This window comes from Podarcis pityusensis, assembly GCF_964106645.2.
Source record: "Podarcis pityusensis genome assembly, chromosome: 9".
NCBI classification, from domain to species: domain Eukaryota; kingdom Metazoa; phylum Chordata; class Lepidosauria; order Squamata; family Lacertidae; genus Podarcis; species Podarcis pityusensis.
Window position 1 is genome coordinate 60629117 of NC_138034.1, and position 1127693 is coordinate 61756809.

The 1127693-nt window shown below is 43.2% G+C and overlaps 4 protein-coding genes and 4 long non-coding RNA genes across 15 annotated transcripts in view; 5 read left to right on the top strand and 3 right to left on the bottom strand.

Moving 5' to 3' along the window:
• Positions 1 to 34429: 34429 nt before the first annotated feature.
• Positions 34430 to 735789, bottom strand: CCSER1 (coiled-coil serine rich protein 1). Of its 6 annotated transcripts, none has more exons than XM_081020752.1 (11): positions 734604 to 735789; positions 732674 to 732803; positions 603935 to 605327; positions 601349 to 601536; positions 554898 to 554991; positions 529036 to 529156; positions 446914 to 447124; positions 391990 to 392067; positions 364764 to 364847; positions 323561 to 323638; positions 34430 to 41091 (listed from the first exon to the last, which is right to left on the bottom strand). In XM_081020752.1, exons 3-11 carry the CDS (start codon positions 605283 to 605285, stop codon positions 40606 to 40608), a joined length of 2691 nt encoding a protein of 896 aa, XP_080876878.1. In that variant the 5' UTR covers positions 605286 to 605327; positions 732674 to 732803; positions 734604 to 735789; the 3' UTR covers positions 34430 to 40605. The 6 variants fall into 6 exon arrangements, with proteins under 6 accessions (XP_080876878.1, XP_080876877.1, XP_080876879.1 ...); XM_081020753.1 differs by lacking the exons at positions 732674 to 732803; positions 734604 to 735789 and adding exons at positions 191056 to 191101; positions 732040 to 732416 and having other exon boundaries at positions 40866 to 41091; XM_081020756.1 differs by lacking the exons at positions 34430 to 41091; positions 732674 to 732803; positions 734604 to 735789 and adding exons at positions 64242 to 64258; positions 191056 to 191101; positions 732040 to 732416.
• LOC308485608 lies at positions 543144 to 551053 on the top strand. The gene is made up of 2 exons (XR_013990651.1): positions 543144 to 543417; positions 550011 to 551053. It is a non-coding gene; the product is annotated as an uncharacterized lncRNA (long non-coding RNA).
• On the top strand, positions 732526 to 738503 carry LOC308485462. Its single transcript, XR_013990529.1, has 2 exons — positions 732526 to 732708; positions 735802 to 738503. It is a non-coding gene; the product is annotated as an uncharacterized lncRNA (long non-coding RNA).
• An 18307-nt stretch (positions 738504 to 756810) lies between these two features.
• Positions 756811 to 758586, bottom strand: LOC308485573. The gene is made up of 2 exons (XR_013990622.1): positions 758508 to 758586; positions 756811 to 756896 (listed from the first exon to the last, which is right to left on the bottom strand). It is a non-coding gene; the product is annotated as an uncharacterized lncRNA (long non-coding RNA).
• Positions 758587 to 848475: 89889 nt separating this feature from the next.
• Positions 848476 to 920512, bottom strand: MMRN1 (multimerin 1). 2 transcript variants are annotated; one of them, XM_081020702.1, is made up of 8 exons: positions 919877 to 920512; positions 900611 to 900730; positions 891415 to 891521; positions 879201 to 879311; positions 876745 to 876915; positions 865950 to 867899; positions 853861 to 854010; positions 848476 to 849738 (listed from the first exon to the last, which is right to left on the bottom strand). In XM_081020702.1, the coding sequence occupies exons 1-8, from the start codon at positions 920413 to 920415 to the stop codon at positions 849317 to 849319; spliced, it is 3570 nt and encodes a 1189-aa protein (XP_080876828.1). In that variant the 5' UTR covers positions 920416 to 920512; the 3' UTR covers positions 848476 to 849316. The 2 variants fall into 2 exon arrangements, with proteins under 2 accessions (XP_080876828.1, XP_080876827.1); XM_081020701.1 differs by having other exon boundaries at positions 876745 to 876918.
• A 35803-nt stretch (positions 920513 to 956315) lies between these two features.
• On the top strand, positions 956316 to 1014822 carry SNCA (synuclein alpha). The gene is made up of 6 exons (XM_081021290.1): positions 956316 to 956732; positions 960666 to 960811; positions 979178 to 979219; positions 980489 to 980634; positions 1011699 to 1011788; positions 1014183 to 1014822. The coding sequence occupies exons 2-6, from the start codon at positions 960691 to 960693 to the stop codon at positions 1014213 to 1014215; spliced, it is 432 nt and encodes a 143-aa protein (XP_080877416.1). The 5' UTR covers positions 956316 to 956732; positions 960666 to 960690; the 3' UTR covers positions 1014216 to 1014822.
• LOC308485186 lies at positions 986131 to 987468 on the top strand. Its single transcript, XR_013990459.1, has 2 exons — positions 986131 to 986587; positions 987257 to 987468. It is a non-coding gene; the product is annotated as an uncharacterized lncRNA (long non-coding RNA).
• A 97113-nt stretch (positions 1014823 to 1111935) lies between the features above and the next one.
• Positions 1111936 to 1127693, top strand: part of GPRIN3 (GPRIN family member 3) — a 55863-nt gene continuing 40105 nt past the window's right edge. For both annotated transcript variants that reach the window (XR_013990464.1, XM_081020791.1), the window contains exon 1: positions 1111936 to 1112458. The gene's annotated coding sequence lies outside the window, so the exon portion shown is untranslated. The remainder of the gene's footprint in view (positions 1112459 to 1127693) is intronic.

Genomic DNA, 1127693 nt, shown 5'->3' on the forward strand with positions numbered 1-1127693 from the left:
CCAGAGTAGGCCTTGTCTCCACAAACATGGGCTCTGAAGTGTAGAGAGTAGCAGGTGGGGTGCTCTAGGAGGCTAAGGCAGGCACGGGCCCACAGCCCCAGCTTACTAGCTGGCCAGGTGGGGCTCGCTAGCTCTGGAAGGAGATGTGTGATTCCTCAGCAGGAGTAGGCTTGGAGCAGGTGAAGGTCACATGCCTCATCAAGCCCAGGTGCTCAATCAGCATGCAAAGTATAAAAGGGCAGCAGAGCTGAGGGTGCTGTGTCATCTCAGTGGATCTCAGTGTTCCAAGATCTCTGCAGGACTGCTTTCCTTTGGACATGTGGATTGACCCTGGACTGGGGACTTGAAATACTGTTTTGCTGCCAGGTAGGACAATGGGCTTCTCAGAAACAAGTAATGCCAGACAAATCTCATTTCTTTATAGCGACAAGTTTGGTGGATCAGAGGAATGCTTAGGATGTAATGTATCTTGATTTCAGTAAGGCTTTTGACAAAGTCCCCCATGATATTCTTGCAGAAAAGCTGGTAAAATGTGGACTAGGCAAGGTAACTGTTAGGTGGCTTTGTAGCTGGTTGACTGACCACACTATTGTTTCCTCACACGCCTGGGAAAAAGGGACAAGTGGGGTGCTGCGGGGTTCTGTCCTGGGCCTGTTGTTGTTTAACATTTTTGTAAACAATGTTACCTGCACTGTTACTTGCCTGAATAAACATCCTTTTCTTATCCATGTAAGAGACCCTACTTGAGTGTTTTGGGGTGGGAGCCAGGGTAGTTAAGTGATCACTTCAGCTTACTTTTACACTGAGAAACTGTAATAGTAGCTAGTCTTCAGTGGAGGTTAAAGTAGCATTTTTCATGATCTATAACAGACAGTTTTTGAATATTGGAAAATTGACTTGTCTCTTTGCTGGTTACATTAAAAATAAAAGATCACCCCTTGGCTCTGGGAAGCAGAGCAGGCCAACATTTCAAGCCCTCTACACTAGTATGATGTTTGGCTGTGATCCTAAACACATTTTCTTGTAAGCATGCTTGAAAAATGATTTATTTATGAATAAATCCCATTGTGGTAAATAGGCTTTACAAGAACATTCCATTTCAATCCTAAAGGCATGAATGCTACAGAACTGCACCCCTTAAGCTGTGACTGAGACACTTCAGAATAAACAGTCTGTGGATCATATGATAGCTCCCTTATAACATTTGGGTTTGTGTATAGTCTATGAGGGAAAATATCCAAATTCTCTCCACTATTGAAGCACTGGTTCTACAGCCTGAATAAAACATGCTATATATGCAGAATTTTTGCTAGACATATATGTGGGAAGACACTAAAACCCACAGTCCTAATAGACTTGTGAGATTTTAATGAGACACTGCTTAGTTTTTTTCAGATGCAGGGGGCTAGAAACTTTCTTATAAAATATGAGATTTTAGAATCATAGGATGTTCCACTTTTGCACTGCAGTTGCAGAAGATTGAACATATGTACTGCTGATTGCAGCCAGCCTGGTCCATAAACCACATAATTTTCCTGATTTTGGTTGATTGGCTATCATGAAATGGGTAACTTAATCCTAAACACATTCATGGCTGCCAATGTGTTCCAATGTTCTTCCAACAGGAGGTAGGCTGGGATGTTCCCACCTGTCAACTGTTAATATCCATATTCTGTATTCTTCTTTTACTTTTTTATTGTATGTTTTAGAAATTGTTGTAAGCTATAATCTTCTATTTCATAATTATGGAATAAAATTCACCCGCAAAATAACACCTGAAGAGACAGTGCCTAAGAGTGGGAAGCTGTGATGAGTACCAGCGGTATGCAGGGAAAACACATCATACCTGTTCTTTCACAGCAGATTGCCCACACTTGCAAAATGTTTTGCACTGGGCTCTGCTAGTGGCACTAATCGGCAAGCAAACCCTGTTTAGCCCAGCCATTTCTTTTACTGCCCCACATGCCTATGACAAGCCTGAAAACAGGACCTGAACATTCTCCCCTTGTTAGAAAGGTAAAGGGACCCCTGACCATTAGGTCCAGTCGTGACCGACTCTGGGGTTGCGGCACTCATCTCGCTTTATTGGCCTAGGGAGCTGGCGTACAGCTTCCGGGTCATGTGGCCAGCATGACTAAGCCGCTTCTGGAGAACCAGAGCAGCGCATGGAAACGCCGTTTACCTTCCCACCGGAGCGGTACCTATTTATCTACTTGCACTTTGACGTGCTTTCGAACTGCTAGGTTGGCAGGAGCAGGGACCCAGCAACATTCATTTATTCATTAAATTTCTATACTGCCCTTCATTTGAGGATCACAGAGTGCTAAAGGATATAAAAACGCCAACATACCTAATAAGTATTTGTTAAAAACGCCCACTCCCAAAAAAGTTTAAAAGCCCATAGCTGCTTTAATTAGTCAGAGGCCTGGGAGGAGAGGAATGCTTTTGCCTGGCCCCTAAAAGTATGTAAGGAAGGTGCCAGGCAAGCCTCCCTGGGGAGAGCACTCTATAAGCTGGGAGCCACTGCAGAACATTCCCAGCAACTGGAAATTGCTTTGATATGATTAAATTTATGGACTGGTTTCCAGCAGCCGGCCTTTAAGCAGCATAATGCCTCTGACAGTAGAGCTAGAACATAGACACAAGGGTTAGTAGCTACAGATAACCTTATCTAATTTGTATCATCCTGTCTTAAATCTATCTGAGTTGGTGGCCATTGCTACATCTTGGGGAAACAAATCCATACCCGCCTCTAAGTCTCCCATTTTAAGTGGGACATTCTGGATCACCCAAGCCAATCCTGGCTTCTGTTTGGATCCTTGAATCTCCTGTTTTTTGTTCCGGTGCACTAGCATGAGTCCTTGTGCCAGACCAGAAAGCGCTCTGCCGCAATCCTGCTGAGCACCAGAATGCCTTCCAGTCTGGTGCTCCTTCTCAGTGTTAGAATTCCTGATCCATGATTGCAGTCATGGGATTGTTGTCTGTCACATGATGGCATATGTTTTGACTCCACACAGTGGGAAGTGACGGAGACAGGATGTTTGTGTTACTGTGTTCCGTGAAGTGGGACTATTGTCCTTTTTTTTCCCCTCTTTGCTGTCTGATGCTAGAAAAAGAGGGAGCCATGTTGCAGTGCTCCATGTGTGTTTATATGTAAATAAAGTAGATTAGCCAAAATGCTGAGTTGCTGAGGTCTGTCACGCGCCAGTTGCGAAGACTTTGCGGATCCCTAAGTGTGCCGGTGTCGGTTGGCATCGGTCGCTGTGATGTTCGGGCAGAAGAAAGCTTATGATTGACCAGGAGGGAGGGAACATGCCAGTCGGCCATGTGTCTCTGCCAGGGTCCTACTCGAGTGTAGGCTGAACTCTTGACACTCAGTAGGGGTTCCCCAAAGTGTCTTCTCATCCAGCACTCTGGAGTGACCCTGCTGACAATCACCAGAGCACTGGATCGGACATCCCGATTTGGGGGGCAAAAACATTGGAAGGTATGGGCGAATCTTTAACTATGTGTTGTGACATTAGATGTAGGCTAAGTGGGCCTGGCTTGGTCAAAACAGCCTCACAGGCCAAAAGGAGATGCCAGACATGCCTAATGTGGCCCACAGACCGCATCCCCCCCCCCAGCATACATGTACGCAGAGAATCCCCTTAAACTTTATTCCCTGTGAATTCAGTAGCACAGCTGTCGGGGGCATTTTGGCTCAGCACATTACAAAACTCCAAGTACGAACTCATTTGCCAGTCAGGAGTTGTAAATTTTGTCTGTCATAACTATACTAATGATTATTGCCTTCGGCTTGAAACATGCTTTCTATTTTCACCACTGGCGGTAGCCTTTCTTCAGCTAATCAGCTCTTTGGCATTTACTGCCAGTTTCTTTTGATTACTTAAGTAAAATTGTGCCTCTGCTTTCTTCCTTGCCAGGTCAAATGGTAAAAGATATAGTAGGAAAACATCTTACTTTCTAAATACTGCATGACTAAACTCATTAATCAAAGTTCTACTGAGAATCAACTCATGTCAGTCCTGCAAACATGAAAATCCTCTTAAAAGATTATCTTGGAAAAATAAAAGAACGACTATTAAATTTAAAAATGTACTGTCGGATGAAAAAGACAATGATAAACAATGCCACTAATTTATCTGGGGGAATAAAAGAATCCCTGCAGGATGCACACTGCAAAGGGCGGCGGTTGGTTGGGTGGAGAATGAAACAGTCATTCCAACACAGGAAATGTTCATGCTAAACACAGGGCCAGATTTAGGTGTTTTGAAGCCTCAAGTATTTCAAATTCAATTCAGTCACTTAGCTAGGGTGGGCAGTAATGGTGCCAACCTGCACATAGGGTCACTTCAGGATTTGGTGGCCCTTAGAAGGTTGACATATGGGACCCCTCCTGTGTGGACATCTGTGCAAGCAAGGAGCCATGGTTGGATGTTACTATTTTATTTTCCTGGAATATGACATGCCAGAAGTTTCCATTTTGGCACACTGGGTGTTAAAGAAAATGGCTGGTAATCCTGGAGAGTCACTGCCAGTCAGTGCAGACAATGCTGAGCTAGATGGGTCAACAATGGTGCAAGGTCGCTATGTTTGATACTGTTTATAAGAAACCCGATTAATGCTTGTTTTGTTGGGATTCCACCCACTTCCCATAGTCTGCTGAGCTCCTCCCCTTCCATGTCATGGACTGGTTGGTTACAGAGGAATGGTGGGAGCAACCAGCTGGGGAACCCCTAAGGAAAGAAGGCAGAGCCTGAAGAGTGGTGGTGGGACAATGATGAGTGGTCAGAGGGAGGAGAGAGAGGAGACTGGGAAGTGGAGATGTCAGAAGCTGAAAAGGTAACATGGATTAGTGAGCTGGGAAGTTCAGAATCAGAAGCTGAAGTGGAGGAGGGAGGCCAAGTGCCAGAGAAGTCAGGCTGGTGAAGAGTCATGGTTTCCCCCCTCTTGCTGCGACAAGCTCCCCTCCCACCTTGTCTCCCAGAACCAGAAGAGGCATGAAAAGGGCAGAAGAGAGGTTGGTTGCACACAGACACAATCTCTGATTGCTTGGGAAAAGCCCTGGAGAGGAGGGCACTTAGACTGCTTTGAGGAGGTGGGGACTTTCAGTCTTGACAGCTGATTTTCATGGAGTAAGACCACTGGGAATGAGCTGCTCTGCTCAATAGGCTTGACACTCAACCAAATCCATAGAGATCATGTTTTTGCTAATAGTTAACTTCAACTTAGAACAGTGTGATTTACTGCTGGCTTTGAGAACCACCCTAATAATATTATAATAATTTATTATTTCTAGCCCGCCCATCTGGCTGGGTTTCCCCAGCCACTCTGAGTGGCCCCCAACAGAATATTAAAAACACAATAAAACTTCAAACATTAAAAACTTCCCTAAACAGGGCTGCCTTCAGATGTCTTCTAAAAAGTCAGGTAGTTATTTCCTTGACCTCTGGTGGGAGGGCGTTGCACAGGTTGGGGACCACCACCAAGAAGGCCCTCTGCCTGGTTCCCTGTAACCTCACTTCTCACAGTGAGGGAACTGCCGGAAGGTCCTCAGCGCTGGACCTCAGTGTCCGGGTTGCACACTGGGGGTGGAGACGCTCCTTCAGGTATAATAATAAATCATGAAATACTCGTTCGAAATATTTGCTGCTGTAGGTGAAAGATAAGATGGCACCCCCTGTATCAATGTATATGGAACTAAGCAAAAGGGTGGCAGGGCTGTGGTGGAGACAAGGGGGCAGAGTCTGACCCAGGAGAGGGGGCCAGGGATTTATGGAGTTTGGTGCTACCCGTGAGGCAGGACCCAAGGCAAAGGGAAGAGGAAGAGTCAGAATAGTCAGACAAGGAGCAAGCCAGTCAAATCCTCACCATCTCTTGCCCCACTGTCTCCAAGCCCATCCTGGTACTAGAAGAGAGAAGAGCAGAGACGACTTCCATGCAGAAGTCTCAGGCTGCATGAGCACTGAGAGAGCAAGAGGGTCAGGGAGAGTTAGGAATTAAAGAAAGCTTGTTTAAATAAAGATATTTGTTTTATAATACTCCTACCTGATCCTTAATAATAATTAACACCACTTGAAACATCCCCCACTCCACATATGAAACTCAACTGGACTAGAAGTTGAATCGTAGTTCAACACTGGCAATGGGTCAGCATCCCTCACCACACCTGAAGGCAGCAAGCTAGCTTAGACGGCACAGGGCAGGCCTTGGAGCACATACAGTTCCTTCCACACCTTGCTGCTGGCTCACATCTCCAGCATCACTATCAGCTGCTTGGGATGGCTGCCTCACTCTGGCCCTAAATATTGAAGATGGCATTATTAAATAATTTGGCACAGTTCACTGAGGTGTGTATTATTTGTACCCTATATGGTGCAAGGACAGGAGTCAGACACATTCTTTCTTTTTGTCCCATTTATTTCAAAGTTGAATTCTGGCCTAGTAAACCAGATGTATAGTTTATAGGCTAAACTGTTTAGAATTCAGCATCTATCGCCTTTGCTATCACATCTTAACAGGAGTAAAATGCTCTCCACTCCACTGAAATGGCTTCTTCACCCGTCAGGATTATTCAGCTTCCTACAGATCTGCTAACATCAGTCCGCAAAGTCTTACACATTCACAGATAGATTACTGCCTGCAGTATAGGCTTTTGTTTTCATTCTGCTTGTCTTGCTGGAAAGCTAGGTTCTGTGCAAAGGTTCCTCCAAGGAAGGGAGCATATTGCAACCCCACCCATTCAGGACAGAGCAAATAGGTTTGCCAAGGTGATGAAAATCTACTAGCAAGATGAAAAGGCTTACAGCGTCTGATGATGCTGGTAGCAGAATGGCCTGGTTTATTTAAATATTTTGCATGAGAGAAACTCCAGCAATCATTCCCACCTTTCAAATGTTGTAGCTTTAATATATGGTATCACACACACCTACACAACAACTGAGGCGTGAACAACTGAAGAGTGTATTGTACCCACTATCGCTTTTACCTACGGCACAATAACCAATGTGTGAAAGATTTGTTATGTTACTCCTACAAAAGCATAATCATTAAGCGTCCTTTTTGAAAAATCATTTGCTCTCAGTTTTCATATAGGCTCTGTGTTCAGAATAGCTGAATGCAGCGATCTATTGATTATGTAGAACGATACAGCGCCAATGAAGAGGTTCCCATGGAAATCAACTTGAAGAGTCTGTAGGGAACCGGGTCCAGATCTGTGGATGTTCTTGGGAAGTTCTGATGTTACAGTGGTATTTCCCCCACTCCTCTATATATCACACCATGTAGTGGAAAAAAGACAGAAGCAAGTCAGTTCCCTCTCCACTAATTCAGTAGCATTTCTCAGAGCGCTCATAGGAACTTACAATTCATACTATTGGTACATCAACATCAATATTGCCTACACTGACTGGCAGCTGCTCTCCAGGGTTTCAGGCAGGAATCTTTCTCAGCCCTACTGGGAGATCCCAGGGATCAAACCTAGGGCCTTTTGTATATACAGCATGTGCTCCACCACTGAACTACATCCCTCCCCTGAGTAGCAGGCTGCTGGAGTTGTCTATGAGCCATTATTATTATGAATCTCCCTCAATACTATGACATAGAATATCTGCAGTATGATTAAGACAATAGACTTAGTTATGCTGGGCTTAGCTATGTCCACTTCCCTTACCTTGATAAGAAATGGGTAATCAGGCCTGTGATTTCTCCAGTCTACCTGAGGAGCTGTGTGTGAAGAGGTTTGAGCTTAGGGTTGCCATATGTCTGGATATAGCGGGGATTCGACCATTGGAAACAGTGTCTGGGTGAAAATCACTGAAATGTCCCGGAAAATCTGGGCATAGGACAACCCATGTTGGAAGTGTAGAGTTTGGTGAATTTCCTGAAAAATTGCTCCAAAAACTTCTGAGATCTTGCAAAAAAAAAAAAAAAAAGCTCAACTGAGCAAAACTAAAAAAAGCTTTTAACAACTTTGTCAAAAATAGCTCTTGAAACATGGCAATCAGTGCTCTCACAAGTCACTCTCGAGCCCTTGTAGCAAAGGGTTTCAACCATTTAGAGCCAATGGCTCCCTTGATCAATCACATTCTTTTTATAGCTCCCCTGAGGGATACAGAGGAATCCCCACTTACACGGGAGTTCCATTCCGGGGCACTGCGTGCATCACTGGGATGCCCCCCCTTTACTTGGATTTGAAGGTTGCTGAGGACCTCCATCTTGCTTTGTTCTAACCCCCAACTGGCTTCACTGGAAATCAATGACAGTCAGTCATGACTATCAATTTCAATGGGCCCACACTGAGTCAGATTAACACTGGTTTACAACCTAATATAAGCAGGTTTTTCATACTCTGGGAAGACTCATTAGAGGCCAGTGACCCCCCAAGTCAGCCACAGCCCTCAATTTCAATAGGTCTCCTCTTGGATATTCATTTACCTTTACCCATTACAGTGGTACCTCGGGTTAAGTACTTAATTCGTTCTGGAGGTCCGTACTTAAACTGAAACTGTTCTTAACCTGAAGTACCACTTTAGCTAATGGGGCCTCCCACTGCCACTGCACTGCTGCTGCACGATTTCTGTTCTCATCCTGAAGCAAAGTTCTGAACCTGAAGCAATATTTCTGGGTTTGCGGAGTCCATAACCTGAAGCGTATGTAACTTGAAGCGTATGTAACCCAAGGTACCACTGTATTATTATTATTACTATTACCATTCATTGTCCATCTATTACCCACCTATTTCAATGGGTTTCCTCTCGAGCAGGACTCAACACTGCCTACAACCCAATAATGATGAGGATGGGCTTTACCCAGCAAAGTCCTACTCAAGAGTCAAGTGCTAAGTACACTGACCGCAGCCCTGGCAGGAAGAAGTTGTCTTGCTGACACAGTTGCTTGGAATCTTCTAGCTGAACTGGGATTCTTTTTTTAAGAGAATATTGGGTGGTCTCCAAATACACTGGAGCATACCCACTCGGTATGATTCACTCAGATACCATCCATAGTTACTGGTGATTTAGTTTTGTTTATATTTGCGCAGATTTTCTACTTGCAAAATTTTCCTTGTGGCATTAATGCAATCTCCGTCTTTTCTGGAGGCTCGTTTTGATGGCAAGCAGACTTTTACAAATGTCAAACTCAATAGAGTCACTTCCTCAGCCATGACTATATCTACTCCGGTGGATGGAGCAAAAATGACAAGTCGGCTGCTGCTCTTGGTGCCAAGATTTCCCGGTACTTTCTCACTGTCAAAAGTTATATGAGGCAACAGTAACAATTCATGTTGGGCCACTAGCCTGTGACTCGGAGCTTGACCTTGACACGCTAGCCCTCCAAGGAATACTGTCACTGATTGAAAAAGTGTCGCGTTTAATCAGGAGTCAGCACACTGGCCTGTCGCATTTGATAGACATGTTTAATTTGTGCTAAGCAAAAAGTGGATTCAGCACCTGAAAAATTATAGCACATTTTTAACAAAACGGGGGTTATAACTTTTTTTAAAAAAGCATTTCTTTCCTCATTTTCTTTTATTTTCATAATACGTTTCAGAAATACTAAGCAGGTCCACAGAAGTACAAAACTGAATAGTAATACAGATTTTTCATAGTACGCTAAAATACAATTTGAGAATCTAACATATTCTTTTCATTACAATATTAGAGGCTTCCTGCTCTCATAAAAATGATGCTTTTGGAGGAATTACAGAATCTTAGGGTTGGAATGGACCCTAAGGGTCATTTATTTCAACACCCTGCAATGCTGGAATCTCAACTAAAGCATCCATGACAGATGAACCTTCAATAAAAGAGTCCACCACCTCCCGAGGGAGTCCATTCCATTGTCAAACAGCTCTTATCAGAATGTTCCTCCTCATGTTTAGTTTGAATCTCTTTTCTTGTAACTTGGAGCCAACAAGCTTGCTCCATCTTCCGTGTTACAGCCCTTTTGATATCTGAAGATGGCAATCATATTTCCTGTGAGGCTAAAAGTATTCAAGTCCCTTGACCGTTCTTCATATGGCTTGGTTTCTAGACCCTTGATCATATTGGTTACCCTCCTCTGCACATGTTCCAGCTTGTCAATATCTGTCGGCTCCGGGTCCCTTTTAAGGCCTGGGAGCGGAGCGGAGTGAAGCCTTAGCAGGCACAGTCAGCTCCTGAAGCTCTGTCCCCTGTCCCGACGATGGTTGGCCAGTTCAAAAACTGGCCTCTGAGGGAAGCCAGCAGCCCCTGCATCATCCCAGGGGGCAGAGTAACAGCAAACCGACGCAGCATGGCCTCAGGGAGATGGTGGTGCTGAATGCTGGGCCGCAAACCCTTCCCACTGCTTGGAACCTGGTGAGTGGCAGGGGTGGCAGAAGAGGGTGCGGTGGGTGTGGGCCACCCCCGGGTGTCTGCCCAAACGGTCTTTCCACTGCCTCCCCCCAGCTGTAGGACAGCTAAGTGGGAGGAGGCAGGCAGACTCCAGAGGCTCCCACGGTGCGGGTGACATGCCCCGCCCCTGGGCACACCGCCCCAGGCGCCCGAGCGGCTTCCTCCGCTGCTGGTGGGTGGGCAGTTTTTCTGCTGCATCACACTGTTGACTCATGTTAAGCTTATGTTAAACTACCAACACCCCTAGATCAAATATACTACTGGGGAATAGTCTCATTTTTTTGCGGTATACATTTTATTCATTTGAACTACTGTCCAGATTTTGGTGATCTATTGATGTTGCTGATTTACTATTTTATAGATGGCCTCTGTTAATTTACAGACTTTGTGTACCTTCCAGCGGGAAGGTAAACAAGGTTTCCATGTGCTCTGGCACTCATTATGGTGTCCTGTTGTGCCAGAAGTGGTTTAGTTATGCTGGTCACATGACCCGGAAAGCTGTGGACAAACACTGGCTCCCTCGGCCTCAAGTGAGATGAGCACTGCACCCCATAATCAAGTTTGACTGGACTTAACCATCCCCATCTCTGGCATAATGCAGAGTCTGCCAGCATGATCTTGCTTCCCTACCATACATCTCCCAAACGCATGAAGCTGAAGGTGAGAATAGCCAATAATACAAATAAGAAATAAGAAGGTGGTTACTTTGACCACCACAGCTATCGCCTATTGCTGCACTGGAGATATATCTTGAAGTTACAAGGCTTAATTCAAAAGTATTTTGTTTGCTGAGCCCCTGGTTGATTATTGTGGATAGCTCTGATTTCCCAGCTGGTTTGGTACATACTCGGTTTATGTTGGAGGCATTTTTCTGATTCTCACTGAAAGCTGACCTTATGCTCCTTCAACAGCTATTTGCTCATTTTAACCTCCCTACAAAAGATTTTTTTCTTCTCTCTTCAGGTTGAGGCATTTCCCAAAATCTTTCTGGTATTAAATTACATCCTCCATTCTCTTTTCTAGCAATATTGGTAAGAGAAAGAAATTGTAGTTAAAAGGATTTCAGTATGGGTCAGCTTAAAAAAAAAAAAAAAAAGCCTTAATAAAACGGTGCCACCACTGTGTATGAATTGGATCTTGATTTATTTTTAAGGGCTGTCAGATTTCATTTTGAGTCATATTCCACGTACAACTGGGAGTTTCAAAAATAACTTAAATAAATGACGTAGGAGAACATGACAGCAGTAATTTCTATGGGCTTTGAAAAGGCTGTCATGCCACCAAAGAGTGAGTGGGCCAAGTGGTAAATTCTAACCATGAAATAATCCTCTACCTCTGTCTAGTTCCTGTGGGTTCTTAATGATTGGGACTGTACCTCCTCAGAATGTACACTTTGAATATACTTGAATCCTTCACACATGCTCAGCAAAATCTGGACACGCAAAGCATCTCAACATGCAAGCCACATTTTACGAGCAGAGAAGGGAGAATCAGAAGGGGACTCTGCTTTCTGTCTTTGATAACCAATTAAAATTGACTTAACAAGAGTACCCCTTGTGTCTCACAACCTGAGGGTTATTCCCCCAAACTGACTGCAAATACAACCTGTTTTTGCCTTTCACACACTTGATACATGAAATTCTTATGCACACTACGCAATCTATATTTTGTCAATAATTTGAATGCCTCTTAATGGGATTATTCATGACAGCCCCCCGCTTAAATCTCCCATATGTGCACCTTGTGATACGAATTGAATGGTTCTTTAATGCTATAAATGTCACTCTTAGATATGTTGCATTGGCTCAAGTTGACTTTAAATTGGATTAGTGGCTTAACTCCCTTGCTAGAATATTTGTAACTTAAATTGACAGCAAGTCTTTTCCTTATAAAATGTATACTGTAGTCCCTTTTGTATTTCAATATGCAGTGCAATATGCTAATGCGGCAGAAGACAGACTTGGGATTCAAGATGACTTTAACAAATTGGAGAAGTGAGCCAAAACTAATGAAATGAATTTCAATAGGAACAAATGCAAGGTTCTGCACTTAGGCAGGAAAAACCAGCTGCATCAGTATAAGATGGGAAACACCTGGCTTGCCAGTAGTACATGTGAAAAGGATCTAGGGGTCCAAAACCACAAACTTAACATGAGCCTCTCTCATTCTGAAACCTTTATTGGCATATAGCTTCACATGAGTCAACAGTGTAATGCAGCAGCTTAAAAAAGCTAATGCTATTCTAGGCTGCATCAACAGTTTAGTATCCTGATCAATGGATGTTATAGTCCAAAGATGAAATGTGCATTGCAACACATATATTTGTGAAAATAACATAAGGAAAATTTGTGAAAAATGAGAATACTAGGTAGGGGCGCCAAAAAACCAAACTGTTGAGCATCTTTTGCAAAATATTGAACTATTTTTAAGGAAATTCACCCAAATCTAGACTTCTGACAGAGGTGGCCATACATCATTTTATCGATTTCTGTCTGGACACTGTTTCTGACTACAGTATTCCAGGAAATTCCAGATGTATGGCAACACATCTAATGTTCACTTAATGAGAAATTCGTACTAAAATGCAGTTGAGTTTTCATGAGGACTTTAAAAAAAACAGTTCCACAAACAGATGAGGAAATGTGAAGAACTGAATTTAAGATTGGCAAAAACAAGAAGCTGGGAGGAACTCAGATTGACAGATTTGCCCATCTAACCACCACCATTAAATAACTTAAGTATTTACGCTAAGGTTACCAGATTTTTTTCAATGAATCCAGGCACACTTTTCAGCTTCAATGGATTTTGTATGGGGACTGATGTGTAAATCCAGGGATTGTCCCCGGGAAACGGGGACGTCTGATAACCTTAATTTATACTCAAATTATAATGTTAGTCATACTCAGAGTCGCCCCATCGAAATAAATGGACTTAATAAGTAACTCAAGTTCGTTGATCTATTTTGAGAATGACATAGTTGGATGTCAGTCCCTGTGTTTGTGCTGTGCCAATTTTCTACAGACGGCTGTTTGACATTGGTGGTTAAAACCCATTAATTGGTGCTTGCCACAAAAACCCTTGTATTGTCTTTCCAATTTTACTGCTTGTTTTCTTTAGCCATTCGAAATGTCATGTGAAGTTAAAAACAAATGACAGGATGGGTAAGGGAAATGCAATTTAAACGACTTTTCTTAGATCACTCCGGTTGCAGCAGTGCATTAATTTTCTTTAGTTTCCATTTCTTTCCAGTTCTCTTCACTCTTTAATCCTTCCCTGTATTCTGCAATGTAACTCGCTGTCTCTAATGAGGAGGAATGAAATCAGGGTGGGTTGTTTTTTTGCTAATGGGAACCTGGTAAATGTATGCCAAACTGCCTTAGTGTAGATTCCGAAGAAATACTTTTAAAAAGAGGCCATTTCTCAGTGAGTTTAATGAAGAAAGAATAGAGGGCTAATAAGGTTTTGATTTCTTTTTTTTTACAATAGTGCTGTGTAGTCGCGGCTTTAGGTTTCAGAAGCCATTAGCAAGCATCTCCCACATATAAATACAGAAAAAGCACCCTCTGTGTTGCCAGTCTGCTACACTGGTAGTCCAAATAATGCTTTATTGAAAGGACTACCAATTTCTTTTAACAAGAGCTTAATTCCACAGGCTTACTTTCTCATTAATTGTGTCTTCTATTCAGGAGAGGCATAGGGACATCCTATTCAATAATAATAATAATTGTTACAGATAGGTAGCCGTGTTGGTCTGCCATAGTCAAAATAAAAAAAATCCTTCCAGTAGCACCTTTAAGACCAACTAAGTTAGTTCTTGGTATGAGCTTTTCGTGTGCAAGGTATCTGAAGAAGTGTGCTTGCACACGAAAGCTCATACCAAGAACTAACTTAGTTGGTCTTAAAGGTGCTACTGGAAGGATTTTTTTTATTAATAATAATTGTTGTTGTTTTACTATTTATACCCCACCCATCTGGCTGGGTTGCCCCAGCCACTCTGGGCGGCTTCCAATATGCATATAAGCATAATAAAACATTAAACATAAAAAACCCCTTCCCTATACAGGGCTGCCTTCAGATGGCTTAGGGGTCAGATAACTCCATACCTGCCAACATTTCTCCAATGATGATAGGGACTTCCTTAGGAAAAGCAAGACATTCTAGGGTCAAAATGGAAACCAGAATGGCTTCTGTAAATCCAGGCTATCCCTGGAAAATAGGAATACTTGGAGGGTCTGGCATTGCATCCTGGAGTTTACTCTGCCTCCTCAAGATGTACTCAAGGACCACAGTTTCCATAACTCTCACCCTGCCCTGCACCATCCACATTACGTCAACCAAGCCTGTGATGTTGGAAGGCTGACAGTTCAGTCATGTGCATTGTCTACTCACAAGTCCCAATGAGCTCACTGGGCCTTACTCCCAGGAAAGCAAGTATAAATTTGCCGCCTCAGTGTATTTTCCCTGAACCTTTCTGAGCATTGCAGACCAAGTGTGGGTGGGTGGGTGTTTCAAGGGGAGAATTAGAGGTTTGTCTCTTGGAGTTTTAAATTTATTCAAAAGAGGGCTAAGAAGCTGCCTTAAAGGTAAAGAGGACCCCTGACCATTAGGTCCAGTCGTGGCCGACTCTGGGGTTGCGGCACTCATCTCGCTTTATTGGCAGAGGGAGCCGGCGTACAGCTTCCGGGTCATGTGGCCAGCATGACTAAGCCGCTTCTGGCGAACCAGAGCAGCGCACGGAAACGTCGTTTACCTTCCCGCCGGAGCAGTACCTATTTATCTACTTGCACTTTGACATGCTTTCGAACTGCTAGGTTGGCAGGATCAGGGACCGAGCAACAGGAGCTCACCCCATCGCTGGGATTCTAACCGCCGACGTTCTGATCAGCAAGTCCTAGGCTCTGTGGTTTAACCCACAGTGCCACCCGCATCCCAAGAAGCTGCCTTACAACCAAATCTGATACACCTTTCTAAGAAGAGAAAAACATGTCTGCATGGCATAAACACAGAGCCCAGGAAGCTGTACTAGACTAAGTCAGACCATTGGTGAATTGAACTCAGTATTGTTAGATTTCCTGCTCCGTGATTGCAGTCATGGGATTGTTGTCTTTCACATGATCGTGTATGTTTTGACTCCATAAAGTAGGAAGTAACATATTGTCTACCAGTGGTGTAGGGTGGGTTGCCAGTGACTGGGCCTGCACAGAGGGGGTTGGGAGGGAAACAGGTGGAATATGCATGTGCATTCAACTGCCTAATGGTTTCTGCATCACCGAGGCAATTGCAGCCGCAGAGATAAGAAAAGGAGTCATTCTGTTGTCTGGAAAGGTCACTTCCTGTTTCATATGGAGAAGCCATTTTTAACGGAGCCCAGCAACAGAAGCACACAGCTGCATTGATGCAGCACTGGGTGTTGAAATTTTGTGCCGCTAACAATTTTGGACCCAGGGCAACCTCCCCTGCTGCCCCCTTTGGCATGCCACTGTTGTCTACACAGATTGGCTGAGGCTCTTCAGGGTTTCAGATGGGAGTTTCTCATAGATGTACATGGAGATGCGAGGAACTGAACCCGGGACTTTTGCCATGTAAAGCAGCTATGGAAAAAAATAGCCCGGACAAGTGGCATATCATAGAATCACAGAACTGTAGAGTTGAAAGGGATCTCGAGGGTCATCTAGTCCAACCCCTTGCAATGCTGGAATCCTGTCCACAGGCGTCCTTGGGCGGACTTGAACCACCAGCCATCTGGTTAATAGTGTGATACTCTGACCCATTGCACCTCTGAAGAGAACTGAAAGTGTGTGTTCTAGCTCAGAGTGACACCCAGTTCCCTACATTCACTGAAGACATGAAACTGAAATAAAGAGCTAACACATTTGTACAGATAAACTACATATTGTTTAGGAAGTGCAATAGAGCCTTTATCATGCAAGTCACAAGAGGACTGAACACACCGCAGTGGAATCCGTAGGCTGCGGTTGCTGACAGAAGGCCCTTCTGAATGATAGATGGCCGGGTTTCCCAGCTTTGCCTGCTGGGTCCAAGGAAAGCATTTTCTTATTAAATGGTCAGAATTAGGCTATCAAAGGCTTTCAGTCAGGAATCCCCACAAAGCACAACTTAAACACAAAAGTTGAAAAGGGCGAGTTTGGTGCTGTTCTGCCAAAGCTTTCTCAGGCTTGCCAAAGGGTTAGTGAAGATGAGGTGTCAGTTCTATTCTGTCTGAATTTGTGTGGAATTGGCCATGATAGAGGAAGGGAAAGATGGGCGTATATATTGTGCCACTCTAAAGGTATGAGCCCTGCTGGATAAAACTGTGGCTTCAAAGCAAATATGTCTTGTCAATAGAGATGGACAAATCTATGTGCTTCTGGTTTGCTTTTCTTTCACATATTTTCCCCAATAATTCTATTGCATTAATATCTGGGGATATATAATCATATATATATATAAACATACACACACATGCATGCACACAGGCGCACACATAAATATGTACGCAAGTACACATTAAAATGTGCATTTTCTCAGTTGGATTCAGATGTTTACTTTCCCTCTCACACAATATGTATTTAAATGTGCCCTTTTCCAAAACGTATGTTTATGGATTGTATGATATATTCTAAGCTGTGATGCACCATTTAAAGGACAGCAAAACTGGATCAATAAGTTGCAATCCAATAGTAATAATAATGATAATAATACCCCGTCCATCTGGCTGGGTTGCCCCAGCCACTCTGGGCAGCTTTCAACACATATAAAAACATAACAAAACATCAAACATTAAAAACATGAATTTGACAAGTGCAAATCAGGTCATTTCAAACTGGAATTTGCAAATATCAAATTTTCCAAACATTTCCAATTGTTGTATATAAATTTCATTTACCTTGCATTTAAAAAAAAAGAAAGTCTGCAATAGAAATGAGGTCATTTTCTAATTCTAAGTATACTGAAATTAGTTCCACCCCCTCCGCCAGTTTCCCATAATAATTCTAATTTTTTATTTTATTTTTTAAAAATGACAAAATAAATCAAAGCCTGGTCACTGTGGAAACACAGTTCTTATAAAAGCTGATTTCTTAGATGCAAATGGCATATCAAACAAATTGTGTGGAGTTCCATCACCATCATTTTCTTTGTATGCTGCCTTCCCATAGTTAAAACCATGCTCAAGGCAGCTTACACCATGACAAGATTTACACAATTATGAACATAACAAAAGTCATAAACAATAAATAAAACACATTAAAGTGTACACAACCAAATTGACATAATATCCACATAATCATTATAAGATCTAACATCAGCAATACAAAAATTAATAAAAACAGCAGCAACAAACCCCAATGAAAACCTCTGAACAATAATCCAGCTTAAGAGTTTCTTCAGCAGTTTTTGTAGCTGGAATCGATCAGGGCCCCACTCTCCCAGGCCTGATGCAGGTTGGGGAGACCTGCAAGGCAGAGAGCAAGGGTGGATTTGCACATAGGAAAGAACACTATAAATAAGTCAGAAATCAAATCGCTATAACGAAAGAAAAGAAAAGCGCGATGTAAAAATCGAACATATATTTTTTTGCTCTCTGGCACCATCTGGTGTTGCATGTTTATAATGAATTCAAAACGTTGGGGTTTTTTTTATGTTTTTGGTTCTTTTTACAAATGTAACTGAGTCCCAGGTCTTCCTGAACTCACAGCCAAGATTGTCTCTGGCTTCTTCAGCAGCCTCAGCTTTTGTAGCTGGAGTTAGCTTATTTCTCATTTGATATAAGCTTGAAAAGGTGGAACACGTTTAGCAAGAGCTGCATTCTACTTGCAGCTTTATTAATGTGATGCTGTTGTTACCCTTTCCATCACAAGTACTCTCCAAGTAATATACATATGGTAGACCCCTGAGGTTGCTGCAATAGAGCGGGCCATGATTGCAGTGCTAAGGTTTAATTCTGTACCAGGGTGCCTACCTCACCAAGCAACCCAAGGCTTTGTCAAAATAAAGATACATGTGACAGTGACAATATCAGCTGCAAAGCCCATAAAATACATTTAAAAGCAGCAATAAAAGCCTGTGTGCTGTGTAGTGGTCAATTAGACCGAACTATGACCTGGGAGATGCGATTTCAAATCCCAACTTGGCCAAGGCCATGAAGTTCACTGGGTCACCTTGGTGAATCACTGCCTCTCACCCTAGCCTACCTTTCAGGGTTGTTGTAGGGATTAAATGAGGAAGAGGAGAACCATGTATTCCACCTTGAGCTCCTTGAACAAAAAAGTGGGATATAGATGCAATAAAATAATAAAAGAATAGAGATGTAAATAAAAATGCAAATGGACACTACAGGATGAGAATTATCTAAATGCGATCTCCAAAAGCTTGGGAGAGCAAGTTTCCATGTGATGGAAACTCATTACTGTTGTAGATATCCATGCCACCCCATGGCCGTGGGTGGCACTGTGGTCTAAACCACCGAGCCTCTTGGGCTCACCGATTAGAAGGTCGGCGGTTCAAATCCCAGTGGTGGGGTGAGCTCCCGTTGCTCTGTCCCAGCTCCTGCCAACCTAGCAGTTTGAAAGCATATCAATTCAAGTAGATAAATAGGTACTGCTGTGGTGGGAATGTAAATGGCGTTTCCATGCACTCTTGCTTCCATCACTGTGTTCCATTGCACCAGAAGCAGTTTAGTCCTGCTGGCCACATGACCCAGAAAGCTGTCTGTGGACAAACGCTGGCTCCCTCGGCCTGAAAGCAAGATGAGCGCTGCAACCTCATAGTTGCCTTTGACTAGAGTTAACTGTCCAGGGGTCCTTTACCTTTTACCTATTCCAAGTCTTCATGCAATGAGACTTGGTAGGAACAAAAGCAGGTTGCCAAACGATGAGTTCGAAATCTTTAACATTTCCCTCAAATACATAGGGGGAAGACCCCAGACTAAGCCTTTTCTATTTCCTAAAATTAATACAAGGAAGTGCCTGCACTCTCGCACACCTAGTTTTTGTGATGCCCGAAATAGTAACAGACTTTCTTTGAGGCTGCAGATTCAGTATTCTCCCGGGTATGCCCTAACAGGAGGGTCCATGACTGCTATGCCAAGGTTCAAGTCTCTATTACGGTGCTACTAATTCACCAAGGAATCTAAGGCTTATGTTAAGAGAAAGATGAAAGCTCGGAAGAATTGCTGGTGCTTCTGGAAACTAACTGTAGTAATTCTCTGAAAGATGATAGCCCTTTCTCCTCATGCCATTACGAAAAGCCATTACACAACTAAACTAAGCCCAGAGACATACGTGTCTGCCAGGGCTTCTGTTACACATTTAGAATACGTTCCCGGTTCGCAGGCTTTCTTGAAAGAAATGTGTCTAATAGCGACCCTCAGGCCATCTCTCCCTGGGACTGCCGAATCCTGTTAGTGCTTTAATGTCTTAGAGAAATTGCTGAAGTTTTCTAATCTGTCCCAAACCATCTTTCACTAGCAATAATGATGACACTGATTTAGAGTGTTTGACAGGCAGTACTTGTGAAGATTTTTATTTTTTAAAAAAATTATGACGTTAGTATTGGAGAGTCGAGTTTGGATAACATGCCTTTTGTTTCCCCTTGGCCCAATAAGAAACATAAATGAAGTATTAAGTCCTAATGTCCTTTCTTCTTGGGGGATGGGGTGTGTTTGGAAATTGTAGTGGAATTTTAGTCTTCGTAATCACAACTTGAAGAGATCATTCTCCTTTATGAATCAAAACATGAATACTGGTGGCTATTTGAAAAAAGCTGATAGGTTTTGTAGTGTGTGGGGGTTGTTTTTTGCTTCCATCAAAGAATGAAATATAAATAGCATATGTGGAAACTGACATTTGCATACTGTCCAACGTCTACAGACAAGCGTGGGTGCTATCCCCACTTATATTGCTCCGTATTTATTTAGCATTCAGCAGAGAGCTGATTTCTGAAGCAGGCATGTGAATAAAACAGCCACTGCAAGATTCCATTTCTAAAACTTGAGGATGGTGTAACTTTATAAAAGGATCTGATTGTATTTAGCTGCAACTCGACTGTGGAATGAAAGTGGCAAAGAGATCTGAGTGTCAAACTAGGACTGGGGAGATCCATGTTCAAATCTTGACTGGGTCATCATTTTATTTGGAGGGGAGGGAAAAAAACCTCAGTTTCAAAGAAGTACCTGTATCATTGGCAAGATTTCTCTTGGCTAGCTAAGCTAATAGGTAAAGGTAAAGGGACCCCTGACCTTTAGGTCCACTTGCGGACGACTTTGGGGTTGTGGCGCTCATCTCCCTTTATTGGTCGAGGGAGCCGGCGTACAGCTTCCGGGTCATGTGGCCAGCATGACTAAGCTGCTTCTGGCAAACCAGAGCAGAGCACGGATATGCCATTTACCTTCCATCTGGAGTGGTACTTATTTATCTACTTGCACTGCGTGCTTTTGAACTGCTAGGTTGGCAATTGAGCTAATTAGCTCAGTTGAGCTAATATAAAATAAATGAATGAAATTGATAAGTTTTACGCAGATACTGTGTGAAAAGCACCTGAATTAGTCACGATGCCGACAATGCAGGTATATTGACTGGTGTCATTAACTGAATAATCACACTTCATATAGTTGACTTTTATATGTGAAATGTCACTTGGAAATGCCATGTTTCTAGTTTGGGAGATGGATGCAGATCATGCATTTGCTTGTCATTTTCATGTTGAAAAGCTAGCTTTGCAGAACACCTTACTTATTTTAAAAAAGGACAACGGAGGCAAGCTTAGGTATGTAAGGTGGGCAAACAAGGACAGGGCTCCTGCACATTCAGTCATTGTGTAGCAGGAGATGTAGGGATTTCAGTAGGTTAGCAGGTCTTGCAATCTGCACCTGCAGAAATTTCCTTCTCTGCTGCTACACAGCTATTCAAGGTGTAGAAGCTTGTTCTCATTTTCATTTGGCTTTGTCTTAACAGCAGTGATTTTAAATACAACACTTGTACAAGATTGTGCTGTTAAATCCCATCGAGTTCAGGTAGGTAAATAGGCATAGGACTGCAGCCTTACCTGGAAACAAAGTTTACTTCCAAGTAAAGGTGTTTCGTTTGGGGGGTTTTATTCTTATTTTTACTACAATTTGCTGTCCTGAGCATCATATTGCCTTGAGCTTTCGCTGATCTTATGAAACACTAGGGGGGTCCTTTAGAGAAAATGATTTGAGGAAAGCATACATTTCCTTTCCCCTCTTGATCTTTGGGCAGCAGTCAAGGCTGCATACTTTTCTGAGAATGTTCTCGCATCTTGTTTTGTTTTAGGACAATGGAAAAGCATCCAGACAGATGCAAATTGTGTTAACATCTGTGTCCCTCCAGATGTTGCAGGACTGCAGCATCCATCATCCCTGACCATTGGCCCTGCTGGCTAGGGCTGATGGGAGCTGGGAGTACATCAACCTATGGAGAGAGCCACAGGTTCCTCACTCATGAGATTTGTAGATCTGCTGATGTTTCTGGAGGATGGCATCCCTGGTGAGGGACTCTCTGGTCCTGAATGGGGTAACTGTGCCCCTGAAGGACCAGGTGCGCAGCCTGGGAGTCATTTTGGACTCACAGCTGTCCATGGAGGCGCAGGTTATTTCTGTGTCCAGGGCTGCTGTCTACCAGCTCCATCTGGTACGCAGGTTGAGACCCTACCTGCCTGCGGACTGTCTTGCCAGAGTGGTGCATGCTCTAGTTTTCTCCCGCTTGGATTACTGCAATGCGCTCTACGTGGGGCTACCTTTGAAGGTGACCCAGAAACTGCAATTAATCTAGAATGCGGCAGCTAGACTGGTGACTGGGAGTGGCCGTCGGGACCACATAACACCGGTCCTGAGAGATCTGCATTGGCTCCTAGTACGTTTCCGAGCGCAATTCACAGTGTTGGTGCTGACCTTTAAAGCCCTAAACGGCCTCGGTCCTGTATACCTGAAGGAGCATCTCCACCCCCATCATTCAGCCCAGACACTGAGATCCAGCACCGAGAGCCTTCTGGTGGTTCCCTCATTGCAAGAAGTGAGGTTACAGGGAACCAGACAGAGGGCCTACTCGGTAGTGGCGCCCGCCCTGTGGAACTCCCTCCCTTCAGATGTGAAGAAATAAGCAGCTATCTTATCTTTAAAAGACATCTGAAGGCAGCCCTGTTTAGGGAAGTTTTAAATATTTAATGCGGTATAGTTTTTAACACTTGATTGGAAGCTGCCCAGAGTGGCGGGGGGAACTCAGCCAGATGGGCGGGGTATAAATAATAAATTATTATTATTATTATTATTATTATTATTATTATTATTATTATACTTTGTTAACTGGTACAGGATCAGTGGACAGCAGGAAGCCTTTTTAGAAAGTTACCTTTCACTGCAAAAAAAGCAAAAAAAAAAAGCAGCTAGTGCATGGGGAAGAAGACAAACTGTCCTACAGTTGCTAAAAGAAGCCTTCAAAAAAGGAAGGTGATTATAGAGCCTTCTAGAAAAGACGCCCACTTGCTGAAGCAGTTTGAGGAGAGTAATATTAAATTTTACATCTATTGTTAAAATGACATTACCATGCGTGACTGTAAGATGCACGACTTGGGAAAAGAGGTAACTAACTTTAAAACAGATGTGTCTGTGTGGAGGAGGGGTGGGCTGGGAAGAGTTATATATTCCTCCGTGTCCCCAGCTTGCTAACTTTCTCTCCTGACGATGCTGTAATTTGTAATTCATGCGAGGAAGTAAGATGCTGGACTATGCAGATGAAATCAACAGCACTGACAAAATTACCAGTACTGAGAAAACTGTGTGGCATGAACATTATAGAACAGACGAAGCTTCTGACTAATAGCATCAGGCCATTTGTCCAGCTCTGGTCAGTGTGGTTTGGAAGCAGCTCTCCAGGATTCCCAGACCTACCTGGAGATGCCAGGGATGCTTTACCACTGAGCTACACCTCTTCCCCTCTGAGGGCATGTGCTCCACGGATGGCAGGTTGGAGGGAATGGCTGAATCTTTAGCTGCAGTTTTGGTTGTCAGGTTGTAACCTGGAGACTGGTGTCATACTGTGGTCTTCCCACTGAAGCAGGAGTTTCAGTACTACAGATCTTCCCGCTGGTTTCCCCAAAACTCCCCCAGGAGTGATTGGCTCCTAGGTGGGAGGCTGAAGCATGAGAGAGAAAGAGAGTGTTAAACTGGTTTCCAAGTGAGAGGTGGAATTCTAGGAAGCTGCATCTGTGTTGAGATTATGAATGCAGCTCACGAGCCTACGTCCAATCTGATTGGCAGGTATTTCATGATTTTGCTATTTTGTGTTGGGTTGATTGACGTTGCATTTGTTATATTTTTATTTTATCTTCCATTCACATGCTCTTCGCTGCTTTGAAGGGGCAGATGGGGCTCGTCAACCTTCTAGGAGAAGGAAAACTCTGAGCCTAAACCCCCACTGCCCTGCAGGAAAATAAAAGGCTAAGGAGTAAACCCTACACAAATCTGGAGCCAGATACCCTAAGATGGTTGGATGCCATCTTGTATGCCTCCTTCCAGCAACTCCTGCAGCCAGGTTGGTGCCAAATGTATTGCTCTGCTTTCCTTTGGATCTCATCAGTGAGTCCATGATGGGGTTGTTTCATCCAGGCAACCCAGAAGCTCCATACACACTGCCCAGGCTTGTGCCCTGGGGAGATCACTTTGGTGCTGCTAACATAGTGGTTTGACTTCATCCCTGGAAGTGAAGTCCTATTTCTCTTGAGACACACGGATGCAAAAAACAGCAGCTTTGGAGGCCTTTCGGCGCTTAACCCTTCTCCCGTCTACCAATTTCCCTTTGCCAATTCTTCTCCAAGGCTACTTTACCTCCACCAACAGTCCTTCGTCCAGGACTTCAGGGTAGTGGTCCATTGCCCCCATCCAGCAAATAGCCACCAAACCTCACAGGGCTGGATTGCCACATTTTAGGCCTTCTCGGTAGTGGCGCCCGCCCTGTGGAAATCCCTCCCATCAGATGTCAAGGAAATAAGCTGCTATCTTATCTTTAAAAGACATCTGAAGGTACCCCTGTTTAGGGAAGTTTTTAATAATTAATGCTGTATTGTTTTTAACACTTGATTGGGAGCCGCCCAGAGTGGCTGGGGAACTCAGCCAGATGGGCGGGGTATAAATAATAAATTATATTTATTTATTTATTTATTTATTTATTTATTTATTTATTTATTTTTCTCTGGAACTCTCCAGGTCACCATGACACTTCCAGGGAAGGAGGAGCTTAACTCTCCTTTAAAAAAGAACCCCATACTTTTTACTGATCCTGGTTTTCGATGGTCCTTGTACTGCTCAATGAAGCTGGACACTGTGCATGATACACAATGCTGCTTGGAATGTAGACACATGAGGGGAGGACTCTGCTGTATAAAGATAAGAGCCACATCCATTGCTCTCCCTGCTTTTGCTTCTCACCCTATGCAGAAATTTAGCACTTGGGGGTGAAAAATGTTTTCCCGCCTCTAGCTTAAACAATATTCACAAGTGAGACCAAATGATTTATGTGCTTCCAGCAACACAACCATTTCAAATGAGCACAATGTAACTGGGAACTAAATTAGAAACCAGAACAATAGGTTAGAGGCCTTATTTTCTGAGTGGGCTCTGATTTTCACACTTAAATTGCAGGTTCATTTTGCAGCACTCTATTGAGTACTTAGACATGGGAAGTGCTTGTAAATGAACCCATAGTTATTTATAGTGGAGAATAAAAGAGAATTGGGGGGGGGGGGCAGACCAATTAACATTCTTATAAACTTAGCCAATGTTTCCTAACCTTACTATGAAGATTAACACAAACAAGTGAGGAAAATAAGCCAACCCAAATCCCTTTGTATTAAAAGTATGGTTCCCCAAAGTTCCCTTAAATATAGCAATTAATTGAAATCAAATGTCACTTTACTAGACAGCTGCCTACCAGCTGTAGAATGTGAAGATTAATATCTAGCCTGGATATTTGCTTTATTAAAAAGGACTGGTGGATTATTTAAGGTGCTGTCCTTGAGAACCATAAAAACAAATCAATATCCCAGCCATTTTTATATGCTTCAGTGTTCTGAAGGAGGAAGACCAGGGTGGAATTTAGAGACATATAAAAACCGCTTTGAAAAAGTTTTTTTTAAAAAAATATATTTAAAAATACATTGAATTTTCCATAAGGCTCACCATCGCCATCTAGTGTCACATTGTATATTGCACTTAAAACACACTTAAAATGTTTTATTTGCAGCTGTATAGCTGAGTCCTAGGACAGCTTCTGCTCACATAGAGCTCTTTGCTTAGTAGAGCTCCATACATGCACCATTGGGATAGATCAGTGTTTCCCAACCTTGGGTCTTCAACTGTTTTTGGACTACAACTCCCATCATCCCTAGCTAGCAAGACCAGTGGTCAGGGATGATGGGAATTGTAGTCCGAAAACAGCTGGAGACCCAAGGTTGGGAAACACTGGGATAGATCATCTCTCAGGGGTAATCAATACCGTGCCTTCCAGATGTTGTTGGATGGCAGTTCCCATCATTTCCAACAACTGATCATGCAAGCTGGGGCTGATGTGAGTTGAGGCACAGCAACATCTGAATGGCACCACATTGGCTACCCCTACTATATCTCAAGTCTGGCAAGCCTGTTGAATTAGGTTGGGTTGACACCTGCAGATTCATGACTGCTTTATGAGATGGTGGCTTACGTGTGGTCTTGTCATCACTGGCACCCATCTATCTCTAATGGAGTGCACCTCCTGGGGTGGTCAAACTGCTGGAGAATCGCACCAGATGCCGTGGCTGCAGAGACCAGTAACACATAACTGCTGTCACCCACGTTGTTTTTTGCTGCATTAGCGGCACCGAAGTGACTTCTCCAAAGCACAAGTCTGGGCTGTGTGTATGGAGGCCCTGCACTGCCCATATGACAAGACCCCACTCTTGGCCTTGCTGATGTGATCTGAAGGAAAGCAGAGCAATATGTGGGACACCAGCTTGGCTGCAGGAGTGGTGGTGTACAAGGTACCATCCAACCGTCTTGGGGGCTCAACTCCAGATTTGTGTAGGGTTCAATTATTAGCCTTTTCTTCTTCCAAAGATGTCCTGCAAGGCAGCAGGCACAAATTTTTCCTCAGCTTTTACTCCCAAAGCCTTTCTCATGGATGAGTATAGCCACAAGGCACTGGAGATTTAGGATCAGAGTTTTCCTTCTCTAAAATGAGGAGGAATTAAAGAACCTTTGAATGAGGGTGAAAGATGAGAGCGCAAAATATGGTCTTAAGCTCAACATCAAAAAAACTAAGATCATGGCCACTGGTCCCATCACCTCCTGGCAAATAGAAGGGGAAGAAATGGAGGCAGTGAGATATTTTACTTTCTTGGGCTGCATGATCACTGCAGATGGTGACAGCAGTCACGAAATTAAAAGACGCCTGCTTCTTGGGAGAAAAGCAATGACAAACTTAGACAGCATCTTAAAAAGCAGAGACATCACCTTGCCAACAAAGGTCCATATAGTTAAAGCTATGGTTTTCCCAGTAGTGATGTATGGAAGTGAGAGCTGGACCATAAAGAAGGCTGATCGCTGAATAATTGGTGCTTTTGAATTATGGTGCTGGAGGAGACTCTTGAGAGCCCCATGGACTGCAAGAAGATCAAACCTATCCATCCTGAAGGAAATCAGCTCACTGGAAGGACAGTTAGTGAAGCTGAGGCTCCAATACTTTGGCCACCTCATGAGAAGAGAAGACTCCCTGGCAAAGACCCTGATGTTGGGAAACATTGAGGGCATAAGTAGAAAGGGACGGCAGAGGACGAGATGGTTGGACAGTGTTCTCAAAGCTACCAACATGAGTTTGACCAAACTGAGGAAGGCAGTGGAAGACAGGAGTGCCTGGCGTGATCTGGTCCATGGGGTCACGAAGAGTCAGACACGACTAAACGACTAAACAACAATGTGTAAAGTTCTTGCATAGAACTTTCATATGCCTGTTATCAAGGCGTCAGATAACACATTCAGATGTGAGTAATTACATTTCAAAGAGAGAGACGTATCACTTTGATTATACTTAGGATGTAATCCTATACCCGCTTGCCTAGAACCGAGCCTCATTGAACTAAGTGGGACTCCTGAGTAGACATGGATAAGATTGTGCTGTTGATGATTCTTTTGTATGTTCCATCTATGATGTTTCATGAATTTGTCTGGGGGGCAACTGGCTGGACAGCCTCATTTAGAGTGGCACACTTTGGGATCATCTATGGTGTCCCTTGTTCGTCTTCCTTCATTAATTATTGCTGAAAGTTAAAACCAAACATCACACAATGCCTCTCATCTTAACTCATTGAATCTATGCTTCTGCAATCACAATTATTTGAAAGAGAAAAAGGAGAGCAATACAAAAGTAGTACAGAATTTTTATTAAACAGTTTTCATTTTGAGATAAAAGAAAAAATAACTAAATAAAAGCCATTTAGAACAGAAAAATGACAACAACCACCCTGTAATACATGAATGCCAGAGTTCTGCTTGACAATCAGGTATTATCATAACAGAAACTTTGTTTTTGAACATCCAGAAATAGCATCTTTGTTTTCTCCCCTCAAACCTACCATGAATAGACTATAATTGACAGATAATCATTTACTTACAAGTTCATACCAACTGTTAATAATAATAATAACTAAATGATCCATAAAATAATGCCAGGGAAAGAAATCCATGATTAGAGTTTTATCCTTTCACTAAAAGTTTAAAACAACTCATTTAATTCTGTTTCTTCAGATGCGGAAGAATTCAATATGATGCTTTTTTTTTTACGTATAATTGTGCCAGGCCAGACCCCTTTCTGTGCTCTTGGAGCTTCTATACAAATGGCTGTTCCCATTCTCTTCACCAGAGGGGGCAGGTACGCTTACACGCAGAAGGTGCTTTTCCAATGAAGTGAATGGAGAGCCATTGATGTCCGTGGAACTCTGCATACACACAAGCTCCCATTCCTTCATAGAACAACCAGGGTGAAGTTGCTTCATTCAGCCTATGGCCATCTAAAATCAGTGTTAAAACTTCCACCGATTTTAACTTCTCTAGTTTTACTGTCCATATTTTAAGTCACTGCATCTCAGCTGCATCTTAAACAATCAAGTCATACAGCATATCAGTTGCTACAAGGCCTTTCCCTTCTATTTGCATTTTTTATTTTGAAATGTTGGTTTTAAAACAGATTTAAAAGGGCAAAAGTTATCATACTGATAATGCTAGGATGCAACAATTCAGAGATCCGGAAGACATCTGAAAGTCAACTTTAGCTTCACTTCATATATTAATAGTACACTCAGTTCAAGATTTGACCCATTCATAATTTTGAGGGAATATTAGATTCTTTTACAGACCTAAACACAGCTATCCTTTGAAATTTGTGCTTCTCAGAACTTGGTGATGCAGTTCTCCAGCCAGCTAATATGTATCAAAATGGATGTATTAGGGGGGTAGGGGCATTAAATGCATGTGATTGGGAAAATAATATGATGCGGCATTCTAAAGGGAAAAATGCTTGCAGAAAAAGTCAATATTAAGCAAAATTTCATACAAAAATGTTACAAGGAGCAATGCACACCAGAGTGTCAATGAATTTACATATGGACTTAAAAAACAACAACAAACTAATGTGGAGAACTGAACTAAATATTAGAAAAATGTGAAACTGAAGGTGGTGGATTAGTGTATCTGTACTACAGTTATCTGCAGATGGGTACATGATACCCATTTGAGACAGGTCCTCCTATTTAAGCATCCATGCACAGCTACATAATGAAGAGCAGCTTGTGTCAAACAGGAAGGAGAGAAGTGGAATGAATGATGGAAAATTTAAGAATCTCTTAAATTTTAGTGGGTCTCGAGACCTTATAAAATGCAATGTTGGCCTTTGGTCTTTGATTAAAGTCCCACGTCTGCCATGGGTCCTTAAGCAATTTGCACTACTTCCTTTTTATAGATTTATTTATTTGGTTTTCAGATTAAAGTTTTAGAATCACATATCCAACATAAAACATAGACAAGATTCCAACGAATCTCCTGGAATTCCCTCCTCCCCTTTGTGGGCCCTATTGCTAATAATTTCCTCCTGCATCTTTTATGAGAATCCAAATCTTTTACATCTCCATTATGTCCAAAAATCACCTTTAAACTACAAGTGTTATTCCGATCCTACTAACATTTTTCGCTGTTTACAATGGTTTTTAAGATAAATTATAAAATTTCCCCATTCCTTATTGAAATTTTAGCCTTCCTGATTTCTGATTCTTCCGGTCATTTTTGCCATTTTGCCACAATCCATCAATTTAATTTTCCATTCTTCACTGGAAGGGACTTTATCTTCTTTCCATCTCTGGGCAATTTGCACTATCTGTGCCATAGTCATTTGTTTATTTCATGAAATCTATATACCACTTGATTGTAGGGGGGAAACGTCAAAGAGGTTTACAAAAAACCAAACCCTGAATAGTCCTTTCTGGGTTTTGTCCCCTAATAGAACTGAAATCATGTAAGGTTGAAGGACAAGGCTGAACTTTCTGTCCCCTCTGTCACACCCTTGTTTCTCAGTCTGTGGAATAACCACAACTAGAATTATCTAGCATATATCTGAAGTGGGTCATTGTCTAGCAATTCAAATCCTTAGTGTACTTTAGAGTTCTCAAAAAGTCATATATTTTCATTGTGTATTTGCAGAGTATTATCCTGAAGGTCTTAGATTTCTGGCTACCCCTGAACAGTAAGTTGAGAGTCCATTGCTGTGTGTAGTGCTCAAACGCAGTTAAATCAATAGAACAGCCATGCTGAAAATGAAAACAGTCTGGCTGAGTATTAGCCCACTGCAGAACTGAATAGACCATGCAGGAACATGCTATCTAAAAGTCAATAGAATGAGTAGCTCCTAATTTTTATATAGCATTCAGCTAAGAACTAAGTTTTAAAATGGAATGAGAGGACAAAGACATGCCGTGCTGATAAGTTAGGGCTGCAATCCTATGCACACTTTCCTGAGAATCCAAGCATAGTTTTACATGACTGGTATAGCAAGTGTGATGTTAATCAAGAAAAGCAAAACCACTTTAAAAAAGTAAAACCATTTTGGGTAGCCAATTTTAAGCAATTTATCTTTACTGTACTGTAGATGCTTGCTGTTGTTTCAAAAACAGCAACACTGCAGTCCACAGATAACTTCTGTGGAAGTGGTTCTAATGAAACATGTTGGAAAACCCTTAGACCTTTTATTTTAAAAATCTCTAAAGAAAATAAATATGAAGTAATATTGTCAAATCAAAGTGTTCAGAAGAAATCTATACTGTTCACACCATTCTGTGATGCGGCTTAAGAAATCTGTTTGACCTTCTGCTCCCCTCCTTTAAAATGTCTTGTAATATACCCAAGTGACCACACAGAACACCCATATATCACTGTTATCTGTTTATATGTACCCTGTATGAAAGTTTAAGTGATCAGATGCAAAGAAAGGCACTGCTTTTTCAGTAGTGCAGGAGGTAGAACTTTGGCAGGCAGAAAATGCTTTTAACAAAACGGGGTTAACACATAATTCATCTGACAAAGTCCAGTCCATAAATGTTTATGCCAATTTTTTTGCCATAATAAATTCATTAGTCTCAGTGAAGCCAAGGGGCTGTATTCTGGGTACACATGTATAGGATTGTGCTGTGTGTTTTATGGAAGGTAAGGAATCAATGGCTATTAGCTACCCAGAGGACACTTCCCTTTGTCCCACAATTAGTTCCATTAGTCGTGATTTCTAGGCACAGGTTCAGGAGGTTTTTCTTTTGTCCCACTACTTTCCCCAGGAAAACCTGTGGCTTACTATTAAATCGGAACAAACATCAACCCGCAGAAAACCCAACTAATGTAGGTTCCATTTCAGCAGTAAATTGTGTGTTTTCCCATGGAAAGTCATGGGACAAAAGAAAAACCTATTGGACCCTTGCCTAGAAATCATGGGACAAAGATGTGCATGAGCCCATAGATAGCTACATTCGCAGGTGGCACTGTGGTCTAAACCACTGAGCCTCTTGGGCTTGATGATCAGAAGGTTGGCAGTTCGAGTCTACGTGATGGGTTGAGCTCCCATTGCTTTGTCCCAGCTCCTGCCAACCTAGCAGTTTGAAAGCACACCAGCGGGAGGAGATAAATAGGTACTGCTGCAGCGGGAAGGTAAACGAGGTTTCCATGTGCTCTGGCACTCATTATAGTGTCCTGTTGTGCCAGAAGTGGTTTAGTCATACTGGCCACATGACCCAGAAAGCTGTCTGTGGACAAACGCTGGCTCCCTTGGCCTGAAAGCAAGATGAGCGCCGCAACCCCTAGTTGCCTCTGGCTGCTGCCTGTTTGTCATTGATCTGTGACAGGGCATTCCCAGTGATGGCTCTCCATTTGTGGAATGCTGCCCCTGGTGAAGTGTGTCTGTTTTCCTTGCTACTGACTCCCAGGAGAGATTTAGACATTTCTGTTTTACCCCAGGCATTTGATGGCTATGGCAACCTTGAAATTAGGAACTGGGAGGGTATGTGATTGCTTTTACATGTTTTGAGATGTTCTAAGAATCTTTAGTTTATATTCAGATGGTTTAAAATTGTTTTCAAAGTGAGTTAAATATGTTTTTGTTTATTTTAAATTGTACGGCTTTGACTTTGAAGTTTGCCACCCTGGACTCCTTTAGGAAGAAGGGCAGGATACAAATTTAATATGAATAAATTAAGTCAAAGAAAGGGTCTGGTGGAGAAGATTCTAATCCCCTCCCCCAATGCAACTTCCCTTTACCCAATGTACTCTATCCTCAGATGCTTTGATCTCAAATAAAGTGAAAAGGTAATCCTGTTCTCAGCGAGTTGGTTCCTGAAGGAAACTTTGCAAAAACACTAGATTCAGTAGGGAGAGGAGATTAATACTACAGCTTTGGCTGTAGTAACTCCCTTCCCACCCTAAAGCTAAATTATCATTAGTGTCCGTTTGAAGATCGCTTTTCTTGCTCTCAGATAGGAGTAAGGTTGGGTGACAACAAATTGCTCATGCATCCCTATTACAGATAACCGCCCACCTTAAGTCATAGCATTCTTTTGCTTCTTTTAATTTACTAGAACATGATGTCTCATAAGCTCCGCTTGATTGCATATGACTGAGAACAATGCTGTGCTGCTACCGTCAGAAGGGAGAACAAACTACCAATCTGTCATTCTTATCCCTTCCATCAGGCTTCTGCAAAACATCTGTTGCTCACTTATTTCGAGCTCAATGTTTTGTCTTGTTTCTTGGTTTAATGACACTGGAAATATCAGTAGTTACCCACTTGTATTTATTCTTCCTTTTTTTTTTCTTTTTTTGCAACCTGGAGAATATTATGGGTAAGAGGATGGGGAAAACTGTGTCAAGGTATAGCATTGCTATTATAATAGGATAATAAGCATGAAAAAAAGTGTAGGGGATTATTTAAGGAAACGGAGTGGAAAACAAAACCTGACAATTTAGCAAGACAAGTGTAAGGGGGGGCCAGCTGCGTGTTTATTGCCCACCAGCTCTTTCTGCCTCCTTTTGTGTACATATTGACAGATTTTTTTGGGGGGGGGGAATCGTTAAAAGACCCTCTGAAGGGCCCAATCATATAGCCAGCTGCAGAAGACAAAAGCAAAATGGCATCCAGTGCTGAGGCTAATGTACTGAGGATGTGGGTGGTGCTGTGGTGTAAACCACTGGGCCTCTTGGGCTTGCCGATCGGAAAGTTGGTGGTTCAAATCCCCGCGGCAGAGTGAGCTCCCATTGCTCTGTCCCAGCTCCTACCAAACTAGCACTTCGAAAGCATACCAATGCAAGTAGTTAAATAGGTACCACTGTTGTGGGAGGGTAAACGGCGTCTCTGTTCACTCTGGCTTCTGTCACAGTGTTCTGTTGTGCCAGAAGTGGTTTAGTCATGCTGGCCACATGACCTGGAAAGCTGTCTGTGGACAAACGCCAGCTCTCTTGGCCTGAAAGCGAGATGAGTGCTGCAACCCCATAGTTGCCTTTGACTGGACTCAACCATCCAGGGGTCCTATACTTTTACCTTTACTGAGGAGAAACTGTGATGGAGACACATGTTGTTGCACCTGTACAGCAAAGCATCACCCAAGCCATTTTTAGTACTATTAGAAAGGAAGATTGTGAAGGGTGGTGGTGACCAAGCCATTTTAAATCCTCAAAGGGTAAAACAATCACATTATGAAGCTGTCCAAATCAATTAGTATGTTTAGTTTGTATAATAGGAAATGCTGCTATAATGTCTGGTGGGTCTCTGTTGTTGCCTGGTACCCTACATGAAATCCAATTTTCATTAGGGAAGTCTAAATCTGAATGGCAAACGTCTCTTAGGCTCTTTGCTTGGCTGGAGACCTTCCATGGTACACATGCCACCACAGTGATGGTGGGGAGCATTCGTGAGCTCTAAAGTGCCAGCCACGATAGTTAAACACTCACCCACCCAATGTGTGTAATAATTAAGAAATCATCTGTCCAATTATGAGCTGCAGCACTCAGTGTGAGGTGGCCGGTCATGATGCTGCGATACCAAAACAACCATTATACTTCAGTCTAAGAATTTATCTGCAAGATGGCTCATGCAATTAGGCCACACAGGATTCTTTTTTATCTATAACCTTCCCTGGGTGGCTGGGAGCACTGGCGAGTGGTAAAGCACATGCCTTGCATTCAGATTGTCTCTGAGTAAGTCCTTAGCATCTCCCAGTTAAAAGAAGTAGGTATAACGTGATTAAAAAGAGCTCTGTTTGAGATTTTGGAGTGCCATGGCAAGTCTGCATAAACAGGGGCTGGGGAAACCTTGCAGATGTTTGTGATGATGGGTGCTGTAATCCAGCGACATTAAAAGGGCCTCTGCACCCCTATAAAAGACAATACTGGACAAATAGTCTGACCCGGGTATAAATCTATTTTCTTTCTATATGTATGAAAATGCAGGTAATGCTTGAACAAACTTTGAAACAATCAGTCCCCCTCAGTGGCTCCACATTAGCATCATTTAATATTTATGCACAACCATCAATCTACATTGCACTTCACAGGGTAACATAAGCAAAAATAAAATAAAAAATAGTCCCTGCCCTCGAGGAGCTTACAGTCTCTTTATTTTGACAGTGGAGGAAGGCAACAGAGCACGTGAGAAAAGGGAATCCTAAAGGTAATAAGAAATGAATACGAGTATATGCAGTATTGCATACTGAAACTTGGTTTCGTTTTCTGGATGCGGACTGGGGAATTAGGCAGAAGGCTTTTCGGGAAAGATAGATGGGTTGAAATAAAGGAGATCATATGAGGCTTGTACATCACTGTAATGGTTCTAGGGGTTGCTCGTGCGTAAGCCGGTGCAAACACCTGGCTGGATTGCCTGAGTGAACCTTTTCTGTCCGGACAGCCACTCACCCGTGGCTGTCTCAATCGCTGGCAGAATCTGTCAGTGGGCGTTTCTTAAACTTCTTCCAGCAAAGAAGCTCTTTGATGCCTAGTCTCCTCCTACTCTCTCTGCGCGAAAGCCTTCTGCGCAAGGAGGGCGTAGGCAGCGGAGGACCTCTACTCTCCCCGCTGGTCCCCGGCAAGGAGTCATGGGACCGCCTCGCCGCTTCCCCCATCTGCCCCCCTTCTCCACTGGTGCTACGCTGATTCTCTTCCCCCAGAAGATGGGCTGCCTCTCCCAATCCCGGGACGCTCTCCGGAATCCCTCTGGATTTTGCTCTCTCCCTCCGGCACTGATGGCAGTTCCTTGACAATCACCTAAGAACAACATGCCTTATTTTATTTTTTGCTTTGGAAACATTATCTGGAATTCTTGGAAAGTGATGTTTAATGGGCTTGAAACCTGGGAAATAGTTGCTCATTGCTAATGTTGAAAAAAGAGGCCTATCTATTATGATCCATCGTTTCTCCTGCAGGTGAAGAATCGGGCAAAGTGCATACTAATTGTACAATTTGCATGCAGGGTTTGTGTGTGTGGGTTTTTGTGTGTGCTTTCCTTTGCATAGCAAATGAGGACCGAAGGAATTGATGATTGAGCAAAGCTGACATGACATGAAAAGGACCTAGCTTGATCTATCCATTGCTATGCATATCCTAGTTGTAGTAGCTAGAATAAATTCACCTGTACGCCAGTGCACTGCTTGGCAAGCTAAATATGAATGAACTATTTTTGACTCTCTGCTTACACATATACTTCAGTGGGCAGGCTCTAGCAGAAGTCACTCAGTGGGATGTAAGTAGGTCATGACTAAGGTCTTCTCAGTCAGACATGGTCAGGATAAACTCTTACTTTTCTAGTAAGGATGTATGCTGCCCTAGAAGCCATTATAACATAGCATACATTACTGGTAGCACCATAGAGTTTACTGAATAACTCCTATTATTATTATTATTATTATTATTATTATTATTATTGTGGTGGTGGTGGTGATACGCTTCTAATTTATAAAGATTGTTTAGAATCTGCACCGGACCTTTTCTTGCTTTTAGAAAGGGGGGAAATGCAGGGTGTTTGACTGAAATGAAACCCATTTCTCTCTCCCTGAAGGATTCCCTTCTCCTTAAAATATCAATTACATTGCCATTGTGATCTGGAAGTCACACTCGTTGATAGCAGCTCTGGAAGAAGCAATTTGCCTTAGAGGTTTTACAAGACTTAAGCTTTTGTTTTATAGACATATTCCAAAAAAAGAAAAAAAGAGAGAGAGACATTTCTGCCAAAAAATAAGAAGTCCTTTTCCCTTGCGTGATGTCAGAAGGTTGGATATGTACAGCCTTGGAAAGATGTATAAATCATTTTTATACAGAGAACTGTCTTAGAAAACTAGAGATTTCAGTACAAAGGAATCCATTCATTGAAAGAATGCCTCCACAAGGTTGTCTTATGAGTTACAATATACACAAGAGGATGTTGCAAAAGCACCTTTGCTTTTTAGGTACCGTTACACTGTACACAGCTGCCACCCTTGTGGGAGGGAAAACAGCCTGTTTGTATTACAAGAAGTCCTATAACAATGCTAAAAATATTGATACAAAACAGCTACAAGTGGATAAAAGCCTAGCAGCTATCCCTTGCTTTAATTGTTCACCAATAATTTTTAGCTTAAAAAAAAATTCCGTCAAGAAAATAGCAGCATTTTGAAATTTCCTTTTCATAGCTTTAGACAGCTATCCCCCCCCCCCCGCTTACAAAACGTAATCCAAACAGTGCCTAGCCGAGAAATAAACAAGCATTATATATGTATAAAATGGAAGATGCAGCTTTATTTTTTATTTTTGTAGAATAGTGCATTTGAATCCTGGAAAGAATTGCTTTGATTATGGAATGATAATAAAAAAATGGGCAGAATTGAAATAGGGCAACTCTTACGACAACTGAGACTGAAATCCGTAATGAACAGTAGGCCAATATATTTTTCAGTCTACTTGTTTCATTAACAGAAGAGGAAAACATGAAACTGAACACTGAAATCATGCTATACACTTCACTGATTTTTATGCTGCCTTGTGGAGCAGAGTGGCGTCATGACAGGTATGGACCAGGCCACGCTTTCTGATCTAGATGGGTGAATCTAAATCATAATCACTTTGTCTGCTTAAACTGCATTTGCATTTTTGCAGTCCTCTATTTTGTAGAATGTGTTATTTGTTTATAACGAATGCCACAATTTATCCCACAGCAACCCTGCAAAGGTTGCATTGGTTGAGAATGCATGACTGGCCGAAGGCTAGTAAGTGAGCCTCATATGAGTAGAGGTCCTAATTCTGGCACCACACAGCCAGTGTGGTGTAGTGGTTAAGAGTGGTAGCCTCGTAATCTGGGGAACCGGGTTCGCGTCTCCGCTCCTCCACATGCAGCTGCTGGGTGACCTTGGGCTAGCCACATTTCTTTGAAGTCTCTCAGCCCCACTCACCTCACAGAGTGTTTGTTGTGGGGGAGGAAGGGAAAGGAGAATGTTGGCCGCTTTGAGACTCTTTCGGGTAGTGATAAGGTGGGATATCAAATCCAAATTCTTCTTCTTGGTCCAGGTTCAACACTCTAAGCACTACGCCACTCTGACTCCAAAAATACTCTCAAGTGAACATGTGGTAGCCACACCGTAACACACCATCTGATCGAGAAGGAATGATTTTTTTTGCAATATTTGAACCATTCTCTTTCACCTCATCTCTGAAAACCCAAAGGGAGTTCATATTCTCACAGCGCCATTTTAATGTATATAACTCAGAAATTATTCTCAAGAAGTGCAGTGGCATTCATTCCCTAGTAAGTTGGCGGTCCAAAAGCAGCAGTCCCACATACACTTACTAGGGGAATAACCTCCATTCAATAAAATGGGACTTGCATCCTTGTAAATACAATAGAGTTGTATTTAACAATCGTAGCCAGAATGTGACCAAGAGAAATACATTATGTAAGAAGTTTATCAATACTTATTTAAATTATTCTGCTGCACAGCAATTGCCAGATTTTCTACAATGAATGTTTCCCATCAAGTTGATAAAACAGTATGTAACTTGAATTGTCATCAAGTATTTTCAATATTCTCACACCGATCCTACACAGACTCACAGACTTAGTCTAAGCGTCACTTTTTTTTTGTATGGGACTCATTCCAAGGCACAGCCTTGCAGCCTTGGAACATTAATTTCAGCATTATTCATATTGTTTCATTTCATAAAATTTGCTTTTTAGAATTAGAAACATCTTGCCAATCTGTTCGTATGATTCTTGATTCCAGCAAACATTTCCAATTTGAGCTCTTAAGTTGTGTTGGTATATCAAAGCTCATTGATCCCAATTTCTACATCCCCAGACTGAGGATAGCACATGATGCTCTGTTTAAGTGTTCATGCATTCACTCCAAATACATAAAGTGGGAAGCAGGCATGAGTACAAAGTCCGCCCCCAGTGGCCCAACTCTTGCTGACTCTACTGCACATCTTCCTGTGTTCTGATACTTGGCATACTGAATAATGAAGAGTCCCCGGGGACAAGGAAACCTCCAAGCACAGTTAGCTAAACACTGTTAGAATCTCCCTCCGCCTCTTCATGCACAATATGCGAAGTTCAGAAGATGAGCCAGCATGTGCAGAGCCATGGAGGGAGCAGATGTGTGTGCGTTTTCCTACCCCCTTTAAGCTCCCCCCCCCCATTCATCCAAACACATGAATAGAACTGTGGTGTATAAGGAGCTCCACATGAAATATACAAGAAACATACTCAACGGGAGCAGGTTTATTAGCACCAATCACCTAGCCAGGAGTGGTGTTGGTGTTGGTGAAAGGATGAACTGGATCCCATTTCCATTCTCAGTTGGTGACTGTTGACAAAACTGAATATTCTGACCCATGGTTAAAAGGTACAAAGAACGATTCAATGCAGCACAGGTCATGTCAGCTGGAAAACAGGTTCTAGATGTATGTGTGTGTGTGTGTTTTTAAATTCCACATAATGCTTTTTTGCTCACAATTCAAAATACGCAAGGGGATCTGAATATGCACACCTGCTTCTCAACACAGAATATAGAACAGTTGGGGTGAGAATCTAATGCAATGTTTTCAACAAAGCTTAACATTCCTTATTGCCACCTTTGGCCACCTTAACTAAGTAGCCTGATAAAGACATTGACAAAGACCTTGTATGCTATTGTGGAATCATTTCTGGTTCTTTTAAAAATGAAGATGTTTTTTGTTAAAAACAAAGATGTATGCCATTATGATGATATGATGCTAAAAAGACAATTATGTGGCCCCTTGCAAAGCACTCTTCTCTTACAGCATTTTGGTTTATCAATGGCAAATGCAGCTTTCGAAATCCACTGTTTTGTTAAATTTGGTGGCATCCAATACCCCCGTTTCTCTTTACTGACATACTGATTTAGCCAAACAAGTGTAACTAAAGAGATAATGAAAAAGCCTGGCAAACTAACTCTAGAACTTGGCCTCAAATACTGAAGTAGTATCCCACTACAGATATTATATCAATCCCTGAATAATGAGTGATATCCAACTAAGCCATACTCAGAATTTTCCCACTGAAATTTATGTACTTGTCCATTGATTTCAATGGGACTGCTTTGAGTAAGACATTGTATATTACTCACCATCATGGCATACGGTATTGTCCATGACAAAGTGGTCAGCTTCCACTTGGACACACATTGTCTGGTGTGGGAAATCCACTCATCACCCTGGTAAAGTAATTTCCACAAGCAAGACCTGAGTGCTATAGGACTCTCCCTTCTTGTGATTCCCAGCAACTCTCTTTCCAACAGTGGAAAGAGACCATAGCCAACATGACTAGCAGCCATTGATAACCTTGCTTTACTTTGTCTAATCCTCTTTTAAAACCATTCTAGTAGGCAGCCACTGCTCCATCTCATGTAAGGGAATAAGCTGTGCAAAGGATCGGGACATTCTGTCACACTTTCTGCCAGCTGCATTAGGTTTTTTCAAAAGGTTTCTAAGTGTGGGGAGGAGGCTCATCACCTCATTCAAGTATCCCAATAAACTGTTATGCTTCTTGCCCAAGATGGAAAGGGCAACCAGGCTGTGTCTGATGATGAGTGAGAAAAGCTTCACTGTACAAAATGAAACCAAAATACAACCAAACCTCCTCGACTGAATTTGTACCATTGGGGGAGTTTCTTTTTCTTCCCTTTTACTAAATTCTCTATTCATTCCTCACATCTACTTTCACAGTAACATTATTAAAAGAACAGAATGTTATATTTGACATAGCGTTCAGAAATCTTAGGTATGCAAGTGATTGACGGTAGGGAAACACACACACACAAACGTTGGGCGTCTTTTGGACGTTCCATCAAGATGGTCCCATCCATTCACTATGAAGCCAGTAGAGCTTTTGTCACCAACTTCCTTAAATCCAGGATTTCACACTCGGGTGAATTCCGCAAGACATTCAACTACTCATTTAAGTCATGCTAGCCTCCCCCGCCCCCACCCAGCCTCCCACCTCCCCACTCCCAGTCCTTACTTTACAGGGATCGCCTAGATTTCATAGACAACAATATTTAATTTCAAAACAGTATGTAGGTAGCAGCTGATGAGAAATTAAAAAGTCAGTTTTAAATTAGCATCGTGGCCCCTTAAGCCAAATGTAGGACTCTGTCTTCAATAAATACTTGCCAACTCTGTTTACCCATCTTGCTGGCCCAAAGTCTGAAGCTCAGATGTGTGAAGGTTGTGGTGAAGAAAAACGTTTTTCCTGCTGTACATGTGTAAGGAGATTGGTCCTCTCGGAGGCTGTCCCAGCCTCCCTATGAAAGTGGAATGTTGCCGAGGGACAGGAGATTGATCTTTCAGAGCCCCGGGAAAAGCAGGGAGATTCTCGGCCTTGGCTGTCGGCTTCAAGCCACTTTGCGCTTCTCCTTCTAAGCCGTTCTGGCTGACCTCTGAAGTCAGGGCTTCATAAGTCTCTCTTGTGTGCTTGAGAACCTCCACAATTTCTTTTTCTTTCAGGAGGCTGCTGAGGCACACACTTGACAGCTGGCAGCTTTTGCTTTCGTGGGAGGTTACTTGGTTGCCCGGCAAATATCTAAAATGGTCCTCGGTGGGTGTATGTGCTGACTTTCTGTCCTTTGTGTTGAGAGTTTGGCTCACCATTTTGTTTAGATATGTAGCCTGGGGCAAAGAAAACAGAAAAAGGGAGGAGATGAAATATTAGTAACAGAACGTATTAACAGCAAGGCAGCTTGGAGGATGCAAAATGTTCCCTGTAATGTCTGCAGCTTTGCAACAGACTAGGCATTTTCACCGATGGCTGATTTAGACAAATATCAAAAGCTGTCAGAAATCCTTAGGCATACTAAGCAAAGGATGGAGGACTTTTGCAGTCACTGTGAAAGTTCAGTGGTAGAGAGCATGCTATAACTCCAGGATCAGGTAACATGTGAAATATCTCCCTCTCAGACCCAGGGGACCTTTTGGTAAGTCTTAGGAGCACAGGAAACTGCCTTATGCTGAATCAGACTGTTGGTCCATCTAGCTCAGCATTGTCTACACTGAATGGCAGTGGCACTGCAACATTTCAAACAGATGCTCTCCTGGTTCTCCCTAGAGGATTTAACCTGGTACATTCTGCATGCAAAACAGATGCTCTTCCACTGAACTATGCCTCTTCCCAAAGTTTGTGTCACAGAAATAATACAGGCTCGGTGACAAAAAAAAATCTCACTTGCTATAAGGCAGCTTCCTATATGGAATTTCTAAGGAAAGTAATTAGGTAGGCCAGGCTACTTCTCACACCAATGTTGCTCTTCCCCCAGGTATTAGTGACATTATTAGAGAAAGTACTCTCAGCAGTCATCCTACCCTCATGATGGCATGATTATCACTCTGATAAATTCTTGAACAGGAGTAAAATTGAGCCACAGCGAAGTGGGAGCCCACCCTCCTCCTTGTAAAATAAAACAGGTCCAAAGCTGAGATCAGAGTACCAACCATGTTCTCCAGGGAAAACCCTCACTTGCACACAAAGCTGACCCATATTAAATTATAAAGAAGCACCAGGATGCAATCTCCGTCCCACCCCTGCAGTTATGTTTCTCCCCCAAGAGAAGACACATTAAAAACCTTCCTTTTAGAAAGAAAACTCATCTGCTGAAAGGTAAAATTCAACCAGCAAAGCTTCTCTTCTGTTGTAAAGACACAGCACAATGCACAATGTCAGGTTCTCATACACGCAACTCGAAAATCTATTCATGCTAATCTCTTAAACTATGCATGCATGAAAGGCTGAGAGAAAAAAGAAGTGACAGAGAGAAGCCTAAATATGCTTCGTTCCCCAGATGCAGACCATGCAAACTTTCAAGGGAGTTCTTTAAAAGGTATGTCATAACTCGCACCGCAATTAGCACATTTCAGTTTGTCTCCTTTCAGTAGCTAGAGTAACGTTACCATTTTAAAGCTCCAGTTCATGTGTGAGAACTAGCTGTAACAGGAGTCCATTGTACTCTGTCCTTTAAGTTATTAGGCACTATAATTAGACGTTTGTTCTATCCTTTCCCAATTTGTTTACTACTTCAATCTGGCATTTACATATACTTCAAAAACCCAACTAATATTAGCCTAGATTCAGTGCAAACCGGCACAGTGGATGTCTTTGGCGTGTTCATTTCTGCTTCTTTTAAGAACCCAGATACGGCCACTTGAAACTAAATCTAAGGAAGCCACAAAAGCTGCTTTGATCTGCGGTGCTTGAAGTTCAGAGTTCCCCAAAGCTGCATGCTTTGTAAGTTTTCTATTTCTATTGTTTCTTAGCTTTTATTAACAGCTATTTATTTTGGAAGCACTGGGCAAGTGAAGGGCACACACTCATTGCAGAGCTGGGTATGTTTTAGTGGAGCAGTCACTTCTAAGGAGCTGCAGTAGACATTTTTGGTGCAATTTGGTAAAACTATCAAGAATGTTCATCCAAGCACATAGGAAATATTCCTCATGTCAAGTCAGGCCATTGGACCATCTAGCTCCATATTAACCACAACACCCTTCCCCAACTTAGTGCCCTAAAGATATGTTGAACTACACCCATTATCAATTGACCACCCTGGATGGGAGATGATAGGAGTTGCAGCCCGAAACAAGTGCTGGTCACAGGCCTAGAGAAGGTTGGTCTAAAATGACTGGCAGTAGCTCTCCAGGATTTCAGACAGGAGTTTTCTCCAGTCTTACCTGGAGATGTCCGGGATTGAACTTTGGACCTTCCAGAAGCAAAGCATGTGGTCTGCCACTGAACAATAGCCTTTCCCCAAACCAGCCCTTTCAAGCCTTGCTATATTTTGCCTAACATAAAAATTTGAGACTTATTTTGAAGATGCTCACTGTCAGAAAAAGCTGAGCAATTTCAAGGGAAGGAAAAAAGAGTTTCAATTAGTCTAGTGGTGTAATGAACTAGCTGGATGTAGGGGAGAAGTGGGAGGCACCAGCTGGATAACCCCCAAGGAAGCCAAGAGATTGGTGGTGGGACAATGATGAGTGGTCAGAGGGAACAGAAGCTAATGAAGCAACAGGGTTTAGTGAGTTGGGAAAGGCTGGGGCAGAGAGCAATCCAGAATCACAAGGCAGAAGCAGAGGCTGGAGAAGAGGGGGGCCAAGAGGCAGAGGAGAAGCAGGCTGCTTAAGAAGCCAGGGAGTCTCTCTTCCACCCACCCCCCAGACTCACAAAACACAAAGAGGAATGAAAAGGGTGGAGCAAAGAGAGACAAGGAAAAGGAGCCACAGGTTGTTGGGGGAGGAGTCTTAGAGAGAAGTAGGAAGGCAGGGACCTTCAATCCTTGCAACTGCCTCATTGAGAGAAGACTTACTGGACAGTGATCCCGAGGCCTGAGCTGTTTTGACTTCTTTGAATAATGAGTTAACTTCACTGATGCCAGGTGTTTTATTGCTGACCTGTTCCTGACAACTGGATGGGCCTACTTCTAGCCTGTTGAATGTGGATAAATGCTAGCTAATCATATCTCTACTCCAGATATTTTCTCCATGTAAATTGGCATATTCTGCACTTCATTGGAATTAACCTAGTGGGATAGATATGTGTAAAGGGTGTGTGGAAATATCCCATACCGAGAAGTGTTCTTCTACACATACTGTAAAATAAGCCTGCTCTATGAGAAGACCAGCAGGAGGGCAGTTGAATCCTAGGCAGATGACCCAATTGGGAGCTGCAGTGCCTCTTTTTTGCTTTTGCAAACATTACCACAAATGTATGAGCAGCAGCAAAGGTGCAAGAGGAGGCAAATGGGGACAACCACATCAAAAGAAAATGAAAAGTACTGCAATAGACAGGTCCTGCTGGTTGAGATAACATGTTGATGACAACAAAATGGATCAAACATTTGCAATAAGCATCCAGGGGGAAAAACCCAGAAGACAACTGTGTAGTGGAGGAAAATTGTATATCTTTTATTGTTAACATTTTGGGAGAGTAGCAGACAATTTCAGTCCTCAACCCAGAGTGGTCTTCAAAAGTGAACTCCTTTCAACTGTTTTGGGTTATTTACAGTTTTCTTTCTGCAAAATGAAGGGCTGTTTTCATGTGCAGAAGGAACTGAGATCCAGCAGAAGCTTCTGCTGGAGAAAGTCCTACACTTCATCTTAGCCAAAAGGCTGAAAAGCAATACTGCTGGAGGAAGTCCTGAGAGTTCTCCCTGCAGCCTCCCATACCACCTCCAACATAAGTCTTAAGCCTATGGAGCAACTTTGGGGGGGGGTCTGCAGGCAGGAAGAAGAACCAGCACAAATGGCTTCTTTCAAGCAGGAGTAGCCCATGATCAGAGTTCCACTCCTGGGGACTCTGGATCTCATCCTGTGAGAAACTAAAATCATGCCTAAAATGATGTTGAGAACTCTACATTTTTAAAGGGTTATTGTGATTTTCCTTTTACTGCTATCTCCTTTTCTTCCTTAAGACATTAAGCCTAATGCTTAATATGCGGAACAGGACTGGGGAAACCTCAGCACAGGGGACAAAGTCTTCCAGGTCAGTCTGTCTGGACCATGGAGTTCTCCCTCTACTCTCCCAGGGGAAACACACACACCACTGGCCCTGCCTCTCACCCTGAGTGCTTTTGCCTGACTGGAATGTAGCCTAGCGCTCTGATAATGCCTCTTGCTTGTCTGGATGGGGGATAGAGTCTGTAGAAACTAGTCTACTATACAAAGGTAAAACATTTAGTGTGTCACCCATTGCTGCCTCTAACTCTGCCAACCACTGACATGTGACCCTCATAAGGTTCCCCCAAAGAATCACCAAAGTACATTCAATCATACCTTTCCAAGTTCACACATTTTGACTTACTTCTTGAATCTGAAAAATCGCCAGAACAGCATGCCACTTAGGAAGGCAAAGTATCTAACATGTTTCCAAGAAGGGAGACAAAACTGAAACCATTCAACACTTTCCCATACTTATATGATTTCAAGCAGCTTTTGTGGCCCTGGCAGTTTATGTAACTGCTGTTCTAATTTACCAATCAGTAAAATCAGCTCCTTGGTCTATATTCCATCTCTTACTATGTCAACTGCTTGATTTCTGCACCATCTTGGTTTTATGCTCACCAGCTCCCAGTGCTGCGAACGATCCAACACAGAATGTGATTTAGCTGGAGTGGGTAATGGTTCTTCATTTTAGTTTATTAAGAACCACTCTTCTTTATTGATTTTAGGATGCACCTATACCGTCACTGCATTTTTTTACAACCACCTGAATTCTGCTCCTATTGATCAGCTAACACTGCCTTCCATCAATACCCTCCATGCTTGGTAAAAAAAATATAGTACATCAAAATCACATATGGTGAAGCACTGGAAGTATGCCAGGAGATGGCAGATTCACCACCTAACAAAACTTACCAGGCACAAAGTGGGTTACAGGAATTGTATTTCAGCCCCAGGACCCACTTAAGACATTGGGAGAGCCATTTCTTAATCTTTTATTGTATATTTGCATGGTGGTAGTGCTTCTGCAGCAACCCACCTTGGATCAAGCTATGACCCACTAGAACTGCAGACTAGTAGGTTAGAACACAGATGAGTTACTTACTCTTTGGTAGTTCCCATGCCTTTTGAGTTGGCTTGAAATCTAATACAGAACACAGCTCTGAATGCGATTCTGCCTTAAAGGTAAAGGTACCCCTGCCCGTACGGGCCAGTCGTGTCCGACTCTAGGGTTGTGCGCCCATCTCACTTAAGAGGCCGGGGGCCAGCGCTGTCCGGAGACACTTCCGGGTTACGTGGCCAGCGTGACGAAGCTGCTCTGGCGAGCCAGCACCAGCGCAGCACACGGAAACACCGTTTACCTTCCCGCTATAAAGCGGTACCTATTTTTCTACTTGCACCCTAAATGATTCTGCCTTACATAATGCATTTGTATATGAAAATCTCACAGATATATGCATTTTTATGCTCACTATATGCAAGTATAGGTATTTTGGCACATGGAGCCATGGAGTCAGTTTTGTCCAAGCAACCACGCAGAAAATTCATCCGTACCAGTAGGAGCTGGTAATATGGGTCTCAATCACTGCCCATCATAGTCTGGTCAACTAAACATGGCCCCAGGTGCACAGGAACCTCTCCTAGATAAGCAGGTCTCATGCAACCGGTTCAAAGGTCCCCTGCTTCTACCCTAACAAATACCAAGAGAAACAACAAGGACTTTAAAGGATTAACGCTGAAAGCTCTAATATATTTCCTCTTAAAAATGCACTGCTATTTGTATTTTCACTAATATACGTTGACTTCTTCGAGGCACCTGGAGATCTTTCCAACTATTTTCACCGTTTGAAGCAAATGGGGAAATTTTGTGGGATGTTATTGCTGCTATTTGTCATCACATTTCAAATTAACTTTCTCATAACTCGTCACACTGCAAATCCCCAAACTCTGTCGGATCCCAGCATTCAAAGAAAGATTAGAATATTTTTATGTCTTGCACTAGGATTTAAAAGGCAAGCAAGAGAAGCAGTAATAATATTTTTTACAAAATCCACCAGCAGTCAGAGGCATGATCAGAATGTTGTGAGAGTGATGCACACATCTGCCACTTTTCTCAAAAATAGCCCAACGTAACTCATTGATATCATCATCACTGACATAAACTCTAATGCCCTGTTTATCAATTTGACCTCCTTGCATTGCATCACATTTAAGCGGGAGGGTGAGTGCTTCTGCATGCAGAAAGTCCCTGGGCATGTCCCTGGTATCAACAGATAGTAGACCACAACTACCTGGGAAAGACATTTTGCCCGAGACCTTGGTGAGTCAGAGGCTATATGAACAAATGCTTGTACATGTACAAACATCCAAAGGACATGTGCAAATATTCTGACTTAGTAGACGGCATCTTCAGATATTCTCTCCTAACCAAACCGCATTAAGAGCTACACTCTGGATTTAAACATATCAGCTGGACATTTGTAGGTGGTCTTAAACAATTGACTCAGCCCCATATGTATGGGTATGAGTGTAACCCACCCAAAGTTAAAGCAGTTGCAAGTCTCCTTTATGTGAGATTAACAAGATCAATAATGACCTAAAAATAAGGTGGATCATGCCCTTTGTTTTTGCCGTTATAATTTAAAAGCACTTCAAGAAAAATGATAATAACCAAATGCACTTATTCATATATTATTAACCTACTTTCAAGGACTGTATCCCCAAAATCAAATTCCTAGTAACAGTTCAAAGAATGACCTTTGGAAAGAAAGCTACTGATTATTGTAAAAGGGAGTGGGGGGAGGTTAGAAGAAACAGATTTGCTCGAAATACTCACCCCTGCATAGTATAGTGTTTTGTGTGTGTGTGTTTTTAAATAAAACATCCTTCTCCCCCTTCACCCTTCTAAACATGGTTTGATGGACTGCTGATGTTCATGCTTCTCATCCCAGACAGAGAACAACTGTTGGGATCCAGATAAAGGAATACGCTGGCAAAGACCTGTTCATTAGCTGTCATGTTAATGAGTGGAACTATCCCTCAGCTCAAATGTTCAATTCCACAACCGTAAAATCAGAAGACCTACAAAAAGGGCAAGTTGTGTGCTTATGACAAGAAAGGGGAAAATAACACCCCCTAATTATCTTTTAATTGATTTGGCTCTTAATTTTTATGACAAAATGACTGAGAGCAAGACATCCCTGAAGAAAGAATGAAAACAATCTGGCCATTTAATCATCCTCCGGCAAATGCTTTATGAGCAAAGTTTAACCAAGTAACATGAATTTCCCAAGCTAAAGCAAGGCTTCAGGTTTCAGAATTCCTATTACTGGACTAAAGCTATCTCACAATGACTTACAATGAGCCTAACAGAGTTAGGCTATTTAGACACAAATGAAACCAGAACTGGGAGAAATATTCAAAAATATTTTAAATTTACTGAAATTTCCCAATTCACAACCGAAATTTTGAACACAATATTTTATTTTATTTTTAAAAAATCAGATTTACACGTTGAATGTGAAAACTTATTTTAGCATGCAAGTACTTTAGATTTTTTGGCATCTGTTGGGGAAAGGTTCTTAAGGAAGCACAGTTGTCAATCCCCATGTAGGGCTGGAAAAAGCTCCTATCTGGAAACTCTGGAAAGCCACTGCCAAGTCAGTGTGGAGAATGCTGAGACAGAAAGGCCAGCGGTCTGAACTGGTATAAGGCATAGACATCCCTCCTGCATATTGGCATAAAATATGTACACTCATCTAATGTCAAAATAATAATACTGGCATTATGACTTGCCTTCTTTCAGATATCAATGATTAATCAGCAGCCAACACACACACACACACACACACACACACACACACCCCAAATACCACCTATCAAAACAAACAAACAATTGGTTGTACTTGACAAGGTTGTACTCGGAATAGACCAACTGACATGAATGGACCAAAGTTAGTCATGTAAATTACTTTCAGTGGGTCTTTCCTGAGTATGACTAACATCAAATATTCCCAGGGGGCATGGTCCCTAAGATGCTTCTGCAGTAGCATTTAGCACAATGGAAGGCCCTTTCCAACTGTCCCATCACTGCTGGTGCCGAGTATATCTGAGTGGCAAGGGAAGAGGTGAAAACTAAGGTCAAGGGTTTGAGGATTCCAAATCAGAAACATTCATTTCCACACCCTTCCCCCCCCATTCAAAAATCAACCCCATTACTACTTCTAGTCATCAAAATCCATTGGACATGCATCTTCAGTGATTTGTGGAAATGCCAGCTGGCCATTCACTAGCAATACAAAAGATTATAATCTCAGTTGACACCACCTCGTAGGATAGGGGTGGGGAGCCTCTGCCTGTGGGGCACATTTAACCTGTTCTGCCTCTCCATTTTGCCTACAAGGCCATTTCCCCCAAATTAGACACAGACTTTGGTTTTTCAAATTTCAGCAGTGCACTGTGTGAGGCGAAAATCCCCACCTCTTGCCTTCTGTTCCGCTCAATTCACTATTGTTATAGTTGCAGTTCCCTGCAGCAGCACCCAGGCTCAGCACCCAGTGTGGTAGAACCAGACATGCTGCCCCAAATCTGCCTTTGCCCAGATAATGCCCATCTGCTGCACACCTGACATCATTAGGTGTCTGTGGGTAAGCAGAGATGAAGGTGGGTGGCTGCTTATACAGCCAATCCCCAGAGAAAACAGATTTGAACTCCCCATATATCAACTGATGGGTGGGGAGTTCAGTCATGGTTGGTTCAGCTGCACAAGTGAGTTTCCCGTGGGGAGATCACTGGTGCAGCCAATCTCTGCAAAAATCAAGACTGAATTTAGATTGCTCATCAGCTGACAAGAAGGGAGTTCGATTCTGCTTTCTACAGGCTCTGGCCATTGTAAGGATGTCCCTTAAAAAGAGAGAAAGAGAGAGAGATATTTTACTGGTCTGTCTCCCAGTCATACATTTCTCTGAAAGAGAAATGGCTTAATTGAAAAATAACCTCCATTTAACACCTTTCATTTGGAAATGGAAGAACACAGTTTTGAAGCTTTAATACTGGATTTAGCAAAATGTATGTCAGGCGCCCAAGTCAGACAGCCGGTAGAATCAGAAAGTAGTGCAAAGCTGTCTCATTACAAAGTCTTATTAATAAGTCAATGTCCTCAAATCTTGGATAGAATATTCTTTTCAATTTACCTTATAATATCCATTAAGCTTTAAACCTAACTGCTTTTAAATCTCTGGATATATTTTCACCAGAAAGCAAGAGGGGGCGCACTGAGAGTAGAATGTACCTGATGAAAAAATAACAAATCCTGAAATTATATTTGACAGACACCTACATTATGAGGTCACAGTCATGGCCCTATTGTTAAAGGTCAGTCACATTCTGCCAGACATTATAATGAGATATCAGGGAAGAGGAAGTTATACAGCAGACAGTTAGGATTTTACTTCAGTTGGCTCCACATGCTGCTCACTAGGCCCCAGCCACTGACATGCTAAATCGTGTCTTCCCTTAAAGAGGGCACATGTTGCGGTGAGACCTGGAGACCAACCTTCTGTGTTGTGGGTGGGTAAGATTCGACAGCCACAACACCCGATTGGTAGGTCCCTCGATGTTGGGTTCAATCTGGCCAATGGGGCGCAGTCCAAACAGATCGAGGGACCTATATATACCCATGCACGTGATCCAGAGCTTCCTCTTTCGGCTCGTGCATTCGGAACACCCGCCCACCTCTCCCTACTTTTAGGGCATTTTGTGATTGACCTTGCTATGCTGTGGTGTGTGTTCTGTCATTGGGACAGGGGCACGGCAGGAATTTCCCCCACTTGGCTGATTGGCTGTTGCCATTTGGGTTTCGCTTATGGTGTAGTAAATCGTCACAACTTGTAAGGTTGCGGATAGGCACTGGTTCAGGTGATAGGGATGGGAGAACGCTCTCGCCATCCCTATGTGAAGGGTAAGGAATCCAGGGACTCAAATGGTTTGGTCAACCCCTGAGGGGGGGTTGTGCCCATGCCTGAGTCCCGGGGGGCATCTGGGTGGTGAACATAGTCTGTTCCCGTCCCAGCTTTTCGTCTGCCCAGGTGTTCACCCTTGGGTGACCTACGCTGGTGCCCTGGGTCAGCGCTGCCTGCAAGGGTGAAGGGAGCTAGTCGAACCAGAGCCTATACAACGACTCACCTTCTGTAATCAATAAAGTTGTGGCCTAAATTCTGCCAAAAACCAAAACTAAAATTTGAATCAAGTGTGTCTTTATTTAGGGGGGAGGTCTCTGGGTCTGAACACACAAAACCAGCCAACCCTTCATCATGCTAGACTCACCAGGATTAGCCTCTCCCAGGTGAGTCAACAGCCTCTCTTATCTCCTACATCTTTCCTTCCATTTCACCATCCAACTTGCCAGTCCCTGCACCTCCCCTGTGAAGAAAATCCTTATCTTGAGAAAGAGAGAGGGGCTTTGTCCAGGCATTAAGAAATGGGAGTGGGCGAGTGTGGAGGGAACATGGGGCAGCATGTGCCAGCCTCTCCCGCAACCGCAACCCCTATTGGTTCCACACCTGACTTCCTTCATTGAGTGGGAAGACTGGTAAAGGAGTTCATAATAATTTCCTCATATTTTTGTTTGCATTGCTCTTATTTCCATGGTGTATCCTCACCTGTCTGGTAAAAAGAAATAGTCTGTTCATTTAGCATCACATTAGTAATGAACATTTCATACTGACATCAATTTATTTGGATGGGTGTTTCGGTGGGTGGGAGCATTTTATTCTGTTTTATTGCCTTTTTGTGCATGCAGCACCTGAGGGGAAAACTAGGATTGGTTTTGCTCTGAGATTAAACTGCTTGGGCTCCTTCTATCTGCTCGGAAGCAGATAAGAGAACATGGCACAGTAGCCCTTTCTTTTAAATCAACATTGAGCTCTTCTATTTCCTGTGCTGAGACACTGCATGTTAATAATTGCCAGTGCCTACGATCATAAAAAAGGAATACATAAAATATGAATTGTATTCAGCTCAAGATACGCAGTGCTTTCGTAAATACTGTAATGAAAACCTGGCTGACAATGATTGATGCAAAATGCTTCTTGTACTATGGGATGTGTCACTGTGCAAGGATAATGTCATTAATATACATGCAGCACAGTAGTTCAATCAGCACCGAGACTTTTCTCTTTTTTGTCCTCCCCCCCACCAATGCCTTTTATTTGAAATTGGCTTAATATTTCTTCCTCTCTACCAGCTCCTTTTCTCTCAGTAATCAAATGACCAACAACCGTCAATACCTTCACAATATCTAAATGAAGCAGGCAAGCATTCATCGGTAGCAGCCAATGAATTGGCTACTAGGATATAAGACAACACTGAGAGAGGGGAAATTGCATAACCTCACAGGCGAGTGTCAGGAGGTCTTGGTGGAATCTGCTAAAGAACCCTGTGTTGGAATGGACCAATATGGACCAGTGTGGTACCCTCCAAATATAGTCAGACTGCAATTCCCATCATCCCTAATCATTGGCCACACTGGCTAGGCCTGCTGGGAGTTGGAGTCTACAAATACCCAGAAGGCCCCATGCTGACTCCATGTGCACGTTGGCCTACATATTGCCAAAAAAAGAAAGAAAGAGGAAATACTTCACCAAAAAAAGAGGACAGAGATCTGGGTAACATTTGTATGTGTTACTTTATATGTATAGATGCAAATTTAGAAATAATCACTAAAATTGGAATATAACTACATCTCCGCAAAATAGGAAAGACTGCGACCAGGTGTCTTTATCATTCTGCTAGACAGGTACTAACTGCTTCAAAGGACTCTGCTCTCAATTGAGATGGTTCTTCTTTAAACCAAGCTTGACCCAAGTAACAAAAAAAGGACTACTTTAATCAGATCAGGGTGGGAAGCCTGAGGCCTTCCGGATGTTGTTGGACTATAACTTCCATCATCTCTGACTGTTGGCCTCACTGGCTGAGGCTGTTAAACCACATCTGCAGGGCCCCATGGCCATCTTCTCTGAATTAGAGGAGTTTCCTCTTGCAGTTGTTCATACAGACATCCCAATACTTTGTAAAATAAGGCACACAACCACCTACATACACTAATGCCACACAACGTAGATGATGATGCCAGCAGTCTAGGTGCGGCTAGAATTCAAATAATAATGCAATATAAGAAATAAAAGAAGCAACAGAAATACAACTGAAAATCACTATGAATATCCAATGTGATGGGTGTGCAATCTCCCCTATTCAGACAAAAAACACTCACAAATATGACATGGGACACCTAAATGAAGTTCGCAGACCACTGGTGGCCCACAGACCAAAGTTTGGGAACCTCTGCTCTGCAATATTTACTTGAGGTAAATGACATTTTAGGTATTTATACTGCTGAGTATTAAGATCTGTGGAATATATGTTAAATGAAGCCTGGATTGCCACATGTAATCTCCCCCCATCCTTTTTTTTGACACCTAAAGCATCCTCTGACGTTGAAGAGCACTAGGGAGCCCCTGCATGTACAGAGCTTCATGGCTGATTAGAACCATTGCACTGCGAAAAAGAAAAAAGAAAAGAAAGAAAAAGCACTATATGAGAAAAGCTGTGAACCTCCTTTCACAACAAAGCTCCCACCTTAGCTCTTCTGAAAATTCACAGCCAAGTCTTTTGATTTTTTATTAGTTGAATTTATCAATTTCATGAGGCAGGACAGCAGGAGAGATTCCCACTGACATTATTATATAAAATGATTATGTAAAACAATTATTCTTACTGGAAAGGGTTAGTTTGTGCATTAAGAAAAGTGTGGTTTTAATGTTCAGGGCCAACCCTTACGAAAAATTCTGAAAGAATTACAAATGCCTCGGTATAATTTCAATCAGATTCTGAATTAATTCTAATTAACTTTTTTGTAAAGGGAGTACAGTCACCATATCCCTTGGCAAAAAAATGAAAAAAGAGAGTTTTTTTACTTCAAAAAAGCAAGGAAGGCAACATTGTAATGCACTTCATTTTAGCAATTAGTGCCTATGCAGTTATTTTTTCAAAAGGTGTATTCATGTTTAATGAAAGACCTCAATTAATTTGTTACAAAGAAGCATTTTCTTTTCTGAAATATATTCTAACTTTGCAGACTAAGGGCATTTGGCACTTTTGTGTTTAGAGAGCAGGACAGAATTACACACACCTGCAGATTTGTGTGTGTGAGAGAGGCGTTACTTAGACAGCTACCTGTAAGTTCCATTCAACTCAGTGGGGCCTACTCCTGAGTAGAGTATTGGTTTGCACTGTTACTAGCAAGCACATATCCACCATAATGAGATGTATACTCCATATCTCATTTTAGCAGATTGCTCTAATAATAATTATTTATTATTTATTATTTATACCCTGCCCATCTGGCTGGGTTTCCCCAGCCACTCTGGGTGGCTTCCAACTGAATATTAAAAACAATACAGCATCAAGCATTAAAAACTTCCCTATTGTTTTCTGGACAATAATTTAAAGGGAATCCAAAGATGAATTGTTTAGTTATTTTCCCTATAGTCAAGCCATTATGGCCGACATATTGTAATTATTACTTCTAATCAATATTTCCTAATAACCTTTTCCAGGAAAGCTTGCAGCAAGGAGATGTCCCTGTTGCCTTATTCGGTGTAATGGTCAATTTTCCATGATACAAGCTGTGATGAAAAGCTCTCTCGATTACACTTTTCATACACTCGTTCTCTCTATATTAAAGTTGACCTCAAGAGGACCTGAGAGCCTGCTGACCTAATCACCTCCCAGGAAACATGGTGCCTTAGGGAGCTGTTACATGCCTCTTCTTTCCCAGGAAACCACAAAGCATTTCCCCTTCAAGCAGCAGAAAAAATTAAATCCATAGAAGTTGGTGGTGATTAAGCCCACCACCTCTCGAGTTTTCAGATAATCTCTGTCTTCAGTAATTCTATCTCAAGACTTGGCAGGCAGAGTCCAACTTCAGAGCTCTGCCTTCCCATTAAAAGTCCCATTTAAAAGTGACTTGTCAACTCCTGGCTCATCAGGACATGAGTTCCAATGGGGAAAAGGGATGGGTGGATCGGTCTGTTTAAAGTTGACATGAAATGGAACCAGACCAACCCAACTGTCTTTCCCCCCTATAAAGCCATTCATGAAGCCAGTGTCCATAACCTAGTCCCATCCATTTCTGTAACACCAGTCATAAGACAATCCCATCCCATTTCTGTACCAGTCTGCTATTGCTTGTTTATTGCTAGGTTTTTGCAGCATTCTGCCGATAAAAATGAGAATCAAAATGTCCCTCAAAACTTGCAGGTTGTGAAGTCAGGAGGCATTTCAGTAATTCTGGAGGTGTGACCAGGGGCAAAGTGTTTGCTTGACTTGCCACTGACAGGGTTTGTGTCACCGTGATGTTTGTGCTATTCTTGGACACACCAAAATAGCTAGGCTTTGGGTTCATATAGTCTGGACTCTGCCCCTTTCCTGCCCAGTTGTCAGAAGCTTTTATTTCAAGAGCTGGCAACTGTACAGTTGTACAGTGGTACCTTGAGTTAAGAACTTAATTCGTTCCGGAGGTTTGTTCTTAACCTGAAACTGTTCTTAACCTGAAGCACCACTTTAGCTGCGCGATTTCTGTTCTCATCCTGAAGCAAAGTTCTTAACCCGAGGTACTATTTCTGGGTTAGCGGAGTCTGTAACCTGAAGCATCTGTAACCTGAGGTACCACTGTAAATGGAATCATACCGGGAACTGGGACACTTAGGATGGCCATGTGATCAATTTATTTTATTTGTATTTATTAAGAAAGGTTTATAGGCCATTTAATCATGAGACGCAGTAAAACTATCTGTAAAATGCAGCTAAAAGCTTCCAAACTGTAAAAAAAGTGTACTTTAATTATCAATGAAACACTGATAAAATTAGCAAAACATTAAAAAACTAAACTATATGCAGGATAGACTTGCTGAAATAAAAACAGGTGTCTAAAACAAGATAGTGAAGGTGCATTACTAACGGCCACTGGAAGAGAGCTCTGAAGTGTAGGCACAGCAACATTAAAATATCAGCCCTTCAATAGTTATAAAATCAGAATATGACTGGTGATGACAGTGTTAAATATTACATCTCAGTCATGGCACCAAGTAGGTGATAATGGACCAAAAGCTAATAAGACATTTTGAGTGACAGTTAGAGGGTACAGGAGCCATAAACAATCTGGTGTCCTTCAGATATTATGGACTGACTAGAGCTCCCATTAGCTCCATTCCAGTATGGGCAATGGTAATGGATGATGGGAATTATAGTCAAAAACATGGTCATGGATTATGGGAATTGTAGTCCAAGTAATATAATGAGCAGCACGTTGGGGGAGGCTGCGGTGTAGTGATAGTGTATGTAGATCAGTAAGCACAGTCCCAATTCCTCCTCCCCTGCCACATGCACTCACAAGTACACCTGCAGGCATACAGGCTTATCTTCGCAAGTCTCTGGACTTTGTGAAGCACCTCAACTACACTCACAATTAGGAGTACAACTTTCCCAGCACTGAAGGGATTGGCAAAAGAGAAGTGGAGAAATACTAACAGTTTTGTCAGCTAACATAACAAAGAACAGGAAACCTGCATTTCTATTCTCAGAGTGAATAGTGGTGTAGCATGCATTTTGCATAATAAAGTCTAGTCCTTGCTTTTTACACTTTCAGGAGGACCGAAGGCTGAGGCATGTAATGATTCAGCCGGGGTTGGCAGTGGATGCCACTCTTTGTTCTGCAGGTTCGTCGCCTTCTAAACATAACATACTTCAGAGACTTTGTTTTGCCTTTGCTAATCTGTCAAAGACTTACAGTGTTCAGCCGATATGAAAATGTCTCATAATGGAGAGGAAGAGCTCTTGGGATATCAAAGTGCTGCAGGGAAGAGATGTCACAGAAATGCAGAAGGTAAATAAATTCCCCCTCTCTCCCCATCGTGAGTTCTAGTAAATATCTACAACCTGCTCTGTCAATACCAATGTTCAGAACATTTATCAAAAGATGTGATGTAACTGGGAATACATATTGAGAATATATATTGAAAGGGCAAGGGGACAGGGTTGAACTTGTTCCATATTGCAGGGAGGTTATGCAGGGAGGAAACTATTCTAATGAACAAAATAGCTGATTTGATGTGTACTTGGGCACAGCAATCTAAGCTACCCCTCACTTCGGAAAATGGATCAGTTTTCTTTCTGAAGCAATAACAAAGTTTTCCCACACTCATGATGATGTTCTGATGATAGACATTCAGTGCCCTTGATCTCTAAGCCTTAAGATACTATCTGCACCATACAGTTAAAGCAATATCATACCACTGTAAACAGTCACGGCTTCCCCCAAAGACAGCTTGTTAAGGGTGCTGAGAGTTCTTAGGAGACCCCTATTCCCCTTACAAAACTACAGTTCCTACAGTTCCCTGGGAAGAGACATTGACTGTTAAAGCACTCTGGAAACTAAAGATCTGTAAGGCGAATGGTGATCTCTTAACAATTCTCCGCACCCTTAACAAACTACAATTCCCAGGTATGATACTGCTTAAAATGCATAGTGCAGATGGGGTATTCGTCACTTTAATGATGGAATGTATTTCCTAGACAATGAGAGTGACTGTAGGGGGTGGAGTGGCCTTCTTCAATCTCTCAATTTTCCATATAAAACCTGTCTAGTCTTCCTACACCTCTTGAATGTCTGGCTCTTGTTCCTTTTTCAGTCTTTATAAAAGGTGCTTGACACTGACATTTTGCCAAAATTGAAATGTGATGTGAATTTAGGGTAGGGTTACCAGACATCCCCGTTTCCCGGGGGCAGTCCCCGGATTTGTGAATAAGTCCCCGGACAAATTCCATCCCCAGAATTTCATCTAATGTCCCCAGGAAACGCAGCAGTGGCAGTCTCAGCAGCCCAGAGCAGTTGGCTCTGGCTGGCTTCAGGAGCTGCTCAGAAGTCCCCATATGATGGTGGTGCAGGGGCTCTCAGATGCAGCTTCCGGGCTGCCTCCACCTTCCCTGACCCCAGCAACTAAGCTGTGAAGGGAGGCTTCATGCTGCCTATCGGAGCAGCCTCCCAACTCCTACTTGCGTGCAAGCAGGAGCAGGGCAGTGATCCCTCAGCTGTGAAGGGAGGCTTCACGCTGCCTATCAGAGCTTGCGTGCAAGCAGGAGGGGGCAGGGATCTCTCAGTTAGGCAACTGGAAGCCTCCCTTCCCTGCTGAGGGATCCCTGCCCCCTCCTGCTTGCATGCAAGTAGGAGTGGGATTGGGGCTGTTTCGGTGGGAAGGGAGGCATCACACCATGCCTGACCCACCGCACACCACTTCCTCACCACCACCACTGAAGAACCAACAACTCAGGGGCTGCCCAGGCTCATGGAGAAAGGAGATAGAAGCATCGGAGGAAGGGGAAACGTGGCAGTTGAGGTCAAGGCAGCGGCCGCCCCTCTGCCACCACCATCAACATCCCGAACGTGTTGTAAGTATGTATGTATGTATTTAAAGTGTCCCCGGATTCATTGAAAAAAATCTGGTAACCTTAATTTAGGAGTTCTCCATCAGGTGAATCACTTGGGGAATTTTGTGGGAAGCCTAAAGAATTTGAATAAGGCCAGTAAAAATTCCTCTGGGCAGTTCTGTTGCACACACCTAATTTGATCCCATGTTTCCACCAAAGTGGAATTCAAAGAGTATTAAAGGTATTTTGATTATTATTGTTTTTAGTTGAGAACTGCGCTGGGATATTTGTGGAGTGCAAAAGTTGGTGGATAATTAAGTTCTGGTCCACACATTAGTCCAAGAGGTGCAGATCAGGTCCATTTGCATTGGCATTTCAAAGACTGACTTCTTCAAACATCCCTAATGCAGCAAATACATATTTTTAGCTGGCAAGCAACTCCAAAAAGGCACCTTGGGAACATATACACTGTGGATAGAGTTCTTAAGCAAGTTTCCATTTGCTTTTCATGACTCATTTTGTGGCCCTCATACACGGTTATTAGTATATTTTTAGTAGGGCTAAATATATTAAGCAAATTGATCTGGTCCATTTGTAGCATACACCCAAGTGTCAAAGCTTGCCCTTTAATGTCATTTTGAGCTTTGGTTGATGCTGTATGGTGTTTCCTACAATAGCAAAGTCAGCCTTTAATGTACTGTTAACATTGAAACTTTGATGCTTAGAGCCAAAGGGTTTGGGAAAGATATTACAACCACAACAATTTCCTGTATTTATATTCATTACAATTGAGCGTACTGCATGTACATAAAATCTTCCATGTTTATAGGGAACTCTCACATGTTGCCTACCTGCCTAACTGCTTTGCAGCCCTGCAGAAGCCATTGACTAATCTACTGTGATGTCCTGGAACATTCATAAACATTCTAATTTCTGGAAGTTGATTCTTCAGTCATAAAGTGTTCACTCAGGGGAATTAACAGTAGAGCTGCGCACCAGTTCTGATCAAATCCCAGATCACAAACTGAATAGGGCTGATTTGGGTCAATCCAGGGGTTGCTGTGTATGGTTCAATGCAGCCCAGGATTTCCCCAGTCCACTTGGATGGTTCCAGGGCTGTCAAACATAGGTGCTAGTCACACAAAGTTTAATTTGGGTTTGCAACTCTAAATAAACATCTGCTAAGCAACAAGGGACGTGGGTGGCGCTGTGGGTTAAACCACAGAGCCTAGGACTTGCTGATCAGAAGGTCGGCGGTTCGAATCCCCGCGACAGGGTGAGCTCCCATTGCTCAGTCCCTGCTCCTGCCAACCTAGCAGTTTGAAAGCCTGTCAAAGTGCAAGTAGATAAATAGGTACCGCTCCAGCGGGAAGGTAAACAGCATTTCCGTGCGCTGCTCTGGTTCGCCAGAAGCAGCTTAGTCATGCTGGCCACATGACCCGGAAGCTGTACGCCGGCTGCCTCGGCCAATAAAGGGAGATGCGCGCCGCAACCCTAGAGTTGTCCGCGACTGGACCTAATGGTCAGGGGTCCCTTTACCTTAAGCAACAAGGAGAAGTGAAAAGGAGTTGCAGGCAGAAACTCTTACCTCCTTCTTAAGTAAGTGTTATAGCAGGGATGGGGAACCTGTGGTCCTCCAAATGTTGTTGGGCTATAGCTCCCTTCATTTCTGACCATCAGCTATGATGATGGAATTCAATAACAGCTGGAAGGCTACAGATTCCCTCTCTCTGTGATATAGCATGGGAGGTGTTCCATATGATGTTTACCAGAACACTGGAAGCAACATTGTGGAAGAAGTGAATTCTGGTTTAATGATGTACTTCTCAGCAACAAATGTCGGATGCGGAGCCCTAATGAGTGGCATCTCCAGGGGTTTGTGACAGAGTTTGCCAGCTCTTTGAAACATATATTGGAGGCCATGGTGTGCCTAGAGACACATTTTAGGTCCTATTATTGTACCTTTTCAAGAATTGTTTGAGTCAGAAAATGGAGCAGAATCCATTGCTATGAGGACAGCAGTGCTTTAGGTTTAGAAAGAACTTTGCAGCACTTGTTTGCAGCCTCTCCATTTTGTCTGTCCGTCCACATTTGCTTTTTTTTTTAAAGCTAAACCACTTTTCATAGCAGAACATTCTTGAAATTGCAAATCAGTTAGTTGTGACTTAACTCTCCAGCAAAACCTAGCTTAATACATGGGCTGAAAACATGCTACCATTAATGTAATGAATACATTAAATGCATTTTAAACGGTCTACTGCAAGTTGTTGTTGTTGTGTTAAAGACCATTTGTCTAGTCTGTGTGCTTAAGAGCATACAGCTTTGACAATGGCAATTGTATCAAGCTAGTAAAGAGCCATCATTTGTGTTGAAATGCTTCTGCTAAGCAAAACTGCTTTCACCTTCAAGGGCATAGTGGAATATTGCCATAGAGACCATCTATTTTTAGAAGTACCGTAACTACTGAAGAGCCCCCTTGTGCTTTGTACTTCCTATTTTGTATTTATTATGGATAAATATCACCTTAATTTTTGTGGACGTATACAGTTTGGGCCATAGGAGCTGTGCAAAGTGGGGTCATATCCTGTTCACTGCTTTACATTAATGAACTGGGAGATCCATCAGGTGACAGTTGTACCCAAACCTGAGGTTTCCTGGCTCAGAGTCTACAACATCTTACGTTGAGACACAGAAATACTGCAACATCAGTTATATTATTTGGTCTTAGAGATGATATGACTATATTGCTCAAATCTGGGCAGCCATCAAGTGCTGAATGCAGAGATACACTCTACAGCAGTGGTGTCCAAACTTTTTTCAAAGAGGGCCAGATTTGATGAAGTGAAGGGCCGTGAGGGCCGACCAAAGAGCTTTTTTTAGGGTTGAAGTTTTTCAGGTTTTTTAGGGTTGAAGTTGTTGAGGGTTTTTTTAAAGGATTTTACCCCCGGAAATGAACTGCCACAGGGGCCGGATTAAACTGACCGGTGGACTGGATTAGACCCCTGAAACGGACTTTGGATATGGTTGTAGGCTGTCCTGATAAATGGCTAGGGCACTGGATCTTTGCCAAACCAGCAACTTCCAATTTCCAAGTGGAACAGTTGGATTTGAACAGTTCTGGTTCATCTTCTCCAAGTTTGGCCTGATGGTGCTCAAAGAGAACTTGATTTTTGTCAAAGCTCTATGACAGGGGTCAGCAATTTTTCCCCCAGCAGGGGGCTGGTCCACTATCCCTCAGACCTTGTGGGGAGGAGGCGGACTATATTTTGGAAAGGGAAAAAATGAACAAATTCCTATGCCCCACAAATAACCCTGAGATGCATTTTAAATAAAAGGACACATTCTACTCATGTAAAAACACACTGAATCCTGGACCGTCTGCGGGCCGGATTTAGAAGGCAGTTGTGCCAGATCTGGCCCCCCAGGCCTTAGTTTGCCTACCCATGCTCTATGATTTGCCAGGAAGATCAGTCAGGCCTCAAAGTACTAAATGGGTGCCTATCCCTCTGACCTGGCACATTGTAAGCTGGTGTTCTGGGGAGCTAAGGGGTGGCAAGAGACAGCCGGCACAGAGAGCCCTCAGTGAAGCTGTTTCCTAGTGTTCATAGCCAAAACCTTCACCTGGACCCACTGGCAATTTCTGAAAGGCAACTCCTCCAATTTATCCTTTGTTCATGTGTAATCGAAGTCACGTGGCTCACTTCTTGTATGAATGAACTGGATCAGGCATCAGAGCTCATTCTCTGAATAGTCCCACATCCTCATTTATGGAAAGCACACCCAAGAGAAGGTCACCAGGCACTTTCATTGCTGAGTTTTGGGCACTAGGATTAAGGCTGTTTTTTTTATTTTTCAAGGCATTTTCATGAATAATTTGTTGAAGTATTGGACTCTGAAACATGTTGTTTAATCATTAGTTATATGCAGTTTTGCTTGTTGTTGCTATATATTATTTAAGAGGTGTATTTATTTGAAATTTATGGCTGCTCACATTTTTGTTTTAGCATTTTATGTTGTTTTTAACAACCTGCTTCTGTAGTTCTAGATTTATTTTATTGTTGCATTTTATTTTTATTTTGCTTGTGTAATTGTTCATTGCTTTTATAAGGTTTAAGTTTAAAAGCAGGATGCACATTCCCTAAACAAGTATAGTTATGCACACATATGGTGCAGTAGATGTCAGAAATTTGGACAGCGCTGAAAATACCAGACGACTTTTGTGAATGTTCAAAAACTCATAGAGATGCATTCCTGAATGATGACACCTACCTAAGTATTGTTGCTGGCATTCCACAGCATACGCCTGGAACGTGAGGAATACATATCTATTAAGACATTCCTCAAAGTTATTGGGGATTGGAAGCACTTACATGTGAATGTCTACATTCATCAACTTGTGTACGTTCTCTGCAAGACACACACACACTGCTGAAACTAGCATCTTTTTTTATCAGACTCCTAAGTTAGATGCAGTCCCAAGACATTTCTTTCCTTCCTTCCTTCCTTCCTTCCTTCCTTCCTTCCTTCCTTCCTTCCTTATTAGGCAACACTTGGAGTCCTTTCAGCTTCTTTATTTGGGCTTCAGTCCATGTTGCTGCTGTTATTTATTGGATGTATTAGTCTCTCTCGCTCTCGTTTTACGAAAAGTAAACTTAAAGCAACTTAAAGACCAATGCAAAGCTAAAACAAAATAAAAGCTAAAAACATTGATATGCAAAAGCAGCATAACATATCCCAGCCACTGAAAGAGGCATATTCCACTTACTCCCAAGTCCATCCAACTGACTTCAACAGGAGGACACTTGGGTGAATCAAGTTCTCACCTTGTGTTCAGCGTTGATTAGAACATTCTACCTGAAACTGATTTCTGAAGTTAGAAGGCTGCACATGCACAAGGAGACTGCTTTTGTTCCTAATTTATGGTCCATTCAGCTTGCATAATTGTTATGTGTTGTTTCATGGTGGCTGGCGAAGCTCTCCGCAATCTACACAATAAAATGTAATGATCTACTCTTTCCACTGCCTGTTTCTCCACCAAGCCAAGAGTACCAAGGGAGCCAATAATAAATGATCCACACGAACTGAAATGTTAGGGAAGAGCTCAGAAAAGTTATTTTCACATTTTGTTCACCAAATAGAGCTATGACTTGTGTTAAATGCCAGCTGTGAGGTATGATTGGTCTGAATACCAAGAGAGCATAAGAGATTCATGCGCTAATGAATCAAATCCTCCCATTATAATATAATGTGTTTTCCCCCTTTTTCTTTTTAACATGCTTCTCTTCAGCATTTTCCTCTTTTAATCATCTATAGCTCTTCCCTGCTCACATCTCACTCTCAGTCGAGACAAATATCTTCAAAGAATAGGCAATTTTCATAGCCATTAGCAACACCCAGAGTACAACTGCTGTAGCTGTTATTTTTCTATTATTGTAAAAGGGATTTAGATTAGTTACACCTTGAAATGTGTGCCCTCACTTACGTTCCAGGAAACAAGATTTGCAACTTATTTTTCTACTGATATCAAACCTTATTCTTGGTCAGTTGATATATGTATTATATCCTCTGCTTTCGGATGCTGAGATCCTCCTTGACTTTGACTGAAATTGGGCAATATTTATACAGATGATTTTGTTTTTGTTTTTTAGAGAGATGAGTTTATGGTTAATACTAGTGTTCTTGCAGTGTAGAATCATATAGTGATTCTTTCCCCCTAAATAGGCCTGAATGAAAAGAAAGCCATACACATAGGATTAAGGCTGTAATGCCATACACACTTACCCCCTGAACTCAGTGACACTCACATCTTTGGGATGGAGATGGAATTCAATTCAGTTTGTATTTAAAGATGAGCACAGCTAATTCATACTTTCTGAAACAATAATCAAACCACAGCACTAGCATCCTTAAAAATTAACGTTTCTCCAAATTTGCAGTGCAGTGTTCCACAAAAATCCACATATTTAGGGCAAGGTGTACATATAAATGCACATGTTAGTGAAAATAACCTGCAAATTCATCATATTAGGGGAAATTGCTTGCAAAAATGTGTATGTTTGTCAAAACTGCAATATGTGATTATTAGGATAGATTCACACTAGAATGCTGCTGAGTTTTCAAGAGGATTTTTTTAATGGCAAATTGCTGCAAAAATGTGAAGAACTGAGTTTAAGACTGCAGAAACAAAAAAATGGGAGAACCAAAATGGACAGGTTCTTCCATCCAGTGATCTGAGTAGACGTTCATATGACTGCAGTGTAAATCATTTGCCGGCTCAGTTCAGAAAGCATCAAGCCTCACTTAGTAGGAGAGATCAGTTCAATTTAATCAACTTTTTAACATAATAGATGTCGTTAATAACTTTTGCCTTTACAAATCATGCCACTTGCCTTGTGAACAGCTTCAGCATTTGGGATACTGAGCTTAACTGAGCTGTCCAGAAGACTTTAAGCCTTAGCATCTCGCCATGATGCTAATTTGTAAGTTGCCATCCGCATGAGTGTAAATGTGATTTACATAGTAACAACTAAAAATAAGCTTCTGAAACAGTCAAAAAAAGGACAACTAGAGATACGTTTGAAAACAATAAGCACCTAAGGCAGAGAGACCTTTTAACCCAGCTGGGAAAGCTTGTTGAATCAGAAATATTTCTGGAAAGTACAAACAGAGAGCACATGTCATATCTCAACAGGGATCCTGTTCCACAGAACAGGGGCAGATACACTGAAAGACTTTTACACTGGTAAAATCATAGAACGATTTGTTGGCAGGGATAGTACTTTCAGCAGTAACTTGTGCTCACCGTTGAGGCAGGAATCTTTGTTGGTGTCACTGAGCAGTTCTGATCAGAGGGACACCTACACCCATACAAACGTCCCTTGTTGGGCAAAAGATTCCTGCATTGCAGGGGGTTGGACTAGATGATCCTTGTGGTCCCTTCCAACTCTTATGATTCTATGAACAACAACCCCCCTCAGATCTGCTGGTTGGGGGTTTGGATTTCTCTGCCTGACATCATTTGGATTAAATAATCAAGTTTATTCAAACTATTTCCAAACTGAACTTAGTTTGCCCATCAAAATGGCAATGTTGTGCTGGCATATATACAGGTGGGTGGGACAATGTCAGTGCAATGATAGGAGAGTTTGTGATAAATAGTGACAAATGTGTTGTTGTTTTTAAAAAGTCTTCCTTCCTCCTTCCCCAAGCTGGGCAAGTGCTAATCAGGCATTGGGAAGGAGGTAGGAGAGCTCTAGGACCCTGTCAGACCCCTGAAGCCACTTTCCCAATGCCCGTCTTTGGCGCTGCAAGGTCTGATGGGAAGGTGTCAAATGACCTCATACAGGGTGGTATATGACCAAGTTCCACTCCTGTCAGTGAGGAGGCAGATTAGCAAGACCAGAGGGCTCCAAGGATTGGCTATGGGCCCCTATTTGGGTGTAAAAAAGGTAAGGTAAAGAACCCTTGGACTAAGTCCAGTCAAAGGTGACTATGGGGTTGTGGCGCTCCTCTCGCTTTCAGGCCAAGGGAGCCGGCGTTTGTCCACAGACAGCTTTCCAGGTCATGTGGCCAGCAGGACTAAACCGCTTCTGGCACAATGGACCACCATTGACAGAAACCAGAGAGCACAGAATCACTGTTTAGCTTCCCGCCACAGCAGTACCTATTTATCTACTTGCACTGGCATGCTTTTGAACTGCTAGGTTGGCAGGAGCTGGGACAGAGCAACGGGAGCTCACCCTGTCGTGGGGATTCGAACTACCGACCTTCTGATCAGCAAGCCCAAGAGGCTCAGTGGTTTAGACCACAGCACCACCTACGTGTGGATGTGGGTGTGGGAATTGGCAGGTGCCCCACAATACTGATCCCCTGACACTCACTCTTAGTGTGTCAGTTGTTCATACTAAACATTAGTCACAATATTTAATCTTGAAATATAACATAAACAATGGATAAATGAGCCCATAAATAAGAGAATGACCGCAAGGAGAGTCCATGTGGTGTAGTGGTTAGAGTGCTGGATTAGGACGTAGCAGGCCTGGGTTCAAATCCTCACTCACCCATGTAGCTCACTGAGTGACCTTGGGACAGTCAGGATCTCTTAGCCTAACCTATATCACAAAGTTGTTTTGATGATTAAAGGACAGGATAGAAGCATAATAATAAATAACATTAAAATATGGGAGTTGGGAGGGGGAAGGTTTTGTAAACTATCATTGATCAGCTTTAAAAACCACAATCCATATATTCCGAAGGAAGTATATTCATCTGATGAATATACCTGCTGTAACAACAACCAGAAGGCAAATGATATCAAAGTCTACAGATAAATGTGCTGATTGACTGCTTCAAAACTAAGGAGTTGGGGGAATGACAAATTCTATCATCTACCCAAAATATATCTATAAAAACCTCTTTTGCTGTTTACTTAAAACACACAAATGCTCACTCACACACATCCTTCTGCTTAAGGGGAGAATAGGAAAGCAATACTCAGTCAGCGCTGACAGCAGAGACTCTAACAAATGGCAGTGGTCTTTCTTGTCAACACAGATCTCGCTTGCAACAGGGAGATAAAGTTCTGCTCAGAAACCCGAAGCACCAGCTGCAAAAGAGATATAAGCTGCCTGGCTGTGTCTCGACAGAGGGCGGAGGGAGGAAATTGAATCCGCTGTACTTTGTGACAAACAAGCGCACCACCATTAACTAATGACATGGCAGATAAAATAAATGGAGGTGCTAACTGTAATGTGTTTGGGATCTGAAAATAAGCTGTTAGGATTAGGGAGGGGAGGTGTCAGGACTTGACTCTGAAATAGGTCTTGAGTGAGTTTCCTGAAGGATGTTGTGGACGCAGGTCACATCCACCCCATTCGTTTAAAGCACTCCTACGCCCCTTTAACAGTCATGGAGAATCCAGGGGACTGTAGTGTGTTAAGGAGGCTGGGAACTGTAGCTCTGTGATACTGGCACCTTTAGCAAACTACAATTCTCAGGACTCTTTGGGGGAAGTAATGACTGTTAAAATGATATAAGAGTGCTTTAAATGGATGGTGTGGTTGTGGAAAATGTCAATCATTTTTCCTACCTGAGCAGTTATGGTGTAGTGTAGTGGTTAAGAGCGGTAGTCTCGTAATCTGGGGAACCGGGTTCGCGTCTCCGCTCCTCCACATGCAGCTGCTGGGTGACCTTGGGCCAGTCACACTTCTTTGAAGTCTCTCAGCCCCACTCACCCCACAGAGTGTTTGTTGTGGGGGAGGAAGGGAAAGGAGAATGTTAGCCGCTTTGAGACTCCTTAAAGGGAGTGAAAGGCGGGATATCAAATCCAAACTCTTCTTCTTCTTCTTCTTCTTATCTTTCCACATGGGCCGACACTGATGCCGAAATCCAGCATTGCCTGAGCTCTGTGAGTGCGGCTTTCTCCTGATTGAAGTGCAGAGTGTTTGAGGACTGGGACATTCGCAGGGAAACCAAAATGCTTGTTTACAAAGCTATTGTACTACCAACCTTACTGTATGCTTGTGAAACATGGACCCACTTATAAATGCCATCTCCAACTCCTCGAAAGATTCCATCAACGATGTCTCCAAAAATTTTTACACATCACTTGGGAAGACAGGCAAACTAATGCCAGTGTACTGGAAGAAGCAAAGATCACCAGTGTTGAAGTGATGATTCTTCAACATCAACTTCGATGGACTGGTCATGTTGTGCGGATGCCCAATTATCGGCTTCCAAAGCAACTACTCTATTCTGAACTTAAAAATAGAAAGCATCATGCTGGTGGTCAACAAAAGAGGTTTAAAGACTGTCTCAAGTCAAATCTAAAAAAAAATAGTATAAATACCAACAACTGGGAAACACTGGCCTGAGAGCTTCAACTGGAGAACAGCCTTTCCCAAAGGTGTCATGGACTTTGAAGACACTCGAACTTAGGACGAAAGGGAGAAACTTGCTAAGAGGAAGGCAGGTTTGGCAAACCCTCACCATGATCAACTCCTGCCCGGAAACCTATGTCCCCACTGTGGAAGGACATGTGGATCCAGAAGTGGCCTCCACAGTCACTTACGGACTACTGTTAAAACTGGGTTTATGGAAGACAATCTTACTTGGCTACGAGTGATCACTGAAGAAGAAGAGGAGGAGGAGGAGAAGGAGGAGGAGGAGGAAGAAAAGAGTGCTTTAAATGGATGGTGTGGTTGTGAGCATAGAAAGCCAACTTGTACCAGTTCAGAATGAATGTCCATTTAGCTCAATATTGTCTGCTCTGTCCAGCAGCAGCTCTCTAGGGTCACAGGCATAAAGGATGAGTTCCCACGACTTGATGGTTTGAGCTGGAGAGTCTAAGGATCAAATCTGGGATCTACTGCATGGGACGTTCTGCAGTGAGATGTTGCTCATCAATCTTGGGAAGAGGACCAAGAAGAAAGGCACCCAGAGTATGGGATGCTATCATCAAGCTAGTCCTGTTGCCACTAGCCACCATCCTCTCCTCCAGAGACAGGAGAACAAGAAGAAGGTCTTCTGAACAGAGACAAGGCAATGCAAGTTGTTTTGGCTCAGGCCTCTGGAAGATTTCTATCACTGCTGAGGTTTTAGGATTTAACCCGCTGCACCAAGGCAGAGCATCCGACCCCTAAAGCATCCTTGCATAAGAAAAGACCACCCTCAGACAGCACGGCCCCTGGCTGAACTGCTGTTGAATCTTGAATATAAGAAGCCCTTAAGACGCCAAATGACATAAAAGAAGCAGTTGCTTTTGGCTATGCAGATCAACACATTAAGTTTTAATTGGTTTAATTTAGTGAACTGCTAAAATTACTGTAAACATGCCTTGTGCTTTCTTGTCTTCTATCAAGATGTCAATTCCTTCATTACAAGCGAATGTAATATTCAGTTGACAGATACAGTGATTTGCATAGTATTAAATAAGAGCTGGTTCCAGCCATAAGGTTCCCTGTTCTCCTTCTAAAATATCCGCTTTCTCTCTTCTTTCTTTTTGTCCCAGAATGCCAGTCAGACTTTCTCCTGCGCTTTCCTCCTCCCTCCACCACCACTGCCATAGATCAGTAGAAGATTCATCATACTCTTGAGTTCTATGAAGAAAGGAGGATGCTCTTTGTGAGCTAATATATTTTACTGGTTGAGCACTGAAGATGGTACAGGCAGGCCATTAAAGTTACCCGGGGGCTTCTTAAGGGGAGATAATAGCCAGCTACTCTTATCTCAGGCTGACAGAAACATGGCACACCAAGGAATGGCACAATTCATACAAGTCTGTTTGTGCAGGGGGGTTGCATGAACACACAAAAGATGATGGGGGAGAGAGAGAGAAAGCTAAACTAAAGAAGACTGATTCTCAAGTTTTTCCTTTCTGTACAACTTCAAAGATTATTCCTTCCAGGATTCTCTGTAAGTCCTGGAGTGGACTTCATTCTCCTTAGCCCAGAGCATTCTGAAATCCTGGTCTAGATCAAGGAATGGACCTGCAATAGACACTGAACTTGGGGCATTTGTCATAGGAAAAGTTGCTCCAGTTCTGCAAAATACGAATGATCTGTAATGCCTGCTTTCTCTGGAAGAAAGCAATGGCTGATTTGGCAAGGCTGTTGTGAGAAGATTGTGTGTGTGTTGCTAATCATTATATAAATGCTCTGACATGTGGCCAAACATAGGAGCCAGCTCCTAGGGGCTGAGGTCCCTTCGGCCTCCACAATAAAATATTTGCTGCCTCCCAAAGAGCAGAGGAAAGATAAGTGTGGATAAGTCCAAAATTGAGACACCATGTCAAAATGTTTCTGTCTAGATCCCCATTTATCATTGCATTCTCCTCTTTAGGGAAAATTCTTTAGCTTTCCCTCCTGCTTTAATATTGTGCTACTGATATTTTAAACTGATTGCATTTTTTTTCATTTTATGATACACCTGACAGTTAGTTGCCCTGAGGGTCCCATTAAGATGGAAAGTGCAGGATAAAAACGTGTTTTGTTTTGTTTTATAAATAAGATAGGTAGATAGAAAGGTACTTACTTTCATGCTCACTTCAGCCCCTGATTAGTTCCTGGATACTATCTGCCATCAGCATCTCAATACCACCAAGGGAACGTTATATCATTATAAATGGTTAGGAAGCTCAGTCTATATTGAAATGAATGGGGATTCTGCAAGAGCAGCTATTTGCAAACTGGAGCCTAGTTATTTTAGAGAATTGATATAAACTATGGGCATCGATTTCCTTATTTATTTTCTTCTTTTCCTCCAGCACTGATAAGCTTCTATTATTTCACCACTTTGGCAGTTTTAGTAGTTTGAAAAAAAAGTTCATTTTTAAATTTGGGTATGTTTGCCCATTGTATTTATTCTTTTGCTACTTTATGTTTATCCCTGCAGATTTTTATGTTAGACTATATATGTGCTAACATAAAAACGAGAAGACGAAAACATAAAACTGCCCCAAGAATTAACTGTAATGGGTTCAGGAGAATTCCTGAAGGAAGAGGACGAGTGGATTTTCCCCACGTTTCTTTTCTAAATAATAATTTGAAACTTTAAAACACAATTAACTGTGCAATAAGGGATATTTAGAGTACTGGATGGTTCAAGTAGAGGAATAGGCGTGCTAATACACAGTGTGTATAGTGATTACAACAACATTAAAAAGAAACACACAGCATAAACCTGGTTCAATATTTAGGTCACATCTGCACTTAGAACAGTATCATTCCACTTTAAATAGCCATGGGTTCCCTCAAAGCATACTGGGAACTGTAATTTCTTTCAAAGGTTCTGAGGGTTGTTCAAAGACTGCTAGTTCTTCCCACAGAGCTACAATTCCCAGAGTTCCCAGTTGTTAAACCAGTTGCAAACCAATTACAATCAGAACTACAGTGGTTCCTAAAAGTATGTATGATAGGCCAGGGTACCTCTTCAGCATGTGATGAAAGTTCGATGATTACGGGGCCACACACACCTCTGCGGGGAGGGAATTCAACAGCCAACAGCACCCCAAGCTTCTAAAGATGGAGGAACGACCAAGAGCTGCCCAGTGATGATCTTAACACCTGGAAAGGTCTACATGGAAGGAGTCGGTCTTTCAGACATTTGGGGCCTACGTTGCTTAAGGGCTTAAAATACTACCTTGAGCAACTTCAGTTGGGCCCAGAAACAAACTAGTAACAATCAAATGTGTTACTTTATTACATGCAGAGAGGGTTTTTTACATTAGAGAAATTAGAAAATACTCTACCCTCGCTACCATCTGAAGTGGTACCAGAACCAACAGCAGTGTAGTGTGTAAGTTAAACCAAGGAGGCCTGAGTTCAAATCCTCACTGAGCCACAAAGCTTGTTAGAAGAAGAAGAAGAAGTTTGGATTTGATATCCTGCTTTATCACTACCCGAAGGAGTCTCAAAGCGGCTAACATTCTCCTTTCCCTTCCTCCCCCACAACAAACACTCTGTAAGGTGAGTGGGGCTGAGAGACTTCAAAGAAGTGTGACTGACCCAAGGTCACCCAGCAGCTGCATGTGGAGGAGCGGAGACACGAACCCGGTTCACCAGATTACGAGTCTACCGCTCTTAACCACTACACCATACTGGCTCTCACCACACTTAGGTGACCTTGAACCAATCACATTTCCATTGTGAGGATTAATGGGGGAAACAGAACCATGCAAACAGCCCTGAGTTCCATAGAGGCTAAATAACTGTGTGATTCATAATACATAAATCCTATCTCCCATCCTGAGTAAATATTAGACACCTCGGGGGGTGGGGCAGGCAGGGACAGAATCCCACTGGCAAATGCTTTTAGGGCACAGATAGCACACGGATATGTAGAAAACGTACAGTACCTAGTAGACAGTTTTTACCACTGTTCTCCCAAGCTATTTCACCAAACAAATTCTCCTTCACTTCAAATTGTGCCTGTGAGTGGTTGGGGTGAGGGAAACACTTGTAAATTCTCTGCACAGCAATATTCTCTCTCTCTTTCTCTCTCATATGTCAGTGTATGTACCTGCTCTAAGTGTGGCAAACAAGGTCAACTGGATTGCCTTCTGGAAATGAACCTCAAGATCCTCCATCTCCAGTTCAAGCTAGAAATTAGTAGTTTATTCAAGACAGAAAAATGTGGCATTTTCTGCTCCAGGAGAAATCTTCCTCACTTTCCGTACTCAACGAGGTCAAACCATCTACTGCAACACAGTAACCTTTCAAATAACATATGCACTAGCTTGCTTGACTGGACCGCCCACCTTTCTCAAGTATAGAAAAAAGACCAGAGAAAAGGTCAGTGTGTCATAAACGTATCATGGAAAGTGCAAGAGTTTGACAACTAAATAAGACACACCACCTTTATAAGAATACAGGTTCATATTGCACAATACTCAGAGTCAGGACACTTGATAACATGGAACAGGTTTGTGGGCTTCAGTTTTATGCAGAGTGGCTGGGGCAAGCCAGCCTGATGGGCAGGGTATAATAAAAATAATGTCCTACAACAACAAGGTAGGAGTTAATCCACACATTATTATGCAAATAGAATGGATTCATGGGTACAGAGGTGCAAAAGTGCCATGGACCAGTAAATGATGGTTTGTCCTCTCAAGTTTGAACCAGGAATTAGATCTTCAGGGTTAAGGAACATAGGAATGTGCCTTATACTCAGTGAGACCATTGGTCCCTCTAGTTCATTGTGGCAGCAGATCTCCAGAGTTCCAGATGGATATTTCCTGTCCTGACTTCAAGACATGAGGGACTGACCCTGGGACATTCTGCAATGCACTGAGCCCCAGCCCTTCCACTATTCCCTATGACAGTTGCTACCAGGTATCTTCCTTGTTTCTTCTACTATTAGGAGAACATTCTAACGTCAAGGCCAGAAAATGCAGCTTTAATCTTTCTGTTTACTACAGTAGTGACTGTTAATCTACTTCTGCTGACGGCTGCTCAGGTATCTCCTACCCTGCTGTTGAGGGGATCTGTGGCCCAGGCAAAATGCAGTTCCTGGCACACGATTTTGGTCTTTAGGCCAGTTGTTGTGCAGATAGATGTCCAAATAGGTACTTGCCTCACCCTGCCATTGACATTCAGGCTGAAGACTAAAGAGTGTGACAGGAAGCGAGGATGGTTGGGCGTTCAACTAAAAAATGTAGTACATAAGAGAACGGGTGTGCTTCCTTAACTGCATTAGCCTGATGAGTTGGAAAAGGGTCCAGATGCACTTTGACAGATGTACATATAAATTACTCATGGCCATATCAGCACAGAATGCTTTCCAAAACAGAATTTGAACTTTGGTTGTTTGATGGATGGGGGAAAGGTACCATTATGGGACAATAAAACCATAATCAGTTTCTACTACTAGAAGTACACATACACTTAAAGTCTGTTCATATTCTATGAGTCTCCTATGGAAGTTTATGGGAAGAATAAGTATTTCATGTTGTAAAATATAACGCAAATGCAGGTTTCAATGTGTACCTAGGAGGAATATGCTGTATCTGGAACATGTAGTAAAAAACCCCTGTAAATGGTGAATGAGAAGTCTAGCAGTGAGCTAGTGGTATGTCAAGCCAACCTCTATGGGCATCTGCCATCCTCTTGTTTATCAGTTGACAACTTGTTAAGATAATTAGCTCATACTAATCACCCACCTGTGGAACACAGAAGCTGAACCTGGCCTATCCCATTTGAACAATTTTGCTTTGTGTATCATTAGAAAGAGCACACAAGCTGTTGGGTAGCATACTTCAGTGCAGAAGAGGTACAAGCAAACACCTCTTTCAATAATGAAACCAAGTAAACACAATTTACGACCCCATAGAAACAGCCAATGCATTCCTGACTCATTTTATCGCATTATCTATGTACCTGACTGAAATCTTCATCTTTACAATGATCTGGCCCATCTTACAACCTTTGCAGAAGGATTAGTTTGTCAAAGTTAATGAACATGGGGAAATATGAAATAGAGGTGCTTGTCTCCTTTGAAGAAACAAATAGGTCATTAAGCCATTAAATATGGGAACACCACCTGGAGAGGGTGGATTAATGGTGGAGTTTTACAGCTTACCCTCTGATCACGTTCCACGGCGTTTCTGACGGTGTAAAAGAAAACACAACAGTCACCCAGCTCTCAGCCTAATAAGCTAAACCACAGGACCCCTTTTCGAAAACATTGGTGTGTTGCAACCTTTCTGAAGGATGGAGCATCTAACAGATGCAGATCATAGAGAAATTGACAAGTGATGCTTTTTGCCCCAGCATGGAGATGTCGCTGTGGGGAAAGCTTTGCAGCTGTTGGTTTCTGCCTGTTAAAGACATCGATCAAAGAGAGGAAAGCACTGGCACGTGAGCCAGATGTGGCCCATGAGGCCTCCCCATCTGGATTATATGCATCCCCTCCTCCCTGAATGGTAATTACCGTAGACTGGAAATCTTTCCTTTGGAGCCATGGGTCTAAGAGCAGTTGAGCTATGTAAAGAAAGGAGACAGAAAAACTAAGCAAAGTTTATAATACAGTGGTACCTCGGGTTACATACGCTTCAGGTTACATACACTTTAGGTTACAGACTCCGCTAACCCAGAAATAGTACTTCGGGTTAAGAACTTTGCTTCAGGATGAGAACAGAAATTGTGCTCTGGGGGCGTGGCGGCAGCAGGAGGCCTCATTAGCTAAAGTGGTGCTTCAGGTTAAGAACAGTTTCACATTAAGAACGGACCTCCGGAACGAATTAAGTACTTAACCCGAGGTACCACTGTACTTGGGAATAGAGTTGCCATAATATACAGTGTGTCCTAAAGCTAATTTTGGTTTGAATTTGGGGTTCTTCTTTAGGACAAACTTATGAGGAATTTCCAGGAATCCAAAAAGATTGACAGTAAGCACTCAGGCTGTTGGAAGGAAGCAGGCAGTGTGATTAGAGGACAGGATCAGAGTGGATGTGGCTACATTCAAGATCTCCACAATAATCAGCCAGATCTTGCAAATCTATAGAAAAAGCAGATTCTACATGACTTCACCCTTAGCATTTCACATTCCATCTCTCAGCACTGATAGGGACTCTGTGGCCTTCCTAATGCTGATTGACTCATCATCATTTCTATACCGCTTTATATTTTAAAGAACAAATTTCAAAACAGTTTACAATACATTAAAACATCAACTAAAACAATTGAGAATAAAATAAATCCCTGACCACTGGCCATTCAAGCTGATGATTATGGGTGTTGAAGTCCAACATCTAGAGGGCCACAGGTTCCCATCCTTGATTTACAGCTTTCCTGGAGGTTACATGGGAATTACAGCTTTTGTTATTCAGTAGCAGACATTCAGAAATGCAGCAAAGGAACTACAATATTATGCCTTCCATTTCCTCTGGCAGTATTTAAAATATCTCATCCTTTTAAATATCTCATCCTTGGTAAGAATCTTCTGCATTACAGCCATGAAAAGAGACAGCTGTGAAAAAGGCTCCAAGAAAGTGAAGCAGGGGCAGAAATGTGACCTCTCTCACACACACACACTAATAGCCCAAAGACATGACCCATAACCCTCTTAAGTTGAGGGATGCGCATTAAAGGCAATATTCCTGTTGAGATTTCTAACAGTGGTGCATGATGGACTGCAACCTTAAACTCCCAAACATCAGCCCAAATGCTTTTCTTTAAACCCACTTAGTCCCATTTAGGTCAGTGTGTTGTGGATCATGTTGCTAGTACATCATCAGAGTTGTGTTTGGGAGCTGCTGATGCTACAGAAAGCACACCTGTACTGCAGACTTCAAGGGGATGGCTGTTCAACATTTCTCATTAAGTCAGAGAAATAGTTGTGCACAAAATTCTGATCCATTACTGCAAAGGACAAATTACTGCAATACACCGAAAAACATTTTAAAAAATGAAGAACTTTGCTGGATCAGGCCAGTGACCCATCCGGACTATGTCCTGATTTTACGGTGGCCAACTAGATGCCCTCAAGCAGAAACTGAGTGCAACAAAACTCTCCCCACTTGCAATCCGCAGCAACTGGTATTCAGAGTCATATTTGACAGCAGACGGAGCACATAGCAACTGAGGCTTATGGACACTGAGAGCCCTATCCACCACAAATAAGCTTCAGTTTCAATTTATTCATTAGCATTAGCAATGAGTGAAATTTCTCCATCTTGATTTGTAATCTGCATAGCCTTCCCAGGGTTTCCTGGAGAATTCTCAGAGAAAACATGAGTTCTTCCCTTACCTCAGGTTTTCTATGCTCAGCCTTTTTGCCACACCAATCCTCTGCTGCCAGAGATACCATCTTTTCCACACTTTCTCAAACTTACTAAGTCCAAATGCGAGGGGAGAGAAACCAGAAGCACTAAAGACCAGTGACAGTAGGGGGCTCGCCCTATAATCTCATGGCTCCCCCATACAATGAAGGCTCCTGGGAATATTCAGAGCCTCCACTGCACATGGGAACCAGAGTTTCTCTATTCTATATAGTTCTGAGGAAGACATGAAAAATGTTCAATCTATAGATGCCTTCAGAAGTTACCATCAATTTGGTGCACTCCAGATGTTGCTAAATGCCAACTCTGATTCACTAACCATCAGGGCTTATGGGAACTGTCTGAGGTAATGATGCTATGGACTTGTGCAAACAAAATCACATAGGGCAAGGATAGCCAACATGGTGCCATCAGACAACAGCTGGAGGGCACAGTATTGGCCACTGTAATTTTGTTTAGATAAATCCATGACATTATTGCATCAGACAAGCATTGTTGTGACATCATAGACAAAATAATGTGAGTTCCTGCCACCAAAATGGCAGTGTGAGTAAGAGGAGGATGAAGATTTGCCCAGAGAGGAGTAGAATTGAAAAGTGCCCCAGTAAGCGCTGATAATCACATAAAATGAGAGATGTCAGAAAGAGAATGCAAAATTAAGGAAAGTAGGTTTGGCTCAGCATTATTTTTAGTTTCTGGATCATCAATTTCTTTCAACATCATGAATTCTGCAGAACACTGGCTTTTATGTCGTAGTGGTGCAAAACATTCCACATTATAGTTTCTTTTCTTTTCTTTTAATTTCAGAGAGAAATATGAATACTTATTTCTATTCCAAAAAGAAAGAACAAAAGAAAGAGCCAAATGAGTCAAAATATTTATGAAACCATTGCCTGGCACTCCAATTCGCGGAATGGAAATGGCAACTACTATTTTCCCAAATGAAAAGGTTTATGGCTGTCTTAATGTGATGAAAGCTCAAGGGCTCTGCCGTTATTTCTTCTCTAGCCTCCCTATAGTGTTTCCTTGAATGATGGCATGAGTCTTTTTCATGAGCCAAGTTTTTGTGAAGAAAGTCCTCAAAACACATTATTAAATATCATAAATGTACAATTGTGTGGTTGATGTCAAGGAGAGTTACCAGTGGTCAATGTGCCTAAAACCATATAAAAAGTTAAAATTATAAATCAGCTAACTGTTCTGGAAATATGTGTACTTAATTGCCTGCATAAGCCTGATGCGTTAGAGGAGTTTTCAGTAAGCATTTAAAAGTTGAATCGCTATTGGCAGAGTATTCCACAATATTGGCCTCGTGGCGCTAAAGATTCAGTTTCTTGTTGTGGTCTAATGAGCCTTACCAACTTGGGGAACAACCATTGACTCTCCTGCAGATTATCTCACTGACCAAGCTAAGACAGGTAGTCCCTGAGGTACCTTGTAGCTATGCTGTTCAGAGCTTTGTAAATGAATACAAGATCTACAACTTTCACCAGCCCCAACCAGCATGGCTGATGGTCAGGAATGATGTGAGTTGTAGTCCAACATCATATGGAGGTTGAGGAAGTCTGCTCTAAACTCATGTGTGGACAATCAGGAGGATGGGCATTGCTGAGACACCAAACAACCCCATGGTATCAGCTTCAATTTTTTTGTGGAGAAGTCCGTTTCAAAACACTAAAGAAGCACCAGCAAGTTAATATGAAGTGGGAACATCAACTCTAGATGAATTACCTGCAGGTTAAGGCAGCATTTGCATTTGTAACAAAAGACAAGTTCTTTACTGTGCAGATAATTTTATCTATTTTGAGGATAGGATTCCACTGTGCAAGGATGTTTTGACAACTCAAACTGCTTGCAAAGGGGTAGTAATTGCAGCACTGCTTCAGGTATACTTAAAGGGTAGCTAGGATGCATGAAGGCATTTCAATAAGATAAAGGAGATTTGAAAAAAACAAATAAGCAGTCCTTGTCCCCTCATTTCTCAATGGCAAATTATTTGAAAGAGCAGGAAGCAAGGAAATATCTTTCTGGGGTCTCAAAAGGCCAGAAAATAAAAGCAGGGGTAAATGTATTTATTACATTCAGGAGACACAAACGCAGGAGGCCAAATAGACATTAAATGATTCTCAAACATTTATTCAAAGCATAAATATGCCACAATTTTGGGATGCAATTTCTCTCCCAATATTTCAGAGATTTCCCTGAGCCTGCCAAAATATCATTTTGTCCTCTAAAAGTAGTCCAGAATCATATCTCTTAGTGGCAGTGAAATAGGAGGAATAACAGAGAGCCCAAGAAATTCTTATTGGTTTACTATCATTTACTTTTCTCCTTTCTTCCCTAGTATCAATTCTCATTGCCTACAACAAAATTGAGATAACTGATAGGCTTCAATCTTTGCTGCTGAAAATAGTCTTTCAAAGCCTCCTTTCAATGTCTTTTCTTCACTGGTGTTAATTGATCTGCATAATTGTGACATCCTCAGCAGTGCCTTGTGCAGGTCCAGTTTGGTTATCTCAGTCCAGACAAATGTGAACCCACTCAAAAGTGGCCCCCTACTTAATTGCCGGACCTGGGGGCCACCCACCCACAAAACCTTGGTCTTGTTGAGATTCAGTTTTAGATTTCCAGCCCTTTTCCAGTGTAACCACGTTCAGCATTTGAATTAATGAGCTGCGTGATTGTAGCAGCTCGTTGCACCTGACATGCCGACTCTGCGCATGCACACCATGTCTCAATGGCAGCCACAAAGAAAGGGCGAGGTCTTTATGATCCTTTTTGGTCTGCATTCCACCCTGATCTTAGTTGTCCTAACCCTTTTTCTTCCTTTTCAGCAGCTACAAAGGGATTATTGGTGTAGATACAGGGCATAGGACCTTGTGATTGTACAAAAAGGAGGAGGACTGTGGTCCTCTGCATAATTTTGTATTTATCCCACGAACAGGCATTCATGGGCCCAATAATGGGCCAAAATGGAAGGCATATTTCTTTTCTCCATGCTTCTGAGTTTGAGGGGTTCTTTTTTGAAGTTGCTACTTATTAATACAACTTCTGAGAATCTCCCTCATACTCTCGTTAGAGGCTTATTAAACCTCTGTCCTGACTGCCTCTGGCAATGGCCCTATGATACATCAAACTTTGGCGGCCAAGAAAGGTAGGAAACACCTATGAGAAATGCAAACTAAGGTGTTCCAGATTGAGTGTCTAAATGTTGTTTCAGTTCTTCCTTTTGGGAAGAAGGGCTTTTAATGACAGCTAACAGGGGAGAGCTTAGGGATGCCAAGACGCCATGCCAGACAGTATTTTGGAACCTTACTGCTGCTGCAGCTTACATTGGATGGCAAATGTATTGGTTAAAACAGATATATAATTATAACTGAGGAGGTGCATTTTGGAAGCCGCAGCCAGGAGCTGGCAGCTAAAAACAGTCCTGCCTACTTGTTAACAATGTTTTCTCACTGTAATTCTATCCAAAACCAATGAACGCATTGGAAAGAAGCTCACAAGCTTCAGCAGGGTTGGGCGGGACTTTTCAGCCACTATATACTCTCTTTAGCAACACAATAAAGTGTTGATTAAAGGGCCTGTCTGCAGCCATTCAAATCAACTGGAGCTGTGCCGTGACATTAATTAGATATGTGGACGGCAGCCCAAGTCTACGGCATTTTAGGAATATTGTTTTTCAAAAAATAAAATCATGTAATGCAAACTGGTAGAAAAACAGGACCAAAAAAAAGTTTATAGGTAATATTTTTATCACATATTATTCACCGGAGGTAGTGGGCTCAAGGAATCTGTAAGGGCATGAGAGCAGGAATTGGCCTTCTTTTCAATGGCAAGCGAGCCTTTCACATATGACATTTCAGAAGGCTGGGTTGCAATTATGGAGGTTATTTGGCATTCTTTAAAGCAGGCAGAGGTGGATTTAGGGGAGCAAGACCAACTTGATTGCACTGAGTGCAGAGCCTTGGGGGCACTGCTGGGGGCGCCACAACTATGACACAGATTAGAAGGCGAGGCGGAGGGGGTTTCCCGCATTTTGGTGTTGCACAGGGTGCCACTGAAAATTGAGACCCCAAAGTCTGCTGCTGAAGCAGGTGTGGGTAACCTTTGCTTTTTCAGATGTTGCTGAACCATAATTCCCATCAGCTCTAGCAAGCATGGCCAATATCCAGAGATTATGGGAGTTGTAGATCAGCGACATCTGGAAGGCCAAAGGTTCCCTACAGCTGCTTTAAAGGGACAAGGCACCATATCTAGGTGCAGTTCCATTTTGCAAAGGACATTCCCCACCCCCACCCTGTTGGGAGAGGACTTTTGTACAGATGGGGAAAACAAACATGGTCCCCTTCATATGACAAAGTTCTGCAAGTATTGATTTGGGGCCACAACTGTACATCTTTTGAAGCAACTGCCCGTTGCTGTCACGCCCACCTGTAGCAAAATAGGCACACTATTGAAATGATTCAAAATCATCCTAAACAATAGTAAACACACACCAAAGTGGGGGAGGGGGGACATCAGCTCGAGGGGCAGTATGTGGCCCCCCAGGCCTCTCCCCAGGTCACATTCCCTCTCAAGCCACACCCTTCACCTCCTCACTTTGTACACTCCTTGAGTGTTTTTGTTTTTTTTTTTTTAAATCATATTTATTAAAGTTTCCAAAAATATAGAAATACAAAGAAAAAAGAAGAAGAAAAAAAGATATTTAAAAACCTTACTTTCATTGCCTACTTTCTGGGACTCCCCCCCTCCCCCCCCCGACTGTATTCCCCTTTCCTTAATTTGGTTCTACAAGCTCTCACTCCCAATTTGAAGCTTAATTTGTTTAACCCACTATCCAAATTGAATTGTACAAATCTTACCACCGTCCCACATCATTAACAAGAAAAGAAAAAAGATTTTCCCCAAGATCCACCCCAGTTCCTTCCACGAATTCCCTTTTTTTAAACACGTCCAATCAAAATAAAATGACATGCGTAAGTTATGTAAAGAACTAGAAAATAAGAGATATAGAAAAATTCAAAAGATGGTTACACAGCCTTTGGATTCCAAATCTCCCCCCCCCCTTCCCCGGTTTGAATTCCCCATGTCCATCAGTCTATACATTATCAGCTTGGAAGTCTCAATTCATAACCAGATTTCTCCCCGATTCCATCTTGCCGGTTTTCTTTTAATTTATTAATTTTAATAATATTTAACTTCAAGCGTCCAATCTAACAAAGGCCTTTAATTTCCTTGATCTTTACCACTCCTCCCGTTGTTCTTTCCGTGTCGTAATCAGTCCTTTGTTCTTCTTATTCCTCACTTTCTCAGGTTTCTTGTCCTGTTCAGCTGCTAAAACTTTCTAATTCAGAAATCTGGTATCTCTACAGAGGTTTGTTATTCAGGAACAAAAACTTACGTCCAGTCCCTTCCTTTCTTCAATAGAAAATTCTATTGTCTCCTTTAATGTAAATACCTCTGTAGACAAAATACTATTTCAGTTTTGCAGCTTTCCCAGAAGATAACAAGTCCTGTGCGAATCCCAGAGTATTTTTCCACTTACGACCGTTCTTGTAATGTCCCGAAACCCCTCTAGGGGGATTGTAATAACTTTGTATCCTCTAATCCAAAAGTCAAATTGTTGCTTATTTTCCAACAGTTTATATCCATATTATAGCAAATTGTAACAAAATTAACCAGCAAAGTCCTCATAACAAAGTCCTCTTTATATTCTCCAGCTTTGACAGCTACTTTGACAGCTGTCAAAGTCTCCGTCTCTCTTCACCAGGCTCCGCGAATCGCCCCGGTTCCCGGGGGGGGGGGTTGCATTTTTCTTCTCACCCTCCACTCTTCTCCTCCAGCACAGTTCTTATAATTTCCCATCGTGAAATTAATGATTTTTATCAGGAGTATACTTCCCTTTGGACCTTGGTTACCCAGTCCTTGTTTTGGAATGCTTACAGTAGGGGGGGGGGATTGACTTCCTTTTTAAATCGCCCCCGCTCGTGCCAAATCCGAAATTTTGAACCCGGTTTCCCAATTACTCACGGGTTGTTGTTAATAGTCCAAATTTTCAATGGAAGAAGTCAGCGCTCTCCGTCGAATGGCATGCGGCTGCGCTCGGCAGGGAAAGCAGAAGACTCAAAGCACCACGCCGCTCCCCGGCACCCGATCCGAAGCCTTTAAAAAGGCTCCTTCACGAGTCGGGAGGGCGCTAATGGTGCAAGCCGAGTCATCCATGTCCACGGACTCCGTGCCCGTGGTTTTTAAGGGTCCCCGCGTCGCCGGCACGGTAGGACCCAGCCCCTGCCGAGCAGACTCCCTCCGGAGCTCGGAGGGAGTCCGCCATTCGGCGATGGCGCCAACCCGGAAGTCCCACTCCTTGAGTGTTTTTGTTTGGTTGGAATGTGACCTTGAACTTCTTGCTTGGAGGACAGAAAAGCACCCCACCACTAGCATCAAATGTGATCCTTGGGCCTTATCCCTGCACTAAGGGATACAAAGCTCCCCCCTCTCTCATTATAATAATTTATGCTGGCTGCACAACTTCAAAAGGAAGCAATACTCCTGTATCTTTAATTTTTCTTCCATTGTTGTTCTTGAGTAATCAACAGCTACACAATTGCCTCAAAGAGATGAGCAGTAAAAAAAAACAGCACAAAAAAGCAGCTAAAAACACAAAGAAACAGCCAGTGCATTTAAAACAGAACAAAACAATACAAAATAGATACTCATGGCAAAGAGTATCCACCCACATATTCCAGTGCAGGGGAAAATGTTGTTGGACTCAAATTCCCATCAGGCCTAGCTATAATGGCCAGTGTCCAGGAATGATGGCAGCTGTAGTTCGGCAACATCTAGAGAACACCACATTGGCTACTGTTGTTTAAATGTCTATCAATGTACATCTTTGGGACCGAACAAAAATTACAAGATGTTTATAATAGGAAGGGTACATTTAAAAGCCAGAAGGCTGGTTCTTTCATGGACTCATCTCTGCTTGCTATGTTTGCCATTTCCACCAACAAAGGTGTGCGGAAACACAAAGTTATCTTCTTAAGCTTGATAATGTGATCTGGATGGCTAGGAGTGAGCAAGAGAGAGATGGAGACTCTTGTCAAAAGGGCCTGTAAGTACATTTATCATGGCAGTCTGATTCATGCCAAAGCTAGACCATTTTGTCGAGCAGATTTCTTCATTTCGGATGGATCTGGGACATTGGATACAGTTCTTAAAGTTTTTTTCCCCTCTAAAGCATTTAGTAACCTTGGAGCCACTTATTTTTTTCTTCTGAGAAATAAAAAATAAGTACTCCTTTTACACAAGCAACACACCTTACAACACAATCCTATAAAAGTCTACTCAGAAGTAAATACCATTCAGTTCAGTGGGACTATATGTTGGCCTACAGTTTCAAAGTCCTATTTCAAAAGCCCAAGCAATATCATGTTAACCATGGGATTACAAACAATGAATTACTGGTGTGCAGAGAAACGTATCAGCTGAATACTGCCATTTTGTGAAAAAAGAATTACACATTATTTTATGTTCAATATTCCTGCTGTTCATGCCTCTTCTGCTTTATCAGACAGTGATTTGATGCTGTTGCATGAATTGATTCTCCAGATGTCTACTAACATTTTCTTCCACCTTTAAGGGCATTTCTTTAAAAAAAAACCAACAGCAGCAACCCATGCATAGCATTCTTTGAATTATTATTTTTTAAGCTGATGTACACACACACACACACACACACACACACACTACTTTTCACTTATACACCACAAGGCAGCATAGGGCACAATGTAAAAAGCACAATAAGACTGTTTTAATTTAACTTTTTTTGTGGCTCAGCCTTACCTATTTTGGAAACTGGTTTCATCAACCCATGCTATATACCATTCTCCTTAGCCTAATGATACTATCTGAAAAATCTGAAAGTTATATTGGAGAGTCACATATCAGTTTAGCAGGGGCTGTTGCCATATGAGTCAGGCATAGTTAAAATGTCATATTGCATTGGGAAACTGGCAGCCACTGATTTTACTACAATCCTCCTCCTGCAAAAAAACACACCAAACACCATTAAATTAAGACAGAGCTTTCCTGCAGCATACACATACTTTCGTGAGCCTAAGGATATATCTTCAAAGCAAATGGAAATTTTTATCACTGGTATCAAGGTAATTGGCTCCCTGTAAATGCCTAAGATTACTAGGAAGATAAATGACAGGTTTGGAAAGGCATCTTGTTCTTGGGACAGAGCCAATTCAAATCACAAATATAACAGAAATAGGCTTGCAAAATTTTAGAAAAGATCCCCCCCCCCCCCGAACTGCAAAATGACAGTCAGTTATAACTGCTTCTGGGCTGAACCTTTTCACCAATCTAACAACACTTCAGCCATTCAAATGAGGGTGGGAGTGAAGAAAAAACTCCCCCCCCCCATAACCTTTTCAGATAAATTTCATGGAGCAGGGAGGGGCTGCACCTAAAGCATTAACTGAACAAGGTAGCGAAGGGCTTTTTACTGTCCTTAATTGTTTTCTTAAAATCTCTGTAAATGCTCACAGTGCCATTGTTGCATAGTCTCCAGGGTGTTCAAAGAAGAAGTGTAATGTTGGAAGCCTGTTTGCAAAGAGCCCTCAGCCATGCAGGGCTTTAAAAACTGTGTTAAGGGCAATAAGGACACATCAACCACCTCACACGGTTAATAAGTGCAAAAATAAAATCAAAATCAAAACTACAGTGGTACCTCAGGTTACAGACGCTTCAGGTTACATACACTTCAGGTTACAGACTCCGCTAACCCAGAAATATTACCTCGGGTTAAGAACTTTGCTTCAGGATGAGAACAGAAATCGTGTGGCGGCGGCAGGAGGCCCAATTAGCTAAAGTGGTACCTCAGGTTAAGAACAGTTTCAGGTTAAGAATGGACCTCCAGAACGAATTAAGTTCTTAACCTGAGGTACCACTGTATTCTGAATGCTCAAGGAGCCCTCTTGATTTCGCAGTAGATGTAAACACCCACACATTTAGTTAACAATATTCACTGCACCCAGTGCTATTTTTCTAGAAAAAGAGGTGCTGGAGCTCACCATGAACATCTCCCTTGTTCTCCTGTAATGGCAATGGCGCCCACCTGAGCAGTGCAGGAACTGAGTTGTGGGGAGTTCCTTTTTTAAAAATAAAAACCCTGACTACACCTGTAACCAAAACACACTGCCATTTCAACATGACACAGCTGATAGCAGCTCACATGATTGTGTGATATGTTTTCAGCATCACAGCAAGGGGACAGCTACTCTCCGATAGCAACCCCTGATTGCAGCGAGTTCTTATCCATCACTAAATGCCTCCATTCAAGCCAGAGCAACTATATTTCAGCCAAGATTTACTACCCAAACTGCAGAATACATCACTAGGATGTAGGGCTACACTGACCTATTTATAAAAGCCCCTTTCAGGTAAGGACAATATGAGGAGGGGAAGGCAGCAAGAAGGCTTCCCCGGTTGCAAGAGGTGCCACTGCAGCGCCAGTGGGTGCCAGCATGCCCAACAGTACCTCCTATGGTGCCCGCGAAAAACTTCAGTAAATATCCACTCCAAAGATGCACAGTAACAAGAGACCATTGGCTCCTTCAGCTCAGTTCTTGTCTGCACTGACTCCACCCCTCCTACATGGATGCTGCTTTCACATGCCCCCACAGCGGCCATTTTGCGTTATGCCACATTCCCATGGCAGCCAATTAGTGACTGGTGCCCATGGCTAGGGTGCATATTTTTAAAGTGAAAATCCAGACACAAAGGTTGTAGAGTTTTGTTGTTGTTTTTGGCAAAAATGCAAAAAAAAATTTGAAGTTTTTGAGATATTTTTAAGGGAAATCACCAAAAATGACACTGCCGACAGGGATTTTCCCAGACATTTTAGCAAATTCTGCCAGGACACTGCTTCCGACTGCAGTATTCTAGCTATGTCCGGGAAATTCCAGATGTATGGCAACGCTGTCCATGATACTTTCTTAAAATTTCAAATCAGCTCACTGACCCAAAATGGTTGACAGCCCCTGCCTTATTATTATTATTATTATTATTATTATTATTATTATTATTATTACAATGTATTACCCACCCCTTACCCCAAGGTCTCAGGGTAGGTTATAAAAATTAAAATAATTTAGCACTTGAGAGTGTCTGTAGGAAAGGGGTGGTATTTGAAGCATGAGTCATTTAAGGTTTTAAACACCAATGTGAACACCTTGAATTAGGCCTGCAGCTGTTTTAAAACAGTGGCTATATGAGATCTGAAGATAACCCCAGCCAGTGTTTGGCCACTGTACTACACTGAGAAAGAGACACTCTCATTCTCTTCAACTGCCCTGCTTTGAGCTGGACATCTCAGAATTACAGAAGCCATCTTGGCTTCTGATTGGATGCCAGGTGTCCTGTTTTGGCTTCTGCAGAACTGTGGCCACAAAAGACACATGATTTGGGGAGTCATGCTCTTGTGTGAGTCACTCGGCTTCCATGAGAGCACAGCCCCCAAAATACACATGTCCCTATTTTCCTCAGCAGCATGTTGGAGGGTATGCATCCATGCTTACAGGTGTGCAGGGAATAGATGCTCTCTGGGACCTTCTGTGCATGCATTGTTTCATGCATAGCTCAGGAGACATGCCTTTCACTACAATGCCACCTCTCCCTTGCATGTCCGTTCTCATATTTTGAATGCCTGGAAAAGGAGTACAGTCTCAGGTTCATTTTTTACATGGAACTACGTGTCACTGCCAATTTCAGGCAAGATTGTGCAAAATGTGGGTAATGTCTTGCTCAAAATGGACAGATCTTGTCCCAAAGTGCCCCAACACTGGTGGAGGCAGCGGGACAGGCAGGGCACTCATGGGCGTACCACCTGGGGAGCTTCTGCCACCTGAGGCAGCGTCCTCACCCTGCCTAATGGCTGGACTGACTCTGGTTTAGTGAGTATCCTTGGGTGGCGCTGTGGGTTAAACCACAGAGCCTAGGACTTGCCGATCAGAAGGTTGGCGGTTCGAATCCCCATGACGGGGTGAACTCCCGTTGCTCAGTCCCTGCTCCTGCCAACCTAGCAGTTTGAAAGCATGTCAAAATGCAAGTAGATAAATAGGTACCGCTCCTGCGGGAAGGTAAATGGCATTTCCGTGCACTGTTCTGGTTCGCCAGAAGCGGCTTAGTCATGCTGGCCACATGACCTGGAAGCTGTACGCCGGCTCCCTTGGCCAATAAAGTGAGATGGGCGCCGCAACTCCAGAGCCGCTCATGACTGGACCTAATGATCAGGGGTCCCTTTACCTTTTACCTTGGGTCAGTCACTGTCTCTTAGCCTAACCTACCACACAGGGTTGTTTTAAGGATAATATGGGGATTGGGGGAAACCATGCACATACATAAGCTTGAGCTCCAAGGATGAAAGGTGGGATATCAGTGTAATGACAAACAAAGAGTGGGCCTCAGATGCTGACTAGAGGTCTGCCTCAATTTAACACCGAGGCACCCAGAACCTCTTGCCAAGTTTCTAGTCAATCATCAGCTTCTTTGGATATAGCAACAAGACTGCATTGTAGATGCTAAGTACAGAGGAATAGTCCAAATGAGCAATCCTTTACCACAGAAAGCTAGATTAATTGTGATCTGGCATATGTATTATAGTCTTTGCAAAAACTGAGCAGGGTAAGCTGACTTTGAGTTACTGCAAATGAAACATAATTTCCTTTTACCATTCCCTTACAATTGTGTAAGACATACACGCCAAATCCATTCCCTTTAAATGATGGCTTACTGCAGCCCGATAATTTTTCTTCCCTTAACTCATTTAGGTGATATCTTTCTTCTCTCCTGGCACCAGCTCACTGTCTTGTACGCACATACCATCATTTGTTCCAAAACACACTTGGAATTTCAATGCGTTCCATTTCTTTTTAGAATACAGCGTTTCTGCGATTAACTTCTACAAGCAACACACTATTTTAACTTTACTTTGTGTCAGATCACCAGGAAACCTGAACTGGAATGCCAGGTTTGCAATTAACGGTGCTACAATAAAGAACTTCATCCGCACACAATGACATAGACAGTTTTCACAATGTTAATTCTGTAATGTGCTGAGTTAATGCCGTTTGCTAAATTCAGAATGCTTTCCCCCCTTGTGCCCCTTCAATTATAAGGTGAGTTATTGAGATGTAAGCTAATATGTTTAGTCAAAGTTGTTCAAGGATAGCTAAAGCTCAGGAATGAAAGGAAGGAGGATAATAATCTTAAACACATTTATTTAGAAGTAAGCTACCTTGAAATCAATACAGACTTATTTCCAAGGGTTTAGGTGTTTTAACAAAATGAGAGAGGTTATCAAGGGTATAATTATATTAAAATTCATACTATTCACAGACTGAAAACTGTGACGATTTCAATTGCACTTGAATCACATGACACACTGACTTATACAAATGGGTTCCCACCCACTGTTGACTATAATAACCTCTTTGATTTTTTTTAAAAAAGAAACCTCTCATTTACTAATTGTTCTATACTTTTTTTGGTTAGGGGAAAAACTTTTTATTTTATATTTAGAAACATGACATGAGCTTTTAAACAGTGGGTTTTCGCCAAGCAAACCTACATCAGACATCACTGAATAGTTAGCCACACAGACCTGATGCATGTATTTCCCCCCTGTTCTCTTGAGATGCTCTTTGGCGTTTCAGAAAAAGATAAGCGCAAGGCCACAACCTCAGACCCAGAGATTAACAGAATAATTTACATTCTTCTGATTCAGGCCAAAGACCCATCTAGCCCATGATTCTCAGCTAAAGCAACCATGACAGATGACCATCCAATCTCTGCTTAAAAGCCTCTGTTGAAGCCTCCCACATTCTGAGAGAGTCTGTGCTGCTGTTGAACAGCTTTTAGTATCAGGAAGAACTTCCACGAATGCTTTAACTGATAGTCCTGCATAACAGGGGGTTGGACTAAAAGGTATCTTCAGGGAAGCCCACATAGGATATGACTAAAACAGTGCTCTCCAGGTTTATATAATTCCTAGAAACTGATATTCAGAGGCATACTGCCTCCTACAGTGAGAAACCTCCTCCATGGTGGTTTTTTGTTGTTGTTGTTTTAAGCCATACAAAGTGGCAGATTGAAATAGATCCCAGGTTACAGGTGAAGTCTTGAGGGGGGTTCTTGGTCCTCAGATTCTTCACACCTATCTTGAATTTGAAAGCTCACTCATCTTGAACTTTTGCTACATCTACAATAAAAACCATGGCTGATGTGCTCAGGGCCACTCATTCGGCTTGGTTCTTATACCCAAGGACAAAATACATCACCATGTTATGCTGGAAAGGTCATATGCATGGAATAATCACAGAAATGAGGAACTTGATGCCACCCAGATACTGATGGACTACAACTCCTATTATGAGTGATCATGGACCATGCTGGCTAGGGCTGGTGAGAGTTGAGAAACATCTGGAGGGGCACAAGTTCCCCACCTCGTATCTATGGGGTGCTCCTTCAACTGTAAGGAAAGCTGAAAAGTTACACTTTCTTCCAAATTATTTGCATAAGGGGAAGAATAAAGTCAGCATCATTTTACGGATGAGTGGAGACTGTTAGTCCTGGAACCTTCTGCATGAAAAGTGGGTGAGCTGCAGCCCCCTCCTCTCACTGCCATCCCAGAAATACCCAGGAAGTAAGATATGAGCACAGGGAACCTTCCACTTTATTAGTGCAAATTTTATGTGATAAATTATAAAGGCCGATGAGTTTTTAAAGAACCGTATCTGCATGAATGAACTCAGCAAAACACAGTGCTATGGAAAAGGCGAGCAGAAATGCCATTTCAAAAAGTTGACCCCCATCACTCTCTGAGCAGCTAAATGTTCAAGCAGCTCTTAGTAGGTGTTTCAGCAAATACCAGAATTTAATTACTATTTTTCTTTGTCCTTTGCAGGTCATGGACTTCTCACTCAGATACCTCAGAATTTAATGTGATGGTAAGATGAATAACACTTCTGTACCTGAAAAATCTGTAATGGAAAAATGGTACGTTAGGAAATGGTGGCTACAATATTGTCCTATAAAAAGTAAGGCTGCTTTTATATTTGCTTTCTTGCTATTCTTGTAGTCTGAGTGATGCTGGTGAAAACAGTCATTCCCGACTCACAGCTAGGAATAAGAAAAATACTCCCATGTTAAACAGATGTCTTTCTTCCACATTTTCCTCTATGATCTCATGGCCACAGGCAAGGGTAAGTCTAAGATGATCTCTTGCTTTAGGCTACACTTGACAAGGCAATCTAAGTTTGTAATCTATAACTCTTTTGGAGTCTATTCTATGCCCCCTACAGTCTTGTATCATACCTCAAAGTCTATCCAGTGCTATTTCAACATGAAGAAGTTTTATCTCACCCTCACAAATAGTGTGTGTAAATATATAACACTATATCTTATTCAGCGTATTATTTAAAAAACCTTATAAATAACAAAACCCAATAGAGTAGAAAACCTATGCTAAATTATTACTATTTGATTGATATATCTTGTGCAGCTCAAGTGAGGAAGGTGAAATAGGAACCTATTTCACACCACTATTAGAATCCCTCCTTTCCGCATCATAGAATCATCATTGTTATTATACTTTGTATTACTGTGATTCTTTCATGCAATTACCCATAAAACCCCATGGGGCTTTGTTTTAACTTTAAAATCAGTTAAAACAATTTATAATCAGAATAATTGGGTAGTTATATATGAGTTGGGTGCCAAAGGCCAGGGTGAAGGGGTGTGCCTTCAGCATATGACGAAAGCTACACTGATACAATGAACATGCTATACACACTTCTTTAGGGAGGGGATTCCACAGTGTGGGGGCTGCATGTGTCCCTCTTGGTGCTTTGAAGTCATCATCTCAAACGCTTCTTTGAGTACCCTTGCATGGCACATGCAGTAGTGCTTGGTGGGATGGGGTTCGGGTGCTTACCTGACCTACCATCACTTGCACTCCATATGCTTACTGAGAGACAGAGATAGATAGGCAGGGTGTCATGCAAATGCATCAGTGGCAGCACCAGATTGGCTCCACCTAACCACCACCTCTCCTCCTCTGCCTCCTAGAGCAGCAGCGATGCTGGTGACAGGAGGTCAGGTGACCAGCTTCACTCTGCCCACTGCTACTGGGCACATGGCCCTACATGCAAGGGCCTTTTCAGCACTGCCCCCACCTCACCTGTGGGATTCCCTCTCCAAAGAGCCTGGCAAATCCCTTTAGGTCTTTCCAGCAAAGATTCGAACTTCCCCATTTAATGCAGGTATCCCCAACCTCAGCCCTCCAGCTGTTTTGGGACTACAATTCCCATCATCCCTGACCATCCCTGGTCCTGTTAGCTAGAGATGAGGGAGTTATAGTCCCAAAATAGCGGGAGGTCTGAGTTTGGGGATGCTTGCATTAAATAGGGAGGTTTGCTCTACGGCTTTTTATTCCTCTGCTTTCCATTTTTAATTTACTTAATGCTCTGTGTGAGAGTGTGTGTGTGTGTGTGTGTGCGTGCGCGCGTGCGCTGCTTCTCTCTGTTTTAAAAGTGGTCCTTTTAAAGTTGTGTTTTCTTTGCTCCACTGTGTTGCATTTTTATCTCAAATTGTAACTGATTATTTTAGATGGTTTCTGGTTTTATACGGTAAGCATGCCCAGTGAACCTCTGTTACAGGATGGTCAAATAGTATGTATAAATAAATAAATAGATGAGCAGGCAATGGTTCTTTGGATAAACACCAGGAAAAAAATGTTTAATCTTATTCTGGTTTATCATTGCGATGGGCCTTGTTTGGATTTTTTGCATTAGGACCCAAAATGCCTTGGGCTATCTGTTCTTATCAGATTAAATAATAAATATATTTGTATCCACTGGAAGTTCAGACAGGTAGACATTACCACTGGCAGAAGTGCGGAACTTGTGATCATCCTGATGTTGGTGCACTACAACTCTCATAATACCTGATCACTGGCCATGCTGTCTGGGAGATGGAATGCAACCACACTGGAGAGACCATCCATTCCCCACTCCTGCGTTAATGTATTTAAAAGTGCAGACTTGCACTCGGCTTCTAAGGAGATAAGAGGCACACATATACAGAGACTCTGATTCCCAGCAGAAACCAGTGGTCAGAAAATATTGCATTGATTGGAGAAAGCATTCCCTTCTCCCCACCCTTTATTTCTCTTTTCTGCAAGATTTGTCCTCGGTATACATACTGAGCTTTAGTTGTGAGCTTCTGGGAAATAAGTCTATCCTTCCCCTTGGAATGTGACTTGATTTGGAGGCCAGACTTCAAAATGAAACATTTGTCATGCACTACACATAGGTAACTGGAATTAAGCCACCACACAGGAGCAGATGAGAGGCCACACTGCTCAGGAAGTCCCTGTCTTTGTTAAGGAGAATTTAGAAGTCCTTGAAAAAGGGACACAGGGTAAAAAAAATAAAAAAGTAAAACAGAATAAAATCATCATCTAGAGAAACTCAATATGCTCAGGATAAGAAGTTAGGTATCGGGACAGATTGCAGGATTCTTCTACTGCGGAAAGAACAACTGGACTATGAAATGGTTTTGCTAATAAAGCAGCCTTTAAAAAGGCTAGAGTGTGAGTAATGTACAATTTAAATTATCCAGATAGATAAAAGCTAGATTACCTCGATTGGAAGCAATAAGACCAGGGGGTACAATGTGCCAGCAACTGATACGTGACCCAATTCAGAATAACGATCAAATAACAAGAAAGGAAACAATATGAGAACTGCTATCTGGAAACAGAGATGGAGGATTTTGAGGCACAGAGAGAGTCACAAAACTGAGCAATGTGGCAATGTGCAGCCGATTTCTTTCGCAGGAAGTAGTAAATGGATATAGCGATGGAGCCATTTGCCCAGTTCAGGCTCAGAACTGATCTTAGATAATTCAAGGTGAGATATAGAATTCAGAGCCCAATTCTTCAATGTCCCAAATGATGATGCCACAAGGGGCATGACAATGTCTGCTTACTTCCCCAACTTTCTCCAGGAATCCGCCTGAAACAACCCTTTCCCACTGAAACAACCCTTTCCCACCTGCTTACTTGGCTTGTTGCTCTACCAGCAGGCATGCCAAGCTGCAAAGAGGCAGAGGGAAATTTAGGGGAGCCTTGGGGGTGCTGCAGGGGGCTCCGCAACTATGAGGTAGAAAGGAAGGCGTCGCAGAGGGTGCCACTGAAATTTGAGACCCCCAAGGTCTGCCACTGACAGGGGAGAAAGAGACCCCCTTCCCTCCTCCTTTAACCAGAGTTGGAAGTACAAGGAAGTTAGTTAGTGAAGGGGTGGGGAAACAGGGTGAGGGGCTTTGGAGGTGGGTGGATGGGACAAAACTTCTCCAACTCAGCCTATAATCTGTGCCTGAGAAACACTTTAGTGGCTACAATGCTTTGCAAGCAGATCACATAAGCCTTCAAAAATACATCACAAAGACTTTTAAGGTACATTCAAGGGATAAAAGTGTAGACAAGGAAAATCCCCATATTGGGGTGGGGGTGGGACTCCTCTGAAATCTCAGCATCTTAAATGCAAACATTGGAAAGGGGCTTCTAAGCTGTATGAGCTTGGAAGCCTCTATGTCAAAGGAGGGAAGCTTTTCCATCCTGAGGGCTACATTCCCTTCCAAGAGCTACATGTACAGGGCCAGAGACAAAACGATGTGAGAAACCAGTGCAGATTTTGCCTTTATACAGTAGCCTAGTTTATGCGCACATGCACACTCTCTCTCTCACACACACACTCTCACTCTCTCTTCCATCCAGAGAAGCAAGACACACCATCAGATTTCAAGGACACGTTCCAGCCAGCAAACCCCTCTAAAATACACAGGGTGCAAAGCAGGTCCAGGGAGCAGTGTGGTTGGAGAGAGCTCCATGGGTTAGGTAGAGAAGCCTGGAAGGTCACATTTAGCCCTGAGGCTGAGATTCCCAATCCTTGTTTACGCTGTCAGGAATCCTAGTAAAGACGGGTTCCTGATTGTTTTGGAGGCTTCTAAGAGTGTTCAGTTCAATGCACGTGGAAGTCCATTTCAGAACTTTATGCTCCACGTGTGAAGAGCTGAGAGGAGCCATGTTCACAGAGGCACTGGGGATGGGGCTTGAATACATACCCTGCCCTCCATTTACCCCTTGCATGTTCAGGCAAATGTCTGTACATGGGTCTTTGGCAGTCTTGTTTCCTGCAATCTACACAACCATTTACACTACCTCCTCCATTTTAGAAGGTACAGGGAGTGTTACTCCTTATTGATATGTTTGTCATTCCAATGATCTATTTTCAATACTTTAAACAGCCTCCTACTCAAAACAAAAACGGTGCATACAAACAGTACATTGAGTACACTAAAAACCTCATGAATAACATTCTTCCAGAATCTAGTTAACCCTTTGCATAACTGCCACAAAGCTGATGGTTTCTGCAGACTTCTCTTGGTACATTTTGAGATAAGCCATAATCTGCCTACAGGCTTTAGGTATTTTTTGCAACCCATGTTTCAGGATGGCATACATGGGATTATCTCATTTTTATCCTTGAAGTAGGTTAGGAAGCATCAAGACTGTGCCTTGTTAAGTTGAAAGTAAAGCCAGAGTTAGGGCTAGAGTTGCAAAGTCAAAGAGTTGAAAGCAGAGGACAATGGAGACTGAAGCCTCAACAGAATTTCGCCTCAGCAAGCAAGCCTCATCTGGAAGCCTTTATAGTAAATAGGGAATATTATGCTACCTGCTCTAGTCAATTAGTGCAGGGAAGCTTCCTTGGCCAATGTAGCTGGTCTCCTTTCAATTGCCATATTGGCAACTGGTAGTATACAAGCCAAATCACTTTCCTGAGTACATATGGGGTGCCAGTCCAAGATCTGCCGCAGGCTCAATTCTGAATGAAAAACAGGCAATGAACTACATGGTTAAGTAGGCATTTGGACTGAGTCTTCAGACTCCACACTCCAGCTATGCAAAATACACATGTGCAAATGTTTTTACATGTACTCGCAAGGCCTTTTTTTAATAGGGGGGAACGATGAACATTTGCAAGGGAGGGAGTGTTGTAGTACTTATAGCAGTCTGAAGGCAGGGTCCTTTTTTCATTAATTTTAATATAGATTTGTGACATGGAGGCAGAGTGCTTAGCAGCGCAAATGTCACACACTTGGGAAATGAGGCAACTAATTCTCCAGGAAGATAGCTATTTGATGAAACATTATCATTACCAGGGGCTCTGTAAGGAAAAAGATGGCCAGCCACATATCCCCTTACAGCAGCCCAGGTAACAATGTCACATCATCATGTGGTAACATCCTAAGGAGTTACAGATAGGTAGCCATGTTGGTCTGCCATAGTCAAAATAAAAAAATCCTTCCAGTAGCACCTTTAAGACCAACTAAGTTAGTTCTTGGTATGAGCTTTCGTGTGCAAGCACACTTCTTCAGATACACTGAAACAGAAGTTGCCAGATCCTTCTATATAGTGAGAAGGTGGGGAGGGGTATTACTCAGAAGGGTGGTGGGAATGGGAGATTGGCAGATAGCTGAGATGAGCCTGCTGACGACTCTTAACGACTGTAATAGGTCTTACAGGAAAAGGCAAGGGGTGAGAAGGTGAGAAATGGCTTAGTCATGTATAATGGGATAAGAATCCAATGTCTTTGTTCAAACCAGGTCTCTCCATGGTTTTAAGTTTGGTAATGAGTTGCAATTCAGCAGCTTCTCTTTCCAGTCTATTTCTGAAATTCCTTTGTAGTAAAACAGCTACTTTGAGATCTTGTATAAAATGTCCTGGGAGATTGAAGTGTTCTCCTACTGGTTTCTCTGTTTTGTGATTCTTGATGTCAGATTTATGTCCATTTATTCTTTGGCGTAAGGTTTGGCCTGTTTGTCCAATATAGAGAGCTGAAGGACACTGTTGGCATTTGATGCCATACACAATGTTAGATGATGAGCAATTGAATAGTCCCGAGGTGGTATGTGTGATGTTGTTGGGGCCAGTAATGGTGTTGTCCGGGTGTATGTGGCAGCAAAGTTGGCATCTGGGTTTATTGCAGGCTCTGGTGCCAGTGTCCGTGTTAAGTCTGGTTGTAGTATTATTGTGGGTTAGGAGTTGTTTAAGATTGGGTGGCTGTCTGTAGGCAATGAAAGGTCTTCCTCCCAGAGCTTGAGAAAGAGAACTGTCATTGTCCAGGAGAGGTTGTAGATCTCTGATGATGCGTTGTACTGTTTTAACTTGGGAGCTGTATGTGATGACTAGAGGTGTTCTGATATCATCTGGACACATGGTCAACAGACCCTGGACACCTTTCACCAGAAATTTAATGATTTTCACCCCACAATCAACCTTACAATGAATCAATCTATGGAAGAAATACATTTTTTGGACACTACTATAAAAATACAGGATGGGCGCATAGACACCACCTTATACCGTAAACCAACTGACCGACAAACATATCTACATGCCTCTAGCTACCATCCCAAACATACCAAACAGTCCATTGTATATAGCCAGGCACTACGTTACAGCCGCATCTGTTCCAATTCTACAGACAGAGACTCTCACCTAAGAGATCTACAGCAAACCTTTTCAGAACTAAAATACCTAGCAGATGAAGTTAGACAACAGATCAACAGAGCCAGACTTATACCCAGAGAGAACTTGCTGCAAGACAGACCCAAAAAAGAAAATAACAGAACACCTCTAGTCATCACATACAGCTCCCAAGTTAAAACAGTACAACGCATCATCAGAGATCTACAACCTCTCCTGGACAATGACAGTTCTCTTTCTCAAGCTCTGGGAGGAAGACCTTTCATTGCCTACAGACAGCCACCCAATCTTAAACAACTCCTAACCCACAATAATACTACAACCAGACTTAACACGGACACTGGCACCAGAGCCTGCAATAAACCCAGATGCCAACTTTGCTGCCACATACACCCGGACAACACCATTACTGGCCCCAACAACATCACACATACCACCTCGGGACTATTCAATTGCTCATCATCTAACATTGTGTATGGCATCAAATGCCAACAGTGTCCTTCAGCTCTCTATATTGGACAAACAGGCCAAACCTTACGCCAAAGAATAAATGGACATAAATCTGACATCAAGAATCACAAAACAGAGAAACCAGTAGGAGAACACTTCAATCTCCCAGGACATTTTATACAAGATCTCAAAGTAGCTGTTTTACTACAAAGGAATTTCAGAAATAGACTGGAAAGAGAAGCTGCTGAATTGCAACTCATTACCAAACTTAAAACCATGGAGAGACCTGGTTTGAACAAAGACATTGGATTCTTATCCCATTATACATGACTAAGCCATTTCTCACCTTCTCACCCCTTGCCTTTTCCTGTAAGACCTATTACAGTCGTTAAGAGTCGTCAGCAGGCTCATCTCAGCTATCTGCCAATCTCCCATTCCCACCACCCTTCTGAGTAATACCCCTCCCCACCTTCTCACTATATAGAAGGATCTGGCAACTTCTGTTTCAGTGTATCTGAAGAAGTGTGCTTGCACATGAAAGCTCATACCAAGAACTAACTTAGTTGGTCTTAAAGGTGCTACTGGAAGGATTTTTTTATTTATCCTAAGGAGTGTTAGTAATCCCATTCCATATATGCACAGCAGCAGCTCTGCTGGGTATGCTGTGACTAGGCTGAGCCTTATAAAGGGGGAACATAAAGTAAGATATGTTTTTCTCATTTCTCTAATCTTAAATTCAGTTCTGCAGTTTGCCACATTAGTTTGCATGGTTGTTTTTTTAAAAAAAATCCTCATGAAAATTCACTGCATTTTATTGTGAATTTCTCTTAATATTTGTATGCAATTTTGCACAATATGCCAATTTCTGCAAAGCTTGTCCCCTAAAATAGTGTATTTTTGTGTACTACTTTCACCAATCTATGCATTTATGTGGACGCTTTACCGTTGAATATGTGTTTGCGTATTTGGCTGGAGAACTGCATTGCAAAATGCCGAGAAGTGTATATATTGAAGGACGTGTGTGTTTTGGTTCTCAAAGTGTGAATTAGGTAGGCTCACCTTGGAATGTGAACTGAATTGAATTTATCCCCATCCCTAAAGTAAAGTATCCAGGCCTCACACCATAACATAGCTGTCAACTTTCAGATTTGAAAATAAGGGATCAGCAGCCTCAAAAATAAGGGATCAGCAGCCTCACCTGTCCCAGGGACAGTCTACGGGATAGCTAACAATCCAGGATAGCAGTGGGAAACAGCACTGGAAAAAGGGAATTTCCCGCAAAAAAGGGAAGGTTGACAGCTATGCACCATAAAACAGTAAGCAATACAACCCAGTCCTATGTACACAAAAAATTGGAGCAGCAGTACCCATCTCTTCCAAACATCCACAAATTTCTCCCCACTCCTGTTTCTGAAGGAAAGTCTGAAAAGATGGAGGATTTCATGCTGCCCACACATTACCCAGCTTTGTGCTCTATGGCTCTCTCTCTCTATCTCTCTTTAGGGTGGAGGGATTAGGAGTATAAAATATTAATAAGTTCACAGTGCCGGAAGGGTGAGTGAGTCAGTACAGCTTCATGAAAGGAGGAACAGGCTTGTCTGACAAATCTGAATTCATTTCAGGGCATTACTGAACTGGAGGAAAGAGGCGAAGTAGTGGATACACTCTGACCAAAGGGGAAAGGGGTAGAAATATACACACACAAAGGCTTACTCCTGGGAGCTGGCACATTGCATTCTTTTAATTGCAAATGTCATGCAATGCGATATGAGAGAATTATGAATCAGGGGCCTTACGCAGAGAGAGAAAAGGGAAGCCTCCATTATTAGCAGTATCCAAGAGAGATAACAAGCTGAGTTGGCTAATGCTGCCTTGCTTCGCTTTTAGGCTAACTCTGTATTCCTCCACATACAAATGACCTGGAAGAAAGGTGTAATTTCCAGATACACTGGAGCAAAGAAATCACTTCTTGAAATGAACACGGTAATTTTCCTCAGCCGGCAGAGTTAACAGATGGATACAAAGGTTCTCCTTGACTGTCATAATGTGCAGTACATTGGAATCCGTTTGGAGGGGGTGCGGGGAGTACAGCTAGCTGAAAAATTACAAATATGTAAAGGATTAGAAGAGCAAAGCTGAGAAATGGAGCAAGAAATGTTGAAGCTCACAATGAAGTTGGTGGTGGGGAACTGGGGGGGGGGGGGGAAGGGATCAGGCTATTCATGCACAAAAATCCGCAACTGATTTATTATTTCATTAATTTGTTTAGGAACTTATACCCTGCTTTTCAAACAAAAAAATACAACAAATGTTCAATATTGCAAGTAATTTTAGTATACCATGGAAAGTCATCCATGCCTGTCTAATTTCATGGGGAAGCCTGTTCCACAGTGCAGATGCTGCTGTGCTAAATAATAGTTTATGGTAAGCGGCATAGTAACTGGAAACAATATTGTAAAACAGTGTTACCATTTAAACTGCTACTAGGATCTAGGAACGCCATCAAAGGAAAGGAAAGACGTTCCCAGTCCCTGTTTGTTCTCTGAATTCCCCTATGCCAATCTGTCACAAAGAAATCAGAAAGCCTCATTCACTTTTAAGGAATGTCCCTGGTGCTCTGGCAGATGATATAATCACTCTTGCTCCAGAATAAATAATAAAATAAAATCCTGGAGCCATCCTCCCCTGCAATCACCTTTCATCACGAAGTGACTTAGAATATTATATATATATATATATATATATATATATAGTCATGAGTTTGTGGGTGTTAAAATCTAATCAAGCTTTTTGATCCCTGGATCCAGCAAGTTTTAAAATATAAGTCAGGCTAACTTCCTGTGTTGAGGTCATCACCTGGGTGATGGGCCATTAAGAGAACAAAGGAAAGGGGGATTATTGAAAGACACAAAATGGGTTAGGCCCCTCCTCAAACTCTTGGATAGTTAGAAGAACAAAGCCTGAGTGAGAGGGCAGAGTTTGCTGTGATGTGACCTAGAGGAAAAAAGTGGTGGGCTGAAAAGGCAAAGCGAGAGCCACGGCTGGCTTCTACTTCAGGCTTCTGCTATGGAAGAAGCAAGACCCTTTTTAGGTGTCAATGCTGTGAACCCCTCCATATATATATTCTGTAAATAGCTAACAAACTTGAACATCATTGTTAGCTTCAATGCAAGCCCAGTATTATTAATGACTGGATTCCACAGGAAGAAACAGTAAACTTAAGACATAAACTTAGTCTCCTCCTTTGCCTCAACAACCTTAGGGGGAAAAATATTTTCTGGATTATCACCCCATTAGAAAATGAGCAGTGGAATAAAATCTAAAGCTATGTAGATTTATAAAATATAAGTTTTCATAGAAGAACGGTCATTAAAATTTTGAAGGCCTACTGCAAAAGCCATCATTTCATTATAAAGGGAAAAGAAAGTAACAAATGTATCGAGATGCTCTGATCAATTCTACTCATAAAGCTGTCATCAGCCCATGACACATATAAATCCCATAAATATGACTTTGGTGGCTTTAGCAAGACTACAATTAAGCTTAATAATTCAAACACTAAGGATGAAATATGACTGCAGTGGAGGAAAAGCATTAAGGTTGCGCTAAGTTCACACTGCACCGTCACTACTCAAATGGCTTCTAATTTGCAATCACTATGGGGCTTATACAAAACCAAGAAAGTGTTAATTGTTTTTGGAATGAATATGGTACTAAAATGTGATTAGGCTGCAGGATCCATGGTATTATTTCAAGCAACTAATAAAGTACATGGCATCAAGCGATAAGCGAGATTTTACTTAAATAATACAAGTGGGGCTCACAACAAAGTGTGGTGTGCTGCTGTTCAGTATTCCAGCCATTCTGTTTCCTTTCCTCCCTGGCTGTTTCATTCCACAACATTTGTTCAACATTCCATGACCACTGGGGCTGTTAGAAGGAACTGTTTCCTGTTCCACCCTATATTCACTTGCATGGAGCAGCGTTTCTCCTGCACTGCAGTTCGCCTTCCATGAGGCATCCAAACGTCGCCTCTTTCTCTGAAATGATTCTACCCTTTCCCATTTATGCCTGGAACAGCCTCCTGGAAGCGAATTGTGCAACCACCTCACTTATTTTTTTTAAAACTCCATTCTCAAATCTCACCTTTTATGGGAAGCCTTTATATTGTCACCCTAATTATACTAAGCCAAAGAACTTGGCTTAGTTGTAGCCAAATGGTGGCCCCTGGTGCTTTAATAAAGTCTCAGTAAATATCCCCTCAAAAATCATAATACATGAGCAACTGTTGCCTCTCCTCCTCCCCTCCCCTCCTACTGATGGAGGTCATGCCCATAGCATTTTGAATTCGTGTCTCTTTTCTTGCTCTTTCTTAGTTGTGGCAGCCATTTTGTATTATGCCATACAGCTTATAACATCCATCTTGTGAGTGGTGCTTGTGACACTTTCTCAAAATTCCTAATGTGTCCACCGGTACCAAAAACTGGTAACCCCTTCCATGCCATTACTAAGTCAAAGTACATGTAATTGTCACATATTCTTCCCATGTTGACCCATGCCTTCATTTCCTTTCCCCTTTTCTCTGTTGTAAGGTGTTTGGGGCAACAACCCACCTTACCTATGTAAAACATCATGTAGAAAAATGGGCTTCTCTCTCTCTTTCTCTTTCTCTCTCTCTGTGTGTGAAATCACTTTTTGAAGGACTGAATATAATATTTCAGCCTTACATATTATCGTTTTATATAAATGGGTTGTGCTGTTGGAATTTCTTCCCATCTGTTTCCTAGTAACTTCTTTCTAACACTTTATCGGCATGTGACCATTCCATGATCTGTGCATTCTGTAATTATTTTTGAAGTAGCACCTTGGTGACATTCTCTAAGTATTTATATACATTTCTCCCTGTGGCAGCAGACCTCCTTAGATTATGATATCTTGTCTTGGTATCATCATCCAATCCTTCAGAAAGATACCGAGCCTAGTTAGAGAGTGTCAGACTGAAGTATTTTACTCGATGACAATACTTTACGGCTTAAATACTTCACCACAATTCCATCTTTGTAAATGGTGAACTAAGTATATTAAAAACAAACCACCTGACATTGCAGTCCATGGTCTTGTTGAGGACTGAGTACTTGGCTGCAAACCAATTTACCACATACTGAGTTGTAGAATGGTGGAGAGTTTTGAAAATGCAGAGCAAGAGAATCCCATTGGGTGACAGGGGGACACAAATTTCTGCAGAAGCTCCAGAGCTGTGGACACTGTTTCCATGGCAGTGAAGCGTTGAGACACAGAAATGAGGGGAGATGGCAAAAAAAACCCTTGTTTGTGTAGTTTCAAAGACAGCTCTGAATCCTACTAAATGAAAGACTTATTTGATGAACAGATGAGAAGGGACAGTATTTTGGCCTTATGCCTTGATAACAACTGTGTGAACAAGTATTACCTCAGCGCTGCATTTGAACTGAGACACTTTTATCTTTTTTATGTTCTAAGTGGAGTGTAAGAACAGAAGAAAAGCCCAGCTAGATCAATGCAAGGTAGGGATGGATGGAGCAGGCCATTTCCAGTCCCTGTCGATTTTGCACATGTTCATGATTAAGTCCAAGGTCTCCTGTTTCTGCATTAATCAAAAATAAATCCCTACCAAGATTTGTATATCTATATCTATCTATCTATCTATCTATCTATCTATCTATCTATCTATCTATGAGTTGCTCTTGGCCATCATGAGGCTCAGTCTAGCAACCATTTGCATTTCCCGCAATGCTCTTGACATAGTGTGCTCTGGGGGCGCTTTAGGAAATATAACTAGCAGCCAGAGGCAGATGCCCTATGCTGCTGCTGCCGCCGCTGCTGCCCTCCACCACTATCAGGCAGGCTCATGAGGACCCATCAAAAGAAGAGAGGAGCCACCAAAGGGTCTGACCCCCTAAAAAACTGGAGCCAGCCCTGAGTTCTCCTCAGCCTAGCAAAACGCCCAGGATTGTTGTGAAGATAAAATGGAGTGGGGAGGATCATGAACTCCTTGGGGGAAAGAACTAAATAGAATAAACACTGACTAAACATGAAACCTACGTAACTACCTCATTTCAATGTTATGTCGTCGGCAGCTAATATCAAAAAGCATTTTCTGGCCAACGTACAGTGACATTCTTCATTTTGAATTTTGTTTTTTACTTTTTTTTTAAGATTTCTTGGTTTACAAAAGTATGTGCAATGTCTATTTTTCAAGTTACATTTTCTACAGATCAGTTTCATTTGTTGAGACATTAGTGTTACATCAGGCAGAAAAGGGGGAAAGAGGGGGAGGCGGGCATTGTGAGTGGGGGTGGGGTCAGGTAGCAATGCTTCTATTCTATTTAGTGTATGTGTGGGGTTTTGTGTCAGTGCCGCTTGTGCAGGTTCTCTTTACTATTCACTTGTATGCCTTTGGTGGTGAGAGAGTTTGGGGTTGGCCTAGGGTGTGGTTGTTTGTTTGTGATTGGCTGTGGTGAACTTTGTTTTCATATGTGAGTGGTGTGTGTGTGTTTTTTTGAATCAGGTTAGCCATATTGATTCGTATGCTGTTGGCGGATTCTTGTTGTCGTCTTGTTGGGCTGTGTATGTGATAAAGGGGTGCCATACCGGGGTGAAGTCATCTTCTTCTATTTGTCCCCGTGTCAGTTTCAGTTTATTGGTTAGTTGTTCTAGTAAGGCTGTTTCCCATACTATTTGATACCATTGGTCCATGCTTACTTTTGAAAATGTTTTGATAGTTGGCAGCTTTTTAGATTTCATATTTTGACATTAGCTCAAAAAGTAAAAACAACAACAACAGAGATATTGCCTTGAGCACTGAAGCTGGGAAGACAGAGGCTCATGTCCAGAAGATAGACCAGCTTGGATCTAATTTGCAAAGTAGAGGCCCAAGTAGCTTTGGTGGTGAGGTGCTCATTTCACCAGCTTTGACTGTTATGCCACCAATGGTCATTTCTAGATCAGGATATCTTGGCCACTGTAGTCCATGCATTGGTAACATGAAGACTGGATTACTGCAGTGCACTCTATGTGGGGCCTGTGCTTGGGCCTGGTCTGGAAGGTCTAGCTGGTGCAGCAGCTAGTTAATGGGGGCAGACAGACAACAACATGTGACATCTCTGCTAAAACATCTGCACTCACTACCTACCAGGTATCCTACCAGGCTAGTTACAAGATTCTTGCATTGATATATAAAGCTCTGAACAATTTGGTATACAAAGCCCTGAACAACTTGGATACCTTAAGGACTGTCTGAGCCTTTATATCCCAACCAAATCACTAAGACCATCCACTGTTAATAATCACCAGAAGTCCAACTGACCTCAACTAGAAGTTGGGAACTTGGTGTCTCCATTCTTGTGCAGAGATTCAGCAGGCATTCTCACTTTTTACATTTTTGAAGGCATGTCTTAAAGACTATCACAGCTAATTGTGCTTGATATGGCTTTCCATTAATGTGTCAAGCTGATGACCATGACTCAGTCCTCTGTGGGAAGGAGCTGGGCAGCCAGAGAGCAAAGGACACCTGATGATGGAAGTATAGAATGTGTGTTCTGAAGAAGAATGGTTGAGGGAATTGGGTATGCTTAGCCTGGAGAAGTGAAGACTGAGAGATGATTGATAGCCATCTTCAACTATTTGAAGGGCTGTCATATGGAATGTAGCAGCTGCAGAGAGTAGGACCCAAACCAATGAATTAAAAGCACAAGAAGGGAGATACTGAATAAACACTAGGAAGAACTTTCTGAAGGTAAGAGCTATTTGACTAACCATGTCGGAAGATGGTGGAATGTCCTTCCCTGGAGGTTTTTAAATAGAGATTGGATGGCCATCTGTCAGGCATTGTTTAACTGTGGTTCCTGCATTACAGGAGGCTGGACTAGATGTCACTTGGGGTCCCTTCCAACTCTACAATTCCATGAATCTGTGAACTGTGCTCTATCAGAATTCCCAGTCATGGAGAGAGCTTTAGTCTTGCTCATTAGAACGTCTGAAAAGGACTAATACTACAAATGCATCATTCACACAGCAAGGTGCTGGAAAGTGATGGCAGAATAAATTGTGCAGTTAGTGCCACAGAAGTTTGAGATGGGAACAGACTGCTGGCTAAATTTCTAATAAATGATGATGACGATGATGATCCACTGCTATATCACTATCCATCAGCTTTCCTCTGAGGCTCTTCAGATTCATTACAAAAGATAACGTACACAACTATTCTTCAACAGAAATTTTGCCCAGTTAGAACGCCCAACTGCACAGTCATTTAATGAGAATATGAACTTCTGTGATGATGCCTAGAAAAATGCTATGAACTGAACCTTGGTTTTATTGATATGTCTGCACAGCTTTGTAATTAGGTGATAACTAATAAGTTGAGGAGTATACTCATTTAAGATCCTTTTTTACTTGGTGCCAGAGGGCAGAAAGCATCTGTACTAGAGAGGAAAGGAGATTTGAGGGGTTTCTTTACTAGTCCATTTTCATAATTGGAACATAAATGCAGTATATAAACAAACAAAAATATAGAACAAAGCTCTATTTGGCTGGCTCCCTTTCAGTGCAGAGCAGCATGACAAAATAAAACGCAGCACATTTAAACCAAACACAAATCAGCATGAAGCAACAATATACAATCTCAAGTACAAAAGAGGTAATATAAAAACGGAAAAAATACATTGTGATGGATCACAGTTAGCGGCTTCCTCTTTTTGTGAGCTTCCGCTCAGGAGCAAAGCTGCAGACAAAACAAAGGTTTACGATTCCAGGTTTGAACATGGAATGTGTTACATTAAACAGACATAGAAAGACATTGGAAATTATGTCAGTGCAAGTGTAAAACACAACAGCTCCTCTCTAACTTCCGTTGCTAATCTAATCTGACTGCGCAGCAGCCAGAACTGTGTGTGGCCAGATAATCACTGAGTACAGGCCAGCTGTTTGGGTGGAGCCAGAGAAGTTCAGCCATTTTCAGAAGTGCCTTTTCCTGCCAACTGAATACTCTTTATCAGCACCAGAATATCTCAATATCTAACCAAAATTTGAGAGCTAGGGTTTTAACATGATTTGTTCATTTATTGATGTTGTCAGTCACCTCACACAAGGCAGTCTCCAGGTGACTTACAATCAAGTTTAGAAACATAGAAAATTATTTTAAATGACAATGAAAATGTTATAAATCTGTGCCTAAAGCATGAAAACACCAGCCTCCATGGGGTGCGGTCTTAAGAAGTCACAACCACACTCTTCATGGGGAAATTTCCCCCTTTAAAGCAATGGATCTCCTGAAACACTCATCAATGTCTACTATCTAGATTAGCTGTTACAAGAAGTGAGTGGGGTAGAATACAAGCCACTTCTCTCTCTTTTAAAAATAAAAAATCCCCAGATAGGGGTATTGATTTAACATGGGCAAGTATTGGACAATAGGGGTTGGTCCTAATTACTAGGGATGGTTGTGTACGGATAACTTGATGTATGGAATCATGATTTACTTTAAGCGATTACACAAGACGCAAGGGATATAATCCTATCTCAACTTTCCTGGAAGCAAGCTCCACTGAATTCAATAGGCCTTACTTCTGAGTGGACAAGTTTAGGATTGTGCTATTGGTCACTGTGATGTTTGCCTACCGGGTAAATTGCTGAGTGTGCTTCACTAGAAGTAAGCTGCAGCCTTATCTATGTAGGGAAGGGCAATAGCTCAGAGGAAGGTCAATCCTTTGTATCTCTGGGTAAGGCCTTGAAAGACTCCCTGTCTGAAATCCTGGAAAGCTGCTACCAGTCAGTCTAGGCATTACTGATCTAGCTGGACCAAGTGTAAGGCAGCTGCCTACGGTCCTATCTTCCATTTCAGTGCATGCATATGGTCTGTTCTTAGTATAATGTGATGGACAGGTGACAAATATCTCAGGGTAATTGTGGTAGCAAGGTTAATGCATCCCATGCCATAACCACACTATTCTTTCAACTTAAATCCTACGTTATAAGTGCCAGTTCAGTGCCATTGGCTTTCATGGACACGAGCTTTCAAAATCACATTATTCCCACTTCAATGCCTGACAACTTGCACCCACAACCAGACAGTAGTTATTTCACTCACTGGAAGAATAGAATAATTGCAGCGTGGTGAGAAATGGCTTTTTATATGCCCTTCCTAATGATACATATAGTCACTTATACAAGGGCTTAATAGTATCAACATTTCCGCATTTAAAAAATCACCTAACTGCACAAATTGGTAATCATTTGTGAAACTGTGCATGAATGGAAGACACATGAGGCAAAGGACAAAGAACCAAGAGAAGCAAGTTGGTGTGACAATTTTCCAAAGGCCTTGGTTTATTTTCACATACCTGCTTTGGATTGCAAAGTAGCAATAGCTATAAAAAGCCCTAAATAAATAAATTGGGTTAAAGAAGGTGTTTGGTTTCTAAAAGTCAACAAGAACACCCAAGGGACTGGTCAGGCTGGGTTTTTTGCTTGCTTTATTACCTAGCAGATGGAGTGGCAAATGTGCGACATACGGCAAAAGCTATCTTATATGCCAGTTTGTTTAAACAGATTGCCTTCATCATTTGACCACTGCTAGAAAGGCAATTGAAAACCACAGGCTTCAGGCATTTACATAATGAATATTTTAAAAATGTAAATATGGAGCATTTCTCACCCTTCAAATGCACTGTCAAAACTTACCTTTGAACAGAAGTGCACATACAAACACACAAGCAAAACACAGTTGACAACGCAAGCTGGAACTCTTTAAAAGATGTGCGTTGTCAAACAGCCAATATCTGAGCTTATGACCCACTTTTGCACCTTGTACTGCCCGTGCTTTTTATTCTTGAACTGAACGCTGATCAAATCAGCACGGAAAAGCAGCACGTAACCCCTAACACATGCCCATGCCTAATAGCTACCAAAGCAGTTTTCAGTTTCCAGTACCGTGTAGTGTTGTTGGAAACATGTTTAATTGGGTTTTTGACCAATTGTTGCATTGCAATTTTCTTTGTGGGACAAGTACAAATAGACCTTTGCTGTTGCCTATGGTAAAACTATATCAGAGGCTCTTTTGTGGCCTGGTGCGTACTCGGAATTTGCATGCATAGCTGCCATAGCAGAGACACTGAGACAACATGCAGCTGCTCAAATATTTGGAGAATCTGGCTGCAAACAACCACATTATGCCAAGCTGTGAGAAGGAATGTGCAATTACTGTGTACTAATATGGCTAATAACATCGAGAGGAGGATATTATTAATGTAATTGGTACTGCCTTGCAATCTGACCACTTCTCATTTGCCTTCCCTCATCTCATTTGTGCTTTTCATTCCCACCACCCCACATGCAAATCTTTTCACACAGAAAACAGGTAGGCTGAGCACATAGAGGAGGAAGGAAAAATCACACTGGCTTTGCCTTCTCCTAGTCTCAGGGTGCTCATCATTCACACAGTCTACATGCCTACAGACTGTATATTGCCTCTGAATACCAGTTGCTTGGAATTGCAAAAGGGAAGAGCACTGTTGCATTCATGCTCTGTTTCTGGGCTTCCCATAGGAATCTGGTTGGCCACTATGAGAACATAATGTTGGGTTCCATCTGCACTGTACATTTAAAGCAGTATCATATCATTTTAAACAGTTGTGGCTTCCTCCAAAAAATCATGGGAACTATAGTTTGGTAAAGGTGCTGGAGACACCTATTCCCTTCCCAGAGCGAAATTTCCAAAGTTCCCTTGGAAGAGGGCTTGGTTGGTTAATGCAACACAAGGCAACTTATCAGCACCCTGGAGAGCTCACAGCGGACAATGCTAGCTGCTTCAGCGGTGTGTTGGTACCTTCTGAAGGCTGGCTACCCTCAACCTCCTATTAGCCCCTTCAAATGAGTGATCTTCTTTTAAAGGGCAATTACACTATTCTGTAATTACAGTGGTGCCTCACAAGACGAAATTAATCCGTTCCGTGAGTCTCTTCGTCTTGCGGTTTTTTCATCTTGCGAAGCATGGCTATTAGCGGCTTAGCGGCTATTAACGGCTTAGCGGCTTTAAGAAAAAGGAAACAAACTCGCAAGGACTCGCAAGACGTTTCGTCTTGCAAAGCAAGCCCATAGGGAAATTCGTCTTGTGGAACGACTCAAAAAACGGAAAACTCTTTCGTCTTGCGCGTTTTTCGTCTTGCGAGGCATTCGTCTTGCGAGGTACCACTGTACTGGCCTGTATGGCAGGAAGGGATGAATTGGAAAGGTGTCCTCTGAACTGGGAGAGTCTGGTCTCAACTGTCCAGGAGCTGAATACGGTGGGGGGAGCAATGGCTTCCCAGAAGATGCCACCTTTCTCCTCTGAACTGGCCAGAGAACATGACAGTTGTGTTGCATATTGTAAGAGACTTTTAGGCCACAGCTATAATATATATTCCCAAACGGATAGTGATTGATGGGGTTAAGGAGAAGCTATTAATAAGCTCTGTGGGGAGCTTTTAACTGCTGCAGCCTAATGCCCTGCACTTGTAGAGTTTGACAGGAGGAAAGATTCAGCTTTACTAGAGGCCTATAGTAATTCTCCTTTGATGCACATCTTTTAGTGATGTTAACAGCAGTTATACATTTGCATCAAGGAAGTAGCATATTCAGAAGCCTTAGGGACTTTCAAAGGTTAGCGAGGCTCTAAGCTATGTAGAATTCTCACTGAGATTATTTTCAGCTACGCACAATACCGTCTTGTGACAGTCAGATGTGTTTTAATTTTACTGGACTGAAGAAAGGTACTTGTATAATTTCTCCAAAGCACCATTAAGCCATGAATGCAGCCAATTAAGATACTTACGACTTACGGAAGCATGGTGTGTAATTTTCTTTTGCATTTTCTGTTTCAGGGTTATAGGATTACAACTGGGATGCTTCATTTAATGTGACTCCAATCAATCCTTTCTACTAATGTTCCAAAAGTAGAATTTAATGCCATCTTCATGTTCTAGGAAGCATAATGTGCAAAGTTGGAAGCGGCAAGAACTCACTTCTGAAGCAATTTTTTTAACCTTGCAATATGTCTTGGTTAAACACACCTTCAGAAATGTGGTTTGAAGAGAAATACTGGTAAGCATCTACACAAACCACAGGGGTAAGCATTCTTCATGAATCTATAGCCAATTTCTCATTGAAGTAGTAAACCTGAGTCTGGGCTCTCAAAGGACAATGCTAGAGTAGAAACCTGCCTGACAAGATAGTTTTCTGTGTGAATGGATTTCACAGAATCATAGAACTGTAGAGTTAGAAGGGGTACCAAAGGTTCAACCCCCTGCAATGCAGGAGTCTCAATTAATGCATACATGATGTATGGCTATCCTATGTTCTGCTTAAAAACCTCCAACGAAGGAGAGTTCACCATCTCTGCAGAGAATAAGGTTTGGAGGAGCTTCTGCCTGTAGCTTGAGACAGTCTAGACCAGACAAAGGTTTAACACATGCATGAGAACTAGGCCTAGGTCACACTAGGAAGCTGTAAATAGAGGTGTCTCAGAGAATGGAAGACAGCTCTGTCTAAAGATCTCTGGCTTTGCCCCGTATCAATAGAAGGTTTAAAAGAGGTAATTCCTGTGACTGATGCTACTCAGCATCTTCATTTATGAACCAGCTAACAGGATGCCTTCAGATGTGTATATGCTATGCACCAGGGAGGAACTGCAAAATCCTTGGGGGTGTAGCTTAAGGCAGCCTTCCCCAGCTGGGTGCCCTCCAAAGGTTGTGGATTACAACTTCTGTAAGAACATCCAATGGACAGGGATGGTGGGATTTGTAGTCTGACAACTATGTTTTTTTATGTTGTGTGCTACCCTGAGATCTATAGGTATAGAGTGATGTACAAATTAAATTAACAGCAACAACAACATCTGTAGGTCAACAGCCTGGGATTGGCTGACTTAGCTATTCAAAGTGATCCTAATTTAAAATGTATACTCTGACAGCCAATGCAATTTAAGATGTCAAGTTTAAAATGCAAATTTAATTATAATTTTTCATGCAGATTTTGTTTTTAAAAAGATCCTAATTAATGCAGAAACAGGATGGGATGGACTTACACATGGAAAAGTGACACAGACTGGAAATAAACTAGACATAGACTAATTTGCCCTTCCCTAACTTGAAAGCAGAGTAAACTGAAGAGATTTGGAAACCTTATCTGCAAACATCACATTTTCTTGCATCCTGGATACATTCAGATATTGATTTTCCATCTATGTACATTTTTCAGTCTATATTTTTTCCCCTAAATTACATTTCAGAATGTCAAATCTCACCACATTGACCTGGTTCGCAAATAACCTTAAGCCATGGTTAACCTTGGTCATAGTTAATTAAGGTTAACCATAGTTAAATATGAAGCATCTGGAAATAGATCACTTCACATCTTGGTATATTACATCTCCCCTTAAAGGAGACACAAGCCAGGAAGAACTGCTCTTCACTTATGTCTGTAGTATTTGGGTAGTGAAGACTCCTTAAGGAAGAGACCCAGTTTGCACCAAATGCTAAGCTATAGTTAACATTAAGGTTTATAAACTATCTACAGTGTTACCTCAGGTTAAGAACTTAATTCGTTCTAGAGGTCTATTCTTAACCTGAAACTGTTCTTAACCTGAGGTACCACTTTCGCTAATGGGGCCTCCCGCTGCCGACTTGAAGCGTCTGTAACCTGAGGTACCACTGTACAAACATTTATTAACAAGCAACCTTTAATTATAATTAATAAATTCTAGTTAAACTGCTGTGCTGGGTTCACACATAACCATAGTTTAATAAACCATGTTTTGGGGTTATGTATGAACCAGGCCATTGCATAAGCACAAGATCAGAGATGCTGATTGTCTGCCATCCCACTTAATATAGTTATATAGCATTTCCAGTATACAATATGGAATTTGAATGTAATACCAAATGATACAAATAGTGTATGATACATAAGCAGCCAAGTCTCCTCTATGACATTCATTACATAAGGAAGGGAGATGTTATACAACGCTTGATAGGTTCATGAAAATGGAAATGCCTAAATGTGGTAGCACTGGTCAGGAGTAGTAGTGGCCCCTACCTCTAGACCCTCGTGCTGCATTGGTTTAATTAAAGAGGTGAACAATTTAGCAGTGTTACTTCCCCCCCTCTCCTTCTTTCTTCTCCCTTGGGTTATATGTATCAAGCATCTATGTTGTTGGTACAGGACAGGGGTAGGGAGCCAGTAGTCCTCCAGATGTTGTTGGGCTACAGATACCATGATCCCTGTCCACTGGCCATCCTGGATTGGCTGATGAGAGTTGGAATCCAGCAACATCTTGAAGTCCACAATATCTCCACCCCCTGGTGTAGGGATCGGTACATTTGTATATGTGCACCTGTCCTGGACTTTACATGTACACATCTCTAGTTCCTGCACTTCCAAGCTCTTTAGGAGCAACAACTTCACACCAGCACAGCGTTCTATTACAAAAGAGGATTTGGCAAGTAGTTTCCTGCCGTATGGATGGGCTATTGTTTCAGAGCTGGGATTCTGTCATGGATTAAATAGACAGTGACTACCTCTAAGCCTTTATTTACTTAATAACAATGAAATCCAGTAAGAGATTGATCTGGAAGATGAAGGAAAAGTTATCATAATAGCATGAAAAGCTCCAGTGTGCTAAGTAGTGCATTTCTTCAAGTGTGTGAGAGTACAATGACCTGCCGTGGCAGAGCTATCACTACAAAAGAAGCTATTATGGTGACTCGGCAATCTATATTGTCCATAGGAACAATGTTAGCAGTAATGATACTAATTCTGAAACATGCTGTTTTGTATCATTAGCTTCGGAATGCTGTTTATTTCACTAGACCCAGTGTAGCATAGAACATGATTTTTTCTAAGTACCTTTCCCTAGCTTTCTGTGACAGATATATTTGTTCTGGCCAACAACACTGAGGATAGCCGGCATTATTGGAGGGGGGGGGGAGGTTCTTCCACCTTACAGAGAAAACAATAGGTTAAACGGAAGCTTCTCATGGGAAATAAATAAAAAAATGGATTGCTCATATCCTTCCAATGTTATGTTAGAGTATTTCAAACTTTGGAATGCTATGAGTCCTGTTTGTATGCATAATAATTTAAGCAGAAATCACAAATCCTTTTTATTGAAAAGAAAAAAGGGGGTATGATAGAAATAATAAATCTTAGAAAAACATTTATAATATCCAGTGGTTCTGCTCGGGCCAGAATACCAGGCACAGGGCCCAATAATACTGAATGACAGCATCATAAGGAGCAGGCGATACATCTGATTTTCTTTGTAAGAATGTGTTGCTGCACTTGGAACAGTCATACCCACGTGGTTCCAGAGGCACTTTGAGAACTAAAGAGACAGGCACAACTGTTTGGACCATTGCTTGATGCATTTTTCTTTTTATTTTAAGAAAGATGCTGCAATAGAGACGGCCAATATTTGGTAAGGAGGAGGGGAAGAGAAGGGAGAGATGGAGGATAAGGAATGGCCCGACCAGGCAGGCAGCAGAGAAAGGACCCTTCTATTTTTATAATCTTTCTTAATAACATTTTATATGGGTTTGGGGGAGTGCTGGAGACCTCGTGCCAACAACCTCTGTATTGGGTTTCAAAGAAAGGTCAGAAAAAATGGGAAGGGTCTCTTCCTCTTAGGGTTGGGGGAGAAATTCAATTCATTTTGCATTTAAAGATGACTCCACCTAATTCCACCTGAAACACAGTCATCCTTCAAAAGCTGCACATGTGCACAGCTGGAGAACTGCATTGCAAAATGTGGACATGTGCAAATTTTGCAGGATAACAGTGGTTTTGACCTATAAAGCTTTAAATGGCTCAGGACCACAATACCTGAAGGACCGCCTCTCCCCATATAAACCATGCTGGACTTTGACCCTTCTTTGTGTGCCTCCTCCATGTGAGGTCTGGAGGGTGGCAACACGAGAACGGACCTTCTCTGTAGTGGCTCCCCATTTGTAGAATGCTCCAGCAGCTTCATTATATAGTGGACCCTCCGGATAGGAATTAAATTAAAGATAAACAGTGGGGGGGGGGGTGTCCGTCTCCAACCTGAAAAGTCCATAGGCAGAGGTGCCACTTCTGCACACGTGACTGCGGCAAAACCCGGGAGTATACATTTCTGGGTTTGCCGCATTCGTAACCCAAAAGTTACGTATCCAGAGCAGTACGTAACTAGAGGGTCTCTTCTTCAGCCAGGCCTTTGACTCACTGATATTCTACAGCCTTTTAATATGTGTCTGTGGGAAGGGAAGGGGTTATTGCTTTGTTGTTTTGTTTTACTTATTTACTAGTTTTTATCCTGTATTTTATTCTGTGAAATGCCCTGAGATCTTATGATGAAGGGCTGTATATAAATCTAATAAAAAAAATAAAAAATAACACCAGATAGCTCTTAACATAGGAGCCAACTCCTAAGGATAACGGGGGCTTCGGCCCCCCACAATAAAATATTTGAGGGGGCTGGGCCCCCCAAAGTTGATGGGCATTGTCATTCAAATGGTGTGTGTGCGCCCCCCCCATATGTTATTCAAGTTGTCACCCCTGGCTCTTAAACTATACTGGTTTTAGAATGTGAGAATCTTGTTCTCATCTCTCATTAAAAAGGCATTCCTGGTTAAGCTGCTTTTCGTAGAATGACCTAATTTGAAGTCTTTCTTCATTGGGAAAGAATCGTTGAAGTTCTTTAGAGGGGGACGGGACTCCTTCTTCTTTCCAAAGATTAATATGTAAGAGAGGTACTTTATCAAAGCAAGTTCTGAGTACTTCCTGTTTGTTTTCCATTTTTAAAAAATATCAATTCCCATTCCTCCAAAACACTGGCATTTTTTGAACGGGCTTACTGTCTTTCCCCTTGAGTAACTCCAGTTTTAAAAGATTTGCCTGACAAGTCTGTTAGTGCTTTGGGAGGGAGTGAATGTTTCTGTGTAAAACTCCCGCAGATCTGAGACTTCTGCAAAGGACAAACCCTGCTGTTCATTTATTACTCCAATGAAACAAAAATTAATAAAGGGAGGAAAAGTAATTTAGAGTTATGATGGGTCAATTTTATTCCCTAGTATATTAACTTGTTAAGACTTGTTAGGCCTTACTGAAGATAGGCAAGAACTTTGATTTAAATGATGAAGGAGCAGAGTTATTGCTTGTCCATTGTGCCAAAAATCATAGTGCCATATGGATTCTCATTAAGAGTGCTATGTCAAAAGTAAATTCTAGAAGTAAAGCAAATTCCACAGAGATATTTATGAAGTAGACCTGATTGCAGACCAATCTGTAATCGAGATCTGACAATGATAAGGCATATGATATCACTAAGGGTAAGGAAGAAATGTGATTTAGTTTCCATTTTAATGAGAAATTTTCAAATTCACACTTCTCAACCTAAGGTGCAAATGAAAACAGAGGTGCATTCCAAAATTTGTTCCAGAAATCAAGAGACTGGTATTTGTGGCAAGAAGAGGACCAGGAAAAAGGGAAAGAGGAAAGACTTCAATTCTCTATTATCGACAACTACCTGCTCTCTGTGTACATGGGTGGTGCTGTCGGTTAAACCACAGAGCCTAGGACTTGCCAATCAGAAGGTCGGCGGTTCGAATCCCTGTGACAGGGTGAGCTCCCATTGCTCGGTCCCTGCTCCTGCCAACCTAGCAGTTCGAAAGCACGAAGTTCAAGTAGATAAATAGGTAATGCTCCGGCAGGAAGGTAAATGGTGTTTCCGTGCGCTGCTCTGGTTCACCAGAAGCGGCTTAGTCATGCTGGCCACATGACCCGGAAGCTGTACGCCGGCTCCCTCAGCCAGTAAAGCGAGATGAGCGCCGCAACCCCAGAGTCATCCGCGACTGGACCTAACAATCAGGGGTCCCTTTACCTTTACCTGCTCTCTCCTACTACCCTTGCAGCTGCTGAGTTGCTCACCACAATGCAAGTCAGCTCCAGCAGCTGAGAGCAGCCACAGTCTTATGATCTCTGCCCCTGCTACATCTCTTGGCTGCAGCACCAGCTACAAAGCAGAGACAGCTGCTGCTACAAATGGTTTTAACCGCCTTAACCCTACCCTCCAACATTCCTCAGATGAGAATAGGGACATCTCTCACTCCCCACAACTGACCCTTCTTGACCCCCCTTCCCCCCTGCTGAGCATTTCCTATCAGAAGGAGGGTGGATGCTGCCACTACCACACCAATGGGACACAGCACACGTGTCCCCCCACAACACCGTCCAGAGAAAACTCCTAAATCCCAATTTTATTTTATTAGTCTTTGGTAGATTTACAGAAAGAAAAACACAAGCCAATAAATAAATGTTAGAAAGGGGCAAAATTAGACGCAGATGCACAAAGCATTTTTTTAAAAAGCAAAAAAAACCCCTTAAGACTCATTGCTCTCCACTCTGCTCCCCCTTTCTTTCTGCCCAGGGCAGCCCTGCCCTCTGCCTGCCCCTCAGAGCCAGTGCTGGGCCTTGGTAGTGGCAGCCTCTCCTCCTTGTATACAACACCTTCCACAGATAAATAGAATGAAATAGAATTTTAGCTGTAAGCTGCCTTGAGTCTCTGTCAGGGGAAAAGGTGGGCTATACTGAGAGCCAGCGTGCTGGAGTGGTTAGGAGCGGTGGACTCGTAATCTGGTGAACTGGGTTCGCTTCCCCGCTCCTCCACATGCAGCTGCTGGGTGACCTTAGGCTAGGCACACTTCTCTGAAGTCTATCAGCCTCACTCACCTCACAGAATATTTGTTGTGGGGAAGGAAGGGAGAGAAGATTTCTTTCTTTGAGACTCCTTAGGGTAGTGATAAAGCGGGATATCAAATCCAAACTCTCTTCTACTAATACTAATACTAATACTAATACTAATACTAATACTAATAGAAACTGTGAGAATGCTTCTGAGTAAAAATGCTTTGAATTGCAGTATAAGGCTGCCCAGTCTTTACCTAGTTACCTGGGAGTAAGCTCCACTGAATACAGTGGGACTTACTTCTGAGCAGACAGTGTAAGTCTTCATTTACAACAAAGGAATCAACACGCCCTGTGTTTCCTAAGAAATGGCTGCTGAAGCATTGCAATTAAAGAATTAAAGTGGATTCGTGACCTTTTCCTACAAAATTATAGGGAGGGCTTTGTATGCAGGTGTCATCATTTGCTTCTTATGGTGCATGCATTTTTTTCCCAGGTTAAACAAGACTCCATTTTTGCACACACACACACACACACCACTTTTAATTGTTCTCCGAGACATGGAGGGGAGGAAAAAGGAAAAGCGGGACATTTCCGGGATCAAATCAGAAACCGGGACAGTTTCTGTAATTAAGGGACTGTCCCTGGAAAATAGAGACACTTGTATGGTATGGGAACTGAATCCTATTAAGTTCAGTAGCACCTACTCCCAAGCATGTTTTGACTGGATTCCAGCTTAAATGCACATGTGAGTTAAGTGAAAAAGGGGTTTTAGCCAGCCATGTTCTGCTGATTTCTTTCCCTTTCCCTCACGGTTTGATTCCTGCCACTTTGGTGAAGGAGGGCTGTAAAGAGTTAGGCAAGTGGTTACTTAACACAATTTGTGTACCCATTCTATTTATTTCATTTATTTATTTTTCCCTATTATGTAGTTAGGAAAGGCCAAGCATGAAATTGGAGCCGCAAAGCGAGTCAGAATTTATTGATATGAATCTGCGGCTGAGGGCTCAATAGGTGTGCAGCAAAGCAGGAAGGGTAAAGGGGCTGAATAATTCATTGAACCTTTAAGCATCAACAAATACCACTTACAGTGAGGAATACCTACTTCACAACAGTGGATGTGAAGTGTGCACATAAAAGAGGATCGATGTTTCATGGACATGTTAGAGCAGAACATTACAATAAACACGGCCCTGGTGGTTTTCTGGTAATTCTTGAAGGAAAACACAATACGCAAGTTATTTACCGAAAGGAATGGGGATTTCGCTTTTATTTAGCATTTAGTATTCTGTCTCCAAAGCCACAGATCTAACATGGCAAAATCTAAAGGGAACTTGCAAGTCTGATGAAAAAATAATGTGATAAAAAAGAGGGGGGGGGGGGAGTCCGTGGAATCAAATAGCTGCAGTAAGGCAGTAGTAATATGAATAGGAATTTATATTTGGTTACACAATCTTGCAAGCTGATGTGTATTGTAGCTGGAGAACACAGCAGAGAGTCAATCTCCCTTCAGAGCACAGATGCTAAATTTCAAAAGCAAACTCCTTTGGGGCAGAAATTTGTCATGCTTTCTGCTCGTCTTAAAAGGTGTTTTGTAAAGCAATATGTGAAGTTTAAGTGAAATTGGTACAGTTCTTACTGAGTTGTTCCAAAAGTGTGATAAAAATATACTTTAAAAGTCTTTTATTTTACACATGTCTCATGAGGAGCTGGGAATGCTGGCGGGGGGGGGGGATCAGTGCAGGTTTGAAAGGTTTAGTGTGGCATCTTGATTCAAAATTGTGTCCAGTTCTATCTGAAAATAAGAATATCTGCTCCTTGAACTCAGGAACAATTGTCCAAAATTTTATTATGATATATTAAGAGGAGTCCAAATGCACAGATAATGAACAAGCATACAAAATATATAGTGGGTTACTTTAGGGGTTTATTATTATTAAGCAGTGGGTAGATCTTTGTACATAAAATAGATAGCAAGCAGGAATAGAATTCTTGTGTTAGGTTCTCCCTGAATGATCTACCAGCTTCTGAACGGGCAGAGATTTCCCTGTAGAAATGTTATTTGGAAGAAGAGCATTAAAATGCCGAAGAACCATAGCAGTGGCAAAGTCCCTGACGAAGAAAGGAACAATGAATTTTCAAAGAATGCCTGATATGTTTCAAAAAAATGATATTCTGCCGGGTGTGTGTGTGTGTGTATGTGTGGAGAGGCGAATATTAATGCTTTTTATTCTGATAGCAACAGCTTGAACTTTTCACTTGGAGGATGCTCTGTCAATTTCACGTTACCTAACACAATGTAGTGAGGACAGAAAAGAAGTGCCTGGAGTTCATTCTGGCTCCACTGTTTTAGATATGCCTGCTCAAATCCCATTATTAGTTAAGCTCACACCTTAATTTTAATGTCCTCTTTCCACTGTGTGTTTTGAATGCCAACAAGGGTGTTACTCAAAACAATCTGTTGAATCTGAAGCATTTAAAATTGCTTTGCATTTTGGATACTTCTACATAACTCCTAGAAACCTCAAATCTTCAACACCTATTCTCTCGCATTAACTGCAGTTTTCCTTTGAGACTTAATTTGGGGCAAGCTTTCCTGCTCAGACACCACCTGTGCCTTCCTTTAATGAGTCACTGAAACTTTCTTTTACTGCGTTTCTTCAGGGAATGTAACAGTATACAGTGGTGCCTCGCAAGACGAAATTAATGCGTTCTGCGAGTTTTGTCGTCTTGTGATTTTTTCGTCTTGCGAAGCACGGTGTCGGGAAAGTTTTGGAAAAGCTTCAAAAATCACCAAAGTCTTTAAAAACCTCAAAAAAGGCTACCACACCGCGTTCTATGAGTTGCTCCTCGAAGTCAAGTCGCAACTGTATTAACGGTGTTAAGAAAAAGGAAACAAACTTGCAAGACGTTTCCGTCTTGCGAAGCAAGCCCATAGCGAAAATCGTCTTGCGAAGCAGCTCAAAAAACAAAAAACCCTTTCGTCTAGCGAGTTTTTTGTCTTGCAAGGCATTCGTCTTGCGAGGTACCACTGTAGTTCTCTTCTAGGTGTCAAGTAAGAGAGATGATAAAAAAAAAAAGACCACAGAAAGGTAGGTTCTCAACAGAAGAATTATACGGAACAAAATTGCATAAGTTGATGCTGAATATTGAAAAGTCAGGAGTTTAGCTGGTTTTAGTTGTATGTCTAAGCCATGTAGGCATCCTTGCACAATAAGAACTATCAGCACACATAGGGGAACCCTTGAGAAAGAAGCTTTCTTCCAAAAAACAGCATGCCCAGTGGGCTCAAAATACTAGCTGATGCTTTTTGAGGGAAACATAAAACAGGGGAACAGGGGATGGAATAGAATGTTTAAAGTCCTGAACAGGGTGCAATCCGCACGACAACATTTTTTTACCAATCCAAATAATGGTGTGCAACTTGTACTAAAAGAGGGGGAAAAAATTATTTGGCAAGGTAGCTGGCACTCAACACCAAGAAAAGCTTGATATAATATTTGCATAATTTATTCTGTTGCTAGCGGCTTTGGGAAGTGACAGCTTTGGATTCTGGAAATGTTATTTAACCACCCCCTTTATTTCTGCTTCTGTGGTCTGTCTTTGCAACCACAAGGGCTACAAGCTTTTCTTTCTTTCTTTTCTTTTTTTAAAAAAGAATTAAAGCTGAAATTCCAAGCAAACTAATTGCATCTACTTGTTTGCCCTTTTAACTCATGTAACTATCAAGAAGGGTTCACCCATAATTTGGAATGGTCAGAGACCAGGGACCAAATTTTGCACCAATGTCCTAGATTGGTGGGGGGACTCCAGTCATTCATCTCAGCAGGATTTTGCCACTCATCTACCATGGATCCACCATGATGATCCAAAACCTTCATCTAAGTGAAGAGCATAAGGACCAGCTTTCTACTGGAATAAAATGTATAACTGAAGCCTGAGTAATCTAACTTGTAGCACCTCCACAGGAAGAATCCTTCTCAACTGGTCATAGCCCTCTTTAGGATGTATTTTCTGGTGTCAATTGAACAAGTAGGGTGGACTGCAGGGACAAGGACACAAGCTCTGCCCCCATCCCCTGTCACACGGGGTTTCAAAAGATCCCCTGTGATGGACAGTCATCATCCAAAAGCTGCAAGGCAATTGAAATAGCATCAGAGAAGGGCAGAGCTAGTATCCTTGCACCACTGTCCCCATTCAGGTGTGGATTAACACCTGAAGGCGGCTACAGCCACAGTCCTTTCCCAAATTGAAATATAGCCCATATTACATTGGATATGCCTTATACTTGCGCGCGCGCACACACACACACACACGGAAAAGCCAATGACATACACAATGTCAAGATTTCCAGCCCGTCTATTCTCGCCACACATCATCAACACCAGCTGTAGCCCAATTAAGCTCACCAGTGCACATCTGTTCACAGGAATGACTAACAAAAGTACAGTTCCCTTTAGGGCTTTCAAAAAAATATGAGAGGATTTCCCCCCCCACACACACCTTTGAACATACAGGCTAAACAATGTAACTGTAGAAAAAGAATTTAGATCCAGTCATTGCGGGGGGTGGGGGAGATAGACAATCAACACAAGTGGGAGCCTAATTAAACGGAACAGGTTTCAGGCATGTATTGTGCAGAATGCAGGGCAGAATCATATAATTGGAGAGCTGGAAGAATGCTTGCATGTTACATGCATAAATTAAAGTATCTGAAAGGGCACTGGATGGTAAGACCTGATTGTCTCTCACACTCTCTTTTTCTGACAGCTCTTTTATAAAAACCACATCATAAAAATTTAGCAAAGTAGATCTGCAGTAAGACTACGATTACCAAACTCATTCCAATGTAGATTGCAAAAATCACGAAGAGCACTACAGTGGTACCTCGGGTTACATACGCTTCAGGTTACAGACGCTTCAGGTTACAGACTCCACTAACCCAGAAATAGTACCTCAGGTTAAGAACTTTGCTTCCGGATGAAAACAGAAATTGTGCTCCGGCGACATGGCAGCAGCGGGAGGCCCTATTAGCTAATGTGGTGCTTCAGGTTAAGAACAGTTTCAGGTTAAAAACGGACCTCCAGAATGAATTAAGTACTTAACCTGAGGTACCACTGTATTCTGAAATTGTGCTTTGATTTAAAATGCAGCTGATTTGATGTTTCACAAGGCGCAATACTGAACAGAAGATTCATCAGAATCTGCCAGGGCTATGCTATTGCCCACTTATAGAAAACATGCACAGGTGCTTCCCAGGCCACTGCAATCTAGAAAGAAGTGGACATTCAGATGCAAAACCCTACTCCAGGGATGAGGAACCTGTGACAGTCTTGATGCTATTAGATTCCATGTGCCGCCAGTTCCAGATAGCAGAGCCATTAGCAGTGGCAATAGCACAGGTTCTCCCACTCCAAACCCAACCACGATTTCATTGTTGCTGCTGCTCCAGAAGCAGCAACTCCTTGGGAAGCCTGGTCACTATTTTTCATCCTCCACAACACATGGGCACAAAGCATCATTCTAGGGCACTGTGTGTGTCAAATTGCAGGCACATTTTTTAAAAATGTGGAACGTTATGAGAAAATTCTATAAAGTGGCCTTTTTCTGATAGGTGAGCGAGAAGAAAAAGCTCAAAAATGTTCACAGGAAAACGTCTCTGAGAAATGTTTAGCTCAGTGGTACAGTGAATAGTGGAAAATATACAATTTGTACGCGTGTTGGGTCATAGGTGCTGCTGCTGCAATAAGTAAATTAATTGTCTTCCCCAGCCTCATAAACCAGCTCATTGAGTTTTCTTCCAAGCTTGGGTAGGAGGAAAAATGATCCCCTTTGGGACTAAGCTTTGACAAACGTGGAACTAAACTTTGAAAAACATGTGACTAAATTCCAAAGGGAATGGTTGAGAACAGCCCCCCCCCCCCCGTTTCTGCCGTGCTGTCATTCTCACTGTTCAGCAATGCAACTTTCTGAAAGATCTACAGATGTATTTTAATATGGAGGAATAAATGTAAGCAGAGATGAAAGAAAGTTTGGGGGAATCAACTATCAGAGGGGAAATGGCAAAGTACTATTTATCAGCACCAGTGACTCGCCGCATGGGTCAACGCTAAAGAGAACTTCTCTAAAAAGCCATCTGAATGGTGCCTTGTGCCTGACAAAAAGATAAGCAAAATTTCTAAAAATTGAGGTGTGGTAAGAAAAATCTGGTTTTAAATACAGCCGGCCAGCCATGACTTATTCCAGGCTACTCCATCCCATTTTCCTTCTACCTGGTTTTCAATTTTTATTTTCTAATTCACATGCTTTTCTACTATGCAATGGCTACTATTTTATTTATTAAAAATATAAAGTAATTATAAGTCATCATTTTGGGCATAGTACTGCATGCCTATTTTATTGACATCTAGGCCCCATCTTAAATTTCACCTGGTCCCTCTGTGTTGATGTATTTGTGATGTACTTGTTTAATGAACATAATATTACTGTTGTTCACTGCCATTATATTTCCCCTCTTAATATTAGTGATATATATTTGCAAATAAAAATAATCCACCCAGAGTGGCTCACAACAGCATTAAACAATATATAATCTAACGTATTAGAATTGTGGTGATATTAACAAGCCTTTAAATATCTAGACTCATTAAAACCATTAACAAACATCTATATAAATTATCACCCAATTGTATTATAATACAGAACCACTTTTGTTGAAACAAACATTTCTGAAAGAACAGTCTTAAGAGACATGTTTTTAAGACCTACTTAATCACTGGCAAGGAGGAGGCCATGGTGAGGCTCAGTGAGGAAGGAGTTTCACAATCTGGGGGACACCACAAAACTGGTTGACCATGCCCACCAAAGAAATGACAACAACAACAGCCATGCTTTGAAATTCACATTTTTCTCTGAATTTTGCAACACAGTTCTCCAGCCAAGCATTGTGTACAAAAACACATGTGCAGTTGTACCTTGGTTGTCAAACACCCTGGAACTTGGACGTTTTGGCTCCTGAACTCTGCAAACCTGGAAGTGATTGTTCCGGTTTCCAAACGTACTTTTGGAACCCAAACATCCAACGGGGCTTCTGCGGCTTCCAATTGGCTGCAGGAGCCACAATTTGGTTTTCAAACATTTTGGAAGTTCAATGGCCTTCCAGAATGGATTCCGTTTGACTTCCAAGATACGACTATATTACGACAAAGTCTCCATAAAAAGGCATATATTAGTGAAAATTCCATACACAAATGCATTGCTTGGGGAAATGTGTGTATTAGGCAAAATTAAAATATGTGTTTGTTGTAAGAAACCCACCCTAAAATGTTGATGAATTTTCATGAGGATGTTTTTATTTTAATCAAAAACAGTGATGTGGAAATGTGCAGAACTTTGCTTAAGACTGAAAAACTGAGAAAAAGCACAAGTGACAGATTTACTCTTCCCTAATGAAGAGTCTTTGTTAACTTGAAAGCTTGCTCACGTCTTTATGACTCTTGTTGAGCCTAAAAAAGATATTGTCCTACTGTTAACTTTTGATATAAAATTGTTACACACGAAGGCTTGGGGGCTGATGCAAGGCTCTGTTTATTTGCATCCTGCGGTGATTCAGTCATTGCTGCAGATAGAAATCGAAGGAGTTCTAAGGTTTGCTTTCTGAAGCCATTATCTGTTTACTGCTAATGGATAGCTTTTTCAAAGAAAGCTTTTACATAGGGAGGAGAAGTTGGTTTAAAATGCAAGAAAGAATGGGATTAATTTTGTTGCTCATTGATCTCTTCCTCTCCACTCCCTTCTTGGTAGCATATTAACCTAATGAATTTATCTCTGAACATTATGTGGAGCCAATACACCCTCCACGAACAAAAGTAAATTCTCTCACTTAAGTAGTTTTCTGCTCTCTCTCCTGATTTATCAAATCTTGACAGCATGACTGAAAACAATATGAGCGTTGGTAGATGTTAGATGGGGAAAATGTGCATGGGCCACTGAGAATTTGTTGTAAGCATAATTTTTAACAGATGCAAACATTGGGCTATATAAATATTGAAGACCTGAAGAGAGATGGATGATAGGCATATCCCAACAAGCTCTTGCAGATCAGAAAACAAAAAAATCAGCTTAAAAGTAGCAAAGAAAACACTTAAAGGGCAATTTTTCACAATGTATTTTCTTATACATGTGAGCAATTACCACCATCCACGTGAATACTTCTGCATTGTTGGTGTTTGCAAATGATGTAGCCTTGGCAGGGCACTCCAAGAAAGCTCTACAGAGTCTCATCAACCATTTTGTCTAAGGCTAATGGTGAGTTTGGCCTCACCATTAGCCTGGTGAATACCAACAACTTGGGTCAGGATGTGCCAGCACTCCACACATCAGCATTGGTGAGCACACAATTGAGGTGGTAGACAATGTTGTTCACCTGGGCTCCACCATAACCAGCAACTTTCCCATTGATGCTGAGCTGGACAACCTCATAGGCTTGCCTCTCCAAAAGGGTATGGGGGAATGTGATACTAATGACCAATACCAAGATGAAGGCCTGGCATGCTGAGCGCAATGCTTTATGGAAATGAATCATGGGCAACTTAAACCCACCAAGAGTGATGCCTCAATGTCTTCCATATGCGCAGTGTCAGGAAGATTTTGGGCATCACATGGCAGAATAGAGTCTCAAACAAAGCTGTGCTCTCCCAAGCTCACATTCCCAGCATGTTCACAATTCTGTCTCTGTGATATCTACATTGGCAACAGTATGGAAGATGGCAGAATCCCCAAGGATGTGCTTTACAGGGAGCTGGCTTCAGGCACCACTTTGTGTTATAAGGATGTCTGCAAATGTGACATCACAATATTAACTCCACTGTGTGGTAACCCCTTGCAGAGGACAGCAGATCCTGGAGACAGGTAGTATGGTCATGTATCCACAGCAGTGACCAGAGGAGAAATGACTGCTGGGAAGAGTGCAGAGAGACAAAATGCCATGGTGCACCTGCAACACTGAAACCAGACATCTTCATCTGCCCTAAAATGTGTTTCTCACGTATTGGTCTCTACAGTCAACATCAAGCTCTGTTAACTCTCCAACGATTTGACTTTACCCCTAGTGGTGCACTCTTCCATTGTCTCTCGGTACAGACAGATGCCAACAAGAGCTATGCCAAAGTTCAGACATAACAATAAACCATGGTGTATTTTTAAAAGACAGAGCTGCAAAGATACAAAGGAGTCAAGAGCTTCTGTGGTCATCACTTACACATGCATTAATAATAAATATGGGTAGAATGAATATTGGCAGCAATCATCCTGCACGCAAGGCCCAACCACAAATTTCAAACTGAATTATACTGCATTAACCCTCAGGCCAGGTTAACTGGTGTTGTGCACACACACACACACACACACACACCCCAAACATACACCCTTTAAAGAAGTTCTCATAAACACTCTGGCAAAGGATGCATCCAAGTCAGCATAAATTGCACCTGAGCCCATTTTTCACACAAGTTTGTAGATTGATCCTGCCGTGCTGATCATGAAATGTTGCCTCCCCAAAATTGTTCAGTCCAAAATTGTTTAGCAAGAAGATAGTGCACATGAATCTAATGTGATCCAAAGTGTGTGAGAAAGGAAATTAAGCAAGTATGAATTATTCAGGGTGGAATATAGCTGCAACCAAATATCATCGGAAATATGGAGGGTGTGTTTTGTTTTGCTTAAATAAAGACAACTCGTTTTCCCTATGGAATGCATGGGGATGGTGAAGAATGACTCCCCCCTGAGAAATCTCACAAGGCTAACAATTATCTTAACTGCTGCTTTCTTTGGGGAAAGCTTTTGCTGGAACACTTCCTAGCACTTAACACATGTGTCTCTGTGGGTGAACGCAAGTTCGCCAGAGAGCCGTCTTCTTCCGCTGTCCTTTTCCATGCTTACGCAGGAGGACTCCCTAACGGGGCCACCCATTTTGGCAGCGTGATAAATCAAGACTTCCATTTTAATCTACTGCCAAATCAAAAAGCAGTTCACAGTTAACTGCATTAAAAACACTTTACTCTCTACAAAGCCATCTCTCTGCTGCACCTGCAACTCATGAACTGTAGCTTTAGATCAATACAAAACCCAGCATTATTTAGTCGGGGAGGAACAGCAGCCTGCAATAATAATGCCAACAAAAGGCATCCCTCTGAGAAGTGTGAAAAGGAATGACACTGTTTTCAGGCTGGGCTGGGTTCTCTCAATTTTTCAAGGCTGTAGCAAGGCTGAGAGCAGCCTTTTGACAAAGGAGCTTGAAGAGGCAAAGCAGCAAAAGGTTTAAAAATTCATATCCAGCACCTAGGATTTTCTCCCCGAAAACTATTGTGTTGCTGCCTGTCAAAAAAGCAGGTCACCGTGGCAGTAGGGAAAAGATAGGATTATGGGGCTAAAAACATTCGAAGCAAGTTTCACTTTTCCATTGGCGAATCACATCTACACTGACAAATCGAGCAAACAAGCAAACATGAAACCCAAAATAAAAAGATTCCTTCCAGTAGCACCTTAGAGACCAACTAACTTTGTTATTGACATGAGCTTTCGTGTGCATGCACACTTCTTTTGTTTCGACTACAGCAGACCAACATGGCTACCTAACTGTAAATGCAACCCAAAGGTATTGTTCAATGAGAATCCAGATTCAAGAGGATGCTTTGTTGGCACCATCTAATGCTAGAAGTACATGGTAGAGGAGACACTTGGCTGCAACAGGGAAGAGCATCCATGTGCTGTGTCTTCACTTCTCACAAGAGCGTAACTCCTTATCCTCTGCCTCAAACACGGCAATCCTTTGATGGGGAACTTCTTGAGGTTCTCCACACCCTGAGGTTCAGCCAGCCTTTACTGGGGAGCAAGCCTTTGGCAGGACAGGCTCTTCCCAGTAGAACTGCCTGCCATTTAAGCATCAGCAGGGATCACTCCTGCCTTATTTTATTATATCCTAAGCAAAGAAATTCACATTGCAAAGGCCTGTCTGAATAACAGGCAGGTCTTTGTGATGTGAATTTCTTTTTACCAACCAGCATTACGGTATGCTATATACTGCCTTGATGTATTTTTATGGAAGTGCAGCCTATAATTATTCCAATAAATAAATAGCCCTGCTGGATCAGGTCGGTAGCTGGTCTAGTCCAGCACCCTATTCTCACAGTGGCCAACCAGATGCCTATGGGAAACCTGCAAGGTGGACCCGAGTGCAAAATCACCCTCCCCACCTGCAATTCCCAGCAAATGGTATTCAGAGGCATATTGCCTCCGACAGTGAAGGTGAGGCACAGCTACTATGGCTACTAGTAGCCAATGATAGCCTTATCCTCCAGGAATTTGTCTAATCCTCTTTAAAGTCATCCAGGTTACTGACCAGGTTACTGTAGAATATTATAGTATTGCAGCACAGAATGGTACTTTAGCTGGTTCAGGTGCAGGTCGGCACTCAAGACGCTGAGATGAGCAGAAAAGTTAGCTCTTTTTTTTTTTTTTAATAATATTTATTGAGAATTTTAAGATTACAAAGAAACAAAGAAAAAAAAGAAGGAAAAGGCAAGTAACATTTAAACAATACGAATCAATAAAAAAAAAACAAGATCAAAAAGAGAAAAAAACAAAACACATAATACATCAAAATCAAAAAACAAAAATAGACAAAAAATTTAAAAACAAATCCAATATTCCCAAATCATTAACTGTCATTACCTTGTTTCATCGACCTCCTCATACCTCCCTTTTTTGTATTCTAGTTGTTAATTATCTCAGCAAATCCTTTCCATCTTTCATAATATTCTGTCATTAAATTACCTTAATCTATTTTAACCTTATCTTACCATAAAAGGCCCTAAAACTTAAAACTTAAATCTTATTTATACCAAATTCTCTTAACCGGCATATTCTTACATAATTCTTTTTAACATTTCTGCTAAAGCCAAATAATTTCATTCCAACATTTTTCTAATACTCTTTACTTTTACAAAATTTTCCTAAATAAATTGTTTAAAACTTTCTTCCAATCTTCATCCAACGTTTCTTTCTCCTGGTCTCGGGTATTGTCAGTCCTTTCTATCCCATCCATCTAGTCCATCAGCCTGGTAACCTTATATCCGAGGCCCTTGGATCCCTTCCATGTCCCATCCGCAGATCTTCTTCATATTTATACCTGTACTTTACTTTGTCTTCTGCTCCTTTCACTCGGGGAGACTCCAGCTTGACAATGTTTTTGTCCCTTCTCGACAGATCAGCCCCTTTTCCAAAGTCAACACTGAATTCCATATGGTATTTAAAAGCATGTTTCAAAGTCCCTCCAAAGTTAAGGGCCCGCACAACCCCGGACGCCTCCCGGCCCAAAGCCAGACTTGAAAGGTCAAAACATCCCTGCATAGGGGGGTCTATCCAGCCCCCCACCTCCAAACCAAACAGAACTCTGTCTCTCCAAATCTGGCTTTCTCCAGGTTCATTCATCAAGTCCAACAACTCATGTTCCTGCTGGGCCACAGTTCCCTCCATCTCTGCCTCACTAGGTCCAGCAACAACCTCCTCCCTCATCTGATCTGTCAAAGCACACTCCTGAGTTAACTCCTGAGTGGGTTCTATATAAGTACCCACTGCCTGTCCAAACTTTCCGATCCCAACAGTCATTAAATCCATCTTCTCATGTAACTGTTCCAATAAAGCACTTGTCTTACAAAAGGCCAACACCAGAGCCTCCGAATACATTGTTGTTGAAGGTCAGAGTCTGTTCCCACGATCTTAATCTATTGCAGCTGCAAAGCTCCCCAGTTCGAATTTAATAACAGTTTCACAAGCTCCCTCTAGGGGAAAAAGCTTCTATTTGTATCCATCTCTCTCCTTTTTTTTTTTTTAAAGCAAATCTAACAACAAAGTTTCCTTTTTCAGATATTTTGTCAATATTTTGTTCCTTTTAGATGCGAAGGGGAATGGAATCAGTATGTTTCTCTTCTTTTAACTATCTGTCAAAAACATTTGTCTATAGTCAATGAACTTCCCGAAGACGTCTGTCCTGACACCCCGCTCCCAGGTTCAGGACGGTGGAGAATTGCTTTTCTTTACTTGTCTTCTGCAAGTTTAATCAGTCCAGAAAAAGTTCCCCCCTCTTCTCCTGCTTCCAAGGGGGGTTCAGTAATTTTAAATGATGAAAATTGATCCTTTACAGACGATTTTCTAAGCTCTAGCTTGCCGTGTCTTTGCTTCAATCTATTTACAAAAAGCGGAAGGCAGACTTCCTGTTTAGACCTTCCCGCTTCAGTGCCAAATTAAAAGAAATTTCTTATTCGAATTTTCCGTTCTACTCACGGACAGTTATTTAAGCTCCAATTGTCCACAGGAAAAAGTCAGCGCTCTCCGGCAACAGCAATGCGGCTTCACTCCGTGAAAGAAGCAGTCGATTCAAGGCACCGCGCCACTCACCCCACGTCGCTCCGGAACCCCGAAATCGGGTTTCCCCGCGAGTAGGGGGGGCGCAAAGGTGCCGGCCGAATCCCACGTCCACAGGCTTCTCCCGCCTGTGGTTTTTGATGGGTCTCCGCCTCGCCGTGGCGGTTCAGACCCTGTTTTCCAAGGAGCGGATTCCTCCCGATCGGAGGAAATCCGCCATTGCCAGAGGCGCCAACCCGGAAGTTGAAAAGTTAGCTCTTTATTCCAGGAAGCAGCATACAAGGCAGCAATGCCTCTGAATAGGACTGGTCCCTATGAAACAGTTGCCAGGGCTGATGATCCACACCTCCTACTTCCCCCTAAGTCTCCTCCCCCTCAGCCAGATGTTTCCCAAGCAGCCTTAAGCTATGTTAGGGAGTGGCCACCTGTGCTCTTTGTTCTGCTACTCGTAAAGCTCTCTGTGTCCTTGGAGACAAGGGGGAAGGGGAGCTTCCTACAGTAGGAATGACAAGATCCATGGGTGCTTCTGCAGCCTCTGTCTCTTTTTGCTCTTATGCCCATTGCTCTTCTTGCTCGCTAACACTTGTTGCCTCTTCAGCCTCCAACCACTCCTCCTCCTCTGACCTGTCCTCAGTGTCCCACCACCATTCCCCAGGCTCTGAGCCTTCCTCCTGTGGGTCTTCTCTAGGAGGTTCCCTGGCTAGAGCCTGCCAACATTCCTCATCATCCAGCCAGTCCCTGACACCCAGAGGGAGAACTCAACACAGGGTTTCAAATTTTTTGTTGCAGGCTGGCATCTTCAAAAACTTATAGTCACACCCAAAGCCCTCAAAATTGCATCACGTTAAGTTGAAAATCTCGAAAAGCACACTGAACGGATCTTTCCAATTAGCCCATCATCATCAACTTGATTGCCTGAGTCTATAGTCACACATCAGTTCGCATGGTTCATTTTGTCTCTTATTAAGACAGACAATTATCTAATAATGGGAGAAAACAAATTGAAGGTGTGAATTCACCCTTAAAGCACAGTCCTTTACATGATCAAAAAACACATTCTGATCGTAATTAGCTGGTATACAACTTTCGTATTTCTAGTAATGGCACATAATATCTACAAAGGAGGTTAGGATGTCCTTTCAAGTAGGACATGTCCATGAGACTAATCTTCAAATACACAAGATGTTAAGTGTCTTCCTTGTTTCAGTAGTTCCAAGTCATGTTTAACCTTAATCTGCCCCAATGAAAAGCATTTCCAAAGTTCACCCAAACCACACTGCCTTTGTAACCATTAAAGACATCAGATCAAAGCTCTTCTCCCCCCGCCCCCCCACATCAGAAAAAAAATAATAAGAAAGGATTATTCAAACTTGAAAGAGCATGGCTTATCAGGATGAGAAAATACTTGCCAGCAGTGAGCCCAATATCATCTGACAGGAAGACTTTGTTGCCTTAAAACAAACTGGACATAGAGATTTGTAGATTGCTGAGCCTTGGAAGTCACTAGAGAGTGTAGTTCAGTTGCTTTTCATTTGGCCACAGTCAAGTTCTGCGTGGGAGGCTAAGAGATGTTCAAGCAGCCTCTGGAGAAACCTTCATCAATGACAACCTCTGTGCCACTTTATTGTTTAAAGCTGCATTCAATAAACACTATGCGGTTGTGCTTAGGTTTCATATTCATGGCCCAAATAGAATTTGCCAGTTGACCTAGGATTGCAGAGTAGGAGGACACATTGGGCTTGTTCATCAGTCAGAGGACTACAGGTCACTGTGATGTTGCACTTCCCCCATGCCTCCTAGGAAGATCATCACAGCCTGGACCCAGCCAACAGCCAGAGAAGAAGCAGATGCAGGAAGCTACTTTTCCATCTCTCTGCCAGAAAGAAAAAACTGCCTTAACTGCTAATTGCCCTCGCATTGCAGAAGCACACCTGGTCATATCTATTAGCCAGAAAGCTAAGCCCATTGTGGGGTGTGTATGTGTGTAGGAAGTGGTTTGCTTGTTTTGTTTTTATATGATCCACAATAGCTATGTTCCATTAAGTATAATTTATTTAATTCACACAGAAATGAAAAAATGTATAGGTAGTAACGAAGGCTTAAAATGGAAAATGGCTAAATCTGTATTGCTGAAGAGTTGCTAACATCGGGGTTTTTCCCATGTTGTTTCTAAAGAACTCTAAGTTCTTGCTGAGTTAATGATTAACTGATTGTCGTTTTTCTGGCAGCTAAAAGTGAGTGCTGTAACCTTAGATCATGTGATGAAGGTATTAGGTTGCAAATCTCCATTTTGAAGAGCATTGCCTTTGAGTCTTTGTTTCCCAAACTCCATGGAGTAAGGATGTAAATGAAGCTGTCTTAAAGGGAGAATAAACAGCCTAAGATGGCAAACGGGCTGGAATGCAGGCTGTGGAGAGGGAGAGAGAAATCTTTGGTTATAGGTCTGTTTGGATTATTTCATATTTTCCAAGATGCTGAGCCTGTTCTGGACAGCATAAGACATTGTATGGATATTTTTGGATGTATCATTGATGCTTATGTTTTGTTTTTAAAGAGTTCTGCCAGTAAAAGTTTGACTAATATTTTTACAGGCCTGGACAATGATTTATTTCCAAAAGGAATCAGTTCTTATGCTTCCAGTCTGTTCAAATTGTGCAATATTAATATCTGCAACATGTTCTATCTTCTAATGGCGGATGCCAGAAACTGCAGTTGGAGACCATGGCCTGTTCCAGCAGACTCTTCTTATGTGATTATGTTCATCTGGAGGGTCATTCAATTAAAAGCCAGGATATACATCTTTAAAATAAGAAATAGGATACTCTATATGCAAATTAATCACTGAATGTTATATAGCGAACTTGGCATGTGTTGGCTAGCAGTGAGGAGTGTAAACCAGGATTCTCCTGTTCAAATGTTGACCTGTCACAAGCTGAACTAGTTTTCTGTCCCCCAAATCTGAGCCTCAAGCCCTATCTGCCTAAGGAGATAATACTGAATAACCTAACAGCATCATTACAATAATTACCGACAATGTATGCACTGTCCTTTAAATGGACAAAAACTGCTGTATAAATGTTAAGTGAAAATATCAGGACTAGATGAGGTTGAGTGATAAAGAGGCCAATCAGGTGCTAGTGGCATGTCCCATAGTTGTGAATTGCCACCCACTTTCTCAGCCTGAGTACCAAATTGCAGCAAGGCTATAATCCATTGCCGGGGTTGTCAGAGGTTGGGGACTTTGGTAAGGGCACTTCAGAGAGTTATTAGCACTTTTCTTCTATGCCTCCAGTATTCACCTCTTGCACAGTATCTCCAATTAGTCTGATGAACTGCAGCTTGCTATCATTTTTAAGCAATGAAGCTCTGATTTCATCAAGGAGGCAATGCCGTGAAGCCCTTGGCTTCAGTAAAGTAAGCCCAAGTGCCTCAAAAGAGAAGAAGATAAAGAGGCCATGTCCACAGCCAGCCAGAGAGATGGAGCCTGCCTTAAAACTGTTAACACATTTCAGATATTCTAGCTTTGGATTCCTGGTTTTATAATTTTGCAGCACTATAAGTCACCCGTTTCAAGACAGAAAGGGAACATAGTGACTTCTGGAACATCTGAATGGCTCATGCCTTTGAAACAATCACTCCTAGGCGCAGTCTCCTGCTCACAAAGCCCATTTGGCTCCCTGCTGTAATCCTTAGGGCCAGGATACAAACTGGGAGAAAACTTGAATGCGAGTATAGGGAAACTCCAGTCGAATGCAATTGAACACTGGTGAAGGCTCATCACTGAATCTACCTAGAGTAAGTAAAGGCAACAAAGAGGGCATTCTTTGCTGCCTCCGTTGCATCCTCATAATGCATAGCTGTCAACTTTTCCCTTTTCTTGTGAGGAATCCTATTTGGAATAAGGGAATTTCCCTTAAAAAAGGGGAAATGCTGACAGCTATGTCATAATGTCACCTGGAGTGGGGCTTTTTACAGGCTGGCCTGAAGGCAGTGACAGAACCAACAACAGCTTGCTGTGACTTGTTTGCAAAGCATTTAGAGGATTAAATTGCTTGCATCTGCCAGGACCTTGACTCCACTGTTAGAGCTGATTAATATTAAGAGGTGTCCAGAGCCCTGCCTAGTCCTGTTATGTTGGATGTGTTTCAGTTAGTAAGGCGCAAGGATGTGGAAAAGGTGCTTAGATCTGTCAATGTGTCCACTTGTGCTCTGGACCCTTGTCCCTCTTGTGAGATTGAAAAATTTAAGCAGCCTTTGGGTCACCTCATAACAGTGAATATTACTTCTGTTTTGAGGAGGCCACAATTTCCTGTATATTTCTTTTTGTAACATTCACAAATTATTGCAGAAATGTGATGAACAGACTCAAGATCGAAAAGTTATTCCACAAACTAAAATTAGACTGATCCCACCCACCCCTACTTGTTCAAGTCTGACATTATAGTCCAATATACAAATAGTCTTATATTACCTCCAGAAGAAAATAGGTTTGTACAGTGTATACAGTTTATATTAAGTCACAAGGGGTTTCTGGGATGACAGTGGCCTTCTAAAATTCAGTGCCACAAATGTCTTGTTACATTGACTTAATGACAGAATCTATTCTATTGATTGTCTTTAAACTTCCTTTGGTGGCTCAGCAAATTTTGCCTCCAGCTGCAATAAAATGTAAATCTGGCTTTTAGTTTCCAGACCTCTCGCCGTCCTTTAAAGAACTGCACACACTTTCTTAAGATTCTGGTTGACTGCACAGTTAAAAAGGCTGCTGAGTATCTGAAATAACTAGCTAACGGCCATCAATACTGCTGAGTTGTTCTGAGACTTTTCCATAAACCTCCACTTTTCACTTTACATTTCCACAGTTCAGTAAGCCTTATGAATTGAACCAATATCTTTTTGCAGACTTTCTGCAAAACCTTGCTCACAAAAGATCCCACTGCTGTGACAGGTTGAGAACCACAGAGCTAGGATCTCACGCTGCTGTGGCTTAGCCATTTTGATGTGTTGGCATTCCATCCCTGTCTCAATGTTATTTGAAACATCTGATCTTGGGTTCTGAGCTGAAGTTAGAGGTTCTTAGACTTGGATGCCTTTTTGCGAAGGCTACAGGAACAAACCAGAAAAAGTTAGGTGCGTTTGGATCAATGGGGCATTAGCATCCTGTTAAGTTCTTAAATCACATTGATTTTAGTGAAGCTTAATTACACTTTAGTTTCTCTGAATTGTGCTCAAACAGCAGCAACTGCAGAAAATTAGGCTCAAGTATTTGTGCCTGTGATGGCTTAGGTAAGTCAGCGTTCTTGTTCCATTGTATAACTTGGGAAGGCAATGTAAATGCCCTCCCATCAGATGTCAAGGCAGCCTTGTTTAGGGAAGTTTTTAATGTTTGATGTTTTGCTGTGGTTTTATAACCCGGTGTGGCTGCAGCAACCCAGTCAGATGGGAGGCATATTTAAATAAAGTTGTTGTTGTTGTTCATTCTGCATGCTTGCAGTGCTGAAGTCTCTTGTCCTGGCTCAGCCACAGATACACTGGCCTGAGATCGAGCAACCCAGCTGGTGAAAAGGGTTGTGTAAATCAAAATTATTGTTTCCCTGTATCAGGCTCTGGCTTCTCACCTGTCGGTAGCCTAGTTCCAAAACAGAGTTTGGAATAGAAGCAGGTTACTCCACCATAATTTATCCCACTGCGAATTATGTTGGCTTCCTATACTTTGGATTGCTCTGCTCATGTCATTGGGGTAATTCTGGACCAAAATTAGGTTCCTTGACAGACTCCAGGACCTTGATGAAAGGGAAGGAATCCCAGCCTCAGGGAAATGGAGAAAATAACAGCAATCTTCTGCAGCTGAAGACAAACCCATTAGCTGAATTGATGCATTGTAATGATGTAACCCTCACCTAATGATAAATTATGGTGAACTTTTATGTGGCTTGCCAGACTTTGGATGTGTGTGATTGAAAGGGACCTCTTCACTTTTTGCTGCTACTATTTGACTGTCTAGTTGTTTCATTTCTATTATGTACCTCTGCATAAGAAAACATGTTGTATAAGAAAATGTGTTGTTGTGATTGATGTTCGTCTACAATAATGAACACACAAGTTAGTAAAATAGGATTTCTGGTGCAGAAAGATCAGACAATGAAATTCAGGCAGTAGGCATTATTCTAGTGAATGGCATGACGAACTTAGTTGTTGTTGTTGTTGTTGTTGTTATTTGTACTGCATACTTTTAGTACGTTATTACAGTTCTTTTTTTTTTAACCACTATGACCCCTTGCCTCGTTTCATTTTATGAAGCTGTATCATTTATAATACCTACAAACCTACAAAAGTGCAAGGTGTATATGGGCAGATGGAGGCAGTTTGGCCATTTCTGTCATCATTTTCTAATGATACCCAACAAACCGTCTTTGAAAAATGGCTAAATTCTTTGCTACCGCATCTTCCTTGTCGCAGGCAGTTCCATAGCTCAGCTTTCTTTAAGCTGAGTACAGACTTTTGCTCTGGAGGTCCTGTGACATATTCCCTATTTTAGGCAGAATGTGCTGATCCAGAGATTTTAAATAGGGAAGCCTTTTTCTTTCATATCTTCCTTCCCCTCCTCTACATGCCTCTCAAATACATTTTCCTCATTTCCTGAAATTTCGTCTGCTGTTATCCTTTCACATTTAATTTGTACCATATTCCACCACCACCCAGACAGCCACTGTCTTTCTTCCCTCCTCCCTTGTCCACTTACATTCACTTCCTCCTTAAAACAACTTTGCTCTCTTACCCCCCTTCCTTTCTCTAAGTTTATTAAAAACAACAGTAAACATTTTATCTCGCTTTTTAATTTCCTTTAACATCTACTCTGGCTTTTCCCCTTAGAGGAGGGAGATCTTCCTTCCTTTCCCTCTCCCCCTCTGAACTTCTGGGCCACTTTTACCCAGAATGCAATGAGTTTCTGGGGTTGGTCAAAAAGGCTATAGCAGTGTGAGAAGGCAGTACAGGACACCCTTGGCAGGCTGTGGCACTAAGGCCCAGCTAAAATTGGCCCACTGTGGGGCCGAAGCTCACTGTTTGAGAAACATAGACCCAAACAAGAGAAACAGCCAACTAATTGCTTATATTTCCCCCCCTTGTGTATAGAATATTGCTATTTATGGAATTTCTGGAAGTATTGAATACTTTCTCCCCATTGTGCCAGAAGGACTTATTTTCGAAGCGTCTTTTTTCCCTTTGAATATTCATGGTCCCACATGGCACACATCTTTTACATTTTAAGACCTAATTGTATCAAAACTGCCTACACCTTTATCCTCATTACCCCACTGCTTTCTGGTTACCAAGGCATTTCTCTCTGGAGAATTGCTATTCATAGCTACAGTAGGGATTTCATTTACAATGCCTACTGTGTCCTAATCCCCATGACAAGAATGCAGCTCCAACGCAAGAGATTTTTTGAGGAAACAGAGCTGAATCAATTAAACTTGGCAAACCTGTCATGTACAGATTTATTAGGAAATGATATTGATGGGTCCCAGACATACAAGAACAGCCTTGCTTTTCTCACACCAAAGGTTCATCTAGTTCCCATTGGCCAACCAGGTAATAATTGGAAACCCATGGCAGTAGCTCTCTTTCCTTTGTGAATCCCAGCTACATATCCTCCAATGAAAATAGGAATGACCTATATTATTATTATTATTATTATATTATTTTATTTATACTATGCCCATCTGACTGGGTTGCTCTAGCCACCCTGGGAAGCTTCCAACATATATAAAAACATAATAAAACATTTTTTTAAAACTTCCCAATGCTGCCTGCCTTCGAAAGGTTGTATAGCTACATATCTCCTTGGCACAAGGGTCGCATAACTCCACATATCTCTGATGAAAATAGGGATGTCCAAAGGAAAAGCAGAACATTCCAGGATCAAATCAGAAACCAGGATGGCTGGGACTGTCCCTGGAATGCTGTCTCTGAACCTCGAAGTAGTATGCAGCCATCATACTTTTGTCTAATCCCTCTGTAAGGTAAAGGTAAAGAGACCCCTGACCATTAGGTCCAGTCGTGACCGATTCTGGGGTTGTGGCGCTCATCTCGCTTTATTGGCCGAGGGAGCCAGCGTATAGCTTCCGGGTCATGTGGCCAGCATGACTAAGCTGCTTCTGGCGAACCAGAGCAGCGCATGGAAACGCCATTTACCTTCCCACTGGAGCAGTACCTATTTATCTACTTGCACTTTGACATGCTTTCGAACTGCTAAGTTGGCAGGAGCAGGGACCGAGCAATGGGAGCTCACCCCATCGTGGGGATTCAAACCGCCAACCTTCTGATCGGCAAGTCCTAGGCTCTGTGGTTTAACCCACAGCTCCACCCGCGTCCCTCTAATCCCTCTGTAAAACCAGCCAAAATGGTGGCTGTCACTGCTTCATGTAGTTGTGCTGTGTGAATTAATACTTCCTGGTTCAGAAAAGTCTTGTGCCTCAGTTAATGTGACTCTTTCCTCCTCTACCACTTTGTGACAAGGTGGTGGGGAACCTGTAACCCTTTGCATGTTGTTGGACTCCAAGCCGCCTTAGATCCAGCCACCACAGGCAATAGACAAGGATGATGGGTGTTCATTTTAGTTCAGCAACATCTGGGGAACCACCCAGATGTGATACAAGCAGCTAAGCCCTAACAATTCAGGAAAGTGAGACAACCAGAGTATCTGCATTATAAACATTTGTCAGGTTTTATCTAACAAAGTTTCCACCCAAAGAATCCTGGAAATTGTAGTTTGGTAAGATGCTGAGAGAGATCCACAGTCCCACCTCTGGAACCTCAGTTCCCATGGTTCATTGGGAAGAAGGAAGTATTATTAAACCTCTCTAAATATGCAGCATAAACATGTCCACAGTCAGATATGATAGCACCTCTGTCAGTATATCTGTTTTTCACTGGTCAGTATTGGTTTTGCATTGACAAGATTTAAATCAATTAATCAATCAATCACAGCCAGGAATGGGGAAGTGTTGTTAATAACTCACAAATAGTGGGAAGTTTGATATTGTATTGCAAGGAGAAACACGAAGCTTCAGTGAGTTCCATTTTTAATCCCTCTATGCATAGCGAAATCCTCTTAAATAGCACAAGCAAGCAGAAATGGGGGAAAGTAATTGTTCCAATTATCAAAAGCTCATAGGAATACATTGATCTGGGAGAAACTCACTTTGATTTAATAAACTGCTTAAAAATTAGCATTGAAAAAGCACGAAGGCAGGCAAAAGCAATAGCTTTGACTTAACTCCAATAACGCAGAGACAAATAATTATATGAACCCAATTCCAGCAAAGAAAAAATATGTGTATGAATACTAACATAATAACTTCAGCTCACTTTTTAATTTAATGGGTCCATTAATATAATGGGTCCATTCTGGACACAACCTGTGGTCACTAACAACCAAACTTTTAATATTAAATAAAAGGTTTCTCGAAACTATCAAGTTAATAATCTCTGTTTCCCCACCCCCACAGCTCCAGTTATTTTCAGACAGTATAATTATATCCTGAAAAAAGGCATAACTAATTAGCTCTATGCCCATCACTGGTATGACAAAATTCTGAAAGAACAATGATACAGAGATAATACTCATAAGTGGCATTTCAGTTACTGCAGTTAGTTCAGAAAGATGTAGGGACAGAACAACAATATAATAATAATGATTCTTCTTTGTCCTTTAAGCAATCAATAATAATACTTATTTCCCTACTGGGAAAAATGGCTAAAAATACATTTTGAGGAACAAAAAACATTGAAGCACAACTAGAAACATAATGTTAAGATCTCCAGAAAATGAAATAAACAAAACTCATGATGAATTTAAGCAAAGATGTTGGACATTTATGGTGGTAGGATTCTGAACTAAGAAGAAATGCCTGGCTGGATGAGGCCAGAGGTCCAACTCAGCTGAATGGTGCCACCTGAATCAGGTTACTTCACCCTGTCTATATTGATACTGAATGGAGTAAACAGTTCCTCATAAATTTGAGGCAACTTTAATTTATTCAGTGGTGTAAACCACTGAGCCTTGGGCTTGCCGATCGGAATGTTGGTGGTTTGAATCCACACGACATAGTGAGTTCCCGTTGTTCGGTCCCAGCTCCTGCCAACCTAGCATTTTGAAAGCACGTCAAAGTAGATAAATAGGTACTGCTCTGGCGTTTCCGTGCGCTGCTTTGGTTTCGCCAGAAACGGCTTAGCCATGCTCGCCACATGACCTGGAAAAACTGTCTGTGGACAAACGCCGGCTCCCTCGGCCAGTAAAGCGAGATGAGCGCTGCAACCCCAGAGTCGTTCACGACTGGACTTAACTGTCAGGGGTCCTTTACCTTTACCTTCAATTTATTAAGGAAAAGCTCTAGCTCACTGCAAGAAGTAAAGGCCACATTTAATAGTCTTTCCAGCAATGCAAAATATACCCTATTAACACCTATGCCGAAATTGCTTCAGAAATGAACTAGTGCCAAGAGTATATACAATTTAACTTGTATTGGATGCAACCTAAAGAAAACTCTTTAGAAATGAACAAATCGCATCAGTACCTTGGAAGATCCAGATTTAAAGGATGCATTGACATTGATTTCTACTAAGAACTGTCAACTCCAGTTTATCTGTGGTTCATATTGCTAGGAGGAAAGGCATATTAATTTCAGCCTGAAAAGCAAACTATCTGTTAGCTTTGTAAACAAACTACCTTTAAATATCATTTTAAAAATCAAAGACAGATGAGAAGACAGCTGATATGTCAATGTGACCTCCAAAGTCATAAACCACTCAGTTTCATTTAACCAATATATTGAGGGCCGAATTTTAGTCAACAGTTGAAGCACAATGTCCGCCAGATGTTTTGAGCCACAGCTCCCATCAGGCCCAGCCAGCTTTCTCAACAGTCAGAGATTATGGGGTTTGTAGTTCAAAATATCTGGAGAGCACCATATTGCTATTCCTGCATTAAAGCTTTGTTTGATTAATCTGCCTATTATTACATGGGTAGTAAACTGGACACCCCACTGACACCCTAAGTGAAGGTGCATTATACCTAAGACTTGTTGGGTTTCTGTTCCTCTCACTGTGCAGATATTATGTAGGATTGGTTCATCACATGTCTGTGTTAGGCATTCCAGCACCAGGGGAGTAGATGTTTACGGTACTCTGTTTAGTTTGTTTTTGCTTTCACTTCTGAATTCTCTCCGAGGAAGACGAGAAAGAGGAGACGTGTTTTCTTTGGTTCTGCCTTATGCTTAATAAAGTACCGTATTTCTCGCCCCATAGGAAACACTTTTCCCCCTCCAAAAATGAAGGGGAAATGTGTGTGCGTCTTATGGGGCGAATGCAGGCTTTCGCTGAAGCCTGGAGAGCAAGAGGCGTCGGTGCACACCGACCCCTCTCGCTCTCCAGGCTTCAGGAAGCTATCCGCAAGTCTCGCGCGCCCGGCGGGAGGTCCCACCAGGCGCGCAAGGCTTGCGGGCGGCAGCCCGCAGCACGGGGCGCGCTGCGGAGCATGCCCCGTGCTTCGGGCAGGTGTCCGCAAGCCTCGCGCAACCGGCGGGAGGTCCCGCCGGGCGCGCAAGGCTTGGGGCGGCAGCCTGCAGCCCAAAGCACGGGCGCACTGCGGAGCACGCTCCGTGCTTCGGGCAGATGTCCGCAAGCCTTGCGCGCCCGGCGGGAGGTCCCGCCGGGCTCGCAAGGCTTGCAGGCAGCAGCCTGTTCTGGGGGCTGGGGTCGGGGGAAGCTCGGGCTTCCCCCGTGCCAGCCCCGCGCCTGGGGGGGAAATAAATTTTTTTTCTTTATTCCCCCCCCCAAAAAAATCTAGGTGCGTCCTATGGGGCGGTGCGTCCTATGGGGCGAAAAATACGGTAGCTTTAGTGCTTACAACCTCAGCCTAGCTCTGACAGCGTTTATCTCTGCTGGACTCTGAATATGTGTTCAGTGTCTCCAAGACATAAGTCATTATAAATCGTTGGGTAAGGTGGTTCGGAACTCCCTAGAGCTGCACGCTGATGGGAGAGACAGGCTGGAATTGTTCCTGTCATATGCCTGAGGGTTGTCCTAGCCCCCAGCCAACCCAACAAGACTGGCTGAGTTATTTTGACACCTGAAGCAGATAATGCTACAAACATCTCCCCATGGGGGTAAAAAAACCAAGCATGATCAATTAAATAAACAACCCATTTACTACTCTTTCATAATACCCAAAATCAGCAGTTCTGTTGCAGCAGGCAATATTCATGGCTGGATAGCCATTTTTAGTCAGAATGGATCGAGTAAAATGAAATCACCATCATCATCACTTAGTAGGCTTAGTCTATCATAGTTATTCAAACCATGCTTGGAAATTCCACCCAAGCCTTGCCTGAAATTTGGATTTGAGATGATATCAGTAAAAAAGAAAGAAAGAAAGAAAGAAAGAAAGAAAGAAAGAAAGAAAGAAAGAAAGAAAGTAAGTTATGGGTTCTGCCATCTAAATTCCCTTCTTCGGAACTATTTTGGGAGAGGGAGGGGGAAATTTCCTCCACCCTTTCTGCTGCACCAATTCATGTACACAAAAACCGGCAATATGGATGGGAATTTTTGCAAGGTTTAAATCAAAGCTTTTCAAATTCTAGTGCAGGGGTCGGCAAGGCTTACTGGCCATGGGCTGGATCACTCCCACGGAGATCGTCTGTTGGTTGGGCCGGTGCAGCACAAAGCTGGAAAACACGTCTGCGCATTTCTGCGGCGCCGGAAATTGCTTCTGCGCATGCCAAGATGACAAAAGTTGTGCCTGCACAGAAGCGATTTTCGGTGTCTGGGCATGCGCAAAAATGATTTCCGGTGCCACTCGGTGAGTCGCCGCACAGATTTAGTGCAACACGTGGGAGACTCGCCAAGCGGGCGTCTCGGTTCAGGGGCAGCTCGTGGGCCAGTAAAACGGTCTTCGTGGGTCGCATCTGGCCCATGGACCACACGTTGCTGACCCCTGTTCTAGTGCAATACCTAACAGGCAAATTGATATAGGCTATACCATGAAGCAGTTTGAGAAGCCATTCATGACTGGCCCAAATAAGCATTCATCCATTTCATACCTGAACTCCACGATTTAGACGGTAGAAACGATTACACAAACTGTAGCCACGATTGCATAACAAGACATAATAGATGAGGGAATGAGAAACAAAGGGAGAGGAATTGGAAAATAGTATAAATTGCACAGGAAATTCAAATGAACAAAATGGCAACAAAATTTCAAATAGAAACATCACAGACAGAGTTGGAATTAGCTATATAGAAAAATGTCTTATTAGTCAGCTCCAGGAGGATTAAGTGCAATTTTTGAAAAAGGCTGTAGATACCAGTTCTTTCCATTTATTCTTTTCTCCATTGTTAATATTTTGTGCCATGTGGAAACAAAGGTTTTAGATCAGGCCTTCAAAATCTGTGAGCTACCAACCTGCCTGTTTTAATGAATTGAATGTTTTATTTCCTTTAGTAATAATTTCATCATTTGGTGGTGTGTGTTTTTTGTGTAAACTGCTTTTAGGGTTTTTTTTTTTTATGATCAAGCGGTATATAAAATTTATGAAATGAATAAAATAAATAAACCTGAGCACAGCCCACCAGCCATGAATTGTATCCTGCCATGTGGCTTCACAATTTCCCCGTTGTGTCATATCAGGCAGACAGAGAGAAATAAGGATAGTTGAATCTGCTCCAACAATTTACCAGGAGCAACCCCACTGTCTGGCTCCTTTCCCATGTCAACCCATTGTGCATGGATGGTGCCAGGGGAGACAAGAACCACCACCACCATCCTGCGCAAACAAGGCAGAAGGTGGATAAGACACTTGTATAATATATAACTATAGGGTAGAGCAAGCGTGAGGAACCTTTGGCACTCCAGCTGATGCTAGACTACAATTCCCATCAGCCCCAGTAAGCATGGCCAATGGCCATGGTTGATGGGAGCTTGTAGTTCACCAACATCTGGAAGGCCAAATATTCTCCACATCTGGGGTAGGGCACTCAGAGGGTGATTTATAATGTTAGGATAGGAATTCTCACAGAAATAAGTTTCTGAAATGCTGGGTGCTTATGAAGCCCATGGTGGGCCCAATCATGTGTTGTTTGTAGACAGCTGTTCGTTGGTGGGCCACAATTTGTGCAGGCCTGATTAGATCAGACAGAGTAAATTTTTAATCCCCTGTTCTTACACCAGCTGTAGAATCATGTGTAGGATTTTATCTTAGGTTGATCTCAAATAACAAAAAGATGGACCACCCTTTTTAATTCAAAGTGTGCTTTTATTTCTTTATTTCTTTATTTTTCATCTGAGATCATTTAATTCAAATAGTGCTGCATCTTACCATATTATTTGAAGATTAGAACAGAAGTCAAATAATACCAAAACACATAATTTCTAGTTAATATACTGCAAAGCTTTGATATATGAGAATCTGACAGGAAATTTCTCTGTTTACCTTTCCGCATTACGAATGACCACCAATTAGTTCTTTGTGTTGGGGAATCACACCTGGGTTATGTCTTTCATGCTTTGTAATCTACACAAATGTATATATTTGTTATATATCTGAATAAGCATTAAAGCAATTGATGAAATTGTTTTCCAACTTTTTAAAAAATAAACATGTTGCTTGCATCACAGCTTCACCGTGGAGGCACCATGATGTGGTCGCATAAACAAATTATTTGTGCCAACTCTTGTTTACATTTCATATGTACTAGTTCTTAACACTGTTCTGCAGAATGCTTAAAATTCCAAACATTCTGTCAATAAGCCTCTTACCACTACAAACCTACATTCCCTGGGTGGGCACCCCAGGGAGTAATGGGTGTATTGGATCTCCGTATCCAACACTGGAGAGGGTGATCTGATGTTGGATCACTCCTCCTCCAAACCATGGAAACCTCAGATGCTCTGTTCTAACTCACCACCAGATTTAGGGCAGTACAGTCGTTCCCTTGCACAGGGTGCTGAGCCGAGGCTGCACAGAATGGGAGGCAAGAGAGAGGAGGGGATAAAAATAAGAAATATGTAGAGGGGTTCATCCTTGCTCAGGATGGCATATTACCGAAGTCCACCCTTGGTCCAACTGATGTCAGGGTTCCAACACTATGCCATGAAGGGATCATCTTGGGGGCTGTCATGGGACAGACAGGGAACGCCCTTGGGGCAAGGGAAGGGGGAGTATCAGAGCAAGAAGAATCAGAAGAGAAATACAGGGAACTGATGGAAGGTACTGGGAAGGGGGAGGCAGAAAGCAGTGAAGTGACATCAGGGCTCTTTGATGCTGAAAAGCCCTGTCACCAACCAGGAAGTTCAGGAACAGAAGGAGAGAGTTCAGCACAGGCAAGGAGAGAGTTAAAACGCAGGGATCAAAGATGTCTCCTAAGATTCCCACACCTGCTGTGTTGGAGAAGAAACCAAAAGAAGCCACTCCCCGAATCTGACTCCTCAGATTCAGATGCATGATTTGGAACTGTAGCTGTTTGTACATATGTTAATAAAGAACTGTAAATATCTCTGAGTGAGCAGAGGGTGTTTATTGCAAAGAGCACACATCGCCTTGACAGGGGCAGATCAAGGGTGTGTTCCGAAACCACTTTTTTCCAGTAATATGTAAGAATTTACACTTTTGTCATTTACTAATTATTAAATTATTCACTCATCATTATGAGCAATACATTTATGAGTTCTAAAGTAAATAGAATGGCATTATATGTCTCTTTTTAAAAAAACATACCATATTTTTCATGTATAAGTCGAAGTTTTTTGCTAAAAAAAAAACCAGTAAAAAATTGGGAGTTGTCTTCTACACGGAACATGGGCACCCAGTGGATTTTTAAAAATATTTAAGCATATTTCCAGGATTTTGGCTTGGGCGGGCTGAGGCAGTCCCTCCTGCTGCCGTCCCCCCTTTCTCCTCCTCCTCCGGGCTGCATGCTGGCGCCTGGCTCGCCTCCTGAAGCCCCCGCTGGCTCGACCACTGGATCGAGAGCAACTGCCACCACCACCGCTGAGAGCTGCCTCAGCTACCTCTCCTTGCCCTGCTTTCCTTCTTTGCCTCTTCCCCTCTCAAACTCCCACCCTGCCGCCAGCACGCTCACCCCCTTCCTCAGCTCAGTTTTGTGCTGGGTAACCCAAGCAACACAGTCCAGGTCCGGTCCAGAATCTGTAGGTTCCACAAGGAGTCAGTCCGACAGGGTCAAGGCAGGACACAAGGCAGGAAACCAGGCAAGGACAGGTACAGGATCTCAGGCAGGGTCTGGCATACAGTGATGTAGCTCCTGCAACCTGCTGCAGGGTCCGGCAACCTTTTATCTTTGTCGGGGTAACGGCCAGTCCTGATCCCCCGGCAACTCACCTCCCTGTTTTGCCCGAAGGCAAGCACTCCTTCTGCGACTACTCAGGTCTCTCCTTCTCTCAGACCTTAGTCTCTGAAGCTCGGGGGACGTTGGTGGGTTACTAGACCCAGGGGCCGCCTCAGCCTCTCCTGACCAAACCGGTAGTGGAGCAGCTGTATGCGATGGCCCAGCTGAAGGCAACGAGGTAATCCCCGCATCTGGAGCCAGGGCAGGCTCAGGCCCCTGACTCGGCCCAGCTGGTATTTGTTGCAGGGGAACCTGTGCAGGCTGGGACTCTTCAGGAACAGGCCCCAGACTTGGTTCAGATGATGCCTGAGGCAAAGGATCTGGTGCAGATTGAGACTCCTCTGGTTCCGAGTCCGAGCCTGAGTCCCAGGCCATCACAAGTTTGCTCGACGGCATGGCCCAGCACAGAGTGGGCGCTGCCTTCCCCTGGATCCTGCTTGGGATCCTCCTTCCTCTCGCTTCCCCACAACAGCAGCTGCCACTGAGGGAGAGCATGTGGTGCCCCAACCGCTGCCTTTGCTTCTGCACCATGGTGCACTGCATGCAGCTCATGCTGGAAACTTTGAAGGCGATTGCCCTCCAAAATATAAACTTGCCACTGCAGATCATTCAGATTTTCACTTCTATTTTAGGGTTTTGTATTCTTAATTTTGGGTTCAAAAATAAAAGGGTAGTCTTATACATGGGGGCATCTTATACATGGAAAAATACGGTATTTTCCTCTCCTCGACTGTGTCAACCTCAGGCAGGCTTCCTGCAAAATTTCCATATGACATTTATCTTGCTCTGATATTCATTTCAAGCCTGTGGCTTCTATGTGACAATTGTCGGCACTCTGCATTTTATTACAGGTCTGTAGTGAATTCTTCCCTTGTTATTTTGTGTTTGCTCGATGTAGCTACAGTACACAGGACTAATGCTGTGATTTGCCAAGATGTACCACAGGTTATTTTCAGAGTATACTTGATATGATCGCACTAAGTACACAGCAAGGAAAACGTATTGCTCCAGCTGAGCCTAGAATCAATTGCCAAGTCCAAATGTCAGCAAAGTGAAAGCTTGTTCAAAATTCATTATGGGATGTGATTGATATAGCAGAGTCAAAAGGAAATCATAATGGAATTGCAAATCTAAATTCGGTCTTTAAAATGAGTATATGCATTGAAGGTGGCGGGGGTGGGGGTGGGAGAGGGAATCAACCATCTCCCATTAAGCACAGATGGAAAGTTTCATACACACACCTGAAAAGTGCACTCAATTCAAAGCAATCTAAGGAAATGATAGTGCTAGAGTATCTATCCATCTGTCTATAAAAAGCTGGTTGTCAGCATTCCATCACAATTCTGAACTGAGGATGAGATTGTGCTGAAAAACAGGTTGTACATTGTCATCTGGGAGAAGGTACCCCAACGGTACCCCAAAGTATACACTTTTATTTCCTTCCAGTGTGTGTGGACATTGTTGCTAGTGAAATATAAAAGTCTGAGTTTGAAGTCGGTATCTGTTCCTATGATGGTACAGAGCAAATAAATTGTTTTAATTCTCCAGTCTTCCAAATTATGAGTTTTTCAGTTCTAATTCTGCTATTAATTCAGTTCCATACTTCTCCCTCTGCAATTGCAGGTATTTGCTTTATTTCAGATCAGTAATTGCATATAAAAGAAAGGTTAGTACCATTTCTTTCGCAGCTTCACCAACTCATTAGACAAAACAGATAGATTAAGGTCTTGCACAAGGGAATTGGTGGTGACTCAGATAAGGGAGTTGAATTAATATCGAAAGAAAAAGTGCAATCTACGGAATGGTTCACACATGCTTGTACATCAATGGATTCTGTTGCCCGTAGTTATTGTACATTTGATGACTTGAAGCTGAACGTGTGAAGAGATTCCACTGAACAGCCTTGTTGTATTTGATGTGGTGCTAGATGACATTAAAGTTCTACCTGTGATATTACAGCTGCAGTTCCTCATTCACACGTGCAAGTGGTTAGTCACTTTTTCAGTCAGTGTACATCACTGTACAGCCATCAAGTGATAACAATACATGTGTGTGTGCATCAAGAGTAAGAGATACACTATGGAGTACTTCCTTTGAAGGCATGACCACAATCTATATATAAGATAGCAAGTTGTTTGGAATGGTTTTTAATATTGTGCTTTAATTGTTGTAGCCCACCTTGGGACCTTGGGGTGAAGGGCAGGTAATAGATATTATAAATATGTATTCCCTCTGCTCATGGCTAGGGGTGAAGGAGAAATTTGGTTCAGTTTACATTTTAATGCTATCCTTCAAAATCTACCCTTAGATTTTATCTTATAATGCAGTTCTCCAACCAAAAAAAATGTGTGAAGAAATGCATATGTCACTGAAAACAATAGCAGCAATATATATGATATTGGGAAAAATTGCTTGCAAACAATATGTATATCACACAATGCTGCATACAGAAATGTGTATAACAGAACTGTGCGCTAACATGCTGAGTCCTTTTGAGAGGGTTTTGTGTGTTTTTTGAAAAAAAGAAATTACAAACAGATGCAGAAATGTAGGAAGCTGCACAGTTAAGTCAGACAGATGAAACTTCACTTCATCATGTTAAAAATTTGAATGTTCTTAAATACTAGTAAAATCCAGATGATTTGCCCATTGGCATGCATATGCTAAGTGATGTAAGCTGGCCAAATTTCACACAGATCTATTGAGAAATGGCCTAGATAAAATAATCATTTTTTATTTCTGCATTCTGCTCCTTTGTAGTTATTATTTGCCAGGCATAACATACTAGCATTGTGTGTGTGTCTTTCTTCACTTATCACTGTATCATAAAATTCAAGGAAATGGGAAAAGTCTTGCCCTTCCTGCAGGAGGAGAGGATTGAGGGTGAAAGACCAAGGACAAGTGTGGTGAACAGAATCTAAGTTGGAAGCAATCATAGTATGTGAGACTCTAGAACAAGACTGGGGAGTCTGTGGTCTTCAGATGTTGTTGGACTCCCTTCAGACCCATCTAGCATGGCCAGCGGTCAGGATGATGGGAGCTGGAGTTCGACTGCTCAAGGTTCCTCACCTACAGAATACAATTGCTGCTCACATGACATGGAATAGAAGCCGAAGTGCTTTAACTTGCAATTCCCATATTTTCTTTTCTTTTAGTGAAAGTGAGTTTGTAAGTGATTTACCTCTTCTGTTAAGATGAAGCAGATCTATCTATCTATCTATCTATCTATCTATCTATCATCTATCTATCATCTATCTATCTATCTATCTATCTATCTATCTATCTATCTATCATCATCATCTGAATGTTGCTCTAACTTAGGTCTAGTTGTCTTAAATGGCATCAGAAAGAATAAACATTCCTTGGACAGTACCACTCCAGTCTACAGATGGGAGTTCATATGAATGAATGCTCCTCCATACAAATAATCTTCTCGCCACTTGGAAAAGTAGCATGTTAGTTTTCTGCATGTAGGAACACTTTAATTTATTTTTTGTGATGAAGCATTCCATAACATGGCCCTTCAACTGGACTCTGAAATAGTACTGTCCCCTCCAGTCACAGGTTTCCCTTGAGCTGTTCATGAGAACTAGGCTTAATTCTTCAACAGTATCATGACTAAGCTTCTGGATCTACTGCATTGTGTATATGTGTGTACACTAGGCTCTGAAAAGCCATATCTTTGTGTGTAAGTACGTTCTCAGAAGATTATAGGCTTATAGTCATAAATGATTGCTGTGGATTATAGAGTGTTAACTTCATGATGATCAGAGGTTTTGGATTTAGGATATGGAATCCTCTATTTTTTCCCTACTGATTCATAGTCCATGTGAGTACCTGAATGAGTCTGTATTTATTTGTGTTTTTTCTCAATAAATTGCACTTTTGCTGTCACTGTAATTTAAAATAATTGATACCCACCCATATTAGTTCAACATTCACTTTAGGAGTTCCATTATTCCATTACATACGTTGCAGAAACACAACCACATAAACAACAACAACAACAACAACAATAATAATAATAATAAATTTTATTTATATCCCGCCCTCCCCAGCTGAAGCCGGGCTCAGGGCGGCTAACAACAATAAAACAGTACAAAAGTACAGCACAAACAACACTCTAAAATCATTCATTATAAAATTAATTAAATACCACACTATAGAGGTGTTCCCATTAGATTTTCAGGAAGTTTTAGTCACGCTCCATTCCCCCCGCACCACAATCCTGTCAGGAGCATCAAGGCACTGCCTGACTTTCGGGTGAGACTATAGAGCCTACAAAAAGAAGACAACTGGCTGAAGAATCCGCTTGGGCTCCAGCATAGTTTCCAGCTCATTGTGTCTTCTTAGCATGGCCAAAGTCAGCCCAATATATTTTTCTACCTCAAGAAAAATACAAAATGGCACCTTGCCTCACTTCCATATTCAGAAACCGATTGTGTTGGCGGACAAATCATAGCTTAGCTCAACAGGGACTTCCACCACACCAGAGGGCAGCAAGCTAGCACTACATTCAAAATCTTCAAGCCGTCAATAAGTGCTCAGAAGACCCAATTTTTTCCACCGCCTGCTATTCTATCCCCGTCCCTAATATGAAAAGACTCACTAGAGGATCCAGGACCAGACAGCAGATGACACCAGGCCTCTCTTCAGTCTCCTGACTGTTTGTGGAGTGAAGATGCTTCCAGAATAGAGATGATAGCAGCATCTTTTTCTGTTGGGATCATGGGAGATTAAATACAATCGCCATGATCCTCAAGGGAGAATGAAATTGGCATTCAATTTATAAGTAGTTAGGGGAAGGATGAAGAAGGCAAAATACGCAGCAGCTTTGAATTCAGGCACATCCAACAAAACAGACATTTCTGGCACTCTTCAAATGTTATAAGTAGGCATATACTTTTGGGTGAGGAGAAGTAAAAAGTGAGGTGTGTTTAATCACATCCATTGCTGTGGCTACATTTGCCTCTTGCCCTTTCCATTATTGCCACATGGACCCCAGAAGGTGGCCCAGGAGAGAATGTGAACCTCAGGATGAAAATGGTTCCCCACCCCTGAGTTTAAATTAAGAGGGATAAGGGATGAGAACAACTCTCCTGTCAGAGAAATACAACAGCTGCTACCAACCAGAGTGAACTATACTATACTAGATGGACTTAAGGCACATTCCTATATTCCTCGGTCCCTTTTCCTTGCACAACCCCAGGCAAATGCTCAATTGCACAGGAAAAGCATGGCTATGCGATTCTGTTTCCTGAACATTTCTTAATAATCTTGCCTGCTGTTTTGGACTAGCTTTGTAGAATGCCATTGTGCTTTTTATTGTAGTGTGTGTTTCTCTGTTTCACATAGAATTTGTTAAAGGATGTTCTCATTGACCTGGAAGACCTGGTACTGGAGAGATTGCATGCTCTCTCTTTCTCTTTTGCTGTTCAAAATGTCCAGTTTAAGCAAGATTAAATCGTATTAGAGAGGTACAACATTGGCTAACTGGAGAACCCCATAGGCTGATGTTGTGCAAAGGGGTCTGAACATAAAGCTTGCAGCATTTATTTAATCACCTGTAAAAGAGAAGAATATCATTTTTAAATCTGTGTGTTAATGGAGTGTATAAATGTAAATACAAAGCTATTACTCACCTATACAACTCCTTTCTCATGTGTCTCAAATTGTATTGATTGCGTTAAGAAAATGAATGGTTGTTCCTTACAAGCACATCTATTCATGTCTGCTAGAGTTGAGTTTCAGTCTTAAATTGCTACTTTCTCTCTGCAACTTGTACCCAGATTTATTTGTCCCTTACCAAGAAGATGCCCTCCCAGGGAGGTCTCAGAGTGGACATTGATATACCTATAAAATTTCGTGTAACTGAATCATTTGCAAAGCTTGAATTCCAAGCTGTAAAGATGCATTAGCAGCTTTTGCATAATTGCTAAGGGGAACTGGTTTTAAATTTTGTGCTGATATTGTTTAAACTTTTTGACTATGTTTGTGAGCTTTCCTTCTCATTCGTGGTTTGTCCTGCGTTTTCATTTTTGCCTTTTCTGAATGCGGTGCTATAGTTCTTGGAACATATAACAACATACATGTTTAACACTATTTTGAGAGAAAATATGCATCAAAATGCAAATATTCTTATAAAAGAAATAATTTGATTTGGTTATGGTAATTTATTCTGGATGTTCTGATTTTATAGCTTTATTATTTTATATTTATGTTTTAATTACTCTACTTTACATCACCTTTATATTTTTTAATGAATAGGCAAACTTATAAATAATGTCTGCGGCATTAGCTACCCCTTCTAGTTTGGCATAATCTGCAAAGTTGATGGACATCCCTTCAATTCCTTCATCCAAGTAATTTATAAAGACACTGAACAACAACAGACCCAGGAGAGAACTCCGTGGCATCCCACTTGTCACTTTTCCCAGGATGATGAGGAACCATTAATGAGTACACTTTGGATTCAGTCAGTCAACTATCTACAAATCCACCTAACAGTTACCTGGTTCAACCCACATTGTACCAGCTTCTCCACAGTAATATCATGGGGGACTTGGTCAAAAGCCTTACTGAAATCAAGATACACTACACCCACAGGATTCTCCTGAGCCACCAAGATTGTAACTCTATCAAAAAAAGAAATGAGGTAAGTCTGGCATGACTTGTTTTTGAGAAACCCGTCTTAGCGATCACAACACTTTTCTAAGTGTTCACAGACCAACCATTTAATTATCTGTTCTAGCACCTTTTTCTGGTATTGATGTCAAGCTGACCGGTTGGTAGTTACGGTACTTGCTTCTTTTCCCCCACCTCACATTTTGAAGAAGGGGACAACATTTGCCCACCTCCAGTCTGCAGGGACCTAACTTGTTCTCCAAGAAAGATCACAGGCAGAGGCTCATTTTGAATTCAAATCGCATGTTCTACCATTGAGCTCTTATCCACCAGAGGAAAGAATCAACGACTTTTCCAAGTGAGAGTCCCACAATGAACCTTTCTTGCAGTTACATCCCCCACCCAATCAACTGTAACATATTTCAGCATGTCAGGAAGAACAATCCACAGATAACCTTATTCAAACTATTTATTTAAATATAAATATGTCCACATGGGGACATATTGAGTGTAGGTCATACTAAAGAAGTGACGATCTAAATATGGGAGCAATAAGCAGTGTTTGGCTGTCAGTGGGCTTCAGCTACAGATCTAGCTCTTATTTGAAGAAAGATTTGCAGGGTTAGAAGTGGCTTAATGAAATCTTTAAACTGCTCAGTTCAGAATCCTCAGCAGTTAATGAGACACACACACTTGAATTCCAAGTGAATCCTGAGGGAGCCTAAGCAGCTACCATATATTTATTTTCATAGAGCAATTTGTGTAAGGTATAAAGGTTTTCGTAAGGTCAAAAATGAAATAATACATGGCAACCTTCATCAACCTGGTATCCTACAGCTATTTTGGACTACAAATCCCATCAGCTCCAGCCAACACTGCCACTTCCAAGGAAGCCCCTTTTAAATTCCAACACAGTACATAATGGAGCTGATAGATCCAAAATGGACTCCAACAAGCTTATCCTGCCCTCTCTCCCATAGAAAAGCTATCTCCTTCCACCTGCTTTTGCTACTTGTTTTATCTGCAGTGATGGTGCACCTCATCCTTTTATTAAAGGAGAGGAGAGGAGGAGGAGGAGGAGGAGGAGGAGGAGGAGGAGGAGGAGAAGAAGAAGAGGAGGAGGAGGAGGAGTTTGGATTTGATATCCCGCTTTATCACTACCCGAAGGAATCTCAAAACGGCTAACATTCTCCTTTCCTTCTGTGAAGTGAGTGGGGCTGAGAGACTTCAGAGAAGTGTGACTAGCCCAAGGTCACCCAGCAGCTGCATGTGGAGGAGAGGAGACGCGAACCTGGTTCACCAGATTACGAGTCTACCGCTCTTAACCACTACACCACACTAGAAGGCTAGCTTTACAATGGCAAGATAATCTCCCCCACTACGCCATGGCGATCATGCAGCCTTCCATTACATGTGTGTTTGCATGTTTGCAGACGTCGACTGGCAATATTAACTTAGCAAGAACTTAGCATGTATACAATACTGTATAATATTTTAAATGATTCATACAGTTACATGCTACCCCAATTTCCAAGTGGTGAGAGGCTCCGGAGGTTCCAGCGCTTACCAAGTTTCCTTGGAATGGAAGGTAAGTGGAGACTGTGGAGCCTTTAGGGTATTAAATTTTATTTACACACACATAGAGCATATAACCTGAGCATATGATGGAGGGGCTCACAGCATTAACACCCCCAAAAGATCTTGCTTTCCCATCAGTCTCAGCTTTGGACCCAGTACAGAGCAAGCATGTCTCTGTGTCTCCAGCTTCCAGACTGTTTCTAGCTAAGTCCTCACACACTACTCTGGCTATTGTTCTCCGACCTACATAGTAGCTGGGTGGAATGGGTGGAGGAAAGGCGCATCCATTAGCCTGATGGAGGGCACCATCACTTAGTCTTGTAACCTAGCTCATTCTTTTGGGATGCCATGAGGGTACTAAAGCAACCAGCTAAGGTCACTGTCTTACAAAGAAACTTGTCTGGCCAGTTTAGCAACTTTCTCTAACCCTCACTGAGTACAGGAACTCAAGAACTGGAAGGTACAGTCATACCTTGGGTTGAAGTAGCTTCGGGATATATATTTTCGGGTTGCACTCTGCAGTGACCCAGAAGTAACAGAGCGTGTTACTTCCGGGTTTCGTCACTCGCGCATGCACAGATGCTCAAAATGACGTCACGCACATGCACGGAAACAGCGAATCGCGACCCATGCATGCGCATGGAGCGTTCGCTTCAGGATGTGAACGGGGCTCCGGAACGGATCTCGTTCGCATCCAGAGGTACCACTGTATCAGCCAGAATGACCCCTCCTCCCCAAAAAATCATAACAATATACACTGCAGCAAACCTTTCAAGACCTTCTGGAAGGTAAATCAGTACTATTGTCCCCTTTAAAGTGATGGTGGGTCTGAGAATCAAGGATGACAGTTTGCCTACGGTTGCCTAATGAGCTTATGGTATTTCTGGGCTTATAGCAGTGTGAACAGAAGAAGAGCTCTGCTGGATCAGGCCAAAGGCCCATCTAGTCCAGCTGTTCTCACAGTGGTCAACCAGATGCCTATGGACAGTCCACAAACAGGAGCTGGGCACAACAGCAATTATTAATTCCAGTCAGTCAGGATCCAGAAGCATATTGTCTCCAGCACAAAGGCTTCTAGCCATCGATAACTATCCCCCATGGTTCCCTGACCCCCAAATCCTCTTTTAAGGCTACCCAGGTTGGTAGCCAACAATATCAAGTTGGAACAAATTCCATAGTTTAACTATGCACTGTGTGAAGATTTGCTTTCTTTCATCTGTTCTGAAGCTTCCAGGACTCAGCTTCATTTCGATGTCCCTGGGTCCTAGTAATATGAGAGAAGGAAGAAAACTTTCCAGTGCACTACTGGTGCTGCATCTGAGCGTGCAGGAATGTAGTGCTAATAAAAGCACTTTTATCATCTTGAATGACTCTCCAGGTATCATGTTAGCAGCCTCCACTTTAAAAGAAAATAAGATTAGATTAATCTCCTATCCTTTAAGGAGGAAAACATTTTATCTCTAAAACAGAGAAGACTAAAGAGAGAGGTTGTGCATTTCATTTGTCTTGGAAAGTAAATTATGCCCAAGCTTTTTAATAGGCCTTGTGGATAACTATATTAACAACTGGTAAGAAATAAATTATGAATAAAAATGCAATTACATGTTACATTTCTGCTTGAATAAGGGACAATAAAAAAGGCTAGTGAAGAAGCAAGTGACATTAAGAATAAACAAAGCAGTCCAGCCCGACGCTTTTGTAACCCATAAGTCTGTTCCTACATTCATCTGCATTATATAAATATGACTGCACAAAAGTTACAATTCTCAGAGGATAATAGTATTTTGAATTACATACCTACAATATGGAATTTGACAATAGGACAAGGTAAATGGATTCTTTATGCCCTTACTATGACCCAAAGACTGATATTGCTGCACTGGAAAGATAAATGTGCCCCTTCATTTGATCTATGGATTGAAGACATTACTACACTTGCCACTTATGAGCAGATTGCTTATAAATGTGGACTTTACACGGACACGTGTGTGTGTGTGTGTGTGTGTGTGTGTGTATTTGGATAATAACAGCAACTATATATTAGATAAGTACACTGATAGCTCAGGTGGTTAGAGGTTCTGATAATGCCAAGGTTGCAGGTTCGATCCCCATATGGAACAGCTGTGTATTCCTTCATTGCAGGGGGTTGGACTAGATGATCCTCACGGTCCCTTCCAGCTCTACAATTCTATGATTCTATGGAATTGTAATGGTTCATGCTTATAGGGATATAGTATACCTTTCTTTTCTTTTTTCACATTTTTACTTTTAATTTTTATTCCATGAAGTGTTGCTTTAAAAATACTATTATTATTTTTTAAATGTGGGCTCACTATATATGCCTACTTAACTAGTTGGACTTGCAGAACTGCAATTGTTACAGGTGCCACATGATACTCGGTCAATACATGTAAGAAATGGATCATTAATGTACCTACACCCATTGCAACTCTGCCTAGTGACATCAGAAAGATGCCTTCATGGTACTGTTTTCAGTGCCTGCTTATAACATTTTTCTTTCAGCAAGCCCATCCAGGCATGCAGATGTTTCATGTGTTTCAATCTCTTTTTGCTTACTGTTGATTAACTTTTGAATGTTTTTAAATACCTGTTTTTAAGTTTCCTTTGTGGATTTGTGTGTGTGTATAAACTGCTTAGAAGTTTTATCGCAATCAAGCAGTGTACAAATGCTGTGAAATAATAATCACAATGATTATTATTATTATTAAAATCCTCATAAAATGCAATTAAATGCAACTTTTTAAAGCATATTTTCCTCAAGATGTGCATTTTGTAACATGTTGATACGTTTTCTGCACCAAGAACTGCAAAAGCCAGACAATAACTAAAATCCAATCCACCCATTTGTCTAAAAGAGGTGCAGGTCAACTCACTTCCACTTGGAATTCGCAAAAAAACCCGAATCTGTCTCGAGCATCCCTGAGCAACATAACCCTTGCTGCAGAAATGGTTTCCAAAGCGCATTTCTTATTAAATGTCTGAGTACACTCAATATACTCTAAGCTGTTTCCACTAGCTGGGTTGATTTGAAAGAGAGAGAGAAATATATCCCAAGATGTAACTATAACAACAAAGCATATTTTAATTTCGATGCTATTATGAAGAACAAGCATTTGTCTGATCAGCAGTGACAGCTGAAGAAAACATTATGTTACAGTGAAGAAATATTTTTCCAGGCCATCAACTGGAGCATAATGTTAAATTCCTTTTTTAAGAGAAAAAGTGCACACACTAAGGGTTTTTCCTTTTGTAGCCACCTTGGACATAACATTTATAACTGTTTAGTAAATACGTTCATTTTTGGAACCCCCTCCCATCAGATGTCAAGGAAATAAACAACTACCTGACTTTTAGAAAACATCTGAATGCAGCCCTGTTTAGGGAAGTTTTTAATGTTTGATGTTTTATAGTCTCTTTAATATTCTAATGGGAGCCGCCCAGATGGGTGGGTATAAATATTATTATCATTATTATCAACAAGGCTGTACAAAACCCTCTTTCCACTTTTTTGGGGGGGCACACATGGAAGGTGGGAGAGAAATCCTGGGAGATTCTGGGGTCGGGGGGACAGATGTTCTCTAGCTTGAGGCAACCGCATTATTTACTAACTGCTCTGGTTACTAATTGGTCCAAGGCCTGGTGTCTTCCCTGCTTCATTTTTTAGCTCCCCCACACCAAAAGCTTTGTACTCAGATTTTTATTTTATTTTTTGTACACAGGATGTATAAGCCTATACAAATTCAGAAAAGTAGCAAAGAAAAAGCAGTAATACAGGCCCATTTTGTGTGGGGGTTCCATTCCTGGCCCCCCAGTGTGTCGGCAGAGAGCACCTAATCCCGCTCCATCCCATTACACCCTGCCTTCATTATGCCCTGTTATGCCTCTGTTATGCCCTCTTTCGGGTCTAAAAGAACGCAAGCATCAGTGGTCACGCATCAATTGGGAACACACAAGAAGGCCGCCGCCTGTACTTCAAATGAAGGTGCAGCTCAGGGCAGAGGACTTGGCATTGTGGGTGCCACACACTAGGATAATAGGTCTGCTAAAGCCCCTGGATATGTAGTTACATGTTATTGTACTAGTGTTCCTAGGGAATGGGGGCCACCATTTTCTTCCCATACCTAGCGATAGGTCACCAGGTAGCAAAACTCTGAAGGGTTGTGGGCCCATTTCTCAGGGGAGAAATGCCTTCAGCTGCCAAGAAACCACTTAAAATTTGAGAAGAAGAAGAAGAAGAAGAAGAAGAAGAAGAAGAAGAAGAAGAGAGCAAAAAGTATACTAGCCCTTGGTCCAACTTGTATTATTTATTAATTCAGTTTCTTTCCCACTCGGAAGGAACAAAGTTGCAAAACAGTTAGCAAGTAATGCAATCACCTTAACTGTAACCCCCAAACTAATGTCCATTTCTTCCTCCTGATGTCTTCCCTACCAAACATCCTGAAGATTTCTGAAAAATGTTTACAGACAAATGGTTTCACAATTAAAAACTCCTGAGCAGAAAGCATAAAGGTGGAAATTTAGTTAATTAGTTACTGGCCAAGTTCATATCATTTGAACCATGCAAGGGAAACTTTTATGAACTTTTTATTTAAGTCAAAGTGAGATTTAATATGCACAAATAATTCCTGGCAATAGATTTAAAATGGTAAGGCCCATTCCTCTGGGAAGTTCTGCAAGGCAACTTTCACTGAAATGAATGATTTTCCTTTCATTGCAGCAGAGAGGACTTCCCAGAAGATTGTGTCTTAAAATTGCAACTAACTTCCATTGACACATAATTTTAGACTTAAAAAAAAAATGCTGACAAGGAATAAACTCTGTTCATTTCATTCTGAAAATCCCCTTTTCATCTCTCCTGCCCCCCCCCCTTCCTTGACTCTTTCCTTTGTAATGTCTGCATAAAACAGAACACAAAGGAAAAGTCATCAGGACAAAAGTAACTGTACTGCATTTTCATGTTCCACAAGCCTGTTTTATGTAATTATGCTCTAGTTTAAGACATTATTTATCACTTAAATTCAATTGCAAATACCCTAAGAGAAATTCACATGGAATTTATGTATTTTCCTCATTCAGTAGGAATGAGCAAAACCTGTAAATTGCATCCAACCGAATCGTTTTCCCTCAAACACATGAAGCACAATCAAACTTCCCCACTCTCCTCGCCCCCTAAATCTGTTCTGGGTAGGAACCCAATCCTCCAAAACAGATTTACAAGGTGTGCAGCAGCGCAAAGAGAAAGGTATGGATAGCTCCGTCAGTAGAGTATAAGGCTCTACAGATATCCCTGTATCTCTGTGACACTTAGTGATGTTTACTACCATACCTTACTGCTATGTATCATAACATGCCAATGCCCTTACATTTCAGTTTGAAAGATGGGGGCCCAAAACTGAAAACTGGTGACTAGAATACTATGAGTCAATGGCAAAGGAGGAACTTGAATAAAGGTGTCCCAAATTGACTACACCAGTCATGAATTCAAGGCTGTAGTCAAACCTGATTCTCTTTAGATGTTTCTGGACTGCAGGTCCCATCATTCATAGCCAACAGTCAAGCTGCCTGGGTCTGATGGGTGCTGTAGTCCAAAACATCAGGATGGCACCAGATATAAAATCATAAAGGCTGTACAATGGTGCCCCAGGTTAAGAACTTAATTCATTCTGGAGGTCCGTTCTTAACCTGAAACTGTTCTTAACCTACTACTTTAGCTAATGGGGCCTCCCGCTCCTGCTGTGCCGCTGCCATGCGATTTCTGTTCTCATCCTGAAGCAAAGTTCTTAACCTGAGGTACTATTTATGGGTTAGCAGAGTCTGTAACCTGAAGCGTCTGTAACCCGAGGTACCACTGTACTGTGCCAGATTGCCTCTAATACACCCACAGAGAGAGAGACACCCACAGCTTGAGGTGATAGAAAGCTGGACTAGGTAAAGGTGAAGGGACCCCTGACCATTAGGTCCAGTCGTGACCGACTGGGGTTGCAGCGCTCATCTCGCTTTATTGGCCGAGGGAGCCGGCATACAGCTTCCGGGTCATGTGGCCAGCATGACTAAGCCGCTTCTGACGAACCAGAGCAGTGCACGGAAACGCCGTTTACCTTCCCACTATTTATGTACTTGCACTTTGATGTGCTTTCAAACTGCTAGGTTGGCAGGAGCAGGGGCTGAGCAACGGGAGCTCACCCCGTCACGGGGATTCGAACCGCCAACCTTCTGATCGGCAAGTCCTAGGCTCTGTGGTTTAACCCACAGCGCCACCCGCGTCCCTTAGAGAGCTGGACTACCTCTCCCCTTTTTCTGAAAGTAGATCAGGTTGATTGCTTTCCAAGCAGGGTTGGGCCATTATATTTTTCACCATGGAGGCCCATGCCAGAAATAATCCTGGCCCTGAAGGCCACATATTTTAAGTGCATGCAATTAAAATAATTTGTATTTTTTTAATTATAGCTCATCCAAATTATCTCGTAATGAGTGTGCTGCATTATTTCCACAATACTCTTAATTCTGAAACTGTTAGGCTTGATACAGAAATGCTGAAACCATTATCCCGCTCCCGTAAGGTTGACTGGCATACAAAAATGTGATGTGAACATCATTTCCAGCACTGGATCTGTGCACCCAGCTGCAAACATTGCTCAAAAACTGGTTGTGGCGCCCAAGAGACAATCACTGAATCAACTTGCCTGAGATGGGTGTGAACGTGTGGCAGTGGATCCAGCCCTTGTACCCCACCCAAAGGAAGACGGGTGTCAACCACTGAACTCCGCAGCTAGTTGCCCACACAATGCACAACATGCCTGTTTCTGAACTGATAACATTGTTGTTTAGTCATTATTGAAGACTTCCTCCTAAATCCATCATTTCTATTGTAGAACCTCTTTAGAACGGCTACATTTGCATATGGGACTTTGGCTCACAAAAGACAGATGTCGCCAGCAGTTTGGTTACACAAAACTCTGGGAATCCATGTGGAAGCGAGAATAGTAGTGGAATAGGTAGATGACACAATGGGATGCCTCAATGAGCCCAAGGAAGGTTGTTTCATCTGGAGGAAGCGAGGCTAGAATGCCATAACACTTCAGCGGCTTCATGAGGGAAAAGCCAGTAATGTTCTGAAGTGCAATAATTGCCAATTAAGGTACTCAAGTGTTTGCCTAGAATACTACAACAGGTTCGCTGCATATTCCATGCCTGAAGCCTACAGAGGCTCACTGTGCAAATGTACACCTTCCTCTTTTTTCATGCTCTATGAACATGGAGCTAATTTTAAAAATGTAGGTGCTACCAGCAGCTACCCTGTATTATGCATGTTTGATTTAAGGGGGCACTACTTCTCAGCAGCATGCCAATGACCAGTAATTGCTATTTCCTCTCAAACACATGAAGTGCACAGTGGCTTTTTGGCAATGCATAATCAAAGAAGTTCAGCAGTTCTTTCGGAATATCACACTGTTAATAGCTAAGGGCTGCATGTTCTCAGAAGCTAGTACTTTCTTGTGCTAACCACATCACATCTTATTTATGGATGAACCTAAGTAAGCCACTGATGTGTTTATATACACCAGTAAAATCAAATCATTTCTCAAGTCTGAATGGCATTTTTAAAAAGCCGACGTAGCTGCTGTGAAAGTAATAATGTGTATTATTTTAAGCTCTCCTTTTGCCTGCTGCATTTACCATGCTTATAGCACAAACTTCACACTGCATTTAATGTGCAATTTATTTGCAAGAGCAGGCTCATATTAAGGAACACCTCATTTGCAGAAGCCATGCCATGGGTGTAGAAGGGAAGTTACTATTATGGCTGTTTAATATTCAAGCAGTGTCAGAAATGTCCTAGACATGCAACAGCCAGAAAATCTGCAGGAGTCCTTGTTTAAAAAATCCCGAAGCTTAGGTCACTCTTTGTTCCACATTTTAAAAATCAAACCTTACATTTATTTCAATACTCTTTCATTCTACTTTCTATCCAAACCAGGTCCAGCAGTATTGTTGCTGATTGGCTATAGTTGGGAACCGGACAGAAGGAAGTTAATTGTGGTCAGGGCTCAGTTATGGATAACGACAGAACAGGCCCTCTGACCTAGAGGTTGAAACAGGATATGGGATGCAAACTCCCCTATTTGTCGGGTTTGAAGGTCCTTGAACAAATGCTGTGGCTGGAAGTTCAAGACGTGACAATGAGCACCTCTTGACTGCCACTATTTTTGTGGGAAGGAATCAAATGCTTGCCAGAAATTTAGGTTTGTATAACTAAAGTGGATTAAATTGCCATGGCACCCTAGCATAACAAACCCATTTTTAATTAAAAGAAAAGCTGGGAATAAAAACACTGTTGTAGTTAAGAAAGTACGGAGGAAACACACTGAAAAGTGTGGGGTGAACAAATGGGAAGATGTATAAACACCACACAAGAAAAATCAGGATGAATGCTTGTTTTATAGCCTCCCTGCAAAGAAATTGGGGTTGGATGCTCATTTAAGACTGGGTACATTTCACTGAATTTTTGGAGCTGATTTTTATGTGTAATGTTAATTTGGATACTAAAAAGGATGATCTATTTAGTTGTTAATTGTGTTTTACAGAATGTAAAAAATTATTTGGTTTTTTTCCTTGCTGTTTATTCTAACTTAGATTGAAAACTTGAGAGTTTTGTTTAAATAGGAGCAGTATATAAATCTTCAGCAGCAGCATCTAAACACTGCATAAACTTTATGTAAGCGAATCAAGATAAAGGATCAATAAACAGGTCATCTGGAGGAGCACTTTTCAGCTGCTGCAGCTAACAGCATTGATAAACGTCCCACCACAAGACCAGAGTTATGCTTCTGGTAAAAGGCCATATGCATTGCATGAGCCAAACCAAGCCAGAAGTTGGGGTTGCGTGACTTCCCATGTTTCATAGGCTAAGGAAATTGTGCAGAATAAGGAAATGGAGGAGTTGGAATGCATGATCTGGAAAGAAGGGCAAAAGTCCTTCCAGCAGAAACCGGAGACATAGAGGTTGATGACGGAATTTGTACACCAGCCCCGGAGATCTGCCACAGTATGGATATTATTGCTATGCTGCTTTCATTGTTTCCTTATTGTCCGTATTTGGAGAAGAACCGGAGCTCAGTGTTAAAGTAGAAGCCAGTGTGGCATAATGGTTAGAGTGTTGGACTAGGCCCTGGGAGAACAGGGTTTGAATCCCCACCTGTCAGGGAACTGACATTGGAGCCAGAGGCGGAGGCTAGGCTCTCAAGCGATACTGGAGAAGGGCCCAGCAGGGGAAGAGGCAGCTCACCAGCTGGGGAAGGAAATCAGCGTAACACCAGGGATAAAGGGGGGCAGATGGGGGAATGGGCGAGGGGGCTCCAGGACTCCTCGCTGGAGACCAGCGAGGAGAGCACGGGTCCTCCGCTACCCACACCCTCCCTGCGCAGAAGACTTCCGCGCAGGGAGAGTAGGAGGAGACTTGGGGTCAAACAGCTTTTATGCTGGAAAAGGTTTAAGAAACGCCCACTGACGGATTCTGCTAGCGACTGAACAGCCACGAAGTGAAGGGCTGTCCAGACAGAAAAGGTTTAACAAGGCAACCTAGCCAGGAGTGGCACCAACTTACGCACGAGCAACCCCTACATTTATGACACCACCCAGCTGTGAAGCTCACTGGGTGCCCCCATTGCTTGGCATCTCTGGTTAAAAGAATCATGTAGCAGAAGGAGCATGGGAATATTTATTATACTAAATCACACCACTGGTCCACTTAGCTCTGTATTTTCTATAGTGGCTCTCCAGAATTTCAGGCAGGGTTGTCTCCCAGTCCTAATTGGAGATGATGGGGATTGGACCTGGGGCCTTCTGCATGCAAAGCAGTGGTATAGCTAGCTGCCCTGTACCCGGGGCAGCCTTGCTGCCGCCTCAGCTGTAGGGTGACTGAGGGTGGGGCAGTGGGCAGATGCAAGCCCCACACTGCTGTTTTGGGCAGCACAGAGCCTGCAGGTGCCCGAACCACCACGTCATTCCCAGGAGAGACATATAGCTCAGGTGCACTGCAGGACCTGTGGTAAGTACTACCTCCCCCCCCCCCCGAGTGGTGCCTAGTGCCCCTGTCCCCCTAGCTCCACCTCTGGTGCACAGCAGAAGCTCTGCTACTGAGCTACAGTCCTGGAGTGATGCTGTAGGGGGCAAAGAGTCTGTATAAGGCAATATAAGGCAACTTTCTACGGTCCATACTTTAGAAGCTTACATAGCCAAGTGTAAGGTGAGCCCCACCCATGATGTGATCAGGAATTGCTGCAGACAATTTTAAAGGGACTCATTCTGGAGAAAAAGATCAGGGAACTTAATTGCAGGCATGATTCCAGTTTGACTAGTCCTGGTTATTATCCTAAGCTTAAGATGCTTTGGCTTATTATAAAGAAGGAAACTCATAGATTACCATTTACATACAGTGGTGCCTCGCAAGACGAAATTAATTCGTTCCACGAGTTTTTTCGTCTTGCGAAGCATGGTGTCGGAAAAGCTTTGGAAAAGCTTCAAAAATCACCAAAGTCTTCAAAAACCTCAAAAAAGGCTACCACACCGCGTGCTATGAGTTGCTCCTCGAAGTCAAGTCGCAACTGTATTAACGGTTTTAAGAAAAAGGAAACAAACTTGCAAGACGTTTCCGTCTTGCGAAGCAAGCCCATAGGGAAAATTGTCTTGCGAAGCAACTCAAAAAACCAAAAAACCTTTCGTTTTGCGAGTTTTCCGTCTTGCGAGGCATTCGACTTGCGAGGTACCACTGTATCAGAACTAAGGCAGCAGAAATGTCAAGCAGCAGATGCCTTGAGTTTCTTCCGAAATGTATAGCCTATAGACTCTTCCAAAGCAACAGAAAAATCAGCCACTTCTCAATTAGCAAGGCCACCAAAATAATTTACTTTTAGTAAAAAGCTATCTTTTTTTCCTTTCTTTAATTTTACTTCTGTATGGTATAAAGGATATTTCCCCCTATATGGCATAATTATAGCAAACACTTTCAGGGATCTATACCTTAACAGCACATACTTGGTAATACTGTATATTAAGCAACTATTGACTTGTGTTTTGAGTCAATTTCAAGAAGGAAATATTGTCTGTGGAGAAAAAAGGAAAATCAATATCTACCTTGAGGGTTATGCAGTCTTGATACTGACTTACTGCAGACATCAATCAATGCCTGCTACACTGTATCTGTTTTAAAGCTTTTGTCCTTAAAACAACAAAACTTCAGTAATGCCTACAAAGATTATCTTCATCAGATGCTTAAATCCACCAAGACACAAGTCCAGGTCTGTAATGCCCTGAATCTCATGTTATGTATAAATACCAGCCAAGTACTACCTCAGTGCCCCACAGGGTCCAATGCCAACCCAAGGTGAGTTGGGTAGATCAGGGTAGGGCAACTACTATTGCCATTAGAATGCGCAGTGTGCTGGCTGCCATTATTCTGAGGGTGGGATTCAATCACATACCAAAAATATGAATTGGCACTCTTACCAGTGGAGGCTGGTCCATTAGGATGAATGGGGCATTGCCCCAACAACCTCCTGCATTCCTGTCTTCAGCACAACTAGTCCAAGGCACTGACTGTCAGCTTCCTCCTCCTCAGGCTCAGTAGAACTCAGCAGGGAGGATGGAGACAAGGCTAGAATTAGTGAGCTCCTCCTGCCATTGGCTTTGGCGCCACCTGCTCTTGGTCTCCCTGCCTTCTGCTCTACCAGTCCCAATGGACACTAGTCATCACTGCTTTCCCACAGAATCAAACTTCTGACTAGAAAATTCACTGGAAAGTGTGAAACAATAGCTTGACCTGATGTCACATAGCTTTGAAATCCACACCCTTCCAAATTTTGTAGTGCAGTTCTCCAATCAAGTTGCCAAATGCATTTAGTTGGTAAAGTATATGCATCGGTGAAAATAACGCACAGAATGCATTTTACTGAGGAAAATTACATGCCAAAATGTGTATATTGGGAGACATTCACTAAAATACTGCTGGATTTTCATGAGCCCCCACTCCCCCCTTAAAAAAAGTGGAGAACTGAACTTAAGAGTGAAAAACAACAACAAACAGGGTGAAAGAATTGACAGATTCACCTGTCCCTAAACTTGGCTTACACATTCTCCTCTGTTTCACCTCTGTCTGGCCCCATATAGGAGGAAAGTATCTTAGAAGCTAACTAATGGCACTGAAAAGTACACTGCTGCTGTTTTCTTTTTTTATGCTTTTACATTTCTTTACAGAAACTCACCTTCGAAAACCCTGGAGGCACAGAGCAGGGAAAAAGCTCACAACTGCAATCTCTGACAGTAAAATAATGTGAGAATTTACGATAAGTCTGAAAAATGATGACTCTGTCATTCCCAATACCATTCAGTGTGCAGGAGTCATCATTTTTCATTGAAGACTTCAAGCCAGCAGGTGTGAAACTTAGCGGGGAGAAACTTAGCATGTGGCATACTGCGATCATCTCCATGTTGGCGGTGGGAGGTGGGGGAAAGACATGGGCAATGTCACTTGTTGGAGGGTACAATTACATGGACTGGACAGCTGGTGCAAGCATTTACTGCCCAACCCATTTGCTCTTGGCAAATTAAACCTTTGCACTGCATTTTGCATATGACACGGAGACTCACTTGCAGTAGGACCACATTCAAACCATAGTTCAAACCAGAGTTTTAAGGAGATCCCTATTCCTCACCCAGAGCTGCAGTTCAGTGTGGTTTAACAAACAATCCCTCTCCACAGGGATTCCAGCTCTGTGAGGGAATTAGGACAGAGTAGGGCTGTTGAGGCTGCGGCCTTGGAAAATGGGATGTGCTCTGTGCACTGTCCTGAGGGCCAGACTTAGAGACCTGGAGCACTTTAGTTAGCCTGAACGCTGCAGGGTGGAGCTTTCTCGCATTGCACACCAACGTTCTCATCTGCCACAATATCCCTCTTGCATTCAACCCATAGAAGAGGCCTGATGAACTCCACAAGCTGTCCCTTTAATGTCAACTCTTGTCACAAACACAGAATGGAAATTTTTGATTTCATCCTTGTAAACTCTTTAGAAGCCATTTTGTAAACAAACATTGGATCAGGCCAATGGCCCATCTAGTCCAGCATCCTGTTCTCACTGATGCGCATGGAAAGTTTGCAACCTGAGTGCAAGAGCCCTCTCCGCTCCTGTGTTTTCCAGCAACTGGTACCCAGAAGGGTTAAAGCCTCAGACTGCAGAGCATAGCCATAGATAGCCTTACCCTCCACGAATAGATCCAATCCTCTTTTAAAGAATACCCTCCAACATTCCTCCGATGAAAATAGGGACATCCCATTCCATAATGATAATTTAACTATTTATAACCCCCCCCCCACACACACACCTTATTTCGTTGCCCCAGTTCTCTGGGCAGGTTCCAACATACATAAAAACACAATAGAACTTTAAACATTTTTTAAAAAAAAAAACCTTCCCTATACAGGATTGCCTTTGGGTGGCTCCAGGGGTTGGATAACTCCATAGCCTTGAATGAAAATAAGGACATCCTAAGGAAAAGTGGGACATTCTGGGATCAAATCAGAAACTGGGACGGCTTCTCAAAATCAGAGACATCCCTGGAAAACAGGGACACTTGGAGGGTCTGTTACTGCTTTCTCTGGGAGTTTAACTCTAAGCTGCATGAAGAAGTTCAGTCATAGCTTGGTTTTTGAACGCCTTGGTACACATACGTTTTGGCTCCTGAACACTGAAAACCCAGAAGTAAGTGTTGTGGTTTTTTAACGTTCTTTGTAAGCCAAACGTCCAATGTGGCTTCCACAGCTTCCAATTGAGTGCAGGAAGCTCCTGCAGCCAATCGAAAGCTGTACCTTTGTTTTTGAATGGTTCCGGGAGTCAAACAGACTCCTGAAACGGATTAAATTCGACAGCCAAGGTACCACTGTACTTGCTTTTCTGTGTCCTGAATCTTTCAACATAAATTAATAGATTAATGATAAAAAATGATAAATATAAATTAACCACCACACCACCTAAAAGGCCATCTTTTTCTAAAGAGATTTTGCCCTCTTGGCTTCTCTAAAATGAATTGAGTGAGGAGTGATGGAAAGTAACCGAGAGCACCATGAAGGCTTTTTGCATCAGCACAGCCGTTTTCTTTCCGCTTTCCTTTCTCTTTCCCATTTAGAAAGAGATAGAAATTTCCTTGCCTGATTTTCTGTTAAACTGCTTCAGTAATAGGACTGGGATGAATTTTAATATAGACTTAGTCCCAGTATTCTCTCTCTCTCTCAATTTTTAAATTTTTTTTTTAAAGAAGTAGCTGAGATGGGGAATGGCTGTTTTGCAATAGCTGAGAACTATTGCATTTTAGCTGAGGGAATTTAGAGTTAGAAATTTGAAATGAAGTGTTTTAGTGCCACGGTTAAAATTCAGTAAGCACTCAATAAAACACGGAGCAGCTCCATTTTATTTTACATTTTATGGAAAGCTCTTTTCAATATATGTGGAAATATGAGTTGCATTTATACCAGTAATGGACAAATATTGCTTTCTAAAAAACAAACAAACAAAACTCCCTATGCATTTCATATTTCTGATCTTCTTTACCCCTTTTGGGAGGGGTAGGATTATTCATCTTTAGGGCACCAACTCAGTTAAAACATCACGCCAGTGTAGCAATTACAATGACCATGATACAGCAATAATCTCCCATTTCTACAACCCAAAGATACATCATCTTGCTCATCAGAAGCCAAGGCAATAGCACAGAATATGGAGCAGTTATGGAACTGCTTTTGTGAATGATTTGGTACTTGTTGCCCATGACAAGATCCAGCCAGCTACAAAACTTTATGGATTATCCATAAAATTCTATGATGACAAACTCATTAAAACACACACACACTCTCTCTAAAAACTAAAGTGCACCACATCTTTATTAAAGAACTGATATCTGCGGAGGATACCATATCTATCACTCAGAGACAGGCATAAGTGGATCTGTAAATTTCAGCTTCTCATTTTCCAGCCCTCAGTTTTTCCCCACTCTTTATTTAATTAATTTATCTGCTGCCCTCGCTCTGAGGATCATAGGGCAGCTTACATTATACATTCCTGCATCAGCTTGCAATTGTTGAAAAGGCCTTTAACTATCCATGGCCTTTCAGAAGTGGGTGGGATGCTTTAACGTTTTATTAGTATGCTGTCTATTATTATGCTCTGTATTATGTGGTTTTTTTGCGCTCCATAAAATACGTTCTTAATGTCATCCACAACCCTGAGATCTCTTGATCAAGGGTGGTATATAACAAACAGACAAACAAAATATTATTTTTTCCTCTTGGTATGTATGTATTGTGGGGCTGAATTGTGTGTCTGTATGTTTGGTTGAAATAGGGTTGCCATATGTCTGGGAAATCCTGGGCATGTCCTCTTTTGGGGGGCCTATATTCCCATCCGGGGGGGATTTTTGCAGTTTATAGTAAATACCTAGGTTTTGGGGGGTTTAACTGTACCCCAGAACCGGAAGCAGTCGCTTTGGCTGGAGGTGAAGCCCACATGCTACCAGCGTTGCTGCCAGACCTGTGCATGTCTTTCCTGGCTCAGGCTGGCAGCGGACACTAAGGAAGCTGCTGCTGCTGCTGCTGCTTCCTGTTCTTGCTCTGTTCCGGGGTTCGAGAGTCTGAAGTCTGTGAGTAGCGGTGGGGCTGGGGGCACTAGAGGAGGTGGTTGGTGGGGCTCCTGACGAGAGACCCAGGCGGCATTCAGGAGCTCTTCCCTGTTGTGTGATCAGTGTGACGATGGTGGGACCAGTGCAATCGGCGGCTGCGCCCAGCGGGGGGTGGGGGGAGAGAGGTAAGCAGGTGATTGCACCCCCCCAAAGGTCAACAACTCATGGCAATCGCCCGAAAAAAGCTCAACAACTTTTGTCAAGCCGCCGATCGTGACAACTCTAGTTGTAAGTCATTTAAGGTTGCCCTGGGCAAGATAAAGTGATTTATACATTTAATAAGTATAAATACATAATTTACAGGGCCTTTAACAACTTGGGTCCAGGATACGCCATGGACCGCCTGATCCCTTATATTCCCTGCTCACTGAGAGTTTCCAGGGAGTCACTGTTAGTGGTTCCCCCACAGTGGTTCCCCCACAGTTCAGTTGCTTGCTTGATTCATACCTACCATGTGTCACATGTTCAGTATTGTGTGCTCAATTATATGGAACTCCCACTTGAGATCAGCCTCAGTCCTGTATACCTAAAGGAGCATCTCCACCCCCATTCTGGTGGTTCCCTCATTGCGAGAAGTGAGGTTACAGGGAACCAGACAGAGGGCCTTCTCGGTAGTGGTGCCCACCCTGTGGAACGCCCTCCCTTCAGATGTGAAGGAAACAAGCAGCTATCTTATCTTTAAAAGACACCTGAAGGCAATCCTGTTTAGGGAAGATTTTTTAATATTTAATGCTGTATTGTTTTTAACACTCGATTGGGAGCCGCCCAGAGTGGCTGGGGAAACTCAGCCAGATGGGTGGGGTATAAATAATAAATTATTATTATATTGTTATTATTATCAGACTGGCCCTCTTGCTGCAGAATGTCCAGCACTTACTGAAGACTTTTATCCCAGCAGGCTTCTTGAATTGAACTCTGTTTTTATGGTTCTAACTCATTTTTAGTTTCACTGCATTGAGACGACAATCACCACTTAGAGACAAGTGTAATTAAGTGCTCTATAAATTGACAAAGTTAGTAAAAAGATTTTTTTAAAGAATGAATTGAGTATTTATCACTGTATGCTCACATGTTCACTTGCAAGATCAGCACTTAACAAAACTATAATCATGGTGCAAGCCTATAATAACAATCTCTTTCTAGGTTCTTAATCCATTCTGCCCTCTCTAATCCATAGTAACTGAAGAGTCTGCTTTTTAAATTGAGAGAGCAACCACCCCACTTTGGCAGGTTCGTGCAGGATGCCCAGAGTAAAGTCAAACCAAGCGCAGAGATGAAAATGCTGATCTATCAGATCTCCTTTTCAATATCCTGCCTAAGATATGAGCCACTTCCAGCTGACAAAAGAAGAAATCCAGCAGTTTCCACTTTATGCCACTTCCTTGTTATTTCCTAGCAGGATAAGATCATTAAGGCAAAGATCTTTCCCAAGGCTGAGGCACCAAGCATCCCGTCAATTCTCAAAAAGAGATGGCAATACTGGCCTTGGTATATGCACACAATGCAAGATATATTCACACCAAAGAGACATGCTTTTTCATGAGATATGATCCAAAGTTCATCCACAAGATATCCAAAGTTCCACTTTAAGGCTGTTTGTAAGCATGCTTCAACAAGTGGGAAGCTTTGGCAAGTAAGCTGAATTTGCTGACTGTGTCGGCGGCCCCTTGAATTATTATGAGAAAGGGGTTTATACAGCTCTAGGATAGGAAAGAGCATTAAGAAACAGATCATACCAAATTGCATACCAAATCATTCCAGTTTATCATTCAGCAACCCTAGACCTTAAAAACACAATCAAGCAACTGGCCGGACAACAGAGTGGTTTAGAGAAGTTGGCATAGACATGTAATTCTGCAGCCACAGAAGTGAAGCAAATGAAGGACAATGACCTTAAATGGGAAGAGGGTCATTTTCAGCCCAAGGGCACATTCTTGGTAGAAAACTTTCTGCGGCCATATGCCAGTGCTTAGCAGGTCAATCGGCAAAAGTTGATTTGACCAGAGAGAAACACTGACCAGTACAATGGAGATGTCACTTAGCAGTAAGCTATATTCTAGCCCACTTCCATACACATCTCTCCATTCAGGCAAAGAAGGGGCATTATCACAATTCAAATACACACCTTAGCCAGACAAAAACACTCAAGGAGGATACGGTTCTGAGCTCATGAAGAGTGTGGCCTGGGAGTGAGGGTGTGGCCTTCAGAGAATCATGAGGACTAGTCAGAAAGGTCTGGATGACTGCGTTTGTCAGCCTGGCCCAAGATTCATCATCCTGCTCTTCAAGGTACAGAAGCTAGAACTCACCGGAACTCAGTTCCGACACCTTTCAGGTGGGCACCATTGCCATTATAACAGAACAAGTGAGGCGTTCATGGTGAATTCTGGCACCTCTTTTTCTAGAAAAATAGCACTGACCTGGAGCTGTGTTCAGTTAAAAAGAGGTCTCTCCTTACATGGATTCCATATGGCACTGTCATTTCTGAATGCTCACATTCTTTGCTCAAAGGCAATAAAAAGACAATATGTGTCCAAGATAAATTAAGAAATTTAAGCTTCTTTTGTCTCCTAGCCTTAGCATTCCAGTCATAAAACAAATATCCATTGTCAGCAAGGGCTCCAGAGCCATCATTTCTACCTACTGCACAATTCCTTAATGAGGCAGGTTGTTAAACCATATATCCCATACTTGATAGAGTGTAACAGCTCTGAGGAGTCCATTCTGTTTTACTCAATAAATATGCAATTAAGCTTTCTCTTCCCCCCACCCTTTTTTTTGAAAAACCATCTATTATTCTTCCATGACCTTCCAGTCCATTAGGCAACAATATCATTAGCCTAATTTCCCCTTTCCCCCCAACTACTGCCTACTAATGTGAAATCGTACATCCAAAATCTGTGAAGTGTTACAGGAAGAGATGACCAGACAGTATTTCAGAAAAGCAAATGAGTATGAGAAGCAGAGGTAGACCTAGAACTTTTGTTCTCGACCAGATGCTAACAGTCCACAAGGTTCAGGTGGAATTATGAAAAGAAACCTTACATTTTTGTCATGCATTTTGCCATAGGAGGAAAAGTAATACAGTATGCCAAATTTTGCTCCTGCATAAATTCCATTTATAAACACAATTTAAAGTAATTGTGGCTATGTGCCATAATATCATTTTTTAAAAAATAAACAAACTTCTTTCTCTCTTTATATATATTTTAAAAAATTAAAATTAATATGCATCTAAATGTGTCCGGGTTTCTCAAAATAAGGATTCAAATGCATATTTCAATATGCATAAATTGCATCACAATGTTTGGAGAAGTATGGCATTTAGAAGATAGCTCCAATCTGCACAGTGCCGGTCAGGTCATTTTGTATATGATTCATGGAGACTGGATTCCTCAGTCAACCATGGAGCACAAAATAGTCTGCAGATGGTTTCAGGTCTGTCCAAAGTGAGTTAAGAGGAAAGTTGGTTGTGATTAACTTAGAATCTGATGCTTCTTGCCAAATTTTGGTCAAGCATGACTTTGAAGCTTCCCCTATGAAGAGAGCATGATGGTTAGACCAACTCTAAAATAAATCCACTGACTGACATTGGGCAAGCCATAAAATAACTTTGTCCTTCTTTGGATGGCCAGTATATAGAAGGGTTCTACAAGCACATAATTTCTCCATGTGAGCTTGGGCCCTGGCTTAAGCAGGTTCTTCACTTCCATTAGGATTGCCATACAGTGGTACCTCGCGTTAAGAACTTAATTCGTTCTGGAGATCCGTTTTTAACCTGAAACTGTTCTTAACCTGAGATACCACTTTAGCTAATGGGGCCTCCCGCTGCAGCTGCACGATTTCTGTTCTCATCCTGAAGCAAAGTTCTTAACCTGAGGTACTATTTCTGGGTTAGCGGAGTCTGTAACCTGAAGCGTCTGTAACCTGAAGCGTCTGTAACCCGAGGTACCACTGTATTTCAAAAAGTAAAAACCAAGAAAACCTGAAAGATCTAGGACAAAGCGCTGCCTTTCAGAAGTTCCCCCCAGATCTCAATTCCACCTTTGAAATCCCGGGAACATCTGGGAAAATCTGAATGTATGCCAGCCTTAACTTCCATGTGCATCTGTACATTGGCACTGGTAGCAGCCCCTTAACCTCTCTCACACTGGATTTATTTATCTACTTATTGCTTTCTAGCATGTCTCCTGTGCCTTATCATACTAAAAAATCAGCAGGCAACGCTTTTCATATCACTTCATGCCAGGATCATTTATATGGATCCAGAGAGTTGGGGGGGGGGGGGAGTTGGTAACTCTATTACCAGCATAGCTGTCAATGTTCCCTTTTTTTGCAGGAAATTCCCTTATTCCAGCGCCATTTCCCGCTGCTATCCCGGATTGTTATATATCCCGTAGACTGTCCCCAGGACAGGTGCGGCTGCTGATCCCTTATTTTCAAATCTGAAAGTTGACAGCTGTGATTAGCAGTTTGGTTTACTGCCCAGCAGAAAGGCTCTACATCAACAGAGAAAGCAGAGAAAACCAATCAACGCCTCCCGCTGTCAGCTGGTGCAGGTACACCACTGCATCTGAAGCCCTGCCCCTTGCACTGACTGGCCTATATGAAAAGCGGGGATAGTTTTCCCTACAGCTCATAACTGAGAGGCCTGGAATGGGTCCCTCCCATGGGGATGTAACAGTTGTGGATCTAGTGACCGTAGCCAGTTCTGCTCTGCCCCATCCCACCAGTCATAAAGCACCGTTTCATGGCCCCATGCTTCCAACTGCTGGCATTAATAGCACCAGCTGTATCATTCTAATTACTCCATTTTCTGCATGCGCCATGGGGTCTCTGCAGTGGTAACCCCCCCCCCCCGCACCAGCAAAGGCTAGTGAAAATCAGCAGCCAGTCATTTCTGCCATAGCCTAACTTCCTCCATCAGTAAATACCAGGGGGTTAGGATTGCCCTGCTAATCTTTATTGCTATGGCACTGACACACCTCTCAGTATGGAAAACATTTCTCCTTCTAGATTTCCATCTTTCCCCCCACTTTCCTGCTAAATTCCTTAAAAGCACCAAACAACTTATTCATTTCCCAAGTGCTTTCAAGAGTTCTACAACCGATCCCCTGTACTTCCCTTTCACCACCATTTTTAAAGCAAATTATAATTGTTTTAAGTGTGCAGAACTGAACTGGTTGGGACCAGCTGGACAAACATGGGGTGAGTGCACTTGAAAGATACAAAAAGGCTAACAGGGAATTTCATCAGTGCACATCAGCAGGGATTTAAAATTATTTTAATGTGCAGCAGTGCCCAGCTTTAAAAGAGTGTCTTAATGTGCATTAGCATTAGCATGCACATTAATTCACAGCAAAAGGTATTAAATTTTATTTTAATGTGTTCTAGCATGTGTGTCAGCACACAGCAATGGCTTAGGAAAAAAAATGTATAAGGCATGAGCAACGTCCTTTCAAGTTTGAGAAAGGGGGGAAAGTGCCAAGGGAGTAGATGATTTTAGGAATAATGGCTGCAAAAAGTCACAAAGCACGTTGTTAGAGAGTGGATCTTATGGACTTTTTTTTTCAGAGCCATAATCTCGCACAGGTCACATGACTCGTCCAGGAGTGCAGCCTGGAAGATGTGCTTCCAGGTTTTGGGTCAGAATATGTTGGAGGGTATGCATATAGTACAGCATCCTACACTCACAGTGGCCAACCTGTGGAAAGCTCACAATTGTACCCAGGCACAAGAGCACTTACCTCTCTTGCAGTTTCCAACAACTGGTATTCAGAAAGGTACAGGTTTGTTTTTTGTTTTTTTTTTGCAATAATTTTATTAAATTTTTAAACAAACAAAAAAAAGAAAAACAACACACACATAAAAACACAATACAAAACTTAACAATAAAAACACAAAACATAACAATTAAAAACAAACTCTCTTTTCCATTTCCAATTTTAAATTACTTATTTTCTGGACTTCCTCATACCTCCCTCTTTTGTATTCCAATCTACATTGTTTGTCCAGCAATTTCTTTTCCACTTTTTTAATCCCAATCTTTAATTTAATAAAGCGTTAAGATATATAACTTCAACTTTTTTAAACCTAATCCTTGATCTTAATGTCATACAACTTTAAATTTTTCCCTTTTGTTATCAAATTTCCATTTCTTTAAACATCTTTAATCTTGATCTTTAATCTTAATCTATCCTTAACTTTAACCTGTACAGCTGGAAACCACTTGTTTTTAGTCCAACATCACTCTAACATTCCTTAATTTTGCAGTGTTTCTGAAGATAGTCTTTGAATTTCTTCCAGTCTTCCTCCATCAACTCTTCTCCCTGGTCACGGATTCTACAGAAAGGTACAGGTTTGGAGGGTATGCATATAGTACAGCATCCTACTCTTACAGCGGCCAACCTGTGGAAAGCCCACAAATGGTACCCAAGCACAAGAGCACCTGCCTCTTTTGCAGTTTCCAGCAACTGGTATTCAGAAGGGTACTGCCTCTGACCGTGGACGCACAGTATGGCCATCCCGGGCCTGAGTGTGAATGCTGGCACCCACAAGCAGACATGCACTTGCAGATATCTTCCTTGGTACCCAACAGGTTTATCCGCTGAAATTCACTTGAAACAAGTCTTTTATTGCAGACAACACAAGGCTTTTTCCAAACCGAATTGCTGGTGAGGGGGAAGTTTGAGCATATGTGTGTGCAAGGTTGAGACATAGGCATAGCTGTGGCATGCACAGGAAGCCCAGCACAGTTTCTCCAGTTTGGAAATGTCCCCATGGTCCCTAAAAAGTTGGCCATCTCAGGTCCATCTGCACTGCATTGTGCAGGACTGGATGAACATGTCAAGGACAATTCCAAAAGTGTATCTCCAATAGGAATAAGGAAGATATTTGGTTTGCAGTTCCTGAAGGATCATTCAAACAGAAACACAGCTAGCTTTCAAATTTCATACTTCCCTGAATTCTGTGATGCAGTTTTACAACTTGCCCCCTCCACAAAAACATATAAAATTGCCTTAAATGTGTGCATCAAAATGTTAATCTATGAGTGAAACATTCAAAATGCATTATATTAGAGAAAGTTGCTTTGAGAAATGTAGTTTAAGGAAAATTGAATTAAAAATGTGGTGTATTGGGATAAATGCATACAAAAAGGCTGACTGTTTTTCATGAAAACTCTTTTTAAATGCAATGTGGAAATGTTGGCAAACTGAACTTAAATGAGAAAAGCTTAACTTTTCAGATACTTCCATCCCTAGTCTCCATCTACATTTGTGTGTGTGTGTGCCTTTTCCCACAGAAACACCCTTTAAAATAATGACTGGAGCTAGACCCAGGACCATTGTCTAAAAGACAGAGTTCCATTAATCTTAACTACTAGAATTCAAAACAGTGCTGGTGGCAACAAGTGTGGTTTCATTTCCAGGCCAAGGGTCAAGACCTACTGATAAAGGATGGAACAAAAGCAAAAGGCCATTGGCTGGCTCTTTATTAAAATGCCCAGACAACCACTGTCTTACAATACAGATGGCTGTCCTGATCTAAACTCCTTTGTCTCAAGTCCAGAAAGAGAAGAAAATAAACATGCCTCTCAGGGTTCTATATGCATTTCATTACATGCTGAGAAAAGGATATCCTTCACAATATGCTGCAATTCAGGAGCATGAAGGGCAATTTTTTTAAAAAAAATAATAATCGGGGGGGGGGGAACAGATTTGCAATTGGGCTTTCTTTATATTACCACTGACAGCATGGGCTCGCTTTATACACCATTGCTGTTCATGTCAAAGACACACAGCTAGTTTATTGCTTATTTTATTGCTGTTTTATTGTAGACAATAAGAGGCAGCTGAACCAGCATGAAGGGCAGAAATAGCATTGGAATTTCACTCTCTTATATTGACAGGACATTCACTTTACACAGATTTGCTATTCCCTCACGTCAAAGACTGTTGCACATTTGATTGCATAGTAATGCACTTTTGAATGCTCTGTGATATCTGGTACTGGTCATAAACATTTATCCATCTCTGTAGTGCATGCATATTTAAATATATCTATCTTACATCTTTATGCAATTGTGCCTACTAGAGATAGTAATATTTATAAAACAGGAAAACTGATGTAATATATAATACTCCCAGGTTGGATCAAACAGAGTTCTAATGTTTGCATTTGCTTGCCTTGCTTAGAAAAAGGTAAGGTTCAAGAAGGTTCAGGACCCATTTAACAGTCTATGAACTTCAACCCAGCTCGCTTGAGACAGTGGTTTCTGCTCTATTTTCTTCACTGTGTTTAAGACATTACAAAAGGAAACAAGAAATTGACTGCAAAATTGTGCATCATATATATTTTCCTGATCTGTGCTGAAATTTTGTCACTTTTTAATAAGAAAATAAATGAGAAGAAGCTCATGCATTACAACCAAAAATACACACATCTGTCACCCTAAAATCTAAATGTCATATAGATTGAGATGAATACCAGCTGCCTAACCTACGGGGCATACTTGTCAGTAACTACCCACTGCCAGTTCACAATGCAAGTTTTACTATTCAGCTGCTGTCCTTCACTGGAGTGAAGTGGATGTCGTTCATTATCTCACAGGGGAAAGAACAACGTGTTCAGCAAACATTGGTGTTGGTGGGTTGAGCTGAGTCCAGGAGGAAGGGCCATGGCTCAGTGGTAGAACGACTGATTTGCATCAGAAGGTCCCATATTCAATCCATGGCCTTGGTCCGGTATACCTGAAGGAGCGTCTCCACCTCCATCATTCTGCCCGGACACTGAGGTCCAGCGCCGAGGGCCTTCTGGTGGTTCCCTCGCTGCAAGAAGCCAAGTTACAGGGAACCAAGCAGAGGGCCTTCTGGGTAGTGGCACCCGCCCTGTGTAACGCCCTCCCACCAGATGTCAAAGAGAAAAATAGCTACCAAACTTTTAGAAGACATCTGAAGGCAGCCCTGTTTAGGGAAGCTTTTAATGTTTAATAGGTTATGGCATTTTAGTGTTTTGTTGGATGCCGCCCAGAGTGGCTGGGGAAACCCAGCCAGATGGGCGGGGTATAAATAATTTATTATTATTATTATTATTATTATTATTATTATTATTATTATTACAGACCCCTGTATGAAACCCTGGTGAGCCAATATGGACAGTACTGAACTAGAGGGGCCAATGGCAGGTTCCTATGTCAGGGGTTGTTTTTGCTGGGAGTTCTTTGGTTGAGAAAGAGGTTTTGCCTCTTGCCCACTAGCCCCAGTGCCTACACCCTGTGCCATAGAATTATATGGGATCCGGTGTGATTCATATTCAACGCCTATCTACACAGCTTCACTGCTTCATTTGAACGACCCACCTCTGGGGTTGCATTTCTTGATCATGTTAGATTAGGGCTGAAAACCTGAGATATATGAAGTAAAATGCAACTCATGCATGGTGGGCACCCAAGGGCTTCAAAAACCTAAGAAAATTATGCACACACATGAAGACACACGCACAGCGACACACACACTTTTCTTATCTTGTTTTCCCTTTCTTTGCTCATAGCTGCTGCATTTCTCCCCACTGCTACTGTACCTAACATTAGCTTTAATTTAAAGCTAATGTTTAAAAGCTGCATTTTAAACAGTATTCTAATTTATATTTTAATCAACTGTTTGTTTGTTTTGTTTTTAATGTTTTTACTGTATTTATATTCGGTGTTACCCACCCTGAGCCCGGCCTTGGCTGGGGAGGGTGGGCTATAAATAAAAATTTATTACAGTGGTACCTCAGGTTACATACGCTTCAGGTTACAGATTCCGCTAACCCAGAAGGTTAAGGTTAAGAACTTTGCTTCAGGATGAGAACAGAAACCGTGCTCCGGCGGCACGGCAGCAGCAGGAGGCCCCATTAGCTAAAGTGGTGCTTCAGGTTAAGAACAGTTTCAGGTTAAGAACGGACCTCCGGAATGAATTAAGTACTTAACCCGAGGCACCACTGTATTATTATTAATTTCCTGAGCTGCATACTGCAAGCTGCTGAACAAGAGCAGGAATCACAGCTCTCATTTGGCTTTTAGATGCAACCCCACAGCAATACTTGATTGGCTATGTGATGGTGACATAAATCCAAATAAGAGTGAGGCAATGTTTTCTTTTGTTGCTCTGAACTGGCTTTGTCACTCTGCCACATGGCCATATCTGTTTGGCCTCTTGGCACTGTTACGAAGCAGAATTAGAGAGCAGCTACACGTTGCTTGCTGCACTCCCTATGGCATGGTGCAGCTGGTGGGGGGAGGTCATCGTCACAACATTTTCCACACCACCTATACCATTAAATTGGGCCCTGTTCTCAATTTTCTCTACAAATAAGGGAGACCCTTTCACAGCCCTTGAATAAAGCTGCAGACTTGCACTGGGAGAGATTTTGGGCTCAGCTCTGAAGTATTTTTCACTGAAAGTACAGATAGCTTCAATCACAATCCACACAGTCCCTCTAGTCTCATAGAAACTTTATCACAGCGGGAACAAGCTAATGCTTCATTTTCCCTGATTGAATTTCATAAAGTTTCACAACTGGAGGTTTCTCCTTGTATCTGTGTTAGGATTTTCCCCCTATAATTTTTTCTCAATGACGGAAGAGCACCAGCAGCTTTTTCCCAATGACAGTACACAGGGTTCCAGGTGCCTTCTGGTGTTCTAAACACGACTTCCATCCTCGTCCTAAAAGGGCTACATTGAAATTCACATACTTTGCTGCTTATATAGGCTGATCGTTACGCAAACTATATGTACTCCTGCCTGAATCAAAGGAAAGTTGTCTGCAAAGCACCAGCTATTTACATGATTAAACATCATTTCTAAGGTGCCCCAATACAGCATCCTTTGCTTTATCCAACACATCTCACCTTCGTTTTCAATGGAGCCCCAAGATGACTTATGAAACAAAAAGGGAAAACAAAATAATATTGGAGAATCACAGTTAAAAATAAATAAATCAGCAGCTATCATAGTTATTTAAAAAATGCCTTTGCCAACCTGGCACCTTCCAGATGTTTTAGATCACAACCCCCAACAGCTCCAGACAGTACACTGGGGCTGTTGAAAATTGCAGTCTTAAGCAACTGGAAGGTACAAGATTGGCAAGGACTGGTGGGGAATGTGTATCTCTGACACATGACCAAGGAAATGAAAACATTTTAAACTTTCCATCTGAAGAATAAATGAGATGGTCCTTCGCTTGCTCAAATATCACCCTATCAGAACATCACACTATTATGCATGAGGTTGTTTTGGAATAACCACTGGGCATTTCATCTACTGGCTATATTTCGGTTTGAGTTGAGTTTTAGCAAGGCAATATGTTTGTCCACAGATCCTCCTTACAAGGACTACAAGCCCTTCAAGGTTGCTTTGGAGAGGAGTCAGTGAAGTTACTGTCTTGTGAATCTATGTGAAAACAACATAAAAAATACTCCCCACGAAGTAGACAATTTCACATATTCCTTCATGCTCCCATATACACAAGCTCCAGGAATGCAAAAGCTCCAAGGATAATTCCAGTCACTTCTCTCTATTTTGCCTGACACCCAGAAACATTTTCAAAACGAAGATTTCGATCAAGCCATGTATTATTAGACTTGCAGTAAATGTGCGCAATTTTGCACGATGAGATATTAAGATTTCCAAAGAAGGCAGGCAATGAACATTAGGGGCACAATCCAGGCAAAGCTAGGTATTAAGTCATATTGATTTTGTGCCGCTTAGGTACACCTCCCGTGTTATTCAAAAACAGCTGCTTTTAGATTACTCCCTAGCTGACATTTCTTTGTGTATAATATTAAGGAATCCCAGAAATTGACTAGAAAGTACCTCCTCTGTTTCTGCACTGTAGTTAACAATTTTACTTACTTAGAAAAAACTTGACTGATGGGGGGAATGCACACAAGGGGAATTCCTTAGCTAGTTTCACAGAAGTATGGATTTAATTTACTGCAGACCTGCCCATACAGTACAACAGCCTTTGCCAACCTTGTTCCTTCCAGATGTTTTGGGCTGCAAATCCCATCAGCCATGCTAGCTGAGACTGATGCAAGCTGTAATCCAAACAACTGGAGGCTACAGACTGGTGATGACTGCAGTGGAGCATGTTGGTAAAGGAACTGCATTAGCTTGTGTTTACACAATAATGATCTAATTCAATTTGAAAATATTTGGTGAAAATATTTGTGTCCAGCAAAAGCACTTTAAAAAGTGCCTTTTGCAGGACGCTTTGGGAACGGAGGATGCAAAGACAAAGTGGGGATGCTGGAAGCAGAAAGGGAGAAGTTGTTTTCTTAAAAGTCTGCTGGGAAAAAGGAAAAGGAAGTAGGCAGAATTCCATGCGGCTCTGGCAGCACCAAGACTGGCTGCCGCTTTGGGCCCAAGCTTGCTGAAGCTGTGAGAGAAGCAATGAGAGACCCTCCTGAGATATAATGTTCTGCACCCCCTCCACTGAAGGCTTCAGGGATAAATATGTGTAAAATAAACCATGCTTCTTGGTGCCTTGATTTCCAAATGGAAACACAACCCTGGTTAAATGCAGAGACCCATGGAATCTCTTGCAACCTCTTGGCACATACCGGGCTGGCCATGAATTTGAGTCAGTATAGTAGTGTCTCCTGAAGGTGGACAGGCCTGAGAAACACTGATTTATTCATGAGACGTAATGAAACACATATTTGCATTTTAATAAACATCACAGTTTCAACTAACAAGTGAATTCCCACTGGAAAGGGACCAATCTTTGTAAGCTAAGATCCATTGAGGCCCATGTAGGCCCATGCACAAATCAAGTTTGGCATACAGATGAAGTGGTGTGTTATTGTTATTTCTGACACCGGTTCCTTGTACCTCGTGGGATTCTGCAACAGAATTCCTCCGTACACTGAGGAGGCTTTTCAGGGGGTAAAGGAAAGCTGCCACAGAGAGAGGGAGCCTGAAAAGCTGTGGTTTGTTTATGGAACACAGCACATGGCGCTTTGAATTCTGGTCTACGTTCTTCATAATACTAAAGATGATGGTTCAGAAATTTTAGAAGGAAGTGAATGTAATGACTGGGTTGAAGTGACTGGGTTTGTGCTCTTCTATCAAAGTCTAGAGGACATTTGTTTCACCCTCCTCAAATTGTTTAGGACTCCTTCATGAGGGTTACTTCATTTTCACCCAGGCAATATCTGTCTCCATGGAAACAGAAAGAGCAGTGAGAATGCAGAACTCGGCTGGCAGATTCTAAACCCTATTCCTACTTCCGTTTCGATTGACAGAGAAACTTGTTCAACAATTACCAGGAAGGGGCAGGGAAGAAGAATCTGATACTGCACGGGTTAACGAATATTGTCTCTTCCCTTCATACGAATCATTGATTTTTCTGGGGAAATTTAATTTTAAGAAGCATGAAGCGCTAAATGAAAATCTGTTTGATGAATACAACACAATTGTATTTTTAAATTGGCCTGCCTCTAGGACTAATAAGAGGGATTTAAAAACCAAAGCAATAAGATAATGAACAAAACCAAATATACACGCCAAAGATCCGACAGAAGGTACATGGCATGACTTTTTACAAATGAGCTCTAAGTCAGTTTCAGGTACTCTCTCACGTATGTTTCCAGTGTTTTAGAATGAATGCTGTTTTTAAAACTTTCATTCTGCTAATAGCAGTTTCCATGGAAACAAGAAAGAACACCACAACCACTGGGAGAAGAATTAGAGGCATCTATATATTTAGCCCACTATAAGGAAGATAAGAGGCCATGCTCCAAATTAATGGCAAAATATCCTTTGATTTCTGTGGGAGCATGGAAGAACAAAAACACTTGGAAATTAATTTTTTCAGCTTGGAGACATAGCCAATCCTTATCCTAATTAAAAGCTTCCCACATTTCCCAAGTTTAGGAATGGACAATTAAAAACGCCATTGAGGTTGCAACCCTATACAGGCGTCTCACCCCCAGTTGTGTGTGATTGACTCACGTGCAACCGCTTATATGCAGGGAAATATATAAATAATTCCATTCAAACCTGGAAATGGCGGGAAAGAACTGGAGAGTCCTTGTGGCTCACGAGGAGGTCCTCCCCGGAGCCTGAAGAGGACATCAGTAAGGGCAGAAGAAGCGCTGAAGAGATGGGAGGCACAGGGGGGCTTTCTTTAGGCTGCTCAGCCTCCCCATCTTAACAGCTGATGCATGCAATATTGCAGCAGCAGCCACTTCTCCATGTGTCCTCCATCCAGCCCTCAAGTTTCTATTCTAGTTGTGGATATTTGAGGGTACAGAATCTTTGGACTGGCTTGGAGAAACAGTGGCAGAGGGTTTTACAGAGTGTTTTGAGGGTACTCCCAAATTAGAAGATTTTCATTTGTGGGGGCAGAATGTAACCCCCGTGTAAGTGGGGGGGGGCACCTGTACTGACATAACTGGAAGTCAGTCCTAGTGAGACTTATTTCCTAGTAGACATGCGTAGAACCACATTTCTGGCTCTCTAGCATAAACCCACAATCTATCCCCCCATGCAAATTCTAAAGGAAAAATTAAACTCCAAAAGGTTCTACAAAAAAATATCTTCTAATGGATTTGAGGAACAGATAATGCTGGAATTCAAACTTTCCAAATTATGGTTCTTGCTGAAATCTATTTACTCCCCTTTTGAGGATCTGAACATGGAACCACCAGATCTGAGGTTAAGACATAGTCTATTGACCTACCATGATAGGAAAAAACAGGGGGTACAGCTTTGCCCTCGGTGATTAGAAGGCAGTAAGAAGCCTTTGGATGGAACAGTCAGCTCATTATGCATATAAGGAACCTGGACTTCTGCTCCCAGCAGCCTAGAACCTTCTTCCTGAGTCCTGCTGAATTCCAGAGCCTAGCTTTTCCAAATTACTCCAGGTACCCTGGACTAAAGTAAGCACCCTCCGGGTCAACATTTGAGCAAGGTCTATCCTTGGAATCTGCATCGCAACCTGAAAAGGGTTCAGAATTGACTGCTGGGTGTCAGTGTATCACATTACACGACACCCCCCCAAAAAAAACTTTTAAAAAAGCACCCACCCATTGTAGAAGTTTTCAGAAAAAATGATTCTGTCAAAAATCAATTGTATTATAGAAATCCCATCCACCCTTTATATGAAAAGGCATATAATTCTTCATATGCTCTTTCTATTCTTTCTCCGTGTTCAGTTTGTTCTTAAGTACATTAGAACATTAAGACAAGCCTGCTGGATCAGGCCAGTGGTCCATCTAGTTGAGCCTTCTGTCACAGTGGACAGCCAGATGCAGATGGGAACCATGGGAGGAGGACCTGAATACAAAAGCACTCTCTCCACCTGCAGTTTCCAGGAACTGGTATTCCAAAACATCTTATTTCTGGCAGTTGAGATGGAACACAGCCATCAAGGTTAGCAGCTACAGTTAGCCTCGTTCTCCACGAATCTGTCTAATCCTCCTTTTAAGCCACCCAAGTTGGTTGTCATTAGTATTTCTTGTGGGAGCAAATTCCATCGTTTAACTGTGTATTTTCTTAGTCCGTCACACGCATGCATTATGCACCAACCAACTTTTAAAAGGAATAAGATGGAGGCCCCTCTCCCGCTCCCTTACCCTCAGATCCTGAGTCCTGGATTACTTAATATGTACAGAAAACATTTGCTCAGGTATATCTGTCTCCAAATGTAAGTTTTTTAAAAGTCCTCTAAAACACCTCATACAACCATCCTTTTAAGGCTGAATGAGAGACTGAAAGACTACTCTGTTTCGTTAATAAATTCTGATCTAGACATCTGCACTTACCGGGGTGAAAGTTTACAATGTGTCATGTGAGCTTTTGTGTTAAACAGAAGTCTTTCCTCTGGCTGAATGTAATTAAAAACAGGGAAATAGATGTTTCTGGCTGGGAGAGGGCAGAGTTTAGCCCTGCCTGCAGTCTGTTCAGTCTTAAGGTGACAGCAGAAAAAGTTCCTGCAAACCAAAATTTAAAAGCGTGCCTCATTTATTTACAACATTTCTGCACGGGGTTTTTTGTCCTGACAGTTCTCTAAAGTGGTTTACATAAAATATCAAGCATGGTGGACTAAAGGAACAGGTCAGAAGCATGATAATGTGAACATTCTTATGCACATCTATTCAAAAGTAAGTCTCATTAATTTTAGTTTATTCCCAGGTTAAGTGTTTTCTGGAGCAGTTACTAAATTCTGTCTGGCATCAGTGCTGAAGGACAAAATTTGACTCAAGGACCAGAGCTCAGCAGGTCTTAGTACCAGAACCTATTTTGAATGCCATATCTCAGTCAAAGGAATATGACCTCTGAGTCTGTATCCACCAGCAGGTTTCAAACATAAAGAGCCTCCATATTTTGAGGATCAGAGCAAAGAGCTTGGGAAGTGCAAGGATAAGACCCACAATAAAATGAGGAAAGACATCATCATTTGTCCCGGGGGGAAATCATTAGGGCAGCGAACTACAGAAGCTCCTTTTGCTATACCATTTACAAACAAGTTCAGGTAATTAAAACCACCAGCAAGTACTCATAATTCCAGGAACACTCCTTCTGACATATCCAAAGACATCTGTCCCAGTGACAGACAACAAGCTCAGTAAAAATTTGCCAAATGTCTTTTGTGTAACTGAGCATGTACATGCCTCCTTTTTTTTACTCAAAGCACATAGGAGGCAAGTACCGGTAAATAAACAACACAAGAGATTTCCTGGAGGGGTTTGGGGCTTCTTCCTCACACTTGTCCAGTGGCAGCAGTGCAGGACTTCCTCTAAAGATCATAGCAGCTAGGCGATGTTTCGGTGAGCTAGGGCTGAGAGAGAATAGAACTTGTGGAAGTGTCAAACTGCCTATATGAGTCAAGAGTCTTGTTCTCTGACCCCCTCTGCAAATTCTCATCATCTCATCCCCTTCTGCAAGCAAGCCTCCCCAGACTGGAATGAACCATACAGTTTCCTTTTGGACATGTCACCCATCCTTTCACCTCTTCTCAAAACCCCTACCACAGCCACTCTATAAACAGGAGTGTGAAATCTTCTGCTACACAGTAGGGTGAATCTACCCTTCTAGGATCTACCAGGAGTATCAGTTCAATGCCAGTTTGCTCATAGCCTCCATTATAATAACTTTTTGGGCCACAATTCTTCAATTTTACAGTGGTACCTCGGGTTACAGATGCTTCAGGTTACAGATGCTTCAGGTTACAGACTCAGTTAACCCAGAAATAGTACCTTGGGTTAAGAACTTTGCTTCAGGATGAGAACAGAAATCGTGCGGCGGCAGTGGGAGGCCCCATTAGCTAAAGTGGTGCTTCAGGTTAACAACAGTTTCAGGTTAAGAACGGACCTCTGGAATGAATTAAGTTCTTAACCAGAGGTACCACTGTATTTCTTTTGCATGTTTAAGTGACCTAGAGATTGAGTCAGTGCCCCTCAGCCTGCAATTTCTGCATCCCTACAAGTACTGGCTTTTTCATTGTGTTCACTAATGATCATAGGATCCACAAGATCATAGGAAGCAGGATGAGCCAGACTCCACCCCCATCGTTCTACCCGGACACTGAGGTCCAGCACCAAGGGCCTTCTGGCGGTTCCCTCACTGTGAGAAGCCAAGTTACAGGGAACCAGGCAGAGGGCCTTCTCGGTAGTGGCGCCTTCCCTGTGGAACACCCTCCCACCAGATGTCAAAGAGAACAACAACTACCAGGCTTTTAGAAGACATCTGAAGGCAGCCCTGTTTAGGGAAGCTTTTAATGTTTGATATATTTAAATATTCTTTTGGAAGCCGCCCAGAGTGGCTGGGGAAGCCCAGCCAGATGGGCGGGGTATAAATAATAAATTATTATTATTATTATTATTACTCCTTCTAGTTCAGAATTTTACCTACACCAGGTGCCCTCCAGATGTCTTGGACTGTAACTCTCATCAGCCCCAGCCAGCATGGCCAGTAGACAAGGCTGATGGAAAGGATATTTGTTCATTTAGAAATATCGATACAGACCATTTAATCATTGGACTCTCTAAGCAGTATATGTGATAAAATTATTGATAGAGCCCAGCTAAAAGCCACAAAATTATTATCAATAATAGTAGTCTAAAACAGGCTGGGGAAGGTTGGTTGGAGCTGACTTGCAGCATCTTTCAAGAGCTTTGCTCTGAGCTACTGCCATTCATTGTATAATCTTCTCAGGACCAAGGAGGTTGCATGTCTACCAGAGGTAAAGATACAATAGTGGCATCATTCCACTAGAGGAAATATCAGGTGAAGGGAAATCTCACAGATGCATCTACCAATAATTTTGAAGACCATGAAATCCTGTGTCAAGATCTAGACAGGCGTGTTTGCTTTGGATGAAAAGCGTGTCGACATCTCAAAATCCAGCTCTTATTAAATTCCTCCATCTCCACCTTGAGGACATCTTGTTCCCATCAACCGCCTCACGGAAAGCTCCTCTCCTTTAATTAATCCAGGCATTCAGAAAAGCAGAGTCTTAACGAGGAGTAATTCCTCATCTCCTTCTACCTTCATTAATAATAGCACAGTTAATCCTTCCATCCTTTCTCAGGAGCCGTAATTCCATCTAGCAAAGTCAAACTCTTCCCATAGTGTCACAAGGGAGAGACTGTCATCACACAGATTACATTCTTTCTGTTTTCACAAGACCCGTATCAGCAGACAAATGTTATTAAGACTTTTTTTACCCCAATTGATCCATATTATCAGCCTCGGTGAATGTGATGCAAGCAACAAGACTGGCAACAATGAAACAGAAGCATTGTTTCAACTGGACTGCGCTTGGTGAAGAAGCCAGCAATGTCATGTGATGATGAATTGGAAAATTGGCATTCATCGCTGTGATGCATTGTGCGATAACCATAATTGATGCAGTGCACTGCTGTAGCATATTATGTGCATGTGGAACAGAATGGATGCCCTGCAAATGGACACGCTAATGGGGAAAGGCAAAGAGAGAGGGGGGGGGCGGGAGGAAGGGAGGAAGAAGTGGGATTTGGAAAAAGAAAAAAGAAAAAGTTCTAAAAGTCAGACTACCTTTGGAGGTTCTGCATGTTTAACCTACACTGATCTCATTTGTAACACACTGATCTTAAGACAAGCAGGTTGTTTGGCAGGTAACTCACTCTGCACTGCCATTAGAACTGAAAAACTAATTCTGTGGTCTTGCAAAATTCTACCTTTTCGTACGGAGTAGGTAGCTTATTATTGCAACTTCCTGAGATTTCTCAGGTGCTCTCTGCAGGTTAATCGGAAGCAACGGCCCCACAGCAGCCAAGGTGGCGTAGCCTTGACTGGAAGCTGCTTAAAACTGCATTTTAAAATAATAATAAAAAAAGACCTAACAAGTTGTTTTAGATTTTGCTTGCCTGACTGAGGGTAATTGGACAGGAAAATTTAACAAGAAGCTAGAAACAAGGTCCTTAACTAGCCTCAGTTTCGTACGGTGCTAGAGACCGAGGCATGCACCAGTTTCAACAGAATGCATGACGGCTCAAGCCGAACAAGCATCTTTCTTCAGACTTTGAGTCATCGTGGAGTTTTTCCAACTTTCATCACAGCTCTATGGAGCACAGGGATTGCCCTCAATGACAGCTGCGCTGGACGAAGGACAGACCAAATAAGGAAAGAAGGGTGTGTTGTTAGCTACAAACACGTTACAGGCAATATGCAACACTGCTGGTTGCATATTGACCTTGGGGGTGTGTCATCTCTATCAGCATGCCATGCTATACAGCACATGAACACATATAGTCATCTTTACAACACAGAGCAGAATTTAAGAGACTCACATAATTGCCTGCGAGAAGGAACAGGAGCACTTCCATAAGCTGTGCCCTGTAAATAAAACACATTTTTTTTGGAGCAAGGGGTGTCAGCATTTAATAGTCACAGCAAATTAAAAATGGCGAGGAAATGATGGCACTAAAAGAGAGGAAGAGAGAGACTTCCGACAAATAACGCACCTTGTTTACCGGAGAGGGAAAGAAATTACAGCATATGACAGGCACTTTCAAACTTGTCAGAAATCAGGCTGAGTGAAAAGGAGTGTGCATGGATTACATATTAATGTGGCCTCCTTCAGAGAACAAGTTCCTTTACCCAAGATGCTTAACTGAAGTTGTTGATCACTGTTTGTTTCCAGGTTCTCTAATGGTTCACAGTGCGTATCTAAAACAACAATCAGGTTCCCACAGTCTCCAACAGTTTACGGCGAATGTGTTACATGAATGCCTTAAATTTTGTGACCATCAACCATTTCACAAGAATTCAGTTTCTGTGAATGTTTGAAATGTCGGGGATGGTTGAGTGGATGTTGACAGCTATCTAAGTAGTCATTTGTGCATGTGTAAAAAGCAGGACATGTAGAGTTAGCATAGATGCAGGCTGCATTCACATGCCAGTTTGTTCTGTTTCCCTGGCGTCTACCTAACCTTTAATTCCTGCATTATATTTAAGCTTTCACACAATATAAAAGCCACTTCCAGAAATATAACAGAATATAGTCCATCTTTGGTGCCTATTTCCTGTTATGTTCTTCTGGGGTGGGGTGGAGAGCACACTGGCAAATAACATGGAAATGAATGCTAAACTTGCACTATATTCTGCTTTATTTCATGCCATGTGACAGCTCATGTATAATGGGGAAATGAGCAGTTAAGGGAACATTGGGGAAATGGAATAAACTGCTGTGTGAATGCAGCCACAAATAGGCAATCATACAACTCACGTGTGGTTATCAGCAGTCACATGTTAACATTGACAGTGACCATATTTTGAACATTCACTAAAGAAGGAGTTGCCAAGCCAAATTCCACCTTGTTTTATAACAAGGTTTCTTTCCTCTTTCTTTCCCCCCTATCTTGTGGGAAAAAACCCACACATATCTGAATCCTGTCCAGTTCAGTTCGGGGCTTGCTCTGATCACAGGAAGGGTCATGGCTTTTTCAGGCCAGGCCAGTTGAGGAGAGTACACCACAGTGCAAGAAGGAGGTTGACGAGAATAATGCCAGAGGAGATACAAAAGATCAGAAAATGTCTAGAAGGTGAATTTTTTTGTTACAGTAAAATAGGACAGATAAAAGGACTGCTTATGATTTGCCCAGAGAAAAGAAGATGGGTTGGTACAGTGGAGAAGAAGAATCCTAGCACATAGGAAATGTTGAAAAGATACAGAAAGAATAGGCAGTGTTCATTGTCCTCAAGAGTAGATTAATAATAAATATTATTATTTTATTATTTATGTGCCACCCATCTTACTGGGTTGCCCCAGCTACTCTTGGCAACTCCCAACATAATATTAAAAACACAATAAAACATCAATGTGGCGTCCGCCATACGGCGTCCGCCGTACAATTTCCCGCAGTCCCAGCCAGCATGACCAATGGTCATGCAAGATGGGCATTGCAGTCCACAAGATACGGAGGGTACCACATTGGCTACCCTTGTGGTAACCACTCAAATGAAGACTATGGTTTTAAACTACTGTTAAACTTAATTGAAGTTCCTAAGCATGAAGACTGGAAGACGCCTTACAACATACTCTATCTACTTCAACACCTGGGCATTCATTGCTGACTGATCAGCTGATACCAAGAATATTTCCCGAAGGCATATAGTTTGAAAACTGCTGCAAAAGATGATTCACTGGGCCCCATCTCACTCTATGATCTTGTGATATCTGAACATGGGTTAGCTAACTATCTTAGTTAGTTGTGCGACTCATTTTTATCACAGGTGCATGGCTTGGTATCGCAATGACTTGTGCACATACTGGATAGTCCCTCCGCTTGGGTAACATAGCAAGAGACATAGCAAGTTTGCTACAGAAAGACACTTCCAGAAATATAGCAGAATATAGTCCATCTTTGGTGCCTATATATGGTTAAAACTTAATATGCTTCAGATAATAGAAAAGTACTAGGAGGAGAACGGCTAGAAGAATATAGAGATGAATCCTGGAGGAAATAAATGTACCCTGGGGTAAAAAATTCCAAAAGAAACATCATAAGTTCACAAGTTCAGAAGATGCAAATTCTGCAAAAAAATCAGAAACCTGGATTTCTTTCAACTGTCCCTTCATCTGTGCTCCATACATTGCCTGGTCACAGTTGAAAACTAGTCAAGCTATAAACACTGATGTAAATAATTATGGAATTGATACCATTTAAAAGTTCATTAGATACTTCTTATTCAGTGTCTTGAAGCTACAGTAATTAACTTCTAATAAGCAAACAGTAAGATGTCTCTTCAGTGACCAATAAAACTTGGATGTGTAACCACCAGGCTGGTTAAACAAAGTACAGCGAATGCTTTAGGCTAAAGTTTAGAGAAAGTTTTTTTCATTACAGAAAGGCTGTGTTGACCACATTGAACTTTGCATCATTACAAATCTATTTGTGTTGTTGCAAACGATTTGAAACTGAAACAAGTTTTACAGACAAGGCGAGTGCCCCTAACTTACTGAGGACCACTCACGCAGAGCAATATATTGTGTGATTTGGTGTTACAAGAATATAACCACAAGCAGCCATTTCTGCAATTATAGCAGCAGGATTTTTCAGGCACAAAAACCACTGCTGTCTGCATCTATGCATCACCAATTCACATTTCTGGCTTGCCCCGAGGAATATCCCAGTGGTCAGTGTCCCACATTGTTTTTAAAGGCATTGTGGTGGGTATGATTTGAACGTCACAAGCTGGTCCGGTCTCCAAATGAGTGAGTCCAGAGTAATTGCCTAGATATGGTGTCATGTAAATCAGCCTCTTAAGCTCAATATGCTCCGTTGTGACAGATGGAGACGGCAAAAGTGAATTGTAATACTATGCTAGTTTTTCTACAGTATGTGCCGGTGTTAGCCTTCTGTGGAGTACAAGCATTAAGCAAGTGAAATCAACAACTTTAGTCTATTTGCACACAGCAGAAGATTTATTGATGCAGTAATATGTACTGAAGTGCCAGAACCTGAGTTGGTGCTCTTCGTTAGCTGATCAATTGTCCTTTTCGATAAAGACTGCTATGGAGCAACAGTCTAAGATAGTGGCAGATCTGCTATTAAAATCTCTGTCTGCTGTGCTTTGGCTGCTGACAACCATTGTACAATCTCACTCAAACTCACTTGCTTTGCCAAAGTTGTCTATGCATTTTGCCGCAGGGGAAATGCATATTGCACAGTCCTTCATCAAACCCTGATTTAAGCTTTGAACTTAATTAACAGCTGCTTAAACTTGAAGTTCAACAAAACAGTTGTGGATATGTTGCTGGAAGGCAGCAGAGGGCCTCTATTTTGTGTTTTCCCCACATTTGAATTACTATAGCTCAAAATTTATTCGTTTTGTGAGGAATGGTTAGCTTGCAAAATCTGTTGAGTCAGGACTCAGGACACAAACGTTTCTCCTTGAAAATATTTGTTGCAATGAACAAGGGAGTGCCCCCATCTTAGAATCATAACTGTACAGTTGGATGAGACCCAGAGGATCATCTGTCATGGCATTTTCTGAAATTGTGAATGCCTGGTTCCTAATCTTAGTTCTATTTGGGGATTCAGTGCATATGGTTAACCAGCGCTGGCTGGTTCTTTCACCAATGTTGGACCCCATGCTTGACCCCTCTCCTGTGCTCTCTGCAACCTTGAATTATTCTTTGTCACAACAAAGGTGTGATTGGACACCATTTATTTTGTACAAAATCAGTACAGAACAGATTAATTAGTGACTCTGAGTACATTAAGTGTGGACTAACCTGTGGGTTAAACCACAGAGCCTAGGACTTGCTGATCAGAAGGTCGGCGGTTCGAATCCCTGCGACACGGTGAGCTCCCGTTGCTCGGTCCCTGCTCCTGCCAACCTAGCAGTTCAGAAGCACGTCAAAGTGCAAGTAGATAAATAGGTACCACTCCAGCGGGAAGGTAAATGGCATTTCCGTGCGCTGCTCTGGTTCGCCAGAAACGGCTTAGTCATGCTGGCCACATGACCCGGAAGCTGTACGCCGGCTCCCTCAGCCAATAAAGCGAGATGAGCGCCGCAACCCCAGAGTCGGTCACGACTGGACCTAATGGTCAGGGGTCCCTTCACCTTTACCTTTAACCATTTGTGAATAAGGCACTGTAAGTAAATGTAAGTCACATATATAGGTATAACAAAGGTGTGAATCTAGAGAGATGAGGAAACCTGTCAATTTCAGTTTCTCTGGGTTTCTAATTTTTGCAACCTTATGTTCAGTTTTCTACTTTTCCAGATCAGTTTGTGATAATAATAATAATAATAATAATAATAATAATAATAGAACTCAATCTCCAATAACCATGTATGAGATTGAATGAATGTCCGTTAACATTTCCTCTCCAACAGGAACTAAATGGCTGTGTTTATTAAAGGCCCTCTAAGCATTACAAGTGTCTGTCTGCATGCACACTCTCCTTCACTCTGAGCTTAATTATGCTGAACCAACTGTACTTCCTCTCCATGTAGCAGACACTTGATATTAAAGCAAGTATGTTTGATTGCCCAAGACATGCCAGACTGAATGAGGATTTCATACACCAAAGCAGCAGGTTATGTTGTTTCTCTCTCCAGCTTCATTCATCCAGTCAGTCATTTGTTACTTAAAAAAAAATAAAGCAGTTGGCATAAGACAAACTTCAGATCATCTTCTTGAAAACAGTATCAATTTTTAATCCATGTCAAACCAAAGCATGGCATTATTTTATATTCACATATCTGAAGATAGAATGCTTAATGCTTCAGACAAACTGTCAAGAGAGCCAACACTATTTCACCAAGTTATTTCAAGCTTTCTTCTTTCATCCAAATAGGTTGCTTTTTTGTACAAGTGATTTAATAAGCTTAGGCTATGGAGATTCTTGCTCTTCTGGGGGAGGAAACAATATAAATATGTTTTGTTTTTTAAAGATGGATCATCGTATATTGCTTTTTGGTGACTGTCAGCAAAATATTGTGGCATGTGTGTAAGCTCCTCTATATTTCAAAAATTACGATTCTATAGGTTATAAACTTGTGTGTGTGTGTGTGTGTGTGTGTGTGTGTGAGAGAGAGAGAGAGAGAGAGAGAGAGAGAGAGAGAGACTGTACCAAAGTGAGAAGGACCCATTCTCATCCATTTCACCCACATCAAAGCTACCAAATTTTTCGCTCTATAAGACGCACCAGACCATAAGATGCAACTAGTTTTTGGAGTATGAAAACAAGAAAAAAAATAACCTGAATCTCAGAAGCCAGAACAACAAGAGGGATCGCTGTGCAGCGAAAGCAGCGATCCCTCTTGCTGTTCTGGCTTCTGGGATAGCTGCGCAGCCTGCATTCGCTCCATAAGATGCACACACATTTCCCCTTACTTTTTAGGAGGGAAAAGGTGAGTCTTATAGAGCAAAAAATACGGTAGTTATTTTGCTTCAGTTATTTTTTAGGCTTGAGGCAAAACAGGAGGGGGGGAGAAATCAGAGTGTCCTCCCCGCCAAAATCAGAGCCCGCCCCCCGGTGGGAAGAAAGGGGAAGCGGAGCAGAGCAGAGCAGAGCAGAGCACAAGGAGTCTTGATTTTTTTGTTTTATTTTGTGCATCCATGTCTAATCTTGCCCCCCTCTAAAATTTATTGGTGTCTGTTTTTCTTTTTGTAAATCTACCAAAGAATTAAATTAACTAAATTGGGAACATGACCATGAAGGACATGGGTGCTGCGTCCCATTGGTGTAGCGGTGGTGGCACTCAGCAGTTTTCTGAAAGGAAATGCTCTGCGGGGATGGAACAAAAATGGGGTGTCGAGGAGGGTCAGTTGGGGTAGGTAGAGAGAAATGCCCCTATTTTCAACTGAGGAAGGTGGGAGGGTATGGTAGAGTGTTCAATACCCCTGCAATGAAAAGGCAATGATTGGAGCATTACTAAAAATACAAAGCCACAGTGTGACATTCCATGTAACCCAAATTTTAAATGTGAAATTCTAGGAAACTGCTGGCTGAGGCTAATGGAGTTGCAGTTCAAAACATCTGGACTGCACCAGGTTAGCAATGGCTACTCTACACCATGCATACAATATATCCTTGGGACTCTTCAAACTATTAGCACAGCAAAATAAAAAGCCATTAAACCAACAGTTCTAAATCGACACACTCCAATGGAATAGTATTGATACAAATGGTGGTGGGTTGGCAAAAATACATTTATTGACATGAGACAAAACAGGCCTTTGAGGAAATGATAAAGGCCTCACTCTTAACCCTTTTGCTTATAACAAAAGATACATAAATAAATGTTCGCATATCCTTATATAACAAGATGCTTCTTCCCACACAATGAGAAGGATATCCAGTAAAGGGGGGGGGGGGGAGAGAATCAAAGGCAACAGATTGCTTTCTTAAAATATTATTGAAATGAACATCCATTACAAGGAATGTTTTGTAAAATATAGATTTGAAAACAGGAAGGAGATGATTAACTGGAAATGCTCCAAGATCAGGAGCAATGAAACTCAGCTTCGGAGAACTGATCGCCTACACTGGTCAGAAAATGGCTCTCTGAGGAAATTAATGTTATGAGGCATAAATGATAATGTAATGCAACTGAGACCTAGAGGAAGACAATAATATCAGGAAGAGGGAGCCTGTAGCCCTCTAGATATTGTTGGACATCGTGGCCAATGGTCAGGAACAGGAGTCACAATCCACTTTCCCTAATTGTCAAGGGCCTCTCCAGACTGGTGAATGGGTTTTTTGGGGGGGTGGGGGTGGGGCAGGTTGTATTCTGCAAGATGTCATTGATGCAATAATGCTGCATTAAGGTAAAGGGACCCCTGACCATTAGGTCCAGTTGTGACCGACTCTGGGGTTGCGGCGCTCATCTCGCTTTATTGGCCGAGGGAGCCAGCGTACAGCTTCCGGGTCATGTGGCCAGCATGACTAAGCCACTTCTGGTGAACCAGAGCAGCACACGGAAGCACCGTTTACCTTCCCGCCGGAGTGGTACCTATTTATCTACTTGCACTTTGACGTGCTTTCGAACTGCTAGGTTGGCAGGAGCAGGGACCGAGCAACGGGAGCTCACCTGTCGCGGGGATTCGAACCGCCAACCTTCTGATCAGCAAGTCCTAGGCTCTGTGGTTTAACCCACAGCACCACCCATGTCCCAATGCTGCATTAGTGGTATATTTATACAGGACCACCTACACTGAACATTTTTTTTACTTAAAGATTTTATTGATTTTTCCATTTTCAAAACAAATACAGTCATACCTCAGGTTACAGACGCTTCAGGTTGTGCGTTTTCGGGTTGCGCACAGTGCCGAACCTGGAAGTACCGGAATGGTTACTTCCGGGTTTCAGTGTTCGCGCATGCGCAGAAGTGCTAAATCGCGCTTTGCGCATGCGCAGAAGCACCGAATCGCAACCCGTGTGTGCACAGACGCGGCGCTGTGGGTTGCGAATGCTGCGGGTTGCAAACGTGCTTCCCGCACGGATCACGTTCGCAACCCGAGCACCCACTGTATCCAATATCAATACTAAACGTTAGTTTTTCATTCCTCCCTCCCTGTTGACGTCCCTCAGCTTCCATTTCTTGTTTATTACATCAAATGATACGTTCTGCTGTTTATACCTACACTGAACATTTAAAGCAGTAGCATATCGCTTTAAACAGTCATGCCTTCCCTTACAAAATCTTGGAGACCGTAGTTTGTAGAAGGTGCTAAGAATAAATCACGGAGCTGCGATTTTTAGGGTGGTTTAAAAATCAATACCTTTTCCCAGGGAAATTGCAGCTGTTTGAGAGGAATGGGGGACACCTGGCAATTCTCAGCACCCTTAACAAACTACAGTTCCCAGGATTCTTTGGCTGAATTGTTTAAAGTGGTATGATACTGCTTCAAATGTATAGCGCAGATGTGGCTAACATTAGGTGCACAAATGATGATGATTGAAGAATAAAAAAGCACATCTGGAGGGTCCTGATTCTCCTCTACAACCTCTCCTCAAAGTCACACACCTCTTCTTTCCCCCTCATGGTTCCAAGACTGGAAGTTAGGCTGGCTGGGGGTTTGGGGGTAGATTCTGGGAGCCAGATTGCACAGGAGTTTTTAAATATTTCTCCCATAATCTCTCCCCTGGAAATGCTACCCAACCACTTTCAATAACTGCCATATAGATATAGATATCTTCCCAGGTGATATCTTTAGAAAAACATTAAACTGCAGCCCATATATAGTGCCTGAAATACTGTACCCTATATGTTTGAATTACACAGTTTGTAATAAATAACTCAAAATAAATAACGTCCATATGTCACAGCACATAATAAAAGGGCACAATATAGAAGTGACAGATAGATAGCTGCTCTTCTTTCCCTCATTTTTTTTAAAAAAAGAATTACACTTTTGAATAAAAATTAATACAAAATAGCCCCTGGAGAATGTACAGCAAAAGCAGCTTGACATTTGTACTAAAATAAATCTGTTCCTTCTACAAATCTATTTCAAAGCAAAGTTACAGCTCAATAAGGAAGGCATATTTCCATCTTAAAGTTAGCTGTAAATATTTTACTAGCAGTCTCTTGGCATGTTTTCAGAAAAATTTGCATCGGTTTTCAGCAATCTGCTAGCAAAGTTGAGGTGAAAGCAGTGGCGTAGCGTGGGGGGTGCAGGGGGTGCCGGCCGCACCGGGCACAACATCGGGGGGGCGCTCGCACTCGCAGCTCTCTGCCCCTACCTGGCTCACTCACTCTCTCTCACTGCAGTGCTGGCTGTGCGAATCCGATCCGAGCCGCTGGGTCGCCGCCCACTGTGGAGGGGGTGGGTGCCAGGCATGCGGTGCGGAGAGAGAGCGAGGGACTATCTGGGGGAGGGACAGTGCAGCGGCTGCCCAGCGCAGCGCTGAGCGCGGGAGAGAACCACACCAGACCAGACCAGGCAGCAGCAAGAAGCTGGCAGCGGCGGCAGGTTAGGGGTTAGGGGGCGCAAATTACTTGCCTTGCACCGGGTGCTGACAACCCACGCTATGCAGCTGGGTGAAAGATCCTAAAAATATACTTTGATTGCACGTCTGAGTTTAAGAACCTTCCACGATGCCCATACAGTGACTGCTTCTGTGTGCCTGATCCACAGGGGTTAGGATTTTAACATTTGCTGGGGTTTCATTTGCATGAATGGAGATTAGGGCTGGGCAATATGTGGTTTTCAACATCACAATGTATCACCAGCTAAATATCGTGACAGCTGTTACCAGTCGGTGTTGACATTACTGAACTAGGTGGACCAATGGCTTGAATTGACATAAAGTAGCTTCTTGTGTGTTCCCTTGGCAATACAAGTCCTACTTCTTGATTGATATCCACAGATTGTACCTAGAACTGACAGCTTTTAAGCATTTACCATGTCATTAGCAGTTGTCTGAATCTGCTCTTAATACATTCCTTTCAACCCTTGCTTGATTACTGAAGACTGATTTTTCTCTCAGAATCATTATCTTTCCTCCAGTGTTTTGAATATGATCTTTCAGACAACGGGCTGTCCACCCTCCTACAGAAATGCCCTTAGGCAAACAGTTTAAGTCACACATTCGCTGTGGCAAGAGGTCACCACAAAACACAGAACAGAAAGCAAAAACAAACCAGAAATCACACCCGCACGAGAATAATACTCCTATATGGTGGTGAGGGGTGTTATTCCATCAAGTAAGATATTGAGAGCTGCTGCCCAAAAACTTCTACTGGCACTTTATTCTGTGCTATCTCACTGGTGAAGCTTTCGTTTTGCTTCAGGGCATACTATTCCTGTCCTCCTTATTGCCACCCGTTTCCTAGAATTCAACCAAAAACAACCACAGGGATTTCTTGCCCCATTCCATCTCATGCTCCCCACTGCTGAATGGGAGACAAGTACAATGGGAATACTCCTTAGCTTTGCTTTTTTTTTGTCACTAGTCGTCTTGCTGCTGACCTTTAAAGACTCTGACAACTTTCTAAAAATAGGGTGAGATAAATTCATGGAGGATCAGGGTTTCAATGGTCACTTGTCAAGATGACTGTGTACTACCTTGAAATACCAGTTGTTGGGGAACACAAGCAGAGAGGGCTTTTGCATCGTCCAACTATCTGATCCTTTTGACTGGCGATCTTATGGATCAAACCTACTATGTTATGAAGATAAAGCATGTGCTGTACTACACTAGCTCACACTGGCAAGAAAGAGACAGAGAGGTAATTTTTTTTCTGTTCCACTGCAACTCTCTGTATCTATAGGATCAGAGATTTAAAGTGCAAATGATTTTAATCACTATTGTCTTTATTTATGGCTTTAGGTTGAAAACTTAACAGGGCAGACAGAGATTAATTAGTGCTTTATTCTAAGGTGACATCAATGAAGATGAGTGGCTGCAAATAATCTTTTCTTAAGGAAATGGTGGAACTAATCAATTATGGTTTCTGAGAAGTGTTGTGGAATGGAGAGAATCAGAGTGATAAATGAAGAGTCCACAAAAATAATAAGTGTCTCTCAGCAAAAAAACCAAAAACTGTTGTGTTAAAAGAGAAGTTCAGGTTGGACATCAGCTATTGTCATTTAGAGAGAGATCTGACCCTTGAGAGGTTATAAAGGCAAAGGAAGATGCAATGAGGACTAGGTGACACTGCAGAGTGGAGGTGGCCCCAAAGGTTAGCAGTGACTCTGTGGTCCTGAAACTGAACCATGCTGCATTTGTAGCCGTTTGTTGGCTGGAGATAAGGGCATAGTGTGCACATCTTCTTAATGGATCTACAATAGTGTGCCAACTCACCCCTAGACATTGCATTTTGTGCAAACATTTCCAGAGCAATCCTACCAGTGTGTAAGCACATATGTGCATCGGGGCAGAGTGAGATACAGGGCAAAATTACTACCATTGCCTAAGCTCTGCTGGTTCATGCCAGCCAGTGCAAAACAGAGGGGGGCAGTTCCCCCTGCCACCGCCGCCACTGCTTCCAAAGAGATGGAATTTACCAGTCCTCAGGCTGGTGTAGTTTCTAACTCTGGGGATATGTCCAGGTTATAATGGAGCCCAAATACCTGCACATCTTTGGCCCACCCTGACCCCCCTGCCACAAACCACCCTATCTGTGTCCCCTATGCTGGACTTTCAGCAATCTTTCCACCACTGCCATTTCTATCAGTGAAGCTACCTTGATAATATCTCATGGGCTTCAGGATGCTCAACATGTGTTTTATCTCTTCTTAGCTACTGTTGGTTTTAATCATCTTTTGAATGTTTCTGCATAGCTGCTTTAACTATTTCTTTAATCAAAAAATGTAAGTCTCTTATAGTTTTTCTCACAATCAAGTGGCATATACATTTTGCTCAATAAAAATTAAAATAAAACAAATAGGATTGCTCTCTACATAAGCTTTATTTGAATGATTTCATTTTTATCTACATAAGCAGTAGCTTAAAAATACCACAATCAATGGAGTGGATAAAAAAGAGAGATGATGCTAAAGCAACAGGTATTTATCCTTGTAACAGAAATTACTGTCATAAAAATATACATAATTTAGACTCATCTTTACAAATGATTTGATTGAGCAAAGCTAAGGAGGGTGATATATGACAAATAGAAAAAAAAAAGTTAATACTTTAAAAGGGAACCAAATAATATTCTCTCTGTTTCTGAAACTGGGAGGATATTTAAATATCCCATCATAACTGGTGTGTATGTGTGTGAGAAAGAGGCAGAGACAGAGAGAAAGTAGGAGATAGGAAATGAACAGAAGAAAAGTAAAAAAGCATACTGGTAGCTTCAATCTGTGCATAGCAATTTGTGCTCCTTTACCATACAAGTTATGGCTCTTGAAGAGGGCTGCTATCATTTCATTATGGAGAAAACACAGAGGACAGAGGACGGAAGCTAATTTTAAACGTAGTCAGCACCTCGTCTGTGCCAGAGAATGGAAAATGTCCTGCCCTTAAGGAGAAACAAACAGGTGCTGGTGTAATTAAAAAGGTAAGTTGATTGAATCATTGGTGTCAAAAAGGCAAATGGGGCTGTTCCAAATGAGGAAGTCATTCCAGATTGTTGCAATTGACTTTCAACATGCACACACACACACACACCTGCAAACTCCCATGTTCCACTGACTTATAGATAAATTAATCATTTCTTATACCAACAGTCTTATCTCACAGCCTGAACTTATGAGTCAGCGTAAGGACCCAGCCATACTTTCGCTTTCTGCACCTTTTGATTCTCCATGTCTGAGAGCTATTCACGTAGTTCCATGGCTTTTTTTTTGGCGAAAATCTGGTCTTGCCAGATGCATGGAAAATCCAAAGGGACATTTGGCCTGCTTAATGAACTGATTTTGGAAGGGCTCGTGAACAGCATTCTTCAAAGTTTCCATGAATTCTGAAGCAAGAGGCAATCTCCTCTCACCTCCTCCCCTTCTTTCCATGCTACTTCCATGGCCAGTTTTTCATTAGAGTTTTCAACTGCTGAGCTGCACACTTCCAGTTATTGCCTGGCTGGGAACCCAACTTTTCCAAATGACCCTGTTATTTTTTTAAAAAAGAAAAAAGCCCACCAAAAAAACAGCCATCACCCAACACCTCTCATACCTCTGTTCTGATTTCATTACATCTCTGAATAATCACAAATTCTGCCCTTTAAAAATTAAAGGGACCTGGTGTCTCCGATAATGGAGAGGGAAGGAAAAAGAAGGAAGGACCAATGAGTCCAGAAGCCCAGAGTACCCTTTGCAACCCTTCTTGACAACAGGGAGGGAGGACGGAACAGTCAAGAGCAACATCTCTTAGCAACAGTCTTCACTCCTCCTCTCCAAAATGGCAGAAAACTAAAAACAATAAAATTGGCACTATAGCACAGCATGGGAAAAGCTGTCACATTGCCCAAGGATTCTGTACTACAACTCATTTCTGCTATGACTGTGATGCCTACGAAGAAGCCATGGAGGGAGTGATTTAAAAGGCACAGTTGAGCTTCTTTGGAGGTAGGGATAGGGAATATTTCACAATTCACATCCCCCCCCCAAACATTTCACTCCATTCAGAATTATTTATTCTCCACTGGTGTCCACATAATATGGGGTGCAACAACTGAGTCATCACCCAGTTTATAATCTAATACGTAATACATTAAATGTCAAAGAGCAGTAGATGAAGATAAACTCAATTTGCACTTTAAATTATGTACACTGGTCATTAAATTGAAGGTATAAACTAATTAAGCCATCTTTGGGGAGCAAGAGGAACATTTATTTCTCCCTTTTTAGACCTGAAAAGGGATACAGTGATCTTTACTGGTGAGGGAAAAGGAGTCATTCACCTTACAAATCACTTTCCCAGGAAGGAAATATTGGCCAGTATAATACATTCAAGGCTGAGCAGCTCTCCCGCCCTAAAAAAAATCTATAATGGAAATTTAATAGTGTATTTTTGTAAATGGCCTAATTAACATTTTGCAAAAATGTGCTTTAAAATTAGATATTAGTGTTTTGTGCTCAAGAGACTCAGTAATGTGTTCCCTTGGATAATTTTTACAAATAACAAACCTTGCCAAGATATTGCTTGTGAAATCCAAGGGGACTCCTTTGTACAAGGGAACTGGTTTAAAAATTAAAAATTCATTAAGAATTTCACTTTCACTTCACCTTTGGAAGGTGGTGTTTATCTGACATATCTGGGGTGAAAAAGGAAACACAGTATGTTGCTAATGGCTAAGACTGCCAGCAGGCAAGCAAGGCACTTGGAAAGAGGCATGAAGATGTACGAACACATTTTCTGCATGGATTAAAAACATTAGGGGCCAGTAAAGACTTCATTTGATGTAGGCCTAGTTTGCACAACACAGTAAACCAAACCTTAGTGGCGTAGTGAGACCATGTGAACGTATGAACTTCTGGAGAGGAGCTTACAGCTGCTTTGCTCCTCTTGATCCTTTTTGTAGCTGCACCATGCTATGCTAAGGCTAAGTCAAGGTTTAGGTAAAACTGGTTGAGGTCTCTCAAGCTGTCACCAAGGTTCTTTCTCACCTACAGCTCATGTTGGGTGAGGAGAGAGCATAACCACCACAAGTCCCAGTTTTGACAACATGCCAAACCAAATCTTGACTTAGCTTAGTGCAGTTTGGCAATAAAGAGGACTAGTAAAGGTAAAGGGACCCCTGACCATTAGGTCCAGTCGTGGCCGAAATAGGTACCAATGTTCTGTTGCGCCAGAAGCTGTTTAGTCATGCTAGCCACATGAACCAGAAAGCTGTCTGTGGAGAAACCCCAGCTCCCTTGGCCTGAAGTGAGATGAGCACCGCACCCCATAGTCCCCTTTGACTGGACTTAACCGTCCAGGGGTTGGTTATTTACCTTTACCTTTATAAGTGCAAGCAGATATAACAGGGTTTGTGTTTATCTGAGAACACGTTGCTCTTCAAAATACATGTCTATTAAATAAAAATAAAAATGAAAGTACAAAATATTCCAGGATAATGCCAAGAAAGCCTGTCAAGGGTATTCATGATTAGGTGAATTCCTAACGATATTGAGGGTATCCAGTGAATGACATCAGCATGGTGCATTCCCTGTCCTCTCTTGCTTTCTGCAAGAGAAGTTTACGAAAGGCTTTCCAGGAGGCATGTTTAGTAAATGATTTCTGGGGGGGGGTTGTGGGGGGTTACTAGAACATTAAAGTGTTTCCCAGGATGGCAAATAGCATGCATTGATTATTATAGATCATTGTTTAAGAAATGAAGTGGCTATTCAAAAAGACGGTTTTTACCGGTTACCATGGAAAGTGGCACATCTTGCTATCACCAACATGATGATGATTGTAAAGAAAATTGATAATAATAATTTCCCCCCTAAACTGGGAATTTCATTTTGAAGACACTCCAGTTATAGAAATTTTTTTTTGAAGTATATGATTCTGTATCAGTCTCAGCTTGAGTGAGGATAAAGCACTTCCTGGCTGTCAGGCCAAGCAGCAGCTGAAAATAACGTAGGAGGAGAAATTCAGTTCAATTTGCATTTAAAAGTGAATCCACCCAACTTGTACTTCCAAAACAATATGTGAACCAAAACACAGCCATACTTTGAATTTTGCATATCTTTGAATTTTGCAATGCCTTTCTCCAACCAAGTAAAGTATTGAAGAATGCGTATGCTGGGCCAAAATATGAATAAAAATGCACCTACAAAAATGCATTACACCAGGGGAAGTTGCTCTGGGGGAAAAAACATGTATATTAGGCAAAATTGCATACAGATGCACGTAGTGTGCTAAAATGCCGATAGATTTCAGGCCAAAGTCCTTCCCAATCCTAACTGTAGGTGCCAGGGGAGCATGTGCTCTACCACCAAGCTACAACCCTTTCCAGTAGGGAAGAGGTGAGCCTAGTGGTTAGAGTGTCAGACTAGGGCTGGAGAGACCTGCCTTCAAATCCTCATTCAGCCATGAAGTTCACTGAGAGTCCTTGGGCCAGTCTCTGTGCCTTAATGTAGCCTACCTCTTAGGACTGTTGTGAAATTCAAATGGAGGGGTAGAAGCATTTCTGGGACCCTAAGATTCTTTGAGGAAAGATGATATAAGTGTAACATAGTTGTTTTTTAAATGGATTCTCCTCCACATAGCAGAGAGACTGTCAGAAGCAAGGCCTTTCCTGTGTGGTTTGTGACGAGATGCCCTGACATAGTTCCTTGGTAGTCTTGACAATTCTTAACAATGCACATGTCTTCATAAATGTTGTTTTGAAAAATCATCATGAGTGCAACTCTGAGTCTTAGCAGCACCAAGACAAGTCATAATGATATCCTGACATGACTTCAAATTGAAACAAAAGGCGATTGCACTGTCAGATGCTTGAAGCCTTTTGGATGATGCCTTGCACACACCCCTTGCCACACACTCTTTCTTCCTCTTTACACTTCTTTGCATCCATGACATGCCAGATTTCTTTTTTATTTAACTTTTCACTCAGTGAAAGATGAAGGAAATTGGCACTAAAATGTCAGTAGTAGAATAAGTTTTTGGTTTTTTTAAAAAAGTATTTGGAGGCCTTAACCCTGAACCTTACCATACTGACTGACTGCTCAGATCATAACCTACATATAGTTGGAGGGTTCTACCTGCCCTGGAGGATGACAAGTCAGGGCTGGTTCCAGAGGGCAAGAATGTGGGGTAGTTTCCAGCAGCAGCCAGTGGAGTGGGGCAGAGCTATGAAGCCACCCTTCTGTCACTGGCATGGAGAGAACTGGGGCAATGCAGGATGCAGACATTTTGGAGGGGCCAGATGGACACACCAGCAGGAAGAATTCTCAAATGCAAATGACTGGGCTTCAATATAACAGAATGGCAGAAAGACCTGGGGAACACAAAAAGCAGAGATTAGAATTCTAACTATTCGTGTTTCACCTCTCCCTCCAAAGTAAGGTTAAGAGGGAATTGGTTTCCTCAGTTCCACTTTGAACTGCAAGTAAGTGGCATTGGAAATGTATGAATTCCTGGTAGCAGTTTAATTGATTGTGTGCTTGCTCCTGCACAGGACATAGAGTAAGCCTGCAAGCTTCCTCCAATTCCTGAAAGCGATACAGCAAACTCAGACAAGGCAGTCCTGGAGCCAAAATAAAACTACCATCCCATATTCCTTCAAACCTTACTAATAGGATTTATTTATTTGGGGTGTCCCACAAGGGGTAATACCTCTGGTGGGGGACACGTTGTGCTCCTTCTGGGGTAGTTTGTCCTCCTTTGGTCCCCATCCTGCACTCAGCTCTCACCTGTGGTTCCTAGAAGCTGTTGGCAGGTGACAGTGGCCACACCCCGGTAAAGCTTCAACTGGCTGGCTAAACCAGGTGAAGGTAGCTGATGGGTCTCAATCCCTTAGTGAGCTAGGGACTTTCCCTGCTCTGGTAGACTGAGCAGACAGATGGGACTAATAGTGGGTGCAGCAGTCAAGAAGGTGGTTTTCCCCCTGTGCTATGGAGGAAAATGAGGGGCAGATGGGGCTCATCAGCCTGGGAAGGTGGTCCATTTAGGAGAAGGAAAACTCTGATCATAAACCTCCACTGCCTTGCAGGATATCTTCAGAAGAAAAGGTTAAGGTGTAAACCCTACACAAATCCGCAGTGGAGTCCCTAAAATGGTTGGATGTCACCTTGTACACCTCCTTCCATGAACTCCTGAAGCCAAGCTGGTGCCAAATGTATTGCTCTCTGGGCAGCCCAGGACCTCTTCCACCAGTAATTAGATTGTGTTTCAGTTTGCATTACCATGAAAAGTGCCTACTACCTTTCCCCAAGAGGGACACCTGAATCACCTGGTTTTGGTGCTGCTAACACTCCAGATTGACTTCACCCGTAGAGGCGCACTCCATTGTCTCTCAAGACAGATGGAAGCCCAATCATCTCACTGAGTTTCTACATACAATCTCTGCATGGCTTTTGGCCAATGTATCTTTGAAATATTTCAGAGCTTGCCATTTTGCATATCTAAGAAACATATCTGTAGTCCTATCTTATACATACATGATATTATAAGGGTTTTTAAAAATGGAAAACAAAGAAGTTCTATCATTGTTAATCTGGAGAGGGGAATTAAATGACATAAAATCAACATCTGCTTACCATAGTTAGATACTCAAAGGAAAATGCTTGCATGCCAAAAAGTCTCCTTAATTATTGTTTTGAATGCATTTTTGTTGACTGTAAAAGAATAACTAGGAAACAGGTTTCACAAACTATTATCCAAAGAGCAGAATACTCTTTTTTTTCAAAAGACATTTTGGCAGAAGGACTTAAAGCTATTTTTTTGGTGGGGGGAAGAGAGAGGGAGAGACCTTTAGAGATTAGTTTATTTCATGCATTAAGCCATTGCCTATAACTAGCTGTTCAAAAATCTGTAATGATATACATTAATTCCCTATTATACATGAAGAACAGTGCCAGATGGCAGCATAAATGTGGGGTAATAATAGTCAGAGAAATGCAAGGCATTAAACATAATATTAGTGAGATAAAGGAACACGATGTGTATGATATAAAAAAATTCTTCGATAGTAGTAACAGATAGTATGAATCTTGTTTTTTAAGCCCACATACAGTCAAAGGTGTAAAGAATGTCACATGGCCCAAATCTAAAATGTTTGAGGTACATTGTCCCTGTCTGGGGAAAATTATTATTAATAATAATAATAAATAAAGGGGAAATCCCTGCTCTAGCCCTCATGAATCCCCCACCAGAGAACTTAACTTCCCATCAGCTATGATGTGTCTGTGTGAAACCAGCATATAAATAAAACAGATGAATGATGGGAGTTGTAGTCCAACAAAATCTGGAGATCCAAGGGTCTCCCATTCCTACTACATCATAATGCTACCAATTTCCATTCTCTATCATTCTCTTTCATTCCTTAATACTTGCAAGCTGTATTGAATACTAACACAGGTAAGCCACTAGGCAAAACATGAACACTCAGCCAGAGTCTTTGAAATTTCATTATCAAAGAGATGAGTATGATTTGGTTTTAAATCATAGAATCAAGCACAAAACTAGGTGGATCATATATTAGAAATTAGGCGAAGTGGAATAGTGTTCTTGTGGTCTCTGCAAGGTTGGCAAGATACATGACCAACAGTTAACCCACAGATCCAATGGCAGCCAGAGTCTATGGAACTCCCCTCCACTAATTCTGCTGGCAGTTCCACTTCCAATTTAGCACAGCCCAGATGTCTGAAGATTGTTTGACCATGGAGATGTTGACCTCCTGCCTCCCACCAAGCCAGAGAAGTTGGTGGTTGCTGAACTAGGAGATGACAGAACAGAGACATATTTTAGCCAGGCAACCCATTAGTCTACCATGTTTAAACTGGATGAATATTTATTAAATTTCAGAACTACATTTGATGGTAGATACTGATTTACAGAAAGATACTGATGTGCAAAAAGCAAAGAGGGAATCCAGTTTCCTCTTGTGGCTGCAGTATGCTGATTAATATGCAAAACATGTGCTTTGAGGGGTGAAAAGAAAAGAAAAAGAGCTTATAGCAGCAAACAAAAACCACCAATACTTCCCTGCTACTTAACATCTGGCTCTGGTCATGGTTTAGTTGCAGATGCTCGTATATGCAAAGGCTGTTATGAACAGATGACTAGGCATGTATCCTCTAAGAGTTCAACTCAGAATCTTTTGGGATGAAAACAATTTAAACTCTGCTCAGTTTTGTAGTTCTCCTTAAAAGTGGTGGTTCCATGGTTTAATAAGCTGCCAACACACTGGTGGCCTGATACCAGGCTTATTGCCTTATTGTCCAAATCCAACCCAAGAATTAGTAAGAGCTTGCTTTTGGCCTCACCCCTCGCTGTGGTATCGGTGCCATCACCAGTGGCAGTGGATGGAATTAGTCTTATGACTCTTCTCCCCGCAGACACATATTCGGTTCTCTCCCATTTTGGAACTTCTGGGGTGGAGTGGGATGAGAGCAATATATGCTTTCTCCTACACCCTGTCGCCCTGCAGTCATCTTTCTTTCTATAGAAGTCACAGAGAGTGGGAATTATTCATAGGCTTCATGAGAAGGGGGAAGCTTCCCAGAGAGAAAGGGAACATCCTCAAAGGCAAGCTGTAGATGGAACAAAGAAACCACCTTATACTGAGTCAGAACTTTGGTCCATCTAGCTCAGTATTGTCCAAGCTAGTTGGCATCAGCTCTCCAAGGTTTCAGGCAGGGGACATTCTAAGCCCGACCTGGAGATGCCAGGGATTCAATCTGGAACTTTCTGCATGCAAAGCAGATACCCTACTCCTGAGCTACAGCCTTTCCTCTCAAATGGCTAAAGGCAACACTGAGATTTCACTGTAATACATTCCCAACAGAAGCGGGCAGCTGCATGAGGATTCTCCATGCAATTCAGACTTTGTGCTTATCATAACATCTTCGTGATAAATACCTCTCTGCATTGCACACATGTTCATGTGGAGTCTCTGCCAGGTGGAAGTGAATTTTTCAAGCGGTTTGCAGTAAAGCATCCATCAACCCCAACAGTGGGTTGTGGCAAGGACACTATATGGAACCCAGAGTTCTAAAGATAGTGTCTAAAATTTGCTAAAGATAGTGTTACTATATCCAGATGAACCATAGAATCATAGAACTGTAGAGTTGGAAGGGACCATGAGGGTCATCTAGCCCAACCCACTGGAATACAGGGATCTCAACTAAACCATCAATGAAAAGAAATAACTTCTGCTTTCATTCTATTGTTTTCCACAAGCAGCATTCTACAAAGTTCTGCTACTGGAAGCAAGCATTATACTTTCATACAGCATCAGCAATTATGGCTGCAGATGTTTCATATCTAGTCAAACAAACAATTCCTCTTTGTTTCTCCTCCCACAATACAGTTTGACAGAAATATCCTCTTCAGTCACTCAAGAAAATCAGAATGAGTTAATCTGAGCATTGGCACTTCCATAAAAGTGGCTGGTGTGTTGCAAGACCATTAAAAAAACAACCTGCAGTCACAATTCATCATCTTTCCATGGAAGTAGAATCGTTTTCTGCTCTGATTTGTGAAATCCCAGTTCAGTCGCTGTTCTCTCGTATTAACAATATATTGGCATCTGCTTTGGGGAGTCACATGCTAGCCTCTTGCTCTCCTTTAAAAACTCTCTGATACACTCTACAGGTCACACTGTGTCATATCATCATGGTGGATTCTCCATAAAAGGGAAGAAACAGAAGGATGACCTATTTCTTACACCCACCCACCCCACACTCTTAAACTTAAACTTACAAAATCTGCAACTAAAAGGAGTAAAATACCCAGCACACCCAAACTAAACATCACTAACGAGTGCTATTTTGTGACGGAAACATAAAAGCTGCCACAATAGTGGGACTGTCTACTGTGTATGTGAGGTCTGTCAGCTCTGTACAGGGAATCTGCGCCCCTATCCATTGTAGCGGTTACATGAGGTGGCAAACTTAATAGTAGGGAGGGCCACATGATGCCCAGAGTGTCAGGGCTGCAGGTTTGATACAAATCAACAGGTCAGCAGACCGTCCTACAGTGGACAATCCGAGAGGTCAGGCTGTGCCTGAGTGTCAAATTGATCAGACATAAGATGGATCAGACCAAAGGCCCATCTAGTCTAGCATCTAGTTCTCACATAGGGCAACCAGATACCCATGGGAAGCCTGAAAGCAGGTCATGAGCACTAACCAAGAGATGACCAGCAACTTCATGGGACAAGGTGGAGCTGGATGGTCCCTTGTTGTGCCACCTGACCCTTGCTGAGCAGCTAGCTGCAAAACCACCCTCTGTCCACTTGCAGCGGTGGAGCAGGAGGGCAGCAGAGGGATGGACAACAGTTCTCTCCTCTGGAAAGCTATCATGGTGGTAAACAGAGCCGGCTCTGACATTAGACAAACTGAGGCAACTAGCTCAGGTAGCACAAGCCCCCAAGGTGGCAACCCGGCGAGTGCCCTGCTGCCTCTGGCACTGGCATGCCACTGGTATCAACACTGATTTCAGTTGAAATAATACACAAGCACACAAGATCTCATGAGAAATTCGCCCAAAATTGCGGAAGGGGCAGGGCGTGAAGAGAAGCAGTGCTGGTGGCAACAGGTATGGCGGCGGTGGTGGGAGCAGCAGGATACAGAAAGGCACTACTTCCTGTTTTGCCTCAAGTGGCGAAGCAGGACACACTGCCCCTGGTGGCAACAAAAGCAAGGTGCAGTGCTCACTCCGGCTGGTGGAGAGTCAACCATTCACATAGGGAGAAGCATTTCAACCAATGGCAGGGGGAATTCAGGGAGGCAATGCTACAGAACAGAGGCTTTGAGAATAAAAATAAAATGAAGGCTGCCAACTGCCAGTAGCTGGGAGAGGAGCTCCAAGAAGGATGCACTCCCATGAATTTCTGACACATTCATAGATGCTAGTATTTGTCAGATTTTGAGTGGCCCTCTTGCTGCTGCAGCCGGCACCATTAAACACTACCGCCCAAATTCATGCTGAAAGTTCTCAGATACATGAGACACACAGACAGGGGGGATCCATTTCTCAAGTTCTTGCATTGCCAATAACTTCAACAAACTCTCTATACAGTCATCCCACTGAGAGGAACATGTTCATTCTTAAGCTAACACACAATGAAATTGCGATGGGGGGGGGGGGAGACAATGCTGGCCACCTGATACAGATTTGTTTGTTCAGTGCTTGGATTAATATTTTATGTTTTTAATTCTCTCACTTTTCCAGTGGGGACACATGTCAGGAAACCTACTGCACAGACTGCAACATGAGCAACACGAACACTCCAGAGAGCCAAGGCATGTGTAGTGACAAGCTCATCACACACAGGAGATGCTGTCAGAAAGAGTAATGGCAGAAAGGGGGAGGATTACAGTTTGTCTGTAAAGCAGCCTCCAATAAACTAGGGGACAAGCACCAACTTCACTGGTTTGAGCAACACAGAAAATCTTGCCCAACTTTTATCAGCATATCTTGCACAACATTTCCAACTTTTAAGGATTTTCAGCATTGTGCCTTTCACTGTATTCCTTCCATTCATTCAAGCATTTCAATCCGAAAGACATCAACTATTTTACTGATTTTTCCACCCGCTCCTGCTTTTAAAAAAATATATATTTTTAGAGCCATCCATGAAAAAAGAGCTTAGGGACCGTGCAAAATTCTTTTGAGAAAGCACACTAGACTTATCTAGACTCTTTTGGATTCCCTCAATGTTTCTTCTTGGGGGGTGTTTCACCTGAGGACAGGGAATCACAGAATTGTAAGAGTTGAAAGGATCATCTAGTCCAAACCCCTGCAATGTAGAAATGTGCAGCCATCCCACATGGGGTTGGAACCTGCAACTTTGGCCTTCTCAGCACCATGCTGTAACCCAGTGAGCTGTCCAGGGCGGGGCAACTTCCACAGGAGAACCATGTGCGTTGCTGCTCTGAGCTCCTTGAAGGAAAGGTGAGATATAAATTAAATAAACAAATAAATAAATACAGCAACAACTTTGCTACCAGTTGCAGCTGGCTCTCAAGAAGGAAGCCTGTCTATTGGAAGGCTGCATTGATTGTAGGTCACTGCTGGCAGGCCAGCCCCAGTTGGATGGCCCAGGAGTGGAAGACACTAGAAGGAAGATACTCTTTTGGGGTGTGATAAGACCAAGGGCATTCCCTGTGGACAACTGGTTGGGGGTTGGCTTGATCCTAGGTGGGAAATTCGACTAGCTGAGGGGGGTGGAATTCTCAGGAGCCGTGTCTGTGATGATAAGCATGAATGCAACTCACGAACGCACATGTGGTGTGACTGGAATCTATTTTTGTGATCTTGCTCTTGTTTGGGGAGTTTCCTTTTACAATCAAGCAGTATATAAATTTTATGAAATAAATAAATAAATATAGTTTTGATTTATTGATTGTACGTTTATTGTATCTTCTTTCGTATTAATACGATTTTCACCATCCATCAGGGTTCTAGATTCCTGTATACACAAAAGTCCCTCCCTCCTTTCGAAAGTTTTAATTCTCACTTTCATATTGGTGTTCATGCCCAAAATACAGCTTTGTGCTATTTTGGAATGTAATCACATTGTGGTTTCTATACCACTACTATGGAAAGCTGACGGGCAACAATGGATACAATGCTCAGGACTAGCTCCTCCACAAAGTGCCCTCTGGAGGACCTCCTCCCACATCCTGTATCAGTGATCCCTGGCAAGCTTATCTGTGGTGGTGGCAGCGGCAGCAGCAGGGACACTCTAATTGGCATCAGGTGGCACATAATCCTATGGTGTAGCTTCACTCTGGGAAATTAAATTGGCAGCTGCCCAGACCTATTTTTGCTGACAGCACACCCAAAGAGCCTGCTTCTTCGGGGGGGGGGGTCGTAAGAGGGATGCAGCTCACAATAAGGTAGGCAAGGGATGCAGAAAGTACAAGAATTGGCTCCGAGTAGAGAAAGATGGCATGTCTAGGTCCAGAAGACAGAGGAGAGGACATGAGAAGAGCCCTGCTAGATCAGGCCAAAGGTCCACCTCGCCCAACATCCTGCTCTCACAATAGCCAGCCAGATGCCTGTGCAAAGCCCTCAAGCAGAACCTGAGGACAACAGCGCTCTCCACACTTGTTTATTCTCAGCAACTGATATTTGTAGGCATACTGTCTCTGGCAGTGGAAGTAGCACATAGCCTTAGCGTGCCTGAAATTGTCTAATCCTCTTGTGATGCAACCCAAGTTGGTGGCTTCCATGGTATCATGTCAGGGCAAACTGTAGTTTAACTAGGCACTGTGTGGGGCAAACAATCTTTCGTCTGTCCTAAATTCAGCTTCATTGGGCTTCAATATTAGGAGTTGAGAAAAAACACCTCTCTGCCTACTTTCTCCACACCATGAAGATTATTATGGTCTGTTCTTCTAATCTAAAAAGTCCCCAATGCTGTAACCTTTCCTCATTGTGGAGGAGGATGCAGAGGAAGGGGAAGAGAAGAGGAGTTTACCCTGTCTGGTCTACTGAATAGAACAGTCACCCTTCCATAATCTGTCTGGCTGTGCATGCACACAAACATCTAGGTCAGTGCAGGCCTTGGAGATAGGCGAGATTACCTGCAAATTTCCCGTACATTTGCCCAGACCACTGCTTCTTTTTAATCATGTTGTCTCTTATCGCTCATCTCATTACATTGCCAGAGCTGAACTTCTTGTCCCTTGCAGCTGCATTACACATCAATAACTAAGCTGTCATGAGATAACCCGGTATCACCAATGTAAATTATCTTTGTCACTGCAAGGCTCACGGTTAACCCAAGCCAATGCAAACGGAAATCGTTTGAGATTCCCACATCCGATAGACATTTCCAAGCAAGTCATTTTCTTAAGCCTATTCCAGTATGCCTATATCAATAAGTTCCCCCCACCCCTCTGGCCATTCATTTGTGCAGTTAAAAAAGTTAAAATTCATAGGATTGAGATGTTTGGTTTATTTCGTGTAATGCTTAGGTCTGCTTGCCTGTCACTTTGGAAAGACTTGGGATCACAGCCTCACAGCATCTTTGAAGGCATTGAATATGAACATTTGCATATGCATCTATTACAAAAGAATGTGCAAAATTCTGTAAGCACAGAAGAAAGCACTTTGGTTTTCTTCCTAGAACGCCTGGGATATTTGTTCTGACATTATATTTGCACAACATAATGGATGCCACAAGACAAGGAATAGGTAAATCAATCCATTTCCAGTCTGTGCTACATCTGCTCATGTCTATCCCATTTCCACATTCACCTGCACGTTTAAAAAAAGTACAAAAATTGGTATTTACAGACTTATGTAAATGTTTATATTTAATCATATTTTCTGTCAAAATACACATTTCTAAGCATATTTTCTTAATACACATTTTACATTCATTTGCTCTATGGATTTATGTATATACGACATATTTTATCTTTCAGCTTTAATCAAATGCAGCTGTGGAATTTAGCACTCGTGTGTGATATCACATTCATGCTTGGTAAATGAATATTTCTTCATAATTCATATTTCTTGCTAGAGTGTGTCAAATAACCTTATATCTCCTAAAGCGCATTTTCAAAACGAAGCAATCCTTCACACAAAAAGGCAGCGCAGTCCAAAGGATAAAACAGAGAAAGGGAGAGGGAAAACTGAATAAAGTGTTCCTATTGTAAATTAAACAAACCCATGGTCATTTGCAGTGTGGTGTAGTGGTTAAGAGCGATAGTCTTGTAATCTGGGGAAACAGGTTCGAGTCTCCGCTCCTCCACATGCAGCTGCTGGGTGACCTTGGGCCAGTTACACTTCTTTGAAGTTTCTCAGCCCCACTCACCTCACAGAGTGTTTGTTGTGGGGGAGGAAGGGAAAGGAGAATGTTAGCCACTTTGAGACTCCTGAAGGGGAGTGAAAGGCGGGATATCAAATCCAAACTCCTCCTCCTCCTCCTCCTCCTCCTCCTCCTCTTCTTCTTCTTCTTCTTCTTCTTCTTCTTCTTCTTCTTCTTCTTCTAGCATTCACCCAGAATACAGAAAGCCAGACAGACAATCACCTGAGGCAACAGGAGACCAGCTGGTTCAGGAAAACAACTAACTTGATCCCAGGGGAGAAAACACAGAAAGCTACAGATCCCATGAGGGGTAGCAGAATGAAGCAAAGCTCCTGATATCCCTAAATAAACATCTGGTGGGAAAGATAAGGGGAGCTGCTCTGATAATTTTGCAGGTGGAAAGGTGTCAGTAGTGGACACTAGTGAAGATGAGCAGAATAATACACACCTTGAAATTGTTCTGTTCTCTATATACCCTAGAGATGCAAGGTGGTTTTGTTTTTTATTCCACCATGTTTTTGCCACACGCAGCACTGTTTCTCTTCCCTTGCAATTAGACTTCAGCCAAAAACTATGTTATTCATCTTGTTGCCACTGTTGCAAAATTATGTAACTGATGCAATTAATTATGTACGTTATTTTGTCTTTACGTTGTCACAGCCCATTAATTCAACGCAAAGGAACGGAAACTGAATGCAAATGGAGGGTGGTGTGTGATCAATTACGTATCATTTGCAGACCGAAAGCAAGAATAACAACAGTGAATTCTGACTGTATTTGCTGCATTGGGTTCCATTTTGAACATGGGAAGAATAATATACCCATTATATTCTATGGGATCTTGAAGGCAGCCCTGTCTAATCTACTATTTATTTACATATTATGTACAGACAAAAGCATAATGGCGTCCATTCTCTCCACCTCCGAGAGAACAAACAGACAGAAATAAAAGCAAAAGTACATTGTAATAGTACCCACAGCAGAAGAGATAAGACCGTCTTCCTTTTCTCACACTCTTCTCAGACAGGCATGTGATTTACAACAATCTCATCTGCAGCATCAGAGGCATGAAATACTAACACTGGATGGGCGGGGTATAAATAAATTATTGTTATTACTGATATGGCCATTTAGTTATTTATTAATAAAGTAATAAAGCAATACAATTTATGATGAGGGATAATACGAACTTCACAGCAGAAAAATGAGAAAGCGAAAGAAACCAGAATTGATAGCTTCCCTCATCCTCGCTTTAGAACAAAGTGTCACGCATGGCCAACCCTGTTGATTTCAATGGGCTTAGGCACACCAACTCTGTATAGGTACATGGAGCCTATGCCAGGGGTTTCCAAAGTGTGGTCTGTGGATGGTCCAGTGGCCCATGAGATTCCTTCAAGTCTACAGCAGTGACTGTGTGGAAAACAGCTACGTTTGAGAGAACAAGAGCGGGCACAGCAGATGCTCCCATCATTCTTAGAAACCAACAATCCATCTGGAAGTTCAGCAGAACAGACCGGAAGCGATGCGGGGGGGCGGGGGGAGAGACTCTGCCTTCCTCAGAGGAATATAATCACAGGTGGCAGCGAGACAGGGAAATTCCCAAGTGAAGAAAAGAGGTTGCCTTTGTACTTGAAAGGAGTGGATAGTGAATGCATCACCTTACTACAGTGGTACCTCGGGTTAAGTACTTAATTGGTTCCAGAGGTCCATTCTTAACCTGAAACTGTTCTTAACCTGAAGCACCACTTTAGCTAATGGGGCCTCCCACTGCCACCGCACCGCTGCTGTGTGATTTCTGTTCTCATCCTGAAGCAAAGTTCTTAACCCAAGGTACTATTTCTGGGGTGGCGGAGTCTGTAACCTGAAGCATATGTAACCTGAAGCGTATGTAACCCGAGGTACCATTGTATTACTAAATAACATGCAGGAAAATCATTGTGATCTGCCAAGACCCTCAGCAATTTTAAGTGGTCCAGGAAGGAGAATTTTGGGGGAAATACTGGTGTATGCACTGATGTAAACAAAAGAGAGAGTGAGAGAGAGAGTCACACTAAAATGGATATAAATTTTCATGAGGTTTTTAAAGAAAAAAAATACCCCACAAACTTATGTGGAAATGTGGAGAAGTGAACTTAACAGCGGAAAAATGAGAAAGCGAGAGAAACCAAAATTGACAGCTTCACTCATCCTCAATGTAATATAAAGTGATGTAGTGTCACTCCCAAGCTACTCCAAAAGTTTCAAAGGCAAGGAAAAATGGGAAATGCTTGGCCACCCCATAAAGCTTTTGAAAGGTAAGCTGCATGCACACCACTAATTTGGGGGTAAATTTCTTTCTACTCACCCCAGGCGATCTTTTTTGCTTAGGGAGTGGAATCTTCCTTTCACTTGTACCCAACCAACAAAAGGTCAAAAAGGGGCTGGCTGAGATTTTGGCTCAACTCTGAACAACTGAGATAAAACAAGATAAATCTTGCAGACAGTTGCTGATAAATACCAGTGGACCACACAGCAAACCCGGCATTCCTTTTTGATGATGATGACGAAGAAGAACATTTTAAGGTGCTGAAATGCTTTGGACCTTGTAGGTGAAGTAAAATATGTACTAATGTATGAGAAAAGTATGGCACAGCACAGTATGCACACCAGCCTTACAATTACTTGGCACATTGGATTTTCCTTGCCTAAGGTGGAAGTTATTATGCACCTTATTCCTCGCTAAAGATAAATGTAAAAAAATACCATTAATCTTTCTACAATATACCAAGAGTAAACAGTTCCTCAATTGATCTGTGCCTCTGAATAGTGCTTCAAAAGAATGGGCAAATAACACAATAATGCAGTGTAATACAAGTTGCAAGGCATGTGTTTTAAATTAAATAATCCACTTGCTTACAGAGGTGAAGACTGGAATGTGCTCCCTACTCTATTGCTGATTTTATGCTGTTCAGCACCATATATATATATATTTCTTAACAGTGGTGGTATAGAAAGTTTTGCAAATAAATAAAGTAAGATGGAACTGTTGATACTATCAGCTCAGGAATGAAAAATCTGGTGCAAAATCTACAAATTCTGCAACTGACTTATGGGTTGTAGATGTCCTTTGCATAGTCAAGTCTGGGAAAACAAGGGATTCCAGAGAGATTCAGCTGCTCTTTGGTGACTGTTGTGGACTACTTCTTCTTTGGTGATCACTCGTAGCTAAGTAAGATTGTCCTGTGTCACTATGACTTGGATCATACACATAGGAAGGCTAAAGGAGCTGCCTTATACCAGATCAGACTTTTTATCCCATATAGTCTGTTCTAACAGGCAATAATTCTCCATCTCCCCACCATTCGCTTCATGGTATTTTAAACTGGAGATTCCAGGAATTGAATTTAGGACCTTCTGCATGCATATTCCATATTGGCTGTTCCATAGGTAGCCCATATGCTCTCACATTCCCGTGAGTTGTTCCTTATCTTTGGACATCAGTAAAGCCTTGTGTGATGAGACACATCCTATTCTCCTGCGCGTGCTTATGGTAATTCTCTGTTGCCGGCAGGCCCATGCAGCGGGTACACTTGCCTCGGGCCTTGGAGGGTAAGCTATCTCGGGGGCTCCACCAGGGACAGGCTGATTTTTAACTGAGTTTATAACTTTATTCTAACAAGACTCCCACCCTGGTACTCAGGCAAGCTCTGCACAGGCCTCATTTCACGAGTAACCAATGTGGTACTCTCCAGATGTTGTTCAGCTACAAGTTCCATTATCTCTTGACCATTGGCCCTGTGGGCTGGGGCTGATTGCAGTTGAAATCCAATTTGGAGAGTGAACAGGGAAGGCTACCACTCACATAGGACTCCACATGTGAATGTTAGAGCCCATGGATCAAAAATGAGATCCTTCTGCTTCATTGTTTTCGTTCGTGATTTTGCTAAGGTCCCAAAATACGTTTGAAAATGCAACAAATGGCTTTTGATTTGCCCCCACCCCCACCAATTATTATTATTTTTACACTTAGCCCTATTGTCCTTCTTTGTATTTAAAAAGTGGATTTCTAAACTGCAATGTGCAAACAGAAATGCATCTCTCAGCAGATATTGACTTCCCAAGTGGAGTCATCAAGATTTATTGATATAAGAGGTGGCCATTGAGTTTACCTTTATTGGTACATCCACTAAAGTACAAACTAAACCTGTTTATGAAATGTGCAATTACTTCTAATATCGTATGGCTGAGCAGGGTTGCTGTCTCTGCAAGAAATAACTGAATACAAGCTGGCAAATGTTGCTTGTGTTCATTGATTTGAGCAATAAAACCAGTAGCCAAATTGGAGAGAGAGGTCAAGGGTGTACTAGTGCATCTGATAGGTATGCTGAAAATGGAAAGAATTTTAATGCAAGCAAGTTTAGAAATTAACTAATGTACTCACTTGGAAGTCAAAAAGCTGTACCATAAGGTCAACAGGGCAAATAATGCCCTGCAATACTATATGTAACAAGAATTTCACTTTTTACTCTATCTTGAAAAATTTAATACTATTTCAAAAAAATAAAATGAAACGAATTAAGCATACAATGAAAGTGTTGTGACTTTAACTTCCTAAAAGTGGGCATTCCCATATCCTTTCTGTCTCATTTGTTGCCTGCTTCAACCACATAAGAAAGTAATATTAGTTAGAAGGGAAAATGAGTGGTTATGTGCTGTATATGTGCGATTTCAATAGAGCCTTAATAGTTCTGATATTGAGAAATCACTTAGAATAGATGCAGCTGTATTGAGGACACTCAATTTCCCCCCAGAGACTTTTGTTTAATGAACATGGGATAACCGAGAAGAGTGTCAAGCACCACATCTATGAATTATGATGGGCACCACCCTCCTTCTTCCAAAATCCTCCAAAAGCCTCTCCTTCCTTGAAGCCTTTGGGTTGGCCTCCTGGGCTTTACGCACAATGGAAACGTAGCCCACTCAAGTGCATTGGCTATATTTAAACTTCTCCCTCTCACTTCCTCTTCTCACATTTCCTCTGATGACATCAAGATTAGATTTTAAGATCTCTTAAAATCAAGACAGGGAATCTATATTCTTCTGTTGATGTTTCTTTACAAACTGTCATGTACACTGATGGTGCTATCAAAGGTCAGCAGCTTTGAGGACCCTCTCCTCCCCTGGTGTCCCTGAAGTCTCTGAGCACCGCCCCCACTGTCCACCCTCCATTGCCTGCTTGGCCTTGAAGTAGCGAGGGTGCTTAACTTTTGTCACTTGTGAGGTACATAAAGCTCTAGGAGGAAGTTGGAAAAGTGACCCTCTTTCCACTTTCCAATTTCAGCAAAGTGTGCTTTTCAAGGCTCAGATTTATTCTACTGGATCTGACTTTCAACTAGATCACTTGGAAAAGTGGCGTGTGTTTGTTTGCCTTCTCTTTCTGCGTTTCTGATGTGGGTCTGATCTGGGAGGAGACAGAAGTGACCAGAGGACATGGCAGTCATGGCAGTTGCTCAAGAACCCAAATATGCCCCCAACCTAAAAAGGCTGGTGATCCCTATGCTATATAAATAATATTAATAGTATTTATATAGCATAGCTTGTCTGTGGACAAACGCTGGCTCCCTCATCCTGAAATGAGATGACCACCGCACCCCATAGTCGCCTTTGACTGGACTTAACTGTCCAGGGGTCCTTTACCTTTATCTTTTTACCAAAATTAATAGAGATTTTCAAAATAATTTCTGCAATTTCCATTATTTATTTTAACCATATTTTTAAAAGTATTTATATTCCATTCTTTTGCAAAAACAACAGGCTAGTGTAGAGCAGCATTAATTATTATTATTTAAACAGTACTGAACAATCCTTAAAATGAGTGGTTATTTCCATGAGGCAAATGCTATGCACATTCGATCCTGGAGTGTGAGTCATTTGAATTGTCCTGTTTTGCAGATGGGAAAATTAATTAGTTTTTTCCTAATTGGTGCTGGCTAAAAACTGAATAAAAAAAAAGTCTCTCTCTCTCTCTGAGCAGAGGACTTCCTCCGCCAAAACTGTCAATAAGAGCCCATGCTGAGTGCTCAAAGGAGCAGAAACTTAAATGCTAGTGTACTGTAATCAATACAAAATCAAACCCCATAAAATGTGTTAGCTTTCGATCTTATGCTTTGTAAAACATTTGTATGAAGTGCACTGAAGCTCAGTGCTTGTGAGAGATGCAATGGAAGGCTCTGTGTGATAGGAAATAAATGTATTTAATACTGGGAATCCTAGTTTGGTTTACTTGCCAACTAACTGTACCTATAAAACCTGGTATGGCTTCTTTTGTGTCTGCTGCTGAATTAGTTTTATTGGTTTTGATGCAACTTGTTGAATGTAACCTTTTGGGAACCTTCAGGATGAAGGACAGTCTAAATGAGTGGATGACTGAATCATGGGCAGATTAACTGCCTTTCTTACCCTGACCCAGGACTTCCTAGAATGTATAGGGGCTCCCTGACCCACCAAAAGCACCATATAAAGAGGTGCATGCACAGAGATATCCCTTCAATTGAAATATGCTGTTTGGAATATGCAAGGTCCTTTGTGGACCAGGGAGCTTCATGGATGCAAAGAAGCATGTCCCAGGTTCTGGAGTGGAGTGATTTGTAAAGAAATCTACATGGGAATGAAAGCATGGAAGAATCTTGCTAAAGATGGAATCTGGGGAAAGTACCCTCACCCCCAAAATGGAAGCTTTGTGTCTCCTAAGTAACAGCAACAATAATCTTTCATATTTCAAAAAGTAAAAACCAGGACACCCCAAAGTTGGTGAGGTGTGTTTTTTTTACAAAAACACAAAAAACCTGCAAAAAACCCCAACAGCAGTGATTTTTTGATTGACTTCCTAAGATACAGTACAAAGCGCCGTCTTTCGGAAATTTCCCCAGGACTCCAATTCCGCCTTTGAAATCCGGAACGTATGGCAGCCCTAAATAATCATCATCATGATAAATCCATAAACCCACTTGCTGCTTCAGTGATGTTTGCAAAGTACTCCCAGAACAGAGCTGTTTGGAATATGCTTTGAGCTGGATGGACCTACAGTTCACACAGTCTCCCAAGATCCTGCCGAAAACCCCAGAAAGCTCTGTGCAAATCAAAATCCTGCAATCAAAACATAATATGCAAATCAAGCTTACATGCAAAATAAATAAGTTTTCTTAATTTTGCCTAAATTATCCTCCCTCACCCATACAGACATTTTTCTTTAACTTTTTAAGGAAAATGAAGACCTGGCAGGAACTGAAGCTAAGAACCATAATACAAACGCCACTGAGGTACCGGAAGAAAGAGGAAAATAACTAGAGTTCCAGTGATCAAAAAGACAGATTTAAATAACAATGTTCTATTAAAATGCAATTTCTAGTTGCAATCCCATTCCTTCTCCTTTCATGAAAACTTTATGAGGCTTAGGTTGAAAATAATTAGATGTATCAGAAAGCTTAAAAAAAAATATGGAGTATCCAATACTCATCAAAATATCTCTTTTTAAGATTAGTGACTTTCTTCTTCTTCTATAGAACAGAAGAGGCTGTTTATTTGTAGGAAGGGGGCTTCATATGGAATTGGATCCGTCATTGGAAGGAATTTCCACCGTAGATGAGGGATCTCTATATCCCAGTGAGTCGTACTAGTACTATATTATTATTCGGCAGATGGGGAAATGGAGTTTAAAGACAGATACAAGACCAAGGCCACTCAAGGAAGCCATGGTAAGATTCAATGTGGTGTGTTGGGCTGGATATGGGCCAGGAAGTCCTTTTCAAATCCCTGCAATACTGTGATACTTATTCACTGCTAATGTAGAGAAACTGCTGGGGTTAAAGTTTGGGGGCCCTGGAGAGAATTCATTATAGCTCACCTAAACCTGCACAACAAAGTTGCTCTGAAAATAAAATTAAAAAATAACTCAATGTAAACCATCCCTGTAGGGATAATCGCGGAGTGGGCAGTGGGGTCCAGAGGGAGCACACTCCCCACCAGCAGGCAGTCAAAATCTGCCTGCACGCATGACCCTGGGGTGCGTAGCACATCCCCCCCGCAGACAAGCCACAGCTGTCTGAACATCGTTCCCTCTGTCTGACCTTTTGCAGTCTCAGCAGTCTGCGGTGTCCTGTCTGTAACCTTTGTCCCTGAGACCTTTTGTCTCCTTTGTCATACACTGTGCAAGGGGAAAATGACGCGGTGGAAACAGGTGCCAAAATAACTTTGTACCACCCCACGATCTCAGGACTGAAGATGTGTAAAGGTCACAGCCCAAAATGTATCTGCCTGGTTTGCATATTTGTCTCAATAAAAGGAGGCTCCACAGGGCTAGCCAGCAGCTTGCATGCAGCTCACCTGTGCACAGCTCACCTGATGATCAACCCCCATTCTTGTGCCTTCACTTCAATCCTGAACACTTTGGAGGGAGAGTAGTCTAAAAAAGAGTGGCTTAGGGCCACTCAATCATGCAACCCATTCCACACACGTAAAGGACTCAACTAGACTGGTCAAGAAAAAGTGATTTACATGCGTTGTATATGCGATATAACATTGTGCCACCAGGTGGCGATGTGGCATCCCGTTTTTCTCTACCTGTTTTCACTGTTTAAATTTACAGTGCTTTAAACTGAAATGCTGCTTTCTAGAGATCCAGCCCTATTTCTGAAATAGCAGAGCTCTTCATCCTCAGCATACATGTGCAACAGAGGGGAGATTCACAAGCAGTTTGTGGTTTAGAGAGGGTAAGACTGCAATTCAATGGAGAAACGCAATACCATTTTACAGGTTTTTCTGCATCCCTAGAAAAGCTCTTTCCATCCCAACCCTTCTAAATAAATTACACACTAAAACAGAGGCAGCCAGCACCATGCCCTGCAGGTCTTATTGGACTATAACTCCTGCCTTCCACAGCCATCATTACCAATGATCAGAGAAGGCACCAGGCACCAGGTTTCACAAACACATGCATAAAAGGAAATATAAAAAATCGAGGAAAGCAAGTCTCAAACTTTAGAGGAAGCTTAAGCAGGATGTTTCTCAAGAGGGAACTAAATATGAACATTAGCCTTGAGTTCAATGCATCCATTGTTGACCTACTAGTAAATAAATGAAGGTTCATGCAGGATCAGAGCTGGGTGAATTGTTTGGTTTTAAAACCATCTAAAATATATTAGTTTCTTAACTTATTAAAAAATATTTTACACTTGAAATAAAATTGTCATTGCAAACAGTAATAAAAGACAGACAGCTCTTGACAAAAGTTATTCAAGTTGTGTCTATTTTCCTCCTCTCATATATGAGTTGTATGCTTTATTAGTTTATCTGACAATAATCTAAATAGTGGGGCTTAAAATTTATCTGACAATCCTCCAACTAGTGAGGCTTAATACTTCAGCAATTTCACCCCACTAATTTAAAAAAAAAAAAAAAAGTAAAATAGGTTTTGTGTGGCACTCACTGGGCATTTCCTTGTTAATCTGCACTGACTACACATTAGAAGCTTTCTAAGATTCAGCCAACAGCTGGCTGCAGCGAGTGTCTGCAGAGCAATTATTTATACTACACAATTAGCACTGATTGTGTAAACAACATTTCACACTTCTAACTTCTTAAACAGAATGAGGCAGGGGGGGGGGGAGAGAAGACCTGGCACAATGCTCTAATTACCCATTGCCCAAAGTAATGTGGCAATTTAACTCAAATTCCTCCAAATCACCAACCTTGCGCATAATTTTTATTTATTTATTAAATTTGTATAGTGTCCCTCATCCAAACCTCATAAGGCAGCTCACAACATAAAAATACAAAATGAGAACACAAAATACATAATAGAACAAAAACAAAACAATAGCCCCTTTTCACAAACACATTTAAAAAGCCATAGAATGCTAGAATGTCAGTCAAAGGCCTGGCTGAAAAGAAATGTTTTAACCTGGTGCCTAAAGATTTCTAATGAAGGCGCCTAGCGAGCCTTCATGTGGAGAGCATTCCACAAGAGGGGAACCACCACAGAAAAGACCCGTTCTCGTGTTGCCACTCTCAGACCCTCCAAGTGCCCCTGTTTTCCAGGGACAGTCCTGGATTTACAGATGCCGTTCCGGTTTCTGGTTTGATCTCAAAAAGCTCCCGCTTTTCCTTAGGACATCCTTATTTTCATCAAAGAAATGTTGGAAGGTATGGAGTTATGCAACCCCCAAGCAAAGAAGATGAGTAACTATACAACCTTTAGAAGACATCTGAAGGCAGCCCTGTAAAGGGAAGTTTGGATTGGCATCCACTGCGGTTGGGCCAGGATCTGTGCAATATGCACAAACCATCTTGTCCCGCTGAGCAACCTGACTGCCAACTTCTGCACCAGCTGAAATTTCTGAACCGTCTTCAGAGGCAGCTCTACATGTAATGTGTTGCCATAATCTAACCTAGATTAGATTAGAAGAAGACAGTGAAGTTCACGGTGAAGGCGAGGGCCTGGAAGGCTTGTTAGAAAAGGATACAGCTGCCCATTTTGAGTTGGGGCAGAACTAAAGGTCAGAGGAAGGGAATGACTGGGCTGCTTAATTAGAACCTGCAGCTCAGTACTTAACATGCATTTCATTTTCATGTTCAATGAACAATAGATACTGACAGAAATTATTATTTAGATCCATTCCTATCACATGAGCTGAGACTTGGCTGAAGGCAGTGTGCGAATGTTTCTTCCTCAGAGCTGATGCAGCTGGGGTGGCAGATCTGCTGCCCACTAGGAGTGCAAATGCTTCTTCCTTCCAGCTATACTTCATGTGCGTATTTATAAGAAAATCAAACAATACAAAAATGCCTTAAGTCTCTAGTGCTTTCATTTCCCAGGAAGCCAAACCTGGGTAATTCTGACCCTGGCATTGCTCACCCTTTTAGGGAACATTGCAGTAACATGATAATTAACACCTGAGGACCTGAAAACCTGAGCCACCATGTGGTGACTTGTCATGGATCACTACCATCTTATAGGCCTGGTCAGCCAAAATTGTTTTGGGGTCATACCTCTGCAGACATCAGACAGGAAGATTGCATGGCTAAACGACCCACCATATAAAAAAACTGATTAACATAAAAATGAATAGTGGAGAGAGGGGGGGGGGACCAGAAGGAGGGGCAGCAAGGGGAATAATATGAGCAACTGCTGCTACACATACTTAATGAGCTAGAACTTCACACTTTATAGCTCATGTTTTTAATTGCTACGTGACACCCAACACCACTTAATATTAAACAAGTGACAACGTGATCCAATGAGGTGTGCACAGAGCAACTGGGCTGCACAAACAAAACCCTTGGAAAACAAAGCAAGCAGTATCGCCCCTCTTAAAACAACCATGGCTTCCCCCAAAGAATTCTGGGAAATGTTATTTGTTAAGGCTGCGTAGAGTTGTTAGGAGACCCCTATTGCCCCTCACAGAAGTACAATTCCCAGTGTTTCCCTGGGCGGGGGGAGGGCGGAGAGTGATCGTTAAACCACTCTGGGGATTCTGTGCTGAGGTCCTCCAACCAGAAAATGCGTACAGAAATGAGCATATCAGAGAAAGGTGCGCATAAAAATACATATATCTGTGATATATTGATGCAGAAATGTCACAGGCTGTAGGGAAAATGAGAAACGGAATCCCTAGTTTTAAGAGCATATTTACACTTTGCTACCACCTACATTTTGATCACAATGACACTTTTAGGACATAAGTACCTGTGTGCATTATGGCAAGTGGGGGCAGGAGTACAGCTTCTTTAACAAATGCTGGAAATAGTACCATTGCATATTCTAATTGCCTGGGACAGCTGAAACAGTGAGACATCTGGCATGCTTCTCCACAGAGACTAAACAAATCATTTCCTATCACTCTCCACTGAATCAGACTCTGGGAAAGAGCCAATGCTAATTTGTAATTTTGCTGCACTCTTTATCATTGCGCAACGATACTTTGCAAGTAAAATATTTCCATTTAATAAGGCGTGGAAACGATGACTTAAGGCTGATTCACACATGTGTGAACATCAACTCATGCCTTACCTCTTGACCATTCCACCTGTGATGTGTGAAATGTACTGTACAGGCGGGCTGACCCGAGAGTTGGTGATATGAAAGCTCTGCCATATGATGCAGGAAACAGCCTTACACCAAGCGAGGCCATCTTGTTCAACCCTGTTGATCTGGAACTGCTGAATATTGAATTTGGGATCTTCTGCATGCAGATCATACTCTCTACCACTGAGCTGTCTGTGGTGTTTGATATATGCACACTAAACTTGGCATCACTGGCAAATTGCAATCCTGTCATGCAGGTCTTCAGAGGAGGTTTGTCCTTCTGTGCCCAAGACAGAAAGCCCCATAGGTTGTTGGGAGTCCAAATGCGATCAGTCCCAACCAGTAGGGCAAAGGGTCAGGGATGATGGGAGTTGTCGTTTTCCTTTGTCCACAACCTGAAAGCTATTCAGCAGCAGCTGTGTTCTGCTCAATGGCTCTATGCAACCAGTGACCTAGGGGTCAAGCCCTATAATAGACTTAAGTGTCAACCATACTTTAAATCTACTCTAGCAACACTATTACTGGAGCCCATGGCATCAGCCAGCCATCAAGAGCTTTTTCACCTGAGCATCCTCCAATATCATCCTTCAATATCAACTGTCAACAATATCCTTTTTTGTTTATACCGGACAAACAGGATGGTTATCACAGAAGAGGATTAGAGGGCACTGAAAATGGCTGCATGTAGCAAAGGCATATAAATGTTTTAGCATTCCTCCTGTGAAGTCTGTGCATTTTTCAGATTCTCTGAATCAAGAATAAACAGACCTTCAGCTACACAGTTTTGAGTGTCTGGAGGAAGAAATGGATTGTTTCCATTCCACTGTGTTCCCCATGCAGCGTTACAGAATATTGAACTAGAGAGAGCCAAATTCATTCTTTATGGAACTCCAATTCCTTATCTAAGTCACGCTGAAGATTATTCTGCTCTATCCAGCAAGCTCACTTTATTATCTTCCTGAAATAAGGTACAGGAATAATGGAAAAGTTAGGCTTACCTTTTAAGAAAATTACAAGCAGGTTTTAATCTTAGAGTGATAGGAATACTCATCTCAAAGAGCAAAAAATTACCTGAGTTGGACAATGACCCAAGGCTAGGATCCGTACCATGCCCCATCTGACTTGACATTTCATTTGCACTAAATGTTACATATGCTGAAAAAGACCAGCCTAATTCAAAGGGGACTTGGCTCTCATGAGGTGCTAAGTATGGCTTGTGACATTACCATATAAATTGAGATATAAATATAAATGAACCACCACACACCTGTTGAATGAAATCCTATTTGATGTTTAGACAATTTGGGAGCTTAAGTAGATTGCATTTCAAAGTACAGTAAGTCTATTTGGAAATCCGTGCTTGCTAGATGACCTTTTGGATATTAAAGTATTGGCTGAAATATGACATGATGGAGGCAATGATCACAACAAATAGACGTTTGGCTCTGAAAATGTGTCTCTCTTTTACATGTGCAATAGTGAGAGATAATTAAATCAAAATACTTCAGGTTTCTTCAAAGAGCAGACGTATCGACCAAAGCAGTTAAATATCTTTTTACCCAATATTTAATTTAAGAGCTAATGCTATAATTGTTTTGATTTTTCTGTTTCCTGTGCTACATGGTGAATATGACAAGTAAAGCTTCTACATAGGAACAAATGCATGCTGGAGCAACATTAAAATGTATTTAGAAAGAGCTTTGCATCAAAATTTAAGTGAACTGTGTTCAGGATCTAAGTGTCTGAAATTTAAGCAGTTAAGGATTTAAGGAAGATAAACCTGTTAAATTTGGATTAAGTTCCAAGAAAATACACTTAATATTATGTTGCAAAATTCTCCTTCCATTTCCAGCAGGGAAGGCTGCCTTTCATCTTATAATGCCTATTCCTACAAGAAAGTGAAAATGCATTTATATATTTTTTGTTATATCTGTATGCCACTATTCCACTAATTGGGGTTCAAGGCACCTAGCAGTAGAAATATGATAAAATGTAACAAAATATGATTCATCTTAGGTGACTTTTCTTTTGAATGTCTCAAGAACACCTGAACCATCAAAATCAATGGTAACAGGATGTCCAGGCGGGTGGATATATCTCTCCTTTATACATCTAATATCATTGGATAAAATGCTGAACCATGGTCATGCTTAGGCAAAAAGATGGCCAAACATTATTTTAAGCTAGAAAACGTTCTAGTCCTGGTGTTAGGTATTAAGTATAATTCCTTTAATTGACACTGAAATGGAAATGGCTATACAGTGGTACCTCGGGTTAAGAACTTAATTTGTTCTAGAGGTCCGTTCTTAACCTGAAAGTGTTCTTATGCTTATTTGCCATCTTGGAAGGATGGTGGCTAGTTTCTTTGTTCTAAAACTCTGTGAAAGTGAGGGTGTAAACGAAGAGGGCTGCTGTAAGAGGGAAAAGGTTGCTGCTTCCACAACGTCCAGGCATCTATAGTTCAACTGGCTAGAGGGGTGCTGATAACGCCAAGGTTGCAGGTTCAATCCTTGTTTGGGCCAACTGCATATTCCTGCATTGCAGGGGGTTGGACTAGATGGTCCTCAGGGTTCCTTCCAATTCTACAGTTCTATGATTCTATAAATTCTTATTCAGTCTATTCATATACAGCTGGTTGTTTAAGAGCAAGGCACCTACTTCAAGGACTAGGACTCTTTTTTTTTTAAATAAATTTTATTCAAAATTATAACAAAACATATTTCCCCAAAACATATCCTTATTTTCCCCCCATTTTTCCTCCCCCCATAAAACCCATCCCCCCACCCCACCCCCGACTTCCCTCAGTTCCAGTCTTTGGTTTCTCCAATAATGCTATTTTCTGCATGTTACAGAGTTGTATAGATCCTCCAACTGTTTAGCTTATTATTATCAGTAAAAAAATTGTGAATGTTTATTCAAAACCTGCCAAGGAGTCCAGTTCGCTTTGTTGCATCTTCAAATACTTTGTGAAAGGTTCTCATTCATCCTTAAAGTCACAGTTATCCTTATTTCATAGTTTATGTGTCAGTTTTGCCAGTTCTGCATAGTCCATCAATTTTTCTTGCCATGATTCTTTAGTTGGGATTTCTTCAGTCTTCCATCCTTGTGCTACCAGAACTCTCGCGGCCGTTGTCGCATACATGAAGATGTTTTTCAACTTTTTTGGCAGGTCTTTCCCTACAATCCCCAACAAAAATGCCTCGGGTTTTTAAACAAATGTTAAATGGAAAATTTTCTTCAATTCATTGTATATCATTTCCCAAAATTTTGTAATTACTTTACAATCCCACCACATATGATAAAATGTTCCCTCCTTTTCCTTACACTTCCAACATCTATTTGAACTAGTTTTGTACATTTTCCCTAACTGCACTGGTGTTGTGTACCATCTGTACATCATCTTCATGTAATTCTCCTTCAATAGGGAACAATCTGTAAATTTTAAGTCAGTTTTCCATAATTTAACCCAATCTTCCATCATAATGTTATGACCTACATCTTGTGCCCATTTAATCATAACTGATTTTACCTCTTCATCTTTCGTCTCCCATTCTAATAGTATGCTATATGCGGCCTTCCGTAGTTTCACTTTCCCTTCAATCACTTCCGTTTGAAATCTAGATCTAGTATAACTAAATCCTTTCTTACAGTCTTCTTTATATGTTTCATGTAGTTGTCGATAATGCAACCAACTCTGAAAGTGGTCTTTGATCTCATCATAATCTCTTAATTTCCATTTTCCATCATGGTCCTTTAATAAATCAACATATGTGAGCCATTTTCCTTTCTTTCCAAGTGGTTTGAGCAGTAATGCTTCATGTGGTGAAAGCCACCACAGAGTCTTTTATTCCAATAAGTCTTTATATCTCTCCCATACTCTCATTAATGATTTCCTGATTATATGGTTGTAAAAGCTTCTATGAATCTTCCCTTTCCCGTACCATAAATATGCATGCCAACCAAATCTGTTGTCATGTCCTTCTAGTTCTAATGCCTCTTGCTTGTCCAATCTCATCGAGTCCCTGATCCATACCAAACAAGCAGATTCGTAATACAATTTAAGGTCTGGGAGGGCAAACTCGCCTCTATCTTTTACATCTGTAAGTATTTTATGCTTTATCCTAGGCCTCTTGCCCCCTCCCCCCCCCAGATAAATCTTAAAATCTCTTTCTGCCATTTTTTAAAGCATTCATCTTTCAGGATGACTGGTATTGATTGAAAAAGAAATAGCATTTTTGGCAACACATTCATTTTAATCGCTGATATTTTTCCTAACATTGAGAGATTCATTCTGCTTCATATTTCTAAATTTCTTTTTACCTCAAGCCAAATTTTTTCATAGTTATTTTTAAATAGGTTTATATTTCTTGATGTTAACCAAATCCCTAAATATTTAACCTTTTTATGGACTTCAATCTCAATGTTTTGTTCTAATTCAGTTCTTTCTTCTTCCTTCATGTTTTTAACTAATAATTTAGTTTTATTCCTATTTAGCTTAAATCCTGCCACTTTCCCAAAATTCTGAATTTTTTCTATTACTTTAGGGAGTGAAGTTTTAGGTTCTTCCACTGTTATCACTAGATCATCTGAATACACTTTTAACTTGAATTCGCTTTTCCCAGTTTTTACACCTGTAATCTCTTTATTTGCTCTTATGTTTTTGGCAAGTACTTCCAAGACCAGAATAAACAATAATGGTGATAATGGGCATCCTTGTCTTGTTCCTTTTTGGGTCTTACAATCATCCGTTATCACCTGATTTATAATTAATTTAGCTTTTTGTTCTGAATAGATTGCTGCTATTGCTTTTAAAAGCTTGGGACCACTTCTGATTTGTTCTAACAACTTTATCATGAACTTCCAAGAGACATTATCGAAGGCTTTTTCAGCGTCTATAAACATCATTGCCACTTTCTTTTCATTTTTAGCCTCCAAATATTCTATTATATTCAAAATATTCCTTATATTCTCCTTCATTTGTCTTCCTGGTAGGAACCCAGCTTGATCTTGATGTATAAGACTAGGACTCTTTATTCCAACAACCTCTTTCACTGATAAGGATGCTATTATTACTCCCCTTCCATAAAGGTTCAGGAGCCTGAAAGTAATCAACATGGGTTTGGTCTTGTGTCCTGGGTCATGAAACAGGCTGTAGAAATTCACTGATGTCATATACTAGGGTCAACCAGCTACCATCACAACATAAGGTACACCTAGAAATTGTATCTAGAGGAGACATCTTCTGGATTTCTATATAATGCCCTTCTTCCATCACAGAATCAAAGGCAGTGTACATGTTATCCTCAGGTAGTGACCAATCCGGACCTGACCACCCCCAGATGTGCTTAACTTCAGTAAGGTGGTGTCCTCATGTGCCTCATCAGGCTACAGCAGAAGAAATACCAACATGACAACAACAGGTTACAGACAAGGGATTATCCAGAGCACAGAAAAAAAATCTCTAATAGATAATGTTAACGTGTTCCTAATGTTAACATTCGGAGGAACTTTCTGATGGTATGAGCTGTTGGACAGTGGAACAGACTATCTTGAAAGTTTTTTAACTGGAGGTTTTTAAACTGAGGTTGGATGGCCATCTGTCAGAGATACATTAGCTGTGATTCCTGAACTGGACTAGTTTGGACTAGATGATCCAATTCTACAATTCTATGATTTTATGAGTCTGTCAATACCATGAAGGAATGGAAAATGTGAGTGAAAGATATCTTCCAAAGACTCTTCCAACATTATTTATTTATATATCGTTATCTAGCCTATTTGTAGATCAAGGAACTTCCTCCAAGGAACTCAGGATGGCAAAATAAGAATGACCTCACAAGAACCCTAAGAGGTAGGTTATGCAGGGAGAGAACGACTGGCCCAAGTTCGCTTAAGTGATATTCATGGCAGAACTGAAGTTTGAACCCATGTCATCCTGGCCTTCATCCAACGTTTTAAATAATATGCTGCACTGTCTCTGTTCTGCCGCCACTGTAACTACTGTTTTCTCTGTGTGTCATCTTCTACCTTCTGGGGAAATATTTGATATTTCTTTGGCAACACCAAGTATCCCTAAGGACAAAGCATGTCAAAACAGCAATGCAATGCCAACACAGCCAAATGCAGCGGATGACTCACCAACACACATGGTTTCAAAAGAACTCATCAAAAAGCATTCCTTTATGAAGTATAACAACAAATTTCACTCTGCTTGAAGGAACCCACCCTTACTGCCAAGTTCAAGACTACAACACGAAGCCTTTTTGGGGAAGGGGGTATTGCTGCTTGTTAACTTTTTCCTGTGATGTGGTGCAGCTAAGAAACATTGAAATGCCTCTTCACTTAAAAGCCTAGTTCTGTGAAGAACAGCATTAAACCTCTTGACAAAAGAGGCATTTTACACAATGAATGCGTTAAAGCTCTCAAACCGCACACCTCTACTATTTTTTCTTCAGCCTGTTTTGTGAAGGATTGAAACAGGCTGCAGGTATTAATCAGTTTACACAGAAAATCTGTGACTGCCTTGCTCAGTAGTAGGGATGAACTAATTATTTCTCATTCTTTTCCATCTTAAATTCATTTCTCCACATTTCCACGGCAGTGTGTGTGTGTGTGTGTGTGTGTGTGTTGTATATAATATCCCCATGAAAATTTGTCAGCATTTCTGCACAAATTTCCCTTAATAAAATGCATTTTTGGCACATCAGTTTCACTAAAATGTGCAAACGCGTGGGAATGTTTAGGAAGTGTGAGAATTGCTGGATAACCATGTTCTGACCCACACATTGGTCAAGCAAGATTTGGTCACTTTGGACAAGATTATGGAAATATCCAATTCTTCCAACATCCCTAGTGGGGGGAAATAGCCAGAAAACAGCGTTTATTGGTATCGGCGGCATCACATACTGGTACATAGTGTTTGTGGACTTCATGAAAACGTAAAAATGTATTTTTAAAAACTTGGTTTCCTTTTTGTGTGGTTTCCTAGACTTTCATATAGTGGGGAGGGTCTCTGAAGATAATATGCAGGCCCTCCTCCAAATTTTCACCAGTCTGGCAGTTAAATGTTACTATTTCTCTATGTATAGACTCCACTTTCATAAAAATATAGCAAGGTGGTATACAAAATTCAACATTACAATGAGATCAATCCTGCCAATGGGACAATGTCCTCTCATCACCACCAGCAGCAGGTTAGCTTAGGGGACTCAGGGCAGGTAATGTGAAACCCACAGTTCTGCCCTTCTGTCTCTGCCACTGCCTGCTCCCCAACATCAGCTGCCTGAGGCAGATGCCTCACTCCACCTAATAGTAGGGTCATCCCTGAATCTGAAGAATATTTAGCAATGCTCTATAGCTGAGGACCATATTTTATTATTCTCTGCACTATAATTATTCTCCTCTCTGCTACCATAGTCACTCTCCTTGCTACATGCCACATTTTAAAAATAAAATTACAAACATTAAAAATCATGAATAGCAAACTGGAGATGTTCAGATACATGTGGAATTTCCAAGGGAAGGAGGGAGGGAGGGATCCTGACTAGCTGCTTTGAAACCTTACCATCTGCTGGCAGCGTGATAACATTAATAGAATGTGAGCTTTCACTCCAGCAACAATTTGAAGCAGCTGCAAAAATAAACGCTTCGGCCTCACCTCAGCCTTTGGCTGACAGTACTGGAAAGCAAAACCAGCACCAGGATTTGCCTTTCATTAGCACCGCTCCTTAATGACTTGCACAAATTTACCAATGTCAACGCCTATCGTGCTCTGAGAGGGAACTTACAAATATGATAATCTGGAATGCACACATACAACCATTCATGCCTTCTGTCACACATGGAAGTTTTAACTGGGGACATAAATATATGCACTGCACTTAAAGGACTTCTTGGAGAACTGCAATTTGAAAATGTCACACCCAGAAAACGCTGGATGCCTTGGATCGCTTGCAAGTCTTGTGACATTATAGTCACATCTGCCTCCTGCTTCTGTTCCCTCATCCATGCCAGACTAAATTTCCAAGTACAGAGATTTGTTTTTACAGCAGAATCCCAGCATACGTTTTCCTAGAAGACACTCCCGGAACTTTTCACTTGTAACTACCGTTGTGGTTTATTTACGAGGCCATCCTTGCAAGCATTTTACTAATGCACAGCAATATGGAGGTGTAATGGGGCTGTCTGAGCCCATTTCATCACGATAAGCTGGATCAGCTCAAGACAGTTATTACAGGTTAAAGAAAATATTATGGCATGTTGTACCAGAGTGCAATGCTCGGCTTTGACCTCCCTGAAAGACATTTCAGTCTAGTGGTTTATGTAATGCTAAGAGTGGGAAGATAAAGATGTTTTGATTCAAATGTTTGCTAAAAGAAGAACAGGGGCACTTGAACAATCAGATGCCAAGTGTTCATCCTGTATTATTTAGTACGAGAGTATTACAGGCTAGAAATAGAGGCATGCAAAGAGAACTGCAAGTACATTTTTGTTTATTCTGCTGAGTTACTTCCGACTGTTAGTGCTGATGTCGTAAACCCAGGGGAAGGCAAACATCTGAATATTGCACTTCATCATGTCAACTCTTAAAAGTGACATTCCCCAGTGCAAACACCAGTTCAGCCAACTATAGGTTAGTTTTGTAGACAATGTTTCTTCAGAACTATATCATGATTTATTCCTGTTACCAGCTTTGTGGTATGGGGTTGACCGTACCTGCCCACCAATGCACTCATCACAGAAGGACACAGTTTCTTCTCAGGTCATCTTGTCCTCCCCTCTAGTTGCTTCGCTTACTGTCTCTTACATTAGGCAGCAAAATGCCATACACATTGATGGCACAATATAAATAATGGTAGTCACTGTTAGTTATGTAGCACAATCTTAACGATGCATATTAAATTATTTCAGGTGCAATCTTCTTTTGGGCGGTTGACAGTGATATCAACACTAACCCACAGTATACATGCTTGAATAACAATATTTTTTCCCCCCAGTTGGATCATCACAGCTAGATCTATACACATACACAAGTGGGACCTACAACAGAATGTTACAGGATGCTTTCATTCCTAACAAGAAAGGATTGCACCCATTCAGAATTCCAGCCGTTCTCTTCAAGCAAGGATCTCCATTATTTTCCCCCATCCCAGTTTCCTTTTCCCTTTCCACCTGAGGCTAGACATTCTGAGGCTACAGCACATGCTCATCCCTCACTGGGTTGAGGCCTGAGGTGTATTTAGGTTCCCTTGTGCCCTTGGCAAGGAACTGTGGGCACGCCTTGTCATTGCCTTCCGTGCTTCATCAGATTCCTCCGCTGAGGCACCCAGAGGAGCCTGCTCACCTTGCCTGGCTGCCCAGAGCAGAAGAGGAGACACCTGGAGGACCTCCCGGGCCTACACCTTTTATGGTGGACAACCTGACCAACCCATGGTTGAGGGGATTGCCCCTTTCTTGTTTCTAAACTTTTGTGTATAACTTCAAATCTTGGGGTCCTTCTGAGCATGCTTCACACTCTCCTGTCTCTAAGAACTCACTACCTGAGTTCACTGTTAAAGATATTATACCATCTATCTCAGAGGTAATAGTGGTAATAGTAGTAATAGGGTAGAGGTAGTAGTAATTTTATTATTTATACCCTGCCATCAGGCTGGGCTGCCCCAGCCATGCTAGGCAGCTTCCAAAACATATAAAAACATAAGAAAACATCAAACATTAAAAATTTCGCATTACAGGGCCTTCATATGTCTTCTAAAAGTTTATAGTTATTATCTCATTGACATCTCATTGATGGGAGGGCGTTCCAGATATTGTGGACCACTATTCCCATCATCCCTTGCTATTGGCCATGTTGGCTGAGGGTGATAGGAGCAGCAGCCCACAATATCTGGAGAGCACGACATTGGCTACCTTTGCTCTATAGACACACATGCATAAGTAGTGAGCAATAATGAGGACAGGAGGACACCTGATGCTTGTGAGATACGTTGCATGTGTGTACATGAGCACAGGTGAGCTAATGAAAAGGCACGTCCAAGCCTACTGTTCTCCTCTTCAACTTATAACTTCCAGATATAGATATATTTGTTTAGGGATACCAGATTTCTAGGCTGGATCTTCCTGGAGAGGAGAAATATGGCCTATAGTTTTTCTAATGCCTTTTTCTTCACCCCTGTGAGCAAAGCGATAACTTCTTTCCACTCACCCTGTCCACGATAGGTGACCCAACATCCCACTGCTTTCTTTCTGCTCCTTTCCTCCTTTCTTAATTTCTTACTTCTCCTATTACTTGACCCATGAAGTGCCTTAGCACAATTGCCTGAAATTCTCACCAGATAATTGATGAAAAGCTGTCTCAAGTAATTTTCAGTAGCATAACCTTCCCTCTACCTTGGTATTCCCGCCACCCAAGCAGTTATCATCAAGCTTTCAAGGGGAATGTATGTTAATATTCACCACTGACCTGCTAGGCATAAATGGTGTGCCCCCCCCCTCTTTTTGTCACAGCTATTATCTTGCCCTTGTGTTTTAACTGTTTTACTTTTCAAAAGAAAAGTGAACTATACCAAAGACTCATGCATGAGCGCAATGCAAGCGAAACTCTGATCACCCCCACCCCACTATTTTACCCAAACTATTATTTCATTTTAAATACACTTCTATTTCATAGGAGCTCATTACAAAGTTAACTTGTATATCAGTTTCTAATCACAGACTGAAGTGAGCTATTAAATACAAGCCATCTTTGGCGGTGGAGGGAATCAAACCTTTAGTTGTAGAGGGTATATAACAATACGGCTCTGTAAAATTAGTAATGTAGAACTTCTATACTCTCTCAGTGGGTTTTGAGGATAAATCAAATGGAGATTCAAACACAACAAAGACGAGAGTGAAGATCCTTGTTGAAGATTAGCATAGCTTGATGCAAAAGAGATCAGAGCTCCTGGCACATTTAACAGTTGCGCAGATGGACAAATTTCAGCAAGTATAACTCTCTTCCTTCTTAAAGGTAAAGGGACCCCTGACCATTAGGTCCAGTCATGACTGACTCTGGGGTTGCGGTGCTCATCTCACTTTATTGGCCGATGGAGCCGGCGTACAGCTTCCGGGTCATGTGGCCAGCATGACTAAGCTGCTTCTGGCGAACCAGAGCAGCGCACGGAAACACCGTTTACCTTCCCGCTGGAGCGGTACCTATTTATCTACTTGCACTTTGACGTGCTTTCGAACTGCTAGGTTGGCAGGAGCAGGGACCGAGCAACGGGAGCTCACCCCATTGCGGGGATTCGAACCGCTGACCTTCTGATTGGCAAGTCCTAGGCTCTGTGGTTTAACCTACTGAAATTATCTCTTCTACTCAACAATTAAGAACATCATAAGAGCCTGCTAGATCAGGACAATGGCCCGTCTAGTCCAGCATCCTCTTCTCACAGAGCCTTTGGGAGACCTGCAAGCAGGTATCGAACACAAGAGCTCTCTCCCATCCTCTGATCTGCAGCAAGTGGTATTCAGAAGCATTACTTCCTCCATCTGTGGAGGCAGACCACATCCATCATGGCTAGTAGTCACTCTATCACCTTGATCATTGGCATTTGGGCACCTGATATGAGACAGCTTCCTTGCTAGGTGGGCCCATTTGGTGAGCTTCCACAGCATGGTGATGTGAACTTTGGCACCAAAGTTGTGGAAGTTTGGTAAACTACCTCTTTGGTCACCCTTAGGGGATCTCCCAATGTATTTCAATTCCATCTTGTTCAGTTACCCTGCTGGACAATGTTTTCTTCCTATTCCCTTTGACAGTGAGCTCGCTATGCAATGTGGTTTTTGCCAACTGGTTTGTGTTATTGTTTGTGTTGGTTTTCCTTTGTTCATCTTTAATAATTTGAACCACTTTATTGGGCGATGCTTCAGGGGACACTCAAACAAGCGGAAAGTGAGACGAATACAGATTTTCTGATAAATAAGTAAATAAATGCTTGCAGACAATGTGAAATATCTTTTAGTCTGCTAGATGGCTTTGGACCTGAACATGGAAGTGCTAAATGCCAAGGCGGTGTCAGTGGGAACGGGAGAGGAAAACTGTCAGAATCAAAACGGCTTTCCTTTTACAAAGTAAACTCTGGGTGAACTTTGAGAGGACAGCATTTGCTTTCTTTGAAACATGGGGCGCTCTCCTGCTTGGCTCATGTTTATCGAGCAGAGGCTGCAAATGCCCCACAGAGTATAGCTCTTGCCCACTGGGTTGCTGCCATGCAAATAAGGATGGAAGATAATTTCATTCATTTTGCAATCTGTCAGTCAGCAAACCAACCTAATTTTCTGGTCTCATATTTATATGCACCTGATTTGCACTTTTTTGAAGTTTACTAGGCAGCTTCAGGGTTTTTTTTAAAAAAAGAAAAATGTACACAGAAATGTGTACAGTGGTACCTCAGGTTACATACGCTTCAGGTTACAGACTCCGCTAACCCAGAAATAGTGCTTCAGGTTAAGAACTTTGCTTCAGGATGAGAACAGAAATCGGGCTCCGGCGGCGCAGCAGCAGCAGGAGGCCCCATTAGCTAAAGTGATGCTTCAGGTTAAGAACAGTTTCAGGTTAAGTACGGACCTCCGGAACGAATTAAGTACTTAACCCGAGGTACCACTGTATTTCAAAGGGGGAAAGATCTGAATGCCAGCCTTCCCCAATCTGATGTCCTTGATATGTTTAGACTACAATACCCATTAGCTGAACATGGCCAATGGTGGATAGGATTATAGTGATATACTGGATAGGATTATAGTGCCATATACTGATTCAGACCACTGGTCCATCTAGCTCAGTGCTGCCCACAATGACTGGTAGTAGCTTTCCAGGGTTTCAGGTAGGGAATCTTTCCCAGTCCTACCTGGAGATGCTATTGATTGAACCTGGGACCTTCTGCATGCCAAGCAGAGGCTCAGCCACTGGACTACAGCCTTTCCCCATTGTGGTACAAAACATCTGGAGGGCACCAAGTTGGGGAAGGTTGGTTTTGAAACCAACATTGTTATTGTAGTCAGATTTATAATGAAGGAGAACTCTCAAGCCCCAAAGTCCACATTTTCTTCCTTTATGATTTACTTTTCCTCTAATAACCCGACTTTCACAGTGAAGCTGAGTCGGCAAGAAAACAACCAAGAGAATTCAGATGGCAGGAACTTAATTTGTGAAAAGATTTAAGTCTGCATTTGTCAGTTTACACATTGTCAAGTTCATTATGAGACAGGCAGTTCTGAGTCAGGGAAATCTACTGGCAGAGAGAAAAGAAGCCACACAGTTTGAAATATTACAACAATGAAATACTGTATGAATTTTTCTAATGGTGAATCAAACTTAATATATGGGCATTCCAAACTTTTTTTTTTTAAGGATTTGCATTAGCAGGATTTGTGCTTCACTTCTGAAATGCATGCACTGGAAATAGAATAGAAATGTCATTCAAAGCATCTTCAGTGCAGAATTTGTACCCTGTAATGACAAGTTCTGTCACTTTCTCTAAGCTTTGTGTTAGTCTTATTTACCCAAAGTAAGCAGACAAGATGTGATTCAGAAGTCAATGTATTTTCTGGACTGCTAAATCATTTAGAGACACGCTTCCTCAAACACTTTCTTTATGACTAGGAACTGTTCAAAGATCTGCTTAAGGCCTGAATCATGCATATAGGTACATCAATTAGTGTCTTATCACTCAGTGACTTGCAGCTGAATGTATGAACTTCTTCCACTGAAAAACTACTATATCTGAGGTGATATGGAGACACAGTCTAAGGTGGTTGATGTGAGACTGCTGTGTTCACACAGAAAAATCATCACTTGATGCTGCAATCACGGAGTGGCGAGCTCATCATTTTGAGCATGAATTTGCCCTTTAAGGATGAATCAATCTATTTCTGGTCCAGGACTCTTTTGCATGCATCTGCTCATTAGTGCAGTCCCCCCTGCTTCTGTATTAATTTGAACATTTTTTACTTAATATACATTTCTAACAGGGAAAAATCACGGTGGAGGGGAATGGACTGAAAGCAGCTGAACCACCATGGCAGGTTCTTACTGGCAGGGCAGAAATGAAGGCAAAGGAGGCACAGTTGTATTTCCCCATCCTTTCCCTTTGTTTTACAATTTCACTCCCCTGAGAGCAATGGTAGGGGAGGAAACTAGGCCACCTCATGATTTGTTGTAGTTTCCCCATTTGTTTGGGGGCATGTCAGGGGGCTGGAAAGGATCCTTAGACCCAAGTCATCCCACACCCCCAGTCCAGCCCAGCATGACCCCTTCTCAGCCATAGCAATGCTGAAGCTCTGACCTTGGTAGGCATGTAAAGCTGACACTGGATCTCTGTCTCCAAGGTTGGAGCTCTCTCTTTACTCTCCAATGCTTCTTATTGCTTCTGTGATACCCTCTCAGAGATCGCAAAACATATGTATTTTCTAATAGAAAATGCATTTTTTAAAAAATGTGTTGCAACATGTGGAGAAGTGCAAAATTGGATGGACAGCTATCTTCTGATAGGTCCTGGCATTAGTCCAGGAGTTAAGTATCATAATCCACAAAGATCAAATTCTTCAATCATCCCTATTGCCCCAAGATAAATATGTATGGCTTAGAGTAACTTCGTGGCATCAGAGAAGCTGGAGCAGTTTGGGAAACACTTATTTAAAAGACTCATTGGCTATTGCATCAGATAGCTTACTGTACTTAGACCAACTTCTATTTTATTTTCAGAACTCAACTTCATAATTTTTTTTTGGGGGGGGCACTCTACCAAAAGGCACAGGTTTCTTTTTGTTCCAGACTTTGGCAGATTTATTTTTATTTAAGATGGCATGGGAAAGCACTTCTCTAACTTGGAAGAATGCTACAGAGAGTACCTTGACCTGGTTAAGAGTTCTCTCTCTCTCACTCCACACACACACACACTCCATTTCTAGTACAGAACATTTTCTGTCTGATTTCTGGGAACTTATATCTAAGTGTACTAAATGCATTAGCATGTATCACCCATCTTCATTCCCCCCCCCCCCAATTCCTGAGTGAGTTCCAAATTTATTCATTTCAAAGTGCTTACAGATTTCCTGTTGCAGAAAAAGAAGAAGTGGAAAATGGACTGAGGATTGTCGCTGGCCAATGCAGATTCCCTCTTTACCATATAAAAGAAGGCATATGGAAGTGCACTGAATTTTACCTACACTGGTACAATTTTTAAAGCATTTTTTCCCTATCGCTGCACACAAATTGCTTTGTACAAAAGCTGGTCATTGGATTTTATGCTAACTCAAATACCCACAATCAATAACAATGTAAGAGCCACATTCTTCCATTTTAAAATCTTGTCTCTCAAGTGTGTCTATTTTAGGATGCCAGAGCGTTTGGAAGGGGTATTTCTTTTTTCTCTTTCTTTCTCTGCTTGCCACAACTCAAGGCTACCTCTGCATTTAAATGTTTCCACTGGGATTATTTTAAAGGGCATTTAAACTCTCATCCTGCATAGAGCACCGAATGTTTCTGGTGAGCAGCTGATCACTTCTCAACACCTAGATGTAGTCAACAAGAACTGAAGTGTTCTCCCTGTCTCTCAAGAGCTACTTAGCATCTTCCTGTGTTTACTTGATGCTTCCCCATATTTCAGTGCACTAAAAGCCCAATGGGTTTCCCTTAAGAAAAGGAAAGAAACTTGGCATGTTTCACCCGGATGTTTTAAATAACACACATTTGCACCAGATTATGAATGCAGCATCAGTTGATGCCAGCACTTTGGTCATAATCTTTTTCAGCCTCTCATATCTCATGCCTAATGACTTTAATCATTATACACAGGTGTGTGTTAAAAAAAAAATCCACTGAAAAATAAGTCATGAAATAATAATAATTTATTATTTATACCCTGCCCATCTGTCTGGGTTTCCCCAACCACTCCCAACAGAATATTAAAAACATAATAAAGCATCAAAGATTAAAAACTTCCCCAATCAGGGCTGCCTTCAGATGTCTTCTAAAAGTCAGATAGTTGTTTATTTCCTTGACATCTGATGGGAGGGAGTTCCACATGGCGGGTGCTACTACCGAGAAGGCCCTCTGCCTGGTTCCCTGTAGCCTCACTTCTCACAGTGAGGGAACTGCCAGAAGGCCCTCGGAGCTGGATCATTGTTCTGTGTCCGGGCAGAATAATGGAGCTGGAGACGCTCCTTCAGGTATACTGATGTCAGGGTCCTTGAAGTGTGATAGGTAGTTGCAAGGACATTGGCTTCCACACTGCTTAGTACTCATTATGGGGTGGCAATGGTGGAAAGGAGCACCAGTGGCAGCCTGTGCAGATATGCTTCTGACACTGTTATCCCTGGATGGGACTGGGTGGTGTTGAGTAGGGATGGAAGAGAAAGTCACTCCAGATTGCATTTGAGAGGCACTGGCAACCCTAATCGAAGAAGCTTGGTCTACTTAAGTTTTGTAGTTCTCTCTCTCTCTCTTTTTTTTTACCCTGCCTTTCCTTTAAATGGTAGTTCAAGGCAGCTTGTCTAAGAATAAAGCCAATGTAAAACACAGCGCACCCGGGTACTAAGGCAAAACAGCAGCAGACTGAAAGTCAGCAACCATTCACAATTAAAGTCTACAAAAAGTTTTAGTACATGAAACAGATTTCACCAGGATTTAAAAAGAAATCTATGCACAGATTGAATAGTTTGGAGGGTATCATTACCCAGTGATCCGGAGATAGGTGTGCTAGGAATGTATTTCTTTGCATGCCCAATGTGTTAGGAGACCATATTCCCCTCACAGAGTTCTCTGGGAAGAAGGGCTTGTTTTTACCACTCTGAGAATTGTAGCTCTGGGGGACTTCTAGAACAATAGCACTATAGAGTTTGAAGGGACCCCCAGCATCCCTGACAGATGATCATCTAAGATCTGTTTAAAAGCCTCCAATGAAGGTGAGTTAATCACCTTCTGAGGTAGTCCATTCCACTGTTGATCAGAATGTTCTTCCTAATGTTTATTCAGAATCTCCTTTCTTGTAACTTGAATCCATTGCTTCAGGTACTACCCTCTGGAGCAGAAGAATCTTGCTCCATCTTCCATGTGACAGCCCTTCAGATATTTGAAGATGCCTATCATATCACCTCTCAACCTTGTCTTCTCCAGTCTAAACATACCCAACTTCATAAGACCCTTTGTCATCTTGGTCACCCTCTTCTGCACATGTTCCAGCTTGCCAGTATCAACTCCAGCTTGGAGAGGACCATGGATTTCTGGATCATAGTTGGCCCTGTATCTTCATTGTCCATGGTCCCTTTGGGGTCCTTTTGTATGCTGAAATAGCTTTCCAGCAACTTTTTTTCGCCCCAGACAAAGCAGTGATCATTCTGCACCAAATACAACAGGGAGATGGATGTTATCTTGAATTTCCATTGCTTTTAGAAGGGGTAGTTGAGGGTCAGAGCAATACCCACCAACTTCCCTGATGATATAAACCCCCCCCCCCCAAATATGCATGTTTTAGTTGGCGAACTGCATAGCAAAATCTGGATGTGGGAATTTCAAACGATCGCTCTGTTTTGGCTGGCAATTTATTTAGAAAAGTGCAAATTTGAAAGGTTTGGCTTCAAATGAGACCTGAATCACTTAACTTAACTTAAATGACTTGTTAAGATGCACTATAATAATTATGCTGGGTTTGAACAAGGCATAGTAAGCCAGAACTGTTTTAAAACAGCCTTATAATAAATCCAATGTATTTTAGCATTCCAGTGAACCTCTGCCTCCACCTTCCAGGTGGTATTTGATTTTCCCTCTCCCCTTTCTATTCAAACAACAAAGAACAGAATCGTAAACACAGTACAGGTGACAGGAATAACAAATGAAGAGGAACATATTCTTAGTTCTTTAAATACTGAAGGGGAATTGATCCCCTTCCTTTTTAAAGCTGTTTTGATGTAATCCTACAAGTACACAGAGGAAATAAATGGGAAAAGAATGCTTTGTAATTTTCTCTCCTGACTTTTCTCTTACGGTTTGCTGGTACATTACGTTCATCTTTGTGAACTACCATACGTTACTTATTTCTGGAAGCACATAAATTAGCACGTGAAAGGCCACTCCAAGGAGGAAAATCTGTCTGAGACAATGAGACATCTGGCCCATATCAATGTTAGAGACAGAAACAAAGAGCAGGAATGGTTTCGTGGTTCCACTTCTTCTTGCACATCTTTCAGCCTGGACACTGAGGTCCAGCTCTGAGGGCCTTCTGGTGGTTCTCTCACTGTGAGAAGTGAGGTTATAGGGAGCCAGGCAGAGGGCCTTCTTGGTAGTGGCACCCGCCCTGTGGAACGCCCTCCCATCAGATGTCAAGGAAATAAACAACTACCTGACTTTTAGAAGACATCTGAAGGCAACCCGGTTTAGGGAAGTTTTTAATGACTGATGTTTTATCATGTTTTTAATATTCTGTTAGGAGCTGCCCAAAGTGGCTGGGGAAACCCAGCAAGATGGGTGGGGTATAAATAATAAATTATTATTATTATTCTGTGATGATTATTATTATTAATTTTAAAAAATCACTTCTGACCTATTATTCCATAAATATATATTTTAAAATATAGCTTTTTCTAAAAAATTAATTGGAATTATTAGTTGTTTCTGCTACATTTTTTTTTTTTTTTTAATTGAAGACATTAAGACCATTGCCTGATCGCTTGGGTATCTTTACTTTAGTTAGTGGTCAGGTCTTTTTCTTCCCACCAATACAGTATTTTATCTATAGTCACACTACCCCTTAGAATTGTTGCAACACAAGGGGGTGATGAAGAGATGCGTCAAAAGTAAATATCAAAAACCACTGGGAAAATCTGTTCTTCTTGGCAAAAGCAAAATTCTCATCAACGGTAACCATGAACACAGCTGCACGAGTATGCAATGTTTCATTAAAGAGCAGCTTCCATACATGAGTTATTCAAGATACACTACCAGGGGTAGGCAAACTAAGGTCCGTGGCCAGATGCGGCCCAATCGCCTTCTCAATTAGGCTCGCGGGTGGTCCGGGAATCAGCATGTTTTTACATGAGTAGAATGTGTGCTTTTATTTAAAATGCATCTCTGGGTTATTTGTGGGGCATAGGAATTCGTTCATTCCCCCCCCCCAATATAGTCCAGCCCACCACATGGTCTGAGGGACGGTGGACCAGCCCACGGCTGAAAAAGGTTGCTGACCCCTGCACTATACTATATACTGTCACTATACCGCCAGTAAAGCGAGATGAGTGCCGCAACCCCAGAGTCATTTGCGACTGGACTTAACGGTCAGGGGTCCATTCCCTTTATTTGTATTGTTTTATAAAATGTTCTTTAGTTTATGCTGTTAAGTTAGGTTAGCTCGCTCGTAACTATTTTACACAATGTTGCATGGATTTATATATTTTTTGTACTTATTTAGATTTGTTTTGAATATTAATGGTTATGCTGAGCGAGCCACTTAGGATGCATTCTGGAGGGCACCACGTTGAGTACCCCAGGTGTAGGTTAATGAGGAGGATTTCATCAGCAAACCAATTAGCCATGAAAGGGTTACCCGAGTGTCGAAATCCACTGGCACAAATCCTTCCTAAAGACTAAGGTCTTTTGCATTTCCACTCTGTAATAGGCATTCTAAACACATTGTGCACAAATTGGATGACCTACATTTTTTAAGGGCTTATTGGACTGGGAAGTTGATGCCGATGATAAGACATGGTTATGCCTTCTACAGCTTGCAGACGCTGGGGTGCCGAAGTCTCACCGGCCACACTTTCATTCATATAGCGAAAATGAATTAGGTTTCCTTCCCCTCTCAAACGCAGGGGACTGCTGCAATTTGAGAATGGCGCCAGCTCCCCATTTTACATTCTATGGCATGCTTTCCTTACTAAAAAATGAAAATGTGATGTCTTATGGAGGGGCTGCAATTTGAAAATAAATTAAAGTGTGTTCGGTTTTGGTGCACATAAAACTGATATCCCCCCCCTCCATCCAGAAGAACAGTAACCTCAGGATGGGTAGGTGTCACACACATTGGCTCTTGCACATACTTACTGTCCTGAATTCATTTACAATAGCAGGATTTTGATGTCGTTTTATGTACACTGGGTTTATTTTAGATGCAAAACACACACACCTCTCCCAGATATAATACAGGAGAGAGAGAGCTAGTTCTAGATGAAATGGGAAATGGAGATCCAGGGGCACAAATTAGGACTTGAACATTTCTATTTATTTATATAGTACAGATATTATATGCTCCCCGACACCCCCCTCCTCAGGCAGCCTTTAGTAGACAATGTTGTACTGCAACCTGTAAAAATTGAAACGGAGATCCCAGCCATGCATGCTGAAACATCTTAGCATCTAAATCACTGTTAAGGACCCCACCCTCAGAAATGGGTGTATCACACTTGGCATCAATCCAAATGCACTTTTAAATTATTAATAAAATGATATCTTGCCCTTCCTCCCAAAGGAGCCAAAGTACACAGAATGAAAACACTGGACAGAGAACTGCCGTCAAGTCTAGCTCCCTGGTGCACAGACATGTGTGCGTGCGCGCGTGCACACACACACAAAATATCACACACACACTGTTGAAAAGGATAGGCTGTACTGGACCATCAAGCAGTCAAGGTTTTCCACCTGCCCTGCTCCCCACCCAAGACTATTATACAGAAAAGCTGCTGCCTATGGATTTGCTCCTGCTCTCTCTGCCATTTTTTTTGGAAATGCCCTTATGCGTTTTGGCAGGACCATGGATCTATTTGGCTTTTAACCTTTAAAAAAAATGTAGGGACTTGTTGCCTGACTTTTTTATAAGTTCAATTTTCTCCCTTATTACTTGAATTTTGTATTTGTATGAGAACTTTGGGGGCCCTTTTGGCTGAAAGGTGGCATAGAAATAACAATATTTGCAAAAATAAGTTTGTTGTTTTTATCCTTTGCACCACAGCCTGACATTGTGTTGGTCATTTCAGATCAATTCATTGCTAGCTACGTGAGCTCTTTGTCCATTTCTTTCCATTTTCTTTCTCATCTTGGACTGTTCTTTCTTAACTTTCTTATCTTTCACTCGCACATTTGTCACTCCTGGACCTTTGTTTTATATGCTTTCCGCTCGCTTCCTTTCTCCTGCCTTCCAGCCACCTGGCTCTTGCTTTTACATTCTTTAGAAGGACCCATAAACCCTTGAGAGAGATTCTTGGGGGAACGGAGATGACTGCAGGGGAGAAAGTTCTGTAAACTTCCTTAAGTCAACTCAAGACCCAAGTCAAATAAAGATAATATGACTTTTTTCATTTTAAAGAAATAAAATTACTTTCTCTAAACAAACTAAAATTTCTGCCCCACCAAATGGAAACTTCCTTCCTTATAGATGGGCCAACTGCTTGTTAAGTGTTCAATTCAGCCTTAAGCTGTGAATCAAGTACTTAATGTGTAGAGTACCTCTTCTAAACAGTGTGCAGGTCTATAACCTGCAGCATTTAATTGCAAAACTCAAGTGAGTGGCAACCAGGTCAAGATTTGCATCCCGCTCAGATGTTATTTTGCAGAGAGCGATGCCAGGGCAGTGTACTGAATTCTGTGGCCAGTTGCTAAACTTTGCAGGTCAGCAGCCTTGGGGAACAAGATTTGATTTCTTCAGAGATAGTGTCTGATGTCAGAGTTTAGGCAGGGTCATAAGATGAGCTCCTGAAAACAGTCAATGAATTAATTGGGCACAATGTTCCGCAGATGGTTGGGGCAGCATGGGTGAAGGATCTAGTGGCCCTTGGAGAGAGATCACCTGGCAGGGAAGAGAGCTACTGGAAGGCAAATGTGAGCCTGATGTCCATAACCCAGGCTGTAACAGTCATTAAATGAAAGGGAAATTAGTAATGAAGGACCAGGAGTGAGGGTGGCACAACACCTGGGCTTTTGGATCTGATATTACAGCTGCTTTACACGCAGGACAGGATGGATGTTTTCCAGTTCTATTTCCGCAGGCCCAAAGCAGCCGGTGTCTTTTTTAAAAGTCCATTGCCAGATTCAGATTTCAACCAGTTCCTATTTGCTATTCCATTCTTTCTGTACTCCTTAATGATTCATTATAATCCAAGACCCATTTTCTTTTCTGCATTTTTTTTGCTCAGAGTCCAATATATCCTTGATTTCACTGCTGTAATGCTGCATCTGCATATTTAATTTCAGCTTTTATGAAATGTATATCCTGCTAGGGTGTATCATTTTAGCGGGTGAAAAGTAATTTTGGCAAATTTATTCAGTGAGGAGTCTTCAATTTTTTTTGGGGGGGGGGAGTGAGGAATTCAAATCTGCTATTATTATTTTTCAAAACTTCTATTTATGCAATTTTAATCCTCAAACTAACATAGGTGTGCAATTCTGAATACTTAAGAGAGCTATCAGTGAGTTAAGTCCCTTTGGACAGAATATGGCTCACTTCTGAGTAAATGTGCATAGCATTGTGCTGACAGTGTACTGATTTGTTGGTATTTAGGGGAAAGTTTCAGAAAAGAGCTGAAAGCAGTCTTGTCATCTCAACCAAAATGTGTGATTGTATAACACATTAATACACATGGGGGAACATCTGTGCCAAAATGGGGCACTCCTTAGTTGCTATTCTGTTAATGTTAATACAGTGGTACCTCGGGTTACATATGCTTCAGGTTACAGACTCCGCTAATCCAGAAATAGTACCTTGGGTTAAGAACTTTGCTTCAGGATGAGAACAGAAATCGTGCGGCGGCGGCGCGGCAGCAGCGGGAGGCCCCATTAGCTAAAGTGGTACCTCAGGTTAAGAACAGTTTCAGGTTAAGAACGGACCTCCGGAATGAATTAAGTACGTAACCAGAAGTACCACTGTATTGCTTTATAAGCAGTGGCTTTATGACCATGAAAAACAGTGTTTGTCTCCTCACACTCCGAGACCGTGTTCTCCAGAGGCCTTAGGCATAACTACTTCTTAAGGATTTTGTGCCAATTACCTAAAAGACCTACTACTTCCTTCCCAACAAAGAGCTTTTATGGTCACAAGACTAAATGCTTTCCCCTCCATAGTGGCCACAGGTAGATATTCGCAAATTCCTTATCAAGCCCACCTGTGTGCCTGCAATCAGGAAGTACCAGACTCACTGGACCATGTTCTCTTGGACTGCCCTTTGCACAGCAGACTCTGCAAACAGATGCTAAGCAACATGCAACCCATGGCTCCGAGAGAAACCCAAATACGGTTCCTCCTAGCGGAGAGGGACAAGGACGTTACTGCCTTGGTGGCTTCTTTTTTAATCTCCATCTTACCCAAAAGGGTTCTTAATGAATCATCCCTCTAGGGAACAGGCAGCAGAACAATTGAGTGCCTTGTGACCCTCGACAGCCTCACTCTTGTCCCTTTTAAACTTATCCCAGTGATTTGAAATGTCTTAACTTGTAATGCCAATAAAGGTATTTGTATTGTATACTATTGCTTTATAGATTATACATGCAGTATTGATTTGTTAATCAAATAATATGACTTTTGCTGTAATTGTGATGTTTAGCCCATTTTTAGTTGCTGTTTTTTAAGTGTTTTATAGATTACAATAGTTTTATTGATGATTTATCAATTATTTTAAATGATTGTAAATGTTCTATTACACTTTATTATGTTTTTGCTATTTATTGTTTGTAAGCTGCTTTGAGATTCTTTAGAATGAAAAGTGTCATAGAAATGCAATCAGACATTTTAATATACTGTCACACATGGCTTAGCTGCAATTGACACTGTTGACTTGGTTTCCATTTTTATCACGTAAGAATGCTATTAAAACCCTATTTACATAATAGGTCTTGCAAACTTCCCAATGAAGACTGCTAATGGCTAATTAATATATTTTCAAGGATGGTTGGTCTAGATGTTGACCCATCCTGCCCTTTTCAAGAACCTGCACACCCCTTGCCTTCACCCTAGCCTACATTTTTGGGTAGTTAAGCTTTCTCATCACTTAGGCACCCTAACAAAATGGCATGAATGCTTAATGACCAAGTGAGTGCAAACACCAGAGGAGAACTAACACTGAAGTGATTATTGCCACTTTACCAAGTGACAGGTGAGATAGATTATGCACCTAACATGTTGACACACTCTCCTCAGTCAACAAGAGAAATCTGTATAGCTAAGAATAGCACAAGGGGCTGGTATAAGGACCCAATAAGGCAACGTGCAGTTTCTGAAGACCAAAAAGACCTGCGTGGGTGTTCACCCTTGTGCGATCCCAGTTGTGCGAGAGGAAAAGTGAAGCCACACCTCCTCAGTCATGTTCCTCTATCAATGTATGCCCCCAAAAGAAAGAGCACTTTCTCTCCCCAGAGATCCACAGAGGGGACTCCTTTGATAGTTCCACCACCCTCAGAAGTTTGGGAGGGTATTAATTCAGGAGAGGGTATTCCTCTGTGGCAAACCCCTAAGGATATTGTCAGGGAACTGCCATCAGTGCCGGAGGGAGAGAGCAAAATCCAGAGGGATTCCAGAGAGCGTCCCGGGATTGGGAGAGGCAGCCCATCTTCTGGGGAAGAGAATCAGCGTAGCACCAGTGGAGAAGGGGGGCAGATGGGGGAAGCGGCGAGGCGGTCCCATGACTCCTTGCCGGGGACCAGCGGGGAGAGTAGAGGTCCTCCGCTGCCTACGCCCTCCTTGCACAGAAGGCTTTCGCGCAGAGAGAGTAGGAGGAGACTAGGCGTCAAAGAGCTTCTTTGCTGGAAGAAGTTTAAGAAACGCCCACTGACGGAGTCTGCCAGCGATTGAGAGGCTGTCCGGACAGAAAAGGTTCACTCAGGCAACCCAGCCAGGTGTTTGCACCGGCTTACGCACGAGCAACCCCTAGAACCACTACAGATATGGATTTTCCTCCCCACAGAGATGCATCTGGTTCCTTCATTGTACAGCTTTTGTCATATGCTGAAGACACACCCTGGGCCTTTGGACACCTCAGATGCAGGTTCCTGGGAAGAATCCAGGACTGACAGATAAACGACTCTGGAAACTGCAGCTCTGTGAGAGGAATAGGGGTGTCCTAACTCAGCACCCTGAACAAGCTACAGTTCCCAGAATTCTTTGGAAGAAACCATGACTATTTGAAGTGGAATAATACGGCTTTCAGTATAAGGTGCAGATGTGGCCTGTGTTCCATTAGGAACTAAATAAATGCTTAAATTTAATCTGTTTCTCCTCACAATATAATTTCACACATCAATACATGTACACGATATGGCTTTCCATCTCATCGCCACCACCCTTTCTATTCCATCCTATCACCTTTTATTCCTAGTGGCTTGTTTTTTGTTTTGTTTTGTGTTTTTTTTTTTGCTTGTTTCTTCATTGTTTTTATTGGTTTTATGATTTCTGTGCAACTCGAAGGATAAAGGTGTATTTTAAAAACCATTGTTAACGGTTTGTAAACTGTTTCTCGCAAGATAAACAACAACACTTCCTCGCCTGGTCCTAATTAACAGCTGCCGCTGGCCACAGCTCACCAGTATTCCCTGAAAGAAACCACATCGAAAAAGCAAGAAGTCAGAGCAATTAGTCACAGGCTGACAATACCAGAAGAACGATTTGCTCCAAGAAATTTCTTGTCTGAAGAAATATGAGTAGGAAAGAGTTGCTCAAAGGGATCTTGTTAAAATGTAATCCGCATGCCCCACGCCGCACTAGTGAAATTATTCACCTGCTATAATAAAGTAGGAAAGGAGAGTGATGCACCTAGAGCTCTCCTGCAACACCTGTTGCTGAATCTGTTGGGCTGTGGTCCATCCAGAAATGCCCCTCTGCAAATGGTTTCCACGCACAACCCAGTGCTGCCAGTTAGTGGGGATCCCATTTGCTCTTTTACAGCCAAGTAGTACTGGATTTTTATCTTAAATTACTCCAACAAAAGAAATTGGCCCTCCAGGCATTTGACAATTAGAGAGTAACCTAAGCCTAGGAAACCAGAAAGAGTTGAAGGCAATAAAAAGCCTCCCATTGTCTTCAATAAGCTTTTAAAACCAGGCAATAGATCATTCTTTCATGCATGATGAATGACTACTCTCTTTCGGGGGCTCGCATTTCTGGAGGTCCCGGTGCAGAGTGAAACAATCCAGCGAGAAAGTGGCAGCAGTTGCCAAGGTCCGTTTATTGCCTTATCTGCAGAAGCACGATGAATCAAAACGCCCTATTGGAATTCACAAGGGTAATGAGCATTTTTCACCTGAACTTTCGCCCCCTTTGAGAGGTAGCGTCTGCGCGAAGATCTGCCCCACCGCTGACCCTCACGGCACTTCGCCAAAATGCTCCTTGACTTCCTTTGACCGCAGCTCACTGGGGACACGGCTGAAAAGTGTATGATTCAGGTTTTTCAGCAGGCAGGGACCACACTCTCAGGCCTCCCACAGTACTGATGAAAGGGAGAATCGCTGCCTTGTGTTGAAAGCTTCAGTTGACTGAATTTCAAGCACTAACCTATTTCTGACACTTTCCTTTTTTTATTAAAGATGTCAGGGCATTACCATGGCATCAATATCTAAGGCAGGGTCAGAGAAGAGCTTTTATCAAATCACTAAATATCATGGCCATGGGCACCATGACATATGTCCCAGCAGTGATGTTGAACATTAATTACTGAAAAGATACTAGTGCCAGTCAGATTAAAGAATTTCTTCCCCCGTTTCATTTAAGAACATTGTTAATTTCCAGCTTCAAAAAATAGAATCAGAGAAGTAGAATCATAGAATTGTAGAGTTGGAAGGGACCCTGAGGATCATCTACTCCAACCTCCTGCAATGCAGGAATATGCAGTTGTCCCATACGGGGATCGAACCTGAAACATTGGCATTATCAGCACCATGCCCTAACCAACTGAGCTATCTAGAGCCATGCTTTATGGGGCCCTCTAGATGCTTTGAGAACACCTGATTCTATGGAATGGCTGAACCTAAGGAGGTATGGACCTGATAAGAATGTGGATGGATGGCCTCTGGGAGCCCCTTACATCAGGAGTGGCCAGTGTGGTGTCATCCAAACGTTATTGGACTACAACTCCCATTAGACCCAGTTAGCCTGGCCACCAGTTAAGGGTGACAGGATTTGTAATTCAGCAACACCCGAGAGGCTCCAGGTTGGCCAACCCTGCCTTAATGTGACGCATATAATATTTTCCAAAAGAATGCTAAATTCATTAGATTACTGAATATGCTGGTATACACATATTTCTTCATTACCCAGTAGCCTGCATTGGAAAGATCTATACTTTTCGTGATTCCAGGCAAACACATAAAAACCTATTATGTGTGCATTTTGCCTCATCTTGGATGTGCATCATTTCCATTATTAGTACATTTTTTTACTCAAGTGCATGAAGATTTAGGACTAATTTTTGGGAACTAAATCTGAAAATATGATGCTTACCTCCAGACATCACACCCATGCAATTGACAACAGCTATGTCTCCTTAAAGGAGAACTATTAGCCGTTTGTGGACTGCAGAAGACATTATTTGTCCATATGGTCATTCTTTGCTGTTTTTTCCTTTACAGAGAGTGTGATTTCCTTTAACCTCGGAACCACTCTGTGTCGTGCAGAGTGACACGCCCATACCTTTCAATTCTATCAGAAATAGAATAGATTTTTAATTCTTCAAAATACACCAATAGGAAATCTGTTTACACATCAACTTTTTCTCATGCTAACATCAAGTGAAGTGTCTCCCTTGCCATGCATCAGGGATGGGGGTGGGGAAATAAAATAACACACAATCATTTGATTGATTGTGAGATATGAGAAGTTGTAAGTGAAATTTCCTCAGTCTGCATTTATAGTGGAGGGAGACTAAAAAATCCTGAGTTTCTCACTCTGCTAATGAGAGTAGATGAAGAAGATGGAATACATGTTCCCTTGGCTAATCCACTAAGCAGAGTCGATTCTTCTTAATGATATGTAAGACGAAAAGGAAAGAGACCTTTGGAAAATTTAATGAGAAATGGGGTTCTTTATGGACAGAAAATGGAGTAGTTTGGAAACACAAGTTTTAGACTGAGGTTCAGTTGCCTTCAGAATAATTAGGGCTAGACACTGCCATGCTTAGAGTAGACCCACTGAAATCAACAGGATAAGTTAATGTCTAACTTTAGATTCACTGATTTCAGGTCACCCACTCTAAACAAAACTAAGCTCTTCCACACATCCATTTGCTCCCCGGGAAAACCATTCCATATGCTCCCTGCTAAACCATCATTCATCATGGTTTAGCACTGAATTAGAACCAACAGAAATCAAGTTTTCCACAATTTGTTCTGATTTAGTACTAAAGAGAGGATTTTCTGGGGGAAAGAGGCAGGGCTCAGATCCATGCCTAGAAAACATGTGACAAACAGAAAATGGCTTGGACCCATGCTTTCTTGGTATGAGACAAGCAGAAGTACTGACAAGCCCTAAGTCTGGATATAACCACTAAAAATCAATTAAATGAATTTGACCTTCATTTCTTATACCCAGGGATTCATCATGTAAAAACCAACCAAGCAACCAACCAAACAAACAAGAACTCTAAGGCAGAGGACCCTTTTTTGCATTTCTGTATGAGTTCTTGAGATTTTTTTTTAAAAAACCCATCCTATTCCCAAAGGCTCAGGGTCGATAACTATCTACACACACACATTAATTTATAATATTATAACTGTATATAAAAAATAACCACTACCTTATTAATGCAATGCATTTATTTTTTTTAACAGCAGGATGCAAGAAGAAGAAAGCATCGCTTTGAATACTAACCTGTGGTTTTGAGGGTTGGCCTACATATCTCTTAGCAATCGAACCAAGAATCATTGTCCTAAACACAGGCTATTTCTGGCAATTCACTATTGGGTGGAGGAAACCAGGGCTACAAAGGTGTCTTCACTGATTATAAGCTGAAATTGAGCCAACAATGTAAAACAGCAGTTACAATAAAAAATAAAAATGCAGCTTTAGCCTGCATAAACAGGAGCATGGCTTCCGGATCATGAGAAGCAATAGTTCCACACTCTTCTGCTGTAGTCAGACTACACATGGATCACCATGTCTATTTCTAGGCACCCCATATTAAGAATAACATTGCCCAACTGGAGCATATATAGAAGAGGGCAAAAAGGATAGAGTTTGGAAACCAAGTCTTGTGATGAACTGCTGGAAGAATGGGGTACATTTAGCAAGGAGAAGAGACCATTGAGGCGGGGGGTGGGGTGGAGAGACATGTTAGCAGTCTTCAAATACCTGAAGGCCAGAAGATGGAGCAGACTGATTCTCTGCCACTCCAATGGGCATAACTAGAGCCAATTACACTGATAAACATTCCTAACTCCCTGTATGAACTGAACCAAACCCTGCAATTCTCATCCGAGGCTCTTATTTGTGTGCCTAGTCCACTAGAGGTCAGGAGGGTGGTAACACAAAAGCACACCTTTTCTGTGGAGCCTCTCCATTTGTGGAACGCTCTCCCCAGGGAGGCTGACCTGGTACTTCATTACTTCTTCTTTTTTAATGAAACAGCTAAGAGGTAATGTTATAGTCAAGTGTATATAACAGAGGGTGATTCCAGGCAATTGTTTGTTGTGGGATTGATGCTGCTCATACATGCCAGCCTGTATTTTCCCACATTTCATTTGAACATACCCTTTTTATAGAAAATCCAATAGCAACGTAAACCTGTTGCTACTGTCCTATTTGGAACATCTGAATGGCCACCTTGCAATAATTGAAAGCAATTTCACTCCTCTATTACCACAGCTCAGTGGTAGAGCCTCTGCATTGCGTGCAAAAGGTACCAGGTTCAAATTCCGACATCTCCAGTTAGGGCTGGGGAATGACATCCTGCTGACACCCTGGGGAGCTGCTGTCAGTCAGTCTGGACAATATCGGTCTAGATGGTACTGGGACAATACTGGTCTGACTCTGTATAAAGCTGCTTCTTTTGGTCCTCCTAATGCCATTTTTTAAAAAATAAAAAATAAAATATTATGTCTAATTAAGACTAATTAAGATAGCAGGAAGGGGAGCTTGACCCTTTCCCAGCCATTTCTCAATTCCAAATCATCCACTGGTGGTCTAGCCTCACCAAGTATCAAACACACTTTACTCAACTTTTGATTGAAAATCTTCAAGGGAAGAAAAAGAATCTGATTTTTAAACTCTACAATACCGTTCCCCCCCCTTTTTTTTTTACATAAGATTGCCCAGGCAATGGCTTAAACAACCTTAGGGAGCCTTCTTCTATTCCATAATCACTGAGTTTTTATACTGAACTGTGAGACTAGTCAAACAACTTGCCAGAATCCAATTGCATTCCTCTGGTTAAGCATGCATGTTAACACTATCAAGAAAAAAGGAAACTAGGTTGGTCTGGCATGATTTGTCTTTATAAAGCTATACTGACTGCTATCAATCATTCCATTTCCCTCCAGGTACTTACAAATGAGTTGGCTTTTGATGGTTGTATTCCTAAAGGAAACATATATATCTCATTTATAGCATTGACTCTGGAGGGCCTTTTGTAACTCAAATCCTTTTCTTCAGCATGTGCTTGATCAAATAAACATGCAGCTTCCTTGTAGAATCCATAGAAGAAACAAGGAGTAAGTATGAGCAACTTGCACCTCCTCTCCTCCACTTTTGGTTGCCCCCCACTTTTCAATGGTCCCTTCTGGAGAGACAAGTATTTTGTCCCTGCACTGGAAAAATATGCATATTCCGCTTTCTATGGGACCCAGAAATGAAGGGGGAAAGACACATGAGTAACTTCTGGGGAATATGCAAAGTGGCTTATAGAATCTGGTAATCACTTCTCCCCTTTGTCTTGAAAAAAATATCACCTTATTATTAGGTTTGGGTTGTTTTCCTTTCCATTTAAAGCTAAGGATAAGTTTTACTCAAAAGCTTGATTTCCACATCCATGAAGTAATCCTATGCACCTCTAATCAGAAATAAGCCTCACTGAATTTAATGGGACTTACTCCCAGGTAGAGTGTGCATAGAACTGTATTGTTACTTCCTGTTAGGAATAGGCTCTCTCATCCAATAGACTGGCCTCCCCCAACCTGCGCTTTCTAGGTGTTGTTGACCTGCAAGTGCCACCATCCCTGAGCACTGGAGATGTTCTCTGGCTCTGATGAGAAATGGAGTCCAAAACATTTAGATGGGTAGTATCTGCCCACTCAATGTTTCCCACTCAAAAAGTCAGAAGTAGAATGGTAGGATATAGAACACTATCTAATTCAATGGCAGCTTGTGTCTTTCTACCTAGCCTATTGAGATTGCTACTGAAATTCAACTCCCACATGGTAACACTTTTAGGAGAGCAGGGTAATTGGTTTAATAACTATTTTTATGACATCCCCAACTCCTCCACAACTCACTCATTCTCTCTATCCCTCTGGCATTCATCAGAAATACTTCTAATTTCCTAAGTGGTTCTTGAGGTCTGAATTTCCTCGGAGGGTTTTCAATGAATCAGATATTTGAACTTTAAAAAGTCCTTGGTGTACTTATTCACATTTTTATGAAACACCTTTTCAGGTCAGTTCTTCAGGAATCAGTGCCTAAAACTGGTCAAACTTCTAAAATATATAAATAGAATATTTAAACCAAAATGACACACTTAGAAAGTCAAAGAGCACCGTGTATTTCAGAACAGATGACACATAGTGGGGAATGTCAGAAATAGTGTGAGGTTCAGGGGAGAACAGACTTTTGGCTTGCAGAATCTATTCTGTTTTCCTAGAACCTCTCAGTATAGAGCAAATGGAACCAGGTCAATAAGGAATATGGTGCCTTTGAGCAGCTGCTGAGTGCAAGAATTGGTTTCAAAAAAGCAGATGAAGCTATTATTATTCATTGGATTTATACCCCAGACTTTTGTCCAAGCAGCCCAGGATGGCAATTCACAGTCTTGGCCACACAAAAATCTATTCATGGTTACTGCCGTCTCCTTGCACTTGACCGACACAATAGTGGGGTTGTGCTATGTAGCTACACATCCCAGTGTCACACACATGCACTGCCTAGCCCCAACTCTTTGAGCCTAAGAGTACAGCATGAATGTCACGAATGTCTGCAGGGATGGAGCCTTCGCACAGATTGTGCAGGAAATCTGGAGCTCTGTACAATCGGGACTCCAGAACATGTGGAAGTCTTTGTCCTCATGAAGGCTCCCTCTCCACAGATGTTCTTGGGTGTATCATGCAGGGTAGGGCTAGTCAGCATGCATAACATCAGGGGCATGACTACTTAGTTCAGCCCTGCTCGCACATTAGTCTAACGCGTGACTAAATCTTCTGAATAGGACTTCAGAAAGCATGAGACCATATTGTGAATAGATGGGGGAGACTTCCTGGTCTCATTTTAAACTGGGACACCAGAGCAATCCATTGCACAGTACAGTCTATTTAGCAACTAAAGTTCCAAAGATCAAGTATTTCCAAATACCTCTCTTACCCTTTTTCTAAATGTCCAAAAGAACATTCCCCTTTTAAATTATCCTCCTGTGATTACAGTGAGATATGCAAAGTAACTTCCAGAACTGGCCATGCAGAATCCCCCACTGATTTAGCTAAAGGCAAACTTTGCTCTTGTTCACCTGGCAGAGGTATGGGAAGGACAAGGCCTCAGGAGGATTCCGGTTGTAAATTGTACAGCAGCAGCAGCAGCATGCCCATCTCACACACAATCTGGCACACTGAACAGTTCCTAGAAGTTAACTCCAAAGTGTCGGGATTGTAAGCACTGGAAGTTGCTAACAGTTTCTACCCGAAATCTTCCCTTTAAAAAAAAAGAAGAAAAACCATTTTACCAATATTGAAATATCAAGCAAAAATATTTCCCTGTTGTGTACCCTCCAGCTTTTGGCAGAAGAAGATAGACATGCAAGGCAGATTAAAAAGCAATACTTGCTAGCAAGGCACTATCAGCTTGGGACGTTTGAAGAATTTCAGATACTTTGAACTGACCTGACCCACACCTCTCAGATGATTTCGGGTAGAAACTGTTAGCAACTTCCAGTGCTTACAATCCCGACACTTTGGAGTTAACTTCTAGGAACTGTTCAGTGTGCCAGATTGTGTGTGAGATGGGCATGCTGCTGCTGCTGTACAATTTAAAACCGGAATCCTCCTGAGGCCTTGTCCTTCCCATACCTCTGCCAGGTGAACAATTGGTCCCACCCACATAGACTGGAAACTGGGCCATCCAAGACAGAAGGAACTGTACTATATTGTTTCTGCATTTGGAAGAGATGCCTCATTAGCAAGCACAGATCCTGTACACGTCACCAACTGGTGATCAGTAAGAACAGAACTCTTGCATCTGAGAGAGAATAAAAGTGGAAGCACTTGGAGAGGGAAGTTCCTGTAGAAGTAAGCAGCAAGAGGAAGCTAGGATGTACCTGGAGGCTAAGGAGGGCTCCCTGTCTATTCTCCTTAAATAAAGGTGTTCATGCCCGAGTTTGCCTGAACTGTTTCTAAGAAAGGCAGCCCTGCTGGGCAACAACACAGTTTTATTCATTTTAAGAACTGCATATTATAGAACCTGCCCTAGAACCTTATGGTGAAGGGTGTACAACACACACACACACACACACACACACACACACACACACACAGCAGTAGTATGCCTTAAACTTCAGGAACATGCAAAGCTGCCTTATGTCTTCACACTGTTGACCCATCAGACTAAGGACTGCCCATAATGTCCGGCAGCCATTCTCCAGGGAATAAACCTGGGACGTTCTCTGGACTATGCTTTTCCACTGAGATATACAACTCTTCGTTGTTGTTGTTTACAGTGGTACCTCAGGTTACATACGCTTCAGGTTACAGACTCCGCTAACCCAGAAACAGTACCTCGGGTTAAGAACTTTACTTCAGGATGAGAACAGAAATCGTGCTCTGTCGGCACGGCGGCAGCAGGAGGCCCCATTAGCTAAAGTGGTGCTTCAGGTTAAGAACAGTTTCAGGTTAAGAACAGACCTCCAAAACGAATTAAATACTTAACCCGAGGTACCACTGTATAGGTAAAGGACTCCTGGACAGTTACATCCAGTCAAAGGCGACTATGGTGTTGTGGTGCTCATCTTGCTTTCAGGCCAAGGGAGCTGGCGTTTGTCCACAGACAGCTTTCCAGATCATGTGCCCAGCATGACTAAACCACTTCTAGTGCAATGGAACATGGTGACGGAAACCAGAGTGCACATTTACTGCCCTATACCCAGAGGTCTCAGGGCAGTACACAGGGTGGTTCAGTCACCAATATAAAAGTTGAGGGAGAGAGAAAAGTGAAGAATAACATGAATGCAATAAACAGCAAGTTGTGGTTTGTCACAGGTAGGTTTGCTTTAAAAGAAAACAATGAAGACCTCTAGGTATTAATAAGCCTTTCCACAAAGTTAAAGGAAACTTGATTCAGTAAGCACCCTATATTTTAAGGTACTCCAGACTATGGTCAACGTCTGCATAACAGTTCCTGAAATTCAGTGACACCTTACGCAATGACAAACTTACGATTATTCTGTATATGGCGTTAAACAAATGTAATTTGATTTTATTTAAAATGAATATTAAGGACCCAACCTCTGGTCCTTTTTAAAGAAAACAAATTATATTTTAATCTTTTCTTCATTTATTTTGCATGCAATATTCAAAGTTTGTCACCCAACCCAAGCAATTATTTTTTTCTGATAGAATTTACTAGTTTGCTAAATGCCCTATAGCTGCCAACCAACTCCAGACATTGTCATTACCTCCAGTAATTAAATGGCATATATGTGTGGTTTTTTCCCTTGACACAGGGCACTGCTTTATCATCAACATTCAATAATAAACACTAAAGAACATCCATAGAGATGTCCAATGGGAAATATCCCGTTTGAAGTGCAGCAAATGAGTCCATTATAACAAGCAATCACTACAACTAAACTCTGCGTATTCAGACTTCATCACATTCTAAGACATTAGCCTTGGCTTGAGGACTGGAAATAATTTTGAGAATAAAGTAGTTTGGGTAGTACATGAGCATTTTAAAAGTACAAAAAGGACCAACTTTTAAATTGGATACTGTAGTTATAAAGGACAGCCTCACCATTAGGCAGAATAAATTAAATAAATAATAAATAAGAGCCTGGCGGATCAGGACGAAGACATATGTAATGCGGCAGCCTGTTCTCACAGTGGCCAGATACCTATGGGAAGGTCACAAGCAGGACTTGAGTGCAATAGGAGTCTACCTGCTTATGATTCCCAGCCACTGTATTCAGTAGCATATTGTCACCGCCAGTAGAACATAGCCACCATGGCTAGAACAAGATGGCTGACTCGGGCAATGGATTCTGATTGGACATTGTGAGAAACACAATGCTGGACTGGACTAAGTGTGTGTGTGGGGGGGGAACAGTTAAATTTTTCTATGTTCAGTCATAACACTAACTGAATGAGGTAGGGCTTACTCTATCAGTTCCAAACAGTATCTCAAAATATTAGCAGCTAATAGGTTGGCTGACTTGCTTGTTTTGGCCCAAACCTGGAAAAGGGCCTATATTTTGACTCCCCCCCTCCATTTTCCAGTGGAATCATACCTGGTATGCTAATTAGCCACCAACCAAGCATTTGTGCTGGTAAAGAATATTCTAGTTATGCAAGTAGGCTGTCAACAAAGTCATTTCTGTGAAGATCCCTATCACTTTCAGTCCTTCTGCTCTACACCTGATGGATAGATATGGAACACTGTCACTCCTGCTGTACAAATTAGGTGAAAAACACCTCTTGAAGTGCGTCAATTGGAAAGACATGCTCTCCTCATTACCACCAGCCTCCGTAAAAAATGAAATAATTGTAAAGAAAAATACAAGCAAAGTTCATGAAAACAGGCTTTTAATGTGCCAGTTCAAGTATGAGCAAAACTTGAAGAGGGAAAGAACTTCCTTTGAATCCATGCAAATAAATCAAAATCAGTGTCAAGTCATCCAAAAGTTAACAATGTGATGCTACAGTGGACAAGCACACATGCTCAAAGTCACTGCTTTGTTAACAGACAATTGTTTGTAATACAGGAGTGGATTAAATTCAATGGAAGGGTGAAGTCCTAACCACTGATGGGTCTAACAGAGCAGCAGAATCATTATTGCACCTAAAGTTCCAGTTGTCACATCCGACGAGGGCAGAATTAAGAGGGCTGGAAAAGGCTGGTTGTTTGTTGCTGCAGCTCAGGTTAACACAACAAACTGGTCTGGATTGGGCAACTTAATATTTAGGATCCAGTAGATCCTTGGCTGGCTTATCTCACAGCTCTATCTCTTCTGCCAGCACAGATATAGCTGGTAACAACTTCCACCTGCCCATACTTCCAATGGGTGGAGCAGAGACCTCTGAAATAGTAGAGTCTCCCCACACAGCCAGGTGGTGCGTCTATCTCATTCAACAAACACATGCCTTCAAGCATGTGGAGTACCCAGGTATTTAATAACAAGAAAAGCCCTGTTGGATCTATAAATGGGTTCTAGTTGCCCCCCCCCCCATCTACAGAGTGTAACAGTTTGGACCAAAGGTCTATCTAATTGACCACACTACTGATCAGCCAACTGATCAGGGTATCAACCTTCCCAATCGGGGGAGGGGGGAGTACGTCCATATACCGTACTGATTAGACCAGTATAAAACCTTTGCCCTCAAACACCTTTTCAGGCCAGAAAAAAAATGCTTTCAAGGAATGAAAAAAACTCCTCTCAAAAGATATTATCACAGCCCCCACCCCACCCCCAAATCTGTTGCTCAGTCAGCTTCCAAACTATGTTGTCATCCCCTGGGCATCAGTAGATAGAGAAAGGCTACATTTCTCAGAGTAACTGAAAAGCTAGCATAGGTGTACATGAAAAGCTAGGATATGTTGGAGAGGAAACAGACTCCCTTTGGTCAGGTGGGAAGGACTCACTTGTAACAAAGAAGAAGAAGAAATCTATGTTGCTTAACAATGTAAATGAATTACATTGCCCCTGGGGGTGTCTGTGGAGAGTTGTTGTTGTTACAGAAGTTTCTTTTAGGGAGACAGGGCAGTCTGAATAATATCTGTGTGTCCCTTTCAAATCCCTGATTCTCTATCTGTAAGGTTAGAATCTAGAAGAATAAACCTGCTGAACCAGACAAACCAGTTTGTTTGCTTAGGTAATGGCCTTAGCTGTCCAGTTAGGTACAGCCATTTACATATCCAAAGAGGTCACCCTGTTGCCATAGAGAAAAATTAGAATAACCATCCTCACCTAGTTGGAAACAATATCACCTCATAAAGTAGAAGGACAATAGTCAGAATGTGAGTTCTTGGCTGAAATTGAAAAACAGATAGGCTTGTCTTGCCTTGCTCAGTGCATGACCCAAATCTAAGATTTGAGGAGCTCCCTGGAAACCTAATGGATGCTGTGAGCCCCTCCATCTTATGCTCAGGTTGTATACATATGTAGAAATAAATTCATATATCCCAAAGACACCACAGTCTCCACTGACCTTTGTTCCAAGGAAACAGAGCCCTGAGTAACCACTGGAAGCCCTGGAGCGCTTATAAATGTCGGTGGGGCCCTCAAATTCCAGTGGCACCCTATGCGATACCAAAATTCTGTATGTCCCCCCCCCCCTTGTGCTCCATTCTAAATAATAGTTGTGGCATCCCTGAGGATCTGTGCCAAGTGCGACCGAACCAACCACACTCCTCTAAATGTAATAATTAAAACAATCTCTGCAAATGTATTAACTAAAACAATCTCATTCACATGATGATAGCTGCCACATGAAGCAGTTTTAAGCAGCCTTTCCTTTAGCACGTTTTGGGGAAGGGTTACAGCTTGACGATAGAGCACATGTTATGACTGTAATCTTCTGCTTGCTAAACATATCAAGTTAAAGCAGAGATAGGGAGCTTGTGGCCCTCCATCTATTGCTAGACTAGAGCCATGTCCAGCATGCCCAATGGTCAAGGATGATGGAGAGTTGTAGTCCAGCGTCATATGGAGGACTGCAAGTTGTCCATCCCTGAGTTAAATGATTTCAGGAAGCAGAACTGGGAGATTAACAGGATAGCAAAGCATGTGCAATGGCCCATAGATACAATGTAATTGCACACTGAATATAAACCAGCCTTATATATTGAAGAATTGCTCACTGAATATAAAACAGCATTATATATTGAAGAATTCAGAATATCTAATTCAGTGGTCTGAATTCAATGAATTCTCTCTCCCTTTTCTGTTTATCGATACTACGATTACATGCTTTACATCCGCACAGTTTTGACTGTTATTCTTTTATTGCTTAATAGACTGATTTAGCAGATTTCTCGGGTGTATAATTTTTTTTACACCTGAAAAACTAATATCTACACCTTTGAGAAACAGCTCAATCTTTAGTGCAAATTGGGGGAACTCAGCAATATCTCAGAAGCACTTAGCAGGTCTAATTTTATCAACTCCCCACTGAAGCCTATCTGGAATAATCCTTTAATCTCATTTAAATTACCTACTGACATAAAATAAAAGGCTCAAGTTCTCTAAGGTATAGAAATAGAAAAGAGATTCTATAACACAGTAACAAAATATATTCTTTTCTTTCATGTCAGCTTTGTTACCATAGCATACCTGCTCTTGTTATAGGATCTGTCTTTCCCTTTACATAAAAGCTTTCCTCGGTAATCAAAGGTTATTACTTCCACTATCTTAAACATACTTGGTATATTCCAATTAAACACATAGTCTTAAGCATGCTTAGTCATCATGAGGTCCCATGGTGATCAATAGAATTTCACCATGCTGAGTGTTCAGGAGCTTTAGATTCAAATGCAGCCAGTGTGAAAATAAGCTTAGCAGATTCTCTGTATAAGAGACTTAATTCAGTAGAACCTGGTTTAAGGCCCATTGGGTTTTTTCACCTGGTGGCACTTCTTGATTGTCCATGAACTGTGATGGTTTCAAATAGTGGCCAGTGGGAGAGCCATGGAGCCAGCCTCTCAACAGCTATGTCACTGCTTTCTGATAAAAGGTAAGGTGGATGCAAGGTCAGGGTAGCACAGGTGCACTGGAAAGAGCACAGGATTGACTCTACTGGTGCACCTGTGCTGCCCTGATCTGGCCACCTACCTCTCCAGCCCTGACCTGATAAGCACTGCTGTTGGGAGATTGCCTCTCTGGAGCCGCCCCACCTGATCACCTCTGTCCCTTGTGTCCTGCATGCAACCACTATGGAAAATCCAGAACCAAGACCTTCTGCCAACAAGTGAAAGCAGAGATGGGAATTTTTCACTTTAGGTGCGAAGCCTTTCGTTAAGTCACACAAGTAGCTGTTGGCTATTTGCAGTTTAGTAGCGCTGCAGATAACTTGCTGGGGAGACCATGCATTAAAAAGGGACTCAAACATAATTTAAGCAAGATTTTAATAACAATAACAAAAACTCCATTTACACTAAATACATCAACAACAAACCATGACCCAACCACCAACCCATCCCCCAGGGTAATGGGAGAGCTAGGTGCTGCTCCGTATATACTACACCCAATTGCTGACACAGCTTAATCAATACAACTCGGCAGCACCTGCTATGTTTCACAGCTGTAAAGCTGGGTCTCGTTATCTTGCTCTGGCCCTTGCTCTGGCCCCTTAAAGACATACAAATCGGGTGGAACAATGATGAACCTTTACATTTAAAGAAACCATTCAACAGTAGCTGTGGTGGAACGACAAGTTCTTGTAGTAGGATGTTTTTGCTTTTAAATAATTTCGAATCATTGGGTGTCTTATTATCTAAATGGCAGCATAATCAGCAGTTCTCCAGAGTGTTCACGTGGGAGTCTTTCTGACCCCTACTGTGAGATGCCGGGAGCACTGATGCAGCCAATGCGCAGCTCCAGCTGCTGAGCCCACACAGCCCTGATCTTGCCACCATGCTGCTCTGGATGTGTACACAGCAATGATGCTACGAGACCCACCCCACTGGTCACTGCTGCTTCTGTTTGAAAAATACGAGCTCTTTCACTGAACTACAGCTACTCCCTAAATGGAATATCCTTTCAGTAGATTCTATAAGGAACCAAGGGTGTTAAAATATGGAAGTACAGGGAGTCCTGCTGTATCTGTAATCCAGAGCAAGTTCATAAATAACCTGTCAAAGACTTGCAATGTGCGAATTGACTTCTGTTTATGAGGACACACTGACAAACGCCGAATTTTAATGTAAGCTGCATCTCCTTCTCTCACTTCGGAAACTCATGTCACTATGGAAAAAAGAATCTAATAATGCAAGGTGAAAATGGCTGTTGGAACTGCACCAGCTGTACCTGCATACCTGCTGCCTATGGCCCTCGTGGCTTGGCAGATGAATCACAAAAAGATTCCCATTTGCTTGTATTCCATAGATCTGTAACAGGCAATGAGTCAAAAGCACTACCTCTGAGAAGCTCTAACTTTGACTGTTACTGAGCAAAGGCGCACTAATGTAGATGTAACTGATTGGAAAGAACAGAGCACTTCCTAATGCTAGCCTTGTAACATGTGGTTTTTTTGTTTTTTTAAGCCAAAACAGAAGCCTTGTCACCTGATGAACCATGGCATGAACATTAACAGCCTTCTCTTTGCGTAAGTCTCCCAACCACTCTTTCTTCTACAAGTAATATGAAAAATTCAACATGTCAGCCATGAACAGATTTTGCTACTTGAAAATTTCTCTCTCTCTCTCTCTCTCTCTCTCTCTCACACACACACACACACAGAGAGAGAGAGAGAATGGATGAGTGTGTGTGTGTGTGTGTGTGTGTGTGTGTGGAGACTGACTTCCAGTGACAGTTTTGCTAGAGCATTCAGGTAGCAAGCATCAATGTGGATAATGGATGAACTCAGCAAGGAAATATGGAGAGTTTGTAACGGCTATAGAGCTGGAGGAGGGTTGCGAAACAACGGCGAATAAAAAATTACTGTAAAAGCTTTTTTAAAAGGTAAAAATGAGCCGAGGAAAAGAACCTGATCAGAATATGGAAGAATATACATTTAGGGTTCCATTAGAGCTGCACGTTAATGTAACACAAGTGCATTTCATTTAATAATGGCTATGTGTGTATTTAAGGAAGGAAGAAAAGGAGGAAAGTCATTAATGGGAACTCTTTCCCATTCTAACAGAAAAAGGATTATTATATTTTTGGTATCCTTCAATGTCTCCATGCTTACTGAGCACTGACTAGTATCTTAAAACCATTGTAGAAATGCATATATCACAAAAAGCTATACTGTATACAGAAAAACTTTAGCATCCTTTGGTCAACTTTAGCATCCTTTGGTTGCAGCAGTTCAACAGAGATGAAATGTAAGGGGAGTGAGGAACCTCCAGCCCATCTGAGGGAATTAGTTCTGCCAGGGCTCCCCAAGGCCATTTCAACCAAGTCACACCCCACTTGCCCTAAAACCTGTCCCAGCCAAAATGATTTTTGTGGGTGCCTGCAAAGCCACTTTCAAAGGCCTAGAGGCCTGGAGGGCTGCATTGGGCTCCCAGGCCTGAGGTTCTCCACCCATGAACTAGATGGACATCTGATCTAGTAGGACTCTTTTTATGTAGGAATGACAAAACCTCCCTCCTGTGAAGAAAACTGGACATGTTGCATAGGGCAATGGGTGCAAATGACAACAAAGTCTTCAAACAATTTTCACAGGTTTCCTCTGGAAACAACTAAGCTCTTCCTTAGGAGATTCTAACCCACCTATAGAATACCATATCCAGCAGCAGAGGTTAGCATGGAGGGCAGAAGAGCAGGGAAAGGCCAGGTGATTGCTTTCTATTTGCAGTGTTAAGAGCTTGCTAATTCCTTGGTAAACAGCTTTATACAGCAAACACTGCTGTGAAATGCTTGCCAAATAGACCTTTCTCCGCTGCTAGCTGTTGCTGTGGCAACCTGTGTTCAAAAGGAGCACAGCTGAGCTGTCTGAGGTGTATGCAGCAATTACCACAGCCGTCGAGGTAAAACACCCTGCACAGAATCACAGAAAGATACCTTTCAGGAAGGAAAGCGCTCTGTTGAGGCCCACAATTACTACCATGCTGTTTCTGCTCCATTAGCATCTAGATGGGCCAGCAAAAAACCAAAAAAACACCCTACCATTTATACCTCTAGGGGTGGGCGAATCTGTCAGTTTCACTATCTCTCAGTTTCCCCTTTTTCCAGTCTTAAGTTCAGCCTTCCACATTTTCACACCAGTTTGTGATTTTTTTAAAAGTCCTCGTTAAAATTCATCAACGTTTCAGTGTGATTTTCTCCTAATTTGCAGTTTTTCATATGCAATTTTGCCCAAGACCCCTTTTGCAAAGCAATTCCCTCTAATATGGTGCATTTTGCACGTTACTTTCATGAACTTGTGCGTTTTTAAATACACTTCAGTGTACTGTATGCATTTTTGTACATGCTACTTGGCTGGAGAACTACACTGCAACATTCAGAGAAGTACAAATTTCAAATTTCAAAAGATGGCTATGTTTTGGTTGCCATATTGTTTGGAAAGTGTAGATTTGTGGGTTTCACTTTTTTGATGGGAACTACCCACCAGCCAATGTAGAGCAGCATGAAGTAATGAGAACATGGACCTTGTAAATTAAGATGACAAAATTATATATATATATATATATATATATATATAGTACTTAAACGTCTAGTAGAAAGGAAGGAGCTATGTAGTTTCAAGAGAGTTAATAACAGACCTAGATTTACTGGCATCTGCCTTCCATCTGAATCAAGCAAGACTCAAAGAACACAGGTGAGCACCCCCTATCGCAGACTACACTTCCCATAATTATTTGGGGAAAGCCATGACTGTTTAAAGTAGTATCTTGCTTTAAATCTATAGTACAGATGCACCCTAAACCTGAAATATGTGTCTAGGCCATTCAGGATATCCGAAAGGAGAGCTTTTTCCTTATGCCATCTGCCTTGACATGATAAAGAGTGACACAGTTAGGCAAGTTATTCTCTTTAGTTTGCCCTCCACACTTCACCAACTTTAGGTCCTTTAGTTGTTATCTGACATTCAGGGAATAAACCTGGCTGGCAAAAAGAGGGCAGGCAAACCCCTGCAGGCCCTGTGTGCTCTCTTTTTAATTTATATACTTGGTCGCTAACTGTGAGACCATTTGGCTGTTGCAATCTACTCAGACTTTCAAATAATTAGTTTCTTGCTAAGATATGTGAGAATTTTAGGGAGACACAAAGGAGAGTCATCACATTATGCAACTCCACAGCCTGTCACACATGCTGGAGGACCCCTCCTTGGGAGTTGTGCTATATTGAAAAGTCTGCACACCACAGAAGATGCTGGCAACTTTGCCTGTCACACAAAGTGCTCCCCCTGATCTGCTTAAATACTCTAAACAGGGCATCAGTATAGATAGACAACACACCAAAATAAAAAAATGAAGCCTTCTCACAATTTAAACCAGGTGTGGGGAATCTTTGGCCTTCCAAACTTTGCTGGCCTGTAATTCCCACAGCTGGACCATAAAGAAGGCGGATCGCCAAAGAATTGATGCTTTTGAATTATGGTGCTGGAGGAGACTCTTGAGAGTCCCATGGACTGCAAGAAGATCAAACCTATCCATTCTGAAGGAAATCAGCCCTGAGTGCTCACTGGAAGGACAGATCCTGAAGCTGAGGCTCCAATACTTTGGCCACCTCATGAGAAGAGAAGACTCCCTGGAAAAGACTCTGGTGTTGGGAAAGATTGAGGGCACAAGGAGAAGAGGACAAGATGGTTGGACAGTGTTCTCAAAGCTACCAGCATGAGTTTGACCAAACTGTGGGAGGCAGTGGAAGACAGGAGTGCCTGGCGTACTCTGGTCCATGGGGTCACGAAGAGTCGGACATGACTAAACAACAACAACAATTCCCACAGCATGGCCAATGGCCAGGGATGGTGGAAGTTGCAGTTCAACAACATCTGGAGGGTCAAAGTGTCCCCACACCTGATTTAAACAGCCCTGCCATTCTGTGTGCACAACACTGAGTGTATTCTCAATTCTAGCTCAACATTAGCAGTTTGAAAAGCATGGTGGGGGCAGTGTTTGAAAAAAGAAGAAACGTAAGACTTCCAGCTTGTATCCCAAGAGGTAAGGATTATATTCAATGTTTGTTTTTTTAAAAGCTTTGCTTGTTCTATGCCTGGGTGATTGATAGCTTTCCATCGCACACCTCTTGGCAATGGGTAAGCAAATAGTAACGCCAAAGTGAACACATTTTTCTGACCTAAATTTATCCAAGATCTAAGCGAATTAACTTTTGTTTAAAGAAAAGTGTGTCTGATCTCTCCCCCTCTCTCTCTTTGCCTTCCAGGTTTGGAGACTGACTTGCTGAGAGACGGAGCTCCTTTGATCCCTGAATGTGAACCTGTCATCCTTATCCTATTAAGGTTTCATAACACTGATATAATAATTTCCCTTTAACACTATGCATGTAACCTTAGGCCCTTGCATGCATCTTGGGAGGGATATAATGGATCTGTAAAAGAAAATCCTCTAATCTTTGACTGCAGAATCTGCAGCAAGTGGACAAGCCCAGAAATGAATTTGGCTTTAAAAATGGTAATATTTGTGTTCAACCTGCCCTAATTAAAGTTTTTCTTTATGATGCATAGGCTCATTATGTTATGGAATAGATTCTGCTGATCTCTTATATGTGGTAAGAAACCTGAGAGGGGAAAAACAGAGTGAGATTTAATAATTTACACTATGGTTAACAAAAGCAGAACTGTTAACCAGTTGTGTATCTTGACAGATATTTTGACTGATTTAAGCCAGGTTTAAAGAGATGTGTGCATTAGGAAATCCTCAACACAAGTTCACTTGTGAGACACTGAGGAAAGAACAAGGACATTTGTAGTTTAATAATGAAATGTGACTGCTTCTTAGAAAGAAAGCCCATCTTTTGTAGTTTGTTCTTCATCTGCAGCAGCAGTTTACTTACATAAAGGCTTCAGAAATAAGCAAGGATGCTGTTATCTCACAGGTCCGATAATTAAAACTGGCTTCCTCGGATAATCAAATGACGCTTTAGTTGATTCATTTACTGATCAAACTGATTAATGCTTACAGTACTAACCGTAAGTGACATTAGGAAAGAAAGGCAGGGAAAATAGTCAATGAGAATTGTGTGACTGTATAAATCCTCTGTGATGGGCAGGTCACTCTTCTTACTACATAAACCTTGGGAAGCCAGTTTAGGTGGGGAGCATTTTACCACATGCATGAATGTGCAATCTAATATGGGGGGGGGGGGCAGCCTAAGAGGGCAAAAGAGCAATTGACCTGCTGAAGCACATTTTATTCTATGTGACTTTTTCGAGTCTGTCGTTCACAAGTCCATTTGGTCCTGTTTCTGCATTAATCTAAGGATTTTAAAATGTTGCATTCACATTTGCATTAAAATATGTATTTAAATATATTCTCTCCCAAAATATGCGGCTGTGAACTATTTTCTTTCAAAATCCACATCTATATGTGTTTTCTCTCAGAACAAATGTTTTGATACATACTTTGATGTATTTTGCAGTCGAGAATAGTGTCAGAACATCCATAAAGCATGAAAGCTGGTGGGCAACTACTTTTTGATCGATACATTAGTCCTGAAACTTCAGGTCCAACCAGTTCATATTAGAACTCACATTTTATTCTTCGACCATCCTTAATAAATACATTGTAAAAAATGTCAGAAACTTGGTAATATTCATCTGTAATTTTTAATATTATGCTAAGCAAGCTGGACGTGGTAGAAAATTTTAGTATTTAGCAGTAAAACAGTCAAACCACGGACTCAGCTCAAGTCTTCACTGCGAAATGAGCTTACATAAGAATTCTGCAATAAATAAATGAATAAAGCTTCTGAAAGGAGTGCTGACCTTGAAATTGTTTTATTTATTTATTTGCAAAATTATTGTGTTGTGCTGAGGAACTTGCAAGAACAAGACAGTGCTGGGTCAACACTGGCCCAAGAGTAGGCGATGCTAGGGTGCTGTGAGCAGGAAGCAACAACTTACAAAGATGACAAGATTTGAACCTGGAACTCTTGCGAATGCAATGCTGTGGCTCCTTCTCAACTGAACATTTCATGGCAAAACATTGGGCCAACAAAGAACAAAGGTGTGTTGGACTACATGGAATTGGCGGAAATGACTGGCAGAATCCGTGACCAGGGAGAAGAGTCGGTGGAAGAAGATTGGAAGAAATTCAAAGACTATTTACAGAAATATTGCAAAATTAATGAATGTTAGAATGATGTTGGATTGAAGTTAAGTGGCTTCTAGCTGTACAGGCACAAAAGAATATGGAAAAATTGGTTTTTAATATGTAAAATGTAAAATTTAAAGTTACAATATATCAAGATTAAAGATTAGGATTAAAAAGGAGGGAAAGGAATTGTTGGATTAACATATTTAATTAGAATACAAAAGAGGGAGGTAAGAGGAGGTCCGGGAAACAAGTAAACATAATAGAAGTGAGGAAAAGATGAAATTGTTTTTAATTGTTTTTTTCTTTTTTTACTTTGTATTTTTTCTTTTCATTGTTAATTTTTTCTTTACTAATGTGATTTTTTTTCCCCTTTGAAACTTCAATAAATATTATTTTTTAAAAAAACAAAACAAAGAACAAAGGTGTGTTCAGGGTTACGTTTTCCACATTAACCATCTTCAGGTACAAGCAGGAATACATGGGTGGGGAGGCAGGAAGACTGACAAAAGGTGGAGCCAGGGCCAATGGCAGGCAAAGTCAACCAATTCTAATGTTATCCCTATCCTTTCCCCTACTGAATTCCACAAGCGGCAACACTGAGATTAAGGGCGAGAAAGCTGGCAGGCGCTGTGGTCCTGTGCACTGGCTGTAAGGAAGGTGCTTTTGTTTTTAAACTGGAGGGATAGCTCAGTCAGTAAAGCATGGGACCCTTAATCTCAGGGTTGTGGGTTCAAGCTCCACAGTCGGCAAAAGATTCCTGCATTGCAGGGGGTTGGATCCTTGTGGTCCCTTCCAACTCTACAATTATATGATTCTGTTATTTCCTCTCCCCCCCCCACTGCTGTTTTGCTCCTGGGTCTTTTGGCTTTTTTTATTCCATTTTGTACATTGCCTGATTGACCAGGGTTCCTATGCTATGTATAAAGAAGACAGCTCCCTTCAGACTAACACCAATCACTACAAGGAGTAGTATGTTGTCAAGGGGGCAGGGTTCACCCCATGCATTCCCACTCGTCCCTTTGTGCATGCAGACGGGATTCCCGAAGAAAGATATCACAAGTCAGGCGTTTTATTATGGAATGAGGAAAGCTTAAGAGAAGGGAGCTGAGCATTACTGTTCTTTATCATCATCGTCACCATAATCAATTTTTATATTCCTATCCGACTTTCCTCCATGTTCTCAGGTTTGGATGCATGGTTCACTTCCCCTTTACTTTTATACCAGTTTTATTCCCACGTGGAAAATGTGAGGTGGATCAGACTGAGAGACACCGAGTTTCATGGCTGAGTGGGGACTTCAGCCTGGTCTTCCTTCTCCCCACTGAAATTCATTGGGAAGCCTTTGCATTTACAAGTGGCTCATGCTCTCTGCTTGCAATCCTGATAAGTGCAGGATTCACAATCTCCCACTATGCTGCTCAAAAATGGAAATAGCACACCCAATGCAGGCCAGGTTGGAAAAACAAACAAACCCACATACTTCTATGCAGCAATGTCTGTGCATGTAAACCTACTTGAGTGTAAATGAACTGGGCTCCTCTGAGCTGCCGTCTATACATTCCTTTAGACAGCACTGTGCAGCATGGGAACCAGTAGAGTTTTCTAAATCGGAGTTTCCTTCTGCAGTATAAATTAAATTACTCACACAGACTGTGAAATTAGCTAATAAATGGGCAGCCAGAATATAGCTGTTAACCCTTAATATATATTTTATAATGATAGTTAACAAGACAACCAATTCATTTAATATAAAATAGAAGATATAAGAAAAATTTACATGCTATTTGAGCATTAGTTAATTAGAAACATTTATTGTATTTAAACTACCACAAAGGATTGCAATTTCAGTGAATGCACTAATGTATTTTAATAATCTCATGGTAATAGTCCTAATAAATTTAAAGAGGGATGGTATTGGGAAATTATAAATCTCACCAGTGCATTTTATTTAAGACGTTGTTAAGGGCAGCCAATCTTAAGCAATCAAGAACATGTTCAATACTGGTGGTCTGTTTCCAAAAAAAACAGGGCACAGTCCACCCAACCCTACTTCCACCAATTCCTTTCAACAATGGTAAGATGATGTACAGCTGAAATTCACATAATGTTATTCTACTATAAAGAGAGCAATAAAAGCAACCAGTTGAAAGGAGACGTCTCCCCTTAAGACATGAATATGAACAGCAAAACTTTATATATATATATATATATATATATATATATGCATTGACTAGTCCCATGTCTTTATAAGAAAAGGCAACTCTTAGGTTCAGAAAAGCCCTGTGATTCCATGTGGGCATATATAACTAGAGACTATAATCACAATGCACTATGCATGAAATAATCTCTCCCTAAAACTTAGCAACATATCACATATGCATCAATAAACTAGTTGGTATTCAGGGTGCTACAGTATTCATTGAAATTTTGTTGATGTTGCCTAACTCAGTTGTTATCCTTGAATGTTACACATCCTGGGATTAAAACTAATGGCCCCAGCAGCCCGATCCTAGCTACTTATGCCGCTAGGACAGCTGGCCGAAAGATGGAGCTGCAGATACAGCATGCCAACTCTTCAGTTTCTGGAGCATTACCAAGTAAGACAATTAATAATTTTCCTTTTGGCCATGTCCAAGCTGACTTAGTTGGTCATGAGACTCAGAAACCAATGGCATGAACTTAAAACCCATTGCTTGATCATGCTCTTCAGTCCCAGAACCTACTTTCTCAGCAGGGCCTAAGTTAGTACTGAACCTGGTGGAATCTACACACATATTAAAAAAAAGTTCTGAAAATGCATTTTTAAAGAAGTGTTTTTAAAAAATACATTGAATTTTCCACAAGGCACACCATTGCCATCTAGTGTCACATTGTAAAAAAGGTAAAGGTAAAGGACCCCTGGACAGTTAAGTCCAGTCAAAGGCAACTATGGGGTTGCGACGCTCATCTCACTTTCAGGCCGAGGGAGCGGGTGTTTGTCCGCAGACAGCTTTCTGGGTCATGTGGCCAGCATGACTAAACCACTTCTGGTGCAACGGGACACTGTGACAGAAACCAGAGCGCACCAAAACGCTGTTTACCTTCCCACCACAGAAGTACCTATTTATCTACTTGTCATATTGTATATTGCACTAAAAACACACTTAAAATGTATTATTTGCAGCTGTATAGCTGAGTCCTCTGCCTTCCTAATGAGTTAACTGTTTAACTTATTGCATACCTGGACACCTACCCTCTGTCCTTTGCTTCCATCTTTGATTTGCTTTCATTTCCGGATGGGTGTTAGCCTGTTTTTGGCCATGCTCAGTTTCAGGAACTGTGGGCCCATGTGCATTGCCCCATGTGATGAACCACTGAATCGCAGGTGGCAGATTCTCCACAAAGAACCTTCAGATCCTAGTCTGACTCCACTCAGCTGCTGTATTTCCCTGGACAGGAAGGTTCATGGAAGGGCAGTTGGTTGGGCATCTGAGCCCTGGGATGTTCCTGCATCATTATTATTTGGTTCTGCCTCCTAGTTTGACCTTTCATCCTGACTTCATCTTCAGTCCTGATTCTTGGCTGGCTCTTCGCTATTACCTCTTGGTTTGTCTTCCAGAGTTGACTTATTCTTTGGCTATGAAAACTGGCTGGTCCCACAGCTCCTGGATCACCCAAACTGCTACCTATGTCCCCGCGAGGCAGTGTTTTCTTTCCCATGGTCATGATCCTGCAGCAACACAGGACCTGACTTGTTCCTCCTCAATTAATTAATTACCCATTGGAAGGTAAGGCCAATCGAGTCAGTGGTGAGAAAATGGCACCACCTTCAAATATTTTTGGAATTGGTTGATACTGCTGCAGATGCACAAATCCATCCATACTCAGTGACACAAATATTTATTCACGCTTTCTCAACCCAAACTGACTTCTCTCAAAACAGAGGTTCCCTAAAAATCTATGAATAAATAGCATCTTTTTGTTTAATAATAAAAAGAAATATGCTTAGAAATAATTACATCGGCTGCCTTTATATGAAGCTTGGTGCAGTTTCGTTTGAAAAAGAATTCTTAGAAATATCTTTCTCAAAGTAAGTAGCAATAAACATAGAAGTATGAAGAATGCTAAAACTAGAAATGCTTCTGGCCTTAGGACAAGTTTGCTTTCAAACACAGGAAAAGCATGAGACATACGAGAGCAGTTCAGGAGAGGTCAGGAGCTGAATTTTGCCCGTGGGCAGCAATGGAGGAGAAAACATGGACTCCAATATTTAACCAGCTCAGATTGTGTTACTGGATCTTATATATATCAAAGCTCAGTTAGTATACCTGTCCCAGAAACACACCCACTGGGAGTGATATCATCCATTTTAACAGGGCTTGCTTCTTCCGAAAAATGAAGAAACTATATTTTCACTGGATTGATTCTGCCATGCTATTCTTCTTGCTCTTGTTTATATTTGACACATTTATTTATTTATTTAAACAATGCATGGATCATCTTTCAGGCTCAAACCCTTCCAAGATAACTTGCATCAGTATGTCACGATACTTAATCAGTAATAATTTTAAAACCAGAACAATGCCGTAACAATAGAATTGATAAATAAGAATAGCCAGTAGCATCAATGCTCAGGCCAGTAAAACCATCAAATCACAACAATAGATATAAGTGAAGTAGCATGAGAAAACCAATTAGCCCAATTAAAATCCTTAATTACAGAGGGCAGGGGGGACTCTTGTGTTAAAGCACAACAAAAGTGCTCCCAGAACATTTGTGGTATAAAAACTTACAGGATTTCAGCAACGAGCTGAAATACACGTACCAATACAATCATGTGCACAAATCATCATGAATGCACAATAAGAATGGTATCTGGAGGGTCCCTTAATCAAAGACATTGCTCCATGTACTCTTTTCTACTTTGACTGACAACAGGTCTCCAGGGTATCAGACTGGGCTCTTTCCCAAGACCCCTCGCAGTGAGGATGCTGTGGATAGAACCTGGAACCTGCATCTTGCTATTCACAGAGTTGTGACCAGTGCCGGATTTACATATAAGATAAACAAGCTATAGCTTAGGGGAGCACTCTCTTGGGGGCCCCAAAAAAAATTTAAAGGGAAAAAAACTGGTTTTGTGTTGTGTATGATGTAAGTAACGGGTCCCGCCTGCTCCCTAAACTGGTTTGCTCATTTCTCTATATAGGGTGCCTACATTCTGCATGGACTGGTTGCATGACAACATGTAGCTGCAGACTGCAGTGCAGCACAGTTGAATGTAGGTCAAGCTGTTGTACCTGTTATCTAATATTAAAGAGTGCTTGTAGACTGATGATCAGGCAGCATAGACTAAGGGTATGAGCAATATTCAACACAAAAAACAGCGACAATTTGTTGACAAAGGACAGCTGGACATATAAAGGGACCGATTACCTTCAGTACCTTCAGTAGCTTAGGGCCTCATCAAACCTAAATCTGGCCCTGGTTGTGGCTCCTCCAACTATTTCCAGATATCTCCACTTCCTGCTTATTATAATCAGAAATTGACTTCATTTTTAGAACTTTACAAGATTCTCACTAGTATTAAAGGCCACACACCTGCTTTGGTGGTTGCTTCTTTTAGTTATTTCAGCAGCTTCACATTAAATCTTCACTGAGCCAGTTTACCTACACAACAGCTGGGATTTACTTTTCTAAACAGGAATTTTTATCCTGGCAGAATCAGTTTTGCTTCATTTAAGATAGTCCCTCATAGGCCTTCTTTGTCTGAAAACAAACGGGAAAGGAACACCTGGCAACTGTCATGTCCCAGTGATGCATTTCAGGCTATGGCATAATCTGTACCAAGAGATGTAGTGTATAATGACATACAGAGTGTTCTGATCCTAGGTTTCTCTCCTCACCGGAGAATTGCCGTATTTTATGTCTTATGCTTTAATAGTAATGTCTGATAAACTTTTCAGACACCAGAAACTGAAGGAGCACAGTGCTTCTAACAGTCAAGGGCAGGGAACCCACCCCATGCCTGATGGCTCTCCAAAGACTCTTTATCCCTTCATATTCACAGGATTCTAGAACATCAGGCCTACACCATTTCTTCCCAACTCCCTCATCTGTAACTTAAAATATACACTTTTAAAGAAACATCCATTAGCTACAGCAAATGATTATATTTGCAAGCTCTGTGAATTCATCTCCAGTCCTAACCTTCTCCTTGATGGCCTAACTGCCTGAAGTGCCCTTCATGTTTTATGATGGTGAACTGACATAGCATATGGGATCTAGGATCCCTTTAGGATCATTTTACAGAACAAGGATCCTCACTTGGACAGGTCCCTGTACATACTTGGCTTCATAATCAACTGAGTCCGGAACAGACATTTTAGCATTCGCAAATCAATGTGGATTTGGCATGGCTTATAAAGTTTTGCCCTTTACCTTCAGAGGTTGAACTGACTAGGACATGGGACAATGTTTTCCTCCTGGGCACACCAAAAATTGGAACATCTTTGTTTTGGATGCCTAGATGCCTCTCCCTCTCCCCACCTCTCTCTCACTGGGCAAATATCAAAGACCAGTCTATTTCACCAGACATTGGATCAAAACCCTGCTGCTATGGATTAATTTGTTTTTGCTCCAGATTTTAACATCAGGTGTTCTAATTAGCAATGACACAAATTATTCTGTACTTTTTAAAAAATTCAGCCTTGGGGGCTGAAATAACTGAAAAAAATAGGTTCTTAACGAAAGTGGAAGCAAGATAGTCATTGGCTTTGTCCTGAAAAATCAATGTTTTTGCCCAAATCTGAACAAAGTATAAAGATACGGCACAAATCAGGGTTCTTCAAGCCCGGGGTCCCCAGTGTCACTGGACTGCAATTCCCAGAATCCCTGAGAACTGGCTAAGGATGATGAAATCGCCCCTTCCATTCTGCCCCAGTCACATTCATATGTAGTGCATTTTGGGGACTTTTAAGGGGTAATTTGGCAGTGGCAGCAAACATTATATAGAAAGAGGGGTGGCTTCCCCTAATCCAAACTTCACACCTTCTAGTCAGCCTTAGTATGGCTCCATTCCATGTACAGAAGTTGAATCTTACTTCCATGCTGGGACAGTATTCTCCACTACCCCTGAGACCAGCTGTCTGGCGTAGGTGTATGTTACACAGCTCTGTCTTCAAACATCTTGTTGCAACTCCCCTCCCACCTCCTCCATCAGCATATGTTGCCTGAAGCAGCTCCCTCACTCTGCTACATGGTAGAGCCAGCCTTGCTCTATTCACCTATGGGAAATCGAGGGGCCAGCTTCCTCTCCCATTCCACAAAGATGAATGAGCCAACTGGGTTGTATATATTTCTGAAAGCATTAGTATTGGCAGAACTTCCGATTGCAAAGTGGAAGGTTTTTCCATTTTCAAATGGAAAGTGATATCAGGTAAAAATGTCAAAGGATGACTTTAATTCTGAAAGTGTATCTGGTACATAGTTAAACAGATGCATCAGTTCTGAAGGCACACTTAATGGTATTTAAGACTGAGAGGCTTGGGCTAGATTTCCTCTTTCCCCGAGGCAGAATATGGCTAAGTTTATGAACTGTGGATTTGCGCTTTAACGATGGGCTTTTTGCTTCTCAGCCAACAGCTACCATAATGGCAATCTTGAGGACTCATGATTTGCTATAATCAGTATGTTGGAAGAAAAGGAATCACTGGCAAGTAGCACAAGTGGAGGCACTGGGGAAAAAATGTTCAAGATACATGTGAATTTGTGAAAAGAAAATCAGTTGCTTTGGAGGGAAGGGGTAAAAAAATAAGTTAACCATATATAAAAAAAAGATAGCCTCCCATCAATCACAATTTTGTTCTGTAGATGTGCTTAGTCCATCAGAAGTGATAGTTCAAATCACTGACCTGGCAAATGTCTCCATCTGGAAGCTCAACATTATCATACTCGGCAGTTTTTTGAAAGCATCAAAATAAGAGACAGACTTTGTTATATTTCACAACAACTGGGTTTTCTTGAGCATCCCAGAATCTTTTATCTGGAGTGATGTGCATGCCAAGGTTTTTATTTATCAACTTCTGGTCTTCAGAAGACCCTTACATGCTTGGCAGAATCACACTTTTGCCACATTCATATGCATGTTAAAATAAGAAGTGTGTCACTATCAGTGTCCAAGCTGAGTTCAGCTGTTGAGTGGGAGTCAAGAGTAGCACAAAGCTCAAATTACTGGAAAAAAGTAAGGGGTCCTTAATGAAACCCAAAAGTCCCATCTTTCCCCATTGTAGCGAAACCATGCCTCTCCCCACCCCTCCATTCGCTTGAAATCTGAGCACTGGGGTAAGAGATGGGACTTATCTGAGGAAGTCAAATCAGCTAGTACTCAGAACCAAAGAAAAATCCCAAGGAAAGTCCTAGCCTGAACAGGAAGCTTTTCTAGTAAGGTGAGCTAATCTTGGTGGACAGAGTCATTCACTTGGAAACCCTTTACTACCCTTGGAAAATGCTTCAATCCATAGCCTTGGGAACTCATCATACAGGGCAGTTCTGCATAGAGAGAGGTTGGCTTCCAGGTCTAGACCCAGTAGCTCTTGAAAAACAGTGACTTATCAAGTAAATGTAAGGAGCAGACCATGAGCTATTGATTTCTTTCTTTGCCTTCATTCCTTCTTTGATGCTCAGGCTCTTGCCAGCTATCTTACAGCTAGCATTGATCCTAGATGCCCAAGTCCTTTTGATTTATGATCATAGACATATGTATCAGAAACTTGGCTAAGACACTTCTTTTGCTATATTCATGGATAACGCCACACAGTAAAATGACACAACGGTGGCCTCCAAGTTTGGTGAACCCTGACAACAAGTACCCACAGAAGATCAGTAACTTCAGTCTCAGACACCAGGCAAAAATACGCAGGCCTTTTGCTAATTAACCAATCGATGGCATTTTAAACTGTGTGTGCATGGGGGGTATTGTTTTGGTTTGTTCCTGTGGTATGTATTTTTGTGTTTTTATATTGTAAACCACCCTGCATACCTCAGATGAAGGGTGGCATAGAAATAAATAAAAAGAAAAATATCCATCTGCATTGATGTTCACATTGCTGGCGCAGAAGAGTAAAGCCTGCTTAGAACAAGCTCGACAAGAGAATATACAAAATTGTGTCTGAGCAATTATGTGCACCATCCTGCATCATTGAAGCATCAGCTGTACATATTGGAACATTTCATGAGATGGGAGAACCAAGTGCCTCTCACATACTATGGTCATTTATCAAAAGGCAGAATTTGATTAAAAGCATAAAGGATGTGAGGTTGTGTTATTGTAGTCCCCAGACGTTGCTATTGTAAAGGTGTACTGTGAAAGAAGCTGTATCTATTTTTAAACTCATCAGTTTCCAAAAGTGCACTGCAATTACAGATTTTATATGCATCAATTAGCATACTACCTAATATGCCACAGCAGAATTTGTCAAATCCCTTCCCATTAGACAGGAAGGAGCACTGGACTTCTGCAAAATAACAGGCCACTATATGATTAACAAATTCCTAAAAACAAACACAAACCAACAGATGATGTACAAACAATGAAGTAATCTGACAGAAATAACCATAGGCATGTAGAACGGTGCTCAGAATATACAGAATTCATTAGGGACACGGCCTTTTCATGTGATGCAGTACCTGGAAGTTCTCTCTCCTCTCTTCAACTTACTGATTATTCCTGAGTAATTTTAACTATTATTCAAAGAAATGTACAGCAAATCTAAGAAACCCAATCTCTACCAACCTGGGCAGCCCATTTGTGAGTATCATTCACCAAGCCCAGCTGCAATGAATTAAGAGATACTCCCAAAATTCTGCTCTTCTAAACTTTTACTTTTTGGAGTTCTGAATCACCTGGTTTTGTTTCCAAAATGCAACAGGTGTCCTCAACTGTCTTGTCTTTTTGTTTCTGCAGATAACACTAGGTATTCACATGTTTCTATAGCCTTCTGTTTCTACATCCATATCTTCCTCCTTTCTGCAAATTACTGGCTTGCAGGTATACACTGACAAAACACTGGGGAATTATTATTTGACTGCATGTCTGGTAAATCAAGGTTCTTTTTGTATCGTGTTTTACTAATGCATACTTCCATCAGTAAAACACAGCACAAAAAGAACCTTGTGCATACAATCATATCAAAGCTGTAGTTTTGCAGTGCTTTATCAATGGAAATCATTAACATGAAGAGGAGATAGAAAGGAAATGAAGGATCTGAATGTTGTGGTGAAGGTTGCTCTTATTCCATCATTATATTTTAACCAGAATTTGGGAGATTCAAAATACATAGCAGAGAGAACTCACAAAATGAACAAGAAACAGAATGAGGAAAATCTACTCATCCCTAATATCTGCAACAAGTCAACTATCCTAATTGAATTGCACCTCAGGCCAACTTGACCTGAGCTATAGGGAGTGTAGCTGTTTACCTGATACTATCTTGCAGCCACAACAACCTTGGCCATTTTTTAGTTTGCCTTTCTTCGTTTCATGACAAGTACAAGAAACCTGACTGAATGCTTGAAAGCTGTAACTGCAAAGTAAAACTCCAGGGATAAATGAAACTATTTACATAAAAAGCTCCCATCTTTTACACAAATCACTACACAATATCCTGAACCCCTGGCCTACCTGGCAGCAATTCAGTATGTCAAGGTCCCAGTCCAGGGTCAATCCATGTGTCCAAAGTCCAAACCGAAGCACAGTTCTGCAGAGATCCTGCAGCATCCAAGCTGAGGTCCTTCAACATGGGCAGCTGAGCAGACAGAGCACCTGTGCTTTGCATGCTGATTGCAGCATCTGGGCTTGATGAGGCATGTGACCCTCACCTGCTCCAGCTGAGGAATCACAACCTTCCCCCAGAGCTAGCGAGCCCCACCTGACCAACTAAGGAGCTGGGCTCTGGGCCCTTGCCTGCCTCAGCCTCCTGTTCAGGCAGACGGGGCTCCCTCTGGCTCTGGTGCTGGGTCCTGCTGCTCAGGTTCCTGTGCACTGACCTCCATCTCTTTGCCATCTGCCGTCACTCCGTGAGTACTTCCTACACCAACCTCTCTTCCCTCATCATCCTCTGCTTGCCTCAGTGTGTCCAGGCCTGGCTACACCCCTCACCAAGATCCTCTTCCTCCTCCCTGTTGTCCTGCCAGTTCATGACACACAAATTCTGACTTACTCCCATCATTAATGAATAATTCCATATTATAAATATTGCCACTATTTTATTTATTATTACATTTATAGCTCATCTTTCATATAATACATTGAAGATTCTCCCCATCTCCATTTAAACCTCTCAGCGACCCTGCAAGGTAGATTAGGCTGAGGAAAAGTGACAGGTATAAATTCACCCAGGGGGTTTCGCAGCTGAGTTGGGATTTGAATCCTGATCTTCCAGGTCCTAGACCAACACTCTAACCACTAGACCACACTTGCCTTTATGATCAATGGATAGCAGTCAAAGATGGTGCAGAGAGTGCATCAAAGCACATTCTGCTGGTCAACAGAATGCAGATAGGATCTTCAAGAATTATTTTCTCTGATGCCCTTCTTCAGAGAATTTGCCAGCAAAACTAAAGCTACCTTTAAAATGCTTTCTATTTTCCTCATTATTACCTAATAAACTATCTTTTTTTATTAATACTTTATAACTAACAATGTGCAAAAACACGGCTTCCAGGTGCAAACAATAGAATTTCAATCAACTTAATAGCCCCTTAAACTTTATGCTGAGCTATTCACTCTGGAAGTACTTACAGAACTAACATTAAAATGCTACAGAGGTGTGTAATTGAGGCACAATAAGAATTTGTTCTAAGCCCACCAAAATAGATCTTTTATGTACATTTCAAAATTCAGGTTGGAGTGAGGGGAAATGTACTTTTCATAAACACATTCACACTACTTTTCAAGGGCTCCATCAAATTTCATATGACGAAAATCTAAATACAGTTTTATGAGAAACGTAGTATAAGTTCCCCCATCATACATCATAACATGCAGGGCAATAGAATCTTAAAGGCTACCGGAAACAACAGTGCAAACTAGCACTAGGAGCTTGTTACTCAATTAACAGTATCCTGCAGTTATCCAATATGTGCATTCAGGGTTGCTTGAGGGATTTGTCACTTTGGCATGGGATCAATATGGGGCTAAAGCAAATGTTTCTCCATGGGAAGACAGTAGACACTGCAAAATTATAACATGAATAAAGCAAGCAAGTTATGGATTATGAGTATTATCCATGTATGTGTATGTAAGCTTCATTTTCTTTTCTCCCCTTGTAGACATGAAAGTACATCAAGTACCACTTTCTGCAAGAAAACAAGACCATCCACAAACTCCAATAATTCATTTTCTGTGTTATAGAGTGCTGCAGATATTCTATTTCCTGTATCCAGAAATGTCTATATAAAACTGAGTTAATGAATACACTCATTTGATCTTAACCTTTCTGTGGATTATTTCTGACATTTACCACAAATCAAAGTGTGTGGCAAATTTGTTAGGGCTGGTGTATTCACAGTTTGAAAGCACAAAGAACTTCTTATGATGCTCTTTGAGGAAAGTGAGCACAGAATCTTACTTATGCTTTAGCTCCGAAGGAAAGGTAATGTGGTTTATTAAGAAAAAGAGGTTTGCTACTAAAATATCAATGTTCAAAGATAAAAAAAAAGGGGGGGAGAGAAAAAACATTAGCGAAACTTCCAAAAACCTGTGAGCCTCATCTAAAAAGAATCATATCACAGCAGGGGATTGTGGAAGAGAGAATAAAAAGAACTGGAAAGAGATGTTTCCACCTCTGGATCCTCCTGTTTAATGATTTGGTTTATTAGTTTGAAGTCACTGTTAAGAATGATGTAGGAGGTTGCTGCATCTGGTATGACAATAGTCTACCTGCCCATTATGCCAATTAAGTGAGCATGGGCACTATATTCATGGAGAATAAACAGCCCAATTTATTCCAGTTCTTTTCCTATTAAGAAATCTAGTGTTCTTTTTTAAAAAGATCATTGCTCCTGCAGATAGATAGGTGTAGACTGAGAGCCAGAAGGTCACCCAGTCCATTTCACAGCACAGAGGCAGGATGTCTATATGAAAACATTGCCGATACATCAACCCATATCAACCTGATCTTAGTTTGGCACAATGCAGAGAGAAAAAAGCAAAAGCTAAGGCCACTTTCCCCAGTCTGATGGGGTTGGGCTAGAACTCCCATCAGCCCCAGCTGGCATGGCTAAAGGTTACAGATCATGGCATTTATAAACCCACAACGTTTGAAACACACCAGGCTGAGGAAGGCTGAGTGAAGGTGTAACCATGTACCCAGCTCTACCTCTCTTTCAAATTGGAACCAGAGAAGGTGGTGAAGGTCCTTTGTGAGTGTCTGAAGGCGGTTGGAGGATGGACGGCGGCTAACAGATTGAGGCTGAATCCTGACAAGACAGAAGTACTGTTTTGGGGGGACAGGAGGTGGGTGGGTGTGGAGGACTCCCTAGTAATGAATGGGGTAACTGTGCCCCTGAAGGACCAGGTGAGCAGCCTGGGAGTCATTTTAGCTCTCCATGGAGGCGCAGGTCAATTCTGTGTCCAGAGCAGCTGTTTACTAGCTCCATCTGGTATGCAGGCTGAGACCCTATCTGCCCGTGGACTGCCTCGCCAGAGTGGTGCATGCTCTGGTTATCTCTCACTTGGACTACTGCAATGCGCTCTATGTGGGGCTATCTTTGAAGGTGACCCGGAAACTACAACTAATCCAGAATGTGACAGCTGGACTGGTGACTGGGAGTGACCCCCGCCACATAACCACATAACACCGGTGTTGAAAGACCTACATTGGCTCCCAGTACGTTTCCGAGCACAATTCACAGTGTTGGTGCTGACCTTTAAAGCCCTAAATGGCCTCGGTCCAGTATATCTGAAGGAGCATCTTCATCCCCATCATTCTACCCGGACACTGAGGTCCAGTGCCAAAGGCCTTCTGGCAGTTCCCTCACTGCAAGAAGCCAAGTTACAGGGAACCAGGCAGAGGGCCTTCTCGGTAGTGGAACCCACCCTGTGGAACACCCTCCCACCAGATGTCTAAAAGAACAACTACCAGACTTTTACAAGACATCTGAAGGCAGCCCTGTTTAGGGAAGCTTTTAATGTTTGATGCATTACTGTATTTTAATATTTTGTTGGAAGCCACCCAGAGTGGCTGGGGGAGCCCAGCCAGATGGGTGGGGTATAAATAATAAATTATTATAAATGATGATGATGATGGCACACACTGCCTATGGAGTAAAGAGAATGAGTTCACTGGCATAAAAAGAACTATAGCACCACCCTATGGATGCTTAGTCAGAAAGGACTCCCTTATGTTCAAAGGGACTTGCTGCCAGCTTTAAATAACTTTAGCTGACTAGTAGATCTGTTTATAATTTCCACCCAAACCTTTCGAATAGAGGTTATAAATGTCATGGAGCCTGCAGCGAAACATTATATTCTAAGGTCACATCCACACCGTACATTTAAAACACTATGATACCACTTTAAAATCCCCAAAGAATTATGGGAACTGTCATTGGTTAAGGGTGCTGAGCGTAGCCCCTCACAGGGCTACAATTCCCAGAGCTGTTTAGTAGTCAGTCCCTCTTCACAGGGAACTCTGGGAATAGTAGCTCTGGAATGGGTCTGATCTCCATCAGAATGTACAAACTCTAAGGGGTTGGATCAGGGCATCTCATGCCTCCCCCACCGGCAGCTTTCTGTTTTCCTTCTTCTGGCAGCCACTGAGCATGCTCAGTCCTCATTAAATTGATTGGGGATGGTTGCCTCTTCACCTTTGTTTTTAAATTATACTTGTCCAAGCCTCAGGGTTCCACCCTGTCCCAGCTTCCGAAGAGTCCCATTTGAGCTGTACTTGTTGGCACGTACCTCCTGAGGTTGCTATTAGAGGAAGCGCTATAGCAACTGTTTAAAGTGACTTGTACTTAATGATTAAGCAAAGCAGATTTTATTTTTTTTTAAAAATCATTTGGAATGGGTGATGTAGCTAATCCCAGCCAATTATAGCAAGCATAAGTAGCCTTTTAAGTGGGAACTAAGCTACATCACAGTGGTGTTTGCTCTGAAAGACCCACATTCTGCATGTAAAAAACCCTACAGTCTGAGCAATTAGGTTGAAAGTGAGTCTCTCGCTTTAATAAGATACCTGCAGCAGTAATTACTAAATTCGTTCTTATCAGCCCTCTTGCACTGAGCACAGCGGGAGATGCACAAGAAGGTCTCAGGTGTTTTGCCAGGCCCTGCCATTCTGAATGCTGTCAGTAGGCGACACTTAGCAGGCTAATTCTTGCTATCTATCACTGCGCACCTCACACAAAACTGAACAGTTTGCTGCCTCAGCACACTGTTTGTTTGTAGTTGCTCCATCCACAACAAACTTAACGGCCTCCAGCCCACATTACTTTGAAAGAGTTGAAAGGCACTGGAAGAAAAATAGAACATGCACAAAGCAGGGGAAAGGAAGAGAGATGCATCTTTATAGTCCCTTTAACTATCTAAACTGTCCTCTAGAATATAACTTGTACGTGCACGCAGGGCCAGCTCTTGCATTAGTCAGAGTGAAGTGGCTGACTCAGGCAGAAGATTGTGTGAAGGGGAGCAGTGAGGGGCAGTGGATGCTCACAAAGCCTGCCCTGTACCTCTGAAGCTAGCCTGCTGCCCTCAGATGCAGCAGATGATGCTCTCCCATCAATGGTATGGAAGAAAGATAAAATTATATACATAGAGTCATATGCAAAAATATATACCAACCTATCTTCATTAAATATTTGGCCCAGATCAGTTGACACAAATGTTGATAAAGTATGGAAGATTTATGGAGAATAATATTGGACTACTGATAATATTCCTGACATGTAATTAGGTAGGCATGTGGGAAAGGAGGAATATTTCCTCCGATAAATTATTCTTGAATGTTTTGACAGACTAGGGGTTTCCAGATTTTCCCCAGATTTCACTATAGGCAATACTAGGTAGGGATTTCCCTCCCGTTGTGCAGATTTTGACTTTTTTACTACCCTTATCAAAACTATCTTCGATTCTGACACACGTCCTCACCAAAATTCCTGAGTACACTCAGTAGTCATGGGTTGAGTGGAGTGGTATTATGGATAAAAAACAAGAAGTAGAAAGAGTAAGAAAAAATTGATAGTTCTCATAATGGAGGACTGTAATCAATGGGTGCCCCAGTGAAGTGGGTGAGTAGTGAAGTGGTCAAGTTTGTGGATGACAGCAAAAATGGGCAGTGAAGAGCTCCAAAGGAATTTCTTCAAATTTGGGAAACATTAAAATGCCAAATAAGCTCAAGTGCAAGCAAGTGTAAAGTCACACGCAATGGTCAGGGAATGCAATGATTACAAGATTCACCTGTAGTGTCTGAAAGCAGTCTGAACTCTTTCAGACCCTGTGTCATTCATTATTTGGACTGAAATCCAATCTGTTAAATCTGAAGCTCTGTTCCTTCCCACACTGACTATAATGGGCAATCTGAACACAACTATAACATTATTTCCTTTTAAAGTAAGTGGCTGAAATTAGCAAGCAAAGAGTGGATTAAGCCTGCCAATTTTCAGAAAGATAGATGCAGCAGTTCTCCTGCAAGGCAGGCACAGAACCTCACACATACATGGACAAATGCAACCGTCCAAGCTTCTCTGTCTGGTCCTTGATACTCTCCCAGGCTTCACCTCTTCTCTTCAGGCCCCACCCCAGTCCTGTTCCTTGGCCTCCTTGGGTACCTTTTCCTGGCTGCACTGTGCCCTGGAACATAGATGTGTGTCTACAAGCCTCTGACCTTTTAAGTGGTTGAAATGTAGCTTATTGTTCATAGATGAGTATCACATCTGTTGCTTTATCCATTTTTGCCTATGGCCTTCCCTTCCCCTGGAATGCACCCCATTCCAAGGGAGCATAGTCCTTGGGCTTCAAGAAAGAGTACTCCATCCCTGCTATATGCTATGGAGGAGCAGCTCAAGCATTTAATGGGGGGACGGACTGAAACACACCATGGATAGTACAAGTCCCTTTACCTGACCTTAAGCAGCATTTTGAATACCAGCCAGAAAAAAATGGTCCACCCCATGTGTCTCATTATTGTGAACACCTCGTTCTTAATTACTTTACACACACATACAGGACACACACCTCACATTAATCCATTCAGTCACAAAGCTCAGGGGAGGAGTTGCGGAGAGGAAGGAAACAGCCTTTGTCTGTTTGTGCAAAGCACTTCCAACTGCACTTATAGCTCAAGTATTGTCTCCTTTACAGTTGTGTATGCTGATCAGCACTTCAGCATCTATTTGAGATGGAAAGATAGCCTCTTCAGCTTCAATCAAAGCCCTAGCTCTCCCCTAAAAAAACAACCCTCCCTTCCTCTTTTTGCTGACCACTTACCATTATTTATCCTACAGGAAATGATAATTTGCATGCCATTCTGGAGGTAGAGGTTCAATGTTAAGCTTCTAAATCTGGAGATGAAGATTCCCCCTCCCTGTCCCATTCTATATTCCTTGAAAGCCTATAATTATGCTGTTGCCCTTTACTCTTTACAGCTGCCCATAACTGAAGGGCACATTTAAAAAAAAAAAAAGTTTCCAAGCTGACTTATGATTTACTTATGGGCTGTCAGAAAGACAGTCTGATTGCCATCAACTGCACACTAAAGGCCCCATTCATCAATGACTCATATGACATTTCAGTCAGAGCTGGCGTGTAATTTTCTCAGAGGGGTCCTGTAATATGCCTCTTTGGAGCAAGCTACAAGCCTTATTCATCAGACTGGTTTACTTAGCAGAAAGAGGGATCTTCTTTCGGTCTAGCACATGAGATAAATAGATAGAGGATAGTTAACAGAATCAAGAGGAATGGCGTCACCATTTTCTTAAATTCACAAATTCTGATTGTGGGGTGGGTTGGGAACGCAGGGCAGGGCTACAGAAAGACAGCAATGAACCATAAAGGAGAGGTAGCCAATAAGGTGCCAACTGGAAGTTATGGACTGATACACCTAGCAGCCCCAGCCAGTAATGGCCAATGGGCAGGCATGGTGGAAATTGTAGGTCAGCAACCTCTGGAGACCACCATGCTGGCATTAAATCAACTTCTGTTTTCAACTGTGACTGGCCCTGGCAGAGGTACCAGAGGTACCCAGGTTTGCACTCAGGTGAAATGAAGAAGCTTCGTACGGAAATGGGCAGAAGAACAATCTGTGAAGTTGCTTTCCCCAACTGCGTCCGCTATGCCATGGCCCAACCTGAATATAAAAGCAAATACTTTGCAGCCTACAGCAACAGCCTGACTCCCTGCTACACATGTATGGGTTGCACACAATTCAAGCACAAAGATGATGTGAAAATTATGCCGCTGCGTTCTACTCAAAGCTTTACCACACTTAAATTTTTTTTTGGGTAAAATAAACTATCTGGATTGTTTTCTTTCTTGTTGACTGGCAAACCTAAACATGAAATATGGGCAGAATACACTTGTTTAATGAAGGGTTCTTCAGGATGTAGTTAGACTTCCACCACCCCCAGTCAGCAATGCCAATGTTCAGGGACGCCGTGGCCTTGGTCGAAAAACATCTGGGGACCCAAGGCTGAAGATGGCTGGTTTAATCTTGGCAGCATTCCTTCTGTATCCTTAAATCCATGGCTGCCCTCAGCTCTTACTGTGTTCTGGTAGAGCAAAAACAGAGCACTTTGGCCCACTGTGTAAAGACAGTGGGAGTCTCAAACTAGGGACTATGGCAGGATAACCCAAGTACCTTATCTATATAGGAAACTGCCTTGGGCTAAGTCAGACCAATGGTCAATCTACCTCAGTATGGTCTACCGAATCAAAGCAACTTTCCAGGGTTTCCCAGCCAGACATGGAAAAGGCTGGAGATTGAACATGGACACTTTTGCATGTGATGCTCTGCCACTGGGCCACAGCCCTTTCACTTACTCTTTGCCACACCAGAGCCATACAATGTAGAAGCTGCCCAGCTCTCTGCAGTGCAGTACCACCAATACAGTGATAAAGGTTGTATGTTGCAGCTACCAATACATAAGGGATGTGTTGATACAAGGGACAAATAGGATTCCACCTGGTTCTACAAAGCTGCTGATTGTGGCCTGACTGCTGGCTGACACACCTTGGACAGTCTTCCTCCAGACAACCAGCTGACATGATGTACTAAGTCTGTCAGATGTACAGATTTGACCATAGCAGGAGTCAAAGGGCAGCATAAGGCACACGTTCTTAACAATCTAACAACACAACACTTTCTGCATCTGAACACAGGGTGCATCTGCTAGGTCGAGCCAATTTCTGACAGGAAAAATGGGCACAAAACACGGCATCATTAGACTTCCTGGCAAAACGTAACTTTGCTGATAGGTTGTTGGACAAGAACAGTTTATAAGATGAAGCCTTCAATTTTTAAACAGCAAGTGATTCCAGAAATGATCGCCTCGCAAAGAATAGTTTATTTCACTTGGCATAAAAGAGAGAGGATATCTAGCTAAGATGCACTATATCAAGCTCCTCTTACCCTCAAGCCCCAAAAGATCACAATTTGATGAATTAGCAATGAGGCAGGATATGTTTTCTGAGTATTGGGAATCAATCTAATGAGGAATCCCTTTGGATAAATTGAGATTTATCTACCTCAATGAAATATTGATTAAGAGATGTACATCTGTATGTATCCTATCCTTACCAGTTCAACAGAGCAATCTGAAAAGCATTTTATTGGAAGCAAATCTCCTTCAAGGAAGTGCCTTTGGGGATGCAACTAATTCTTATTTAATTTCTTTATCCACACAAACACATATACACTTTACATCAATATATATATGCATCTCGTTAAATCTGAAATACACACAAATGTAAAGTCTAATGCACTGCAATTTGCATAGCTATAAGAATGTTTATGGGACGCGGGTGGCGCTGTGGGTTAAACCACAGAGCCGAGGGCTTGCCTATCAGAAGGTCGGCGGTTCGAATCCCCATGATGGGGTGAGCTCCCGTTGCTCAGTCCCTGCTCCTGTCAACCTAGCAGTTCGAAAGCATGTCAAAGTGTAAGTAGATAAATAGGTATCACTCCGGCGGGAAGGTAAACGGCGTTTCTGTGCACTGCTCTGGTTCGCCAGAAGCGGCTTAGTCATGCTGGCCACATGACTACACCGGCTCCCTCAGCCAGATGAGTGCTGCAACCCCAGAGTCGTGTCTGACTGGACCTAACGGTCAGGGGTCCCTTTACCTTTACCTAAGAATGCTTATATGCATTTACCTAAGAATGCTTATATGACCTAATAATATGAGCAGGAGCCAACCAGGAGAATCTTTAGGCATTTTTCAGGGCAGGAGGTGGGTCCTATAACCCATGCTGTGGTTTGGTCATTTAGGGTGGAATTTTTTGCCTAGTGACATGGGAGTAAGCCATACTGGGAGATGGCTGGAACACAGCTGAAGGAAAAATCCTACCAAATGCAAGTGAACACTTTTATATGCTCGTTCTCAAGCCTATTTGGTGGCAGTGAAGCAGGTAGCGAAAAGTTCTCCTCTCTCTCCATCCTCTTTATGCCACACAGTAGAGATTTTTTGGGGGGGTTGTTCCGGACCTATTACATGCTGGCTCAAATGAAGCATTGGAGCCATCAAAGGCCCACTGTGACTCATTTGTGAAGTCTTCTGTGGATAAAATAGATTTCATTGACTGGGACCTGGGCTTTATCACCATAGCAGGTAAATCACAGAGGTATCCAGAGCATTGGCTTGCTCAGTATGGTTGGCCAAGTTTCAGATGAGCTGGTACAGTTCAAGAACATAGACAGGGTGCCTGGATGACTACTTGTTCTTCATAGCTTTTAACAACTGGCAGGATGCAGACATCTGGCTACCCAGAGATGATCAATACCAAAGGGTAAGAGTGTTCCTTGGGGGTGGGGGACACTACCGTGGACCTGGAAGACCTTAATAATTATATGCTGGTGACAAATATCCCCTTCCGGCACAAGGTCCTTGAGTGGGTGGTTGCTAACCAGACTCCAGTACTCTTGAATGAAACTGGGTTGGTTTCAGTCATGGTTGTGTTCCAGCTTTGGCACAGAAACCAGCTTGGTTGTCCTGTTTGATTACCTTTGTCAGGAGAGACAATATTGTGACTGGTAGATTCTCCTGGATCTCTAAGTGGCTATCAATACTATTGACTAGGACAAACTTCTGGAGAGACTTTTTGAGTTGGGAGTGGGAGGTGTTGCTTCTACTTATTGGGATGACTCCCCATGGGGGAGGGGTATTGTTTTATCCCATGGACTTTCCAATGTGGGGTTTTGCAGGGTTCGGTCTTGTTTCCCCATGCTATTTCATACTTATATGAAATTTCCAAGTGGGGTCATCTGGAGTTTTGGAGAGCACCGTCATCAGTATGCTGGGGACACACATCTCTTTTTATTCTTCTATGAATTCTATTATTCCGTTCCACCCTCTTCAGGTGAGATGGTAAATGTGATGAACTAGTACTTCATCGTGGTAATGGATTGGATGAGGGCCAACAAACTGAAACTCAATCGAGACAAGACAGAAATACTCTTAGTGAGATCAGATGAGTGATGTTCAACCAGTTCTGGATGGATGTAGGAAGAGGTTTATAGGTTCTATTGTGTTGTGTTGTGTTGTGTTGTGTTGTGTTGTGTTGTGTTGCACTGTTTGTACACTTGTACAGTGGTACATCTGGTTGCAAACAGGATCTGTTCTGGAGGCCCGTTTGCAACATGAAAAGATTGCAACCTGCAGCGGCGCGTCTGCACACGCAACGGTTGCAATTCGCCGCTTCTGCGCATGCGCGAATAGCGAAACCCGGAAGTAACCCTTTCCGGTACTTCCAGGTCACTGCGGGACGTAACCCGAAAGAACGTAACATGAAGCGGACATAACATGAGGTATGACTGTATTGTTAAACTATTGCTTGAAGCTAGTTTTGTTTTTATTGTTTGCATATTTTTATATTGCTTGCTTTTGTAATGCTTTGTATCTTTTTATGGTGCTTGCTTTTGTAAGTTTCCTGAAGATACCTAAGAAAATTAACACATATTCTTAACAATTCAATGCAATTTCATTTCTAAGTGGATATCACATTATTAAACATTCTCTAAACAACATAGAACCTTCTCAAGAACAAGACACTCAACTTGGCTGAAAGCAAATCTGTGGGTCCTTTAAATACTCAGAAGTGGTGACCCCAGCACTTAGGTTTCTCATAGGGAATGCACAGAACATTATGTTCACATGCTCTTCAGTATATTTTGCAATTTGGCAAGTATAAACCATAAAGTAGGGATCAGCCATCTTGCTTGCTAGCAGCTATTATACAACAGCCTCACTATTTCCATTTCAGGAGCTGCAAAGCTTAAAATACCGTATGTAGGATCTCAATGACCCAAGTGAATGAAACATGGCTTTTCTTTATTTCTATTGAAAAGCAAATCTAAACACCAGCTGTACTTTTGGAGCATTACCACAAAATGAAATTTCCAGGAAAAACTCAACTCAGAGAACAGAAAATGAATTTAGATAGGCTAGGTTCATTTCATGAATGTCAGATTGGGAGAAATTCTACAGATTATCTCTCTTTTTTTTAATTAAACTGGGGCCTTGTAAAATGGTGATAGATGTATCGCAATAGTATGGTGAAAGCAGTCTCCATTCCTCCCTTCCTTCCATATGTTTAAATACTGGCTACAAAACACCCATCCTCAGGGAAGGAAAAGTTGGTCTTAGACTTTATGGAACTCTCAAGAATATTCCTGTTTAATAGGGCAGTGTGAAGAAATTTATATAACTGCTAGAATCCATGGTCATTTTGGAAAGGGAATGCTATCCTACATATTTTGCAGCGTAATATTTCCCACAAAAATATTTTGCGGTGAAACCTTTTGCCCCTGGCCCTACGCACCATGAGAATGTGGTCCCAGAAGGTTGCTCAAGGACCCTCATTTTGTGCCAGGCTTGACCACTTCCTGCACAACAACTGAATATGCTACACAACTATATTGTAACTCCTGACTTTCACTTAGGTCCTTCCTAAGGTGTCATCACACTGCGAGTGTTCACATCTCTACTCCACATTCCAGCAACTGAAGTACCAACAGCGGACTTTTGTATTTCAAATTTCAGCAGCGCACTGTGCGAGCCCAAAATTCAGTGCCCTCCCCATCTGCAGCATCCTCTAGGCTCGGCACCCACTGTGGCAGAACCAGTCATGCCCTAAAACTGCCTCTGGAAGGACCCAGCATGGAAACTCACAATGGTATAACATCAGTCTGCATGTGAAGGATGGTAAAAAAAGAAAAGAAAAAGAGGTGCATTGCCATAAGCAAATTGCTTTCCTTGCTTTCCTTGGTGTCTGTTAATGTGTCTTCATGGTCTAATAACATTCATGAACTGCAATACTGGAGAATGTTTCAGAAATGCAAACAACTTTAGAAATGTAAAAGTGACTTTGGGTTGCCATCTTTACATCTAGGGACCTAAACGTTTCTCTGCAGAACAGTCAATGTTGTTTGTTTGTGTGGTTGTCTGTTTAATTAAACAACAACAAAAGTCCTTAATTATTATTTTTTATGAAAGTTTAGAAAGAATTCAGTTGACCTTAAATTCTAATTCAGACTAAATGAGTTTACTGGGGGGATTTATTTTTTTTTAAAGCAGAAGAAACTCAGAATAGATAAAAATGTGCAGGACCAGGTGTCAATATTCATGAGCAGATCCAAAAATATTAAGAATCTGTCCTGGGACTCTTAGATAAGCTTCAGTAAGTGCAGGAGTGTTAGATTTTTGCCAATACCTATTGAAGTCTTACTCTTTTTCCCATCGTGATTAAATTTGTGTAACCCCGAAGGCTTGGCAGCAAAATATTATGCAAATAATAACCTACTCAGTAAGAAGCCTTTGGAGAGAAATTTTTATAAGTCCCTTTTAAAAGAATGCATGCAGGTGAAATTCAAAGTCATTATGATGTCAATGAGAACTCCACAGATGCAGACTTCTGAACTAAAATTATTTTCAGGTCCTTTTATGTAGGGAGGCTGGGAAAGCCAGCTGACATTTTCAAAAAAAAAAATATATTCAGTATGATCACCTCTCTTATTAGAGCTATACTCAATGATTTTAGGAAGTGCAAAAAAAACCCCATAATGTTGTACCAAAACCAGTTCTGACTTAAACATATTATTTGGGAGGCTACCAAAATAGGTAGGTAGAAAGTGAGACGAAAGCAAGAGAGCCCATAGTTTAGACAGAGAACATGTTTTGCATTCTTTAGGTCTAGGATTCAGCATCTCAGTAAAAGGTCTGGGAAAATGCTTCACCAGAAGCACTGAAGAACTGTCTATTAGGGAAGAAAATACTGGGCTTGATGGACCAATGACTTGTTAAATAAAGGGCAAATCACCAAGAAATGTTGAGCAAGCTACATTGTACCATGGCATTTATATAGATTCTCACCCTTGTGAAATTATAAACCAGGCTACAACTGCATGATCATGGAACAACATAACTTAAAAGCACTGAAAGTGGTTTGGATGCTCCAAATAGACCTATTGAAATAACTGGGACTTAATAGTCATGAGTCCCACTGTTTCTAATGGATTTGCTTTCAGCATTATTAAGTCTGGACCCAATCCAGTATCTGTGGAAAAAGGGAAGTGTTGTTATTGTTATTACTTATTATATTTCTATACCACTCCTCATCCAAAGACCACAGTTTTACAATATGAAGACACAAAAATGCATATAGTAATAACAAACAGAATTTTCCCACCCCCATTTAAAAGGCTACAGCACGGAGGTGACACATGAGGGCTTGAGAATTCTGCCTAGAACCAGACTTGTGATGGCTGCTTCAGACATGCAAAGCATCACTTGATGCTACAGTCATTCAACAACAGGCACATGGAAACTCATCCTCAGTGGCTTTCCAAACTATGAGGTGATGTGCTCCTTCACTGAAGGGGGAAACCAACATATGAAGGAAAGAGAAGACATTTGTTTCCCCACCAGATAAGACAAAGATGTATTGACTGCCTCAAAAGTTTCCCACAGACCCACATTGGATCCAACCTAATTTAATAAGACCTGCTTTGTTTCAGTGTTGTTTCTCTCCGTATTGTTTCAAGAGGAGTCAGGGATGTTGTACCCTACTCCACTTAAGGCCACAACCTATTGCTCCATTTATGAAGCTGTCACTCTTACAAGAAATTTTGCATGCTCCACTCAGGAACATATAGTGCTGGTTTTCAACACTGGATTGGTTACGCAGAAGGTACAATCAAGGAGCTGGGGGTGAACTTTAAAATCTTGAGAAATTTTGGCTTAACCTAAGGTACTCCATCTTGACGACTGGTACATTGGTTCCCTAAAAATAGTTTACAGCTCATGCTTCTTTGAAAGTCATGCTCAGAAACATCTGAGTCCTTTGAAAGAAACAGTGTTTGCACTAAAATCTATCAAGGTCATTAATCATAAAAGTGGTGCTCTTTCATCTGAGTGCCAGCCAGTGGGATTAAACGGATTCACAGCTTGCTTAGTGTTCTAGACCAGCCTCAGAGCAGATCTGCTGTCAGCCTTTACTCACAAGGCAGCAACTTGAGTAATGAGAACTTAACCCGCCTGCTGGGGCAAATACAATGAAGCAGTGACTAATTAGCATATGCAAATATTGTATACATTGAGCCAATTTACTTAAACATTCTCTCTTCCGCACACAAAATCAGAGCTCCCCCTTATACAAATTTGAAGATTATATTCTGTGTAATTAGCTCTTAATTTTTAAGGATAAATGCCAATCATAATTTGCCTTTGCAAATGGGATTAATTAGCGCAAGTAATAACATATGCAAGCACAGATAAACTGCGAATCCTGCTTGCTCCAGTAATAGGCAGGATGAAGTCAATGTCACCTCTTTCATTACAGTTTCCCATAAAATAAATGAAAACCACGGACTAGAACATTGTTTCAAAAAGCTGATCCTGTAACAAGCAATGCAGAATACTCTGTCTTAGATCTAAGCAACTTCAGGAAATGTTGGGGAGGGCGGGGGGGGGGGTCACATAAAAAGAATTTAGGGTCTCCTCCTATATTTTTATAATCCAGTGATTCATGTGCATTTGGAGGTTTCTACAACCTGGAGCTGTTCAGTGCCATGAATTGCTCCAGTTATAATTGAACAGAAGGTCAACACACACTTTATTTTTCATATTCAGCTTGCGAACCCAGTACAAAATTGTCTGTGGCTGAGCCAAGATTCTCCATCAGCTCATTTTCATTCTTATTGTAAAGCATTTTCATTAATGTGTGATTCAGCCTGGTAAATTTTCACCTTTTTTCCATCCAAGTCCTGGACAGAAATCAGTGCTTAACTAAGCTGCTGGGAAACCCAAAAGCAAGACAAGGGGAATATTTATTAGATCAAATTTTTTCCATCAAATATGCACATTTTTATTATGCAGTGACATTTCTGATCACACTCCATACCTGTGGAAGCTGCTATTGCAGATACAACCCAGTCTTATCTGTATTTACTCAAAAGTAAGTCCTACCACATTTAATATGTATTCCCAACCGATCAGAGGATTGCAGTTTTAGTCTTTCTCACTCTCGTTTTAAAACTTACATGCACACACCAGCATTTACCATCTTGGACAACTGCCTGGCTTCCAGAAGGGAAGCCAGGTATTTAACTAGCAAAGGCTTGTTTTATAAAGCCAAGTAGGGCCATTGGCATCAGATCCCAACAAGGTTTCCAGAAATATATATTTCCAAAAGTTTATAGGTAAATTCCAGGGCCTGGCATCTGGGCTTTCCAGCTGCCAAATTAAGTTCTGTCTGATGCCACAGCTGTTGACTATTTCTCTAGGAAGGAAAGAGGAAGATAAATTAGCGAGGGACATGTCAGCTATAGTAGGAGAAAGTGTTGAGATATTCAATTATGATCATTTCTGTGTCTAATTGCTTATGCATGTGCCAGGGCCTGCTGTGCTGGTAATGCAGTTTTGCTGGCTCACTATGTGTGTGCATGAAATCTGCCGTCAACACAGAAGAACAGGTACTCTGTGTTTATTGGAATATGACAGAAACAAAGGCCAATGCAGTTTTCTTCTACATGTTTTTGGAATAAAAACACAGAATGAAAACACTTCTGCAATGACTTTGCATGAACCAATGTATTTATTTATTAGCTGCACTATAAATATTGTTCTATTTACATTCAGCAACCAGTTTTATTTACTAGTGCGTCTGGCCCTAATTACTTACACAGTACAGTATTAAAAACTCAGTAATGAAAGCCAGCTTGCTTACTCATTAGCCACACATAAGAATTATATGGAAACATGTGGGGCCTGCAACAAAATGTTGCAGTATATTGCCATGCCCTAACAGTCATTCAGTGTTCCAGCAAGCCAGTCATGTTCTTCTCTACATACTCCATTTCATCTAGTCCCTCTCCAGTTTTCCAATTAATCTCCACCAATTTCCAATCTTCACCAGTTAATACTTAGCATTCTGTGACAACCAAGCATGTTCAGTTCTCTTTGGGCTGCTTTTTGATTTTGAGGGGGAATGCCCCCTTAGAGGCTTTTTTTTATTATTGTACTTCTACAAACCACAGAGTTTCCTTGCTGATGCCTCCCTCTTGTTTCTCGTTTTGGCTTCAGTCATGCTGGCATTCACCACATAAGTTTGCTAATAGAAGGAGTGATGCTATTAAAACTATACAGTAGAGTGGCACACACATCCCAATCTGTGGCTCTCTGGTGATCTTTTGTCTCACACCAGTTAACCCCAGTAACTAATATTAAATTGAGGAAATACTGCATGATGGGAACAGGACGCTGGTTTGGTTTGCATCGTACATTTAGTTGAGTGAAACACCCTTAAGAATCCTGATTACTGACCTTTGTCTGGGGTAAGTTATATAACATTTGGTGGCAAAATAGCCCTATGATTATTATGCTCCCAACTTCCATCAACTTGTCTGGATTGAGAAACTTCTTAAACATGGAGTTTAAAACCACACCTACAAATTTAAATTACCTGATGCACTGTTAATCAGATGTAACAGTTAGCTTTGTTTAAAATAAACCCAAAATCAATATTGTGCTTGAACTGTGTTATTATATTTTGAACTGTGGGATTTTTATAGCAGCAGTAAAACACACAGAGACACACAACTGTTTGCTAGAATGTGGAAGTCAGGTACAAGCCACAACTTCATGGAAGACTTTTTTTTTCTGCTGCTTCTGTGACTTCAAAGCAGAGAGGCAAAACCAATCAATGTGCAATGTTGGAGTCCATAACCGAACAAGACAACTGTGCCATGGTGGGATATAAACTATATCTTTCTCTTGCAATAACTATTGACTTGCTGGCTTTGAGTGCATTGAAATGACACTCTTTTATTCTGATGGCTAAGGAGATCTGAGAGAGGTCAGCATGCTTGTTCTGGCAACGGATGAGGAATGAACAGAAAGCTAACACAGAGTTTTAGAACTCTTTACTGCTCTGGGTGACTTTCAAGGCCTACCAATTGCAGAAGCTAGTTTTTCTTTACAAAAAATGTATTGGTTGGATTTCTATCATGTAAGAACTTCTACTCACATCTATATAAGATACTTGTCCAAAGCTGTTTCAGATGGCTATTGAGATTGGGACTGCCAAACACTGGTGAATTTATAGGAGAGGGGCTGGAGCTTTTCAGTAGAGTCCATGATTTATATGTGTTCATTCTCTGGTTTCACCCACCTTAGAGCAGCAGGGAATAAGAAAGTAAGAAGAGCCTTGCTGGGTTTAGCCAAAGGTCCACCTGTGCACCTTAAAGCAGACGGATTAAAGCAGCCACCTTGTTCAATGGAACTGCATAAAACAGCGCCCCCACAGGCTTGCCTCTGCCACTGCAGGGGTTGTGCTGCATTGGCTTCTGGCGAGATCTCACAGGATCTCGTGGAACTCTCGTGAGCTCTCAAAAGAACTCCACCACATCTTGGCAGAAACCACCATACCCATGTGACCCCAGTAAGAGAGCCTTTGGCATGGAAGCCGTGGGGTGTGTGTGTACACTTTCCTGTTTTGCCTCAAGGGGTGAAACACAATGTCCTGCCTCTGTGTATGGGAAACCCTAAGTAGGACATGAGCACAACATTCCTTACCAACTGGAATTCAGAACTTAGGCAGTACAACTAGGGAGAACTTCCACCAGTCAGAATAGATGCTGGTAGACTGACTTGGTACATATAGCAGCATCATAACTTTATTAAAAGTAGTGCTGGATTTGGCTCCAGTATAGCAACACAGTTCCTTGTGGAAAGAATAATACTCCTGATATCATATTTTGCCTGGGTTTATATTTAGAGTTCATAGTAACCTTTCTGACAAACTTTGAATCAATTGCCTAGGCTATTTCTCCTGACAGACTGCAGGAAAACTCTAGAAATATTAACACTATTAAAAAAACAACAACCCACCACATTCTGTTTATTCATTTTTACGCAAATACAAAAGTCTTGCATATCATTGATGCACAGTGTACCCAGAAAACAAATATCAAATGAATCATAGCAACCGAAAGATGAATGATTAATTAATAGAAAAAAAATAAAACCACTCAGCTAAAAAAAATCAATAGAATTTGCAGCCTATGTATCACATACAAACAGTTACAAAGACAAAACATTAATGTTCAAAGGTTTTATTCCTCAGAAGAAATGTACACATACATCATAAAAATGATAATGTGTGAGAAGGTTTTAGTTAGCACCAATATAAGGCTATGCACCTAGCATTAATATTAAGAGCATTTTTCTTTTCTTCAGGGGATTAAACGTGTGAAAATAAAAGGAGACCACTAAATAGCAAGAGAGAGTCTTATTTTGGAATCTAATTTCTTTCATCTATGAGGTCACATTCTCTATTACCACCAAGTCCCATGCTTTAGCTCATACCTGTCTGATAGCAGCGGGCAGACATGTCCTGTTCTGTTTATAGAAGGGATGCTCCAGGGCTACACTGTCAATAGCAGTCGTTTGGGATTCTTGCAAACAGGACAGTGTTATTACTGCATGTTAGCCATATTTAATCTTTGGGTTACAAGATGCTCCTACCACAGCAATGAAGACACATATCAGTTTTCCCACATTGCACACAACATTCATTACTGTATTTGCTTCTTCATTTCTCTGCAGTAGGCTGGAGGTCATTTATTCAGATTTTGCCTCAGATTTTTGTGTGTGGCTTCTGAAGATTCTTCTTTTAGCCTAAAACTGAAACTCCAGATTTTGTACCATTGCACAATCTCCAAATGGTACCCTAAATGCTCATCCCAAAACAGGTTATATATGAGGTTTTACCTGGGGGTACTCCGAACAAGCTGGTGCAGTTGGTGAAGCTTTGAACTCATATGAAGCTGCCTTATATTGAGTCAAACCATTGACCAATTTAGAAGAGCCATAATTTACTCTCTCTGCCATCTCCTCTAGTAAATAATTTTACTTTTGCACACCAATAACGATTCTATACTAAGATTATATTGCCTCCAGCTTTTGAACTCCAGGCTTTGGTATTTTGGTTCTGCCATTTTGATCAGCTTATTTTGAGCTAAGATTCACCTGCCATATCACCGAAGGAGCAGCCACCATATTGGAAATTCATTAAAATTTATGGAAGCTCAATACAAAGGGCAGAACACAATACACTTAGCTCACTGGTGATGAAACAGTTTCTTCATCTCTAAAACTGTCATGGTGGTGTATTCTGGCCACATTCACACAAACATGTTCGTTGGACAACCTGTGTATGTAAACAGTTGCCACTAATTAAATACCGAAGACAGGAGTGCCTGGCATGCTGCGGTCCATGGGGTCACGAAGAGTCGGACATGACTAAACGACTAAACAACAACAACAATTAAATACCACTGAGAGAACTTTCTGAAAATATCTGACATCAGCTTAAACATAATTCTTTCTAAACCTGACGATTCCATTCATTACTGAGTAAACATGTGTGAATCAGCCTTAAGTCTTTGTTCAATGACTTTACAGATTTGTCCCACAAGTTAATAAAGCATTAAACTGCCACCTTCCTTTTTCGGATTTTGTATTCTGTATGATGTGGCATTTCCATGCAATGTTTTTGCAGATATTTGAGTGCAATATATTTTCCTTCCTCCAAAACAATGCATTATTGTCCCCAAATCCCTTTTATAATCAGTTACCTTCATGCTTCATCTTCCTGTTGTATCATTAATGTTAATGTTCTGTTTTGTTCTTAACAAGCAGGAACTTCCATTACCCCCAAAATGAATAAATGAATTCTAAAACCGCGCTATATTAAAAATGTATATACAGCACACAGTCAGCATTCAGTCCTCATATATATTTCTATTAAGATAACTAGATAGATAGCAGCAGGTCAAGGATAAAAATCAAGATAATCTATCCAGCTTCCATTATTTGCATTATGTATGTCATAGAGTGTATGATGTATGCTAATGGCATAACACCCTTCTAAGCTCTTACAGTTTAAATATGCTTATAATCTAAGGTGCATTGAGAAGCATAAAGTACTGCCTAATTTACAAAAAATCCCTATCATATCCCCAATACAAATCCTGTTTTAAGTTCTGGCTCAACCTACTTTGCATCATAAAAGGCAATACATCAGAGAACAAAATATTTTATGAACACTTCCTCAGGTTGGGAAACCAAAGATGACTGCAATATGGTAACTTGTGTTGCTCAATTTCAGTTGAAGTAACACTAGACTTGTCCTCCTGAGCCATATTGGAAGATTGCAGAGTGCAAAGTAAGTAAGAAAAGAAAGAAAGAAAAAAAGAAAGAAAGAAAGAAAGAAAGAAAGAAAGAAAGAAAGAAAGAAAGATGTTGGATTTGACTTCAGTCAAATCAGGTCAAGTAGGAAAAGACAAACCTCTAACTCCTCCTAGAGGATGATATATCCTTCCATCTATAGCAGGGATGGACTCCAACTCCCATCAGACTCAGCAAGCATGGACAATGGTCAGTGATGACAACTGTTCCATCTTTCATGCATAGATTCTTCAGGTAGGTCACAACCAAATTTTCAACTGCAAAACTTCTGACCATTTATTATTATGTTTTGTCATGCTCTCCTAAATGGTTGGGCAGAACGTCCGATCTACCCTGGAGAATATTCAGCAAAATGGTCTCTTCACTATCCTCAATTTCACTGACAACAATAATAACCCAAACATTTTCTAAAACAAACTGACCTTCTGTTACCTTCTCCACTGTGTACCACCATGCTCCACCCAACCCGTCCACACTATTCATTTAAAATTTATCATGGCTTTGATCTTTCCTGCCTTATCATATATTTTAGGCCTCTTGGGCTTGTAGTTTATTACAGCAATTGTCTATTCAATGGTGACTGTAAGGACTCTGAGTATGGACCATGCCATTTCTGTGTTCTTCGAGTAAACCTGACACAATAGCTCTATAGATTTCCTTTGTGGATTTCCCATAGGCTAATCAGTACAGTGGTTACATACACTTCAGGTTACATACGCTTCAGGTTATAGACTCTGCTAACCCAAAAATAATACCTCGGGTTAAGAACATTGCTTCAGGATGAGAACAGAAATCGTGCTCTGGTGGCACGGCAGCAGCAGGAGGAGGCCCCATTAGCTAAAGTGGTGCTTCAGGTTAAGAACGGTTTCAGGTTAAGAATGGAACTCCGGAAACAAATTAAGTACTTAACCTGAGATACCACTATACAAGAATAGTATGCTGGACTAGATGGGCCATCGGTCTGATCCAGCAGGCTCTAATGATGTTGATATGTATTAGAAGAAGTATTACATTTCCCTGATCTTGTTTGGGTGTACATAGTTTTTGTGAAGGCCACAGTAATGCATCTCCAGCTATATTTTCCCCTTTTAAATAAACCACAAAAAACATAACTCATTAACTATGAAAATATTTTTTGAATGGCATTATAAATGCCTTTTCTTGTTGTCAGTGCAATGATTTCTTCACATGTGGAGTACAATTTGTGCTCATGGCGATCTTTGCTGTTTTCAAATAAACAGTAAGAATATATTTTATGGAGCTTTAAATATGCTACGATGCATCATAAACTCTTCACAGCCTTCGAGCCTAGATAGGCAGAGTAGCATTAATTAAAGTCATACATTTTCATTCTGGTGCTTAGATTAGATTTGGAGAAAGATAATATTAACCAACTGCATTATAATTTGGTGGTATCGTTATTTATCCTTACTCTCAGAAACCAAAAGCAGTAATAAAAAAAATAATGCTTCATTCACCCCATGAAGTTCTCAGCGAAGTTAATCTTAGAGATTTTTTAAAAAAAAAAATCAGGGGATGACAGCTCATAAATGAAATGGTAATAATAGTGAAGACCAAAATAATTTATTTTAGGCTTGTACTACCATAATAGATCTCTTCAAAGCCTTCCATTCATCTTGTTATCCTTTTCTGGGTACTCACCTTTTCTGTATGTTCTCTCTGTAGTTTCAATTTCATTTTTCTTCCATTATTTCTTTAGATTTGACTCTAACATTCATATAATACAATGTTATTGACTAGATTTGCAGCGTCCTCAGATTTCAGATTAAGAGAAACACTTTAAAATCAAAAATGAAATTTGAACAGCAAACTATCTTTACAAATCCAGAATGCAGATTTTTAAACTGCTCTGCCCAAAATTATAACCTGGTTTAAGAGTTTGAATCAAACTGCAGGGTTTCCAAAGTTCATTCCAAGCTCATTTATTTAATTTAAAAGATCTAGCTATTTCTGGGACTGTTTACCAGAGAAAATAAGAATAAAACTACAAAAATCATTAATACATTACAAGACCTGGGAAAGTAATAATAATAATAAAATTGCCATCACCAACCAATGTTGGTACCAATGTTGGGCTTCTCTGGGGAGGAAATTCCATAAAGGAGGAGACTTTTAAGATTATTTCAATGGCAGGTTGGTATGGGAGCAGGCGTTCCTTCAGTACTTTGGTCCAAAGAAATTTAGGGTTTTAAAGGGAAACACGATCACTTTGAATTGTGTCTTTCCCAGACTTAATAATCTGTAAAAAAAGAGACATCTGTCTAAAGCTCTTGCTGAGATTCCAACTCTCTTCTAAGGCCATTCACTTTGAACAGAAATTCTGGAATCTGTAGTTATTTAGCCTTCCTTGGAACTGTATGGAATATTAGAGTTAAATAAAAGCTAACAAAAAACGCACTGCACTTCTCAAGAGACATAGAACCCTGCTGGGTAAGCCAAAAGCCCATCAAGTCCATAATACTGTTCTCACTGCAGACAGCAGGAGCTGAGTGCATCTGAGCCATCAAATCAAGTTCCAGGCTGGTTCAGAACACTTTGCCAAAAAAGAGGAAATAAAAAGAGGATAGAAGAGGACATGGAATTGCAGAAGAAGAAGAAGAAGAAGAAGAAGAAGAAGAAGAAGAAGAAGAAGAAGAAGAGGCTAATTTATATGTATAGATGCAAGCTTAGAAATAATGACTATAATTTAAATCAAAATACAATACCTCTGTATTGTTACCAGATGAGTGCACACTCGATTCTGACCAAACTAAGCCCCCTAGAACAACATATGCACCAAGAGGCTAAGTTTGGTCAGGATTGAGTATACACTTCCAGAGTTAATGCTGAATTTACTTCTGGTAAGTGACGCACCATAGCCCCAGAGGGCTGTTAAAATGTGTGCCCTGGGCTTTTTAGACTTGCCTACCCATGTACTATCTGAAACCAAAGGGGCACATTGGTTGCTAGATGTGAAATTCTCTTTAGCTCCTACCCTACTAAAAACCCCTTAGATTTCCAAGAGTGAATGGCAACAATCAAGAACAGCAAATAAAGTAGAGGTGGTTTTAGGGTAGCGTGACCAATGCATGACCACAACTTTGTAGTGGGTGCCACAAACAATGCTGTAGAAAGGAGCACAAATGGGGGGCAGGGGGAGGCTGATTTTTAGCGTCACACAAGGTGCCAGTGAAATTTGAGAGCCCAAACTCCATCACTGCATAAAAGGTTTGGTGGATGTGTCCTCTCCTCACTCCCTCCATCCACAACTTGCTAAATTTGAGAAAACACGAGGAAGGAAGGAAGGAAGGAAGGAAGGAAGGAAGGAAGGAAGGAAGGAAGGAAGGAAGTTGGCTCATGGGAGGTGTCACTCAGAGATAGATGAGCCAAGGAGAAATTGGAAAGAAGGAAATCTCTGTATCACTCATACCATTTCCTTTTCAACATAAACAAAGAGGATAAGAGTTCTGAACTACTAAAGGACATGAATTGTCACCAAGAGCTTGTTTGCTTGTTTCCAGATGAAAGGAAAAATAAACAATAAACCGATACCTGTATTTTGATACCTATTAATTGGTTTGGACTACACTTGCTGGTGGGACGCGGATGGCGCTGTGGGTTAAACCACAGAGCCTAGGACTTGCCGATCAGAAGGTTGGTGGTTCAAATCCCCACGACGGGGTGAGCTCCTGTTGCTCGGTCCCTGCTCCTGCCAACCTAGCAGTTCGAAAGCACGTCAAAGAGCAAGTAGATAAATAGATACCGCTCCAGTGGGAAGGTAAACGGCGTTTCTGTGTGCTGCTCTGGTTCGCCAGAAGCGGCTTAGTCATGCTGGCCACATGACCCAGAAGCTGTACGCGGGCTCCCTCGGCCAATAAAGCAAGATGAGTGCTGCAACCCCAGAGTCGGTCACGACTGGACCTAATGGTCAGGGGTCCCTTTACCTTTACCTTACACTTGCTGGAATTTTTATTTATTATTTATTTCAAACATTTATAACCCACCATTCATCTGCGGGTACCAGAGTAGGGTATAAAACATAAAACAAGTTTCACAGAAAGAATAGAGCTATGAAACAATAAAACACATCATTGAAACAAATAGAAACAGCTCAATGCATTTCTTATTCTGTAAGTGAACCCAACTCCCAGACCTTACTTCATCCCTCAGACTTTTTCTGAAGTTTAGGGTCTGATGTGTATATGCATATGGGACAAATTGCCAACCTTCAGTGAAGGAAAGTATTGAGTAATTTCCTGCTTCTGCTTATGTCTTCAGAAACTTCTGCGTCCATAAATCTTAAAGTATACTTCTCACCTTCACCTCTACAGCCTTTCCAGCCACCAAACGAAATGTATTCTGATGTAATCCAAGACACCCAGAGGAACTCTTAAACATATCATTTTATGAAGACAAATTGTTCCCAACACTGGCTCTCACCTTAAAAGGCTCTCCCCCCTTCACTTTTGTCCCACTTTTGTTTGGGGTGTTCTGGAGATAACCACATATGTGCATTTAAAGGACACTGACTAGGATTTTGCCCCAGTCAAATCCTATTACATCATATTATTTTAACAGTCCCAAACTAAAAAGAATATGTCATCAGTGCATGGTCATTTAAAAGTTTGCTATACAGCCCTTTGCTTCAAAACAAACAAACCACAACCTCCCATGAAACACTCAAATAGAACAGAGAGGGGAAGGTTAATCAATGTTTAATTTTATCAGTTCTGATTTCCAAGCTTAATTCACAGCTGGTTTTGTAAGCTCTAATGATCCAGGATCCTATCTAGGGTATGTTAGGACACCTTCTTCCTGTATGTGTCTACCAATTCACTCTGGCCTTCCCCTGAGGGTTGGCTTGGCCTGTCTGTCCCTGTCTGTTATGCGGCTGGTGGCCTTGAATCACCAGAATAATAGAATCGTGGAGTAGGAAAAGTCATCTCCTCCAACTCCCTGCAATGCACGTATCACACAAAAAATCACTGACAGATGGTCATTCAACTTTTGCTTAAAAACCTCCAGTGAAGGAGAGTCTGTGATCTTCTTAAACACAGGGCCTTTATGGTGCTGATGCTTAGGTGATGGGATTCTCTTCTGGGATTTGGAGCTGAAGACAATCTTTTGGCTTTGTTGCAATGCAGTGAATGAATCCTTGGTTTTTATTGTTGCTGGTGACTTGGGTTTACCATTTTGCTTGAAGCCTCTGGCCAATATGTTACATTAATATATTTTAAAGAATTAATAAAGAAATTAAATACTTACATAAGTGTAAGCATTAAGCCAGTGATTTCTTACTATCTGTGGTTTTTCAGCCATGAACTGAAGAGACCTGCACTTTTAAATGGCCAAGAAACCCACCCAGATACCTTCCCTGCTTTCTTTTCTGTTATTTTTTGTCGTACTTGTTTCTCTTTCTCTTTCTTCTTCTCTCCATTTTAATTTTTGCTTAAAACATTATTTCAAAAATGCTCCATAGAATCATTACAAACAATAAAGGGGGGGGGGGAGCTCTTTTATTCAAAGGAATGTTATATCCCAAGGTCCTTTTCTACATTTTGTACTTCTGAGTTTGCAAAAAAATGTATTTTTTATAATAAAAAAAATTATTAAGGTGTCTTGTTATGTCAGTATTTCTCAAATGTACCATTATGTGAGAATACCACTGAAGCTGGAATATCAGTAGCATCCATCAAGGTATTTAGACCATAAAATAGACTATCTCCTGAATTTAATGAAAAAATGGAATGGAAAAATCTGAGTTCTACCTTATGCATTTGTATGAATCTGAAAAGGTTTAATGTGTATAAGTATGGAATTAAATATATCAGAATTGTTATGGGATTTCTGGTTAGTGTAGAAAATATACCATGTAAGCTTATTATCGCAGTAAAGCTGCAATATTATATCCAGCTTTGCATTGTAATGACATTCGCAATGTTAATATCTTTAGAGTAGGGTAGTTAAAAAAAACAGTATTTCAGTACTTGAAAATGATGTACTTACTTGAAAATATCCTGTATTGATAACCGTATTTTCAGAGCAGATGCAGCAAGATTTACACAGGTACTGTCCATATGAAACAATGATGGCTATTATAGTCTATTCATCCTCCCTATTCACACATTATTTATGTTACATGTACGGCTATCACATGGAGCAGTAAGAGAAATCAGCTGTCCTTGCTGTCCTGAACAGTGCAGCCCCTAGTGGCTCCAGCTACATGACATCCATGTGTTCAGCATGAATGTTTGCACAGTGGTGTGAGTAGGTGAACACATGTAGTTACTCCAAATAATCAGCACCTGTGTGATCAGCCACTGATGCAGAGGGCCCCTCTGCTGACTACTGCTTGCAAGGTCAGCTCTCACATATTGCATGCATCACTGATGTGGAGCAATGCATGAAATGCACCATAGTCTATCATTTCAGTCTCCTCACCTCCCACTGTATTACATCTGTGCAATACCTGGATGCAAGCTTTTCTTCTCATGATCAATGGGTGCACTAGTAAAAGCAGAAGGCAAGGGCTTTTTTCACTTATACCAGCAAACTGCTTTCCTTTCCCACATCGGTAAAAGGGTGGGGGAGAAATGACTCTTCTTCCAGATTCTTTTCTGCCTGCATCTAGTAGAGGCATGCAAAGGATGGCGATGATGACAATGATACAGTCAACCATAATGAAGGAGAATGAAGTGGTGCTACAAGGCTCTTTCCATTGAGTAAAAACAAATGTATATTTGGAGCTAGAAGAGCACTCTCAGGAGGGTATGTGTGGAAATAACATGTGCTGGCAGAAGCAACCCCATTCTGAGCCCTGTCAGTCTCTCGCCAGCCAGAGCAGAAGATGTGGGGGATTCTGACTTGTGGGGCAGTGGCTGGAGAGGGCACACAAAAATATGCAATCTGATGTATTCCCCTTGTCTCAGGGGCACTTAAGGAGAACAGGAGGGCTTTAGATTGAACAGATCCAAAGACTCCCCATCCCACTGGTCTCCTTTCTCCTCCTGTCAGAGCACCAACAGCAGAGGAGGGACCACTGTGGATGTTTCCTTGGCTGCAGTGGGAAGACTTCTTTGGCTAGACAGAATGTTCTTCCTCTCTGCCTGAGGAGTGGAAGTTCTGCAAAATTCTATGGCCCTCCCAGGGACCACAAGAGTGCAACCTAAGATACTTTCTAGGCAAATAATTCATCAAACTATAAAACATTTCCTGGAATGTACCACTGCAGGCTGCTGGTGTGGGATTGTACAAACTGAATTCTCCTCCATAAAGCCATTCTTCTAGATCAGGAATAGTCAACAAGGTGATCTTGCAGTATAATTCCCTTCTTTCCTGATCCTGGCCTCAGCCAACAGAGTATTCCTGATGTTCTTACCTGTAGTGTGATGTGATGCAGTCATGCCATGTTTTATATCCCGTCTAGCCATACTTCTGAGAAATCTGCATTGCCTTGGATTCTACCCATGCAATCGTATGCATGTCTGCTCGAAAGCAAGCCCCATTGAGTTCATTGAGAGCCTGCTTTAGCTCATTGGAATAGAGCTTAGAGTGTATTTCCAGCTATGATAACAGATGCAATCAGATGCAGATACCAGAAAAGAAGTTAAGGGAAGAAAATGAGAATAGAGGAAGAGAATAAATTCAGTCAAGAGATGTTTCCTTTAATCTCCTTGAAACAGTATTTGTTACTAACTGGATTATAAAACATGTTAGCATTAAAATTCTAAAACTCACCATGTTCTTATAAGCATTCTGTACTAGATCATGTTCTGTACAATATATAGTATAAGGATGGAAAATCTGTGGCCCCCCAAATGTTCTTCAATTGCAACTCCCATCAATCGACCTCAGCCATCAACCCCAATGATCAGGGATGAGGAAGTTGTACCACATCAGGAGGGGCCACAGCTATCTTACTCCTGATATTGTAGTACAAGAGAAAGAGGTAAAAGATCTGTAAACTGGGTTAGGTTTGGCTATGCAAAGAAGGAGAAATTGGGGGGGGGGAATGAGAGTTAAAAATTGTGTTCCATATGCAAGTAAATTCTTTACAAAATAATAGGCTCAAGATGAGAATTGACAGTAGCAGAGCAACAAATGAGCTAGAAGTAAGAATAAGAAGACATAAGAAAAGACTGGTTGATGTTTTGTTGCACCTATGCTAAACTGTAAATATAAAACTAGATGATGTGATGTCTCCTGTAGTTACTTAATATTGCCTGATTATAGTAAATTCTGGGGAGGGTGCTTCTCAACAGAGATCCATGTATTGGTCCATGTAAACCAAACCACTCTAATTTGCTAGTCCGAAACTTACCCATTGGATTACACTTCTCCAAATTTTGTGACTGTCTCAGTAAAAAAAAACACAAAAAAGTGCACAAAATGTGATTTTTACAGGAAACGTGTTCAATAACTTAACTGGCTTTTTATATTTTGTAAACTGCTTAGTAGCCTGTTTTGGCATGAGAAGTCACAATAGACTTGCTGTGGCCCAAAACAGTTTCCTGCCTAAAACAGGAACATTGGCCTTGAATGTTGCTCTTGGTAACCACCAAAGTGTACTACCGCTGACCCCAAAGGACAATACAACTGTACACAAGTTATGGAAGATAAAATTATACTTTATTTTGATTTTTTCAAATGCCTGTAATAATTTATTGGTAATAACTTAATCAAATATTTGTTAATGCAAATGAGAATAGTGAAGAATACTTGTTTTTTATAATGAGCAAGGCATTTTGTCCCAGCAAACCCCCCAAAGGCAAAGGCAGATTCATCTTTATACAGGCAACAAAGTGAAACTAATTGTCTATGTGGTGTGTGTGTCCAAGGATATGCTATTTTAATTAAATAATGTTGGTACCAATGAGATGCTGATTGGTTTGTAAACTGAACGTTCAGTACATGAAGAATTCCACAGGGCCTTTAAAAAAGAAGAAAAAAAAATATGATAAATGAAGTCTCAAAGATTAAGTTGCATGCATCACTGGTAGAAGAGACATAAAACAATATTTGTGTTACAGATGCCTTTGTGCCCTAAAAAGTTGTATTAAAATATTTAAGCCAAAGCACAATAATGATTAAAACAAATATAATCATGCTTACTATTATAATCAGTGAAATACTACAATACATATCTTTTAACTAAAACACTGCACATTTAGAGAAAGAATCTCAATGAAGAAGGATCTAACATCTATACAAAGAATCAGATTAGGGGGAAATTGAGCACCAGAGACAGATGAACTGAGGAAAATTTACAAAATTATATTAGCTTAGTGTTGCTCTGAATCCAATTTCCTGACTAATGCAAAGGAGATCTGGCTGTGTACTCAACATACACATGTTTTAGACTTTTCTAGTGTGTTTGTCTAGAGAGTTTGTGGATAAGGAGCTGTGATAAATATCAGGAAGTCTCTAATCTGAATTTAGCTTATATGTGACCCTTTAACCAGAGTGGGGAACCTGCAACCCTCCATATACAATTCCCATTATCACTGAGCATGCTGGCTGTATTTGATGGTAGCTGGAGTTCAACAGCATTTGGAGGGATGCATCGCTGCAGAAACTGAACTTTTGAGCTTCAGTATGTGAATAAGAAGACTGACCTATCTTACAGGATTGTTGTACGGATGTCAAAAACAAAATGTTTTGACATTGATTTAAGATATGGTTATTGTTGTTATATTGTGCACTTAAGATTTTATTGGTTTTCCAATAATATAGATAAGACATCACTGGGCTTTTTTCCCCACTAAAGATAACTCGTGTATTCACTGAGTTAAGAGATAACTCATGTTTTCACTGAAAGCCACATCTTGTACCTTAACTGCATTTTTAAACTATTCTTAAAAAAAATAAAACCACTGTTGACTATTAGCATTAGACACTGAGTAGAAGCACTGTGAGATTCTGATAAATAATCCACTTGGAATGACTGCATTTCGTCCAAATGCAGCTCTGCTTCAAAAGCCAACAGAGAGAGCTACTTCTGTGAAGCAATAGCTTTAAAATATCTTAAGTGTTTGGGGAAAAAATATTTTGTAATATGGTAAATGCAAAGGCAAAAACAAGGAATAAGAATTAAAAATGTGCACATGCTCCCATGCTCACCTGCAAACATATATTATACATAAGATCCAGAAGTAATGCAGATGAATACATGGGCATGCAATTATGAACCCAATCAGTAAGTGCAAATTGTTCATGCATTGCTAATACGTTTTGAGATATGGACCATATTTTAGATGTTGCAAATACTATCATAATAAATATGGAAGACACAGAAGGAGAAAGCACCCACAACAGCAGAAGAGATGAACAATGGCAGGAACAGATGTTATCCTATGTAAACATAATGGTATTTTTGGCAACAAACTGCAGAGCCAGAATTTCTGTCAGGTGGCAAGGACAAGACACTCCATTCCTTTCCAGGAAGCCACAAGGGAGTGTTGTGCATCAATGCATTTAGCCCTAAATGCTGTCAACAAAGAGTTTACCATGAATGTGCTGCAGCAATATCCATGAGTGGAACACAGAACTGCCCAGTGCATCATGTAAAATAGTTCACTAGCTTAAAGTGATTTATGTTTCAATGTCCAAAGCAATATCTATCCATATAAATATATTTATTTTGCCAACTATGTCTGCTAGCTAAAGAACTAAAACAAACAAACAAGAGGGTTGTAGAAAATGGGTGAAAAAATGGGTGTGGAGAAGGGTTAATACAAAAAGGGGAATATATTGAGCAGTCTCACAATATTTTTAATGATCCCCCCCCATAGTTGTTTCTATTTTAGTTGTAAGTCACCTTGAGTCCTTGTCTGGGGAAAAGTCATTGGCTGTAACAGTGCAATAAACCATTTGAGAAGAGATCATAAAGTGGTTTCCATCTCACCATGAAGAGCGGTTCTTTTCAAATAGTGAGTTGGATCCATTCGGGCTTTCTAAATACAGACGATGTCTTCCACTTTTGGAATTTACACCTCATTGAAATGTCGCAATTGAAACCAACAATGTACTTCGTCTTGCCCAAGCATAGCCATTAAAGCTGCTCATGAGCCTACCTATTATAGCACTTGACTGTTGTGCAAGCTTTCACAGTTAGTAGCAAGCTGGTTTCCTTCCTGCCTTTGAATCCAACCCACTGCAACAACATGGTGATGATTATAGCTGCCATGTCAAATGAGTGACCCCTCCCCATACCACTATGTGCAGATTATAATGTTTTGACTGGGTGCAACTCCCATCTTGGCACATGATGGTCATGCTTTAAAGTCTGCTTCTCAGTACCCTGATCTCAGCATTGTTTTGTAAATCACTGAAATGGATAAAGGCTGAAGATGGTGCATAATATGCTGCATGTTACAACATTAAAGAATGAGAGGTAATACAAATATAGTCCTCCAGATCACCGAAGGAAGAGGGAATAAGAGGAAGAATACACTATCTGGAATGGAAAAAGTAATTCTACAAGATAATCAGATTTTGAAAGAAGTGGAGTATTAATGATCTTATTACTAATAATTATTAAGGTGAGCGTTCTGGATTGAAAGTAATGCCAGCATCCAAGAGTCCCTATCCATCTGGAGCAAAATGTGTCATCACAGACATATTTCTACCACTCAGTCTATAGCACAATGACTGGACAGATAAAGATGCACCAAGAAAGAATAGTGCAACCAACAGTTGCAGTTGTGGAGGCCACATAAGATGGAGCTGTGTCTAGCTGTACTATAGAAAAGTGGGGGACCAATGCAAATTGCACAAAGATGGTGTTCAATGATGAGGTACAGCCGAAGAAACCCTACACTCTGATGTTCACTGTACTGGGATAAGTGACAAACAATTACATGCTAATGCATGTTAATTAGAGCTCCACATCAAAAGTCACGTTTCTGTCCATTTGTTCTCTATAGGTTAGGCCACCTCTTGAGATATCACCACCAAACTTGGCACATGGGTTTCCAAGGGTGGGATACCAATCTTTGTTAATGTTCAAATGCCAGCCACCATTAGAATCAAGATGGTAGACCAAAACATCACTTTGGTGGTGACTTCACAATATTATTATTATTATTTTACATACGTTCATCCACCTCTTGCAATATCACCACCAAACTTGGCAGTAGGGTTCCTGAGGTGAGGCAGCAGCCTGCATCACTGTTTGGACACTGGCTGCCATTGTGAATCAAGATGGTAGACTGATACATCACTTTGGCATGACTTTGCCTGTTTTTTTTGATATAGTTTCAGCGCCTCTCCAGATAGCGTTGCCAAATTCAGCATGAGGGTTTCCAAGGTGGCGACAGTGGTCTTCATTGATATTTGCATGTTAGGTACTATTTTGATTCAATGTGGCAGACCAATGCATGGCTTTGGTGTGACTTTGCCCAATTTTTACAGTGTTGGCTCCAAACTTATAAGTTGCACTTTCCATTTCAAAATCACAGTATTTTAATGTAATATAATCTGCTGTGACTAGAAAGAGGTGGTCAAGCTGCTCTTCAGGTATGTGTGTATACCTATATCATTATCAACTTATGTTGGTTGCATATCATTTTAATTGCATAACTGTTATGGCTTTCACCCAAATAGTAAAAGTTGTGGGAACGGTAATGTAGTGAAGTGCTGAAAACTCTCTTTTGGTTTACCTGGGAAGTGAATGTGTGTGTATGGTTATCTAGCCAGTTTGAGTCTGCACATTTGCCTCATACAGCCAATCAAGAATGCATCATGGAAGTGGGTGAGATTGAGATTGCGTCTCTGCAACAGTTCATCTAAAGTTCTGAGCAGAGCCAATATACAGGCTGGACGCATGTAGGCTCTGTCTTCACAACTGAGAAAAGGCAATATTCTCTATTAAGCAGACAAAGCCTATACGCATACAAACTTTTAAACAAATGCAGGATGGATGGGAGCAGGGTGGTGGTGAGACAAACTGAGTGTGTTCCCTGGACCATGCTGCAGAATCTTCTACAACATTGGGCTGGGGGGAGTGGCAGGTGCTTGAGTGTTCTCCAACAGAAGAGCCAATAGTAGGAAGTTGCAAAAGCACTACGTTTGATTAAGAAAAACCATACCCAACCATAAGAATAGCATCTGTGTCTGCTTAATAGTAACATATGGCTTGGTACTGAGGCACCTATCAGTTCATGTAATCTCATCACCACTGAAAACTGCATTACAAACGGTACATGCATCTTTGTTCTTTGTTTTGATTATGCAAGTGAAATTTAAGAAATTATTTCTTGATATCTTAATCAAATAAGATTTTGAGGAACAGAAGAAGGTGAAGGTTAAACTGACATTGATTTATTAATATATGCTCAAGAATTACCAATCAGCAATTTTCTCTCCCTCCCTATTTTACACACGCACACATGCACACACACAGATTTTGCACCCAAATAAGTTTTGCTTGGATATTATCTTTAAGTATACTTAGAAATGGGATTATTATTTTTTAAACAATATGTTGTTTTATCTCATTTTCTGGCAGAGGTCTCTTGACAACCTTTGCAACCTTTGAACACATGAGATCTACCTATTTTAATTAACCCCCCTCTTTATCAATATGCTATGTGCAGGCCAAATATCTAAATCCTGGGGCACAAATGAGCTTAGCAAATACAGAGGTGACCAAAATTGCAGTTCAAGGAAATCTGTTGAGAAGAAGACATCATAATTCTCCATAATTCCAAAGTGAAGTCTTAATGAAAGGTAAACAAGTATAGGCAAAACTAATTTTATGAAGCCACTTTGCAAATGTTTTCAGAGGATTCTGGAAAATCAAAACTGCACTGCACTGTACTGTACTGCATTCCATATTAGTCAAATATTCAGGACACCATAATTTAACAGAACAACAATTTACAATGCAGGAAGAAATGCTGTGTTCCAAATTATAGTAACATAATTCCTTACTTAGGGTGGTACACAATTAAGTTTTACTCAGAGTAGGCCTATTGAAATTAATGGACATAACTTAGTCATGTTTGTTAATTTCAGTGTGTCTACTCTGAGTAAAACTTAGTTGCATATCGTCCTTTAAGTTCCCCTGCTAAAATTAAAGCCCTGAATTGGTGGAGTGTATTGGAGATATATGTACCAAAAAACCTAATTCTTAGCTGCATGACATTTGTTTTATCAATCTGTTATCAACGATACTTCCCTTGCTTATGCTAGCACATGTGCTGTTTTATTTCTCCCCATTATCTGTTCACTGTCTTTTCTCCAAGGTGTCTTTATAATATAAACCGGCTAAGCTTGGTGACATCAGGGTGCATGCATATCCAGATATTTGTTAACTTGTGTGAGTAAAACATATGGCAACCCAGTTGCAGCTCCTCACTGTGAAACCCTAGGGAAATGGCAATGGAAAATCTTGAAACTTGGCTGGTACAAAAATTGATGAAAACATAGCCACGAATCAAAGTAAAACCCTCAAAATAATGTTCATTTGTGACTTTGAAACTTCTAGGTTAACTCAAGTAACCTGGAAAGTTGTCTCTTTAATGCAGGTAAAAAAATACACCCCCCCCCCAATGACCTTTAAACTATTTTTTTTCTCATAGGAAGGCTGGTCACAAATAGCAAGCTTGACATCCAGGAAGTATTAAACGAGTACTGAAAATTGCACAAATTAGTTCTCCTACTGAAACTTGTGCATCCTTTGGGTGAAACAGGCAAGGTCATGAAGAGCAATAGGCTTTCTTCTCTGTGATGAAAAACTCTTTGTTCCCACCAGCCATCGTTGCTGACCCAAAGGATGATTTCAATGGGAGTTCACCATGAATAACTTTCTTAGAATATGTGCCCTTATGAGAAGTTTCCCTTGGTGAATCATTATACTGTTTCTAAAAAACTGCTTTATTCTTGCTTTTGGTAATTTTAATTTAGTCTCCTTGATGCCTTTGGGTAGATCAACAGACAGGATATAGATGTAATAAACACACAAATGATGTGATAAATAAATAAGCATAAGAATCAGTTTCAATGTGCTGATGTGTTGGCCTACGGTCCTGGCAGACAACAGTACCACCACAGAATGCAGAGATGGAAATGCAGGTTCTACAGATCTCTCATTTGGCCATTTCACCCAAGAACACTGGGTTTCTGGCTTGTTTGTAGGCAGCCCCAAATCAGAATCCCACTCCAAATGGAGAGTGGGCAAGCCAGGGCGCTAGTCCACAGAGCCATCCATTCACAAATGGTCACAACAAGGATTCCCACTTCTTTGAAAGACAACAAAACAAAAAGATGACTTCCTTTAAGGTTAATGTCCAGCACATCTACCAGAATAGGGCTATCCTATTCATTAATTCTGCTTTGAGAAACAGAAATTCCATAAAAGTAAAATGCGCACAACGACTTCAGTACCGATGGAATTGACCAAAAGCACATATGAACCTACATCAAAAATCAGAAACTACTTTAGAGGATGCTGTTTGAAAAAGGTAACAGTACCATGTTCATTCCGGTAGATAATAATTGCGGTTCTGTCTTTCAAACCTTGATTACCAATATACTTTTCAAGGGAGGTTGTAATAGGAATGATATCACATGCAAGCCAGCTCTATTAATCATTCCAATACATTGGAGTACTTTCTTGATAGTCACAGTTCATAATCGCACCAGGATAAAAATTCTAATTTTCAATTAAATTACTAGCAACATCCCCTGCTGATACCCAGTGATTAAAATATTAATGCAAACTTCTCTGCAAACTTCTTCAGCTTTCATTTGTAATACAATTTTTAAAAAAGGAAATAAAAGACTGGCTTAGTCTTTGGTGATTATGCATAATACGTTCATTAAGTTGTTAATAAGTAGGTAAATGCTTTTTACAATATTTGAAAATAGGGAAAGACTTCAGATTCTACTAATACATATTCTCCACGAACATTCCTGCACAAATTCTAGAGAGTATAAGGGAAATGTTGGTAAAACAAGCAATTAATAGGACATTGGTATGCTGGCAGGTAGCTGTAATTATCTTCTTTTTTTTCTGTTGCAGAAGGCATTTGAGAATCATTTAAGAGTGAAAGATGAATGGTGTTGCACTTTTACATCAATACGCAGACACAGCAGTAGCAAAGGAAAATAGGCTGGTAGAGATTTAAATATCAATACAGAAGATAAAAGAAAAACTGTTTAAAACAGCTACTTACATCATGGCCTACAAGTTCAGTCTGTGTGGATTTATCTACTTGAGAGGCGAGAGTCCTCTGTAAATATTGGGCTTTTTCCTGTGAAAGAAAACAAGACAAGACAAAACACTCCAGGTTAGTCATATTTTTCCTCCTTGGTTCTTCAGCAACCAACATCCAAAAACAAGAGGTCCAAATACCATACAGTAACAGGTTGCTGGGAAACAGGAGTTATTATAGTACTATTCTCAAGGTAAAATTTGTTCCCCTGATGCTATTTTGCTGGTCCATTTATTAGTCAGCTGCTGAGATCATATATGCAGTGTTAAAGGGAGACCACCACTGGCATGATTTGCAAAGGACCATTTCACAGGGAACTGATTTAAGACTTAAAAACATTTTTAAAAATAAAAATCTAAATCTGCAATCTTACTCTCTGCAGAAGTTACAAGAATTTTACACACTAAACCATCTGTTATATAATGTGATGATGTATGGACTCTTGGTTTCCAATTGTTCAGACAAGGGAATACAAAAACACAACAAAACTGCAGAGATGAAAACTGCGGGAGAAATATATGTTTCCATGGTACATAAGGGGAAAAGCACATTATTATTATTATTCCTAGGTTTTATTTCTCCCCCTTTATCTAACCCCTATATGAATTCCTTAGTTCATTTTTCTCAGCTGATTTGATTAGGAAATGCATTATCCATTTCAGACTCCAATCAACCTCAGTTCCACTGACATCTCATCTAAGGGCAAATGAATCAGCCTGTTTTCTCTCTGTCACTTTTGTATGCGTTCTCTCATAAATAAATCTTTCCTATCCTGTCTCTATGCTAGTCTGCTAATGTCAAATAGTTCCATTTGAATGCAAACTCTCTATTTTTAGTACATTCTTTCAAAACACACATTTTGAAACACATTTTCTCTCAAAAATATACAATGCAAGCATATTTTGATGCATTAAAAAATAAAATAAATGGAAAATGCAGATAAGAAAGAGTTTTGATGAGAAAGAAAGAGTTTGGATTTGATATCCCGCTTTATCACTACCCGAAGGAGTTTCAAAGGGATTAACATTCTCCTTTCCCTTCCTCCCCCACAACAAACACTCTGTGAGGTGAGTGGGGCTGAGAGACTTCAGAGAAGTGTGACTGGCCCAAGGTCACCCAGCAGCTGCATGTGGAGGAATGGGGAATCAAACCCGGTTCACCAGATTACAAGTCCACCGCTCTTAACCACTACACCACACAGGCTCTCAGATAACTCTGAGTTGTCCTTGGTACCCTGAGCTCTGTTTTACCCTAAACCCCTGCTTTCCTTACTGACTTCTGCTTAGTCAGCATTACCTATAAATGCTTCCAGACCATCTTCCAGTTCTTGTCAGACCAACAGAGCACATTCATGACTTGTTTTCAGAGCTATCTTTTCTGTCTGCTTGTTCCAAATCCAGTTCAGCAGATTCCTTCCCTTCGATCAACCCTCAGCTTCTGTCATCCAAAGGATACTGAATGGCAGGAAATTAGGGAAAGACAGAAGAAAGTAATTCTGCACCAGGGATGGGGAACCTCAGGTCTGAGGCCCCCTCCATGCCTCTCCTATCTGGCCCTCAGAACTCTCCCCAGCCCCCACAACCTCTCTGCTCTTGGTGAACCATGAAGAGTGCTGGGTTTACGGCTCTGTCCACAGGAGGAGGAAGAACTGTGTGGCTGCTGTAAATCTCGAGGCCACAATAAGGGAAGCAGATTTGTTCACCAAGAACAAGGAGCACCTTCATATCTAATATCAGATAATTGGTTGATTAGCACTATTGTGAAATTTTCAACTACAGGCTATTATTTTTGTTAAACACACACACACCTCTTCTTATGTGTTAAGCCTTGTCACTTTTGTAGCTTTGGCTTGTTAAATTATTAACTACTGAATACAAAATTGCAGCAACAAGTTTACAGGGAATGTGCTGGTTATTTGAAACGTTGAGTAGTATCATGGGTTCTAAACAAAGTCATAAAACATTTCCCTGGCGTAAATGAACTTCATAAAAGTGACAATTTGGCCTGCAAATATAATTTTCTGCAACAGGCCCTGTATCAATCAATGGCTAATAAAATGCTAAGCTTCATAACTTCCTAAAACAGGTCCCCCCTCCCCGCAAAATTAGAGCACATGTTGTGAACCAGCATCTTGAGGCATGTATTTTGTGGGTGCATAGATTAAAACCAAAAGTTTCACACTTTACTCAAAAAATGTTCCTCAATCCTCTCTTAAAATAGCAACATTCCTGCTCTCCAAAGCACTGAATGGCAGATGCATCTACAAAGTGTCTTGATTTTTCAAGGCACATTTCAGCTTTTATTGTGTTACAGATTTTGGGAATCGCTATTCTAAATGCCAATAAGTTTGTATTTTGCAGCTTGTACAATTACAGTTCAGTGTTTGTTAGATGTGCATCCAAGTCAACATGTTTAGGATTGTGCTTTCGAAACTTCATGTTGGTGACACACTTTTTTATACCTGCATCATTTCACAGCACAGCAATTCAGTTTTACTAGCAAACAGGAGGTTAAACTAACCCATGGGTAGGTAAACTAAGGCCTGGGGATGGATCTGGCCCAATCGCCTTCTAAATCCAGCCCACGGATGGTCCGGGAATCAGTGTGTTTTTACATGAGTAGAATGTGTGCTTTTATTTAAAATGCATCTCTGGGTTATTTGTGGGGCATAGGAATTTGTTCATTCCCCCCCCCCAAAAAATATATAGTCCGGCCCCCCACAAGGTCTGAGGGACAGTGGACCAGCCCCCTGCTGAAAAAGTTTGCCGACCCCTGAACTAACACCTTTCCATCCCTGGGAGAAGTGCAGGGAGTAGTCGCATGACCCACCTATACACTGCAGCCGACACACTAATGTGTTGCGACACACAGTTTGTAAAGCTCTGTGCTAGAGGCTCACACTGCAATCATCTTTAATCCTATTTACTTGCAACAAATATTTGAGTTGGCTAGGATGGCAAATCACTAATATCTACCCATCTCCAGTACAACCAAAAGGCCAATCGTCAACACTAGTTGGACAGTATAATGACAACACATGGACAGAGATGGGCTGCAGCTAGTGATGAGACTAGCTAATATCCAGTTCACCATAACCAGATTTCACGAATGTGGTTTGTATCACAAACATGAGAGAAACTCACATTCATGTATATCATATCGTAAAACCTTTATTTGCATCACATACAACATCCAAAACAAATCAATACAGAATTACCACTTCCCCAGTGGCACAAAACATTTGCTAAAAGAAAGGAGGCAGAACAGTCTAGCATCATATCTCTTGGTCTCCAGGGAGATCAGACGTCTGCAGTGTATTTCGACGACAAAAAACCAAATAGAGATATTTAGCCACTAACTTGGTGAGCTCCTGATCATTCCCCAATAATAGAAAATGTATGACCTCTGACTCTGGTTTCCATTTGGGGATACAGAGCTGATCTAGAAGTTGCTGGGGGAGATCATTCATGTATATGTGCCAGAAAGACAGAAAACACCAAACACACAGTACCAACATGAAAAATCTCCAAAAGAGTCTGTCATCTCTGACCACTGACCATGTTGGCCGGCCATGAAGGACACTGAGATCCAACAATATCTGGAGAGGAACAGGTTCCCCATGTCTGGTCTATTATAACTGGAAGTGATGCTACAAGGTATCAGGCAGAAGTCTTTCCCAGCACCTGCTGTAGAGAACATTATCTCTGTTGAATCCTTGGTATTTCAACAAAACTTGAACCCTTCTCATGGTGGGCCTGTGGCCTTTGAGTCTTACATGCTGGCCTCCTCCAAATGAATTTATAGAGATGGCTGGCTACTGGGGATGGTAATTCTCTGTCCCTGTCTAAAGATAGGTACCTTGGGCTCTTCCTGGGAATACACATGTACATAGGAAGAATACACAGAAGGGGTTCAATGACCAATCATCATCATGGCTTCCTTGCCATTGCCATTTGATAGCTGGAGTGTTCCCTGAACAGGTACAACAGGAACACAATGGTGTGTGATCTCAGACATGTTATACAGTCATACCTCGGGTTAAATATGCTTCGAGTTGAGCGTGTTCGAGTTGCGCTCCTCAGCAACCCGGAAGTAACGGAGCGCGCTACTTCCGAGTTTCACCGCTTGCGCATGCGCAGACGCTTAAAATGACGTCACACGCATGTGCAGGAGCGGCAAAAAGCGACGCGCGCAGTTACGTTTACATCTAGATGAGAATGGGGCTCCGGAACGGATCCCGTTCATATCTAGAGGTACCACTGTATATGAGAGCAGTCATCGGTGTTGCTATTGCTGGAGTAACCCTTGGGCGTGCTTGTATTAATTTGCTTTCTGCTTTGCTCCTGGCAGAACACAGGATTACATATATGCATATCAAGTAATGCTGGTGTAGCTTTGGCAGAGTGGCTATTGGCATCAGAGTACCATAAGATGGGACTGCCTGTCTCTCATTATGAGCATTATAAATAGCAGCAGCTGCTCTCTATGATGCATTATACATGAAAGACTTCCTTTACTATTTATATTCATGGGTAATGGCTTCTACCTGAACATGATTTTATTCAACATTTCCTAAACACACACACATTTCTGATGAGGAATCTATTTTGAAATTACTCCCTAAGTTTAGGTGTATCAAGCAAGAAGATAACACAGGAAACAAAATACACCAGGAACATAAGAAAACAAGGGTGCATTTAAAGAGCTGCTTACACCTCTAAATCATTATACACATAAGGATCTTCCTATACCTGTTGTTTATGTGCCCAGTCCAAATTCAGGTAGGGCACAGAGTAAATGAGAGAAAGGTATAGCATCAGATCCTCCTGGGGACTGTGCTGCTTTTCCTAACGGTGTAATAGCTGGCCCACTGAGCTCAGAATAGCTCTCCAGGGTTTCAGACAGGAAACCCTTCCCCAGCCCTATCTGGAGATTCCAGGGACTGAACTTGGAACACTTTGTATACAAAGTATGCACTTTACCATTGACTTATGAGCCTTGGAAATGTGGTGTGGTTTCTAACAGAGACATCCAACTGTGTTTTGTTGGTTTTTTGTAAATACATTGAACTACTGATCAATTAATTGTGGTAATATTTTCAGTCAGACAAATCAGTTTTAATCTGTTTGATGAGTTGCACTTTTAGTTACAGGAGCTTATCTGAAATGATGCTCTTAATTTTCCTCTATTGTTTCATTCAGAATATTGAGCAGATCACATTGATAGAAACTGTAGGACATATTATTGGACGATAACTAATTAAGTCACAGTCAGCGTGCACCAACTGAAATCCATGGACACAAATTACTTAAGTCTGTCGATTTCCATGGGTCTGCGCTGGGTTAGGTATCAACATTATGCATTACATTAAAGCAGAGTTTTGTTTTGTTGATGATGAGAACATTGCACCTTCACACAACCATACTTCAGAATGATTGAATGGACGTTGCTATACTTGTTCCAGGTGACTGAAGGACAGATATTTAGTAGAAGAGGTATGAGAGAGGGGAAGGGGAAGCATGCCAGGAGTTGACCTAATACTGAATATGACTTGCAGTGTTTTGTAATTACTGAATCATAGCTCTGAAGAGATGGAAAGCAGAAGCAATTTTTAATAAATTGTGTTGGATAACTGGAACTCAAAAGGCAATACGAAACATCATCATAGTGAAAATAAAGTGCTAGATTAGAAAGGGCAGGCTAAAAAGAGGCAAAAATCCATATGCAATGCATATGTTACAAGAGTACAGATATAGTCATAAGCACTTTTCTGCCTGGATGCTTAGCAAAGAAGTTCAAATCATAATAAAGTGTTTGATGAAGAGGTCACAACCATCAAGGTATGAAAAAAAAAAACAACCCACAAATGAGCAAGAAGGTAGATATGTGCATACAGGTGTGATATGGGGGAAAGAAGGCAGAACCATGTATACCCTCCAAGCTACAGGAGGAAAGGTGGGATATAAATGTAATAAGAAGAGTTTGGATTTGATATCCCGCTTTATCACTACCCGAAGGAGTGTCAAAGCGGCTAACATTCTTCTTTCCCTTCCTCCCCCACAACAAACACTCCGTGAGGAGAGTGGGGCTGAGAGATTTCAAAGAAGTATGACTAGCCCAAGGTCACCCAGCAGCTGCATGTGGAGGAGTGGGGACGCGAACCCAGTTCACCAGATTACGAGACTACCTCTCTTAACCACTATACCACACTACATCATAACAAATAACAACAATAAAATGTAATAACATTTGGGTGTGGGGTATCATTTTCTGGTGTCAGAGGTTGTCCCAGAGGTTGTTCCTAATCATATGTTAGCTGCTCAATAACTGATGGCAGAAATATGGTTAAAAGAAAGGGATGAAAGAAAACCAATAATGTTAAGTTCCTCCCCAAACTCTTCAAATATTTTTTCCCGGGGGGGGGGGTGTCATCAGGCCTAAAGATAGAAAGATAGATCGTAACTGAAGCCTTCGTTGCTTAGAAAACTCAGTGAAAAAGGTGGAACATCAATGTTCCCAGCTACATAAATAAATGCATTACTAGCAGAGGTAATGTTGGTAATGAATTAGCCAAAGTGGCGTGCTGGGTCCGTAAGCCTTTTTGGCCATTTGGTACAAATCTCTGACTGCAATGTTAGTGAGGCCAATGCCAGTCACTTTCCAGATAGATTTTAGTGGCAGGTGCATTAGTCAGTTAGATTGTAGAAATCATTACACTAAGCTTATTCCAATTGCAACTAATGTTTATTGATGGCTCTTGACATTAATTAAATCTCACTGTTCTGTGCTTCCAATATTTTACTGCCTACCTAACTCTGAGACGGGAGGATATCAAGACGCGGTAAGCTCAATTATGAAGGAGAGCGAAAGAAAATGGAAGTTTTCATTAAAATTTATGTCCATCCATTCTGTCTTTCTAAGCACTAGGACATGAGAGCACTAAATGTATGGCAAGCAAAACACTGTTAATTTTAACAACATTCAACCGGGAAACATTGGCCTGTGTGTAAAAAAAATAGCCCTCAAAAGACAGATCTAGCTTTCTATTAGTGTATGGTTCATTGTTGCATGAACAAGGAGGGATGAGCTTGGGCTGGCTCATTCCACCCCTCCCCTTGACACATGAGGTGGGGAGATATGAAGCTACCATTCCCAGGACTTTGTTGTTGCATCTGAACTTGGGAAGCAGTGGTTTCTGCCAACACCAGTTCATTAAACCCCAGCCAACAAAATACCGAAGTAGGATTGCCATATCTAAAACACAATCAGCCAGCAGCCTATCATAAACAGTCAATTACTCCTCTAGCCAGATGATCCTGTCTCCCTTCCCTTTGTACTCTTATCTAAGCAGAGTCCTCAGCTCATTTAACAGCACTTTCAAGCACTCGGCTTCTTTTCCAATCTATTCCTTACTCTTTCTTATTAGAACAGAATCCTGCTGGATCAGAACCAAGGCCTATCTGGTCCAGCATCCTGTTACCTTTCAAGTCCTTCTTAGGTGTCCTCCTCCATGAAACTCTAATAGTTGAGCTGTGCCCCACCCTCACAGGTAAGGGCATTGCACCTGCCATCCATGGATAAGGTTGGAAGGATGTCTGGAAAGTGAAGCCTACAATACACACATGGTCTACAGTTTCTCTCCATAATTGGGAATGGCTGAACCCAAAGGGTTCTCAATCACAGGGAGAGCCTACATTCAGACAGCAGGTTCCCCCTTATTGACGTTCTCCCCAAGATGGAGAGACTAGATGTGGTGAGGTCAGCAGAAAACTTGTAAGGAGGCAGAACTCCACTCTCCCCCATCCCATGATGAAAACTGCGTAGAGAGGACTTAACAATTCATTCAGTATACCAAAAATACCTATACTGAAGATGCAGCAATTTCCAAAATGGCTTAAATTTAATCAATTGACAAATTAATTAAGAGGCAGGTGATTAATAGCTTAAACATTATTTAATTAGTTGAGAGTCATGGTCCTTGAGATCCCAGCAACTGGATCTTTTAGATGCATCTCTCATTTAACATAAAAACATGTGTCCATATTTTCATCTTAACAAATATGTAATGATGATGATAATAAACACTTATTGAAATAGATTATTCTGACACAATGCTGCTAAAATATAACCTGAAGTTATCCAGGCAATCTTTATTTGCATTAGATTATAGTAGTTAATTACATGTTCACTTTCATTTTCTGCCTGGGCTAAATATAGTTAATATATTAAGATATTATTCACTTATGTTTTTACAACTACTAATGAAAGAGGTAACACTTACTGCTAGTGGACTGATTCAGTGTAGGATTAGATATAAGAGTTCCTGAACAAAATGTGATTTTGTACTTAAATCCTTTGCTAAGGTCAAAGAGCCAGCATATTTATTCTCAAAGGCAAAGTGGAAAAGACAGAAACACAGATGGCTATCCATACCCCATTATTTTGGAGTAGCCTTGGTTGAAACAAGCAGCACTGCTTGAGAGTTAACTAACAATGGACCACAGGCCATAGGATTCAACCATTAGCTGTGAAATATGTGTGTGTGTGTGGGGGGGGGGGAATTATAGTAAAGGCTGATGCATCTTTTTCATTATCAGAGGCAGACTGGCACTGAGTTTCATGCCTATGAATGTCCAGCATATTATTAACTTGATGGTACCAAAGAGTGTTGTTCATGCAAAAGTAATGACAGATTTCTATGAAAGTCTACCAGAAAGGCCACAAGTACAAGTGATACCAAAACGGGATAATTATAATGATGGATGGACGGAACATGCATGAAAAATGCATAAGTGTTCCCAGGACACACAGAAATTCTGCTGTGTTTAGTCATGTGCTCTCCCTCAAACATTAGTGATTTTCCTATGATTCAGTAACAAATATATTAGATGGAAGTATTATTAATGCAACATATGACCTTTCGGCAGGCTAGAGGGGGGAAATGCCTTCTACAAAGCATATGGGTGTAGGAAGGATGGTATGATCCGTCTCCCTCTGCAGGCCTGCTAAATTTCTGTGATGGTTGTGGGGAAATAAAATTTATTTTCTCTGCACCTAGCATGGAAACCAACCAGGCTGGCCGAATAGGGAAAGAACCATCTGTCTCACCCACACCAAAGGCTTCCTATGGCTACCAGGCCAGTTTGAAAACATGGCTGTATTAAAGCTACAATATTAAATTATGATGTGTGAGTGGATCCAAAATCTGCTCCAGAGGGTATGACAACACTCCAGAGAAGATGCTGAAGGTGTGCAGGAAACTAGAGGAGGGAAGAGAGGAGAGTGAGGTTCTTTTGCATGAGTGGCACTCTGTACCACTCATGCAACTCATAATAATAACACCTTTATTGTCAATGTACAACCTGTGTACAATGAAATTAACAATGAAATGCACTGTCTCATGGGTTGCTTAGATCCCCTGCCCAGAAGCAGAAATCTTTTGATTAGAAGACTCACACACAAACACAAAGAACACCACTAATAAAAAACAGAGTTTAGCCCTATCTTTTGAAAAGCTCTGTGGATATGGGGCCCCCACATGCAGAAGCTGCATGCATGAACAGGGACTCTTCAGAAAGCAAGGTCCCCCAATAATGCACAAAGCCTATGAGCATTCAGTAATTATATAGACCATGTGCACACATGAAGCTAAGAAGTAGGGACAGTGGGTTGGAGTAACCTAAAAAGCACCATCAGTGGAAGCCCTGTGCAAAACAGGTCTTTCTCCCCCGCTCTAACACCCCCCAATTTGGTTTGGGGTGGTTGGGGGAATCCCAAGAACAGCACACTGGGGGAAGAGCGAGGGGACTGTTTTATCGAGCAAGGTGAAACTCTTATGTAGATGGAACGTCTGACATTGAATTCCACCCATATTTTGCATTTACAATCCTGCTACTCCCTCTACACATTCATTCTACATTCATGTGAAATGACTGTATAAAAATGGCCGCTTACTTCTTCCCTGGGTGGGCAGCATTTGCAGCCCCGTAGGTTTGGCCACCATCCCAGGCAACCACATTCCAGATGTCTGGCTTGCCATTTGGGAATTTTCCCTGATCGACTGGACAGCAGAGCGAATCTGCCTGCCGGGGGGCGGGGATTTAAATTGGTGAATCAGAATCACCTGGTAGACAGGGCCTTGCTGGCTGACCAGGCATTGGTTGCATATTGTGATGTATAAAAGCTGGCTGCATGTGGCTCCTGCAGCACGGTCAGCAGAAGAGCAAACCCTCTCTCTCTCCTTTAACATTAACTGTTTATTACATTCCTGGTCAATTATTTATTGTGTATTTTAAACATACCTCCTTTCCAGGCTGCTGTTTTAACATTGTGTATTCCTTAGGTTTTCATCTATTTAACCATGATTCGATCTCTTGCGTTTCATGACCTTGCTATGGTTGCCAATGGTTGTCATATTTGGAGCTGGGAAGGAAATTCCCTGTAGCCAAATCAGCCGGCCTAGAGGTTTTGCCTTCCCCATAGCGAATCATCACGTTGGGTTGAGTCCTAGTCTTCAAGCTTTTAGCTGATGTGGTGTGTTACCCTGACCAGAACCAGCAGCATACTCAGGGTACCCCGTTAAAGGAGTCTTGGTGGAAGTCTCTGTCTGTTCAGAAGCCAAACTTGGGGACAGACGGGCCACAGAGCTTTCAGCAGTGGCCTTAGAATGGCCACCTCAGTAGATCAGCATCTTGTGGAGGCCATAATCCTTGGCACTACCCTGAAAAGTTTCAGCCCTCCGGCAGGAGGCTAAAATGAGTATACACCCAAAGCCTGAGCCAAAAATCCACCTACATCTGTAATGAATAAAGCTGTGGCCATTTTGAACCCATACTGTTGTCTGCTTGAGTTTATTTCATCACATCTTACTTTGGTCACTGCTGGGGGAGGGTGGGGATGCGACTGGCACCACAATGGCTCTTCCGATGAGGGGAAAGGGCTCTTGCCTATGTGCAAAAAAGTCACTGGATATCGTTTCAGCTCAGCTCCAAGTTCGAAATGTTTGTGTGCATCCTGGAAGTGCAATCCCCTTTCAGCATAAGAAGATTTGGTTCTTGCTCTACAAGAGCAACTCACTGAGAGGTTTAATTATGTTTGGTAAAGAGCAAACTTTTGCAGTGATGGAGATAAAAACAAAAATTATCTGGGGAGCTGAAATACAGAAACTCATTTGGAGGGCTTAGCATGCCCGGTTTCAGAAGAGGGGAGGAACAGACAGCGGTGTTATGTCCAGCTGTGCATAATACAGATGAGAAAACAAGCTTAGTTAAAATGGATCCTGAATTAAACTTTGCCCAGTTCTTGAACCAAAGTGATGAACCCTTTGAGATCACCCCAACCCCTCTAATTAGAACATTTCTGTAAGCATGAAAGTTGCAAGGACAAAATAACCGATTTTAAACATATGCACAATTTTTGTTTACATTTTCACATTTTTAAAAAGCACTGGCAGATGCTGTGTGTCCCTGGGGCCCCAGCAATCAAATGTTCATTCCAAGGACCTTTTGCTCTATTTCACATTAGATTTGCATATAAAGGATTCAAGCCAATGCTTCTTACAGAAACTCCTAAAGGGTCTGGTCCAAAGTCAAGGAGCATGCAGGAATGCTCGTGGTTTGGCATAAAGTCATGAACAAAATATTTTAGGGCAACCATGGTATGTTTTAGATATTGTTAAAACAAACAAACCCCAAAGGCATTTTTTTGAAAGCTTTGTGTATTGCATACATTGTTCTCCTCTTCCTCATTGACTTTCCACAACAGGCCTGTGAGCGGCAGTGACTGGGTCACCAGTTAACCTCATAGCCCCATGGGGATTTGAACCTTGATCTTCCAGGTTCTAGACCAACATTCTAATAATTATTTGTAATTCTTCATGATAGGTTTTTGGTTTGTTAAATGTATTGTTCCTTTGACTTGGTGTGAACCACTTTAGGCATAGTTTAAGGTCTGTTATAGGGTGGCGCTGGTGGCGCTGTGGGTTAAACCACAGAGCCTAGGGCTTGCCAATCAGAAGGTCGGAGGTTCGAATCCCCGTGACGGGGTGAGCTCCCATTGTTGGGTCCCTGCTCCTGCCAACCTAGCAGTTCGAAAGCACGTCAAAGTGCAAGTAGATAAATAGGAACCGCTCCTGCGGGAAGGTAAATGGCATTTCCGTGCGCTGCTCTGGTTCGCCAGAAGCGGCTTAGTCATGCTGTCCACATGACCCAGAAGCTGTACACTGGCTCCCTTGGCCAATAAAGTGAGATGAGCACCGCAACCCCCGACTGGACCTAATGGTCAGGGGTCCCTTTACCTTAAGGTCTGTTATACAAACATTTTAAATTCTCTTGCCTTTCATAATGGGTCAGCTATGAGAAATACCTTTGTTCCATTTATTGTTTAAGGAAAAAAGTGCTCCCGCATGATTATTAATTAATGTGTTGAAACTAAGTGCATAACTTTTCATGCCTGGTTCTGATTTCCCCTGCCCCTTGCTCAGTTCAGATGACTTGTTTAAATGGGCAACTGACATATATAGGCAGTTTCAAAGCCACAAATTTCTGCAAATGTTCTACCCCTGTATTAAAATTTATTGGCTAAGAAGAAGAAAAGCCCTGTGATAATGATTGATATTTATATTTGAGGTTTTCTCATAGGAATTGCATTTTAAGTGTTCTTTTCACCTCATTCTCAACTGTGGAGAACTGTAGCATTCTTCCTTTTGTGGTTTAATTGGCACAAGCCCAAAAATCTGTAGTTCAGTGCTGCAATTTTTGAAGCCACCTACAGTTTTAACAATCTGTGGGGATTGGTATGCAATTTGCATTACAGTACAGTTCCAGAGGCCCAAAAGCAAATTTTGTTTTTCATATCGCGCTGAACTCTTAAGTCATCTGTCATATTTGGAGGCAGGGAAATTGTTTCAACTAAGCTCACAGATGTTACTGGACAATTCTAAGATTACCTGTAGCTTCACTGAACATTTGTAAGTGGAGGCTCCTGTCAATTTATCCCTTTTATGACTTACAGTTTCTTTCTATAGAAAAGGAGTCACGTTGGAGTAATTCCCCCACTCCACCCTACAATTGTTTTGCCTGCATGATAGTTACATGTCCAGGGACTATCTCCAGTACTTCTCATTTCATTTAGCGGGTTAAGTCTGATTCCAAGAAATGACACTCCTTTGATGGAGTAGTAAGTATCAGGAGCACAAATTCTCCAACTAGGGTAAACTATCATGATATGTTGGACGGCACAAAGAGAAGAGCTCCACATCCTATCTATGGTGATTCAATGAGTTAACATTGAAAATAAGTTTCAGCACACAAAATCCTTCTGCGAAATATTGTTTCGAAGATCATCTGGAAAGTCACATCTAGGAGCAACCTACAAAAACCACTTCCTGGGACCCACTCTGATGTTCACAAAAGATCCCTGGAAAAACCTGGTGCAGGCATAGCCCACTAGCAGAGCCGGCCCACACATTAGTTGCCTCAGGTGGCAGATCTAGCCTTCTCTGCTGTCACTTGCCGCCACGACTTCCTCCTCCTCCGCTGCTGTCCACCACTGGAGGGAAGAGTGGTATTATGCTCAAATCCTGTTTTGGGGTTTCCTGCAGCCACCTAGCTGGTGACTGCGAGAACAGGATGTTGGACTAGATGGGCCCCTGATCCTGCAGGCTCTTCTTATGTTCTTATTGTCCAAAGGTGAAAGTTGTTGTTCTATCCTCATTTGCCTCTGGCTCCACCCACCATTGGTTTGTGGACCTCAGAAAGTTGCCCCAGAGGAAAAGGGGCCCTTGGACTGAAAATGGCTCTCCATTCCGGGCCCAGAGAATCAAATGGTTTATCCTATAATGCAAGCTCAATTTGCAAAGGAAGAGAGATGCAAAGGGCTGCTCTGCATTTTGTAATTATACTTACTGTGCCTATTAACAGTCAGAAATGGAGCATGTAAAGTTACAATAAAAGTTTTGACTGTGGCATTTTTGCCGTTTCTACATAAGACTGTTCATTGGGTTGATAAAGTAAAACAACGACAACAACGAAAACCAGCTGGAGGAATCGTTTTGGTATGTGAAACCTCTACCTGAACATTCTCTGTTGAACTGCAACTTTCTATTTTCCATTAAACAGACCTCTGTGGGATACACCAATGTTGCTAAACAAACAAGCAAGCAAATGATGCAAGTCATTGGGCATCATGCAGACTGACCTTCGCTCTTTTCTTCTTTTTGAACTGGCGGCATGGTTCATTTTATTCAAGCTGCTGAAACATTTGTGCTATAATGCATCACATTAAAGCAACCAGCTGTGATGTTTAATTTAAGCTAAAAGTTTATGATCTACAACTACATAATATCTTTGGGAATTGCTCGTTCTGTATGTTGCAGCAGTACCCAAATGTGGAACTAAGTGCTCAGAAAACTTCATCCTGCTTCATGTGAATGGTCCTTAGCCATTACTGGCTATTACTTATAGCAAAATGTGGCTGTGGAAAAGTGCCTGTTTCAGTGCTTGTCTAAAAATAGATTTGCAGCATTCTGAGCTCTCATTTCTTTCTTAAGTAAGTACCACATATTTGACTTCATTATTAGAGCCTGATGCAGAATCTGAACATTTTAAATTCATATTACATGGTGGACTGAAGCAAAATTCCAATCTCTTTCATAGTATTGTCTTTGGATAAAGTGTAATTGATGGAACGGCTGCCTATCACTTTGAGAATTATGTGAAATTGTATTCCCCATGTTAGGTCAACGCAATGGAAGCGGGAAAAGATACCAGTTGAGGGAAAATGTATAAATATATGATAAAGGCTGCTGCCTGGCAATTTTTCCTTTGGTAGTACTAATACAATATCACAATCATTTTTAAAAGCTATGAAGCTTAAATACAAAATAGATCAACTTCTAGCAAAATATCCTTCATTTTGATAGGAAGTGAGCATATATAAAGGGAAGGAGGAAATATGTATATTGCAAGGATTCTGGGGAGGATTGCAGCTCCTTGCAGGGTTCTTTTCAGTATCTGAGTTGGTGAGCTAGTTTTTCCTTCACTGCAAAATTCTCCCCAGATGTAGCACTTTTAACTTTTCCCAATAGGAGTGAATGACATCCATATACTTGAATGGAAGAAAGCAGGGGTGCCAACTCGAGTAAAATGGGGGGGGGGAGGGAATAATTGATCACAAGACATGGAGCATGCATACCATTTGAATGAGAGGGCGCAGGTGGCGCTGTGGTCTAAACCTCAACAGGCCTTGTCCTCTGCCTCTCTGGGAGGTGGCACCAATTGGAGAGGAGGCAAGTAAATGCATCAAAAGCAGCAAGGACAAGATGGGCTTATTCAGGTTCCACTGAAAATATCTTACCCAAGAGTCTCTCAAAACCTAGAACTGGCACGATACGGAAAATGTGGAAATGGTAAATGCTAATGTGACACAAAAGCCCATTAATGCTTTGCAACTCAGGATGAAATCCTATGCCCACTTTCCTTGAAGTAAGACCCACTGAACCCAGTGGGGTTGGATTCTGAGTTGACATGATTGTGGCACTATTAGCTATACCACTACCCTTCTCCAGTGCTAGCACAGATACATTTAAGAACAACATGGTTTTATGATATAACCAGTCTTTTCTCTGAGAGCCAGAAATGCATCAGAAGCAATGATTAAAATGGATGTGGAAGTTAGCACAACTTTTCATAAAAGACCATTAGTGACAACAACCCCCTGTAGCTTGCCAACTTTATTTAGTATTGCTTGGCCCCAAAGAATGCAAGGGATTTTTTTAAACAACCACCACCAAAAGAAACCTGGGTTTCTGTGGAAGAAAACAAAATGGACATAAATATAATTTCTTCCATGCTGAGAAAAGAATCTATTTATTTTTTCCATGCTGAGAGTTTAGATAATGCTGCACATAAAGCATAGTTTTTATTTTTTGCTGATGGGCAAAGAGTTATTCTGTTGTTAGTTCTACATCTATTAATTTCTCGCATGCTCCACACGCTTTAACTTCTGTTCAATAAACCTGACAGACCATGTCTTACTTTATCATAGCTTGGAGTTGCTCAAAGCCTGCGCAGCAAGATCAGAGAAGGAACAATATCACGTTCCCACCTGTTTTTGTCTCTGGGTATACCGAAGGGCCTTCCGAGCAATAATTGTAGCTGAGCTTTCTCAATCAAGAAAACAATTTCCCGAAGAAGATAGGAAGTTCCCTTATAACATGTCACACCACCAGTCCCTCTAGCCTGGTCTGCATTGACCCCTAGGACAGGGGCAGTGCGGTGCCCTCCAGATGTTATGGAATCCAACTCCCATCATCTTTGACCACTTGGTGTGCTGGCTGGGGCTGATGGGATTTTATAATCTACAACATTTGGAGGGCATCACTGACTGCCTCTGTCCTATAGTTTTATACAGGGTCCCCCTGTCAGCTCTAACTGGAAATGTCACCTAGGATCTTTCCACATTTCCTACCAATGAGCTACAGCCACAGAGTTTTAATTATAACCAAAGCCCCCTCTTATGTTATGCTTATTGCATAAGATCCTTTCCACTATTTTGCTGGGGCAAAGGAGGACTCTCCTCTCCACTTCAACATTATCCCCTGCTCCTAGGTAAACAATAATGAAGATGTTGAAGGAGGAACCAGAACAGTTTGGCTCCTTCCCCCCACAACCACAGTAAGAAGCCTTGGTCCATGGGGGAGAAGTCTCAGTTTTGGGTTCTCTAATGTCAGCTTTGTCCCATTCATAACCTGGAGGGTCTCCGGTTCTGTGGCTCCTCCCACATTGTCCAGAGCTTCCATATAACCCTGCCAATGTGAGAAGGACCTGTATTGCTACCACATTTACAAAGCTAAACAAAGCTAAGCAGGGTCCGGTATGGTTTCAAATTGGATGGGAGACTGCGCATTAGGATTGGACTAGATGACCCTCAGGATCCCTTCCAACTCTACAATTCTATGATTCTAACCTAAGGATGAAATATACAGCAAATTCACTCTACTTCACACATGCAGCAGATGAGGGTGTAAAATTGTTTCTGGGATGTACCACTTCAGAATACATATGGAAGACTGAACGATTCTCTCCAGACATTCACAAAACAAACAAGGCAACAAGGGGGACAATTTGTACCCTAGCTTTCTGTCCAATATGCTAGACTCCTGTAAATGCTTTTTCCTCATGTACTGTTCATGTGATCCCACATCTGCAGTCTGCATAAGCTGTTTCTTGACTCAATTTACTTAGGTGAAGTAGGCCTCAGGGGGACTTATTTCCCAATAAACATATGAAGGATCAGGTTGAAAGGCAGTGTTGTTGTTGTTGTTTTATTAAAAACCAAAAACAAAACGTGTTTCAATGTAACGTTAACCAAAAAGAAAATACGTTGAGGTGTGGCAAAGTAATTAATTGGTAACATTAGTAGAACTTCCCTGGAACCAGTCTCTCTTCAAATTATCCCAAACAGGGGACTAAGGAAGATAGAGATTTGCATGAAATGGTGGTATATAAATCCAATCAATCAATCAATCAATCAATCAATAATAGAAGAGTTGGAAGGGACCACAAGGATCATCTAGCCCAACCTCCTGAAATGCAGGGATCTTTCACCCCACATGGGGCTTGAACCCATGACCCTCAGATTGAATCTCATGCTCTACTGACTGAGCTGTAAACAATTTAGTCTTAGAGAGTCAGTCATTTTGAGTGTTGGGTCAGGTGGCCAAATTGGAAAACATTCAAACGTGCAACCTCTTTACTGGGCCTTTTTACCCAGCAGTAAAAAGGCAGAACTACTTGTGACAATCTCCTCAAGAATTCCCTCTCAGAGGGAGTTGCGACCGCTGAAATTGTGACGCGCAGCTTCTATCGCCCTGTCCAAGCTTTTCTCAGACTTGGGAGAAACACTGAGATACAGCCTGCTGTGTGCTATCTCGGAATAACTAGGTTGCTTGTTGGTATCTGAAGAAGTGTGCTTGCACACGAAAGCTCATACCAAGAACTAACTTAGTTGGTCTTAAAGGTGCTACTGGAAGGATTTTTTTATTTTGACTATGGCAGACCAACACGGCTACCTATCTGTAACTAGGTTGCTTGTAGTAGATTAAAGGAGAGAAGTGAGTGCATGTAGAGAGATTGATGTATTCAGGAGTGTATGGATCTAATCCTTTTCACAGATTTGTATCACCTTTCTGAGGAGTTCTGATGAACAGTTCAATGACACTCTAGTTGGCAGATGGAAATGTTATTCCTTTGAAGGATGTAGCCTGTACCAGGATTTAACGTCTTACTTTGCTTGCATCAACAAAATCCAAAGGAAAAAGAGAAGTTTATTGTGATGGAAGAGGAGCAGTATAATCTCTGACATCAGGAACAAATCAGAAACTAATGTTGAAGGGGAATAGGCATAAACACAGCCTGAGTCTTGAGAGATCACCTAAGAATTTCTTGAAACACATTGCTTCCTGTCTGGCTAATGAACTGCCAGTTTCATAGATCTGTGGCCTTGAGCTACATAAGAATCAAGTAAGAAATAGGTTCTCTAGTAGTTGAGAATAATACCAGCATATAATACCAGCAACAATAAATAATCATATAAATAAATAACACTGCTCATAGTCAAGTAGTTGTTGATATAAAATAACTTATAAGAAATTATCTGCATTATAAATTACCTTTTTCTGACACTCCCCCCCCCGCCTCACAATTTGTGAAATCTTTTCCTATTAATGAGCCAAGTAAATAAAGACTTTGCCCTGGAGATATTTTTTATCTGTTCCGCACTTGATTGGTCAATGGAGACAGATATTTTATTTTGACTGTGCATGTGGTGAAGGAAAAGAATGGTTCAACAAACCAACAGAAACAAATGCTTTAGGGCAAATTTCCCACTAACATCACTTGTTCAAATTGCAAAAATATTTCATGGCTTTAACTATACAAATCAGGGAAGAGTACTTGGAAACAGTCTTGGATTTTGTATTGAATCATTTTATATCTATTTAAACAACAACAACTATTATTATTATTATTATTCCAACCATCTCTTTGACCCACACAGTTTTACAATTCTAATGATAAACCAGCCTATCCCTATCCCAACTGGATGCCTTCCAGATGTGCACAGCTGTATGCTGTGAATTGCAGCCCTCCCGCAACTTGAAGTATGGTGTCAACAACCCTAACCCCTGAGTCAGACCAGTGTCTCCCAAAAAGCTCTGTTTCTTTGGAAATACACCTCTAGGTTTTCCTATATAATATTCTCTATGTTTCTTGAGGACCATGGACATGTTGAGATTCCTGCATAACAGGGGGTTGGACTGGATGACCCTCAGGATCCCTTCCAACTCTGCAATTCTATGAGTCTATGAAATCATGGGGCTTGTGCACACCCTACATATATCAACTGCCTACTTGCTATCTACAGCAGAAGCAATATAGTAAAGTATTCAACCATCGAGCACTTCAATAATGAAGCAAGTTTGTGTATTTTGGTCCAAAATCTGAATAATTCAATCACAACTTTAGGATTTCTTTCAAAACTGCATTTTAGCAAATGAAAAATATATTCTTTTAAAAATATAAATATATTTAGAGGGACCTATCTCTGCTCTTCTGAAGAAGATTATACAGAAAACATCGATTTTCTTATCACCTTTATTAGGATGCTTATTAAATTTGAACAGTTCAGATTATAGATTTCATTTTTTCCCCTGGAAGCAAAAAACATATGGTCTTGGTAACTAAAGATAAGGATGCTTCAGGAAGGTAAAAAGTACTTAATTACCTAATAAAATTTACAAACAGTTTCATAGAGATTCAATACAAATATACCAAACTTCTATTTTCTTGTGGTTTAGGAAGAGGTAAACAGCTTCTATCATTAAACTCACAGGGCGATATTCAGCTAAAAGTAGACCCTTTGAAATTGACTGGGTTAAGTTATTTAGCTCAATTGATTTCAAAGCGTCTACTCGCCAACACCCATAGTTTCTTAATATCATTTAAAACATTTCTTTTTCCTTGAAAAAAAATACATACAAATGAAATGAGTTATAGCTGCTTATAGTTCTGTACTAGGCAAAGATGCTTGAATATTTTAATCGACCCGTATTTCGAATTGAACAACCCTGACCCATATCTCTGAATGAATGTGTAAATTGGAATGTAGTTAGTCTTCAGATTTTCCAAGTTATATTATGATGAGGTCTGAGAGCTGCATAAACAAGCAAGCAGTAAGTAGTAAACAAGCAAACCCCAGTGTTGCAAAATGTCACTCAGCAATATCAAAAGCGACACGATGGCCAGAAACAATTACAGTATAGAAAACTTTCGGAAATAATACAAAAGATCAAAACTATCAAACTGAAGTCTCTGAAAGCAAGCAAGCAAGCAATTCAACAGGTTTGTAGCCAAGTAGCTACAAAGCCTGCCTGCCACATAAGAATGGCAGAGAAACAAAATTACACTTCTTTGAATTTTGCAACACTGTTCTGCAACCAGGCAACATGTACAAAAAATGCAAATGTTAGGGGAAATTTCTTGCAAAAATGTGCTCATTGGTCAAAATGCTGATAAATTTTTATGTGGATCTGAACAACAACAACACAGCTTTTTGCAGAAATGTGGAGACCTGAATTGGAAAGCATTAGAAAGCTAGAGATCTACACGGGGACAAACAGAAGACGCCTTTATGGCTCCCCTTTATCTCACACACAGCCCAACAAGACAATGACAAAATTCCACCAAACAGCATACAAATCAATATGGCTAACCTGATCCAAAACACCCACCCGCCCCACTCACACATGAAAACAAAGATCACCACAGCCAACCACAAACAACAACCACACCCTAGGCCAACCCCAACGTCTCTCACCACCAAAGGAACACAAGTGAATAGCAGAGAACCTGCACAAGCGACGCTGACACAAAACCCCATGTATGTTAAGTATAATAGAAACATCGCCACCCGACCCCACCCCCACCCAACTTTCCCCCTTTCCCCCTCTTCTTTCTAATGTCTCAACAAATGAAACTGATCGGTAAAAATTGTTACTTGGGGGGGGGGGGGAGAGAGAGAGAGAGAGAGAGAGAGAGAGAGAGAGAGAGAGAGAGAGATTTCACATAATTTTGTAAACCAAAAAATCTTTAATAAAAATACATTAAAAAAAAAAAAAGCTAGAGATCTGAAATACACAGACTCATACACCCCAGTTCAAACTGTGGCTACAAATGTCACATGGAGGTAGCCATGATTTTGTTTTTTGTTTGTTTGTTTACATTACATCATTAGGAGGGACAGAAGCTCTTCGCATCCTGGTAGCCCCAGGCATAGTCACTCAGCAAAAAGCTTGTGCTTTATTTTTCATTGTACCTACTTTATTCTGATTTGAACTTTTTGGTTGCTTTTAAACCTTATTGATTTAAGTTTTAATGTTTAAAAAATTGCCCACGGAGGTTCCTTTTCTTCTTATTATCATTATTTGAAATCTATATACCTCTTTTCCAGAAAGATATTTACCTAAAACAGCACATAGGAATGTGAATACTTGGCATGTTTTATATATAATGGTCCATTCTAAAAGCAAATGAAATAGAATCCAGACAGAAAACGGGTTCAAGATCATTGTCCAGTGTGCTAGAAAACAAATCTAACTGATTAGAGTGGCCTTCCAATTTTTCTATTTTTATAAACTACAATATATAATAAATTAATTAAATTGAGGGGGATGAAATCCAGCCTGGGAGCAGAAATACATAAGGGCAACAGGTAAACATTTCAAATCGAAAAAGGCGACCCTTTTCAGTCTGAGGGGCACATGCACTTTTGAGCTACCTTTTGGAGGTTTCCTGCCAATCGTGGGGGTGACTTGAGGCAAAACTCGGCAGAACAATGAGAGAGAGAGAGAGAGAGAGAGAGAGAGAGAGAGAGAGAGTGTGTGTGTGTGTGTGTGTTACCTTTATGCAATAGGTTAGTTTTTACAGGTACCCACACACCCCTGTAAATTGGCATTTACAGGACTAGGGAGTCCTAAGGACCAGACTGAGAGGTGTAGACGGCCGCATCTGTGCCCAGGCCAGAGGTTTTCCACCCCTGTTTGAAGTTGAAAATGAAGCTGGAAAGCCGATCAACTCATATAGCAGGCATTGGAGGTACAATACACATATCACTGAAATCAATGGCAAAGTTCCCATAGGAAGTTATGGTGTTGCATTCCATCTGACAGTTCACTGCTTGATCCACTCTTTCAATTCTATCCCACTGGCCTTCAGCCACATCCAAATACGCACACTTCCAGCGGCATATGCTTCTTTGTGGACGTATGCACATTTGTCAGCAAATATTTTCATTGCAGAAGCTTAACAAGTGTAAAATGAGATCTCATATGACAGATGATCATCTCCAAAACATCCTGAAAACTGCCACTTTTAAACTCGCTCTGGAAATTGCACAAATGGCATCGCAAAAGAAAAGCAAGTTAATCCACCAGCGAAGTCCTGCTACGCTCATGCTAACATTATGCAAACTTTTTCAACAACGTTTTCTTAATAGAAAATCATGCAAATTAGCAGGCGGCATAAAAACGGCAGTTTCCCTAACAGCTGAACCAATATCTTCCACACCGATGCAAATTGTATGCAAAATATGCTAATTGCACTGAAAAGTATATATAAAGCCATGCAAGCTTCTGGGTCATGATTTTCAATGTTCCCTCAAACTGAAGATCACAATCCAACCATGGGAAATGCAGCAGTAGCTCCTAAGCTATTGCTCAGGTAGGAAACCTTCTCACCTTGAGCGCTACGTTCCCATCTGGGGCTACATTCTATTGGTGGGTGGGGCAAGAGGCAAATGTGACTGGAACAATGAATGTAAATTTAACTGTTGTACAGTAGGCTGCTTTCTATGCACACTCATATACCCCTCTTTATCCTCCATTACCAGAGGATCTCACATGTATTTTTTTGTATTTTACTTAAAATCAGTCACACCAATAAATAAATAAAATCCTAAGGAATTACATATTATTTTCCAGCTGAAATAACCCGAACAAGGAGCCTTGCATCTATGCCTGAATATATCAGATGATGTCTGGTGAAGATAGATGTGGCTACAGATTTTTAGAAATGATTCAAAAAGATTATAATTAATTCACATTGAATGACAATTGGCCAACCCAAACCAAATAAGACTATTCAACCAACTGCTTGAAATAAAGAAGTATTTTATAACGTTTTAATTTTCATGTATACACAATTATGCCATAATGAAGGAGTTTCAGTTCATTGCATTACTTGACATTTGTTACTTCCACACAATTAGCTGTGTGGAATGCATGTACAATACATCAAAATCGCTTTTCTAAGAACTTTTATTAATCCAATCTTCTTTGTTCTATCTAGCAGTAGCTAATACTTCACTCTACCTTTGACAAGTATCTATGTGCAGCAAAAAAACCCACACATTCTGTCTAAGAAAAAGAATGTGTAGTAGCTGCATTGATTATGTGGGTTGAAGTAAAGTTCCTAGCAATTTGAAAATGATATCTTCATAGCTGATCCTATAAAAGGTACTATTTGAACAATTCTGATTCCTGTCGAACATAAAGTTCCTGAAATGTTATTTGTGTATATATACTAAAAGTGTCATTACTATCCACCGCCAAGAGGGAGGTAACACCAGACTCCTTGGAGGTGGGGGTGAATTGTCCCTCTTCCCTAAAAATGCATTGCTACAAAAAAGCAAGCAACAAATGGTTTTATTTTAATTATAAATAAATGTCCCACACATCGCTCAGGGTGGTTTACCTCAATTTAAAAGCACAGTATATAAAAATACACAAAATACACAACATCAACATACGTTTAAAAAGCAGAGCTGGCCGAAAACACAAAAAGCTACTGAAATTAAAAAAAAAAAATTCAGTCGGCAAAAGGTGGCTAGAGAGGGGGCTATCTTCATGAGAGAGAGTATTCAGAGTTACGGTGCAGCCATTAAGAATGACCTATCTTTTGTTGTCATTGACCGTGCTTCCGCCACAAGCAAAAGGCTTCTCCTTCTGATATTATAGATTGGGGAGGATGATATGAGAGAAGCTGATCCCTCAGGTGTCCCTCAGACCATTTATGACTTCAATCATGAGCCCTCTGAACTGCACCCAGGAGAATGCTTTCAGCCAATGCAGATGTTGCACAATAGGTGTAACATGATCTTTGCTGAAATAAAAAATAAAAAAGTGTCCAGTAGCACCTTACAGACCAACTAAGTTTGTTCTGGTATAAGCTTCCGTGTGCATGCATGGTCTATAAGGTGCTACTGGATAATTTTATTATTATTATTTTATTTTGACTGTGTCACACCACCACAGCTACCTACCATGATCTTTGCTGTTACATTTTTGGTCAACTGCAGCTCCCAAACACTTTTCGAAGGTAGCTCCATGAAGAGTGCATTGAAGTAACCCAGTCTTAATGTAACTAAGACCTGTTATGTTGCCGTGTCCTGAACGAGCTTCCTTAGGCGTGATTGTAGCTAGAACACCAGCCTAAACTGAGCAAACAAACTGCTGGCCATGCAAATATAAAGATGCATCCAGAAACACGCCCAAATTGTGAATCTGTCGTTTCATGTGAAAGACAACCCAGTCCTAAAACAGGCTGAATCCGTACTCCAGAGCCTGTTCCCATCTTGTCTTTGTTATTTTACTTCTTTATTTCATTAAACGTATTAGTTGCTTGTCATCCAAAGGGTCTCCAAGCAGCTTACAGTACATTGGGAGGGGTACATAAATACATAATACCATAGAAAAGGAGGTTGGGGTGATATAACATACTGTATCAATATTCTATGCAGCAAGCTCCCTGCTACAGATGTCTGACCTGAGCATGAGCTAAACCAGAGGGAACTATACGTCAATGGCAGGTTCCCATAGCTCCTTTGTACTTGGAGCTCTCCTTCAGGTGCGTAATATCTGGATAGGGCTCAGGAAACTGCAGGTTCTAGACACAGTGTTGTCTGTCATCTGATCTCTCTGCCATGCCTGTAGGAAGCTCCCACAGGAAGATCCCCCTTTGCATATGCTTTCTCTCGCATTCGTGTCTGCAGGAAGGCCAAGAAATAGAGGTGAAAGGTAGAACGAGAAGTTTTGATTAAATGCTACCACTGGGCTGGACACTTGCAGGTCACTTAGCCACCTTCATAGTACAATTTCATTCTCTCTGCTCCAGTAGTTCAGACTCTGAGCAGGGCTGAACATTTCCAATTACTGTGCTACAATATGGTTGTCTTACGGGTCTCCGCTTATAATGACAGATTTTTTTTTATTTTTTTGCCTGCCAGTTGAAATAATCTGTATACAGAAGGTCGAATTACAATCTGTTTTACAGGAACAGCAAGCTACAAAGAAACCCCGAGGAGAAACCAGAACGCAGAGCGTAGATTTCCTTACTTCCCAATTACACTGATTATATTACCTCCAACATACACAAAGACAAATAATCTTCATTAACAATGCGTTGCAGCCCACTGTCATGGAATGGTTTGAAGGGGGGGGGCAGCCCTGAAACAACAGCACAGCAGAGTTGACCGACTCAGCAAGAAAGGTCAACAACATGCTGCTGGAACTGAACGCAAGTAATATTTACGCTGGTAGTTTCCCATAATGAAATGTTCCACTATCACATTTCAAACAAAGCTGTGCTCTTCTTTCATTAAAAAATACATATATCAGCCAGAAACCAAACCCTCTCCTCTGCTTTCAAGACTCTCTGAAAACAATCAGCTCAAAAGTATGTATATTAACTATTGCAGCAGTAGAAAAACAAGAGTTCACTTTGAGTGATGGTCAAAACAGATGCAATCAGATCACACTTGATCAGTTAGGTGGTACTGCAAGAGGAGGTCTTTAACCCACTGCCCTGATCAAAATTACCCCCCCCCTAAAAAAAACCACAACCCCAGCAACCTGTGATTAGTGCTCCTGACCAACTGTGGCAAAGATCAGCCAAGAGGGAGGATTTTACAGCAAGGGTACAGTGCATGGAGGAGAATTAAACACACACCTTCCAACAACAGACAGAGCTTTAAAAACTGTCCACAGCTTCCTTAAAGTAAAACAAATCAGTCAGTCCCACACACCATTGAGGAAGTGGAACCAGGTGCAGAGCTGTGGAGATGTGGGCCAGGGAGGTGTGCTTTCAGCTTAAATACATTGCCAGAGCCTGTATCCTACTAGGCAGGCAATCCTTCCCACCTGCCCATCCATGGGAATGACATTTGCCTTGGAAGAATTAAACCCCCAATCGATGTCCGTCAGTGTAAGGAAGCCCCATGAGGCACCAATTTCCTGAGCACCTGTCCTGCTAGCCTAATAGATGCTGTCTGTGCAAAAGAGGGAGGCAGTGGCAGGCTTGGGGAGATCACTAGACTTGCAGAAGTAAAACATATTTTGGGGACTAGGGATCTAAAACGGTACGGAGGGCTAAAAACAGTCTAATGGAGACCCAGCATGCTCTGTGGACATAGAATGCTAGTTGCCTGTTGGAGGGTGAGGAATGGAAAATGAGTGGTGGGGTGGAATATAGCATCTGGGAAGAGAGCATGGCTGGCTGAAACTCTGAAGGGGAACACTTCATACTGCAACATTTTGTTACAGATCTCACGTGCACACTTTTAAGTCTCTTGTGGTCTCTCCCTCCCCCAATAGTACGGCTATATGAGTTTTCATAAGTGGATCTGCCAGGGGTTCCACCAAGTGACTTTTGCATGAAAATAATATACTGTGCCACTGAGATACAGTCCTTTCCCTCTGGAATAAGCTCAGGTGAGTAATGGCAATGACAGATATTGCTGATTTAGATAATTACTCATCATAAACTTCTGGTTCCATAAAGGAGCGTCTTAAAAGTCTGCTGAATCAGTTTCTCCTAAAAGTAGCTGGCACAATGCAGGAGGCATTAAGCAGAGAGTATAATTCATCCCACTCACTATTCATTGTTTGTCGATATAAAGAAATGCTTTCTTACAGTACAAAGCCTTCAGTTCTGGTCTACAGTCCATGGTAGTAAAGTGAGAGGGAGGGAGGGGAGGGAAGCTGCTCTGTATTCATTTTAACCGAAGAACCATTTCTTATGGTTTGAACAGCATACATAGCTATGGAACAGAATAAAGTAATTTTAGCATCTTTTAAAATGGTTGGGAAACTCTTACGTCATCATTTGAACTGAGCCGAAAACAGTGAAGTGCTAATGAAGTTCATTAGCTTCTGACTGGCTAGCAACACAAACCTGTGCATGTTTACTTGGAAGTAGGGATGGATGAATCTGTCAATTTTGCTCTCTCTCTCAGTTTGTCATTTACTCCAGTCATCAATCTCCATCCATTTGTCAATTTACTATTTTAAAAAAAATGCTCACGAAGATTCATTTCTGCAAGCAACTTTGCCTGATTTAATGTATGTTCTATATAATGTATATGAAATTATTTGCATACTTTTCTCAAATACATACTTTTTGCAAAATGAATATCAAAAGTTGAAGTGTGCATTTCGAAGGGTAGCTACACTTTGGCTTGTGCACTGTTTTAGGAGGAACAAATTAGGTAGGTTTGCATTAAAATGCAAACCAAACCAAATTTCTCCCCCATTCCTCCTTGGAAGGAAATATGGCTTTGTTCAATTGGGCTTATTCCCATGCTAATTCCCACGTTATTCCCAAAGTAAGACTGCAGTGCTACACACACTTACCTGGGAGTAGACCTCACTGAATGCAAATAAATAAATACTTAAACGCTGTACTGCTCCTATAGAAGGAAGGATCAATCAATCAATCAATCAATCAATCACACAGTATACACATTGGGAGATCAGTTACTGAGCCTAACCTACCTCGCAAGGGTGTTGGGAGGATAAATCTGCAGGGGGGAAATAACCAGGTATACCACTACAAACTCGATGGAGGAAAGGTGTGATGTATATCAATGAAAGAAAGAAAGAAAAAAAGAAAGAAATCTAGGATGGAGGAGTGAAATTGCAAAGACTATATGATGGACTTGCCAGTACTAGCTCAATATCTAGACACCTGACTGAGGCAGGGAGGATCATACTTATTTCCACATAAAACAGATGAGGTGTGAAAGACATCGTCTTTATATGTGATCATTTTCAAATGCTTAATTAGTCATAAGAGTAAAAACTTCACTCCCAAGCTCCTTGAGAAGAACTGTGCTATTTATAGAACATTTCTGGAGGTAGTCTACTCCATCAAATGTCAAGTGGGAGGATGTAAAGGATAATAGTAAGGTAAGGTATAAAGAAGAAATTTTCCTGGAAACTCTTGGTTTAAACAGAATTTTCCAAAAGCAGATTTACACCAAATGATTATCTAGGAAGTCTTGAGACCCTTATATACATTGTGCATTTTAAAATATCACCAAGTTTAACTAATAATAATATTAATAGGTATTTTTGTTGTAACAGACACTTTCAGCCAAAGACCAGGGATCTAACCCTATGGATGCTTACTTTGAAGTAAGTCCTACTGAGCAAGCTCCAATAGAGCATGATATTCAGCAAACATGCATTGGATAGGCTGCAAGTTTCTCTGAGTTAAGAAACATACGTTCAGCTTTCTTCCACTGAAAACCATGGGATTTCATTGTGTTTAACTACAGCTGGGTCATTTCCCTTGCTAAACAGTGTTGTTGTTTTTTCTAGCACACACAATGAACTCTCTCTTTCTGGTACCGGTAAGTCACAATAAAAGACATTATGACTGCACAGGGCACATTTTCAAAAAACAAGGAATCTAACTCATCTGGGAAATAGCTCTTAACATGAAGAATGCTTGACATGTAATGTAGAGATTATTATTAATCAATTTGTGGCTCTACCTATTTGCAACTAGGTCTGGGTAGTGAAGAAACAATGACTTAAAAAGTGCAACTTTAATTGAGCCAAAGAAATAATAAAAACAACTTTTTACCCAGCTACCAAATCAATGTAATAAATGAAACACTGGAGCTTCAAGCGAAGCCTCTTTCCCATTATTTAATCGCCTTAGTCAAATTTGCTCCAATGTGCTATCAATCATTTTATGAGCTCTTTAAAACTGGATATTAATACTGAGCTTGTTTGCTCAAAGGAATACAGACTGAGCTTCTAGGATTTATTTGTATTCTGATTTTTAGCAGAGTGTAGCCCAGATCCAGATCCAAAAGCAGAAAATGATTGAAATTAAATAAGCAAGCAGGCTTCAGACTGAAGCCAATACAACAGCAGAGGGAGAGATTTTGCACTTAATAAGTGCAATGTTTAATAAACACATTCTAAAGCAGCGTCCAAATAAATTGGATATTTTAGAATGCCTTCTGAATTTAAAAACACATCATTTGGCCTTAATAGCCTTCTGTGAGAGCTCATTCTTCTCTCTAATGGCAGATTCTTTCATCAAGAATTAGTACATTAGGAACTGAAAAGAAGCTTGTCCAGCAGACGATACATAACATAGGTACTGTAATTTCACAGTCCTATTAAAAAGATGTACAAGGATGAAAAATAGCAGCAGCCCTTGTGCTAATGCTAACAGCACAGTACATTAATACTTCAAAACTAATCAATCACCCAAGACAAAGGCAATCAGCTGATTCATACCTCTGAAATCAGCCATATAAATTCCCAAGAAAGGGCAAAATCTGATAATGGCTTTCAGTTCCTGTTAATAAGTATTTTGCCACAAGTTTCAAAAGACCTAAGACATATGACTGGGAAATGCTACATATTTCTAAAAGAATGTGGGTGACAATCCCTTGGTCTCCACTTTGTCTAGGATGCATAAAATGTACTTTGGAGTTGAAGGAAACAAAGAGCCCAGTGGTACTAAGGAATAAAAAAACACAATTTTGGAGGTTAGACTAAGGTCATCTAATCCAAAATTTCCTTTCCAGTGCTGAACCATCAATTGCCAAGTGATTGTTTTCTGTATTGTATGTTTCCAAATATGAAGTCAGTAATACATGTGAAAAGAATCCAGGGGTCTTAGTAGACCACAAGCTTCACATGAGTCAACAGTGTGATGCAACAGCAGCAGAAAAAGCTAATGCTTCTCTAGGTTGCAACAACGTAAGTATAGTGTCCAGGTGAAGGGGAGTAATAGTACTGCTGTATTCTGCCTTGGTCAGACCACACCTGAAGCACTTTGTCCAGTTCTGGGCACCACAATTTAAGAATACTGACAAGCTGAAATGTATGCAGAGGAGGACAAACAAGATGATCAGAGGTCGGGAAGCTAGCCATTCCTTATGAGGAATGGTTGAGTGAGTTTGGTATGTTTAGTCTGTTAAAGAGGAGACTGAGAGGAAATATTATAGCCATCTTCAAATATCTCAAAGCCTGACCCATGGATGATGCAGGAACTTGTTTTCTCCTGCTTCGGAGGGCAAGACCCAAACCAATGCTTCCAAGTTTCAAAATATTCTGACAAAATATCAGGAAGATCTGTTTGACAGGGGAATAGACTCTCTTGGGAGCCTGTATACTCTCCTTCACTGGAGGTTTCTAAGCAGAGGTTAGATGGCCATTTGTCACAGATGCTTTAGCTGAGATTTTTGTATTGCAGCAGGATAGAATAGAGGAGCCTTGGTGTCCCTTCCAACTCACAATTCTATGATTCATGAGGGTGATATGATGACATATATAGCAGATTAGACACAGACACAAACCACATGCCTGGTGTGGAGGTATTTGGAGGGGGAAATGGTGGATAAATGTAGGGTGAAACTCACTAGGACCCTGGAAAAAGTCTAAGTTTTAAGATATTCAGAAGCTTGGGGGCTTTCCAGTAAAAGTGAGGCAGCATTGCCTTTTTCTTTTCTTGTTTACAATAGTGCATTTCTTTTTACGGCAGCAATCAGGGACCAGACAGGATGGTTTCTTCTTCCCACAATGTGCTAGTTGAAATTTAAGTATGTTGTGATGTAGTATTGCTACAGAAGTGTTGTATGGGGATTGGGAATAGTAGCTCCCACTGGTCACTGAAAGGAAGACCACCTACTTTTGTGTCCTGCAGGCATTCTTCACCCAGGACTAAAACCAGCCAAACAACTTTCAGCATTCTACACTTCCTTGATGCCCCTCTCTCTCTCTTTCTTTCTATCTATATGACACTATATATATTTCCTCTGAAATAGCGATGGGCACACTCCCACTGGCTGGCCTTAGAAACTGTTCATTGTGTGTGTTAATGTTTCTCTCAGCTTTCTTAGAGAATGCCCACAAGACACCTTTGTAGCTCTTAGGCTTTTCCAAGAAAGCACACAAGGACAAATTGGGTGAAATGTGCTCTTCTACGTCAGCCCCCTCCCCCTCCTTTAAGTAAAGGAACATCAAGGAATCATAACTGGTGGTGCAGAAGTGTCTCTTAACTGGAAATTATGTTTCTAAGCATGCTTAAGGTTATCATTTTAGGGTAATAATGAAGCACGTGGGATTAAGATGCCCTCTGCTGTCTCTAGCCAGTCCTCTACACCACCAGTTTCCTCTTCTTTTTCATGAATACAAGGTGTTTTGTTTTATTTGAATCTAACTTGAAAGGATGTGGACAAGCAGAGAAAACAGGCTAGGGATGGGACAATCCCAGCATGAACTGGACCTGAATTCTGAGGGCCTCAGTGCTGCTTCATAATGAGGTGAGACCTTCCAAACTTCTCAATTCTGTATTCAGCCCCATCACTGCTATGAGTGCAGAATGGGCAGCCTAAGTCCAACAGAGTCAAAACTCTCTGTCTTTCCCTCATTTGTACAGTGAAGGATATCATTTTGCAAGCTAATGGGCTTTTTAGTTAATGGACAATTGAGCTGTTTCTCCACAACTGTCTTTACGTACAGGATTTTCATTTTTTAGGGACTGAGCTAAAATAGGGAGGCACACATTACACACATAGATATGAAACATGTCATCCCTGCTTCAGCAATTGGTGCTCATAAAGAATGAAGGGAAGAAGTGCTGTCCTCCTTCTGGTGTAGTTTTGTAACATTTTCACACAGCTACCGTAAATTTGATTTGCAGATAGTGTATGGTGTCGATATATAGGCTGTGTGGCCCCTGACTGCCTGGATTACATAGCTGAGAAGAAGCAGCTATCAAGAGGTGCAGAGCAGAAGAGTGAACTGTAACCAAACCAAACAGGTTAGGGGGCTTTGGGAGAGTGCTTAAAGTCAACCCCCAAGTCCCTTTTCACACCACCACCACCATTTCCCATGGAGCCCTAAGTTTAATCACACTAACTTGGTTAAAGATTGTATAGCAACTGGTGTTATGACTGAGGGCAATAAAGAAAGTTGCAGTGTTATTAACACTTCCTAGGGCAAATAAAGATCAAATAGCGGTAGAGATAGAAAAACACAATTTATTAAGAAATTTGGCAGAAGAGTGTTGATGAGTCACGTCCTCCCACTGTTTCAAAAACCACAGGGAGAAAGAAAGCAAATATCTTTGTCCCTTAAGGGATGAATACTATTTTCATAAATTAAACAAGATGGGGCAAACTCTGCTCCAGAGAATTAAATTCCATGTTTGATAGATAAGACCCAGACCTGAAGCAGGTCCAATGATTTATTAACAGCCCTCCCATTAAGTGTATGCATTAGCAACACTCGTCTGGATGAAAAGAAGAGATACAGGAATGTTATGTTGTTCTTACTGGCCGGTCCTATGAATCTCCCCTAGCTAACCTGGCAAAACAAATGCTAGGTTGATCCATTCTGTCTGCATTTTTAGTTTTCACTCTGAAAGGCTGTAGAATAATAGCACTTTTTTGCAGCAATTCTAATTACTGGGGGGTTGGGGGCTTTACATGGGGCAGCAGAGAGTTTTGTCAAGTTCTCTGCCCCACATTCTTTGCACAACAACAGAAGCTTTGCTACTGCTTCAGCAGCTGCCCAATGATGCTTGCTAGTCATGGCAGACCTGATTGTATTCTGGGATAGGCTGCAATAAAACAAAAATAAATAAAATAAACATCTATAAATGACAACAGCATCCTAAGTATGTTTATTTAGAAGTAAGTAACTGTGTTCAGTGGGGCTTGCTCACAGGACATGATAATAATTGCTCAGCAGTTATATGATTTTATTATATGTATAAAGAAGTATACAGTACTTGGGGTGAACTCTGTCAAGACCTCATTATAGGGAGAGGAGTCCTTCATTCCCACTATGGTCCAATCTGGGTTTCCCTCTAGATACACAATACTTCTGCTCTTTGCACTGGAAGGAAAGCTCTCAATGGCACCAACAGGACTACTACAGATTGCTCCCCTATTTTCCCCACCCCAAGATAACATAGAACCCTTCAGTTGTAATGGCAACCCAACCTGTCATTATTATGGGCATTTTGCTAGCAAATACTTATTCTTTCATTGTGACCATTCTAAGTTGATCCCAGATTGGTTCCCCCCCCCCCCCAAAAAATGTAGAGTTATTAAATGATACAGCAAAATTTAATGCAAAACAATGTGGTCTCACTCCATCTCCTTGCTCAGAGAGGTCTTGGAGCGGCATATCCATTGGCTGCTGCTTCTCCGCAGCCCTGGAGAACAGAATTAATGCAACATCAAAGGCTAATGCCCCAGACAAACCCAACCAAATGCATAAAGCTAATAAATTAGCAAGATGATCTCATAATTTGCCATTAGCCAGTGGCTCAGGCTTTGTCCTGCTTTATAAAGTCAATGTAGTACCCAATTAAAAATTAGTAAGCAGGATCTGATGCTCTTTAATCAGATTTTCAGAAAATGATCATAGATTGTTATTAAGTTATTACAAACTGATGTACACTAGAATATCAAAATTGCATGAAGTCCAATTATCCAAGGAGAGGAAACCTCAAAATTAGTTTAATATACAGGACAGCGCAGCCTATGCAGAAGTATTCAACATGGCCTAATGGATTTAGGATTGTAGCTTAGAAGGCTGATTGACTATATATGCAGCTCGCAAATCACTTAAGTTGTTTTTTAAAAAAGATAAATAAATAAATCAGTTTCATGATTTTGAATGTAATACTAACTGTCTCTCCTGTCATGTCATTTATAAGACAAACCATAAACCTGAAGGAACCACAAAGAATACCCAATACATATATAGGTCCAAATGTCTGTTTCTAAACTGCCTTAGAGAGAGACATATTCAGCTGGTTATTAAGGAACTCCAAAACAATCCCTGCTAACCCTGTTCAATAGCTGAAATGACTACTGAGTTAAAGATTTTGAAAGGACATGTAATGCAGTAGCTAATGATCCATTCAGCTCACAGACCTTAATGATCAACCATGTTCCAAGGAGCTTTAACAGAACAAAAGATTAACATGTATCCCATGTAATCCATTGTGTTGTATGGTTTTAAGTAGAAACATCCCCCCCTCCAAGTTCAATGAGACTTACCCCCCGCCCCAGAGTCAAGTGTACATAGGTTTGCAGCACTACAACCTCTCAAAATGTTAAACCAAACCAATTTTAGTTCAGGGTAGTGAGGCAGCAGCAAGACCAGGGAAGGAGTGAAGCAGCCATGATCTTTGCTCTGGGCACCTGCACACTGCTCATGCTCTAGAATAACACAACAGGGTCCCATCACTGCACACAGAATATAGGCTATTGTAAGATTCCCTTTTCCAGAGTCAGAGTCAAAAAAACACCCTGGATCCTGCATCGGTCTCTACAGCCAAAGCAGGCACTGCAACCTTCCAACAGGTTGACTTCACCCCAAAAGTGCACTGTCTTCCGAGACAGATGAATGCCAACAACCCCCTCTGGTTCTTTCCCACCAGACCATAGTCTGTAAGTAGTAGAATGTGTGCCCCAGCCAGGGCTTTTCAGGTTGAAGAAAATTACAGATTTACACAATGCAGCACATAGTCAAATTTATAGAGAAATACAAATGCTCCCTTTGTATCCTTATTTTTCAAGCAGCTCCATTTGTCATGGAGATTATTTATATACTATGTAGAAACAGAAACAAAATAGCAACCAAGTTTGGAAATAATACATTATGAAAAAGAGACTATTAGGGAGGAAGAATTCCTTGTGAAATGGTATCATCAGTTTCTAATGAATATTCCAGTGCTTGTCAGGAAACCCATTTAGAGGGAGGCCAAAATCACTTTCTAATTTTCTCTACAGCTTTATCATATTTTCTCCCATCCCTAAGGCCAACAGTATTGCAGACTGATTGGCCCATAATATTACATCTCCTCAGGGATGATTTATCTTTGCATAGAATACCCTCATATTTTAACACTGATAAAAAAATATTTACATTTGTATGGAAATAAGGTTCAGATCTAACCAAGCCTGCTTCCTGTGTCAAAGCACCTATCTTTGGAGTAGATCCTGTGGTGCTTAACGCAACCATTTGAAATTAGGAGTAAATTGCAGCCACCCAAAATTGCAAAAAAGGTGTTCAGATAAGATGCACTTCTAATAAAGCAGAGATAAATAAACTCTGGGTTTAACATTGTATGTGAAATTCACAGGACTTTTTTGACTCCTCCACAAGCATCACAAATAAAGCCCCAGGATGTGTTCTGTGTGTCACAAAGTCTAATGGAAGTGCACAAAAGCTTGGATGCAGACACGTTAGTGTTAATTGGAAGCAATCAGAATTATTATTATAATCAGTGTCACATAGGTTTTTGTACTCTTAAACTTGGGGTACGGTAGATTAAACTTCATTTGAAGCAAGCAGGGATGCATTCACACTAATCCTGCAAACCACCACTATCTCTCTGTACCCTTCTTACTTCCAACTCCTACAGTATGTGGAGCCAACATACCAGGATGCAGAACTCCTCAGACCCAAGTGAATGTGGCTGAGATCCGACCCATGAGCAGAATGAATAGCCATGGGCAAGTCATTAGATCACAGCTTCACTTTCTCATATATAAAACTGGGTTAATGCAGATTGTAAGGTAGTAGTGAGGAAGAAGAAGAAAACTGAAACACCAGAATGGTGTACTGGTGTACTAGGACTTCAGAGGACCGGGTTCAAATCCCCATTCAGCCACTAAGCTCAGTGGGCGATCTTGCGCAAGTCACTCTCTTTCACCTTAAACAACCTCAAAAGGTTGGGTAAAATAAGAGGGTAAAATGAGGGGGTACAAAGAAAGAAGGGTGGGATAAAAAGGAAGTCGTAAATTATTTATTTGTTCTAACGTGAAAAAGTAATACACTGAGCAATTTCCGAACAGAATCTAATAATAGGGTTTGAACTATCAGGAAATAAAGAGAGACATGTCATGCCTCTCCACCCCATTCATCGGCACGCAGCTCGCTTACCATTTCCTCAGTGTGACAAAAAGATGAAGGCACTTTCAAAGTAAAGCCAGGTCATATTTATCTAAATCTGCAAGGAGACCTGTCAGTAAAATCGTGCATATCTCCTGAAGCTAGCCGTCTGCCGGTGACACCTTAACATAAGACAAGCATATGTGGTGCATTATTATTAAAGGGGTTTTAAGTCACATTGTAAGATCTCTAGATGGAGACACTTAAGGACAGAGTTTTATTGCCGACACATTCAACTCCTGCCATATTATTCCCATGCAAATCATGTCTGAGGGAATCAGCATCAGACCAGGAACCTCTTCCTGCAGCGGTGCCACAACAATCATTTATCTGCATCCGGCACCGAGTGGTGCAAAATGACGCCACTTTGTGATAGAGACTTAAACTAATATGCAGAATCACCTCCACAAGTGCAAGGGAATATTAAAGATTCTATCTTGCTGACAGCTTTTCATCAAGGCTTCAGAGAGTGCGAGATATTGGGAGGCTAATCCACATTGTGTATCATTGGATACTGTCATTTTCACACTCTACAGCTGCCTTGCTGAGTTGACTTGAAGAGTAATTACTGCTGAGATAAGCCTTTTTCTGGAATACGTGCAATTAATTCTCCCTGTAAAAAGAAGGAAAGGAATCTGACACTTTAATAATGTTTAAGTACACCTAATCTATTTCTTTTCTGCTCAGATGTTTCCTAAATATGAGGAAGAAAGAAGATTTGAAAGTACTTACAGCTGTCTCTTCTTATGTAAATCATCCATGGACCTCTAATATCCGATCATAAAATAGCCAACGTGAAATAAGATCAAAAATTATAATAGAATGCAGAACAAGTAAGGAATTATCAAAAAGATGAATGCACAATATGATTTTCTTGCGTACAACAGTTACTCTTATCAAACAGAGATTATCATGCCATTAAAGTTTCAAGGGCGTGAAATTTAATTCAATTGTAAGATGTATTTGGAGGTGAATTAAAACTACTTTTCTATTTCTATCTACCTTGCTTCAAAGCACATGTACCTACATATTTTCCATGTTTTTACAATCTTCAGTTCTAACAAATATTAAAACTAATAAAGCTACAGAGAAGTAGAGGTACAGTTAGTGTAAACTAGATTTGCTAGCACCAGTGAGAATATGGTCCCAAATATCACACACAAAGACCTGATTAGTTTGGAAAAGTCCATGTTAATCGTCCAGCATAGTATACGTTGAATTTTATGACACTCAGCCATGTGCAACTCCGATACTAAATAGCTCAAAATGCCAGTAGTACAAAGACCAATTGACCAACTGTTTTAAACTAAAATTTTACCCTCAGCATACTGTAAGGTTGGGGGGAACAGTAAGCCTGAGATTATCGTATATACTCTCAAGAGAAACTTATCCAATATTTTTAATACCCATGATCTCTGATAAATTGCCAGGTTAAAAGATGTTAATGCCTGCCATCTTTTTAATCACCTAAAATTAATCCTAGGACCTCCCAGCCTACTGCATATGTTCCAACAGCTTGTCTTGACTTATTAAGCTTCTCATAAGAAGTAGCTGCAGTGGATGCATATTCTCTATAGACCAGGTTTCAGACAGAAAGATCTCATCAAATGCCACAATGTTTGTGACTATGATGAAAAATCAGTACAGGAATCACAGCATTAAGGAATAGTCCAAATGAAACACTTTTCTGCATGGAATCCGTATTTGTTTCGGTATTTCAGTAAGGTGTGTTGATTCTATGAGCCATAGAGTTCAACAGTCCCCATCAGCCTCTCTCTATCACACTAACAAGTATCAACACATGAAATGTTGAATTTTATTGCAAGGCCACTGAGTAGCATTAAGTTTTCTTTTGCCACTCATATAGAAGAATCTTTTATTGAGCTTTATCTGGTCCAGAAAACATAGGTCTGTTTGTTTACTGGCATTGCTTAGAAGAAATACATTGCAACTACCTCTTGACTTTCAGGTCAATACACCAATGACTTTCAGCATTTTTTCAGGTTCAGGGTGCCCATTCTGACCTTAAAGCCATAGGTGCTGTGCACTTGACATCTTCCTCTTTCCCCTGATTGAACACATACTGTCAGGTTCTACCAAGTTAGGAGGCTAAACTGACATCAGATAATAAGAATGCCTTCTTAGTGATGGCTTCTATTTTTTTAGAACTCATTTTCTCTATGCCAACTGGTTAATGCACACACACACACACACACACACACACACACACAGTGTGTGAGAGTGTTTATTCCTTTATATATTTAAATCTGACTTTTCTTTATTTATACACCTCTCAAAGCTTCTTATATAAAAACAGAAAAATAATAATAAATACAGCAATTAAACAAACAAATGCTTTGTAGCATCTGATATGCTCTGCATCATTTCCCCTTTACTTTAACATGATATTCGTTAAATACATTGCCATCCTCTCTTGTTTTGCTATACCCTGCTTAGGGGGGCTTATGGATGAAAAGGAACCTTTCAATAACAAGCAACGATTTTTTCCCTAGATTTTATAAACAAATTCTTACATTTCTATCCCACCTTTTATCCTTCATAGATCCTAAGGCTGCCTTTCTCAACCTTGGGTCCCCAGATGTTGCAGGGCTACAACTCCCATCATCCCTAGCTAGCAGGGCCAGTGGTCAGGGATGATGGGAGTTGCAGTCCAACAACATCTGGGGACCCATGGTTGAAAAAAGCTTTCCCAAGGTATCAAAACCTACTTAGTTCTAATTTTTGTTTCACTTTATAAGTCACTCTGGGTCACATTATTTTCCAGGGGGGGGGGCACAATCATTCAGTCCAGTGGCATACATGTGGCTACCAGGCAGTCAGCATCCAGGCACTGAACAGACTCAAACCTGCTTAGCATCAGCAAACGGGTGCGCTCATGCGCCTTCAGGCCTTAGCCATGTGGTTTTTGCCTAATATGAAACTCTGGCACCGTGTTCTCATGTCTGTGACAAACAACAGATTCTCTACCCAATGAGCAGATACCAATGCCAAGGAAGCCAAAGCTCACTGTAACAACAGAGTATAATTCTGCAATGACAAACATCACCAGCCACTTTGTAATATATGCCTCAGACAAGACTGATGTTGTATCACTGCTCCACCAATGCACAAAAGCTGGATGCTCTCCGTATTCCATTTTGTCATTTAATTTTATATACTAATTACACCATATATCATTCCTTAATGTATCCACATTTGGAAACAGAACACAGATAACCAGTATTTATTGTAGAAGGAAGTCTCTTTTCATCCTTGAAAAGAACTTTTTCTGCGTGTGCGCATAATATGAATGAAGTCCGAATTAATTTGCATAGAAAATTGTTTACGGGCGTGCACACACACCTCTGTATTAAATCAATATATAGAAACATCCTATATATGTATATTTTGTAGATATAGGATGAAACCAAATAGCCAGTTAAGTTTATGTATGGTCATAAATTAGAGGTAACACTCAAATATCCTCTGTGAAAGCCACACGTCTGCTGGTAATATATTTTGCTGTTTATTCCCTCTGTAGCTGCAGACCCACTTCACACAAGCCTAAGGAGTCCTCCAACACCCCACACCAGCTACTCAGAGAGCACAAATGGGAATAAATTAATTGGTCCATGTCTGATGAGCTTGCCTGTTAAGAGAAACTCACTGATCTCCACAATGTGGTAACCAACCATGGTGATAGGTGTTGGTGTATTGCCAAAAGAAACTTGTAACAAGGCGTGAAGCATGACCTTGAACAGTTGGGGCATGTGGCAGGGTGAGACCATCTCTCTCTCTCTCTCTCTCTCTCTCTCTCTCTGTGTGTGTGTGTGTGTGTGTGTGAATGATGGTCAGAGTGGCTGAAATAATATGTGAAAGTTTGAAAGCCTGTCTCTCTGGCTGGATGGCTGAAGAGAGCAGAAATCTGTATATACCGTATTTTCCGGTGTATAAGACGACTGGGCGTATAAGACGACCCCCCAACTTTTCCAGTTAAAATATAGAGTTCTGAGGAACTCTGCTGAGACAAAAAGAAAAGGAACCCCAAGAGTTGGCACTAACAGTAGGAGCTTGCCTACCATTGCCCTTAGGCACTGAGAGTTGGCCGTGAGCCCTGGAAGCTCATGCAACCCCATGCAAGCTCATGGCTGCTTAGTGGGGAATTGCCCTGATGTGAAAAGCAGCCAGTGCCCAAGACCCTCCATATTTGTCCAGTGTGGTAACCCTAACTGAAGTCAATTTATATTCATTTTAAAATGTACTACTTATGATACAACAGATCCAGATTTAGCGCTGACCTATTGAAATCAATGGAATCATGACTAATTCCAGTGCCATTGATATCACTGGGTATGCTCTAAGCATGACAAAGTCTGGATCCAAGCCCAAATAAAGCTAATAATGTGTGGAAACAGGGAAAATAAAAGCATGTCACCAGGAAGCACCACTGATATTTCACCACTAGATCCGCATGCACAGCCACATCAGAACTGTTGCTATACAGGAGCTGTAGAGAGTTGCAGCTTTCTTCTCACCACTGATTAATGCATCTTGATACAGCAAGACAACTGTCAACACAATCTTCTAAAACAGAACAACCACTATTTATGTGGCCAGGTAGTAAGTAGCCCTTTCAAAGGCTGGCAAGTCCCCATATATTTAGGGTCATAAAACCTGCATGAATCAGAAGTGAACGATTAAGCGGGCTCCAAGCTATCCGCTTTGTAAGAGGCACCACCAGCTTTATTTATTTATTTACTTGGTCCCAGCGAGTGACCTTGTCAGTTACGAGCAAGTTCCAAAAGAAAACAAGCATTGCCTCTCGCTTACCAGCTCTTCGCGCAGTTGGGAAATGAGTTCATCTCTCTCCTCCAGTTGAAGCTTCAGCGCTGAACATTCATCTTTCATTATATCCTATAAAAACATCAAAAGAGATGTTATAATAGACTTTGTGCTTTTCCTTTGCTCCTGACAAGAAAAGGCAGCTTCACACAGTGCAAGATAATTACATCCAAGTAATGAAAGTCAATGCCCCTCTATCATGTGCAATATTTTTAATAACATATTCTAAGTTTGCAGGGTAAACAACCTAATGCATCCAAAGATATTATATGCACAGAAATGTGAACAGCTCCCTGTGTGTTAAGCCTGTTTTGTTAGTGTCTGACTCTTTTAAGCCCTTTATTGAAGCTCCTGTCAGGCGTCTCTTTATTTTAGTGAAGGAACAGATGGCCATAAAATTTCATAGTTCTGTTCACACAAAACAACACTACAGAAGTTTCACTTCGGATGCATTATTGGAATTCCTTTATTAAAAAAAAAATCAGACTGCAGATGGAAAAAGCAGGAAGATGCACATGTAGGCATTCGACAAACAGGAAGGAAGCAACCCTTCCATGAAAGGAAATAAACCAGCATGACAGGCAACAATATTGCTAGCAAGTCAAATGTTGTGGCCAGTGGCTGATTTAGTTTTCTTCTAAATGAGATTCAAACAACACAGGTCATGGGCCAGGTTGAGCAAAAGGCATGAAATTAAACTGAAAGAAGGTGTCCATGAAAGTGCAAAGGCTAGAAATGAAAGCAAGGTTCTCAACTATCGGGGCATATCTGCACTACAGACCTAAGCTGGCCCGACAATCATTTCTTCTTCCTAGGAAGATCAGGAAACTGCTGTTTTATTGATTTCATTGGACATATAGCCCCAACATTATCTGAAATATACTCAGAGTCGCAAAGTGATTTCATGCTCTTTATTCAGCTCATAGTGGTGAGGAGGAATGAATGAACGTCCCCTCACAGTATCTGCTTTATATACATTATTTACACAATGGGCTGCACATGATGGGCTAATTCCGGAATTCTACTGTAAGCCAATCAGGTTGTGGATTCACTTCTATCTGGAGCATGATTGGGTGGTTCCTGCCAACCAATCATACTGCTGCATTGTTCTAGGACCAATCAGACTGCTGCATTCTGAATCCTATTGTTCTAGGACCAATCAGACTGCTGCATTTTGGATCCTATTGTTCTAGGACCAATCAGACTGCTGCAGTTTGGATCCTATTCAACTCAGTACATAACATTATCCCATCTCAAAACCAGTATGCTATATATTCTGTTGTCTCCCTCTCTTCTATAGGGGTATGGGATGGGACTGGATATTGCTAGGAATACACCACACCACCAACAAATTGCACTTGTTTTATATTTTGACACATGCCCTATTTTGTGTTAATTTTGTTGTTTTCTGGTGGTTAGCGGCTTTGGCCTTCCCTTGGAAATGAAAAGTGAGTTATAAATCATAGCTGCTTTAAATGAGTCAGGCCACTGACCAATTAGATCAGTGTTTCACAAACTTGGGTATCCAGCTGTTTTTTGGACTACAATTCCCATAATCCCTGACCACTGAGCCTGCTAGCTAGGGATGGTGGGAGTTGTAGTCCAAAAACGACTGGATAAGTTTGGGAAACACTGATCTAGATCAATGTTGTCTACTCTGACAGCAGATCTCCATAATTTCTGGGAAGGGATCCTTCTCAGCCCTACCTGGAGATACTGATGGGTCCTTCTGCATATAAAACAAATGTTCTGCTGAGCGATGTCCCTTCCTCAATAAATGTAATGAAATGAAATACATTTTCCATAATTATTAGGGGGTGGGAAAAGTCATCACAGTTAAACTGGTATCAAAGCTATATAAGTCTGTAGTGAAGCTATGCTATCAGAATACTACAATGGTTTACTACTAACAAGTGCATTGTTTTATTTATTTCCGTATATCTATATTCCACCTTTCTATCATAATGGAACCAAAGGTGACATTCTCGTGGCTCCCAACTGACCAGACCAAGGCAAGTTTAGCTTCAGCAAAGTGAGGTCTTGTGTGCCTTCAGATTGCATCATGGACTGTGTACTGATATCAGCTATTCAACCTAGAAGAAAATCGGAGGAATAATGTTTTTCCAAGAGAGATCTATTAAGAGCAGAAAAAGTATGTGGTACGGTGAACCTAATGAAAGTGACATCACATGTTTAAGTGACCTTTCTCATAAAAAAACATCCTTCTGATGCAAACCTTTGAAATTCAGATTGCATTCTCTCTCTCTCTCTCTCTACTTCCATGGGTCTACTCTATGATAGCTGGATATCAGCCAAGAAAAACATTGTCAAGGAATGCAATTACTTTAAGAAGCACTTATTTCACCAATGAAATGCCATCAACAGGAAAGCAATAGAGCAAGGGCATAATGAGATGAGCGTCGACAGTGAGCAAAATGATACTACGCACAGTCTACAAAGCAGCAACATCAGTGTTAAAAGGCAACAGTGACGCATGAGAGCTAGTCGTGTACTTTGAATGGCCTAAAAGCAGCAAATGCCAGGAAACCTGAGGTGAAGAACAGGTCATCATTTCAAGGCTTGCTGGTTCTGGACCATTACTGTCAAATACATCACAATATGTTACAGAAGCTTTTAAGGTGAAGGGGAAAAGAAAGACACAAGCAGATAGATTCATATTAAGGGCAGGGGGTGGGGGAGAGACTTGCTGGCCACCAGCAATTCTCCTCAGTGCCGGATTAACGTATAAGCTAAACAAGCTATAGCTTAGGGCCCCACTCTCTTGGGGGCCCCAAGAAAATTTAAAGGGGGAAAAAAAACCTTGATGTATATTTCCAAAATATAAGATACAAAACAAATAAAATAAAACCTACATACAGCAACAGTGTTTTGTGTTGTGTAGGCTCCTATTTGTTATGTGCAAATGGCTTTAGATACCTATTAGGTCCATAAATTACCATATAGCATATATTCAACACAAAAAACAGTGACAATTTGTTGCTGACAAAGGACAGCTGGACATATAAAGGGCTCCATTACCTTCAGGAGCTTAGGGCCTCATCAAATCTAAATCCGGCCCTGATTCTACTACAGAGACTAGTGAGAACAACAAGCTCAAATACATTTCCTGCCGTGAACCAACTGGAAGGGACTGGCAGGGCTCTAAGGAGTGGGTGAAAGAGGTAGGGGGGCCCGAGGCTGATCCAGAGGAAGGGGGCAGCGATTTATGGGGTTTTGTGCCTGCCACAAGGCAGGAGCCAGAGCCGGAGGATGGGGAGGGATCTGAGCAGTTGGAGATGGGGGAGAAGGTGTAGGGTGCAAGGCAGGAGGTGGAGATGGAAGAAGGACAGGATGCACCAGGAACTGAGGGAGAGGTGATGCCTGAAGGGAGGGGGCTGGCTGAATCCCTTCCATCTGCACCCCCTAAGGACCAGGAGGGGCTTGAATAGGCAGGCACAGTGATAATTTCCGTGTGCCTTTTTAAAATTCACACATTTATTATAGCGCCTAGCTTTCTAGTAGTGCTCTATTGCAACAATCTAATTCTGCCGAGGTAGAAGTGTGCTGGAATGCTTCACATCTAATTGTGAGTGGTGATGGTTGTTTCACATCAAATTGAAATGGGGTTGGTGATGGCACACTCTATATATGCATCACCAAGAGGTATCATTTTAATTTCCTAAGCTCTTTTTTTAAAAAAAATTCTGTATACTTGGGGACAAGCAAACATATTGTGCTTACACCATAATCAACAAAGTAGCATAAGCAGACTTAACCTGGTGCTACAGGAAACAAATTTACTACAATTCTGTTGCCAAAGTAGAACAGTAAATTTAGAACAATATTCCTTAAAATATAGAATGCTAAGCAGACTGTTTACTGGCTTAGTGCAATCCCTGCTGTTGAGAACAGATTTTACTAAACAAGTGTTATTTGGGGGGGGGGGGGGAATAGCACAGATTCACTGGATGGAAAAGAATCCCACTGAAACCTTTCCCACTGAAAACTAGAAGCCCAGAATGCCAAATGTAACCTTTTTATTTTTCATTTTTGCACTGAATTCACACCGCTGCTACCTCTTACTGTGCATTATGAAAACTTGGCACTGCAAAAGAAATGCATGCTTCAACACATATGTTAATACCCGGCTACCAAGAAAATTACAATACTTAGCCAATTCCATTAAAAAAAAATACTCTAGGCTTCTAATTCATTTGATGGCAGGCTGAGGAAAGGAAAGATGCTGTTCTTTTCATGAGTTCAAGATTCACCTGCATCTCCCTGAAATGTAGAGCTGGGAATTCTGTTTATTTTCAACAAGTATTTCAATGTGGATTTCCCCTCAACATACATTCTTATGTGCCTTCTTCCAAAAAGAAAACTGCGAAGAACTGCATCACAGCATTCAGAGAAGAATGAAATCTGATGGATAACTATGTTCCAATCGTTATGTTACTGATCAGGACACTTTGTATGAGAATTTGAAAATAATCAAATTCTGAAAGTATGATTGCTGCAAAAAGCTCACCAACTTCAATAACTAAGGAAGAAAGGTGTTATTTAAATCTATCCCCAAATCTATCATTGATAGAAAGTAACAGGCTTCATGAATCTCATTAGACCAGGATGCTCCTTTTAGATGCTAGAAGAAATCCCCATCTTACACCCTGTTTAACATCATTCTATTTATTTATTTAACAGCAAACCCAGTTGCTCAGCTACAACAGCGATGTAGCTAAAACAGGGCTACTGAGAAACAGGAGAGAAGGCTCAGTAAGCTCGGGGCACTACAAAGTATGCAAAGTACAAAAAACCCAACTCTAATGGAGCAAATATGTGTGTATATACACAGATAAGACTCCCTGGAAAAGACCCTGATTTTGGGAAAGATTGAGGGCACAAGGAGAAGGGGATGACAGAGGACGAAATGGTTGGACAGTGTTCTCGAAGCTAACATGAGTTTGACCTAACTGCGGGAGGCAATGGAAGACAGGAGTGCCTGGCGTGCTCTGGTCCCTGGGGTCACGAAGAGTCGGACACGACTAAACAACAAAAATATATTGTGTAAAGTGGTTTCTTCACCTCAGGTTCCTCTTGATAGGTGCCAAATTTGGCATGAACATTCCCGAGTTGGGGAAGCCAGTTTTTTTGTCTACGTTTTTTGCATCTCCTAGCCATTCAGCTCCAATTTCTCCTTTATACAATTGCCTATGAAGATTTAATTATGGGCATCCAATGAAGTGGGTTTAGTTCAGAAAAGCTTATGCCTTTATCAATGTCTTAGTCTTTAAAGTGCCACAAGACTCTTTGTAGTTTATAGTACATTCAGCTGGATACAGTGCTAAAACCTTTCTGGACTGTACCACTCTAGGTATTAGGAAACATCAGGTTTGGATACTCCTTAATCTTTTTAGCATGCCATTTTTCTGTGTCAGAGTGTTCTGTTCCCATCATAAGGATACAAACATGTAACATGTGGGAGAGAGAGGGGACAGCAACATATCCAGGAGGTACAACCTCAATGAACTTTTTGATGAACTGTAACACAGCTGTTTCATGCTGTATTCTTCCTTTGAAGTTCCTCTGTTCCACAATGGCCACTTTAATGTCAGTTGCAGAGTGTGTCCCGGCAAATTGAAATGCTCTCTCACTGGTTATGGATACTGTCATTTCCAATGTCCATTCATCCTTTTGTGTGAAGACTGGCTGGTCTACATGTAACATGAAGATGAGCACTGATGGGCTGATGATGACATAAATCACACTGGAAGATGAGAAAATGAATGAAGCCCTGATACTATTACAGATGGCATTATTAGGCCCTGTAATAGTATTGCAATAGTACGTACAGGGACAGAGTTAGTACCTAGGTGTTTCGCCTGGGTGGGGAGCCACATGCAGAGCTTGTCTGAGGCCCAGGGCAGGAGTCTTGTTAGAATAAAGTTATAAACTCAAACGAAACAAAAAATAGTCGATCCCTGGTGGGGCCCCTTATCTAGCCTAGCCCTCCAAGATCTGGGGCAGAAGTACTTTAGTCCTCTGCTCAGAAGTCCAATGCTAACAGTACCACCGCCTGAAATGAGATATTATTTGCCCGGCACAAAGGAGACTTCAAAAACAACAGCACTTTTTTGCCATCAAACATCAATCTTATACGTAATCTAATTACTGTGTTCTTAGCTCAGATGGGATAGTCAGTGGTTATATGGCACAAATGGCTGTACAATTTCTACACACTCTATGCATTGTCATGAAATAATAAAACCTGCCTTCATATTATAGGAACCGGAAGACTGGGAACATTGCACGTCTATGTTTTAAAATTCAAAAATGTCCACACAAATATTGTTTGGAAACGTTCCCAGGGTCCTTCATATGTATGGTAATGTGAAGTGGTAAAACTATTCTATCAAACACACTAAAAAGAATAAGCTTCCACTTAAATTGCTATAAAACCAACACATCTCTATACACAGGGGCAATGCATTATGACTGTAGCAGCTTCTGAAATCTAAACATATGTCGGATTCTGAAGCTATTGCTCAAATGAAGACTTGCATCATGTTAGAATGACAAAAATCAAAGCAAAAGCACGATACTATTTAGAAAAATCCCCAGAAATGTTGGCTTCAATGTTGTGCATAAAAACCTCTACATATTGCTTTGCTGTTGCTTTATACTCATTATATTTTTGCCAAGAAACACACATGAAGGTGCTGAGTTAGCTGCTCCCATATCTGTTACATTCCCTTCCCTTCATCCCTTCCCATCCTTCTTCTGAGAACCTATGTCCTAGATGGAGTTATCTTATTATTATTATTTTTATCTAATCAACAACTTTGAAGGAAGTTAGCATGAGTGATCATGACTGATGTTAGTATGAGTGATCAGGATCTCAGTCCAAATTTCTATTTAGGACACTACACTAATTCTCATTGGTTTCACCTGTGGGACAGCCCAATGACAGCCCAATATACTAAAGAGTTTAAAGGTAAAGGGACCCCTGACCATTAGGTCCAGTCGCGGACGACTCTGGGGTTGCGTCGCTCATCTCGCTTTATTGGCCACGGGAGCCGGCGTACAGCTTCCAGGTCATGTGGCCAGCATGACTAAGCCACTTCTGGCGAACCAGAGCAGCCGTTTACCTTCCCGCTGGAGCGGAACTATTTATCTACTTGCACTTTGACGTGCTTTCGGACTGCTAGGTTGGCAGGAGCAGGGACCGAGCAACGGGAGCTCACCCCGCTCACCACCAACCTTCTGATTTGCAAGTCCTAGGCTCTGTGGTTTAACCCACAGCACCACCCGCGTCCCACTAAAGAGTTTGGTACTTCACAATTTCCTCTGCAATGAGGCACTTCCACTGCCACCCTAGGTTCTTGACTGCAATTAGAACTGGGACTCATATCGATAAAGTTGTGAAGATATTATTATAGGTATGCATAAGTGAATGGGCAATATTTGCAGCTTCGTTTTTGTTTGTTTTATGCAAATGACAGCAACAATAATATCTTTCCTTCTATTCCTCCTCCCCCCCCCAAAAAAAAAAAAATCATGGAAAGTTAACAAAACCGAGTAATAAGCAATGAAACGTACTGGTTGGAATTTCTAAATAAAATGCAATTTATAAACTTTCCATGGATTTCCACTAGCTATTGGCTTAGAGAATAATAACAATACCTGGTGAGACTACATTTTCCAGTGCACAACACTTCACAAACTGCACTCCAATTACATCCTGACCTTACATTGAGATGTATTTTTCATTGGGAATTATACTTTTGTTAAGCTAAAGTAATACTTCACTGTTACGTTTTGTACAGCTCTATCAATCTTTAAATATCACTGATTTTGGATAAATGTAGACCATGTAATTCTTACACAGTCATTAAGAAGATGATTACATCATAAAATATGTGAATTTAAAAAGCTATTTTTAAAAAGGAGAAGAGAAAATTAATATATTTGGATTTTAAAAGCTGCTATGCACAATCATTTTTGTGTGTGTGTATCTATCTATATCTACGGTATATCTATCATCTCACTAGAATCTGAGTGAAGACTTTTACAATGATACAATATTTAAAAACCTTTCACAGAAATGTGATTATGTTCCTTAACTTTGAATCCATCTTAACTGTAAAACACGGGTGGCCAACTCCCAAGTGACTGTAATCTACCCCCTTTTTGGGGGTTAAGGTCAAGGTTGTTGACCCCTGTTTTGGGGGGGGGGGTGTGCAGGGAGAAAATGTTGAGTTTTTATTAGGTGAGCCAAAGTTGTTGAGCTGGGGGAGCCAGTGATCTACCTGTTGGATGTGTCTGCTGTAAAACAAGCCCAGTGTCAGTTTTTGTTAACACTGAGGCTGCAATCCTAAACTCACCTAAAAAGGTAAAGTTAAAGGACCCCTGACAGTTAAGTCCAGTCCAGTCCAGTCACAGAAAACTCTGGGGTTGGGGAGCTCATCTTGCTTTACAGGCCGAGGGAGTCAGCGTTTGTCCGCAGACAGTTTTTCTGCGGCATGTGGCCAGCATGACTAAGCCACTTCTGGCGCAACAGAACACCGAAACCAGAGCAGCGCACAGAAATGCCATTTACCTTCCCACCGGAGCGGTACCTATTTATCTACCTGCACTTTTGGCATGCTTTTGAACTGCTAGGTTGGCAGGAGCAGGGACCGAGCAACGGGAGCTCACCCCATTGCGGGGATTCGAACTGCCGACCTTCTGATCGGCAAGCCCTAGGCTCTGTGGTTTAGACTGTAGCGCCACCCGCCATAGCTAAACTCACCTACCTGCAATCAAATGCAATGGGACTTATTTTGGGGTAGACATCATTGCACTAGTCAATGGAAGCTGGTTGATTAGGGTGTGTGGACCACTGCCCTACCAACGTCAGTCTGTCTCCAGCCAGCTGCCATCTGATTACAACCAGACCTGAAGGTGACAGTGCATGTCAACTGCCTCCTCCAAGGTATCAAATGGACCTCCACCACATTCTTGAGTAAGATGAGAGGCAAGGAGGGACAATGTGATACTGTCACTCATTTCTGACTGCTAAAGTATCTTTAGCAAGCCAGGAATTGTGCATCTGGACTGGGCCAGTATGTCTTAATCTAAAGCATGTTGAATAAGTGGCAACTGAAAAAGCACATCATACATTGGATTGCGTCAGGAGAGTGTTACATAACCAACAAGGATGGGCTGATTAGGGTGCATAGAACCATTGAATAGAACAATAGATTTCAAACATGCAGACACCCAATATTTAGTTCCTAAGTTGATTTGTTGCTTATTCATTCTCCAATAATGTGTGCCAAACTGTAATTTAATCAAGAGACTGAAGCCCAGAGTTTGCCTCTGTCCTCCTGATAAACAAGAGCTAAAGCAGGAACCTGTTCCATAAATCTTATTTATTTTTGTGCTGAAAGTGTAAGATTGAAGGTTAATTTACAAAAGGCAAGTTTAAACAACTAGTTGGGGCAAACAAAGACATATTTTACTTATTCTACACACCTCAATATGTGCAGCCAACAAAATGGCACACACTGTTAATATTTCTATCAAGTGCTACGATGTTTTATTGCTACCAACAAAAATCAGCTTATTACTTCTCTTTCTTAGTTATTTGAGCCAGCATACATCACCTTACACTTAATTTTTAAATATATCATTTAAGACACAGTGTGTCTCAATGCTTTCTAATTTTAACCCATAAGACCCACAATAAATGTGATTTTCTTTAAAAAAAAAAAAAATCCCCCTGAGGTAACTGCCCTTTTTTCAGGCTTAGAGTTCTCTACAGACAGACCTTTGAAGAGGTCCAGCTAGTGGACTTGTGAGCAAGAGCGGCTGGATTAATGAGCTCATTATCATTCATTAAAGAGTGTTGTGTGGATGACTGCCTACTTTAATTAGTTTTATTACTGAAGGAAATTGCTTCATATGCCAAGCTCATCGACAAGCATGCCTGGAAAACATTAGAGTAGTAATCAGACGATACGAGGAACCGTTCATTAGTCTGTATGGCTAAAGGCACATATTACGAAGCAAGGATAGTATTAAAAAAGATGGACATGGCAGCATCTGACATAAAATAATTTATCAGATCTAATAATTCTGGGATGAAATGGGCAGCAATGATTCTAAAGGAAAAGATTTAGTACAGCAGAGGTGTTGATATGGCACAGAGACGGCTCTTCCTGTAATTATGGCACACGCTGACAGTAATAGCTTCTGAAGGTTTAGCAGGTCAGATAATAAATCCTAATGCAAATCATCCATGACTCAAATATTCTAATGAAAATGTTAATTAGTAACCGGAAGCTCTGCAAAAAATGTGTGAATGTGCTTCCCATACCCCTCCTTCAGAGTTGCAAACAGTCGCCCACACAAACAGATATAAAGGTCTTCTTTAGAGCATGCTGAATCATTGAATTCTGTACTTGAAAAGGAGAATCAGAGAAAGAGATACAACAATGAAAAAGTGTCAGAGAGCTGAAGAGGCTACAGCCTAGCAACCATGAGCTAAAATAAGGGAAGGAGGCATTAAAGAAAAAACCCTGGTAACAAAACTGTTTTTGTTTTTGGTTTGGCAATAAAATAAGCTATAGGTAAACACCATCATTTATATAAATTTATCACAAACTACATAAAATGTATCAAAGTAACTTACAATTGTCAGAAACATACAAATGCAACAGTTTAAAGCAACAGCAAAATAATAAGCAACACTATTTACTAAATGTGCTCATCCTGCAAAATGAAAATAAAATAATGGCTCCTACCCTACTCTACTTAAAGATGAACCCTACAACAGGCTAGGGTATCATCATACCATATGATCCCAATTAAAAACTAAATGTCTTGGTAAATAGGAACAACTTCATTTGGTGCCTAAACGTTTATAATGATGGATTCAGGCACATCTCTCCAAAAAGATAATTCTACTGTTATGGAAACACCACTGCAAAAAAACTGTTATTATGTTTCCACCCTCTATACCTCTTTTGGGAGGACTCTGGTGATGAATGCAGGGTGTGGGTAGATTCATGTGGGGAGATGCAACTGCTACATTACAGGTTAAAACCAGCATACAGTGGTATCTCTGGTTATGTACTTACCGTATTTTTCACTCTATAGGACGCACTTTTTCCCCTCCAAAAATTAAGGGGAAATGTGTGTGCGTCCTATGGAGTGAATGCAGGCTCCCTGGCTTCAGCGATAGCAACGTGAAGCCTCCGAAGCCTGCGCTCCGAAGGCTTCGTGTTGCTTTCACTGAAGCCAGGAGAGTCTGGTCTTTGAGGCTGGCGGTGGGGGAAAGCAGCGCTTCCCCCCCACCGCCAGCCCCACAAGCTCAGTTGAAAAGCTCGCAGGAGCGGCACGCTCTTTAAAGGGTGCATGGCTCCTGTGGGCTTTTGAGGGAGATGGGGGAATTCCCCCACCTCCTGCAAAAGCGCGCAAAAGCCGTGCGCTCTTTAAAGGCTGCACGGCTTCTGCGGGCTTTTCTACGAGGTGGGGAAATTCCCCCACCTCCTAGAAAAGCCCGCAGGAGCCACACAGCCTTTAAAGAGCACGCCGTTCTTGGGGGCTTTTTCCCAAGGAGGGAAAAGGGACTGACAGGCCGAGTCAGTCCCTTCTCCCTCCTGTGGACTTTTGCGGGAGATGGGGGAATTCCCCCACTTCCCGCAATAGCAGGGAGAAGGTCTGGGAGAAGTGCACAGGCTGCGTGCAGCCTGTCCGCTGCTCCCAGAGCTGGGGGGGGGGATCATATTTCCCCCCTTGATTTCCCCCTCTGAAAACTAGGTGTGCCCTATGGTCAGGTGCGCCCTATAGAGTGAAAAATACGGTAATTCGTTCCAGGGGTCCGTTCTTAACCTGAAACTGTTCTTAACCTGAAGCACCACTCTAGCTAATGGGGCCTCCTGCTGCTGCCGCGCCGCCGCCATGCGATTTCTGTTCTCATCCTGAAGCAAAGTTCTTAACCCCAGGTACTATTTCTGAGTTAGAGGAGACTGTCACCTGAAGCGTATGTAACCTGAAGCATATGTAACCCGAGGTATCACTGTACTGAACTGAACTGAGTTCAGAATCCAATCGACAGCCATTGAAGTCAGGCCAGCATCAGTATAGTATGTTCAGATGTCCTGGTCCCAGTTAGCAACGTACCTGATGAATTTTGCACTAGCTGCAGTCCTATGTATAACACATTGCAGTAATCTGGCCTAGAGGTTAAGAGCATAAACAGAAGCTAGGCTATCCCTGTCCAGAGAAGGTTGTAGCTGGGTAACTAGCTGAAGCTGAGGGAAGGCATCCCATGCCACCAAGGCCACTTCTGCCTCGTGATAATAGTGCCCCCAAACAGTGTGCCCACTCCGTTAGGGGGAGTGCAACCCCATGCAGAACAGGTTGAAATGTACCTCACAAGCAAGAGACTTTGTAGTGATAGTAATTTGTCTTCAGTATTTGGTAATCAGAGGCATACTGTATAAGCAGGGTAACATGCTGCTCAGTAAAAGAAATAGAATTGTTCTATGTTCCATATTAAAGGGAAGAGTTGCCATTTAGTGCTTAGAGCAATCGTTCTGCATGCATAAGGTCTCAGGTTCAACTGAGGGCATCTCTAGGTAGGGCTGTGAAAGTCCTCTGTCTGCTGTCAGTGTGCGCTGACAAATATTGAATTTGGTAGAGCAAAAGTCTAACTTATTCCTATGTTCCTGTGAAATGCTGCTGCTTGTCTGAAATCTTTCTTTTACTTTTTCACAACATATTATGCATTTCTACCATTTACTTCAATAGTTTCCACCCATCTCCATCTTAAGATTCTTTACTAAAAATGACTCCACACTCATCTCTGTTTTTGCTATATCTGGACCCGTTTTGAAATGACACCTGACTCCTATATTTTCATTTCAGTGCCCCTTTATGCACATCTTTCAACCTTTACTTTATTTTTCCCAGTTGAACCACCTTCCCCCTTTGCTTCCTTCACTATGGTATCTTGTCTTTGTCTTTATTTTTCATTTTTGTACTGTGTCTAACGATGTTAGGCAGATGGACAACGGTGATGAGGTTTCATTTTTAGCCATCAGATCCTTGTGTGGCTTTCTGCTCCTCTGGAGAATGCTGTGATTACAGCTATGTTACCTTCTTTAGATCCAGATGAGAAGGTAAGGCACTTGGCAAAACAGGGCAGCTTACAGTCAACTGATAGGGCACTCATCCAACTCATCATAGTGCAGTCTTATTATGCAGGCAACGTCTATTGAATTCGACATGATCCTTAAAACAGCTCATCCTCCAAAGACAAAGAAGATGAATTACTCTTTCTTACGAGCTTCAGTGCACTGGCTCCAAGTAGTTAGACTTCATAAATGTTTTATAACTTTATATTGTACCTATTTCAGTATCGATGGAATGGCAAATGAGTCACTATAAGTTACTGGAAGAATGTGTGCATATTGAGATGAAAATGGCATGAAGTATAACAAAACTTTCCTTCAATTTGATACAACACAGAGATTCAACATTAAATCTAGATGGGGATTAGCATAGCATAGCATAGCCACAATGTTTGTTCTTTAGTTTTGGGGGTCAGGCCTTTCAAATTGAGTTATAGTAATGTGGCACAGAGATCTACTGTTCAAATAGAAAAGTCTGAAATCTTACCGATCCCAGTCAAAATAAATAAAAATTTCAGTGAAATTGGTCTAAAAGAACGCAGAGCTTTTGCTCATATAGACAAATGTTCTGAAATGAACAAATAAAACACTAGCAGCAAGAAAACTAGATGTGAAAAACTATATAGTGTATTCTACATGGATTTTCTTAGTGTGCTTCTCTGGGCATTCCAGGATTCTGTCAAGATAAACACAATAGCAAGGCAATCATTATGTGATAAACCCAGAGATTTGATCCTCCTTAACCTGAAACTGTAGCTTTCGTGGCAGGAATCAATATCAGTAAGAGGAATCTCGCAGTTACAATGTAATATCTGTATTTATTTTGACCCTCTAAGTAACCCCTGAAGCAAAAATAAGTGTTAGGTACAGTGTTAGACCAATATACAAAAAGAGTGTGATATAAATGGGAATTTGATGTGTTCTCTTACTTCATAAAGTGGTGCAAGGGAATGGCTCTATCCTTTCTTCTTAAAAACCCATTGCCTTGAGTTTTCTCATTAAGAGGACTAGGAGCCTGATGCTTTTCTCCATGTTTGTTTCCTTTTTATTCCATGCTTTATTACATTGCAAACCTGCTGGAATGCCCCCCTTTTGTTTTAATCTGTGTTCACATTGGAGACTGGTATATTAGGACAAATGAGGCCTTGCCCTCAGCCAGCCTCCACCTGCCTACCTTTTTTCTTACAACCAATTGAGGGGGTGGCACTGATAGTCCTCCTCCTCAGTCTCACTGTTGTCCTTGTAGAACTCAGCAGGGGAAAGGATGGGCACAAAATCTGAATTAGTTGGCTCTGCCTATTATTGGTTCCATTGGCCTCCCTACCAAGCCCAACGACCACCAGCCACCACTGTGTGTATATCACCTAGTATGGACCAGGTGTGTGAAGAAATTAAGATAATGGCAGCCCTTTGTATACAGGTATACAAATATTGTATTAAAACCTAAGCAGTACACTAAAAAGTTCATATGACCAAGCTTGTGGTCCGGAGGGACCTCTGTGTGCAAGCTGGTCAATGCTATGTGCTGCCATCACCAGAGAAATGGGCATGAGGAGGCTAAGCTGGGCAGGCTTAATAATTACAAGAAGCTGCTTTATACTGAGTCAGACCATTGGTCCATCTAACTTAGTACTGTCTGCACTGACTGGCAGTAGCTCTCCAGGATTTATGACAAGGACCTCTGCTAGCCCTACTTGGAGATGCAGAGAACTTTCACATGCAAAGTATGAGTCACAGCTCCTTCCTAATGACAAGCAGGTGAGTTAGTGAACCATAATGTACTGTAAGTATGGCAGGTATGGACAGTCATGATAGCAGTTTGGTCTTTATTCAAGAGAATAGTTGTAGAGACTAAGCAGCCTGACCAGAAATGAGGTTTCATATTGCCAGGAGAAATCTCACTGGCCTCTTATGTCACTTGCTAAGCCATTGAACTCACTCATCAAAATAAAAATGATAGGGGTTTTAGAATATATTGTCCCTTTTGGTTGTTGTAACCTGTCCTCTGAATGTTTGTACCCTAAAAGCCAGGATATAAATAACTTAAATAAATGTTATTGCCCTCTATAATGGCACAGAATATATGATAGAACAACCATAAAAGGTAAAGGTACCCCTGCCCGTACGGGCCAGTCGTGTCCGACTCTAGGGTTGTGCGCCCATCTCACTTAAGAGGCCGGGGGCCAGCGCTGTCCGGAGACACTTCCGGGTCACGTGGCCAGCGTGACGAAGCTGCTCTGGCGAGCCAGCACCAGCGCAGCACACGGAAACGCCGTTTACCTTCCCGCTATAAAGCGGTACCTATTTATCTACTTGCACTTAGGGGTGCTTTCGAACTGCTAGGTGGGCAGGAGCTGGGACCGAGAGACGGGAGCTCACCCCGCCACGGGGATTTGAACCGCTGACCATACGATCAGCAAGTCCTAGGCACTGAGGTTTTACCTACAGCAGCACCACCCGCGTCCTGGTTAGAACAACCATACACACACACATTATTACATTTTGAAGACCCATTCACACAGTAGTTTAAATATCGATTAAAATAAATGCTAGCATGTTTCAAAACTGCCTGCAGTGGCAAGCATATGAAGATTGAAGCAGATTGATTTTACTAGTGAAAATAAAGGTGGTCATGTTGTTCATCAAATATTTATCTTGTCCCATAGGAGCTTCCTTCTTTCGGCAGCCATTGCCATGCATTGGCCTGACAGATGCATAATGTCATAACTATCTAATTACTTTGGGAAGACTATTAAATGTGACGTCAAAATCTGTTTAAACAATTCTGCTGTTGTTTTAATGCCCTTGGACTAGACATCTTCCTGAAACCAGCAGGGAAGCTCTTAATCCCATTTGCATGATCCTCAAAACTCCCTTCCTTAAGATAAAATCATCGATGGCTGATGTAGATGACAGGATTATTGCAACTGCTACTCCCTGTTTGACATAGATAATAAGTGCAGGAAATGAACCTTCCATTCATGTATTAACTGCCTAATAGTTGCAGTGATTCAGAAGACTGATAGATGTCATGACTTCACAGGATCACACAACAATGCACACAGAAAGTATCACAAAGATCACCAAGTTAATCTAGTCAACACCATTTATCAAAAGGGACTTATCCACCCTCTTTTTAAAAAATGGAATGATGAATCTAAAACATGAGGGCAGTAGCAACATTTTTTAAACTGTGACAGACAAAGTGTTGTGGAGGGTATGTGTATTTCAAGAAACCCTGGGGAATACCTTCCAGTGAGATTTAGGTCACTGAGGACTGGGCTGTGTGTGCATTTTGCTCTTGCCAGAACAGTGACCCGAAGTAGGGTTCTTCGGTACTTTACTTTGTTTCATGTAAACAAATGCAACAAATCCACGCACACGTTTGACCTATTTTAGCCTCTTCTATTTTATGATAAGCATATTAATTTACATAAGGCAGCACATCTAAAATGTACACAGTTCAAAAGGCGGCGTGAAGTTCATGAAAACAATTCCAGATCTGCACTACCCTCCCATTAATTGAGGAGCAGCTTTCATGTTTTAGAGGAGAACCTGAAAGGCAGCTTATTTCTTAGGTCAACTAAATGGCAGAGGGTATGCAGTCACCCTTCCCATAACAGAGTGATTACATTGCTAGATGGAAATTGATTTAGTTTTTGTAGCATCAAATATGAAATCAAGAGTCTCTGAACCAGACAGCATGACCGAAAACCCCACAGGTATCCTTATGCAATACAACCACCATAGAGAACCGTTCCTAACATCATAATCACTGGGAAAGCTTTTGTACATGTTGGCCCTGCAAGAGGACATATATTACAAACTAATTTACACAAAACTCAAGGGGCTGGGTAGCTGTGCACAATGGGGCTTCCCTGTTTCTCATCCCCAGGGCCACTCCACTCATGTAGCAAGGTGAGGCAATGGCCTCAGGTGGCAAGATCCACACGGGCAGCAGGTCCCAATGTTGATCGTTATTCCCCATTGTTCTTGGTGTCACTCTTTACTCCCCCCTTCTTCCTGATGGGGAGAAAGGCACTGTTTTGTGGTTCTCCTCAGGTGCCAAAATGTCTTCGGCTGGCCCTGCTCCTCCCACTGTGCACCCATTCTTAAATCTCAGCGAGATCAGGAAAACCCTAAGTGTGCAGATGGAAGAGAACAGAGATCATTCCATCAGTCATTGTGCTGACAGAACAATCTTCTTAGTGCTGCTTTGAAGTCAATCCCATGGTCCACGGAACAGGGACCAGAGTATATAATGGATCTCCTTCTCTCCCTGCAAAGAGGGAAGTCCACTCTCACAAGCTTTGCCTTGCAGGTGTGGAAACCTCCATTGCCCCTGTCACCATAGGTGGCAATCATGAAAAGGGGGCATCCCAGAATGGATCAGTGGACTCCTTGGATATGTCAGATCCAAAACCCTCCTGCTGTTGGGGGTGGGTGGGTTGCAGTATGTCAATACTGAAGGTGGAGTACTTGTTTTCCCTCCACACACCCACACACCACAAATCTGCTGTGACTGGTTGAGATTGGCAGGGCTATAGATTTTGCAGTTCCTACACCTCATATTCTCTTCTCTCCCCCTCCCCTGCTGTAGGACTGCTTTGCTACCAGTATAAAGTCCCTGCATTAGCATGCATACAGGTAGAAACTTATAAGCAACCTTCCACACCTCAAATATATATTTTAACAACCAATTTCTTCTCTTGATTTTTTAACCTTAAAAAACCCCAACTGCAATGGATATTATTGTACAGAATACAGCAGATTTTTATTCAAAGGCCGATTTATGTAGCTACTGGTAAGAGCAGCAACCATGTTGAAACTGTAAATGTGAAGCACACACAGAGAGAGAGAGAAAAGCCCTCAGAATAGTTGCTGGAAAGCTGCCAGAAGTATACAAACCCTTGGGGCAATGGGAAGGCTCTAGGGGGCTTGATGACAAATCTCCCTTGATACCTGGAAAAAAGGGTTTCCAGGGGTGCCAGTGGCTAGCTTAGAACAGTCTGTTTCCTCTCTCCTGAGAACTCAGTACAAAAGAATGCCACAGAGCTCCCTTGTTCCAGATAATAGCACCCTCAGAGAATTGATATAGCAATAATTTACTCCTTTACTCCTTCCCTTATTCACAGACAAAAGCTTTCCGTGGAGTACTCTCATGGTGAAAATGGGCAATGGTGATATTCCCAACAGGTTTTGGTGTGGAACAAAAGCCACCTTTCCTAATGGAAGCAAGTGGCTTAGTTTGCTCTTTCAAATCATTAGCGCAATAGCATGGTGTTGTCCCCTTTCCACCCATAAACTAGAAAAGTAAAACCGGCACACACTTTGCTGTTTTTAGGAATCTCTAGACTCAAAGATGATAGCTGGCTGTTTCCCAGAGGGAAGATGAACTGATGTCTCTGCTTTGATTCTAAAGGCAGATAAAAACATTTTGCTTTGCATTTGGTAGCTTCAAAAAAAAGGGGGGGGGATTTCTAAACTTTATTTTAATTTTTGCTTTTAGATTCTTATATTGTGCACTGCTTGGGTAAGTTTTCATTAGACAGTTGTATTACAGAGTTGTATTCAACTAAGATTTACTCAGAGTAGGTTCAGTGAAATTGATGGACCTAAGTTAGCCATGGCCATTATTTCAATGACTCTCCTCTGAGTAGAAATTAGCTGAATACTACAACAACTATTACTACTACTACTACTCATAATAATAATAATAATAATAAAGGATGGCTCCCTTCAAAATTTATCCAAAGTTTTGTGTCAGAAGAGACCCCCAAATTACCGTATTTTTTGCCCTATAGGACGCACTTTTTCCCCTCCAAAAATGAAGGGGAAATGTGTGCGCGTCCTATGGGGTGAATGCAGGCTTTCACTGAAGCCTGAAAAGCGAGAGGGGTCAGTGCGCACCGACCCCTCTCGCTCTCCAGGCTTCAGGAAGCTATCCGCAAGCCTGGGGAGCCCGCAGGAGTTCCCGCCGGGCTCCCTAGGCTTGTGGATAGCAGCCTGCATCCCGAAGCCTGGGCCACGCTGAGCAGCGCACCCCGGGCTTCAGGCAGATATCCGCAAGCCTGGGGAGCCCGGCGGGAACTCCCGAGCTTCCCCCGACCCCAGCCCCGCCTGGGGGGGAAATATTTTTTTTTCTTTATTTCCCCCCCCCCCCCAAAAAAAACCTAGGTGCGCCCTATGGGCCGGTGCGTCCTATAGGGCGAAAAATACGGTATTTAAAAGTTTAGGCAAAATTTCTGTAGCAAGTCAGTAATTTCCAACATTAACACCAACAGCATACTCAGGAAAACAATAGTTTATATTTTATCTTATGGCCCCTTTAGATATTACTATTCCAGAATGTGAGTAGGTTAGGTAGGCAAAATTTAAAAAGAAAAAAGAAACAGCCACAATATCAGAATCAGAGAGGAGGTGGTTGGTTCTTCTCGTCTCCATTTTACATTCATTAGTTCTGCTTGCCTATAATCAACTTTATTATTCCTTTTTTTCCCTTATGCAAAACGTCACTTAAGGCAGTGCTTTCTGGATTCATTGAAGCTGTCAGCCAGTCATGATTCCTCATATGCATGAAATTAAGTAGAACTAAAACATCATGTTACCCATAATATAAGCTGTCAGTCTGCTGAAAGCTCCGTTATCTTCAGGATGGAGGGAGACTGATTATAAGATGGAGCTGGCATAGAGATGATACATCAGATCCGTTTTTTATAAAAGTAAAAATCCAACAGTATGCCAATTCACCTGTTCCTAGAAGGAGTTGCCAATGTGGTGCCCTCCAGGTATTGTTGGACTGGAACTAACAGCAGCCCAATAAGCATATCCAAAGGTCTGGAAAGTTGAAGGTTGTTGTCCAACAACATATATAGGACACCAGGTAACTTAATTTTGGTCACAGACATAGCCCCATGCTTGCTACTTATTGCAGAGTTGCATCGCTCTCATATAACCATAAAGCAAGCTGTTCCTCCTAGCCTTCAGGAGGTTTATTCAACCTACCTTGTACCAGAGCTGAAAAATGCATTAATCTGTTGAACCTCCCATTATGCCTTGATCCATCTCTGCCACTACAGGCCCAAGTGACCTCTCGCATTCAGCTTACTACATTCCACATCAACTCCCTGTCCCTCACTCAGGCAAGCTCTTGTGCGAATAAGGCCATTATACCACTTCTGGCCTGCCACACATGTAAACCTGTCCTCCAGTTCCCGCCCTCTCACATCAGGAAGCAATAGTCAATCATCTGTGGGGATAAAACAGGAAGGAAGCCTTGCTGTCACTGCTCCATGGAGTGTCCATGGCTCACTGGCTGAAGTCAATTAGTCTTGGAAACGATGCCCCTTCTCACAGGGCAGATGTTACCATTTTTCCTTTCCTTGTTCTTGGGGTTCCTCTTCCCCCTAGTCCCAGATGCTTTTGCACAGGGAAAGCCTCACTTTTAGCTTCATGGGGCCAGAACCAGCATGGGGCAACTCCATCACAGGAAACTGACTGACTGCTCAGCATCCCAGAGCTTACTAGCTGACATCATTTGGTCCTGTTTTCCAGCTGCACAACCCTTTCCCTCTCTCATTGCTGTTCCTGGAAAAGCAAGCACCCAGAATTCTCAGGAACCAGCAAGAATCAATGTTGCCATTTCATTCTTCACATCCCCAGGGCTCATCTGCCTACTATTCCTGGCTGTTTTCTAAAAAGCATCTCATTTGTTATTTATTTACTATTAAATCTATATCCCTACCCTTCGTCCTGAAGGTGCCCAGGGCGGCAAACACACAAGAGAGAAAACAATTAAAACATCTAAAAACATCTAAATCTAAACTATCTATGCTTAAAAAAATAATCAATATCCATGTTGAATAACCAACTTGTTAGTGCACTAGTTTGTTTTTAAAAGCAGGAAAATAGTGCTTCATTTCTATGCAAGGACACGGCAAAACCTCAAGAAAGCATGATCTTCAAGGCAAAAGAGTGGCAGGCCCTTGCAGAGTAAATAAATATGGATGCTGATCAACTTCCCGCCTCAAAATTTATATGCTGAAATCATCTGCATGGTTGGTATGCACCCAGCATCTCTAATATCTGCAGTGCTGATCTAGAAAGCTGAAGTGACAGCTTCATAATATTCAGTAATTTTTTTCCAATTAATTCCCATTTACTCCAAGGACCTCTCTGAATGAGAGGCACAGACTGCTTTATAAAGAGATAAAATCCAATAATAATTTCATTTTAATTTATGGAAAGATAATTCTGTTTGTCTTGTCATGATAACAAATTACCTTTTTCATTTTTTTGCAAACAAATCTTGCATTCATCCTCATACAGCAGGGATGGCAAACGAAAACAATAAAGCTACTGATGATTCCCAATCCAGACTGGAAAGGCAAGCACAGAATAACGATTGATGATGAAACTGGGATTGAGGAAAGCCAAATGTGTATTAACCATAATATGCTGGAAGTTCATAAATCAGAAGCAGGCAGGCAGAAACAATATTTGGCTCTTCTCTCTTAGTATGCTACCTCTGTTATGGGTCCTTTGTCTCCTGCCCACCTATTGCCACATGCATGCTGATCTTCATTTTACTAATTCCTCTATGTTCTAAAATACAAAAGTTCTAATGCAGAGTTTTTGACATGACTTAAAGTGGAATTACATTTCTTCCCCTTTCTCCCGCATCCTTCTTAAGAAATAGTCTTGAACACTCAACAAAGCCAAAACAAGACCAACAAAAACCACATTTCTTCAAACTTCAGGACATCTGAGGATGCATACAGAAGGAATGTAACTTTTTTCATTTTATATACCAACCTCATGGAGACCTGCCCTAAAGTTGTGCACAGGTAGTATATTATTCCCACAGATCTTAGTATGGTGCTTAGAACATGGGCAGAACAATCCGACTGAGTCTTGGGAAATGGAGAATCAAATGCAGACAAACCCCTACCAAATACAAAGCCCTGCTGAGCTTACACTGGCAGGCAGGTGGGTCAACGTGCCTTCGGCCCCCTCCATCTTTGTTGGAAATGGGCCAGGAGGGGGCCTGGTGTGCATCACACATCGCAGCTTCAACGGCCACCTCCACCAGAGTGCTCAGCCTTCTTCACATGATGCTATGTATATTTTTAGGAGCCATTTTGTTTTTATGTTTGTAAGTTGTGCCAAAGTTCCTGAGACAGGGAAGCACCAACAGTGGACCTTGTCATAGCTTCAGGTATGAGACTTGTGAGGTCAGACTCCACCCCACACCTTCAGAGGGAGAGTTCCCTCCTCAATTTTTATTTTTATTTTTAATCCTATGGCTTCTATGACATACTCCTGGGGACCATAGGAATGCATTCTGGAAAGGTGTGTAGGGGGGTGTCTCCTCTCTCTCTCTCTCTGTGTGTGTGTGTGTGTGTGTGAGAGAGAGAGAGAGAGAGAGAGAGAGAGAGAGAGAGAGAGAGAGAAGAGTTATGGTGGATCTTTGGCACTACTAAGACACCACCACCACCAGGAAAAAAACCAATGCATATACCAGGGAGGGGGGAATAATGAATGAGAAAGTGAGTTCAGTTCCTAATTTTTTTCTCTTGGTGGATACTAAGAACACTGCATACTATATCAGGAGATGATATCCTGTTACAGCCACAGTCTGTTATGCTAGATGCTGGAAATAATTTTCTGTCGGCTTCTGAATGGGAAAATAAACTGCATGACAGTGATGTCAAAACTTACTAATTATATTCAAGGCAAAGAGAACAAAAAGTATTTTATTTTTTAAAAAAGAAAATTGGTCTACTTTTATTGATTACTGGAGAAATTATGCATACTCTTCTGACTTTATGTATGCATTTCATTTATTGTAATACCTTGTTCAAGAAAAATTGTGTGTGTGTATGTGTGTGTGTGGTGTTGTAGCACTGTAATCACCTAATACAGAAAAACAAGTTTAATATTATGCTTTCTGCCTGCAATTAATGTACCAAGAATGCACTGCATTGTTTTGTACATTCACAGAATGCACTGATAAGACAGACCTTTAGCTGATGTAGGATGAAATCAATAAAAAAAAATTATCCACAACTAAATTCTACTGAAATTACTTCATTTTCTTAAGCTCGCCATCTGCAACCTGGTACCCTCCTGCTGTCTGGGACTACAACTCCAAGGTGTTAACTGGGACTGATGGGATTTGTCACCCAAAATAGCAGGAAGGCACCACGTTGGTAAGGCTAAATTTAGCATTCAACTATACACTTTAAATCCACTGATTTAAATGGCACATAAAGCTCATTAATGTTAAGTATTCTTTCTTTCTGAAACCTAATGGGTAACATAATATTTACCCCAGTTTACAGTTTCCTTATCTAGACAGTTTTTATTTGATCAGAAATCCTCATTGAGGCTATTTTAGTGGAAACATGGGTAAACATTTCTCAAACCAACAAACATATTATGGATTCTTTCCCTTTTGATGGGAAAGCTTCTTTCCAAATGGATAATGTGGCCCACTACTACAAGTGATCCTGGCTGCTAGATTATTCTTTTCAGAAGTTGCTATTTGAAGCTGGTAACCCGGCTACAACTGCCACAAGACAGAATCTAGTGGGGATCTTTTTGATGAAAGAGAGCTTTATCAGCAGACTTCCATACTTTTTCTTAGGATTATCTCCTTTTATTAATTGTGTTGTTTCTCATTTGGGGGATTAGCATCAGCACAGTCAAATACTGAGGCGAGAACAGAGTAACTAAACTTAGCGAAAACTGGAAAGAATTACCAATTTCCCCAAATCAGAACAAGCTTTGTCAATTTCAATATCAATTTGGTAAATAAAGCTAATATTCATTGAAGTACCAAACCAGCCTTGGCCACTGTAATCTCTGAAAAACATCAGAATCTGGTTTGTGTTTTGTTTGTTGTTAAATAACTTCTGTCAAATAACTTACTGTGTATGTGCATATATAATATTGATAGACCAGGAGTGAGACCTTGCTAGCTTGATGAAGAAGTTAACCTAGTGTGTGGTGGCTGTGAAAAAGGCAAATTCCATGCTAAGGTCATTAAGAAAGGAATTGGAAATATAACTGCCAATATCACATTGATGTTACACAAATCTATGGTGCAACTGCATTTGAAGTACTGTGTACGGTTCTGATTGACTCGTCTCAAAAAGGGTAAGTGTGAGGCCGAGTCTTCAGTCTCTATTTGCTGCTGCTAATTATGTACACTGTGACATCCCCCCCCTTGTTTTCTATTTTTTACTACCACCTGAAGTCACAGAAAAATGCTCTGTTAATTCATTCAATAAAATTTTACCCCAGCTGGCACCACTTGCACTGAGCTAGGGATGGAACCGCCTCTGAGTGCTCCCCAAACTGCTCTCATATCATTTTTTTTAATTTCTCAGACTGAGTGTCAAAAACAATGCCACATAAAAAGCCTGAAGGACCCCCTATAGATGGCAGCTGGGTATGCAGCAACACTGAGGATGTTATGAGCTGCTGGGGAAATGGCACAGTAGGAGGCACAGTGGTGATTTTAATTCCAAATTTCCTGTGATTGAGTCCTCAGGCCTAATGTGCAAGAGCAACAGCTTTAGTGCTATTCATAGATATGAAAGCTGACCTTTGTCCCTCTATGCCTCAGCCGCACATTTGCTCTGTACGTTTTATATCAGGAGCAAGCTATTTAACCCACCTCCTAATGCCATCTGTACCTTTCTTCTTTTAGAGAGGGAAAGGCCATTTATCTGCTGATAGACTCGCCCCAAAATGTATGCCAGGAACTGCTGAGGTGGGACAGACCCAGCCCATAAAGCAATGTATCAGGTTCCTACCAAATCTTAATCAATATGCTGTAAAAAGTTTGAACAGGTTTTCTTGTAAGGAAAAAATGTACAATGTATGAAAGGAAGAGTAAATCACACACACACACACACACACACACACACACACACACTTCTCTCTGCTTGGATTTCAGATATGATGTCCCAGAATTCACATGCTCTATGAATCCCATACTGCCTGTCCATATAAGCTTTATTAGAAAGCCAGGTCATCTGTGATGAGGTTAGTTTGTACAGGTAAAGGTAAAGGTAAGTCTAGTTAAGTCTAGCTGAATTCAACTATGGCGCTCATCTCCACTTTCAGACCGAGGAAGCCAGTGTTTGTCTGCAGTTAGCTTTTCTGGGTCATGTGGCCAGCATGACTAACTGCTTCTGATGCAACAGGACACTGTGATGGAAGCCAGGGCACACAGAAACACTACCTTCCCGCCACAGCAGTACCTATTTATCTACTCGTGCTGGTGTGCTTTCGAACTGCTAGGTTGGCAGGAGCTGGGACAGAGGAACAGGAGCTCATCCCATCATGTGGTTTCAAACTGCTGACCTTACGATGGTCAAGCCCAAGAGGCTCAGTGGTTTAGACCACAGTGCCACCCACACATTGACGAGCATACATCAATGTGTCTCTGTATGCCTACACACAGTTGTCACCTGTCTTCTCAGTCTTCTTCAAACGAACAGATGCCAACAAATCACCACCTTCTCATAAGTTATTCTTTATATAAAGTCACTCTTTATATAAATTTGTGACATTGACTGGAGGACCATAGTCGAGATGAAGCTAAACAAACATACAGAAGGCATGCCACCTTGAGTTCCATGATGGAAGAATGGAGGGATAAGGGATACCTAGGTTGTACATACATGCATACTATGTGCCCGTCAGGTACCTAGGTTCAGGTGGTAAGGTCCATGCCCCAATGGCTGGTAAGGTAACAAGTACCCTAAAACTGAAGGTATAAAAAAGCAGTCATCCAGAAGAATCAGTGTCAAATTCCCAAAGGGACAGCTTAGTGCTGGGATGGGGAATCTGTGGCTCCCTGGATGTTGTTGTACTTCAACTCCTAATGGCGCTAGTCAACATGAGCAATTGTCAGGGAAGATGAAAGCTGTAGTCCAACGCCTTCTGGAGGACCACAGATTCTCTAGTCTAGTCTGTCACCACCAAGTTATCCAGAACCTGGAGTGATAGAGCAGGCAGTGGCACAGGAGTGACTCTTCAGGGCAATGTGTTTCAATGAGAGCCAGTGTGGCATAATGGTTAGAGTGTTGAGCTAGGACCTGAGAGAGCAGGGTTTGAATCCCCACTCAGTCATGAAGTGGGGCCAGTCATTATCTCTTAGCCTGACCTACCTCCCAATGTTGTTGTGAAGATGAAATGGGGAGGAGGAGAACTGCGTACACCACCTTGAAATCCTTGGAGGATAAAGGTGGTAAATAAATGTAAGGAATAAATAAATAAAAATAAATAAAGAGGACAGTGGTCTATACGGTTTGTACTTGACTTGAACCACTTGCAATCCCCATCTGCAGGCAGCAACCCTGGTGCCAGAGGGAATAGAGAGAAATGTCGCCAGGGTGACAGAAGTACTTTTGGATAGTATGATGGCTTCAGTAGATGTCATAAAATAATAATTGTGGGCCGTGCATTATGCCATGTTCACCTAACATGCCCTATTGACAAAGTGGAGACATAACCCAGGGCTGTTTGGCTGATCAGGAAGAATAAAGGTTTTTGATTAGGATGTCTCTGCTCACACAGTAGTTTTACAAGGTGCAGCTATTCCTGTAGATAAGAGAAGCAGCTTCCTCTCTGGATGTAGAGAAGGATAGATGCCCCACCACAACAGCCATACACACACACCCATCTGCTTGCTGAGCAGGCAAAAAGGAGTTTTAAAAGATGCCAATACATACTGAGTAAAGGCAAACATAAGGAAATTGATATTGTTGTTGTTTATTTATGCAAGGAAACAAAAGGGTATTTCCTGGAGTCTTGGTAAAACAGTGCTTAAAGTTTTGCCTAACATTAATGTCTCACCAAGAGCGCAAGTCTGCTTCCAGCATATCCTCTGCCATTCTGTATATCAGTCAACTCCTCATGATTTTTGCAAACATGCAATTATAGCCAGGGTACTTGGAAGCATGCACCTGTTTAAGTCAAATGCTGCAAGTATCATTGACTCTGTGATGAAACCTATTTACCTTGAATGGCAACGGTTCTTCAGTAAGTGGGCTGACAGGAAGCGAGTTGGTACTGCTTGCAGGACTCATATCTGCACTCTACAAGAAAAGCAAAATAAAATCTAGATTAGCCTGTGACAAATCGACTGTTTAAGTGCTTGGTGTAGCTGAGAACCCCATCTGTTACAATGAAGAGAAAACAAATAATGATACAAAAAAACTGTAACTGAAGCAAGCATTCTACTTTGAGCATTTTTCTTGGTGCATTTTAACGCCATCTGGAGTAGCAAATAATGAAAAACACAATCATAACCATATCTACTCAGAAGTAAGTCCTATTGAATTCATTGGGTCTTGCTCCCATTTAAGTAGGGTTAGGATTGCAGCCTAAGATCTTCAAAGTTAAGTACTGAAAAACACAAGCTAATAAGCACCTTTAGCAAATACAATAGAAACAGTTTGTTCCCCTTAATGGCCCATCACCCAGGAAGCTAGCCTGGCTTATATTTTAACACTTGCTGGATCCAAGGGTTGGAAGGGTCTTGGCAAACAGCCTACTCCCCGCCCCCCAACAATACAATATAAAGATACAGTGGTGCCCCGCAAGACGAATGCCTCGCAAGATGGAAAACCCGCTAGACGAAAGGGTTTTCCATTTTGGAGGTGCTTCGCAAAACGAATTTCCTATGTGCTTGCTTCGCAAGACGAAAATGTCTTGCGAGTTCCTGCGGGTTTTTTTCCTCCCCCCCCCCTTTTCCCCAAGCCGCTAAACCGCTTATCAGCTGACGGCTAAGCCGCTTATCAGCTGATCTTTAAGCCGCTTAACAGCTGATGGCTAAGCCGCTTATCAGCTGATCTTTAAGCCGCTTAACAGCTGATGCTAAGCCGCTTATCAGCTGATCTTTAAGCCGCTTAACAGCTGATGCTAAGCCGCTTATCAGCTGATCGTTAAGCCGCTTATCAGCTGAACTTTAAGCCGGCTAAGCCGCTAATACTGTAGCGCTAAGCCACTAAACCTCTAATGGGCTTGCTTCGCAAGACGAAAAAACCCGCAAGACGAAGAGACTCGCGGAACGGATTCTTTTCGTCTTGCGAGGCACCACTTGTATAAATTTAATATATCGAATGAGGGCAAACTTCAGGATCCTGCTTCTTACTTGTGGGGGTATAAGGGGGTTGACTGAAAAGCATCAGACCTTATGTATTAATTTGTGGCCTAGCTGGCAGTGTCAAGCACAAGATGTGGATGGTGGATCACATACTGTACAATATATTTGAGTATATCAGCAGTTCCCCACTCTTTCAGAAAATATAAACCAAGGATGGGAAGCCTGTGCCCCTTCAGAGGTTGTTGGACCCCAGTTCCCACTATGCCCAGCCAGCATAGTCAAAGGTCAGGAATTATGGGAGTTGTAGTCCAGTAACAACTGGAGGGTCACAGGTTCTGCATCCCTGATGTAAACTGTATGTGAAAACTTATTGCCTCTCGCTCCAACTCATAAAACTGGATTGTTCAAGCTGTGACCCTATTTTTCTAAACAGAGAGGGCATGACAGCCACCCTAGATAATTGTACTATAAAATATGTGCAGTCTTGTGAACATCACTCCCAAAGATAGAGCCAATTTTGTTTGTGGTAACTGCTTTTCAACAAGAGACTACAGTGCTATGATAGCTGCCAGACACCAACTTCCCTCAAGATTGCCATCAAAAATTATTGATCCAAGAAGTTAATACTGGCAGAAAATATCTTCAGTGGATATTAGAAGCAAGAGAACAAATAAATCCTGATAACTAAAGAAAGGAGAAGACAATCTGTGTATTTTATAGCTATTTAAAGAGAGGAAGTGCATTTCCAACTTATTTTCAGGGTGATTGCTTCAACTGTATTGTTGGTCATTTAGTTCAATATAAGTTCACAGCCTGGAAGTTGAGTACAGCAAGCAGATGGGATATGACTGAATAAATATTTCAGAATTTTAGACTTTTAAAGGAACAGTAAAAGAGCCAGTCACAATTCTCTTGCGTTCTTGTGGCATATATTTATTTTAGTGCAGGCAGAAATCCTCTCATTTGTATACCATGCAAGTTTTGTATGGGCTTTTAGGAAGTGGGGTCGTTCCATTTTCACTGATACATTTAAACACATCTGCTGAGTACTAGGACCTGATCAATGGTAACTTATAACCATACTGATCTCGATAAGAATTTCTTCATGAAAGCTTATGGGACAACTCCACAGTAAACATCTTAAGGTTTGCAAAGTGATGCACTTGTTAATAAAACACTGCACAGCAAAGGATTTGTGATATCTGTTCATTTTTCTATGCATAATATGCTACAGAAGGATCTGGGCAGCAATAAAATTACAAGTTGCCCAATATTCACAGAGAAGGGTGTCATTCATAGCCTGGTGCAAGATCCTTTCATTCTGTGCAGGAGCTAAATATCACGTGCAAATGTCTAACATGCTGACATTCATTGAGAACATATTTAAGTAATACAAAATTCAGACTTGAAGCCTCCATAGCTAAATAAGTTAAAATGACCTGTCAAAAGTGGTTCCATACTGAAATTACAAAAGTCCTTTGGAGAGTAGATGAAGCAGTGAGAATAATTGCAGTCACAACATTTAAAACGTGCAAAATGGCTCATTAAAGCTTTAATAAAATACATGGCAACCTAAGCAAGTTAATTCTGTTCTGAATAACCTCTACATTTCTTTCTCGTCTTAAAACGCAGGGACATTACTCCTGGCAAACAGAAATATATAAGAAGTTCATTTCCAAACTTGAAAAATGAAAACAGAAGAAAATGTATATATTATATGCATGAGTGCATGCCTACACATAAATTTGCAGTACAGCAGTGTGGTATAAAGGTAAACACAGAGTAATATATAGAGAGATATAATTATAGATATACAGAGAGACAGAGTATAAGAGCACAGAAATACACACACCAGGTATTCTGGAATGTGCTATAAAATTTATATTCAGTTGCAAGGTTTTCAGCACTGATTCTTACTCAAAAGTATATTACACTTATTTCAACCTTTTCACAATGCAGCATGAAACTTGCAACACGTTTTTGCAGTCCCAGGTGTCCAGACACCTCAAAGTGTAGAGCAGCTGCTCCCTGCCAATAAAATGAAGACCACCAGGCACACAGATTGCAGTCACTTTTCCACTTCCCACACAGAAGACCTGCTTACCATGGAGGAAGGAGTTAACCCACCACTTAAGAGCCATCAGGTAGAGTCTGGCATCTTGCACCATTTTTCCCACCCACCTGCAGCCCACCCAGGCTGAATACTGGTCTCAGCAGGTTGTTCCCCACACATATGTATAAAGAAACAATTTCCAGTACAAAAATGTAGGAGGAAATAGTAATAGCTATCTATTGAGAGATATGCATTAACATACATCTTCACAGCTGCAAGCCTGAATAGCTTTAGGAAGGCCCTAAAATAATGCAAATCTTTATTTAAAGTTAGTCCCAAGGTGGCTTACGAAAGGTAATTGACTAAGTAATTTAAAATTATTGCAAGCCACTCTAAGTAAGTATATAGACACTAGAAGAGCAGGATACATGTATATATAAATCAATGAATAGGGCCCAACGGATAGGGCTTGGTCTTTTGGGGGGTAGTTGAGTGCTCAGGTATGCTGGCACTGCAGCCCAGCCTCAGTTTGCCATGGTTGCAGTGGGAAAAGATTGTTGTTGATACAAGAGGGAAGCTGTCAAAGCCCAGCTGCTGGGAATCCCTCCTTAAGACTCCTTGGCACCATATAACAGGGATGGAAAATATGCACCCTTTCGCTTAATTCCATGCAGATGGAGAGAGGAGCTTGGAGGGAGGGCAAGGTGGGAAGAATGGGATGGGCATCTAAAATGGGTAGAGAAAGGAAGTCAAAGTGGGAGGGAGCCTTCTGCAAGTGGTCAGTTCAGACCTCTGGCAAGAGATAGCTGTCTTTCTCATTGCAGATTTCGAGATGGCATGGGATGTGGGGGGGGGGAGAGGTGAGAGAGGAAATCCCCTTGCATTTGTGATGATCCGTGCACTGGGGCGGTGTGGGGATATGACAACAGGGGAGAGGAGGGAAGCCTTTAGAGGGTGGTATAATCTCATGCTTTGCATTTGACTTGCGGCACACTGCCGAAACTCCTGGCAACAACTTGGGACTCAGGTCACAATCCTGGCATACATTTAAAGCACATGGCTTCCCCCAAAGGATCCTGACAACCATAGTTAGTGAAGGGTGCTGGGAATTGTAGCTCTCTGAGGGGCACAACACAGTCCCCAGTATTATTTGGGGAAAGTCATGAGCTTTAAATGCATGGTGTGTGGCTAGAGACTGCCTCTGCCAATAACAACCTATCCACAGCTAGAGGCCAGTAGAGGAGGCCCTGTTTGTTATCATTTGGGGAAGCACAACTCATTTTGTGTGCATTTTTCAAGGATTCTGTGCATTTTTAGGATGCCTTCTGAAATTGTAGGATATCTTATTCATGTCTATGATTTTTTAAAAATATATATATTATGTTTCTTGTATTGTTCCTTTTGTTACTACACAGTTCACATTTGTGGCCATTTCTTGAAAAAAAGAAGCACAACAAAATGAATAATAAACTTAAAGCAACTAATCAGTATTATTTCCTTCACTATGTAGTTCTTGCTGGTATGGAGGTGGCAGCTTCAGACTCCCCCCCGCCCCAGCTCCAAGATCATAGCAGAAGCAGAAGATCTCACTGGTCTCCAAGACCCAGGAGCTGTGCAGGTGCAAAACATCTTCCTTCATTTAAATTGCCAGGCTTATAGTTTTGATTTATGTGATGGTGGTTTGCGGTGATGGCCGGTGGCTAATGCAACACACACACACAATGACTAATGTGTACTTCTTGTGCCTTACAAAGGAGAGGTAGGCTCCATTACAAACCTTCCACTGATGAGATAAATGTGAACTGCCCAGAGGCAACTCTAATTATTATAGGGAATTGGGGATGGCTCCGAGCACCATAGACTAGTGCTTTGGATCTCTTTTAAAGCAGACACCAATCAAACTTCTTTGGGGAAAACTGAATCAAGACCTATCTTGGCATCATAGCTGATTTAAGTAAGCCAACTAGAGTGGGACAATCCTTTTAAATGATAGTTATACTTAAAATTTCTGGCATGAGCTAATGACTTAATGTAGAGCACAGGAGAAATTAACACTAAACAACAGGTGCATGTTGAGCGAATGTGTATCAAACATTTCTTCTGGAAGCAAACATGCTTTCAGCTATGTTGAACTGAAAATAATAAAATAAAGATCAGTAGGAAGCTAACCAGGCTCTAATTTACATTGCTTATAAATTATTATTGATAACTCAGTGTAGGAGTTACCATTTGGAGAAAAAGTGACTGAAGTGTTTTTAATAAACATAATCAGTTAGTCAGAGACACTATTAGATTGCTGTAAAACACTGTTACATTTAGAAACCGACAGTGACAGACAGGATTAATACGAAAAGGCATAGATGTCACTTTTTGCCACATGCTCAGGAAACCCATGTATTTCCACTCAAAAATACCATAATGCCTAGATAAGCAATTGAGCTATTTAAAGAAGCTCGCATGCTAGAATCAATTAGCTTTTTGCTAGCCACAACTGTTATATGTTTATAGGAAACACACAGACAGACTTACTGAGGATATAAGAAAGTGACTACGAAGCAAAACAGTGGTGATGTTTGGTAATTTTATGACTGGACTTTTGGAGGCATATCTTTGTAGCTGGAAATGCATATTACTTCACTTCATTTACTCCTAAACGTGGTAAGGTAGCCCTGATGCATTTAGGGTTCCTGCTGTTTATCATGTTGAACAGGGCCAAGATGCCTGCCCCAAAGTCCTGTCCTAGCTGAAACAAGCTGCTTCCCAAGACAAACTCCATCTTCTTATGATTTCTTCTCACACTGTTCTGGCAATGTCTGAAGGCAGTGATGCAGTATCGTCAGATAGTTCTTTCTTCTTTTTTGGTGATCACTCGTAGCCGAGTATGATTGTCTTCCATGGAAACGCTCTTAACAGTGATTCCGTAAGTGACGGTGGAGGCCAATTCTGGATCCACACGTCCTTCCACAGTGGGGACATAGGTGAGGGGACACAGTGAGGGTTTGCAAAACGTGTATTCCTCTTAGCTCTTTTCTCCTTTTTGCCCTGAATTCGTGCTTATTCAAAGTCCACAACATCTTCGGTAAAGGCTGTTCTCTAATTGGAGTGCTCATAGGCCAATCTTTCCCAGTCATCAGTGCTTATACTACTTTTTTTTTTTTTTTTAGATTTGCCTTGAGAGGATCTTTAAACCTCTTTTGTTGTCCACTGGTATTTCGCTTTCCATTCTTAAGTTGGGAATAGAGTAGTTGCTTTGGAAGATGATAATCAGGCATTCGAACAACATGACCAGTCCAACAAGGTTGATGTTGAAGAATCATTGCTTCAACACTGGTGATCTTTACTTCTTCCACTACACTGACATTACAGTGGTACCTCAGGTTACATACGCTTCAGGTTACATACGCTTCAGGTTACAGACTCCGCTAACCCAGAAATAGTGCTTCAGGTTAAGAACTTTGCTTCAGGTTGAGAACAGAAACCATGCTCCAGCAGCACGGCAGCAGCAGAAGGCCCCATTAGCCGAAGTGGTGCTTCAGGTTAAGAACAGTTTCAGGTTAAGTACAGACCTCCAGAACGAATTAAGTACTTAACCCGAGGTACCACTGTAGTTTGCCTGTCTTCCCAAGTGATGTGCACTGGACAGTGAGGTGGGGTGATAGCGCTCACCTGATCTCTTGTCAATTTCATCACTGCTGCTTCAAGGAGGAAGAGAGGTGAGGCGGCAGCGAGGTTGCTAAGGCAGGAGCACTGGAAGGAGCACCCTATTGCCTCCACTGGGGCATTTGCACAGTGCCAACCTTGCTACTGCCTTGCCACCAGAAGCTAAACATCAGCAAAGCAACTGACTGGAGGTGAAGATAGCACAGTTGCACCACAGCATCATCTTCTACTGGCCCCTAAATTGGTGGGGCAAGTTAGTGTGAGAAGTAACCAGATTATAAGCCTCCCCAACCCCCGTTGTGCAGTTAGCAGAGCAGAGTGAAATGGAGCTGCAGGAAGTAGCAACCACTTCACTCACATAAAAATTACCCTGAGGCAGAAGAGGCCTAGAAATGGAGTCTGTGAACTGGAGGTTTCTTGCCTGTGATATATCAGGTTGATTAACACCATTCCATGCATCTTTTTTTCATTCATGCATTGTATAAATTCTTCAAGAGACTCAAAGGTAATCACCATGTCAGCAGCTAAGTTTTCAAGATATTGTACGGATATGAGAACTCATGCAAGTAAATGAAGGATTCCTGCGGTTGCATTTGACGTTCACAGCTTGAGTCTCCAATTTCCGACACTGTCCCTAATATCTCACCTTCTCAAAGCTGTCTACATAGAAAGGAAACTGAATTACCACTGTTTCAGAAACTCTCACATTATTCCTCCGAACATGTAATTGCCACAGAACCCATTACTGCTAGTTAAAGTCTTATTCAAAATTTGACAGAACCACTCATACCACTTATGAAGTTGAAGGAAAGATCTCTCTCTCTCTCTCTCTCTCTCTCTCTCTCTCTCTCTCTCTCTTTCTCTCTCTCTCTTAATAACTTGAATTCTACACAATCAGAATTTTTAAAAATAAAATAAACAAAAGTGGTTCTAGGCCTCCAGAACTGTGTAGAAACATTTCAGGTTTTATCATCGTCTATAGCCAATGGTCATCACAATATAAACATAAATCACTTATGTGTAGACTACAGGGGGGGGGGGGGGAGAGAGAAGAAGAAAAAAAAGAAAACCATCAGTCCAATAAGACAGGGGTAAACCCTAAGGATACAAATGAACAGGATTGAAAACATTTATTTAGCTTAAATTTCCCCTCAACATTTAGTACTAGTATGATTCAGAAAGGCCTTATTTTCAGGGTTGAGTGAATCATTGCATTGGTGTCTGGGCATTTCACAAATACAAGCAATAGCAGGAGGGTTCACACAACCCCTCTGAGACACTAAAAGGATATGTAAGTGGGTGGCACCAGTTAGCCCAATCTTCTATCTGCCGATACTAACAGCTTTCAGTACATGAGAGAGGGCATGTGAGATCACCACTAATTCTTCCTTAAACCAGGCTTTGGAGGCCAGTGGTTGAACATTTTGGGGCCCAAATGGGATCCCCTCAAGTCTTCACAGGACTTAATAGATGAGCTCCGGATCATCCCACACTTCCTACAACCATTACAATTTGTGGGTGTGTGTGGATTTAACATATGGAATAAATCCCCGGGAATTCCATTCTTACCTGAATGCTCTTCCGGAGGAAAAGAGGGGAACCTGCCCCGTTGTATATCGGGGGGGGGGGCTATGTGGAGAGAGTCTCCTCCTTTAAATTCCTGGGAGTTTACCTTAGTGAGGACCTCACTTGGAAAATCAACATAACTCAGGTGGTCAGAAAGGCCCAACAGAGACTCCATTTCCTCGGGGTTTTGCAAAAGAATAATGTTAAACAATTGATGAACTCCTTTTACCGGTCCACAACAGAAAGTGTCCTTTCATATTGTACTGCAGTGTGGTATGCTGGCCTGACAGCCACGGACAGAAAGTCTCTACAGAGGGTGGTGAATACAGATCATGATATCATGGACTGTCCCTTGAGTCCACTAAATGACATCGCAAGGGATCGTTGCCTTAGGAGGGCGAGAAAAATTCTCAGGGATGACTCACACCCTGGCCATCACCTCTTTAATCTTCTACCCTTGGGCAGGAGATATCAAAGTATAACCAGCCATACCAACAGGTTAAAAAATAGCTTCTATCCGTGGGCTGTTTGGCTGTTGAATGGGAAATAACATAGCGAAATTGACTTGTGAGGTGGTGTGCTGTTCAATAAGCACACAGAGTGCAACGAGACTGAGTGTTTTGGGGGCAGGGAGGGAGGCTCATTTAATTTCATTGTACACAGGTTGTACAATGACAATAAAGGTATTATTACAAGAGGCTTCCAAACGTTGTTGACTGTGGCTTGAGATCAGGACTGGCCCCAAGACATTTGGCACCTGAGGCGAACCACAAAATGGCACCTCCCCTGCCAGTTGAAATGAGAGACGGGACTGAAGAATGAAAGGGGAGAGTGAAGATCAGCCTTGAAACGATAGAGGAAAGTTAATATCACCAACAGAATGAGAGGGGAGGAAATGGCGCTGGAGGAGGGCGGGATGGAAGAGAAGGTAACAGGCTGATCTGCTGTCCCTTCTGCTGCTGTCCAGATCTGCCACCCGAGGCAGCTGCCTCGCCTTGCTTCATGGGCAGACCAGCTCTGCTTGAGTGACAGAAGCAGACAGGAAACTCTTAATTCAAAATCCAAAAGAAAACAGAAGCCATGGTATAACTGCACACATTCTTCTGTAATTATTTACAGAGCATAGTCATTATTATTCTAATATATTCCCAGGAGCCAAACAGTAATAGAGGAAATATATTAATGAATAAAAATTGCACATTTGACCATTATTCCTGAGATTTTACATTGTACTACCCCCCCCAACTGCAGATACCCAACATGATCACATTTTTACACTTTATATATATTATTATGTTTTTTGCAAGTATTGTGGCATGTAAAAAATATGAAATATTTGGCATTAAGCTAAATTTATCACAACAGTGTTCTATTGGTGTGCATAAAATTAGGAGAGAGTTATGAACTATTCTCCTCCCGCAATTAACTCTGAAACTACACTATAATAAAGAATGTTTCAAACTTCAAAATAAATCCCTGAAAAGCATAATTATCACTTAGTTTAAAATTGTACAGCTTGCAATTTCTGTCAGTGATTTCTCGGAAAACACTCCCCATCCCACGCCTAAAAATAAACAAACTCATTATGTTAATCTAAGGGATTAAAAGCCAGCTTTCCCCCTGGTAAGTCATACCAAAAAGACCTTCATTAAGAAACTTTTCTCAAATGTATTGAAGAGGAATGTGTTTTTGAGGCTCTTTAAAAATCCATTAATAACTTAGAAGTTTCTGTATTGTGTTTACCGCTTGTCACTGGAACTATAATTTTTAATTAATTGAGCAACCTTAAAGCTGGCTGAGGGGGTTGGAAGCAATGCTTAAGTGCTGCTCTGCCATCCAAGGCCATCCAAATTACAAGCTTGGTGGATCAGGGGAATGTCCTGGACGTAGCATATCTTGGTTTCAGCAAGGCTTTTGACAAAGTCCCTCATGATAGTCTTGCAGAAAAGGTTCCCACTCTACAATTCTATGATTATATGCAATTGGTTTCTAGAGTGACTAGCACATAAACAGAGACAGACAACAGCACATATAACTGACTAAACCACTTGGAGGTCTAGTCTGGCATATAAAGGTAAAGGGACCCCTGACCATTAGGTCTAGTCGTGGCCGACTCTGGGGTTGCGGCGCTCATCTCGCTTTACTGGCCGAGGGAGCCAGTGTACAGCTTCCAGGTCATGTGGCCAGCATGACTAAGCCGCTTCTGGAGAACCAGAGCAGCACACGGAAATGCCGTTTACCTTCCCGCCGGAGCGGTACCTATTTATCTACTTGCACTTTGACGTGCTTCCGAACTGCTAGGTTGGCAGGAGCAGGGACCGAGCAACAGGAGCTCACCCCGTTGCAGGGATTCGAACCGCCGACCTTCTGATTGGCAAGTCCTAGGCTCTGTGGTTTAACCCACAGCGCCACCCGTATCCCTTAGTTGGGCATATAGTGGTATATAAATTAATTTGATTAATTAATTTACATTAATAGAAAATCATACTGCAGAAATATAGTCTCAATTCTTTTATATATGTATACGATAAAATATTTTTGTATAGTTGGTTTGCTTTTTAAAGCAGCAACACATAAGTGGCTCAGACTTGAGCAGGTGTTTGCCGCAAGAGGCAATCCAATGCAAGCTAAGCTGGGTTCAGCTGGAACTGCCAAAATCCATGTATAAATCTGCTTTAAACAGTTTCCTCCTCCATCCCTACTCTCATGCCTCTCTATCTGTATCCAACCAGTGCTTCTTGTTCTACCTGCAGTTAAATTGTTTTTATTTTTCTCTGTACACTGTTTTATGAGGGCTTAGGTCTGTAGAGCGACTAATACCTGCAACAAACAAACAAATGTCGAAGCTTCCTTAGAATTTATTCTATGAAATGGCACGTGAGGGTTCCCCCCCCACACACATTATTTCCTCTGAATTTAAAAGCACTGTGACACTTTGAAAATAATTTGTCAGAATGCCAATGAGGTCTTATAGCGTATTAGACCCACACATATTCATTTGCAGAAAACAAGGCTACTGCTGCTGAGCCTTATTTACAGACTTCCTCGTGCCAGGGCATCTGGGACCTGAGCTATGAAACCCATTTCATGAGAGCTGCCTAGGACTGTGTAAGCTCTGGCCACACAGCACACACTTCAAACAGAAAAGGGAACAGGCATGTGCAACATCAGACTCCCTAATTGTCAAACTGTGTGAAACTTCAGCACTGGTCTGGTTACCTGCTTTTGCCTAGCAGAACGAAACCTGTTGGCTGCTGTAGTCAAGGCCTGGGCTCAGCACTTGCTCTACTGCATTGGTTCTACTGCAGTGACACACAGCAACAGCCTGTTCCTGTCTTGCTTCAGAGTCCTGCGCCTGTGAATTAATGACCATTTGCTTCAAGCCTTTCCACTTCTCCCGCGTTTGACTGGTTCAGTGGCCTTTGTTGTGGTTTATTTCTGATCAGTATTTCAAATTATCACAGTTTTGAAAGTTGTCAGCAACTATTGCATCTGTTGCATCTAGTAGGCTAATGCCCCAAGCACCTTCTCAATTTGTTCTTTTTCGATCTCTGAGAGTGCAATAGATAAATGGCAATGCCCTGTTCCAGTATAGATTGAACTGAGCCACATGCAACAATACATCTCCCAATCCAGCCCATAGGCGTGGAGGAAAGCAATGTTGTTTGTGCCTGTCCTGCCTCCAACATTCTGGGAAGTCTGCCAGTTCCATGGGAGCTTGAGGTTCACATGGAAGTGGGTTGTGTCTGGTCAAAGTCAAGCAGAGGAGACAAGAAGAGGGCCTTGGACAGCTCCAAGTGGGTCTTGTTGGTTGAATTAGAGCCAACTGATGCCTGTGTGGTAGCTCCACCTCCCTGGAATTGACTGGATGAAAGACCCTAAAATTATTTTCTACTTTTCTAGTGAGTCTAGAGAGATAAAGGTAAAGTGGGAACCCATCCTCTAAGTCAGAGGATAGTTGCACATCTGTGTCATTCAGTAAAGAGGGTTTCTAATAAGATACTGATGGTTCTCCCTTGAGGAAACATGTCCTCATCAGCATCCTATGTAGTGCACTACAAGATCCCCAGGTCTTGAGTTATGACACTGTCTGTGCAAGGCTTTTGCATTCAAACACTCAATTTCCCAGATAAGGCCTAGTAACTGACTGTGTAATGTGGGTCTATATACGTGATCTGGATCTACAGTGGTACCTTGGGTTATATACGCTTCAGGTTACATACGCTTCAGGTTGCAGACTCCGCTAACCCAGAAATAGTACCTCGGATTAAGAACTTTGCTTCAGGATGAAAACAGAAATTGTGCTCCGGTGGTGCGGTGGCGGCAGGAGGCCCCATTAGCTAAAGTGGTGCTTCAGGTTAAGAACAGTTTCAGGTTAAGAACAGACCTCCTGAACGAATTAAGTACTTAACCTGAGGTACCACTGTACACCTGTATCAATGTCCCAAGATGTCAGAGACAGGATAAGGGGGCATGCTTAGTACTTTCACTCCCCTTTAGGCATGTGAACCAGACCAGAAGGAAATATTGTCTGATGCATCCTCTACAGAGGGATGATAGTTAGAAGACTGGGCCAGAGCAATAGTCACTGGTGGAGAAAGAGCTCTGCTTTGGCAGTCTTAAGCAGTCTCAGACCATTTCCTTTCCCCTTTCAATATTTCAGTGGTAATGGGGTGGAAGATTCTGGCTCAGCAGTGGTGGTGGTGCAGAAACCTCTTTCCTGGCCTGGAGCAGCAGAGAGGAAGTGGAAAGTTCTAATAATAGAAAGGTAAACAGCATGCATTGAAAACATATGCACAGCGTTGTCGCCCAAAGCTCTTGCCTACTAAAGAGTGCTCCATGAAGCAGATCTGCTTCGTTGCTCACTGATGTCTGACCAAAGTAAAACAAATGTTTTTACACCACTGAATGGGGAATTCTAAAAAGACGTGCATCTCTATTGTTATGCCTTATGAGACACTGGAGAACCCAATATAGGCATGTACATGACCACAATTAACTAGATAATTATACAAAGATTTCTTTCTCACCATGGACCACTGATTCGTGACTTACAAGTAAATGTGTTCATAAAAAAAAAAAAAATACCTGAAAACTGGAAAGCAGCATAATCTCAGAGGCTAGGTAGCTGATTAAGAGCAGCTCAGAGAGAAAAGCAAGGGCCTTGAAGCTCTAGTTTATATTGAAACTTCAAACCCTAATTATTATTTGTCCAGATATTGATGCACTATGCAAATTAACACAGTCCTTGCCACAGGACACAGATATCAAATAATATGGAGGGAGAGGAGAATCAAAGAGAATAAAATCAAAGAGAATAGTGTGCAATAAGGGCACTGGGCTTGATGAAAGACTAGTAAAATGTTAGTCATAATGAAAGGTTCAGAGGAAAGGAATGAGATTTCAGAGGCCACCAAAAAGGTATCTGAGGCAGGCAGTGGGGAGAGAGATATCATGCTATTTGAAACAAGGGAGGTATCATGTGGGCATTGCCTCTTGCAGATTTTTGCGTGAGAGAACTGGGAAGTTAAGTGGAATTGCTTAACCTAAATCCTTTGGCTCTGCACATAAACTATGGGAGTCAAAAATTATATGCAATGCTTGTGGCAAATGCCACCTGGTCCCAGTAAAAATTGGGCCGCAGCCAGTGTATAAGGACTAAGGAACATTTCACTGCTGGGAAATATAGAAGGTTCTCTACCTAATCAGGATAAAGGTGGCTGAGGGCCAGTAAGATTCAGATCATGGACACAGGTGTGTGTTTCCTTGTGCTTACGTTAACTGATAGCAAAACTATCAGAGATGGAAGACATCAACTAATTCCACCAAACACACAGAACAACTTTAAGTAGTTCAAGTAGTTAAAGAAAATATGGCCATTAATAAAGTTGATGAAAGGGGTTGTTTGCAAGGAGATGCCTGTGGTATTCTATAAGCAAAAACAATTGGAACTAAGAGAGTGGATAAGATACTATTTTACACTATTCAACATACAGGTTTCCCACAATAACCTTTTGCAGCATTATGAAAATTGGAACCAACAAAATGTTCCTAGAGATCATGCTGGATTCCTGTTGGACATGCCAAATCTTAAACTTGTCTCACTATTAAACATGGACATTTATTAAAGTGTTTACAAGTAGTACTAGTCCCACGGGATCCTCCACTCACTGTTTTCTGTCTCTCAGTATGGGGTAAATAAACTGGACTGGATGTGAGGGAGTGCTCACCAGAGATAAATAAATGCAGTAAAAAATAAAAAAGCATAAGAAGAATCATAAAGCTCTGCTATTAAGCTTTAATATCATCCAGCTCTATCGTTAACAGACTCATTTTGCCTGCCTCACAAGTACTCTTCCAATACACAAAACAGATTGGCTATGGTATGTTTTTCAAAATGCAAGCAGGTATTTTGAGGCCTCTTTTCCCCAAGTTTAAGCAGATGGTGCAACTGCAAGTACAACCCCCTCAGGGTTCTACTAGTTGGAAGACTTTGTGATCTAAGCCAGGAAGTCAGTGGAAATTAAGTATCCCAACTGCGCACAGAATTGGAACCTAACCCAAGTAAGTACAGTGGTACCTCGGGTTAAGTACTTAATTCGTTCCGGAGGTCCGTTCTTAACCTGAAACTGTTCTTAACCTGAAGCACCACTTTAGCTAATGGAGCCTCCTGCTGCTGCTGCGCCACCAGAGCACGATTTCTGTTCTCATCCTGAAGCAAAGTTCTTAACCCAAGGTACTATTTCGGGGTTAGCGGGGTCTGTAACCTGAAGCGTATGTAACCTGAAGCGTATGTAACCTGAGGTAGCACTGTATAAAGCAGGGATAGGAAACCTGTGGCTTTCCAGATGTAGCTGCAACACAACTCTCATCAACCCTGACCAAGTTAGCTGGGACTGATGGGAGTTGGAGCCTGGAGGGTAATACCCTTCTCTGCCACAAGGGAAGGCTGTTAGAGGTCATGGATGTGATGTTCTGTGAAGATTCAGTGGTCTGAGGATGGAATTTTGTAAGTCCTGGAACATTCAGCAAACTACCTACAGTTGTGCAAAATCAGAGGGTGAAGAGGAAGGTATTTCCTGCTTTAGACCTTTATATATCAGAATTTCAACAAGTGTTCAAAGTAGCTTTCAATGGAAGAAAAACAATTAAAAACAACATGGCAGTAATCACACAAACAGCAGTTTGACCCCAAACAAATAGCAGCTGTGGAGGGGGAGTTACTCTGGATTAAGGCCATAATAAGGGAGAAAATGGATTTAAACTCTAGGGCCTCATGGTTGATATCTGGATCAGGAATAAACTTTTACTGGTGCCACTTCCTTTCCAATGCAGATATCCATCACAGGGAAGGGATTCATATTGTAATAGCAGTGAGGGCAAAGGGTTGAACCCTCATTCTCAGTTGTGTGATTATAATCACATCCAGTTTGTGCTACAACAGGGGTAGGCTATGTGCTGCTCTCCAAAACTTCTTGAACTAAAAATTATCACCATCCCTGAACTTGAATGTTTTGGCTGGGACTGACAGACGTTGGAGTCCCAACAACATCTGCAGGGCCACAAGTTCACTTAAAGAGAGAATTCCCTTCCTTTAACCTAGTAGCTAACGGAAAGTGCAATTAGCATTTTGCATGTTCCAGACTGGCACACATGAGTAACATCTACTAATAATGTACAGATGCCAGTTTGTAGAGACTGTAAATTCTGTGGAAAAACACAAACCACTGCTGGCACAAAGACATGCAAATACATTAAAGTAAACAGAGAGTTTATCCCCATGAAAATTTGGCCAAATTCTGGTTGTTACTGATCTAATTAGCTGCTTACAGAATAACAGAGTTGGGAGTGACCATTTCAGGGCTGTAGAATCAACCTTGCAATGCTGCATTGCATTCATTAATACCCCATATGATTTAAACATGGTGTAAGACACTATTTTTACAGAACTTTTTATTATGATAATGCATAATTAGTATTTTTAATTTGCCCTGAAACATTATGTCAATTTGACTCCTTCCCCCTCTTTCTTTCTCTTTTTCTTTCTCCTTCTGTGATGAGGCTGCATTTTAATGTTTTAATGTTGTATTTTAATTTTGTTTTTAAGTTATATTTCAATCAACTTGTTTTTATTATTGGTTGTTAGCCGCCTGGTCTTGGCTGGGGAGGGCGGGGTATAAATAAAATGTATTATTATTATTATGCCCCCATGCTCAGTCCAAAGAAAATGATAGGGTCCTTAAATCAAATTTAAATCAGTTGTACTTAAATTTGGCTTATTTTATCTGGGTCAGGTCCTCTCCAAATATTAAAAATATATGTGTGCACTACCTGGAATGTACATTGCAGCCATTTGCCAAATGGCTTCTTGATCATTGTGTTGCCCTTGAGTGCAGCACATTAGTTTAGCCCCATGATGGAATGGCATTCAGTTATATGGGAGATGTCAACATTTCAGCAGTGTCCTCAACAGCCTCCATATCAGAAGCAGATTTTGTCCTGCCCCTACTGTGTTCAAAATTATGACCCAGTTGGGTTCTCCCATCAAGCACCAAGAACTAAGTCAGTCAGTAACTGCAGAGATTCACCCACTTCAAACATTCCTATCTACAGTGGTACCTCGGGTTACATACGCTTCAGGTTACACACGCTTCAGGTTACAGACTCCGCTAACCCAGAAATTGTACCTCGGATTAAGAACTTTGCTTCAGGATGAGAACAGAAATTGCACGGTGGCAGCGCAGTGGCGGCGAGAGGCCCCATGAGCTAAAGTGGTGTTTCAAGTTAAGAACAGTTTCAGGTTAAGAACGGACCTCCGGAACAAATTAAGTACGTAACCAGAGGTACCACTGTACATAGATCACCCCTAAAAAAGCTTCTTTTCTACACCTGCTTGCCGTACCACCTGTAGCCTCCATTGCACAGCCTCAAACAACGACCAGCCATGCCGCAACACTACAGAGGTCCCACAACACACCAGAGAGGTGCTGGAACTCAGTTCCAGTGAGTTCCAGCTGAAAAAAAAGCCTAGAGTGCCACACTTTTAACCCCAAAAAAGGTGCCGGTACTTCATACCTTTGAGTACCCACGAAACAAAAGCACTGCTTGGATGGATAGGTGAACAGACAGACAGACAAATATTCTGTAGCTGCTTGATTATCTTAGCAATCTACTTTTGCAATTATGTCCCCTAGGCATTGCCCTAAACCAGGCACGTCCAACTCCCAAAGACTGCGATCTACTCACAGTATAAAACAACTGGCAGTGATCTACCCAGAGTTGTTGAGATTTTGTAGGGAGAGATTTTTGGGGGAGCCAAAGTTGTTGAGCTTTTCAGACATGCCTGTTGGACATGCCTGCCCTAAACCAACAAAGTAACCAATGTGGGGAAAGAGGCCTCTTAGTCTTGGATGTAGTCCCATAAATGGATAATGGCATTGTGTGGGAGAAGAACAACACACATTGAGCAACCAGTGGTGCATGTTCACATCAGGGTGATTATTCACATGATTAGCTTTGACACCTGCAGTCATCTGGTTGGGGTGGATGGGTGGGCACATCTGGCTACCTAATTCTTTCCTCTTCTCCCCATATATGATTAGCATAAATGCTTGATCAGGGCCAGTGGCGTCCTGTGAAGCATCATACAATTTTCTCTAAAACACATGTCAACTTGCTAACTTGCTCTCTGGTAGCTATTGACAACTAACTGCACCAGCTACAAAATTTATTTTTTACACTGGGAGGTACAGCACTAAAACAGCAGTAAAAGCTTATTGAGGCAAGAGGATGGGAGAGAATAAGACATATATACTTGTATCAGTACCCAGTAATTGTTCAATTGTCATAGTAACATAATCCCACAAATTTCCCAGCTGGGCAAAGTGGCTTCCTATGCAGCGCAAAGACATTTGGTAGTAAAATCTTGGAAACATTTACCATATTAATGAGAGTAAATATCTGCTACTATAGTAAATCTCTGGTGCTGCCAACTGGGTCCTCGCTTAAAATGAATTGGAGGCTTTGAGTCTGGAGCCATGTTCTTTAGTTTCTTAAAGCTTAGAGTCTTACAAAAGCAAATTATTATGGAGAAATTTACAGCTGAGGTTCTTTACTATGGATTAACTTGCTGAAGGGGGTCTATGAGGACAACATTTTGAGACTATTCATGTGCTGCCTTTGCCCTTAGGCAAGACTATCTCCAGTTCAAAGGGAAGTTTGCTGTTTCAGATCTTACCTGTCTAGAGTCTTGCCTGAAACGATAACCTGAATCAGAATCCCATGCACTGTTCCAGAGGAACCTAGATCAGTTTCACTTTGTCCAGTATGCCACATGGTCCAGAATCAGAACATGTTGCTTCCAATTTGCCTTCATCCAACACATAGTGAAAGAATACCCTTGTCCAAGGCTCAGATATAAACTCATATTGCTGGAACCACAACTGGACTATACAACAATGCTGGGTGTTTTCTGGACTAGGAACCTAGAGCAGGTGTGCAGGATCTACATTGGTTTTCCCCTACAACCCTGAGATACACCAACTGGAAGCAGTTCTAAAAAAGAAGCTCAGGAATTTAGACATAGAATGGAATATAGTCTTCACCTTGCTCCACTCAGGATTTTTTTATCTAATTGAAGAATTGAAGCTATGCATACATACACACACACCCATTCCTGTTTCCCAACAATAACACCACCTGCCTACTGCCAAAAAACCCCGCTTAGCCTAATTTAGGAGGGAGAAATGCCTTAGTTTTTGGTGGGGTGGTGGTGGTAATTGTTAATCACTGGGAATTTGAAATCTTTGCTGATCCACTGCAAATCACCTGGATATCTACCAAGATAAATAGTTAATATCCATATAATGTAAAATAAGTCTTCGCATTTTCCTCTGATCAATAATCCTCCCACATTTTATATTCAGAACAGCCTTGCAATGTGGATTAGGCTGAGGGACCCCCCCCCATACATTTAAAGCACATTGCTTAAATCTATGGTACGTACACAGCGATAGTGACTAGCTCAAGTTCACCCAATGAGCTTTATGGTGGAGTGGAGATTGGAACAGGAAGTCTTGCCAGTCCTACTCTAACCAGTACACCACATAAACTAATGAACTTAGCTCTTTGCCTGCACAAGACAGCAATAGGAGCCGGGATTTCATGTAACAGATTTAAGATTTTAATTCAGCAGAATCAGCTTTGTGCACATGCATTTTAGCTGAATCACTTTGCTCTGCCCTATCCGTGAAGTTTAATTGTTATTTATTTCCTGCTTATGTTTCTTTCAGTTCTGGGGACGAAAACTGCAGCAGAAGAGTTTTTGTATTGTTTCATTTTAGAAAGGATGGTACTGTTATTCTCCCAGTGTTCTGGAATTAGCTGGAATGGACGTTCTTGTGCGGCAGCTCATTAGAAAGTACATTTGACAAAGTTCCATATGGCAGGTGGATTGCTTTCATTACTAGCTATGATTTGGAAAACCATAAAATAATATTTGCAAAGCTATCCGTGCCCACATCTAATGTGGTGCTGAGTCACATTCCAAGTAATAGTACCTAGACAGATGGCCAATTGTACACTAGTCAAATGGACTGAGAATGTAAGTGGAGATTGGGAACACAGAAATTGGATCTGTTGTCCCCCTGCAAATAAAAAGAAACATGAAAGACAATTTAGTGAAAATATACTTAGCACTTTCTTTAGTGAACTACTAAAACAAGGTAAAGAGGGCAAGAGCAGATGCACTTGAAATCTATGGCAGTATTATCAATTTTTACAAGGCTTATTTTTATCTTCTTCGGTATAGAGTAGTTCAGAATGAAATTAATATGTGTGCTTTCTAAAAATCTAAACAGCACTACTGTTTAAACTGGAGCAAACCTCAAAAATGAAATATTGTCTTAGTTACGACATTCCTAATATGAGCAACTCATCCATCATAAATATTTGCCATTGTTTTCATTCCTACTAGAAATACAAATGCTTGCTTATTATTATTACTATTATTTTGATTGAAGCCACAAAGACATAGTTTCCCTTTTCACACTAGCTCATTTGATGACTGACCTTGAAATTGCTTTCATTTATTTGTAAAGAAGAGATAAACAATGTCACATTTCAGTTAAGAAAAACTTCACCTACTCTTCTATATCACACTGAAAACTTCAAAAGATAAAAGTAGTAACAATTAATCAGTAATGTAGACTGGAAGACCTCAGAGGAGGGATAACTGCACCCCTGCACAATATCCAGTGCTTTATATAGTATTCTGCATAAAAATGCAAACTACAAGAATGATGGGGCAGCTGGCCAGCACTCCCTAGGATACTCGGTATATCACATGAAGTAATTTTATTTATCCCATGCCTTGGAAACTGCCAAATGTTAGTTTAAGTGTGGTAAAAATGATCTACAATTTCACTCATAAGGGAAAAGGTTGGGTCCCTACCACTAACAAAACTGTGGTGGGAGACAAATTTCACAATTTCATATTAAACATTTTGCCAATTGGTGTACAAAATGATCCAGTCCAGGGGTTAAGAATCTTTTTTGGTCCAGATCACTTATCTGACTTCATCTGCATGGGCCAACTTTGACAGGTGGGTGGAACAATCTACTTGTAAAATCTCCTGATGTCTTTTAAAAGTCAGTTGATGATTATGATGATCATTTTCACCCTAAGGTTCCAGCGTGGGTTACAACAGTCTCAAATGCAACTTTAAAACAGTTTAAAAACTTACGGTTACAAATAATAATAAAAAATCAATCACAAAAAAATAGGGTGGTTCCAGAAAATATATCTCTCAGTTTTCAGGGGCCAGGGTTAAGAGGTGTACCTATAGCATTTGCTGAAAACTGTATACTGTCATGAATTTACCAGACACATTTTTTGTGGGGACTTCCACAACTTAGAGGCTGCCATCAAGAATGCTCTCTTCCAGGCTGCCACCACCCCAAGCTTCTGAGGGCAGTGGAACTACTACTCTGCTAATCTTAAGGGTCTGTAGTGAAGAAGGTGGCCCTTCAGACTCAGGCCCTGAGTCATTTAGGGCCTTAAACACTATTGTGAGCAGAAATGAAGTGGTAACCAATACAGTTGTTTTAAAACAGGCTTATGTGTGATCTAATTGAACCCCAGCCAATCATGTGGTCCTTGCATTTTGAACCCACTGAAGTTTCTGAGTCGTATTCAACAGCAGCCCACCATACAGTGCATTGCAATAAACCATTCTGCAACCCTCAATCGTATGGGGAATCTTTTGCTAATTCCTTACTTCTTTCTAAATAATACGTGCGTGAAGTTGATTTTTCATCCATTATCAACAGAGCCTTCTTGATGAGCATCCGTTTGAAGCACCTGTCCCTACTACTGTGGCCTAATGCTGGTAAATAAAACCCATTAGGGACTCATTAAAATATTCAATAGCCATCACTAGTTGCTTTCAAATGCAGCTGTGGACATAAATCCAAACCAGGTGGGGAAAAAACGCTATGCATTTTGGAGTACACCCCATTTCTAGTGAAATGACATAGATAGTGTTGCCAATACACCACCACCCACTGCTTTTTTCAGGGGGTACTCATGGGTATGCAGTACTGGCACCTCTTTTTTGTTGTTAAAAAGTGTGACACTTACTGTAACAACTTCACAGTGAGTACCGGCACTTATTGTTCTAGAAAAACACGGCCACCACCATTCATTGCAAATCCAACAAAGCTCTGGATGCTTCAACGAGAGAAAATGAGGCAGGGTGGGAGTCTGTTGTTGTTTAGTTGTGTCTGACTCTTCATGACCCCATGGACCAGAGCACGCCAGGCACTCCTGTCTGCCGCTGCCTCCCGCAGTTTGGTCAAACTCATGCTGGTAGCTTCAAGAACACTGTCCAACCATCTCGTCCTTTGTCGTCCCCTTCTCCTTGTGCCCTCCATCTTTCCCAACATCAGGGTCTTTTCCAGGGAGTCTTCTCTTCTCATGAGGTGGCCAAAGTATTGGAGCCTCAGCTTCACGATCTGTCCTTCCAGTGAGCACTCAGGGCTGATTTCCTTAAGAATGGATACATTTGATCTTCTTGCAGTCCATGGGACTCTCAAGAGTCTCCTCCAGCACCATAATTCAAAAGCATCAATTCTTCGGCGATCAGCCTTCTTTATGGTCCAGCTCTCACTTCCATACATCACTACTGGGTAAACCATGGCTTTAACTATACGGATCTTTGTTGGCAAGGTGATGTCTCTGCTTTTTAGGATGCTGTCTAGGTTTGACATCGCCTTTCTCCCAAGGAGCAGGCGTCTTTTAATTTCGTGACTGCTGTCACCATCTGCCGTGATCATGGAGCCCAAGAAAGTAAAATCTCTCACTGCCTCCATTTCTTCCCCTTCTATTTGCTAGGAGGTGATGGGACCAGTGGCCATGGTCTTCGTTTTTTTGATGTTGAGCTTCAGACCATATTTTGCACTCTCCTCTTTCACCCTCATTAAAAGGTTCTTTAATTCCTCCTCACTTTCTGCCATCAAGGTTGTGTCATCTGCATATCTGAGGTTGTTGATATTTCTTCCGGCGATCTTTATTCTGGCTTGGGATTCATCCAGCCCAGCCTTTCGCATGATGAATTCTGCATATAAGTTAAACAAGCAGGGAGACAATATACAGGCTTGTCGTACTCCTTTCCCAATTTTGAACAAATCAGTTGTTCCATATCCAGTTCTAACTGTAGCTTCTTGTCCCACATAGAGATTTCTCAGGAGACAGATGAGGTGATCAGGAGACAGATGAGGGTGGGAGTCTAGGGAGAAGAAAATAGAAGTTCTCCAGCCCCTGACAGATTTTGTTTTATACAGCTTGTTGTTGTTGCATTTACAAAAATAATAATAATACAAAATCATCGGAAAATTTGGAAAAGTGTATAATCTGACTGGGAGTTGTGTTCCAATCTGCAAGCAAGTTCTAGGTTACTGAATTGGGCTGGCCTGTTGTGAAAAGTGGACCAAATAAATTCCTTCTCCATTCTAGTTCAGAGGAGTGAGGTGAAGATGGGATCTTTTTGACTTGATGGGATGTTTTTCTGTACATCCCTTGACTCAGGGCAATTCTAGTTATCTCCAATGACTAGCGAACATCAGAACACAAAAGGACCCTGGTCAGTCAGGCCAGTGGCCCATCTAGTTCATCATCCTGTTATCACAGTGGTCAACCAGATGCCTGTGAGAAACCCTCATACAGGACCTGAGTGCAAGAGCACTCTTCCTTCCTGGGGTTTCTAGAAACTGGTATTCAGAAGCGTAGTACCTCTAACCACAGAGGCAAAGTTCAGCCATTGTAGCATAGCTCCACTGATACGTCCAGCTCTACCATTAGGTATACTGCTTTAGGGAGGTAATCCGAAGTTTCACGAAAGGGCAGCAAATAAATATTTAATTTATTATTGTACTTTTAATGCCAAGGAGAGGTGCTTGTGAGGATTTCTGCCTTAGGTGCCAAAACAACTTGGCTAGACTTAGGTGCTTTTGGGGAGGAGTATTTGCTGCTCTGCCTCAAGCAGCAAAGAGCCTTGGGCTGGCTCAGCCACACAAAAATCTATTCTTGGGTCCAAATAATACCACCCTACACTAGAATGTCAACAAACCATCAGCTACTAGTGATCTGTGATCCAATTATTTGGGAACCAGGAGTCATGGAAGGAAACTATTGCCGAACACAGTGCATCTACAAGACAAATTGGCTTGGAGTGGATGTTGAAAATTTGAATATATTGATGTGAGCTAGAGTTTCCTTTTGAATTTGAATGATTAACTATCATGGTTAGACTATGCATAATTATATACCATGCATTTGGACTCCTGTAACTTCTCTTGATCATTTTCTTCCTCCAGGTTCCAAAGCTGCAAACAATGGATTCTAGTATCACTGAAGGGAGAAGGCAAGTGAAGTCTTGATACTTTTATGTACTGGTTCTGTTTATTCACACACTAAACTGTACTCACATACAAAACAGATACACAAAACAACTTAATTGAGCTTGCTAAAAGCATAATTCTAAAATTGGTCGGAGTGTGACAGTGGTTTTTTTTTTACAGAAATAGAAAAGACAATAAATTAAATTGGAAAAACTGCACAACACAGTAAAGGAAAAAATAGAACATTTCCTTTTTTCATACCTGTCAACAGAATGACATATCTTTGGTTGTACGTGAATGACAACTGCGTTAATAACAATGAATAAATCTGTGCCTCTGAAAGCACTGACACAGCCCCCTGTATAACTAATAAAGGACTATAGCAATTTATTTGTGGAAAGGAAGTCACAGAATTGGTGTCAGAAATAGAAAGTTCAATCTCCCGCCAATGCCTAATGGATTTATGCCAAGGCTTTTCTACTCTCAATAAAGGAATATTTCCCATTGATCTTGCCTTTGATCATATTGTGGAGCTGCCAGGAGAACCTGCTGAATGAGAAACAACTGGATAAACTTTGATGCATGTGCCAGTCAGGAGCAGATGTACCAGTAGGTTTCAGCCTGTTTTTTTATCTTGATTTTTAAATTGACACACAGAACCAGAGCAACTCTCCTATTTGGACTCTGGGAGAAGGTAAAATAATTAATAATAATAATAATAATAATAATAATAATAAAATTTATTTATACCCCGCCCTCCCCAGCCAGAGCCAGGCTCAGGGCGACTAACACCAGTAAAATTACAATAAAAACATAATGGGGGGGGGCATTTAAAATACAGGTTAAAATGCAGCCTCATTTTAAAAGTAGCCCATAGATCAAAACCATAAGGGGAGGGAAACATAAGGGTCAGACTGAGTCCAAACCAAAGGCCAGGTGGAACAGCTCTGTCTTGCAGGCCCTGCGTAAAGATGTCAAGTGCTGCAGGGCCCTAGTCTCTTGTGACAGAGTGTTCCACCAAGTCGGGGCCAGTACTGAAAAGGCCCTGGCCCTAGTTGAGACCAATCTAACCACCTTGCAACTTGGGACCTCCAAAATGTTGTCATTTGTGGACCTTAAGGCCCTCCGTGGGGCATACCAGGAGGTTTCAATGGTTTCAACTGAGAATATAAACTAACATCGATCTGTCAGTGCATCACACAAATATTGGGAATAGATCCCTGCATCCATAAATACTGTGCTGCAAAAACCCACAAGCTTCGTTGCCTGTACCTGCAGGTTTGGGTTGCAAATTATTCTACATTTGCCACTGGCTTTTAACCCACGTTTTCCCCAAACCTTTCCATACAATCCAAAATGAAGTTGTCTCCTGCACAATCTCCAAGGAAGCCCTAGCACATGCACTAGAGAAGACTGCAAGCAGCCAGAGTTGTTTTTAAAGGTTTTACTGTAGCCAATCACCCAGCTGAATAAGCAAGCTGTTTTGACAAGGAAGGGTGGCCTGCTGTTTTGCCAAGCAATCGGCTGCATTTAAAATGTCCAGGCACGTTCTTGCTGGACATATTCATCTCCCTGGCCTACTCTATGGTAATAAGATCATAGTCTGTGGTTTTGATGCCATGGTTTTTCTTCCGTCTTGTCACAATGCTGATATCCAATGCCCTTTTAAATGTGTTGAGGGAGGGGAAATTATTGGTTTGCTGTTGCTCTTATTTTCACTGTGTATTTTGTGATTTTTATATTGTAATTTTATGTTGTGAACCTCCCTGAGATCTACAGATGGTATACAAATTTAATTAAAATAAATAAATGGCACACTTGCCAGATACAGAGCTGAGAATGCATACATTGCACACTGTGTGCTTCCATTATGTCATGAGATGTTTGCATCGGTCATTGCAGGCAAGAGGTAATACAGAGAAACAGAGCAGGGGGCAGCTCTCTGTCCCTTGTAACATCTTAAAATACACTGCAGATCCACCCCTTTTACATTAAATCACACAGTTCGCTCCAGCTAAAATTTGAGCGACAGAGGTTATGGTTGACAACTTCAGAGATTAAACTTTCCAGGCAAGCACTGATGGGGTATTTCATTTCAGCATCACTCTTGCATCACACGAAACCCTTTCTTTTAAGAGAGACAGCTGTGAGGCCTTAATACCAGATATATTAACTCTTGTACTTATTCACAGCATCCTTAGCTGTGTCGCAAAAGGGAGTTGTAAACTATATTCTCTGAGAAAGGTAGGAGGGAGCTTGTTTGCTACAACGTTGTTGTTGTTTAAAAAAGAATAAAAATTAATCTTGCATTATGTCTTCAACGTCTATTTAGGTTCTCTCCAAACAGAATACATCAAAGACGGAAACATTAAGAAATCCTATTATCCTTTTCTATTTCATGTTTACAAAAAAAAAGAGAGAAAAGAACAAATGCTTCCAGATGAGTAGCTTGACAGCAGCGAACACATTCAGATCAAATATTACAGTGCCTTTATATTCTGCTTTTAATCTGCAGTGCTACATCATCAGCTGTGTTTGTGTAAAATAGGCTGCTTGAACTTCTTTGGATGCTTACTTGAAATATTTGCTCTGTCAAATCATGTTATGTCTATCTCTTGAGTGAAGATTTAACTATAATTAAAAGGGACAAAGAACATGGCAGCAGACAGAACCCTCTGTCTGTAAATGTAAGTTGCTTCTGCTAAGTCACAAGCGGAGTGGCCAGATGGAAAAGAGGACAGGACTCTTGCATCTTGAACAGTTGTGTGGAAGAAGGAATTCCAGGAGCCATCATTATAGTAAGGACAGGGGGTACAACATGCAGCTCGTTTTGTTGCCAATTAAAAAAATAAAAGTGTTAAAAGTTACACATCCCACATCAGTGTTATGCAGAACCATTGGCATTTTCAGCCGCAGCCAACTACAGCACACAATTGCAACCCAAATCTTCCAATGAAGCAGGAGATATAATGTGAACACTCGTTCTGCTTATTCCCTCCCCAAACTACTGAAATTGGACAGGTTCCAGGCCTGTCACACAGCAAGTGGGGATGGGAGGGATGTAGGGCCAGGAAGGGCATGAACTGTTGAAGATCTTCCAGTGCTGGGAAGGAGGAGAGATGGTCTAGCAGACGGGTTAAGTTTAGAACAGCTTTCCCCACCCTGATGCCCCTACCCAGATGTTTTGGACTACAACACGCATTGTCCCTGAACACTGGCTGCTTGGTGCTGTGGGGAGATGTAGTCTAATAACATCTGGCTGGTTTAGAAGGTTCAAAACATCTGTGAAAACAGTGATCTAGTGAGCGACAGGAAGCTGTCCTTTTAGCTCAGTACTGTCCACACTGATTGGCAGTGGCTCTCCAAGGATTTCAGACAGGAAGTATTCCCAGCCCTGCGTAGAGATGCCAGAGATTGAACCAAGGTGAAGCTGATGGTCTGCCACTGAGCTATGGTCATTTCTCCATAGGTTGGTAGAGATATCAAGTCAAATACTTTAGATGCACTGTTGTATTATTTTTCAGCATGATGAGAAGGGATACAGACCCTTATCTTTATAACACTCTCATTTAGATATCTGGATACACCCATTGGGTAATCTTTAGAATAGATCTTTGGATATATCTCCAGACAGGCATTAATCGGCCAGTGATTACTACCATATAAAGCAGTTGGTCTACCCTGATCTTCAGATCTCCAAAAAATACAACTGTCTAGGGCTAGGCAGTGATTCAAACAGCTGCCAGGAGCAACCTTTTGGAGGTACTTTCAAACACTCTACCAATTGAACTAAATGACCAATTTATGATTCCCAAGGTCACACTCACTCACATCATGCTAGACCTGACACTGTTCCTGTGGAAGGTTTGTTCATTCTAAAGCTCCTCTAAAAACAAACAGTCAACAAGGGGCTGCTAAACTAACCGAATAAAATGAGCTCGTTTCCGGAATTTCTTAACTCTTGAAACATATTAAGAACATGGCTGGAATGCACATGCTGGCTGGGGAATAATGGGAGAGCACCACATTAGATACAACTGTCCTAACATGATACCCATTTTACTGCTATGAGACTCTGAATCTCAGTCGTGGGTTTGTATGTTGAGCGAAAGATTCCTGCACTGCAGAGGGCTGGACTAGATGACCACCATACCTCTTCCAACTCCACAAGTCTATGATTCTATAAAGGAAGGACACAGTTCCCACCCACCCACAGTGCCAATTAAGAATTCAGCAAATTGTCTCTCTTACTGTTCAGAATTCAGTAAATTGTCTCTCTTACTGTTTCTCTGAAGCAACACACACAAGAACTTTGGCCAGCTTTCAGTACGACTGTATTAATGTGAACTCCAAGGTTGCGGCCCCCTGTCTATAATTTCTAATTACATATAGGCAATTTTTATAAGCTATTCTTATTAGCATAAAGATGATCCTTGGCAAGATAAGACACATTTTTCAAAGTATCAATCTTTTGCCAGATTGAAGGTGATGGATTTTTATCCCCGGTTATCTCTCTCATTAGAACATGTAAAAGCTGCAACATCTATGAAGAGCGTGACTTATTTCACAGCACTTTCCAGTGCAGATTTTGTTTATTTCAGAAGTCAATTCTGTAGGAAACAGCCCTGCTGTATCAGACCAAAGACTCATCTGGACTGGCATCCTGCTCTCACAGGGCCAACCTGATGCCAATGGGAAGCTTGCAAGCAGGACCTGAGTGCAACACTGTTCTCCCCTCTTGTAATTACCAGCAGTTGGTATACTGTCTCTCACCGTGGTGGAGGAGGAGGAGGAGGAGGAGTTTGGATTTGATATCCTGCTTTATCACTACCTGAAGGAGTCTCAAAGCGGCTAACATTCTCCTTTCCCTTCCTCCCCCACAACAAACACTCTGTGAGTGAGTGGGGCTGAGAGACTTCAAAGAAGTGTCACTAGCCCAAGGTCACCCAGCAGCTGCATGTGGAGGAGCGGAGACGCGAACCCAGTTCCCCAGATTATGAGTCTATCGCTCTTAACCACTACACCACACTGGCTCTCAAAAGGAAAAGAATTGATTGATTGACTGACTGACTGACTGACTGATTATATTTCTAAGCCGCTTTTCATTCAAATGAATACCAAAGAGGCTTCCAAACAATAAATAACAACAACATGATATAACATAATAGAACATCACAAATACAGTCACATTTGTATAATGACATAATGATATTGCATGTTTTATTTTCAAACCCCTATTTAAGCTGCTGCACACTGGATCAATATTTTCACTGGGTGCCATGACTCCCAAGAGTTCTTCTCTGGACAGTCACTGGCAGTTCAGACCCCAGAAGTATATGAGTGAAGTCAGGGGTGGGGACTTTTCCCTCAAGAAGCATTGCTTTACATTTCCTCACATTGAGCTGCATTTATGTGCCCAGGTACAGAAGTGCCCAGCCTAGCCAGGGAAGCCCAGGGAAGGAATAAGACTCAGGAAAGCAGTACTCAGGCTGAAATAGGCCACAACTTTATCAATTACAGATGTAAGCAGACTTGGGCAAAGGCACTGGGCATGGATTCTGCTTCAGACAGTCCTTCTGCTGGCTGATGAGTGAGCTGAGGTTGTCATTCCTCAAGTCCACCAATGGGAAGGGTGCTATGGCTCATTGGATCCATGTGGGCTCCCAGACAGAAACACCCTCCTTTAGCAGGGCACCCCCACTGAGCTAAAATTCCAACCCAATGCCTAATCCACTATGTTGTAGTTTAGTCGTTCAGTCGTGTCCGACTCTTCATGACCCCATGGACCAGAGCACGCCAGGCACTCCTGTCTTCCACTGCCTCCCGCAGTTTGGTCAAATTCATGTCGATAGCTTTGAGAACACTGTCCAATCATCTCGTCCTCTGTCGTCCCCTTCTCCTTATCCACTCCTAATCCATTACTTATCCACAAGTAACAATTCCTATGACGCAGGAGAAAACCTACAGACCAGCCAATCTGTCTGCAGGGGAAAAAAACATCCTTCCTGGCCCCAAATAGAGCCGCCAAACATTCCATAGGAAGGTTAAACCAGCACTGACCCGCTTACCTTTGGGCCGGACCAACCAACTCAGGGTGAGAGTGTGGGGAATCCAGTGACGATCTGAGCAGGCTGAGGCAAGTTGCAGGCCCAATTTAAGCCTCTGGGGCGGACGGGGTCAAGAACTGGCCGTGCCAGGTCCGCCACTGCAGCCATGCCTCCCTGCTCTCTCTGGATTCACTTGTTTGAATCGGGCAAGTTGCTGTTGGCCTCATGGCCGCCAGAGAAAGCCTGAGCATTTCCTCAATGGTCGCGCAGATAACTTGGCCCTGGGTGAGAAGCTCACCTTAAAGTACTTACTCATCACTCATCACTTATCCACAAGTGTGTATAAATAATCAAGAAGGTGCCTGATTTGTGCCACAAGGAAAAAGGGAATTGTTATTTAAGAAAATGTCTTATAGATGCAGTCAGTTGTACAATTAATGCGTTTGACAAAATTTAATAGCTGCTAATCTCTAGCAACAAAAAAAGGGAATGGGAGGCATAAAAGTTTAAAAGTCCTCTGTGCTATGTGCATGTGTGTGGCAGGATCTGGGCAGCGTTAGCTGCAAGAAGGTGCATTGGATGAAATGGTTACACAATTCCACGCCGAAACTATAACTGAATGGATGCCATTCTTTGTATCAGTGAAGGCTAAGATGGGTCCCAGCAATGTAAAATGGGGAAGGGAAGAATGTGGCTAGAATAAGTGACAGAATTAGATCAAGGGTAAGATCATTCATATTTTTTAACAGCAGACACTAATGGAGCGGCTGTCCAAAAAAGATATCTGGATTGGCAATGGCACCTTGAAGGCAAGGGAAAGGGGGGTATAAAAGTACCATAAATCCAGTTTTAGCAGCATTTAACCTCCGATTTAAGCATGAGAGGGGAAAACAGCACTATATTTTATCGCTTGACAATTCACTGCAAGTTTTAGACACAGGCACTTTGAGTTATGAAGAACTTCCGTGTTTTAGGGGTGAGGATAATTCTGTATTGTTTGTATTAGAGCGAAACCATTCGCCGGGTGGGAATCCTTATGTAGTAAAAATGGCACAATCCACAGACACGAGAGACTCTCACACAAGAGACATCTTGAGCTCTTTGGACTGCAAGGAATTCCCTCCAACTCACCTCAGCTCTCTTTGAACTGAAGTGAGCTGGTGGATGAATGATTCAGTGGGAGGGTTGAATCCGAAGACCTTTGAAAGCCTTCCAGCTGTATGATTATTTGTGAGATCATCTTGCCCCATATTTGCCCACTCAATCACTTTGATTTGCGGAAATGGCACTGTTACAAGTGCCACATAATATTTTTTCCGCATTTGTAAGAAATCAATCTTTTAGTGTGGCTAAAATTTTGTTGTTGTTTAGGCAAGCCTGTCCAGAAAAAAAATGCTGATTTGTTTTAATCAGGCTTTTACCTCATTATTGATTTTTTAAATCATTTTTTTTAATGTTTTAAATAGTTACTTTTAACTGGGTTTTTTTTGTTTTTTTACTGATTTTTTTTTTGTTTCATTCGTTTTGTAAACCACTTTGAGGCTTCATTACAATCAAGCGGTATGTAATTCTTGTGAAATAAATAAATAAAATAATTATTCTTTGAAGAACCTCTTTCTCCATTTTTATTTCATTAGCTGCATGCAACAAAGCACTCTCTGATGTGCTACCCTAAAAGGTAAAGGTAAAGGGACCCCTGACCATTAGGTCCAGTTGTGACCGACTCTGGGGTTGTGGCGCTCATCTCGCTTTATTGGCCAAGGGAGCCGGCGTACAGCTTCTGGGTCTTGTGGCCAGCATGACTAAGCCGCTTCTGGTGAACCAGAGCAGCGCACGGAATCGCCATTTACCTTCCCGCCGGAGCCGTACCTATTTATCTACTTGCACTTTGACATGCTTCTGAACTGCTAGGTTGGCAGGAGCAGGGACCGAGCAACTGGAGCTCACCCCGTCGTGGGGATTCGAACCGCCGACCTTCTGATCGACAAGTCCTAGGCTCTGTGGTTTAACCCACAGCACCACCCGCATCCCTATGTGCTACCCTAGCCATGGTCAATACCTTGCAGTGAAAATCGAAATCTAAATGTACGAACATCCCTTCCAGATAAGCTCAAAATTCCATTGGCTCCAACAATGTTTTCAGCAGTGGACAGCTGGATGCTTCGGGAGGTTTGTGAAAAAAGCATGGAGACAACAGACCATCCCTATTATTTTGTGGTAGTGTTGTGCATCTGTTCTGCCATGCAGGAAGCCACAGGTTCAATCCTCAGCATCTCCAGGTAAACACCCTCTTAGATGCTATTTGTTAATATTATTTATTTAATTTTTGAATCACTTCCTAGGAAGTATTCCAATGGGCTTTCGTAATGCAATAAAAAATATTTATTAACAGTTTTTTAAAAAAATAAAATACATATATAGAAACAATTTCAAATCCAGTAGAGATACCAACTGAGATACACACAAAATCTCCCCTTGGGAGGTTTGTTGAAAGAGGAGAGTCTTTAACAGGTGCTGAAAAGACAATGGATAATTTGCCTGGAGAACGTTCCAAATGGTAGGCGCCACCACACTAAAGGCCTAATCCTGACTTTGTGCAGAATGGACCTCCTGATTGGCATTTGTAGGATTTCCTCTTCTGTAGAACACAGTGATCAGCTGGGTATATAAGGAAGGAGACAATCTTTTAGGTATCCCAGTCTCATGCTGTATGGGGTTTCGTATGCCAGTAGTACCATCTTGAACTTAGCCAAGTTGCTAATAGGCAGCTAGTGCAATTCTTTCAACGGCGGTGTAATGTGATGGCAATATTCTGCCCTAGAGTAGGGTTACCAGACGTCCCCAGTTCTTGGGGACAGCCCCCAGATTCACTAATCTGTCCCCGGACAAAATCTGTCCCCGGATTTTAATTAATGTCCTTGGATTTATGCCTGGGGACTTTTGATGAGGCAACATGGTGGGCGCCATGGCAGCGAGCAGCACCGAAGGTCCTAGCCATGTCAAAGTTCCAGCCAGCCAATCCGCTGGCTGGAAGGTGGGTGCTATTTAAACCAAGGCGCGGGCCAGAGAGCTTTCTTCTGACTCGCTTTCTCGATCAACGCTCGCCCTGAACTGGAGCAGAGCTGCCCACAGCAGAAGAGCCTGAGTTGGGGGGGGCAAGCGAGGCGCTGAGGAGGAGAAGCATAGAAAAGAGCTGTGTCGTGTTGCGAGACAGAGAGGGAGAGGGAGCGTAGCAGCGGCTTCTCACAGGAACAAAGAGGCACGAAAGCGAAGGCTGAGGGGGAAACTGGGGGGGCAGGCAGGCAGGTGGTCTTCTTTGCTTTCTCTTCCTCCTCTCCCTCCAACGGCCACTGTGGAGATAGTGAGTTTAACGGGGGGCAAGGAAGGTGCTGTGGTGCCCCTTGTCCCCAGCAGTGCTGCGCTGCTTTCCCACTGAGAGTGGGGCGCGGGGGGGGGGGGGGATTGAAACGTTCTCAGGAGACGGAGCCTCCCTCCCTCTCTCCGTGCTTCCTCCAGCACCAGCAGCCTCTCTTGTGAGGAGGGCTGTGTGTAGGTCCGCTGTTTGTCCACCTCTGGTAACAAGACACCACCACCACCACCAGTTAAATCTCCATAGAGACTGCACTTGCCTTCCAGTGGTCTCCCGGTTATGGGAAGCTGGTGCCTTGTGTGTGTGTTTTAATGTGTGTTTTCCCAAGATCACCAAGGGCCTTTACTCGATCTTTTTCCTCTCCAACCACCAACCTCGTTTTTTTGGCATTTGTGTGTTTGTAGACGGGCTTCTCCGCCTGCCTTGTGTCTAAGTGTGCGCACAACAACTTTGGGGTTCCCCCCCCAAAAAAAACAGGTCAAGAACTCTGGGCAACCCTTTCCTAAAATAAAGCATGACATTCAAACAGAAAAAAAAGAAAAAGGGGAAAAAAGTGTCCCCGGATTCCTTGTAAAAAATCTAGTAACCGTATGACCTATGCTACTTTCCTAGGAATCTGGCATTGTGTTTTCAAAACACAACATATTCTCTTAATAAGCTGTGCCTGATCACAGGAGACTTGCTATCCAAAACTACTTCACACTGCTTTATCGGGATTAATAGTTTCTTGCTTGTGTAGTCCACTTAATGCTATTTTTCCCTCTTAAAGATAAATAAATTAGAAATTAGGTTCATGAGTGTTTTATCTCTGCACGTTAGCCAGCAAAATGCTACTTGTGTTACAGAAACGTAAGGAGCTTTTGTGTTATGTGACAAAACACTTTCCTAGTTTTAAGTGTAGGAGCTGTGTTTCTGTTGCAAGTTTAAATAATAATAAAAAAAACCACACAAGCATTTTGTCAGAATAAGTGACTATCCCTGGCAAAAGCAATTTCTGGCTTTTCGTGCAATGTCTTCTGCAGTTATGTCTTCAAGCAAGGACGCAAAATGCTGTAATAGTTAAGAAACTGTCTAAGCATGAAGAGTGCCACCTGCTGGCCATCTGCTATACTGCAACTCACACTTCAACCTGTCAGCCTCTCTATGCAGTACCCTTGATTGGATGAAGGAGCACAAAGTTGTACTACAAGGGAGCTGGCAATTTTGGATTCATAAATTGAAAGTTGGACATGCTTGATAAGCACTGTATTGCAGTGGTTATTTGATTAATTATGGAATATAATCAGGACACAAATAGCTGATTATAGCATGCAATCAAGTAACCTGGCTCTCTCTCTCTCTCTCTGCATGTGTTTTTCCTCTAAATTAACAATTGAAAATGACACACATCAGTGGCAGCAAAATTGAGAACCACATGTAATAATAAAAGCAGGTTGGCTACATTAGCCATGTTTCATTCACAGTTCATCTTTGCCTAACAGCATCTACAATAGCATTGGAGAACCTGTGGCCCTTCAAATTTGTTGGACCCATCAGCCCCAGCCAGCACAGAGGTCAAGGGTGATGGGAGTCATCACCCAGCAACATCTGAAGGGAAAGAGGCTCTGTATCTGTGATCCAGAAGATGCAAAGCCCCAATAGCCAGCCCCTGGAGAAGTGCCCAGGCCAATATGTCAGGCCAAGGAGACAGTGATGTCCACACAGGTGACACGGTCGAAATGAAATAGGGTTGCATGCAGATAAATAATATGCTACTATCTTTCTCTCCCCCCCCTTTATGACATCTGACATGTTTACTTTAGTACCAGTGTGCCAAATACCAGGTCCAATGCAAATTATTGATTTGTCTATTCCTCGCCCCCCAAAGCCTTCACAACCTGAGACCTGCACATCTCATAGACCACATCTTGGGTTGTCCTGCTTGCTTGGTAAGTCTCAGTGATGCAGCATGGGTATATATTATATATAAAACGTAAAGGGACCCCTGACCATTAGGTCCAGTCGTGGCCGACTCTGGGGTTGTGGCGCTCATCTCGCTTTATTGGCCGAGGGAGCCGACGTACAGCTTCAAGGTCATGTGGCCAGCATGACTAAGCTGCTTCTGGCGAACCAGAGCAGCGCACGGAAACGCCGTTCACGTTCCCACTGGAGCCGTACCTATTTATCTACTTGCACTTTGTGCTTTCGAACTGCTAGGTTGGCAGGAGCAGGGACCGAGCAATGGGAACTCACCCCATTGTGGGGATTTGAACCACCGACCTTCTGATCGGCAAGCCCTATGCTCTGTGGTTTAACCCACAGTGCCATCCTGCTGCTCAATTTGATCAGAGTTGTAATACCGGGGAAAGAGAGGTTTTAATTGTTTCTCCTTGAGAAAGAGGGTCACACCTATATGCATAATGTCTGTCCCTCCCCTCCCCTGGAGAAAATACCAGGTTGGGAGAGGCACAATTTAAACAAACAAAAAACAGCAGGGCAGGCTTAAAATCCTCTCCAGATGCACAGCCCTGGACAGCTATGGGCACAAGAATGCTGATGTGCACATGCACATATCTGAATTTTCTCATTCAAACCCCTATGTGAGATATGAGTGCTAAGAAGAACCTTGCTTGATTAGGTCAAAGGCCTATCTCACTCAACATCCTGTTCTCAGGTCAAAGGCCTATCTAGCTCAGCATCCTGGGCAACTAGATGCCCATGGAAAGCTTGCAAGCAAGACATGAACACAACTTTGTCTCTGCAGCAGCTGGTATCCAAAGGCATGCCAGCTCCAATACTGGAGGTGGTGCACAGCCATCACAACTACCAGCCTTTGATAGTCTTTCCAGATGCATATCAAACTCATGCACCTCACTGTGGGGGAATTGTGTGAATGGTCTTTCCACATGTTGCGTCAGAACTGTGAAAGGAGTGTGCCCAATGTCACTTGTGCTTCCTAACAACATACAAAGCCGCTATAAGGCAGAAAGCATATTTCTGCTAAATGAATATAAGAAGAAGTTAACCTTAGAGGAAATGGAATCCTTGACGTGTTGGCAAGGTCAGTGTCTGGATGAATTACCCGCTGAAGCAAATGCCAAAGGCACAAGTAGGTTTGTCAAGGAGTGAGATTACCTGCACACTACGCCTTTCTGGACAGCTTTCCCATTATGGGTAAAAATAATAATTCCCTCACTTGGAGATTATTCATAAATGAAGCACATTTTTCTTTCCATGCATATTCCTCATGTGGAACTGGGTTTGCCTCAATGCTTTTGCCCTTAATGAAACAGGAGGCTCCTTGACAGAAGGGGTGGAGAAGCTGTGGCTAATTGGCATCAGCTCAGGGCCGGTGTTATGTACTGAGTTGAATAGGATCCAAAAGGCAGCAGTCTGATTGGTCCTAGAAAAATAGGATTCAGAATGCAGCAGTCTGTTTGGTCCTAGAACAATAGGGTCCAGACTGCAGCAGTCTGATTGGTCCACAGGAGCCACCCAATCCAGCCCCAGGTGGAAGTGAATCCGCAACCTGATTGGCCTACAGGTGAATCCCGGAATTAGCCAATCACGTGGGGCCCATTGTGTAAATAATGTATATATAGCAGACATTCTGGGGGAACTTCCATTCCTCCTCACCACTATGAGCTGAATAAAGAGCATGAAATCCATTCTCGACTCCGAGTATATTTCAGCCGCTATGGCCGATAGCCAGGAATGAAGGGAGTCACAGTCCACCAACATCTGGAGGGCCACATCATAGCTTTACAAGCACAACATCCAAGGAATATCAAGGGACTAAGGGCCAAACCAGTCATGTGGTTTATCATGTGATGTGCCCTTGCATACCTTATTTTTCTTAAAGCAGATGAAATGGTGAAGAGAGAAAGGAAATGCTCAATGGGGAAGGGGCTTCAACACTTTGCTTTGGTGCCGGTCAGAATCATACATCCCCATGCCAGCCATGGGGAGGAAGGCTCCCATTTGCACCAATGAGAGCTCTATAAATAATGGGTGCAGTAGGAGGGCCCATATACAGTGAATTGGGTGTTTCCATTCTCGCATAAGCACAAGAAACAAATATGGTGGTGCAGAGGGCAGGATGCAAATTTCAGCAACCTTGTGAAGGTACATCTAGTCCAGAATCCTGTTTTCACAGTAGTCAACCCCAGATGGCCACAAACAGGACATGAGCACAACAGCACCCTCCCCACTTTCCTATGCTAGGTGGGTGCTAATACAACAGGCCTCTGGAAAGAGAAAGCAGAGAAGTGGTCAAATATGTGCCAGTCCCCTTTATTTCAATGCCCCCATGTGGTTTAGTGTGGTGTAGGGAAAGATAAATATGTGTGTGTGAATTAGAAAGCTGCAAGTTTTATGTATCCCTGGCTATGTTGTTACTTTCTAGCGTCATGTAGCTATAGCCTTTTCAGGGAATTTTAATAACATGTATATGTAACCCACTGAAATAAGCATATTGTATATATTTTCCCTTGCTAGCATTTAAGAGACATTTACATGTAATTGAGGCCTCAGAAGCACTGCATCCCTGTCATCACAGATTTTTCACCCTATTACTGCAACTAATTTTATCTACCATTTGGGTTTATTATTATTATTATTTATTTTCCATTTACACTTGTCATAAAGAAACACCACCTTCTAAAGCAATGCACTTTTGAAAGGAGTACAGCTAGTTTCAGAAATAATTATTTGAAACACAAACTGAAATGTAATCATATTTGCTTTAAATTAGAAAGGCTAATTTAATAGCAGATAATGTGCAAATCGTTTTCTTACAAGAACACAGAGTAGTTTGTCACAAAACGGCAGCACAATTTGCATTATAATGGGCTTCCTTATCATCCCACAGTATAATTGTTTAGAACATTTTGATACAGCCACCAGCAAAAAACACTTTTTAAGTTGCATCTGAACAGCTGCCAAAATTTATATCGGCACATAAAAGCCTCTAACACTATATGAGCCCACACATTAACAATGGATCATATGGAGTAGCTATTGGCAAATTAGATTTTAGTACTCTTGCCATTGACCAAAAATACTGTAGTTCATGGACCTTCTTTGCTTGTGGTCTTGATCTGGGATGGCTAAAAAATAACATGTGGGCTAAATCTGATCCTCAAGGAAATTCAACCTGACCCTGAATATGCCTTGGTCAGCCTGATGGCTGGGGAAGGACCCTGTTGTTCTTAGTAGAACTCTCACCAGCTTTTGATACCATTGACCATAGTCTTCTCCTAGTTCACGTATAGAAAATGGGTATCAGGAGCACTCCAATCTCACATTCAAGAAGGAACCATTGGATAAATGCTTCTTAACCCTCACCAGCTCTGGTGCTATACTTCTGGTGACAGAAGTATAGCGTCCCAATCAAGGGAATTAACAGCACCACTCCACTCTGCCTTGGTCAAACCACACCTGTAATACTGTGTCAAGTTCTAAGTACCACAATTTAAGAATGATATTGACAAGCTGGAATGTGTGCAGAGGAGGGTGACCAAGATGATCAAGGGATTGGAATCCAAGCCTTATGAGCAACAGTTGAAGGAGCTGGGTATGTTTAACCTGGAGAGGAGATATGACAGCCATATTCAAATATCTACAGTACATCTACTGTTTTCTTTTGATCCAGAGGATAGTACCTGAATCAATTTCTTTAAGTTACAAGAAAGGAGATTCTGACTGAACATCAGGAAGAACTTTCTGACAGTGAGAGCTGTACAACAGTGGAACAGACTCCTTCAAGAGGTGGTAGACTCTTCTCCCCAGGGGTTTTTAAGCAGAAGTTTGATGGCCGTCTGTCAGGGATGCTTTCATTGAGATCCCTTCATTACAGGGGGTTGGACTAGATAACCCTTGGGGTCCCTTCCAACTTTACAGTTCTATAATTCAGCCAGGTATTTCAGCGTTACTTGCGGTGCTCAGTTTCCACAGTCCAAAAGCTATTAATTTATAATACTCATTGCTTCACAGGCTGTGGAAGCTAAAGCAGTGAAAACTACAAAAAACATTGCATTGCAATGTGAAATCCTGTTACCCTTATGTAAGAAGTTGCTTTGGATCATGGTACTTGTATCAGCAAACTTTGTCTGTAAGTGCAGATGAATGAGGTGGTGAAATGGGCATAATTCCTTCAGACTTCAAGAAGGAGGAACCTGTGTTTTCCTATGCACCAGAATTAGATTCGAACATAGGAAACTGCCTCACAAATATTTATCCTTCAAATATTTATCCATCAAATATTTATCCACTGAAGGAAATAAATACATTTTATTATTATTTTATTATTTTATTCAGGATTCCGAGGGCAGCCCGGAAGGGTTGAGCGCCATGAGAGAGGCAGGAACATCTCCTTCTTTTTAAATCTAAGGGCCTATCCACACTAAAAATTTTGCCCTGTTCTTTCCAGGTCTGTGCTTTAAATCTCCACCTCTGAGTGTGTTCAGCGGAAGGGGTGGCTTTCCCTGCTAAAACCTGCTCTTTTAGGCCGGAAGCTTTGAGGCCTAGTTCTCCAACTGTCACTCCTCATTGGAGTGACACTCCTCCAACTGTCACTTCCTTATTGAGAATGCCTGCCGGAAGGAGAAAACGAGGTGCAAAGAGCCAGAAGAGCATTATTGGGACTCACAATTCCTCTAAAACAAAGAATCAGCCGAGAGCCAACGCCATCTTCCCTGGCTCAGAAACAGAGCGGGTTGAGGAAGCCAAGAAAACAGAGCAAATAGAACAAACAGTGAGTAACAACGTTGGGGGAACCTTACCCCCCCCCTTAAGGAGGATGATAATGACCCGACCCCTCTCCTCCCAGAAAAAGCTAATCCGTCCAAGAGGGCAAGAGCAGGAGCAGAAGGGATTCCTCCCACTCCTAACGCTGACCCACCCATGCCTCTAGAACAAGATATTAGGAGAGATTGCTTTCAACCGATTCCGGATACGCACCCCTACCAAGAGATTTGCATGTTGTCTGCAGAAACTATGGTTCTGGTTCTCCAAAGACTGAATGAAATCCTCACCAAAATAGTTAACATTGAGAAACAATTGGATACTAGCTCCTCCCCTTTAAATGCCCAAGGGCTTAAAAGGATAAGAAATGACTTTGTTACCAACTCACCAACTTAGTCTATGGATGAACTGAGGTCCTGTCAAGTCTTGCAAACGAACCAGATAATGCTTGAGATTCACCGATACACTCATAGGTGGATGAACCGCAGACAAATTACTACGTCCTTGTCTCAGCTCTTGAATTACCATTACCGAAATGTAGATCTAGAAAATTTCCACTTCCTGCCTACCGTGAGAAACACCAAGCGCCTATTTATGACCTTTAGGTCATCAGCCCTCCCATCTTGACTCATGGAGATAAAGGATACTCTATGGTGGTTCCATTCTCTCCGCCCAGTGAGGGTATTTAAGGATGAAACAAGGAGGCAATTGGTCCCTTGCATAGAGTCAAAGCTAATGCGGATAAGGGAAACCAAGCTCAACACTAGAAACACTAATTGCCCGAAGGAAAAAAAGAACTCTGTAAGCCTAGAATTACAAGACCTGAAGAAGAGGCTAATGAGTATAAAGACTGAGATTTCTACCCAAAATATAAGGACAGTAGAGCCTAGAGCACAATATTTAAAGACGTCCAACAGCTCTTTATCCCGTAGAAAGACATCAGTGCAACTCCCTGTTCCCTTTTCAAACGACACCGAATTAGATGAGGAATTTGGCACCTCCGACATTTCTATGGCAACAACACCTAAAGAACTCTATCTTGCTGACAATCTGGAGATATCCAGCACCAAATCTACATCTAGATCATTGCCTAATGTTCCAAAAACTTATCAGAATGATCAACCTTCTCTACTATACTCCTGGCGAGACAGGATGGACAGATCTTCCGAAGCTGGCTCTTTGTTGGCCAGTGATCCACATTTTATAGCGCATACCTCATTAATACTCCCACAGCCACAGATAGAACCAACAATCCTCCAATCAACCCAGGAGGGAGAGGGGGATTGACAGTTAACGAAACACCATGGGTCTGTCCTCCCCGCTTGGGGTGCGGTTGGTTGGGTTTTATCTCGTAGGGATACTTATCCTATCAAACCTCCACCTCTTCCCCATACCATTTTGACCCAGGAGTCCTGGCCCAAGGATGACTTGTTATTGAGGGGGTGTTACCCCTCTACTGGGGAGGCTAGTACGGGGTCTGGGATTTCCACTATTGAAGGGCTGGGGAGGAATGGCGGTGGGGCTAGATATCACTATCGGCGAAGGGTTTCGAGATGCAGTGATCCTCGAACCCCTTCCAATCTACGCCCCATCCGAAGGGATGAGGGCAGGGAGAACAAGGATTACCCACCTCCATCATTGGTACTGTGCAATGCCAGGTCCATAGGCAACAAAACCGCCACCATGCGTGACTTTTTTGTCTCGCAGGGGATTGACCTGGCTTGCGTGACGGAGACCTCGGTATGGGAAGGCGAAGTAGTCTCCCTACATGAGATAACACCCCCAGGTTTCTCTGCCCTCCATCAATCGCGGACTGTGGGTCGGGGGGGAGTAGCATTATTAATCCGAGAGGATTGCTCTTTCAGAGCTCTGCCATCACCGGTGATCTCCGGCATTGAATGTGTTGGTCTCGTGTGGGGCACCAAGGAGAGCTTGACTGTCTGGCTGGTGTACCGACCACCCAGCACACCGGCAGCCACCCTGTCAGACCTGCTGGAGGTGGTGGCGGGCTGGGCCTTGGAGTTCCCAAACCTACTGGTTTTGGGAGACTTCAACGTCCATGCCGATGCCGCTCCCTCCTCACAGGCTCTGGACCTAGTGACTTCCATGGCAACACTAGGGCTCTCCCAGTTTGTTTTGGGCCCCACTCATCAAGCAGGCCACATGCTGGATCTGATCTTTGGGGCTGACATAGATGTGATCATGCTCCCCCCTGTGAAAGTGCCATGGTCTGATCACTACGCTCTGAAAGCCAAGATTGACTTCCCGCTCCTCCCCTGCTCAGGTGGCGAACCTATTTGGGCTCGTCCGCGAAAACAGATGGACCCTGATAGATTCCGACAAGCCTTGCGGGACCCTGCTCCTCCTAGCGACTCATTAGATGACCTTGTTGAGGACTTGGCAGCCATTGATGAGATCGCGCCTAAGCGCCCTCTGCGACCCCGTCAAAACCGGGCGCCTTGGTTTACTGAGGAGCTCCGGAAAATGAAGCGGGATCTCAGACGGCTAGAGCGAGTATGGCGACGGACTCGTGACGGAGCCTCAAGAACATCTTATAGGACGCTTATGAAAGCCTATGAGATGGCTATGAAAGCTGCTAAGAAATCTTACTTTGCAGCTTCCATTGCATCCGCTAGCTCTCTCCCGGCACAACTTTTTAGAATAATTAGGTCAATAACGTCCTTAAGAGGACAACCAAATTTAAGCACAAATTCGACCCATAGCTGTGAGGCATTCGCGAGCTTTTTTGCGGAGAAAGTCCTGTTGCTCCGCCATGACCTCCCTGCCAATTTAGATACAGTGACTGAACTGGAGGCCCCTCGACTGACTTCAGGTCCAGTGTTGGACCATTTCGATCGGATACTCCCTGCTGATGTGGATAGATTCCTCCAAGTTGGTAGGCCCACCACCTGCCTCCTTGATCCGTGCCCATCTTGGCTGATTAGGGAGTGTCCAGATGTTGCACGGACCCCCCTGGTTGAAATTATCAATTTGTCCCTTGACACGGGGACATTCCCAGGGGAACTGAAGGAAGCAGTAGTGTGTCCACTCTTAAAGAAAACTTCATTAGATCCCTTAGACCTATCCAATTACCGCCCAGTTTCAAATCTTCCATATCTGGGTAAGGTAATTAAGAGAGCGGTTGCTGAGCAGCTTGGTAGGTGTGATGGCCTGGGATTCCGAGTCTGAGAGTGAACCGGAGGAATCCCAGCCGGCACAGGAGTCCCCGCCTCCAGGGCCGGCTGAACTGGGGCAAGGCCTAGATGCTGAGGAGCCTGCACCTGTGCCAGATCCTCAGGGGCAGGCACCAGGTGAGACCATTCTGGCCCCAGAGGTGCTGGAGGACTCAGTGGCTACAGGTGAGCCTCCCCCGGGGCCCAGTAACCCTTCGGCCTCTCCTGAACTGCAGAGGCTTAGGGCAGAGAGGCGAAGGGAACTGGTCTCTCCCAGGAGGAGTGCTCGCCTTAAGGCCAAGAGAGGCGGGGCTCCTGGGGGCCGGGACCGCCCCCGGCCTTAGAAGAAGATAAAGGTCAGGCAGCCCGGTCCCAGGTTGCGGGAGCAACGTCGTTGTGGAGTACCTGCTTTACCCAGACCTAGATCTGCACTCCCAGTGTGCCTGTTCCACGCCCGGCTTCCTGCTCCTGACTCTCCGGTGTTCCTGTTCCTCGCCCAGCTGCCCGCTGCTGACCCACCAGTGTTCCTGTTCCCCGCCTGGCTCCCTGCTTCTGCTCTACCAGTGTTCCTGTTACCCGCCTGGCTTCCTGCTGCTGCCCTACCAGCGTTCCTGCTCCCCCGCCCGGCTCCCTGTTTCGGACCTCGCGTCTCATCTAGTGATTGTCTACCCTGCTAGTGACTCTGGACTGAACTTCGGCTACGGTATTAGTACCTCCCCCCCCCCCCGGGACCAGCACAGTAGGTTTCTGGAGGAAACATCGGCTTTAGATCCATTTCAGTCCGGTTTCCGTCCTGGTTTTGGGACCGAGACGGCTCTGGTTGCCCTAACAGATGATCTCCATAGACAACTGGATCGAGGCGGGTCAGGACTGCTGATCCTTTTAGATTTGTCAGCAGCCTTTGACATGGTCGATCATGATCTTCTGGACCACCGCCTCGCAGACGTGGGGATACAGGGCATAGCCAATAACTGGCTGTGCTCTTTTATCTCTGGTCGGGGACAGAGGGTGGCACTAGGGAGGGAAATGTCGTCACGCCATTCCTTGGTGTGTGGAGTGCCGCAGGGTGCAATTCTCTCCCCGATGCTTTTAAACATCTTTATGCGCCCCCTTGCCCAGATTATCCGGAGCTTTGCGCTGGGCTGTCACCAATATGCTGATGACACTCAGCTCTACCTGCTGATGGATGGCCACACCGACTCGGCCCCGAACACACTCACCAGATGCTTGGAAGCTGTGGCTGGACGGTTTCGTGGGAGCCGATTGAAACTAAATCCTTCAAAGACAGAGGTCCTATGGCTGGGACGGGATGGCATGGAGATGAGGGACCAACTCCCTTCTCTTGCGGGGGCCCAATTAGTGCCATTGCCTTCCGTTAAGAGTTTGGGTGTAATCCTTGATGCCTCCCTTTCCATGGAGGTGCAAGTTACAGCAACAGCCAAGGTGACATTTTTCCACCTTCGCCGCATCAAGCAGTTGGTCCCTTACCTTTCCCGCCCCGACCTGGCCACAGTGATCCATGCGATGGTCATCTCCAGGCTTGACTACTGTAATTCGCTCTATGCGGGGCTGCCCTTGAAGCTGTCCCAGAAACTCCAGCGGGTGCAGAATGCTGCAGCGAGGCTCCTCACGGGGTCTCTGCCATGGGAGCATATTCACCCAGTGCTTTTCAAACTGCACTGGCTCCTGGTAGAGTACAGGGTCAGATTTAAGGTGCTGCTTTTGACCTTTAAAGCCCTTCATGGCCTAGGACCCTCGTACCTACGAGACCGCCTCTCCCGGTATGCCCCACGGAAAGCCTCAAGGTCCATAAATAGCAACACCCTAGTGGTCCCGGGCCCTAAGGAAGTTAGATTGGCTTCAACCAGAGCCAGGGCCTTTTCAACTCTGGCTCCGGCCTGGTGGAACTCTCTGCCTCATGAGACCAGGGCCCTGCAGGATCTGATTTCTTTCCGCAGGGCCTGTAAGATGGAGTTGTCCCGCCTGGCCTTTGGCTTGGAGCCAATTTGATTCCCTCCCTCCCTCTCTTTCTTTTTTCCTTTCCTTCTCCTCCTACGATGAGGCTATATTTTAATATTTTAATGTTTGAATATTTTAATGTATTTTAATTTTGTTTTTAAGTTGTAATCATTCAACTTGTTTTTATTATTGCTTGTAAGCCGCTCTGAGCCCGGCCTTGGCTGGGGAGGGCGGGGTATAAATAAAAAATTATTATTATTATTATTATTATTATTATTATCAGATTGTCACTGATGGGACACCAAGGGCAAGCTGTCTGTCCAATAGAGCCATTTTCCCAATTTATGCCTTTGAAATTGTAATGACAAACAGTGAAGGAAACAAATGCTACCAGTTATATTTATGCTACCACCAGTGGCATGTAGTTGTGTGTGTGGAGCACCCTAAACACACACACATGAAATGAGGAAGTTTAGCTGTTTCGATTTAGTTTGATGCAGTAATTAGGACAAATATTCTTCCCAGGGTGATGAAATGCTAATCTCAATAAAGAACCAAATTAGTATGCAAAAACAACATGGGAAGATTAAAAGAATTATGAGTAATGGGGTCTGAGAGGAAAAGGTAATGGACTCCTTATTGCCAGACAGCCACACTTTCTATATTTCAGGACAGAATCGCCACTTTAGGCCTTTTTCTCTATATCTGGCATAAAAATATGCTTTATATATATTTTAAAGACAGAACCAGCACCGTTTTCTTTTCTCTAGCATAAAAATAACAGTGCTCTTCATAGCAAAGCAGCAAAAATTATCTTCTCAGAAGAAAGAATTCAAGGATATGAGAGATTCATGGGTAGATAGGTATTTTAGCTATCTCAGTCCTGTTCTGCAGAGATAAGCGTACTGGTAGTCATCTAGCTGTATCATTGGTAACTTGCTTTGTGGTGTTCAGAGTCTGTCGAGGTAACAGGAGCAATACTTCAGAGTATCTTTGTATCCATGTGGGTTATCTGCCTTCAGATTTGAAATAAGACATGTGTGGGTGAGGGGGGGGAGAATCTTGTCTTTCAGATATGAGCGCGGAAGAAGAATACTTTTGCTTGGCAATCTGCCATAAATGAAACAGGAATTTGGACACTGGATGGAGAAGTGTTCATATTGTGAAATTAAACAAAGATTACCTCTGTCTCCCCAGTTCTCACTCGCTGTTTGGTAACTGGCATTGATGCACAGAGAATTAATGAGTGGTACTAGACACCGCTAATGAGTGACTCTACTTATTAGGAGCTAGATTGTCTACTGGTAATAAATAAGGACTGCTTTATTGACCAGTAAGTTTGTCTGCATACTACAATAACTTGTTCAAGCACAGTTTTTTAAATGTAACACAGCAAAGTGAAGTTACTATAGCTACTAGCTAGCCATTCTAACCCAGTCCCAATTTAGCCTTACAACAACATTTTGTAGTAAGTTTGGGTGCAAGATAATGAATAGCCCAAGGTCATGCAATGTGCTTCTTGATAGAGAAAGGAATTCTCATCTGGGTCTCTCCATAGTACTAGGACAACACATTAACCCCTACATTGTAGCTTCCCCTAATGCTGCTCCAGAGGATCCTTGAATTTCTGACTCTACTGTTTCTGACTGCTCCATTTCTTTCCAGCCTTGCCTGAGATTTTCCTCTCCTGTACATTAAAAGTTGTGATTTATTTTTTGACCCTATTTCATCTGCAGGGGAGAAAGGCAGATTATGCTGCTTCAGAGTTTTTCTCTTTCCCTCTTATGCCACTTTCCAATATTGCCCCATAAAGCCAGGAAGGAGAACTTGGTGCCTTCCAGATGTTGATGGACTACAACTCCCATCACCCCCAACCATTTGCCATGCAACATCTGGAGGACCACAGGGTCCCCATGCCTACTTTAAAGTGAGCCTGTTTATTTATAGAGTTATATAAAAGGTAAAGGTAAAGGACCCCTGAAAGTTAAATCCAGTCGCAGACGACTCTGGAGTTGTGGAGTTCATCTCGCTTTACTGTCCGGGGGGGGCCGACGTTTGTCCGCAGACAGTTTTTCTGGGTCATGTGGCCAGCATGATTAAGCCACTTCTGGCGAAACCAGAGCAGCACACGAAAACGCTGTTTACCTTCCCACCAGAGCAGTACCTATTTATCTACTTGCACTTTGATGTGCTTTTGAACTGCTAGGCTGGAAGGAGCTGGGATCAAGCAACGGGAGCTCACCCCGTCACGGGGATTCAAACTGCCGACCTTCCGATCGGCAAGCCCAAGGCTCAGTGGTTTAGACCACAGTGCCACCCATGTCCCTTATATACTGTACATTAAACAAAGGATTAAGGTGATGAACATAACACATCCATAAAACAGACTATAAATACTTAAGTCAACATCTGGACAGTGGTACACAATAATCGATGGTTGAGCTACACACCAGAAAATCCCTGTGTAAGCAGAAAAGCCTTAAGATAATGAAGAGTCTTAAGAATCTTGAGCAGGAATCTGAACAAAGTACCAGTGGTACTAGCTAAATGATAATAGGGAAGGAATTCCAACAGCAAGTTTAGATCTTGAAACAGGTGTTGATGGGAATCTCCCAGTAGCAGCCAGGAGGCTGCATTCTGCATATACAGCAGCTTCTGGACCAAAAACAAGGGAAGCGCAAAACGAGAGAACAAGTAAAACATATTAACATGTGGCACAATCCCATTTTAAATCTACATTAGTTATGGATGAAGTCCAAAAAGGGGACAGAGTTACTTTTAAGTTCTTGCACACATAGTTAGTGTTGCTTTGCACATTACAAAATTATGTTTGACAACTTGACATTTTAATTCCTTCAATCCCATTAAGCTGTTAGGAGATTCAATTACTGCATAACATGGGTCGGGAACTCCTCTGTCTGTAGTGCCCTCCTTTCTTATCCCACTTCTACTTCCTATTGCTTTTTATTAACAGAGTTGGAGAACTCATTAGAAGCCTTGTTATCATTAACATTATTAAACTTTGTCTTCCTCATTATCAGGAACATTTTTATCTCTGCTGTCATTAAGCAGCACATCATTTAGCTCAAAATTACTCACAGGCTATGGAAAGGACGGAGTGTAATCCACACTTTCCTGGACTTTTGTGTGTGTGAAACATCTTCCGGTTGCTTGCAGATTATTTGCACTGCAGTCTCCAACATATGCCAATTTATTGGGACAATCAGCTCTTTTTGCCAAGAAAGCTCAGGTGTATTTGAAATGACGAGCCCGAGGCAACAATAGATGCACAGCAAACTCGGTTGGGGAATTGGCTCATTTTGGCTGCTTTATTATGGCCAACAATAGCAAATTAATAATGGACAATTGAGATAATGATGGTGGGAATTAACTGGGCTGATTTTACTTTATTTTTTGTGCTGTTCTAGCCACTTAAGCATTTAAGTAGGCAAACAACTACATCATTATGCTTTCTACCTTTAAATATATATGTCAAAGGGGCTGGAGAAGAAGTTAAGACCCAGGTGTGAGCCTGGCATTTAGCAGGCAGATGTTGCTGTTTCGTTCTCCTTCAACCTGCTACTCTCAAGCTTTAATTCTTCATGCATGTCGCCCATTAGGTTTAACCATGCTTAAAGGTGTGGGCTTTTGAATTCTAGTGCTGGAGGAGACTCTTGAGAGCCCCATGGACTGCAAGAAGATCAAACCTATCCATTCTTAAGGAAATCAGCCCTGAGTGCTCACTGGCCACCTCATGAGAAGAGAAGACTCCCTGGAAAAGACCCTGATGTTGGGAAAGAAAGAGGGCAGAAGGAGAAGGGGACGACAGAGGACGAGATGGTTGGATAGTGTTCTCGAAGCTACCAGCATGAGTTTGACCAAACTGCGGGAGGCAGTGGAAGACAGAAGTGCCTGGCGTGCTCTGGTCCATGGGGTCACGAAGAGTCGGACATGACTAAACGACTAAACAACAACAACAAAGGTGTGGGTTCCAGCCTCATACAACTCTAGCATGCTTGAATCTAATTAGTGCATGGAGAGAATAAACCATAGACTAAGTTGTCCTGTCAGGCTTAGCCAATGCCATGACTTCAAACTTTGTGAGGAAATGGGACACCACTTTGTTATATCTCTCTCTCTCTCTCTCTCTCTCTCTCTCTCTCTCTCTCTCTCTCTCCATGTGTATTTCAGTATGTAAAGAGCTCTCAGCTGGTTGTTCCAAGACATGGCTTTAACCAGCCTTTTTCATTTCAAACCAGAACAGAGTCTGAAACTAGTATTTTTTCTATACCAATAGTTTAGAAACTTTTACTATTTGTAACTAAGCAATGTTTTACTGCCTATGCATCTTTTCTGACTGTTGCATGGACAAAGGACATTTTGGTGGATCCCTGGGCTACCTCAAAAGGAAGCTGAGCATGACAAAACTCTGCACTGCACCCATGAAAGTCTTGGTATCAAGGATATTCTCTTGTTGTTCTCCCTCCCTCAAACACACAACTACTTCTTCTTTTTCTTATAGTTCACATACTCAGTTAAAACTACAATGCTGTGCACACTTTTCTGGGCAGAAGCCTCCTTGAAAACAGTGGAACTTACTCCTGAGTAAGCGTGAAAAGGATTGTGCCACAGATCACTTCATCTAGTTCACCCTCACTTCTTACCAACAAAGTTGCAGTAGACTACAAGGAGAGATGGGCAGAAGATTTGAAAGAGAGTTTCATATTTGGGGGTTATTTCTTCCTGTGGATCGATTCTGTGGTCACATTCACTTGCCTGGGGCAGTTCATGAAGAAGTAATTGCTGGTGCGGGCACTGTAATGCACCCACAGCTAAGTCTCTTTTAATAGATATTTTGTTCAGACAGTTTGCCTGGCAGAAAAACAAGTAGCACAAACTATTACAATGGTTTGAATTTTGCTGGAAGATCTTTAACTTCCATAAGGAATGTCAGCCCATCCCAAAATCTTCACAGCCATCATTCATCAACATTGCATCTACAAATGAAAGCCAAAATAGTGAACTATATATTGGCAAACTGTTTGGTTTGTAAATGGGAGACAAACATTAAAAAGAAATAAACTGACTGCCAAACCGACTACACTACTATCAGAATCTGATGCCTTATTATTATTATTATTATTATTATTATTAGTGTAAAATTCACACTCAATGCATGTTAAAGCAGCATGTATACCCATTTCCAGCATGAATTACTTGATTAAAAAAAAGAAGTGACTACTTTAAATGCAGACGTTGAATAAATCAGTAACAATATACTGGTTAATTACAAACTTGGTTAGCTAAAGAAATCTGGAGAGATTTAATAAATTGATAACTGCCTCTTAATTTGCCAGTCATTTGTGATATTTGTTGGGCTGACAGAGAGATGTACCAATCTCTTAAAAGCTCCTTTCATATAAAATGCCAGATCTTATCACCAAAATAAAAAGCTGTTGAGGTGCTTCTGGACAGGAGTTCAATACGGTAAACAGGCGGTTTTGATATTGCAAACGGGTAGGTGGCAAGTGGTGCTTTTGATTCTTTTTTTAAAATATATATAGGATTTTCCTCATGAAAGGGTAAATCAATATTAAATGGAGGCAAAATACAGGCTGGCATTCTAATGATAATGACGTCAAATGGATGCTGTGAAAAACTTGCATAAAAGAGGAACACCAGTCCCACAATAAATACCTGTCTGGCTATTGGGAAGCTCCCTTGATCTTGTTGAAATCTATGATCAGGTTCAGATTCTAGAGATCTTCTCTTTTTATAATACTAGCCCTCATGTTTATGAATATACTCTTGATCATGAGTAAGCTATGATGGGGAAAGGGGGGGGAGTTGTGGAACTGGAGCATTGGTGTCCTTTCTCATAGCTTTCCGGCAGCATAATGCCTGTGTCCTCCTTTAACTCTCCTTCTGCTACAATCCTGATACAACCATGCAAATATTGAGACTCTTTTGATAACATCCACAAAAAGTGTTAGATATTGGTTCTATATTTGTTCTAATTTTGAAAAACTGAGTAGTTTCTGAACTCATATAGTCAGAATAAGATTAGACACCCACTTCACATCATCTTAGGAAATTTATAGAATCATAGAGTTGGAAGAGACCACAAGGGCCATCGAGTCCAACTCCCTGCCAAGCAGGAAACACCATCAGAGCACTCCTGACATATGGTTGTCAAGCCTCTGCTTAAAGACCTCCAAAGAAGGAGACTCCACCACACTCCTTGGCAGCAAATTCCACTGTCGAACAGCTCTTACTGTCAGGAAGTTCTTCCTAATGTTTAGGTGGAATCTTCTTTCTTGTAGTTTGGATCCATTGCTTCGTGTCCGCTTCTCTGGAGCAGCAGAAAACAACCTTTCTCCCTCCTCTATGTGACATCCTTTTATATATTTGAACATGGCTATCATATCACCCCTTAACCTCCTCTTCTCTAGGCTAAACATGCCCAGCTCATTTAGCCGTTCCTCATAAGGCATCGTTTCCAGGCCTTTGACCATTTTGGTTGCCCTCCTCTGGACACGTTCCAGTTTGTCAGTGTCCTTCTTGAACTGTGGTGCCCAGAACTGGACACAGTACTCCAGGTGAGGTCTGACCAGAGCAGAATACAGTGGCACTATTACTTCCCTTGATCAAGATGCTATACTCCTATTGATGCAGCCCAGAATTGCATTGGCTTTTTTAGCTGCCGCGTCACACTGTTGGCTCATGTCAAGTTTGTGGTCAACCAAGACTCCTAGATCCTTTTCACATGTACTGCTCTCAAGCCAGGTGTCACCCATCTTGTATTTGTACCTCTCATTTTTTTTGCCCAAGTGCAATACTTTACATTTCTCCCTGTTAAAATTCATCTTATTTGTTTTGGCCCAGTTCTCTAATCTGTCAAGGTCGTTTTGAAGTGTGATCCTGTCCTCTGGGGTGTTAGCCACCCCTCCCAGTTTGGTGTCATCTGCAAATTTGATCAGGATGCCCTTGAGTCCATCATCCAAGTCGTTGATAAAGATGTTGAATAAGACCGGGCCCAAGACAGAACCCTGTGGCACCCCACTAGTCACTCTTCTCCAGGATGAAGAGGAACCATTGATGAGCACCCTTTGGGTTCGGTCAGTCAGCCAGTTACAAATCCACTGAGTGGTAGCATAGTCAAGACTGCATTTTACCAGCTTCTTTACAAGAATATCATGGGGCACCTTGTCAAATGCCTTGCTGAAATCAAGGTAGGCTACATCCACTGCGTTCCCTTCATCTACCAGGCTTGTAATTCTGTCAAAAAACGAGATCAGGTTAGTCTGACATGACTTATTTTTCAGAAATCCATGCTGACTATTGGTGATCACAGCATTCCTTTCTAGGTGCTCACAGACTGTTTGCTTAATGATCTGCTCCAGAATCTTCCCTGGTATTGATGTCAGACTGACTGGGCGGTAATTGTTTGGGTCCTCTCTTTTCCCCTTTTTGAAAATAGGCACAACATTTGCCCTCCTCCAGTCTGCCGGGACTTCGCCTGTTCTCCAGGAATTCTCAAAGATGACTGCCAGTGGTTCTGAGATCACATCTGCCAGTTCTTTTAATACTCTTGGATGCAGTTCATCTGGCCCTGGAGACTTGAATACATCTAAACTAGCCAAGTATTCTTGTACTATCTCCTTAGTTATTCCGGGCTGTGTTTCTTCTGCTGAATCATTTGCTCCAAATTCTTCAGGTCGGGCATTGTTTTCTTTATCGGAGAAGACTGAGGCAAAGAAGGCATTGAGGAGTTCACTCTTTTCTGTGTCCCCTGTTTGCATTTCACCATCTTCTCCTCTGAGTGACCCCACTGTTTCTTTGTTCTTCCTTTTGCTACGAACATACCCATAAAAGCCTTTTTTGTTGCTTTTAACCTCTCTAGCAAGCCTGAGTTCATTCTGTGCTTTAGCTTTTCTGACTTTGTGTCTACACGTGCTGGCTATTTGTTTGAATTCCTCTTTGGTGGTTTCCCCCCTTTTCCATTTTTTGTATACATCCTTTTTTAATCTTAACTCAGTTAAAAGTTCTTTAGATAGACACCCTGGCTTCTTTAGGCACCTTCCATGTTTCCGTCTCATTGGTATTGCCTGAAGTTGTGCTTTTACTATCTCCCTCTTAACAAACTCCCAGCCATCATGAACTCCCTTTCCTTTTAGTATTATTGTCCATGGGATCTCACCCAGCACTTTCCTAAGTTTTATGAAGTCGGCTTTCTTAAAGTCAAGAAATTGAGTCCTAGTAAAAGTAATTTTATAAAAGTAATTTCTCCATGCTCTGTAAAATATGAATAATGGAGGGGAAATCCACAATATAAACTGTTTCAATATCTGCATGTTCATCATGTAATAACTGCAATATCAAGTGTTGACTTTAATTTGTGAAACGGCTATCTACCTCTGTAGAAAGAGATTTCCTATCAGCTGTGTCCGAACACAATATTAAATGAAAGCTTAGTTCTGCATGAACTAAACTAAGCTTGTTTACTCCCCGCAACCTTCTCTGTCTTCTCTGGCATGATGTCCATACTGAAACAAAAATGCAGTGAGTTTGATCTATGATATGACCAAACAACTCAAGATCAAACTGTGGTTTCTGATTCTGGCTAGTTTGGATAAACCATGGCTGACTGTCATCCGTGATTGAGAAGAAACAATAAACTGTGCTTAGTAGAAAACAGAAGCAGATCTTTCGGCCATGTGGAGAGAAGAGGTACAAGTAGGTTCATATACATCACATTAACCATATGGCTGAAACAGGGCATAATCTCTTTCACAAAATAGTTTCCAATGGAAGCAGTTGCTACACAGCTCACCAATTGCTCTTCTGAGTGACCAGATCGATTTCAAGCTCTTTGATAGAGTGTTTAAAAACAATGCCAACATCTGAGGCAGATGGAAATCAATCTAGTCGCATGGCTCAGTGATCAGATGACTGCTTTGCCTTGTGACGAACAGTAATGTACAATGAATGTTCCATGTGGCCAGGGACCATTGTCAGTGAAGTCAGCCTGCTTCCATTAAATTTTACTTACCAGTTAATCTCTCTTTAAATTCCTATCCAATCTTAACCCCTCCTCCAATTCCCTTTCCCTTTCAGTTTTCTATCTTGTTTTATCATGCTGTCAACAAGAGCACTTTATTTCCCTCTATTCTTCTCAAAAGTCAATGTATTACAGGGGCTTGAAGCATCGTGATCAAGATTGGACAGCTATGGACAATTTAGCTATGGACATTTTGTTTTTTAAATCAATAAATCAATAGTTTGCAAAAGCAAATGTCAGAATATCAACCTCCCGTAGTTAGTTCTGGTATTTTCCATCACCATTAACATAGAAAAACAGCAGCCTTTCAGTCATTTAAACCCTTACCTCTTGGAGAACCCTCTTCATTTTCAGAAGTAATGTTTTGACAGCTGTACAGTCTTGCATCATCAGTCGGAAGGGCAAAGATTCCATCCCTCCACCATCTTCAATGGCTGCAAAAGGCCACTCCACCGATGGGCTGCTAGCCAGTTGGCTGACACGAGGGCACCTCGCTTCTCCTCGATCCACTTCCTTTGACAACTTCAGAGAAAGATTCCTGTCAAGATATAATTTAAGATCATTAGCTGCAATGCTAATGTTTTCAGGAGAGAATGCTGTAATTTAGAAGAAGAGGAAGAGTTTGGATTTGATATCCCGCCTTTCACTCCCTTTAAGGAATCTCAAAGTGGCTAACATTCTCCTTTCCCTTCCTCCCCCACAACAAACACTCTGTGAGGTGAGTGGGGCTGAGAGACTTCAAAGAAGTGTGACTAGCCCAAGGTCACCCAGCAGCTGCATGTGGACGAGCGGAGACGCGAACCTGGTTCCCCAGATTACGGGACTACCACTCTTAACCACTACACCACACTGGCTTTCACTAGCTTCAATTTTTCATATCTGAGATCACCGGTAACCCAACCTGCTACATCATCTTAATGTCTTAAGCATCTTAATAAAAACTAAGGGGCTGTACAGTATGTAACCAGATTAACCACAAAAAACTGTTTGCAAAAAAAGCAACATCAAAAGCACGAGCAGAAGGATGGAAGGAAGAGGATGGATAGCAAGGCAAGAATGAAAGAAGAGAGAAACGAAGTGTCACTGAACACCTGAAAACTGCAATGTGTAATCCAGACACTTATTAAGAATATGAGGGGCTGATTCATAAATCTAGAGGCAATGAGATCCAAAATGAACATAAGAAAGTTAAGTGTGTAAAGAAGTGAGTATAAAAAGAAAAAGGGAAAGAAGAAAAATAGTACTTCCAAGCAAGAAAGATGATTTACACCATTTCTCCACGAGGCGAAACAGGAATGTGATTCCCACCCCCGTCTCCCCTCCCACAACACTACACCCAGCACCCCTTGCCAGCGGAACAGCCCCCTGTCACCCAAACACAGTGCGAGGGGACATGCTGCTAGGTCTTGTTGTTCATCTTCCCTACTTTAGGAGTAGGAAAGATGAGCAAGCAATGCTGAACACTGGGACACCACCCTCTTGCCAAAGCTGGCAAGAGGCAGGGGGTGTCCCACAAGGGGCGAGGAAGATATGTGGCAAGGCCGTGTCCTAGAACACCCTCCTCTTGGGGTTTTCTGGCAGCAGGGGCAGGTGGGGCACTACCTCTTGTGCTTCCATTGCCTGAGGAGGCTGCTTCAGCCCACCACACGGGTGGGCCGGCTCTGAGTTACAGTAAATCACTGCCTAATGGAAGGCCAACAAAGGGGAATATATTCAAGTCAAGATACACCAGAATATAACTGCCGCCCTCCCAATCTCTACCTAAGCCCTCTATCATCCTACTTTATCATGTCCTTCCTCATAAAGTACAAAATAAAATATTAGGTGGTGTCCCCTGGTGTGACCGAATGTAGGTTGCCTGTGACCCTATTTTAAGACCAATTATTTAAGTAAAGCGAGCTCTATAACCTGATAAGATGAAACATCAGTGCAGTGAAAAGTTTTGTTCAAGGAGATGTGAAAGACCTAGAGAAGATACCAGTTCAATTTGCTTGAACTTGGATCTGTCTTCAAAGAGCACAATACAATTCCTTTATGCACTCTAAAATGTATCTCTATACTTTAAATCATTAAACGTAAACACTATTTAAGCCCTGGACAAGAGGAGATGAATACTTGAATGGCGCCAAGTTTTAAGGACAAAAAGCATGACAAGAGTTTAAATTATTGTGAGAGAGAGGAATGGGAGGACAACGATGTATGGCACCTTGAGCACCAAAGAAGAAAGGTGGGATATAAATGTAATAATAATGTTAAATAAGTGCTGGTTTTCTATCAGCAGTTTGGAGGTAAAACATGTGCAAGGATTTACTGAAAAGTCCCTCATTCAATCTTTAGCTGCACATCCCCCCCCCCCCACCCGGCATGATCCTCAAGAGCATGGATATTAATCACACTTTGAAACTCTTATTATATTGAGGCAGTGTTGCAAGTACAGTGGATACGAACTAAGAAGATTAAACACAAAATAATCTGAAAATCTTTGTGTCAGTGAAGCTTAATTGTATGTCATCAGTTGTATTTCCTTATTACCGTGGTTCCACATTTTATGTTTTAAGCAGGGGTGGAGCAATGCCTACAACTGGTTCCATAAGCAAATGAAATATCTAATAACTAAAAAACAAAAGTGGGCACATATTTGCACATGCCAAGTTATATGCATAGATACTAATAGTGTTTTTTAAGAAACAAAAAACAAAAACCCAGACATCTCACCATAGCAGGGAAGACACGTGGTAGAGCGTGGTGCTGATAACTTACAGGTTTGATCCCTGTATGGAACAACTGCTTCTCCCTGCATTGCAATTCTGTGATTATATGATTCTAAGTAAGGTGACCTGTGTTCTTACTCACTGCTTTCCAGGTGCTGACTACTGATAGGCAAGTTCAAGAACCCTGTTTTCCCTTCGTAAGGTTCTTTGGACAGCAGTTCAACAAGAGGACTCTCTTCTGTAAAGTAAGACAGACGGCCACCCTATGTTGTATTTCTGATCCATTCTCTTCCTCTCCCTACACCCCTCATCCCACCAAGAGCTGCATGAATTAGATTCTCTGTTTCTGCTCTTTAGGTTAATTCATAGCACAATCAGCCATGACCTCTTGCCAGGCACGTATTCTCATGCATCCTAACCAGATGCATACGGTTGCACATTGGCACATACTCAACATGCAAAAAGATAGTCGACACAAGTTTGTAGGTGCTTTCTTGAAGGAGTGGAAAACTGGATAATCAAAAGTAGAGTAAATGGGGGGGTGGAAAAGAGAACAAATATATATATATTTAAGGAGCAATGCCAAATCAAAATGAGATGGCACATTACATTGCAGTGACTTTCCTATGTCAGCCAAAAAGCTGAGCATCAGATCATATTGCTGAAATTTTTACAGGTGTGTGTGTGTGTGTAGGTAAATAAGTAAGCCACTCTTTCTGGATTTTTATTTCCTTCTTACTGATCCTCATATTTATGAGGTTTGACAGTTTATAAGAATTTAAACTTCACTGACACCAAGATTCAAAGATTACTTAGCTTAATCTTCTTAGTTCTCATCAGCAGGGCTTGCAACAAAGCCACAGGAGAATGAGCTGGAGTACAAACAATGGGCTCCTAGTGCCTTCACTTCTTGACACCAGCTTAGCAAGTGAGAGACAAGCAAAACGGTCTGCCTCAGAAAAGCTCTACCAGCAGATCAAAAGGCCACAGTGGGTATTATGTCAGAGTTGTTCATTCCCAAACAGAATTTTAGATAAAATCTTAGTTAGATTAGGAATACTGTAGTGATTCCTAAGCAGTAACCTGATGGTAAAATCCCGAACCAAAATCTTAATAAGAAGCATATTTATTATTTCCAAAGAACTTTCCAATCAAAGGACTGCACAAGGTAAAATCAGACAGAGGCTCTACCCTCATGATGGCAATCTACTTTTTTCTAAAATTATGCACCACAGCAAGGTGATCCACAAAACCAATCTTCACAGAAAATCCTGCACTGTTCTAAACCTTGGCATTCTTGAATTTGAGTGGCATATGTCTGCAGATTAACTCTGTGACTGAACCACAAAAAAGATGCCTAAGTAAGACATCTGTGGGGTTAAGAAAGGCTGCAAATAGCCAATTAGGAGATTCTACAGCATTCTAAAGTGGTGGTGCAAATCAACAAGTTGCATACAGGTTGGCTGTCATGGGCTGAATGAAGAATTTCAATTTGCAGCACTTTAATTGCAGTATGCCAGTGTCTGGGTAAAACAGAGCCCAGGTTTTTAATCATCCATGAGTAATTTATTTCAGTCAGTTCAGATTGTTCCAACGAGAAGAGTTTTCTTTTCCACACTTCTACTGGTTCTTTGTATGAGCATGGGGTGACTCCAAGTGATTCAAACAAGTACAGTGTTCTCTGTGGGCAAGGGCTGTCTGAAGTGAAGGAGTCTGCCATGACTGCAATGAGGAAGGGCAGTAGTTTGCAGTCTCGTTCTAGACAGACACAACTCCCTAACTATCCAGTGCAAACATCTTCATGTTTAGTCAGAAGAAAGGGTCACTGAGTTGAGTGGGGCTTATTTCCTAGCAAGTCTGTATAGGATTACACTTATAATTATATTACACTTCTAATTATTATACTGATTTTACACCATGGCACAAATCTCCCCCACCCTACAAGGACTTCACATTTACCAGGCCATCACTACAACGCCACAAAACAAATGTTTCTAAAATGGGTCCAGTTATGTGATTTATTTATTTTTTAAAAAAATGGATATTACATTATCAACAAACCTCACATCTTTTACTGTGGAATCCTCTTCCCTCATTCTCCCTTGTAGGTCTTTGGATTTCCATAATACTAAATTTGATTTAAGCCAATTTACATTCTGATCCAGAAACCAATTCAAGTTCAATTATGGTGATTTCATTCCACTGACTGAAGTCAATGGAGTTAAATCAAGCCAAGTCCAAATAACCAAGTCTAACTGGCTTGTGTATCAGCTTTCCCAGCTCTCCACACTTTCCTTTTTGTTAAGGGCTAATACTTTGAAAATGTGTATGACAGACAGGCTAGATGATTAAAATGCATAGTATGGGGTAAGGTGCATGTTATTTGACATTTTACAGCTTTTAGCACTGAGCATCATTTATTGCCAATTTTCATGCTGTGACTTTTCAAAGTCACCTCTGGGAGGAAAATCAGGTTAAAAAAAGAAGAATATGCATGTATGCATGTGCACACACTGCACACAAATGTACACTCTATAATGGCCCAAGCAAGGGTTGTTTATAAATCGTTGTGCAGTTTTCCACCCATTGATGAAATCCTCCTGCAATCAAATACTTTGACGCTTGCAATCAAAGACTTTGCATGAGGAAAGAAATGTCCAAACAGTTGGAAGAATTTCCACATTATACATTCTTAAAGGCCTTGATGAAACAACTTTAAATTGAGCATAACAGAAAACTTTCTGCACTCTGCAGTTCCAGCTTTCCAGTCCTTCAATTCTTTCCATTTCCAACCATCTTGAATATTAACACTATACTGGTTGATCTGTCTTTCATCATATTGAAGTAGAAGCAGAAAATTGTTCCAGCATGTGTGAGTTTGAAGAGTCTCCTCACACATCAGAAGAAGCCCAGATGACAAAGAACTCAGCCCAGAAGACTGGTTGCAGACAACAACGCAGGGTAAATAAGAAGAGACCTACTGGATCAGGCCCATCTAGTCCAGCATCCTGTTCTCACAGTGGCCACCCAGTTGCCTATGTGAAGCTCATAAGCAAAACCTGAGTGCAACAGAACTTTCCCCACTTCGGAATCCCAGCAACTTGTATTCAGTGGGACAACTTGTTGGCCATTCTTGCACTAATCAGGTTGTGATATGGAACATTTCTGTTCTTTAAAAAAAAAAAAACTTCTACTTGGTCCTAATCTGTCTAAGTATTCTTTCAATACACCCATGGAACTAAAGTCTATTGTTTTAATGGTCTCTACTGCATTAATTAAAATGTCCACACACATTTCTAGACTCTAAGTGCTGCAATGACCTTTTCATGGTCCGATTTAAAACACAGACCAGAAATTAATTAAGTGGATCCGTTGCTAGAGAGAAAAACCTGAGAAAACATTTGTCCGAAGGAATATACAGGCTGAAAGAAATGCCTAGGCTCGCTTAGCAATTGAATGGATGGAGTAGAAAAATCCATATAACCTAAGAACAGGAATGAACAGCAAGGATACATCAAGACTAATGACTCCAAAAGTAAGAACATGCATCTCACGAAAAGAGGCATGTGTGTGTGTTGCATTTTCCAATTCTGTAATCGTCACCAAGAAACACAAACAACAAGCAATGCAAGTCATCCACTTTCTACTCCTTCCCATTTTTCAGCATCCAAATCCACCTTTGAGTCTCCCATGGCAGAAAGTAAACCATGTTCTGGTTTGCCTGATTCAGAGTTTTGGGTTTCTGGTTTTTACCCTAACATGCTTGTTCTGAAATAACTGTTCCTGTTTAGAATAAATTTCACTGTTTCACCCACCCATTCTTGCTGACTATCTTGCTTATTTGGAAACTGTCATGTTTCTCTTTCTACCCATTATTATGTATTTATTTTGTTTATATGCTTACAGGACAAACATAAAATAACAATCCATTAAATAGCTCGATGCCAAAACATTAATTCTGGTGCCATGAACTTATTTCACTGCAGAGGGAATTCCATAAATGAGCACTACATCCAAGAAGGCTCTTTCTCTGGTGATACCTGCCAGAGATCAGTCCTGAGCAGCCCTGAAACCTGGGTTTTCCTTGGAGGGGAAACAGAGCCCTCAAAAACATTGCTGGACTGCCAACAACTTTGAGAACTGTTAAATTGTTAGAGCGCGTTGAATTTCTCAACTTTCAAAAATGAGGGGTGCTAAAACTGTGATATGACTTGGGAATTCAAAAGCTATTTTGGTTAAATTAATATAAATTGGTTTTGCTTGGCAAGTAGAATGTATGTGTAAAATTGTATAGAAATCATTAAAAATGATTGCCAAGTACTTGCAGTTATATGATATATTAATATTATTTTTATTTTGTATTACCAGGACATTTTCAGAAGGTTTTCCAAAAGCAGTTTATGTGCTTCTTCAACAAACGTTGGCTTATCAATGTTGTCCAGTCAAAAAATATTATCAGATTTGAGTTACCCGGAAACATATTTTAAGACCCCTCACTGAATAAATTTGCAAAGAAAATGACAACCCCTACATTGCACCCAGGTATCAGTGGTCCAAGACTGGAAGTATCAACAGCAGTTGCCCTGGCTGACTCTGAGACCTAACCATCATCCCTAGGGCGAGAAGATCAGGGTTGATGGTAATCCAGAAGGAGGTTTTTTGGTCACTAGCAAAATGCTCAGCTAACTGCACATGGCTTTTTGGGAGGCAGGGGAAGTACATGTAAGCACCCACCTGAATCAAGGCCTGTCTGTGAGCCAATAACAGGTGGAGCCTCCAGCAATTATATAAGTTCTCGGTCTGAACTGCTTCACTGCTGAAGCTCCAAAAAAACACCCCTTCTTAAACTGGAGAAATGGACACCACTTGCCTTACCTCTGACAGCAATGAATTCCATCCATCAAAAAATAAAAACTGGGTTGCTTACTCAGGGTCAGAAAAGAGGTCATGTCAGGAGCTCCTGGTCTTGCCAGAGATTGATGATTCTCTTTCAATTCAGTTTGCTTTTCATCAACAGGTAAAGTAATCTGAATTGGCAGTGACTTCAGAGGTACATATTTCTGTGTAAATAGGCCCAAGTTATTTCAGCCCTTTACCCTACTTCACTCAGGAGGTGAAATAAACTATTTCCAGCATGGTTCATTTTCCACCACGGATATTGTATTTCCATTGGTTATCCCAAATTGAGTCTGCATTTCAATGCAGAATTGACCTAATTCACAGTTCCCAGACTAATGCATGTATCCAAATGCAGTTATCTATTTATCTATCTATCTATCTCTCTATCTATACACATATATAACTGCATACAAAACTGTATATTTATCATGCGTACCACATGAATATTTAGGGAGGTATGAATAGAAACAAAGAAATGCATATAACATCCATATTTAGGGAAGAAATGCTTGTAATATAAATGAATACAATTCTAATTCTGCTTATGTTATTACACAAAATGGAATGGAACAAACATGATTGAAAATGGGTAAAAGTGAAACTGACCAAAATTGACTGACTCATGTCTCCCTATCCTAAATCCACTTTTTATCCATTTCTATCCAATTTACTTTCTATTATGAAGGGATTGTTAACAACTGGATGCACAAACACTTCTACGAGTGGGAGTAAAAAATGAGGGTGCTCATTCAGTGTACATCCCACTGACAACAAAAAACTAATCCACAGATTGGTTTCTGTTGTTATTTTCCCAAGGCATTTGAGCAGCACTAGCAACCAAATGCTTTGTATTCTGACCAAAGTGTGACCATGCTTATGTATTATTATTACTGTACCTTTACTCTGGTGTAAATTGCTTCAGGACATTTTGTAGTAGGATGCAATATATAAATTTAATTAACCTAGCTTAATCCAAAAGATACTGCAAGGGTATTTTATTTACTCAGAAGTAAGTTCCACTGAGTTCAATGAGATTTACTTACTTGTGAGTGTAGGATTACAGCCTGAATGTGCAACCCATTTAAAGTAAAGGGTAGAATCTGCACTTGGATGCAAATTCCTGTTCACACCCTCAAAAATATTCAAGGCATCATATGAGGTTTTTATGAATAACTGAGACAATGGAATGGCAAAGTCAGTAAAAAAGAAAGGGACAGGTTTCACTGTAGAAGAGTTGTGTCTAATTGCTGAAGATTCCTCACATCCATAATATAAGTAATTTGATTAATCGGTGAGGAAGAAAACTGCATCTATAAAAACCATCCTATTTCATGATCGTATAAAAAAAGTAAGAAGATAATGTTATTGTTAAAAGAGCTTTTATGTGAAGTCCTGTTTTATGGTCAGTTAAAGAGGAGCTTTAATGGATTTGAAGACAAAAAATACAGCTAACTTGACAATTCCTTTTCAAAAGATCGAAACCTAGCGCTTCTCTCTCCCCCAATGGAACAACTTCATGGTTTGCACTAGTCTTTGATTATTATTTAACAAAGCATGCAGGAAACATGCAGTCCTATCAATAAGCATCTGAATTTGCATAATGTATGCCATATTCTGCTAAATAAAACAACTAGCAAAACATGGGGTTTTGACACTGTTAATAAAACCCAACAGAAGGTTTTGCTGCCTATATTGCTACATGTCAAATTTTCCTTCCTTCAAACTGGCTCAAACTATTAATTACCACCCAGGTATACTTTGGAGGAAGCAATATTTACAGGCACCTGTGGAAAGATAATAAATATCACACAAAGGACCTCAGACAGGCACAAATGTAACCAAGACTAAAAAGGTAGCCTTTGAGTTTGTAAGACCTGGAAAAATGAGGGAGGCCTGCTTGATAATATCTCAGTAAGGCTTTGCGGGGGGGGGGGGGGGGGCAACAGAACCTAGGACTGTGTGAGACTCCAAAGAAACATAGAATCATATAATTGTGGAGCTGGAAGGGACCAAGAGACAGACCAAAATCAGATTCAGATAAACTGATTTTTTTAAAAAGACATTGTTTAGTTGATCTGTCTAGCTTTGGGAGAGGGTAGATGGAAATAAATGTTATATGGAGAAGCACAAGTTATGTATAACCTTTTTATAAAGTAAACTCTCCTAACGTTGATACAGTATCAAAATGGAATATATGCATTTCCTATTTTCCTACAGTGCAGCTGAGGTGTTGAACTGTATGTAACTGTATGTATCCAGTAAAGGTTGTTGGTCCATCTAGCGCAATGCTGTCCACCCTGACTGTCAGCAGCCTTTACAAGGTCTCAAGCACAGGTCTTTCCTTGCCCTGCAGCCTAAAATACTTAAACAGTGATGGAAAATCTGTAGCCCTCCCATCAGTCCTATTCAACATGGTCAATGGCCAGGGATAATGGGAGTTGTAGTCCAGCAGCATCTAGAGGGCAGTGTTCGAAACTCCCATTGTTCTAGGCACATTTTGCGACAGGGAATTTCATTAGCGTGAGCAGTTTCTGACCTCTGATCACAGTACTGCGCTTAAGATTTCAGATTAAAACTGAAGAGTGGAAGGAGAGGAGGACCTTTTTTTGCCTCCCCACTTCCAGCTACTCTCTGAAGACTGGAGAAGAGACTGTCTTAAGCATATGGACAGGGGAAGGACTAGACCATGTGAAAAATGAACATAATATTTTAGGGGCAGCTCATTCATTTTCAGCTTTGTATTCTTGTTATACAAACGTGTCCCTAGACATTCTGTTGTTGCGCCCATAAGCTAAATTTAAGGTGCTCCTAGCTTTCATATCTCAGTTTCTAACACTGCTAGAGGGTCAGAGGTTACACACCCCAGGTTTAAAATGAAAATCAAACATCATATATGCAAAGCATGTGCTCCACCACTAAGCTATTATACTTCCCCAAAACTTCCCACTTTACCTTTATTTAAAAAATACGCAAATACAAACTGCTGTTCACAAACCTAACAGCATCTCAGACATCTGAAAATTCATACGAATTGTGAATTTATTTCAGAACAGAATGACAGGCAAAGCTTTCTGCCAAAATATCCTTTCGAATGGTCACCTCCACATTAAAAAAGAAAGAAAGATCAAGCATCACAAAAATGTGGTGCAACCCTTCATAGAACACCATAAAAGACAGGTTGTCTGTAATGTCAAATCATTAAACTTTCTGCCAAAACATCACCAACATTGTCGTTGCAGGGCTGTTGAGGAGTGTAGCCCAAGTTAGTCCAGAGGAGATGTGCCCACCCACCCACAAAGGGTCACAGGGCACATTCTGGAGCAAGCAGCTGACAAAATGATGAATGAACAACTAGGGATTCAGAAAGTTTAAAGAGCAGAGGAAGCGGCATGAATGACAATAATAGGAATGTTCCTGTCTGAAGTGTCAACAATGTTGACATTACAGGCAACCCGTCTTGCACGGTGTTCTCTGTCGTGGTGCATCAAATTCTTGTGATGTTCCATTTTTAAATGCAAAAGCTACCATTTCAAAGATGCAAAAAGGTCCACAAAAAAACTTGCCTTCTACTATTTTGCAGTTTCTTTCATAACCATTTGCAGTCACCCATCACCCTGATCAGCTGCTACTCAACCCCATTTTTTTTTTTAATTTCAAATAATATTGCAACCATTTCCGCTGTCTCATTTTGTGAGCTGATCCACATGTAATGGCACATTGAACAGCTCTCTTTAAAGTCCCCTTGCTTTGAAGTAATCCTTGCAAACACCTGGATTATAATTTGGGGGCAGGGTAGAGATCTCACAAAGAGCTACTTTTGGGTAGCAATTAAAAGCAAAATTTGTAATAAATTATAAAGATTAGACCTGGATTTCTTACCAGTCAGTATGCATTACCCCACTTAAATGTATGATGTACAGACAGCCATGGTCAGGCATTTCTTGAGGGTCCCCAGCTCAGCAAGAGGACCATGAATAAGAGCTCCCTGGACATGCTGCAGTAAAGAGGAAGACTCACTGAAGAAAGGAGGCCAGTGGAGAGTTCTTGCTCAATGACCCTCCAAAATCTGCAGCCTTAAGTGTTTGATGCGTTAGTGTGTTTTTATCTTTTGCTGGAAGATGTATAGAGTGGCAGCGGCAACCGTCAGATGGGTGGCATATAAATAATAACTTTATTTATTGTTTCATAAAATGTATACACTACTTTGTTGTTGTTTAAAAAACAACACCTCAAAGCAGTTTACAAAAAGATTAAAGCATAAAATCAGGGGGGGAAATACAGAACATTAAAACATACCAGAAGTTAAAAGACTAAAACAGATTAAAATTTGCATCAGCATTTCAAAGCATCATCTGGGTAGCTTTGTTAAAACAATAATGTTTTTAGCATGTGCCGAAAAGAATACAATGAAGAATACAAATAATACAAAGTGTAGGTACAGTCACAGTATGCAATCATGTTCTTACAAATGGGTACCTAAAATACAATGGCCTATTCTGTCTTTTTGCAGAATTTCTAAATCATAAGTGCCGCTAATCAATAAAAACAAGCAATGAGGAGAAACATCTAACTCAGGGATGGGGAACCTCCAGCCCTTTTCACAGCCTGCCCCACTTGATTTCCTTCAGCAATAGCTGTGAAATTTGTGATAAGTTTGAAATCGGGAGATTGTGATTCTGATCAGAGATTATGGCTCAGGAGAGAGGAAGACAGCCTGAGTCCGGCTCAATCCTGCTGCCAAGCTGTCCGTGATGCAGTCTGCTCTTTTCCTCCATGAACGGATCACTACATTTCCATGCTGTGCGATGAAAAAGATAACCCATTTCTCAGTGCACAACTTGGAAATAAAGTGAGCAGCTCATTGAAGGTTACACCAAGCTGGTCCAAGTGGATTTGAAAAATCATTCTTTGTATGGAATGATTTTAGAGTGGGAAATGAAACCCCGTCCTATTTGTTCCTGAGCTTTTCTTTCAGACAGGTGTTGCAAAATGTGCACATGCTTATTAATTAATGGAATCAAAGCTTAATTTTCAGCAAATATGTTAGGGGACACAAAAAAAGCAATAAACTAATTAAGTGTGTAAATTAACCTAATTGCTTTGTTCTCATATTACACAATTACCCAGGGCCAGAGCATAATGATGATATTCTACAATACCCTAAAAAGAATAATCTGGAGTGGGGGAGTGGCGGTGCTGGTGGTGTTTAGGCTTTTTTGAATGTTTTCAGACTCTTCTAATTTATAGAAGATTACTTTGAAGAAGAATATTCTAAGTCGGTAGCACCCAAACTTTCCTTTCCCCATGAACCACTTGAAAATTGCTGAGGGTGTTGGTGGACGACGTAATGATTTTTCTGCCTGTTTTAGAAATCATATTTTTATTATTTCTTTCTGAAGCACACCAGCACTGCTTTCTTCTTACTCTGCTTTAACCTGCCATGTTGCTAATGCAAAAGAGACTGTGAAGGGGCAGCAGGTTGAATAATGCAAATGTACATTCTGACCAATGTAACTTTCATACTCCCATTACAAACACAATAGGTGCAAGAACCACGGTGTAAAAACAGCCTGAATCTTGCCATTGAAACTGCAATATTAATATGCAATGCATAACAATACTATATTTAGAGATATATTTCCAGGATCATTTTAGGGGATATTTCATTAAAATAACCATACAGAATATGGAGGAAACAATGTCCTTGGTGCAAATATCTGGCTCCATCTTTATGCCACCATAAATGTTATCTCTTGCTCTCACTTTTAGCTCACTGAAGAATACTCGACATTTCAAACCAGATAACAGAAGCTGCCTAGAAGCAAAGAGGAAGGTTTCCCCTCATACTTGTTGCCATAAACACTGATCCCAATCTGTATTCAATTGTCTGTGAAACAAAAGCCAAGGATGCCAAAGTCTGGCTCTACACAAAGAGGGGGGAAATGATAAAAATCCTATTCTGCTATCACTTCCCCAAGAGGATATCAGCCCCCAACGAATGACGAATTCTGTGAGAGACACTTGCCACTAGGGGAGAAAGTTCAAATCTTAAGATAAGGCCGTCAAATATATTAAATATACTGTTTTGCACCTGCTTTGTGGAGAGATGATGAAAGTGATATTGCAAATAGCAAATTAATTCAACCTTTTTATTATCTTGATGCCACATAGTCTGGAAGGAAAGTATTGATGTTTTATTTAAAATCCTAAAAACGCCAATCCTGCTGCCCCAAGATACTTCACTGAAGACATTGACAGATTTTAAATGATCTGATTAGGAGAGAAGGAAGCATCATCTCAATTGATCAGTCCAAAAATGACATAAAAATAAGAGCTTCAAGCCTTGTGTTTTTTCCTATGAGGGAAGTTGCTAATGGGATTAAAAGGTATCAACTAGTTGCATTGCTTGAATAATAAACATTGTTCTTATGATGCTATACTTTTGAGTTCAGCTCTTAGATCTATATCTAATTTATGAAAAGGCAATGACCTCCATTGTTCTGAAGTGCTTAGGAGTGTAAATCACCTTATTTATATAAAAGAAATCTATAAAACAAAGATCCATCTATTAACTTCCAAAGCTGAAAGTCAGAATTTGAGATCTGAGATTATGAACAGGTAATATCCAATTAGAGATAAAAGGTGCATAGGGTGAGGGAGGATATTTTTCACCCATTCATTACTACTTAAGAGCTTGCCCAAGATTTTGAGCTTCTTGGAACACTCTTCCAGTAAAGCGAGAGAGGGGGGAACTGCCTCAACCATTCTATGAAGCTTACACAATCTCCTCAAAAATCTGACAAAATGAAGTTATTTTATCTTCTGATGGGGGCACAATCCATGGATTAAGTGAGGTAGAATTCCTGCAGTTAAACTGTTTGAATTCCAATTATCTCAATTACAATAAAAACCAACTGCAGTGGCTAGTGTACTCCCACATCATATTGTACTGTGTTTATCATATCATACTAATACACTAGTACTCTCTAAGAAATCTGCTTCCCTGCAAATATATGCCCTTGGGTATGCAGTATTCCACCTTGCCATCTGGAGACAAGAACAGCATTCGGATTCATCATTGATTATGGAAATATAGCTCAATATTTCTGAACTTTAGAAAATTTTAAATCTTAGCTGGCCCAACTGACAATCTATTTATGGGAAAGTACTGAGCTTTGATAACATTTAGCGCAACTGTGATTTAAGAAAGAAAGAGAGAGAGAGAGAGAGAGAGAGAGAGAGAGAGAACTGCCTTTCACTCCAGTTGTTCTTTCAACTCAAAACAGAAGGGTTGACTCATTTATCAAAGATGAAGATCGCTTAGCTCGTAAATCTCCAAGAGCAGAGATTTATATAAGCTCCCTTGATCCTACTGGGAGTAGCAGGAGGATAAGTCGTCACACTATCAGCCCCGTAAGGGAACAGACCACAGAAAACCCATGGATTTACATTTGATGGTATGTACCATGATAGACAATGCCAATTATTATTATTTTTTAAAGTGAGGGCAGTTACTGCAATCCATGTGCCACACAAACCTTTGTTCTTGCATTATTAATTATATATTTGTACACAGGATAGGAAACCACGTTATACTGAGGGTCTCCGCTTGTGGCATTCCTAGAAAGCGTGGGTCTGAGCGGTTTTCTCCTTGCCCCACTCCTTTCCAAGGGAAAGTCCATTCTTTAGTGATAGATCGGAACAAACAGCATCCAGGAGAAACCTGAATTGCTGATTGCTCCGGTGAGCACTAAAGAGCGATTTTCCCTGGGGGGAAACAACAGGACAAAAGAAGTATGGATAAGCCCTGAATCAGACCATTGGTCCACCCAGCTTAATTGTCTACACTGATTGGCAGTGACTCTCCAGGGTGTTAGGCAGCTCTACCTGGAAATGCCAGAGTTTGAACCTGGGACCTTCTGCATGCAAAGCAGGTGCTCTACTGAGCTACAGACCTTCCCCATGCAGAATGAACACTACTAGGGAATCCGTAGTCCAAAGGCTAGTTTTCATTTATCATGTGATGGATAGAGTGGCGAGTTTGGACTGTAGAGAGAGACCTAGATTCATATATCCACACACCCCTGAAGTTTATTGCTTAACCTTGGTTACAATATCTCAACCTAATCTACCACATACGCTTACTGTGAGTACAAAATGGGAAGAAATATCATGTGTTCCTGAGAGGGAAATGTAATCAATGCATTACATTTGGAGCTGGAGGTCATCTATATGCAGATGTCCACAGCGCTATAACTCATTAACTGTTGCCTCTGAGTATGAAAAAAAATGAGAAATAATGCAGGGTAGGTGTTTTTGTTTTGTTTTGCTTTAGAACTTCTTTCCAAACCTGTGATGACATGAGACACCTGTTATTTCCACACTTTGAAAATCCTACCAACTGCCAAAGCCCCAGAGCCACTCTGTATTACCAATTTACTATTCACAGCTGCTTCCTTCTAAAATTAATCACTGGAAAGCAAAGACAAATAAACAGCAAAACAGGCTTCTCAAAATGAACTGGAGCGTGGAATTTGAAATAAAAAAAAAAGAAACCCCTCACAGTGCCATTAAAAAAGAGAAAGGGGAAAAGACAAAGCACTCAAGGAAAAGACAATCGATAAGAGGAACAGAAATGAAATTTACAGTACAAGCAACTTAACTGCATCTAACACAGACCATGACAGCTTTTAAAAAAGGAACAACCGGGAGAAGCCACTGAACACTCAGATTCTTCCCATGTGCAGTATATTAAGTGCCAAATGAGGGAAGAGAGGAATACAGAACCTACTTGTTCCTTGCTTTATTATCATAAGATTATTATTAAAAAAAAAAAAAAAAAAAAACTCCACAAAACATGAATATACAGAAATCTCTCTACTCAATGGCGCAGTCAGGGAAGGACTTCGGCACCTAAGTCCAGGACGTTATCCCTTTCCATGACTATGGACAATAGAATGAATAACATCCTGGATATATGGATGAAGAGGCCTTACCTCTAAGTCACAGACTCCCACAACAATCTAAAAAGTCCTACACCTGGCCATGCCCTTAAATAGGCCAGAGGTGGGCTGGGTGGCCCTTGCCCCTGATTGGCCACGCAGGCGCTGCATTGTGGCATTTAATGCCAGGTAGCAATCCCCTCCCCCGCCGCACAGGAAGATAGTGGGCTCCCCAGACCAGCTGTGGCCACGTTATGCAGCAAACGCCACCCACCTGCAGCCCCAGGTGAGCAGATATTATCCCTTTCCAGCACTACAGACAGCAGAATGAATAAAAGGTGGCATAAATCTGCCCAACGTAGAGAAGTTGCATCATTTTATTTTTCCACAATTATGGGTGGCTGATGGTTGTTTTCGTTTTAGCACAGGAATCATGGGACCATATTAAAACTCTAAATGGCTCAGGTCTAATGAATGTGAGAAGGTGAGACCCCGCTCTCTACAATGAAGGTACAGTTTTTGATGGCAACAAGACACAGGCCTTTTGAATGACTACGCCAACACTATGGGACACCCTGCCCCATGAAGCATAATGGCTCCCTCTCTCAATGTCTTTCACTAACTGACAATGACATTTTTTATTCCATCAGGCTTTTAGTTTCTCTCTTCCAGTGTTGCTTTATAATATTTATGTATTTTTTGCTGTAATTTCTGTATTTAAATAAATGTTAATTGCAACATGGTTTTGAATTGTTGTAAGCCACCTTGAGTGGTACATGGGAAGTAGAAGTATGCAGTAGACTTTCCCCCCCATATGAATGAATGAATGAATAAATAAATAAATAAACAGCAGCCTCAGGAACCTCCTATATTTCACTGTGATGGCAATCTGAGCTCAACTATTTCAAGTTTTAACCACTTTTAACAGAAATTAAGCACACTGTACTGCCTCATTCTCACTCTTGCCCGGCTCACTTATGCTTGCCTCACCCAGGGGGGTGGGTAGGCAAGGCTTATAAGGAGAACTGCTGCCAAAGTGAACAATTATGTGATTCTCGACTTGTTAAGTATCCAGAGGAGTATTGATGAATGTAGAAAATCCAATAAATGCTTTGAATTACCTTTAGGCTAATGTTTTAACATGCAATATAGCCTCTGCGTTTGGAACTCCATGAGCCTTCGGTTTTATAAATATCTTCCAAACCACTGTTGCAAACGTCAATTCCCACTCCTCAACAGAAAGGATTCCTAGGCTTCTTAGAGCAATCCCATAGCCTATTTCTATCCCTCTGCATTTTTTTTAAGCAGAGTTCAGTGTAACTACAATAAAAATAGCAGCAATAAAATTCATTTCACTCTATACAATAAACATCAAAGAGCCCATCAAGGTGCGTTTCTTAATGGATTAATATAAAGCCAATGTGGTTCAGTTTGCTCCCTGTGGAAAATATGCCAAACACACTGCCCTGAATACAGGATGCAAGTTGGAAATTCAAATTGAGGGACCCTATTCTCTCCACCCCCTGCAGCATGTAAATTGCCTGTTCAGCATTGTATGCCTGAGGGCCTCACAAGGCTAAAAAGAGAGCACAAATCTTCACAAAGGAAGAGGAAGCAGCAGGGGGCTGACTAGAGATTTGTTTTCATACTAAGACTGCATTTGGGTGTAAAATGAAATTATGAGAAGACTAAGGTCAGCTTCATTTACTATAAGAGGCAATTTTGGCTTTAGCAGAGTGTTTTGCATCTTCTAGCACAGGGATGGGGGATCTCTGCCTTACCTAGTTAGGCTTGCTAGGCCTCCCCATTTGGTCCAATAGGTCATTTTGGCCAACCCATGCTGACCTGTCTTATACCTGATATCGTAGATAGCATCGAGTGTGGGGCAGGCAGAAACCTGGTTCCACCAAAAAGTGGGTTTGCAGGCACCAATGCTATGCAGAGAGCTGTGCAAGTCTTTCAGCTCCTGCTGATTGCTGAAGTCTCTTGCTAAGCCTCTTTCAAAGCGCTCTACAAGATAGTATCTAGCAGCTAGTATCTTCCTTTGCCAAGGGAAGGTCACTGGAATTCAGCAATATAAATCCATATAGATACAGGGAAAATATAGGCAATCATCCAGACCTCCTCAAGTTGGAAACAATTAGATTCCAGATACTTGTTTTCACATGAATGCAAACAGCGATCCAGAATGCGTTAGAGCAAATCCAGATGCTGTTCCTTTTTTAAGTAACACAGCAGCCACAAAAGCATTGGAATGGCTAAAGGGAGAATCATTGTCGCTTGAGCCTGTGGGTGGTATGAGATGGCTGCAACAGGAGGAATAAAGAGAGGCAGGACAAAATAATCTTTTGCAGAGTCCATGGTTCCCTTCCCACATTGTCCTACTGAAGTGAGAGCCACATTAGCCGTAAGTACTTCATGTTTGGTGAAATTTAACATAAAAGAGCCTTGGCACTTAAGAGATACGATGACACAGGTCTAATTTTCACATGGTTTCTAACATGGGAGGAGCACAGAGAGAAGAACCATGGTGCACCTGCAGCAGCACAACCAGACGCCTTCATCTGCAACATGTCTCTCCTGTATCGGTCTCTACAGCAGGCACTGTAACCTTCCAACCCCAAAGGCACACTCCTCCATTGTCTCCCGAGACAGATGCCAGCCAACTCTAACATAACCTTGCAGCATGGAAGGAGCTGCAATGTGACAAAGATAATGTAAGGAATGACCCATCTATTCCTTGACTCTCAGCAGCAAGTGACATGTAGTTCAAAATTAATTCGTGACCTTAGCATTTGCCCGAACACTTTTAGAGCATTTGTTGATTTCAAAATACATTATATTGTTGTAGTGATTACAATAAACATGCAAGGTGAGTAGGTCAGCATTAACCTCGCTGTATTGTAGATTGGCAAGATTTGAACTGAGGATTTCTTGCATTCATGGCTCAGTCTTTCAAACATTTTGCTACACCAGAAGCACATGTATGCTGAGTTTGGGCACATGCCCTGATGTGGCAGCTTCACCAGGCACATAGGTATTTTGTAACACTGCCGCCATCCCACCCCAAGCCTCAGTGAACTGAACATGGCATGGTGAAATGCACACATGCATTACTTCCAAAATTCTGAATTCTGCTGATCAGTATGAACAGCATCTACTTCTCTGTTTTGAGCAAGCTCATGCCACTTTTCAGTTTACTTTAAGGATCATGTCCATAAGCACTCTGTGAGGTTCATATAACCCACTATCATTTCAAGATTGATTGGATCCAGAGAATATAGAATACAGATACCAGAAAATGAAACCTGCCAAGGTAAGAACAACTGGGGGAACGGAATGAGTTTGCTACGGAAATTCAGGAACATTGTTTGCATCAAAAACAATGTTTACTAAGTAACAATAATTATGCTGGAGGAGCAAACACATCACATTTCCACTGCCTGTTATCACAGCTTTGCTATCCTCATTCCTCCCGAGCCATCAGGATTTGATAGGGGTTCACAGTGAAAACTGGCCACCCACTTATGCTCTGCGTCTCCTTCTTACGACTGCAATACTAACCCCACATAGCTAGGAGAAAGCCCCATTAAATTCAATAGGATGTTCTTCTGAGTAAACGTAAGTTAGGATTGCAGCGTGAGACTGCTATGCTTGTGTGGCCATGGCTTTTCTATCTGCCAACAAAATGGCTGTTCTGAAACTATGCTGGGTGATCCGGTTCTCTACCTTGCCTGGTGTAAAGAACGTCAGTCATGATACTTTTTGCATTATGACTGAGTTTATCTGTTTGAGCAGCATATTAACCCACACATCTTAAGATGCCCCCTGTCTCGCTCCTGAACAAGCAATGCATACACCACTGATCATTATTACCTCCGAGACACATAATAATTTCAGGAAATGAACCATCAAATTAGAATTTTTTTTAACTCCGCAATGTGTTCCCCTCCCTCCCCGCCACCTTTGCAGCATATCCACGCAGTTGGTTTGATGGGAAATGAGGCACAGTGCTCCAAGAATAAAAGTAATAAGAAATCATTTATGCTACATATCAGGAAGTATAATTTTCTCAAATTCATAACAATGAAAAAGTAAGAACATTTACTCAACACAGACATACCGTCCGCTGCATAACAATATAAATCCAAAAGAAAATGGATAAAAATGACTTAGTAATGCTGTAGATCAGTTCTAACTATTCTTCTCTGAAAGCAATGCATTTAAAATGGAAGCATGTTATACATTTTAATTCCACAACCTTTATGCTGTAAAATTCAGTTGATGAAAGGAATGCATAAACGGTGCGCCCAACTCTAGGATAACTACAGGGAATGAGAACACAGCTTAAAACCATCTGCGCCAGCTGAGTAACCTTTGACACATACAGGCTACAAACAGCCCAGCCCTGTCAAGAGATTATGGACACCGTAGGGCCATGGGTAGTACACCAGCAGCCCTCTCAAAGGCCTCCAGATGTTCCTCAACAACAATTCTTATCATCTCTGACTTCTGGACATGTGGGATATCACAGGTTGCCCACCCCTGCAATATGGGTTTTGGTGGGGATTCTCTTTATGGTGACAAGTAAGTCATCACAATCTGAGGTACTGAGGGAGAGAGCCTTCTCAGTAGTGGCCTCTACATTGTGGAATGCTGTCCCTAGAGAGGCTTGCTTGGTGCCGACATAAATCTGTTTTCAGCACTAAGTCAAGAAGGTTTGTTCTTGTTGTCCTTGTTGTTATCATCTCGGGTCTTTTGACATCTTGTATCTCATCAAATTTTTTGCAGGCCACTTAGTGTCTGAATATTTGTTATATCACTACTAGTTTGTGTTTTCATGGCAGCCAGTCCATTTTTAGTTCATCTTAGGGTGTGGGTGTATTTTATGTGAGTGGTTGTGGAGCTTTCATTCACATGTTTCTCCTGGGATTTTTAGACTGCATTAGTTTTATATTTGCTGCCTTACTTTACTGATTTAAGCCTAATTGTTGGATGTTGCTGAGAAGTGGCTGACAAATGCAAATAATACAATTAATAAAGTTGTGCAGTTAGACTATTTCTCCATGTATTGTCTACTCCACAGGTGGACAATCTGTGGCTTTGCAGACCTTATTGGACTACAACTCCCACCATCAAAGTAGATGGAAGAAGAGAGGTATGAAGAGGCCAGAGATATAACTGTGAATGGAAAGTCTCCTATTTGCACCCCTACTCCGCCCCAAATACCCTTAACACTACTTATATACACCTTTAACTTTAAAGCACATTCAAAGTGCACTGTCCCTCTCAAAGAATTCTGGGTATTGTAGTTTGTTATGGGCTGCTGAGATTTGTAGCTCTATGAGGAGGAAACTACAGTGCCAAGAATTCTTTGATGGGGGGAAATTTGCCCTCCCCTTGCTTAAAAGGAACAGGTGTGAATTTCAATTTCTCTCAGTTTGAATTATATATAGCAGCACCAAGTAGTTTTGCCTAATGCCACAGTAGTAGAAGAGCTCAAGTTATCCCCCTTTACCTCTTGCTTAGGATGCAATTTGTAGCATCATCGCTTATTTATCTGGATTTTTGTGTAAACTCTCTTGTGTTAAGGGTTCATTTATTACTTTACATTGATTGCATCCTGATGCCATTAGGAACTTTTAGGCCAGTAAATCATGTTCCCTGGCTGGCTTATTGAGCAAACACTTGAAAATTTGTCTTTACCTGATCTACTAAGGCAACAACAACTTCAATGTAGCTAGGTGTTAGTTATGGGAATATTCTTACTCGTATGATACACAGCTGAGGAAATTGGTCTGGCAAGTGTTTAAGCTTCCTCCTCCTCACTCCTCTTCCTTACTAAACAGGAAGAACTTAAAAAGAAGAAACCCTTTTCGAAAAGCACTTATTTTAGACCAGTGATTTTGTTTAACTACTTGCAGTGATTTACTATCTTAAGTGGTACAGCTATCCTAAAAAATAGAATGGATCACTAATTTGCTAATACCAAAAATTAAAACACTACTGTTCTATGGTGGTGTGGGCAACTGAAGAAATACAGACATTTATTTAGTTTTACAACCTAAAACAGTTTGCGACCCTATTATTTCCTCCAGACCTCTGCTGCCTGTAAAACACACACACACACACACACAGCAAACAAACAGACACACATATTAAGATCACTAAAGACAGGTGTGCTGATGATATGAACACATCTGTAATTGGATGATAGCCATTAAACTCAACTCTTCTCAATATTTCCACAGTAGTGCTAAGTTTCATTTAAGATCATGGTCCTCCTGACTGCCAGACAGAGTATACCCACAAAGAAATGGCAGCTCACATCCAAGTATTAAAAGACTAATAAATCATTATTCCCATAAAGGACAGCAATTGTTGATAGACATTTTCCCTGCTATTCTCCTCAGAAAATGTCAGCATTCACCAAAAGATATCACAGTTGCTTTCTGGGCAACACAGCACTGGAAAGCAACGAAGTCCTAAATGTTTGCAAGGGAGAAGGCTGAATAGGATGATGTGAGCAAATTAAAGAGCAGTGGTTTCAAGTCCCAGATCACTGACTGAGTTAGAGCTACACAAGTGTTCAACTAAATCCGAAAATGAGATGGCAAAGGAAAGTGATAACGATCAGATGATATAACTGGTGCACTGAAGACACCTGTTTTCCTGTAACTTTTAATGCTTTGGCTGAAATGCCTTTCCTTGCGGTTACTGCATCGCTGAATACAAAGGAGGAGAATTAATAGCATAACTACAGCCGAGAGCTTACCACCTACTTTTCTCTCTTCGAAAAACAACAAGAACTATGTGAGCAAAATAAAATTGTTCTTGGACTTTGCTTCCCCACAAGAAGCTGTGCTGAAATGAGCCAACTATTGCCTTATGAGCAGTTCACTTTAAGCAAACTCATTAGCACATAAGAAATGTCTGTTTAGAGATCCCCTCTCCATGTGATGCAAAAGAAAATTCAGGGAAACAATCAAGCCAAATAAAATCAGAGTTCTGTTTGAGATCACCCCCAAGGAATTCTTCATATAAATGCAATCCTTCTTGCCCATTCTTCCCAGTTTGCCATTTGCCAGCAATCTGAGGCATCTTATTATGTGAAGCTATTACGGCACTTGAAGATTCTGAATTACTCAACGTGAATCAACCCAAACTCAGGCCTTGAAATCTGAATGTGTTTTTGCAGCTCCAAACAATGGCTTAGTGCAAATCAGCAAACATACAGGTGTGCAGCGTGAAAATAGTGGCCATGGTGGTCCTTTCTACTGCTGCCGCTCTATCCAGAGTTAAGCTAGGGTCTGGTTCGGTATTACATCTGAACCTAGACCTATAGTTTCTCACTCCAGACATTCAAGGATTTGGTCTTGGTTTACTGCTGATGGTTTGTCTGGTGCAAGGCAAATCATAAACCCAGTTTCAAACATAACATACCCTCCAACATTTCTCCAATGAAAATATGGACGTCTATTCCATAACGATAATTTCACTATTTATACACCACACATCTTACTGGGTTGCCCCAGCCACTCTGGGCAGCTTCCAACATATAAAAACATAATAAAACATTAAACATTAACAAATCTTCCCTCTATAGGATTGCCTTCAGACAGCTCGGGGGTCGAATAACTTCATACCCTCCAACATTTCTCCAATGAAAATAGGGACATCCTAAGGAACAGTGGGACATTCAGGTATCAATCAGAAACCGGGACAGCTTCTCTAAACCAGGGACGTCTCTGGAAAATAGGGACACTTGGAGGGTCTAACATAACACTTAAATAGTGTTATGTTAACTGTGACACAACCAGAGGCAAAGTGCTGCATCCACAATCGTCACTCCAGGAACCTGTGTGCTTGCTTGTTCATGTCAAGTCATGGTTTGCAAAATCAACTGCAATACTTATGAGGGCAAGAAAATTCTGATTTGCCTATAAGTAATAATAAGCGGCCCACCTCCTGTAAATAGCTACTGCCAATATTTGTAAATTTTGACATGCTAAGCCCAAAGAATTCCTTTTCTCTTACTCTACACTATATCCTTCCCATAGTCTTGTTTTCTGTGTCACCACTTGCCCAATGCCTATTGCTTGGACCACTTGCTTAAGGCATTTGGTTTGTCTTCTACTCAGGTACGGCGTTGGAGCTTCCAATAGGCATCTGGATGGCCACTGTGGGCAGAACCACACCATTCACTTAAAGAGCATTCAATGCACATTTAAAGTACATGATTTCTCCCAGAGACTCTCAGGAACTGCAGTTTGGCCATCAAAGAACACCCTTAAACTATTATTCCCAAGAATCTTTGGAAGAAGCCATGTACGTCAAATGTGCTTTACATGTATATTGCGAGTCTGTCCTGTGAGAACAAGACACTAGATGGATCAATGGCCTGATCCAGCTGTCTCTTCTTATTTTTTTAGCTATTTATTCATTCATTTATTATAAATTTCTGTAACACCTTTCACCAGAATGTCGGAGCCAGCCATCACAAATGGCGCAGTTTAGCATAAAATAAAGACACAGAGAGCCAGCAATATTTTCAGGATGGTATGAGCAGCTCCTTTCGAACTTCTCTTCTCTCCCGTAACTTTTATTATCCTTTGGTTCTCTCCTCTACATGGCCGTTTGCCAATGTCTCACATTACCTACATCCGGTCATGGCTTAAACCCGCCCATCGCCATATAGGGTCATTACTGCCCAGAGGGGGAACATAACTCCATATAAGGCTATGCACTTAATACACTGCAAGGCACGGACATGCAGGTCACTGAGGTCAGTGAGGCACCAGGTGGCGCTACAAGCCTTTTTCATGACTTCCTGGCTCCCACACCAGAAGATCACAGAATAGTTTACAATATGAAAAAACAAAGATATATAACATAAGGTAAAGGTAAAGGGACCCCTGACCATTAGGTCCAGTCATGACCATCTCTGGGGTTGCGGCGCTCATCTCGCTTTATTGGCTGAGGAAGCCGGCGTACAGATTCCAGGTCATGGCCAGCATAACTACGCCACTTCTGGCGAACCAGAGCAGCGCACAGAAACGTTGTTTACCTTCCCGCCGAAGCGGTACCTATTTATCTACTTGCACATAGTAACAAACAAAAACAATGCCCATCATCACACACAGTTTAAAAGGCCATATAATTAGCCAAAGGCCTGGGAGGAGAGGAATGTTTTTGCCTCGCACCTAAAGAGATGTATTGAAGGCACCAGGTGAGCCTCCCTGGCGGAGCATTCCACAAATGGGGAGCCACCACAGAAAAGGCCTGCTCTCATGCTGCCACCCTCCAGACCTCCTTCTGCTTAACTAAATTACTTATTGCTATGCACAGGAAATTCTAGCCTACATCAGGTTATTTCCTAATCTCTGCTGCTTGCAGTGGTGTGCAGTCATCTCTTACAGTGCTTAAATTGTGGTCTGGGTGGATGTTAATGCATGAAAAGCCTAGGTTTGCCTACATGACCTTCATGCCCCATGTAAACTCCAAAAGTCATTCCCATGCCAAGATTTATTTATAACCCTCCCCTCCCCCCCCAAAAAAAATCTGATTTGTGTGGCTTTTATCTCTTTTCTTTTCCTGAAAGTGTCAGTATCATCTCATCTGACTTGCAGAGTAAGCCTGACCTGTTTCTATGGAAACAAATGTTAGTGAGACTGTGGCTGAAACCCTTATTACCTGCCTGAATCAATAACTCTAACCTTGGCAAGGTCATTCATCTCCCGTGCTTCCAGCCAATGGCTTAGGAAAAAAAAGGAGCTCACCCTATGAACACCTGGTATCATTTAATAAATGTCACCTTCAAGTCCCACAAACTTTTTTTTAGAATCTAACAAATCTGTCCCATTAATACATAAAACTAAAGTGGAGTACTTGCTCATCCTAGTGGGTTTTTTTTTTTTTAAAAAAATCCTTCTGCATTTGGTGGAGTGGAAAGCAAAGAAAGAGACAAAATGGATTATACTTGTGGATAACATCCATAGGGGTTTCATTTCTCTTCCCCTCCTCCAAACACCCACAATATTGATTATCAAGCAAGAGAGAAGAAATTAGTGATGTTGCAAAAGTCAGTGAGAGGAGACAGCAAAGTGATTGATCATGCACCTCCCTTTTGTATGTACCGTAAGGGAAACGTGGACATTTGTTTCCTGTGTGTACTCACACATGTCACCGTGAGATTGGAAACCACCTCTAGACTGATGCTAAGAAGCAAATGTACTAGCTAGGCATAAATGTAATGCTAAATTAGCAGTAGCTTTATGGGGTTTTTTGTTTGTTTTGCTGCTGCTTTTGGCTTCTTAGGCAAAACCTGCTATTCTAGGCATCAACAGGAGTCTAGTGTCCAGATCAAGGGAAGTAACAGCTCCTCCCTTTTAGCTGGAAGAGGTGTGGTATCTCACCCTTCTCAAGCTCAGATGGTTTTCCACTCAAAAACACACAAGCCCAACTATCTCCTAAACCACTAGTGTCCAACCAATTTGTGCTATTAATAGACAATACTCTTGAATAAGATTTATAACAACAGGAAGTCAGCCAGAAGCTGTTACAGTATAAAGTAACTAGATGCAACTTATTAAGAAACAGAACCAAGAAAAAATTTCTCTCTTTTTCTAAAGTGCTTGTCATTTACAGATAATTTTGGAAGCAAACAGAAAATAAAAAGCCTTGCATAGGATGCAGCTCACGATTTGGTAGACAGTCTAAATAAAACATTGAGATGTTTGTTTCACTTAAAGCCATTTTGTGAAGCACTTCTAAATGCATTTATTCTTCTAAATGTTAAGGCCTGTGTCAGATATGTCACTCTGGCATTCTCTAGGGTCACCCAGAAGAGAGAGAGAGAAAGGGGCCTGAGTTTGTTGGGTGGCTATAAACCACAGTTCAGTCCATTTTAAAAAATCCCAATTTTTCATTTCTTTTTGTTCCTGGGATTCTAAGAGAGAAAGCCCTGCTAGGCTGCCTCCCTCTATAATCTACTTTAAAGGATTCCCTTGTCATGGGAAACTTTTGAGTACATTTCTTTCATGCTTAAATATTTAAACGCTGCACTCTTTTAAAATGCAGTCATCAATTTAGCAATAAAAAAAGGTTTCCTAGCAGGCTGGCAGTGGGAACTCTCCAGCTAGCAAAAGCGGAAAAAAACAACTGGGAAAATATCAAGTGACACAAATGCAGGATAGCAGCAAATAATTAACAGCAGATTTGCCCACACAGTTGGAAGACGGAAGTCCGCCAGGATTTCCAATGGGTGCTCTTTGGTCATGCGTGTACTAAGCTTGCATTTCAGCAATATGTTCTAGAAACCAAGTAATCAAAGGGAGAGATAGGCAGTATGGTGGCAGGTGAAGCCACCACTCTGTTTCTAATGGCACATGCTTCTGGCCTATTCCCTCTGAAGTGGCGGGCTTACCTGCACACAAAAGGAAGGAAGGACCAAGTGATGCGAAGTTTGAGGAACAGTTCGGGGAGTCAAAGTGGCCTGCTATAGGCAGAGGCTGGTTATATGGTGGAGGTGTGTTTGTGTGCGGAATACAAAAATGCTTCACATGGAAAGAATGTGCAAAACAAAATGAGACGCTGTTAACAAAAGCAGGCAGAGGGAAAGCCATGAAAGAAAGCTAGAGGTCTAGCTCACAGGGCGCATGGACCAAGAGAATGTTCTCCACTATTTTACAGTTGTAGCAGTTGAACATAGGGCTTGCCCACACCTCCATTTGCCCCACCACTCTTCCCATGGTTTACTGCTGAATCAGACCAAACAGCAATTGGGTATTCCGCAGAGAGCTGTTTGCTCTGATTCAGTGGTAAGGTAAAGGTAAAGGGACCCCTGACCATTAGGTCCAGTCGTGGCCGACTCTGGGGTTGCAGCGCTCATCTCGCTTTACTGGCCGAGGGAGCCAGCATACAGCTTCCAGGTCATGTGGCCAGCATGACTAAGCCGCTTCTGGTGAACCACAGCAGCGCACAGAAACGCTGTTTACCTTCCCGCCGGAGCGGTACCTATTTATCTACTTGCACTTTGACGTGCTTTCGAACTGCTAGGTTGGCAGGAGCAGGGACCAGGCAACAGGAGCTCACCCCGTCGCGGGGATTCAAACTGCCGAGCTTCTGATCGGCAAGTCCTAGGCTCTGTGGTTTAGCCCACAGCGCCACCCGCGTCCCTGATTCAGTGGTAAGGAGCATGTTTTCCAAGCTTTGGAGCAAATGTAAAACCTCTTTGACCCATGCCTAGAAACTATGGGACAAGCAGAAAACCCACTCAGACCCATGCTTTCTAGGTACAAGACAAGTGGAAGTGTGGGTGAGCCCTGCGTGGGCTGGTGTAGAGTTGGTTCCTTTGGATATTTGCACTGGATCTGAAGGAGTAAGTACTTCTGCCCAAATCCCTATGATTTAGCCCAAGAATGTTTCAAATATCCACAGAGCGGCAGGCACAATATTTCCATATTATCTGCTTGAATACAGAGTAAGGTAATCCTAAAGGCATTTTCTTCATGTAAGATCCAATGAAGGTTCACGAGCTGCATTGACCTAGAGCACTAACCTTGTTTTGCTTCCTCTTCCAAGAGTGTTAAGAAATTTAAGGCAGTTTTCAAGAAAATGCTTATGTAATGAGTTATGCTGGAGCAACAGAAGAATAACAATCACAAGGAAGAATCTGTGCACCCCAAAGTCCCAACAGTTCAGAGCATGATTGACATCTCTACCAAGTCTCTACTTCCAAGATCCAAGACAACCAGTAACTAGTTTTATCCGTTGCTCACATTTGCAGTCCCTGTGTAGGGGCATATCATTGGGGGGGACTACCAGGGTGATGGCCTCATGCGCATTTTTTTGAGGGGGTGATGGTGGGGTGGATGCAATAGGCACATGCCCTTCAAATCAGTCTGAGGTACCCTGAGATTTGCACATCTCTTTCAGAAGTGTTTAGAAAGCATAACTAAAATGGGTTTAGCCATCTTAAATCCCTGAGGGAGATAGAACAGGACAGTTCTTCCCTCTGTCTATTGCTGCTGGGGATAGTGGGGTGGGGGCTCCACAGGGTACCGTATTTTTTGCCCTATAGGACGCACTTTTTCCCCTCCAAAAATGATGGGGAAATGTGTGTGCGTCCTATGGGGCGAATGCAGGCTCCTTGGCTTCAGTGATAGCAACGCGAAGCCTCCGAAGCCTGTGCTCCAGAGGCTTCTCGTTGCTTTAGCTGAAGCCAGGAGAGTCTGCTCTTTGAGGCTGGTGGTGGGGGAAAGCAGCGCTCCCCCCCATCTCCAGCCCCAGAGGATTGGGGGGCAGCTCTTGGGGGCTTTTCCCCAAAGAGGGAGAAGGGACTGACTGGCCGAGTCAGTCCCTTCTCCCTCCTGTGGGCTTTTTCGGGAGATGGGGGAATTCCCCCACCTCCCGCAAAAGCATGCAGAATTCCCTCCTGTGGGCTTTTGCGGGAGATGGGGCGAATTCCCCCACCTCGTAGAAAAGCCTGCAGGATGCCACGCACCCTTTAAAGAGTGCGCCGCTCTTGGGGGCTTTTCCCCGAGGAGGGACAAGGGACTGACTGGCCGTTTCAGTCCCTTCTCCCTCCTGGTCGAAAAGCCCGCAGGAGTCGCGCGGGGCTCCTGTGGGCTTTTGCAGGAGGTGGGGGAATTCCGCCACCTCCTGCAAAAGCAGGGAGAAGGTCTTGGAGTAGCGCACAGGCTGCGTGCAGCCTGTCTGCTGCTCCCAGAGCTGCGGGGGGGGGGGATAATATTTTTTCCTTGATTTCCCCCCCTGAAAACTAGGTGCGTCCTATGGGCCGGTGCGTCCTATAGGGCGAAAAATACGGTAACCGTTTAAAACATGGGTAGGCAGAGGCCACTTTTTTATTGTTTTAACATGCTTCTTGGTTTAGAGGGGAAAGCATGCTTTTTGTTAGTGTATTGCTTTTTTAGCAACAGGAAAATTGAGAAGTCAAATAGACATATTTTTTTTCCTAGCTCCTGGATGAACAATTTTGATGACATTCAGACAAACTTTCTGTGGTTTCTTTAGATATGAAGTCTGGTTCATGAAAAAGCTAATCTGACCATAACATCCTATCTTTTAAATCAGACTAAAATGTCAGAAGCAGAGGGAAATCAATAACAAATTATTCTTGCACGATAGACTCTCCCTCCCCAATTCTTATACATTAAGACAAGCCAGTTCTCACATTTCTTAAGGTAACATATCTCTAAAGAAATCCATTATGAAGTGTGCCTCCCAAACATTTTATATTCATATGTAAAATGTGATATTTTGGAAGTGTTCGTGAAATTTTGATTTCTCCCATTGAAAATGACAGGTAGCTTTTGAAAACTGAAAATGGTGAAGTTCTGTGCTCAGAGCAAACAACTTATGAATATTTATAAAAAAAGCATTGACATTTTGGAGAAAAATGGCAAGTATGTGTGGACAAAATAGGGTTTCATTTTTCAGAAAATTTGGGAGGAGAATGTGAAAGCAGCTTTGCATTCCATTTGACACCTACAGCTGCAATCCTATGCACATTTAACTGGGAGCAAACCCCACTGACCTAAATGGGACTGACATTTGAGTAAACATGCATAGGATTTTATAAATAATTGCATTTAAAAAAAATTCAAAGGTTTATTTCCCTCATTGACTTTTACATGAAATTGGGTTAAGGGGTTTCAGTCTGCCACATGTTAACAAAGTTTTCTTTTTTAATCAAACAAAAATGCTTGCATTGGACTCCATGACACAAACCACCAACTACAAGATGCTACTGAGCTGAGCAGCTGAATTCTGCTGTTGAGTACTCCTAAGTAGGGCTGGGGATATAAGTGCCCTGCGTGCATTTTAATGAAAATTTAAGTTTGTACCTCTCCAATCTTTTCAATTTGATAGGTAGATAGATAAATGATAGATAGATACAGTGGTACCTCAGGTTAAGAACTTAATTTGTTCCGGAGGTCCGTTCTTAACCTGAAACTGTTCTTAACCTAAGGTACCACTTTGGCTAATGGGGCCTCCCACTGCCGCGCAATTTCTGTTCTCATCCTGAAGCAAAGTTCTTAACCTGAAGTACTATTTCTGGGTTAGCGGAGTCTGCAACCTGAAACATCTGTAACCTGAAGTGTCTGTAACCTGAGGTACCACTGTACCAGGTAGATGATAGGATGGTAGGTAGGTAGGTAGGTAGGTAGAAAATGTGTATGTGTATAAAAATACTGTTCAAAATGCATTCTGCTATAGGGAAATGCTTTGCAAAAGTGTATGCATTAGGAGAACTGAACATAAAAATGCATGTGAGTTTTCCTGCTGACTTTTTAAAAATTGAAAATGTCTGAGGAAATGTGGTAAACTAAACTTTGAGGAAATGTGAGGCTGAGAGAAACTACAATTGTCCAATTTGTCCATCTCTACCTGAGAGGTGAGAAGTTGGGAAAAACACTTTAAGTCTCCCTTGGCTGAATGAGCAATGGAGACTTGGGGAATCTTGGTATGCAAGCAGAATATAATAGTTGATTGAATGGATGGGTTAGCAATCAGAGCTCAGGAAGATATTGTTGCTTTATGGACATTGTTCTATATTAATAATAAATGTGCCCTGGTATTATTATATGTGAGTTAGTGGTATACTAATATTTTAATAGCAGAATATAAATATCTAAGAAGTGCTCTAGTAAACCAGGTTTGCTTCCGATTCAAAGTCTATAAAGAGCACCACACTGCATGTGCCTTATTTGGTTATGATGTCACAAAAGTGATGAACTGATGCAGTGCTATACTGTACACAAATGGGGGGAAATCAGAAGTGTGGCACGAAATTAAAAAGGAATTATGCCTTTTGCTGACTTCTGACTGCTCCACAACTTAGATAAAAAGCTTACCTAAGTTCCAGACGCTTTGGGGATAACATATTTGCTTCAGACAAATTATTATTATCAGGAAGCCACCAGCCCCTGTTTAGCTTTTCCCGTTACTTGTAGATCTATTTGTGCTTTCCAATTTAAACATTTCTCCAAGCAGCAACTTGGCAAGGTAATACCAAGTAGCATTATGAAAAAAATTCTTAAGGTACAGCCTATCCATAGTAAATTAAACTGGAATTACATCAATGCTGTGTAAGTAAACGTGGTGCACAGCCAGCCAAAGGAAAACACTTTACCCACAATTATTTCAAAAGGACACACTGAAGCACAGACTGAACTTCTGATTAAAGTTAACGGGGTGTAAAAGTAGAGCTGAGATGAAAGTTGCTTTCAAAAATTTTTAGGTTTGAAGAGAACATCATTTTGTGGTTCCATGGGTGTTTGTGTTCTCGACCATCGATAAGATTCCAGAATACATGCTTTCGGCTATGCTTTTGGTTAAACTCATAATGAATGGCATCAACCACAACCAGCAGCATAATTGCCACCCACACGCCATTCATGCTCATTGCTCCACCAAATTCGCCCAAATGACTTCCAACACTGCAGCCTCCGCATGACGTCATTGTAAAGGGGTATATTTTCAGTTCACGATACCTAAAAGTGCTTAAATTTGACTTGATCATACTCACTGTTTCTAGGCTTCCATCCAAATCCAACATAATAACTAGGCTTCCACGTATATATTTAGTTCCATAGAGCACCATTTGAATTTTCTGGCCCAGGATGAAAACATCTTAAATTCATTAGGTATAAGTTATGTAACGTCTCTTCACAGAGACTTTGGAGCATTTTCTGCTGACTAGTACAGATGCTGGCATTTACAGAGGTATAAACTCACAATCGTCCCATTTGTTATATTATGCTACGAACTGCACATCAATTTTGTTGTCGGATATAAAAATAAATAAAATAATAGCCATGCCTTGCAACTGTCCTCAATTTTCCAAAGGTGTTCATGAATAACAAGCCACTTTTCTTTATGCTAGGTGTATTCCTGAGGTGTATTCCCATTTTGCTCTGCAAGTTTTCTGTAGCAAGAGAAATAAGGGCTGCCCAGTCTGTCATTTTTATTTTTAAATTGGTCGTCTTTCACCACTCAGGTAGTGAAATTATTTTCTTCAGAAAGTTTGAAGGGGGAGGGAGCGAGCAATAAACAACATTCTTCATCCTCTACATTCTGCAAGAGCCTGATGTGACAGAAAATCAAGAAGCATAAATTGCAATTGACCCAAGCAGAAACCACTTCTGTTCCCAAGCTACTTCTGCATGTGGCAAGGAAAGCCTGTTGGAATCTATAGAGTGTAACAACACCCTTCAGCCATTTCAGAAATCCAATGTAAAATTTAGGATGAAGGGGCATCAGGGAGATTTGTGGCACTCTCAATAGATTTTGGGCTTTTCAAGTGACCCATAAATGTATATTCTTTTCTCTCTATCTGAGAAAGCTATAAGCTTTTTCTCACTGAAATTACTTAGAGGCCGAGGTCAGAAATCACAGTATGTGAGGATGAAGCTTTTCACAGTATGAAGTGAAATGGAAGCCAAATTTTCAGCATGGTATGTGTCACTCACTGCAGAGTGTGGCTTATATTTAGTGATGTGAGAGCTCCTCCCAGCTTGCTTGGTAATTGGCTCTGTATTTCCAGGTCTTCTCAGAAGCGTCTCAGAAAAAGGGGAGAGCATGTGGTGTCAGAGACCATTATGGTATGCCATTGCTCTCTCCTTGACATTTCATATTCTGCCTTTGATCCACCTGGCTCCAGCCCCATCTACAGGAGACACTACTTTTGAAGAAGAAAGTTGGTAACTGTATCCTACCACCTCTCTCAAAATTCATGGCTTCCCTCCTCCCTTGATTTCTGTGGCAAAATACTGCAGTTTCTGGAAGAAGTGATTCTACCCTGAATGCTAAGCAATCCATTATAAAATAATCTACATGATCTAACCTTATTGCAGAATTCAGTTTCCTGTGTTGCACATTTAATGTGTTGCAAATTTAGTGTAACATCCATCCCAGAATATTAGCATGCAATTTTCTTCCTTCTTTGCACTTTTTTATATTCATGATCTACTGAGCTTCTTAATCTGCAGTTAACAATAATTCCCAATCTAATTATGGGAGGGAAATAAAATATGAAGAAAACATTACCCAATGGATGTCTACACTTCTCTCTCAAATGTTATATTAATAGCAATATCAGTTTAGAAGAACCAGTGGAGACAGTGAAATCGCTAAAGCTGGACAGCAAGCTGCAAGATGCCTTTCTATGTGCCCTCACTATTCCTACTTGAAACACAAAAGCCACCACAAGCAGACAGTGGAGATAGACCATTATTTCAGTACGCAACATAGTTGGACAGGCTTATCCATGCTAGATCTCTCTAGCTTATTCACTCAGTCTTTCTCCCATAAAGGATTTCATGTTACTAAGAAGAATAAAGACAGTGTGCATACAGAGGAGCCTTACCAAATATTCATCAATCCAAGGCCAGTAGAGCTGAACTGCCTACTTGACAAGAACAGCTGAGATCTGTGCTTTCTGTATGCATGGTCCATGCCTACTCTCTAAACAGCTGTACCTAAAGTAGGACATTACATGCTTGTTTACAACAACTCATCCTCCTCTCTTCCTTATCTTCCCCATGACCACATGGAACTGATTCCAGTGATTACACACAAAAAGCAACTTATATATAAATGTGAAGATACCACATGATTGCAAGGAGCATGCAAGGCTGGTATCAAGCATTGTCCTTGAATCCTCTCTACTCAAAGCGGAGTCAAACTAACTCTTAATGACCACTCTTCAGTGTGCTTTTCTCTTCCTCCTTTCCCTTCTCATTTCAGTAAACAGCAACTATTACTGCAACACTTTATTGCGCCTTCAACGCACTCCATGTACATTAGCAATAACTTCATAAGAGAGGGCTCGGTTAGCCCAATACTGCAGATGGGAGGAGGGTGTGAGGCTAAGAGAACAGTGGCTTGCCCCTGGAGGTCACGTATGAGTTGTGCAGGTCCAAGGACAAGCAAGTACCATAGCTCAATGAAAGAACATAAGTTTTGCATGCAAAACGTTCCAGGTTTGAACTCTGGCATCTCTAGTTGCAAGGAGCAGGCGGCAGCAAGTGACAGAGAAGACTTCTTTTTGGCAGACGGGTGAGCCATGGCTAGTTAATATAGAAAATACTAGGCCAAACAGACAAATAGTCTGAGTCTTATGCACACTGCAGAGTCTTATGTACATTGCGGCAGGCACCCAGTATCCTGGCAGCACAAACTGCACAGAATTAGAGGACGCAGTAGATCTGGGAACTTTATAACAGATAGTGAAATAAGATTGACGTGCTGGTGTCACCTGATTTCCTCAGCCTAGATGATGCTATTCTGTTCTGAGAGGAACACAAGAAGTAGGACATCAGTGTTCCAGTTCAAAGACCTGAATTCTGCAGTAAGCTCTGGGGGAGAGGGAGAGGGAGAGAGAGAGAGAGAGAGAGAGAGAGAGAGAGACTGGAGATTGGAGAGAGAGCTGGAGAGCAGGGGGAAATAGGCTTTTTAGAGGGTGCTCCCCACTTCACACAATTTCACTTATGTGCATGGGGCCCCAGAATGTAAGTCCTGCATAAGTGGGAGGATTCCTGTAGTGGACTTGTCTGATTATCTTTATCTCCATATGCCTCTCACAACAGGCCACTCAGGAAACAAATTCCCTACATATTGCAAGTATCTCAAGCACTCATGTTAAATTTTGTACAGTTTTCACAGATCCTCAGGCACTGCTTTAGGCCAATAGTGACAAGGAACGGTGAAGGGCTCAGGAGGTTTAAGCCTAAATAAAAAATGCATTCTATAGCGTATTCATTCAAAGAAGCATGTTCTGGTGATGGTTCCTGGCTCTGTATTGTATTAAAATGATTCTAGACAGACTCACACTACGCTTCACACTTATTAATTGGCTAAACAACCCCAGCCTCAGAGGGCCTACTTAATTAACTTGCAACGTGATCTGTGGCAGCATATCCATCCCTATTGTGCCCTGGGCAACAACTTGAATATATGGGTCTTTGCTTCTTTCCACAGAGGCAAATTCCAGGAAAGTAGCTGTGCCAAGACTGATTCAGAAGGCATAACTTCTCCCTTAATTGTATCTTTAAAATGCTAGTAAGGAAGCCAGGAGAAAGTGGCTGAACACCAATTCTTTGAGATCAGAAGTACCCAAGATAAGTCTGGCACATGCAACTGGCAGTTGTCCATAAAGCTAATCTGTCTTTAACTTTAGTTTAAAGAACCTTTTCCCCAAGAGCCAGATTGGTTGAAGAGGAGGAATGGAAGAAAATATTTCTGCTCCTCCTGTACATCCTGATGGATGGGTTGCCAATGAGCGATTGCTAGCATGCTTCCAAAAATATCCTCTTAAGAATTTCAACCTGAATTTCAGAGCTCAGAATTACCTGGGCTGCCTTCAGACAGCACTTTATTCCAGTTTCTCATTTCCTATCTTGATAACTTTTATGTGATCTTTCACATATTGTAAAAACCACTTCAGGAAATCTAGCAGAATCTTGCAGAGGTTTAGCAAGGATTTTTCAATGTTAATTGCTTACAGGGGAAAAAACCCTGTTTGCAATCCCGTTAAACTGGAAAATCACAGGAGTTTTGCACTGTAATTTCCCCACAATTTTCCTGGGTCACACCATGGGGCAGTATTCCGGCATACAGTCCCCTCCCCCACTGTTTTCATGGATGAATCATGGGGCAACAGAATCATAGGTAAAAGGGTAAAGAGGACCCCTGACCATTAGGTCCAGTCGTGGCTGACTCTGGGGTTGCGGCGCTCATCTCGCTTTATTGGCTGAGGGAACTGGCATACAGCTTCCAAGTCATGTGGTCAGCATGACTAAGCCGCTTCTGGAGAACCAGACCAGTGCACGGAAACGCCGTTTACCTTCCCGCTGGAGCGGTACCTATTTATCTACTTGCACTTTGATGTGCTTTCAAACTGCTAGGTTGTGGCAAGAGGTCTAATGTTGTTTGCTGTTGTGTTACATTACACCTACTGGTATGAATGAAATTTAGTGTGACATGGGAGTGTATTTATCAAAAAGTCAGAGTTTAATAATGCAACAAGAAATGTTAGAAATTGGGACAGAAGCATTAGCATTATAACCAGGAAAACCAATGCAAGAATGGTCATGTCTGAATGTACCAGTGTCTTGCTTCCAAATTACAACTCATGCATTAGGGAAGTGTTAAAGAACCATTGTGTCTGCCTTTAAAATTATGTTAAGGCGATGATTTTTACAGGATAATGTAGGCATGCTGAAATTAAGCTTCCAGTCTGAAAGCAAGAAGCAACTCAAGATCGGCCTTGAACCTGGAGATCCAGCAGCCGGCATGCTGACAGCAACACAGGGCTAGGCAATAAAAAATGCTTTACAGAGGAAAATGATTTCCCACTGTGAGCAAAACCTTTCAGCAAGACCAAGTGATTGGTGCCTTGACATTTCTCACATCACCACTCTCCATAAGCACCCTGATGATTCACAAAAAAAGAGGGGGGGGGGGAGAATCAATGGTAACTGGCAAGCCAATACATTTTCCTTAGATGACAAGCAATTGGTGGTGTAACTCTATCCTTTTTAAGGGGGCAAGGTAAGGGTATTATTCTCGATTTTTAGGCATATACACATATTTACGAAGCTGTACAGATGGTCTGTACCAAAAGTATATCATACCATACTGACAAACCTGCACAATGGTGAACACAAAACACAAGCCAGCTCTGTTCTTGAGAACTTCCAAAACAGGCTGCACAAACAGGGTGTTATGTAGACCCCATTGTTTGCCACGGCTCACTAGCTGTGTTTGGGCTTGGTGGCAGAGGCAAATTTAGGGGAGCACAATTGGTTCGATTGCACTGGGCATGGAGCCTCAGGGATGCTGCAACTATGATGCAGAATGGAAGGCAAGAGGTGAGGGTGCTGAATTTTAGTGTCACACAGGGTGCCGCTGAAATTTGACACCCCAAGTTCCACCACCGCTGGTAGTCACAAGCTGGGCAGTTATGTTATGTTCTATACACCGGAACCAAAGGATTATATGGGTAATCCATGTTGGTTAGATTTACAGAATACAGTGGTGCCTCGCAAGACGAAAAGAATCCGTTCCGCGAGTCTCTTCGTCTTGCGGGTTTTTTCGTCTTGCGAAGCAAGCCCATTAGCAGTTTAGCGGATTAGTGCTACAGGGCTTAGCAGGCTTAGTGGATCAGCTGATAAGCGGCTTAACGATAAGCTGATAAGCGGCTTAAGGATCAGCTGATAAGCGGCTTAACGATAAGCTGATAAGCGGCTTAAGGATCAGCTGATAAGCGGCTTAGCATCAGCTGTTAAGCGGCTTAGCCATCAGCTGATAAGCGGTTTAGCGGCTTGGGAAAAAGGGAAAAAGGAAAAAAACCTACAGGAACTCGCAAGACATTTTCGTCTTGCGAAGCAAGCACATAGGAAATTCGTTTTGCGAAGCACCTCCAAAACGGAAAACCCTTTCGTCTAGCGGGTTTTCCGTCTTGCGAGGCACCACTGTACCACAACTTTCCAAGTTAGCCTGCACATCCAAGAATATTCTTCCTCTTCACTTCCACTTCAGGGAATACAGGAAGGTGCCTTATAATAAACTTGACCATTGGTCCACCTAGCTCACTTTTGTCCACACTTTCTGGCAACAGCTCTCCAGGGTTTCAGGCAGGGGTCTCTACCAGCCACACTTGCAGACATTTTTAAAAAGGAATCCAGAGGGGATCTGGGGAATGACAGGTTGGTTAGTTTATTATTTGCCCCAGGAAAACTAGTGGCAAGTATTGTTAGATTTTTAACATTCAGCTGGACTTCTTCGGAGCAAAGAGCAACACTTATTTTTGTTAATGTTACAGATTTCCCACTCTTACTGATGGCAGTTAAAATTTGCAATTGGCCAAACTGCACAATGTGGGTTTAGGGATAATTAAGCTCTTCACAGAGTAATTGCCACTAACACCAGCTCAATTCCTTATGCATGGTGGTACTCGAATAATGGGCATAACTTTTCTCCCAAAGAAGGGAAATGGTTTTATGGGGCATACAGCCCTATACAATTAGTGTACAATAATGATTTACTAGCTGTGCAGCAAGCCTTAAGCTTCTTAACAAACTAGCTTCTACTACATTTTGTGAACACTTTCTCATCCTATATGAGGGCTATGCTAATATTTCGGGGGGGGGGGGGATTCATACATGGTAAACTGCAAAAATCTGAATTCCTTTCCACATAAAAACAACCCATTCTCTCCCCAGAGTATGTTCAGTACTTGTTTGACTTCCTATGTTTCCTTATGAGATTGCATATTATTTTAAAAGACTGCATATCAAAAAGCTCATATTTTATTTATTGATTTGTTGAAAAACTGGACTGCTTTAACACTGTATTGTTTTTAACACTCAATTGGAAGCCCCGCAGAGTGGCTGGGGAAACTCAGCCAGATGGGCGGGGTATAAATAATAAATTATTATTATTATTATTATTATTATTATTATTATTATTATTACTGGCCAATAATTGAATTAACTGTTACTACCAGCAGCCCGGTCCTTTCTTAATGCAAAAGAAGCCATGCACCCTGTTTCTGATGTACAACGACCATAATAATAGCACACTAATTTTGTATGCAACAAACTATTTCTTCATACTAAATCCCAACCTGAATTTGTGGGCTCTGGAGGAATTCTAAACTCTGCTGGGGTAAAGTGGAATCTGCATGAAGTCCCCATGGCATCCTCTTATTTAGCAAGCACCCTTGCTTTTGTGGGGAATAGCACAAACAAAGTAAGTCAGAAGAACCACTATGTGATGAAGTACAATCCCATTCAAGGAAAGATGGCAGGATCTAGAAGAATCACATGATCCCTCTTAGACTGCAGGCTGAAAATAGGTGATCACTTCCAGAACCTTCTGCAATGAAATTGAGGCATTGCTGCCAGGCTTGCAAGGTAAGAATCAGTGTGACTGTATTCCATTCCTGCTTTTGACTTTGCAAGCACCCCTTTCTGACAGTTCCTGGAGCCTTGGGGAGGATGGTGAGGTATTTCCTACAAGGTCCTGATGATGATGGCAAATGATGCTGTATCGAGGAAGCTGGATCAGCCTCAGGTCAACTGGCTTGGGAAAATCTGTCCTCCTGGAGTCTCTTATTGGCTATCCATGTACAAGTCCACTTTGCCTCTGGACTGCCATACAACTATTCAAGGTAAAGCAGCCATTTAAAGGATAGGAACCTAAGAATGGCAGTCATAAAGGTAAATAAGTAGGGACCTGTGACTTTTAAAGGCTCATAAAGCAAGAAGCAGATAAAAGCCAAATAAAGGAAAAGGATAAGTGTTTCCTTTTGCTCCATTAGATACCTGACCCCATTAGGTAACAGACATGACCATCAGCTAAACAGGTTTGAAAGCAATGGCCATATTGTTATTGATTTAACAATCTGGAGTGCAACCCTTGTGTCCTCATTTGTTGCCTTTTCTGCCTCTGTCATTTGTCTTCTTTGTGTTGGGCAAAACTGCTGCACACATATAAGCCATTTAAAAAGAACTGTATCTGAAAAAGTACCAATAGAAACTAAATCATTTGCTCAATGCAGGTTGTACATGCAATGCCCATGTGTATTTGTGTGCTTATGTTCTTAATAAATCTTTCCATATACTGGTAATTAAAGTTCACACACATGACCTATTTACAGATGATCTAAAGATGATCAGTACCCCGAGCTTGTTGTCTACAAACAGGCAGGAAACCCAATATTTCTGTGTGAACTAGCTATCAATGGAAGAGAGCCAGATTTACTGAACTGGGAGAAAAATCAACTCATTTCCAGTAATATTATTACCTTACTCTATTAGGGCCTTTCTTAACTTTTCTACCCCTTGAAATGAATGCACTGCTGCTCACTCTTTTAAAAAAAATTTTTAAAGTAATGATTCTGTTGTGGGAAATCTTTGGAAAGAAATAGTTTTTGAAAACCTCACAAGAAGCGGTATTAAAAACAGATTTAAAATCAAAGACATGATTAAATCAGATGCAATTTGCAAAAACCATTAGGTTGCTCATGGAAAGGCCTTTTGGCAACACAGGTAATAGCAGATATCCAGCTTCTGGGTTCTATTGGGCCGGGTGTGTGCCAGAGACTGCGGCTTGGGCATCAGTCTTGGATTGCCAGCAAGAGTTCGAGTTTCCTGCATTGCAAGACGCAGTATGCGCTGGGAAGAGTTGTTGCCGTTGGTGAATGTAAGCAGATTGTCCGGTCCTCCCAACGCCTTGATCTTTCAGCTGGGAGAGAATGATTTGGTCTTCAGGAAGAACTTGAACTTGTTATTGAATATAAAACAGGACCTTGATGAACTGGCAGCGATATACTCCAAAATGACTTTGATGTGATCCTCCCTTCTGAAGAGGCTTGTTTGGTGTGGCAGTCGTTGCCCAGTTGCCATAGACAAATCCAGGAAAGTCTTGAATCGCGCGGTGGCCAGTAAAGTAGGCACAATGGATGGCCAAGTGATTGAGCACACTGACATCAGGTTCAGCAATGTCACTCTTTTTCACAACGATGGCGTTCATCTTTCCGATCGTGGAAATGATGTATGGTTGTCTGATATCGTCCAGGGCATTAGGAGTTGGTTGCAGCTGTGAGGGTATTTGGCGGCGTGCCTTTTGGCTCGGGTGGTGGTTAGGCATTGGAATTGGCATTGTGTGCTGGAGGGGAGGTTGTGGCCATCACCTACCCCTCCCCTTGAAGGGTATTCCGTTAAAGGAATCCGGTGGTCATGGTCCCTGTCCAATGCCCAGGTGGTGGCTAGGGCCATGTCATGACCCCTGGTGACTCTAGGGGAAACCTTTCAGTTGATTTGCATCAACAAGCTCCCCCTACAGGTTGTTAACACTCGTGTGACTCCCTGCAGAGCGGGCAGGAGTCAAGTATAGTCTGTTCGGATCCAGTGCCTAAGCCAATACCTCTCACATTCTGCAACCAATAAAGTTGTGGCCTTTTTTAGCCCATTAACCTAAAATATTTGTGTCCATGTGTCTTATGTCATCACACATGGGAAGTGGGGCCTCGACTCACAAGAATCAGCTCTCCTGCTGAGCACAAAGTTGGGATCTGCAAGGACCTGGCACCTTCCATCTGTCTAACAAACGCTCTCAGTCATTTTACGTCAGCTACTCTCTCAGCCCATCTGGAAAAGTCACTGGCAAGTCACATAAAATTTATAAAGGAAAGGGTAATAAAACAATGCCAATTTTATACAGTGTATAAACAAATGCCAACTTTAAAATCACACTAGAAAAAGCTTGGCGTGGCAGACTGTCAAAACTGCAGTAAAAGAAAGTATTGTTAAACACAATATTCATGTAGTCTTGTCAATCCAGATAAAGTTGATTGCTGGATTTAACTCATCTAAAAGGATGCAAAACTTTACCATATTTAATGTAACTAGAGTTAGCATTCCAGCTACTGATTATTCAAGGGGTGCAGCAACATTTCACAACCAACCAGCAACAGAGGCTGATGCAAGACTTCAAAATATATGTTTCTTCTCCTTTTCACAAACACTGAAGGCCTGAAGGAGTAACAATACATAGTTCCTTCACTTCCACCATTCCAACAATGCTCCAAAGCCAGAAGTAACCATTTTTATTGATGTTACAAACGGGACGATTTCTGTAGGTACTGCTTCCTACCAGTGCTGCATGCAGAAGAGTTCGTGTATGTCTACTTCAACTGGATGTTTTACGCACTTGTAAGGGGGCAGAAGTGGCTGGCAGGCTGAGACAGAGCCACTATCCTAGCTTCCTGGGGGGGGGGTACTGAATTTGGTTATGCAGTACAACAAAGCACTGAGTGGAGTGGCCAACCTTTCAGGCAGGTGTGTCACAAGTCAAATTCCAAGTATGTCCTTGGATTGCCACACTGTAGTAGTAGTAGAAGAAGAAGAGTTTGGATTTGATATCCCGCTTTATCACTACCCAAAGGAGTCTCAAAGGTGTGGGCCATACTACTCTACAGCTTGTGGTAATGTGATGCTGCTTAGCATCCACATCTTAATATGTTAAGCGGTGTTTTAGATTTGTATTAAACTCTACGACTGGAAGACTGAAATGTTCACTGACCCTTCTTTCCTCCAGCTCCACCACCCTTGTGATTGTCAGGATAAATTTTATAGAACTGAAGAAAATGAAAAAGTGTATTAGAAAATCTGCCAGGGCAACAGGCATATGGCAACTTATCTTAAATTGGTTGCTATGGTATATTTGCATCAACCACGACAAGAATTTGGGACAAGATCTCATAGATCAATTGTCTTTTTTGCTGTAATTTGGATGAGAAAAATGTAATTTGGTTCACAGCCATGGGATTTGTTTAGTAGAAATTAAACTTATGCAAGTGATTGGGGGATGCATTTGTATATGTGAGATGCAGAGAGACTACAAGAATGAGTTTAATGGGTCTTAAGGGACGGAAATATTATAATTAGCCAACATGAAACCAAATAATGAGCACTAATGCAGATAAGACAATGAGCTAGTGAGGAAATTATTCTAAAATTATATCTTAATAGAGTCTTTACTATAATTTCTCCATGTATTTGCATTTTTAAAAATAGTTTACAATGTAAACTAGAATGAAATAATAGTGTCTTTTAAAGTTAACATGGCACAATGGGAAATTAATTTAACTTGACACTATTTTCAATTTATCATCCAACTATTGGATATATTTCCTAAAAATTGCTCCATTATCTTCTCTTAAATATTTGGATGTTGAAAGTAAAAACTACAGACACTCCAAATTGTAGTTTTAGAGAGAACCACTTTCAAGGCTTAATTGGAGTCACAGCTCATTATCTCGGATACTTGCCTTCGGTGGTAGGGTTCAGCCTGGGTCTTGTGGAGTAATATTTTTAAAATACAGCTTGCATATTCAGCTTGCTTTTGCCTCATTAATGAGTAACTAGAAACCAGCCCACACAAACCTGGTATGTTAGAAATTAAGAAGCAGTCTACTGTCATCACCTTTTATTCTAGGAATGAAACAAATGTTACTTCTGAAAACGTTAATAATGTTCCTTATGCATTTCCATAGTTCTATAAAACATCTTGCAGGAGGTAAAACAGAGTGGGTAGTACTCACAAAAGCAATACCAATGTGCTTCTATCAGTGCCCCAGAAAAGAAACCTGACAGATTTCAGAAAAGTACTGTATTTTTTGCTCTATAAGATGCACCAGACCATAAGACGCACCTAGTTTTTGGAGGAGGAAAACAAGAAAAGAAATATTCTGAATCCCAGAAGCCAGAACAGCAAGAGGGATCACTGCACAGCGAAAGCAGTGATCCCTCTTGCTGTTCTGGCTTCTGGGATAGCTGCGCAGCCTGCATTCGCTCCATAAGACGCACACACATTTCCCCTTACTTTTTAGGAGGGAAAAAGTGAGTCTTATAGAGCACAAAATACGGTAAGTCCAGGGATTCTCGTGCTAAGCACTTGGAAAGTTGATGTTTCAGGGGTGAGGGGGAAAGCTTTTTATCTTTCCTTCTAGTGGTTTTGTTCATAAGCACCAATTCAGTGGCATTACGTGGTACAATGGGTGTAGCCAGGATTTAGGGGGGCAGATCTGACGTGATTTGTCAGTTAAGTATTTCTATTGTTTTACTTGATCTAAGGGGGGCAGCTGCCCCCCTGCCCCCCCCCCCTTGGCTGTACTCATGGGTGATATTGAGCACAGAACAAAGTGTTTCAATTTGAGGAAAAGGCTGGCATGGCTGTTAGACTTTTATCCTGTGGACTCATGCTTTCCCCTCCCCAAAGTCACCTACTTAAAAGCAGCTCCTGCTCGGGAGAGGGGGAAGGTTGAGAGTGAGAGGGGAACCTCTTGCTTTCACTCTGCCCCTTACTCTTCCTGCCTGACCTCTTTGGCCCTTCCCCCACCAAGAGAGACTGGGGCTGTCTGTGCAGCTGCATGATGCTGGTGCTGCTGGTGCTGTAGTGCCCTGGAACCTTCTCTCGGTCCAGCTGCTTCCTGCAAGCTGCAGGGAATTGGTCTCGAGGACCTCTGGCGACCCTTCTGACTCTACAGTCCTATTATTCTAAATGGTGTGCCTGTGACAAAACTTGGAAAAGGACAAGAAACACGGGAGAGCAAGGCTAAATATTTACAGTGGTACCTCGGGTTACAGACGCTTCAGGTTACGGACTCCGCTAACCCAGAAATAGTACCTTGGGTTAAGAACTTTGCTTCAGGATGAGAACAGAAATCACATGACAGCAGTGCGGCGGCAGCGGGAGGCCCCATTAGCTAAAGTGGTGTCTCAGGTTAAGAACAGTTTCAGGTTAAGAACAGACCTCCAGAACAAATTAAGTTCTTAACCCGAGGCACCACTGTAATTGAAATATCCCTCCTCCAAAGCATTGGGACTGCATAGTCTGGGTAAACCAATCTCTCGGATTACAAACTTGACCTATCAGTCACAATACTGTGTCCCCCCCCCCCCCCTTAGAAGGCACTTGTCTGCAGTTTTTGTTTTGTTTTAAAAAAACATCCAAATCATCAAGGCATCACAAACATACTGTTTTGGTTTGGGATGCCTCAGAGTAGTTATCATCTCTCTAAACACCCCGCTTTGGGTCAGGATATGGCATTTGCTCAAATCTGCTGCACACACACACACCATTTTTAATCACTGTAAATTGAGTTTTAGTAATGCTCTTATTTGTCCCAAACCTGTGGGTCTATATCAAATCGAAGCACCCTTCAACTACAAATTATTATATGTGCCCAGAAAACTTCATCTGATCTCAATTCAGAAATGTTTCACCAGTGATTAGTATTTTTAAAGAAGTGCTCTCCCCACCCCCACCGAGAGATTTAAATTGACTTGTAATGTCAGTAGTAATATACTAAATTGATTTAAAATCTCTTTTATGTTTTGTTCAAGTTCTGAGCACCAATTTTAGTACAAGTGGAGTTAAGCAAAGATCCACAATGGTGCAGGTGCTCAGTCCCTATGGTGCCAGTGCAGTAACACCTTCCAGCCTTGTAAAGATAAATAAGAAAGTTGAGGAAAGATGCTGTGTTCTTTGCAAGCAACAATTGGTGTTTGGGACTTGGACTGAAAATAGACTAATTCAAATGTCATTCCCTGCTCACTTGTAGATTCCCGGTTTTCATTCTAAGCTCTAGAAAAAAAATTGTAAACAATAGTGATTCATCATAGTGAGCATCATAAACTGGGTAAATTTGTATTCCACAGAAAGCAAATAAGGGTTTCAACATCACTACAGTAATATATACAGATTTTTTTTGCTAACCACTACCCTTTGCCTTTCTTTTTTTCCTTTGCCTGGTATTCGGTTTACTCATAAAAAGGGTTGAAGTTTAAGCAGAAAAACACATAGTTACAGCTGCACGATTTTCAATGTTAATTAAAATTTCACTATGACAAACAGCAGCAGGGTACTAAGAAGGATTAATTGATTTTGTTTTTATATTTGATTTTCTATCATTAATTTATCCATTCATCAAAAGTATTTGTACTATCAAATTTTAAAATGCTCCTTCACCAAAGCAGATAAACATTCAATGTGTATGCCCAATAAGCAAACTCAATTAGTGGTGTGAAAGTGCAAAGCACTGTTGACATGAACGCTATCACTGTGCAACGGATGTCTTAGGAAGACTGCATTTGGATATAACGAGAAAGTGATATAACGAAAGAGAAACCAAATGGGACTTTTCCCCTCTTGACATTTTAGAACAATGTTTTTAATATTGTTCTAATAACGTTTAAAAAGTGAGTGCAGATCCAGCCCCAGTCTTTGGGGACAGATATTTTATTTTATTTTTGTATTTGGGGGGGTGAGTGGTCTTAACCTTGATATGAGATAGCCAAGGATACTTTTATTTTAAATGCTCTACCCACACATACTTGCCACTGCTCTCAGCTGCAAGAGTGCATTCCTTGGGAATGATGCTACAAACAAAAGCTCATGTGCCTTTTTTATTTGTTTAGTGCATTGCTTGCTTTGGACAGCAATTTCTGTAATCAGCTGCATTTGTTGCATTGTTCCCATGAGCATTTCTTCGGGGGGAAATAACTGACCCCCACTGCCGACACGTAGACCGTAAACCAGGCACAGTAAAGGACTCTGGGTTTGTATTAATGTCCACAATTACCGTATTTTTTGCACCATAACACTCACTTTTTTCCTCCTAGAAAGTAAGGGGAAATGTCTGTGCGTGTTATGGAGGAAATGCCAACGGGTGGCATGCCTACAGATTTTCCTCCTCTAAAAACTACGTGCGTGTTATGGTTGGGTGCGTGTTATAGAGCGAAAAATACGGTAGTTTATAACATTCCCACAAAAGTTCTCAACTGCCATCTTCCAGTATTTCTGATTTTATTATAAATATAAAACCCATCCAAATTCTAACTGCCTTTGCTGTTACAGATGTTATTTTATTTCATTTTTTAAAAAAGGATGCTTTTGGCTTTCGTTGTGTGTGCGCATACCACCCTGTCGATCTCTACGCCCAAACGCGCTCTCAGTTGGTAACAACTGAACATCCAAAAAAGCAGCGCTCTTATTTGCATCAAAACAACTTGATTATGCAGCATGAAGCGTGACGGCTTCCCAGTTATTGATACAATTGTTATAACTTATCTGGGGGTGGGGGCAAAGAAAAAAGAATAAGCAGTCCTCCACTTAACTGGAATGAATGAATTTCTCACTTTCTTCTGATTGCCCATTTCTCGTCTGTACAGGATAATATTCCAGTGATGTTAATGCGATCTGACAGACAATCTTAAATAGTGTTATTACGAAAACTGGGGCAGGTGGAGGGGGAGGAAAGGAGCCTGGTGCTTTTAAGTACAAGGTTGTGCTCAATTTTGCAGTTAAATTACAACTGTTGTTTACGGAGCTGACTTGTGCCTGTAATTTTTCCATATTTGTTCAGAGTCAATATAACTTGGTGTCTAGAGGCCAAACAAATGGCAGCGCCAGATAAGAAATGGACTGTGATAACGTAAGCTAATGTAAGATATATAGAAACAATGCTACAACTTTATATAATGCATTAGTTCCTTATTTGTAAAGATAAATAAGAAAGTTGTGTGAAAATATTATTGAAATGCAGGGGAAGGAGTAGAAGAGGAAAGAGGCAAGGGGAGGGGGGACAAGCTTCGTACCAAAGAGAAATAAGAGTATATTTCACATTAACACAACCCTCCTAAACATGTTTCCTCTGGAGGAAGTGCTATGGGTTTTCACTGAAATAACTCTAAAAGAAACATATATAGGATTGTAGCTTTCATTTTGTGATTATAACTTGAATGTGAAAAATACATTACCTTCAATTAACCCCAACAATCGGGAAATGAAGGGAGCAAACTAGTTATCAGGCGGTACCTGCCCACTCTGGGATCATGAGGCTAAATCAGACAATGGAGGACAATAGGGCTTTCAGCACCTTTACCCCTATGCAGAGGCAGGGGGATGCCTCTGAGGATGATCTGCCCTTGGACTCAGAGGCTGATGGATCCAGTTGGCTCCCAATAGGCTCTGTGGTGTTTTCTGGGTTGATATAACTGGTGCTCATATCAAGCCCTGGTGAATTTGTGGAATATGAGAATGGCCTGGAACATGATTGGCCTCCCACTCCGAGGAGCCTGCTTCCTTCCTCAGTATACACCAGAGCTTAGAGCAATGAAACAAGCTGGGAGACAGCTTGAAGGCAAGTGGAGGAAGAATCCAGATGAATGTGATTGGACACTGCTCATTATCAAGCCTGACAGTGAAGGTAGGTGACAAAGAAGACCTGTTTTACTGTCTCCATTGCATCTGCATTGTGCCACCCAGCAGAGCTTTTCTAGGAACTTTGGAACCTTTTACAGCCTGGCCCAAAGGAGATGGTGGAACCAACAGTAGCTTTGCACCTCTGTCACCACATTTTGACACAAGCATTCTCCAAAGAGAACTTTTAGCTCACCATCATCTCCAAGCATCCATCCAATTAAACATTCTTAGGATATTACTGATGTTTCACTTATCTTCAGTTTACTAATGCACCTTGCTTCTGAACCTAATATGGAGTAAATGAACACTGTTTTTAGCCATGTCTAAGGAAATATCTGGTCCTTAACCTAATCCCTCAGAGCTCCTCTTATGTTCTTAAATCTGCTGAGCTTTAGGGTACCACAAACAAACAAAACAAGTAGGCAGTCCCTCTGGAACTCATGCAGGAAAGTATGCAAGAGAGGCTGCAATCATATACTCAAAAGTAAGCCCCACTGATCACAGTGGGATTTGTTTCTGCATAGATTGTATCAGATCCGACTGTATGTCACCCATGTTTGTCTCATGGGTTATAGCTGCAAAGGGAGTGTTTGCATTTCTCAAGATGGAAGTAATGTTTAACTGGGTCTATGTGCTGCACTATAATCATGTCTACAGTGGGGTGGCTAGTTTCTCAGCTGAAGAGCATTGTGTGTCATGGTCCATGGTGGAGGGAATGCATGTGTAATGTGCATTTGTGACAGTAATGTGTGTTTTGCAATGTGAGAGCATGCCTTGGAGTGTGTGGTGTATTTTTTGTAAATAAGAGAGTGGTGTAGTGTGTAAAAATCATTGTTTGTAGTTTACAATCCGGGGGGGGGGGGGTACAGCATTGTAGACTACTGCCCACCCATTGCAAAATTGCAGATCCTGCACTAGAAAAATCTCAATCGATTTCTCAGAAAAAAACATGTTATGGGAGACATTTTGGCTCACCTCCTATTTAAGCATCTGTCTGAAAGGGGTGGCTGTGGGTACTCACAATATGTTCACCCCTCCTGGTATGTACATCTGTTAGAGGCCTAAACCTCTAAAATTTCAGATACATTCTCCTACGTCTCCAGGCAGAAGCAAATCCCCATATGTTTTATAGATTGGCCTTTGCAACTTATCCCAACAATATCAAAATAAGCTCCAAGAAACAAGAGGGGAAGACTCGAGAACAGAAGCAGACCTCAGAACACTCCAAGAAACCTTTAGAAGGCACAGCCCATAGAATTATTCCTGCTACTCCCCAGAGGAGGAGGAGGAGGCGAGTGGTGGTGATAGGTGATTCCCTACTGAGGGGAAAGGAGGCAGTAGTATATGGAGGAAACAGGAAGTCACGAGAGATGTGCTGTCCTCCGGGTGCAAAGATTCATGATATGACAGAGAAGTTGTGAAGTCTTTCTGATTCATGTGGGTACAAATAATACTGCCACACATAGCAAGGGACTATGAGACACTGGGCAGGGAGCTGAAGAGACTTGGGGCACAGATAGTCTTTTCATCACTCCTTCCTGTTGAAGGCCGTGGCTCCTATGATTCCATGATCTGAAAATATAATCCACCAAAATAACCTGTTAACTACTTGGCAAGTTTTCCGCAAGAACTGTACAGATCAATCACTTTGAACTTCATTAGAGGGGCTTGTGGACAACAAGTTACACTTTACTGACTGGTTATGAAGCACTGGTCGTTACTGGCATTAGGCAAGAAATTTAATTCTGTTTAATCCTACTGTAACCTAAACAGCAACAACCAAATTAATTCAATACAGTGATCCAGCATAAGAAGCAATCACAAAAGAAGTTAGTGTATATGATTGCCTGTTCAATGCTTACAATTCCTACTTCCCTTGGGAAATCGAAGGTACAAATACATCGAAGTTATTTTAGCCCATCTGCTTCTTTATCCCTTAATGTATTCTGCTGGTCTAAGTTCAAGAAACAGAAAACACCACCAGTGATTTGCATTCATCCAGCTTAAATGGTCCCAAGTGAGCAGAAGAAAATGAGAAAGAAACAACAGTATTTCTTTCTTTCTTTAATCCCTCTATACTCCTTGACGGCCAATATTTGCTACCTCCACCTTTCAAATTGTGCCTGAAAGAAGCCATGTTACTAAGGGTGTTATTCTGAATTTGATCAGGTTCTTTTTAATTTGGCCTCTCAGGGAAAGACAAGGAGATACATCTGAAAAGAAATCTGCATGAACTGACATTGTGAGAAAGTCATGTCATGATCAGAATGCTAAAATATTCTAGCTACAAATCCACCAACATTTAAACCTTCTTTCTCTAAAAACAATAATACTTCAATAAACTTTGGGTCAAGTTATTATTATTGTTTACTTGACCTGATACATGAATATACACAAAGGATATGCAGTATGTCCTTTTTTGAGGAGTCGAAAGAAATGCGAACTAATAGGTTTGTTTAAAGCAGCATAACACCTCCACAGCAGGCTTGTCCAAAGTCCATTTTGGGGGCCTAATCCAGCCCGCTGGTCGGTTTAATCCTTTAATCCGGCCCCTGTGGCAGTTTATTTCTTGGGGTAAACATAACTTTGGTTGGTCCCCACGGCCCTGCACTTCATCAGATCTGGCCCTCTTTGAATAAAGTTTGGGCACCACTACCTTACAGGCAGGTAAGAAAGACCCAAGTTGATGCTAGATGACCTCCTTATTAAGCACTTATTCTGATTTGTTTGCACAAACTTTGCAGGTAGGGTAAGTTAGACGCTTTCAACTATTTACTGAGCACTCGTTCTGAGCATTGTGGGGAGGTTATCTAGTGTTGTGTAAAAGAAGTGTTACCTAGAACTTTCCAGTGCATTTTTCCATGGCTTTCCTTATCTTAATGGGTGTGGGGGGACCGGCTTATTTTGCAGAGCACCAAATTAACTTTAATTGTGCAATCTGAATTTTCCAGTATGTGACTGAATCCCACCTGAAAATGGTGAGGGTCTGGAAGTGTCCCTGGTGTGTCATGTGGAGAAGATAATGAAGAACCAGACATTTAAGACATTTCTATAACGCTTAATTAGTCATATTTCTAAGTAGTGTTCATAAAGACAATGCACAGAAAATGGGACAATTAAACAATAAATATTTATCACAAAACAGAACACTACCTTAAAATGCCTCAGCCATGTTGGCAGGAAAGAGGTTTGGGATGTGCATCAGGCAAAGTTAGTCAAGGGCAAGGATGGGACACTGCCATGGAAGAACAGAAATCAAAATCCCCTTGGTAGTTAAATCAAACCACATGTTCAGTCTATGGTGGTCAGGCATGGTCACACAACCTTCTGCTCTAGCCTATATATTTTTTTAAAGCTTCTTTCAGGGTTGGGTAGCAACCTGTAGCCTCCTTTGCAGCTTATTGGTGGCATTGAGTCAATTTTCCCAAACGACATGTCCTCCAAACCACAGTTGATGGTCCCATTCTAGGTAGGTAAACCCCCAAAAGATGAAGGGAACAACAGGACGATCTAGTATGTTTACAAACGGATTTTGACCCCTAAGCTGGCCTGCTTACCCTGGATGCAGGTGGTGTCTGTTATTCTACTAGCAGTATTTTAGTAAGATTCAACCACCAGCCCAGTTAACTTCTGCATGTGAAACAAAAGGGACAGCATCTTGCCCTTTGCTTCAGGCAGCAAAATCTTGGTCTGGCTTTGAAATGCAGCAAAAGTTGGAAATGGCAAATTATGGTGTTAACCCAGCAACAGGAATGGCCAGGAGCCAAAGCACCAATTGGAGAAGGCTTCTTCACGGGTTTGTATTCCTGCAGTTGCTGGGTTGAGACAAAAAGGCAAGCAGTTCATACCTGGAGAAACCGGCAGGTGCTGGAAGACTGTGCAAGGCAGAAGTTGCTCCCCGTGCCATAAACCTTTGAGTCGCATGTATCCATTCAAGGAAACCCTTTTCCACATGTTAATCACTCTTGCTGGCTTAGAGTGTCTACTATACATCAGATGTAAGACTGCAGCATAAGTTAACAACAACCAAAGTACTCCATATTTGCTCTTTCTGCAGTGAGCCAATGCGCTTTTAAGAGTTCAGTAACAGACTCATAAAAAGGTGCCTGATGGACTGTAGAAGGTATTGCCACTGCCTTGAAAAATTACATAAATCAAATACTGAGCGACTGCCACTTTCCAGCTAAATGCTATTATAAATAACTGTTTGTATGGTCTTATCAGGTTTTTTTCCCTCCTGCCTGTCGACCACTGATAAAGATTCACTCTGTAAATCACTGTAATTTCCTTTTAGCTGTCAGGAGGGAGATTTAATATGGTGATAAAGAAAATTGATGAAAAAATAGTATGTTTTGCTTTTTAAGAGTCTTGTATAATTTTATGTGCTTTTTCCAAAGTAGGTTTGAAAAGTTTATACTTGCACAATGCCATTAATTTGGTCAAACAGATGATAGCCATTTGTGACATTTTAATGAAAGCTCTGTTCTTCAGTCTTGACAGGGGAATTTAACTTTACACAATAAAATATCAGCATGTTGTCCGACACCTGCAAACGTATCTCAGTACTGCCAATTTTGTGTTTTTTTAATTAGTACTTCAAACAAGTAATTATTTGTAGCTTGTTGCTAAACATAAGTCACTATGGCTAATAACAGAACATCTCTATAGCATTTAAGATCCTACAATAGTACTCAGAACAGAAGAGTGACCACTGAGAGGAGTGCAGAGAGAGAAAAATGCTGTGGTACATCTGCAGCAGCACAACTGGATGCCTTCATTTGCCCCAGCTGCAAGGAAACCTGTCTCTCCCTTATCAGTCTCTACAGTCACAGCAGGCACTACAACTTTTCAACAGTCTGACTTCACCCCCAAAGGTGCACTCCTCTACTGTCTCCTGAGAGAGAAGGATGCCAACCAACTCAAAACAGACTGATGAATTTATTTTAAGCACGAGGGATCTGCCCCGGCTGCCTGTTAGCCTCTGAGCCAGTTTTAATGTCTTACTTACAAATAACTCTGGTTCAGATAATCTGAAATACTAAGGACATTGAGATCAACAAAAAGAACTTGGTAAGTGCTGCCGTGGTCTAATGATTATCAGCTTGTCGTAATGCAGAGGCTGGCTGTTTCACTGGTGTCAGGGAATACACTCTGCAGAAATATGAGAGTTCCTAACTATATTGGTATTCCATCAGCATTAGAAGCCACACTTGTTTACATGGGCACTTCCTTGATCTCTTGGCCTAAGTCACAAAGTGATCACAATCTCCTCTCCAGGAGTCCACATGTTCGTGCATTCACACTTAGTCATGGTTTGGCTTTAATAGGTCTGTATAACACAGAGACTATGGGTGTTGTACATTACACCAGGCAGGTAACAAAGCCTACTAGGCTCTTCATAACCTTACATTTTGTCAGTCAAGACTGCAGATGGGTGGGTTCTTATTTGGTGAGGCATTGGGGGGTTGTTGGTGTAATCTGTGTGACTATATATTGTATCACTTAGAACCATTTGGATACAATCTGGAGGGCCAGTAAGAGGATGTGGACAACCAATTATCAGTCATTTGTCACTGACTGTTTCTAATATAAGTAAGGAGAAGATTTAAATAAAATAATTAGAAAATGGCTAAGCAAAAACATGTGACTATAACTTTGATTGCTTTTCATAGTTTTGTGTGTGTGTGTGTGTGTGTGTGTGAGAGAGAGAGAGAGAGAGAGAGAGAGATCTATTAAATATCTCATGCCAAAAATTCAACTAGGTTACACCCATGCATTCCCAAGTCCTCTGCCCTTGTGTGAGCTTCATGGGAGTCATTGAGAACAAAAGTCATTTATTTCCTGCCCAACGGAAATACTTCTGCTTTACGAATCAGCTTGTCAAATAAAAGCATAAAGTAGTAGTGGATGAGGATTTCTATAAAAATAAAAAAAATCCAGCTGCTGAACAAAGGAAAAAGCAAAGAATTTTATTGTGTTTAAGGATTTTCGAAAGAGAAATAATACATTACATATTATAGACTGTAGCTTTGAGACATGATCATCCTTTTGGCAGTACTAAAATGGCACATGTAATTGCTAGAGTCAACAGCTTTTTCTCCAGGAGCGTTCCCGCTTCTGTTTACTATCCAATTTTACAGAGATTAATTTCAGAAAAACAGAGAATTTTTATGTGCAAATATGCTCCAGGGGACACAGCTATGAGTTGTCATAATAATATTTTCAGTGATAGAATAATCTCTTTAGACCAAGCCTAGCAATGGAGGAAGGAAAATAACTGGGAGAGGTAAAATAATAAAAAAGGATGAGGACTCAGTTGGGATACTGTTATCCTATTTTCTCATATATTAGGGAAGTGACAGCAATTTTGGGCTGGTCACATTCTCTTATACAGAAATCTCAGTGGCTTCTGTTTCTTTCATGGTGGAAGGAATCCCATACCACTATGCACACATTATGCTGCTGTTTTTTTCACCCCCACCCCTTGCTTGAAACTAGGACTACTGTGATTCCTATTTTTGCTTTGTTTTTCTAAGTAGGAAAACTGATAATGGCATGTTGTTACCCTGGCATACTGCATATGATTGCTGTGTAACTACAAAATGAAGAATTTTAAACTATGGAAATAGAAATGCCATACTGTTTGCCCTGAAAAGGAGTCAGGCCCACTGAACATACCATTCAAATGCACTGAAGCAGGTTTTGTTTTGTTTTTAATGGCCTAAATTTGCATGGACTGCTATGCTGTTCCCAAGTTACTGAATGGAAGAAGGGGACCCAATGTCATTACCAGAAAGTGTCACAGTGCCATGAAGGCGCCAAAGCTACTATTTTAGTATCATGTAAGGCTGGTGGATTGATTCCTGTCCCCCACAACAGCAGATGGAATAAATCACTGATTTAGTGGACCCCTGTGTTTGATACTTACAAGCATTTGTCTTTCAGACTGCAGAGTGTGCCTGTGTTTGGATGTAATTGCTAAACCATGGTTCAGTATGGGACTAAGCCTCAGCAAGTCCCAGGCTCACATGTTCCCCCTCTTCCACTGCGTTCTGAAGCTTTTGAACTTAACTTTAACTAAATTTAGTTGAAACAAATCAGCTTCATAAACTATGGCGTGAAGTTGGCTTTGTAAATTAACTACAGTAAAGCTCATCTGAGTTCAGGTGGCAAGGAGGCTGTTGTTTCTGTCACTGATTTCTCAGGTAGCCATTTGGGTTATGAGAGAATTCACTTACAACTGGACTTTGCTGGATAGCGGCAACACCTGTCTTTTCAAAGCTTTGCTTGGTTAAACAGACTCCCTCCTTCACAACCCCCCAAGCTGCCTGCCACATTTACAAAATAAAAATAATAATAGATGGTTAGATGTCCAAAAGTGCTGACAGAGTTTGGAGTCTTGTTACCTTTTATCTGTTTACCTTCAGGGACCTGAACCTTCATGCCACCCATTTTCAGACAAAGAAAATAATAGCTATTTCATAAAACAAATCCTTTCCCCCCACACACAGCTTTTACCTGCTGTTGCAACTAATTGCCAAAAATAATGGGATGGAAATGAGTGTAACTTACAGCAGAATGACTCCAATTAACTGATAAAATCAAGTTCGGGAAAGCTACTTCCAGCAATTTCCGCAAGCTTCTAGAAATGTCTTATTTCCAAACCTATCAGAATGATTATGCACTCTTTGTTTCCAGATATGATTGACTGGTTGATTGCTATTGTTAGGGAGATGACAAGCAGATCAAGGGACGGTGCCAGTTAAAAGGGACCAGTACTTTGTATTTATTACATTCCGTGAATATATGATGAATCAACAGATACCCCCTTTCCTCTAGGACAGCAGTGGAGATTTCTGGAAGCTTCAGTGAGTCTTGAGGAAACAACAACAAAACCTGATGACTACCTGCACAATGTGTTTTCCAGTAAATATTTCTACCCCACCAATGTTCAGTCTAAAAAAAAAAAGGAACTGGAGATTATTATCCATAGAACTAGAAACTAGGAAGCCTGGAATTCAGGTAACCCAAGGAGGAATACAATTACATTCCTCCTCCACCCTCTAATTACTACAGGGTCGGCAGAATTGTTCATGGGAATTAATTTCCTGCTGTTCTACATAACAGACAAATTATGTGTTGCTTTGGAAATTAACTACTCCAAAGTATTGATAGCAATTTTCATATTTACACCAGGAAGCATTTCTCTCTGAAACCCCAAACTCGTTACTCTAATCTATATTAACTATGCAGCTGATCACATCACACAGGTAACCAATATCATTTCAATCCACACACTGAGTTTGGAAGCTTACAATAATTTGTATGTTTAGATGTAATTTGAAGGAGCGGGGAGGGGTTGGTTATCATTTATAACTTCCTAGCAAGGAACTGACATGTTGAAGGACACCCAACTGATTCATTATCAAACATTTTTTCTTAAAAAAAAAAGGTGTTACAAAGATGTGTTACTTTTTAGCATAAGCTTTGCTGTCCATTAGCCAATTAAATTAAGGTATAAAATAGCTTCATGCCAAATTATGATACAGGGGCAACACTCAGGAGAACAGTTTGTAAATAGTAAATTAAAAAACCAAACAACGGTAAGATGGCCATTCTGTTCTCTTCCTCCATCTGTCACTTGGTAAGACATAGGTGCTGTGGGCTAATTAAATGTTAATGAAATCTAAATAATCTGCTGGTCCCGAAGCATTAGCCAAGCAATAGGAACTGCTGAACAGCTGCTGCTGTTTGACAAAAACACTTCAGTCAGCACCTTCAGCTATGTCTCAAGATCCAGATTTGGCAAAGCAGAATAGAAAGAATGATATTTATGCAAAGCTGATTTCAGAAGGCCTGTAATTGTTTTTTCTTTAAATCACAGGTTAAAGGTCACAGACACAGTTAGGAAAGGAAAGGATTTGACCAAAAAAAAGGAAAGAAAAATACCCACCACATATTTGATGTGTGAAGGACTTTCAGTGATCCTTTCTTTATAAAAGACAGGAACTTATTTTGATGCAATTCTGATTACGTTGCTCATACATTCCCCTCAGAAATTCACAATTTGGCCAGGTTCAAAGAACTGTGCAATCAATTCAACGCAATGCCCTAGGGGCCTTAGGGCTTGAAGTTCTCAATCAATATCTCTTCTGGCATTGCAGGGGTTGGACTACATGACCCTTGGGGTTCTTTCCAACTCTACAACTCTGTGATTCTACCCCACTCCTGTGGCACATACCAAACCGCTTCTCTGACTGAGGGGACTTTGAAACACAGTTTGTAGTACCTGAAATGTGACACCAGGTGTATGCTATTTAAAAAGAAGTCAAAGATTCAAACTTCATTATTGTTTAAAGAAGCACATTTTTGAAGTTCAGAAACAGATACATACACACCTAATGATGTTAAATTCTCGAGAATAATATTTTGGAGAATATTCTCAATTAATAAGAATATTAGAGAATTTTCATTTAAAATAGGAGAATATTCATTTCAATGCATTGAAAATTATGTAATTTTAATGCATGGGCTATCTTGTGCTTCTAATAGCTCTAACACTTAACTGTTTTGGTGACTAAAACACAGCTTGATAAACAAAACTATATACATACATATAAAAAAGAAGCCATTAACATTAAATATATTATCATTATGTGGCCTGTATGGCCAAGGGTATAGAATTGCTAAGAATAAGGTAACACTAGAATAGAAAAAAGGCTATTACATATAGTTGAAATACATAGGAATTCAAATGTTCATCAAATTAAATGAATAGCATTTTTAAAACTAAAAAAAAAAAAAAAGTTTTATGTAGCTCAAATTTCAGAATTCCCAATGGTGAATGACACAATGCCCAGTAATGTAACTGGATTAAAAAAAACCATTATTCATTACTTACACTGGCAATATCACAGCTTGACTTATTATTTACTAGATTTTTTAAATGTGGGTTGTAAAACTGCTTCTTACATTAGAATTTACAGTTCATGGAGAATATTCTCAGGAGAATTTTCTAGCAGAGAATATTCTCAAGAATATTCTCATTTTTGAGAATATTCACATCACTATACACACCATAAGGATATTCCAGGTAAGAACATAAGAATAGCTGCTGGATCTGGCCAATGGCCCATTCTAGTCCAGCATCTTATTCTCACAGTGGCCAACCAGATGCATATGGGAAACCACATGAGCACAAGAACACTCGCCCCTCCTGTGGTTTCCAGCAACTGGTCTTTGGAAGTACTGCTGTCTGAAAATTTTGGAAGCCTCCCAATATTTAGAACCAACCTGCCTGCACCTTAAGGTTGGTGGAGAAGGCCCAAAGAGTGGTCTCAGCACAGGATAAAATGTGCAGCACTGGAGCAACTGGAAGTGCCTTTTCTGCGGTGTCCCCAAACCTGTGGAGTGTTCTCCCCACAGAGGTTCACCTAGCTGCCACCTTTTATTATTTTATTTTAAGAAACAAGTGAAGACACATTTCTTCTGGCAAGCATTTGGGTGAAGGTAAATGTGACTATAGGAATTTATGAATAGTTCAACGCTGCTGCTGCTTTTATAATGTGAGTCCCAATGAAAACAAATAGAATTTCTTTTGTGTAAATATACCTAGGATTGTACTACAAGTGAAAAATCATCAGCCTAGTAGCTACCACTTGTCAATGTGTGGGCAAAAATAAGTGCAACTTTTGCTGAAGTAAAATCAGTGGGGCTATCACTGGCTTTCTGCCAAATAGTTATACTTAAAACTGGAAGAGAAGTAGACACCACCTTTCCAGACTTTGCTGTGCAAAGATTATTTGAAGATAATACACAATCATCCTAAAAACACAAATATCAATTTATTATCCTGCTGCCTAATTTTCAGGCTATGGGGGAAAAGATTACAAAGAATTTCATAATCAATATGCTAAACACATTCATGCATTTCAAATTTACATAGACAGAAATTGAAAACATTACAATATTGTAAAAGAGACAGTGTCAAAATCAATTATAAACGTCAGTTTCTTTGGTGTTCTGCTGTCTTGGGAGTTGTTGACTCCAAAGGAAATCATGGCAAATGGAAGCAACAGCTTTCATTTATTGTACATGAATAAAAAGTACAATAAACGCAACAGTTCATTATGTGTAAAATCACATTTTGCCAAGTGGGAATTTTACAAGTGCTTAGCTTTCTGCATTTGATAAATGTAGTCTTATATATTCAGAATCATTTTAGACACTTGTATTTCTGGATGTTCATTTAATTACTTTCTGCTTTATACATGGAAATTAAAAAAAAAGCAGGAATAGTAGTAGTACTTCTGAGCCAAAATATCCCCAAACTTATCCAACTGTTCACAGGATGCAAAGCTAGAAGGGGGCATTTTGGCAAACTGGAGGGCAGGGTTATGAACAGATGGAAAGTATTGATCAAACTTACCAGCAACGGCAACTATGCTCCCAGTTGCTAGAGAATACCATTTGCCCCCACAAGACTCTAATGTGAGGAAGAAAGCATAAGTGAACGAAGGCACATGGTATCATAAGTCAATTTAGAGGGACAGCTTTCTGCCCTTACTTTGGGGGGGGGGGGGGGGAGATGCTGCTCACCATTGTTGAAGCCAAGACCACAATATAGATGGTGCTTATGGTGAAAAACGTGAGGGGTGGGTGTTGTTGTTTTTTTTTGGGGGGGGGTTGATTTCAGGAAATCTCTCTGTTTAACTGGACCCTGCTAGGTTTGCAGAACCATCAACTACAACAAACTGTGCTCTGATGTACATCAAAGCCTAATGTAGAGCAGCCAAGGTGAACTAAAATGGATGACAACTTTGACTCCATACCACTTTCTGCAGAACTCTCAGTGACATTCATGGGAGTTCTTGGATGATGCCAATATTAAAAGGCAACATCATCAGCATAACAAAATGATAAAGAGAATAACAATGCTGTCGCAATGGATGTAGAATTATACATATGGTTGAAATGTTCCAAAGAAAACAGTGTGCTGAAATGTGTAAGAGCGACCCCAGTAACGAGATGCTGGAAAAGCAAGCGTCCCCCCCCAGATGGATTATGGGTATCCATAGTCTATGTGTTATTGTAGGTTTGCCTACATGAGCAATGAAATGAATGTAAAAGGTGAAAAACTCAATCCTTTTGGCCCAGTTCCTGATCAAAATAAAAGATGTACAGAGAATCCTTTTCTCTCTTTATTTTCTCCACTGCTGCCTATCTGACTCTTTTATACATACAGTATTCCCTTCACAGTTATGTCTGGGGAACTATGAACTTTATTCCATAATGCTAGGCATGAAATTCTATTGTTGAAAAGCTCTGCAAAATATATCTGCTTATAGTTCAAGAATTGACAGACAGACAGACAGACAGAAAGAAAGACAGACACAGAGAGAGAGAGAAAGAGAGAGAGAGAGAGAGAGAGAGAGAGAGAGAGAGAGACTATAATATCGGTCCTAAAGGATATTCATTGGCTCCCAGTGTGTTTCCAAGCACAATTCAAAGTGTTGGTGCTGTCCTTTAAAGCCCTAAACAGCTTCGGCCCAGTATACCTGAAGGAGCATCTCCACCCCCATCATTCAGCCCGGACACTGAGGTCCAGCTCTGAGGGCCTTCTGTCGGTTCCCTCACTGTGAGAAGTGAATCTACAGGGAACCAGGCAGAGGGCCTTCTCAGTAGTGGCACCCGCCCTGTGGAACACCCTCCATTCAGATGTCAATGAAATAAACAACTAGCTGACTTTTAGAAGAAATCTGAAGGGAGCCCTGTATTGGGATGTTTTAAATGTTTGATATTTTAGTATTTTTCGATATATGCTGTGAGCCACCCAGAGTGACTGGGGAAACCCAGCCAGATGGGTGGGGTATAAATAAAAATAATAATTTATTTGTGTGTTTGTTTATTATTAATATTATTTATTATTATTATCTAGCAACTTTTGTGTGGAAACATTTAAGTGGCATCAATTATTATGTGAATCAGAGCACTGTTATGACAGGATATAATGCAAAACCCAGCAGTGCTATTCTCAAAAATGTAACAAGTAGACTTATTGCTAGTACAGGTAACTTTCTAAGCAGCATTTGGTACAATCCAGGATGGTATATGGCATCAGGATTTTGTAAATTGTAAGGCTGGGTGGATGCACCAAAGATCCAGGGGCCAAATGTAACCCTCTTTGGTTCTCTACCCATCCTTTAGGATTCTCCAATGCCATGTCCACTCTGCAAGAATAAAACCCTCCTTTGCCCTAATCTGTACTCTCCCCAAGTGCTTTTGTCGGGCTGGAATGTGTCCTTGGACTCTAACAATGCCTCTTTGCTTGTCTGCATTGCAGATGGAGAGGTGTATATGTGGCCACAGAACTGTTTACATGGCTGACATGAAGCCTACTGCTGTTGGCATCCATCTGTCTTGGGAGACAATGGAGGAGTGTGCCTTTGGGAGTAAAGTCAAACCATTGGAGAGTTACAGAGCCTGAGGTGGCTACAGATATCAATACGGGAGAGACATGTTTCACTGCAGGTAGGGCAGATGCAGGTGCCTGGTTTTGCTGCTACAGGTGCACCATAGAGTTTCTTCTCTTTGCACTCCTCCCAGTGGTCATTTCTCCTCTGGTCACTGCTGTGGATACATGCCTGACTACCTGTCTCCAGGTACTGTGGATATTGCCAGTCTTCGTGTTACATTTGCAGACATCTTTATAATGCAGAGTTGGGCTGCCAACAGGCCTGGTGCCTGAAGCTGGCTCCACATACAGCACATCCTTGAGAATCCTGCCATCTTGCATTTTGTGTATATGACCAAATCAATACAGATATTGCTGAGACAGAAGTGCAAACATGATAGGAATGTGAGCTTGGGAGAGCAGAACATATTTGTTTGAGGCTATCCTGCCATGTGATGCTCAAAATCCTCCCGACAATACATATGGAAGCTTACTCTTCAAAGATATTATTAGGAATTTTGGGGTGCAAGACATCCTAAATTCTCGATCAAGTTAGTGCCAGAACTTAATTAAGGCTGGTGTGCTAAAACTGGTCGCTGGACCCGTATGTGTGTTAGATTGTGTGTGAAAGCCACTTCAAAGCACCTAGAGTTAGCATATGTGAGAGCTAATTAAGTCAGGCAGACATCATAAAATGTGTATTAGACATCTCTAAATCCTAGGAAATTAACATTACTTAACTGTTAATTAAGTCATAACCAATTTCCTTGTGAGGTAACTGCCTGGGGGAAGTGAGCAATTAAGACAACAGAAGACCCCACTCAGCTGCTTCATGTAGATGTTAAACAGCATGGGGGATAAAATTGTATCCTGAAGGACCCCACATTGAATTCTTCACAGGGCCAAAGAACACTCCCCAAGCATCACCCTTTTGAAACAACCATCCAAGAAGGACCGGAACCACACAAAGCAATGCTACCCACTACCAACTCGGGACAGGCACTCCTGAAGGATACCATGGCTGATGGTAACAAAAGCCACTGATGGGTCAAAAAGAATTTACAAGGACACATTTCCCCTGTCTCTCTCCTGACAGAGGTGTCCAAAGCAGTTTCTGTGCCACAATCAGGCCTAAACCCCAATTGAAATGGATCTATTATGAGGTATAAAGAGGTAAAAGGACCCCTGATCATTAGGTCCAGTCGCGGAGGACTCTGGGGTTGAGGCGCTCATCTTGCTTTATTGGCCGAGGGAGCTGGTGTACAGCTTCTGGATCATGTGGCCAGCATGAATACTCCTGGTGAACCAGAGCCGCGCATGGAAACACTGTTTACCTTCGAACTGCCGTTTACCTTCGAACTGCTGTGCTTTCAAACTGCTAGGTTGGCAGGAGCTGGGACCAAGCAACAGAAGCTCACCCCGTCACGGGGATTCGAACCGCCAACCTTCTGATCGGCAAGCCCTACACTCTGTGCTTTAACCCACAGAGCCACCCATGTCCCATTATGAGGTATACATACTGTAAATAATCACAATACTGTAGATATGCTTAGAATACACTTGTTCCCTTTTAACAGTTTAATCTTTATGTATCCATACATGAGCATCTGAAACCTGGCAGCGACACAGCTTAAATCTCTATTGACCTTCCCATCTATCACTGCACACACACATACCCCTCCGCATTTGAAATACCACTCCTGGTCTGGTTCTTAGTGTATCACTGCCATCCTAAGATCAAGTGAGGAAGAACCAGCAACAACATAACTGGTTTACAACTCACAAAATGTGAATTCTTTGTATGGTATAGGAATTCCATTGCTGGGAAGCAGGGCTCTTGGGCCTTTAACAGCTGTGTGACAGGCAGAAATTTAATAGGCTAAGCTTTTTCTAGTGTGGAAATACAATTATGGGAAAAACATCTGTTGACACCTGTCAAAAATCTTATCAGTTGTGTGGCCCCTTGGTTTATTTTTGACCTTTCACTCCACCTGCAAAGGAGGACATATATTTGCATATTACATAATTATATGCAAATTTGTATCAACTCAGATTTATAGGGCAGAGGCTCCAATCTACAAATAGAGCATTGGATCCAAAAAAGCTGTTTCCAGTGCTGATTGCACATGTAAGCAAAATGGAAGCCTCTGAAGCTCTTTGAAAGTCAGTGAAACCAGCTACTAACCTCGCTGCTTTATTCTGAATGGTCTTCAAAAAATTGGCCCCATATATAACCTATTATAGGATATGATTCGCTCAGGCATTGTAAATTGATGTGTAGGTATCTCTCCTGTAGCCTTTGCTGCTTTCCTAACAGCTATTTAAAGTTTTTTTATGGTTTTCTGTAAATCGTACATTCATGCCTTTCAGGCATAACGCTGATTAATTCTTTTTCTATAGGAATCAATAAATATATTCTAGAGATCAAACTAAGCACACCATTGCTGGCTCATCAGTCAATATTGCTATGTTCTCTTCATCCCCCGCCCCCCGCCCCGAAACACCAGAATCAAATATAAACAGCTACATAGGCAGATATCAAAGTACCGTATATACTCGAGTATAAGCCGACATTTTCAGCACATTTTTTTATGCTGAAAAAGCCTCCCTAGGCTTATACTTGAGTGAGGGTCCTTTCAGGCTGCTCCTTCCTCCTCCTCCGCCTTTGCCGCCACCAGGAGGTTTGTGGTGTGGTGAACCGGCTTATACTCGAGTCAATAAGTTTTCCCAGTTTTTTGTGCTAAAATTAGGTGCCTCAGCTTATATTCGTTTGGCTTATACATCAGTATATATGGTAAATGAAAACTTCGTACTTCTAAAATAGCATTATGTTGCGGTAAGTTTAAGGTTCTATTATGAAGCAAATGTGGTTTTCTTTTATGATTGCTGGGTAGAAATATATTAATTCTACCATTACTTAAGACCACAATATTAAAGAATTCAGCCCTGATAGATAAAATAACTTAGAGCCTGTATATTATTATCAATTCCAACAGTTTGGGATATATCCCCACCTACTAACCTCCCCTCTCTTCCTCACCCCCCCCAATCAAAACATATAAAGAACTAATGCTGTTCAGACTGTGCCGGCAGGCACCGATGTGAGTTGTAGGCTAAAACATCTGAAGGGCACCTGGTTAAGGAAACCTCGCTTATGCTTTTATTATCTTCCTTTCGGAATGTTCCCCACTTGCGTATTTTATGTTTTAAGTTCTGCAGTTTAGGTCCAACAATGAAAAAGTCCACGAAATGACATTACAATGGATGTATGTGCAATAATAATGATGATAACGATGATGATAAGAACAACTATAATATTTTTGTATGACTTATTCATGTACGATTAGATATTGCAACTTTATATAAAGAAGCATAATTACAGCAATCTTTTAGTGGCTGGAGAATAACTGGTACATAATTATTATTTTTAACAGACCCCCTAGGTATGTCTGTGAATAGGGGACACGCTTGTAAAATTTACAGTAAAACCTGAAAGCTTTCATTCTGCATAAAACAGCTAGTGGTGTAATTTCAAAGAAGATAAAGCTGAAGTAAATAATGAATAAAAGACACTAGTTAGTTACTGGATTATTATTATTATTATTATTATTATTACACAGTCAACAGAACAGAACATATGCTGGAAGGGCATCTAGATTTATCATTCTTTTATGATGACTGTCATAATCACTTTTGTTTATTTAATTTTTCCAGTTGTCGTTAATATCCATCTGCCTCAAGAGACAATGGAGTGCGCCTGTAGGAGCAAAGTCAAACTGCTGGAGAATCACAGTGCACACTGTGGCTGCAGAGACCAGTAACTCGTAACTGCAGCCTCTCATATTGTTTTAGTTGCCTCAGCAGCACTAAAGTGACTTCTTTGGGGTGCAAGCCTGGGCAGTGTGTGTGGAGGTCCTGGGCTGCCCATAGCATTGTCTGTGACTAAATATGCAAGGCATAATCACAGCACAAGAAAGCAGTATCACGTTAAGGCTAAAATCAAAAGCCCAGTGGGCTGGGCTGGGCTGTGCAGCGGTGGGGTTTCATGAAGTGGCAGGGCTACTACAACATCCACTGTGTTGCCATTCATGCCCACCGAGGCAGAAGGCAAGGGAGAAGCAAACTGCTGTTCCAATCTGGATCTGGCACAGTTATCAGCCCTTCACTGAGGGCACTTCCAGCCATCTGCACATTCACTGAGCAGAACACAGAGTCCTGAGGCAACCCTGGTCTCACTCCACAGACCTGAGACGAAAGGGGTTTTGGCCACTGGTCCCATCACCTCTTGGCAAATAGAAGGGGAAGAAATGGAGGCAGTGGGGTTTTTTTTGTGCTTTCTTGGGTTCCATGATCACTGCAGATAGTGACAGCAGTCACGAAATTAAAAGACGCCTGCTTCTTGGGAGAAAAGCAATGACAAACCTAGACAGCATCTTAAAAAGCAGAGACATCACCTTGCCAACAAAGGTCCGTATAGTTAAAGCTATGGTTTTTCCAGTAGTGATGTATGGAAGTGAGAGCTGGACCATAAAGAAGGCTGATGGCTGAAGAATTGATGCTTTTGAATTATGGTGCTGAAGGAGACTCTTGAGAGTCCCATGGACTGCAAGAAGATCAAACGTATCCATTCTTAAGGAAATCAGCCCTGAGTGCTCACTGGAAGGACAGATCGTGAAGCTGAGGCTCCAATACTTTGGCCACCTGATGAGAAGAGAAGACTCCCTGGAAAAGACCCTGATGTTGAGAAAGATTGAGGGCACAAGGAGAAGGGGGTGACAGAGGACGAGCTGGTTGGACAGTGTTCTCGAAGCTACCAGCATGAGTTTGACCAAACTGTGGGAGGCAGTGGAAGACAGAAGTGCCTGGCGTGCTCTGGTCCAGGGGTTCACGAAGAGTCGGACATGACTAAATGACTAAACAACAACAAATATCTTTCCCCAAGGTGTCATGCAGCTCCTGTTCCATATTGTCCTCCTGCTTTCCATCAGCTGCCTCTTGAGCTTCCTTGGCCTCAGCACCACAGCATTCTGAAGCAATGCTCCACTGCTGCATAGTGGGAAGCTCACCACCATTCAGAAACCCAACAGAGGGAACCTGACCAATAAGCACCTGGAATTCAAAGCCAGCCTTTTTCTCAACGAACAGCATCTTATCCCCATTCACTCTTTACGAGATGGCTCACCTCCCACACTGAAAACTATTCCTCGGAAACTGAATGCTAACACATCCTACACCTACATTTCCACCACAATTACAGCTGTGAAACTGTCTAACAATACTTTTATAGGTGCTGTACACATGTAAGGAGACAAATGCAAAACTGAAGGGGAGTTGGCATTTTTGCTGTATAACATTGTTCATTTGTCTCCTACAAGCCTGCTACAGGAACAGTAGCTATGAATTCTAAAGAAGGAAAAATAGGAACATGGGTACAAACGGTCTGCAGTGTCACATATGTAGCCCTGAGCCCAAATTTATTATTATTACTAACCATTTATTAAACCTATTAAGCATCTTACATATAAAAATATAAACAGCAATACATTATACTATAGGAACAAAGAAAGGAAATTAACACTAACACTTTTTCATACAACACACACACACAAAATGGGCTCCCTCCCTTGTAAGAACCCAAGGAAACTTTGGCAGCAAACTAGCAATAAAACAGTATCAGTTTTGTCCATCAAAAGCCTGGGGGAAAGTAAGTCTTTACTTGGCCAATGTCAATGAAGGCAGACCTCAGCGGAGAGAGCATTTCACAGATGGGGAGCCACAACTAAGAAGGCCCTCTTCCTTGCTATCACCCTCAAAGCCTCCTTCAGATGAGGCACTTAGAGAAGGATTCTGTTTAATATATAAGAATCCAGCATTTGAGGAAGCATCAAAAGCAGGGCTAAGCACAAAACCCCACAGTTCCTTTATCTCCATGCTGCCCTTTTGCAAACTGTGACAAGGACTATGGTTTTAAGTACAGTCAGCTGCAATTACCAAAAGAAAATGGAAGAGGAGGAAGAAGATGGACTTGTCCAGATTCTGCTTCAGCTAACACAGTGCAGTTACTCAGTATGCTGCAACAGCTATCTTTGGAAATTAGATACCATGCAATTTGATTCAGCATCTTTTCTGCTACAAATTCCATTTCACTTCCTTAACTGGAATTATCCTCTTGTGCTCCTTTATGTAAGTGACATTTTAAGGTATTTCTATTGTGCAAGTCATCCCTAAGCACACAAGATGCCAAATGGAGGACTGTTGATTACTTGTCATAATGGAACGAAACAAAGGAGAAAATAGTGTATAATGATAGGCCTATCATCCAGAAAACTCATCAAGGGAATTCTCCCCCCTCGTCCCCCAATAAAATGCTGTCCTGCCATGTTCTGTTCAGCTTTACAAAGACAAATGCAGGCAAAATTGAAGCATACGTTTGCTGACTGAATCTCAAGAGATATTGTAGAAAATAATTGTTATTCTCGTCCTTCGCTTACTGTCATGGGCACAGAACATTTAGATAAATTTAATTATAGATTCTTGTTATAACAACAATGGCAGCAACATTGTTACCAGGGATACTTTTTAATGCAAGCCCAAAGGCAAAAACAAAACTCCGATTTATGCAGCCGAATTCTTCACAGGAAAAAAAAATGAACTGAAATTGTACAAATTACAAAAAAGGATGTAAACATTACTTGATTTGATCTAATAGATCCATATCACATTTGTCATTCTCTCTAACTGCTAACTAACATAAGCACTTTTCAGATGTTACTTTTACAGTTACGTAAACATGGGGGAAGGGAATAGGGACACATTTATGTCTCTCCTTCCCACCAAAGAGCTCAAGGCAGTATACAGGGTTCCTTCCCCTCCATTTTATCCTCAAAACAACCAGGCTGAGAGAGAGAGTCATAGGCCAAAGTTACCTAGTGAGCCTCATGACCAAGTAGGAATTTGAACCTATATCTTCTTGGCCCAAGTCCAACACCCTTAACCACTTCACCACACTGTAATGTGGTGTTTTTTTCTTTAATGAACTCTAGTGCCTGGCACTATTTGAATATTACTCTATGTAAGTTGAAACACAACAAATTGTTGCTGTGCATCCCCAGTCACTAAGAGGAGTGTTCCAGGCAGCTAGCCTTGTAGTGATTTTAGGAGCTCACATTAAGAATGCTCCCCACAAAGGCAGGCAGCCCTTAATCTCAGCCCTTGCAGCTATAAAGTACAGCTAAGAAACATTTCTGGAGCATGAGGGGTGTGTGTGTGTGTGTGTGTGTGTGTGTGTGTGTGTGTGTGTGTGTCTGTCTGTTATGTCCCTTCTCCCCATCCTCCTGAAATCTTCTCTTATAGCAAGGGGACAGGATGCTCCCAGCCTTGCAGAATGCATTCTGCTGACCCTAATCCTTACACATGGAATACACTACTTGCTATAAACTGTTATGAGCTCACCATTACAATTTACCAAAATTTCTATTCCAAGTCAAGGAAGATGGACTTCCAGCAACATCTCTAGTGTTACGTTGCTGGAATATCTTCAAATAGCTCTTATTCAGCTACATAGACTGGAGACAAAGTTCAGAATTCCCACGTGGAAAATCTGTGTGCACAACTCAGTACTTTCTGTTGTTGTTACTAATCAAAAATTTTTTAAGGTGTATTAATTTTAGCCCTACATTTTTTTAAGTGTCAGGATGATATGCTTAATGGCAAAAACCACAAATGAACTCCCTATAAAATGCAAATTAACTCTCCTCTTTACTGAGTGCAGGATAATTATCTTTCAAACATAATGAAATTTTAATCAAAGAGATGCTGTGCCACAAAAGTAAATGGTTTGTATTTAAAGGCAGTGCCTCTGCAATAGTTTTTGACTGGAATCAATGTCCATGCTTCTGTCTCCATTCAACTTGCCCATGAAAAACTGGTTTTCAATTTGGACGTCAATGAGCAGTATAAATGTTGAAACCCCAACAATAGCTCTGTTATCTTAGATTTCCACAGTGCTGTAGCTAAATGACTTCTGAAGTACTATTGCTCTTGCCTGGACAGTGCAACCAACAATCCACTTTGGTTTCATTCCAATTTACTTAATTAAATATAGATAGATCATATTCTGCCTTCAGACATGCCTGAGCAACCTCAATTGATTTCAGCTCCCATTGATCAACTATTTTGTTTAAAAGTGAAATGATCAGTGGCTTAATCCAATGTGAAGAGGTAAATGGTGCTTCTGAAAGAGTTGTGAGCACTTGAACCAAACACTTTGTGACTTTTGCTTTCTTTATGTTTTAAATACAAAAGTGGAAAAGAATATAGTAGTGTTCAGGCAAGATGGTAAAATGGGGATGGGGGAAAGCGCAAAAGCCCTGACCAAAGTGTCCCTGGTGACATTGTCTTCTCTTCAGACCTTTGTGCATTTTGATAGTATCTGCATGAAATCATAACGCAAAATGGGTTCCTCCAACCTATCCTTTTGTGGCTTCGATCCAGCATCAATCAAGCTTCACCAGGTATTCAATCCACAGTATTTTAATATATTAATGAATACTTTTCTATTGACAGTTACGTTTGCTTTGACCCACTTGTACCAGGTACCCACAAGTACAAGGCAATATCCATGGATATCTTCCAGCAAGCAGCAGCTGTATGAGGACTGAGGTCTGATGAGTGTCGGCCTCAAGTCCATCTTTCCCAAACTCTGCCCCTTTATCTAAAGACTGTGACTCTTAAAGGGCCAGCCCCCTGGACTCCTGACAAACACTTCTTTGCCTTTCTGTGGCATCCCCACCCAGCAGGTGTTGTAGCCCAGAAGCTGTTTAGTCATACTGGCCACATGACCCGGAAAGCTGTCTGTGGACAAAGGCCAGCTCCCTCAGCCTGAAGCAAGATGAGCACTGCGCCCCATAGTCACCTTTGACTGGACTTAACCATCCAGTGGTCCTTTACCTTTTGAGCTTAGAAATTAGTGCACAGATATAGAGGTAAACAAGTGGACCACATGTGGCAAAGAGGCTGAGCTAGAAATCAGGAGTCCCTGGTTCAAATCCTACCTCACTCGCTAAATGGCCTTATGCAAGATACTATTTTTATAGTCTTGGATCCTCCACCTGCCATACAGAAATACATCTACTATTAACATAATATGTTTAACAGGATTGATTTAAGGAAGCAAAAAGTAACTAGATGCCAAACACTTTAAGTACCTTAAAAGAAACACCTACATCCTACTATTAAATTGCTTAATGTTACAGGCATGGAAGTGATTGGTTTAACGGTAGTTAATGACAGCAGAGCATGTTGCTTTTCATTTATGAAAGTGAAAGGAAGAAGTTAGGAGTACATTTTCATTGTCACTGTCTCTTACTGCATAATATGCACATAAAGCAAAACTATTTCCATTTAGTACTTTTGGGCATTTCATTTTTGAAGAGGCTGTCAAAATATAAGTAAAACCCTTGCTTGCTGTCACTAATTAGGGGATTTGCAGTACAATAGTGTGCCAATCCAGTCCTCACTTACGTACAGAGTTAAAGTGGACCCTTCGTCCATTTGCTGTGGCACCTGGCAATAGGCTACATTATCGGAAGAGAATATTTTAAACCACGGTGAAGCAAGATGGAGTGTCAAGATTGTAATGTTGGCATTTTATAATGGTGCAGCCATTTCTGGACCATATACAGTACCCAATTCCTTAAAAAATGGTTAGTCAGTATGTAGTATTAGTAAAAAGGCCAAACCTTAAGCTGTATTAACGGATAACAACACATGGCTGTTAAATAAATGACACAGTGCAATATGTTCATCGGAGGGTGTATACACCTATTTTAAGATCCGCTGATGATTGTTATTATATCCTCATATGCGAAACCACAGAATTCGAAGAGCATACTTTATTTTTCCCATGACTGTAAATTATAGGAAAACTATTTTTTTTTCACTGTGCGAATATATGAAGTTCACAGCAGACTTTTACAGAATACTTGATATGAAAAGTCCAAACAATTAACCAGTAATGTGAAACAAAAGAATCTTGGCCAATTTGCAGCAACTGGAATCACTTAAAAGAGAAACTTTCTGAAAGAATGATTAGTTGAGATTAGTCCTAATATTACAATGCTGATTATTATTTGTTATTTTCAAGGGATCAAAAGCTGAACTAACACAGCAGAATTTGATTAGCTAGAATATCTCCATGGAATGTAAACCATTTGGCATAACATATTATCTTAATAACAGATGCTGACCTTTTGTGTCCTTTGCTAATTGTTTCTTATTTGAATTGTATCTCATATCATTTGCATAGTCTTTTAAACGTTCAGTAACAAAAATATATTTTCTAAACATCCTTAAACTCAGCATCTTGTTACTTTCACAGACAATTTGGAAATGTGTTGTGTGACCAGAAGTCAGCAGAGAATGTGTATGGTCTGGGAGAACAAAAAAGCTGAGCTAGTCAGCACCATAAAAACAAAAGAAGAGCCCTCTTGGTTCAGACCTTGAGGCCATCTCTCCCAAAATTCAATTTCCAACAACCAGGCAGACAGATGTACCTCATGCCCTGCTTTTGGGTTCCCCATAGGTATAGCTGATTGGTCAGTGTAGGAAACAGGACACTGATGAACTAGGCCTTTGGTCTGAACTAACAGAGTTCTTCTAATGTTCACCTGCTTCTGGAAAGCCCACAAGCCATCATCCCAGTAGTTATCTCCCCAAAGCTGGAATTCAGAGCTGCACTGCCTCTGGATTTCATTTAAGAACTTAACAATTTCAATGTTGGATCCGACCAAAGGACTGTTGAGTAACCCACCATCTGGCTTCCCATTGTGGTTCCCATACTATTGTTCAGAGGCATGTTGCCCCTGATCCTGGCAGTGGCATAATATCAGTCATAACTAGGAGCCATTGATTCCTTTAATCTTCATGATTTTTTTCTGATTTTAAGCGATCTAGGCCGATGACTATCACTAGCATAAGTTTAACTATGTGTTACATAAAGAATGTCCTTTTTGTCCTTCCTGAATCTCTCCCCATCCAGCTTTGCCACCCACCCTCCATTACTCTCCCCATTTCCCCCAAATTATCTATTTATTTTTATTTCATAAAATTCATACACCACTTTTTTTGTAAAAAGCAAACCTCAAAGTGGTTTACAGAAAAAGTAAAAATTGAACTGGCACAGCATTAGGGAGAGAAAACATGAGTATTCAATAAACATAAACATGGTGCACAGAAGCTGATGGACAAAGGCTGCAAGAAAGAAACCACCAGAGAATGCACAATTATCAGGGCCAGTTCCACCTTTTAGGAGGCCCTTGGGCAAGTTGACCTTGTTGGGCCCATCACTGACAAGGTCCATGCCTTTACTGGGGTTGTTGCCCAGTGACCCAGAGCCAACAGTGACGCGGCAGCTAAAAAAGCCAATGCAATTCTGGGCCTCATCAATAGGAGTATAGCATCTAGATCAAGGGAAGTAATAGTGCCACTGTATTCAGCTCTGGTCAGACCTCACCTGGAGTACTGTGTCCAGTTCTGGGCACCACAGTTCAAGAAGGACACTGACAAACTGGAACGTGTCCAGAGAAGAGCAACCAAAATGGTCAAAGGCCTGGAAACGATGCCTTATGAGGAACGGCTAAGGGAGCTGGGCATGTTTAGCCTGGAGAAGAGGAGGTTAAGGGGTGATATGATAGCCATGTTCAAATATATAAAAGGATGTCACATAGAGGAGGGAGAAAGGTTGTTTTCTGCTGCTCCAGAGAAGCGGACACGGAGCAATGGATCCAAACTACAAGAAAGAAGATTCCACCTAAACAATAGGAAGAACTTCCTGACAGTAAGAGCTGTTCGACAGTGGAATTTGCTGCCAAGGAGTGTGGTGGAGTCTCCTTCTTTGGAGGTCTTTAAGCAGAGGCTTGACAACCATATGTCAGGAGTGCTCTGATGGTGTTTCCTGCTTGGCAGGGGGTTGGACTCGATGGCCCTTGTGGTCTCTTCCAACTCTATGATTCTATGATTCTATGACTTGTCCTCTCTCTATGGTCACCGTACGCATATTATTACCCAGAGTGAAACAGGGCTGCTGCTCCTTCTTCTTCCATCCATCATGGTCACTTGCTTAGAAAAAATAAGTGAACCGACCATGCCAGCAAGTAAGAAGAGCAGAATCAGGAGCTCCAAAATCAGTAGGCCCCTTGCTAGGTTTGGGGCCTTTGCAAGCTGTAAAGGATGCTGATCCCAGTACTGGCCCTGTAAGTGGTCATCATAAAGTTCAGTGTAAACCATGTCAAGAAAGATGGACTGTTATGGGGCAAGACTCTTGGAATACTGTGAATACACCCTCTGCCTGGGGCTGTGGATCAGTAGTTACATGTGGCATTCATCAAAGCCAAATCGTAAGATCCTGATAACTGGACCAAGTGATCTCAGTTCCTGTTGTAAGGCTATTCAGCTTTAAGCATGGATTTAAAGAGCTCACACAGGAGAGAATTGCTCATCCACTTCAATGTTCGACTTAACTGGGGAAATTGGAAAAACACTTAAATGGTGCAATCATCTATTAGGAATTTGGCTCCACACTGTCATTTTGTATGCTTCATTTTTATCTCTGGAAAATATCTCCAGTGGTTATATTCAATTTCTATATAATGTCTGTTATCTTACTTTCACTTTCAGGTGTTATCTTTCCTTTTTTTAAATACCACCAGCAGTATATTGCAGAAACAGTGATTATTGCAATGCCTTTGTGAAGGTTTCCACAATGAAAAAGAATTTTAGACTTTCCAAAAATGTTCTCATTTTTAAAATGATGCCTGACAAGCAAATCACAAATTTACTTTGACTTCTATAAACAATACTCTTCCCATAATGGTATGGTAAAAATAAAAATACTGTTTCTATAGGCCACATGTCAGTTTTTCACATATACCCACTACACGGTTGGAGCTGCTTCCTTCTGGTGCAATCAAAAGTGTGGCTGTAAGCTTCTGAGCAATGGAAACATGGGGCCGGCCAACTGCCCTCATATCTCAGTTATCAACCAGCTGAGAAGGAGGTATGGTTATCAGCAGCAGCAGCAGCAGCATCACTTTTAATTTGTATACTGTCTTTCTACTTTATAATACCCAAGGTGGTTTACAAGCTGAAGAAACAAAGAATGTACACCTTATAACAATCTAATCCAATACAAAAATGTGATAATAAAACATAACTTTAAAATAAGCAACATATCAAACAAAGTAATATTCAACAATCCAATAGAACAGTGTAGAATAATATTAAATAGCAGCATATAAAAATTAAACAGAAATTCACTCTTAACAATTATAATAAATAATTTCTAAACTATAATCAATAAAACAAAGTCCCATCCAACTGGCCCTGCTCACAGGAAGCCGCTGGTCATTGTGACAGACTCCTTTGGGAGGAAAAGGAAGCTGGATATAGATCAAGTGAAGATTTACTACTACTACTACTATTATTATTATTATTATTAAATTTATATCTCCTGCCCTTCGTCCCAAAGGAGCTAAGGTGGCAAACACACAAGCGATAATAAAACCTCCTAAAAACAATTCCAATACAGATGCAGACTGGGAAAGATCTCTAGTTTAAAAGGCTTGCTGAAGGAGGGAGGTCTTCAGTAGGCACAAAAATGTCAACAGAGATAGTAACTGCCTAATATTTAAGGGGAGGAATTGCAAAGGATAGGTGCCATAACACTAAAGACCCAATTCCTATCTGGGGGGAGCAGACTTTTTGATGAGTTGGTATCTGCAGAAGACCCTCTTCTGCACTGTGCAGTGTGATTGGTCAGGTATACAAGGGGAGAGTTGATATTTTAGGTATCCAAGTCCCAAGTCGTACTGGGCTTTATATACCAGAACTAACACATTGAACTTTGTCCAGTCAAGAACTGGAAGTGATCTTATTGCTTTTAATGATAATTATTGTTTTTTATTTGATTTTGTTCTATTATATAAGAAATCAGATTGGTGAGAAGCAGTATAGAAATCTTTTCATTTACAAATAAATAAAATGTAAAACTACAAGCAGCTCCAGTGCTGCTGTGGCTGCCTGGGGAACTTACCTATTATACAACATGGCAAGATAATTAACCTCATGGTACATGCCTCCTTACTTGACAAAGTAGGTCCAGTTGAACTCAATGGGGCTTACTTCTATTTAGACATGCACAAGTTTGTGTTGTTAATCCACTACACATCCGTCTCATAACAGAGCTGTCTTAGTTTTCTTTGTGCGCACGTGCACATATTGCATTTATTTCAATTTTATGATGTTTTATTACTCGCAAACAGCATCTTGTAATAATGTACTTGATTAATCCTCACAGCTGAGTTGCAAATCTGTTTCTGCAACCTAATTTGTAATTATTGAGAGGGAACTTTAATTCAAATGCTGCAACGTTCCAAATTACTAAATTAATTTTGTCTACTTTCACAGATAGCATTAATGCTTAAGTGTTTCTGCTCTTTCCTGTAGTCCATTAAATTTCTCCAGATATTCCTATGTGGTTTACAAAGGGTGGGCTCAGTGACAATTTGTATTGAACATCATTTTTTAGTTGGCTTCTCAAAGGCTTTACATTTCGCGGGGAAATCATTAGGTCTTTGTGTTGAGATTCCCTTGTTCTCTTAAGAAATTTAGCAATAAATTTATGACTAATTATGAGCATATGATCAAAAGCATTAATACCAATAACTGTGAATTCGAAAACAAACAAAAAAATATACAGAGCAATCCTTTACTTATCTACTTAAAGTAAGCCCTGCTGAGTTCAATTGGACTTAATTCTAGGCAGGTGTGACTGTAGCCTTATGGTGCAAAGTTTGAAACATAAATATAGCAAAAGTGTTACATATCCATACTTTTGTGTGTTATTCATTAATCATTGGAACTGATACACTAACTATTGAGATTTCCCTCCTAAATTGTAATAATGTAGTCTTTATTGCAAGATTAGGTACTTTATTATTAAATGAATATTGCGTTCTATACCTATGTTGTAATACATACAAAAATAAAAAATCTTCCAGCAATTCACTTTTTTCTCTTAGCAAGACAGACAAGCATTAGAAACTTATACACAGACTTCCACTAGATTGATTCAGAAGGAACTAATGAAAAAAACAGAAATAGTTTGGTCTATTTTTCCAAATGAATTTGCCAGGCCCCTGTCAAACCTTCAATCCAAGTGCACTAGAGGAGAAATAAGAGAGACACCTTCCTCACTGTCTTACTTCACTGTTGGACTAGATAATCATCATGCATCCCAGTCAGGTGAGTTCTGCTTAAAGGGAATTGGGTAGATTGGCTGGATGAAGAGAGTGGGTGGGCCAGTGGGCATAACCTAGGTATTCTGTATTTTGAAAGAGAGGCAGAGGGGAAATGTTATTAAATCAACTTGATGACAAATTGTCAAAATATCCATAAATGCCAAGTCCACTGATCAATTTTCCAGAAAATCTAATATGGAGTCGTAAACCATAGCATTCCACATCTTTCTTCTGTAAGGCAGCTTTTTTTAATCCAAGCTGGAAAATAATTCAGGAGCCCTATAATGTTCACCTCTTCTATGAGGTCAGCTTTATGAGCCCTCAAAACTCATACCAGGACCTCAGCCAAACCAACTTTATGAGCATCCTTAGTAAGTAGAGTCTGTCACTCAGCAAATCAAAATATACAATTAATGGTTCTTGTTTTCATCAAAGGATTGCCTTTGCCAAAAAAAGAACAAAACTGCATGTATTCTCTTAACCCAAATTCTGTGTTTAGTAATAAATCATGCACATTCAGATGCAGGTTAATTTCCAAGGAGATTAGGCTTTAGTGACCATTGGCCCAGAGCCTTAGAAACATCACTTAATCTCAGTATACTTTCCAAAAACTTTCCAGGCTTGCTCATTTGCTTACAAGTTTTTACCTGCATTAATTAAGCCTAGTAATTCATTTTATCAAAAATTAAAGCATAGCTTTCCAAGGTGCCATATACTGTGTCGGATATGCACACTTGCGGTCACACACAACTCTGAACACCAACAGGGGAAATGAAATTTATTTTGTCCACAAAATTCCTCAGTGTAGTCTCCCATTGCATTTTGTCAAAAACCGTTGTGTAAAAAGATCCGCGTAAAATTGGCTTAGCATTACCAAGACTTGCTGTTCACCATGCCAAGGGCTAGGGGTCAAGTGCATGCTGGAAATTAATACAGGACTCTCAGGATGTGGCAGGTAAAATTGCAATCAGCTGTGCATCTGGCACTGGGCAGTCACACACACAAAACCCAGAAGGCTGTGAAAATGCTCTAAAGTTCTTAGGTATAGAGCTAGATTAGATGTAGCCAAGTCAATACCATACAGAAGGAAATGTGCCTGAGTAAATCAGTGGACTATTTCTGTTGTGCCATCAAGGTAACCTTGGCTTCCCAGATAGCTGTGTTTGAACAGCAATTTAGCATTATTCTGGTTGGCAATATGTTTTATGAGAGTGTTAACAGCTGCCACACAGCATAATAAAAAGCATCACCAGTTCATTACAATAACAAATCTGATAAGGTGCTCTCCTGTTCAGTAAAGCAGCTCTTTCGATGTATCTGCCCAGATAATGCACAAGCAGCTTAATTATCTACTTCCTTCCATCTCACCTTGCAACCCGGGACCTATCAATCACACACTTGAAGACTTAATACAACCAATTTAGATTACAAACAGAAACAGCATGCACCATATCCCCTGGAGAATGGGGATAAAGTTTTCAAGGAGGAGCGAAACTCTCAAGTTTTCTATTTAAAAAATGGCAGCTCTGTATCAAGCCCCACCCTCTCCCCAACTTGCCCTATGTCCTGACATCATTATGGTTTGTGATTCCTCACCAGTGACAACCAAAATGACAAAAACTTCATTGCCATAATAATAATAGCAGGATGATAAGCTGAATTGGATATAACTCCATTTTGATGGCTCCATGGTTTTGCAATGTACATCATTAGGGCCCTCTACATGATCCTCCCAAACTGGGCATCTGAAGAACTGAAGGGGCTTTATTCAACTAGTTAAGTCATGTTATTTGCACCAATTAAGAGAAACAAATTCTAAAGTCTCTAGAATTGCTTTTCAGCATCATCACCAGTTTTATGGTGAATATTATATGCCATTAAATTCCTCCCAGGATATTTAATTTTGCTAGTCTTTTTAAACCTCTGCACCATGTACCATTGCATCATATATGCTTGGTCACTGTTATTTGCAGTACTGCAAATGAAAGTTACTGTAACTTACCAAAAGTAGTGCTGTGGTGCCACGGGAGTGCCAAGACATAAAGTTTCAAATTAAAAAAGAGCTTTCCTGATTAATGTCCAGGAATCCAGTCTCTTACCCCTAATTTCCTACAGCAGCAGAACTATGATTTGTTACCTCATCCCTTCATATGTGAACACTGGAAAGTTTTCAATTACTGTATTTCCTTTAATACTATAGGCTGTTCTATCCTGAGTCTAAACAAAATGCCCAGCTCCATTACAAATCTGCTTGGGCAAATGAATACATTTTAAATTGGCACCAAATAGAAAGTAAAGTAGGTGTTGGCTGTATCTGGGATAGAAGGGCATTCCAAAAGCAAGACGCTACCCTTTCCTGCATCCTGACTGGATTTTGCTTTGATTTTGACTTGATTTTAGGATGTAGGATGTATTTTACTTGATCGCTTGATTTTATGGTGATTTGTCATATATTTGATGTTAGCTGCTCTGAGCCCAGTTTTGGCTGGGGAGGCCAAGGTATAAATAAAAATTATTATTATTATTACTTATTATCCCCATGCACTGCCCCTCTCTCAGAGATATTGAGAGGGGCAGGCTGGTACAGGGAAAAGAAGCAGCATAACAGCAACAGCTCACTCAAAATAAACATGGAAATGGCGGAGACAAAAATAGATTGTGTGAATCAGTTCTCAGTGGAGTTGCACTCTGTTACACTGACATTTTATTATTGTGGTTTGTCAACGCTGCTAGCATCAAGCAACAAAGCATAGTCTCACTGAAATCCTCAGCATACAAGAGACCTTTATTACGTATTTCCAGATTCCTAAGATTGTTCCTTGCAAGGCAGCATGAGCTTTCATCTGGCAGCCTGTGATCAGCCACACTTAGAAGTGCTTTATTTTCCAGAACACAAACTAGCTTCCTTTTTTGGTGTTCTCAGCTAGGACACATCCCTTCCATTATGTAGCCATCTCAACATGTCTCTGGGCTTTTGTGTGTGTTTTTTATGAATATGTTTGGCGCTTCCTACCAAGCTAAAATAAAGTTCACAAGAAGTTTTAGCATCCGCATTCCTTCAACAGAGGCTTGCTGAACTGTCACCATAGCAACACCAAGGAGACTTGGAATGTTTGCCCCAAATGTCAGTGCGCTTTTTAAAATTGTTTTATTTCTATGAATTCAAACAACAAATCAACTCTGAACAAATGTCATACAGCAGGGTAGTATGTGTGAAAAAAATATAATCTAGGCTTGAAGTGTTCAAAGTCTCTAGCTTATTAGCTTTCCGCTTCATCTTCCTCTGAACTCACCTGTAAATGCTGTTGGAGAAATATAATACAAATTTGCACTGGGGGAAGTAAGTGCTATGGGAGATCAGGGAGACAAGTATGACTTGTTTTGCATTGCCAAGGTACTTGATCCTACACAAAACATGATATTCATGGTTCTCACTTCACTGGGCTTTCGTCTTCCAGTGGTTAATTGTGCTTCTTCCCAGATTATCCACCCAGTAGTTCAATCTGTTGCATGAATACAAGATCAGGTGGCTACACATTTCGACTAGGGGCTGCACATTTGGACTATTACGCCAGTCCAAAGGGAGCTCTAACTGGCCAAGAACCAAATTCCTATCTCCATGGATGTACTGGTAGAATCCAACCTGACTGTATTTATTTAGAAAAGGGATCTTGTGGGTTATAGGTGGGTGTTCATTGAAACTGTCAGTTCAGTGTGCTTTTGTAGTGTGTGTGTGTGTGCGTGCGCGCGCAGGGAATAATAATATTTTATTATCTTTATTAATTTATGCCCTACTTTTGCTATCACAGCTCACAACTAAATATACCATAGGCATATAAAACTATTTCTTCTGCAGAAAATTTCGACAACAATGCACCCATAAAACAACTTTATGGCAATGTCTAAAGGAAAATTCTTTAGCTTGCCAGGGGGAAGCAAACGCCACAGTTTATATGCTCTGCCAAATCTTGGTGTGGAGGCTGTTTCAAAGCTGGACCACCAGCTGTGGAAAGCCAACCCCTTCTTTGTTGAAACATCCCTTCAAGAAATCAGGGGGTTTATTGCCATGTCAAGCTTCTCCTGGCACATAGTGTTATAAACCAGAAAAGGCAAGCATCCAGAGATTAAGGTGGCTGCATAAGACACTCTGTTGTTGTGCAACAGCACCAAATCAACTTTAATTGTGTAACCTAAATTTTCTGGTATACGTAGCAACGGTCAGAAGCGCTTGTTAAGTCAGTTATCTGAGAAGAAAGTGGAGGAAGATGCAGCGTGCGAATCCTGATGGGCAGAACTTATTCTCACTTTTTGCTAAGCAAACCAGAAGCATATTGTAACGTCTCACTCACTGTTTGGTCACTTCAGTCATTTTTGGCTGTTCCTTCTTCTTTCCTTCAGCAGTTGGTTCAATGGGAGTAAGCAGCACAGCAGCACACGAGACTATAGACTGGTGTGAATCTTCCCGGCAAACTGCAAAATAACAGTAATTTGGTTACCACCAATGTATTTCTGGTTTTTCCTTCCCGACATTATTTTAAATATGGGCTTCTCCACTAACTGTCTGAAGCGGTATAGTCCAGCAACAGGTTCACTGCACAAGCCTGCTGGTTGCATGCTTCAGCTCTGAATTAATAGGAGAATGGGAAGTTTAAGCAGTCCTGACATATGTAGTTTCTTAGTGCCTGATGTCCCCATTAAGGCCTCAGCTACGCTAGAATGCTACATTTCAGAGCTCAGACGCCATTTCAGCATGCAAGATACCAAAAATCATGGAGGACATTGGGTTTTAAAAGGCTGTTATACTTGCAGTTATAAGGAACTTGTGTATTCATACATCTTGTGTGGGAAAGTATATATAAGACACTAAAGCAGGGGTGGCTAACTTGTGGCTCTGCGGATGTTGTTGGACTACAACTCCCATCATCCCCAATCACTGGCTATGTTGACTTGCTCTGCTGGGAGCTGTATGGCAACAACAGGGTCAAAGGCTCTCCAGCTCAGCACTAATGCCATGCTTAATTTTGTTTTCATTTATGAAGTATACAGCCTTCTTTTCAGTCTTTTCCAGTAAGGCCCAAACTATGAAAGCATCTTGGATAATCAGCTGTGAGCAAGGAAAACCTATCGTGAAGCACAAACATGAAAATTTCCCCTAAGGTGAACTTGTGATTGAAAGGGTTAGCATTATTAGACCATTTCTTTCTTTCTTTCTTTCTTTCTTTTAAAGACATTTGGGAATCATAACTACCTGACAGCTGTTAGATGTATCTGAAAGTAGATGGGAGATTCCACACAGTTCCCAGTGGTCAGGTACGTAGCAGAATAAAAACGAATGCAACCCACACTAATTAGCAACCCTGCTGAGATAACTGAATTACTGCTTACTTATAATGTACTTAACTATAGCTTTTGCCCACTGAGTCACCTCCCTGGGGCAAAGATGGTATAAGAGCAACATTCACAGTGTTCTATTTGTTAAATATGATCTCCCTGCAAACATACAGGAAACCTTGACCTTTATGTTCTAGCTATCACTGTTCTCCAGCATCAGGTTCAATCGCAAATAGCAACTCAGCCAGACTTTCTTCGTCCTCAGGTTCAACCAAAATTCATGGCTCCACAGTTTATGTACCAAATACTGACACCACTAATACACCAATATTACACTGGTGGGGAAAGGCCATAACTCAGCAGGAGAGCATCTGCCTCGCATACAGATGGTGGTATTCAGCAGTAGTTCTACTCTTGAGTAGAACAAGAAGAGCCCAGAAAGTTCCAAGCTCAATCCCTGGCATTTCTAAGTAGGGTTGGGAAGCCCTGGGAAGCCTCTGCCAGTCACTGTAGTTCTCAACTGCATATACAGCCTCCACTGATACAAAAGGCTCCCTGCTGCAGATGTTTACCCCCACAACAGTGAGGTGCAGGTGTGTCTTGAAGCAGGACATGGAAGACCAGGTTTTCAATCCCCACTCAGCCATTAAGCTTACTTGGTGATCTTGGGCCAGTCACTGACTCCCCAGCCTAATCTACTTCTCTGGGTGTTGAAAAGAAAAACCGCTTCCTCATTAGAAGAAAGGTGAGATATGAATGTAATAAATAACAACAAGCAGAGATGAAAGATTTGCATGGAAGAGTCATATAAAAATTCAAGATAGAGTCAAAGGTCAGGGTAATGTGGTGTGCTATCAGCAAAAGGTGAAAGCTATATAATAAACGTGTCAGACAGACCTCTGTGAAAAGGAGGATAGTTTAGAGGCTGTCAAAAAGAATGTCCTCTATTGGTTTGTTGCTTTATTGTTTAAAACAATATTGCTTTTTATTGTATTATAACATACAATGGGATCATATGATGAAGGCTAGGGAATAAAACGCCCATATATAAAAATTAATGGCTTTGTAAAATGAGATTTTCAATTGGCACTGAATAGACCACAGTGTGGGTGCCAGGGGAGCCTCTATGGAGAGGGCACTGCGCCACTGAAAAAGTTATAAAATAATTAGAGTTGGATTTGATATCCCGCTTTATCACTACCCGAAGGAGTCTCAAAGCGGCTAACATTCTCCTTTCCCTTCCTCCCCCACAACAAACACTCTGTGAGGTGAGTGAGGCTGAGAGACTTCAGAGATGTGTGATTAGACCAACGTCACCCAGCAGCTGCATGTGGAGGAGCGAGGACACGAACCCGGTTCCCCAGATTACTAGTCCACCGCTCTTAACCACTACCTGCTGCTAGATCAGGCCAAAAGCCCATGTAGTTCAGCCTCCTATCTTCATGTTGGCCAACCAAATGCCTATCAGATGCCCACAAGCAGAATATGAGTGTGGTAGGCCCCTCCCCACTTCTGATTCCCAGCATATCAAACCCCACTTGTGATTTGACACTCTCTTTAGGAGCCACCTGCCTCACCTCATTCAGTGAGGTCACCCTCACCTTCAGTTTTGTATGCCAACCTTAGTTCACGTATGAAGGAGGGTCTTGTCTGATGTACATCTGCCTGGGTTCTTAGGTCATCCTCTGAGGCACCCAGGCACTCATGCCAAATGAAAGAATTTATCCAGACTAGTAAAGAGCTTCAATTTATTGAGTTCCTACATTTATGTGCTGTCTTGCAGCCAAAGCACTCAAAGCAGTTCCTAGTTTAAAATCACAGCTTACAATCTAAAATACATTATTTGAAAGGGAAAAGGGAAAGCAAATACGTCAAATGACAGCCGCCCCAGCTGAACTGGTGGACGGAGCCTTGCTGACCCATCTCCCCCTCAGAGACAGACAGGGGAATGGATGCTGACAGAGGCAGCATTTGGGATGGTTAGGGGAAATGGCCCTTGAGAAGGACCTTTGGTTTTCCAATTACTGGGTACCAAAGCACTTTAATTAAAAACATTGATATTTCAGTGTTGTTATTTGTATTTGTGTGTGTGTGTGTGTGTGTGAGAGAGAGAGAGAGAGAGAGAGAGAGAGAATGAGAGAGAGAGAGAGGTCATTTAATATTATTATTTTTCTTCTGCTGCTTTAAGCAGCTGGACGCCAGTCCCCTATGTGGGCTGAGCATTGCAAGGTAAAAATTTAATACATACAAACATACATAGTATCCTTAACAGGCCCATATTTTATCTTACATTTCAACATTATAGAAGCAAATGAAACTGATGGTGGTTAGCAGCGGCGGAATTGCTACAGAACTTCTGTTTTTTAAATCATTAGTTACGAGAATGCGATTACAGACGACAATGATCCCCAAAGGGTTAGTTGCTATAAATCTGCAATTAAGCCACAGGCCAGGTTCTTTAAACACTGCAGTCACAATGACAAAATTGTAATTACTGTAATAGGACCATTACTACCAAATGAATTACATCCTATGAAGCTTTATCTGTTTTCCCGCCTTCTTTCACAATAGTCATGAAAGAATACAGTTATATCTACTTCGTATTGTCAAGAAAGGATCCCAATGGAGAAAATGCTGACTTACATCATCCTAATAGTTGGATTTAATGATACCAAGGACAATTGATTTGTGCTGCCGTCATCATGGTGAAATCCATAAAGAAATCAAGCTGTTCAATGCTATACTTGGTATAGAAAAATACTTGCCCCTGAATGTGTAAGTAATGCAATTTTTAATATTCCATCCTATACTGCTCTGCATGTTTCTATGACCTTTATCCTGGAAAGCTTAAGTATACATGCAAATTATTTACTTTAACATTGAAACTTACGTTTTGCTGACATTTCTGTCACAACTGAGCAATGCAAGCATCCAGAATAATGTTAAAATTCATAAAGCTACTGTTTTGGCCAGACCCTTTTGAAAACTACAAGGATCAAAAGAATCCAATTACCTCTGGGGATGTTAAGAGGTTCTACAGTACAAAAGAAAACAAACACACTGTATATACAGTGCAGTTCCCTATAGCTGTGGATGTCTGTTTTTTGTTTGTTTGGTGGGTTTTAGATTTTATTTTTATTCAACTTTTTCCAATATATAAATAATAACTTCCTCTTTTACCCCTCCTCCCACCATTTCAACATGATGTGCTAATTGTTGAAGGAACTAAATGCAGAGGTTAATTTCCTTCATGAGCACCCCATGCAGGAGATAAGCCAACAGGTGCATGGTCAGCCAAGCCAGTTGCTATGGTAATGGCCCACTGCCAGCTATATACCGTATTTTTCGCTCTATAAGGCGCACCAGGTCACAAGACGCACCTAGTTTTTGGAGGAGGAAAACAAGAAAAAAATATTCTGAATCTCAGAAGCCAGGGCAGCAAGAGGGACTGCTGCGCAGTGAAAGCAGCAATCCCTCTTGCTGTTCTGGCTTCTGGGATAGCTGCGCTGCCTGCATTTGCACGCACACATTTCCCCTTACTTTTTAGGAGGGGAAAAAGTGAGTCTTATAGAGCAAAAAATACAGTAAGTGATTGGGGAATGTCAGCTCATCCGTCAGTGAGTCTGTCTGTGTATCAGAGTCAGTCTTGTGAAGTGAATGAGTCTGTCTGTGCAACGTTTTGATTTGCTGGAGCAACAGAAATACTTTATACTTGTATGCATATATCTGCAAAGGCTACAAGTTGTATGTATAGATCAATGTCCAGAACTGTATTATTGAAACCTTATATTCTGCAAAAAATATTCTGCTATTTTGGACCTAAAGCTGTCTCGGTGTGGTGACTGGAACTGGGGGCGAATTCCACTGCATGGGTATCTAATCTCAGATTCCCAACTCTAATTTGCGAAGGAAATTTGATATGAAGGAAAGAAGTGGGTGCAAGGATGCAGTCATTTTCTACTTACTGAAATAGTAGTACCTCCATCTTTCTCTCTCTTTCTCTCTCTCTCTCTCTCTCTCTCTCTCTCTCACACACACACACACACAGAGAGAGAGAGAGAGAGAGAGAGAGAGAGAGAGAGAGAGAGTTCAGTACCTCAACTATACAGTGACGTGGAGCAACTGCTTTGGTTTCTCCCCTTTCATCAAAACTCCATCAGGAGACAGTCTGTCAATCAGGTAGAGGAAATTTGTGCAGTCAACCACACATGAGGTTGTGACACACCTGGCCACACTGCAGCCATGACGGATAGCACTAGGAGCTACCCCAGTTCAGTGCAGCTCAGCTCTTTGCCAGCAGGTTTACCAGTGGCAATATACAATTGCACAAGAATTCATTAAAAACATTTCTATGGTGTGATCCAAACAACAGGGAAGCACACCCACATTATGCACATTGAGATCTCCCATACATTGCACACAACCAACAGGGCTTTTTCCTCTTCAGTACTCAGCTAGTACAGAAGAACAACTTAGCATTAAACTATCAAAATGTCACATCATTATGTAATGGAGCTTAGAGCAGATATATCATTAAAGGGTTGGTAGGTCCTGGGATAATGTGATGCTGGTGCTTCTGGTTTGGCAGCATAGGAAAAAGACAACCCTGATTATGTTTCATCAAGCTATTATTATGCAGGAAGATGTCACAGTTTAATGTTTCCAGCATCGCTTTCTGTGAGATGTTTTGTGGCCTGCTCATTATGAAAGGGTGGGGGGGACATAATCCCTGCCAGTGAGCTATATGTGTCTGTGGTATATTAAAGCTCTGAGCCCAAATAAGAAGGAATTCTGCCAAATTGCTGTGGACATCATGATTCTGTGGTGCAACTATGTATTTTTACCCTTGGGAAAGGTCTCCCCCTGCCCCATTTTGGCCTGTTTCTCAGGACTTTCCTGCAACTGTGCCTAATGGTTGCTAGAAATCATTCTTTTTTAATTGCTCAAGCCCATTTGCCTACTATAACAAAGAAAAAGAAAGAAACCACAGACACATTATTTTTTTACATGTTGTACCACTTTTCAAGCCATCTAAGTCTTTGTGAATCCGAAAACGAGCCAAGCCACAAATACATGTGACTTCACATACTTCCCCAGTCTCAAGATTTCCAATGGGCAACCAGAAACATTCTTTGCTTATAATGCACAAGCTGAATCTACTAACAATTTAATTGCCCAGATTAAACTGGACCTCATTGAAACACATTTAGCTGCATTTTGGAGCGCATGATCACACACATTATTGGAACTTATTTAGGAACATACTACTAATTAGTTCACTAAACCTCTACTTATAAGAACATGATTTAATCTCTAGTGTGCAATTACCATCTTAGATGATTGGAATTTAGGAAAAAGTCTAAAACTGATACTTGACATTTGTCCAAGGAACAGCAGTTTAAAAGAAATTTTTTAAAGGTGATTGCAAAATGTTCCAAATTATAGAAATCTTACACATCTTATTACACCTAGAGTTGCCCTGAATATTTCCCAATTTCCTGGCTGGAAACAGTGGTTTTGGGTGGACAGGCTCGGAAATATTTAGTGACAAACCCATTAATCGTGTGAACATTCACTTTCACAAAGTGGCTGGGGCAACCCAGTCAGATGAGCAGGGTATATGAGCAAGTAAATAATAATAATAATGATAATAATAATAATAATAATAATAATAATAATAAACTGTCATTGTGTACTCTAACTGATCCTAAGCAGCAATCTGCCAGGTTCTATGGAGTTGATTTCTTCTGAAATAATTTGCGTGCTCATTTATATTAGGCTGGAATATTCAGAAATAAGGGGCAATCCTTTTCATTTACCTTTAAAATGGAGTTGGGTTGGGCTGTGGATAGAAGATAAATTTGTTCAGTTTGCATTTTAAATAAAACAGGCCTAATCTGCTCGTCCCAGACTTATACGCAGATAGGAACCCAACTATGAATAGGCTTATGAAGTTCTCTGAATTCTGTGATGCAGTTTTGGTATTTTAATACAGTATGCAGACAAAAGTGTGTATTTAAGAGGAAATGCATGGAAAGCCATATGAAATGTGTATCTTAGGGGAAGAATGTATACACAAGGCGTTCAATCTAATTGCAAATTGTTCATGCATTTAAAAAAAATCCATTACAGGAGAGCTATGATGGAGCACATGTAGAACTGATACAAAAAGGAAACAGAATGATCTGGCCCAAGACTGGACAGCCCTTCAAATAGAAGACAGCTCGCAACATTGATAATGTAGGGCAAAGGCCATCCATTCTATGCAATGTGTATTGTGGGGTAAACAGACTGAAGAGAAGGAATGATTGTCCCATAGTCTTATTCATATTAAATACAACTTGAGAAAAGAAAAGCATCAAAACAAAGTTGCTAAATAAAGATACACATTCGGTAATGATTTCATTATCAAACTCATATGTGGTCTAAACAAAGGAAATTCATTAAAACATATGGTCCGATCATGCCACAGCCTAATGAGCCATGTTCACAACTGAACCATGGTTTGTTTTAACTATGGTTTGGCATTATGTATGAGAGCAACAGCATCTCATACATAATCTCACTACTGTTTGTATCTCACTACTGTTTGCTTGACCACCCAACCCCAAATGCTCACCAATCTGCAAAGGCACAAAGAAAGGAGAATGGTGGGATAACAACCTTTGGAGAAACAAGTTGTGGCTTGCTTGCTCCTTCTATGAGATGGTGCATAGTTTGTTGAAGAAACCATACTTAAACAATGACTTAGTGCTAATGTGAGAAAGCAGTCAATGTACTCAAAGACAGGCCACTCACGGGCTCATCCTGCCTTGAAAGTATCAAATTTAAGCACCTGCTTAAGAGAAAAGAAATTTCCTTAATTAGGCCCTAAGCCAGAGCTTTCCAAACTGTGTGTCATGACACATTAGTATGATGGCTACAGCGTGTAGCTGTGTTGCGTGTAGGGGCTGGAAAGAGGTTATCAGGCTCCCTCTAATTCAGCCCTCCAGATGTTTTGAGACTACAATTCCCATCATCCCTGACCACTGGTCCTGCTAGCTAGGGATCATGGGAGTTGTAGGCCAAAAACATATGGAGGGCCAAGTTTGAGGAAGCCTGGGTTAGTTTAACCTCCGTCTTGCTAGTAAAACTGAATTACTGTGTCGCAAAATGATGCATGTCTAAAAAGTGTGTCACCAACATGAAAATTAAGCTCTGCCCTAAGTAGAGCTGTGTCCGTGTGTGTGTGTCCGTGTGTGTGTGTGTGGTGTTTTTCTATGCCCACATAGCTGAACATTGCAGTGCAATTACATTTCAGGTGCTGAGCAATACCATTGTGACAATTTTTGCTGTTATTAGATACTCTGTGGTGTATTAGTTCAAATCTGGAAAATCAGAGAAGTTTAAAATAGAAGAGATTTTCAAACCAATCTCCCTGTCTATTGATTCCCCCCCCCCCTTTGCAATAACTTCTCCTGAGCTTTCTACATCTCATTTTAAACAGTATTATCTACCATCAACTTACATAGTCTTCACCTCCACTGAATTGTAACCTCTGGATGATGTTAACTGGTGCGACGTAGCATACACCTGACCCAAGTCTCTTAGAAATATTCTCATCATCTGGGGAATTTTAAGTAGCATTTCAAACCCGAATAATTTATCCTCATGAAAAAGTATGATAGGTCTTTAAAGAAATAAAAGCAGCTTCCTTTTTCAAATTCTTCAACACACATATTTGATGCACACAGAGACATAAAATGAAGAATATGGCACCTTGTACTTACATGTTGTCATTTCCATGATTCTGTACCAGAAATATTAATGCTGATTTTAACTAATTTCATGCAAAACATTCATCTATTACAACAGTTATGCGAAGGACAGTGTACACCTTATAATGCTGCTATATTAATTATCCACATAAATCAATAGAGAGAACACACAGTTAATTTTTAATCATTAATTAATTGTTTGGCTACTTTTCTTACTAAAGCTCAAGGCTTAATTAAGCAACAGAGGAATACTTTTTCATGCTTCCTGACAGCCATTGTTATGAAAGTGTGGTCTGATCTAAAAAAAATGCCCAATTAGGCATACGTTTTGTGCATTTCACATTTTTTTTATACAATCCCTGACACAAGAATGTAGCATATGTTAAAAATAAACACACACACACACACACACACACACACACACATCTCTCACACTGGATCAAACTTGCTATCTACAGCTGGCTCAACAACTGTTCATGAAGTTTAGCTGAAACCCTTCACATATCTTCAGACGTCTCGTTTTTCAAACCGCAGCATGCAACAAAGTCATCCATTTATATCGACGGATGCATTTTCAAAATGTTTTTCATGCTCCTTATTCAACATTTCCAAACGCATGTTACAAACAAAAATAAAACCACAATTATTTTGATGACAAAAACCACAGTCAACAGAGAAATACTAAAACAGCATAGAACACAAGTATTGCAAACCGCCTTGCAGCGAGTTATCCCATTAATCTACCTAGCTGAATATTGTCTACACTGTGGAAGTGGCTTTCCAGAGTTTCAGGAAGGGTTTTTCCCAGCCCTGTCTGGAGATTCTGGGAACTGAAGTAATCATAGTTAGAATAAACCTCAATTTGGATGTCACAGGGAACTTTTATTGGTATGGAAACTCGCTGACTCCTTATCAAGTGCACAGAGGGGAAGGGAAAGGATGTGAGGTTGAGGCTTCAGCAGACTTGTTCCTGTAACAATAAACCATGATTTAGTGCAGGCATAGGCAAACTCGGCCCTCCAGATGTTTTGGCACTACAATTCCCTGACCACTGGTCCTGTTAGCTAGGGATGATGGGAGTTGTAGTCCCAAAACATCTGGAGGGCCGAGTTTGCCTATGCCTGATTTAGAGCTATGTCTGCATTTGATCATGGGTTTGGAAAAGTAGTGCAATAGGTTTAGAATATACATGATGGGTACGTATATGAACAATTTGATGAGGTGATCTGTTAGGTATAAGTTGATAATGGTAAATTCATCCTTTGGTTTGATTTTTCATGATAACTTTGTGTCCTGCTACCCTTAGTTAGGGATGCGGGTGGCACTGTGGGTTAAACCACAGAGCCTAGGACTTGCCGATCAGAAGGTTGGCGGTTTGAATCCCCACGACGGGGTGAGCTCCAGTTGCTCAGTCCCTGCTCCTGCCAACCTAACGGTTCGAAAGCACGTCAAAGTGCAAGTAGATAAATAGGTACCGCTCCAGCGGGAAGGTAAACGGTGTTTCCGTGCACTGCTCTGGTTCGCCAGAAGCTGCTTAATCATGCTGGCCACATGACCCAGAAGCTGTACGCCGGCTCACTCGTCCAATAAAGCGAAATGAGCGCCGCAACCCCAGAGTTGTCCGCGACTGGACCTAATGGTCAGGGGTCCCTTTACCTTTACCTTTTACCCTTAGTTAAAATTGCAAAATTCATTGCTGTCTATATTATCTTTGAAATCCCGGCAATGCATATTAAACAACTAAATTACCATAAGCATCTGCATGCTACTTGGCAAAGCATGTATTTGTATATTTGATAGTTGCTGCCTACTTCTACTTACAAATGTTATCTGTGGCTGTTATGCGGGGGGGGGGGGGGGGGATGATGCATATGGTAGGTTGCAATAATATAGATGCACTTAGCCTGAAGTGTAAGAAAGAAAATCTCATGAGCTGATACCATGAGTTATTCCCCCCCAATACAATTATACATGCATGTAAAATTACATGCATGTCAAACTTTGCAGCTGCATTAAATGAATCAATTACTCAAGATTACAAGCCATGAAGCTTCTAAAGAACAGAGAATGGATATATTGTAATTTCACAGCATAATGGGTCAGGACTGCATGTCCCCAACTAATTAAATTAAATTGGAACATCGGGGGGGGGGCATACTCTTGCACGGGAGTGTGCTCCAAAAGATGGGTTTTCCACTGCACCATGTTGGAGATTATGGGACTGAGTCCAAAGGAGGACCTATTTTGTGAAAATCTACTTGTGCAGAAAATTCACCCTTGTGATAAGTACGGGGCTGTGAAAATGTGTGATCCCTGATGTAGCCTTCAAAACAGCTGTCCTCAGTCTTCATGGGTTTCATCTGCCCATACTGCCATCAGAACACAGTCAGATTTGATTGGTTAAGTTGCGCAGTAACATCATCACATTCAGTACATGATTCCTAACTAGCAATCCCAGTCAACAGAGAAATCAAACAGGAAAAAATTGGCTGAAAATCAGCAGCAGAATGAAAAACCATTTGGCCACAAACACTTGCCAACAGAAGGATTAACCTAGGAGTGGGGAGCATTCCCTCAAAAACTCACAAGTTCAGGCTCAAGGTGAACATTCAGTGCAACCCTAATAATAATAATAATAAACAAAAACATAACTTTGTTAATTAGAAATCAAGGAGGATATAATCTGACAATTGTATTCATCTTGCCTCCGCCTATCTGAAATAATAAATAAAGTTTCATGAAATTGTGCCAGATTATCCATTTGGAAAGCTTGTAAATTGTCTTTTACTTCAAAGCTGAACCAGATGCCTCCCATTTGAATGCAAATTAATATCTGCAATTAAAAGGTGTTCACCAGCAGACAGCATTAAAAATGTGACAGGAGATAATCCTTTCAGAATACCACTAGAACACCAATAAATATGTATGAGAAAATCAGGATAAGGTCACTACAAGGGTTTGATAATAGAGTCATCTTCCTCTTGAGGGACTGGACAGAAAGGAGCACTCTTGGTCTTTTAACATTTAGCTCATTATCTGACAAGCACTAGTTCATGTGTGTAAGACTTAACAGTACACTGCCATAGGAGCTAGCATGGCAGGCAACAGGAACAGCAACCTGAATAACAACCAGCCTGAGCTTGAAACCGCCACATAGACAATTGTACTAACATACCTATATCAGGCAGTATGTTGGCATCTTCCAGCATTAATGCAAGTATCCCATCATCTAAGAAGCCAAATATCTATAGATGTTGTATATTTAGAAAACCAGATGTGCATAGAATGCTGTTGAACCATAACCCTGGGACTTCAGGATTATGAACAGACTTTTGCAGATAATTCAAAATATGAAAGAAATGTGCTGAGAGCCAGTGTGGTGTAGTGGTTAAGAGCGGTAAACCCGTAATCTGGTGAACCGGGTTCACGTCTCTGCTCCTCCACATGCAGCTGCTGGGTGACCTTGGGCTAGTCACACTTCTTTGAAGTCTCTCAGCCCCACTCACCTCACAGAGTGTTTGTTGTGGGGGAGGAAGGGAAAGGAGAATGTTAGCCGCTTTGAGACTCCTTCGGGTAGTGATAAAGCAGGATATCAAATCCAAACTCTCTTCTGCTTCTTCTCCTCCTCCTCCTCTTTGAATGCTGTGGTCTATTTGTCCCTCAGAGCCTGCATGTGATCTCTGCCCCTCACCCCACCCGTCAAGATCCAACTGCAGTGAATAAGCCTTGATTGCATCGGAACACCATCTTCAGCAGCTCCCAAGTATTATGAGGAGTGATTGGTGGAGTGAATTAAAAAATCAGAGAACTGTAGAGTTGGAAGAGACTCCCCGGGTCATCTAGTCCAACCCCCTGCAATGCAGGAATCTCAACTCAGGCATCCCTAAAAGATGGCCATCCAACCTCTGCATTAAAACTGCCAATGAAAGAGAGTCCACCACCTTTCGAAAGAGTCCGTTCCACTGTCAAATAGCTTACTGTCATAAAGTTCTTCCTGATGTTTAGTCAGAATATCCTTTCTTGTAACCTGAATCCATTGGTTTAGGTCCTGCCCTCCAGAGCAAGAGAAAAGAAGCTTGCTCCATCTTCCATGTGACAGCCCTTTAGATATTTGAAGATGGCTATCATATCTCCTCTCAGTCTCCACTTTTCCAGGCTAAACATACCCAACTCCCTCAATCGTTCCTCATTAGGGCTGGGAGGTATCTGTTTCCAACAACATGACAAAATACATTGTCCTTCCAAAAGTACAACAGAGCCAATTTAAAACAACAACTATTTTTCGAACATTCACAGATTATGTCCACAAATGCCAAGTCAGGAGCCATTCAAAGCAAGGCAGTTTCACCATCACTACCAGAGGATAAATCTACTGTACAAAAATAGCAGCTTTTGCGTCATCATTTATGCTTACTTGCTCACAACATTTCCTCAATGTAGATATGAGCCTCCCACTTACATTTCATTCATTTCATAACTGCACAGAGACATTTCATCTGCTGTAGTGATTTCCCACTACTTCAAAAGGCAGGAATTTTTTTTAATGCTTTCAACTATGGGCAATATTTACACACACACAATTGAGACACATATAAGACTTGGCAATTGGGGAAAGGCAAATTTCTCAAACAACAGCCATTAAACTATTTGGTTTCGCTACAGAAAAGTCATAAAGGGAATGGAATTCCTGTCCACACCAGAAACCAACAGAAAACAATTATTGAGGCAGCACTGTGCAAGCAGACAGATGTGAGTAATTGATATCAGCAAAGGGCAGTTCACCAGTTAGTAACTACACCAGACATGGGCAAACTCGGCTCTCCAGATGTTTTGAGACTACAATTCCCATCACCCCTGACCACTGGTCCTGTTAGCTAGGGAAGATGGGAGTTGTAGTCCCAAAACATCTGGAGGGCCGAGTTTGCCTATGCCTGAACTACACACTTGTACAATTATGATGACTGAGGTAGCAAGTGTGCAGGTAATGACTGACTGAATGGTGTCAGCAGACCAAATCCAAGATTGTGAATACCTCCAGTCCAAGTACTCACAGATTTCCACCATCAAACAGATGTTGTTTCCCTAGTACAGGAGGTCTTTCTTTGCCAGTTCAGTTTGTATGCACAGAACTACATCATCAACATGTAGTCTAAAAGTACAGCCAGTACTTATCACCAAACGGCTACTTACGAGGTTGAGGTTCCCAATGGAGAATAAAGAATCACGATCACATGGGAAACAGCAGGCTTTATTGGCCACATCCACAGCTGTAGAAGTGGGTGGTGGGAGACTTAGAACATGGAGAAAGGCCAATGACTTCTAGAATCTTACCAGAAAAACTGAATGGAATTCCATTCCAAGTAGGATCAATGGGCTTGAAGCAGCACACACATGAAGACAAGCCTGAAAATGCGCTGCTCTTAATATCAAATTACTCAAGTCAAGAAAAGCTAGGTGATGGGCTAGCAATAGTGGAGATGTCGTCTTATTCATCTCAAGTACTTGGTGTTATGTGTTATGTGGGAGACTAGGAGCCCTGAAGGCCCAGAACTGGTTTCCTGATGTCTATGTCATCCACGTGGAGCTTCAGAAGAAGAAATGCAGGCAATTCAAAGTGGGAAGGTGTCTAACCAAAAAACTTAGGTAATAGCAGACAACAAATTCTATGCTAGTATCTGCTACAGTGCTTCTAGATCAGTTATGTGCTTGTGCACATATGCACTCTCAATGTGAGGAACTCCTCCCCCTGTTTCCCCCTCCTCTCTTTTCCTTCACTGTCAGATTAGCTAACTAATCTGTTGCTGACTTTCCTTGCCTATCTATTCCAGGTATTTGCCAACCCTTGGATACAAGTGGATATTACACTTTGAGACTTAGAGTATAAGACAAGCAGTGAAGTCTCAAAAGCAGGAATCCCAGAAAATGAATTGTTATTGTGTCTGGTCCATAACCCACCAGTATTACAGTCTATACCAAACCCTTTACAGTCAAAGCAAACATAATCCAAATATAAACTGCAATAGCTTGCAAGCATTATTATAGTTCTAATATAATATCAACCTACTAGGAGATGATATATAAGAAATGAACTGAATATCAGTGTTTGGGGTTTATATGTTCAATATCCCCTCTAAAATTACAAGGTACGCTCTTTTATGGATCTAAAATAATGCCATTTTTCTACATAAAAGCTGCATGTCTTTCTTTATTTCAACATAAATATATTTTCATTACATAGAATGCTCTTGTTACTGTTGAAAACATCTCCATGGGAAAAGTTCAAAATCTAGGCCATGCATAGATGTACATACCACCTGTTTTTGATCTGGTGGACAATTTCCATCAGATGTCACCCAGTGTACTCCTACAAACCATAATTCCACTAGCTGGGACCCAATGTACCCAGGCAAACCACTGGGGCTATCCTAGTATAAGCAAGAGCAGAGGAAACCACCCAGGGAGCAGATGATGTTTAGCTTGTTGGAACTGGCAAAGGGAATCTGCTTACCCCTGGTTCTTCCTCAAACAACTTGAGAACAGCCACCTTTCTAAGCTTTACCTTCATGCACAATCTGCACCTTGTATTTTCATCGTTAAATTTAGGGATAGAAGTTCATGCATTTAAGTCTGACCCCGCACAAAAAAATCATTGAAGTATCATTAATCTAACATAAATGTAAGTGGAAGAAACAATAACAAAATCATAACAAAAAATCATTTGTTAATATACAATAGGCAAAAAACTACCCATTGTATCATAACAAATCATACCTGTAGTCAGTGCTTTTTTTTTAGGGGGTGCTCAAGGGTACGCAGTACCGGCATCTCTCTTTTTTGTTGTTAAAGGTGTGGCACTTAGCGTAACAACTTCATGGTGAGTACTGGCACTTATTTTTCTAGGGAAAAAGCACTACCTGTAGTACTAGATGTTACCTCCAGCATGCTTCTGAGATTAATATTCTATTTAGACAGACACCTCTGCACACATAGATTAGGTATATACACACACAAGATAGTCAGCTAGATGCAGAGTGTCAGTGGTATGACAAGAGACTTGGGAACCAATCTATTGCAAATCAGTCAGCAATTGGCCAGGCACCCAAGAGTCACCCTACAGGTTATACATTGGTTGGAAGAGATCTTATATGAAATTCACACCCTAGAAACTCAATTCACATATTAGAAACTCAACATTTTGAGGGTCAGGTGAGTCATCCTGGGATGTGAATGTCATGTAAAACCTCTTTCTGCCCACATAAACATCCTGAGGCAGGGGGAGTCTTTTCCTTGGTCGATTGCTGGCTGCTTCACAACAGAATAGTTCCAGAGTCTCTTGTTTTACTAGTGACACTCTACATCTAGCTAGCTCCCATGTGTGTATATATAATCTATATCTATATAAGTGTGTGGGCATCTGTGTAAATAAAATATTGAATCTTTACTACTGGGATTTTTTTCAGCTTATTTCACTTTGACGGTGTTGGCGGTGTTCAGTTACGGTGCTTTAACATGTCTTTATACAGATTTCCATTATGTTCTTTTTAATGGAGACAAGAATATTTCCCTTTCTCTTTCCTGAAACAAACTCTGTACCATGTTGCTATTTAATGAGCCATTGCCTAGTCTATGTGAAGCGGGTGGCTTGAATATATTTCTCCCCCTCAAATGTTTACTGGATGAGAATGAGTTGACTTTCGATGTAGAAAATTATTATTTGCCAGAAGTACTGCATTCATGGCTGAATATGTGGGTAGTTAAGGCGAAGACAGCAGGCATTCTACTGCCTATTAAATCAGGTTTCTTCTTTTGGAAAAGAAATGTTTTAGAAAAAAAACACCTGTCATTATAAGGCAAGGGAATGAAATTCATTCCTTGAAAAAAACTAATCCATAAGTTTGCACATTTCATCAGACTATAAGGATAGTATTTGACTAATTCATACTGTGAATATGAATATGTTGGATGCAACCCTACGTCTTCAGTCAGACACTTTGTGATTGTAGGAATAACTGCACAAAGACACTATGATCTTGATAGCTAAGTGAGTTAATAAGTAACAAATGAGTAACTGCCATCTAAATAATTCAGCAAAACAGTTAATGGATCAAGCCTAATTAAGACCAATTATTTTAGACAGAACCTCTAAAATCTAAGACCACTAGACAGATTTATTTGTTTACTTCATTTATATGTGGTACAGCACTTTGCAAATGTCATAGGTGGTTTACAACAGGCAAATAGATAAAAATGCATAAATTCATAAAGTAACATAAGCCTTTTAAATAGGTGTGTTTCGGAAGGCTTTGGCCCACCAGATGTTGCTGCACTGCAACTCCCGTCTTCCCTGTCCATTGCCCATTCTTGCTAGGACTGATGGGAGTTGTAGTTCAGCAAAATCTGGAGGACCAAAAGTTCCCCACACCTGCCTTAAAGCAGGGGGCCAATCAAATGCCCCTCCCTTATAGTCACTTTTAACGACTTGTCTTTTGTTTCTAACTGTTTTATGTGAGTTATAATCACCTTTAACTATTAGCTTTTATCCCTTTCCTCTTTCAGTCTTATAAGGTTTGGTGGTGATGAATGACCCTGGAAAGCTCACAAGTGACAGGGACAGCCATCTCCTTTACCTGTTGCTGGTGTCTAGAGCTTACAGCTAAAAATAATTAAGGCTGCATTCCTACACACTTACAATGGACCTCACTTCTGTGAACACATGGGTAAGATTGCTCTGAAAAAGATCTATCATCTATGAATTTGTCTGCTCCAGGCTTCCTCAAACTCGGCCCTCCAGATGTTTTTGGCCTACAACTTCCATTATTCCTAGCTAGCAGGACCAGTGGTTAGGGATGCTGGGAATTGTAGCCTCAAAACATCTGGAGGAAGCCTGGTCTACTCCCTTAAAAAATAATAATCAGCATTTTGTAATGAAGTGAGTTGTGCAAAAAGTACTTCCTAATATCAGTCATGAGCTTGAGCATTTTCAGCGGCCTTCTCGAACCTATGATCGGTAGATATTGTTGGACTACAATTCCCATCATCCCATCCAGCATGGTCAATGGGCAGACATGATAGTAACTGTAGCCCAATGACATCTGGGAAAGCCTATTCAGAGAAAAATAGTAATTTTTTTATTTTAATGCTGAATGTATGAGCACACGAAGCTGCTTTGTATCCAGACAGACCATGGCTTCTTACCCCATGATTTTCTTACTAGAACGTGAAAGGAGGGGGGGGAAACCCTTCTTCAGAATATGTAATATATATTGCAAGCTGTCTTCAGGATGAAACAGGAACATTAAGAATAATAATTCAGTATTAATCCATTATCACAAAATGTTTCCCCGAGCACAGCAGAGTTTAGGATATTCCCATCCGAACAGAACAGTGTAAAGCAGAAAGGGGATAACAGAATGTTTTGCCATAAATTAAGAATGACTGTGTTGGAAAGTAAAAAGCAAATTAATTCTAGCAACTATGAAGTTCATATTTTAACTTCTCTAGTTATACATACTATTGAGAACCGATAGCTGACTTTTTAGTACCAAATCAGCTTCTGGGCATTTCCATTTAGATGAGAAAGGCTGTCTTAGCTCTTTATAAATCCCCAAGCTGGGAAAGATACAAAGTGTATTAGCACCTGGTACGCTCTTAAAAGTTTATTGTCCAAAAAATTGAAAACTCTTTGCAATTGTTTTAAGCAAATGTGGTTGTATCTTAATTTGTCGTAATGAGGGAGATGCTCATTACAGTGTCTCTCTTCTCTGCCCCAGGGCACCTGTGAAGATTATATTTTTCATCTCAATGGGTCTTTGCTTTTGCTGAACTCCTTAAAATACCCAGGCATACTATACCTCCAGAAGGCTGCAAGAGCATTTGCTTGACTTAATTACTGCATTGCTTTTTAGTAATTGACAGGTGATAATACTGGTGTTAATCAAGATACTGCATCACAAAGTCAAATTATAATCGTAAAACTTTTATATTGAGATGCGTATTTCATATCTAATTGCACCACAATAACCAGGGCAGATTATTTCCTCCTGCTGTATTGTTTTCTGACCTGTGATATGGCTATACTCTTTCTATCCTTATAGCTTGCTTAAAGTACTTCTGTGTGAATAGTGGAATTATTATATCACGATTCCCTGCAATGTTAATGGCTGCACTACAAATGCTGCTCACTTAGAAGAGCATCCAGATGACTTATGCATGAATTTATTACTTGGGTCAATTTTGCTGGACCTTGTATCCTAGGGCTGCCATACATCTGGAATATCCAAAAGGAAAATGTCCACTTTGTCCTGGATCTTAGCTCAACAATTTTGGGGGTATCCTGGTTTTTACTTTTTGAAATATGGCAACCCTGTAATTCAAAAAATGACTGGGAAAGTGATGTCATAGACTGAGGCTCATGTATCTAGTATTGGAATGCAACTAGACTCATCATCAGCCAAGTAACTGTCTCCATCTGGAATATCGCTGAAAACTGGTACTTAAAAATATTGTTTTAAACTGTGAAAAGAAGCTACAATCACATCTACCCCTATGCCAAATCTTGCCAATAGCAATTAGCGTTTATTGCTAGGATGGATCTTCCAGATTCAGAGGCAGTACAACCTTGATTACTAAAAATAAGTTAAATCTAAGTGGCCCTAACTAAATTTTCTTGCTTGTGTTGCATAGGTGATGTTCAAGACATGTTGGGATACAGAGCAGGGGTGTTGCTGAGCTACAACTTCTACTATTCTTGACCACTGGCCATACTGGCTGAGGCTGATGGGATCCGTAGTCCAATGTCTAGATGGCCACAGGATACTCTCTAGCCCAAGGGTGGCTATTTTGGCTTGCCATGACAAATAGAAATGCTTGACATAAATTCAGGCATTACCTTATTTACAGTCTGCCCTTCACCATACGGTCCCAGAGCAGAAATATATTACATAAAAATCATTTTTTTAAAAAAGCACTGCGAAATTTTGCAATAAAAAAACAGAACCTCAGGAAGATGTAAAAGCAGGCAATAAAATTATCTGAGCAGCTCCATACGGCAAACCTTCCCAAAGTCCTGCCTAACAAGGTGTCTTAATGGTTCCCTACCACTTTACAGCATTAAAAGTCCATAATATACACTGCCAGCCAACCCTATTCATATTATTCCCAAGCTGCACATGAGAGAGGGTGGTTTAGGCCAAGGGATAATAGGGCTTACCAAAGCCTCCTTCTGTCTATATGGTCCTGCCCCATAACCTATTAAATGCATTCCAAATTTGTCTTTTCTCACACTAGAGTTTGATGAAATCTTGTGCAACTGTGTTCATTCTACTCTACTCTATCTCCACATTCCCACTCTGCTGTTTATTCAACAACATAACTCAATTGTCTTTTTAAGCAATCTATTAAGTTCTGGAATGTTTTCTTCTGGAGACACATTTCATAGTCAAAGCCACTGGGGTTCCGTTGCAGTTCAGTTGCGCTCTTCCTCACTAGAAACATTAACAAATACTGCCAGGTTTAATTTATAGATGCAGAAGGAACCCCTAAATCACTGCAGCATTCTCTACCCAGCCTTGTTCATCAGGCTCAAATATAATTTAGCAACTCCTTAATTAATTCCTAATTGACATCCTTGGGTCATTACGCCAACACTTTCATTTGGCTGTATACCAACAGACAGCGGCCTAGGGGATATTTGGCTTATAAGATTTCTCCCAGGATGTCCAATAAAACTTTTCCTTTCAAAACTAAATTTTATTGCTATTGTTACTGCCAGTTATTAAACTGAATAACATCCAAATCCTAAACAAATTTACTTTTAAAAATCCCCACTTGCCAGAAAAGGAGAATGGGGGGGGGGGTCATAACTGGACCTCCCACTGTTTCATTTTTAAATGCGGGATCAGATTATGTTTAACATAACACTGTAACACAAAATCATCTCACTGCAGCTGCTATTTGTGCCACTAGGCTGAAACATATACCGGTAGGTGTGTTCTTCCAAAGCAACTTACAAGCAACCCCACATAGATGCATTAAAACCGGGGGGGGGGGGGTGTTACATTTAAAATATCTCACCCACTTCTAATAGGCCAAAGATAGTTATTGCCTGGTGATTAATGTGGCTCTCTGAAGCAGTGCAAACTACAGTTGCAGTTTATAGGAGAGTTATTTTGCTGTTGAATCACTCAACTATTTATTATTTTTACATGTTCCCAACAACATCCGACTATTTCATACAGCGAAGCGCAAGAAAGCTAAGTGGGAGCTGCAGACAGGCTCAGCTCTCTGATGAGTGCAGAGCCAGTTCAAAGTTGAGGGGACCCTCAGCAAAGTGTTCTCTGGTGAGACCCTCCTTCATCAGCTGGCAACTCCAAGAGGCTTACCTGGAGATGGGAACAGCAGGTGCCAATAGAAGCCCTCCAATGTAGCCGCCATTATAATTTCTCGCAGTAACTCCAATGAAGAATCATTCTGCGGCATTCTGGTAAATTTTAAGAAGGGATCCCAGACTTAAATTGCCCACTGAAAAAATGTTGCTTTAAGGGTGGGCCCAGAGCAGATATTAGCACTGGACCCTGCTGGAATACTGGGACCTAGCAGTTGCCTGATGATCCACATTCTATGGACTGCAGGAACAGAACGAGCAGCATTGAAGAAAACAGCAACAGAGTCCACAACCACTCAGTTTCCCTTATTGGTGGCAATGAAGATTAGGCCCAGTCTGGCCTCTTTACTTGTTCATCCACCTGCTCTTGCAGGAAATAAAGCAGCCACAGCTGAGGAGAATGATCAGCTGCCCCTGATAGCCATTGGCTCTCTCAAAAGGAAAGCTGGTCACAGTGAGGAGCAGTTGGGCCCACTGAGAGCCCATCAAAACAAGAGCTGGTCCTCAACAGGAGCAGAATAATATGGTCCAAAGCAAGGTGAAAGGAACAGTTAATTGCAATGCAATTTTAGTGCTTCATAATGTCCTCAGAGCCACCAAGCAGGCCAGTTTAAGGCATCCTTTTTTTGATGAATCTCTCAGTGATCTGTTAATAAGGAATTGCTGGAATTTGTTGGTCTGGACAGCACAAACCTTTTTTAAAAAAAACCAGCACTTCTGTCCTACCATGTGCCTAAAGGAGTGGGAGAAACCTATTATATGAACACCTGGCAGAAGAATAACCCAGAGACCTTAATTATTTCACTGGCATTTTACACTGCCAGCTCATTATACTGTGTTATTAAATGGACACAGTGGCACAACACTAAACTTTAAAGCAAGAAACCCCCAGATTCATTTAATGTTTATTTATTTATTTATTTATTTATTTATTTATTTATTTATTGTCATTAAAAATGCCACAAAGAGTGCTAAAATTTTTATATACAAGTTCCACAGGCAAAGCTGGCTGCAATTCCAGTGCTTGTGAGCATGCCCTGCAATTCTGTGTTCATGTACTTGGTAGTTACGGTAGTTGCACTGGGTTCAGTTGTGCTGCCCAAGACTAGAAAACATGCATTTAATCAATTAGACTGCATGCACAACTTTATATTATTCCCCCCTCCCTGTTATCTGATAGCATAAAGGTAGAGCTGGATCAGAAGATAATTGGGTTTATTTAGCTGGATACACAATCTAATCTACTGCACTATAAAAAGAATGATTCCCCTTTACTTAAAGCTTAATTTAACCCTTGGGCAATTCAGTAGAGATTTTTAGAGTCCCCTTGGGATTTTTAGAATCCCAGAAGCTTCCCTTTTGAACATATCCCTTTCATCTTAAGAGGTTCTGGCCAGGTTGAGCTACAGTGGGAAATAATTGTTTTCTGCTATGAGAAGAGCTGTGGTGAGCCTCAGCTAGCAAACCTTCCTTCCCCTCTCCCCCTTTCTCATGCCTTTTTGGAGATCAAAGGCTTTTGCTTTAATTTTGAACTAACCACTATTTTGGAAAACAAAACAGTGAGCAGGGCAGATTTGTTCAACGACTTCTTTTTACTTTTTGTTAAGTGCATTAAGAGGCAATATCTACTGTGATCATGCCTCACTTAGATGTGTTTCAATAGTGAGGAATCCATGGCTCTCCAAGTAATTCCAGTTCCCATCAGCTCCATCCAGCAGTGCCAATAGTCAAGGATGATGGGAGGTCTAGTCCAACAATACCTGAGGCCACATATTCCAGAACCCTAGTATTTTATTCTTTTTTTATCCCTACCTTTCCTGGCACATAGAACAAACTAGGTTGGACCTGAACTGCAGCTAACTTTATTTTACTTAATCCATATTAGAAGAACCCAGAGCTTTTTGCTTTGAAACTTGAGGGCATAGTATTTGAGTTCTGGCCATGTACAAATGATATCCACCCTTACACAATTGTTTGAATAGTCCCTTCCTTTCATCACTGAGGTATGAGCTCTTCATTTACATAGGCACAGTTCAGAAATCAATGTTTTGCATTATACAAGACACATTTAAATAGGAGGGGGGCTAGAAGAAACAAGGTTAAACTAATGCTAGGCTTCTTTGCACAAGCACTTGATGGGTTTCCATCCCATAAAAACAGTAACCTGCTGTACGAAGCTGTCACGACAATTCCTTTCGTGCACTTGAAACATGTAAGCTTCTAGTCTACGGCCATACTACCCTGAAACATGTAAGCTTCTAATTTATGTGGTGTAATAAACAGGCACTCCCTAAGGCAGATAATGTCTGTTATATTGGCTCAATTTTAAGCATTTCAGTATTGACAGAATGTGAGAAGCACCAAAGGATTCCAAGTAAATATTTAGCACTTCTACACAGCAGCATTTACCCCCATGCCACATACAGAGAACTTTACAAAGAACAGACTGTTAATTTTCCACAGTAGTCCTGCAAGGTAAAGGTAAAGGGACCCCTGACCGTTAGGTCCAGTCGTGGCTGACTCTGGGGTTGCGGCGCTCATCTCGCTTTATTGGCCAAGGGAGCCGGCGTACAGCTTCCAGGTCATGTGGCCAGCATGACTAAGCCACTTCTGGCGAACCAGAGCAGCGCACAGAAACACCGTTTACCTTCCCGCCAGAGCGGTACCTATTTATCTACTTGCACTTTGACGTGCTTTCGAACTGCTGGGTTGGCAGGAGCTGGGACAGAGCAATGGGAGCTCACCCGCCGACTTTCTGATCAGCAAGTCCTAGGCTCTGTGGTTTAACCCACAGCGCCACCCGCATAGGTGACCATAAAATGCAGGCTATTCATTTAAAAGTTGTTGGGCGGGGTTAGGACAAGACCAGCCTATCACTGAAGAAAAATCCTCCCCTCCCAACAAATCAATGCCCTGTTTGCAGGAAATCTCAAAAGTAACCTGTGCCAAGAGAAGCTTCAAAACCACAGGAGGCAGAGCTGGGGAAAAAAAGATATGTTGCTGCCCCAGCAGATGGCATGCCCCACCCCCAAAGTTTTAAATTAATTCCCTCTCGAAATATCCCTATTACTGGAGGTGGAAGGAGTCCCAAAGTCTCTACCCAGTCGAAATGCAAGCCAAATGTTTTTGCTGTTGTTTGAGCTGAAAGTTTCAGTGAGGTGTAAAGCAAGAGAGATAGCTAGTTAAGTTTAATGCATAAGGAATTCTACTTTTTGACCTCTTTACTCTGCACTTCAAAAGTTAGGGTGCTTCCAGATTGTCACTAGTTTCAGGTGGGCATCAATCACATACGGGCAAATTCAGGTTGCACAAATAAAGTTGAATGGGTGGTTTTGTACAATGCACTTCCCCAAAAGATCACCCTATTTGCAAGAAGGAAAGTGATGGGGAAATGCAACATCAAGGGGGGCCTGCCTGGAGTCGAGTCTAACCTTTTGGGATCAAGTTAAAACCTTGTTATTTTCCTAGACCTTGTTGAGTCTGTGCTATGCTTTTCTTTGTGTTCTGTGCAGCCTAGTTGTGCTTTACGTTGTTTTTATGGTGTGTGCCTGCGTCTAAAAACAACCCTGGGGTATTCAATCTCAAAAATAAATAAAGGTGGGAGTAGGTGGTCCTGTAAAGACATGGAATGCAAGCTGCATTGTTACTCTGGTTCTGCCTCTGCTGAAGTAGATCCCTCTGCTGCATCTCTGTGACAGGTGTGTGATTGGAGCATTCAATCACTCATGGTGCTGAGATGAAGAACAATTATCTGCTATCAGAAGAGGCTCCATGTATCATCGCTGTACAACTGCTTCCAGACAAAAAGGATGCTAAGAGAGTTGCACAGAACTAATGAGTAGGGTTGTGTTTGCCATTCTCCCTCTTACGGGCTCAAAGGAACGTTACCTTTTCCCGGACATGTTTATGGGACCCTGGGTGTAATATAGTTAGAACCCATTAAAGAAATAAAACAGAGGCAAACTGTGTGGTTGTGCATGCCCAGCAAACACCACCTGAGGCAATTTTGCTGAGGATTTGACAGGGGTAGCTGGTGGCTCTACATTAACCAGTCCACTGGGAAGAGATTAGACACAACTAATATTGCTATCGGAGATTATTGCTCAATGCAACATTCAAATAAGAATAGATACTTCCTGGCATGGTTGGGTGTGAATGTTATTTTGGGAGTTGGAGATGGCCGAAGCGACGCACAGCAGGTAAAATTTAACGAATGTTACAAAACAAGAATTAAATGGGAAACAGAAATTCAAATATTACGACCCCAATTAAAAAAATATTAGTGGAAAAGTTAGAAAAAAGTTTTAGCAACATAACAATGTTGACCAAAAGAAAGAAGATGGTTTTTCAAGGTCTGACCTTTAGACATTAAAAGCATATAGAATGTTAATGTGTCTCCAATTACCAAGCAATTGGGTTTCTTCTGCAAGGTAAGTAAGTCCACCATTTGAAAACTGGCCTATGGAAGTGATCCATAGAAAAACAGCTTGATCTCCAGTAATAGCATCATTATGAATAGGGTTAAGCAAGAAATTAGCATCTCAAGTGAAGAGAATGATATCCTGTATAGCAACTGCTAGAGGTTATTCAGACCATAAAATGGCTAAATATATAATCCACTCTCCCTTCTTTTTTTAAAAAAAATATTATTTTACTACTCACGTCCTAAAAATTGCGCTCAGCAAAATCTCATTCAAAAGGAATAGTCAGGTTGTAAATGTGGCCCATCAGCCTGGCTTACCAGAACGCCTGTGATGCTGTTCTTCCAGGAATTCCAAGTCGAGCATGAGGTCATCTTCATCCAGGTCACAGGAGCCCAAGTTATTCAAAACATCCTGTAGTATGCCAACAAAATAGTAGTTTAGGAAGGTGACTGAATGTGGATGGAATTTTCTGAAAATCTCAGTGATAAGCTTATCCTCATCTATTTTATCTAATTGCCACCTTGCTTCCTGATCTCAATAAGAATTATGAAATGTGTACAATAATAGCATATTATATGCAGCATTATTCTACACATTGTTACTTGCATGTTATACACACATGAACTCCAGGTTTCCTGAAGTTAACCAGACAACAATGCATATAACTGCATAAAAATACTTAGGTATTAATACTTACACAATTAAGCTACAAAAATATAGTGCTACATGGGCTTCACTCTTTTATATGTATTACCGGTATATATAATATATGCACATTTTTGCATATAATTAGTTGATTTTTTAAAAATAAAATAAAACATGCACAAGCATAAAAGGTGCCTAGTGCAGGAATAATTTGATGCAGGCAAAGCTTGATCAGGTCAGAATCATCAAATCTATTTAAATCTATTTAGATCAGATTCCATCTCTATTCCCAAATGATTATGAAGAAAGCAACAACTTTGCAGTGGTTTATAAAAATGATAAAACGTTGTGTATATGCGATCTTTGTGTGCCATTGGTTTTCTGTCTTAAAACTTAAAAACTGAAAAATTATATATATTTTAAAATGATTTAAAAAATACGAATTAACAACAATAATTTCATACTTTCAAAAAGTTAAAATAACAATAAACTTAAGACGGATTCAGTTACAGATGGGTAGCCGTGTTGGTCTGCCATAGTCGAAATAAAAAAATTCCTTCCTGTAGCACCTTAAAGACCAACTAAGTTAGTTCTTGGTATAAGCTTTCGTGTGCATGCACACTTCTTCAGATACACTGAAACAGAAGTTACCAGATCCTTCTATATATTGAGAAGGTGGGGAGGGGTATTACTTAGAAGGTGGTGAGATTGGCAGATAGCTGAGATGAGCCTGTTGACGACTCTTAACGACTGTAATAGGTCTTACAGGAAAAGGCAAGGGGTGAGAAGGTGAGAAATGGCTTAGTCATGTATAATGAGATAAGAATCCGATGTCTCTGTTCAGACCAGGTTTCTCCATTGTTTTAAGTTTGGTAATGAGTTGTAATTCAGCAGCTTCTCTTTCCAGTCTATTTCTGAAATTCCTTTGTAGTAAAACAGCTACTTTGAGATCTTGTATAGAATGTCCTGGGAGATTGAAGTGTTCTCCTACTGGTTTCTCTGTTTTGTGATTCTTGATGTCAGATTTATGTCCGTTTATTCTTTGGCGTAAGGTTTGGCCTGTTTGTCCAATATAGAGAGCTGAAGGACACTGTTTGCTACAGCAAACCTTCTCAGAACTAAAATACCCAGCAGATGAAGTTAGACAACAGATCAACAGAGCCAGACTGATACCCAGAGAGAACTTGCTGCAAGACAGACCCAAAAAAGAAAATAACAGAACTCCACTAGTCATCACATACAGCTCCCAAGTTAAAACAGTTCAACGCATCATCAGAGATCTACAACCTCTCCTGGACAATGACAGTTCTCTTTCTCAAGCTCTGGGAGGAAGACCTTTCATTGCCTACAGACAGCCACCCAATCTTAAACAACTCCTAACCCACAATAATACTACAACCAGACTTAACACGGACACTGGCACCAGAGCCTGCAATAAACCCAGATGCCAACTTTGCTGCCACATACACCCGGACAACACCATTACTGGCCCCAACAACATCACACATACCATCTCGGGATTATTTAATTGCTCATCGTCTAACATTGTGTATGCCATCAAATGCCAACAGTGTCCTTCAGCTCTCTATATTGGACAAACAGGCCAAACCTTACGCCAAAGAATAAACGGACATAAATCTGACATCAAGAATCACAAAACAGAGAAACCAGTAGGAGAACACTTCAATCTCCCAGGACATTCTATACAAGATCTCAAAGTAGCTGTTTTACTACAAAGGAATTTCAGAAATAGACTGGAAAGAGAAGCTGCTGAATTACAACTCATTACCAAACTTAAAACAATGGAGAAACCTGGTCTGAACAGAGACATCGGATTCTTATCTCATTATACATGACTAAGCCATTTCTCACCTTCTCACCCCTTGCCTTTTCCTGTAAGACCTATTACAGTCGTTAAGAGTCGTCAACAGGCTCATCTCAGCTATCTGCCAATCTCACCACCTTCTAAGTAATACCCCTCCCCACCTTCTCAATATATAGAAGGATCTGGTAACTTCTGTTTCAGTGTATCTGAAGAAGTGTGCATGCACACGAAAGCTTATACCAAGAACTAACTTAGTTGGTCTTTAAGGTGCTACAGGAAGGAATTTTTTTATTAAGACGGATTAAAACACAAACACTTAAAAGTGTTTTTTTTTAAAAAAATAGTGAACTGTTTAGAAATGCTTTTTCAATAAAAAGATACATCTATGGTGAATAAGGAGAATATGACGAAGCACCATTCTGAAACAGAGAGCGTTAATATGGTGTTTTCAGCATTGCCCCTTCAATATCCATAAACTGCAGTCTGAACCTGTGCGTGAACCAGGCAACTTATAAAAGCATTTAGATGCATTGATAGGGAGGCTAAAAATAATGATGTCAGAAAAATCTTACTAGATCAGGCAAAGGGTGTGTCTAATTTTGCATTCTTTCTTCAGTGGGAGCTAGCACCGCGATACCAGGAAACATCTTGGATGAATTCACATTCAGGCGCTGAAAAGCATGACTTAGTAGCCTGATCACATTGCGCTTGGAAAGGGCCCTGCAGGCTATGGGTTCCAATCCAGAATTCTGTCACACTTCGTGGAACGTGGAGTAATGCTTCTTTTGCATTTATGCTTCTTTATACCTATATCCTACCCAATGCCATTTCTGCTACACGAGGGGCATGCTGCAAAGCACTCACCACAAATCTCTGCAGCCAGTCTAATATACTGGAGCACAGGCCTTCTAACCAAAAACTAATGCCCGTCTCAGACAAGGGAACCCTGTCTGGGCAAAAGAGGACCATGCATTGTGAGCGGATTGAGGGATAGTTAATAACAAAGCCGTCAAAAAGCGTGCCAGCACATTACTCAACCTTCTCTGTGCAGTTTCAACTGGGGGGAGGCTTGCACCCCTTTATCAGCACCTCTGCGGCCACATTGACCACCCAAGACCATGTTTGGCAAAATTTCCATCAGGCTATTGAGGTCTGCCTTCTCGACCCTCTCAATGCTGCCCCCTTCATTCATCACAGTTAACAAAATAATTTGTTCTGAACTCCAAAAACTTTTACAACTGCTTTATTTAAACAACAACAACAACAACAACAACAACAAAACACACACACACACACACACACACTATTGCTGTCAAGCACATCCAGAGAGAATTACAAGACAATTTCTATTTTCCTCCTTTAAAAAAAAGCACATATGGAAGAAGCCCATACAATGCCTTAATTCAAAGTATTCCCATTAAAATGCTTTGTTAGTTAAGGGGGAAGAAAAGGAAACAAAATTTCTCTGTGTTCCAAAGATAGGCTGACAGATGAATGCTGACATGTCCTTTCTTTTATTTTCTTTTTCTTTTTCTTCCCCCTTGGAAGACTTAATCACTGCTTGCAGACAAACGCTTCAGCAAAAGCTTTAATAAAACTCTCCATTGACTTTGGAATAGCCCCTTAGAAACTTTTAAAAACACAGCTTTCTTCCTCCCAGTGTCTTCCTTTGGCACATAAAACTGCATTTAACCCCTGTGGTGCAGGAGAATGAAACCAAAGTCTGCTTTGCCCCTTCTTGCCCCTTCTTCTCAACAACTTATCTTGGGGCAGTTCCCTTTCATTAAAGTGTGATCTTCAAACAAAAACAATTGTCAAACAAAGAATGTGTATACAAAGAATGAATGAGTGTCTGTGTGTTGCAGTTCATTGTTGCAGAAAGGAAGGCTTCCATTCATTTCTGCCTCAAAGTGCTACACCTACAGAGTGCAAGGGAGCTGGAAAAAATGCTTGGTAATTGTCCAATTCTGATGTGAAATCCCCCCCCCCCACAAAAAAAATTCTGGGTTCAGATTACAAGGGTTCTACAATGATTAGACACATTTTTAACTCTCCGGGTTCCTGTTCAATGTTCCAGCTAGTCAGCCATGCCCTTCTTGAATCATAGAATCATGGAGTTGGAAGGGACCCTGACCATCATCTAGTCCAACCCCCTGCAATGCAGGAATATGCAGCTATCCCTTACAGGGATCGAACCTGCAACCTTGGCGTTATCAGCGCCACAATCTAACCAACTGAGCTATCCAGCTTTAAGAAAATCCACCACTGGTTCAGGAAGGGCTGTGGTTCAGTGGTAGAGCACATGCTCTGCGTTCAAAAGGTCCCTGATTTAGTCCCTCAGATCACCATGTAGGGCTGGGAGAGACCCCTGCATGAAGCTCAGGTGTAGACAATACTGAGCTAGATGGACCAGTGGCCTGACTCGTATAAGGCAGCTTCCCTTAGTCCCCTTAGTGCCCCATCACCTCCTGGCTTGCAGATGTGGCTGCAGGTCCAAATGGTTAGCTAACGCATGTTAGAATAGAACATGATGTCAGAAACAAGACCAAAATTCTTGCCCAAGCTAAGTGGAAGGGGGTGGAAACAGAGGCTGAAAGAGATCTGAATGTGAGTACCTTTCAGCACGTCATTGCTTTCAATGGGATACACATCCTAACAAAGATTCCAATATGAATCCCCATCCACAAGTAGCACAACCAGGGCTAAACAATGGTATGAGCAAGGCTTAATACAACATAAGCAAGCAAAGCACTTTTTGAAGCCAGGACTATCGTTTTCCAGTACAGTGGCTGTGCATGCGCTTTGCTCTTCTCTTTACTGTGCATGTGCCCAAATATCAAAGTACAACAGCTAAATGAAAAGGAAACAAGCAATATTTTGCATGCCATACGCACACATACAATTTCATGTACATGGGGCCCTTTGGTCACTATAGAGTCACTATAGGATCACTTATTTGGCTGTCAGGAGGCTCTATCAGCAGATGTGTCTTCAGGAAGAATAGTCTACTCAGAGTGAAAGAGAAGTCTTGGACCCAGCAGATGATCAGAGAGAGGAGGAGCTGGGAGTGATGAGTGATGAGGTCTTTCAATATCCTCTAAAACAGCAGATTCGACATTTTCAGGGCTGGGAACCACCTTTAACCCAAGTATGCATTTAGAACTCATTCCTTATCTGTTGACCATACATTTGTATTGTGGTAGTGCTGCTGTAGCAACCCATCTGATAGTTGGTCCCAGGACACACCAATGCTGTTAATTTTGCACTGAGCACCTAATGCCCAGCTCACTTGCTCCATATTGATAGTCCCTGCTTACTAGGTACTGGTCATGGACACTGACAGTGCTGTGCAATAGCTAGATACGTTGGGAACTGAAGTTGCTGTTTCTATAAATGAACAGTACATGCCGCAGCATGGAGCCACATTTATTTAACTTACATGCTGTAGGTCTTCCAACAACATTGTTTACAGATTTTGATCCAGATCTTGTTCATTTGTTCAGTGATTGATATGGTCTCAAACTTATTCTGCCATTTTTGTCAGCTGCTTCTTGTTTACTATTGTCAGCAGACAAAATATTTCTTGTCCCTTCCTATGATTCAATGTTCCCTTATTCAAATGATGCAAATTACCATCCAATTACAGCAATATTGTTACAAAGTCTTGACTAATGCTTGTGACATTCTGTGCTCTGATTGCAAACATTATAATGAATCTACATCCCATTAATACTAGATGTTTATTAACAAGTTATTCAGCTTTTAACTGGATCCTTGTTTGGCAGTAAATTTTGGCTATATTCATATTCAAATTTGCTATCCTTAAGGATAAATAATCTATATCATTATATCATAATTCTTGTCAAACTTGAGCTTCCTTTTAAAACCACAGGCAAGGAGATTTCAGTTTATGTTCATCTTAATGCCACATTGAGGACTTCGGTAAAAGTCTGTGGAGAGATCAATATATTTATATGTTTGTTTAAAATGTCACCCTTCTGCCTGGCAATAGGCATCCAGAGAGGCTTACGATCAGAAAAATTAAAACAAAAACAAAAACACTGTAAAATCTTAAAAGGCAAGCCACAAGATCGGAACTATGACAGGTATTAGACCAATGTTTCTTCTATCAATATCAACAAGGAGAAAAAAATAGTGCATTGTGACGCGTTCCCCCTTAAGGCTTTCCCCAAACTGAATGTCTTTACAGGTACTTGCCTGTGAAAGGAGAAAATATGTCATTCAGATAAGACCTCCTGGAGAAAGAAGTTCCAGACACAGTAACACCAATGAGAAGCTGTACAAACCTCTACTCTCAAGATGTGGGGGTACCTGGAACAGGACTCCCGATGACAACATGGGCAATGGCAAGTTTGAATGGAAACAGGCAGTTTTTCAGAGATACCCTGATCCCAAACAGTTTAGGGCAGGGATAGGGGAATTCCTGGTCCTCTAAGTGTTGTGAGGGATGATGAGGGATGATGAGCTCTCAGTGACAAAAGTAGCATTTTGAATTGGGCCTGGAACCCAGCAGGTTAAGAACAGTTTCAGGTTAAGAACGGACCTCCAGAACGAATTACGTTCTTAACCCGAGGTACCACTGTATATGTCATGATCTCGCACAGTGGGAAATTCACAGAGCCTCTCATGCTCTCTCTAACTCCATCTAGCCTTTCACCAGAGAGCAGTGACACACAGTGCTATATGTTTCAAGAAGAAGAAGATGAAGAAGATTGCAGAATTTAAAGAGAAAACAGATATACCTTCCCTTCAACTATTTTACCTACAGGCCAAGCCCATGAGAACGAACACATGACTTACAATATTATGGTATATGACTAAAGATTTTCCACAGATAACAGAAATGTTTTGAACACATTTTTTAGAACACAATCATACAAATTAAAGACTGAAAGTGTTTCTAGCAACAACTAATTCAAAGATTTTAACTGAGAAGCGTGGCACACAGTCATAAAAAGAGCCCGCAAACACTAAAATGGAAAACCTTTAAGCCATTTAAAGCAATGTTAACTCTAAGAACCATAACTGAATAATTCATGGGCATAATGAAAGGCTTCCCCTTCTGGACTCTTCCACAGACTTCAAAGAGAAAATAAAATTACATGAAAACCAGGAAATAGGAAGAAGACTTACAAAATGCTGATTTCACTGCTGACATACCGAGAACCTCTGTGTATCTAATGTAAAGCTTTCTGGATGCCTTTCATATGCTGTGAGCAGATTAAATGTATTCGGCTCCTGAATGCAGCCATCAAATAATCATGTTTTCTAGTGAAATGTATGAGAAGTTGTCAGAAGAAAAATATAAATCCTGCAGTACTTGGTTACTCAACATTTCTGTTTCTGTGGACAAACAGTTTAAGAGTAGTACTCAAAGGCCCAGAAGAAAGAGAAAGATGCTATGGTAGTATGGTATGGCTTATTTGTGTACCACTTATTGGTGCAATGTCCCCCAAACTTTAATATTTATTAATAAAATAAAAGGGCCGTGCATGCAATAAATTGACCTGAACAATATAAAATAGCAATCGAATTTAGCCAAAAATACAGATTATGTAACAGGATCTGATTATCATGAGGTGGAACACATTGGAGGCTGCAAAAGCTTCCATTCAAAAGCTTCCATGCAAAAGCAACCATTTTAGGCATGTCCATATGACGTGTGATCACTGAAACACAGGTACTTTTGGACCCGGAAGAGGGAAGAAGAGGGATAGAACAAGAGCGTAACAGAGACAAGATGTAACAGGGCAGGGGGCGCTTATGTGCACTCTGCGGATGTGTGTGGGGGCCAGGAACGGAAACCCCGTGTGATATGGTAGTCGCCTGTACTTTGCTTCATTGCAGGAGCAAAGAAGTCATCAGAGCCACCTCAATGGTATTTCTTCTTGCACACTGTGGTAGATATTAGACTGATCCAAGCCCCTCCTTTATCTCTGTTTTCCTGGCTCAGGAAGAAACTGTGGAGGGGTGGGGGAAGAGATGTACAAATCATGCATTAGAAATGTTCCCATAGGAAATGATAAAAATTGTCAGCTTGTTATGTGAACACTTGCCTAATGAACAATTTCCTGGGAATGCATTATGTTTGGAAAGAGGGACCTGCCTGGATCATTTCTATTGAAAGGAGTGTTCCTATTCAGGGTTCCAGCCAGCCATTCCCAGCTATTAGCTGAGGCCGTATAGAAGCATGTGACTTTGTTTCCCGCTTGTTGATTTTTAAAATAATGTGTCTGTTCAGTGAGATGCACAAAACTCTGACGAGTTACAAAAAAACTTTTTCAAACTGTGATTAATCTCAGAATTTATTATTATTATTACAACATGCATTTTCTTGTTTTGTTTAACCCCACTATCCAAATTGTCTGCTAGGACAGAAATATAAATGGCAAAGTCCTAATGCTGTTCTTTAAATAACTACAAAGAGACAGTGTTGCTTTCTTCCTAACACAGATAAGGGACATCATTCAAAGTGGAAGACCCATTTATTCAGCAGTAGCAATGACAAACCTAGACAGCATCTTAAAAAGCAGAGACACCACCTTGCCAACGAAGGTCCATATAGTTAAAGCTATGGTTTTCCCAGTACAGTGGTACCTCGGGTTACATACGCTTCAGGTTACATACGCTTCAGGTTACACACTCCGCTAACCCAGAAATAGTGCTTCAGGTTAAGAACTTTGCTTCAGGTTAAGAACAGAAATCGTGCTCCGGTGGCACGGCAGCAGCAGGAGGCCCCATTAGCTAAAGTGGTGTTTCAGGTTAAGAACAGTTTCAGGTTAAGAACGGACCTCCGGAACGAATTAAGTACTTAACCTGAGGTACCATTGTAGTGATGTATGGAAGTGAGAGCTGGACCATAAAGAAGGCTGATCACCGAAGAACTGATGCTTTTGAATTCTGGTGCTGGAGGAGACTCTTGAGAGTCCCATGGACTGCAAGAAGATCAAACCTATCCATTCTTAAGGAAATCAGCCCTGAGTGCTCACTGGAAGGACAGATCCTGAAGCTGAGGCTCTAATACTTTGGCCACTTCATGAGAAGAGAAGACTCCCTGGAAAAGACCCTGATGTTGGGAAAGATTGAGGGCACAAGGAGAAGGGGACGACAGAGGACGAGATGGTTGGACAGTGTTCTCAAAGCTACTAACAAGACTTTGACCAAACTGCGGGAGGCAGTGGAAGACTGGAGTGCCTGGCGTGCTCCGGTCCATGGGGTCACGAAGAGTCGGACACAAATAAACAACAACAAGCTGCTGCTACCTATTGGGACTGGGGCGGGGGTGGTGGGCAGGGAGCCCAAATAATAGATAGAGTCAATGACAGGCAGACCTGGAGCCAAATATAGCCAATTCATTCTAGTTTTGTCTGCATTTTCCTCCCTGTTGAGCACCCCCTGAACTGCTCGTAGCAACTGGCTGAGGGCAGGGTTGGTGGGGCAATGCGCCATTTACCCTAATGGACGAGCCTCCACTTCATGCATGCACATAGAGCTTCCATTAAATCTTCTTTCTGCACTGAGTTCAATAGAGCTACTCCCAAGTAAGTGGGTATAAAACCCTCATGAAATCAATGGGGCTGAAAACTACTATGCATTGGCTGGCTTGTTTTCCCTATGCCTACATTTGGAAGATGCTGACAGTAGATATACTACACTGCCCCACAATAATTATATCAATTCAAACCCTTTTTATAAACACACGGAAACCAAACTGCACACCTTGCACTAATCCAGTGCCCTAAAACAGATGGGACAGCATTAAATAAATGCTTCTAGCATCACACCTCAACAGCTGGCTATTTCTTAGCCCTATTTCACCGATTTGAAACATTAATTTAAAGAGGTATCTGTCTGCCTGGAGGCATGCGGAAGCTGCTATTTTACTGTAAATAGATTATGCTAGTCTAAAATATTACAGATATCATCATAACCACCATCACTATAAAGAATTTAGAAATTATTCAAAGCTAAACAGAACAAGGAGTTTCCTGCAAAGCCGCCCATCGGAAATAATATTTTCATTTGCGGAAAATATTGGTTTTCTTTCTTATATTGAAAGAAAGAAAACCAGCAACTGTCGAACCAAAATATTGTTCAGGGGATAGATTAGGTCAAGTAACATTGTTTAAAAAAATTAATCTCCGTTAGGTCTCAGCTCCTGTCTGCCCTCTTCTAAATTCTCCATCCATTCATACTGTCAACCACCCATGACAGCTTTTTATTGTCTCTCAGTACATATCAGAAGTGACAAGCATGTCACAAACCTGCTTTTTGACTGTGACAAATGGGGAGCTTGGTGAACTGTCCATAGCAATCCATTTCATGAACTTGCCATTGTACCTCATCCACTTCATGTCAAGTGATTGTCATAAACGTTATCATTACCCAAGAGATCTGGCAGCAGCTTCTCTCTGTATTCTTGTATGCCTTTAATCATAATACTTATTGAAAATTAAATACAAAATATGCCCATCTAAGAATGTGACATGCAAATGAGGCAAGTACATGTATTATGCAGATATAGTCATCAGAGAGCCAGTGTTGGTAGCAAGTCCCTGTGGAGCATATTTATTTTATTTCACAGCATATGTATGAAACACATACACTTTTGAGTGCTATTATACTTTTCACAACAAAATGTAATTTATAAATAACAACACATTCAGCCAGAAACCCAGTATTGCAGCTACTTGATCTGTGACAAGGCCCTCTAAAATATATATTTAGGCCATTTTTTTTTTATTACAACCTGCTTTGTACTACTGCTGTTGGCAGACAAGTTATTCTGACACCTGAGAGGCAAGAACACCTCTCTCCATTCCTGACAACAACAACAACAACAACAACAACAACAACATTAACGATCCATGAGCTGACTTCATTTGTTCAACAGAACTTCTTCCTCTTCCTCCTCCTGTACACCCTCAAAATATGACCTGGAGAGTTGGGGGATCCTCTGGGGCAGTTTCAGGGGGCACGTGAGGATCTCGACAGTGTGTGTAGGGGGAAACCAAAATATCAATTATTCAAGCAGGTGAACATCATTAGACGTCTAGTATTTATTTATTTATTTATTATTTATTTATTTTAATTATTAAATGTAAGTACCACACTTCACTCTGAGGATTGGGCAGTTTACACTATAAAAACATAGAAGTAATAACATAATAACAAATGAAACAATAACATTCCCCCCATCAAACACACACAGTTTAAAAGGCTATAGATTAATGAATTAGCCACAAGCTTGGTTATAGAGAAAAGTTTTCATCTGGCACCTAAAGATATGTAACGAAGGTACCAGGCAAGCCTCCCTGTGGAGAACATTCCACAAATAGGGAGCCACCACAGAAAAGGCCTGTTCCGATGTTGCCATTCTCTGGACCTCTTGTGGAGGAGGCACACGAATAAGCACCTGAGATGATGATTGCCGGGTTCGGGTCAGTTCATATGGGTGAGAGATGGTCCTGTCGCGATTCCTTGCGGCGCTTTTAGCAGAAACGCTCAGAGTCCCAGGGTTTTCCAGTGCAGTCTTTTTAATGTGAGCTATATACAGGTATTTACAAAAACAGTCCATACAGAGTACCTGCTCCTTAAGGCAAACAAATACTCTCCACCACAGCACCACCATACCACAGCACAACCACCACAACCACTGTTGAACAGGCTTTCCTTTTAAAACAGGTGATAGCCAATCATATACCTGCTGAGTCACTCTGACCCAGCACTTCACAGAGTATTGCATCAGCCTGTTGAAGCCTGCAGACTTACTCATCATCCTACGAATCCCAACAGGTCCTTGAGGTGCTGTTTTATAGGTCAAAAGCAGCGCTTTTAATTGGGCCCAGAAACTAATCAGCAGCCAATGCAGGTTCGATGTGATATGCTCAAACCACCTTGCCCTGGAGGACATCCTGGCCACCGAATTCTGCACTAGCTGAAGCTTCCAAACCAGAAGTAGGCAACCTAAGGCCCATGGGCCACAAGTGATTAATCAGGTTAAATTGGCCCACAAGCCACCCCCGAACCGAGCCGCCCGCTCGGCGAGTCCCCATGTGCTGCGCATGGGGACTTGCTTCCGCAGTGCCAGAAGTCACATCTGCGCATGCTCAGATGCCTGAAATCGCAGCTGCGCAGACGCAGGCACTGGAAATCGCGGCTGCGTGCACGATCCGGCTCATGGAGGAATCTCTGCTGGAGTGAACCGGCCCAGGCAAGGTAAACCTTGCCGACCCCTGTTCCAAACCGTCTTCAGGGGAAGCCCTATGTACCGTATAACACACTGCAGTAATCTAGCTTAGAGGTTACCAGGGCATAGACAACAGAAGTTATGTCGGAGCCCGCCGTTACAAATGGTGCTTTTTAGCATAAAATAAAGACACTGAGGCCAGCAATATTTCCATGGACGGAGGGCAGCTCAAATCATGCTTCTTCCCCTTCCTCCAGTCCGTTTATTACTCTTTGTTCCTCTCCAGCCGCATGGCTGCATTCCAATGTCTCACGTTACCTACATCCGGTCAAGGCTTTAACCCACCCACAAACGATATAGGGTTACAGTGCCCGGGGGGGGGGGGACATAACTCCATATGAGGTCATGCATTCCATTGTAAAGCTCAGAGTGCTGGTCAGCCGAGATCAGGGAGCACCCTGCAATATTACAAACCTTTACCATGGCTATCTCTCCCACAAAGTTATGCTATCCCTTTCCCGATAGGGCTGCAGCTGAGCCATCAGCCGAAGCAGATGGGAGGCACTCCGGGCCACTGAGGCAGCCTGAGCCTCAAGCAACAGCAATGGACCCCAAAGAACTCCCATGCTGTGTATCCATCTGCTCATTTAGAGGGAGTGTAGCCCCACCAAGAGCAGCCTCCCAACCATGCAAGGGAACAAGGGAACTGCTCAAAAACAGTAATGAACAGTATGCATGCATAAACAAACCAAACAAACCAAAGCAGGGGTAAGGGGTACAATAGTAAGGGTACAATCCTGTTGAACAGTAAGATTGCAATGAGACTTATTTAGGCAATTATATGTTGCGCTGCAAATAGCTAGTGCTTTACTGCCTTGTCATGACACCCAAATATCTGTTGCTGAGGCGGTTACCTCAGCTTGCAGTGTTCCATGTAATTTTATGTATGTATTATATATATATATATATAAAATTAAAATTCATGACAGGAAACTGACATGACAGGGAGAAAAGTTCTATCCCAGGCATTTGTCTGTCATCCTGTGTTTTTATATTTGTAAGTTGTTGTTTTTTGCTTGTTTTTGTTTCTCACACAGAGAATTCAAAAATATGAGACACACACACTTGCAGTGGTACAGTCCGTTTTCCCAACTCCTATTACCATACATATACATAGACAAGGCCAGTAACAAGAGTCCTTTCCACTCTAGTTTTGTTATCTCATTCTTTACAAACATCACATTCACACACACAAAAGGCCATTTGAGAGAGGGGAGCATGGTAAAGGATGAAAGTCTGACATTTCAGGAAAAAAAGCCTTTATCAAGGAATGATTTAATACCATGTTTACTAGTGGAGCAGACATAGGCCCATGGTTGCTATGGAAACAGACAGAATCCCAATAATATTAAGTAATAGTGTATCTATTATAACCTTGCATTAATAATTCTCTAGCGAAAGGGTCACTTGAAATTTCATTTACAAAGCTCCGTTTTTAACTAGCAAAGCAAACAATGTAAAGGACAGGAAATTATCGTTACAAATGAATGTCAGCCTTAAATCAGTTATTACTGTCTGTTTGCAAACATACATAACATTTTGTTCAACTATTAGAAATAATGGATTGTGTGGGTGCACACATACCCAGAGGCACAAACCCCAAACTATTCAAAGGCTGTGTGTTTGCAAACACTCTGGATATTATTTTCAGCATTTGAAAACTGTATTGTGAATTTATGCTCTTACAAGGATTATTCATTTCTGTGCCTTCTATCTATATGTTGCACGCCACAGCATCCTATGAACATGCTTCCTCCCACTTATGTATAAAAGCAGCAGTGGGAAGGGTGTGGGATGAATCCAGTTTTTGCCCAGGGAGGATTTTGTTATTTCCCCTTCAAGCTAGTTTACCAAATGTGCAAAAGAGTCTACTCCAATGGGCCACAGACCTGAAAACTAAGAGCTCAACCAGACTTCAAGAAAGGCCTACACAGGTAAGTTACATTCCCTTAAAGTGTTACTGGGACATCCCCTTTTTTTCTCACAAGACGACGAATACCATTCTCGTGCGGTTTTGCACCGCAATTTCCCCCCCAGAAAAACAACTTTTTCCAGGCAGCAATCTTGCATAGAGCTCCAAAACGTGCTTTTTCCAAGGGGAGATCGCAGTACAAAATTGCACAAGATCATGGTGCCCAAAATCTGCTGGATCAGGCCAATGGTCCATGTAGTCCAGCATCGGGATCTCACAGTGGCCAGCCACATGCCTGTGGGAAACTCACAAGCAGGATCTGAGCCCAAGAGCACTCCTCCAACCACAGAGGCAGGGCACAGCCATCATGACAAGTAGCCGCTGATAGCCAGGAATACGTTTGATCCCCTTTTAAAGCCATCCAAGTTGGTGGCCATGACTGCATCCTGTGGCAGTGAGTTCCACAGTTTAACTATGTGATGTGTGAGTAAGACTGATCTTATATGAGCTACATGCAAGAAAGGGCAAGCTATAACTCTTCCTTTACATTTCTTTCTAAACTATTTTGCATATCAGGATTTAAGTTATATGTTCTTAAAAAAAACTGAAGTCAGTACACATATCCACCAAGTTTGATTCATGCAGCTTTGGTGTCAATGAAAACCAGTGAAGATAAAGCACCAAGCTTAGGCGCTTCCCGTTATTTTCATATAATTTGCAGGGGTGGTGGGGACTCTCCTCAGGCCACAGTCCCTCCTCAGCCACAAACCTTTTCCCTCACCAGCTCTCCTTCACAACCTCCATGAGTGATTTTGCCTGGCTAGAATGTGTCCTTGAAATCTCATGTCTCAAGGTTACCTGAGGTGTTTCTGTGTGGGTGTAGAGAGAAGCCTACTGTACCAAAATAAAATATACATTTGTTGCTCTGCCCACTTTTGAATCTGGCACCGCACACCACAGGCCTGTGGCCCCCAAAAGGTTGCTTGGCTGGAAATGTGCCCCTCAAACTGAAAAAGGTTCCATGCCCACAAAATAGTGGCTTGACAACAACTTTTCCCTTTTTATATGCAGGTTGGTTTGGGGTTTTTTTGGGGGGAGGGGGAATCTAAGTCCGTGAAAATTGGGCTGAGACCACTTTCCACCAGATTTGTACTGCTACTTTTCAACTTCACTTTAGTCTCCTTCAATTATTCTGGTCTCATCACTGGTTCAATGCCATGCATTGCCAGCAGGTAGCAGTTGATGGGAAAGACATTTGCAGAGACCAGGAAGAGCTGCTGCCAGTCTGGCTAGAGAATACTGGGAATATAGGATGTCCCATTACAGTGGTACCTCTGGATGCAAACGGGATCCGTTCCGGAGCCCTCTTCGCATCCTGAAGCGAACGCAATCCGCGTCTGCGCATGCATAGGTCTTGATTTGCCGCTTCCACGCATGCTCATGATGTCATTTTGAGCGTTTATGCATGCGGCAAAACCCGGAAGTAATGCGTTCCGTTACTTCCAGGTCACCGCGGTTCACAACCTGAAAACGCTCAACCCGAGGTATGACTGTATAACAGTTCAGACCATTGGTCCATCTGGCTCAGTACTGTCTATAGTAGCCTTTCTCATCCTTTGGTTCCCAGATGTTGTTGGAGTACAACTCCCATCATCCCAAGCTAGCAGGACCAGGGGTCAGGGATGATGGGAGTTGTACTCCAACAACATCTGGGAACCCAAGGTTGACGCTTTTCCCTGCTTGGGATCTTTCTGTGTTTTGACACCAGCAATGGTTTTTATTCCTCTGATTAAGGCAGAGCCACTTCCCCCTTTTCCTTTATGATCCAACCTATTCATCTTCACTGTGGGCTGCTGGGTTGTGAGAAGGGCAGAGCAGCTCCTGTGTCTGCCATTCTTCACACACACACACACACACACACACAAACACACACACAACATGACTACACTGGGCTGCAAAGTCACCACCAAAAAACCACCTGGGTGAAGTTTGTTGAACCAACAGTGATCTACAGACCACACTTTCGAAACCCCTGCACTAGACTAAAGCCATTTTAATTCAGTTGCTGGAAACTAAGGAGCACCTTTTATTGTGAGTGACACAATCTTTGCCACCTAGCAAAACTGCATAAAGCTGGAAAAAAATGTGAGGGGAGGAACTCATAATCTTTTTCCATTACAAGAAGGCAGATGAAAATATACATCCAAGTGAATTGCAGTCCTTGCCAGGGGTTCTGTAGCTTGCCACTGAATAACATATCACATCTTGACTCCAAATGAGTCATCCTCTGCACAACCACAAGCATAAAAACTCCACGTCTGGTTGAAGATTAAATGTAGATGGGGAACATCGTCTTATTAACTGGAATGTTTACTGCCCTTTACTTGAAATGCTTGGGGTAAATGATAAGCTCAGTAGTTTTTTATACCTCTGAAAGTTATTTACTGTCCCATACTCTCAAAAATAATTCATAAGCATTTCTAGAAAAGAGCCACTAAATGCTCTACTTCATCTTCATAGCTGTTAAGAGTGACTTCCAAGATACAGAAAAACAAATAGAAACTCCTATGCAAACGACTTTTAAAAAAGGATATTCATTTGAATGTTGTCCATGTTGTTTATAAGTCAACATGCAGCCTGCTTATTTTCCAGCTTCAAATATTTAACAACTGATTGCATTTCTTTCTTTTCTTTTTCAGGAAGCACAGACCAGCCTTTATCAACTTGGATCAAGACAATTAATTGCAGAAATATTTAATTTCAGCTTCCAAATAAACATAAATCACTCCATTTGACAGATTCACCCATCCCTAGTCCCAATCCTGTAAGCCCCTGGCTGACGAGCAGGGATAAAAATGCCTGAAATAAATAAACAAATCCAAGCCAGAGAAAATGATGCCCATCATGTTACAAATGATGGGCACATCATCATCATCATCAAGAGCAGTCAAACTGAATAGGATCAAGATGGAGACTGAAAGTAACCAGAGGATTTTTTTTTTTCTTTGCAAATGATGAGCATAGCTGAAGCCAAGTACTTTTAAATAAGGCTGATCAAGATGTCTCATAAGAACCTTTCTCAAAAATGGAGGCACACCCAGAAGAAAGAATGCACCTCACTGTCACTACCATGTTTTATGTCCTGGTGGTAGCAAACAAATGTGCTCTGGGAGCCTATGAAACGTCTTTCCTCCAAAAGTCTATAAGGTGAGACACAATGGAACACACAGGAAGACACCTTATACTGAGTCCTAACACTATTGGTCCATCTATCTTAGTGTTGACAACAATTATTGGCAGAGGTACGGGTTTTCACCAGCGCCACCTAGAGATGTCAGAGGCAGAACATGGGATCTTCTGCATGCAAAGAGAAGGGTTGTCTCCTCCACCTGTCAAAATTTTCATTGGAACAGCTGAAATACAATGCAAACTGCTTTGGGCTATTGGAACATGGCGTATTCCACTGCCCATAATCTGATGGGCAGAAGTAGCACAACAAGTTTACGTTAAGCTCCCAATTGTTCATTTGTAGCTAATGGGTACCTGCCCCGTACCAGATGTCACATATGATGTCAGGTTTGGGAAAGGGGATTGGATTGCAAGGAATGGTCTCACGAATCAAACTGAGAACACTATCAGGCCAAAGTCCCCCTCCCCTGGTATAACGGAAATCTATGGGATGGAAAGTTATTTAACTATGACTGGATCATACCTTTTAACATATAAAGAGCTATAAACTTTGGTTAGTAGGTCAGTCAGTTGAACCTTGGAGATAATTTAACTTAATCAGTTTAACCTGATTAATCAGCAAGAAAAAAAATTGAAATCCATGGAACTGCTGAGTTAAAGACATGATTTATTTTATTTTATGGGCTGTTTTTAATAGGGAATTAAAAATTAAATGCTGAAGTTAAATTTCCCTTCTAATGATGAGCATTGCACAAGAACTACACTGAGGTTTTGATACGGCTCAGATTTATTTATATGCAACACACCAATTGTTCAAGAGGCAGGTCATATTAAAAAATAATAATAATCAAATGAAAACACAAACTGAAAGCTATTTCATTGGTTACCACACTAACCAGCCACCAAGTGAGTGACTTGCCTATCTACCCTTCCTTCAATAGTTTGATTTATTGAAAAATCAGGAATGATGGCTGCTAATCTGAAAGAGAAGGGGTGTGTGTGTGTGTGTGTGTGTGTGTGTGTGTGTGACGTTCTACCATGTTCCAGATTTTTATCAATGTGAACTGGGATGGGTCTCAGTTGCTTGCCATTCATTTCTCTTGACTTCGTGTTCCTGTGTGTGTGTGTCTATGTGTTTTCTCTCCTTTATCCGGAAAAAAAGCATTAACTACTGCAAGTCTCACTTCCTTCTGTTTCCACACTACCAGCTCTTTAAGCATTTTGCCACATCTTTTTTTAAACATACGGATTGCACTTGTCATGGTAATTTACCTGTCAGGGTTCTTTACCGCTGAGAGATCTTAGACATTTCCAATCCCTGGGATGAGATAGTGGCACTTTCATAATACCACAGGTTTGCTGCATCCTTACTATGACAATATTATCAGCAGAAATAAAAGTCTCTCTCTCTCTCTCTCTCTCTCTCTCTCTCTCTCTCTCTCTCTCATATTCTCTCTCTCACACACACACACAATTCTTTTCCTGGACTTCATGCAATAAGGAAGCCCCAACTGATCCATTCCAATTCAACTTCAGGTCTGGTTATGGGACTGAATCAGCCTTGGTAACCCTGTCGAATGACCTTTATAGGGAGAAGGACATGGACATTGTGACTTTGTTATTCTTATTTGCTCTTTCGGCAGCTTTTGGCCATGGCATCCTCAGAACTGACATGGGCACTAGGGACATCACTACAGGCCCAAGTTTCCACAGTGGCTAGGAATGCTTTTTTGCAGCTGTAGTTGGTAAGACAGCTACATCCATTTCTGGACTGGAATAGCCTGGCCATTGTATTGCATGCACTGGCGACCTCTAAATTGGAATACTGCAATGCTGTCTACATGGGGCTGCACTTAAGGATGACCCAAAAGCTGCAACTAATACAACATGTGTCAGCTGAACTTTTCACAGGATCAAAATATTGCCATCTTATTTTGCTGGTGCTGGAGGACTGACTGCCAACTGGCTGCCAGGCTAAGTTAAAGGTGCCAATTTTGGTGTATAAACCCCTATACATCTCGGGACCAGAATACCTGAGACCAGAATGGCCCTGAGACCGGCGGGTATAGGGCGGTATATTAATAACTAAAATATCATATTGTCCCTTATACACCAAAGTGATCACTGTGTCCCACAGGAGAGGCTGATTTGCAGATACTATCTTATCAAAACGTCTCTTCTGTACGAATCAGGTCTTCACTGTGGCAGCACCTGCCCTTTCTCGTTTTCTCAATATCTCCATTGCACCCCCTCTATTGCCATTCTGGTTCCTGTTGAAGACTTTTAACAAGCCTTCTAAGTGGAGTTTTTTTAATTATTATTTCAGTCCATTTCTATACATGATTGTTTTTAATATATGCAATTGTTTCAATTGTTTTTATATGTGCAATTGTTTTGTAAATGTTTTTACTGCATTGTGAAATTGCCTGAAGATATTTCATAGGAAGCAAATGAACTATTATTATTCTTATTATTAATATTCAAATTCCATACTTTCTCCCCTCTCCCCTCACCCCATCCACTGCAAAGGAATATTTACACACGGAACCAGTTTGCTATATTCCTCTGGCTAAAATGCTCGTAAAGCATTATCCCTCAGTTATTAGTAGAGAATAAAGGAACTCATAATTTATGCTTTAATTGAAAGTCGTTGTTACACTATGATGTTTTTAAAAAAGAATCAAGTTGTCTTTCTGTTATACAGATACATTTTCCCTGCTAAAGTTTCCAGTCTCACAAAAGGGTTTTGCTGCCATCCAGTGATTGAAAAGGTGCATTAACCTCCCAGAGGAAATAAATAATATCCCATGTCAATTTGCAGAAATCCTGTTTTGTCCTGACCTTGATGCATTTCCCAACAAAGAGTTATTTTGATTTTCAGTCAGTGGTCTGTTTGTATTAAAGGGGGTGGGGGAATGAGACTCTAATCAAAAATTCATCTCGAAGCACCACAACAAATGAAGGACAATTTTTACAGATCTGTGCATGGACAAATAGGGTAGTGTGATTGTATCTTAAAGATAATTGCCTCCAATTTAAGCCTCAGGGTTCTGCATCATAAATTTGTTTTGCAATGCAAAGGTGTACAAATTTAAATATTAGCGCTTAGCCACAATTAAAAGCTGCAAATCACCGCCACTGTTAGCAGCAGCACATCAGAGAAACAATTTGCGCCTGCTCCCTGGCAATACATCGGTGGTTGTACCAGACACAAGGACATTAATTTTTAAGTTATCTTCATGTTTTTAACGGGAAACTGTCTTCATATCTTTGGTACCTGCTACAAAAAAATAAATACAATGTCAACACAACATGTGCCCATATGGATGCACATATGTTCCAAACTGTGATTAACGAGCAAAGACGTCACCCTGCATTTTGATAGGGGTCTGGTCAGGGCAGGGAAGTATAACTGGAAAGGACAGCAGGTTACCTGTAGCCACCCACACTCAGTGGTCAGGGCTGCCCTGTGGGCAGCTGTCTGGACTGATGTCAGGGACTGGCTAGATGAGGAGGAGTGGTGGAACCTGCCTGACCAAGAGCCCCCCAGGGGAAAAGCACAGGGGAAGATGATTTAGATCTAGGATCCTGGTGATGGACAGCTGGTCACACCCCAGAGGAGGGGAAGAGCTGGAAGGTACTGGAGACTGGGAATTTGGAGGGTGAGGCAAACAGGGAAACAAGCTAGTGCCCCAGCACAGAGCAAAGACAGGAGTCAGACTTAGTAGCTTCACCACAGGCCACGCCTGACAGCCTCCACTCCCAGAACTAGGCACTTGCTTCACATAACAGAGCAGAAACCAAAACAAGGACAGAGAGGGTCCCTTGGGACTCGCCATAGAGGGATGGGCCTGACTCAGAGGAAATACAGTGAAGGAGGAGGTGCAAGACAGTCTGGGCAATGGCTCGCTATAAGGGTGAATATTTCATGAGTCTCCTTTGTTTCCTGTTGATTCCTAGGATTCCTTAATAAAGTCTACTAAGTGTAAGCAAGCTGTTGTGACCTTGCCTTTCTCTGATCTGTGTAAAATGTCAGTGCTCCTGGGACAGCTGAGCTAGGAGGCTTTGGGAAAGCTGGTAAGGTAAAGGTAAAGGTGAAGGGTCCCCTGACCATTAGGTCCAGTCGTGGCCGACTCTGGGGTTGCGGCACTCATCTTGCTTTATTGGCCGAGGGAGCTGGCGTACAGCTTCCGGGTCATGTGGCCAGCATGACTAAGCCACTTCTGGCGAACCAGAGCAGCGCACGGAAACGCCGTTTACCTTCCCACCGGAGCGGTACCATTTATCTACTAGCACTTTGACATGCTTTCGAACTGCTAGGTTGGCAGGAGCAGGGACCGAGCAACGGGAGCTCACCCCGTCACGGGGATTCGAACCGCCAACCTTCTGATTGGCAAGTCCTAGGCTCTGTGGTTTAACCCACAGCGCCGCAAGCTGGTAGCCAGAGCAAAACGTTTGTCAGGACCAAAGGACGATCAGGAGTTACAGGGGCACACCTGCTGTGAGCCCCACAATTCCGAACGGCTCAGTTGATGGCGAAGAGGATATGGAAAGCACCATCAGCAGGATGCAGCCCAAGAGGCAGAATGGACCACATGTTCCTTTGCCCTTAAAAGTCCAGGGATGGGGAGGCAGCCCTGCCGGCTACCTGTCCTGCCCCATCCACAGATCAGTGGGATTCCCTAGCAATGGGGAAGGAGGAGGGAATCTGCCAAGTAGGGAGTTTGGGTTTCCAACTCATGTGAGTTCGACATCCTTGTCCATCTCGTTGCAATGCCCTCAAAGCACACACCGCCACAAGGTTGGAACAAACAGCTTATAATTAATGGGATTTGCAAAACAACTGCAACAGAGAAAACCCACCTCATTGCCCATCAGATATTTTGGGCTGGGAGAGCAAATGACCCATGCCCACCATTACATGAGTGCATCGTTAAAGGAAGGTTCTGATCTGAAATTAATTGTGTTCTCATAAGGTGGCACTTTGAATAATAAGGGAAAGTATTTGCTGGAGGCAGCAATTTTTCCCTATTAGTAATGCTTTTGCTCATCCAAATTATTCTCATGAGTGCCACAACACAGTATTTAATCATTGTAGAAAGATAAAGAGAATATAAAATGAAGTGGTAAATGTGTGAAAGGAGAGGGGAGAAATCTTAACGGAGCTATCCTCCGCTGGAAAAAGAAGAAGTAAAGATCTCCACACACACACACACACCACAGCTAAAGTATTCGGTGAAGAATAATGTGTTCTTTCAGTTAACTTCACTGCCAGCTACTCGATAAATTCACAAGCTGCAGGAGTTTTGAGCATTTCTATAATAAAAAATGAAGAAGTTTGCTATGCAGCCAGTGTTTTATGGTTTTTTTGCCTTTAAAACTGTAAAAAGCGGTTTTATTTTTTCATTCAAATTTATCTCTCCTCTTTGTCCAATTTGGGTAGACAGAGGACAAGTTTCAAAATATAACTAAAAGCAATAAGATGACAGCAACAACAAAAATAAATGTCCAAACCATAGATTTCAGCAAGCTGGGGGGGGGGGGGGACAGATTTGCCCTATTTGCCTTTTGTAATAAGAAGACCAGGAGAAGCTTCACTAATCTCCAGAAACTTCTGAATTCATTGGGTATGTGGGGCTTTCTTGGGGAAGGGAATCCCATGGAAATGGTGCTGCTACTTAGTTGGTGCTCCAAGATATAGTTGACTTCATCTCTGATATGGACAGCACAGGGCCTTTCTAAAAGCTCCAAGGGGCAAGGTTGGCTCAACCATCGTAGCTAATCCTCTGAGGTGACAAAATACTGAGGTGCAGTTAACTCAGCAAAAGAATGTATTTGGGATACTTTTGGATTCATCACATCATTGACTAGATGATTAAAGGACACACAAATTCATGTCCATAATGGTGGCCAGGAATCTGAGGATAAGATTTAGTCCAGTCAAGATGAGCGTGCAACAAAATGTTGCAGTGTGAAGTGATGCTGTTCAGGGTCCCATCCACTCAGCCATGCATGATACTCCATTCTAACCATCCTATTGGGTTTCCATTTTATCTGCTCTCTATAGGTAGTAAGGTGTTTTCTGTCCATTAAGCATGCTCAGTCCTCACTAAGCTGCGTTTGGGGGGCAGTTGTCCACTAAGGGCTTTTTTCCTAAAGTTTTTTTATTTTTATTTTTGGTACTTCTACTCGAAGCCTGGCAATGCTTCCCTCTTCTTTCTGATCCGTAACATTTTATCTTCAGAAGAAGCAGCACTCAGAACTGAGAGAACTATTAATATGTATGGTTTACTAACAACCAACAGCAGTTGAAATTACTAATATTAAAAATGAAAATAAGGAAATTCTATCCTGGTAACCACTTGATAATCTAAAGTATTATTGTTACGCTACTTGACCTGAAATAACACAAAATTCCATGGGGTTTTTAATTTAGCTAAAGCAGCAATAAAAGTTTGGACTAGCTCTGAAAAGCGAATAAGCAGATATATGTATGAAGGAAGATGTTCCCTCAAGTAGTCAGGGATCAAGCTATCCAGGACTTTAAAAGTAAAAGAACAGTAATTGTATTAGGCGATATCCAGTTGGTTTTTCTCCACTGACTGAAGGCATTCAGTAGAGGGAAGAAGAAAGAGTTGTGGGATTTGGAGAGAGCAGGGGGCTGAAGTGGAAAAAGGGAATCACCGAAATGACCTCCCTCCAGTGCCCCACTCTCAACAGAGAGATACCAACTGGATCCCAAACCAGCAGCCATTTTGATAATGCCTTGGAAGGAGGTTAGGGAGATACAGTACTTTCTGGGGTGCTATTTGGGGACATACACTTTGCTTGTTAAGAAAGCTCAGTTGAAATAAAAAATGCTTAAGGAAACATCCCTTTCTGTTCCTCATTATTGGAGAAAATACACTTCAGAGAATTGCTCTGTTACAAAAAGAAATGTGAGCCACCTGCTTAAAAACTAATTAATGTAAATGCATTTCTCATGGATGGTCTGGCGGGGCAGCAATTTCCATGTCAGAAGCGGAGCTTACGATTGCCCTTTGACCATCTCATCTGCACTTTGCTCCGCAATTCATCACTGACAACATACTTTAATACTTTCAAATCTTTCAGGGAATCACTTGGGGGGGGGGGACGCTACAGATATATTTGACATGCTTGGTCACCAATCATAGCACTTTGCAATACCTGGATTGGTTAAAAATTCAGGAGGCACAATCGTTTGACACGAGTGAGGCAAGTATATGCATATTCATTTCTTGCCACAGTAGAGAAAACATACACATACACACACAGGTATACTCACAGTGTATTCATTTCACCTGCACTTAGTACAATGGCACCATCCACATGCAAGAGGCAGGTGGTCAGAGATGCATTTGGGATCACCTGTCCCACCCTCCACAGCTGGCCAGCTTGGCAGCTTGGTAGGCTAGCATCCCAGGAGAGGAGTGCTGCCTGGGGACTGCAGAGCAACTAGAATACGCTTATTCCGTATTTTAGAATGGGCTTGTATAGTTTCACACACACACACACACACACACACACACACACCCCACATATATACACACAAATGCCTCCCTACTGAAAGGCCAGTCAATACCATCTTGGCTGTGAGTCCTGGAAGACCTGCTCCCTGCCTTGAATGCCTTCTTCAACCTGGCCTGGGAGCATTGGGCTCTTACTGACTCCAGCTACAAAAGCTGAGGCTGCTGGACAGTTTCTTGGCCTGTGGTATTATTTAGGGAGGAGGCTGTTGTTATTTGTTTATTTTGTACCTTTATTTTACATCTTACTATGATTTACGTGGAAATTATTCAATTTGGTCGTGTAGTTTTGGATGTTTTATAAATTCTGTATGACTACTTTTGTATTTTTCCCCATGTTATAAGCTGTCTTGAACATGGTTTTAACTATTGAAAGGCGGCATACAAATAAAATGATGTGTGCATAAATAACATTCACAAACCAACAGCCTGCTGTGGTCATAGGGAAGCCATTGCTGATGGATGGGTCTGGCATAATTTCCTGTTTTGCAATGGGGGAGATGCCCAGTCCAAACAATGCACAACAGAGCAACATTATTGCTTCCCTACTGTCAATCTGTGCCGTCCCTGATCAGAATAGGAAGAACACCCCAAGATCATGTGAGTTCGACACCCTTGTCCATCTCGTTGATAAGAGGTGTCTAACAGTGGGGCACTGGAGGGAGGTCAATGATGCAAGAATGACATGGGCAATCTCTCATTTCTTTATGGAATGTGCCCCTAGAATAAATCTACTAGGCTTCTCTATACATTCACTTTGACTTGGCTACCCACCCCACCTCCAGGATTCACTGACCTTAGCCCCCGGTCGTAAGAAGTGGGATATCTATCTGGAGCAAGACATAAAAGTCCTCCTAAATTCCCCTGAGATCCTAGCCCTGAAAGCTCAGCTGGTAACAATGAATGTGAATCATTTCTCAAGTTTCCAACAAATTCTAGCCTACTTGCTCCCAACACTTACGAAACCCTCCCGTGCGAGTCTAACCTGGAAGAATCAAACTTGGTTCGACCAAGAATGCAAACAGTGCAGAAGTAGGCTTAGATTTCTTCAGTCTGATATGAAATCAGACAGCACCCAGAGCAAAATCAGGGAGTTAGCCCAATTCCGTTCTTACTACAAGAAGTTGCTCCAACATAAGAAATTGCTCTTTGCGAAAGAACGCTGGACGGCATTGTCAGTGGCCATTAAAACCCGTGACGACAAGAAATTCTGGAATTTAATTAATGCAGGTTTAAGACCCCCCTCATTCATCGTTAATAACATCACAGCAGCCAGTTGGCACTCTCACTTTGCTCAGCTGTATTCCGCCCCAGATTCCGACGTAAACGCAGTCTCCACTCTTCCTGCATCTGCCTTGCCCACCTGGGAGCCAGTCTCCCCAGAGAGATGTGTACAACTAATTAGCATGCTATCAGGGGATAAATCCCCGGGGGAGGATATGATTCCACCCGAGGTATTCTTATTGAACCAGATGTGGTGGGCCCCTATTTTTGCATCTCTCTTTACCACTATTAATGCCACTCTTAAGATCCCGCCTAATTGGAAACAGAGCATAGTCATCCCAATACATAAAAAGGGGGACCCACAAGATCCGCGTAACTATCGACCTATCAGCCTGCTAGACATATCATACAAGGTTTACTCTAGATTCTTGCTAGAGAAATTAATCGAGTGGGCAGAAGAAACAAAGCTATTCCACCCGGAACAGGCTGGCTTCCGTAAAGGTCACAGCACATCTGGCCAATGTCTTGTTCTATTTACCCTGATTGATAAATACCTAAACAGGTTCAACTGCAAACTACACGCGGCTTTTGTGGACCTGACCTCCGCTTTTGACTCCATTCCCAGAGATAGGCTATGGCAGAAGCTTAGTTACACCAACATAGATAAGAGACTCCTCCTCCTTCTTATGGAAATTCATAATGACATATCGGCCAGAGTAAAATTCGGCCCTCTGGGAGCTCTTTCTGATTCTTTCCCTCTGAATAAAGGGGTCAAACAGGGCTGCCTCTTGGCCCCTTTTCTATTCAATTTCTATATCAACGACATCGTTACAACTATGCAGGCCCTAAATCAATCTGCCCCCTCTTTACAACAGCTCAAGATCCCCATATTACTCTATGCGGACGACATGGTGATACTGTCTTTAACCAAGCAGGGCTTAAACAACATGCTCAGAGGGCTCATGACATATTGTGATACCAATTCCCTCAAAATCAATTTCGCCAAAACCAAAATTCTTACTTTTGGCACGAAAACTCGGAAGTCATTCTGGAATTTTGAGGGCCACTCTATTGAATATTGCTCAGCATTCAAGTATTTGGGAATCACTTTTCAGCATGGGCTTAGCTGGTCAGCTCACCTAAATATGACCATCCTGGCTGCCCGTAGAACCATCAAAGCCTTGGAGAAATTCTTCTATGCAAAAGGCGGCCAGTTGGTTCCACCAATCAGAAAAGCATTTATCAGCAAAGTCCTCCCGATGTTACTGTATGGGGTTGAAATCTGGGGGTGGAATTTAAAAACACTACAACGGCTGGAGATTCTACAAAACTCTTTTGCACGAAAGATACTGGGTCTCCCCAAGGGCTCGGTTGCTGCACAGTTAAGAACAGAACTGGGCCTCCCCTCCATTGTTGCGAGAGCCCACATTAGAATTATTAGTTTTTATTGCAAATTAATCAATGCCCCAGGTTCCCTACTAGCCAGGCAAGCCTTTTTAACTTGTTCTCATTCCAACAAATGGTCCAAGGCCATGGAGACTATTACTGCACGCTACTCCCTCCCAGATCTCGACACGCTGTCATCTTGGGACCAACATAAAATCCGGGCCTGGATTCTTATAAGAGATGAGGCCATGGACCGGGCACAGTCCACCTCAGCTCGCCTCTCCATGTGGCTCCCTAAAGTGAAAGTGGTAAGATCACTTGCCAACTACTTGATAGACCTGACGGAGCCCAATCTGAGAAGAGCGTTTACAATGGCCCGTTTCCATTCTATACCCACGGCCTTCTTGCAGGGGATCTACTCTAAGACCCCTATTACTCAGCGTCTATGTCCATGCACAATGAATGAAGTAGAGGACTTCATACATTTCTTTTTCTACTGCCCTATTTATGACCCAATAAGACCTAAGCTCCTCCTCTTGATCCCGTCCTCCATTTCATCTAAGGAAGACTGTTTGAAAGCACTTCTTGTGGACGCAAATCCCCAAATTTCACGTGGGGTGGCAATCTTCATAGTGCAGGCTCTGAAACTCAGGGCTACTCTGACAGGGTAGTGTGTCCTAGTCCTGGACCTGTTTTAATTCTTTTATTACCTTTTTTAACTCAATGTGCTGAGCCTATTTTGGGGCCATTTTATGCTTTATTTATATCCGCATACTAGTTTTTTTGGCGCTGGCAACTAAATCTCTGTATTATTGTCTTAGGGTATTTTAAATGTCATTACGCCAGCAATATCGCTTTGAATTTTGCTTGGTTGCTTGTCTCCAACATTTTTGTATTGTCTTATTTTGCTATGGCTGTATGCTAATGCAATTAAATTAAATGAATGAGACTTGGCTACCACTGAATTTCTAGCTTCCATGCTCTTTTTATGTAAGAGGATTGGTACTGATAGAGCCAGAAGGAGCCACCAGACAGTTATATTCTGCTCCTGCAACTGGTGCTGGGCACCCCCACTGGGAAATGGGAGATTGTGCAGAAGCCCCTGTTATTGGGGGATAGCTAACCCCAAGCCATTATAAGCTTCACATGCTGATTTCTGTGAATCAAACCTCTGTTAAGAGCCATCCTGTGATCCACCAAGTTGAACACAGCTTACCAGCCATGCACAGCTTCATCGTCTCCCTGGTTTTGCTGCCTGTCTTTCGAAGATGGGAAAATGGGATTGGCAGAGCACACTATCTGACTGGTGGACACCATTCAGCATGGTGGATCACAAGCTGTGCATGCCCGACTCAGCCCAGGAGCCACCAGCTTCCCCACCAGATTTCAAGCAGCTTCTTGAGCTGGTTTCATAGATGGCCAGGCTCTCTCAGCCTGACAATTTAGTACTTCTCCAAGTCATTTGCATTTTTTCCCTTAGGTACAAAGCTGCCAGGCTTTATTAGGCTCCAAGCTCATGCTCGCGACATAGCCGCTACCCGATCCTCTTTCCATGCTTGCTAACGCAAACTGTCAAGCCGAAAGTGCTCTCGCAACCGTCGGTGCACAGGGTTCACTTTGAGAGGTGGCATACGCTAATAGAAAGAGTTCATGGTAAAAGAAAATCTCATTTGTACGTAGCGAACATGGTGAGCCTGGGGACTTGCGCTTTGATTGTATTGTAATTAGCAGCGCTTTTGTATTTTCTCAGTGTGATCGCTGCAGAGACGGCTACCTCCTCGGCCAAGCACGTTTGGCAGGTTGCTTTCGACTAAAAAGGCTGGACAGAAATGAACAAAAGAGCAGCCGGCCAATCTCCCTGGGTTGATTGCAGGCTTCTTTGCTAATCATGAAGGCATCAGTCATGATTAAGAATCAAGCCTCAGCCTTCTTACTCATTCGAAGAAACACAATGGATGCTAGCAAAACAGAAAAAGGAAGGAAACACACACACAACTGTTTTCTTTTGGTTCTAAATTAGGAAGTCTGGAAGAATTAATTAATTTTGCAACAGATTTCCAGCAAGATAAATACTATAGAAGGGACAGCAAAAAAAGAGGAGGGAAACCTTTAATCTTAAGCCTGGAAACAAGCAAAGGGATTTTAACAGAACACTCCAGGCTAGGAAGATTTCTGCATCTGATAGTATCAGTTACCCATTGTGAATTCCTTGTTTCATTGGACATGCTTCTGATTGCTAGTTCAGAGGCTACAAAATGGAAGTCTTTGCCTGCCAAGTTCTCCCACGCAGTTCTGTAATCCTTAATGTCTGATTCCACTGCTGAAGACAAGAGCAAAGTGGTTAGCTCTGGGAGTGCCTCTAACAAAAAAAAATTCATGTCATCCAGGGCAAGACCAAACTGTGAGGGCCCTCCAGTAACCTAGAATCCATGCAGGCACTTGCTGAACCTAGATAATTAACCCTGGGCTTTGCTTGGCATTGCAGCAGCCATAAACCACTACTCAGGTCTTCAGATCAGACACAGGCAAAAAGCTAGGGGCCTCATGTTTATGTATAACTTGGACAGTCCAGGGGTCTGAAGTGGCACATGCCTTCAGTGCAGTCTTTCACCTCCAAGTATTTTGGACTCCACTTCCCATGAGCCACAGTCAATGCAGCCAGTGGTCGGGGATGATGGGAGTTCTAGTCCAACAGCATCTGGGGAGCACCAGATTGCACAAGGCTGCTTTCATGTGCCTCAGGAAAGATCTGAAGCCTTAGCACATACAGTGGACGCTCGGGTTGCGAACGTGATCCATGCGGGAAGCACGTTTGCAACCCGCAGCGTTGCGTCTGCGCATGCACGGGTCTTGATTCGGCGCTTCTGCACATGCGCCGAAACCTGGAAGTAACCTGTTCCAGTATTTCTGGGTTTGGTGTGGTGCGCAACCATAAATTGCGCAACCCAAAGCGTCTGTAACCCAAGGTATGACTGTGCAAGCTCAAATTGTTCTCTTGATTAGGTTGCTCCCGCAATCCTTAAATTTCCACAGAGTTCTAGGTACGTGAATGGGAGATCAAGAGAAATGTAAGCAGCAGCAGTCTCTACTGCTCACCTCACCTTTCTGCACACAGAAGCAGTCAACATGGTGGGGTGCTGCTGCAGAACCACTCTTCTGCCACCTGCATGACTGCTGCTCACCAAGAAGGTGAAAGGGTGAGGCAGAATAGCAGCAAAGTCGGGACTGATTAGGCACACTGCCAAGAAGGCTGGATTGGCTCTTCCAGTGTATCTGCAATCTTGTCGCTACCCTGCCCTCCCACCACCACCACCACCCTGGTAAGTGGCACCAACCCTGGTGTTCCTGTCATTTAACCAGTTACTCATCTATTTTAAAAAAATCAATAATCAATGCAGTGCTAATTTTCTTGGGGGGAAAGGTGCCGGAACTCACCACAAACGTCTCCCTTGTTCTTTTAGAATGCTAAGGGCACTTGCTTGAGAGGTGCCGGAACTGAGCACCGGCTGGAAAAAAAATGCCCTGAATAAATGTGTTAAGTCTAGTAGAAATTAACCACCTAGCAACAATTTATATTGGGTTTCTTGTAGCAATAAGCTTGATAATGATTTCTTTACCAAGCACCAAATCACATTCAATCTTCCTTCCGTGCTATTGATTCCAATACCACATCCCCGCCTCCTTTTTCCTAAATCCTATATGGATTTTATAATTGGTTTTGCTAACAAATATTTAACCTGTTTATTTGCGGTTGCTGTTTTCCAAAGTGTTGCCCTTCTTAACACGGTACTAGGATCCAACTCCTCTAAATCAAAATTCATTGTCTGGAAGAATTAGAACCACAGAGTTATCCAACCTCCCAGCTTTAGAGAGATTTATTTCCATGTTCACAGGTGCCCATTTGCAGTTAGCTGTGTACGCAGGTCCACACACTGCACATTCTTTGACCTTTATGTGTGAATAACAGTATGAATACACTGTTCTGCTACTTGGGTACACAAGGTACCCAGACCATATAGGTACTTGCTAAATATAACATGTGAGCATCCCTATTATCAAAGGTAACAAAGAGAAATCTGTGCTTCATTTCTCTTTGTATTTGATCCATATTTGTAGGAGTAGGAGTTGTTCATTTTGGATTAATAAAAGTTGCCCCTTCACCACAGCAGCAGGAATTGAAAAGTGTCATTCATTTGCAGCATGCTTATAAAACAACCTTCTGAATTCCCCGTGTTTATCGAAGCAGCTAGAGTACATTATCTGTCTGACACCAAATAAATATTTTACTGCAACCTCGCAAGAAGAAATCATACTTTATGGGCTAAGTTTTCCTTTGTATTCATGGCCTGATCAATAGTTTGAGTTGGAGTGCTGATATATTTTGGTGCTGCCCTAAATCAGGTGAGAATATGTTTTAGAATTTTGCAGTTAACTTGCTAGCAAAACAAGAGTGTGTGTGGACAGAGAGCTAATATGCTAACAAGGACTACTACAGGGGGCAGGGGAAGTCATGTGTCTGCAATTGTGCACCAGGGTTGGGCAGCTGCCTCGAATAAACAGATTGAAGATTTGTTAGCAAAACCAATTATAAAAATCTTATGAGATTTAAGAAAAAGGAGCCAGGGATGTGGCGTTGGAATCATAGGAAGTTACTGATTGATTGATTGAGTGATTGAGTGATTGATTGACTGACTGACTGAGTTGGGACTGTTGGGTTATTCAGCTCTGAACTGTCTACAGTGCCTGGTAGCAGCTTTCCAGGATTTCAGACACGGTTCTCTCCCAGCCCTACCTGCTACTCCCTACCACCAGTGGGACTCTGGGAACTGAACCTGGGACCTCTGCATGCAAAGATGATGTAGCCTCAGGGAGCAATTGTCCATCAAAGAAATCCCTTGAATCCCCTTTGTGTTACGGTAAGTAGTCCTGTGTTGAAAATTTCTCTTGAATTCCCACCCCCTGGCGCCACATCCATTCTCCATCCAATAATGAGAAAAGAAATTGCATTTATCAGAGAGGAGAGGAGATTTCTATGGAGTGCAGGGTTTTTGTTGTACTTAGCTTACTTTGAAGATGTCCAGGGTTTATTTGTAAGTGTCATTCTGCAAATCGTCTCTCTGGTTGTCTACACTCTGCAGCCTTCCTGGGTGCCTGCATCATGGAGTACCTCCTCCCATAGGCCTTTTTCAGATCGGGAAGCATGGGCAGCCAGGGAGGCTGCAGAGTGTTGAATAAACATTTGCTGGAATGAAATATATATATACCACCCTTGGGAACCTTTTGACAGCCAGGTAAGTTCAAAAGCCTACACCTAAGGTGCCCTGGAATGAGGCAGAAAAACATAAGCCTTTTTCTTAAGGGAAGTAAACTTGAGAAGGTGGAAGACAGATTTCAGCTGAGTAACAGTAAGTAACAATTTTATTTTGCTTCTCAAGCTGGTGCTGGTGTTTCAAAGTTTGTTTCACTCTGCCCTGCTATGGCCACCGGCTGTTTAGGAAGCTCACTGCCTCCTAACCTGCTCAATGTTCCAAGAGTGAGGGATCAGTCGCACCCTCACCCCCCAAATGGCTTGCCCTTCTGCCTATTACCTGGGGTTGTCTTTGGTTGCAAAGGAAGTCTGCAGCCCTTTCCTTGGACAGGCCTACAGGCCCCTCTTCAGAGACTGATGCAAAACACTAGAAACATAACACTTTTGAAGGAATTGCTAAACAACTGAATGAGGGGGGTGAATGCTGTTAAACGTTGTCAGAAATATTCATGAAACACAGGGAGCAGCACTCTGGATTGGCCCTAAGTTATTAATCACATTGCGACAAGCGAACAAATAACTAAAAACACAAGAAATCAGTTGCATTTTGCTTCAACTATAGGCAGGTTCACACATGACACTGAAAACAGGCGCCCACTTTCTCTATGAAAGTGTTTGTGTGAGAGTATACACCTGCAGATTCGTATGGCTTAGGTATTGAGTATGCAAGCACACAGAGTGCACACTCGTTGAACATTTCATGTTAATACCTGTGCAAGTGCACAGCTCAAGTATTCATGTGCACAGCTACACAAACTGAACGCCCGTTGAATATAGCATGTGAACAACCATGCAATACCTACGTTTATTCTGATCTGTAGTAAGGAATAGTGTTAAGAGATAGTGAGAAAACAACAGGTACAACTCGAATGCCTTCAGGCGGTAAAAAAATAAATGAAATTATACACAAGCCTTTCACTGTCCTGACCCTTCTCAAAAGGCCCAAGATGTCCTGATCAGAGCTTTAGATCTGTGTTCCCTTCAAAAAGCTAGCCCTTAAATGTCATCAGACTGGAAAGAGGCCAAAAAAACTGGGATTGCTTTCATGAAACAGTTGAGATGTCACAAAATTGGCAAGTGATATTTAAGAGTTCAATTTCAGTATAGATGTCCTGTGCTCCTTTTCATTGCCTGCATGCAATAATGAAGCTAAGCAGTGCATCTGCTACCCATTCTATTATTAATCATGGGTGCCGTATCTAAACTGGCCTTAGGTTAAGGCCAGAAAGTGGCAATATCAAAAATGGAAACCGAACCAAACACATAAACAAGGCCGTAGAACAGACCCATATCATAAATTTTGCATACAGCTGGCAAGTGCTGATTTATATGGCTCTGACATATTTAGATGGTATTGGTTGGATGGGGTTCAACAGGGTGGTTTGAAGTTCCTGCCATATAAGCAAAGTTAATATTAAGCTTGGGAAAGAACAAGAGATACTGAGGACAACCTGGCTAGCCGCCAACATTGCCCTGCACACAAGGCACTGGCTAGCTTTAACCTGGAACCATATCAATGTTCAGCCATTTTCTACCATTTCAAAAAACATTAAAAAGTAAAGTAAATCCAGAAATGCTCATTATGGAAACTAATTATGGGCTCCCTTTGAAGGTTGTGGACTCTCCTTCATTGGAGGTTTTAAAGCAGAAGTTGGATGGCCATTTGTCAAGCATGCTTAAGAAAGGTTCTTGCATTGCAGGTGGTTGGATAAGATGGCGCTCTGGGTCCCTTCCAACTATAAGATTGCAAAGCCTATATGCTTCTGAGCCCAATTCAAAACCTTGTGGAACACAGCTCTCTCTGCCAATCTCCCCATGCTTGAGCAGCAGCCCGAGATGTTTTGGCTCCTGAGTTGTTCCAGAGAGCTTTGACACTGGTCTCCCTCCACCCCTAGGGGCAGGGAGAGACCCGCAGCAACACGGCACAGCAGCAATGCTGCCCTGCTCTGCCACTGCTGAAGCCTCATTTACTTGAGTTGCTTCTCCAGCGACATAAATGGTGGGGTGTCGCCTCTGGTGTTTCTGCCGCCTGAGGCAGCTGTTTCACTCTGCCTCATGGGTGGGCCAGCTCTGCCATGCTTTAAGATTGGCCAGGGAAGCCTTTCTTCTTGTTCCACCAGCAGCGGAAGTCTATGGTGTGGTGGCCCAAGAAAGGGCTTTCTCTATGGTGCCACCCAACCTCCATAATGACCTCCCCTTGGAGATGCATTTGGTGCCAACTTTACTTATTCACCCCCAGTGAAAAACGCAGCTTACTTCTCAGGCATTTCAAAGCTGTGTTTTCCCCCTGCTATATCACCTGTATCACCTGCTGTATTATAAATCTTGAACTGTTTTTAAAAGCTCTGTTTAGGTCAGGGATTGTCAGCCTGCTGCCAGCGAATGCCTTCATTGACACCTGTGGGAGAGGGAGGCATGGATGCATGTGGTCTGTGGGAGAGGGAGAGATGGAGTCGCATGGTTTGTGTATGTTTGATCTGTGTAAGAGAGTGGGAGATGCTCTTTGGCAGAGGAAGGGGGAGAGATGTACATGTGAAGTGAGAAGTAAGAGAGATGCAAGTGTGTCTGTGATCACTAGGTATGTGGTGAGTGTGTGCACATGCCTCCCATGGTAGCCATATTCTCATAACTCATATTATCTCAAAACTCAAAATTTGCCGCTGCTCCAAACAGTTTTAGGTATAAAAAGTGGCATGCAATGAAGTTTTACTCAGAGTAGACATGGTAAAATTAATGGATCTTAGTCATGCTCATCAATTTCAATGGTCTTACTCTGAGTACAGCTTAGATGAATTCCAACCAAAGCATTTTATGGTACTAGCTAACACAACTGTTGTTGACAGGTTTTCTTTTATGTTGGTGCTATGTTATAATCTGCTCCCATGTCTGAAAAAACTTTTAGCCTTTTATATTTGTAATGTTTTATTGAATTTCTTATGCATTTCACATTTTGCACTTCATTACTGTAAATTGCTTCGAGATGGGATATATAAATATAATATTCTAACTAAATTGAAATAAGTAAGGACATTTATGTCTCAAGACATCCGCACATATATATTGAATTGACTGGTTATGTACTTTAAGAGTACTCAATCTTTATAAACACTTGAAGGGTTTTGTGACTAAGAGCTGCATTCTTCTAAGGCAGTAGAACAGGACAAAATTTCAAAGGCTTCCCCCTGAAAATTTGTTCTCTTGATGCAGAAAGAAACTGTATGCCGTCTCCACTAACAGGGTCCTTAAGACTCTTCCATCACAATCTGAAGGGCTAACAGGAGCCCAGCTATGTATTCATATCCCCTAAACAATGAACCGAGCATAAAGCAATTTAAGCCACTGCTCAATACGTGAGTAGCCAATGATCTGCTGAAACGGAAGACACATTTCCATTTCAATATAGTGTGAATCAATGAACTGGTTCACCACACTTCAAAACACGCACCACCATTCCTCTCAAAGCATCTGCAGTGCATTTTGTCATGGACTCGTGGCTCTGTTTTGGCACACCAGGTAGCCTGGTGCAGGACTTGGGACTGGCAGCTCCTTCTGTTAGCTTGCAGGGAAGTGATAAAAGACAAGGAGGTAGAACCTTGGCTTAGCTCTATACATAAACGGAACACGAACACAAAACCAGAGAACAGAGTATCTCAAAGCCCTTTTATCCAACACTCTGCTGGAAGGGATATAAAAATAAATAACGTCGAAAAACTGCACGTCTTTGAACTTCTTTAGCCAACGTCTTTGAACTTCTTTAGCCAACAGACCTTACAGGCCTCCTACAGTGCTGCAATAAAGATGCTTCAAGAAATTTGACAAAATTTTATAATGCCACAATCACTTTTTGTTATGCAAGGCCCCTGAGATCGCTGAACGCTATGCAAGACATCGTACATTAATGGAGCTTCTCCATCCCCACCCCCACCCCAATATATGCAAGCACAGCATCCCTGCTCCGGTTCTTTTCTGGCACCTGTAGAAATGCGAAGGAGTCCAAGTGAAAAGCATCATATTCAGCACAGCCCAGACACTCAACATCCTAGCTTCATGCCATGCCCCTTCTTATTTAAAAAGGAAAAAGAAGAAAAGAGCTTATGATGATTAATGAACCATAGCTGGATGGATGGATCTTCCTTTCATGTACATTCAAGATCTGTATTCATGTATCTCTGCTTCTTTGAAAAATAAGCATAGCAAAGGCACCAGCATGCTGAGCAGTGCTGTCACAGCTTATTGGTACTGGCAGCATCTGACAGCCAGCATCGCCCCCATCTCGAATCTGTCTGGTTGGAGAGTCAGTTGGAACCAACTTGGTTTTGAGGTCGCTTCTCCCTTGGAGGCGAGGAAGAGCATTGCACGTGAAACTGCGTGCTGTTCAGAACCTCTCTGACCTGGTCATTGAAGTAGCCTTTCTTTCATTCCAAACATGTCAGACCCACCAAATTCAGTGCCAATTAGTTTGGCACGAGAAAACACCCAACTCTTATCTGACATTTTCATCTGATCCTAGGAAGGCAACCAAAGCAGTGAACTGCTGTTTGGTGGCTGCGAAGGACAGGATGGGGCAGAACAAGCTGTTGGGTGGACTGACTGATTTCGGTTTGTTGTACAAAATGTTCTGGATTTCACCCCTCCTGAAAATTCAGGTTCATAGCTTGGGGATACTCCTTGACGTGGTGTTCTTATCAGATGTGCAGGTAGCTAGTGTGGTGAGGACATGCACCCCAATTTAGTTGGCTTACCTACTAGTTGGTTCACCTACTATGATGAAGTCTAACATAAGGACATAAGGAAAGCCTACTGGATCAGGCCAATTGTTCATCTGGTCCAGCATCCTGTTCTCACAGTGGTCAACCAGATGACTGGGGGGGGGGGGACAACCCACAAGCAGGATTCAAGCAGAAGAGCGCTATTGTGGTTTCCAGCAACTGGTATTCAGAAGCATTGCTGCCTCCAACTGCAGAGGCAGATCACAGCCATCATGGTTAGCAGCCATCAATAGTCTTCTGCCACTTTGCTTCCAGACCCAGTTCAAGGTGTTGATGTTAACCACTTAATGATGTTAACACACTTAATGTGTTAAGCACTTAATGGCTGGGAACAGCATATCTTGGGTTCCACCTTCTTCCACATAAGCCTCCCCACATGCCATCTGAGGTCTGGATTACACATCCCTCAACTCTGTGAGGCCTGCTTGATAGTGACCATATCTAGGGTCTTTTCTATACTGGTGCCCACTTTGTGGGATGCTTTGCCAATAAGCTGCAAATCTCCCTCACACTTTTAGATGACTGCTTAAAGAGGCCTTAGGCTGAATATTTCCTCTTTCTGGTATTTTGATGTTTTAATTCTTATGGCTGTTTTGCAACTGTTACTGTGCCAGTCTTGGTGTTTTGCAAATATTGTGATTTGGCTGAATTGTGGATTGCTTTATATTGTGGTTTCTGACAGGATATGCGCGCGCGCGCACACACACACACACACACACACATATATATATAGAAACAAATAAGCTCATAAATCTTCCCAGAAAAAAGTATTCTGAGTATTTTTTACTAAATAACATGAGTTGTTTATATGTTGTGTGAAGCCCTTTGGGGGAGCTGGGTTCTACATTTAGTAGGCATAGAGGAAGACAGTGGTGAGGTGGTACAAAATTTTCTCTGAAATTATATTACCTTCTCTTTCCCCACCCCACCCCTTTTCCTTTTGAATGATTCTTTAAAATCTGTCTCTGGTAATGAGATCAATTTGCCTCACCTGTCAGATCTGTCCTGCGAAGGGGTGACAGAAACAGCACATCTCTATTCCATTCCAAGGGAAAGCATTTCAGATGTGAATAATGAAAACATAGAAGGTATATATGCCATTATGCACACCATAGCAAAATCAGATTGCTTCCTGCAGAAGGCACTGTCAGGTTTTATTGCAAACAGTGCATATATTACCAGCTGGTGGGAAAATGGCCCTCAGACTTCCCTGTTGGATAAAATATTAACCTGTTCAATGTTAGCTTGTTGCACTTGCAAAATCAGCTGAGCATTTGGTAGATTTTTTTTTGCCTCTCAGTTCTAGAAATCTGGTCTGCCTCAGTGGCCCTTCTACAAACTGTTTTCTTTAATTCTTTTGGTCTGCTGTGTCCATCCAAATAACACACCTGTAAAGAATACAGAAAGGTGGCCAGCAATACATATTCTACTTCCTGACAAACTATATTTATGTAACTTCCTTTCTGGATATTATTCTTTCTTAATACTGTCTCTCTTCATCTCCAATTGCCTTCTACTTTTTTGTTTGTTTTTGACAGGGGGAAAACTGACTTGCTAAGCCAAACCCACCCAACTCTAACCATGGCAGAGAATCACCATCAGCTTTTATGCTGGTGTGGATTTCCATGGTGTGGTTATAAGCAGCCTGAACAGTAGCGCGCCATAGTTGTGTAAGCAGAAACTGATGATTCCCCTTACTCAAACAGCATTAAGGATATTGTTAGGAGAATCTGATTATTCAGACTGTATTAAGAATATGACAAGAATGTATGTACGGAGAAAACTTAGCCATGAGTTAGCTTGATAGATGGTAGGCACTCTGCTCTTCTGGCTGAGAGCCAGTGTGGTGTAGTGGTTAAGAGCGGTAGACTCGTAATCTGGTGAACCAGGTTCGCGTCTCTGCTCCTCCACATGCAGCTGCTGGGTGACCTTGGGCTAGTCACACTTCTCTGAAGTCTCTCAGCCCCATTCACCTCACAGAGTGTTTGTTGTGGGGGAGGAAGGGAAAGGAGATTGTTAGCCGCTTTGAGACTCCTTCGGGTAGTGATAAAGCGGGATATCAAATCCAAACTCTTCTCTTCTTCTTCTCCTGAGTCAAGCACCCAGCTCTGATACTGCAGGCATGCTTTCCCTCTGAGAACATGACTTCATTTCTCTGCATGTGTAAAGCTAATTTGGAGGTAATTTATAGGCCTGTGGACTCCACTTTTGTGAGTTCTCCAGCAGCCACTGTTCGACCAAGTAAAGTCACTTCAAACATCACAGTGGTATGCTTATTGAGGAAATCCACTACAGCTGCATGAATTGTACTAACAGCTTATAAATCTCTGGGTTAAAATACCAACCAATTATGAGCAAAGCATATGTGTCAAAAGTACCACCAGCCATGCCCAAATGAATTCTCTTGATTATTCTCATGGATGGGTTGGATTGTGATTCTTTTCAGGAACAAAACCACCAGTGTGTGCAACCCTCATTGAGGACTTGGCAGAAGCTGAAAACAGGACTGGATAGCTCAGTTGATTAGAGTGTGGTGCTGATAACGCCATGGTTGCAGGTTCGATCCCTTCTATAATTCTATGACTACACAGCTAATGAAACATAAAACACTACATTTAATCTGAAGTGGAGATGGAATTGTGCCGATATCCTCAACCTAAGAAGCTGTCTTCTACCCAGTCAGACCATATGTCCCTCTAGGCCAGGATTCTTCACCCTGACTGGCAGTGTCTCTCTACATTTCCAGACAGGAGTATTTCCCAGCCCTACCTAAAGATGCCAGAGATTTAACCTGAGTCCATCTGCATTCAAAGCATGTGCTCTCCCACTCCACTCCAGCCCTTCTCCACCACAGGCTTCCTGTTGCAGTTTCAAAACACGCAGAGTACAACCCTCGCATCAAATAATGCCTCCAACCACCTTGAATTGGGTAATGTTCGAAGTGCTGCAGATCTGACTTTTGACAACAACGCTACTCGGCTAGAGGCTCTTGTTTTCCAGAGAGTGCCTTTCAGCGTTAATGCTGCTGGCTGAGTTGACCTTAAAATTAGAAGCGCATAGAACACTCAAGTCCCAGGCCGCTGTTTTGCAGTGTTTTTATGCTAATAACACCTGAAAGTTAGTGCTCCCTGTGCTGAGGTCCAGAGTGCTGCTTGCCTACAAGCTCTGCGTTGTTCTCAATCAGATAATATACAGCTCATCCTTTCATAGCAAAGCAGCTGTGACAGCTTGCATCCTAACCAGGAACCACAGCACCCTCTCTGAAAGAAAGCAGACTGGCTGCAGGCAGGGAAATGAAGTTATGTTAGGGTGGCCATGTGCCCTCCTTTACAGAAGAGCATCCTCTTCTGTAAGGAGCAGAGGGACAGTCCTCTATTTTGATGTGTTCTTCATTTGAAGGGCTGCAACTTAAGAGCATCTGCCTTGCACACAGAAGGTCTCAAGTTCCATCCCTGACATCTCCAACAGGGGTAGGAAAAAGTCCTGCCTGAAACCCTTGAGAGTCACTGTCCGTCAAAGTAGACCAGGGTTTTCCAAACTTAGGTCTCCAGCTGTTTTTGGACTACAATTCCCATCATCCCTGGCCTTTTGGTCCTGATAGCTAGGGATGATGGGAGCTGTAGTGCAAAAACAGCCAGAGAGACACACACCCCCAAGTTTGGGAAACCCTGGTGTAGACAATACTGAGCTAGAGGAACCAATACCCTGGCTCAGTATAAGGCTGCTTCCTGTGTTTCTGTGTTGACAGGCTGCCCAGTGTCTTGGTGGCAACAGTGGAGCACCTCAGGCTAAATGTGGCCCTGTAAGCTTCTCTGTGCCAACCTAGAAGTTCGAAAGCACGTCAAAGTGCAAGTAGATAAATAGGTACTTCTCCGGCGGGAAGGTAAACGGCGTTTCCGTGCACTGCTCTGGTTTGCCAGAAGCAGCTTAGTCATGCTGGCCGCATGACCTGGAAGCTGTACGCCGGCTCCCTCGGCCAATAAAGCGAGATGAGCGCTGCAACCCCAGAGTCGGCCACGACTGGATCTAATGGTCAGGGGTCCCTTTACCTTTACCTAAGCTTCTCTGTCTAGCCCTCAGTGCTCTCCCCCTGCCACACGTCTTCACCAGGCCACACTCCTCATCAGTCCTGCTTTGTACCTTCCTCCAAGTGCTTTAGCTTGGCTGGAATGTGTCCTTGAATTATAATAATGTTGCTTGCTTGACTGGGTGGAGGGAAGGATGGGGGGACGGACCTCTGACTTGTTCACATCTGCATGAATGTACAAGAGGTGATAATTACATCCTTTGCTCTGCCTGCTTTTCACCACTGGCTCTGCCCACCTCTGACGTGTTGCTCCTGGAAGGCTGCTCATGAAGGCATGAGGCCCTCAGATTGTCCTCAGATTGCTGTAGGTGGCGGCCATTTCCTCAATTACATTACATTCCTCGATTACATTAAACTTACTTATTTGGCCAAAACGAATATGGCGGCCAGATGGAGCCAGTTGTGTGTTTTTATTTCCTTTTTAAACCTGCAAACCTGCTGATGCCAAGCCTGCACGCTGCCTTTATTTTGAAACATATCCATGCTGGGAGGACCCCATTAGTTACTTCCCTGAGGATCTGAGCTCCTCAGGTTGTGGAAGCAAACTTGACTCATACCTTCAGATAAATAGACAGGTAGAGGAAATAACTGGAATAAAGCTCAAATCCATGTGTGTGGAGAAGCTCATACTGATAACATTTGTGCTTGCCTGGACTAACTAATCCACACACATTTCTCTCCGATACTTAGGGTGTATAGCTTTCGGTGTCTGAGAGAGATGTGCATTAGAAAATAAGAGTAACATTGACATCTTGTGGAATAGGTAAATTACTGCAGGGATGACCATTTGGAGAGAAGTGGGGAAGAAACTTTAAAACAGGTGTTGTGAAATGCCAACCACCATCCACGTGATATAATGACCAAAAGCAAACAGGAAGTAAAAGACTCCAATAAATAGACTGAATAATTGGGGAGTGGGAGTGAATGGCATTGGAGAAAATAAAAAAAATCCTTCCAGTAGCACCTTTAAGACCAACTAAGTTAGTTCTTGGTATGAGCTTTCGTGTGCAAGCACACTTCTTCAGATACCATTTTCGTGTGCTTGCACACGAAAGCTCATACCAAGAACTAACTTAGTTGGTCTTAAAGGTGCTACTGGAAGGATTTTTTTTATTTTGACTATGGCAGACCAACACGGCTACCTATCTGTAACTGGCATTGGAGAGTATTTCATGGTACCTATGGTCTTTTCTTGCACAGGAGTCATAAATTTATTGCTACAGGGATCTCTCCCACTTCTGAACCATATCTAAGCCAAGCTGCCAAGGCTCCCTGAAGTGTAATAAGACCCACATCCATCAACTTTGACTTTCTGTTTATATATGTTAAGTCAGAATTGTTTCATCTGTAACACCGAATTTATGTTTGCTAAAATGTTGGTTCTTGTCTTCTTTTAATTTATTGATTTGTTTTGCGAACTGCTTTCTCCTGCTGGCTCCCCTCCAACCTAAACTCCTTAGTGTAATAAGTGTGTGTTTGTTGTAAACTGCTTTGGGCATGGATCGTTGTGGAAAGGCGGCATAGAAATTGACTCGATCAGTCTCTGGATCTCCTAGCAATAAGCTTAGGTTATGATGGACAACAGGCACAGAGGGCTCTATTGCAAACACATACTCTCATTTGATGCTTGTGCATCCAAGCTCGAGTTCCGAGGCTATATACAAAACGGCTGGCCCTCCTGAAGGAAGACTTCAATCGGTTAGACGTTTCGAGAAAGAACACATTAGACACTGTTTCATGTCTTCCCCTATCCAACATTGGTCCCATTTTGCTCTCTAGCTTAACATTCTGACAAAACCTGCTATCTTATCAGTCCTTCTGGATCCAGCTATTCCCTCGCCGCTCAAGGCAAAGGGAAGCCATCCCTTACTGACAGTGACAAGGACAAAACAAAACAAAACAAAAAGGATCTTAAAGGGCTCTCTTTCATTTGTGCCTGAAGAGCACTTGCTGCAAAGCTTCCGTAGAACAAAACACCTTCTTCGGAGATACCAAGAACTGGATAACTCCAGCTACTGTATTTATATTTACAAAAATAGCTTTAAAAAAAAGTAAACATAAATTAAAATAAAGGCAATGCTGCCCTCTTCAGGAAAAACATCAAACTCCACTGCGGGCTAGTTTAATCCTCCTGTTTCTCCCAACTTTCCAAAGGTCTTCAAGTCCATTTTGTATTCAACATTTTCCTCCAGGCTTCAATAAATGCTTCAATGTAGTAAGGTGCTCATGGTGCACACAAGACGAAGTGATGGAATTTGCTTCCACAAGACATGGGGGGCGGCCACGAGTTTAAATGGCTCAAACAAACTATTAATAAAATTCATGGAGGGAAAGTCTATCCACAACTACTACTAATGATAGCTGCAGGAAACCTGCAGGCAGAGTACAAGTCTGCCGCCAAATCATCCTTTTGTCGGGGAGCAATAATGAGAGGTTATTGTGTTCATTCCCTGCTTGGGTGCTTCCCAGAGACGTTGGGCAGTATGAAAAATAGGATGCTGTATTAGATGGATCACTGTTCATATCTAGCTTTATTTATGTTATTGTATTCTGTTGTTGTTGTTGTATTACCCACTATATTCCAATGCCATTCCAGAAAAGATTTTATACCTCTTGTCAGGCACTGGTCTTAGGGTAACTCACAAGGTCTCTCTTTTTGCCCTAGCTTCAATGGAAATCCAGGAAAGAGCTATTAATGAGATTGCAGTTGGCTGCTTTCGGGGTGCTCTTATTTAACCATAATATTTTTAAATAACTAATGTTTTTATCTGTATTAAACTTCACCCTTACAGTATGTAAGGTTTATATATAAGGTAAAGGGACGCCTGACCATTAGGTCCAGTCGGGGCCGACTCTGGGGTTGCGGCACTCATCTCGCTTTATTGGCCAAGGGAGCCAGCGTACAGCTTCCGGGTCATGTGGCCAGCATGACTAAGCCACTTCTGGCGAACCAGAGCAGCACACGGAAATGCCGTTTACCTTCCCGCCCGAGCGGTACCTATTTATCTACTTGCATTTTGACTTGCTTTCGAACTGCTAGGTTGGCAGGAAAGGTTTATATATGTTACATGTGATTTACGTAGTATCGTTATGATGTAGGTTTTTATATGGTTCTAGGTGGCAATGTGATTTTGTGCACTATTTCATACTGTTCGTTCTTGTATTGTACCTATTTATCAGATATGTGAATGGCCCATGGCCCAAGCATTAATAAACTACTACTATTGCTACATTGCCCACCATTCACCCTGAGGTCCGTGGGAGAGTTGGAACGTTAAAACACAATTATTAAAACAACTTAAAACAACTTACAACCACAGACATAAGGTGAGACCTAAAAATATATACCCCTTAAGTGTCAAAAACATCTTCAGTATTCACCAGAAACTGTACAGTGATGGTGCCAGATGAGCCACTGTGGGGAAGGAGTGCCATAACTTAGGGGCTGCCACAAAGAAGGCCCTCTCCTCTCTCTCTCTCTCTCTCTCTCTCTCTCTCTCTCTCTCTCTCTCACACACACACACACACACACACACACACACACAGAGACATGGTCTCTGAGTGCAGAGGAGCTACCAACAAGGTCCACTCTGCCAATCTTAGCACCCAAGAGGGTCTGTAGGGAAAGTGGCAGTCTTTCAGGTATTTGGGGTCTGAGTTGTTTAGTGCCTTGAATTGGGCCTCGAAATTAACTGGGAGCCAGTGCAGCCGGGAGATCGAGAGGGAACCCCAGCTAGTAATCTGACTGCTTTATTTTGAACCCACTGATGTTTCTGTGTTGGCTTCAAGGTAAAGCATAGAGTGCAGTAAAGTAATGCAATCTGGAAGTTACCAGAGAATGGAGTATCTTGGCCGAGTTGTCTCTGCCCGACAGAGCTGTCTCTTAGCAAACTAGGCAGAGCTGAAAAAACACGCTCCTAGTCAGCAAGGGTGACAGTGTTGAATCCAGGAGCATCCCCAAGTTCTGATTCTGCTCCTTCCAGGGAGCGCAACCCCTTTCCAAGGTCGGCCGCCTTCCCACCTCCCATATGTGAGAACTCGGAGCATGTAGCACCTCTGTCTGTTTGAACTAAGCATGGCTGCACTGTTGGCTAGATGGGTCCCTTACTGGCCTTTCAGCCTTGACGAATGTGGCACCTTGTTCAATACCCCAGGCACCTTTCTGTGTGGCACATGTACCTGTTAAAGGAATAAAGAAGATGAATCTGATCTCATGTGGTGTGTTCCCCAGCTTCACACTCCTATTCAGGAAATTGGGCAGGTGGTCCACAGACAGAGTCAGGTTCAGAGCTGGAGCAGAGCCAGTTACAGTGGCAAAATCAACTTTGGAGCTGGCAGCATTATAACCTGAAGGGATGGTAGCTCAAAACATGCATAGCAAACAAAGACAAAGGGAGTTCACAACCTCCTTACAGATTTCCACTTGTATTTTACGTCTTGTGAAAATTTCGTCGAGCACTACCTGACCCTGCCATTCCTTTGTAAACTTCAATACCACATTAGCTGTCACTTTCCCCACTTCCCATTTGTCACTAAGAAAAAGAGGGAAAGAAGCAATGGTCACCTGAAGAAAATGTCCCCAAATGCTAAAGTACTGCAAACCTACCATGCTGTTCATTTTAGATGAGGAAGACCCCGTTCTCTGCTTTCTCAAGCTGTTCATTTCTTCTGGGTTTCCATCCTTTGGTTTCAAGATCATCCGGCTGCTCCCAGCAGTGCCTTCTGAAGAGGATCTCAGGCGTTTTTCTATGAATCTTCCTTCTCGGTATGGGCTAAAACTACTAGCAAGATTCACTGTGGGATGAAGGGGGGAGGGGAGAGATGCAGTAAGCACACATGCCACAAAAGCTATTGAACATTTCTTTAACTCAAAACCATGTTACTCTGAAGTTAGCTGTGGAAGGTTGAATCTTGACTGAGGCCCACAGCACTGCATTCAGACAAGAAATGTACAGGAATACATGCTGAAGGATTGGGTGAATTGGCCAATTATATAATTCACTTCCTGAGAAGGCAACAAGAAGCAAGAGGGGTTGTACTGGTCCCAGGGTTTGGTCTGACGGCACGTGAGGCTGCCATCTTGTTGAAGCTAATCAGGTCTGGGTCTTGCCAGTTCCTGGATGGGTGACCCCTAGAAACACCCATGTATGCCTCCTTGGGTTCCATGATGGAAGATAATCAGACGAAAGTCCATGGTTCAGTGGGAACAGCCGTAGCTCAGTGGTAATGCATCTACTTCTTGCGCAGAAGGTTCCAGGTTCAACCCCCAGTTTCCCTGGTCTCTAACCCTGGATAGCTACTACCATTCAGCTAGTGGATAAGGCAACTTCCTCTGTTTCTCTCTAAGTGATGTATAAATGTAAGTGTCAGGGAACTGCCATCAGTGCCGGAGGGAGAGAGCAAAAGTCAGAGGGATTCCAGAGAGCGTCCAGGGATTGGGAGAAGCAGCCCATCTTCTAGGGAAGAGAATCAGCGTAGCACCAGTGGAGAAGGGGCGCAGATGGGGGAAGCGGCGAGGCGGTCCCATGACTCCTTGCCGGGGACCAGCGGGGAGAGTAGAGGTCCTCCGCTGCCTACACCCTCCTTGCGCAGAAGGCTTTCGCGCAGAGAGAGTAGGAGGAGACTGGGCGTCAAAGAGCTTCTTTGCTGGAAGAAGTTTAAGAAACGCCCACTGACGGATTCTGCCAGCGATTGAGTCAGCCACAGGTGAGTGGCTGTCCGGACAGAAAAGGTTCACTTAGGCAACCCAGCCAGGTGTTTGCACCCAGCCAGGGAGATAAGCACCGGCTTACGCACAAGCAACCCCTAGAACCATTACAGTAAGAAAATAAAGTATTGCAAAAACCTTTCCCTCCCCGCAGTGAATTTTGTAAAATGCTAGTAAATCAAGCGAATGCTTCTATAAATTCTACACATTAATATTCATAAAATATGCCTGTACCTTGACAGGAACTGGTGACAAAATGGACTCCAGTGATAATCAGGAGAAAGGGGTAATGCAAACTCAGAGCATCTTACAGACAGAGAAGGAAGAAATGTGCAGTGCAGAAAATGTCCACTCTGGTGAAAGCCATAGGAATAGTAATTTACTTCCCCTCCCATGCTCCTCCTAAGTATTTTGTCTTATTTTGAATGTGCACCCTTTCACACGAGATCAGAGGTGGGGAACCAGCAACCTTCCAGATGGTGCTGGTCTACAATTCCCAGCAGCCTCCTCAGCCATTTGCCATGCTGGCTTGGGCTGGCAAGAGCTGGAGTCCAACAGCACCTGGAAGGCTACAGGTTCTCTACCCCAGCACTGCATAATAATTTTGTCCATCTGGGCCCTGGGCTGCAAATCAGCCTTTCTATAATATTGATCCACTACTCAGTGCCATTTCAAAAGTGCAGCATGCCAAGTCTTCCAGGGCCATAATAGGTGGTAAAGGTAAAGGGACCCCTGACCATTAGAAGAAGAAGAAGAGTTTGGATTTGATATCCCGCCTTTCACTCCCTTTCAGGAGTCTCAAAGCGGCTAACATTCTCCTTTCCCTTCCTCCCCCACAACAAACACTCTGTGAGGTGAGTGGGGCTGAGAGACTTCAGAGAAGTGTGACTGGCCCAAGGTCACCCAGCAGCTGCATGTGGAGGAGCGGAGACGCGAACCCGGTTTCCCAGATTACAAGACTACCGCTCTTAACCACTACACCACGCTGGCTCTCTAGGTCTCTCATTAGGTCCAGTCATGACAGCCTCTGGGGTTGTGGCGCTCATCTCACTTTATTGGCCAAGGGAGCCGGCGTACAGCTTCCGGGTCATGTGGCCAGCATAACTAAGCCGCTTCTGGCGAACCAGAGCAGCACACGGAAACGCCGTTTACCTTCCCGCTGGAGTGGTACCTATTTATCTGCTTGCACTTTGACATGCTTTCGAACTGCTAGGTTGGCAGGAGCTGGGACCGAGCAACGGGAGCTCACCCCGTCACGGGGATTTGAACCGCCAACATTCTGATCGGCAAGTCCTAGGCTCTGTGGTTTAACCCACAGCCTATAGGTGGAAATTACCATAATTCCTTCATTTGACATTTCTCTAGGAACTTTAGCCCACAGACACCAAAGGCCTAGACGACAGCCCCTAGCTGAATGCCATTTAAATATACTTCAAAACTTCCACCCAGTTATATAGGAGACAACAGAAAAGTTATTATTTGTACCTTTTATTTCATATGCTTGCTGGGCTTGAAAAGGCTGCGGTTCTGAAGACAAAGGAATAATCTTCGACTCAATTACTGGGATGGTTTCTCTAATATGTTCCAGTGCTTTAACTTCTTGTTGGTCTCTAGGTAGTCCCTGTGCTTTAGGGGAACATTCAGTTACTTCCCCCTGGTTTAAGACAAAGGGTTTTAATTGTGCTTCAGCTCCTGAGTTTGCTTCTTCGGGATGGCTGGTCTGTTTAGCAGGAAGCTCTTGCAATAATACTTTTGCATGGTTTCGATTAGAATCGAGGGTTTCAGATATGGCACTATTTTCATTGAGCAGTCCACTTCTGGCCCTGTGACTTCTGGGCGATAGAACAGCACAATGAGGAACACTTTCTGCATGATCCATCTTCCTTAAAAGAACAGGAGGAGGAAGAGGAGGAGCAGTGGCAGCAACAGCAGCAGTAATGGGATTGAGGAAGATTTGAGAGGTAGAAACATTGTGGGCAAAGGCTTCCCCGTGCAAATTCCCGCAGTTGGGCAGTCCGTCGACCTCCGAGACGGAATCTTCTGTCAGTGCTAGAAACTCGGAAGGTGTCTGGACCGTGGTCAGGTCAGCAGAGAGCAGCGGCGACTGCAAAGAACTGCCTGCACATTCTATTATGTCAGCAGAACACGGGGAGGAAGACTTCACCGAAACAGGCTCACTTTCAACACTGGGCTTAATGTCCAACAAGCAAGAAGATGGCTGCACGCAGGAAATGGACTGGCTTTGAGGGACTGGCTTAGAAAACCTGTAGTGTGTCGAGAAGGATTTGGGGAGAAGTTTCCTTGAGGAATGTTTAACGGAGGCCCTGCTTTGGTCCTCTGCAAAGCCAGAGTCGTCCCCTTCATTCTTCCCAGATCTTATGCAATTTATGAAGACGTTTTTATTGGTTGAGGGCTCCCTCCCCTTCTCAAAGTCCTCCGTCAAAGACCTGGTGATCTTCTTGCTCCGAGAACTCCCAAAGCCGACCGAATGCCTCCCTCTGTGCTTCACGTGCTCCTCCAAACCGAGCTTCTGCAAAGTGCCGTGGCCAGACTGAGCACCGTTCGAAATGCCCACGTTCTGCCCTGGAGAATCAGCTTTGGGTTCACTCCCCTTCTTGTGGTGGTGGAAGCTGATGGAAGGCGTGCGGAAGAGGCTCCTGCGCTTGCCGGTGCTACCTGAGCTGGAGTTGGTGCTGGAGGGAGAAGAGCTGTGGACACCAACGGTATTGCTAGAAGTAGGCGAGGACGGGAGGGAATCGTGCCGCCGGCTAATACTTCTCCTGAATATTGGCAGCCGGGACACAATGATCGAACGCCTCGATCCTGAGTCCCCCATCAGGACCTCAATTCCTTGGCCAGGATCAGCCTACGTTAAAATCTGTATGAGTGGAGAAGAGCAGACGTGTTACTATTGCTTTCAGACTCAGGAGAAGACAGCAAAATTCAGATACTGTGGAACCTCAGAAGCTTGAAACTTGTATGTTTTGGCTCCCAAATGATCAAAAACCAGGAGTGTTCCAGTTTTCGAACAATTTTCAGAAGCTGAATGTATGACGCGGCTTCCGATTGCTTGCAGGAAGCTCCTGCAGCCAATCAGAAGCCGCGCCTTGGTTCTCGAACTGTTCCGGGAGTCGAACAGACTTCCAGAACAGATTGAATTCGAGAACCAAGGGACGACTGTATCCAGATATTACCCCTAAAAAGTATGTCTACAGTTAACGTAGTGTTTCTCAAACTTTGGTCACCAGGTGTTGTTGGACTATAACTCCCATCATCCCTAGCTAGCAGCACCAGTGGTCAGGGACAATGGGGCTTGTAGTCCAACAACAGTAGGCAACCCAAGTTTGAGAAACACTGAGTTAACTTTACATATCAGTCAAAACAAACAAAAAATGAGCAGCTATCCATGGAGAACTGAATAAGCAATGGAGAGACCCCAGCTTTCTGGTTCTGTTGAGCAGCTTTTGCCAACCAGGCTCCCCTCCAGATGCTTTGTGCTGTTTGCCCAGTTGTGTTGGGTGTTGCTGATGGGACTTGTAGTCCAAAACTTCAGCAGGCAGTGCCTGGTTTGCAAAGGCTGTTTTAGAGCCATTTGCACTTTTTCAATGGGTCTATAGAAGACAGAACCCATAAGGGAGTTATTGAGGAAACCAGGCAAACTAGGCTCAATAAAGTTAAATGGTGTGCGTCTCTACCTAAGTACTGTAAGTTCATTTTTCATCTCGCCCCTGAGAGCTGCTCCCCAGCCAGCATTGAATTCTAACAAGTACATCTGAATACAGATTAATCAAACTGATGTTTTGAAAAAGAAAACAAAATATGCAACTAGGAAATCTTCCCAATCTTTCTAATAAAGCAATTTATTTTACAAGGGTTTTTTAAAAAATAAAAAATAAAATCTGCTTTTCAACTACTCATTCCAAACATACCACCACAATTTGTCATGATATTAAATCCACCTTCAGATAAGGCTTGCTTTATCCCTTGTACAACAGGGCTTTTGCAGCGCACATTTAAATGAACATTAATTCTTTACATGCTCAAGCTATCTATTTACTCTCTTCGATTGTCTAAACAAACCACAGGTTGATGAGGATGACAGAGCGAAACCACAGGTCAAAGAAAATGACAGAACTATTACCTCAGAATAAATGCCCATGTAAACAAACCCAACGATCTTCAAAGTCAATTCTAAATCTGAGAACTAAAGCCAGAAATAAGCTGTATAACGTATTGTCTACCAAGCCAAACTTACCGCACCAGTCATGTATGGAGGCCACCAGGGCTCAATAAACTTCCTGTTTTTGATACCTCCCTAGGATTGCAAAACTACAGACATTGTCAAGTGAATGATGGGCCACAGTACATGTCTGGTGGGCTGTCTCGACTGGCTGAATAAAAGCTGTGAAGGCCAGCTTTAAAAACATAATTTATGTTGCACGCCAACACAATCTCCACAGCAGTGAGAGATTTCAGGGTTCCAGGCGCTTACCCAGGGTTCATGTTTCCTTTGGAAATGAGACACAGAGGAGACTGTGGTGTCTTTATGATATATGGTTTGTTTACACATGTAAACTGCTTCTCCCATAGGCTCAGTCCTGGGTTCAAGCAGACATCTGACATCTTGCCTGTTGTCCTGCAGCTTGCTTTGTTCTCCCAGTCACACAACTCCTAACTTTGCACTAGGCAGCCACCTAGATTGCTTCTCCATTACATCACCACTTACTGACTGAAACCTCTTCCTAGAGCACACCGGGCAAACTGCAGTCCTGAAACTCTGCTACTCGCCTTTGCTCTTCTACCTGATTCTGAGCTCATCCATTTCTCAGCTTGCACAGATTCTCTGCTTTGTTAATCACCCATGTCCCTGCCCCGCCTTTTCTTTTTTCTGCTTAACGACTCTGGCCATTATCAGGCTGGCCTGGACATGGGAAGTTGAGCCCAGCTATTAAGGGTCTGACTTCCAGTTTATTTCTCCAAGCATTGATTAAATTTCAGCAGTTGTTAAATCCAGGCACCCACAAACTCTGCAACCAAAAACACAGAACCATAATATCCAACCCAAACCGCCACAGCTAAAAAAATGAAATTGCCTCGATAATCACACATAAGCTTTGGAGTCTGTTTATTTCCCACTGAAGAAATTAACTTTATGTTAGGTCTTTTCATATTCCAATTTCCCATCATTATTTGTCATTTTTATGGTGGTTTTCACTGTGCACAGTGCTTTGCAATTCTCATCTTAAATATCCTCAGTTTAAAAAGCTCCTAAGAGGAGGCTAGAACCAGCGAGACGCTGGCATCCCAAGGATCACCCAGGGAGCTTCCCAGCTAAGGAAGGATTTGAATGAGCACGAGACACTAACCAACACCCCAAAAGCGACTCATTTATTTACTGCAAGATTGTACCCCTGACCCCCGGATGAACAATTGCTGATTCGAACGTAATCATTTTTCCACAGCCTTTTTCATTTCACGAATTTCATCTTGTAACTTTTGCTGAAATCAAACTGCAGCATTTCAGCTTCGAAAGAGATGGGTGTTTGCTGTGCATCAGTTAATCAGCATTCATGTAGCTGTTTCAAGCCTTCCGTGCACTTCATAGGTTATTTCTGTGGACCTTACAAAAGCACTGATCTCAGGCGAGGGCAGGCCAGGCTACGGGAGAGTAGAGCTCTGATGGTGCTTCAGTAAGCATAAAACTAAGACTGAACTCTGTACACTCCTGACCGAGAATCGACACGACTCCCTCCCTGCTGGACTCCAGCCCCTTGACAAACACTTTCCTGTTTCAGTAGACATTTCAAGGCAGCTTTCTGTTTCTATGATAAATTAAGGGTGCTGAGAGTTATTAGGCGACTCCTGTTCCCCAGAGTGGTTTAACAAACCTCTTCACAGGGAAAAGTAGCTCTGTGAGCTGCTAACAACTTTCAGCACCCACAGCAAGCTACAGTTCCCAGAATTCTTTGGAGGAAGCAACGACTGTTTAAAAATTGGTACCATACTGCTTTATGGTGTGAACATAACAGCAGAGACTTTGCATCAGAGGAAGGGAAGGGAAAGAGAGATGGAGAAACGGAAGGATGCTGATCAAGAGCTTGGGGAGAGTTCTGGATTTAACAGCCAAAACATTAACCTGTGTTTATCCCTATCAAAACTGGTGGGGAACCCGGGACCCTGGAGCAAATACTGGGTCTTCCAATGGTCCTGTCAGGACCTACCAGCATTGCTGCCTGCCCTAGGATACTCAACATAGCCCAATACAAGCCGCAGTTTTGATTTCTAATGCCCCAAGCGATATTACATTTAGGTACTCTAGGATTTTGCTAGACCCCCCACTGCAACCTGGAGTCAGCCTTAATGTGTGAAATAAAGATGGGATATCGAGCTTCATAGACATGCGCTCACATGAGACCACCTAAAATGGAGTCTTGCCTGAGGGATAACCTGAACCAGGGGCTTGCCAGCTCTTATGATATACAGTGGTGCCTCAGGTTACAAACACCTCGGGTTACAAACACTTCGGGTTACAGACTCCGCTAACCCGGAAGTAGTACCTCAGGTTAAGAACTTTGCCCCAGGATGAGAACAGAAATCGTGTGCAAGCGGCGCAGCAGCAGACAGAGGCTCCATTAGCTAAAGTGGTACCTCAGGTTAAGAACGGTTTCAGGTTAAGAACGGACCACCGGAACAAATTAAGTTCATAACCAGAGGTACCACTGGACTGCATCAGCTCTCCCACTCATGCTACATTCCTGGTTGAAAAAAGCACCCCAAAAATGCTGCTTTTTCAGCAAAAAAAAAAAAAAAAAAAAAAGGCCACAGAAGATTTCTTTCTTTCTTTTAACTGCTGACACTGCCGGTTTTAATTCAGCATACGCAAGACACCGTGGATTCCCTCTGGGGTTTTTTTTGGTTGTTTTTTTTTAAGGACATAATTATTTTTACGCATACAGAACCAGAAGTCGGAATCACAGCCCCGAGGGGGGAAAAAACTGCAGCTCCAACCTTCGTCAGGACTTATGAGCGCACCGTGTCATGTTACGTCCTACAGGAACATAACGCTGGGAAGGATGATCCTCAGAGGTCTCTATTCCACTCATAAAATAAGAGGCTGCCTGTGCTGGCAAAGCACTTTACATAGAAGATTTTACTCTTCTAATGAATTGTCCATATGTTGAGACAGAGCTGCACACATTTTATGGAGGATAAACACCATCTATCAGGAACGCAGACAAAAGAAGAGCCAGGAGAGGGAAAACATGCTCTCTCCTTGTAAGTTACAAACATGCACACAAGTGATCTCAGATAACTGTGTTCCCAACTTTTCCACTAAGTTTCTTGAGGGCCAAGCAACATGAGGGCCAAGCACCGTGTTCAGAAATATCATATGCCACCTCCTAACACTGCCTGTACCACAGGAAATGCAGATGCAACACAGCATCAAAATGTCTCTGCCAGTAGAATGCTAGAGTGTCAGGGGAAGAAAAACCTCTAATGCGGCCTCTTCCCTGACACGCTACTTTTCTACATCCAGATAGATTTTTATGTGGGAAACGTTCCAGTATGTGATTCCTTCACTTGTATTTTGAGGTAGTACAATCCAGAAAGAGCAAGACCACACAATACACAGGCCAATGCTGGAGACACTGTTGCTCCCACAGAACATTTTTGAAATAGACTGTTCCATTGCTTTGAAATCCAGAAAGCATGCTTTCATACAGACATTACAAATACTTAATTTGTGTGTGATGTAACGTCTCTTTGACAAATGCAAAGCTTTTTCAATGTTCAAGCTGATCACACTTGCAACACACACACACACGAAAACAAAACCCCAGTACAACCCATTCAAAATTGTCTTTTTGAATGCCACACTTGGCAGGTCACCTGCAGTATAAGGTGAGAATTCAGTGCACACCAGCAAGCATTGCACATAGTGAGAAAATAAGCAGTGTACCTGTTAAAATAGGTATAGTTGAAGGCTATGCACTAGGGAGGTAATGAAAGGTAAGGCTTGCAGGAGTCAAAACTTTGCTCCCTCCTGATATTTGTATTGACAAAGGGCCATTTTCCTGACACTGAAATAGACAGGGAAGTTTCTGCTCACATGGACATCTAGTTGTACAGCACAGCCCTCAGTCAGGACAAGTGTATCTTCACAATGAGAAGCATCTTTTTCAGCTAACCATCATTATTATACTGTCAATCACCATGGTGCAATAGAAACTGGTGACTTTGCCCTGGAGAGCTTTAGCAAGATACTAGGACATATCCCAGCCCAGTCCTCAGTGGGAAGAAAGGATTCGCTGAGGAGCTGGAGCCGCCATCATTATATCCCACTTCCTCTGCCCTAGGTTAAGTTGGGAGGTCCCTAGCAATGGTGGTGGAAGAAGAAGGAACAGGTCCCCCCACACCCCCAAAGATTTTGCATGAGCTCACTAGGAGGCCATAGAAAGCACTGATTCTGCACATGCATTTCCTTGAAGCATAGGCAAAAGTTTGAGTCCCTTTGGGGCACACAAAGGAAATTCTTGCATCCCTACTTGGAATGTATAGTCACACATAACAGGCTGTATGCTGTTTTTTTGGGGGGGGGAATCTCAAATTCTGGGCTGTGACCATTGAATTATTTTTGAGGGATCTCACCTCAAAATGCTAGTCACAAGGATAAAGCAGACCATTTTTGAATCACACACAGATGTGTGTTTCCTTGATCCTGCGTTAAATGTCTGTAAATCCCGATCTATGTGCTTCCTTCTAATAAGCAGACAGTGTCAGGATTTACAAAGATCAAGAATGGGTAAAGCAATTTTGAAGCTTCAGATGAAAGGCGAAGGCTGGAAATGGCGGCTAATCTTTAAAAAACCCCACTGGTGATGTTTGAATAAAGCCTGAGGTGGATTCTATTGAGGTTTCAGCTTCGTTGGCAGCAAAACACAAAGTCGATTCTCTTCCCACCATCCACCGCTCCCACTTTTATAGAACTTTAAACTAAAGAAAACAAGCTTTCAAAAGTCATCAAAAGCAAACAAGCATTTGATTATAATGTTGTTTGATCACTTAAGAACAGGTTGCACAGCAATGTTTCAGTGCTGGAGAAAGTAAGCCAAAGGTAGTCAATGCAGGTGCTCTCCAGATGTTGTTGGACTGCAACTCCCATCATTCCCAGCTGATGGCTGATCAACCCACCAGGCTACCATTATTCAACCCCATGAAATCCAGATGTTTGCTACAGAGAGCTGATGTGCTGCAGGAAAAGCTCCCACAGAAGCTGAAGTCAGGCAACTTCTACAGGTCCACCATCCGTGGAGGAAGCAACACGGGGCCATTGCGAAATAGATATACCTTCAAAATTATGAGATAATAACATTTCCCAAACTCCAAATAGAATATTACGCATTTCTTCCCCTCCCGGACCTCCACCATGTTATTCAGCTATCTCCAAAATGGTAAAGAAAAATGGGCAAAAGGAGCAGCTCACGGAGGGAACTGAATATCCATTTATTTTTCATCCTCAGTTGCCATGTAGATGCATTGGACAGTGAATTCGTCACCCATTTGTCTTTTCTGTATTACACATCCCAGCTATCCTTTAGCAATCCAACACAGATGGAAGGGAGAGTGGAAATCTCTCTCCATTCTAGTAGGAAGCAAAGGAACGTGCATAATACAGCAGATAATGCCATCGGCTCTGCTTTTATCATCAGACAAGCAATCCCGACAGAATCTCTCTGGGAAGACCTTCAGTGTTTCTCACGAAAACTGGAAAAATGACTTGGCTGAATGAGCAGAAAGCTGAACCCGGCTTGCTCTGTTTGCCGCTGGGAAGAAATATGAGGATGATGCAGTGGCAAGAAGGATTGGTTTCCCTTGCTCCCAGAGCTCTAAAAACAGATGCACCAACTGGTGCATAAGAAACCATCTGAAAACAGGATGTGAACACTTTCCTACTTTGTTGACATCCTTTGAACAAAGAAAGCAGTCAGGATGGAAGGCAGCCATCAGGTGGGAAAGTCCCAGATGACTGACCCTTGCCACCTACATGGTTGTCTCAAACATACCTACTTCTGAGCAGCAAGGGAATCACACCAGGAGAGAAGCAGCTCCTGCGCAATCTATGCATGGGGCCAAAGGATTCTGTGTTAACAATAGTTCTCCAACTTTTTTTTTTTTATTACCACAGTTAGTCACAGAGTGTGTGCATGGTGACCATGGTGTTGTGTCTCAGTTCATTAATATCTCCATAAAAATTATTTCAGCACACCATAACCTACAAAGGGAGCTGGCATGAAAATCGATTTCTCTCTTGAATTTGCTTCTTCTAGAATAAAGAACAACGAAACTGAAATTGAACTTGCAATAAAATTGAAATGCTAACACTGAACCAATATATTTTTAAAACAAATTAAAAGGTTTTCTGGGTCGCCTCCTGTCATGGGTCCTGAAAGTAACAGCACTTTAAATCCCCATGCCAACACATGGGATACCCAAAGGAATGTTTATTTTTAAAAAAATTCTATTAAATTTGTATACTGCCTTTCACCTGAAGATCCTAGGGTGGTTCCCTTCCAGTCTTTGGTTCCTTACTCACCATTGTTTATCCTACATTATCCTCTTTCCTTCCATCTTATACCTGGCAGCCTCTTATGGCCAGTAATACCAATGTCTGGCTGCTCTCCCACTTCTGAATCTTCCCGCGTCACTCCAGAGGGCTGGTGGCCAATCTCAACAGCACCCTCATAAAAGCCTGGATTGTTTACATCAGGCGCAAGGACATGTTGAAGAATGTTACCTGGACGTGCACAGCTCCGGAACTGAACTGTGGGAACTGTCTTAGTCTGATCTCAGCCTTCAAACTGTGAAGATGTAAGCAGAGGGTCTGGTAGCCTACGAGACTGTTAAATCTGTAACCATTACGCTTAATGCCGACATTAAAAGACTTATCTTTTTTTAAAAAAGAAAAAAATACAATAAGCCTCGGGGGGGACAAGCCATCCTCCCTACAGTCACCCAAACTGAATACAGTTAGTTCAAGTTAAGTGATGTTTAAGTTTTAAGTTTAAGTTTTAAGACTGTGAAGCTGTCTGCAAGGAGCCACTTCTGGGATCAAGGATTCCTAAGGGTCAAGAGACAAGCGTCTTTTTATTTCATTCCTTTGTCTTTATAGAACTGCGATGCCCTTTTCTCAAAGTGGCGAAGACCTTGCTTTTTTTACTGCAGCAGATAGAAGGCAATGGACCACGGGCACCAACTCTAATCTCATTATGTCCATTGTTCGTACAGGTTTCAATACTGCCCACAAATTATTTAAGCAATGGATCTGATTCCCTAGTCACTCCGGGTTTTTTATTGGATAAAGGGACAAAAGCAGCTAAAGTGCATTGTTTAATTCATTAATTTCTCTGACAGGCAGCATTTCAGAAGGCCCCTTAATTGTCTGTGTTTGCGGCTAAGGGGCGGGGGAGAAGAGGCTGATTTTGATCAGGCCATTGTGATGATGATACTGGAAGCATCTACAGAAAGACAAATAATGAGCAAAACACAGTATTTTTAAAAGAGCATTTAATTGCTGAGTATGATTAATGAAGGATTATACGCTGCTGATCTCTTAGCGCTCAGTCTGAGCACAATACAATGTTAAATTAATGTAAATGGGTGCAAAACAAATGAACAATATATAGTTTCTCCACCTGGTTAGCAATTTCAGATGTTATTCATACAAAAATCATTCCCTTTTCAGTTTCTATACAAGAAGAAACCAAATGCAATTGCTATAGGGAAATAAATTAAAGTGCTTTATTTATTATTAGTGGGCAATATATTTTCTGCTTAAGAAGGGTAGTTCTATCACCCTCAGACAGCATTGCCAACGCAGGGACCCCTGGTACTGCTACCAGAGCATACACATGGGTGAAGTGTATGCAAAAATGGCAAATCTAGGGTGCAACCACATGTGGAATGTTGTGTAAAGTTCTGGTTGCCTCATCTCAAAAAGGAGATTGTGGAGCTGGAAAAGGTTCAGAAAAGAGCACCCATAATGATCAAGGAGATGGAGTGACTCCCCTAAGAAAAAAAACTACAGCATTTGGGGCACATTAAGTTTGGCGCAGGTGGTGCTGTGGGTTAAACCACAGAGCCCAGGACTTGCTGATCAGAAAGTCAGTGGTTCGAATCCCCGCGACGGGGTGAGCTCCCATTGCTCGGTCCCAGCTCCTGCCAACCTAGCAGTTCGAAAGCACGTCAAAGTGCAAGTAGATAAATAGGTACCACTCTGGCGGGAAGGTAAACACCATTTCCGTGTGCTGTTATGGTTCACCAGAAGTGGCTTAGTCATGCTGGCCACATGACCCGGAAGCTGTACGCCGGCTCCCTCGGCCAGTAAGGCAAGATGAGCGCCACAACCCCGGAGTCGGCTACGACTGGACCTAATGGTCAGGGGTCCCTTTACCTTTAACTTTGAATAAAAGGTAAGAGGAGGCATGGCCGAAGTTTATAAAATTCAGCATGACATAGAGCATGGCTAGGCAAACTAAAGCCCGGGGGCCGGATCTGGCCCAATTGCCTTTTAAATCTGGCCCCCGGATGGTCCAGGAATCAGCGTGTTTTTACATGAGTAGAATGTGTCCTTTTATTTAAAATGCATCTCTGGGTTATTTTGGGGGCACAGGAATTCGTTTTGGGTTTTTTTCAAAAATATAGTCCGGCCCCCCCACAAGGTCTGAGGGACAGTGGACCGGCCCCCTGCTGAAAAAGTTTGCTGACCCCTGGCATAGAGGAAGTGGAAAGAGAAAAGCTCTTCTCCCTGTCTCACATCACTAGAACCCATGGGCATTTGACAGAAAAAGGAAAGTACATTGCATTGTTAAGCTATGGAATTCGCTGCCACAGGTGAGAATGATGCCCCCCCAACCTGGATGGCTTTAACAGAGCATTAGACAAATTAATGGAGGTAAAGGCAATCCATGATGGCTGTGCTCTGCCTACATGGTCAGAGGCTGCATGTTTCTGAATTCCAGTTGCTGAGAACATCAGGAGTGTGGAGAGCTCTAGCGCTTGGCTCCTGCTTCCAGGCTTCCCACGGGCATCTGGTTGGACAGGATGTCAGGACAGGATGCTGGACTAAGAAGCTACCTTATATCAAGTCAGGTCATTGGTCTATCTAACCTCAGTACTGAACACACTGACTGGCAGAGTCTCTCCAGGGCTTCAGACGAGGCTTTTCCCCAAGATGCTGGGGACTGAGCTTGGGACCTCCTGCACGCAAAGCATTTCCTCTACCACTGAGCTGCGGCTCTTTGAATAATAATAATAATAATAATAATAATAATAATAATAATTTATTATTTATACCCCGCCCATCTGGCTGGGTCTCCCCAGCCACTCTGGGCAGCTTCCAACCGAATATAAAAAACAATACAGCGTCAGACATTGAAAACTTCCCTAAATCAGTTGTCTTTTAAAAGTAAAATAGTTGCTTATTGCCTTGACATCTGCTGGGAGGGCGTTCCACAGCGCAGGCGCCAATACCGAGAAGGCCCTCTGCCTGGTTCCTTGTAACCTCACTTCTCACAGCAATGGAACCGCCAGAAGGCCCTCGGCGCTGGACCTCAGTGTCCGGGCTGGATGATGGGGGTGGAGACGCTCCTTCAGGTATACAGGACCAAGGCTGTTTAGGAGTTTAAAGGTCAGCACCAAGACTTTGAATTGTGCTCGGAAATGTACTGGCAGCCAATGAAGATATTTCAGGACCGGTGTCATATGGTCTCGGTGGCCACTCCCAGTCACCAGTCTAGCAGCCACATTCTGGATTAATTGCAGTTTTTGGGTCACCTTCAAAGGTAGCCCCATGTAGAGTGCATTGCAGTAGTCGAAGCGGGAGATAACTAAAGCATGCACTACTCTGGCAAGACAGTCAAAGTTGTCAAAGTCTGGCTGAAGCTCCTTGTGCTGGCGAGCCACAAATGCAGTCTGCACACCTACCATATTTTTCGCTCTATAAGACTCACTTTTCCCCTCCTAAAAAGTAAGGGGAAATGTTTGTGCGTCTTATGGAGCGAATGCAGGCTTCGCGCGGCTAAGCCAGAACAGCGAGAGGGAGCTCTGCGCAGCGCTCCCTCTCACTGTTCTGGCTTCTGGCTTAGCCGCGCGAAGCCTCCGCAGGGCAGCGGGAAGCCTTCATCCCGCTGCCCTGTGGAGGCTTCGCACAGCTATCCCTGGCTTTTGTGGGAGGTGGGGGGAGGGACAGAGCGTGCGGCTCTGTCCCTTCCCCCACCTCCCGCAAAAGCCCGCAAGAGCCGCGCTCCCTTTAAAGAGTGCGTGGCTCTTGTGGGAGGTCGGGGGAAAGCCAGGAGGCTTGCTTTCGCTGAAGCCAGGAGAGCAAGTGGGATCGGTGCGCACCAATCCCGCTAGCTCTCCTGGCTTCAGGGATAGCCCCGCAAAGCCTCCTGAGCGAAGAGGGAGGAGCGCTCCCTCTTCGCTCAGGAGGCTTCTTATTTCTTGTTTTCCTCCCCTAAAAAATAGGTGCGTCTTATAGAGCGAAAAATACGGTACATCATTTTAGATGCAAGGCAAAGCAGATACTCTGCCACTGAGCTACGGCCAACCAGTGACATGATGCAGATATCACGTACATGTCATTTCACAGCAGGGATTGTTAATCAGGTGCCCTCAAGGAGTTCTGGGGAGCACTGAGTTGATGCAGGCTGCTTTGCAGTGTAACATAAACAAAACAGGAAGGAAGAGGTGATGAGGGGCTTAGGGTGAGCATGTAAAAGGCCTTTCCGACCCAGTTTCCCCTTCCTACAGGCCAGATCAGAACCTATGCTAAGTCTCCTACCTGGGCAGTGAATCACCGAAGTAGGGAAACCCATTCAAAATGTCTTTTTTTTTCTATCCCCCCCCCCCAAGTTATCCCTATTTATTTTCCCTGAGTCTGTAAACATGTACACTCGCATGGGAAAATAGTGATAGTTCAAGAAACCAATTTCCATTATGCTCTATGGAGCTGCTGCAGAGTCTCCCCTGTATAAGTAACCTAATTATTCAAATCCATTTGTCAGTCGGTGTAAATCCCCTCTCCATCAATCTCAGCGCTTCGATATTCCTGATGAATTCCATACCTCCCAAACATTATTGTTTAAAAATGAAATAATAAATACATAATCTGGACAAATGTGTATTAAAGCAGGAGAAACCTTTCAAGGGCATGCAACATCCCTTGCCCACTTTGCAATGAGAGTTCTCTGATTTTGTTTCCTGGCTGGGGAAAGTGCATGCTTATTTGTACATTGTCAAACAAATCAATCCACTATTACTCCATGCATGCTGCTGAGCGGAGCTGCCTCCGGGTGCCAGAGCATGTCACAGAGTTGCTAACAAAGAAGATGTGAAGGAAGCTTCCTCTTGCCAAGACATAAATGGACAGATTGGCCCAGAACTAGCAAAATCAGAGCTTTACGCTGCTGGGAGACTGAGTGCAGCCACATCCACAACTCCAAGTCCCACATTTGCAAGGGGCTTCCCAAAGCCTGGTACGTGTCACAACAGCCAGCCTGTAATCACGCCATTCAAAGATGGAGTTAATAGCAAAAAACACGATTTCCACAGGCTTGGATGAGTGTCAGTCCTAGTGAGCAGAACAGCTCATTCCTAGTGTGTCTTCCTCCATGAAAACCAGCTGCCGAGACTGAAAGTCCTGCCTCTTCACAGCCATCTAAGTCCCCTCCTCTCCAGGGCTTTCCCCAAGCAACCAAAGACAAAGCCCAAATGCAGCCTGTCTTTGCTTCTCCCGTTTCATACCTCTCCTGGGTCTGGGAGTCAGAGGGGGAGGGGAGCTTGTTGCTGCAGGAGCAGAAGATACCTGTGACTCTTCACTATCCTGACTCTTCTCTGCCTCTTGACCTCCCTCGCCCCACTCTCCTGCTTCAGCTGCAGCTTCTGATTCTGTCTTCTCTCTGCCACAGACTCTCTCTGCTCATTCAGCCCTGTTGCCTCTTCAGCTTCTGACACCTCCTCTTCCCAGTCTTCTCCCTCTTCTCCCTCAGACCACTCATCGTTGTCCCACTACCACTCCACTAGTTCTGAGCCTTCTTCCCTTGGTGGTTCCTCCCACATTTCCTCTGTGTCCAACCAGCCTATGACAGAGGGACTATTTCCCTTCAGATAGATAGATACAATGGGACGCGGGTGGCGCTGTGGGTTAAACCACAGAGCCTAGGACTTGCCAATCAGAAGGTCAGCGGTTCGAATCCCCACGGCGGGGTGAGCTCCCGTTGCTCGGTCCCTGCTCCTGCCAACCTAGCAGTTTGAAAGCACATTAAAGTGCAAGTAGATAAACAGGTACCACTCCGGCAGGAAAGTAAACGGCGGGTCCATGTGCTGCTCTGGTTCGCCAGAAGCAGCTTAGTCATGCTGGCCACATGACCCAGAAGCTGTATGCCGGCTCCCTCGGCCAATAAAGCGAGATGAGCACCGCAATCCCAGAGTCGTCCGCGACTGGACCTAATGGTCAGGGGTCCCTTTACCTTTATGTAGGTAGATGGCTGTGAGAAAGTGCCACCACAGGTGAAGCAGCAGCATAATCGTATCACATTCAAGTCTTGCCAAAAACAAACCAACCCAGAATGTATTCTGGCACCTTAAAGACTAAAACATTTCTGACGGCATAAGCTATTATGGACTGTTTTCAGGTTAACTTAAAAGACTTGCTTGTGCTTTTCTTCACCACCAGGTGGAGCAGTGGTTCCAGTTTCTCTCCATTTCTTCAAAATAATCAAACATGTGGCATGCCTTTCTTAGCACTTTTAATATTACAAAGCAATTTTAGTATTTGGGTCTATAGAATATTTAGGGTGTAGCCAACAGACTGCATCCGCTTGGGCTTGCACCAGCAGACAATAAAAAAATGATTTGCATTCCAGAACACAAAAATTTTAAAGTATTGCCTAAGAACCAACATTGTTGTTTGCTTGTTTTTTAAAGTTTGCTAAAACACTGTATAATATATGGGACAAGTGCTAAAACAAGATAGCACTCAATTGTCAACAACTCAAATTATTTAGCATCTGCTAGGTAATACTGGGACAAACTAAATTTCACCCTTGATGCGCAAGAGCTACTTTCATGCTGCCTCTTAGATGTCTTAGCTGCTTAAATTACATCTTCAAAAGTAACTCTGATCACACAGAAGCCGCAAAGCATTTTCACACATGCTGCTAAAAGCTCCTTCATTGCCTTTCATGTATTCTTCTTGCACATGGGTCAATGAGCGATAAGACACAGATCCCAAAAATCTGCCTGCAGCGCCACTGTAATGTCATTAACTCAGCCCTGTGCAAAGCTGTGCAATGTGAACTCAACTCATTATACATTTTATTGTGCATGGTCCATATTAGGCACCCAATGGCTGGTGTGCCAAATTTTACAGTCAGGCTGAAGTTTAGATCGCATTCCTGATTATTAAATTACCTGGTGACATCATTGTCAGAGAGGTGTTGCAGCTCAATGTGAGGAGGAACACAAAAAGCAATCAACACAACTGAAGGACAAGTGAGATGCAAGGAATCCCCAGGACCCACCCACTGGATATCTCTGGTTTAGACCCTTTGGTAGATTGGCAGTGGTCTGTCCCCCTTTTCACAGTGTGCACAAACCATGGTTTGCACAAACCGCACTTCCCCATGACCCAGATGAGATGGTAAGCTACACTGTGATCCGTGAAAGAAAGCTCCCAGTTTCTCATTTAACTTTTGAACAAAGCAAGAACATAGGAAACCACTTTATACTGAGCCGGGCCATCTAGCCCAGTGTTGCATACACTAACTGGCAGCAGCTCTCCAGGATTTCAGGCAAGGGTCCTTCCCATTCCTACCTGGGACCTTCAGTGTGCAAGAAAAAGGAGAGTGAGTGAGCCTGAGAATAACCTTGGTGCGTTTTTGTAACAGACCATGGTTTGTAGTTACATCTGAGTAAAACCAATCTGTGCGGTTGTTGGATGGGAAAACACATACAAAAACCAGAGAAATATGCAACATTAAAGCATTTCTCACATATCTTTCCCCATGTTGCGCATGGGATCTTAGGCAATGTTTGACCACATCTTGGTTGGGCTATTGGGAACCAACTAAAATTGGCTAGTGGTCCCATTACAGCTCACAAGCTACTTGTTGGCTACCATCTCTAGTTTGGTTAAAGGAAAACTAATGCATCAATTTGTCAAGTTGCACGAGAAATACCCAAAGTGGCCTTTACTATAATAAGCTTCCTTGCTATATTTCACTGGCAATGCCCCTAATAGTAAATTCATTGATGTGCACTTGATGAATTCAATTCACCATCCACAAAGCTGAAATGGTATACCAGAAACAACCTGGCTTTTCAGATTAAAGAAGTGTAATTGTCTCCCCCTCCCCCCACCTCCTTGACCCCCATTCCCCTTCTCCTCGTTCCTTCAGTGTAACAGCCTCCTTTGGGGTTTGTGAACATCACACTTGCAATTTCATTGATTTCAGTTCACATGGCAATAGGCACATTTTTCTCGACAGTAGAATAGTGTGTAATAGGATTCTGATGAAGACGTAAATATGAAAATATGAATTCCAAAACATTGGAGTACTGAAGTGTATACATCAGAATGCAAGTGGATGTGTTGTACGGTCACCATTCCCAGCACCAAGACTTACAGCTATTACGTTCCTCATTATCTTAGCTCCCACTGCAACTGCAACCTCTTTGAGTTCAGCAGTTCAGTAAGAACTGCAACCTCTTTGAGTTCAGCTTTCGTTTGCACCTCTAATGCCCTCCCCTTCTCTCCCCTTCTTCCCATTCCACATGTACCCATCCTTTCTCCTGATGACCAACTCACACTACAGGGTTCTCAAGCAGATACAGGATCCAATTTATTGCCGTTATTATTAAACCATTATTATTATTCAAGATCCCACCATTATTGCCAACATGACCCAAGTCTGTGTCTTATCATGGAGGACGAGTAGAGTAGGAAAGGTAGGAGGGGGGTTTCTGCTGGCTTCAGATTTGTGGTGGTCCACAGCAGAGTGCCCTCTTGTAGACCCTCATCCATGCCAGTGGGTCCCAATGGGCATCCCTCATGGTGGCAGCAGAACTGAAATAAAACCATGTAATGATGGAGCCACTATTTTATCCCAGTGTCCCTGACATAGGACCAGTTTGCACACAACACTAAGCCTGTTGTGTATTGAAGTTCTCACCCTGGCCATTGTGTATATAGTTTTGTGCGGTATTGTGCGGTATTGTGTATATAGTTTTCACTCAGGTCCACATCAGTTAGGGAAACCCTGGGCTGTTGTTGTTCCAATGTTGACAGCCTATAAAAGCAGGCCGGCTGAGCTGTTCAGTTCAGTTCAGTTCAGTTCCAGCTTACTTATAAAGAACTACTTGGAGAAATCTCTGTGTCGTCTGCTATGTCCACCCACTACTTAATAAAGCCAAAAACGCCCCTCCACCAAAGCAAATGTACAGGCTCCTGGAGAGAAAACTGCAGTCCCTTTGCTCTTCCCTGGCTGTATTTGTTGCTGCTTGAAGCTGTGATTTAGCTTAGCATGTTGTCCAACTCTGGGCTCATGCTTTAGCTGTGCCAGACAAACAATTTGCCTGGGAGGGCTAAACCACAAATCCAGGTTTGGGGTTTAATTACACAGGGTGAGTCCTTTAAAAGAGGCCCCATGGATACAGAGTATACATGTTCCATGGGGCCTCTTTTAAAAGACCCACCCTGTATGACTTAGCTCTGCACACTGGCAAAGCAACCAGTGAAGACCAAAGCAACCACCTTCTAACAGCCCATACATTTGTTTGTTCCCACTAAACTATGGTTTGTCCTAGTTGAATTGTGACACTGGGGCCACTTGGGAAATTTTAATGGCAGCTCCCCTGCTGGGGCTGGGCCAAGCCACTGCAACATGTCATCTTCATATTTCCCTGGCATGAGCAAATGCCAGATGTATGTCATATCCTATCAATGCTAGAAATATCTGTTTTTAAAATGAGGGGGGCGGGGGGAGAGAGAGATAAAGCACACCGATTCAGTTTGAATTAAAAATAGACACAAATCCTTTGACTAAGTGGTGATGTTAGATTTAGCTGACCTGTTCTAAATGCTCCAAGCATTAACTGCGGAACTCAAATCAAATTAAAAATATTGAAAAAGATTCAAAGGGAGGAAATTTTTAACTTAAACCATAAACCTCTTCTTTTATATTAAAAAAATTGCCTGTGATGAAAATATGAATAGAAAGTGTAACATGGATAATTTATTCTTCCTCATGAATGGATCTGCAAATTCTTCCCGTTTTCAAAAGGAGAGAGAAAGGCAGCAATCAAAAGGTTACCCTCAAAACCTACAGGCTAAAGCTTATAAATTACTTCTAAAACCTCCTCTATTTATAATGACTTTAATATTCTAGGAATCTTGTAGCAATTTAAGGTACTGAGTCATAGATAGGTAGCAACGAGCACAAAAGCGAAAGTCAGAAATATCCCTAAATTCTTGGAAATACAATCCAGCCAGAAATTTTAAGGAGATGGTAGTAGAATGTAGAAGGAGATGTTGTAGAAGTACTTATTACTATTATTTCATTATTATCTGCCCTTCCAGATTAGGTCTCAAGACAGATTACAACAATTAAAAATTCAATATTGAAAAAAGTTACAACAAATTACAGTCACAGGGGTAGGGTGGTCGTGAAGACACGTATGTGAAGGTAAAACTATATAGTGAAGGTGCCAGGCTCTGTGAGGAGGGAAATCCACAACTTAGGGGCTGCCACAGAAAATGCCCTCTCCCAAGCCACCCCCCCCCCGAAAAGAAACTTATAAGGGCAGTGAAGCAACAAGAGGGCCCCTTCTGCTGCTAAACACCTGCAAGAGTGTAAGGAAACAAGGGAGTTTTTCCGGTATTTGGGACCTGAGTCATTTTGGGCTTTAAACATTGACATGAGGACACTAAATGGGGCCTGGAAATGAACTTTCAGACAGGTATGAGGTGCAACTAGTAAAAAGAACTCCTACCTGTGATCCCCACACAACACTCTTTTAGAGAAGCTCAAATGATTCTCCCCCCACTGCAAAACTGATGTGACAGGCGAATCTGTACTCTGTAACGGGAATAGATCAGAGTGGCTTGGTGCAAAAATGACCCAAAAGAGTGGCTTCCAATCAAGCAACTTTAAAGAATATCTTTAAGAAGCACTTTGGCTTTTTTCTGGGTAATCTTCTTTTAGGTTCTTTTAGGTACCCCTCTAGGTGTTGTTTGAGCATGACTGTCATCATCCCTGCTGGTTGGGGCTGATGGAGTTCCAACTGCAACTGAACAAACATAGGATTCTGCTGGGATGGACCTCAAAAACAATTCAGTGCATACTGAGCATGCTGGCCCTGGAAGGCAAACCGAGTGTTGGAGGGATAGGGAAGTGGGAAATCAAAAAGATTATTGGAATGGAGTTTGTTGGAAAGGGGTAAGGCTGGCACCTTAAATAGAAGCACACTGTGCTCCTTTTGTTTCAGGTCCCTACTTGTAAATAAATGAACACAATAACCCTAAAACCCTGACTGAATTCCAAAGCAATTATGGAGCTTCACAGGGGAGTTTCGTAAACACCTGGCAGTGCAGCAAGGACAGTCTGTTTGTAGAGAAGAAAGGGCCCAGATGTGCCTTCCTGGGTCTGTTGTATTGCTCTTCTGGCTGAAAGTCCTGGCAAAGCGATCATTTCATAACCAAACAATTCTATTCAACGCTGGTGCAATTAGGTTGATGGTGAGAGGAAAGAGGTTTGACCCTTTCTAAAAGTTGTTCCTTTCACGGTCAACCTAACTGGGCACTGAGTGGAATTGTTTGTTATGGAATGATCTTTGTGCCAGCACTTTGTCAGGAACACAAGAGGAGCTCTTCTGCGTCAGGCTGAAGGCCCACCCGGCTCCCTCTCATCACAATGACCCACCAGGCAAGGAGGACCTGAGACCAAGAGCACTTTTTAGACTTGTGATTCCCAGAAACTAGCATTCAGAGGCTTCTGAAAGCAGCGAAAGAACACAGCCAATATGCCGTCCAGCCTCTTCAGCAGTAGTAGTAATGACAGGCAGATCTTTCCTTCATACTTTAGTAACATTAAGCAAATTAAAATATGGATCAGTCTTTGATTAGAACAGTAGGGTTCATGTAGAATATCACTGCAGACACTTCTAACCACATTGCTGTAAAATACTGCCGAGGCTAGCATAAATATTCAAGCTGTAGCACATGTCTACAGCTGAAGAGAAAAATACAAGGGCATATAAAGATGCTATAAAGTGTGTGTGTGGGGATCATTATATCACCATTTACATCAAGTCTCGTCAAGGCTTAATAAATTATTCTCAGGGTATTGGATACTATGATATATCTGCCATTTCTCAAACTCGGGCTGTTTGTTATGAAATGGATTGTGATACCAACTCCAATTCCCTGTTACCCGACAACATATTCCAAATACAAGGTCCACCTCTCCTGAGATTACCTTTTAACTAGGTTAGCAGTAATCTAAAACCTTAATTCCATTTAATAATGTGATTAGGGAAAAAATGGGTAAAAAGATTGCAGGTGAATTATGTTCTTATGAATCTAGTGTACTGGACATCAGTTTCACCTAGAAAAAACATTTATCAGGAGGAATTGCGCCTCTGGCACACTACATCTAAAATAAGGGAGCTCACAGAAGCTCAAACACAGAATAAAATCCAATTCCCGCTTGTGGTTTATTCAAAATAGAATTAAGTCTAAACTAGATTCATTAGGTCCATTTCATTCCCTCTTCTCCCTAATAAAAAGCCAACAGGAGCAAACAGCACTCCAGATGAGCATTTGCAGAAATTTGCATCTGCATTCTCAAATATTAATAGGATAACCCAACTTTTTTTAAAAAAAATGCTGGATTGGGATTGCTGTGAGGTGTTTTTTGTTCATTTGGCTTTTAAAATTTACTGTACCCGTAGGTCATGATCATTAGCTTTGATTTGACCAAGTTATTGGAAACATTAAAAAACAAAATATGCATATCTTTTATTCTTACATCTCTATAGGCCAATGCCAATGAGTGTATCCAACAAACTTTTAAGCAGAGTTGACCCATTAAAATGAATGAACATCACTAAGCTAGGTCTATCACTTTTAATAGGTCTACTCTGATTAAAACTTAGTTGAATACCACCTCTATGACTGGCATGTGTTGGGAAAGAAACTGGGTGACATTCAACTGAATCATACTCAGAGCAGACCCCCTGAAATCAATTAATCTTAGTTCATTACTTTCAATTACTAAGTCCATTACTTTAGTCGAATGCCACACATTCTATTTATTTTGCTATGATCCATGGACTAACGCACTAAAAGCCAATTCGTATTTTGCATTCATGTACATGCAACAAGTTCACATTCCTTTGAAATACAGCATCTACATGAAGCCAATACAGAGGCAAAAATCCATCCTCCTCATAAGCAAACATAGCCCAGAGGAAGCACAAATGCAGTGTTTGAATCAACCATTGGAGTTCTGGCAAAGCATCACATCCACTGGATGTCTGGGGGTGGGGGTGGGGTTACAGTCCTTCAGCTAACATTAGAACAACTTTGCAGAACATCCTCTTAAGCAGTAATTTAAAAGTAACTAAAAATGGTGAGGGTGTTGAGATCCAGGATTCGTTGCAGTCATTCAAGCACACAATGCAGAGAAGAAAGACAAATGGAAACCTAAATATTAAAAAAGTCAGATATTTAAACACTGAAATTCTACTCGTACTCTGATTATACTACTTTAAGTGCTTCCAAACAAAAACTCTTACACAGCAAGAACAAATGAATGCATTTTTTTTCCAAATTTATGCACCAGCCTAATTGCTATGCAGATGCAATTAAAGAGATCTAAGAAATGCAAAACCAAGATACCATATGGTTCTCAGTTCCCAAAATCAGAGGCATAAAAGAGGATTTCACACTTTAGGCTGTGAACATGGAATCCTGATTAAAAGGTTGCTAAAGAAAGTCATTTCCCATGTCTTTTAAGTACTGTATTTTTATCTTCGCCAAAAATGTGTTGTTGTGAAAGACATAGGTAAGGGAGACCTATCTAGCTATTGATAAGTTAAAAAGGATTTTCCAAGTCCTACTGGGAAACCTTTTGCAGGCACTAATTATATTCAAATGCAATCATTATAAAGATAGGAGCGCCATTCAAATTCCTCCATTCCCTCCCTGATAAAGAGATAAGAAGGTATGCAATATGAGAAGTGGAGGATTGGGCTGTTGCATGGAAGAAGTACAACCCAAGGAAGGTCCTCATTGGCTGGCATGCTTGCAGAAAGGGGTAAGTTATTGAAAACACTTTTGAGCGAGGGTGTGACCATAAACATCAAATGAAATTGTGCTAATTAATCTAGTGGTAATTGAGGATGAAATCAAATTGAAACACACAAGGTGAGAGATTATGAAATTTTCACAGGCTCTTAGCCAGTGTGGTGTAGTGGTTAAGAGCGGTAGTCTTGTAATCTGGTGAACCAGGTTCGCGTCTCCGCTCCTCCACATGCAGCTGCTGGGTGACCTTGGGCCAGTCACACTTCTCTGAAGTCTCTCAGCCCCACTCACCTCACAGAGTGTTTGTTGTGGGGGAGGAAGGGAAAGGAGAATGTTCACCGCTTTGAGACTCCTTAAAGGGAGTGAAAGGCGGGATATCAAATCCAAACTCTTCTTCTTCTTCTTCTTAGCTTTGTGATCTTAGAGTCTGGGAATTATATTTTGCATTCACATTTTGGCTTCTTTCTAACCTAAGGATTCGACCTACAAAACACAGGATGCATTCACACAACAGTTTGCTTCATTTTCCTGACATTTCCCTAGCTGTTAATTTCCATTTATTAATTTGAGCTTTCAAACTACGTAGAAGCCATTTCCAGAAATAAAGATGAACACTGTGCAAACTTAAGAGCTCATTTCTGTAAACATCCATTTGCAAAGAACACAGAAAAGAGCGCCAAGCATGGGCTATTTTCTGGAAACGGCTTTTACATTGTGTGAAAGTTCAAATAAAATGTGGAAATTAACGCCTGGGAAACAGAATAAACTGCTGTGTGAATGCAGTTAGGTTTGTGGTTGAAGAGAGACCATGTGGAGATGCAGTGTTAGAAACTGTGATATGAAAGCTAGGAGCTAAATGCACCTTAAACCTAGGTTACAGGTGCCGCAACGGAATGTCTAGGTGCACTTTTTTATAAGATGAATACAAAGCTGAAAATGAACAAACTGCAGCTAAAATCTTACATTCATTTTTTCACATGGTCTAGTTCCTCATCTGAAGACTGCAAAAAACCAAGCCATACTTCCCCTCCCCGCCCCACTAATACTCTTATGAGGGTCCCTTCTCCAGTCCTCAGAGAGTGGCTGGAAGTGGGGAAGCAGAAAAAGGTCCTCCTTTCATTCCAGCAGTGGAAATGTTAATCTGAAATCTTAGGTGCAGTACTGCTCCCAGAGCTCACAAACTGCTCGCCTTAATGAAATTCCCTGTTGCAAAATGCACCTAGAACAATGGGAGTTTCAAATGCTGTAGAGAAGGGGTGAATAATCTCAGCCCAGGGGGCCAAATGCAGCCTTCCTGGCTTTCTATGTGGCCCTTGGGAATCTCCTAAGACCACACACCCTCTGCAACCACACCCTACTTCCACAAGCCACACTCCTCACTGGTCTTATTTCACATCTTCCTTCAGTGGTTTTGCCTGGCTCCAGCTTGACTCCAGTTTTCCTGGATTGAGGAGAGGGGTGTAGACATTATCCCACTGTACTGTGTGTGTGTGTGTGTGTGTGTGTGTGTGTGTGTATTCAGTGCTATTTTTTCTAGAAAAATTGGTGTCAGAACTCACCATGAACACCTTGTTGTCTTATAACAACAATGGTGCCCAACTGAGCGGTACTGGAAATGAGTTCTGAGGAGTTCCGGCTGAGGGAAAAAGCCCTGTATATACTGCTCAACCCACTTTTTACTCTGGCCACACCCACTACAGGTATGTTCCAGAAGGGAATAGGACACTTAGGCTGAACTCTGCTCCCAGCTGCCGCCGCCACAATGTAGAGGCTGACACGAAAATGAAGAAAGAAGATAAAATTCAGCACTCACACACCTACAATGGATTATTACACTTCACACTACAGCTGGGGGAATCACAGGTCTGAACACTTCCCAAGCTGAAGCAACAACTGCTGCTACTCCTGGAAATCTAACAGGCTGGGAGACAGGTGTTTTTGGCTGAGACGGCTGTCAATGAGTCCTGCGCCCCCAAAAGTAGGCTATGTTGAGCCAGGGGCACCAGGTTGGGAGAGTTTAAGAACAACAGTCGGTTAAGGTGAATAAAGGATTTCGTAAGAGGCGAGAAGGGATTGAAATGGGGCCCCCAATCCCATCCAGGTCACTGCTTCTGTGTATTTTAAAGACATGAACAGCTCTTTATGCCCACGTGAGCCTTTCACAATTGATGGGTTTGAGCACGCATTTTGTTCTCCGATATTTATAGCTCAAGTGAGAAGCCGCCCTAACTTTAAAGCAGCAGCACTGTACTCTACAATCATCTTCCCGCCCCTGCATTGTTTCTTCGACTGTGAACTAGCAGAGTGAAGACAGAGCATCTACTTCATCCTTCTCGCTTCAAGAATAGGATCGACCTTTTACATGGTCTGATGAGCTGCATGGTCTGACAATCATCTGCCTTGACTTGGTTCTTCAGGTTGAGTGCTTTGTAGTAAGAGCCCTTGCAAAACCAATTTTCCCCTCTCTGCTCTCTTGCTTTTTTCCCCCTTTACAGAAATAGAGAGAGAGAGATATTGTTTCACCTTCCTATTGCATGCTCTTCCCCAAAAGCGAGTTTCATTTAAAGCTACCTTGGCACAGTCCGGAGCAACACAGAAAAGTGGATGGTCAAGAAGAAGCACATTTTTAACGGTGATAATCATATATTCCTACCATTACATACACACACACACCCCTTGGATATTTAAGGGTTCGTCCACACTTCTGCTTGTCCCGTGCCTAGAAAACACAGGTGTGAAATGTTTTCTGGGAGTCACAGAATTGTAGAGTTGGAAGGTGCCTGAGGGTCATCTAGTCCAATTCCTTGAAATGCAGGAATATCAATACATGGTCCAATTTGAAACCATACTGGACCCTGCTTAGCTTTGCAAATGTACTAGCAGTTTTACTGCTGCACCACTCTCCACCTGAGACTTGGCCACTGTTTTCTAGACACAGATGCAAACGGTTTTTAGATTGTCCTGCTGCTTTGGCGGAGAATCTCCCCCACTCGCTGCTGAATCGGAACAAATGTTAATCTGCAGAAAACCCAACAGACCTTTGTTCTGATTCAGAGATAAACAGTGGGTTTTCCCAGGGCAAAGTGGCAGGACGAGTGAGGGCAAGCCCTAAGTTGCCACAACGTCTTTCCCAGCTTTCAAAAGTCAGGTAATTTCATGGTCCCCCTTAGGTGTGCCCCCAAATCAGGGGTTGATGTGGTGTTGTTTATTTCAAATCGATACCCCGCCCTTCCAAGGTAGCTAACAACAATGCCAAAGAACAATGACAAAATCTATTCTGATATTACTGCTTCTGAGGCATTCTAGGAATGAACAGCTGTGGCCGTTGCATTCAAGTAATTGGGCACTGCTAACACCCAGCAAGATAAGTTACTATCCCAGCTTAGCTACATCCTGTGACAAACTGAAGAGAGAGAAAATCAGGAGTAATCTATTAGATTCAATTAAAATGGTATATGAACTAACACGGAAGAGGCCACAGCTCAGGAGGAGAGCATGTGTTTCGCTCCCAGAAGGTAGCATTTCTGATCACCAGAATCTTGACTTAAAAGGCTAGACAACAGGTGATAGGAAAGAGACTCTGGAAAGTTGCTTCCAGCGCCAGTCAAGGTTAGATGATAGTGTGCTAGATGGATAAAGAGTCTGGCAAGGTATAAGGCAGCTTCTTATGTGCTCTACATAAGGACATACATGAGCATGTGTAACTCATGCGTTCTCCTCCTCCCCATATATCAGATCTATGGAAGAAAACACCCTACCCATGGGATTCTCATAATGCAAGGGTTGTAAAGGGTCCCAGGCTTCATTTGTGTTATCTCCTGACAGGGGTTGGAAAAGCTCCTGCACAAAACTCCAGAGAGCTGCTGCCAGACAGTGCAGGCAAAAATGAGTTAGATGAGTCCGTGATCTGACTCAGTACAAGGCAGTTTCCTGTGTTTCTGTGTTCCACTGTAAGGTAAAGGTAAAGGGACCCCTGACCATTAGGTCCAGTCGTGACCGACTCTGGGGTTGCGGCGCTCATCTCGCTTTATTGGCCGAGGGAGCCGGCGTACAGCTTCTGGGTCATGTGGCCAGCATGACTAAGCCGCTTCTGGCGAACCAGAGCAGCACACGGAAACACCGTTTACATTCCCGCCGGAGTGGTACCTGCTTATCTACTTGCACTTTGACGTGCTTTCGAACTGCTAGGTTGGCAGGAGCAGGGACCGAGCAACGGGAGCTCACCCCGTCGCAGGGATTCGAACTGCCGACCTTCTGATCGGCAAGCCCTAGGCTCTGTGGTTTAACCCACAGCGCCACCCGCGTCCCTGTGTTCCATTGTGCATCCCACCAATTCCATCATGAATTAGCTGAATGTGTGAACCAATGTTCTGAATCTTAAAGGAATAGCTGCAGAAAAGGAGGTGGAAGAAACTGACACTGCTAATAATGCGACTTACCTAAATTTGCAAAATTTCACAGGTCATTAAAAGGAATAATTTTAAAAAAGACCCTTTCCTTACTTTTCCCCCCTGCAGCAAAACCCTCAGCTGCAATACTTCCTCTTTTCCATCCACCCCCCAATATAAATGTCATTGCCATGTCCAATTTTAGCCTAATGAAAAACAATGGATGCAGCAATTCAATCACACTGGTATGGAAGAATTTGGAATATGCCAATGATGGGGAAATTTGCATTTTTAAGAGTGCAAATGAAAAGTGGAGTAGGGCAGGGGGGAAGCGAGGGGCACTTCTCTTCAGAAGCCTTGGACCAAATGTGTAAGTGGGGTAAACTCGGCTCAGGTCTAGAATATGAGAGCAAATATTTCCTTTGCCCCCAATGTTTTATGCATTCTGAATGAGTTGCCTTAAGAGGAGATGCAGATAATGAAAAGGGAGAAACAATTGAGTGAAAGAGACAAAGAAAGCGAATCCACTTTTCCACTTAATAAAAGGAAATATTTGTGAGCTTGTCTCCGTGCCACGTTGCCAAATATGACAAAGAAAATAAAGTGTGCGGAGTCTGTGGTCCTCTGGCCTTTCTTGAAAAAAGCATATTAGGAAATCTAAAGCTGAGGGCGCGGAGGGGGTGGGAGAGACGGACAACAAAAACTCACAGCTGCTCAACCGCTGACAAAAAGCCATAATGAAAGAGAATGAGTTGGGGTACCTTTAACCCCCTTCTACTGCCTAGCTGCGCCTTTGCTTACTGCAGGAATAAATTCAGAGTTACAGGAGCTGCATTCAAAAATAATAAGGAAGCTAATTTACTTCCACAAAAGCAACCCAGCTTTCACTTGCTCTAATCCCCGACACGTGCCTTCCATGGAGTTGCCCATTCTAAACGCAAGAAAAAAGTCAAAGCATCTTTCAAAAGACAGCTCCCCAGTTGCTATATGGGGAGTGATGGGGGCTGTGTTCGATTTGGGAGCATCCGGTGCCACCTTGCTGTTGAGGTGCAGAGGAATGACTAGGAGACTGGTGTCAGGCTCAGCGCCAACACACGGCATGCATCCTTGGGCAGTTGGTGGGGCATGGGTGCCCTGACAGGGCAAACCACTGTGCAGATGCCCACCCAGAGGGCCCACCAGTACAAGACAGGTAGGTTGGGGTACCATTTCAATTTCCCACAATGCTCCAGAGAGATGCTGCTACAGCAGGGGGCACTGTGAAAAACTGGAATGACGCATTTGGATATCACACCTACCCCGGTGTGATCAGCAGAGTTGCAAAGCACCTTCTTCTCCTTGCAGTTGCCAGCCTTTTCCAGAGTTTACAGTGATGAAAAGTCCTTTCCCACATAATTTAGTGTAAAGTGTTTATTGCGCCAAGACACAAGGCAATTCAAAGAAGCTATGTCCACAAAGTTAAGAGTTGCTTCTACCAAGTACCTGGTCTTAGATCCAAATATGCAAAGACATCCAACGACACCACAATTCACTCATCATTCGCTACACAACTTACTAAAATAACTTGATATCCACTCAATATTACCCTCAACACTGAATAGGCCAAAGCACACACACCAAATACAAGTCAGGCCTGGGGGAGTTTGCCCATCACCTCTTGGCATCCTAGCTTTCCATCTGCATGGACTTCTCAATACCAAAACGCCACATCTCAGTGGCAGAGCATATGCTTTGAGTGTCAAGGGTTCCTGGTTCATTTCCCTGCATCTCCAAGTAGGGCTGGGAAGATTCCTTCCTGAAACACATGGAGAGCTGCTGCCAGTCAGTGTTGACAGTACTGAACTAGATAGACCAATGGCATGGCTCGATACAAGGCAGCTTCCAATGTTCCTATGGCAAGCTGCTCAGACTGAGAAGCCAAGTCAAATGTTATGGCTTTAAAGGGCCTGCGGGATCCTGACTGGCCAGAGCAAGCTTCCACAATGTGAAAGGGACTGTATATATACAACTGTCACTCCACACACCCGCTAAATGCAGAGATAGGGAGAAGGCACAGTCACTGTGCGTGACAGTACTGGGGTAGGGGTATCCCATATGGCCTTCCAGCTCCCGTGATGCACTTCTTCAACATGCCAGGATGATCATTTGAACCACCCTCCTGTGTTTTGTTTTGTTTAATCACAGACACAGGGAAACATAAAACAATTCCAGAGATTTGTGTTTTTGCTAAGCTGAAACTTTTTCTTTATTATCTATAAAGGGCCTAGAATTGGTAGGTGCTGGTTTTAAACACCACCCACTCCAAAAACAGGGTTGTATGGGGTGTTAGGGGAGGGGTAGACCCTGCTTCTAGAGTAGTCTGTCCACCTTTGGTTCCCACCCTGCACTCAGCTCTCACTTGTGGCTCCTAGAAGCTGTCAGTATGGGACAACGGCTCACTTGCCAATCTCGGCTAGAGGGTACCAGTACCTGCATATCCAAAGTAGCAAGCCTGAGCACAAGTAAGCCAAAGACAAAATGCACCTTAAAGAACAAGATGATAAAAATTAATTATGAATGATCCTAATGTTACTCCCAAATCAGAAGGCTCTGTTAATTGTTACACAGCACATCTGCCATTTTGCCTGAACATATGGTGGAGAAATGGATCAGCAATTGCTGAGTAAGGGAAAGCAGAGCAGTGGGATCTCGGAGCAGGGGGAGCAAAAAAAAGGAGGGCAGGATGTGTTCATCAACGCATGGCTACTGTACGGACATTTTACAACGGAAAGAAGGGAGGGACAGCAGCGTGCTTGCATCTTCACCTCGCCAATTTCCATAGCAAGAATTATGGGCTGAGCAGACCCACTCCACCCTAAAGATATTGCTGGGTGCTCTGCTCTGGCAGCTGCATTCATTAAGCTCTCCAACGCTCAGTCCTCCAACAGTGCAAACACCAAGAAGGTACATTCTCTTTTGGTACTAGAAAACACAGCGATCCTACAACGCAGTATAGTTATATGCATTGGGGGGGAAGGGGGGGGAAACAACATCTTGGTTACCGTTCTAGCTCCTTTCTTGCAGACATGGTGCAGAGTATCACCAAGACCAATTTAAGATTTCTCCTTTCTACTGGAAGCAGACTGTTTTAGAGGAGGAGGAAGGCCCCACCCTTAGAAGGATATTATTGCTGCTTTGGATGGGCATACGCCCAGAGGAGCTGTCCAAAAGTATTTGAAGGAAAACATTGTTCCTGTCTCCTGATGCTCACAGAATAGGGGGATTTCAGGAAACCATCCCGAGCCTTATGGAAAATGAAGACAGTAAGCTGCCAGGTCATGTAGTAGAAAATGGTAGGGTCATGCAACTGGTCCAAATCTGGCTGATCTGTGTCAATTTGTGCCAGATGCAGATCAGGTTGAGGCACCTATTCAGTTGTTACAGAGCAGGTTGTGTGGACTCAAAACTGATTTTGTATCTATTTGTGCCGAACCAGAACTAAAAAAAGCCAGATCTGGGGGGCGACCAGGGGGCGCATCGGAAGATGGCCGACAATAACATCTCTCCGACCCACACGAGGTAATTAAGAGGCTGATAAGGGAGTATGCAGCCTCCCTTGCCCCCCCCAAGGGAATGGGGGGGGACTGCCTTGCCAGCTGTGTCCATAATTCACCCCCGGATTCGAAAGAAGGGGGTGAGGGCACTTGGCACGAAGCCCTCGGGTGAGGTCGGCTCTCCCTGACGCTGTCTCTAATCGCGCACTGGTTCGCATTAGCTCGAAATATATAATTGGAAAGAAGCTAATGCACATACCTCAAGTGAAGATCGGGAGTAAAGACTGCTGATTAAAGGGATCTCTGTGAGCGGAGCGACAGGCTGGACAATAAATCAAGTGAAGAATCATTAAAAGATTGGTATGTTGGAGTGAAACGGAAAGGGGGGGAGGAAAGGGGGGAGGAAGGGGGGGAGGAAAAAACTTTTCTTTTTTTGTCTTATGTGAGTACACAATAACCCTCCCCTCCAGAGAGAAGAATCGTTGCAAATTACTAATCACAAGCAGGAGATCAAGAACTGTGTGGAAATGAATTACTGATCAAAGAGAGGACTGGTGGAAACATTGGGGAATGGAAAGAAAGTTTTATGACGCAGTTACAAATGGAGTTTCGTTAAGACAGGCTTGCCCATAGGAGGACGAGGGGGAGGAGGACCAGGGTCATTGGAATGTGAATGTATGGTTATCGGAATGTGATCTTGACCTGCCAGGGCCCCCTTGAGATATAGATTGGCAAGCCAGTGGAAATCAACGGACAGACTGTGGGAATGTTCTTTATGGAGGTGTGAAAATGGCGTCTGTCCTTTATGTGATATGACTCTTGGAGAGTGTAAAACCCACACAGAATATGTTTGTTTTCAACCCGCTTGTGAAGATTATCAGAGATCACAAAGAAAGGAATATATAATAACAACAAGAAGATGAGGAAAATAACAAAGAGACTATCTGGACAGAACTGGATAGAACTGTTTAATTAAAGCAGCAGCAAGAGTGATGTTTGGATCCCTTTCGGAGCTTGAAGTATGGGTACCCCCAACAAAATAAAAAAAAATCTGGCTGTATAATTTGGAACTAATGTGATTTGGAATTAATGTGATTTGATTGGCCTGTTAATAAAATTATATTATTATTATTATTTTTAAAAAGCCAGATCTAGCTTTCTTTAGACAGGAACATAACATACCTAGCTTCATTCCTTCCTTCCCTCCCACTCCATACTTCTGGGCAGGCAGTCAATTTAAGTTGGGGAAATGGCCCAAGAGCAAAAGGCTAACCACAAGAACGGCCTCCTGGATAAGACTTGTGGCCCATCTAGTCTAGCATCCTAATCTCTCAGTGGCCACCAAGGTGCCTATGGGAAGCCCGAAAGCAGGACAGGTAAAACAGCACACACACCCTCCTGCAGCTTCCAACAGCTGGTATTTAGAAGCACGCTGCCTCCCATATCACTACCTCAGTCCCACAGCCCTAGTTTAAATTGCCTCACGTGGAACTAAAGAAAAGGGCATTAAGTGGCCCAGACAAAGATCTAGTTTGTCCCTTGATGCCAGTGCACACATTCTGCATGCGTGGAAGATCACCACCTGATTCAAGTTCTGACACCTTTACTTAAAAGGGATCTCAGGTGGCAAAGTTATCAAAAGTTAGCAAGCTGCTGCCTGTCATTGGGGTAAAGAGATGATCTGATTCAGTATTATAAGGCAATCTCCTCAGTTCCCCTGCAGAAGTAGCAGCACACCTGGAACATGAAAGAGCGATGGGTGGAAACTTCTTTTGTTCCCACTCACATTTGTTGGGTTGTTAAGCAGCATTTATATATTATTTATATTTATATTTGTTTGGTTGTTAAGCAGCATTTATATACTGCTTGTTTGCAATAAAACCTCATTGCAGTTACAAAAACTAAAATAATAATAGAGATTTATTATTTATACCCCGCTCATCTGGCTGGGTTTCCCCAGCCACTCTGGGCGGCTCCCAACAGAATATTAAAAACACAATAAAACTAATAATTATAATGATAATATGTCATCCATTTGACAGGGTTGCCCCAGCAAATAATTTGACCCAGCAAATTATAAAACCACAGTAAAACATCACACATTAAAAACTGCCCTATCCAGGGCTGCCTTCAGATGTCTTCTAAAAGTCATATAGTTCTTTATCTGCTTGACAGGAGGATATTCCACAGTGTGGGCACCACTGCCAAGAAGGACCTCTGCCTGGTTCCCTGTGCAGTGAGGGAACCACCTGAAGGCCCTCGGAGCTGGATCTCAACGTTCAGGCCAAATGATGTGGGTGGAGATGCTCCTTCAGGTATACTGGGCTGAGGTTGTTTAGGGCTTTAAAGGTCAGTCCTAACACTTTGAATTGTGCTCGGAAATGTACTGGGATCCTTTAGGACTGGTGTTATATGGTCCAGGCAGCCACGCCCAGTGACCGGTCTAGCTGCTGCATTCTGGATTTGTTGTAGTTTCAGAGTCACCCTCAAAGGTAGCCCCACATAAGTAAAATTAACAGTAAAATACACTTAAATACACTAGTATTTAAAAACATTCGAAACAGAATAAAGTGCCTGTAGCCTCCATTTGTCTGGATAGGCTTGGCTGAGCAGCTATGTTTCAAGTAGGACCTGGAAAGAATATAGGTAAGGCACCTGCCTGGTGTAAATAGGAAATGAGTTCAAAATTGTAGATGTGCCATGCTAAAAGACAATTTCTTGCAAATGTGGAAAGAGTATTATGTGGCACCTATAACAGTGCCATTTCTGCTGATCCAAGTAATGAAGCGGGCACATATGGTGTAAAGCAATACTGCGAGTTAACCAGTCCCAAGCTGTTAAGGACTTTATATGCTAACATTCACATCTTGAACTTGGCCCAGTAGCATAGCAGAGTCGTTAAGACTGACGCATCTTTTTGAGAATGGGGAGATTCGTCTTCCTTTACAGAGCATATTTGTGCCTTCAACATAAAAGGGCACAGGAGGTGGTAAAAGAGTGAATAACCTGGGTAAGATAATCGCCTATAAATATTACATCAAACAAGAGCCTCATAGGAGCGATGCAGAGCCTAAAAGCGCATAAATGAAGATGACTCTTTCAAACTAGGAAAGGCAATCGCGCCCCACCGGATGGCGTCTGACCCTTTCCACAACTTCTGGCTACAGTTAATTAAACAAATGTTCCCCATGGAATATCTGATCTCCACCAACTCCAGGCAGAGTGATTCCATACCACCCAGGCACCCAGTATGCTTTTCATTTCCATCCTCCCACCCCACACAATAAAAGGACGCCCCCTTTTTCAAATTGCCTTCTTATCTAAGAACTGAACCCTGCCACAAGCTCCTATTATTTAATTCTTAATGCACTGCAAACAGAACATCACAGCGCAGCCGCTATTTCACAGTTGGGGGATGCGGACAACAGAGGAGCTTGGTAGGATGTAAGTGACTCAAGCTCACCTGCCCGCTGAAGAAGAAGAAGAAAACAACATTCAATGGCTTGAAGACGCAAGGAAGGGCACATTTAACTGAAATAAGGAGGCACTACCCCACCTTCCTTATCCTGCTTGGACTTCTTTGATAACTCGCAGCCAGCTTCCGATACAGCCTTGTTGCATGCAAGCACTCGTGGGTTTAAATTTCTGCTCAACAGCATGCACTGCCAATCTAGTCTCTTCCTCTTCAGAGCTAGAAAAGGCACAGAAATGGGGGAACCAAAGTGATTGACGGGTTGGAGCAGGGGTAGGCAAACCTAAGGCCCATGGGCCAGATGCGGCCCAATCACCTTCTAAATCTGGTCCACGGACGGTTCGGGAATCAGCGTGTTTTTACACGAGTAGAATGTGTGCTTTTATTTAAAATGCATCTCTGGGTTATTTGTGGGGCATAGGAATTCGTTCATTATTTTTTTTTTCAAAATACAGTGCGGCCCCCACAAGGTCTGAGGGACAGTGGACCGGCCCACAGCTGGAAAAGATTGCTGACCCCTGGGTTGGAGCATCTCCCCTATACAGAACAGGTAAGAACGTAAGGAGAACCCTGCTGAATCAGGCCACTTGCCCATCTTGCCCAATATCCTGTTATCACAGTGGCCAGCCAGCTATTATTATTGTTACTAGCATTATTTGTTATATTTGTATACCACCTTTCATCCACAGACCTCAGGGCAGTTCACAACATAAAATTATAATGTAAAAACCACAAAATACATAGTAAAAAATAAGAAAATCAACAAACCAATAATTCCCCCTCCCACAACACTTGTAAAAGGGCATTGGGTATCAATCAGCTAAAAGACTTATTGAAGAGGAATGTTTTTCTCTGGTGCCTGAAGATATGTAACGAAGGCGCCAGGTGGGCATCCCTGGGGAGAGGGTTCAGCAAATGGGGAGCCACCAACAGAAAAGCCCTGTTCTTGTGTTGCTGCCCTCCAGACCTCTTGTGAAGGAGACACACAAAGAAGGGCCTCAGAACATGATCTCAGGGATCAGGTAGGTTCGTATGGAGACAGGTGGTCCTTGAAAAAAAGAGGTTTATATGTACTAATGAGGAACAGTGAGGAGAAGGTGGACAGAGGTGTTTTTTTACTCTCCCTCACAAGAGCAGAGCCAATAAAACTGACTGGAAGAAGGCTCAAGATAGATTCATGGAGAGAGATGGAGTATAGAGATAGTGTACTTTTTCCTGCATCATCCCACCACCCCCCATCGTGCAGAGCTTTCAAGTTACTAAAACACTTGAACAGGGCATCTGTTTCCACTCAAAAAAAGGCCCATCCACTACTCTCTTCACTGCGATATTCTCTTTACCATTATTACACCATGTATTTATAACTGATGCCACCCTCACAGGGTTAACAGTTTGCCTCTGCCAAGTGCAATGACTCACAGTTCCACAGCTTCTCACTGAGGAAGCCATAAATGGGTTGGAGCTCCAATGTACAATGGACGATTCAAGATGATAGTCAGGACTGTATCATCGCACATTTCCTTTATTTTGTTTCGTCTTAAAAACAAGCCAACATTCTTGTTAACAGATTTACAGCTTGACCCCCCAAGGAAAGTAAACTTGAAAGGAAATCCCACTGAATTCAATGAGACTTAGTTCCAGAAAAGCATATGCTCAGGATTGCAGCCTTATTTGGTTAGGAAAAGGCAATAATTCAAAAAGCAGCTTAATCGGTGTGGACTCACCACCCTGTGGCACCTCCTTTTGCTCAGAAGACAGAAAGACACACACAACAGTATGTAGGTTTTCTTTCTGTTTGGTTGTAAGTCGCATTACCCTGGGCAAGATAAAGTGACTAACTAATTCAATTAATAATAATAATAATAATAATAATAATAATAATAAAATTTGTGTGTGTTGGTGCAATTTTAGAAATAATTTATATAAAGGGGGGGCATGCAATACATCTCACTTTAGTGGGGAAGACTGGGACCAAATGACTTCTGGGCCTACTCAGACTGTTGTTCTCCCTTCTTAGGGTGTGTTGTCTTTAAACTAGATTTGGACCAGATAGTTCTTCAAATAGACAGAGGACTCCCCTCTGACAGCTCTTCAGATAAGAAGGATGTGGCCACCCTACCCTCTATGCATGGAATGGCTTTCCCTGAACATAAACTGACTGGTTCTGCAGAAGTTTAAGTATCAACAGATGTCATAATCTGTTAATTTGCACAAGTGACCCTCCACTACCACCCACTTTTGCAAGCAGGCTCCTTTCTACACATGATTTCCCCTTACGGACTACAGAAAATTTAGACTTAGCCAGACCATACACAGTCAGAGACTCACACTATAACCATAAAATAGGTTATAAACATTGACACAGCAATAAACATAGGATAGGATCAGATCAAAGGAGCATCCAGTCCTACCACCTGTTTTTTGCAGTGGCCACCCAGATGCACCTGTGAAATGCACAAACAGAGTGTGGAGGCAGTAGCCTTCTCCTGCTGTCACTCCCCAGCAAATAGTATGTGAAGCCTTTGCATATGGAAGTCTCACATTGCTTTTTGGTCGAATAGCCACTGACACAGTATAGCAGCACTGTGGAAAGCTGTGGTTTGCAATCCGTCAGCAAACAGAATTAGAAGCTGTGGCCTGAAGAGGGTTTTTAAACCGTTGTTTCTCCTAAATATAATCTGGTGTTATGCCTAAACTGACAAGCTAAGATTTGCAGCTGGCCAGAAGACCAGAGGCTCTCTTTCACTGGAGATGTTTAAGCAGAGATAGGATGGCCATCCATCAGGAATGCGGAAGTTGCACCCTGCATTGGGCAGGGGGTTGAAATAGATGTCATCTAGGGTACACTCCAACTCAACGATTCTCCATTTTGAGCTGCCTTGATTTGATCCTGATGATGTGTTTTATTGTTTTATAGTTGACTCTTGTGTAATATGTTTATCTGCACCTCACCCTGGAAGGGGTACAGATCAGGGGTCGGCAAGGTTTATCTTGCCTGGGCCGGATCGGTCCCGTGGAGATTCCCCCGTGTGATGGATTGCGTGCGAGTGTGAGCGTGCGTGCCCGCCCGCAATTTTCGGCATCTGCGCGTGTGCAGACGTGATTTCCTGCGCTGTGGAAGCGAGTCCCCACGCTGGTTTAGTGCAGATTTAGTGCAGCACGCGAACGGGCACCTCAGTTCGGGGGTGGCTTGTGGACTGGCTAAACGACCTCTGCGGGCCGCTTCCGGCCCATGGGCTTTAGGTTGCTGACCCCTGGTATAGATGGTGGGAAGGCTATATTTCAAATACATAGTTAAGTTTCTCCATTCAGCCTTGCCAGCAGAATGTTGTCACTCCACCTGCGTGGAGCTCCTCCTTCCACCCACTCAACAGGACATCAACCAGGGTTAGGATTACCCACTCAATAACTTTTTTGTTGTCGCTGCTATTGTGAAGCAGCTTATAAATGTGCAAATAAGCAGACACCAAACATTGGGTAGCAAACATTATTGTGGGCACCCCTTGCTTTGATGTTGCAGGTAGTATTCAACAAGTGCCCAAGGCCAATTGTGAAAGCAATGTCAACAGGGATGGAGGAAACAACCTTATTTTTTAAATACAATTTATATACTGCTCGATCGTTAAAACAAAAACAAAAAACTAAGCACCCTCTGAAGCAGTTTTTTTAAAAGAGCAAAACAGTAAGATTATCGGTGGTAAGGGTTTTTAAAAGCTGTTTGAAACATTCAGGAAATAATGAAAATCACAGTTTAAAATAAATGTAGGACTTCTGTGGATTTGAGCAGGCTTGTTTGGGTAGCTTTAAGGACCCCACAACACACTACAACCTCCCAAGTGGAGCTTCCCTCCCTCTACTGGTGTAAATTCAACTATTAGCACAACAAGGGGTAGCAGGAAAAAGTCAGGGTCAAGCTCTATATCCTACAATAGAATAGGCAGGCATTCAGTCAAAAGCTATTTGTAGAACAGAGGAACTCGAAGCCACCGTGTTTGTGGCTTCAATTGTCTGCTTTAATCTGCACTCACCAGAGCTCAAGGGTAATTAGCTTAGCGTTTAGGACTCTGGCCAATTGTGATATGCTAATTCCTTTACATTCTGGCTAGGTACTAAAGATGCGATTAAGGTTGCAGTGGGTCTTTTGGCAAGAGAGTTTCCAGGCAGGAGTGTCAAGGACAAATCAGGATGTTTGGCTGAGTCAGTTCAGACCTAATTCTTCCAAGAACCCTCACTGTAAAAATCACCAACCGCGCTGTTATTGTAGGTTCCTCTGTCCTTTGTTAGGCTAAATTTAGAAGCACTCCAAAAAAAGCTATAGTCAAGTAATATCAATTTTAGTTCTCCTAATGCAAAATCAACAGGAATCACAGAAGCCCTAGTATGCGGCATTTATGATTATTTTCAGTGAGAACACACAGAGTAAACTTGATAGCACACCAGAAGGAACATCTAAGAAGTTCAGAAGCTCTCCCCACACAGATCCACCTCATTCTCATCCCTATTTTCAAATTGGAAATGTGTATTTAACAAGTGTTGTTAACAAGTGCTGGATGACAAATGTATCCTTGGATATGAAGTCTACTCAAAACGTTAGTCAAATTACTCCTTCCTTCCTACCCTCATATGACAGCAGCAGAGAAGAGAATGTATTAGGGCAGGCATGGCGAGACTTGGCCTTCCAGCTGTTTTGGGACTACAGTTCCCATCATCCCTGACCACTGGTCCTGTTAGCTAGGGATGGTGGGAGTTGTAGTCCCAAAACATCTGGAAGGCCAAGTTTCGCCACGCCTGTATTAGGGCAACTGACCCTGCCTACCGTGAAGTATTTGTAGAAGCAAATGCTTGTAGGTGGAACAAAGCACACAGAGATAAGAGTTGGGTTCCTTAGGTAACAGTTCTATTTTGTAACAAATACTCTGTGACCCAATTTGCAGGTAACGCTAAGCCAAAACATGGCTTAGCACCAATGGGTGGGCATCCAGGCTCCTAGTGAGGAGATCACCACCATTTTGCTCCTCCTTCAGTTATGCTGCTGCTGCTGCTCTGCTGCCATAAACAAAGACATGGTTTGGCTTAGCATGCCATCTGAACCCTGGCTCATGGTTTGTCCCCTCCAGACAAACGACAAGAAGAAGCAAAACTCGGTTGCAACTTCCAGAGGGCAGCAACTTCAGAGAGCCTGGTCTAAGGCTCTCAAAAAGCCATTTCAACTACTGACCTTCAGTACTTAATGTGGCAGTAAATTCAAGGCATTATTACGTACGTGTTGTTGTTGTTTGAAGTAATGCGTGTTCCTTTCCCCTCTCTTGCACCTTCTGCTAATCAGTTTCATTGGTTCATAGCATGCACAAACACACGTCCTAGTACGCCGAGAAAGAAACACCCACGCAATTGCCCCTACCTCATTGTCCTAAACAAAAACATCCCAAATGAGTTTGCCTTTCCTCCCAAGGGAAGCAATAACAGTACTAGAATACGAATTTTAGAACTATACATATGTTTTCTGAAGGGCACAGAAGAGGCAAAGTCAATTCTTGGGTGGGAGGATTCATATTAAAAAAGTCTTTTCTTCAAACAACTGCAAAGGTCCAGAAATGGGGAGGGGTGGGAAGAAGTTCTGGTTTGCCCCGCCCTTGTCTTGTGCAATTTGATCCAACCCATACCTGAAATTTTCCGTTGCCCTTTTCTGTGCCTTTTAAAGCTCTTTGCCAGGGATTATACATCGTTGTCTAAAAGTGGCCACATCAATGATTTAATAGAATGGCAATCCTGATCCTTGCTGTCCTATTTTCCCAGAGAGCTACAATTCCTCCCTGGGAATTTCGTATAAACCACTCTGGGATCTGTAGCTCTCTGAGGATAATAGTGGTCTCCTAACAATTCTCAGCAGCCTCAGCAAAATACAGGATTCCCAGGATTATCTGGAGGAAGCCAGGACTGTTTAAAGTGGTATCACAATGTAGAGTGACAGCCATTAACTTTCATGGGTCTACTCTCCTGTACTGAGTATGGTAGTCCCCTACGCTCTCAAGAAAGTCCCCATTACTTTCAACAAGACTTTGCAAAATAATCTTCCTGGTGGATTGAGTCCTATTTCTGACAGATCAGTCTCAGTGGTCAGTGTTTTAGCTTTGCAGGGAATGTAACACCATTCAAAATTCTCTGGCTGCATCAAGTTTCAAAACAGCAAGTCATTGCAAGGGTTCATTCCAAAGAGTGTGGGATTTTTGCAGAGAAATAATAACAGCAGCTGACAGTAAGTCAGTATTTGGCTAGTTCGCCTTCACTTTTCCACCTGAACTGGAGTAGTGCCAGTATTAACATCAATGTTTGAAGTGAGTGACTGGCATCAAATTGAACTGCTTACAACATCCCCTAGCACCTGACACACAAACAAATAAATCAATAAGGCTATTTAGTTTAGCAACAATGAACAGAATGTGCTGCTCGCTGTTAAGCGTCAATGGGTAAAATCCAGCTTTCTTACTGTTGAGTATAACATATGCTAAGAAACGGGATGCAATTAAGGTGCGGATTTTTGATATTTTAACACCTTGCCCTGGAGATACCTTAAAGATTTGAGTTGGAAAGGCAGTTATTGATACAATTCTGAACTTCCATTGGAAATTTAAGGGTGTGCTGGAGTTCCCATATAAAACGACCTGATCCACATCCTTAGTTGGACCTGTCCAAAAGATTCTGTATGTTCCTGTCAATTTAAATGCACACAACTAAATACTAAAGAATATATACAATTAAATACATATTTTAACATGTATTTTAAAAGGATGCATTTTTTTTTAAAAAAAAAAAGGTAGATGAATGCAGAACTGGGATGGCATTATGGATAATAGCAAGTAGAAGTTGAAGGAACATCCCCAACCAGAAACAAGCACAATTTAATCAAACAGAAGCAGTCTAGGTGTCTGAAATCATAGCACAGTGGTACCTCGGGTTAAGTACTTAATTCGTTCTGGAGGTCCGTACTTAACCTGAAACTGTTCTTAACCTGAAGCACCACTTTAGCTAATGGGGCCTCCAGCTGCCGCCACACTGCCGTCGTGTGATTTCTGTTCTCATCCTGAAGCAAAGTTCTTAACCTGAAGCACTATTTCTGGGTTAGAGGAGTCTGTAACCTGAAGCGTATGTAACCCGAGGTACCACTGTACCTTATTTACTTGCAGATTTAGAAACAGCCAAAGCTATCTAAGCAATGCACAAGAAGGTAAAATTTAGAATCTGCATACAAAATACACAGATTCTAAAAACAATAAAACCATTACCACAAGTGAACTAATTTAAAGAGCTTGTTTTGGGCTAGATTTCACTCTGGTTTTCTGATGCTGAGGTTTTACCTTAGGCTGTTTTCCCCACATTTATTCATCCTTCTAAACACCTTAAGGAGTGAGCATAGGGAACTTAGGAACACAGGGAGCTGCCTTACATTGAGTCAGCCCATTGGTCCATCTAGCTCAGTATTGTCAACGCACATTGGCTGATGCTCATCAGGACTCTCTCCCAGCCCTACCTGGAGATGTCAGGGATTGAACCTGAGACTGTCTGCCCTGTAAGGCAAATGCTCTTCCACTGAGCTAAGACCCTTCAAGTTTCTCGAAGGCAGAAACTTTTACAACCCCAAAAACTGACCCGGGAAATCTGAGCTGCAGCTCATATCAATGACCTAATGGTTCACCTGTTAGGATGCTTGCTGTTAACAGAAACCCCACAGTGAGTGCAAGGTGGGGGTGGGAATGTCCTAATGTGATGTGGGAACCAGCTTTCATGATGTGGGAACCTGGCAATCCACCCAGAACACAGTACATAGTGCCACCCCTGACATAGCAGCAGTCCCTCTCGTTTAGAATGATGGATGCTGTAGACTCAACGGCGGAGTCACTTTAATGTTACTCCTACCATCTGGATCACAAGCACAGAGAAAGGCTTTTCTGGCCCATAAACAATTACGGAGCAATATGCAATTTGGCTCTTAAAAGGGCCAATGCTGAAAGTTGCAGAGTAACATTCACATAACAGCAGCTCTGGATCATGAAGGTTCTAATGTACTGAGAACATTGCTGTGCATGATTTCATATAAATAAACTAATTTTCTAATAGGGCAAATGCTTGGATAGCACTTCTGAGAAGTGAGCTAGCTACCTCTTTGCAATCTAACACAGGGTCACTTCATCAATGCTTTTAAAAATATATATTCAGTGCTATTTTTGTAAACAAAGAGGTGCTGGAACTCAAAATGGCAATGGCGCCCACCTGAGAGGTGCCGGAACTGAGTTCCAGTGAGTTCCAGCTGAATAAAAGCCCTGACTATATTGCAATATAGTTTATTTTAAAAAAACAAACCTATAATATACCGTATTTTTCACTCTATAGGATGCACTTTTCCCCCTCCAAAAATTAAGGGGAAATGTGTGTGCGTCCTATAGAGCGAAAAATACGGCAGTAATAACTGTTACCATCTTGCTTTTTTATTATAATGTCAGTAAAAATGCTCCTGAATCAAAGAGAATGTGTACCTTTCTACACCAACTAATACCTGGAGCTGGTAGGGATGAAAGAAAAGGATATTATTTTGAGAAATAAAATGTTACTTCATTTATTATTCCAGAATTTATTCCTGGCAATTAGAGATTCTGAGACAGTAAAAAAAAGGAAGAGAAAAAGAAATCTCCAATTCAGTCAAAACATTTTTTTTTTGGTAAGTATTCATACTTAGGCGGGTGTTTTAAAATCCAAAGGTACAGAACAATAAAACTGAAATCAATGTTATACTCTAGTGTATCTTTCCACAGAAGTCTTACAATGTCAAAGATCAATGGTTGAGGTGCAGACCGTGTCTCAGAAGCAATGAAGTGATCAATATAATGGGCTGAATGAGCATCAAAAGGGCTATTTTAGGAAGATTAACTCCTCAGAGTGGGAGACAGAGAGACATATCTTGATTAAAATTTCTAGAGCCTTTGTTTCTTGCATCCGCACAATATGATTCTCTCATTTTTTTGTACTGCCCTATAATATTAACTCTTAAAAAAAAATCCTACACACGAAGTGTCAATTGGCATCTACATCACTCTTGACAGGGATAGAAATATTTTGCCTCTAAGCAATGTAGTTATTCAGATCATCTGGACTTTGTACTGTAAAAAAAGAAATATCTCTGATGACACTGACATCTAAAATCTCATTGCTCACTTTCTTGTTGAGTGAGAGGCATTGTTGTAAGATGGCAAAAGGGGGGGATTCCAAGCACAAAGGGAAAACCAACAAGGTTTTTTTAAATAAAAAATAAAAAAATTAAGTTACTTCCCTCCCCCTTTCTTTTACTCTGCATGGCCACACAGCATTTCCCCATGATAACTGTTTTGCAAGAGTCAGGTTTGAGCCCAGACAAAGTGCAGATGTGCAGAAGTCTCGCACAACCTGTCCTGTCTGAATACATCTTCTATGGATCATTTATGTCAAGGGTGGGGAACCTCAGGCTTGGGGGCCAACTGCAGCCCTCTAGGCCTCTCAGTCTGGCTATGTGGCTCAGCTACATCCACTCTCCTAGGCTGCAATTTTCATTAGCTGTACAGTGGTACCTCGGGTTACGTACACTTCAGGTTACAGACTCTGCTAACCCAGAAATAGTGCTTCAGGTTAAGAACTTTGCTTCAGGATGAGAACAGAAATCATGCTCAGGTGGCACGGCAGCAGCGGGAGGCCCCATTAGCTAAAGTGGTGCTTCAGGTTAAGAAGAGTTTCAGATTAAGAACGGACCTCTGGAACGAAATAAGTACTTAACCCGAGGTACCACTGTACGTTGCACCCCCTTTGAGTGTTTATGCCTGCTGAAATGTGTTCTTGAACTCTTATAATACCTCGTCGGCTTGGATGGAAGATAGTGAGGAGTGTGAGAGTATGTGCAAAATGTAAAATTTGCATTAGTTGCCCCACCCACTTTCCCCTGGCCCCGTCCACCACTGCCATTTGGCCCCCGCATGGGAATGTGGCCCGTTCTCTGAAAAAGGAGGGCTCCCTCAATTGATGTAGCTTCTAACATGTAAGGCAGTCAGTTTGTCATGATATTCTAAAATGGAGCCTACTACAGAGTACAAAGAAAGATGTGTAACTCAACTTCCATTTTATTTTGTTTTACATTATTTAAACAGAGGCTCACAAATAGCTTTCATTCAAAATAGACCACACCAGGAGTACTGTGTCCAGTTCTGGGAACCACAATTTAAGAAGGATATTGACAAGCTGGAACGTGTGCAGAGAAGGGCGACCAAGGTCTTGGTAACCAAGCCTTATTAGGAACTGCTGAAGGGGCTGCATATGTTTAGCCTGGAAAAGAGGAGACCGTGAGGAGATATGATAGCCATCTTCAGATATCTAAAGGACTGCCACATGGAAGATGGAGCAAGCTTGTTTTCTTCTTCTCTGGATGGTAGGAACAGAACCAATGGCTTCAAGTTACAAAAAAGCAGATTCCAACTAAACATTAGGAAGAACGTTCTGACGGTAAAAGCTTTTTGACAGTAGAACAGATTCCCACTAGAGATAGTGGGCTCTCCTTCATTGGAGGTTTTTAAGCAGAGGTTCAATGGCCATTTGTCATAGATGAGATTCCTGCATTGCATGGGGTTGGACTGGATGACCCACGGGGACCCTTCTATGAAAACAATAGTGCTAGAACAAAAACCAGCACCCTAAGACTCATGTATAGGTACTGAGAAGGGAACTAAGAAGTATTCTCCTAATTAATGCTGTCTGCAAAATGCAGCCTTTCTTACCATAGAAATGAGTTACCACAGCATGCATTTTCACATTCTGAGTGCAGAATGCACATTTTTCTGACAATAACACAGTACACATGATAAATAATGGAATTGAACACGAAATCGGTTTGTTTCCGGTTAAATTGATAAAGCAGGCTTAAATGAAATTTAGGTAAAAGTTAAATCCGCAAAACACAAGACCTAGCAACAAGAAGGGATATGGGCATGTAAGGGCATTATGAAGGATAATACCAGGGGCTCTGGAGATGTAAGCTCTGCCTAGTAAAGGAAATCACACGATTATTCAATCCAGGCATAGCATCAAAATATGTGTGCACTAACCCAAAGACACAGTGCTCAGTTGCTGGCTGAATGCTGCCTTTGCTCCCATGTGAGACGCCAGCACGATGAGCAGAAGACAGGGCTGTTAAAGAACACTGCTTCTTTAACAACTCTCTGTAAGCTAAAAGAAACAAGTTGCGGAGGAAAAAAACCCTTATTCAGCAGTGCAGTGAGAGAGATGATTAATAAACCTCTGGAATATTGCAATTACTAATGTGCAATTAGTGGAGTAGGAGGGAAAGCATGCCTGCACTGCTCTGACCTGGCCCCTCACATGCAGAACTGAAGGTGATGTCAAGGGCATAACCTTCGCCTTGAGGTTAACAGATGCACACCATAATTTTCATGCAACTGAACGCTCTCCCTGCTCTCCTTCGCCAGTGTGGTGTAGTGGTTAAGAGCAGTGGACTCGTAATCTGGTGAACCGGGTTTGATTCCCCGCTCCTCCAGATGCAGCTGCTGGGTGACCTTCTTTGACTTCTTTGACCTTCTTTGCCTAGTCACACTTCTTTGAAGTCTCTCAGCCTCACTCACCTCACAGAGTGTTTGTTGTGGGGGAGGAAGGGAAAGGAGATTGTGAGTCGCTTTGAGACTCCTTAGGGTAGTGATAAAGCGGGATATCAAATCCAAACTCTTCTGCAAAGGGCGCAAGAGAAGATTCTCAAACCAGATCCCTCAACTGATTAGCACCCTGCACTAATCCCTCAAGCCTCAAATACTAAACTTCCATTGTGGGTTACAGTACAGTCGTGCATCTTACTTACACAAATTTACGTGCTTGGTTTCAGCCACTGGGTTTATTGGGGGAAAGAACTCAAAAGCCTGGGAAGGGAGTCTCAAGGAGGTGAGCAGGAAGGAACAGGTGGAAGGTGAGAGGGCAGAGCAGGCCTTATTGCGGGGAACGAAGGAGAAAAGTTTCACATTAAAAATGTCATCCCTGCCACTTCTCTGCAAGAGAACTGGGAAAGAAGTTTATAACTTCCTGGAAAGTGAAGAAGTGGCAGAGCCTCACCACAGGGCTCCCTGCACTTGCCAGCCACAAGTGGGGAAGCCCTTCTCCCTCTTCCACTGACATCAAAAGGTAATTATCAAAGGTAATTGTGGTTATATGCATATACTCAGTCTGCCAGGAACCAAACCCCCATTTATGGTGTGATGCAACTGTATCTGCCCCACCACCCAGCTAAATATTCCATCAGCTGACCCCAATTCTGTGACAAATAATGACCATATACCGGTACTTATTGTTATGTAGTGTAGTTTCACCCTGGGCCAACAGGGGGATACTGTATATAGTTTTCACTCAGGTCTGTAGATAGTTTTCACTCAGGTCCGCGGCAGTTATTTTAGGCGGGAACTCTGGGCTGTTGTGGTTACAATGTTGACAGCCGGCTGCCTATAAATACAGGCCGGCTGAGCTGTTCGCAGTTAGTTCTATTCCAGCTTACCATAATAAAGAGCTACTTGAAGAAATCGCTGTGCCGGCTGCTATGTCAACCCACCACCTAACACTGGCGACGAGGATGGGATTGATGGACATCAGAGCACAGCCAGATGCGGCCAGCCTCTGAACTGAGCTGAATCACTGAGCTGAATCACAGAGCGAAATCACTGAGCGAAATCACTGGGCAGAACCAATTCAGAGCTGACTGTTCTGGCTAGAGCACTGTGTTCCATCCATCGCCCTTCACGCCGGCATCGGAATCATGGCTTCACTTGTGCCTCTACTGCCGTTTGCGCCAGCCTCTGAATCATGGGACTCCTACCTCGCTCGGTTCGACTGCTACCTCCAAGCCAACGAGCTGACAGAAGTATCACAGGAGCGGAAGCGGGGCCTATTCCTCAGCCTCTGTGGGCCTGAGGTGTTTGAGACGGCCCGAGCGTTGGTTGCGCCTGAAGCAGTCCAGGCAACACCATGGGACACGATCCAAGAGAAGCTCCGCAACCACTACGCACCAAAGCCGTCCAAGATTGCTGCCCGCCATGCGTTCTACCACCGGAACCAGGCAGAGGGGGAGTCAATCAACAACTACACCACCGCCCTGCGACAGGCTGCAATGCACTGTGAGTTCCGAGACTTAGACGATGCCCTGATGGATCGAATCGTCTGCGGGGTCCGGGACATCCATCTGCAACGGCGCCTCCTAGCCAAGCCAGACCTCACGCTACAGAAAGCCATTGAGGAGGCTGTGGCCTCAGAAGCTGCTGAACGCTCCGCCCAGGAGATCCGCAAGTCCAGCAGCCCGCGTCTTGCTAGGGAGCCAGTTCCGGTGCATCATGAAAAGGCCAGCAGTGAGGAGGCATCCTCCAGTGAAGACGATGACGTGCACCAGACAAAGCGGGAGCGCAGGAAGTTCCAACAGAAGTCCAAGGGCCAACCGGAATGTGCTGGCTGCGGAGGCAACCATTCCCGTGCCAAGTGTCGATTCAGAGACGCCATCTGTAGGAAGTGTTCCAGAAGGGGCCACATCGCTAAGGTCTGCCGATCGGCTCCGTCTGACACCCCCCCTTCATCGATCCGCAAGTCCAAGTCTTCACTCCAGTCTGCCAAGGAAAGTTGTTTCGCTCTCACCAACTGCCGCTGCCCGTCTGGAACCACGATTGGCCAAACCGACTCGCCTACGCGACGCAAGCTGAACGTCACGGTGCTCATTGAAGGAGCTCCATGTGACATGGAGATCGACACCGGGTCTGCCCTGTCCATCGTGTCATGGAGCACCATTAAAAGACTGGTACCCAGAGTGTCCAAAAGGCAACTCGACTCTCACCGCGTACACCTGAGAGACTACCAGGGAAACGACATTCCCGTGGTAGGCGTTGGCCGGTTCCGGATCGCCTTCAAGGATTTTTCGGGCCTGCTCCGGTTGGTGGTGGTCGAAGGTCAGCGGCCAAGCCTCCTAGGGCTAGACTGGTTTGATGCCCTCGGCCTGGAAGTCACCGGCATCAACTGCATCTCTAACGCAGAGACTGAGGGTCTGGTCAAAGACTTTGCCGAGGTTTTTGACGGCACCTTGGGCCAATATACAGGTACGCCCATCTCCTTTAGCCTTGATCCACAAGTCGCCCCCATCAAGCTAAAGCCACGCCGGGTTCCCTTTGCTCTCAAGGCTAAGGTGGATGAACAACTGGACAAACTGATCGCCCAAGGAGTTTTGGAGCCGGTTGACCACGCAAAGTGGGAAACCCCCATCGTCACGCCTGTCAAGCCAGATGGGTCGGTGAGAATCTGCGCTGACTACAAGTGCACGATCAACAAGGCACTTCAGCAGCACGCTTATCCGGTTCCTGTTGTCCAACACCTGCTGCATTCCCTGGGTGAGGGTAAGGTCTTCGCTAAGCTGGACCTTGCCCAAGCCTATCAACAACTGCCAGTCGATGATGCCACTGCTGAAGCCCAGACGATCGTCACCCACCGGGGGGCTTTCCGTTGCCGCCGGTTGCAGTTCGGGGTGAGTGTGGCTCCTGGCATCTTCCAAAGCCTTATGGAGCGTCTCCTGCAAGGGCTTCCGGGTGTGGTACCATATTTTGATGACGTCTTGGTGTCTGCAGACTCACACCAGCAGCTGTTCGAGCGCCTCCGTGCCGTGCTGACCAGGTTCCAGGAGGCCGGGCTCAAGGTAAAGAGGGAGAAGTGCCAGATCGCCGTTCCACAGGTAGAGTTCCTGGGCTATCTTATCGATGCCTCCGGTCTTCATCCAACCACATCCAAGATCCGCGCTATCCAGCAGGCCCCCACCCCAAAGAACAAAACGGAGTTGCAGGCATTCCTGGGGCTGCTGAACTTTTATAACATGTTCCTGCCCCACAAAGCCACAGTGGCTGAGCCTCTTCACCGACTCCTTAGCACTAAGACGCCTTGGGCCTGGGGTCATCGGGAGACGGCGGCCTTCAACGCGGTCAAGGCTCTCCTTTCTTCAGACAGTGTGCTGGTACAGTACAGTGAATCCAGGCCGCTGGTCCTTGCCTGCGACGCCTCACCTTTTGGCATCGGTGCTGTCCTTAGTCACCGTTTTCCAGATGGAAGAGAAGCACCGCTCGCCTACTTTTCCAGGACACTATCTCTGACGGAACGGAATTACAGCCAGCTCGACAAGGAGGCATTGGCACTTGTGGCTGGAGTGAAGAGGTTCCATGAATACCTCTATGGCAGGACTTTTGACCTCATCACTGACCACAAGCCACTCCTGGGCCTCCTCGCCGGTGATCGTCCAACTCCACCGGTCCTCTCACCACGCATGCTGCGATGGACTGTTTTCCTGGCTGCCTACCACTACCGGCTCATCCATCGCCCGGGGAAATCGATGGGCCATGCCGACGCCCTCAGCCGTTGCCCTCTTCCAGCATTTGTGGAAGACCCGGCTCCAGCTTCATCGCTCCTTCTGATTGAGGATCTTCCGGCAGCGCCTGTATCGGCTGCCACTGTGGCCTCCGCATCTGCCCAGGATCGCACCATCAGCCGGGTGCTCAACTGGGTGTGGAGGGGGTGGCCACAAGGGCCTTTTGCATCGGAGTTCCAGCCCTTCGCTACCAGACAACATGAACTCTCAGCTCATCGTGGCTGCCTGCTGTGGGGAGACCGCGTCGTGATTCCCCAGGGACTCCGTCAGCGCGTCCTGGAGGCTCTGCACGTTGGCCACCCGGGAATTGTCAAAATGAAGGCGTTGGCTCGGTGTTACGTCTGGTGGCCTAATATGGACGATGCCATCACTGCCTGGGTGTCCGCCTGTCAAGCGTGCCAGGAGTCGAGGCCTGCACCACCGGCAGCTAAGGGACACACCTGGGAGACGCCAAAGACACCCTGGTCGAGGGTGCACATCGATCTGGCTGGCCCCTTTCACGGCCGGACCTTTATGGTAGTGGTGGACGCCTATTCCAAATGGCTGGAGGTCGCCCTGATGCCCTCCACCACTACCGAAGCTGTCATCCGGGTGCTGCGAGGCCTGTTTGCAACGCATGGGTGTCCTGATGTCCTTGTCTCTGACAACGGACCGCAGTTCACGTCAGGCACGTTTGAGCGGTATCTTTTGGGACTGGGCATCCGCCATGCCCTAACGGCACCTTTTCATCCATCCAGCAACGGGCAAGCGGAAAGAATGGTGCGCTCGACAAAAGAGGCACTGGCGCGCCTGGACCGGGGAGACTGGCATGAGCGGGTCGCCGAATACTTGTTCGTGCAACACATCACCCCTCATGCGGCCACAGGGAGGAGTCCTGCTGAACTGCTTATGGGCCGCCGCCTCAGGTCACCGCTCGACCGGCTACACCCAGACTTTGCCGTGGCTGAACCCCCAGGCTGTGCCAACGCACCACGGTCATTTGTCCCAGGAAACCAGGTCTTTGCCCGGAACTATGTGGGGGACATCCCTTGGGTGCCAGCCACAGTAGTGGGAGTCACTGGACCTCGCTCGTACCAGGTGGCACTCGAAGACGGACGCTTGTGGCGACGGCACATAGACCAGCTTAGGCGCAGGGTTGGGGACTTGGACGCTACCGAGGTGCCCCCAACTGCGCTTGCGGCTCCAGAAGAGACACGTACAGATGGCGAGGCCCCACCTACACCTCCCTCACAAACTGCCAGCGTGGAGCCGAACCAAGCCGTTTCAGAACAGACTCAGACCACTCCACTTGCGGAGGCTCCACCCACAGCAGCGGATCCAGGGGAGTTGGTTCCAACGCCACCTAGGGTCGCACCACAGCCTCAGCGAGAACTGTGTGGCCCTCCGGACTTGGCTACCAGCCCCCGGCGGTCTGGCAGAGTTTCCAAGCGCCCAACTCATTTAAAGGACTATGTTGTTGGACAGGTATCACTGTTGGTCTAAGTATGGGAAATGTAACCGATATGCTTTTGTGCTTAATTGAACCATTACGCGTAGTGCTGTATATAAGGAAACCATTACGATTGTAACTAACGCCTTATCTCGGTGGGGAGGGGTGTTATGTAGTGTAGTTTCACCCTGGGCCAACAGGGGGATACTGTATATAGTTTTCACTCAGGTCTGTAGATAGTTTTCACTCAGGTCCGCGGCAGTTATTTTAGGCGGGAACTCTGGGCTGTTGTGGTTACAATGTTGACAGCCGGCTGCCTATAAATACAGGCCGGCTGAGCTGTTCGCAGTTAGTTCTATTCCAGCTTACCATAATAAAGAGCTACTTGAAGAAATCGCTGTGCCGGCTGCTATGTCAACCCACCACCTAACACTTATAATTCCAATCTTCCTTGGGAGGAAAGCTAAGCTTAGGCAAAGCCTTGGATCCGAAGACAAGTTAACTTAAGGAAGTCTGTGGAAGTTTCCTGACCCCTCCTCTACAGCCATGCACTTCCATTAAGTATTTTGTTGACGCAAGGATTTATCAGACTTTAATTGTTCTCAGCTCAGCCTTTGTAAAGCTCCCACCTTCAGTGGACTATAAATCATAGGTGTACAGTACAAGTTGATTTTGATTATAAAGCTACAGGGAGCTTTATGTTTTCCTTTCAGCACTAGAAACACGCAAAGGACAGGAAAGGCATTGATGTTGCCTGGTGTTTACTATTGTGTTTAGTTAGAGGGCTGCTCCATGAATTTACTAAATCATGCAGAAGTTTACATGAGAACAAAAGATTCCCTAGCTGGGTCAGAGAACTGCCTCTCCTGTATTCTGTCCACCAAGACACTCAAATGTCACTAGAAAGTTGTAGAAGCAGGATGATGGGAGAACCACCTACATTTGCAGCTAAGCTTAACTCTGGTTTAAAAACCAGATGCAAACCAGTCCAGTGTCAAACTAATGGTCCATTTCATCCTGTAGCATTAGTCCACGTTCTCCAAGATTCTTTACAACTGGAGATGTCAGAGTTTGAACTTGTGACACTTGGCAACCAAACTGCACACTGACCTCTTTGTATAATTTCTATCTCTGACCTATGTCTCTCCCACATTGATTGGGAGTTCCATGAATATAAGACACTCTGTCAGTCTGTCTTTGTCTTGTATCAGCTGCCCATCAGTTTCCGGTGCACTTCCTGTTCCTTCTATATCCAGGTCAGGCATGCCTGAAACCTGCTTAAAGGGACAGGGGAACAGCCCTGGGACATGTGAAATGACGTCCAAACAGGGAACTCTACTGAGCATGTGCCAAGATTCTTGCCCAATAAGAAATTACAAGTGAGACCTGCAACAAAATGTTGCAGTGTGCTTACTGTTCTAGTCAGCCAGCAATGCTCTTCTTCAGGATACGCCATTCCATTCCCCTGGTTCGCCATGCCCACCTCCCAATGTCAGTTAGCATTCTGTGACCACTAAGCCTTCTTAATCCTTATTGTGCTATTCGGGAGGTTCCCCCCCCCCAACTTCTGTTTATTTCCTTAGAAATTATACTGAGCGTTGACGTGGTTCTTCTGAGTGTCTGAAGCAATTCACATACATTGCTGTGTAATTCTTACAAGCAACACTGTAGGGTAGTTCAGTATTCTTGTCTCCATTTTGCAGACAAGGACAGAGGCTGAGAGGCAGTGGCAGGCACAAGGTATCCTAGCCTGTTTATTGCAGAGGCAAGATTCAAAAAAAGGGCATCTTTGTTTGTAGCTCAGTCGCTTAAGTGCTATGCTACACCATAAACTATCCTTTCCCACAAATCAGCCATGAAGCATACAGGCTGTGTTCCTGAGGACAGCATCCTGTAAATTGACTACTACTGAACTTCACGGCAAGAAACAAGAAGAGAAAAAGAGAAGGAAACCGTGGGTCAAACATGCCTGACATTATATGGCAACATTTTGTAGAAATTAGCTTTTAAAACACGCTGGGCAGAGGAAGGGATAGCTCTTCATAAGGTTCCTTCGCAATCCTAGCATTGGCGATGCCATGCTGTTAGGAAACAAAACAGGGTCCCTTATGAATTCTACATTATTTACATTTGCACTATACAGTATTCTGCCATAAGTAATTTACAAACGGAGGCATCTGTCCAGAGAAGGTTATTAAAGAAACTGCTCAAGACAAGATTACGTGGGCACCCACTTCAGTGTAGGTTTCATTTCCATTGCAAATGCAGGAATCCTAAAATGAATCATGTCAGTGAGCAAATCAAAACATGTCACAGCCAGACTTTCAGGAGGGGAAAGCTGAGGCATTCGCACACTGCTCTCTTTTTTATTCATACCGCCAAACAATCTGACTTAATTAATATCAAGTATATTCATAGCATCACCTGACATTTTATCCAGCACAAAATTGGGCTTTTGACAGAAATCTATTTTTAAAATGCAGCCACTACTTCCCAAAATGCCCTTGGAAACACATTCTGCATACATGCACACACAGTTGCACAGACATAAGGATTTAAGTTTAACTAGGGAGAGGTAGGCCCCACTGAGCATAATGGGATTTGCTCCTTAGTAATTGCATTTAGGACTGCAGCCAGAAGCTGCAATCCAGAACATACCTTGGCTGATTAAATCCTGCTAAAACCAAACCAGGAATTACATAGGGTAGTGCTTGGCACCACATTTCCGGGGGCATTTTCCCAGGCCTTGCCACAGACACTGTAAGGAAATTAAGGAGACATTGAGAAAAGCCTGCTGCTTCAGGTCACCAGGCCCGTGAAGTCCAGCATTCTGTTCTCACAGTGGCCAACCAGATGCCCAGAGGAAGCCGAAAAGCACTCTCTCCTGCTGTGGCTTATCAGAAAGCTAGGGAGAAGTTCTAATGCTGTGACACCCCAATGTCTCCCTTAGCCATAAAATGACCAAGAGACAAACCATCTGCAACTCAGAAAGGGTAAATCTACCTCCAGTACATGTAACTTTTGCATGTTGTTGGTTGTTTTTTTTACCAATATTGCCATTCCACTTTCATAAGAATCTCTGATTTTTTAAAATAAATGCATCTCTAAATTATTAGCACAGAAGTGACCTCCCCAGGGTGCAAGCCTGGGCAGTGTGTATGGAGGTCCTGGGCTGCTCAGACGATAAGAAGCCCCCCCTCGACCTCACTGAAGTGGTCCAAAGGAAAGCAGAGCAATGCTTGGCTGGAGGAGTTGCTGGAAGGAAGTCTTTGGGACTACTGCAACTTTTGGACTGAAGTGTGAGTTGGAATGTGGCTACCCATTTACCATTGCACACTCCTCCAAAAGTTGCAATGCCGTTTTTTGTCAGCTTAGAACAGCAACAGGGAACTCTGACTTAACCTTTTAAACCTCCCTTCTATGTCGATGTGATTGCATTTTTTCTTGTATCTCCTTCCTCTTTCCTTTGTTGACTTACCCACAGTCAAAATTTAGACTCTAAGCTCTTTAGTGGCTTGCCATCTGTGAAACTCTGTACAGTGCCATGTATATTGATGCTATTGTATGTTTAACATAACAGCATGATAAACTGCTTTTGAAAGTGAGGAAGCTCCACAGTGGGAGCGTTTTGTTGTGTAAAAAGAAATGTTTAAAATCCCACTGGGCTTATGAAAGCCATTGGATGATCTTTGGACCCCAGATTAAGTCATATGGCATGAGGGCACACATGCACATATACACACAAATCAAGGTTACATACATAAATGCCAAGTCGAAGGAGATGCCCACTGCCTAATTTTGTACTGTTATCTGTGCAAATCTAGCAGTTGTTAATGGATCAGTCATGCAAGATAGCAAACTTGCCTGCCCTTAGCAAGATAATTAAAACTGTTCCAGCTGTGAACACTTGAGTAGTCCCATTTACTTCAACTGGAAAACTTGCTTGCTTGAGGTTAAGTGCTTTGGTGAATTGGGGACAGTGATAAACACATTGCAACTGGAAATGAATTTTAATAGCACATGGATTGTTAAGCAGCATTAGCAGCCAGTTAGTAATTGACCATGCTAGAAACTAATTATAAAAATGTTTGTGCTTGAAGGATTTTCATTTTGTTTGCTAAAATATTCAGAAAGATAATTTTTTCTCCATTTGGGTAAATGCACAATATTTCAGCTAGTTTGGTAGGCCAAGATTTTATGTATTTGTGTGGTGTGTGTGTGAATAGATATACATACATATGTGTGTGTGTTTTAAAATACATAATCTTTATTATTTCAAAGAAGTTGTGGAATGTGAAGTTGTTGTATACTGTTGTATATTCTCAGGCTATTGGTCAATCTGTATTGGCTACTCTGCCGGCAGCTCTTAGGTCTAAGGCAATCTTCCCCAACGCTGTTTCTTCCTAAAACCTTTGACAATCTTCTTTGACAATCCTAAACCTTTGACAATCTTCCCCAACACTGTTTCTTCCTAAGGTCCTAAGAGTTGAAGATGTCAGAGACTGAACCTGGGACCTCCTGCATCTAAACCATATACAGTGGTACCTCTGGTTACGTACTTAATTCATTCCGGAGGTCCGTTCTTAACCTGAGACTGTTCTTAACCTGAAGCACCACTTTAGCTAATGGGGCCTCCCACTGCCGCCACGTCACCGCCGCGCGATTTCTGTTCTCATCCTGAAGCAAAGTACTTAACCAGAGGTAATATTTCTGGGTTAGCGGAGTCTGTAACCTGAAGCGTATGTAACCTGAAGTGTAGCAGGGCTTGAATATAAAAGAATGGTCAGGGATGGGGAACCTGCGGCCCTTCAGATGTTGTTGGACTGCAGCGCCCATCGGTCCAAGTCAGGGATTATAGGAGTTGTAGTACAGCAACATCTGGAGGGCCACAGATTCCCTCCCACCCTTCCATTTTTATGTTGTATTGGGGAGTGGAGGAAGGAAGGAAGCTGTGCATTTTAAATATAAAAGCCTGCCAATTTGTGCATGAGTAATAAGTGAGACTGAATAAAGGAAAATAAATCAAATGTGAAAGCTGGGTCCCTCACATCATACTTTTTCTTTTCTTTATGAAGATTCATTTCATGCATTTAAAGCAATACCACATGGCCAATTTTGCCAAACTGTACTGTGCTACTTCTGGAGGAAGAAAACAGTTAGAGGGCTCTTAAAATCAGTGTCAGAAACTCAGATATATAAGCTAAGTGTCAAATAGCTCCTTAAACCAAGTTTACAGTTGCCAAAATGGAATGTCTAGTCGCTATTTGGGGGCAAGACTGCTCTAAAGTCTTATTTTTCAAATGATGAACTGAGTGTGATTGATTCTCAGTTTAACACCTGGCTAGTTCAGATGACAACCTTTGAGAACTTAAAAGAAGAAAAGTCACTTGATTCAGCGACAGTCCGCATATATATTGGCCTATTCCAATCTCTTTTTCTTAATGCTGACTGCTCCGCCTGGCTAATTTCGAACACTGCTTAAAATACACACCGGGGTACAAGTGTTGCCGATGTCACAACATTGTAGCACTCTTAATAACCCAGGGTGACAAACCCATGTTTCTCCAGATGTTGATAAGCTACATCATCAACGTCCATTGGCCATGCTGTCTGGGGCTGATGAGAACTGGGAATCCATCAACATCACAGTTTCCCCATCCCTCCCGCAGAATGCTATCACAAACTACTTACTCTGGAGTAGTGTTATTAGCCTCAGTGGGCTGAGTGCTTCGAAAGAATCTGCACTGTTGTAATTTATCCAGAGCAGAAACATTTTCTTTTTTACATCCAGCGACTTGTGACTTGCTTTCTCGTTTCTATTGAATTTTTCAGCTGGGGAGGCCAGAGCAGCCATTAACGGCATTGCCAAATTGCAGTGATGGCTGGAGAATAGCAATGGGTCAATACAGGCTATTTTGCTTCCCCTCCCCTCTCTTCATTTCTGTAAGCAAGTAAATAAGGACTATCTTTACAGAATCAATGATGATAAACTAAATTCACAGTGGTCAGAAAGGCTAAACTATTGTGGATTTACTCAAGTGAAAAATTACTGTATCTCAATTCTTTAGCAAAAGGAGAGGGGGGAAACCCTTCAAGCACAATCATTTCTCTCATTAGTTTTGTGGCATAAGTAATTACTAATCTGTTGCTAATACCCAAGAACAATCCACGCATTACTGGAACTGTATTGTCTAGCAACACAAACTCAGGTGCTTAAATAGCTTGCTTCCAAAGATTGGATTTATAGCAAATCAATTCCTGTAACAATAGCCAATTTATTTTACAAGAAAATCTTATTTGCTTCCGTATAAAATAAAGGAAGACAAAAAAGGGGGTTGGATAAACAGAACATGTGCAGCTCATTTATTGCAAAAGCATACAGTCTTTTAAACTGGCTAATGAACTTTTGGAATCACGAGGTCTTGGCTATATTTGTCTGTTAAAAATAGGTCCAGCAAAATGTTTACAAGAAAGACACAATAAAACAGTGGAAGCAGAGCACTGAGATGACATGGTGCAGCTAGTGTTACATATGCGTAACCCAGAAGAAAACAAAAGGAAAGAGCCTTCTGAATGTTATCCCAGTCATGTGCAAAGCGTTTCTCTGCAAGCAACGCCTGCTCAACAGTACTGAGGGCTGTTGCACTTGGGTCTTTTTGGGGGGTTTCCCACTGACATCTGGGACTAGATGAGCCTCTGGCCTAATTCAGAATGGCATTACTGATACTCTTAACATACAGATTACTCAACAACATGGGCAGGGAGGGACTGATTTTGTGAATGCTAGAAATTGTAGAGTAGAGTTGTAGAGTTGAAAGAGAAAGCTAGGTTCATCTGGTCCAACCCTCTGCAATGAAGGAATCTGTTGCCTCAGAGTCCCTTCCAGTTCTACAATTCTACGATCTCAACTACATTGCTTGACTGTAGCCTGCTCTTACAACAGTTCACTTGTCCCAGCATGCAAGAAGGAGAAACGCACACAGCAGAAATGGAAATGGTATTAACCAGGGACGCGGGTGGCGCTGTGGGTTAAACCACAGAGCCTAGGACTTGCCGATCAGAAAGTCAGCAGTTCGAATCCCCGCGACGGGGTGAGCTCCCGTTGCTCGGTCCCTGCTCCTGCCAACCTAGCTGATTGAAAGCACGTCAAAGTGCAAGTAGGTAAATAGGAACCGCTCTGGCGGAAAGGTAAATGGCGTTTCCATGCACTGCTCTGGTTCGCCAGAAGCGGCTTAGTCATGCTGGCCACATGACCCAGAAGCTGTACGCCGGCTCCCTTGGCAAATAAAGTGAGATGAGTGCCGCAACCCCAGAGTCGGCCACGACTGGACCTAATGGTCAGGGGTCCCTTTACCTTTACCTTTAAGGCAGAGGTTTTCAAACTGTGGTTACCAACTTGGCGCCCAGATATCTCCACGAAGTCGCAGTTGTATCCGTGCCAGTAGCAAAATGTGCCTGGCGCCTGGGGAATTTTGAATACTTGGCTGGATCAATTCATGAAGGGGCTTTATTTAAAGCAATGGTTCCCAACATGGGGTACATACCCTACAGGGGGGCAATTTGATTTTTAAGGGGGGCAATTCGAGAACGAGTTATTAACAGTGAATGGTCTTTTAAGCTTCCTCCACATGAATAGGAGTTCACTTTTTGAATAATAAGAATTACCGTATTTTTCGCTCAATAAGACGCACCAGACCGCAAGACGCACCTAGTTTTTGGAGGAGGAAAACAAGAAAAAAAATATTCTGAATCTCAGAAGCCAGAGCAGCAAGAGGGATCGCTGCGCAGTGAAAGCAGCAATCCCTCTTGCTGTTCTGGCTTCTGGGATAGCTGCGCAGCCTATATTCGCTCCATAAGACGCACACACATTTCCCCTTACTTTTTAGGAGGGAAAAAGTGAGTCTTATAGAGCAAAAAATATGGTATATGTCACAGGGTGGGGGCATCAGGATTTTAGAGATGCTTAGGTGGGGCATAACAACAACAACAACAAAAAAGGTTGGGAGCCACTGATTTAAAGGGAAACAACCTAATCCTGCACAAGACCAGACAGGCTCTGGTGAGTTTACAGTCCCCTGTGCAACACCTTCTCAAAAGGCAGAAGCCAATTTGTTCATGTGCTATTGGCACTTATGGCAGCCATTTAAATAGAGGACACTGTCATCTGTAAAGTAAGACACATGGCTACCCTACTCAAAGGCAAGTTGCTCAGAATAAGATGCTGACTCAGAGGTTGTGGCTTTAAAAGCCCTCGGAGAGGGGGCGGATCCTGACTGGTTAGAGCAGGCTTCTACAACCTGGTGCCCTCCAGATGTGTGGGGCTACAGCTTCCATCATCCTCGACCATTAGCCATGCTGGCTGGGGCTGATGGGAGTGGGAGTGCAAAACATCTGGGGGTTCACCAGGCTGAGGAAGGCTGGTGTAAATCAACATAAGCCTAAGTGCTATAAAAGTGAGTAGACGGTGGATTCCAGCCAAAGAATCAATGGAAGTGACATTTGCCTTAGGGGAAATATGTAACTCCATAGAAACCTTAACTACAGAACCTAGAGCATTTTAATTAAAAGCATTTCACTTAATTGCTTTGTACAGTAGCGTGCGCACCTATACTGACTGAATAAAACGCACGCATAGGATGGGAGCGTTCAATACTGGGTGAAAATCTCTGCCAAACAAAGGAGGGAATTATATCCTCTTCATTATAGGTCTGGTTTCCACCAGGGAACGGAAAAGCTAAAATGAAACTGAATAGAAAGGTCCATCTAGCACACAGTGCGATTATAAGGTATGAAGTCAAATAGGCTCGGCTGAGTGAAGCGATAGGTGTTAAATTAACAGAAAATTAATCAGAAGGTGGATTCATATGTAAATAGGGTAATACTCAAATGATCCGAAATAGGTACTGCATGTTCAGGCAGCAGAACAATGCACCTCCCTCTTTTCCTTTCCCTATCGCCTTTCAGCAACAAGAACCACTTACTGTGGATGTAGCAGGGCAGTTATTTCCAATAAATTATTAACCTTGCAAGAGAGAAATCAATGAGAAACCCCCGCACACACCAGGAGCGTTTCTGTGATGGGCCGTGCAGAGCCCACCACTCTGCTTTGGCTAGAATGTTGTACAGACATGTCCTCTTTTAATTTTATACAATACATCATATTCTCCTGGGTTTCTGTACCTTGCTAATGAACTATTGCTACGTATTAATTTTCAGATTTAGCAAGAACCCACCTAATAAGCCAGGGACGGTTCTCATGGTAGCAGATGCTGACCAACTGCGGAGGGAAGCAAAGCGCCTCCTTGTTTTGAATCTCACGTTCATCAGTGTTATCGGGCCAGACTGGACAATATGCTTACCCTGATTGCTGCACAACATGTGTGGGGAGAAAGGGACAGACCATCTGGTTCGCAGGCAGAAGGCCTCAGGTACAAACCCTAGATTCCAGGGAGGCATGGGAAGGATTCCCCGCCTGAAACCCTGGAGCTGCCAGTCAGTGCATGCTGAGATGGATGAGCCCATGGCCTGACTCTGTATAAGGCAGCTTCCTATGTTCCTAAAGCACCTTCCTTCACTGGCCATCCCAAATGATGCCACTGGATGCCCACGCATAGGCATAATGTTAGGAAGACTGCTTATGTGCGTACAACAGGCCTATTGTTACTGAATCAGCTGTTCAGGGTTATGTGTCAGTGTGGATTTTGAACACTTATTACCTCTTCAAGTATTGTAGTCGCATATGGACTGCCAATGGCAGCAGAGGTGGGATACAGGTGCTGGGTTCATACTCTGGACCTCATGTGACAGAATGATCTGCGTAAGCTTTTGAACATATCAGAACAGTAAAACCAGGCTTATTTTGAGTAAAGTGATCGGAGTGTCCAATGTCAATGGGGAGGGCCTATGCTCTGATAATTTGCTGTGCCCTTCCCAATCATCTAGACCAGTGCCTCCCCAGACCATCCAAGTGTCCCTATTTTCCATGGACAGTTCAAGATTTACAGAAGCCCTCCCATTTTGGGGCCCCTTGTCCTTAGGATGTCCCTATTTTCATTGGAGAAATGTTGGAGGGTATGGAGTGATCAGAACCCTGAGCCATCTGAAGACAGCCCTGTATAGGGAAGTTTTAAAATGTTTAATGTTTTATTATGTTTCGATATATGTTGGAAGCTGCCCAGAGTGGCTGGGGCAACCCAGTCAGATAGGTGAGGTATAATAGTAAAATCAGGGCTTTTTTTTAGCTGGAACTTGCCAGAACTCAGTTCCAGCATCTCTCAAGTGAGCGCCATGGTGAGTTCTGGACCTCTTTTTCTAGAAAAATAGCACTGAGTAAAATGATGATGATGGTTGTGGTGGTGGTGGAATAGGATGTCCATATATTCATCAGAGAAACGTTGGAGAGTATGCCTCCCCAACTGCTGGGCCCCTCCCTAGAAACTACAGTAATTATGTGCTCTCATCCCATTCATCTCCAATCCTCCTCTGACCAGCCCTGCCAAGACATCTCCGTGGGATTCAGGGCACTTATGTACTGTTACAGAACTGGGCTGGGAGGGTGGGTTTCCCCGTAAACACAAGGAATGAATAAATACTAGGGTTTTGATTAATTAGGGTCTGGTACAGAACTGTACCAGATAGGGAATTCATGGAATTCCCAGGCTGGCTTACACAAACCATCCTGGCTAGCTGGGGAAGAGCAGACCTGTTAGCATTATAAAAAGGTGTTGATGGGCCATAGAAGGTTCCTTTGGCTTGGGGAGTCAGATGACACAAAGGTTGCCGGGGTAACTGTGTTTGAGGGATTCCTGGGGAGAAGGAGGAGGAAGTAAGGCAGAGATCTCCATCTTGGAGATGGAGACGCATGAGTCTCCTGCAGTGCTGTGGACCATGCCACTAGACCTGGACTCCCTCCATGCAGACTGAAAGTGTAAATAGGCAAATAAACCCTATTTCTAAAAGCACGACAGTCTCCGCTGTGTCTTCCATTCTCCAAAGGGACACAGAATGTGTGTGTGTGTGTGTGTGTGTGTGGCTCCATGCGCTCTGGCCACTGCTTGGCACAGAAAGGGGCAGGCTTTTGTAACAATACAAGGGTGTAATGCCAGGTTAGGTTGGCAAATTAGCCCAAGTACTCCAACTTTACCCTCCCTTCTTCCCAGTAGTACCATTACAATCAAACCAGTACTTGTGGTTTGTTTCTTCCAAACAAACTATTGGGAAACCCAAGAGCAAAACTACTTACTAAATATTTTAATAAATAAAGTGTTGAGGCACTCAGGCACTAAGAGTTACCAGGCACTAAGCATATTAACTTGGAGGTGACTTCACTGCCACTCTCTGAAGTGAACGGGCTTAGCCCCGCAGCTTTTGAAATGCCACCCAAAAGCACCTTTCCTTCCGTGCCGTACCTCCTACGCCCCAGGAAAATATATTCCTCTAGTTCTCAATACAGAAGTGTAATAAGGTGCAAACAAGAGATCACGCCTATCATTTATCAATTAACATGTATTATTAGAAATCATAATGCAGCTGTGTTTCCGACACAAAGCATTTCCATGGATGAGATGATACGTGGCAATTTCAATGAATAAATTCATAAATGTCACCATCCAGGAAAGTGGGCAGGTCTGAGTATGCAATTAGAAGGATCTCCACATACAACGGATCTGAACTCTGCCACTAATTAATGGAACCATTTTCCAATGGATAGACGGGGCAGAGAGAGTGTGCTTGGGTTTTGTTTTGTTTTTCAGTGCCAGCCTAGGTCTGGGAAGGGATGAACTGGAAAAGTATTGCTTAATTCTAGCAATCGTCTAATGAAGTGGCAACATGTACAACAAACGTGCAGAGTCTCATCATGCCACAACCTGCTGTCAATGATGTGACAGGGTTGCTCAAGCTATTTTGAAGGCGGGAGAGCCATGTCACTAGGGCTCAAAAAGCATAAAGCAGGGGTGTCCTCCAGTTCTCGATGGACTACAACTCCCATTGCTCCTGACCACTTCCTCTGCTAGATGGAGCTGATGGGAGTTTTAGTCTAACAACATCTGGAGGGCCATAGGTTCCCATCCCTGGCATGGAACAAGGATCTCAACAGGTATATGGTGGAAGACACAGGTTGTCCAGCAACACTTTGGGCAACACTTTTCAGAAGAGCACTGGGCAGGGAGATACCTGCCTTATCCATCTGAGCACAAGCAAAGGGCTAACCTCTGCTTTTGGAGAGGGGGTGCCAAAGCTTCCTTCCGAACTCAAGAGATGTAAATTTTTTCCTGAAAATATTTTGCACAGGCTCAGGAACGGAACTGTGTCCTCGAAGAAGAACTCAGGGGGACTTTATATTGTTGTTGTTATATTGTTAGTTATTTAGTCGTGTCCGACTCTTCGTGACCCCATGGACCAGAGCACGCCAGGCACTCCTGTCTTCCACTGCCTCCCGCAGTTTGGTCAAACTCATGCTGGTAGCTTCGAGAACACTATCCAGCCATCTCGTCCTCTGTCGTCCCCTTCTCTTTGTGCCCTCCATCTTTCCCAACATTTCCAGGGAGTCTTTTCCAGGGAGTCTTCTCTTCTCATGAGGTGGCCAAAGTATTGGAGCCCCTCAGCTTCAGGATCTGTCCTTCCAGTGAGCACTCGGGGCTGATTTCCTTCAGAATGGATAGGTTTGATCTTCTTGCAGTCCATGGGACTCTCAAGAGTCTCCTCCAGACCATAATTCAAAAGCATCAATTATTCAGCGATCAGCCTTCTTTATGGTCCAGCTCTCACTTCCATACATCACTACTGGGGAAACCATAGCTTTAACTATACGGACCTTTGTTGGCAAGGTGAAGTCTCTGCTTTTTAAGATGCTGTCTAGGTTTGTCATTGCTTTTCACCCAAGAAGCAGGCGTCTTTTAATTTCGTGGCTGCTGTCACTAGACTCAGAAACGGAACTGTGTCCTCGAAGAAGAACTCAGGGGGACTTTATATACTAACTTCTAATAAAGTGCAGTAAGTGCAGATAGGGAAAAAGAAGAAGAGAGAGCCCCAATAAACTTAAAGAATAACTTACACATGTCTTGACCGAGACCATTAGTGCTTCCAAAATCTGCTAAACCAAAGACAACAGTGGGGCAAATGTGTGCACTTGGAAGGGCAACAATGGAGGGCTCATAGGGTTGAGAAAGAGCTGTAGTTCAGTGATACAGCATGTAGTCTGTGTGGAGAAAACCGCAAGCAGGGCCGTCTTTAGCAGATGTGGCACCGGGGTGCAAATATCCGCCCAGCACCCCCAAATTACCACGGATAGTGTTGGGGTGGCTGTAGCTGCGCACTGCCAGCCATCTGGGGGGGCAACTCTCCCCCATGCTGCTGCTGGAGAGCAATCCCCGCAGAGGCTTGGGAGGGAAACTGCACACCCGCCAGCCTTATGGTTGGCGGGGCACAGCTGGCGGGCGTGCAGGGAAAGGGGAGGCCGCTGGCAAAGCCGCACAGCTCCCCCACTTGCCGGGGCGTCCTGAGAGGCCGGCGCCCTGGCGCAACGCACCACTAAGCCCTCTGGGAAAGATGGCTCTGATCGCAGGTTCATTCCCTCCATACTTCTTCTATCTTCCAACCCGAGATTTGAAAGTATTTTTAAACTTTTAGCAAGGTTTTGGAGAATGTTTAATGCAATGAGAAAATGAAAATGAAATGAAGAATAGGAAAAGCTATGCAGGACATTGAGGTCTTTTCGCAAAAGACAACTTGAAGGCCTCTCTGCCTTCTCAGATTCCACAAATTCTCATGCTTTTTCAAAACTTATCAGAAACTACTTCCTCTTTTTTTTCAATTAAAGGTGAGAATCTCAACATGGCAATTTGTGTGCCAGCTACCGAATTTCACACTTGAATAATCACTAATGTTGCATTCTAAAAGCATGGAATGAATCCTAAACACCATTCCCATGGTCTGAAAAGATATGCAAATATAGAGTAGATAGATCCAAGACTGATCAGTAAACAGCAGGACTCTGAATGCAATTCTTCTGCTCAGGAGTGAGATGCATAGGGTTTTTTCTAAGACCGCATGTTTAGACATCTTTCAAAATTTGGGGCTGACTCAAAAATGTTATTGGATGTGTTAGGACAATAGGAAGCTGCCGTATACCAAGCCAGACCATTGGTCAATCTAGCTCAGTATTAACTACACTGACGGACAGCAGTTCCCAGGGATTTCCGGCAGAAGTCTCTCCCAGCCCTACCTGGGAATCGAACCTGGGATCTTCTGCATACAGAGCATGTGCTCTACCACTGAGCTGTGGCCCCTTCCCAGCTTCTTATTATGTTATAACACAATCTGAGAAGCAACCCTTGACTCTTAAAAAAATGTGTATTGTATACTGGCCTCGGTCCAGTATACCTGAAGGAGCGTCTCCACCCCCATCGTTCTGCCTGGACACTGAGGTCCAGAGCCAAGGGCCTTCTGGAGGTTCCCTTGCTGTGAGAAGCCAAGTTACAGGGAACCAGGCTGAGGACCTTCTCAGTAGTGGCACCTGCCCTGTGGAACGCCCTCCCACCAGATGTCAAAGAGAAAAACAACTACCAGACTTTTAGAAGACATCTGGAGGCAGCCCTGTTTAGGGAAGCTTTTAATGTTTGATGGACTATTATATTTTAATATTTTGTTGGAAACCACCCAGAGTGGCTGGGGAAACCCAGCCAGATGGGCGGGGTATAAATAATAAATTATCACCATCATCATCATTTGGTGTCTGAGCAGTTGAAGCTATAAGCCTGTGTCTCACATACCTGCCAAGTGCCCTGAGGGGGGAAAAGGACATCCCCTTTTTTCACGCAAGATCATGGCGGCCATTTTGGGTGCCGGGCACTAGCCCCCAAAAAGCGCGTTTTCAGAGTGAGAGCATGGTGTAGGTCATGTGACATTCCTGGGAACGCATCCTGGAAGACATACATCCCGGTTTTGGGTTGACGGCTTATATAATAAAATGCTACCCCGTGAAAAGAATGTTCCCACAACTAGTTAACGAATATGACAGGGAGAAGCCTATCTAGAACCCTTTCCCATGACATCTAGCATAAATGTGCATAAATAGGTGTTTGGTATTACGGTTGTTGCTATTGGGAAGGACTATGGCTAAGTGGTAGACTATATGTTTTGCATGCAAAAGATGTCCTGTTTAATCCCCAGAGATTCCAGGTATGTATTCGGTATGTATGTGTGTATGTATGTCTCTTTTGTGAGCACCTCTTTGTGAAACTCTGGAGAGTGATGGCTGCCATTCAGTGTAGACATTACCAAGCTAGAATCAATCATTTAACTCCCTGCCTGCCATCTGAATTGGTACAGTCCACACACAGGCTGTACCAACTCAGGCTGCAGGTAAGACACCTAATTTGCTGTTTTTGAGAGCTGAACCAGAAACAGTCATTCCTTAAATCAAAAAGAAAGAAAGAAAGAAGAACCCAGGAATACTTTCAAGTTGAGAAAGGTAGGCAAAGGTTTCACCAGATGAGAATTTAACATGCCACTTCTCCCCTACATCAACACGTCTTCCAGATGTCAGTCCCTTTGGATTGACTGTTTTAATATTTTATCACTCTTCCAATGTCATTCTGAAAGGCAATTGAGCTATCACCCAGCCTTTGTCCTCTGCTCTAATAATCTGACTTGCTCCTGCCTGTTCTATAAATCATACACATCAAAGATGCCGTGACTGAAGACAAAGAGATGGGCATTTATGGTTAAAGTCCCCCGAGAATTAACAACCTGCAAGTTTACAACCGCAATTTAAATGCAACCCCAAGTTTCCCAGGAACCACTGCAGCGTGCAATCGTCCGTTCCAGTTCAAGGAAACATACACACACATCAACTTAAGCCTGAATTGTGCTTTTATTTTTTTATTTAACAATATTCATATGTCCACTTAACAATAATCGAACTCTCTAAGCAGCTTACATAAAGGGGTATAAAATAGCAATAAAAAATAGCAATAAAAACAGACTTCAAAAAGGTAAACATAGTAAAATTAAAAGCAAACATACATAATCAAATTAAAGGCCCGGAAGGGCTTTCCTAAATGAAAATTTGTTAGGCCTCGAAAACTATACTATGAAGGCACATGCCTAATATCAATTCTAACAACACACACATACACACATGCCTAATATCAATTCTATCAACAACACCCACACACCTTAGTTGCAAGTTAAACATGTTCTAACTTGGACCAAATTCAGACCATACGTTTAACACACTTTAAACAGTCATGGGTTCCCCCAAATAATCCTGGCAGCTGTAGTTTGTTATGTGTACTTAGAGTTGTGAGGAGACCTCCATTCTCCTCACGGAGCTATTATTCTCAGAGTTCTATGTGAAGCGGGATTGACTGCTAAACCACTATCCACCTCACCCCACAGTTGCTAAAATAAGGCGATCCAGTCACCAGGGGTGTTAAAAGAAACTTTAACAAAGCAAGCTAACCTGTGGCCCTCCAGATGTTCAGTGCCTACAATTCTCATCAGCCCCATTCCAAAACTTCTGGTGGTGGGGGCACCAGCTTGGCAATGAATACAATATGGAATATGCAATCAGAAACATTCCTGGCCTCTTTTATCTCCCTTATTTTCAATTAAAATCAAGTAGAGTTTCATTTTATTTTTTTAAGGGCACCTATCCTTGGGACCTCTGGTGAGGCAAGATGGCGAGCATCACGGCCTCATGGAGCTCCTAAGGACCGCCAGCACCAACGTCGCTGGCTGCCTGGTCCCCTCGTTGCCAACACCGCCGCGATCAATTACATGGGAGTAATTCCCACCAAACTCAATTGGCCATAGTTCTGTGTAGACATGTACAAGACTGTACTATTGCAAGCATAGTTTAATAGTATCATATAGTTCAAGGTGGCTTAGAAAAATAGTAAAACACAAAGCAATAAAAGCAGCAAAATTATACTGAGTGGCAGTGACAGAGTAGTAGTAGTAGTAGTAGTAGTAGTAGTAGAAATAAAATAAAAATTGTCCAGTAGCACCTTAAGAGACCAACGAAGTTTGTTCTGGGTATAAGCTTTTGTGTGTATGCACACTTCTTCAGATACCGTAGTAGTACTAGTAGTAGTAGTAGTAGTGTAACATTATTATATAATTATTATACAATATCTACAAATAAGTAAAACAAATAAAAAACACAGAATCAAACCATATTGATACCCCACAAAAAACCTCAAATGTAAATAATGCAATCACCAAAATCATTTACATTCTCACTATACAGAACTAATTTAAAAACAAAACCCTCACATACCCAATCATTCAACAATCATACCCATCTTACCCGCATCAGATCCCCCCAACCAATTCTCAGTTCAACAAAGCACTCGTTCTTACAACCAGTAATCTTAATAAGGATGAAGAAGTTAGTTCAGTCTACGTTTGGAATGGAACCTGCTTGTTTCACATCTCCCAGACTTTTACATCGGAACCAGTTACCAAGGAGACTGAGCATTTCTCCAAAGTTTGTAGTGAAGCTCCCGAGTTTTGTTTTTAAAAAGGTGCAAAAACACAATTATGGATACACAAATATGGAAGTGGATACAGAAGTGGATACATTCAGGGTTGCATCCAACATTAGTCATACTCCAAGTAGACCCATTGAAACTATCGGGCATGACTTAGTTCCATTGTTTTCAGTGGCTCTCTTCTGAATAGAACTTAAGCCAGGTAGAACAAACCTGTTATTATTTTGCACATATTTGATATAACCACCCCCAATGCTTTGGACTACAGCCCTGATCATCCCTGACCACTGGCCACGCTGGCTGGATCTGATGGGTTCTGGAGTCTGACAATACCCCAAGGTATTGTCTAATTATTGTGCATTTTGTGCTTAATTTTGGCAGATTGAGAAATCATTTTAATCAGTCTGCTGTACTACAGTTCCTGACACACCTCTGGTGCTTAAAAAATACCATTAAAGTGTAGCAGCGGCATCAACATTGAGAAATGAACGTCTTCCTTTTATATCAGATGTAGTTGAAAAGTCAGAACCTGTCACCTATTAGAAAAGGAATACTTTATGTTGGCAGTTAAAAGCAAGAGGGAAAACCTAATAGCCTGATAGATGTTTTAGCATTTTGCAGGCAATATATATAAAGTTTGATTTCATATAAATGTTTTATAAATGTCTTTTCGGGCTCCGTCATAGATTTGTGGCAGCAATAAGCTAACCAATATATTTACTGACTACATAAAACCAAAATTTGATTTTTTCCCTTTTATCACAATTGAATATATTACAGCTTGAATTCATTTCCAAGTACCCTTCCCCAACCTGGTGCCCTTCACACAATTTGGGCTACAACTCCCATAAGCCCCAGGGAGCCAGCACAGGAGTGGTCCCCCAAAACATCTGGCGGGTACCAGCTTGAGGAAAGCTACTTTAACAGAAGAAAGTTGAGGAACAAGGAGGTACAAGCACAGTGTGCTCTAAATATAAAGTCACAGCAGCAGGAAATGTGAATGTGAATTCTTTTATACACACACACAACTGTGAATACCTCCTTGCAAGCATTGCACAATGCACTGCACGATGTCTTGGGCTGTGATGTTATGTGGGTATCACATTTTATCGACAGATGAAGCACCATGTTTTACAACAATGCCATGACACATGGCAAGGAACAAGCAAAGGATAATTCAGCATATAATGAGTATTTGCAGTGTTGAGAACAACAGGAAAAGAGATTGTCATTTATTTCAGATTAAATAAAACTGGCATTACGGGTTGTAAGTGCAAGTAGATAAATAGGTACCGCTCCGGCGGGAAGGTAAACGGCGTTTCCATGCACTGCTCTGGTTCGCCAGAAGCGGCTTAGTCATGCTGGCCACATGACCCGGAAGCTGTATGCCGGCTCCCTCGGCCAATAAAACGAGATGAGCGCCACAACCCCAGAGTCGGTCACGACTGGACCTAATGGTCAGGGGTCCCTTTACCTTTACCGGAGGAACCCCACACCCTGCTGCAGCCGCTCCCCCTTCCTTGCTATTGCTGTCTGTTCAGCTACCCTATCTGAGTTACCATGAGAGAAGTAAAGGAGAAGGAGCAGTAGCTTCCACGGGCATCATCCTCTCCCTTTGAGAGGTGGTGCAAATTGGGCTCAGAAAGATAAGGTGCAAGATAAACACTGGTAATACTGACAAGGAGGGGGCTCACTGAGAGCAAATTTCTTAAGAGCCCCCAAACTTGAAATCCTGACTATGGAGCTGGATTAAAAGAGCAAGTTTTAAAAGGTGCATGCAGATCAAAACAGAAGAATAACGTTAATTGGACCCGGAAGATAACTCAAAATCAATGCGGTTTCCACTAATTGTGACAAGAAGATGTGCTTGCAACAAGTAACTTTGCTCTAAACCATAACAAGGTAAGCATCACAAGGGATTCTGACCAAGACAATAACTGCCCCCTCTACAAACGGGTTTCAAAGGCTTACAAAGAGGCCGTCTTGCTTTAATAAAAACTCTTATTTTACCTTGAAACACAATGTATAAGAAAGGCAGCGAGTTGATTGATGACTCCAAAGTGGAACATCTTTCCTAAAGCCTGAGTTTCTGGTGGAAAGAGCAGTGTGATCCAACTGGGTAATTATCCCTTACTCTGCAGAAATATAAGCTGTGTTGAAGCAAAGTCTATGATTGCCACGTATGCATTTTAAATACATATTTTAATTGATTTTCAGAAAATAAAAAATGGATAAAACAACAACTAACTGGGTCTGCATCTTTCAGATGACCCTTCACCAGTACTGAATGACCTTTCACCAGTACTGAACACTTTCTTGACACACTAGTTAGGGCATCACTCCAAAAAGAGATTTACACTTCCAGAGGTCCTTTAGCATTAGTAAAGAATGGGAAACGAGTTTTGAGAAAATAGACCAGCTTAATAATTTCCCTTACTAATCTACTCTGATTGGCAAATTCTTCTGCAAATACTAACTGCCCAATCCTGGGAGACCAGCTTTGAACCAAATTGCTTTCCCTGTGCAGCCTGAGCAGGAGCAGTCAGCATTAAGAAAAAGAGGTCAGAATAGGCCAATATATGGACTGTCCCTGGATGAAGTGACTCTTCTTCTTTAAGTTCTCAAAGTTCTTAACCTTGCTCAAGGTTGTCATCTGAACTAGCCAGGCGTTTAACTGAGAATCAATCACAGTCAGTACATCCTTTGAAAAATAAGACTTTAGGGCCATCTTGCCCCAAAATGGCACCTAGACATTCTGTTTTGGTGACTGCAACTTTGACTTAAGGAACCGTTTGGCACCCAGCTTATAAATATGAGTTTCTAACACTGGCTAGTTCCATCTTAGCCACCATCAAACAGATTTACAGAAGTAAATCCTATTGAATTCAATGGGGCTTGATCCCAGGTAAATGGGGGTAAGACTGCAGTCTCAATTTCAGTAACTATTGGACCTCACTAAATAGTTTTTGAATTTTTTTAATTAGTTTTCCATCATACCCCCAGTAATAGCCAAATTATAACAATAACAATTAATTCTCAAATTGTACATTTATCAGAATGCCCATCAACTTCCACTTGATACATTTTAAAGTGGCTCCCCGCATGGTGGATTGGGTGCATTTCCGATTTTATATCACTGCGTTCAATAATCTTAATTAGTATCAGTTACATTTCAGTTATAATAATAATCCCTTAGTCAACAGCTACATAATTAATCATTTCCATTAATCCCCGCTGTCATGGCGGGCTACCTCCATTAAGGCAGGTGGGACCGGAAGCCCTTGTTGGACCTCACTATGGTCTCGTCCGCTCAATCCACCACAGTCTGTCTCCACATGCAAGGGAGACCCATCAGCTACCCTCACCTGGTTTAGCTGGCCAGTCAAAACTGTTTCCCGGGTTGTGACTGCTGTCACATGCTGACAGCTTCTAGGAGCCACAAGTGAGAGCTGAGTGCATGGTGGAGACCAAAGGTGGACAAACTACCCCAGAAAGAGCATGGCATGTCCTCCAGCAGACGACCCCTTGTCGTCATCACATTACATGCATACATACACACAGGTTCACACTTTTAGCTGAATGCACAGAACCTTAAAAAAATAATTTAAAGGAAGGAAAAACAAAGTCTGTTCCATGAAATGAATTTTATAAGAAGGTGTTATGGTTATGTGTTGCTGTTTTCAACCAACATTTTTATTTATCTTTTTTTGCCATCTTTATTTATTTATTTAAAAAAAGGAAAAGTGCTTTTGTGATGATATAATTCTAGAGTCGCCTGGGAAGTACTGAGCTTCCACAAAGTGAAAATCAAATTTCCATAGTCCGCCACAATTGGTCAATTCTCACAGCTCCAAGTAATGTGCCAAACAAAACTGTCATTCCTTGATGTTTATGTGCTGGGGGAGGAGAGAGAGAGGGAGGCAGGCAGGGAGGGAGGGAGGAATCCTATAAATAAATGGGTTCAGAGTTATAGGCCAAGAAACTGACAATATTTAACACAGACTGGGATTTGCCAAGAAGAAAGCTTAACAGGTTTTTATTTTGTAAATGCTAGCAGTTTCCTCCCCAATGGAAAACTGTCCCTGGGAATCCTTTTGTCATTTAAATGGCAGGCTACAATGGATGTGGAGCAAAAGGAACAGGATGGGGAAAGGTATGTATTGATTCTGCAGCATTTCAGCAGAATGAATAGACTTCTGCATTTTTGTTTCCATATCGCTATGAAAAAATATCTCTGATTGATTCGGATCAGTCCACACAAAGCTGGAAGGTCATCCCATGACACACACTTGTCACCAAGTTGCGTCTGTAGGGGAAAAGAAGCTGAGGCAAGTAATTTGCTGAGAAGGCAACTTAATTTAGCCGACACCGTTGGGCTTAAATTAAGCAAACATGAGAAAATTACCCAGAAACCTATCAAGAGTTGGAACTGAAAATAAAACCTTCTTAGCGGCTCAACCACTGTTTTCAGAGGCTAGGCTAGGAAAAGGTTATTAAGATTTGCCTCAGAAAGGAGAAGGCAAAGCTTCAGTACTACAATATTAATGCAAATGCAATATTAATATCCTGCCAGAACGGTAAATGCAAAAGCTCTCTGCAACTCTCCAACCACATCCCCCAACCCTCCCCACCCCCATAGCAATTTAAAATATATGGGGCAGCCAGGATGTGCCTTGTGGTTCAGTAGATCAGACTGAGAGTGGACCAAGGAAACAACATATTCAGATCCCAGCTGAGATGTATTTGCCAGGAGAACACAGTGGAAGGAATCAGGCCCAGAACACCAAAAAAGGAGAAGAGATGCATAGCCAGAAGAGAGGAATAAGCAGGGCAGATTTGCATAAAATGTGCATATGCTAATTTATATGTTTAGACACACATTTAGGAATAATTATTGTAATTCAAATAGGAATACAGCATATTGCATTATGTACCTGCTCAGTCTCCTATCCAGGTTCAAAGCCCCGTGATCAAGCCCTTTGGATAGTTTAAACTGGACTCAAACAGAGACAGCCTCTGCAATACTTTGGTCACACTATCCATAGCCAGGAATGGGAGACAGTCTTGGAAAGAAAACCCAGGATAGGTCCAATAGTCTTTGCAGAATGAAGTCCGAGGCTATCCAAGCAGCAAAGACAATGTCAGAGTGCTTTGGGCAAGAATCAGATACACCGTTTCTGTAGAGCAAGGTGACAGAGACGGAAACAGGTGAAGTAGATTCAGCAGGTCAGGCAAACACATGGGATTCTTCTAGGAACCAAGGAGGAATGGACAGAAGTCAACAAGAAGAGACTGCAAGCCTGGATTTCCCAGGATGCTTGCTAAATATTTCCCATAGCCAATCAGGCTGCAACCACTTTTTTTAAAAAAGGTGGGTTCTACAACATATGGGACCAGCAAAGGATCATACTGTAAGGGAGAGCGATCTTCTGGTCCTCCAGTTAGTCCTAGACTCCAAATCTCATCATCCCTGACTATTGGCCATGCTAGCAGGTCAGATGGGAGTTGGGAGTCCAACAACATCCAGATGAATGCAGGTTTATTTATTTTGGACTTGTTCCATCCTTTGATCCAGATGCAAATTGCACTTAGCTGCCCAGCAACAACCGAGAATTATATTTAGCATACAGTGACTTCAGCTGTCACTTGAATGTAATTTGATCAATTCTCTTTGCAAGGAGGCATGTTTACGTGATATATCTCAAGGTGACTGCAGGTTCACACCTAGGTCCTCCTCTCATGGAACGTATGTCGATTTTTCAATAGAGACTTCTCGAGTTAGAATTTGCATGAAGTCCACAAGGGCTTTGTACAGTCAAGATTTTCTCACAGTCCTGATAATGGGAGGGAAAGGTGAATAAAAGAATCACAAAGTTGTAGAGTTGGAAGAGAAGAAGACAGACTCAGGATTCAAAAATGACCTTAACGGGTTGGAGAACTGGGCCCAAACTAACAAAATGCAATTCAGTAGGGCAAATGTAAGGCTCTGCACCTAGACAGGCAGAACCAGCTGCACAAATATAATATGGGGGCACCTGCATTATTTGTAGTACATGTGAAAAGGATTTAGTGGTCCTAGTGGACCACAAGCTTAACATGAGTCAACAGTGTGATGCAGCAGCAAAATGTGCTAATGCTATTCTAGCTCCATCAACAGAAGTACAGTGTCCAGATCAAGGGGAGTAATAGTACCACTCTATTCTGCCTTGGTTAGACCCCACTTGGAGTACTGTGTCCAGTTCTGGGCACCACAATTAAAGAATGATATGGACAAGCTAGAACGTGTGCAGAGGAGGATGACCAAGATGATCAAGGGCCTGGAAACCAAGCTTTATGAGGAACGGTTGAAGGAGCTGGCTATGTTTAGAGGAGACAGAGAGACTATCTTCAAAAATGTCAAGGGTTGTCACATGGAAAATGGAATACAGTATGCTTGTTTTCCCCTGCTCTGGAGGATAGGACTCGAACCAATGGCTTCAAGTTACAAGAAAGGAGATTCTGACTAAACATCAGGAAGACCTTTCTGACAGTAAGAGCCGTTCAACAATGGAATGGACTCCCTCGAAAGGTGACTGACTCTCTGTCCTTGAAGGTTTTTATGTAGAGGTTGGGTGCTTAAAATCTGTCATGGATGCTTCAGTTGCGATTCCTGCATTGCCGGGGGGCGGGTTGGATTAGATAACCCTTGGTGTCCCTTCCAAATCTACATTTCTATGAGGGTCATCTAGTCAACCCCTGCAGTGCAGGAGTCTTTTGCCCAATGTGGGGCTCAAACCCAGAACCCTGAGTTTAAACGTCTCATGCTCTACCAACTGAGCTATCCAGGTGTTGATTGATATCTATCTTAAATCCAAGCAGTTCAAGGGATAAAAATGCAGCCTGTAGGACTGTAGGACTGTTGTTGTTGTTGTTGTGGAGCAGGGGGGCGGGTTGGAATACATGTGGAATGGGATTTATATGTAGACCTGGGGTTACTGCAAATGTTAACATCACTCATGTTGAGTAACACAAACCTACCACGTGAATATTTGAAGGAGTGAGAGCTATTGGATACCACCTTCCTTTGTGGTAGAGAAAATTATTCGCATGCTACGGAGCAAGCACATCTGTTAGAGTTGAGGAATTGATCTGTTTTGCTCGAGGTATGTTTTACTGGGAGAGGGACTCTGCTTTGACAAATAACACTCCTGTCAACCAATCATGCCACTCTCTGAGGTAGATGTCCACATGTCACTTTAGATAAAAGATCATATATGTAAGCCCTGCCATCCGATAGGTCACAGGAGTTGCTAAGCGGTGTCTTCATTAGCTAAACTAGAATATCACTTTAGCCCTTGCCTGTTCTCACTATTTGCATGCCCTCCTCTGTGCTGGGTTGCGTGAAATGAAATCAAGGGAGCTGCAAGAAGCTGCTAGAGTAAATAATGGCATTTTAAAAAGTTAAAATGTGCATTAAACTGTATTAGAAACCCACTCCAGCCCGACTGCATACAAAAATTCTATTATTCTTTGAGGGTCATTAGGTTTCACCCCCTAAAATGACACGCCCTCCAATGTTGTTGGACTGCAATTGTGTGTCAAGGACCCCCAAGACACCCTCAAATAAAGACACAATTCACACAGAATTTGTTTTTTGGCATAATTTTGGCTACAACTTTATTGATTACCGCATGTGAGTGGTTGCTTAGGCATTGGTTAACGACTATCTGTTCCCACTTAGAGGTAGGAACAGAACTGACATCCGCAAGCCTACAAAGGTCAATAAGGGAAAACATTTTGGGGAGAGAATAGAGGTGGGTGCCAGGCCCTCCCCTCTCCCCAAATGCTCCCAGGGGCTCTTGTGTGGCCCTAGCCCCTTGACAGAAGTTCGGACAAGAGCATGGCAAGCCCCTGGATTCCTTTAACGGAATACCCTTGCAGCAGCAGCATTAGAGGGGCCGGCACAGCCAACCATACCCCCTCCACCAACCAAAATTAACCAGTGCCTAACCGCAACCTTACAAGTTGTGACGATTTGCTACGCTGTAGGCAAAAACCAAATGGCACCAGCCAATAAGCCAAATGGTAAAATTCCTAACAGGCCCCTGCCCCAAAGCAGATGACCCAATGACAGGCATAGCAAGGTCAATGCGAACGGCCCTAAATATAGGGAGGGTGCGCAGGTGATCCAATGCACGCAGCAAAAAGAGGACGCTCAACGCTGTGCACAGGGAATATATAACCCCTCATCAGTCACTCAACATTGCTACATCAAATTCTCCCCAGCGACTGATGAGGAGCCCAATCAGATTTGTGGCCATCTATACTAACCCGCCCAGCAACAGAGGGATGCCTTGTTGCCCCCACCGCAACACGTGCTCTCCATGAAGGAGAACACGCTTTCTCCATCAGCCCCAGCCACTTTTGGCCTCCCAAAGGAGGCCAGGGAAGCAAACATATCCATATTAAAACGATACAATTAAAAATTAAGAAGCAGCCTATTCAAGCAGGGCTTATTCCAGCAGCTTTGCTGAAAGACTTGCTTTATCAGTCACCTCCTCCCTCCCTGTCCCTTTCCCCTTGTGTGTCATGGCATTTTTTAGATTGCAAGCCTGTGGGGCAGGGACCATCTTGTTTGACTGTATGTAAGCCACTCTGGGGGGAGCCTTTTGGGTTGAAAATGTGTTGTGGTGTGTGTGTGTGTGTGTGTGTGTGTGTGTATGTTTTACAAATGCTCTAAATAAATTTAAAAAAATAAAAATGTAGGCCGGAACAATTGGGGTTGCAGTCCTGGAGGGCACCACAGTGACTAACCCTGTCCTAGTAGATGACCTTACTGTTGCTGTATTGCAATTTTGAGATGCAGAACTTTGATCATGATTAAAATATTTCAGACATGCAAGGAACGGGGAGGGGATACATCTATCATATGTTATGCATAAATGTGCCAATTTTTACATATGCACCAGATGTTTAATTAGTATCCTTGAAGACAACCCAGGTGCTTAAAAATGTCATAATGAGACGTACGCGACAAGCCCATAAATGCCTGCCTTCAAACAATGCGGCTGCTCCTTACAGCAAGTTTTACAGCTTCCCAGCCTGACGTCTCAGTACTTATTGTTCAAATCTAGCCTTCTCTGGTTTTCACCAATCGCTTCATTTATAGACATTAGACTGTATCAGTAGAGGCAGATTCAATGTTAATTATTTGCTCTATGATTTAGTTTAAATATAGAATGATTTATAGCTGGGCTTCAGATCAATATTGAGGCGGGGGGGAGAGAGGGGAGCGAAGGCAGGCAACCATGAACAGCCGGTGTTGTGTTCCTTCGCCAGCATTGAGCAGCAGCCTTGATTTTGACAGATCTGTTTTTAAAGAGAATGAGGCACGGTTCAACCACATATGACGCATGGCTTTACTGTTTGGGAGGCGTGCGCTGCCCCTTAAATATGACTGCATATCCCAGCACATAAACGAAGAAGAACAGCAAACACAAATCAGTCCTATGGTTTAAGGTGAGGAATCAAGGGCAATTCAAACACCTAAAGGCAAGAATGCACCAAAGCAACTACATATCCTTGTATCGAGTCATGTCATTGGTCCACCCAGACCAGTATGGTCCAATCTGATTGGTAGCAAGAGGCCCTGAGGCGGTCCAGGTGGCTAGGGATGATGGGAGTTGGAGGCCAACAACTTCCAGAAGGCCACAGGTTCCTTTCCCATGAGTTAGAAAAATGGAAGGGGATGGGAATCATGCTTCTCCATTGTGATTAGTACGAGATTAATGAAGCATACCATCAGAAAGATAATTTTGGTACATGTTATATAATAATAATAATTAATAATAATAATAATAATAATAATAATTTATTATTTATACCAGCCACTCTGGGCGGCTCCCAATTGAGTGTTAAAAGCAATACAGCATTAAATATTAAAAACTTCCCTAAAAAGGGCTGCCTTCAGATGTCTTTGGTCAAGGGGTTGCAGAGAACGGGAAAAACAAATGGTATTTATTTTAATTTTGGGTATATATATATATATAGATAAAAAGCTAATAAAATGAAATAGCAAAACAGGATTGCATTATAATATGCAATTGGCTCACCATGCCAACTGCAGAGCACTGTCCTGTAATTTGAACTTGATAGTGAAGGAGCAATGAAAGGACTCTAGTATTGGGATAGCATGTTAAGATGGCTACTCCAAGTATATCTGACAAGAGTGACAATGTACAACACCTGATCTTTTCCAGACTGAATGAACTGTCATCCCACAAGTTTCCCTGCAGCTGTCCTCTTGCTTCAAAACCCCTTTGCCACTCTCCGTTCAAAAACTGCATCCAGCTATCTCATTTTTACAACAGGCCTCCCTGGCAGCAACACAAGGAACTGACAGCTTTCAAAACCCTTTAGACCTCTTTTCGTCCTACCCCTCAAGTCTGCTGGATGTATTTGCAACAGGCAAACCAGTGAGGTAACTGGAACCTCCAGTCTGAATGCCCCGTCTCATGTTTTCAGTTATAGTGTTCTCTCTGAGCATTTTCAAACAGTCACCACCAACTGGAATAAATAAAAGAAGATCATTTCACACACCCACACACCAAAGTTTTTCACAAACCTGAACCAAGAAAAATGTTTGAACACAAAAGGTTTATTACAGCAGAACTGGTTTTACGCTACATGACCTCAATCACAGCGGCACATTCGTTTCTGCCTTTTAAAACTCCTAATCTAAACAAGCAGATTGAAGGGGTCACTGCAATCTTACAGATTACAGTGAAAGGAATCTACGCAAGAGCCTTTATTCCTGCCTATTGTTACCTACGCTTGACAAGGAGGCACCGTACCTAACTACCGCCAGAGTTCACTTGGGGTGAAAGGGACCATTGGCTGCTTCCTTAGAGAATCATTTCATTGAAAGTGAAATTTGATGTGAATCTGATGGGTCTGGCCCAGAGAAAACAAAGGAAAGCAGTTTGAGCAGAGATGTTGCCTAATGAGAAGAGGGGGCGAGGATGAATTGTACAGAGTTTTAGTCAACTGATTGATTACATCTGCATAAATGTGCATGTCAAGCATTTGGTGGGCCAACACTATACATGGTTAGATGAGGCCGCGTTCAACTTTGTTGTGTGTGGACCAGACAAGAATAGAGATACTTGTCCATTGAGCAATCAAATATTGCCAACCAGCTAGTTATCTTGACCCTACCTTCTCCCATTATCAGTCATCTCTTCTTAAATATTCAGTGAAGTCAAAACTGCTGTTGTGTAGGTGGCTGGTTACCCTCCCTCCCTCCCTCTTTCCTTCCTTCCTTTTTTTCTATCTTTCTTTGGATATTTAGAAACCACCAACTCATTAAAAAAATATTGCGGTGGTGTACAATGGAATTGTAACATGCAGAACAAACGGCTGACACTGAATCAAATTAATTCTCTAAAAATGCTTGGCGAAACATTAAACTCCAGGTGCCTAATTTCAACAGGAACAGTGTTCCAAATCAATGGTGCTAACTACACTATGCTAAAAGACTTCGCTTGGGTAAAAACTAAACAAATATAACTGTTGGACTTCTTCCAGAGGGCTTCTTCTCTGGATGATCAGTGATCAGGGTGGTGTATAAAGAGCAAGGTAACCTGGTCATAGGCTATTTAGGGCTGTACTGGTATACAGTGATACCTCAGGTTACATACGCTTCAGGTTACAGACTCCACTAACCCGGAAGTATTACCTCGGGTTAAGAACTTTGCTTCAGGATGAGAACAGAAATCGTGCTCCGGCAGTGCGGCAGCAGCAGGAGACCCCATTAGCTAAAGTGGTGCTTCAGGTTAAGAACGGACCTCCGGAACAACTTAAGTACTTAACCCGAGGTACCACTGTGTACGAATACCTTGAACTTAGCTAGGTAATATACTGGCAACGAACTCAAAGCTTTCAGCACTGGTGTCATATACTGCTGGGCAGGTGCAGCACACAGGGGGAAAGTTAGAAGCACAGCAAAGCCTCACCAGAACTGCCATCATCTCCAAAGAGGAACACAAGCTATTCTCACCGGTGGCAAAGGACCTGCCAGTTACCATATTCCCTGCCAGGAAGTACCAGTATCAACATCAAAATAATAATGCTTAACATTTGTATAGCATTTTCAGTTGTTCCGATTGTGCATTATCTAGCTCAAGGATGAGGAATCTCAGCCCACACCCCTTCTCTCCAAGTCACATTCTTTGCCAGCCTTCCTAGAGGTCCTCCTGGAGTGCTTTTGCCTGGCTGGAATGTGTCACTGAATTCTGATGATGCTTGCTTGCCCAGCTGGATGACAGAGATGGGTGTGCAAGTGTGTCTACAAAGAACCCTACTGTACAAAGGTAAAATTAACCTGGTTGCTCCACCCACTTTTGCTTCTGGCCCCGCCCATCATGTGGCCCTAGAGACATTGCCTAGAAGGGATTGTGGCCCTCACACTGAACAAGATTCCTCACCCAGGACCTAGTCGTAATCTTTATAACAGCCCTGCGAAGTAAATCATCATTATTACCTTCCTTACTGCACCATGGAAAGATGCAGGCTGAGATATAATGGACAGTAGAGAACCTGTTATTTACTGGACAAATATGTTACATATAAGTTTTCTAGGTTTGCTTTAGAAGCTCAAAGGATCAGACAAAAACCCACAGCACAAAGTGGGATCCAATGTGCATGGGATTATCTATGTATCTCTCAGTTTATTAGAAGACACCTGAAGGGAAGTTTTTAATGTTTGATGTTTTACTGTGCTTAATGTTTTTAATTTGTTGGAAGTTGCCCAGCTTCCAACAAATAATAGTTTTATTATTAGCAGTTTCGTGATGGCAAATTTGACTGACTCACCAGCCCAAGGCTGCCTTGCAAGATAATGGCAGAGGCAAGATTCAAACCAGGGACATGCCGATTTGTAGTTCTGCCTTTCAGCCACTATGCTAAACCAGCCCTTTGGCTACACCGCCATGTCTTCTGGCTGCCTGTTCTGCAAAACTTTTGTAGGAGGCTGGGATTCTGTTCTAAGATAAAAACAGTAGCCGCTGAAAAGCTGGAGATGCTGGTTGATGCATAAAACATGAGATCCTAGTGCTTTCTGCTTTAATTACTTTTCTCTTTCAGTTTTGCAATTGTAGGCCACTGACCCTGGTGTTCCAGGATAAAAGCTAAAGAGAAGAACCGTTCAGTGAATTGTTCACATTTTAGAAAACTTAGCTAACGTGGCTAAAGGTTATGATAATTCCTTACAAAAAGATTTTTTTAAAGGAAGTTGATTTCATTGGTATAGACCATAACTCAAGCTCTGGCAGAGGGTGCATCCCAACAGAGGAACCCCATCAAGAGGGTCCTTCCACCCCTTTGAACTCTTACAAATAGGTTCCTAGGAGTTGTGGGGAGGGATAGGAGACAAATTTGGTTCAGGCAGCCTTTAAAGGCAATCCTACCCAATTTTCACTTTCTGAAATGGTACACAAACCAAAACATAGCCCTCTTTTTAAATTCACATTTCTCCAAATTCTGCAGTGCAGTTCTCCAGTCCTTAAAACTGCATATACAACGGTGAAGTGCGCATTAAAAAAAATGCATTTATTAGTGGAAATGTCATCCAAAAATTCATTGCATACTAAATCATGTATAATACGAGAAAACTGCACAAAAATGTTGAGGGATGTTTGTGGGGGCCTTTAAGAAAAATAATAATTTACAAACTGATGTGGAAATGCGGAGAACTAAACTCAGGACTGGAAAGAAACAAGGAACTGAGAGACAAAGCAAAATGTACCTATCCCCAGTTGCAGAGCCCTTGTGTTTTGCAGAGGGCAAGTAAGGATCCAAACCAGTGTTTCTCAGTAACAGCTTGGTAATCTGATTTGTGAATTAACATGCGCTTGAAACCTGTTGATGTTCAAAGTATGTATCTTCTTTTGTTGTGGTTGTTCAAATAAGGTGAATTAAAACCCTTGGCCATTTTTAAAATGGCATTTCACTGGCTAATGGTCCAAGTATTTTTTGACCAAACGCTCAGTTCTAGACTTGATGTATGCCTGAGGTCACCAGTGTGCTACCCTTGAAGACTTCCCCTCGCAACCAGCAAGGCCTCTGATTTCCTAGCCACTCCTTGCTCAATGCACTGCCCACCCCGCTTCATCATGGGGTGGTGAATGTGGTTAGTTTTTCCCCTTTGAAAAGGAGAAGGAATTTGGAACGGCACTAGTCTGTCTCTCTTCCTCTTTCAGTTCCATATGCTTTTTTGAGGCTCAGATCAGCAGCTGAGCAGAAAGAGGCGCAACTCAGAAGGTAGGAGAGAAAGGGGAGAATGGAGCGAAGAAAACTAAGTGGCCAGGGGGGTGTAGTGGGATGGGGAATCAGATGGGTCAGGAGAGACAGAAAATGTATGCAAGATGGTCTCTCTCCTGACCCATCTGACTCCCCACCCCACTTCATCCCCCTGGCCACTTAGTTTTCTTTCCTCACAAACAGTCACACAAGCCAGATCCTGTAAGACAAATCCTCTTGAAAGTGCCAATTTTCAACACCTTCTCCACCAAAACCGCCATCAAATAATGGGTCACATCTGTCTGTACCATAAAAAGAAGGAATCCAGCACTTTCCACAGCTGCCATGGCACCAAAACATGAATCTGAGGCCCTGATCCTTATGGAATCTCCTATTTTTTACAATGGATCCCCTCAAAACCATCATCAAATCCTAGGTCACCTCTGTGTGCATGGGTGTGTTCTGTGACTTGGTGCTTTTGTTGTCATCCTGTGTAAATACAGTGGTACCTCGGGTTATATACGCTTCAGGTTACATACAGTGGCAGCAGGAGGCCCCATTAGCTAAAGTGGTGCTTCAGGTTATGAACAGTTTCAGGTTAAGAACAGACCTCCGGAACAAATTAAGTCCTTAACCCGAGGTACCACTGTATCATGAAAGAAAAGCCATTGCTTAATGCTTTCCTGATGCTGACACACACCAGTTCTATGATGTTTTACTATACAGTCTACGCATGAAAACTGGGGGGTTGGGGGGTTGGAGGTGACTCTGCTTAAAATCATGCGAACACTTGAGAATCAGCTTCAATTCTACTGGAAAAAGCAAAGAATGTGCATGTGCATCCGCATGCTTTTCATCTTTCTGTCTGGGGGCAGGAGAGAGAGGAGTAACCAATGGGTATGGTGCTCCCAGTACTCTCTCAAAATTCCTCGGACCCAAAACCATTAGTGTGCCTTTACTGGGGGCAGGGGAGGGCGGGTAAATTAGATTCAGTTCATTTAATGTCAAACCTAATCTGCACTTTTTGGCATAATACAAGAACTGAAAAAAGATACCATTCTAAATTTGCACTTCTGTGAATTTTGCAATGAAGTTCTCCAGCCACGTAACGGGTACAAAAATGAATGTAATAAAATGTGCATATATTACTGAAAATGATGTGCAAAAAAATTAGGGGAACTGCTTTGCAAAAATGTGTAAGAGAAATTCACTGATTAATTTTTTCACCAGGAGTTGTTTTTTTAAAAAATGGCAAACTGAGGTGCAAATGTGGAGAACTGAACTGAAGCTGAAAATGGAAACTGAAAGAAACAGAAACTGACACATTTACTCATCCCTACCTTTTATGTATGCAGTCTCATGAGCCCAGTTTGCAAGTCACAGTAAACCATAGGTCATGGTTTACTGTGAATACTCCTAACAGGTCTCTCTTGCTCCTACCCACTTGTTCTGAGAGGAAACAAAATACAATCCCTGGCTTGGCCTTTTGTCCAAAGGTTTGTTCTTAATTTACTAATTGTGGAATGTTGGAGTAAAACAAACTACGATCCCTGGCTCAGATGTAATGCTAATTCAGGGATGATGCGTTGTTTCCTATACACATAAGGAAGAACAAAAACAGACCAGAAAGGTGTAATCATGGTAAGGAACCAGCCATGGTTTACTGTGACATACAGGACAAGGTGAGCATGCCGTATATAGAAGGAAAGTGTGCTGAAGACCAGCTGCCTGCAGAGTGCATCATTCCATGTAATTCAAGTAAGAATCGTCAAGAAAGGATGCTGGAGGTGAAATAGCAACAGAATAAACAATCCAAGATCAAATGTGACCTGGGGGAAAATTCCTTTCTGATCTCAAAAATATGGCGCTCAGCCAGAGAGGCACTGCAAGTGAAGGAAACTCATCCACCCAAGTCTTTGCTATTCAATTAACTGCCTCGCTTATAAACAGATTAATTTGTCAATAAAAATGTGGCTGCTGCCTTTCTGTCCATACAGGTGTATTTAATGAAGATAACAATTTCTTCAGACTAAATGATCCAGACAAGGCATTTATTGTTTGGAAAAATCACTGCCTGGTGCACATAAATTATATAGACCAGTGCCATCAGCACTCAACGTCATTTTCACAAGGGACAGCTCCAATTAAAAATCTACAATTTAAAATGGTGAATAATGAATTAATTGATTAATCACACCAATAAATCAATTAATGCCCTCACCGCCAGCAATTACATAAAGCATGCAAATTAGGAGGAGGAATCTTAGGTTCCTTTCATGATCACACTCAGGGTTTGTTTGCATAATCTAAATACAGAGGGGTCTTTTAAAATCTCCATTTTGTTATCCTAAAATAACCCCTGTCCACACAAAGAAAGTAAACCCAATGTTTCAAGCCTCACTCCCTGGTTTATGTTATCTTGGCATTCATTTCCTCTGTAGAAGAATGTTGTCAACCCCCCAGGGAGCAATAATCTCAATATACTGCTGGGGTAGGAACTTTGACTGCACTGCCTTCTGGAAAACCTCCCAAAGGCAAAACTGGGTGGTGTGAGAAGTGCAAATTTTACCTTTGTACAGTAGGCTAGTTCCTACACAGACTCACACACCTGTCTCTATCTACCATCCGGGCAAGAGGCATTGCTAGAGTTGGACGACATTTGCCAGCTAGGCGAAAACACTCAGGGTGAGAAACAGGGGCAGTTGGGGTGTGGGCTAGAGGAGAGGGGGTGTGGGGGCTCAAGCTTGCTTTGAAGTCCTGCTTCTGACCTGAAAATGATGGTCTGTAAATGAATTTGTTCAATGATGGGGTGTGCTCTGCACATGTCCAGAGGCACTCTTGCCACCAGTAATCATTAGACGTCTTAACCCAATTTCAGAATAACATCATACGCTTGTCTTGCATTCTGCCTCACATCAGTCCAAACTCAGTGCTTTTCACCTGCAGCAGATCACACTTCCAGCTGCCATTTCCTCAAGTACTGAGACTTCATGTGGACGGAAATCAAGTTATAGGCATGTGTGGATGGAGGGTTCAGCCCTTAACCACAATGGCACACCAGCTTTTCTGCTTTTAGCGCTTCACATGTTTGAAAGACAAGTTGCACATTCCCACGAAAACTGATTCAGGGCCTGGGACCTGATAAGCAATTGATCAGCCATGCAATTAAGCCCACAACAATTACCAGCTTGCAACACATTTTGACAGCAGAGGAGGGGAAGCTCTTCTGCTAGACTGTCCATGCTGGTTATAAAGCAAGGATAGGGGTCTGTGGCCATGGAAGCAGGGAAACTGCCTCTCCTTCTTCAGCCCACTCAGACTAGTCATAGAAATGTACCCTTCGAAGGGTGAGGGTCATCTAGTCCAACCCACTGCAATGTAGGTGGCCCTATGGGGCTCAAACATGCAACAACCACCTTCAGCACATTTAAACCACCTTCAGCACATTTAAGCCACCTTTAGCACTCATGGTTTTCCCCAAAGAATTCCGGGGACTTGTAGTTCATAAAGAGTGCTGGGAATTCTAGCTCTGTGAGGTATAAGCTACAGTCCCCATGAATCTTTGGGAGAAGCTATGTGCTTTAAATGCGTATTAAATGTGCTTTAAATGTTTGGTGTGGGTGTGACCTACCTCACTTGTATGGAATCCCTCGTTTCCTACAGCAAAATACAAGGCTGCTATAGATCACATCAAACCTACTTTCCCCTCCTAAATTGAGCTGCATATAGCGCTGACCCCGTGGTAGGAGCCTTCCTTTACAACAGTAAAATGGGGGCAACAAAGCAGAGCAATGCCTCAACAGGTCTCCCAGCACGCACCAATCTAGGCAATACAGCCGTCCTGCAGAAATCAGACTTCCGTGCTCATTAGAACATTTCAGGATAAGCTGATGCTGACTTTTCCTGTGAAATAGCTAATGAGGGATAAAGTTCAACAGCAAATTACTTGAGAGTGACAAGGGAGGCACATATGTTTTTTATCCTCAGCATTTGCTTCATACGTTGGGGAGGATGGCGCTGAAAGCATGAAGATTAAGGAAAAGCCACCCCTGGAAAAAGACATAAAGGGAAGGAAGCATTTACTTGCGGTGCAGCTCACACCCCGTGTGCATGGACTGTATGCATGGACAGATGAATGTGTGGAGTGTGTCTTGGGGTGTGTGAGAGAGATTATGTCTGTTGTTCCCATGTTATCCTGCATACATGCAAGGTGCTGTCTGCAGAGGCGGGGAAACTCTGCACATACTTCACAATGTGCATTTATTCACGTTGCACAATTGGAACCCTGAAAAATTGGAAGGTACAGATAAGACCCCCCTAATGCAAGCAGAAACCTTACTGCATGGAGATAGGGGTCAGGACCAGCCGATACAGACCCACCTCAGTGGGTTTGTCTGAACACACTTTCAATTTATGTATGAAATTTAAGTGCCAGGGACTTTGGAGTCTCCAGCTGATGAAAGCAACTTTTGCACACACTGGAACAACTTGGCCAGATTGCCAACACAAGCAGTTTAAAAGCTGGGCCCGGACCAGCGCTTGGGGTTAAGATTGTATTCATTTGGTCTTGATGTGTGGTTATTCTTGTTTTCCTTTTCAAGCTTAGCAAACAGGCTCTTAAATACATTTCCTCAAATTAACTCAAGCAAAGAAACAATGGCCACTGAATGAGTTATGAGTTACTGAAGGTGACCCGGAAACTGCAATTAATCCAGAATGCGGCAGCTAGACTGGTGACTGGGAGTGGCCGCAGGGACCACATAACACCAGTCCTGAGAGATTGGCTCCCAGTACGTTTCCGAGCACAATTCAAAGTGTTGGTGCTGACCTTTAAAGCCCTAAACGGCCTTGGTCCTGTATACCTGAAGGAGCATCTCCACCCCCATCGTTCAGCCCGGACACTAAAATCCAGCTGCGAGGGCCTTCTGGCAGGTCCCTCATTGCGATAAGTGAGGTTACAGGGAACCAGACAGAGGGCCTTCTCAGTAGTGGCGCCCACCCTGTGGAACACCCTCCCTTCAGATGTGAAGGAAATAAGCAGCTATCCTATCTTTAAAAGACATCTGAGGGCAGCCCTGTTTAGGGAAGTTTTTAATATTAAATGCTGTACTGTTTTTAATATTTGATTGGGAGCCGCCAGAGTGGCGGGGAAACTCAGCCAGATGGGCGACGTATAAATAATAAATTATTGTTGTTGTTGTTGTTGTTGTTGCTGCTGCTGCTGCTGCTGCTGCTCTGGCCAGCCCCCACCATCTCCACTCTTAGGAACTGCTTCCATGAAAAGCACAGGCCTCCTTTCCCTGAGCTTTTTTTGAGGAAGAAAACTTATTGTGTACAAACAACATTTGATGGCAGGGCTGGCCCAAGACATTTTGGCCTCCCCCAAAATGGGTGCCCCCCCCCAGGAAAAAGGGGTGGGGGAAGATCTACATCAGGAACAAGGGGGGAAAGATTTACATTGCGATGTGCTGCCCCCATGGATCCTGTCACCTGAGGCAGCCACACGGGTGGGCCAGCCCTGCTTGATGGTATGTGTCTCCAAGCAGTTGGGAGTGTGCAGTTAGCATCAGCTAGGGACCAATATACCAGCCACCCATTCCCTTGTGATGGTCTGAGAAGAGGAATCTCTACAAAGGCAGGCAAGACATTCACACAGGAAGCAGAGAAGATGAGAATCAGGAACAGCTGTGTTTCTGCCTAGTACATTTCCTCACAGATCAATGGATTCTGTCTTGGTTTTTGTTCTGCTGCATAATTGTTACAACAACGCGCAGCAAATGTAGAGCTGGCATGCCGTTTCCTAGGCATGCAAGTGTTACTATACCTGGCAAAACATAAGAAAGCAAGACGACAGCAATTGCCACATGCAGAAATATCACAGGCAGCCGCAGAATCTCCATTCACTAACTGAATCAACAACCCCCTGACCTGTTCCATTGTTTTATCATCCTTATCTTTGGGGTTCTCTTGCTGTGCAACATCATCCTGCAAAGACCCACACCTGCCCACGCAATACCATTTCACCATTTTGAGTTATTTCCAATGCTGTTGGTGTTATACATATGTTCACTTATACATATGTGCACCCTGGAAATGCATGCTTTTTTAAAATAAACGAAGCACACCAATTTCTCGATAAAATACCAATTCTATTCAATAAAACCTGGGCTAACACAGCATATAGACTAGAGCAATACTGAGGCCATGTTCAGCCCCTAGTCAACATCTGAGACCTTCTCAGATCACACAGCAGGAAATTCCTGATAGGTAGCCTTTTCACAAACTGGTTTGACAAGTATCTGTTCAATGGCCAAACAGAGGTGCCCAAAGGGTATCTTCTGTATTTAAAAGGAGACAGGTCTGTGACAATAGATTCTGGAATCAAGGTATCCACCACTTCAAAAGGATGTATCAGACTGGCCAGGAAGAGCAATTATAAGGTATTGACAAGACATGTAAAAATGTTGAAGAAACATGAACTCTGAGCATGATCTGATTTACATGTAGAACCCATTTTGTGATGCATCTGATTTTTTGTGGGTTGGCCTTTCTGTGACAGGGCAGTTACTATCCGAGGGCTTAAAAATGGCAACACGCTTTTGTTTTGGGCTCCTCCTCACCTTCTTGCAAGGGGAGAGGAAAATCTGTTGCAAGAGATATGCAATATGCCTGCCTTGCAACACCTGGTTCCATCTCAGTTTGTTTTCTCTAACCGGTTGTGGACCTCAAGGGGCCCTTTGTACGTACCGTATTTTTCGTCCCATAGGACGCACCTAGTTTTTTTGGGGGGGAAATAAAGGGGGGGAATTTCCTTTATTTCCCCCCCAAAACCAGGTCGGGGAAACTGAACCAGGTTGAGGAACAGCGGGATGGCGGCGCTGCGCCTCCTTGCTGTCCCCCGAGCTTGTGGGGCTGGCCGATGTCTGTCCGGCGTGCGGGGCGCTCTGCTTCAGGGCGCCCCTTGCGCCGGGCAGCAGGCTGCTATCCGCAGCGTGGGGAGCCCTGCGGGGAACTCCCGCAGGGCTCCAACACGCTGCGGGTGTCTGTCCGGCGGGAGGGGCGCTCTGCTTCAGGGCGCCCCTCGCGCTGGGCAGCAGGCTGCTATCCGCAGCATAGACAGCCCTGCGGGACCTCCCGCAGGGCTGCCTAGGCAGCGGATGTGTTCCTGAAGCGCTGGGCGCTCTGCTTTCAGTGCGCCCGGCGCTCTGGGAAGCCAGCTGCTATCCGCAGCATAGACAGCTCTGCGGGACCTCCCGCAGGGCTGCCTAGGCTGCGGATGTGTTCCCGAAGCGCCAAGCGCTCTGCTTTCAGCGCGCCCGGCGCTCCAGGAAGCCGCCTGCTATCCGCAGCATAGACAGCTCTGCGGGACCTCCCGCAGGGGTGCTTAGGCTGCGGATGTGTTCCCGAAGCGCCGGGTGCTCTGCTTTCAGCGCACCCGACGCTCCGGGAAGCAGGCTGCGGATGTGTTCCTGAAGCCTGGAGAGCGAGAGGGGCCGGTGCACACCGACCCCTCTCACTCTCCAAGCTTCAGCGAAAGCCTGCATTCGCCCCATAGGACGCACCCAGATTTCCCTTTCATTTTTGGAGGGGAAAAGTGCGTCCTATAGGGCGAAAAATACGATATGTATTTGCAAGTTTATTGTGCTTCTTCCCCTCCCTCATTCTCCCTGTACTGGGACATATATGGTCAATTCAATTTACACGGGGATTATGTTCCAGGAATAGAGCGTAAAGCCAAAAATCACATATAAACACACTTTCTCTGCACCTCCAAACGCTCTCCCAATGTGAGTGCAACTGCAGACTCCCCCAACTCCCGGGATGCCTGCCCTTTTTAATTTTTTAGGCTAAGTAAATTTCCACAAGTTAAATCTGTGTAAATTGTGAGTCAACTGTATACATCTCACTTGGGTTCCTCCCCTTTACATATAGGGAATAAACCACACCGCATGTATAACCCCTACCACAAAGCTACCCTTCACTTCCAATGCATAAAGTCGAAATGGAATATCATAGTATTGACGATTATTGCCTTGGAGGGGAGCATTGCAAAAAGAAAAGAAAAGAGGTTTAGACATAGTCGTGACACGTTTCATCTGCATTGCGTGGGGAAACTCTTTAAAGCTGACTCACTCTGCGCCCCGTATAATTGACTAGCAATTCCTTCAGAGGATGGAGAGGGGGGTGGGCTGCCATCCAGTTTGTCTTCATAAATTTCAGATCAAGAGAAAGCACCTCTCCGCTCACGGCAGTCCACACAAACAACAAGGCGAGTACTAAGAACTGGAATGCTGTCTGCTGCTATTTTGCCTTGGGCTCCTTCCACCCCAGATCTTCCCTGTCATGCTACAAAACGCGTGGCTTCCCTCCGTGTCAAGGCGGCGGCAGCAGGAGAGACCGCCTGCTACAAGGCTCCCTAATCCAAAGGCCTTTCACACGCTGGAGAATAAACAGCTTTCCTTTTACCTTGAAAGTCTGCTCAGCTGTGCGATTAAGTCTCCTTCTAATAGCCTCTGCCAGACAGCCAGTTAGCCTGCTGCCAAAAGGCCGCTGCCTCAACTTCAGGCAGGTACCCATCTGCACTGTCACAGAGATTAAGAGAGCTTAATCCACTTGCAAACCCCTCGCCGCCTTCAAAAACAGAAGGTGGCTCTCCCCCTCCCTCCGCACCAATGGGCATGCCAAAGTGATGTTTCCAGCAATGGTGGGGGATGAACATAACAGTATTTAGCACTTTGCATCTCTGGCGCGCTTTGTAAACATTAATCTTCGGCTGCATCCTTTCGAGACAAGTATCTCCACCCGTGATTACAGGTGGATAGTGAAATGCGTTCAGAGCAGGGCAGGGCCCTATCGCTGTTTGACCGGTCTCAATATTTCTCCACTGAAAGTGATGCCTCACTCAGAGTCCAAACAATCTTGCAACAGCCTGATATGTCCTGTGAAATTCTACACTGGGGAAGATGGAAGAGGGGTGTATGGAGGGAGGGAGGAGAGCTGTTGGCTGCAGGCAGTTATTGGTCGACATGGAGCAGCACGATAACCTTGATCTTCTGCTTGCGCCACTATTCAGGATGTGGCTGCTTATTAAATTATCCAGCCTTTTAAATAGTCCCCCTACCCTGTTTAACCCCTGCTTCAGTCTGCCTCAGCGTTTTCTTCTTCTTTGCAGGTAGACACCACAGTCTGACTGGCAGAAAAGGGTTAATATGAAATGCAAGCCGGTTTTGTAGTTTTCCATTTGTTTAAAATATTTCTAATAATATTTCCAGAGTGATTTACAACAATATCAATGTAAGGCAGCGACAAAGTGCAATAAAATCTCCTTTTTAAAAAAAAAAAAGGGGGGGGGGACGACAAACAGGATGTTTGTGGCAGGAACAGTGCACTGGACCTCACTAGAGGCAATCTTAGTGCAAGAACACTGAAATAGGAACATAGGGAGCTGCCTTATACAAAGTCATAGGATCGTAGAATTGTAGAGTTGGAAGGGACCCCGAGGGTCATCTAGTCCAACCCCCCTGCAAAGAAGGAATCCCAACTGAAGCATCCATGAGAGATGGCCAACCAGTGTCAGACCACTGGTCCATCTTAGCTCAGTACTGGTTACGCTGACTGGCAGTGGTTCTCCAAGGTTTCAGAAAAAGGCCATTCCCAGCCCTAATTGCAGATGCAGGAGATTGAACTTTGACCTTCTGCCTGCAAAGCAGGGTGGATTTTGATTAAATCAAATCAAATCGATTTAAATCACTAGTCAGTAAGACCTGGTTTAAATCATTTTTTTCACAGAAAGACTCATTTTTGGTGGTAATCATCTTAATATTTACAACCAGAAGAAGGTTTCATTTCTGGAATAATAAATTTTAAGAGCAGTTTTTACAGTTATATCAAAAATTACTGATTTGGTTATACTGTTAGAAATAATAGACAGCTAATTATGAAATTATTGTGAGGTTTAATAAGTAATAAGTTAACTCTTTATATTTGGACAACTTTTCTACTGTACTTTATTGGAAGAAGAAAAATAACCATTTCCTTAATAACAATTTAAACAATTTATTTAACTAAAGCAATAACATTATAGCATATGTATCCATGTTTGTTAAACATTTTTTTAAAAAAAACAAACTTAGACAGAGTTTTAGCACACATGAAAACTGATGAATAGCCTTTGGACTATAATGTAAACTTAAATAGAAAACTATCTTTAGAAAGATTTTTCCTGCAAAAGCATTTTATTTTTTAAAAAATCTGATTTAAATAAAACAAATCTGATTTAAATCAAAAAAATCTGATTTGAATTTTTTAAAATCCATTTTTTTTTGTTTTGTTTTTAAAGAACCATTGATTTTTATCCACCCTGCTGCAAACCATCTGCCCTATCTTTGAGCCATGGTCTCTTCAACCGGTGTAGCCTTCACAGGTCACAATTAACCCTTGCTTCCATTTGCCCCTCTAAAAGGTCCAGCAAGCAAACGATGTGGCTAAACATGAAATAAATTAGTCAAGAGAAAAGGAAAATTCAGCAGAAAGATGCAAACAGCCATCATATATTTAAAAGCATCTCAGAAAAATAAAAGCTGTTCATCCGAGCCTGCAGAAGACTAGAGAAGAAATAGCAAGCAAAATATACATAGGCAGATATAAGCACTAGGGTGAAATTTACGTCTACAGCAATAAATCAGCTGCTGAATATCAGCTGCATGGGAGGTCATCAAAGAGCATTGGCCATGCACCTGTCAGGGACGTGAGTGGTAAAGATGCTTGAGGAATTCAGTTTTCATGAACTGGCCTCATCAGCACTTCCTGGACTAAAGTGTAGACCAGAAAACATACTGAATCTCAGTTGAATGGCCATTTCTCATGGATGCTTTAGTTGAGATTCCTGCACTGCATGATCCTCTGGGTTCCTTCCAATGCTACAGTTATATGATTCTATGATAAAATAATAATAATAGTATTTTGAGTAACTGTGCCATTACTTATTACTATCTTGAATTGAATCATTGCGTTAGGATCTTCCTTAGCGGGTAATGCAAACTGCTAGTGTGAATCATGATTTTTATTGAGTAGTTCCTGAGTTGTAGAAACCAAAGGGGCACCAAGTCGAAAAAGTTTGGGAACCACTGGTAGGCAAGAAGAATTGTGGAACAGCAATAAAACTGCCAGCACATTTTCAAAGCTAAGCAGGGTCCGGTGTGGTTTCAAATTGGATGGGGTACAGGGTGTTGAGATTCTTGCCTTGCAGGGGGCTGGGATAGATGTCCCTCAGGATCCTTTCCACCTCTATGATTCTATGATTTCAGCCAGGTTAAAACACTCAAGAATGCTACGAAGCAGGGCCAATGAGGGGTGTGGGCTGAGGAGAGTCCTGAGGCCCAGATAGAGAGGGCTGGATCAGGCCCTGAGGCCTGAGGTGAACTGGCTCTGTCCTCAAACCAGTGTCATTTGATTATGGAGGTCCTCACAAGCAGGATGGCAGAACATATTGCTGGAAAATTGTGCCAAGCGAGCGCTCTCCTTTATTTTGAGGGGGGAAATCTAAGTGGGGGAGAATCCAGGGAAGAATAAGAAATGTTGGCTCAGCTCTAGTTTCCTTCTAAGAAGCTCTGCTCCTGACACTTTTTAATTAGAGAGATCCCTCACTCTCCCGCAGAACAATACTTCCTTAAGGTTCCCTGTACAGTGGTACCTCGGGTTACAGATGCTTCAGGTTACAGACTCCGCTAACCCAGAAATAGTGCCTTGGGTTAAGAACTTTGCTTCAGGATAAGAACAGAAATCGCACGATGGCAGCACGGTGGCAGTGGGAGGCCCCATTGGCTACAGTGGTACCTCAGGTTAAGAACAGTTTCAGGTTAAGAACGGACCTCCAGAACGAATTAAATTCCTAACCCGAGGTACTACTGTAGTGAGACGATGACTAATAAATCAACTTAGGTCTGTAGTGTAGGAACACCCTGAAAGTCAAGGTGGTGAACTCCTTCAGCAATGTGCAATACTGCAAGGCGAAGTGCCATGAACCAGTAATTCCTGACATTACTATTGATCTACAGTTATTCACACAATGAGGAAGGAAACCCATATGTATTTGTGAAAGGCTCTATGTTCATGAGGGTTATTTTAAAAAAGAAAAAGGGGGGAAAGAATGGGAACTAAAAACTGCTGCCAGTGCCACCCACAGCTTATCTTTATCTATGAAAGGCTGCCAAACCTATTGATTGCTCCATTACACTGATTGACAGCTAAATAAACACTTGCTCCTAACAAATAGCTATGATTTTTTTTATATAAAAAAAGCAATTAGGATCTCTTGAGCGTGCAGCTGTAGAACTGGGTTGAAATAAGCATTTGACAAAAGGAAAGCAAAAAAATAAAAAAGGGACACTAGCTGGAAGTCCAGACATGTGTTATATGTAAGTGTTACAAAGCGTCTGGAGAAAACCCCCAGTTTTCAGCAGTTTCAGAGGCACTCTATTGGCCGCAGATGGTAGTCGCTGCTGCGAAACAACTTCCCATTAAAATACTTTTGCACTAAGCTGCAGAGTCCTGCAAGCATAAACACCACTTCCACAGTGGTGGTGTAGTGTGTGTAGTGGTTAAGAGCCAGTGTGGTGTAGTGGTTAAGAGCGGTAGTCTCGTAATCTGGGGAACCGGGTTTGAGTCTCCGCTCCTCCACATGCAGCTGCTGGGTGACCTTGGGCCAGTCACACTTCTTTGAAGTCTCTCAGCCCCACTCACCTCACAGAGTGTTTGTTGTGGGGGAGGAAGGGAAAGGAGAATGTTAGCCGCTTTGAGACTCCTTAAAGGGAGTGAAAGGCGGGATATCAAATCCAAACTCTCACACTTTCCCAAGTCAGAACCACAATCAGCACTATTCATGCATTTCTTGGTGCCCCCTCTCAGCTTCTTTGGGAGGGATAGCAGGCTATAAATCACAGGAAGGAATGATGGCAGGGGTTGCCAACATGGCACCACACCAGTGTGCCCACCAGTACTTGCTATGGTATCCACGAAAGGTCTCAGTAAATAGTTAATAATTAAATGGTTGGTCCATGAACACTTAGAAAAGGATTCTGTGATGACAAAGACTCAGCATAGGATTCTCAAAAACAAGTCATGCCTTCCAGGATTGTTACACGCCACACTTTGCAATAAGTTAGGGTTGCCATACATCTGCCAGAAAAGCTCAACAACTTTGCATTTAGTCAACCCTAAATAAGTTATAATATCAACACAGTAATGTGCAAAGGTATAGTTAAAGCTATGGTTTTCCCAGTAGTGATGTATGGAAGTGAGAGCTGGACCATAAAGAAGGGTGATTGCCGAAGAATTGATGCTTTTGAATTCTGGTGCTGGAGGAGACTCTTGAGAGTCCCATGGACTGCAAGAAGATCAAACCTATCCATTCTGAAGGAAATCAGCCCTGAGTGCTCACTGGAAGGACAGATTCTGAAGCTGACACTCCAATACTTTGGCCACCTCATGAGAAGAGAAGACTCCCTGGAAAAGACCCTGATGTTGGGAAAGATGGAGGGCACAAGGAGAAGGGGAAGACAGAGGACGAGATGGTTGGACAGTGTTCTCGAAGCTACCAGTATGAGTTTGACTAAACTGCGGGAGGCAGTGGAAGACAGAAGTGCCTGGCATGCTCTGGTCCATGGGGTCACGAAGAGTCAGACACGACTAAACGACTAAACAACAACAACAAAAGTGTGCAAAGGAAAAACCCTTCCCCAACTTAACTCAGGTGCACAGGAAATGATTGCAAACAGGAATGAAGTAAACGCACAGGACTAATTTTTTCAGCTTGCAAATTTGATAGAAAATAATTATCATTAGAACTGACTTCCCAGGAGATCACCATTTATCATCATCATCAGCTAATCAGGCTCTTGCTTCCGTAAAAATGAAAAAGCTGGCTTTAAACAAAAGGACTGAGCAACACCTTTCTAAAAACAAAAACAAAAAACCTGCCTCATTGTTTACTAAGCAGCATATCTTGCTGTACAGAGAAAACTGAATCCCAGTAAAAGGAGTCCTGTTGAAACTGATAGAGCCCTTTTCCAAGTTCAAGCACTTCATGTGCATTAGCTTGGTAACCTTTGCAACCCTGTAAGGTAGGCCTGGAAGATCACCCCCCATTTTGCAAAGGTGGGGTGATGCTAAAAAGCTGGAAGTCACCCACTGAATCCAATACAGTGGTACCTCGGGTAACATACGCTTCAGGTTACATATGCTTCAGGTTACAGACTCCGCTAACCCAGAAATAGTACCTCGGGTTAAGAAATTTGCTTCAGGATGAGAACAGAAATCGTGCTCTGGCGGAACGGCAGCAGCAGGAGGCCCCATTAGCTAAAGTGGTGCTTCAGGTTAAGGACAGTTTCGGGTTAAGAACGGACCTCCGGAATGAATTAAGTACTTAACCCAAGGTACCACTGTACACAATTTTAAGCAGGAATTCCCTGATTCAAAGCTCAACATCTTAGCTTAGCCCTTGTGTTACATCAGTGTTCTGAAATACAGCATAGGCTCTCCCCATCATCTGAAACCTTTACTGCAGATCACAGGGAGATCCTATGGGCATTCATCCAAAAAGTTTCCCAACCAATATATTTCCACAATGTGTGGACAGCGGGGAGGTGAAGCAAGAAGTGGGGTGATGATAGGGATAATGTCCCCCCCACCTATGCACTAATGGGGTTTAATACCTGAATAGGGCTTCCATCTTTTCTAAACCCTAGAAAAATAAATTAATTTTTATTTATAAGGTTTACTGCATTAAGATCAAGGAGGCAAACAGCACAATAAAATAAACAGACAAGTGACGCAAAGTTCAAAACAGAACTGTGATTAAAAATACTGTAACAGCAAAAAAGGGTGCAAGGAGGACATTAAAGACCGCAATCCCACTAATTTCCAATTTGACATTGAGCTACAGTCAAAGAAAGGACAACAATTTTCTCTCAAGTTGCCTTCCTCATTTACATGCTACAGATTAAGGTAGCACAGGTGAGTCAGTATTCACTGCGATCAGTATTCACTGTTGCCGATTTCAGCCCACAAATTATATGTAATCAATTATACTTCCCCCAATTCGGACTGTTTCTTTTGGACTGAAATGAATTATGTGAAATAACAGAATGACAATGTAACTTGCACAGTTAAATTATGTAATTTCGCCACAGAAGACTGTGAGATGAATAACGTTGGGGGTTTTTTTGCAGAAGGTGAACTGCAGCAGCATGGAAGCATTGCTGTATGTGACCCACTGAGGGCAGAACAGAGAACAATGCCTTCCTGCATCCGTAGTGAGGAAGCAGTTCTAAGCCCAGAACCTCTCAACTAGAAATGTAAGCAATTTCAGCCCCCTCCTGTGTTTGCCACAGTCAGTGCTGTGACTGTTCCGCTACAGTTTGGGTTCTGGTAAAACCTATACAATTTGTCTCACTGTCTGCAGAGGCTGAAACTAACATAAATATATAATAAATTTTGATGCATTTCATTGAAGGGAAACATCAAAAACGATACGTAGAATTACATTTATGTAATGCTTGCAGACTAAAAAAAGATATGATAGCAAATACTGCTCCCATTGGCTTGCCTAGTTTCCGTTCCTGGCCTTGGACAGGCATGCAAATTGTGGCTATTTCAGCTCCCATTTCCATTTTTGATGGAATTCTCCAAAATACCTACTCCCAACACTTATTCGCATAAGACAACTTCACCAGCCTAGCAGGCACCAGTTGCTTAGAATGACAACTTCCATCAACCCCAGCCAGTGCTGCCTTGGTGTTCATGGGAATCAAGAGGACACCAAGTTGGTGATGCCTCATGTAAGGCATGCTTATTCAGCCTTTCTTCCCCCCACCCCCTAGTGATGAGAGTTATATGGAGTTCTTTTGTGTCTTCATAAAAGCAATTCAGTTATCAGATCTAAATAGGACAAGTTCTGGGAATGTACCAAGACCAGGGCAGGGTCTACGCCCTCCCCACCCCAGCACCACACACCTTAGCGGACACCTACAACATGCCCTCACATAATGCCCTCCCCATCACCTCAAAAACAGTTAGTTTCCATGGGAATGCAGCAAAGCCTGTTTCCATTAACATTAGTTCCGGGGGTTTTGTTATTAGCACGGATTCTCATTTGATTAAGTATTTAAAACCACATTTTCTAAAATCAATATTTGGAGAAGTGGAGTAATGTTTTTTTAAGTCTCAAAGTCATTAAAATATTCAGCTTTTCAGCTGTGTCATTAGAAGTGTATTTCAACCGAGCGTTTTTTCGCTCTGCCCCCCACCCGCTATCTTCCTTCTTTTTTAATCATACGGCTAAGGAGCAAAAGAGAACTGATATGGAAACCACATGAAAGACATGGCCTCAGTCCAAAAGGATATCATGCATCACCCTTGACTATAACCAAATATTAATTTAATTGCAGCTTACATAATTATACTTTTATGGTGCTACTCTGTGCTGTTATAGTAGGAAACCAAACAGCATACAGAACACCTACGTATGCTAAATAAAAATAAATCCCTGTAAAATTAAGCATAATATAAATGGGGAGCTCATTGACAGCTTGTTTTTTTTAAGCATGCCATATGTCCTCCATTCCTTTTGGCAAAGTGGACCAACACCTAGACAGTCTTAATGCATCACATTGCGCCAAGGCATGGAACAACATATGGGTTGTCTGTTGTCTAGGAACGATGCCCCCCCCCCCAACCAAAAAAGATGTTACTCTCAAGCAGTTTTGGCACATAGCGGTCTTGTCTACTTCCCACCATTCTGAAAGGAAAGGACATTTGAAAATATGAAGTCCCCTCTTATCTAAACAACCTTTGGATTAAAGGGTGGAGTGGGAATCACTATGGTTTCCTCAATACAGTGTTCCGATCATTTGATTTAAATAGCTGTAGTACCCTAATAGAATAAGAGAATTATTGAGTTGGAAGACATCCCAAAAGTCACCAAGTCCAACCCCCTGATCTGCAGGAATCACAGCTTAAAAACCCCAAACCTACAATGAAGGAGTCCATTCCACTTTCAAATAGCTCTCTTGCCATCAGAAAGTTCTAATGCTTAGTCTGAATCACCTTTCTTGCAATTTGAATCCACTGGTTCAGGTCCTACCTCCTGGAGCAGCAGAAACAGATCAAGTGGTGAAAACTAGGTACCTTGTAATGATTACACCTTTTTTAGATTCATTGTAAAAGGCCAAACTATATGGGCAATCTGTAACTGGACCATTAAATGATAAATGTACCTGGAAATAGGCCCAGTTTTGAAAAAGAGTGCAGTGTGGGAAGAGGGAAGGGAAGGCTTAACCCTTTCACCTGCACAGTTTTCTTAGTTAAAACCCCAACTGCAACCACTAGGTTGCTTAATCATCATTCAATGGCTCGACTTGGATGCTGTGTTTAAGCTACAGTTTAGTGTGATGAGAGTAAGCTACAGGCTCCCACTCTCTGCCCCCGTGTTGTGGCTGCAAGGAAAGGTTCAGAAGCTTTTGCTTCCAGTTTAGATTAACCATAGCTTGTTGAGTCATCCAAAGCAACAAATGATGATTTGTTTGAAACAAACTAGCCAAAAATGATGGGTTAAAAAGCTGGTTTGTTTAAGCAAAACATGGTTTAACAACATTAGCAACTGCTTAGGGTTCAGAAACTGCAGTAAGCAACACTGAACTGAACTGGAAGCAAAAGCTTCAGATCTCCTCCTCACAGATACACAGGAGGAGCCACAGATACACATAAGCCCAAAGATTGCTATGGCTCATTCTCATCACACTAAACTACGGTTTAGTGTGATGTCTGAACCCAACCAATGAAATTGACCCTTTCATGCTACAAGAGGAAGGCCAGAGACTACTTTTTGAAGCATCATTGAGATTTCTTTAACTCTCCCATCAGACATGTTCTGGAAGATTAGGATAAACAAAGAGGGGAGGGATTTGCTGAACTAACAAACTGAATTGGAATACAGAAAAGGGAGGCGTGAGGAGGTCCGGGAAATAAGCAAATGAAAGATAAGTGATTGAAAGACTGAATTGTTTTTAACTATTTTTATTTTGTATTTTTCTTTTTTCTTTTTTTTATTTTGTAATATTTTGAAAATCTTAATAAATATCTTTTTTTAAAAAACAACATCAGACATGTTCTGAAAGCTATACATATCCAATCCAATTCCCAGCTGGTAGCGCAGAGCATTAACTTCATTATTTTCTACAGCTCTTTGACCAAAATTACACAAGCCCACCTGTGGCCCTTCGCAAGTTATTTCTTTTCTTTTTGTGGCGAGTCAGCATTATTTCTGCTTTTCTGAGTTTCCCCACTCAAAATATAGGCATAGGAAGGATAAACAACTATTTGCATTCCTGAGATTTAAAATGCATACATGCTTCCACTTAAACAGTGTTAGAGAATAAGCCTTACTGACATGTCCCTCCTATACCTAAACAGACACATAACCAAAGCATGAAACAAGCACATAAGTCACAACCCAACCCATAGGTAAAACAATACACAAAGATAGCAACCTGACAGTTTGGGACTGTATCAGTCAGTTTAAACTGAGGCAGTATGTCTGGGGGGTGTGTGTTTTTTGTGCTATTTTATAGTAACTGCGTGGTTTTTTTATTGGGTGACATCTTCGTCCTTACTCAGCTGCTGCAGTGCAGAGGAATGGATTTTTTACTTTATTGTTGAAGACCTCCGCAAAGGCAAGGGAGTGTCTGTTTTTCAGGCTCTCCAGATGTTGAACTTCAACTCACGCCAGTCCCTGAAATCACAGCCGATAGCCAGGGATGGTGGGAGTTGTGGTTCAGCAACATCTGGAGGGCCAAAGGTCCCCCACACCTGATATGATACAATGACAACAGGTTAACAAATTTCCTTCGTCAAAGACCCACGTGCTGAAAAGCTCATGTAAGACCACAAAGCTGGTCAAACAGCCTTTCCACAGCTACTTCTCCCTCCTGCTTCCTTCTCCAGAGACTGTGCTACCACCAGTTCTGTTGCCGAAGGGGGGTTCGAGGATTTTAAATGATGAAAGCCGATCCTTTAAAAGTGATTTTCTGAGCTCTAGTTTACGTTGTCTTTGCTTTGTTCTGTCTACAAAGAAACGGAAAGCTGACTTCCTGTTTAGACCTTCCCGTTTCAGTACCAAATTGAAGTAAATTTTTAAATCCAATTCCTTTCTGCTCGCAAGTCCTTATTTAAAGTCCAATTATTCAAAGTTTAAGTACTCACGGGTGCTTATTTTAGAAGCCAAATTGTCCCAGGAAAAAGGCAGCGCTCTCTGGCAACGGCTGTGCGGCTTCGCTCCACGGAAAAAGCAGTTGACTCTCAGCACTGCGCCACTTCCCCCTCTTCGCTTCGGAGCCCATTAGTGGGTTCCTTTGTGGGTTGGGGGGGCGCTAAGGGTGCCCACCGAGTCCCATGGTCACAGGCTTCATCCGCCTGTGATTTTTAAAAGGGTCCCCGCTTCGCCGTAGCAGAAAAGACCCGTTTCGCGTGGAGCTAGTCCCTCTGGATCAGAGGGAGTCCGCCATTGCTGATGGCGCCACCCCGGAAGTCTTCCTACCTGTCCCTTTGAAGTACATAGTACTGGCAACCAGGAAAAGAATGTAGTAACAACAACAAAAGTAATTTATTGTTATTATTAAAGAGGGCGGATTAACAATACATGCACCTTCATAATCGCCCCAGTAGTGCCAATGCATGTTGCTATTTATGCACCAGAAACAGATGCTTCATTCCAGTTTAACACAAATGTAGGTGTAGATCTGAACGGGAAACTGCCAATTCTCCATCCTAGACATAGTCTGCTGACGTGCAAATGTGCCACCAACCTCTGAGGCCAGAAAAAGCAAACATAGTTTAAACACCTGTTCAGATTTCAGCCATTTCCTTCAGATCCGATCATTTTGCATTCCGGTTCATTGGATGAGTAACCTTGCATGGGTTGTATCTTCCTTGCATTTTGTCTGCAGAAACTTCTCGTTTCCCAACCTTGCTCACTAGTCTAATCTCTTCCCTCCCCGGTATTGCTGAGCATAGAGTCCCAACCAGTCAGACTGCCAGCTTGTTTTTCTGCCTGCCTTTTGGCTAAATGTCCCTTTCGTAAGAACGTAAGGGGTTCAAACTGGCGTACATGGCTCTTGTAGTAAACCCACAAGGCAGGGCAGCCTGAGGGGGGGGGGTGGAGAGAGAGAGATATTAGCTTATAGAAAAGGCAAGGAAGAAGTGATATGACAGAAGTTTATACAGTACAGTCATACCTTGGGTTACAGATGCTTCAGGTTGCGTTTCTTCGGGTTACGGACAGCCGAAACCTGGAAGTACCGGAACAGGTTACTTCTGGGTTTCGGCAGTCGCGCATGCGCAGAAGCGCTAAATTGCACTTTGCGCATGCGCAGAAGTGCCAAATCGCAACCCGCGCATGCGCAGACATGCAGAAGCAGGTTGCGAACATGCATCCCGCACGGATCACGTTCGCAACCCGAACATCCACTGTAACATTATGCATGACCTGGAGAAAGTGGATAGAAAAAAAGTTTTTCTCCCTCTCATATAACACTAGAACTCATGGACATACAATAAAGCCGAACATTGGAAGATTCATGACACATAAAAGAAAGCACTTCTTCGTGCCGTGCGTCATTGAACTATAGCACTCACTCCCATAGGAGGCAGTGACTTTAAAAGAGGACTGGACAAATTCATGGAGAATAAGGCTATCAATGGCTACTAGCCATGATGGCTAGGCTTTGTGTCCATGGTCGGAGACCATAATGCTTCTGAACACCAGTTGCTGGAAGTCACAGGAGGCAAGAGTGCTCTTTTACTCAGTCCTGCTTTCTGGTTCCCACAGGCATCTGGTTGGCCACTGTGAGAACAGGATGCTAGACTAGATGGGCTGCTGGCTTGATCCCACAGGCTCCCATTATATTCTTATGATTGGCCCATGTGAGATTTCTAAATAGGGATTTGAACTTGAGTTTCCCCAGGTCTCATCTGATACACTAATCTAGTCTTCCCTAACGTAGTGCCCTCCAAAGGTTTGGACTACAACTCCTGCCCATCCCCAACCATTGGCTATGCTTGTTGGGGTTGTTAGGAGCTGGAGTCCGAAACATCTGAAAGGCACCAGGCTGAATGCTCTAACCACTACACAACGCTTCACTCAGGTAGGACATACAAACATGCTGTGCAAAACACAGAAAAACACCTTCCAATTTGCATATAACTGGCTGCTTGTCTGCACACTGTCTCCATCTTCCTGATGATCAAATGTCAGTAAATTTTGGCCCTCAAGATGTTGCTGAACTACAACTCCTATCATCCCGCCCATTGGGCATGCTAGATGGGGCTGATAGGAGTTGTAGTTCAGCTGAAGGTTCCCCGCTTTTGATAGTCACAAAAATGTATCTCACAGTCCATGACAGGAGCACCAAATGAACACCAAAGATCTAATTTGCAAGTACAGTGGTACCTCAGCTTACATACGCTTCAGGTTACAGACTCCGCTAACCCAGAAATAGTGCTTCAGGTTAAGAACTTTGCTTCAGGATGAGAACAGAAATCGTGCTCCGGTGGTGTGGCGGCAGCAGGAGGCCCCATTAGCTAAAGTGGTGCTTCAGGTTAAGAACAGTTTCAGGTTAAGAACAGACCTCCAGAACGAATTAAGTACTTAACCCGAGGTACCACTGTAGGGAACTGAGGCCAACAAAGTCCTGAATTTGCTCACAGCCAATTGTTCAGGACAGGAGTTCAACCCTCTCAGATTCAGGCTCAGCAAGTCCCACTTAAATTAACCTAAGGGTGTTACTTCTGGAATCCATGTGCGTGGGAACATTTTTCTGCCAAAAATAGTGTCTTGACACATTTATTTTTAAAATAGCAATTAAGAGCATCCTCTCACACTAGCTTTTCAGGAAACACTTACAGAGACTTCCAAAACATTAATTCACTTAGACATCTTTGTCCTTAGTCAGCAGCTGGCTTTTCCAGAGCACAGCACTGAGCAGGAATGAAGGAATGGTGAGCCAATTAGTGGGAACAGCCATAGCATCTGCTTTTCATGCAGAAGGTCCCAGGTTCAATCCCCGGCATCTCCAGATAGGTCTGGAGAAAGGTTCTCTGCCTGAGACTCTGGAGAACTACTGCCAATCAGGTCTGGGTGTAATCAGTGCCTGCATGGATAGTGTAGTGGTTAGAAGGTTGGACTAAGACCCAGAAAACCAGGGTTCAAGTCCCCACTAAACCATGAAGCTCACTGGGCCAGCCATCTTGGGCCAGTCACTGTCTTTCAGCCTAACCTGCTTCACTGGGTCATTGTGAAGATAAAATGGGGAGAAAAATGCATGCTACCTTGACCTCTTTGTAAATAAACTAGCCTGCTGAAAAAAAGAATGAGAGCGAGAGAGAGTGTGTGTAATATAAGTTGTATGCCCTTGTTTGTCATTTTGATCCTTTTACATGGATTTCTACGTTTTGTGGTATTTTATGCATTGTAACTCACCGTTATTTTTATTGATTAGTTTACTGTAATTATTAAATGTAAGCTGATTATTCTTTGCTGATATTTAATTTTACTGTTTACTGTTATATTCTAATAGATTCTTGGATATTGCTTTATTTACTATAAATTTATTTTAAAGTTATGTTTTTATTATGAATTTTTTTTTATTGGATCAGATCGTTATTAGGTGTGTGATGTTTGCTGTCCATTTTGTTCTTCAGCTCGTAAACCGCTTTGTGCATGGTAATACAGAAAGGCGGTATACGAACTAAAAGCGAAATTAAATGAAAGGTCAAATTTGCATCTGTTGCTCCACCCCTTTACCCTCTGGCATATGACCCTGAGAAGATTACCCAATGGGTAGTTGCAATGAAATGGAATGGTCTCAGTTGTGGGGTGCGCATTTTTATTCTCATTTATTTATGGTTATTGCTTTGTCAAAATAAACTGTAAAATAAAATTTAAAAAAGAAGTATACCCAGCAGGAAATGTGACCCTCTTCCCCTTGTCAGAACTAACCCATGAACATGGGCAACCTCGTTCTATCCTCAAAGCAGGATAATAATATATTGATTTGAGCATCCTTAGAATCAGCAGAAGGCTTTTGGCTGCCAGCAGCATTAACACACAGCTGAGTTCAGAGGTAGACCTGCTCCGCTCTGTTCAACATGGCAACCAAGCCACCCCCTACCATCCATGCAAGATGCTCTTGTGGGCAGGCACCCGGCTGGCACCTGGCAAACCTCAGCAGGAGGAGCTATGGTAGATGCAGCAGCCTGTTGACAGCGATGGTGGTGGCTGCTGGGGTTCTGGCACCCCTGTACCTGCCTGAGCATGCTGAGTGCTGGCAGCAAGGACACAGTGCAGCCAGGAGGGGAAGATACTCAGACATCCAACCTGGCAATCACTGACTGTTTCCTACATAAACTGGGTTTCCCACAGACAGATGCTCAGACGGAGACTCTCAATGCAAATACTCTACGGCATGCGCCTGATGCTTAAACTTCTTTCTTCCCGCCTGACCTTTGCTGGATAGGATGCGAGTGAACTGTTCACCCTCTTCTTTTCAACATCTGTCCATAAACCATCTGTGAGCCATTTATCATAGCCCACCAGGCCAAAGATAAGAACCAGTGGCACAGTTCTGACTTATGCAGACTAATGCTTCAGACCCCGGTCACAGTGTAAAATAGGGGGAAGAAACTGGAGCAAAACGTGCTGGTCCCACGAAGGATTCAATATTCTAAACAAACAAACTCCTATTTTAAGAGACTATTTTGTGGCAGAACTCGTTTTCTCTCCCTCCCTCTCTTTGTGCAACAACTCCATTTTATAAATCATTATAATCTAGTAATAACAAGAAAGGGTGTTAGATACCGTGCCTGGAAACCAGATGCAATGTTCTTCTAAGAACTTAAAACCCAGAGATTGCTGCTAAAGCTGCCCATTTTAACATTTCTCCTCCCTTGTCTGTGGCATGCTTTCTAGGGAAAAATGCTGAAAACGCAGTAAAAGCCCAAATTACTCATGGATTTAGTCAGAGATTAACCCAGCTTTTCAGTAACTGTAGTACGGTAGTTTCTGAAAAGCCCAGCAAGGTCGATATTGATTTTAATGACATATTGTTTATTACTTTTAGGACACCGACAGAGCAAGATTTTGATGAATTCAGCCTTCCAACGGGTCCAAAACACATTGCTTCAAAAAACTGGCATTATTAGGCTCTTGAATGCTTTTCAGAAGCAAAAAATATCCTTTCCAGTTACGCTAGTCAGGACTACTTGCATGTGATTAGGGCCACATCTGTGCCTTGCATTCAAAGCACCATGATATCCCTTTAAAAGCTGTGGCTTACCCCAAAGATTCCTGAGAACTGTAGTTTGTTGAGACCCCTGTTCCCCTCACAGAGCTATGATTCCCAGAGTTCCCCAAGAAGGAGGATTGGTTTTTACACCACTCTGGGAATAATCACTCCTCCATCCACAGGACTATGACTCCCAGAATCAAGTTTTTCCTTCTCCCTCCATAAGACCTCGTTGGAGGAGAAGGCAGCAGTGAGAGAGAAGGGAAACACCTGAGAAACTTCAGCCTGTATTCCAAGCTTGTGTTTGTTCCTCCCACCCCTCAGGTATTTATGGGTGCCACCGCCCAGAGGAACAAGCTCAAGGGCTCTCGACTGTGGCTCTCAGCAGTGGATCAGCCATCAGCTGATCAAGCCTTGTTGACCCTATACTAGGAGTTCAGATTGGTGTGGCTGTTTTAGCACAGCTGATGTCACGGCTTGTGAATTGTGCATTTTAAACTATTGGTTTTTATTTTATTATTTCTTGTACAGTGATACCTCAGGTTACATACGCTTCAGGCTACATACGCTTCAGATTACAGACTCCGCTAACCCAGAAATATTACCTCAGGTTAAGAACTTTGCTTCAGGATGAGAACAGAAATCGTGCTCCAGCAGCATGGCAGCAGCGGGAGGCACCATTAGCTAAAGTGGTGCTTCATGTTAAGAACAGTTTCAGGTTAAGTACGGACCTCCGGAACGAATTAAGTACTTAACCCGAGGTACCACTGTAATAGTATTTCAAGTATTTCTTGTATGCCCTTCGGGGTAGAATTCTTATTCTGATTGTGCACAGTGCCATGTACATTGTTGGCACTGCATAAATAAATGATGATGGTGATAATAATAATATTATGAAAAGTTCAGCATATTCTGTATCCTGACATTATTATGAGGTCTATTTGTTCCTTTCAGCCAATGGACAAGGAAAACACAAAATACTGTCGTGCTAGGATATGGGGCAACTAAACATTAAGACACCGATGCAGTGGGTGGTGGAGTCTGCCACAGTCCTATAGTCTTTGATGACAGCCCCACATTCTTATAGTATGTCCATACCCTTTCTAAGAATTACAGAATGTTAAAGTTGGAAGGGACCCCCAAAGGTCATTTAGTTCAACCCCCTGTAATGAGAAATCTTTTGTCCAATGTGGGGCTCAAACCCATGTCCTTGAGGTTAAGAGTCTCACGCTCTACCCACAGAGCTATGCAGCTCATTCCTTAGTCCTATGGGGCTGACCCACTCTTATGCAAACCCACTATTCACTGGAAACAGCTTTAAAGTAAGTGGAAGATATTTTAGAAAAGGTACAGAGCACTTTCAAACTGATGCTTTTGTAAGCGTGTGCCACTTGAGTTGCCAGGAGCTACAGGACATCCAAGCTTTGTTTCTCTGTAAGCCAGGAAAATTATGCATAAGGGGTTCTGCTGCCAGAAACCTTCTTAATAACCCAATTCTGCATATGTCCAGGATAAAAACTGCACCTTTTGGCCATAGCTTACCCCCAGATGATATGGCAGATGGTCACCTGGCCCCCATTAAAAGAAGTGCAGAATAAAAAACGACACCTATCAACGTCTGGAAGAGATCCAGTCACTAGTGTTATAGAGTCAAAATTCTACTTAAGATTTCTTTGTTCCTTTCTTCCTCTGCAAGTGAGGGGTGAAATGGACTTGAATCGAAACCACCCCTAATCCTGAAAATTCACTGAGTACATTGGGCAGCTTCCCACAGAAAGCAGAGCAAAAGCAGCACGCAAAGAGTTAATGTTGTTTTATAATGGATTGGCTTCTTCATTTCAGTAGCCAGAAACCTTTTACTGTACATAATATGTTGCCTGATTCTATTCTGATGTGCAGGTGTTAACCCATGGGAAATAAAAATAGTAATTTTCAAGCATCTACTACTTTCCAGTAAGTGTTCTTATTGTCATTGATTTATTAAAATTCCCATGGTAAAAAGAATAAAAAGGGATTGGGGGGGGGGGAGATAAACTGCAGGGTTTGTTTGTCTTTTGTGTGATACAAAATGAAATGCCAGCTATAATAAACTAAGCAATTAAGAGAATTTTTTTCCTTATTATTAGAAGAAAGAGATGGAGACAACAAATGCACAATGCACACATTTTGCTCTGCAGTGTAAATAGATTGAAGGGCGTAAAACTTGATGCTGTGTGCCATTGTGCTCAGAAATGCACTTGAATGAATGTGATGGTCTAAGCCTTCAGCATTAGGGCTGGGACATATCTGGTTTTCAACACTTTCAACACAATATATCACAAGCTGAACATCACGATATACCAAGAAATCGCGATGTCTGAATTAAGGATGGAGCTATGGCGCTGTGGGTTAAACCACAGAGCCTAGGACTTGCCGATCAGAAGTCCGGCGGTTCAAATCCCCGCAACGGGGTGAGCTCCCGTTACTCGGTCCCTGCTCCTGCCAACCTAGCAGTTCGAAAGCACGTCAAAGTGCAAGTAGATAAATAGGTACCGCTCTGGTGGGAAGGTAAATGGCGTTTCCGTGCGCTACTCTGGTTCGCCAGAAGCGACTTAGTCATGCTGGCCATATGACCCGGAAGCTGTATGCCGACTCCCTTGGCCAATAAAGCAAGATGAGCACCGCAACCCCAGAGTTGGCCACTGAGGAGATTTCACCCCTCCCATATCCAAGAATCTCCTGAGGAGTCTGCTGATTCTCCAGAGAGGAGGAGGCGTGTTCTGCTCTCTACTTATTCTGCTCCAGCATCAAGTCAGTCAGTCAGTAAGTGTCGGAGACAGAGAGAGAGACTGAGTGTTAGAGATCGTGTGTAGAGATAAGGTTGCTGCTAAGAGCAGCTGCAGACACTCAGTGCAGTGTAGCATTCATTTATGCTACCTATTAAGCTCTGTATATAGTTTGTATAGTTGTAGATAGAATAAAAGAAGATATTCTACAGAGCTGCTCTCCGAGTTGTTTATATACTCTGCTAGACTCTGCTGTACTCTGCTGTGCGACGACTGTCTTCTTGTTGGAGTGAATCCGGTGCTCACAACTCTAAGCTGTGAGTCCACAGCACTTTGACCTGTTCCTGTGCAGAAGGTGGTCTCTGGAAGTGCTACCCAGCTTGCCTAGCCCAGTCGGGGCTGAAGTGGATGAGTCCAATTGGTGGCACTGGCTCAAGGGCGATGCTGACAGCCACGACTGGACCTAATGGTCAGGGGTCCCTTTACCTTTACCTTTATGTGGAGGCATTGGCTGGCTTCATGGTTTTTTCCTGCATCGTGATTTTTGCCAACGCCTGCTCTTGTAATTCGCTGCCCCCCTGCAAGGGGCAGAGAGCTGCAACAACAGAGTTAACAGGGGCTGCAGGAATCAAGAGAAGCATTGACTGGCTTGACATTGTGATTTTTACATAGCGCACACACACATATAATGATTCATAAAATATTGCCAGGTCCAAAATTATGAAACTGATATCACAATATGGACTTCAAAACCAGTTTTGGACGATAGCGACGTATCTCCCAGCACTAATCAGCATAAGGGTGCCACCCACACTCTTGGTCTGAGACCCAACCCAAGCCCATTTGCTGTGGTTTGGGTGAGCTATGCACAGGGCAGTCATTCAGGGTAGGATCCGGGGGGCCCACTTGGAAGAATGACCAGGAGCACCCACCCCAATGCAGAAGGGCAGATTTACCGGTAACACATTCTGAAGTGGCCAACCAGGTGCATATGGGACTTGGCACAAGCAGGACCTGAGCACAGCAGCTCTTTTCCCACCTGTGATTCCTGGCAATTGGCATTCGGGAACATAGCCATCATGGCTAGTAGCAAGAGAGATGATGCACATATCCATCTAAAGAGGTGGAGGCCCCAAAACATTATTAAGTCCAACGTAGCCTAACCACACCACTGCCTACGCAAAAGACTTTCGCAATGACCAGGTGGGAGGTAGGGCCCACACCTTGCTCAAGATCAAAAGAAGAGTCAAACCAACCTGGTTGCCAGTGCAATCATACCTCGGCGAACCAGGGCTTGCCCATACCTGTCTCCTCCTGCTTCAAAGCCACCCAAGTTGGTGGCCATCACTGATGCAAAACTCAGAGCAACTATATGCTACATGAAGAAGTACTGTACTTTCTTTTGGTCTGTCCTGAATCTTTCAACATTCATCTTCCTTGGAGGTCCATGAGTTCTAGTGTCGTGACAGAGGGAGAAAATTCTCTATCCACTTTCTCCACACCGCGCCTAATTTTATACACCTCTGTCTTGTCTTCTCTTCCTTGCCTTTCCCCTAAACTATAAAAGCCCCAAACATTGCAGTACTTCCTCAAAGAGGTGTTGCTCCATCTCCTTGATCATCATCATCGCCCTTTGCTAGAGAACTGACTCTTACCTGATAATTCTACTAGAGCAGAGTGATCCAAACTGTGTGTTGCGACTGCAGACTGTGCTGGCTGCAGTGTGTAGATGTGTCATGCAAGTGCTCCTCCCGGGGCTGGAAAGAGGTTAGTTTAACCTCCAGTTTGCTAGGAAAACTGAATTACTGTGTTGTGAAATGATGCATGTCTTTAAAAGTGTGTCAAATGAAAAGTTTGCAAAGCTCTGTACCAAAGGATTGACTCTTAAATAATGAATTCCTTTATCACTGTTTATCAGCGAACTGACTATCATCAATTCACCATTTGTCCCTCCTGCCACGATATCAAACAATATGCTTTCTTAAGGGTTTTTGTTTTGTTTTGGATCTTTCTGTTTACATAAGAGCATTACATGTTGGAGTACCTTATGACTTCTGTTCATGGGTTTACGTCATAGTCTCGGCTCCAGTTGTAATAAAAATTGAACACAAAGAATGTATTATGTATCCATGACATGTTATGTACACATGAAATGTTATGTACATGTTATATATACATTTATAAATACTTTCACTGTAGATTCATGGATAGAATTAAGTGAAATGACTGGCTTGCTTCCATACCTTTAGGGGCCCCCAATGACTCTCTTGCCCAGGGCCCCCCAAAACTCTAGGCTAGGGCCACTCCTGGCTCTAGATGATTACGACTACAACTCCTGTCAGATGCAGCCAATGCTGGTTGACAAAGATTGCCCCAAGGTGATGTTTGCTGTAGCTCAGGTTCATCCTCTTTGCATTCCAATATTTATGTGCATTTAAAAGATATAACTGGAGACAAGTGCAGAGCCCTGATCTTTCAGGAATGTGGTGTTACACCTTCTCAGAGAAGCAAGAAGAACCAAGCCTATTTTGTGTAAATATATGCCAAATGACTAAGTCTCCAGGGCTTAACTCAGACCTGAGAATGCAGAATCACTTCTAGAAGAATTTAGAGTGATTTCTGGTTGGATCTGTTTCAGAATGACAATTCATTTGGCAGCAAGTTAAACAGACAAAAAACACCTGCACAAATTACTACCTGTCTGCATTATGTCCCAGTTAAATATGACAGGGAGTGGCAAATGAAAGCAATTTTCATCTCGCCCCACCCAAAATGCTAAAGAAATCAAATCAAATCCTTCAACAAACCTCACCTGCTTCTTTCCAGGCATCAAGCGATCACAAAAATTTAAACTCGGATGCATCCTCCAAAATAAATTAGACTTTGACTTCAGAGAGTTTCCCCATGAACTACAAACTGAAGGACAGGCACCAAAACTGCACCACTAGGTACCTTTCATGTCTGAGAATGGCACGTAGGTCGATGGACAAGTCTGAGGATATCTCAGGTCTGACTACTGCATCATAACAGATGTGAGAAGAACTGACAAACCACTTTGGACTCCACAACAGAGTTCTAACAAATGCAAGGACCAATCCCATTGCCAGTACCAATGACAACAAATGAGTTGCCGCGCTGGTAGAACAGGAAGAAATAATGTGATGACTGCAACAGTGCAAAGCTTATCTACGCAGGAACTATTTTTCTGCAGCTACCCATTGGCTAAGAGAGATGTGCAAATATTTCAAGCTGGTAGTCCAAATTAATAACAGGACACAGGAGCAGGCAGAGTCTTAGATATGTTGCTGAACACAAGTGTGCTCATTTTCTTTCATTAAATGTCAGGCATGTGGGGGGTCCTTCCATAAATCTGGAACAGAAGGCTAAAAATTTAACTTAGTAATTAGAATACGCTACAGCAAATGATCTTCCAGTACAGTTCTTAGGACTCCTCAGCAGCTCATCAGGCATTCTTAAAAAAGATCAGGCAAATGACCTTGAAAAAAATAAATTGTCTACTATTACCAATTATCTCCTGCAGGAGAACACTCAGCATCAGAACTTGGCATTACACAATGATTGTTACTAGATTCAGGCCAGGAGAAACAACATGAATTCTTCATACAATGGATTCTTCCCTACCACAAGATTGGCAGGAGGTAACAGCGAATAGATGGATCTTTGCTCCTCTTACGAACAAAGAGAGTTGTCTCTGACCATTTGTTCATCTAGCTCAGTACTGCACAGTCTAAAGGTTGGTAGAGGCTCTACAGAGTTCCAGACAGAGGTCTCTCCCAGTCCTACCTAGAGATGCCAGTGGGAAGGATACTGAGCAGTCCCTGCTCCTGCCAACCTAGCAGTTCGAAAGCACATCAAAGTTCAAGTAGATAAATAGGTACCGCTCCGGCAGGAAGGTAAACGGCATTTCCGTGCACTGCTCCGGTTCGCCAGAAGCGGCTTAGTCATGCTGGCCACACGACCCGGAAGCTGTACGCCGGCTCCCTCGGCCAATAAAGCGAGATGAGCGCCGCAACCCCAGAGTCATCCGCGACTGGACCTAATGGTAAGGGGTCCCTTTACCTTTACATACAGGATATGCCACCTTAAAATCCAAATTTTGTCCTTAAACTTCACAGGCACGAAATCAATCAGACTACACTAGAGTCCCAAGCACATTTAGGTGGAAGTAAATCTTGCTGGTTTCTATGGAGCTTATTTCTAAATGAGTGAATGTGCCAACTGATGTAATTGCTCAAGCTTCACTGGCTTCTGAATTGGCCGTACGCTAAAAAAAATGACCATCCTTATTTGTTTGGAGATATTTGTCTATCATCTTATCTCCACACTTAAAAGCAGTCAAAAGTATTAAGGCACTTCTCTTATTTATACTTAAATGAGTACACATTTTTTCTTGGCCTCATTACCAAACTTGCTACCCCAGCAGTCAATAACATTTCCAGTTTTAGATGTAGTCCTGTGGTTATAAAGTTTTCTGTTTTATTAGAACACACACATACCACTGTAGGATTATCCTTTAATTTCCTCATATCTTTCTCTGATGACTTAGAACTTCTTGGAAAAGCTGTATCCTTTCAGTTTGCCAAGTTGTGCAAGATGCAAAACAAAAGCTGTTTGGGGAAAAAATGCTATTTTGCAATGGTATCGTTCATTTTTGGGACTGTCTGGTGCTGAAGAGAATAGTCACTTAGCAGCTCAGTTCGAATCTAGCATCATACCATAGCTTGAGCTAATAGAATAAGACTTGTCCTCCTATGCTCTTTATTCCACCCACCTCAGGCCACACACCACTTCAGTTTGTTACTTCCATTGTAATGAAAGCCATGGCTTGTCATTACATACAAATCAGTTAACCACAGGTTGCTATATTTTTGCCTTCAAACATTTTGAAGCTGGAAGGCAATCCTGGCTTAGACAGCCAGTATAAACCATACTTTGCTGGTTTTTGGTGCAACGGCAAACTGTGGTTTGCGCTAAAGCAGAGGAAACTAATTTCTCCCTTGGATTCCTGCAATATATTGCACTTTGGTCTGTTTCTGAAAACTTCAGCAATTTAGCAATAAAATCATAATCAGTAAAACATATGTACATACAGTTTCTAAGCCAATTCAGGTAACTCTCAATTCAGATAACTGAGATAAAGACCTCCATTTTAAAGGTTTGTTGAAAGAGGAAGGTAGAGCATGAGACTCTTAATCTCAGTCATGGATTCAAGCCCCACACTGGGCAAAAGATTCCTGCATTGCACAGGGTTGAACTAGATGACCCTCGTGGTGCCTTCCCATTCTACAATTTTGTGATTTAAAGTGCTAGAGTGATACCACTTTGAACAGCCATGGCTTCCTCACAAAGAAGCCTGGGAGGTGTAGTTTGTTAAGGGTGCTGAGAGAGGTTAGGAGACCCCTATTCCCATCACAGAGCTTCATGGGAAGACAAATTGATTGCTAATCCACTCTGGGAATTGTAGCTCTGGGAGAGGAATAGGGGTGTCCAAACAACTCTCAGCGCCCTTAGCAAACTACAGCCCTCATAATTATTTGGAAGCCATGGCTGTTTAAAGTGGTATTGCAGTGTTTTAAATGTATGGTGTGAATGTGGCTTTGGTATCTTGCCGGTGACGCAGCTCAGTACTTATAAAAACACATGCATTTACAATTACAACTGCATCTTAAAAAAATAATAATACTGTGAATTCTACTTATGATCTCTGTTTTCTCCAGGGCATGAATGCTGAATCTCTTTCCATACTCACAGTCAGAAAATAAATTGCAAAAAAAGAAAAAGAAAACTGTTCTGGGTTTCAGAGAGTTCTTAATTGGTGCGGGATGGTTGCAGACACGAGCCTACAGTACGGTGGTGTCAACTCCTATCTTCCATGCTGCCCATCTGCCACTTGCTGTATTGAGACGGGTGTGTGCGTGTGCGTTGAGTAGACTTGGAAGCCAGCCACTGAAATTCTGGAAGCAAAACAGGCCTGGCTGCAAGCGGAGCTGTGCCAGGGACACATACCAGCCCTTCCAGAAAAATGCAGGAGCAAACTTAAAACCTTTCCTTCCTCCAGCTAAACAAGCAACCTGCACTCTAAAGTCCCCCAATTCAGAGCTTCCTTTCTCTGTCTTTTGTACAGGAGTTTGCCTAGGCCAGCTGCTTCTCACATTATTCACACCAGCAAAGAGAACTGCATATGATTTTATGTAAACTGTGTTACTTTTATTGTTGTTAGCCACTCTGAGCCCGGCTTCAGCTGGGGAAGGCAGGTTAGAAATATATTTATTATTATTATTATTATTATTATTATTAATTATTATTATTATTATTATTATTATTATTAGCCTCCATACACAATTTACTAGCCTTGCAAACAAATCCATAAAAGCTAACAACTTCACAAAAATGCATTAATATTCACTTGCTGTGTTAGTCATTTGCGGCGCTCTGGTGCCCTGCAAGAGGGAAGGAGAAGACAAACTCTCTTCCAGTTTACAAAACATTTTTTCTGCCTGGTCATCTGGGAGTGGAAGGAGAGTTATGACACAGTGAGTGGATCTTTAACAGCCTGTCTTACCGTGGGAAAGTGCTTCTGCTAGTGCAAAGCCACCATTGGATAGAACCCTCTGTTCACAGGTAGTTTTGTTCAATCTGCACCCTTGCAAATTTTCCATTTTCAAAATAGCAAATGAAGGAAAGCAGGAGGGCACTGAAGACTTAACTGAATGCACAGAGCTGACAGGGAATCAAACATGTAGGTAAAGAACCTGAGAATTCCCCAGTCCAATGCATACTGGCGATGTTATTATGAAAATAGCTGTGTATATTCCACCCAAGAAAATAGCTGTGTATATTCCACCCACTCATATTTGCCATAGTTCAGCTGCTTTTTTACAAGTAAGTTTCTAGCCAGTATGGATACAAAAAATAAACTTTATGGTACAGGCAGCACGACCACCAATGCGTGGGTCCTTTTGGACCTGGAAGACGGCAGAACAGGGGTTGGAATGGGGTGGGGTGGGTTTTTGCATGCATACAGGGGCCAAGAACACAATCCTCATGCAAAATGGTCACCACTTGTATATGAACATGCAATATCTGGTGGGGGGGGAAGTGAGAAGGATTTCCAATCATTGGAGGTGGAACTTGGCAGGCCTGCATTCTTTGTCAATGCCACCATTCCCCTGGTATGGAGTTAAAGGCATCACACAGAATATTCCAAGGTAGTCTCCTATCCAAGTGCTGACCAGACCCAAACCTTTCAGAAGGCTGCTAAATCATGTGCTTAATTGCTCCATATTCCTCACTTCTGAGTAACAGCAACAGACCTAAATTATTCTGGTTTAATAATTTTACCTGTATTTGTTTAATCCGCATTATATTATGCAGGGCACAGAATCCTGATTTTTCTTGACACAGAGAACTGAGTTTGTTTGTCTGAAGCCAAGAGCAGCACACATCTCAGAGCAGGCCCAAATGGCAGACAGAAAACTATTGAAAGATCTGTTTAGAGTTGCATCTTAAGGAGAGATTACATTAGGGAGGCATGACAGATGTTTTCAAATATGTATCAGGCTGTGATAAGTAGGAAGGTAACCAGTTGCTCGGTATTGCTACTGAGGATAGGAAAAGCAGTAATGAGCTTAAACGGCAGGGGGGAAAAGATTCAGATTAAATAATATCAGGGGGAAAAGTTCTACCCATAAGAACAGGCTGCAAATTGAAAAATACTATCGGGAAAGGTTCCGGGACCTCAGACACAGCAAGTTTTTAAAATTAGTTTGGATACATATCTGTCAGAAAGAATTTAGGTTTAATTAATCTTGCTCCTGTGCATGGGAGGTGGGGTGAATTTCTCCCTTAGTTCCCTCCAACTCTGCAATCATAAAACAGCAAAATATAAGATCATAGGGGATGCAAAACTCAATCCTGCAAAATTATATCTGCATGGTTAAGTGCTATGCTGGCAAGAAAAGCTAAGTACTCATTTGCCTGTCAGGATGCCAAATGCTTTAACAGGGTGGTTACTTTTTCTAGACTTCTTATGTTCAGGGAACTCTTTCCACATCAGGTGGTCTGCCAGCAAATTCCCAGACATCTGCAACAGAACACTTGCATGTAACAGAGGATCCTGGGGCTTGATTCAGGGCTATTTCTTGGTTCATGTAGACCCTAGGAGGAATAAAAGAGTAGCACAAGGCTGCTTACAAAGGGATTTCTGTGCTGTTGCTTTAAACCTCCGAAAACCAAAGGTTCAAAATGCTGTGCAGGGCTTTCTGAAAGCCCTTTGGAGACCATAGGTTTAAGAAGAAGAAGAGGAGAAGAAGAGTTTGGATTTGATATCCCGCTTTATCACTACCTGAAGGAGTCTCAAAGCGGCTAACAATCTCCTTTCCCTTCCTCCCCCACAACAAACACTCTGTGAGGTGAATGGGGCTGAGAGACTTCAGAGAAGTGTGACTAGCCCAAGGTCACGCAGCAGCTGCATGTGGAGGAGCGGAGACGTGAACCCAGTTCACCAGATTACGAGTCTACTGCTCTTAACCACTACACCACACTGGCAGCAGGAGCAGCACTGGCAGGGAGAAGCAGCCTCCATTGCATGGCTGCTGCTTCCTCCTCGTCAACCAAGGAGCATTTTCAATGGGCAGGTGGGAGTGCACCTTGTTCTGGCAAAGGAACCATTGGGAGCCTACTTTAAGTTCTCAATTGTTTCTTTGAAGCCCTTCCTTTGCACATGAGGTCAGGTGTAGGTTGGGTGGGCCTGGGCTTCCCAAAATGGCCTGGCGGACCAAAAGGAGTTGTTTAGTGGGCCACAATTGCCCCACAGGCCTAAGGTTCCATACCTCTGTCTTAGAGCACTGGTCAGGACGCTCCCCAAGCCACATGCATCCTACTGATTCTCTTTTGCACCCTCCTTGAGTATTACTGACTGGCTGAAAAGCATCCCTGAACTCTGATCATGCCTCTTGCTTCCCTGGATGGAGACAGATGTGCAAGTGTGTAGAAACTAGCCGACTGTACAAACACACAATTTACATGAATGGCCCCACCCACCCCTGGCAAGTGGTCCCCAGTAAGAAATGAAGCCTTTGGGCTGGAAAAAAAATGTTTTCCGCCCCTACGCCAGACAGTTTTGTCTTTCTTGGATGTGACAATAAGCTATGATTAATGTTCAACCCCACACCACCGTCCCCAAAAGCAAACTTCCTATGTCCTCCTTGGGACAATAGTGAAGGGGGAGAAAGAAGAGAGCAGCATACAAGCCCAATGCTTTTGCAGGCTCAATCACGTAACACTAAACTATGGTCCAGTGCTACATCCGAACCAGGATTGCATGCCTATGGAAACATAATGGCATCCCACTGCCAAAATTCAGTGCACGTTAGTTATCTTTTGAGGTCTGCTTCAGCTGGATTATATAGCAAGCCAGCTGCACAGGTACTGCTGGCAGGCATGCTGCAGTATTAGATACAAATTCACTACGTTTCAGAAACTTGTACACACACTGATAAAGCAGCTACTTGACATTTCAAGTTGATGCCAGGCAAATATTGCCTCCAGCTCCTGCAGCAGGGCAGACACAATGTGCCATTGAAAAGGTTCTCCCTGTGCCAATGCACCAAACATCTTTGAACATCTTATGCTTCTGGACCAGCATGCATTCTTGTATGTGCACAGCACACCCTTATCTAAAGCCTTCATATTGTCTCCCATGACTCGAAGATGAATTACCTCAATCGGTGTTCTTATCGCGTGGAACACTGAGCACACACACATACGCACGCAAATGGTATGACAGCGATTAGAAATAACACAATTCTGGACTCTGAACCGGACTGGCAGGCTGCTTCCATTGTTTCCCCGAGACACAACAGTCTGTTCATCATCCCAGACTCTTTCACTGCCTCGTTCCAAAAAAAGGGAGAAAGAAACGATTTTCCTCTTCTTCTTTTGGCAATCATTAACCTATGGTGGAGTCAGTAACAAATGGCTTGCAAAGGGACGACGATTGATTCTGCTTTTAACAGGTGGCTGCATAATGCAGAATGATTAATAGAGGGGGAGATTCCAAGGCTGAAACCTCTCCTTTGCTGAAGTCAACAGAAGCATTCCCATTGACTGGAAGCAACTGAACAAGTGTCACAGCCAGCACATTCCTGTCAGACCATTGGTCCATCTTCAGAGCTCATTATCATAGCAACATCTCTCCAAGGTTTCAGGAAAGAGACATCCCCACCCATAAGGACTGGGCCTGGGACCTTCTGTGTGGAAAGCATTTATTCCAATACTGAGCTACAGTCTAAAAACGAGGGAGAATTTTTAAGCCCCAAAATGCCTCTTCCACTTCAATTCTACACCCCTTAAATGTGCCAGAGGGGTGACAATGAAGATTTGTGCTTATTTCTTCAAGTTCTACCTAGGCTCAGGATCTGGAGACAGGCAAGAGAACAAAAAGTGGTTTGATATGAGGCATCACTGACCCACAATGTGCACTATCATTTCTTTTGGCCCACGCTTGCATGTGATTAACAGGTTTCACAGGTTTTCAAAGCACATCAAAACTACCACTGTGCTTTCCTACTCATGAATTGGTCTCACCAACACCAGGAGCTTCAACCGGACTTAGAAAGGATGTAGCTCACTGGCAGAGTACCTGCTTTGCATGCACGCAAAAGGTCCCAGGTTCAACCCCCTGCATCTCCAGGTAGAGCTTGGGATGTGCCCTGCCTGAAACCCTGGAGAGTTGCTGCCAATCCGTGCAGGCAATACTGAGCTAGATAAACCAACATCCTGATACAATACAGTTTCCTAAATTCCTATGCCCTTAACTTCTTCCCCGAATGATTTTGCAAATGTGCGCTTGATGGAGGACTCTTGGATTTTAATTCACCTGCATTTAGTCATTGTCTCCATCTTAAGGTGCTCCAACGTCTAGAGCAAGGTTAAAAAATAAAGAAGTCCCGATATTTACAGACAAATCATTGATGGGTGATTGTGTGCGTTGAACTCCATTTATTCTCACAATTCTTACACAGCAGCTTATTCAGTTTTCCTCCATCTAAATTAATTTTTGCTATGGAAAGAAAAACCCCCGCATAATGCAGACAGGGAGATTTTAATGTAGATATTTTTGCAATTTCTCCCTTGCTTTTCCCCCCAGGATGTCCTCTTTGCGCATGCTGTGGTGCTTCCTCTATCTCAGCCTACAAGTCTTTCTTTCTCATACCCAATCCTCAGGCTTTATTATGAACTGACTATCATGTGTAGGACAGATGACGGCTCTGATAAAAGCAATAGCCTCCTACATAAAGCACAAGTATTTTGTTACAATCCAAAAGGGAAATCTTGCTAGGCTTGCCACTCATACGGAGCATGCGGGCTTGCCGTATCTGAGTGATACACTCTGACATGTAGTACGACAGGCAGGCGAGAAGCAATACATATGCATGGCCCCAAATTTAACTAGTGAATAGCTAAGCTGTTATTTATTCAATTGTGTGTATAATATACATCTATAGCTTCCATTACCCCAGCGTTACAGGCCCTCGCTGATGTATATGGATGAAACCGGCCGACTGCAAACCCAGCGCTGTGCATGCGACTTCTAGCTGCTTATGCATGCTGCATTTCACACGTCATGTCACGAAGTCAGGGAAGCCAAAGGAAACAGAATTGAGCACATCTCAATGACAATGGCGCACGAAAGGGAGCATGAGTTATTGCCGCTGTGGAAAATGGAAAAGCCATCGAGTAACCAGCCAGCCCCGAACTCCAGAGTACCATAAAGTAGCCAGGTACTTCAGTGTGATAGTTCTGGGGGTTGGCAAGCTGGAGCTGAGGGGTCTAAGTCGTGAAGGTAGCCTGAATGCAGTCCTGACCGTGGTCTACAAGCGACGGTTTTTAGACAAATTTAGTAGTGCATATCGGGAACAGCTCAGTGGTTCAAACCTTGGAATTTCCAAGTAGGGCTGGGGAAGACTTATACTGGAAACCCTGGAAAAACACTGCCCACCAGTGGAGACCAGCAGTGGGGAGAAATTCCTACCTTGCCTCCCCATTTGGCTCACAGGTTGTTTCATGCAAGTCATGCCCACCTGCCATACATCATATATGGCACCTGGTGTGGGGCAGGTAAAGATGCATGCAGCTGGGCCAAAAGAGAGTTTGCAGGCACCGATGATCATCAAAGCTTGCAAAGTTACGTCCACTGGCTTTTGCAAGGCCCAGGGGCTGTTGGACCTTGCAAAGCACTGTGCTTTAGCTTGCAGATGATGATGATGATAATGATGATTTTATTCTATATACCCCGCTCATCTGGCTGGGTTTCTCCAGCAACTCTGGGCAGCTTACAACATATCTAAAAGCATTATAAAAAAACATCAATCCTTAGAAACTTCCCTAAACAGGGCTGCCTTCAGATGTCTTCTAAAAGTCAGTTAGCTGTTTATTCCCTTGACATCTGAAGGGAGGGCATTCCACAGGGCAGACGCCACTATCGATTACAAAACATGCAGGCCGAAGCAGGTCATCTGACTTCATTGCGATGTCAGGTGACTGACAGGTGTGTGGCCCCGCCCACTTGTCAAATGTGGACTGCAAGATGAGTAAGGTTAAGGGTCTGTCTCTGGCCCACCAGTCAGATCAAGAGCCCCACCCCTGATATAGACAATGCTGAGGGAGGGATAGACCACTAGTCTCTTTAGACCTTGTGTTTAAATGTCCACCGGGGGTTGTCTTGTAGTCTCCGTTTCTGATAACCTCAGTTGCAAAACTGATCCATCATTATCTTATTCACCTACCTTCACAGCTCTATGAATGTAACTAGACATTATTCCCATTTTACAGATGGAAGAACTTTGAGTAAAGACTCAGTGAAGCTGAATAGAAAAGCTTTGAATCCATACCCTAGAATCATGGAGCTGAAAGGATCCCTGAGGATCATCTAGTCCAACCCACCTGCAATGCAGGAATCACAACATTCAGTCCCCCATCCAATGTGAAACCACACCAGAGCCAGCGTAGCTTTGAAAAAGTGCCAGCAGTTTTATTGCTGCACCACTTCAAATCCAGTATTTTATATCTGCCAGACCACTCTTTCTGTCAAACTCTTACCCAAATTAACTTCAGGATTAAACCTCAGTGGGAGTCTAGCCAATTACCACTCTGAGCTATATTTACAGATGCCATGCATTCTGAAATAGCCCTGAGATCCTCCAGTGCCGGACCAATCCAATAATTTCACCAAGACATAAATGCACCTATTCCTTAATGGGCTTTGTATTCTTTTGGGGGGGGGGCGGGGAGACCATCACTTCCCATTATCCTTTTTTCATATGCGACATCTGCAGGTGAAAGTGATGTCAGTGTTCTGATGCAAGTGCAGCTCGTCCCTCAAGGCAAGCACCACACTGATATTGCAGTAGCTTTACAGGGCTCAGCAAACTTTTTCAGCAGGGGGCCAGTCCACTGTCCCTCAGACCTTGTGGGGGGCCAGACTATATTTTGGAAAAAAGAAGAAGAACCAATTCCTATGCCCCACAAATAACCCAGAGATGCATTTTAAATAAAAGCACACATTCTACTCATGTAAAAGCATGCTGATTCCTGGACCGTCCGCAGGCTAGATTTAGAAGGCAATTGGGCTGGATCCGACCCCTGGGCCTTAGTTTGCCTACCCATGCCTTAGACTGAGTCCTATATAGGCACAGTAGCTCTGTCCCAGTTGCAAGTCCCACCTTCACTGAAAGATGCCTCTTTGGTTTAAGAGGCCCAGCCTTGCTCCAGGAGTCTCTTACTCTGACAGAGCAGGGGAAACTTTGGCTGTACTGGGGCTTCCATGATAGAGTCAAAGGGTGGCAATGTGACAACTGGTAGACCTTGAGACTCTTAACCTCAGGGTCATGGGTTTGAGCCCCACATTGGGCAAAAGATTCCTGCATTGCAGCAGGTTGGACTAGATGATCCTTGTGGTCCCTTCTTACTCTACAGTTCTATGACACTATGACATCCTTGGACTAGAAGGGCACTGGCACTGTGGACTCATCTTCTGGAAGTACTTCCAGAGTTAGTCTTGGATACAATTTCCCTTCTGATTCCTCATCCTCTAAAGAAGGAGAATCCGACCCCAGGGTCATGACCGTCAAAATGGGTGGCATTCAATGCTTGTCCTACACAGAATAGACACACTGAAGTACCTAACTAACTTAGGTTCATTGACTTTAACAGGTCTGCTCTGAATAGGGCTTAGCTGCATACAGCCCAGAGTCAGTTCCACAAAGTACAGAGAGCAGCAATCTTGAAACTGGCAGAGTAAGTGAATAAATTTAGTAGCACGTAGGAGGATTTTAATGCATAAAATGTAGTGCTGGAATTTATCCAGGGGGATAAATCTTTTGGAGTCTCACCAGAATGACAGTCCCATGCTTCCTGTAGTTACTTCTGAACGTCGCTCCCTTGAGGAACTTGTGAGGTTAGCAAAAAGGGGTTATGTTGCAACTAAGTCCTAAGCCAAACGCTTCCTGCAAAGGAATTCAATGGAATCCCATGGTAAGGCACTTCAGAATGCTTCCATGCCAATCTGGCCTTCAGCTTCCTCCAAGAATAGAAAAACAATTCAAATCACAGATGTTCTCCAATGGAAAAGATTATTAGATCTGCTATCATGACCCACTGGCCAACATCATTCTACCCCCATAATTACAAATCCTGCAGCCCTGAAGTTTTTAATTGCGTTGGTACTACAGAGACACAATTTCATATGCCACAAGGAGTTGTAAGGAGGGCGGAATCCCTCCAAAACGGTTTTGTGCAAAGTTATCTGCTGTCTAAGCTTTCCCAGCCCATTAATATTTCACTTTCATATAAGCCCTGGACTGGTTTTGGAACATGCTTCCTTTTTATCCCCTTTTTATATATAAGCAAGAGAAAGTGTTTGAAGTAAGTGCTGGTAAGAAACCTCCCCTAGTCTGTCTCTCTTCCCACCCCCTCATCCCCCTCCCCCCACACACTTGCTTTCTCCACCTCAGTCTCTTGAGGATTTTAACACTTCAAGTACAACATATACCAGGAAAAGAGGAGGGGGGGGAACAGAGACGAATGTGTCTAGCTTTGAATCGCCTCTTAAAAGAGAGACAGCTTTTTTCAATTGTTTTGTAGTCACATTCAGCTGTGAAAATGACGAAAAAGGAAATCGGCGAAAATAAGCGCGATTACTACATGCTGTCAGGCTGAAAGGGGAGCGTAGCAAATACAGCAGAGCCTCAAATTTACAAAACACTTTGTGAATGGAAGCAGTTTGTAAGCCTCCTGCCCTGGCAGTTCCAAAATCCCCTACCCTATTACCTTGCATCTCCACATCCTCCCGTTTGGAATGTCACCCGGGCATTGCCAGTGCTCGCTTTCCTCATCTACCTGGAACCCGTCCTCCCCAGGGTTTTTTTTTTTGGGGGGGGGGCTTTCCTAGCTCTCTATGAAGATGGGAAGCAGTGCCGGATTACCAAATAGGCTGAGCAGGCACCGGCCTATGGGCCCCACACCTTTCAGGGGCCCCACGAAAAGGGACCAAAATAATATTGATTTGATCATGAAAGAAAATTACAATCAAGCTTGCTTAGTTCAATGCTATCCCACTAGAGCACATGCACAAGCCCCCCACCATCAATTTCAGCTGCCTAGGGGCCTCCCACAGGGTTTAATCTGGCACTGTTTGGAAGCCGCCTTATACTTAATCAGACTATGGGTCCATCAAGCTCAGTACTGACTGGAAGCAGCTCTCCAGAATTTCCATCAATGACCTTTGCTAGCCCTACCTGGAGATACTGGGGATTGAACCTGGGACCTTTGGCAGGCAAAGCAGATGCACTACCAGTGAGCTACAGGCCCGTCCTTTCTCTGCTTCATCTCATTAAGGGCACTGGAAGCTGCCTTATACCTGGGCAGGCCAATTGTCCATCTGGGTCAGTACTGTCACTTGGAAGTAGCTCATCAGGGTCTCAGACAGAGGTCTTCCCTGCCACCTGGTACGTGATCTTTAAAAACAAGCAAACCTAGAGATTGAATCTGAAACCTTCTGCATTCAGAGCATGTTCTCTATACCACAGAGCAGCGGTCCCTCCCCCTCCATTTTATCCAATATGCTTTCTGACCTCCTGAAAAACACCCCCACGCCGCCTGATTCACAAAGGGGCTGATGTGGCAACAGTTACTGCATACTGAGCAGGGTGAGCAATACTGCGACGGAGAAATTTGATAGATTAGTCATTTTGAATCTCCAGGCTTCATATATCTCCGAGGTTCCAGCAGAGCGAAATCCGTTCCACAAGAATGTTCAGTGGAACTCTGCTCCGCCATGGGAAAAGAAAACCGATCCTCTCCACTACTTGGCAAGATGTCTCTCCTTAATGGTGTTGGGAAAGTACAGTCGCCAAAGAGCACCACCCTCGTGGCTCGTGTTAAGATGATGCATTACGAGACACCACTGGGTAATGCTAAGTCTCTCTTCCCCCTTGAAACTGCACGTGCAATTACCCTGCCTGCTGCAATGTCTAGCTGCTCCCATACTCCATGGGAAATGGCGCAGGTAGAGCATCATAGTTCAGAGTACGAAAAGGAACCATCCAGGAACAAGTGCGTCATCACCCGTCGACACCGTCTCCCCATTCAAATATTATTCCAGGAACTCACTTCTCTGTAACAACCCATCAGCCTGAATTTGCTTCATGTTATGTTGAATGAAATAGAATGAAAAACTGGAACTGGGCAGTGAGGACTTTTATTTGACACACCACACTGGGCCGAGACTCAGCCCCAAGTAACACCTGGGCAAAACAGGCGTGAGCCCCACAGACAAAGCACACACACACACACACACACACACACACTTTTTCATGCTGCCTTCTGCACTGGGAGCTGCCCTACTTCCTTGGGGTCACAATGCCCTTCTGGTGACAAAGTCTCCACTGACCATTCTTCCTGGTGCCACAACTAGCTGGCCACCCGCCACAAATCATGACCGGTTCTGCCTCTTCCACCACCATCCCCATGCACACCGCAATATGACACATGTACCCCAAGCATGTGTTATTGCATGGGCAGTGAACGGTTCTCTGGCAAATAGCTCGATAGCTGTGATGAGTGTGGCTGGCGCAGCGATGGCAGGGGCAAGAGGTGACAGTGTCTAGTGGGGGCGGGGAAGGTGCCATGTGGCAACGCTGGAGAATCCACATGGCTCTCCCAGCTGCCAATCTCTCTCCCTCTATATATATATATATATGTATGCATGTATGTTACTGCTGCACAGCCGCTGCGGAAAGGTGGGAACCCTCTCCCCAGAAAACAGGCGTCTTCTTCCCCTGCATAAGTCCACGATGAAGCCTTGCAGCCTTCCACGCGCGCACACCCTCCTCGCCCCTTCCCCAAAACTGCACCGCCACAAAGCGCCCTGCCCTCGCCCTAATCCCAGCCGCCGCTGCGGCCACTGCCGACTTGCAGGAGAGCCCAGCTCGGTCCAATCCCAGCGAACACGCCTCGCGCGTACAGGAAGAAGGCAATGCGGCTCTCGGCGAGCCCTTCCTCGTAGCCGCGGCTGCCCTGCGTGCAATAAACATACCGGCTTCTAGCTCTTGCCTTCTCCTCCTCCAGCTCCTTTCCTCCCAATCAGCTGCCGCTACCGCCTGCCCAGCCCCGGATCTACCTGCAGGACTCGAAGCGAGCTTTTAAAAAAACAGAAAAACCACAGTACACAAACCAAGCCTTTGCACCACTTTCCAGCCCTCGATCCCGTGTGCACTTGTTCCCCCAGTTCCGCGATCCGCCCACCCAAGGCAAAATCGCGACCACCACATCGCAAGCACGGGAAGCTTCTTCCCAAAATAACGCAGCCCTCCTTGGTTGTGCGGACAAGCCTGGAAGACCCAGAGGAGCTCAGCCTCCCTCCTCCTCCCTTCCTAAAATCCTGACCTTCCATCTCCTAGCCGCCCCCTTCCCCGCCGCCCTATGAGAGGGTGCCTTCCCTGCTTTCCCAAACCGAGCGGCGCCACGAGTCAGGGGCGCATGGAGGTTATTTACTACCTGGTTGGGCAGCTGGTGGTTGTCTTGGGGGCGCTCCTGCCACGGAGTGCTGGGGTGGGGGGCGAAGTCTCGTCCTGGCCGCCCCGCTCCCTACCACCAAAGTGGTGGTTGGTGAGGTCCTTTTAATTTTCCCATATGCGCCCACGGAGAAGAGAGGTGGGGGGGAAGCCAAAAAAAAAAACCCGCACGCACACACCCCAGCCTTGGTCCAGGGCTAGCAGCAACAGCAGCAATTAATCCAGCAAGAGGCAGCCAGAGCAGCGCAAAAGCTCTGCAGCAGAAGAAACCAACGGAGCTTCCCATGCACTCATGTTGTTGCTGTTGAGAGTGCAGAAGAGGATACGCAGCAGCAGCAGCAGCAGCAGCAGCAGGCGGATTGGCAGCCGGCGCTGCTTGTGGCAAGGAAAGACGGGGAGAGGAGAAGGCGGCGGGGAGGGACGAAAGGGGAGGCGCTTGCGGTGCGTCTGGAGAGAGAGTGTGGGGCTGTGCGCGCCGCGTTGCATGCGGGGTTGCGCGGTGCCACCTCCTCGCTGGGAGTGCATTGCGGAGCCGGCTTGGGAGGGGAGAGCAGCCGCCAGCGCAGGATCAGCCTCTTAAGAAGGGGATTGACAGGAAGGATTTAAGAAAGCCTCACCTTTCTGAGCTCTGAGTCAGCAGAGAGTGGAACAGGTTCATTTTTATTATTATTTTTTGCTCTCTTCTTCCTGCTTCCAGGCCAGCCTCCTCCTTCCCTTTTCTTGAAGCCACAGCAGAAGCTTCAACAGCTGCAGAAGAAACCAAGACCAGCAAATCAGTGTAACCCGTGTGTGTGTGTGTGTGTGTGTGTGTGTGTGTTTGCGTGTTTGTTTTTTCTCTGTCTGCCTTGGTTTGCATTTTCCTTTTAGCGTGCTAAAATCAGGAGCTTTGCAAATCCTTAAAAGGGGGGGGGGGTAACACCTTTTGGGCAGCTTCACTTCAGGAGTGAACTCTGAAATAATGCAGATTAGTTGCTCCTTAATAGGCTTGCTCCAGTCAGGGTGGTTATAAAAAGGGTTTAGGTGTGTTTGTGTGTTCCTGGAATACTCTTAATAATCCACATTATAGATTGCGAGTTGAGGACTAGGCAGGGGTTAAGTGAGCTGTTCCAGAATAAAAGATGGTCATTTTGTGTGTGGCCGGGGAAACCTGAGGATGCTGGCTATTCCAGACTGGTTCAGATCCAGTAAACCTGAAAGGTGCTGGTTGTTGCAAATTAGCTCTGGCATAAATTGGTATGACCTTCTTGTGTCCTTGCCATTTCATAGTCAAGGTCACCTGGAAGGAGCTGAGGCTCACACACTTGGGCTGCTATACCCAGAGCTAGCCTTACTCTGCAAGAAGCCTCACTGAACTTCTTGGGTTGACAGATATTTACAGGATTGTACTGCGGGTTTATGCAGCGAGTGGCCATTCTCTCCGGCATTGATCTGTTGTGACCATGAAGCCCAATGCAGCAACCACAGCAGTTGTTTGGGATCAACTGAGTGAAAAGCTATATTCTTCCCCTCTGCCCCACCATGTTCCATATTTTGTATGAAGGGCAGCCTCAAAACTGGGAGGAGAGGGTAATGGAGTTTTTGGAATCAATTCATCCGGACTGCATACACACCATACATTTAAAGCACACACATACTCTCAAACAATATTGGGAGTTTAGGTTTACCCATCAGAGCTACAGTTCCCAGCACCTTTAAACTACAGTTCCCAGGATTCTTTGACAGGGTGGTTAAATGTGCTTATGGTATGGAAACAGAGTGAAAAGCTGTGGTCTTTTTACCCTTCCATATTTTGCATGGACAAAAAGTCTCAACATTTGCAGGCGGGGGCAGGGCGGGTTGAACGCGACAGATTTCCCACTCCTTCTCTCCAAAACCTTGAATGAAACAGGTGTGTGTGTCTGTGTGTTTTGCAGGCCGTGCAAGGGGAAGTGAAAATTACTAGACAACAGCCTCTGTATGACCTTTGGATGTTTACTATCCTTGTCTTCTCTCTCTCTTGGGGTTTTATATGCGTGTGTACATAAGTGAAGGAGGTGAGGTGGTTAAAGGGTTTGCTGTGGTGGTTTTTTATTTTTTTTTTAAAGCCTCCTTAACCAGGAAGCAGCTACAAGAAAAGCTAATCAAACGCCAGCTGAGGAAAAGTGCACTAGTTCAGCGCATTCAATAATTATCACCGCATATGCTCCCGGCACGAATGTATTGGTATATGTTGCTACCAATATTGCTCCTTATTCCAGAGCAGGCATGGACAATTTCTGCATTTCACAGACTAAATATGATGTGAGGGATCCATGGTCAGTTCTCCAGATATATTTTCCTTTGCCTAAAAACAATCCAGGAGGAATGGGAGAATGGGGTCAGGAGGAATAGGGTTGTGGTTGGGAGACCAGTTAATCCTTTCCCCACACATTTCCCTGTCCGTTCCCCCCAAATATTATTAACCATGAAGAGAATTTTTTTGAGAATTTTCTTTTTCTCACCCACCTCCCCTCAGAAAATGAAAGCCATAAAAAGCTGTTTTAAAAAAATCCCCCAAGTATTCCTCACCATCTTTTTTGTTTGTGTGTGATGGCCACCATATTTTCCTCACAGTGCCTTGGAAGGACTCCAGGTCAAGGACATTGTGGAGGATTCAAAATGGCGGCCATTTTGCTTCTGTTGTCATTGGCAGCAGCAAAAAACAACGTTAGGTTAAAAATATAAAAAGTTTGCTACTCCCACGGCTAATGGTGAGCCCATACATACACATTCCCCCCCCCCCACACATTCCCAATAAATGGTTGAAGAATTTCTCCTCACTCTGGAGAAAGGTGGTAAAATCACCCACCCAACTTCTTTGCCCACTAATAGGGCAGAGAATTTCAAGAGGCCATTAAGAGCACAGTTCTAACAGGTACTTACTTGATTTTACCTCAAGCCTATTAGCAGCTTGAGAAGACTGATTGCAGTCGTGTTCCTAGTTTCCTGAGTATTAGCCCCATGAAACTCAAGAGGACTTGCTTTTGAGGAGACATGTAGAGGATTGGGCTCCTTATAGTCAGGGAATTAGCCCAGACAGAGAAAAGAAATGGCTAAAAAAACCAAAAACCCTTCCCTCAGCATCACCTCTTAAGCCAAAATACCCTTCCTCCAGTAGCACCTTCCACCATTCCTCCAGTTCACCTCTGGGAGGAATGCAGGCAACTGTATTGTTCTTGACATTTCCTAACCTCCAACAAGGCTATTTATCTATAACATTTGTATATCGCCTTTTCTTCTGGGGTCCTGTACATGGTTCTCCACCCCTCCCTGTTTTATCCCCTCAGCAACCCTGCGAGGTAGGTTAGCCTGAGAGGTTGGCCCAAGGTCATCCGGTAAGCTTCACGGCTGAGTGGGGATTTATAACCTAGCCTCCCAGGCCCTCATCCTGCACTCTCAACTTTTCTACCACATTGGTTATCAGAGGGAGAAAATGCCACAGAAAAAGTGTGGGTGTGAATGTGTGTTTAAAAATAATAATATTTTTTTTAAAAAGAAACCTCCCCTCCACTCCCTGACTTGGCCACCATCACAGGCCATTTTGAACAAAAGAAGTTACATGTAATTTGACCCCCGTCCCCATGAGCCATTCTGTTCTCCAGAGATTGGTCCGGGGGCCACCAGTGTACTTTCCAGCTCACTCCAATTGTTTCATAGGTGCTCAGAATGTATAATAAAATGGGTGCTGCTTAACAGTACAGTCATACCTCATGTTACGTTTTTTCAGGTTGCGTCCCGCAGCGACCCGGAAGTACCAGAAAGGGTTACTTCCAGGTTTCACTGCAGTAGCGATAAATCACACTTCGCGCATGCGCACAAGCACCAAATCACGCTGCTCACCTGCACAGATACAGCGCTTCAGGTTGCGGGCTTTTCATCTTGCAAACAGGCCTCCAGAACGGATCCTGTTCGTAACCAGAGGTACCACTGTAAAAGTTTCACAACGATAAAACATGTGCACCCAGGTATGGCCAAGGTAATAGTTTTTGGTGTTTTTTGCAGGGGTGGGGCATTCATGTAAAGATGTTAAATTTGACAAATCTTCCTTTCAACCCTTGAACAGTCATTTTCTTTTCCTTGTTGTTGTTGGCATCTGTCTGTCTCGAGAGACAATGGAGTACGCCTCTGGGGGTGCAGTCAAACCGCTGCATTAGCAGCATCGCAGTGACCTCCCTGGGGCACAAGCCTGGGCAGTATTTGTGGAGGTCCTGGGCTGCCTAGACGACAAGACCTCCATCTCAGCCTCACTGATGTGGTCCAAAAAAAAGCACAGCAATACATTTGGCACCAGCTTGCCTGTCACCCAAGGTGCCACCCAAATGTCTTTTTGTATAGGGTTTACTCCTTAGCCCTTACTTCTCCTGAAGATATCTGGCAAGGCAATAGAGGTTTAGGATCAGAGTTTTCCTTCTCCTAGAGGGGCTACCTTTCCAGGTTGATGAGCCCCATCTGCCCCTCACTTCCCTCTACAGCATTTGTAGTAATCACCTTCTTGACCATTGGACCTACTATTAGTCTCATCTGCTCAATCCACATGCAATTTGGGGAATTCCCTTACTCACTGAGGGTTTGAGGCACATTGGCTACCCTCATCTGGTTTAGCCAGCCAGCTAAAGCATGCATAGGCCAACTTGGCCCTCCAGATGTTTTGAGACTAGAGTTCCCATCATCCCTGACCACTGGTCCTGTTAGCTAGGGATGGTGGGAGTTGTAGTCCCAAAACATCTGGAGGGCCAAGTTTGCCTATGCCTGAGTTAAAGCCATTCCCGGTGTGTGGCCTCTGTCACATGTTGACAGCTTCCAGGAGCCACAGGTGAGAGCTGAATGAAGAGTGGGGACCAAATGTACACAAATTACCCCAGAAGCAGCACAATGCGTCCCCCAACAGAGGTACTATCCACCCCTTAACACACCATATGCCCTTCTAAGCAAATAAAATTTGTTATAGCTACCCCCGATCTGGAGAAAATCATTTTCTTCTTCAGTTGGTCATCCATCCCTGTTTTGAAAGCATTGCCCCACATTCCACAGCATCAGCGACCAACGTACCAGAATGGATGTCATTTATTGGAAATGATTTTTTTCTTCATAGAACCGCACAGCAACTTCCTTTCATTACGGAAATTTGGTCGGGCATTTCTGGATAGAGAAGAAATAAGAAACGAGTATATCATAGTCATTAAAAAGAACAAGATTTTCCACTGAAAATCCAAACCAAACCAAGCTGAAATATGTGAAACTACATGTCCTTCCCCAGTTACCACCGTCTCTTCACCATTTCTCATCCCCATTGGAATTCAGATTGTAAGCTCTTTGTGGCAGGGCCCTAAATATTTTTGGTGTTTGTTGTTCTGTAAAGTTCCACAGCACTGACCCTGATCTAGCCAAAGCTAGTCATACCTACATTCTGCCAACATGAATGGAATTGAACCCAACTATGATTAGGTTATAATGTTGGCCAACATTAGAGGGATGTTGTAAGGATCACTGACATCATGAAGCGCTTTGAGCAGTGAACAGCCCAATTCCTACCATGTTTACTCAGAAGCAATTCCCCTGAGTTCAGTGGCATTTATTTCCCAGTAAGCACATTTAAAAATAGCCTCCTAGGAAAAAATGCTATAGATGCAGTGGAATCTGGTGTGATGAAGGGCAAAATAGATGGTCTTTTATCAGGCAAGCTGTCCATGCTTGTCCAGCTACAAATATTGCTTTGTGTATTTTGTAGTTCTTGTTGTCTTAGACCAACTTAAAAGCATTGCCTTACACCAAACTGATATGGTGCAGAAGATTCCTGGAATGCTCAGCAAACTTTGCCTTCTCTGTTTCATATACTCAAATGTTGCATATACTGCAATAATTAAATAAACAAGGGCAGTAGTGAAAATTATTTAAGTTTTTTTAAAAATAAAACAAAGTTTGGATGTTTTTACCATTGTGAATGCAGATGGCAAAGACAATGAGCTCAGAGTCTCATTTAATCGTGATTCATAAATTAATGTTATCTTTCATCATTCCAGATTCCACGCAGTCTGTTTGCAATTCGAGCTCTTGCACTCAGGAGTGGGGGTGAGGGAAGGAAGCTTAAAAAAAAAAATTAAGAAAAGGAGAAGTGATATTTGTTTGTTCTCAGTTTTTGCTAGTTGCTGACTGAGTCTCATTTTGCAACCCTGAATGAAATGAATCATTCCTGGCACAGGAAAATCACACCTACTCGGGTCAATTGCTTACCACAAATGACTGTGTATGATTTCTCAAGGCCCTGATCATTCTGAGATTGTATGTCTAACTTTTATGCATCTCAGTACCCTAGTGACTTCATTAACTTTACATTTGTACTGGAATTTTCAGCTGGAAGGAGGGGGTGTTATGTTTGTATATTCTTTTGATCTGTTTAATAAATGTAAGAGAGATGTTTAAAATTGGCAACAGCGCCGCATATTTAAAATTGCATACAACTTTATTGTGCAGAAACAGAGACAATTAAAATGGACCTGCATGCTCACCTCATGGCAAAGTAGCAGTAATGGAATCCCCGTGGCAATGCTGCTGGCTATCTCATCATTTTCTGCAATATTCACCCACACATTTATAGGTATTTATTATGTAATTATTGGAGATGTTGGCTAAATTCTCACCCAGGTGGTCAGTCTGCTGTGAGCTGGAGCCCCCGTGATACTCGTCAAAGTTCAAAGACAATTATTCCATTAAATGCCAACTGTTAGGTAGAAACACCTGTGCCCTCAAGTCCCACTTAAGGGATTCCAATAGGTATCTGGCTGGCCACTTATGAAAAAGGTTGCTGAATCAGATGGACCGTTGATGTGATTCAGTAGGATTTTTCCTGTGTTCTTACGGCAGAATATTACTCAAATACACACAACATCTCTGTACACAGAAAAGTATCATGTCAGGGGAAAAGCTAGGCCAGAACTATTTTCCTTTATCTGCTACCTTTCTGTTTGTTTTTGTCTTTGTTTTGCATTTTAATATTTATTGTGTCCAAGAAAGATCTTTTAAATATTGCTGAGAAATCCTCCCACTTCCTAAATATGCTCTGTTTAGGCACGACACTGCATCTTCTTCTAATGTTACAAGAAGGGCTTGAAAGCCAGTTGCAGAAGTTACTGCTCACTTAGCTTCTGGTTCTTCTAAAAAGCCCACATGCATTACTTCTGACCAGGGATTTACACAATGCATAGCTAAGGTATGCAATTATGTGACTTAACCAATCTAGTTCCTTTTGACTATTCTAGTCCAAGGGATCAGGGCTCTATCTGCAGTTGTGTCCTGGAAAATGTAGCTTTTCAACATGGCACTCAAAACTACAATTTCAAAGAATGTAGTCATTTGGCAACAATAATTTCAACATGATATAAAGACTCTCTCTCTCTCTCTCTCTCTCTCTCTCTGTCTGTCTGTCTGTGTGTGTATATTTCTTGATGGTTCCAAGGTATTAAAGGAGTTGTAATATTGTTTATGTTGTGTTGTTATGCTGAAAATCATTTAGTGGGACTGCAAGCCCATATATAAATGAAATAGAGTGAATTGTTAAGAGTTGTGGATATTATGGAGGCATACAAACAGTATTTTCAGAACACTACAAACTGGCATGAAGTGAATGGTTGAGTTGTTAATATCACAGGAAAAAATGCAAACCGGTGTGGAAATGTGGAGAATTGAACTTAAGACTGAAAAAATTAGTAATGGAAATTGACAGATTTGCCTTTCCCCATCTGCATCCTGCCCAAACCTGATGAAGGAGGAGGTCAAAAGTCTGAGGTCCGTGCATGTAACTCTAAACCAGCCTTTTGTAAGCTGATTCCCCTCCATATGTTTTGGGCTACAACTCTCATCAGTTGCACGGAAGTTGTTGTAGTAGTTTAGTCGTGTCTGACTCTTCGTGACCCCATGGACCAGAGCACGCCAGGCACTCCTGTCTTCCACTGCCTCCTGCAGTTTGGTCAAATTCATGTTAGTAGCTTCGAGAATACTGTCCAGCCATCTCATCCTCTGTCGTCCCCTTCTTGTGCCCTTCATCTTTCCCAACATCAGGGTCTTTTCCAGGGAGTCTTCTCTTCTCATGAGGTGGCCAAAGTATTGGAGCCTTAGCCTCAGGATCTGTCCTTCCAGCGAGCACTCAGGGCTGATTTATTTAAGAATGGATAGGTTTGATCTTCTTGCAGTCCATGGCACTCTCAAGAGTCTCCTCCAGCACCATAATTCAAAAGCATCAATTCTTCAGCGATCAGCCTTCTTTATGATCCAGCTCTCACTTCCATACATCACTACTGGGAAAACCATAGGTTTAACTATACGGATCTTTGTCGGCAAGGTGATGTCTCTGCTTTTTAAGATGCTGTCTAGGTTTGTCATCGCTTTTCTCCCAAGAAGCAGGCATCTTTTAATTTCGTGACTGCTGGCACCATCTGCAGTAATCATGGAGCCCAAGAAAGTAAAATCTCTCACTGCCTCCATTTCTTCCTCTTCTATCTGCCAGGAGGTGATGGGACCAGTGGCCATGATCTTAGTTTTTTTGATGTTGAGCTTACGGAAGTTGTAGCCCTAAACATCTGGAGGACACCAGTGTGTGGAAGACAGACCTAAACCATAGTTTAAGCATTAAGTTTGATACAGTCGTAGGATGTGCATATATGTAAATATTTCTTGTATGAATGATTTGTGCACCCAAGTGGCTCGCTGACATACTCATGAGCTGAAGGAAACACGGCAGCTATTCACAGGTCTCCAAAGGAACCCATTGTGTTTATGCTTCTAAAACTAAACCCTTCATAGAATAGGTTTTTGTTTACATGTAGACTGAAGTGTCACTCATTCTAATAATGCCGCATTTATAAAGTGCAAAGAGAAGCAACCTTGAGTAAAAACAGCTGCAATTACTGTGAAATATAGGTGAGGTGTGGGTTTTAAAAATGCATTGTGGTTTAAAAGGTGGAGTGAAATTCTGACCCCACTGAAACTGAAGCTCATGAAAGTCCCATTGACTTTGGTGGAGTCAGGGTCTCACTCCTCCACTCTCCAGGCAATCAGGTTCCACACATATAATTCTCTCTAAAGAGACTGATTCCATTGAAATGGTTCCTGTTGTTCTTTTCTAAGAGGTACTTAACCTGCAGTAACCCTCCCGTCTTTCTCCTATCTTCATTTTGCTGCTCAGTTCCCCTCTCCCTTGTATTACTGAATAATAAATCTGACATAGATTATGTAACATCCACTGAATCATATCAGGCTGTGGGAGGCTGGAGCACAGCATAATGCAAGATGTAAGGAACACGAAAGAGGAGGTTGAGAGACAAGTGTTTTAAAAAGCGTTTCCCGGGTGCTTACAACTTTAGAAACTTGCACAGAGAACAGTTTCTAAAAATGAATTTGCACACATGAAATTACATTTCTTAAATTAGAAAGTTCCCGGAGCCTTTTATCTACTGACCACAAGAAGCTTGGTCAGCTTCTTTGTGAACCATTAAGTTCACCGCCCTGCATTCTCCTTCCAAAGGCCTTCTTACTTGATCCACCGCATAATATCAAAGCCAGAGTCACCACTTACTTCACAATAGCCAAATCAAAGTTAACCATTTTCAGATTTGAAACGATCCATGAATAAGAAGCACTTCAGTGTCCCTGAGTATCATCCTAGCAGACAGGGTAGTTTTCTGGTGACAGACCTACCAAATCTGCCTTTCACTATGACTGGTATGCAACGAGCTTGCAGCAATTTGTGTAGGTTGGAGCATCTTTAGCTTCTGTGGAGGTCTTGCAGGCCACAGGTGCTGCAACTGAGAGAAGGAGACACTTGCTTTTCAGGAGACAATTCCATGAGCCAAATCATCAGCATGAGAAAAAGTACAGTGGTACCTTGGTTCTCAAACTTAATCTGTTCCGGAAATCTGTTCCAAAACCAAGGCGCGCTTTCCCATAGAAAGTAATGCAAAACGGAATAATCCGTTCCAGACTTTTAAAAACAGACCACTAAAACAGCAATTTAACATTAATTTTACTATCTAATGAGACCACTGATCCATAAAATGACAGTATTGTAGATGATAAAAATTAATTTATTTTTTTTCTTACCTGCATTGATGATAGTCATTGTTTGGATGGGGGGCTTTTATCCATTTCCGCAGTCACACAATCAATCAATCAATCAGTAGCTGAACTGGGTTCCACACAGTCACAAAAACAAATTAACCGAAAAAGCCTCAAAAACAAATAGCAAAAACAATAGTGCCAAACTTAATCTATTCCAGAAGTCCATTTAACTTCCGAAATGTTCGAAAACCAAGGCGCAGCTTCTGATTGGTGCAGGCGCCCCAGAAACAATAGCCGACAGCCACATTGGACGTTCGGCTTCCAAAAAACGTTTGAAAACTGGAACTCTTCTCGGTTTCCAGTGTTTGGGGACCAAGGCATTTGAGAACCAAGGTGTTTGAGAACCAAATATATATTAAAGGTTTAGTACTAACTGAGTTTGGTGGAGACACTCTAATGGAATGGGGACAGAGCCATGTGGAGCGTGTCTGAGGCCTAAGGTGGGGGTCTTGTTAGAATAAAATTATAAATGCATACAGAAAAGCAGCTGGATCTCAGTGTCCAGGCTGAATGATGGGGATGGAGACGCTTCTTCAGGTATATAGGACAGAAGACATTTAGGGCTTTAAAGGTAAGCGCCTTCACTTTGAATTGTGCTTGGAAACATACCGGGAGCCAATGTAGGTCTTTCAGGACTGGTGTTATAACCCTCAAAGTTTTTGCCTGGTGCCTAAAGATATGTAACGAAGGTGCCAGGTGAGCCTCCCTAGGGAGACCATTCCACAAATGGGGAGCTACCACAGAAAAGGCCATTCTCTTGTGTTGCCATTCTCTGGATGTCCCTTGGAAGAGGCACACAAAGAAGGGCTTCAGATGATGATCTAAGGGTTCAGATTGGTTCATATGAGGAGAGGCAGTTATTGGTAACTAATTAAGTGCTTCCCATAAAGTATCCCAAAATGATTTAATAATAAAAATAGTTTGGCTTGATTGGAGTACTTCAAAAGCTCTTACTACTTTTGGGGGACAACCGCAGGGGTAATCATCCATTCTTTGCCTCATTGTCTGTGCCACAGTGATAGGCTTCCTGTTGGCTTGCTTTTCACAGTGCTCCAGTCCTGTGGATAGCTGGAAGGCTGGATAGCTGATATGAACTCAGTGGTAGTCAGCTGACACAAAGGGCCAACAGTGTTTCACCTAGTCCTATAAAGATTCTAACCTAGCTCTTAACCCTGAGGAACCTGTTGACTGGAAACAGGCTGAGGTACTCTCAAACCATCTCTACTGCCCACTGACTTTGCTCACAACTTCACTGCTTCCAGCTTTCTGGCCTCCAGACCATAAGGCCTGGCAAATACGATCTTGCTTCGCACCTCCTAGTTCCAGAAGCCGTGAAGTCTGATTCATGAAACAGATGTGTATGCATCAGATGTTTTGCTTACACATCCCATAGTATATCTATAAATAACATGATAGTATGTCTTGGCAGATAAAACACAAGAGGAAGGAAAGATGAAGCAAGAACATCTCTCCCTGTGCTTTTTGCAAGGTCAAGTGAGAGGTCACTTCAGTAATGGGGAAGCAAGCAGAGGGCATAACTCTGCAACAAAATCAACCCAGACCCATACTGGAATGGGATAGGCATCTATTCTACCTCATTTTAGTCTCTCTGGCACTCAGTCATAGGTCTATCCTGTCTTGTTGCATTCTGTTCCATCCCATTGTATGCTGTTTGTGTGAACTTTGTATGTAAAATGTGACCATTAATGTAAAATGTGCTTTTCAATGTTTTGCATGCATCTTTCATGCAAAAACAAAAAACCCTATCGCTACCAGAAAATCCCAGTTTCTCCACATCTCTCTTTGCAGTTCCCAATGACTTAGGCCATTGAATCCTGTTCAGCCTCACCTCTTTGCTGGCGGGCGAATCTTTGAAGTACATTTCAGTTGTCTTGTAATGACGATGTTTCAAATCCAGTGACCCTGAAATGCTGTCATTCATAAGAAGGTGACACCTAAGCCTGAAAACTCCAAGAGAAAGCCCCAAAGCTATAAGCCAGGCTATTAGAAAAGCTTTCAAATAGCTGCTTCAATGACATATGGTATTTCGGTTTCTGGGTATTCTGCAAATAACCTTGTACTCCACCGCAGCAGTTCATTGCCATACTCCATTTCTTGTCACGATCCTGTACCCATCCCTGTCATTTCACACCACACTATATATCTTAATCCTCCTTGTTGTTAATATAGCATCCCTGCCCACCTATCCCCAGCCCAGAAAAGACCAGTCCTTTCAAGCACTCCCTCTGCATAACTCTTTGCTTCTGTGGCACTTGTTCATAAGCAATGGCGATGCCTATAATATTTTTCTCCCTTTAGGCAGTGAGATGCATCTGGGTGGGGGGGGGGAGAGAATAAGTGGGTAGAAGTTCAGTGCAGGAGAACACAGGGAAATTGTACCGAGCTGCACGGTTTATAATGTTCACTGAATTCAGCTTATCCCGCCTCAGAACTTTGATCCCCTGGCTGCAGAGTTTTAATTTTGCTTTCTACAGCCCTGTTTATCAGCCACAGAGCTCTGTGACCATTCAAGCTGAAGTCTCTAGGCAAAGTCTGAAGTTTCCTCCAAGAGCTGCCAAGTTGCATTTGAAACTGACGAGGGAGAAAGGAAGATTAGTCAGTTCCAGAGACTGCGGCAGTCCATCTATGTGTACTGATTTTTGAATCACACAACTTTGTGCAACTGCAATGGCAGTGTGGTGTGTCGCTCATCCTCAGTGTTGCCGCTAGCAGTGTGCAAAAGGTGTCTCTCGTGTGATATCCATGCAACCATACTCCCAACAGTGCTCCAGATTGCAATGGACTCTGCAGCTGAGAGAAACTATACATACACTCAGCAGCAGCAATCATTTACTCAGCATTCAAAGTGCAAACAGAAGGTTGTCGCAGTCATGGAACCACATTCCTGACTGTACTTTAGGTCACTGTGGCTTTTGCAGCCGGCGCAAAATGTCCCATATTCCTAGCAATACAATTGTACTTTCCCAGCCATTCAAAATGCAGCATCTCTATAATGAAGAGATGGGATTTCCTAGATGGGAGATGTTTGGTTCCTACACAGTAGATGAGCAGTAACCACACATTTGTTGTGAATTAAATGGATCATTTGGTGAAGCTTGAAATCCACATTGGCAAAAAGACACAAGCACACACACATTTTATCTGCACAACAGCCTTGTGGGTATGATAGCCTGTGACACACACAGAGAGAGCGAGAGCGAGCGTTTCAAGGTTGAGTGGAGATTTGAACCCTGAATCAGCCCAGTCTTAGTCTGATATGTCAACCATTATGAACAGATATGTACATATGACACCTCAAAAAAATTAGTGCACAGCTTACCTGAACCATGGGGGAAAGCTGCTTTGTATATTATTGTAAAAAGATGGAGTATAAGTTTTTGTTATCATCATCAGTCTAGTATTACTAAAGTCTCTGACTTGATGGCACCAGTGTTCATTTTAGTGTTTATTGAATAATGCAGGAATTGATTCTACAGTTCTCCGTTTGCAACCATAATGCATCTACATACCTCAGCAGACCTCTGAACCATCACAAGATTCTCCATCAGCTCCTTAAAAGAGCAACTTATTTAGCTGTTACAAGCAAAGGAATGTTTAAAATCTGGTTGCGTACTTGCATCTCTCTTGAGTCGAACAATGACGTCTGTTTCAGTCAACTGCTTGGTGTTCTGGATGAAGATAAGCTTTTGGAAACGTATATTTCCAGGTGCTTTCTTTTGCAGTTCTAATTCAGCCAGGCAGCCCATCTGACTGCCAGTGGCCTATGTGTATTGGAAATACAGCTCATGCTAGTCTCCCACCCATCTGCACAATTTGCAGAGATTACACCTGAACCAGCAATTGGCTGCCCAGGTAGGCTCCCACTTTTTGATGTGAGAAGGTTATTGCCTCTTCCAGGTAGACTTTCTTTACTTGTGATCACTCCTGCATCCAATCAGGAGCATGAACAGCTTGTTTCTAGATGTCCTGGGGTGGAGTTAAGGGTCAAGGTTAGGATGCAAGGGGAAGTAATACAGGGAAGGGAAATGGTTCTGTGAAAAGTAGAAGTGCATCACCCTTGGCCGTTATCACATTATTGAATCCTCCCTTTTTTCCATGATGAAACTCAGGACAGAATATATAGAATTCCCAGGAGATTCCTCCATCCAGGCATTGACATCACATCTAGACCAGCTTCTATAGGGGTGTCACTGGGAAAAAACTAGTTTGGGGAAGGGGAAAAGCCATTCTGGCCAAGCTAAGCCTCCTGATGTATATTTTTACTCCTGATCTATATTTTAGTTTGGTCAGAATCAAGTATACACTTCCAAAGTTAACACTAAATAAATTTGTGTCCCTGGGTTTTAGACTCACCTACCCATGTACTAGGGATGCGGGTGGCGCTGTGGGTCAGGGGTCCCTTTACCTTTACCCATGTACTATCTGAAACCCAAGAGGCACATTGGAGGGATGCGGGTGGCGCTGTGGCTTAAACCACTGAGCCTAGGGCTTGCCGATCAGAAGGTGGGCGGTTCGAATCCCCGCAACGGGGTGAGCTCCCGTTGCTCAGTCCCTGCTCCTGCCAACCTAGCAGTTCAAAAGCATGAAGTGCAAGTAGATAAATAGGTACCGCTCCCGATGGGAAGGTAAACACCGTTTCCATGTGCTGCTCTGGTTCGCCAGAAGCGACTTCGTCATGCTGGCCACATGACTCGGAAGCTGTACGCCGGCTCCCTCGGCCAATAAAGCGAGAAGAGCACTGCAACCCCAGAGTCGTCCGCAACTGGACCTAACATTCAGGGGTCCCTTTACCTTTACCTTTACCCATGTACTATCTGAAACCCAAGAGGTGCCTTGGTTGCCAGGTGTTTTCCCCCCAGCTCTTCTACCCCACTATTGCTCCTTGAACACAATTGGGATTTACTATTCCTTTTGCAAGTGGAGATGGATCCACCCCTTGGTCTATCTTGAGTGGACCTGCAAACACTGGAGGCTGTTTCATCTCCCCCAAGACCAGAGTCTGATGGCTGGTCCACAGGGAATAAGAGACTCATGAGAAGAGATACCCCTAAGGAGAAACTGAAAGGTCCAAGATTACCAAGGTAAGAAGGTAGCTATTTCTCTAAAATGGGCATGTTTCCATATCCCTTTAGTAGGAAGGGATGTGAGGTCAGGTTGCAAAACTACATTTAGAACAGGGGTGGGGAATTTGAGGGTTGCATTTCCTTGGGGAAACGTGAGTAGGGTGGACCACATTCATGATGGGTGGGGCTGGATTTGGTGGTGGGTGGTGGCCAAGCCCAAAGTGGGTGGGGCCATGTCTCTATCTTCTAATCTCAGCAGTATAAGAAGGAGCTGTACTGCAGGGACTCCTCCCATACCTTAAATGTCACAGGGGAAAGACGCCCTCATGAAATCCAGGGCCTTTTGTAGCACCATGGAGGCTTTAAACAAACTAAGCTTAAAAAGTTGCATTGCTGGGATTCACTTACATAGTCAGCTTTCCTCCTTTTTGAAACAAAGGCATGGCGGCAGTAGCAGCAGCAACAGCAGCAGCAGACGCTATGTTAATTAGATTAGAAACCGTCAGGTCTTGTTGATAGTATTCAAGTTACAGAAGGCTCTCCAGAGACAAAGCAGTAAATAAGAAATATCTGCTATCTCTTGGCATACAGAACAACTCGAAGGAAGCATCTCTGCATCTTTGGCTGGGTACCGATAACTGCAGCAGCCTGCAATCCTGCACATAGTTAGGTGCTTAAATGCCGTTGAAACCAGTGGCTGTTAAGCAGCTTGAATGTATGCAGGATTGCAGCCAGTTGCTTCTCAGAAGCCAGACATTGGCATAATGCGCTTACAATGGGCATAGTTCACGTGTGCTTGTTTGGGGGCACTGTTATATCTGGTCAAAGAGGTTTTGTACATTTTTGAAGCACTAAAAAAACTTGCGGTACCTGTTGAATTGGAGACAAATTGAGGTGGGAGAAATTCCCTGGCATTTTAAAGAATAAATCTTATGTTTTGTTTTCCCCCATTTTTTTTAAGGCATTGAAAACTGGATAGAGCAGCTCAACAGCAGTCTTAATATTGAATATGCTCAGTGTGGGGACCTCATAGGAAGACACAAAGACTGATGCTCTAGTGTGTGCTCTCTCGCTCCCCCTCCCTCACCTAGATCACAGCTGGTGACCAGTTTATGTATACTGAAGCGGGGAGCCTGATAGGCTTTGTAATGTCATCCTAGATAGCTTCACCATTGATGTTTCCCCTATGCATAGACATGCAGAGAGTGACATCAAACGCTGGCTGTCCCTGTGCCGTTATTTTCAAAAGGACAGAAAGTCTTGATGGTTGCATGCTGCGGTGGTAACCTATAGGCTGGCTTCTGGGTTCAAGGGCATTCGCAGGTTTTCAAAGAAGTTCGTCTCCGTGTCACATCCGCCGCATCCAGCAACTCAGAATACACAAATGCCCTGCAAAATCTGCAGAGCTGCCGGTAATTTATGGCAATAGGGTTGCTTGACATTTATTGCCCTTATTTGCCGTGGCCTAGAATAAGATTTTCATAGTTATCATGACAACCTTGAAATTGCATAAAGGTAATAAAACAGCCTTCTTCCATGCTACCTTGTGCCAAACTACACAGGCGTGTGTCAACAGTCCTGTTTTAACATTTGCATGCCTTCGTTTTTATGCATATATGCCTGGAAGCTTAGTCAAATAACTCCTAAGCATAGTTATTAAACAAAAAAATGGGGACGTGAAAATAAGCATTGCCACTTGTAAGCTGCACCAGCATATTAAATGTGTGTTCATTAACAAAAAAATAAATTAAAAAGCGTGAGTGTTTGTGTCCCTCGGGCAATGGTAAGCTGCATGGATTTGTGCTCCTAAATGCTCTCTTAACTTGGTAAACGTTTCTGTACATGATAGCCATCTTCAAATATCTAAAGGGCTGTCACATGGAAGATGGAAGAAGCTTGTTTTCTTCGGCTCCAGAGGGTAGAATCTGAATCAGTGGATTCCAGTTAAAAGAAAGGAGATTCCGACTAAACAGCAGGAGGAAGTTTCTGATGGTAAGACTGTTTCACAGTGGAACAGACTCCCTTGAAAGGTGGTGAACTCTCCTTCCTTGGAGGTCTTTAAGCAGTGGCCCTTTGTCAGGGATGCTTTAGTTGAAATCACTTCATTGCAGGACTCCTTCCCAGCTCTGTGATTCTGCCTTAAAACCAAGGTACATTTTTTTCGGTATTGCAGATGGGATCACCCAGAATTCCAGAGCAAGGAACATAAAAAGCACATTTGCAGGGCTCTAATTTATGTGCTCTTTTGTTTATTTACTTGCTTACGAGTCAAATTACAGCAGTACATGGGGAAAGGACCTAGGTGTTTCAGCTGATCACAAGCTGAACGTGAGCCAGCAGTGCAATGCAGGTGATGACTGCGGGGAGGCAGACAGGTTACACAGAGCAAAAGAAAATTTGGTTTTGGAAACCCGGTTTCCTTTCACTACATCCACCAGTAATGAGTCTGGCAGAAGTGACTTTTTCACTTGCAGAACGGTGATTTGAAAAACATTCATTTCCCTGGAACAAAAGGTTTTGCATTTCCTCATCGAGATGTTGCAAACATAGTTTCAGCTGCCATACCGCATTTCACTTGCTAAGTGTATATGCCCTATTTACATGATGGAATATTCTGCAGCGGGTAGATTTGGCTTCCAGTATGTAAGTATTATCAAGCAAAAACCACAACAGTTGTATGATAAAGAGGAGTTATGCCTTGTTTGTTGGCAAGAGAACACACCTTTCTGTGGGTTGGTTTCTTTCTTTTTAAAAAATGCTTCTGTAAGAGTTGTCATGCCAGCAGATCTACCTGCTAAAGCAGTGGTTCTCACCTCAGCAGGTGCACAAAAAAGTATAGGTAATTATACGTTTGAAACATAGCTTTTCAAGGCACCTCTTACACACAGCTCACTCCTCTGCTTCTTGAACAGTGTAATCTAGGTAACATAGGCTGGGCATCAGGATGCTGAGTCTCATAGCTGGATGCAAGGCTGATGCCTACATTCAGGGGGAAAACCCACACAGTACAACCATCCTTGGACTACCAAGTCAGAGTGCAGATATTTGAACACATCCCTGCATTGAAAGCTCTCTGCCCATGCTAGGGATCCAATTTGTGCTGCATTCCCTTAAGGGCAGTTGCTGGACTCTCTCCCTGCCCACTTCCTCTTCTCCTGTGGTCTGGGACACAAGTAGGTAACCTGTAGCCTTTGGGCTACATTTGACTCTTGTCCTAGTTTCAAAGCCCCTGGAATGCAAGTAGAACCCTCTGCACAGGGGACCCTGATTAGCTCCCGGATCATAGAATTGTGGAGTTGGAAAGGACCCAAAAGGCCATCCTATTTTGCCCCCTGCAATGCAGGAAGGCATTGCACTCTAATCAGGTGTGTAGGTAGGGGTGGTGGTGGGAGCGGTCCGCACCAGGTGCCATCTCTGAGGGGGGTGACAAAAAGGCACACCGCAAGGGGCTCGCCCGCCGCCCCTGGACATGAGCCACTGCTCTCGGTGCCCATGCAGCTACAGGTGAAACTCAAAAAATTTCGAGTACACCGTGATAATCACAATTATAAGAAATAAAGGGTTGACATATCTCACTTTGCATGTCATGAGTCTATCTCATATATTCGTTTCACCTTTTAAGTTGAATTACTGAAATAAATGAACTTTTCCGCGATATTCTAATTTTTCGAGTTTCACCTGTAACTCTGCCACTGACTAGTGAATATGAATAGGGCCCCTTCAGCACCCTTTCCCACTCAAGAGGGGGAAGGTCGAGGACAATACGCATAGGGAAGTTGAGGAGAGGTTATGCATGTGCACAGCTGCCTCCCATTCATTGATGCAACATTTGCAATGGTGATGTCCATTTGGATTGCTACTGCAGATTTTCACCGACTCTGGTTGTTGACATTGCACTGAGGAGAGGAAGGAGACGGAAAGTGAGGGCAGCAACAGTGTGCTAGGCTTTCAGAGCAAGCCCACCTCAGTCGGAGAGGATTTCCCCCTTCTCTTCCTTTTTTTCTGCTATGGGTTCACTCTGCTCTTTATTCCACACCTTCCAAATTCCAGATTAATGTGAAATTTATTCTAAACTTTGTTTTGGAATTGGATCCAGACCAGCTTTCAATTACTTCAGGGAATTTTCATCCTTTGGCCTCTGTACATTATTGATATACACATAGAATTCCTACCCACTGCCTTACAATTAAGTGGTACAGTGGTACCTCGGGTTAAGTACTTAATTCGTTCCGGAGGTCCGTTCTTAACCTGAAACTGTACTTAACCTGAAGCACCACTTTAGCTAATGGGGCCTCCTGCTGTCGCCGCGCTGCTGGAGCCCGATTTCTGTTCTTATCCTGAAGCAAAGTTCTTAACCTGAAGCACTATTTCCAGGTTAGCAGAGTGTGTAACCTGAAGCGTATGTAACCTGAGGTACCACTGTATAGAACTTTTATGAAAGAAAAAGAGAGACAAAAGACAGAGAAAATACAGCCAAGGGAAAACTTATTGTATGATTACATGTACAACTGGACCAAGAATTTTTTTCTGCAGTGTGCTCCTAATGTGCATATACACTCCTGTGCACTGGGGAAAAACCTACACTCAAAGAATCTTGGTGCAATTGTACCCAGAATTTGTGCTGTGCTTTATTAATGCGCATGCACACAGCCATAGTGTGTACATGTGCAAATTCATAGAAACTGAAAGAGCAAGCATTATGGCAAACTCTACATGCACAATGCTCCATATAAAATTAAGAATTTGTGGGACAATTTAGATGAGGAGAATTTGAGAAGCATTCCAGGCCTCAGTGTGGGGAGAAGTTTCTCTCAACACTTCCGGTGCATGCTGTTATATCCCTCCAGGAGTCCTTGCCAAGTTGCCACATTTCATTTATTTCTAAAATTTGACAGCAACCTTATTTTCAGGTGGAAATGCAATTAGCCTATTTTCGCTTTGCCTTAAATACTGCTTGAAATGAAATGGGTGAAAAGCCAGTATCTCCAGCCACTGTTCCTACATCCCATTTTGTTTGCTCCGGGAGAATTGGAAAGAACAATAGCAGACAAAATGCTAAACTGAATTTCGTTAACAGGAGCTTTTATGAATAAAAAGTCTTGAGATATTATTTTTTTTTAAGAAAAAAACTGCACGTGGGAACACAATGTAGAATCACATACAATAGAAAGTCATTTTCCTGTGAATAGTAGAAATCGCTCCATTTTCCTCTGTGCTGCCTTGCTGCAGACAGAAACATGATCTCATATCGGTTTCACCAACAGGCTTCGTTTTCCTCCCATGCAAAACCAAAAGTGTGTGTGTCTTGGGGGAGGGAAATTGCTAAACTTCCCAACAGGGCTCACACATGTGAAGATTTTTGAATTAGCTCTGATAACCTAGGTTGTGTTTGACTAAAACTGGAGGTTAGGCTCTACTGTCAGCCTCAGACTTACTTTTGCACCCTAAATGGTGTGAAAAGGGGAGGGAGCCGAATAGTGGCAGAAGTGCTAATGCATTTTGTTTGAAGTGTGGATATGAGAATGGAAATACGAGCTGGAGTGCAACGATGTAGAAAGGCATAAAAGCAAGCTTCTTGGCCTTATTTTCCTTTAGTGGAAAAATAATTATAACTCTCCCTAAAGATAACAACACTGGTTTTCGTTTTTTTCTGACACAGATAGTATTCTTACATATATTATGTGGGGTTGTTGTGTTGTGTGTGTATGAGAGAGAGAAAGGGAATTTAACTGGAGTTTGTAAAAACAAGCTCCACAAATAGACAGGAGGAGATATGTCATTTCATGATCCACACATGGCTTCTTGCCAGTAATGAGTGAGTGCAATTACCACCCATTTCTCCCCCACTTTAATTAGTGGGGGGGGGGACTTATCTGAAAGGACCATGTGGGTTCTTTTCATGGTGAAGAAGTTTCTGCCATCGATACTTCACAATGGGAAAAGATCCAAGTTGTTTAATGATAAAGCTGAATTGATCGTTTTAACAAGACATTCCAAAAATGATGGCTTCAAGTCAAGTTGCCTCTGGAGCTGGGCGTTGATGGAAATAAGGGAGGCTGTTGCACTCTCCTTCAGAGACATCTGCCACCACAGTGGCTGTGCTTGGAAACACATGCAAGGTTTGTTTATTATCGTGGGTTTTATTTAAATGGGCAGCCTGCCTTTCCCACACAATGGTGCCCAAGATGGCTAACAGCAAACAACCTTCAAACGCAGCATAAAACAATCTGATCAAATCCATAAACGGTATATAAAACAAGAGAAAGGCTTGTGGCAACTTAAAGACCAAGAAATTATTGTTGTGCACTACCCAAATCTCAGAGTGGTGTGAGATCCCAGGGGTTCCAGTGCTTACCCAGAGTTTGGTTTCCCTGCAATGAGGGGCAGCGAAGACTTTGGGATATATGGTTTTATTTCTACATCTTTACAACCTGAGCATAAGATGGGATGGGCTCATAGCATTAACACACCAACATCTTGTTTCTCCGTTAGTCGCAGCTTTGGTTCCAGCACAGAGCAAGCATGCCTCTGTGTCTCCATCTTCCAGCCTGGTCCCAGCTCAGCTCATCCACACTACTCTGGCTATTGTTCTCCTACCTAGCAGCTTGTACATCTCCTTCTGGTAACTCCTGCAGCCAAGCTGATGCCAAACGTAATGTGTTATGTACTGAAGTTCTCACCCTGGGCCAGCAGGGGGATACTGTAGATAATTTTCACTCAGGTCCACATATGCAAATAAGGGATTGAAAGTGACGTTCAGTGATTGGATAGTTACAGAAAGTTGTTACAGTTGCGTTGTAGTGAAGCGCTATATAAGCAGGCTGGCTGAACCCTTCAGTTCAGTTCTGTTCTGGCCTGTGAATAAACAAGAGCTGTTTGAAGAATTGCTGTGTTGTCTGATATGTTCACCCACAACTTAACATAATGCACTGCTTTTTTTGGACCACATCAGTGAGGCTGAGAGGGGGTCTTGTCGTATGGGCAGCCCAAGACATACTGCCCAGGCTTGCTTCCTGGGGAGGTCATTTTGGTACTTCTAACAGTGGTTTGACTTCACTCCTGGAGGTACACTCCATTGTCTCTAGAGACAGATGGATGCCAATCCTCAACATGTTTACTCTGGAGTAAATCCCACTGAGTATAATAAGATTTAGCCCCTAGAAAATGTGCTTACGACTGCGGCTTGAATATAATGAACAAAAATAATTGGATAAAAATGATCTCATTTTAGATATTTATTATGCATTAGCAAGCATCTCCCTCGCAAATCACCGTAGTGCAGTCATTATTTACAATGTGTATGTTCAGCTCTGAGGTGTAAAAATATTCCAGTATAATGTCTCCCCCGCACCTTTTTAACTCGGGAGTTTAAATTGTCAGCAATACAGAGGTGGTTCCTTGGTGCTTGCTGAGAAAACCTGTTAAACTTTCTTTTTAGCATGGCTCACTTCATCTCCCAGAGTAGAAGAAAGGAGTAGAATCTCAGCTTCCAAAGCCAATTCCCAGGCTTGTTTCTAAGATAAGAACCACAGTTGTCTTCTCTGCCTTCACGTTTGTGTAAAGATGAGACCCCCTACTAGGAAAAATACACTCACATAATCTTTAGCATGTTCACTCCTTAAAGAGAAAGATAATGAATCTTTTCACAGGCAGTTTCATTCTAATTACACATAAGATAAACTGGAAAGCATGTCTGTGGATGGGGAGGAAGAAGGGGCCTTAGTACAATTTCTCAGCTGTACCTTGAAAAGGTCTTTGCCGGGTCACCAGAAATAATTATTTTCAGGTAACCTGAAAGGATGGGGAAGGGCCTGTAGTTCAGCAGGAGAGCATCTGTTTCGTCTTCAGAAGGTCCCAGGTTCAGTTCTTGGAACTTCTAGGTAGGTCTGGGAGGGAATCCTTTCTGAAATCCTGGAGAGCTGATGCCAATCAGCTGTGGGCAGTACTTACCTAGATGGACCAATGATCGGAATTAGTATAAGGAAGCTTCTTTTGTTGTTTGTAAGATGTGATCACAAGGTGTTCATTTCCGAACATGCAAAGGAACTTGTAGAAATATGCAGGGTTGGATACCTACTTCCTTAACGACATCTTATCGACTGATAGCACTCCTAGTGTGACATGTGATTGGCTGAGTTTGAAGGGGACATTTTTCCTCATTGGTAGGGTTTTCAGCACAGGGATAGGAAGCCTGGTCAATTGGAATGTTTGCTTTTATCACTGTTTGTTGTTCGATGTGGGGTGTTGTTTTTTGCAATTTCATAAGCCACTTTGAATTCATTTAGAAAGGAAAGCAAAACAGGGCAGGGTTTTGAAATACAGTGGTACCTCAGGTTACATATGCTTCAGGTTACCTACACTTCAGGTTACAGACTCTGCTAACCTAGAAATAGTGCTTCAGGTTAAGAACTTTGCTTCAGGATGAGAACAGAAATCTTTCTCCAGCGGCGCGGTGGCAGCGGGAGGCCCCATTAGCTAAAGTGGTGCTTCAGGTTAAGAACAGTTTCAGGTTAAGAACAGACCTCCGGAACGAATTAAGTACCGGTACTTAACCCGAGGTACCACTGTAAATAAATAAATAAATGTAGGAACATATCCAACTGAACCGACAATCCATCGTTTGCCGTGCTGGACATCTTTATGATGTCAATCACCATTACAATGATTAATCTTAGGACGAGTTAAAAATATGTAAGGCAAAAAATAACTCCTAGACAGACAAGAGAGTATATAATCACATAAAAACGCTAGAGCCTTGTTGTTCTCTATACATCATTAAATCAAGCCATGTGTATAAAATGAATCATGAGGAGGAGAGACAGTGGCTTATTATTGCTACACAAAGAAAGTTAGAATTATGCTATTTTCTACCACTTGCTGGCAGTGTTTGTGACATGGGAATGGGCCAGGGAGATGGAACCTTGCACTTGTCACAATTCTTGATGGTTCTGGGCAGGGATGGGGGCGGAGCTCAATTCAGTTCTCATTTAAAGGCAAATCTATCTTAATTCTTCAAAGAATACATGGCCCAAAACACAGTCGTCCCTTCAAACATCACATCTTCAATTAAGCAGTGCAGTTCTCTAAGCCAAAATGCATAGACTAGGCAAAATGTGCCTAGAATGTATATTTAACAACCAGTCCTTCTTCCCAGGGACTTCTGGGTCTCCTAACCCCTTTCAGCACCCTTAAAGTATCCCAGGATACTTTGGAGGAAGTCATGACTGCTTCAAGTAGTATCCTCATGCTTTAAATGTATGGTGTGAGTGTGGCTTGCGTCTTAACACTTTACTATTGTGCTCAGTGCGCTGAAGGTTGCTCTCCTCATAACACTTCACTTGATTCCTACAACCGACTCTACACCAAGCACAATTCCTTAAATGCTGCTGCACACTACAGGCTCCACCTACCACTGAGGCATTGAAGTCAAATGAAGGGTGTGCCAAGTCTGTATTTTTCCTTCCCTCAACAACAATCGTGAATGTTTGCCCTCCCTTCAGCCGCTCATAAAATCCTATGTTTCGGAGCCCTGTATGCTCCACTGCTTGCTTGCCTCCTCTCCTCTTACGACTTGGGTTTCTCTCGTCTCTCTGCTTATCCGTTCTCTCCCCTTTCCAGCTCTCATTGTCTTCAAAACAAAACAGCAGCATTTAGCTCCTAGGACCAGAAACGCAATCTTCTCTTTTGCTTATGTGCGCACTCCTTGGCATCTTATAGTCTTGCACACATTACTGCTGTGCCACAGAAGAAATACGTCTCGCTAACATATTCAGGTGAAAACCTGAGCTGTAGATTTTAGCCAGGGGCCATCTGGGGGGGGGGGGGAATGCGGCTGAACATTGACTCCTAAAAACGGGGTCGTTTATAATTAAAATTAATGATTGAGCTTTAATTAAGGGTGGTATGGATAAGGGCACAATAGCATTCTGAATTTAAACAGGCAAAATAAACAGCGGATATTTCTTATGACGGCGCATAGCAATTTTTTCCGAAGCCCACTTATTTATGAGCTCATCTGCCACCCTTGTACGTGAATCCAGAATAAACTATTTTAAAGTGTCTGGTGATGAATGTTGCCCCTTGATTATGTTACACAAATGGGCAGTGTCCATATATGCACAAAACGAGACTGTAATAATCAGGGCTGTTTGGATGCAATAGCAGATTAATTCATAGGGGATACTTAAATTGTTATAGTTCATTTATAATTTAAACACTGCATCCAGGAGGCAAGTATATGCATTTTCCCTGGGATGTGATGGATCTGGTGCCGTGCATTCCTTAAGACGCAACTTATCTTCATTCATGGGCTGTATAAATGGGAAGGCGCTTGACTCAGCACCGCTCAGCTCTGTTTGTCTATTTCATCATATCTGCTCAAGAAGATACCGGGGGAGAACTACAGTCAGTTAATGAAAAACGGCAAATTGCAGACTATTCCTTTTCAGGAAATATAGCGGAAGCCCGGCTTAATATGCTCAGCTCAGAATTACAGTTGGGGTGGTGAAAGGGGCTGGACCCTAACTTCTCTACAGCCTGAAGCATTAAAAAAATCTGCATGGGCACAAATATTTGACAGCGTTATTTTATTTGCTTCCTTGAGGAAATCAGGCAAGAAAGGTCGGCAGGGAGGGAGGGGGAAGCACGGTACCCACCCGTGTCTAAATATCAAGGCCAAAAACTAACATGTAATTAAAGGGCCTGGTCTTATTTAACGGAGACTTTTAACCAGAAGAACCCCCCAACCTTCCTTTGTGTGCGCACAGCAAATATAAAAATACATTTAGAAATTGTTTACCCTGCAGTCCTACGGCCCTGGGGAGCCATAAGATGCCACAGATCTCCCAGGGGCCATTGGAAGCATCAGATCAGATTGCAGTAAATTAAATTAAATTTGGAGGCAGCATGCTTCTGAATACCAGTTGCTGGGAAATGCAGGTGAGGAGAGAGAGCTGTTGCCGCTAGGTCCTTATTGCGAGCCTCACGTTTGACTGATGTGAGAACAGGATGCCATACCCTCCGACGTTTCTCCAATGAAAATAGGGACGTCCTATTCCATAATAATAATAATAATAATAATAATAATAATAATAATAATTTTATTATTTATACCCCACTCATCTGGCTGGGTTGCCCCAGCCACTCTGGACGGCTTCCAATATATAATAATAATAATAATAATAATAATAATTAAAAAAACAACATTTTTTAAAAAAAGAACTTCCTTATGCAGTCGTACCTTAAAAGCCAAACAGAATCTGCTCCAGAAGTCCATTCAGCTTTCAAGGCATGCCTTCCAATTGGCTGCAGGAGCTTCCTGCAGCCAATCGGAAGCCACGGAAACCCCGCCAGACAGTCAGCTTCCAAAAATAGTTTGCAAATCAGAACGATAACTTCCGGGTTTGCGGCGTTCAGGAGCCAAAACATTCAACTGCTAAGGCATTCATCAACCAAGGTACAACTGTACAGAATGCCTTCAGATGCCTTCCAAAAGTGGTATAGTTTTGGGGGGTTTTTTTATATAATTTTTTTATTAGTTTTACATAAAGGTTATACACCTTCAACATAACATTTTCGCACATTAAAAAAAGAAAAGGGTTCTTTCGAACCTTGAGACCTCCTTCCTTCCCTCTGTGGGTTCCAATTCTAAATTTTATTCCTGCATCACCAAAGGTTGTATAGTTACTTATCTCCTTGGCACTGGGGTCGCATAACTCCAGTTACCGCCAACATTTCTCCAATGAAAATAGGGACATCCTAAGGACAAGTGGGACATTCCAGGATCAATTCAGAAACTGGGATGGCTACTGTAAATCCGGGACTGGCCCTGGAAAATAGGGACACTTTGTGGGTCTGAATCTGCAGGTTCCCTAACCTGATGTAAGATTCATGGCAGGAAAGCGGTGCCCAGGAAGTAACAGAGAGAGAGCGTGCACCTTACAATATCTTCCCTTCCTGCTCTTCATTTCTGCCTCTGTTACCTTTATGGCCTGACTCCATCACCCCTAAAATTGCCTGTGCCTTTTATCAGGGATGCCTTTCTGACTCAATGAGACCCATTGTCTCAAACAGCATTTGTTAATAAACTTAGCATGTTTACCGTGATCCATGAAACTAGCATGTTATTAGTACTGGTGGGCAGTGGTGTGCGGCCAGTAGACTAGGGGCAAAAGGCTAGTCCTCTAAATCAAGATTTTCAACCTGTGTGGCCCAGCACCCTTGGGTGCTGTAATGATTGGTCAGGGGTGCTGTGGAGGCCCTCTCCCCCTCTTCCAGTCAGGTCCTTCCAGGATATCTGCAAATCTCTCTCCCTCTCTCCCTCTCCCCATCTCAACCTGAGTCCTCCTCCTAATCTGATGCTGTTTGCTGTCTTCCAATCATATTAGAGATTCCTTCTCTCCCTCCTCCCCATCCACTCTCAATTTGGAAAGGCACCTTTCCAGCCTTGTTTTAAAGCACCACTCAGTGTGTGCTTTCCCCTCCTGGCAGCTGGGCTGTGGTGTGGGAGAGGGTGGGCAGGAACGAGTGGGCACTGCGCTCTGTTTTAAAGCATCCGCTGGGCTGTGGTGTGAAGGGAGAGAGCAGGATGGAGGATGGAGACCGCACACCTTCCCAACAATTGCCCCTCGTGGCTATAAAGCCCACCACTAGTAATAATAAATAAAGGTAAAGGACCCCTGGACGGTTAAGTCCAGTCAAAGGTGACTATGGGGTTGTGGCGCTCATCTCGCTTTCAGGCCGAGGGAGCCGGCGTTAGTCCACACACAGCCTCCTGGGTCATGTAGCCAGCACGACTGAACTGCTTCTGGCACAACAGAACACCATGGCGGAAACCAGAGCGCACAGAAACGCCATTTACTTTCCCACTGCAGCAGTACCTACAGTATTTATCTACTTGCACTGGCATGCTTTAGAACTGCAGGAGCTGGGACAGAGCGATGGGAGCTCACCCCCATCGTGGGGATTCGAACCGCCAACCTTCTGATCAGCAAGCCCAAGAGGCTCAGTGGTTTAGACCACAGTGCCACCCGCATCCTCCCGCCCAGCAGGGAGGGCTGCTCTGATTCCTGCTCCCTACTCACAAGTAAATTCCAACAGTGCATGCAAGCAGCCGTGTGGTGTGTGGGTCTTCTATAAGGAGGGATTTAATAGAGGGGATTCCATGTTGAATGTCTCAGCTCGGCCCTGCAGGGCAGTGGCATTGCTTGGCTTCCCAATGATTTGAAAGGGGCTTGCGCAGGAGAACTTCCTGCTTGGTTGTGTCTCGTGCATGTAGGGCTGCTGAGTGTCCATCATCCTCAAGATATCCCATCTGTTCTGCAGGGCACTCAAGGTGGAGTATGTGGTTCTTCCCCCCCCCCCCCCCCGCCGCTACCAACCTCCCCTCTTGTGTGCTGTTGACGCATGTGCTTCCCAATTACACACAGGCCAAAAGCTGTGCCAAAAGGGGTAGGGGCAGAACATGGCTGGGGCAGAACAGGGGAGTTCCCACTAACATGTCCTGCAATGGAATCTCAGTGTAAGTGGCTCCAGAGGTGGAGAAAGCCTCTGGGGTGGCACTGTTAGAATATTCCATTCCACCTTAAGAGGAACAGGCACGACTATTGTGTGTCACATGCCTGTTTACACTCCAGCACAGCTTGCTGGGAACTTCCGTTTTGTGTATAGCTATTGCTTATGCTGCTTGCTTGGACATGAAAGGGAGAAGACGTGTTTTTCCTCTTGTCTGATGTACGCTGAATAAACTGCTTGTAAATATGCTGACACAACCTCTCCTGCCACTTCTGTTGCGTAGCGTTTACTCAATAATAATAATAATAATAATAATAATAATAATAATAATAATTTATTATTTATACCTCGCCCATCTGGCTGAGTTTCCCCAGCCACTCTGGGCGGCTCCCAATCAAGTGTTAAAAACAGTACAGCGTTATATATTAAAAACTTCCCTGAACAGGGCTGCCTTAAGATTTCTTCTGAATGTCAGGTAAACTCTGCTGATTAGAGCGTGCTCCAGCTTCTGAAGGCTTCTTCAGAACAGTAGGTCACTGTTCCATGCTGAGCCAAGGACTGGAGATCGCCTGGCTTGCCGGCCAGTGGGCCGGGGCCAGCACGCCCAGGGGCAGGGCAAACCGCCCATAGGGGTGGGGCATGCGTGCCCATAGGACAGGATAGGGCGTGCATCGCCCATAGGGATGGGGCATGCTACAGGGCCTCAGTTGCCCTACAGCTGGGAGGGGAGGCAGTGGGCAGACAGCGTGGAGCCTGCGGGCACCAGAGATGCATGGCTCTGATGTGCTGCAGGCCCCGAGGTGAGTGCCACCCGCCATTTTGTCACCCCCTTCAGTGGGGACACCCGGGGCGAACCGCACCTACCGCACCCCCCTTGCTACGCCCCCTGGGTGGCTCCCACAGGGGAGCTGCAGAAAGAATGTGGTTGGTCAGGGGTACCATGGACTGAATGGATTGAAAACTATTGCCCTAAATGTTCCCCTGGTGCCTCCTTCCCAAAGCCAAGGAAGCTTCTGCCCATCTTAGGGAGGTGTGGTGCTCACATGCGCAACATTGCCCCTCTACCCATCGCCCTTGCAAGCTGGCCCCAACTGTTCCCCTACGAAAAATCTCACCGCACGCCACTCCCGGTGGGGAAAAGAGAAGCTATTTAGAGCCGGATTTGCAACCATTAGCAAAACATCTCAATTGCAGCATGTGGGTAAAAGGTTCACGTCGAGGCTCTGGAAAGTAATTCTGGCTGGTTTTTCCACGTGCCGCCTTTCGGGGGCTAAAGGGATGGATCAATTTTGCACTAGTTAAAGCAGCAGAGTGGTGCTGCCTGTTTAAAAACCGCACTGCCTGAAAGCCTGTCCTTGCAACGCAGGCTAATGACAACAGCACAGCGGGGCTCCCATCAGGTTAGGAGAAGAGGAAATCCAGTTTTACAGCTCAGCTGGTGTTTCATATCGGGAACAAGGGTGTCCCTGCCCCCGCCAAAGCTTGGAAATACAGATGGCCGCTACTGTCATCAGAATGATTTGCTATTCCTCCCAAAGAACTGAAAGAACAGGATTACAACTCGATATCCAAATAAGTTTGAGGGCATTGTGTATACACATCACTCCCTTAGCCATACAGTACCCAGAAACGGGTGGTAGTTCACTGTTCAGGATTTCAACCCTGCTTTCATCATGTCTGAAGACTAACTCCCTTTTTAATATGTGATAGTTAAATGCTGTCAGTGTATTGTATTCTCAGTTACTCCCAACCTCCCCACTGTATCTTCGTTTTATTTTTTTTCTACCTCTGCATGCATTTGTATTGGTCGGACTTATTACTTTTACTGTATTTTGTATGTGTTTATATGAATAAATTATTATTAACAAAAATAAAAACAAAAAGACTTATAAAGGAATTTGTATTGCTAGTTTGTCTCTTTTTTTAATGTGTTAGTATTATTTTCAGAACCATCACATATATATTCTTGAAACAAAGGCAAACCATACCCAACAAAGCTACAGACCCCCCCCCCCAAAAAAAAAACACATTATGAAAACACCCAGAAAACCTGTATTCTTGTACATACACATACAGGATTGCTGAAATTACATCTCTTCTTATAACAATATACATTTGTTATACCTGTTCCTACTAAGTGATTCACAAGTTAGTATATAAAACTTTGGAACTGGTACTTTGTTTAATCATCATCATCATCATCATCATCATCATATATTTATACCCTGCCCATCTGGCTGGATTTCCCCAGCCACTCTGGGCAGCACCCAACATAATATTAAAAATTGGGGAAAAAATCTAACATTAAAAACTTCCCTAAATAGGGCTGCCTTCAGATGTCTTCTAAAAGTGGATAGTTGTTTATTTCCTTGACATCTGATGGGAGGGCATTCCACAAGGCGGGCGCCACCACCGAGAAGGCCCTTTGCCTGGTTTTGTGAATGGAGAAAACAAAGCACCACCCTTCTCCAGCAAATGTGTGTTTGTGCTTGGTTTCTTTTCCTAGTCCCAGTTTGTGGTTCAACTTTTCCATAAGGTCAATGCTTCCAAAAGGTCAAACACCTTTTAAGTATTGCCAGTTTGAATGCGACATCTACCTTCACAAATAAATGCAGGTCTTAAGTCTTAACTGCTCTTTTTGTCATGCCAATATATAACATATGATCATATTATCAGAGGTGGTCCAGTCTACAACTTCTCCTGCATTCCAGGCCCAAATTCTAGCAGGCCAGGCAGAGAGAACTAATAAATAAATGAGGCAGAACAGAAGAATCTTGAACATATGTTGTTGTTAGGTATAATGCTTTAAGAAGCACTGCAATGCTTTTAAGGTAAAAAAGTATATGGAAATGTTTCCTGGTGATAAAATGCTTTAAAAATATGTCAACTGCTTTATCATAAACACCCAGAAAACTCAAGTGCTTGCAAGATACAACAAAGCAGATATTTATTAGTAACCATGTCTGTGTAGGTATTTGAGATGTCATTATGATACCATTAAAAGAAAATGGGGGGAAAACCCAGTGACTGTAGCTCCTGTATTAAAAGCTGGTTGTCTCCAATTTTAGCAGAATTTTTCAAAGGTAGGTTTACCATCCTGTTCCCAATGTTCAGGCTGTAAGTATTGCTCATATAGCCAAAGAAGTACACAAAAGACAGCAGTATCATCTGGCCTGGGGAACTACAAGAAATCGTTAAGGGGAGGGTTGCCATATTCCCCAAAGTGAAAATCCGGACAAAGGGGGTGGGTGGTTCAAAGCTGTTGAGCTTTTGACCTTTTTTTTGAATTTTTAAATGAATATATATATATATACACACACACACACACACACACACAGTGGCACCTCGGGTTACATACGCTTCAGGTTACATACGCTTCAGGTTACAGACTCCGCTAACCCAGAAATAGTACCTTGGGTTAAGAACTTTGTTTCAGGATGAGAACAGAAATCGTGCGGCGGCAGCAGGAGGCCCCGTTAGCTAAAGTGGTGCTTCAGGTTAAGAACAGTTTCAGGTTAAGAACGGACCTCTGGAATGAATTAAGTACGGGTACTTAACCTGAGGTACCACTGTATTAACACACACACACACACACACACACCCTGCCATACATGGCTTTTCCAGGACATTTTTGCCAATTTGCCGAAAATCTGCCTGGATGCCGTTTCCTAGTCCAATTCGCAGACGTATGGCAGCCCTAGTTAAGGGGGATTCTATGCAGGTGAGTTGGGGTCAGTAGCCATGGAATACTGACTGTTGGGGAATTGCTCATATCCTTGACAAGGAGCAATTTACGCTGCAGCATTTTATTGTAGGTTCCCACTCGTACTGTATATGCAGAAATCTGTCCACTTTCCAATCAGGATGAGTAAATATGTCAATTTTGGTTTCTCTCAGTTTCTCATTTCTCCCAGTATTACGTTTGCTTCTCCACATTTCTGCATCTGTTATATATATAAATATCCTTATGAAGGCCCATCAGCATTCTAGTGCCAATTCCTCCTACAGCCTTTCTCGTGTACAATTTTGCTTAATGCGCACATTTTTGCAAAGCAGTTCCCACTAACACCATGCATGTTTGAATGCTATTTCTCTAATGCAAACACAAACCTCTGTGTTGCCAAATGTAACAATCTACAAAAATGCAAAAGCAACTTGCTGGCTAATAACTGTTAGTGAATATATACAGTGGTACCTCGGGTTAAGAACTTAATTCGTTCTGGAGGTCCGTTCTTAACCTGAAACTGTTCTTAACCTGAAGTGCCACTTTAGTTAATGGGGCCTCCTGCTGCTGCCGTGTGATTTCTGTTCTCATCCTGAAGCAAAGTTCTTAACCCGAGGTACTATTTCTGGGTTAGCGGAGTCTGTAACCTGAAGCTTATGTAACCTGAAGCATCTGTAACCCGAGGTACCATTGTAATTGGTTATGACATCATAACCGATTATATATTCACTAACAGTTATTAGCCAGCGTGTTGTGTTTGCATTTTTGTAGATTTCTCTAATGCATACATTTGTATGTGCACTTTAACTTCGTATACGCAGCTTCGTACACATCAGTTGGTGTAGCTGAATTCAGAAAAGTATGAATTTCGAAGAATCACTGTGCTTCAGTTTGCCTGTTGTTTCAGAAAGTTCACCTTTAATTACAAAATGAATCAAATTTCTCCCCACCCGATTGGTGAGATACTTCACAGCTCAGTACCTCATTGAATGTACTTTCTTTCTGGGTGTGGCCAGAACCATATATCTGAAGCCTATAGTCCTCTAGCCTTGGGGTTGTTTGATAGGGTCCAAAGTTGACCATTTATGTATTCATTTACAAAAACCTAATGTGGATTGGCCCTAACACAGCTAGTTTGTGCACTTGCTGTGTTTCCCACCCTGTTCTGTTTGTTTGTTATAAAACACGCCATATACAACCCTGAACAAATAGATATAACAAAACGCTACAAATCCTACAGGAGTCTTTCCATTCAATGCTTCTTTGGAACTTCCTTCCACTCAGGGACGCAGGGAGTGCAAAACAGTATATAATTAAGCCATATGTCAGTCCGGAATCAGAGGCTTGTAAGTGTCTGGAGACTTAATGTAATACTTACCTTTGTAGCAGAGGAAGCGGGCAGGGGGCTGCTGAAGGGGAAAACCACTTTATTGTTTCATACCCGGGACTGTAGGGGGCTTTCGCTATAATCACTGGCAAGTGGAAGATGGATTTCACTCCCAAACTTCAGCAGCCATTCCTGGTTCAGTGAGCAAATGCCTTCTGAAGAATATATCTCTTGCTTGTGCTTGCCCACTCCTGCCTTGTTGAGAAGAGTTCATTTGGCAGGTCTGATCTTGGAATAAGGAAATAGGCTGCAGTAGCCACAGATGGAATGCTTCGCTTTTTCAAGGAAGGGGTAGGATGGGACATCTTTCGACAGAAGCAGAGGCAGAGGTCGAAAAGCAAGGCTAAACAATGTCAAGGTCACAACGTAAGCGACAAATGGACTTGGGCGAAATCATAGGAGAATTCCTCTAGTAGTACATTAGGACTCAGGTGCTTCATAAGGCAATACAGGATCTTGACAACGTGGGACATTTTTGCTGCTCTCAGTCACTCCTTGCTTCCCATCTGGATTTGGGCCTGAAATGTTGGGGCACGGAGGGTAAATTGTAAAGAAGCAACAATTTGTGACGTTTCCTATTATCGTTACTGATCATGGGCCACATCTGTTAAGGCCTTAGCTTTCAGTTCCCCATCTTTGTGGTGCCTGAGTCAATGTGAGATATCCTTAATTTTGTTCTTAAAAATGCTGAGGTTTTATATTTAATTGTTGCTTTACTGTTTGGTTCGGGACGCTGGTGGCGCTGTGGGTTAAACCACAGACCCTAGGACTTGCCGATCAGAAGGTTGGCGGTTTGAATCCCTGTGACAGGGTGAGCTCCCGTTGCTCGGTCCCTGCTCCTGCCAACCTAGCAGTTCAAAAGCACGTCAAAGTGTAAGTAGATAAATAGGTACCGCTCCAGCGGGAAGGTAAACGGCATTTCTGTGTGCTGCTCTGGTTCGCCAGAAGAGGCTTAGTCATGCTGGCCACATGACCCGGAAGCTGTATGCCGGCTCCCTCGGCCAATAAAGCGAGATGAGCGCCACAACCCCAGAGACGGTCACAACTGGACCTAATGGTCAGGGGTCCCTTGAAAAAAAAACTGTTTGGTTCAGGCTGTAATCCTTTCTCGAGATGAAAGGTCTGGGCTTCCAACAGGTTTTTCTGTCTAAGGAATCTTTTTTTCCTTGAGGCAGCGGTGGCGGAGGAAGAGAACCACCTTCTTGTAAGAAATGGACAACGTCAGATTAATATGGATGAACACTGCTCTGGTTGCTAAGTTCCCTCAAAAAGAGTGACCGCGAACTTGTGACCAAAACCACAAGGTGTGCTACTACTCAAAAATGGCTGCTGTCATTCAAACTTGCTGTCCCGTTTTCTAACTACTATAACATGCAGTGCTTGCAGGAATGTATGTCTTTGTTATATTTATATCCTAGTTTTCTTCCATGAAGCTCACTTTGGGGTACATGGGAGATCAGGGAAGCTCCACCCCTTGATGCTTTCAACCAGGGCCTGAAGATAAGCAGACATCTCACGATGTTACTCTCTGGTATCCGTCCCTCAGGCGAGAATGGACGCACTATGGTATCTCCAGCTCCCAAGCCACAGAACCAAATGGTTTCAAATACCATGGAGAAATCATGGAGATCCAACAGGGTCATTCTTCCCTTGTCCCTTTCCTGCATAAAGTTCATCAGTCAGGGTGACCAAAGCCATTTTGGTACCAAGCCCAGGTCTAAAGCCATAATGAAATGGGTTTAGCTAATCAGCTTCATTCATTCGAGTCATCAAAAAAGTTCACCAGGATTTTAGTGCAAACTTCTCCTAAAATTCACATTTTTGTATGCAGTTTTGCCTAAGACATACATTTCTTGCAAGGGATTTTCCCCGACGTAATGCAGATTTGCATGTTATTTTCACTAAATATATACACTTTTACACAAACATACCTCTAGAAGGCTGATCACCGAAGAATTGATGCTTTTGAACTGTGGTGCTGGAGGAGACTCTTGAGAGTCCCATGGACTGCAAGAAGATCAAACGTATCCATTCTTAAGGAAATCAGCCCTGAGTGCTCACTGGAAGGACAGATCCTGAAGCTGAGGCTCCAATACTTTGGCCACCTCATGAGAAGAGAAGACTCCCTGGAAAAGACCCTGATGTTGGGAAAGATGGAGGGCACAAGGAGAAGGGGACGACAGAGGACAAGATGGTTAGACAGCGTTCTCGAAGCTACAAACATGAGTCTGACCAAACTGCGGTAGGCAGTGGAAGATAGGAGTGCCTGGCGTGCTCTGGTCCATGGAGTCACGAAGAGTCGGACACGACTAAACGACTAAACAACAACAACCTCTAGTACATACATTTTTGTACACATTACATTGCAAAAAAGTTGGAGGAATTGTGACAGCTCTTGTGTGGCTTTGTAAAAGTGTGAATTAGGTAGGTTCATCTTTAAATGTTAACAAAATCAACTCTCTGTCTCATCCCTACTCAAAAAAGAGGTATAAAACACATTGAAGTCTTTGTGGAGGGGAATAGCTGTTTAGCCATGGTATGTTCTGTTTCCCTTCTGATCCATTACACCTATTTTTTCTTTTCTTTTTGTCCCTCTGTGCCTTTGGGACAAGTGAGCTCAGAGTCAAATTGACATAACAGTGGCAGGTCTTCCTGTAATTCAGCAATCTATATAGGCAGAGCAGGGTGTCATTTCATTATATATTCCTTGAGGAGACCAAAAGCTGAGTCTAATAAAACACTGAAAGATAAGATCCCACTTACTCTGCCTATGGGGATTAGTAGTAGGTACCAAAGTGATAAACAGAATCCAACTAGCTATGTACACGGGGGGAATAATTGAAAAGCAAAAAGGAGAGCCCCCCCCATGGCTGCAAGGCCTACAACACTGACTCGGGAGTTCTCCATGAAGCCGCAGAAATTCTTGAGAAAAATGCCGCTGAGGCTGTTTGCAAATCCTGGAAGAAATCATTGCACGCTTCATGTTTAATGTTATTCTTTAGTCATATGTGGAGGCGAAATATCTTTGCCTTCTGGATATATCCTTCGTTTGCATCTTTCTCTTCGGTGTTCCTCCCATGTGGGCAAATCCAGCTACGTTTACAGCCTGGTGGGGAATCCACTGCCCTAATCCTTTGCCTGAATGACAACTTGAAATGTGGATCAGCAGTTGCATATGATTTTACCCATCTCAGAGGCCCAAACTCCTATTGGAAGGAAATGCCAGCACATTGGGATTTGCACATGAATGTGGTGCCTGATTTCTTCATCTCCCTAATCCATGGGTAGGCAAACTAAGGCCCAGGGGCTGGATCTGGCCCAATCGTCTTCTAAATCCAGCCTGCGGATGGTCCAGGAATCAACGTGTTTTTACATGAGTAGAATGTGTCCTTTTATTTAAAATGCATCTCTGGGTTATTTATGGGGCCTGCCTGGTGTTTTTACATGAGTAGAATGTGTCCTTTTATTTAAAATGCATCTCTGGGTTATTTGTGGGGTATAGGAATTCGTTCATCTTATTTTTCTAAAATATAGTCCGGCCCCCCACAAGGTCTGAAGGACAGTGGACCGGCCCCCTGCTGAAAAAGTTTGCTGACCCCTGCTCTAATCCCCCACTTTTTTTTTTAGCATGTTACAGAGAAAAGAGACAAGCAAAGAGTGCAGTGATCACAATGGTGTGTGTGTGTATACACACCCGTTGATGGAAGAGATGTAGAGCCTCCATCATCACCAAGCTTGAGAGGCCAGGCATTCACCTCCATCACCTGTAACAGGACAGCAACCATTCCATCAAGCTACAGCAGAGAGGGCAAGGCTAAACTGCAGTCTGTCCCCGTTCTCCTTTGCATATGCTCCAACATTTCCCAAGAAGGAATCGGAACATCCTCCCACCTCCATCTGCTGCCGCCGCCACCGCTTGCCTCCTCACAACTGCCCCTCTCTTGCCACCGATGTCATTTGCTTGCCCGCCACCTTACTGGCTCATGCCTGTCTGCCACTGTGTGCCACTGTGCACTGGTGCTCATCCGTGTGCAGCTGGTGGCCACTCACTGCCACACACCCTGTCAGGCTTCAGGGGATCCGATCCCCCTCCCTTACGGCAGGCTGCCAGTAATGGAAAGACAAGATCCCTTACCAATGTGTTTTATTCAGTACAGTCATACCTCTTGTTACGTTTGCTTCAGGTTGCGCATTTTCAGGTTGCGTCCCGTGGCGACCCGGGAGTACCAGAAAGGGTTAGTTCCGGGTTTCGTCGCTCGTGCATGCGCAGACGCACAAAATGACGTCACACGCATGTGCAGAAGCAGCGAATTGTGACCCGCACACGCGCAGATGTGGGTTGCATTCTGCTCATGTTGTGAACGGGGCTCTGGAATGGGTCCCGTTCGCAACCAGAGGTACCACTGTATTCACAGAGAGAGGCGTAGAAATGCAGCCTCTTTGGCAATGGCGTTGCTCCTGGTAATCTCCTCCCCCCTTCCCTTCTCAGTTGTCAACAGCTCCGCCCCCCTTACAGTGGCTGCCTAGGGCCAATTGTCTCTTAGCCCTCTGCTCTCCTACTTTCATTGCTTGCCAGGTTCTGGGAGAAGGGGGGTCTAGTGACAACATGTCTGCCAGCTGTTCCTGCTCTGCTTCTCCCATTATTCCCCAGCTTTGCCCCACTTCTCTCTCGGAACTGAGATCCTCTGCAAACCACTGTTGTAAATCTATACTGTCCTCCCCTGCTCGGGAAGGTTCAGGAGAAGGGGGAGGCAGTCTCTACCATTCCTCCTCCAATGTCCAGTCCCTGACACACGCACAAGGAGTCCCTGACACAAGCACAAGGAGGGCTGTTGTGCTCTTACAAAGTGACAGACGACTCAGGAACAAATACTGAGTGTCTTCTGGCTTTTATTTCACATGAGTTCATGCCTACTTTACACATGTTGCCTTGATTTTGAAGGACAGTTTGACGAAAAGGGCAACCAAGACAACTGAGGGTTTGGAAACTTAGCCTTATGAGGAGCGCTTGAAGGAGCTGGGTATGTTTAGCTTGGAAAGGAGGAGACTGAAATATGATAGCCATCTTCAAATACCTCAAGGGCTGTCACATGGAAGGGGGAACATGCTTGTTTTCTCCTGCTCTGGAGGCTGGGACTTGAGGCTTCAAGTTACAAGAAAGGAAATTCTGACTAAACATAAGGAAAAACTTTATGACAGTGAGAGCTGTTTGACAGTGGAACAGTCTCCCTTGGGAGGTCGTGGACTCTCCTTCCTTGGAGGTTTTTAAGCAGAGGTTGGATGGCCATCTGTCATGGATGCTTTAGCTGAGATTCTGGCATTGCAAGGGGTTGGACTAGATGACCCTTAGGTCCCTTCCAAATCTAAGATTCTATGAAAAGTAATGATGGTCATGCCCTGAGGGATAGTTCAGTTGGTAGAGCTTGAGACTCTTAATCTCGTGGTTGTGGGTTTGAGTCCCATATTGGGTAAAAGATTCCTGTACTGCAGGGGGTTGGACTAGACGATCCTTGTGGTCCCTTCCAAATCTACAATTCTGTGACTGTGATTCTGTGAAATCCACTGGTATTTCTTCCCAATCAAGAATCAATGACATCCTTGCAGATCTCTCCAATATGAGGGACCCAAAGTATTTCATTCCACATCTCAAAATCCACCAACAGCATACAAATCAATATGGCTAACCTGATCCAAAACACCCACCCCACTCACACATGAAAACAAAGACCACCACAGCCAACCACAAATGAATAACCACACCCTAGGCCAACCCCAACCTCTCTCATCATCAAAGGAACACAAATGAACAGCAGAGAACCTGCACGAGCAACGCTGACACCAAACCCTACATATAGTAAGTGAAATAGAAACATCGCCCCCTGACCCCCCATCTCTCCCCCACACTTCTTTCCTCCTTTTCTTCCTAATGTCTCAACAAATGAAAATGATTTGTAAAAATGTTACATGGGGGGGGGGGGACACGAGAGAGAGACATTGCACACTTTTGTAAATCAACAAAATCTTTAATAAAAAATAATAATAATTACGGTAAATATAGAAATAGAAAGAAAGAACAACAGCAGGGAGAATGAACTTGTGGCTCTCCATATATTGTTGTTGTCTTATCCTAACAGGCCTTTGGCCATAAGCAACTTCTGATGGCTGTTGCAAATACGCCACAATTACTTTAACTGTTTGTTTCTTATCAGTTTCATTGATTTTATTTGTATGTTTCCCTGCCTTGTTTTTATGTATTTGATGGTTTGGCATTTTATTTCATATTTCATTGCCACCTAGTCCATAATTTTAGTGACAAGACAGGACATAAATGTAATAAATACACAAATAAAAATAAATATAAGTGCATCTAACAAGAGGACAGAGGTCTCTCTGTCTCTTGCATTTGTGTAGATGGAGAACTTGGCAGATGCAATTTCTTCAAGCACTGTGTTTCAGTGATCCAAAGAACTGACTGTCAAAATATTTCCATTTCCACGATAAATGAAGGTGTGGGAGCGTTTTCTTGTACTAAATCTGACATCTCTTAGCTGTCATTTTGGAACCTCTGTGTGCTGACCCCAAACCCAGAGATTTGGTCTTGGTTCATCTGATACGGAGCTGATGACAGTGATCAAAGCCATAGTGAATCCTGGACGAGGGCATAACACACCAGGCTGAACTATGCGAGGCATATATAAAATGTAACTTTGTGCTGTTTTGCAGCTCGTTAAAATAAATATCTCCGATATTAACGGACAATGTAACAGACGATCGGGTGCAGGAAGTAACCACATGGCCAAACCCTGCACCTGATCTCATTGTTTTGATGCTAATGGAGAAGGGTGGGGAACAACCATCAGAAAGCAGTAACCACCAGACTCCAGCAAGGTGAGTACTGGCTGTAGGGAGGACATGCCAAATTGAGACCAGAGACAGATTAGGATGCCATGATTAAATAGCAAGTAAGCCTGGTAGATGTAGAAAAGACTGACGGAAGCCAGCCATCACAAATGGCGGTTTAGCATTTGAAAAAAGACACAGAGAGCCAGCAATATTTTCAGGATGGGATGAGCAGCTCCTTTCGAACTTCTCTCCTCTCCGGTATCTTTTATTATCCTTTGTTCTCTCCTGTCGCATGGCCGTTTGCCAATGTCTCACGTCACCTACATCCGGTCATGGCTTTAACCCACCCATCGCCATATAAGGTAATTCTGCCCAGAGGAAATACAACTCCATATAAGGTTATGCACTTAATACACTGCAAGGCACGGACATGCAGGTCACCGAGGTCAGCGAGGCACCAGGTGGCGCTACAAGCCTTTGCCATGACTTCATGGCTCCCACAAAAGACCCTGATGTTGGGGAAGACTGAGGGCACAAGGAGAAGGGGACGACAGAGGACGAGATGGTTGGACAGTGTTCTCGAAGCTACCAGCATGAGTTTGACCAAACTGCGGGAGGCAGTGGAAGACAGGAGTGCCTGGCGTGCTCTGGTCCATGGGATCACAAAGAGTCAGACACTACTAAACGACTAAACAACAACAAGCCTGGTAGACATGTTGCTTGGACAATTCCAAGCTCCATCCACCATTTTTTCAGCTTTGAATAGCCAAGTCATAAACTAATCATAGACTCGGTGGGTAAGGGCTGTAGCCTTGTGGTGGAGCAATCTGCTTTGCATGCAGAAGGCCCCAGGTCATATCCCTGGCATCTCCAAGTTGGGCTGGGAGGAACCCCTGTCTGATATTCCAGGGAGCCACTGCCAGTGTAGACAATAGTGAACTGTATGTTCCTATGATCTACGGAGATAATAATGGATAGCAGTTTGTGTAGTAGCACAATGACTGTGTTCTCAGAATCAGAAATGTTAATTTGGTGCAGTAGGTAAGATGCTGATATGATCCTGTTCTCCTCCAATTCTCCATTGGCTTTCAGCTAAATGCAACAACCTCCTTTCTTCTTTATGTTCATCCAATCTGGGCTTCTGAGTCTGCATTCCATCCATGTGATGTATGTAAACAGACTCTCAGGCCTCTGTTCCCAATTCTGAAGGAACACAGACACAGTCCATATATGGTTGCTTCTATACTTGGGTAGTCAGCCGCAGTAGTGGCCCCAGAATTTTCACTTTCCGATGGCTATTCTTCATTAACTGTAGGTGACTAGGAGAGGAAATGGTCTTTAATCTCATTCTTCCTTCTGATGTGCATAAATCCCCACACTTAAAGACTTTTCACTGCCTCAATGTTATGCAACTCGGCCTCTGGGAACTAAAAGGAATTATGCTGGCCCCTTTGGTTTTATGCACATACATTTTAATGTAATTAAAAGGACTTCAGTGGGATGCATTCATGTTTAGCCTTCAGGAAAGAACATAGCGTTGCCCCATAAATAGTGAAAATTTCATGATGAATCAGCAGCCTATGGGATCTGAGGAAAGGGCCACGGAAGGAGACAAATCCTCCACTGTCTTTAAGAATTAAATAAGATTGATGCCATCATCTTTGATAAACAGGGAATCTTTTTATTCAGGCAAATCTGTTTAAAGTGTCCCATGTTTTCCTCTGCTTCTAACTTAGGTCTTAAGTCACAAGATACTGCTTTAAGTCACAAGCGGCTGCTTTTATTTTACTGGAAAGGGTTTGGATCCAGGCATCATACTGTGAGTTCTGTGAACATAAGATTCCTGTGGGATCCAGCTAAAGGCACATCAAGTCCAGCATCCTGTTCTCACAGTGGCCTCCCATAAGCCATCAGGTCTTTACTCACTCAGAATACTTGTCAAAGAGTAACAGACACAGCAGCTTTGTTCAGACAGGCTTAAAATGGTGTCTGAGCATTGATGCTCAGATGTAGCAGATGTTTTCACATTTCTGGCTTGGTGATGAAGATGGAAAAGTAGAAAGAAAGGATGTGCCCAGGCAGGTAGGAGAATGTCAGGGCACTGTGGGAGTGTTTTTCACAGAGTTCTCTCTTGCAAACATACAGGAAAACTCTGAGCTTCAGCTCCCATCATGTGCCTATCTAGCAATATATGAATCACTGGTTTGACTGCACTTTAAATATCCCACAACCACTGCCCTTCCATCTGGTCAGGAAGCTGACTTTGGCTGGTTCATGCAAGTTTGGCGATGGAGCAGCTTTCAAGGCTGAGGAGAGTCCTTCAGCTGCCTCCCATGGGTGGGCTAACTCAGGGACGGCTCGTGATCAGCTTGACACTGAATGGTAGCCATTTATCAGCTTTATTAATGGAAATAATAAAGCACCCAATGACCCACACCATGCTATGGAGTGGGTATATCTTGGCTAGTGAATTATCATATTGATATGAGAAATGAATACTCTGCAATTTCTATATATGTCCAAGCTGAATGTCCTGGTAAGATTAGTTGGCATGGCATGTTTTCGTTGTTTGTTTTCCTAACGTTTTGAAGAATTGGATAAACTTTTTAAAAAGACGGAAGGTTTTCACTCACTTGACCCATTGAACACTGAAGCTGTGAATATTGGGCTCGGCTGAAGCCAGAACACCTTCAAAGGCAAGGGCTTCTGTCCTAATCTTATCTCAAGCAAAAGAAGAGCCAAAAGGTGTTCACTGTAACAGCAGGCACAGCCAAGTGACTGAGGTGGGACCGCAGGCTCTTTTTAATGCAGCCAGAACTTCCTGTGCAAAGAACCTGGCTCTGCTAGGTCCAGTGGCGGAAGAAGGTGGGTGCAGTGGGTACAGTCTGCCCCGGGTGCCATTCCTGAGAGGGGGTGACATTGCCGTGCCGCCCCCCTGGGCCGCTACTCACTGCTCGTGGCATCCCCCTGGGCCGCAGTACCCCCTGTGGGACACTGCTCGCCACATGTGGCACCCCCTGCCCCCGTGGGATGCTGCTCACCCCCTGGGGGATGCTCACCCAGCCCTCCGGGTGCAAACCGCTCCGGGTGCCTAGGTCTAGTTTCAGGAGGCAATAGGAAAATAAAGGCAAGGAGTCTTCCCTACTCATCCCCTCCATTTCCACTCCTTTGCTTACTGCATGCAGTTCTCTTACAGCAGCGGTTCTCAACCTGTGGGTCCCCAGATGTTGTTGGACTACAACTCCCACCATCCCTAGCTAGCAAGGCCAGAGCTCAGGAATGATGGGAGTTGTAGTCCAACAATATCTGGGGACCCACAGGGTGAGAACCACTGTTTTACAGCAAGGACACCCCTTAGGGAGGACGGGTGTGTGTGTGTGTGTTTCTCTGGATCTTCTATCTTTGTAGTCTGCTCATTCACTGAGTATTTAACTCACGTTATGCACACTTTGGTGAGCTTTGTTGTGCGCTTGATGCGCATGCTGAAAGTACAGCAAATCCATTGAAAAGGCTGATAAACCTTTTTGCATGGGCCGCATTTCCTTCTGGCCAACTTTCTGGGGGCCACATGCCGGTGGACGACAGGGTCGGATGCAAAAATGAGTGGAACAATCAATGTACTTTTTACTTTAGAAAGGATGCCCGCTTTCCCTGTTGATAACATTGGCTGTAGTTGTATGAATGCATAATAAAGAAAATAAACACAGCTCAAGCTCTTAAAGTATATTGATGTGTGTATGTTTGGGTCTGTGTGTTTGCTGCACTATTTGAAATATAATGGAATTAATCCAAGAGTGGGACATTGCTGAGTCTTGCCCCCCTTCCTAAACCACCACCCCACTCCCGGCTGTCAACAGACAAATGGAATCTGAAATGCCACACCTGCTAGTTTAGATGGCAAAGCTCTTTCAACTCCAAGTTTCTTGCATTTCCAGGCCTGGAATATAATAAATTGCAGTAGCATTATTAACAGATGGTTTAACTGGCATCTTTACAGATTTTACAGGCTCCCCAATCTAGTCCTCCCTGAGGTCTGATCTCCTTAATACCCTTCATTTATGGAGCCTTTGTAGCAGAGGAAAGCAAAGCCCTGAAGTTAAGGTTTGGTGAGCAAATTAGTTCGTATTAGTATTGATAGTGCCAAACAATAGAGTACTACCCTGGGTGTTTTGCATGTATTATCATCTGTCCTGCCTTTGTTGTAATCTATATGTGGTGTTGATGATGGAACCGGAGTCAATTAGCCGATAGTCAAACAAAACACACTAGAGAAATCACACCTCTATTTTTTCTCTCCCCCTTCTGGATATAAAACCTATGGCCACTCCATGCTAATTACACTGTATGGATTACTTGAGTGCTAATGTAAGCTGCATGAAAAAGATAACACTCAACCAGGAGATGAGTGAAAAGGATCTAACCTTCTTAGTCAAGGTCATTGATAAGCGTAATTATTCTGAAGTGTTTGAAGTAAAGATCTCATGCACTATCAAGATCCCCAGGACATTGGGCAGTACGGTGAAAGAAAAATTCCCCTCTGTATTAGAGAATAGAGATTTCCAAACACAGTCAGAGAAGATGTAACCCTTTGCAAACATCCCAAAGCTTGATTCGCCCATGCTTGCACATTTCATGTTCGCTTGACACCTGATGACTGGTAGCTGAATGTGTAAAATGGCATGACTGAAATATGTTGCTTGAGAGGGGATGTGAGACAGCTAAGAAATAGCTGCCTACGGTGTTAGATGTGTAACGGTCAATTCACATTTGGGTTTAGCCACCTTCCAGGAAGGCTTTCCAAACAGTGATAAACACCCACTTTCATCAGTTCAGAGAGACATGAACAGAGGGGAAAGTGTCCACCTATTCAGAGTGAGGGCAGTGCTCATGCTCTCACTCTGAACTGGATTTGTGGTGCTGTACTGTGGACCAGGTAGAGTGAGGGCAGGAATGGATATAATAAACTTCAACTGGCTTCATTTGCTAGGGTTGAGCGTTTGTTTTGCCCAAAGTTGTTGAGCTACTTTTAAGGGGGGAAAGGAAATTGCTGTACGTCCGGACTTTCCCGGACATTTCAGTGATTTCCGCTCGGACACTGTTTCTGATGGCCAAATCCCAGCTATGTCCAGGAAATTCAGGACGTATGACAACCCTACATTTGCTAGTTTACTCTGATTAAGGAATGGTAACCTCATTTTGAGTGGTGGGGAGGCAAGCATGGCTCAGGTGAAGTCTGCAAGGAGCATCTGAATGCTGTTAGTATCTTCGGCTCACAGTCAGAGGTACCTGGCCTCCCCCGAGGCAATTGAGCGAGATACTGTGTTTACCGTCCGTCTGCGACCTCCGGCAGGCTAGGTAAACAAACCCGGCGATTCTTCTCATTAGTCGTGAGATAGAACACACCCTCTGCTTCTCTGCTTCTCTCTCCCTCCCTGCATTCTCCCAGGGAGGAGAAATGAGACAGACAGGAGTCCTTTCTACATGTTTTATTCCTGTCACTCAACAGTACATAGAAATGTGACTGCACCCTTCAGTCTCCATTTGAAGAGTCACAACTCCTCCCCTGTACTCCCAGCACAGGTCAGATGACACACTGAGCTAACATCCGGTGCTCAGTACAGAGAATAGGCTCCACCTTTTCCCCAACAGTACATCTGCAAAACATAACATCCTGTTTTGCATTCCAGCCATCTGGAGCTGGCTTTTGCCTTGGTGCTTTTTCCCAACAAATGCTACTATCACTTGTCACCAAGCAATTAAATTTAGACAATGTGGCACTTTGCTGTTCCTTATGTCCAGACTTGACCAATGTCCCCATTCCTGCAGAAGTGAGAGATACCCAACAAATTCTGTACCTGAAGGTCTGTTTGCACCAGTGCAAACTTTTTGTAAAAAAGGATGATGTGAATTTCTTCCTTGAAGCCAAAATATGTTTTTTTTTCTCGACTAGAGACCACCTTCCCCATGACCCTGACCTTGTTTTAGGATCCTGCTTATTTAATCCTGTAGAAAGTTTATCGTAGGGCTTTAGGAGGAATTGCTCTTTTCTTCTCGACAAATGCCGAGTTGAAAAAAGATCCAGTGCTTTGATAATCCTTGAATTTGCAAAGGCCTTAATCTGTATTCACACAGTAATTACTTATGCATGCATAGCAGAGAAGACAAAACGTAGAGTTTCAATGAACTTCAGCCTGGCTGCACTTCCTCCCCAGCCAACCCTTGAGGTTCTATAAATAAATGTTAGCATGTGGGTGACATGGGTTGCTCTGAAATTCAGGTGTGGAGTAGGGTGTCCACACATCACCTAGAGAGAGAGAGAGAGGACACAAGAGGACACAGATGCTAATTTATATAGGTGCAAATCTAGCAATTATTAAAACTGCTTAAATATAAATGTGATATATCTCACCGTAGTGGGGAGGACTGTGACTAGGTGGCCTGTATGCTTTCTAGGGATGCAAGGAGGCATTGCTTTCCATCCCTGCCTTCCCATACGCCCTGCATGCAGCAGTGTTTCTGTTCTGCTGCAGTTCATCTTCCACCAAACACTGTTATTTATCACACTGTCTGAAGTGGGTATGGATGGTGAGACACTTGGGGGCCCAATAGAAAACCCTGACGGACTGCATTTGGCCCCTGGGCTTAATGCTCCCACTCATGATTTACACAGTAGGAGAAGCAATTCTGAACAGGTTTTGTGCCATTTTATACTAATAAACATATAAGTCAAACAGAGTATTTCTTGGGGCAACTGGCTTCTAATCCTACATCCAGATATTTCACTGCCAGTGGCCCATCTGATCCAACAGATGCTTGTGGGAAGCCCACAAACAGGATTCAAGTTCAAGAGCCCTCTTCCCTCCTGTGGTTACCCAGCAACAGGTATTCGGAAGCACTGAATATTCAGAAGCACTCCAACTGTGGAGGCAGAGCATCACCATCATGGTCCTGTCCTCCATGAATTTGTCTAATCCTCTTTCAAAACCATCTAGGTTGGTGGCTATCACTGCCTCTTGAGGGACACAGTTCTATACTGTAGTTTAACTATGAGCTGTTATTTATTTTATTATGCATTCTATTTGTATACTGCCCTTCTTCCAAAGATCACAGGGTGGTTCACAACATAAAAATATAAAATGGGTTGCATGAAGAAGTGTTTTCTTTTTTCTGTCCTGAACCTTCCAATATTCAGCATCATTGAATGACCATGAGTTCTAAGTGTCATGAGAGTTCGAAGTGTCCTGTCTAGGTCACCCAAGCAAGAACCTCGAAACCCACTTCCAAATAATGCTTCAGTCAAATCAAGTGTCAACTCTACTGTCATATAAATTAAGCCACTTTGGTGGTGGTCGGGAACCTTTAGCCAGGTTAATACGGTCATCCCCCTGAAGGCTGGGAGAAGATCCTGTCATTCTTCATTTACATGCAAATGAATTTAAATATATGCAAATGTAAAATGGCCTGTTGCCTAAATTTGAGGACAAGCAGAAAAAGAGAAGAGACAGGTGGTAAACAACCTGGCTAGGCCAGTTTCAAAATGTCCTCCTGGACACCTCTGTGCCAAAGCTTTTTCAAATTCAAAGGCATTTTATTTATAAAGGCGCAGGCAGACATGGCGCGGAATATATCTTTCATCTCCCCTAGGCTTCATTTCGTTAGGAAGTCCGCTTAAAAGATGACTCCTGTTGCACCCGGTGCTATTATGTGCTCCTTTGCTGGATAATTAAGTAAGAATTTTCAATTTTATTCATGCCTTTACTAAATTAAACTCTGCTCGCATTAGTCTGATCCATATGGTCATTAGCCTAGTTACATTTCATGCGTGAGATAATAAGATGGGATTTATTGTCCTCATCCTACAACTCTAGATATGGTTTCGTAGGCATGGGTTGAAAAAGTTAATTCCTCTTCCCTGGCCGTTCCTTCCCGGTGACAGCTTCTGCAGCTTGGAAGACAGGAATTATGTCAGTGTTGCCAGGCGGAGGATGAAAAAGAAAAATATGGAAGGAGGGATATAATAAAGCTCAACTGGCTTCATTTGCTAGTTTACTCTGATTAAGGAATTGTAACCTCATTTTGAGTGGTGAGGAAGCAAGTGCGGCTCAGATGAAGGGAAGGATAATAAATTCCCTGGTTCCAAACAAATGATCTTAATTGCACAAAGGCCTTATTATCATGTATCATGCTTGTTATTTTGCCAAGCGATGGGTACTCCAATCTCTCTCCAGTTGAGAGGGGGACCAGAAAGGCAAGGTTCCCACACCTTGGATAGTTGCTGAGCAAAAGGAATTTGGGAAATGGTACCTTGTCATCTGGAAGGGCCGCAGGTGGCACTGTGGTCTAAACCACAGAGCCTAGGGCTTGCCAATCAGAAGGTTGGCGGTTCGAATCCCCTCGACGGGGTGAGCTCCCGTTGCTCGGTCCCAGCTCCTGCCCACCTAGCAGTTCAAAAGCATGTCAAAATGCAAGTAGATAAATAGGTACCACTCCGGCGGGAAGGTAAAGGGCATTTCCATGCGCTGCTGTGGCTCTCCAGAAGGGGCTTAGTCATTCTGGCCACATGACCCGGAAGCTGTCTGCGGACAAACACCGGCTCCCTCGGCCTATAGAGCGAGATGAGCATGCAACCCCAGAGTCGTCCGCGACTGGACCTAACGGTCAGGGGTACCTTTACCTTGGCATCCAGAATCACCATTGCCCATGTGTTTGGTTAGTTTAGTTCATTGAAATTCTGGATTGCTTTCCACAACAGACAAACCAAAGCAATTTGCAGGAATAAAATATAATTTTTCAGTAAGATTAAGCCTGCTGAATCAAGCCAGTGGCACATATGGGCAAGCATCCTCTTCTCACCAGGTACCTATGAGAAGCCTGAAAGAAGAACCTCTCAACTCCTGCAGTTTCCAACAATAGGCGCCCACCGCTTTCCTGGTCTTTTCTGTTGTAGACCCTCACCCTCCGCAGAGGGTCTTTTCTGTTGTAGACCCTCCGCAACCTTCCTAGCAAGCCAGACCAGCATAGTTGCTCACCGATGGGGAATTTCCCTCAGCTGTTGCGACCATGGGGGTGTTTTCCCCCAGCCAGTAAGGAGCGTTCAAATGGGCCAATCAGGGTATAAGTCTTGAGGAGTCCCTTTGCTGGCTGGCTGGCTGGGCATTGGCCACAGCCATGGCCAGTGAGGCAGGAATGCATAAAAGGTCCGGCTGTGTGTGGCCTCTGCAGCGCAGCCGGCTGAAGGAACAAGTATGAAGAAGCATACTGTTTCTGTGAGTGCAGGTAGAAAACAGCCATCAGGGTTAGCAGCTTGTAACAGAAAATATGTGAACCTGCTATAGGTAAAGGTAAAGGTAAAGGGACCCCTGACCATTAGGTCCAGTCGTGACCGACTCTGGGGTTGCAGCTCTCATCTCGCTTTATTGGCCGAGGGAGCCGGCGTACAGCTTCTGGGTCATGTGGCCAGCATGACTAAGCCGCTTCTGGTGAACCAGAGCAGCGCACGGAAACACCGTTTACCTTCCCACCAGAGTGGTACCTATTTATCTACTTGCACTTTGACGTGCTTTCGAACTGCTAGGTTGGCAGGAGCAGGGACCGAACAACGGGAACTCACCCCGTCGCAGGGATTCGAACCGCCGACCTTCTGATCGGCAAGCCCTAGGCTCTGTGGTTTAACCCACAGCACCACAATCAAGAGTAAAAACTTCTAATTGTTTGCTCAATTGTTTGCGCAATTCTTTGTGCAACACAAATGCCCAGGAAAACAAAAATCTTTGCATGTTGCTGAAATGACAAAGTTGGGGCCAGGTGGGCTTCTCTGGGGAGAGCATTCCATAGACAGGAAGCTGCTAGATAAGATGTCTTGTCTGTCTACGCAGGCCCAATGAAGAGAGGGAAGAAGTGCAAGCAGCTCATCCCCATCCGTCTGGTGTCCCATCCTGGTGTGTATAGAGATATATTGTCCTGTTGTGACTACATGTATACAAATGGGAGGGGGGGGGAAAGTGTCTGTCATGTGAAAGAATTTCCAAGCTTTGAAGTCGAGTGATGGGGAAGGCCTTGTGCAAATTAATCATTTTAATGTGAATTTCTTCTAATATACCTATTTCTTGTATGCAATGTTACCCAATATACACATTTTTTTTTGCAGAGCAGTTTGCCCTAATATAATGCCTCCTTGCATGTTATTTTCACTGACATATGCAGCTATATTTTAATTCATTTTTGTGCATGTATCTTAGCTGGAGAGCTGCACAGCAAAATTTAGAGAAGTACAGATTTTGGAGGATGGCTATGTTATGGTTCTCATGTTATTTTGGACAGGAACTTGTTGACCTCTTTTTAGGGAGGAACACCCCCCCTAAGTTGTTGAGCTCCTTTTAGGGGGAGGACTTCGCCCGTTCACCCCACTGCCGCAGGGAAGAAATAAAAACTTTTGCTGCCCACCGCCACTATGCTGCCACAATCGCCCTGCCACCTCCGCAGCGCAGCCCAAGCGCCACACCGCCCGACGCCTTTATCATACAGCACCTCGCACCTCGCAGGCGGATGGCACCACAACACTGCAGAGCTGCCAGAACACAACATAGAGGTGCCAGAACTCAGTTCCAGTGAGTTCCAGCTGAAAAAAAGCCCTGGCAGTTTGGCTGTACAGTGGTACCTCTGGTTACGTACTTAATTCGTTCTGGAGGTCTGTTCTTAACCTGAAACTGTTCTTAACCTGAAGCACCACTTTAGCTAATGCAGCCTCATGCTGCTGCCGCGCCGCCGGAGCACGATTTCTGTTCTCATCCTGAAGCAAAGTTCTTAACCCGAGGTATTATTTCTGGGTTAGCGGAGTCTGTAACGTGAAGCGTATGTAACCTGAAGCGTATGTAACCCAAGGTACCACTGTAATAATAAACATTCATTCATTCATATTGTTTTGGAAAGTATGGACTAGGGAACTGAGCTGAATTTCCCACAATCCCTACTCCCTAGTAATATGGTTGGAAACACTCTGCGTGTGTGTGTGTGTGTGTGTGCCTGTATGTGTGTGACCTCCCTCCCAGAAATGAAGAAAAGCTATACCTGTTAAAATTCCTCCTTCCACGCAGCAATTCGAGATGCACGGTCCCTGTCATTTAGTTCTATTATACATCTTTTGCAACTGTTCGCCCTTTCAATTGAGCTATGGCAAGAAGCAGGTGCCTTCCTATGCACGCACCATCCTCTCAATAACATTAAAGAAAAACAAAAGGAAGATAGATTTACTTCCCGTCTGCAATCCACCGGTATCAGTGTTCAGTCCAAGTGTGGGTATTTTAGGCATTTTGCACAGCGGATGTCAAGGAAGCTGTAGTCATAGAATATTATCTTGTCACATCCATTTACGGGCTCCGTTATAAAAACTGGGGGAGGAGGAGAATCTAGGTCAGAATAGTTTATTATCCATCTATACCAGCAAAACATACATATATATATCTATGGCGACTTCTCTAAGGTGAAAATGCATGTCAAAGCGAAAAAGGCAATGGAGGAATTTTATGATGATTGGGGCTGAGGGGAAAAAATTGTATTTGCAAACACCCGTTTCTCGTTGTCAAATGCTGAGACTCAGCTGGTAGCGCAAGTGGGTTAATAGAACAGAAGGAGAGCAAGAGAAAGAAGGAGTATCAAAGGGAGAGGATTAAGCAAATAAGGAGCCTCTCATAAAGATATGCTCGGTTATGCAGCATGGCAAGCGAGCTAAAAACACAGGGTAAAACATATATTTGCAGGAAGCAGGCTGGATTTACCACTGTGATGAGTATGCTGTAGCTTCGGAGCTCAGCTGAAATGAGACCTCCCATGGCGACAAACATTTTGGTACCTCCAGCTGCTGCGATGTGAATGGCGTGTGCAAGTTCAGGGGCATCAGCGTCAAATAGGCTCAGATGCAGAACACAAGAGGAGCCCTGCTGGATCTGGCCAAAGGACTATCTAGTCTAGTATCCTGTTCTCACAGCGGCCAACTAAATGCCCATAGGAGGCCTGCAAGCAGGACAGGGGTGCAAAGGCACTCACCCGCTTGTGTATTCCTGAGAAACTGGTATTCAGAGATCAAACACAGCCACTGTGGGGAGGCAGGACTGGGCTCGGGTGCAACAGAAATGCAGGCAGGAAACTGGTGAATGGATAGAAAGAAGGGCAGAGGTTTGGGCCAGGTAGGAAGGTCAAAGGAAAAATCCCCCAAAGGCTGAGGGAAATCAGAAACAAAGGTGCACAGAGGATAAGCCCATCAGTGGCTACTAACTCTGATGGGTATGTTCTTCCTCCAGTGTGCAAGGCAGTGTGAATGAACATCAGCTGCTGGAAAGCCCAGGGAAAGTGCTGTTCCTCTTATGTCTTGATTGTCGGGTTCCCACGGGCATCTGGTTGGCCACTGTGAGAACAAGATGCTGGACTAGCTGAGTCACTGGCCTGATCCTGCAGGTTTTTCTTATGTGCAAAAAGAAGCAGGCCAAGGTAAGCAAAGAACCACAGTGTTATGTATTCAGTGGTCTGTGTTTGCCTGAGCTTGAGTCTGAACTAAGGATTCTCAGCCCCTGTGTTCTGATACCCAATCACAGAACATTTCAGGATTTGGGCCTCTGCCATTGGCCCTTAAACTCTGAGTCATGATTTGCAGCTTGGAAGTTTAGGCAGCCAATCACGTTGGGAGTGGGAGTGGCCCATTCAGAAATGTATATAAGCAGTGGTTTGCCCCTGTTGTCCAGCTCTGTTAGTCCAATAAAGGTTGTTGCTGTTCTCACTGTGTCTTGCCTCGTAGGAACCCACCTACAGTTCACACAGACCTCACAGTGATACACAATCAAGTCTCCTGAATATTGTAGAAGGGGTGATTTCCTCAAATGCAGGTTTCCCAACCAGTGCAAGACAAGCTGCGGCTATCAGAATTCCATGCAACAGTGAATGACACATGAGCCTTAATATTGGTTGCAATTGCCCATCCTGTAAGGCTCCCAAGGCTGAGTGGTGGGTCCCAGCCTACCATTCAGGAACGGCAAGCCAATTAACCTCATATGTTGACACAGAGCTATTGACACAAGGTTCTTATGAAATTATCCCCGTCTGAATTTCTCTCTGGAGTCTGGGGTTTGTTTCTGACTTGTCTGACCTTGTTTCTGGAGCAGCACCAACTTGTCAGCCTTCTGCTTTTGTTTTCTGGACTTGGTTGAAATCCCTGGCTACGCATGGTTTGTTGCAGCTTTCTGTTCACAGCTCTCAATGCCTTTCTAATGGTTTCTTTCTTTATGACTTATATAACTTTTTTAAAAAATTGCTTGTACCAAAATCCAACCACAACAGCAACAATATAAGAACCACAAATTAAAAGTCTGACAACAACATTGGCAAACATGGGCAGGAACAAACACATCAGAAAAACACAGATTTCCACAAAAAACGTATGAATGACTACTAGCCACAATGGCAGACTCTCCAAGTGTCCCTATTTTCCAGGGACACCCTGATTTAGAGAAGCCATTCCGATTTTTGATTTTATTCCTGAATGTCCCGCTTTTCCTTAGGACATCCCTGTTTTCATTGGATAAATGTTAGAGGGTGTGGAGTTATCTGACACCTGAGCTGTCTGAAGGAAATCCTGTATTGGGAAGGTTTTTTTTTTAATGTTTAATGTTTTATTATGTTTTTATATATGTTGGAAGCTGCCCAGAGTGGCTGGGGCAACCCAATCAGATGTGTGGGGTGTTTTGAATTATGGTGCTGGAGGAGACTCTTGAGAGTCCCATGGACTACAAGAAGATCAAACCTCTCCATTCTGAAGGAAATCAGCCCTTAGTGCTCACTGGAAGGACAGATCCTGAAGCCGAGGCTCCAATACTTTGGCCACCTCATGAGAAGAGAAGACTCCCTGGAAAAGACCCTGATGTTGGGAAAGATGGAGGGCACAAGGAGAAGGGGACGGCAGAGGACGAGATGGTTGGATAGTGTTCTCGAAGCTACCAGCAGGAGTTTGACCAAACTGCGGGAGGCAGTGGAAGACAGGAGTGCCTGGCGTGCTCTGGTCCATGGGGTCACGAAGAGTCAGACACGACTAAACAACTAAACAACAACAATTTTCATTGGAGAAATGTTGGAGGGTATGCAAATGGTTATGTTCTCTTTGAATACCAGCTCTTGGGAATTTCAAGAGGGGAGAGGTCTTGTGTTATTTTTCCTGAACGCAGGCTTCTTATAGAGACCTGATTTACCACTGTGAGAACACGCTGCTGGAGTATATAGGCTTTTGGTCTCATCCAGCAAGGGCTCTTCTTTTGTCCTTAAAACCATTTCATCCTGGAAAATTAAACCCCAGAAGAATTTTTTTAAAAAATAGTTTTCGCAAGCCACCAAAAGTCAATCACGGATGAAGGCACCTGAATTCCACGGGGCAAAGTGTTCTATGGTGTAGCCACTGAGAATTCCCTATTTCCCATCCCAACCACTTCCACACTTTAGGTGGGGCAGAGAGAAAGACTTCCCAAATAGATCTTGCTGAGCAAGCTGGTTGGAATGGAAGGGCGCAAGCAATCAAGTTAGGGCTTTAAACCCTAAGAACCAACCCTTTGTCTAGTGCCTGGCAACATTTCTTTTCTTCTAGGAAAAGAAGGTGCATGTACTGAATATCCTTGAACACCCCCAGGGGAAAAAAAAGCACTGCCTGGCAACAAGTTAGCAAGCAGCACAGCTGTTATTATTATTTTTATTTATTAAATTTATATACCGTCACCCTTCATCTGAAGATCACAGGGTGGTTGGCAGCATAAAAATACAAAATAAGAATCTGAAATACAGAACGAACCTGTTAAGTTGTGGGTAAACATATCAGACGACACAGCGATTCTTCAAATGGCTCTTGTTTATTCACAGGCCAGAACTGAACTGAACTGACGGGTTCAGCCAGCCTGCTTATATAGAGCTCCAGTACAATGCAACTGTAACAACTTTCTGTAACTATCCAATCACTGAATGTCACTTTCAATCCCTTATTTGCATATGTGGACCTGAGTGAAGACTATCTACAGTATCCCCCTGGTTATAGAGGAACATTTTTGCCTGACGCATATGGAGCTTCCCTGGGGAGAGCATTCCACAAATGGGGAACCACCACAGAAAAGGCCCATTCTTATGTTCCCACCCTCCGGACGTCTCATGGAGTAGGCAGACAAAGACGTGTTGCTGGTCAGCTATAATAAGATCCCATGAGTGATGGTGACTGTCCACTATAATCCCTGCTATCACATTCTGGGCCAAACTGTAGTTTCTGAAGACTTTATTTAGAAGTTGTTCCATATAGAGGTCATTGCAGTAATCCAGTCTAATCTAGATGTCGCTAGGGCATGTGTTGCTGCGTTTTCAGGAACTGTGAACACCAGGACATAATGTACATTATTTTAATCACAGTGCGAAAGAAAAGAATCTCAGTGTGATCATACAATTGCAGCACAGAGATCCCTTTTTGTGTGCTGTGTGAGTCAGTCTGTGTGCATATGCTTTGGAGCATACCAGTAACCAGAAAACTAAGGGGCGGTGGGAGAGAGATAGACAAATACAAAACAGTAGCAAATTGCACCTGCATCGGTTCCCAAATAAATTATCCAAATTAAATGAGAAGGCAGGTGGATTGGAATCTGGAGCAGAGCGAATGCACGGAACAGGAATGGGAGGCAATGCGGTGAAATAGGCTCATTCCTAATTTATACCTTCCACAAAGCATTGGTAGTGCAGACCATTGTAGTAAGTCATGGAGTGCGTGGAAGCATTTGTAAAAAGGGAGAGGGAAAAGAAACGAAGATTGTTTAGAATAGAAAAGGTCATTCCTGGCAAGGGAGCTGCATAAAGCAGCAAGACAGCAGCTCGCCTGTTTGGCTTCTGCTCTCTGGCATTAGAGACAACAACTTCCTGAATGCGGGTCTGCTCTAAAGCACTGTGCTCCCAAATCTGGTGCCAGCAAAAAGGCAAGGCATGTAATTATGCAACTCTGAACAGGTTGACACAGTTCCAGGGGATGCAAAGCTTAAATGGCTGCAATTTCTCCCGTGCCATTTTCCTTTCTTTGACTTACGGGAGCTGGTTTTTTTTAAAAAAGGGGTGTGCGTGTGTGACTTTGCGCTCGCTTTTTTTGCAATTTGTTCCTTTATAACCAGCAATTCTGGCAACTGTCTGCTTTTGAGTGAGACACATTCAACCAAAAAGTGGAAAGAAGACAAATCTTGGAGCTGCTTATGTTATGCTGAGTTACGTTATGCTCAGTTACGCGCATGGTAGTGGCACAAACACTTATACACAGCAAGACTTACACATTTATGAGACTTTTACACAGCAGTAGGGATCCTAGCTGTGGGTAGAACTGTATTTCTCCAGTGACCGTTAGGTGACATTTTGGGGAAAGGTCAAAGCTCAGTAGCAGAGTGCATGCTTTGCATGCAAAAGGTCCCACGTTTATTCTGTACCATTTGCAGGTAGGGCTGGGAGAGACCCCAGCTTGAAATATTGGAACACTGCTGCCAGTCAGTGTAGGTATTAAAAAGGTAGATGAACCAGCGGCCTGTCTTGGTATAATGCAGCCTGATTCTATATATCATTGATTTCAATGGGACTCACCCCAACTGAGCACCTCTAAGACTGCAGACTTTGACTTGCACCTGCCTTTCTATTATTATTTACTAATTTAAATGGGGACGTGGGTGGCGCTGTTGGTTAAACCACAGAGCCTTGGACTTGCTGATCAGAAGGTCAGCAGTTCGAATCCCCGCGACGGGGTGAGCTCCCATTGCTCGGTCCCTGCTCCTGCCAACCTAGCAGTTCGAAAGCACGTCAAAGTGCAAGTAGATAAATAGGTACCACTCCAGCGGGAAGGTAAACGGCGTTTCCGTGTGCTGCTCTGGTTCGCCAGAAGCGGCTTAGTCATACTGGCCACATGACCCAGAAGCTGTATGCTGGCTCCCTCAACCAATAAAGCGAGATGAGCGCCGCAACCCCAGAGTCGGTCACGACTGGACCTAATGGTCAGGGGTCCCTTTACCTTTTACTAATTGAAAGCATTTGCATCCCACTCTTCAGCCAAAAAAGGCTTTCAGTGTACCTTGCAAATATTGACAAGGCAGTCCTTGGCTCAAGCTTACGGTCTGAAAGGCATGAGGCCAAAGGAAAAGGGATTGGTAAGGAGGATAAAAGAAATTACCTTGTGATTTGGATGAATGATGGGAAAGACTTATAATAATAACAACGATACATACTTATACTTGGCTGCAGAAGGCAGAGTGAAAAGAAGACAGATTCGTAGTCAAATGTAGGCACTCGGGCCTGAGATGAGATGAGAGAGAAGGTAAAGCTGATTTCCTTTGAGGGAGGTCTTCCTTCTGGGTTTCAATCTGATCACTCACAGTCGTAGAAAGGAATTAGCAACAGTGGAGAGAAGACTCCCTAGAGGGAGGTTTACCAGCAGTATTCCTGTATCTTGTGTCTGCCTGACACCTACCATCAATCAGGATTCAGTGTTTGGGGGTGGCGGGGGGAGACAATCAGCCACGCATTTACTGATGAGGCCACAAGGAATGCCTCGGTAAAAACCACCACCACCCAGGAGACGCAATCTGGGTTGCTTAATTGTTCCAGTCTGATAGTATAGTGACAGGGTTGCATCACTTACTTCCTCTGGTTCAGCCAGTTGATATTTGACACAACTAGCAGCCTCATGCCCTCTTATCTTCAGGGATCCCAAGAAACAACAACAACAAAATCAGTAAACTTTTGAACCTGAAGGAGCGTCTCCACCCCCATCGTTCAAGCCAGACACTGAGGTCCAGCTCCGAGGGCTTTCTGGCGGGTCCCTCACTGCAAGAGGTGAAGTTACAGGGAACCAGGCAGAGGGCCTTCTCGGTAATGGCACCCGCCCTGTAGAACGCCCTCCCATCAGATGTCAAAGAAATAAACAACTGTCTGACTTTTAGAACACATCTGAAGGCAGCCCTGTTTAGGGAAGTTTTTAATGACTGATGGTTTAATGTATTTTTTTATCTTTTGTTGGAAGCCGCCCAGAGTGGCTGGGGAAACCCAGCCAGATGGGCAGGGTAGACATAATAAATAATAATAATAATAATAATAATAATAATAATAATAATTTGGTGGTTAAAATCAGAGCAGTTTTAAGAAGAAGAAGAAGAAGAAGAAGAAGAAGAAGAAGAAGAGTAGTTTGGATTTGATATCCCGTCTTTCACTCCCTTTAAGGAGTCTCAAAGCGGCTAACATTCTCCTTTCCCTTCCTCCCCCACAACAAACACTCTGTGAAGTGAGTGGGGCTGAGAGACTTCAAAGAAGTGTGACTAGCCCAAGGTCACCCAGCAGCTGCATGTGGAGGAGCGGAGACATGAACCCGGTTCCCCAGATTACGAGACTACCGCTCTTAACCACTACACCACACTGGCTCTCAGTTCGGTCCACCATCTTGATTCAAAATGGTGCCCAATTGCATCTGGACATAGACCAAAACCTGCTCCTTGGTGCCAGAAACCATCATGCAGAATTTGGTTAAAATCAGTGCAGTTTGGAAAGGTTCAGCCTACCATTTGAAAAGGTCCCTCATTGTATTTGAACATAGTCTGAAGCCTGCTCCTTGATCTCGGAACCATCATACAAAATTTGGTTATATCTTAAGAGGTGTCCAAATAAATAAAAATAAAAGAATGCATTGCTATGCTGGGAATGGGATATTTTTTTACACACACTCACTCACCTAAAAGCAACCCTGCCATCTTGTATCATACTAAAATTTGAAAGGAAAAAAAAACCTATTGGAAAAGTGGAGCAAATTGAAGGGAATGAAAATAAACATAGCAAATGGGTAACAGCTTGCAAGAGGAGGGGAAGAGAGAGGAGGAGAAGCCTAATGACTTATTGCCAGCTAATAAGAGTAACAGCAATAACAGAAAAGCAGAAGAGAGATAACTGAGGAATACAGATACATTAATAAATGAAGTGGGCAATTGAATTAGTAAGTATTTCATATTAGCAGAACCAAATAAATGCTGTTATCAGCCACCTAGGAGAGAGAGAGGAAAAAAGGTAATTAAGGCAGAACTAATTGCTGCAAGACACGGGTCTCGTGCCCAAAACGGCATTTCAAATATTGAGCTCCTCCCTCTGCATTACATCTAGTAAAATTTACCTCTGTGTCCTGATAAACACTGTGTGCTGACCTATCTCCACTCTGCATCCTTTTTTTTTTTAATCATATTTATTAAAATTTCCAATAATAACAGAATAAAGAAGATAGAAAAGATAAAGAAAAAAAAGAAAGAAAAGAAACCAATTTTAAACCCTTATTTTCATAACCTTCTTTCTGGGACTCCCTCCTTCCCCTCCCGACTGTATTCCCCTTTCCCTACGTTGGTTCCACAAGTTCTCATTCCCAATTTAACCTAATATGTTATACCTAATAGCCAATTTAAATTACAATCTTAACATCACTCCTCACCTTTAACAAAATAAAACAAAGATTTTTTCCCCCAAAATCTACCCCGTTTCCTTCCACGAATTCCCCATTTTCTTTTTTTTTCCAAAACTTGTTAAATCAAAATACCAAAGTTATATATAAAAAAAATTTAAAAGATAGAAAATAGAAGAAGGTTCCAGAAGTTGATTACATAGCCTTTGGATTCTAGAATTCCCCCTCCCTTCCCCGGTTTAGATTCCCTATGTCCATCAGTCTGTATGTTGTCGGCCTGGAGGTCTCAAGTCCACAGCCAAACTTTCTCAATTCATCTTGCCGGTTTTCTTTAAATTTACTTGTTTTGATAATGTTTAATTTCAAAAGTCCAGTCTAATCGAGGCCTTTAATTTCCCTTGATCATTGTTACTCCTCCCATTGTTCTTGCCGTGGCGTAGTTGGTCCTTTACTCTTTTGTTTCTTACTTTCTCAGGTTTCTGTCTTGTTCAGCTGCAAAACCATTCTTATTCTGAAATTCTAGTATCTCTACAGAGGTTTGTTATTCAGGAGCTTACTTAAATAGAAAGATTCTATTGTGTTGTCACCTCTGTAGACAAAACAAATATTTCAGTTTTGCTACTTTCCCAGGAGCTAAGACCAGTAGTACACATCCCAGAGTAGTTTTCCATATACGCCGCTTGTAATGTCCCAAAGCCCCTCTAGAGGGATTGCAATAACTTTGTGTCCTCTCATCCAAAAGTCAAATTGTTGTTTCTTTTTCCACCCGACATTTTGTATCCATATTTATATCCAATTGTATCAAAATTAACCAGCAAAATACTTGTAGCAAAGTCCTCTTTATATTCTCAAGATTTGACAGCTACTTTGACAGCTGTCAAACTCTCCATCTCTCTCCGCCAGGTTCTCTGAATCGCCCCGGTTCCCAGGGGGGGGGGGTTGCCTTTTCCCTCTCACCCTCGACTCTCCTCCAGCACAGTTCTTGTAATGATTCCATCGTGGAATTTGGTATTTTTAGTCAGCAATAAACTTCTGAATTGATCTTGGTTTCTCAGTCCTTGTTTTAGCATGTTTACAATCAGGGAGGGGACTGACTTCCTTTTTAGATCCCCCCCGCTCGTGCCAAATCCGAAAAAAAAAAATTCCTTTTTTTTTTTTCCTCCTTTTGTACCCGGTTACCCAATTACTCACGGGTTTTTGTTAAATGTCCGAATTTCAAATGGAAGAAGCCAGCGCTCTCCGACGAATGGCATGCGGCTGCACTCGGCAGGGGAAGCGATAGACTCAAAGTACCACGCCACTCCCAGGCACCCGATCCGTAGCCTTTAAAAAGGCTCCTTCACGAGTCGGGAGGGCGCTGACGGTACCAGCCGAGTCCCCATGTCCACGGGCCCCGTGCCCGTGGTTTTTAAGGGTCCCCGCGTCGCCGGCGCGGTAGGACCCAGCCCCTGCCGAGCCGACTCCCTCCGGAGCTCGGAGGGAGTCCGCCATTCGGCGATGGCGCCAACCCGGAAGTCTCCACTCTGCATCCTTAGGTGAGAGGAGTGAGGAGACACACCATGTGGTGATGTCATTTAGGGAAGGGCCATAGCTGAGGGGAAGAGCCTCTGCCTTGGATGCAGAGTTCAGTCCCAGACATCTCCAGGCAGGGCTGGGAAAGACTCTTGCGTGAAACCCCACACAGCTTCTGCCAGCCAATGTATAACAATACATTGTACAACAATACTGAACTAGAGAGACTGGAGGTCTGACTTAGAATATGGATTGTCCTATACATCATATTGTTACAGATCTGGAGTTTGGGGATGCAAAGGCACTCATAACTGCTAGAAATATATAAAAATAAAAATTGTCCAGTAGCACCTTAGAGACCAACTAAGTTTGTTCTTGGTACAAACTTTCATGTGCACGCACACTTCTTCAGATACACATGAAAGCTTATACCAAGAAAAACTTAGTTGGTCTCTAAGGTGCTACTGGACATTATATTTACACAGCGGTACCTCGGGTTAAGTACTTAATTCGTTCTGGAGGTCCGTTCTTAACCTGAAACTGTTCTTAACCTGAGGTACCACTTTAGCTAATGGGGCCTCCCGCTGCCGCTGTGCCACCAGAGCACGATTTCTGTTCTTATCTTGAAGGAAAGTTCTTAACCCGAGGTACTATTTCTGGGTTAGTGGAGTCTGTAACCTGAAGCATCTGTAACCTGAAGCGTATGTAACCCGAGATACCACTGTATGTATGTGTATATATATATCTCGACTGTGACAGACCAACACGGCTACTTACCTGAATCTATAACTGCTAGAGTTAGGCAATGTTAGAAATTAATAAATGGTAGGATTGAGATAATATTTGGAGTATTGCAGGGAAGATGCCAGACCAGGCTAAGCTTCTTCTCCAGGCCAGGGCCTCACCTGGGATGAAAGTCCTTAAGAATGAGAAAAGGTGCAGGAAGCAAGTGGAAACCATCAGCCAGGCAGGAGGCTCTGCTGAGGTTGCCAACGTGATGTCACCCAGGAAAAGTGTTCTTTTGAAATTTAGAGGTTGGGGAAGAAGGGAGAGAACTCTGTGAGCTGCTGTGAAGGCCAGAGCCATCTTGGCTGGCAGGCTGAAGGCAGGATGGGAGAGAGGGATGGCGATTGATGGGAATCCAATGCTGGACTGCTGTGAAGGATAGGCTCCTCCCGAGATGTGGATGCTGTGACCTCTATCTCCGTTGAAAGCTTCTGGTGTAAATAAGTGTAAATAAATCATATTTCAAAGACACCGCTCTGCCTCATTTTCTCCAAAGGAGTACAGACCCTGGTCGAGTACCAAGACCCCTTGGAATCTCATTCACTGCTTGGCAGAGATTGGGGTGGCCAGTAACAATATGTTACCTGCCAAGACATGGGGGGCCACTTGTTATCACCCAATGGAGAAATAGGAGATTGTGCAGGCTGGTCCATTAAGGCCAATGGGGCACTTCTCTGCCAGCCCACTGATAAACTATGGCTGGTGGGCTAGCAGATCAGTGCCCCATTGGCCCTAACGGACCACCCTGCATGATCGCAGGATAGTTGCCAGGATAAAAATGGGGTGTGTGGGTTGGGAGAACCATGTGCACCAGCTTCTGCTCCTCAGAGGAAAGGTGAGATATAATTAATACATGTTAATAAATCAAGGAAGTGATTTGATTGATGAAGTCCTTGGGCCAACTCTGTGCAAACTCTGCTCATATGAATGGGATCAGGGCGGGGGGGGGTGCTACTGAAAACCATGGGATTTGATGAGGTCACCCAAAGGCAGCATGGAGAGAGAGAGAGAGAGAGAGAGAGAGAGAGAGAGAGAGAGAGAAAGTGAACAGCAACGCATACATGTATCAAGGGCAGTTTGCGCATACCTGTGTGCCAAATGAGTTTGACAAGCTACTCACCTGGAAGGAATTGCTACTTGCCTTGGGCAAGTGGCTAATTTCAAGACTGCGCTGTATCATTAACTCAGCCCTGCTCCAAGGTCAGCATGAAAGCTTGCAGGGTGGAGGGGGAGGGCGTATAGGTTCACAACATAGAAGGATCAAACTAGGATATGAATATATTCTCATTCCCTATATGCACAGGGAAGGAGGATGGAGGAATTGAGTTGAGCAATAAATGGATGGTTATTAGAGAAGAAATCAATGAGGATTATTTCAAAAGGAGTTTTTGCTTTTTCTTTCTTCTCCTGTCTGCAGTAGGCAAGTCATCAGTTTCTGATCAAGGTAAACTGTAGCATGAAAGGAGTCAATGGCATGTAATTGGTTCTTTTAGTAATATACTGTAGGGTAGCCGTGGTGCTTGACACTTATTAAAACTGAACACAACAATTCCTTCTTCAGTAGACACAGGTTTTATTTTTGAAAAGGCTCTGAATTAAGATATGGAACACGTGGATGCTCTTTTTAACATCCCCCAACACACACACACACAAAACACAGAGAGACATGCAAAAGTGGCACTGTTTTAAATAATAGATGCAGGAAACAGCAGAAAAGGGAGAAAGATCAGCATGGCTATTCAGAAAAGCTACATCTGCAAAGACATTTTCCCCTGAAAAATTGATGGTCAGAGTTGTGATATAATTACGGAAAAGGACAATTACGCAGTTTAAGACACATTAGCTCACAGAAACATGTGAAATGTCAAGCCATTAATCTTTTTCTAAAACATGTTCAATGTAAGACATACTTATGTATAAACAAATCAGTAGCTGAATACAAATAGCTTCAGTAGCTGGAATTTAGTAGCTTGCAGGGATGGAGGGGGGATTTTTAAGGCTTCAGAACCCCTTTTCTTGAATGGTTTTCTTGAAAAACTGGATAGGTATCAGCCCAGAGTTCATGAGTTTGGCAGGGGCATAAATCAGAGTTCCTCTCCCAATTCTATAATTTAAAATCAGTGTGATTTTAAAATCAGTTTTGCAGATAAAAATAATAACACCACTATACTGTGTATGTTCACGAGACATGATTTAATGCACACCATATCTTTTTTATTTATTTTCAGGCTGAGGTCATTAATCAGCTGAAACCAGCAAATGAATCAGTTTGTGGCGCATTCCTGTGGATGTTGACTCAGAAGCAACCCCCATTGAGTTCAATGGAACTTGCATTGGCAACCTCAGTGCTCTTCTGTTGTCCTGCCTTGGCTTTCAAGTCCTTTGTGGGAGGCCCTTCTCTACCTCCCACTCTTTTCCATTTGTTGTAAAAGCAGTTTTTGGTTTTGCAAGTCGATTCTCAGCTGGAGTCTTGAGCTGGAAATGGTAGGGAGTGAAGTTCTGAGCTACAACCCCCTCTTCAACATTTTTTACAATAGCTCAAATAATGAAGGAAAGGTGCACAATTCATAATCTATCTAGGTGACACGGTAGCTTCCAAAAACCCACTTCCACATTGAGGAGCTCCTTAGCTTGCCATCGCACCATGTGCAATGGCTGATAACTCCAGCCTGATTCATGGACCCAAAAGAATGTGCATGACAGTCCTGTCCTCAACATTTCCATGCACTTCACTCCAACCTCCCTCCATTGAGCTTCTTCTGAAGAGGCTTCCTTCCACATTTGGCTTAGAACATCCTCTGGATCAGGAAACCTGGTTTATCAGGGCTCTTGTTTACAAAGATGCTTCTAAGTGCATCCAGCCGAACATGGTTAGAAGCCTCCTTCAGATACTCCAACTCAGGGTAAGAAGGATGGCATAGATGGCTATGGGGCATGCAAAGACATGATTGGGAGCCAGGGCACCCATTTCGCCCTACAGGGTTTATGCCCATGAATGTTCTTTTGAATGCACAAAGATTGTCAGGATTGTGTGGTTACATCCTTCACCGTTTGAATATCCTACCACTGGGAGGTGGAGCCTGAAAGTGTGGCAGTTTTTGCAGCTGCCAGAGTATATAGCTTAAAGGTGAATTGGGTTCAAGGGCGTGTGAGGTGCCAAAGCTGAGACTGAAGGACAGGGCTACACAGCAACACACTATCCACCCATTCAAGAGGGACAATGAAGGCAACAGCTATTTCTGCAGTTGTTGCTTCACAACAGAACCTTATGCGTGTTTACTCCATTGTGAAATCAACAGGGCTTATTCCCAGGTAAGTGGCTATGCCACAAGATTGCAACCACAGCCTTTAAAAAGAGGCGGCTTGTCATTTTTACAATGCTCCTACATGCCTTTTCTAAAAGTCTCTAATAGCAACTCCGTGGAGCTTGAGGTGGCGACTTTAGAAAACATGCTTGAATTTCAAAGTGTCTTGATCCCACCTTTCAGTCACAAGAATTCACATTAAAAGAAGTTGTTTGAAAGCAAAGTTAAGTGCTAGGAGGATATTTTTATATGGTGATGTTGAAACCTAAAGAAAAATTAAATTCAGCAAAAGCACTGGCTATTGTTTAAGTAAGAAGCGTTTTCAAATGGATATCTCACTTTGGAGTGCTGCATTTGTTCTTCTCTGCAAAGAAAATGAAAAGTTACTGCTTCTTTCACGCTATGAGCGCAGGAACAAAAGAGAAGTGGAGGGTGGGGGGGAGATAAATAGTTGGGATTTTCTAAGCCTTGCAAGATTTTGACTGACACAGGTTGCCATTCTTATCTGACCTGAAAGCATTGTGTCAGAAGATGCTCTTTGGAGAAAATGTCGTGATTCTAAGATGTGAAGAATAGCTGACCTGCAGGTCTCTGTTTTGCATTTCCTACCTGTACAGAGGCATTTCCCCACACCCCCCTTTAAAGGCAACTGAATAAACAAAAGAGATTATTCTATCAGAGTTTATTTTCAATGTTGTCATCTCCCTCTGATCACCGTGAGCCTTGCAAAGGAGTGCGCACACCCACTTAAACAAAATAGCTGTGGCAGCAGAATGCAATGAAACCACTTCAGAATCACATCGACATTCTCTCCTGCACCTTTCATCCCAGATTTATTTTATTTATTGGTGGGTGGTGAATTTTTGTGGCATGGGACATAGGATGTAAAAGGTCTCAGGGAGTGCTACAACAATTTAAAAGTCAGTATTAAAATCAGTTTTATTTATTTTATTTATTAAATTTGTATACCGGCCAGTGTGGTGTAGTGGTTAAGAGTGTTGGGCTCGTAATCTGGTGAGCCGGGTTCGATTCCCCGCTCCTCCACATGCAGCTGCTGGGTGACCTTGGGCCAGTCACACTTCTCTGAAGTCTCTCAGCCTACTCACCTCACAGAGTGTTTGTTGTGGGGGAGGAAGCGAAAGGAGATTGTGAGCTGCTTTGAGACTCCTTAGGGTAGTGATAAAGCAGGATATCAAATCCAAACTCTTCTTCTTCATCACCTGCAGATGTCAAGGTGGTTCATAAACCAATACTCCCCTCTCTCCCACAAATCAGTCACGGGACTAGGATGGACTTAAACCACACACATTTCGGCAGTCACAGGCCAGGGTAAAATGGTGAGTCTTCTCTCTTTGCTAAAAGCCGTATAGTGAAGATGTCAGAGACACCTCTGTGGGGTGGGAGTTCCATAACTTGGGGATTGCCACAGAGGATGCCTGGGCCACCCCCTCCCCGGGGATTCTAAGAGTGGTGAAACTCCTCTGCCAGTCTTAACACCTGACGGGTTCTTTAGGAAAGGTGACGTCTTTCACATATTTGGAGCCTGAGTTGTTTATTGGCCCACATCCAGCCCATCACCATTTCCAAGCACCAGTTGAACACTTCAACCACATGTCCCAATTCAGAGAGAGAATGGGGTGTCATCTGCACATCGATGACCCTTCACTCCCAATCTTCTGATAAGAAGCTGCCTTGTACCATTAGTCAATCTAACTCAGTCTTGTCTACACCGACTGACAGTGGCTGTGGCAATCACACAGGCACCCTGGACGTTTCACCGTCTATTGATCCCTGTGCCACCACTTTATTTCTTGCTGCCACCTCCCAGGCCCTACTTGGGACAATACTGAGTCCAGTCAGAGTTAAATTGGAACATAAACTTTTGTTTATTTATCGCAGTTTAACAAGTGTGTGGTTTCATAAACAGTATCAGTTAATCACATTCATGGGGTGCCTATATAGACCTATAACTTCCACTATCTGCTCTCACTCACTAAACCACCTCTCAGATATTTACTTGCCTGCCTAGCCCCTAACTGTTCCTGACTCTGCTTATTTCGCTACACCAATTCAACCTACCCACAGACTCTATGCCAATTCACTCCCACTCCAACCAACCAACCACCCAACTCCCAACAAACTCCCCCACGAACTCCCCCCAGAGCTGGTTTTATAGTCCCTCTGACTCCACCCCCCTGGGTTCTGATAGGGTAACCTGTTTAACTATTTCACCTCCAGCACGTCACAGTGGCTTCCCAAGGTTTCAGGCCGGGAACATTCTCAGCCCTACCAGGGATTGAACCTGTTACTTTCTGTGTGTAAAACTGATGCTCTGCCACAGTTCATTGACACGGCTTTGTTTGGTCCATCTACTCCTTGCATAAAATCCTGAATCTGCAGCTATGTTGCTGAAGACAGCCAGACAGCCATGTCAGGAACAGTGTAAAGACATGATACCGGTTTGTATTTACCAAGTCAAACCAATGGTTCATTTAGTTTGATCAGTCCAGTGGGAGATCTCCAGTCACACATCTTTCTGGTCTTGCTACCTGCATCCTCAAGCTTGGAGATTGCGGGGACTGATCCTGGGACATTCTGTATACAAAGCACAGATCCGACCACTGTGTTTTCTCCTTATGTGTTGCTTTATCTTCCTGGAAAGAAAGCGAAATTGCCAGAAGCTAAGAACTTTTGTTTCCGCTGTATGGCGAACTGGTGATCTCCTTCCCTTCTTTCACCCTTACCAAATCCTCTTTTCACGAAGAATTCAAACCATAGCCAAGTCCTGATTATTCTTTCTTCCAGCCACAATGCTCTTGCCTTACAAGCTTCTCCTACTTCTCTTTCTGAACAGGTTTTCGAAAGCTGGGTGGCAGGGCGGGGGGAAGACACACAAAACACACAACCCAAGCTAGAATCCAGTGCTTTCCCTCCCGGCACGTAATGTATTTATTGATCTCTACAGGAATCCTGATGGGAAGCAAATGAAAAATGCAAATAGAGCCACCCAAAGCATAATAGTGCAAGGCATTTCTAGGGGAAGGGAGGCCATTGGGTCACCAGTACTTGGTTTTACTTTTTCCAGCTTGCTGTCACCATGCAGCAGGGGGCTTCTGGCTATAATTGTCTCATGAATTATCTTGGGCTTTAATAACTTTGCTTTTTAAGCAGCTTTTCTATCAATCCTTCATTCCGTCCATGAGGGAGCCCTCCCTCCTCCGGGCGTTGGTGTTTACGCTTTGTTTTGTTTTGATTTGCAGAATCGTCTCCTTTCTAAAGACAGCATGTCATTGTCAAGCATATGCGCAGAGAGCAGACACAAACCATCACCAAACAGGTGACATTTTAATTATGGCTTTTGCACATAGACCTTCACTCTTCCCATTCAGCTGATTTCAAAGATTAGCAGAATGGGAAGGCTATAGATCCCTAGGGAGGGGGTTGCATCTACTCTCCAGGGAGAGGGTCATGTGCAATGCATTGGGATGATGTGCCAAAGTGTGTAGAAAACTGTTCGGACCCATGCTTTCTAGGTACGGGGCAAATGTGAGTGGTAAGCTACAGTGGCCAGAATTATCTGAAGGAAAGAATATGTGCACATTTTTTGGAAAAACTAATTTTGTTTAAAGGAGGAAGGACTAGGATGGTGTACTGGCTGCCTACTTCCAGTCACAATTCAGAAAACTCTCTCCTCCTATACTGGCCGACACAGGAATAATAATAATAATAATAATAAATAATAATAATAATAATAATAATAATAATAATAATAATAATAGTTTATTTATACCCCACCCATCTGGCTGGGTTTCCCCAGCCACTCTGAGCGGCTCCCAACAGAATATTAAAAACATGATAAAACACCAAGCATTAAAAACCTCCCTAAACAGGGCTGCCTTCAGATGTCTTCTAAAAGTCAGATAGTTGTTTATTTCCTTGACATCTAATGGGAGGGTGTTTCACAGGGCGGGCGCCACCACCGGGAAGGCCCGGAACCACCAGAAGGCCCTCGGAGCTGGACCTCAGTGTCCAGGCTGAATGATGGGGGGGGGGGAGATGCTCCTTCAGGTATACAGGACCGAGGCCGTTTAAGGCTTTAAAGGTCAGCACCAACACTTTGAATTGTGCTTGGAAATGTACTGGGAGCCAATGTAGGTCTTTCAGGACTGGTGTTATATGGTCTCGGCTGCCGCTCCCAGTCACCAATCTAGCTGCAGCATTCTGGATTAGTTGTAGTTTCTGGGTCACCTTCAAAGGTAGTCGCATGTAGAACACATTGCAGTAGTCCAAGCGGGAGATAACAAGAGCATGCACCACTCTGATCAGCAGTGGAGACTTTGCTAGCAATTGCATTGCCCTTGGAGGTGCTGGCATGTGACAGGGCCTTTTCTGCTGTGGCACCCAGACTCCAAAACTCCCTATCTTTAGGTGTGTGTCAGGCCAGTAGCCAGCCAGATGACTGTGGGGAAAGCTGCAAGCAGCACCCAAACACAAGAGCACTCTCCTCACCTGGGATTTTCAGCAACTGGTATTCAAAAGCATTGCTGCCTCCCACTGTTGAGGCAGAGCACCCGGTATACCACCCCAAATTTCACCAGCTTACTCCTGCAATTTTCCAGTTTAAAAAGGCTACAAATGGATTTAGGGGGTGGGGTGGGAATTAAATAACGTGGAAATGAGCACTAGCAATGTTCGCCTGGTGCCTTCATTATACACCTTTAGGCGCCAGGCAAAAAAATGTTCCTTTTTAACCAGGCCCTTGGTTGATCCGATTTACATCCCAAGCCCTTTTAAAATGTGCTTTTGTGTGTTGCTGGGGGGGGGGGGAGGCTATTGGGTTGTTGTTTTTATTTTTATTAGGTATGTTATGGTTTTATATCTTGATTTTATTCTGTGAGTCGCCCTGAGACCCCCGGGTATAGGGCAGTATATTAATAATAATAATAATAATAATCATGCAATTTATTCCATTATAGTGGAATATAGATGTGGCTTTCATGTCATGTGAAATCTCAAAAAATAATGCAAAAATTAACAGTTAGGCAAATGTTGGGGAAATGTGATAAACTACCATGCAGATGCAGCCTTAGTCCTCACCCCCACCCCCATGTAAGAGAAAACTCAAAACTCTAATAAGGTTGTATTGTATTGCAGTTGTTCCACTCCCGTACTCGGCAGCTTTTGTTTCTGCGTTTGCTCCTTTGACTGCTTTTGTCGGCTGCCTGAGGACTTTGATCAGTTCAGTCGGATTGGCTTAAAGATGCCTGCCATGCGTGTCTCTCAGAGTGCGCTCTCGTAAACGCTTCCCACAGACAGGCGCAAGACGCACCCTCCTCCTCCCCGCCTGAGTTTTTATTCCTTCCCCTCATCAAGGGCCATCCGCCAAAGCCATGTTTAGATGTTTGGAGCGCCTGGTGCTCGAATGGCTTTCTGTTTTAACGAGGACGGCCGTGGCTGACTTTCTACCGGCGTGAATGGCCAATTAGCTGAGGTTGTCGAGATCAACAGCTCCTCTCATGGCATAGCAGCAATCCAGTTGTTGTTGGAGTGTGCCAAAAAAGGCCCGCAAATGCTTCAGCGTCAAATTTATTCCGGAAAGGATGAGTGTAATTTAGTGCTGCTTGTTGAGGATGCATTTATGATCAAAGTGTGTGGAAACACTAGCTTTCCCCTTTTTCCTCTTTGAGAGAGAGAGGTCTGACATCCATAATTTCCGAGCTGCACCAGTTGTTCAGTTCTAGAGTGCAGAAAAAAGCAAACGTAATTACTTGCCTGGTAATAATAAAATTGTACAGTTGGAAGAGACCACAAGAGTCATCTAGTCCAACCCTCTGCAGTGCAGGAATCTTTTTTGCCCAACATGGGGCTCAAACCCACGACCCTGAAATTGAGAGTCTTGTGCTCTACCGACTGAACTATCCTGCAAGCTCTTTGGTTTAAGCTTCCACACAGACAGATGACCACTTGAAAAGCCCTGTGTCTTTTGGGACAGCCAGTGTGGTGTGGTGGTTAGGGTCATTTGCAGGGAAACCAAAATGCTTGTTTACAAAGCTATTGTACTACCAACCTTACTGTATGCTTGTGAAACATGGACCACTTACAAACGCCATTTCCAACTTCTTGAAAGATTCCATCAACGGTGTCTCCGAAAAATCTTACACATCACTTGGGAAGACAGGCAAACTAATATCAGTGTACTTGATGAAGCAAAGATCACCTTCAACATCAACTTTGTTGGACTGGTCATGTTGTGCGGATGCCTGATGATCGTCTTCCAAACAACTACTCTATTCCAAACTTAAAAAGGGAAAGCATAATGCTGGTGGTGAACAAAAGAGGTTGAAAGACTGTCTCAAGGCAAATATAAAAAAATGTAGTATAAACACAGACAACTGGACAACACTGGCCTGCAAGCGCTCCAGTTGGAGAACAGCCTTTACCAAAGGTGTCATGGGCTTTGAAGACACTCGAACTCAGGACACAAGAGAGGAAGGCACGCTTGGCAAATCCACACGGTGATCAACTCCTGCCTGGAAATGTCCCCACTGTGGAAGGATGTGTGAGTCCAGAATTGTTAAAACTCATTGTTAAAACTGTGTTTATGGAAGACACTCTTACTCAGCTACGAGTGATCGCCAAAGAAGAAGAGTGGTTAGAGTGCTGGAATAGGACCCAGGCGACCAGGGTTCAAATTCCCACTCAGCCATGAAGCTCATTGGGTGACTCTGAGCCAGTCATGGTCTCTTAGCCTAACTTACCTCTTACGCTTGTTGTGAGGATAAAATGGGGAGTGGAGACCCATGGTTCTTTGTGGAGGAAAGGTGGCATATAAATGAAATAAACAAATGCCTTTTGGTATGTCGCAAAACTCATGTTCTATCTTGGACCTCTGTGAACACCTCTTTTCAAATCCCTGTTGAAGTTCACCGATAAGATTTTCCTTTAACTGGGTACATTGGCATCTCCAAATTGGTTTGTCTCAGAAGCTAGCCTGTTCCATGCTCCACACTGCTCTTTTTCAGATGCACCCAATTCACAGATTGTGGTGGGACCAGTAATGGTTGGTATGGAGGCTTGGTGGCCCATAATTAACCTCCTTCCACTGGTATCTCTGTGTTTTACCAGGAGAGAGAGGGGCAAAGCCTCATCTTGGGTTTTTTTGGTCAGTCTTGCCATAGCAAGCGTGAGCCTTTAAGAACTTTCCACCTCTAGTCTCTCTCTCTCTCTTATCTGCACAATAACATCTGGGATTGTGACCCAAGCAATGTGGGGAGCAGCCTGTGTATTTATCAACCCTTTTCCAATTCGTTATCTTTTTGAAGGAGCAGTGAAAGCCACAAATCCATTTTTTAAAAAATCTGTAATCATTTTATTCTTATTAAAGATTGCAATTACAACAACAGTGCTGGTTATTGCAGACTCTCCACATATTGATTTTCATTGTTCATTACTAAAGCCTCTAAAGTAAACAAGGCAAACACAGCTAATGCAAACCTGTCCATAGCACACAAAGTTGGCACCTTACCCCAGATATGCCCACTCAGGCAGTTTTATTTACAGAACTGGCAATGTTACAGAAGCCCCTTAATACTAGTTCCAAATTGGTAAGAAATCAATCTTTTGATGTTTCAACTCCCTGCCTATTGTCAAAACATTTTTATTTAGGCAGGCCTATCCAGACCTGTAGAATGTTGGCATGTGTTTTAACCTAGTTTTTAGCTCATCTTTGGTTTTCATTTATTAAAATGTTTAGTTGTTTTGAACAACTTTTTTTAAACTGCTAATTTTATTGTTTAAATCTCTTTGTAAACTGCTTTGAAGTTTTATTACAATCAAGCGGTTATATATAAATCTTGTGAAATTAAAAAATACTGTAAATGAAAAAAGATCAATACAAAGAGTTGTATTGGTAATTTCTCAAATTAGTTTTTTTTTGTTAATATACATGCAAGATACAGATTCACGGTCGTGTGTGCATTGACACATGAAAAGATCTGGTAACAAGCCCCTAGGCCTTCACAAAGTAGCTCACAATATATAAAAGCAATACAGATATATTAAAAACAGTGAAATCTAATAAAATAAACCATCACACCAAAAGGATATTGATGCAATCATTGTCATTGTTCATTTACTTATATATACTGCATTTTTCCTCAAGTAAATCTGTGCTCAAAGCGGTTCACACAAAAATCGAAGTCTAAACACAGGAATACAAGAACAAAACATAATAAATCACATAATCAGTTACTGTATATGATCCCATCAAGATTGCTTTGGCGGAGTGTTTTTCCAATATGCAAAGGTACACTGGAAATGCTGAAGGCACAACACGATCAAATGAACTGAAGCAATCTAAGAGTAAAGCAAACTGTGCACACATAATGCCATATACAAAATTAGAGCATGTGGGGACAGAACAATGGAAAATTCCTAAATGCATTATTTCCACTTCGGGAACAAGACAGGGTAATTCAGAACTCCAAAATCTGGGGGAAAATTTGAATGAGAAGAGTTTGGGGATCATCCTTTAAAGAATGTGAGGTGCTCTGAACATTTGCATAAATGCTAGGTATTGTTATTATGCTCAGTGGGCATAGCTGGTAAAAATGTCAGAGGCTGTTATGTTGAGTCTTTGAGCCATCGGTGCATCTCTGATTCAGAGGAAACAAAAAGTCATTTCCCCCTAAGCTAGTCTCAGGAAAGCCTTCACGGTCCTATAGATTTATCTTTCATTTGCATTCAATTGGCCATGCAATGGCCATCTAATCAGCTAAATGCAGGGCAGTGAGGCCACCTTCCTGCCTAATCAGCAGATAGTCAGCAATACTCACATGGGCCATGGGCTACACAAATGTAACAGGCCTTTGGTCAGGCTACAGCAATGTAAAATGTTTGTAGGACGAATGGGATATAATAAGGCATCATTTCCCATTTCCATCCTATATTTGTTGCATGCAGCACTGTTTCTTTTCCACCGCAGTTTATCTTCTGCCAAAAACAATGTTGTTCATCTCATGAGAAAATTAGACGAGCCTGTTGGATCAGGTCAATGGTGTACTTTGTCCAGCATCCTGTTTTTGCAGGGGTCACCCAGATGCGTGTGGAAAACCCTCTAGCAGGACCTGGGCACAGGAGCACTCTCTCCACCTGTGGTTCCCAGCAAATGGTATTCAGAAGCATTATTACCTCTGACCTTGGAGGCAGTGCACAACCACTGTGGCTAATAACCACAGCTAGCCTTATTCCTCTTGCATTTGTTCAGTCCTCTTTCAAAGCAGAGCAGAGCCATCAAAACATGATCTGTTGCTGACTGATCTTCCATGCCTTTCCTTCTAATCCTTATGTCTGTCTTTCTTCTTCTTCAGTTGTCTCTTAAACATGGTATGAATTCTACAGTCTGGACTCAACCTCTTGGCCTCCCATCGTATCTTGCAAGACATTTTCAAGGCTCCCAGTACATTTACAAGCACAATTCAAAGTGTTGGTGCTGACCTTTAAAGCCCTAAACGGCCTCGGTCCAGTATATCTGAAGGAGTGTCTCCACCCCCATCGTTCTGCCCGGACACTGAGGTCCAGCGCCGAGGGCCTTCTGGCGGTTCCCTCACTGCGAGAAGCCAAGTTACAGGGAACCAGGCAGAGGGCCTTCTTGGTAGTGGCACCCGCCCTGTGGAACACCCTCCCACCAGATGTCAAAGAGAAGAACAACTGTTTACTTTTAGAAGACATCTGAAGGCAGCCCTGTTTAGGGAAGCTTTTAATGTTTAGCAGACATTTATTTTAATACAGATGGGTGCGGTATTAATAATAAATTACTATTGCTATTGCTATTGCTATTATTATCTTGGCTTGGCTTTGGATGCCTTGGGCTAGTTTGGAAATTTAGGGACATAGGAAGCTGCCATATATTGAGCCACATCCTGGGAAATGGCTTTGAAACCAGGTGAAACCAGGTGAGGCTAGCTGGTGGGTCTCAAACCCTTGGTGACTTTGAGACTTGCCCTTGCATGCAAAGACAAGCTCCAGCAGATTGAGCAGATGAGACCAATAGTGGCTCCAATGGTCAAGAAGGTGGTTTCTGCACGTGCTGTAGAGGGAAGTGAGGGACAGATGGGGCTCGTCAACCTGGGAAGGTAGCCCGTCTAGGAGAAAGAAAACTCTGATCCTAAACCTCCGCTGCATTGCAGGATATATTTGGGAGAAGAAAAGGCTAAGGAGTAAACCCTACACAAATCCAGAATGGAGTCCCTAAGGTGGTTGGATGGCACCTTGTAGGCCTCTTTCCGGCAACTACTGCAGCCAAGCTGGTGCCAAACATATTGCTGTGCTTTCCTTTGGACCACATCAGTGAGACTGAGGGTCTTGTCATCTGGACAGCTCAGGACTTCCATACACACTGCCCAAGCTTGTGCCCTGAGGGGGTCACTTCGCTGCTGCTAACACAGTGGTTTGACTTCACTCCTAGAGGTGCACTCCATTGTCCCTGGACATTGCCAACTCTCAACTCCAACTCCCATCTAGCTTAGTCTTGTCTACATTGACCGGCTGTAGCTCTCCAGGATTTAAGAGAGGGTTCTCTCTTAGCCCCACCTGGAGATGCCACAGATCAAACCTGTGAACTTTTGCATGCAAAGCATGCAACTATGGCCCCTTCCCAAACTGCATGTTTCACATGTGCCATATTTCAATAAGTCTAATGACTGTTTTATTTGTTGTCAAAAGTCCTGCAGCAGCAGAAGAGCTTACCGTGTAAACAATTCAATGATTTTTATTTATTCTTTAAAATTCTCCTTACTTCTGATTGCACCTTTGTAAGACAAAGTTGTTTGCAACGAGGGATCCTCAACGAGATATGTTTTGCTTAGGTTCATCAGTGTCTTGTGTCTAATATATGGCATGATAGGCTGGGATGTAAGTGGCTCTTTGCTGTTCATTGACATGATGAATTGCATATAGACATTTCACACAGTGCACTTATTTAGTAACCTTGAAGTCGGGCTTCACATTCATCACTTGGGCAAATGTTAGCTAGGTCTCTGCATCATATTGTCTTCAGCATTAGTTATTCTATTTCGGTTGGAATTAGTATTTTCTTCTTTTTGGTGGGCCATTTCATCTCTCATTACTTTTTCCCTCTTCTTTTTGGCATAAGCATTCCTGTTATTACAGTTGCCACCAAACTTTTCCTTGAGGAGAATCTGAACTGCCTCATTCAAGCCAAACATCTACAAGGAATGCCGAGGAGAACTGATACTTTTGATAGGATTGATGACATTTCTCAGTAGCATTTTTCTTCTTTGCACATCTAGGGTTTCACAAAAACTCTTCCTATTCAGAAGCATGAAAGGTGGTAACCAACCATACTTGAGTAAAAGTGAGATGTGAGGGGGATATGAAGGATCCTGCTCAAGCGGCAGATTGGTATGAATGTCAAGGGAAGATGAGTGTTAAACAATGGGTGGTTTTTTAAATTAAAAAAATATACCTCTAAATAAGATCAGGCAAGGGATCAGGAGCTAACCTGAGCTTCATGAAATGGATGACATCAAGGAATCATGAGGAATTCCAATTGGAGGAGGGAAAAGTAGATGCTCAAAATCTGGGTTAAGGGCCATTTTCTCAAAAGTCAGTCCAGGCTGATCTGAACATTTCCATGTATATGAAAAGTGGTGGAGCCATTGCCATATTCTTCCAGCTGAAAAAGATTCCTGACTGCTCCAACAGAGCCATAGTTCAGTGATAGCTTTGCACACAGAAGGTTTCAGGTTCAATCCCCACCATCTCCAGGTGGGGCTAGGAAGTAATTCTGGAGAGCTGCTACCACTCAGCGTAGATGATATGGACCAATTATCTGACTCAACATTTCTGTTGGGAACACACGACCCCATGTATGTGTATCTCTTTGTCTCATTCTTGAATCACAGTCCTTTTCACCTGGCTGGTCTGGGTACTCTGAGCAAACATTACAGGAGGGAGAGAGAATTGGATAGCATTAGCGAGCCCCAGCCTACATGCACTGCTTAACTGCATTTAACTAGCACAGGTTTAGTGGCCTACCAGCAAGGGTGCCATTTAGACCACCAGATGAGATTTTTGGAGTGGGTATCAACTGGTTTTGGCCTACTGCATGAAGATTAATACCTGTGTAGAAACCTAGGAAGAATTTTCATCTTATTTGCAGTACAATTGGGATTTCCTCCTAAAGTTGCAGAGCTAATGTTACACTAGGGTATTTAAAACACAAGCAATCCTCCAACCCCTGCAAAAACAATGTGTCAGAGACCCCACGCTGCTCTGTGGTGTCCTTGTCCCAAGCGCCGTTAATCTGCACTGTTTGCTCCTAACGGGCTTCCTGGTGCGCCAGCCCAGAGTGAAATAGATATAGTTGAGTAGCGCTAACGCATTGCGTTTCACACACATCCCCGCCATGTGTATTAATCTCCATGTTGGAGGAAGTAACGATGTGAGTCGGCCCTTCATTTCCTATTACTGGTGATCTCCTAAGCCTCCCATCCTTTCCAAAGGCACCGCTTTCTAATGAATACATTCCACATTCAACATGATGAATGGTTTCAATTAAAAACAATCTTTGAGAAAATGTTGCTGTTGTATGGCAAACGAACATACAGCATTATTCATTTATTCTCGCAGGCCATCGGAGCTAATGTGTCAGTTTTGTAAATTAAATGTTTGTGTGGATCCGGGGGGCTTCTGGGGTGGGGGTGGGGGCAGCGGAGGAGAGGCTTCGAGAAGAACCCTTTTAGCCTGAGAGCCATAAAGTCTAAAGAAAGCCAGCACGCTTCCCTTTTGACTAACAATTAAACAGAACACGGGAGCTCAGCGAGGCAGAGGAAAGTGAAAACACCACCCCGTTCCACGTGCCGGAGAGAAAATTGCACTGATATTTATAGAAGAAAAGATCTACCTGCGCTTAAGGCTTTTATAATTGTCAGAGGTGTCATTTGTAAAAGACAGCGAGGGCCGTGAATGCGTCAATGTCAAGAGAGCTGCGTGATCTCGGTAACTGCGAGAGGAAAACCCCACTGTTACTCTCACTTCTGTGAAGTTGCAAAGCCTTGGAAGGGAGGGCAGCTGTTGCAGGTTGGAGCTTTTAATTGGGAATTTCACTCCTTTCTTCCTTGGCTCAGGCGATTTTCCTCCTGTGGGCTTGCTGCAGCTGCCAAACCGCACACAAGCACCCAGTCGACCCAGCATTGTAAACAGGGGGCTTAATGCACAGGTCAGAGCATGCCTGCCAAGAGAATGGCTTCATTCTGTGAGCACCTCAGCTGCCTTGGGCCATGAGTGTGGTCCAAATTCGGCTGGCCAGATTCTTACTCTGGTTTTAAGTCCAGCTGAGTGAATTGACTATAACTTATATTTTCCAAAAATAAAGGAAACCTCTACAGCAGACCTGTGAACGCATAATTCACCACAGTATCACTGAAGTTAATGGAATGGCTGCTGTTATTGAATAAGAATTCTTAATTTCCTTTTTCTGTGTTCAACATGTTTTGCAGCCTTTATTTCTTTCATCCTTGCAATGACTGTGTTAAGAAAGTCAGGGAGCAACTCCATGAACAGTAAAGGGTAAAGGGGACCCCTGACCGTTAAGTCCAGTCGCGGACAACTCTGGGGTTGCGGTGCTCATCTCGCTTTATTGGCCGAGGGAGCCGGCGTACAGCTTCTGGGTCATGTGGCCAGCATGACTAAGCCACTTCTGGCGAACCAGAGCAGTGCATGGAAACGCCGTTTACCTTCCTGCCGGAGCGGTACCTATTTATCTACTTGCACTTTGACATGCTTTCAAACTGCTAGGTGGGCAGGAGCAGGGACCGAGCAACAGGAGCTCACCCGGTCGCGGGGATTCAAACTGCTGACCTTCTGATCAGCAAGCCCTAGGCTCTGTGGTTTAGACCACAGTGCCAAGTTGGTGCAAATCAAGCCAGTGTAGAGTTACACCAGATCCAAACCCCACCCAGTGGTATAGCTGCTCAGTCTATGCCTGAAAAAGGGAGAATAAGCCTTTAAAACTGTTCTATGCCAGTCAGCCGGGTCACCTGACTGGGCTGAACAGGCTAAGGGTTCAGCCTAAGTCCTCCCTCTCTGGTATTACCCCTGTCACATTCACACAATGTCTCTTTCTGCCATTGGCTTGGCTGGTTTCAGGTGAACTGGGATGAGCAAATTACACTGGTGTGTCTTGGGCTGAGCCAGGGTTGGGGACTTCCTGCATACCCCTCAACCATCCTGATTTGACTGGGACATCCCAGAATTCTCAAGATGTCCTGTTTTGGCTCCCGAGCTCAGCGAGAGTCAGCTGGCTCCCACCAGAGGACAGGATCAAAAGATGCATGGTTTTTGGTGCAGCACCCTCGCCTTGCATCCATGCTCCCTCCTCTGCGTCATATGGTCCAAACGGCACCTGCTTCCGGATGTTCTGAGTCCCACCTCTCGGAACTTTGGCGGGGGGGGGTAGGAGTCACTGTGGTCCTCGTGTGCATTCATGTGCATGTGTTATAGGGGCAGAAGGGGCTGGTAAGCAACTGTTGGAGCAGAGAGGCAAAGTGGTGGTGGGGTGACAGAATTGCCCCGAAATCATGGGACCAGATAAGTACTTACCTGGCAGGGGAGATACCACGATCACGAAATAATGGGACCCAGTTATTCCCAATTTAACAACAGTGAACTGCTGCTGAGTGACTTATTCAAGGGCAATGTAAGTCCATTACTGAGATGCAATCTGAACCCTCCTCGACAACAAGCTGTTCACTGAACTACAGTGCCTGTCACGACATTTGATAGAGATTTTTTTCTGAAGTCTGTGTAAGACATGATTCAGGATAGGAATTAGGATTTTGCTAGCAGAGAATTGTCTTCTGAAATGCCAGGCTGACTTACAGAAGCTGACGTTGCTTCCTTTAGATTTCTACAATACACCAGCTGAGCAAATGGAGGTTGCGCAAAACATTGATAGCATAACTCTATGCACATTTACTCAGAAGAAATACTTGCTGCTTATTCCCAGGGAAGCGTACATAGAACTACAGCCTCAGTGCAATTCTTACACACATTCTTCTTAGGGTCACAGCTGCAAAACTGCTTTGTCATCTTAAAACTATATATGCAAAACTGTTGATGTTATGTAACTGCAAGCTAAATAGACCTGTTGTTGAGCACCTGTTGACTTTGTTGTTGTTTAGTCATTTAGTCGTGTCTGACGCTTCATGACCCCATGGACCAGAGCACGCCAGGCACTCCTGTCTTCCACTGCCTCCCACAGTTTGGTCAGACTCATGTTTGTAGCTTTGAGAACGCTGTCGTCCCCTTCTTCTTGTGCCCTCAATCTTTCCCAACATCAGGGTCTTTTCCAGGGAGTCTTCTCTTCTCCTGAGGTGGCCAAAGTATTGGAGCCTCAGCTTCACGATCTGTCCTTCCAGTGAGCACTCAGGGCTGATTTCCTTCAGAATGGAGAGGTTTGATCTTCTTGCAGACCATGGGACTCTCAAGAGTCTCCTCCAGCACCATAATTTAAAAGCATCAATTCTTCGGCGATCAGCCTTCTTTATGGTCCAGCTCTCACTTCCATACATCACTAACCTGTTGACTACAAGACCTATAATGCAATGCAGTGTTGAGTTTAATGAGAATGTACAAAAACCACCTGAGATCTAAGGCTGAAGCAAATCATTGCAAATAATAGGAAGTGTGGAAATACAAATAGGACTTGTTGAAATTCAACCGGGCAGTTGGATTGACCATGGAAATTTGTGGCAATCCATAAAGGTGATTTAAAGCTAGAATACCCCCTGACTGATTTATACTAAGTGGGGAAAAATGTTACAGCACTGTGACCTCTTGGTATGTAACCAGCACTGAATATTAATTCTCAAGCCCACTGTTGCAATTAAAGAAAAATATCTACATAGAAACTTATGGTATTAATATTTACCCAGTCAGTGGTGCATGATGCATTCTTACACATTTTAATTTTGAAGTCACACTTCCCAGAATAAGTGAATTCTTCTATATTTGCCCCGCAGAACATCCTAGTGCTGTTTGGAATTGATCCATTCTCTAATATTCTTCCTCCATATTATCATATGTTGAATGTCAACACTGGATATCAAATGTCAACTTATAATGTAGCAAATGCAGACTGTCAAATGCCACACATTGTCCAAGTCAAATATGGGACGTCAGGTGTCAAATATCAAATATCGAAATTTCAAATGTTTGACAAACAGACAACACCAGAATCCACAGTAACAATGTCTAGAAAAGACTGGAGCTGATGGTGACAGCCTATCATTATAGGAGTTGCAGGGGAAAGCTTATGAGCATTGGAAACTGGTCAGAGCAGAATGAGATCCCCAAACTCAAAAGAGGCATGCAAAAAGTGGGTAATTTGGACTGACTCCTGCACTGATGTCAGAACATGCATGTAAATGGGACACTAGCAGCTCGGATAGCTCAGTTGGTAGAGCATGAGACTCTTAATCTCATGGGTTGTGGGTTCAAGCCCCACATTGGGCGAAAGATTCCTGCATTGCAGGGGGTTGGACTAGATGATCTGTGTTGTCCCTTCCAACTCTGCCATTCTGTGATTCTATGCTAATGTGAAATGCCCTAGACTTGACATTCCACCCCTTTGAGCCTCTGCCTTTTACGGCCTTGCCAGACAAACCTCTCTCCAACTGCGTGTGTCAATACGACCTGATGGATGGGCTAGCAATACTCCCACCACCACCCTGCTTTCTGCTGCAAAAGAAGTTCAAGAAAATCTATGGATGTGTTTACACATACCTTACTGCTTAACTTCTAATTTCATTCCCATGGCAACTTCAGAAATGTTAATGTGCATCAGTAGTCATTTTGCACACACAGTTCAATTAGGGACTTAACAACATCTCCTTTCCATGGTTCACCATGGTGTCTCCTGCATACAGTCAGAAATAATACTTTCGGTTATTCCCTTGTGGTATTTTTATTTGGAATACTACTGTCTGCATTGGAAATTTGGGCTCAGTTCTCCAATCTGTTAAGGTCATCTTGAATTCCGATTCTGTCTTCTGTGGCATTAGCTACACCTCCCAGTTTGGTGTCATCTGCAGATTTGATGAGCATCCCCTCAATTCCTTCACCCAAGTCATTTATAAATACATATAATAACAACGGACCCAGGACAGAAGCCTGTGGCACCTCACTTGTCACTTTTCCCCAGGATGATGAGAAACCGTTAATGGGTACTCTTTGGGTTCAGTCAGTGAAGCAGCTACAAATCCACAGTTACCTCGTTCAACCCACATTTTACCAGCTTCCTCACAAGAAGATCATGGGAACTTTGTCAAAAACCTTATTGAAGTCAATATACACTATGTCCACAGCAGCCCCCTGATTAACCAAGCCTGTAACTCCATCAGAAAAAGAGATGAGAGTCGTCTGGCATGGCTTGTTTTTGAGAAGCCCATGCTGTGTCTTCATAATCACAGCATCCTTTTCTAAGTGCTCACAGGTCGCCTGTTTAATTATCGGTTCTAGCACCTTTCCTGGATCTTCTCCCCAACCCCGCCACTTGTTGAAGATGGGGACAACATTTGCCTGCTCTCCAAGAATTCTCAAAGATTATAGATTGTGGCATTGCGCTAAAGGATTTTGCTTAGCATGGGTGTCACAGAAATAACTTTATCATTTAGATGTTGACCGTGAAGACATTCATAGGTCCCTGGTGTCTGGGGTGGCCGGGTGAGCACAGGACTGCTCCATCCACCATGTTTCATGCTGGGTAATAATGCCAGAAGATGGGAGGTCACTGAAGGCACAGCAGGACTGAACTCAGAAGTGTCCACATGAGTGGAAAAGCACTAACAATGTGAGGGAGCCATGAATCGTTTTTTTAAATATTAGTACTGATCATTGTTTATCCCAAGTAGCTTAATGTCAACCAGTACATTTGGGATAATACTGAGCCAGTGGCAGAAGTGTGAGAGGGACAAAAACCAATGGGGAATGATGAGCACTCATTTGAATAAAGCAACACTAGAGATTGATTGGGCTTTAATTCATAGATAATAGGGAAGTCTTTAACCTGTAGAAATATACTCATGAATCATATCAGACAGACTGCCATGGATAGGTCTTTAGGTAACAGACTTTGCAACTGAGAAATAGAGTTGTGTGAGACCTTCCTTAAACACACTACCAAACATACTCAAATTATTTTAACTTCCCTAAAAATTCTTCTAAAACGTTCCCTCTGAACAGGCCCAATATGCTCACCACTGAATAAATCTTCCAAAGGAATGAAATTGATCCATTTTTAGCAGGGCAACAAGAGCCATAAATTTGGCCCACTGGCACCTCCCCTTGATATAACTCCTGGCAGATATATTTTTAATGCAGTAATGAATAAAATTCAGTAATTGTCAGATAGGGCCTGCACACAACAAAAATCAGACTGGCCTTGGTCAAGAGATATGGTATAAATATGTTGAGTCTATTTGTTAGAATTGTAGTAAAAATAACTTATAATCTCCATTAAGCAATGTGGTTCACTTATGGGAATTTAATTGCTTAATATCTTTAGTTTAGGAATGAGTAGTATTCTGTGGATTCTGGAATCTGTCCTCATGAAAGAATATTGCTAAATAAGTCCAATAAGTGTGGAAAAAGATTTTCTGAGAAGTGTTTATAATACTCCGCACAGAACCAATCTGGTTCTGAAGATTTGCCATTCTTTGATTCCTTAATAGCATTTCAAAATTATTTCTCACTAATTGTGGCTCAGGATCATAATGCATCAGGATCACAAGAACCGCCTCTTCCCCATGAACCACCCTGGGTCCTGCGATCATCACATGATGCCCTGGTTTGTGTGCCCCCTCCACAAGAGCCCTGGAGGGTGCCAACATGAAAATGGGACTTTTCTGCAGTGGATCCCCACTTTTTGAATGCTCTCCCTAGGGAGGCTCACCTGATGCCTTCATTACATATATTTAGATGCCATTCCTCTCCTCCCAATCTATTACCTTTTAAACTGTTGGGGTGGGGGTATTGTTTATGTTTGTTAATATGTTATTTATTTCTGTGTTTTTATATTGTCTAGCGCTCTGAGCTGCAGATCTCTCACAGCAGGAAATGAAACCTGTGAACTAAGCCTTTGTTAGTTGATAGGGCCAGTAGCAGTAGATGCAAAATTCAGCGATGATGATCAAACAAGATGATTGCATAGGATCTCTCTCTGGGATCAGAGAGGGGAAAGTTACTGATCTGTTTTAAGGACTTAAAGAAGTTGGGGGCAGCATTGCTTACTTGTTTAAGCACAATGTGTTATTGTGTATCTTTGTAATGTTTATTTGTAACTATCTTAAGACTGTTTCCAGTACAGATTTGTAATTCATTCTTGTGGTGGAAAGCAAATTCATTTTCTACTCTGCACAAGGTCCAGATCAAGGATTTTGCTTGCAGCAACTCTAACATCTGCTTCTGCATAAATGACTTTATTCTGACCTTGTCCAACTGATCTCCCTCTTCTAACTTTTCGACCACACTCCCCTTCCCTTGGAAGCCTTGTCTTTTTCATTTGTGACTCTGAGGGAAGGGCTTGTATCTCCTTTTATTTTTTATTGATGTGAGCCATTTTGGGAGCACATATGTGTCTGCAAAGCAGGAGAAAAGTAACTGAGCAAACACTCTGTTTCCTGCATCACTTTGGAAGAAGCAAGCTGCAAAGCAGAGGGCCGCGTAGATCTTCTGTTCTGAAACGTTTGTTTCCTGCCGTTCCTAGAGACAATAACGCTACTGAAACAGATCCTGCTCATTTTGCATGTTGTCGCATTCGAGAGGCATTCAAAGTGCTTGCTCAGTGGCCCATTCATAGCTAACCAAGCAAGGAATGATATGAAGTCAGAAGGCATTAATAGAGGTATTGCATTTATTTTTCGTGACTGGCTATTGTGATTGAGACTGCAGTTCAGTGCAAGAGCACATGTCTTGCATACAGAAGGTCCTCAGATCAATCTCTGGTATTGCTGCTTTATAGGTTCTGAGATAGCAAAACCCAAGACTGGCTTGCAAAACTGTTGCAGATCACAGTGGGTCAGAGGGATTAACATAATAAGGGGGTGTCATATAAACGTAGGTGGAAAGATATTTTATTGTATTATTTATGTGATGTTAGCCGCTCTGAGCCCGGCTCCAGCCGGGGAGGGCAGGGTACAAATAAAAAATTATTATTATTAATTTTATTTTATTTTTTAAAAAAGAAATCACATTGATCACTTGCATTTGGTTTGGCATACGACACATTTGGGGGGACACGGGTGGCGCTGTGGTCTAAACCACAGAGCCTAGGGATTGCTGATCAGAAGGTTGGCGGTTCAAATCCCCAACACGGGGTGAGCTCCCGTTGTTCAGTCCCTGCTCCTGCCTACCTAGCAGTTTGAAAGCACATCAAAGTGCAAGTAAATAAATAGGTACCACTCCGGCGGGAAGGTAAACGGCATTTCCGTGTGCTGCTCTGGTTCGCCAGAAGCGGCTTAGTCATGCTGGCCTCATGACCCGGAAGCTGTCTGCGGACAAACGCCGGCTCCCTCGGCCTGTAGAGTGAGATGAGCATGCAACCCCAGAGTCGTCTGCGACTGGACCTAACAGTCAGGGGTGCCTTTACCTTTACCTATGACATATTTGATGGCTTTCTCAAATGATCACTTCAGCTTATGGACCCACTGTGAAGTTTTAGTATTCTGACTTCTAAAACTGCAATTCTATATATACTTTTCTGTGAATAAGCCTTGGTGAACACAATAAAGTTTACTTCTGAGTAGGGATAGGTGAATGTCCTTTTCTGTTTCTTTCTGTCTCTCATTTTTCCAATCTTATGTTCAGTTCTCCACATTTGTGCTTCAGTCTGCTTTTTTATTATTTAAAAAAAGTCCTCATAAGATTGTGCTGTAAATCTGTGGCCAACTGAATTCAGTATGTGGCTTTTGCCCCACTGCTGCAGACGTCTTTCTTTGAGCACATGCTAAAGCATGGCAAATGCTGACTCCTGAGCAGAATAGTTGCATGGCTGAGAGCAACCACTCCTCCCTCCATCAAACTAAAACAATGGAGCTTCCATGTATAACAGTTAAATAAACAAAGAGAGCATACAGTTGGGTGTGATCGTAATACATTTTTCTTATTCTTATCTCAGCACTGCACAAACAGTGTGAGCTACACCTGATGAAACTCCCTTTATTAAAAGTGTACGAGCCACTTAGCCGGAGGAGAGTCCCACCTCTCACAAAAAGGCATTCTGGCCTTGTTACTCTCACCTCTCTGACTACGAGTGTTTCAACATGACCTTCTCCGTGGATGGGGGTGCCCACATGGACTTCAAAAGTCTTGCGACTGACCATCTGCCAAGGGGGTTCAGCAGAGGGAGGGCAAGGAGCCCCAAGACAAGGTGCACAAGGTCCAGAGCCAGCATGAATACAATGTTCCACTATTCTTTGGCTCGGTTCTCGTGTCAAAGCAAGAACTGTGGAACTGACTCTCCCTTATTTCTTTCATTGGGCGACTCTATACTTGTGGGCTTCTTATCAACATCAGGGTTGCCCAGAGGATGTCAGACTAGAAATGTGCTTGGTTTGATCTGGCAAATGCTTCTTATGTTCCTTATAGACGTACAATGGTACCTCAGGTTAAGAACTTAATTCATTCTGGAGGTCCGTTCTTAACCTGAAACTGTTCTTAACCTGAGGTACCACTTTAGCTAATGGGGCCTCCCGCTACTGCCGCCGCGCGATGTCTTTTCTCATCCTGAAGCAAAGTTCTTAACCCGAGGTACTATTTCAGGAGTCTGTAACCTGAAGCGTCTGTAACCTGAAGCGTCTGTAACCCGAGGTACCACTGTATACCAACTTGACCTGATGATATTTTGGTTTTTTTAAAAAGAACTTCTTATTTGGCTTTTTAGTACTGGGGAATTAAGCCGCATTGGCTGCGTTGGACTCAATCTTCTTGTCGTGAAATTGTGCCTTTTTTTAATGCATCCTGTCAGTCATTCTGCCATAGGTCTCTTTCTCTAGTTAGTTCCTCTACATTTGGACTGCCACTAATTACTGTCGGAAATGTCCCATGCACTCGGCTGAAAGGCAAGTATTTTGTCCTAAATTACCCTCTGTCGGATCAAACCTCTCTAGGCCATTGCCAGCCACAAAGGCCACTCCCCCTTCCCTTAGTCCGACTGCAAAGGTTAAAAGAGGGGGCGTGTGTGCTGACTTCCCATTATGACCCCCAGTATGGTACCATTAAATCGCCCCTCTCTGTATAGGCTTAATTGGCCAATATATGATGGTTCCTATTGACTCTTTGTATTAAGGACACGGTGCGCTGTATTTGCAATGCATATAATTCATTATGTCAACGTCATTTTCATCGGCTGGTATTGTTCATCCCTTGCTGCTTCCCAAATTATTATTCCATGCGAATTTCCTACGTAATTAAGAGGTTTGGTTGTGGTTTCAAAGCAGAAATGACAAAAGGCAGAAATGCCTCCTGAAACCGGGTTGCATTCAGCATTGTTTGCCTAACCATTAGCTTAGGCCAGCAGATGTCAGCCTAAATTGAAAAATGGAGGTGGTGTGGATGGGAGGGGGAGAGTGAGGGTGAGTGGAATACTGTATCCTAATGTGAACATTTCATGTGCCAGATGGGAATTTTACACAGACCGGCAGGAGAGGTAGCCAACAGTGGTTAAAATTCAGTGTTGGAAGTAGCTTGGTGACACGGCATATGCTGATAGCATTTTTTTTTATTTTTTTTTTGCGTGGGTGGGGGGATTATAGGACTTAATTGTATCATAGATCAATGATACTTTAATTTATGAGGATTGATTTTGTTAATTCAAGCAGTTCAAAAGGCACTGTTAAAGCTTCAGTTCGTTAAATTGACACTGGCTTGTGCTTTGCTCAGGCTGCCAGAAGATGAATGACTGTATATAGTTTGTACGTTTTCATTTTTCCTCTGTTTTATTTTAGCACCTGTCCCTTGCTGAGATTCACTTCTGAAGGAAAATATGGGAATCACATTGAACCCATGCTTCAGCATCACCATTGGCCTCCTGGCGCATTTCAAGATACTGGCTTTGGCCTAGAAAGTCCTGAACAGCTTCAGTCCTGCTGACCTTAAGCTGTATCCATATGGCATCTTTCCCCACTTATTGCAGTACTAAATCAAAAGTGAGAAGAATGTATCTCTACTATTCTTGTGGGACTGCAGTCGCTGAACTGACCATTTCAAGTAGGATCTGCATTCCCCAAATGGCTTGTAGATATCAGACGCACGTCTGTGTAATCTCTTTTCGTTTGTTTAGTCGTTTAGTCGTGTCCGACTCTTCGTGACCCCATAGACCAGAGCACGTCAGGCACTCCTGTCTTCCACTGCCTCCCGCAGTTTGGTCAAACTCATGCTGGTAGCTTCGAGAACATGTCCAACCATCTCGTCCTCTGTCGTCCCCTTCTCCTTGTGCCCTCCATCTTTCCCAACATCAGGGTCTTTTCCAGGGAGCCTTCTCTTCTCATGAGGTGGTCAAAGTATTGGAGTCTCAGCTTCAGGATCTGTCCTTCCAGTGAGCACTCAGGGCTGATTTCCTTCAGAATGGATAGGTTTGATCTTCCTGCAGTCCATGGGACTCTCAAGAATCTCCTCCAGCACCATAATTCAAAAGCATCAATTCTTCAGCGATCAGCCTTCTTTATGGTCCAGCTCTCACTTCCATACATCACTACTGGGAAAACCATAGCTTTAACTATACGCACCTTTGTTGGCAAGGTGATGTCTCTGCTTTTTGTGTAATCTCAACCCCTCCATTTTCTTATGTTGTAAACTGCCCTGTGGTCTGCTGGCAAACACCTCCTGACTGCCTTCTGTTTTATATGCCCTGCTGCAACTTCCCAGATCTGCTCTAATTATTCCCTTCATGCTTCAAGTCCACATGAAAGAGCACAGAGAGGGATACTTTTTCAGAGAGATCATTTGCAGCTGTGGTCCTTCATTTCCCAGGAGCCATGGAAGTCTTGTTCCTGGGGCTGGAGTTTGCTAACCAAGTTCAAGGATGAAGCTAAGGTCCAAGTGTTCTCCTTTTCTCTTGTTTCCCCTCCTACTCCCCATAAAAGTCTACTAAAAAAAAAGTCCAACTTGATGTTGTAATGCTCCAAGTTCTTTGCCCTCCTTCACTTCATTGGCTGGAGCTTGAGGGACAGGGGAAACTCGGGCCACAATGCTAAGATGGCAAATATTTTGTCAAGATTGGCTCTAACGTTAGGCAGGGTGAGGCAGCAGATGCTGGAGAGTGGTAATGAGATGTTGGAGTACAGAGCCATGTGTCCCAGGTGACTTAATCGTAAACCAGCCTCCTGATCTCTGGTGTGGTAGAAAACGTGGTTTCATCTCCAGTTTTGAAATAAGATTCAACTGCTAGTATGATCAGCTTCAGTATGTGAAATGACTGGGGACCATCTTGTCCAGTAAATAAAATAACCTAGGTCAGCCCTGTGTTTTGTTTATGCTGCCAGGAGAGATGTTGTGGAGTTGCTGTTTTCAGGGGTAGGTGGACAAACCCACAATTCCCATGACATGTTTTAAGCATGCATGAGATCACTTTAATTTGATGTAGTATTTTCTATTTACAGTGGTACCTTGGTTGTTGAACTTAATCCATTCCGGGAGTCCGTTTGACTCCTGGAACCATTCAAAAACCAAGGTGTGGCTTCCGATTAGCTGCAGGAGCTTCCTGCACTCCATCGGAAGCTGCGGAAGCCACGTCAGACGTCTGGTTTCCAAAAAATGTCTGCAAACCGGAACACTTACTTCGCGGCATTCGGGAGCCAATTTGTTCATGAGCCAAGCTGTTCGACAGGTACCACTGTAGTGAGTATTTAATACTCTCAGTATTATGTCTCAAATGTTGTTATCTGCCTTGGGCTAATTTGCCTTGGGCAAATTAGAAATCTGAACGTAAAAAACACCAGCACATTTTACACTACTGAGGAAGCCTTCACCAGGGGCTCTTAAATCCTGTTGCTTTAAAAAAACAGAAAAACAAAAACAAAACCCAAATGGGCCTGATGGCATCACACTGGCCTTCCATTATCAAGTACGTTCAAATTATTGTGTTTGGAGACTCTTAAAGATAGCACCCTCCTACTTTCTGATCTGCTGAATGCCAGGCTGGAAGCAAAGACCTAGACTCCCTGTGTTTCTATAGCAAATGTGCCAACCAATGATCGATAATTTCACATAAGCAGGAAGATTGTTGGAAGAATGCGAGTGGTCTATTTGTTGAAATCATCTTGAAAATTCAAGTAAAAAGTAAGAGAAAATACATAATACTGTATGCAAATGTTTCAAAGAGTGTGAAAATTTGATTGTCAACCTTTTAATTGCACCAAGGATTACCTTGGCATGATATTGGAAAAAATTTCAACAACTCCATCTGTTAGAGAATGGCTACAGAAAGGATTAGAAGTTCCATGTATGAATAAACTAAGTGATTTAGGTAACGGTTTAGATAAGATATGGACAAATTATTTTTTCTTTTTAAAGACATTGCTTTATTTTGGGTTGGAATAACCATTTTGGACTAGAGATTAGATATTTTTGTATTTAGAGAATGTTGAATTGATTCCCCCCCCTTCTTCCCCTGATTATAGCAGGTAGGAAAAATTAAAGCATTCTATTTGGATAAGTTCTTGATTAGTAACATTATGTTTAAAAGATTATTAAGGGGTCAGGTTTTGTTGTTTGTTCCTTATTCATTTTGTGATACAATTATGCATACAGTTATGATAATAATAAATGAATAGAAACTATTTTTTATTATAATACTCTAAAAGGGGTGGGGGTGGGGAAGAATGGAGGTCAGTCAATGAAAACTGATTAAGTGCATTTTAGAATAAATCTGCCAGCCCCTTCATACTTAAGAATTACATAAGCCTATGACCGTAGAGAGATGGAAATGTATAGGAAGTTGTCAATAGTATGTAATGTTGTACATTTCATCTGGAACACCTGGTTCTGGACAGAGACAGGATACTGGGGGAAAGGCCCATTGGTCTCACCCAGTAAGGCATACAATACATTTCATGATAAGCTGTGATCTTTGCGGAAGTTTTTAAATGGTGTAAATTCTTGCCTGTTAAGCAGTAAACTAGGTTTGTTTCCTGTCGTCCTTGCCCACCCCTCCTGAATCCCATAGTCTTTCCCCATTTTTCATCTGATTTGAGAAAAGCTGCCAAACAATGTTCTTCCTCTGTCACTTCCTGTTTTGCGTGTGCAAACCCATGGACTTTGCAATGCTCAGCATAGCGCAGTGGCTTTCATTGCATTTGTTGGCTCTCTCCTCCGACATCTGTTTTCCGCTCTTTCTTGTTCTGGTGCAGATTTGTTGTTATTATTGTGTTAGGTCCTACAAAATGGGAAACAAGTAAGCAAGTAAGGAGATAGCTTTTTAGGAAGTCAATTTCCAGTAAAAGGACTTGCCTAACTGCACCTTCTCTCTCTCTCTTTCTTTCACCTCAACTATTAATACCTGCCTTTTTTGGGTCATGTGCAATGATCTCTCTCTCTCTCTCTCTCTCTCATATATGGGGATAGGCAACCTGTGGCTCTCAGCTTCATTTTATGCAACGCCCAACAGAGTAGCAAGATACAAAAGAGGTCAGGGCTCTTGTGCCTTTAATAGTTGGTCTCTTTACTAGATGATGTCAGATATGTGGCAGATAAAGTCACAGGTTTGCCAAAAAGGGGCTTCAGGCACCACTGATCAGCTGATTGGTGGCACCTGCAAAGTCCATTGCAATGCATTTGAAATTCCTTTATCAGATTATTGTTGTGGCTTCAACATGCAGCAAAGGACTTTCTGAAAGCACCAACGATCAGCTGATTGTCAGTGCTTGAAGAGAGCCCCGCCCAGCTGAAACCCCCAACAAAGAACTGGAGGAAGTTATTTGAATGCAAACCATTTTTTATGGAAAGAGACCCTCCCTTTTTTTTGGAGCACCTGTCTCTCTATAGATACTTCAGAGAGGCCTCCTATAACCAGTGATCAGCTGATCAGTGGTTACAGGGGGTCTTTTTGAAGATGCACTCCCAGCGAAAATCAGCTGATAAGCACTGAAAGCACATCTTCAAATGGATTCAAATGGATCCATCAGCTGATGGATACTTAGAGCAAACACCTTTGAACTTTGACAGGCCCCAATCGCCTGCTATCATCATGACATCAGCAGAATGACAGGTAGGTGGTTACACGGACTTGTCAAAACTGGCTCATGGAGCCTGGGGAGATAAGGATCTGGTCCGCCAGCTGGATCCATTCTCCACTATTGCATTAAACTAATTTAAGGTCTCTTCCAGGTGCACATGGAGTTTGTGGGATAGTTTTGCAGATATATGTGAGGGAAAATCCTCCAACATCATTGGAAGGGGCTAGAGTATTGGACAAGGGCCTGGGAGATCAGGGTTGAAATCCCCACTCAGTCATGAAACTCACCAGATACCCTTACACCAGTCACTGTTTCTGCCTCTACCTTGCTGTGAGGATAAAATGGAGAGGGGAAGAACCACAGGCTGAGTTGCTTGAAGAAACAGTGGGATGGAAATGCAAGAATTAAGTAAATGAACATGGGTTCCAGAGTCCTTGGGTAGGAAACCCTTCATGGGTAACCCTCCTTCACTACCAATTCACTACCCTTATTACCTGTTGCTCCTCTTTACCTCCTCCTTGCTTGACAGACAAGAAGAAGAAGAAGAAGAAGAAGAAGAAGAAGAAGAAGAAGAAGAAGAAAAGGAAGAAGAAGAGTTTGGATTTGATATCCCACTTTATCACTACCCGAAGGAGTCTCAAAGTGGCTAACATTCTCCTTTCCTTTCCTCCCCCACAACAAACACTCTGTGAGGTGAGAGACGTCAAAGAAGTGTGACTAGCCCAAGGTCACCCAGCTGCTGCATGTGGAGGAGCGGAGACGCGAACCCTGTTCACCAGATTACGAGTCTACCGCTCTTAACCACTACACCACACTGGCTCAGAGATGAAATGAGCAAGCAAGCAGGGATGTCTGCTCCCTCCATAAGAACCACCAACATTGTCTGTAAGAGAGAGAGGCAGAGGTGGGTGAACAAGCAGGTTGGAGGGGACTTTTGCCACTGTGCCTCAGCTGAGGTATTGTCCCTCAGCAGGTGCCGAGACACATCAACCCTTGGCTCTGGCCGTGCTGCTGCCAATTGAATATGCATTCTATTCCAGTTTCTTTCTGTTCTGCCCCCCCTCTTCCCTCTCCACACAGCTCCAGCTGTAATCATCTCCTCCCCCCCCCCCGCCACCCAGTTTACATTCTTTGAGTTTGATGGTGTGGTGCATCCGCCTGCTATAAAGCACAGTTCATGAATCTCTGGGGAAGAGTCTGTCAGATTCGTCTGGTTGGTGATCATTTACAATTGTTGGCAGGCAGCATGTAACTGATCACAGAGCAAACGGAAAGCTGAGAGCCAGTGTGATGGGGTGTAGCACAGCCGCTCCGAGTGGGAAGCAGAAAGCCTCTGGTTCAAATTTCGCCCCAACCCTGGGTTCATTCAATAGCCATAGGCAAAACTCCAGCGGCGTGGTGTTCCAGTCCTCCACTCCCAACCCCTGCCACAAGCTTACTGGGTGAAATTTGGCAAGTCTCTCTCTCTCTCTCCTCCCCTCTCTGGCCATCTGCTTAACCTACCTCACAGGGTTGTCGTGAGGTCAAAATGGACTGGGGAGAATGATGGCCAAACTGACCCTTTCATTTTGCCACCTGCAACTAGGGCAGCATGAGAAACAGGGCTGTGCTGTACTCAGAGTAGACCCACTGAACAATGATTAAATTATAACAACACAACAAGACGGAAGAAGTAAAAGAGAGAGAGAGAGAGAGAGAGAGAGAGAGATCGCACATGGGTGAAGGGGAATGGGGGGGTATAGGGGAATTTGAAATATTATTTATAATATAAAAGCTTTAATATAAAATTTCTAACTGTGTTGTATTTGTATACAGCAAAGAGAAGTTTAGAGTAATTAGGTATATTTTAATTTAGTTAATTATGTAATAGGATTATGGTGGGAAATGAATATGGATGTTGAATTTGATGTTTGTAATTTTTCTTTTTTCGGTTTTGGAAATAAAAAATTAAACAACAACAACTCAGAGTAGACCCACTTACATGAATGAACTTAAGTTTCCCATGTCCACTAACATTAATAGGTCTACTCTGAGTAGGAAATCATAGATTTTAGTGATTCTTAAGGAGATCTTTCTTTGAAACATCTATTCACACCACCAGCTTATTTCCCCTCATCCCCTCCACGTGGTCCAACAAAACCCTTGCCTACATGCTGCTAGTAAACCCCAGGATGGAAATTCACATTGGCACCATTTCCTGGAAGCTTCCTAAAAACTCTGAAGTGGAAACATTTTCAGACATTTCTATAAAGGTGATGAGAATTAACCCCTCCCCTCTCCATGTGCTGCAGCCTTGATCCTGTCTGGTCTCCCTGAAGCTGCTATCTTGGGTTACCTGTGGCCCTTGAGATGTTGCTGGACTCCAACTCCCATCAGCCCTGGCTAACATGGCCAGTGGTCAGGAAGGATGGGAGTTGGAGTCCAGCAGCATCTGAAAACAGACCTGTTATATGCATAACCGCATTTAGTACTACCACACTAGCATTGCAGGTCTTTAAGCAGAGGTTGCGTAGCCATCTGTCTCCACTGCTTTAGTTGAGATTCCGGCATTGCAGGGGGTTGGACTAGATGACTTTTGAGGTCCCTTCCTTTCTGCTATCCACCCCTCCCCACCAGTACTTATATTAATATAATGTAATCAAATAGGATATATGATATGGTATGGTTTGGTATAGCATGGTATTGTGTAAAATAATATATTACATACTATTCATGTTGATTAATAGAGGGCCACATTTAACCACTGCAAGTCTATGCATATATTATCAGAAGCAAGTCCTATTGAGTTCAATGGGACTGGTACCCAGGTAAGTGGGCACACGGTTGCAGAGTTTAGGACCCCCATGTGCTCCAGTCCAGTCTTGCAGCCCCCAGAATAATCACGAAACAAGCTATAACCCACAGTTACCAAAGGATCTCAGCAACGCTTTCTCAGTTGCAAAGGGACTCACGAGCAAAAGTCTAGATGTGCTGCACAAAATAAGATTTCCTCCGTTGCTTTTAGGAGATATCAAGGTTCGTGGATGACACCGTGCCTACAATCAATACCATCACCGACAGTAGACAAGCCCAGCAACGTCGAGGCTGGCTGCACGCTGTTATCAGCATACATGAGCTCATGATCGGAATGCAAGTCTGCAAAAGGGCAGCCTTCACGCTGGGGGGAGATCAAAACCCAGACAGAAAATTTCTCATTAAGGTTGTTAGTTGAGAAGCAGCTTTGTTTCTGGCCTGTCATTGTCAGCACTTTTTCCCAATGATTTTAACTAGAAGAGCAGCAAATTAGATGTCTTCTTTTTTTCTTTTTTTTTGGGGGGGGGGCGAAGAAGCAGGGGGGGGACACACCACCCAGCTCCAAATCATCAGCATCTCCAACCCTGGTAGCTTTGTACTTTATGTGCGCAGAACCATATTTCATTGCATCCTCTCCGGTTAGAAAATAATGCAATTCCATTTCATATATTTCTAAATGGGCCAGGCAACATTAAGACCAAAAAAAGGGAGAGAATAAGTTTGTACAAATGGGAATGCTATTAAACATTAATGTAGTGCCGTTTGCATATTTAGAATCTATTATTTTTTATTACCTTGGACGCTGCCAGGCTGTCTGTGGTGGGATTCAGTCGTGTACCAGCACATTCAGGTTGTGCCGTTAAAATGGGTTTGGTGCTTTGCCCCGACAAACGGACTTCCGAAATCAAAATCTGTGCTATATGCAGTAGGGAAAGTGATGGGGAAACAAATGCTTCGGTTTTTCAAATATTGTTTCAGATTTGGGGTGCAAGGCCCGATTTGCAGGACTGAAGTGGAATCCAGCAGATACTAAGCCTCCACCCCATGTCCCATTTCAGAGTTTGCTACTGCTGCCTACCACCAGTGGGAGAACCATCAGGAGGAGCTTACCACCTGCCTGGGCAATGCTGGGGCCTCCGCCATGACACAGCTGCAGTCCTCTCCAACAACAGAGGCCAACAAAACGGGCTGTGTGCCAGCTCTTAATCCCCCCCATTGACTTCATGTGTTAGGACTGGACTCTAAATCCTGCAGTTTCTCTCTTGTTCTGGCAACGGGCACTGCTCCTATTTCAAGAGCTTTATTTAACTAGCAGAGCTCTTGTGTCATTGACATTTGCATGCAGTAGCTGCATTATTATGCAATAACCTGGGGAAATTCAACAGGTGGAGTCCCCCTCTCCTATCAGTGCATGTCTATGCAAGAAAATGCTACATCAATTAATTGGGGGGAGGGGCTGCCAGGAGAAAAGGCGGCACTCCTAATTTTAAGGCAAATAGAATGTGTTTGCACACACACACACACACACACACACACACACACACACCCACCCACCCACCCAGACACGGTATACAAATGCACACACTCCAGAGATACACATTGCCCAACCAATTAATTACCATGCCAATTATCTTTGTTCAATGAGCAGAAGAAGAGATAGGCTGCAACTCTACTCACAATGCAATGGGCTTTTACCTCTACAGATTTATATCCAGCAGCCAAAAACAATGTTTTCCTTGCTTGTGCTAAGACATCCGCTGTCAAAAATGTGTGTTTCTTTTTCTACAAAAGAAGTTAACACTTTTCTCTTTTTATCTTCTTTCCACCCCTCCCGATAAAAGCATTGCATGTTTCCTCAGCCATCCACGTCTTGTCATGAAAAGGGAGAGAGAGAGAGAGAGAGATTCAGATTTTTTTTTTAAGGAAGTGATGCATTGAATGGCAATTTTTTTTTTACCGTTTCAATTTTTTCCCTCTAGTGCTCAATAAAAGTTCTTTATGTCTGTTGATCTATTGTTTTCTTTCACTTCCCCTTAGCGTCTCCTTGTTGACGTTCTAATGCCACCTTTTGCTTTATTCATGCCACCTCTATTATGTTATTAGTGCAAAGCGTGTTCTCCTTCAGGGAGAGCACGTGTTGCGGTGGGGTCTACTGAGCCACCCCCTTTGTTGCTGGGTAAGTTCTCCAAGATGGCCAGGGGGCGGTGATTGGATTGCTGAGTTGCTGGGGAAAAGTTATGTTGCAATTTTGGTGGGAGGGGTAAAAGGTTTAAATACGCTGCACGCAGCCTTGTACTTTCTCTTTTGCTGCGTGCAACGGATCACCCGCCCACCCGCCCTAGAGTAAGGGTTGTTGCGTTGACCTTGCTATGCCTGTCATGGGGTCGTCTGCCTTTGAGCAGGGGCCTGGTAGGAATTTTTCCACCTGGCAAATTGGCTGGCTGGGTGGTTTTTGCCTACTGCGTAGCAAATCGTCACAACTTGTAAGGTTGTGGTTAGGCATTGGTTATAAATCTGGTGGAGGAGGGGTTAGGATAGGCTGGGCCTGCCCCTCCATGGTTGCTGCGGAAAGGGAATTCCGTTAAAGGAATCCTGGGGCTTGCCATCTTTTCGTCCAATCCCTGGAATGGGACTAGGGCCGGCAAGCCTTCGGGGAGCAGGCGGGTGAGAATTGAGGGTCTGTGACTCAGCTCCATTTCTCCCCGACTTGCTTTCCCCCACACTGTCTTTCGGTGGTGCCCGGAAGTCAGTTCTGTCCCCAGGCGGGGGGACAGATAGTCTTAACCAATGCCTAAACAACCACTCACGGTTTGTATTTTAATAAAGTTGTGGCCAAAATCATGCCAAAAATCTTAAACAAAAAACTACGTGTCCGTTGTGAGTTATTTTGGGGGTGGATTGGGGACCTCGACACGCAACTAGTCAGAGGAAAATAAACTGACTTTTAAGCTTTAAAATGCAGTTGCACAAAAGAGTGGCCATGGCTCAATGAAGTGCAGCTTTTGAGAAAGCTATGGGGTGTTTGTGTGTTTGTGTGAATGAGGAATATGCATTTAATGCTTGCAGTTGGTTGTTGTTTAGTCGTTTAGTCGTGTCCGACTCTTCGTGACCCCATGGACCAGAGCACGCCAGGCACTCCTGTCTTCCACTGCCTCCCTGCAGTTTGGCAGGGACCATATTAAACTATAGATTTATTCAGGCTGTGCTTATCAGTTTCTCCCACTGTTAAGACTGTGTTCATGGAAGACAATCTTACTTGCCTACGAGTGATCGCCAAAGAAGAGAAGAAGAAATAAGCTTCTCATGTGCAGGGAACAGGAAATAACATAACATCTTCTGCTGGCCCCTCTTTGTTGTTGTTGTGTAGTCGTTTAGTCGTGTCCGACTCTTCGTGACCCCATGGACCAGAGCACGCCCGACACTCCTGTCTTCCACTGCCTCCCGCAGTTTGGTCAAACTCCTGCTGGTAGCTTCGAGAACACTGTCCAACCATCTCATCCTCTGTCGCCCCCTTCTCCTTGTGCCCTCCATGTTTCCCAGCATCAGGGTCTTTTCCAGGGAGTCCTCTCTTCTCATGAGGTGGCTAAAGTATTGGAGCCTCAGCTTCAGGATCTGTCCTTCCAGTGAGCACTCAGGGCTGGTTTCCTTAAGAATGGATTGGTTTGATCTTCTTGCAGTCCATGGGGCTCTCAAGAGTCTCCTCCAGCACCATAATTCAAAAGCATCAATTCTTCGGCGATCAGCCTTCTTTATGGTCCAGCTGCAGTTGTTAGTGAGGAAGAAATGCAAAGTCTGTAGCTTGGGGGAAAGCCTTCCTTCACCTTTGTGACAGCTGAGTCATAAAATATCCTTGTAAAAATTATTTTATATATTTATTAAAATGAGCCATGCTCAGGGAAAGTGAGGACACAGACAACTTGGTGCTGCCCTCTGTCATGGGGTTAAACTTTTTTTTTCATTCTTTCTTTCCCTTTATTATTCCATTTATATCCCACCTTTCTTCCAAGGAGCTCAAACATGGAGTGGCAAACATGGTTCTCCCCATTTTATCCCCACAACAACCTTATGAGATAATAATAATAATAATAATAATAATAATAATAATAATAATAAATTTATTATTTATACCCCGCCCATCTGGCTGGCTTTCCCCAGTCACTCTGGGCGACTTCCAACAAAGTATTAAAATACAGTGGTCTGTTAAACATTAAAAACTTCCCTAAACAGGGCTGCCTTCATATGTCTTCTAAAAGTCTGGTAGTTGTTTTTCTCTTTGACATCTGGTGGGAGGGCGTTCCACAGGGTGGGTGCCACTACCGAGAAGGCCCTCTGTCTGATTCCCTGTAACTTGGCTTCTCACAATGAGGGAACTGCCAGAAGGCCCTCGGCGCTGGACCTCAGTGTCCGGGCAGAACGATGGGGGTGGAGGCCTTCAGGTATACTGGACCGAGGCCATTTAGGGTTTTAAAGGTCAGCAACGACACTTTGAATTGTGCTCGGAAACATACTGGGAGCCAATGTAGGTCTTTCAAGACTGGTGTTATGTGGTCTTGGTGGCCGCTCCCAGTCACCAGTCTAGCTGCTGCATTCTGGATTAGTTGTAGTTTCTGGGTCACCTTCAAAGGTAGCCCCACATAGAGCACATTGCAGTAGTCCAAAAGAGAGATAACTAGAGCATGCACCACTCTGGCGAGACAGTCCGCGGGCAGGTAGGGTCTCTGCCTACATACCAGATGGAGCTGATAAACAGCTGCCCTGGACACAGAATTGACCTGCGCCTTCATGGACAGCTGTGAGATATTTACAGAATCATAGAGTTGGAAGAGACCCTGACGATCATCTAGTCCAATCCCCTCCAATGCAGGTTATCTGAGAAAGTGAGTGGGAACAAGTCCCCCCTATTTTTCAGGGATAGTCCCAGATTTACAGAAGCCGTCCCGGTTTTTAATTTGACCCTGGAATGTCCCACTTTCCCTTAGGGTGTCCCTATTTTCCTTGGAGAAATGTTGGAGGGTGTGGATCTCATGACCGAGTGGAGATTTGAACTCTAGTCTCCCAGCTCCTAGTCCAACACTCTGACCACTACACCACACTGGCACCACCACCAAACCCCACACAGTTGGGAAGTGTTGACAAGGTGTTTATACTGGATTTTGCTAGTAGGTTGGGGTTCTAAACCTTATTTCCACCTAAGTGGTTTAACTGGATTTTAATGACGTGTTGTATTCTTTTTCTACATTTACTGTGGCTTTGGGAAGGATATATATACATGATTTATAGGATAAATGTATTCTTTCTACAGGATAAAAAAACCAACTTGCATCATCCCTTTGAATTACTTGGATTAACATGAGCTTCATTCTGTGTCTCTGGTTTTCAACAAGAAATCCATTAATTACATGTTTGCACTTCTTTGTCCCGCCCCTTTATTTTGACAATGTGAAGCTTCATTAGAGTCATCTTAAAAGGAATATCCCAGTAAATTTATACAATAAGGATATAAATATATTAGTTAAAACTATAAAATCAGATTGCCTGCTGATTAAAATGCCTGCTGAAATAATAATAAGAAAAGGTCTTCAGTAGCCACTGGAAGTTCAATAGGGAGAGGGTCTGTCTGACTTTGACTGGAAGGAAGTACCATAAAACTGGACCTACAATACATGACGCCTAGTAGTTATAAGCTGTGCATCCCAACCATGGAGTACCATTAATAGTGATTCCCTCAAATACCTCAATGATCAGGCAGGGATATAATAAATCAGGTGGTGTTTGAGGTCTCCTAAACCAGGCTTCCACAACCTCGGACCTCCAGATGTTTTTGGCCTACAACTCCCATGATCCCTAGCTAGCAGGACCAGTGGTCAGGGAATTGTAATCTCAAAACATCTGGAGGGCAGAGGTTGAGGAAGCCTGTAAACCTAAGTTGTTAAGGGCCCTGTAAATTAATACAACAGACTTCATCCCGGTAGGGGAGCATATGGGCAGCTAAGTTTAAGTTTTTAAGCACCAGAGTTACGGGCTGGTGGCAGTCTGTCTCTATCAACAATCTAGCTTCAGCCTTTTGCACCAACTGGAGCAACTTGTTCTTCAGCTGAACACAGGGGTGCCGTGTCCTATTTTGTTACATGTGGCAAAACAGGAAGTGCCACTTTGCCCTGTCCTGCTGCCAGTATTGCCATACCAGCTGCCCCCGGTGCTGTTTCTCTGCCCACCTGCCCCCTCCGCCGCTAACAGAGAAGTGGAGCCAACTTCTGCACCAGCGACAGAAGCGGTGGGGCAGGTGGGGTTGTCTATGGGGCTGCCGCCTTAGCCGACCCTGGGTGGACAAGGCATAGCCATTTTGAAGAAAAACCTCAAAGCCTGCAACAGAAAGAACTCATAGAACCCCACGATGGAAGAAGGAGCTTCAGAGTGCAACTTGGGAATCATAGCTTTGAATGCTCACCTATGTTGCAATAATTATCTGCAAGTAGAAAATTAGCAAAGCATGGAAAAGACCAGAACATGTCTTCCTGATGTCCTTGCTTTCTGCTTGCAGAGATTCTTTCCCCCATGCGGAAGCATTGATGAGTGGCATTTTCCACTCATGTAGTACTACTCTCCATCCTGCCTCAGGATCCTACCATCTCATTCTTCTGCATTTGTAGATCACGCTTGTTGGGGTTGTTGTTTTTTCTTCCAGTGACACTGCATAATGGATTCTCTGCAGTTTTGTGAAGGGAGATCTCACAGGAAGTGTTTCAGCCTCCCTGGTCCCTTTTGTTCTCGCACTGGGTAATAATGTTGGCATCACAATTGCCGTGTCTTATGGAACTACGCCTTCCCTTCAGCAGCAAAGCAGGCGATTGAGGAGGCTGGCTAATCACCATCTGGATGTGCTTAAGTGCCTTGGCTGGGATGCCGTCATTTCTAAGAAGCATCCACTTGCAAAGGAATCTGTGCCATGGCTAATCTCTCTCGCAGCAGCTCCATATTGAGATTCTCCACGACAGGCAGTTCTGGCAGGGTCCGGAGCGCTAAAATAGAATTTGCAATGCGTAAGGTGATCTGATACTGAAGAAATGGATGCCAATCAAGTAGCTGCAGTGGGTATCTAAGGCATGCCATCATCCTATTAATAGGAGTTAATCTGTGCTCACGGTATAGTCTTAACATATTTTAAAGGGAAGGTGGAGTGGTAGAGCATCAGTGGTGGCAGTTCTGGCCCACCCATGAGACCAGGTGGGACAGTTGCCTCGGGCAGCACATCCAGCCTCTTCAGCCACCTCTTGCTAGCTCGTCGTCTGCGCCTGCCCATATGGAACTAGGTGAACCAATGGTTTTAGTATAAGACAGCTTCCTATGTCCCTGTGACATCACACATGCTGAATGCTGTCAATTTTAGAGGTGGGGGAGTTCTTTCAGTTTGCATTTTAATCCGAACCTACAAAAATTACACTTCCTGAGCCCATATGCTAACCAGAACGCAGCTCTTCTTCAAAATTTCTGCTTCTCTGAATTTTACAATGCAGTTCTCCAACCAAAGAATACACACAAACTGGGGGGGCCACTAGGGGGTGCATTGGAAGATGGCCGACAATACCATCTCTCCGACCCACACGGGGTAATTAAGAGGCTGTTATGGGAGTAGGCAGCCTCCCTTGTTGCCCCAAGGAAATGGGGAACACTGCCCTTGCCTGCTGTGCCCATAAATCACCCCCTAATTTGAAAGAAGGGGATGAGGGCCCTAGGCAGAATGCCCCCGTGTGGACCTCGGCTCTCCTGGACGCTGTCTCTGATCGCGCACTAGTTGCAGCAATTCGGAATAATTAATTACAAAAGAAGCAAATGCACATATTTCAAGTGAAGAAGGGGAGTGAAGTCTGCTAATTTAAGTGACCTCTGCGAAAGAAGACGACGGGTTGGAGAAACAGGAATATTTTACGATGAAGATACACCAAAGGCTGGGTATGTTGGGACTGAATGGGGGGGGGGAACCTTTTTTACTTTCCTTCTATGTGATTTACAAGAACCCCTCCTCATTAGAATCGTCGGTTGAACTGACCCAAGCAGGATGATTAAGGTCTGTGTGGAGATAAACTTTAACCAAAAGTATGCTTTATGGAGATCAAGAAGCAATAAGAGCTTTTGGGAATGGCGCAGCAATTAATTCGGAGTCGCCATCTTGCCAAAGGATTTATAGCCGGGAGGAAGAACGGACTTGTTTTTAGACTGCATTCCTAGTGAATCTCCTCAGAGGTTTTGAGAAAGGAGGCAGATTGGTGAAGATTAATGACGCGAAGACTGTTTTGATGTATGGAAGTGATGTTATATGGAAAACGTCTGGATATGGCTACTGGATAAAAATAATAATATCCACGCAGGATTACAAACTCTTCTAACCAGCTTGCGGAGACTATCAGAGGTCACAAAGAGAAAGGAAAAATATATGAAAATAACAACAAGAGATGTGGAAAAACAATAAGAAAGGACTGGATAGTACTGTGAACATCATAAGATTAGATTTGTGGACATTAAAACAGCAGTAAGAAGCAAGAAGTTGATTGGATTGGATCCCCTTCGGAATTTGAAATATGGGTACCCCCAACAAAAATTTAAAATTCGGCTGTGTAATTTGGAATTTATGTAATTTGGTTTGATTTGATGTGATTGGTCGGTTAATAAAAAATTATTCTTGAAAAAAAAAAGCATGTATTAGTGGAACTTGCATATATTTGTGAAAATAACATGCACAAAAGCAAGAAAAAAGCTTTCTATGCTTGCAAAGATTATATATAAGGCAAAATTGCATGCAAAAATCTGTATGTTAGGAGTAAAGTGTATGAATTTTCATGTGCATTTAAAAAAGAATTTACAAACCTATGTGGAAATGAGGCGAACTGATCTTAAGCCTGAAAATGAGAAGCTGAGATAAATCAAACTTGGCAAATTTGTCCATTCCTCCTCAATGCCAATGAAATACACAAGTTGCTTCCCATATTGAATAAAGAATTTAGTGCTATATCTTGAGCCTTAATAGGTGTTGTTGCCTTTGGGTAGTATATAAGCAGAAAGCATGGCTACAATCATAAACAACCTTCCCTCATGTGCTTTTACATGATCTGAAAAATAGATAAGAACTACAGTAATGAGTCACTGAACTCTTCCTCCCCACCTCTGCAAGGCAATTTGCAGAGGTCAGATTGCTTAGATAGTGTGGAGAGTGATTCTCTCTCTCTCTCTCTCTCTCTCTCTCTCTCTCTCTCTCTCTCTCTTTTTCGAGGCGTCTATCAATTTTGTCATGTGAGTTTTTAATTGCTATCCCTCCTGCCTTTGCTTCCAGATAACAAGGTGGAAGGCTGCAGCTCAATAGAGATTTCTTCCCCATTCTGTAAGAGGTTTCCTTCTGGAGACAACTAGTGCCTTCCCTTCAGCTAACTTTTCTTGAAAGGAAAAGTGGTGTGTGTGTGTCTGCCAGGCTCCTTAGGCTCCTTCCTGAACCAGCAGGGCTGATATCCCAGGCCAACATGCTTGGGCATCTTAGAGTGGACCATATCGTTCTATGGTACCTACTGCCAACCTAGCAGTTCCAAAGCATACCAGTGCAAGCAGATAAATAGGTACTGCTGCGGCAGGAAAACGGTGTTCCCATGCACTCTGGTTTCCGTCACGGTGTCTCATTGCACCAGAAGCGGTTTAGTCATGCTGGCCACATGACCTGGGAAGCTGTCTGTGGACAAACACCAGCTCCCTCAGCCTGAAAGCAAGATGAGCACGGCAACCCCATAGTCGCCTTTGACTGGACTTAACCGTCCAGGGGTCCTTTACCTTACCTTTTTTTTACCTACTGTCAAGAACTGTCCTGGACCTCCTATTCTCCACTGCAACCTTGGCATGGCCATATGAACCTTCTTGTGTTGAATGGTGTTGACAAAGGGCCTCTGTGGAGTTCTAAGTGATTCAGGAGAAGCTCCACACATATCCCAGTAATAAATGGAATAGTTTTTGAGATATGATTTCACCTACTCAGCAGCTGAATTTGCTGCAGACCTGTGCTCTCTGGAAAATGCTTCTTGTCAGAGGTGCCAACTTGGATAAAATGACATGGTGCCTGAGACACAGTGCACATACACCATTTAAATGGCAATGCCCATCAACTTTGGGAAGCATCCAGCCCCCTCAAATATTTTATTTGTGGGGCTGAAGGGACCTTGGCCCCTAGGAGTTGGCTCTTACGCTTCTTGCAATTGCTCAGGAATAAGGTCATCATGACTCTTCGATCCTGATCCAAAGAGGAGATTTCAACAGAAGCTATTTCTGACTCCCATCAATGAGAGCTCCCCCCAAATGCAAATAGGAGGTCTAAATCAAGTTCACAGCAGGGGGTCAAAGGTCACCTACCACTATGCTGTGTTGACCTTGCCACTGCCTCTTCTCATCCTTTCTCTTGCCCAGTAATTTCCAGCGATGCTGGTGACATGAAGTCAGGTAAGCTCTGCCACCTTTACCTGCCGGCTGATGCTGGTATCTACATACCGTAATCTGTGGGCCAACACGAGATGGAGAAATTCAAGCAGTCCTGAAGCAACCAGGTGGGGAGAGCGCTGCAAAATGAATGAGTGCACCAACTCACACGAGTTTTGTGGAAGGACTGAAAACTACGACAAAACTTCTCTGTAGAACAATAAATGATCTCAAGGTCTTCTTGTAATAGAGAAGAAAATGAAAATTGGGGAGGGGGTATTGCTCACATGGGTGTTAATATCACATCCTGATTAACAGTCGGGGCTAGTTCCTGTTAACCGTTGGTTGAGGACAGGGAAAGCACGAAGCCGACATGCGTAAGATTAAGTAAAAATCACTTGGGAATTCACTTTCTGAAGTGTTGTACGTTTCACACCCTTTAAAAAAAGGGTTAATCAGGTCTTGGAAGTTGCTAGGTAACTGGGTGATACATTCATAGTACGATCAGTCGATGAGAGTTTGATTTTTACATTACAAGCTCATCAGGCCAGGAACCTGCGTCTTTATCTTTGTCTTGTAAAATGCAAAGTACCCTGTCAGCACGTAATTAACAATGCTAATATAATACTTGCTACTTTTCCCTTCTCCCGTTAGAGCTTTGTTGTGTATGAAGAAGAGATCCAAGGCTCAGAGAAATGGCATTTTTCCTAGATGTGGGGGGTTTGTGTTTAAATCGTGTCTGCTTTCGAAATGTTTCCTTGAAAGCACATAGAACCAAGTTTCTAATGGGGACTCAGGAATCAAATGGGGACTATTCACACAGTCAACCTTTCCTACCATCTTCCTGAAGCACACATGGAGAATAGGTGGACCAGCACCATACAGATACAACCAGCAGTGGTTTCCTTTAGCCACGGTTGGACGTTTTCTGTCAGTGGGCCTTCCTGTCCTTGAAGCCTCCTCAGCTGTAGTGTGTCATATCCAGCGTGTGAATAACTCCCTGGTTTTGCTAAGGTAGAAAAGGAGCATACAGTGGTACCTCGGGTTAAGTACTTAATTCGTTCCGGAGGTCCATTCTTAACCTGAAACTGTTCTTAACCTGAAGCACCACTTTAGCTAATGAGGCCTCCTGGTGTTGCCGCGCCGCCAGAGCACGATTTCTGTTCTCATCCTGAAGCAAAGTTCTTAACCCGAGGTAATATTTCTGGGTTAGCGGAGTCTGTAACCTGAAGCGTATGTAACCTGAAGCGTCTGTAACCCGAGGTACCACTGTATACACAGTATATATATGATCAAGTCACTGGTTGGCTCTCTTTATCTTGGTGAACCCTGCAAATTATGCAGGCCTGGATAGGAGAATGAGAGAGGAAACTATCCATAGAGAATGTGGAGTCTTGTGCCTGAGGAGGGAAGCCAGGTGCTGTAACCATTGTGCTCCCACAGTGTCTTGGACCTGTGGGGCTCAGCTTGGGGGCCCCAGAAAGTTATCAGTCTTTATAGCCAGACAGCTACCCTCCCTTTGTTGGTTGCCTGTTAAAATTCAGATTATGAACTCAAAAGGGCAGAGAGATGTCAGGTCTTCTTTCCATTGCTTATGCCAGCTGAGTTAGTCAAAACATGCAGTGCTGATGGTGCTACTTAATTAATTGACCCTCACAGGACTGGGCTGTAAAATGGGCTGTAGGGATCATTTTTAGGCACTGGCCCCTTAGCTGTGCTGCGATTCACACAGTATAAAAACACAAAAATACCCCCTCATGCAGTTTTAAAGGTCATAGATAAGGAGCCACAGCAGAAAAGACCCATTCTCGTGTTACAACCCTCCGGACCTCATGTGGAGGAGCCACACAAAGGAGGGCCTTGGATGATGAGTGCAGGGTCTGGGTCAGTTCATAGGGGGAAGGGCAGTCCTTGAGGTTTTAGCAACTCATTGGGCAGATCTGAAACATTTAAAACATAAGAAAGAGACAACCAGCACCGTACCATGCAGCTTCTGTTAGGATCAGAGCAAGAATCCTAACAGCTTCTCCTCCTCTTATGTTCAGTGTAGACAATACTGACCTTAGATGGGTCAATGGGCATTTTCACATTGCCACTTACTCCACATCCAATTTGCTCCAACCATTAGTTTTTGAAGCCACATCCACGCAATGTTAGTCAATTACTCATAGCAACTGAGGAAGCTGCCTTCTACTGAGTCAGACCATTGGTCCTCCCAGCTCAGTGGTGTCTACACCAGGCTTTCCTAAACCTGGGTCTCCAGCTGTTTTTTGACTACAACACCCATCATACCTAGCTAGCAGGACCAGTGGTCAGGGATGATGGGAATCGTAGTCCAAAAACAGCTGGAGACCCAAGTTTGGGAAACCCTGGTCTACATGGATGGGCAGTGGCTTCCAAGCTTTCAGGCCAGGGTCACTCCCAGACCTATCTGAAGATACCATTGGGGAATGAACCTGGGACTGACTATTTCTACAGTACTGAGCTACAGCCTTTCCCTGTAAGGGAATAAGGAAGTGAACATCTCCATCTAGGCTTTGCATTACCTTACAATTTTTATCTTTTCCTCTAACATTCCATAATAGCATGAATCTGTTTCTAAACCTTTAAACCAATCATTTGTCTACTGTACCAAATTGCCTGGCTGTTTGTAGTTTTCAGAAACCTTCATTAAGTGCAGTCCATTTAATAATCAGTTCTGCCTTCAAGAGTCTTTGATTACATTTCCACGGTCTCCAGACTGAGTGCCGGCTGAGGGACTGGCACTCTTTTTACCCCCAGGGAGCAGACCTGAGTGAAGTCCTCAATGGGCCCAGTCAGCCCTGCCCCCCCCCCCCCGAGCATGCCCATCCCCAAACCCGCCTGCTAATGGCTAAACTGCTGTCAGGCTAAATTCAAAGTTCCCCAGCTGGTGGGAGAGGCTGTTGCATCTTCTGCCAGCTGAGGGACCCAGCTGTAAGGGCCAGTAGAGAATTTGGGGGCATCGCTGTACTGCAACCCCACGTTATCGCTGAAGGTAAGCAGAATTTTTGCAATGGTAAGAATGCATAACACCAGGATTTGATTCCCTGCTGGCATACGATAAGAGATAAGATAATTTATTATGGTAGGAGTAAAAGGTAAAGGTAAAGTGACCATTAGGTCCAGTCGTGACCGACTCTGGGGTTGCGGCGCTCATTTCGCTTTACTGGCCGAGGGAGCCGGCATACAGCTTCTGGGTCATGTGGCAACATGACTAAGCTGCTTCTGGTGAACCAGAGTTGCGCACGGAAATGTCGTTTACCTTCCCGCTGCAGCGGTACCTATTTATCTGCTTGCACTTTGACGTGCTTTCGAACTGCTAGGTTGGCAGGAGCTGGGACCGAGCAACGGGAGCTCACCCCGTTGCGGGGATTCGAACCGCCGACCTTCTGATTGTCAAGACCTAGGCTCTGTGGTTTAACCCACAGCGCCACCCGCGTCCCTCCATTACCAGCTTATAAAACACACTTGGGGATACAGTCACAGAAGGAAAACAAACAATTAAAACAATGTACAACAATAAATTTAAAAACAATGTACAACAATAAACTACCGCAGGGAGTTGACCCAGAGTCACCCATGGAACCGAGTTTGGGGATTTTCATAACGAACTAGTTTGAGTTGGGCGATGGTCTGCGCCTACAGATCTGTACACAGAATCTGGCGACCATCCAGGTCGTCTTCTGATCTTTGTTTAACAGGAAAAGGTCGAATTTTTGCTTTTCCAGGAGGTCAACGAGCCTCACCAGTAGGGAATCAATGGTCTTACTACGTGCCTCTTCATAAAACGCGTGCACTTCACAGTGTTCTTAACAAAATGTAACAAACATCCCACAAGTTCATTTCAACTTTCACTACAAAAATTAGTGTTTCACATTTTCACCTATTTACTTGTTAGAATCACAGCCTCCATATTTTTCTTTCTTGGGAGGTTAGCTTTGTTATTGAGAGCGGCTCCACTTACTGCAATGGGCTCCATTCTTTCCATAGTAGGGGTGAGGGATAAATTCAGCACAGTTTACATTTAAAGGTAAACCTGATTCATGCTTTCCAAAACAATATGTGAACCAAAACACAAATAACCTACAAAATTTGCACTTCCCTGACTTCTGAGATTCAGTAGTCCAGTCAAGCAATGCATACCAGAATGGACATATCAAGTTAAAGTGTGCTTGCTAATGTACATACTAGTGAAGCTAACATACATGTATGGAACATCATTTATTTATTTGTTATGTATGCTTTAGTTGAGATTCTTGCATTGCAGGGGTTGGTCTAGATGATCCTCAGGGTCCCTTCCAACTCTACATTTCTACAATTCTATATACATTTTTGGTGAGCATTTTAGGATGTTTTTACTCTGATTTTTGTAATTTATTTTAAGGGTTGTTTTTAAAGTCACTTTGAATTCACTTTTTTTGGAAAAAAGCGGCAAATAATAATAGAATTGCTTCGCAAAACATGTATATTAGGAAAATGTGTGTATATGAGGAGAAATTTGAAATAAAATGCTGGTTAATTTTCAGGAGGACTTTTCTTTTTTAGTCACAAACTGATCAAGAAATGTGGAGAACCGAAGAGTTGAAAAAGGAGAGATTAAGAGAAACTGAAATTGACAGACTTGCACATCTCTGTTCCATGAAGGTAGCCATCTGTCCAAATAACTATGTTCAAAGTCACCCATTCTCTTTCATTATTATTATTATTTTTTTACTACTGGGGGCTTGTAAATAAAGTGTGCAACTGGTACTGTTAAGCCAGGGAAATAGGATATCTTGCTTCTTGTAAAACCTGCAGCTTGCAACAAAGTGTTTGGAAAAGTGACGTGCTGACAAACACTTTCAAGGATGGCTCACTTGGCATAAGTGAGGAAAGAATCGTGCAAAGCTCCACGATAAATTGGATGGGCTTGTCAAAGCCAAAGCAGATAAAAATGTTGCCATGGTAATTGGGCTATCCAAATATACAGAGGAGGCAGCCTGCTATGTGCCGGATGCCGGACTTGGCTACCGTTTTTTGAGCTTTGGGGAAGAGATAAGCGCTCACACTTGGATTATCGGGGAAAGCATAAAACAAATGTGCTGCAGGAGAGGCTATTTGCACTTACGCTTAAAGACAGAAGCAATGGGGAAGCTGGGAAGGTGGAGAGAAAGATCTGCAGGAAGCTGGGGTGATTGATTTCACTCTCTTCTGCATAATGGTTAGCCTGACCGATTTTATTGATCTGCAGCTATGGTCAATGACAAATGCTTCCTGAGACCAAGGTGTCGATAGGCCTAGTAGCCCTCCTCCCCTTTTCCTAGACTTGCTGTAATGGTAAAAGAAGTGAGCAGGACCCAGGAAGGAAATGGGCTGTGGTGCCATTTTGGGAGACAATCTAAGATGGTTCACTAGCACAACAGTGTAGATTGATGGTACAGCATTAAGGGAGCCACGTCTGCAGTTGGGTGTGGCTTGGTAGCAATGTGCATGGTCAGATATTTATCCCATTTTAAATTCAGTTCAGGGACGCGGGTGGCGCTGTGAGTTAAACCACAGAGCCTAGGACTTGCTGATCATAAGGTTGGCAGTTCGAATCCCCACAATGGGGTGAGCTCCCGTTGCTTGGTCCCTGCTCCTGCCAACCTAGCAGTTCAAAAGCACGAAGTGCAAGTAGATAAATAGGTACCGCTCCAGCGGGAAGGTAAACGGTGTTTCCGTGCGCTGCTCTGGTTCGCCAGAAGCGGCTTAGTCATGCTGGACACATGACCCGGAAGCTGTACGCCGGCTCCCTTGGCCAATAAAGCGAGATGAGCGCCGCAACCCCAGAGTCGGCCACAACTGGACCTAATGGTCAGGGGTCCATTTACCTTTACCTTTACTAAATTCAGTTCATTACATTTCTGCATCGGTTTGTGGAATATTTTTTAAATCCTCCTGAAAATTCACCATCATTTCAATGTGCCTTTCATTAATAGGTACCCTTTTTTTGGTATGCAACTTTGTCATAATGTACACATTTTTGCAAGCTGATTTAATGCATTTTTGGCGTGCTGTATTTCCACATGAATGTCTGCATTTCCATGCATACTTCCCTCTAATATGGACTTCTTCTTCTCCTTTTAGAACTGTATTGCAAAATTCAGAGGTGTGAACTTGGAAGGACAGCTGCATTTTAGTTCTTGGGACTTGCCAATAGATGGATTCACATTGAAATGTGAACTGAACCAAATTCCTCCCCATCCTTAATCATGATGGGAACAGGGCTGGGGAAGATCACCTTTGCATTATGCTAAGGTTTATCCAGCTGCCACAGAGACAGCATTACTAATGCATCTCTATGCACCTGATGATGTGTGCTGCAATAGGGCTGTTTTAATGGGATTGCAATTGATGGGTGACACAGCAAGGTGGGTTTAGCTTACTGTTAGCGATTTACGATCTCCAATTAGTTCCTTCAGATAAGGGAACATCAGCAGACAAAAGAAGTTTCTCCTTCCAGTGTCTCTGCACTGCCAGCTGAATATCAGCACAGAATTCAAGTCAAGATCCATTTGGGATACAGCAATGCCGAAAGCATCTATAATTTGCTTAAGAACAACAGACACCATCCCACCTCTCTATTTTATTAATGGGGTTATGTATTGTTGCAGAATCACCAATAGATGGCAGGGACCATATTAAACTATAGACTTATTCAGGCTGTGCTTATAAGTTTCTCCCACTGTTAAGACTGTGTTCATGGAAGACAATCTTACTTGCCTATGAGTGATCGCCAAAAAAGAGAAGAAGAAGTATAAGCTTCTCATGTGCAGGGAACAGGAAATAACATAACATCTTCTGCTGGCCCCTCTTTGTTGTTGTTGTGTAGTCGTTTAGTCGTGTCCTACTCTTCGTGACCCCATGGACCAGAGCACGTCCGACACTCCTGTCTTCCACTGCCTCCTGCAGTTTGATCAAACTCATGCTGGTAGCTTCGAGAACACTATCCAACCATCTCGTCCTCTGTCGTCTCCTTCTCCTTGTGCCCTCAATCTTTCCCAACCTCAGGGTCTTTTCCAGGGAGTCTTCTCTTCTCATGAGGTGGCCTCGGCTTCAGGATCTGTCATTCCAGTGAGCACTCAGGGCTGATTTCCTTCAGAATGGATAAGTTTGATCTTCTTGCAGTCCATGAGACTCTCAAGAGTCTCCTCCAGCACCATAATTCAAAAGCATCAATTCTTTGGCCATCAACCTTCTTTATGGTCCAGCTCTCACTTCCATACATCACTACTGGGAAAACCATAGCTTTAAGTATACAGACCTTTGTAGGCAAGGTGATGTCTCTGCTTTTTAAGATGCTGTCTAGGTTTGTCATTGCTTTTCTCCCAAGAAGAAGGTGTATTTTAATTTCGTGACTGCTGTCACCATCTGCAGTGATCATGGAACCCAAGAAAGTAAAATCTCTCACTGTCTCCATTTCTTCCCCTTCTATTTGCCAGGGGGTGATGGGACCTCTTACCTATATCTAACTACATGTTAGCAGAGACATCTGCAAAGGGGATGTTGTCATGGACTGGCTGGATGCAGAGGACTGGTGGGAGGCACCAGCTGGGGAATCCCCAAGGGAAGAAGGCGATGTGCGGTCAGAGGGGGGAGCTGGAGCAGACTGGGAGGAGAAGTTGAAGACGTAACATTTGTTAATAGGTAGTGGAGAAGGAGGAGCCAGAAGCCAATTTGCTCAATATTCATTTTTGGGGGGATGCCTTAATTTGAAGGGGCCATTAATTAATTCTGGGGTCCTGGAGGTGTCCACAAATTGTGCTTGCTCTCTGTGTGTTCTGTACGCAAACCGACATGACAAAGACTGCAGACGTGGTGTTTTTTGGTTTTGTTAATTCTTGTTTATTCCAAAAGAATAATAATAATAATAAAAATAAAAAGATGCGTCCATAGTATTTTTTGGCGGCAGCAACAGAACTCTCAAAAGACTTGCATCGCTCTTAGAAACATTATGTTGTCTTAATATCCATCTGTTAAATTATTACTCGTAACCAACAAGCTTCAAGAGGACAACTATGAAGAAGTGTGTATATGTGTTATTTTTTCAATAAGCTAATTGGGTGCAGTTTTCATTATAGGTGTACTCTCAGTAAATGCGTTTATTTGAAAGGGCTATAGGTCAGAGGTCTGCTCTGGGGAAACGAAATTTGTTGGTATCAAGGAGGAAAATATACAACAAGAGAGCCTTATCAAGAAATGGACTTTAGAAGAAAACAATTAGTAACTCTGAAGATGGAGACCTGGCTTGAAGGATTAAGCAGGGAGGGCAGGAAGGGCAGTGAAAGTCATATTTAAAGAGAGAGACGCAGTCTCTGGTGGGTCATTTGAATTTCATCCGCAGAGTAATTTCCACGCTATTTAGTCCTATCCATGGCAGGAATAAAGAGGGCTAAACAGGTTATTAAACTGACAAAGTCATACAAGGGGTGGGGAGGGATTTAGCCATGTGGGCACGACATTTGATAAAATTCAATGATACGCTAGGATAGGTTAGTGACAAATGGGGGATTTTAAGTATTTACAGAAAGATAAGGTGCAGCTGATGAAAGAAATGGTTGGAATATATATATATATATATATATATATATATATATATATATTCAGAGTTCATGGTGTGTTGGAGATTACTTTTATAAACAGAAGACAGGATTAAAAAAGCAAAGCATGAGCTAAGTTGGTGTTATTCTCAACAGCAGTTGTAAATAATATACAGTTCCCTTGCCGCAGTCTCCCACCCACTTTTTTTTTGCCTAACATTTTAGGCATCATGGATTCATTATCAGTGAATATGGCCCAGCAGGAAGTGAGGGGGATGAATGTGTTAACCCCTTAATTGGTACTATTAATTGTCTAATTTAATAGCTACAGATTAAATATAAGGATTGTTGATCAGGTTTTCATCAAAGCTCTCCCCTGTGAGTGGTGTACTGTGTAAACCAAATAACTCCCTTGAATTAGTATATATATATATATATATATATATATATATATATATTCCCACCTCAACAATTATTGCTGCTATTTTTAAAGCAAGAGAAACTACCATCAGGGCCGGCTCTACCATTTGGCAGAAGGAGGTGTACCCCTCAAGAAAGAGGTGCTGGGCAGGTGACATGGGATGACATTATTCCATCACTAGTGTTAAGGTTCAAGTGGCAGCCCAGCTGGCTTCTGCACATAGACCAGGGAGCGGGCACTCTCTTGTCCTTCGCCTCAAGCACCAAAATGTCCTGGCCTGGCCCTGACTACTTTAATTCAGTTGCCTCATAGCATCACATTTCTTTTTGTGCTCTGATTGATTTCTTAATCTGTTCAGTGTGTGCCGCACAATTTATTAAAAACTTATTGGAAGTTTGCAATTACAGAGAGGTTAGACTTCCTGGAATTCTGCTGTTTAGATGGAATCTTTTCAAGGTGAAATGTGAATACCTTACATGTCTGACCAGCTACAAATTTGGGTATGAACAAAGAAAAATGAAAGGGTGGTGGTGAGACTAAACAGAAGCCAATTGAGTATATATGCAGGCATGGTTTTATTTGGCCTATGTGCACATTGCTTCTTCACCTAAGTATTCTATGTAACCAAATGAAGAGTGAAACCTAATGATATCTGGCCATTTTGGACCCGGGATTCCAAAGCTTAGGTGCTTCCTAAGCATGCCCCTTTCACAGAAGTGGACCCATTGGGTTGGGAAAATCTCCCAGTGATGCAGTCCCATTCTGCTGGTCTGTTTATGTGACCATCCCAATCACAAAGGTGGTGCCCTTCCCAGCTCAATGGCACCCGCCATCCCAACAGCTTCCTCCCAAAATAGAAAATGGTGTCATCATGATCTGCCTGGTACATGAGCAAATGGCTATGCCAGGACAGGGTGGGCAGAAGGAATCTACTGAGTGATTTGCAGTAGACACTACACGTGTTTTGGAATCTCAGTAGCTTGACAAGAGCAACAACAAAAAAGCTTTCCACACGCTGAAGTGAAAGGCTGAACTGAAGGAAAATGGGAGGGAATCCAGGAATGGATCCTTGTGTGACAGGGCAGTAAGCTCAGTTCCAGAATGAAGCATGCATTCAGAGGTCCCTAAAAACTTAGTGTATGTCTTGTTAAGTTGTGGGCGAACATATCAGACGACACAGCGATTCTTCAAACAGCTCTTCTTTATTCAGAGGCCAGACAGAAACTGAACTGAAGAGCTCAGTCATCCTGCTTATATAAAGCTCCAGAACAATGTAACTGTTGCAACTTTCTAAAACTATCCAATCACTGAACGTCACTTTCAATCCTTCATTTGCATACAAACTATCCAATCACTGAAAGTCACTTTCGATCCTTCATTTGCATAACGATCTACAGTATCCCCCTGCTGGCCCAGGGTGAGAACTTCAGTACATAACATGTCTGCCCCCACCCTGAGCCACTATTGTACAACTGGCTGGTGGACCATAAAAGCAAGGCTTAAGTTTTACCCACTGGTGGCCTGTGTCACATGAATCTTGAAAGGAGCTGAAATCAAATTCACTTAAACAATGGTGATAACATGCATAACTTCTTGTACATTTCTTTTATACTGGTGCAAAATAGCTGCATAAAAATAATGGACAGACTGAAGACATTCAGCTGATGGGGTGCCTAGAACTATGGGAGACCTATTTACAAATACTTCCATTTTGCCAATCAAAGGTGCAATGGGACAGCTGGCCGTTTTCAAAATTTGACATTCAGGTAACTCCTATCTAATGAGATGGGCCTCATCACCTATTTTCCACAAGGCCTCCCCTGCTTTTAACATCTGTGTGGCAGGCAGAATGTTGCTTCCTACAGCACGAAGATGCTGATTTGGGAAAGAGGTTTCATGCCTCGTTTCTGCCTATCATGCAGCTGTTAAAAGAAAAGATGGCAGCCTCAAACAAGAGTTAATTTTATTAGAAGCAAAGGAGAAGAGTTTCCATTGTGGGTGACCACTTTTCTATAGAATGGAATTTATGTGCGGTACAATATGTAGCCAGTAAATGTAGTGACAGGTGGGTATTTGGCTGGGATAGAGCCTGTTGCAAGCCTGAGCCAGACTTCTTGCCCGTAGTTCAGTTCCAGTAAGGCATCTCCAGTAACCACTCTCTCCAGGTATTTGTTCTCCTTCGTGTTTTCAGACCGAAAGCCCAGCTTGTCTATTCCGTCGACCACTAGGTAGCCTGAGAGGAGCGGGCTGTTTGATTCAATGGTGTATTCGAAGACATAAATGCCAAGGTATGGCACACGGAACCGTCCATTTGCTGGGACATAGGAAGACCCATAGTTGACATCCAGATTGTTAAATCGAATAGGGCCAGGAGTATTCATTCCGTAGGTGTGCGAAGCAAAAAAGGCCACCATTGGTACATATCTGTAAGATCCTTTTGTAAAATCTGCAAGGGGGGGGGGGGGGACAAACATAATGCAAAGATAAGCACATTTGCTAGAACCGTTGGGTGAAGCTAGATGTTATGGCAATCATGGGTCTGCTATTGAAATTGCCAGACAAATGTGCATTTCTTTCTGTCTTCCCTATAACATCCAATGAAACTCAGAAATGAAGGTTGAGGAGACCTCAAAGTTGAAATACCTAAAACCTCATCTGACCCCAGCCAGCATAGTTATAGGTTAATAATTATAATAATTTATTATTTATATGCCTCGTGTTTGACTGGGTTGACCTAGCCACTCTGGGCAGCTTCCAAGAAATGCTAAAAACCACATTAAAACATCAAACATTATAAACTCCCCTGAGCAGGGCTGCCTTCAGATGTCTTCTAAAAGTCAGATAGGTGTTTATTTCCTTGACATCTGATGGGAGGGCGTTCCGCAGGGCGGGTGCCACCACCAAGAAGGCCCTCTGCATGGTTCCCTGTAACCTCACTTCTCGCAGTGAGGGAACTGTCAGAAGGCCCTCGGTGCTGGACCTCAGTGTCCGGGCTGAGCGATGGGGATGGAGACGGTCCTTCAGGTATACAGGGCCGAAGCCATTTAGGGGTTTAAAGGTCACAACTACTCATGCTTGGTTTAGCTGTTTTATGCCTGAGGAAGAGTCATAAGACTTGAAATACGGGTGGGCTGATAAGACACCTTCTCCTTCCTCTTTTTCCCTTCTCCTCCTTGTTACCTCACTGTGAACCCTGTCCTGTTGCCTGCCCCACAGCAGCCAATAGTACAAAGCAAAAAGGTGAGGAAACCAGCACAATGCTGTCATGTTACGGAGCGAGTGTAAGTACAGGCGAGCAGGAAGATCTACATGTAGGGCTGCTATTTTCGACGTTCACCCCACGTCTGCCATAACATCCAGATCTGCCTTTTGTTGTTTTCTCCTCAAGCGGAATTGCCTATTTAAATGGGATCAACTCTGTATTGCAGACACAGGGGTGGTTGTAAACTTTCCCCCCAGGCCTCCTGTCAAGTTCTCAAGAAGCTAAAGAAGAAAAGCGGAATGAATTCTTAAGTACTGTATAGAAAGCAATTTTCTCCACAATTAGCGTCAAACGCACCAATAGGGGGAAAAAATGCTTCTTTTTTTCGGAAACAGCAAGGAAATTTCAGTCTTGACTGTGCTGCATTATTAAGAAGAAAAGCTTTCATGCCATTCTCTCCCCCCCAATGGCTGTGTCACAGATTTTTGTAAATGTAACATGCTTGCATATGCCCAAAATTTTGCTCGCAAGCAAAGATTGGGGAGATTTGGAAGCTTAATAATAATAATAATAAATGGGGAAATAAAAATGTCCTTTGTTTCGTTTCCTTCACCCATAGCATATAAACCAATGCCTGCACCACTGTAAAAAAATGATTGAGAAACGACTAAATTGTGGCTGAGAGAGGCATAAAACACAGATTTCATGTATTCCGAATGCAAATCTCAGCTTGCTCATTTTTATAGCAAGCATCACTGTGATGGCTCAACTGAACATTTGTGGACGAGCAGAGTCTAGGTTGGTGTGAGAGCTCAAACCCAGACACAAATTCCTCCCACATTACAGTGGTACCTCGGGTTAAGAACTTAATTCGTTTCGGAGGTCCGTTCTTAACCTGAAACTGTTCTTAACCCGAGGCACCGCTTTAGCTAATGGGGCCTCCCGCTGCCACTGTGCCGCCGAAGCACGATTTCTGTTCTCATCCTGAGGTAAAGTTCTTAACCCAAGGTACAGTGGTACCTCGGGTTACATACGCTTCAGGTTACATACGCTTCAGGTTACAGACTCCGCTAACCCAGAAATTGTGCTTCAGGTTAAGAACTTTGCTTCAGGATGAGAACAGAAATTGTGCTCTGGCGGCACGGCAGCAGCAGGAGGCCCCATTAGCTAAAGTGGTGCTTCAGGTTAAGAACAGTTTCAGGACCTCCGGAATGAATTAAGTACTTAACCCGAGGTACCACTGTATTATTTCTGAGTTAGCGGAGTCTGTATCCTGAAGCTTCTGTAACCTGAAGCTTCTGCAACCTGAGGTACCACTGTATTATTTTTGTTACAAATGTTGTAACTCACTTAAGGGACATTTCATAAACACTTTGGGAGGGAGACATCTAATAAATTTGAGGTGAATGCCTAAAAATGGAAGATGTGACTGTGATCAAACACAATGTATCCCCACACTGGGCAAAAGATTCCTGCATTGCAACATGTTGGAATAGATGACCGCCGTGGTCCCTTCCGACTATACAATTCTATGATTCTACCCCCATCCCCAATGACTGCCCTGGGCAGCTGAGCCTGGGAGCTCCTCTTCTAATTTCCCAGAATGCCCCAGAAAGATGCTTCATTGGAGTCACTGTGGGAAATGAAAAATGGCGGATCCATTGGAGGGCTGATGCCACTGGCTGTTGCTTTTGCAGTCAGGGACGTTTGCCAGGGTTGCCAAGTGATGAAGGAGAGACCCACCGTGGAACTGACCCTGTCCTCATGAGACTGCCTGTGGCTCCCTATTGAGTGTCTCCTCCAAGTTGTTGCTTGCACACTTTGCAAAATGGTCCAAAGGAGCTGAGCAGGAGTGCCAGCTTGGCCCCATAGAATCATAGAATCATAGAGTTGGAAGAGACCACAAGGGCCATCGAGTCCAACCCCCTGCCAAGCAGGAAACACCATCAGAGCACTCCTGACATATGGTTGTCAAGCCTCTGCTTAAAGACCTCCAAAGAAGGAGACTCCACCACACTCCTTGGCAGCAAATTCCACTGTCAAACAGCTCTTACTGTCAGGAAGTTCTTCCTAATGTTTAGGTGGAATCTTCTTTCTTGTAGTTTGGATCCATTGCTCCGTGTCCGCTTCTCTGGAGCACCATGACTGTGGGTGTCCAGGGACGTGTGTGCCATGCAGCGTGCATGGCTCTGGTGCCAAAATTTGTGGGTGCCCAGCCCCTTCGTGGGGAATTTTGTGGGTGCTTGGGCACCCAGGGCCCCAGGGAGCCGGCACCTATGGTGCTGAGAACATGTCACAAGCAACATGGTGAAATGATTACATTTGTCTAATCCTCTTTTAAAGCCATCCAAGATGCTGGCCATCACTGCCTCCTGTCGGAGCGTGTTCCATAGTTTAGCTATGTGCTGCACGAAGAAGGGATGAGTCTTTTTCAGAGATCCCTTTTATGCAGATGGAGCCTGAAATATACTCAAAGTCGAGAGTGGATTTCATGCTCTTTATTCAGCTCATAGTGGTGAGGAGGAATGGGAGTTCCCCCAGAATGTCTGCCTCATATACATTATTTACAGAGTAGGCCCCACGTGATTGGCTAATTCTGGGATTCTCCTGTAGGCCAATCAGGTTGCGGATTCCCTTCCACCTGGAGCTGGATTGGGTGGCTCCTGCGGACCAATCAGACTGCTGCATTCTGGATCCTATTGTTCTAGGACCAATCAGACTGCTGCATTCTGAATCCTATTGAACTCAGTACATAACAGAGCCAAGATGCATCTCATTGTACATAAACTAGTGCGATTCACACCCTTTCCTGAACTCATGAAGAACCATAGGCAAGAGGCACCAATTCCATTTTCTCCCCTCATGAGGGAATGTGAGAAAGGAACTTCTGCTGCACACACAGACCTCGAATGTCCGTTGCCTTTATTTATTTATTTATTTATTTTTATTTTGAAATGGAAGGCGCAGCCTTAGTCAAACGCGTAATTTCCCAATAATGCAATTTCACAGCCTCTGTAACAAAAAAATTGCCAGCTTGCTCTGGCCTATTTATGATAGCGCTGCTCGGCTGACAACCATCTTGTTCAATCCCTCCATAGAGCTGCTTGCTGTTTTTTTTTTTTTTTATGGACAGGCTTGTGAAAGAAATCAAATTTTATACTTTGTGATGTGGGACGCATCAAAACGGGGGATTGCGGACTCTCATCATGAACCGAGTGCTTTAAAGGAGAGAGAGAAAGCCATGACTCTGCCACTGGGGAGCTTTTGTCGAGAGGAACTAGGAGAGAGAACTTGGGTCTTGTAATCTCTGATCTATAGCAGAAGAGGCACAGGCAAAGGGATGGCTAAGGTCGTACTTATACTCACCTATACTTGTAGGAGCGCTTTCCGCCACGATCTTCGTGCTGCAGTTGGCTCCTCCGAAAGGATAGCGGCAAGCGCAGACAAAGCTCTTCCTCTCATTGACACAGGTCCCCCCATTTTGGCACGGGGAGCTGCTGCAGCTCAGATAATCACCTGCATTGAATGGGAGAGAAGGACATGAAGGCACAGAAGCAAGGAGCTTTCGGGGAAGGCTTTGCAAAGACTTTCAGATTGCAGCTTCCTACCCCAACTCTTCCCTAGCTGTATTTGAATCTCAAGTTAGAGGTGATATGGGGAGAAAGACAACCACCATTGTTTATTTGCATATAAATTACACCATTTCCCAGGATTGTGTGGTAGTGGTGTTTTTGCTTAATATTATTTGCCACTGGGGAATTTAGTCACACACTGCTTGCTGCCACTGACTGGGTCTCGACTGGCTAATTGCTCCTCATTTCTGCCAATCCAAGGCACGAGGGAAGCGCTCAGTCCCAGCCTCCATGTCGAAACATACTGTCAAATAGTATTTTATCCCTCATTTATATGCTACTTAGCGCTTTACAATCCTGCTCCCATTTTACAGATGGGGACGTCCCTTTGAGTCGCTTGCCCCAGGCCATGCAATTATCCTAGGGCAGAGCTGGAAGCATCTTGAAATTAAAGATTGGGCAAAGGCTCTACCAGTCATAATATGCCATGTGAGGTGGGCATCTGCACATACAGAAACCTGAATCATACCATTTGTGTACTTCAGCAGGAGGCTCTCAACACATGCAGGTGTCTGTGTAGAGCAGTGATGGCCAAACTTGGCCCTTCAGCTGTTTTGGGACTACAGTTCCCATCATCCCTGACCACTGGTCCTGTTAGCTAGGGATGATGGGAGTTGTAGTCCAAAAACAGCTGGCAGGCCAAGTTTGACCATTGCTGGTGTAGCGATAACGCATTATAGACATGGCAAAAGTAAGTGTGCCTGTCCCTCTGCCACCTTACAAACTAGCAAGTACTAAAGAGCTCCTATTCACGGGCGACCCACCCTGTTTCGCCACCTGAGGAGAAAAAAGGAATGTACCGCTTCCTGCCCCCACACTGCTGCCCTCCACTTCCTCTGCATGCCAGAACATACACATGCTTGCCAAACTCAGTGAGATTGCCACAAGGCTTTGATGCTCACCTCTTTGCCCCAGGAGTGGGGAAGACAAGTGGCAACATGGTGCTTTGGAATGTCCCCTCCCCATCACTGAGGGGTGGGGAAGACAACGCCACACACTGGAACGCTTCCAGTGAGAGGGGGCATTCTGCTGGTGGCAGAAGCGGTGGGGCAGGGGACCACCATATCTTGCGCTTCTGCCGCCTGAGGCAGCTACCTCACCCTACTTCAAAGGCCGGCCGGCTCTGCTTCTATCTGTAGGCCAGGTGTGGGGAACCTTCCATATGTTGGTGAACTACAACTCCATCATCCTTGGACGTTGGTCATGCTTGCAGGGTCCGATGGGGGTTGCAGTTCATCAGGATCTGCAGGGCCAAAGATTTATCCCACCTGCCGTAGACTGAAGAGGTAAGGTAAAGGTAAAGGGATCCCTGACCATTAGGTCCAGTCGTGGCTGACTCTGGGGTTGCGGTGCTCATCTCACTTTATTGACCGAGGGAGCCGGCGTACAGCTTCCGGGTCATGTGCCCAGCATGACTAAGCCGCTTCTGGCAAACCAGAGCAGCACAGGAAAATGCCGTTTACCTTCCCGCTGGAGTGGTACCTATTTATCTACTTGCACTTTGACGTTCTTCTGAACTGATAGTTTGGCAGGAGCAGGGACCGAGCAACGGAAGCTCACCCCATTGCAGGGATTCGAACCGCCGACCTTCTGATTGGCAAGTCCTAGGCTCTGTGGTTTAACCCACAGTGCCACCCGCATCCCTACAGACTGAAGAGGTACAATCACAGTAAAACTTGATTATCGCTTGATTCTATGCCATGGATAAACCGGGCTGAAGTGTGAGGGACAATTCCCCTTTCCCCTTGAACTGTCCACTGTAAATCACAGCTCTCTGTCATCTGGGGATTAGACAAATTGAATTGCCGGAGACTATTCAACAATTCCAGCTCTTAAGAGTCCTACGCAGTGACAATAGGGGTATGCACATTCTTGCGATGAGATTGCCAAGTGGGCCGGCCTCTGAAACTTGAAAGAAAGAAAGCCCAGGAACGCTCAAGAAGCAGGCTAGGTGTGGGGTGATGAAAAGGGTGTTTCAGAATAAGCGCTGATTGCCGGCAGATGTGTGGAATTGCCTCTTTTCACAGGCACTTCATCGGCACTCTGAGCTATCTTTAATTTCCAGCCCAGTCATTTCAGATGCCATGGCGCTCCTCGGTCGCAGCACTTCGACGGTGATGGATTTGAGCTTGCCAGGCTGAATGCAAAGCTTTGTGCGCTTTGTGCAAAGTGGGGGGGACCTCCCCCCACAACACACTGCTCCTGGGGGTAGACAGATGAGGTTTATGGACTGCAACACGCCAAGGAGTTTCTGTCCGACTTAAGTAATTATTTTCTCTCGCCGCTTTCCCCCCCGCGAACACATTGCATCTCATCTATCACAACAATAAGGCTCAGGATAAAGCAATGTAGGAGTGCAGTTCGAGTGCCAAGAGAAGAAGAGGAAAAGCTGCCTCACTTAGCTTCATATTTAGGGTTTGCCCAGAGATTGGAGGAAATCAACATACACACCAGGTGCTACTGCATGTTCCCACTGTGGGGGCAAACCTAGGTTTGGACAGCATTGCTTCAGGCCACAGGTAAGGGTCACATAAATGGGAGATGCCTCATGTTAGCCTTGACCAAGCTTTTTCCTTCCAGATGTTTCACATTACAGTGGTACCTCAGGTTAAGTACTTAATTCGTTCCGGAGGTCTGTACTTAACCTGAAACTGTTTTTAACCTGAAGCACCACTTTAGCTAATGGGGCCTTCTGCCGCCGGAGCATGATTTCTGTTCTCATCCTGAAGCAAAGTTCTTAACCTCAAGCACTATATCTGGGTTAGCGGAGTCTGTAACCTGAAGTGTATGTAACCTGAAGCGTATGTAACCTGAGGCACCACTGTACAACTCCCATCAACTCCAGCCAGCTGGGGTTGTGGCCCAAAACATCTGGAAGGAAAATGCTTGGTTAAGGCTGCCTGACAACAACAGCAGCAGCAACAAAAATCCCATCACATTTATGTATTTATGACATGCATATACTGCCTTTTCCTCCAAGGAGTGCATGGTTCTTGCCCCCCTCGTTTTATCCTCACAACGACCCTATGAAGTAGGTTAGGCTGAGGGGCAGTGGCTGGCTTGGACTGTCCTCACCCCACTGGCTGAAACCGTGGTCCTAGTTTGCCCTAGGTTCGAGGGCCCTAGTTTGGCACTCTAACCACTACACAACACCATGGGGAAAGTGTAAGCTAAATTATATCTCCTTGACATCATTCTGAGTCCCTTCTTCAGCTTATCCCCACTACTGTGACCTGTAGGACAGTCTTTCCTTTGAAGGGCTGTCCAGCCCAAGTCTGGTGTAAAGAAGAAGTACCAAAAGAAAGAAGTGTGAGGACTTTAGAACTGAACTGAGCAGGCACATGAGCCCCCTAGCCACTATCTTCCCCACTATGGAGATGTGCTGTATTTTACTCTTTAAATGACAGCCATCATTTCTAAGTTTGTAGCTATGCCTATACAGAAATAACTTTCTAAATTGGCTCCCACGCACATAGATTAGCATACGCAAGTTTTCTGTAAATATCCACCCTCTTCACCAGCGATGCATTTCCTATTTTGTTGTGATACATAAATGTGCATTCTAGTCTCCTGCAAGTGTATGCTAGCGCATGGATGAAGGAGTGGGGCAGGGACAACATGGTAAGGTGTCCTCTCTCCTATGAAATAGCCCAATATTTAAATGGATATCCAGGAATAGATTTTCCCTATGCCCAGTGTCAGAGACACGGGAGGAGATGATGTGCCAGTGGATGCTCCAGCTTTCTCCTTCTTCTTTCCCCCCACTTACTTGAGCCGAAAGAAAGACTCACTGCTGATGCTCTGTGAGCTGAAACCTCAACGTCTGCATCTCAGAAGGGCAATTTTCCTTTCCTTTCCAGGGAATTTGTTACACAGAGAGAGAGAGAGATGGTTGCCCCTACACCGAGATAATTTGCCTTCTATTTTAATGTGGGTGGGGACAGAAAAAGAAAAGAGAGACCACCCACTGGCCACCTTGACTAGCAATAAAAATCCCCACCACCACCTGAAGGGAATCACAATGTGCGCCCTATTTATTTTGAATTTTATTAGTGGGGTAATGATGTGATGATTGAATTGAATGGGGGTAGTTAATAAAGGGAAATTGATTTCAGATTGATTTCTGGATGATCTCGGTGATAAATTAATTGAGTAAGAACTTATTTGGGTGATCTTATTGGGGTGCAAATCAATTTAAAGATTTGAGGGGAGTGATTTGCATGGGTAAGTAATTGGCTTCCCTTCTGTGAAATTCAAATTCTGCTAATTATTTTCAAATTTGCATTTAGATGCATATAAATTAGCACATGCAAATTCTATGCAGATTGGTGGTCCTCTTTTACAGTGGTGCATATCCTCTTTTTCGGGCAGTGTGTCAACTACCACCCTAGGCAGCGCCCTAAAGCCACACCCCTGGCACTTGCAACTTCCATATGATAAAAAGATGAAGATATGATGAAGATAAAGAGAAACCCAAAGCAGTGATCTAGTTGTCTCTGTGGACAGAGATTTATTGTATACAATAATGAGCTTCTAGCTCAGCGGGGATTTGAACTCTGGTCTCCCAGGTCCTAGTCTGCCACTCTAACCACTGTACCACACTAAGGTGAATTTCCTTTACATCATTTGAAGCCCTCTTTGGCCTATCCTCTCTAGTGTGATCATCTGTCCTGCTTTTCAGGGGGAGTGAGAAACCAAAAAAGGGGGTGAGGAACCATATCTCAAGACAGCCCAATGAAGATTGAGCATGCTCAGTAGCCATAGAATGCTACTGGCTCTGTGTGTGCATGTGTGTGTGTGTGTGTGTGAGAGAGAGAGAGAGAGAGAGAAATGGATGGGTTGGAACAGGAATGAAACAAAGTGTCTTGGACGCGGTCATTGTGGATTGACTGGAACACTGATCAGGAGGATTTCATACTGCAACATTTTGTTGCAGGTCCCACTTGTTCTACATACTAATAAGGAGTTTATCCTCTACATAGAATCACGGAATTGTAGAGTTGGAAAGGACCTTCCAGTGGTTCTCAACCTGTGGGTCCCCAGATGTTGTTGGACTACAACTCCCATCATCCCTAGCTAGCAAGGCCAGAGCTCAGGGATGATGGGAGTTGTAGTCCAACAACATCTGGGGACCCACAGGTTGAGAACCGCTGAACCTCCTGCAATGTAGGGATATGCAGCTGTTTCATACGGGGATCGAACCTGCAACCTGCACCACGCTTTAATCAACTGAGCTATCCAGGCTCAAATGGGCCATCCTCTTTAGTGGTGTGTGTAGCGGGAAATGGAAAGAGATGTGTGAGAGAGGACAAAAGTAATCCGAAAGGAGCTCAGACAACGTGGAATGTTGTCTGGTTATTGGGGGTGGAGTAGGGTTGCCATATTTCAAGAAGTAAAAAATTCGGACACAAAAGTCGAGCTTTTTGAGGGGATGTTGCAGGGTATGCTATGTGCATCGTGTGGCGATGCCTTGAGGCCGCCAGTGTGCCACATATCAGCTCTGTGTAAATAAAAGATCCACATTGCCTCTTTCTCAATAGTCTGTGAACCAATGTAATAATGATGGGAAGCTATTTCAATTTGTTTCAGGATGGCCGAATGGCTTATTTTTGTCCATCACCTAAGGGGACCTAAGGACTGAATGAGCAGGGATGGCATGTACTGCCCTCTCTCCCGCTGACAAGAGTTCGGTTTGGGGAGGGCCGCTGGTACTGCAGCAATAAGAAGTTGCTGCTCTTTTAGCTACTCCATTTTTTCCGAGACAGAGTCAGTGCTTTCCCTCTGCGCTAAATTGCAAACAACAACAAAAACCCCTTTCATCTGTCTCCTGCCCTATTGCACTGAATATGCAAAGTTGAAGCATGGAGAGTCAAACTGAATTAGGGTAACGATCAATCTCTCGCAATTAAAACTCAGAGTGCAAAAGACGTTCACAAAGGCGCTTTGGCACCGAACAACAACAAAGCAACAGTGGACGCCTCGGTGTTTGGGACGCCACCGGATGCGGTTGGCATTTACAGCTAAACACTTTTGAGAGCCGGCGTGGCATATTGGGTAGCCTAGGACGGTGGGAGACCAGGGTTCGAATCCCAACTCAACCACGATGCTCACTCGGCCAGGCCAACCTAATCTACCTCACAGGGGTGTCATGGCAAGGATAAAATGGAGAGGAGGAGAACCATGTAGACTCTTTAGTGGAATAGTGAGGCACAAATGTAAGAATGAATAAATATTTTGTGGCCTCCATTTCCCCCAGAAGGCTTGTTGGGTTTCTAGAGGCTCAGACTCAGACTATGGGAGTAGAAGGGAGGAAGGTTTAGGGGTCAGAGCGGCAGGTGGTTTAGAAAGCCTGGAGACAAAAAAAAATTGGAAAAAGAAAACTCAAGCCTCTCCCACGCACTGACCTCCAATTGCTCTTTCTCCCTATATGTCCACCTCTCCTTCTCCCAAAGAGAAATAGACTAACGCTGGAAGAAAATCTGTGAAAATGGGTTACCTTAGAGAAGAGAGAGAATGAAGATAGGCAATTAGAGTGTCCATTTTGGCATCACCAAAAGAGAAGACACCAATTTACATAAAATGTGCATGTGTTAATTTATATCTACCCATGCAAACATTAGACATAATGTACTAGAATTTAAATAGAAATACACCTCAGCATAATGGGTAAGTGTGGACCTGTATGTGCCTGCTCAGTCTGCTGCCCAGGTGCAAGCTGTTCATGGGAGACTTTAGGGTCACATTCAAACCATACATCTAAATCATTGTGCTGCCACTTTAAACAGTTGTGTCTTCACCCAAAGAATTCTGGGAGCTGTAGTTCATTAAGAGTACTCACAGAAGAATCTGAAGAAGTGTGCATGCACACAAAATGCACCCAGAACAAACTTAGTTGGTCCCTAAGGTGCTGCTGGACAATTTTCTTATTTTCTTATTTATTTCGACTGCGTCAGACCAACACGGCTACCTACCTGAATCTAGAATCACAGACTTACAGTTTACAGAGTGGTTTAAGAATCAATCACACCTCACAGGGAATTCTGAGAAGTGTAAGGTAAAGGACCCCTGGACGGTTAAGTCCAGTCAAAGGCGACTATGGGGGTATGGCGCTCATCTCGCTTTCAGGTGGAAGGAGCTGGCGTTTGTCCACAGACAGCTTTCCGGGTCATGCGGCAAGCATGACTGGTCACTACTGGCGCAATGGAACACCGTGACAGAAGCCAGAGTGCACAGAAACACTGTTTACCTTCCCGCCACAGCCGTATCTATTTATCTACTTGTACTGGTGTGCTTTTGAACTCCTAGGTTGGCAGGAGCTGGGACAGAGCAACAGGAGCTTATTCCGTTGCGGGGATTTGAACTGCTGACCTTCCGATGAGCAAGTCCAAGAGGCTCAGTGGTATAGCTCTGTAAGGAGAATAGAGTCTTCTAACAACTCTCAGCATTCTGACCAAACTACAGCTCCCAGGATTTTTTTGGGGGGAAAGGCACGACTGTTTCAGGAGGTATTGTACCAGAGGCATTACTTGTGCCCAAGATTGGGGGGCCCAGTACATGTCGTGTGAGTGTGACATCGTGCGCATGACGCTTGATGCATCTGCGATGTTGCATCAGCGGAAGGAATGGGGAGCACAGAGGGAGGCTGTTTGCAGGCTGGAGGCTGGTGTGTTTGGGGCCCCTCGATATTGGGGTGGGGGCTTGGCCCCCTGCCAGCAAATATTGAGGGGGGCAAAGCCCCTTCTGTCCCTGCCTCCTGCTTCAGCCCACCAAACCATCTCATGTTTCCCTGAACCCCCATGGAATTTCTGCTCCCATTTTCATTTCTGATGGAATCCTCTGACATCTCTATCAGGGCAGTGCACTGCTTATAATGCCAACTGGGTCCCCCCCCCCCCCGGGTGGTGGGGAGCCTGATATCAGTTCCTACCATGTACTAAAAGTGGGAGTGGGAGAGTGTCAGACCGGCTAAAGAGAGAGGTGGCTTTCTTTGCCTTAAAGCTTTTGTTGACCCATAGAGGGCTGGTCCCCTCGCCTCCCTGCCCCCACCATCCCCACAGCAACACCACCTATAGCAACAGCAGCAGAGTGTTGGAGGAGATCACCTCCTCCCCTCTCAGTTTGCCAAGGTAAAGCTCGGAATTGTCATCGGAGAGGGTTCTTTTTATTCTCTGCTGCCGCTGCTGAAATTTTTAATGCTGCATTATGCATTCTACTTTGTGGTTTAGAATTGTACCTTTATATGGTTTTTTTATTGTTACCGTAAGCTGCTCAGGGTACTTGGTTAATGGGTGGCACATAAATACTATTAATTAATGAATGAATATGTAAATCTCGGGCTGCTCTCTGCTGGCAGTGTGGCTGGGGAATTAGAATGGAAAAACGCTGAGGGGAAGGGGTTGGGAGAGAGAGAGCAGAGAAAGGGGAATCTTCACCTGTTTAAACTAGGCTAGGTGGTGCGATAGACAGCAGGTGTCTGTTGAAGCAGGGCAGAAATTGCTCAGGAAGGAACCAGAGTCATGTGCCCCTCCTGTGACGGTTTCTTCAGGTGTAGCCCTGCTGCAAGAGACAAAGGGGAGGAGGTGGCAGGAGGATGGTAAGATTGGAGGGGTTTTCCACCACTCTCCCCCTCTGTCTGAGAGTTTGATTGAAGCCCAGACAAAGCTGGAACTCTGGTATAAGGATTCCAGATAGATAATTTGGCAATTCTGGTATGACTTGTTGTTGGCATCTGTCTGTCTCAGGTGCCCATGGAGTGTGTCTTCAGGTGTAAAGTCAAACAGCTGCAATAACAGCACCGAAATGCCCACTCTGGGGTGCAAGCCTGGATAGTGTGTATGAAGGTCCTGGGCTTCCCAGATGACTCACGGATGTGGTCCAAAGGAAAGCAGAGCAATATGTTCGGCACTAGTTTAGCTGCAGGAGTTGCTGGAAGGAGGCGTACAAGGTGCCATCCAACCATCTTACATAGGTGCACTCGCTCACAGAGTTAGAGACATAGCAGTAGCAGTCTGCTCAAAAGCATATAGCATTCTTGAGCTCCACCATGACTGCCTATTGCTAAGGTAAAGGTAAAGGGACCCCTGACCATTAGGTCCAGTCGTGACCGACTCTGGGGTTGTGGCACACATCTCGCTTTATTGGCTGAGGGAGCTGGCGTACAGATTCCGGGTCACGTGGCCAGCATGACTAATCCGCTTCTGGCGAACCAGAGCAGCGCATGGAAACGCCATTTACCTTCCCGCCGGAGCGGTACCTATTTATCTACTTGCACTTTGACGTGCTTTCGAGCTGCTAGGTTGGCAGGAGCAGGGACCGAGCAACGGGAGCTCACCCCGTCATGGGGATTCAAACTGCCAACCTTCTGACTGGCAAGCCCTAGGCTCTGGCTAGCCAGCTCCAAAAGCTCATGGCCCTTCTTCCTTCTCTGCCCATATTTTAAAACATGCAACCTGCTCCTTTCAACCCTCACCTTGCAAGTTAGTACAGCTTTCTTCCCCGATGGGCCATGAGCGTTGATTAAGGAAGCACCAATAGGGAACCATAAACCAGCAGGATATGCAAGAACTTAGGGATGGGAGTAAGCAATGTAGATATTGTTGAACTCCAGTTCCCATCAGTCTCAGCCATAACGGCCAATGGTCAGGAATGATGAGAGTGATAGTCCAACAACATCTCGAAGGCACTGTGTTGGCTCCCCTGACATAGAGAAAAGAACACATTCTCTTCACTTGGATAGCTCAGTTGATTAGAGCGTGGCGGTGATAAAGCCAAGGTTGCAGGTTCGATCCCCGTATATGACGGCTGCATATTCCTGCATTGCAAGGGGTTGGGCTAGATGATCCTCAGGGTCCCTTCCAACTCCACAATCCTATGAATCTATGATCAGAATAGCATATTCTAGAAACACTGCAACAATTCATTGGGCCATAGATCATTGGTGAAGTACATGGCTTTCAAACAGAAAAGCATAGATTCCACCCCTGTCATCTCCAGTTAAAGACTGTCAGGTATCAGTTGTGAAAAAAGACTCCTACATGAGATCCTTGAAAACCAATAAGGAATACTGAGCTAGATGGACCAGCGGACTGAGGTAGCTTCATATTTCCACTCCCACTTCCCACTGTCCTGGAAATAATCTTTGTCACATATATGCGTTGAATGCAATACTGCCTGTTGTGAAGGAGCAGCTTTGGCTGGAACACGGTAAAGTTTCGCATGGAAAGATGCTGTTCAGCCCACAAAAAAGGCCGAGGCACTTCATCCACACAGCTGCTGACTTCTGCTGTTTCACTGCTGCGCAGAAAATGCTTCCAGCGGTTTAAGGCAGAATGAGTAAGCAGCGAGATATGAAATAAAGTGGAAACATTATTGAAGCCCCAATCCACTTTAAACTTCCTGCGTGCTTGATTATCAGATGAACTGCAAGCACTTGACTCGAGGCATGTCTTGAGCGTGTGCACCGAGGTGGAAGGAATGGAAATAAAGAAAAAGATGACGGGGGACATAAAAGAATAAAAATGCCTTTGCCATTCACCAGTTTACCTTATTGTGCACAAAACAATGTCGTTTTGTCAAAGGTTTCTCTCCTGAAATATCGTTTTAAATTTGATCTCAGATTATTTGGTCGGTATAAAAACTAGTGCTAATTTGGTCTGGATTGACTTGGATTCCATGTTTCCACAGTCCTCTTGCAAAGCGCACTCAATCCTTTCCTGCTAAATTAGGGACCTGGATGCAAATTCCATCCTTACACTCCATAACAATTTGACTAGATTTCCCCAGAGCACCATGGAACAATGGGCTGTTCAGCCACAGTGAATTAACTGTACGCTGTTCCTTAAGCACAACCCACCTTGCACATCCTCCACTTCCTCTGCTCCCTTGGCGAGACCCTTCTGCAGGCTTACAGAGAGCCAGAGAGCTAAATAAAGCCCCACAAACAGCAGTTAATTTACTAACCCCTGAGTGAAGCTTAATTTCTGCCGTCACCATTCAACAGAAGACACAGGAACAGAGATTCCACAGGACCAAATGGTGCAATGGGGCAACCCACAGAGTTGCCCTCCTGACAGCGATGCCAATGTCACATGCAGGAATTGTGGGGCCCCCACCTTTTCACCATTCCCATAAGTGACAGTGATGGCAGCTCTATGGGGCCACCTAGATTTGCTGGGGATTTGAACTTGGGTCTTAACTGGATTCAAAATGGTGGTGGCGGCGTGATGTGCTTTATGTGTACTAGTTATGGCCTCTGCCAGCTAGTTCCAAGTGGACCAGGGGATGAAATGATTTCATGCCCTCCTGGGAGGGGGAAAAAAATTTCTCCCAGTGCAAATTACAGCTTTGGCTTCCAGGGCTCTCTGCTCACGTGCAGAATCTCATTCTCCGCACCGAGAGCATTTGAAGAACATAATATTTGATTCTTGGGAAGGGCCATAGTTCAGTGGCAGAGCACAGGCGCTGAATGCAAAAGGTCCCAGGTTCAGCTCTTGACATCTCCACAAGGGACTGAGAAGGACCCTTGCTTGAAACCTTGGACAGTCAGTGTCAACCAGTGTCAACAATACTGGCCTAGATGGACTTCCCATAAGGCAGTGGTTCTCAACCTGTGGGTCCCCAGATGTTGTTGGACTACAACTCCCATCATCCCTGAGCTCTGGCCTTGCTAGCTAGGGGTGATGGGAGTTGTAGTTCAACAACATCTGGGGACCCACAGGTTGAGAAAGGCTGCCATAAGGCATCTTCCTATGTCCCTACACAAATCCGTGTGGATAAGTTGCAAGTTTGGGCAACGTCACTAGTAGTAATATTAAAAAGCCTTACCTGCTTCTGAAGCGATGTCTGTGTTTCTCTGCATTCGTCCAGCCTGGTTTGCAGTCGTGCTCACTGGGATCTTTTTCACTGGCGGTGGCTTTTTAGAAACAGGAGGAGTTGCCTTCAGACGTTTGGTAATAGTGTCCACTGCCTCATCTAGAGACTTATCTACATACCAGGTTAGATTGGATAGGATTGTTCCTGCTTTGACCTCCAGCATGGATTCTGTGAGCTCTTGCAAGCCTTTCTGAAACAGCAAGTTGTCTGGGTGAGCGGCTTTCACTAACCTGGGGATGCTGGCATTCATTCCCTTCAGGCTTCCGGAGACAACCTCACACAAGCTCCGTGCTTCATAGGCAGTCTTGTTTAACACAGGGATGGTCACAGAGAAGCGTATGGATTTGGCTTCTAGCGCCCTGATTCTGGAACTCAAGGCCTGAACCTGAAGAGAGATCACTTTATCCTTTTCCGTGGAAGCAGCTTTGATGTTTCTTACTGTGACGCAGTTGTTTGCTAAAAACTTGCTTATTTTTGCTTCCACTGCCGCCAGGCGACCTTCATAATCTTCATGTTCCTGAGTGGAGCGTGACCCCTTTCCATCCAGGTGGCCAGTGTCAGGATGATGCTCTTGCAGGTTTAATGTTGCATTTAGATTATGGTGAACTGTGATGACATCACCAGATGAAGAAGAAGAATGGATGGCGTTTGAAGTAAAGCCACCTTTCCTGTTCTCATTGACTAGCACCTGAAGGGATTCATTCATCTCTTGAAACTGAGGTATTAATGTCAATATGCTTTCCATCTTCTCAGCGCTACTACAGCAGGCCTTTGTTTCATTCTTCATGGTACTCAATGTTTCTTTGAGCACATAGTTATCCTGGATAGTATCAATGGCACTGTTGATAACCATCATGGTCTTGTTTAAGCCATCCTCCATTAAAATGAAACATTCATTAATACGCCTCTCAGAGATTTCATTGTAAGCCTGAGCCTCATCTTTAAGCTCCTTCTTGCTTTTGACGAGTTCTTCAGTGGTGGAACTTAGTCCTGCCACAACACTGGTTAAATTTTCCAGCTTTCTGCTTATAGCTTCCATTGCAATCTGTTGCTCATATTCCGATGTAAGGCTGAAGGGAACCCCTTGCTCAATCAAAGGCTGGAGGATCTCCATATCGTAACAGAGGTCATTAATTTGCTCGTTCATCTTGTCCATCTTATCATCCAAGGGAAACACAAGGTTCTCCATGCTTTTATTTAAGGAGTGCATGTTCTCTTCCATGCCCTTCAGTCGTGTTTGGAAGTCCCGCCGGCATTTGGACAATATGCTGCTGCACTCTCCATGTAAGTTATCTCTCTGGATCTCCAATGCTACAGTGAGGTTACTGATCTTGCTGTCTTGGACTCTGAGGTCATCATAGAGCTGCAGAACCATCAGACTCTGTGTTTTCACTTTCTCATGAAGACCAACCATGTAATCTGTAAGGTTATCGGTTATGGAGTTCCCTGCTGTTGGGATGTTCTGGTCTGAAATACGTTCAGCTGTCAACAGCTGTTCGTGCACTTCTTTCATTTGAGTCAGAGTCCTGTTCAGAGATTCATAGTATATGTTGCTCCTTGAACTTTGATGCTCCAAGGCAGCTTCTATTGACCTCTGATGTTCCTGCAGGTCTTCGATTGGCTTCTCACATGTAATGCTTATATCCTCTTCAATATGGAGGATCTGGGTCCTTATATCTAGGATTTCTACCCTCGTGGGCCTGCTTTCTATCTCCGCAGCCAATTTGTTGTGAGAAGCATTCAAGCTTTTGATCGTTTGTTTGATGTTCTCAAGATCTGCAGACAGACCAGACGTAATCTTGAAAATCTGGGCCACTGCCTCTTGTGTTTCACTCTGGGATGCTTTCACCTGCTCTCTTACAATTTCTTTGACCAGCTCAGCAATGCTTTTGGACTTGAGATCTAGAGGGGGGGAAGACGCAATGCCTTAATAAATAAAGAGCAGGTTGGGGGGGGGGAAGCAAAAATTCAATACTTAAGCATTATGTATGTATCTATGTTTGTATAGCAATCACACTCTCCCCACCTCTTATGCGGTGGATTATTTCAGTTGCTGAATCTCAAGAGGGTTCTGTGTTTGAATAGTGCTTGTGCTAGTTGCTCTCATCCTTTTAATCAGTTTTGCTGTCCTGAGGGAGAAGCCATAATATGCTGTTCCCTGCAATTATAGACTACTATGACAAGGTGAAATGTAACCATGGCTTCTAGCTTAGTAGACCATAGATTTAAAAGACCTATCACTCAGGCAGATACACCGTTAACTTTCCAGGAAAGAGGTGGACTGTCAGGAAGACAGCAGAGGCTCTCAAGATATTTTAATTGTCAGCCACCTAATTAGCACTGAAAGCACCTCCTGAATTTTGTTATTTCGAAGTGAAAAAGAAAACAGAGCTAGTCTGCATTGCCTTTTTCAAGAGGGTGCAAGTGAACTTTTTTTGTGGGGGGGGGGAGCATGCAGTGGCATCCTGTAATGCCTTAAAGGCAGACACATTTTTGTGGCCCAAGATTGAATAGGCTGGAATCTACTTATTAGATCAGGTGTCACCAACCCAGTGCTTGTGGACCCCATGGTGTTGCCAAAGTCTTCCACTGTGCCCCTGGGCAGGTGCCCCAGACTCTGAAATTTCATTTTTTTTAAAAAAAAATATGTAAATAAATCCAGTCTCTAGCTCTCCTAGAAAGAAAGTTATGGGCCAAAATGTGCAGGCACCTTCTAAGCAGTGATACTGGTACAGTGGTACCTCAGGTTAAGTACTTAATTCGTTCCGGAGGTCCGTACTTAACCTGAAACTGTTCTTAACCTGAAGCACCACTTTAGCTAATGGGGCCTCCTGCTGCTGCTGCGCCACCAGAGCACGATTTCTGTTCTCATCCTGAAGCAAAGCTCTTAACCTGAAGCACTATTTCTGGGTTAGCAGAGTTTGTAACCTGAAGCATATGTAATCTGAAGCGTATGTAACCCAAGGTACCACTGTACTGAATACTGAGGAATGCTCCCTGCTGCTGTTGGACAACAACAGCATCAGTGTGCATGCACACATGTGTAAAACGAATATTTTGTGATCTCCACAAGCAGGACCAGCAGGTCACAGCTGACTTCTGATGGTGAGCATAAGGTTGGCGGAGACAGCTGTCTCTTTAATGTTGTGCGATGCCACCGCTACCCCAGATGCAATTTTGTGGCTGGCGCCCCCAGTACTCTCTCAAAATGTGCCCAGCATTCCAAAAAGGTTGTCAACCCCCGTATTATTATGGGTCTGATGAAGCGTGTTCCAGACTACAAAAGGCTGTGACCCAATAAATTTCTTAAGATGCTACAGCTCGCAAGCATGGCTAATGGGCAAGGTAAAATGAATTGTAGCCCAAGATGATCTGGTGGGCACTACATTGGCATCTCCTGCCATACCACAATGACTCTCCGCAGGAAAGTGGCAATGAAGCAGCAGTGGCAGGGGCAATATTATCCCCCACACCTCCAAAGGTCAACAACTCCATACTAAAGAATTAGAAAGCCATATTAGAAGGAATAAGGGACATTTCACTATTCCCTTCTACGTGTGGGCGGCAATGACTGTAGCCCTCTTGAATATTTAGTTTCTGAGTATGACTGACAAGCACCTGCAGTGCTCATATTTAGTTAAATGCAACAAAGCAGTGGCAGATGTATGTATTTATATACACTTTTATCCACCCTGTGTGAGAAAAACCCTTTCAGTTAGCGTACAGAGTACACAACAAACAAGTATAATTTAGATGAATTAGCTTTGATTTAGAAAGGCATCTGAGTTCAATCTATTCAGCTGCATCTTTAATACCAATGATTATGGGTTAAAGTGACAATATGGTTGAATAGCAGTTTTTAATAATAATAATAATAATAATAATAATAATAATAATAATGCTCTATCACATGGAAAAGAAAATGCAAAGCAATGTATATCCATCTATATCTTTCATCTATGATCTATCTATTTGTCTATCTAGTCATTGGTGTACAAAGTCATATACAGGGACCAGAATACTTTAAATATCTTCCCACTCCCAACATACTCAACTGATTGCTGCATTCTGCAGTACAAAGCACACTTCAGATACCACCATAATTCCGCGCAATACCTTTGGAACTCCCTTCCACTTTATATCAGACAGAAGCATTCTCTATTGCATTTTGGCATCTGCTAAAGATGTTCGTCTTCTCAATGGAGGTCTATCCCAGCTGATATCTAAATTTGATTTTAAGTAGGTGCTCTTGTTTTATTTGCTTTGGGGTGTTGTTTTTTAAAAAAATGTTATTATAGATGTAACTGTTTAATATATGTTTTAATTATACTGTAAATCACTTTGGGATGCTTCGTGGGAAATATTCTACAGTACACTAAGTAGAAATTGAGGTTTTAAGCTGGTATAATCATTAGTATAACAACATGACCAAAAAAATCGCAAACTTTCACCTAACCTGAGGCAGAAAAAGAAAAGGGGAAGAAAGAGAAGGTTTAACTAATCAGAATACAAGGAGGGATTTGTGACAGGAATTGCATGTGACCACATGATGTCGAAACAAAGACTTGTCTTGTGGGGGTCAATTAAAGAATTCCCTCATCTCTTGCCAAATCCTAAATCAGTGCTAATTGGCTAAAGAAACTTAAACAATCACTAATTGTTCAACAGAGTAAAAGCCACCCTGAACTAAAATGAAATAATCTCCTCAGAAGATTATGTTTCTGTGGGGCTCTACGGGCAGAAAAGCTCTGAAAGATGAGAAGAATTACATTAAAACCCATAACTTTGTACTTGTTTACTTATCCTGCTCTCCTCTAACAAAGTGTTCAGTGTTTAGACAGCCTAGATTTATAAGACCCTTGGCCCAATTCTCCTTATTCCGAAACATTAACCCGAATGCAAGTACAGCAAAATATTTCAGCTGACAAGTGCAACAAAGCGCACTAAGGAAGGCAGGAAACTTTGAGCTCAGTGTCTGAAAGGGAAGCTTCATGGTGCTCCAAGGGCTCCAGGCACTTCACCTCAGTAATTCTTACAGCAGCTTATGAAGTAGGCTGCTGTTCTTGCCCCCATATAGGCTGAGATAAAGTGGTTTGCCTGAGGCCACCTACTGAGTTTGTAGCTGAGGTAGTATCTGAACCAGAACTCCCCAGACATCAGTTGGATATGTTGGGACTGAGATGATACTTAAGATATTCTGGACCCAAGTTGCATAGGGCTTTGTACACCTATCTGTACACCCAGGAGTTTTCTCCGTCTGTAGACTCCATCTGTAGACTATGGAAATGAGAGCTGGACCATAAAGAAGGCTGATCGCTGAAGAATTGATGCTTTTAAATTATGGTGCTGGAGGAGACTCTTGAGAGTCCCATGGACTGCAAGAAGATCAAACCTATCCATTCTGAAGGAAATCAGCCTGAGTGCTCACTGGAAGGACAGATCCTGAAGCTGAGGCTCCAATACTTCATGAGAAGAGAAGACTCCCTGGAAAAGACCCTGAGGTTGGGAAAGATTGAGGGCACAAGGAGAAGGGGATGACAGAGGACGAGATGGTTGGACAGTGTTCTCAAAGCTACCAACATGAGTTTGACCAAACTGCGGGAGGCAGTGGAAGACAGGAGTGCCTGGCGTGCTCTGGTCCATGGGGTCATGAAGAGTCAGACACGACTAAACGACTACAACAACTTCCATGCAGCTGTGCCAAAATGAATTTGTGTTCTCTGCCCTCTCCCTTTCTCTAACACACTGACAACTCAGCATGTGACCAGGGCCCCTTCTACACCATACATTTAAAACACTGTGATACCCCTTTAAAGAGTCATGGCATCCCTCAATGAATTCTGGGAGCTGCAGTGTGTTAAGGGGGCTGAGAGCATGTCATCTGAAGCATGTGGCAATGGAGCAAGCAGCCATGGAATGGCAAGGAACAAAGCCAGCTAAAGTCCTCTTTTGTCTGTTTCTTGCAGGTGGCAGATGTGCTCCTAGATGGCATCTTTTGAAAAGTCCTGAGGTTGCTGAGTTTTTTAAACAACAAGACAGTGATCTTCTTCTGATAAATTTATCTATATAAGGGGCTGCTGCATTGGAAGCAATAATAGTTATTGAAATGCAGTTCATTTTTGAGCAGTTGTGTGTGTTTCTGTTTGAAAAAGCAGCAAAGCCAAAGAATAACAGCAGATTTTTAGGGAAAGGGGGTGGGAGAGAAGTCAGTCTTGACATGCATACTGCATCTTGTGAAATAGCCCAGCAAACTCTTCTGCTGCTTAGATGAAGAGGTTGCCAGAGGGTTTTCCAGCTGAGTAATATAATGGGAAGTAGGTGGTGGAGGAGGGTGATTTTCTTAAAGATGTGATTTCATAAGGTGGCACGAGCATCACTTGGCCATGTACTCATTCATTTAAAACAAGGTGGATTACAGGTGTTTTCGTATTTTTAAAAAAATGCAAAGAAGAAAATCAAAACAGTTGCCACTTCTCTCTTAATTTCCATATGAAAAGAAATCACATATTGAATATTCTCTTAAACTGCCAGGGCATTCCCTTCTTCCTTTCTTTTTTGCAAGAAAACAAGTGAGAGATTCTATGACTAAGGTCAAGCTTACATGGCTCTTTCATTCAGCAGCAACCTCATTGTTCTTTCTGCCTAGCTATGTATCTTCATTGAGTTTAATGGTGGCATGTCACAGCTAGACATTCATCCTCCTGCCACCCACCAAGGCTCGCAGAAGTCATCACCCCCCCCTCTCTCCCAGCTCTCCTCAATTTGACTTTTAATGGAAGGGTGGAGAGGAATGAGGACGGTTCAGAGGTCCCCTTAGGTTATGCAAAGGTCATCTCTGAAAATAGGGTGGAAGGTTGCAAAGAACAAATGCAGAAGGCGGGACAGATCCAGCATAAATCTAATACAGGCGGAAAACAGGAAGGCAGGAAGTAGAAGGGCACTCTTGAGTAAAGAAAGGCATTGAGGCCTCCAAGCTTGGCTTAGGCTACATTTGCGTAGGCTAAGCTCTCATAGAATCTTAGAATTGCAGGGTAGAGTTGGAAGGGATAGGGAGAGTCATCTAGTCCAACTTTCTGCAATCCAGGAATCTCAGAATCATGATACACCGATTAGTAAATTTTATAGATACAGTAGTGTGATTTGAAGAGAGGGAGAGAGCGCCCAGAATGACAATTTACTGGGCCATTTTTTAATTTTAATTTTTTACTATTAGTTTGTTTGTTTCTTCCCATGGAAAAATCCAAAAGCAATTTAGCAATAAATCATGATTTAATCTCTGCTGAATCTCTATTGTCAGGGTGTTCCACAGGACTGGGCCAATGACACTCAAGGCTTGATTTCTCACTGTTGTCAAATGAGCCTCACCAATTCTGGGAATGACCAAACACCTATGCTCTTGGACTCCAGCTCACTAATATCAGGCAGACCTTGTGTTTGTACCATTTCTGATGCCTGCTAAAAACACTCTTGTTCAGGCAAGCTTCTCCAGACAGGTTATTTCATCATGTAGATCTGCTGTTAAACTCTGTTGGTTTTACCTATATTTTGATCATTTTATTTATTGATTTTATTGGCATCTTCATATGACCATTTTATGCAATTTTATGTAAACTGCTTAGAGGTTTATTTATTCATTTTTAGATTGAGCACTCTATCAATCATATTCAATAAATGAATGAATGAAAGAATGAATTTAGAACTCATAGATGAGCAGGAATGAAGAAGAAAAAAAGACAAAATGAAATAGGCTACATTCTAGAGGCACACTCTGGCCAAAATGAAGGATGGGGAAGTGTGAATAGTTTCAACGAGGAAAGAGTGTGAAGCACATATCTAAACCTTGGGACATATGCCTAGAGAAGTGGGCATTCCCACAATGGAATACCCACAATTCTTTTGGATTCCAACTCCCATCAGCCCCTGCCAGGATGGCCAATGGTCAAGGAATGGTAGGAAGAGGAATCCAGCAATATCTGAAGGGCCATAAATTACCCATCTCTGTTGTTGCTGGATTGCAGGATTCTATTTTGCAATCATGATAGGACTGCATGAAAACTGAAAGTAATCACTGGACTGTAGGGATGGGCATAAAGATGGAGAAAGAAGAATATAGAGAAGTGGAAATAAATCTTCCTTTGGGGGATAAGGAGCTGGAGAGAAAGAGATGCTGAAGTTGGGAATCAATCTTCTGTTGATAGAAGAGTTGCTTTGCAAGGCTGGCAGAACAATGCAGAGAGCAGTACCCAAATATGCTACAGAAAAAGGACACCTTTTCAAAGGAAAAATCACAACGCTACTTCACTAGCACAGTCTCCATGCATACACACACACGCACAGTGTGCACTACTAGAAGGATCGAGTCCCCTCAAGTCCCCAGGCTTATAATGAAAAGCTAATAAAAGAAGCTAAGAGTAGCACTTTCATAAAACAAAGTGGTCAGAAGGATAATGCAATTTGTAAATAACTCACATAAATCAAAGAGAAAGCCAGCAGACAGGGAGTGGATCCGAGGTTAGCCTGGGACAAGGCTGATGTAACGTGGGAAGGAAATTTCATTTTAAAAGCATCTAAAGCAAAATGCTGCCTCTGTGGGGCCAATGATACAAATCTGTAAGGAAGTCTGGTATCAGTGAATGATTTAGGAACACAGAATGCTGGGGCAAGTGAGTGTGGAAGTGATCTGTGTTTGGAAGAGAGAAGCATGTAAACTGTGCTAAGCCTTCCATGGAAAGGCTGGAAATATGTCATAGAAACATGGAGTTGGAAGGAACCCTGAGGATCATCTAGTATAACCTCCTGCAATCCCGGGGGAAGGAAGATAAGGCTGTAGCTCAGTCAGTAGAGCATAAGACTCTTAATCTCAGGTTCATGGGTTTGAGCCCCATGTTGGGCAAAAGAGTCCTGCATTGCTGGGGGTTGAACTAGATGACCCTTGTGGTCCTTTCTGACTCTACGATTCTGTGTTTCTTTGATGGGGTTCCAACAATTGACAGAGAGAGAGAGAGGCTCTTTCTAGCATAGCAGCGGTTCACAGAGGGATTGTGAATTTGGGAAGTTGTTCAAGTAGATCATGGCTTGCTGTCTTCAAAGGGTCAAATGGATTGGGTTTCATATGATCATAGTAATTTTCTTTTGTGTGTGAGCACAGAACCTTACTGTGCAATTGACAATTTAAGTGAATCCAAATGCAGCAAGGAAGCGGGATAAGATCTGACAGTGGTTCTTCCAGAGGTACAAGTGCAAGTAACAGATTAACCCGCAGGGAACACACAAAAATGGATGGGAAGGAAGCTGACAGGAAATGGAAAATGTTCGAAGCCATATTGGACGTATACCCAAGGGTCAAGAATGACACATAGCAATAAAATTCATCGGGACCGGGGGCAGGGCGGGGGGGAGGAACAGGATGGATGGGAGAGGTGGTCTAAATATGACTGGGGAAAGCAGGGCTATTTGAGAGCAGTATCCAGAGCTCAGAAACCGCTGAGGCAAGTAAGGAATGGACCTGCAATGCATGTAGATGTCTCCAAGGGGCTTTTAGAGGCTCAAAGGTATGCTATTTCTGCATTACTACTCAGAGGCAATAGACATTCGAACACAATATGCAGCACAACAAAGACCCAGGGACAAATTTCAATCGATGACAAACAAAGCGAACTGCTGAATGAAGACAGAATGAAGATCCAGCACGTTACTTGGGGCCTTTGCAGATGCTAGGTGCCCGCTTGTAATCACATGCATGGCAGGACGTTCTTCTAAGCTGAGCTTGCTGTCCGGACTGTGGATTCTGCCCATTCATGAAATTGGGTGGGCAAGAAAGTGGGGCATTCCCAGGGGGCGGACCCAACTGGGCCCACAGGCTTCTCTTGGGTCCACCCCCTGTGAATAAAAAGGGCCCCACCTCCTACCTCAACAGCCACTTCGTCGCCGGATCTCCCACCCTCCCTCTCTGTTCTGCTGCTGTGTTTGGTGATGAAGACCTTGCTATGGATTTTGTCGGCTGCCATATTTGGGGCCGGGTAGGAATTTTCCCACTTGGCAAATTGGCACCAACTTGGTGGTTTTCACCTTCTTCATAGCAATCATCACAACTCTGAAAAAAAGGAGGTGTCCCGTTAAAGGGGTCCAAGGGAGATGCTTCTGTCCAGATGTCCAGATGGGGGCTAGGGCCACAGCATTCCCCAGGTGACAATCCAGCGAGGGAGATGCTATTTGATGTAGATCATAGGACACCCTCACTTCCGGTTGACCCCAGTGAGTGGGCAGGAAGTGGAGGCTTTACCCAACGCCTATACCAAACCTCTTTACATCTGTAGTCAATAAAGTTGTGGCCTGATTTGACCCAAATACGCCTAGTCATGTCCCTTTACTTACTGTTTTAATATGAGAGGGGGCACTTGCTCACAAAACTACAAAAACTCTGTGCAACCTGTTTGTCCAGGCATGGATGAGCATCCACAACAGGAGCACTAGGCTTTATCATTCCACCTTCAACACTTTGGGTTGGGGGAGACGCCCAATCACCTTCTTCTTCTTCTTCTTCTTCTTCTTCTTCTTCTTCTTCTTCTTCTTCTTTCTTTTTAAGTAACAGAACAAAGGAAAACATACTTCCCTGGCAGAATGTGGAATAATGGAACAGGACAGCCTAAGTCCATTTCTAATAGTTTCTTTCTCTCTTTTTCCTCCTCTTTCTCTTTCCCTGGCACTTTTAACTGGGTGAGTGATTGCATTAATTTCTTTCTTTTACCTTTTAGAAAAGCCTGGAAGTCTCTGCCCTTATCTTCATTGATTTTGCCTTCCAGAGAGGAGAGTGTCTCGCTCACATCACTCACGACGGCAGAAATGTTGTCAACCTTCTTCTGTAGCAAAGTCAGTCTCATCTCCTGGCTGCTAATCTGCTCATTCATTTTTTGCGCAACTGCTAGGTCAGGGTTAGTGGGAGGGAGAATGGAATAAAAGGAGAGGGAAGAAAGTCACTAAATTAAATCGCAAAAAAAGCAAGCACAGAAACAAATTCCACGAGCGATTGCCAGAAACGAAAAGTTTCTGCAGTCATTAATAAGAATGGGCCATTCTGATTTTTGTCATGTATCTTCAGCTATGAGTGACATTCATACAAGCACAGCAGCAAATAATTGCTGAATAATCCATATTCATTATAGAGTAGTTATAATTCCAGGAGAGTATATGGAATAGTTAAGAGAAATTTAATGAGCCTAAGTGGAGCTTTCTTCCACCTAGTTAGTTTTCTATGGAGGATTCAGTTTTACTTTTTAAATTAGGGATGGGGAGCCCCCCCCCCTTTTGCCTGCATTCCCTCGTGGGTAATCTTCTGGGGGCCACAAGCCCATGGTGGTTGGGACCTGAGGAAAAAATGGGTGAAGCAGCAGCTAAGACTCTTTCCTCTGTACAGTAAAAAACAGAGACTTTTGCGTACACCAACCCTACATACAGCTCCCTATTCTCCATCTAGGCAAGCAAAATGCATTATCACAGGTCAAGGACATATCCACTGTGCAAAAGCACTTGAGGAGAGTGCAGATTGAGGCTATTGAGGAGCATAGCCAGGGGTTTGGGAAAGGGACATGGCCTAGGAAGAGTTCTGAGGGCCATATTTGGCCCCTGGGCATGAGTTATCTCAACTCTGGTTTAAATAAATGCATTATACTCCTGCATTTTACCCCCCAAAATTGATCTAGCTGTCTTTCTGCGAACAGTAGATTGCACCACAAAAAAGCATAGCTTGTTATCTCTGGACCAATGGAATCAGCTTGGGGGTCCTTTTGGGTCCTTTGCTGTTGTTGAGACTCAGATAGCCTCAGTGGCATGGAGTGCCTTCCATCAGCTTCAGCTCGTGGTCCAAGTGCTCCCCTAGCTGGACAGGGAAAACCTAACTTCTGTTGTCTATGTTCTCTAGGTTAGATTACTGCAACATGTTCTGCATAGGGCTGCCTCTGAAGATGGTTTGGAAACCTCACCTGGTTTCAACTGCCAAGTTGCTCACCAGGGCAAGACAGATGGAGCAGGTTGTATCAATCCTGGCCCAACTGCACTGGCTGCTGATTAGTTTCTGGGCCCAATTCAAAGTGCTGGCTTTGACCTATAAAGCCTTAAATGGCTAAGAACCACAGTACCTCAAGGAGTGCCTCTACCATGTGCACCATTCCAGACTCTATCATCACCATCTGAGGCCTTTTGTGTGACTCCTCCGCAAGAGAGGGTGGCAACACGAGAACGGGCCTTTCTGCAGTGGCTCCCCATTTGTAGAATGATCTCCCCAGGGAGGTTCAGCTGGCGCCTTCATTTAGGCACCAAGTAAAAATGTTCCTCTTCAACCTGGTGTTCAGCCGATTCACATCCCATACCCTTTCAAATGTGTTTCTGGGTAGGGGCAAGGGGGGTTATTGGTTTGTTTTGTTCTTGTTTTTATTATGTATTTCGGGTTTTTTGGTCTTGTATTTTTATGTTGTGAACTGCCCTGTGATCTACGGAATTTAATAAATAATGGTAACGGTAACCAGCAGCCAGTGCCCACTCCCAGTTTTGTAGGGCCCTTGGTCCAGATTCCCTCACCTTGCCACTGTCACCACTACCCATTGCATTCTCCCCCAATCTGCACCAGAACCCAGAAGGAGAGGACAAGGCAAGCTGAGGCCCTTGCTCCTTTTTGTTATGAATGCCCATTCATTGCTCTGCTCATGGATTTGCATCTGTGGCCCTGCCCGCAACCTTCATACACCTGGAGAGAACAGACAAAGACCTCAAGGAGAAAGACACCTGACGGTGCCCCCTTCCCTGGCTGCAGTGTAGGCCTGATTATACGAGCCCTTGCCCTTGCCCGTGGCCCTGGCACCAGCGGCAGAAAAGATTGGCCATTGGCAATCATTTAACATATGTCACAGAGCCCCTGACTTTATATTGCTTTTGTTGTTCCTTATCGGGCTGTTGTATCCAATAATGTTGTCCCGTAAAATGAATTTCCCACCAAGTGCGGCGGTGCCCGTGTAAGCCCATTCTCTATCAATATTCTGTTTTGCCCCCTCACCTTTCTGAGCAGACCCCACAAAGGAAAACAAGATTGCAAGAGACTCCAATGCTTCATCACATCGCTTTCAGTGGCCGGGGGGATTTCTTTTGTTCTGGTTTTAATAAATAGTGTTGACAATGATTGTGTTAGGGACTGCAGTAATTACAACCGCTGACCTGGGTCGCTGGGATCCCGCTGTTGCTGCTCTGGGCTCCCTGGCGTCCCCCCGCCGACAGCTGCGTTGCTCTCCGCTTGGTTGCTGTGTAGAAGCAATTGATCCTGTTGGGCTAAAACGGGGGAGAAGAATAAGGGTGAGTGAAACATTCGGTGTGACTAATTCACCCAGTACGCGGCAATATCATCGCCGGTGCACTCCGGTGCCCCCCAGCTCTTAGTCAGCTAAATCCTAATCGTTTGTGCTGATTCCCGAGTTAGCTGCTTTGCCCATCTGGACCACATGCTATGCCACCATATTGGCGGGGGATAGTGAATGGCTTTAATTCTTACCAGAGAGGATTATAAGTGTCTCCTTCAGGTTGCAATTGATTGTGATTTGCAGGAGCTCGTGCTAATGCAAGGTTCGCCCTCCCTTATCATTAGGAACACTTGGAGAGCGGCGAGATTAATGTTGAAGTGGAGGCTTAAAGAAGGGCATAGAGCAAGCCCCACATAGTAATTACATCGTGCCCATTGCTCAGCTCCAGTGATCATGGGGAAGAGTAATCCAGGTAATGGGCCCGTATTAGGAATGCCATGGACGTGTGCGAGGTTTAGATCTGGAATTCAGCTATGCCCTTTCACAATGCTCAACGGATTTCTGAGCTACTAGATGTAAATCTGCAGCACACTTGGGGGTGGATATTTGCTGAAATTTTGGGGGACAGAGAGACAGAATCTCACTGAGGCTCGGACTAACCTAGCCAACCTTTGTGTTGTCTGTGAAACGTTCACTATGGGATTCAGGTTCCACACACAGATATGGAAAACTGAGTGGTTTATTTAACCAGGTTATGTGCCGCTCCGCGGCTGATGTCCCAAGCACAGGCCCACAGCAAGGTTTCCCCTATTCTAAGAGAAGACATGAAAAGGGGAGTCTATATTTAAGAGGACAGTGTACAGTTAATTCAGCCTTCCTGAATATAACAGACTTTCTATGGAGAGAGAGAGGGAGAGAGAATTTGGGAACCTGAAAATCCTTGTGATTTGAAAACTCCAGTTCTCATTGTCATTGAATGCTGAGAACACACCTCTGGAAGATAGATGAGAACTCTTTTATCTCTCTTCTTAAGCAAGAACAGAACTTCTGACTCTGCTCAGATGCATCTAAGTCCAGTGCCACCTAGTGACTAAGCTACAAAATGGCACTATCCACCCAGTCGCTAATGCAGGACAAATAATGTCAATTTTAGTTTGATTAAGTCAAGTTGCTATTGACTTGATTGGCAGTCCAGTCCATGTCCAGTTTAAACTTGATGAGCCCTAAGAAATGAGAGCATCAGGGACCTTGAAGATGCCCATCAACAATCAGTACCTGGACAGCAGACCAAATAGGCACACACAGGTCACCTGGTCCCAGTTCCTGTCTTCCCTTCTATAGGGAGATACATTATAATCTCTCATTGTGGGACTAGTAAAGCTTCCAGTGACATTGTCAAGTGTGAGATGGAGCCCAGCTCAGAACAGAATCAAGCTAAAGTGATGCATTTCCTATAATTTATCCAGCAATCTTGAAAATATATATAGCATTTTACTCAAGCTCATTCTGAATCGAGACAGGGGGAGTTTGCCCATCATCACTAATAATATCACTCTCTGTGCTCTAGATAAGAATGAAGAATAATTAAATCTGTATTCAGCAGTTACCCAAGGGGCATGCAAGAGAACCATATCATTTTTAATAACGAAGGAACAAAATTGCACTCCAGATACTTGAGAATACTCTGAACTGATCTCTTCAGAGAGGCCCTTTCCAGTGAGTGTGAGCAGCAGGGATTCTACAGTAAATTGCCACAGTGTTGGCAATGCATTTTCTGGTTTATGGAAATGGGTTATCATTTATTTGTGCATATACTATTGCACTGTTTACACAGCACATCTCACTACAATGGTAAGGATGACACCAAGCTGCAATGCTTGGGATTTCTGTATTGCCAGTTGAGACGTCAAGGTGCATGTTGTATCAAGCAAATCAGAACTCAACTGTTAAGCTGTTTTGGGATACTGAGAGGAGGGGGAGGCCAGACTCAGTTTGAGGGATCTGTTGACATAATGTGCTTTGGTAGGTGCCCATGGACCCTGAAGGACTTATCTGGTAATAGGAAATAGCAATGCTCCAATGAGCACTGGGCAGGCAGCTTGGAAACACCATATATTTCCCACAATGCCCTGGAGCAGGGGTAGGGAATATTTCGCAGTCTGAGGGCCACATTACTTTTGGGACAACCTTTCAAGGACCATATGCCAGTGATGGGCAGTTTCTATCTCATTAACTAGCTCATTCTAAGCTGACTGGCAGCAGTACTCTGTGGCTTCAGACAGAGATGTTTACCAGCCATATAAAGACATACCAGAGATTGACCTTCAGGCCCTTTGCTTGTAAAGAAAGGGCTCTACCAGCGAGCTGTGAGCCACCTCAGCCACACACACGGGACATTTCTGAGCACATTTGTTGTCCGGGGGGCAAGATATCCTTCTGTAAATATATCCCCATTTGTAATTTCATCAATCAAAGTCACACACATTTCAGTTGAGAGTAGCTGGCTTTTGAGCAGGCACCAGCAGCGGCTGCTGGCTCTGAGCGCTGAGCAGGATGAATGCGGAGCCATAGCAAAATCTCCACGTATCCTTGAAATATATCCCAGCTGGAATTATGAAAAGAGGAAGGATTTCAAGTGAAGGGTGCTCACTAAAAATGAGCATTACATGCTGGCAAAATCAGTATCATGAGCCACGTAGTTTTGAACCTCGGCCATCTCACTAGCTTGTGCTGTCATTTAAAATGCTATGTTCTGCTCAGGGTAGAAGAGTCAGATCACTCATTTGTCGCAGGCAGAAAGCAGCCCCCATGGGTGGGTCAGGGGAGAAAAAGCGGTCACTGTGAGAAAAATTATATTGTGCACTAGCCTAGGGGGTGGAGGGGAAGTCATCCAGGGCAGATACTAATGTGGACCTATCTAATTTGCACATTCTGAACCAGGATGCAATGCAGCTATCCTATGAAATAAGCACGTCTAATCTGGAAATGCACACTAAATGTGTACAGATTTCCATGCAGACATCTTTTGGGTTTTTTTTGTTTTTGTTTTTTAAAAATGCAAATGGGAGTGAAAATGAACCAAAAGAAACTTAAGCTCGGAAATCTGAGAAGCTGAGAGAAAATGGAATTGGCAGATCTCCATGGAATGATCAGAGCAGCAGTTCTCTTGCTGGAAGCAGCAGGTAGGAACATTACACCAGTCCTGAAAGGCCTACAGTGGCTCCCAGTACGTTTCCGAGCACAGGTCAAAGTGTTGGTGCTGACCTTTAAAGCCCTAGACGGCCTCAGTCCAGTATACCTGAAAGAGCGTCTCCACCCCCATCATTCAGCCAGGACACTGAGGTCCAGCGCCGAGGGCCTTCTGGCGGCTCCCTCACTGCGAGAAGTGAGGTTACAGGGAACCAGGCAGAGGGCCTTCTCGGTGGTGGCGCCCGCCCTGTGGAACGCCCTCACATTAGAGGTCAGGAAATAAACAACTATCTGACTTTTAGAAGACATCTGAAGGCAGCCCTGTTTAGGGAAGTTTTTAATGTTTGATAGTTTATTGTGCTTTTAATTCTGTTGGGAGGTGCCCAGATGGGTGGGGTATAAATAAATTATCATCATCAGCCTTTTCAGTCCTACTCCGTATTGCCTACACTGAATGGCAGAGAAAATTAGTCTTTTTCAGCCCTGCCTGGAGAGGCCAGGAAATGAACCTGTGAATTTATGCATGCAAGGCAAATGCTCTACCACTGAACGTCTTTCTGTGTCACCGTGCCTCTTCTCTCTCAAAAAAGTTACAGTGTACACCATCCTGCCCAACTTCTGATCCCCCAAGTCCAAGGCAAATGCACCCCCCCCCCGATATAAATTGCCATTTGCCAGGTGCCTGAGAAGCCTTCTCTTCTTATAGTCCCAAGCAAAGGCAGAAGGTTTGAGCCCCTGGAGAACCACCATTCATGGTGAGTGAACAGTGCTTCGCTTGGTAGGTTGCAAAGCATACAGCAATGTATTTACACAGAAGATTGCTAAATATTAGGGTCTAGTGAAACAGTTTGCTGGGGGCACGGGAGGAAGAAGAAAGAGAAAAGTCACCATGGATCTCAGCTATGACCTTAAACTGAATTTAAATAAAGAGGGGGACCTTTCTCTAGGTACAAAAGGATTAAGGAAAATAGTTTGACTCTCCATCCCTGCCCTCTTATCTTAGTTTCAACAGATCCACTGGGCTTGCTGCTGTTTGCAGATAAATGCCTCGGGGGTCACAGGGTTGCCAGGAAGAAAGAGACGAGGGAGCTGAGGTTTGTCGCTCGGTTGACGTGATTTCTAACTCCTACTGCTGTTTGTTATAGGAAAGGCAGTTTAATATCGGGACCCAGTTCAAAAATCTAGTATCTCTGTCACCTGAAGGATCAAGCAGTTGCAAAGAGGATATTTTAAAAGCTCTGATTCAATCAGCATTTGTGCGTTTCCACATTTCGAAGGTGTGGACCTAGCTTTAAGTTGCCTGAAGGCACCCCACATTTGCACTTTTTCTGTCTTTGTCGCTTCCTCCTCTAGTACTTTAAATATATGAGGCAATGCCTTTTACAGCTGGTCCATCTTGTCTGCTGTTAGCCTCTCTGACTGGCAGCGCTTAAGAACATAAGAAGAGCCGGCTGGATCAGGACGAAGGGGCCCATCGGGTCAAGCATCCTGTTCTCACAATGGCCAATCAGATGCTCCCTTAGACAGGAGCTGAACACAAGAGCACTGCTCTCTCCCTGGTTTCCAGCAACTCCAACTGTGGAGACAGAGCATAGCCATCACGGCTAGTAGATGTTAATAGCCTTGGCCTGCACAACTTTGTCTAATCCTCTTTTAAAGCCATCCAAGTTGGTGGGCAACATTGCCTCCTGTAGCAGCGAGTGTCATCGTTAATAATAATAATAATAATAATAATAATAATAATAATAATAATTTATACCCCACCCATCTGGCTGGGTTTCCCCAGCCACTCTGGGTGGCTTCCAACAGAATATTAAAATACAATAATGCATCAAACATTAAAAGCTTCCCTAAATAGGGCTGCCTTCAGATGTCTTCTAAAAGTCTGGTAGTTGTTTTCCTCTTTGACATCTGGTGGGAGGGCGTTCCACAGGGCGGGTGCCACTACCGAAAAGGCCCTCTGCCTGGTTCCCTGTAGCTTAGCTTCTCGCAGCGAGGGAACTGCCAGAAGGCCCTTGGCACTGGACCTCAGTGTCCAGGCAGAACGATGGGGCTGGAGATGCTCCCTCAGGTATACTGGACCGAGGCCCTTTAGAGCTTTAAAGGTTTAATTATGTTTAATCATGCACTGCATGAAGAAGTACATTCTTGCATCTGTCCTGAATCTTCCAACATTCAGCCTCATTGGATTTCCATGAGTTCTGATGTCCCAGGTTGAATCCCCAGGTAGGGTGGATGGCAGAGAATCCTGTCTGAAATTCTGGAGAGCTGCTGCCAGTCATTGTAGATAATACTGGGCTAGATGGGCCAGTGGTCTGGCTCAGGATAAGGAAGTTTCCTGTGTTCCTATTGTGCTGGGCCCGGGGGTAACCCAAGTAACGCCGTCCAGGTCCAGTCCCGAATCCAAGGGTTCTGTGAGTCGTCAGTCCAACAGGGCCAAGGCAGGACACGAGGCAGGAAACCAGGCAAGGTCAGGCACAGGATCACAGGCAGGTTCTGGCAAACAGCAACATTGCTCCCACAACCTGGGGCAGGGTCCAGCAGCTTTTTATCTCTGTCGGGGTAACGGCCGGTCCTGATCCCCTGGTGAATCACCTGTCTCACCCAAAGGCGAGCACTCCTCCTGTGAGTACTCAGGTCTCTCCTGTCTCTGCAGCTTGGGAGATGTCAATGGGTTACTAGACCCAGAGGCCGCCTCTGCCTCCCCTGACCCAACCGGTAGTGGAGAAGCTGTAAGTGATGGCCCAGCTGAAGGCAACAAGGTAATCCCCGCATCTGAAGCCAGGGCAGGCTCAGGCCCCTGACGTGGCCCAGCTGGTGCTTGTTGCAGGGGAACCTGTGCAGACTGGGGCTCTTCAGAATCAGACCCCAGACTAGGTTCAGCTGCTGCCTGAGGCAAAGGATCCGGTGCAGACTGAGACTCCTCTGGCTCTGGCTCTGAGTCTGAGCCCGAGTCCCAGGCCATCACACCTATGCCCCTAGATTTTTCATCCCATGTGGACCCTTCCTCCTTAGGAGACACCTGGCTGACTAAGGCAGCCAGGTGGGATGAGGGGCCAGGAGGATGCAATCCTGTGGCAATGAGGCTCTTCGGGCTGCCTTTGAACCACTGTGGATTTCTTCAAGTCTCTGTTGAAGTGGGGCTCTTATCAAGGCCCCAAGCCTCTTTCTCAGAAGAGGTGTTTCCAGGATCTGGGTCAGACAAGATTTTGGCAGGTGTCTCCTAGCTGACTCTTGGGCACTTCCCAGGCTCGCATGCTTCCTGACTGACAGATAGGATGACACTATCCAAAATGCAGGAGCCCCAGGATGAACAAGCCTTCCAGATGACACAAATACCTTCTATCTGCTGTAATTGCAGAAAGCAACAATTAGGTGCTCCACAGGGGCCTGTGAGATCTAGCTGTCCTCAAAGCCTATCATAGCAGCAGTCAAGGCTGCAATGTAAGCTGGAAGCTCGGCTCACATTCTCAGTGGCCGCTGTTATCTTCATAAGGCCATAGCTGTCAACAGGAGTTAAATACTTGCATTCATCCCAATTAATTACATAGGATTTATCAGGTGGCAGCGTGACGATACAATCTGTGACGGGGGGAATCAGTTACTCTCCGGTGATAAAGGGCCACCTGATGGATGTCCTTTTATTCTTCCGCTTACCATTCTTTTGTTCCCAAATATACGGGCTGACAATGTGAAGGTGCTTCCCCCGCCCCCCAGTCAATCCTTGCAGAACCCTCCTAATTAAATCAGCTAGGTGGTTGCTTTGAGATATGATGCAGATTTCACAATCCCCTCTCTTCCTTTCAGCTTCACACGCACCCTTTAAAGGTGGACTATTTCACATAATACCCAGAGGCAAGCATGGGTTTGCCACTGAGTGTACAGTTAATAGCTGCAGCCAATCGTGACTCTGGGGTGAGCATGCATCTGATAAGTTCCTCTTTGTATCTCTTGCGCTTCGTATTTTTCAGGTCCGCTCTTCAAGGAGGTGCCAAAGCTCACAGAAAGAGTGCCTGCTTTGCGTTCTGTAGTCACAGTTTTTAACCCCAGCATTTCCAATTCAAATGACTAGGTAGCAGGAAATATCCCTGCCTGAAACCACGTAGAGATGCTGCCGTTCAGAGGAGACGATATGGGGCTAGATAGAGGAATATATGTTCTACGGCACTTTCCTATGTTCCACTTAAAATATATTAGGCTATACCACCTGGGATAGCGCAGCTGGTAGAGCACGAGCCTCTTAATCTCCAGGTCGTGGGTTTGAGCCCCATGTTGGGCAAGATTTCTGCCTTGCGGGGGGTCATCTAGTCTGATGACCCTCATGGTCCCTTCCAACTCTACAGTTCTATCTGATACATTTAAAGCACTAGGTAAAGGTAAAGGGACCCCTGACCATTAGGTACAGTCGTGGCCGACTCTGGGGTTGCGGCGCTCATCTTGCTTTATTGGCTGAGGGAGCCGGCGTATAGCTTCCGGGTCATGTGGCCAGCATGACTAAGCTGCTTCTGGCAAACCAGAGCAGCGCACGGAAACCCCGTTTACCTTCCCGCCAGAGCGGTACCTATTTATCTACTTGCACTTTGACGTGCTTTAGAACTGCTAGGTTGGCAGGAGCTGGGACTGAACAATGGAAGCTCACCCCGTCGTGGGGATTTGAACCGCTGACCTTCTGATCGGCAAGCCCTAGGCTCTGCTCTGTGGTTTAACCCACAGCGCCTCCTGCGTCCCTTTTAAAGCACTAGGATACCACTTTAAACAGTCATGGCTTCCCCCAAAGAATGCTGGAAAGTGGTGTTTTGTTAAGGGTACTACAGTTCCCAGGGTGGTTGAACCATCCATCTCTCTTCCCAGAGAACTCTGGGAACTCTCATTCTGCAACAGTGACTGATAATGGGGAGCACACACAATGAAACTCTTAGGAGTCGTTTCATTGACTGCTTACACCGGTTTAATAAATCCCCAATGAATTTTGTAGACGGGCTTAACTCTTAATTCTTCTCCTTTGTCTGCTGCTCTATACTGCAGTTGGCCTGTTATTGTGAACATTATACAGCCATCTACTGGGAAAAGTCTATAAATGTTGAGCTTTTCGTCTTCTGTTTAGAATTAGTCGCTGGACTGAAAATTCTTTGCACCTGACAAAAACAGGTTCTGTTGAAAGGACTCCCACGTGGGTTTTCAGAAACATTTATATTTAATTAGTTAATTGGTTGCCTTTATATGGGTCCCAAGGCAATTTGCAAAAAATACCGCAAAGACAACTAAAAAACAGTTTTTTAAAAAACCATGTAAACAACTGAAGATTTGGTTTAAAAACAACACAACATGAACCCCAAAGGCAGAGACTTTTTCACTGAGCTTGAAAAACTTGTCAAAACAAACATGTTTTCAGCTGTACCCAGTAAGTAGAGGAATTCTTTTTCACAGAAGTGGGATAGTCACACAGAAAGCCCCACTCTGAGTTACTATGCAGCAGACCTCTGAAATTTTGGGAAGCCAAAGAGAAATTCTGCCGTATTGGAGCTCAGATGTTAGACTCCAACTCCCAATACTGTAAGAGGCAGGAAACATCCATAGCATATTTGGGCTAGCAACATGCATTTATGTTTTCTGTAGATCCTAAGACAGAACCTTCCCAATAAATTTCACTTGTCTTACTGCAACTTTTCTAGTTTCACTTGAAATTCTCACTTGAGCAGAAACTTCCAAGCCTGCCTTGAGATTTTGCTTAAATAAACTTTGCTGGCTTTCAGAATCTGATGGCCCATTGCCATTTGGAATTTGCACGCAGGGGAGAGAGAGAGAGATGCCAACATGGTGGGTGAGAAGCAAATTTCAAAATTGGGGCACGGTGCCTTGCCGAAAAAGAAGAAGGAATGTTTCATCAAAGAAGAGGGCTTTCCTAAAATTTTCATACCCTGATTTATATGCATAAATGCAACTTTAGAAACGATATAATTTAAATAGAAATTCAATACCTCTTACTATAGTGAGGAAGACTCTGACTAGCTGACCTGTGTGCACCTGCTCAGGGTTCATTCAGATGCAGGGACTATCACATTAGTGTTCCATTTTGTTAATAGGTTGTGGGCCAGAAAAATGGTTGAAGGGGAGGCATATTAACCTCAGGAAGATGTACTAGGAAGATGTGTGCTCTTCCATACCCTTGTGGAGCCCTCATTAATTTTAGTGGGCCTATTCAGGAGTACTGTGACCTTAGACTTGTGGTCCTCCCGATGTTGTTGGACTACAACTCCCATCACCCCCACTGACCATTCCTCACACTGGCTGGGGCTGGAAGGAGTTGTAGTCCTACAATATCCAGAGGACCACAGGTTCCACATCCCTGTCTTAGCCAATCAGAACCTCTGAAGGACAACCTCAAGTTCATCAATCCCAATAAAATTTCCCAGCAAGGCACTGCTTATCCACTGTGGACATCACAGTGGTTGCTATGGCTTGGATACAGCACATCCCTTCTGTTCAGGTAAGCAGACCTTCCGTCCTGCAGAGCACATGGAAGTGAAGCAAGGAAATGTTGTCTTCTCTGGTTGCCCCCTCCTTTTGGACTGGCCCCTGCAACTTCCCATAGGGAAGGGCCTTTGCTCAGTAGCAGAGCACCTGCTCTGCATGCAGAAGCCTCTGGGTTCAATCCCCAGTATCTCTAGGTCCCAAGCCCTAAGGAAGTTAGATTATCCTCCACCAGGGCCAGGGCCTTCTCAGTGATGCCTCCGACCTGGTGGAATGCTCTGCCCCATGAGACCAGGGCCCTGCAGGATTTAACCTCCTTCCACAGGGCCTGTAAGACAGAGCTATTCCACCTGGCTTTCAACTTGAACTTAGCCTGATCTTTTATTCCCCTTCCTTCCCTCCCCGTCCCCTTTTTATGAAGATTACCCGCTCTGGGATCCCACAGCTAATTCTCCCCTGGTCTCCACGCTGGCCCAAATAGGACTAATTTAGCCAGCTAGCCCTGGTGATCATCTAATGTTTATTGGATGGATTTCCCCCCTAAATTGATTTTTGAATTCTGAATTTATTGTTATTTGTGTTTTATACTGTATTTTATGCTGTTTTTTGTTGCATCAATTAAGTGTTTTAAATTTGTTGTTAGCCACCCTGAGCCCGGTTTTTGAACCGGGAAGGGCGGGGTATAAATAAAAATTTATTATTTATTATAGGTAGGGTTGCTAAATATCCCTTCCTAAAACCCATAGAGCTGCTTCTAGTTAGTGAAAACAATACTGAGATGGATGGACCAATGGTAAGGTCTATGCCTATGCTCCTATTTTCTTCTGGATTATCTGCCAACCCTTCAGAGTAGGCTTTCTTTTTGGGTTGGGGGGCAAAAGGGAAACCTGAGGCCCAAGATCCAACTCATGCTCATGGAACTGTGGCTATTGTCCAATAATGACAAGAGCAACAAGTCTCCTTCCTTGGAGGTTTTTAAGCAGAGGTTGGATGACCACCTTTCATAGATACTTTAGCTGAGATTTCTGCATTGCAGGGGGTTGGACTGGATGATCCCTGGGGGTCCCTTCCAACTCTACCATTCTTTGATTCTATGAAGCCTTGAAAACATTTTAGATCCATGTTGCCTGGGATCCCAGATGTAAAAGCATGACGAACAAACAGTCCCAATTAGAGTTAATCCAAAACATCTACCTTTTTTCAGCCATGTATAAGAGAGACTCTTGTTTCCACAGGGGATTCCCGTGCCGCCGCCAGTATTAAGATTTCCTTCTCTTAGATGCGAACAGCAGTGACTTCTCTACATTTTTGCCCATAAATTTTTAATCACAGCCTCTTCTCTACCGACGATGATTGAGTTCCCTACCGCAGCTAATGGCATTTCTTGTAATATTCATCCATTTAAAATATGTATGTGGATGCCATATCTTATTTTTCAAGGGGAGCTTGTATAAGGCCACGAGCAAGTAATAGCAGTCGCAAGCCTGTTAAACCACGACACACTTGCCATATGTTTGATCACGGGCGCAATCGTAAAATACAGGACTCCCTGTCTCAAGCAGGCAATGTTTCACGCAAGGTCGGTGCAATAGTCTGCGTGGCATTTTGCCATCTGCCTCAATCTTAATCCAAATGAAGCCCCGGCTATAAATTTGCTTTGACTTCAATGGGAATGGGATTGAGTGTCTAAATGTATGCCCTCTGGCTAAAATACATTCAGAGACAGCGTACCTTAAAAAGTCAGGGGGGTCAAGCTACTCTAGGTGGATTAATTTTTAAACAAGAGGCATTTGCTGAGTAATTACTTTATGAAATGGTTCTTTGAACCAGACAGGCTTCTTCTGCTAGGGCCAAACTAACCACCGTACTAACCAGAGGCACCATCTTCTCCGGATGATTGAGGGGGTCCAATGCAATGTCCTGTGGCTGACATCACAAGACGTCCTGACATCTTGTACGTGACGTTCTGAGGAGCCAGGGGGTGGAGCTGAAAACCCGCTGAACATTGAGGGGGATCAGCTCCCTCAAAAAATAAATTGGGATGGGGCTGAGGCACTTTTGCACTAGGAGTTGGCGCCTGTGATACTATACTGAAGATTCATTCCTTTGCTGTGCCTGATTTGCTAGGATCAGCTGGGATTAATACCATACTCTTCCTGGTTTGTCCAACACTCCCGCAGAGCCAATCCAAGACATTCTGCTGCCTGTTCAAAGGTGACCCCCATTAAACATCCAGAACCCAAACAGACCGACAACATTGCTAATGTGACAGCATCCTCCACTGTACTTGACAAGCATGGGATGATGGGAGTTGTAGTTCAGCAACATTTGGTGGGCCAGAGCTTCCCCACACCTGATCTGGAAGGGCTTCCATTTCCATCTGCTGCAGGCAGATTCCCTCCCGCTTCCAGCCATTTTGTAGCCAGGTCAGATTGCCTGCCAGGAAGGGTTAATATTTCCATCGCTTCCCATACCTTTGGGCTGGCACGTTGCTCCGCTGTATCCGGGGCAGCACTTCCAGTCCAGTGATGTCACTATCATATGTTTGACCCTGTAAGCTTGGCGAGTCCTTGACTGGGAGCTGCAAGGTGATTTGGAAAGCAAACGTTAGCGGGGCTCTGTCTCAGATGAATGGACATGATACAGGATGATGCATCAGTAATAGGCCACTGAGGGATTATTTTTGAAGTCTATTGATTGCGTCCTGTACAAGACCACAAGCAAACGCTTTTACAGAACAGCCTCGTGTCATACCTAGTGAAAATAAAGACCTCAGGAGCACAGTTGAAATTAAGAGTTGGGGAGGCAGGGGGGTGGTTTTATTTATTTATGTAGGCATTGATTTAAAATACTTCTTAGCCACTCTTCAGCAAAAGATCTTGGAGCAGCTTCCAAAGTTGGGCAATGGAACGTTAAAACCATATTTTTTATAATAAAAAAATCCCACAAAGATAACAAGATACAACAGAGCAATAACAAAGCAATATAAACCCACTAAAAAGATATCAAGCTATTAGAAGGCCTGGGCAGCTTATATAGGTTTTATCTGACCAAAAAAATAAAAGAAAGAAATGAAGGGGGTGTCTCTGGGGAGAGCCTTCCAGAGATGAAGGGCCACAACTGAAAAGGCCCTGTTTCCTGTCCACATCCACCCATCGACGCCAAAGAGATTAAAAGCAGAGCCATGGGGGCTTTTCTTAATGCTCAGGCACGTTTATGGAAGAAAGGGCACTCCTTCATATCCCTGGAAGGCAGAAATTTGGGGTGAATGGTAGATGTCAACATCTAATATAATGTACAAACCAAATCCAGAGGGTTTCCCCCTCTGTCAGGAGCAGATGCCAGGAGCCAGTCAGCAATACCTCTCACAGTTTCAGTGAAGTTAAGTCTTTATTCAAAGAAACAAGACAGCTCAGGATGTCAAACCGATAGAAATTGCCCTTATGAGGCAGTTGCCAGGACTAAAGGTTCCCGCCTCCCAATAGCCAGCTATGTCTCCTCCTCTCCAGGGCTTTTTCCAAGCAATCGGAGACTGTGCCTGCGTACCTGTCTTTGCTCCTCCCGCTTCATGCTCATTGCAGCAGGATGGGTGGGACACCTGTGCCTTCCACAAGCATGACCCATCACTGCTTCGTGGCCACCCTCCTCTCCAGCCTCCGCTTCTGCCTCTGGTTCTAGACTGCTCTCTGCCACAATCTCCCTGCTCATTAAACCCTGTTGCCTCTTCAGCTTCCGACACCTCCTCCTCCTTCTTCTCCCTCTGGCCACTCGCTGTCATCCCAGCACCAGCCCCCTGGCTCTGAGCCTTCTCATCTTGGGGGTTCCCCAGCTGGTGCCTCCCATTGCTCCGACTCCTGCAAGTCCATTACACCCTCCCACTTTAACCCAAGTCTCCCCGCACTGGTTGGTTTTACACAATAAAACCCAAACCCTGCAAAACGTATTAGCCCAATGTGCACTGCCCAAAATCCAGTTTCATAGCCACCAACCCCTCTTGTTATTATGCTCAGTGATTTTGAATCTGGGAGGGCAAGAAGCAGGTAGGAAGCAAGCAGGGTCAGTAAGGGTGTGCGGCTTGGGGAGAGTCCCAGGGGCCCCAGAGAGGGCTTAGAGGGCCATCTGTGGAGCCCAGGCCAGAAGTTCCCTATCCCTGGCATGGATCATGTTCTGTTGGTCTGACTTGTCCTTGCTCCAGTTGCTTTATGAAGCAGAGAAAGGAGGATGCAGGTTCTTCCTCGAGAAACCAGAAGACTGTGACAAATGCCATAGGAGAGGACGGTGCTCATTCCTTACTTGAAGGAAAATCTCATTAAAAACAAAAGGAGGGAAACAACAACTTAAATTAAAAAGCAAATTACATAAAAAAGCCATCCTATTTGTAGTCCTTGCCATAGAGGTTTCTGTTTGAATTTTCATTCCCTTTGCGGGGGCAAAAATGAGTGCTTGGGAGTGCAGTGGGCTAAGGGCAAACTGGGTAAATATTCATTTTTAAGTAGCTAAAATTATGCCTCGCGCTTCAGCATGACTATGAATAAGCAGCCCAGCAAATACGTGTCATTAAGAGCACGGAATTCAGTTCCAAAATATTCATGTCCACTCAACGCTTCTGCTCAAGTGAGTCCCCGGGAACCGTCTTGGTTTTCTAGAGGAACACATAATTAACGTGGAGATGTCTGAAACCAAACTGCTTCCTAGGTGTCTTCATACTTATTTTTTACCAAAGGGGTCTGCTTAAGATGGCCTTCGATGCAGAAGCACACACACTAGTGGCGTTGACATCTGGAATGCATGGCAAGGAACTTGCAGGACATCAGTCTGAACCTACTGCCTTATAATGCCCATGCCAGCAGTAGTCATCATTGTGTCCTCCAGATGTTGTCGGACTTCAGCTCCCATCAGCCCTGGCCATGGGTCATGTTGGTTAGTCTGAAGGGCACTTAGTTATCCCTGGTGAATACTGAAAGGCTATAGCTCTCCAAGTTAATCTCACAATGCAAAACACAAGTTGTGGGCACCTGGTATCCACACATCTGTATTTGTGGATGAGTTATGGCTTTGTGCTCAAGTAGTACAGCAGCCATGTTTGTTTGGGGAAGGCACTGTAGCTCAGTGGAAGGGCACCTGCTGTCCACGGAGAACCTCTGCCAGTCAATGCCTGTTATACATTATAATCCATTTTATCCATTTATGCTGAGCCTGATTAAAAACTCAAACACACAAAACTTGGCTTTATAATAATAATAATAATAATAATTTATTATTTATACCCCGCCCATCTGGCTGGGTTTCCCCAGCCACTCTGGGCGGCTTCCAAAAGAATATTAAAATACTATGATACATCAAACATTAAAAGCTTCCCTAAACAGGGCTGCCTTCAGATGTCTTCTAAAAGTCTGGTAGTTGTTGTTCTCTTTGACATCTGGTGGGAGGGCGTTCCACAGGGAGGGCGCCACTACCGAGAAGGCCCTCTGCCTGGTTCCCTGTAACTTGGCTTCTCGCAGTGAGGGAACCGCCAGAAGGCCCTCGGTGCTGGACCTCAGTGTCCGGGTAGAACGATGGAGGTGGAGACGCTCCTTCAGGTATACTGGACCGAGGCCGTTTAGGGCTTTAAAGGTCAGCACCAACACTTTGAATTGTGCTCGGAAACGTACTGGGAGCCAATGTAGGTCTTTCAAGACCGGTGTTATATGGTCTCGGCGGCTGTTCCCAGTCACCAGTCTGGCTGCTGCATTCTGGATTAGTTGTAGTTTCCGGGTCACCTTCAAAGGTAGCCCCACGTAGAGCGCATTGCAGTAGTCCAAGCGGGAGATAACCAGAGCATGCACCACTCTGGCGAGGCAGTCCGCGGGCAGATAGGGTCTCAACCTACGTACCAGATGGAGCTGGTACACAGCTGCCCTGGACACGGATTTAACCTGTGCCTCCATGGACAGCTGTGAGTCCAAAATGACTCCCAGGCTGCGCACCTGGTCCTTCAGGGGCACGGTTACCCCATTCAGGACCAGGGAATCCCCCACACCTGCCCGCCTCCTGTCCCCCAGAAACAGTACTTCTGTCTTGTCAGGATTCAACCTCAATCTGTTTGCCGCCATCCATCCTCCAACCGCCTCCAGACACTCACACAGGACCTTCACCGCCTTCACTGGTTCTGATTTAAAGGAGAGGTAGAGCTGGGTGTCATCTGCATACTGATGAACACCCAGTCCAAACCCCCTGATGATCTCTCCCAGCGGCTTCATATAGATATTAAAAAGCATGGGGGAGAGGACAGAACCCTGAGGCACCCCACAAGTGAGAGCCCAAGGGTCTGAACACTCATCCCCCACCACCACTTTCTGAACACGGCCCAGGAGGAAGGAGCGGAACCACTGTATGACAGTGCCCCCAGCTCCCAGCCCCTCAAGACGGTCCAGAAGGATGTTATGGTCGATGGTATCAAACGCCGCTGAGAGATCCAGCAGAACTAGGAAACAGCTCTCACCTTTGTCCCTAGCCCGCCGGAGATCATCAACCAGTGCGACCAAGGCAGTTTCAGTCCCGTGATGAGGCCTGAATCCCGATTGGAAGGGATCCAAATGGTCCGCTTCTTCCAGGCGTGCCTGGAGTTGTTCAGCAACCACTCGCTCAATCACCTTGCCCAAGAATGGAAGATTTGAGACTGGGCGATAGTTGGCCATCGTGGCCGCATCTAAAGATGGTTTTTTAAGAAGCGGTTTAATAACCGCCTCTTTCAGCGGGTCTGGGAAGGCTCCCTCACGGAGGGAAGCATTCACCACCCCACGAAGCCCATCGCCCAGCCCTTCCCGGCTAGCTTTTATAAGCCAGGATGGGCAAGGATCAAGGAGACAGGTGGTTGGTTTCACTCGTCCAAGCAGCCTGTCCACATCCTCGGAGGTAACAGATTGGAATTGATCCCACACAATTTGACTAGACAGGACTCTAGCACTCCCCCGCCCCGGCCCTGCTCCCACGGTGGCGTCTACCTCTTCCCGAATCTGAGCGACTTTATCTGCAAAAAACTTTGCAAAATCATTGCAGGAGATCATGTGGCCCGTATTGGGCCCCGATGTAGCAGGTGGTTCCGCTAAATTGCGGACCACCTGAAAAAGTCTCCTGCTGCTGTTTTCTGCAGATGCAATAGAGGCGGCGAAGAAAGCCTTCTTCGCCGTCGCTACCGCCACTTGGTAGGCTCGACACTGAGCTCTAACCTGTGTCCGGTCAGCTTCAGAATGGGTCATCCGCCACCGGCGCTCTAGCCGTCTCAACGATTGTTTCATTGCCCTCAGATTCGTGGAAAACCACGGGGCCATCCGGGCTCCATGCAATCGGAGAGGGCGCTTCGGAGCCAAACAGTCAATAGCCCTGGTTAACTCCACATTCCAGCGGGCCACCAGGGAATCAGCTGAAAGGCCATCAACATGGGATAAAGCATCCCCTACCGCTCTCTGGAAACCATTTGGATCCATTAAGTGGCGGGGGCGGACCATCCGAATCGGTCCCACCTCCCTGCAGAGGGGAAGGGTCGCGGAGAAGTCAAGTTGCACCAGGAAGTGGTCTGACCATGGCACTTCTTTTGTTTCGCTTTTACTTAGTGTCAGAACACCAACATCCATGGAGGTAAACACCAGGTCCAAGGCATGTCCGTGGCTATGGGTTGGGCCAAACTTATTCAGGGACAGCCCCATGGAGGCCATGCTTTCCACGAAGTCCCGAGCGGCCCCTTGTAAGGTCGTGTCGGCATGGATGTTAAAATCCCCTAGGACAACCAAACTAGGTGTCTCCAGGAGAACATCCGCCACGACCTGAAGCAGCTCGGGCAGGGAATCCTTGGTGCAGCGGGGAGGTCGGTACACCAAAAGGAATCCTGTACTGCCCCTATTGCCCAACTTCCAGAACATGCACTCAGAGAACTGGGTCTTCCCAATAGGATGCCTGGTGCAAACTAATGACTTCCTAAAAATCACTGCAACCCCCCCTCCCCGCCCACAGGGCCTGGGTTGCTGTGCGTAAGAGAAACCTGGTGGACAAGCAGCGGCAAGAACAGGCCCACCTGCTTCATCCAACCAAGTCTCTGTTACACAAGCCAGGTCAAATCCTCCATCCATGATCACGTCATGGATGGCAGTGGTCTTATGAATCATTGACCTGGCATTGCACAGCAGCACCTTCAGGCTATGTGGGTATCCCTTGCTGATTCTAGTATCCGTCCGGACAGGACCAGACCCGGAGGCAGGGATAGTCCTCAGACAACGACTAAACCTGCCTCCTCTGTAATGACATGGTCTGGTCTTAGCGTAACTCCTCCTCCTACCCGTGATCACTGAGATCGGTTGTCCCAGCGCATCCCCCTCCGTGGAACATACCCCAGCCATTTTGTTGGCTGGGACCCACTCCCCGGCAGCCCTGACCCTTCCCCTTAAGAACAAAATAAGACCTTAAAACAATAAAAAACCCCAGAAAACAAAAAACAATACAAATGAAAAACTATAAAAATTACAAATCCATTAAAATCAAACAAATTCCCAACTAAACATCCATCCCACCCCCATCCCCGTCCCCACATATACAAAAAAATGAAAAGAAAAGGAACATTTTAAAACAGACTCTGCGCCCCTCCGGATCCCCCTGGGTCGCAGCAGCAGTGACAACAACCGTCCCTGTGAGGCCTGTCAGGCCCCGCCCTGGGCCAGGTGGTGAGTGGCAGGAAGGAGCAGGGCCCTCAGACACCCACACAGGAGAGTCCTCCTGGGCAGCAGAGCGCAGCAGTCCTTGTGAGGCCTCAGGCCCCGCCCCAGGCCAGATGGTGAGTGGCAGGAAGGAGCAGGGCCCTCAGACACTCACACAGGAGAGTCCTCCTGGGCAGCAGAGCGCAGCAGTCCTTGTGAGGCCTCAGGCCCCGCCCTGGGCCAGATGGTGAGTGGCAGGAAGGAGCAGGGCCCTCAGACACTCACACAGGAGAGTCCTCCTGGGCAGCAGAGCGCAGCAGTCCTTGTGAGGCCTCAGGCCCCGCCCTGGGCCAGATGGTGAGTGGCAGGAAGGAGCAGGGCCCTCAGACACTCACACAGGAGAGTCCTCCTGGGCAGCAGAACGCAGCAGTCCTTGTGAGGCCTCAGGCCCCGCCCCGGGCCAGATGGTGAGTGGCAGGAAGGAGCAGGGCCCTCAGACACTCACACAGGAGAGTCCTCCTGGGCAGCAGAACGCAGCAGTCCTTATGAGGCCTCAGGCCCCGCCCCAGGCCAGATGGTGAGTGGCAGGAAGGAGCAGGGCCCTCAGACACTCACACAGGAGAGTCCTCCTGGGCAGCAGAGCGCAGCAGTCCCTGTGAGTCCTTCAGGCCCCGCCCCGGGCCAGATGGTGAGTGGCAGGAAGGAGCAGGGCCCTCAGACACTCACACAGGAGAGTCCTCCTGGGCAGCAGAACGCAGCAGTCCTTGTGAGGCCTCAGGCCCCGCCCTGGGCCAGATGGTGAGTGGCAGGAAGGAGCAGGGCCCTCAGACACTCACACAGGAGAGTCCTCCTGGGCAGCAGAACGCAGCAGTCCTTATGAGGCCTCAGGCCCCGCCCCAGGCCAGATGGTGAGTGGCAGGAAGGAGCAGGGCCCTCAGACACTCACACAGGAGAGTCCTCCTCATGTTAGAATCCATGCTAAAACCACAGCAGTAACCTCACAGCAATTATATGCTGTCAGTAGGTTTTCCAGCTGAATGAAAAGATCTGTGCCTCAGGCATTTGTTTTGTACGTTTTTAAAAACCTCTGTTCAGTTGCGCTTGTACTGTTTGTAAATTATTTTGGCTGTTTCTAAGGATATGTCTGTAATAGGGACATATGTGTGGAAGGTGAGTCACAGAGGTATTATTACAATGTGGCTTCTGTGGAAGAAGGTGGGGTTTCATAGTGATGACTGGGAGACCACTGGGCTGGCAAGAAAGTCTTCACATGGGCAGAGTAACAGGACCTGGAAGGCTCACTTGCTGCTGCTGCTGCTCTCCCACATAAGCCCTGTTGGATTGGGGCTTCCCTTTCCCTTATTGATGAAACACTTGCCTGGAAAAAAGCCCTGATCTTAATGATATAAACACATGTACATCTCATAGAATCATGGAATTGTAGAGTTGGAAGGGACCCCAAGAGAAATCTAGTCCAACTCCCTGAATGCAGGAATCACAGCTAAAGAATCCCTGTCACATGGCCATCTGTTTAAAAGCCTCCAGTGAAGGAAAGTCCAGTCTAATTCACACATTACCTAAAAACATAAGCAGAACAAAGCATAATGTGCAAAGAGGGTCCTTCTTAGATGTGGTTGTTCCTGCATTCGGATGTAAGAAATAACCCCACCGCTATGCTTGAACTGAGTGTTGGTTTTGATGCTGAAACTCCTGTTGAGAAACTCCTGACTACCATGTGCTAATGAGTAAGCAAAATTACGTGAATGTACTATGCCACTGTAAAGATAAGTCGATTGCCAGCTGAGTATTTCAAAGGTTTTTCCTCATCATGCCTTAAAGTCCCTTTCACATATATATTGCTCTGCAAGGATAAATAAACTGTTCGGATTGCCTTGGGTTGTAAATCTGTTATACTGTACTCAGCTCTTTAAGTTAAAATCTGAGCTAAAACTAATACTATAGCCTGACTTGACTCAAAGAAGAAAAGATTCTGAGACACAAATCCATGCCCAGTTGAAATACAGAATGGCTCTGGAATCAATCTCTCTCTCTCCTTCTCCCTCCCCCTCTCTCTTCTCATTCTTGGTCAGAGAATATCTCAGATTGAGCAAGAGAGACTTGAAAATTGAAAAAAAGGGTATGAGTTTTATGAGAGGAGATGGTCTGGATTTTAAATTGCTTTGATGCCTCTGTTGTTTCTTAGGTATATGCAAACCTGCCACCTAGTGGGAAATGGTGAGTGTTTGGAACAGGTTTGTAAGGTACAGGGGGAAATTCACCAGTGGTGCAGTAGTAAGTTTTGAAATGCACAAGGAATTCATCATGGAGTCATGCTCACACAGAGAGTCTGTAGGCAGCTGTGCTGATCTCTCTCTCTCTCTCTCTCTCTCTCGCTCTGTGTGTGTGTGTGTGTGTGTGTGTGAGAGAGAGAGAGAGAGAGAAGGAGCATCTGAATTCTAGCTGCTGGAATTACAAGAGGGGAAAGGGCTTTCCCGCTCAAGTCCTATAAGCATCTGGTTGGCCATCATGAAAATACTATGTTGGACTCAATGGCCTTTGGCCTTTGACTGGATAGCCCAGCTGGTTAGAACATGGTGTTGAAAATGCCAATGTTGCGGGTTTGATCCCTGTATGGGATAACTGCATTGCAGGGGACTGGACTAGATGCTCAGGGTCCCTTCCAACTTTACAGTTCTATGATCCAGCAGGCCCCTTCTCAAGTTGTTACATGGCAAAATACCCATTTTATTAGGATCAGCTGAAAGCCACACAACAATTAGCTGGCAAAGGATTGTGTGGAGGTTCGTACATTGAATGTTGGTGAGGGATACACGGGTTCTCATCTGTCATGAGCCATGAAGTTCAGCTGGATGACCTTGGGCCAATCACTTTCTACCTGATAAAAGGACTGTGTGCTGCAATGGACCACTCCTCCAATTCATCACTTTGCAAGCTTATAAAAACCGGCATCCATTGGGACGGGTAGGGTGGAAGACAGCTATACCTTGATCCGCAGGATCCTGCAATCCAGGTGCATGGCTTGGCTCTGCCCGATGCATACGTTTCTATGTTGTCAACCACGATGGTGGGCTGGAGTCTTGTGTGAACGTAGGCACACCAGTTCCTGCGTAAATAGGAGGGAGGGAAAGCAAAATTGTACACAATTGATATCATAAAAAAAGATAAATGGGACTTGGGGGAACTCCATGCTGTGACTGTCTGTTGCTACATATGCCATGAGTGTCATGGACAAGTTGCTGGTCCTCACTGTGCTCTGAATTCCACCTACAAAATAAGGATAATTAAACGAGGGAGGTCAACAATCCTCCCAGTGGCTCCACCCTGGATGCAGCTGTTTGCTGAGGGAAGATGTGTGTCCTTGCTTACAGAGGGCAGTCCTCTATTTGAAGGTTTGGATAAAGGATAAAAGGACCAAACAAAGGGAAAGTCAAAGGAGACTTGAAGTTGCCCATCAACAGTTATCACCTGGGCAAACTAGGTGGGCATGCGGATACCTGGTCACTGTGTGGGAAGATGAATTGCATTTCTAGTTAAATTCTACAATTTTTTTCCAAATTTGCATCTGGATATCTAGATAAGCAGTTTGCATAATTTTACGCAAATCTGTCTCCTTGTTGGCGACGCATCTCCCTTCCTTTTAATGTGATACATCGCACTGCAGCGATGGGGCAGGCATAGGAAGGTGCCTGGAGAGCTTGGCCTTCTCTCGGAACAACCTGTGATGACTCTGGTGACAATATGCAGACGGAAGGAGTTGGAGGTGCCAGTGTGGTGTAGTGGTTAAAAGCGGTGGACTGGTAATCTGGTGAACCGGGTTCGCTTCCCCGCTCCTCCACATGCAGCTGCTGGGTGACCTTGGGCTAGTCACACTTCTCTGAGGTTTCTCAGCCCCACTCACCTCACAGAGTGTTTGTTGTGGGGGAGGAAGGGAAAGGAGAATGTTAGCCGCTTTGAGACTCCTTCGGGTAGTGATAATGCGGGATATCAAATCCAAACTCCTCCAAGACCCCATTCGAAGTCGCCACCAGAGCGAAGGCAGATTTCGGGCAGTGCGACCTGGTTGCTGAGCCTAGGGGGCACTGCAGGGCTTCTCAACAAGGACAGAATAAATTGCGCAGAACGAAAGGTGAGAGGGTGCTGAACTTCAGCCTTGCATAGGAGGTCCCTCAAATTTGAAAGACTAAAGTCCACCCCGACCTGGGTTTGTCCCTGGAATGCAAGGATACTGCTGTGCTTTCACTTTCCGACAAGGTCGCTCTTCAGCTATTGAGTAATGGTTTTCAGAGCCAAGGCATTTCCCCTTTAGTCCCTTTAGTGTTTCTTTTTCCATTCTTTGTGGGGGCTCCAGGGGATCTGCAGCAGGGCAATAATTCTTTTTAATTGGTATGCATGTATATAAAAATCAATATTTCTGTATGAAGCTTTGTTTGGGTCTTTTCCCTGCAGTAAACCTATAGATGTGATTTGACGGTAATTTTCTTTTCCCCTGTCCCTTTCGCTCCTTTTTTCCTTCTGGCGTTGTCAGGAAGAAGCAATTTAAGTGAAATAAAAATGTGCTATAATAATTTACCATTGTTGTTATTATCATCGTCTTCATCATCATTATCATCAATATTATGAATATCACACCACTGGGGTTGCATTTCAGAGAAAGTTCTAACATTGCAGCAGATAAGATGCACACACACACACACACACACACACACACACACTTTCCATGTGTTTAGCTGGGAAGTGAGGGAGGTAAATATCTCTCCCTTGGAGTTAGAAAAAGAAAAGGAAAAAAGCATATGGCAATTTTAAAATTATTATTATTATTATTTTGCTGGATCAGGCTTGGAATGAGTGAATCATCTATCTAACACTTTTAACTCTGTTCACTATTTCATCATGTTTCCACATTTATCTGAATTCTTAAAAAAAAAGAACTTTGTATGAAAATGTGCATTTAAACGCACATTTAAATGTGTATATTCAAACATATTTTCTTACAAAATAACTTTTCCAAATGTCTTCTCTCTCAAGAAAACACATTTTCAAATGAACTTTGAAGCCTTTTGTTTGAGGTTTCCACATGCCTGCTTTAACCATAACGCTTCCTCTAAGGAGTTTTGGGCATTAAACATTGTTTCGCCGCCACCACAACTTTGTCCTCACAACAGTCCTGTGAGGTAGGTCAGGCTGACACACAGCCTCAGAGTCCCCTGCGAGCCTGACAGCCAACCGGAGATTTGGACCCAGGTTCTCCCCAGTTCAAGCCTAACACACTGCCTATGAACCCCACACGGCTGGAAGAGGCTGCTTCCGATCTTCCTGGGTACAAAGTAAAAACGGTGTCCTGATGATGGGTCCTTTGCATTGGCCAGACTTCCGTGCATATGCCAGAGTTGGCAAGGCAGGCATAACTCATCGATTACATGCTGACACTGATGCGTTTTGGAGCAGCTGCCTTGGGGCCTTGGCAAATGCCTTGACCAAATCGCCCCGTGGAGCCAGCCTTGATCATTCATAACAATGATCATTTGGGAAAGCAAGGTGATGAAGGAGGGGGGAAAGAACCAACAACCCATATCCTTTCTTTTTAAAAGCAAGCTTGCAAGGATAGGGGGGAAATGAGATAATCTGAATGCTCATTAGCAAAAGAATATTAGGAGGGCGGGCTGTGGTGCTAGAATCCAAAGGGAGTGTTGTCTGCTGGCTTAAGGGGTTGGCTAGACTTTTCTACCTTCTGCACATACGGTGCAGTTGGCAGCACAGGCCCTAACTGGGTACAAGCTGGTGTGTTCTGGAGCCATCGATCTCAGCCTGCATCCCAGCAGCGTCCCTGGACCACCCTGTCTGAGTCTGGCTAGGTGCCCCCAATTTCTCCATCTCCCCTCCACTGTGCCAGTCATGTGAAGTTTTATTAATGCGAAATGAGAACATCTTTCACCAGATTTATCAGTAATAGTAGCATTGTTCTTGCCAAGAGCAAATGCCTTGAATTCCTGCCTATACCTGCGAGGGAGGAAAAGCCTGACTCTTTCCTTCAGGTCTGAAGGGGAGCCTACCTAATCCAAACTTTCCAAAACAACATGAATAAGAAACACAGCCTTCCTTCAAAATCCACACTTCTTCCAATTTCGCAATGCAATTCTTCAAGCAAACAATGCACATTTTTTCAGGTCTGATGTAGCAGAGTTTGGGGGTGCAAGGGTTAGAATGTTAGGTAATGTTAGAAATTAAGGAAGGGTAGGATTCAGGCAGAGGGACACAGGTGGCACTGTGGGTTAAACCACAGAGCCTAGGGCTTGCCAATCAGAAGGTCGGTGGTTCGAATCCCCGCGAAGGGGTGAGCTCCCGTTGCTCGGTCCCTGCTCCTGCCAACCTAGCAATTCGAAAGTACGTCAAAGTGCAAGTAGATAAATGGGTACCGCTCCGGCGGGAAGGTAAACAGTGTTTCCGTGTGCTGTTCTGGTTCTCCAGAAGCGGCTTAGTCATGCTGGCCACATGACCCAGAAGCTGTACTCCGGCTTCCTCAGCCAGTAAAGCGAGTTGAGCACCGCAACCCCAGAGTCGGCCACGACTGGACCTAATGGTCAGGGGTCCCTTTACCTTTAGGATTCAGGTAATATTTGGAGTATGGGAGGGACAATGTCAGGCTAAGCTACTTTTCCAGGCCAAGGTCTGGGATAGAAGTCTTTAAAAGTGACAAAAGGTGAGGGGAGAAAGTCATTAATTCATCAGTGGAAGCCATCAACCAGGCAGGAGGCTCTGCTGGCGAGGGGCGAGGTTGCCAAGGAGGCGGGTGTGTGATGTGAAATTTAGAGGTTGGGGAAGAAGGACTCTGTGAGCTGCTGTGAAGGCCAGAACCATCTTGGCAGGTTGGGAAAGAAGCATGGAGATGTCTAAGAATCCAGTGCTGTGCTGATGTGAAGGATGGGCTGCTCCTGAGATGTGAATACTGTGAACTCACTCTCCATTGAAAGCTTCCAGTCTAAATATGTGTAAAGAAATCGTATTTCAAAGATACCGCAGACTCCACCGCGCCTCATTTCCCCCAACAGAACACAGGCCCTGGTTGAGTTCCAAGACACCTTAGAATCTCGTGCACTGCTTGGCAGAGACTGGGTTGGCCAGGAGCCATACAATGTGGTAAAGTGTGCAAAAAAATTGCACATAGACACAAAAATTGCATAGAAAATGTGTATCTTAGGAAAAGATAACCATTGATGCATTCAGATGCCGATTAATTTTCATGAGCAATTTTTAAATTAAAAAAAACAAACGCAAAGAAGAACTGGATTTAAGACTTCGAAAATGAGAGAAAAAATAGGGAGTCAGCTACACAGCTGCAATTATAACATTATAAGTGCATTACAAAAATGTGACACCAGATGGCGGTGTAAAGCTCAATGGCTAATTGCATATATATATATATATATATATATATATATACACACATATATATATATATATATATCTCAGGTTTTCTTCCATAGCATTTCCATAGCGTTTTTTATATCTGTGTAGATCCGGCCCAAGAGTGATGTATTTGCCCAGCCCTACCCTCTATCAACTCATATCCATCATGGTAAAACACAACAGAAACCCACCCACAGCCATATAACATGAGGGCCTCTGAAACCCCCCTCATTTTTGCAGGAGACAAGTGACCCTGCAAAAAACAGGGTGGTTTTTGCCCAGTTTCACTTCAGATAAAGTTTTCCCTGATCCCACCCCCAACAATCAATTCATTGTATTGGAAATGAGGGGGCAGAAGGAAAAACAGCACTTCCCCCTCCTTTCTCTCAGCAATTCCTTATGACTACCCACTTATTAATAATGTGTGTTGAAGCTCCCTTTATGAATTTGCACTAGTTGCTGATACTATTGTTGATATTCTTTCTCCTCCTCCTCCTTTAAATTTATTACCCACCCTAAGGCCAGAGAATGAGTCACAGCAACTTAAAACACATCATTAAAACAGCTTTTAAAGTTTCCAAATTACAGAGAATGCAACCACAAAATACGGGATGGGTTCTGAAAATATACAGCTCAGGTGTCAAAGGCTCTGAGCACTTTCGGAGCATCTTTTAAAAGTTATCAGGCTCGTCTTTTTCTAGCATGCAGGTGAGGTAAGTGGTGGGGAAAGCTTCGGGAGCCTGGCCAGTCTTTTGTAATGATAAATACTTAGTTCCTGAGCCAGGTCACAGCCTCACACGCTATTCATATCTTAAGACAGGATTTGTGAAGGAAAAGACAATGGGGAGGCTTTTCCATTTTCCTTTGACCTTGCGGAGAAAACATTTGCTCAGTTTGGGAATCAAAATGGTTTCAGGTCAGTCTTCCTGTGCTGATCTATGTACGTGCTTGGTTGGTACACTTATGAACATTTAACATATGTCCAAGACTTCAAAATTCCTATCACAGCAGTAGCTCAGTTGGTTAGAGTGTGGTGCTGATAATGCCAAAGTTGCAGGTTAAAACCCCATATGGGACAGCAGTATATTCCTGCATTGCAGGGAGTTGGACTAGATGATCCTCAGGGTCCCTTCCGACTCTACAATTCTATGATGACTCATGGTTCATGTGTTCCTAAAATTACCCAGCAGATGGCAACCTTCCCTAACACACAATCATATCAGTCTTTCAATATTCTTATATTAGGCTCTGCAAAAAGTTCTTATATTTTAATTCTGTATTTAATTCTATAATTCTATAAGTTTATATTTAATAATAATAGCAATAGGAAGTTGAATTATGGTGTCATATTAGTGTCTTATAGAGCTATTTCTCCTTTTGAGTTATCTGCTCCCACAGCATCGGAACGCAATTAATAGTACCTCCACTATATTAGACTCTGTATGCTTCTGAATACCAGTTGCTGGAAACCTCAGGACGGGTGAGAATAGGATGCTGGACTAGATAGGCCGCTGGCCTGATCCTGCAGACTCTTCTTATGTTCTTAGCAGGAGAAACACCAAAGTCATGTTTACAGTGGTGCGATTCAATCACCCCCAGATTTCTTCCCTGCATGCAAGTTGATATTGCACGTCATGCAAACACAGGGCAAATTTGCAAACAAAAAAAACAAGCGACAAACAAACCAGGTCCTGTAATCCCTGCAGCTGCGGAAGACCTAATGGCATGCTAAGCACAGTGATAAATTAATAGTGTGTGATGGGGCGGCTGAACTTGCTGTCTGAACAGCAGCAGAGATGTGGGAGGAAAGCACAGTTTTTAATGGATAAGCAATGCATGCGCCGTTTGTCTCCTGCTGTGCTCTGGATGTGTGTTTGCCTTGAATTTAATTGCTGAGCTGTTTTAATGCACTGGGTTTTTTTATATACATTATACTGTCTTATGCAATTTTATTGTTCACACAGCTCAGAGAGAATTCTTTCTCTAAGTAGTGAACAAACATCACCGATGAAAGTCGCTGTGGGGAGGGCTGCACTGGGGGGGGGATGCCCCCATCGCCTATCACAGGGGCAGGGAAGCTTTTTGCAATCCAAGGCTGCATTCCTTTCTGTGCAACTTCCCAAGGGCCACAAGGGTGGACAGGGTTGGAGGCAAAAGTGTTTGGAGCCAATTATGAAACTTTTAAAGGTAAAGGGACCCCTGACCATTACGTCCAGTCGTGACTGACTTTGGGGTTGCGGCGCTCATCTCGCTTTATTGGCTGAGGGAGCCGGCGTACAGCTTCCAGGTCATGTGGCCAGCATGACTAAGCCGCTTCTGGCGAACCAGAGCAGTGCACGGAAACGCCGTTTACCTTCTCACTGGGGCGGTACCTATTTATCTACTTGCACTTTGACGTGCTTTCGAACTGCTAGGTTGGCAGGAGCAGGGACCAAGCAATGAGAGCTCACCCCGTCCCAGGTATTCGAACCGCCAACCTTCTGATTGGCAAGTCCTAGTCCCTGTGCTTTAAGCCACAGCACCACCCATGTCTCACCCATGAAACTTTTACCTTTACACAAAAGGTAGGCTACTTTCTATGCAAATGCTCTCAAACACCTCTCTGGATTAGAGTTCAAAGACAGCTCCCATCACCCAAAAACATGCAAAGCAGAGCCGGGGCTGGATTTGCTCCCCAGGCTGCAGGCTCCTTACCCTTGATCCATTAGAAAATGTAGCCAGGCTTTGCCACTGTTTGATGTGCCATGTGTCTGGGGCAGGCGCATGCCCCCTTGCTGGGGCCACGAGGCCAGCCCTCAGCGCTAAAGCAACATCAACCGACAGAACGACGCCACAACTGACTGTTCTGCAACCTAATAATGTTGTGGTCATGTTTAAGCCATCACCTGTCAGTTATTGCACCCACGTCTGACTTTGTGTGGGTCCACAAACCGAAATGGACAGATGGCAGTGTGGTGTAGTGGTTAGAGTGTCAGACTAGGACCTTGGAGACTAGAGTTCAAATCCCTGCTCAGCCAGGAAGCTCATTAGCTGACCTTGGGCCAGTTGCCATCTCTCAGTGTGACCTCACAGGGTTGGTGTGAGGATAAAATGGAGAGTGGAGAGAAAACCATGTACGCCACTTTGAGGAAAGGTGGGATAGAAATGTAATAACATGAAAACTAATAATGATATGCATCCATTCCTACTTTGGTTCAGCTCTGTTTCAAACAGAGGGAAAGCTTGTCCCTCTGCCAGCGCATTACGCAGAAGCAGCAACGTATAAAAGTTTCTTACTGTGGGCTTGTCCAGCAAATCACAGCGCTTGACTCAGGAGCATCACACTTTCTGTGGAGTCCTGGTGCCCTTTCCTTAGGAATCACATGGGTTAAGAAGTGTGTATAGAAGGTTCTGCTTCCATGTGGAAGGTTGCCATGGAAAAGAGATCTTCCAACAGTCGTAACATTTGGAGCAGTCTTTGGTGTCTGTTTTATGCCAAAGCGACTGTGTCAGGCAAGGACTCATTTGCAAAGTGATCATGAGGAAGACTTGCACTTGCTACATAGGAGGATTCCCCTCCCCCCCCCCTTTAAAACTGAAGCTTCTTTTCTCTGAAGCAATTCTGAATTGAGATTACTTTTTCAACAGTGCATCACGATAAAAGCAAGGCAAGCCTTGCTGGGGAATCCCTGTTACAGTCATACCTCTTGTTACGTTTGCTTCAGGTTAAGTCTTTTCAGGTTGCGTCCTGCGGTGACCCGGAAGCACCGGAAAGGGTTACTTCTGGGTTTCACCGCTCGCGCATGCACAGATGCGCAAAATGATGCCACATGCATGCGCAGAAGCGGCAAATGGCGACCTGCATGTGTGCAGATGCGGGTTGCGTTCCTTTCAGGTTTCAAACGGGGCTCCGGAATGGATCCTGTTCACAACCAGAGGTACCACTGTATTTATTTAGTTATTTGCAAAATAAAATAAAAAACCCTGTACCATCAAAAAATATCACAGCCATGAAAATGTAAGATCAGCAATAACATTGCATTCAGAGAACACGTCAAGAATATTATCACAAAGCAGCAGATCCATTGAGAACATCAAACATAAACAGATCACCTCTCAGGGGAAAGCCTGAGTTTTAATCAGGTGCCTAAATGCCAGTATGGTATATGCCTGCCTGATGTCCATTCAAAGCACATGCCAAAGGGTTACCATGCTGATGATACTGAGCATAAGATGAGCCTATGGAAAATACAACACGGCTGAGAGCCTCTCTTCCTTATGCCCATAGCCCATGATTCAGAGGCTAATTCCAAATAGTGGGCGATGTAAATAAACAGTGTTTGATGTTTTAATTTGCTGGAAGCTGCCCAGGTGGCTGGGGCAACCCATTCATATGAGGGCATAATAACAATATGTTTGTTGTTGTTGACGCGGGTGGAGCTGTGGTCTAAACCACTGAGCCTCTTGGGCTTGCCGATCAGAAGGTGGGCGCTTTGAAACCCTGCAACGGGGTGAGCTCCCATTGCTCTGTCCCAGTTCCTGCCGACCTAGCAGTTCAAAAGCACACCTGTGCAAGTAGATAAATAGGTACTGTTGCGGCGGGAAGGTAAATGGCATTTCCATTCTCTCTGGTTTCTGTCACGGTGTTCCATTGCACCAGAAGCGGTTTAGTCCTGCTGGCCACATCACCCAGAAAGCTGTCTGTGGACAAACGCCAGCTCCCTCAGCCTGAAAGCGAAATGAGTGCCGCAACCCCATAGTTGCCTTTGACTGGACTTAACTGTCCAGGGGTCCTTTACCTTTAGCTTACCTTTATAACAAAACCATACATGCTTTTGAAATGTAGTGTGGTTTCCAAAACTAACTCAAAAGGGGCTTTCAACTGGGCATCTCCACACCATGTGGACAAGGGGTGCAGTTTCTGCTATGTATTTCTTTGTAGAAGTATTTAAATACTGCCCTATCACAAAACATTAGGGAGGGGGTACAGCGGCATAGACAATACCCTTTAAAAGCAACACAGGACCACCACTAAAAGACCAGCCACTCAATAATATATTTTTTAGGCCTGCTGGCTTTTAAAAATAAATGAAAAGTCATCAACAGAAAGTAAAAGCGAGGGTAGCAGCATAGGACCGGTGACATTAAATGCCTGGTTTCTGGTTGGGGTCAGTTGGACTTTATTAACACAATAAAAATCTAGCAGGTCTCATCTGGAAGATCTCACATTGAGAACACCTCAGAACAGGCATAACAATTCGCAACTGGACCTCTGTAGCATCCAGCAAAAAAAATAATAACTTAAATGGCCTTTATTTCTTTAAATGTTGCTTAGAGAACCAAACCCATCTATCCCTCATATCTGACGGACCCAGTACAGTGGTACCTCAGGTTAAGTACTTAATTCGTTCCGGAGGTCCGTACTTAACCTGAAACTGTTCTTAACCTGAAGCACCACTTTAGCTAATGGGGCCTCCTGCTGCTGCTGCTGCTGCTGCTGCGCCACTGGAGCCCGATTTCTGTTCTTATCCTGAAGCAAAGTTCTTAACCTGAAACACTATTTCTGGGTTAGCGGAGTGTGTAACCTGAAGCGTATGTAACCTGAAGCGTATGTAAGCCGAGGTACCACTGTATGAGGCAGATTGGGAATACCAGGCCAAACCATAAGCAGTGGTTAAAGGTTTCAGGTATGAGTCGCCTCACAGGGTCCCCTGCCAAGAATGTGCTTTTCTGCTCCAGAACAGGTTGTACTACATAACTAATAACATGGAAAGGAAATAACATGTGTTTTCTGCAGGATTTGAGGCCTTGACACTTTGTACTACATTGTGGCAAACGCTTCTTTTCTCTCATCACTTGCTCCCTTTGTCCATGCAGCAGCTATAATGTTTGGACGGTGAATCATCTGGTTCCTGTATCCAGGATGCTGTCATTTTATTTTATTTTATTTTTAAATTGTGGTTACTTTACCACCCAGGGCGACATTTTCCACCTCATGACAAAAACACAAGAGTCCTGCTGCATCAGGCCAAAGGCCCACCTAATCCAGCATTTTGCCCTCACAGTGGCCAACCTGAGGCCTCTTGGAAGCCTTCAAGCTGGACATGAGCACAGTAGCCATCTTTTGCTCAAGCAGTGGGGACCTCGGAGACCTCGGGGGTCTCAAATTTCCGTGGTACTCTGTGTGACACCAAAATCCGCCCCCTGTAGCGCCCAAGAAGCTCTGCACCCAGTGTGACCACACTGGTTGTGCTCCCCTAGACCTGCCTTTGCAAGAAGAAATTTCTTTCACCTGTCTTGAATGTTCTAAAATTCAGCTTCCTTGGTGTTATGTACTGAGTTGAATAGGATCCAAAAGGCATCAGTCTGATTGGTCCTAGAACAATAGGATCCAGAATGCAGCAGTCTGATTGGTCCACAGGAGGCACCCAATCCAGCTCCAGGTGGAAGGGAATCCGCAACCTGATTGGCCTACAGGAGAATCCCGGAATTAGCCAATCACGTGGGGCGCATTGTGTAAATAATGTATATAAGGCAGACATTTTTGGGGAACTTCCATTCCTCCTCACCACTATGAGCTGAATAAAGAGCATGAAATCCACTTGGGTGGGTGACACAAGGGTCTAGTCTTTTGAGCTTCTCTCTGTCCACTTTTCCCACACTGTACATAATTTTATATACTTTTTGTCAAATCTCCCATAACCCATCTGCTTTCAAGATTGAAAAGCCCCCAAATGCTGTTGCCTTTCATCAGAGGATAGTTGCTCCATCCCCTTGATTGCTATAATTGACATTTGGTTCCAGAAGAGCCCTGCTAGACAAAGATTTGTCTAGCCAAGTATCAGGTTTTCACACGAGCCAACCAGATGCCTATTGGCAGCCCGCAAGCAGAGCATGAGTTCAACAGGACTCTCTTGCTTGATCTCCAAGCAATGGGTATTGGTCTTGATGCCTGAAGTATCAGTGCTTAGCTATCAAATCTCTTTACTGCTTTCAAGCCATTTCTGGAGTCCTGTATTGGACTCGGTCTAGCCCCAAAGAACAAGATTCTTAGGGGTACCTCTTTTACTAAGGTTTGTGTGAAGATGCTCTTACTGTTTCCATCACCTCTGGAGCAACTATGGCAATAGAGCTGGAGGCAGCAGATCCCCTTGCAGGACCCAGCCTCAACAGTGGCTCAACAGTGAGTATTTACTGGGTCTCCATAATACTTTGCTGTTGATGCGACAGACATAGGGTGGTAGGCAACAAATCAGATAGTGCAAGGATTTCCACTTGTGCAATGAAACCTCTCCTCCCTCTTCCCTCCCCATGTACCCCCAATGCCCTCTCCAAAGCTACTCAGAGGACTGGGGAAAACCAAGAACAGATTTAGAGGTTGCAAGGGGAGAGGAGAACAAAAGAAGGTTGGACTGCACAGCCAAAAGTCTTTGCACTGGCCGATCAACTTCGATGGGTGCCACCCTTGTATTGTTTTCCTGATGCAAGTGTGGACAGGGGAGGGTTGATGGAGTCAGGACAAGGCAAGCGATGCTCTTACAGCCCTGGCAAAGTCACCCAGTGCTTTCCTTTCATTTTGTATTGGATTGTAGAAATTTAATATAGCAGCCACCTGGCACTGCCATGGAGCCATTCACAGGGCGACTCTGAAGCTGGGTGGGAGTGAGTGATTGTAGGTTTCAGCACTGACAGGCTTGTAAAAATAGAGGAACAGCAGTGGTTTGAGCCAAACTGAACCCACTATGTAAACAGTGCAACAGGGAATTACTTTACTGCTAAATTTAATGTGGGAGTCAACCACTGCTGTTTTCGAGACAAGTGCGCACACATGAAGGGCGTTTAAGGCAGAAGCTTTGAGACAGTGAATTGGCATGCAGGTTTTGAGCTAATAAATGTGTTTATTTACTCGATATTTATTTTTAAAATACCCTTCATCGTAATGATCTTAGGATAGGTTACAATGTCTAGTTAGTGATTTACTTTATACAATTGTATTTGTTGGTTAAATATACGTACGTTCTTTCATTCAAGGACCACAGAGCAGTTTACAACAATTTACTGCTTGATTATGAGGGTGGGAGGAAATCAAATTACAATTTTGCACTTATATGAAACACAGAAACCATAAGGACCACAAATTACAGAAAGAGCAGGTCATAAGGGCACCCGCTTCTCTTTTCCAGCCCATTCTCAGGCTTGCAAGATCAAGGGGAGTTAATCTGGCAATTCCTGTTCAGGGAAGTTTTTAATATTTAACGCTGTACTGTTTTTAACACTTGATTGGGAGCCGCCCAGAGTGGCTGGGGAAACTCAGCCAGATGGGCGGGGTATAAATAATAAATTATTGTTGTTGTTGTTGTTGTTGTTGTTGTTGTTGTTGTTGTTATTGTTATTGTTATTGTTATTGTTATAGCAGAGGGTCTAAAATCAGCCACTTATGAACTTAGAAGACTTCTTCACCTGTTCAAGATTCCAGAGCCGGAGTACAATGCATTACCATCACTCTGATTTGGCTTCAGCTATCAAGGCATGATGCTGCCTTGGAGCCAAGCAAGAGAAAGGGTTATTCGCCTTGGCACTCTGGAGTTATTATTAGGGGCAGATCCATAGCTCTGTGGCACAGCTTCTGCTTTGCATGCAGAAGGTCCCCGTTTCAATCCTTGGCAACTCATGGTAGGGCTGGGAGAGACCCCAGTCTGAAATCCAAGGGAGCACTGCCAGTCAGTCTAGGTAAAACTGAGCTGGAAAGATCAATTGTCAGACTTAATAGAAGGTGGCTTCCTGTGTTCCTGCGTCAAGTAAGGAAAGGGGAGAAATTCAGTTCAGCTTGCACTCTAATGCAGACCTACCCGGTTTGCACTTCCTATTACAATATGTGGACAGAAATGCCATTATCCTGCAAAATCTGCATTTCTCAAAAATTTACAGGGTGGTTCCCGAACACAAAAAGAAGTATACAGAAATCTGTATATTTGGGGAAAGCTTGCTGTCAGAGTTGCTTCCAGATCCTAGCTCACAGAGGATCACGCTAGCCAGCGATCATTAAATAAAAGTCTTTATTGAGTCACAGTTTCCATTCTCAAGCTGCTGCGTGCAACCCTACGTCTAATGGTTAGATCGGCGAAGCTCCATCTGAGTCTCCGCCCCTTGTACACCAACTTAATATCCTAGCCTTGCTCCACCTTTTCCGCCTGACTGTTCTTCTCTGGGTCCCTCTGCCCCCCGGGGTCTCTTCCTTCCGGGATTCCTCTGACGCTGACGCTGACCCCCCTGACTCTTCTCCCTCCTTTCGGCGGGCTTTAGGACCTGGCTCCCTTTCCGGGCTGCCTACTGCGCCACTTTCCTGTGCATTTGAACTTGGCACGCGCGCCCAACCTTCCACCTTCCGTCTGACCGTTTCTTCGCTCCCCGATGGAGGTGTGGCCACTCCTGACTCGTGCCCTCCCCCCTGTTGTGAGCTGCCAGCGCTTGATCCCTGGCGCCCTTCCTCTTCCCTGCTCTCTGGCGGTGACGCTGGTCCTGATTTCCAACTGCTCCCCTCTGAGTCCCCTCTGGCTCTATCTTCCTGGGGTGTCCCCCTAGGCTCCCCCCTTGCCCTGGCCACTGGTGCTCCTTTCTGTGAATCTTCTGATTCACTGGAAAGACTCGGAGGTCTCGGGTCGTCGTCATCACTCATCTTTTCTTCTGCCTCCTCCCCCTCGCTCTCTGTTTCCTCCCTTGCCCTTGCCTCTGCTCCTGAACCCCTGACACTTGCGTTAAAATGCATAGGTTAAGTGAAAATAACATCCCCAAATGTTCCATATTAGGGGGAATTGCTTGTAAAAAAAAATGCCTACCAAAATGTGTGCATTAGAGGGGAAATGTACCCTAAGATCCTAACAAATTTCTAATGAGTTGGTTTTTTTATTTAAAAAATCACAAACAGATGGAGAAATAGGATGCACTGATCTTAAATGTGAAGCTAGGAGAAGCCAAAGTTGATGATTTGCCCATCGCTAGTGACAGGACCACGAAACAGGCGATGATGTGTGGAGGCAGATAAGGAGGGGGCTTCCTGAACCTTTGGCCCTCCCCTCTTGCATGCTCACTTTTTGAGACAATAAAGTTCTAAAAGGACCCTCCCTAGCCCCTTGTAACTGCAATTTGTTTTAACTGATTTTAATACTGAACTTTAACTTCTTGTAACTTGGTTCTGGGACCTGTTGGCGAAGGACAGGTAATAAAATTATTATTATTAAAGAGGATGATGGAACTTTTAGCTCTAAGGTGTGCGACTCCTAACCAAGAGAACATGCACAATTTGAGCTCCTTAGCATGAAAAATTGCTCTCATCTTCCAACAGGTGGCAACGTAAGAAGCTACTTCTCAGAAGATAAGGATGCACCTTGACGCATTTCCTTTTCTAAAAACCTTTATCACAGGCCTTTCTTCACATTGGGGTTTTTTTTGGAGTGTTCATTAAATTTCTCATCTGTGAGGTATTCGTTATGCAAATGGCGCTGGATGAGGCAGGTGCGTCTTCTGCAAAGCACATCAAGCAGGTGTGCGGCATTGCTAGAGTCGAGGAGTTTGGAACAAAAGACCTTGCCTTCACTAGCATTAGGATACCTTGTGTGAATGGAAGCGTGCGTGCAGAAAAGTTCTTAAAGTCTGCAATTTGGTGCTGGAAGTGAAGCAAGAAGAAAAGTAGGAACACTTCTGGCAGCTTTCAGATAGAAGAGTTCTCTGCTTTCATGTTAAACGGCAGCACTTTGGAAGATGGCAAAAACAAAACAAAAAACAAACACAACCCACTGCCAGGCTTCTATTGATGGTCCAGATTAGAAAGAAATATTTCTCCCCCTGTGATTATAATCTCATAGCTAAGCATCACCTTCACAGTCAAAGGAGTCTTGAGAGACAAATTAGATTCTTGGTTCTACGTTTCCCACACTGTTCAACAAGCACACGATGTCACGATGATACCTAGTAATCTTCCCCACATGAGGGAAGCTTGGAAAACATGTACTTAGATTTGGTTGTGTGTGTTTTGTAAGCCACCGGGTGTGTGTTTTCTGCAATTAACATCCCTTTAAAAAAAAAAGCTCTGATTTATCTGTGGCAGGTTGTATCGCACCTCCTTCTCCCTGTGCATGAAAAGGTGGCGGAAGGAAAGGCTGTCAGATTACCTGGAATGTTTGTAATGTAATTGCACCTGAGAGGTCCAAGGGGTCTTATTGCAGCCTGGTGCTTCCCAGAGGTTTTGAACTACAACTTCCATCAGCCCAATCCAACATGACCATGCTCACTGGGACTGTGGCAGTTGCAGTCAAAAAGAGCTGGAAAGCACCTGCTTGAGGGAAGACTGATTTATTCTGTGCTTAGGGGGAGCAGAATACTTAAACTAGGAGCAAAGAGCTAGCAAAAAGGCTCCCAGGGCAGCTTTTGGATATCAATGAGAAAGTCCTTGCCCTCACAAAAGGAAAAGGGACTGGGGAGGGAGGAGGAAAAACGCAAACTCAATCTCTCACTCATAGTTACAGAGGCCTTGTAGGCAGCAGCAGCAGCAGTGGACATATTTGGAAAGAAGTCAAATATTTGTGGCTTTTCAGCAGAGCTGATGGAGGGCATGATAATAGCATGATAGATCATGGCTAGTAGCTCTTAATAGGGATGCGGGTGGCGCTGTGGGTTAAACCACAGAGCCTAGGACTTGCCGATCAGAAGGTCGGCGGTTCGAATCCCCGCGACGGGGTGAGCTCCCATTGCTCGGTCCCTGCTCCTGCCAACCTAGCAGTTTGAAAGCATGTCAAAGTGCAAGTAGATAAATAGGTACGCTCCGGCGGGAAGTTAAATGGTGTTTCCGTGCGCTGCTCTGGTTTGCCAGAAGTGGCTTAGTCATGCTGGCCACATGACCAGAAGCTGTACGCTGGCTCCCTCGGCCAATAAAGCGAGATGAGCGTCGCAACCCCAGAGTCGGCCACGACTGGACCTAATGGTCAGGGGTCCCTTTACCTTTACCTTTAGTAGCTCTTAATAGCCTTGGCCTCCAAGACTTTGTCTAATCCTCTTTTAGAGCCATCCAAGTTGATGGCCGTCACAGCCTCCTGTGGCAGGCAGTTCCATAGTTTAACTCTGTGAATAAATTCTTTCTTTGATTTGTCCTGCACACCTAACAATCATCTCCTTAGGATGTCCACAAGTTCTACTGCTATGAGAGAGGAAGAAGAACTCTTCTCACTTTCTTCATTAATCACACTTTCCCCAGTCAGGGGCTAAAGAAGTTGCAGTGACCAAAATCTTTTGTCCTGTGTACTCCTGCTTAACACCCTGCATTGCATCTGTTTCCCTATGGAGCCTACCATGTCTCTACAAAACATGGGAGTGTGCAAGCCGTGGGCTTCTGCTGCTTTCCGGAACATTTTAATATGTTTTCCAAAGCTGGATTCATCTCCAGGCTTATAGTCCTTTAATATCCGGTCTGGTTCATAGTGTTAAATTTATTTCTGTAATATAATGCTATTATTTCAGCAGGCAAAAACAGCAAAAATGCACATGGGGGAAACACTAAGCATTTCAATGCTCTCATGATTTGTACACATTGTCCCTGCACATACCATCTGAACAAATGGCTTAATTTCGCCACATAGTCATTATTCATGTATTTCGGGCAAATGCATTCCGAAAATAAAAAAGTGGGTGATTAGAATGGGTTGCATCCATCTTTCTTTGGAGCTGTTCCATGCATGTCCGAAGTAGCTCCCACTAGGTCAGATAGAATGTACTCTCCAGGAAGCATTCGCTGGATTGCAACCCTGGCCTGAGAGCAGCTAAATGACTCAGATTTTTAAACAACTTAGAATTAGCACCCAGGAGTGTGGTGTAGTGGTTAGAGCAAGGGTATTCAATGTGGTGCCCTCCAGCTGTTGTTGGACTCCAACTCCCATGAATCCCTGACCATTGTCCGTGCTGCTTGGGGAGGATGGGAGTTGTAATGATGTCATCTGTCTAATTATAGATAAGAGCATCTGGTTAGGGCTGTTCACCAGTTCAAACACCCCACTCAGCTATAAAGCTCACTGCATGATTTTGGGCCAATTGCCACCTCGCAACATAATCTACCTCTCAGGGTTGCTGTGAGGATAAAGGCTGGGAGACAGAGAAATAGACAGCCATGTGTATCATATCTTAAGTTTCTTAGAGGAGAGAGTGGTTGCTGGCATCTATCTGTCTTGAGAGACAGTGGAGGGTGCCTCTGAGGGTGAAGTCAAACCGTGGTGTTAGCAAAGGGACCTCTCTGGGGTACAAGCCTGAGCCATGTGTATGGAGGTCCTGGGCTGCCCAGATGACAAGACCCCCCTCTCATCACTAATGTGAACCAAAGGAAAGCAGAGAAATACATTTGGCACCAGCTTGGCTGCAGGAGTTGCCAGAAGGAGATGTAAGTCTAAGGGACTCCACTCCAGATCTGTGTAGGGTTTACTCCTTAGCCGTTACTTCTCCCAAATATGTCCCTCAAGGCAGCAGAGGTTTAGGATCAGAGTTTTCCTTCTCCTAGACTGCTACCTTCCCAGGGTGAAAAGCCCCATCTGCCCCTCACTTCAGCACATACAAAAACCGCCTTCTTGACCATTGGACCCACTATTGGTCTTGTCCACTCAATCTGCTGGAGCCTGTCTCCTCATGCAGGGGAAGAAGAAGAAGAAGAAGAAGAAGAAGAAGAAGAAGAAGAAGAAGAAGAAGAGGAGGAGGAGGAGGAGGAGGAGGAGGAGGAGGAGGAGGAGGAGGAGGAGTTTGGATTTGATATCCCACTTTATCACTACCTGAAGGAGTCTCAAAGCGGCTAACATGCTCCTTTCCCTTCCTCCCCCACAACAAACACTCTGTGAGGTGAGTGAGGCTGAGACACTTCAGAGAAGTGTGACTAGCCCAAGGTCACCCAGCAGCGGCATGTGGAGGAGCGGAGACGCGAACCCGGTTCCCCAGATTACAAATCTACCACTCTTAACCACTACACCACACTGGCTCTCAACTCTAACTCACCGAGCATTCAAAACCCATTGCCTATCTTCACCTGGTTTAGCCGGCCAAATGGAGCCATTCCTGGGGTGTGGCTGTTGTCGCATGCAGACAGCTTCTGGGAGCCACAGGTGAGAGCTGAGTGTCAGGTGGGGACCAAAGGTTGACATATTATCCAGGAGGAGCACAACATGTGCCCAGTCCCTATCACCCCTCCCCGAACACCCCATATACCCAAGGAGGAGAGGTCCTCCACTCAGGCAAGCAATAATATGTATTCAGGTCAGGCAAATACAGTCAAGAGTGCCAAGCAGGGCTTGTGAGGGGTGTGGTCAATGCGTGCATAACTTGGGCACTGTAACTTGGATCTAGGATTCTAAACCATGGTTTGTCCTCAAAACAATGGCTCACTGTGTTCTCTCTGTATGTTGCCAATGCAACAAGAAAGCATTTGTTAATTACCAGGTGCTGCACAGGACAGGACATTCCTAAACCCCTCTTCCCCTTTACTAAATTTCTGGTTTTTTGTTTTTTTTTAAATACTGCAATACCTTGCACTACAGACTCTCACTGAAATCCTGCACGTAGGTGGATCAGCTTTATCTCCCAATGAAATCAACAGGATTTAAACAGTGTAACTACTTGCAGGATCACAGCCACTCGTTCCATCACTGCACTTTGTCAATTTGGAGCAAGCCAACCCTCTTTAGCTATGACCTTACAGGACACTTCCAGGCCTTTATCCCAGGAATTCAGGCCAAATTAGCACTAGAAGGAGCCTTGCACAGGATGCCACGAGTTGAGTCGGGTTCTCTAGGTACAATGAGCAAAGAGGAGGGGGGGGGAAGAGTTAAACGGTTCTGCTTACTTTCCTCTGGTGGTTTCGAAGCTGGGCTTTTTGAGATCTGCATTCTGCTTGCTGCTATCTTCTGAGTGTCTGGAAGACCTGCTCACCATAGTCCCTTGGTTTCCCCCAGAAACTTCCTTTGGAGGAAGGCGATTCCAAGGATGGTATGGTGGAGGAACCCCTGCATTGCTAGGCAGGATGAATCGCTTCCCGTTGGGAGAACCGCCATCACTGTTATTCCCTGGGCTAGGAGTTACGGTAAGGGCCAAGGGTGTCTTCTGCTGTGCTGGAGTTTGCAATTCCTGTGCCTCTTTCGTGGCTAGAGGAGAACTGCGCTTTACACCTTCCTCTTGGCTTGCATTCAGCAAAGCATCCGGCTTCTCTGAAGTAGGAGGCAGGGAGGTTGCCAATACGTTTCTGAGGTCCTGCGTTTCAGGTGAAGTCAAGCCCGGGTGGCTGCTCTCCGCTTCGCTCTCCACCACAGGTGCACTGGTTGCTTCGATTTCTGCACTGCTGCATCCCAAGGCCAGCAAGCTCAGCAGCAAGAATACCTCCCTCATTCTCTTGGCATGTGAGAACTTTGCGGTGACTCTCTCATATATAGAAGACTCTGGATGCTTCCCTTTCTCAAAGCTGCCGCTTTCACAATGAACCTGCAGTGAATCCCCGGTTGGGGATTTTATTTGTGGCAGAGAGAGGAAACAGGTTTTTGAGTGTTTGAAGCTGGACCGAGGAAGCTCCCTTTCCTGTTTCGATGGATTCCTCTGTGACCTGCGACCTCTTGGAGCTCTGGAGCCAGTAAGTTGTAGGGGAAAGCAAAGAGGGCTGCCTTTGTTGGAGCTACAGGATGAGGAATAATGGCACAATGCGAACGTGGAAATATGCTGTCCATGAAACCGCTTCAAGGGGGATGGGTGGGGAATAAGAAGGGCTGAGTAACTTCCTTTTGACTTTGGTTAGCAGCAAAGAACATGAGAGACCCACCCAATATGATGGCATCCTAAAGTCCCACATCCCTATGCTGAAGCACATGCAAAACAGCTCCCAAGGAGCACATGCCACTACTCTGTTCTCTCTGCCACAATGGCCCTGCTCACACTGTAGCTATTTTTGCACTCTTTTGAGGCCAGAGTGGATATGCTTAAAAACCTCCAGTCCATAACAGGGCTGGATTAACCATTAAGCAAAATGTGCATCAAGGGAAAGGGGGCGCCACAGAAATTTTCCATTGCCGAATTCACCATAGACCACATGGTGCAGCTGAACCAAAAAAAAGGCTCCCACAATAAATGGAGTTAAAATACAACAATAAAAAGTAAATAAATAAATAAAGTGGAAGTACAGTGGTACCTTGGGTTACATACACTTCAGGTTACATGCGCTTCAGGTTGCAGACTCCGCTAACCCAGAAATATTACCTCGGGTTAAGAACTTTGCTTCAGGATGAGAACAGAAATCGTGCTCCGGCGGCGCAGCGGCAGCAGGAGGCTCCATTAGCTAAATTGGTGCTTCAGGTTAAGAACAGTTTCAGGTTAAGAACGGTCCTCCGGAACGAATTAAGTACTTAACCCGAGGTACCACTGTATACATAAATAACAATTATTTTCCATCATACTGTAGGTTTCATTTTGTTTTGGGGTGTGTGTGTTATTTTACGGTTTATTATTGTTTATATTTTGAATTAGATATATATGGGGGGGGAACCAAAATCTTTTAAGTGCTTAGGGCTTCTAAATCTGGCCCTGGTCCACAACATCCTGACAGAGTCCATTCGATTGTGGAATGGACTCCCACAGGAATTTCCTTCCTTGGAGGTTTTTAAGCAGAGGTTGGATAGCCATCTGTCATGGATGCTTTAGTTGAGATTCCTGGATTGCAGGGAGTTGGACTAGATGGCACTTGAGGGACCTTCAAACTCTACAATTATATGATTCTGTGCACCCATACAGCCCTGACCTCACCACTGCCCTTCCTCACCCCACCCTATCACCATCCAGGGAAGCTGCAGCAGCGCTGGTGTGAGAGGGCAGGTAATTAATTAATTAATTAATTAATTAATTAATTATTATTTATACCCCGTCCTCCCCAGCCAGAGCTGGGCTCAGGACAACTAACACCAGTAAAATTACAGTAAAAACATAATAGGGGGTGGGGGGAACCAATTTAAAATGCAGGTTAAAATGCAGACTCATTTTAAAAGTAGCCCATAGATGAAAACCATAAGGGGAGGGAAACATAAGGGTCAGACTGAGTCCAAACCAAAGGCTAGGCGGAACAGCTCTGTCTTGCAGGCCCTGCAGAAAGATGTCAAGTCCCACAGGGCCCTAGTCTCTTCTGACAGAGCGCTCCACCAAGTCGGGGCCAGTACTGAAAAGGCCCTGGCCCTAGTTGAGACCAATCTAACCACCTTATGACTTGGGACCTCCAAAATGTTGTCATTTGTGGACCTTAAGGTCCTCCGTGGGGCATACCAGGAGAGGCAGTCCCGTAGGTACGTGGAAGCCACCTTATAGTGAATCAGACCATTGGTCCATTTAGCCTAGTCTTGTTAACACAAACTGGCAGGAGGTCTCTGGGGTTTCAGTCAAGGATCTTTCTGGAGATGCCAGGGATTGAACCTGAGGTCATTTAAATGCAAAGCAGGCACTCGAGCACTGAACTATGGAGGTTCCCCAAGCTGCATCCCACTGTACAGCCTGGTACTGAAGTGAAAACACCAGAATCTGGCGCAGTCATTCAGATCAAATGCAAAGAGAAGCGGGCCTTTTTGTTGCAGCCTGCCAAAGATTGTGGAGCGCACGGACTAATTGTAACTGAAAGGCAGTCATCTTCTCTCTGAGCAAGTCTGGGCAGCTGCTGAAGTGGCCTCCTGAATTATCCGCCGCGAGTGCAAGAGGTTCCTCACATCCCTGCAGCTGACAGCATCTCATTAGCGACACTTCTCAGGAATGGACGAAGGCTGCTGAAGACATAAACAACTCCGATTAGCTGGGCAGAGCTGCTGCGCTAAGTTACAGCTGTAACGTTCGATAATGTGCTGGGCAAAACGGGAAGGAAGCCAGGACAGTGACAACAGAGCCAGATGCCCCATATTCCTTGCTCACGTGGCCTTGTGCTTTCAGAAGCCAAACACTCAGGTTTTTGAGCCTGGAATACACCTCCACAAAAGGGTAATTGCTATGTAGGTAAAAGTAACAGGGCAGTCTGGAGGGGGGAAAGCAGGATTTAATAGGTGAAATATACTCGGAGTCGAGAGTGGATTTCATGCTCTTTATTCAGCTCATAGTGGTGAGGAGGAATAGAAGTTCCCCCACAATATCTGCTTTATATACATTATTTACACAATGGGCTGCACGTGATTGGCTAATTCCGGGATTCTCCTGTAGGCCAATCAGGTTGTGGATTCACTTCCATCTGGAGCTGGATTGGGTGGCTCCTGCAGACCAATCATACTGCTGCATTGTTCTAGGACCAATCAGACTGCTGCATTTTGGATCCTATTGTTCTAGGACCAATCAGACTGCTGCATTTTGGATCCTATTGTTCTAGGACCAATCAGACTGCTGCATTTTGGATCCTATTTTTCTAGGACCAATCAGACTGCTGCATTTTGGATCCTATTCAACTCAGTACATAACAATAGGACAGGGGAGTAAAAGCCCAGACGCCTGCGTTTCAGAGTGGCCGATCGGCAGTCGAGGCTACAATCAATTACCCTTCATTTCAAGCACACCTCAAAGTAGATGCCATAGCAATCTGAACTTATGTGCAGGGGACAGAGCTCCCCCCCAGTTTTAGAAGGGAAGGGATGGAAATTAAGCCCACAATTAGAAATCCAGAAAAAGAAGGGGGAAGGGGTGTTTGGTGTGTTGTGGAGCTGGCATATGTCTCCTAGACATGGACCTGACATGGAGACGATGGCCAGCTTGAATACTGAGCTCAGCGCTCTAGGATCCCACCCTGCAGGGTTGATGTCGACCTTTCAGAGTCCCTGCAGAGACTCTGTGGGTTTTGAAAGAGATGAGGAACAACAAGGGAATCTGTGGGGCAGTTTTGGTTTTATTTAATTTTCTTAGCCGTTCTTCATTGAAAACGCAACTTCAGAGCAGGTCACTTCTTCTTTACTCACCTCAAGGTTTCGGTATCACATAATAGGGTAGTCATGAAGAGGAGCACAGCTTCGGTTCCTTTCGGTACTAGGATCTCTCAGCTTTGCATTTTTCCAATTTCCAATTTAGTTCACGTTTCCACATCAATTGGCATTTTTTTTATGAAAAAAAGAAGTCGTCGTGAAACTTGTTATCTGTGTTTACATGAAAATTTTTGCAAAGCATTTCCTTCTAATATAATGCATTTCGATGTTATTTTCACCAACGTATAGTCATTTATTTGCATTTTTGGTACACAACACTTGTCTGGAGAACTGCATTGCAAATTTCGGAGATGGGGTTTCCAGCAACTAGTGTTCATAAGCATTGCTGCTTTGAACTGTGGAGTCAAAGCACAGCCATCATGGTTCATAGGCATTGATAACCCTCTCCTCCATGAATTGATCTAATCCTCTTTTAATATATGGATACGCACAAAGAGTTGGGGGGAAGTGCCAAGGCTTGGTTTTGTTGTAATATGCTTTGGTAATGTAATACCCCTCCCCCCTCCTTATGAAAAGAGAAGTGAGAACATTTTGATCTTTGCAGGAGGTTTAGAAAATAGAGAGTATACACCATTGCAACACTCAAAAGATAAAACACAGGATTTCTTAAGACGATGGAGTTACTGCTTACGAAAGGGAAGTGAATGCAAGCTGGTGCAATATGTTTCAGGAAAGGGCTTTGGGATTCCCCTGTCCTTCCACACCCAGCATGGATGGGAACTGTGAAAAGTGCCAACGTCATTTCTTAGTACCGATGACTAAAAATGAAACCATATGTTTGGAGAAAGGAGGGAGTACAAAAAAGTTGTGTATTAATTGTAGCTGGGTTCAAAGGCTGTTTATAAGATGGTAATTTATGGGCCACAGTTCACAAGAATCTAAGAAGAGTCTGGCTGGATCAGACCAAACAGCTTTCTAAGCCACCATCCTGTCTCTCACATTGGTGAACCTGATGCCTTTGGGAAGTCCAGAAGCAGGAAGTGAGCAAAAGCAACTGGTATTCAGAGGCATGCTATGGTTGCCAGCCTTCGAACAAGCCAGGATATTAAAGCACAGTATAAAGCTAGTTTAAACATCCTTGCTTTTTCTGAGGCTGGCAACTATAGTTTCCTGGTTCCACTGGAACAGGAAACTATGGTTAATTAGAGGCTTCCTGGTTTAATTGTGGCTTCTGCAAAGAAAGGGGTAAAGCAATTCTTTGGGCCAGCAAAAGATGAGATATGATCCTCCAAACTAGCTGAAGTTATTGGAAAGTGTCAGTCATTTAGCTTTCATATTGTTACAAGCCACCCCAATCTCTGAGCGGTGTTAGATTCCAGGGGTACCAGGCATGTTTACCAGGGGCTGAGTTTCCTTTTAGACAATGAGGCACAGCGGAGACTGTGGTGTCTTTATGATATTTGGTTTATTTACACATATATGCAACCTGAGTCTACAATGGAGAGAGCACAGAGCGTGCACATTCCCACGAGGGCCCTGTTCCTTCCATTGCTGCAGGAGACCCCAAACATTGATTCCAGGAGACCCCAAACATCAGGTCTGACCCTCTCTGCAACATAAAACAGAAAGCCCACCTGATGCTCTGCTTCCTGCCCCCTCCATTCCAGCTTGCAAAATGCAACTGTTTCTCCTTCCGCCTACCTCATCACACACTGCAATTCTGCCCCTCCCTCCTGAAACTCTATCCTTTTGTCTTTGCTAACTCAGGGAGGGGTTTCCCCCCTTTGCTTTCTGAACCAGAGAGTCTCTTCATCAGCCATTTCTTTGTGCTCTTTTAATGGTCCATCTCTCCAGGCAATGATTTCATCAAAAAGCCAGCCTGGGTTATAATTTAACATGTTAAATTCAACATATCTGGCACCCTGGAATTAGAAGTGTGGCCCAGAATTAGAAGGGGGAGTCCAGACACCCCACAAACTTAACAACAATATGTACACACAATCCTGCAATCAGTGCTAGCTTTCCAAAAGAGAGGAGTGAGGATGCTGTCATCAAACAACATCAGAAAGATGAATAGTACTAATAAAATGGAATAGTCCATCAAACTTCATAAGAAATAAGTTACTGTTGCCCATGCTTGGAAGTGGAAGGATAACAAGAGTAATTGATCCTCTCCCCTCCCCTCCTCTGCCACTGCCCTCCTCTGATTTGTTACTTGTATGATAAAATATGCCGTAAGTCTTTCTTCTGGACTATTCTTCATTCACCACCTTCCTCAATCATATTTAATGGAGAAACAAATGCTGGCTTTGAATATGATCAGCCTCAGAAGCACAGAATGTGGGAAAGTGTAGTAGATACCAACGATTTGGCTGCTATTCCTTTGCATAATAGACAAGCTCATTCTTTGTGCAATATTGTTTCTAATATTGTTCAAGAAGACTATGTAAAGTCAGGCCTCACCTGCACTATCCACTTAAAGCAGTATCAAACCACTTTAAACTGTCATGCCTTCCCCCAGAGAATCCTGGAAGCTGTGGGGTTTTCTTAGGAGTGCTGAGAATTGTTAGAGCTAAAGCACTGCAGTTAAAATTTACCAGCATTTTAGTGTGAATTTCTCCTAAGCACAATTTTGTATGCAATTTTGACTAATGTACACATTTTCGCAAGGAATTCCTCCTAATGTAATGCATTTTTATCTTTGTGAACACAATCATTTTTAGGCACCCTTTCCACTAATATATCCATTTTTGTATACATTGGTTGAAGAAACGCATCACAAAATTTCAGATATGTGCACGTTTTTGAAGGATAGCTTTTTTTGTTTTGAAAATGCAAATTCGATAGATTTGGTTTTCAATGTGAACCAAATTAAATTTCTCGCGCATTCCTACATCAAGTTGATGGGGGGAAATAAGGTTTTTTATTAAGAAAAAGCTCACACTCATGGCTGTTCATGGTGTCTAATGTACTTCAAGCTCCTGCCCGCCATCAGAGGCACTGATGCCTTCTGCTTTGTGTCACAAGAGATGCTGCCATGCTCAGGATACCCACTCTTCATCTTTAAGCTTGAGGCAAAATAATTCTCTCGAGCTCATAAAGGAAAAGATTGGAGGGAGGAACTACAAAACAGAAACCCCAGTTTCTCACATGGAAAGCAGAGTACAAAGGCATGGATCCATGACTCCTCCTTTTCATTATTCATGAACTGGCCGTTCTTCTTTCAAGCAGGTGAAAGCACATTCCTCCTGAGCAAACAGCACGTGATTTCTTGTTACAATCAAGCGCATTGTGAAGCGGATCCTATTTGTTCTTCATCTGGATTTACTGATGGCCTCTCTTCGTATGATTTACCAGTGTCCATCTTCTGACTGTGGAGAGACAGTAGAAGAAAACACACATCTCACTAAGGGCTGGTGGGATTGTGGCTGGAAGCATTTGAGGCTTCATAAAAGATGGGGTTGTTGTGCTGGCATGGTTACGGCACTTGTTACCAGACACATAAATCAGGAACCATATTATAGAGATTCTGGCTCTCCCAAGTTCCATATATCACTGCCTCCCACTTCTCAGTATCACCGTGAGGAAGGCGAAGAACCTATAAAAATCAATATTTTTGGTCTATCAGGAAACCCTAGTTGCTTTTTATTTACTAGCTGTGTCGAACGGCACACTCTCAAGAGGATGAGTACATATTAAGCCTTTACGTCAAAGAGTCAAGGATGTCTCTTTTTCTTAACTAAGCACCCTCCATCGAAGGGTGAATATTGCAAGAAACATCTGACAGATCTAATGCTTTTTCTCATAACGGTGAGATATAGGAAACTGTCGGATGGACTAACTTTGCAGGTTAAGACGCTCTCAATCAACAGAGTCTGAAGACGATTGGGATAGGTGGATGGAATTTCTGAGACAGATTGTTTATTAGACTTACACACATGATAAGGTGTCCACGATGCCACAAGTTGCCAGCAGAAATGTTAGGCAGTGGGAAGAAAGCCTTCCATGTTGATTGGGGATGACCTGTAGAGTTCAAGGGGAGTGTTGCCCTCCAGACATTGTTGGACTACAACTCCCATCAGCCACAACCAGCATGGCCATTGGCCAGCAACTGGGAGTTGTAGTCCGGCAAGAAGGGAATCATGTTGGCCATGTGGCCTCTTCACGGCAACTGGATCACAAGACATTGCCCATCATTATGTTCTGAGGGGAATCCATTTTAGAAAAATAATGAGGTCACTGCTGAATGACCTAAATCTATCACCTAGCTGTCTATAGCTATAGTGCCAAGGATTAACTGAAATGTCCCAATAAAACTGAGTGAGCCACTGCAATAAAATAATTTAACAATGAAATGCCAAATGCAATATGCAAGCAAAATATCCCCCCCTGCCCAATAAATTACTCTCCGTTTCCAGAAAAGCTCCGCTTTGAGACCTCAAGCAAAATGTGTGCTCAGTTAAGTTCAGGGCTGTGATAAAATGACAACAGCGAGCTTATTAAATGAACCTGCTCCTTGGTATTTTTAAACCTCTCGCAGTAAAAGCTGAGGACAAAGGCAAAGCACAGCATACGTTGGTTTGTACTCCTACTCGTAAGAAAATGATGAAAGCCCTCCATTTTATTTCAGTGGTTCACACTCTGTTTTTTCTGCTAGGAGCTAGGAGAAGCTGGATGAACACATGAGATTGGTTGCCCTGAGCCCTCACATTTTGGGTTCCATCTTGACACACACAGGCAGAGAGTTTCTGAACAAGGGATCCTTAAACATTGCAAAATTAATAACAATGATTTCATTTGCAAGTGGAAGGTGCCTCTCAAACACTGAAGAGAATGTTAATGGGAGAAGGACTGTGATACAGAAAATGGTGCAGATTTAGGCCCCATCTGCACTAGTCATTTAAAACAGTGTCATGCCACATTCTGATTCAGGAAGAAACTTTTTCCCAGCGTCTTCATGGTCTTTCTCCAAAAGACTTAGGGTGAAGTGCAGGTGAATGTGGATGGAGACATTGCAGTACCCTCAGAGGCCAAGAAGCAGCCACAGTACAGCTGGGACCAGCAAACCAAGTTTTTAATTATCTTTAGTGTAAGTAGTCAAGAGGTACGCAGGTGGCACTGTGGTCTAAACCACAGAGCCTAGGGCTTGCTGATCAAAAGGTAGGCAGTTCAAATCCCCGCGACAGGGTGAGCTCCTGTTGCTCGGTCCCAGCTCCTGCCAATCTAGCAGTTCGAAAGCACGAAGTGCAAGTAGATAAATAGGTACCACTCCAGCGGGAAGGTAAACGGTGTTTCTGTGTGCTGCTCTGGTTCGCCAGAAGCAGCTTGGTCATGCTGGCCACATGACCCAGAAAGCTGTCTGCGGACAAATGCCGGCTCCCTCGGCCAGTAAAGCGAGATGAGCGTCGCAACCCCGGAGTCGTCTGTGACTGGACTTAACAGTCGGGGTCCCTTTACCTTTAAGTAGTCAAGAAGGCAGTTTCTGCATGTTCTGTTGAGGGAGATGTGGGGCAGATGAGGCTCACCAACCTGGGAAGGTGACCCATCTAGATGAAGGAAAACTCTGATCCTAAATCTCCACTCCCTTGTGGCCATGCTTCTTCAAGAGAAAGTATATTCAGGAGTAAACCCTGCTGCCTTCCGGCACATCATCTTTTAAGAAAAAAAGGCCAAGGAGTAAACCCTACACAAATCCAGAGGGCAGCCCCTAAGATAGTTGGATGGCGCCTCGTATGCCTCCTTCCTGCAACTCCTGCAGCCATCACCTGTGTGGAGCCTCAATCATTAGACAAGTTTCAGCAGTCAACACATGGTGTCAGAAGTGGGATTGTTCCACACAGACCAATAGCCCCCAAAAGGTGCAGCAGAACAAGAAATAGAAATGGAAATACAGAATTGAGAGAAGTGAAGGGAGCTGTACAAAACCCTTTTATTAAACCAATTAATTTGCCAATATGGTTCAGACCTTTAATTTAATAGTTAAAATCCAACCGACAACGCAGGAGCCAATATGTGAAATAAGCTGGTATACGTGGCTTGTTTTCAGTTCTGATTTTCAGCAAGCTAGTTCATGCTCTAGGTTGCCAGTGTGTGTGTGTGTGTGTGTGTGTGTGTGCCAGCATGGAAATTTAATTTGAATTGCCCCCTTTGAGCATCACCTCCCAATTTGCTCAGGAGGACATGAAAAGACGGCCTTCTACCATCAAACTGAATAAAACTGCAGACATAAAAGTAGCCAGCAGCTTGGATGTAGCAGTTTATTAGTTAAACTGGGTAATCAGATTTAAAAAGACACTATAATTGAGATCAAGGAGTGGAAATGTGCTGCATTAGGTTGTTATGGTAACTGGGGGCGTGCATGGAGACGGAGCCTTAAAGAGAGAAGGCTCTGGGAAATGCTAAGTTCACAATGTGATGAAGTTACCCAGGGGGGAAAGGCAGACACTACAGAAGATTTGCACCATCCCATTTGGAATACCTAGGGAGCCTCTGCAATCAGGTGTCCCCCATATAAGTATGTCTCTAGCTTTGTGTTGGTCTTGTCTTTGGGGACAAGATCCAGGAAGAGGGATGGTGGATATGGTAGTGTATCTCAAGACCTTGCAGTATGATATATAATAATATTATAGCATACAGTGGTACCCCGGGTTAAGTACTTAATTCGTTCCGGAGGTCCGTTCTTAACCTGAAACTGTTCTTAACCTGTTCTTGGGGCGAAGACATGACTGCTTCAAGTAGTATGATGCCGCTTTAAATGTATACTGTAGATGAGTCCAGAGAGAAAACATTCCTGCTGGCTTTTGCCATGTCGGTGGCCAGTATGTGGGCCTTTACAGGTAGCATCTGAATACGACCCTCAACCTTAAATAAATAAATAAAAACAACCCCAACAGTAGATGGTTGTAAACCCACATTTGCTACCGACTATAGATTTGACTGGTGTGTTGACCATACCAAATTCAATTTTGTGTTCAATGCACTTCTACGAATTTTGCAAATGTGAATTTGCTGCAACCGCACTTCATGCATTCAGATACAATACATCTTCAACGTACACCTTAAAATGTAATGCTTTATTATTTAAATCTACGGCCTTTTAAATTGTTGTGGGGAGAGTATAACTCTGTGTTTTTATATTTTAAACTGCCCTGTGATCTATGGATGAAGGGTGGTATAGAGATTTAATAAATATAATATTTATGTTATTAATAATATACATTTTATTAAATGAAATTAAAAAATGAATGAAATATCAAAATAAATTCTTGATCCAGGCTGCAATTTCATTGTAAAACACACCTTTAAGCTTTCCTTTTTGGAAACAATAAAATACTACTAAAGCAGCTCATTCCACGGCATTTTTTCATAAATGAAAGTAACAGTTACAATGCATATTTGGCAAGGAAACTGTAACACAGGTCACACATTAAGCAGCTTGTGGTAATTGCCAGAATGATTTATAGTTTTATTTTTAATTTAGCCATCAGCTAATTTATTAGATCGGTATTAGGACAACAGAGCAGAACCAACAGGATTTATAAACAGATCAATCACAATTCTCTCTCTTCAAAAACACAAATTGTCAACAGAAATGGGTAAAAATTGTTATGTATGTATATGTTTTAATTCATAACCCCCACCTCCCCAAGAGATTTAGTGAAATTTAACCATAAATAGCTTAGAAGGACGCTTTGGTTTGTTTGTCTAAATTAACCTTCAAATTCCATATTTAAACCCACTCATCTGTAGCCACCAAAATGCATATTTATTGTTGAAACCAGATGTTTGATCCAGTGGTCAGTTATAACCTCTGGACTTCCTAGTCTTGCAAAGGGGACTCTTGAGATGGGAATGTATAGATAGTAAATCTATTTTAAAGTACGGCAGACCATCAGCACTGCATTTTGGGGAGGACCCTCATTCCGCGGAGTAGCCCCCCATATTTCTGCCCCCCCCCACAACCCCTGCCCTGATGACACCTCTGATCTGGTGGCAAGAAAGGAACTGGAAAAACAGGTTGCCCCTTCTATGCTTCAAAGATGTCAAGGTTTTTATGAATAATTTGCACAAAGGTCATAGCAAATGGTGCGCGTGCTTAAACTTTCCCCAGATGGACATGTATGTTGGGGAAAATGGTGGGCGGAAGAATGGATAAGTGCTCACCTCCTCCAATTTCACATGAAGTCCATCGCACCCTTTGAAACAGGTATGTTTCCTTTTTCTGATACCGTCCCTCACAAAACACTGCCTAATGTATTTTGCCACCTGATGTCCATGCAGAGTTGTAATGTCTGAACAGAGTATGCATGCATAAAATCCTCTGCATGTTGGCTCAGATTACCTGATGTCCTAGATAAGTCCCAGAAGTGTTTTGTTTTAAAACTTGAAGTGTGTGTGTGTGTGTACTGCAATTTAAACAACTGTAGATTTACCTAAGGGACACAGGTGGTGCTGTGGTCTAAACCACTGAGCCTAGGGCTTGCCAATCGGAAGGTCGGCGGTTCAAATCCCTGTAATGGGGTGAGCTCCCATTGCTCAGTCCCAGCTCCTGCCAACTTAGCAGTCCAAAAGCACGTCAAAGTGCAAGTAGATAAATAGGTATCACTCTGGCGGGAAGGTAAACAGCATTTCTGTGTGCTGATCTGGTTTCGCCAGAAGCGGCTCAGTCATGCTGGCCACATGACCCGGAAAAACTGTCCACGGACAAACATCGGCTCCCTCGGCCAGTAAAGCGACATGAGCACTGCAACCCCAGAGTCGTTTGTGACTGGACCTAACTGTCAGGGGTCCTTTACCTTTACCTTTTTGGACTTACCTAAAAGAAATGGAATTGTTTGTTTAAAAAGGCTGTAAAATATGATATAGCAATCTGCTGTTCTAGCATCCCAGATGGGTGACCGCCCATCCTTTGCTAAACAAATTCTAATGAGTCCATCCAACCACCTTTCAAGACAATCTGTTTGGTGGTGGACTTTGGGCTTTCAAATTTCAGCAGCATCGTATGCAAAACCAAAAATCGGTGCCCCCACCCCACCTTTCGCCTTCCATTTTACATCATTGTTGTGGCACCCCCTGCAGCACCCTCTCAGCTCAACGGCCAATGTGAGCAAACTGGTCACACTCCCCCAAACTCCCCTCTGGTCTGTTCCACTGTCAAACATCTCACACCACCCAGATGTTCTTCCAAATTTTGATTACCATCCCCTTTCTTTAATTTGATCCCAATGGCCTACATCCTCTTCTCCACAGCAACACATTTCTCAGGGGGTCTTTTTCTCCATCTCTGCCAGCCCATTATTTTTAATCATACTGGTTTGGAGCAGACAGAGAACCCCTCACACAGCGCTTCCCCACCCCTTTGAACTATAGGGACTCCTTTAGGCATTCTGCACTGCACTCATCAGGTACTATCCCAGATTTAATGAGTGAATTCGGCCACAGTGGTCAATGCCCCACATGCACAGCCCTAGAATTAAATCCTCTAAAATCCCCTGACATGGCTGGAAGCCATGCAATTAGTGTAACGGATGCTTAGAAGAAGGCAAAAGTGAGGGCAGAGATTAGTGGCTGGCTAAGGAGAGTAGCAAGAAGGGAGTGGATGCTTTGTTAACTGGGGAAAAAATGAAATACATGAAAGTAGGTTTGTGTTGGTCCGGGGCAGGGGGAGTTTCTGCCATGCATTAGAAGAGGAAAGAAAGGTTGTCTGTTGGAACTAGAATGGAAGGTAGTTTTGGACAAGCAAAAGGTCCAAAGGAAGGAGGAGGAAGGAAAAGGGGGTGGACCAGTTGCCATCTCAAAGCCTAATGCAGGCATCCCCAAACTCGGCCCTCCAGATGTTTTGGGACTACAACTCCCATCATCCCTAGCTAACAGGACCAGTGGCCAGGGATGATGGGAACTGTAGTCCCAAAACATCTGGAGGGCCGAGTTTGGGGATGTCTGGCCTAATGTGTCTCACAGGATTGTAGTGGGGGTAGAAGTGGAGGATTAACATAATAATAAATCGAAGCAATGGATCATCGGGGATAGCTCAATTTGGTAGAGCATGAGGCTCTTGATCTCAGGGTTGTGGGTTCAAGCCTCACATTGTGCAAAAGATTCCTGCATTGCAGGGGGTTGAACTAGAAGACCCTTGTGGTCCTTTCCAACTCTACAGTTTTATGATTCTATGATTCTTTGGTTCTATGAATTACTCGTTGCAGCAACCATATTAGGAAATGTGAAGCTGCCTTGGATCAGTGCATTTGCAAGCAGACTCCACTGATATGTGCTCAGAACATATTGTACCGTGAAACTCTGTACATTTCTGCTTAGAAGTCAAGCACACAGAATTCGGTGGGACATACTCCTAGTGTGATGGCCTGGGAATCTGATTCAGAGGCTGAACCGGAGGAATCCCAGCCTGCACAGGAGTCCCCGCTTCCAGGGCCGGCTGAGCCAGGACAGGGCCTTGAATCTGAAGGGCCCGCACCTGTGCCGGATCCTCAGGAGCAGACACCAGATGAATCCACTCTGGCTCCGGGGGTGATTGAGGACCCATTGCCTGCAGGTGCTCCTCTCCCAGCCCTGTCAGGGGAAGGTGAGGCGGCCTCTGGGTCCAGTAACCCTCCAGCCTCTCCTGAGCTGCAGAGGCTCAGGGCAGAGAGGCGGAGGGAACTAAGTTCTCTGAGGAGGAGTGCTCGCCTTAAGGCCAGGAGAGGTGAGTCACCTGTGGGCCGGGACCGCCCTAGGCCCCAGAGGAGATAAAGGCCAGTCAGCCCAGTCCCAGGTTGCGGGAGCAACATCGTTGGAAACCTGTTTCTGCCAGCACCCAGACCTGTTTTTCCGGAGCTCCCGACCACGCCCGGCTTCTTGCTTTGGACCCCGCTTCGCCCTTGGTGGACGGTCTCCAGACCCTCAACCCAGGACCAGACTCTGACCATGCCTCACGGTAACCCCCCCCCCCCCCCCGGGACCAGCACACCTAGGTAAAAGACTGTGGCCTTCAAAGATCTGCCATCTTTTGAATTTATAGCTGCTTCTGCTATCTGTCTCTTCACCACATAGTGGAAGTGAAACATAAGGCTTAGTTTGGGTAAAAAGGACCGTTGAGCAATGTTCAGGCTGAAAAGATACAGCAAGTGGAGTGAATATAAAGAATATGCTTCAGGTTCATTAGGATAGAATCATGATTTTCTGCAGCTGTCTGAACTCTTGAGGGGGTGGTGGTAAGTTCTCATTGAGCCACACTTGGCGCTAATACGTTCACAGAGTGGCTTGTTAGGTCAGTGGTTTGCAGAGGGGCATAGTCCGGAGGGGGAAAAGCTGGGAAATACTGGGTGAGGAACAGCTAGAAGAGGAAAACACCAGGGGAGAGACAGCTGGCAGATTCAGTGTCCTTGGGCAGCATTCTTGACCCCCCCTTCACCTAGGACTCGATGGGCTCCGAGAGTGATGGAACAGAAAACGCAAAGACAACAAGCTCAGATTACCAGACGTAGGAGTGATGTTGAGTAATGGGGACAAAGGGGGTGAACCTTTACTGGGAGCAACATCGTTTTTAGAGAGATATGCATCCCTTTGTCTCTCACTGTGATTATTAAAGAAACTATCTGGCAAGAATGCTCTTTTCATTTGATTGACTTAATTACTGCCACAGGGGGAGGGATTCGATTCCCCGAAGCCTGACAGCATGTCAGTTTAATGGAAGCAAAAAGAGAATGTGCCCACTATGGAGGAAAATCCACAATGTGGGCACCATGCCAGGAAAAAAAATCCTATATTCAGAAAGCAAAGGTACCAAGAGTAGAGTTGTACTAGATGACCTGGGCACTACTAGTGCCAGAAGAACTTCATAGTTTCCTATAAATCTCAGTATTTTGCCTTCCAATCTGAGTCAGAGAAAAGTTTCTCCCAGCCTTCTTTCCGATTACTTGACTGACAGAAGCAAAATGTCCTCACCGAGGATCCATACAAAGATCTCAGTTGCCACGGGAAAATTGCAGGTGCCATAGGGACATTTGATTTCCCATGGTGTCTTATGTCTGAGACACGGGTGTGGTTTTTTAAAAGAAAAAGTGATAGTTTCGATGTTGATTAGCATAGCAGTGCTGGGGACAGAATAGGTGATTAATCACCTTCCCATGTGTCATTTTCCTACTTTAAATACCCCACCCACCCAGAGCTGCTATTAGCTCTGCTGGGGTGGGGAACCGGCATGATAATACAAGTATCTATTATTCCTACCCCTTCTGCCCCTCCCCCCAAAAAACCACTGGGCTAATAGCAGTTTCAGTAAGAAATCTGGGTTGGAAAAACAAGGCCAGGCAGGGGAGAAGCTAAGCACCACCTTCTGAAGCAACAATGCTCTGTTCAAAATTGGAACTCATTGCAGCTGCTTTTGAGTTAAAGGGGGTTGAGAGCCCAATCACAGATCTGCTGTACCAAATTTGTTCTGGGCCTTAATCACATCATCCTGGCGATCCAAGAAGGTTTATTTATGGAAGGGTGGGGAGAATTAACACATTTTAGCTACAATCCTATGTAATCAAGGTTAGGATTTCAGCCTTTGACCTTTATTTCTCTGGTATTTTGCTGGTCCTTCAAATCCATTATGGTAGTTTACTACATCACGGCTTTAAAAGAATCAATACTCACTTTAAAGGAGTCAATTTTAAAGCCTCCCTGGAGAAACTTTCCGTTCACTTGAAGTATCTTCATTGTTGTTCCAAGAAACTCTGGGGCGTATCTCTCAATCATAGCCTCCAAAATGAAAAGATCTATTTACGAAATTTCCCTGTCTGTATTTTCAGACCTTTTATGTGTGTGTGGGGGGGGGGTTTGCTTTGAGAATTTCCTGTGGGGAAAATAAGATGAACAACCTGACTAGTCAGATTGACCTTTATTGTAAGAGTTTTACAATTGCAGCCACGCAGGATTTTTTTTGCCCGGGGGGGGGGTATTGGGCTTCATTATATACTCAAGTATACTCACCAAAAACGTTGCATAAACTGAAAATGGAACTATTTTGGATATTTTAATTTTGTTAAAACATTATGGGGATTTCAAGGGCATCCAAAATAAGGGGTATTCCACATAACACTTCTGCTGCCACCAGATTTCACCAAAAGTCAAACGTGAAGCAAATTTGAAGGTTTCTTCTCAGGTGAAACATCCTAGGAATTTAAAAGGAAGCTACAAGCTTGACAATAAGATGAGCAAATGTTCTCAGAGATAGCAAACAGGAGATGGTCCACAGATTCAAAATCTGAATCTAGACATATAAATTAGCAGGTGCGCATTTTATACAAATCCATATCTTATGTTATCCTCCACTTTTAGTGATGCAAAGAAGACACCCTAGATCTGATGAACTTTAAGAGGAAACAAAAAACAAAAAACACCCTCTCATAAGACTATTGGAATTTCTTCAGGGTGGAATTATAGGTTGTCTCTATTTCAGCTTATTTCAGCTAAAACAGATGGCTTGTTCATGTGTTATACTGAATGCAGGTACAAGCATTCTCTTCATATCTTTGTGTGAAAGCGTGTACACTTGTTGATGTGTACACCTCAGCTATTGTGCACAAACCGTACACTCGTTACATGAGATAATAACTGTATGAGTATACATTTCTGCTATTGGTGTACATAAGTTCACACACCCGTTGAACGCAATGTGTGAATTCCCTTAAAGTCTCCCTGAACACGTGTTCTCTCTTCCCAGCTGCTTCTGCTGTTCTTAAAGTCATGGTTTGGGAAAGACTTCTAGGGTTGGAAAAAAGCCATTGCCTGATGGCCAGCACAAAGCCTCTCAACCTTCACAGTCCTTCCTCTGAAAACAGCTCTCTTGTGAAGTCTCCTAGGGCTGGAGGGTGAGGCAAGTCAGGTGAACAAATCCATTGCCTAGTGGCCAGCACAAAGTCTCTGCTGCAATAACTGGCAGCAGCTCCCAAGGGTTTAAAATTGGACTCTCCCAGCCCTTTCTGGTGGTGCTAAGGGGCTTCCTATGTCCCTGTCATTCTGAGCACCAGCAGCACTCATTTTAGAAACCAGGAACTGTTATGTTCTGCTCCATGATTATTCTCTTCATTTGGATGGGTATTTGGGGGGAGGTTTGCATTCACCAGCAAAAACGAGAAGAGGTTTGTCTGGTGCTTTATCCTTAGCACATCACTCACAATAGTCTCCCTGACATGCTTTCCTTAAGCACTTGCAAGGCTGTCATTATTTCGAAAGGGCTGGACTGACTCCATGAAAATGATTAACGTAAATCACAGAGCAACATCCCGGCTGGGCTGAGCAGGGTGAGCTTCAATGACATCAACGATCTAATTTTATCTAGTGCATCATGGGGGAACCGATTCAATATTTTACAACACAGGGTCAAGGTGGGGGTGGCTTGATTTATATCATCAAGCAAGTTGGCTTGGGAATCAATAAGGGGCAGAGCAATCCTATGCTCCAGTTATCCCAGAATGCCAGGGAGAGAGCGCTGGCATCCCATACTTCCTCAGCCTTCTGGGAGGGGAAAGGAAAGACACTGAAAATCAGAAAGCAGGGTAAAAATAGCAGGCATGCCATCAGCGTCCTGGAAATATGGGCAAGTCGGAGTAAATATACGAACTATTTGAAAAGTAATTGTAATGAACAAATTACACTAGTAGGACTGCAAGAAGTTTTGTAAGGAGGACTATTTGAAATATTGCAAGAAAGACTATGAGGAGAGTTATTAAAGGTGAAGGTAAAGGGACCTCTGACCATTAGGTCCAGTCACGGATTACTCTGGGGTTGCGGCACTCATCTTGCTTTACTGGCTGAGGGAGCCGGCGTACAGCTTCCGGGTCATGTGGCTAGCATGACTAAGCCACTTCTGGCGAACCAGAGCAGTGCACGGAAATGCTATTTACCTTCTCACCGGAGCGGTACCTATTTATCTACTTGCACTTTGACGTGCTTTCGAACTGCTAGGTTGGCAGGAGCAGGGACCGAGCAACGGGAGCTCACCTTGTTGTGGGGATTCGAACCGCCGACCTTCTGATCGGCAAGTCTGTGGTTTAACCCACAGCGCCACCCGCGTCCCTCGGAGAGTTATTAGTTAATGATAATTAAGAGTAATAGAGAAATTAAGAAATGCAGAATAAGTGATAAAGAACGAAAAATTACAGAGGTGTTGACGGAAGTCTAAAACATTTTGTAAGATATGAAGTTATGTTATATGATTGTTGGAAATGATATGTTAAAAAACCCCAATAAAAATGTGTGTGTGTGTGTATATACAAAATATGGGCAAGTCTATCCAAGGTGGGCTACTGCTGTTGACAGTGTTAGTATATTTCCGTTCCACCTTAAAAGGGAGCAGGCTTTTGTGAGTCACAGAGTCTGCGTATTTCCTGTTCACAGGAAGTTTATGTTTTCTATTGCTTTCGTTTCTCTCTTGGTGCCTGAACACTGAAGCAGGCGGTCATGTTTTTTCTTTGTTCTGACCAATGCTGAATAAACTTAAATAATGCTCTCCTGCGTGCATCTTTCGCTGTGCATTATCTGCTGATAAGAGCGTGCATCAGCTCTGGAATGTGGCAAGCTATTTCTGGAGCGCGTGTTGCTAATTGCTGATACTGCGTGTCTACGGGAGATCGATGGACGTCCGGAGGCGACGTGGGGCCATGATGGACTTTGTCTCCCTGGCAGTATCCCAACAACAGGTTTCGGGCCCAGATTCACGGCACTTACAGGAGAGTAAGACTGCGAGAGAGGTATGTGGGGGGAAAGTGAAAGTGAGGCTTTTCGTTGCTGTGGCAGAGTCTCTTTGATGTCCGGCTGGCTTAATTGGTCTGGAAGCTGCGCCAGAGGCCTCGTGATTAATGAGCTGCCGAGATAAGAAGTCTTTGAAGGCATAAAGGGCTCATGGCTCAAGTGAATAGCTGAGATGGAGTTTTTACAAGCTTCTGAAGCTGCTGAGTGCCCAAAGCTAAATTGGAACAATTACAAGACCTGGGCTGTGTGGTGTGAGAGTTTACTACGACAGTTTGGAGTGTGGCATACTGTGTGTGAGGCCCCTCCAGTTCCTCTGACAGATAGATGGAGGGCCCAACATTCAAAGGCCATAGACGTAATAGTCTTATCCGTCTCTCTGGAGGAAATTAAAATGCTAGCTGGCAATGCTACAGCACGTCAGATGTGGAATGCTTTGAAAGTAGCTCATCTGCCTGTCATCCCAGCCCAGAGTTTGACTGCGTCGGAGGTCCTGGCTGTTTCCTGGAATGCGAGTGAATGCAGGGATGCTGAAGGCACCAGTTGCAAGCTGCAGGGGGAGCTGACTGTGATGTCATCCCAGGCAGCATTCCAGCCTCCAGGGGGAGCCAAGGAGTCGGCAGCTGAGAGCTCTGTTTCTCATGGGAGCCAAGGTCATCCTCACAGATACCGGAAGGCCAGAAGTAAACAGAGACAGATGCCTGCAGATGGCCAGAAGCAGAGGGAGGGTGAAGAGCCCAAGCCAGGGAAAAACAAGGCTTTGTTTGCTGGCACAGCTTCACCAAAGGCTAAAGGCAAGTCTGGTGGCCAGGAGCAGGGGGGCAAGCAGCAAAAGCCCACGCCGGTGAAAAACAAGGTTTTCCTTGCTGCAAAAGCTGCTCCAAAGGCCAAGGCCAGATTTATTGTGGATTCTGGATGCACCCGCCATTTGACAAAAGACCGGCATCTCTTTATCTCCTTCAAATCTCAAGATGGTGAGATCCACCTGGCTGACGGAAAGACGTTACAAATTGCAGGAGAAGGGACTGTGAAACTGGCAGGTCTGCACACTACCATCAAAGATGTACTTTATGTTCCAGGTGCTGCAGACAATTTGCTCAGTGTCCCACAGCTGACTGGGCGTGGCTTTGAGATTTCCTTCAAGAGGAGCGTCTGTGTCATCAGGAAAGGCAAAGAGGACATTTTGCATGCAAAGTTTATGGATGGCTTGTTCTGTATAACTTATGATGACAATAGTGCTGTTGCTTTGTCTAATGTTGATTCTTGTTGTGTTGCACAAACTAACAAAGTTCTTCATGCAGGATGCATTCATGATGCACACAGAAGGTTTTGTCACATGTCTTGGCAGGCACTGGCCAAGATGCCAGAGTTGGTTGAGGGTTTGAACATCAAACCCTGTAAGTTTCACATGAAATGTGTATCTTGTGCAGAGAACAAGGTGAAGGTTACTCCAAAAGGCAAGGAGTCTAGCAGGCAGGCTTCCAAACCCTACCAGCTAGTCCACGCAGACCTGGTTGGTCCACTTGCGCCCTCTTTGGGTGGAGCAAGGTACTTCATGGTTCTAATTGATTCTTTTTCCAGGTACATTCATAGAATCATAGAATCATAGAATCATAGAGTTGGAAGAGACCACAAGGGCCATCGAGTCCAACCCCCTGCCAAGCAGGAAACACCATCAGAGCACTCCTGACATATGGTTGTCAAGCCTCTGCTTAAAGACCTCCAAAGAAGGAGACTCCACCACACTCCTTGGCAGCAAATTCCACGGTCGAACAGCTCTTACTGTCAGGAAGTTCTTCCTAATGTTTAGGTGGAATCTTCTTTCTTGTAGTTTGGATCCATTGCTCCGTGTCCGCTTCTCTGGAGCAGCAGAAAACAACCTTTCTCCCTCCTCTATGTGACATCCTTTTATATATTTGAACATGGCTATCATATCACCCCTTAACCTCCTCTTCTCCAGGCTAAACATGCCCAGCTCTCTTAGCCGTTCCTCATAAGGCATCGTTTCCAGGCCTTGGACCATTTTGGTTGCCCTCCTCTGGACACGTTCCAGTTTGTCAATGTCCTTCTTGAACTGTGGTGCCCAGAACTGGACACAGTACTCCAGGTGAGGTCTGACCAGAGCAGAATACAGTGGCACTATTACTTCCCTTGATCTAGATGCTATACTCCTATTGATGCAGCCCAGAATTGCATTGGCTTTTTTAGCTGTCGCGTCACACTGTTGGCTCATGTCAAGTTTGTGGTCAACCAAGACTCCTAGATCCTTTTCACATGTACTGTTCTCAAGCCAGGTGTCCCCCATCTTGTATTTGTGCCTCTCATTTTTTTTGCCCAAGTGCAATACTTTACATTTCTCCCTGTTAAAATTCATCTTGTTTGTTTTGGCCCAGTTCTCTAATCTGTCAAGGTCGTTTTGAAGTGTGATCCTGTCCTCTGGGGTGTTAGCCACCCCTCCCAGTTTGGTGTCATCTGCAAATTTGATCAGGATGCCCTTGAGTCCATCATCCAAGTCGTTGATAAAGATGTTGAATAAGACCGGGCCCAAGACAGAACCCTGTGGCACCCCACTAGTCACTCTTCTCCAGGATGAAGAGGAACCATTGATGAGCACCCTTTGGGTTCGGTCAGTCAGCCAGTTACAAATCCACTGAGTGGTAGCATAGTCAAGACCACATTTTACCAGCTTCTTTACAAGAATATCATGAGGCACCTTGTCAAATGCCTTGCTGAAATCAAGGTAGGCTACATCCACTGCGTTCCCTTCATCTACCAGGCTTGTAATTCTGCCAAAAAACGAGATCAGGTTAGTCTGACATGACTTATTTTTCAGAAATCCATGCTGACTATTGGTGATCACAGCATTCCTTTCTAGGTGCTCACAGACTGTTTGCTTAATGATCTGCTCCAGAATCTTCCCTGGTATTGATGTCAGACTGACTGGGCGGTAATTATTTGGGTCCTCTCTTTTCCCCTTTTTGAAAATAGGGACAACATTTGCTCTCCTCCAGTCTGCCGGGACTCCAGTCTGCCGGGACATGTGTTTATGCTCGAGCAGAAATCGCAAGCGTTTCCTAAGTTCAAGGCATTCTGTGCTTGGTTGGAGAATGTTCACAGTAAACGTATCGGCTGTCTCTTTATTGATCGGGGTGGGGAGTTCACTTCTCAGCAGTTTGAAGCTTTCCTGACTGAGAAGGGAATCCAGCATGACTTGTCAACGCCTAGATCGCCATGGATGAATGGGCTTGTGGAGCGAGCAAATCAGACTTTGCTTCAAGGCCTAAAACCTTTTTGCATGATGCCAATCTCCCTGAGAAGTTTTGGGGGGAGGCTCTGTCGACTTTTGTTTACACTTTTAACAGGAGACTGTCATCACCTATTGGTTGCACTCCCTATGAGAAGATGTTTGGTAAGAAACCTTGCGTCAAGCACATGAGAATCTTTGGTTCTGACATGTGGGTACACACCCCACAAAGCAACAAGCTTGGGAAGTGTGGGGCACATGGTTTGTTCATGGGGTACGAAAAAGGTGCATACAGGGCTGACTCTAAGTCCATTAAGTTCACAAAGAGTGTTGAGTACAATCCTAAGTGGGGGGGAAATGTGGGAATTTTCCAGAGTTACCCAGAGGAAGATGAAAGTGTTGTGAAAAAAACAGATGATGCTGAGGAAGCTGAGGAAGCTGAGGATAATGATGATGATGATGATCAGAGTTTGGATTCTAGCTCAGTGGGCGGCGCTGCTGCTGATGTCAGTGACAGTGATGACACAGCAGACTACAAGAGCACAAAGGCCTCAGTCAGACCATCTGATGCGTCTGACAATGAACTGGAAGAACCACTGTTCACCATTGGTCACTTTTCTCCTAAGAAAGAGGAGATGAGTCCAGAAGACTTGCGTCTAGTACGCAGATCTGAGAGAGCCACGAAGGGCAAACCTCCAAAGAGATTTGCTAATGAGTTTGCTAAGACGGCAACTGCTGTTCTTAGTAGCTCAGAGAAGGTGTGGGAACCTTCAAGCTTCAAAGAGGTTCAGGAGTTAACCTCTAAAGATGCTGAGCCTTGGCTTAATGCCATGAAGGCTGAAGTTGATTCCTTGAATAGGAACCAAACTTGGGAACTGGTACCGGTAGTCCCAGAGATGAGACTGGTTGGCAGCAAATGGGTCTTCAAGGCCAAGACAGACCAGAATGGCAAGGTTGTCAGACGCAAAGCCAGATTGGTTGCCAGAGGTTTTTCACAGGTACCAGGACAGGATTACCACGAGACCTACTCTCCCACCATCAAATATGAGAGCATTCGGCTGATGCTCAAGATTGCTGCGGAGGAGAAACTGCATGTTTCCCATCATGACATTAATACAGCTGTTTTGTACGGGGTTTTGGGGGAGGAGCTGTTTATGCTTCCACCTGATGGAATGCAGATACAGAAGGGAATGGTCTGTAAACTGCGGAAATCCTTATATGGTCCCAAGCAGAGTGCCAGGTGTTGGAACACGAAACTCACTGAGACGTTGCTTTCTCTAGGTTTTCACCAGGGCAAAGCTGATCCATGTGTGTTTGTCAAGGAGGAGGGGCAAAACAAACTGTATTGTTTATGTTTTGTTGATGATCTTCTGATGTTTTGGAAGAATCAGGCTTTGTACCAAAGCACCCTTGCTCAGCTGAAGGAGCACTTTGACATGAAGGATCTTGGTGAGGTATCCAACTATCTTTCTCTGCAGGTGGAGAGGGACCAAGCAGGTAATTTTCTGGTACACCAAACACAGAAAATTACTGATGTATTAACCAGGTTGAATTTGGTTGATGCAAACCCAGCAGACACACCGATGGTGACAGGTTACCAGGTAGATAGTACTGCTGAAGCATTTTCTGACACTACGCTGTACAGATGCATTCTAGGCAAGTTGAATTTCATTGCTAGATGCTCAAGACCTGACATAGCTGTAAGCACTAACCTGCTTAGCAGACATGCTAACAATCCTACTGTTCAGGATTGGAAAGCTCTGAAGCGCATAGCCCGCTATTTGAAAGGGACTTTGAACTACAGGCTAAGGTTCACCAGTCAGAAGACTGGGGGTCTTGAAATCTTTGCAGATGCAAGTTTTGGAAGTGACACCACGGATGGTACAAGCACTTCTGGAGTATGCTACATGTACAACCACTGTCTGTTTGACTGGTTGTGTAGGAAGCAGATGACAGTAAGCCTAAGTTCCTGTGAAGCAGAACTCAATGCTCTGTCATTTTCACTCATGGATTGTGAATGGTTGATGCAACTGTTTAAGGACATCAGAGTTTCTGTGAAATGTCCTATACAAATGTATCAAGACAATAGATCCTGTTTGGCTTTGCTGAACTCAGAGAGTTGCAAGCAAAGAACCAAGTACTTGCAGATTAAGCTACATCGTGCAAGAGAGTGTATTCAGAAAGGACTCATTCAGGTGTCCTACATGCCAGGAAATGAAATTCCTGCTGATCTGTTGTCTAAGGTTGTTAACAGAGAACAACTTAAGGTTTACGTACAAAGGTTGCAATTGGGTTGAACCACAGGTACTACAGGTTACACGGAAAGGGGGAGGATGTTAGTATATTTCCGTTCCACCTTAAAAGGGAGCAGGCTTTTGTGAGTCACAGAGTCTGCGTATTTCCTGTTCACAGGAAGTTTATGTTTTCTATTGCTTTCGTTTCTCTCTTGGTGCCTGAACACTGAAGCAGGCGGTCATGTTTTTTCTTTGTTCTGACCAATGCTGAATAAACTTAAATAATGCTCTCCTGCGTGCATCTTTCGCTGTGCATTATCTGCTGATAAGAGCGTGCATCAGCTCTGGAATGTGGCAAGCTATTTCTGGAGCTCGTGTCGCTAATTGCTGATACTGCGTGTCTACGGGAGATCGATGGACATCCGGAGGTGACGTGGGGCCATGATGGACTTTGTCTCCCTGGCAGTATCCCAACAGACAGCCCATGGGTCTCTCCCACACTTGGAGGTCATGATATATTAGGGATGGATAAACTCCAGTTTCTACCTAACTTGAAATCTGCTGTCTGGAGGTGCCTCACATAGAGCTTATATCTGAAACTAAAGCAAAATAGCTCTAAACTCTTCAGTCTCATTTGTGGGAGGGCAACAAGGGTCCTCTTCCAGGGATTCTTTGGGTGGTGGTGGAGATTTGCAAAGAGGGGTATTTGGTTGCATAAAAAGGGCTCGTCAAAGATATGTTGCTGCCCACCACCCCAGAAAAGAGACAAGGCCTCCCACGTGTGCCTCTCCCCTCCTCCCTGACAGTAAAAATGCAACCATCATAAATTGGACCTGAATTTTCTGCCTTTTCATGCTGCTCTTGGAGGGGCGATGGCTAATGTGACCGTCTTCCTTTGAATGATGAGAAAATAACTGGAAACTCCCTCTAGAAGGGGGGAGAGTGTAAATACAAATTGTTTAGTCATGTCCGACTCTTCGTGGCCCAATGGACCAGAGCACGCCAGGCACTCCTGTCTTCCACTGCCTCCTGCAGTTTGGTCAAACTCTTGCTGGTAGCTTTGAGAACACTGTCCAACCATCTCGTCCTCTGTCGTCCCCTTCTCCTTCTGCCCTCTATATTTCCCAACATCAGGGTCTTTTCCAGGGAGTATTCTCTTCTCATGAGGTGGCCAAAGTATTGGAGCCTAAGCTTCAGGATCTGCCCTTCCAGTGAGCACTCAGGACTGATTTCCTTCAGAATGGATAGGTTCTTGCAGTTCATGGGACTCTCAAGAGTCTCCTCCAGCACCATAATTCAAAAGCATCAATTCTTAGGCGACCAGCTTTCTTTATGGTCCAGCTCTCACACAAATAATACAAAATGCTGTAAGTCGCCTCTCCTGTAATATCCTTGGAGGGGGGTTAGGGGTAGGGGTAGTACACCACACGATGTGCTGATGTCATGTGCACACATTACATGCTGTGCAGGCACTGCGTGCCATGCTGATGTCAGTCATGCATGTTGTGCAACATGCTGACATGTCCCTCCTTGCACCAATCAAATTAATTTCAAATTAACAAGTGGTCCTGCTCCCTTACTCTTTCCTGGCTTCTGAGGTTTTTCTTGCAAATCTTTATTTAATGCATACCTTTAAGCCTAGAATCAGAGGTGCTGGAAACTTGTCTTTTTGCAAAATGAAAGCTGAGCTTCTAAGGATGTTAGATACTCTGCTGAGTACCAATGTTCATTTTCTGTGCCTGCACAGAATCACAGAAAGTCACACTCTTTATACTTTATAGTCCTAATCTCATTCATTTATCCACCAAAAACACCGAACTCTTTCGCATTTGGGATATTTGAAATTCAAACCAGGTTTCTGAAAACCAATTTAGAAGCCCAAGTGGGACCTCCCACAACTCCTGGCATGTGAATAAAATCTGGCTGAGAAGCATCACTTTCATTTCTTCAAAACTATCAATTTCCCTGGACAGCTTTAAACGCAGAGCCAGCTTTCTGTTCTGTCTGTCCATAGTCTACTGATCTGGAACAGAGCAGGCTATGTGGAAATCATGAAGGCTCCCTCTGGGATCACAAGAAGCTGCAATCACTCTGTTGTCAGACTGTATGTGCAGTGTGTGGACATGACGCGCAGGAGAGCAAAAAAGGAGTGGGTCCATTCAGGCAAGGGAACCACAAGGACCAAAACGTCACTATTCTCAAGCGGAAGGTAAGAATTGGGACCAACTAATGCCTTAAGCCCATGATAGCCACTGAGGTGCCCTCTGAAACCCTTGAACTACAATTCCCACTATCCCTGCTCCTTGGCCATGCTGCCTGGGACTGATGGGAGTTTGAGTTCAGCAGCATCTTCAGCTATGAAATAAATAAAAAACAAAGGAGAGAAACAGCAAAGGGAATGGAAGCAACAATAGAAATAAAGAAAGGGAAAAGAGGAAGAGAGAAGAATAAAATAAAGAAAACAACAGAAAAAGGAACATTAGCAAAAGATTTAAAAAAGAACTCCTGGTTTTTAATCCACCAGTTACATGAAAAAAAGAAAATATGGTTATTTAAAACCTTCTGTCCATGTGAACATCCATCTTCTCCACTTTCTGTTAGACAATATTTAAGTCAGGGTGCCTCAGAATCATTCATTTCTTTTTCCTATGAAAAGCCCAAGATAATTTTGTTGTTGTTGTTGTTGTTGTTGTTGTTATTATTATTAATTTATTTAACCATATTTTTTTCTTTTTAATTTTACTTCTGTTAATTCCCACCACCATTACTCCATACTGAATAAGACTAAATTCTTCCATCCGTGTCAATATTAAAGTGTATGATCACACTTCGGGTCTGTACTCCATTTTTTGTTTCTCATTATATATCCTCTAGATCAGTGATGGCCTTCCAGCTGTTTTGAGACTACAATTCCCATCATCCCTGACCACTGGTCCTGTTAGCTAGGGATGATGGGAGTTGTAGTCCCAAAACAGCTGGAGGGCCAAGTTTGGCCATCACTGCTCTAGAGGGAAAAAGCTATTGCCAGTATTGGAAGCCTAGTCTTAGCCCCAGCTCTGAGAACGACCATTCCTGTGGGTCACAAGGAAAGGGGACTTCTCTTAAAGTTCTCATCAAACTTGAAGAAAAGGAAGCAGACTGGCTGGGTTGTTTGTCATTTGTGATCTGCTTTGCTTTTAACTTTGGCACAATAGCCTGGATTTTTTGAAGAAAGGTCGTATGTCGAGCTCGGTTGCCAACAATTTTTGAGAGAAGTTGGATTTTCTTTTGGTCAAAATCAGCAGTATATTTACAGAAAAACCTAGTAAGTCTGATCCATTTGGTTCAGTATTGTCTATGGCAGTGGTTCTATGGGATATCAGACAAGGGTCTCCAGTCCTGCCTGGAGATTGAACCAGGCAAATTGAAACAGGCAGAATCAGGGATTGAACCAGAGACCTTCTACATGCAAAGTGTTGGTGCTGACCTTTAAAGCCCTAAACGGCCTCGGTCCAGTATATCTGAAGGAGCGTCTCCACCCCCATCGTTCAGCCCAGACACCGAGGTCCAGCACCGAGGGCCTTCTGCCGGTTCCCTCATTGCGAGAAGTGAGGTTACAGGTGTCAAAGAGAACAACAACTACCAGACTTTTAGAAGACATCTGAAGGCAGCCCTGTTTAGGGAAGCTTTTAATGTTTGATGTATTACAGTATTTTAATATTTTTTAGGAAGCCGCTCAGAGTGGCTGGGGAAGCCCAGCCAGATGGGCGGGGTATAAATAATAAATTATTATTATTATTATTATTATTATTATTATTATTAAGCTAGGGCCCTTGTGCACTCAAAAGCAAGGTTGTTGAATTTTAGCCCCAGCTTAGCATTTCGCTCGCTGCTGCAAGATGAGACAGCAGAGCACATGTATTACCTCCCTCAGCCAGCAGCCACCCACCCTCACAGCTGTGAGAGAAGAGTGGTGGTGACGGAAGAATGTGGCCACCTCAGACTGGCAGCTGGGGGCTGCTCTCCAACCCACTTGCCTGTGACGCTTCCTATTTTACAGCAGAACTCAAGCTCAGCACATCCTATGGGAGCCAGTGTGGTGTAGTGGTTAGGAGCGGTAGTCTCGTAATCTGGGGAACCGGGTTCGCGTCTCTGCTCCTCCACATGCAGCTACTGGGTAACCTTGGGCTAGTCACACTTCTTTGAAGTCTCTCAGCCCCACTCACCTCACAGAGTGTTTCTTGTGGGGGAGGAAGGGAAAGGAGATTGTTAGCCGCTTTGAGACTCCTTAGGGCAGTGATAAAGCGGGATATCAAATCCAAACTCTTCTTCTATTGTTGAGCGCCAGCTTCAGGAGCAAAGACAAAGCTCTTCCTATGAGCTATGCATATATCAGAAAGTTTTTGGCATTCACGCTGCTGCTATGGAGTCCACTAGGATTCACCCCACAACCAGCTTCAGGTTTCCCCCTAAAGCTCTGCTCATGGACCAGAATTTTTGAAATGAAAAGTTGGCATCCCTAGGAAGCTGGCACTGTGTGAAGTCAGACTATTGGTCCGTCTAGTTCAGGGTCATCTACACTGGGTTCTTGAGATAACCAACATGAGGCTTCCTAGCTGTTGTTTGACTACAACTCCCATCAACCCCAGCCAACATAGCCAATGGCCAAGGATGATGGGAACTGGAGTGCAGCAACAGCTATGTTGGCTACCCCTGGTCTACACTGGTTGCAAGCTTGATTTCATATTAGAATCTTTCTTGGAGATGCTGGAATTGAACTAGGACATTATCTATGTGCTTTGCCACTTTACTGCAAGCTGTTGTGTAGATATGCTCCTGGTGTGCAGGAAATATGGTGTACATGCATTCATGCACATCTTCGCATGGCTCGCACAGCGCATTTGCCATGTACGTGGTTTTTGATGGCTTTAACAGCACTTCACATTGTTTCATATGTTTGAATATTTCATCTACTGTTTTATGCAGAAGTTACAGGCCTGGCTTGGACAAGGGGTATTGCAAGCACTTATCTATATCTAAATCCTAGAATCTGTATGCGCAATCTAGATTTCTCTATTGTACTGTGCTAAGGAATATGCTTCTCCTCCCCTGAGGTAAGAACGCTGAAAAACCAGTGAAGTAAATTGTTCTCAGTTCCCTAGAGATCTTGTTAGCTGAGAATAGAATTCAGCAAAAAAGAAGCAAATCGGCTTTCTGGCGGCATTTAGGGTTTTCAGTTAGGTAATTGTTTAAAAAAGGAGGGGAGTGGTACGGCAGAGTTGGTGGAAGCAAGGTTGCAATCCTGTGCATACTTGCTTAGGTATAAAACCCCACTGATCTCAATAGAACCAACTTCTGAGTAGACATGAAGAGGTTTGGGCTATCTATCCCTTATGCAAATTCTAAAAGAGTTACTGGGAATTAAGGGTCACTGATTTCAGAAAGAGATCTACCTTTTTGCAGGTCTCCTTTCTTGCCCTTGTGCTGGCCACTGCTACTTTCTGCACAGTTGGAGCAATGCAACCTTCACCAACTGGGTGCTTTCCAGCTAAAACTCCCACCAGCCTGGTGACTTGAGATACAATTCCCATCAGCTTCAGCAAGCGCTCTTCACACTTGAGCTCCACAGCCATTGGCATTCAGAGACACCTTGTCTCCAACTGTGGAGGTAGAACACAGCCATCTTGTCTAGCAGCCAAGGATAGGCTTTTCCTCCCTGGATTCTCTAAACCCCTTTTAAAGACATCCACAGGGGGTGGCCTGTCAGGAGTTCAGTCTACACTCAAGTAGGACCCTGGAAGAGACACATGCCCAACTGGCATGTTCCCTCCCTCCTGGCCGATCGTTCGGGAGCTTCAAAAGCTTTCTTCAGCCTGAACATCACAGCGACTGATGCCAACCGACACTGGTACACTTAGGGATCCGCAGAGTTTGCACAACTTGCGTAACATACCTCAGCAACTCAGCATTTAGGCTAATCTATTTACATATAAACACACACGGAGCACTGCAACATGGCTCCCTCTCTTTCTAGCATCAGACAGCAAAGAGAGAAAGAACAAAGGACAATAGTCCTACTTCTCGGAACACAGTAACACAAACATCCTGTCTCCGTCACATCCCACTCTATGAAGTCAAAACATACACCGATATGTGAAAGACAACAATCCCATGACTGCAATCATGGAGCAGGAATTCTAACATGGCCATCAGTACCCCTTGTGATAGCACAGTTGCACAGTCTTCACTGTGTGCTGTGTGGAGAAATGCTCCTTTCTGCCTGCCCTGAATCTCTCACTATTCAGCTTCTTTGCATGACCATTGGTATTACAAAAAAGGGAGAGAGAAAAATCATTGTTGGCTTTCTCTACACCACGTTACACATTTCTATCCCGTTCCCCTTATCTCCCCACTGCTCAACTAAAAAGCCTCTGATGTTTCAACCCTCCTGCCCCAGAGAGTTTTTCTAGCCCAATGATCATTTCCTGAAACTTTTCCAGCTCTACGGCATCCTCTTTGAGGTGTGGCAACCAGAACTGTACACAGTATTCCAAGTGTGGTCACACCACGTATGGTGATGGCTACTGAGACTTTACAAAATGGACACATTCACAGAGGATGGGTATTTCAACAGCTACTGGCCGTGATAAGGAATCGGGTGTTCAAAGGCAGCACACCTCTTATGAACAGGGTTAGCAGAGGACTTGCTTCTGGTCTCTTTGGGGGCACCTGCATGACTGCAAAGGGAAGTGGGATGTGGGACAAAATGGACATTTGGACCTCTTTTTATGTCTATGGAGAACAATAGCACTAGACAGAAAGGTGAGTGGCAGCTAGAACCTGCATGCTGTAACCTGTGAGCAGATGCCATGCAGCAATGGCACTGGAGAAGGGATAGACCTCAGGCACATCCTTTATGTGGAAAAGGTCCCCGGTCCAATTATTGGCATTTCCAAGTTGGGGAAAACCCTTGACTGAAACCTGGAACCGGGTGTGGAACAAATTCATGGAGGATAAGACTATTAGTGGCTACTTAACTTGATGGTTATGCTCTGCCTCCACAGTGAGAGACAACATGCTTCTGAATACCTGTTAAGAACAGCATCCTGTGGTCATCCTGTGGTCACCCAGTGGTCACCCAGTGGTCACCCAGACATCTGTGGGAGACCTCAAGTAGAGGGTTGAACACTAGAGCACTCTCCCCTCCAGTGGACAGGCCACTGATAGCCTCTTTGTGCTTCTTGAAATTTCATGTGCTGCTTGTGGGCTTTCCATTTGCATCTAGTTAGCTGCTATAGGCCACTGGCCTGATTCAGCAGGCTCTTCTTACAGCTGGTGGCCCCTCTGGATGTTATTGGACTCCAACACCCATTAGCCCCAGCCAGCACAGTCAATGGTCATTTGGGGGAAATGGATGGGGGGTGCAGTCCAGCAACATCTAGAGAGCTGCTGGTTCCCCATACCTGTTGTAGATGATGCTGAATCTGATGGACAAAATCATGATTTGTAATAAGGCAGCTTCCTATGTCAAACCAAGTGGGAGGTGGGAGGACTGCATATTTTAGTTGCATTTAAATACATTTTCATGGCCCGAATATTGTATGGTTTTTAATAAAAGAGAACCATCTCCCATGAGTTAGGGATGCTATCTGGAAGTACCAGGCGCCAGGGAGACTAGCTATAATTATAGTCTAGACATTCAACCTTTCTGAAGACATGAGGTTTTGTGAGCACTGAACTTTAAATAAAATGTAAATTAAGCTGAATTGTGGAGATATGTTCCTCTCCCTTTTCCACATCTCATACTCCAGAATGGAAATCACAGTTTAAAACTGTTCAATAAAAATAAGTATGCTTCACCAATAACAGTGTGATCCTAGGAACGTCTAATCAGAAGTAAGTACCACTAAGTTCAGTGGTGTGACTTATTCCCAGGTCAGTGTGTATAGGATTGAAGCCTATATCTGTCACACACTGAAGTTTCCGAACCATCTCCAGAGGCAGCCACACATATAACGCACTGCTGTAATCTAACCTAGAGGTTAGGGGAAATTGCTCTGCAAAATGTGTATACTGGGCAAAATTGCAGAGCAAAACGTGTAAGGCAAAATTCATACCCAAATGCTGATGAATTAGCATTAGGACTCTTTTAAAAAAAAGTATATCACAAACTGATGTGGAAATGTCAAGAACTGAACTTAACATTGGAAAAATGAGAAACCAAGAAAAACCAAAAATGTCAAATCCACCAATTCCTACCGTTTTGTCTAATAACCACCAACAAAAATTACAGTTCTTATCCTTTCTCTTCCCAGCATGTTAGAGAGACATGAATATTCCCTCAAACTCCTTCCCTTCCCTTGCCTGATGGTTGAGCTGCCTGAGAGCCAGATGAAACACATTTATGTAAGACAATTGCTTTAAAAACACACAGAGGGCTACAGGAGGTCGTTATATAAAGCTTGAAAGATTAGTCGCTGTGCTCTACCGGATGACTTTGTTATCGGGAAGAGAACTTGCTTTGCTTAAAAAACGGAGGACAGAAGGAACATGGAGAAGGAAACCATAGAAAACTTTGTCGAGTTCTTTGGAAAAGAGTTAAACTTTGTGTGATGTAGAAAAGAACATGACTGCTTGCTTGCAATGTGAAGAATTATAATCAAACAGCGGGGGAAGTTAAAGAATGTGAGTGGTATTCAATGAAATAATTGCACAAGCGGAACTAATTCCACTTACTGTACACTATGGGACTTCCATTTCTCTCCAGACACCCCATGCTATCCCCCAACCTGCTCCAGAAGGTCAAGAAAAAACTAGAACAGATTTTGGGGGGGCAAAGGAGGAGAAGGGGGAACCAGGGGCGAACGAAGGCGTTGCAACACCCGGGGCAGGGTGTCGCTACTTAGGGCACATGTGTGGTGTCACTATGCACGACGCGTGCGCCGTACGTAGTGACGCCGCACATGCGCTGTACATAGCGGTTTACCGGTGCTCCAGCGCTGTATGGATGGTGCCAGGATCCTCTGCTCACAGTTGCAGCAGCGAACGGAAGATCCTCTACATGCGGCTGTAGTGGCGATGGAGGGATCCCATGGCTGTCCATACAGCGCGGGAGCGGTGCCGGTGGCAAACCGCTATGTACAGCGCATCTGCGGCGGTGTTAAGTACAGCGCATTTGTGTGACACTGCACATGCTCTGTACATAGCGGTTTGCCGCTGGCACCAGGATCCTCTGCTCGTGGCTGCAGCCACGAACGGAGGATCTGCCACATGCGGCTGCGGCGACACGATGGCTGCTTGTGCTGCCGTGGCGGGGTGAGCTCCAGTGGGGTGCCTTCTTGTCATCCCCCCAGACATGGCACCTGGGGCGCCCCGTACCCCCATTGCGACGCCACTGGGGGAAACAGGTCTGTTGGCCAAGCAGAAGTCATTCTGTTTTTGCAATTATTCAGTTGAATATCTCCCCTGATTAATAATATTATTTGTTTACCAATAATCAAGACAGGAGGTGCTTTAGCCCTGAAGTGACATGCAGTATCTTCGCTGAAAATATCTAATTGGAATTGAGCACTGATGGCCTTGATGGCTACCAATACATCTGACCTGGTTTGGTCATGCAGAAGGAGACGGTTTAATAGTTCAGCATGATGCCAATGAAGGAAACAGAAGATTGATATCTCTAAGCTGTACTTTTGTACTGTTTTATTGTTGTTAGCCGCCCTGAGCCCGACTTCGGCTGGGGAGGGCAGGATATAAATAAAATTTATTGTTATTATTATTATTATTAAGTACCTGGCAAGGGGGGGGTTAATACTACTGAGGATCTGTCCTCCCATCCTCAACCTGTATCTTTTAAAATAAACAGTAAATAAACAGTAAACAGTAAATAAATAAACAGTAAAAATAATAAATCCTATCAGTGCTCTTGTGGAAATGGACCCTGTAAACGGTTGCACTTCAAACTTTGTTTTGTTCATGGAAATGCAAAGCACAAAACTATGAGTTATACTTAGGAAAATTGTGATATAAATGTTGCTATGTGCCCAAAGCATTTCCCATCAATTATCTCAGTGATCTGTGCAACAGTTCCTTCGTAAACCTGGAACCTTCCACCTGTTCTTGAATTTCAGTTCCATGCCAGCATGACCAATGCTTGGTCAGGGATGATGGGAGCTGCAATTCACCCCTGTCTTAAAATAAGTCAACTTTATCCCCATTCTGCAGCTTGGAGAGTTAAAGCTGAGGCTGGGAGAAAGCAGCTTACCTAAAGTAATTCAGCCATGAGCTCATAGCTGAGGCAGGAGGTGAACAAGAGTGTGCGGCCCATTTCTCAATCACTTCATTCCTGCATTGCAGGGGGTTGGACTAGACGACCCTTGGTTCATTAGCTCTGTATCATTGGACGAACAGGCAAGCCCATGCCTTTATGTTTTTTCCATTCACAGCTTTGGAAATGAGGGCACATTTTAGAGGAATGGGGTAATTTGGGTGGCATAAAAGAGCCAAAATGCACAAATCAAAACTGCCATGTGCTACTTGCAGGGCTCCACCAGTTCAGACCACAGGAGGCATCTTTGAATGATCTCCATACAAAGCACACCCCTGACTATGTGACGCTAGCACGGGCTGGGAAACTGTTCTCTGTAGACCTATCTCTCTGAGGTGCTTTGTCTCCGCAAGGAAGCTTTTAATATGGGGCGCACACATGCCTTTAAAAGCTTACCACATCCATTTGCTCTGTTAGATTTTCTGTCCGCGGTGACTTACTTATGCATGCATTTGTTTTGTAAGGAAGACCAACAACAGGATGCGGAGGTACAAGTTCGCGTCCCCCTGATCTGAATGTTCCAGGAACACCTTCATTCAAGAGGGAGCCTGGCCCGAGATGGGAAGGAGCAGGGAGCAAGAGGGCGTGGGGAAGGGAGGAGGGGTGGGGCTACAAGACCACCAAGACCTGCATAATACTCCTCCACCACCCGCTTTCCACCAGGAATGTCCCCTTCCTGCTCTCAAGGCTCCCCCACTTGTTGCCATTGCAATCTCGTTCCCTCCAGCCGCGAAGATACTTCCTATCCCTTCCTCATCATGCAAGCGCTCTCTGTCTCTCTGGAGGAGGCTGCTCGTTCACGGGCGGAGCCACGAGAAGATGGAGAGACAGAGGGAAAGAGGGAGGGCGGGGAGGGCGGTGTTCTCTCCCTGGGCTGAGCTCGTGGGCGCTGCCTGTCTTCTTACCTGACAAATCAGGCGGAGAGAAGAGGCTGCGAAAAGGAGAGAGTGAAGCTTTGCTTCCCCACCCAACACACACACACACACACACACACACAGCGATACACCAGGCGCCTTGGAACTGGAGGGCAAGATCTCTCGCCCCCCGGTCCCTTTCCCTCCAACTCCTTCCAGCTTTGCGGAACTGGGACCACCTGGGTACCACTAGACGCGGCTGGACACTTCTCTCCCTGTATCCTTCAGCAGCCATGTACTGATCAGAGCATCCTTCGGAACTCTCCTTTTTTTGTCGCTCTCGCTTTTTCTGGTCCTCCCTTTACGCTTCAAACTCAACAGTTCTAGAGAAGTACCGAGGCAAGGTGCAAGAGGGTAAGTAACCTGGATGAAATTTCTATATCTTGGTTTTCCTATGGTGGTGAGGCGGTGGTGCGTGATGGAGGAGGACCTTTGAGGATGTGGTCCTGTTGCACGCTAAGTAAATCGCACTGGACCCGACGAGGTTTACTTCTGCAAAGGCATGGGCAGAATGCTAAGAACTGATGTCATATGTAGGTTTTCAACTCGGAAGTAAGTTCCCTTGTGTACTCAATGGGGGGCTTACTTCTCTGCATATGTTCAGAAGCTTGTAGCCTCAGACTCCTATGCCTACGCTTGCAGCCTGTGCATGCTTACTTTGGAGTAAGCCCCGTTGCAATGAACAGGACTCACTTCTGAGTAAACATACATTAGATCATGCTATAAAATATATCTTGTCTACGCACATACACAGATACACACACGCTCCCCAAACCCAGAAGCTTGGCTCTGGGGAAAAGGGGAAATTATAATTTCAATAATGAATATATTTAAGTGTCTGTCATTAGCTAAGCAAGAAAAACTCCTGTATTAGGAAAGGTGGGACAGGAAGGCAGCAATGGGAGCTGTCTTGTTGTGTTTCTTATGGACAAAAGAGAGCAGGTGTTTAGCACAGAAGCCTTCCTCTCTAAGCAATGACTGTTGAATTGCGTGGCTCTTTAGATGTTGTTGGACTCTATTTCCTGTCAGCACAAGTCAGCATTGTCCAAAGGACAGGGATGATGGGATATAGTTTAGCTACCCTGATTTAAAGAGATATGCATGTATAGGCATGGTGCTGGACCACAAATTCCCTTGTCCCTGACCACTGACCATGTTGACTTGGGCTGATGGATGTTGGAGAACTACAGGTTGTCCTCCACCACCCTTGATTTAACTCAAGGACCCTACCCTGTTCCACCATGAGGTCAGAGCTATATAGGCACCCAGTTTAATTTGCCAGCTTTCTCAGGAATCCTAAGAGAGCCTAGCCATGTTTGTTGTGACATTCAGTCTTCGTATATATACAAGTATTATCGCTTCAGAAAATGGTGAAGTGTGTGACTGTCCCCAGTTTTTTTTTGGGGGGGTGGAAGCAAAAATGTGGAAAGTGCTCAGTTGAGAAGGGGACTCATCCTAAAAGGAGAAACCATGTCCAGAGCCTGCCTCTGATAGAACAGAAATGGAACAACATCCATTCTAGAAGAATTTGCTGCCTGCTAAATCTCCCATATGCAGACCATCTCCTTTCTGTTTCCAAACCATTAAACATGGTGTCTACTGTCTTAGTACTCCTCCTCCCACAGACGAATGGTTTATCTTCCCTTGTGTAAGAGACTGTGTGTGTGTGTGTGTGTGTGTGTGTGTGAAGAGAGAGAGAGAGAGAGAAAGAGAGAGAGAGAGAGAGAACGAGCAAGAGCACACACCATGTGCCATTGTATGCAGGGATCTGCCTTCCTTTCATTACCAGGGAATTGGATGCCTTTATTGACAAGTCCAATGAAGTTTTGGCTCTTGTCCAGGGATTAGCTAAGATCGCAGTGGTTCTCAAGATTTGTTTACTACATCACCTAGACTATAAATATACAAATAGACTAGACTAACAGCACTGAGATTGTTGTTTACCCAATGATTAAGGGGGAAAGTCAAGCGTGTGTGTGTGTGTGTGTGTGTGTGTGTAAGAGAGAGAGAAATTGAAATCAAATTAAAGTGAAGAACTTGGCAGTGGTGTTTTTTAAACTATGCAGCTGTGAACAAAAGTGAATCAAGGTCAGCCAACATGTCACAGAGATGCACACCACTTCTATGCAAACTTATCCTGGTGCAGTTCCATGATTGATTGGCATTTTCCTGAACACTTGCAATATGTGGGTGTTTTTAAAGAAAATCCTGTGCAGGGCTGGCATGTAAATGAACATGATCTCAGGGGCTAATGTTAGCGTCTTCAGATAAAGGCAGCTTAATGCTCCTCCCCCTCACCTCCCTCTCCTAGGTTTGCTGGATATAGTATATTTCCCAGGACTTGGTAAAGAAGATTCACACTCCTATTTTTAAATAATTACTCATTTGTTCACGGTTTGGAAGGACTTGTTGCAGTGCTCAGCTGTGGCTATGGGGTTCCATTCTCTCTGATGTTTGAGTGTGGCAGAAAAAAGATCTAAATTGGTTTAAAATCTGGTTTAAAAAGACAAGTTGGCTGCAAGGTACTAACAGCTTTAAAAAGACAATTGGGTATTTTGTGTTCACTGATAGACCTTGTTCTCCCCCAGCAAGGTAACTCTCACTTATTTTTATACTAGCTTCCTGGGCAAATGGACCTCTCAAGGCAAAGGAGGCTGATCTGTTAGGGCAAATGGAACATTGCCTACCCAAACTCAGTCTTGCCCTGAGTCAGCTTCTGCCTGCCAGACTTCTTTCTTAAACCCAGTCCAGTGGGTGGTCCTGACTGTCAGCTTCCTCCTCCTTCATCTCAGTTTTGTCATTCTAGTACGTTGATGTGATTGGTCTATTTATTATATTTATACACAGCTTTCCATCCACAAGTATCGCAAAGCGGCTTACAAACAGACAATAACAATAACATAATAGAACATCACAAGTACAATATAGATCATATAGAAGAATTAACCAACCATCCGTAAAACAAATACAAACCATCAGTAAAACAACTGCAATCTATAAAACACTATTAACAAAACTGCTAAAAAAATAACCCAGACAGAACAATAACAACAAAAATCATATTATTCTTATTTGTTCTTATTTTCTTATCATGTATTTTGCGTCTTTTATCTTGTTTTGGATATCGTGAACTGCCCAGGGATCTACAGATGGGGTGGTGGTGGTGTATAAATTTAATTAATAATAATAATAATAATAATAGTATAATAATAATAATGATAATGATAATAATAATAATAATAATACAGTGGTACCTCGGGTTACATACGCTTCAGGTTACATACGCTTCAGGTTACAGACTCCGCTAACCCAGAAATAGTACCTCGGGTTAAGAACTTTGCTTCAGGATGAGAACAGAAATCGGGCTCCGGCGGCGCAGTGGCAGCAGGAGGCCCCATTAGCTAAAGTGGTGCTTCAGGTTAAGAACAGTTTCAGGTTAAGAACGGACATCTGGAACGAATTAAGTATGTAACCAGAGGTACCACTGTAATAATATAGGATTTACAAAGTGCTACAGCATTCATAATCGATAAAACCATTCTAACAACATTAACAAGGTAGCAATTAAATAATAAACTAAGTACTGCTGAATTCATACACAGGCTCTCCCCACCTCCTTGACTCATCATCTTCCACTCTATTCAGTTCGTTAAAAGACACATCCACATGATGCTCGTGGCAGCACCTTCTTTCTGAAGGCTTCTAGGACTGGAGGGTAGGGCAAGGCAGGTGGAAAAAGCCACCGCCTGATGGCCAGCACAAAGTCAGAACCAGAATCAGATCTCAAATCAGATCATTGCATAGTTTTAAAGATAAAGCATGACTCATTGTGACAACAACACACAACTATACATTTCACTCCAAACCAGCAATATTTAGCAGCAACATTAAAATGACAGTCTAAAAAAATGAAGACCAGCAACATCATTTGACTAAAAGTGGATGTACTCAGACAGGTCTTTTTTAAAACAACAACAACATTAAAATCAGTTAACAGATAAGCCAAACACACTTTTCATGGGAAGGCGTTCCATGTTGATAGGCCCATCACTGAGCAGCTAAATTTACCACTGAGCTTCAACCCTTCCTGTATTGGGTTCAATGGCCATGATCCTGTTTCCGTTATTGTGCCTTGATTAGCTCCATATCTTTTTGTCTCCATGGATTCAACTTGCACTGTATGAACAGGTGGGCATCAAATGCTGAACTCTCTCTCTCTCTCTCTCTCTCTCTCTCTCTCTCTCTCTCTGCCTTCATTTAATTTGTTTTCTTTGTCTTTCTTTCCAGGGCTGGATATTGACATTCTTTAGCCATGGATGTATTCATGAAAGGATTTAACAGAGCCAAGGAAGGAGTTGTGGCGGCAGCAGAGAAGACCAAGCAGGGCATGGCGGAAGCAGCAGGGAAAACAAAAGAAGGAGTTCTCTATGTAGGTAGGTGGGCAACAAGATCTAAGAGACAGTCATTTTTTTCTTCTTTCACTGCTTTACATTGTGATGTTTAGAAACTGGGTGCCCACAACCATTTTATTATACATATTGCCATACATTATTATTACCACTATTAGTATTATTATCAGTAGTAGTAGTATTATACCCTTCCCATCTATCTGGGTTGCCCCAGCCACTCTGGGTGGTTTCCAACACATATAGAAACATAATAAAACATCTTCTAAAAGTTGTATCCTTAGCTTTATCTCCTTGACATCTGAACAAGAATACAAGATAAAAAGTGGGGTTGTATGTGATCGTGTGTGCACACACGATCTGCTTAGAGAGGGGTGGGGAAAATCTGGCCCTCCAGATGTTTCTGAACTGCAACTCCCATAATCTCTGCCCATTGGCCATACTTGCAGGGGTTGATGGGATTTGTAGTTCAGCAACATCTGGAGGGCCCATTGCTCCCACCCCTGGTTTAGATATTCCTGTTGAAAGATATATATATATATATATATATATATATTTATAAGATATTTATTAAAGTTTAAACATTACAGAGAAAAAAAGAAAAGAGAAACAAAAAAGAAATACAAGCAATAAACAATTACAAAACCTCAGAAACAAAAATAAATACAGTAATGCAAAACATCAACAATACAAAAAAGGCAAAAAAGAAAAAACATTTAAGAAACCCAAAAAAGAACAAACAAAAATTTAAAAAATCCCGTATTTTCATATCCTTATCTTTCATTTGCTTATTTCCTCGACTTCCTCACACCTCCTTTTTTGTATTCTAGTTCAATTAATTATTCCAGCAAGTTCTTTCCCTCTTTCTCAAATTTAGTTCCATAATTTATCTTAACACATTTTAGCCTTAAATTTACCCCTTTACCCAATGTCAATCTATTCATACTTAATTCTTTATAGTATTTCTACTAAAGTCATGTCGCTTGTTTCCAGCATCCTTCTAACATTCATTAATTTTAGAATATTTCTGTAAATATACTTTAAATTTTTTCCAATCTTCTTCCACCGACTCTTCTCCCTGGTCTCGGATTCTGCCAGTCATTTCCGCCAATTCCATGTAATCCATCAGCTTCATCTGCCATTCTTCCCTGGTAGGTAGGTCTTGTGTCTTCCAATGCTTAGCGATGAGTATTCTTGCTGCTGTTGTGGCGTACATGAAAAAAACTCTGTCCTTCTTTGGCACCAATTGGCCCACCATGCCCAGGATAAAGGCCTCTGGTTTCTTTATAAAGGTATATTTAAATACCTTTTTCATTTCATTATGGATCATCTCCCAGAATGCCTTAATCTTTGGGCATGTCCACCAAAGGTGAAAGAATGTACCTTCAATTTCATTACATTTCCAACATTTATTATCGGGCAAATGATAAATTTTTGCAAGCTTAACTAGTGTTATGTACCACCTATAAATCATTTTCATTAAATTCTCTTTTAAGGCATTACATGCCGTAAATTTCATACCTGTGGTCCATAACTGTTCCCAGTCAGCCATCATAATATTATGTCCAACATCCTGTGCCCATTTAATCATAGCAGATTTCACCATTTCATCCTGAGTATTCCATTTCAACAGCAAGTTATACACTCTTGACAAATTCTTAACTTTAGGGTCTAACAATTCTGTTTCCAGCTTTGATTTTTCCACCTGAAAACCTAGCTTTTTATCCTGATTATATGCCTCCATTATTTGGTAATAATGGAGCCAATCTCGCACTCTGTTCTTTAATTTTTCAAAGCTCTGTAGTTTTAATCTGTCACCCTCTTGTTCCAAAATTTCCCAATACTTCGGCCATTTGGCCTCCATATTGAGTTTTTTCTGGGCCTTTGCCTCCATAGGTGACAGCCATCTTGGGGTTTTATTTTCTAACAAATCCTTATATCTTATCCAGACATTAAACAGTGCTTTTCTTACAATATGGTTTTTGAACGCTTTGTGTGCTTTGACCTTATCATACCACAAATATGCATGCCAACCAAATACATTATTGAAACCTTCCAAATCCAAAACATCCGTGTTTTCAAGAAGCATCCATTCTCTCAGCCAACAAAAAGCGGCTGATTCATAATAAAGTTTTAAGTCTGGCAGGGCAAATCCACCTCTTTCTTTAGCATCAGTTAAAATCTTAAATTTTATACAAGGCTTCTTGCCCTGCCAGACAAATCTAGAAATATCTCTCTGCCACTTCTTGAAACAGTCCATTTTGTCCAAAATTTGCAGTGATTGAAACAGAAATAACATTCTTGGCAATACATTCATTTTTATCACAGCAATTCGGCCTAGCAACGATAGCTTCAAATTTGACCATATTTCTAAATCTTTTTTCACTTCAGTCCAACATTTTTCATAGTTATCCTTAAATAGATTCACATTCTTAGCAGTCATATTAACCCCTAAATATTTCACTTTCTTAACCAGTGTCAGACCTGTCTCCCTCTGAAACTTCTCTCTCTCAATCACATTCAGGTTTTTCTCCAGAACCTTAGTTTTCATCTTATTCAGCTTAAAACCTGCTACCTGGCCAAATTCTTGAATCAATTCTAATACTCTTTTTGTACTTGATTCTGGCTCCTGTAAAGTCAATACTAGGTCATCTGCAAGTGCTTTCAGTTTGTACTGTTTAGCTCCCACTTGTATACCTTTAACCAATTGATCCCTTCTAATCATATTTAACAGAACCTCCAGGACCAAAATAAAAAGCAATGGAGAGATTGGGCAGCCCTGTCGTGTTCCTTTCTCAATCTTAAATTCTTCCGTCACTACGTTATTCACAATTAATTTAGCCTTTTGTTCCGAGTAAATTGCACCTATGCCATTTCCAAAGCTTTTACCAACCCCCATCCCCGTTAAATTCTTCTTCATAAAACTCCGGGAAACATTGTCAAAGGCTTTCTCCGCGTCCAAAAAATCAGAACTGCTTTAGTGTTAATCTTCACTTGTAGCTTTTCTAGAATATTAATTATATTCCTCGTATTATCAGACAAATGCCTGCCCGGGAGAAAGCCCGCTTGGTCTTTATGAATTTCTTCTGCTAACACCTTTTTTAATCTTTTAGCCAAAATGTCTGCAAAAATTTTATAATCCACATTAAGCAGTGATATGGGACGGTAGTTTTTAAGTTGCGTCCTTTCCGACTCTAATTTTGGTATAAGTGTAATGTATGCTTCTTTCCACGACTCAGGTGCCCTTTTCCCTTCCAATATTTCATTACAGACTTCCTTTAATGGTTGTATTAACCATTCTTTCAAAGATCTGTAGTATCTAGAAGTCAGTCCATCCGGTCCTGGAGATTTACCTAGTTGCATATTCTGAATGGCCCTTTCTACTTCCTGATCCGTTATTTTATAATCAAGCATTAATTTATTTTCTTGGGAAATTTTTTGTAGTCCATTTATTTCCAGAAATTTATCAATGTCCATTTCATTCTGCTTTTCTTGTGTATATAATTGTTTAAAATACCTCTGGAAGCACCTTCTAATTTCAGCTGGATTCTGTATATTCTTTCCTTCCACTTCCAGATTCGTAATGGTATTTAATTTTTGTCTTTTTTTCAATTGCCAAGCCAGCAGTTTCCCACACTTATTTGCTGATTCAAATGTCTTTTGTCTCATCTGTTTAATCTTCCATTCTATTTCCTGATTCATCATTTTCATATATTGTACTTGGTAAAGCTTTATTTCTTTTAGAATTTCCTGGGACTTTGGTTTCGCCCTCAGTTTCTTCTCTCCTTCTTTTATTTTTTCCAAAATTTTATCTTTTTTCTCATTTTGCATTCTCTTCTTAATTGCATTCTGTTGTATCAAAAAACCTCTCATTACAGCTTTACTTGCGTCCCAGATTACTCTTTTTTCCACTGTAGTATTCTTATTTATCTCAAAATAATCTTTCAAAGTTTTTTGGGCCTTTTTAATAAATTCATCATTCCTAAACAAAGAGTCATTCATCCTCCATCTGAAGGAACCAGTTGGCATTAATTTCATTTCCATCTTCACAGCATTGTGATCAGAGCAGGTCTTTGGACAAATTTCAACCTTGCTAATCTTTGGAGCCAGTCCTCTAGTTACCCAGATTTGGTCAATTCTTGTCCATGTCATTTTTGCCTCTGAGAAGAAAGTTCCCTCTCTTCCCAGAGGATTCTTCATTCTCCAAGTGTCAATTAAGTCTAAATTTTCAGTCATATCAAAAAATGTTTTTGGTAGTCTTCCGTCCTTGGTGATTGTTTGTCTTTGTGCCTTATCCATATTCGTAGATACAACACCATTCATGTCTCCCATTAGAATCATATTGTAATCCAAATAGTCCATCAAGATTTCATGTAGCTTTTTGAAGAATTCCGATTTCCCTTCATTTGGTGCATAAATACCTATCACCAAAAATTTATCTCCTTGAAATTGAATTTCAATTGCTACAAGTCTTCCTTGTCCATCTTTAAAGATAAATTTAGGTGATAGGTTCTCCTTTGCATAGAGAACCACTCCTCTTTTTTTTACTTTATCCGATGAAATAAATTCTTGGCCTAATTTTTTGTTGCTTAATAATTTCCTATGTAACCTTGTCACGTGCGTTTCTTGTAAACAAATCAAGTCCAATTGCTCTTTTTTCAATAAATGAAACACTCGTCGCCTTTTCTCCGAAATGTTAAGGCCATGCACATTCCAGCTCAGGGCCTGCAGCGCCATCCTGTGACTACTTTGGTGCTCCCCCAACTGCCCCCAGATCTTGTACCTCTTCTGTTGGTAGTAACGTTAGCTCCTTATCGGGGGGGGGGGGGGGGTCCAATCCAAAAGACAATGATGAAATGTCCAAGGTATCCAACGTATCTTTTTTTGGTGATGCTCTCTTCCGTACTCTCTTCCTGTTGAAATATAAAGCTGTATGCAAGTTTTGAGGACAACAACAAATATAAGTTTACATTGCTGCTGCTGCTGTTGTTCATTAATAGATAACATTATTATTGTTCTTTTATTTTATTTATGTACTGCTTAATGCCAAAGTAGGCTTCTATACTTGATGTGTGTGGTAAGATTCTCCTTGCCACTTGGCATGTCATCTAACAAGATGACCAAGGTTCTCCAGAAAGGAGAACTCATGGATGTTAGGATTGTCTGCACTGTCTCAAAGACCGATGGGAATGGAGGGAGATAGGAGGGGAAGAGCTATCCAGGCATAAGCTGTGAACATTTGTGTAAAACAGGGATGGGAGTTGGAGTGGAAACAGCATCTGGAGGACACAGACCCGCATCTCTGAGGTAAAGCTACTACAAGTTTGAAAGAAAGTTGAGCGTTGGGCACTGAAGATATAAGTATATTCAGCAAGAATGAGAGTTGTTGTGTTCATCTGCAGATGCAAACAAACCAAGGGTATGTTTACACTACACAGTTATTGGATTCACACCATCATAGCTTCTCCCAAAGAATCCTGGGAATTTAGCTCGGCTGAGGTCATTTTTTGCCTGATAGAGACACCCAGCTTGCTTCAAATAGCAGCAATTCCTAGGGTTCCTTTGGAGGACAGAATTAACGTTAAACTAAATTTAGAGGCGAAGGGACGCGGGTGGCGCTGTGGGTAAAACCTCAGTGCCTAGGACTTGCTGATCGTAAGGTCGGCGGTTCGAATCCCCGCGGCGGGGTGAGCTCCCGTCTTTCGGTCCCAGCTCCTGCCCACCTAGCAGTTCGAAAGCACCCCTAAGTGCAAGTAGATAAATAGGTACCGCTTTATAGCGGGAAGGTAAACAGCGTTTCCGTGTGCAGCACTGGTGCTGGCTCACCAGTGCAGCTTTGTCACGCTGGCCACGTGACCCGGAAGTGTCTCCGGACAGCGCTGGCCCCCGGCCTCTTGAGTGAGATGAGCGCACAACCCTAGAGTCGGTCACGACTGGCCCGTACGGGCAGGGGTACCTTTACCTTTACCTAAATTTAGAGGCACAGCTTAAGGAACTTCTGGGTGACCTGTTCAATGAGCATACATCCTGATTTGTTTGTGAGAAGGTTGGGTGACATTCCATAATAGTGTGTGTTATTGCACAATGTCCAGTGTGTTTCTCCATCACTTTGCATGCTGCAAAAAGTCGAATCTTTTGGAAGATCATAGGGTCCAACCTCCTGCAATGCAGGAATATGCAGCTGTCCCTTACAGGGATTGAACCTGCAACTTTGGCATTATCAGCACTATTGGGCAACTTGAATTTGCCGGTATGTGATTGAATCCCACCTAAAAACAGCGAGAAGTCTGAAAGTGCCCTCAAGTATATGCCCAAACATTATTATTAGTTGCTTCATACAACCTTTTCAGAATTGGTGGTTTTCGTGGAGCAACACTGCAGGTGACTAAAGCAGCCAAGCAGCAGCAGGAGCCTGGAAATGGTTCCTTTTTCTGTGAAATGGCTGTGTTTCACAGCCATGAAACTGGCAGCTGTTGCTACTGAGCACCAGCCATTTTTCACCCCGGCAGGCATGACTATTACACACATGCTCCTCTGGAGAAGGTGTCTGCATTCATTGTCATGGACACTTAGCAGATAATGACTCATGAACTCACTACTATATGCTTATCCAGATCCCTTCCACCGTTTTTTCGAGACCATTATGTAGTACTTCATGTGAATTTGGTTGCAGTGGTGCTAGATAAAGTGCTTCCTACTTAAAAAAAAAATGTTTAGGAAAAATTGTGGGTTTTTTGCTAATACTAAAATACAGAACAGCAAACCTTCTACACTGCCTGGCCTCCCTGAGCATCCCCATATCTTAAAAGTGGGGAACCTGCAGGGAGAAAATGAGAAGGACTAAGAAGGGGAAAGGGTGACAACTTAGGAACAGGCTCCCCAATTTCTGCCTCTCCTGTACCTGAGCGACTTGGTGTTCTTACTCATCGATAGTGGCAGCGCCAAACTTGTTTCGAACATGTGGGTGATTCATAAAGTTGAAAGAGACAGACCTAAGCCTTGCTTTCTAAGCATTAAATTCTGAGTACTGTAAAAAGTAAGAGTCGGCAAAATCCTCCAAGTAAAGTATTGCAGTTCAGTGCCCAGGTTGGAGATATTTATTAAAGAGGGACTATCATTCAGTGGTAGAGCCCATTTTTTGAATGCAGAAGACAACAGAAAATTCTGTTCATCACTACTGGGGTAGTGATACTGCTGGAAATGCTAGAGCAGGGATCTTCAGTTTGCAATGGGTTAATTCTTTAATCAGGAAGTCAACTAACCATGCTGGGGAGGGAAGAGATGTTGCTTAGCAACCTGTCAGAGTTTCATGATATTTGATGAAGTAGCACATGCTCTGATTGGCTGTGTAGTTCTGAGGAAGTTTTTCTTCTGTATGTTTGGTCAAATGTCTCCTTGCTATGTATAAGGTCTGAAGGAAGGAAGACAAAACACCTGCTTATTTCTCCATCTGCACTCCTGAATTGACTTTGCTAACAGATTCAACTACCAGTCCAGTTTGCTTCTGAATCATCACAAATAGTGTTGGCCTCTAAAACAACTCAGTAGCTAGGTTCTGTTCCTGTTCTTGATTCTCCGCCCCCTCCCCCAGGAGTACTCATTTTAAACTGTGTATCTTGCCTTTCCTAAAATTTCTTTCGTCGTGAAGAAAGTACATATGGTGGTGTACATATGCTTCTCCCTGGCAGTCACACATCCAGGCCCTGGCCAGACCCAGACTTGCTTAGTATTCATAAGGTGATGGTCTCATGTCTTCAGACCATAACTATACAGTGGTACCTCGGGTTAAGAACTTAATTCGTTCTGGAGGTCCGTTCTTAACCTGAAACTGTTTTTAACCTGAGGTACCACTTTAGCTAATAGGGCCTCCCGCTGCCGCCGCGCCGCCAGAGCATGATTTCTGTTCTCATCCTGAAGCAAAGTTCTTAAACTGAAGCACTATTTCTGGGTTAGCGGAGTCTGTAACCTGAAGCGTCTGTAACCTGAGGTACCACTGTATATGAAAAGTAAAGATGGAGAATTGGCAGCACCTGCCCCCTACCTCTAGGTATAGGGAAGCTCGATCCCATTCAACCATCTCTCCTCCTAGACCACATCTCTTGCTTAGAGCTCATTGACGCTGGTCAACAGAACACAGCAGAAGGCACTCAGAAGCAACCCGGACACTCTCTGCATTGCTGCACCCTGGCTTCCTTCATTTTCTGGATCGTGCTCTCTTGGGATGCAAGAGCACGGCAGAACTGGATGCATATCAGATTCCTCCTTGATAATACAGTTTAGGAACGATCTAGATTGGGTTGTGATCAGTGCAGGGCCTGTTGATTCCCCCCTCCCCCCAAAAAAACAAAACCTATGTGTGATTGCATGATTCATAGCTAGCGTGAAGCAGCTTTTCCACAGAAGATTTGGTTGAGAACATGCATTTTCTCTGAGTTTTATTATGCCATCTCCCCCAACCTCCCCTCGCCATCTGGTGTGCAAGCGGCTGAAAAGAGCTGGAGAGCTTCATAATTGATTTGCCTTGAGGGGAAGTGCTTGGTCTTCCCTACTACCAAGTAGGAATTCATGGTTCAGGGCCGTCCTAGAGCATACCTCCAGTTGCCTGATAAAGAGCAATGCATGCTTTCACTGTTAAAAAAAAAAAAAAAAAGAGCTACATGGGTGTTTCTCCCACAGATTATTACAATAGTATATTGGGGGGTTTTTTTGTCTTGGTATAAACTGTTTTCTTTCTTTGAATAAGCAGCATTCCAGCTTTTTACTCAAGATATTATTGATAGATAGATGATAAAAAGCAATGGAATTTGAGTGTAGCTCTCCCCACCCCAGCAAATAAAAACCTTGTTAATTTATTTCACAGCTATCCCAGACCCTCTAAACAGGAGCTTGCTCTCCTCCTCCTACAAAGTTCTCACTCGTATCTTCCAGCATATCACAGGTTAAAATAGGAATGAGCCTCTGATGACTCTCCAATTCTTGTCCTGAGAATCGCTGCACAAGCCTAACCCCCTCCATCATTGCTGCCCCCCATCCTTAAAGGTAAAGGGACCCCTGACCATTAGGTCCAGTCGTGGCCAACTCTGGGGTTGCGGCGCTCATCTCACTTTATTGGCTGAGGGAGCCAGCGTACAGCTTCCAGGTCATGTGGCCAGCATGACTAAGCTTTTTCTGGTGAACCAGAGCAGCTCACAGAAACACTTTTTACCTTCCCGCTGGAGTGGTACCTATTTATCTACTTGCACTTTGACGTGCTTTCGAACTGCTAGGTGGGCAGAAGCAATGGGAGCTCACCCCGTCGCGGGGATTCGAACCGCCGACCTTCTGATCAGCAAGTCCTAGGCTCTGTGGCTTAACCCACAGTGCCACCCGCATCTCAGCCCCCCATCCTTACCAATGTGTAATAGAAGCTGGTTAGATGAGCAGCTGGATCATCCACTGTTGATGGGCCAGCATCTTCCACCACACCAGAGAAGGTGAGTTTAGGTGATGGTAGAGCAGGTCATGCAGCATGCAGCTCTGTCCTCCAACACTTAACTCTCACTCCTTGCCACCTGTAACTGCTGTCTAAGGCAGCTGCTTCTCTCTGCCTAATGGCAGGGCCAGCCAAGCCATTGCTTTGCTTTGCAATAGCCTGCCCTCCACTAGTTTAAAAGCCAAGAGGGTAATAGGCCCAAATAATCTACTTGAAAAGCTAAGTTTCCATAGACTCATTAGCCATTTCAACCTACCTCAGCAACTGTAGCATGTAAAACAATGCCTTGGTGTTCATGTACATTCATTTACATTGGGATTGGGGAACATTTATTTGGCCTGAGGGCCACATTCGTTTCCAGCCAATCTTCTGAGGGCCACATACCATTGGTAGGCAGGGCCAGAGGCAAAAATTAGCAGAACCACAAGCGCATCTCCCCCCCCCCCAAAAAAAAATCATGTCAAAAACCATGTCAACCCCTTTTTTTTTCACAAGAAAGTGGCTGGCATTGGGGGCATCATTACCTCACTTGATTTCGTGTCACAATTCCCCCTCCCCCCTAAAAAGTGCTTTTTCAGGGTTGCGAACTTGTGTGGTGCCCCAAAAATGCGTGTTTTGGGGCACAGTGCCTGAATAAAGCACTGTTTTCATGCGGCAATCGCAACATGATATCATGCAAGATCATGGCGCCCAAAACGGCCAAGGTTCTCTCTCTCTCGGGGAAAAATCCAGGAAGATGGCTTCCAAGAAGGTGGCATCCCAATATTTGCCTTCAGGGTGTTGGAGAGTATGCAAATATAAATTTTACCTTTGAACAGTAAGCTAGTTTCTGGACAAACTCTTGCACCTCTCTACCCTCCATCTAGACAAGGAAGAAGCATGATCAGAATTCAAGGACATGGTCCAGCCAAAAAACACTCAAGGTGTGGAGCAGGACCAGTGAAAGGGTAGCCTGGGAATAGTTTACAAGGGTCAAGCTACATTTCACCCCCGGGCCTGGGGCTCCCCACCCCTGATTTACATGGATATATGTGCAAAAGACAAGGGTGCACCCATTCCTCCTTCAGAGATGTAACTTCACTTAAGAGTCTCTGAGAGGGCGGTTGAATCCTGGAGAATGACAATGCTAACATTTTGTACAAATACAAAAATAGTTTAACAAATGACATTCCCTTTTTACAAGAAACTCTCGGAATTGTAGCTCTGTGAGAGGAATAGGGGGCCTCCTAACAACTCTCAACACCTTTAACAAACTACAGCTCCCAGAATTATTTGGCGGAAGCCATGACTGTTTGAAGTGGTATTAAGGTAAAGGTAAAGGGACCCCTGACCGTTAGGTCCAGTCGTGGCCGACTCTGGGGTTGCGGCGCTCATCTCGCTTTATTGGCCGAGAGAGCCAGTGTACAGCTTCCAGGTCATGTAACCAGCATGACTAAGCCGCTTCTGGTGAACCAGAGCAGCACACGGAAACGCTGTTTACCACCAGAGCAGTACCTATTTATCTACTTGCACTTTGACGTGCTTTCGAACTGCTAGGTTGGCAGGAGCAGGGACCGAGCAACGGGAGCTCACCCCGTCGCGGGGATTCGAACCACCAACCTTCTGATTGGCAAGTCCTAGACTCTGCGGTTTAACCCACAGCGCCACCTGCATATTACAGTGCTTTAAATGTATGGTGTGAATGTGGCCAGAGACTCAGTAACTATGCTGGTACTGCTACTCAGTCTAGATGTTTTGAAATTAATGGACCTTAGTCATGTTCATTAATTTCAATCGGTCTACTCTTTATTGCATACAATGTTTTTAGAAATAAGAAGGGAACTTACTGTGTTTTTTCCCTTCCTGGGTACCATAGCTATAGCACTTATCATTTTGTTGGCTCTTTCATATAGATAAGCTTGGAAGTTTTGTTGGAATCAGTGCAGCAGAGTGTAGAGCAGATCATTTAACCACATGGCATAATTTTTAAACACGTTAATCATCCAACTGACTTCAAAGTGCCCAGCAGGGTCTAGTTTTTATTTATTTGATTAATTTTCTTAACATTCATTAATAGTCACTTTTTGGTAATTGATGTTTTCCCATTAATTATAATTTTAATTATTCCAGTTCATTGCAAGCCATTTAATAGAAAGATGGGAGGGATTAGTTGTGACAAAGGTTGCAATTCTATATTTGCACTTACCTGGGATTACTGTATTTTTCGCTCTATGGGATGCACATTTTCCCCTCCAAAAATGAAGGGGAAATGTGTGTGCGTCCTGTGGAGCGAATGCAGGCTCCTCGGCTTCAGCGATAGCAACGCAGAGCCTCCGAAGTGCAGAGGGAGCGCTCCCTCCGTGCTCCGGAGGCTTTGCGTTGCTTTCGCTGAAGCCTGGATAGCGAGAGGGGTTGGCTTCAGGGATAGCCGTCTGAAACCTTGCTCTCCCGGCTTCAGCTAAAGGAACCCGAAGCCTCCGGAACGCAGCAGGAACTCTTTGGATCTTTGAGGCTGGATCTTTGAGGCTGGAGACTTCCCCCCACCGCCAGCCCTACAAGCTTGGGGGGCAGCGGGAAGGCAGTAAGTCCTATCTACTACAGTGGGGCTTACATATGAATAGACAGGTATATGACTGCAGAAGTAGAGCGTGATGATGTGCACATGGTCATGTCATTATACAAAAAGTTTCAGAATCAAATCAGGAATGATTCACACATCGACTTTGTGGGGGTTCTTGTGTCTGAGGGAGGAACATGTTGATGTTGATCTGAGTAGACTTTGTAGTCCCACCTTTGCAGGTGCCCATCTTAAGGGTCTTGTTTTTAATCCCTGATATGTATATTGGGTTTTAGCACCTATTTTTGAAGGTGATTTGATTTTATTTGTGCTGTAGTGGGTATTCCAGACTGGCGCTTTCTTCATATGCATGTGTTTTGAAACCTCACAACAGTTGTGGGTCCTGCATTGCGGGGGAAGAACGAGATGACCCTTTGGGTCCTATCCAACTCTATCCAACTCTACAACCTGTGTTTCTATAGGAGCAGCACAACTGTGGGGAGTCACACTCCAAGGTGACTGTGTGAAACCGCACAAAAGAAAATAACAGCATCTCCAACTAGGGTATCCAATGTGGTACTTTCTGGATGTTTTTGTACTCTACCTACTCTATCGTCCCACACTAGCATAGTCAATGGTCAGGGATGATGGGACCTGTAGTCCAGCAACATCAGGGGTTCATGACCTGTGTCCCACACAGGCTTGCCAGCTGGTCTCTCAGCCTGAAACCATGAGACCTTCTGTACTGTATTGTTACAGAAGTTGGGTGCCACCCACACTTTCTGCCAAGCGCTGGCAAGATGCCAGGGACTTCCGGGCTCTCACCCAGGGTTTGGAGAACTGAAGACACAGCAAATACGGTTGTAGCTTTAAGAACTAGGTCTTATTCACATATTTACCCCTTCAAGAGAGGCTTGTTCCCCACAGCAGTGCAGCACTGGAGTGCAAGCCAGCCTGCCAAGATCTATCTCCCCCTTTGTTTTCACCTTCTTCTCCTTCCCAGCACACCTTGATCTAAAGACTCTCCTATAGATCTAGATCCCAAGAGTCCTCCTATATGGGCCATCAACACCTTTTGTCATATTAATGCCTTTGTCCCAGGTGAGGCCCTGGCTTAGCCTACACTTTTCCACTGGCCTCCAATTTTCCCCTCAACACCCCAAAATAATCAAAATCCTGCCATTTATTAATTTCTAGGGTTTAAGGCAGTCCCCGCTCCTCAGTCTGTAACAGTATACCTAGGATCATCTTACAATTCTATGACCAGCTCTGAAAAAATATCCCTTGGTAACCAGGAGGGAAATAGGGAAATAAAAAACCAGATTATTTAATAAAGGCAAGGCTGCTCTGCCTTTGTCACGTGAGATGACTTCATGCTTGCTATGGAACCGTAAGGTATCCTGCTTAGTAAAGATGCCAGACTGTCTGTAGGAGATCGACCCCCTGCTTGCAAATTGGGGAAATGGCCAACCATCAGAGCAAAGGACAAATAAATTCCTTTATTTCTTCTTCAACTTGTAAGAGAGAGGAAAATATGTCAGGCAAATCAGTGGGAGTGTGTGGGAAAGAAAGAATGAGTGCTCCTATTCTTTGGATGCGGCTGGGATCATCACCCTGGGGCAGATGTTGGAGTCCCACTGTTTTGCCAGGTCCCAGTGTCTTGCCAGGTTACCCACCTGACCTCCCCTTGTTTTCTTTTTCCAGGCCCAGAACTTGGACTGGCACCAGATGGCTGGGTCTAGGCAATCATTCAATTCCCTGCAAACCTCCTTACCTAGATTTTCTCTGGCACATGTTGTAAACAAAATGTGCCCTTTTCCCCTTATGGGGTATCCAAGAACACATATAGAGTCCTTACATAGGTTCCCTATTGGTAGGAGAAAATAACAGAGGCCAAACAGAGAATATTGAGAAGCAAAGCAGCTAGTAAGCCTGATCTTTATTGATCTGTTGCAACAGGGTGCTCCCCTCACACGCAGGAAAGGAGGAGGAACCCAGAACAAAGGTGTGTCCGCCCTTATATAGACATTTTAAATTGCCCTGCCCTGGAGCTCAAGACCACCCCTCCATACATCATACCTACATCACAGAAGGGGTGTAGCTCAAGACCACCACCCCCAGATACATCATACCTACATCGCAGATAGGACGGTCTACAGCAGAAATCTGAGTGCGTTGTTTATCTCGTCTGACAGGTTACCTGTTAATGCTCACTTGATTGGATACCCTGGGAAGCCTGGCCAGTCTTTTGTAATGATAAATACTTAGTTCCTGAGCCAGGTCACAGGCTCACCCCATATAGACACAGACAGACATACCCTTAAGACAGGATTTGTGAAGGAAAAGACAATGGGGAGGCTTTTCCATTTTCCTTTGACCTTGCACAGAAAACATTTGGTCAGTCTGGGAATAATAAATGGTTTCAGGTCGGTCTTCCTGTGCTGATCTATGTACATGCTTGGTTGGTACATTTATGAACATTTAATATATATCTAAGACCTTAAAATTCTTATTACAGTGGGAAATTGAAAGGCAGACTAGACCCAGCTGCAGACTGCTGTCTAGAGAGCAGAGCCACCACTAGGATAGCCGTGTGCCCCAAACAATCCCCTGTTTGGAAGGGTTATCAGAAAGCAGTCCTCCATTTGAAGGAGACCTCTGTTTGAAAGGCTGTCTGGTCCAAATCTGGGTTAAAGATTTAGAACCTTGAGAAGGAAGAGCAGGAGCCTGGAAGCTGCTGATCAGCAGCTAGCACCTGAATAGCAGATGGTGTCAGTGTGAGAGGTGCTGCGATCCAGTTTAAATAACAGCAATCGCTGCTAAATTTGCATCTATATAAATTTAGCATATGCACATGATGTGCTGGCCTGTGTCCTCTTTCTTTTCTTCTTTGTGATGCAGAACTGGCCACTCTAGCCCACTTCACCCAGGTAAGCCCACCTTGGCCCACTGACTCAAGAAGTTCCCCATCACTTTGCCTCAGGGTGCCTTGACTTTGTAGGCAGCAAAAATATTTTGTTTATTTATCATGTTTCTAGACCACCTTGCCTCCAAGGAGAACAAGGTGACAGACATGGTTCTTTTCTGTGCTTCATACTCAGGACAACCCTGCGAGGTACGCAAAGGTCAAAAATATCAGCCAGTGATTTGAACCCTCGGGTCCCCGGTTCAGTGCAGCAACCTGACCACTGTACCAAATGCTACATTGTTCTTCTTGCTGTTCACTATTTCTCTTAAGTTACATGACTTACGTTCATTTCATTGCAAAGGACACATCTAAACAAATCATAAGGGACGTGGGTGGCGCTGTGGGTTAAACCTAGGACTTTCCGATCAGAAGGTCGGCGGTTCGAATCCCCGCGACGGGCTGAGCTCTCGTTGTTCGGTCCCTGCTCCTGCCAACCTAGCAGTTTGAAAGCACATCAAAGTGCAAGTAGATAAATAGGTACCGCTCTGGCGGGAAGGTAAACGGCGTTTCCGTGCGCTGCTCTGGTTCGCCAGAAGCGGCTTAGTCATGCTGGCCACATGACCCGGAAGCTGTACGCCGGCTCCCTCGACCAATAAAGCGAGAGGAGCGCCGCAACCCCAGAGTCAGTCACGACTGGATCTAATGGTCAGGGGTCCCTTTACCTTTTTAAACAAGTCATTAACTACATAACATTTGCAGATTTAAAACCAACAACAATATGATTGAATACTGATCGCATTCGCTTAACTGATATCCATTCCGGAACAAGATGAACACACCACCTGCAGCAATTACCACTTCCTTACTCACTTTTATTGGAATTTCCATAACATCCCTAACCATAAACCAGGAATTATGGATTGTTTTCTCGCAGTGTGAAGCGGGGGCAACGAAGTGGTTGTGATTTGCTTGTCCACAGCAAGCCATCGTTTATGGCCTACCATGATGTGCAAACATAGCCGATGTCTGCCCCTTCAGCCCAGCTGTAGTAAAATATTATATGGATGCCTTTTAGAAAACAATTTGTCAGATTATTTTACCCATACACTACTATGTTCTCACTTGAAAGGTATAGAAATGATACATGGCATACCTCTGCCAGTCTTATGGATTGCAAAAGATTGCTCTGCCAGGATTTCATACCTGGAACAGTAACTGCATCTCTCATGGCTGATTCACATATTGCTTTTTTCCTACATTTTTTAGATACTAGAATCATTTTGATGTTTTCATTCTTGGCACCATGGTGTCTGCAGAAAGTGGTAAACATATGGCTCTACCCTGCAGTCACTACATATATTAGACAGAGAAGGAAGGACCACAGAATTATAGAATTGCAGAGGTGGAAAGGACCCTGAGGATCATCTCATTCAACCCCCTACAATCCAGGAATATGCTGCTGTCCCTTGGGGGGATCAAACCTGCAACAGTGGCATTAACAGCACAACACTCTAACCAACTGAACTATCCAGGCTAGCAGGTGACAGATGTGTTTCACATACATAAAATCCCAGTTTCAATCCCTGGCATCTCTGGTTGAAACAATCAGACAGATGATAAGAAAGATATCAGTTTGAGATTTGGAGAGCTGCTGCCAGTCAAAGTAGACTAGGCTGGGCTCAATGGGCTCAATGGTCAGATCTGGTATAAGGCAGCTTTGTATGTTAATGGTGTTGTATAGGCCTTCGCCTCCCACCTGCCAAGGTAGAGTGAGTCTTGAATCTGCAAAACGGAAGTTATCCTCTTTGTGCAAAATGATAGCTCAGGGCATGAAACACCATGTTCCCTTCTCTCTTGCTAGCCCACACTCTCCCAGTCTTTTCCAGATCACAGAACTGCAAACAGCCCTACTTTATAGCGCTATAAGCAGACTTCAGGTATTGATAGCATCCTGAGTATGAAACTAAGTTCTAAGGATGCTTCCAGACAGGTGTTGTGGGGGCAGTGGAGCTCATGCATACAGGTTTTTCACAGCATGCGCATGATGTTGTTGGCATCAAAATGCCAGCTTCCATTCCCTCCTTCCCCAATTTAACCCAATTACCCTTTCTGTTGCAAATCAAGTCAGTTAAAAACAACAACCACGATCCTGTTGCCAACCTCTTTCTGACATCTGAAAGACCTACTTGCAATCTTAAGCCCCCCCCCGCATCTGAAAGCAACCTAACTTTATATTATCATTACAGTTGCATGAAACTGATATATCTGGCCATCAGCCATTCCTTTTCTAGGAAGATGGCTTGTTTAATGGCTCATTTGTGAGTGGTTGGTGTTTTCTCAATGGGAGCTGAATGCTTGATACATATACTGTATAGAGATTTCTCTTGAGTGTTGGCCATCAGAGCTTTGAGAGGGTGATCTCCAAAGCAAACAGTAAGGGGGGAAGCTGATGCAAGGTGTGTGTGAAGTACTCTCTTTCCTCCAAAGGATGGCGTGAGCTGGAACTTCTCACCATTTGGGGCAGGGCAGAGCACATATGTCTTCCTGTTTAGTGATTGGCCACCAGTTACTATGGTTGTTGTTCATTGGTTTGTTAATGTCAGCGTGGAGTGCAGGCCGCACCCTTCTGGTCTGAGTGAGAACCATAGAAAACAGTTTTCCAGTTTTGTTGAAATTGGTTTTGAGGGACTTGCTTTGTTTACATGCAAACAGAAGAAGCAGTCTCTGTGGGTGGATTGTGGGGGGTTGCTGTTGGGCTTTGGGGGGAGCGGCAATGCAGTCCAATACATTTTGACTTAGAAGTCTGTCTCATTGAGTCAAATAGGACTTAGAATCATAGAATCATAGAGTTGGAAGAGACCACAAGGGCCATCGAGTCCAACCCCCTGCCAAGCAGGAAACACCATCAGAGCACTCCTGACATATGGTTGTCAAGCCTCTGCTTAAAGACCTCCAAAGAAGGAAACTCCACCACACTCCTTGGCAGCAAATTCCACTGTCGAACAGCTCTTACTGTCAGGAAGTTCTTCCTAATGTTTAGGTGGAATCTTCTTTCTTGTAGTTTGGATCCATTGCTCCGTGTCCACTCCCAAGTAAATGTGGATACAAACCACCATGCATCCACCTAGCTCAGTCAGTAGAGTATGAGACTCTTAAATTTCAGGGTTGTGGGTCCGAGCCCCACATTAGGCAAAAAGATTCCTGCTTCGCAGGGGGTTGGACTAAATGACCCTCACAGTCCCTTCCAACTCTATGATTCTATTATCTTTGGCTCAACAAATACAGAAAACTATTACAAGTTTTCACAAGAAAACTGGCTCTGTAAAAAAAGTTGCCCTCCGAGCTTGCTATTCCTTGGGGAAGTGGGGTGCATATGAAATACTGTGACTCTCTGCCTGTGTGTTTACTAAAAACTGTTTTACTGAGCCCCGCTGCTTATTAATTCTTCTCCTTTTTAATATATATTTTTAAAAACAGGTTCGAAGACCAGGGACGGAGTTGTTCATGGGGTTACAACAGGTAAGCCCATCACTGCATCTCTGTTTCTAAATCCATGCTAAACCTCCCACCTATCCCTTCAAGAAACCTTTATTTCTGAGTAGGCTCTGATTCATGGAGGCAAGTAGGTGTGGGATAAAATCAAGCATGCTGGAAAGCACACAACTCAGTCTTGCTGGGGAACAAATGTGCCCGCAGCTATAACTTTAGCACAAGCAGAGAACCTTTTCTCTGTCAATGGCTGCGTTTCCCCTGGAACAATCTCCCTGACCTATTGCAATGAGGAAGAAATACAATTCAGTTCATATTTAAAGGCGAGCCTACCTAACGGGCACTTGCCAAAACAATACATGAACTGAAACACAACAATTCACACTTCTCTGCATTTTGCAATGCTCAGTAATGTATATTAAAAATGCACATGCTAGGATAAAGCATATCTAAAAATGCACATTTTAGTGAAAATAAGATGCAAAGAATGTAGAGAAAAATTGCTTTGCAAAATTGTGTATATTAGGCAAAGTTGCATATGCGTTTCTTAGGAGAAATTTGCACTAAAATGCTGGTGAATTTTCAGGTGGACATAAAAAAGAAATCCTGCATTCTTCCCTGCCCACCCCCTTTAGTGCCCAGCTCCATGCATGGGGAAATGTTAAGTGGGCTGGTAGCTGATCTTGTCTGCTCTCCCTTCTCCTGCCCCACAAAGCACAAAGTCCCGGGACAATGATAGGAGGATTGCAAATCTTTGCCATCCACAGAAGGCTAAAATATAACATGCATAACATATTTGCTCATGGATTTCCCCCTCCCCCAGCAGTTATTTAAAAGAAATACGGTTGTATTCAGTGGAGCACTAAGCGAAATGCTCCTTCATTGCAAGGATTTCTCCTATTGCAAAGGAACATTTTCTTCCTTTTTCTGCCCCCCACGCACCTGCTAAGTCTAACATAAATCCCAAACCTGTTTGGAAAAGTGATGAAGTGTAAACGTGGAAAAAGGAGAAACCAAGAGAAACCCAAAATTGATGGGCTCTCCTATCCCTAGAGGTTCCACATGCAAAGTTACATGCTCCATCACTGATTCTGCAACCCAAGGAAAGGTTGTGTTCAGGCTAGCAGGCCTGGACTAGTGGCGTGTGGTGCTGGGGGAGAGTCCCACATGCCATGAAGTCTTGTGAAGAAACCTTCCTGAAGGGAGACTCACGCAGAGCCAACTTGCTTTCACATGATGTCGAGAGCTGTGAGCAGGCCAAGTTTACCTCAAAATCAAAAACTTTTGCCTTTTCCACAGTGGCAGAGAAAACTAAAGAGGGAGTGTCAAACGTGGGAGGAGCTGTAGTGACTGGTGTCACAGCCGTGGCACAAAAGACAGTGGAAGGTGCCGGAAATATCGCCGCTGCCACTGGCTTTGTCAAGAAGGACCAGTTGGCCAAACAGGTTAGTTTATCTACTATAAAGTTGAGAGGGATGGATTTAACGCTGATATTTTTCTGTGGTACTTTTAAGGTAAAGGTAAAGGTACCCCTGCCCGTACGGGCCAGTCGTGTCTGACTCTAGGGTTGTGCACCCATCTCACTTAAGAGGCCGAGGGCCAGCGCTGTCCGGAGACACTTCCGGGTCACGTGGCCAGCGTGACGAAGCTGCACTGGTGAGCCAGCACCAGCGCAGCACACGGAAACGCCGTTTACCTTCCCGCTATAAAGCGGCACCTATTTATCTACTTGCACTTAAGGGTGCTTTCGAACTGCTAGGTGGGCAGGAGCTGGGACCAATAGACGGGAGCTCACCCCGCCGCGGGGATTCGAACCGCCGACCATACGATCGGCAAGTCCTAGGCACTGAGGTTTTACCCACAGCGCCACCCACGTCCCTACAGCGCCACCCGCGTCCTTTTACTTTTACACCTTTTAAGTGCAGAAGTGGGAGAACCTGTGGCCCTCCAGGTGTCATTGGGCTACCGATCCCATAATACTTGACCACTGACAACACTGGCTGGGGTTGATAGGATTTGGAGTCCACAGCCTTGTTTTAAGATTATCTACAACTTAAGCGCAAACCCCGTCCCATTTTTTACTACCTGTTTTTGTTGTTACGTCCAGGTAACTGCTGGACATATGATGGGATGCCATTCTATTATGTGTTGCCCTGCCCCTCACTTCAAAGAACTGTGTTAAGCATTACCTCACCCCACAATATACTCTAAGTCAGCACAATGCGCAGCGCTATGACAGCCAACCACATGTTTGTTTAATATTTCACGCTTTTATATCTCACCCTTAAAGCAGATCAAGGCAACACACACGCCTTCTCTGTCCCTCTGCCCTAGTTTTATCTTCACATTGGTCTCTGTGAGACCAATATAGCGACTGGCTAACCCACACTCGGAGGTGAGTGTCGTTTCTGAGTGTGGATTTAAAACAAAGTGTCCCCAGTCTTAGACCCCATAAGCACTATACATTGGTTGTTGTTGTTGTTGGCATCTGTCTGTCTTGAGAGACAATGGAGTGCGCCTCTGGGGCCAAAGTCAAACTGCTGGGGAATCTCAGAGCCTGCTGTGGCTGCAAAGACCGACAACTCGTGATGGCAGCCTCTCGCATTGTTTTTGCTGAGTTAATAGCACCAAAGTGGCCACCCCAGGGGTGCAAGCCGTGGCAGTGTGTGTGCAGGTCCTGGACTGCCCAGACCACAAGACACTTTTCTCAGCCTTGCTGATGTGGTTCAAAGGAAAGCAGAGCAATACTTTTGACAGCAGCTTGGCAGAGAGAGGCGTACAAGGCGCTTTCCAGCGGTCTTAGCGTCTTTACTCTGGATTTGTGTAGGGTTTACTGCTGGCCGCGTCCTGCCTTAAATAGGGCAGGCCACGCCCCCAGAGCCAGCCAATTGGCTGGCCAGGGTGTGACACGGCCGGGAATCTCCCAATCGCACGGGGCTGGGCTCCAGCCACCACGCGCATGGTGGGGCCGTGAAGCCCACAAACCCACTTCCTCTGTAGGGCGGAAGTGGCTTTCTTCTCCTGAAGATGACCCACGAGGCATTTAAAGCAGGACTGTACCACTGTAAACAACCATGGCTTTTGCCAAACAATCCTAGTTGTTAAGGGTGCTGAAAGTAGTTAGGAGACTCCCTGTTCCTCTCACAGAGCCACAGGGCTCAGACTTCACTGGGAAGAGAGATGGATTGTTAAGCTGCTCTGAGAATGTTAAACTCCATTTTCAGTTTCTTGTCTTCTATAAAAGCCTTGTTGTAAGTAACTTCTCTCCAGAGATATTGTAGTGGCCTTTTTTTTGCAATTCTTCTCCACTTTATTATTATTATTGATAAAGGAAACTGTGTTTTACTGTGCATTTGGTTTAAGCTCTTTTCTAATGCCATTTTCCAACATTTACAATGAACAAGCTACAAACCACTAGGGAACCTGATGGATCGTGGTTAAGAAGAAAGCCTCTCTCTGTATTTTTTATTACTTGTGCATCTTTCACACAAGTAATACTTGTAATTATGTTGGAATCAGGAAGGCTGTTTTTATTCATTCTATCTGCATGGCTCTCAGAAAACATACTCATGTTGGTATAGCAAAGAAATAGGAAGACAACAGTGTGTGTTTGTGAATTGCACCTTTATTTTGGCCTCACTCTTGTGGTCAACCTTCACTGGGGCTCTCCCGTGTAGGATGGGCTTCCCCAATTAAAAGGAAAAGGGAACATTAAAAAAAATTCCCTCTACTTAGAAAACGTGGATTTCTCCCTGACTTTCCAGTATGTCTTCAGCAAAGAAGTTTGCATGACTATTGATCAAAATTAGCCCTTTTGAGGCAGGTTTTGGGACAGCTAAATTAATTGTGCTACTATATCATTTTTGGCTCTTCTGATCTGATCTTATCCTGGCTATTTTGTTGTTGTTGTTTTTGCCTGTGATTTATTGTATTTAGATTCTGCTATTGAGAGCCATTCTGAAGGTTGTTGGGTTTAAGCCAAATCCTTAAACATGCTGACGTGCTAATAAAGAAAATTGGGCTGAAAATTGTGTTTACCTTACAATATGAAGATACTGAACAGCAACATTCCAAACTATTGGCAACTTGGAAATCAGAGTTCTTTTCAACATCTAACAGCTGCATCCCACAAGTAGGTGGGTGGGTTGTTTCTGGATGTTGTTGCTGGAAAGGGTGCAGAACCTTTGCAAAGTTCTGTCATAAAAGTATGGCAAACTACTGAGTTCTCCAGAGATCTTCATCGAGCAAGATATTAACATAAAGTGTGGAATGTGCAAGCAGAAGAAAAAATAAAAAATGCAAAGAATTAGGTTAATACAGTAGTCATGAGGGCACTTTGTAGACACAAACAATGTCTGAGAGACAGAGCTGTAGTCTGGGAAGTTCCCACTCAGGGCTTGCTCCTGTTCTGAAATGGCAAGATGGCTTCAAATCATTATTGTTTCTTATTCCTCCCACCCCCTCGTCAGCAATATGAGAATTGTAATACTGCTCAGCCTTGTGGGGGTGTTTGAATAATTATGTGCTTAGATACAATATATCTGTATATTACCTCCAACATCAATATGTAGACAAGAAAAGTACAAACTGGGGAGTCAGGAAAGGTAGAGAAGGTATGTTGCTTTAGTCCCATCATGGATAAAATCAATCTTAAATGCAACTGATTCCCCCTCGAAACATTGATTCTTTATCGGGGACTTCCGGGGAGGCGCCTCCGGTAATGGCGGAATTCCTCTGACCGGGAGGAATCTGCTCCATGGGAATCTGGGTCTGGCCACCACGGCAAAGGCGGAGACCCATTAAAATCACAGGCGGGAGAAGCCTGTGAACGTGGGATTCGGTGGGCACCTTTTGCGCCTCCCCCACTCGCGGGGAACCCCGGTTTTTGGGGCTCCGGAGCGACATGGGGTGAGCGGCGCTGTGCATCGAATCGTCTGCTTCTTCCACGGAACGAAGCCGCATAGCTGTTGCCGGAGAGCGCTGACCTTTTCCTGTGGACAATTTGACTTTAAAGTAATTACCCGTGAGTAGAACTGAAGTGGAAGAATTGGATTTCTAAATGTTTAATTTGGTACCGTAACGGGGAGGTTCAAAACAGGAAGTCCGCCTCCCCCTTTTGTAAATAGACTGAGGCAATGAAGTTGCAAGCTGGAGTCCTGGAAGGTCTTTTGTAAAAGATCAAATTTCCAATGTTAAAGAACATTAAACCCCCTCTTGGAGGCAGGAGAAGAGAGGGGGAAGTTGCGGATTGAGTATGCCTGCGGGAGAGAGTGAAGAGACTTAAAATACTGCCGCTCTGACCCTGGAAATGGGCTGCTAGTAGGACTGACGTCTTTTGGAATTTTCATTGACAGCGTTTAGAACGTTCATTGACAGCTAGTTAAATAAGAGAAATACATTGTTTCTACTGTCTCCGGCTGCTTTAAAAAGGAGTAAAAGTAACTGAAAATTGAAACTAACTTGAAACTAATTTTGGATTGTTTAAAAGAGGATACTATTGACTATTACAAATAGAAACTGTTTTCCCCTAGTGGAAGCCTTTGAAACCGGTTGCTTTACAAGAGCTGGACTAGGGGAATTTCCAGCTGCAAGTTAAAAACCGTGAGACTCTGGGACTGACCTTGAATCTTTTAAGTGTTATGGTAAATGGAAGAGGAAAAACAGACCAGTCAACTGCTGATAAAACATTAAGGTCTGGGAGGACTTGGTAACAATCCAGGAGAGGTCTATCATTAGGCCCTCCTGTTCTTTCTGTTGCTGTCTTTGTACTAGTATATTTAAAACCAAGAGGAATGTCGACAGAAGAGGCTTTAGTGGCTGCATTATATAAGATAAACGACTCATTGGATCAGCTTCACAGGAAAATGGACACGATAAATGCGAAAGTGGATGTTTCAATTACTAAAATTAACTTAAATACAGAAAGTATAAATAATACCAATACAGAAACCACCCAGAAATTGATACAAGAACCTATTTTGATATGGCAAACTGTGGAGGAAGTCAGGGAAAAAGCTGTTGCTGCTGAAGGCAAAGTAACACAACTGGAGAGAAAGAGAAAGAGAGCCCCAGCCCTACAGAGGCAATTTGATGAACATATGTTGACGCTTGCTATGACTGAACTTAAAGAAAAACAGACGAATTTGAGGATTAGAGTTCACCTTTGGTGGACATGCCCAAGGACACTCTGGGAGATGATTCATAACGAAATGAAAAAGGTATTTAAATATACCCTTTTGAAGAAACCAGAGGCCTTTCTCCTGGGCATGGTCGGCCAATTGGTGTTAAAGAAGGATAGAATTTGTTTCATGTATGCAACAATAGCAGCAAGAATACTCATTGTGAAGTACTGGAAGACACAAGATTTATCCATTCGGGAAGAATGGCAGATGAAGTTGATGGACTATATGGAATTGGCAGAAACGACTGGCAGAAATCCGAGACCAGGGAGAAGAGCTGGTGGAAGAAGACTGGAAAAAGTTTAAGACTTTTTATAGAAATACTGTAAAAATAATGAATGTTAGAAAAATGTTGGAATGAAGTTATATGGCTTTAGTAGAAATGCTATAAGGAATCAAGTATAAATAGATTAATAGTGTATTAAAGGGAAAATAAGGCTAGAATATGTTAAGATAATTATAGGATAGAAAAAAGAGGAAGATGGAAAGGAATTGCTGAAATAATTAATAGAAGTGGAAAACAAAAAGGGAGGTGTGAGGAGGTCGTGGAAATAAGAGAATGAAAGATAAGACATTGAAATTGTTTTGTGTTTGAAATGGTTTGTGTCTTGCTTTGTTAGTTTTATGTTTTTCTTTTTTTCTTTCTTTTTTCTTTTTTTTTGTCTTTCTGTTTTGTTGTGTTTAAACGGTTGAAAATTAATAAATATTATTTTTTTAAAAAGAAACATTGATTCATTATCATTTAAAGCACAACTTATTTAAGGATTATACCAATCTTCCATTAAATACTTGTTCAACCCATGTCGGGATGAATTCATGAGGTGAGTCAACAATGCAAGATAAATGCATCCGCCTCTAACAGCTTTTGCACTCACATGTCACAATAGCTTAATTATTTGGTCGTCTGCTAGATCCCAGTGGACAGTATTTCCATTGTCCAGAGCTCTCAAGGCATAATTTTAAAAGAGATCAGATCAGCTTCTAATATATACACAGAACATCTGCCTTAGGGGGAAGAGGTGAAGGGAGTTGAAAAAGCACGAGAAGGATTTATTACAGAGTTAGAGAAGGATTATTTCCAGACTTTGAGAAGATTTTGATCGTCTCCCACACCCCACTCCAAACAGCTTTAAAAGGGCAGTCCCTGGAAAGGTGATTCAGCTGTGAGACACTTGTCCTGACGTTCAATAGATGGAAGTAGAAGGATTATTATTGCGTGGCGAGTTCCCGCCTCCCCCCAGAAGAAATAAAGACACGACACACTGAATATAAGGTTAAATGGGCGAATTAGGCCACAACTTTATTGATTACTGGAATGAGTGGTATTGGCCTTAGGCATTGGTCCTATCGACTAGCCGGCTCCAGCCCAATTGCGTGAAGGGTTAACCACCAGTCGAGGGAGTCCTGCTGAGGCACATCAAATAGGAGCTCCCTCGGGGTCACCGCTCGGGGGCGTGCCTTAGGCCCACACCTCCATAGGCTTCGGACAGGGCAACGCCCCCCGGAGTCCTTTATTGGACTACCCTTTGTTGCTGGGGGAAGCGATGGTGCTTCCTCCCCCCCTTCACATCCTCTACAGCTCCCAGGATAATTTGGGGGGAACTATATGTTTTGTATGTATGGTGTGGATGTGACCACAGTACAGTAACCCTAAAGAGCTGGGCTGCACATAAACCAAGGCCTGGATAGACACCCTTTCTTTAAGCTGTGTACAGCATGTTATTCAGTAAATTAGCATATATTTTTAGGGCATGTTGTGTGAAGAGCATTCACAGGATTGAATGCATATTTAGCACTTTTTCTTTCCACCTCCTACACAAGCTATGAGACGAGCTTTCTGAGTTGCTGGAGTTCTCTGCGAAGATGGGGGTTGTGCTTAATTTTTCAGGCACGTGACTTGCTCTCTGAGATCGAGTGAGAACTGATGGTGAACTGCAGAGAAAACTCTAAACGAGGGGAGGATGACCTACCCTGGAGTAAAGACCATGAGAGTCGGATCAGGAGAGAGGGCAGCAGGGGAGTCAAAAGAATAGCACCCTCTTGGGAAAACTATTATGTGTTTATTTTTTTAAAAAAAGCAGCACATGCTCCCTAAAACAATTGTCTTTTTTTGCAATTTGATATCTAGTATATTAAGATTGATTTTCCACAGCTATGTTCTGTAGGTTCTCGCTTTGACATTTCCCAGTCTGCTTCCATGGGGAATTGTGTGCTTTGTGTTGCAAGAGGACCTGTCAACACACACCTTGCAGGGTCCACATGTTTGAAGCTTGTAATTTCATTTCAGCGGGGCTCTTTGAGGCTTAAAGTCATTTGGAGATGGCAAGAGCAGCCTGGCAATGATATTCTGGAGTCTCTTCGGAGAGTGTTTTATTTCCTGCACTGAAGAATAGTTGACGTAACTGTGTTGTCCATGGCTGACTTCCAATTTTCCATGTTCAGACCATTAGCAGTTGCTGCGTTGCAATATCTTGTTTGCTATCATCTCTCCCTACTCCTTCAGACTCCAAACATAATTCAGACAAGGACAGGCGAATTGTATTAAGCTGTTTTGGGTTGCCTTAGGCTTTCCAGTTTCTTAAACACTGTGGCAGACATGTCTTTAGGTGTAGGTCTTGGAAATATCTTTTCAAAATGTCTCTGGGTTGTCTCTTTTCTTCCTTCCTCTTTTCTTTGATCTTGGCTACTGTTTTGTTAAATGGTTGGGCTGGATCCATCATAGAAATGCCATTCGCCACGAGAATGGAATTACCAAAACAAGGCAAAGTCAGGAAGTCAATTTTCATAATGTGAGGATGTATAGTGTCATTTTGGAAGTATTTTTATCTTGGCGTCAAATGCCATTAAAATGTGCATCTTATTGTACGATTAGCTAGGCTGCTCAGGAACTGGTGCGTGTGTGTTTAAAATTCATGTAAAAAGTATTATTCATGCCCGATTATAAGCCACCTACTATTAGTAATGTTAAATATATATGGCTAGAGCAGTGACAGGGAACTTGTGCCCCACTTATATATTGTTGGACCACACCTCCCATCATTCCTGGCCATTGATCATGCACCCTGTGGCTGATGGGAAGAGGAGTCCAACAAAATCTGGAGGACCATAGTTAAGTGGCCAAGTGTGTCTTTCTAATAGTCACTCCTGAGGGTCAAGTTACACTTAAGGGGGCATTTTTCAAAGGCTAAGTGTTGCATGTGGGGTAAATTTTGTTGGAATCAAAGCTCCCCTTCCCTATATGATTTGATCCTGATGTGGTTCTGCACACTATGCATTTAATGTAATGTGTAGTTTGACCCTGAGTCAGAGCTGATTCAATGCTGTTACAAAGAAAAGGGAAAAGAAAAATCAAGAATCACCGAATCTTCCTCTTTTTTAGTTTCCAGAGAGAAAAGAAGACACTGATTTATAGGAATCTAAGGTCACTGTCTGTGGAAATGTGCTGTGCTGTGTTTTCCAGTATTTTCCACAATGATTTCACACGAACTTCATGTTCAAATGATGAGGTTTTAATTTTATTTTAAAAGCTATGCTGGCAATTTTCTAACATGGGAAAGATGTTCCTTCCTCGTGAGAAATTTTTGTGCTTCTCTGTGGCACAAAGGTTGGTCGATGAATGAAAATGTCTCAATATAAATTGAAAAAGTGCACAGTATGAGGGCCAAGATTCAAAGAACCAGATACGTGTTTTCACACATCCAAGAGGGATTTGGAGTGGTTCAGATTTGGGGAACCTGTGTCCTTCTGGATGTTGTTTGACTCCAGTTCCCATCCTTCCCAGCCACTGTGGACAGGATGACAGGAACTGGAGTGCAGTACAATCTAGAGAGAGACAGGATCTGCATCCCTGCAGCAAGACAATGATTAGCATCTGGTGCCCCAGATGTTGTGGAATTCCAACACCCACCCTATAACCTGCTTGGAAGTTTTGGGTTGTTTTGGTATATAAATGTGAGATGATGTGAGTTGTACAACCTCTGGAGGACACTGCGTCAACTACCCTTGCTAGACAATTCTGAGGTAGGTGGTCCAGTGGTCTGACAATGGCATAACGCAGCTTTCTGTGTAACTGAGGAATACACCCCACTAGGAGTAGTTGCAGTATAGTGATTAGAGTGTCTGGCTGTGACCAAGGAGATTCGGGTTCTAATCCTCACTTGGTCATGGAACTCACTGAATGATCTTGGACCTGTCACTCTTTCTCAGCCTAAACTTCCTCACAAGGTTGTTGCGAAGATAACAGGAGAAGGGGAAGAACCCATATGTGTCACCTTGAGTTTCCGGGGGGCGGGGCAGGATATAAGTGTTATAAATAAACAAAAGCATCTAGTTTTCCAGCTTGCAGGTGGAGGGCATTAAATAATAGTAGAAGTGATGAAGTAAATGGGACACAGGTGGTGCTGTGGTCTAAATGCTGTGGTCTAAACCACTGAGCTTCTCGGGCTTGCCAATCAGAAGGTTGGCAGTTTGAATCCCCGTGATGGAGTGAGCTCCCGTTGCTCAGTCCCAGCTCCTGCCAACCTAGCAGTTCGAAAGCACGCCAGTGCAAGTAGATAAATAGGTACCGCTATGGTGGGAAGGTAAATGGTTTTCATCACAGTGTTCCGTTGTGCCAGAAGCAATTTAGTCATGCTGGCCACATGACCTGGAAAGCTATCTGTGGACAAACGCCAGCTCCCTCAGCCTGAAAGCGAGATGAGCGCAGCAACCCCATAGTCGTATTTGACTGGACTTAACCATTCAGAGGTCCTTTATCTTTACCTTTACCCTCATGAAGTAAGTTCCTACCTTTAATCTCTAGTGTCTGCATTTAAAAGGATCTCATGGAGATGTTATGGGAAAGACCTTGGTGGTCAGTCTCCATTCGGGGTATGAAGTGAACCAGATAGACTCTGCATAAGGAAGCACTTTCTGTTTCAAAAGTTGCTAGAAACCGCAGGAAGGGAGAGCGCTCTTGCATTCAGGTCCTCCTCAGGGTCAGCACAGTTGATTGGACCAGATGGGCCATTGGCCTGACCCAGCAAAGCTCTTCTTGTATTCTCAAAAAGCACCATGTTTTCTGAAAAATGAGATCTCCCCCGCCATTGGGTTATTAAACCACTAATTTACCAGACGACGCCAGAATGAAACAAGACATCAGTGAATAAATGAAGTCCTACATCCTACGCAGCTGAATGCCGCAAATAGCCAGTATTTTCCCCCTTACAAAATTACACAACAAAAGAGTAACAAAAGGGTTCATTTCAAATGCCCCCTTTGTCCATTCAGGACGTGTTGCTGTGTTCCTGTTGCAGAGGAATGCCCAGAGTTCTGAATGCTGCATTGTACAGTTTATTATCAAGACTTCATTTCATATCTGGTATATTAAGGCATAGCTTCTTGGCCAACGAACTGAGCGCTGGCCCTTCAGTATCTGGGAGGAGAAAGTGTTGCTGCCAGATCAGTGGAAACACTGAGGAAATGGAACCAAAGCATTTCTTAGGTTTTCATTTGGTTCACTATCAGAAAACTGGTTTTAAGAAAAAGGTTGTCAAGTAAAGCAGGAAATGCAACTCGCTTTTCTTCAACCCCACACAAGTTACGGTAATTTCACACAGACACACACACAGAGAGAGAGAGAGAGAGAGAGAGAGAGAGAGAGAGCCTTCTTTTTTATCCAGGCGTCCCACTGAAAGAGATAATAGCAAGGTTGCACAGAGACCAAAACAAATTGATACGCTCTTCCTACTTAGTGACAAACCCAGATAAGTAATTATTGGGTTTTGCATGCTATAAAGGCCACTTCTCTCTCTGAAAAGCCTGCTGAGAGAATGAGAGGCGGGAAGGGGTGAGCACTGAGGAGTAAGGCCAGGACAGCTGCAGCCCATGACTAAGGGCCACGTCTTGTGTGACGTGGGAGAGACAGGCCACGTCTGATCCATACATTTAAAGCACTGTTATATCATTTTGGGCTTCCCCCCAAAGAATCCCCGGAGCTGTTATTTCTTAAGGGTGATGAGAGGCTGCAAATCCCACAGTAGCTTAACAGTCCTTCTTCCCAGGGAACTTAAAAAGAAATATGCATACGTTTTGGATTCCCGCCCCCTACCCTTGTTTTGTTTTTATGCTGGTTTTCAAGTATGTGATATTTATTTACTGCTGTGAGTAGCTTTGAGTAGCTTTTGTTTCTTTTTTGAAAAAGCAACTAATAAATACAGTTGTAACTTGGAAGTCGAACGGAATCTGTTCCAGAAGTCCATTCGACTTCCAAAACATTCGGAAGCCGCGAAAGTTGCGTCGGACGTTTGGGTTCCAAAGAACGTTTGCAAACTGGAACACTCACTTCTGGGTTTGTGGCGTTTAGGAGCCAAAACATTCGACTCGGAAGGAGTTTGGGATCCAAGGTACGACTGTCTGAATAAAAATAAATATTACATGTTTTTAAGCAGATGCTGCATGGTAACTGATCAGGGTTGGCACAGCAGTGGATTTCGTCCAGTGGTAGGGAGCTGGTTTGATTATAATTCAAGTCTGGTTCCACTTCTGGGATTGTTCCCACTTCGCTGCACCAGCAAGCAGCAAATTAGCTAAAGGTCAGCCTTTAAGAATGGTGGTCAACCAGCTCATTCTCTAAGCCAGATTTGTTAAGTATAATAGATTTAATTGAGATATATATGTATTAACGAAAGTTTAAAAGGGAAAATGGCTAAATGTGTATTGCTAACATTGGGGGTTTTACACAGTAGTTTTTTCCAAGGGGCTCTAAGCTCCTAAATGGGTTAGTGATTACCTACCGATTGTTTTCTAGTTACAGGTAGGTAGCTGTGTTGGTCTGCCGTAGTCGAAACAAAATAAAAAAATTCCTTCCAGTTGCCCCTTAGAAACAAACTCAGTTAGTTATTGGTATGAGCTTTCATGTGCATGCACACTTCTTCTGTGTCTGAAGAAGTGTGCATGCACATGAAAGCTCATACCAATAACTAACTTAGCTGGTCTCTAAGGTGCTACTGGAAGGAATTTTTCCCCAATTGTTTTCTGTTACTCTAAACTGTTGTCACCTTAGATCAGGTGACCAAGGTACTGAGCTGCAAATTCGCCATCTTGAAAGGGTGGCGGCAGTTAGTTCTTTGTCTGAATGCCACAAGGAACAGAAGATGTAAATGAAGCTCTCAAGGAAAACAGCTCCGGGGAAATGGATGCTGTTAAAGAGAGAGGAAACTTTGCTTATAGGTCTGTTGAGCCTGTGCTGCACAGCACAAGAAATTGTAAGGATATCTTGGTTGTATCTTTGATGCTTATGTTTTGTTTTGAAGAGTTCTGCCAGTAAAAAAATTGTCCATGTGGGCATGGACAAAGATTTCTTCCAAAAGGAGTCAGTGCTTCCAGTCACTTCGAACAACACAATATTGAAATCTGCAACAATTTTCTCATGCCACTAAATTGCTATCTTCATTTTCTTTCTTGGTTGGCCTCTGTGAGAACAGGATGCTGGTCTAGGTGGGCCACGGGCCTGATCTAGAAGGCTCTTCTTACTTTCTAAAAGAGTTTTGTCCCTGCCTCTAATGTTTGAACTCTGTGGCACAGCCAATGACACTGATTAGCAGCAGGCAACAGCAGCCAATTTCATTTATAAGCCAGCCTGAGACATCCAAACGGTATATATGATCCATATTTTTTTAGGATGAGCTTCAGTTCAAGGCATACTATAGCCAGAGATCCTGCCGGCATCATCAGAACATTGTTATACTACTTCACACTCTTGATGAAGTACCTGTTGAGGAAATGTCACAAATGAATTGTAGGTAATAGGTAATCACAGAGACAGGAGATCCAGCCATTTTGTGGCTCAGTTATGAAATGCTCCTGTCTTTTGCTTCCCTAAATCCATTCTTCTGTCTTTCAGAAATGGCTCTTAAATGCCAAATGTTTTCCCGATTCCTCACTCTGTTCCCCCCCATGTAGGAAGAGATGAGTATGGCAATCAAAAGCAGTAAATCTAGCTTCCCACAAGCCATTATTCAGATGCTTCCTTTCATTGTAGGGTATAAATTGGATTAGTAATAATAGTTTTGGGAAACTTTGTACTTATTCCTCTTGCTTTTATGCAGCAGGAGACCTGAAGCCAAAATCTCTCCTTCTCATACCTACATTTATTATACTTCTCTTTTACACTTATGATCTCCACCAGATACTGTACTTCCTGCAATGCACAGCTGAACATCTGCTGCCCTTATGTGACACCCAGAATCAGCTGCCTGATGTGGCCTCCTTCCTTTGCCCAACAGTAGGATCAGCTCCAGCTAGAACCCTGGTCCTGGGATCCTCTCATCTCTCTGTCTCTCTTAACAGCAATGCCAGAAGTGTGATAATGTAGGTCAGGACTAGGGCACAGATGGAGTGTTTAACACTTTGCCTCTGTGTCATTTCCCTGTTGACTTCCCCCACAAAACTGTTTGTAGGAAATAGCAGTGTTGGAGGTCAACAGCACATGGAAGGAAGAAGCTTTCATTGGGAAAACAGAAAGCAGAAAGGGCCCTACAATCACAACTGTATGTTTCAATCTAGATCCTGTTCACAGAGCACAACCACATCAGCTGGGGCTGATGGGAATGTAGTCCAAACAGCTAGAGGTCATTGTTAGTGAAGACCAGGCTATGGATTAATGTCAAACTGTTCAGTGAAGCCAATGATTGCTTCTCCAAAGGGCATTTCTAAGACAAGAAGGTTTTCAGAAAAATGCAAGCTGCTGTTTTTGTTTTGTTGTTGTTGTTTGTTAAAATACCCTCCAGAATATTGGTGTACATCTCACCATCTTGTAGTTTGAAGACTACAGCAAGGTATTGACTCAGAATACACATTCCATCACTTAAAAATGGAGATCTTTGGGAGAGATCATTATTATTCAGGAAATATGCATATGCACCAGAGGCAGAATTGCAACAGCACGAAGAAGCCCATGTGACAGCTCTTGACCTTTGAGTCCTCTGTTGGATGCCTTTGTAGTACCTGGGAAAGGGAAATTCCACTTGGCTGAAACCCAGCAAGCTGACCTGCGCTGATCCTTTTGCTCGGAATTGACTGGAAAAGTGAAGGTGCTCATATAAGCAATAAAAGAACTCTGAAGGAAAGATGGCAGTGAATATCTTGCTTGAGATTGGCATTCACCTCCCAGAGGGTGGCAGTTTTTGGAGAGTGGGGGAGGACTTGGGCAAGATTGGTTCTCCTCCTTCAGTGAGCCTAGTCTCCTCACTGATAGGGGCAGCTGTTGGTAGTTGCTGCTCCTCCAATGCATTGTCACGTCCACCTTCTGCTGTGCCCAACAGAGCCAGTGAGTGAACAGGGAGCAGCCGATATTACTCCCAGTTTTTACCACTGAAGGTCCCTGCTGTGATGGTTTGGACTTGGAGCCAGAGGAGTCTCGGTCCGCACCGGATCCTCTGCCTCAGGTGGCATCTGAACTGAGTCTGGGGCCTGATTCTGAAGAGCCCGAGTCTGCACAGGTTCCCCTACAACAAGCACCAGCTGGGCTGAGTCAGGGGCCTGAGCCTGCCCTGGCTCCAGATGCGGGGATTACCTCCTTGCCTTCAGCTGGGCCATCACTTACAGTTGCTCCACTACCAGTTGGGTCAGGAGAGGCTGAGGTGGCCTCTGGGTCTAGTAACCCACCGACATCTCCCAAGCTGCAGAGACTGAGGTCTGAGAGAAGGAGAGACCTGAGTACTTGCAGGAGGGGTGCTCACCTACGGGTGAGACAGGGAGGTGAGTCCCCAGGGGGTCAGGACCGGCCGTTACCCCAACAGAGATAAAAGGCTGTCGGACCCCACCCCAGGTTGCGGGAGCAATGTTGCTGTTTGCTAGAACCTGCCTGTGAGCCTGTGCCTGACCTTGCCTGGTTTCCTGCCTCTTGTCCTGCTATGGTCCTGTCGGACTGACTCCTCGCGGAACACTTGGATTCGGGACCGGACCTGGACCACGTTGCTCGGGTTACCCCCGGGCCCAGCACACCTGCCTTCCCACAGCTCCCTAAGTCTCCTCCTCCCCTGGTTCCTTTCCAGGTAATCTGAAGCCCCATCCTCTTGCCTGTCATACCTCTTCAGGTTATGGGAGACCAGTGGAGGAGAGGAGCTGGTCACAGCAGGAGTGGGAAACACCCATGTCTCTTCACCAGCCTGACTCATCTCTGCCTCTTGCCACCTCCTCCCCACACCCTACTCTCCTGCTGCAGATTCTGATTCTGATTCCAGGCGTCTCTTTGCCACAGACTCTCCCTGATCTCTAAGCCCTGTTACCTCTTCAGCTTCTGACACCTTCTCCCAGTCTTCTCTCTCTGACCACTCATTGTTGTCCTACCAATCCCAGGCTCTGAGCCTTCTTCCCTTGGGGTTCCCCAGCTGGTTCCTCCTACCATTCCTCTGCGTCCAACCGGTCCGTAACAAATAGTAGAGAGAAAAGGAAGCCTGTTTCTGTATGTTGTGTTCCAAGCACAATCAGTCACTGGCATTGCTTCGGAATTATGTGTAAAGCCAGCCGTTCCTTCAGTTATATCTCTCTTCCCTCTATGCAAATGTGAGAGAACGCACACAAGTGGAGTCCTGTATCAGCGCCAGCATGCTCTTAAAAGCTGGTATTGCTACATAATTCTAGACAGCTTGTCAGTATTCATTAGCTCAACCGCAAATGTTACTTGTGGGAGGGAGAGTTGTGATTATTATCCTCAGGCTGCTCCTACTGTACTTGTGGTCTGCGTAGCCTAACTTCCTATTTGGTTTTCAGTCATATACCCTCAGCTGATGGAACCCAGTGATCATCTTTCAGATTATGTAATGCCATCAAATAATTATGGTGAACCCAGGAAAATGCCTTCTTGGTCTTGCTGCTGCCCACAGCATGTGTTTTTAAAAAAATCATGGTTGGGTGTGAAGAGCAATAATGTGTGATGGACAGTAGTGTGTAGTGGCTGTGGAAAAGGCAAATTCCTTTGAATTGAAAATAAAAACTTCCAAGTTCATAATGCAGCTATACAAACTGTGCAACCACAGTCAAAATAAAAAAAATCCTTCCAGTAGCACCTTTAAGACCAACTAAGTTAGTTCTTGCTATGAGCTTTCGTGTGCAAGCACACTTCTTCAGATACACTGAAACAGAAGTTGCCAGATCCTTCTATATAGTGAGAAGGTGGGGAGGGGTATTACTCAGAAGGGTGGTGGGAATGGGAGATTGGCAGATAGCTGAGATGAGCCTGCTGACGACTCTTAACGACTGTAATAGGTCTTACAGGAAAAGGCAAGGGGTGAGAAGGTGAGAAATGGCTTAGTCATGTATAATGGGATAAGAATCCAATGTCTTTGTTCAAACCAGGTCTCTCCATGGTTTTAAGTTTGGTAATGAGTTGCAATTCAGTTGGAGTACTGTGTATAGCCCTGGTCACCTCACCTCACAAAATATATTGTAATAATAATAATAATAATAATAATAATAATAATAATTTATTATTTGTACCCCACCCATCTGGCTGGGTTTCCCCAGCCACTCTTGGCGGCTTCCAACAAAGATTAAAAATACATTAAAATGTCACACATTGAAAACTTCCCTGAACAGGGCTGCCTTCAGATGTCTTCTAAATGTCAGGTAGTTGTTTATCTCTTTGACATCTGATGGGAGGTCATTCCAAAGGGCGGGTGCCAGTACCGAGAAGGCCCTCTGCCTGGTTCCCTGTAGCTTTGCTTCTCACAGTGAGGGAACCACCAGAAGGCCCTTGGCGCTGGACCTTAGCATCCAGGCAGAACAATGGGGGTGGAGACGCTCCTTCAGGTATACTAGGTAGAGTTGGGAAGGGTTCTATGATTCTATGAATTGTCTTATTTCCTTTTAAAGCTATCTTAAGTTTATGGTTGTCTCACCACACCTATAATTTAACTATGTGCGGTATGTGCGGAAGTATATTATATTACTTTACTCCAAGAAGCTTAAGGTGATGCACATGGCTCTCTATCTCTCCATATGCAGTAGGCTGGGTTGAGCGGCAGTGACTAGCCCAGAGTAACCCAATGAGCCCCATGGTCAAGTGGGGATTTGAACCCTGGTCTCCCAGGTCCTATTTCAACACTCAAATAGCCAGTGGCTTGAATTAATTAATTTTATGATGAATGATTTTAGAGTGTTGTTTGTGCTGTACTTTTGTACTGTTTTGTTGTTGTTGGCCGCCCTGAGCCCGGCTTCGGCTGGGGAGGGCGGGGTATAAATAAAAATTATTATTATTATTATTATTATTATTATTATTATTATTATTATTATACCAGTACACCCCACTGTCTCTCTATGCCAAGAAGAGGAATGGAATGGTTTTATGATAACATAAAAAAGCCCAGTGGCTCTGGAGCAAGAAGACTGGCGAAGCCAATCATGCGAATCCTTCAAGTTAGTAGCAGATGTAACCTGCACCCTTAAAGCCAATAATAAGGTTTTGCCTGCTTCCGGAGGGTAATCAGCTAAGCGAAATGCTTGTTAGCCTGCATGCTCATCTTCTTGAATACAGTGGTACCTTGGATTAAGAACTTAATTCGTTCTGGAGGTTCGTTCTTAACCTCAGGTACCACTTTAGCTAATGGGGCCTCCCGCTGCCACTGCGCCGCCGGAGCACGATTTCTGTTCTCATCCTGAAGCAAAGTTCTTAACCCAAGGTACTATTTCTGGGTTAGCAGAGTCTGTAACCTGAAGCATCTGTAACCTGAAGCATCTGTAACCCGAGGTTACCACTGTATTCATACTTTACCCTAGTAGTTTACCAATGCTGGGGAGAATCCAAAAAGCTTTCATGTTCTAATCATCACTGCAGGTACTTTCTCCAACCGAGTTGTTATGTACTGAGTTGAATAGGATCCAAACTGTAGCAGTCTGATTGGTCCTAGAACAATAGGATCCAAAAGGCAGCAGTCTGATTGGTCCTAGAACAATAGGATTCAGAATGCAGCAGTCTGATTGGTCCTAGAACAATGCAGCAGTATGATTGGTTGGCAGGAACCACCCAATCCTGCTCCAGATAGAAGTGAATCCACAACCTGATTGGCTTACAGTAGAATTCCAGAATTAGCCAATCATGTGCAGCCCATTGTGTAAATAATGTATATAAAGCAGATACTGTGAGGGGACATTTATTCATTCCTCCTCACCACTATGAGCTGAATAAAGAGCATGAAATCACTTTGCGACTCTGAGTATATTTCACTGGCGACGAGGATGGGATCCCGCTGAGCTGACTGCCACACACAGCACCGCAGCACCGCCAACTGCCGCACCGCTGCCTCGCACCGTGTATCCAGGCTTCAGCTCCGGGGCACAAGGAACTCAGAATGGCAGCCAACAGCAGCTTCTCGCCATTCAACCCAGCATCTGGAGACTGGGAAGCGTACGCCTCCCGTTTCACCTTCCTCCTAGAAGCCAAAGGGGTCACCGACGAAGAAGACGCCAAGAAGAGGGCGATATTCTTCAGCGTCTGCGGAGAGGAGACGTTTGAAATCGCCCGGGCTCTCCTTGCGCCTGAAGACGTCGCTACTGTTCCATACAAAACAATAATGGAACAGCTGAAGGGGCACTTTTCGCCGCAGCCCTCAGTGGTGGCTCGTCGAAATGCCTTCTACGCAAAGCGGCAAGCCCCTGGGGAAACCATAACTGGGTTTGTGACCTCTCTCCGCCAAGCCGCCCGGTTCTGCAACTTCTCAGAGCTGGAGAACATGCTTCGTGACCGCCTCGTCGGTGGCCTGAAGGATGAGAAGCTGCAACGACGCCTCTACGCTAAGAAGGACCTAACGTTCCAGGTCGCTCTGGAGGAGGCCCTGGCAACAGAAGCTGCCGAGAGGTCGACCCAAGAGGCACGGCCGAGCCTGCCATCCCAACCGAGGGTCCACCATGAAGACCTCACCGACGACTCAGGATCCGACAGGGAGGAGGTGCACCGAGTACAGCAGCGCACTCAAGCAGCGCACAGACCACAGCTGCCTCGACGAGAAGGAGGGAACTGCGCAAGCTGCGGGGAGAGTCACGAGAGGAGGACCTGCCGTTTCCGCAACGCAGAGTGCAGGCAGTGCAGAAAATCGGGACACATCGCCCGGGTGTGTCGGGCTCGGCCCACCCGACACCAGGCATCAGATGACCAATCCAAGAGCCCCAGGTCCCGGGGCCCAACGCACCAAGGCAACTCGACGGAGCTCACGGACTTCCAGGTATACCAGTTGCCCCACCCCAACGTAGAGAAAATTTATGTAGAGGTACAGATAGAGGGGGCCCCATGCCGCATGGAGCTTGACACGGGTTCAACTCTATCCATAATCTCGGCAAGGACCTTAAGGAAACTGTGTCCCACTGGGGGTCCCAAACTCAGGCCGGCCCCATTCACCCTCCGGGACTTCCAGAAACGTAAGGTCCCCACAATGGGGGTGGGGACCTTCAGGGTGCAATACCGAGGGCGGACGCGGCAACTGGACTTGCTTGTGGTCAAGGGCCCCTACATTAGCTTACTGGGATTGGCATGGTTTGGACCACTGGGGCTAGCTGTCACCGGGGTGAACCACACTAGCTTACAAGTGGACGTGGACGCCATATGCAAGGAATTTCCAGGGGTTTTCGATGGGAAATTGGGACAGTATACGGGCCCCCCCATTGCGCTACAGCTTGACCCCGCAGTACGACCGGTCAGGCTCAAGGCCCGCCGGGTCCCGTTCGCCTTGAAACCCCGTATAGACGAGGAATTGGACCGACTCGTAGAGCAAGGAGTGCTGGAGCCGGTGCCTAATGCTCCCTGGGAAACCCCAATCGTCACACCCGTCAAGCCTAATGGTTCGGTCCGCATCTGCGCAGACTACAAATGTACCATAAACAAGGCCCTCACGGCCCACGCATACCCAGTGCCAGTGGTCAGCCATGTCCTTGCCACCCTGGCTGGGTCGAAAATTTTTGGCAAGCTGGACTTGGCCCAAGCATATCAACAGCTGCCAGTAGATGAGGCCACAGCAGAGGCACAGACGATTGTGACGCACAGAGGAGCGTTCAGGGTAAAGCGGCTGCAATTCGGTGTCAGCGTGGCACCAGGCATATTCCAGAATATAATGGACTCTCTCCTTAAAGGGATTCCTGGCGTCACCCCCTTCTTCGATGATGTGTTGATTGCCGGCCCCACACCAGAGGAGTTTGAGGACCGCCTCCGCACCGTTCTGCACCGTTTCCAGACGGCGGGTCTCAAGGTGAAGCGGGAAAAATGTCTACTAGGAGTGCCTCAGGTGGACTTTCTGGGATTTATGGTGGACGCAGAAGGGGTCCACCCGACTGGGGACAAGGTACGGGCCATTTGTGATGCCCCAGCGCCCAAGAGCAAGACTGAACTTCAGGCCTTCTTGGGACTATTGAACTTTTACCATTCCTTCCTTCCCCACAAGGCGGCGGTAGCGGAGCCCCTACACAGACTCCTGGACAAGCGGGCCCCTTGGGTGTGGGGCCAGCGCCAGGAGGCCGCATTCCAGGCAGTCAAGGACTTGCTTGTCTCAAACTCGGTCTTGGCACACTTCGACGAGAGGCTGCCGGTGGTGCTAGCATGCGACGCCTCACCCTATGGCATTGGAGCTGTCCTGGGGCACCAACTCCCGGATGGAAGAGAGGTACCGGTGGCGTACTTTTCCCAGACACTCAACACAACCGAGCGGAACTACTCGCAAATCGACAAGGAGGGTCTGGCAATCGTAAAGGGAGTAAAAAAATTCCATGATTTCTTGTACGGGCGGCCCTTCACCGTGGTGACTGACCACAAGCCGTTGCTTGGCTTGTTTGCCCCCGAAAAGCAGACCCCCCCAAGTGCTGTCTCCTCGCGTCCTCAGGTGGTCAATTTTCCTTGCCAGCTACCAGTATGCACTGATTCACCGACCTGGGAAGGCGATGGGCCATGCGGACGCCCTCAGCAGGCTACCACTACCGGAAACAGGCCCTGACCCAGCACCTGCACAAGAGGTTATGAGCCTGGAGCTGCTTCCCGACCGCCCCATTCAGGCACAAGAAGTTGCACACCATTCCAAGAAAGATAGGGTCATCTCCCGGGTCCTGGACTGGGTGTGGAGGGGATGGCCCAGCAGCAGCCCCGGGCCAGAATTCGCCGGCTACACAACCCGCAAACATGAACTGTCGGCCCACAAGGGGTGCCTGTTATGGGGAAGCAGAGTCGTTGTTCCCCAGCCCCTCTGCAAAAGGGTCCTCACAGCCCTACACGAGACACATCCAGGGGTAGTAAGAATGAAGGCCCTTGCCAGGAGTTATGTGTGGTGGCCGGGGATCGATGGAGAGATAGAGGCCTGGGTCAAACACTGCCAGGCCTGCCAAGAATCCCGCCCAGATCCCCCAAGGGCCCCAGTCCAGTCCTGGGAGTCCGCCCGAGCACCATGGTCACGCCTGCATGTGGATTTCGCTGGCCCCTTTCAGGGGAAAACATTCTTCATAGTGGTGGACTCCTACACCAAATGGCTGGAAGTCGCACTGGTACCGTCCACTTCCACGTCCGCAGCCATCCGGGTACTACGCAGGCTGTTTGCAACCCACGGGCTCCCTGACACTCTCGTCTCAGACAACGGGACTGCATTTACGTCAGGAGAATTCCAAACCTTCACAGCGCAGAACGCCATCCGCCACATCCGTTCGGCGCCGTTCCACCCTGCCACCAATGGCCAAGCAGAACGCATGGTGCGGACCACCAAGGACACCCTTCGCCGCATGACGCAAGGGGACTGGGAGTACCGCCTTGCCACATTCCTTCTAGCACAGCACAGCACCCCCAGCTCAACGACTGGCCGGAGCCCCGCTGAACTACTAATGGGTCGGCGCCTTGCAATCAGATTGGACCGCCTTCACCCCGATAGAGCTCAGGATGAGGTAGTGGTGGGGGAAGGCAGGAACCCCCGGACCTTCGAGGCCCAGGACCCAGTGTACGCAAAGAATTTTGGGGCAGGCCCAGCATGGGTACCCGCCACAATCACCAGGGTCACTGGCCCCGTGTCGTACGAGGTGCTAACGGATGGGGGGCAATGCTGGCGCCGCCACTGCGACCAGATACGGCGACGATTCCCGGGAGAAAACCAGGAGGAGGACAGGTCAGAGGAGTCCCAAGGGAACAGCGGGGCAGTGAGGCCCATAGAGCAGGAGGGGCCAGCAGGAGAGGCAGAATCAGTAAATACAGAGAGGACCCGTGAGGCCGAAAGGACACCGGAACCAGAACCACGACTGAGCGAGCCGGTTGCACCAGACCAAACAGCCGCATCACAGCCAGCATCCTTGGAACACGAGCCAGAACCCGGAGCCCGGACCAGGGAACACCCCAGGCCACAACGCACACGTAGGCCGCCGGCATACCTTGAGGACTATGAATGCGACCTCCCGGGCAGGACTGGAACTTAGAGGGGAGGGGTGTTATGTACTGAGTTGAATAGGATCCAAACTGTAGCAGTCTGATTGGTCCTAGAACAATAGGATCCAAAAGGCAGCAGTCTGATTGGTCCTAGAACAATAGGATTCAGAATGCAGCAGTCTGATTGGTCCTAGAACAATGCAGCAGTATGATTGGTTGGCAGGAACCACCCAATCCTGCTCCAGATAGAAGTGAATCCACAACCTGATTGGCTTACAGTAGAATTCCAGAATTAGCCAATCATGTGCAGCCCATTGTGTAAATAATGTATATAAAGCAGATACTGTGAGGGGACATTTATTCATTCCTCCTCACCACTATGAGCTGAATAAAGAGCATGAAATCACTTTGCGACTCTGAGTATATTTCACGAGTGATGCCTTTTCTTTCAACTGGAAGAAATGTTAAACACCATCCTGGTAGACGGACGTTAGTGTATGCATTGTACCTAAGGGAGCTCTTGAGAGAGAAACGCACAATGTCAATAACTGCAGAGCAACCACTTCAACAACAGCAAGAGTCTTTTCTTAGGTGTACTGCAGATTTTCAAACACAGTTTGTGGCTGTTACTCTCTCCTTATATAGCATAATGTTACAGTTCAGCAGGGAATAACGCTCAAAGTGCTTGTTGGCTCCCCTACCTCATGTATATTTGGCCATAATGGCCTTGCTCAGCCTCCGTGGTCAGAGGTAGCAATGTTTCTGAATGCCAGTTGTTAGAAACTGCAGGATGGGAGAGGGCTCTTGTGCGCTTCCCACAGGCATCTGGTTGGCCATTGGGGGCCCAGGATGCAGGATAGATGGGCCACTGGCATTATCCGGCAGGGCTATTCTTATGCGCTTATCACTGCCCTTCTCTTTGTAATGAGTCATGCTAGGTGAAATGGCGATCACTGCAGATGGTGACAGCAGTTACGGAATTAAAAGACGCCTGCTTCTTGGGAGGAAAGCAATGACAAACCTAGACAGCATCTTAAAAAGGAGACATCACCTTGCCAATAAGGGTCCCTATAGTTAAAGCTATGGTTTTCCCAGTAGTGATGTATGGAAGTGAGAGCTGGACCATAAAGAAGGTTGATCGCCAAAGAATTGGTGCTTTGTGGTGCTGGAGGAGACTCTTGAGAGTCCCATGGACTGCAAGAAGATCAAACCTCTCCATTCTTAAGGAAATCAGCCCTGAGTGCTCACTGGAAGGACAGATCCTGAAGCTGAGGCTCCAATACTTTGGCCACCTCATGAGAAGAGAAGACTCCCTGGAAAAGACCCTGATGTTGGGAAAGATGGAGGGCACAAGGAGAAGGGGACGACAGAGGACGAGATAGTTGGACAGTGTTCTCGAAGCTACCAGCATGAGTTTAACCAAACTGCGGAAGGGAGTGGAAGACAGGAGTGCCTGGCGTGCTCTGGTCCATGGGGTCATGAAGAGTCGGACACGACTAAACGACTAAACAACAACAACAACAGGTGAAATGGCATGGGTGGTGGTCAGGAGCCTGACATTTCACACAGATGAAATGCCCAAGAATTACTGCACTAAGTTTCCCGTCGTCATCACTGCTCATTTTTTAAGGCTCCCCTCCGTTTATTATACACTGTCCTTGTTCACACAACACAGCAAGCCAAACTATGGCTTACTATGTGGTGTCCCAGATTGAAGCTACTTTGCTGTTGTGCTAAGTCAAGGTTTGGCACAGTGAACCAGGACTTGTGGTTAAGCTCTCTTCTCATTAACCATGCCAAAACCAAGATTAAAATCATAGAGTTGGAAGGGATCCCAAGGGTCATCTAATCCAAACCCCTGCAGTGCAGGAATCTCAACTTAAGCATCCAAGACAGATAGCCACCCAACCTCTGCTTAAAAACCTCCAAGGAAGGAGAGTCCACCACCTCCCGAGGGAGTCCATTCCATCGTTGAACAGCTATTACTGTCTGAAAGTTCTTCCTGATGTTTAGTCGGAATCTCCTTTCTTGTAGCTTGAAGCCATTGGTTTGGGTCCCACCCTTTGGAGCAGGAGAAAACAAGCTTGCTCCATCCTCCATGTGACAGCCCTTCAGATATCTGAAGTTGGCTATCATATCATCTTTTCCAGGCCAAACATATCCAGCTTCTTCAACCGTTCCTCATAAGGCTTGGTTTCCAGACCCCTGATGATCTTTGTTGCCCTCCTCAGCACACTTTCCAGCTTGTCAATATCCTTCTTAAATTGTGGCACCCAGATTGTCCCAGAACCGCCATGCCACCATCCAAAGGCACCCTGAGAGGGACCTGACCTGGAAGGAAGACTGAGAAATTAATAGCTCCTTTTTGCACCAGGTCTACTTGGGGCTTCCAATTTCCTCCCACCTCTCCTTCCCCTCACCAGCCTGTCTTCAACTGCGTATGGTTGAAATTGCCTGTGTTAAATGCATGCAAGATTGGGGGGGGGCGGGGTTGCTGTGCTCAATCTCCTCTGGTCCTAGAATAGAATGTTGTATGTATGGAGCCCCATAGCGCCAGCCTTATTCACAGCAGTCTGGTAGCAAACCCATCTAGATCCTAGAGGACAGGACTGATCCCTGAAGAAATATAGCCTTAGGCTAGCAACTCAGATAACATTTAAAGACAGCATCTGCAAAGGCAAAGATGGGGATAAAATTGGAACACTGATTTTATCCCTAGAGGTACCAGAAAACAGAGACTGTGAACAGTTCGAGAAGGTGTAAATAGTATTTAAATACTACTACATTTTTTTAAAAAAATCAATTTCTGTGCAATACACATCTCATGTTCTGAATAGCTAATCATGCCAGGCAGCATAAAATGTGGGTGTTTCTAGTGACATTAATAAGCACGTAATCAAGAATACAATCCTCCCTGCCGTAGCCTAATTTAGCTGAGGTTACAGCATTTTCTGTACTGCCCTCCATTAATCATAGGTAAGCACAATTACAGTTCTCTTACCTCATTTTGAGAAGACAAATAATGCACCCAGAGAGCATGAGTGTTTGTCAGTCCTAGCCACCCCTTAGTACATATTTATTAATGTTTCATCTGGAAATTGCATTTGTCTGAGATTATACATGGAGTAAGTCTTGCATGTTAGAAAATACAACTCACTTGCTTATTTGTAAACACTGAAGTCATTACTGTGCCTGCATATATACGTAAACAATGATCTAGTCAGCATAATATGCATAAGCCTCAGAACTCATGTTCCCTCCACCTCCTTCAGCATGGCCACGATGAGGAAACTGGAAGCTTTCGCTTCCATCTTCAACTAATCACAATCACTTGTTACGCCCAAACAAACTGTGGTTAGTCTTAACTGGCTTAGAAAATAACTCAGCATTTTTAAATGACCCTGGGTACCAGTTAAGACTAACACAGATCGCACATTTGGACAAAATGAGGAACTGCAATTAGTCAAAAATGAAAGTGAAAGCTTCTGGTCTCTTTGTGGCTCACTCAGGCTCATCCCTATAACACTAAACCATGGTCTGATGTTAACATCCAAATGCCGGTTGCGGTAAACCACTGTAGGGCTGTTGTGCTCGGTTCTGTCTTGAGGGTTTTCTGCAGGCATCTGGGTGGCCACCATGAGAACAGGATTCTGACCAGGAAGTGACCTCTCCAGAAAGCAGAACAACTCTTATTTTATTATCTCTGTGGCTGCAATCTCCTGGGTGACACAGATACTGTTAGGCAGTTGAATGCACATGCATATTCCATCCATTTTCCTCCCTCCCACCCACGCTTTTTCACGGCCCTGGGCACTGGCAACCCATGCTACACCACTGCTACAAACTCTACAATTTTCTAGTTTCCTCCCTTCCCCTTCTCCCCCATTCTCTCTCTCTCTCTCTCTCCAGCTGGTTCACTTTCATAAAGGTGTCCTCTGCACCAGGGTCCCTCTCCCAGGTATCTGAACGTAAGAAAGAGAAACACAACTGAAAATATTATGTGTCCATATTCAAAAATTCTGTTGGTCTTGTTTAACAAGATGGTCTCATTAAGAAAATGCTGAACTTGTAACCGAATAAAGCTGCTAAATATTTCATTGCATACCAGACAGTAGTAACCGGAGACAGGAAATTATTATAAACTCTGCTGATTAAAAGAGGTAGATTTCTGTAAGCTTAACAGGAATAATTATGCTAATTCTGGGGTCTTAACTGAAGAGAGAACAGGCATCTATCTGCCTGTTCAGCACAGCTTCTTAGTGGAAATAATCATCCCAATTCACTATGTCCTTTTGTTGAGGATACTTTAAGAAACATAGCACTGCTCAAATGATACAATATAAAAAATATAATCTAAAATATAATACTCTAAAATGATTGTTTGCTAGATAAACATGTTCAACAACAGTTGTACTGTATTTGCTTGCATTGATGGTCAGAAAAACACCCAGCTTTTCTCATTAAAGTTAATTGGCAGCAGAGAAGCTTTCTTGGGGAGGCTCTATTAGCACAGATAAATAATTGCAGAAGAATAAAGGATGATGCAGCTATTGGGTTTCATTCTTTAAACAGTGTCAGGAGCTTAGCTAACAGGTTGGAGAGTGCACTTAGGCATGGATCCAAAAAGTCAAGATCTGGGTTAATTCGGTAATTGCTAGTTTAAGGAGCAAGCAATCAATGAAGGTCAGTATTGCTAGACAGGAACACAACAAAAGATCAAACTGTGTGCAAGTACGAGTGGGAAGACCTGTCCATTTCAATTATCTCAGTTCCTCAATATTTCAAGCCTAAAATTCAGTTCTCCACATTTCAGCACAATTTGCGGGGTTGTTGTTGCTGCTGCTGCTGCTGTTGTTTTTTTAAAAAACTCATGAAAATTCTTCAGCATTTCAATATTAATTTCTCCTGATAAACACATTTTAGTTTGCAGTTTTGCCTAATGTACACACTTTTGCAAGCAATTTCTCCTAATATGAATTTTGCAAGTTACCGTATTTTTTGCTCTATAAGACGCACCAGACCATAAGACGTGCCTAGTTTTTGGACAAGGAAAACAAGAAAAAAAAATACTCTGACTCCCAGAAGCCAAAACAGCAAGAGGGATTGCCACTTTCACTGCGCAGCAATACCTCTTGCTGTTCTGGCTTCTGGGATAGCCGCGCAAAGCCTCTTCAGGGCAGGGGGAGCGTTCCTCCCGCTGCCCTGAGGAGGCTTCGCATGGCTATCCTAGAAGCCAGAACAGCAAGAGGGATCTCCCAGAAGCCAGAACAGCAAGAGGGATCACTGTGCAGTGAAAGCAACAATCCCTCTTGCTGTTCTAGCTTCTGGGATAGCTGTGCAGCCTCCATATTCGCTCCATAAGACGCACACACATTTCCCCTTACTTTTTAGGAGGCAAAAAGTGCGTCTTATAGAGCGAAAAATACGGTATTTTCATGAATATATTCATTTTTTATGCACATGTTTCTACCTAATTTAAGACATATATCTTTATTTTCTTAAGTCTGGTCTACAAGGTGCATCAGAATCTGGTCTGGTCTACAGAGCTGGTAGCATGGAGTGTACCACTTCAGGCTGCATGTGGGGGATTCCATTTTTGAATGTTCCCCCATGTGCAACAAACTGCCTGTTACAAGATTTTTTAAAAAAATAATAATCAGCCAAACAGACAGAGGTTCAATTCCAGCCTATTCACATCTCTGCTAGTTTTATAATTGCAGGGAGCTTTTTCTGTAAGGGAGCATTCAGTAATGTGAGTATCTCTTCTCTTAAGTGACACATTTTACTGCCTCAGAATGTACTACCCTGGTCATTTTGCTTTGCTCAGTACAGACCAGTCCAGAATAACCTGTCAGGTAGCTGAGGCGTATCTTTAGAAAATCTAGTGGGTCCCAGTAGTTTATGATTTTCTGCCTGCAACTCAGCCAGCAAAAAATGGTTCTCTCCATTTTTATTAAAGTCAGATGCCTTCTGCTTTCCTGCTACAGACGGCATTAGAAGGCAGACATGTTCTTTCTTGTGGAACCTCAAGAGCCATTTATAAGTGGGTTTTGCTTGACACGCATTACATTCCCAGCAAGCCAAAAGGAAAGTCTGCTTTTTAAAAGAAATGTGAAGGCAAACACAAAACGTTAAGCTCGTGATCAGCACAAACCTCAAAATCAATAAGCATTCTGATGGGGAGTAAAATTACTGAATACTCCCAAATCTTAAAAGGGGGGCTGTTTTGTGTCTTATTTTAAGTTATTGGTATCTGTAACCTTGGAGACCAAATTCTTCAAATTTACCCACCTTTGGGATAATTTTTGCCAGGGGTTTCGAATGGATGCAACATGACTAGTGCAAAAATAGCTTGTCACCACAACCCTTTGTCTACTTCCCCAGGAACCTCTGTAAGACTTGCCTCTGAATAAACGGCCATAGGATTGTGCAGTTTGTGGGGAAAACATCAGGAATTCACAAATGTTTAATTATTATGGGTTCAATACAGACTAAATTAGTAGCACTTAGTTGCCTTTGAAATCAGTGAGACTTAAAGTGCAATTAACTTACTTTACATCCAACCCAACATATATTTTTAAAGGAAAACTAAAAAATAATAATCAATAAAGCAGATGTTAAAGTGGATAGTGTGTGGAAATGAAAGTTAATTCATCTGGTGTTATTTTTTAAGGAACAGGGTATGCAGTGGTCATAATACAGTGGTACCTCAGGTTACATACGCTTCAGGTTACATATGCTTCAGGTTACAGACTCCGCTAACCCAGAAATAGTGCTTCAAGTTAAGAACTTTGCTTCAGTATGAGAACAGAAATCGGGCTCCGGAGGCGCGGCAGCAGCAGGAGGCCCCATTAGCTAAAGTGGTGCTTCAGGTTAAGAACAGTTTCAGGTTAAGTACGGACCTCCGGAACGAATTAAGTACTTAACCTGAGGTACCACTGTAAAGTCAAAAGATGAACACTTTCAATGAGTAGTCATGTCTTATACACACAGCTTTGCCACAGTCACCTCCAATAAACAGGTTTGGTAGAATTTGTATTGCTTTTGAAGCATTTCAAATCTATTTAACCAGGGACAACAGCAGATGGATGGAAGGAAAGAAGGAAGGAAGGAAGGAAGGAAGGAAGGAAGGAAGGAAGGTTCTGTCAAATCTTAACTTTCAACTCGTTTGTCACAGAAAATGTGCTATGGACTGTGCTATATATAGACGTAACATGATTATAATTCCAAAACTTTCTAGTGCAGCGGTTTGACTGAATTCTCCATAGGTGAAGTAGTGATGCATTCCTTTGGTTCATGTCCTTAATTATATAAGAAAAGAAAGTGAATTATAACATGCATGATCTTTTATTTACAGCTATTGCTTTGCCCACCTACATGAACACGTGATTGCATTTTTTATGCTTTACTTTCAAAAGTACTCAAAGGATGTTTGTTTGCCTCTCCTCTGCCCATCTCTGGGGTACTTGGAAATGTTTGGGTTGCAGTGCCCCTTGTAGGACCATTGCTGGTGATAGTTTAAAGAAGTGCTTTTTTCCTTTTTAAAAAAAAAAGTTTAGGGGTACTCTCATTTTCCTACTCATATTGAAATGCCGCCCCTCAATGAGGCCAAACTTAGATTCACAAAATGTTTAGGGATATGCGTGCCCCTGCGTCCCCCCCGAAAAAAGCACTGGTTTAAAATCATCTCATCTCATTTCAACTGGCTTAAGGCAACAGTTTTAAGAGCAGCAGCTTCAAATACTTGTAGGAGAAACCAAGCCAGCCAATTGGCAGAATTAGAATATAAAACTAAAACAGATGTTGCTGCTGAAGTTCTTGATCTAAATTTGAATTAAGGTCCCCATCAGAAGACATTGTGAGACAGGTCAATCAACCAAGTATGACTGAGGACTTGCTTGCATGCTGCCTGTTTTATATGTCAGTGACGGATGTTGCATCTAGTAGCTCATTAGGTATCTCAGCCCAGGACGAAGGGGCCACTTTCCCATGATTTCCCTGTTAGCTCTGTTTACTCCATCTTGACTGTCAAATATGTCTTGGCCTACCAGTAATTGCTGCTTTCGAATGATCTATGGCTTCCTGCATCTCGCAAGCCTGGAGCTTGTTAAAGCTGTTAAGCAGGGAATCATAGGGTTGCAACGTACAGAAAAGGTAATCTAGTCCATGGTTAAGAACATCTGCACGCTACACAGGCACACCAATATCAATCCATCTATGCCAAGGTAAACAACAATGTACCACCAACAGACTACGTTTGCAGTAGAAGAGCTGCTTATGAAGCACATACATGTTCATGGGGTACACGCACTAAGTGTGCATGCTGGGGCAGGGAGAGCCATTAGATCTGTTAGGAAGCTGTCTTATACTGAGTCATAGAATCATAGAATTGTAGAGTTGGAAGGGACTATGGGGATCAGTCCAACCCTCTGCAATGCAGAATTATGGGTCTTCCTAGCTCAGTGGCACCAGACAAGGAATCTTTTCCCTGGAGATGCTGTAGTGAATCTGGGACCTTCTGCATGCAAAGCTCTACTACCAAGATGAGGGCCTTCCGACTGTTGGGAAGGGGGAGGACAGAATTACTTCTGCTGGCACAAATATACCTTTACAAGCATTGTGAGTAAGAAGGACTGTGTTAATTTTCATGATGGATTTATAATTTATATGGAAGCCTGTGAGAAACAACAGCTGCACCCACATTGCCACTAGCCTTCCGGGTTTCATTAAATATTTTTGAAACGTTTACCAAAATTTAAAATGGAAAAAATGAGGAGCAGTTCTCCTTTTAAGGGAAATTTCTGTCTTCCACATTCTCTGTGGCACCGATGGAACATTTTATGTTCAGTACTCCATTAACCAAACTGAGCAACAAATAGCTTTATTGGAAGTGGGAAGTGACGGGTTGCATTTCAAATTAAACTAAGAAGAAATCTGCCATGCTATTGTTTCCTCCTCTTGTCTACAATTGCAGAATGAAGAAGGCCTCCCGCAGGAAGGAATGATGGATAACACAGACATGCCAGCAGACCCAGAAAACGAGGCCTATGAAATGCCTCCTGAGGTAAAATCTTTCTTTGATGTGTTCTCACAGAGTATACTATTAATGGGCACCTTGAAGTGTTAGAAATTTAGAAACTAGTTTGTCAATAAACATGTACTGCACTCACAGAAGAAACCTGTGGCCACCCCACATGCTGCCACCCATGGAGAAGCAGTGCCAGCAGTGGCGCCAGTTTCTGGCAACATCTTGCCAGATCTCACTGAAATCTCTCACAATCTCATGAATTTTTTGTGAGATCTCGCTGGAAACTGGTGTGGCTTCTCCATCAATGGTGGCGTAGATGGGTGTTAGGATGCTGTCAGCAGCTCCCATCTGGTTGCCCAGGAAAGTATGAAGACAAGGAAAAGTTTACTAAAGTTCTTTTTTATTTCAGTCTTTTCAGAGAGAGGCTATAGAACCCAGTCTCTTAGATAATGGCGTTGTCCCAAGTGAATCTCCACACACCCCGTCTCTCCCACTTCCTCATTAGTCATTCTCATCACCTCCTCTATGGGTGCCGTTAAGTGCCCTCTGTCTCTGAGCTCTTTGCTCTCCTACTTTTAAGGCTCGCCAGGTTCTGGGAGATGGAGGGTCTAGAATGCTTTCTAATGACAACATGTCAGCCGGGTGTTGCTTTGCCTCTCCCATGATTTCCTGACTTTTCCCCTCATCTGCCACTGAGCTGTGACCTCCCTCAAACCCCTGTTGTAAATCTATACTGTCTTCCTCTTCCTCCTCCCTAGAAGGGTCAGGATGGGGAGGCGGTCTACACCTCCTCTGCCCAGTCCCTGACAGTGGGGTGACCACAGGCATGCTCCTTCTTCAGTTTCCACCACCTGAGGCAGTGGATTCATCGCACCTCATGGGTGGGCAGGCCCTGCCCCCACTGCCCTGCACCATTCCACAAGACCACACTACTTACTGCTCCAGCATGGAATAAAAACAAACATACATACATGCATACATGCATACATAATCCCATGCACATTTATCTAGGTGTAAACCCCACTAAACAAAGAGATACTTAGTTCAGAGTAACCTAAGGTTACGCTGTTGAACTGCAAACCCCCACGATAGAAGGAAAATAACATGTATTAATGATGAAAACTTTTAAAAGAAAACAATGCCCCCTCAGTACTCCTGGGTGGTGTGAAAACACTTACTTAGAATGAAAACCATTTTTGTGCTCCTCATACCGACAGAACCCAAAAGCAATACCAGAACAATAATGGAAAGAGAGGGGGGAAGCCTGCCAAAGCTAAATTATTCACTCAAAAGCACATTTTTTTAATTTGCATTCACATTAAAGAAAAGGGGGGGAGCCACCTTCTTTGTGATTTATCTTATAATACCAGTAAATTCCGTGTAAGGACTTTAATTTCAGATCCTAAACCAGTATCAAAGAAAACACAAACATGATTCATATTATTATTCAGTGTGAAAAGACACACAGAGACTGCTTCCTCGGGCACACCCTTTCTCAAAAGCCGTTTTAGAATTGTAGATTTTTGTTCTCCCTGCAAAACACTTTCCCCTCTAATAGCTCGTGTTCTTCAGTCAAGTTCCTACGGATGTATACCTACTTAAATTTAAATACAAAATTCTAGCCTTTAATGGACTGTGAATGTCACTGCGTTACAGAATTTTCTAAAGAACTGTCTCCATTAAGATGGTGTATTTGCCATCATGCAAAGTAGTTCCCATAAGATTTTCCCACTCTGTGCATTAAAGTGATGCAGAAGAACATGACATGATGCTTCTCCTTTCAAAGGGAAGAGGCTGCTATTGCATATGCTCCAACATTCTGCCCATAATGGGACAGGGGCTTCTGCCTCTTTCCTAAAGCCCAGGAAGCTTCTGCCCAGCTTAGGGAAGGAGAAGTGATGCTTAGGGAAACACGTGAAAACATTCTAACCCATACATCCCTAGTGAGCAACAAGCTGAAACTAAGTACCACCTTAGTGTGAACTAGCACAGCATATTGGGACGCGGGTGGCACTGTGGGTTAAACCACAGAGTCTAGGACTTGCTGATCAGAAGGTCGGCAGTTCAAATCCCCGGGATGGGGTGAGCTCCGTTGCTTGGTCTCAGCTCCTGCCAACCTAGCAGTTTGGAAGCACGTCAAAGTGCAAGTAGATAAATAGGTACTGCTCCGGCGGGAAGGTAAACGGCATTTCCGTGCGCTGCTCTGGTTCACCAGAAGCGGCTTAGTCATGCTGGCCACATGACCCAGAAGCTGTATGCCGGCTCCCTCGGCCAATAAAGCGAGATGAGCGCCGCAACCCCAGAGTCGGCCACGACTGGACCTAATGGTCAGGGGTCCCTTTACCTTTACCTTTAGCACATTGAGATGTTTTCTCTCTCTTCTTCTTCCTCCTCTTCCTTCTTCAATGTTGATGTTGCTGTTTCCAACAGGAAGAATACCAGGATTATGAACCCGAGGCTTGAATTCAACTCTCTTCTTTCTGTTAGCTGCTGGCAAAGACATCCTGTCCTGTACAAGTGCTGAGTTCCAATGTGCCCAGTCGTGAACTACTTTTTATAGTTTGTACAGTGTCTTTTGAAGTCTTCCATCAGCAATGATCGGAGCATCTGTAACTGCGTCCAGTTTTCGTTTCAGCGACCGACCTCCCTCTGGAACGAAGGTCTGGGTCTCAGAGCCATTGTTGTTGTCTGGATATTGTGGCTTCAAGTTCTAAAAAGTCCGAAAGCAGTTTTTTAAAATAAAATAAAAAAACACCTAAGTGTCTACTCCTTATTTCTAATGCTGTACATGTTTCGTTGACGGGTTGTCGGTAATTTGGTATTGTTTCTGACACAAGGTTTTTTTAACTGTTACCTATGATCTTTCTTTTTCTGTCAAAGGATAACATTATTGTGAAAGTTGTTAATATATTTCTATACATATATACATATATATAAAGTAATTGAGCATGAACCATGCACCTATAAATATTTACTGTGGGATCTTACTTGTTTTGTGAAACGTTTTACTAACTTGTATTTGTAAATAACGGTGTCCGACTGGAATAAATAAAATGTTATCTGTTCAAAATTGGTGTTAAATAATTAGCTCCCCCCTTTTCACAATAAATTCTCGTGTTGGGGTTGTGTCACATACTAAATGACAGCTAATACATGTTTTCAGCTCCTGAAAAGAACCAGCGATGGACACTGTCCCCTGTCTTGCCTTGGGGGGGAAATCAAAACTCGGGGAGATTGCTGGAATCCCTATCAGTCCCTCTTCTTCCAAGCAAACTGACCCTTGTGACAAAGGTGGGTGTGAGAAATTAATCCTGAGGCTATGCAAAAGCAAGGGTTGCCAATGTGGAATTGTGGCCTTTAAGAATTTACCTTGACATCAGCAAAGCCTCTGAGCCCCACTGCCTTGCCTCTTCCCCTCTCCTGCTCAGTAAACAGGGACTCAATTTTCGGGAAGTCCAGTAAGTGCCTCTGCCCAACCACACCATCCACAGGGAAACTTTGCTAAATCCCTCTCATTACACTGCTTGCAAAAGGGCAGCAAAACAGGGGCTATTTCAGGTGTCTAGAGTACTGTTGGCATCTGTCTGTCTCAAGAGGCAATGAAGTGCACCTCCAGGGGTGAAGTCAAACTGCTGCATCAGCGGCACCAAAGTTACCTCCCCGGGGCACAAGCCTGTATGTGGATCCTGGGATGCCCAGATGACAGGATGATGTGGTCCAAAGGAAAACAGAACAATGCGTTTGGCACCAGCTTGGTTACAGGAGGGAGGCGTAGAAAGTGCCGTCCAACCATCTTAGGGACTCCACTCTGGATTTGTGTAAGGTGTAGTACTGTAGTGGTTAAGAGCGGTAGACTCGTAATCTGGTGAACAGGGTTCGCTTCCCTGCTCCTCCACATGCAGCTTCTGGGTGACCTTGGGCTAGTCACACTTCGCTGAAATCTCTCAGCCTCACTCACCTCACAGAGTGTTTGTTGTGGGGGAGGAAGGAAGGGAAAGGAGATTGTTAGCCGCTTTGAGACTCCTTAAAGGGACTGAAAAGCGGGATATCAAGTCCAAACTCTTCTTCTTCTTCTCCTCCTCCTCCCAAAGATATCCCGCAAGGTAGCAGAGGTTTAGGATCAGTTTTCATCTTCCTCCATGGGCTACCTTCCCAGTTGATGCCCCTCACTTCCCTCTACAGCATGTGGAAAAGCCACCTTCCATGACCAGATGACTGGACTGCTGTCCAGCTGTTAAATGTGGATGAACAATTTTGAGGCACCTCCTGCTCTCTCTTCTTAGTTTTGTTTAGCTTTAAACTGGACTTGGACTTCAACTACAGGAGGGTGCCTTCAAAACAGAGGACTTTGCTCTATAAAGTAGGACCTTGGTTTTCACGCTTGGTAACAGGAGACCTCTCCTTAGACATGCACCACACATACACACACAATTAATGTATTTTTCATAAATGTGCATGAAGATGTCTTAATTATTTATCGCATTGTGTCAAGTTGCCATCATATGGCGCTTCTGAACCACTGTCCTTGGAAAATATTAAGCGCATAAATTCATCTGAAAAAGGTGAGTCAGTTGTGTTGGTCTCTTCCAGTTATACTTCCCTCCTTCTCGTCTAGGTTCACATGAGACAAACCACTCACAGTTCAAGGCAAGCTGCAATAACACTGTGGGAGTAGCCCCCCAGTTCACACGCCTGCCGAAAAACCTGCCCTCAGATGGCCAGAAAGGTGGTTGCCCATAGGCTGTCATGGTTTCCATGGCAACTATGTGAGAAAGAGAGAGATGCTGCGAACGAGTAATAAGCTGCATTTCAATGAAATTCCTCTGGATCCTGCACAGCCCCCCCCCCCAAGTAGACAAAACACATGGGGAAAGGGGGGCTTTATTGCTTGTGGAACTGCAGAAGACAAAATACAGACTTCAGGTATCGGAGCTGAAGCCGACCCTCGCAAAACTGAATCTTCCAACGATCAAATGAACAAGACTCAAAGGGCTGACCAGAGCGCCTGTGCTTTTGTTTTGAAAGCAACCAGAGGCTCTGTGCAATAAGGAAAGCTGCTTGGAGAAGAATAACTGAGCCTAAGTCAGGAAGCAAGAAGCAGAAATGCTCATTCCCAGTTTCTCTCTCTCTCTCTGCTTGGACATGAACTTCGCAACCACTAATTTTTCCAAAATTGGCATTCAACCGCTTGGAAATCTAGTGGGACACGAATCCTCCTTTTAACCACACGTCAACATGTAGTGAAATTATCCTAATCTTTTGGCAGACAATATAGTTGGCCCAGTACCTTATATGTCCAGAGCTATCAGAACTGGAACCTGTAATGTCTAGTCCTGCCTTGTGCTACCCCATGTTTGTTGCATTGGGGGGTGGGGGAAGGATCTGAGTCCTGTGGCCTGAATGTGGTGGCCCTCCGTGCCTCTCTCTGGCCCTCAGAACATACCCTCCCCAGCCACACCTTCTCTTCTCAGCCTTCATTGGCCCTGCATCACACCCTCCTTCCGTGTTTTTGCCTGCCCTGACTGTGTCCTTGAACCCACATAATGCCTTTTGCTCTGCTCACCCACCTCAGGTCCCCATTCCAGACTGAAAAGATCTCCTGGCAAGGATGTTCCCCTCCCCCCACTTTGGGCTTTTCCCTCATGTGTTTGGGCTAAAAGCTTCCTTGACTATGCCTGCCTGCCTGCCCTCACTTGCTCTGTTGCCTGTCTACTTGCTGATAACCCTCACACCTTTCTGATTCCACTTATAGATCAGCCTTACAACACTGGTGACTGGAATCTTTGATCAGAGAATACGTGCTCTGTCAACTGGTTTATGAAATGGTTGCATGCACACAGTGATTATTTACCAATTGCCAGGTGTATCCTCCCGCTATTATCGTACCAAGTGGTAATGAGAATTTTATCGCACCACGAGTGCGGACAAATGGGGGTTAAATGGTTGGCTACACCTCCCTCTGTCTCCCCCACTTTTCTCTCTCTCTCCCCCCCCCACCCCTCTCCCGAATGATGTGAAATATTTCAATGGAATGGGAATGGGATTCACCCAAGTTATAAACAGCTCCTACAGAACTGAAAGCCAGCAAACTTTCCTCAAATCAGCAAGAGCTAATAATAAATTATCCCACTATTCTTCCTACATGTTGCATTCCCCCCCCCCCCCTTTTCAACAACCTTAATTGGTGTTCTAGTGACTCCTAATTACATGTGTTAAAATCAGGCTTTTCTTCTCATAGACTGAGATGTCATTTAATATTCACAGCTGAAGGGTTTCTATGTGGTACACCATGAGATTTAAGTGTTGTGCAGAAAGGAAACACAGGCATTTCCCTGAGGTAAGATTTCTGTACCATAACTGTCCCTCTAGATCTGGGGTTCCAAAACCGGCAGCCCATGGCACATCCATGAAGAATGAGAAGAACAGCAACTGCTCCATTGTTGCATATGGAGCTCATTGTTAGTATCTTCGGCTCACAGTCAGAGGTACCTGGCCTCCCCCGAGGCAATTGAGCGAGATACTGTGTTTACCGTCCGTCTGCGACCTCCGGCAGGCTAGGTAAACAAACCCGGCGATTCTTCTCATTAGTCGTGAGATAGAACACACCCTCTGCTTCTCTCTCCCTCCCTGCATTCTCCCAGGGAGGAGAAATGAGACAGACAGGAGTCCTTTCTACATGTTTTATTCCTGTCACTCAACAGTACATAGAAATGTGACTGCACCCTTCAGTCTCCATCAGAAGAGTCTCAACTCCTCCCCTGTACTTCCAGCACAGGTCATATGACACTCTGAGCTAACATCCGGTGCTCAGTACAGAGAATAGGCTCCACCTTTTCCCCAACAGTACATCTGCAAAACATAACATCCTGTTTTGCATTCCAGCCATCTGGAGCTGGCTTTTGCCTTGGTGCTTTTTCCCAACATCCTCCCCAAAAGCATCAATTGGCAAAACATGATCCAGAGAAGAGAACAAACAGTTGTTATACATATAACAGTCCCCTGTTGTTTCAGTTCCACCCTTGGAACTCCCCACCACTGGTTTCACCAGTGTACCTCTCTGGTTGTCTGGCTTCCAAGGAATGAGTGCTTCTGCATTACCTTGGTTAGCTACTCTCTGTTGTGTCTTTGTGTCTGACTTAGACACTCCTTTAACCTGCTTTGAGTTGTTAACAATAGCAACACATGCAACAGCTACGTTAGCAAACTCTTTTGAGTACCTCTTTGGTGGTACACCCTTTGTGACTCTCTCAGACCTGCGTATGAGGTTCTGATCCTCTGTGCTCACTGGTTCAACCTCTGGACTCTGTTGAGAACCAGTAGCAATCAGTGGTTCTTCCTTCACCTGTGAAGGTCTATCCATTGTGTGAGATTTCCTCTCAATGACTGTTACAACTGAACTCTCTGAGCTATCACTGTCATCCTCATCAGTACCACTGTAATCTGTGACATCAGAAAAATCATCATCATCATCTGAATCGTTTCGCCCGTGTCAATTATGAACGAGTTCCCAACATCTGGCGTGGTTCCTTTCGCCATCATAGCCTTTGCAGGTTTCACCTGGCACTTGGTACGGCTTTTGCCTGACGCCTCAGGCTTCGTAGAGCTGCTCTTTGCTCCTCTTGACTGGCGCGGCTTCTTACAGTTTCGCTGTAGATGCCCAGTCTGTCCACAATTGTAGCATCGGACAGCACTCAATGCTACTCCATGCTCTCCAGTAGATTCATCAGTGGGGAGATTTGAACTCCGTTCCTCCCTCCCCCTGTCAGCAACACCCATTGCACCTTGTTCAGGAACACCAACAGTTCCAACAACCACAGTTCCTGCACTCTCCCCTCTGGGGTCAAAGCTCTCCTCAGCTTTCGATGAGCTCTTAGGAACTCGGCCAGCATCATCTTGGCTCACCCCTTCTGGGGTAGTTATCCATCCAGACCATGATGAATAACTGTCTCTGGTTAAGGGAGGTGGGTAAGGCAAAGCTCCTTTCTTGGCATCCATCTTGAAGCCAAGCCTCTTCAGCTTTCCAGCCCACACTCTCAAACAAACTGTAAAATCCAACAGTTGTTTTTTTCCTTTCTCACTCAGGCAGGCAAACTGCAAGTTGTTTACGCTCTTTTGCACCTGGCAGCTAAACTCTGGCTGCTATGGAAAGTCCCTTCCAAGGGCACGTAAACTTGTAGCCAAAACATTTTCAGATTTTGTTTCGCTTTCCCAGGCTCACACTCACAGTCCAGCCCCTTTGCCAGTAACTTTCCAACTTTCCGTTACCTAGCAACAATGCATTTCAATAGGACAGTTTATCAACCACAAGAATTTGTGGAATGCAGGCTTCAGCCTTTAAGCTGCAGGCCTCTTCCTCCCGGAGCTCTTGTTTTCGTTGAAACGCAGCTCCGTGAACGGGTGAATTAATCAAACTGCGTTCACACTTTTAGCCCGAAATGCAGCATACCTTGAACTTTGTTGCTCTGGAAAACACCTCTTCTTTCCACCAGGTGTTCGTTGAGCCTCTGGCTTCTTTCAGGCGCTTCTCTTCCTCCTTGGAGCAGAGGAGGACAATCCACCAGCCTCTCATGCAGATGTCCGATGAATCGCAACCATCCGAAGGCTGCCATATGTTAGTATCTTCGGCTCACAGTCAGAGGTACCTGGCCTCCCCCGAGGCAATTGAGCGAGATACTGTGTTTACCGTCCGTCTGCGACCTCCGGCAGGCTAGGTAAACAAACCCGGCGATTCTTCTCATTAGTCGTGAGATAGAACACACCCTCTGCTTCTCTGCTTCTCTCTCCCTCCCTGCATTCTCCCAGGGAGGAGAAATGAGACAGACAGGAGTCCTTTCTACATGTTTTATTCCTGTCACTCAACAGTACATAGAAATGTGACTGCACCCTTCAGTCTCCATCAGAAGAGTCTCAACTCCTCCCCTGTACTTCCAGCACAGGTCATATGACACTCTGAGCTAACATCCGGTGCTCAGTACAGAGAATAGGCTCCACCTTTTCCCCAACAGTACATCTGCAAAACATAACATCCTGTTTTGCTTTCCAGCCATCTGGAGCTGGCTTTTGCCTTGGTGCTTTTTCCCAACACTCATTTCCAGCTTCTACTCTGCCCCCCCTCATAGCAAGAAAAGCAATCCACATTCCCCTTGTCTCACTTTACCTCTTCTTTCTAAAGGCCCCTTCATACCTCAACTTAATGTGGATTATGGCCCATGTGGCATTTTCCCTCCAGCTACTGTTGGCTCACACTTTCTCCTGCCTAAATCCAGAGATTCCCTATATTATGTCTTCAGTGGTCTGTGTTTACCTGAGCTTGAGTCTGGACTAAGGATTCTGAGCCCTGGGGTTCTGATCCAATACATGATATCCAATCACAGGACATTTCAGGATTTGTGTCTTGGCCATTGGCCCTCAAACTCTGAGTTATGATTTGCAGCTTGGAATTTTGGACAGCCAATCATGTTGGGAGTGGGAGTGGCCCAGGCCTTCAGAAATATATATAAGCAGTTGCTTTGCCCCTGTTGTCCAGTTCTGCTAGTTCAATAAAGGCTCTTGCTATTATCACTGTGTCTTGCCTTGTGGGAACCCACCTATACTTCGCCCTATGCTTTGAGAATCCAAGCAGGAGAGCTACATCGACTGCACAGGAAATTTCCAAGTTTAAGGGAGCAGAAAGTGTGGGGCAGCAGGAACTGAAGGAGAACGCCACGTGGACAAAGGAGAGTTAAAGAAGGCACAAGGGGTTCACAATCCTGCTTGCTCTGCTTGAATCTGGCTTACTGGCTGGCCACTTTGAAAACTGGATGCTGGACTCAATGGGCCATTGACATAATCCAGCAGCCTCCTCTTATGTTCTTATAAGAGGTTCACAATCCGCATTAAATTGAAGTATGGTCCCTAAACCTACTTCAGTTTGGAGGTGTGGATTACTGGATGAGAAGAGGCTGTGAGAGTGGTAAACAATGTCTTTTTTCCAGACCTCCTGCCACTGCAATTAATCCAGAATGCGGCAGCCAGACTGGTGACTGGGAGTGGCCGCCGGGACCACATAACACCTGTCCTGAGAGATCTGCATTTGCTCCCAGTACGTTTCCGAGCACAATTCAAAGTGTTGGTGCTGACCTTTAAAGCCCTAAACGGCCTCGGTCCTGTATACCTGAAGGAGCGTCTCCACCACCATCGTTCAGCCCGGACACTGAGATCCAGCACCGAGGGCCTTCTGGCGGTTCCCTCATTGCGAGAAGTGAGGTTGCAGGAACCAGGCAGAGGGCCTTCTCGGTAGTGGCGCCCGCCCTATGGAACGCCCTCCCTTCAGATGTCAAAGAGATAAACAACTACCTGACATTCAGAAGACATCTTAAGGCAGCCCTGTTCAGGGAAGTTTTTAATGTGCGACATTTTAGTGTATTTTTGGTGTCTGTGGAAGCCGCCCAGAGTGGCTGGGGAGGCCCAGCCAGATCGGCAGGGTACAAATAATAAATTATTATTATTATTATTATTATTATTATTATTATTATTATTAGGCAGGAAATCTGCCTCTCACAATTGACGTCCATTCTGGCGTCCCTTTCCCACCTATCTGTCTTCCAGTGTCTATGCATGGAAGAACAAGGTCTCAGCAAACTGCGCTCTTCTTTTACTACCACAATTGCTGTTCTTCCCCGCTCTTACAGTAGCACCCATCCCCAGCCAAACGTACTGAAATCACCTCAGGCTCCCCTAGGTCCCAGCTTCCTCATTCTCAGAGTTCCCCTGGGGTTGACTTTCACACCTAGCCATTAAACCAGTTGCTGACCACCCCACAAACCATCGGTGACAGTCTGCGTAGTGATGCAATCTGCGCAGCTTGAGAGCCACCTGAAGAAGTAAACGCTGCATTAGCGGTACTCTACACTTTGTGAATTTTCTTGGAATACACCCACTCCTACCTCGCCAAATAATTTTAATCAATACCATACAGCAGTGATGAGCAATCTGTAGCCTTAGGGTCACATGCAGAGTGCGGCCTAATTTCATACTGGTGACAAGGAAGGGGCAAAGGGAGTGGAAAATAGAGAGAGGAGGTCTGCTAGTGAGAGGGAGGGAGAAGGGGGAATCGCAGAAAGAGATAGAAAAGCTGTTCTGGCCACGTTAGACTCTAGCCCTATCTATAGCTGGCATATGGCCCCTGACAGATTATACCTGAAGGAATGCGTCACTTGATGGAGTAAAGTCTGCCATTAACTCCCCAGCAGCCAAATGCTCATAATTCTTGTATGTCTTCCTGGATAACCTTAGTAACACAACCAAGGGATGTAGATTAATATCCTCTTTTACAATCAACTCATTAATTCCAGGCATGGAAAGTGTGATGGTATAATGATTTCTGTGACATGAGAGGCTCTTATCAGACTGAATTCAAATAAGTCCTTTCTTAAGTGGGGGAGGGAGGCCTGGTTATTCAGCCCTGGAGTCAAACACAGAAGGAGACATGAAGCGCATTACAAAATGCTACCTGGTTCTCATCTGCCCTCCACAGACAGACAATGCATGTGTACACATGTGCACACACAGGGAATAACTAGAGTTGACAGCACAGTGGTACCTCGGGTTAAGTACTTAATTCGTTCCGGAGGTCCGTTCTTAACCTGAAACTGTTCTTAACCTGAAGCACCACTTTAGCTAATGGGGCCTTCTGCCGCCGGAGCACGATTTCTGTTCTCATCCTGAAGCAAAGTTCTTAACCTGAAGCACTATTTCTGGGTTAGCGGAGTCTGTAACCTGAAGTGTATGTAACCTGAAGCGTATTTAACCCGAGGTACCACTGTATTGTGTTAGATAGACTTTCAGTCTGACTTGATGTGAGGTAGCTCTTGTGTTCCACTTCCATTAGGAAGTTTCTCCTGACAGGAGAGAACCAGCTGTTAGTAAGTGGAGTTAATTCTGTATTAGGAAAAAACAGGATCTGCACAGGAGTGTCGGGACTAAAGAGCACACAACGCCCCCATGAAGCGGTTGTGGCAGCTAAAGATCCCTGCCTCCCCACAGCTGCCTAAGTCCCCTCCTCTTCAGGGTTTCTCCCAAGCAATCTGAGACTGCGCCTGTGGGACACTAATTGCTCCTCCACCCTCTTCATGCCTCTCCTGGTTCTGGGAGATCAGAGGGGAGGGGAGAGGAGCTTGCCACAGCAGGAGGGAGAGACACCCTGGCTTCTTCACCAGCCTGACTCATCTCAGCTTTCTCCATCCCACTCTCCTGCTTTAGCTTCTGATTCTGGACTTCTCTCTGCCACTGACTCTCCCAGAAGTCCTGTTACTTCTTCCCAATCTTCTCTCTCTCCTCCTTCTGACCACTCATTGTTGTCCCACCACCAATCCCTGGGCTTTTTCCCCTTGAGGGTTCCCCAGCTGGTTCCGCCCACCATTCTGATGACCCAACCATCATCCAACCTGTCATCATCCAACCTGAATATTTTATCTTGGTAATCATGCAGCAAGGGTGCATGTGCTAGGACCCTAATATTATTTGTAACCAGGGGTGGTGGCTGGTGCCCTTTAGGGCCAGTGGAGTGGAAGCCAGGGAATAGGTGGCACCAGAGCCAGTGACAGGTGGAGCCAACTAATTCTTGTTTTGTATCCATCCTTCTCCCTCCTGCTAAGTTCTGCAGGGTGCAACCCTGAGACTATGGAGGAGGAGGAAGCTCACAGCCAATGTCACCCCCTGGACTGGCTGTAAGAAGCCAAGTGGGCAGGTGGGAGTTGGCTGAGAACAGGCTGAGAGCTTGGCAAGACAAGTGCCCCACTTGCCAGAATAATAATAATAATAATAATAATAATAATAATACGCCGTCTATTTGTCTGCTGATGGACCAGCCTCCATTGTTTGCAACAAGGGCTGAGATTCCCGATCTTCCACCCAAGCTGCAAAGTTCCACGCTAGGTGCCACATTCCATAATCCATGGGCATGTCAAGGCCACATGCACGATTTAAAGTGTCTAATCCGGAGCTTTGCGTTCGATCCCAGCGTAAAGAACAGAATGGAGTCCTTATTCAAGCACGCCTTTCCTTTAAGAAACGAAAATAACATGAACTTAAAAGTGGGCATAGCCCCTTTTGTGTTACGCACCTGACATTTAGCAGAATTCAAGGAAGCTCCTGTGATCTAAAAATGCCTAGCAGATGGGGAAGCAGTAGGTGGGATGAACAGATGAAATAGCCAAAAAGACAGGAAAGTAGGTCAGACGTGAGACCTATCATTCTGATAGAATTCCACGGGGGAAGGAGGAAGAGATACGGTGTTAGTTTGACACAAAAATAAATACCCACCTTCACTGAACATAAAAACTGTCACGCTTCTCTTTGCTTCTGTTCTCTGCTTAACAAGGGGCCTGTATGGTTCACTTAAGATTGGAGACAGATCCTGGTGGCTGCTGGGTTTTAACACGGGGGAAAGCGCAGCCACTAGGGGTGTTTCTTTGCCTCTGCAATCCTGAAAACTGCATAACACCTGCAATTCTAAACCCATTTAGCTGGAAGGAGGCCTCAGTGGGACATCTGAGCAGACATGCACAGGATTGTGCCATAAGTCTGCAATTTATTGTTGCTCTCCGTCTTAAGACTGCAATTAAATTGTTATCCTAAGCCTTTTATCTAAGCACGCTTCCTTGAAAGCGAGTTCAGCGGGAACAGGTAGGATTTATTCACAAGTAAACATGCTTAAGTTTTTAATATAAGAGGTCAAGACATAGCCAGAAAGCCAAAATCTCAAGCCTAACAACTCACTGCAGGCAGTATTCATTCGAGTGTCTAGGAATGGGATATAAAACAGGTAGGTAGCAATTGATGTTGGGACACTTCTGTTGGTATGGAAGAGTGTGTGTTTGTGAGATATGCAAGAGGCAGGGGGGCTTTTTCAGGCTAGCAGTCAGATTCCCTTCACCAAAGCCATTCGGGGGCCACAAGTAAAAATAAAATAAAATTGGGTGAAGCAAAAGGTGTAAAATTTTCTTTTTTACCATGGACTAATTTCTAATTCTAATTTCTACACTTTCACTAATTTCCAGTGAACACTCAGGGCTGATTTCCTTAAGAACCTATCCAGTCTTAAGGAAAACAGTCACCTGAGTGCTCACTGGAAGGACAGATCCTGAAGCTGAGGCTCCAATACTTTGGCCACCTCATGAGAAGAGAAGACTCCCTGGAAAAGACCCTGATGTTGGGAAAGATGGAGGGCACAAGGAGAAGGGGACGACAGAGGACGAGATGGTTGGGCAGTGTTCTCGAAGCTACAAACATGAGTTTGACCAAACTGTGGGAGGCAGTGGAGGACAGGAGTGCCTGGCGTGCTCTGGTCCATGGGGTCACAAAGAGTCAGACATGACTAAACGACTAAACAAGAACAACCAAATTTCTACACAGACTCAAATACTCCACATCCTCCATCCAGGCAAGCAGGAGGCAATGTCAGGCTTCGAGGACACAGCCAGGGTGGCATATTGGTTAGAGTGTTAGACTAGGAACTGGTAGACCAGGGTTCAAATCTCCACTTGGCCAAGGAATTCACTGGGTGAACTTGGGCCAGTCACTGCCTCTTAGCCTAGCCTCTGTCATAGGGTTGTTGTGGGGATTACATGAGGAGGGGGGGGACCATGTTGGCCACCTTGAGCTCCTTGGAGAAAAATATGGGATATAAATGCAACATGTTGTTGTTGTTTAGTCGTTTAGTCGTGTCTGACTCTTCGTGACCCCATGGACCAGAGCACGCCAGGCACTCCTGTCTTCCACTGCCTCCCACAGTTTGGTCAAACTCATGCTGGTAGATTTGAGAACACTGTCCAACCATCCATCATGTCCTCTGTCGAAATGCAACATAAATACATACATACATTGCGTTCAGGCAAAAACTCTCAAAGAAGGTTCAAAGAAAGACTGGTGAAGGGTGTAAGCTAGGGAGAGAGGATGTGAGTGAGGAGGACCTGTAGCTGGAAAGGGTCCTGAGGAGCTTGGAGGGCTTCCCTTATCCCCCACCCTGGCCTGAGGTTTCCCACCTCTGAGTCATACAGAACTCTTCATTAGTTGAAACACTCTGTAATGTTCAAACGTTTACATGTGCAGATGACTTCAGAAGCAGAAATAGGCTCCATTAAAGCTATCATGCCACCTGTTTTGCCCCTCAAACCCACAGCAGGAACCGAACGCTATAGTTGCCGATAACCTGGCCTTTCCTCTGCCTTTCCAAGAGCATTGAAATAAATGTGATCGCCGCTAATTGCTGCAGCTCACACTTCTGTTAAAAGGTCCAGATCAAAAGTTGGCAGTCTGTGGAGGGAAAAAAAGCCACTTGTTTCATTAGAATAATTATTTAAAGTAAACAAGAGCAACACGTTTCATTAGGATAATTATAATGAAATAGACCTGAACGACCCTTCATCTTTCTCTTTCCTGCAAAGTCAACCATGACAACACCTTGCTTGCTATATCCAATTATATTGCTGAAAACCTTGTGGGAGAAACACACAAAAGAAAAGAGCACCGCCACAATCACACGCAAACACACAAAGAAAATGTTGTTCTATGTCTTACTGTTGCAAGATTCCAGAGGTGTCAGGCACACTTACCCAGGGTCCGTGTTGCCTTTTGGAAGTGAGGGACAGCAGAGACTGTGATGTCCTTATGATGGATGGTTTATTTACACATATATACAACCTCGGCCTTCAGTGGATGGTTTCCCACCATTCCACTCCAAAAGGGTCTTGATAGCCAAGGTGCTCTCTGATTGTATCTCCAGCACACTACTTTCCTTCTGTGTTACACCACTCCTAACTCTCTAAGCTTCTAGCTCACACTGCTTCCCCTCCCTACTTCTCTAACCTTTGGCTTTATCTATAGAGTGAAAGGGGCCTTGTGCTTTTGCTGTCTCACACAGCAAAATTGGCTTTTAACACATGCTGATTCCAGAGGATTCAGAAGCGCCCAGCACACAGCCTAATACACAGCGCTCACCTCCCACAGGAGACTAGCCTAGCTTTTGGCACCCCGAGCCTTAATTAAATTCTACTGGACCCAGGAATTTAGGGGAGTCTAGCAAACTCAAACTCAGACGCTGAAGGAGCGTCTCCACCCCCATCGTTCTACCCGGACACTGAGGTCCAGCTCTGAGGGCCTTCTGGCGGTTCCCTCACTGCGAGAAGCCAAGTTACAGGGAACCAGGCAGAGGGCCTTCTCGGTAGTGGCGCCTTCCCTGTGGAACACCCTCCCACCAGATGTCAAAGAGAACAACAACTACCAGGCTTTTAGAAGACATCTGAAGGCAGCCCTGTTTCGGGAAGCTTTTAATGTTTGATGTATTATAGTATTTTAATATTCTTTTGGAAGCCGCCCAGAGTGGCTGGGGAGGCCCAGCCAGATGGGCGGGGTATAAATAAATTATTATTATTATTATTATTATTATTATTATTATTATAACAACATGTTCACACGTTTTGTGAAGGATGGGCATCCTTTGCAGCAGACACCTGGCTTGCATGTTTACTGCTAGCTGTACCTGTTGGAAGTCTGCCAGAGCTTTATTTGGAAACGTGCAGCTGGAGAATGAATGATATTTCAAAACCGTTGTCTTTCAGCTAGCTCATCTTTCCATAACAGGGGCTTCAAACCTTATCACTGTATGTGGAAAACTGCTTTGCGCCATGTAAGATAACTGACCTGCATCTAACTCAGTATTGTCTACAACAGGGTTTCCCAAACTTGGGTGTCAAGCTTGTTTTGGACTACAATTCCCATCATCCATGACCCCTGGTCTTGCTAGCTAGGGATGGTGGGCGTTGTAGTCCAACAACAGCTGGAGGCCCAAGTTTGGGAAACCATGGTCTACAATTACGGACAGCAAATTTCCAGAGTTTCAGACAGGAGTCTTAGCCCTGTCTGGAGATGACAGAGGTGGAACCTGAGATGTTTTAACCCTGAATTATGGTTCTTCCCAAATACCTTCTGGTCTCAGAGAATTGCTGTTGTTGTTTAGTCATTTAGTCGTGTCCGACTCTTTGTGACCCCATGGACCAGAGCACGCCAGGCACTCCAGTCTTCCACTGCCTCCCGCAGTTTGGTCAAACTCATGCTGGTAGCTTCGAGAACACTGTCCAACCATCTCGTCCTCTGTCGTCCCCTTCTCCTTCTGCCCTCCATCTTTCCCAACATCAGGGTCTTTTCCAGGGAGTCTTCTCTTCTCATGAGGTGGCCAAAGTATTGGAGCCTCAGCTTCAGGATCTGTCCTTCCAGTGAGCACTCAGGGCTGATTTCCTTAAGAATGGATAGGTTTGATCTTCTTGCAGTCCATGGGACTCTCAGAGAATTGTTTCCACACTATTTTTTGCCTGTTGAGGAGCCTTGTGTGTTTTATTTGGAGACGTATTTGGGTGCATTTTCATAGGAAGATATAGCTACATAAAAGACTGGTGGATCAGCTGTAGGCATGCAGGTATCTACATGCCTTGCTTTTGCTACACGGACATAGAAAGCTTCCTTATTTTCGGTCACACCACTGGTCCATCTAGGCAAGTATTGCTTCTGACTGGTGCTGGCTCATAGGCCAGGGTCTTCTCCTAACCACCTGCTGCATCAGTCCTTCAGTTCTCATTCCACTTTCCACGCTGTACCATATAAGGCATTGGGCAGCATCCCAAAAATATTCCACTAGCGTAAAGTCTCTCTTGGAATCATAACAATTCTAAGGAGCTACCTTTCCTTTTTTTAAAGGACTTGTTTGTCCCAAGGGAGAGAAGTCATGCTTGTCCCATCCTTGATTTGAACCAAGACTGGATCTACACAGAAATAAAAAAAACACTGTGAAAATGCTTTGAAAAACAAACACCGTTGTAATATATATATGGAATTTGCCATTAGCTCATCAGCGCCATCTAGTGTCACATTTGTATACTGCATTTAAAACGTTGTAGCTGAATCCTAAGTTAAATGATGCCCTAGGCACCAAAGCAGAGGCTGGTAGGATCACAATCTTGATCTATTTTCGTCTACTGATTTTCATCTATTGCAAAGAGCAATAGATCAGAATTCAGCACGGCAAGCCAATCATTGCTTGTTTGTTATGGAAGAAATGAGTTACCAATTGAAAGAGCATGCTGAATCGCCACGGATTGTAGCAGAGTCTGGTCCTTTAGCGACCACAGAATCATTATTCATGTCCCCTATGACATGGGCAGATGAGATAATTAGGACGGATGAGATTGCTTTACGAGGCCAACCCAGACCCCTGCACACACAGAGAACGCACAGAGAGATAGACACAACCATAATAGTGTTGTGAGTTTGATGGGTTACTCTGCATGACGCCCAAGTCGCTTGTAATTCCTGGGGACCAGGATCCAGCAAAGGTTAAAATCTTCTTCTTTTGAAATAATTTTTATTTGATTTTACAAATTCATTCACACAAATCATATTATTACAAATTTTAAACTTTACCCAAGATTCTTCTGAATCTCAAGAATTCCCTCCTCCCCTCCGTGGGTTCTTTAAATAACTTTTTAAACTGCATATTATAAATCCATCTAATTTATCATCCTCCATTGTATCCAAAGTCATTGCAAGAGTTATTTAAAGCCTACCAAAGAGTTCAAGTGTTTACAGTGGTCTTTCAAGTACAATATATATTTGTCCCATTCTTTGTTGAAGTTTTGATCCTCCTGATTTCTGATTTTCCTGGTTAACCTTGCCATCTCTGCATAGTCCAATAATTTCATCTGCCAGTCCACCCTAGTAGGTATCTTGTCTTTCCATCTCTGGGCAAGAAGCATCCTTGCAGCTGTTGTAGCATACATAAACATGCATCACCAGATGGCGCCAGAGAGCAGGAAATTTAAAAAACACAATTTTCTGCAGGGATTTTTTTCTTTTGTTAAAACGATATAATTTCTGATTTATTTGTAGCATTTCCCCCCCCTGTGTTTAGGTCCACTGCTGCCAAAGGGAGATTCCCTTCACCCCAAAGCAAAAAAAATGACTTCAGAGGAATGATCTTCTTTTGGACTGCAGCTGGGGAGGACAGTGCCCCCCCAGGCCTGCCCAAATGCTCAGTGATGTGTGTGCTCACAAATGATAAGTTAAGTAATTTCCTAAGTCTCCGATTGCTTTGGTTCACACTGGCCTTATCATGTGTCATAGTTCTCATTTCAGTATAATAACACACACACACACACACATTAATTGAATGTGTGAGGATAGCAAGATGTTCGGTTACATTCACTTGGAACATTTAATGAGCCCCCAGTTCATTTTCAGACTGAGCAGGCTTATCACATCCTAAATTCAGTTTAGTAAATTAAACTGAAATATAAGGTGCAAGTATTTTCATTTTCCAGCTGGATGCAAAGGTCTCTGCCTCAGGCATTTGTATCGTGTTGTTTTTAAACCTATATTCACTTGTTCGTGTGCTCACATCCCATCATATATCAAAGAAATAAACAACTATCAGACTTTTAGAAGACATCTGAAGGCAGCTCTGTTTAGGGAAGCTTTTAATATTTGATGAATCATTGTATTTTAATATTCTGCTGGAAGGCGCCCAGATGGGCGATGTATAAACAATAAATTATTATTATTATGTTTTTAAAATTGTTTTACCTGTTTCTAAGGATATGTCTATCAATCACCTTGGGACATAGGTGTGGAAGGTGAGTCACAAATTTATTATTATTATTATTATTATTATTATTACTACTACTACTACTACTATTACTATTACTATTGTTGTTATTACTATTGATATGGGTGTTCTTTTTAATCTTTTCTAATCGGTCGCACCGTTCTTTATTGTGATAACAAGATGGACATCAATTAGCACCCCTGATGAGTCTAAATTTTCCAGATCTCAGTATGGCCTGAAAATGATTCTTGAGCAACTGCTAGACATTTCTGGAGGTAGGGAATTCACAATAAAAGACAGGATACCATTGCATTGACAATGCCAGCATTCCGAAAAGAGATGCTCAAAAGGAAATCTCTGCACACCTCTCAGGAGTTATGAAAAGGAGTTTGTGTGAGGACCAAAAGTCTGTCTGTTACAATAAAAGAGTCAAGGCAAGCAGAACAAAAGGAATTCATTCTTTTTAGTAGAATGCAAGGCAGAAGGAAGAAGCAGTCATGTCTTTAGAAGAATTAAGACATATAAATAGGACGAATGAAGAAGAATATACATTCTCTTTGGAATGTACCGGTATATACATTCATGGCATCTTTGGGTTTACAGTGGAACCTCGGGTTGCGGACATAATCCATGACGGAGGCACGTCCGCAACCCGCAGCGCTGCGTCTGCATAGGCGCTGGCACGATTTGGCGCTTCTGCACATGCATGAGCGGCAAAACCCGGAAGTAACTTGTTCCGGTACTTCCAGGTTTTCCGCAGTCCGCAACCCAAAAACACATAACCTGAAGTGTCCGTAACATGAGGTATGACTGTATTTATTTTTTACCTAGAAAGGTGGGGCTGTAGTTTTTTAAGAGTGCTGAGGGGTGTTAGGAGACCCCTGTTCCCTGCACAGAGCTGCCAATCCCAGAGTTCCCTGGGAAGAGAAGTGGACTGTTCAACCACTCTGGGAATTGTAGTTCTCTGAGGGGAATAGGGGTCTCCGAACCACTCCTAGCACCCTTAACAAACTACGGCTCCCAGGATTCTTTGGGGGAAGCCACAACTGTTTAAATTGGTATGATACTGCTTTAACCTTCTCCCAATGGCCAGGGGAGGGAGGACTCACCCTAATGAGATTTTCAATATGAGGGGAAAGGGTTTAGAATCTAGACCCCAGATTATATTTGTGCCTGTGGTGCCTGATAATGTCGTGCCTGACGATAGCTAAATATCCAGAACCAGATCAGAGAAGGAAGTTTTTTTTTCTATCCAGTAAATGTTGACCTCTGCCCCTGCATACTGAGTAAATGAAAAAAGAAATCAGTTCCTTTAATAAGCTATGCCTTTCATTTTCAATTACAAGCAACAAAACTACATTTATAAGTAAAAATGATATGGGAACATTGTAAAATATTGTAAACTGTCTAGAACAAATAACCCATGTTTCAGCTAAAGCTAGTTAACTATTTTAGGGGTGTTTTTCTAACTTCAGTAAGAAACCTGCAAGAAAGCTGGAGCTTAGTTAACCCAGGCACAGAGAAGAAGTCTAGAAGGGATGCTGTGAGTATTTGAAATTGGGATGCTAAAAAAAGCTAGCATCTTTGAAGGAACGCTCACAACCAGAATAGAGATGAGCTGGGCCTGGGCTGGCCAAGTGTCCTGTTTAAATAGGACAAACCTGTATTCAGATTCACCTTCCTATAAATTATCTGCACTCCCATCCTCTTACCAGCAACCTGGGTGGTGCAGGGATGTAGCCAGTTCTAGATCTGTAGCTCTCCCAACGATGCTTGAGACCTCATGAGACCTGCCATTCTGATGAAACTGACCGTCACAAGAGTTGCCCAGATCATGTAGATACTTCTCATGCTAGGGTCAATGAATTGGTGACGTGAACCCAGCGCTGGGGGCAACTAAACATTTCTGAGCAACCCTCGCAGCTGACAGGAGCTTGTCCTACACTCGAGTAGGACCCTGGCAGAGACACATGCCCGACTGGCATGCTCCCTCCCTCTTGGTCGATCGTTCGGGAGCTTCAAAAGCTTTCTTCAGCCCGAACATCACAGCAACCGATGCCAACAGACACCAGCACACTTAGGGATCCGCAGAGTCTTTGCAGCTTGTGTGACATACCTCAGCAACTCAGCATTTTGGCTAATCTACTTTATTTACATATAAACACACACGGAGCACTGCAACATGGCTCCCTCTCTCTCTAGCATCAGACAGCAAAGAGAAAGAACAAAGGACAATAGGCCCACTACACAGAACACAGTAACACAAACATCCTGCCTCCATCACTTCCCCCTCTGTGGAGTCAAAACATATACCATCATGTGAAAGACAACAATCCCATGACTGCAATCATGGAGCAGGAATTCTAACAGCAGCTGCCATTTTTAAAAATGCTGAAGTTGCAACGAGTTCTGAAACGTAACAGGGGATTTTTGCTGTAGTTTATTAAAACCTAAATCTAGAATACTAAACAGGCCGGAGAACAAGCCTCAAGGCAATGAGAAGAAAAACAAAGAGATGTCTTCGTGTTGCTGCTGCTGTTATACAGTCACAGAGACTGAATTATTCACACAGTCCACAGGCCGCAGTCCTTGCCAGTGATGTTGATCACAAACATTCTTGCAGTAATAACCATTTTTATTTATGTGGGTAGTTGGAAGGTGCTCAGCAACAGATATTACCAAGGGTCCTGAGCACCGTAGATGGAACTCGCTGAGCAGCCTTCTGCAACTCATTGCAAGCAGAGGAAATGTTTATTCGGAACATTGGCAATTGTTATTGCTGAAATGACTGCTTTCAATACAAATGGGACCACAACGCATTGTTGCAGTGCTGAGCGCTGTCATTCAGGATTCCAACCACTCCATTCCTCAGTGGTGGACCTACATTTGAAGCTTGGACCTACATTTGAAGCTTGAACTGTTATGGGGGCCCCTTCACAACCAACAACTAGGTCTGGGTAGCCACTGTTATCTTCTTCAATTGAGTTGTTCCAGGACAGATCACCACACCTTTACAACATCTGTGCTACTGACATTCAAACTCTGAGACTGTTGAAATATGTGCAACAACAACAAAAAACAAATTGAGTTGTGCAACTCAAATCATGTCTACTAGAGACAAAATTTTAAAGCAATGTAGACTAAAGTTTAAACACATACAGCTTAAAAGGCCATAAATTGTTTAATTAGCTAAAGGTCCAGAAGAAGAGGAATGTTTCTGCTCGGTGCCTAAATATATGCAATGAAGGTACCAAGCGAGCCTCCTTGGGGAGAGCATCCCTCAAACAGGGTCACACCACAGAAAAGACCCTTTCTGATGTTCCCACCTTCTGGACCTCTCGTGGAGGAGGCACATGAAAAACAGCCTCATATGATGATCACAGGGTCCAGTTCAGTTCATATTGGAAGGGGCAGTCTCCATAGGAATGCTGTTTATTAATAGGATAACAGGGTCAGTTACCTATTGAAACCCTTTTTGGTATGCAGCATGAGTAGCGTTTAAGCCGGCATTGCAGGAGGTTGGACCAGTTGATCCGCATGATCCATTCCAACTCTACAATTCTATGGTTCTATGAATTACATCTGTGATTTCGGTGGTTGCCATTCTTCAGGGTTATCAGGGAAGTATTTTTAAAAAGGATGCCATATTATAACAAAATCATCTACATCATTTAATGCAGGCATAGGCAAACTCGGCCCTCCAGATGTTTTGGGACTACAACTCCCATCATCCCTAGCTAACAGGACCAGTGGTCAGGGATGATGGGTGTTGTAGTCCCAAAACATCTGGAGGGCCGAGTTTGCCTATGCCTGATTTAATACATGTAATATTTTGTTATTTTTTCTGATGCAGCAACTGACCATATACTCTGTTTCCAGCAAGAAATACACAGATATTCTCATCCTTTCCAAATCTGTGTCACTAGTAGGTGTGCCTGCTACAGGGCTGTTTGCTTTATGGCCTCTTTTGCAAACTAATATTAATAACACCATTTCATAATACCATTTCTCTACTGGCGGTAGCTCTTCCGCTACATTTATTGTTGTCTTGCCCATTCAGTTAATGAGTTTGTTGATTGTTTGAGAAGGAGAGGAGTTGGGAGATACAATAAAAACCCTAGCTTTTAATATAAAAGGTAATTAAAGATTCATTGGTGGAGAACCGGGTTGCTTGGGGAATCAACATAACTGATATTGCTTTTCATTTTTGCGAGCGTTGGCTATAGCCTGGCCTGAACTAGGAGATGGCTGAGATCTTCAGTTTTAGTGGACGGCTGCCTTGAGGCCCCGCCAGATTATGACAGGAGGGGGACCTGGAGCTAAGTCAAGTTTAAGCAGTCACATAGCATGACCCCCAAAAACATGTGTTATTGTAACAAAAGGACAATGAAAATAGAAATAGTAAAGATTTTTATTTGCATACATACCGATACACAGACGAGGAGGCAACTAAAAACTAAGGAGTAATTTTTGTTTTTAATTCAGAGACCCATCACAATGGAGAAAGCAGAGAGAGAAAGGGTTTTCTCCCTCTCTCATAACACTCACAGACATCGAAGGAAGCTGGATGGTGGTGGAAACCAACGTCCATCATCCAGAACAGAATAGTCAATGGCCAAGAATGATGGGAATTTATCTTTTTCTTAAATAAATTATTTACACTTTTCAGATATCTACATTTCACTGATTTTACATTCGTTTTGACATTTTAAAACTTTACTTCCTTCCCCCTCTTTCTGCGGTTCCTTCAATTTATTTTTAATATCTTCTGCATTTCCAAATTAACTTAACTTGCTCATTTATTAAACACACACACACACACACACACACACACACACACTCTTATATAGCTTCAGGGTATTACAATAAACCTGCCAGTGTTTTTATCTGTTTACAATTTATCTGTAAATCTTCAATAAACCATTCCCATTCTTTTATAAAATGTTTGTTATCTTGATTTCTTATTCTTCCAGTAAGTTTCGCCATTTCTGCATATTCCACAAGTTTTTGTATCCATTCTTCCTTTGCTTGGACTTCTTCTTCTTCTTTTGATTTTTGGGCGAGTAACATTTTTGCTGCCGTAGCCACGTACATAAATAAATTTCTATGCAGTTTAGGTAGTTCTATCCCTATAATCCCCAAAATAAAGGCTTCTGGGTATTTTTTACAAACATTATTTTAAACATCCTTTTCATTTTATTATATATCATCTCCCAGTAAGCCTTAACCTTACAAGACCAGCAGGAGATGATGGGAAATCATCAACATTTGGAGGGCCACAGGTTGCTTATCTCTGTTAGAAGGAGACAGAGCCTGATCTGGTATAAGGCAATATGTTCCTTGAAACTTGATCTTTCTAAGCATACAGAGAGAAGAAGATTTGGATTTGATATCCCGCTTTATCACTACCCAAAGGATAACAAAGTGGCTAACATTCTCCTTTCCCTTCCTCCCCCACAACACACACTCTGTGAGGTGAGTGGGGCTGAGAGACTTCAGAGAAGTGTGACTAGACCAAGGTCACCCAGCAGCTGCATGTGGAGGAGCAGAGACACGAACCCAGTTCACCAGATTACGAGTCTATCGCTCTTAACCACTACACCACACTGGCTCTCATTAAACTCAATAAATTTGACCAGCTGTGAATTCCGTTGTTTTTTTTCTTAGCATGATTTCGTTGCTGATAGTATATGCATGACAGGCAGAGATCCATTGATGCCGTTTTTCATAGCACAGAATTTTAGCACTATGCTTGTTGATTTTCTTCTGTTGCTCTATACAGCCAGAGAAAAAGATAGCAGCAACCACCCATTTATTCTGTTTCAATTTCATCGAATTATAAAGATGCTGCTATTAGATTTTCAGAAATTATTTCTACAGAAAAAATATAAAAAGCAGATGAAGAGCTGGGAATGTTTCTCATGTTCTGTGGAAGAACAGGAACAGATGGTTAGACATGGCACACAATTTATATTTCATTAAATGGACACCACATACAGATTTGACAGAGCAAAGTCAAATGAAAATTCATACATTTCTCTTCTGACTGCAGAGAATGGTTACTTTTTACTTTATTTATTAAATGTGGATGTTTTGTTCTGACACCAATGTCCCACAAGGGACTGGACATCTTTCAGAAATCTTCCTTTCCATTTGAGAAGTCTTACGGTGCAAATCTGTCATATCATACCAGGAAGGTGATATGGCTGTCAGCAAGTTTGGTTCGAGATGGCTGCTTTTATTGCCAGGCACCTGGTAATATAAGCCTGAAAGCCAAGGGCAACTGTGCTCCATTATCTCCCAATGTATCCCTATCGTGTTTTATGATTTTCCTGATATTGTAAGTGAGCCGGAACTGGTCTGTGACCGTAATAATAAATCCATCCATCCATCCATCCATCCATCCATCCATTATCTCCAGATTCAAACCTAGGTGGTGGGAATGATGCTTTTGACTTCTACAACTGTTAAAAAGTGGATTGATAAAGTGTGGGAGTTTGCTGCAATGGTCAAACTAACATACCACATTGGACTAAAAGAACAAAGACTCTGTTCTTACAGCATCCAACCACCTGCCCATTGGAACTGGCTTCTTACAAGAGCTAAATGGTCAAAGAACTGAGGGAGAGAACTCGACTGGAGAAATTATTCAATAGCATGGAATTGATCAACACAACTCCCCCTCTGAATGTTACTGAACTGATAGTCCTCATCTGCTCCCCAGCTCAGCTCTGTCACACCAACCATGAGAATTTATATCTCCCCTTTTCAGAGTGATTTGAATCTTCCCCTAGTATCCAGCTGCCGAAATGCTTCTGGTCTTAAAATGAGAATCTCGTACCCCACAAGTGTCCCAGAAAAACAACAATAACAACAACAGGATATCCTGTTTTCTCACACACACAACAGCCATTTCAGGTGCCGCAATCTCACACAATTTTGCACTGAGATCTCACGCCGAAGATCCCGTGTGGTGCCCCAAAATGTGAGTTTTTGGGATGCCATGCAAGCATGACCCTGAAAAAAAATGCATCTTTGGGGGTCTGTGATTTCGCGAGGGTCACTTGACTTGTGTGGGAGCACAGGAAGGAAGACATGCGTCTCAGATTTGGGACTCAAGAAATTGGATTCTATCAAAGCCTCATCTATAGCAAAATGGTTTGATACATAAGACATATTTATGATGCATAAAATTTTGGCATAGATTAAAGGGAATTTGTACCGACCAGAAAAGAATGGCAGACTAAACTGATGGAGTATGCAGAGATGGCGAAACTGACGGGGAAGATCAGAAACCAGGAAGATCAAGTATTCCTAAAAGACTGGAGTAAATTTTCAATATATTGAAAAGACCACTGTAAACAGTTAAAATCGTTGGCAGGATATAATGAAACTTGTATTGTGGAATCAACTATGGTAACTATGGGTATATAATAGATGGATAAGGGTAAAAGATGCAGAATACTTTATTTTAAATACAGAACCCATGGAGGGAGGGAAGGAGGTCCGAAGGTCTGAATGAACATTTTATTTTAATGTTTGAAATGGTTAAAGTTAAAATGTGTTAAATTATGTAAAACCAATAAAAATTATAGATAGATAGATAGATAGATAGATAGATAGAGATGATAGATCTTTCTTAATTTTATTAGAGGTAGAAAGAAAGATTCCAGTGGGCAAGGAAAGTTTGGTTCCATCTTTACTTTTTTTGAAAAAATACACACAGGATTAACACCTGTTCTTATCAATTAACTGACATATCTGAACGTCTGCATTGCGTCTGATGTTTGTATTTCTGTTGCTGTATTGTGGAAAACTTTATTACAAGTTTCCCCCCAAAAAATATTATCTCAGCCGTTTTCAAACGCTTGTTTTTATCTGGCAGAAGAACAATTTAATATAAAAGCTGTAGCACCAAAGCCGACAAAACTCCAGAGGTGAATTGATCTCAGTGATCTCAGGAATAATTGCCTGACATACTGCTATTAAACAAACCCTTTTTCATAAATATTTGGTACCCACAGATTCTTCCTTATCATCAATCAACAGTGTGTTCAGGTACACAAGAGCCATAGTGTAATTTAAAGACTTTCCACGCCAGCTGGAGAAGTCCATATATCATCTTGTTCTTTCTTATATCTCAGCACCCTTACAGACATGTATAGTTCTGAGAGAAGCTAGGTCTTTATCCCTCTGGATCTTGTTTCATTTGGATTTATGGTCCACGTGTATTTGCCCTGAATGACTGAAGAGGACTAAAGGCAATCATAAGGCCCTGGACCTGGGTGCATCCTGGATCAACTATTTTGATAACCCTTTTCAGAATCATGGATGGAATTCAGCATTGTGTGATGCATACCCTCCAACACATTAAGGCTGAAAACTGGAACATGCATCTTCCTGTCCATGCTACTGCACGAGTTACTTGACCTGCATGGGAGCACAGAGCCAAAATACATGCCTTTGGGGGCTCTGTGCTCTTGCATGAGGTCATGATCTCGCATGTTCTTGGGCTCCGCAATCACATGATTTTGTGTGCTATGCTGAGACCACAGCAGCCAAAAACTAGATGTCCCAATTTAATCAGGGCAGTTGAGGGGAATAATAATAATAATAATAATAATAATAATAATAATAAATTTTATTTATACCCCGCCCTCCCCGGCCATAATGGGGGGGGGGCAATTTAAAATACAGGTTAAAATGCAGTTTAAAATGCAGACTCATTTTAAAAGTAGCCCATAGATCAAAACCATAAGGGGAGGGAAACATAAGGGTCAGACTGAGTCCATACCAAACGCCAGGAGGAACAGCTCTGTCTTGCAGGCCCTGCGGAAAGATGTCAAGTCCCACAGGGCCCTAGTCTCTTGTGACAGAGCGTTCCACCAAGTCGGGGCCATTACTGAAAAGGCCCTGGCCCTAGTTGAGACTAATCTAATGACCTTGTGACCTGGGACCTCCAAAATGTTGTCATTTGTGGACCTTAAGGTCTTCCGTGGAGCATACCAGGAGAGGCGGTCCTGTAGGTACGTGGGTCCTAGGCTGAATAGGGCTTTAAAGGTCAAAACCAGCACCTTAAACCTGACCCTGTACTCCACTGCGAGCCAGTGGGATCATTCTGTCGGTGCAAACCTTTCTCCTTGCGAGACAGAACCATATCCCTTCTCTTTTCCCCCACATGCTGTTCTAGGGGTTCTCCCCAACCCCCCAGAGTCAATTTGGTGTGGTGGGGGGAGAAGAGGAAAGGAAAGAAAGCCCCATTGCACTAGCAGGTGGGGGCAATCATTGTGCTGGTTCCCACTAGCGTAAGTGTTTAATTGAATCCGGCCCCATGTTTCCAGACCCATGTCTTCCTAAGCTCACTTTGGAAAGGAAGGACAAAATGTCAGCACAGAATGTTATGCCAAAGGAGGCCTTCAGCCTGAGTAAATACTAACAGAATCCAGCTCGGGGGAATTTGGAATGTGGTTCCAATGTAGCTTGATATGTGTGACAGCAAATGTCTCCGGCAAAGCTCCATCTGTCCTCCAAATGTGACTGATATTGGTGTAGACATCCTGGCTACATGATCTAATTGACTGCATGTGTGACAAAGCAGAAGGCTATTTAACAACAGGGGGCAGAGAAATCCTAAGATGGTGGGACAGATATTTCCCCTTCCCCCTAAAAAAAGATCAATAGCCTTGGCTTCTGTTTTATATCCCTGCAATAAGCCCTGTCCAATTGCTCCCTTGTCCACGCTGAACCATTCATTCTTGTTTAAGGACCATGTCCTCTCTTTTCTCTCCTTTCTTTGTTTCTCACCTATCTACTGCTGTTACCAACTCAGCCAGTCATCTGAGGTCATGTTTAGAGGGGGAAGGCAGACTTAAGGAGACAGAGTTACTTTGACACTGTCAAGAGACATTCAACCTGGGAACATAAGGGCAAATATCTGTAGAGAAAGGATCAGGGATATGTACACCAGTCCTGCTTCCAATGTCTCCATACTAGAGATAGATGAATACAGTGGTACCTCGGGTTAAGTACTTAATTCGTTCCAGAGGTCCGTTCTTAACCTGAATCTGTTCTTAACCTGAAGCACCACTTTAGCTAATGGGGCCTTCTGCTGCCGCCGCACCACCGGAGCCCGATTTCTGTTCTATCCTGAAGCAAAGTTCTTAACCTGAAGCACTATTTCTTGGTTAGCGGAGTGTGTAACCTGAAGCATATGTAACCTGAAGCGTATGTAACCTGAGGTACCACTGTACATGGATTTCTGCTTTTTTTCATTTCTCATTTTACCAACTGAAACTTCAGTTCACCTAATTTCCACTTCAATTCACATTTAATTAAAGGGGGGGAAAGTTTGCATGGAATTTTGTAAGTGCTTTGGTGTGCATTTCCCCTAAACGGTATACAGTTTTGTCTAATGTATGTCTAATCTTTATTAGCAATTTCCCCTAAAACAATATACAATGGAACCTCAGTTTTCAAACATCTTGGAAGCTGAACGATTTGGAACCTGAACGCCAAAAACCCAGAAGTAATGGCTTCCCTTTTCAAATGCGCCTCAGAAGTCAAACTACTTCTTCCACGTGTTTCCCCATTTTTTCAATGGATTTTACCGAACCGACTGTTGATCCTCAATTTTCGAACACCTCGAATTTTCGTTCCACCTCATTTCTCGAATGTAATCCATTCTGGAAGACCGTTCGACTTCCAAAATGTTCGAAAACTGAGGTGCAAAGGACTGGCTGCAAATGCAATTGAGAAAATTGAAAAACACGCAGTGGAAGCCATTCAACTTCCAAGGCGCATTTGAAAATGGAAGCATTTACTTCCGGGTTTTCGGCGTTCAGGTTCTGAAATGTTCATCAATGGAGACATTCGAAAACCGAAGTACCACTGTAGTTTTGTATGTTAGTTTCACAAGCATATGCATTTTTGGCACACTCTTTTTGGTAGCAGAAAAGAAGAAGAAGAAGAAGAGGAGGAGGAGGAGTTTGGATTTGATATCCTGCTTTATCACTACGCAAAGCAGTCTCAGAGCAGCTAACATTCTCCTTTCCCTTCCTCCCCCACAACAAACAAACACTCTGTGAGGTGAGTGAGGCTGAGAGACTTCAGAGAAGTGTGACTAGCCCAAGGTCACCCAGCAGCTGCATGTGGAGGAGCGGGGACGCGAACCCGGTTCCCCAGATTACGAGACTACCGCTCTTAACCCACTACACCACACTGGCATCAATATTTGGAGATGTGTTAAAAGACAGGTGTGTTTGGATTCACTTTTTGTTTCAGGAAGCACGAACAAGGTGAGTTTGAATGAAATAGCAAACTGAAATTCTCCTCCATCCAGGCACCATTGCTCCACCACTGATCTTGCAAAGGCCTGAAGAGGGCTTGTGAGTTTGTGCATGCTTGCAAGCCTCCTGGTGACTGGAAAGCCTGATAAAACCCCTGAAAGATAGTTTAATGAGTTTGCGGTGGGGGAAAGCAGGCTGTTTGCTGAGATTCTTTTAACCACTGGATCCAGCAAGTGTTAAAACGTAAGCCAGGCTAGCTTCCCATGCTGAGGTGATCACATAAGTAATGGGCCATTACGGGAAAAACAAAGGAAAGTGGCTCTGTAGGGTGTGCCATTTTAGGGGGTGAAACTTAATTTTTTGCAGATTTCTTCTGTGAGGTGTCAAAAATACGTTTTGGGGTGTGAAGAATTCAAATCTATTATTTTTGTCATAGGACAACATTTAGCTTGGTAAGTCTATGCTTGATGAAGAACCACATAATCTGCTTTCGGAAAACCGAAAAATTGTTTTCCAGCTCTTAGGTTGTGCCTAAGATGACTCCATCGATTCTCAACACTCTTGGTGGTGCACTGTCACAGCTTACACCACCAGAGAGATATCTCTATGGTTAGGCCTCTGATACCTAGAGCTTAAAATCATTGAATTGTAGGGTCATCTAGTTGTCTCACAGAAAACAGTTTAAACAGATTACGACCACGGGCATAGGGTTGGCCCCCCAAAGCACACATCTCAGGGTTCAAAGGCCAGGGTAAAGGGGTACTTAACCCTCCCCTCCCTTGTTTTGAGGTTCTGATGAAAAACCCTCCTTTGAAAGTGCAGTTTGCCTTGAGAGGAAATCCCTCTCAATGAGTAGGATTTCCCCTCAGTACAGATAACAGCTTCAAAGAAAAGATTTTCCTCAGAACTGCAGCAGATGCAGATTTTTTTTGGGGGGGGGAGGACTGCTCGTTGAATGCAAACCCATATTTAACATCACTTCTAATTTGGCCTTGTGTCAGCTGAGATGAAAACATCAGTCATTTAAAAGAACCGGCTTCCCTTTCAACTGATGGGGTTCATCTTTTCCACAACGGTACCAGAAAGCATTTGTTTAACATAAATGTGCCTCGGAGCTAAAACTCAATCTAACCTGAGAATCGTGCTCATGAATCATAACATAATGGTGTGCCAACAGATAAGAAAAAACCAAGTGAATCTATTTCTACACCCATTGGATTTCTAAATCAGGTGTGGCGGGGAAGAATATTTCTAACTATCAATGGCCATGAACAAGATGGACCAGTCAACTATAATTATGTCATGTTCATAAATCAGTGTATTTATCAGTGAAAGGCCAGAAGATACAAGGAGGAGGAAGCTCTCCTATCAGCCACTGTACTATCATATGAAGATAAAGCCATTGATGGCTCCTTTCTGCTTCTTTCCTTGTGACCTTGTGAATGCCAACCTTCTAGGAACGGGGCCATCATTCAGAGCAGAGGGGGGGACCTCAAGTCTAGGTGATAAATGCAGTCCTCCAGACCTCTCTGTCTGGCCCTTGAGACTCTTTCCAGGCCCCACCAGCTTCCTAGCTTCACCCTCTTTCCCCACCCCTCAGCTGCCTGGCATCACATCCTCCTGGAATGTTTGTGCCCAGCTGGGATGCATCATTGAAATTTGATAATACTTTTGTTTGCCTGGATGGAGAACAGAGAGGGGCTTGGGAGTTTTAGCACTGCAAGGTTGCAGTTCACAAGGGAAGAAGCTAAGGAGATCTGGACACAAAAGCAAGCTTTAGCAAAAAGGCCAGTTGTTATATGATGTGTGCGAATTAAAGCTAAATGAGGACACAACCAACTGTGAGGCTGCTCAAACAGCAATGTTGCAGATGAGAAACATGTTCAATGTCACCAGGATTTTTAGGTGACTGGATGACCCCTTTGTTATTTTGCAAAACACTATATTTAACTTTGTTCTCATCTGAGGCAAGTGGGATAAGTTGTTTTATCTCAGGCTTTGTCTGATGGATCTTCTGCAGCTTTTTTTCTTTCTTTTATGGGTACTTTCTGCTATTTGGTTGTTTTAAGTGCTGTTGGAGAAGGCTGATCGCCGAAGAATTGATGCTTTTGAATTATGGTGCTGGAGGAGACTCTTGAGAGTCCCCTGGACTGCAAGAAGATCAAACCTATCCATTCTTAAGGAAATCAGCTGTGAGTGCTCACTGGAAGGAAAGATTGTGAAGAGAAGGCTCCCTGGAAAAGACCCTGATGTTGGGAAAGTGAGGGCAGAAGGAGAAGGGGACGACAGAGGACGAGATGGTTGGATAGTGTTCTTGAAGCTACCAGCATGAGTCTGACCAAACTACGGGAGGCAGTGGAAGACAGGAGTGCCTGGTGTGCTCTGGTCCATGGGGTCACAAAGAGTCAGACATGACCAAACGACTAAACAACAACAACAACAAGGTGCTGTTGAATTTGCTCTTTTATCTGTTTTTGCTGCTTTATCTGTTCTTACTTTTAGTGCTTGATGCTGCTTTGAGAGCCTCAGTGTGCACCTGCTGTTGTTTCTGGTAGAGCTCCTGTTTGCTTTTGAATAGATCCCATTGTGCACTACTTTGCAAACTCTTTAAAGCGGAAATAGTAACATAATAAAGTATATATCATTCCTCTTTATATATAATTGATATATACACATCCTGTCTACATTCTCTTGCAGCAGACGATGCATAATGTGTGTGGATGTGGGGAGCACATCTGTTTGCAAGCAAGTGTGGTGGCAGAAATTACCTGTAGATCTCCGTTGAGCATACACTCCAGGCCAAACTAGACAATACATTAAAATGCATGCTTCCATGTGAAATGTCTAGTTTTCTTTTTTTATATAACAAGCATAGTGAAGTGTGGGTGTCCTGCTCTGAGGTGAGGCAAGACCAGAATGGGCAATAGGCAAACTTCAGGGTGAGGGCAGGGCAGGGCTCAGCCTGGATACAAGTCTCATCCTGTGCCTGGTATTGCTTTTGATCACTATTCCAGCTCACTGTTGCTGTTCGTATCAAACACTCAGGCTAATTTTGATGAAATTTTGTATTGAATATATGCTATATGGTAATTTATTGACCGAATAGGTCTCTAAAGCCATTTGCACATGCAGAATGTAGGCACCCTATATATCACCCTGTATAAAAAAGGTAAAGGTAAAGGGATCCCTGATCATTAGGTCCAGTCGTGACCGACTCTGGGGTTGTGGCGCTCATCTCGCTTTATTGGCCAAGGGAGCCAGCGTACAGCTTCCAGGTCATGTGGCCAGCATGACTAAGCCGCTTCTGGCAAACCAGAGCAGTGCATGCAAATGCCGCTTACCTTCCCGCCAGAGCAGTACCTATTTATCTACTTGCACTTTGATGTGCTTTCGAACTCCTAGGTTGGCAGGAGCAGGGACCGAGCAACAGGAGCTCACCCCATTGCGGGGATTCAAACTGCCGACCTTCTGATCAGCAAGTCCTAGGCTCTGTGGTTTAACCCACAGCGCCACCCGTGTCCCTATCACCCTATATAGAGAAATGAGCAAACCAGTGATATTTTAGGGAGCAGGCTAGCAGGCAGGGCCCATTACTTTACATCAGAGGAGCCTACACAACACAAAACACTTTTGCTGTATGTAGGTTTTATTTTATTTGTTTTTTATCTTATATTTAGGAAATGTACATTCATTTTTTTTCTTTAATTTTTTTAGGGGGCCCCAAGAGAGTATATATGTATAAGCTTGTTTAGCTTATACGTAAATCTGGCACTTCTCATATTTGCTCCATGAAGGAAGCTGGCATCGTTGGTAATCCTGACCCCTTTCCCCCAACTCCACTCTGCAGCTGTTGTTTAAAAGAGGAGCATAAAATGAGCCACAAATGCAATCACACATTCAGCCTACCATTTAGTTTGGGCCTTAAGCATGAAACTTGGGCTGCCTCTGTAGAAAGCTAAGTAAAATGACCCTGGATGAACCCATGAAAATCAATGAATGGAATTAGCAACAGAAAATACAGCAGATTTGCTGGAGAAGATCTATATAATGCATGCAGAGGAGAGTGTGGCCACTTGGTCAGCGGTTTTTATGCAATTCCCAAGCAAACCTTATGTGTGTTGCAAATATTTTGTTGGGTTGCCAGTGAGAAGCAAAGTGACGTTCTTTTGGGATGCAGCACAGTATTGAAATAGAAAGAAAGAGCAGTGTGTCTGTTTATGTTTCCTGTAGAAATTCCCCAAGCCTACTTTCTCCTGAGAGAGAAGGAAACAGCTGTGGAGTGTAAACGCTGTGAATTCCCCCTGCCTCTTTGCTACGCAGCAGAATGCTGTTGCTACTGATTTTTAAAACAAAATGCATTTGTCAATGAAGCGTTTGCAGAACATCCGCAAAACCACAACCCAAGTGGTGATTCAATTTGTCAAAATCCACTTGTTCCTCTTTCCAGATGGTGATATTGCTGGTGGTGTTGACTTTCAACAACAAAATAAATTTAAAATATCATGGAGGCACCCTCAGTTGAACTACCAGCACCTCTTAGACTATGTAATTGTCCAAGCTGAAGATCGCTGCAATGTGCTCCTTATCAGAGCTATGACGAGTGCCAACAACTGCTGGACAGGTCACCAATTAATACATTCAATGATGGCTGTCAAGATTATACCTCAATGCAGGCTTCAAGGAAGGAAACCAAGGTGCTAAACTCAAGCCCTTCAAGATCCTATTAGGCAGGATTGTTTCCAAATGACTCTTAAGACCATCTACTTTCGGAGTTCCCTGATAACATCGAGGAATAATGGACCAAGCTAACGACATCCATTATTGCAGTATGTGAACAAACTATTGGATACCAGACCAAGAAACACCAGGTATCCATATGCAGTGCCACAAATCCAACGTAACAGTGTAATGTTGGAAAATATTGATCACTTCTCTCACCTGGGCACTTCTTTCCACAAGGGCTGACATTGATGCCGAAATCCAGCATCGCCTGAGCTCTGTGAGTGCAGCTTTCTCCTGATTGAAGTGCAGAGGGTACTCACTGGATGAGGAAACATTGTGGTAGGTCTGCCCGGAAACCAGGAAGCAGCAAGAGTCAGGAGAACTTCATTTATTTATGAACAAAAGAACAACAACTCAACATAGCCGCTAGGACTTGCTACCCAGCTAAGGCTAAGGTTCCATCTAGTTCCCACTGAGCTATGGAGGGAAGCACACCTAGAGCTTTCATTTACAGATCAGGTGTCATGAAAACCCTTAAGCCATCGCGGCCTCTCACTTTGTCACACAGAGTCCTGAATTCCCATCTTTGTTGAGGTACGCTAGCCAGAAATGGCTTCCTCTTGGAGAAGGTAGGGAGAAGAGAGAATTGCCTACTGAGGTCACTGTGCTACCTCTTCCTCCTCCTCCTTTGCCACCACTTCCAGGAGTCAGAGAAGATGTGCTGGAGGAATCTTGCACCAGGTCTGAGGGAGAGTCTTGCACTGAGTCTTGCACCAGGTCCATGGGAGAGAGCCAGCCGATGGAGTAGCAGCAGTAGCAGTAGCAGGAAGAGAAGAAGCGAGCTGAGTGTCCCAGCCATGGGAAGCTGCAACTTTCCAGCCTGACCATGCCAAATAAAAACAAGAAGGAGAAAGTAAGCCTGAAAAGAAGGTGGCAGCTGGATGAGACCCTGGGTAGGAGCAGGCCCTGGGGTGCTGGACTGGTAGGGAAGGGTGTAGCTGGCAGGGTGCAGGCAGGCCTGCGAGGGCTGGAGTTTGAGGGGTGTGTGGAGGGCAAGGAGGTTATGGGGGGTTGAGGGTGGGCGCTGGAGCTAGCTGGGCTTGTGGGAGGGGGTTGTCTGTATCATGAAAAAAATCCAATTTAAGGTCTCCATGGTTTCATTTTCTTACCCACCACATTTTAGGGCTTTGCACTTTTTGCATCAGGGTAAATATGGCACAGCTGCATGTTATGAAGGAGGAACACAACATTTTCTGTGACAGCCCCATGTCAGTCACATGGCGCCAGTTATACACAATAATATTCTTTAAAAATATTGGGAAACTTTTACATTAAAAGGCAGTTAGCTTCAATATTAAATAACTGCACTTCGTCTCCACCTGGTGGCTACACTGGGTGGTCCCTTGCTTATTCTTTACTGCATTTTCTGTGAAACTCATACAAAATGTTGATGATGATGATGATGAAGGAGAAGAAGAAGAAAATGTGGTGGCTCTTGTAACCAATAGATAAGCAAACCCCAAACCAATGGCTTGAATGAAGCAGCTTACACCAGCAGGACATGGAGGCTGCCATTTTGGTACAGGGTAGCAGTTCTCCCCTGTATAAATACAAAGCCCAAAAGACTAGACAACCACAAGGGCATAAAAGCATGAGAAGATCCCAGATGGATGTGACCCAAGGTTCATCTCACAGTGGCCGCTCCCTGCCTGCAGTTCCCAGAAAATGGTATTCAGAGGCATTACAGTGGTACCTCGGGTTACATACACTTCAGGTTACAGACTCCGCTAACCCAGAAATAGTGCTTCAGGTTAAGAACTTTGCTTCAGGATGAGAATAGAAATCATGCTCTGGCAGCGCGGCAGCAGCAGGAGGCCCCATTAGCTAAAGTGGTGCTTCAGGTTAAGAACAGTTTCAGGTTAAGTACGGACCTCTGGAATGAATTAAGTACTTAAGCAGAGGTACCACTGTACTGACTTCAACATGTTGAAAATAACCATCCTAACTAGGAGCCATTGGTCATCATATCCTCCATGAATTCATCTAATCCACTTTTAAAGCTATCCAAGTTGGTGGCCGTCATAACCTCCATAGTTTAGCTATGCACTGTGTGAAGAAGCACTTTTTTTTTGTCTCTTCCAAATCGTCCAGTGCAAAAGTGGAGAAAGCCTTTGGAAAAGAAACCAAAAGAAATTCTGTCTCATGCAAAGAATATGCCCAGTGACATATTCTAACCATCCTTCTTTGACAGTCTCTTTTCTTCTTCTTCTTCTCTACTTTGTCATCTGTGAGTTTGTTCATTTGGGGCTGGATTGGAAAGAACTATGTGGCATTTGATAGGCTGTTAGTCACACCAGGGCTTTATTTTGTGAGAGGTGCTTTCAGAGTTCAGCCTCTTAAAGTGTGCAGTAAAGAGCAAGACCTGCCCTGCTGAGTGACCACTATCAATCCGCCTTCCTGTTTAAGATTAGAAGAAGTACTTCTGTGTGGGAATTTCCAGGGAGCCTTCATCTCTGGTACAGCAATTTGAAGAACCTCTTCCTATTATGGAATGGAGCAGGATCCCAACCTTAAGGTCTCAGACTAGTGGGGGTTTTTTGCAGGTGTATTTCCCAACGTGTCATTTACACAATAATGTGATGTTAGTGCTATGTTGTTGCATTATTGCCATCTGCAGGGGCACACTGGCACTATAGCTCAACAAAAGTGGGACAACAAAACCTGGCATAATCGTGGCATAAAAAGTTGCAGGATTTCAGCAGGAAATTATGAGGTGTTCACTGGCTGAAGGCTGTATGTCCACACACACACACCAACTTTTATGGGCTTGAACAGTATTGAAAGTAGCATTGTACATGACCACCTTGATACTGTCATGTGGATAAATCATTGTGGATGCGCAATAGAAAGGATGTCTGGAGGGGGCCTTAGACCTTCTTTTCTATTTCCTTTCTGTTCCTTCCTGGTATTATACCAGCCACAAACAGCCTGTTTTGTTAGCTTGCCAGTAAAGTGTGTAGGAGTTTTATTTATGTATAACATGTGTTCCTCTCCAAAACCTGTTAGCTCTCCTTTTAGAAACGAAGCTGTCAGGGGTTCAGGAGCAGAGGCACAGGAAAGGGAGGAAATAGAGAGCGAGGGGGAGGAGTCCGAAGGTAATGTTAGCGATGACAGCGGTCCGAGGTCTCTGAGTCTTTCCAGCGAATCGGAAGATTCACAGAAAGGGGCTCCCATGGTCAGAGCAAGGGGGGTGCCGAGGGGGACACCCCAGGAAGAAGGGGCCAGAGGGGACTCAGAGAGAAGCAGTTGGAAATCAGGACCAGCGTCCACACCAGAGTGCAGTAGGGGGGAGGAATCCCAGGCATCGGGATCAGGTGGCGCACTGCCAGTGGGAGGACATGAGTCAGGATTGGCCACGCCTCCATCGGGGAGCGAGGAAACGGTCGAGAGGAAGGTTGAAGGCTGGGCGCGCGCGCCAAGTTCAAATGCACAGGAGGGCGGTGCAGTTGGCAGCCCGGATAGGGAGCCAGGTCCCAAAGCCCGCCGAAAAGACGGGGAGGAGTCAGGGGGGTCAACGTCAGCGTCAGAAGAATCCAGGAAGGAAGGGACCCCGGGGGGTAGCAGGACCCAGAGGAGAAAGGAGAGACGGAAGAGGTGGAGTAAGGCTAGAATCTTAAACTGGTGTACAGGGGGCGGAGACTCAGATGGAGCTTCGCCGATCTAACCATGAGACGTAGAGTTGCATGCAGCAGCTTGAGAATGGAAACTGTAACTCAATAAAGACTTTTGTTTAATGATCGCTGGCTAGCGTGATCCTCTGTGAGCTAGGATCTGGAAGCAGCTCTGACAGAAGCCTTGATCATACGTGTAATCAACACTCCTGTATTGAAAGTGACAATTAAGCTTTTCCTTACAAGACCAATAAAGTTCCAGAAATCAAGAGAAGCAGTCTCATCTATAGCTGGGGTGGAGGATCTGTGGCCTTGCAGATGGCGTTAGACTCCGACTTCCATCAGTGCCAACCAGGACAGCCAACGGTCAGGGATGGTGGCAGCTGTAGTTGTCATTTCCAGTGAGGCATTCATATGTTTTTCCCCCAGTGAGGATAAATAGCCACTTTTGATTTAGGACAGGAAAATGGGGTGAGGGGAAGGTTTATCACCCCTTTTATAGGCTGGGGGTGGACTGGAGTGAAGCCTGCTCCACTATGGTCCACTCCCAAACCCCACCCACGCAGTGAGGCAAGATTGGCCAGAATTCAGATATTGGGTGGCCAGAAAGCCCACCACAGCTGGCCTGGGGATTTCCCCAGATGCTGGCCACTTAGCCCAGTGTTGCTCCCTGGGGGATGGAGCTTGCAGCTGCAGGGCCACAACAGCCGCCCACCCTGAGACTGGGTAAGCAGCCTATTATCACCCTTTTCCCTCCATGCCCCCATATTTGTGAAAATAGAAACATCAGGATATCTGTTCACAGATCTCCAAGGCCTGTTTATGTATTTTGTATACATTCTACTGTATCGTTCATGAACATTCTGGAAGGGCAGAGGCCAGTTGCCACCGAATCCTAATCTAGTAGGTACAGATATTCCAAAGGACCAGAAAAGACTTTTTATGTATGCAACAACAGCTGTGCGGATGTTACTAGCCCAGAGATGGAAAGAAGATAAAGTCCTGACCCAAGAGGAATGGCAAATCAAGCTGATGGACTATGCTGAAATTGCAACACTGACCGGAAAGCTCAGGAACCAAGAAGACAAAAACTTTAAGAAAGAATGGGAACAATTTATAATTTATTTAGGAGACCACTGTAAGCAGATGAAAACATTAGCAGGATTCTAATAACACTTGTAATGTAACAAGTAATATGGACAATATAGATTTAAAATACAGTGGTACCTTGGTTTAAGAACAGCTTAGTTTATGAACAACTTGGATTAAGAACGCTGCAAACCCGGAAGTAGGTATTTTGGTTTGTGAACTTAGCCTTGGAATAAGAACAGGTCCCGTTTCCTGTTGAGTGTGTTCCATTTGTAAATTGAGTCCCCCACTGCTATGGGAAAGCACACCTTGGTTTAAGAACGGACTTCCGGAACGGATTAAGTTCGTAAACCAAGGTACCACTATATGGATTATGAAATAATATGCAGTTGAAAACGTTGACAGTAAGACCCAAGGAGGGGATGGAGGGATGTCTAGCGATTCAGAGAAATCTCTAAATGTGGGTATTTATTTGGTATTGTTATAACTCTACACTTGTAAAATCAAATAAAAATTATTTCCGAAAAAGGAAAAAAGAATCCTTATCTAGCCCGTTGACCAAAGGCCAATAATAGATGACAGAGAAACCACCTTGCATTGTTGAGAGAAGCCATACTCCACTTTGGCTGCTGATCTTAACAGCTAAGGAAAGGTTCTTTTATTATGTATTACAATCACTCTGTGTTCCACTGTCATCTGTCCCCTGTGATAACAGCCGTTGGAGCGGGGAGCCATAGTGCCTGCTGGCGTGTTGTACATTACATTGCAAAATACAGTTGCTTACTGAGTGGTAGGAATCAGGAAACATTTGCCTCTCTGGAGACGTAGCGCTAAATTTGGCTCGCAGTGTTTTGCCTATAGCTGTTCTCGGGGGCATGCTACAGCTATAAACATCCTTTGTCAGCGCGGTCCAGTGTTTATCTTAATATGTCACCGTCTTGAGCTGAAACACAAAGCTGAACAATGTCTCACGTGACCTTGGGGAAATCGCAAGAAAAGGAATCCCAAACTTAACCTATTTGTCTAAGCAGCATCCCAGGAGAGGCGGGAAATGGTCTATTGTAAAGACACAATGCGAAGAAAAGCATCCCAGAGCTGGCTAATTCTAGACTGCAATGTAGACCATGCTGGGAAAGAGAAACAAGAGCAGGTAAAACCTTGGAAATTCCTTGGTTACTATACTCTACTTAAAAGATCCCGTACCTATTTCCTTGCTAGATGCACCCACCAGCTGGTGAGTACCAAATCTGTATCTCACAGTGGAGCATATTCTCCAAGTAAGGATGAATGGATCTGTCAGTTTTGATTATCATTGAGGATCAGTATATACATGGCTAGTGTATCAGGATAATTAAATGGAACCCACACAAATGGAAGCAGTATACCTGTGAATATCAACCATTTTTATTGTGATTATTGCTATGCTTTAAGTGTGTGTGTGTGTGTGTGTGTGTGTGTGTGTGTGTATTCTATCCATGTTTAATTGTATTTTAATGGTTGATTCTTCTATGTTTTTAGCAGTTTATCTATAAGTGGCCTTGAATCTCATCAGAGGATAAGGCGGTGTATAAATAAATATATCATCATCATCATGTGTGGTTGGTGATTTACTTTTGGAACCTCTATTTCAGCAAAATGTTCTGAATGCTGGGGGAAATGGCCAAGGATGAAGTTATGACAAACTAAAACATTCATCAAGGGATGCGGGTGGCGCTGTGGGTAAAACCTCAGTGCCTAGGACTTGCCGATCGTATGGTCGGCGGTTCGAATCCCCGCAGCGGGGTGAGCTCCCATCGTTCGGTCCCAGCTCCTGCCCACCTAGCAGTTCGAAAGCACTCTTAAATGCAAGTAGATAAATAGGTACCGCTTCATAGCAGGAAGGTAAACGGTGTTTCCGTGTGCTGCGCTGGTGCAGGCTCGCCAGAGCAGCTTCGTCACGCTGGCCACGTGACCCGGAAGTGTCTCCGGACAGCGCTGGCCCCCGGCCTCTTATGCGAGATGGGCGCGCAACCCCAGAGTCGGTCATGACTGGCCCGTATGGGCAGGGGTACCTTTACCTTTACCTTTAAAACATTCATCTGGATGAACTTGAACTGAACAATATGGCTCCATCAGATTCAGAGCATGAGACTCTGAATCTCAGGATTGTGGGTTTGAGCCCCACTTGGGGCAAAACAATTCCTGCACTGTAGGGGATTGGATAGAGACCCTGAGACCTGTGGGTATAGGGCAGTAAACAAATTTAAATAAATACAGTACAATCCAATCCAATCCAATACCCTTGTGGTCCCTTCAAACTCTCCAATTCTATGATCCCATGATTTTGTAAAAGCACAAAATTGCACTAGTTTGTTTAAAAATAAACACTCCAAGCTAGTGGTTTTTGGGGCAGACATATTCTGCAACATGTAATTTACACAGTAATCATTGTTGGATTTATACTGTATCATTCTGCTATACCTCGGTTTTTGAGAGTCTCAGAAGCTGAATGTTTCGGTTTTTGAATGCTGAAAGCTGAACGGCTTTCGCTATGTATTTTTCAGTTTTTCCAGTTGAACTTGCAGCAAGTCCTTTGCACCTCAGTTTCTGAACGTTTTGGATATTGAACAGTCTTCCGGAACATATTACATTCAAGAACCAAGGTACCACTGTATTAGTTGTCCTGCAATGCCTCCCCTGGGTTCCTGTGTAGTATGGCTGTCTGGAGGGTCACTCTTGTCACCACACCAGTCCTGAAAGACCTATATTGGCTCCCAGTACGTTTCCAGGCACAATTCAAAGTGTTGGTGCTGACCTTTAAACCCTTAACGACCTCAGCTCAGTATCCCTGAAGGCGTGTCTCCACCCCCATCGTTCAGCCCGGACATTGAGGTCCAACTCCAAGGGCCTTCTGGCGGTTCCCTCACTACAAGAAGCGAAGTTACAGGGAACCAGGTACATGGCCTTCTCAGTAGTGGCACCCACCCTGTGGAACACCCTCCCGTCAAGGAAATAAAAAACTATCTGACTTTTAGAAGACATCTGAAGGCAGCCCTGTTTAGGGGAGTTTTAATATTTGATGAATTATTGTATTTCAATATTTTGCTCACAAAACCCAGCCAGATGGGTGGGGTATAAATAATAAATTGTTGTTGTTGTTGTTGTGCTATAGGGCAACAAAAGCAGGCCACTCACTCACACACACACAAAACATTTGTGATATAACAAGTTTCAAGGGTTCAGCAGGAACTTATGGGACATGCAGAGGCCAGAAGCAACACGTCCCCCATGAAACTTTTGCAGATGCTAGTAGCATCGAAAGCAGGATCACATACATCTGCTCCAGTACCACTGTGAGCACACAACAAAAAAAGAGCATCTGGAGGACCCTGGCATAGACAGGAAAACGCCTTTGGCCAGGCTTGACAGCAATGCAAGGCCTAGCCCCCTGCCTAAGAAGCAATCAGAGGTTTGCAATGTTAGGAAACATTAGCAGAATGTTAATAGAACAGCAAACTGTGTTGCACATTCTGACTATTTATAGAGCAGTGATCCCTGCTGCTACATTATTATCATTAGATCATTTACTACTGGTAATTTAGAATCTCATTCTCCTTCCCCCCCCCCCCTTCAAAAGCTTGAATTGAAATAATTGAGCAACCGTGCCAAACTAAAGAACTAGGAGAGAGAATAAGGCAAGATTCTATAAAGAACATTATCCCCCAAGGACACCTAGTGGTGGAGAGATGCTGTGTCTAAGCTTAAGACCTACTAGGGTTTTAAACAAGAGTTTCTGGAGCGGTGGTAGCAATAGAACGGTGCTCAGAACTGAGTCAGGTATTGAACCTAGTAGCAGTTCTGTGGACTCATTCAATGTTATGGACACTTTATCAGTGTGGGGGGGAAATGGGCCTTTTTGCAAGCGTGACCGTCGTCACGTGGACCAAAGTTGTCGAACTTTTTTTTTGCTGGTTTCCACCTGGACACTGCTACCGACTGCAGTGTTCCGGGTATGTCTGGGAAATTCCGGGCGCATGGCAACCCTAGGCACAGTATTGGAAAAACTGAAGGCATCACACAATTGATGCATGTACCAGCTTCATCATCCATCTCTCTGCAATTTGCCTAGCACAGGTGTGCTTGGAAAGCAGGTCTGGGCTGCGGTTCTGCTGTAAGTTCAGAGAATGCCTTCGGGGAAATCACTTCTCCGCTTAGCGTCAGTTTTCCCATCTGTGAAATGGGAATAATTTATCTCACCTGCATATTGTGCAAAATCAAAAATACTAAAAGAGTTTTTAGTGATAAGTTTCCATAGTGCTGTGGTGGGCAACCTAGTCCCCCTCCAGATGTTCTGGACTCTTAACTCCCATCATCTACCATGGATGCTTTAGTTGAGATTCCTGCATTGCACGGGGTTGGACTAGATGACCCCTGGGTTCCCCTCCAAATCTACAGTTCTATGATTCTATGATCAGCCCCAGCCAGAGAGTCCAATGGTGAGGGATGGTGGAAGTTGGAGTCCAGCAGGCCATGCATTGTCAGCTGGGGACTCCATTAAGAGAACCTGAAATCTGCAACTCGCTTGCTCCAGAGCAGCCGCCACCTGCAAATAAACAGTCCTTGGGATATGGACTAGCACGTACCTCCTTTGTGTACGACTGTATTCACCTGTGCAAACATTTTACTTACTAACAATGGGCGCAGCTGCATGCGTGCTTAAGATCCAATTATGCAAACAATCCCTTTAGGGGGGAAATGGCTTTGGGGCAAAAATGTGTTGCTAATGATAGTGTAATCCAATAGTTTTTAATGGAAAGGATCCATATTCAGCCCTGGTTTCAAGGCCCTGAACTCCTCTAACCTCAAACATATTGCAGCACAATTCCAAGCACCATAAACTGTACTTTTTGAACTGCCATCATCCCAAATATCAGGGGAATTGTTTTCAGGAATGTGCTGTGGATGCAATACACACATGCACAGTCGCATGTTAGTTGGTCACGCATAAGTTGGTTGTCGTCTATAATGCATGAATAGGGGCTGTCTTTAGCCTTCGACTCCAGTTCTCCTAACTCCCCCTGCCTCAATACCCACATAAAGTCAGCACTTTTTAAAATAATAATAATAAATAATTTTATTATTTATACCCCGCCTATCTGGCTGGCTTTCCCAAGCCACTCTGGGCGGCTTCCAGCAAAATATAAAATTTAAAAAGAAGACACCTGGCTACACGATTTGGGTTGGTCTCCTTTATTTGTTCCCCAGCAACAACAGTTTGAACTTAATTGCGTGATGAGTTACCCAGGTGGAAATAATGACACATGACACAATTATTAAGGTTAATGGGCTAAAAAAGGCTACAGCTTTATTGGTTACAGGTGATGAGCGGTAGTGGCTTAGGCATTGGTCCTAACCGACTATATCCGACTCCAGCCCATCTGCTTGAAGTCCAGGAAGGGTTAACCACCAGTAGGGGGAGTCCTGCTGATGCACATCAACTAGGAACTCCCCCGGGGTCACCGCTAGGGGGCGTGCCTTAGGCCCTCACCTCCATAGGCTTCGGACAGGACCACGCCCCCTGGAATCCTTTATCGGACTACCCTTCAATATGCGGGGCAGGTGATGGCGCTACCTCCCCTTTTCCATCTACAGAACAATACCAATGCCTAACTGCCAATACCCAGAAAGTTGCGACGATTTGCTACGAGGTAGGCAAAAACCAAGTGGCTCGTGCCAATTTGCCAAGTTGAAAAATTCCAACCAGGCCCCTCAACAGTGACCAACCAAGGTCCATAGCAAGGTCAAAGGACAAAAACCTTATAGGGCGGGAGGGTGGGAAAAATAGGAACAGCTGGCCGGTGGCAAAGACGGAGATCCCTGGCCGTTTCCTGCCTATATAGGGCAGGCCACGCCCTCAAACCAGCCGATTGGCCGGTTAGGGAGTGATGCGGCCGGGAATCCCTCCAATTGAGTGGGGCTGGCCTCCACCCACCGCGCATGTGGAGGGGCCGTGAAGCCCGCAACCCACCTCCTCCTTAAGGCCAAAGTGGCTTTCTAAGACCTAAGCATACCTGTTTTCATTCCTTATGTGTCACACTTGCCCAGCCAAGTGTGACACTTGACAGTTCATTTGTTGCTGCTGTGTGCTTTCAGCAATGCAAATTGAAAAAAATGGCTTCCATTAAAGAACAGGCCACATTCTTGTTCAACAAAGCTATCATTTGGCCAAACGATGAGTTCCAGGTACTGTGTGTAGGGTTTTTTTTGCAGAGCACAATATTCCTGGCAGAATGATGGCTAAGCTGTTCAAAATGCAGATTATAATTAAAATGGGAACCACTGAGAGAGATTTGGGTTGTTGTTTTCTTATATAAAAAGATTCAGTCACTGCAAGCTTCAGTAATTGGATAGACAGAATTTCAAATTGGAAAGTATTGCAGTCATTACAAAGAAAGGTTTTGATTATACATATTTATTCTGTGAAGGTCACCAAGCCAGGGAAGGGAGGGTGGGCTTTCCCTATTGGATGCTACACATGGTGGATAATAGAAAATTTAAAATATAATTGTGATTGATAGGTGACATTCAAAAAGTCCTTTACCAAACTTCAGAAGCTTGGTTTTCCAAAGGGCAGGGTTTGCTTGTTTTTTACCTTTTCCTAATTGCTCATTTAGCACCAAAGGGATTTCCCTGTTCCCAATGCGGTTTCCATATTGGAACTTTGCCTGTTTCCAGTTGGGAATCTTAATAAGCTACACACAGTGCATAGACAGACCGTGGAACTTGCTCCCACCATAGCCGTCAACTTTTCCCTTTTCTTGCGAGGAATCCTATTCAGAATAAGGGGATTTCCCTTTAAAAAAGGGGAAAGTTGACAGCTATGGCTCCCACAAGAGGAAGTGATGGCCGCCAACTCTGATGTCTTTAAAAGAAGATTAAACAAAACCATGGAGGGTAAGGCTCTCAGTAGCTGCTAACCTTGATGGCTGTGCTCTGCTTCCACAACTGGAAGTGGTGTGCTTCTGAAGACCACTTGTTGGAAATGGCAAGAGGGGAGAGTGCTCTTCTGCTTGTGAATTTCCTGCAGACATCTGGTTGGCCACTGTGAGACCATGGCGGTTGACTAGATGGACCATTGGCCTGATCCAGCTAGCTCTTCTTACATTATTATGTGGGGAAAACTTCACCCTCTTTTCCTAAAGAAGGCACACAGAAGCCTCCCCTGATAAGAAGCCTTGAGGTGCCTGTAGCAGCTGCCAGTTCTGTCAGCTACTACTACAGACCCTCCAAGTGTCCCTGTTTTCCAGGGGTAGTCCCAGATTTACAGAAACCATCCCAGCATGTCCCACTTTTCCCTAAGACGTCCCTATTTTCACTGGAGAAATGTTGCGGGGTATGGAGTTATGTGATCCCTGAGCTAAGGAGATAACTATACAACCTTTAGAAGACATCTGAAGGCAGCTCTGCATAGGGACTTTTTTGTGTTTAATGTTGTTTTGTGTTTCTATATATGTTGGAAGCCACCCAGAGTTGCTGGGGCAACCCAGTCAGATGGGTGGGGTATTATTATTATTATTATTATTATTATTATTATTATTATTGTATAGGGTGTCCCCATTTTCATCAGATAAATGTTGATGCATATGGGAGTGGGGTATAATTCCCAAAGTGACTTTCAAGTGATTTACAAATATAAAGTAAATTTTAAAAAACCAAACACATAATTATAATGTACAATAAAACAATTCTGAACATTACAATAGGTAATTCTGCAACTTAGGAACTGCAGAAGAGAACAGCATTTCCTGGACCACCATGATCTAGAACTTCTGAGGGTGCTAGAACTACCAAGAGGACCTCCTCTGTTGTTCTTAACGCCTGAGAGGCTCTGTAGAGATGTAAGAAGAGCTGTATTTAAGGTTTTGGGGTCTGAGTTGTTAGGACTTGACCAACCTGCGCCCATGTCTTTCTCCGTCTGGCTCATATCCACATGAAGACCAATCAAGTTCAGAGATATTTTTCAAATGCTGGACAAAATAGCCCAGAATCACATTTGGTATACAGTCATATGGGAACGCGAAGTATGAGTCAAAAGGTAGAAATAACGAGCAATTAAAATGTCACTCCCTTGATCTTCTTGACCCTAATGATGATTTGTGTGTCAGCTACACGGCCCAGGTGGCTGCTCTGTCAAGTGTGGCATTTTAAAGCTCTTTCTCTCTGGAATACACACTCATTGCCCTTTGCAATGATAGAATCACCAGACAATCGAGGGTGGGTGAGAACAACAAACCAAGAATGCTTCATAAACACCTTTTGTGTGTGTGTGTGTTATTATTGGTTTTCTGGCTGCAAGGAAGCAAGTCTGACAGATATATCATAGTTCAAGGGAGCATTTCTTTGGATTTCTCAGGTCTCAATATTAAGCTGCACCAAACGAAGATGATTCCATATGAGCTCAGTGCAACTTGTGTCCCATTGACCTGGCTTATTATAATCATTCACAATAGATGTACCATGGAAAAGAAACTCAGGTCTTGAAGCAATAGAATGGGTTCCCAGAGACCACCATTTTTTGCTGGGTCAAGGGGTAAAGCCTGGTCGACTTTGGTGTGCTGAGGGAGAAGCCTGCAATGATATGGGGGTCAATGGAACGTTAGATTTATCCTGCAGCTCAAAATATATAATTTATTCAACAAAATACCAAACCAGAGGCAGGTAAAATAGGCAACAGGTGGCAACTCCTAGTATACACAAGACTTAGAACCTTTTCTGGAAAAAGTAATCCAGACACATTTATCCATGTCCATCCATTTATCCTGGATTTTATTACATCCAGGTTAGACTACTACATTGTACTCTACATGGAGCTGCCCTTGAAACGCCTTTTAGTGAAGAATACACCAGCAACTTGGCTGATCCCAAGAGTAGACAACGTCTCACACTGTTATTAAAATTACTTCACTGGCCATCTACTTTAATAAAAATTTCAAAAAAATTGCCTATAGACTAGGGCACTGAAGAACCACCTGTTCCCACAGTGACCTGCCAAATTGTTGATGTCTTAATCAGAGGTTACTCACTCAAAATGGGTGATAAATAGAAATGGGTTTTTTCACTTCAGCGGGTCTAAAACATAGTTGAATCCCACCCATTATGTTCATTTCATGTTAGTTAATATATAATGGCTTCTCCCAAATAATTCTGGGAACTGCCGTTTGTTGGAGCTGCTGGAAAAGAGAAGACTGATGAGGGACATGTCCATATTCAAAAGCATCTACTAGTTTGCAGTGTTACATCATAAAAGCATTCGTTGAACCCAGTCTGAGCTCCAGACATCCTTCCTAGGCAAGTCTGTGTGATCACCAGCAAATACACTATGACAGCCATTCAGCTATTTTTCCTATCTGCTCAGATGGCAGCTGTCTGGGGGGAATCAATTCAAATTGCATGCAGATACAGATTCCAGCACATTTCATCCCCTTCCTTACCACCTGTAGCACCTAATCAATTTATCTCAGCTATTGGTGGAAGGTCAAATGGTTATTCACTATGGCTTCAATTCCACAACACAGTGGTGCCTCGGGTTAAGAACTTAATTCGTTCTGGAGGTCCGTTCTTAACCTGAAACTGTACTTAACCTGAAGCACAACTTTAGCTAATGGAGCCTCCCACTGCCGCCGCGCCGCCGCCGCCCGATTTCTGTTCTCATCCTGAAGCAAAGTTCTTAACCTGAGGTAATATTTCTGGGTTAGCGGAGTCTGTAACCTGAAGCATATGTAACCTGAAGCGTCTGTAACCCGAGGTACCACTGTATGTGATCTAAGGTGTCCTGTCTCAAGATTGCAAAGCAGGTGACCCAATTCCCTTTACTGCTGGAGAAATATTTCTGAACATTTGCAATGTTTCCTGGGGAGGGTACCCCTCCTTTTTTAAAAACATTCCCTCTCATTTCTATATTGCCTCTGATGGAACAGGAGGAAGGGTACCTCAGTCAGTAAAATGTCTTGGGCCAGCCCTGCTGTCCACTATGCATGTACTTTCTCTCTCTCCTTCTCTCCCCTAAAAAATGGAAGGCTAGGATTGTTTTGACAGGCTGACTTATTTTATGAGTACATGCCAGAAAGCAAGCAGCTGGGAACATGCTCTTCCTACCAATGAGCCTGGAAGCAATGATCTATTTCTCCTACTATACACAACTGCACAACAGGCTGTGCATCAGAGTCAAAGCCCAGTAGCCCTGTCCTTTAGCAAGGGGCCCGCACTTAATTTGGCTGGACCAACTCAGGTCTGTATGGTATCCAATGGAAAACCCATGGAAAACTCACTCTTTAATGCTAAATCAGAGCAAAGATCAATCCAGAAAAAACCTGAATTGCCGCTTCCTCCGATTGAGCACTAAAGAGTGGCTCTCCTAGGGGAAAGCAGCAGGACAAGGGGAAGTGTGGATAAATGAGAACTTAGATTCATTCACTTTGACTCAGAAGGTGTATCAGAAACAACAACTGCAATGCGGCAGCTAGACTAATCCAGGGAGCGGCTGCTGGGACCATATAACACCAGTCCTAAAATAATTTGGCTCCCAGTATGTTTCTGAGCACAATTCAAGGTGTCAGTGCTGACCTCTAAATTCCTAAATGGCTTCAGCCCTGTATACCTGAAGGAATATCTCCACCCCCATCATTCAGCCCAGACACTGAGGTCCAGCTCCAAGGGCCTTCTGGCAGTTCCCTCACTGAGAGAAGTGAGGTTAAAGGGAACCAGGCAGAGGGCCTTCTCAGTAGTGGCACCCGCCCTGTGGAACACCCTCCCAGCATATCTAGATCTCTGCACCTTTCTTGAAATGGAAGGAACATGCACCTAAAGCAAGAATTTCAGCACAAGTCCTTGTTTAGTGTCATTCACCTTAAGACAGGGGTTGTGACTCTGTGGCCTTGCAGTTGTTGCTTGAATCCAACTCCCGTCAGTTCAGTCGGTGGTTGGGAATGCTGGGACTTTTAGCTCAACATTGGGAGGGACATCGGTGCAAAGGATACCCCTTAAAGTTTAGCTGCTTTAATTACATAGTCGTGAAAAAGAAACAACTCCATCCCCAGTTACACCTGTGGCTTATATTGAAGGTCAAGCACATGTTTTGCCGTTCTCCATTTCCACCTTTCCTTTCCTTCCTTCAATTGAAAACAATGGGAAATTCCATCTCTACCCTAAGATGACCTCTTTTTTGCTTTGTTTTCTGTTGCTGTAATGCCAGGCTTCATGTTCCTTACCATTCGGCAAAGGAACAATGAGAAAAGCAAGTGTTTTTTTTAAAAAATGCTTTGTTTCTTTAATGGTCCTTTAATGGTTAGCCTTTTGACGAGCTCATTTCAAGGCCAAATGCATCCTGGGAACTCACACTTAGCTCCACCCCACCCCGCCATGTAGGAATCGCTTGCCAACGACCGCAGTACCTGGGAACAGACAGTGACCAAAAGAGGAATGACCACTGGGAGGAGCGCAGAGAGAAGATACGCCGTGGTGCATCTGCCGCAGCACAACCGGACGCCTTCATCTGCTCCAGCTGCAACAAAACATGTCTCTCCTGTATCGGTCTCTACAGCCGCAGTAGGTGCTGCAATCTTCCAACCGCTTGACTTCACCCCCAAATGCACATTGTCTCTCCTGAGACAGACGGATGCCAACATTATGGACACAACCAATCAAAGTGAAGCACATGAAGGCTGCAATCCCAGGCACACTTACATGGGGATGCACCCCATGGAACTCAATGGGACTTGTTACTTCTGAATTAGACTTGCTCCACAACCCATTGGTTTTAATGGGAAAGACTTGTTGGATATAATATAACTCTTCTACTGGAACCCATGGAAATTCAGAGTGCTTGTATTTGGGTTGGATCACATCCTACATTAATTGCTAATATCAAACATTATTATTATATTTATTTATTTCCCACTTTTCCCCCCGATAGCGACTCATGAAAGAAGCACAGTGAGAAATATCTCTGCCTCTCAGTTGCTCTTCATTAGCAATCATTATTTAAAGGCAGCAAAAACACTTGCTGCTTCTTTCCTTTACATCCCGAGACTATCAACAATGTCTCACGTGAACAAATGGTCATAGCTGGAAATAAAATGCCTCTTTCGGCCAGTGAAGCTGAACAAGTATAATTAAATCCCGAGGACCTTCCGCCAGAAAGCCATGGAATTTATTTCCTACCCTCAAGGTCAGTCTAATGAAATTCATTGGCTTTTCCGGATCAGGCTGCCTGCAGCACTGCTGTGCGTACACAGTCTTGCAGCCAAACCAAACGCCATTCGCGTCCTCTCCCTGTTCTCCCTCGCCTCCCCCAAATTATCTCGAAGTCACAAAACGTGCAGGGAATCATATAACCCTCAGACCTCCGCTGGATCGGGCCAGTGGCCCAATCTGGTACAGTATCCTGCTCTCACAGTGGCCAATCAGGTGCCCATGGAAAGCCCATGAGCAGGACCTGAATGCAACAGCCCTCTCCCCTACTGTAGTTTTCAGCAGCTGGTATTCAGAAGCATACTGCTTCCATCAGTGGAGTTAGGACATACCGTACTTTTCCGTGTTTAAGACGCCACCATGTATGAGACACCCCGTATTTTGGGGGACTCCGATTTAAGAAAATGGGGGGAGAGGGCCCAGAGTTACTGAGCTTTATTGGGGTGGGGGGCGAAAATCACTCACCAGACTGAGAAACACACGTGTCATAAAAGCAACAAAGTGTCTGCCTGATTGCCAACAGAAGCTGCCAATTGCCACAGCAGAAGCCAATACAGTGGTACCTCTGGATGCAAACGGGATCCGTTCCGGAGCCCCGTTCGCATCCTGAAGCAAACGGAACATGCATCTGTGTGTGCAAGGGTCGCATTTTGCCACTTCTGCGCATGCACGTGACATCATTTTGAGCAGCTGCGCATGCCTACCGCAACCCGAAAATGCTTAACCTGAAGCGTATTCATCCTGAGGTATGACTGTATACACAGCAGCCCTTGGCGCATCCAAAAATCAACGACACAATTGCCGCAGCAGCAGTCAATCCAAAGAAGTCCTTGCCGCAGCCACAAATCACCCACCCAATCGCCGCTGACAACCTCCTGGTCGCGGCTGCAACCAATCGCCCTTCCCCCCTCTGCACTATCCATGTATAAGACGAGCCCCGATTTTGAACATTATTTTGGAGGGGGGAAACCATAGTCTTATACATGGAAAAGTACGGTATGCATCAGGGTTAGCAGCCACTGATAGCCTGACCTGCTGTTAATTTGTATAATCCTCTTTGAGAGCCATCCAAACTAGTGGCCCTCACATCACCTTGTGGCAGTGAGTTCCAGGGTTTCTACACATGAATCACAGAGTCGGGAGGGACCACGAGGGTCATCTAGTCCAACTTCTTTGCAATGCAGGAATCATTTGCCCCACGTGGGGCTTGAGTCCACAACCTTGAGATTAAGAGTCTCATGCTCTACCAACTGAGCCATCCCAGCTCTGTAAAGTAACCCTGGGATGAGATGGGGCTAAATAGAGCAGAGATGTAATGAGCAGAGATGTGCCAAAGCTGCTGGAAGTTATAAACTTGTTCCAAATGATTTGTGGGATTGGGGTTTTTTTTACAGAGGCGGGCATTAGGAGTTCGTTTTGAGGATCAAATTTTGATTGTTTTCAGTTAAATGCATCACGGGGGGATATGGGATACTAATGCCAAAACGGTGATTAATTACAGTCTGTGGGAAATTCCTCATCAGGCAGTGCTGCCAAGAAGTGGTGTGTTCTTGATGACAATGTCAGTCTATATCAATAGAGGACATATTGATTCACTCCATCTATCAAAGCGGTGGCTATATTATCTGTGATTCATCCATCATCCATGTGAAATTTCCCTATTGTTTGTCGGGATTTCGTTCATGAGGAAGAGCCATCAGTAGCAAGCTGTATGAATTATGGACGCAATTCCACAAACTTGTACGATCCCAGTGACCACAGGACAGAAGAAGGGGCTGTCTACCATTTGTGATGCTAAATTGCGCATGCCGAATCGCAACCCGTGCGTGCGCAGATGCGCCGCTGCAGGTTGCGAACGCTGCGGGTTGCGAATGTGCATCCCACATGGATCACGTTTGCAACCCAAGCGTCCACTGTAAAAGGAAACTCCTAACTACAAACATGTCCAGTGCCACCTAGTGACTAAACTGCATAATGACAATTTCCACAAAGACACCCCCCCTTTCTTTTCAACCACACTTTTTGATATTATTACCCTTAGTTCCTTTACATTTCTGCTTCAGTAATGGATTCTACATGGGGCTGCCCTTCACAGCAGCCTGGAGACTGCAGCTAGGGCAGAAAGTAGCAGCCAGGTTGCTAAGTGGTATTTCCCCCCAATTCTCAAATATCTGCACTGGCTTTGGGTCTTTTGTCATTAGGCCCAACTCAAGGTGTTAGCAGTGCTATTTTTCTAGAAAAAGAGGTGCTAGAACTCACCCTTGTTCTCTTATAATGGCAATGGCACCCACCTGAGAGGTGCCGGAACTGAGTTCTGGTGAGTTCTATCTGGGGAAAAAGCTCTGGGTGTTAGTACTGACATGCAAACAGCTTATGACCTGGGCACCTGAAAGATCATCTCTCTACACATAATCCTGCCCAGGCTCTGAGGTCAGCTGGAAATGTTCTTCTGGCAGTGCTATTGTTACATGAGATATCGGAGATCTGCAGATCACCAGAGAGCTAAAACACACTCCTTTCTGAGCTTTGCCTGGCTCCAAACTTGGCTGTTTTTCAGCAGCTGCTAAAGATTCTACTCTTCTTCCAGACGTTCTGAACGGGCCATTATGTGCCCAAAAGGCTGCATACATACAATACTTTCAAAGCACATTCTTTGCCTCTTAGAACTCTGGGCACTTTTCCCCACTTTTTGCCTTTGACCTGACCCACGCTTTGCCTCTGGCTGCATCTCCTACATGTATGTGGCTCCAGGAAGGTTTTCCATGAGGGGATCTGGCCCTCAGGCTAAAAAAAAAGTTCGCCACCCCTCTTTTATGTAAAGTTGTCATCCTAATCTTTCAGCTTCTTCCTTCAAAATAGGAATAATAAGAGCTCAGTGAGGATTTTGTTGTGGCTTTACAAGAATTATGCCGTTGCTTTCAGTGAATGTGAAGGCCCTGGAGGCATCCCATCACATCCCTTATTAGCTGGGATAATTGTAAAATGAAGCTAAGACTTTGGGCTGAAATGGATTTTTCACGATTTATCTGTTCTTTCTTGCTGTGGGAGGTAGAGGTCGCAGGGTGGTAGATTTCCATTGAGCTGCATTAAAAACAACACATTTCCATTACCGTAGAAAGAATAATGGAACCTTGCTCAGGATTGGAAAGGGAGCCAATATGAACAGATTTTCTCTTTGTCTCTAGAGCAGCCTTTGGCAAGAGGCATCCAGCGTTGTTCTGTTTCCTGAATCCTCCTTCCAGCTGCCTGCATACATCACAGACATGCACATATCAGCTTAGCGGTTCCGCCCACAGATTTTTATCCACCCAAAATATAAACTTCTCTAGTACTAAATACAGTGGTACCTTGGTTCTCAAACTTAATCCGTTTCAGAAGTCTGTTCCAAAACCAAGGTGCGCTTTCCCATAGAAAGTAATGCAAAATGGATTAATCCATTCCAGACTTTTAAAAACAACCCCTAAAACAGCAATTTAACATGGATTTTACTATCTAACGAGACCATTGATCCATAAAATGAAAGCAATAACCAATGTACTGTACTATACAATAAATAAGACAGTATTGTAGATGATAAAGATAAGTTTTTAAAAAAATTCTTACCTGCACTGATGATAATCATTGTTTGGATTGGAGGGAGGGCTTTTATCCATTTCCGCAGTCACACAATCAATCAATCAGTAGCTGAACTGAGTTCCACACGGTCACAAAAACAATTAACCAAAAAAGCCTCAAAAATACAAAATAAATAGCAAAAACTAAAGTGCCAAACTTAATTCATTCCAGAAGTCCACTTGACTTTCAAAATGTTCAAAAACCAAGGCGCAGCTTCTGATTGGTGCAAGTGCCCTGCAAACAATAGCCGACAGCCGAATCAGATGTTTGGCTTCCAAAAAATGTTTGAAAACTGGAACACTTCTGGGTTTTTGGCTTTTGAGAACCAAGGCATTGAGTACCAAGGTGTTTGAGAACCAAGGTACCACTGTACTACTTTTTTCTCAAGCAAGAGTGGCTAGTTCATTCACCCTTGTCTCTTTTGCTTGATGGAGCACGTTTGGCACAGTTTAATGCAACCTTGATTAATTCAAAATGTGCATCCGCAAACTCTGGAACCCAAACACATAACAATATGAATCTCCCAGCAAATCAGCAGAGTTCCCCCAAGCTTTGGAAAGACTTACTTACTGCATCTGCTGTGCTTCCAAAGCTAGCAAGAAGATAAATTGAATTTTCAGAAGTAACAGGTTAACACAGGATGGCAAGGGCAGCAGCCCTGGGCAACCTTGTATCCACAATGGAGTGGAATGGGATTTCCAGAACAAGAGGCAAAGCTTGACATCCAAAACGACAAGCATCAAGGGTCAAAAGGAGTGACATCAAAGGTTGCAACTGTAGCATCGCCTGAAGGCATCTTTGAGAAATCACTGGAGAAGCTCCAATGAATTAATGCTTTTTGAAAACAGCAGTCATCAAAACTTAGCCAAGCATCAAGAAACACGAAGCACAGAACTTACTGACACAGGAGCTTACCCAAAGAAACATTAGACAATTCTGATTTTTAAGGTCCTGCCACCTGGTTGATCTCAATAAAAAATTAAGGGAAGGGAAAGAGATTGCATTTATTTATCTCCATTTATGAATCAGTTCCCACAAAATGCTGTGAAGTGATTTCACAGCATGGAACATCAGCATTAAAAGCAATTACACAATTTTGTATAAAAAAGTAACTGTGACAATTAAAAATACATAAACACTTTCACAAATGGAAATACTTCCATAAGTAAAATGAAAAAAAGCTTTGAATCCAACACAGATACAGACTGGGAGAAACATCTCCACTGATATGACTTGTTGAAAAAGGAAGGTCTTGATTAGCCATGTGAACCACAGCCGAGTGAGGAAGTCAACTGTACAGCCAATTCCCTGTAGAAAGCAGACTTGAAGTCACCACCCATCAGCTGATCATGCTCTGAAAACAATTGTCACCTGATGTCATGGTGACATCAGGTGTTTGAGAGGTTAGTGGCTCCACCCACCTGTCAAATTTTTCCAGTGATGGACAGGGGAGGTAGGGGTCTGGCTAAATCAGGTTCGCCACCTCTTGGCACGGTCCGGTTCACGGGCGGTTGAAGAACCAGCTGAGGACGTCGGGACCGGGGGCAAGATGGTGGGGTGGGAGCAGGAACAAGAGTCCAGAAGCCAGGGGTCTGAGGGTCAGGAAACAGGGAGTCATGAAGTCAAGGGTCCGAGGGTCGAGAAGCAAGGAGTCACAAAGTCAAGGGTCCGAGGATCGAGAAGCAAGGAGTCAAGAAGCCAAGGTCCGAGGATCAGGAAGCAAGAAGCCAAACCCAGCAAGGCAGGAAGCATGTTGCTGTGGCAAAGAGCCGAAGGGAAATGCTGGCCTTATATCCTTTCCCGGCTCTTGCCACCAGGTGCAGTGAGTCAGCCTCACCTGTGCGGCCATGCCTTGCTTCTCCAGAACAAACTTAGGAAGGCCCCAGTCCTGCGAAGCCCTACTGGCCACAGGGCCTGGCCCCTGCACACACTCCTGACACCTCTGCTCTACTGAGCCAGAGTAGTAATCCGGTGTAGAGATGGATTGTGTACGTTAGAACAAGGGTTGCCAAGATGGCACCATTCGTACAAAGGAGAAATAGATATATTGTCAGGGATTGGTCCCAAGAGGGCAAGCTGGAGGAGGAATGGTGGAGATCCACACCCTTCTCCTAACGCTGTAGGAGAAGTGGAACGCAGCATTGATTTACAGCAGGGGTTTGAGGGGTTTGAGGAATGTCACAGCTCAGAGATAGACAAACAGAAGAGTTAGGAAGTGTTAGAAGAAGGTGTGTGGAGCCAGCGGCAGAGGAGCCAGCTGACACGTCACGGGAGAGTATTTCTGATCCCCCTTCTCCCAGAGCGCGACGTTCGTTAAGAGCGCAGGAACAACGGACTCAGAGACAATTGGCCATGAGCAGCCACCGTAAGGGAAGATGCTGTTGCTAGGAAGGAGGGAGGAGGAGCTCAGTTGGAGCAACCCCATTGTCAGAGCTTGTTGCGTTCTTTTGTCTCTCGCTATTATGAACGAATAAACTCATTAAAAAGGACCCGACCTTGTTTTCTCTGCTCTTGCTGCAACCGGGGGAGGAATAGCTTTCCTGAAGCCTTGACATGTATCAACAACTGCAGGAAAATCCCAAGGTTTGCAGAGACAATATGTATCGCACAAAAGGGCTTATCCACACTTCCCAGGGAGAAACCGCTTGGACCCTGCCAAGTGGGGACATGCCCTAAGAGGTGGCAAAAAGGGGTTTTAGTTGCCCTTTCCCATCATTTCTCCAGCGGTACGCAAAAATATTTCATGTTGTGTTTGATTGGAGCCATCTGCACTTAACCTGGGGACAGGTTTTGAAAGAGGGCGTCTTAATTCCTTCCTTTATCGCTGCCCATAAGTCTGCCACAATACCATTTTTTAAAACTGCTTGAAAGGAAATCTACAAATAGATAAACGGTCAGTTTAAACGCCTTTCCTGATTTCAGGCTATGCCCTTAATCTCACTTTTCCCTTTCCTCCCCCCTCCCCCCTTTCTGCATGCCTGCTGCAAGGGCAAATTATTAGGAGGCTACGGAAGCAGAGCTCTGGCAACGTCGTGCAGAGATAATTTTAGGGGATTACACTATTTATGTAGTTAACTGCTCATGCTGGTCAAAGATTATTAATGCTTTTAAAAGCTTAATAAATAGAGCTTGTCAGGAAATGGCTCGACGGAACCTTCCTACTAGGGCAAGGAGGTGTCATCTAGAGTTGCCACTGCAATTTTGCCCAAAGGGAAATATATTTCATTAAGATGATAGGCACACGCCTTGTTGTCAAAAGAAGAAGTAAAGAGAAATTGTGTGAGCCAGTAATTTTCTTCTGTGAGACCAAAAGAGGCCTGCTCCCCACATTACAATGGAGGCATCCTGTATCCCCAAAATAGAGCAAACTCCACCCCCCCCCCCAAAATCAGAGCTGGCTCAAACTTTTATTTGTGGTTTTTCCCCCAAATCCTGGTTCATTATTTCTTAACCTATCTAGAACTTGAACTGGAAGATGGTCTAGATAAATATTTCAGGTTACATGGTGGTTCAACTAATTTATTTAATTCGAAAATGTATAAAATGACTGCTTGCTCAGAAAAAGTTCCAAGCAGTGTACGATTCCAATTAGTATGCAGGACGTGACTAAAATGCAGAATCCAATTAAAAACAAGCATACGTAAAATCATAATTAAAGAAAGATAAAATCAATAGGATTCCTTTCAGACTGTGGGTATGTTTTTCCAAAGGAATTACTCCCAATATAATGCATTTTTGGTATGTTATTTTCACTAATATACGCATTTATGATAACTTTAGGCTAATATATGCATTTTTGTACAAATTACATGACTGGAAAACTGCACTGCAAAATTCAGAGAGGTGCCAATTTTTTAGGGATTATTGTGTTTCAGTTCACATATTGTTTTGATAAGTGTAAATTAGGTAAGTTAGCCTTTAAAGGCAAACTGACTAGAAAATCTTCCTCCATCCCCAATAATAGCCAAGGCTAGTCCTTAGGATAGCCTAACTTCTGTCGTTGATGCTCAGATAACCTCCAGGTAATATGTGGAGCTGCCTCTGAAGATGGTTCAGAAACTCCAGCTGTTACACTGGTGCAACACAGTGTGAGCATATCACACTGCTCCTGGTCTGACTGCACTGGCCACCAGTTAATTTCTGGGCTCAATTCAAAATGCTGGTTTTGACCTATAAAACCTTAAATGGCTCATGACCAGAATACCTCAAGGACCACCTCTCCCCATACGAACTGCCTCGGACTGTGCACTCGTCATCTGAGGCCTTTCTTCATGTGCCTCCTCCAGGACAGATCCAGAAGATGGCAACAGAGAATGGGCCTTTTCTGTGGTGGCTCCCCATTTGTGGAATGCTCTCCTGAAGGAGGCTCGCCTGGCGCCATTGTTATATATCTTTAGGTGCCAGGCGAAAACTTTCCTCTATAACCAGGCCTTTAGCTATCTGGGGCCTTTTAGAAGTGGGTGGGATGTTTCTAATGCACTTCTCTTTCCTCTAGGTCTTAATGTATCTATGTAGGGTTTGTTGTCTATTTTGTTGGTGGTAAGTCACTTTGGGTTGCCCTGGGCAAGATAAAGCAATTAACAAATTCAATAAATAATGATAGCAATAACAGTCCGTTTGTTTTGGCGCTTGATAAACACAAAATCCACAAGCGCCTCTCCCTCTCCCTGGAAGTAAAAATACAACAATAAAACAAATAAGTTGCAAAGTCCTGACTTTTCAAGAAACTCTAAATCTGCTGCCTGAAGTAGCCACCTCACTGTCTAATGGTAGGACTAGCCCTCCTAGCAGACTTGACCCTTGTTCATATTCTGAGGGCACGCAACTCTGCCCTTCCATAGAATCAGAGCACAGCTAATCTCCAATCCCTCCTAACATCCTTCACTCGTCCATGGGGCTCTCTGGAGACTCTTGGCCTTTCAAACTAGCCTACTTCACAGAGCTGTTGGGGAGATAAAGCATTGTGAAAGGGCAGCGCTCACACACTTTTTGAAATACGGTATTTTAAACATAGTATTCCATGGGCATTTGGTTGGCCACTGTGAGAACAGAGCCCAGGGCTAGATGGGCCTCTGGCTTTCTCCATTAGGGCTTTTCTTATGTTCTCAGTTGCAAGATTCCTGCACTGGGCAAGAGTACTGGAATATATGACCATCAGCACTCCAGCATCCCTTCCAACTCTAAAATTCTATTATCCTGTTTTGTGGACTGTCCCATCAAAAGAATTATTCTCTTTGACTGCTACACTTCAGCTGCAGCCGGAAAAACAACAACAGACCAATCTTTCCAGAACTGTAATAGAAACTCCTGCATTATATAACCAGAAGAGCCAGCCTTAAACTATGCTTTTATCCTACTTGCCACATAAAGGAGCACACTAGCCTTACCAAACCGGCTGTAGCTCATGTCGATCTTCAACGGTACAGTGCCACCTACGGTACACTCTGGAAAGTGCCATAAACAAACCAGCTTTTCTCTGTAATGCTTTCAAATGTGTCTGGTGGCGCCGTTGTTGCAGGTGTGAGATTTTAACTACATTTACCTGTAACAGCTCAGGGAATGTGGAATTTTGTACGCATAACCTGGCTGGAAGACTGCATTGCAAAATTTAGAGAAGGGTTGTTGTTTTTGCTTTGAACATGTTTTAATTTTATTATGATTTTACTGTCTGGTTTTATGTTTTTATATTGTTGTAAACCATGGTGGTATTTTTTTTGATACAGCGGTAGACAATATTCTGGAGGATAAATAATAAATCTGTGGTCTGAGCCAGCTGAAGTTTCTCAGCACTTTTCAAAGATAGCCCCACATAGAGTGCATCACAGAATCCTAACTTGACGCCATTGAAGTATGTGTCAATCATCCCCTGATAATCAAAGCCAGGTCTAGTATTATTCCCCTCAAACATGAGTTTGCAAAGGAAGTGCAACTCTATCCAAGGCAGGCTGCCCTCCCCATTTTACAGCTCTTAGCCTGACAATTGCTAAGCCTTACTGCACTTAAGGGCTTTGAATTAGCCAAGACGGCTGCCCAGGCGTTTATATAAAAATTGAAACTTTTGCTTACCATTATAGCAAACAAAATGTGCAAGTGGCAATTTCCCCAAAGAGCACATTTCCTTCCAAGGTGCGAAAATAAAATAAACACTGCATTTTGCAGAGTGCCATTTTGAAAATTGTCCCAGTTGCCGTCTCTGGGCATGGAGCCATTTAAGAACTATTTGGTCCACATTTACCCATGTAATATGTTTTTCCCTCCCTCCCTTGCTTACACAGAGAGAGGGGAGGGGGGGGAGAAAGGGAGGGAGGGAAAAAATAAAGTAAATCAAGGAGACAGAGGGTGAAACTCACCACTTTGCACAGCTTGCAAGAGTGGACAAGTATTGAAAAGAACAGCAAGGCCAACTTAAGCCATTAGACACCAGCCCTTTTAACCCTGAAAGCAGTGAGGTGTTTCTTTTTTAAAATGGGAATATGGTTTATAAAGCATATTAAGTCACAAACAGTGATAGAAATACAGTGTTAAACTAGACCCTTCCCCAATTACGTATGAGTAACTGAGAAGCCATCACAGCCTGCTTATGATGACATGCGCTCCGTACATTTAAAGCACTGTGACACCACTTTAAACAGTCCCAGCTTCCCGCTAAGTATTCTGGGAGATGTAGTTTGATAAGGGTGCTGATATTGGTTCGGAGACTCTTGTTCCACTCACAGAGCCACAATTCCCAGAGTGCACTGTGAAGATGCATTGATTGTTAAACCAATGTTTAAAGTGGCGTGGTGCTGCTTTAAATGTACAGTGCAGATGGAATCAGTAAGTGGTGTAGCAGATAGAGCGTTGGACCCAGGCGTGGGAGACCCAAGTTCAAAACTGACCACCCGGCCCTGAAGCTCAGTGGATCAGTCTCTCAGCCTAACCTACCTGGCAGAGCTATCGTGAGCATAAAGTGGGGGTGGGGAGAACCACCTATAGCCCTTTAAGCTGCTTGGAGGAAAGTGGGGGGGTAGAAATGGCATAAATGAATAAATATAAAGAGGAGAATGCAGATTCACACCCTGTTACAGGAAGTTCCCTCTTCTTCATTCTCCGTTTGCGGTTCAGACGGGGGGGGGGGAATTCACAGTGCAGATGCTAGACTAAGATTAAAATAGTCCCACGGAAGTCAAGGCAGTGGTGGCCGTTGGCAATGAATGAGAGATCAGTACCAAGATGGGTGTGCAAGCATTTAGCAGATCCTCTTTTTATCACAACATATGGTCCCAAATCTTTTCTTGTGGTTTTCGAGTTTTCTCTATCTTACAGTTAAGAGATGAGTCATGAGTCATTAGCTCACTTGCATTTGGCTTTTCTTCTTCTTCTTCTTCTTCTTCTTTTTTTTTTTTTTTTTTTTTTTTTTTTTTTTTGCAAGTTAGCTGCAGCTGGCTAGGCACTGGCTGGTTGGTTTCCCATTTCCCATTGACATCTTTTCCCGGAAGCGATTGACTGTGAACCTAAATAATCCTAGAAAAAAGCATGAGAATGAGCTCATGTAGCATTCCTTCCCTGATCCTATGATATCGCTCAACTGTCTGGCAGACAAACAAACAAAATGATTCTGGTAGCATCTGAGGGTCATCATGCTCCGAACACCTCTGCTTGCCACGTGTTTGAAGAGCACATGTTCCAGAAGGTAGGTGCAAGATGGGTCCTGGAGTGGACCCCTTTGTGCCCTGCAACAACACCTTTGGGGGGTATTCCTTCATCACTTCCAAGGCTCAGTGGAGCCAAGGCTGATGTCAACTTCACCCCAGGAACTCTTATCAGTGCTGGAAGGTAAAGGGTAAAGGGACTGCTGACCATTAGGTCCAGCCGTGGCCAACTCTGGGGTTGCAGCGCTCATCTCGCTTTACTGGCCGAGGGAGCCGGCGTACAGCTTCCGGGTCATGTGGCCAGCATGACTAAGCCGCTTCTGGTGAACCAGAGCAGCGCACGGAAACACCGTTTACCTTCCCGCCGGAGCGGTACCTATTTATCTACTTGCACTTTGACGTGCTTTCGAACTGCTAGGTTGGCAGGAGCAGGGACTGAGCAACGCCCGTCACGGGGATTCGAACCACCAACCTTCTGATCGGCAAGTCCTAGGCTCTGTGGTTTAACCCACAGTGCCACCCGCATCCCTATCAGTGCTGGAAACAAGCTGGAAACAAGGGCGTAATAATGCACACATTTTTAAATGCCTGTCTTCCTTTTGCTTAGCAGATTCAAAGCAGACAACCACAATAACTGGCTACTATTGTCATTAAAAACCATTGAGACAGCAGAAACACCGCAAATATAAAATATGTTACAGACTTAGAACGTTCTTCTGTAACGGTAGTTCTATGAAAGGCAGGAACACCTGACAAGATCCATTATATCCAGATTTAGGAATTCAAATATTTGAGCATATTTCTAAATTAACAAACCTGATAAAAGCCCTTCAGCTCTTCTCTCTGTTTTCACTGCCTTAAAATTCCTCCATAAAGATCTTATTGATTTCCTATTGGTTGCAGTCAGATCATTGGTAGCCAGAGACTGAAAAACATCCTCTGGTTTATTTTTTATTTTTTAATGAAAATTGGTATAAGCACAGGGGCATTGTGTGGGGGGGGTGCAGGGGGGATTGCCTCAGGCACATTTTCCTGGGAGGGTGTACTGCCCTCCCCAAGCCAACACAACACCGCTTTGCAAGGCAGGGATCTGATCAGATCCAAGCCTTTGCAAAGCGGCGTTGAGGCTGGGATCATTCCAGCCTCACAAAGCAGCTTAGGGCTGGTGTTACTCCAGTGGCGAGGCCTGGGCTGGCGTGTGGTGAGCTCCTTTTTGCCCGTGCGTCTGGGGCCATTAAAACACAATCCACCACTGTATGAGCGTGTTTCGCATCCTGCTCTCATGGAAAGATTAATGTGTGGTATGTTTAGAGTAGACCTCCAAGTGTGACTTGAAGTCTCCAGATTTGCCTGACCCACTCCGGGGGGGGGGGGCTCAAATCCCCAGGTGGGCGAGAGTGCGATTAAAAATTAATAAAATAAATAAAATAATAAAACCAAACCAAACAAAGAAGACTTTGCATATAGTTTGCAAGCTTGGCCCAGCAGGAGCTGGCTGCAAATAATAGCATTTTAGGCAATCAAGGCCACTCCCCTATCCCAATTAACCTCCATCTCCAGGGCTTGCCCATGTGACTTCTCCCAGGGTCACGCCTAGGTTTCAGGTTTGAGCCCTGAATTCTCAGGGTCTGGGATGCTCCTGACCTGGAAACCCTAGTAGAAAGCAAGGAGCCAAACTGCATCTAACCAATCTGGAACGGTACAGTTTCCGCTCCTAGCTTTCATAAATACTTCTCTTGAGAGTTCACAACCTCCAGTGACGCACGCTGGGTTTCGGAGGGGGCTGCATCAGATTGTTGTTTTACTTGTTGTTTATCTGATTTTCAGTGCTTATCACTTCTTCCCAACCATATATCATAACAGTGACACACGAGAAATCTGTAATTGTTTGTTTTGCTATCTTTGTCCTCTAGTGTGCTGCAAATTGCAGAATAAAATTATTCTCCGCTGGAAAAAAATTGATTTGGGATGCCTTGTGGGAAGCGGTTCATAAATCAAATAAGTAAATAAATAATCCAGAAATATCTGAAGAGACACAGATTCCCTAACCCTGATTTAACTGATCTACCTAAACATCACATTCTGTGCTCATCGTAGACAGCAAGCAAGGAGCGGGCAATTGATCGTTGATGCCACAGATCCCTGTAGACAAGAAGTAAATAATTATTCTGTGGCTTTCTTCTTTGTCCTTTGACCGTAAAAGCTTTGTGTTTGTTTTGCATTGCAAAGGAGCCCATGAGTTCCAATCAGTGACAGAGACAGAGTTGCATTAGCTGCTGACTTTGCTTCTTTGTCTTAGTATGCATCACACCATCCTGTGATCTTTTTTGCCCATTTTAACCTAATTCGCCCGCAAAGAGTTTCCTGAATTACCACTGCAGCATTCTGCAGACTGGTCTTCCACTGTGTTCTCTATCAGTAGCTTTTTTTTCCCCTCCTGCCCTCTTTTTTTGTTTAATATCAAGCCCAAGGAAGAGTTCTGTGAAGTTCAAAAGCTGACCATGGACCATAGGAAGATGCCTTATACTAAGTGTGGATCTACACACAAGAAAAGCCCCGCTATAAATAAGCCAGAAATTAAATTGTTATAACAAAAGGAAAAACAACCTATGTAAAAATCGCATAGAAAATTTGCTTGCTCTCTGGTGCCATCTGGTATGCTTATAACACATTCAAAGCATTGTTTTTTGACTAATGTACCTGAGCCCGGAGGCAGCCCATCTGGCTCTTATTATCTACATGGACTGCAATGGCTTTCCAGGGATTCTGGCAAGGGACATTCCCATGTAGAGATGCTGGGATTAAACCTGGCACCTTCTACCTCCAAGCTACAGGCCTTCCTTGAAAACATAAACCTGCTGCTTTGTAGTCTGAAATTGACTTCCTTTCCCACTCTGCTTTTAGACTCTGTTAGTTGCAATTTTTTGAAAATTCGAAATGCAGTTGCAGGACCGGACAATTCACTGTTGACTGACAAAACATGTCTACAATGTGTTTAATTACCAAAGATTCTGCCTCTTTCTTCCTATTCAAAGTAGCAGCATTATTATTGATGAACAGTCCCTTAATGACAGCTTAATTAATCATTTCCTGTTCCTTGGGGGAAAGGGACTTATTCAACTGCTTTCCTTTCATTATTCTTTTTTCTTCATAGCAAATCAAAAATTAAATTAGCAAAAGAATTTAAAAGAACAAGAAAACTGTAATTAAAGCTTATCCCCCCTCTACTGCATAGAACAGGAACTAAGAACTTAGTGTACAACTACACAGCTAGTAATCAGGAATGCTACAGCCACCCGAAACAGGAAGCAATGAAAGGCACAGCAGATGTGAAGCAAGGAGGAAGCTAATAATTGTAGGAGATGTTTGTCTAACAAGACTTATGTCTCAGTCAGCATTTCAGAAGGAAGGGGCACGGGTGGGTAATATAGGACTATACCAAGTGTTGCATCAAACCACCTTTTAAATTCTGCTCTTGGTTCATTGCAGAAACGCAGTGTCGTACTGTGAAAGCTACTGACCCATTAGAGTGGTGCATATGAACCCACTCAAATGCTGAAAGCTTGCAGTAAGGGCATTGCAGCTATGCCTGCCTCCTCACAGACAGTGGCCATGCATTCAGTGGCTGTGAGAAGCAAGCCTACAGGCATATGTCATACGCATGGGGAGAGGGAACCTGGGCCAATCAGGATTCATGCCTCCCTACCCGTGGGAGGAGCCCCATCTGTGCACATCAGTATCTGTGAAAGTGCTCTGACTACATACATCAGAATGTGCAGAGGGCTGTTTCACACAGCCACTGTGTGTGTAGCCAGCACACCTGCTGGTGTGATCCCTCCATGTGCACATCCATGACCCTATGGCTCCCTCACATGTGCCTCCAATACCTGAGGGGTTTGCATGTGTTTGTCCCCTCCTGTTGTTGAAGTGTGCAGTTGGTCATAGTTACCATGTACACCATCCAATGTCCAAAGCTGGAGAGACAAGGTAGGTTTCACAGGTTTCTGAAGTGCTGAAATAAATTATTTAGCATGAGCCAATAATGGGACAAAGTGGTAATGGTGGAGGTTGAGTGTGTGTGTGTGTGTGTGTGTGTGTGTGTGTGTGTAGATATTTGTGTGTATGTTGTTGTTGTTTAGTTGTTCAGTCGTGTCCGACTCTTCGTGACCCCCTGGACCAGAGCACGCCAAGCACTCTTGTCTTCCACTGCCTCCCGCAGTTTGGTCAGACTCATGCTGGTAGCTTCGAGAACACTGTCCAACCATCTTGTCCTCTGTCGTCCCCTTCTCCTTGTGCCCTCCATCTTTCCTAACATCTGGGTCTTTTCCAGGGAATCTTCACTTCTCATGAGGTGGCCAAAGTAGTGGAGCTTCAGCTTCAGGATCTGTCCTTCCAGTGAGCACCCAGGGCTGATTTCCTTCAGAATGGATAGGTTTGCAGTCCATGGGTGTATGTAGCTATGTATAAACACATCACAGTAATACATATCAGCTCTACCACACCATAGTCAACTCTAATTAAATTAAATGCAAATGGTCTTTGTCTTCAGACCAAACTGGGAGCATGCTATCGCAAAACCACTAAGTGGCACTGCATTCCAATGTTGGTTAGTTTGCGAATGCTGAAAGAATTCTCCTGAATTTAGTCCCCATGAATTATAGGGACATCCTGTTACATATCCTCCAACATTTCTCTGGTGGAAAAAAGGGTGCCTAGTGCTATTTTTCTAGAAAAAGAAGTGCTGGAACTCACCATGAATGCCTTCCTTGTTCTCTCATAATGGCATTGGCACCCACCTGAGAGGTGCCAGAACTGACTTCCGGTGAGTTCTGGCTGGGGGGAAAGCCATGATCCTAAGGAAAAGTGGGACATTCTGGAATCAAATCAGAAATTGGGATGGCTTCTGTAAATGCCGGACTGTCCCTGGAAAACAGGGACACTGGGAAAGTCTGTGTTATGCATTCTTGTCAACTTCAGGTAACAAGACTGAGAATTTAGTAAGAAGGAGAAGCTAGGTAAACACCATTTTATTGGTAATAGGCAATATGGGGGGGCACTGTGTGAAGGACAGAAACAAAAAGGCGTTCATATTAACAGTTGTGATGTTTTGAAGTTAGGAAGGCTTTTGTCCGTGTGTGGTGGAAAGTTGGTCATCAGTCCTGAAGCTAGACCCACAAGTGCCTGAAATAGCGCAGCCATTTCCTATTACCAGTATATTCCAGTCACATCGTGCATTGATTAGTCCTGCCACCTCTCTCTCTCTTTGAACGGCAGATCCGTTAAAAGAAGCTATGTCTCTCTCCCTCTTCAAAATACCATCTCCTTCCTTTTTTCATTATTCTACTCAATTTCATTTGCAGTGATGTTTCCCAAATGCAGTTGGCACACTCTTTGCAATAACACATTTTGCAAATAAGCCCCACTTTGCTCCCCTCCTTGGCAAGCTAATCAGCACTTTACAACCCATCTGAGCCTCTTTACAAGCTAATTGATGTTTTGCCATGCATGTCACCTCCTTTCCCAGGCTATTTTTTGCACCAAGGATGGAAAAAAAATCCTGCTCAGGGAAGATGCCATGACAGTTTGGTTGCTGTTGTTGTTCTCTGACATTGTCTTGTTCAGCTCTAAGAAACTATCTAACAGGAAGCCCTCGACTTAAATGATGACAGAAATGCCAGGTAGACTTTTTGCTGACTTTATTGTTGGTAGAACATGCATTTCCCCTGACATTGCAAGGAGTGCTCTAACAGGCTTGGCTGGTACCAGGAATGGGTGGGCAGGGATTGGCAAACCCAATAGTTCACACCTCCAGCTCACTGGCATTAGTCGACCTTTGTGGTTACTTAAATTTACCACCTGTCTGATAATAAGTGTTGGAAATGCAAAGAGTGTGAGGGAACGTTCTTCCACCTCTGGTGGACTTGCCCTAAAGTGAAGGCGTTCTGGGAAATGATTTATAATGAACTGAAAAAGGTATTTAAGTATACCTTCACTAAGAAACCAGAGGCTTTCCTTTTGGGTATTGTCGGCCAAGGGGTGGCAAAGAAGGACCAGACATTTTTTATGTATGCAACAACAGCAGCAAGGATACTTCTCGCAAAACATTGGAAAACTCAAGATCTACCCACACTGGAAGAATGGCAGATACAACTGATAGACTACATGGAACTGGCTGAAATGACCGGCAGAATCCGTGACCTGGGAGAAGAGAGGATTGAGGAGGACTGGAAGAAATTTAAGAACTATTTACAAAAGTATTGTAATTTGAGTGAATGCTAAATAAGATGCTAGATCAAAATAACTGAGCACCACTAAATTTAGAAGTTTTTAAGAAAATAAGTAAGACTGTGAAATTTAGCTCCTTCTGAGAATTATAAGATTATGAAATATAGAAGGGATATAAGAATTTAAATAAGATGATAAATTGCTGACAAAATGTTACAACGATGAAAGTGGGAGCGGGAGATGTGAGGAAGTCCAAAGAAAATGTGAAAATATGTTAAGATCAATGTTATATTGTTTATTATGTTTATTTTTATTGTAAAACCTAATAAATTGCTTTAAAAAAAAAAAAACAAGAGTGGTAGACTCGTAATCTGGTGAACCGGGTTCGTGTCTCCGCTCCTCCACATGCAGCTGCTGGGTGACCTTGGGTCAGTCACACTTCTTTGAAGTCTCTCAGCCCCACTCACCTCACAGAGTGTTTGTTGTGGGGGAGGAAGGGAAAGGAGAATGTTAGCCACTTTGAGACTCCTTCGGGTAGTGATAAAGCAGGATATCAAATCCAAACTCTTCTTCTTCCTCCTCATCTAGCCAGTTCCTGACACTCGCATGGCTGCAATTTGACTTGGCAAGGAAGCTTTCATTGGCACCAATGGGGGGGGGGGGCTTAGTTTCTGAAGGAAATTGCAGCTGTGAGGGTTGGGTGGCATGTTTGTCCGGGGCCAAAGTAGGAGAGGGAATACAGTGCCCCTGCCATGGCAGCAACTGCTTAAAATTGAACCTACTTTAAATGCCGAAGCACGTTCAACATAGCATATTGTTCAGCTCTGAATCATAAACCAGAAATTAAAAATAGTGGCAGAAATCCTAAGCATGCTCACTTGAAAGCATGTTTTCATCCAAATCTCCCCCAAAAGGATAGTGGGACAAATGGGATCAATGGTTTATCAGGGACAAGTATCCTCACAACCCCCTAAAAAAAAAAAACAGCCAAAGGGAAGTTAGAGCAGATGCAGAACTGATTTTTCAGTTGTTGCCCTGGATCAGAGCAGGGTAGAGATGGCAAACTGGTGGACTTCTAGATGCTGCCGAACTACAACTCCCAAGACCCCTAACCAGAACAGCCAATGGTCAGGGGGTGATGGGAATTGTAGTTCAGCCATATTTAGAGAGCCACAAGTTAGTTGTACTGGATGGAAAGAGGCTGCTTTCGACTTGCGGTCTTCAAACAAAAACATCTGGGAGGTCCCAGGCCACAGAGAGGTTAGGCTGGCCTCAACCAGAGCCAGGGCTTTTTCGGCTGTGGCTCCAATCTGGTGGAACGCTCTGTCACAAGAGACTAGGGCCCTGCGGGACTTGACATCTTTCCACAGGGCCTGCAAGACAGAGCTGTTCCACCAGGCCTTTGGCCAGGGCACAGCCTGACCCCCTCCTTTAGCAATCCTCACAGAACTCTAGCCCAATGGTTGCCATTAATCTGATTTGAACTGATTTTATAATGAAATGATTTAGAATGTTGTATCATTTTACTGTTGTTAGCCGCTCTGAGCCCAGCTTCGGCTGGGGAGAGCGGGATATAAATAAAATTTTACTACTATTATTATTATTATTGCCTTGGCTGTTTTTTAAAAACACAACTTTTAAAGGGCATCCACTCAGAATTAAGTAAGTGCAGACCCGTTGATTTCAAGACAGCTTCCCACTGGAGTGTTGCCAGCCATTCTGAAGACCTGACTCCTGAACAAAACAAGGAGCTTCTCCAGGAAAAATGTAATTAGAAGCTAGCCTTGATGGCATGTTCACCATCAGATGCTCAGTAGCAGTCGGCCCTGATTTGCCTTACTCTTCTTTGCTCCGGTGCACATTTAAATCTTAGGGAAATGTCTGTGGCTTTTGTTCAACCAAAGGGAGCTTGCGGGGGGAAATAGGTCAACTTAAGACTTCTGGGGCTAATCCTGGGGTCCCTCAGAGAGCCTCTTCCTCTCAGCTTGATGTGGTGCCCTAAGGGGTCATAAGGTAAGCCAAAAAGATGTAGTGTCTTTTGTTTCTAGCCGCACCCATCAGAATTAGGGTACAGTGCTAGAATTTTTTCAGTCAGGGTGTTAGGAATAAAAGAATTTCTCTGACAAAAAGCTATTTTTTATTTCTTGCTGCTCCTCACTAGTAATTCTTCCCTTTAAATCTTTTTCAAGAAATATTTCTCAGGCTCTACCGAACAACCAGGTACTTTTAAAATCACTATGTCAGGGAACTGCCATCAGCTCAGGGGTGAGAGGGGGAAAGCCGGATGGATTACAGAGAGCCCCCAAAGATTGTGGGAAGCAGCACCTCCTCAGCGGAGGAGAGTAACCACACCTCCAGTGGAGAGGAGCTTCAGGGCTCGGAGGAGGCGGGGCGATGCCAGGACACTTTGCCTGAGCAAAGCGGGGAGGAGAGAGGTCCTCCGTTACCCACGCCCTCCCTGCACAGTAGGCTTCCACGCCGAGAGGGGAGGCGCAGACTGGGCGTCAAGAAACTACTCTGCTGGGGGAGGTTTAAGGACCGCCCACTCATGGATTCTGCCAGTGAATGAGCGAGCCACGGAATAGTGGCACTCTGCATGGTGAAGGGTTTTTGGCACCAATAACGAGGCTTTACAGCCAACCAGGGAGGCATGTGTCTGATTGCTCTTGAGTAACCCCCTGATATCCTTACACACTAGTTTGATACAACGATGTGCAGTAAATTTGATTTTACTACATGCCTAGCAAAACCGGGAAGGGCCATAGCTCAATAGTAGAGCATCTGTTTTTCATGTAGAAGGTTCTAGGTAGAGCTGGGAGAGAAGTCTGCCTGAAACCCTGATGGACCAATGGTCTGACTTGGTATAAGGCAACTTCCTGTGTTCCCTAAGGCAACTTCCTGTGTTCTCTATGTCCTGACACTAGACTATCAGGAATGAATGAATAAAGGAGTATGCAAAGACTATCAACAGCTGCCATAGATAGCACATAATGTTCTGCATTTCCATCCCTTCACCATGACTCTTGTTTTGGCTTTTCCCTTCTTACAAAATTGGGAAATGAAATTAAAAATTCAATACTGAACGTAAACACAGCATTTCACTTACACTTTGTTCGCCTGCGCCTCGTGTTTACTTTCCCGATAGAAACCTTCCTAGACACCGGATACTCCTGGCATGATAAATAAATATTATCTTTAAATAGAAGACCTGCATCACTGCAGACGTAATACAGCAAAATAAAGAACACCTGATATAATCACCATAAATAACAAATAGCAACTTATCAGTACAGGCCTGTCAATCCGGCAAGACACTTTCAACTGCCTAAGTGGAAATGTTTCAACCCCATGTAAAAGCAGAATCTTCTCAGATGGCAGATAAAGTCTGATTTAAAAGGAATCTGTTTTTGTGCCTTTTACTCTGTTTGTAGAGTCCCAGTTTTTCCAAAATGAATCCCCAAGGATATTTGCAGAGGAGGAAAGAGATTCTGCTCTCTGTCTTTGGGTTATAACTAGAGATGTCATGAAGAACCCAAAAGGGCTACTTGCAAAAGCAAACAGCCCTGTTCACCTCCTCACAAGTAGGACCAGGGTGATAAAGGGCTCTGCTCAGTGCCTGCCTTATGCCCCACCAGCTTTGGCCCTGACAGCAGATGCATTGACCACACCCCTGGAAGACCACACATTCAGTGTCTGTGTGAAGACCAACTATATGCTTACAGTGAGAACAGTAGGAAACTGCCTTAAATCAAGACAGACCATAGGTCCAACTACTGTTGTGTTCCTCAACCTTGGATCCCCAGACATTGTTGGACTGCAGTTCCAATCATCTCCTTCCCATGGACCACCATTCCCATCATCAGCTTAGCCAATGATCTAATAAGAGTTGCAGTCCAACCACGTTGGGAGCTGTAGTCCAGCTACCTCTAGGAACCCACTGGTCTACACTGACTGGCAGCAGCTCTCCAGGATTTTCCCCAGCCTTATTTGGAGATGGTGAAGATTGAACCTGGGACCTTCTACTGGGATGCTCTACCACTGAGCTGTGGCTCTTCCTCTAAATTGTAAGCACACAGGGACTCCTTCTCCATTGCAACAGGAACTGTTGCAGTTCCATGGGCTAAAGTGAACTATGAAAATGTACACGTGGAACTGCTTCACGCTAATGCCAAATGAATGACCACCTAGGGACATGTTTAGGATACACAGTCCTCATATCCTGCCCCCTCCGATGCAGTCATTAAAAATGTGTGCATGGTATATCTTTTGGACACTATTAGCGTGCTAAGGTCAAGTATGTGCATGCATGCTGTAGACCTTGAATGGAGAATCTGTGGCCCTTTAGATGTCCCTGGACCATTGCCCATGATGGAGGAGGCTGATGAAAGTTGTACTTCAACCAATGCTGGAGGGCCACAGGTACACCAATCTGTGATCTGAAGTACCTAGTCAAGGCAATGTATATACAGTGGTACCTCAGTTTACAAACTTAATCCTTTCTGGAAATCTGTTCTTAAACCGAAACCGTTCTTAAACTGAGGCACACTTTCCCTAATGTGGCCTCCCACCACCCATGCCCTTCCACTGTTCAGATTCCGTTCTTAGACCGAAGTAAAGTTCACAAACTGGGACACTACTTCCGGTTTTGCAGAGTTCGTAAACCGAATTGTTCGTAAGCAGGGCTGTTCTTAAACCAAGGTACCACTGTATATATGGCCTGCACACACCTGGACACAGTCTAGCAAACTACCCACTGAAAAGACTCCAGTATGAATTGTACAAAGCTACATTTTCCCAACAAGCAGCTGCTACTTAAAAGCCAGGCGCTAAGAACCAAAGAAAAAGGCTTAATTTTCACTTACAAAGCAATATCCTACTCAGCTTGTCCGAGCTGCAGTTCTAGTACATTTAACCAACTCAGCATTGAGTGGTATGCCAGTTATCATGCAAAAGTAAAAAGTTGTTCATTTTTTCTCAACAGCTGTGGTTGAAAACTCCCAGATTCTAAAAGAATATGCGCTGCTGATAATGATCGTGGTTTCATACGAAACATGTGGTGTTGTGGCTAGAGACTTGGACTTTGTAGAAAATAACAGTGGCCTCGTTGGAAGGGTGGGCCTGGATATCAGTTTCAAAATAAAGGTATAAGGGAAATGGTCCGATGGAGATAATCTAATCTTTCGAATGAAAAGCAGAGTAATTTACGGTGCTGCAGTTTAAATATTAGCTGTCATGGAAGATGTTAAATAAATCTCAGTGAGAGGAAGTGGAGTGATGCTGTTCTCTTTTCCACTCCAAACCTTTGCCCTTTCCAGGATGTCTCAGGGTAGTGTGAAAAGTGGGGGCGCTTGTCAGCTCTCAGTAATGTCAGTCTATCCACTTGGAACTCTTATTATTTATTTACTACATAGATGCCAAAATGTCTCCTAAGCAGTTAAGTGGCTTAGAAGCCATTCTAGCCGTCCCTTCTGAGTTCAACCTGCTGTGCGTGTGTGTAAGACCACACCTAAATATTGGTATAGTAAGGACAGAATCTGCTCTTAAGGCAGAACTTAAGACAGAACATAACAACCCAGCTGAATCTGATGAAAGGGTAGGGATCGATGGCCATTTCTAATTTTTGCAGTCTTAAATTCAGACCTCCAGATTTCTGCAGCAATTTCCTTTAAAAAACAACAACCACTGTCAGGGAACTGCCATCGGCTCAGGGGCAAGAGGGGGAAAGCCGAATGGATTACAGAGAGCCCCCAAAGATTGTGGGAAGCAGCACTTCCTCAGCGGAGGAGGGTAGCCACGCCTCTAGTGGAGAGGAGATGCAGGGCTCGGAGGAGGCGAGGCGGTGCCAGGACACCTTGCCTGAGCAAAGCTGGGAGGAGAGAGGTCCCCTGTTACCCATGCCTTCCCTGCACAGTAGGCTTCCGCGCAGAGAGGGGAGGCGCAGACTGGGCATCAAGAAACTACTCTGCTGGGGAAGGTTTAAGGACCGCCCACTCTCAGATTCTGCCAGTGAATGAGCAAGACACGGGATAGAGGTGCTCTGCTTTCCAAAGGTTTTTATCACCGATAAGAAATCTTTAAAACAGACTATTGCAGCATATTGCCTGGTTGCTCTCGAGCAACCAACCTATACCTTTAACAACCACCTTATGAAAATTCTTCAGCATTTTAAGAACATAAGAAGAGCCTGCTGAGCCAACCCAATGGCCCTTCAAGTCCAACATCCTGTTCTCACAGCGGCCAACCAGATGTCTGTGGGAAACCAGTGGGCGGGACCTGAGCAGAAGACCTTCCTGTGTTTTCCATCAGATGGCATTACTGCCTCAGACCTTGGAGGAAGAACATAGTTCCCATGTCTAATCCTCTATTAAAGCCACCCACCTTGGTTCCTGCCACAGCCTCCTGTGGAAGCAGATTCCAGAGTTTAACTATACACTGTGCGAAGAAATACTTTCTTTTGCCTGTCCTAAATCTTCCGACATTTAGTTTCATGGATGTACATGAGTTCTAGTGTTATGAGAAAGAAAGAAAAACTTCCCTCTGCTTTTCCTCTGTCTTCCCCATCCAAATAGTTGGACGCCTCTGGTTACTTAAAAGAAAAGCATTTTTTAGGTAGAATTTATAACCAGCTGGGAATTAAACAAAGACTTCAGTTCTGAACATCAGAGCCAGACCTGCCATGATGCAGTGTGAGTCACAGGCCTCAGGCGGTAGCGTCTGTAGTACTAGGGACCGAGGGTAAAGTGTCTGAAGACAAAGCTCTGTGTGTGCTACAAAGGTTGTCCTTTGCCTCCTAAGCTAGTCTATAAACCTCAGATACAGAGGGGACCACTGTTATGTCACCAGCAGGGATGGAGGAGAAAATATATTCAGTATGCATTTTAAGACAAAACGATCAGATGTGCACTCTGTGAAACAATATGCGAACAAAACACAACCTTCCTTCAAAATTCGCACCAATGCGAATTTTGCAGTGCAGTTCTTCAACCAGTGCTTACAAAAATGCAGAAATTAGGTGTGTCTGAAACTGAATATATTGGTGAAAGTAATATTTAAGAATGCATTATATGTGGGGAAATTGCATGCAAACTCAAAACTGCATCTAAAAATGTGTTTAGTAGCACAAATGATGAATTTTTGGCAATGGGTGTTTTTTTTTAAAAAAAATGCAAATTGCTGCAAGGTGTGGAGAACTGAATTTAAGATTTGGAAAAACTGGAAACTCGGAGAACTAAAATGGGCAGATCCTTCCATCCCTAGTCATCACCAGTGTCAGGGCTAAGATTCATTTCTCAGTCTGGTCAGTATTTGATGAACGGAAGGCAGGGAGGACACTGTCTTGCCCATGGGTAGACAAACTAAGGCTCGGGGGCCGGATCCGGCCCAATCGCCTTCTAAATCCAGCCTGCAGACAGTCCGGGAATCAGTGTGTTTTTACATGAGTAGAATGTGTCCTTTTATTTAAAATGCATCTCTCGGTTATTTGTGGGGCATAGGAATTCGTTCTTTTTTTCTTTTCCCCCCAAAATATAGTCCATCCCCCCACAAGGTCTGAGGGACAGTGGACCGGCCCCCTGCTGAAAAAGTTTGCTGACCCCTGGTCTTGCTCTTTGAACAACTCTTGGATTCAGCAGTGATTTTAATTCAAAAGTAAATCCCACTGTGCGTGATGGGGTTATCTCCTAGCAAAGCACACACAGGACTGTGACCTTAGAGACTTGGAAACCTTATTTGTTTAAAATGCTTACTATCCTACCCTTCCATCTGACAACTTTTCCAGGGCAGTTCACCATCAATATTCAAAACAACAACAGCATGGAAACTAAAATGCAATTAAAATGATGGATCCAGAGGAAATCAATATGGGAAGACCACACAATGCAATTAAAAGCAAACATCCCCTCCCCACCCTCTCCCCCCAAAAAACTGTGATACCCCTGACCTACCTTACAAGGCCATTGTAAGGATTATCATGAGAAAAAATATTTGTAGGGTGACATTTTATTTTTGTAAACCTTCAATCCTAAACCGATTTACCTGGGATGAAGACCCACTAAATTCAACAGAACTTACTTCTGAGTACACCTGTTTAGGATTGTGTGTGTGTGTGTGTGTGTGTGTGTGTGTGTGTGTGTGTATATATATATATATATATATATATTATTCATATTTGTGCTGTTGAAGGCTCTGAGGTTACTGAAGCCAGGGCAACAAAAAATTTGTTCCAGCTGTTCCACATTTCACATCAGCAGGGCTGGGTTCAGGTGTAAGTGCCGCCAGTGACTCAGCAAATTGCAGCGTCATTTCACACACCCATCTAAATCTCAGATCATATGGTTGGCAGTATTCACAAGCCTACAATTATTCAGCCCTGCACAGTAATGTACCTGTGGGAAGCTAACAGAAATAGACTGAATGTAACAGACACATGATCTGAAGAAAAGTTTGTCCTTCGGAGCATATTTCATCTCATTCTACCCTCTGCAATGGACTGAGCAACGACACAATTAGTTTTTGACTCTCAGAAAGTACTATAGCGTTTAATTGTTTGAGGAAATTAATACATTCATATTTTGACTGTATATGTAAATGACACCTAATCTTAAGTGTTTGCCATTGGAGACGTCTAAGAACAGCTGCTTGGCTTGCAATTTTCCTTCTTTTTCTCTCTCTCTCTTTTCTTTTTTTTAAATTTGATATATCTTTGTTAATTTAAAATAAATACATTTATGAAAAACAGATGTACATACAAGTAAACAAACATACAATCAAATGGTACTGCAAATTTTATAGTGTGGTGGTTTGTTTGATTTGCAAGTTTCCTTCTATATGTCAGACTGAATGGCATTTGTGATGGTGTAACTGTGGATTTTTAAATATATCTGCAATTTACTTTTAGAGTCATCTTTGTGAAATTGTACTGAAACAATAAATGCTTCATAACGATAATAATGCAGTGTCAGCCATGTGTTTTCGAACATAATCAAAATTGACAGGTCCCTGTCCCAGTGGAATTGCAGCCTGGATTTTGACACTGCATAGAGAACATTTGAGAAAATATAGCTAATTGAATACAAGACCTGAGCTGTACTTTCAGATGCCAAGGTCCTTGTAGCATTATGCACATTATGTTTCCCAGCATAAGCAAAAACGACCTGTTCCCACCCCAGTGGAGCTGACGTAATCATCTTATGCTGGAAGAAAACAAGGGATGCATTTGAGAAAATGCAGAAAGACATGTTTATTTTAAAATGCTAGGATCCTTCCAAGTATGTGTGACAGTTGTTGTTGTTTAGTCGTTTAGTTGTGTCCGACTCTTCGTGACCCCATGGACCAGAGCACGCCAGGCACTCCTGTTTTCCACTGCCTCCCGCAGTTTGGTCAAGCTCATGCTGGTAGCTTCGAGAACACTGTCCAACCATCTCGTCCTCTGTCTTCCCCTTCTCCTTGTGCCCTCCATCTTCCCCAACATCAGGGTCTTTTCCAGGGAGTCTTCTCTTCTCATGAGGTGGCCAAAGTATTGGAGCCTCAGCTTCAGGATCTGTCCTTCCAGTGAGCACTCAGGGCTGATTTCCTTAAGAATGGATAGGTTTGATCTTCTTACAGTCCATGGGACTCTCAAGAGTCAGTAGATATGGGCATTTCCTTAGCTCTAGGAGAAAAGATCACTCACTAACCTGCCACCCTTTAAATCAGGTCTGGAGGGGATCTTTGGTCCTCCAGATGCTGCTAAACTACAACTCCCATCATCCTCAGCTGTTGGCCTTGCTTGCTGGGGCTGATAGGAGTTGCGGTTCAGCAACATATGGAGGGCTAAAGGTTCCCCACAACAGCTTTGAATAGCTCCCAAGGAACTCCTAGATGCTACAGTTATATTGCAATCCTACATACGCTCCGCTATGAGAAATGGGGATGAGTGAGTGGCTGTCAAGCACTTTGAAGGCAGCTAATTCTCCCCTGGCCTCCTCGCTGGCCCAAACAGGACTAATTTAGCCAGCAAGCCCTGGTGACCATCTAACGTTTATTGGATGAATTTCCCTCAAAATTGATTTTTGAACTTTGAATTTATTGTTATTCACGCTTTTATACTGTATTTATGCTGGCTTTTTTGTTGTTGTTGTATCACAATTAAGTGTTTTAAATTTGTTGTTAGCCACCCTAAGACAAGTTTTCTGAACCAGGAAGGGCGGGGTATAAATAATTTTTTATTATTATTATTATTATTATTATTATTATTATTATTATTGGCAGGTAGGCTATTTAGACTTGCAGGCCAGTTTTAAGGAGAAAGCCCCTTCCTGTGCATGGCCAAAGAATGTTACAGGTGGATGAAACTGTTCCAAGCTACTGCTAGTTTAAAAGAGGCACAAAATAATAATCTGTCATTGTATCAACTCCACAGCCATTGGATTTGCTGTAGTGCAATGAAGGTTTGCGTCACCCACCCACCCACTTCTGGTTCTCTGGTGGGGGGGGGAGCGAGAGTGATGTGCGTTTCTCCAGTGCTAAAATAGCCTTGCACGAGTAGGAGGAACTAAAACAAATTTCCTGTTCTGGTTTCACCAATACAGTTGTTCCGGAGGTCCGTTCTTAGCCTGAAACTGTTCTTAACCTGAAGCACCACTTTAGCTAATGGGGCCTCCTGCCGCCGCCACGCCACCAGAGCATGATTTCTGTTCTCATCCTGAAGCAAAGTTCTTAACCCAAGGTACTATTTCTGGGTTAGCGGAGTCTGTAACCTGAAGCGTATGTAACCTGAAGTGTATGTAACCCGAGGTACCACTGTACTTTTGTTGCAAAGGACAAGTTTTGGGTTTTTTAAAAATGAAATGTCTTTGGCAGGAGACAGAGCTTCCAGGAAAAGTCTGAGGCCTCTTGAAGTGGCAACCTTGCTACAACAGCGGCAAGAGCCTTGATAGCACAAGGATGGAAGAATGAGGTAATCCCAACGAAAGAACAGTGGCAAGAAAAATTGATGAGCTATGCAGAGCTGGCTAAATTGACTTACAAACTGCGAGAGAAGGACTTTACGGAAGAATGGGAACGTTTTACAAATTATCTAAAAAGACAACAAAATGAATTGGACTCCTTGGCAGGTTTTGAATAAACATACACAAATTTATTGGTTGACAACATGATAGATAGATAACGTAAGGATATGTATAATTTTAGAGCATGCAGAGAATAATATGTGCTGAGAAATCAGAGAGAGGAGCTGAGGGAAGTCTATGGTGGTGGGGAGGGAGGGATAGAAGGGGGGGGGAATAATGGTTATATGGTTTGATAATTTGTTATGCTGAAATTGCTTAATAATTTTTTTTATTATTTTTTTTTAAGTAGAAGTGGCAACCTTGCAGGAGCTAAGAGCAGGTCTCAATCTAGTAAGGGCATGGATCTGCTCAGCCTCTCTGGATGTTAGCATCAAATATTGCCCATGATACAGTCCATATCAAAAGAAAACAGGAGTCCAAAGTGAAGCATCCTATTCGCAGAGTTGCCTGGGAAAACTACTAGGATCTGTGTCCTAGCAAACATACATAAGGTTGCGCTGCATGAAGTACTGGATCGATGCCAAGCCGTGAAAGGGTCTGCAACTGCCAACAAAAAGGATGTTGTTTCTTCCAAACACACCCCTGGGAGAAAGACAAGCTCACTGCAGGAGATTCTGGCCACCAGATCCAACAAAAATAAGCAAGCAATTACAGTGCTGTATTGCAAACATTAAAAAAGAAGAAAACTTGTCTGTAAAACTCCTAACTGAGAGCTAGGAGTTCACCTCCCCCACTTCGTCTTACAGAAAGCAAGAGAAAGTCTGTACAGAACTCAGATTCAACAGTTTCAGCAGGTATTTCAAGTTGTTTTGTGCCTATGTATGGAAACAGCATCTGGTTGGCCAATATGAGACCAAGATGCTTGAACTAGTTGATCCATTGGCCTGACCCGGAAGGCTGTTCTTATGTTCTTACCTACGGTTTTGTTTGTTTTAAAGACTGTATTATTTGATTGGTGAACTGTTTTGATTGTTGTGTAAACCTGCTGTTATGTACTGAGTTGAATAGGATCCAAAAGGCAGCAGTCTGATTGGTCCTAGAACAATAGGGTCCAGAATGCAGCAATCTGATTGGTCCACAGAAGCCACCCAATCCAACTCCAGGTGGAAGTGAATCTGCAACCTGATTGGCCTACAGGTGAATCCTGGAATTAGCCAATCACGTGGGGCCCATTGTGTAAATAATGTATATAAAGCAGACATTCTGCGGGAACTTCCATTCCTCCTCCCCACCACTCTGAGCTGAATAAAGAGCACGAAATCCACTCTCGACTCCCGAGTATATTTCACCTGCTGTGGGATCTACAGTGGTACCTCGGGTTACATACACTTCAGGTTACATACGCTTCAGGTTACACACTCCGCTAACCCAGAAATAGTGCTTCAGGTTAAGAACTTTGCTTCAGGATAAGAACAGAAATCGGGCTCCAGCGGCGTGGCAGCAGCAGGAGGCCCCATTAGCTAAAGTGGTGCTTCAGGTTAAGAACAGTTTCAGGTTAAGAACGGACCTCTGGAACGAATTAAGTACTTAATCTGAGGTACCACTGTATAGTGAAAGGCGGGATTTTGTGGTGCAGTTGTCAGCTCAAAAATGCACCGGAGAACCAATTGAAAAATGAGAAACTGAAAGGAAACTGAAATTTTGCCTATGTGAGGTTTGCCTTGGAACAAGGGAAGGCACCAGACTAACCTGACTCTTTGTAGCTGACTGAGGCAGTGAGAGTGGAAGCTGTTTACTATGAGGGGAAATAAGGCTGCTTTGCAGTCTGACACTGTCTGTCTCAGGGATTTTGCCTGCTCCCACAGGCCTCCATAACTATATTTGTAGATAAACAGATTCCACTAAAATGCCATCAATCGCCAGCACTCGCCTCGCAGGGGAACTGACCCTGTGAAACTCCCTACCGCTTGGGAACAGGGGGGCTGTCATGAACAAGAAAACAATATTTTTTTAATTTTGCCTCATCCTGCTGCTGCTATTAGAACAGTATACGTTCCAACTCCCAATTTACTAGAGGCAGTCTCTCTCCCCGGACAATGCTTGCTCCTATTTTTTTGTGTTTTGAAGATGCCTTCTTTTCTTTTGTTTCACTTTTTCAGTAGTTGAGAGTGAGCTGCTAGATTTCTTTGGGCGGGGGGAATGCATTTTGTTGCTTGAGAGACTGCATTTGCCTGCCGCCACCCTCAAACCTGAGGTTCCCCATTCTATTGTGTGTGTGTGTGTGTGTGTGTGTGTGTGTGTGTGTGTGTGTATATATATATATATATATATATATCTCAAAAGAGCCTTTGCCCCCAGCTGGCTTTTAAATCACTGCAGGACAAGCTAGGACAGACAACAAACCCTTTGCGCCTCTCCTCTGTTTAGGGTGGGTGGGTGGGTCATAGCTGTCAACTTTAAGATTTGAAAATAAGGGATCAGCAAACGCGAAAATAAGGGATCAGCAGCCTCACTTGTCCTGAGGACGGTCTACGGGATATCTAACAATCCGGGATAGCCTCGGGAAGCAGCGAGAAACGGCGCTGGAATAAGGGAATTTCCTGCCAAAAAAAGGAAGGTTGACATCTACGGGGTGGGTGTCCAATCCTGGTACAGTGGTACCTCGGGTTAAGAACTTAATTCGTTCCGGAGGTCCGTTCTTAACCTGAAACTGTTCTTAACCTGAGGTACCGCTTTAGCTAACGGGGCCTCCTGCTGCCGCCGCGCCGCTGTCACACGATTTCTGTTCTCATCCTGAAGCAAAGTTCTTAACCCGAGGTACTTTTCATGAGTTAGCGGAGGCTGTAACCTGAAGCGTCTGTAACCTAAAGCATCTGTAACCCAAGGTACCACTGTATTCTGTGAAATGTTGGCATGTTTAAGGGCCCGCGTTCAATGTAGCTGAGGCCAAAGCAGCGCAAAGAAGAACTGGCCAGGAACAGAAAACGCCGTCATGCTTTACAAGACGTTTTGTAAGGGGGACTATATAAATTATTGTAAAATGATTTAGGAAGGAAATAATTATGAAATGAAGTTTAAAAGCATTAATTATAATAATAAAATGCAAGATCAGGTAGCAAATTTGAAAATCACTAGACAGGATTGATGGAAGTCTCAGGTTAAAATAGCCAAAATGAGGATGGTGTACTGTGATATGAAGTTTTCTTTGGAAAACATATGCTAAAATTAATAAAAATGATGAAAGAAAGGAAGGAAGGAAGAAAGAAAGAAAGAAAGAAAGAAAGAAAGAAAGAAAGAAAGAAAGAAAGAAAGAAAGAAAGCTCTGCCATGCATTGTGAGGTTGGGAAGGGATATTTTCTGAGATCTTTCATGGGCCCTATTGGAGGTACTGACAAGCAAACAGAAGCCCACAGGCACCGTGCTAGTGACCCGTGAAGATACAGATTTCCCCCCAATATGATCTCTCCCACATGCAATCTATTCTAGGCACTTCCGGGCTGTAACACCTCATTCTGCTGCATGCGTAGTTCCACTCCTTAGTTGCTAGTCCTGCAAAAGGCAACACTTGTGTGTGTGTGTTTTGGGGAGGGGGGGGTTGGCTGCAGCCTCCAATATGAACCCTCTTCCGCACTGAATCCCTTTGATTGCATTTTTATAATTCCTCCACCATCTCTTAACGATTTGCCAATCCCAAACCACCTGTAGTTGCAAGTGAAGGGGGTATTGGGATCGATTTCTTTCTTTTTTGTTAATGAATTGAAAAATACGGGGGGGGGTGGAGAGACGAGCACCGGAAGCTTCTTCCAGCTTGCCGTGAAGCCAGACAGTTGCCTCAGACGCCTCCTTGCTTTCTCCCACTCCATTTGTATGCAGCGAAGCTCACATGTTCACGCTCTTCAGCGTGTGACCTACACTAGAGAGAGAAAGAGTGAGAGAGACCAGCCAATTGCTGGACTGCCTTGAAGGGGGAAGGCAGCCAATCAGGAAGCCCATGCTCAGTGTTTCTAAATTAAGCAACACAACCGGGGCCAGGACAGACGTGGGAGCTGAGCTTCATAAATCAAATTTCCCTGCAGTGATAGAGCCGTGATGCAATTGAGGAGGCAAGACATATCCCTCGTGAATCCATTCACATGTTTTGGGCCTCGTGTCGATGCTTCTCAGCTCAGGCCCCTCCAGGAACAGGTGCTGCTGCTGCTGCTGCTGCTACAAACTCCACAAAGAGAATGTAGCAGATATATAGGATTAACCCCGAGTTCTTCATTCATGCTGTATCCTCAGGCAATGCCTTAGCTAGACATGTTTTTGCCTGGGGCTGGATCCCAGTCCTGCATCCTTCCTCCTGCGGGATGCGGCGACACCAGCAACGAAAAGCAAAACACACAATATTAGCACTTTCTGAGGGCAGTACCGGTTTCAGTTCCGCTAAGAGCAATCAGACGCATTGTCTGAATGCCGTTAAGCTATAATCAGTGGATGAATGCACAGTCGTTGCAGACTACAAATGAGATCCTGAGTCCATGAGAGTGAAGGCAAACGTGCCGACCAAAATTAGGCTTGTGGTGAAGATCTATTCAGACTCTTAAACTGAATGAGAGCTGTAGCTCAGTGGCATGCCATCTGCTTTCGATGCAGAAAGTTCCAGATTCTATCCCTGGAATCTCTAAGTAGGGCTGGGAGAGACTCTGAAGATCCTGGAGTGCCTCTCTGGTCGGTGTTAAAATATTGAGCGAGATGGACCAATGGTTTGGTTCAGTATAAGGCAGCCTTAAAGGTAAAAAGGTAAAGGTACCCCTGACCATTAGGTCCAGTCGTGACAGACTCTGGGGTTGCGGCGCTCATCTCGCTCTATGGGCCGAGGGAGCCGGCATACAGCTTTCGGGTCATGTGGCCAGCATGACTAAGCTGCTTCTGGCGAACCAGAGCAGTGCACAGAAACGCCGTTTACCTTCCTGCCGGACTGGTACCTATTTATCTACTTGCACTTTGACGTGCTTTCGAACTGCTAGGTTGGCAGGAGCAGAGACGGAGCAACGGGAGCTCACCCCGTCGCGGGGATTCGAACTGCCGACCTTCTGATCAGCAAGTCCTAGGCTCTGTGGTTTAACCCACAGCGCCACCCGCGTCCCTAAGGCAGCCTTATGCTCAGTCAAACTGCCAAAGTCGAATGCTCTGCTTGTAAAACCTTTGATGCAAGTTTAAAAAAACAAAACATGAAACAACAACCTGTCTTTGCTTCAATTATGAATCTAGAGAAGCTTCCAGATGGGGGGTTAACTTACAAACATGTCATGGAGAAAATGGCAGCAGGTCATTGGCAACTAAAGGGGCTTCCAGACTGTCACTGTTTTTTGTTGTGATTCAGTAACAGACCTGCAAATTCAGATTGCACAATTGCAGTTGATATGGTGCTCTTGTACAATAAACCTACTCCCCCTTCCATTTTTTTATTTTTATTTTTTACTTTTTTCAATAAAGAAAGTGCGCTGGGAATTGTGGGATTTCAATTGTTTGGTGCAATATTGTATAACCTCACTGCACACGAATCAGAACAAATTATTGATGTATAGCTGACATCGTCTAACCTCTCTGCAAACTTTGTGCAAACAATCCAGGGTGGGTGCTCAATGAACAGGTTGTCTAGAAGTGACCTTTCCAGATATTCCCCCAAAAAGTTAAAGCCAGATTAAACTAGGCGTGGGGTGGGGAATATGGACTTTGATGCATGTTTGAACAAGAAGTATCATCCGTAAGCAGCACTAACTCTACAATAAACACCTACTTATAATAACTCTAGATTTAGAAAAGTTTTTATACTATTGGCCAGCCATCTGGCAGTAAAATAATTTTTCCATAACCAAAGCACTGCATTAATTTTTGTTTATTTTTTGGCCAGCAAGGAGAGAATAATGATCAGGAGCAAGTATCCTGGCAACAGCATTAATGTGTTTGGGAATGGGATGTAAATGTAAGCAATTTCCCTTCTGCACGGGCCCCTAAGGTTCTCCTTTGCAATGTGCAGAAAAGCAGTTTGCCGCTTTTCATTCTAATTAAAGGGGTTTCAGTGAGAAGAGTCCTGCTCCCCATTCCTCTTGTGTTGTGTAGTCCTCAATTTGTATGCATTTGCCAGGACAAATTATCTGCATGAATTCTCAGGGGTGAACTAGGCTAGCTGAAGATAAGTGTCCTTTGGTGAGACCACTTCTATTTCCATGTATCCCTTAGATGAGCAGTAGCTGTGCTCTTATTGGTGCTGGATGGCTGCCATTTTAATTTCCCACAATGCACCAGAAAGATGCTACATTGTGGGCAATGTGGGAAATAAAAATGGCAGCTACCTGGTGCTTATCAAAGCACTGATTTTTAAGAGGCTCCAGGTCTGGTCTAGTCTAAAAAGCTACCCAGGAGTGCCACATAAAAACAGTCTCTGGCTCCTCAAGGGAGCCAAAATGCTGCTCTTAACCCAGTAGCTGTCATTTATCCTGGCAGTTTTTGCTGCTCTTTGTCTGAAGCCTACTCATTAAGAGAATCAGTTTTTTTAAAAAAAACCAAAAGACAAGGTCGGATCAATGTTATAGGGTTGATAGGCTTCAGAACATCAATGTGACATCCTGTGATTTGAGAAAACAATGAACTGACATCCATTCATTTCCAAACATGTCACTTAGGATCTGAAAATGTGTCCATTCAACCAAAATGTATCCATTCCACAAGTCACAGTTAAATAAGTAGTTTTACATTCCAAGCAAATATTCTGTCCCAGAACCCTGTCAGAGAGCGCACCCAGAATGAAATGTTACTGTTTGTGGGAAATCCTTTTGGTACCTTAGGGCTACTTCATAGTTACCATTCACATCATTAAGCACAGAGAAATCTTCCTCTCATATTGTTGTTTAGTCATGTCCGGCTCTTCGTGACCCCATGGACCAGAGCACAACAGGCACTCCTGTCTTCCACTGCCTCCCGCAGTTTGGTCAAACTCATGCTGGTAGCTCTCACATACCTCTCATATAGATGGGGAGTTTCTACATTTCTCCAGCTACTTCTTGCAGAAGTATTCTGATAGGTTGCATTTATTTATTTATTTATTGTTTGTTTGTTTGTTTGTTTGTTTGTTTGTTGTATTTATTTATTAATTTTCTATACTGCCCCTCACTGTTGGATCACAGGGCGGTTTACGACATAAAAGCACAAAAATACATACCATAGTAACAAAGAAAAACAATAACCCCCAGTATATACGTCGTAAACAGTTTTAAAGGCCATAGATTGCTTAATTAGCCAAAGGCCCTGGGAGAAGAGGAATGTTTTTGCCTGGCGCCTAAAGATATGTAGTGAAGGTGAGCCTTTGTTTGGAGTAGACAGTAATATTCCGTTAAACAAAATATTCCTCTTTCTTGGATCTGATCTGACTTATGTGGCAGACAGGGTCACACACACATAAACACATATTCAAGGAAAGAAGCTGGAATCCACCAATTGGCAGGGCTGAACCCAGCCCGCCCCCTCCTTCCCTCACAATCACCTCATATATCAGAATCCAATATTGTACTTTTGCTTTGTACTTGGCTATGTGTGTACAGCTGTGCCTACCATTGTTATGGAGCATTATGGGAAATTAAAGGGGTGGCCCCGCCTGGACTGCTGCCAAACCTGCAAGATCAGCTTGCCAGCTTGCCAGGGTCAACTGATAAAGGAGAGGCCCCATCAAAGGAAACTCAAGATTCATAGAGTCCAATTGGATATTCCCAAGAAGCCAACAAACTGGGCATGCATGAAATAGCTCTTTCGCACTCCTGCTTCCACCTCATCCATGGGTATTCAGGGGATGCTGCCTCTGATACAGCCATCAATAGCCACTGATAGACCCGTCCTGTGTTTCTGATGGACCTGTCCCTTAGCCTCCTAGCTAATCTAAGCTGACGATGGATGGTGAGGACATCTTGCTTTCACAGAGTATCCCGTACATTAATTCTGCACTGTGTGAAGATGTCCCTTCTTTTCTTATCTGCCTTTCCTACAGTGAAAGATTCAAAGTGAGTCCTGGGGAACAAAGAAGGAAAGAAAGTAAATAGTTCCTTGATAGTTTTGAGGATGTATGGTTGTTATTCTGGATGCAAACGGCTTAAGCTGTCATGTGGCCTAGTGAAACAGGCAGAAATGTAACTTTTAAACATTCGCCCATATGCACAGAGTCGCCAGAGCACCTCTGGCCAGAAACAACTGGTTTTTTTGTGCAAATTTAATGAGATTTGCATTTTTAAGGATGGAAGTGCACTGATAATTGCTCTGAAACTGTTAGCCTAGTTCTTTGAATTGCCTGTGAGAAGCTATTAGTTGGCAAAGTCATCAAGCTTTTTCTATTTTTTAAAAAAGGTACTCCAGGATAAGAAATAAGAGGCAACATTCACCCTCATGATGAATAAAACCTATTAGTGTGACTGGATAGACACAGAGGGCAAATATGCCTGTACCTTTAAAGCATGGGCAAGGAACCTTTTTTCACCTGAGGGCCACATTCTTCTCTAAGCCACCTTCCAGGGGCCATATGCTAATGGTGGGTGGAGCCAGAGGCAAAAGTGGGCGGAGTAATGGATGTGACTCTTACCTTTCTTCTGCTAGCTACATTCCAGCTGTGCCAAGGTCAGAGGTTTACATACAAATCTCCACCCAGGGAAGGAAGCAGCAAAAACACAAGTTCAAGAACACATTCAAGCTGGGCAAAAACACTCAAGGAGGACATGGGCCAGGGCCAGGGAGGGATGGTGGCTTCAGGTGACTCCTCAGCAGCAGGGAGATGCCTGGAGGACTCTTTGGTGCCAACTTATAATACAGCTATTTTCCCAGTCATTTGCAGAAGACTAATTTGGCCCAGTCTTGGAAGAACAGAGCCACCTGCAATATTGAAGGCAGTTTTTTTCCCCTACAGTATATTATGTGGGGTGGGGAGAATCCTTGCCCCTCCATTTTGGTTGAATGAGCCAGACACGAAAAGTCTCGCCAAGTTCTTTGATCCACAAAGAGGAAGGCAGGGGGAATCCAGGTGCTTATGAACACCAAGATCACTGGTTTCCTCTGATCTCAGGTGTCAAGACCCGCCCTTACCTATGAAACATGGCATGGGGTCTGATTGATCACTGAATGACAACTGTCACACAAACCAATGGGAGAGAGAAGGAGTCCTTTAAAACTGAGCTGTCGTACGCACACCGGGCTCCATCCCCACCCTAACTCCAGAATCGATTGCTGACCATCAGGAAACTTGCAAGTGACCATCCTGGTTGTGTTACTCTTGAGTAGAGTTGCCATATTTCAACAAGTGAAAACCAGGACACCCTGAAACTTGTTGAGCTTCTTAAAGGAAGACCCAAAAGTTGTGGAGCCTTTTTCTTTTTTACAAAAACTCCCAAAAAACTTGACTTGCCTAATATCCAGAACAAAGCGTCACATTTCAGAAATCCCCCCAGGATGACAATTCTGCCTTTGAAATCCTGGTAATGTCCAGGCAGCCCTACTCTTGAGGAGACCAGCTTAGGATCTGTCAGGTTTGAGCCACAGAGTTCATTTTCTTTCAGTATTCTGCTTTTGTCCATTTGCTTCATTCTTCCCTTCCTTCCGTCCTTAATACGGATTCAGAATTTGGTGCTTACCAACCTCAGGGATCTTTGCAATCTCCCACTCGCTTAAACTGCTGGGACACTCTGTGAATATAGGTTTTGGCTGTTATAGAGAATCACACTCTTCTGATCTGTGGGAGAGACAGGGAGAGAGAGTTGGGTGCTGGCTTTAACCTCAAAGTGAGCTGAGAGGGATCGACTGGAAAATACAGGCTCTGTTGGTTCAGGATCCCCAGATTTCTTCCCAGCTGGAGAAGACTGTAAGTTCAGAGGGAACTGTTGGCAGTGACTACCAGGTATGCGGGTGGCGCTGTGGGTTAAACCACAGAGCCTAAGACTTGCTGATCATAAGATCGGTGGTTCGAAACCCCATGACGGGGTGAGCTCCCGTCACTCGGTCCCTGCTCCTGCCAACCTAGCAGTTCAAAAGCACGTCAAAGTGCAAGTAGATAAATAGGGACCACTCTGGTGGGAAGGTAAACGCCATTTCTGTGCGCTGCTCTGGTTTGCCAGAAGCAGCTTAGTCATGCTGGCCACATGACCCGGAAGCTGTACGCCGGCTCCCTCGGCCAATAAAGCGAGATGAGCGCCACAACCCCAGAGTTGGCCACGACTGGACCTAATGGTCAGGGTCCCTTTACCTTTTTTTACCAGATAAAAGGCACAACTGGCCTACTCCACAAGGCCATTGGGCATAAAAGGCTCTCCTGAACATCTGTCTTCTGCCTCATAGTATATTTAAAATCATTGGTTCACTTGTGGTACTTTTGTCTACTTTGGTCTGTTTGTAATATTTCATGTTTACATTTTTATGTTTTGTAACCCACCCTTGGGTTGGTGACACTGAAGGGCAGGCCAGAAACATTTCAAATAAATATTGAAATAAGAGTAAGTATTTTCTTCACTTTAGGCCTTCAGAACCTCTGCAGTGCTGTTTCATTGCAGAAGACTGAGATGACACCCAAAATATTTGCATACTTTGCATTAGCATAGCGTCCATTATGTACCTTAATGTTTTTCAATCCAAAACGAGGGAGGATTTCCAACTACCTGGAACAAATGCTTTTCGTTTCCTCTCCGATTCAAGCCCGGTGACACAAAGGTGCCGTTGTTTAGCCAGAATCCAGATCCATTTGCGAGATACCTGAAACACTCAATTAGGCAAGGTGGAAAGCAAGAGGCACTGGAACAGCATGTGGAATATTTGCTGTATTCAGGTCGCATGGAGAGAGTGCGTGATCAGTAGGAAATGCACACAGGCTCCACATCACTTTTCTTGCTTATTTTATCCCCAATGCAGCTGGGTCTCTAATTGTACAATTAACCACATCTTGTGAGGGAGCTGTGTAATCTGAGTGGACTCTGTCATCCGCTGAACCCAAAGGCCGGGGGGAAGGTGGCTCATTTGTTTGCCTGCTTTTTCACTTTGCTCAGGGGCGGCGTGTTGCAGGCTATTAATAAAATGATAACCTATCATTCTAATTGCCTGTTCTTTGGGAATGTCTGCATCCGTTTTTTACAGTGGGGTTTTGTGTAACGACAGCTGCCTATGGCCATCCTTTGCGGGTGAGGCAGGTGGCAACCAGGAAATAAGGTTTGTTTTGTGCCAGCATCCTGGCTGTGAAATCTCTTTCCGAGACAAGTTCTCTTTGGGTCATCATTGTTACGACTTAAGATACCAGGCTGAAATATCTTCCTCTGTGCTTTAAACAGCAGCTGATGGTTCATTCAGACATTGGGATCATTGTGTTAGGTTCTCCTGGTTATAATGCTCATGCGCGCGCACACGCACACACACACCACACACCACACACACACACACACACACACACACACCAGTTTCTAATGTTCCTTTTACACCAAATCACCTGCGGCATTATGGAACGGTGGCTTTTTTTATCAATATACCACCATGTCACACTAAATTACATTCACGCCAGTGGGTGTGGCATGCTAAAACAGGCATCATTGGACATGTTGCCAACCTTCTTGCCCCTTTATACCCTCCAGCAGGACACAGCCCAAATCCAGGACACTATCTTCCAGGTCCAAAATCCCGTGCCAGTCACATGACACCATGGACCCAGAAAAAGCACATTGTCAGGTATGGTACCCAAAAACGCACTTTTTGGGGCACCGTGCAAGATCACGGACTCCAAAAACCCACTTTTTTGGGGGGGGTATTTCATGTATGAAAGCAGTGGGAAAGAACTGTATGCAGGGTTTGCACCCCAAATTTCATCCCTCAACTTTCCAGGTTAGTGGTGTGCCATTCCCACCCACCCCCACCCCCCGGAAGCAATGAAACTGGAAATGAGCACCAAATTCAACTAGATTTTCCAGAAGTGGCTTCTAGGCCATATGAAAGATCACATAAAATGGGAGGGGAATAAATATGCACCCTGAATTGTATTAAGCTCTTAGTGCTTCATTTCATTCTTTGTAACTGTGGCTTAGCATTACATGCGAACCAGGTCAATGTGTGAAAATATTTTCTTTGGCAGGTGGTCAGGGGGAGCCTGTGTGTCTTCAGCTGCAGTCAGCCAAGTCTCAAGCTGGGAGGCCTCAGCAGGCAATGGGTTCATGGGAAAGGTAGATTTTGAGCTGGAGAATGGGAGAAGTGGAATCCCATTCTGGGAGAGAGTACCAGGAAGAAGGGGCAACAGGGAAGATGACTGAATTTCTGCAAGCAGAAGCTCAGGAGAGAAAAGGAAATGAAAATATTCAAAATGAGAGACTAAGGCAGGCATAGGCAAACTCGTCCCTCCAGATGTTTTGGGACTACAACTCTCATCATCCCTGACCACTGGTCCTGTTAGCTAGGGATGATGGGAGTTGTAGTCCCAAAACATCTGGAGGGCCGAGTTTGCCTATGCCTGGACCAAGGGGATGTGAAGATGTCAAAAGTGATCCTGTTATGAGGCTTTGAGAAATCAATGTGCTTTTGCAGAGACCCCAGTCATTTCTGATAACATTTCTGTTTTCGTGCGAGGTGAATTTTCTGCTTACGTTAAGACAGGCTTGCAATTTCCAATACTCTCTCATCCACAGGAAATCAAATCAGAGGAGCAGTGACAGTGGAGCTTCTCAACACTTGGAGAAATGGAGATCATGCCAGAATAGAAATCCTTCCAGAGCAAATTCATTTGTGATCCGACCCAGCAAGCCAAAATGGTCCCGTGGTATTCTGCCTTGCGTGTCTTCCCATACAGCTGTGCTTCTCAGTCGTCGATCGCCAATTGCTCTCTTGAGGCCTATCAAGCAATAGCCCAATTGACCTGATACGGTTGGTAGAATCCAGTTATTTCCTCCACCACCCAGTCAGCGGCCAAGTCCCAGATCTCATTTCTGGCAGAGCCACCTCTTGCCCTGACTTCTTGCAGCTTAGTGTGATTGTTGGAATTGCAAAGTTAATCTGTTCATGCCCCGCAGATACCAAATACGGCAAGACTTATCAACATGCTTTCACAAGTTAGCTATATTTATCTTAAGAGCGCAAGGTCGGTCTCCCTGTTCCTGTAACTCTTCAAAAAAAAATTCACTATTCTTTTATATGTATTTAAAGTTCCTTATTTAGGATGTTCCTGTGGCCACGGCGGAGGACTCCTAACAAAGGACTTGTGCAGAGGCAACTAGCTTATAATTTGTAAACATCAAGCAATAACAATATTTTGTTTTAATCGTATGTGTGTGGATTTTACATAAATGGCACTACAAACATACCCCCGAAGCTCCGTCTTTCAGCCTGCCACTACAGAACCTCTCCACTTAGTCACACTTGACCTCAGTATATGCATTTTTTATAGGCATTACTTGACTGGAGTAGTGCATTGCAAAACTCAGAGCATTGCAAACTTTAAAGGATGGCTGTGTTTCTGTTCTCATATTGTTTTGGAAAGCTCACTGGGAAGAAAGGTGTGATATAAATGTAAGTAAGTAAGTAAGTAAGTAAGTAAGTAAAATACCCTATTGTAAACAGGTAGCTGTTTACAATCACCCTATAAATGTTGTTGGCATCCGTCTGTCTTGAGAGACAATGGAGTGCGCCTCCGGGGGTGAAGTCAAACAGCTGTGCTAGCAACACTGAGGTGACCACCGCGGGGTGCAAGCCTGGGCAGTGTGTATCGAGGTCCTGGGCTGCCCAGATGAGAAGACAGTTGAGATTTCTATTCCACCTTAAGGAGCAGACGTGTGGAACCGTTGCATGTCACATGTCTGTTCACATTCCAGCACAGCTTGCTGGGAAGTTCCGTTGTGTGTATAGCTTTTGCTTTTTCTAGTTCTCTCCGAGAAGACGGAGAGAGAGAGATGACATGTTTCTTTGTCCTGATTTATGCTTAATAAATCTGTAGTTGTAGTATGCTTTCACGAGCCTCACGCCTATTCTGTGTGCGCAGTTCGATCTGCTGATAGTGTGCCCTGGCTCTGAAGCCTGGGTCGCTGATTTACATCGGAGCAGAGGCCGATGGTTTTTGCAGCGCGACGGCTGGAAGGAGACAGCCCAGCTGGGGCTAGCCAGCTGCCCTCTGTATGTCGACAAAGACATCCCCCCCTTGACCTCACTGATGTGATCCAAAGGAAAGCAATATGTTTGGCACCGGCACCTTTGCATGGTTTCGGGGTGGGAATGTTTTTCAGCCCTGCCCGCAGATGCCTGGGACTGACACTGGGCCCTTCTGCATGCAAATATGTTCAACCGTGGAGCTACAAACCCTTCCTCACTTTGCACCGGTGGATAATAACTCCTGAAACGGAGCCATGCAACCCTACGCCTAAGGTAGCTGAATACAAGTTCTGACTGTAGCAAGACCTGAGACTTCTCTTAACTGCAAAGCAAGTCAGAAATGTGCCACAATGAATAAAATTTATGCCTGGCTCCAGGTGGAGAAAAACTAGGTTTTACCAGACAAATTGCCATTGAATTCAGTGAAATTAACATGTCAGGCTGCACAGTTGTAGTTCTAAAACAAGGCCCACTAAATCTGCTCAGGATTGTCTGAAATTCCATGCACACTTTATTTAACCCAGTTTGGCACCCACCCACTCACGCATTTGTGTACACACACACACACACACACACACACACACACACAGGCTGGGAGCCTCAAAGGCATCCCTCTGGAGGTTAAACCTGAGGCAAAAAAACCTCAGTTAGCCCCCCCCCCCCGGTAGCGATAGCTCTGGGCAAAGCTACACATTATACAGTGGTACCTTGGGTTAAGAACTTAATTCGTTCTGGAGGTCCGTTCTTAACCTGAAACTGTTCTTAACCTGAGGTATCACTTTAGTTAATGGGGCCTCCCACTGCCGCTACATGATTTCTGTTCTCATCCTGAAGCAAGTTCTTAACCTGATGTACTATTTCTGGGTTAGCGGAGTCTGTAACCTGAAGCGTCTGTAACCTGAGGTACCACTGTATTGCCAGAGAGGTTCCCAAACCCATGTGTGCAGAGGAGTGCGACAATTTCCAGGATAGAAATGGCCAAGTAATGTGGGGCTGCTTAACCCTTCTCTCCACCTGCCATTCCCCCAACCAACCCATCTTTCCAGCTGTTTCACTGCAGCCTGACTTATTTCTGGAATTGGGAGTCAAGGGGATGTGAGCAAAATAGCTAGGCAGGAGAGGTTGCAGGGGAATGGGGAGAGACATGGGGAGAGCTGTAGACTCCATCCCATCTGCTGCTTCTCCTCTGAAAATATATCTCACGCCCATCGCCCTGCATTTATGGCCCTCATCAAACCCAGTGGCTGGCAACTTGTGTTAACAGATGGAATATATACCTACACCCTAAGCCCTGCTGAATCGAGGGCCAAACTAGATGTGGCATGAAGTCATTTGAATCTTTCTTCTAACATATTTGTTTACAAAACTAGAAGGCTCTCTGGAAGGCTTAACCCTTTCCCCTCCACCCGTTGTTGTTGACTTGCTTTTGCTCAAAATTGCCACTCCTTGTTGGTTTTCCACCTACAGGAGGAAACATATGCATGTCTGTATCTCTGCTATAAAGGCAGCTGCTGAGTGATTTTTAGAGGGGAAATGGTGAGTGGGGAAAGGATTAAGCAGACCCTCATACCTCATCTAGTTTGCACATTAGTGGCACTTCTGAGTTTTGGTTTAGAGTGCAAGTATGCACGAATAAGAGGAACTTATTTTTTTTGTGCGCAGAAAGGCCTTGCAGAGAAAACCATTTTTGGTTGTTAGTAAGTTTCTGAATAAACCTAGGGTAATTATTGCCTTGGATATCTCTTTGTCAAATTCATCTCTGTTTGCCAAATCCTAGAATAGATCCTACTACATAAACTGAAGCTGGTGTTTATAGATGCTGCTGAGATATAAATAGACTTGTAATAGCTAATAGGCTGTGTAATAGGTTTTCCATTTTCATAATTTGGAGACAGCCAAAGAGCTTGTTAGTGGGGTGGGGTAAGATAGAGAAACTCCGAAGCATACATAGTTGCAACTCAAGGTCATGTCTAAGAAGCTGGAAACAAGTCTCTTACAACAAATATTTCACACACTGCAGATTTTTCTATCCAACCACCCAAAGTTTATTATAACGAAAGCAAATCCTGCAAGTTCACCACACCCTGAACCAAATTAGGGAAGCGACTCAGATTGGATGTGATTTGTTAAGATTGCGAACATAAACTCACCAGCTGCAGTTGAACTAACACACCCCTTGGTAACCTCTAGATTAGATTACGGCAGTGCACAGAAGCCGCCTTTGAAGAGACCTTTGCTGTTCATTACCAGCCTCCACCAGTCAAAGGTCTCCCACACCCTCAAGCGACTTTCCCTTTGTTCCATACTGCCTCCCAGAACCCCTGTGTAACGCCACCTCTCATTCTTCCATCAAATACCTCCTCAAAATCCACCTCGTCCGTGAAGACTTTGGCTCAACCCTCGAGTTCCCACGCCCTCCTGCAACTCAGCCTATAATTAAGCCTAATGCACTTAAATTAATCATGAGCAATTGCATATTCCTATCCCTGCCTCCCCTCCCCTCCCTCTGCCGTTTCCTCTGTGTTAAATTGTAGATCGCAACCTCCCTGGCACAAAGACCCATCTTGTTGACCTGCGCTCTGCAAGATGCCATTGCACACTGATGTACCACGTGCACAGGCCTGCTTGGAAATTTCCACTGGTCAAGAATTTACTGACTGGTACCAGCTGGGACGCGTGTGGCGCTGCGGGTTAAACCACAGAGCCTAGGACTTGCTGATAAGAAGGTCAGCGGTTCAAATCCCCACGATTCAAATCCCCACGGCGCGGTGAGCTCCCATTGCTCAGTCCCTCCTCCTGCCAACCTAGCAGATCGAAAGCACGTCAAAGTTCAAGTAGATAAATAGGTACCGCCCCGGTGGGAAGGTAAACGGCGTTTCCATGTGCTGCTCTGGTTCACCAGAAGCAGCTTAGTCATGTTGCCACATGACCCGGAAGCCAATAAAGTGAGATGAGCGCTGCAACCCCAGAGTCGGCCATGACTGGACCTAATGGTCAGGGGTCCCTTTACCTTTACCTTTTTACCAGCTGGGAAAATGAGACCAATTGTGAAGGAGCAACGCTAAGTTACTGGTGACTTTGTGGGCTCAATTCAGAGTTCTGCTGTTGCCCTTTTGATCCCTGTAATATCCGGGTGCAGGGTGCTTAAAGGGAAAGCCTGCTAAAATGTGTTCCCTGCCCTCCTGAATGTCGTCTTCTTCTCCTTCTCCTTCTCCTCCTTCTTGGAAGGCCTTGCTTAGTGTTCTCTCACCATGGGAATCTCAAGCCTGGTGAATAGTTAGATGCAGTGCTTGGGCGTGTTCTGCATGTGCAATGGAATGAGGTGGCAGAGCAGACTGTACCACTTGAGATTGTAGGTCGTGATGGGTGGCTACCACTTTTTAAAAGCTTTCCTACAGATGAAGCTTAGTTCCAGAAGCAAACAGGTGGATGCCATAGAAGGCTCTACCCTGCCCTTGGTCCATGGTCTGACAGTTCTCTACAGTGGTACCTCAGGTTACAGATGCTTCAGGTTACAGGCGCTTCAGGTTACAGACTCCGCTACAAAAATAGTACCTCGGGTTAAGAACTTTGCTTCAGGATAAGAACAGAAATCACACGACGGCGGTGTGGCGGCAGTGGGAAGCCCCATTAGCTAAAGTGGTGACTCAGGTTAAGAACAGTTTCAGGTTAAGAACGGACCTCCAGAACGAATTAAGTTTTTAACCCGAGGTACCACTGTACTTGCAAAGAGGCATTATGTCGTTTTTACAGAGAGGAATATTCCCTTGACCTCACAGGTGGCTGAAGGGCGACCTTCTTGCAATGGCACAACACCAGAGGTGCAAGAGGTGTAGGGATGTTGCAGATTTCTGTCAGAAATGGAAATAGGAGTGGAAATTGCCACAATTCACATATTCGCCCAAGGTCAGGAACAGAAATTGCACAAGCAAATCCAAATGGTCATCGCTAGTGTTTCTAGGTCTTTCTTCCACATGCCCTTTTGCTTCTTATTCGTTATTATCAATAGTGAGTTATTACAAGGGTTTATCTGTGCAAGTGAAGTACCATGTATATTGATAGTGTCATATAATTTGTGTTAAGCGTCTATCATTTATGATTTTACATTTGTCTTCACAGAAAGCTGGTCTACTTCCCCACCACAGGACCATAGCTGTCAACGTTTCCCTTTTCTTAAGGGAAATTCCCTTATTCCGAATAGGATTCCTCGCAAGAAAAGGGAAATGTTGACAGCTATGCACAGGACACACCAGCATTTCATCAGTAGAATGCTTGCCATGGTCCCTTCACACACACCCCTTCAATAAAATATTTGAGGGGACCGCCCCCCACCCCAAGTTGATGGGCATTGCCATTCAAATACTGTGGGTGCACAGTTTTGATTTGATTGGGCAGGGCAGGGCGTACCCCCCCCCCAAAAAAAATATTCAAGCTGGGATCCCTGGTCCATAGAACAGAGAGGCTTCAGCCTTCTGCAGTATTTAACACCAGAAACGAACAGGCCATTAAAACCAGGTTTCCCGCCCGCTGGACGCTGCCTGCACTGAGCCGTCTACTCTGAACTGGGCGCGCTGGCTCTGGGTATGTAGCAAGGTGTGAGTGGGATGGGGTGGGGTGGATAACACTCTGCACATGGGCAGGAGCACTCTCCACGTTTCCATCGCTGCCGATCTTTGGCGTCCAAGAGAGTTTACAACTGAGCTGCGTCCCCAAAATGGGAACGAAGAGAAGGGCGATGCTGGATGGCACTTGGCGGGGAGGAACGAAAATCTGGCCCCAGACGGGCGGAAACTTCAGCTGCTGTGTCTTCCTCTCTCCTGCAGCAGGAAGCTCTTGAGAGATGCGTCGGGCGGAGAGGCAACCGGGGCGAGAGGCCTTCCTGCTCCGCCTCCCGGGGCTGCTCTGAATGCCCCGATTCCTTGCCGGCGCAGCCAGCAACGCGCCCCTGTGACGCGCGGGCGCGGGCGCGCGGCTCCCTCTCGCCTTGCCACATCGCGGGCCGCCTTGGAGGAGCGGCTGCTCCGAAGGCGGTCGCGTGCACAGCAGCTGCGGGAGCCGCCGGCAGCGGAAGCAGCCGCCTCCCCGTCCGCCTGGCCAAGGCTAGAAACGCCCCCCCAGGAGGCACCTGCGCCGCCCTCTGCAACAGCGCCAAATGCGCGCCGGGAGGAGCCGGAGCCACCCAAGCAGCCGCGGCGTTCCCGGCTTCGCCTCCGCTTTCGACTTGTGGCTCCTTCTCCCCACGGTGGGTTTTCCCTCAAATTCCGAGCCTTCGTAGACGAGGCTTTCCGGGTTTCGCCCGCGTTGGGATCCATCCTGGCCGCTTGGGCGCCTGGATCCCGACCTGGAGGGTTCTTTCCGTCTGCGTTTTTACGCGCCAGGCTGCGAGCTGGGAAAGCTGCTCGGTTGCTGCTCCGATGAGGAATTTCTCTGCAAGGTCATCTCTCCTGGCTGCCGGTGCTGCGGCGGCGGCCGCTGCTGCTTCCCCCTGGCTGCGGAAGGTAAGCGGAGGCTCGGGGAGTTGCGCTTGCGTTGGGGCAATGCAGGTTGCAGGCGGCGGCCGGCGAGGATTCTGATAAAAATCCTGCCGCGTCTCAAATGTACGTTGACTGGATTACTCCTAGGCGCGCGCGTAACTGGGGAGTAATTCTTTCTTCCAAGGAAACGTGCCGAAAAGCGCATGGCCACCGCCATAAACACGGCGGAATTGGCATAGGCTTAGGATCGCGCTGCGCCTAATGGAAGAAATGGCATCCAAACCCCTTCCTCGCCAGTCTTGTTTTCATCGTTTCTCTCCCCTTCTAAATATGTAAATAGTATTATTATAGAAGTCCTGCTTTGATAGGAAGAAACCACTTACTAATAATAGAAGAACTTTGCAGATAAGTTCATTTTCCCTGGCCTGGCTGTGGTTGCATTCATTCAGGCACATTCAACCCGAATATCTTCTTTGCAGATATGTAGTTTTACTGGCCCTTGTAGGGAGAGACCAAGAAAAAAAAGTTGCACGTGTGTTTTTGGTATGGGGGTGATGGGCAAATGTTTATTTTAAAAGGGGGTCAGTCCTCTCCTTCAAGTGATCTTCACTTTGCATGCACCAAAAATTAAATCAGGTCAATGGCCAACTCAAATTATGATGGTATTATTAGTTACATCCCATAAAAGCTTTGATGCCTTTAGGATTGCTATTCTCCCCTAGAAAGGAATTGGAAGAGACATCCAATGAGAATTGCCTTGGGGAAGAGGGAATAAACGAAGGGGACTGGATTGAAGCCCAGATGCGTGACATGTGTACTAACTGTTTACGAGCTGCTTTGATGGCTGGATAATTTATTATGAAAATAAAGCACTTGAGGGAACTTTTCCCAGACGCAAGGTCAGGGCGAGAGGCCCTGGTGCTTTCAAGAGGCCAGCTGCTTCCTAGGCTACTTTTGCACAAACGATCCTTCCAGGCGACGTAAAGATCTCAATCCTTTTTAACTACGATTCTGATCTTGCCGGAAGTCAAGGTAAATTGAGGCCTGCACCAACCCAGGTGTTCTCCAGAGCACATACACCACCGTTCTGCTTTGCCTGTTTAGAAGTGTATGTGCAAGAGTCTGTAAGCACAAAACAGGGGAGAGATTCTAACGCATACAGGGGTAGCTGATAGCCTTGCCTTCCTTCGTGTGAATGCAGCTTTACCTTGGGAATACATTTAGTCTCAAGAATGGCAATCATCTTCCATATACACCCTTTGTAAAATTGGCAAATAAAAACCACCACTTTCTAGAGCAAACCTTAGCAATTGCACCACCATAGCCATTTTGGAGACCGGACAAAAAGGGACACCCTCATTTGTCGTTGCTCAGAATGAATGGAGGAGAGGGTTCAGGGAACAAACACATTGAGTTTCTTCTTCCAGTTTCCAAGTGGTGGCTTGTCTGTAACAAAAGCTGAACAACAGACTAGGTAATAGACACATGTCCCAAGAAGGGCATTTTAACTCTTGGTTTATTGACTTGATTATATTTCATTTGACGGAGGTGTTTTTCAATTCTGCCTTCAGAGGGCTTTTAAAAGAAAAGGTAGGGAGGAGAACTGCCAACAAACAGATAGGTGTAAGTCAGATGTATTAATTTTTTATAATAAAAAAATGGGTTCACAATATGCCCACTTCAGAGGCTTTTTGCCGACAAATGGTTAACAATATCTGGACAGAGTCCAGAAGGTTCTCTTTGGCATGCAGTTTGTTGAGATGAATGGGAGCTGCAGAGGAATGTGTGAAGCAGAACTTCCCTCCGGATCCTGCCCTCTATCACACTGCTGCAGTGTGTTCGGATTGTACAGGGTGCCCCCTCCCGTCTCAATCCAGTAGATAGAAGAGTCATTGCCATAGCAACACCACTGTCACAGCACCTAAATACTTCCTCAGTACAGGTGATGGGGAAAACAAGACAACAACAGAACACAAGCTTTGTGGCATCTTTCGTTAATTCACACGTACGGTTTGGGTGGCTCCTGCTGCCACTGATTGTTGTTGAGGGGCATTGCGGACGGAGAGTGGGGTATCTATATTTGTGTCAAAAAATTGCATCCCCCGCATTTTCTGTTTCCCCTGCCAGCCTGCATGTATTCTGGTACTCTTCCCCTGCCCCCTCCATTTTTCATTCATTGATTTTTCAGATGGCTCTGCAATGCTTAGCCATGACCGTCAGTCCCCTCAGCATTGGCCAGGCTGCCTGGGGCTGATGGGAACTGTAGTCCAGAGGCAGCTGGATGGACACCATGTTGACTCCCTCTGAAAGTCCACAGGAATGTGGCTGGGTCATAGGAAGAAGGCCTAAGCAGGGTGCAGAGGTATATGACTAGCCTGTGTGAGGTGGCTGCTTTATCGTGTTCACTGTCCCAACAGGGTTGCCAGGAGAACAGACAGATATTCTTTTGGTGCTTTTGCTGAAAGAAAGGGAAGCACACGAAGATATACAATACAGTCATACATCATGTTATGTCCGCTTCATGTTACGTTCTTTCAGGTTACGTCCCACGGCAACCCGGAAGTACCAGAAAGGGTTACTTCTGGGTTTCACCACTCGCGCATGCGCAGAAGCGCAAATGACGTCACACGCATGTGCAGAAGCGGCAAATCGCAACCCGCGCGTTCACAGATGTGCTGCTGCGGGTTGCACTATTTATATGTTGCGAATGGGCCTCCGGAACAGATCCCATTCGCAACCAGAGGTACAATGGTACCTCTGTTTACGAACTTAATCCATTCCCGCAGTCCATTCTTAAACCAAATCCGTTCTTAAACCGAGGCATGCTTTCCATAATGAGGCCTCCCACTGCCGGTGCCCTTCCACCATTCGGCTTCCGTTCGTAGAGCGAGGTAAAGTTCACAAACTGGGACACTACTTCCAGTTTTGCGGAGTTCGTAAACTGAATAGTTCATAAACAGGACTGTTTGTAAACCGAGGTACTACTGTATAGGCCACATTGTCTACCTTGCTCAGTGTTGTCAATTCTCGGAAGCAATGGTTCTCCTACAGTCTGGGACCCTTTTACAGGCTGCCAAGCTGAGAGGGTGCCTTCCTGCCACCTTCCGAAAGCTTAGTAAGTGCTTGCTTCAGGAAGGAGGCATGAGGGCTCTGACAGGGTCCTTCCCAAAGCCTAGTTTGCTCTTGCCCAGCTTTGGGAAGGAGATGGGAGGGCTCCAGAACCCTGCCAGATCATCGTGGCTCCTTCCCAAAGCCCGGCACCATATTACCAAGGTCTGCCCCTGCCGGGGTCTTCTTTATGCGAAGCAGGTACTCTGCCATTGAGCGATTTTTCTGTCCCAAGAAAGCCCTGCTATTAGACAGAGTGGGGCAACTGTCTCAGGCGGCAAATGCAGAGGGGCAGGTAAAGGACGCAGCTGTATGTGCTCTGTGCTCCCCAGAACTATCCCACTGACCTTGGGTGCTATAGAGAACACAATTGCATCTCCAGCATTGAACCAAACATCAGCTGCCAGTCTGGTTTGCTTCTGTGCATGGAGTAGGTAAAGGTGGCATCTTGTCTTGTGCCTTGGGCAGCAAAATGGCTTGGGCTGGTCCGGGTCCTTCTCCAAATAACTGTTCCTGTTAGTTCCTTATGCATACCAGGACTCCTTAAAAAGGTAAAGGGACCACTGACCATTAGGTCCAGTCGTGGCCGATTCTGGGGTTGTGGCGCTCATCTCGCTTTATTGGCCGAGGGAGCCGGCGTGGCAAGCATATAATATTGTGGTTTCTTCTCTCTTCCAGCTGATAACAAGTCCACTGAAAGATTTAAAATTTCATATTCTTTGAGTTTGCTGTTCAGCTGTGATTTGTTTAACAAGCATTATTATTATTATTTATTAAATTTGTATACCGCCCTATACCCATTGATCTCAGGGTGGTTCACAATTGGACAGGCAGTACCTATCCCCAGACTGCAAACTATAAGCTATAATACATGTCCTTCCAGGTATGTCCCAGAAAGAGGCTGGTGGGTCTGGGAAAGTTGAAGGGAAGATAGCGGCCCTTTCCCCTTAACTTACTTTTATAGCTTTAGGCAACCTGAAATTGCAGCAATACTCGCGATGTAGGAAAGCAAGGCCGGCAAGACGACCTTGGACCCTCTCTCTGCAGAGAAGCAAAATAACTAGAATTAGAAAGAAAAGAGAAAACTCCCTCCTTCCCCTGTTCCCTTCACTTTTCCATATTTTGTAGAAGGCAAAGGAAATGGCCTGGTAGTCACCTAATTCTGTGAGAATGCTGAAGGGTGTTGGGAGGAGAGGGCAGGGTTCAAACCCCTACTGGGCCTAAAACCCGCTAGGTGACTTAGGGCCGGTAACTCAATCTCACCTTAACCCTCAATTTCACAGGGAAACTGGGTGTTAGGGAGAAGGGTTCTAGTCAATGGAATTTGAGTCACTTCTCCAATTTCAACAAAGTGATTTGCGTTCAATGAAAAGCCCAGCCTTCCTTTTGATCTCTTCTTTTGCATGTGTACAGATCCTTCTTCATCCATTTCAGGGAGCATTTGCGCATGTGAAATAATACCAGGGATGGGTGGATTTGGAAGTTTTGGTTTCGCTCTGTGTTTTGCATTTTTTCCCAATCCTAGGTCATTCCCCACATTTCCAATCAATTTGCACATTAAAGACCTCGTGAAAATTCACCAGCGAATGTCTCCAAACACATTTCCCCTCATGTAATGCGTTTTTTGCATGTAATTTTCTCCAATATGTGCATTCTAATGCACATTTTACCCTAGTATGTGCATTTCTATACACGTTACTCAGCTGGGGAACCGCACTGCAACATTCCAGGAAGTGAGAATATTGACGCATGGCCGTGTTTCAGTTGGTATGATGTTTCAGAATGTGCAAACTTGGTATGTTTGCCTTTAAATTTGAACTGAAACAATTTCCCTCCCCATCCTTACATAAATGCACCAGACCTGAACTGATACAATCCAGTTTGCATAGGCTTTCCCAAATGTGGACCTCCAGCTGTTATTAGAATACAACTCCCATCATCCCTAGCTAGCAGTGGTCAGGGATTGTGGGAGTTGTAGTCAAAAAACAGCCAGAGACCCAAGTTTGGGAAACCCTGGTTCAGAGATGGATTGTTAGTGATTTATACAGATGTTCTCAATTGTCCCATATGGTGATGATAGGTCCATGCCAAATTGATGGGGTTGTGCAGGGTGCAGGGAGCCAGTGTGGTGTAGTGGTTAAGAGCGGTAGATCTGGTGAACCAGGTTCGCTTCCCCGCTCCTCTACATGCAGCTGCTGGGTGACCTTGGGCCAGTCACACTTCTTTGAAGTCTCTCAGCCCCACTCACCTCACAGAGTGTTTGTTATGGGGGAGGAAGGGAAAGGAGAATGTTAGCTGCTTTGAGACTCCTGAAGGGATAAAGCGAGATATCAAATCTGAACTCCTCTTCTACAGACACGTTCCTGTTGTTCTAGAATAGGAACAGGGAAGATGGGAGTTGTCACCCAACAACATTTGGAAGGCCACAGATTCCCCAGTGCTGTCCTGGAACATTGTTGCATGTTGGGACTGAGACATGCTGCCCCCGAAGGTCCTCTGACAAGGACTAATTCTCCAGGACTGAATTGGCACCTGAGCTGAGCAGATCCTTGCAGATTTTGGCATGCAGTGGGTCCATCTGGAGCCCCTGGCCACGCGCTTCGCCTGCTTGCAATGCAACTTGCTCTCAGCGGCTCTCTCTAAGTGAGGCTGAATTGCCAGATGGCTGCCCAGAGGAAGTGCAGCCACTTTACTGGGTGCTGAGTCTTGCCCAGATTTGCTGAGTCTACGTTGTGAAGGAAGGCTGGTTTTGTGGTTGCATTAATTGGCTTGAAACCGGGTGGGAACCTGCTACCAGAGCAGCGACTGGTGGCTGATGGCTAAAGAGCAAATAAGCACAAGAGGATTGAGAAAGACATGGTGAGCCTTAGCTGTGTTTGGACAGAAATGTAGACAAGTATCAATAGTAACACAAGGCAGATGAAAGGGGAAGTTGCCATAACACTCTTGCATTGTATTAATCATTTTGATGAATGATTTGTGGTATTTTCTGATCTTTTGAATTACTATGATTTTATTGAATTGCATGAATTGTTTTGATGAATTTGTTTTCATTTGCTTTATTTATGTGCCATTGTGTTTGATAGTATAGCGATTACAGTGTTTGTTTTTAGGGGACGCGGGTGGCGCTGTGGTCTAAACCACTGAGCCTCTTGGGCTTGCTGATCAGAAAGGCGACAGTTTGAATCCCCACGACAGAGTGAGCTCCCAATGCTCTGACCCAGCTCCTGCCAACCTAGCAGTTCAAAAGCATGCCAGTGCAAGTAGATAAATAGGTACCACTGCGGCGGGAAGCTAAACGGTGTTTCCGTGCGCTCTAGTTTCTGTTACGGTGTCCCATTGCATGAGAAACGGTTTAGTCTTGCTGGCCATATGACCCAAAAAGCTGTCTGTGGACAAACACCAGTTCCCTTGGCCTGAAAGTGAGATGAGCGTCGCAACCCCATAGTTGCCTTTGACTGGACTTAACCATCCAGGGGTTGTTTACTCAGAAATAAAGTCCCAATGAGCCCAGTGGGTTTTACTCATGGAGAAGTGGGTATCTGATTGCAGTCTAACCCTAAGCATGTGTGCCTGAAATAATGCAGATTCTTTCCCTGTTTACCGCTGAATTCACCTCCCTCCTCTTCTTCCCCACCCCCATGCAGTGAATTATATAGATTGTAAGTTCCTTGAGGCAGGGACCTGTCCTCTTGTACTTTGTAAAGCATCGTGCCCGTCGATTATACTCTAGAAATTATAATAATAGCATAGTAATTGTAATTAATTGGCAACTAGAACTTGGACGAATCATGACCTTCCTAGGCAGATGTCCAGCTTTGACTTGAAGGCCAGTTGAGACAGTAGATGTTTCAGGCGTACTCTTAAATATTTGGAGTACTAATGAAACAAACACAGATCTGTCTTCCCCCAGAAGAATCTGAATAGTTTCATTTTAAGATCGTTTCTTTATTATTATTATTATTATTTTCCTCTCTGCTTTCTCAATAACAGCCAAACGTCAACACATTTTGGAACACTGCAGCTTCCTGGAACGGTTTGTGTTTTCTCTGCAGTGTCCCTTGATTTTTTTTGAAACACTGAGCTGGCAAGAGACCTCCCAACCTGCAGAGGTGATGTTATTACCATTACCGTTATTATTAAATTTCTAAACCAGCCTTCATCCAAGGGTCACAGGGCAGTTTACAATACAAAAACACAAGAACACGTAAGGTAGTAACAAGGTTGAGCTGCCATAGGTCTGCAGCTCCTGAGTTTTAAAAGATTCCTAGCAAAGGGAGGCACTACCCCATTCCCCTACGTTTTTGAGCCATTGTCTAATTAGCCCTGTTTAAAAATATACCCACTTGGAACATCGCTGCTGCAATTTCCTCCTATTTGATCTTGTTATGCCTTTGTCTGCTAGATAGGAACAGGCCTCTCCTATAGGGCATTTTCTCCCTGCGCACGTACTTATAAGAACATGATTAAATTGCTTCTGGTTCTGAACCTTCTCTTTGAATCCATCAAGGAGGCAGCCAGTGGGAAATCTGGAGACATGCTATAATTATGATTGCTCCCCACCCCACCGGTTGTCATTTTGGAAGTTCTGTCCCCAAGACGAAGGGCAAAGCAAAGGATGGGACCTTTCCCTTTTCTTCTTCGCAATGGAAGTCCCAACAAGCCAGTTGGTCTCTCTCAAAAATATATGCAATAAACCTCCCACAAACACATGGCATCACTCATCCTATGTGTACTTACAGAAGAGTAAGCTCCGGGACATGGGTGGTGCTGTGGGTAAAAGCCTCAGCGCCTAGGGCTTGCCAATCGAAAGGTCGGCGGTTCGAATCCCCGCGGCGGGGTGCGCTCCCATTGCTCGGTCCCAGCGCCTGCCAACCTAGCAGTTCGAAAGCACCCCTGGGTGCAAGTAGATAAATAGGGACCACTTACTAGCGGGAAGGTAAACAGCGTTTCCGTGTGCTGCGCTGGCTCGCCAGATGCGGCTTTGTCACGCTGGCCACGTGACCCGGAAGTGTCTCCGGACAGCGCTGGCCCCCGGCCTCTTGAGTGAGATGGGTGCACAACCCTAGACTCTGTCAAGACTAGCCCGTACGGGCAGGGGTACCTTTACCTTTAAGCTCCACTGAACTCAACAGGACATGCTTTTGAGTTACAATGGGTGACCCAAGTCTGTTTTGGTTGTGCTCATTCAATCAGTCCTTACTGCATCAATCTGCAATCTTGTCTAAATGCATGCATGCACACAAACCACATTTTTGCATGGCTTTTGCCCTAAAACAGTGCATTTCAGTATGCATTTTTGGTGGAGCCACAAACTGCATTGCAATGTGTGGAGAAGCGTGAACTCTGAAAGATAAGTGCTTATTGATCCAGAACATGCAAATAAGATCTGTTCTCTGAAAAATGCAGACATTTCTCTTTTCTTACTAGGCACGCATAGAATTGTGTGCAGGATTATCACTCGATGACTGTAACTTTAATGATCTCTAAACATGAATGGGTTGTCAATGAGATAATTCTTTTCCATAGAGGACTCTCATAGCATTTTAAACACGGTGATTTTTTGTGTGTGTGTGAAATTGGTGTGTGCAACCAGCTGCCAAAAAACAAGGGATGCGTGTACATGTGTGAGCCAGCCTTAAGTGTGGCACATCTAAGAGCCAGGGTATTATAGGTATTTTGTGAAGAAGAACCCAGTGCTTCCATAGAAAGCTGGGATAGAGTCCTCCTCTGCTTCTCTCCACTGTTGCCTGCTGAGCAGGAGACCAGAGCTCCATGTGCAGATGGACTTGGGTTCAATCCCTGGCACCTGCAATTAAAAAGGCTACGGTGGCAGGTGATGGGTAAGACTATCTGCCTGACTCCCTGGCGAGCCACTGCCAATCAGGGTAGACAGCATTGGGCTAGATGGGGATGAATCTTCTCACCTGGCATATGACAGCTTCTCTGTGAAAACCTTTTCCTATCCATGAAGTCAGAGAAAGAGAGACCCCACAGAATAATACTGTATTTTTAACGACTGTGTTGCAGGAACAAATTCAAACAGATCCAGCTGTTTCTGCTGCTGTGACAGACACTGCTCCTGTTGAGCTTTTTGTTAGGCAGCCTATTAAACGCATGAGCAGGCTATGTCTACTCTATATATTCCCAATTAGGTATTTTTAAGCTATTGTGGCACCTTCAGAATGGTACATTTCAGTTCCTTGTAAGAACATAACAATTCATAAAAACTGAGTCGTGGAGTTGGAAGGGATCCTCTGATTCATCTAGTCACCCTCCTGCCCAAGGCATGCCTGACTGATTTAGTTTCTGTTCTGTGGTGACTTGCTGGAGGAATTTTGTGACTGTCCTGTTTTCTGTTTATTATTCTTGTGTGTTGTGTTATTGTGGCATTGACTACGTTTTTTGCTGGCTTTATCAGACACCACAAGCAGTGGTAGAGCATGGGTTGGCAGAGCCCAGGGCTGTGTGAAGGAGGGGTTAAATAACTGGAGTACGCATGCGCATTCAACTGCCTAACGGTGTCCGCATCATCCATTGCCTGGCGAGGTCACTTCCTGGTTCACATGGGGAATCCGTTTCAATGGAGCCTAGTGATGGAAGTGTGCGGCTGTATTAAGGCAGCACCGGGTACTGAAATTTTGCACCCTTAACAATTTTGTGCATGGGGCAACCGCCCCTATAGCCCTTCCCATGCTATGCCATTGAGTGCAAGCCGCCTGGGAAAACACAGTTATTTTGAAAAGCAGCTAACAATTTTTACTACTACTACTACTAATAATAATTTATTATTTATACCCCGCCCATCTGGCTGAGTTTCCCCGGTCACTCTGGGTGGCTACCAATCAAGTGTTAAAAACAGTACAGCGTTAATTATTAAAAACATCCCTGAAGAGGACTGCCTTCAGATGTCTTTTAAAGATAGGATAGCTGCTTAGTTCCTTCACATCTGAAGGGAGGGTGTTCCACAGGGTGGGCGCCACTACCGAGAAGGCCCTCTGTCTGGTTCCCTGTAACCTCACTTCTTGCAATGAGGGAACCGCCAGAAGGCCCTCGGCGCTGGATCTCAGTGTCCGGGCTGAACGATGGGGGTGGAGATGCTCCTTCAGGTATACAGGACCGAGGCCGTTTAGGGCTTTTTTATTTACTAAATAAAATTCCCGTGCAGTCTCTGCTTAAACATCTCCAGTGAAGGAGAGCTCACCATCTTCCAAGCCGTTGTTCAAAGCCCGTACTGTGAGGGCGTTTCTCCTAATGTTTTATGATAGTGTCCACCTGCTGCTTCCTCTGTTCCAGAGCAGATGAAAGCTTTGGCCTCTGGTGCCAATGCTCAAGTTGGCCTTCGATAAGCTCATGCTTCCTTTTCATAACAAGAGCTTACCTGCAGAGTTTGAGTGGTAAATTAGGCAATGCATTATTATTGATGTTTATCTACCCAACCAGATATGGCTGCTATGAAACTGGAAGCTCTTTCAATGTAGCTGGAACCCTAAAACACTTGATGCCCTCCGTATGTTGTTGGACCACAGCTCCCTTTATCGCTGACCATTGGTCATGCTGGCTGGGGCTGAGGGGAATTAGAGTTCAAAGCATCAGGCTGGCAGGAAGTTGAGGTAGGCTGCTTTAGACAATAAATATACACACATATTTACAATATAGCTGGATCCCTCCTGTATTTGTAATGTAGATTGGCAGAAATGCCTTTATCCACCTGATAGCTCTAGCACAGATTCTACTATAGCCTTGGCCACTTTCAGACATCAGGTTAGTCAGGGCTGGACCAAGACATTTATCTGCCTGAGCCAAAACACAAGATGTCACAGACTGGTTGGATGCAGAGGAATGGTGAGGGGAATCAGCTGGGGAAGAAGGCTCAGAGCGAGGGGATCGGTGATGGGACGGTGATGTGTGGTAAGAGAGAGAAGACTGGGAGGAGGTGTCAGAAGCTGAAAACAGGGTTTAGTGAGTGGGGTCTGTCGCAGAGAGAAGTCCAGAATCAGAAACTGAAGCAGGAGAGTGGAATGACGGAGCACAAGAGGCAGAGATGAGTCAGGCTGGTGAAGAGGCATGGGTATATTCTCCTGCTGTGGCAAGCTTCCATCCCTTGCTGGTCTCCAGAACCAGGAGAGGCATGAAGAGATTAGCTTCACACAGGCACAGTCTCAGATTGCTTGGGAAAACCCTTGGAGAGGAAGGGACTTAGGCAGCTGTGGGGAAATGGGGACATTCAGTCTCAGTAACTGCTTCATGGAGGGAAAACCTATGAAGAACTGCTGTGCTCATTGACACTCCTGTGTTAGATCCTCTCCTTGCTAATAAACATGAACTCCAACTTTCTCGGTGTGATTTACTGCCGTCTTGCTCCTGTCACAAGCTAATGCATGGCCCCGTCCAAAGCCAGCAAGATTCCAGTTGACTTCATCACAGGTGATGGAGAGCATCCTTCACCAAACTTGAGTGCTAGCTTAGGGAACACGGGGCACTCCGTACGACTCAAGGAACTCTTGCTGCTCCAAGTCCCTTATCATCTGCTGCCTGAAGCAGCTGCCTCATTCTGCCTGATGATAAGGCTGGCCCTGCAGTAAACCATAGCTAATGGTTTGATGTGCTTAAGCCAACTTGCCAGCTTTTCTTCTTTCCGCTCACACGGGGGAGAAACAAACCATGGCCCTCAGATTAACATTACTTCTGAAGCAGGGACTGTGATTTGTTTTGTTCCAAACAATCTACAATGATAAGCCAAGGTTTTCTTGGCTTATTGGTTGCCGTTTGTTTAGAGCGGAACAAACCATGACTCCTGGTTTGGATGTAACACTGATCCAAGGATTGTGGCTTATTTTTTCCCCACCACAAGCTCAGATGCAACAAATTATTGTCTATGTTGATGTCTGAATGTTGCAAAGAAAGAGAAACATATTTAACCAAAATAAATAATACTTTGTGGCAAGTGAATTTATGTCTGTTTTAACAAAATTGCCTTGCGGAAAATGCTTTATGTAGATCATTTCCTGGTGAAACTATTATCCATTGGGTGAAATCGTGTGTGTGTGTGTGTGTGTGTGTGTGTGTAAACTGGTTTGTGGACTTTGAACTCTGCAGCTATTTTGCTGAAACAAAGACTGGTGATAACTGGTATTCTAATCACAGATATTTAGTTACTTATTAAATCTGCAAAACTCTTGCATCAAAGTGAGTAACTTGGTTTATTGCAGGGTGTGAGTGTGAGGTGAGCAGTTTTTAAAGTTCATTTAAAGTTCATTTATTTATATTAAAATGGAGGAGCCCACAGCAAATAAAAATATTTATACCAATAGTCAGTACCATCAAAAACAAAAGTGGATCGCTACAACAGAATACAGGAAGCAGCAATAAAACATTTAAACTGATGAAACCTAAAAATAGTAGGGCTGAAACAAATCTACATTGCAGAAAGTGACTTTTTTTCCGGACAGCAATGGAACACTTGCTAAGTAGGAGGAGATAGTGTAATCTCATGGAGCAGAGAGTTTCACATTCCTGAGTGCCATAGCAGAAAAGGCCCTGTCCACCATGTTTGACCACCGTTCAGGGTTGCTGGGAGCTGTAATCCAACAATTTCAGCAGGAAACCACATTGCTTACTTCCTGAGATAGGGAGTCCATTATTTAGGTACTCCAGTCCTAAAACCATTTAGGGTTTTAAAGGCTATAGCTGTTGAAGCTGACACTGCAGAGGGAATATCATCCCTACCATCTCAGATACATTAAGTTGGTAAGATGCCCTAATACCTTACCGTGGTCTTCAAATCTGAAGCTCTTTGTCTATAGAAACAGTTGCTAGGGTGGTGCACAGTACTGTATTTATATAGATGATTTGGACTGAACAGAAGGGCAGTCGTCTTCTTTTCCCCTTTCCAAGTATATGGATTCCAAAATAATGTGCATCATTTTTTGTGACTTGCTAATAAATGCAATGGCTGAAAATGATGAATAGCGCACCAGTTCTCAAACTCTGTGCAGAATCTGCTCATACACGGAGAAATCATACGGCATTACAGTTGTAAGGTTTTTTCTGTTATTTCCTCATGTTCATCAACCCTCCAAGGAGACAGGTAGTTCTTTTGTGACAAACACTCCTAATGCCAGGGCACAACTAAATGTTACAGACCTGATACAAAAAGCTATGATACAAAAGCTATATTGATCAGATTCAATAGCTTTCTTTTCCTAACCTATCTAGAAGACTTCCCACCTAGAGGAAGACATGTACATATTCCCTGTGTTGTACTATTCTGTGTGCATGAGATTGCAGTCTTCTTTCCTCTTTGTTTAGTTGTGTGTGTTTTTAAGCAATTGACATTTTTTTCTGCAGCTGATCTTTCCCATTTCCCCTCTTCACTTAGGTTCCTCAGCATCAGATGCACAACAGATTGGTTTCTGTTAAGTGACATTAAAAATTAAAATAACTGAAAAGCATGCCCTGCCACCTTTGTCTAAGTTTAAAAAAAGAAGTATCTTTAATTGGCATTCAGAATATTCATTAGCATATCAGCTGCTTTTTGACACAAGGAAGAAAAGAACCCACATAATTATATATCATCATTGTCAACTGATTGCCCTGGTATGTACATCTTCTAAGGCACATTACAGAGCCTCACCTTTAGGGATGTACTAGGTGGTTACACCGTGTGTGTGTGTGTGTGTTTATATTTGATTTTAAAAGACTAATAGATGAACATTTTATTTATTTGTAAAAGTAGTTATATACCACCATTTATATACTGCAATATCAGGGGGTGGTATACAGCAGTGAACCATAAAATGTCGTTTAAGAAAGTACAAAGCAATCATTAAAATAACTGGTTGGTCTGAAGTGTTTTAAGCAGCTGCGTTAAAAAGTCAGCCAGTCTTCCAAGAGATTCCTGAGAGTCAAAGATGCCTTCTGAATCTCTGCTGGAAGAGTGCTCCACAGCCTGGGACCAGTGACACTAAATGCCCAACATCTAGTAGACGCTAGTCAGGCGCCATGGCGTAAGGGACAACTAACAGTGCTCCTCTGAATGACCTCAGTGAACAGGGTTCAGGCAGTCCTTACCACTGGACCTAGAAGAAAACGAAGGGGTTGAAGCCCCACCGCACATAATGGGACTTATCTCTGAGTAAAGATGTCTAGGATTGCACTGGAAGTCTGATACTTTATGATCATGTGAAGCCGTTCTATACTGAGTTAGGCCCTTGGCCCATTTCACCTAGTATTCATTCAGCTTACTGGGTAGCTCAGTCAGTCGAGCACGAGACTCTCAATCTCAGGCTTGTGGGTTCGAGCCCCACGTTGGGCAAAAGATTCCTGCGTTGAAGAACTAGGATAACCCTCTTGGTCCCTTTCAACTCTACAATTCTGCGATTCTATTTGATGCCAATTATGCATGTGTTGTTGTTGTTTGCATTAACATGGAAGTTTACAAAGAATGAGGGTCCTTTCCTCAAGAGGAAGAGGAGGGTGATGAAGTTGGGGGAAGTCCCGCCCTGTGGAACGCCCTCCCATCAGATGTCAAAGCGATAAATAACTACCTGACATTCAGAAGACATCTTAAAGCAGCCCTGTTCAGGGAAGTTTTTTTTTAATTGATATTTATTAAAGTTTCAAAGAAAAGATTACATAGATAAAAAGAAGAGAAAAAGAAAAAGAAATAAAGAAGAAAAAATACACATTACAGAAAAAAGATAAGAAAAACACTTAAAAAACACATCGATCTTTCCATAACTTACATTTCATTTCCTTACTTCCTGTTCAGGGAAGTTTTTAATGTATGATATTTTAGTGTATTTTTGGTTTCTATGGAAGCCGCCCAGAGTGGCTGGGGAAACCCAGCCAGATGGGCGGGGTACAAATAATAAATTATTATTATTATTATTATTATTGGGGTACATGGGAAGGAACAGACTACTGCTAGAGCGCCATGTATTTAGGCTTGGTAATCCCAGGAAGGGGAACCTCTGAGCCTCAGATGTTACTAGACTGCAACTCTTTCATCCCTGACCATTGGCTGAGGCTGATGGGATTTGTAGTCCAAAAACATCGGCAGAGCCACAAGTTCCCCTTCCTTGATAGAGCCATTGCTATCAAAATAGTTGGGTTGCAGATGTGTTTCACTCGAATCTTGTGGCAGTTT

What these genes read in the sequence shown, in the direction of transcription:
- SNCA (XM_081021290.1), top strand. Translation starts at nt 960,691, where the DNA reads ATGGATGTATTCATGAAAGGATTTAACAGAGCCAAGGAAGGAGTTGTG. An exon ending in AGAAGGAGTTCTCTATGTAG is followed by an intron (nt 960,812 to 979,177) that starts GTAGGTGGGCAA and finishes TTTTAAAAACAG; the next exon opens with GTTCGAAGACCAGGGACGGA. An exon ending in CCTATGAAATGCCTCCTGAG is followed by an intron (nt 1,011,789 to 1,014,182) that starts GTAAAATCTTTC and finishes TGTTTCCAACAG; the next exon opens with GAAGAATACCAGGATTATGA.
- MMRN1 (XM_081020701.1), bottom strand. Translation starts at nt 920,415, where the DNA reads ATGAGGGAGGTATTCTTGCTGCTGAGCTTGCTGGCCTTGGGATGCAGC. An exon ending in CTTCCAGGCTTTTCTAAAAG is followed by an intron (nt 867,900 to 876,744) that starts GTAAAAGAAAGA and finishes CCCCCCCTCTAG; the next exon opens with ATCTCAAGTCCAAAAGCATT. An exon ending in AAGCGCTCCTACAAGTATAG is followed by an intron (nt 849,739 to 853,860) that starts GTGAGTATAAGT and finishes CCCCCCTTGCAG; the next exon opens with ATTTTACAAAAGGATCTTAC.
- CCSER1 (XM_081020752.1), bottom strand. Translation starts at nt 605,285, where the DNA reads ATGGGGGACTCAGGATCGAGGCGTTCGATCATTGTGTCCCGGCTGCCA. An exon ending in CATCTAAAATGAACAGCATG is followed by an intron (nt 554,992 to 601,348) that starts GTAGGTTTGCAG and finishes GGCATACTACAG; the next exon opens with GATGTTTTGAATAACTTGGG. An exon ending in ACAGCATCACAGGCGTTCTG is followed by an intron (nt 529,157 to 554,897) that starts GTAAGCCAGGCT and finishes GTTATTTTGCAG; the next exon opens with TTTGCCGGGAAGATTCACAC.